The 1,144,661-nt window shown below is 48.5% G+C and overlaps 21 protein-coding genes, 3 long non-coding RNA genes and 1 other non-coding gene across 63 annotated transcripts; 11 read left to right on the forward strand and 14 right to left on the reverse strand.

Moving 5' to 3' along the window:
- Nucleotides 1-317,154: 317,154 nt before the first annotated feature.
- On the reverse strand, nucleotides 317,155-424,367 carry NPHP4 (nephrocystin 4). Of its 9 annotated transcripts, none has more exons than XM_090024398.1 (31): nucleotides 424,226-424,367; nucleotides 422,272-422,351; nucleotides 419,643-419,816; nucleotides 410,255-410,407; nucleotides 402,928-403,100; nucleotides 402,250-402,314; nucleotides 398,955-399,110; nucleotides 388,501-388,637; nucleotides 384,262-384,395; nucleotides 383,379-383,505; nucleotides 372,391-372,573; nucleotides 367,014-367,152; nucleotides 354,653-354,711; nucleotides 352,919-353,032; nucleotides 352,358-352,515; nucleotides 351,925-352,116; nucleotides 349,550-349,737; nucleotides 346,160-346,320; nucleotides 342,726-342,906; nucleotides 337,724-337,852; nucleotides 333,750-333,958; nucleotides 333,338-333,564; nucleotides 332,461-332,647; nucleotides 330,894-330,977; nucleotides 329,681-329,837; nucleotides 327,854-327,939; nucleotides 326,496-326,581; nucleotides 325,495-325,666; nucleotides 322,549-322,728; nucleotides 319,707-319,850; nucleotides 317,155-319,152 (listed from the first exon to the last, which is right to left on the reverse strand). In XM_090024398.1, exons 3-31 carry the CDS (start codon nucleotides 419,775-419,777, stop codon nucleotides 319,012-319,014), a joined length of 4,257 nt encoding a protein of 1,418 aa, XP_089880524.1. In that variant the 5' UTR covers nucleotides 419,778-419,816; nucleotides 422,272-422,351; nucleotides 424,226-424,367; the 3' UTR covers nucleotides 317,155-319,011. The 9 variants fall into 9 exon arrangements, 8 of the variants coding, with proteins under 8 accessions (XP_089880524.1, XP_089880523.1, XP_089880522.1 ...); XM_090024397.1 differs by having other exon boundaries at nucleotides 317,156-319,152; nucleotides 352,358-352,512; nucleotides 384,262-384,434; XM_090024396.1 differs by having other exon boundaries at nucleotides 317,157-319,152; nucleotides 384,262-384,434; nucleotides 419,643-419,813.
- Nucleotides 424,356-525,836, forward strand: KCNAB2 (potassium voltage-gated channel subfamily A regulatory beta subunit 2). Of its 6 annotated transcripts, none has more exons than XM_090024404.1 (16): nucleotides 424,356-424,471; nucleotides 468,053-468,172; nucleotides 468,855-468,896; nucleotides 496,074-496,117; nucleotides 499,472-499,509; nucleotides 501,037-501,116; nucleotides 506,888-506,932; nucleotides 508,126-508,170; nucleotides 508,253-508,296; nucleotides 509,616-509,702; nucleotides 516,559-516,644; nucleotides 517,881-518,001; nucleotides 519,861-519,955; nucleotides 520,608-520,728; nucleotides 521,117-521,205; nucleotides 524,673-525,836. In XM_090024404.1, the coding sequence occupies exons 2-16, from the start codon at nucleotides 468,096-468,098 to the stop codon at nucleotides 524,760-524,762; spliced, it is 1,104 nt and encodes a 367-aa protein (XP_089880530.1). In that variant the 5' UTR covers nucleotides 424,356-424,471; nucleotides 468,053-468,095; the 3' UTR covers nucleotides 524,763-525,836. The 6 variants fall into 6 exon arrangements, with proteins under 6 accessions (XP_089880530.1, XP_089880533.1, XP_089880531.1 ...); XM_090024405.1 differs by lacking the exon at nucleotides 424,356-424,471 and adding an exon at nucleotides 424,494-424,835; XM_090024402.1 differs by lacking the exon at nucleotides 424,356-424,471 and adding an exon at nucleotides 424,868-424,956.
- LOC149854701 (uncharacterized) lies at nucleotides 454,462-456,091 on the forward strand. Its single transcript, XR_016438703.1, has 2 exons — nucleotides 454,462-454,574; nucleotides 456,052-456,091. It is a non-coding gene; the product is annotated as an uncharacterized LOC149854701 (long non-coding RNA).
- Nucleotides 525,837-536,612: 10,776 nt separating the features above from the next.
- Nucleotides 536,613-599,218, reverse strand: CHD5 (chromodomain helicase DNA binding protein 5). Of its 4 annotated transcripts, XM_090024020.1 has the most exons (42): nucleotides 595,698-596,055; nucleotides 588,707-588,837; nucleotides 578,083-578,262; nucleotides 577,524-577,642; nucleotides 575,722-575,960; nucleotides 575,060-575,184; nucleotides 572,743-572,866; nucleotides 570,508-570,674; nucleotides 569,713-569,931; nucleotides 568,851-569,057; nucleotides 568,546-568,757; nucleotides 566,991-567,122; nucleotides 566,236-566,344; nucleotides 565,221-565,412; nucleotides 564,932-565,132; nucleotides 563,837-563,974; nucleotides 563,138-563,259; nucleotides 562,460-562,633; nucleotides 561,330-561,471; nucleotides 560,763-560,894; nucleotides 559,846-559,963; nucleotides 559,026-559,150; nucleotides 557,867-558,098; nucleotides 557,623-557,748; nucleotides 557,268-557,440; nucleotides 556,284-556,458; nucleotides 555,833-555,919; nucleotides 554,961-555,049; nucleotides 554,603-554,736; nucleotides 553,934-554,078; nucleotides 553,559-553,718; nucleotides 552,653-552,732; nucleotides 551,840-551,969; nucleotides 550,469-550,558; nucleotides 547,654-547,791; nucleotides 547,235-547,343; nucleotides 546,569-546,701; nucleotides 545,527-545,722; nucleotides 545,032-545,195; nucleotides 544,404-544,518; nucleotides 544,230-544,280; nucleotides 540,502-540,639 (listed from the first exon to the last, which is right to left on the reverse strand). In XM_090024020.1, the coding sequence occupies exons 1-41, from the start codon at nucleotides 596,038-596,040 to the stop codon at nucleotides 544,273-544,275; spliced, it is 6,135 nt and encodes a 2,044-aa protein (XP_089880146.1). In that variant the 5' UTR covers nucleotides 596,041-596,055; the 3' UTR covers nucleotides 540,502-540,639; nucleotides 544,230-544,272. The 4 variants fall into 4 exon arrangements, with proteins under 4 accessions (XP_089880147.1, XP_089880145.1, XP_089880144.1 ...); XM_090024021.1 differs by lacking the exons at nucleotides 544,230-544,280; nucleotides 595,698-596,055 and adding an exon at nucleotides 597,146-599,218 and having other exon boundaries at nucleotides 536,613-540,639; XM_090024019.1 differs by lacking the exon at nucleotides 544,230-544,280 and having other exon boundaries at nucleotides 536,613-540,639; nucleotides 588,707-588,834; nucleotides 595,698-596,056.
- Nucleotides 596,138-599,402, forward strand: LOC149854703 (uncharacterized). Its single transcript, XR_016438706.1, has 2 exons — nucleotides 596,138-596,571; nucleotides 596,737-599,402. It is a non-coding gene; the product is annotated as an uncharacterized LOC149854703 (long non-coding RNA).
- On the reverse strand, nucleotides 599,365-619,297 carry RPL22 (ribosomal protein L22). 2 transcript variants are annotated; one of them, XM_090024028.1, is made up of 4 exons: nucleotides 619,208-619,297; nucleotides 604,375-604,479; nucleotides 602,249-602,373; nucleotides 599,365-599,577 (listed from the first exon to the last, which is right to left on the reverse strand). In XM_090024028.1, the coding sequence occupies exons 1-4, from the start codon at nucleotides 619,280-619,282 to the stop codon at nucleotides 599,433-599,435; spliced, it is 450 nt and encodes a 149-aa protein (XP_089880154.1). In that variant the 5' UTR covers nucleotides 619,283-619,297; the 3' UTR covers nucleotides 599,365-599,432. The 2 variants fall into 2 exon arrangements, with proteins under 2 accessions (XP_089880154.1, XP_089880152.1); XM_090024026.1 differs by lacking the exon at nucleotides 619,208-619,297 and adding an exon at nucleotides 604,953-605,005.
- RNF207 (ring finger protein 207) lies at nucleotides 615,151-651,576 on the forward strand. Of its 3 annotated transcripts, XM_090024022.1 has the most exons (18): nucleotides 615,151-615,616; nucleotides 619,365-619,555; nucleotides 632,789-632,921; nucleotides 633,469-633,613; nucleotides 633,781-633,862; nucleotides 634,923-634,998; nucleotides 635,205-635,330; nucleotides 635,749-635,795; nucleotides 636,881-636,953; nucleotides 637,673-637,741; nucleotides 638,301-638,369; nucleotides 638,945-639,066; nucleotides 645,149-645,338; nucleotides 646,083-646,268; nucleotides 647,328-647,379; nucleotides 648,554-648,671; nucleotides 649,001-649,093; nucleotides 650,462-651,576. In XM_090024022.1, exons 2-18 carry the CDS (start codon nucleotides 619,365-619,367, stop codon nucleotides 650,631-650,633), a joined length of 1,944 nt encoding a protein of 647 aa, XP_089880148.1. In that variant the 5' UTR covers nucleotides 615,151-615,616; the 3' UTR covers nucleotides 650,634-651,576. The 3 variants fall into 3 exon arrangements, with proteins under 3 accessions (XP_089880148.1, XP_089880149.1, XP_089880150.1); XM_090024024.1 differs by lacking the exons at nucleotides 615,151-615,616; nucleotides 619,365-619,555 and adding an exon at nucleotides 630,925-631,047; XM_090024023.1 differs by lacking the exons at nucleotides 615,151-615,616; nucleotides 647,328-647,379 and having other exon boundaries at nucleotides 648,559-648,671.
- Nucleotides 651,577-651,755: 179 nt separating this feature from the next.
- On the reverse strand, nucleotides 651,756-660,956 carry ICMT (isoprenylcysteine carboxyl methyltransferase). Its single transcript, XM_090024025.1, has 5 exons — nucleotides 660,714-660,956; nucleotides 660,542-660,630; nucleotides 659,889-660,058; nucleotides 658,534-658,751; nucleotides 651,756-657,598 (listed from the first exon to the last, which is right to left on the reverse strand). Exons 1-5 carry the CDS (start codon nucleotides 660,912-660,914, stop codon nucleotides 657,416-657,418), a joined length of 861 nt encoding a protein of 286 aa, XP_089880151.1. The 5' UTR covers nucleotides 660,915-660,956; the 3' UTR covers nucleotides 651,756-657,415.
- Nucleotides 660,957-669,935: 8,979 nt separating this feature from the next.
- Nucleotides 669,936-671,067, forward strand: HES3 (hes family bHLH transcription factor 3). The gene is made up of 4 exons (XM_090023730.1): nucleotides 669,936-670,045; nucleotides 670,136-670,231; nucleotides 670,319-670,400; nucleotides 670,494-671,067. Exons 1-4 carry the CDS (start codon nucleotides 669,992-669,994, stop codon nucleotides 670,856-670,858), a joined length of 597 nt encoding a protein of 198 aa, XP_089879856.1. The 5' UTR covers nucleotides 669,936-669,991; the 3' UTR covers nucleotides 670,859-671,067.
- Nucleotides 671,068-673,236: 2,169 nt separating this feature from the next.
- On the reverse strand, nucleotides 673,237-714,828 carry GPR153 (G protein-coupled receptor 153). 3 transcript variants are annotated; one of them, XM_090023728.1, is made up of 6 exons: nucleotides 714,733-714,828; nucleotides 695,161-695,696; nucleotides 692,697-693,126; nucleotides 683,768-683,957; nucleotides 682,787-682,971; nucleotides 673,237-680,010 (listed from the first exon to the last, which is right to left on the reverse strand). In XM_090023728.1, the coding sequence occupies exons 2-6, from the start codon at nucleotides 695,535-695,537 to the stop codon at nucleotides 679,231-679,233; spliced, it is 1,962 nt and encodes a 653-aa protein (XP_089879854.1). In that variant the 5' UTR covers nucleotides 695,538-695,696; nucleotides 714,733-714,828; the 3' UTR covers nucleotides 673,237-679,230. The 3 variants fall into 3 exon arrangements, with proteins under 3 accessions (XP_089879854.1, XP_089879852.1, XP_089879853.1); XM_090023726.1 differs by lacking the exon at nucleotides 714,733-714,828 and adding an exon at nucleotides 714,256-714,679; XM_090023727.1 differs by lacking the exon at nucleotides 714,733-714,828 and adding an exon at nucleotides 713,664-713,851.
- Nucleotides 700,664-700,847, forward strand: LOC149854709 (U2 spliceosomal RNA). The gene has a single exon (XR_016438817.1). It is a non-coding gene; the product is annotated as a U2 spliceosomal RNA (small nuclear RNA).
- Nucleotides 714,829-727,349: 12,521 nt separating the features above from the next.
- Nucleotides 727,350-801,837, reverse strand: ACOT7 (acyl-CoA thioesterase 7). Of its 2 annotated transcripts, none has more exons than XM_090024265.1 (9): nucleotides 801,699-801,837; nucleotides 789,250-789,367; nucleotides 783,511-783,667; nucleotides 773,186-773,277; nucleotides 770,393-770,507; nucleotides 765,330-765,416; nucleotides 747,489-747,605; nucleotides 739,742-739,926; nucleotides 727,350-728,303 (listed from the first exon to the last, which is right to left on the reverse strand). In XM_090024265.1, exons 1-9 carry the CDS (start codon nucleotides 801,749-801,751, stop codon nucleotides 728,199-728,201), a joined length of 1,029 nt encoding a protein of 342 aa, XP_089880391.1. In that variant the 5' UTR covers nucleotides 801,752-801,837; the 3' UTR covers nucleotides 727,350-728,198. The 2 variants fall into 2 exon arrangements, with proteins under 2 accessions (XP_089880391.1, XP_089880390.1); XM_090024264.1 differs by lacking the exon at nucleotides 801,699-801,837 and adding an exon at nucleotides 791,496-791,649.
- A 13,380-nt stretch (nucleotides 801,838-815,217) lies between these two features.
- On the reverse strand, nucleotides 815,218-817,054 carry LOC149854711 (uncharacterized). Its single transcript, XM_090023975.1, has 4 exons — nucleotides 816,042-817,054; nucleotides 815,857-815,952; nucleotides 815,683-815,767; nucleotides 815,218-815,607 (listed from the first exon to the last, which is right to left on the reverse strand). The coding sequence occupies exons 1-4, from the start codon at nucleotides 817,035-817,037 to the stop codon at nucleotides 815,354-815,356; spliced, it is 1,431 nt and encodes a 476-aa protein (XP_089880101.1). The 5' UTR covers nucleotides 817,038-817,054; the 3' UTR covers nucleotides 815,218-815,353.
- Nucleotides 817,055-817,070: 16 nt separating this feature from the next.
- On the reverse strand, nucleotides 817,071-837,215 carry LOC149854712 (uncharacterized). Its single transcript, XM_090024683.1, has 4 exons — nucleotides 837,103-837,215; nucleotides 835,397-835,480; nucleotides 821,449-823,627; nucleotides 817,071-817,149 (listed from the first exon to the last, which is right to left on the reverse strand). The coding sequence occupies exons 1-3, from the start codon at nucleotides 837,213-837,215 to the stop codon at nucleotides 821,518-821,520; spliced, it is 2,307 nt and encodes a 768-aa protein (XP_089880809.1). The 3' UTR covers nucleotides 817,071-817,149; nucleotides 821,449-821,517.
- On the forward strand, nucleotides 822,950-867,061 carry ESPN (espin). 2 transcript variants are annotated; one of them, XM_090023972.1, is made up of 13 exons: nucleotides 822,972-823,512; nucleotides 826,034-826,227; nucleotides 836,618-836,804; nucleotides 837,105-837,287; nucleotides 837,626-837,757; nucleotides 839,005-839,224; nucleotides 841,632-841,921; nucleotides 849,094-849,255; nucleotides 849,784-849,976; nucleotides 857,581-857,726; nucleotides 858,411-858,686; nucleotides 865,830-865,909; nucleotides 866,194-867,061. In XM_090023972.1, the coding sequence occupies exons 1-13, from the start codon at nucleotides 823,216-823,218 to the stop codon at nucleotides 866,339-866,341; spliced, it is 2,508 nt and encodes an 835-aa protein (XP_089880098.1). In that variant the 5' UTR covers nucleotides 822,972-823,215; the 3' UTR covers nucleotides 866,342-867,061. The 2 variants fall into 2 exon arrangements, with proteins under 2 accessions (XP_089880097.1, XP_089880098.1); XM_090023971.1 differs by lacking the exons at nucleotides 865,830-865,909; nucleotides 866,194-867,061 and adding an exon at nucleotides 860,920-864,427 and having other exon boundaries at nucleotides 822,950-823,512.
- A 1,457-nt stretch (nucleotides 867,062-868,518) lies between these two features.
- TNFRSF25 (TNF receptor superfamily member 25) lies at nucleotides 868,519-878,828 on the reverse strand. Its single transcript, XM_090023693.1, has 10 exons — nucleotides 876,623-878,828; nucleotides 872,505-872,700; nucleotides 871,930-872,061; nucleotides 871,592-871,744; nucleotides 871,257-871,338; nucleotides 870,832-870,896; nucleotides 870,470-870,577; nucleotides 870,311-870,345; nucleotides 869,834-869,993; nucleotides 868,519-869,740 (listed from the first exon to the last, which is right to left on the reverse strand). The coding sequence occupies exons 1-10, from the start codon at nucleotides 876,650-876,652 to the stop codon at nucleotides 869,451-869,453; spliced, it is 1,251 nt and encodes a 416-aa protein (XP_089879819.1). The 5' UTR covers nucleotides 876,653-878,828; the 3' UTR covers nucleotides 868,519-869,450.
- PLEKHG5 (pleckstrin homology and RhoGEF domain containing G5) lies at nucleotides 878,825-957,778 on the reverse strand. 9 transcript variants are annotated; one of them, XM_090023683.1, is made up of 23 exons: nucleotides 957,763-957,778; nucleotides 956,979-957,102; nucleotides 920,880-920,956; nucleotides 898,029-898,158; nucleotides 897,515-897,617; nucleotides 897,097-897,157; nucleotides 896,633-896,724; nucleotides 895,815-895,951; nucleotides 894,939-895,102; nucleotides 887,461-887,646; nucleotides 886,852-887,022; nucleotides 886,209-886,304; nucleotides 885,696-885,746; nucleotides 885,001-885,150; nucleotides 884,814-884,924; nucleotides 884,580-884,729; nucleotides 884,158-884,295; nucleotides 883,958-884,077; nucleotides 883,549-883,681; nucleotides 882,838-882,953; nucleotides 882,325-882,482; nucleotides 881,018-881,974; nucleotides 878,825-880,689 (listed from the first exon to the last, which is right to left on the reverse strand). In XM_090023683.1, the coding sequence occupies exons 2-23, from the start codon at nucleotides 957,043-957,045 to the stop codon at nucleotides 880,680-880,682; spliced, it is 3,378 nt and encodes a 1,125-aa protein (XP_089879809.1). In that variant the 5' UTR covers nucleotides 957,046-957,102; nucleotides 957,763-957,778; the 3' UTR covers nucleotides 878,825-880,679. The 9 variants fall into 9 exon arrangements, with proteins under 9 accessions (XP_089879809.1, XP_089879808.1, XP_089879810.1 ...); XM_090023682.1 differs by lacking the exon at nucleotides 957,763-957,778 and adding an exon at nucleotides 957,194-957,495; XM_090023684.1 differs by lacking the exons at nucleotides 956,979-957,102; nucleotides 957,763-957,778 and adding an exon at nucleotides 923,957-924,025.
- A 3,059-nt stretch (nucleotides 957,779-960,837) lies between these two features.
- On the reverse strand, nucleotides 960,838-970,420 carry NOL9 (nucleolar protein 9). 2 transcript variants are annotated; one of them, XM_090024233.1, is made up of 12 exons: nucleotides 970,042-970,420; nucleotides 969,746-969,962; nucleotides 969,461-969,588; nucleotides 968,726-968,864; nucleotides 967,591-967,687; nucleotides 966,934-967,031; nucleotides 965,487-965,648; nucleotides 964,955-965,249; nucleotides 964,204-964,315; nucleotides 963,699-963,876; nucleotides 962,268-962,401; nucleotides 960,838-961,180 (listed from the first exon to the last, which is right to left on the reverse strand). In XM_090024233.1, the coding sequence occupies exons 1-12, from the start codon at nucleotides 970,366-970,368 to the stop codon at nucleotides 961,067-961,069; spliced, it is 2,001 nt and encodes a 666-aa protein (XP_089880359.1). In that variant the 5' UTR covers nucleotides 970,369-970,420; the 3' UTR covers nucleotides 960,838-961,066. The 2 variants fall into 2 exon arrangements, with proteins under 2 accessions (XP_089880359.1, XP_089880358.1); XM_090024232.1 differs by having other exon boundaries at nucleotides 960,838-961,183.
- On the forward strand, nucleotides 970,397-978,918 carry TAS1R1 (taste 1 receptor member 1). Its single transcript, XM_090024227.1, has 6 exons — nucleotides 970,397-970,752; nucleotides 971,624-971,930; nucleotides 972,415-973,197; nucleotides 973,686-973,898; nucleotides 974,197-974,317; nucleotides 975,752-978,918. The coding sequence occupies exons 1-6, from the start codon at nucleotides 970,523-970,525 to the stop codon at nucleotides 976,681-976,683; spliced, it is 2,586 nt and encodes an 861-aa protein (XP_089880353.1). The 5' UTR covers nucleotides 970,397-970,522; the 3' UTR covers nucleotides 976,684-978,918.
- Nucleotides 973,204-979,051, reverse strand: LOC149854718 (uncharacterized). The gene is made up of 3 exons (XR_016438725.1): nucleotides 978,913-979,051; nucleotides 974,072-974,221; nucleotides 973,204-973,688 (listed from the first exon to the last, which is right to left on the reverse strand). It is a non-coding gene; the product is annotated as an uncharacterized LOC149854718 (long non-coding RNA).
- A 3,515-nt stretch (nucleotides 979,052-982,566) lies between these two features.
- On the forward strand, nucleotides 982,567-994,701 carry ZBTB48 (zinc finger and BTB domain containing 48). 3 transcript variants are annotated; one of them, XM_090024228.1, is made up of 11 exons: nucleotides 982,567-982,675; nucleotides 982,815-983,501; nucleotides 984,709-984,989; nucleotides 986,341-986,452; nucleotides 987,393-987,485; nucleotides 988,093-988,179; nucleotides 988,715-988,869; nucleotides 989,526-989,662; nucleotides 990,177-990,341; nucleotides 990,685-990,773; nucleotides 992,531-992,872. In XM_090024228.1, exons 2-11 carry the CDS (start codon nucleotides 982,818-982,820, stop codon nucleotides 992,819-992,821), a joined length of 2,094 nt encoding a protein of 697 aa, XP_089880354.1. In that variant the 5' UTR covers nucleotides 982,567-982,675; nucleotides 982,815-982,817; the 3' UTR covers nucleotides 992,822-992,872. The 3 variants fall into 3 exon arrangements, with proteins under 3 accessions (XP_089880354.1, XP_089880355.1, XP_089880356.1); XM_090024230.1 differs by lacking the exon at nucleotides 992,531-992,872 and adding an exon at nucleotides 994,459-994,701 and having other exon boundaries at nucleotides 982,643-983,501; XM_090024229.1 differs by lacking the exon at nucleotides 990,177-990,341 and having other exon boundaries at nucleotides 982,640-983,501.
- A 153-nt stretch (nucleotides 994,702-994,854) lies between these two features.
- Nucleotides 994,855-1,014,006, reverse strand: KLHL21 (kelch like family member 21). 4 transcript variants are annotated; one of them, XM_090024235.1, is made up of 5 exons: nucleotides 1,013,884-1,014,006; nucleotides 1,007,430-1,008,444; nucleotides 1,004,917-1,005,322; nucleotides 998,782-998,854; nucleotides 994,855-998,076 (listed from the first exon to the last, which is right to left on the reverse strand). In XM_090024235.1, exons 2-5 carry the CDS (start codon nucleotides 1,008,436-1,008,438, stop codon nucleotides 997,783-997,785), a joined length of 1,782 nt encoding a protein of 593 aa, XP_089880361.1. In that variant the 5' UTR covers nucleotides 1,008,439-1,008,444; nucleotides 1,013,884-1,014,006; the 3' UTR covers nucleotides 994,855-997,782. The 4 variants fall into 4 exon arrangements, with proteins under 4 accessions (XP_089880361.1, XP_089880360.1, XP_089880363.1 ...); XM_090024234.1 differs by lacking the exon at nucleotides 1,013,884-1,014,006 and adding an exon at nucleotides 1,013,638-1,013,837; XM_090024237.1 differs by lacking the exon at nucleotides 1,013,884-1,014,006 and adding an exon at nucleotides 1,013,638-1,013,835 and having other exon boundaries at nucleotides 1,007,442-1,008,444.
- On the forward strand, nucleotides 1,013,924-1,018,157 carry PHF13 (PHD finger protein 13). The gene is made up of 4 exons (XM_090024238.1): nucleotides 1,013,924-1,014,060; nucleotides 1,015,329-1,015,430; nucleotides 1,016,179-1,016,731; nucleotides 1,017,269-1,018,157. The coding sequence occupies exons 1-4, from the start codon at nucleotides 1,014,022-1,014,024 to the stop codon at nucleotides 1,017,493-1,017,495; spliced, it is 921 nt and encodes a 306-aa protein (XP_089880364.1). The 5' UTR covers nucleotides 1,013,924-1,014,021; the 3' UTR covers nucleotides 1,017,496-1,018,157.
- Nucleotides 1,018,158-1,019,736: 1,579 nt separating this feature from the next.
- On the forward strand, nucleotides 1,019,737-1,023,776 carry THAP3 (THAP domain containing 3). 2 transcript variants are annotated; one of them, XM_090024003.1, is made up of 5 exons: nucleotides 1,019,739-1,019,911; nucleotides 1,019,982-1,020,174; nucleotides 1,020,482-1,020,538; nucleotides 1,020,926-1,021,018; nucleotides 1,022,599-1,023,776. In XM_090024003.1, the coding sequence occupies exons 1-5, from the start codon at nucleotides 1,019,754-1,019,756 to the stop codon at nucleotides 1,022,836-1,022,838; spliced, it is 741 nt and encodes a 246-aa protein (XP_089880129.1). In that variant the 5' UTR covers nucleotides 1,019,739-1,019,753; the 3' UTR covers nucleotides 1,022,839-1,023,776. The 2 variants fall into 2 exon arrangements, with proteins under 2 accessions (XP_089880130.1, XP_089880129.1); XM_090024004.1 differs by lacking the exon at nucleotides 1,020,926-1,021,018 and having other exon boundaries at nucleotides 1,019,737-1,019,911.
- Nucleotides 1,023,777-1,023,917: 141 nt separating this feature from the next.
- Nucleotides 1,023,918-1,093,028, reverse strand: DNAJC11 (DnaJ heat shock protein family (Hsp40) member C11). Its single transcript, XM_090024002.1, has 16 exons — nucleotides 1,092,936-1,093,028; nucleotides 1,078,695-1,078,824; nucleotides 1,072,788-1,072,861; nucleotides 1,065,115-1,065,216; nucleotides 1,043,553-1,043,681; nucleotides 1,042,411-1,042,533; nucleotides 1,036,539-1,036,612; nucleotides 1,034,308-1,034,497; nucleotides 1,032,660-1,032,745; nucleotides 1,032,098-1,032,214; nucleotides 1,030,863-1,031,018; nucleotides 1,030,502-1,030,571; nucleotides 1,029,242-1,029,299; nucleotides 1,027,719-1,027,861; nucleotides 1,026,289-1,026,418; nucleotides 1,023,918-1,025,657 (listed from the first exon to the last, which is right to left on the reverse strand). The coding sequence occupies exons 1-16, from the start codon at nucleotides 1,093,005-1,093,007 to the stop codon at nucleotides 1,025,632-1,025,634; spliced, it is 1,680 nt and encodes a 559-aa protein (XP_089880128.1). The 5' UTR covers nucleotides 1,093,008-1,093,028; the 3' UTR covers nucleotides 1,023,918-1,025,631.
- Nucleotides 1,093,029-1,144,661: the final 51,633 nt, after the last annotated feature.

The following is a 1,144,661-nucleotide window of genomic DNA, read 5'->3' on the forward strand; positions in this document are numbered from 1 at the left end:
CACTTTTAGGACATTTGGCTGGTGTCCAGGCTCCTATCACACTCCTGCAGAAACAGCTTTGCGAGCAGGGGAACTCACCCATCTGGATCCAGATGAGTGGAGTAGCAGAGACAGCCAGGGAAGCAGAGCTGCCAGCAACCCTGGGAGTGCAAGAACCTGTGCTCTGAGGAGCTAGCCCTGATTGGCCCACGGCAGACAGTGGGCAGTTTAAAGGGAGGATGCTGAGGGAAATTCAGCATTCAGTGTCCCCAAGAAGAAACAAGACTGGAGGAAGCAGGAAGGGGAAGGAACCCAGAGGAGCAGCCCAGCACACTAGACCTCAGAAGCTATGGAGAATGAGACAAGCCCTAAAGACAGAGATCAATCTCTTTGCACAAAAGAGATAAGTAACTGGGGAAAGGGGGAAGGATGGAGGCCCTGTCTTCACAGAAGACCAGGCTGGTCCTCCAGGGGAAGAATCCCCATGGGGAGTGGTTGGGCCAGCCCACCAAGAAAGGAGGAAAAGGGAGTGAATTAAAGTGGACTGGTTTGCTATGGCAAGTAAGGACAGCGGCAACCTTGAGGCTGCCAGCATAAGAAATAGAGTATAGGCGTCTTGCTGGTGTGCGAAGAACCGAGCAGAGACACACTGTCAATGGCAGAATAGACACAAAAGAAGGGGAGAAGAGACCTGAAGGAGGTACTAGGTAATTTTGAGATGGAAAAGAATAGAGTGAGAAAAGGACCCAGCCAGGGGCCCTACCTTTGATTTAAAACCCTCTGCACTAAGGAGGATTAATAGCAATAAAAAGGGAGGTGAAGAACCCTTCACCTGTTGATTTGATTTGATTTAAAGAAAAAGGGGGAAGCAACCTACAAGCCCCAAAGAGGATAATTGAAGAGGGCTGAGGTGGCAGCCTCTGGACCTACAAAGGAAGAACTCCAAGGGATCTCTGAGAGACAATGCTTCTTTGATGTGAGGAAAATATTCACAGAGCAATGGAGCTGAGGAGGAAATAGGATAACCTACTGTGAGCTGAAGGTCTAGGAGAGAGACCCAGACAGTCTCCGCTCAACATCCACGGAGAACAGTGAACATCCACCTGAGAGGAAAGGGGCAGAGTATAGGGAAGGTTGGAGCTCTGCAGAAAATCCATGATGAGATCAGATGGATGTGCAAGCAAGAACATCCACCCTCCCAGACATAAATTCCATCAAGGTGTGGCAGGAACGTGTAGGGGGATACCTAGCAGTCCGAATAATTCAGTCAGTTCCAAGGTGAGAGAATACTACTCAGTCACAGGCAGCCTCCTTTTTCATAATCAAATTATTTCAACAAAATTGTGGCAGGTGAGGGGAAAGGAACTAGGAGCAGAGAAGGAGCCATGAGGCCACCAGGGGGCATCACAATCTTCCTGGGGCCCAGTCCCATTTCACTGAGACACAAACCTAGAACACCAATGTACTGGTTTTACAGCACGTCTTTGAGCTACACCACACCTTAATCTTAGGAACTCAGTATGGAGTTAGGCTAATACATACAGGGTGCATCTACATGTGAAATTAACACTACTCAGTAAGCTCCAGAGCAGTTTGAACTGGAGTCAGCTACACCCAGGCACAGTATCTACACATGCACTCAGGACAGCAGCAGGTTGAGCCAGGGCTGAGCAGCCCTGAACTGGCAACAGGCTTGGAGAGTTAGTCCTGGGCTCTGGGTGGCAGGGTTGGGTGGCAGAGTGGGGTATAAGAGTGTTAAAGTGCAGAGTGATGCAGCAGGCATCCCCTGCACTTTAGCACCCTCATACCCCAGCCAGCCCCTGTCATCACCTACACATGCATTTCATTACATTTAATTATTCTGCTGTAAGACAGTACTGTCCCTGAAAGTACTATCTTATGGTGAGGTTAATTAATTTACTGCATCCTAATACCAATGCACTTGTACAGACAGTGACACTTTACTGCAGAGCAAATTAACCAGCTTTACAGTAAAGCACTCATGTAGATGCACCCCCTGTAAATAACATTACTCATCTTCCTTGAATGGTCATACCTGAATCATTAATTGCCAGATGTATCTTATTAAGTCTCAGCTTAACACACACTCTTTCTATGTATGGCTATACAGCCCTTGGAATTCTCATCTGATGAATTTTCATAGGGACCAATGCTCAGAGCATTAGGTAGCCTGAAAGAAACAACAACAGAATGTCAGGTGTAGGAGGCCTCAATATGACAAAGAAGGAGAGGATGTGATTCTAAGAAGAGGCAGATGGATAACTGACTGATACACTTTGAATCTGTGAAAGACTGAAAAGGTCACCAGGAATTTGAAATGAGATCATGAGGCATGCAAAGGAGACATGACAGATGCAAATTCAGAAAGTTATATTGTATCCAAACAACACCAACATTTGTGAAGTTTTAGAGTCCATAGTTTTAGATGTTGCTTCCAGCCTCAGCAAGATGATTAACCTAGTCCCCAGTTTATAAAACTTGCCTAATAGCAATTACTTGATGCCAATGCAATTAATATATTAATAGTGCAATGCTAACTTTATATGAAACCTATTTTTTTTCTGCCCAGCTCATCTTACATATGGGTCTCACTAAGCATATGCGGTTGGGACAGCCAGTCAGGCTCTTCTCCCGAAGAATGAAGATGAAAAGAAGAGAGGAGAAGGTGGCCAACAAGAAGGCTAGCTGAAAAGACCCATCCAGAGCTACCTGGAAGATGGTCATCTCAGGCTCCAGGACATGCAGGGCTAGGCCTGCCCTTTCCCTGGAACTGCACCACAGGTATGCTCCCCTCACCCTGCATGAGAAGGCTCCAATGGAGACACCAGAGTAGGAGGTGGGTAGTCAGCAAACTGCTACCCTCAAGCAGGGTGGTGGTGGTGGGAGACTTTATCCTGCAGGGCTTCAAGGGACCCATCTGCACTCTGGACCCCCTAGCTCATGAGGTCTGCTGCCTCCCTGGGGCCCACATCTGGGATGTTGCAGAGAGGATTCCTAGGCTCGTCCTGCCCTCCAGCCACTACCCCATGCTTCTCGTCCATGTGGGCACGAATGACACAGCCAGAAGTAATCCAAACCAGGTCATGATTGACTACAGGGCTCTGGGAGCTGGGCTCAAGGGGCTGAGGGCATGTGTAGTCTTCTCCTCTATGCTCCCAATTGCAGGCCGTGGATCTAGGAAGGAAGGATGCATCAAAGAAGTGAACGGACGACTCTGGCAGTGGTGCTACTGGGAGGGCTTTGGTTTCTTCAGCCACAGCACACACTTCAGGGAGAGAGGACTCTTGGGAAGGGATGGCATCCACCTCATGCCAAGAGGTAAGTCCCTGTGCCAGGATAGCTGATTTTGTAGATAGGGCTTTAAACTAGGATGGGGAAACACTGACTGGAGCATGCCTGGGGCCTGGCACACAAGAAAGCTTCAAAGTTGGAGACAATAGGAGACAACATGACAGGAAACTGAAGATCTCAACTGGAGGACTCAAGTCTTTACACTAATGCCAGGAGCATGGGGAACAAGCAGAAGGAACTAGCCCTCCTATTCTTTAGTGGGCATTATGATCTAGTAGGGATTACAGAGACCTGGTGGGACTCCTCACATGATTAGAACATAGCCATAGAGAGCTACACCCTGCACAGAAGGGACCGAGTACGAAAGAAAGGTGGAGATGTAGCTGTCTATGTGAGGCAGCAGTACACCTCCTTGGAGGCCAACATTGGCTCCAAAGAAGAGTGGCTCAAAACTCTCTGGGTCAAACCACAGGAGTGAGGGGGAGGCACGGTGAGAGAGATTTAACTGTAGGTGTATACTATAGAGCACCAAACCAGGGTGAGGAGCTTGATCTGGGGTTCTCTCGAGAACTGGCAGAGGCCAAACACGCAGAACATGGTCACCAAGGATGACTTCAATTACCCAGACATCTCTTTGGAAGAACACTCAGCTAAGTCAGATCGGTTGTGCTGTTTCCTGACCTGTTTTGAAGAGCTCTACCTGACTCAAGAAGTGCATGGGCCAGCCAGAGGTAATGCTCTCCTAGACTTGGTCTTGGCCAAAAGAGATGATCTGGCAAGTGACTTGAATACAGAGGCAACAGCAATCATGAAACTATCACGTTCACTGTTCATTGCAAGGCAGGCAAATCAGCTAGCAGGGTTGAAGTTCTGGACTTCAAAAAAAGTGAATTTCAACAGGCTCAGAGCAATAGTAGGGATAGTGCTGCAGGACCGGGGACTGGAGGTGAAAGGAGCACATGAAGAGCGGTCATTCCTCAAGGACACATTCCTCAAAGCACAAAAGAAGTCCATTCCCATGTCAAGGAAAGATAGCAGAAGGGCTGGTAGCACTCTTGGCTTAATAGGGATACCATGGTCCTCTTGAAAAAGGAGAAAGAGGCATATAAACAATGGAAGCTTGAGACAGTCCCCAAGGAGGACTATACAACAATGCCCCACACTTGTAGGGAGCAGATTAGAAACGCTAAGGCAGAGACTGAATTTAAACTAGAAACAGAAATCAAGGACAATAAGAAGTCCTTCTTTAAGGATGTAGGGAACAGGAGGAAAAAGAAATGGAAGCATGAGGCCATTGCTTAACAACTCCGGACAGCTGGTTACTGACACTCAGGAGAAAACTGAACTCCTGAATGACTGCTTTGCTTTTGTATTTCACTGGACTAAGAGGAAAATCATACTAGATAAGAATCAGAATGGGCATGGTGTGAATGACCATCTTCCTGCTGTTGATGTTGAGCTGGTGCATGATGAACAGTTAGAAAAGTTAGACATTTATAGGTCAGCAGGACTGGATTAACTTCATCTGAGAGTGCTGAAGGAGCTGGCCAAAGTCATCGTGGGGCCTCTAGTGAAACTCTTCCAAAACTTGTGGTGCTCGGGGGAGGTCCCTGAAGTCTGGAAGAGGCCCAATGTTGTGCCCATATTCAAGAAGGGAAGGAGAAAGGACCCAGGCAACTATAGGCCAATTAACCTAACTTCTATCCCAGGGAAAATCCTGGAAAAATTCATCAAGGAGTCTATGTGCATTATGCTTGCAGAAGGTAGGATACTGAATGACAGCCAGCATAGCTTCATCATGGGCAGGCCTTGTCTTACCAGTCTCATCTCCTTCTATGACCAGGTAACTCGCCACCTGGATGAGAGAGAGAAGGTCAACATTGTATACCTAGACTTCCAAAAGACTTTTGATCTGGTATCCTATGATATTCTCATAGGAAAACTGGAGAATTGTGGGGTTAACTGCTCAACAGTTAGGTGGGTAGGAAGCTGGCTGCAGGGTAGGACCCAGAGAGTTCTAATGAACAGATCTGTGTTATCCTGGTGAGAACTGGCCAGTGGTGTCCCTCAGGGGTCCAGGCTTGCTCTAGTGCTTTTCAACATCATTATCAATGATTTGGATGTGAGGGTGAAAAGCTCACTGGCCAAGTTCACAGATGACACCAAGTTATGGGGGAGCGTGGTCATGCTAGAAAATAGGCTGCAGATACAGGCAGACCTAGACAGGGTGGCAAGTTGGGCAGATCAGAACCAGGTGAACTTCAACATTGAGAGCTCCACCTGGAGACAAACAATCCCCAACATACTTACAGGCTTGGTAGAAGATACATCCAGTTTTGCAACCTCATCCTTATTTGAAATCAAATCTAGTTGCAAGAAGTACTAGCCCACTGCTTCTTTGACTGACTTAACAAAGCCCCCCTTTTGGCTGGTGAGGTGCAGTTTTGAAAGATAAAAGGGACATTGTGATGTCTGTTGCAACAGCTCTTGTAATTACCTAGTGGTTGGCTTTATATGGGTGCAGTATAATGGTACCTCTAGGGTAGGTGACCAGGCAACTGCCCTAGGTGCTAACTTGGGATGGGGAAAAAAAATGGCTGCCAACTGCAGCTCCCACAGTCATTCTGTAGGAGCGGCAGTACCTGGAATTTGCTGCTGCCCTTGTGCCCTGGGTACCTGGCCACATTGCTATGCTTCTGGTGTGGTGACAAACTGGTGAAGACATCTCATGTTATTCTCCAGAGGTAGCAGTCAAACAATGCTCTAGAGTTGTGCTAAGGACTCTCCTGGTCATTTAGGTTGGGGAGTTAAAGCAATTGAATCTGCTGCCAGCTACAGTTCTCCCTGTAGCCTATGGCTACAGAAACTGTCATCTGTTAAACATGCTAGCCCTATGGACTGTTATGCTCAGAAGTACATTTGGAAGTACAAATTTGTGCCATAACTCAGGCCCCTGCACATGTGTTTTGTTACAGGACACATTGTCCTGCTGTGGGCAAAGTGTGCATACCCAGCTCCTCCCAACTCCCAGTTTGCTCCTCTAACAGGGCTCCATGTGCTGTGGGGGGGCTGGCTAGGGCACAGCATACCTCAGCACAGGCCTAGTTGGCAGGGTGCCACAGTCCCCATGCTGAGGCACCCTGCACCCTACCCAGATGGGGAGTGGCATGTGAAGACAGAGGAGCCCCTAAGCTGAGACACGCTGTGCCCCAGCCAGCCCCACTGGCTGGGATGCAGCGTGCCTCAGTGTGGAGCCTCTGCAGTGTGCAGAGATGGCAGAGCCCATCACTATGTGCCTCAGCCTGGGAGCTACCTGCTCCCAGGGCTGTGTGGTCCCCCATCTCAAGGCTGCCCGCTCTCCCATCTCTGCATTTGTCTGGGCACACACTATTTTGGTGTGCTTTTCTCCACTTCTTTCCCAGGGGTTGGGTTTTTTTGCTACTGGGAAATCCTGGCAGCAAATTTTGCCTCCATGCTGCAAATTAGCATCACTGTGCATGGTTTAACATGCAACATGTTCAGTTTGTGGCACCACAAGGAGACTTGTGATGCCACAAACGGCACAGGCCTGCATGTATAGACATGGTCATTGATAACACCCCAAACACAAGTAAAAATTCACTGATCCCAGTAGGCTCAACAAGATGCCTTGATGCAATGGAGGCCAAGCAGACAGTATTGTCTTTTCAGATATTCTCTGCTGTGAGATCTTAGAATTCCCCTGTCATGTCAAAACCTCTCCAGATCCTTCTTGGCTCCCTTCCATCTCTAAAAAAATTCAGACAGGTCTGGCCCTCATTTGTGTCTTTTTAGCCTGGAGAATTATGTTGTCCTTTTTCTCACCTACTTCTTCAGCTACCACTAAAACTAGAACTGCCTCCTTTTTTTATATAACAAATAAACAACAACAACTCCCCCCGCCCCCCCAAAAACCCATTGTTTTCATTTCTGTTTGGCTCAGCAGTCTGAGCATTGCAGAAAGCAACTTGTCCTTCCTAATTAAGGACAATATAAGGTAATGATAAACTCTAGGCCCTTGCGAGTAGGCAGGTATTCGATCTGGCTTTGGATCCGGCTGCTTCAGATGCCAGGGATCCAATCCCGAGCTCTGGACCAGGTTCCCGCTTTGATCTGGCCTAAGCATCTCCGAAGATTCAGAGCTGCCTAGGAGATCCGGCCATAGGATATAATGGGGAATCAATGACACATCTATAACTTTGGTTTTTTTGTCTGATTTGGATGAAACTTCCAGGGGTTGTAGCCTCTGTGGAGAGCACAAAGCCTGAGAAGTTTCAAGAAGAACAGTGCTGGGGTTTGGGGGAAACTGTACCCCAAATTCTTGAAAGCAAAATTCATGTCACATCTATGTGTTACAACACAGTGGGGTGAAAACTGCAGGGTGATAGCCCCTGGTGAGGCCACAAAGCCTGCCAAGTTTCAAGAAGATCAGTGCAAGAGATTGGGAGGAACTGCACCTCAAGCTGCGGACAAGCAAAATTTGTGACACAGATGACCCTGTGTGCGTTAAGGCACAGCGAGCTGAAAACTGCATGGGGTAGTGGCCCCTGCTGAGGCCACGAAGCCTGCCAAGTTTCAAGGAGGTAAGTGCAGAAGTTTGGGGGAAATCTCACCTCAAGCTGTGGACAAGCAAAACTCCTGACATGGGTGACACTGTATGTGTTAAGGCACAGCAGGATGAAAGCTGCAGGGATGGTAGCCCCTGCTGTGCCCACAACACCTGCCAGCTGTCAAGGAGCTATTGGCAGGGGAAGTCTGGGTTCTGGAGCCCTGCACCTCTAGCTGCTGACAGGCAAAACTCGTGACATGGGTGCTTGTGCAACTGACTGTCTCTGTCTTGGGGCAGTTGATTGTCTGTCTTGATTCTTTCCTCTCCTTAGTCTGTGGTTTTGTAGGTGTTAATTGTTGCTAATTAACTGGTTACCTTAGCTAACAACTTTGTATTGAGCTGGTCCCTGAGATAATCATGATTGATTGTTAACTGGTAACACAGTAGCTTAGCAGCCAGGCCTGCAGTAGTCCCCCCACCCCACCCCACCGTGTCCCAAGACACACCTTTGCACAAGCAACCATGTCATGAGTTTTGCCTGTCAGCAGCTACAGGTGCAGGGCCCCAGAATACCCCTGCACCTATCTCCTTGACAGCTGGCAGGCTTCATGGCCACAGTACGGGCTACAATCCCTGCAGCTTTCATCCTGCTCTGTCTTAACACATACAGTGCCACCCATGTCACGAGGTTTGCTTGTCCACAGCTTGAGATGCAGTTTCCCCCAAACCCCTGCATTTATCTCCTTGAAACTTGGCAGGCTTCATGGACTCAGCAGGTACAACCTCCACTGAAGTTTTGACCCCCCTGTGTTGTAACACATAGAAGTGACACAAGTTTTCTTTCAAGAATCTGGGGTGCAGTCCCCCCGAACCCATGCACCAATCTTCTTGAAACTTGGCAAGCTTCATGCCCTGCAAATTTCATCAAATCAGACAAGAAACATCAAAGTTTTAGATATTTCATTGATTTCCCATCATACCCTATGGCCCGATGTCCAAAGTGGCTCCGAAGCTTTTCTGAAGCACTTTGGAAGCTCCAAACTGCTTCAGAAAGCTTAACAAATCCAGTGCTTCGATCTGGACATGCTGCTTCGGACACCGAAGCGTCTGAAGCTTTTCCTGATCTGAAGCATGGTCTAAAGTTTCACACAGCCCTAATAAACACCTGTCAAATAAGAGACTTTTTGTGATAACAAGGCCTGATTGTCCATTATATTCATGGGCCATATCCACACGTGCAGGCATGTGCAGTTTGTGGCACTGCAAACCACACTCCCAGAAAGGTAAAATTTACCCTACGCTGTAAATTTGCAGTGTGAGGGCAAATTTTGCTACCAGGAAATCCCAGTGACAAAAAAAAAAGGCAAGAATAAAAGCAGTGCAGTACACGTGACAGGAGTGTGGACTGGGAGACACAGAAACTAGGTCCTTCAGGGAGATGCTCTGGTTTCCAGGAGCCGGGAGGAGCAGGGAAAGGGCAGTTTGCCCAAAGTGGGGCAATTTGCCCCACACCAAAGCACACATGCAGGCATATGAGCTGCAGCAAAAAGTAGCAGCACAAATTTGCATATGCAGATGCAGCCACGGAGTCTAAGACCTCTTGTATAACAGAGGCCTGACAAAGGTCATCCAGTAATTCCAGGTTCAAATTGATATCTCCTGGATGAGCTACTGTATCTCTTTTAGAAAACTGCCTAATGTCCCTCCATTTAAATGCATCATAGATTGCAATTGTTGGGGCAAGTTGTTCCAAAGGGTAATGGGTATAGATTCATGCAGTGTAACTGGAACTGTGCCTACTTTCACCAAGATAAATTTACCTCTCATTGGTGAGAGCAGCTACTCAAATGGCTAAGATTTCATCAGCTGCCACACCCCACTTAATGCTGTCACTTCATTAATAAAATACTCCAGCTAGCAAAACTGTGTATACGGTTGGAGTTGTTCCTTTATAAAATGAAGTTCCCTCGGTCAGATTACCCTCGTTATAGTGAGGCTGAATGTAGGAGAGCAGAAAAAGAAGCTATGGGAGATGCACAAACTTCAAAAAGTTCAGAGCTAAATTTTAGTTCAGATGATACCTGAAAAGCTACACAAAATAAGTGAACCTCTGAAACCTACAAAATGGGGTTGACAGTTGCTCAAGAAAGAGAAATATTTCCAAGACTTCAGTTTCACATGTCCCTAGCGATATTTTGACATGTATTTCTCATTAAGTAAAAAAAAAAAGTATATATTAATAATCCAAATATTTGTTATATTGCTAATGGTAAACTGTAATATCTTGTATCATTGCCTTAGAATATCATAGTATCATAGTATTTTGTACACACACACACACACAAACATACAAATAATCTATCCAAATGCACAGAGGTAGCTAATTCCCATCTCAGCTGTAGCCTAGAAATGAAACAAATTATAGAACATTTCAGAACCTTAAAAGGGTTGGTTGGTTTGAGTGTATAAATGGGTTAAGGTTCTGGGGATTTTGATTGTTTTCTAACTTGATGCAGCGCATTTCTAGGAAAAAAAAAAAATATATATATATATATATATATAAATAATTTGTCCTTAGGTTCCCCCAGTATCTGATTGGCAAATACGAATAATTGTGTTTTGTTTTATTTGTTGAAGTACTCTGAATGGCCAAATTCAATTACATTTTGAAATCCTGCTGCTATGCAGAGACCAGAGTAAGCCCCAAATCATTTTTTTCAAAGTATGGGCAGCCTTGCATAGAATCCCAATGGAACTTCTATTGAATTCAGCCCTAGCTCTAAAGAGAATACTAAACAGACATGGAAAGTTTCTGATGAAGTTCGGTGTATCACAAATGGGATTTTGGAAGGGGAAATGTAATTGCCTCAGCTGCTAAGGCAGCCTTCTCCATTGCTGCCTCTTCTTCCATTGCTTGCCCTGTTTTTCCATGCAATGCTAAGAGCCCAAATGTACACTCGCCGAGAACCTGGCTGGAAAGTGAGAACCAGGTCAAAAGCGCAGCCCAGGTGTTAGCATCATTCTGGAAAGTCTTCACATGGGCATGATTTCCAGGTTTGACAGCATTGTAGTGACAGCAGTTTTTGCCCTGGATCAAAGTTTTCCTCCAGGATAAGTGGGCAACCATGGACAGTGATTCAGTTTTTTTCAGGTGCTTCTGATGCAAGTGGTAGTTATCCTTATGCTAAACAAAATGATCTGTCTTTACATTAATCAGTGATCTATTTTAAAGGTTAATAGTCACACCAGGATTTAAGACCTTTTGTACTGTTGAGCTAAGCCATACCTGCAACGTATTTTACATAGACCAAAATTTAAACTCAAACAGGCATTCCCTACAAGAAAGTATAGGTAGTAGAGTGGACTATATGTTTAGCCAAGTTTGTGAAGTGGTGGCGAAGCACAGCTAAGAGGTTGGCCAATCCCCATTTAAGCAAGGCATGAAACTTCCAGCAGTCTAGGTAGAACCAGGCAGGCTATAAATTCATATGCCTTTGAGCAGTGGCTTCAGAACAGAGTTCTGATGAAAGCTGGGTGCTATAACTCTGTTTACCAGTGAGGTAATATGCTTTATTTGTCTAAGTGCTAATACAGTTTACTAATAAACGGACTGACCTTGGGATCTGGAGTTCTGAGCATTTTCAGTATTGAATTCCAACATCTCTTCATACAGATTGGCTGTGGGTCGGTATGGAACTCCACGTGTGGCTAAAAACATAGATGATTATTCTGAGGAAAATATAATGGAGACCGTGCTTCCATTCATTATCATATACCTTTAAGCTTCCCTGAAAAATGATAGTGGTCATTTGAAATGGAGCCCATAAGGCATGCAGGCAAAATCAGCATGGAGGGTCCTACACAAATGCCTTAAGTTATGGGTTCCTACTGCTGAACCTTACAATTAAGGCAAGAGAACTTCTCAGCTGGGGTGAGCGTCAAATGTTTCAGAAGAGAGTTACTATAGAAACCATCTCAACTGTTCTTTCTCTGCAGCCTTGTTGGTGCTAATAAACGGCCTCATTATTTTGCAGAAAGTACTTTGGAAACCAGCAGCACCACAGTTTGGGCCAATACAAAATTAACGAGTGAAAATAGTGGGGATATTTTTTTTATTGACCATGAAAAGGAGGAAGGCAGCATTTTCCATTAGGAAGAGATATGGCTCATTTGTTCAGTTTTGCTGTATTTATGTTTTATGTATTAGAAAAATGATTCTTGCCATCATTACACATTACTAATTCCCTTGTTATATTAAATGTATGGAAGAGGAATGTCTCCTGCCTATCAAACAGAGTTAATAAGTTATGGGAAAACTCATTAGAAAAAGATGGAAGGAAAGGGGGCATAAATGTTGGATTAAATGTTTGAGTCTCACAGTCATTTCTGGTATGGGTTTCCTGATGATTTGTGGTAATGCGCATGCAATGCCCACGTGGAAATATGAGCTAGAGGCCTGCAGGGATACTAGATCTGCCCTGCTCTGACTGACTCTTCACGTGTCCATTCCTGAGCTATACCAGTACCCCAATCTCAGGGCAGTCAGCTCACATGTCCCTGGTGATGCTAACTACCAGGTTATATCAGGAGCTAAGGTTGATATACACAGGTGCTTAAGGCTAAGGAGTGGCAATGACAGATCAGAAATCCTATCATCCTCTTCTGGCTGACACAAATGCACAGCTTGGAGCAGGCAGAGGGGAACCTGAAACTCTGGCACAGGCTCATCTGTGGACATAGGACCTGAATGAGAGTCAGGTTCCTCTAAAGAATAGTACCATATAATCTGAAGCCCCAAATGTCACTAATGAGCATTGCACATATATTATTGAGAGGCTGCTAGGGCAAGATTAACCAGATTCTGTTTTCAACACATGTGCAAAGCTCATTAGTGACTATAAGAGAGTTTCACAGGCATAACCAAAGGCAGAATTATCCCCTAGAATTAACTTTTCTCCTTAGCTACCAGCACATTGGCTGCTACATGTCTTTTACCTATTTGCTATTCCCACCAGCCATTTCATCAAACAGTTTGCCTACAAGGAATGGAAAAGGCAAGAGGGCAGTGGTGATCAAGAGGTTTGAGGCTTGTCAACTGTAGTGTCCAGAGTTGATGAAGTCCCAAGTGGGCATATAACCATCAGAAATCCCATCTAAGAGCATGAGAAATAGCAAAACTTCCATTATCCTTCAGTACATTGTTTCCTTTTGAGGAAGCCAAGAAACATAGCAGCTATTTCAAGCTATGGTGGCCAGAAGGAGGGGTCAGGGTGATGCATCCATTTCTCAGTTTCATAGTTTGCTCCAGGCAGGCGGTAGACCTCGCGTGTCGAGGAGTCCTGGTGACAGAAGGGGCCCTCTGTACCTCTCAGGATGGAGTCGCCTATGACGATCACTCGACACTTCCTCCTCCGGGACTGCTTGGCTCCTTTGGCCTGTTTGGAGCATGGAGAGTGTGGAGTTGCCTCCTCTCCTTCCTTCTCCTCCAGTGCTGCCAGGGCCTTGTACCTGTTCTCCAGCTGGCCTGGAGGAACTGGTACTCTTATGTTGTGAGCAGCCCTGGGTTCTGGAGGTGACCATCGGCCACTCTGCAGTGGAGGGCACCTCCTGGGGTGCCTTTTCCTTGGGTGCACGGCCCTGCAGGGAAAGGAAATAACCATCAATTTCATCCTCTGCCTCCTTTATTCCCCTCAGCCTGATAACCTCCTCCTGAAGCCCCCTCACCTGCGCCTCCAGGGTCCTAAGATGGGCGCCTGCAGTACAGGCGTGGGGGCCCCCCATCCCTGCCCCCACCCTGGCCTTCCTGGGCATCCACCGCAGGCCGAGCTCTGTCTGGGTGGAGGCCTCAGACAAGCCCCATGGTGGGCTGTGCCCTCCGGGCAGGGGCCCTAGCAGCACTCCATGTCAACACCATCGTATGGGTTGCTGTTTATTTATAGCTTAGTGCGGTGCCTTTGCCCTACCCTAGCAGGAGTCTCCCTCCTGGCCCTTTCTGCCCACCCACCAGTGCGAACACTGGCGCAAATGCCAGTGCGGCTCAGGAGGCTCTCTACTGGCTCAGCTAAGAGGGATCCGGGGGGCTTCCCCTCTGGATCTGGCTCAGCTGTGTCCAGTCCCTCTGCCCCACTTACCTTAGGGGAGATCAGCTGATGCTGTCCCCACTGCTCGTTCTGCTGCTGCTGTGTCTGCCTCTGCCTCGGGTCAGGTAAGGGGGCACACGTGTGTGCAGTATACACATGTGCCTAATCCCTCCTCTCCTCCCTGCTCCTGGCTCCTGAAGTTAAGGAACCTTCATTCCACTTCAAGCTGGCAAGGGTGGTAACAACTTTTGGTCGTGTTTTCCAGGCTGGGACAATGAATCGTATTTAAAGGTTAATAAAAGGATGGTCATAAATTTTTAATTGTAAATTCTAATGGCAGGGATTGTATCTTATTAAATGATAATTTAGAAACATTTAATTTCAAGTATACTCATTCTGTCTCTACAGAGTGGCAAAGGATAAGACAGTTTAAAATAATAACAGGACTAATATAACTCGCTGGAGAGAGAATAAGACATATTGTTTTTTACAAATAAATGGGTTCTGTTGTTAATCACTTTTATGGCCAGTACCTCCTTCAAAGCTGGCAAGATATCTTATTCATACAGTGTAGCAGAAGCAAACAAACAGAACCTCTCTGGCATATCATCTGATTTCAGCACACCAGCGTTTTGCCAGTAACCTGCAGTGTGGGCCAGATCCTGTCCCTGCTGAAGTCAAGTGGTAATACTCCCATTTACCTGAGCATGGAGCAGGCTAATGAACCGTGTGAAATATAGTGTTTGGGAACACACATTTTGAGCCTCAGGGTTAAAAGCTGAAAGAAAAGACAGAATATTCAAGCTAGAAATTATGGACATTTATATGATTTTGTATTCTGTATCTGTTACCAGAAAGTAATTGTGAAGAACTAATTATTAAATACTGTAAAGGGTAAGATGCACATTCCTAATGGAAATGGCAACAATTTCTTAATTCCTGAAGTGTTCACGGCCAGGAAATTTAACTTCCATACAGTTTAAAAATGGGGATATTGACATCATATATATTAATATTTTACTGTTAATTTTACTGTTACCCTTCCAAAGCCACAATTGCTCAAATATGGGTCTAATTTGCCAAAAATCCTACTCCTCTAGTTTCATAAAAAGTTGCATTCACAGTTTGAAAGTAAGCTGGTTTTGACTGAAAATAATGCATGGGCAGAGGGATAGAATGATTCTCCCTAAAAGCAGTATGTCCTTATCCTGTCATAGAATATAAAACTACCTAAATTGGAAGTGTTCTTGAGTTTTGAACATTTTGCAAAGCCCTGTTTGCAGCTACTAGACAGAAACTTACTTCTGCTCAATTGAATACCATGATTCATGGATCTGAGAGGCATATATTGCCCAAGAGAAGATAAGTTAAATATTCACCTTAAGGAAGGTTACATCTTGATATACAATGACTATTTATTTTGGTGAATGTATTGTACTTCTCTGTTTGTTTCATCTGAACTATCTGTAGATGTCTCCCTTATTGCCCTGAATTCAAAAAGTAACCATTTTCTATTTGCAACTAACTTTTTAAAAGGTAGATACACTTAAAATCCAGAGAAGGACATAATTCAACATCACGGGTGGAAATAACACCTGGCGGCTGCTGTTCATGCTGCTTTTACATGAATCTCTATTCCAACAATCACATGACAAAAGTAAGCTGCACGGCAGCTCCTTTAATCTTGCAGGTTCCCCCGCGCACATCCCCACCGATTGGGGCCCCACTGCTCAGTCCTGATTGTCAGGAAAGAACAAACCACAGTTTTAAATATGGTGCCGTTTTTGTCTCCTGGCCAGTCGGCAGTAAGCAACAGGGCCCCTGGGGCTCCTCAGCCAATCAGCAATGGGAGAGGGGGCACAGGATAATGTTCAAGATTAAAGAAGCTGCTACACAGCCCACTTCTGTCGTGAGTTCAGTAGGTCCTTAATCAAAGAACAACAAGGCTAGAACAAACATCTAGAGATTATCCATCTCCTTGAACCCCCTTGGCCCCATGGGGTTGTGGCCAGGCCCAACAGGGGGAAGTGGCTGGCCAGGGAACAGTGAGCGGGGCTGCCTTTTGAAGAGGGCTGCTGGTTCCAGTAGGGGGAAAGAGGGCATGGCTTGTAGGGGAAAGGGGTGTGGCCTGGCCCCAATCCAGATGTGGAGGAGGGGATATGGCCTGGCTGTGATCAGCCGCAAAGGGATTAGGGTTTGAGAATTTAAGAGTGAGGAGGGTGGCTGTATTAATGGCCATGCCTTTCCAGCTGCCAAATTTCCCGCTTCACGGGGAGGCCTGAGGGCCAGATCCAATGACTCTGTGGGTTGCATACAACACGTACCTAGCACGCTCATCTGCCTCAAGTGAAGCAGAGGAACCATGACAGCCAACATCCTGCCTCTACGAAACATGTCAGTATATGCTTAAGTGATACCATGAAGAGATCCACGGTCTCTGTGGAAGAAAGCAAACATCCTCATAGTCTGTACCAATCTGACCATGGGGTAAAATTTCTTCCTGACCCCAAATACGGTGATCAGTTTGACCTTGACTGGAGGGGTAAGACCTTCTTGCCAGGAACCTCCAGCTTTGCTCCAGCAGGAGCATTAGCACAACCCAGTCAAAACCCCCAGCCTTGGCTGTAGTCAACACCCAATGCCTCTTGGGGGAAGCTTAAAAACACCCTGACACATGTAGTAGAAAGGAGGGTGGGGAAAACATGTGGGCTACCATCAAAGCCCAGAAGCATGGGAAATGCCCACAGTAGAACATAGGCATATCTGCACCTAGATCATCCCCAACCAGTGGCTGTCCAAGCCCTTCTTTGAACAACTCCAGTGAAGGAGAATCCACAACTTCTCCAGGCATCTATTTGACTTCCTCACTATTCTAACAATGAAGACGTGTTTTTTTGGATAGCCAATATCAACTTACTTTGCTGCAACTTCAAGCCTTTGGTCCACATCCTCCTCCCTGCAGCAAGAGAGAAAAGGTGCTTTTCCTCTTCTTTATGGCAGCCTTCAAGTATTTGGAAACTTGTATCATGCCCCCTTTCAAGTGCCTTTTCTCAAGCTGAACAAGACTACCTCCCTGAGCCTGTCTTCATATGCTTTGAAGCCCTTTATTATCGTTGTTGCCCACTTCTGCATCCTCTCTAACTTCTCCATGTCCTTTTTAAAATGTGGAGCCCAGAACTGTACACAATACTCTACATGTGGCCTAATTAGTACTGAGTAGATAGGCACTATCACCTCCCATGTCTTCTATCTAATGCTTCTATTAATGAATCCCTAAGCCTCACTCCCTGTTTGTGCAACTGCATCACACTGCAGATTCATGTTGAGTCTGTGATCTACGAAGACTCTCAAACCCTTTTCCAGAGTACTGCCATCCAGCCATACTCATGTCTCACTCATTTTAGCATTTTTAATTATTCCGCCCTGAGCATACCACCTTGCATTAAACTTAAATTACATTAAACTTTGTCCTGTCAGCCCTAGCCCAACTTTCCTAACTGTCGATATCCTTCTGAATTGTGCTCACATCCTTCACCGTGTTCTCAATCCTTCCCAGTTTCATGTCATCTGCAAACTTCCTCAGGAAGCTTTCTAAGCCAGCATCCAAATCACTATTAAACACATTGAACAGCACACAGCCCAGTCCCTGTGGGACTGCACTCCTCCTGCCATTCTGACATGGACCAGTTAATAATTACTCTCTGCTTGCAGCTATTAAACCAGTTATCTATCTACCTTCTAGTACTTTTATCTAACCCACATTTCTCTAATTTGTTCGTGAGACAGTCATGAGGGACCTTGTTAAAGATGCCTTGCTAAAGTCCAGTATCCAGGTTGTAGCCATGTTGCTCTCGAGCCAAAAGGTATGATTAACTCATGGTAGAAGTGATATCTTTTATTAAACCAACTAGATTTTTAGTTTAAAATAGATTTTATTAGACCATCTAGATTGCAATTAAAGACTTTTTTTTTGCAAAAATCTAGTTGGTCTAATAAAAGATAGTACCTCTATCGTGAGTTCTGGTTCCTTTCAATGAAGTTCAAATACTCTATATCTACAGCATTCCCTTCTTCCACCCAAGTAGTTACTTTGTCCAAAGAAGGAAATCAAATTTGCTTGACATGATTAGTTTTTCATAAATCCATGCTGTCTGCTTGTGATTAGCCTTTCCTCAGCCCGATGCTTGTAAATGGCCTTCCTTGGGATATGCTTATCTCAGAGCAACTACTCTCTGCTGACTGCTCAGTTTATTGTGGCTGGTCTGCCAGACATCATGAACAGTAACTTAGCAAGAACAAATCACATGGAGTTATTTGCATGTACAATCATATTGCTTGATATTCCTCCAGACTTGTAAGAATGCAAACTACAGAATCTCTCAATATCCTTGTAACCCATGAATAATTCCACTGGATTCACTGACTTAACTAGGGGTGTGTATATCCATTTGCTGCACCTAGTCTACATTTAGGTGGCTTGCTTTAGGCTGTATGAACGTAGACTGGGAATGCCATGTACAGTTGTTCGCTGGTGCTGGAGGCTGCACAGGAAACCTAATGTAAATAACTTGGGATGGGGAAAGGGGTGGGTTGGTGCAGGGTCTAGCTAACAGGTCCATGGGGGTGGGTCTGGAAGGAGTTTGGAGGAATCTCAGACGGTGGGAGAGGTCTGGCAGGTCTGTGGGGAGGTTGGTGGGTCCGACAAGAGTTGTTGTGCATCCAGGAATAGGAGGTTGGGAGGCTAAAAACAGCTCAGTCAGGGTCAGGGCGGGGGAAACAGCACAGCTCTGGGGTTGGCATAAGCAGTTGAGCTTTCCCAGCCCTGGGACTGTGCTCTGAATGTGTACAGGCATTCAAAAGATTGGGTTAATTCATTGCTAATCTAAGTTAGTTCACCTCCGCAAGTGAACTAGTAAATTCATCCCCTCCAAAATTATTGGAGGTTTCATCTTAAGTTCATCCCCCACTGCTGCAGCAGGGCAAGTGGCATTGAGCGGGAGGGAGGCAAGCAGTGAGATGCAAGTGGCAGGGATGGCAGGCATCCTGATAGTTTCATAGTTGGTCGGGTCAGAAGGGACCTGAGCAGATCATCAAGTCTGACCCTCTGCCATGGCAGGAAAGAGTACTGGGGTCAAACAAGCCAGCACCACTTCGCTTGGAATTTGGTTCCAGACCTAGCCGCCCTGACAGTGAAGTAGCGCCTCCTGATGTCTAGGCTGAATCTACCCTCTGCCAGCTTGTGACCGTTATTTCTAGTTATTCCTGGTAGTGCTCGGGGGAACAGGGACTCCCCCAGTGCCTGCTGGTCCCCTCTGACCCAGAGCACTTCAGTGTGCCCCTCCTCTGACCCTGTGCTACTTGATGAGGATGTGTATTGGTGGGGGAGATCCGCCAACCTAGAAGAGAACACACGCTTATCTTTAGGGGAAAGGTGGAGCCCATCCCACCCGAGCATGTCTTTCGTCGTGATGTGCGGGTCATTGTCAAGGAAGCCAAAGCCCGCCTCAAGACACCATTCCTGAAGCCACCAGTTAGTCTCTGCGATGCACGTCTCATGCCGTCTTCCACGTCCGCTCACTGGTAGGACAGAAGAGAATACCACCTGCGCACCTATCTCCTTCAGCACGCCCCCCAGAGTGTGGTAGTCCACCATCAAGTGGTCAGGGCTTCTCCTGGCCACATCATTAGTACCCACATGGATTAGGACCATGGGGTAGTAATCGGTGGGCTGGATCACGGCCTGGATCATCCCTGTCACATCCTGAATCTTTGCTCCAGGCAGGCGGTAGACCTCGTGTGTCAAGGGGTCCTAGCGACAGATGGGGCCCTCTGTACCTCTCAGGATGGAGTCGCCTATAACGATCACTCGACGCTTTCTCCTCCGGGACTGCTTAGCTCCTTTGGCCTGTTCAGAGAGTGGAGAGTGTGGAATTGCCTCCTCTCTGGTTGCCTCCTCTCCCTCCTTCTCCTCCAGAGTTGCCAGGGCCTCGTACCTGTTCTCCAGCCGAACTGAAGGAACTGGTACTGCCATGTTATGAGCAGCCCTGGTTCTGGAGGTGACCGTCGGCCACTCTGCAGTGGAGGGCACTTCCTGAGGTGCTTCTTCCTTGGGTGCATGGCCCTGCAGGGAAAGGAAATAGCTATCAATTTCTTCCTCCACCTTCCTAATTCCCCTCAGCCTGCTAACCTCCTCCTGGAGCTCCCTCACCTGCGCCTCCAGGGCCGTGATCTTGGACCCTTGCCTCCATGCCAGTCGCGTCCCCCTCTGAGAGCAGAAAGGGAATCAGCCCAGAGTCACAGAGGAGCACAGGACCCAGTGCTGCCTACAGGTACTTGATTCTGAGAGAAGGTTTCATTTTCCTAATGATGAATAGAGGAAAAAACCTCATCCTCAAAATGAGTAAATATGATACTCAATACCATATGAGTATGGTATCATACAAAATACAGCCATTTTTTGCCTAAAACCCTTCTAAACACCTACAGAGATGGACATTTAGATCATAAACTTATAGAAAATCACAAAAAATTAGGGTTGGAAGGGACCTCAGGAGGTCATCTAATCCAACCCCCTGCTCAAAACAGGACCATCCCCTGATTATTCCAACTGGGGATTTGTCAAGCTGAGCCTCAAAAACCTACTTAGGTGATCTAAATGTAATGGCTGTACATACCCTGAGAGACTACTGGAAGCAGATTTTGGCCCATATCATCATATCACACAACAGTGCTCAGTCACAGTTTTCCTTACTTTACAGTTAAAACTGATATGTGGTGGTTATTTCTTGCATCTTTGCTTACACTCCAAATAAAATAGTTTTAACAGAATTGACCTTAGAACTTGTACCCTGGCAGGAGCCTTCCTCCCATGCAAAAGGGAATTAGAGTTGTCTAGCTCTATTCTCAAGATCATATTAATAGCACAAACCCTGCATCCCTGTAGGAGGCAGTCAGACAGCAGAGAAAGAAATGGGAAATGTAATGAATTATTTCTCTTCCCTGTAAGAGAAAGAGCAGAAGTGTAAAAGTAGGGCAGCTAGCTCCTCAGCAGCTGACTGCTGCTGTGCCCAACATCTGGTGTGACTGCCTTGTATAACATAAGGAAACTCAAAAAGGAGAAGGCTGCATAGGGAATGAATGGATGTGGCTGAAACATTAAGTTATGACAGCAGTATCTTTTCAAAAGTATTAAAATGAAAGCAGGCCCGCTGTGCAGAAAAGCCAACCCAGCATGGGCTGCTTATTCTGTTGTTAACAGTACAAGACCAAGCATTAAAAAGGGTTTTGTTTTCTGGGTAAATGTAATATAAAGTACTTGCTTTTCTACAGTAGCGCTTCTCTGAGGAGCTCAAAACTCTTTGAGAACCTTGCAGAATTAAGGCTTCCTGTAATGGAGGTAGCTGTAAGCGTGACTCTGCTATTGTATAGATTACTTAGCCAGAACAAGGAGAGAATTTATTTTCCCAAGGTGATTCAAGACAGACTTCCCCTTTTCCTTCAAGCCAATCCATCTTTCTAAGGTGTGGCCACAGGTGCCTTGAGAGCCACATTTGTCAAAACAAACCTATTGGTGTCTCAGGGGCAGAGTACAAAACCCTAAATTAGTTCCAGGAGGCTTGCAAGGTTTGAGAGTCAGAACAAATGCTGTAATCATTCTGCTATACTGCTATTTGAGGTTGCATGAACAATTGATTTTCAGTAGAGAAAAACAAATAAATAACTGATTTTCTGACCCCTATTCCTTATTATTCTTTTTGCCACCTATGGCAGTGAATGACAGACAATGAATGACTGATATTTTTGACTGTTTGTTTTTGGGAGTGGGTGAAATTGCTATATTACTTTCTACTTTTTTTTCCTTTTCTACTATGCGACATTTCAAAAAATGAAGAAAGTTGCAGAATGTCAAAAAGAAAAACTGAAAACTGAGAAAATCTTGGGACTATTTGTTCTGTTGGGTTCAGTGCCCAAATCTGAGGGAATAGGAAGAGCAAAACAAAAGGCAACCCAAAAATTCTTATATCAAAACACCAGATGTCAAAATGGTTCACATGGCACTACAGAGTTTTGGGCTTCAAGCTGTAGGGTCTAGACTTTAGCAGCATTTGTATGTTGACTATAAAAGCCTTCAATAACCTTGGTCTTTGTGACTGGAGCAAAGCATCCCTCTTCTGACCTGGTCATGACAGCGTACCATGCTGGGCTAGTACAGGGTTAACATATTTCCAAGTCCATAAAAGAGAACACCTATTATGGGGATGGGAGAAATAAGATGGGGGGCCACTGGTGTCCTACCCTGCCCATTTTGTTGCCACTCACTGACAAGTCACATGCCCACCCCAGCCCTGCTGCTGCCTGTCACTCTGGACACTGACCCCAGACCTGCCTGTGCCTCTCACTCCCAAACAGCAGTACCCTGCCTCCTACCCCTTGCTGGTTCCCCTCAGTCCTGACCCACAGCCCTCTGGCACTGCCAGTGCCCTGCACACCCAACCCACAGTCACCCATCCTGTCCTGCATGCCCCTCACTCATAATCCACAGCCTCTTGCCCCCTGCCTGTGCCCCTCACTTCTGACTCACAGCCTCTGCTCCCCCAGCCCTGCCAGTGTCCCACACTCTGGATCCGCAGCCTCTGCCCCCCAGCATTGCTGGCAGAGGCAGATTAAGGTATACTGGGGCCCTGGGAAAGCACAAAATTGCCATGGGAGCTGGGCTGGAGGGGGAATGGGGGAGAGGGGCCTCTTCCCCTTCTAGTGCTGGTGGGAGAGACTGGGTGGACCCCATTGGGCTGGGGGGTACATGCCCACCTCTTCTCCCTGCTCCCCACCCCCACTACAGCCGAATGTACACACACACACACACACACACACACACACAGAGTCACGTGCACTCTACTCTCAGTCTCTGCACATGGACACAGGCACACACACAGACCCACACAGACACCCCCACACACAGACTCAGACAGACACACAGACCCAGACAAAGACAGACGCACACAGACACACCCACTCCCACAGACCCCCCCACACACACACTTTCCCTTCAGAAGACCTCCCCCTCCTCCACTCTTGATCACACAGAGGCAGCCTCCTCTCCTCCCCCCCTACCCACCCATGAGTCACCTATGGCTTGGACCCCGTTACACTAACCTGCAGGGAGCTGCTGTGGGCTATGGCAGCATGGGGAGGGGTGGCTGCTAAGATGAATTTTGGAAAGCTATAGCCCCCAAGGTCAACAAAGTGCCACTACCCACAAAGGCCCAATACCCTCCCCCTCAACCCCCACCGGGTGGGACATGGTTCTATCAGCTTCACTCGGCCCCCTCCCCTCCAGATGTGGTGCCACCCAGCCCACCCCAAGTATACCATGACTCTCCTGGCCCACCCCCAGCCCCGCCCCCCTCCCCCATCTCCATTGGTGGAGGAGGGGCCCCACTTCCAGCTCCCAGGAAAGCAAATGTGAAAGCCATAGTTTTAAACTTAGCACCAAAGATGGTTCTGAGTTTAAAACTGCAGCTTTCACCCTTGCTGATAAGGACCCCGGGGCCAGAGCCCCAAATTGGTAGGGGCCCCTAGGCTTGTGCCCAGCTGGCCCATGTATTATTTGATCTGCCTATGCCTGCTGCTGCCCCACACTCCCGACGTGCTGGCTTGTCTGAGTCCGTCCAGGAAGCATGTGACACCCAGCAACCAATCACTTTGCCCACTGCTCCAAGCCCAAAGCAGCCAGTCTGGGACAGCAGAAAACATGGATATTTGCTCTTTTTTTAAAAAAAGCCACCCGTACACAGCACAGGGGTCTTTACAGGAAAACCTGGACATATGGTAACCCTAAACTAGTATAGAGATGCCCCCTGAAAAAAATCCATCCCATTTGCCTGCACTGTTTACTGGAAAAAAGGATCTCCTAGCATCTGATGAAGTTTTTGCCTACAAAAGCTCATGCCTTTCTGAAGCTGTGGCCATGTCTACATGAAATGCTTACCTGAGCAGCACCATAGTTTACTGTGCAGTAATTGTGTGCATCTACATGTATGCATGCTTACTACACAGTAAAAATGGCTAACTGTGAGTAAATGTGATACCTTCAAATGCATGTATCAAATTTACTTGCAGTTAGTTACTGTGCAGTAACACAAGTGTAGAGGCAACCCAGGAGCAAATTTCCTCCCACTGCTACTAGGGGGTTGGCTTGAGGCTAGCCAGCCTATCCCACCAAACTCCCTGGCTGCACCCTCCACCAGCAGCTTGAGAAGCCCAGGTCAGTGCCTGCTGCACCAGCTTCTACAGCCCCAGCCCCTGCTACAAGGCATGGTCTGCCACCTACCGGACTCACCACAGTGTGCACACCTGTAAAGGAAATGTCCAGAGGCCAGGGTGCTAGCCCAGGCTCTGCACTCTAGGCACCTCCACCCCACAACCCTTCCAGCCTGGGATGGCACACAAAGGGCATTGTACATAGTTTTCATGGGGAAAAAGGTGTTTTATTGTTGGTGGATGGAGTGGGTGGTGGAAGGGCTCTGTTGGGAATGCAGATGGGAAGGGGGTCTATTTGTTAGGGAGGGAGAGGGGAGGAGGGCTCTGTTTCATGTCAGGGGAATAAAAACTTGTTCTTTTCAGTTGTGTCTGCAGTGAGCATGCTACTGGGGGTGGTCTTGGGAGTGTGGGGTCCCTGGGTGGTGATGCAGGCAAGCTAGAGCAGGAAATGCTGAAGGAGGTGGTCAGCCAGTGCCTCCCACACCTGGTGCCCTACTGGCAGGTGCACAGCTCTTCTGGGGCCTTGGTTGAAGATGTTTGCAGCTTTCACTGCTGCCACAGGTGGTACTCCTGATACCAGGTGTTCTCTGCTCACCATGCCTCCTCCACCCAGGCCTCATGGAAGAGCTCCCCCCATGCCTCACAGATGTTATGCAACATATAGACTGCAACAATGACCCAGAGGAGGTTGTTCTCAGCAAACTTGAGGCTGGCAGTGAGGGTATGCCAGCAGCCCTTGAAGCGGCTGAAGGCACACTCCACCAGTGCACAGGTCCGGCCCAGGCATTGGTTAAAGTGTTCCTGGCAGGAGTCCAACTAGCACATCAACCAGGATAGGACTGGGTAGGTATAGTCCATGATGAGGAGGGGTGAGAACACCATGGTACCCATCTGCAGGTCCAGCACCCTTGGCACCCATCTTCACCAGGCCCAGCAGGGCAGAGTTCATGAAGACACAGGTGTCATAGGCATTGCCCACCTAGCCAGCACTCACATGCATAAAAGCCCGGTGGTGGCTACAATGGCCTGGAGCACCATGGAGTGAAAGCCTCCAGCTGTAACAAGTGCAGTCCTGTGGGGAAGACATGACAGGGATATGGGTCCCATCCAGGGCCCCAGTGCACTGGGTGAATCCTAGGGCATAGAACCCTGCCACCACTGCTAGGGCATCATGCACACAGATGCTGTTCAAGGGGGAAACAGGAGGGGTGAGATGGCCATGAGCCAGCTGGCAGTCAGTGTGGGAGGCCAGCAGGAGCACAAGGCGCTGGTTGTCACTGCCAGGGACTGGAGCAGTCATCGTGTGGGGAGGCACAGGCAGCAAGAAGAGTGCTGCTGCACGTTGATCCCATGCTGCACATACTGCTCCTGGCCAGGGAAGTGGTTGGCCAGGGAACACCAAGCGGGGCTGGTTTTTGAAGAGGGCTGTGGGTTCCTGGCAGCTTCAGCTAGAGCAAGGAGCTCCCCCTGGTGGTGGCAGAGGCCCACTGAAAGGCCCCAGGAAGTGGGAGCATATTGGCAGCAAATCTGCTGCTGTTTTCCTGCATGTGTAGACATGTGCCCAGGACTGTTTTACTCACAAGTAAATGGGTGCCACATCAAATGCACATGTAGACATGCCCAGTTAGTCAGTAAGATGCCATTCTGCCTTGCCTTCTGCCTGACTTCAGACCAACACTTCTAATGACCTCTGTGCACAAAAGGTTATTCTGTTGCTATGGAACACACCAGCAACATGGCATATCCTCTCCTGATTCTTCTGCAACCACCCTAAAAGTGAGGAAGCTAAATCCCCAACCTGTGGCACTCCTGGGGCAGAAGAGGTGTCAGCTGAAGCCAAAGATTCCTGGCTCTGGGACGCCATCACCAAAAAGTAGTAACAGCGCTAGGGTTGGCAAGGGCTATATTTCTGATTACTCCTACACTGACTCCTAGCTTTGTCCACATCAGAACGGAAGTTAATACTGAGCTTAACATTGTCTGGAACCTGGGGCTAAGACTGCAAAGCATTATACACAGTGGAGGGAGGGAGGGAGTTAATATTCAGATAATTCCATAGTTTCTGGAGCCCCTGCAAGATGTCAGTGCAGCAGGGTGTCCCTTGCATGACAGGGTTAATCTGCACCATGGGTGGCAGGTCACCTTCCTACTTTTCAGGACTCACCACTGTAAATAGATTGCAAGAAACTGAAGTACTAATAAATCTAGAGTTGCCTCTCAATTTCCCCAATAATAATTAGCAAATTAAAATGGAAATGTCACCACAAACCCATAAAAATTCTTAAGTGCAGGATGGAAAGCCCTCTCAGGAGCAGAAATTTCTTTTGTCTGGATAACACCCAGTGCATATTTGCTGTCAAATGTTACTCATGACAGCCACTGAATTCAAAGAGTCTAACTCTGTGGCTGATTAAGCCTGGTGTTGCCTGCCTTTATGTGTCAGTAAACTTAACAATGCTAGTGTAATCGAGCCTGCTTTATGGCCCTGGTAATGTACAAACTGGGGTTGGAGCAAGCAAAATGACTAATGAGAAGATGAGAGATGGGAGTCCAGATAGAAATCTTCAGACCACTACAGCCAATAAGTGGGCCCCAGTGATGCTCTGAGGTATACTAGCTAGCCACCTCCTGATGCCAGTGAACCCAAGGGACAGGAGGAAGGGAAGGTGACCTAAGGCATAAAGTGAGGCAATGGACTCCATACACAATGGTTTAACTTGTCCTTGAATTTACTGCCAGTAAGCAAGTCTCCCATTTTCCTTCCTTCTATCTCAGTACCCTGTAGAGGAGCAGAGCTTTCTCATCCACTAGTACAAGGGAAACATGGGGAAAAGACCAAACCAGCAAAATGTAACAGTCCTCCTTAGTCACACAGAGCTTCTTACATCAGAGACATGCTGTTTTCTACAAAGCTGCACGCTATATTGCCAGCTAGATATAAAACCCAACAAACAGCCAAGTGTGCAGTCTATATTAAGCTATATATCCTACTGTAATGTGGGTGGCATGGCAGGTATACTGCTAATGTGTCAAAGGTTATTCTTATGATAGGTCAGGTAGAAATTCAGGCATTTACACACACACACGATGCGTGTATAAAGAGGAGATCCCTAGAACCAAACAGCCAGAGACAGGAAGGTCAGCTCATAGGCTTGAGTATCTTTCTGAACCAGAAGCAGAGCTGACAAAATGAAGAGGAAATAGTCTCTGCATAGGAAATGTTGATAAAGAATCATACAAAATTAGGGTTAGAACAGACTTCAGGAGGACCATCCCCAACTAAATCATCCTACCCAAGGCTTTGTCTAGCCAGGCCTTGAAAGTCTCCAAGGATAGAGATTCCACCACCTTGCTGAATAGCCTGTTCCAGTGCTTTAATACCCTCCTCATGAAAAAGCTTTTCCTAATATCTAACTTAAGCCCTAAAAGGTTATTTCTCCTCCCTCCCCTGTGTGGACGAAGTTCTGGAGAAACTACAACTTCATGTTTCCCAGCACAACCCTTTTGAATTCTGAAATAAAATTATTCTCAGCTGAATGGGATTTTCCCCTGATGGCTGTTGATGAGGCTGCCTGGTTTTTAATTGGGAGTGAGGTAGAGAAGCACTGTTTAAGCAGAAGGGATGATGGGGAAACAGGTAAAGTGCATAAAAACAATTGTAGAGGGAGCATACAGTATCTGCTGGATTGGGGGGGGAGGGGAGATGTTGTACTCTCCTTTTTAATGTAGATTCTTTTCCAGATAAGATTTTTTTCTTGTACTTACCACATTTGTCTCCTCTATCAGTAGATAGTTGTTGTAGTTGTGATTTTTGATGCTCTTTGGCATATATTTTATCTCCCCAATGAACTTTCTCCAAAATGGATGTTAGCTACATTGTAGCCAGAAGCCCAGTGAGGATAGTAAAACTGGAGGTCAATTAATTATGAATTATGCTTTGAGTCAGGCTCAAACTCTTCTTGGCCACTTTTATTTATTTATTTATTTATTTATTTATTTATTTATTTATTTGATTAAAGAAAAAGGAAGATTTACTCTTTGAGTTTAGAGAGGGTGTGGAACTAACTAGCTGCTTTAGCTGAAACAGTTTCACCTTGAGTTAGTGGAGTTTGCTTGTGGGAGCAAGGTGGGTTACTTTGGGAAAATTGATTATTGTGCTTTACCAGCCAATTAAATGTGTGGCCTGGAGCATAAATGGTGGTAGTGCTCATGGATTATATTGGAGGTCTCATTTAAAATAAACAGTATATAATACCAGTGTGGATAAGCCCACTTAATGCTAAAATACTCCTCTAAAACCATGAATAAAATCGGACCATGTGAAATGCTTTAGAAAGACCCATGTAAGACAGTGGGAGAGGGAGAAAGCAACAGCTATGCTGTGCTTGGCAGCAGCTTTTATTTGTTCAGTAGCTGCACTTGCATAGATAGCCTTGTGGTTCCAGTCTGACTAACAGCCAGGTATATTAAGCAATCATACTTGTTTAATTAGTCTTGAACTCTCAGATTCAGCCTGCTTATGTATGCTGATGTCCTCTGCATTAATGGAAAGCAATGGTTTTGGAGAAATATTAAATGCTAGTGGATTAGGTTCTCGCTTAAATAACACCTGAACCACAGCCCAAATGTTATACATGACACCAATTATTCTCCTGCTAGAGTGGGATTCTGTACAGAGAGCCATTTAAAACCATGCAGCCCACTAGTAGGATAATGAAGGTATTTTCTCTGACTGCCTGGGTAGATTCTTTTTACTCTCTTGAACTCTGATCTCCATTCATGCAGCTTAATTTTGGGTTTTGTTGCAAAATAAATCTCAGCTATCTATACAGCCTTCTTTTGGATAATGCTGTTTCAGTTAGCTGGCTAAACCAAAATATTTGGATCAAACCAAAGCGGAGCTCTTTCAGAGAAAAGAAGAAAGCAAAAATTTAATTTTGATGCAGCCCAATGTGTTTCACTTAATCCGGAACCAAATTTGTTTGGTTGTGGGGTTATTTGACCCTTTTTAAACTTATTTTCTTTTTGGTTTCCAAGGGAAACTTTCACTTTCACTTTCAATTGAGTTAAATTAAATCCAGGAAACTTTATTTTGAAAATATCAAAATAAAATATTTTAAGAGCTTCAGAATTTTTCCCTGATACCATTCATCAGATATCAATGAATTTAATCCACATTCAGAAGTGGCTTTGGCTTTCCTGAAACTTCTTTTTACAGCTAATTTAATATGCACCCCAAAAAAGTTCATATAGTTCTTTAAGCTCCAAAAAACAAAAAATGGTCATATACATGGGGCATGTCTAAACCTTCATTAATACGCCATACTTATGGTGTTGGCGCTACTGCACTTTAGTGCAAATGAACGTTTTTCAAGTGATGTTAATGCGCCTTAAAAATAATTCTGCTGAGCACTACTACATTAGCACTGTTTTTGCCAGCTGTGCTAATGCTCAGTAGACTTAGTCTTCTGCACATTAACTGTCTCACGGAGATGTGCTCATAGAGACATGTCTTCCTTTTTGTATTTCTATGCCTATACCAGCCTCCTAGGGAGCTTGCTAATAAAGGTGATGTCTGGTCTTGAAATCGAGGTTCAAAATCTGCATGTAATATCATGTCTGAAGTAGATCTGCATTCGACAAGGTTCCTAATATTTGTTCGCAGCCGAAGTTCCCTTATTCTTTTACCATTCTAAAAATAGAAAATCTTAACACATTTGAGTTAAAATGACTGTTATTTATTAAACCCATGTGAAAGCTCCTAACGTGCATATATTAAATTGTCTGTTATCTTTAAGGCATAGGTTAGGCTGGAAAAGGTTTGCTCCCTTTAAAATTTCTTTACCTGCATATTATTTTATTTTTAGGTGTAGGTCATTAAAGCATTTATTTCTTGTTGGGGCAGGGCCCTTAGTTATTGGTGGTGAAGGAGTGATTTTATCAGTGGCAACATGTAGGGGGTGCAAGGGGTTGTATGTGCACCCCCTGAGAGCACTGGTGCCCCCCCCAAGAGTGCCAGCTGGGGAGTGCATCAGGACAAGCAGTCCCCCCATGGCTAATCCTGCTGACCCAGAAGTGCCAGTAAATCAGCCAGAGGGCCCCTCCGCCCCTGTGTGCAGGATTGGCCGGGTCCCCCCCCTCCCCCAGTTGCAGACTATCTGCTGAAGGGACAAGTGACCCCCCTGACTCAGAAGGCACCGGTAGCCAAAGGATTTTATACAATAATCCTGGAAGCCTTATGATTTATTGTCCAATAAAGGAAAGGTCAAAAAGCAAAGTGAATGTGCAGATGAAAGAAGATTGTTTGGGGAGTATAAATATAATGCATTTGACCAACACATGTGAATTTTAACACATGATAAAGAGACTGTAAGAGCAGTACTGAGTAAATAATAAAATATTTTGCAATAATATTAATAAAGCTCCTGAAATATCTCCTGTTTAATTAATATACTTGCAGATTATTTGAGTAGCACTCTCACAGAATAACAGGTTCTACTGGAAAATCTAGCATGAAGAAAGGTAATGCATTATGCATGAGCCTAAAAGATAATTTGACATGAGATGGCCTAAGCGACTGAGGTACCTTTTTGAGAAAGAGGGCTACAACCTTGGCTTATCTTCATACACAGCAAGTAACAAGCTTCCTTGGCATCTTAACCCTGTGCAGTTGCAGAGCTGAGTTCATCAGCACTAGAAGCCATATAGCACCTGCATGTCCTACACCTGCAGTAGATTTACATCACATACATAGCCAGCCCTGCTAACTCGGGTGAAACATAGCTGTCACAGTCAGAAGAAAGGTCATTTTCACTGTGAAAGCAGTTACTTCTGAAAATGACTGTGCCACAGAAAAAGCATCCCCTGGGTGATGTTCTGGTGCCATAACCTCTGAAAACACGTGGTTGGCAAATTGCTAGTTCTTATTTAAAAATATAGCAAGGGTGGAAAGAAAGGTCTTGACGAGACCAGCCTACTCCAAGGACAGCTCTTTTTGTGGGTCTTGTGCTTGAAAGGCTCTGTGTGTGCTGGAAGCGTTTGTCACAGAGAAGCCAACGTGGCATCTTTAACTTAAAAAATCCTATTAGAAGCATAGCAAGTTACCACAACAACTAGCTTTTTGTGATGGGCACCTAATGCATGCCAGGTAATCTGAGGTCTTCTCATTAAAGGGTTGCCTCTTTCCCATACATATGCCTGATGTTTCGTAGCAACTGCTACTTACGGAATCATCTAATCATGAAGATTCGCATTTATAGAACAGCAAGCACATTCAGGGGCTGAGCTTCACAGTGGCCTGTTGTTTACTGCTCAACCTATTTTACTGTGAATGAAGGTTCACTGCAAGTGGGAGGCGACCATAGCATTTGCGCACACACAGCTTTGTGTATCCAAACAAATGTGTACACCAGGGCAGCCGAGGGCTTGTCCTAGCACGCTCCCCAGGGGAAGAATTCCACCTCTGTCTTGGAGTGAGTGGCCGTGTCTACATGAGACACTGATTGCACAGTAGCTCGTTACTACTGCGCAGTAGCATCATGTGGCACAAAGCATGATGTGACACTGCTGCGCAGTAGGAACAAGCTACTGCAGTCAGTGTCACCTAAAAGCCTTTCAATGACACGACGGTGCAGTAACTCCAGTACTTGTTTATACAAGTACTAAATGACTGCACGGTAATGACTGCGCAATCAGCGTCTCATGTAGATGCAGCCAGTAAGGCATAGGAACAGAACAAATTAACAGACCAGAAATGCAAGTGCCTCCATGTATTCTGGGAAGGACAGACAACTAAGACAACTTGGGGAGGAGGGTTATTATGGAATAAAACCTTCATTCATTAAGATTTTATGTATCCAGCTAAATTAGTTGCATGCATTTCTCATTTAGCAATGAAGGATATGCACGGCAGACTTCTGTTTGTCTGAATAGGCTTTCAATGTAGCTGTTGTAAAAAGATTAATGAAGCAAATAGCTCAAAGGTTTCCAATATGTAATACATTTTCTCCAGCATAATTTAAATATTTCAAATCCAAATACTGGAATTGACTATTATAGCTATCCTTCTAGACTGGCTTTTTCAAATTATGTATGTGAAAGCATGTGTATGTGTAAAAGTATGTGTATGGCTTTTCATTGGACTATTAGTTTGTCCTAGGTACTAGTCATAGGTCATGTTGATTGGCTTTATTAAGATAATTTGTTAGAGATGCAGGAGCCTGGCTCCTGCACTTGGGAAATGCAAGGCTTGGACAGGTCCCACCATGGTAGTACACACTGCACTTACACTTTTTCCAGGAAGAAGGTCACTAAGAATCTTTCACTTTCAGTCTCCTCTTTATCTTGCTAAGGGATATCAGAGATAATGAAGCCAATATCCCCCTTTCTCTTTGAAGACCAAGGGAAGGGGCATGTGGTGAGGCTAAAAGGTATTAGTGCTAAATAGAGGCGTTCAGGGGTATATTTAGTAGCCGTGTTGGTCTGAGACAAAAAGAAATGCAGAACTCTAGAACTCTTGGTTCAGAGATGATACCTTTTATTAGACCAACTAAGAAATTGCAAAAAAAATAATCTTTTTCTGCAAGCTTTCGGTCTTACCATGTGTTCAGCATCACCTTTGCTTTGACATAGCCTTTTAACCCAAACTTACTGGGATAGAAGCTGCAGAAGGTGATTTTTTTTCTCTCTCTCTACAAGAACTCTCCCTGCCTTGAGGTAAGCAATTTAGACCTATCTTCAAATACACCAGCTCTCTGCTAGCTTTAAGGTGTTGTGTTTTGACATGCATGACTAGCACGGATTACAAATACATGCATCCTGAACTGACAATAAATTTATTTTATTTGGCTACTTGGAACTGAGCCAGGGGGCACCTGACAAAGGTGCTCCTCGATGCTGTGACCAGAATGGGCTATAATGGTGATCTAGTCTAACTTTCTGCATTGCACAGGTCAGATGCTTTACCCCCATTGTTCATGCAGCCAGTCCCATTGATGAGCACATCTATTTGAAAGGCCTTCAATTTTTCTGCAAAGATTTTAAGTGACAGTGAAGCTGGCACAACCCAGGTAACTCTCCCAGGCCACAAGTACACGAGATGCTGACTGTGTAGTCCTTACTGTGCAGTCATTTAGTACTTGCATACACAAGTACTAAATGACTGTGCAGTAACTAGAGTTACTGTAAAGTAGCATCACTGAACAGCTTTTAGGTGATACTGACTGCACGGTAGCTCATTACTATTGCACAGTAGCATCACATCACGCTTTGTGCTGTGCAATGCTACTGCGCAGTAGGGCTGTGCAAAGCTTCAGTCCCTGATTCGATTCAGCGGAGATGTGGCTGGATTCAGTGGCCAAATCTCCGAATCTGAATCAAATCAAAGGACCCTTTAATCTCTCTGAATCAAATCAGAACTCTCCAAATCAATTTGGAAAGATTTGGAAAGATTTGGACATTCAGACAGAGAGGCAGCTTTAAATGTTTTTTCTACACCTCTAGGTAGCAGGAGCTCTTAAATGCTGCAATGCTGGGGTGCATGGAGCATCCCACAAAAGTGTGGAGGGCTCCCCAGTGCACTCCGCAATTGACCCAAAAGTGGACCAGAAGCACTTCCAGTCCAGGTTTGCTGGGGAGCATGCTGGGGGGGCCCCTGCACACCCCCCTGGCTCAGCAACTGGTGCCCTACTGGCTCAGCAACTGGGTCTGGGTGGGTTACCTGGGGTCCCCCTGCAGCTGATCACCAAGCTGGGGGTGTGTGGGGGATGCCCCTGGCGCACTCCCTAGCAGACCCAGAAGTGGACCAGACGTACTTCCAGTCCACTTCCAAGTTTGCTGCTGAGCATGTAGGAGGGCCCCCCACACACCTGTGGGATGCTCCTTTTGCCCCAGCATTCACAAGTCGCACCGGTACCTCAAGGTATGTAGAAAAAACTTTTAAAGCTGTGTCTATGTCCAAATCATTATTTCTCTGAATCAGCAACAAATCTTCAGATTCGCCTGAGTCGAATCAGGAACAATGATCCGAATCAACAAATCGAATCGCTGTCCCAGATTTGGGCCGAATTTGAATCCAAACAGGGCCCACTTCACACACCACTACTACGAAGTAGTAACGAGCTATTGCACAGTCAGCGTCTCGTGTAGATGCAGCTCCAATGGCTAACTGACCCTGAATGAGCTCTCTTCTCTGAACTTGTCTTGCTTCAGGCCCCAGACTTTGGGCTTTCTTACACTTGTATCTGTTAGGTTCCACAGCCCTCTGGTTTTAGAAATGTTCCCTCCAAATTTCCCTTCGAACAGACAGGAGAGTCCTGAGTTATGCAACTCGGCAAGACTCCTGTCAGGAACTGAACAGACCTTGATTAAAATGAGAGTAAAATTGCCACATAAGAAAGCACAAGGAAGCAGTACCATAGCAAGGGGACAGGGGAGTGAGTAGGGTAACCCGTCCCAGGAGCCAAAGCAAAGGGGTGCCGACAGGCACTGCCCAGCTGGGGTGGGGTGCAGGATGGAGCTGCAAGCCACTCGTTTGGGTGGGCAGGTACCGGGATGCGGGAGGGCAGCTTTGGCCACTGCATGCACTCCCGGGCAAGCATCAGGGGCTGCCCCCTGGATCTGTGTGTGGGGCAAGGGCAGGCTGCTGCTGTAGGCTTGCCTCAGGCACCAAACTTTCTTGCTACAGCACTTCAAGGAAGGGTTAATCTTAAGTCCTGGGGAGCTGGCATCTACAACCAGCTCTTAGCAGCTTTGAAATGTTTTGAAAGTCTGATTTTTCCTTTGGATTGCCCTTTGCTCCCTGCCTAACTGTCTACCCAGCAGAAAGGGAAATTCCCTGGCCCCGCTGAAGACCTTTTTCTCACCTTCCTCACCCACTACAACTGGACAGAAGCAGCAGCTACCCCTTCTGGCCTGCTTTTGAACTGTATCTCCTATATTCACTTTTTTTGAGAAGCATTTCATAAAGCACTATTTTTAAAGCTATTTTGAAGGCAGGTATCACCTTACATAAACAAAAACTAATCCCAAACAGCCTGCTTCATTTTTTTTTTGTGGCCCCACAGTTGCAAACTTTGTTAAACTTTGAAATGCTGACACTTGTGAATAAATTAGAGCACAAATTTAATCAACTGAGCTCATTGTTTCCTGTTGAGTGAATTAAAAAGCTTTTGCCTGCATGTATAAATTGCAGTCTGAACCTGAGACTGATAAATGTTACTTTTGAACTTTAACGCAATGGGGAAGCTGATTAAACTTTCAACATTTTTTAATCACATAATGTATTTAAAATGTATTAGCTGAAAGAAACAAGAAAAAGGTTAGAAGAAACTGTTGATACCGGGATAAATGTATTTGCTCCAGGTGGCTTAAAATGGAGACGCTTACTCAAACCTATCCCTGACGCTTCCACTCAATCTGCAAGCCTTTGCTAAAGGTCAGAAGAGATGTGTTTGATACTTCTCTGTGTCAAATTCTTTTCCTGTTGTTCCATGCCTCTGAAGTCCCAGTTTCAGCCAGGATTTATAACAAAGACATTTTCCTGGGAAGTCTATTTCTCAAAGCATTTTAGTAATACCAACAGAACTGAGCCACAGAGATACCTTTTGTCTTGTAGCACTGCATTTTTAGTGTCTGGCTACTACCTCAAGCTTACTTTAGTGTTCTAGAAGCTGCCTTGTATGTAGCTTAGATGAAGAGTTAGGTTCCTAAGACTTGATCGCCCCTGCTTTTTCCACTGCTTTTCCAGTTCATTTTAAGGGTCCTATTTTCAAGCTCCCATCCAAAATTACCTTCCCAAGCAGGGCATATATCTTTGTACCGGGAAAGTTGCATGCACATTCATGCAACCATCTAAAGCAACTCAGTATTAGTGTTCATGCAGCAACTTCTATATTAAAGGACCACGCATGAGAACATGGCCCTAAACATCTCAAGCTGGGGAAGGTACCAAGCTGTGGCATGATGACATATCTGGTATATAAAAGGCAGCACCAGGTTGGTATGATACTTTCAGATTTTTACCTTTCCAAATAAAGAATCAGTTAAAAAGACAAAATAATGTTTGCGTTTTGCTCCCTGAGACCTCAACCATAATAATTAGATTATTTATCTGGCATTCTTGCCTAGAAGGTGCAACAGAAACTGGAGTCCTATCGTGCTGGGACATGATTACACATCTGGCAAAGAAAGTCCTGGTCCTGATTCACTCTGTTCAAAGGTAGATGCTTTACTTGAGATTCATGAAAATTAGTGTGCAGCAAGCATCACCATCTACACGTGCAGACACTTACTGCTCAGTAATTTGCTCTAATTCTGAGTAAATTTGCTACCTGTAAATACAAGTAGCAAATTTACTCACAGTTAGTTACTGTGTAGTACAGCATGCATAGATGGTCAACTAGGCAGCATGGGGTGGGAGACTGATCCCTGCCCCCAGAAGCTGCTGCTGCCAGAGTGGGCTTTTGGCAATGTGGAACTGGGAGGGAGCTGGGAGACAGGGCCAGGGGAGAAAGCTGGGAGACAGCTGGGGCCGAGGGAGACAGAAGAGTGGCAGAGCAAAAGCTAGGGGAAGCCAGGAGGTAGCAGGCAAAAGATGGGGCCAGGGGAGACAAAAGCTTGGAGACAGCAGGCGAAAGACAGGGCTGGGGGCAGCAGAAAAGTGGCAGGGTGGCAGAACAGACAAGCTGGGGGAATAAAGCCAGGAGGTAGCAGGGAGAAGCCGGGACTGTCTCTAAATAGCCATGCACTAGCACTACTGCACAGTAGCACCAGTTACTGAGCATTGATTTAGTACTTGGTTATACCAGCACTAAACTTAATGTGGAGTAACTATGGCACATTAATGAACATGTAGATCAGGGGCAGGCAATTATTTTGGGCAGAGGGCTGCTTACTGAGTTTTGGCAAGCTATTGAGGGCCACATGACAGGCAGCCCAGGGAAGATTAATATTAATTTTCTAAATTTTTTTTAGGGGCCCCGCAGGCCAGATAGAATGGCCTGGCAGGCCGCATCCAGCCCCCGGGCTGCATTTTGCCCATCCCTGATGTAGGTGCACCCACTGAGAGGGAGAGGTGACTAACTGACTCTGTAATCTGGGCAACCCAAGAGCCAGGAAAAGTGTCTGGGTTTCCAAGTCGCTCCAGCCAGTCTATTAGCAACACTGCTTCTCATTTCATAACCTTAATTCAGGTTGAATATATTTTCCCCTGGCTCTCAGGGAATTGATGCTAAGAAGCCTGCAGTGTCCTACACACATACACACACACACACACACACACACACACACACACACGTGTGTGTGTGCGCGTGCGTATATATACAGGGCTGGGATTCTCCCCTATTTGACAACCTGGCATTTGCCAGTGGCAGTATGTAATGGGACTCTCTTATTCTGTGAGCAGAGGGCACTTCTAACTGTGACTTAGAAATGCCCCTTATCCTTTCAGGAAAATCTTCCTTCAAAATCCTTGGTGCTAAGGGGCACACAGGTTCTCTTGGACAGGACATTCTTCTGGGCCTTAACTAGTACTTGCCCATGTCTGTTTTTGCCAGGGCTCCAGTAAGACCAATTATGCAGAAAGGTCCAACCTTTAATGGGTGACATGCATGAATGATAGTCAGAAGTAGGTTTCCCTTTCTGAGTACCTAGTACTGAGAGTTAATAGAAAGCAAAAACAAGTTTCTAATTGCTTCTATGTCCTTTTGCATAACTGCATGGCTGTCACAGGTGAACACAGATGTTTTCAATCACACCTATGGGATGAAAGAATAAAGTAAGGAAATGTGAACAGGTAGATGAAAAAGGAAAGGAAAAAGTTTGGTGTTCCAGACCCCAGCGGAAGAAAAGTGTCATCTGTTTAAGGGCTCCTTTTTAGTTTTACTTCCCCCACCTCCCTAATGCAGTGTAGTGGAAAAAGAAAGTGGTGCTAGAACTCTTGCGCAGTTTGCAAAGTTTCTCTGGGGCTTCTGATAGGGGAATCCAAGCTAAAAACACCTTCTCTAATGTACAGAATTGGTAGATTTCTCTCCGGTGTGCTGAGTTCTCTAGAAAGAGATGGACACAAACAGCTATTTCTGCATTTTCCTACCTTGGACATTGCTTAGACTCTTTTCTTCAGTGGAGCTAATATGTCAGTGGGACATTCATTTTAACCACCTTTTTTTTTTTTAAGAAGGAGGTCTGTTTGAACTACAGACCAATAAGCCTCATTTCAGTCCCTGGAAAAATCATGAAGCAGGTCCTCAACGAATCCATTTCTAAGCACGTGGAGAAGAAGAAAGTGGTCAGGAACAGTCAGCATAGATTCACCAAGGGCAAGCCATGTCGGATCAACCTGACTGCCTTCTGTGATGAGATGTCTGGATTTGTGGATGCAGGGAAAGCAGTGGACATGATATACCTTGACTTTAGCAAGACTTTTAATATGGTCTCCCACAGCACTCAAGCTAAGGAAAGTACAATCAAGCTAAGGAAGTATGGGTTGAATGAATGGACTGTAAAGTGGATAGAAAGCTGGCTGGATCATCAGGCTCAAAGGAAGTGATCAATGGCTCAATGTCTAGTTGGCAGCTGGTATCAAATGGAGTGCCCATGGGATTGGTCCTGGGGCTGGTTTTCTTCATCCTCTTCATTCCCAATCTGGAAGATGGGATGGACTACACCCTCAGCAAGTTTTCAGATGATACCAAACTGGGGGGAGTAGTAGATACACTGGAGGGTAGGGCTAAGATTCAGAGTGACTTAGACAAGTTGGAGGATTGGACCAAAAGAAATCTCATGAGGTTCAATAAGGACAAGTACAAAGTCCTCCACTTAAGACAGCAGAATCCCATGCACTGGTACGGGCTTGGGACCAACTGACTAAGCAGCAGCTCTGTTTTCTTGAACAGGGACCGAGACATCCCACTACCAGAGGTAGGGACAATCTCGGGGATAGCTCCATCAGGCCTTTAGTCAGCGCAGATGTTGTTAGGGATCTTCTGGAAGGGCTAGACATTTTTAAATCTGCAGGTCCAGATGTCCTCCACCCAATGGTGTTGTGGGGTTATCGCAGAGCCCTTGGCCTGACTATATGAGCAGTCTGATCATCTGGCCAGGTGCCAGGGATTGGAAATTGGCTAATGTGGTCCCAATTTTTAAGAAAAGGAGGAAGGAGGACCTAAGTGACTATAGGCCTGTAAGCCTCACCTCGGTGTTCGGGAAGATCTTGGAGAGAATCATCAAGGAGCACATCTGTGGGGGCCAGCAGGGGAGATCATGCTCAGAGGCAATCAGCAGGGGTTCATCAAAGGCAGGTCCTGCCTGACCAACCTGATTGCCTTTTATGACCAAGTAACTAAATCCTTGGATGATGGTGTTACCAGGAACGTAGTCTTTCTAGACTTTAAGAAGGCCTTTGACACTGTCTCTCACCCTATCCTCATTAATAAATTAAGCGACTGTGGCTCTGATGCCTACACAGTTGGATAGGTAAAAAATTGGCTGATGGGGCACACCCAGAGAGTAGTGGTGGACAGGTTGTACTCAACCTGGCAAGATGTGAGCAGTGGGATACCCCAGGGCTCGGTCCTCAGGCCTGCACCGTTTAACATCTTCATCAGCGACTTGGACAAGGGGGTGGAAAGCACGCTGTCCAAGTTTGCTGATGACACTAAGATGTGAGGCGAGGTGGACACACTTGAAGGGAGAGAGAGGCTGCAAATAGATTTAGACAGACTACAAGAGTGAGCAGATGAGAATAGGATGGAGTTCAATGTAGATAAATGCAGGGTGCTGCACCTGGGGAGAAGGAATCCACAGCACACATACAGGCTGGGGAGCTCCCCTCTTGAAAGCACAGAGGCAGGATGGGATCTTGGAGTCATTATTGACTCCAAGATAAACATGAGCCACCAGTGCCAGACCACAGCCAGCAAGGCCAGCCATACCTTGTCATGCATCCAAAGGTGCATCTCAAGCCGGTCCAGAGAGGTGATTCTCCCCCTCTATGTGACTTTGGTCAGGCCGCAATTGGAGTACTGCATCCAGTACTGGGCGCCTCACTTTAGAAAGGATGTGGCCAGCCTGGAGAGGGTTCAGAGGACGGCCACCCGCTTGGTGAGAGGGCAGCAGGACAGGCCTATGAGGAGAGACTGAGGGACCTGAACCTGTTCAGCCTCAGCAAGAGGAGGCTGAGGGGGGACCTGGTGGCTGCCTACAAACTCATCAGGGGAGATCAACAGCAAATAGGTAGAGCCCTTTTCTCCCCAGAACCACCTGGGGTGACGAGGAACAATGGTAATAAGCTGATGGAGAATAGTTTTAGGTTAGAGATCAGAAGGCAATATTTTACAGCTAGGGTGGCCAAAATCTGGAACCAACTTCTCAGGGAAGTGGTCCTCACCCCTACCTTGGGCAAATTCAAGAGGAGGTTGGACTATCATCTGTCTGGGGTCTTGTGAACCCAGCATTCATTCCTGCCTGTGGCAGGGGTCAGGCTAGATGATCTGTTCAGATCCCTCCTGACCCTAGCTACTATGAAAGAGGACCTGAGGGTTACAGTGAACAATAAGATGGATATGAGCCAAAAGTATTCCCTTGTTGCCAAGAAGGCTCACATCATTCTGGGCTGCATTAGTAGAAACGTTGCCACCAGATCAAGGAGAGTAATTATTATTCCCCTCTATTCTGCACTGGTGAGGCCATATCTGGTGTACTGTGTCCAGTTTTGGGCCCCCCACTACAGAAAGGATGTAGACAAGTTGGAGAGAATCTAGCAGGAGGTCACAAAATGGCTCAGGGGCTGGGGCTCATGACTTCTGAGGAGAGGCTGAGGGGACTGGGCTTATTTAGTCTACAGAAGAGAAGACTGAGGGGAGATTTCATAGCAGCCTTCAACTACCTGATGGTTGGTTCCAAATAAGATAGAACTAGCTTCTTGGTGGGGGCAGATGACAGAACAAGAAGCAATGGTCTCAATTTCATCAAGGGAAGTTTAGGTTGGATATTAGGAAAAACGTTATCACTAGGAGGGTGGTGAAGGACTGGAACAGGTTACCTAAAGAGGTGGTGGAATCTGCATCCTTAGAGGTTTTTAAAGGCCTGACTCAAAGCCCTAGCTGAAAAGATCTAGTTGGGCTTGGGCCTACTCTGAGCAGGGGGTTGGACTAGGTGACCTCCTGAGGTCTCTTCCAACTGTAATTTTCTATGATTCTATAATGGCAAAAGAGTAGAATTGCTCATGAAAATTGTGATCTTCACCCACTGTCCTCCTAATAGTAATCTCTGCAAACTCTGTGCAGCATGACAGGAATGATACCCCTTCCTCCGCCCCTCCCCCTGCCCACCCACACCTACACAAACCCACCCACACCTGAAATTACCCTGTATTTGAATATGACAGGCATCCAGATCCCATGAGGGATCATTTGGCATTTCCCTGATACAGATGCTTCCCCTGGAAATGACACCATCCTTAACAGGGCACCACAGTGCCCTCACAAGAGCAAATGAATTTTGGCATGACAGTGTAAGATGCAGGTGCATGAAAAACCCATGCATGCTGTCATGTGAATTAAATGGAAAAACTCCTAAATCCAGTGCCTGCATGGCCCTTTGTGTCACCAGATGCAGTTGGATTTCCGTGAAAAATCTGTCTCCATGGCGGTAATTACATGGTAGTGATAACATTGATTAACACATTAATAAATAACTTGGCAATTAACATTTAATCAGCACTGCTGGGAAGACTAATTACCCTGAGAGTTTGGTGGCGGCCTTTCCACAGGTAAGACTGCAACAGGTTTTCCATTACCCCTGGTCTGAAGTGTGAGCATGCACACATTCCTCAAAAAAGTATCATATCTGCTTTGGGTTGTGAAGATCATGGTCCAAAATATGGAGCAACTGGAAAATGGGCATTTAATGTTCTTGTGAGAACTCTTCTAATACCTATAAGTAATTTCTGCAGAAACTTCAGGTTAGACATCCTGGGGAGATTGAATCTGGTGAAAACCCTTCCCTGGAACAAATTTTCAGACTTGGGTCCCCTCCTGAATACTATATTTAGCCTCCTGCTTAAGGCATGAAGGAGTCTTTGCCAGAAGCACCTCTCCCTGCATAGCAGGGGCTAATAGATGCACTGTCTTCACAGCTTGCCAAGACTGGTGTAACCAGCAGAACACACAACTGTCTCTGTATGCACATACTTGCCCACATAGAGCAATCCTGGCACCACCCCAGACAGTGAGAGAGGCAGTTCTGAGAGTAGATCTAGTTTAAATTTTGCTACCAGAGTGGTACCATTGGACTACTCTCCATCTTGCCCCAGTTTGTGATGACTGGTGTTCTCTCTCCCTGTCACACAAGAATCTGCATATACAAGGTCTCCTAATAGACCCTTCATCAACAATGCACTTTTCCCTTTCCTTTGCAAAGCAAAGCGTTAATAGACCCTCCCAGGGGCAGATCCAGGATTGGCAAGGTGGGGGGAGGGGGGCAGGAGTAGCAACCCATTCTATCGGGGTGGCTGCATCTTTACTCCTAGCCTTCTTCTCCCCACTCCCCCTGCCCCCCCACCACCACATGGGCAGACCATACCTATGAGCTGCCAAGGACATTTTAAAATCCCCAGAGCATCTAAAAATCCCCACACTTCCCCTTCTGTACACAGAGAGTTGTCACCTTCCTTCCTCTTCCCCCACCTGCCCTGCCACTTTTCCTCCTGTCCAGGGGTGGGGGAGCTAGAGAGCCACTTCATCCCACTCCAGCCAGGCTGCACAGGGGCTGGACTCAGCAAGGACAGCAACAGTGATTGGCAGGTTCCCCTCTGCTGCCCAGTCCCTCTAGGAGCAGGCTCAGGGAGGCGGGGGGATCCCCCCGCCTATTGCTGCTGCAGCTGGCTCTGTCCCAGGTGAGCCCAGCTGCTGTGGACAACAGGAACAGCTCTAGAGATTCCCTGCCCCAGGGACAGCAAGAAAAGCAGCAGTGGGGAAGGAGACTCTGAGCATAACAGGGAAGGGACAGGTAATTCTTATCTACTCTGGGGACTTTTTCTAAAGTCTCAGGAGCAGGGGTCAGCAACATTTTTGGGTGGAGTGCCAAAAATACCCTCAACCTTGACTTGTAAGATGTTGGCATGCCAGGGCAGGTGGTGGGGGAGCTTCAAGGGGCCCAATCCTTTTTATGGCAGCGCAGCCCCATCCATTTCCCCACCATCTGTCCCAAGCTACACGTGCCAAGCAAAATGTTTTTGTGTGCCACTCTGGTGTGCATGCCGGGAGTTGCTTATTCCTGCCCTAGAGGCTCCCATGGCATGGTCCAATCCAAAAAGGAGTGCAGCCCCAACACTGCACCCCTTCTGGATCTGTCCCTGGACCCTCCCCTCTTCCTGTCTACTAAGGAATTAGATTTGTTTCCATAATAAAACACTCAACATAAAAAACAGTCAATCTAGAGCAATTATATGAACGCGCCATGTCATTTTCTATTTTTTTAAATAAGATGCAACTTGACTGCTTGAAATCCAGTTATGCATTTTAACTCAAATCATGCTGGGATAAGTAAGTCATATTTCCCCTTGAAGTCTGACAGCATTACTAATATTTGCTGCCTTAAATATAACAACTGCTTGTAAAGCATGAAATAAATATTACTCAGCTAAACAGAATCCCAGCTTTGAGGTTCCCTGCTTTCCTGACTCAGTTGTTTAAAAAAAAAGTAATTCTCTAACAAAGCACTTAGGGAAGTTGTAAAGGCAGTTGTACATGACACATGCTGAGAAGAAAAAGCCATCTGTGATAAAGCAATAAGGAAGTTAGGCTACAATGGCACTTACCTACCGTAGCCTGGTTTATGCTAGAGGAAAGCTAGTATATAAATATACATTCATATAGGGTTCTGTTACAGGGCACCTCCCAGTGATCTTCTACTAGCATGCTGGTAGCCATCTTCCTTCTTGGACTTTCCTGCCATGCCTTGATGGGAGAAAATAATTAATTTTAGCATAAAAAGGGAAACTGCTGACTTAACATACAATAATAGGTGTCCAATATATTGGCCTCTATTGCAGGGCTCCACCACCTCTCATGCCCTGTCCATGCCCAACCAGCAAAAGTCTCAGAGTTCTTGACCTTCTGGCAACACTGAACTTTTCATCCAGCTTGTAACTCCGGTGAGTTTGTTCTATCTCCAGCTCACTTTGTTAACTCTATCCAATAAACAGTACTGTCCAGTATCAAGTTGCCTGTAGTGGGGTTCGGTAGGCCTCTTACAAAAAAGGTCTCACTGACCTCTTGCATCTCCCCCTGGTAACAGAACTCATAAGGGCTTCTTTACTCTCTACCCCTTGCCATCATGCATTTGGCTCTCAATGCCTCATCATTGGTCACTCGGCTGTCTTATGGTCATAGGACGCATGGGAATCGCTCCTGTCAGTAAGGCTCTACACCGCCACACGGACTGTCGCAACTTCTTGGAGTTGCCCAGCTGTCCCCTCGCTGGGGCATTAACCTTCACCAGCGTTGCTTCCTTTCTAGTCTTTTCATGCAAACCAACCACTCAAGAACATCCCTGGCTCCACTGGTTCTGGATGGTCTTCAAGCAACCCTCCTTACAATGACGTCATCAAGCCACACCACGTGCCATGCATCCACCTCAGGTAAGTACCTTTCCATATTCTTCTCTCGAACAGGGGCCGGTATTGTTCCCCCTGTTACAATCCCATCAAGCAAGACATGACCACAACACACCATGGAACACTAGAGGAAAGCTAGTATTTAAATGCTAGCTTGGATGCTCTTGGGTAGCTTGAAGTCTTGGGCAGTCCACCCATGAACTGGATATATTTTTTCCCTCGTTCGCCTTCTGTTTTTTTCCATAGGTTTTCCTTTTGCCCTCTTCCCCTGTTCTGGAGGATTTGGCTGCCTGGGTCTCAGGGATCTGTGACTTAGAGTTGCTTGTTGCATAATTCTGGCATGCATCTTTTCTTGACATCCCAGAATCAGAACTTAATTGGGGTCTCTATAAACACCAGGATTGGAAGTATATGAGAAGGGGAACTTTACTGATCCAACTGACAAGTGTGTGTGTAGATGGATAGATACAAAAAACCCTAGCAGCGCCTAATGTGGGCCACCTGGCAAGTTTTCTTCACTGAATAAAAATAAACAAAAAGAAACGTCTGAATGTATATTTTTATTATAAAAGCAAACACAATTGCAAATGAACAACAAACAACAAATATAATCTGCACAAAGAAGAACGTTAAAAATTACAATATCTACATATATATATTACATCATTCCTTGGTAGTGAATAAGCTGTCAGCCAGCTTCACCATCATTGATGCTCCCTGTAGTCTGAGTCTGATGAGAAGCAGGTCTAATCCACCTTCCCTGGAGGCTCTGAATGGATCCAACACTCCTTCGTCTCAGCCAGCTCAGATCTGGACACACACATCTCTTTAGCAACAGAAGCCAGCGCTCACATAACCCTGATCAGTCAGTAGGCCTGTGCAAGTCGGTAGCAATCCAATCCAGCTTTGGATCTGGCCGCTTCAGATGGCCACAATCGAATCCCGAGCTCCAGACCGGGTTTCCGCCTTGATCCGGCCAAAGCGGGTCCAAAGCTTTGGAGCCACCTCAGAGATCCTGCCATAGGGTATAATGGAGAATCAATGAAATAGCTATAACTTTGTTGAGTTTTGTCCAATTTGGATGAAACATGCAGGGATGGTAGCCTCTGCTGAGGGCATGAAATCTGCCAAGTTCCAAGAAGATCAGTGCAGAGGTTTGGGGGGCACAGAACCCCAAATTCTTGAAAACAAAACTCATGTCATGTCTAGGAGTTACAACATAGCGGGGTGAAAGCTGCAGGGCTGGTAGCTCTTACTGAGGTCACAAAGCCTGCCAAGTTTCAAGAAGATCGGTGCAGGAGTTTGGGGGGAACTGCACCTCAAGCTGCGGACAAGCAAAACTCATGCCATGAGTGACACTGTGTGTGTTAAAGCACAGCGGGGTGACAGCTGCAGGGATGGTGGCCCCTGCTACGGCCACAATGCCTGACAACTGGAGATCGGTGCAGGGGAGTTCTGGGGCCCTACACCCCTAGCTGCTGACAGACAAAACTGTGCCAAGACTGTCTCAGTCTTGGGACAGTTGATTTCTTGTATTGATTCTTTCCTCTCCTTAGCCTGGTTTTGTAGGTGCTAATAGGTGCTCGTTAAGTCCTTATGTAGTAACTAGGTCCTGTGTATTGAGCTGGTCCCTGCGTCCCTGTGTTGAATTAAAAAAAGATCGTGGTTCGTTTCTCGGGAGGTGGAAAAAAACTTTCAGTTTCAGACACACTTTATTAGTAATACAAAAGGTATATATTTGCAAATAGGGTCAGAGGGAGAAGACAAAAGATCAAGTCCCTCTGCCCCCGAGCATAATCATTAGCAGGCTTTTATCCCCTCTCTCCTGACCACGTGTGCAGAAGAAGGAATTTTTACAACTCATTTCCGGTTCATACAAACATATATGTAAACATGTCGCTTCATACGTCCCATGTGCATTATAATTAACTACTTAAGTATGCGGGGCGGGTAGGCTTAATATGCATTAGGCTATCACGCGTGCGTGGATGGGATTCAGGATTACTCAAAGTTCAACCTGAAGGCAAAAAATGGCATTTGCTCTTATCTTAGCCTTAGGAATTTGGGGCCATAAAAGAAAGTGTGATTTAGTGTGACAAAGAGATAGTAAATTTGCAGGACAGAGAGGGGGTGATGCCTTAGTACAAAGGGCCTTTTGGTGGCTTTTCCCTTCAATTTCCACCCCCCCCCTTCCCTCTCCCATTAAGGAGACAAGGATGGGTAGCAGCTGTGTTTTTCTTTTTTTTTCTAAATCTGCTATTGATAATGCATTTTTAATAATATTTCTAACACCTGGTCCCTGAGTGAATCATGATTGATGGACTGGTAACTGGGAACACAGCAGCTCAGCAGCCAGGCCTGCAGCAGTGTCTCCCCTCCCTGCCCCAAGACAGAGACAGTCAGTCCCACAAGCACCCATGGCACGAGTTTTGCTTGTCCGCAGCTTGGGGGGCAGTTCCCCCTAAACCCCTGCACTGATCTTCTTGAAACTTGGCAGGCTGTGTGGCCTCAGTAAGAGCTGCTAGTCCTGTAGTTTTCACCCCCCTGTATTGTAATGCCTAGATATGACATGAGTTTTGCTTTCAAGAATTTGGGGTGCTGTGCCCCCCCAAACCCTTGCACCAATCTTCTTGAAGCTTGGCAGGCTTCATGCTCTCTTCAGAGTCTATCATTCCTGAAGATTTTATCCAAATTGGACAAAAAACAACAAAGTTATAGCTATTTTATTGTTTCCTCATTATACCCTATGGCCGGATCTCCAAGGTGGCTCCAAACCGCAGCGCTTCGACCTGGATGTGCTGCTTTGGACCCTGAAGCGTCCGAAGCTTCTCCAGATTCAAAGCTCTGTCTGAAGCCTTGCGCAGCCCTATCAGTCAGTATTCACAATAGGCCTCTCCCATGGCCCTCACCCAAACAGGACTGAGCAATTGCTCAACTATGGGCCTACTTGGCCCCTGGCCCCTCACCAGACCACTACACCCCTCTCTCAGGCCCCAACTCCATCCCTTCCACTGGGCCCTGGGGTCTTCCACCCCTCAGGCACAGGTGCTTCTCTTTGAGCGTGCCTGGCCTACCTCCAGTGTCCAACACCCCATGGGACTCAGGCTCTTCTCCTAAGCTTACCTGCCCCCCACCCCCTCTGTAACCCACTCGAAGGTGGGGGCAGGAGTTTAGGTGCCCCAGCCCGCTTATACCAGATAGGTTCTCAGTCCTGGCATTTGAGTGGTCCTGCCCCACCACAGGCAGGCCCACCAGGCCTCCCTATCCAAGCAGGGTACAGTTTTAGCCTCACTATTACCTCCAAGTTGTTCCTGGAGCTGGAGTTCAGCAGCAAGATGTTTCTTCCTTGCTTGGCTGGTCTCAAACTGCTCTCCACTCTCTCAGAGCTGGGCCGTAAATGGCTGCCCTCATCAGTCACCTGGCAGCTCCCTGCTCTAGCCCTTAAATTGACAGACACCCAAAAGGGTGTTCTGACACACGGAGCCACACAACTGCTTTATCACTGATGCTTGCCAGGTCCTCATCCTGAGTGCACAGGTGTGCTGCACACATGAGGATGTGATCAATAGTCCGTCTTGCATCACCACACTCACATACTGGACTGTCCTTTAAGCCAATCTTATAGAGTGTGGCACTTAAAGGGAATGAGCTGACATGCAGCATAAATGTATATGCCTATACTTCTGCCATTAAAACCTGTAATACAACTGTCTTTAGGAAGAAAAAAGTACTTACTGTCTCTTTCAGTAGAGATGAATGAGACACCTGCAAACCCTGAAAAGCAAGACAGCTTTATGCACAAAAATCAGCCCTTTGTTTGCAATGTAAATCCATTTTAAAATGTTGCCCATTATTGTAGGCAATAATCCATTATTAAAATGTTGTCCATTATTGTAGGCAATAGAAGCCCCACCAGGCTGGGCACTGTGTAAGCATGTACTGAGATATGCCTTGCCCCAAAGTGCTATGATGGACAAGCAGACCAAAGCTGGGAGGAGGAGTAGAAGCACAAAGATAAAAATGTATTGGACCAAGGGCAGTACCAGGCCATGAAGCCCAGCACCCAGACATTCTGCTCCCTTCTCAGGATTCTAGTCACCAGACCACTACGCCTCTTGGGTTTGAGTCATCTTTTCATCATTTCATAACATTTCTAAGCTTTCTCCTCCTCTTTCTGTCAGCCGCACAGGGCAATGGATGCTGTTGGAAAAGAAAGACAAGCTTCTCTTTCTTTCTGCCTTTGAAAGTCACTGCCTATGCTGAAAACACCTGTCCCCAGTCCTAAGTGCTTCCAAGTCATTATGGTAGTGTTTTATTAATTGCTACTCAACCCAAGTGGAATTTATATGGAATGGCATATTATATACACACATTACAGCCAAATGAGCTTTTCATGATTATTGTTATTACCATAATTACCAAAGGAATTAGTAATGATATATTGCCTCGTGTTAAAGCACTGGAGACTAAAGTACCATCCAGCACATTTCAGCGTGAGATAACATTTACTTATTTAAAGGCAATATAATATTTATCAAGCATATGGAGCTTGATGCACTTTGATAAAGGAAGCTGCATTCGTTTTCAATGGAAACATTTACAGTCACTGTGATGGATTCTCTCCTTTTCTGAACCCTGCACAGCTGTTGGGTGACTGCCTCTTTCTCACACTCTGAGACCACTGTGACATAATTCCTGGAGGAATCCCAAGAAGGGTTTGTGGTTGTGCCATGAATTTGTAGATTATATTTTGTAAATGTCATTCATGTTCCTCTTCGCTCAGTGCCTCAGCTCTTTTGAGATGACAAGCAGGATTTGGCCTTGCAGGAAGCAAATGTGAGATAAATGTTGCATTTGCACCAACTGGCAGATCTCCATCAATTTAAAAGTGCTCCTCTTGGCTTGTACTTGTGCAGGTGAGGACAGAATCCAAATCACGAGAGTACATAGAAGAACCCCTCAGAGTTTGGGCAAGGCTCTATCATCAATGGGACCCACAAAAGAGAAGAAATCCAGCTGAAAAACACAGGCCATAAAAGTGTATTTCTGACAGTTTTTACTCAGCACATTCCTCAATAGCTGATATTTACTCCTAATGACCACATTTTATATTTAAGGGGTAATATTGTTCAAACACACAGGACCTATCTATTGAATTGAATGGAGGAGCCAATATAAAGCACTCCACTGATAACAAGGAATTTTTTTGCTATTCTGCACAGTCTGTTTCATCCTGTGCTTGGCCTCTCTAGGCCTGAGCAATAGTTGTGGTCCCTGGGGTAAGGCACCTGAGGTTTAAAAGGAAGGAACTCAGCACGTTCAGCCAGCACGTTGCACTTTGTGTTCCCTTTCCTGCTGGCCAATACTTTCCCAAGACTTTCACTAATTCAATTACAAGTACCTCCTGGAACCTTATCATCCTGCATGGTGAGAGAACCTCGAGGGGACTTCTCAGTTCCTTTTCAATCGCCTTTTGACTGGGAACAATTGTTACAACCAAATTGTTCTCTGCAGATTTGAGCGAAACTGTTTCAAGCTCATAGGAAAGCTCTAGGTGCAGAATTTTAATCGCTCGCTTGCCATTTTGCATTCTTTAAAAGAAGAGCAGCTTAATGTCAGTTAAATATTAATGAAGACATAACTCAACATTCTCCTGCTCCTTTAAGAACCCGCATTTTTTTGCTTCAGCGTCTGAGATCCTGACCTCACCCACGGTTCAGGCTCAACATACCCTTTGACTTTTACTCAGAGGAGAATACACTTTCCCTCCCAGTTCTATGAATCATATCTTGCCTAAATGATTAAATGTGAATAAAGACCCTGAAAATCCAAATTGGAGTGCAAGGTAGCCGTGGGTGTGAACTTGCTGGTTGTAACCTCAGAAATCTGTTTTGCTGGTAGAGTCCCTGAAGGTGCAGACATAAAAATGTGCCAGAAAAGTAATGGTCCTGATTCTCAGAGGCTCTGAGAAAGAGATTTGCTTTCTCTCTGTGGGTTAAATATATGTTTTGTGCATTGTGGCAGACCAAAATTTCAGCAACCAATTTGAAGACTTGATTTAAAAGAAGTCTCTGTTTTTTTGCTGTGTCTCAGGGAGAAAACCTGAGACCACTCCCCAACCCAGGAAGCATTTCTATCAACTGGGGGCTGATCAGTCTCTGGTAAGTGTCTTTGATTCTGGAGCTTGATGATCGCCTGTGTATTATTATTTTATTGCTGTGTATTAACTGTAATGCAGACAGTCATACCCAGAAGCAGCAACTGAGGTCAGTACCCATTCATGGTGCTATACCTAAAAATGCTAACAGACATTGTAGGAGAAAGTGGATTTTTAATGCCATTTTATGCCTCATGGTATACCGGGACACTAATTAATTCAGAAACTGAACACTTCTCCTATGTCCCCATTCCGGTTTCTTAACCTTGAGACAATCCACTCATAAAAAAAGCCAAGCTGCTTGAATTCAAGTAACTTATACACAGACGTTCATCCAGACTTTAAGTTACAGTGTTGGGGAGAATTTGGAGGATCAGGGGTTCTTATTTCTGAGGTGCTGGGTTCATCATCTTTACACATGTTCTGGGGGTGACAAGCTTTAAGTAAAATGCCCCCACCACAATTTTGAAGTGCAGGGACGCTGAATACAGGACATGCGGAAGCTGCTGGAGCGCTCTAATTAGCATGTTCCAGCAGACTCAATTAATAGAGTCTGCTCAAATGAGCTGTAATTACAGCACATGCTTAGCAGCATCCCTGCACATCTATAGGCACCAGTGAATTTCTTCTGAATCTTGTCACAGATGCGCTTTGATTTAAAAAGAAACTACAAAAAACTCAGTGGTAAATAATATTTTATCTTGTTTTGCTAAATCTTGTTGGAGCTCTTCTCTTCTCCAAAGATTCCCAGAGGATGGATGATACGTGTACTACTAGTTTTAAAAATCACAGTGTGGACTGAAGTAAGTGTGTGCTTAACTTTAAGCATGAGTATAACCCCATTGACCTGAAATCAGTTATTTCATGTTCTTACTATTTTGCTGAGTAGTAGTGTATACAGAATACTACATTCAACATCTCTGTGCTCAAAAGTCCTCATGCCACATTCACTTGCAACTGTTGCAAAGCACTGGAATGTAGTGACCTATTAAAGTTAGTACACATTAGGAGATAAACTCCCCTGAAAGGGAACAACTTTCCCTTTTTGTGGGTGAGAGGCTGGACACCCACAAATCAGCTGGTCCAGACAGGTTGCAACCAAGAGTGCTTAAGGAACTGGCAGGCATCATAGTGCAGCCACTGGCAAGGATATTCGAGAACTCATGGCGCTCTGGTGAAGTACCTGAAGATTGGAAGAGGGCCAATGGGGTGCCTATCTTTGAGAAAGGGAGGAAGAAATGCCCAGGGAACTACAGACCAATCAGTTTGACCTGAATCCCTGGGAAGATCTTGGAAAAAATTATCAAAGAAACCATTCTCAATAGGCTAGCTGAAGGCAACGTCCCAAGTAACAGCCAGCACAGGTTTGTTGCAGGTAGATCATGCCTGACCAATCTCATTTCTTTCTATGACCAGGTGACCTATCACCTGGACAAAGGGGAAGAGGTTGATATCATATATCTGGACTTTAAAAAAGCCTTTGATCCGGTGTCCCACATTGTCCTCCTGGAAAAATTGGCCAACTGCAGTCTTGGCTACACTACAGTCTGCTGGCTGGGGAACTGGCTCTGAGGTCAAACCCAGAGAGTAACCCAGAACCCAGTAACTGGCTCTGAGGTCAAACCCAGAACTGAATCAACTTGGCAGTCAGTAACCAGTGGTGTCCCCCATGGTCTATTCTAGGACCTGTACTCTTTAACATCTTTATAAATTATCTGGATTGAGGTGTTAGCAGTGGGCAGGCTAAGCTTGACAATGACACCGAACTTTGGGAACAGCAACCATACTTGATGACATTCAATAGAGATAAATGCAAGGTTCTCCACTTCACATCACACTTATAGGCTTAGCAGTGCTACACTCACTAGCACCATGGCCAAAAGAGACTTGGGGGGGTCATGGCTGACTACATGATGAATATGAGCCTCCAATGTGATACCACAGCCAGTAAAGTGAACAAAACTCTGGCTTGCATCCATTGATGCTCCTGAAGCAATTCCCAAGATGTCATCCTCCCATTGTACTCAGCCTTGGTGAGGCTGCAGCTGGAGTACTGCATCCAATTCTGGGCTCCACAATTCAAAAAGGACATGGAGAAGTTTGAGAGAGTCCAGAAGAGAGCTACGTGCATGATTAGAGGGCAAGAAAACAGGCCCTATGGGGAGAGGCTGAGAGACAAGGGACTCTTCAGCCTGGAGAAATGCAGGCTCAGGGATGACTTTGTGGCAGCCTATAAGTACTTAAGGGGTGTGCATCAGGACCTGGGGAAACACCTGTTCACCAGAGCACCCCAAGGGATGACAAATTCCAACAGTCACAAACTTCTCCAAGACCGTTTTAGGCTGAACATAAGGAAAAACTTCTTTACTGTCTGAGCGCCCCCAAGGCCTGGAATAGACTCCCCCCAGATCTGGTGCAAGCACCTACTCTGGACTCTTTTAAGAAATATTTGGATGCTTATCTTGCTGGGGCACTGACTTCCTTTCCCTTGGGCAGGGAACTGGACCCGATGACCTTGCAAGGCTCCTTCCAGCCCTAATGTCTATGAAATCTATGAAATCTATGAAACTTTGCAATGCCACTACAGCACAAGTGCTTAACTATTTGAACATGCATCTGCTTGCCTTTTAACTGCACTTAGACGGTGTTGAGTTGAATGTGTGACACCACTCAAAATATCTAGTGCCCTCTTGATAAAAAAACATTTTTATGAAACCAGGCAGTTGTAAGATGTCTCAAGTCCATACTTACAGGCAACAGCACTAAAGAGAGATTGAAATATTTAGAAGTTATATGTGTTGCTTTGGCTGAATTATCTGTTCATGCTAAATTCTGGCCGAAACCCCACTGTATCTGTACTCAAGTAATCAACTATTTATCTACTGTGGTCTTGTGTTTTTGTTAGAACATCAGTGTTCAGTGTTTAAACTCTCAGTGCCATAAGAAATTGCTTCCTAAACATTTCTGTAATTGAAATGAGGGCAATTAATAATGGATACAGCCATATTTGCTCTCTTATTACCCAATTCCCAGACTGAAGCATAAGACACAATACAGCACTTACAAGTCAGTATTGGTATATCAGTTGTTTGTGTCCTTCTCCCTTATTGGGACAATAAAAAGCTCCTAATGATTGATACAAACCATCCCATCAAGAACCGGTGGCAAGCTTTTGCCAAAGCCCAGGAGCAAAAGGTGTCCAAATATAGGCCACTGGTTGATACCCTGAGAGAGAAGGGTTATGATGTTATCATACAGATACTGATTGTTGGGGCACCTAGAGAATGAATCCTGAGCAATAAGAGTGTCCTGCAAGCCTGCAGAGTACCCTGCTGCATGATGAGGTGCCTCATGGTGTCCAATACCATCTAATGGTGAGAAGACATCTACACAGAACACATCATGCCATCACTTGGCCACAGCTGGCCAAGAACACTCACCAGCAGCAAGATTTCATAGTTTTCATAGATTTCATAGACATTAGGGCTGGAAGGGACCTCAGAAGATCATTGAGTCCAGCCGCCCACCCAAAGGGCAGGAAGTCAGCTGGGGTCATAGGATCCCAGCAAGATAAGCATCCAGTTTGCTCTTGAAGGTGTTCAGTGTAGGTGCTTGAACCACCTCCGCTGGCAGACTGTTCCAGACCTTGGGGGCTCGGACAGTAAAGAAATTCTTCCTTATGTCCAGCCTGAAACAGTCTCACAGTAGTTTATGACCGTTCAACCTCATCATCCCTTGGGGCGCTCTGGTGAACAAACGTTCCCCCAGATCCTGGTGGTCACCCCTGATAAACTTACAGGTGGCCACCAGATCACCCCTGAGTCTGTGCTTTTCCAGGCTAAAGAGTCGCATAGCTCTCAGCCTGTCGTCATAAGGTCTGTTTTCCTGACCTCTGATCATGCGTGTGGCTCTTCTCTGGACTCTCTCAAGCTTCTCCACATCCTTTTTGAATTGTGGAGCCCAAAACTGGATGCAGTACTCCAGTTGCGGCCTCACCAAGGCCGAGTACAAGGGGAGAATGACGTCCTGGGATTTGCTTGAGAAGCATCTGTGGATGCAAGCCAGCATTTTGGCTGCTTTAGTAGCCACAGCATCGCATTGAAGGCTCATGTTCATCTTGTGATCAATGATTGCCCCCAAGTCTCTTTCTTTCATAGTGCTAGCCAGCGTAGCAGTGCTGAGCCTATAAGTATGCTGCAGGTTTTTCTTCCCAAGGTGGGAAAGAGCAAAGGGATGGTGTGAACCCCTTCACACACACCAAACTCAGAAAGGCTGTTAATGCCTTTGAAGACCCCACCTTCGCAGTTGTACCCTCCATGCTAAAAGCATTCTTTTTATTGCACAATTAACCAGTTGACTGCACAATAGAAGTAACGTGCCTGAGAATGTCTTAAAGCCTGACAACTCTGTATCGGTGCAAATACCACACACACGGTCTCATTTCTTTTCTTTCTATGGCATTGTGATGAAACTTCCTATCCACTTTACCCCAGGCTAGTGTGGGCTACATGCTCAACTGCATGCCCTACTTTACACCACCATACACCAACTATGCACAAGGTCCTATTGTCTTCCAACTCTACAAAGCCATGCAACAACTATCATTTTTAACACTTTTGAATAAGGCTTTTTTTTTTCCTTTCTGAGATGGGACTAGACACTAAAAGTAAATACTAATATGTCTGTGGTGATGTCTCTGCAATACCCAGGGCCAAGTCATCAGCTCAGCTCACCGAAACACCAGCTGAGTTGCATGCTTATTTGCCCCAACTGAGAATTCTGGCTTCATGTCTATAGTTATTATTTTCCCTAGATATTTATTTTGAATTCAAAGCCATTTCATTGTTGTACCATGGAAGTACTGCTGGAATAAATAAGTATGCAACCATCATGAGACTTTAGAAAATAACATCAGCCCTAAGACAAATGGTGCAACCATAGGTGAAAGAACAAGAAGGATGTGGACCTGTTAGCATTCAGAGAATAGTGGTGTTGACATCTAATAGATATGCATGATAACAGCCAACCATCCAAGCAGGACTTCAGCTAAAGCTATTATGTTTCTCAAATGGTTTTAAATCCAAAAGTGTATTGTGCAAGCTGATTTTCCTTTCATTAGACTTGGCTCTGTAAATGCACATGGATGTTTTTTATAATGCTTTATCATTATTTGAACCACACTTGTAATTTCTATCTGCATCTGGCTTGTACAGGTGCAAGCCGAAGACGTAAAGAACTTGGGATCTGCTATTAGGGCTGAGTGTACATGTGCCACGTGAACCATTTTTTCAGCTCATACAATACGTTCTTCATAATAGACTAGGGTAAATGGTTCCTGTCTCTTTCTCTCCTCCGTTCTACTTGTTTGCATTGGCTGGCCTATCTTTACTCCACCTGAGGATTTAGAAACCTGCCCCATAGACCATGCATCTCTTTGTGTCAGGGACTTTCATACTGGCTCAAGAGAAACAGCCATTGCATAGAAATGCACTGATTTTCCAGGATGATTGCTGTCCCTGCAGCCAAGCAGGCATTAAAAGCCTCTTTTCACATCCAGCTGATTTGTTTTAAGGAAATCCAAACTCACCCTGGAGGAGAAGACTCCTGCCAAATGCCTCTTAGGCAATTCTGTCTGGTCCCATACCACTCAGCCAGCCTGACCAAGGGGATGCCAAGGGCAGAGGTCATCATTCTTTCCTGCAATCAGCAGAGATGGTTTTCATGTAATGTGCTTTGCATGCCTAGTGCTATTTTCTTAGGGGCAGGGGAGAGGAATTTGAGTAGAAGCAAGATGTTGGTATTTCCCAAGAAGGAAGCCTCCACCCTTTCTAGTAATGTTGCTGGGATTAGCATGCAGAGCAGCATGAACGAAACAGTTTTAAGTCTCAAAATGCAGAAGCACTTGTGAAGTCTTTGTTATGTTCTCCAAGGGCTTGAACTGAGCTTCTTTTACAGTCAGCTCAGCTCTCTATCTTGAAGTTTTCAGATCTAGGCTTCCTCTCAATTGATCTCGTGCAGACTCACCTAGCGTTTACTTAGAAATAAACTCCATTGTCCTAAGAGCTTTCATAATTAATAAGCTAGATGAGACATGAGGAGCAGTCCAGAATCCATCCAGCCACTTTCCATCTTCTAATCAAGGATTAATTTAGACACTAAAGAGAAAAATGTTTTTGGGAAAGGCAAATTCTTTTTCTCTCAATCCTAATAAAAATCAGAGTGAGAGTGAGTTTAACTCAATGGGGAAATGGTGACCTAAAACTGTCGACAGATATTCAGTGGAGGTTTCAGAGTTTACTGCAGTTATTTTCAAAATTAATTCCAAGAGCTGGCAGTATCTGTGGTTCAGAAATGATGTCTTGCATGTGATGAGTCCTGTCTGAGCCTCAACCAACAAGAGACATGCATGCTAACAAAAATGAATGCTGCTGAGCTGAACTTATGCTGTAATCAAACATGTGGTTTGCAAACTCCAACTTAAGGGGGGGAAATCCCCAAAACCCTGACTTCATTTGCAATGAATACTATTACTAGAACCATGTACCATAAATGCAGCAATGAAATACTTTATGAAGTCTGTTTAGATATCCCTCTGGTCTTTTCAGTTTCATTATGACTGGAGATGCAGCTTCAAGGCTATCAAGAAAACAAATCCAGACATCCAGAATATATTTAATATAGTGAATCTCCAAGCCATGCGCACCCCAATTCATTGCCCCTGGACTCAGTTAGTTATGCATGCTATTTAGCGTACCTACACTGGTGCCATTTCTGACAGGGAATATAGCACCTGCCCTGTTTCTACTTGCCCTATATATCCAAATGCCTTTACTGGATCCTAGAAATAAACAGATGCATTTAACTACTGGTGCTTCTTAATTGCCCAATGGGTACACTGAGTTTTGTGCATCTCACGTAAACCTTTTTGGATAAGTGTAGTAAAACTATCAGTCCCAGAATACACAGTCCCTGCTCTATGCTGATTTCAGTTCTGAAGCTGATTAACATTTGTCCAAACTAAGCTAAAGTAAAACAAACACCAGCATATAAACAGGGACTAAATGTTCACTGGAGCATTAAATAAACTGACCGCACAAGTTTTGTGGCACAACTTGGAACTATTAATATGAAACATAATGGACAATAAAACCCTCTCAAAAAGGAGGTCTCTCCATTTAGCACTGACAAAGACATACACATGTCTGACCATGCAGATAGCACTAGTGTAGGAAGCAAGTGTCTTTGAGGTTTAATAATTCTGCAGAATCCCCATAACACGCCGACACTTGTGTCAAATGAAAGGAGAGGAAGATCCCAGATGGAGCCAGAAATGCTCATAGTGATGAGCTCAGTGAAACTTGGGCTGCATGGGAATCTAAGCGAAGGGGTAATTTTTCTATAATCTGGAAGTTTTAAACCTCATTTATGTATTTTAATTATGGGCTCTAAGCTGAAGTCCCTCAAATGGATATTTAGCATAATATTGACAACTGGTTGTGACTGTAAACCTATCAGAGCAGTGAAAAAAACGTTGCAAACATTCAACACTGCAAACATTCATCACAGCAACCACTCTACAAACTAGTCTTTTTGACGGTCAGGAGTGTCTGAAGTGTGTGTATTATGTACCTTCTCAGTTATAAAGTCTCAAGGCCAGATCCTCAGCTGCTATGACTTGGTGCAGCTCTTGAGAAGTCACTGAACTGTGCCTGTATTTCCTCCAAGGGTCCCACAAGGGAGAGATGGCACCAGCAGGTGAATGGATAGTGTGGGATTTCAGCCCTGAGCCTACTTCAGCAGATGCTAAGGGTTTAATACACTACAACAGACCCCAGCCTCTATGTTAGCAAGTAGTTCACATAAACTGACAACAAAAGGAAAAGACCTGCAACATATGACTTGGAGCAGATACTGTGCCCCACAGTACATCTCTTAGGCACCATTTTCCCCTTGGATCATGGAGCACAAATCTTCATTAAGAGGGCTGGTGAGTTGGTTGTTCCTTTGACAGAGGGCAAGAGTAGGATTAGAGAACCAATTCCCATCAGCTCTGACCCTATATGTGACTTTCCAGTGCATTTCCAGGAGGGAACTGCCCAGGTGACAGGGATCTTTGCTGTCATTGGGCTTGCAAGCTCCCAGCTTTGGTTCTGAGTTTGATCTGCTGTCCAGAAGCAGCAGATGAGGCTGATGCTCCTGATGCTCTGAGGAAGTCCCTCCAGGGGACTGGAGTCACTGGCTTATCTAATTTCATAAACTGAGGCTGATTACATTAAATTAGACTCCAAAATAAAATAAACATCAGCTTTAAATAAGGATTAGGATTCTCAGCAGGGTGTTTAATTGAACAAACTGCCTTTACTAATTTTATGATATGGCTGATCACTATTAAGAGGGAGGCAGAATGGGCTGGAGAAGAAAAATACACATGGCTACTGTTTTAGGCAGGTACAGCACTGCACCTGAAAGCAGAAGTGGGGCTTCTCTGCTTGGCTCGATGGGAAAAGTGGCCTCAAAGGTGTCATGTTTAGGTGAGCAGGGTAGTGGGTACGTACAGTGCCACTAGTTATGGACCATTTTTGTGAATAGCATCACTGGCAAGATTAGTCAGACATCTAAGCATAGCTACACTTTACATATTTTACAATGCAACAGTCTAAAGTGCCTGGCAGATTGTACATAATAAGAACGATATAGGCATATGCATGTGTGTTTAAAGGTGTGAATTTCACATGGGGAGCAGCTGCAACTAAATAGACTCATGCATTATGTTCATCTAGTTTCTTATCAAAATAGTCTGCGTGACAAGCCAACTGCTTCTCAAGGTGGTATCAAGGCGGCATCACCATGAATACTCCCCGCGGAACATTCTTCTTTGAAAGAGCTGTCTCCATGGTTTTGGGTGCTAAAAAACAAGAGTCAGTTCAGAACACATTGCAAGGACAATCCCTTATCATAGACACATTGTGTGTGTTCACCAAAGTAAGTGCATTGAGAAGCCAAACTGTTTGATGTAAGGGAAAGACACAGGTCTCCTGCTGACCTCCAATCCTTTGCAAGCACCTCTTTTCTGGTTTCCTTGGTATATTAGGAAGGCCCTTCTCACCTGCAAAGCTTTGCATCAGTGAAGAGCTCTGCAATGGAAAATGGCTTTTCAGCATCAGTGTGACTCAGAGTTGTTAGGTCCCCACAGCTGGCTGGAGGTCACAAGGCTCTTTGCAATATTCTTCCAGGGGTACAGCTTGAACCCTGTGTATGTGGCAGTGCAATGTCAATGTATCAGTATGTGAGACATAGATCTGGCCCTGGCAGTCTGCATGGATGCATATATTAGCCAGGCAGCTCAGAACAGTACAGCCCTGAGTAGCCTTGTGCAGTGCAAGTGCATGCCCTGGCCATGCAGGCTGGAGCTGGGTGCTCATTGAGTTTTACACCAGTGTGAATTCATTTGCCATTTACTCTTAATACACTGTCTTCCCAAAGTATAGATAATTCCAGCATTTACAAATCTAATTAGGCAGGCTTTCAGACTCCAAACATAGAGGGTCCACCTGAGCCTAGTACAGTCATTCTCAACCAAGATGCCCTGGCACCCTAGGGTAGCTTTCAAGGGTGCCATGGGGTGCCACACAATGTTAACATTGTTAGGTGTACAAACATGATTCACAAAATAAACCCAGAGATTTCAAATAGGAATCCATAGTATTAAAATCATTCTGACCTGTTGAGATCTTTCTGAGTTCTTCTCAGTCAAAAAATTGCTTTATTACTTTTCTACCCCCAAAATGAGTGAAAACAAAGTGTTTTCTGGCATTTTCTGAGGGGTGCCTTGAGTCTAAAAAGGTTGAGAACTAGTGATATAGTAAGTTACTGAGCTAGCATGGTTCAGGCCTGCCAGTTTCTACAGCCAACAGCATACAAGGGAGCAGAGTGCTCACCATTGCATCCAGTGGCCTTTGATTCCCCAGCATGAATGACATGGTTCCTGCTTTCAGCTGCACACAACATTTTGCAGAGTCTTGAGCCAGACTTGACCTCACTTCTTTAGGGCCATCACAAGATTCAGTCACCACTCAGCCCCCCATGCCTGCCTTTTCCGTGTGTTCGCATCAATCCCTCACCCACAGACACCAGACTTTGAGCTCCTCTGATGTGCGAGCCCCATGTAGACATGTGTGCCTGAGCATTAGAATTGTGTATAATTTGCTTTGCCAGCACTACAATTAGTTTGAGAAGCAGAATCTTTTATTGCAGTGCTTATGGCTTTGTTTTTCCGTTTGTCTAGCTGATTTCTCTAATGCTTTTCATAAGCAGCAAACTTGCTCATTATCCTCCTTCCCTCCCCCTTTGCACTCTCCTCATAGACTGCATATTTTAACATTTCATTTTGCAGCGCTGGTGAAAGCACTGCCTACTGTGTGCTGTTTTCTCATTTAAAGGAACTGCAAGATTACATGGTTGATTTGTATGTTTAAAAAAAACATGTTTAATGTCTGAGCCTTGATGAGCAACCCTGAGACATCTGCATGTTCTGTAATGCACGCTCAGCAATTTAGAGACAGCAGCCACCCCACTGCCCACATCAGTCAGGATCCTCCTGCTTGGAGCACATAAGCAGTTGAGCCTCATGGCACGGGGCATATTGGTTGTAGAGATTCTGTGAGCAGTCTTTTTGTACGGAAGATGGGCAGCTTGCACTGACACTAATGGTGCTCTGTTAGAGCAGTGGAAGTTCAGGGTCCATTATATTATAATGGGCATAAAAACATCTTGTTGTAAGACTAGAAAGTGATGCAACGGGCAAAGAATGCACTGTCTAGGTTTGCTCAGCTGGAAGAGTACAGTATCTGAATCCCAACCTGCAACTGGCTAGGTATTAGATAGGGAAATCCCAGTTAACCAGCTCAGAACTTGGCTGATCAGGGTTAGGCTGAAGTGATAACATTTGAGGAGGACATGTCTGCATCCCAGCCCCATTCTCTGGAATCATCCAGTCCCTGAAGGCTCTGTCCTCTTGACAGTGTCTGTTTTATATGACCTCTGCCTACCATAAGAGTTCTTACACCTGCTGCTAAGGCCTCTGAGAGACAGGAGATGAACTACAGTGTGTGGAGCTCATGTCTGATCTACTCTGGCCTCATTACTGTGTCAGGAGGCCAACATCACTGCAAAGAGCTGCAGATGACGCATGAACTCTTTTAAAGCACCTGTTAACAATGGCACATTTAGTACCCTGCTCCCAAGGATAAAGGAAAGCCAGCACAATGCATCACATCCCTACAATAAATCATTACAGCATTTTGATCTGAAACTAACTACTGCAGTATGACACACACACACACACATACAGGCTTTACAGAAGTATCCCTAATGAGAGTATTCAGCTGTGATTTCGAGGCTACTGAAGCACTGCCATGTAGCCACATTTCTGTAGTCTTAATGGTTTTTATACAAGCATCCATTATTGAAATCAATCATAAAGTTTTAAAGGTATCACATCCTTGATCACTTAATTTTACCGCTCATTTTTCAATCTTTGTAGGAAAGCAGTCCTGTTCTCCTGGTGCTCACACTGTTATCTATCACAGCCAATGCCAATCCCTCTAATTTACCCACTTAAAAAAATCCATCTCATTCCATCACTGCAAACAAGTCAGAAGTCATAAACATTAAGCTGAGGTGTCATTTGAAGGATAATGCTTTGGCTTTGTGTGGCTTCTTTCAAAAGGGCCTAATAAACCTGCTGCATAAAGTGTTGCATGGATGAATGACTTCACAGCAAGATTTTCAAGACACTTAAGTGACTTATGAGCCTTCTGCCACTGGGTTTCAATGACCCCTGAACTCCAGGATGCTGAAGTACAAGGTGTCAAAGGTGTGTAGGAGTTTGAGCCCTCTAATGAGTTCAAAAATAGGCCTTTGTCTCCTAAAACTCTAAGATAGTTCTGCAAATATGTTTGTATGGCTGTGACATGCAGTGCATGCTGGGTATTAATATGGTCTTTTGGTTAAACATGTCACAAGAGACCTGAGCTCACCCCTTCCGCTGCCCCAGCTCTGCTCCAGACTCCGTGTGTAAGCTCAACCCCCACCCTTTCCCCACACTGGGCCCCCACACTGGGCCTTAACCATGTACATTATGCTCCTCCCTGGGAAGAGTTGTACATATGCTCTGTGCCATGCACACCGTGACCCTACATTCACTGGGGGTCTCTCTAAGCATCAGCCTCTCATCCCCATGGATTGTGTCAAGCTCACAGCAATGTCACGATATGGGAAGATGTTCTCTCTCCTGTATAGAGATAGTAATGGTGACAGAGGGGTGAGATAATTTGACCAAAATCACAGACCACATCGGTGGCAGAAACAGAAGTTCACTGTACACTGCTCCTTCAAGACCCACTTTTTGTTCCCTCTAGTTACTAGACCCGCTGTATATTGGCCGGAGAATGCAGGAGCTGGCAAATAGCAGGGGGATTAGGCTTGCACGTAGATATTCAATAAATTAACCAAGGGAAAATACAGAAAGTTGTGGAGATTACCTAATTTATGTTTTGTCAGCCCTAGGCTCTGTTCATTTAACCATGTAATGGGCTAGATTAAGGATGGCATTTCCCCTCCAAAACTACCCGTGGTCCATCTGTTAGTTTCAAGGTAACATCCTAATAGAAGCAGTTATAAACATCTCATAACATGTCCTGAGATCTTGGGCAATCCTCCCCCTACCCACCTTCCTATCCACTCAGAATTAGGTTTCTTCCAGATCCATAAAATAAAGGACTGATGAGGGGGGATACTAGACAAAGGCCTACTTCTCCAAAGCAGGTGAGGGGTGCTGGAGTTAAGGATGTTCTGCATTAGGGCTGTGTGAAATTTTGCCGGCTGTTTTGTTTCAATGCTGTATCAACTCATTTCAAGCTCAAAACAGCGAAATCAAAACAAAACAAAGGGCTTCGAAACAGCCTTGAAATGAAACAAGGGCAGTTGAAATATATCAAATGTTTTGAAACATTTCAAGTTTCAAAGCTGAAGCTGGGCTTGCCTGCAGGGAAACAGAAAGTAAGGAGAGGGAATGGGAAGAGGGGGAAGGATTGCTCTGATACTGACTATGTAGCTGGCCAGTGACTGTGATCCTTCCCTGAGGTCCCTTCCAATCCCAGTGCTCTGGGAGAGGGAAGGGAAAACAGCATAAAAGCAGCACTGTTTGAACTGGGCTGCTTTCTGCCTTGCGGTCAGTTACTGAGCTGTCTTCCAGCAGCTCAGCAGCATCAGACAACAAAGGCAACCATTCATTTTCTACTTGTTAGCCTAGTAAGTGGGATTCATCAATACCTTTTGCTTTTTATACCCTTTTATTTTATTATTATATTCATTGATTCCTTTCAATTTATTCCTCCCCCAAAATACTCTTTTTGTTTTTGTGAGTCTATTTTGATTCTTTTCAAATCTGTGCTTGCTCTCACAGTGTGCATTCCATTCACTGTGCAGGGAAGCTCAGCATAATTATATTGCATATTATAATACAGAATTTATATAGGAACACATGCATACATTTATATATTTTATATATTACATAAATACATGTATACATTACATAAATACACATACATACAATTATCTTATCTACATATATTACATAAATCAGAAAACATTACAGAAGAAGACACAGATTTTCCAGCACACCAAGGCAAAGACAAGACACTATGAAACACACCATGAAGCATGCTGGAAAAGCAGCTGGCAAATCTTCAGGGAGGGGTGGAAGAAGGGACAGAGGGAGAGCTGTAATTTCCCATCCCCCACCAACTGAGACACAGCCTCTTTGCTACAGCAAGCAGGCATGAGGCTTCCACTAGTTCTACACGCAGCAAGGAGAGGGGAGCAGTGCCAGTGAGCACCACGGGGATGCTGATGCATCTCCAAAAGCACCACCCCCTTGCCTTTGCTCGTCCTCAGCCTGGCACCAGTGGGAGTGTGCCCAAAGGGAAGTCCCCCTCTTTCTCCAAAGCCCCCATCCGCACAAAGCAGAGGCAGGCCACCCTGGAACAGTGAGGGAAAGGCGGACAGACAGAAAGTGGGGCCCATTGCAAAGGCAAGTGAGATCACCCAGAGCACTGGGGAGATGCTTGCTGTGGATGGCCAGCCCTTCTCCTCAGTTGAGTGGCCAGGGTTCAAGTGGCTCATGGCACTCATGGCCCCATCATACCAATTGCCTGCACACACCACCTTCATCAGGACAGTGGTGCCCTCCCTGTATGAGGCATGCAGGGAGTATTTGAGGGAGGAGCTGTGCAAGGCAGGTCCACAGGTGGCCTTATACTTTACCTGGGATATCTGGAGCAGCCAGGGTGAAGATCATGCATACCTCTCCATCACAGGGCACTGATGTGACCAGTCAGGCTGACAGTGGGCTCTACTTCAAGCCAAGGTGATGGATGAGTCCCAAACAGCAACAGAGATCATGGGCGCCATGAACCGCTTGGTGCAGGGGCGGCTTATTGACCAGGGCAAGCTCACACATGGGTTCATGGTCACCAACAAAGGGACCAATATAGTCAAGTTGGTCTGTGATGCCAGCTTTGTTGGCACACAAGTTCCACCTCATTGTCAGGGATGCCTTGGAAAGGGACAGGGATGCCGGTGATGGTGCCAGCACCATCAGCAAGCTCATTTCAAAATAAAGGCACGTGGCAGGCTACTTCCACCAAAGGATCAAGGTAGGCAACATGCTTCAGGACAAACAGACAGAGCTGAACATCCTGCAGCACAAAATCATGCAGGATGTGGAGACTCAGTAAAACTCCACATACCTGATGCTCAAGAGGCTGGTGGAGCAACAAAAGGCCATCCATGAGATGGCCTTGCTTGGGGAGATTGGAATCAATGGCCCCCTTAACAGAGCTGAGTGGGATACCATGTCCCAGATCTTAGTAGTCCTCAAGCCCTTCCTTAGGGCCACCAAGACCCTCGGTGCTGGTGATGCCCTCCTTTGCCAGGTAATGCCTGTAGTGAGGGAACTTCAGAGCCAAATGGAGAAGCTCCAGGGGATCAATTCCTGGCTGGGGCAAGCCACTGTCACCAGACATGCAGGCACTGGTGAGGCAGCTGAAGGAGGGCATCAGGAAACAGCTTGATGCCTTATGATCTAGTACAGTCCATGTGCTGGCAGCCATGTGTGACCCAAGGGTGAAGGGGAGTGTATGCAGCAGCCAAAGCCTGAATCAGTGGACAGAGGTGCTGATGAAGAGGGTCAGGAAGGCAGAATGGCAGAGGTGGGAGGGACGTGGAAGAGGGGGATCCACTGTCCCACGCCAGCCACCAGCCAGTCTCCTCCTCCACCACAGGTACTGCCAAGGCATGGCTTCACTAGTGGGGTCCAGGGGCATCAGACCCCACCATCAAGCAGGTAATGCTCAGGCCTTGGTGGCTGCCTATCTTACTGAGGACTTGGAGCCATGGCTGTGTGACCCCTTGGCCTACTGGGCAAGCCGCAGCCACATGAGGCCAGATCTGGTCATGGTTGCCTGGGATCCCTGTCCTGCCCACTGACCAGTGTTCCAAGCGCAAAAGAGTTCAGCATTGCTGGGGATGTAGTGACACCCCACTGCACTTGCTTGGATCCTGGTTTGGTAGAGCAGCTGGTATTCCTCAAGGTGAACCACCCACTGCTGGGGTTCCCCAATCTCCAGGTGCAGACGGAGTGAATGCCACTCTTCTCACTCCATCCACACCTACTTCCTTTTTTAAAAACCATTTAATGCCCCACTCTCAGAGCTGGCTGTGGCAGGACAAACTTGGAGGTATGGGCTGGGGCTATGGGGAAGGAGGAGGCCCCAGGTCCTGGGCATGACCACTAAAACTGCAATCTGCCAGGGTCAGAAGGCCTGGCAGGACTGTCAGTGGTGTGGCAGCCCCAGGAAATGCCAGGACCAAGGGTGAAAGGTCTGTGGGAGGTGTCATAACCTCCAGCCACCACACACATGTACACAGTCCTGGCTGAGGAAAGCCCAGACCCGTCACATCTTTGACAGGCCTGAGGCTTGCTGGTTGCAGTGGAGTTGTGAGGCTTCAAGTGAGCTTAGCTTAGCTGCATGGGATGCCAGCTATGGGGTTGAAAAACACTTTCTCAGGCTGAGGAAGCACCTGCAGTTGGTGTGTATGCTGTTTCTGTATGGAAGAAATAGAAAAGAAGCCAGAGGCAAGAAAGCCAGCCAGTGAAAACGGAAATGGAGGAGTCAGGGAGTGAGGGACAGGCTGGGGGGCTGGGGTGGGGAAGGGGGATGTAGCAGCACAGATAAAAGTGGAGAGGTACCTAGAGAGTCAGATGTCTGGCAGGTTGCAATGGGTCAGAATTCCAATGTCTATATTGAGTCCATGAGTTTCTTTACTTAGCACCTATCCCCTTGAAACTTGACTGACTTTGTGGCCTCAGCAGGGGTGACCTTCCCTGCTCTTTCCATTCAAATCAGGCAAGAAATGACAAAGTCATAGGCAGTTTTGCGATTCCCCATTTTAGCCTATGGGTGAAATATCAAAACAGCATCAAAACAGCAAAACAGTTTCAATGAAACAAAATGGAACAATGCTTCAAAATAAAATGAAACTCAAAATGAAACACTGTCCTGTTGAAACAGCAAAACGGAAGTCGAAATGAAATGTTATTGTTTCGCACAGACCTATTCTGTATCATCCCTAGATATTTTCAAAGTGTGTCATTTATTACTTTTTCAGACAGGCACCTCCCTCTTGCCCTTCCTGTGGTTTTTGTACATTCACACACACACTTACTCCCTAATACCTTCCCTCACTGCTAGGGTGACCACCCATCCATAACTGGGTGGGACAGTCCTGGAATGGGATCATTAAGTCTTGGTCCCAGCCTGCACAACTCCAAGACAGTGTTTGTCCCCAGTTCACAGCATCCTGCAGGGATCCAGGTTTCCTCTTGCAAGCCAGCAGCATTCCAGCCTGAAAGGGGCTGCTGGGAGTAGGACGCAGGCAGCACCATGTGCACGTGTGTGCCTGTATACATGCATGTGGCCAGGAAAAAGCCCGGCAGCCTGGAGAGCAGCTTTCTACAGGTAAGTCTATGGGGGCAGAGGAGGTGTGAAGGAGGCAGATCAAGGACCCCACAGTGAGGGCAGGAGTGGGGCAGGGGCTGCAGCTCAGGGTGCTGCCCAGCTGGGGTGGTGCAGGGGGCTGTGGCAGGGAGCAGGAGAGAGCCACAGGTGACTCATCCAAGGGGTGTGGGAGAGGATGGCTCCCCAACACTGAATGCATCCCACCAGGGAGGGGGTCATGGGAGACCTGTGCCCCCCATATTTGTGTGTGGGATAGGGGTTGAGGGTGGGAACAGATGGGGGCTGTCCACTGTGGGCTCAGGGCTCCCTGCCCTGAGACCCTTCCCCCAGGATGTGCCCTCCCCCCAGGATGACATGCCCTTTGCCTGCCTGGCAGCAGCCAGAATGGCAGTAGCATGGAGTTGTAGCCCCTGCTGCTGCCAACAGGCAGGGGGCATGCAGCCAGCACAGGGCTCCTGGGGAAAGGCAGCAGGGCGGGGAGCCCTCATCCATCCCTGCCCCACTCAGCTCTGCTCCAGCCATGCCCCAGTAGTGCGTAAAGGGGAGTAAGCATGTGTCCCCCCTTTACATTTTAAATAGGTAATCACCCTACTCACAACACAAGTTAAACTGAAGTTGATAAGGGCATCTCTTAGGCTACCATGTAGGTAAGAGCAGTGTATTGGTCACATTCTAGGTTTAAGCAATACAGCTTGAACTCAATGACACCTAAAGGGAAACCAGTGAAGCATTCCCTCATTCTTCCTGGTCCTTCCCAGAGCTGTATCAAATAAGTGACTACCTGAGGCTGTGGGTGCTTCAGCAATGTAGGATCTATTTGTTTCATGTCTGGAATCCTTAGGTAGCAGGTGAAAGGTAGGAGTGCAAAGCATTATCGTTTGGAGATCCAGTACAACCTCTTTATTTACCCACTGTAGGATAGAGAAGAAAGAGAGTTTTGCTGTTATTTCAAAGCAGACCACAACCACAGCCGTGGTGGAAATTCATATTATGAGCAGTCTGTAGAGATGAGACTATTGTCCTACCTGCACTGCCCTTGTGGAGAGCAACAGTCAAGTATTTCCATGTACTAGAGATGGGGGAAGGGACAGTGTCTTCATACACATCCTGTTACCATGGCCACATTTTCCTGCTCATCTTTGGCTGTCACCTACCTGCACATGAAGGGCTGGTCTCTCCTTTCTTGTCTCTCTGCGTTCCTACACCTTGATCTACTCACATTGACTCTAAGGTAATTCAAGGTTGGATCATCAAGAATCAAGTCAGCATTTCCAGTGGGTGAAGAGGGTTGTGAAGGGTCAGGGTAGGCAGCAGAATATTTTAGAAGAACTAACGAAAGATTCTACAAGTAATAAGATTTTAAGATTTCTGCTGATATAAATAACAGCCATAAGTCCCTTTTGCTTTCACACAGGGGTAATGCTGGCTCACTATTACAACTCAGGGGGAGGGTTTTCATTATGAGATGACTTTTTACCTTCAGGCAGCAGTCTTAAACCAGGACTCTTTATCTTTCTGACAACTTAATCTTTATTTGCTACAGACAACAATATACATAATTACAGCTCTTGACATATCAGACAGAAGGAACACTCCAGCCTTTCAGAAGAAAAATGGAAGCAAAGTTTTAAAGTCAAACACACTTTCAGCAGTACTTAAAATAGCTGCAAACTTGCTTGAAGTTTCTGGACAACATTTTGCAACTTTGATGCTTCATGTTAATTGCATGCTATAAAATCCATGTTTCAGCGCTGAATAAATGTCCTGATATTCAGAAATGCTGAGTTCTCATTATATCCATTGGCTTTAACAGCAGCTTCCATCATGAAACATTTTCACTAGGTCAGAGAAAGTGGGTGGGGAAAAGGTTTAGTGACAGTCTGGATACTGGATTATAACTCCCATGGAATTACTTCTGCTCTGTTCCTGCCATCATATTCACTCCTGGCATGTTTAAATATCACAGATGTTTATGATTAAAAGTAAGACCTTCACTCCTACTGGCACTTTGTCAAGACTGGTTAGCATTTGTGATAAAACTGTTCTATTGCTATTTTTTCCCACTACTTTCATAGTTATGTTAATGCCAACTTGAGACAAAAACAAAACACAGTAAGCATCAAAGATGAGTGTATCCCAGGTGAAGAATGTGGATCCTCAGCAGACAAGCCTTTCACTCCCTTCCTTCTTGTACAGTAGTCAATTTTGCAGCAAGGTCCTTCAGAGTGCATTGTCCGGCAAGTCAGCTGTCAACTGCAGTCAGTTGTCCCAGATGATGGCTAGAAAATGATATTTAGAGGTTCATTTTTGGGAACTGGCTTGTAGGTAAGGTACATATACATTAGAATAATGGTCTAGGGAAATGGTAAGGGTGAACTGTTTTTTTAAAGCCTGTTTGTGACAAAGTTTCCTTCAAGGTTCACTGTGTCTGAAGCCAACAGACACACAGGCTGGGAAACTGAAGACATGTACCACACTGTTCCATAACATGAGATAAGATAGCATTAGGTCACACTGCCCAACTGCAGAGCCTTTGGGATTTCTGGTTTTGATGGACAGACCAAATTAAGACACTGGTAAATAACTAAAGTAAGATGTGTGTATAACTCAGGTGGTACTCAATTTATATACCCCTTCGCCAAATGAAGAGAATGTTAGTGGCCAGGAGCACTGGGGAGGTATGGCTGCTCAGCTGGGTGCAGCTTTCCTCCTCCTCTATAGAGCAGAACCAGGACATGTATTGGGACTTAACTAGATACAATTTAATAAGAGATAAGACAATTAAAATAGGACATATATACAGAGGATATAGGAACTATAGGCAGTATATTTATAAATCAATGCAAATACTCCATATACAGGTGAGGGAAGAGGTCATCAGAAAAGGGAGTCTTAGCAAACATTAGGCATTCTTATACTCTAATAGGGTGCAAGATTTACAAAGCATGAGATGCAAGTTTACAAAGCGTGAGGCACAAGGTTTACAAACTTGAGGTGCGAGGTTTACAAAGCATAAGGCACTGAGCCCAAAGGAAGAGAAAAGGGCAGCAAGCTGTACTAGGGTAACATAGGTGACCTGGGGCAGAGGGCCCCCCAGAAAGGGAAATGGGAGCACCCTGATATACCTGCAGTACCCTGCTTAAATAACCCAGTGGGTGGGGCCTTAATCCCTAACCTCTCTTCCTTGCCCCTTTCAGGGGTTTCCTGGCAGCTTGCCCCAATGAGAGGGCCCGTCTCCCCTATGGCAATTCCCTTCTTGGACAACTCTCACTCCCGGGGCCTGCGGAGGTTCATCTCATCACTCTGGTGGAGCGTTTCCTCCCACTTCAGGGCCTCAGCTGCTTCGTGGGGCTTTCCCAGCTAGCCTGGTCATGGGCTTGTGCACTGTTGTGTGCACTGATGGCCATCCCTCATGCAAGGTGTGGGGGACCCAAACTTTATGCAGTGCTGGGGCCTTGGTCTGCTCCCAGACCTTCTGTGCACCGATCTGTGCGCCGCTTGCCCAGCCCCATGCTGGGGTTGGGGACGCAAGCCAGCATGTTCAGCTCCTGGGTTTTGGTCCACTCCCGGACCTCCGTGCACCAATCTGGGCACCATATGCCCAACCTTGTGCCAGGGGTTGGAGACCCGAGCCACCACATGCAGCTCCAGGTCTCAGTCCACTCCCAGACCCTCCGTGCACTGGCTGTGCGCTGACACCACGCTACCTCACAGTGGGGCTGGAGGACGCAGCTGCTTGCTGCTCCTCATCCAGCGAGTCTCTTCAAGCTCTTCTGGGGCAACCAGAAGAGTGCCCCACCAATCACTTTAAACCTCTCCAAAGCCGGTGCACTGGGCTGCCACCAGCAAGCCTGCCGCATGTGCATGTGACGCATTTGGGAAATGAAGGAATATGCTGACAGGACAGAATGTGGGCAGTATGACAACCATAGGAAAACCAATCAACAATGTCCAGGAAATAAGAGTCATCAAAGGGGAGAAAGAGTACAAAAGCAGAGATTTCAGAGCAGCAAAGGTTCCCCAAGGAGGGAACCCGAGGCCACCATAGACAGAGGGCGCACCGCCTGCCTATCTCACTGATCCCACTGTGGAGGGGTGGACCTTGGCCCTCAACCTTCAGGATGCTGACATCTGACATTCAAGAAAGAACTACAGGGTAAAATTTATATACTGGCTAGATGTGACAGCTCTAGGACTCAAAGATACAGAATTGGGGAGGTTATTTTGTTTGCCTTGCCTACATTATTTTTATCTACTATCACTGTGTATCAATAAAATTTGCCTATTATCGAATGGACAAGTCACAGTCAGTTTGAGTTTTTGGGTCCACCCAGAACTAGGTATCTGGGTCATAAATCCAGTGCCAATGCCGGACAGTCTGCTGAATCCAGGACTGGGATCTCCACCCTCTTATGAGAGCAGCACAAAATGAAACATTGTCCAAAATATCCTCTCAGCAAATCCAGGATTTCTCAGAGCCATGTTCCATCCTCAACCCTTTAAGACTATATCTAGTCCAATGTTAACTCTTTCTATCAGCCATCACAACCTTTTCCACAGGGACATTCCCATTTGCTTCCAATTCAAATTTACCCATGGAAACAGGAATGACAAGATACTTTAGATGGTTGTCTAGGTTACAGGTGATTTTTGTGCACAGCCATCATAAAGACTGTGCACACCGAAACCCATACAAGTGTCTCACTGACATATGATCCAATTTCTGAAGTCAGCAATATTTGGTCTCTTGTGCTCTCATTCTTTTATTTATATGCAAATGAAAGGAAATAACTGTCAGCTTTCTAAGAAGCATTCTCTGACTGTGGCTGTAGGAGTGTCACTTACATGTCTGCCTGGGTTAAATACTTCTAGCACCAGCTATCTTGCCTGCTACCCCCTGAGTCATTTGCTACCTACACAGACGGCATTGCATAATGAGCTTCATCAAGCACTACAGCCGGGGAAGCTGCTATTTGATTCCCTTTAAGCTGTAGAAAGCAGTCAAATTGATATAACAGTCACAAATTAGTGAGGATAACTTGGCGGCCTTCCAGCATAAGTCAGTTTCCCAGGATATAATCTTACTTGAAGTAATGCTCTGAAGCCAGGCCAGAAGTTAGAATCATAGGACTGGGAGGGACCTCAAAGGATCATTGGGTCCAGCCCCCTGCTTGATCAGGAAAGACATCTGGGTCAGATGACCCCAGCCGGGTGACCATCCAGTCTTCTCTTGAAGACCTCTAGGGTAGATGATTGCACCCTTCTGTTTTCTACAAGTGTGGGTCAAGTAACCTTCCTTAGAGGCTGCCCCAAGCTTCCATTGTTTGTACGCCTCTTTCTTGCTCTGTAGGAGGGTTGAGACTTCTCTGCTTAGCCAAAAGGGGTTTTTGATCCTTCTACTACTTTTTCTCCAAAAGGGAGTGGATTTTTTCTGAGCCTTAAGGATTGTATCCTTAAGGAATAACCATTCTTCTCGTGCTCCCTTTACCTGTGGTCCTTGGTCTCTCAGGGCATTCTCTACTAGTGACCTGAGCTTATTAAAATTTGTGTTTTTGAAGTCTAAGACTTCAAGCTTGGTATCTGTTTTGTCAATCTTGTGACGGACTGTGAATGTAACGATTTTATGGTCACTATCACCTAGGCTGCGCTCTTTGGCCAGGACCAGGTCAAGAACTGCATTGTCCGTAGTTGGCCTGTGCACCTGCCGAGTCAAAAAAAGCTCTTCAGTGCTGGTCAGGAAGTATCATGATTAGTCTGAGCTGGCCGAGTACTCCTCCCAGATGTCTGGGTAGTTCATGTCACCCATGACAACCATGTCCCATGCATGCACAGCCTCCGTTAGTTTACGGGTGAACGCAGATCAAGTTCCTTCCCTTGGTTAGGTGGCCTGTAGTATACACCTACAGTCAGGTCTCTCTCACCGCCCCTCTCGCAAAGCTTGACCTAGAGGGTTTCAAGCTGTTCTTTGGGGCCAACATCAGCCTGTAGGGAGGTATACTGCTCCTTCACATAGAAGGTAACACCCCCTACCTCTCTTCCCTACCCAGTCCCTTCTGTGAAGCATGTAGAGGGCTACATTGGCTATGTATGGCTATGTTCCAGTCATGAGAGGAGTCCCACCAGGTCTCCATGATCCCTACTAGATCACAGTGCCCAGCGGAAAGCAGGAGGACTAGTTCCTCCTGCTTCTTCCCATGCTTCTGGCATTGGTGTACAGGCACTTAAGTCCTTCTACTGAGGTCACTGGCCACCTGTTGCATTGAAAGGGAGCTGTTTTCTCAGCTCCTGTAAGAGTGGCTTGCTTGGTTTCATTGTCAATGGAGCTTTCCTGTATATTGGTCCCCAGGTAGGCTCCAGTTAGCATTTCTCCATCCCCCTGCAATCTTAGTTTAAAGCTCTATCTACAAGATCAGCCACCCTGACCAAGAAAAGGGATTTACCTTTCCATGTGAGGTAGATGCTGTCTCTCCCCAGGAGTCCTCTGTCCTTGAAGTGGGTGCTGTGGTCACAGAAGCCAAAGCCTTCTTGGTGGCACCACCATCGAAGACACCGGTTCACCTCATCGATGCATTCTTGCTTCCTTGGACCATGGCCTGCAACAGGGAACACAGAGGAAAAAACTACCTGAGCCCCTGATCCTTTAAGCCCAGTTTTCAGAGCCTTGCAGTCACTCATGATACGGTCTGGATTGCTCCTAGCCATGTCATTTGTTCCCACATGGATAAGGAGCATGGGGTAGTAATCTGTGGGCTGGACAAGCCTGGGGATTCTCTCTACGACATCATGAATCCATGTACCAGGGAGACAGCAGACGTCCCAGGCTGTGGGATCTGGGCGGCAGATGTCTCCCTCCATTCCTCTCAGCAGGAGAGTCGCCTACTATGATTACCCACCGTCTTCTCCTCCGGTTGCTCTGTTGCCTCACAGCCTGCCTGGTAGTAGTTGTGGGTGCAGCCTCCATTGCTGCACTCTCTGTTGCTGCACTCACTCCCAGCGATGCCAGCGCCCCAAATCAGTTCCCCAGCAGCACTGGAGGAGTTATTCCAGCAATGGAGGGTCTAATTCTGCATTGTCTAGAACTAGAGGTGACTATCTTCCATCTGTCTGTGTCAGGTCTCTCTTGTGTTGCCATCCCACCATTTGAGCGATCCTGCAAAGAGTGGAAGTACCTGTCAATCTCATCCTCAATGGCTCTGATCTCACACAGTATGCTAACCTCTTCCTGGAGTTCCCTCACCTGCCCCTCCAGAGCCTCAATCCAGGCACATGTGGGACAGTTGAGGGGACTCCCAGCCATCCCACTGCCTCTGGGCCCCTGGGGACCAGGCAACCCCTGCAGGCAGGGGGCACGGGTGCTGCTGACCCACCCAAAGGCTCCATCTGGGTGGAGGCCTCAGAGGAGCCCTGGTCTGGAGGCAGCATCAGGACAGGGTCCCTGGCTGCACACCGAGTCACCACCCCCATTAACACTCCTTCACATGCACTCACCTAAAGACTCCGGAGACTCTGTCCGAAGCCACCGACTCCAACACGTGGAGTCTCAGGCCTCTCCTGCTCTCCCCTCTGCACAAACTCCTGAGCAAACTCCAGCATGCCCCTAAAGAGCGCGCCTGCCTGCAAGGCCTGTTCATGCAGCTTGGGAGCGCGGCTCTCACCCAGTGTGGCTAAATAGGGGTGGGAGGGGAGGAGAACCCTTTCCTGATTCCCTACAGCTGGCCCAACTGGCCCGGCTCCTCCGCCCTCTTCCCCCCTGCCCTGCCCGGCTTACCTTGACTCAGCTGTCGGCTCCTTGTTCACTGCTCTGCTCAGTGTGGTCGGGGGAGCCAAGGACTCACATGTGCTGACACACACATGTGCCTTCTTTGACGTCCAAGCCCGACTGGCAGGGATTTAGGCTGTAGTCATTGCTGTCACTGGATCTATGCTGGTGCAACCTCTATGCCTTCAGCACAGTTTCTGTAGATTTACACTGAGGTACCTGGGGGGGGGAGAACTGAGCCCAGCATTTTTAACTCCCTGTGTATTTTAAATTGTAGGGCAGAAGCTAGGGTCCATCTGCCCTGTACCCAGTACAAGTCAGGAACAGACACGGGTACTGGGACTTGTGTGCCTGTGTGTGTACCCACAGAAGCCAGTCCATTCCCTACGGTTAACTCGTGTGGCACAAAGCCACCTTGGTTTCTCCCCTAAATCTCTGCCCTGTGACAATGTGATTAGATGGGCCAGCACAGAGGATTCACACCTCAGCCTCTTTAGGTAACCTGAGCTGGCTGCAGTCCTGAGGGAGGGGGAACCTGCTCCCTCTGCCCACGGGACTGGCACCAGCCACCTGGGTGAGGGGCATCTACCTGGGGAGCTGGAATCTGTCCGGTCACAGGTGATGTATTACAAATTGGTGGGCTGACAGCCAGCTGGGGCTGACTTCCACTGGACCAGGTGAATGAGGTCACAGGAGGTATATAAGTCGGGGGGGAAGGAGGGGCTCTCTTTCTTCAGCCATGAGGTGAAGCAGCAGCCATGCGGGGGACACAGAGGAGCTTTACCATCTAAGGTTGCCTCTCTCACCCCAAACTCACGAGCTAGAAACTGTCTGCTTACAGAGGGGAATTTCACCAGCCTCTGGAAGATGCTTGTGAGTAAGCTACTTGAGATCTGATTAGATATCTAGCTGGCAGTAACACAGATGCGTAATCAAAAGGCTACCTCAGCCAGACTGTTTGCTCTTTAGGATTTCTAAGATTTTGCTCAACCCTGTACCCTAGTTTACCCTGCCCCTTGTAATCAATAAAGTTCTCCTTTGTGACTGGTGTGGGAGACTTACTGAGGGGTGGGTCTAAATTATGCCTAAGAGACCCCTTAGGTCTGCGGACCAAGGGAGACTTTACTTTTTGCCCCCCCAGACTTGGGGAAGTGCCCCAAGTGCCTGTACTGGGTCGAGTACCCGTAGGACATTAGGCCTGTGTTTCCCCAAGGACACAGGGCCGGGAGTGAGTCCATTCTTGGGGTGGTGGTGGCGACGTTACCCCAGACTAGCGAGTGTGCTCCGGGAGAGGGGTCTGCCGAGCATCAGGCGCCCCTAGGGAGGCATTCGGAGTCTGGAAGGGGGTCGGGCGCAGGGAGGTGGGCGGCTCAATGCAGGAGCGCCCCCTACTGGCCTGCCACAACTTGCATCCATGCAAGACCACCCAGCACAACCTAGAGATCAGACATCTAAGTCAGCCTTTTAATAAGAGACACCCCAAACAAAACACAATTTGGATCCTAAACAGACAAAGGGTGTAGGAGTGGATACACATAGGAAAATGACTCTCATGAAGTCACAGGGCAGGTAAGTAACCAAGGAGGGAGTAGAGCCAAGTCCCTTCTGCAGCTCAACTCACCATGCTGCACTCCTCACTAACTCCTGCTCTCTACTATGTGACATACATTCAGTTGCAGCCCAGCTAGCACTCAGGAAGGAGGAAGTTAATACTGCTGCTTCAATGAAAAATAGGGTGTTTGGATTCCTGGCCTTAGGAACTTCAACAGTTAACTTCTCTTAAAAGTAAACACCCAGAGCAAATAGGACTTTAAAACCCAAAACTGTCCAGCAATTAAGGGGTTAGCAGAGAGACTGCAATAACATAAGGTGGTAAAGTCATTGATAGCATAAAATAAAAATCTTACAAGTTGTTTTAGAAAAGACAAATCAAAGATGGTAAAGAGAGTGTCTGAGAGGGAGTATGTGTTGTGCAGGCTGAGTATTGAATAGCTGCACCAGTCACCCCATACAATAGCTGCAACAAGAGCCTGAATATTACCTCCTAATCAATAAAACTGCCAACAACAATGCCAATAACTTTGATTGTTAATAAATGACAGACATAAAAGTGACCTATCGTGGCTCTAAAAGAAATTTAATTAAGGAGGAACATAAGGGATTTATCACTTGACAACTTTGCTGCTAAAATGGCTAAACTTGTATAACAAGTCATTGCTAGGACATATTCCCTGCAGATCTGGATATTAAAGCTGGGTTCCTGTTGTATTCACATGTTTGGCTCAGTCTTGGGCACTGCCACATTTCAAGTGGAGTTAGATAGTGTTTCTAAATTTTTCTACCAAGTTTCCATCAAAAGAGTCTCAGTGCAATGCCACCCTCAGCTGATTACAGCCTGTCTCCAAAACACGCTCGTCCCTCACCAAATTCAACAGAGGACTCTCTAGAGTCAAGGTAAGAAGATGCTTTCTTGCATAGCTTTAATTCTGGTTTATAAGAACCAGGGGAGATGCTTGCCCATGTTGTAGCCATCTAGTGCCACTGAGGAGCTACACTGACTGTTGCGGAAATTCCTCCAGGTCCAGTTTACCCTTACTAACTATGGAGGGTAACTAGCTAAAGCACTGGCAGAGTAGCAAAGCACTGGAACAGGTTACTCAAAAATGTGGTGGAATCTCCATCTTTGGAGGTTTTTAAGACCTGGCTAGGCAAAGCCTCGGGTGGGATGATATAGTAGGGGATATTCCTGCTTTGAGCAGGGGGCTGAACTGGATGGCCTCCTGAGGTCCCTTTCAACCCTGATTGTCTATGATTCTATATTGTTTCCTCCTGCATTTTATGTGTAGTGACAGGAGGAAAGGAGATAAATTGAGATAACACCCAGGAGCACTGGAGTACACAGGCCTGCACTTGCTGGAGGATAATCCTGTGGAGGCAAGGAGATAAATTTGGATTTGGGACACCCTGTGCTTTGGCTATCCTGGGCTGAGGAACAGCCTGTTTAAGGATGCTGTAAATTAGAAACAGCCTACAGGGCTGTTCTAGCTGATGCTGGAGGCTGTTTTGTTCTCTGGAATAGCCTGAAATGCAGGAGCTACAGAAGTGGCACAAAGGAGGCCGATGCCTCCTGAAAGATGCAGCAGGAATTATGGCACAGGATTATCATCCAGCAAGTGCAGGCCTGCATACTCCAATGCTCCTGGGTGTTCATGGAGCACAATCCCCATGGGAGCTATTCCAGATTTGTACTGTTTTGTGGAAGGGAAGATCTGGGCCCAAATTCTGTACATTTCTGACAGGAACATGATCCAGATGTTAAACATTTACTAGCACGTGGGAATGTTACATGCCACAGCATGGGCTCCACTGGCCCAGGAAAAGTACCCCAGGGCAAAGCCTAGGTCATGCCAGACCAGCATAATCCTCAGCAGTGCCTTCATCTGACTGTGCTATCTTGCAAGGTGCCCATGAACTGGCTATCCATTTCTCTCCCCCACACTATCCGTGGCAGTGACATGAGAGCATGACGAGAGTGGAGTTACTTGTAATCAGTGCAGACAGCTCCAAAAGTGAAGGCAAACAGCATTTGGCAGCAAGGACTTTTAATGAGACTGTCATTAAGCAATTTAGTCTGCAAACCATAATCTGCTTCAGCGGTCACCGGACTGAAGATGCCACAAGGTAATACAGGGCTAGAGGGAACCTCCAGGATTGTTTGAGTCCAGTCCAGAGGCAGCCATGTCATATAGTCCTGTGTAATTGTTTTATCAAGCTCCATCTTAAAACTAGTTACTCTGCTTGCCCTAAGCACTCCTGCAAAATCCTCCAGAACCGTTTTCCTCTGATAGTGAGAACTGTTCTTATTTTCATGGCCAGTTTCTCCCCATTTATGCTTTAGCCTACATAGCTCCTCACCTTACTTCCTACATTTATCTCAGCCCTTGTTCTACTAGCCCAGGCTGCAGTTTCCTGTGTAGATGGAAAGTGTTAATGCCCTAGTAAAGCCTTAACTGACTTTGCAGTGAGGACTTTGCCCTTTGCTGGTATGTTAAACCAATGAGATTGCAATGGTACCACAGACTAAAACCTCTCTTAGGATTTTGATCCTCAGCCAGTAGTACTCAGCACAGCCAAGGAACTTTACCAGCAGAGTGTAGCATAAACCAAATAACATCACAAGTTAATTATGATGCACCAATTTTGTGGGCCATACAGATGGGCCATGTCATCTTGTCCTACATCTAGCTGCTTAACAGCTTGGCAGACCTTGATGTTCGTCATCTGCCTGAATTTAATTTTTTGTGTAGAGATGTTCTAGGAGACCTGGTCCCAGTTAGGGCAAAAGCTTTACATCAGAGCCCCATGACATCAGATTACCAGCAGCACAAGATTCACCACTCCCTCTAGGAAGAGATGTTACTCAATTGCACATGAATTATTTGACTGGCAAAAAGGCTATTTTTGACAAGCCCTTTTTCTCTGAGCTCTAACAGGTCCAGCAGGCCTCTCCACTGCCCCTCGTTAGCAGGACTTGCCTCATTTTGATTTAAAGGATGTTTCTTCCCCCACAGAGATCCACTGTGACAACATCCTTCATTACTCGTGTAAATCATGGCATTGGGAACACTGAATGTTGCATATTAAATGCAAGCCATCATTACTTCAGACCATCGCAAACCAGCCCCGCATTATCCATCAAGCCATAGATATTTGACTTCAGCAATTCAGTCCCTCCACTGCTTTTTTAGAAAGCTATTTTGCTTTCCTCCATTTCACCTCCCTTTGCACCTATGTTAAGTAACAAATTATTTATGCAGATTTGGCATGTGCTATGTGTTGTGCTATATTGTTCTGGATGAAATACTGGGAAATTTACTGTCTGAGGAAAATTCTGCATCACTCCTTTCTTCTCTCTCTATTATCTTCTACAGTGTTGGTTGCAGTGGCATTTTTGCTAGATTGTCTGCATGCACATACCCTTTTCTTCTCGGTGAAATATTTTTATATCTTTAATTAGTTGCTTAGTCTTAACATTTCTATTACTCAGAAAAGGGATTCTACACAATGCACAGGGTGGTATTGTTCATTAATTACTACCTTTTTAGCTGCCAAAGAGGAAATTAGCTGACATGAATATGCAAATCTAGTGCTTCTTAACTGATAGAATGAGAACTTCATCATATTGGGATCAGACTTGCAGTGACATTTTGCTTCCTGCTTTCTTGGTTTATCTTAGTTTTCTTTGGTGTTGTGCATTTGTTTTGTTTTTCCTTTGCAACAGAAATAGCTGAAAAACTCAGAAACCCTGGTAAAAATTCTTAACTGAATTCGGATACATGAATATATCCACAAAAATAAGAAATAATTTGAATTAGAAAAACACTGCATTAACTAATCTGTAGGAGTGCCTGAAAGTTTGTCCTTTTGGATACATCCTTCTGTTGCTATGGTAACTGGTAAGAATGTGTGTGTGGTGGGGGGGGTTAAAGATTTCCAACTTTTTTCCTTGGAGCCTGGCAGAAAACAACTGCTTCATTTTTTCTCTCTCTCTCACACTCTCGCCATGATGAGTAAAGCACATCCTGAACTGCAAAGGTATAAATTTCAGCAAAAGACACAATTCATATGGCTTCTTTGCATTGTTGTAGGCATTCTGTCCCCATTACAATCACATCATTTCAGAGACTCGAGCATTAACAGTGTCCTACAGAGACGTGCTGTTATTATAAGGCTGAGCATAGGCTAAACAGGATTTTGGAAGTTTGCACTAAACACACCTCTAACCAAGACAGAGAAAGTACTAAAGTGGTCTGAAGCGGGCTAACTTATTTCATTAGTTAAGGCAAAATACGTGCTGTTGTGTAGGAAACAAAGCAGCTAAAGGTTTGTGAAAAGGCAAAATTCCTGCTCTGTTTTTTTTTCCTCCCCCTCCCGCTCATATATTCACACAGTACCTTACAGACCTTTGCCTCCTTTCTAGCTTTGCCTTTAGTTCGAAGTGACACAGCCCTCAAACAATATTTTCCTTGCCAAAAAAAAATCTTCATCTCAGCCAGGTTTCCTGTCCCTCCTTCTAACTGACTCCCTTTGGTAGCCTTGATTTGCAGCTACAGAGAGGACCTGGTCTGACTTCCAAGGTGGGTCCCTGGGACAGCGCTGGTTCTCGCCACAATTTTGAATTCTGACATCCACTCACAAGCTTGCCATAGAAATGAAGCTGGCTCTGGACTCCTATTAACAGGAGAGGGCTGAGAGGTAGTTAGCCATATTGGTCTAATGTCAGGGGGGAAAAACTGGTTCAGTGAGGCAAAAGCTTCATAGGCAACAGATAGCTATTTAAGTGCTGTGGTAGCCATGTGCCACCTACAGCTTCCCTCAGCCTTTGGTAGATAGCACAAAATACTCTACGTTGGCCCCAAAACACACATCGCTTCCCACATTGTTCCCACTCCCCATTTCTCTTGCAAGTGTCACCATGGAGGTAAAGAATCAGGGTACCCAGGGGGTAGCTGAGAGAGAACCCCTCTCGTGATGTTACAGAGTTTGGCTAAGACATAGAATTGGGCATTTGCAATCCTGGCATCTCTTCTGAGCTCTAAAAAAGGCATCCTGCATAACCCAGGGCAAGGCATTGCACTTCTCTGTGCCCTTGGGGAATGTACCCATGTGTGTCAGGATCAGGGATGGCAGGAGCCCCAGAAAAGGCTACGAATGAAGCAGAATATTCCTTTCCCCTCCTACCTGAGCCATCCCATTCAGCCCCGCAGGCCAGTCCTGAGACCTGGATTTGCAAACTTTGAAGAGCAATCCCCCTTCTATTCCCATCCCCGCTTTTCAGCAGGAGAAGACCAGGAAGAAATCCTGCTGCCAATGTTTCCAGGAACCTGCTTTTACCATCTGGGTTGGGAGGGACCTCACCCCTTTATCAAAAGGAGTTCCAACAACCAGGAGAGCTACAATAAGAAGACTGCCAGGTCATGGCTTAAAGAAGGCTGAAGCAGCAACCAAGTTTTCACTGTAAAAGGCATAGAGCAGGAAGATGTGTTAGGGCAATGGGGTGGTGCTGCCTGTAGAGATTAACATTCTCAGAGAAAAGGAGAGAGAGGGAACACTTCCCTTCAGTGTTTAGCAGTTGAGGGGGAACAGTCCTCCTCATCCTTGAACGCTGTGACCTTTTCCTATTTGAATGGACTCTGTGGAACAACCCTGTGCATCTAGAAATGTGTACATCATGTCCACACCAGCATTTTTGACAGGGCTTTATGTTGGATGGGATGTATTTATAGAGATTTTACTGCACTACAGCACCCTCCTCCAATGTCAGGTATTGGCATCTTTGTGATGAATTGTGATTTTATATAATTTATGCCATCTGTCAAGGCACAAGCCAACAAAATAAACCATCTAGAGAATATCCTACCTACCAAGCCAGCAGGAGCAAATGTGCTGACACTCTGATGAGTGCATTTAGCGTAGCCCCGAATGTTTAGGACCAAGAAGGTTCTTGCTTTGCAGGAAAGCAACAGTTGTGCCTTGCATGTATTTCTAACACACTAGAGAATTAGCTAAGTTATGTGCTGTTCTGCCAACACATTAATATTTCCTATCATCTGTCCACAGCCAGGGCAGGCAGAGAACTATTAACGAGGCAGCCTTTACTGTGGTACCAAACCAGGTAAATTACCTTTTTCAGTAGCATGCTGCTCTGGGCTTTGGCTGACTATAATGATAGCTCAATAGACGTTCACCTGAACTGCACTCCTGAGCAGAGTGGGTGAAGGCACTTTGGTTGCTGTGACTTGGAAGTTACAAGAAGACTAATTGTCAGGTTCTTTGTGGTCTCGGATAATGCAATGTAGAAAATTCTTTGAGCTTTGGGCAAAAGTCACAGCATCAGCACCGGTTTTTTGTTTCATTGTGAGCAGATGTGCTGATTCCTCCGTCTGACATAAGGAAGGATTTATTCTCCTTGTCAGGCTCTGCTTTCTCAAGGGCCACATCTGTTAGCTACATTGTCATGAGCCGTTGAAATAATTTACTATTTTTGTGCTCTTTATCTTCAGAAATCCAAACTGTTCCCTTTTAAAAGCTGAACTAGACATTTCTAGTTGGGCCTGAGTTCTCTTTGTAACCTAGTAATGATCAGGGATCCAGGTTTTCCGTTTACCACTGAAAAGATGCAGAAAACAATGGATTTTCCCCTTCAAAGACAAACGTGGGAAAGGGTGGGTTTCCCCTTGCAGGCTGGCGGACTTCCAGCCTGCAAGGTGCTGCTTGGACCAATGGGGAACCAGAGAGGAGCAGTCAGGCAGAGGGTGCCGTGTGCATGGGTGCACACGTACACATGCACCTGGCAGGCAGATATTCTGGAAAGCAGCTCCCGCAGCACCCCTCAGGTAAGTATAGGGGGGTCAGCTTGAAGTCCCCACAGTGAGGGAGCAAGTGGTGCTGGGGCTGGAGCTGGGGCTTGGGGCACTGCCCAGCCAGGGCAGTGCATGGGACCTGGGGGTGGGGCAGGAATTCGCAGCTGTGGGAGTGGGAGGAAGCTATGAACACTTTGTTCATGGCATGAGGCTGGCTCCTTGCTGCTGCGTGCGCTTCCAGGGAAGAGGTCGTGGGGCAGCACATGCCCCCCCCCCAGATTTGTGCACAGGGTGGGGGTGGATGCAGGCTGCCTGCTGTCGGCTCAGGGTTCCCTGGCCTGCAGCCCTCCCCCCAGGGGCCTCCACAGCCCAGCAGGCAGGACCCAGTGCAGGAGGGCACAGCAGGGTGGAGAGCTTTGGTGGAGAGCTGCTGCCAGGAGCCGTGTACCGGCAAGCTGCCATGGCAATGCACCCCATGTTGGTTGGGAGTGAGAGGCATGGGGCACCTCACCACAGCAGCATGACTGGTGCAAGGCTTCCAGCGGCGGTGGCAGCGCCAGTACCGTGCCTCTTCACCCTCCTGCACCAGATCCCATCTGCTGGGCCACAAGGCCCCTGGGGGAAAGGCAGGAAGCCTCAAGCTTGCAGTGTGCAGCCCGCATCCTTCCCCATCTCCCATGGGCTCCACTGGGATCCACACCAGCTGTGCCACCTGCAGGGGAAGGGGGAGCAGCCTCCGCGCTGTCCTTTGGCCACAACAGCTGCAAACACATCTGCTGTGTGTGGCCAGGCACTGCTGGGGTAGGTGGAGGGGTGTAGGCTCTGGCCCTGGTCCTATAGCCCTGGCAGTGGAGGCCCCCTCTAGCCCTGCCAGGGGGACTGTGCATCAGAAGTAAGGGTCAGTGGCAGGGACGGGCTGTGGGTCAAAAGTGAGGGCACCAATAGGGCTGGGGGTTAGGAGTGAGGGGCACTGGCAGGATTAGGAGGCTGCAGGTTGGGAGTGAGGGGATCCAACAGGGCTGGGGGCACTGTGGCTTGGGAGTGAGGGGCAATGGCAGGTCCCTGGAATTTCAGGGCTGCTCAGCGCCATAAAGCAGCCGAGGAGGGGGGAACAGCCACAGCTGGGCCTGTGTCCTGGTGAACACGGGGGGCAGGGGGATTTTCCATGACTGAAAAAACAAAATCAAATGCTAAAATGTATAGATATTTAGAATTTATTGTATTATTACAGTTGAGACACTGGTAGGCTTCCAAATTGCTTAAAACTGAATATATTGAAAAAACATGGTATTCAACTGATACCTATATGTATAGTCGCATTTCATTTTAATCATCCAAACACATGGATTTTGGTTTTTTTAGTCAGATAATGTTTTCATTTTTATCAGAGAATTTGTGGGTTTTAAGCAGAAAAAAATAGGATCCCTGAACAGAAGAAATGCTTCATTTGATGGCCCAGGATTGCAAATCAGTCACTTCTATCATTTTTAGAAGGTTCAAAGCTCTGGTCTGACATGTGAACTACAAATCCTTTCCTAATTATATATGCAAAACAATGCTGTTTACCTTTGTAGTATTTTCCATGAAATTAGAGTGACCTGACCCTCATCTCACACCCGTTTAGAACAGCAGCACTGTTCTTACTTCAAAGGGGCTACCCCGGAAACAGCCTGGTATAAGATAGATCAGAATCTCCCACCTGCAATGTCTTTTGAATTTGTTTCATTGTAATTACCCAACCTGATCTGAGATAACTGCATCAGTCCTGGGCTCCAGTTAATCTAAAATCTTAAAATACAATGTTGCCCTCTCTTTAAATCAAGGATATTTGAATGATATTTTGAATAAATATTAAAAGTGGTGGTCTGATCTTGGTTGCCACTAGCTACTACATTTCCTCTTTGTGAACATGTAAAAGTTAAAAAGATGAGCTCATGTGAGTAGAAATACCAAAGTCATTCCTAAAGATCCTTTTTGATGTCAGAGAGTTCTCTGAGCACATTAATATACAATTTCAGTATAAAAGGCTTTACCGAGTAAGCAAGAAAAATGGATTTTGTAAAAATTGACCCACAGAGCTATAAACAGAAGGGCTCTGATCCTGTAAAAGTTTCATATCCACGAATACCCATGAGAGAGAACATGACCGTAAAATCATAGGAAGAGTAGTCCTGCTGAAAAAACCTCAATCAGTCCTTTAGCCCTTTGCTCTGCCTAAGGCAGGATCAGCTGTACTTGAACTATTCCTGGTGTGTAATTGTCCAAACTGTTCATACACCCACCCAGTGACAATGATTCCACAGCCTGTTGAGGTAGTCTGCTTGAGTGTTAAGTTAGCCTTACAATTGGGGGGTTCCCATTATGATAAGCGAAATGTAAGGGTATTTACAGAAGTTACATTTTTTGTGCAATGAGGCCCCCAAAAGTGCTTTAAAACCATAACTTAACAAACATTTATGGCTCCCCTCTTGTTTTTTCACCCCCATGACTGTCTTGACAGTGGGAGTCTCAAGGCTGCCATTCCTGGAGCTGGGATGGGGGGAAAAAGAGCCCCACTCCACCTCATGGACCTGACCCGTCTGGGCCCATATGGCAGGGGGTGTTCTGTTCCTTCCCTACTCTCCCCCCAGCTGCTGCTAACAGTTGCAAACTGGTGGGGAGGTGGGCAGGGCTGGAAAGAGAGGCTCTATAAGTGCCCCCACCTGCTGGTCTGAGTCAGTGCAAGCAGGCTCCGAGACCTCCCTGCCCTACAACAGGTGAGTGCCTGTTAGGTTATGGTGCTCTTACTCTTGGCACTTCATGTAAAGCACTATGAGTATGAGCCTCCCCAGCAGGATGCCTGTACTTGTGTATATGTCACAACTCTCCAGAGCCCTAAACTTTGGGAAGGTCATCTGTGGCTCCCAGCTTTGCTACTTGACCCCTAAAAGCCATTTTGAAGATGGTGTGGGAAGGAGCTGATCACTGTCTCCTACATGCATGTCTTAGTAGTCCCCATGGTACCAAAAGCAACTCAATGCTGCTCTGAATTCTGATCTAGAAAAGACTGGTGCTGCACATTTTATGTGATCAAGGAAACCACCTCTGTAGGGAATGTTAGTCATCACCATTTTCTGCAAATGCATTCTGAATTAGTTGAAGAGCATCTGATTTACTCCATAGAGAAATATCTTCATTCCTTTGGCTGAAGTGTTATTGCAAAATTCAGTAATTGCTTCATAAGCAATAAATTACCCATTGATTAATCTACTTTAAAGTTTTCCCAGAAGGTTTTTTCAGAGGGAAGGTTGTATATGTGCTAAACATGAGGTTTCTGAACTGGAGCAATATGTGGGTTATAAATAAACTTGCAAATTCCCCTGCATGTTCAATAGTTTGTAATCTACAACCAGCCCTCCCAGTGTCCATCATCTTATTGTTCAGATATCTTTCAGGAGCACAATATATCCTTGCCACTTCTTTTGGGTGAGCATGGTTCTCTCTGTTCATAAGACCAGAGATAGCAGTAAGCAATTCCATGCATCTTCTGAGCTCTTAGGATTAGAAGTCCATCAGCTTGGTTCCACTGATGTCCATGGAGCAAACTTCTTTTGAGATAACAGAGCAAGGCTCTGTTCTGGCACTTAAAGCCATTTTGTATTGGAAGGGGTGTAGGTGGTCTTGTACCTAGAATAGTTCTTAGGGGACCTCACACAGGAGTGGCACTGCTAAACCATTCAAAATGGAGTAGCGTAGACTTGCCCTCTTCCAATACATAAGGGGACTTAAATCCTCTCAGCCCTGTCATGCTTAAGGTACAATCTGTCATTTCTGCAGTGTTGTCACCCTCCTATCCCACTCCCAATGGAGAAAACAAACTTCTGTCTGTTTACCGGACTAGCAGCAGGATAATGGACTTCCCAAACCCTTAAAAAAATAAGAAAAAGAAGAAGACGTGGGCAATATGGTGTATGTCCTGGCTCTGGCTCATTTCCTTCCACATTTGCAGAACCCTTTGCTTTTGTCTCAGACTTCTAGTGGGGATTCTTCACTCATCATAAAACAGCTATTCAACTGCATCTCCTTTCTGAGGAAGGAACATCCAGTTAGATGGCATGATGAACTGATGCAGTCCCATAGGGACCTCAGAGAAACACAGTGGTATGTTCAGTAAGACTGCCTTGACTGGCTGACGGCATCCATCAGCTGTGTGTTGGCCTGTGCAAAGAGAAGAACCCCTACTCACAAAGGTAAAACAGGAGTTCCTAGGGATCTGTCTGGTAGGATATGCAAGCCAGATATCCCTCACCCTGGAGATGGCTACAGTGTCTGTGTATAATTGTGGACCCAGGTTCATCTTGCAGATATGAAAGAGTGAGATAAAAATGTAATGACCATTTCATTAAGAGAGCAGGTTGTCTGGAAAAATATTTATGCCAAGTGATAAGTCTCCTACATACAGACAGGAATGTTATGAAGGCCTGTTCAGATTGGGGATGTCACAAAGAAGATCACTGACCTCATCCAGCCTTCCAACTACTATCCTATGGTCCTCATCCATGTGAGAACCAATGATGCAGCCCAGAGTAGTCCAGACCAGATCATGGATAACTACGTGGTTCTGGGGGCCAAGCTTAGAGAGCTGGGGGCCCAGGTGGTCTTTTCGTCCCTCCTCCCGGTTAGTGGAGGCCATCAGTGGCAGAGCGCCTGCATCCATGAGGTGAACTGGTACCTCCAGAGTTGGTGTCGTTAAGCTGGATTTGGCTTCCTGGACCACAACCCGCACTTCAGAGCAGAGGGTGTCCTGGGGCGTGATGATCTCCATCTCTCCCCCAAAGGTAAGAGTTTGTTTTCTTACAGGCTAGTTGACCTCCTCAGGTGGGTTTTAAACTAAGTTCGTCGGGGGATGGGGATCCACAGAAGCAAGAGATAACCCAACCAGGTGTAGGACCTACCCAGGTAAGAGCTCAGGTATATACCAAGGGACCAGTTGTCTCTCAGGAAGCAGGGGTTCCCAGGGCTCCCACAGGGGGATTAAGGTGTCTCTTCACTAATGCAAGAAGCATGAGGAACAAGCAGGAGGAGCTTGCTCTCCTGCTTGCAAGTAGTAAAATCGACCTGGTTGGCCCAGTGGAGACATGGTGGGATGAAACTTTTGACTGGGCAGTAGACATAGAGGGTTATAGGTTGTTTAGAAGAGATAGGAAGGGAAAAAAAAGGTGGGGGGGTTGCGCTTTATGTTAGGGAACAGTATACTAGTTCTACCTTCCAAATGGGACCAGAGGAAGGCTTAACTGAGACCCTGTGGGTCAAACTTCAAGGAGGGTGAGGGGAGAGGGATCTGGTGGTAGGGGTTTACTACAGGCCACCACATCAGGAGGAAGAGCTGGCTCTGGACTTCTCCAGGCAGCTGGGGGAGGCCGTGCATGCAAAGGATGTTGTGTTCATGGGGGATATGAATTACCCTGACATCAACTGGGAGGAGCAGTTGGCCAGGTCTAGGCCCTCACAAGGGTTCCTAACGTGCATGTAGGACCTACACCTCATGCAGGAGGTACTTGTGCCCGCTAGGGGAGAACCCATACTGGATCTGATGTTAGCCTCTGGGGATGACCTGGTGGAGGAGGTTCTAGTACAAGGGAGGTTAGGGAACAGTGATCATGTAATGATCCAGTTTGCCATTCAGAGAAAGGTGGGGAGGGTAACTACCACAGTGCAAATGCTTGACTTTAGGAAAGCCAACTTCGATGTGCTCAGGGCAGTAGTCAGGGAGGCACTCGGAGCCCAGGGTGTAGCTAGTACGGGGGTCCAGGAAAGGTAGTCCTTCCTCAAGGAGGCTATCCTTGGGGCGCAGCAGGATGCAGGATATCCAGGCTGGCCTGAGGACAAAGAAAAAAGCGTACTGGCAGTGGAAGCAGGGGGCAGGGACCAAGGAGGAGTACACCTCCCTGACCCAAGCTTGTAAGGATTTGGTAAGGAAGGCTAAAGCAGCACTGGAGCTTAGATTAGCTTCTGGGATTAAGGATAACAAAAAGTCCTTTTTTTAAGTATATAGGTAGCAAGAAGAAGTCTCAGGGTAACATTGCACCCCTACGAGACAGGGCAGGGCAGCTGGTGACAGACGTGCGAGAGAAGGCAGAACTCTTCAACAAGTTCTTTCCCTCCGTGTTCCTGTCCGCTGACAATGGGGTGCTCTCAGGTGACAGCTTAGAGAGGCCTGGGAAGGATGCAAGTCCCCCGACAGTTAGTTCAGATCTAGTTAAGGACTACCTGGAGGGCTTAGATGTGTCCAAGTCAGCGGGCCTGGATGACCTTCATCCGTGGGTGCTGAGGGAACTGGCTGGTGTCATTGCAGAGCCTTTGGCACAGCTGTTCAAGGACTCCTGGTGCTCGGGCCAAGTCCCTGAGGACTGGAAAAGGGCCAATGTGGTCCCTATTTTCAAGAAGGGGAGGAAGGAAGAACCTGGCAACTACAGGCCAGTCAGCCTCACTTCTATCCTGGGGAAGGTCTTTGAAAAAATTATCAAGGGCCACATTTGTGAGAGCCCTGCAGGGGAAGTGAGGTTGAGGGGTAACCAGCATGGGTTCATGCAAGGCTGATCCTGCCTGACTAACCTGGTCTCTTTCTATGACCAGGTAACAAAGAGCTTAGATGGGAAGAAGGAAGTCGATGTCACCTTCTTGGACTTCCAAAAGGCCTTCGACACAGTGTCCCACCCAATTCTGGTGGGCAAGCTGAGGGACTGCGGCATTGACGAATGCACAGTCACATGGGTGGCAAACTGGCTCCAGGGGTGAACCCAGAGGGTGGTGGTGGACGGGTCGAAGTCGAACTGGGACGGTGTGGACAGCGGAGTCCCTCACGGCTCAGTCCTTGGGCTGGTGCTGTTCAACATCTTCATTAGTGACATGGACAAGGGTGTGGAGAGCACCCTGTTCAAGTTCGCTGATGACATCAAGCTGTGGGGTAAACTGAATACACTGGCAGGCAGGGACCGTATCCAGGCAGACCTGGGTAGGTTGGAGAAGTGGGCGGATCTGAACAGGATGCGGTTCAACAAAGACAACTGCAGGGTGCTGCACCTGGGGAGAGGGAACCAGCATTATGGTTATAGGCTGACCCTCTCGGCAGCACAGAGGCAGAGAGGGATCTTGGAGTCATGATTGACTCCAGGATGAATATGAGTCGCCAATGCGACAAAGCAATAGGCAGAGCCAACTGTACCTTGTCATACATCAACAGGGGCATCACTAACAGATCCAGAGAGGTCTTGCTCCCCCTCTGTGCAGTGCTGGTCAGGCCTCAGCTGGAGTCCTGTGTCCAGTTCTGGGCGCCGCACTTCAAGAGGGACGTGGAGAACCTGGAGAGGGTCCAGAGGAGGGCCACTCGTACGCTTGAAGGCCTCTTTGGCCAGCCCTATGAGGAGAGGCTGAAGGACCTGAATCTCTTCAGTCTCCGCAAGAGGAGACTGAGGGGGGATCTTGTGGCTGCCTACAACTTTCTCAGGGGCCACCAGCAGGGACTCGGGGAAAGTCTGTTCACCAGGGCCTCCCTTGGAGTCACCAGGAACAATGGCTACAAGCTGAGGGAGGATAGGTTTAGGTTAGATATTAGGAAGAGCTACTTCACGGTAAGGGTGGCCAGAGCCTGGAATAGGCTCCCCAGAGAGGTGGTGCTCTCACCTTCCCTGGAGATCTTCAAGAGGAGACTGGATAGGCACCTGGCTGGGGTCTTATGACCCCTCCCACCCCCAGTGCTCCTTCCTGCCCGTGGCAGGGGGTCGGACTAGATGATCTGTGTAGGTCCCTTCCCACTCATTGATTCTGTGATTCTATGATTCTGTTACAGGCTGTCAGGTAGCACATCACAAGTCCTTGTTTTCCATGGCAAACCCACCCCACAGACCTAACATAACCACCAAACATCAAGCATAAACAGTAAAGAGTTAAACCAAAACCTGTGGTCTTTTTTCACAGCCTAAGAGCTTACCGTAGCTTAGTGCTGCACAGTGGCAGATTTACTGTGAAACAAACTGTGTGGTGGCACAGGGACTCCAATGAAGCGGACCCCAAAATGGAGGACAAACCTGACAAATGACTGAACTTAATAAGCGTTCCAAGTTGGAAATCATCATTTTCCAATCAAAGCCTGTCTGCTCGACCAATTATCCAGTTGAACAAAAGCACCCTCCCCCACACTTTGCAACAATGCCCATGGTTTGTCACTAGTATGCTATGGTTCAAAATCCTGTTTTTACAAAGCCTGATAAAAATGTGGGATTAACTGTGTTAAACATAATTGGGTGGTCCACAGCCCTCTCAGGCCCGCCTGTGGCTACAGGTGATCTGCTGTTTCAGACATATTTAATCTGCCTAAAATCAAGGTCAGTTTTTTTGCAATAATGAAGCAACACTATGAGTCTGGCAGTCAAAAACAAAAAATGAAGGCAAGGCAAGAAGATGAACTTAAGGAAAAAGACAGTTTGTCATCTTATTTTAAAAAGCTTGAAATATTGAATAGTGGACACTCATCAAAAAGTTTGGGCAAGGAAACATCTGAATTATCTGATCGCTTCCCAAGTTGTGGGGTTACCACAATGACTGCAAAAGTTGAACAAGTGAACTCTGAAGTGACAATGGAACTACAAAATATTGGTCATTTTGTCAAAGTAAGGGAAGAAGCCTACCTTGAAGACACTGCATTATGGCCAAAATCTGTTTCATTGAATATGATAGAATACTTCTTAGTAAATAAACTGGAAAATGTAGTTGTGGAAGGGCACTGTTGGTGCCTGCCACTTTAAGGGCTGGGTCAGGCATCCAGCAGGTGCCTGATGGTGGCAGCCATTTTCAGAACCTAGTATATAAGGGCTGCAGTCTGTTCCTGCCACTTACTGGCTGGCCACATGTTTCAGCACCAGGGCAAGGGGCCAACCATAGAGACGCTCTGGCTGCCAGACCATCTCTGTGAAGGACCCAGCCCCCGGTTGCCTCAGGGCATGGTCCAGGACCGTGCCCTGCCCCACTTTTTTAAACTTCAATTTTTTTTTTAGACCCCTGGATATCCAGAGGCCTAATTTTCTCCCCACGCTGCAACTTTGCAGTGCGGGGTACATTTTTTCGTTCCCGCACCTGCCTGTTGCCCGCCTCAAAGGGGTCTGAGACCCGGCAAGATGCACATGCACATTCATCTGGTTGTGCCCTAAGAGGACATGATGAGTCATCATTGTCAAGTTGAAAATGTAATTTTTTAACCTACCTTGAATATCTTGTGAATTTCATGATTTCCTCAAAGAACACTTGAAAAATTATCAGTATTGTGGCTCAAGGAAGACCAACTTTTTAACACACCAAACCTATGATTAATTCATCACTATAATGGCAGAGCAGATCAGAAACCAATTCACTGATGAAGTAAAGGATGCCAAGTACTATTCCATAATGGTCAATTCAACACCGGATGTGAGTCATGTAGACCAATTAACACTAATTTTAAGATATGTGACTGGCAATGGTGAACTTGTAGAGCGATTTCTTTGTTGTGTCCCACTAAAATCCCACACTTCTGAATGTCTAGAGACAGCTGTTTTGGAAATCATTGCAAATTTAATTTTGGAAATCAAAAATTGTCATGAGCTAAGCATTGCTGTGATAATGCCACAAATATGGCAGGAAAATATTCAGGTCTACAGGCAAAAATGAACAATGCAAGCCCCTCTGCTTTATTCATACCATGTTGCAGCCATTCCTTAAATTTAATGTGCATTACTGCAGCCGAATCTTGTGAGGGAGCTACACATTTTTTTTACTTCATTCAAAATGTATATACCTTTTCTTTGGTTTCCACACATCAGTGGAGTATGCTACAATCACACTTGGAGCAGGCAAATGAAAAACAGTTGATAGTCAAAAGACTTTGTGACACCAAGTGGTCTGCTCGTGCAGATGCTGTTTTGGCTTTGAAAATGAGCTACGATGATATAAAAAAAACCTTATTAGACAGCCACATCTAATCCTGAAAAACCACATGGAAAAAAAATGAAGCAAAATCCTTAGCAGAAAAGTTTGAAAAGTACAACATTACTGTTTATACTCTTTTGTGGAACCATTTACTTCAAAGAATTAATGCCGTCAGAAAATCGCTGGCCCAATTCGGTGGCCGAATCTCTGAATCTGAATCAAATCAGAGGACCCTTCAATCTCTCCGAATCGAATTGAAACCTTCTGAATCAATTCGGAGAGATACGAAAAGATTCAGACATAGAGACAGCTTTAAATGTTTTTTCTACATACCCCTAGGTAGCAGGTGGCTTGTGAATGCTGCAGTTCTGGGGCGCATGAAGCATCCCACAGAAGCACAGGGGGCTCCCCAGCGCGCTCAGCTACAGTCCCAAAAGTGGACCAGAAACACTTCCAGTCCACTTCTGGGTCTGCCAGGGAGGGCACAGGGGGTCCCCCCCAAATCTCCTCCCCAGCACGGCAACTGGTACCTCCTGGGTCTGGTGAGGGCACCCAGGATCCCCCTGTGACCAAGCACTGAGCTGGGGGGGAAGGTGGGGGGGGGCTCCCGGTGCACTCTGCGGCAGACCTAGAAGTGGACCGGAAGTATTTCCAGATTCACCACCAAACACATGCCCACCCATCCCCCCATGCTCCTGTGGGACGCTCCATCTGCCCTACAATTGCAGCAAACACAAGCCGCGCCTGCTACCTCACGGTATGTAGAAAAAATGTTTAAAGCTGTGTCTATGTCTGAATCACTGATTCTCCAAATCAGCATCGAATCTTCAGATTCAGATTTGGTCAAATCAAATCAGGGACAGCGATCCAAATCAATGAATTGAATCACTGTCCCTGATTCTGGCCAAATCCAAATTGAATAGGGCCCGTTTCATACATCTCTACCAATTATTCTCACCAGCCGGTCTTGTCCTCCTAGGCAGGCGTGCAATCGCTTGCCTGCCACCTGCAACTGAGCTGCAACCCCTGAAACATGTAGCCTGCTACAAGACCAGTACTAAAGACAATGGAATTTACCTTAGCCCTGAATTTCCTATGTTGCCGAAGACATTGCACACACCTGCTTGTTATTCTGCTTCTGCTTCCAGAGGTCAGTGTTGTGTCAGTCCAGCTGGCCAGCAGTCAAGAGAGAGGCTTGACTTTCTCAAACTGCCTTGTATGTCGCCCTAGCTGATATGCTACTCCGTCTCCGTTTAACACCAGAAATAGACCAGGATGAGAAGAAATAAGAGCTGGTCTGCAATGGGAAATGATATATCACAGTGGACAGCTTGGGAATATAGTGCATGGCAGAAAGCGTGCTGCATCACAGATGGCCCCCACTTAGAGCTGTAACTTCACCAAACAAGCCATTTCCACCATTTACGTCTTTCAAATTTTACTCTTGGGAATCCAGAGGAGCAGCAAGAATAGTAAATCAGAAGGCCTGCCTGCTTGGCTTCCAGACTGCTAACGGGCTTAGCAAATAAATGCTTAGCTGCACGCTGAGGGTCAAAAATTCAGAGAAACGTGGGCTCATAGCACAGGGATTTGGGGTTCGGGTTTTTTTGTTTGCTTTGTTTTTCTGTTTTCATTGAATCTAAAGAAAGTAACTGGAAAGATCTGATCCCATACAGGCCAGGGAAGGAGCCTCCACTTTTCAAACTCATGTCTTTGAGTACGTAGGCCAGATATGGTTTCTTATTGTGTACTAATTCTTAACAGAACTCCTGCTTTCTAGGAGATGGTTCCAGGGGGAATGATTTCGGGCAGCCCCACTGCCTTGAACTATGATAGCACTAAGTCTCAGAGGCAGCTTTCACAACTGAGCACAATTTGGGATTGACCCAAGTGAGAGTGGGGAGCCTACAAGCCAGAGAAGGGTGTATATTAAGAGGCTCAGGAGACAATGGTCTCCTGATCCAGAGCCTCAGTACAGTGGTAAGGAAGGTGAATGTCGCTAGAAGCACTATTTGGGGCAAAGAAGGTCAAATCTAAAGTCTTGGTCACCTGCAGCATTGCCAACCCTGTATTTTCAAAAATCATGAGCTAGGTCACTAAGAAAATCACAAGATTGGCTTAAAACTAGTGATTTGTATAAAAACATACATGCTGGGGTCTTTTATTTGTTTTCTTGTGTGAGAGCCTCTACAGTTTGTGGCTTCCTGTGAAACAATGAGAGTTAGGACAGTTTTAATTTTAAAATTCAAGCTGAACTAGTCATAGTAATCTCTTGAATCCTGGAGGCAAGGCTTTAAGAACAGCACCAAATATCATGAGACTTGCAATAAAACCACAACACGTGGCAGCACAGCATGGGAGGCCATTAGAAATCTGGTGAGCTTTCTTAATAGCCAAGGCAATGAGTGACATTCCTACCAGTTCCAGTTTAGGTAAATAAACTCTGCTTTATTTTCCACACCCCTCCCCCAATCTCTCCAGCCCAAAACTGGTACAGAAAGACTATTTCTAACACTGAACCTTTTGCACGATGTCAGTGCGCACTGGTTAAAGACGTGTTCAATGATAAACAACTTGGGGGTACACTCTGTTTTGTGAATGACCAACACGATTCTTTTGGAGTAAAACCCATCAGGTTAGAGATGCAATAGAAAGCAAAGATTTGCAAAGTGTATGTTAGGTGTATAGTTTATGTGACATTTTGAGTCAGTGGGCTTGTGCAGGTGTGAGTGAACAGAAAACATGTCTTATGAAAAGGGCTTTTGTGGCTCTCAAAACATTTGTGACATGCATTTAGTTCTCAGGAAAGGTGTCAAGCTGATAGCACTGAAGAATAGCACCTTTGATTTATGCACATATCAGGGATGGAGAAGCATTTGCAGTACAAACTTCTCTCCATATAAGGGAGTTGTTGCCTGCTTAATGAGACTCCCAAAAAGAGCTATTTTGTGGCAATTAGGATGATAGACAGAGTGAATGCTGACATGTATAGGAGGAAGACTGTGTAGCCCACTGGCAATCTTCTGCACCATCCAGCCCCCGAAAGGCTTTTTAATTACGGTGTTGTTAAGATATTAGTGAGACTTACAATAACATATTTCCCGTGTTCCCAAGGAGAAACAAAAAGGAATTCAATTATGGAGGTAAGGACAGCAGCGGGCTTGCTAGCAGGACCACTAAATGTAGATGAGCCCCTGCTGAGTGTATACCCTAAGCTGAGCTACCTTTACAGAGATGTATCCAGAAGTGCATTTCCTCTTTATGAGAAGGGAATAAAGGGTGCTGTTCTGCTGCTACTATACAGATAATACATGACAGATTCAATCACAACAATTAAAAAACAGGGACCTCCAGACAGTAAGAAAATGAGAGAACGTTGTAAGGGAGGGGGGGCGGGGAAAGAAAAAAAAAAGGAGGGAAGGCAAGAAGATTAAATTCCACACATCAGGAAAGTGGAGCATTTTTTCAACAAATATTCGATTAGCTGCCAGCAAGATTTTTTTTTAATATGCAAAATGCTCACTGAGCTTCAAATGAAGTTTCATGGCAGCTTGATTCTTCTGCTCCCATCTGTGCAATGCTACATTCAAATCAACTGCAAAGCATAACCAGCCCCCACCCCAATTAAGTCTCTTAACACTTTTCCAAAACCTTTTCTTTCCATTTTTTATTTTTCATATGCCAGACTGAGAGAATAATAACCCCTTGTTGCTGCCTCATTATGGGGTGTGCAAGCAGAGGGAAGGAAATTGTTCTCAAGGTGATGTTATTTTGGAGTAGTTTTCTTATATATTTATTTTAAATGAAAAAAACACATTTTTGCAACCTGGCTTTAAAAATGGGTCAGTGAAACTGGGGAAGTAATCACTGCTATCAGCAATAAGAATTCATGGTTTTTTTCCCCAACAAGATAATTCAGAAATGATCATAAGAGGTAAAATGACCCTTCCCACAGTTGGTAACTACCCCATCCAAGCAAAGATGAAGTTAATTGATCCTTGGAGTTAGGGGATACATATCTGGTGCTCCAACTCTTGCAACAGAAAACAGAGTAAGAAAGACTGGGCAGAATCTGAATGGAGGGGAATTTTGCTGTACAGTACACAATACTTTGGGTGAACAGCAGATACAAAAGCTTGGTGAAAATTCAGCAGTAGCCATGACATCTGCCTGGCGGCACAGCTATCAGAGCGGGTTTTACATGTGCAGCTTTTTTTTCTCAGAGGTCCTGCTGGTTTTATATGTTGCACAAGTCTCAGGTGGAAGCAGCTTTGGAAAGGCTCAATCCAGCATACAGCAGAGCTTTCTCTACAATTCGGAGTAGGGAAGATCAGTTGCTGTTTCTCATAAGTGATGTACATGGACAGAGCATTGCTTGGCCCAGGCCTGAAGAAAAAGGAGGGCCCTAAGGTCAAGTAAATTACCAGAGCTAGATGAAGTGTTTGGGTCAGGACTGAGGTGAGGGAGGAAAGATGTGAGAAAAATACCTTGGAAATCTTGACTTTGGAACAAAGCCTCAATTTGTGTTGCCTAAACTCAACCCCACACAATAAAATAATTTGGCACAAAACTGAAAGGCAGAAACAAGAAGACTATGAGATGAAGATATAATATTCTTCATTTGAGTAGCCTGGGTCTCCAAACCTTTTTATGTATTTTTCACTGACATCTCCTAATACTGCAGAACTTTCCAAATGTCATAAATGATTCAATAGAGGTTTGAGTGAAGCCAAGACTTAAAAGTATTTTTAAGTAGAAATTTACAAAACCTCTTCTTATCTAAATTATGTAGCACTTTGGAAAATTAAGGAGACTACAAAAGACTGAAACTGCAGTCATCAGAGCTAGAAGAAAAAATAAGCACGCAGAAGCTATGCTATAAACATTTTACAGTGTCTAATATAATGGATTTGAGCATTATTCCTCCTTTAGATTAAGAGAAAACAGCCTTTTCTTAACAGAGAGAACTAATATTTCAAGGAAAACAGTTTTTATAAAATTATCATGCAACCTAGTAAAAAAGACCTGTCTACAACATGAGCATGAGTGTAAGTATGGTTTTGTTTTGTTTTTTGCAAATGCTTGTTTCATGACTAAACGTAGCTGTTCAGATCAGGGCCTATCAAATGAGCATTAGTGCTTTCTGCACTCTGTCACATTAGCACTCCTTTTCAAGAAGGTGGGAAAAATAAGGATTGGTTTTGATTTGCAAGACTGCAGTGAGGCAGAGTTCGGCATCCAAGCCCCTATGTACTTAGAGGGCATTCAGAAACTTGGATATGGCTTTGACCTTTCTCTGCAATGAACTGATTTAATACTCATATACACATACCACCACTGAAGCAGTCAGGTCATATTTTATTCTCTTACTCATTACATCAATTAGTAGCTTGCAACCTGCATGCTAGTAAGCTTGTGTGAAGCGGCTACTATTTGCTTCAGATTCGGCCAATTCAGGGGACAGTGATTCGATTTAGTGATTCGAATCACTGTTCCGAATCAATCTGGCCAAATCTGATTCAGAGATTCAGCTGCTGCCAGATCTCCGAATCTCTGAATCAGCCAGGTCCATCCCCCACAGACCAGCAATGGCTGCCCTGGCTACTCCAGCTTCAGGCACTTTTTTAAATAAAAGCCCCTACTCAGTGGGTGCTGCTGGGTGGGGGGCGATCCCTGCTGCCCCCCACTGTCCCTCGCCTGCTGTATGGGGGGCTCTGCACAAGCTCCCTGACCCCCCCTCGCTCCCCCAGCCACCCCCACAGGTGCCCCGCCCTGGCCAGCTCCAGCCCTTTAAGAGAAAAACCCCAAGAAAACCCCTGGACTCACCGTTCCTGCCAGGCAAGAAGCGATCCCCACTGCCCCGCACTACATGGAGGGCTCTGAATGAGCCCCCCAAAGCCCCAAGGCTGCAGCAGGAGCAGTAAGTCCTGGGGCTTTTCTCCATTTTGTTTCTTAAAGGGCCCAAGCTGGCCTGGGCGAAGCATCCGTGGAGGGACTGGGGGAACGGGGGGGGGCAGTGTGGATCACCCCCCAACCTGGCAGCACCCAGTGAGCACCAGGGCTTTTTTTTTTAAAAGTGCCGGGAGCTGGGGCGGGCAAGGCAGCCATTGCAACTATCTGAAGTGAATACTAGCTGCTTCACACAGGCCTACTAGTATGCAGGTTGCATGCTACTAATTGATGTAATGAGTAAGAGAATAAAATATGACCTGACTGCTTCAGTGGTGGTGTGTGTATATGAGTATTAAATCAGTTCATTGCAGAGAAAGGTCAAAGCCATAACCAAGTTTCTGAATGCCCTCCAAGGACATAGGGGCTTGGATTCCAACCTCTGCCTCACTGCAGTCTTGCAAAATCAAAACCAATCCTTACTTTTCCCAAGGGTTCTTCAGTGGGCACTGTTACCTGGCGCCAATGCTGCAGAGTCCCTTATCTCTGGTTGGGTACACTATGGTACATGTCTTCAATTTCCCAGCCTGTGTGTATGCTTGCCTGTGTCAGACATAGTGAGAGCCTTGAAGGAAACTGTGTCACAAGCAGGCTTTTAGAAATCGGTTAATTCTTGCCATTGCCCTGGACCATTATTCTAATGCATATCTACTTTATCTACAAGCCAATTCCCAAAAGCAAACCTTTAGATACCATTTTCTAGCCATCAAACCCCTGCTTGATGGTCTTACACCTTCATATCATACATGGAGCATAATCAAGGGAATTACCTGGAATTCTCAATGGGTTGTAGGGAGGACCTCCACCAGTCATCCCAGGAAAAGTATGATGACATTTGTGATTAGGGGTTCCAATGAACCAAACATTGTGATGAACCCTTAACCATTGTTCAAATGTCACCCATACCCCCTCTGACTCAGTCTTTTGCATCAGCATTCTCTAACCCAGCGACCGAGTCTTAGCCAATCAGGTTTCAACAGGCTTCCCATACTGGGACAGGGAAATATACGGCCCAAGATGTCTATTAAACCTTTTACCCAGCATTCCAGGTACCATGCCACTCAGCAATCAGCACATTATCTGATTGTCATGATGGCTGATTAGATCCAAGAAACATTCCATGGTCAGTATCTTTGGGGACCCAACATGTTCCCAGCAAACATGTTCCCTCCTGTACAATGGGCAATGCTTTCCTTGTCATCCCAAGTGGACCGCTTGGTGCCATCGTAGCACTACAAGTGCCCATCCTTCCTTCAAGAGCTTGTAGAAATGCTAAGGGTCAGGCCCTTGCTGTACAAACAGCATGCCTGGTTTCCATCAGCATCCCACCATTCTACTCCTTGTTTCAGATCTCAGCACAAATTCTGGGAATTAATAAAGCTATATTGCATTACTATTTCTACTATAAAAAGCTTAAAATACATATCTAGAACAAGCAAAGCAAAACAAGCAAAAAAACCAAACAAAAGGATGACAATAAAAAAAAAGCCAATGTGGCCTTTTTGATCTTTGGCATGGCTGAACTCTTTCAGGCCTTGGAGGCCATGCAGCACGTGATGCATCATCTCCTGTAGCCATTCCATAGCCTATCAAGAAGTTCTGCTTTACATTTCATTGTCTAGCATAGTTAATATCACAACTACTTACAGCAATAGTATTGCACAAACACAGCAAAACACAATTACTATGTATGCTTTTCTTTGTACCAAGCAAACTTCTTGATGCTTCAGTGGCAGTCCACATCCTGCAAAACAAAAACAAAACAAAAAAAAAAAGGAGGGGCTCAACCCTCTTTAAGTTAGTTCACATCATGGAATCACTTTTGACGCTGTGGCCAGCTTTGCCCTGACCCTTACCATGCTGGAACTCATCCAGAGATTCTCCTCCTTGCTCCTTGCAGAAGCTGCTTTTTCCACAGTCATTTCTTCTCAAAGTGACAGGTGCTCCAAGGTGCACCCAGCCACACATCTTCCCTCCATAAAGGGTGGCAAGGGGGCCAGGAAACCCTCTTGGCTGGACAGGGAAATCCAGGAAGGCCTAGGGATGAAAAAAGAGGCATACAGACTGTGGAAGCAGAGGGTAGCCACCAGGGAGGAATATACCCATCTAGCTCGCACTTGCAGGGAGCTAGTAGAAAGGCCAAAGCAACAATGGAACTCAGGGTAACAACAAAAAGTCCTTTTTCAGGTATATAGGGAGCTAAAATCAGGTGCAGGGTAACATAAGACCCCTAAAGGACAGGCTGGGACAATTAGCAATAGATAGGCAGGACAAAGCTGAGCTCTTTTTTACATCAGTATTCCTGAACACAGACAAAGACGTATCACCAAACTGGACTATAGACAGGCACGGGGAGACACCAGCCCATCAACAGTTAGTGTCGACCTAGTGAAGGGGCACTTGGAAGGGCTTGATGTGTTCACGTCAGCAGGGCCAGATGATCTTCATCCAAGGGTGCTGAAGGAATTGGCCGGTGTCATAGCAGAACCACTGACAAAACTGCTTGAGCACTTATGGCACTCACAGCACGTCTCAGGGGACTGGAAAAGGGCCAGTATGGTCCCTATTTTAAAAAAGGGGAAGAAGGAGGATCTGGGTAACAATACACCAGTTAGTCTCACCTCTATCTTTGGGAAAACTTTTGAAAAAAATTATTTAGGATACATTTCTGTGAGTCTAGCAGGAAAAGTAATGCTGAAGGGCAACCAGCATGGATTCATAGCAGGTAGATCCTGCCTGACTAACCTTGTTTCTTTTCACGACCAGGTCACAAACTGCTTAGGTGCAGGAGTCGAGGTGGATGTCATATACTTGGATTTAAAAAAAGCTTTTGAAACAGTGTCACATCCCATTCTCATAAAAAAATTAAGCACTTGTAACTTAGATGATTACACAGTCAGGTGGGTGGCAAATTGGCTAATGGGATGTATCCAGAGAGTGGTGGCAGACAGGTCGGTATTGGCCTGGAAGGATGTGAGCAGTGGTGTCCCCCAGGGCTTGGCCCTTGGACCAGTGCTGTTCAACATCTTCATAAGTGATTTGGGCAAGAGTGCAGTGAGCACACTGTCCAAATTTGCAGATGGCACCAATTTATAGGGCAAAACAGACACACACTGGAGGACAGGGAGCAAATTCAGGCAGATTTGGACAAGCTGGAAAAGTGGGCAGAACAAAATAGGATGCAGTTTAACAAGGATAAGTGCAGAGTACTGCAGCTGGGGAGCAGGAATCACCAACATACATATGGATTGGGAGATGACTTTCTAAGCAGCACAGCAGCAGAAAGGGATCTGAGTGTCATACTTGACTAAAAGATGAACATGAGTCAACAATGTGACAAAATGGTCAACAGAGCTAACCGCACTCTGTCATGCATTAATTAATAGGTGCATCACAGACAGGTCCAGGGAGGTGATCATTCCCCTCTATGCAGCACTGGTCAGGCCACAGCTGGAGTACTGTGTTCAGTTTTGGGGGCCGCACTTCAAGAGACATGGATAATCTTGAGAGGGTCCAGAGGAGGGTCACTCACATGCTTAGGGGCCTGCAGGACAGGTTCTATAAGGAGAAGCTGGGGGACCTGGATCTCTTCAGCCTCTGTAAGAGAAGGCGGAGAGGGGATTTGGTGGCCGTCTACAAATTTGTCTGGGGCAGGGCAGCAAGGAATAGGATACTCTGTTTACCAGGGTGCCCCTTGGAGTAACTAGAAACAATGGCCACAAACTGGCAGAGATCAGAGTTAGACTACACATAAGGAAGAACTTCTTTAGAGTAAGGGTTACCAGAATTTGGAACAAGCTTCCAAGGGAGGTGGTGCTCTCCCCTACTTTGGAAATCTTTAAGAAGAAACTAGAAAAACACCTAGCACTCTTTCCTACCCAGGACAGGGGGTTGGACTTGATGATCTGCTGAGGTCTCTTCCTACTCTGAAAATCTATGAAATCTATGAAATCCTAGGCCTCCACCAAGGGTCTTTCTGTCAGGGTATGCCAGCCATCTCCCATCACAGGGTGACCCACAAGGCAGTGGAAGCTAGGGTTTTCAGATGCCCTATACTCACCTTTCCCTGGGGTGGCAATATGTGGCATTCTTTAGAAACTACCCCACCACAAGTAGCTGCACCACATTAACCAGTCCCAGGAGGATGTAGTTTCCCGGTCCTACCCAGGGCCAATCTCTAGGCTCTCCTGCCCTGGTGATCTTCACCCGTTATGGGCAGTCTCTCTCTCTTCTGGGCTTCCTGACCCCTCTTCAGGCTCTCAGCTCTGGCTGTCTTAGCAATGGTCTCCTTCAACCTTTTGACCTCTCTAGGGCCCCGCATTTGGACTGCCAGACCCCTTTGGTCTTTCAGAGCTCCTCCAGATCCCTTTGGGCCACAGGCTCCTAGACCCCTCTGGTCTCCAGCTGCATCCCCCAGACTTTGACCCCTCTCTGGGTCCTGGACCTACTCCTGAGCCAGTGATACCTTGACACCTGACCCAGCTAACACTTGCCTCTCCTGAGCTGCAGACCTCTGACTCTCTAGCCATACTGATACTCAGCCCCTCTCGGACTGTCAGGTCTCTCTCTCGGCTCCACTCTGAGCCTCTGAACCCATCTGGTCCCAATCTCTTCTGGCCCCTCCTGGGCTACACATCACTGTCTCTGCTTCACACACCTTCCAGACTATGCGTCCATAGCTTTTCATGCTGTCATGACCTTTGGCTGGGCCCTGCTCTTCAGTCCCCACCCTGAGTCCTTGTCTTGGACTCTGTGGGTCTGTTTTCTCAGGCTCTTCCATAGATCTCTCACTCTCAACCTCTTTCTCCAGCAGCTCTCTGAAGTCCCCATACTCTCCTCTGGGTCTTAACAATCACTCTATGGGTCTCCTTTAATTTCCAGCCTTTCTTTCCCTTGACAGACCTTTGTAAGTCTGATGGTACTACTTTAACCATATGCTTCCTGGGCTGCATGTCCCCTCCTAGCTCCTAGGCTGATAAGCCATTACAGTTCAGTAATTTTCTCTTGAAGAGAAAAATAGAGGACATATAGGCATCGGGTTTCATATCAATAGAGGACAGAGAACAGAGTAGCAAAAAACCAGAATGTCCTCTATGATGGCCACGCTATGGCAAACATGAGCTTCCCCACCTCTGCCACCACCTGGAGGGAGGGCTACCTGTGGCTGTGCTACACATCCCTGCCTCCTCCAGCTAAGGAGGACATAGCCACTGGCATCAGTGCCCTCCTCGGCATGTGAGAGGCCCATGTCTGCCTAGCTGCAGGGGCATGGGCCGCTCAGTAAAGTTCTGCACTGTCTTCTGCCTCCCTGTGTGCTGTGGTGGGGGATCCCAGGGCCAGGGGACTGTGAGTGGGCCACATGAGGAGAGGGGACAGGGGCAGGGACAGAGGCAGAGACAGAGGCAAGAGCCTGTGTGGGGAGGGCCCTTCCCCCAGTGTAGGCCGTATCACATAGCTGGGACTGACATGGCCGGCAGCTCTGCTGAGATCTGGCTGGCAGCAACAGCATCCAGCTCTGGGTGGTGTCCTCTGAGAGGTGCGATGTGCAGGCACCGGCCAGGGTCCCCATCTGGGGTGGAGCTGGCACTGCTGGCCGCCAATGGTACCATGGTCAACCACACTTGGTAGCTAGGCCTGGGGTTGTGAAACTGGTGAGGCAGGCATTGGCCAGGGCTCCCCAAGCTGCTGGAGGGAACTGTAGCCAGGGAGCTTAGGATGGGATGCTAGCCACCCAAGGGGCCCTCTTCCAGTGACGTGTCATCAGAGGTGCCAAGCCAGGGTGGGGGCTCAGGCAGGCCATCCATAATACTAAAAATAATACTACTGAGGCCTGGGTCCTGGGACACAAGAATAGTGTACAGTTGTCACATAAAAAGCATGGACTTGCTGGTATGGCCGGACCAATGATTGTGGTCGGTCATTGTGTGTCTGCAAGGCCTTGACCTTTATGCGCACTTTTGCACCAACCAGTTGTGCCCATGCTCCCACATCTGGCTTGACTGCACCCGTCCCTCTCAAACCGGTGCTGCACCTCTGCCTCACCCCACAGCAGCATGAGGTCACCAATCTCCTCCTTGGTCCAGTTGCAGCTCTGGGTAGAGGGCATGGAGGTGGGCATGGATGTGTGCACAGGCCTGGGCAACAAGGATGAAGCCATGGTGGGCCCTGTGCCAGCTTGCTGGGCCCCTGCATGGCTATCCCAGTGCTGCTGGGCCTTGGCAGCTGCCTACAGTGCCCAAAGCAGAGCTGTGCCATGGGACTGGCAGCTGCATGGCAGAGGCAATGCCCTACAGCACCTGCAGGTGCAAGGTTGGCTGCTGGGGGTGTGCTGAAGGCGGTGCTGGCCCTGCTGGCCAGAAGCTGCCTGCATGTGGCCCTGGGGGCTGACAGGCCTGGCCAGAGGCTGAAGCAATCTGCAGCACCTTGCAACACCCTGCTGGCCTGATTAGTGCTGTCCTGGTAGCCGCAGGGCAGTATGGTGCCAGGCAGCAGTGCTGGGGTGCTAGCAGGCAGGCACAGCTAGGCTGTGGCTTACCCAGGGAGACACAGGGGCCTAGAGTGCCCTCAGGCTCCCTGTCTGCGCGCCCCAGGGCTCAAAATGCCTGCAGGCTTCTAAAGCCTGTAGACAGGGACTGCCATAGGAACAACCCAGCCCTAGGGCAGAGAAGGCCTGAAGCCTGCCCCCTAGTGACTGGGCAGACCCAGGAGCAAACTTGCTCCTGGGTCATATCTGTATGTGTGTTACTGGGCAGTAACTACTCCCTCTTAAATTTGCTACTTGCAAATTTGCAAGTAGCAAATTTAAGCGGAATTAAGAGTTTTACTGTACAGTAAGCTTGTGCACGTGTAGACATGGGCGTTTACTGGAGCAGTAAATTATGTTAATGCACAGTATTGTGTCTCATGTAGACACACCCAGTAAAAGGCAAGTTCCCTGTCCTGGGGGGACTTAGGAGTTTAAATCAGGTGGAATATACAGCAGAAATAAGGAGCCCCAAGTCCGACCCAATTGGCCAGAAGGAAGTGTAAGAAACAACTGGTAGGATACAGCTACTAAGTATGCATAAGCTGAAGGCTTATCATGTATGTTGAGTCAATGACTTCCACATAGAATATTTACAGGAGCCTACCTGAGGAAGGAGTTAATCACAGTAATGGATCAGAGTTAATAGCTCAATCCATGTTCCAAAAGCATAATGGAGTAGGGGAGGATGATTATATTACTGCAAATTGTAAAGGTCAGTGCTATAAAGGAAGAGACTCACTGAGGTGTTAGTTCATCGGATTAAAGATTTCAGACAGTTTGGGATGGTAATCTGTTGTGGCCATAATGTGACTAAATTGTGCACATACACAAAAACAAAAATTCATTGTTACCAGCTGTTGAAGCAGTTATGAGAAATACAACATAAAGGCCGTCTCCTGTTTTTCATTACCAGAACCTCATACATTTTAAAAGAAAATGCAGGGAACATCTTATTTGCACAAAAAATTATTTTCGGAGCTTCATGCTAGAGATGCTGCCCTCTGGATTGGCAGCCCCTTCATTTAGATTGTCAGAGGCAGTGGAGTTTTTCAAACAAGACAAAATTTGAAAGCAGGGGAGGCTGGAATTTATACAGCCAGGTTCTAAGTGCTTTGATTTTCATGATGAAGCAGGATGCTTGGAATCCACAGGTATCCATCTGAACTGAAGCCTTGGCTCTGCCCTTTCACTTCCAGGGGGCAGAATTCCTCCACCTCGTGGCACATTTATTGAGTATGTGTCATACACTTTGCCAGGGCTAGCATCTGCCCTGAAAGCTGGATTCATTTGTAAAATTCTCTGAGCATTGTTCGCATACACTCTGTATTCTGTATTGGTGACTGCCCTGGTACCTTTAAACTATAGCCTGTTTGGGGCTGAGGCTTGCTTAGCCATGCTCACATGCTGTGGGGAGTTATGTACTCTATTCCTTTTCTATCAGCTCCTCTCATACTTTGTGTGGACTGTGTTGTAGACAGCTTGGCCCTGTAGCCCTATCTCTCTTGACATGGACTCTCATTAATAATGTAGTACAAATGAGAGCTAGCATGCCTTTCTTTTTTTCTATCTAATCACAGCAGGGGATATCATAGCAGTGCTGAAACAAATATTTATATTTTCCCTACATAGCTTTCGGGGGGCCCTTGTGCTGAGCGTCTGTTATTTGACACCAGGAACCATAAGTGAATGCTTAAGCAAGGCAGTGGCGCAGACTGAGGCTTATTTAGGTAAAAACACAATGTATCACTCGCCTAAAGGTGACCATGTGACAATCCATCTTCTTCACTTCGTAGAATTAAATGCACAAAGCCCTGTGTATTACATGGAAATCAATAGAACTGCAGCACCAGGAAGAAATATGTTACCATTTGCCACACAGAGACTGGGCTCCATCCGATTAAACTCTAAGCCCCTTAGTTTTTAATAACATTTTGAGGTTGTCAGTTTTTTTAATCTTTGCAAATAATGATGAATCCCCTAAAGTATCTATCAGTCACAACAAGCAGCCAAACCATGTCAGCCTTATGAAAGCATCAATACAAAAGACAAGACAGGTCTCCCTTCTCAAGAGAGCTACTCACTCTCCATTACATCACGAGTCTACAAGGCTGCCTTCCTTTTTTAAGGCCTCATAAACAAGCATCTGCTGTGACTTGCAAACTGATCATAAATAAAGTGAATTCAACCAGTTAGCAGTTCTGACTGGATGTGCCAAGCATGCACCCAGCACAAGATAGAAGCCAAGTGCTGGACAAGAATGCTCTTGTCTTGATGTGCAAGTGCTAAGGTGCTAACATAACCCAGTCTTAACACTGCATTCTTGTTAATCCTAATTGTCACAGTCCATGTGGGCATCAGGCCAAATGGATAGAGCTGGTGATGGGAACTCAAGAAGTTGCAGGGGTGAACCATGGTTTAGGAGTAACCAAGGGTGGGCCGGAGTTCCAAGTGGGGCATGAGATCCAAAGCCAAGGGTCTGAACCCAAACATCAAGTCAAAGGACTAGCCAGAATTAGTGGAGGTCTGGAGAGTCTGAAACCAAACACCAACCCAGAGAGTTAACCAGCATCAGAGGTCCAAGGAGCAAGCTGAGGTCAAACCGAAGTTTGAAATCCAAGGGCTGGGTGCAAAACAGGAATACTAGGGCAGAAGCCAGAGAAGCCACCAGGACAGGAGCTGCTCAAGGACTGGGGGCCAAAAAGATGTGCATGCAAGGTGCAGGTGCAGGTGCTGAAGGAGTTCTTCAAAAGCAGCCCCAAAACTAATCAGAGGGACTGGACTGGGAATCAGCTGGCCTTCATTAGTTTATGTGCAGTTGACGCAGTTACAATGGCTGCAGGGCAGGTGTCCTACAATACTTCTAGAAGGAAAAGTGTCTTAAAAAGGTGTATTTTTTCCGTGCCATCAAGACAAAGGACTACTGCACCCCCACTCATGTTCCAGACCCCAGCCTTGCCTGCAGTCCCATCAAGTGCCTGGTATATCACAGCATCTGATGAAGTGAGCTCAAGCTCACAAAAGCTTAAGCATATCTGATTTAGTTAGTCTGTACTGTGCATCTATAGTTTATAGTCTATACCCTTCATTCTCATTGACTTCTGACTAACATGGCCTATTACTTCTGTCTGGTATTTCCTTTACGAGTGTCAGCCTGACAGTGGAGGCTGACTACAATAAGAGCAGTATCTTCCCTTGACTTGGCTGCTGGAGTGAGAAACATGAAACCATTTGTGAAAGGAAGAAAGGCATATACTAGCAAAAGGCACTATACCACCAGAAAATACTTCAATATTATCAATCAAAATCAGGAGTGCTTCAAATGATTGACTCCTTTTTGAGTGTGCTCCTTTGCAAATGCTGACTAGATCTATATATGCTAGAGATGTATTTACAATAACCGTTCTTAAAAAATAACCTATAACCAGAATTGGCTGACTTCACTTTGGAAAATATCATTGTGAAAATTACATTGAGCCGCATTCAAAGCCCACTGAAAGGCTCCTACTGACTTCAAAGGGCTTTAAATGAGATCAGCTGTCAGGAGCTGCTCATTTTTCAATGACCCCACAGAAAACTGGATGATTTGGAAGTCACTAGACAGGGATTCTTCAGTCCCATTGCTGGGAGCCATGGCTGAGATCTGAAATTCCATCCAGGCTTTTTTATTTCAGCTCCAATACCAATACCAGGAACAAAGTTTCTGCAAATGGCACTTTGTGTATTATATTGTGGATGAGACACAGGGCTCTGTACCCCAGGGAGAACCATGTGTTTGCTGTAATTAGGATAAGAGGGTATTGTATGGCACGGAGCAAAACAGAGAAGATACAACATGAGATGATGCCATTAAGCCATCCCTTTTCTCCAGTGCCTGAACTTTAATTATAAAATATCTCCTTGCTCATCACCCTGCAGCTACCATGTGCCAGTCCTCTGCCTGGTGTACAAGGTTATATTAATGAAATAAAGCCATTAGTCACTGGTCATGCTCTGAGAGGAGACAATGCATTACTTATGGTTGCTGCAATAATCAAGGTTTTTTATACCATGTATAATTCTTGGGTAAATATTTGTACTCAGGGAGGAATAATAAGAATTCTAATAAACTTGCTGCCAGAAGAAGCTGTTAGTTAATGTACTGCCATCTAAGGCTCTAAACATACTTGGCTGGGTTTCAGCCATGATCTGTGCCAGCCCAGCCTCCACTAATAAGTAATTAGAAGATAATTAACATTTGCAACATACAATGGGAAACATCTGGGCCCAATAGTTTATCAGAAACCTTAAAATCTGATTAATAGAGTCCAGTGTGAAGAAGTGTTGCAGTGCCTGTGTCATAATACCCAGACAGACAGAATAAGCTGGGCCAAGCTGTGCTCACATTGTGCCCAAGCAGAGGCTGGGGCTCACACCCAGCAACTGAGACTCCTCTAATAGAAGAGATTAAAACACAAATTGCTGCCCAGGATTCTTCCTCTACCAGGGCCCCAAGGACTGTCATGCTGCCTGATGCTACCTCAGCAGGTTGGGACAGAGGCTTTATTTAGTCTGTAACCCAGGATGCATTTACAAAGAGGGAGGCTATAGAGGGCTGGTTGGTAGTGGAGATTGCGGTCCTCATCTTGAAACCCTCAACTAACTTAAGTCAAAATCCAGGGTTTGTTGTTGTTGTTCAAAGATATTATCTTCAAACCTTCACCATTTGGTTGGTGGTTGTCGTGAAACTATCATCCAACTGCTAAATTCAGAACTTGGTCCGGTTTCCTGGATTTTTTTTTTTAATTCAAAGGATTGAAAAAGCAAAGGAATTGTTTTTAGGTATTTGGGTTGTGACTTCTTTGGCTCATTCCAGGTGGATCCAGCTGCAAAATTCACATGCAGATTCTGAGGGTCTGGACTGCCCTAATTGCTTCACTTATTGTATATGCTTTTTCCTTAGAGCAAGTTCCCAGTTTAAAGTAGACCGGTGTCACTGAAATAATCATCAGAGTATTTGGCCCCTAGTCATGAAGGTTCAAATTCCTCAATATTTGCTTTTCTCTGCATCATCTTGGGAACATTCCTTTATTTATCTGTGTATTATTTTCATTTCTTTCCATTTATTTTTATTGACTGCTCTGAGGTTGGGATGGCCTAGGGAGCTTTCTTCCCTCACTATATGTCTGCTGGTTATATAATGCTTTGTCTGTGATATTCATCTGCAATAAAAAATAATCACCTGCAGTAAATATAGTTTTAATAACAAGATATAGGCATTCACCTCCAAGTATCCAAATACACTTCTCATTTGAAAGACTCTGGGTATGGTGGCCATTTTACCTAACACAGAAGTTCACACTGGGAATTCCCAGAGCTGCATTCACCTTCACCTGGTGCTACTCCCCAAATCAATACAATTCATGTTATGCTTCTCTATGAAATATAACACTCCTTCAGAGTTGTGTCTGATAGGAGGCCAATGAAAACTAGCATTACAATAATGCTGCAAAGGTCGAGTACAGTTAAGTTTTGTATAGTGAATGAGAGTTATGGGTTCTCTCCTCTCACTTTAAATTTATGCTAGTGGAAATCTATCAACTTCAGTAGAGTTATTCTGAATTACCCTGGTGTATGTGAAAGGAGAATTGAGTCTTTTAACTTGAAGATATGTGGACTGTCATCATAACCTCATGAGTCAGGCAAAATTCAAATATTGGTCAGGGGAAAGATCTGAGTTTAAATCTTCCCTTTCCAGGTTAGGTGAATTCATAGCCTACATCCTGGTCTCACTCATCTGGGAAATAAAGACAGACCTGGATTTGAATGGAATTTATACAGATAAATTAATGATTTTCTGGAAAGAAATTAACATCTATGTAACAGCTGAAAGCCAGGTTTAAATTACAGGAATGAGACTTTTTTAAAACTTAGCAATTAAGGTGTGCCTTATAGAAAAAGACAAAATGGGCTCGTAAGTGAACCATTCTAGCCCTCGAGAAAAGCCAGTTGCCACATTAACAGAAAGTGGGAAATGACAAAATGTGAATGAGGGGAAAGCTGGTAGAACACATCCCAAGGTGGCTTCAGTTCGGTGAAGCACGAAACACATAAAAAGGAAGGAACATTATAAGAAGCAATGCAGTAGCACCTGCACCTACAGCGGGCTCCCCAAAGGGTCCCACTCAAACACAATTTCCTCCTGGCAGCGAGAATTTAATTGATCGTTAGAATTGGATCATTTCATGTGATGTATTCAAATAGATAATCACAGAGCCAGTTCTGCTGGAAATAAACAAGTACCAACAAACACCTTGATTCCAGCTGGCCCTGAACCCCAGCATCTCCAGCAATTAATTGGTGCAGGCACACTATGAATTTGGGGAGCAGGAGAGTTGCGCCTTCCCATCTGAATCCATGTAGTGCCAAGATCAAAGGGTAGGACAGATGTCCCTGTCCCTTGAGAAACCCTTTATGAGTCTGAGCGCATGCTCCTGTCCTGCAGAGATGATCAGTACTCTTGCAGCAGAGTTGTCCAAACAGCTGCTCCACAAGACTGGGACCCAGACTCCTGGGTTCATTTCCTGGCTCTGTCACAGAATCCAGTTTTCCTTCATGATCTTGAACAAATCTTTTTGCCAGCCTCAATTCCACATCTGAAAATGAGACTGATTGCTCTTCCTTTCCTCCTGCCCTGTGTCTGTGCTGTCCCTGTCGACTGTAAACTCTGAGGCAGGAATTCTGGCATCATAAATTGGGACTGAGTATGATACAATGGGATCTATTCCTGAGGTTTTCATTTACTGCCAGAATTGCCAGCATGCCTTGTGGGGATGTTTAGACATATGCTCTCATACATGTATGCATACACGTTCCATGTCCATGGAAAGGGACTACTTACATGGACAAATTCTACTTCAGAGGAATATGGTAGCTCATAGCCGCCAACATACTTGCTCCTTTTTGCTGCGGAGGAGGCTGTGGCAAGATGTTGTACTATCTTTGCCCTGGGTCAAAAACAATGGAACTGCACAATGAATTGAGTCTCATTGGACTTGCATGAACAGAACAAAATCGATTACTCCTAATGGCCTGAGAATGCATTGTAGAGCAACCGGGGCTGTGTAGGAGCATTAGCTGTGGTGAATGGCAGGCCTCACCTTTTTCTTTTGTATTTTACCCAAAACATTACCAAAACACCACCTGCAATTTAAGGAGAAGATGAGATCTAATAAAGCAAAAAGAACAGCCCAGTTGTTTCTTGATGTCGCTGTTCAGGAGCTGCCGCTGGGCCTAGGCAACCTTTGGGAGTGGAAAGACACATTGGTGAATCCAAGTGCCTAGCTGCTTGCACTGCTGCATGTGAGACAGAAAGGTCAGCTGGTGAACATTTCTATACCTGACCACATATAGCATCTCTAATGACTGAGGTGGCTGAGGGGCGATTCCAGATGCATATGTAGAATCCAACAAACTGAAAAATACTATCTTGAAGGCTTCTGCTCCAAATGGATAATCATCACAATTAACATATTTGGATCTAACTAAGCTGGATTTAAAGCTGCACAACATGCACACCATTAAGTTCAGCATTGTACTTTGGAGCTTTTTGTAGGAATCTTTTTAGGTTTCCGAACAAGTGACATCATTAACACACACACACACATGCATACACAAACACACACACACACACACACACACACACACACACACACATCCCTACAAAGCTGCATTTTGAATTTTGTCTTCAAAACAACCTTCTTAAGCAAATCCCAAATCTCAAAAGATCTGAGTTTATCTACACCAAAACTGGAACCAAAGTAAGCTGCTTTTTTTTGTTCATAGAATTAGTCATTTCAGGGCACATCTGTATCCAGACACTTTTCATTTGGAACTCTAACTTTTTTGTTTCACATAACTTTTAGCTAGTAACCAACTGAATTACAGCTTTATTATTTATTTTGGTCCTGATTTTCATGCTGCTAAGCCTTTGATCATTATTATTTTGTATTTCATGTTGAAACCAGGTCAACTGGAGATTCTAGTACAGAGATAAGCCGTTGGTACAAGGAGTATGATTAAGTTTTTATGCAACAAGCAATATTGTCCTGTCAAGTCACCAAACTGCTGCTGCTTCGACATCATTATTTTTTCTTTTCAAATCAGCAAAGGTCCTTCCAGTTATTTTATATAAGAAATAAGACAAATGAAAAACTTCACTATTAAACCTTTCAAAGGCAAATTACCCTTTTCTCATATTTTACCCTGTTACTGTGTGAATAAAGCATTGGGAGACAAGAGATCTCATTTTTCTACATGCAGCTCTGTCATAGTTTTTTTTGCCTTTGCAACGGCTTCCCAATTCATAATGTAAGAATGGGTTTACCTACTGCACCTAAAGAGAATTACAAGAAAAAATTAATTCATGTCGGCAAAATGATTTATGATCCTCAGATACTTGACACAATGTAAATGCAATGTGTCATTGTTTTATGAGGTGTATCAGCATCCTGTGTGAACTAGGAGGTTGGCTGCAGTGTTGTGCTTCAAGTATAGCGAACTTCTTGCCAGCCCAAGATGTAGGTGTCAGAACTGGGGAACTTGCATGGTGCAAAGGTAATTTCATCCAGGTGGAATGTCTGTGGCCATGGACCCACAGTGATTGCTTTGCTAATGTTCTTATATTGTGCTAACAGATATTTCTTAGGGAATGTGCCAAGCCAGTCAATGGGATGTGCACAGATACCCACAACAGAAGATAAATTCTACTGATCACAAAACAGAGGTGATGCTGGCAGCCTGAGATGCTCACACTGCATCCTACCAATGCTATCAGTGCCCATTTCATATAATCAAAAAAGTCGTAGAAGTAGGGCTAGAAGGGATCTCCAGAGGTCATCTGTCCAATCCCCATGCCTGAGGCAAGATTATCCCTATCCAAACTATCCTATATAATCCATAATCTGCATGCTTCATAAGATTACCATCAACCCTAATGCAACATATTCCTAGCACCCTAACCTGCTACAGGTAAAGCAGAGGAACTACTGCAGTCAATATCCTGCTTCTAGGAAATATTATCTCTATATGCTCAAGAGATCCCAGGTAGACAGCCATGTCCCCACTACAGAAGAAGGCAAAGACCCCCCCAGTCTGTACCAATCTGACCATGAGATAAAATTCCTTCCTGATACCAAATATGGTTATCACTCAGTCTGACCCTGAGTGGATGGCCAAGACCCTATAGCTAGGAACCTCCAGCCTTGCTCCCAGCGGAGACATTGGCACACCTCAGTCAAAGTCCCTAGCCCTGGCTGTTGCCAACACCCAATGCCTCTGAGGGAGGCTTAAACCCCCCTGACACATATAGATGAAGCAGGAGGAGGGCAGGTGCAACCAGCAAAGCCCAGACACATTGGAAATACCCACAGTAGAACATAGGCATAACGACTCCTAAATCATCCCCAACCAGTGGCTGTCCAACTTCTTGAACACCTCCAGTGATAGACAGTCCAAACTTCCCTAGGTGGTCTACTCCACTACCTCAGTGCTCTAAAAGTGAAGAAATTTTTCCAGATATCCAATCTAAAAACTTACTTGGTTGCAACTTCAAGCCACTGGTTTGCATCCTCCTCTCTGCAGCAAGAGGGAAAAGGTACTTTCCCTCTTCCTTATGGCAGCCCTTCAAGTATTTGAAAACTGTTATCAGGTCCCCTCTTTTTAAGTGCTTTTTCCACAAGCTGAACATGTCTAGCTCCTTCAGGCTCTCCATATATAACTTGCTCTCCAAGCTCTTTATCATCTTTGTTCTCCACCTCTGGAATCTCTCTAACTTCTTTGTGTCCTTTTTAAAACATGGAGGACTTCAGATGAGGCCTAACCAGTGCCAAGAAGAGAGGCCAAGTACCTAATGCTTCTATTATCATAGAAAATTAGAGTTTGAAGGGACATCAGGAGGCCATCTCATCCAACCCCCTGCTCAAAGCAGGACCATCCCCAACTATAGAATCCCATCCAAGGCTTTGTCTATTCAGATCCAAGGATGGAGATTCCACAACCTCTCTGAATAACCTGTTCCAGTGTTTTACTACCCTCATGAGAGTTTTCCTAATATCTAACCTAAATTCCCTTGCCGCAACTTGAGACCATTGCTCCTTGTGTTCTGTCATCTGCCACCACTGAGAACAGTCTAGCCCCATTCTCTTTGGAAAAACCCTTCAGGTAGCTGAAGGCTACTATTAATGCATCCCAAAGCTGCACTCACTGTTTGCGTGGCTGCATCACTGCAGACTTGTACTGAGTCTGTGATCTATGAAAACTCCCAAATCCTTACCGTAGTGTTGCCATCCATTCAGGTGCCACCTGTTTTAGGGATTTTTGATTATTGCACCCAAAGCATTTGTCTGAACTGAACTTAATCCTGTCAGCTCCAGCCCAACCTTCCAAACTGTCGAAAGCCTCCTGAATTGCACTTGCATCCTCCAACATGGTTTCAATCCTTCCTAGTTTCATGTTGTCTGCAGACTTTCTCAAGAAGCTTTCTATGCCAGCACCCAAATCTTTAATAAACATGTTGAACAGTGCTGGGCCCAGGACAGACTCCTATGGGACCTCCTTCCATTATGACATGGACAAGTTAATAATTACCCTTTGCTTGCAGCTATTGAACTAGTCATCTATCAGCCTTACAGTAGTTTTATGTACCCACATTTATCCAATTTGCTCATGAGAAGGTTGTGCAGGACCCTATCAAAAGTCTTGCTGAAGTCCAGATACACTATATCAACAGCATTCCCTTTATCTCCCCAATTAGTTACTTTCTCAAAGAAGATCACATTTGTTTGACATGATTGATTTTTTACATACCCATGTTGGCTGCTTGTGAACAGCCCTTCCTCCTCCAGATGATTGCAAATGACCTTCCCTATGATATGCTCCAGTAACTTTTCAGGTATTGAGGTGGGGCTAACCAGTCTGTAGTTCCCCCACTCCTCCTTGTTGCCTTTTTTAAAGAGGAACACTACGTTGCCCCTTTTCTAGTCCTCTCATACCTGGCCCATCCCACATGACTTCATGAAGATTACTGCCAAAGGCTCCAAAATCTCTTCTGCCAGTTCCTTCAGTACCCTAGGTTGAAGTTCATTTAGCCTTGAATTCATTCAGACCCAACAAAGGCCATCCAACTGTCTCTTTTGTTACATCCTCCTTGAGTTTTCCCCCTTTCTTATGCCGATAATCCATATTAGATGTCTGGTTGCAGCTTAATTCTTTAGTGAAGACTGAGGCAAAGTAACTGTTGAGTAGATCCACCTTATTTGCATCTCCAGTTAGAAGTTCCCCCTGGCTTGTTAACAGAGGACCCACAGCTTCCTTGGTCCTTCTTTTCTGGCCAACATACCTATAAAAAAACCCTCTTCTTGTTGTCCTTAACCTCCTTTGCCAGGTACAGCTCATTCTTTATCTTTGCCTTTCTGATTTGGTCTCTGCAGGCTGTTGCTCTTTCCTGGTATGCTTCCTTGGTCACCTGCCCATTCTTCCATTGCCTGTATGCTTTCCTTTTGTATTTCAGGCATTTAAGAAGCTCCTTGTGCAGCCAAATTGGTTTCTTGCCATTTTTCTTGTGCTTCTATCATAGTGGAACAGTTTCTTGTTGGGCTTTCAATACCGTGCCCTTTAAAAGCTCCCAGACCTCCTCAGTGCCTTTATCCTTCAGTCCATCCTCCCATGACACCCTGCCTAATAACTGCTTAATGAAATCCACCCTTCTGAAATTCAACATCCTAATTTTGCTGACTTCATGCTTTTCCTGTCTCAGGATCTAGAATTCTATTGTACCATAATCACTTCCTCCCAAGTTATCCATCATCTTCACATCCCCCACCAGTCCTGACCAACAGGGAAGAACAAGACCCAAGATAGATAATCCCCTAGCTGTATCCTGCACTTTCTGAAAGAGAAAGGTATCCTCCACACAAGTTAGGAACTGGCTTGACATTTTATGTTTGGCTGCATTCTTCCAGCATCTGTGAGGATAACTGAAGTCTCCCATCAGTACCATCCCATAGTTTTGGATGGATTGAAGAGTGCCTCATCCACTACCTCGTCTTCCTGATTTGGTGATCCATCATTATATTGGTGCTGTATCTTTCACCTTTCATCTTCACCCAAATGCATTCTGCTCTGCTGTTTTCTTCTTCCTGAACCAGGGAACAAGTGTACGATAGTCTCTGCCTGGACCCCTGCCTTCCACGGGAAAAATTGATGAGAACACCACTTGTGCTCCAAGCTCCCAAATCCTCCTGCCAAGAGTTTCATAGTCACCTCTGATCTTTCCAGTATCATTCCTCCAGGCAGGCAGCACACCTCCTGGGCCCCCAAATCTGGATCCCACAGAAGGGAGTCACCAACCACCACCACTCTTCTCTTCCTTCTTAGCGCAGTGGCCCTGGAGCCCCTGTCCTTAGAGCCTTGCATCTCCTGCTTTCTAGACTGCTGCTTCCTCTGACTCATGCCTACAGATGTCCTCTCCTCTGCCTTTTCCTCAGCAGTTCCACCAGAGTGCTTGAAAATGGTTGATGACTTCAATCCATTGCTTTTCAATTCTAGGTACCCTCCTTCTACAAGTAGTCACTTGCTGCCAATTTTCCTCTTGCCATTAGGCCTCTCCAGTACCATGTGTGGCATGCATAGTACACAGAGCCACCCGCCTCACTGTGCTACGCCCAAAAGCCTCATTCTGGGAGTCTTCCTCGGGGAATCTACAGCCAGCTGTCCCACTTCCTGGAGAACACCCACAAGCCTGGGGTAATGCTGCCATCACCAGGGCACTGGTCTCTGGCAGGGCTCTGTGCAGCCAGGACACACAGCCTCTATAAACCTCAGGGGTGTTTTGCCCACAGTAATATTTCTGGGTGCTTCTTTCAGCCCAAAGCATCCCAAGATTGCATCAGGTAGAACTGAAGGAAAATAAAAAGACAAACTCCACTGGCCAAGATGGAAGTGGAAAGCCTCTCTCCTCCCTCCTCAGTAACACAGAAAAGCAAGCTGTAACCCGACACATTTACTGATCAGAAAGCAGGGGTGGTAGAATGAGGAAGTCAGAATACACTCTGAGCAAGCATAAGCACTTAAGTCTTCACAGAGACTGAACACAGTGATCCTTTTAAGACACGACTGGCTTAAACAGAATTCCGAACTCCCAGCATGTTTCCAGGTTTTTTTACTTACAGTATATCTCCAGGCAACAGCCTGGGGCATTTGCTTGCAGCTTTCAAAATGCCTGCTGGAAGGAAGAGAGCAGTCTCCCCCCTGGAATTTTATCTGGCCAGGTCACCTGATTGACAAGCCTGAACCAAGAAGAAAGCAAGGAGAGAGGGAGGGGTCATCTGGGCTGACCCAAGTAAGGGGCAGAGAGAGGTGGAGGGGATTTCTTCACACCAGTTTCTAGAAACTCTTGTCCAAGTAATCTTCCTAATGCAATGCAGCATGGATACCCAAGCTTCCAGTCTTTGAATCTTCTCCTCCCGGACAGACACCAGGTTACACTGGTGCAGATGAAGTGCTCTTGTCCCTCTGGCAGAAACAGGAACATAGCACATCCCATGGAGGTCACAACTGACCCAGACTCCATTTGTGCCTCCTTTGCTCCTTGGAGAACTCCTGAGCTGTAAGGAAAAAAAGAAAGAAAGAAAAAGGAGCAGGGGTTGGGGGGCATGGAATGGAAAAGACGCACTACAAGAACCTGTATGCCAAACACCTGTACCAGGGCCCTTATACGTGTTCACATGCATATGCACAGTCTCTTGCTCCCTCCTACAGCAAGGTCCCTAAGCAAACTGTTTGCTGCCCTCTGTTCACTGCTCCCACGGTTGGCTGGGGGCTGCCTTTGTATAAGGCTGCCTAGCATAACTCCACCCCTCAACTAACAGCCCTACCCAATGCAACCCTTGTCATTCAGTCACTCCAGAAGGGGCAAGAAAAGAAAATAGAAAAAAGAGAGAGAGAAAGAAAGGGAAAACACACACACACATACCAAAGGGGGAAAGGGAAAAAAAACAAAACATAACACACACCGGGCACTAAGCAAACACTCTAGCACCAATCAGCCACCCTAAGTTACTAGCACAGGGAAAAGCATCTTCAAGGCAGTCCCACAACTGAGCTGTTTATCACAGAACAATTGCTCTCTGCTTAGTGCTCAGCATCTCAAGTGGGGATTAGTTTTTGTTTGCATAGCCAAACCTTTCTTAACTAGTCTGTATATTAATTATACAAAGCTACACAGTAGATTATATCTAAATTACAATCTAGTATAATGAACTATCACTGACCTTCCTAAAAACAAAAAACTGTTCAAGTCTTCAGGAAGTAAACACATCCCCATGGAGGTAGCATGTGCCTTCTTTTATCCCCTCAGGGGGCCATGTCCCTGATAGCTCATCCAATCAGGAGTTCAGAATGAATTCTCCAATCACCTTGAGCCACATCCATGGGTCATGGCTAGTCCAATCAGAAGTTTGGGTTGAATGGTCCAGTCACACCAAACTTTTCTTGCTGCAACAGGTCAAAGCATAAGCCAAACCATACAGAGACCAAGCTGTAAGAGAGCCGTATCTAATTCTGTTACAAAACAAAACACTTAAAATCACTTTAAAAATCATTCTGTGTCAGCCTGAAATACATTTTTTTCAGTTTTTGGTTTAGCCACTAAACCAAAGAAATAACTTCCTGTGTATAGTTTGAAAAGTGTTTGGGCTAACTTCCAAGATGGAAGGGCTTGGAGAAATGCAGTGTTGATTCTTTCTCAGCAATTCTGCCCATGTGCACTGTACCAGCCATTTGCCTGGTAGGAATCATGAGGAAGTGTGACATATAAGCCTTGCTATGCTAAAGCCAAGTCTTCTGCCTTTTGATCTACAGGAGTTAGTGATAGCGGTTGTAAGTTTCTGCCATTTATGTGGGTCCAGCTACTAGTGTGTGGGACTGGGGAGACAACATGGCAACCTTAATTCAAAGACTAAGTGTGTGTGTGTACAATATAACAAAACATGAAGTTTAAATAGACAAGACTGAGAGGGAAACAAAGGGAAGTGCCTTGTCCAAGGTCACACAGCAGCTGTGGACACAAAATGCTGGAATCCTGGGCTTCAGTCTTGTAGCTGCCTCCCTGACCAATGTTGCAAGTGAATTATCTAGGCTGTATGAAAACACAAGCAAAACTAGACTTGCAAGATGATGCTTGCATTAAGCTGGGCCTGGCTGGAGTCAGTGCTAAGCTAGCAGTCTCTCAGTCTGAGAGCAACAAACTCCACACACAAAACTAGATGAGAAAATAATTGTCACCGAAAGTTAGGAACTCTCTGCCCATGACAGAATAGAAAATAAGCTACATGTTCAGGAAATTGTCTACATCATGAGTTTGTTTTTATTTTTAATCTATAAAAGAGGCAAGTACAGTGGAAAAGTAGCAAACACATGACTGCATTCAGGCACAATCAGCCTCAACTCAGGACTACAGCAACATATTCTAAAGTTACAGGCGACATCGGTCTCAGATGGTTCAATTTATGTTGTGTCACAACCTTAGCAGCATTGAGACAGCAATTTATTTTCCTGTGGATTTCCTCAGTTTTCATGTTGAGATGACTCTGAAGAAGAAACACAATAATGTATAGAGGCTTATAAATATGAATCCTCAACCAGTAACCTGTAGGGGTATGGAAGAAAGATCAAATTGAAGTGAGATAATGAGGGCAGGAACTTATCGAAGAACAGCTGATACAGGGAAACTTTGTGCACCTGCTATTATGCTGCAGTGGGAACATCTACACGTGCCTGGGACTGTGCAGTACCCGCCAGTACTGCGAAATCCTGATGGTGCACAGTTATCTATAGATGCTATGTCACCATAGTGATGAGCTACATTGCCGTAGGTCATCACTGTCGTGACATAGCATGTCATGTAGACATGCCTACTAGTAAGGAAAGAATAAACCAGGAAAGCTATGTTACCACAGTTTAGGTTAGACTTACTGCAGTGTAATTGTGGTACACATTTGCAGTTCCACATTAAATCTTTCCCATACCCTAGAAGGCCAATTCATAGTCTCATCATTGGTAGGGTCAGAGGGGACCTGAGCAGATCAAGTCGGACCCCCTGCCATGGGCAGGAAAGAGTACTGGGGTCAAATGACCCTGACTAGGTGATTATTTAGTCTCCTTTTGAAGACCCCCCAGGGTAGGAGCGAGCACCACTTCCCTTGGAAGTTGGTTCCAGATCCTAGCTGCCCTGACTGTGAAGCAGTGCCTCCTGATGTCTAGCCTGAACCTACTCTCAATCAACTTGTGGCCATTATTCCTGGCTACTCCTGGTAGTGCTCAGGGGAACAGGGACTCTCCCATTCCCTGCAGGTCCCCCCTGGTGAGTTTATAGACAGCCACCAGATCCCCTCTCAGCCTTCTCTTGTGGAGGCTGAATAGATTCAAGTCCCATAGCCTATCCTCATAGGGGCTGCCCTGCTGCCCCCTGATCATCTGAGTGGCCCTCCTCTGGACAGTCTCAATGCTGTCCACATCTCTCCTGAAGTGCGGCACCCAGAACTGGATGCAGTACTCAAACTGCAGCCTGACCAGTGTTGCATAGAGGGGGAGGATCACCTCCATGGACCTGCTCATGATGCACCTGTGGATGCATGACAAGGTGCGGTTGGCCTTCCTGACCACGTCCCCACATTGGTGCCCATGTTCATCTTGGAATCAGTAGTGACTCCAAGATCCTTTTCTGCCTCTGTGCTGACGAGAAGGGAGTTCCCCAGCCTGTAGGTATGGTGCTGGCTCTTTCTCCCTAGGTGCAGCACCTTGCACTTGTCAGTATTGATTCCCATCCTATTCTCATCCACCCACCCCTGTAATCTGTCCAGATCTAGTTGTAGCCTGTCCCTCCCTTCTAGCATGCCCACATCCCCCCACATCTGCAAATTTGAACAAGGTGCTTTTCACGCCCTCGTCCAAGGCACCGATGAAGATGTTGAACAGTGTGGGCCCAAGGACCGAGCCCTGGGGGACCCCACTTGCCCACATCCCTCCAGGTCAAAAATGACCCGTCCACCACCACTCTCTGCGTGCGGCCCTCTAGCCAATTTGTGACCCATTTGACTGTGTGGGTATCAACGCCACAGTTGCCTAATTTTTAATGAGAATGGGGTGAGAGACAGTGTCGAAGGCCTTCCTAAAGTCCAGAAAGACTACGTCCACAGCGACACCTGCATCTAAGGATTTTGTGACCTGGTCGTAAAAGGCAACCAGGATGGTGTGACAGGACCTGCCTCTAATGAACCCACGTTGGTTGCCCCTAAGCATAATCTCCCCTCCTGGTCCCTCGCAGATGTGCTCCTGGATAATTTTCTCAAAGAGCTTCCCCAGGACCAAGGTAAGACTAATGGGTCCTCATGTCCCCTTGTGGCCCCATCCCCTGGCAAAGCTAGTTTAAAGCACGCCGTACAAGATCAACCAACCTGGAAGAGAAGACCCGCTTGCCTTTAGGGGAGAGATGAAGCTCATCCCACCCGAGCATGCCCCGTGCTTGAAAATGCAGGTTGTTGTCAAGGAACTATGGCCTGCCTTGTAGCACCAACTCTGAAGCCGCCAGTTGACCACTCTAATGCAGGCCTCATCAGCAATTCCAGTCTTGCTGAGAGAAAGTGAAACTTGGGCTTACATGAATGTGGGGATAAAGCTCAGTAAAGTACCTGGACATGCATGCTACTTGGAGTCCATCTGACTTCATCGGAATTAGTCTGAACTTACATGGAAGAAACCCAAGTGTACACACTGTCCCACTGTTTTTATTTAAATTTTTATTCACTGCATTGGGAGAAATGTATTATACATGTGCTGGTTCTTGGAGTGAGTCATTATGGATCATTGGATAAATAGCACTGCAAAATATTTATTATTTATATCATTCTGTGGCCCTGCTGCCTATTGTAGAAACCGTATCATTCTTTTCAAACAATGACCAGTATAGTTATACAGCTCAAACTACACTGTGGTCTGAACTAAGGACTGGAAAGATATCACAGATGGACAGACAAAGGGAGATTCTGCTAGGAAAAGGGGCCACCCTTTTACACCCTTGATTAAGGGTAAGATAAAGAGAATTTATGAACAGCAGAAATTCACTCTCCTTCTGATGCAGTGGCAATGCCTAGTGGGTGCATGGGGGTTCAAGTGCACCCCATGAAAGTACCAGTGCACCCTCCTGTCTGCGCTCACCACTTAGGCAACAGGCAGGGGGGCAGGCAGAAGCACTGGTAGGCCAGCAAGATTGGCCATAGGGGACCCCCCCACACATACACACAGAGTCAGCGAGATCAGCCGCAGGGGGATCGGTCGCTGACAGGTCACTGGGGAGACACATGCCCCCTCGACTAAGGTGGCACCAGTCACCCATGTCCTAATGAAATACATGACCACAATTTTGAAGTGAGTGACAAAGAGAGGAAAGACATGCTTTCAGATATGGTTACTGGAGGAGCTTTTATATAAGTGGAGGTTATCCTTCACTGGCATTCACACAGCTTTTCATATCATGCTGAGCTGGAAGAACAGTGCAACATTTGTGTGTCACGTACTGCAAGCCACACTGAATGCCTGGTTCTACCTTAGGCAGCAGCCTGATAGAGTTCCATGCCGGTCTCTCCCATGGTTCTGTTTCCAGCTCACTCAGTTTGAGTAAAAGACATTCCTGTGCAAGGGGCTTGTGAGCTCTGTTTTGAAGCCAAACCATACAAATTTCACCCATAAAGAGTAAAAATGTTCATTTTTGTAGCTGCCAGCGCTGCAAGTTCCATCTGGGATCCAGCATCCCTACTCACACCTTCCTGATGAGAAGCACACATTCTCCAAGACCAGATTCTTCAAAGGCAAGCAAATAGCATTGAGCTCTGCCATTGGGGTTACTTAGCAGCATGGCTGAGGATTTTTGAGCCACTATCAGCTCAAGCTTATTTGGCCATAGCTATGCTGGCTCAGCTAATGGAGTTATTTTTCTGCTAATGTAGGTGACTTCTGAGGACAAAAGGAATGATCTGTTGAACAGGAAGGTGTCAGTTTTTGCACTATCACTTTTCAGGGTAAAATTTCCCTTTAGAAAAAACTGAGGTGCTGCTCAGGATTTTGTCTCTGAGTATGGGTGAGTTCTTTACTTAGCAGAAAGTCATTTCCTAGTCAATAAAATAATTAAGTCTCTTTGTACATCTAAGCAGTAAAGCAATGACCACTGCCAGTGCCAGGTGTGAGGTACAAGTGGCAAGGTAGAGATTTAATTTATGAAATGTTGTGTAACAGATGCTAGGGTTAAGATGTGTTTCTGAGGGCCTCAGTGGATCCCAGGTATGCTTTAGCTTAACACCTGCCTGTACACAAGCAACCCCATGCCTTTCCTCAGTCCCCTGAAGCAGCATTATTCCTTCATCACATTTGGTATGTCCAACAAGTCTATGGGAGAATGTAGACCGGCAGACACTGGGATCACTATTAATGCCACATTCTGTAGTCAAGGCAATGTAACCGGGAATGTTTTGCAGGCATAGTGTAATTACAAAAGCAAAGGAGCTTTCGCCATGTTGGTGAAGTAGAATTGATTCTGTGGGATCAGTCTGTATAGTTCTCTGACAGCAATATAAAGCTGCTTAATTGTCCAAAAGGTTCTCGTTACTCCCCAAGGATTTTCCCTAACACACCGTTTGCTTTGCAAAGGAGGCAGCATCAAGGAAGGATTCTTTACCATTAATCAAAAGTAGAAGTCAAGCTAAGTAGCTCAATGAACAATTTAGGCATGGAGCAAAGGGTGTGGGAGTTTAAGTTAAAGAAAACAAGAAGAGATTTTTTTTTTTTTTCATTTTAACTGTGCTTCTCCCCTGGTTGTTTCGAATGCAGCTCAGAAATGCAATTTTTCAGTCAGAAAGAGTGTTCTTGTTATAAATGGAATAAAAATAACACTTGTCATTTACACACTGTGGCAAAGGTTGGATGCAAGTTTTCTGTCAGAACCTTTTCTTTTACAGTAAGTCGGATATTGTCTAAGTGCATGTTTTTGCAGATGGGGTCTGCTTTCCTCAAAGGGGTGATTTACTGTTAGTGAAAACAGCTTCTCCTGGGGTACATATTGTACGTCCAGGATAGCCTAGATCAGGGGTCGGTAATCCCCGGCACATGTGCCACTAGTGGCACGCAGAGACATTTTTCCCGGCACGCCGGGAGCATGCAAAGAAATTCAGGGGGTTTGTTTTTTTTTAAAGTTGCTGCTTCCGGCTCTCCTGTGCAGCCACAAGTCTGGGCACTGTGGGAGGCACCGGGGCAGAGCCAGAGGAAGGCAGGCAGGGACGCTGTCTGTGCTCTACAGCCCCCACCCCTTACTCCCAGGCTGCGCTCTCCAGCCCGGCTGGCCCCTGGAGGCGGACGCCCTGTCCCACCTGGGGCAGCACTGAGATGCCGAGTGCTGGGCCAGCCAGCACGGTCGGGCCCTTAGGAAGGCAGGGGCTGGACGGGAAATGGGAGTTGCCCTGGGGATCAGCTTGAGCTGTGGTGGGCGAGCAGGCAGGGGTGTCCAGCGGCACCTGTGGTGGGGTCTGGGCAGCCCACACAGCTCCTCAGGGATGGGCTGCAGCCACCTGGCACATGTGGGGATGCTGCCTGACTGGGGTAGGACGCCGGGCTCAGGTGGCTTCCCTCTCCGGGATCAGCCTCCCTGCACACTGGGCACAGTGCAAGCAGGGCAGAGCCATCCCCGGTGCAGGGGCCTGGCCGGGGGAGCCCCCTGGAGCCCGGGAACAGCCACCACGGCTGCCTCAGCCTGCCCAGGTCCCTGCCTTGCCCACCTGCAGCTCCCCTCAAGGGGCCAGGGCTGGGGCAGGCACTGTACAGCGCCACTGTGCTGCAGGCTCCCAGCTGGCTTGGCCTGAGCACCGGCTGCACTGGCTGTTCCCAGAGCTCGGGGAACAGCCTGTGGGTGCAGCTCTCACTCCCACTGTACCTGGCACACACAGAGATGAAGCAGGAGCCCCCTGAGCCTGGCGTCCTGCCCCAGCCAGACAACGTCCCTTTGTGGGCAGGGTGACCGCGCCCCAGGCGGCTTGGCCCCACCTCCAGTGCTGCTGGGTGCCCTGCTGTGGCCTAAGTAGCACAGCCCTGGGGCGGCCCCCGCTCCTCTCCTGATGCCAGCTCTCTATTTGCTGTAAAAAAAAAATCAAACTAAAAAGCAACATTAATGATTATTAATAGTATTAAATATGCAGTGCATCCTGCCATGTACCCCCTCCGCCCCAGTCTTGTTTTTGTGGCGTGTCAGCACTCTGGCACCTTACAAGGTAGACATTGTGGTTTTTTCAGCACTCTGGCCAAAAAACGTTGCCTACCCCTGGCCTAGATAAACAAATCTGGCCAGATCCCATATCAGTCAATAAAACCGGTCCCTTCTTAGTCCCTGAACTCATCAATCTATCCTTTCTCATAAGTGCACATCTGTTACAGGCACTGGGGCCCATAGGGTCTAAGGACACTGCAATCCAGGGTTTTTTTGCTTTTGGTTCCTACCTCCCACAAAGTTATTCAGAGGCCTTAGCTACAAGGAGGAACCTTTTGCATTTACAGATGATAATGTGGTTCTAGTGAAAGTTCTTGTCACAAAGATGCCTTTTCACCAGGTATTTTAATCTCACTCTCTGTCTTTTCCCTGTCGCACCATTGACAGGAGGATGGGGGCATGGGAGGGAGGGTGGGTTGGGGGGAGAAATGGAAGGGAAGCAAAGGGAAAGAGAGTTGTGTACTGCAGGGTAAACTACCTGACTCCGGATAATAACTTACAAAGCTATTTCAATATAAATTATTCAAAGGCCAAGCTAACATCCTGTTGAGGTGTCCTCAAGGCCTGATGTAACCTTATTAAACATTGCTGTTGATATTAAAGGTTACCTGTTATTCAATCTCTGCACTCTCAGCCTTTTCACACAGTGCTTTGTGTGTGCTGAATAATTAAGTGAAGCACCAAAAATGTTTTTTTTCCTATTGTGACCTTCCCTAGTTTCCCACCTTCCTTCTTTTAACACTGCAAAAACAACCCTTGTTGAACTCTTCAGAGCCTGCTAAGTGGCCTACAAACAAATAATATTTTTGTCATTTTGAATATGCAGTAAAAGAATTTACTACAGGAGGTAGGTTAACAAAAGATGGCTGATATTTTTCACCCTGACACTAATACAGCCAACTATGAGCGAGTGACACCTTTGCTGTGCGACTAGGGATAAAGGGACCTTTAAAAGTTTCCGAAAGGGAAATGTTTTAAGACCCCCTTCTCTCTCATTGACATGCATATGGATGGACACACAAGCGCACATATGCGTATGCACACACACAGAGACACACACCACAAAATCATGATGTTTCTGACATCATTTTAAAAGGATTATAAAACTAAGAAACAAGCCACTAGTGACTTCATGGAGTGCTGAAGCCATGCTCAGTGGCCTCTGACCTTGCCTTTACCTTTGGCTCATCTGTCTGACTTTCTCTAGTAACTTACACTGACCGCTAAGCTACCATTCATGCAGGCTGTGTATACTCATAAGATAGCATTTCTAGGGCATTCATTTCCAGGGGAGCATGAACAGAGACTTCCAAAGGATCCTGCACTGTGCAGTAGGGCTGTGCGAAATACCATCGTTTGGTTTTGACATCCATTTAGCTGTTTTGAAAGGACAGTGTTTTGTTTCATCATTTCATTTAATTTCGTTTCAAAGCACTGTCCTGTTTCATTTTGTCAATACTGACCGTTTCATTGTTTTGACTCATTTTGATGTTTTGCCCATAGGTTATAATGGGGAATCATGAAAATGCCTAAAATGTTGTCATTTGTTGCCTGATTCAGATGCAAACAGCAGGGATGGTAGCCCCTTCTGAGGGCATGAAGCCTGCCAAGTTTAAAGGAGACAGGTGCAGAGGAGAACTGCACCTCAAAGTCTTGAAAGCAAAATTCATGACACTTGCAGGCAGCGGCAGCAAGCTGTCATCCAGCACACAGATCCGAGGACCCGCACCCCCAGGAGGGCTGCGGGGCTGTGCTGGGGCTGCAGGCCCCCGGATCTGCACTGGATTATAGGAGGCTGCTGCTGTTGCTGCTGCCACCTGGGACCAGCACTGGGCACAGCCTGCACCCAGCGCTGGGGAAGACTGATGCTGCACTGGCCCCATGCAGCAGTGGCACCCTCCTGTCATCCAGGTTCAGATCCTGGGGCCTGGACACCTGGGAGGCTATGCTGTGGGGCTATGCTGGACTCCTCCTGGGGCTGCGGGCCCCCAGATCTGCACCAGATGACAGGAGGCTGCCACTGCTGATTCCGCCTGGGACCAGGCTAAGCTCCATGGGGCTAGCAGAGCCGACTGGAGCACAGCCCAGCACCAGGAGGCAGGCAGAGCTGGGGCTGTGCTCTGATCAGCTCCACCAGCCCCACGGAGCTCAGCCCAGCAGTGGGAGGTCAGGAGAGCCAGGGCTGTGCTCCACCTCCTGCCGCTGGGCTGAGGTCCATGGGGCTGCGGAGTTGCTCAGAGCACAGCCCGGCAGCAGGAGGTAGGCAGAGCCAGGGCTACATTCTGATTGGCTCTGCCAGCCCCACATAGCGCAGCCCGGCAGTGGGAGGTGGGGAGAGCCAAGGCTGCACTCTCCGCTGGGCTGAGCTACATGGGACTGTGAAGCCACTCAGAACGCAGCCCTGGCTCTCCCTTGCCTCCTACCTGCTTCAAACTTCAAAATGTTTCAAAACTTTCAAAACATTTCAAGTGTCCTCATTACATTTCAAAGCTGATTCAATGGTTTTTGTTTCATTTCAATTTTGCTGTTTCGAGCTTGAAACGCATCAAAACAGCTTCAAAATGAAACACTTGGCGAAATTTTGCACAGCCCTACTGTGCAGGCCCGTCCTGTTGTCATAGGGAGATAAATGTTACAGTTACTTTCTTACTGGATAGAACTACACCCCTGCAGAGATAGGGAAATGCTGTGGGAAGCAGTTGCTAACCTAGCAGAACAGTGACTGGACCATGTAAATACATAATTTATCCAGATTATTAATGGTTAAATTCTCCTCACATAGGCTTCCCCTTAGGCACAGTACTGGAAAGCACAGGATTATCAAGGAAGTATGGACAAACATAAGACTGGGGAGAGGAAAAACAGATCTTAAGGAAAAATGTCTTCATTTCACTATAAACAAAGTTTTTTTGTGATTATGTTACTTAGTTCACTGAAGGAAAATAATTGTGCAAAGATTTGCATAGATGCAGAGGTTATGTGCCTGTAAAAACAGTAGCTCAGACAGTTAAAATGTATGTGCCTGAGTTGTAACAAAACCAAAAATTATGGCACGCCATGATAAATGAAGAAGGAAAGTGGCCATTCCTAGTACCTAAAGAAATCTGGCTGTCTTTTTTGTTTGATGGTATATTTGAGCTTTCATTTACCTTGGGACTTCTTTCTTATTGTACCTTTTCCAATGTACAGCTGCCTTCCAACATGAAATACACTCTCCTGCCCATTCTGCCTGGCTCAGAGGGAAATTGATCAATACCAAAACAACCAAAATTAAAGTGCAACACTATTTGCCGTAGGGAAAACTAAAACCCCAGGACTCAATTTTCTTCCCATCTTGACTCCGACAGTAAGAAGCATAAAATTTCATGCCTAACAGGACTGTGCTCCAGTGAATATAAAACAAAATTTAAAAAAAAATCAATTCTCATCAAGCAAGTATTTTCTGTAATATAGTAGGATTCCTTTTGATGCATGATTGTCCTCTTAACAGTTTTGTCTGAGTATACTTTTTGTTCTTATAATTTTAAACATGGTAATCCATTATCTGTCATTGCACACAATGGAAAAAATATAGGGAGTTGCCAAACCATAATGACTACAGATAGTTGAGACTTTTTGTCAGAATATTTTTTTGCCAGAAAATGCTGATTCATCTACCTTTTCAGAGTTGGTTTCAACAAATTTCTCTTTTCAAAAATATTTTGAGAAAAAGTTTCCAGCATTTTAGACTGTTGAAATATCTTATTTTGACATTTTCCAAGTGAAAAAATATACTTTCTCTATTCAGATGTCTCTATTCTATTAAAATTATTTACATGCATTTAGGACTTCACTTATAGTTTAAAAGAAGGAAAAAAGTAAAATACTAAAAGGTCAAAATCAAAAGAAAATACTCTGATCTACCTGATCTGTTTTCCCCTAGATTTGCACAAACATACAAATACACACACGCATATACACTAGGTCTGTGAAAAGTGGCTGGTATTTCCTTCAGATCTGGATTTGGCCGATACAGGGGACAGTGCTTCGATTTGGTGATTTGAATCACAGTCCTGAATCAATTAGGCTGAATCTGATTTAGAGATTTGGCCATGATCAAATTGGCCGAATCTCAGAATCAAACAGGCCCCATCCCCTGCCCGCTCTTCCAGCCCCGTCAATGGCTGCCCCGCCCAGCCCCAGCACCCTGGCTCTAAAAGAAAAAGAAGCCCCACACTCACCCGGCACGAGCCCCACTGCCCTCCACTGCCCCACACTGTGTGAGGGGCTTTGCCATAAGTCCCCATCCCTCACCCACTCTCCCACCCCAGTCAATGGTTACCCCACCTGGCCACAGTGTCCTGGCACCTTTTTCTTTTTATTTTAAGCCCCACGCTCACTGGCTACTGCCAGGCAGGGGGGCAATCCCTGCTACTCCCCACTACCCCACGCTGCATGGGGGGGGCTCTGCCATGAGCCCCTAGAAGCCCCGATGGCCACTGCAGCAGCCAGTGAGTACAGAGCTTTTTTTCTTCTAGAGAGCCATGACACTGGGGCCAGGTGAGGCAGCAATTGATGGGGCTGGGAGAGTGGGTAGGGGGTGGGGCTCATGGAAGATCCCCCCCATGCAGTGCAGGGCAGTGGGGGGGCAGCAGGGATCACCCCCTGCCTCTCCCCCCAATCTGGTAGGAGTCAGTGAGTGCAGAGCTTTTTTTTTTGGCTTTTTTTTAAAAAAAGAGCTAGGATGCTGGGGCCAGGTGGGGCAGCCATTGACGGGGCTGGGAGAGCAAGCAGGAGTCAGGGGCCTGGTGAGGGATGGTCCCCTCCCTGCTCCTCCAGACCCCGACCTCCTAGTTACCAGCACAGAGTCCAGGTCCAGCTCCCTGCAGCAGCAAGTGGAGACTGCCCGAATCTCTGAAGCGCTCTGAATCCTTTCCGAATTGATTTGGAGAGCTTCAAATCAGTTCAGACCTTTTTACCGGTCTCCCAATTTGATTTTAATTTGGAGATTCGGCTGCCAAATTGGGCCGAATCTCCATCACATTGAATCAGCACCAGAAGCTTCATACAGCTATAATATACACCTTTAGCATTATGAAAAACCCTCCAGTAGATTATCAGCAATTTTAAGGTATTGCACCTTAAACCCAGATGTAAATCCACCTCCCTTGGCCTGTTGTCTCTTCAGATTGACTATTTAACAGTCCTTAGATGCTACTCAAATTTCTATTTTTTGTTTAAGCTACTCACCATCCAGTATGTACTGTGATCAGAGGCTCCATAGAAGCCAGTGATGACCTGGCCTTATATTTTACGCTGTATTCTTCACGCAAATTAAAAGCACTTGTCCCAGTCTGCTTAGCAGCCATGATCTTCTTTCTGAATTCTGTGAAACAGAGCGATTCTTGCACAATGAATCAGATTTCTAGCCATAAGGAAAAGTTGATGCCCTCAGGCTAGTGGATTAGAATCATATAATCATAGAAAAATAGAGTTGGAAAGATACCAGGAGGTCATCTTGTCCAACCCCCTCCTCAAAGCAGGACCATCACCAACTATAGCATCCCAGCTTTGTACACCCAGGTCTTAAAAGCCTCTAAGGATGGATAGTCCACAATCTCTCTGGGCAACCTGTTCCAATACTTTACTGTCCTCCTTGTGAGAGAGTTTTTCCAAATATCCAACCTAAACTTCTCTTGCTACAACTTGAGATTATTGATTCTTGTTCTGTTCCTACCACCACTGCGAACAGTCTAGCTCCACCCTCTTTGGAAACACCTTTCAGATAGTTAAAGGCTGTTATTAAATCCCATCTCAGTCTTCTTCTCCAGACAATATAAGCCTAGTTCCCTCAGCCTCGCCTCAGAAGTCATGTGCCCAAGCACCCTAACCCTGTTCATTGTCCTATACTGGACTCTTCAATTTGTCCACATCCTTTATGTAATTTGGAGGGGAGAGGTGCAACCAGACACAGTATTCCAGATGTCTTATACTCCACCCTAGTAACTTGTCCATGTTTCCACTTCTTGTAAGCTCTGTTATTGTGTTTTAGTTCATTAAAAGAGTTCCCTGCCAAACCAAACTGGTCTTCTGTCATACTTGCTAGTCTTCCTGTGCTTCAGGATGGTTCATTCCTGAGCCTTCAGTAAGGTTTCTTTATAGTACAACTAGATCTCCTTGACTCCTTGCCCACAGAGACTGACCTCCCAGGAGATCCTGCCCAGCAGTTCCATAAGTTAGTCCAAGTCTACTTTTCTGAAGACTGGGGTCCTTATTCTGCTGCTCTCCCTCCCACCTTTCCTCAAGATCCTGATCTCAGTCATCTCATGGTCACTGCTGCCCAAATTGTCATCCACTTCTACATTCCCTGCCAATTTTTCCCTGTTTGCAGATCAAGAAGAGCACATCCCCTTGTTGGTTACTCCAGCACGTGCACCAAAAAGTTGCCCCCAACACTCTCCAAAAACTTCCTAGATTGCTAACGCATTGCTCTGTGGCCCTCCCAGCAGATGTCAGAGTGATTGAAGTCCCACATGAGAACCAAGGCCTGCGATCAGGAAGCTTCCACTAACTGTTTGAAGAAAGTCTCATCTACCTGCTCTGGTGGTCTCCCACCATGACATTACCCTTGCTGCTTTCCCCTCTGACCCTAACCCAGAGACTTTCAACAGGCCTAACTCCAGTTTCATACTGGAGCTCTAAGCAATCATACAGCTCTTTTCTATAAAGAGCAACTCCTCCTCCTCTTCTCCCCTGCCTGTCCTTCCTAAACAGTTTATATTCATCCATGACAGCATAGATGATGTATAGAGGAGACATGGATGCAGGTGCTAGTGGCATCAGCAGGTGCTCGGTGTGCCCCTCCGCAGTAGCATACTGATGGGGGGGTGGGCAGAGGGTCAGTCCCCCAGTGGCACTTCTGGTTTCCAGACGTGCCGCCGGTGTTACCAAGCTCAGCCATCAGCCACCAGGGCCCCCTCCCTTCCCACCTGCCCCCACTCAGCAATTGGGTGCCCCACCAGATTCAGGAGGCACCAGTTGCCCATGCATGACAGCACTCCAGTCATGCAAGCTATCTTACCAGGCCTGTTGTTCCAATCACATCATAGTCCCATGACTATGTGAAAACTTCCAGTTCTTCCTGCTTGCTTCCCAGGCTCTGTGCATTCATGTACAGACACCTGAGATAACTAGTCAATTGCCCTACTTTCTCAGGAAGAATAAGAAGGCCTCCCTGGCTGTCCTCTCTTGCTTGTGGCTCCTCCGAGCCAACCATTTCCTCACTTACCTCAGGGTCTTGATCTCCACCCCCTGATGAACATAGTTTAAAGCCGCCCCCCCCCCCCCCATTAAGTTAAAGAGCCTGTCTACAAGGATGCTTTTTCCTCTATTTGTCAGGTGCATCCCATCTCTTCCTAGCAGTCCTTCTTAGAACAGCATCCAATGGTCAAAGCAGCCAAAGCCCTGCAGGCAACACTATCTGTGCAGGCATGCATTGATCTGCAGGATGCATCTGCTCCTGCCCAGGCCCTTCCCCTTGACTGGAAAGATCAAGAACACCACCTGAGTCACTGTCCCCTTCAGCTTTTCACCCAGCGCACTGTAGTCACTTTTAATCTGCTCAGAGTTGCCCCTGACAGTGTCATTGGTGCCCACATGGATGAACAGCATGGGATAGTACTCAGAGAGCTGGATGAGTTTTGGCCATCTTTCTGTGACAGCTCAGTTCCAGGCTCTGGGCAAGCAACAGGCCTCCCAAGACAACAAGTCAGGCCATTAGATGGATGCTTCCATCCTGTGCAGAACGTTGTCTCCAACCACCACTACTCGTCACTTCCTTTTAGCGGCAGTGGTCTTGGTCCTCCCAACCTTAAGGATGCCTGACCTGACCTCATCCACCAACAAAACATGCTCCTCTTCCTTAGAGCTCCAAATCTGTTCACCAGGCAAACCACTGGACGTGAGGATGAAGACTTCTGCTTGCTGCCAAAAGTCACAAGCTTCCACCTTCCTGGGAGTCCATGTCCTCTTCCATCTCTAGTGCTGCCTCTGGAGAAGAATGTTTGATTCCAGATATTCAGAGAGTTAGCACCATCACCCTGTTCCAGTCAGTAAATACGGTGTTATCCAGATAGACAGGGAAGATATCATACACCTGAGCCATGCCATGTTCATTCCCAGAGTTAGATATCATTAGTTGGGAATTTAACTGGATGCTCTGAGTCTGACTGATGTCTCTACAAAAATGCAGACTCCAAACACCAGTACTTCTCATCAAATGGTCTCTGGAGTGATCATCCCCACTCCTCATTCTTGTTTTTATAAAGTGTGGAGCTAAATACTGCCCGTTCCTCCTCAGCCCCTACCACAACTTCCATGCTCACCCTGACTAGATTTGAATTACTGATAGGTACAAAGCCCTCCTTAAGCCAATTCTAGTTCAAGGTGTGACTGTATCTGCAGCAAATTTGACCCAAAAATTGAATATCGGGCCTCCAAAAGCACAAACTGAGAGGAGGGTCAGAGCTGACTTTGACACTGGGCCCCAGCTTTGGCATTTCTCCTTAATTGGGAGCTTAGTCCAAGACCACAGTGGCTTCATATAGGCCTTTTAACTTGAGTTCTGAAATATCCATGCTCTAAGTCACAGCTTCCACTGCTCAGAGTCACTGTGGCTTTAATAATTTACTGATGCATAACACTGAAAGAATAGTCAAGGGAGGAATAAAGTCCATTCCTTAGGCTGCCTTTTGAACTCAGCCCCAGAGAATTAAAAGCACTTTGCTGCTCTCTCTGGCTCACTAATCTCTCCCCAGGGGTGATTATTCCAAGAGTGCCAAACATTCACCCATCTCTTGCTCCTCTGGAGACTTGTTTTTAAAATGTATTTAATATTGAAAATTAATTTAAATGTGTTTTGAAATACTCATGCAAGCAACATGCTTTTAAAGACTTGAGCAAGAAAGGGGCCTTTTGCAAAACACATCTGCACTAAGGAAACAAGCTAGTGTACTGGACCAGCTCTGTGCTTAGCATCTTACGGGAGAAGTTGCTACTGAGAAGACAGAGCTTTTTGACACACCTCATAGGACTTCTGAAAAGTGCCAGTGGACAAAACAGTAAGGCCACATCCACATGAGCATGGACATTTGGTTCCCAGGGGGCAATTAGCAGGAGGATACCTTGTGTCACTGCTAGTTGTCCCTGGGGAACGCCTGTGCACCATGCCCTCTGGCACACAGCCAGTTACCCTGAGTGGGGTAGGGGAAGTTAGGGCCAGAACTTGGCTGTCCCCAGCAGCCTTACCTGGGGATCCTCTGAGGCTGCAGCCGTGGTGATAATGCCACCTGGAGTATGGCTCTGGCCAGCCAGGCTTTGGCTTTGAGTGACACACGTTGTCCCCACATGCGCTGCTCTGTTTTATTTTTTTGGGGGGGGAGGGAGGGTTTGACCCCTGGATATCCAGGAATCAAACCTTCCCCACCCCCACACTGCTCCCTTGCAGCATGAAGAACAGCAGTGCAGTACGTGGTGCCGCAGATGTGTCTGCAGTGCCACATACCGCACTCATCTGGATATGGCCTTGGAGGTATTGTGAGAGCCAAAACAGTGGTTTCCTGAGATGTGTGGAGTGGATGGGAACACAGCATCCAGACACCAAACCCCATTTATCCATTGCCTGACCCTCCTTTAATTTGCTTTGTAAATAGATCCTGTGCGAGCTGCAGATTTTTGACAGTGTGTCAGGCACTGGCTACTCAGATCAAAAACTCTTCTCTTTGACTGGCAAGCTGTCAGCTCTCTGCTACTCCCTCATGCTCATTTGACAATCCTGGTTTTTCATACTGGGAGTCACTTAGCTCCCAGCAGCAGCATGCTTGCATCCAAAAATGTTTGCAAAATTCCATCCACCCTTGCAATGCTGTGGACCCCTTAAAGTGCTGGCAAATAAAACAACACTTCCTTGTGCTTGGCAAGGATTTGCTATCCATTCTGCTAATTATTAGCAGAGACATATTCTGATATAACCATAGATAACTGTGCCACACCACTGCATCACATAACATTCTTACCAATAATATTTTTGCAAAGACTTTTGGACCCACATTATACAAGAAGTGATTGAACTAGAGAAATGTTTTTTCCTTTTTAGCTCTCCCTCCTGCATGCATGGAACTACCTCAGAGATAATGGCCAAGCACTACAAACAACAGAAAATGTCTGTTATGGCATTAGGATGCAGTGAAGGTAGTGATTAAGCATGGGATCAAACTATTTTGACTAAAACCCATACTATAATTTACTCAAATATGAGATGACCATTATTAGAAGATGGCCCTCAAAAACAGATTCCATATATCAAAAATGTATAAATTTGATACAGTTTTCCAGGTATAGAATCTAATTATTGGAAATTTGCTTTGAATTTGTCAACTTTCCACTGATACAGAAGGAAAAATAAATCTGGGAGTTCAGATAGCCCCTTTCCTCCTCCCACCCCCCAACTTATTCCCTTGCAGCCCCTTCCACCCTCCTATCAGACCCTGCTCTCCCTGAGCACATAGAAGTGAGGAACAATTGTGAAAAAGCTGACCTAAAATAAACATAGCTACACAAATTTGCATATAGCACCCATAGACTTAGTTCACCCAGAAATGATGCATTTTACCTGTTTTGAAACTGCTGCAAGTTTTAGCACAGGTTCTCCATAAACACTTTTAAGTAGCACTTCAGTATCTACTGAGAGAAAGTAAAACTATTTTTTTACACATATATTGTGTGTCTCCCTATACCTTCACAGTTCTGTCTTGTAACCAATCCAGTTCACCTGACAGTTCATGACACACATCTACAATTAAACTATCATCATCCCCTTTACAACAGCCGCAACTGCGCAACTGCACACCCGTGTACCCATCATCACCTCCTTTACCTGCCACAAAAGACTGCTTCAGTCCCAGTCTCTGCTTCATTTTGGCCTCGGTCTCTTCCTGCGCCTTCTGTCCATTCAACTCCAGGTCAAACTCCACCCTGAGGATCTTCACCCCCTCACAGGGGATGGAGACCCCCAGGACCAACAGGTTCCTGAGTTTTCCCAGTACCAGGCAGGTACTTTTGCTCACACTCAGCTCCGCCCCATCACCACTCTGTATTAGGGCTGTGAGAAACAGCATTGTTTCACTCTGACTTATGTTTCGACAGAACAATGTTTCATTTCAAGTTTTATTTCATTTCAAAAGCACCGTTCCATTTCCTTTCATCAAAACTGTTTTGCTGTTTTGGTGCTGGTTTCAACGTTTTGCCCACCCAGTGCTGGGAAGATCAGTGCTGCCAGTGGCCCCAGCCGGCAGCACCAGCCTCCTGTCATCCAGCAGGCTGATCAGGGGCCCGCACTCTTGGAGTAGTTTGGCACAGCTCTGAAGCCCTCCTGGGGTATGGGCAGCCCCGATCTGCCTGCCAGATGACAGGAGGCTGGTGCTGCTGGCTGGGGTCTCCACTTATTCTGTCTCCCTCTTTAACGATGCAGTTGAAATCTCCTATGATCACCACTAGCCAGGTACTGGGCACTGCTCCAGCCATGTTCCCTAGGAAGGCACACCTGGCTTTTTCTTTGTTGGCTAGGGCATAAGCATTTAGGAAGTCAAATTTCCCTCCCCTTGTTTCAAAAGTGTCTTGTAACAGCCTGCCTGCAATAATCGCTCTGTACCAGAGGCCTGACTTTTTCTCCTTTCAGGAGGATAGCTATAGGCTGCCTACTAGTGCCACTACAGGGTACCCACCTCTAGAGGCCTACTAGTACCTACACCCTTTGGTCTTTCCTCTGTTCAGTAGTCTGTCCTGCCACATCTTAATATTAAAGACAGTGGGGGAGGCTGTACAGAGGGCAAGGCACATTTTTGAAGAGGTGGGCCCTGTCTGGCCCAAGGCTTCTCCCCCCACCACCCTCCCCAGCTTCATCCCAATATTTTACTCTCGCCGAGATCCTAATTCAGAGCCCACTGTTCAGGGCCGCAAGCTCCTGACTCAGCTTCAGTCATGCCCAATCACCAAAATACATAGACAGCTAGGGGCCTTGACTCCTGTTTTTCCCCTGCCACCTTCTGCCTTACAGTCCAGGCAAGCTTAGCCTTACTTGGCCATATAACACACTCCAGTCCTTGTCTTCTATCCACTCAGCACAATTTCAAGTCTGTGGTGTTCCCAAACACCCCCCTTAGTAGCCTCTGCCTCCCCTACCATCATAATCTGGCCCCCAGAGGAAAATGAAAGCCACAACATATTAACACCAGTCCCAGTTCAAAGGAATGTCCGTCATGGGGTTCACCACACCCCTTGGTGTCAGGCTCCAAGTAGAAAGGAAAACAAAACAGGAAGTACCTGGGGTAATTAGCTTGCTTCCTATGTAGGTCCCCAGCTTCTCTTCACTCGGGGCTATCTCCTGAGTCCTCTCACTGCAGTCCGGGCTCCAATTCTCATACCGCTCAGAGAGGATTCTGTCCCCAAGAGCTTCCACAGCCAGACAGCCTCCCATGGCCTGACTCTTGGGCTTATACAGGGCTCCTTGGGTTACTTGACCCCTCTACTTCCTCTCCCTGGGTCATCAGGCTCTGCCTGCACCTCGACCCAGTGGCCGTGTTGCTTCAGTCTCCCATGCCTGTGAGTTTGCCTCTGGCATCACTAGCAGAGCACAGGTAGAAGAGACACAGAGCTGAAGTGGAACAAAGCAAGAGGAAAGGGGAGAATCATACCCATGTAACGATGAAACCAGGGGGCAGGGCCTTCTGCCAGGGAAAGGATGTACTAGCAAATACACCAAAGATAAGAGAGGAAAATGTGAAGGGAGGGGGTGAAGGAAGCAAAGAGGGCCAGGTGCCCCTGGATCCCCTTCCCATTCTAGTCCTGGGGTAGAGGCCCTGTTACAATAGCCACCCCTGCTGGTCTATTGTCACTCATTCCTCATCTCATGGAGAAGTGTCCATTGTTTTGCAAACAAAGCATAATTTTTAGAGCTGGACAGGCCACATTCCTGGAGCCAGAGGATATCTGATTATACTGCCATGTGGTGTCCCATTTTTCTTTAGTGGGTTCCTTACATTTACTGATGCTATTAGGATCCCCATGATAAAAGCTGTGGATGGTGCCAAGTGGGTGGGTGGGACAGTTGCAGCCTTCCCTTTCTCATGTGCTTATGTTTTTTGGGTCTTTGTTCTGGCTCAAGTTTTTCATCAGCCTGCAGAAGGCCTTCAGGGAGACTGGCTCTCTTAGCCAAATGGTGTCAATGTGGGAAGAACTCATGTTTCTCCTGAACTTTAAGGTTTCCCAGATACCTTCATCTGTCTCTGAGATCCATGGGGGCTCCTCCTGCCCCCCCCACCCCCACACCATCCCCAGGGCTCTTTGGTCTCCATGTCTAAACTGGAATTTTCTCTAGCTTCTGGGGTTCTCTCTGGGTCCCCTTTCTGGGGATCCAGCTTCTCCCTTTCCCTCTTATCTTCCCAGTTCCTTAAGTTTCTCAACCTTAGGGCTTGTATACTGTCCTGGGAGGAGGTTGGGTTTTCCTTTCCAGGGGGTGCCTTCCTTTTTTCTCCCCTTTCTTCTCTGACCATTTTTCCTTTGGTACTGCTGGGGGAAGAGGGTGGCAGAGCTGGGACTGGGGCCAGGGGGAGGAGGGGTTTGAGGCCTTGAGATTTCTAGTCACCTCTTGTCTTGTTTTTGGCCTTGCTCATGAATGAGCAACCTTTAAAGCAACCTTTAAAGCAGTGGCAGGCAAAATATAGCCTGAGGACTAGATTCTTCCTGCCAGGCCCTTCTATCTGGTCTGTGGGGCCTCTAAAGAAATTTAGAAAATTAATATTTATCTTCTCCTGGCTGCCTGTAAAAGATGGCAGGAGACAGGGGCAGTAGGACCCAGGGGAAGCTGGCAGGACCCAGCTGGCTAGCCCAGCCCTGCCCCCCCCCCAACTGGAAGCCTTTTCATGCAGCTGCTTTCAGTGCTTCCCTGCATGCCCAGTGGCTGCTTCAGCACCACATGGGCCAGCTACATCACCAGAATGAAGGAGCATGAGGCCTACAACGGTACCCCAGGGCCAGAGAGAGAAAGAGGGAGTGTCTGTCCATCCGTCCATACAACGAGGGAGGGAGAGTGTGTCTGTGCAATAAGGGAGGGGGAGAGAGAGACGGAGAGAGCAAGGAGGGAGGGACAGTGTGTATGTGTGTAATGAGGGAGGCACAGAGTGTGTGGGTCTGTGCGTGTGCAGTGAAGGAGGCACAGACTATGTGTGTATGCAATGAAGGAGAGAGGGAGAGAGTGTGTGTGCATGTATGTATGTGTTCCCAGGGTGAGTCCCACACGCACACCCCACCATACACATGCACCCACACCCCGCTTGCACTGCCATACATGCAGACCCCACACCCACACCCCCTCACACACCCCAGCCATCCTCCCCCCAAACACAGCCCTCACAAACCCCATACCCATCCACACCCCTAAATATCCACACACACACACCCACATGCTCCCTCACCCCACACCCACATGCCCAACCCTATCCACCCCCCACAGACACACCCACACCCTCCCCACACCCCACATACCCACATCCCCCTACAAACCTATACCCACCCCCCAAAATATACAAGAGGAAGATTTCATTTTAAGCTATTGCAAATTCACCTCTACGTACACTATACAAACACATCTAAATCAGGAAAACATTTTTTTAATTAAATGAATGAATGTTATAGATGTTCACTTTTTAGAATATAATTTGGTATTTTTCTGGTTCTGAGATGGCAAAACCCCTTGCTGAAAGGAGTATTTCCAGGAGCAAGAGGAGGGACTTCCAGTGGCAAAGCTTGGGCATTAGGGGGGGCAGGACTTCCGGTCCCAAGATGGCAACCAGGGTGTGAGGCACCTGTCAAGGGATGGAGCTACCCACGCAGTGCACAACAGCTTGCCAAAACTCAGTAAGTGGCCCTCCACCCAAAATAATTGCCCACCCCTGCTTTAAAGACACACCCCTCTTCCCCACACAGATTGCAGTGCCAGTCCTTGGCTTCATAACTTTTTTCTTTGCACATGACACACATTTTATTTGGGCATTGTGACACCAAATGCCCCTGTTCCCAGCATTTGTGACAGAGCTTAGGTTGCCCTAGGTAGAAGACAAAGCCTATGTGGGGACCCAGGAGATCACTGGGGCGGAGGTGCTGCACCTCACCTCGATTCCCAGGCTCACTTTTCGGCATTGATCTGGCCCTCCAAGATCCAGTCCACACCCCATCCTTATCCTGGACCCCTGCCACTTTTCCTACTTTCTCATAGTGTCTTTTAAGCCAAAAGCATATGTCCTCATCTGTTATTTGACTGGAATACATCTGGATTGTAATCAGTTTCTGTCTCTTTGTGTCTCCCCCAACAAATTAAAAACCTCCAGCTTGGGCTTTCCCTCAGCCACCTGAAGCTGTTGCCAGAAGTCCGATCTGTTCTTTGCAGTCCAGAAGCCAAGTTCCCACTCTGCCCCACCCAGCATGCAAACTAGCTAATACAAATCTATAAGATCTGCCTTTAGCAGGTCCTGCATTATATCTGGACTAGGAAATCTTCCCTTTCCATCAGTAACTTTCCTGGGTACAAATGTCCTGTCTTTACCCAGAAGCCTCTTTTCCTCATGTCTGTGTTGATTTATGGGCTCCCAACCTGGGTTCTAATGACTCCTGGTTTCAGCATCCCCACTCCCTCCCACTCCCACTCTGATCACGTATAGGGGTAGCTCAAATGTTCTGTATCCAAACAGATAAGAATAGATACTACACTTGGACTACTTGTATATAGTACAAAGTTTAAAAAACATTTTCAGGTCACAGGGCAAATCAGCTAAATCAGTTCTGAATTCTATTGACTGGGCAGAGTTAAATTATTCACATCTGTGTGGAACTACCACCGGGAAGTATACCTCCAAGACTCTTCAGTCTGGAGATTCAGATACTTATAAATCCACAGCCAGCATCCTACATGCAAGCCCCAAGCCTAGAAACCTTGGAGTTCAGATGCTCCCTAGTTTCACTTGCCCCTAGGCAAAAGATCAAAGAAGCAAGCTAGAGGGAAAGCTCAAGAGCAATCCCCCATCACCATAAATTGTGCATCCACAATCCTCACATTTCAAGACATTTGTAGACTCTCACAGAGGTCAGCCTGCCCACAGCACAAAAGATAGGCCTTTACCCTCTAACTATACCAAGTAACTAAAAACCAAGAAGAGTATTTCCCCTACCAGATAAATAATACTAACTGGGCCAAACACTGTTATATTAGTCCAAAGCCAAAAGTTTGGGATTTCCTATATACTTCATAGAGTTGGGTCCCACCAGAGTCAACAGCATTTCAAGCCATGGTGACCCCACAGCTCAGCACTGCTCAATATGTGTATGTACTCCAGATATCTCCACACACACACACACACACACACACACACACACACAGGATCCATGTCCTAATTACCCCCCTGCTCATTACTGGAGGGTTCATGTCATGAGTCCTGGGATCCTCCAAAGAATCTATATTCAGATGAGACATAAGGCAACCTTGCCTTGGTGCATCTCATGGAGGGCAGGGCCACACCAATCACATGTAACAGGCTAAGAGAGGAGTCAACAAAAAGATTCTGGATAAATTGTTTGGGGCCCCATTTGATGATGTTTGTCAGACATTAAAGGCTGGTGAAGAAACAGGAATCATTGGAAATGGGAAAGAAAGGTACAGCTCAGCTATGGGAGTGAAGAGAATGTCAAAATGTATGCAACGGAGTAGATCACCATGACTTTAAAAAGAGCCTGCGTTGTAGGGGACTACATGATAAGGACATTACCATATACCTTAATCAGATGGGTTGTACTAGTTTCTCATCAATGGTATAGCTTTGTGGCTGCTTTTGGCTAAGATCAAACACAATGGTCAGGAAAAGGCCTAGTATGCTGCTTGGATTAATGCCAGAAGTACTGTGGGGGTAATGATGGAGCACTGGGATGCAGGAGAAAGAGGAGGAGTTCTCAGAACCTGGAACAGCATTGGTAGTGGTCTTGGGGGGAAAAGTGATAGTTATGGAAGGGAAAGTGGAGCAAAGGATAAGAAGTGAATCAAAGAGCAGAAGCAAAGATCCAGAGTCTTGTGGAAGACAGACAAAGGTGGGGAAGAAGGAAGAAAAGAAGGTAGGAAAGAAAGGTGTGGTGGGATCAGCTGTGTTGGAGGAGGCTTTATTAAAGAAAGCAATGAGGGAAGAATCCAGTTGGCAGGAAAAAGAGGAGAAGTCAGGAGGGAGAAATGAGGAATGAAACAGTGATTGAAGAGAAGAGGAAGATTAGTGGAAGGAATAAACCAAATCTGCAAAGAAAAAGAAGATGGAAGGAAGTGAGAGACAGAGCAGCAGGTAATCTATGCCTGAGAATAAGAGTAGTAGTAAGGAAGGAGACCAGAGAAGTCAGACACTAAATATATATGAACTTATAGAAAAAAAATTGTTTGAAATATTGGATGTTAAAGCAGCACATTTGAATAAGATGGTTTTCTTTCCTAACCAGAAGTCTTGGGGAATTTCATTTTGGAACTAAGAAGGTTATGAGGATTTTTGGAAGATGCATGCAGTAGTAGATGAGAGAGAAGAATGTAAGGGGATAAGTTTTATTGCAGGAGAAAAGACAAGAGAAAGGACAACAGTTATTCGAATGTATACAGTCATGCTTGAGATGGGGAGACAGAGAAATTGTTCGAGAATTATTTACAAAAAGTTATGTATGTTAAGAAGATGCATGATAAATATGGTTGGGATCACGGAGAACTTGAGTGGTAATGAGGGCAGAATAGAGGAGTCCTGGTGGGATAATGCACTTACCACCAGTAATCCAATTAGGGCCACACTAAGAGTTTACAATGTATTTTGGACAGCCTAAACTCTGTATTCAGTGTGGGCAGGAAGGACACCTGGCCACATACAATATGTTACAGATGTGAAGGGAAATGGCACGGGAAGGCAGTGCCAAGAAATACTGAAACGTGTTATTTGCAGGAAAGAGGAACACTTACAGCACTGGTGCCTATAGTCCTTCTCAAATAAAAATAGATCTACAGAGAAGCAGCAGAGACAGGACAGGGAAAGTGGGGAAAAAGAAGATTTGAGTCAGAATACATAACAGTGAAGGAGAAACCAGAAGAAGGAAGAGCCAGGGAGGAAGAGAGTGAAATTTTAGTATGCCAGGTGATGCAGTTGGCAACAGAGGAGGGAAGAGAAGGAAAAATAAGTGGAACAAATGACTTTGAGACAGAGGAGAGAGAAAGGAAAGAGGAGAGAATGCTACAGGAAGAAGAAAGAAGATTGAGGATAGAGCAGGAGAAAGAAGAAGAGAGCTAAACTGGAAAAAGAAAAAAACCCACATGCTATGAACCTTAGAAAAAGAAGGTGGACAAAGAGAAAGAGGGGGAAGGAGACAGGCTGATGAAAAGCTCATTGGAGCCAATGTGGTCTGGGTCTAATGGAGAGGAGAAAGAGGGGAGAGGTGGGAGGAAGGGTGTGGGAGAAGGGAAAGGGAAAATTGTTCTTAAATGTTAAAGCAATAAAACAACTGGCAAAGTCTACAGGGATATAAAGGGAAGGATTAGAGCCGGCTGCATCAAGCATCAGTATAGCAGACTTGTAAAGTGGCAGAAATGTGTAATTTAAATGGACAAGCATGACTGTGTATTGCATCTATAAATGTTAGTAGTGTGTTATCGAGGAAGAGATGAGATACGATTATACCAATACTGGGCATGTCTACACATGCACTTACTGCACAGTAATTGGTTTTTAGGCCAGCATCTACATGTGCAGCCTTAGGACTAGAGGGGGTTAGGACACGGCTTGCTGGGCAAACAGGTCAGCCTGCCCTGGTCAGCCCCAGCCAGCCCTGGCCCCAAATCTAACCTCCTCCCTGTGTTCTGAAAAGAGTGGAAGGTACCCAGCTTCTCTCATAGGCAGTGTACTGGTGGCAGGGAAACCCCGCATGTGCCTAGGACCACTATAGGTATTGCAGGGAAACTGGCTGGGTGCTGGGAGCAGATACAGCACCAACCCTGACCAGGCTGAGCTGACAAGACCAGGCTGAGCTGACAAAACAACTCACTCCTTGCAGCAGGGAAAGCAGCACAGGGCACTGCAGACAGGCAATGCAGCCCCAGCCATGCCCATGCTGCATTGCCCCCTTCCCCTGCAGGGGGCCTTTCCCTGCTGCTGGAACCATGGCTCCAGCATCTGCACCAGAACGTGCTGTGGCACCGGGTGACAGCACCACCCTGTGAGCTCAGTTGCAGCCCATTCAGACTATGTAGTGTTAAGGCAACTACTGTGGTGTTAACATTAATTATCTTATATCACCTTACACACCCATTGTTACTGCACAGTAAGGCATCTACACGTGCCTTACTGTGCAGTAACTAATTGGGAGTAAATTTACTCTCAGGTCGGTATAAATTGCCATAGTTACTGCACAGTACAGGTGTGCACGTCTAGATGTGTGCCCATACTGCACAATAATTTTTTATTACTGAGTAGTAACCTAAGTTACTGTGCAGTAACAGTGAATTTGTAGACGCGCCTGCTGAGTGGGGTAAAAGCAGACATAATATGTTTGCAGGAGTGTAGAATCCCATAAGAGAGGGTTTTCAAGTGTTTTGCAAAGAGATGGGGATAGGAACCATCATGGTAGGTGGGGTCACATGCAAAAAAAGCATCTGAAGTCATGATTTTACTCAAGAGTGAGGAAGCTGAAGTGCAGCAAGTAGAAGTGATTGTGGAAGGGAGACTGCAATGGTTGATGGTAGGGTTTAAAAAGAAAGCATTAGAGATTTTTAATATATGCACGCTGGCTGAAAAAGAAGGAAGGATTGCCCTGTTTAAGAAATTAGACATGTATGTAGGTGGAGGTAGGCAGCAAATTCTGGTGGGGTATTTCACTTACATTATCAAGGAGGGGGTTAGGAGAGGGGATGGAAGGGAGAGACAGCTAGACAGCTCATCAAAAGTACTGATTAATACAATAAAAGAAGGAGGTTTAAAAGATGTTTGGGCTGGTGAAAAGGTGATTACAAGGATGGAACTGAGTGGGAGATGGGTGTCAAGGCTTGATTCTGTATTAATCTCAAGTGGGCTAAGAATTGGGAAGAAAAAGATTTTAGATGTGACCTTCACTGATCACAAGATGCTGAGAATGGAAGTGAGTTTAGAAAAAAAAGTGAAGGTAGGGAAAAAGGGTTGTGGAAGAACTGTATAAAGGATGGAAGACTCTTGTATCAGGGCACTGGGATGCGCCTGCTCCTTTCATGGGGGGATAATGAGACACTTACCTGACTGGAAGAGGGTTCAGGCTGGAGCTATATAAGCCCAGAGCCTGAGCCAATCAGGCAGTCTCTCCCTGGCAGCCACAAAGTGAGGAGCTTCTGGCAGCAAGGCTCCTTAAGGGACTGGAAATTATAACAAACTATATAAACAACCCTGCAGGCCTGGAAACAGAGGAAGGTTACCTGAGCAGGGGAAGATAGGGGCATGTGGCCTTTGTTTTATTTTGAATCCACAGGGAGTCTGAGGGGTCTGCCAGAGGATGGAGAGGCTTTCTTTTTATTCAAGTGGTGCCATTGGTGTAGTCTTGAGCCCTGAAGCAGCTGGCTCAAGGTCTGCTTAGAGAACTGGTAACCCAGAAGTACACAGACTGAGTGTGGGGCCCATTAGGTGTCAAGGAGCCTAGGGAAGGTCTGAGACCCAGATCAGAGGGTCCATGTGTCCAAGGGAGGACTGTCCCAGGCACCCCCTGTGACCTGTGGCGTGTTACAACTCTGAAGAGATATTACAAAAACATCTCGGGGTGCTGAACTATGATAAAATGCAGAACAAGAGAATTTTTCGGAAATATTGGTTGAAGAGAAGTGAGGAAGAGGGTGGAAGAGTTAGAAGAAATGCAGGCAAGGAAGCAGGAATTATTAAAGGAGGTGGTAAGAGGAGTACAAGTGAAAGAAGAACTGGAAGACATAAAGTAAAAGACTGAAGAATGGTTCAAAAGGAAAATGGATAAGAAAATATTTCTGGCCAGAGCACCTTGGGTGGACAAGGCGGAAGGATGGTGTAAGTATTTTTCAGAGAAATTGAGGAAAAGCGGGAAGGAACTGAAAGCTGTGAGAACTGAAGAAGGAATCTGAATAGAAGAGAATATGAAGGTGTTAGACACAGAAAAGGAGTTTCATTAAGAGTTATACAAAAGAAGAGGCATGGATGGAGGAAAAATAAAGGTGTTCCCTGAGTGGATAAAGAAAGGAATAGAAGATGGAAAGACACAAAAAATTGTAGGGGAAGTTAAGTATGAGAGAGGTGGAGGACTTTTTAAAAGCTTTCAAGAGAGGGAAGGCTGCAGGAAGAGATGGGTATCGGTTGAATTCTATGGAAAATTTTGGCAATGGCCAGGGACAGATATAATAAAGACATACCAGAAAATATTGGAGGGTAGAGAGATAGGATAAAAAATTTCAGAAGGGAAAGGAAGATATGTTAGGCAACTGGTGGCCAGTAACTTTTAAATTTAGACTACAATTTGATGGCAACAGTATTGGCCAAAAGAACGCTTGACTTCAGCAGATGTGATACAAGAAGAACAAATGTGTGCCATTCCTGAGAGGGGGATATCCCAAATCCTATGGTTATAAGAGATGTCATATTGCATGTGCAAGAGAGAAAAGAAATACAGTAATGTCATATCTAGATCTGGAAAAGGCTTATGATAGGGTTGAACATGATTTCATATTAAAGTAGTGCAGAGGATGGGGTTTCCAGCAAAGCTGATCAAATGGGTCAAAGTGCTATAAACAGCAAAGCAGGAAGTCAGTTACTGGTAAATGGTTACCTGAGCAAAGCATTCCCCATCTAAACAGGGGCAAGTATATTGAAAGTATATTGATAGGTATGGGGAGAATTTACAGAAGTTTGGGCTATTGGTTTTAGAGAGTGTAATCAAGATCTTGGGATTCCCAATGGACACCAAATGGAAAGGAAGAAGGTGTGGGAGAAGTTAAAGGTAAGAGTGAGACAGATCTTGGGATCATGGAGTGGAGTAATAGAACATTATCTTTCAGGGGCAAGGTAACTGGCATGAAAACACTACTCTTGCCAGTAATCTTTACATGGAAGTGGTATATCCACTGTCATGGCAACAGATAAGGAGGATACAGAGGCATATATGCATTTTTGCGGGGTGGAAGTAAAAGAGAAAGGGTAGCCAGAATAGAGCTATACAAAGCCAGGAAACTAGGAAGTTGGGGGATGCCAGATTTGGAACGCTTTGTGTATACTTACTTTATAAGTATGTTCTGTAAAGAGATAATGGAGGGGGTGTGGAAGGCTGCATGCTTCTGCCATTACCTGGCAGGAAGAACATTAAGAAGATGAGGCATGTGTGGGGCAGATTGGAAAAAGCCCTGGGCATGGCAGCCACCAGCCCACTATGCAAACACGGAGAGCTTTGTAAGGGTAAAAAACTTGAGGGAGTAGAATTAGCATGCTTGAAAGACTGTAAGAAGGTGAGTCAAAAAATAAGGAAGAAAGATAAGATAACAATAGTTGGGGATCTGATGGAAAGACAGATGGAAAATATGTGAAAAGAAGTGACAGCTAATAGATTGAAAGGAGAACATACATATCTGCAAGCAACCAAGTTTGTAGGTGCCCCCGGCAGCTGCAGAAAGCTGAGAAGCTCAGATGTGGAGCCAAACACTGGCTGGTTTTGCCTGGCAAGGGCAGGAATGGGTCAGTACTTACTCACAAGTGCAGAACCAAAGAAAACAGAGTGGTGCAATGGTGCTGACTCCATGGTTTGTTAGTACATGCCCACTGAGGCTTAAGAGCAGGGCATGCAGTGACATTAAAAAATGGTGCACACTGCTTGAGTTAAAAGGACCCGGGAAACTGGTCAGCAGGGAGGAAGGAAGCAGCACGCCTGCATCGATCACTACCGGCAGCATCGGGGTGAGCGGCTGGATTGATTTCTCCGACTGCAGACCTGGAAGGGTCTCCAGCATTCAGTTGGTGTAGGGCCATGGAACTACAAGATCTGCACAGAAGCCCACTCCCTGGTACTCGAAGGCAAAATCCAGGGATAAGTTACTACAGGGGGCCTTGGACCACAGCTTGGTAACTGAAGGCTCTACAAGTGGACACAGTAAGTCATAAAGTACAAAAAGGGGCCCTGACTCTGGGGGGTGAGTGGGCCCCTCTATAGCAAAATATAAAGTGATAGAATTGATAGAGGTATCGGAAGGTGTCATAACCCCAAACAGTGTGCACATTTGATGTGGTTACCTTCTTGCTGAACGAACACTGAAAACTGATTTGAGAGAAAATTAATATGATTAAATAATCATTATTTAATTTTTGGGATCATCCTATTTATGGTTTTCTCATTATTATGAATTAAATGTCCATATCTTGGGCCCATGAATGAATTAAGGGAATTGGGTGATACTCAGGTCATGATATGGCCATACTGGACTAAATAGTAAAGGTATAAGGATACCAAAATAAATTACAGTTACATCCACAATCTTAATCAAAGAGTATAAAACAAATACAGAGAGACTAAGAAAGTCCCTGACTGCATCTTGCTGAGGCCTGTAACACCTGGGTGGAGCCATCAAGACTTGGCTGGCAAGTGGATGGGGTGTAGGGAAGGCAGAGCCCCAGAAAGCATCATTGATTGGGAACTGCTCAAGGTAGCCTGTACCATCACAGGAACCTCCCTTTTCTTTATTCCTTTTTTTGAGATCAAGATGTGACAGGTGAGTTAAGGGAGACATCTCATAAGTGTGTAGTCCAGAGTACCTGTGTGCCAGCACCGGATACTGACATGAAACAACTACTCAATCTAAGGGTGCCAGGCACTAACTGTTTTGGTTCAAGCAAGTACAATACAGTTATCATATAGATGATGATATGGAATATGCTTCCTGTAAAGGGCATTCAATATAAATGTGGTTTAGTAAGATTTGCAGCTTGCCCGAGAGAGGGATGTGGGACTGAAGAATCAGTAGTGCATGTATTTTTGGACTGTCCTTTCATGCACAGGGTATAGGAGGGGGCGTGTCATTTTTTGAGGTGATCAAGATGAGCTGTGACTTAACATATGAAATGATATTGTATGGGTTAATGCCCAAGGGATTGAAGAGACAGAGACTGAGAACCATACTACTTTGTGTGATAGTAGCATTATGGAAGGTACTAAACCTACTGTTGCTCAAGGGACTGACTTTCAGCACAAGAGATTGTTTGGAGCTGCCAATATATGAATTGAAATACTGTGGAGATCAAGATGAAGATGAAATGGAAAAGAAGACAGAGAAGAAATCAAGGAAAAAAGAATGGTAGTGTTTCCTAAAAAAGGACAAAGGGATGAAGTGAAAATTGTTGTTTCCTCCTTGTTTGGGCATGGCTCATGAGAGCCTAGTATGTTAATGGTAAAAGGGGGAGTAAGAAGAACAAGGTATTGTTGTAGGGGAGGTTGTCAAGTTTTTCTGCTAATGTAGTTTATTTTCATTGTTTTGTAATTAAGGAAGGAAAAAAACTTCCCATCAGCATTGAAAGCCTGATCAACAGCTTGAAGGTGGAGAAAGGGATCAACAGAGCACTAGAGTGTAAGGAGTAGAGGAGGGAGACTGTAGCAGGGCACTAAGGTGCCTGCTACTGACAAACAGTAGGATGGGCTCAGCTGCCGGTCACCAGGGCAGCACAGGTGTGGGTTACCGAGACGACCAGTTTGGTCAGCTGACCGGAAGGGGGCAGGGCCTGGCCTATATAAACAGCCAGGCTGAGGCCAGAGATCAGTTCCGCTCTGGCAGTTGAGGAAGGTGGAGCTCTGCTGGAGCAAGCAGGGCAAGCAGAGCAGAGAAGCCTGATGGTCTGAGCGGTTTCTGCATGAGGATACTGGGTGGAGGAAACCCTAGTAGGGATATGTATGAAGGTTAGCCAGTCGGCTTAGAATTTGTGTTGGAACACAGGAGTGTGAGTTTTCTGTTTTGTAGTTGTGTTACACCGGAGGACCAGGTGAGGCTGTAGGGGTTGGAGTAGGCCTCATAGGGTCTCCATGGTAGCATGGAGGCCCAGCGCCAGAGAGGGCGCCACGTTTTGGGGTGTTTCGACCCCGGCCTCAGTGTGGGCAGTATCGCAGGGAAAGTCCCAGTGCGGGCGCAGGCGAGAAGCCCCAGTGGGGCGCAAGGCCCAGAAAGGGGTCTGGAGGCCAGGCACCGCTACAGCCACCTGAGCCTTGATTGTGGAATCGCGAGGCAAGGCCCCAGTGTGGGCGGGGATCGCGAGGCAAGGCCCCAGTGCAGGCAAGAGCATGGGAGACAGGCCCCAGTGCAGGCGAGAGCACAGGAGACAGGCCCCAGTGCGGGCGAGAGCACAGGAGACTGTAGAGCCCATGTGTAGCCCCAGAGGTTAGTGTGTACCGTGTCACTGAAGGCAGGGCATGGCCTGGGACATCTCAAGGCCCCATGCCAAAGAGAGTAGAAAGGCAGCCTCCCTTTAACAATATTACCATCAAAGACGTGGCGGGCGAGATAGTGAGGGTGCATTTGAACCCAATTTGGCCCGGTAGGTAGGGGGCACTAGGGGAGTTCACCCCTAGGTCGCGTCCTGCCACAGAGACCCAAAGCTCAAAACAATGGTAGTGATGGAAAGTAAGCATGAGGTGAAAAAAGAGTTGAAGAGCAGAAATGAAGATCTGGAGACAGCTGGAGAACAGATAATTATGGTGGAGAAGAAAGGAAGAAAGAAGGTGACAGCAGGAGCAATGACACAAGCAGCAACAATGAGAGTGACAATGCCAAAAGGAAGACAGGAGCAGAGGAAAGCAGGAGACAGAGCAAGAGCAGTAGGAGAAGGTATTTCGGGTGAGAAGCAGATGACGGTGGGAGCATGATGACAGGCCAGACCACCAGGAGTGGCATAGCAGGAAAACATGAAAAAGACACCAAGAGACACTAGAGAGGAACGGCAGCTGTGGATAAAGGCAACTTTAACTGGCAATAGGAGGCAAACAGGATCAATGATGAACAGATATGATTCCCTGAAAAAGGTAGGGTCTGAGATTTTAAACCGCTTGATTGGGCCTGCTCCCATCTGCAGGCTGCTTACTGCCTACTCAGACCCCTTAAAGTGGGAGACACAACCTGTGCTCTGCCACATACTCCTTAATATAGACTATAAGTTAATGGCCCTGATGCTGGCTTTGAGGATGAGGAAAAACCTCCAGAAGATAATACATGAAGACCAAGTATGCGCAGTACAAGGTAGAAGGATCTCCAAAGTGATCAGAGGAACCAAAGATGCACTGTCCCACATTCAAGAGAGGAAAACAAACACAGTTATAGCAAGCCTAGATTTAGAAAAAGAATATGGCAGAGTAAATCATGATTACATATTTGAAGTGCTAGGAAAAATGGGGTTCCCAGAAAAATGTATATGTTTGATAAAATTATTGTACAGAGAAGAAGAGAGCCAAGTCCAAATTAATGGGCACCTAAGCAGGGCCTTTAAAATCCATACAGGGGTGAGACAAGGGTGCCCCCATCACCACAACTATTTGTGTGCAGCACGGAGTCTTTGCTTAAGAATAAGCAAAGAAAAATCATAAGCAGAGTAAATATATTAGGAAGGGAAAAGGTAAAATGTGTACTACACATTAGACCTGTGCAAAGCGGAAAGTATTTGCTTCAGATGTGGATTTGGTGATTCAGAGAGACAGAGGGACAGTGATTCAAATCACTGCACCGATTCAATTTGGCCAAATCCTAATCCGAAGATATTCGGTGCTGAATCTTATTCAGCCATAGGCTATACAGACAAGCAGCACAAAATTTTGTGGTAATGGAGGACCACATTCTCAGTTTCCCTGTGACTTGCTCCGTTGTCTTTTGTCTAGAGGCAAGCAAGTTTACAGGGCATCTGATCCCCAAAGCCCCCAGACTTGGGGCTTGCATGTAGGATGCATGCCATAGATCTGAGGATTATTTGAAGCCCCAGAACAATGGGTCTGGGAAGGAGAGGATACTTGCCTGGCGGTAGAACCATGCAGACTCGAACAATTGAGCTCTGCTCAGTTGAAATTTGGAACTTGACTACTGGGCTCTGCCCATTAGAGTTCAAAATGGATTTGGCCCTTGAAATGAAATTTCAAAACATAAAAATCAGCACAGTTGCCCCACATGTGCCACGTACTTTATAGTTTTGCTCAGTGTTGGCTGCATTTAATCAACTTTCTACTTGGTTTCCATTACTGAGCACATGCTGCTTTTAGCAGCAGTTAAAAATAGGCAATGTGTTTAATGAGATTTTCTTGTGTGTGAATTTAAGACGAGGTTTTTCCCCCCCATTCTGCTGGGAGGGTGGGGGGCTCACCTTCTTTATGAGTAAATGCAGTATTTCCTTTATCTCCTTCCCCCTTCATTATTATAGAATAAATTATTTTGATTTCTGGGGTGTACTTGAGTAGTTTTGTTCAGATCAGTAGGGATTCTGGGTACCCCTAAAGCCATCTCCTACATCCACCAAAGTCAACGGCAAAATATCTATTGATTTCCATGGCACAAGCTCAGGCACTAATGGCTAGCTCCTGTGATGATGGTAGTGGTAATTGACTGCAGGATGAAGCGTGGGATTGTAAATTGCTCAGCAAAAGGCTGTTTCTGTGAAGCCTTTTGTTATCGGTGGTAACAAACTCTAATCATTCCTTCCAAACACATTCAGTAAGACTATATCAGCAGATTGTATATAAAGTGCAGCCCCACTGTGGTATCACCAAGGAGCACACACAATTATTTCTTGGGATTTGAGGGAAAATAATTTAAAATGTCTATAAATATCCAGGAAGGCAAATGCGTTAACCTTATCTTGATCCTGAACTGTAATTACATAAAGCCTGGCTCCCAAGTAAATTAGTATATTAATAACAATTTTGTTCCTATCATTACTATTATTTCTCAGATCTTTAAGCTATTTGATAATGTAGCCACACATACTCATGGAGTTTGACTGTTGCAATCTGACAATGCATGAGACACTCCAGAGACAGTACTGACCACACCACTTTATTCATTGCAAAGTCATTCCAAAAAATCTATTTTCAAAAAAACAACTATTAGTCATAGTTTGAAAAAAATATGATGTATGAATATGCCTCATTGATGTTAAATGAAAGACTCAAGACAATGGCAGTCTCAGGGAAAAATACTTATTGAAAGGTGTCCTTGGAACAGTCAATAGAGACTAGTTCTTTTGAACTATTATAAATAACTAAGTAGATCATGAAAGCCTCTTCTCTTTCCTCTCTCACACACACATGCAGACAGGTGCATGCTGGCAAACATGCAAATACTTGTGTAAAAACCACAATAACAATAGGGGTTATTTATCAGGTATATTGCAAAAAGGAAGTGTACATCACCAAACACAAAGATAGCAAGGAGGAAGAGTGCACCCATCAGTTACCTGGAGAGTTCCCAGGGAGATCTCCAAACCTTACCACAGCAAAAGCTGCATTAATCAAGATACTTAGGATTCCTTCCTTTTTTTCTTCTTTTTTTAACCTTCTATAACAGTCCAGCCTCAAACCTATTAAAAAGAGAGCAGTCGCATGCAAAGGCTAGAACTTGGCCATATAACAAAAATTTAGATTATGACTACACTGTGACAAGGGTAAATATTTGCCTACTTTTCAGTCTCTTCACTGTTGTGGGAAACATAGCCCCAGCCATTTCTAGTAATACTTCTGGAAGGTCACCAAAATCAGACTACTTCAAACCAGCCAAGAAGCGCTCTCCAATGGTCTGGAGTCTTGTACCTCTCTTTTGCAGTAAGAAATTCCAGCTTCAGTGTCATTCATGACTAATGCTATGACAGTGTAACTTGGGCGGAAAGATGTGAACCCTTACTTTTCAACATCCCATGAGTGATAGAGTCACTTGACCCAATAAAGTCATATCAGTGTTCATCTTCTGGAGACTTGCTAAACTGGTGTTACCTCAGGGTTCCCAGCCATTCAGAGAACTCTTTCCAGATGGTATGATGGTGATATCTTAACATCTGCTCAAGTGCTTCCAGTTTGATGTAGTAAGCAAATGGCCCCAGACCTTTTTCTTCTTATTAGTGAAACATGTTGTGAACAGATGCTATCACTCGTAGGAGAAAGATGCTGGCTATAAATGTTTCAATCTTTCTTCATGTAAAGTGACTTTCGTGCTGACGAGAGGTACCAGACTGACAGCTTGGCTTGTGATGGTGCTTGTGTCATCAATTGACACAGCATCTTCTATCAGGAAGTAAATGACACACAGAGACCTTGGAAAATAAAAAAGAAAAGTGTTCACAAGGTGTGACAATTTGGGGAGCATATGCCTGAGTCATAAATTCTGATGGAAGAGTTTTCTAGTTTACTGTGAAATTACTATATCATAAATGTCTCTGGCAGTACACATTCACCCTGCAGACAATGCCTCTGTCATGCCCAGGCTGAGGGCAATGGAGAGAGTTTATCTTTAGTGATGGTGCTTTGGCCAGCAATGTATGTGCTAAAAGCCAGTTTTCCTCTTCTGTAGAGGTTTAGAGTAATGGAAAAAGAAGCCAGATGTTGGAGGTGAGCCATATAATGGCAGGAGACCTCACAGAAACATAGCAAGTATTAACAGAAAAGAGGTGATGAGTAGATTTTCACAACTGGGGTAAGGCAGGTAAGCTGCCAGACAAGCGAAGGTCATAGAATTGTAAAGAAGTAGGGCTGGAAGGGACTTGAGAGGTCGTCTGGTAGTCCAATCCCCTGCCAAAGGCAGAATCATCCGTATCCAAACCATCTTATACAAATCCAGGCTGGAAAAGCGCAGGCTCAGGGATGATCTGGTGGCCACCTACAAGTTTATCAGGGGTGTTCACCAGGATCTGGGGGAAGTCTGTTCACCAGAGCACCCCAAGGGATGACAAGATGGAATGGTCACAGACTCCACTGCGACCGATTCAGGCTGGACATAAGGAAGAACTTCTTCACTGTCCAAGCCTCCAAGGTTTGGAATAGACTGCCACCGGAGGTGGTTCAAGCACCCACTTTGAACGTCTTCAAGACACATTTGGATGTTTATCTTGCTGGGATCCTGTGATCCCTGCTGACTTCCTGCCCCTGGGGTAGGGGGCTGGACTCAATGATCCTTTGGGGTCCCTTCCAGCCAGAATGTCTATGAAATCTATAAACTTCTTAGCAAAACTACACAGTCAATCCTGACAGAAAACCAAGATATAACACCCTAACCTTCCACACATAAAGCAAGGGGACCACAGTGCCAAATGTCCTGCTGCTGTAAATGTTGTTAATACACACTTGATGGATTTCAGGAAGAGGGCCACCACTACAGATGAAGGCAAAAACCCCAGTCTGTGCCAATCTGACCATGAGTAAAATTCCTTTCTACAGGTAGTCCTTGCACTTATGACACAATTAGTTCCTGAAAACTGTGTCTTAAGTCGAAACGCCTAACTCGGAACCAATTTTTCCATAGGAACAATGTTATAAATGGAGGATTGGTTCCTGAACCAAGGGCCAATACCCTATTTTCACCAAAAATACCCCATAATTTTGTACTCAATCAACTATACATGAGTACTATAGCTACATCAATGTATTTATATTGTAAATAGCAATCATATTGATTTGGAAGGACTTCTTTGAGGTGACTTTGCTGGACTTTTTGAAGGGCCCTTAGTTGGACTTTTTGAAGGGTTCTTGGCTGGAGGTTTTTCTGGAGTCTTGTCTGTTTTCTTAAAGAAAGTGTCCTAGAAAGTTTGGAGAGATGTTCTCCAGGGAGAAGAGCGACACAGCGAACATGTTCGCTGGTATGGCATGGCGCCAGATCAGGCATTGTAAAGTCAAAACTGGCATCAAGAAGTCAAAACAGGGTGTCAATTTATAAACTTTTAAGTGCCATTCATTGTAACTTGAAATGTCTTAAGTCGAGGACTGCCTGTATCCCTAAATATGGTGATTGGGGTGTGTCAATGCTCCTAGTGGGACTTAAACCCAGAGTTTGCTGGCTGGAGGGTCTTGCCTCTTTGCTCAGGGTCAGACCAAAGTCCCCAGCCATGACTGCAGCCAACATCCAATGCAACTGAGGAAAGTTTTAAAAAAAGGAAGAAAAAAAACTGATGTGTCACCCTTCTTCTAGGCACCAGTCAGCAGCAACAAGGGCCAGGTTCAAATTTTGGGGTACCCAATAAGTTTTCACTGTGGCTCAAGCCCCCACCCAGGAACCTGGGATCACTGCAGTGGACAGGGATGTCCCTAATAAACAAACCCCCTCATCACAGGCAGTGTTAACACAAAAGGTCAGATTTATTACAGCAGACAAAGAAAACACCAAATGCAATTTGAAACACTATCAACTACAAGGTACAGTCTATAGCTTGCACCCCTTTGGGGAAACTCCACCCATGCCCAGGCAATCTGGGACTTGGGGGATCACCCAAAGGGTTAGTTTTGGGGGCCTGCATCCCTATACCTGCCACAGAGCAACAGGCTGGAAGGGGGTGCACACTGGAGCCTATCAACTGCTCCTTAGGGTCGCTGCACCTCAGGGAGCTGCTAGTGAGCATTAGTTCTTCTGCAATGCAAGGAGCTCTTTGTGGCTCCCTGGGAGGCTGTATGGCATCAATCTCCACTTCCACATGATGGCTGTGAAGAGGTGATTGTGGCTCCAGTTATCATATCGCACCCTCAGAATTCCTCGTCCCGAGCACATGGCTCTGCAGGGGCAGGGAAGATCTGCAAAAAAATCTCAGGACCCAGGCCTACCTGCAGCGATGCCTGGCTGAGTTTCCCCTTCTGTGTTGGCTCCTCTGGCTGGAGCACCTCTCTGGGGTCCTTTCTCCCAGCCCTAGCTCCAGCCCCACTTGTAGCCAGCTGCTGCTTCCTATATACTCTTGAGTGACATCACCTAGCTTTCCCAATCAGGGATTGCCATACTTCCATGCCTCTCTCTCAATCAGTTTAAAAAAAAAACACTGCTGACCCTGGCCAACCAGGCTAGGGCTTCAGGTATCCCCTGAATTGCATGCTGTATGAGGGAGATCAGGTTTTCTGGCCTCAAAACACAGCAGAGTGGTGTCCTAATACAAAAGGTCCCACAGCAGAGGGTTTTACTGTCTAGTGTCCAGACAGCAGATGTTCCCCCAGATCAACAATCAGGAGAGGAAAAAAGATGCACTATTACAGCAAAATAGACACTGGTGGCAAACATGATCACAGTCAACTAAAGGACACTCTGCAGTACAGAACGGCATACATAGCAAATATGAAACCAAAACACACTTTGCATTACAAACAAGATACTTAGCAACATGAAACCAGAGCACATGTTGCAGTACAAAATGACTTGTACATTTTATGTGTTACATTCTCCCTACATTTTATGTGTGTTATACATGTAGCACCAGGGGAGAGGAGGGATGCCAAGGAGGGTAATTCCTACCTGGTCCCATGCATCAACTAGCAAGGTTCGAGAAGACAAGCCATTAGCTGCCTGACTGACTATAGATGGACACTTACACACTCTCAAACAAACACTGAGCTACAGTGAGAGGTACTGGATTCAGGCATTGTTTATTGGTCAGTAATCTCTTGTGCTTCTTGTGCTTTGTGCACATCAAAAGCAAGGCCTTCTGCGCTCAGAAACTCTGTGCCAATTCTGCATGTGTATGTGTCTATTTGCTCACACAAGTCACGTAACTCTTAAAGTGGTAAGCAGTGACCTAGAAGGCTCACATCTTCAATAATTCGTCCTATTGAAGATGTGCAGGGATCTGTTGGTCCTATTAAAGCTACAGGGAAATCTAAGGAGTCAGTACTGGACCCAAAGGTGGGTAGGCAGGGTGTGAGGTTTTATACCTCAAAAAGAAATGCTAAATATGGTGCCCACTCCCCAAAAATGTGCCAACAGGCTTAAGACAAGGACTGCACATGGAGTCTGCATGCTAAAATCATTTAAATGTCACTTTAAGTTGTGCCATTCTCTGCACTGAAAAGACTGTTACCCCGTGTGATGGATTGGCTCCCTGGCAGCTCTAAGGGCCAGCCTCACTCTCCGTACCTCATCTGTGTTGTATTCCTTCCCTCTGCCCCAATCCCTTGCTCTCACTTCAAGCAAGGGCTGCCTTTTTTTAGTCATAAATGACTAATGCCACCTTTGGTATATTGTGCATCTCAGAATTACCATCAGGATTAATCTGCTTGAATAACACTCTTCACAAGAACAGATATTGCTAAAGTTAATGAGCTAATGATCAAACAATTTGCATTCAAATGGCCTGTACTGTTCGTTTCCAGTGGCTGCTTCTCATTCCATAGCTAATATTGAGTGAGCAAGGGTCACTAGCATGCCAGGCTAGGATATTCAAAGGAGCCTATGACTGATAAGCACCTAACTGAGATGGAAAAACAATATAAGTTGGGCACCTATTAGATTAAAGTTCACTTGTATGTCCCATCCCTAAAAAGAGATGTGCCATCTTGAGTCACATGGCTTAGCTCAGTAAACTTGGTTTCCCTCCTGAGATAGTTTCTTTCCCCTTATTTCATAGATTTCATAGACATTTGGGCTGGAAGGGACCCCAGAGGATCAAGTCCAGCCCCCTGCCCCAGGGCCAGGAAGTCATCAGGGATCACAGGATTCCAGCAAGATAAGCATCCAAAGGTGTCTTGAAGACGTTCACTGTAGTTGCTTGAACCACCTCCTGCAGCAGTCTATTCCAAACCTCGGGGGCTCGGACAGTAAAGAAGTTCTTCCTTATGTCCAGCCTGAATCGGTCGCGATGGAGTTTGTGACCGTTCAACCTTGTCATCCCTTGCAGTGCTCTGGTGAACAGACGTTCCCCCAGATCCTGGTGAGCACCCCGATAAACTTATAGGTGGCCACCAGATCATCCCCAAGCCTGCGCTTTTCCAGGCTGAAGAGTCCCATGGCGCTCAGCCTCTCATCATAAGGTCTGTTTTCCTGACCTCTGATCATGCACATGGCTCTCCTCTGCACCCTCTCAAGCTTCTCCACATCCTTTTTGAATTGTGGAGCCCAAAACTGGACGTAGTACTCCAGCTGCAGCCTCACCAAGGCCAAGTACAATGGGAGAATGACATCCCAGGATTTGCTTGAGAAGCATCTATGGATGCAAGCCAGCATTTTGGTCGCTTTACTAGCCACAGCATCACATTGTACGTTCACATTCATCTTGTGGTCAACCATGACCCCCAAGTCCCTTTCATCTGTAGAGCTAACCAGCGTAGCACTGCCGAGCCTATGAGCATGCTGCAGGTTTTTCCTCCCAAGGTGGAGAACCTTGCATTTTTCGGTGTTGAACACCATCAGGTTCTCATCCGCCCATTTCATGAACCTGTCAAGATCTGCCTGAATCACCTTCCTGTCCTCAGGTGTGGATGCTTTACCCCAGAGTTCAGTGTCATTGGCAAACTTGGCCAGTCCGCTTCTGACACCAATGTCCACATCACTGATGTAGATGTTAAACAGTATAGGCCCTAGGACAGAGCCTTGAGGGACCCCACTGGTGACCGCGCACCAAGACGATTGACTCCCATCGATCACTACCATCTGGGTCCTACCGCAGAGCCAATTTCCCAGCCAGCGGATTGTGGTGAGGTTGAGGCGGCAGTTAGCCAGTTTAGACAAGAGGTGATTGTGGGATACCAGATCGAAGGCTTTTTCAAAGTCAAGATATACAACATCGATCTCTTCCCCCTTGTCCAGGTGATAAGTTACCTGCTCATAAAAGGAAATGAGATTGGTCAAGCAAGACCTACCCGCAACAAACCCATGCTGGGTATCCCTCAGGATATTGCCTTCAGCTAGTCTGTTAAGGATGGCTTCTTTGATAATCTTTTCCAAGACCTTCCCCAGGATAGAGGTCAGGCTGATGGGCCTGTGGTTTGCTGGATCTACTTTCCTCCCATTCTTGAAGATAGGCACCACATTGGCCCTTTTCCAATCATCGGGCACTTCACCAGAGTGCCAAGGGCTCTCAAAGATCTGTGCCAGAGGCTGAGCTATGATGTTAGCCAGCTCCCTCAGTATTCTTGGTTGTAACCCATCAGGGCCAGCTGACTTAAATATATCCAGCCTGTAAAGGTGTTCCTTCATGGAGTCAGCTTCAGCGGAGGGTAAGGAATCTCCCTCACCTGGGCGTCCCTGACCCATAGTGTACAGGGCCATCCCATGGGACTGGTGAAAAACTGATGCAAAGTACTCATTTAGCAAGTTCATTTTTTCCTAGGCATCAGTTGTCAGTTACCCCATCTAGTTGAGCAGGGGTCCAACGTTGCCCTTGATTTTCCTCCGGCTCCCCACATATCTAAAAAAGGACTTTTTATTGTCCTTGATATTTGTAGCTAGCTGGAGTTCCATTGCAGCCTTGGCTTTCCTGGTTTGCTCTCTGCAGGTCCGGACCAGAGCAGAGTATTCTTCCTTGGTGGTGGTTCCATTCCTCCATCCTTTGTAGGTCTTCCTTTTAAGACGCAAACGATGAGCTTATCATACTGTATGGAGATTCCCAAATGTGCGTGAAAATGCTCTACTTTCATTGCAGATGGAAAGATGACCTAATCTGTTGAAAGCCTTTTTGTAAGATTCCATGCCAATGATTCAATAGTTTTATGGGATTTCCAGACATGCCACCACTGAAATACTTAAAGTTTAGCCACCTGGGAGTGGGGAAAGGATAAGGAAATGTGAATCTTCACTTAGTTCCCGCCCTGATGGTTTCATTCCAAGGCAATTTGCTCACTTCAGTGGAATTTTAATTAGTGTTTTATTTCCTTAGCACTACATTGGATATTATACCTGTAATCCAAGTACTTGTGATTAGCAATAAGGGTTTTCTCAAGAGAATGAAGAAAGGAGTTTTTTGGACAATAAAGTTTTTTGCTGGGCTAAGTAAAACTAGTTGGTAGAACTTAGCACTGTGGAAGCCCCCAGCAATACAAGTTATTGTGTATCCAGCCTATCTGAGCTTCAGCCACAGATTTTTCAGGTTCATATTCAGACAATGGTTTCCAGATTCCTTGAAGTACAGAGGCAGCCAAGGTTCTTTGGGTAGATGTGATATCTTTTATTAGACGGACTGAGTAGCTGGGACAACGTTCTTTGCAGGGGTTCGGGCACAAGCACCCTTCTTCAGGCATAGGGGGTCTAATAAGAAATATCACATCTACCCAAAGAACCTTGCCTGCCTATGTCCTTAGACCAAGATGGCTACAACCAAAACCCTTCAAGTGCAGACACTCCCATCTGCAGTCCCCACCATGGGTCCTGCAGTTCCATCTGCTCTCCTACCTGACATGTTTGACCCACCTACTTGAGGAGGAAGAGCCAGTGGAAAAGGTCCCACAGGGCAATCAGCAGTGAATCTGAAAACTCCTCCAATGAACTAGAATAGAGGCATGCGCTTTAACAAGTGGGGAATATCAGGATCTGTTCCCAAAAGGGAACCTTTTGAGAGGCTTCTATAAAAGAGGCACTTGTGGAGCCCCGAGATCCCCTAGTATTGCACCTGCAGACATAGTGCCTTCACATTAACGCACATACTTAACTAGCTTAGAAAGAGTTGCACACAGGAAAAAAGAAATGCTACTATGATCTCCATGGTAACCCAACTTTGAGCTTCTGTGAAAGCTTTAATATGAAGTACTTATTTGGCTGAAACCCCAGGAATAATCAACAGGAGATTAGATACATTAAGAACCAGCAGGGGTGGTATGTTTCTCAGAAAATGGGTGCCAGAAGAGTATCTGATACGATTAGGCTTAAAAATCTGCTACCAGAAGGCAGTAAGTGGTGCTGTGTGAGCTAGACACAGCAAACAGTTAGTTTAATTAATTTTAACCCCTTTTTCTGCACCCAAATTATCCATGAAGAGACTGATTTTTCTGAATTTGTTCGTTAACGTGGAATGAACAGATGGTTAGTGCAGACGTATCTTGGTGCAGGGTGGCTGGTCCCATGCAGGGGCCAGCATCCCAAAGCTTCGGCATCACTTGAGTCCCACCTGCACCTTAAGCACCATCCATCTACACATCCACCAAATTGCTGGCTGTCAAGGAAAAATCTTAAGTTTGGTGCTGCCATCACAGGGAGCTGAAACTACAGACAGGCCCCCAGAACATGCCCTCTGGGTGACCTGGAGGCTTGTCAATCACAGAGCATGAGGTAATCTGATCTAGCGCACATGCTCAGTTCACTGACTGCATGATGTAATTTGACTAGAAATTTCTCTGTGAAGAGCGTTCTGATTGGCCACTAAATTCTTATAAAAGGTTTGTGAGCCGCAACCTGGGTGTGGTGAGGTAGTGCGTGTGTGTTTTGGAGGAGAGGCTGCGCTCGATCCTGTCAGCAGAGGCCGCCTTTGCAGGGATTGTCTCACAGGGAGAGAACGATCCAGGCCGCGGACGGCAGGGACTGCGAGGCTGCGGACGGCGGGTGGAGCGACTCGTCTTTTCAACCTCGGTTACGGGACTGTTTGGCTTCGATTTTGACTTCGGCTTACTTTGTTCTGGCTTCTCATCTCCGACCTCGGTTTACGGACTGTCTTTTGGACTGGCGTCACGACCCCGTTCCTCGATTCCCTACGTTACAGTTTTTGTTGTTTGTTATCCCATTCATGAGCTGTTGACCAGCCCTGGGACTAGCTAGTGGGCAGCCGCACCTATCCCTCAGGGGGTAGAAAGCAAGGGCTCACTAGTGAACCCCGTGGGCCAACAGACCCCTTTGTTGTTCGCTATACTGTAACTGAAGAAATATCTGAGCCTCCGCTTTCCAAGCGTGAGTAAATAAACCATCTTTGTTTAAACTTCCCGTACAGCTCACACTCCACCGCCGCTAATCCCACCTGTTTGTATTCCAGTTGCCACCCCGGCCCACCGTGACCTTGGGGCCCGATTCACTCGGTGTTCGGTTACCCCGACACTGGCCACTACTCCACTGAATATAATGTATCTGTAACTCATCATTCAGGCCCCATGGCTGATGGTCTAAATTAAAGGGCACACTCTTGCTTCCAACCCCCATAAAGTTTCCATGACATTCACAGGAGCAATGCACAACTTGACCTAAGAATCCTTGAACAAAAGCAGAACCAGGGGGTCTGCACACCTGCTGATGTATCAGAGGATCCACTTAGGTCACCACAAATAATAAGCTGTGTATTGTGCTGAATGAGTGCATGCATGTGCATTCTAGTCACAAGAAAGAAGACACCTGTAGAATTTCTGGTTTATTTCCAAAGGAAAGCTTTCTGCTGCCTTCTTCGTGTCAGTCAGGTACTCAAATGGAAAGCAAGAATAACAAGTGCTAATTACATGAATAAAAATATGCATATGGCCAAATGTGGTAAAGCGAGGCACTTTTAATCCACAATGAGCAGCAGAGATCTACACTGAGCAGCAGAGATCATACTTTCATTGAGAAAGGCTTTATAGAGCAGGCATTTCATTGCCTTTCCTACCTCAGGCAGGCTCTTCAAGGCACTTGCTGCACAGACAAAGAGCCCGGCAAAAGAAAGAAATGTGAAAGTCGCCTGATATGAAACTGCTGACCAGGAATGCAAAATAAGCAGAAAGGCAGCACAGTCACAGACGGAGAATATGTACAGGCATGTAGATCTACTCAACTACACTGGCTTAGCCAAAGGCATTCCCTCGGGACCCCAAAACTTGCTAGTGGTTCATTCTCTGGTGCATCAAGTTCACAGACTGCAGAGCAAATGATGGGTCCTCCAGGAGCTGCGGCTTCTCTGCACTGCACAGATGGAAAACAGACTCCCTGGAGTGCTCATCACAATGTGCAGACAGCGCAGTACCTGGCATCTTTGCACAGATAACGCATAAGTGTGGACAGTGGGGGGAAGGGAGGACGCACAACTCCATGCCTCTGCCCTCACTGGCGTTGAGTGCTGGCTCCAGTTCCGTGCCATGCCATAGGCACAGAAATCTGGGGGGTACATGCCCCTCAGCACCCCTCCCAGGCATCATCTATGTATGCTTTGCTCCCCTGACCCACTTCCGTGATAGCATGCCAAAGCCTGATGCTGTTTGGGACTGAATACTCAGTAGCCACAATGCTGTTGACTACCAGTTAATTTATGAGCACTAGCTCAGAGAGCCCATCCAGTACAGCTCAGTTAGCTTATTGATCATAACCAATGAAGGAGATAAAGCAAACAATACTAGTCTCCTGTGCTAGTGAGGCATTGTCACATGCTCTTATGGAGCAAGCCCAGCATGCAACTTCCTACAACCCTTTTTGCAGAGGAGAGCAAGACACTGAGTGACTTCCCTCCCCTGTAGATTCCTGATCATTGGAAAGGGAGTTCAAAGGAAAGTCCAGTGAGGCCTTCCAAAAGTACAGGCTTTACAGATTAGCAGCACCTGGGAGAGTCATGATGCTTCTACACAACTCATGGGACATGGGAGATGTTTTTCAGATAGGCTGCAAGCAGTTTACAATTGGTAAAACAAACACGTGTCTAAAAGGCAGCTAAGCTTGTGATTCCCTGAGAGACTGTGGGTCAGGAGTACTTGAGCTGCCTGAGGTGCATCAAACAGGCTTACTTTCTAAAAGAAGTTTAAAGAGGGAAAAGTCCTCAGGGACAAACGCAGTAAATCTGGTAAAGAAAACTCTTAGCCAGTACTCCTAAGACACTAAGAACAGCACAGAATGAAAGGCTTCTGGTGTTTATGCCTGTGCTTTCAAACAGAGAAGCAGAGCCTAAGGTAGGGGATTCAATATAATGATGGGGAGATGAAACACAGACCAGCCTAAGCCAAGCAAAATACTCCAAGGAGCTGGAAAAAAGAATTAAATATATCATGTGCTGATGGTCTGGAAAGCAGAGCAGAGACACAAGCACATTTATAGTGCCAGAAGCTAGAGGCGGTGAGTGACTTGTGATGGAAAAGGAGATGGCATCTCTCCATAAATACGTAGTCCTGTACTGCCTCAGAGAAAAGCCAGAGAGAAGTTACAAAACCCACACAACGCATTTCCCACCTGTACTGGCATGAATCAGCTGGAACCAGTGGCTGTGGTATGCAGTGGCTCATGTCACACAGTGCTGAGCAGGTAGAATTCAGACTAACTCTTTGTCAGACTCTTTGGCCCTGAGTGATTGCTGAACAATATACCCTCCAAAATTCACCTTTGAGCCTCCTGTCATTTTTGTTTCATTTGTTGCCATTTCTATGCCTGCTACTGCACCTCCTATACAACCACAACTTGGAATCACCAGTCTAAAAAAATGCATGAGAAAATCTCCTGCCATGGGCCATCCATCCAGGCAAAACCAGGAAATGCTGAAATCTGGGAAGCTAGAACCTGTTCTCAAGAATCCTCATATCTTTGGAAATGTTCAGATAAACTTCAGATTAGAGCCAGTAGCCTGCAATACAAATCAGGTGGTATCATCTGCATGGATGCTCTGAAACTGAACAAATGAATAAGAGACTCCCTGGCCTGATACGATAAGGCCTGTTTGATATTTGAAATGGGTACGACCTGTGTCACCCCTTAAGCAGGTGTAGGAAAAGCCCTGGAGAGTATCCATAGTGAGCATCAGTCCTGCGAAAGCAGGGAAGTGGAAGGGATTGAGTTTACTATTCTGTCATTTTCTTTCCTTAGTTTCTACATTTGCATCTGTAGCTGCTTGTTTGGCATTAACAGTACCTGTGTCTGTAAGGACAGGCATTGAGGATGTCATGGCTGTGCTGCGCCTGGGTCATGGAATCCCCAAGGAAGAGTTGTAAGGCAACACTAGACCGAAATGCTAGCTGGCTGTCCTGATTTTAGCTCTGAATGCTCCCTTACCCATTCTAATGAAATTATCACTCCTACTCCACCATTTAACAGCTCACAAGGTTCCATTAAAAAGAGATGAGGTTTCTAATTAATTGTTTCCAGTTTGTCAATATTCTTCTTCACCTGACTTAGCTATGCAGACCTGAAGCAGCACTCCAGCAGGAAAGCAGCTCAGGAGTGATGCCAATTAAGTTCCCATGCTACAGCATTGTAGAAAGCAAAGCTGGACAAGGTCTGATTCTTCAGGTAGTGTAGACTGTCACACTGGGACAGCCTTAGGAGAGCTTCACCAGCAGGAAATCTGGCCAAAAAAAATTCCTCTGAAGTTAAACCATTCCTAGTGCCTTCTGAGGCAAGATTGTCCCTTTACATCAGCTAGTACTCAATACATATGCTGTTTAAACCACCTTAGCAATGTGGCTCCCATCGCTGCTCAAGACAACTATGAAACTATGACACTTCCCTTCAGAGTCTTGCCAGCCAGGAGGCATGGGTCTGCCACTTGAATGCAGCACAGTATGTCCCCAAACAGAACAGCTGTAATACTGTGACACTAGTATTACAGCTGTTCCTGTTGTTCATTTCCATGTTCAGCTGTACTCAACAAAGCATCCCCTTATCATTGGTCCTTGGCGTTAATGAAGATACATTTGTAACTACAGGATTATGAATTCAGCTCTATTAAAGACATAATTAATTAATGTCCATTAAGTGGTTCCTACAGGTTAGAAAATTTTGTTCTAGGAAGACATCTTACAATCCAAAGAACTTGCAAACCCCATCACTGAGATTGCAAGAAAATTAGCAGACTTGTTTCAGATATGTGTAGTCCTCTGTTGAGCAGTTGCTTTCATATCATTCAGATGCAGCATACTTTATGTCAGGGATGAAAGCAGTTTAACATACTGAATTCACATTGCTCCCTTCTGCAAGCCTTGAGGAAACACGTTTTTGTGAAATATGACAAAAATAACCAATACTTCACATGAAGTGTCCAATGTAATCATAATTACTGAGAAAGGCTTCTCTTGAGAAGCCTGTGGTCTCCCACCTTTTAACAAGTATCAGCGCCAGGTGAACAGTTAACGTATGGAACAACCATGACATCTTTCCTGGAATTGAACTGAGAAACACACTTATTAAGATCGAGGTTAACTAATCATGGATGTTCTGTCCAATTTTGGAAAAATAGGAGCATGTGCAATGCAGTCAAAAACATTAAACCCAGGTATGAGTTTGGCAAGAGAACTTTAAAACAGACAGTAAGAACTGAGGGAGCCCCAGTCAAGAAGTTTCACAGCAATCCAGGTCTTAACTAGTGTGTGCCAGAAGCACATGGGAAACAAACACAGGGAATGAGTGGAAAGCAGCCCTTTGTATTGTAAAGAATCAGTAGAGGAAAAGAAAAGAGCCAGCTCTAAAGCTCATGGACGTTAATGGAAGTCCTTTAATAGACTTGACTAAGCTTTGGATCTGTCGTAAACTGTATATGTGAAAATCCTTGATAACAAAAATCTGTGGGGAATCCTGTTTTGTGCAGATATCTTAAGACCAGAGTTGGTCCCCTAGCAAATAATTTTAGAAACTGTTTATCCCACATCAGCAGGTGTAAAAGTTAGCCTCTGTCTCAAGGGGAAGCTAACACAGCAATAAAGACAGACGACTGTTTTTATGGTCAATTTTATTTCACAGCCTTTCTTCAACAAAAAATATTTAACCATAGGGCAGGATTGTTACGGAAACCCTATGATGACATTGTTCTAAATGTGGGAATTGTGATTCACCAGAAATTTTAAGACATTTCAAACCATAAAAGAAAAGTCTGTGAAACTCAGATGCAACCGCCTGTCACTGAGTGTGTCTGTATAAGACCCTACTGCTTAGTCGTTACAGCCATTTATTTAGTACTTGTATTAGCAAGTACTAAATAAATGCATAGTAACCAAAGTTACTGCACAGTAGCATTGGCGAACGTCTTTTAGGTGACACTACTGCTCAGTAGTGCAGTAGCATATTAGCACTGTCTGTGCTGTGATGTGCTACTGCGCAGTATTATTCGGCTACTGCTCAGTCAGCGTCTCGTGTAGACATGCCCACAGTGGTATAGTGATGATATAAAAGTGTTTATCTGCAATTACTGAAATAAGCATTTTGCATGAGATACTCTTACAGTGACGTACATACAGTAATCGAACACTTGTGCAAACAACTGAAATGAGTATCAATTACTGACAGTAGGGCTTTGGAACTGAAGGAATGTAACTTAATGTTAAATGTAGTTAGAGTTTGGTGACACATTTGAGGCTTGCGGGCAGGCCTTCAGCTGGTGGGACAGTGGTGAAATTGCATTTCATGATCTTGAATGTATTTCTGATGTTCAGAACTAGCCTTCATGAACACAGAAAAAAGGAGATGAGCAAGTAGTAGATTAAGAGGGAAATGAACGGATGGTGCCCCACACAAAAGCAAAGCAACCCAGAGCGTCTTGCCCTGTATCACACCCCATGTGTTATATTTGTTCACTGACACCTGCACAAACTAAGAGCATAGCAGATCTTGAACAGTGTTGTTCTGATTTAATTGTGTTTCACTCTGCATCAGCATGTAACAGCTGCAAAGCTTGCCTGGCTGCAAGCTGAGTGGGTGAACTGTGCTTACGAGCTCTTCAAGAAAGGGAGGCAACTTTGCAAAGGGTGCATAAACTTTACGAGACAGGAGAGCATGCAGTAGGCCTGTGCGAGTAGGCAGCTATTTGATCCGGCTTTGGATCCGGCCACTTCAGATGCCAGGGATCCGATCCAGAGCTCAGGACCAGGTTCCTGCTTTGATCCAACCCAAGTGGCCCTGCTGTCTTGGAGCAGGGTGGGTGGGGGGAAACTACTGCAGGCCTGGCAGTCAATCATGATTCACTCAGCTCAATACATGGTTGCTAGCTAATGTAAACAGTTAATTAGCAACAATTAACACCTCCAAAACCACAAACTAAGGAGAGGAAAGAATCAATACAGACAATCAACTGCCCCAAGACAGACTCAGCTGTACAAGCACCCATGTCATGAGTGTTGCCTGTCAGCAGCCAGGGTGCAGGAACCCAGAACCCCTGCACCTATCTCCTCAACAGCTGGCAGGCTTCATGTCCGCTGCAGTTTTCACCCTGCTGCGCCTTAACACACAGTGTCACCCATGTCGCGAGTTCTGCTTGTCCACAGCTTGAGGTGCAGTTTCCCACAAACCCCTGCACTTACCTCCTTGAAACTTGGCAGGCTTCATGGCTTCATCAGGGGCCACCAGCCCTGCAGTTTTCAGCCTGCTGCACCTTAACACACACAGGGTCACCATGTCACAAGTTTTGCCTGTCAGCAGCTTGAGGTGCAGTTCCCCCCAAACCCCTGCATCGACCTTCTTGAAACTCAGCATGCTTCATGGTCTCAGCAGAGGCCACCAGCCCTGCAAGTTTCTACTGGAGAGCTGTCAGGCACATACAAGAAACAGTTGCAGCAAGGGAACAGAAAAATGTTCATCTGTCCTTCATCTCCTTGAACCAGAGGACTCTGAAGTTTGATGCATCACAGCTATGAGAATAGTGCTGGCAAGCCATAGGGGGATCCCTTGGCAGTGCTGTTCCTTCAGGAACATGGGCAGTGGAGCAGTGAGGTTTTACATGCTCACAGCTGAGATAAAGGAAAGTATGTGCTATGGTTGAGCCAAGGCAGGGGCGAGCAATTCTATGATGCTCGGGACTATTTGACACTCAAAAATAGATGGCTAACATTGTATGTAGCTGATCTGAGTGTTTAATACACAGAACTCACTATTAAAAGACCATTCATGAAGTAGCTTTTGCTCCATTATGTGAGGTATCTTACCACAAAGATATTGGCTCTGGTTTAAGATGAATCTTCTCCATTTTCTCCCAGTTCAGGGGCTATTCCAATCTGAGGCTGCAGTTTGGATCCATCTTGGTGAAAAAAACAAATGTTCCTCTGAAAGGCAGATAAACACCAGGCAAGAAGTGTACCCTCGTACTCTCCCTATGCCTGAGGAAAGGCACCTGTGCCCGCAAGCTTGCAAAGAACAGTTTTTCCAGCTACACTAAAAGCTGCATTAACCGGCATTTTACTAACCTGAATAATCAATTAACCAGAATTTCCAGCACACACATCAAGTATTTCTTGAGCAGGCACGGGGGCAATAGCACCACCTGGCCAGCCAGACGCAGAGGAGGGGAGGAGTTTGCATATGGTGGCAGGAGCCACCGCCACCATGCACCACCACACATCGCCACCATGTGCAAGCCCAGATAACCAGAATTTTTAGGTAACTGGCACCCCTTACTCCATTCACACCAGAGAACAAAGCTTTTACTGGATTAATTTGGTCCAATAAAAGATACTGCATTTACTCAAATAATCTTGTCTGCCTATGTTCTTAGACCAACACAGCTATAGCAAACACCCCCTAGCACAACAAATTGATTCTTTACAACATCTTTCAGGGGAAAATGCAAATTCATTGTCACTCAGCCCATTCCAGGGAAATAGTGTGTCTAAAGCAACAGTTTTCAAACTATGGGGTATGCCCCCGTGGGGGGGCATGAAGGAACACTGAGGGGGACACAGTGCAGGGCGGCCTGGGGAAGAAGTTTGCAAGGAGTCAGCACTGTTGCAGCCTTGCAAGGGGATGTGGGGGTGGAGAGCCCCAGGCAGACTCCACCAGCTCACTGCTGCACCTCTAGGAGCCCAGCACGGCAGGTGAGCGGCCTAGATCCACAGCCTAGGACCAAGGCAGGAGGCACTGGAGTCATGGCAGGTAAAGCCCACCCCACCAAGCCAAGCGCAACTGAACCGTGGCAGCTGCTAGGATGAGGGGTGTCCTGTGCCTGGCTGTGCTGCTCCTCTGGGCTCCCCGGGGCGGGGGAGTGTGGACAAACATGAACAAAATTGTAACTCAAAGTGGGGGTCTTAGCTCAAACAGTTTGAAAATCACTGGTCTAAAGGAATCTCTTTCTTCCAAAAGATTCTGGGGAGATGGTCTAATACAGAATTCTGCTTTCATTTATGCTAGAAATTGCCTTTCGGAAATTTAGGAGAGCTGTGGTTAAAAAAAAGTAAAAATTTAAATTTAAATCAAACATTTCATTAGAACCAAACTGAGGGTTTTAGTTTCTTTCTTCTATTTTCTTTTATTTTTGACACCCCCCTGCTTCCCCCCCCCTCCCCCCGTTGTTGTTTTGCAAATACTTTCCCAACTTCAACTTTTTATCCCAATTCAGGACAGGAAATTCTTTTTAACACTCACAAATTTTTTCAATGCTGGAAAATTATTTTCAATCCAGCTCTAATAAGCACAGCTCAGAGGCAGTGGCAGCAATGTCAACCTGATTGCTAGCATCTGGGATTGGTCTTTTCTACTGCACTCAATGTGAGACTAAAGCTTCAAATAAAACTTTCAATGTCCATTGGCTCAGTCATTTTCAGGGGTGGCAATCCTCCAGAACGGGAGTTACAGACAGTGCTCCCAGTGACTAAGCATACTCACTCTGGGTGCATCTACACAAGACACTTTACTGCAAAATGCACTAATTAGCTCTGCAATAAAGCATCACTGTCTATACATGTTACCCTATTAGGCCAAAGTAAACTAATTAACTCTGCCATAGTATAGTACTGCCCGACACAAGTACTATCCTACAGCGGAGTTACTTACTTTGCCACAACGCACATGTAGGCACTGACTGGGGCTGGCTGGGGCACAAGGGTGCTACAGTGCAGGGGCTACCTGCTGACTATCCCCCATGCTTTAGCACCTCCATGCCCCAGCCAGCCCCCTTCGCAGCATGTTGAGCCAGTGGGGAACAGCTGCAGGTTGGCAGGTTGATCCCCTGGGCTCCTTGCCAGCTGGAGCTGCGATGCCCTGACTCAACAGGCTTTGGTCCCAGGCACACATGTAAATGCTGCACCTGGGAGCAAAAAACCTGCAGCATGAACTGTGCCAGAGTTTATTGCATTGCATTAATACCACATGTAGACATTCCCACTGTGAGCAATTCTGTTCCTCTACCGAACAGCCAGGTATATGCCAGCAGAGTGGTCTTGTCACTGAGTTCTTAACTGCAAGTAATGAAGAAGTTTTTTAGGTTTTGAATAGAAACTCACTGCCGCAGGAAGATAACTGAGGGAGAAAAAATACATTGTGGAGAAAAGTAAATGAACTATTATGTAGAAATTCTGTATTTCTTCCTCGTGACTCAGCAGCAATGGTGTGAAGTAACCAACAATGACAGCAAAGATTAATTTTCACAATTTTAGAACAGAGGGATAATGTACAACACAATACTATCTCTGACTAGAGAGAGAGCAAGAGGATATTTTATTGTCTTGATAGAGATTTGTGTGTGATGCTATTGTAATGTGAATCTAATGTGTGTAACAGCAGGATGAACTGGGGGATAGTCTGCAGAGCTGTCCTGACTGTTAATTTCATAGATTTCATAGACATTAGGGCTGGAAGGGACCTTGGAAGATCATCGAGTCCAGCCCCCTGCCCGAGGGGTAGGAAGTCAGCTGGGGTCATAGGATCCCAGCAAGATAAACATTGAAATTCCTCTTGAATTTGGACTGCAACTTCAGAAACCCGCAGGGAAAAAGGAAGAGGAAGCTTGAGGCTGGACTAAATGGACTAAAGGATTGTTTGGGGACACCTCCAGAGGTGTGAGCGTGGAATTTGCCCTTTAGCCTGTGACCCTACCCCCTATGCTTCTAATATTATAAAACCCTTTGTCTGTCTGTCTGTCTGTCTGTCCGTAACGTTTTCTTTGCACTCTGACTGGCTGACTGAAACAGCGGATCAGAGTGCTCCACAAGCATTAGACAGAAAATGGTGCAGGGGAGTGCTGCCCTCGCCTCCCCTGCCCCGCTCCCTTCAAGGTTTGCTGAGGCTGAGAAGCAGGGGTGGCCCGGACATGGGAGGATGCGGAGCCACTGGGCCCCGATAAAAGCCAGCAGGGAGGAGGAGGGGAGGGGGAAGGGGGGAGCACATTGGCAGCAACCTGACAATGGCTCCAAAGGAGAGGAGGGATCAGGCCCAACCCCAAAGCGGCAGGGGTGAGGGTGGGGGGAGTGGGCCCATTTGCCCCCTCTCCCAACCGGCTGAGAAGCAGGGGCCTCCATCCCCACCCACCATGACAGCAGGGAGCACGCCACCACCACTGAGCCCCAACAAAAGCAGGCAGGGGAGGGCACAGTGACAGCTCCCCATCACCAGCACTGGGCCCTGCCAACAGCTGGGAGGCAGGGAGGGCAGCGGGGAGGGGAGGTAACTGTATGTGGGCCAGGTGGACCTGGAGCACAGGAGTAGGAGCAACGGGCCCAGACTGGAAGGGGAGGTAGGGTGGGAATAGGCCCGGACTTGGTTGGGGATGGGGAGCAGGGCCAGAGCCGAAACATGGGGTTGGGGGGGTGGCAGGGGCTGTATATGTTCCCCGCCCCCTCCCTCCCTACCGTCCCCCCATCATTCTTGACTAGCAATTGGCTAGTTCTGTATAAAAGTGGGAGCTCCCCCTTGCTTCTTGTGCCAATTTCTGAGGCTATAGGGTCAGCACACTATGATTTTTACTCTGTTTCCTCTCACTCTGTGCCTATCTTCCCTATTTATTTTGTAAACCTTTGGGGGCAGGAACTGTTCTTTATTTTGTGCATGTATAAGGCACATGACAATGGGGCCCTGATCTCACAAAGGTTCTATATATACTACAATAGTGTAATGAGAAACAGCAATGAAAGAGCTACCATTTGTTCCCCAGCAGGAAAGGACCAATACATTTTGGTAGTGTGCCATTTCTACCGTTTCTCCCATTCAGTATTTATTTTAGAGGTAACTGGTGTGTGTCAATCAAGGCCCTTTAACTTCACTGACTTATGGGGGTGGGAAATTACACTGTATGTGTGACACTGAAATATACCATGCCTCCAGGCATCCTCCAGCCAAATTAATTCTCTGAAAGGAAGTAGATTATATTACAAAAAGGGTGGTGGGGGTGCATCTTCAGAATAAATCTTAAAATATAAATAAACAGCTTATATTAAACATTTAAGGAATGACTGGAAAAGACCAGAAACAGAAGGAAAAGAGAGTATAAATATAATACTAATCTTCAAAGCTCTGATCAAGTAATCATTCATCAGTAGTCTGCCAGAAATCTGAAATTCAGACATTGTTCTTTTTGAATGTGCAGGGTGAGCGTTTGGTAGAAGACTGTTTGTTTAAGAGGACTGGAGGAGGAGGAAGAGGAAAAGAAGAAAAAGTAATCAGTCCATAAAAAGAAAAAGGCATCCTGGAGGGAAAATAACTAAGTTCCTACAGACAATATCTCACATGCAAACATTGGATTTGATTTTCTGTTACTGATTTCAATAACATTTGAGGATTGTCATCATCCCCCAAGACAGTCTAAGAAGATTCTGCCTTTCTCTTAAATGAATTTACATCTACAAGTAAGACTCCCGCTGCTGAAACTTCATTTCCCCTTGGGGTTTTTAGGATCTTCCCTTTTTCGTTTACTAGTTTCTTTTCAGGTGCACATCAATATTATCATCCTTCTTATTATCTTTCCTTTTGATTTATCCACCTTTCACCATGAATCTGTTAAAGAAACTGCAGAGGGTGATCTAATAAGTTACAAGAGCTCTTTGTAAATAGAGGAAGTTGTGGCCTGACACAGGGCAGGATTCTGATGAGTGTAAAGTCCTCATAGCTCCATAGAGGACTATTTTGCACCAGCTGAGGATGTGAGCCATAGTGTTTAACTGGTGCCAGCTGGAGTCTGCATGAAATTGTCAAGGGAAAATTTGCCTAAAGAGATTGAAAACTGCTTTATATTATGTCCCTTTCATGGATTCATTCTTCATTTCCTACATTGTCTGCAGTAGGAACTATCTGTGCTTTACGTTTCAATAGTGCCTGGACCTATGGGGTCTGGTCCATGATCAGGTTCCTAGGCTTTCCACAGTGCAAAAGATCATAAATCGTTTGATAAGTCCCTGAAGATGAATAACTCACACTGAATGAGGCAGGTTTTATTCCATCAAGGATGTACCTAATGTTGCTGCTTCCTAGCATGCCTTCATCTTAGCTCAAAACTACGAATCAGATTCCCACCCATTAGATACTAAAGTGGACTTAGGTGCTTCCAGGGCAACCCTATAACATCCTGCTCAAGTCCCTGGAAAATTGTTAATACAAAAGGCAAGCACGTCTTCAGTCTTCTTGGTGCTCTTTTCTAAGTGGGGACATCTACACAAAATGCTTACTGTAGAGTTGCCTAATTAGCTCCTCAGTAAAGCATCACCATCTACACATGTGCCACTATTTGTCCAGAGTAAAATAGTTAACTCCACCATAGGTTAGTACTGCCTGACACAAGTACTATACTATGCAGAGTTATTGCTCTGCCACAATGCATGTGTAGACGGTGAACAGGGCTGGCTGGGGTATGAGGGTGCTCCAGCACAAGGGCTGCCTGCTGGCTAGTCTTACTGTGTAGCACCCACATGTCCCAGCCAGCCCCTCAGGGTGGGGAGCAGCTCCAGGCTGGCAGGCTAAACCCCCAGGCTTCCTGCCAGCTGGGGTTGCGCTGCCCCTGTACAACATGCTGTGGCCCCAAGTGCATGTGGAAACCCTGAGCCCAAAGCATGCCGGAGTTTATTGCATTGCACTAATTTCACATGTAGCCTCACCCACTGAGTCTTAAGGGCCAGATGACAGTGTGTTATGAAGGTAGATGCATTCACAGATTTTCAGGGACTAGAACAGGGTGGCAAGGAATCGCACTTAGATGCCTAAGGCCATTTAGATGCCCAATAGAGTCTGGCCCTATGTCATGAACGGCAGAAAAGAGGAGAAGGTCCTGCCCACGTGGGCATTAGTAGTTCTCCAGAGACTAGAGCAAAGTAGAATAGGTTTGCACTTAGAAAAGTGGATCTCTAACAGAAGGCAAGGGCTCTGGCCCAATATGGTCATACCTAGTTTAATGTAGCCCTTTTCTCTCAATAGGCAATTGGCTGTCTTGTAATTTAACTCCAGGTGTCTTGGTGAAGCTAGATGAGAGAGACAAACACTTGGGTTTTGTTCTGAGAATTCAGAACTGAATCAAAGCACTAACCTCAGTTACTGCAGTACCTTTACTGATACCAGTTTTTGTAGAAAGAACCAGCTGGGAATATCAGCAGACTCCAGTTCAAATTGTATGGTGGTAGCAATGGAAGCATTGGAATGCCTCATTCCACACGTTCGCTCCTAAATGTCAGCTGCAGGCAGCCAGGTTTTGGCTGAGTGAAGACGTAGCCCCTGGAATACTTGCAAAGATACTAGTATAAGCATTCCACAGAAAAGTCAAGTACTTGTGTTGTTTGATTTCTTTGCTTCTTTTAAGTATAAATACACTGGTGAGTGTCTTCTCTGCCTCCTGAAGGCACATGAACTGTATCTGTGACTCAGCTCTCACAGAAAGCACTGGAGAAGCAAGTCTGACAGGCAGTCAAAGTGAGCAGCCAACTTTCTCTCCATGTGGGTGCAGAGATTTACAACATGTCCATTAGATGAATTACTCTCCTCATGCACATTGGCCAGCAACCAGGTACCCAGATAAAAATAGAAGAAGAAAATATAGTGAAGAGAGTGCACGAGACACCAAAAATCAAAGATGCCAACTGCATCTTGTAGACCTGCCCTGTTATCCAGTTCTTAAAGAGAAACCCAACACTTTCCTAATATTCCTGTTAACCCTTAGGGGCATGTTGAATTCTTTAAAGGCTGTGTGGCTTGGAGAACTCTTGCTATCATTATGAATTTATCATTAATTAATTTATCATGATCGTCCAGAAATATTTACTGGCTCAAACTGAGACATGGCTCCTTACTTCCCTTTTATGCCCCTGCACCAAAGTCCTCAGCCCTGTGTACATAAGACAAACAAGGGAAGTAGCTTATTCCTATTTTAAAAGCACAGAAAGTGAATTAGTCAAATTTCCCAGGGTCATTTATGGAGCCTGTAGTATAGTTGGGAAAGACTGCATTAAGCACAAAACCAGCATGCCTCTTTGAAACTGGTCCCTCACATGTAAAGACAGGGGCAGAAGTGGTAAGTACTCTTCATGCAGAAGGTTTTCCATTGTAGTTTTCTGAAAAGAACCCATGCAGCACGAGAGCTCTGCGATTTCTGGAATCAATGCCACATCTCTCTTAATTTTCATCCATCTGGCCTCACTGTGCATGAGACAGGCCAACCTCCCTCCCAGGGAAAAGCTTTGAGAACCCACAATGGCTGTGACTTTCAGGAATCAGCCAAAGTCTGGACTCTGCAGCTGGTGTAGCTACTCAGAAGTCAATGGAGTTTAGCGAGTTTGTGCCAGCACAGCATCTGGACCACAGCCTTCATTAGTGTCTACACAAATTCAGATATCACAAGGTCTGAAAAGAGTCTTCATTGCTTTAAGAGAAGACCAGGATGCTTCTTCGAGAGTGGACAGCTCTAAGATTTGTGTTTGCTGCCCATGCTAGCAATACCCTGCCAAGCAGTCTGATCCGTCGGACAGCAGCATGTCTGCTTCCTCTCTTTAGCCCATTCACTGCCAATGTCTTCTGAAAGGATCTTATGAACAGGAGTCACTGCTATGTAGCCTTTCCATGCTGTATGACATGTATATGTTTCCACATATGAATATGAATTTTCTCAGATCATTTTCAATTATCTCATGATAAAGACAAATTAACGAGAAAAGAATCTTGGGGAAGTTTGCAAATATCCCCAAGGTACAGCTTAAAGCATAAAACTATTGCTTCCTGTTTTAAACTGTTTAACGTCCTAATATGTGTTGTGGTGCTGGGTAGCTGCACTTCATAGTCACATGGTGGTCTATGTCAAAGGGCTTGTTGAAAAATCTAACCAGTTTCCCAGGTGTATTGTCCTCTTCTCCTTGAAATCCATGTTGGAAAGTTACCAGATTTGTGATTAGTGCAGCCAAATTAAGATTAATCATGTTTTTTAAAGTGACAAATAATGCTAATGCTTTGCTCATACACAGTGTCTTTCATCCAGCCTTATTAAATGCTTTGCAAGCAGTAATTAATTAAACTGTTTTGTTTATACCTATTTCAGAGGTCCACACAAGTCAGAAGCAGAATCAGGAAGAGTCAGGAAGAATCCTGACAAAAAATGAGATGAACTGCAACTAAATTCTGATTGGAAATAAAATTAGCATCTTTGGACTTGGATAAATATTCATACACTGAAGTAGAACAAAAGCAACTGGCATGTTGTTTCAGTACAGGGTTTCAGATTCAAGCAGCTATTCAGAATACATAGGGAAGAAAAACTACAGGCAACAGGAAAGGGTTTGTGAAGTTTTAACCTCCCTGAAATTGAGTCTCTCTATCCCTAATCCCAGTTCAAAGAAAGAGAGGAGATGCTTCTTCTGCAGGAGTTACACTGAGATGGCCCTCAGGGAAAGGTGATCTAGTAAAATGCAAATTAGACAGTCTGGGTATTGACTCCCTACCTGCTCTTTCAACAGCAGCTTCCACAGGAAAAACAACCAAGTGGCCTTTTCTGAGGGGGCCAGTCCTGCTGAAGTGTTAGGAGCATGTACTGCCTGCCTAATGGACTAGGAATTAGGGGTGCCTATACACTAGGGTTACCATATTTCCAGTTTCAAAAAAGAGGACACCTGTTGGGAAGTGGGGAGAGGAGGTATGATGGGGGGGGGGCAGTGATATGCCATGCCCTAGTCCTGTTGCTGCCCCTCACTCCCAACCCACAGTACCCTGTCTCCCAGACCATGCTGGTGCTCCTCACTCCCAACCCACAGCCCCTTGGCCCTGCCTATGCCCCATGCTCCCAACCCACAATCTCCCACCAGCCTGGTGTCCCTCACTCCCGAGCCACAGCCCCCCAGCCCTGCCAGTGTCCCTCACTCCCAACCCACAGCCCCTGCCCACTCCCATGCCCGCCAGTGCTCCTCACTCCCAACCCGAAGCCCCCTGCCCCCTCCCGCCCTGCTGCCCACACAGCTCCCTGTTGCCCCTGAAGAATCCCCCCACCCCTTCCCCTGCTGGAGGGGCAGGCACCTTCCCCACCTCCCCATCCTGCTGCAGCCCCAGCGCCAACAGGTACACACACACGTGCATACACATGCCCCATTTCCTGACAGCCTCTAAGCCCTGGCCTGCCAACCCCCGCCACCCACAGACTTACCTGCCTACAACTGCTGGGGCCACATGCAGAGCACGTGATGCCCCTGCCTACAGTTGCCCTGCCCCCACTCCCCCAGCCCAAGCACCTCTTTGCTGGGGCAAGTCAGGAAGTGCTGGAAAAAACATCAAAGCTGAGTGGAGGGGAGAGCAAAATCCTGAACACTTGCTGATATTTTAAAAAACTGCCCAGACAGATGAGAGGACCCAAAAAGAGGGCATGTCCAGGAAAACCCGGACATATGGTAACCCTACTATACGTGAGCAGTGAGGCTGCTCTAATGTACTGGAATTCCAGTGTAACAGAGCAGACTCGATTAACTGAGTCTGCCGGAGCATGGTAATTTCTGCACTCCAGCAGCCTCCTGCATCTCATGTATCAGCATCCTGGTGCTTGAAAATGGTGGTGGAGGTCAAATGAGCTTTAGTTCAAACACCCCCACCACCATTTTTAAACACAGGGATGCTGATACATAAGACATGGCAGTGTTTTCATTAGAGCAGCTCTCAGAGCCTCTCTAATTAAAGTGTCACCCCCCACCACTAATCCCTAAAGCACGTGTAAAAGTGCCTTAAGGTACTACTCTGCCCAATTTGTGGCTCTTCATGAAGTTAGGGTAGGAGCTAGGATCCCAGATACTCAGACTCCTGCAGTTCTTGGCCTGCACTGGAACAGAGCATCAGACACCCCCAGAGCTTCCAGGCCAGACAGAGGGAGTTTCTTCAGGCTTAGGTGACCATTGTGCAAGGTGTTTTAAATCTTAATTTTGGATGGAGATGCCAATGTCCTTATTTTTTGTATCTGGCCCCTGGATTGAGCTCTTGCACAACCCAGCCCATAGAGGTGTACCAAGAGGCTTTGAGTTACCAGACTCAAGCATAGCTTTTAGCATACCAGCTTCCTTCCCCTGAGGTCTGGATGTGTGTGTGTGTGTGTAATTCCCACCAACTATTTAGTTTTCCTTAGGGCCACTGGTCCTTTCCTCCTCCTCTCAGCAGGCATATTGGTGCTGAATGGAAGCAAGAGAGCAAGAGAGGAAGTAAGATCAAAAAAGGCTTATCACATGCTCCCTTGTGACCACTCATGCTTGCTGGCTGCCTTTCTGAGATCTCTCTCTGCTGGGCTCCAGCTACTCCAGGGCAATGCCAGGGAACATTTAACAGGAGCTGTAGTGCGCACCAACATAGTGTAGTCATTTTAAAGCAATTTACCTATTAAATTTCTTGAATTCAGCAATGTAATACAGTACCAGGCTCTGAAAATTTGGATCCAAAATTCTACTTATTTTACAACTAAATTAGAAAGCTAGTAACTAAAGGAACTCACCACTTTCAGGTCAGCCACTAACTCCAACTTTCTTATGATTTCATGATTTAGTATAACAATTACTATGCCATAATAATTAAAGTAGCTCTCTAGTAGGGCTGTGCAAAGCTTTGGTCCCTGATTCGATTCAGCGGAGATTCGGCCTGATTCAGTGGCCAAATCTCCAAATCGAAATCAAATCAGAGGACCCTTTAACCTCTCCAGATTGAATTGGAACCCTCTGCATTGGTTTGGAGAGATGCAGAAAGATTTGGACGTAGAGACAGCTTTAAATGTTTTTTCTACATACCTCTAGGTAGCAGGGGCTCATGAATGCTGTGATGCTGGGGCACATGGAGTGTCCCACAGAAGCGCAGGGGCTCCCCATCACATTTGGCAGCAGACCTGGAAGTGGACCAGTAGCACTTCGGTTCACTTCTGGGTCCACCAGGGATCACACTGGGAGGCCCCTCCACACACCTCCCAGCTCAGTAACTGGTGCCTCCTGGGTCTGGGGGGGCACTCAGGGTGCCCCTGCGGCCAATCGCCAAGCCAGAGGGTACGAGGGGGCCCCCTGGCATGCTCCCCGGCAGACCCAGAAGGGCACCAGAAGTACTTCTGGACCACTTCGGAGTTCACTGCCGAGCACGTGGAGGGGCCCCCTGCACTCCTGTGGGACGCTGTATGTGCCCCAGCATCGCAGCAATCATGAGCCACACCTGCTACCTCAAGGTATGTAGAAAAAACGTTTAAAGCTGCGTCTATGTCCGAATCGCTGATTCTCTGAATCAGCATTGAACCTTCAGATTTGGCCGAATCAAACTGGGGACAGGGACCCAAATCAACTAATCAAATCACTGTCCCTGATTTGGGCCAAATCTGAATCGAATAGGGCCCACTTCACACACCCCTATTTTCTAGGGTAGACTCACCACAATATGAACCAATTCTATATGAGTTTGTCTACTACACTCATTGCTATGGTATCTGAATGCCTTCCAGTGAAATATTAAACAACTAACAGCTATCATATGCTTGTTTTTCCATCATCTCTCCACAGGGAGAAGTGTGCGCAGAGGAGTATTTTCTTTTGGATTTTTGGGGGGTGTGTGTGTGTGTGTGTGTGTGTGTGTGTGTATACTAGACATATAAAAATCACATAGTAACATATATATAGATGTATAAATATATCCCTTTTACTGGGGCAAAGACATATGCAGTAGTTTCTGCATCCCACTAAGGTATTTATTGAAAGAAAGTGTAAACTATTTGTTTAGTAAAAAAACCCAAAAAAGCTGTTCTCTAATTTCCTTTCTACAACAAGGCTTGAAACAAACAAGTGAAAGTCTAACTGATGCCTCTCATCAGACCCAACCCACCTGAAAAATGGACTGTATACTATTCCTTTGTATTGTCTGTGAGTCATTTTAGCTGGCAACTTTCAACTGGAAGCCATCTATTTCACACTGGATTTGCTATCTTTTCTCACAGTTTTTGAAAGAGTGTGTTTGGCATCAGATCTAGAAAGTGTTTAACAGAATATCTAGCTTGTGGGAGCTGCTCTCTCTCTATTCCTTGCTAAGGAAAATCAGACAGGAAAGTTGAAGATTCAGCCTACCAGTATTCCTGGTAAAAGCCCCCAGTGACAAGCAAAATTACCTGCTCTTGTTATTTATTGAATGTTTTGTCACCATGCAAGGAAGAGCTCCTCCAAGAATGTATGCAAATTGCCAAAGATGGATTTAATTGAACATGATACTGAGGTTCATTTCATTTAAAAAACTGTAATGGTATTATGAAATAACATGTAAACACTTCACATGGCCAGCCTTCAGTAGCACACATTCTGCTTCCCACTTCTATATGATTAATTAATTGGTAAGTGAACACAAAGCATCTATTATGCATAAAGATCAAGTCTTGGGTAGATGTGGGAAGAGGAATTTAAATCATTTAGAAGTACATTAAATGTTAGTGACTTCTCATTGTTTAGCTATAAATAACTATTAAAAATGAATCTGTGTTTATGTGTTGTTCTACCTCAAAAAAAATGCCTTATGTAATGAGAATTAAAAGAATTTTAAATACCTAATGATTAAATAGTATAAGCTGACACAGAAACAAAACCAAGACTGTTTCTATGTCTCCATTAGGGCTGTGCAAAATTTCACTGGGTGTTTCATTTCGATGCTGTTTTGACTCATTTCGAGCTGAAAACAGCAAAATCAAAACAAAACTAACGGCTTCAAAACAGCCTTGAAACGAAATGAAGGCACTCAAAATGTTTCAAAAGTTGCAAAATGTTTTGAGTTTCAAAGCTGGGCTTCCTTGCAGGGAAACAGAAAGTGAGGAGAGGGAAGGGGAAGAGGGGGAAGGATTGTTCTCATATTGACTGTGTAGCTGGCCAGTGACTGTGATACTTCCCTGAGGTCCCTTCCAATCCCAGTGCTCTGGGGGAGGGATGGAAAAACAGCTGCGCCTTAACACACATGCACAGTCACATGTCACAAGTTGTACTTGTCAGCAGCTTGAGGTGAAGTTCCCCTGAAACCCCTGCACCTATCTCCTTGAAACTTGGCAGACTTTGTGGCCTCAGCAGGGGCTACCATCCCAGCAAGTTTCATCCAAATCAGGCAAGAAATAACAAAGTTATAGGCAGTTTTTTGTGCTTCCCCATTATAGCCTATGGACGACATGTCGAAACAGCGAAACAGTTTCAATGAAACAAAACAAAACAGTGCTTTCAAAATGAAAAGAAACCCAAAACACTGTCCTGTCAAAATGATGAACTGGAAGTCGAAACGAAATGGTGCTGTTTTGCACAGCCCTAGTCTCCATACATTTACAAAATAAATAATTACAGCCCCTTCCACTCACACCCATAGGCAAGCTTCAAACTCAGTTCAGTGCCATTCAGTGCCAAGCTTCAAACAAATCGAAGCAAACCTACTTTACTAAGCTAAATCTAAAAATTAAACAAAACAATATTGAGCCTCTGCTCTGGACACACTCCACAAAAAGACCCTTGAGTGGTCGGAACTGAAAGAGTGCAACAATAAATGGTCCGTTCAGTACTGAATGACTGAGGATTCCTCTTCCCCAAATAAACGCTTTCCCAGGAAAGGAGCATATGTGTTAGCATCAGCCATTGAGGATTGTGACCATGTTCATGTTGAGCAAGTAATAGGAAAAAGAGCGAGCCAGTAGATAATGTGTGCCAGTTTTCACAGGCTCACTAATGTCTTTAGACTTCTATCAGGGTGTCTATGAAACTGCAAGGGATATTTTTCATTCTAATCTACAAGCGTGACTCCAAGTCCCATCATCTCATTTCTAAAAAGTGGGCTTCCAGAAACAAACTTGAGTCTGTAGGGGAGGCTGGAGGCTTCTGTTATTTTACAAAGAAAAACTGCAGCTAGGCAAAGCCCTGCTGCCCAGACAGGGAAGAGGCCCATCCAGGTAAAGGGTTGCTCCCACTGTTTGTCAGGAGATCTCTGCCTAGGGCAAGCTGGCTGCAGGGGAATAGGCAGTGGGAGACCAGTGGCTACTACTGCTTACCATAGGCCTGGCAGCCCACAATAAGCCTAACTGGAGCAGCAGGAGACTGCTAGGGCTGCAGTTCTAAGTCGGCATTGCAAGCAGTCAATAGGTCCTGAGGAGGAACCCCTGAGGGTGGTTAGGGAGCCACTTGACCCGAAGAGAGCTGGGCTTGAATCATATGAGCCCAGGGCCTGAGCTGGCCGGGCAGTCTAGGCCTGCAAGCCACTGGATGAAGAGCTCTATGCCAGGAAGACTGCAGAGGGATGCCAGACTGATGTAAGAGCAGCTCTAAGGACCGCCACCCAAGTACTGGTGTCTTGCAGAAGAGCACAGTAAGGGGAAGCCTTGCTGCAGGCAGTGAGCTGGAACTCTAGTGAGACAGGTATCATTTGCTCCACCTAGAGCAGGTTAATTTTATATTACAGACAGTGCTCATTCCCTTTGTTACAGTTTATAATGAGTGGTTCGGGTTTGGGACTTTCAGGGGATGGAGGAAGTCCCAATAGGTACTTAGGACACACGGGTGTCCTGAGCCCACTGTGGGTCCAAGACAGAGCGAGCTTTGGCCTGAAAGCAGGCAGCAGTCAAGAGAGACCCAATGGAGGCTCAGTGCCCAGAGCAAGGCAGAAGCAGGGCCAGGGGCCCATGCAGAGAGAGCCAAAGGAGGCTCAGTGCTTAGAGCAGGACGGAGAATGCCCAGAGCAGGGCAGACACAGAGATGAAACCCAGAAGCTTGGTCTGGCACAGTGGAATAAAGCTAGAGGGTCCAGGAAAAGTAAAGAGGCAAAGGCCAAGAAGGCTGAGGCCCCGACAAGTAAACAATTGCACAGTAATATCTGCAAGGCATAGGCATAGCATAATGGGTGGTTGGAGCCATGTAATTAGCCCTTCAGGCTGAGCTCAGGAGCCTGAGATCAGGCTTGGGAAGCCCTGGGACAGCCTTCCTCTTTCTAAAAGATAACAACATCAAGGTGTAACAGGCAAGTAAGGGAGAGATTTGCCAACCTAGCTTTCTTTGGGCAGAGCTGAGGGGATTCCAGGGGCATCATGGCTACCCCTGGAGCAGAACCGCCTACAGGGGATGAACAGGTTCCTAGCAGTAAGGCATCGGAATTAATTTGGACTTAACCGCATGATTAATATTTTGAATATTATGACCAGTAACATGGCACCTTCCCTTCCGCCCTACCCCTCCATCCCCCAGAAAGAATAGGGTCCTTGTATCTCTATTGCTGAAAGGCTATTTCAGTCCACAGCACTGTCTTATCTGAGAACCAAAACATTTTGGACCAGTTCTTATTCAAGAGGCCCTCGATATTTTCCTCTTTCAGTTTATTAAGAGCTATGATAAGAGGTTATTCTTTGTATGAGTTGGAAACTCTCAGTCTCAACTAGACTTGGTAGTATCTGCAAGTATATGATGCGTCATAACTCATTTTTCATTTCTGATGAGTAAAAATAATCTTGTCAATCACCTCTGTTCAGCAAACGCATGGCCCTCTCTGTGAGGGCACGCTTTCACTGATGCACAGCTATTTCTTTCTGCTCTCTTCTCTGAACACACACTTCATTAATATGCAGCAGGCCATGCTGCCAAGAAAAAAAACACCATCTTTCTCAAAGGATGTGCATTAGTGCAATATTTTCTATCCACAGTCTTTTAGACTGATGAATTTTGTTACGCAGCTGGGCATTATTATTAAGCTAGCACCTATGGTCCTGTAGCAGTGAATATTTTATAAGAAACATGGCAAGAGTCGAGTCTCCACAGACTTTTACTATCACAAGGAAATGTCTAGTACATGCAAACAAGGATAGCAGGATAGCAGCTGCTGTGCCCTACATGCTGATTTCAAGTTGGGGGAATCAATCTAATAGACCACATGCTTTAAAATTACACCATCCAGCACATGTGGCTTGGACACCTGAAAGTATGTTTTCCAGAAAGCCTGTGCACTCTATGGCTAGGGACAGAAGATACACATAAACCAGTTTAAGTGATCAGAAACTGGTTTAAACTTGTAACAGAACAGAAGCTTAGTGCACATAAACCAGTTTCAAAATGGCTGAACCTGGCTTAAGATAAACATGGTTGAATGTAGCATCAGACTTAAATGATTTGGGTTAAACCAGCTTATGAAAATTCTGTCCCAGACCCCATCCTGGTTCAAGTTAAATCACAGCCCTCCAGCATCCCAGCATGCTTTGCAGCCCTGGGCAGCCCTGGCCTGTGCTGTGTTGTCTGCTCCAGACAGCAGGGCTAGCCCCACCCTCTGCTCCCTAGTTGGAGCAGCGAGGGCTGGCTGGCTGACAAGGCGGGGAGGGAGGGAGGGGAGGAGCAAGCCTGGCTGGAGATGCAGCCCAGTCTGCGGGAGGGGGCGGGGGAACTGTCTCCTCTGACAAACCTGAGTCTGAGGCTAAGGAGGGGGGTTAAACACCCCTTCCCCCACTCAAACTTACCACTGGCTGCAACTGTGGACTACAAATCCCAGAGGCACCTGGAAGCAAGAAGAGGAAGTGAGGAGGAACCCTGCAGATTCTTGCTGCTGTAATTCTGGACTGCAAATCCCAGGGACCTTGGGGGCAGCAGAAATAGGAAGTGAACACACGGACAGAGCCATGCTCTAGTGCCTCCCCCCCACCCCCAGCTTCTCACCTGAGTCTCTGCAGGCATGTGGCTGAATTTTCTGAATCAAAGGTGAAAGTCTGTTCACTTCCTTTTCAATTTAATCTGTGCAGTTTAAACTAACCTGCAAAGACTGAATCGATTCAGCCTCAGGCTTTTTGACTGTCTGTACTTAGCCTAGAGGCCAACCACTGCTCTTTGTGGTCTCCTTTCTCTATTAATTTCTGTGGAATTGTAGATTAACTCCTGTAGACACCAATGACATTTTGATCAGTCCCTGCTATTGCTATCCCCGTTCTCTTCTAGAAAAGTGTTGTGTGAAGGCAAAAGGCAGGTTTGGACAATACTCAGTATAGGAGCCCTTATTCCAAACTCTCCCTTTTCAGGACTCTGTGCCCACCTGGGAGTTCTGTCTCCCAGATTTTAACCTGGCAAAAAGATGAAATCCTCTCTTTGCCTGGTGGATGTGTCTGAGGCTTTGACTGCAATAGAAAGGCAGCATGGAAGGGAAAACATTAGGGCTGTGTGAAGCTTCAGGTGCTGATTCGATTCGGAGATTTGACCCAATTCGGTGGCTGAATCTCCAAATCTGAATTGAATCAGGAGACCAATTAAAAGGTGCAAATTGATTCAGAGAGCTTCGGCAATTCAGGCAGTCCCTGCTCGCTGCAGCAGGGAGCTGGACCTGGACTCCATGCTTGTAAATAGACTGGAGGGGGGGACCATGCCTGCTCCCCCGGCCCCCCTGAGTGCCCCCAACCCTGCCCACTGTCCCTGCCCCCCACCCCCCATGACTGCCCTGCCTAGCCCCAGCTCCTGGCTCTTTAAAAGAAAGCCCGATTCACCAGCTGATGCCAGCTGGGGGCAATCCCTGCTGCCCCCCACTGCCCCAGTGCCATATGGTGGGGCTCTGCCATGAGCCTCCCAACCTCCACCCACTCTCCCAGCCCCACCCCCATAGCTGCCCTGCCCACCCCAGGTCCTGGCCCTTTAAAAAAATAAAAGCCCCAACTCACTGACTGCTAAAGTGGCCTTGGGGCTTCTGGAGGCTCGTGACAGAGCCCTCCATGCAGGGCAGTGGGGGATAGCAGGGACCACCCCCACAACCTGACAGTAGCCAGTGTGTGTGGGCTTTTTTTTTTTTTTAAAGGGCCAGGACCTGGGGTGGGTGGCGCAGGAATGGGGGGCAGCTGGGAGAGCAGTCAGGGGGCTCATGGCAGAGCCCACCACATGGCTTGAAGCAGCAGGGGGCAACAGGGATCACACCCTCCCCCCACTTAACAGCAGCCGGTGAGTGCAGGGCTTTTTTTTAAAGAGGCGGGAGTTGGGAGAGTGGACAGGGCAGCCATTGAGAGCGCGCAGGGGATGGGGCCGATTCAGAGATTTGGCCAATTTGACTGCAGCCGAATCTCCAAATCAGATTCAACTGAATAGATTCGGGACAGTGATTCAAATCACTGACTCAAATCACTGACCCTCAAATCAGCCGAATCTAAATCTGAAGCAAATACTAGCCACTTAGCACAGGCCTAGAAAACACCCATCACTCCTGGTGAAGGCAGAAAAAGGAACACCTTTGTGGGAAATGAGCTAGATTACTAGTAGGCTGGAGAGTCTTTCTCCTCCCCCTGCCCCATGCTGTAAGTGTCTCCACGGGAATGTATGAGGGGAAGCGGAATGGAAGTTTTCTCCAACTTCCACTGCTCCAAGGGGAGAGGAGGGAAAGGGTGGTCCACCAGCCAGCTCTCCAGTGCTGAAAACAAAGGCAAACTGGAAGCCTTTTGAAGTGTACTGCATGGGTCCTGGTGTTCAGAGGTGTGATTTTTAAAATGCCATTTTTGTGCAAAGCCAGCACAAAAAGTGTGGAAAAGCTGTGGTATGCTGGACACTATTTGCATGCAAACCGTTTTTTGTGTGACAAAGGCCACATTCCTTTAATCTGATGGTTGCATAAAGTCCTGTCAAAGGCCACGAAAATGCTTTGAACATTTTCTACTTTGAAGCTCTTTTTGAGTTTAAATCCAGGACAAGAGAATCTCTTTTCAGGGAAATAACCTAGATTTGTCATGGCACATTTTGACATATATTTATGGTCTCTTGATCTATTTCTGTGCTAAAAATAGCTCTTCCGTTTCTCATTAAATACGAATTCACAACATAGACAAAAAGAAGAAAGAAATGCAGAGGAAATGAGCAATTATTGTTCATACGTATGTTGAGGACAAACCATCTGGGTGAGAATTTCCAGATATTTAGGAGAATGTGGTGGTAGCTGTATAATTGCTTCAACATCAACAAATAACATTGGTACAGTCCTAAAGGATGGCTCCAAAGGCCAGTGATGGAAAATATGGATTCAGTCTGGCTTAAATAAGAAGAAACTGAAAAGAGGTCTCCCCCACCCCCCGGAGGCTGTGTTGTGGCCTCGGTCATGTTTTTCTTATTTAATGGTCTATGCCCCATCATGGTAAATGCTGTAGGGAGGTGGTCACATGAGAAGAAGAGCTGGCACTCATGGGCCATACTGTTGGCTAACTGAGCCCAGGGGCAATGAACCAATGGAAAATAAGCTCCTGCTTAACCCACAGACAAAGCCCCTCCAGGTGAGGTTTTTGGTGCAGTGAGAGGGGACAGGCAGCGGGGCTTTGAATGCAGATTTGCAAACCCAGAGCTGTGACCAGCACTAAGGCAGATACAAAAGTACAAAAAACACAAAGCTGTAAAACAGAGCTGTTTTGGGTATTATCTTGCAACAGGTAAGTGCATAACAGTAGTCACTGGGGTATGTTTTCATAAGCAAAGAAACCACCTCCTATCACAGGCAAAATCCTTTCCAGAGCACTGAACTGGAATGACAGATTAATTGCACGTATCATATTTATAATATTGCCGCTGCAATCTTCTGTGGGATTCTGTCACAGGCACGGAAGGGGTGGATTAGTTCAGCTGTGTGTCAGATCAGGATATAAACAGTAATCAGCCAGAGAGAGTTAAGGGGCAAAACGGAGAGTATGAACCTAAATCACCAACTATAAATGAAACAGGGCCGGGGTTAACCCTTTCAAGATATAGTACATCATATCCAGCAGCTGCTGGACCAAGGGCCCATAGGCATTTTGCCTTTTACCATCTCCAAAGCACTCCATCCCAAAGGAGGCAGGTACTTAAAACCTCCACTAACACGTCCTGCTGTAGCCTCTAAGTAGCTCGCCCCACATCGGATGTCCCCAGTTTCATACATGCAGGCAGGCACATGGCTGTTACCTCACTTACGGTTCTGAAAGAGACACTCGGGTCCTGAACAAACCCTAAATGCTGCAAGTTCAGCTCAGGGATATCTTCTCACAGCAGCTCCCAAACTGTGGGTCGTAACCCCAAATGGGGTCACAACATCAGTGAATGGGGTTGGGGGATGGGGGCGGCTGTGGTTGCAAGTGAGGGGCCATGCTGAGGGAATGGGGCCATAAATGGAGGTCATGCTGAGGAAAAGTTTGGGAAGCACTGCCTTATCACATGTTGAGCTGCATGAGACTCCAGCAACTACCACCAGGCAGAGGGTAAGCCCTGCAAGAGGCTGCTCTGCTTAAACCAGCCTGCAACAGCAGCCTTAACCCTCCTGACAGACTGAGGAGGGAAATAATAAGAAATAAGAGTAAAGACATGAGATAAGAACTGGGAAGCAGAGATGCTGCTTCTTTAAGAGAGCGCTGGGTCTGCCTTAGTGAGGAGGTGTTAACTGAGAAAGGAGTTGTCCCTGGCATGCAAATGGTTAGGGAATAGAGGAGGCTGCAGACACTGAGAAAGGGGCAGGAAGCTGCTCAGTAGAGGGAGGCACCGCGTGCTCCAGGCCCAGGCAGCATGGAGGGTGTGGCAAGTGCAGCCCGACGGCGACAATAGCACCCAAGGGAAGAGAGCTGTGAATAGTCAGCGGCCAAGACAGCTGCAGGAAAGACAAGCCTAGAAGCGGCAAGCTGGCGAGAGGGTTGCAAGCAGCAGGGAGGCTGCGCTTCCAGAGAGGCACTGAAGGCAGCAGGGAGAGCAGCTGTTAAAGGGTCTGGCTGAATGCATTACTGGGCACCCTGGAAAGGATTAAGACAGGCAGAAAAGGCAGCAGCCTTTGTTACAGAAATAAAACACAGTAGTGCTGGAGCTAGGCCCCAGAGGGTCTCAAGAAAGGCCATCTTCAATGTAAAGACTATGACTGTATGTTGGGATTGAGCCCTAGAAATATACAAAGTAGTAATGTGGTACTTGCTTATCTCTCTAAACTAGAATACTGAAGTACTATCAAGTCGTGGCAGATGTAGTACAAAGGGAGTCCAGGAACAGGTCATCAGGACTGTGCCTCCCCATGCCTGCCAGGGCCCAAAGTCCAGCTGCAGGAGTAGGGGAGTTTTACGCAGCCCTGAAGGGCTGAACACTCAGATTTTCCTATGCTAACTGTGCCGCATTTGACCACCCTATAAGTCTCATTACTGAACTGGGGGACCAAGATGGTCTGGCAGCTTTCCATCCCATGAGGTGCAAAAGAAGTAACCAAGCCCACTGGCGCAAATGGTAACAACAGGATTTCATTCTAGTTTGACCTAATTTTGAGCTACCCCCACATAAATCTTGCATAATGGGGTTCATGTCTACCGTAGTTCAGCCATGGATTATTTTTCTATCTCCCTCTAATTCTGAGCACTTTCCAGCAGTAGCAGTGCTGAGGCCCCAGTTACAATTTTTTTATATCTTAAAGGAAATGTAGAATAAATTATTGGAACCCATCACCTTTTTGTGTGCAGGCTCTGATTAGGCAGTGGTGCCATGTTTCAAAGCTAACTCTTGTACATCATCCCTCTTGGATTTATTGGAACACAATGTCTGGTTTTGTGGCTTTATCATTCTTTGTACCAATCCTCTTTTTCCCTTTCGGTAACTAATAGAATGCATTTCCCAGCAGCCATTGTTTCATTTATAGAACCTTCAGTCTGGTTTTGATTGAGTGCACTTAATATAGTTGTTCATGTTGTATAAAGGTTTTTGAATCTCATATTTGACAGCCTTGATCTTCAAGGAATCCATTAAGTTAGGGCAGTTATATTTCCAGGTATTGTTCCCATTAAAACAGCTTTTTATCAAGTCAGTCACACATTTTCAGAATGATATGCAGGAAGAGTTGGAAGTAATAAAGACTTCCAAATTTGGAAGAACTTTGGAAGAACTTTGCTATATTTTATGTAAATGTCAATAGCTAGAAAGGGACAGGAAGGAATAGGTTATACTTTCCTAAAGAGAGAGAAAAGACGGTGTATGGAAACTATTTCCAGCAGTGACCCAATATGTTCATTCAGTTTGTTCTATCAGGAAGACAGATCTTTCAGCCCCCTTCCTCAGACTTAAATGAACTTGTGTAGCAGCTGGTTTAGTAATGCATGGCCCTTGGGCCACAGGTTCACCTCTGGATGGAATGAGTTCAGGTGGAAAGCCTTTCAAACTAGATAATTCGGTATTTATAAACATCATAGGAGAGCGTGATGGATGAGCTCTCCTTAAAATGATGTCCCCTCCGATCTAATAGATCTGTGTAATTTATTTTTTAAAGGAGTTGTCCCAGCATCCTCTGACAAGCACTGGGGCCCTCGAGCAGGGCTATTTGCACTTGATGGGATAGAAGTTGATCCTAGCCCAATGAAAAAAATCATGCCCAAGGTTTAGTGCAGGTGTGTGTACCAATGTAACACTTCTGAACATCCCCCAAGTGTTCAGCAAGGCCTCTGAGAGAACAATCCTATTATTACTTGTATACAATTATTTCTCCTTCTCGCTTTCCTCAGGGCACTTTCCTCCTGGTCTGCTAAGCCAGCCTTTCTCTGCCTTGCCCATGCAAGTGGAGTTTTGATGCTTGCATTCAGCCTGTGTGTCCTAGAAGGGTTGGCTTTACATTATTTCCCATATTGGTGATCTTGTTAGGAAAATGGACATATTTACCTTCCAGCCAGAGCAGGTTGATGAGGCTGCAGAAGCTGGCATCCAGAGTCATCAGCCAGTTCCAATGCAGAAATCTAAAAGGCCAGAAGAAGCCTGTCTATATCTGGTTCACAGAGATTGTATAAGTGGCACACTGCCATGCCTGTGGCATAATGAGGAGAAAGAAGGGCAGCGTAATGACTCAGATGCCGCATGGCACCTCTGCAATGAACCTGCTTGAGATACCATAAAACTCCTTGCAAAGTCTGAATACCAAAGTAGTCACAACTCTAAGAAACAAACTGCCTCTTTGGGGGAGAGCGGGGGCGGGTGAGGGAGCTGTTTTTCTTCCCCTGCATAAAAAAAATCCCTCTTGCCCCAACCCAAGGTGCCTGTCTTTGCTGCTGCTGCTTATTCTGCTGAAGTCTTGTTTTTAGTTATTATGTAAAAATCTCACAATCAGTGAAAGTTCCTAAAAATAGTTAGAAGCAAAATGGAAAGTCAAAGCAGCTTCTTCCTCAAACTCATCATCATCATTACCGTAATGCATCATGGACCCCACTGCAACTGATAATCCACTGTTCCAGACCAGGCCATGTGTGATGTAAAGCCTTTACAATATAAATAAGCAGGCAGGGGTGGATCTGGCAGGAGGGGGGGAGAGGGAAGTGATGCAGTTACACCCTCCTTTGATTCCTGATCCACCTAAAGTTTAAAACCAACTGCCTGGCAATGGCATCAGCATTTCTATTCAGGAAGCAGTGGGAGAGTCAAATGACTTCATGGGTCATTGTAATCTGTCTTATTTCTTCTAAACTCTTAATTCCACAGAAGTTAATGACCCTTTGTCCTTTTTAATGGTTTTGATGTTCCACTAATCAAGCTATCCTTTCTTATGCAATTCTGATGTCTGTTAGCTGCTCTTGGTAATTTAGGCTGCTTGCAGTTGTTTAAAAAAACCTGTGCTTTTCTGGAAGAAGTAGCTCCTTACTTTGACCCAGCTCTGTAGCATCTGTATAGATCACGTGCTTCAGTGGGGCTTTTTTGGCAGTTTTAGTTAAAGCTGATTCAATCAACTGTGATGGGCTAGCTGGTAGTGATTTAGCCCGGGGGTTTTGAAAGGGTAAAAGATGACTGGAGGGCCTGGAATTCCCTTTCCGCACCAATCAGGCCCCAGAGACTCACCCTCCATGTCCCCTAATTGGCCCCTTGGGTCACCTGGAGGGGGATAAAAGGGGCAGCGCAGCTGACTCAAGAGAGACCAGCAAGGGACAGCAAGGAAGGAGTTTCAAAAAGCTGAGCCACCAGGGCGGGAGCAGTTGCCCCAGAAGCACCTGAAAGAGCAGGACCTGCAGGCAGCAACTGGACCCTCAGTAGCGCAGCATGCGGCCAGCAGGAGAGGCTCCTTGCTGGGCTCCAGGATCCCCTGGGAGAGGCTGCAGCCAGCAGGAGAGGCTCCCCCGCTCCGGCAAGGATCCGAGCAGCGGCCTGAGGGGTTCCCAGCTCTGCTTCCAGCTCCTCCAGTCGGAGGCCAGGCAGCTCGACGTGAGGCCAGGCTCTGGGGAGGTCAAGAGCCCTAGCAGGCTGGAGCAGTGCCACCAGTGGTGGCTGTGTGGTAGCATTTCTGCCTCCCAGGAGGGAGACTGAGTTCAAGTCCTAGCTGGGCTGAATTGGGGTGAGTGAAGTGACAGGGGAAGCTCTTGTTGAAAGTAGTCATTGTGTTTTCCCTCGCCACCCCCACTTCCAGGTACCCAGGCCCTATATTTCTTGTTATTTGACGTTTTGTATTTTGTGCCTTTTATATTTCGCCAACCAGTACTGTTTGGTCTGCTGTTTGTGTTTTATATTTTGTTAACCGTCTTTTGTCAACTGGATGAATATATCTGTGACTGTAAGTGTCTAACCTTTACTGAATCCTGCCCCCTCAGGGCGTTGTAGGGTTCCCTATACCCCCTGGTTTATACTGGTTATGTTCCCAGTACTGTTCTCTCATTAAAAGGTTTATGGTTAAGTCCCCATTGGGGATCTGGCTCTGCTCCATAGGGGGAGGAGGGTCTCTGCACCTCCCATAGTGCTTGTGCACTTGCCCTGATCCCTTCAGTTGGAGAGGGGGTACATCTTGGAGTACCGCCTGGGTTACACAACTATTCGATAAAAGCCGCACTAAAGTGCCCGATCTGTACAGACATTGAGCAAGCCAGGTCCAATTAATGCATTGCCTCTTCTGAGCATGTGCTGGCCTCTCAAGTGGGCTTTTTTTTGTTATGTTTTTGTGCTTTTTTGTTTTTGATGTCTGCAAACAGCTTTAGTTCCCAGTTCACAGCTCTGCAAACTGTTTTTAACTCTAGCTAAAATCATTAACTTAGATGCGGAAGTAATGTTTAGTGAAGCATTGGATGCACTGCCAAGATGCCCAAGAAAGCTAGATTTTTGTTTTATGAATCTAAAAAAGAGAGGGTTTTTTTTACATGGTTTCATTAGTCCTGTAGTCATTATCTTTTGATAATTTTACCTCATTTGTATATTTGTATGCACAATGAATGGTATAGCAAATTCATGCACATTCCGATAAAATTGTATTGTGTTGTGCCATCTGCCCCCTCTTTTCAAAATCCTGGATCTGCCCATGTAAGCAGAGCACAGAGGGAAGAGCATTTTGCTGGTGGAGACCTCAGCCAGAGAAGCACACACAGCTTTATTGCGCCTGTGCTGAAAAACTTTTTCCAACAGGAGCTCCAAAAATGAACTAAACTTCAAGTGTGGAAAATCTGGGTTGCCTGCACAGTTCACTGTATAGATTCCAGCAGCCTTCCCCTTCGAAAGGGGCACTACAAATATGCGGCATATGTTTTGCTGCTGTCCCTCCTGCAGTAATTATCATGGCAGTGCTCTGATGGTTAAATCTCCCTGTATCAATAGGAATCTTTATCCCCCTTTGGCCAGCTAGTTCGAACACAGATGGTGTATACAAACCGGAGCTGGGGAGGTTCAGACTTTTTGTGCTGACACAGGTATCTCTGCAGTCCTTTCATGCCTCTTCCCCAGGAAGCAGGATGGCTTAGTTGTTACGAGCATGATGCCAACTTTCTGAACTTAAATAAGGCAGCCTGGGCAGCAGTAGGTTTATGTATGCGAGGGCAGTTTCAACACTGAATTTTCTACTTCCACTTGCTTAACTGATAGCAGTGCAATGTGCGTGGGCTTGGATGTGACACCTCCCAGCCCAGAGATTTGTGTACCAGGCCTCCTGATGCACTCAGAAGTTTCTATTGCCAGTCAGACCCCACTCTGAGGCCAAGAGCCCAGGTATGTGGGACTCCTGTATTAAAGGGAAAGAAAGAGAATTATCTCTGTATTCAAATAATTGCTGGGAACATGAGAGTGGACCTATCACCTGCACAAGGGAGAAGAGATTGATGTCATATATCTTGACTTCAAAAAAGCTTTTGATCTGGTATCCCATGATCACCTCTTGGCCAAACTGGCCGGTTGTGGCCTTGGCTCCACCACGATCCGCTGGCTGGGAAATTGGCTTCGTGGTCGGACCCAGAGGGTTGTGATTGATGGCAGTCACTCATCGTGGTGCCCTGTGACCAGTGGGGTCCCTCAAGGCTCTGTCCTTGGACCCATACTGTTCAACATCTTCATTAACGATGTGGACATTGGAGTCAGGAGTGGACTGGCCAAGTTCGCCGATGACACCAAACTTTGGGGCAAAGCATCCACGCCAGAAGATAGGCGGGTGATCCAGGCTGACCTGGACAAGCTCAGCAAATGGGCAGACGAGAACCTCATGGTGTTTAACACTGAAAAATGCAAGGGTCTCCACCTTGGGAGGAAAAACCTGCAGCACCCTTATAGGCTCGGCAGTGCTACGTTGGTTAGCACTACAGAAGAAAAAGACTTGGGGGTCATCATTGACCACAAGATGAACATGAGCCTCCAATACGATGCTGCGGCTAGTAAAGCGACCAAAATGCTGGCGTGCATCCATAGATGCTTCTCGAGCAAATCCCGGGACATCATTCTCCCCTTGTACTCGGCCTTAGTGAGGCCACAGCTGGAGTACTGCGTCCAGTTTTGGGCTCCACAATTCAAAAAGGATGTGGAGAAGCTTGGGAGAGTCCAGAGGAGAGCCACGCGCATGATCAGAGGTCAGGAAAACAGATCTTACGATGACAGGCTGAGAGCCATGGGACTCTTTAGCCTGGAAAACCGCAGGCTCAGGGGTGATCTGATGGCCACCTACAAGTTTATCAGGGGTGACCACCAGGATCTGGGGGAACATCTGTTCACCAGAGCGCCCCATGGGATGACGAGGTCGAACGGTCACAAACTCCTGCAAGACCATTTCAGGCTGGACATAAGGAAGAATTTCTTTACTGTCCGAGCCCCCAAGGTCTGGAACAGTCTGCCAGCGGAGGTGGTTCAAGCGCCTACATTGAACACCTTCAAGAGTAAATTGGATGCTTATCTTGCTGGGATCCTATGACCCCAGCTGACTTCCTGCCCTTTGGGCGGGGGGCTGGACTCGATGATCTCCCGAGGTCCCTTCTAGCCCTAATGTCTATGAAATCTATGAAATCTATGAAAGGCAGTGAGAACATGTGCTTTCCAGTCTCACATGAGGTTAGAGCTTGTGCACAGCTTCTATGGAGTTGCCAAACTTTCCTTTCTTAATTTGTTTGGTTTTTTTTAAGTTGCAAGAACTGCTGAATTCCAGAATTCAGCTGGGACTAGAACCAGGTGTATTAAAATGCCATCAAGGGTGAGAAAGAGAACTTGGCTGCAAGGGCTCAGAAAAATCATTAGCTTGGAAGAAGGTTCCCATCTTCTAGCAAACCCCCACCCCATCCTTGGGCTCCCTTTGCTTTGGGTCCACAAATCAAACCTTCTCAGATTAAACTGTTTCTCCTTTCAGGTGATTAGCTGCCATTTTCTGTATAAGGAAAATAATTAGTGTCATTTCCCCATTCATCTGCTTCATTCCCAAATGCTGTGAATTAGAACTTAACATAATGCTGATCATGTCTATAATGGTCTGTCACTTAAAGAATAATTTGGTTGTCTTAAAGCTAATATATAATTATTACCAGCAAATATTTCTTTAGTAGGAAGCCAAATGTCTCTCCAGGGGAAACGTCTAGTGTTTTTAAGATGCAGTTCCTCTAATAAGGAAAGATGTATTTCAAACACCACTAAATGGAATGCTGCAAATGCCCCTGGCTTGGGACTTTCCTATGTGTGCCGTATAACTTCAAGTGACACTTCTGGGGGGCAACGAGAATCCGCAGGAAATTGAAAGGTCAGTAGTCCACAACCTGCAAGTAAATGTGGAGATAATCTGTCGTGAACTGCGACCAAAGGCTTTTCAGCCCTTTTTGCTGTTTCTAACTCTACCTGGGCACTAGGGGTTATGAGGGCTGAGGGGTCCTCTCTGGGGAATGGTTTAGGGAGAGTACTGTAAATCAGAAGAAATTCTGCCTTAATTCATCTCCCAGAGCAGAGGATGTTTTACTCTGAACGCTTTTGCTAAACTAAGGGGTTCTGTCTTGCCAGATCCTTTCTGTTGTCCACATGCAGGCCTTGTCACAAAGCATTCTTGCTACAAAATGCAGACATTAGCAGGGCTGTCTCTTTCACTCACACGGGTGTAAAGTAGGGTTGTGCGAAGCTTCGGGTGGTGATGCAATTCGGAGGAGATTCGGTCCAATTCAGTGGCTGAATCTCCGAATCCAAATCGAATCAGGGGACCAATTAAAAGGTCTGAATCAACTCAAATCTCTCTGAATCTTTTCCAAGAAATGGACTGGCTAAGCAGCAGCTCTGCAAATGGGACCTGGGGGTTACAGTGGACAATGAGGAAATCTTTTCCAAAGATTCGGAGAGCTTTGATGATTTGGGCAGTCCCCAGTGGCTGCAGCAGGGAGCTGCAGCCAGCTCAGAGCTGGTAAGTACTAGGGGCAGGGGAGGGGGGGCTGGGAGAGGAGGGAGAGACCATGGGGGGACCCCTGCCAGCCCCCTGACCCCTGGCCGCTCCCCCAGCCTCTCCATGGGTGCCCCCCCCAGCTCCCAGCCCTTCAAAGAAAAACCCCGGTGCTCACCAGGTGCTGTTGGGTGTGGGGGGGACAATTCCTGCTGCTCCCCACTGTCCCGTGCTGTATAGGGGCTCTGCAGAAGCCCCCCACCCCCTCCACCAGCCCCCCACTATGGCTGCCCTGCCCAATTCAACTCCACCCCTTTAAGAGAAAAAAAATGAGAAAAGCCCTGGGATCCACCACTCCTGCAGTGGCCTTAGGCCTTCGGGGGGCTCCTGCAGATCCCCCAACATGGTGTGGGGCAGCAGGGATCACCCCCCACTGGCAGTAATGTTTGGTCTGCGGGGCGGGTTTTCGGGGGGGGTTCTTAAAGGGCAGGAGTCAGAGTGGGTGGGGCAGTCATGGGGGTGGGGACTGAGGCATCATGGGGAGTAGCCCGCCATGCAGTAGGGGACAGTGGAGATCACCCCCCACCCGGCAGCACCTGCTGATTTGGGGCTTTTTTTTTAACAAGTGCCGGGAGCTGGGGCGGGTGAGGAAGCTATTGCTGGGCTGCGGGGGATGGGCCTGGCTGATTCAGCCTAATCAATTCGGGACAGTGATTTTAATCACCAAATCAAATCACTGCCCCCCGACCCAGCCGAATCCAAAGCGAATACTACCCGCTTCACACAGGCCTAGCATAAAGCAGGAGGAGCTGCATGGAAGTCAGTTAAGTTACACTGCTTTATAGCCACAGGGAGAGCAGTGGACTTGCTATGCCTTGACTTTATCAAAGCTTTGGATATGGTCTCCCACAACAATCTTGCAAGCAAGCTAAGAAAATATGGGTTGGATGAATGAACTTTAAGATAGATAGAAAATTGACTGGATTGTTGGTCTCAGAAGGTGGGCATCAATGGCTCAATGTCTGCTTGGCAGCCGATATCAAGTGAAGTGCCCCAGGGGTCAGTCCTGGGGCCAGTTGTGTTCAGTATCTTCATCAACGATCTGGAAGATGGCATAGAGTGCATCCTCAGCAAATTTGCAGATGACACCAAGCCGTGGGGAATAGTAGATATACTGGCGGGTAGGGCTGGGATTCTGAGAGACCTAGACAAATTGGAGGACTGGCCCAAAAGAAATCTCATGAGGTTCAATAAAGACAAGTACAAAGTCCTCCATTTAGGACGGTACAATCCCATGCACCGGTACAGGCTGGCGATGGACTGGCTAAGCAGCAGCTCTGCAAACAGGAGCTGGGGGTTACAGTGGACAATAGGCTGAATATGAGCAAACAGTGTATTTTTGTTGCCAAGGAGGCTAGTAGCCTACTGGGCTCCATTAGCAGGAATGTTGTCAGCAATTTGAGGGAAGTGATTCTTCCCCTCTATTCAGCACTAATGAAGCCACATATGGAGTACTATGTCCAGTTTTGGACCCCCCACTACAGAAAGGGTGTAGACAAATTGGTGAGTCCATCAGAGGGTGATGAAAATGGTTAGGTGCTGGAGCACATGACTTTTGAGGAGAGGCTGAGGGAACTGGGCTTAGTTAGTCTGGAAAAGACAGGACTGAGATGGGATTTAATAGCAGCCTTCAACTACCTGAAGGGTGGGTCCGAAGAGGATGGAGCTGGACTGTTCTCAGTGGTGGCAGATGACAGAACAAGGAGCAATGGTCTCACTTTGCAGCAAGGGAGGTTTACACTGTATATTAGGAAAAACTCTCTCACAAGGAGGGTAGTAAAACGCTGGAACAGGCTACCCAGAGAGGTGGTGAAATCTCCATCCTTGGAGGTTTCTAAGTCTTGGCTCAACAAAGCCTTGGCTGGGATGCTAGAGTTGGGCATAGACACAGGCAAATGGTAGAGGGGGCATGGGGTGGGCATGTCCCCACCTTGAGATTGGCCTCCGACTTGGCAAAACTCAGGGCGGGACAGTTTTTTAGCTGCACAGGCCAGTGGCATGTTCAGTGGGGAGAAGGGCACTAAGCCACGGCACAGAAGTATAGGAGCGGATATGGGGCTTTTGGCCTGCCCCTGGGCCCATCCACAAATTGTGCTCCCCCAGACTCAGAAGGCACCAGTCACCCCTGGGTTTGGTCCTGCTTTGAGCAGGGAGTTGGATTCGCTGACTTCCCAAGGTCCCTTCCAACCCTGTTTTTTTTATGACTCTATGAAAGCTGGTGCAAGTCTGGTAACCCCAGCTGGGTGTGGAAAGCCCACATGCCTTTAAGCTAGCAGGTTAGATTTTTCACAGTGAGACAGCTGTTTGCCTCTGGACAAAAGAGTCAACACCCAGTAGAACAGAATGGGAGCAGTTTATACCCACTTCTGCAGCGGCATAACTGACTACGCCAAATTGCAGGCAGAAGAATGCAACCCCCGCTGGCTCTTCTTCTAGAGCCTCAGGAAATCCTCTGGCCTCTCACTGGGAGAAGAGAGTGCAGAGAGAAAAGAAGTGTTCTTGCAGAGCCTACAAAGAGAGCCATCTCCTGAAGCAACCAGCCTGATCACAAAATACTGCAGAGATTTTACTCAGGGCTCTGCAGAAAGAATATGTTTTGCATTCCCTGTTGATTGAATGAAAAAAAAAATTGTTCATTTATTTGTTTTAATTTGAGTGAAACATAAGCACCAGGCCATGCTGCCAGTTTCCTAAGACATGATTGATTACTGTTTGTGTTTCTCTCAATATATTATAATACATTTAGGAGATTATGAGTAAAAAAACTCTGAAAGCTAGGAGGGCAAAATTGATCTCCAGATTAGATATCCTACCCTATGCGCATAGAAATGACTTCGTTACCTCTTTTTGGCTGGAGTGGTTAGTCAAAATCCAGGGTCCCAGGACCTATTTCCACTAGTCAGCAAAGAAATTGGGCATCTTTGGCACAGTTCTGTTTATTTGCCCTCATTTAGGACTTCTCAAGGGGCCAGTATAGCTCTCCAGGGCTGCTTTCCTTTCCCATTCTGGCCACAAAGCCAGAAAATGGAGTGGGAGCTGGAGCCCCACACACTGGGGCAGGAGCTGCCCAGCTGCAACTTCCCCCACCCCGTCTGGCTGGGCGTGTGGTGCCTGGCACACATCCCCATGGCCACTACCTTTTCCTGAACTATCTGCTATTCAGATGAGTGCAGCAGGGGCAGGAGCAGCCACTGGAGGCCAGAGGAAGCCGAGTAGTACCCGGGTGACTGGAGCTGCACCAGGAATAGCCCCACCTGGAAGCTGTACACACTGCCCGGGGCATGTCAGTGGGCATGGGTAGGAGTGCAGCACAGACTGCCCCAGTTGGGGGCGGGCAGGTCTCTGCCCTATGCAGAGCACCATAGGGACAGCAGTGAGCCAGATAAGAGTGGTTGGGGGCAGACTGCACCTGCAACATGCTGCCCAGGCAAGCTCTGCTACATGCACCCTCTGCTGTATGATGCCCATGCACCCTCTCCCTCCACCCCTAGCCAACTCCCAGGACCTAGTGCGCCAGCAGCCCCCCACCCCCCACCCAATATACAAAAGTAAGACTTTAGTTTGCGCTATTATGCAATCACCTCTATATACACTACTCAAAAACACAGAAATCAGGACAAAAATAGCTTGTGACATAAAATTAAAATATGTTATAATATATGTTTGATTTTTAGTATATGATTTGCTTTTTCTCTATAATGTATGTAAATGATTTCTTCTGAAAGATTTTACGTGTGCAGCCCTCTACAGCTCACCAAAACTCATCAAGTGGCCTAATAGCCAAAATAAGTACATGCCCCTAGTCTAGAGCATTAGCCCCTTCCCATCCCCATGAAGAAGGAATTCCCCAGGGAGACATTTTGGCTCTTTTGCACTGTCAGAATGGCCTCAAGGATCAGGACAGCACTGTTGGTACAAGGCCTGAGAGTGAATGAACTTCACAGTTTGGCAGTAACAGCCCATCACTTGCATGTATGTTTTCCATTTGAAATACACATGGTACTCCAAGCTGTCTGCTTTAATAAAGCATTGGATTCTTCTGGTACATAACCAGTGCAAGATTTCAAATGTTGCCAGTGCCAAAGGCAGCCACATGTCACAAACAGCTACTCTTTGTAAAGAGCATCAAAATCTGTAGGAGAAAGACCAAGCAGAGGAGTCCTTTGTCAGGGTTAGTGTTATTTCGTGCCAAGACTCAGGCATTCCTTCATTTCCGGGGACAAATTTTCTTTTGCTATCTTTGGGCAAAACCCATTTGCACCAACAGGGAGCTTGGCCTCTCTTGTCCTGCAAGCTGAGAACTGAAATAATCTCCTGTGCAAGTTGCTGGGATTGATATCAGCATAGAAAAAGTGCCTGTGAAATACATTCAGACATGCAGCAAAATGAGCCTGTGGGAGTTTTGCAAAGCAGCACATTAGTTCAGCCCTAGTGACTGAACCAAATCTGGAGCAGATCAATGTGGGGTTCAAAAGCCTGTTTCAGATGGGCTCAAAGATCGTCTCCAGGAGGGCAATTAGTAAGCACCAAACCATGTTATCCAGTTCACTGAAGATAACGTTCTCCCATTTTGCTGTATGGATTGCAAAGTGTTCTGTCACACTCTATTTCCTCCCAAGGCAACTCTGCAGGGAGCTGGCTGCAAACATCTCAGATCATCTGCTCACTGACCAAAAGGGGTTTTCCCTGGTGATGGCATCCCATGGTGCTGCTGCAAAGGCAGCATCCTCAATGCTTCTGGTCATCTGTATCCTCACAGTAAGCATGCTCTTCATCCCCAACAGGCATCAGATGACCTCTGTTGATCACAAAGGACCATGGGGGCTGAATCCCCATCTGAATTCAATCCCCTACGTCTTCAAGTAGGCCTCTCCAGCTCAGAAGTAAAGTACAATGGGAGAGTACAGAAGAAAATTTTGCCCTGCTATCCCTGCTGCATCGTGTCAAGCTGCTGGTCTGTCATGCGATAACACCCACTATTGTTTGAGGGACATGAATGAAAATTTACAAAGGAAAAAAAGAAAGCATGAGAGAGAGGAATGCACCTACCCAGGACCTGGCCACTGATCAATCAATCAGTTATCTGCAAAGAGAATTTTCCCCTATCTAATGATTGCATTGGGAGATCAGCAAGCATTTGCCACATGGCTGTCTTGATTAATTTTGTAGCCCATGCTTTTTCCTCCCTGATTATAATAGATCAAGAAGCAAGGCTTTTCTCAGGGAAAACTCATTTAAAGGTGAACTTTAATTGTTGCTGGGTTTGATCGTCAATGGCAACTGCCACATTTGTTAGCAGCCACGGCTACAGTGAGGTCCCAGCAAGCGTCTTGGCAAGCATGAACAGCTGCCTAATTGCTCCTAAAGCATGGCCTCGGGTCAGCAGCCATACGTTAGAAAAAGTGACAAGCCCTGAAATTGATAGTATGCACCTCCTCCCAATATCCTCCAAGAGCAAGCTTCAGATCCCATTTTCTCTTCCAGTCACTTCCATGTGGATGGATGTCATTGTCTTAAAGAAATCAATATGCAGTAGGGACATAGGCTGAACCTCGCTCAGTGTATCTGAGGAAAACACTGACTGGGAACAAGGACCATAGAACTGGTATGAAAGGAAATTTTTCACATCAGTATTAAGCAAGAAAAGGACAGCCCCATGTAGGAAAAAAGAACCAGATGACTTCGCTCCTTGTGGCCTCTTTTTTGTGGCTTCAGACTCTTCTTGATTTTGGAGAGTTTAGAACCATCATTATTCTTTACTGGGGGTTTCTGGATAAATTTAAGCCAGGGTTTTAAAATAATTATTTCATACTCATTAAATTATGTGTGCAAATTTTTGCTCTTATAAAGTTGTGTATGTTCCAGTTTTTGCATATGCCCTAACCAACCAATTTCACAAACCAAAGAAGCTTTGCACAGGCCCAAAGAGCAAGTAATTCTCTAGATTTGTTGCCTTTTGATATTCAAAAATGGGAAGCCGCAGTTGCAAATGTGATTCTACAGCTAAGCAGCAGGATCAAATATAAAATGACATGGTCCTTGATTGGACAACATTTTGATGCACTTGAAATAAGGACAAGCTATGAGCCTCTTTCTAAAACACACATAGCTCTGGGCTGTGAGCAAGTATGATATTGGAATGATGGGAAAACATGCCAGATTCCCATTTAAATCCAGGAGCTCTATTAAGCGTTCTCTGTAAAAAAAAGATCCTCCCTGAAGGGATTTAAAGCAGAAGGGAAGAGGAAAGCTGCTCAGGAACAATACGGGAGCACAAAACATTTTTTCATGCATTGGTGAGTTGGGGAGACTGCAGGCAAGGGCTGTGGGAACTTCCTATTTGAAGCTTTCAAGTGATTGACTTGGGAACAAAATGCCTGGATGTCCCATCACTTGATTCAACAGCTCAAACACGGCACTGGGGATAATTCTGCCTGTTAGCTGAATTTACATTGAAGAGATAAAAGGAAAGGGCTGCTTGTGTTAATAGTAAAAACAATACCTCTTACCGCTATGTTAGAAAGGATTGGGAAATCTGGAGGGCATTTAGCCCTTCTAGTGTGAAATGTACTGTTAAATTACAAAGAGGAGAGATGCAGGTTTCTTTGAACCTGAAAGATATAGTAATTACTGAACCATAACTCGCAGCTGGAAATGTTTTATGCAACCTAATTAAAGCTAAGCTTGATAAAAAAAAAGTCATTGGAACTCAGTATAATATATATAATGGTATGTATCAAAGTGAGTAGAACAAAATTATGGAAGACAGAAAAGTTAAACAGAGTTCATAATCTAGTAACTGTAGTAACTCTTCCATTTCCAGAAAGCAACCAGTTAGTTATAAGTAGTCTTATGATGGATGCAAAAGGACCAATCTCTCTATGTCTCACTCATGTGCTGCTGAAAAACGCACAGTCTGGCTATCTACAAACTTCCCACTCCAGTCAATTCTCGGCTGAGACCACTTTGTTCATTCTCCATGTCTATTCATTATGCCATAGTTTCATAGTTTCCTAGCTGGTAGGGACCTGAGCAGATCATCAAGTTCGCACCCTGCCATGGCAGGAAAGAGTACTGGGGTCAAATGATCCCAGCTAGGTGATTATCTAGCCTCCTTTGGAAGACCCCCAGGGTAGGAGCGAGCACCACTTCCCTTGGAAGTTGGTTCCAGGTCCTAGCTGCCCTGATGTGAAGTAGCGCCTCCTGATATCTAGCCTGAACCTACTCTCAATCAACCTGTGGCCGTTATTCCTAGTTACTCCTGGTAGTGCTCAGGGGAACAGGGATTCTCCTGTTCCCCGCAGGTCCCCCCGGTGAGTTTATAGATGGCCACCAGATCCCCTCTCAGCCTTCTCTTCTCCCATAGCCTCTCCTCATAGGGCCGGCCCTGCTGCCCCCTCACCATATGAGTGGACCTCCTCTGGACCCTCTCAATGCTGTCCAAATCCTTCCTGAAGTGCGGCACCCAGAACTGGTCACAGTACTCGAATTGCGGCCTGACCAATGTCACATAGAGGGGGAGGATCATCTCCTTGCACCTGGTCATGATGCCTCTGTGGATGCATGACAAGGTGCAGTTAGCCTTCCTGACCACGTCCCCACATTAGCGCCCATGTTCATCTTGGAATCAATAGTGACTCCAAGATCCTTTTCTGCCTCTGTGCTGGTGAGAGGGGAGTTCCCCAGCCTATAGGTATGCTGCTGGTTTTTCCTCCCCAGATGCAGTACCTTGCACTGGTCAGTGCTGAAACCCATCCTGTTCTCATCCACCCACCCCTGTAACCTGTCCAGATCTAGTTGTAGCCTGTCCCTCCCTTCTAGCGTGCCCACTTCTCCCCACATCTCAGTGTCATCCACGAATTTGAACAGGGTGCTTTTCACCCCCTCGTCCAAGTCACTGATGAAGATGTTGAACAGTGCGGGGTCAAAGACCAAGCCTGGGGGGACCCCACTTCCCACATTCCTCTAGGTTGAAAATGACCCGTCCACCACCACTGTCTGGGTGTGGCCCTCCAGCCAATTTGCAACCCATCTGACTGTGTAGGCATCAGTGCCACAGTTGCCTAATTTTTTAATGAGAATGGGGTAAGAGACAGTATTGAAGACCTTCCTAAAGTCCAGAAAGACTACGTCCACTGTGACACCTGCGTCTAAGAATTTTGTGACCTGGTCGTAGAAGGCAACCAGGTTGGTCTGACAGGATCTGCCTCTAATGAACCCATGTTGGTTGCCCCTAAGCATAATCTCCCCTGCTAGTCCCTCACAGATGTGCTCCTGGATAATGTTTTCAAAGAGCTTCCCTAGGACCAAGGCAAGACAAACAGGCCTCCATCCTCCCTTTTTTAAAAATGGGGACCATGTATATTAATTTCTCACCATCATCTTATATATCTTTAAATATGTTTAAAAGAACATTGAGGTTGCAAAATCAAGTGTTCAGAGGGGGAAAAAAGCAAATTCCAGATTAAGGTTGCCAGAACTACCTTATTTGGTGCACAGGGTATAAACAGGTAACTTCAATATTTCTTTTTATTTCCCTTATTCAATATGTGTTATTAACTGCATGCAGTGCCCAAACCATGCAATGAGTTTGGAAGTTCTCCCAAAAACTCTTGTGATGGTGTCCATCATCATGGTAACTGACTGTTTCAAAATACATTCATGAATTTATCCTCACAGCAGCACTTATGAGAGCATTATTAGTCCCACATTACACCTGGGGTACAGAGGTGCAGACATCAAGGCCAACATTGTCACACTGATTTTAGAGGATCAGTTTGAGTTGCTATAGCATGATTTTTTTGGCCTTTTATAGAATTCCATATGTCCTATGCAGAACTCCCACTAGCTTCCAATGCAGTTGTCATCATAGCCCATGAGCTTGTGATTCAATTCATATTTTAGCCCAAAGAGGAGCAAGAAGTAAGTGAGGATATTACCCCTTTGCCTCCATAAACATGCAGGATATGGTATGGTATGGGCATATGAGATGATTCAGCTGGACCAGTGAAGGTAACTGAACATGTCCAGTAGCTGTTTTCGAAACTTTTGTTGTAAGCAAGTGGCTGGACATTGCACCATAATTCACTATTTGAGAGCAAAGTTGCTCAGAGCTCCAAACAAAAAATGTTATTCAACACAGGAGACAGCCCTGTTAAGTCAGCTGTTGGCCCATGTAGAGCCAAGGGCAGTGTCTGCTGGAGAGTTGGGTCTCAAAGCCATGCTACTTTGGATACTGGAGCTGAGGCCAGGAAGCTATTAACCAAAAGCATGTGCAACAGTCCCCCACCTGGCTTACCTACCAGCAATGTGGACTCAGGGAACTCACATGGCCATGTCCGCACCACATTGGCCAGAAGCACACTCCCAACTGGCCTGGACCCCCTGAGCAATGGGCCAAAAGCATGCAGCAGATGGGAGCAAGGGGGAAAGGCAGCAGAGGGACTGGGGATGTCCCCAGCTGTTCTCACCCCCGGCTGAGCCCAGAACACTCTCTCTGCTGCAGGAGAACCAGAGGGGGCACAGACTGGGCATCCAGCAGGCAGTAGCCAGCCAGATGCATCCCAAACAGCAACTATGGAGCCAGCTGCTCCATGCTTGGGGCAGACGAGGGGACACTGGGATCCCAGGCCCACAGGACAAAACAGGGAGATGCTGAGGACAAGCCTTGCAGCAGGAAGCACCAAGCCAGGTCCAAGCAGTAACACAATAAGGACGGAGCCCTTGTAGGAGATCACCCATGGGAGGACAGTAACTCAGTTATTCTGACTACAGGTACCCAAGGACCACCCATACAGGACTCCTCAAAGCTATGCCCACACAGCACAGACCCACCAGAGAAACCTATGGAGGGACTGGGAGGGAACACAGGCCTCGCGGAGGCACTAAATAGCCACCCCAAGGGAAAGCCATACCTGGCTGAGCACCTATACCAAGAAGGTCTGCCTGAAGAAGGCACCTTCCTAGAGGCTGAATAAGCTGGATAAGGAGAGTGAGAGGGCGCAGAGTCCAAAGTAACTCACAACCCCAAGAAAGGAGGAGAGGCTTGGTGCAGTGAGGCATCAGTGCCCTGCCTGGCTGCCAGTCTGAGCCATTTTGAGTTCATTTTATCAGTTTTGGTTAACATTGTTTCTGAGCCTTACATTAGCCAGGGCAAGAGGACCCAGAAGGATACCAGCCTCAGCCTAAGAACATGGGACACGTCACATAACAAACACCTCCAATGTCCCAAAAACAGCAACATCACCCAAACAGAAAAAGGTGAGATGTAGGGGAGGAAGAGCCCCACAGAAGATGCTCCACTGCAGCCACATCCAGGCCACAAGAAACCACTGGAGCATCTCCAGGTGAGTACAGGATCATCATCTGAACATCAATTCATGGTGGACAAGTGAGTAAGGTGTGACATAGCTAGATGCAGGGTATGCCGTGACACTGTGGCAGTAGCACCAGGTGAAGCCTGTCGCAGTGTGACATACGGCTAGTTGTAAAGACCATCTGACTGCCCACTGACTGGGTTCTGAGATGTTTGGAAAGGACTGAAATATGTTGTCTTTATGCTCATGCTCGCCTGAGCCCAAATGACACACGTGGCACATAATGATCTAATTTTAAAGACTGAGGAAGCCTCTGCTGCTGTTGATGGCTTTGTGCCTCCCTCTGGCCCATCCTGACACATCATGTTTTCAGTTCATGAACAGAAATATAAATCAAAGAGAAGGGGCAGCAGGGAGGAGGGACTGGAGATGCATTTCTGAATCTGCACCTCTGCTTATTCAGCTTGTATAATCAGCTTTGCAAAGTTGGAGATGAGCCTGGGGGTTCAGGAGAACAGAGGATGCAGCAGCCTGTGCTGCCTTTAATCAGAAGCTCCCACTGGTATCTTTCCATTTGTGCATGAATTGTTTTGGTTGCCTCCTAGTGTGTGGTATAATCTCACTCGATGGAGTCAAGCAGGAGAGGAAAGGCCACTCTGCTGCTATTGCTTAAGCACATTAAGGCACTTGGCTTCACTCACCAAGAAAACATTTTGCCAGTTTGCAGTTGTTCACCATCCAGAACCAGAACAGCTCCTGTGCTGGATTAGCTTAAATTGAGAGTTAACTAGGACTGACTTCTTGTACTAAATTTAGTTAAGGGGTGGGGTGAATGGAAATGAAATGATTGGTCAGACTATTCTGGTTTGAAATCCTAATGTGTTGAACACCTAAGCAATACCAATATTTAAGCAAGGCTTTAAATGCAACATTTAACCTTTAAGCAAACCTTAACTGGCCGTACAGATATTCTTACCCAAGCTTTCCAATGGATACAGTGAGTTCAGCTGCCCAGGAGTCCATCACTATACCAGGATTTGAAAAGTTGTTGTTTCTTTTCCTGTGTTTTGTTCTCCCCTCCCCCTGCACCGACTTTAAGTTTTTCCTTAGGTTTTTATGTACTTTTTTTTTTTTTGGAGTTCTCTTCTGCGTGTTCCATATATCATAAATATTTGCCAGTCATCTTGCATAGTTGTCGTTCCTGTCAGACTTAGACTGTCATCTGTACCCTGCTGTCTTGGACTGGTACCACATCCTCTTTTAACTTCTTCATTCGTGCTATACAGGAGTCACTGTAAACTGTGACCTGCTTGCTCTGCTTTTTCTTTTTCAGTAAGTCATGTAAAAGCACAAAATGCCATTGGCTATGCTAAGCACTCCATTAAGGTGGCTTTTAGACCTACCGGCTGACTTCTCTGAGATAAAGAAACCACCAAAAACTGAACCTAGGGTTTGAAGATATCCCTCAGACTTCCTATTTGTGCTAAATCTTAAATTCCATGTGCCTCGGCAGCTCCCCACTTTAGGAAACATTGTAATACCACAGCAGGAGCCTATGAGCACAGAGTTTCCAACCCTGACCCAGAGACAGCCCCAGAGACACAGGGGAAACAGCCTGTGGGGTTCCCAGAACTAAGGCCCAGTTTACGACAGAAATGAAATCCCTGACAGCCCATGGCACCTCTGTACAATATGAAAGGGCCCAAACTGTCAATTAAGTGATTGGAACAGGCAGTGTTTTAGGAGGATTAGTCATTGTTAAAATATAGCTGTTCAACTCAGCACTAGCACAGATGGAGATGAGAAGGAAAGTTTGCCTATCCTCTTGTGACTACCCTCAGATCACTGCTGGACATGAGAAATCTGCAGCACACGCTGCGTCTCACAGCTCCACCAGGGACAGAGGATGCACACATCGTGGCTGCAGGAGCAAATTGGGCCATTGGTGCCAGTGCGGAATGAAACTTAAGCTGATTCCACAGAAGATGGATTCTAAGGGTGCAGACAGACATCACTCTTGAGTGGTTTTAAGAATGTCACTGATTGGGAAGTGGTTCACAAATGTCCCTGAATAGAAGTGTTCACATGTCCTTAATTGAATCCTCCCCTTTTAGGGACTGCATTGCTGCCAAAATGCCACCGTGGAGTGGTAGAGTACATAGACCACCACGTCTTCCAAGGAGCAGTACCCAGAGTTTTTCCCAGCATTCCTCTCGAGGGGGAGGAAGACCTGAATTGGGGCAGGGGGTTGGAGTGAAGAAGGCTGCTATGTGTTGGGAGACTCTGTGGCCCCCTGCTTGTTGTTTCAAGGGGCGGGGTGTTCTGTGGCCTCCTGAAGATCTCTCTGGCTTTTCTAGCTCCTTCGTATAGGAGAAAACCTTCAGGGCAGGGCTGGGTACAGGAGTGCAGCACAGAGGGCAAGGAAAAATTAATAGTTAATGAGCTAATTCACTTCACATTGGGCATAGAACTGACAGCCTTTCTGTTCTATTAAGTGCCTATTGTGTATAGTTCGGGTTCCCCAACACAACCACCCAGCAAGTGATAAGTGTGTACTGTGAATAGGAACAACTACTTACTCACCACAATGGGGGGTCACAAAGCTGCCCCCACCCCCAACACACCTTAAATAATCTGAGAGTCCCTTCCCAGAGTCCCTGGCAGGGAAGTGAAGCTAACATAGGCTTTCTGCTTCCCCAGCCCTGCAGACTGTGCTCTCTATAGGTGATAGGTCTTTGGGCAGTAGAGTCCCAGTTGCATCCCAGAGCAGCCCAAGTGCCCCGCTTAGTAGGACTGTGCAAAACAGCACCGTTCCGTTTCAACTTGCATTTCAACATTTCGATGGAACAGCATTTCGTTTTGAATTTCGTTTCAATTTGAAACAGCTGTTCTGTTTCGTTTCATCAAAACAGTTTTGCTGTTTCAACACTGTTTCAATGTTTCACCCATAGGTTATAATGGGGAAGCTTTAAACAGCCTATACCTTTGTCATTTCTGGCCTGATTTGGATGAAACATGCAGGAGTGGTAGCCCCTTCTGAGGGTATGAAGCCTGTCAAGTTTCAAGGAGATACGTTCAGGGGTTACAGGGAAACTGCACCTCAAAGTCTTGAAAGCAAAAAAACTCATGTCACGTGTATGTGTTAAGCCACAGCAGGGTTAAAACTGCAGAGATGGTAGCCCCTGCTGAAGCGATGAAGCCTGCCAAGTTTCAAGGAGATAGGTGCAGGGGCTTGGGGGAAACTGCACCTCAAGCTGTGGACAAGCAAAACTCGTGACATGGGTGACACTGTGTTAAGGTGCAGCAGGGTGAAAACTGCAGGCCCCTAATGAGGCCACAAAGCCTGCCAGCTTTCAAGGAGATAGGTGCAGGGGAAGTCTGGGTTCTGGGGCCCTGCACCTCTGGCTGCTGACAAGCACAACTTGTGACATGGGTGCTTGTGGGACTGTGTCTGTCTTGGGGCACAGCAGGGTGAAAGCCACAGGCCTACTAGGCCCTGCTGCAGCCACAAAGCCTGCCAGCTTTCAAGGAGATAGTTGCAGGGGGAGTTTGGGTTCTGGGGCCCTGCACCCCTAGCTGCTGACAGGCAAAACTCGTGACACGGGAGGGTGAAAGTGTGTGTTAGGGTGCGCCCTCACTCAACTGACACCCAGGCAGAAAGGAGGGCAGTTCAAACAATGCTGCTTTTTATGCAGTTTTTTCATCCCTCCCCCAGAGCACTGGGATTGGAAGGGACCTCAGAAAAGGATGAGAGTCACTGGCCAGCTACACAGTCAATAATGACAGCACTCCTTCCCCTGAACTTCCCCCTCCCTCTCCTTACTTTAGTTTCTGTTTCTCTGCAGGCAAGCCCAGCTTGAGCTTCGAAAGTCAAAATGTTTCGAAAATTTTGAACATTTCAACTTGCCTCGTTTCGTTTTGAGACTGTTTCAAAGCTCTGTTTCATTTCAATTTTGCTGTTTCGAGCTCAAAATGAATTGAAACAGCATGGAAACAAAACTGCTGGCGAAATTTTGCACAGCCCTACCGCTTAGGTTCAAGGAGAACTGGTTGACAATAGTGCACTTTTAAAACGTTCCAGAAAGTTTAAACTGGTCTAAAGTGGCCTGCACATCTAGACTCCTGGGTACTTAAAAAATTCTAAGTGTTATGTCTGTTCATACCCCAAGTAATTTCCTTGAGCTTTGGCTCATTTAAATCACCATAAATACCACTTTTTTTTTTAATGTGAATAACTGCAGTAATTCATAGGTTACCTATTGAAGTTTCTTGTTCCATTTGCAAACTAGAGCTACCCTTTGTTTCATTTTCATGATGTTTCCCTCTCATACACAATAACAAAGCACATCAGAAGCCTGCAACACAATTTCCTGCCACCTCTGTTTTACTGTGTTCACAAAGGGATCCTTGGGAGCCACTGAAGGCAGAGATGAGTGATATATGGATAGAACAGGAAAGCATATAACCTTTAATGAGTAACCTATTTAGTGTATCATTTTGCTCTCAGAATATCCCTGGGCAGACCACATCAACCACAAACTTATTTAATATTCAAATTAAATGAAAAAAACTTTTTAGATTAATTACTCTGTAGGTTCATTGTGAATGTTCAGTCAGAGCACCAAGTGCACTTAAGGCTATCAGGGACAGTATAGAAAAAATGTAACCCTAAGCCAGATCTCATTTTCTAGAATAATAAATGATGATAATGGTGGTGGAGGGAGACTTGTTATACTATTTTAATTGATTCCCCCACCAGCTGAAGCCAAAGGATGCAAAGAACATCCAGCGTGACATGGAAGCAAATTTCCCAGCACATGAGAAGCTTTGAGATTCTGCAAATTCTTCCTGTTACAAAACAAAGGGCAAACCCTTAAAGGGTTTTGCACCCTAAAAAATTTTTTAAATCCTTTTGAGTGAAATGACATGTTTCATGTAGAGTTTTGAACTTTATTTTTAATCTTTTTAAATGCCAGGTTCTTGAAAAAGAAATGGAAAAGGCATTTTGAGACGAAAAAACAGTTGCGTTTTGCAAGTGTCAGAATGGGGTACTTGGACATTTTAAAATATTTTTTTCATTTTCTTTTCAAAGTAAAAATTTGCAACGCTGACTCATTTCAATGGCAAGATTCGGTTTTAAAAAAATCAGCATTTTCTGATGAGTAACAGTTTGTCAAAATATTCTTGACTGGTTCTGTTCAGAACTGATGTTACTTGAGACAATTTGGTTCGAATTCTCGGCTTCGCGTAGAAAGAGATTCTAGATATGCTATAGGGAAGGCCTGCTTCGGAAGAGGGGGCAGACGGGACCTCTGGAGTATTCATATTCCTCAAGAGAAGAAACAAGAGTTGGGATTAAATTAGCAAAATTCATCCCTGGACTGAAAAGGGGAGAGACTGGAATGAATTGCTGGTAGACGCTAGCGTTCAACTGCTTCTCGGCGGAATCCACACACACAGGCAGACTCACAGCTCTGCCCTGTTCCCAGCTCATGCCAGCAGTTCCCTGGGGAGCAGCTGTCTGATCTATGCAGAACCTGTGATGACAATATTGTGTGCTGCCAGTATTATAGGTTCTCAGGTTTCAAGGTGTTACTGTGATGCTGAGCAAACAATAAGCTGCAGAAGTCTTGCCAAGCCAGCTTTACTCCCACTGAAATCATGGGCTGGGTCAGTGAAATGAGAAAATGACCTCCTCCTGACTTCATTGTGGGTGCAGACAGAAGTAACAAATTTCACCTGATCCAGCTAAAAGAAAGCAGTTTATAGCCATGGCAAGGCCGCAGACAGCTTCAAAAATAGCCAATCAGGTGAAAATCTGACCCCTCATTGCATGGGTGCCATGGGTCCCACTATGTCATTGAGTGCAATATTTACTTTCTTTTGCCTCTCTGCTCCCCATCGGTAAATGAGGGTAACATTTATTTGATCTCTTGTGAGTGGTGACTTTTTATCCTTCCTGCTGCAAAAACAAATGAAGAAGATTGAGTTTGGATCCCAAACATGCAGAGTTTATTCTGGAACTCTACATCCAAGATAAAGTAAATCAACCCACTTATAAAGGAGGTGCCTGCAGAGCTGGCCTTAAGGGTGGTGAGTGTGGGCAACTGCCAAGAGCGCTGTGGTCAGGGGGCATCCCCCCCCCCATACACACACTGCTCTGCCCTACCACTTCTGCAGGGCAGGAGTCATTACAGCACTTCAGTGGCAACTAATGCCAGGATCTGGGAAGGGGGCCCATTCCCCCTGGCCATGCCAGAGCTTCTTGGAAGCAGCCAGCCAGAGCATCAAGATAAAAAGCACCCTGGTAGTGGCAACAAAGAGGGACTGCTTCTGGCATTCATCTTGCTCAGCCTGCTGGGACCCCTACCTCCTGCCACTGCCAACCCAGTTGCATGTGGGGCAGCTCCCACCAGGCTCTGCCGAGCCCCAGCTGCCTGGCACCACTGCCATGGGACCTGCCCCCGGTCCATCTACCCCCTACATCCGAGTGCACTCCTGGCTGCTGCACGCTCTGGCTGGGCAGGTGGTAAGGGCACCATGTAGCCTGCTGCCCTCCTCCCCCACCAGCAGGGACAGTGAGGTCAGCGGTGACAGCAGCAGCAGCCATAAAGCAACTGGCCACCCTCACCCACAGCAGAAGCCCAAAACCAGTGAAGCTTCACCAGCAGCTTGGGCTGGGCTTCCTGTGCTGGTAGCACCTCCTGCTCCCTGCCCAGCTACCCTTCCTGCCACCCCACACCAAGCTCCCCGCCACCCCCAGCCCCGCTGCTCAGCAGAAGGCCAGTATCTCGAGTGAGCAGACATGAGCCCACGGGGTTCCCTGTCACCTGCAGCCATGGAGGCATGTGTGCCCCTCATGTATGCACACCTACCCCCACACTCACACAGCGCATGCACACATACCCCACACACAGGGCGGGTGACTTGGAGGGCTGCTGGAGGGAAAGGGCAAGAGGAGCACCAAAATACAAGTTTGCCCAGGGCACCATTTTTCTGAAGGCCAGCTCTGGGTACCTGTACATGCGAGAGCATGAGAGCAGTATACTGGGATACACACCCAGGACCCCCCAGACCATGTCCTCTGCCAAACTGCCAGGCTGAGGTACAAGCAAGTGAGATAGGCCTTGTTTCTCATGGGAGATCTTGGGCTTGGCAGGGAAGTGGAACAGACAGACATGAAGGGCACTGACTGATGTGCAGCTCCCCACTGTAACTCATGGCACTTCACAGAGTGGACCCCCACCCAGCAGATGTTTGCCCAGAGCTCCCTCCCCCTTCTCCCACCTCCCATCCTGCAAACAGCACCATGGGTGAGGCTGGGCTGCTGCAGGATTAATTTGTTACACTAACAGTCACTTTTAAAGTGCTTTGTAGCCATGCACTTCTATCAGGATACAGCTGTAGAGCATTTTCAAGGAGTTGATCATGTGACAAATGTCCCTTTTGTCAATGCCCCTGGTTCCTGAGACTTTGTAGGTCCAGTAAAATGTCCTCTTGCTGGGCACTGGCAATGGTTTTTGTATGAAGCTCTTGATGGGCCAAACACAAACCTCACAGGGCCAAACTCAAACCTCACTGTCACCACCTGCAGTCAGTCGACTGAAAGTTTCTCAACTTCAGGGTTGTTGTGGCAGCTTATCTTTAGCCTGATTTTTGTTTTATCTATATCTCCATCTTCTGAGGACAGCATCAGAATCAACAGAAAAGCCAACTGATTCCTCAAAGCCTAGAACAATTCAGGAAGCAGGATGCAGCCACTCAGGACCCATGAGAAGACCCTACACATTCTTGAATCCCAAACCTCAACTCAACCCCTGTCCTCTCCCTAGTTCTGGGCTTAAAACATCCTTACCTGTCTTCCAACAGCACCCCCAGCTCTGTCCTGGTCTTTACCTGGCCTGGTCCCAGCCAGCAGTAGACATTTCAGACTGGTCAGACATGAAGTGTTTCCCCTCCCCATCACTTTGTGGTTTGGGTTGTTGCTGTTTAAAAACCTCTTGAAATTCCCAGCTGTGAAGAAAGCCTCTGATTAGCTGGAGGCTGAGACCAAGATTTGCCCTGCACTTTGTGTGCAAGAATGGGGAGAGTTCCTCAGGGCACTCCACCTACTGCAAAAACCTTCTCCACTGTAAAACTGCTTTGTAACTACAATCAAATTAAATAAATTGAACTATGCCTTTAACAGGTACTGCCCTGCTGCTAGCTTCTAATCCAAATCATTCAGCATCTCCTATCCCCTTCAGAACTGACTGTTCCTCCTTCGCCATCTCAGATCAGACTTTCAGCATTAAATTTGTGTATAAAACATGTCAAGGAACAGGGTGGTAGATATAGTAGAAGCTGTCATCTTTATTCTGATGTTCCTATTCTAGCCAAACAGCGAGGACGAGGTACAGTTCAGAACTGGTGAAGAGTATAGAACATGCTCTGTGACTGGGCAATAACAATCTCAGAGAGAAGTTTAAAGCATTTCTAATATTTCTGCTTAGCAAAACACCTGAGCCACAACATGCGGGAAGGAGAGAGGGAAAGAGAGATTCTGCTCATGAACTGGATATCAGCCTATTCCACATACACATGCCTTTGTCCTCATCACAGACCCTGGGAGGGCACAAATCTGGACCCAACTACTTGATGTCAGTAAGCTAGGAGCAAGGACAGACTGTTCATTGTCTCTCACGGGGCCTCTAAAGCAGGTTTCCTTTGGAGCTGTTTGGATACTGCAAGCCCTTATGCGTGTGGTCATGCAAATTTAGGGAAAAGCAATCAAATTCTCCTCTGAGCAATCCGCAAGTGTTGGTGAGAGAAATCTTCTGTTTGAGAGGGTCTTATTCAACCTTTTCTGAGAGACAGCTCCAAATCCAAGCACTGCCTACTCTGAAAGCTTAGGTGGGACCTGAATGGTCTATGGGCTGTTTGCTGCAAACTTTCTCCCAGATTTATTGCATGTATTTATTTCTGTAAGTGCCAGAAATGGAGAGACAAGGTTCTTTGGGTAAATGTGGTATTAAACCAACTAAATAGTTGGAAAACATGTTCTTTGCAGGCTTTCAGGTACAAACACCTTTCATCAGGCATAGGGAGAAGGGTGTTTGTGCCCAAAAGCTTGCAAAGAACTTTTTTCCAACTATCTACTCCAATAAAAGATACCACATCTACCCAAAGAACCTTGTCTGCCTATGTCCATAGACCAACACAGCTACAACCAACAACCCTAAAAATGGGGAGACACACAGAAGACAGCTTGGATCTGCCAAACCCACCAAATTCAGCCTCCTTTGTCCCACAGTTACTCCAGTTTCAGCTGACAGTGTTTTGCAAGGTTTCTTGACCTGCTAAAGCAAAAGAACAGCACAGACAGAAAAGCAGCTCCCTGTTGCAACCCGTAGCATTTTGCAGGAAGTGCTATGAGCTGCGACGATCCCCGCACCCAACAGAAGTGCGGTGTTCAGTCTGGGAGTTGGGGATCCCAGCTGCTTACTGGCAGCAACACCACTCCCTCCTCCCAGTCCCCAGGCTGTTTTCAGAATGGGAGGGGGAAAAGGGAGCTGAGGGAGCCCATTCTTGGGGTTCCCCAGCTAGCATGGGAGGGTGGGATGGGTGGATTGGATCCCGCACCTCAGGAGGGCTCCAATCCACCTGCCCCACCCTCCAGTGCCAGCTCAAAAATCCCCAGAACAAACTCCCTTCACTTGATATTCTGAAAACAGCAGCAGGCTGGGAGCTCTGCAGACACAAGTTACAGAACGCACTCCATTTTACAGTATGTTCATCAGACCCTTTTAAAGGGATTTGCAGTCATGCACTTGTTTGGTCACAGCTTTAGACCACTTTCTGGGGCCAGATAAGGTGAAAAGTGTCACTTCTGTCTGCATCCAAAATGACCGACCAAACACTGTTCCCAGCATTCTTTTCCTGCATCTGCTGTCGATACACAACATTAGGGAAGAGTCACATTATTCTAGGAATCCAGCAAGGGTGAGAAAAGTTGCCCAATGGGACAAGAAATAGTTGTTGCTTCCCAGCTTCTTCGTGGAGTTCTGCAGGCTGAAATCAAGAGACAAGACTAATAATCTCCTTGGGAAGGTCCCTTTAAAAGTGGCCTAATTGTTGTTGAATGGTTCTGGCCTGGCAATCACAGCAGCACACTAGCTTACCAAAGCCTTGCATAATAGCTGTGACATTAAAAATAGATTAGTGGGTGTCCAGGGAATGTGTGGCCACTCCAGTAACTGAGCCAAAGCCAAAGCTCAAAAAATAATACAGCACATAAGGTGAGACACTCTGCAAGCACATTAACAAAAGCCAGAGGATTCAACTCATTGGAAGTCTGCTTATTACATGCTTGAGCGATTCCTGGATCAGCAGGAAGTTTCCAAGGAGTGGGCTGGCAGCCTGACACACAACTATAAACACAGCAGATGTTTCACTTATCTTTGCTCATCGGACTCTAATAGCTACTGGAGGTACCCATCTTTGCCCATTGAAGATAATCTTTTAGGAAGCCTTTGCCAAAGCAGTCCCCTGTGGGAAGCCCAACTGAACATCAGCTGCAGAGCACAGAGTTAGGGGAGACAGGCAGGAAATCATTTCTAGGAATATTCATTTAAAATTTATAGGTAGAATTTAGGTGCCTAGGTCCCACTGTCTTTTGAAAGAGGCATAAATGCTGAAGCCACTTCTGAGCACTTTGTCCTCTGTGAAACCATTCTCCACTTCTGTGAGATCCAAGTTAAAACAAGTTAAAATATTCCCAGAGCATGAATGTCAATTTTGCATGCACAAGTGTTTGCACAAACCAGATCTTAAATTTGCTCAAGTAAGTATTAGTACAAGAAGCAACTGGATACTTACAAACAGAAAAAGGAAACCATGCCATGTGATTGATTCCACTGTCACAAATATGCAACACAACTTGAATTTTAAACAGTTGTGATCAGTCCATAAAGAAAAACATTAAGACACAAGTCAAATGAATGTCCTTAATATATGTTTGAGGAACTGAATCTGTTCACAGATCATCTGCAAGTGGAAAAAGTGGTTAAATTCATTAAATAACTTATTTTTTAAGAATCATTCTCTCAACCCTATTACAGCATTAAAATTCATGTGCTGTTCTGTTAATAGTGGCTTCAAATAGCATCCACATTTCAGAGCTGATCAGTCTGAATTTATGTCCTGGTGCATATCTCCTTCTAACACAATGGGGAAAGTGTATTGATTTCATGACATTCTTCAGGAAAGAAGCTTTGAAATATATGAGTGCATGTGCCAGGCGGTCTAACGGTGCTGGCATGTAAATCTCCCTTAAGGAACAGTCCTACACAATATAACTGGGTTAAACCCAAAAAAGTTCTATAAAAATTGTCCTAAACAATCCTGGAGAGTTTCACATTCTGTACTGATTTGTGTATATTTTTAAATTAACTAGTAGCATGTTCTGTTCAAGTGTACAGGGCTTTCCCATAACAGCATCTTGGAACTTCATGCTAAGAACTAGACTCTCCGTTAACTGAACACCAGGAGCATAACGATTAAGCCTGTGCAAATAGGGAATGATTTAACAGATTCAGATTTGTATTTAGCTGATTGAGAAGACAGTGATTTGATTTGGAGATTCAGATCACTGTCCTGAATCGATTCGGCCGAATCGGCTTTTGAAGATTTGGCACTGATTCAGGCAGATTTGGTGATTCAGACATAGACCATAATGGGGAATGACTGAAATACCTATAACTTTGTCATTTGTCAGCAGGTTTGGATGGAAACAGCAGCCTGCCGAATTTCAAGAAGATAGGTGCGGGGTTTCTAGAAAACTGCACCTCAAACTGCTGAAAGCAAAACTCTTGTCACTTGTGTGTGTTAAGGCAGATTTGGATGAAAACAATAGGGACAGTAGCCTGTAATAGGGGACCTTCCCAGTGCTGGTTAGATATCTACCCACTCAGATGTTTCTGGACCAGTTACCCGCCCATCTTTTTCTCAGGCAGAAACAGCTCGCAAAAGGAACAGAAAGGCTGCACACAGAGGCTTATGCTGTTTCCATGTCCCTCCTCCAGAGCACTGTGATTGGAAGGGGACTCAGGGAAAGATCACAGTCACTGGCCAGCTACAGATGTCAGTCTTTACCCCCCTGCTCCCCCTCCCTCTTCTCAGTTTCTGTTCTCCTGAAAGACCGCCTTCCGAATCTCTGAATCTTTTTCCAAATCTTTTCTGAATTGATTTGGGGCGGGGAGGGGGGCTGGTCTCCCAATTCAATTCGAATTCAGTGATTTGACCTCCGAATCGGGCCGAATCTTCCCTGAATTGAAATTGGCAACCAAAGCTTGGCACACCCCTAATAACTATAAAAAGGAGCTCCTTCCACAGTACTGAGTAGAGGACATGGTTAGCATCCTCCAGAAGACATCCTCACTGCTACACTCTATCACTGAAATGACTCAGAAATGAAATGTGCAAAGCGTGCATAAGTCCTCCAAAACCAAGAAAAGCATAGGGAATCTGACATCAGACACCAGTACATCAAGAGTGAAGGAGAGGACTAAATGGCACCTTTTAAAAGGCAAAGCAGATAGAGGACTGGGAAGGAAGTCATTCCCCTGGTGAGACTGCCTGAGCCTAAGGGTTGAGACATAATGCCTGAAAAGATAATACACTGTGGACAGCTGCCCAGAATGGTGGCTACTCTTCACTGCATCCATTTCTGTGCAACAGGACTCTCTGGCAGACTCTCAAAACCCTGCGAATACCACAGACTCTCTTTGCTGCAGACATGCCCTTGGAGAGACCAGTGTGCCTCCTCTTGTGTATATGTGTTTGTTTGCTCTTCTTGAAAAGATCTGGATCTTGACTCTGGAGAATCAACCTTCTCCGTAACCTGACAAAATCAGTGCTGGTTTCAATTGACCCCAAACTTCTTTGAAGTTCTTAGGAAACCCTCAGTCACTCCAGTCCTCTATCCCTAACCCCTCAGCTAGTTGCTCTGGATGTTAGTAGGATCTTTTATTGATTATTTATCAAGCCTTTTTTCAATGTTTATTTTTCTGATACACAGTATCAAATGCCCAATCATGTTAGGGCTGGTGCTGTTCAGCATCTAAAGCACAGACTAGATCCTGATAAATCCATGGTGTCATTGTCTCAGCACGTATTCTGGGTGTGTGTTGATTAATTGATAATGAAATCATGTTTCAAGAAATAATTGCATTAGAGTGCTCTCAGAGATGCAAGTTGAGTCATACAGCAGGTTTAACAAGATAGCAGAGGATTGTTTTAATACCAAACACATAGTGAATTACAAGCCAGTTAAGTCCTAGTAACCAGAGAATTCAGAAGTGAAGTAATTATTCAACCAGCTTCTACACTTAGAGCATGTTGAGACTCTCAGTGCACTAGACAGCAGATTCTCATCTGCATTAAGGCCCTTTATCATGCAGTCATGTCACTGAGAGGTCAGAAGTTCCCTATTCACTGCCACAGCACTACAAAGGGGCTCTCACGCCAGTCACAGGTTCTGAAGTGATGGGTCGAGAGGCAGGCATTGTGTAGCATGCAAGACAAGTAGGACTAGCTGTCCCAATTAAAACCTAGAGAACAGACAAAATGTTCAAATGCTGATGCCTCCCTTTGCTGACCTAACCTAGCCAAAGACCTGATTAAAAGACCCTTCAAGGCCAAAAGGAACCTCCCCATGAACTTCAACTGGTTTTGGATCTGGCCTCTAGAGAAGGCTGCATCATGAATCTGCCCTCCTAGCAAAGAGCACAGTAGGAATGAGGATGGTGCACATTTTTGCTTTCCCCATTAGCATCTTGCTGCCATGGCCTCATTCAGTGGCTACAAAGGGTGCAGGCCTTTATGACTCTATATGCCACAAGTCCCTGGCTGCTAGTCCTCAGTTCCTGCTGTGGGAAAGTAGCAGGATCTTTGCTTCCTCACATCTTTTTTCCTACCCTTGGTCTCTCTACTCTGCAAATAGCCTACAGCACAGGGAGAGGGGGAGAATGAAACTTATTTGGGCTAGTGTGGGCAGGGACAAGGATGACCATTCAGACACCACTATGATGCAGGAGAAAAGATCAGAACTCTGGCGGGGGGATCATTGCAACATCTCAGGGGAAAACTAAATCCAGCAGAAAGAGTTTACCCAGCAGGGATAATCTCTAGTCATTCTTATCTCTTGCTCCCTATTTCTTCTGCCTGTCAGATTGCCCTTGCAGCTCACCTTGGGAGTGAGCTGCCCATTACTGCTGTCATTCTGATCCTTATCAGCTCTGAGAGATGGTTTGTCTTACCTATATGACACTGTGGCTTCTGAGGAGCCGCTGATCCCCAGCTCTCTGTGAGCAATGGAATATGTGAATGGAGATGTGTGCAAACTAGCAAACTGCAGCTGCTCCTACCCATTCTGACTGCATCAGTTCATCTTTTCTCTGGAATAATGGAGCAAGCACTATGATGTTCAGCTCTGCAAAGGCTTTCAGACCTTCCAAGAGTTCCTGCAGTTATCCAGGATTTCCACCATGTCCAAGCTCAGTGGCCCTTTCCCCACTTACAGCAAATTGCTTCTCTGCCCGTCTATCTCAGGACTTTCTGTAGCACCCATCATCTTAGTAACTGAGGGTGAAACAGATGTCACCTGATGTCTCATTTGTGCTGCCGTAAAAATTTTTATGGTGACACAAATGGTGAGCTTATAGATGTCACTACCCTTTGTTGCACCACAGCAAAAGAAAATGAATGGTGCGACAAAAGGAAACAAGTTTATTGCAGCAGACATCTATTAGCTCTGTGGCAGGAGAGTACAGCAGCCTAAGCTGCTCCTATTCTCCAGCCACCCTGGGGAAGTGCTCCAGGGGCTTGATGGCCCTTGGGGCACCTGCCTGCTTTCATGCTTACAGAGAGGCACTGCAGGGAATCCACGGTATCTCTCCATAAGCAGGGATAGGTGAAATTCCCAGCCATCAACCATAAGTCGTGTCCCGTTCCCCACCCCCCCCCCCAAGTTGCAGGGGCTGGTTCTGACTAAGCAGGGAAAAAGGGGAGATCACATTGCCCTTGGGCCAACACAATCAAGGGCAGGACAAGAGGTGATGTGTGTTTTACCCAGTGCAGCAGATCAGCTGTGCTGTGACATATCATGGCACAGCTTGATCCACTTCATTTGGCAATGCCTATTTCTAGCCTGAACCTATCTCTACACTACAGGCACAGCAGGTACAGCAGAGCAGCCCTTACCAATATAGCCTTAAACTTGTACTGGGTACTGGTGGCTATCCAGCCGTTGCTGCACAGATCTCACTATAGGCCGACATACCCAAATGCTTGGACAGACTGTGCAGACTTATCCTAAATGCTTGTCCCTCCTTCAGCTCACGAGCTTTGAAGCTGGGTACTGCAGAGACATATGTTCTAGTTAAACTGGTACTGTACAATGCACTAGATCAGCAGTGCTTAACCCTTTTTGCTCAGTGGGCCAGATGGGCAGTGCCTGGTTCATCCAAGGGCTTTATTCGGCCACTGGACCCAATCTGGTATCTGTGGTGGGCGTGATGGGCCCATCCAGCTGTGCAAAAGGGGGCAGGAGACAGCCCAGCCACAGTCCAGCCCTGCAGGGGGAAAGGGGTTTGGCCAGGCCACACGGGGAGAATGGTTCAGCCCCACAGAGAGAAGGGGCCATGGCCCAGCTCCAACCCAGGCATGCAGAGGGAAGAGGGCACAGCCCTGTCCTGATCTGGCTGTGCGGGGAGAGGGGCATGGCCTAGCTCCAACCAGCTGTGCAGGGCTTGAGGAATTTACCGGTGGAGGGGTGGGATTGGCAGTATTAATTGTTACTGCTCCCCTGCCACCAAATTCCCTGACCCATGGGGACTCCCACAAGCTCTGTGGGCCAGATGTTGACCACCTCTGTTCTAGATGCAGCCTGAAACTGAAAATCCCTCCTCACAAAAATAAGTAAGTAAAATGAAAGGAAATATATTCTGAAAAAAGAAATTCTTTCTAAATCAAGACAAAGTATCAGAACTACTTGGTGGTTTTTCTGTGGGCAGAGGTTTGTAGAAGAATTCTGTCTCAGGCAACACCTGCCTCTTGTTCCTGGGCCCAGTCTGCAGCAGCAGGGGACTGAGACAGCTCCCTCACATTCTTCTGGATGAAATTCCCAGCCATCAACCTCCATGTACAAATGGTGTTGAGACGAAGCCCATGGTAACTGCAGCAGTTTGTTTAGGTATTCCCGAACAGAAATGTCAGCTCCGCTGCCAGAGTGAGTTGTCTCAAATATCTTTTCCGGGAAAGAGAGAGATCCTCTGAGTTTTCCCAAAGCTTCTAGCTGAAGACTGAAGTCAAACAAAGGACCCTTTAAATATCTCTTTCCGGGCTTGCCAATGTCATTCTGGTTTTGATTTTCAGCAAGAAAAAAATAAAGGACTATAAAATAGGTAAGAAATTGGAATTTATCCAGGTAGTTCTTCGAATCCACAGATAGATTTCAATGTTTATAATACTCCAAGAGGCTACACATGTTTATCACAAGTAGTAGAATAGTGATGGATGTCTAATTAAAAACTATATTAATACTTCATGGGCACAACAGGACACAGTTAAAGGAGTGTTAAATTTTGTTAAGACAGTTTTAAGGCAGAGGGTATCACTGATAAAAGACTGTGTCTATCAGTTAAACAAAACAGTCTGTGCACACATTTGGTGCCTCTGAGTTTCATAGCCAGAGCTCCCCGTGCATACCATATTCAGATAGCGAAGATGGGCACTGGTATCCAGCCACACAGATTTCCAGCTCCCCTGTAAGCAAACTGCAGGCACAGGAAGCATACAAGACAGTACATGCACACTTTATAAGGTGGGCATAATGAGTCATAGATCCTTCAGATTCAATTGCTGCAGCATCATTTTCCAAAAATCACTCTTTGGCAGAATCAGGTTTTTTGCTTCATTCAGTTTATATAGATTGAGAAAAGAGTGAGCAGCAGTTTTAAATCAGAACAACTTATGGAAGAACAGTATCACACACAGTAAATCATTAAGGAACTAGAGCAAAACCATGTTCACTGCCAATTCACCTACATTATTCATTCAGCTCTCTTCTGGTGACTTTGACAATTTTCAAGCTGTCATACTGGAAGCATAAAAGTTGGGTGGAGATCAGAGTGTGCGGATTCACTGCATATTCACAAACATTCATTCACATAAAAATGTTGACTCACACGCATGGTGTTTGAACCCCTCTTTTTTCTATTTCTGTAAACATCCTTGTGACTGTGAGCTGTAATTCTGTCTGAGAGGATTTCCAGTGAAGGGGAAATTCAGTGTATGGAACCAGAATAAAAGCCCATGCCCTAGGTCACATTACATCCTTGAAGTTCAGTGCATAAATACTTTCCCAGAATATAGCCATGCGTTCTTTCCTACCGTGTTGATAAAGGCACATCACAGTTTGTAACAGGAAAATTGACTATTTAGCTTTCCTGCAGGCTGCCTATTTACACTCCCTATTTACACTCTCTGGGCGCATCCACACATGCAAGCACGTGAGCTCACAGCAGCTCAAATAGAAGTGGTGCAAATTTGAGCTGGGGCTTTTTGCCTCAGCACATGTGCTCAGACATGCACTTTGTTGTGGAGCAAATTCTGCCACTAGGGGCAAAATAACCCTGCCTGGCTCCTCCCGGATCTTCAGCCAGGGGGAGCTAGGGCCTGCGGCCAGCATCTGTGCTGTCCCCAGCAGTATAAAAAGCCACCCTGGCAGGTAACTCAGGGCTACTAGCTCTCAGGGGCTTCTGGGGCCCAGTCAGTTGGTACCTGGGGACACTACCCTTTGTGCCAGCTGGACTGCTGAAGCAGCTCTGAAAGTTCCCTGCACCCTCTACCCACTGCAGCAGTCTGGCAGTGGGGGCTGCCTGGCTGTGACCTGCCGTGCACCTGCCAGACCCGGATGGGGACTGCACAGCCAGTAGAGGCATATGCCCCTTTGGGCCAGCTGCCAGTGGACCGCGGTTGCAGGGTTGACCTTTGTGCAGCACTACTGCCATTTGTGCCTCCTGCCTGGCCATCTGGGCAGCTATAACCCAGAAGATGTTCCAGGTGTGGTGGCCTGCTTTCAACTGTCAAGGCATGTCCTCCTGGCCCCATTTGGCCAGGAGGTCAGCCACAGTCAGATGGGTCCAAGGTGCCAGCTCTGAGCAGGCAGGGTCCTGCCACCGGCTTCCCTAGCAGGAATTCTGGTGTTCCCTATTGAAAAAATGAAAAATACCTGATTAAAAAAAAGCCCAAAATCACTCTCTAAAATACCCCCAAACCCATGTTCCTCCACAAGTAAAACAAAAGACCACTATAAAGAGAGACAGTGAGAAAGAGACAGCAATCAGTTGGACAATGTTTTATTGTTATATCTAAAGTGGTAAAGCAAATCTCTTATCATAATAATAAAGTGAACTCTAAGTACAGGTTTCATGAATTCATGAATACATATTTTGTTGCTGTTGCCGGCACAAGGTGCCCGAGGGAGGCAACAATTGGGTTCGTTGCCCGGTGTGCGTCGCGCCAAATAAACACACTGGGGGGAGAAGCAGACAGAGTTTATTTGAGCTCAAGTAAAAGGCACAGGGAGACTGTATTGTCTCAAATCCTGCACACCTAACCCTGCAACAGCGAGATCTTTATACCCCGGTCAGTTTCACTGTCAGTGATTTTCCACCCTCTAGCCCCCCTTTCCCTCCTACCTCCTCCTCTCTCTCACCGAGCAGTGCCCTTGCATTCCACAGATAACAGTTTTAGCTCGCCTGCTTTCCAGAAGGACAGGAGATTTGCAGGCGCCAGAGAGAAAGGGTTGCAAAGGTTGGGCAAGGGGGGGGTTTGGCTCTTCTGAGCCTGGAGCAGAAGGACTTCCTCGACACTCGTGGTCTTCCATCCCTCTGAGTTACCCAGGGTTATGCCCAGTGTCACCAACATTGCCCTCCCACAGGGTGATGGCCCCCACACAAGGGGTTGGTCCCCCACACAAGGACTACACCCCCGCAACAGGGGATTCAGCCCCCCCAACAGGGGGTTCATCCCCCACACAAAGGGTTTGTTCCTCCAAAAGGGGGTTCAGCCCCCCCAAAAGGGGTTCAGAACCCCAACAGGGGGATTGGCACTCTCACAAGGGGTACAGCCCCCCAACAGGAAGTTCATCCCCCAAACAAGGGGTACGGCCCCCCAACAGGGGCCAAGTGGCCCCCGCAAGGGCTACCACCCCTCCTGCAAAGCCCACATGCCCCACCCCAGGCCCCTGATTGCTGCCCCACCTAGCTCTATCCCCACCAGCTCCTGCACCCCCTAATGGCTGCCCCACCCAGCTCCACCCCCCCACTCCCCCAGAACCCCCCAAACGGTGCCCCACTCCCAACTTGCATCCCCAGGCCCCCAAGGTTACCCCCACAACCCCAGGCACCACCACTAAAAAAAACCTAGAAAAAGAACAGAAAAAAAAGAGGGAAAAAAAGCTTACCTTAGAAGCAGGGGTGGGGGGGTTCCAGGGCCTCCTGGCAGAGCCCCCCGGGCAGCACAGGACAGCGGAGAGGTGGGAGGGCTCAGGCTGGGGCCCCTGGGGCTGTCACCCTGCCCCAAGCTGTGCAGGCAGGGCCCCAGGCAGCTGGATGGCAGCTCCAACTGCCAGTAAGTGCCAGGGGGTGTTTTGGGTTTTTTTAAACTCTGGGGTGGGGCGGGCAGGGTGGGGAGGCTTGGGGGCATGGTGCCTGACTGGGCAGGGGTCGAGGGGCTCGCAGGGGCTGGCAGGGGGAAGGGCCGGCCGCAGCTGGGGTCCGGGGCTTCGGGGGGACTGGTAGGGGGAGGGGCAAGCTGTGGCAGGGCTCGGGGGGGCTCGCGGGGGCTGGTGGGGGGAGGGGCCATCCCCGGCAGGGGGAGGGAGGCTTTGGGGCGCTGGCAGGGGGAGGGGCCAGTCCTGGCAGGGTTTGGGCACCTCGTGGGGGCTGGCAGGGAGGGGTGGGGGCTGGGGGAGTGGGCAGGGCCATTGGAGGTGCCCCCCACAGTCCCTTCCCCACTCTTCCAGCCCCCCCGACCCCTTACTCACCAGCAATGGAGCCCTGGTGCTGAAACACACGGCCTGGCCGACCGCGTGTTTCAGCACTAGAGTGAGGGGCAACCATAGAGACGCTCTGGCAGCCAGAGCATCTCTGTGGAGGACCCAGTCTCTAGTCTCTGCCCTGCTTTTTTATACTTCACTTTTTTTAGACCCCTGGATATCCAGGGGTCTAATTTTCTCCCCGCACTGCAAGTTTGCAGCACAGGGAACATTTTTTTGTTGTCGCATGTGCCTGTGGTCCCGCCTCAAAGGGTTTTGAGGCAGAGCAAGAGGCACCTGCACGGTCATGTGGACAAGCACTCTGGGTGCCTCTACATGTGCATTTAACTGTGCAGTAGACTAATTTGCTGCAATGTGAAGCATCATAGTCTACGCATACAACGTTATTAGACCACAGCAAGCTGTTGCCGCTGTAAGATACTATTGTCCCTGACAGTAACTTTTAGGACAGTACTATCTTACAGCACTTAAAATAATTGCACCTAAACACACATGTAAATTCTCACCTGTGTAAATTGCACTCAGTCAGCCCAGGAAGCAGAAGGTCAGACCCCTGCCTGCCACTTAGCCGGACAGCTCCACTCTTTGGGCCCTCTTGTGCCCCAGCCAGCCCCTCTACCACCCATTGCTGTGACCTTGAGCCTGGGGCTGACCCCCCAAGCCTGCTGCCAGTCCGGGGCTGCTCTGCTCCAGCTCAAACTTCTGTGGTCCCAGGTGCACATGTAGACACTGCGCCTAGCAGTTAACTCTGACACAAACTGTGCTGGAGTTTATAGTGCTGCACTGATTGAATGTGTAGATTCACCCTCTTTGACATATTCAAAGTCTATTGTGTATACAAGGTTAACATCAAGGCATTACTTCCCAAGAGATGCTTTGAAAGCACCTTGAAATCAAACTCCATGATTCCCATCACATGTGCTAATGGAGGGCAGATACACAAAATCCAGTCTCAGCCTGGAAATCCCCAGTGAAGCTCTACATCAGTTGTTAAATGAATATACTTACTGTCAGCATTGTTACTTCACTGGGTGTTACTTTACTCTCAAAATCTATGGGCCATGCTGAATTGCATGCATATTTTTTCTGCTACAGCAGTACTAGGGAATCCCAGCACTGGATCAGGGTATACTCTTCGGAGAAGAGAGTCCCTGTAAGCGAGATGCAATGGTTGGGCAAAACAGATAGGGCTGTGCGAAACAGCATCATTTTGTTTCAACTTCTGTTTTCCCGTTTCAGTGGAACAGTGTTTCATTCTGAGTTTCACTTAATTTTGAAGCACTGTTCTGTTTTGTTTAATTGAAACTGTTTCACTGTTTCCACACTGTTTTGATGTTTCACTCATAGGCTATAATGAGGAATCACAAAACTGCCTATAATTTTGTCATTTCTTTCCTGATTCAAATGAAAACAGAAGGGAGGGTAGCTGCTGCTGAGGCCACGAATTCTGTCAAGTTTGAAGGAGATAGGTGCAGAGTTTTCTGGGAAATTGCACCTCAAAGTCATGAAAGCAAAACTCATGTCACTTGTAAGTGTCAAGGCACAGGAGGCTGAAATCAACAGTCATGGTAGCCCCTGCTGAGGCCACAAATACTGCCAAGTTTCAAGGAGATAGGTGCAGGGGTTTCTGGGAAACTGTACCTCAAGTTTCTTACAATCAAAACTCATGACACGTGACTGTGTGTACGTGTTAAGGCGCACCCTCACTGGCAGTGGGGTCTTTACGAGACACCGTAGCATGCTCCAATGAGGTCTCCTCCTCCCCTACAGCCTCATCCTGGTCCACCACTTTAAATAACAACAGGTAAATATTGTAAGCAGCACAGTAGCACCAGCAGCATCTCAGGCAGCCAAACTGTCACTGATCCTTTCTTTCCTTTCCTGCAGGAGCTTTTTCTCCAGCCGCTGCCAGAGAAATCTCCCTGCCAGCCCCAGCCCTGGGTCTTAGATGTGCCCAGGGCCTTACGTCCTTCCAGTCAGCTGACTGGGGACAGGTGCTAGGGATGTAGGTTGTAGCCGTGCTGGTCTAAGGACATGGCACTGGCAGACAAGGTTCTTTGGGTCAATCTGGTATCTTTTAGTAGACCAACATCTAGTTAGAGAATATATCTTAGCAAGGTGTTGGGTTGAAAACCCCTTTTTCAGGCTGAGGAAGCACCTGCAATTGGTGTGTGTGCTGTTCCTGGATGGAAGGAATAGTAAAGAATCCAGAAGCTGGCATGCAATGCAGGCAAGAAAGCCAGTCAATGGAAATGGAAATGGAGGCATCGGGGGGTGAGGGACAGGTTGGGGTGAGGGGGAAGGGGGAAGTAGCAGCACAAGTAAAAGGATACCTGGGGAGTCAGATGTCCAGCAGGTTGAAGAGTGTCAGAATTCCATCTATATTGAATCCATGAGTTTCTGTACCTAGGAGGTTGATGAAGTGCAGTTTGATGAAAGATACCAGACTGACCCAAAGAACTTTGCCCGCCAGTGCCATGTCCTTAGACCAACACAACTTTGATTCAGGCTTTGGTTGATGCATATGCTTCCCTTCACCCTCAGGTCACACATGGCAACCAGCACGTGGACCATACTGGACCACAAGGAATCAAACCATTTCCTGATGCCCTGCTTCAGCCGCCTCACCAGTGCCTGTATGTCTGGTGAGAGCAGCTTGCCCCAGCCAGAAACATTGATCCCCTGGAACTTCTTCATTTGACTCTGAAGTTCCCTCACTATGGGGATCACCTGGCTAATGAGGGCATCACTAGTGCTGAGGGTCTCAGTCACCTCAAGGAAGGGCTTGAGGACCACCAAGATCTGGGAGATGGTATCCTACTCTGCCCTGTTATGGGGGCCACTCATCCCAATCTCCCTAAGCAAGGCCATCTCATGGAAGGCCTTATGTTGCTCCACCAGCCTCTCTAGGATGAATTATGTGGAGTTCCACCAAGTCTCCACATCCTGCATCATTTTGTGCTGCGGGATGTTCAGCTCTGCCTGTTTGTCCCACAGCATCTTGCTCACCTTGATGCTCTGGTGGAAGTAGCTTGCCACCTTCTTGTATTTGGAAATGAGTTTGCTGGTGGTGCTGGCACCATCACCGGCAGCCCTGTCCCCCTCCAAGGCATCCCCGACAATGAGGTGGAACTTGTGTGCCACACAGTGGGTGCCAACAAAGTTTTCACCACAGACCGCCTTGACCATATTGGCCCCATTGTCAGTGACCATGAACCTGCAGGTAAGCTTGCCCTGCCCAACAAGCCACCCCTTCACCAAGCGGTTTATGGACCCCATGATCTTGGTTGCCATGTGGGACTTATCCATCACCTTGGCTTGAAGAAGAGCCCACCAACAGCATGACTGGTTGCACCAGTGTCCTGTGAGGGAGAAATAGGTGTCCACCCCAGCTTCTCCAGCTGTCCAAGGTGAAGTGTAAGGCCACTTGAGGACCTGCCTTGCACAGCTCCTCCCTCAAGTGCTGTTTGCATGCCTCATACAGGGAAGGCATCACCATTCTGCTGAAGGTGGTGCATGTGGGGACTTGGTATGATGGGGCCACGAGTGCCATGAGCTGCCTGAACCCTGGCCACTGAACTAAGGAGAAGGGCTGCCCATTGACAGCAACCATCTCCCCAATGCTCTGGGTGATTTTGCTTGCCCTTGCAACACGCCCCATTTTCTGTCTGCCTGTCCCCCCACTGTTCCTGGGTGGCCTGCCTCTGCTTTGTGGGGATGAGGGCTTTGCAGCAAGAGGGGAATTTCTTTTTTGGGCATGCTCCCACTGGTGCCAGGCTGAGGAGGAACAAGGGCAAAGGGGTGATGCCTGTGGAGATGCATCAGCATCCCTGTGGTGCTCATGTGTTTTGTTCCCTTGCCCAAGCTGGTTTTGGCTTAGCAGTGCAGGCAGATAACATACATGAGATCATCTGCCAGTTCAAAATGGTTGCAGACCACACTACCTCCTTGCTCCTGGGGTGCGGGTGCAAGTGTGGATGTTGCCTTTTCCCCCTTCTCAGCAGGCAGAGGTACAGCAACAGAAGGAGCAGACTCAGCTGAAGCACTTGCCTCCACAACCTCTACCTCGGCCTCCTCTGAAGTGCCTTCTGGGGAAGAAGACCTGGCTCTAGGGGAAACTTGAGGGGTGTGGAGCAGAAACTCAGATGATTCGCCCTCCTTCCCCAGAATTTCCCTTGCCATGGCACTCAGATCCAGATCCAGTTCCAGCTCTTCCTCTGGCACTGGAAGGCTCAGCATGGGAAATGAAATGGGGGTGGAGGAGACTGTCATGCTGGTGCTGGTGCTGCTGCTTGTTGTCATGGTGGAGGAAGATTATGGCTGGTGCTCTTGGAAGGGATGCAGTCTCAGGCACAGGCAGTGGCACTGGCACTACTCCCCTCTCCTTGCTGCTTGTAGAACCAGTGGAAGCCTCATGCCTGCTTGTTGTAGCAAAGAGGCTGCATCTCACTTTGGGGGGGGGGGGACTTACAGCTCTCCTTCTACCCCTCTTCTGCCCCTCCCTGAAGGCTTGCCAGCTGCCTTTCCAGTACGCTTTATGGTGTGTTTCATAGCGTCTTTGCCTTGGTGTGCTGGCAAATCTGTGTGTTCTTCTGTATTATAATCTGATTTATGCATTATATGTAGATAATTGTATGTGTATGTGTATTAATGTAATGTATTTATTTATGTAATAAATCAAATAAAAATATATGAATGTATGTATGTGTTCCTGTATAAATTCTGTATTATAATGTGAAATATATGCTGTGCTTCCCTGCACAGTGAATGGAATGCATGCTGTGAGAGAAAACACAGATTTCTTTTCTGGGGGAAAAGAATCAAGATAGAATAACAAAAACAAAAAGAGGATTTTGTGGGAGGAATAAATTGAAAAGAATCAATGAATATAATAATAAAATAAAAGGGTATAGAACACAAAAGGTATTGATGAATCCCACTTACTAGGATAGTCTTTGTTGTCTGATGCTGCTAAACTCCTGGAAGACAAAGCTCCGTAACTAACCCCAAGGCAGAAAGCAGTTCAGTTCAAACAATGCTGCTTTTTATGCTTCCCCAGAGCACTGGGATTGGAAGGGACCTCAGGGAAGGATCACAGTCACTGACCAGCTACACAGTCAATATCAGAGCAGTCCTTCCCCCTTGTCCCCCTTCCTCTCCTAAATTTCTGTTTCCCTGCAAGCAAGCCCAGCTTTGACCTTGAAACTAGAAATGTTTCAAAACTTTTGAAACATTTTAACTGCCCTCATTTCATTTTGAGGCTGTTTCAAAGCCCTTTGTTTCATTTTGATTTCACTGTTTTGAGCTCGAAACGAGTCGAAATAGCCTCAAAATGAAACAGACAGCTAAATTTCACATAGCCCTAATAATTATTGCTAGGCTGTGTATTTAAGCAATTGCTTCTCCCTTCCAGTGCATGTCCATGTGCATATGGATATGTTTGTGTGATTTTTATGATGGGATGTACCTCACAACCTGTCTATTCATCATCTTGCCTTCATCCAAACACAAGTGAGGTTCTAAGTAGACCTCAAGTGAACTACCTGCCCTTCAATTTTTTTTCATGGTAGTCTAACCCTGATGCCCTGCTTTGAGGCCTGGTTTTGTTGATCTTTTCAGTATACCTGGAAACAATGCTAACTGGGCAAATAAGAGTTAATGTGATTTTGACAGAGGATGACACTAAAATAACTCAGCTTAGATATTGATTCCTGCAAAGTTTCTCTTGCTTTCCCACATGGTATGCCTTTTGCAAATTTTATAATGGCAATCACAGTGATTAGACACTCTCAGAGCTTACATATTGACAAACAATACTTCCTACTTGAATATAATATCCCATTTAGAAAGAAACCCTACTGGTGGCATCATTGCTACTGGCAACATTTGTGTCACTTGTTTATGGTTGTGTAAATTTCAGCCTCATAAAAATCGCTAGATACATGGCCATGTCCTCAGCTGCCATAACTCAGCGTAGCACCAGCAAAGTCAATAAAGATGTGCTAGTTTGCATCAGCTGGGCTTTGGGTCCTGCATGAGGTGTACTTAATAAAACCAGAAGCAAGTGAATCACAGCTGAATGGCTCCCTGCTGATCCTGGTACAACCTGGAAGAGGATTCTGAGCCTGTGGAGAGGGATGATTAGCCTCAGGGCTAACACTCACCAGACTGAGTCTCATGCATGTATAGAGACTGGAACAAAGTAAGACTCCGAGTTCATAGGAAGCAGTCCAGTTTCAAGCCAGTTGAGTATAGACAAACATTTACGATGTCTGACTCACAAGACTCATGGCCTGATTCTCACACATGCTGATCATCCATGGCTTCTTGTGACAGGATCCTGAGCCAAGACCATGAGGTTACAAACTCCTTGCAGGGTAAGACACTCAATTCCAGGATGGCTAAATTTAGGGATTAAAACCCAACTTTAATAATTAAGTAAAATACTACAGTGGACCTGGGGAAGACAGAATTCTTATATCAGTGTGTCCCAACCAGTGCGCCGCAGCACAAAAGCGAGCCATCAGAAATGAACAGGTGTGCTGTGGAATTTTGCCATGGCAATGAGCTGCAATAGGTATGAGGATGGGGAATGCCTTAACAGGTGTGCCATGGAAAATTTTTATCAACGTAAGTGTGCCTTGGGCTGCAAAAGGTTGGGAAACACTGTCACATAATAAACGGCTTAGTCCATCTGTCTGTCTGTCCATAATGCTCTTGGAGCTCTTGGAGCACTCTGTCCCCACCATCATGGTGGCACTCCACTATCTCCGAGGAACAGGGCTGGGCGGGAGCCAGGCCAGCGGCACTGGAGGCGGTGATGGCACAGAGTGCTGACAGAGGGGGACGGAGGGGATGGCGGGACAAGTTTCCCCCGTGTTCCCCAGGGAGGCAGCGGTGGCACAGGGTGGTGGGTGGCAGCCCTCCATCTCCACTCCTCCCCCCCCGCCTTCATTCTTGATGGGCAATTGGCTAGTACAATATAAAGGTTTAAAACATACTATCTTCTAACATATTTTCCTCTCACTTCTGGCTAGGGCTTACTTCACAGTCTATAGCTGGTTCCAGTAGCAGGCAGGTATCATCAGAGCCACTGCAGCAAACTCCTCTTTGTCCCCAGGGGTCTTGGCTTTTTTGCTTCTCTCGGCAGGTTGCCCCACTGCTGCAGGCTTCTCTCCCTCTGTCTCCGCTCTCTGGGGCTTCCACTTCACCCCTGTAGGCTACATGGACTCCAGCAGGCTGCGGGCTGGTAGGCACTCACAGGCACGTGCACTCCAGTTCCCCAGCTTATATCTCCTTCCCCCCACTCCAGCTTCTAGAAAGAGCCACAGTTTTCAAGAAAGGGATCCTTCCAGCACTGTCCAGAAGGCAATGTGCAAAGCCAAGCCATACCCAGCCCCTCTGCAATCAAATCTTTAACCTTCCCCTGCCAGAACAAAACCCATCCAAAGAAACCTTTTCAACATATAACATCCAAATAAACAATACAACCACATTATCATCACACCCCTAACACAGGCAAAGAGAAGTATGATAGCTCAGGAAATCATGGCACTGGAGACATACTGTACTGCCAAATGGAAGCAGTGCCTTGACATCAAGCTCAAGTAATGATAAAAATTTGGGTTTGTGGGGAAACAGTTTCATCCTTCCTCTCTCTCCAAAGATGCACTTTCCAGGCTTGGGTCATCCTGGAAATGTGTCACAAAGTGATGATAAAAGCAAACTATAAAGAAAAACAAACATCAGCCAGACAAAATGGCTTTAACATTGCTCCTGGAGACAAAATCAGAGCTTGGACCCTTGTAAATTTGCCAAATCTTAAACAAGATCTGAAAGTCAGGAAAAATCACACCAGTGGTCTTTTCTGCCACATAAACTATCATGGAGGGTGCACCAAAGGATATCAGTTTCTGGAGATCAGATTGACATAATGACATAATACTCCACTATTTTTCATGAATAGTTTGGGGTTTTTTGCTGAGAAACAAGGAATTTATATCTGCATTTATTATGTAAATGTCACAAGGAGGGCTCGATTCGATTTCACTTGGCGATCTGGAGCATTTCCACTGAACTCAGAATGCAAACCCAGCAGTGTTTGAGTTGGAGCTGGTTTTCCAAAGCTGGATACACAAGTTGGCAGAAATTCTGTTCAGCAAACTCACGGTTTTCTCCCTCAAGGCTGTGGCTGCACTGGGAATGGGATTGCATCCTTGATGTTGTGGAACAAAACATCCATTCCCATTTCAAGAACAGGGAGGAGACCCACCATCAGTTTAAGCATGGGTAGATGTAGGACCAAGAACCATACTCTGAATCTGAAGCTTACCAAACACAAGACCAGCACAACATATCTGAAGCCAGCCAAACAAGACATGAGGCTGTTGAGATGCCCTACTGTTCAGTGTATGCTACGTACGCTCCCCCTCAGCAAATGGCCTGCTGAGGCCTCAGCTGCTTCCAACTGCAGGGGCTTGTCCTTTAATGGTCACATGGTCCCTTATGTGACACCATCTGTCCTCGCATTGACTCTTGAGCAACATCTGTGTTCATGTCAAAGGGAACAGTGTGTTGGATGAAGGGCAGGATGTGAAGTAGCAACCAGAGTAGGTGAGATTGGACTGGCCTGGGTCTCTGCTGTGCTGTGGCAAAATTTCAGATTCAGACATACTGGAGTTTGGCAGACAGCCTGGCTTACAGGGAAATGATATTTAGGAAAAAAAGGAGTCACAGCAAAGTTTTAAATGCTCTGCTAAAAGACTCTTTCAGGATTTACTTGATTATTCTGAGTGCAGACACTTCAGCCTGTAATTAGACACTGTAAAAGTTAATTGGCTTCAATAATAGTTTGAGAGCCAGATTCGATTTCTTCTTCTTCAAACTGCAATCTATTTACAAGTTATAAAGAGAAATAAATGCCCTCTGAAGATGAAGCTTCTCTCTCTTTTGTTTCCTCTTGCCTATAACCCTTTTTTGAAGCAACCAGAAAGGTATAACACATATAAATCAAATGAGCTATCATGCCTTACATAAAAGCATTCTGTGTCATTAATTTCTTTCATCCACTATTTATGAATTTTTAAAAAGTGCTCTGGATGTTTTTTATTTAGAAATAATAAATATATTTATAGATCATTTAAAAGCAATTATCACTGAATGGAAAGATTCATTCCTGGAAGAAGGCCTTCTACTCTTCTCTCTGCCAGTGCCACTTAGCCAAAACAAAATGCCCCCGTGATTGGCTTGAGCTGTGCAGACCGCATTAAGGATGTTTCGATATATAAACCACATTGGGCTGAAATAGTGTGGAACATCCTGCCAAAGCAACAAGATGAAAAGAAGGCTGCCATGGGTGGGGGGACAAGGAGGTGTTCTGAAGTCCTGAATTGTGTATACCCTGAAGGCCAGACACAAAGTTCGTCAGAGTCCAATTACTTCAGCAGCCCTTAGATTTGTCTTTAGGCCACCAAATTCCAGCAGAGATTTGGGGTATCCAGAAGCATTTAATGAACTGACTTTCCCATGAAAAACTCAAATTTTCATTTTTTTTTTTTCATGGCTGCTTCTAAAATGTCATGACACCCAATAATTTTCTCCAGTTGCTTGTCATCAGCAAAGAAGCCCTTCCTTCCAGCAAAGGTGAAAACAATGTATGGACACTTAACCTGAGGAATGACACAATGCTGTGAAAGGGAAAGTGAGAAAGGAGAGAGAGAGTATGCTGTACTTCACTTGAGTGAAGGACAAGCATAGTTCCTATGAGGCATGAGAGAGGATTGGAAAATTGCCACTTCTTACCGTTCTACCTTGGCTGCCTTCAAAGTTATATGGAGCAAACGTGTGGTGGGACTTAGCCTGGCCTGGAATTCTGCACCATTGGAAAAGAGGTATTCTGTTTAATATTTCCATGTGTATATCTTTATATAGCACAGGCCACAGAGCCTGTAACCTATTCTGCCTTTGTTCCCCTGTTGTAAAGCCAAAGCAACTTCAATGAACCCTCAGATTTTCACCTCTAAAGCATCTGCGGGTGTCTGTTTTTCTACATAGTTGCCTGAATAGTCAAGTGAATGCCCTTGGTCTCCTTTTCAGTTGTAGTTTATTTGAAAAAAGTTTGGCCTTCCTGCTGCATGCTCAAATGGTATGATCTAGCATTTATCTCTCCGTAATCTTATAGTATAATCCAGAGCTGTTTTACAGCTCCTGTTGATGCACATTTGGCCCTTAAGATTTAATATGGCATTTTTGCTGAAGCAGAGGTGCTATGACTTTAAGTATAATGACTATTACTCCAGTTTGCTAAAGGTGCACTTAAGAAGCCATTCGAAGTTACAAAACCTCATTAACAGATTGGAAAACATTTGCTTAATGTTACACTGCCATTTCTAAATAAGTCTATCATCTTTTAATTTGGCGCAGTGTCTAAATATTCATTTTAACTAATAAAGATCCTCAGTAATGTCTTATTAGATTCCTGGCAAACTCCCAGCAAATATTATGATGATCTTTTGTTTAATTAGGGGTTTCTCAAGCAGCCTCGGTTTCATTCTGGTAATAGGGAAGATAACACATTTTCAAAAGTTTGAGCTTGATGAATGTTTTCTAAAAGTCAGGGGATGCAACAGTTCTCACCCATCCAAGTGCTGGCAAAACCTGGAGAATTTTAATGACACAGCCCTTCCTGGACTGACTTCTCCTGACTATATAAGCCTGAAAATGCTCTTCTATAGGATCTCTCCCATCTATTTGTCATTGCGGGTTTTCACTGAAGAAGCAGATCTTCCTGACTAGCACTGATAGGACATTTTCCATCTAAACACTTTTTTTTCCAGTGGAAATGAGGGTGATGAGGAGGTTGGTACAATGCATTTTGGCAGAAAGCTTTCATTTTCATCTAAACTATGGAGGTTTTCATCATTTTTTCAGGTTTAACCTTTTTTGTTTATTGCTTAGCAAAATCTGTTTTTGTTTATTTTCAAATCAGGAAACATTTTTCAATTAAAATATTGAAAATTGCTGGCAAGAAGAATAAACTAGCAAAGAGTTTTATGTGTCACAACACGGAGAGGAATAAGGCAGTTTTCTGCTCAGGTCTCCACTTTTTCACACTTAAGAATAGCTACTATTCATTATTATTAATGGCCTTTTGCCCACAGTGTGTGAACTGTTCCTTTAATGGGATGAGGCTCCATTGTATTTGTGCCAGGTGTAGCTTACCTCCCCAGGTGAAAGGAATGAATTGCAGAGTTATGTAACTAGAAACCAGGTCTGCTAGGGGTTATAACAGCAGCCTTCAGCAAGAGGAGTTTGCTGTGCAGAGTGTGGGGGTTATTTGTCAATGTTTCTATATAGAAAGCCTGGAAAAGAGATTTGGCAGGGGCAAGAGTGTGTAAAAGAATAAGACCTGGCCATCAAGGGCCATTAGCTGGAGAAAGGCAAGCCTGGAAAGATATTTGAGTTTAGAAGAAAAGTGAGACAGCAGCAGAGCCTAACGCCAAACCTAATGACTCTGTTACTTCGGTTGCCTCATTCAGCAAACAGTGGGTCCAATACTTATCCTTAGGGCTTATGCGCTAGGATTCAGGCATGAAGTAGCAAAGTAAACAAGCAAGAAGACAGGAAAAGCTTGGATGGAAATACCCAAGGAATTGCCACAGCAGTAGATTAGGATCTGATGGAGTACCTCTACTAAGCTTACATTGATAAACTTGTAGATCATGCAGCAGATGTGAGTCATTAAGAGAATTTCAAAAGGACGGAGGCTGGTGGTTTGATAAATAGGATCTTGGAGAGCATGCCAGAATATAGATAAAGATATATCATTGCTGGTCTGGGGTGCTCTGTGGGACTCTTCAGTTATTAGAGTGGCATATTTTCCTCTCTCTTCTGTGATTTCAAAGGAATAATGACAAGCCAGGTCCCCATTCCATATGAGCCATTATCCTATTAGTAGGCTAGCACTAAAGGGCTTGGTTTCTAAAAAATATACAATTCTTTGAGCAGTTTATTAGGGTGGTCTGGGTGGATCAGAGCAGCTGTGTAAATAAACTGAAGCAGTTGCCTAATTGTACCTATTTGTCAGAGCATCTGCCCTGGGAAAATCAGTCAGTGAAAATGTACATTGGTGAGTCAATGAGTGAGAGAGAAGTTGGTGGGGGGAGGGGAATGAATATAGTTGGTAAATAGTGGAGAGGTACTTGGGGAGTTGCATGTTAGGCAGGTTATAATGTGTCATAAATCCAATGTTTATATTTAATCCACAATATTTTGTATTCAGTCGGTTGATCAAGTGACATTCGTAGGCTAGTCTATGAAAGGCGTTTTGTAAATTCCCTTTGAGGACTAGAACTGAGCAACTGGAGAATGAGTGGTTTTATTGTGAGAAATGTGCCCCCCACAGGTAATTGGGTATTCTTGTCTTTGCTAGATTTCTGGTGTGCATTTGTTCTGGTACCCAGTTATTGTTTGGTCTCTCCTACATATTTTCTACCAAGGCATTTGGTGATATTTGGTAATATATGATGAGATATATTACATTTCTGGCTGTGCAGCTATAAGATCCAGGAATGATGATGGTTCTGTTGTGGTGTGTAGTAATTGGGGGGCTGGTATAGATATGTTGACAGGTTTTACATTTCTTGTCCTGGCACGATTTGTATCCATTCGGTGTGTTTTTTGGGCTATAGGAAGTTTTGCTTCTGGTGGTGAGGTTAGTGAGGTTTGGTGCTTGTTGAAGGCTAGGATGGGTGGTTCTGAGAAGAACTCTTTAAGAATTGGGTCTCCTTCTAGCATGGGTTGCAATTGTTTGAGGGTTTTCTGTATAGGTTCCAGGGAGGGGTGTGATACCATAATCAGTGGTGTGCAATTCACAGGGGTTTTCCTTACATACTGCAGCCATTCTGCATCAGTCTCCTTCAAATCAATCTACTTCAAATCTTCAAAGGGAATTTACAAAACACTTTTCACAGACAAGCCTATGAACTTCACTTTGTCAACCTACTGGATACAAAAAATCATGGACTAAATATAGACATTGGATTTATGATACAGACATTGGATTAAAACCTGCCTGACATCTGACTCCCTAGATACCTCTTCACTATTTACTAGCTACATTCGTTCCCCTTTCCCCCCAGTCTGTCTCTCACCCATTGATTCCCCAGTTTACATCTTCATTGACCAACTTTCTTGCATGCATACCAGCCTCTGGATTCTTTATTATTCAGTTCATCCAGGAAGAGCACACACCAACCTCAGAGGTGTAGGTTGTAGCTATGTTGGTCTAAGGACATGGGTAGACAAGGTTCTTTGGGTGAATCTAATACTTTTATTAGACCAACTTAAATAGTTGGAAAAAAACTTCTTAGCAAGCTTTTGGGTTTAAAAACCCTTCGCCAGGCTGAGGAAGTATCTGTCTTACAGCCTCAACTTTCTCAGGACCCAAACACTGCACAGCTTGAGATGCAGCACGAGACTACTGTGTATAGACTACACTGAACCTTGCCCTGCTGCAGACCTCACCTGGAAAAATCCTTGAAAAACACACTATACAAAAATGCTTCCGTATCTGCAGCAGACATTGTCTTATTTTTCTTTCCTGTTCCTCATTGTTGAAAACATTTGCATGAAAACAGAATCTTCATTTCCTGAAAGGCTTTTTAATGCAAATTTCCCCAGTAATATGAATTGGGGAATGAGAAATGAAATGGAAGCAAATTTGTCCCCTGATAGAAAGTTTTACTAAGTTTTCTACTAAGCATTCACCGGCTTTTCTATGTCTACTACAGCATACGTCCAGATCTGGATAATTTAAACATAAAAATAAATTATTTAATCCTCTTGCCACGATGTACAAAGCATTTAAAACATATTTGTGAGCCTCCAGTGCGAACAATCAAAGGAGCAGTGAGTTGGAACATGAAAGAGGATGATTAGATGTCTGAATAACTGAAGGTTCTCCCTTTAAAATTAAAGCTATTCACAAGGCAAAGCCAAACGAGTTTATATGCTGGGATATGAAAACAGAGAGATTGGATGTGAGTGGGCTAAATGCTGCAGCAATGTCTACCAGTTGTACAGTCCCACCCCTGCAACCATGGGCAAAATCCTGCAACAGAAGAAAAAGCTCCAATTCTCTAAGACTGCGTCTGGCGACTCAGGCATTTTGGAAAACAGTTCCACCAAGTGAGGGTACTGTACAGTGCATATGTGCAAAGCTGCACCTAAGCACAGTTCTCCAAATCTACTTCCAGTACTGGTAGCAGCCTAACCATAAGAATACTTAGTTTCTCAGGAAGGTTTTTGCAACCTGTAATGCGAACAGTTGTACCTAATGTAAAGGCAGCTTGGCTGTATCTACACCATCAAAACAGTGCCTGCAGGGTAGATGTAACCTCAGCCTAATTTAGCAGAATGTATCTCACGATGCTTCTGAGCTGTATAGAGTCCTAGAGCATGGTAGCTAGTTTGGTGGCTGCTCTCCAGAAGAGGGTTCAGAGATACAGTGAGGCCAGTCTAGCTGAGAATTGCAAAAGAAGGCTTCGTTGTGCCTCAAAAAAAAATCTACTTTTTAGGCCCTAAGGCAGATTTTCAAAAACATGTAAGTGCCTAGGGGCCAAAATGCTGTGGAAACGTCAATGAGATTCTGGCTCTGCTGTCCCATAGGCCTTTTGAAAATGATACACTGAGTCTCAGTGACAGGCTTTAGGACTCAGGAGTTCTTGAAAAATTTAATTCTCTTCCATTTTTCCATCTGTAATTTCAAGTTAACTGTAGCCTTTTGGGAAACATATGAAATGTCCTGAAGACACAAGGGCAGTGAACCTGATATCAAAGTGAACATCCACTTCAGTTCATTTCCCAGGTCAAGCAGGAAGCACTGAACCCATGAGTTGCAGATACTCTGGGGCCTGAGAAACAGGGAGTGTGCAATGCAAACACCAATAATTTTCTCTTCCCGCTTCTCTGGATCTCTGCAGTGATATAAGCAAATGGCCATGAAATCCCCCAAGTAAAGGCGATTTGATTCAGTAGACCAGTCTAAGTCACTCCCATACTGAGAAGGGTAAGTTTGCATTTGTGAGTTCAACCATGGTGACTGGAAATTTGTGTAAATGCAGGTGGGCTCATGCATTGCATGAAGGGAAGCAGATCTTGCTGTCTGATTTACACAGGCAGTCCTCTTCCCCTCCCAGACCTGTTTAGACTCCAAGAGGACTCTTGGGCCCCTGCTACACATAACATGTATTACAAAATTAACTGGTTAATCACACAAGAAATTTAGACCAGCCATACATGCAACAAAAGTAGTACACCTTAAAAATGCCTATCCCGCTATAAAAAGAGCCAGTCAGCTACAAAGTTAGTGTTTGAAAATGTGTAACCACGCTATGGCTGGTTTCTATCCAGTTTAATTTGTTGAACATATAGCAGGGTCCCTTGTGGGCATAAAAGGTCCATCTGCACGGATCAAATAGCAGGGTCTAAACCAGAGGCAGTGTTTTCCTGACAAGTCAACTGAATGGCACCAAAAACTGATGTAACTGAGAGGAGAATCTGAGCCTGAGATTCAAAAATAGATTTCAAAAGGGCCTTGATTGAACCGGGCAAGAAGCTGATCGGGAATTTCACACATACAGCTGTCTAGGTCTAACACAAAACCATTGTCTCAAGGACAATATCCTCAAAGACCTTATCTACACTGGGACTGAAGCTCTTAACCACTAGGAGATTCCCATTAACTGCCAGTCTGATTGAAAAGAACAGATTCCTTGCCCTTTCTTACCAGGGGAGCTGTTGCCTCCATTTCCTCCCCACCGCCCCCACTCCCCTTTAGGGAGCTCATGACACCCCTCTCAATCCTTGAATCTAAAAGCAAACCTCTTAGGTGCTGTAATGATAATAACTGGCATTTGTTTTGCATTGCCCAGATCTCGCCCCACGGTAAATACCAGAGTGCAGGAAGAGCTACTGATGGTCATCCCAGCCTCCAAACAGAGGAAGTGAGGGGTGAAACATTAGTGCTGTACAGTAATCTCAGATCCATGCATGGTTCCCTCTGGCAGCCACAGGCAGTCACACTGCACACATCAAGGAAAGGAGCATTTAAGGACCCATTCACTTTGTCAATGGATGGATTATTTGCCTGTTAGTTCTAATCTGCTGCTCACAGAAAGTTTTCAGTTTCACAAAGAAGAGAAGGATATTATTTTAGAAACAAAGATAACAATCATTTTTTTTCTTTTTTTCTTGTGTACAAGACCTGAAATTAGAATTTAGTTTTTGTTGTGAGCTATTTAAATACCATACAATGAACAACAGCCACAGACCTTGCATCAGCCTCCCTCTTTTGGATAGGGGTATTTAAAGAGTGTTCAGGTTGAAATGATGCAAAGGCTGAGGGAGCATGGGGGCACGTCAACACCATTACTCTGACCTACCTTCAAATGCACTTTAAGTGTATGTAATGCAATGGAATAGATGCCCCAAAATCTGGTGTTTTCTAGATGAAGCAATAGTAACAGCAATGCCAGCAGCCCACATGCCAGTGTGATCAATGTGACTCAACACGGGCGTGCAGGGAATTTATTAATATTGCTACAATATGCCCCCATCTTCCAAGTATGCAGAAATCGGGAAGAAAATGCATCACCAGTAAATGGCAATGCCTATTCCAAAGTTCCTTTTCTTCTTTCCTTTGTCTCCACATATTTATACACAGATTCCTGCATTAGTAAGAGTCATTTTTCAACATTTATGCAAGATGATCACACATGTGGCATCTTAAACTAAGTGGTGGGATTGCAAGGCCATATTTAGAAAACAGGAAAAATGCTTCCACTAAACTTGAGCAGAACAGTTTCAAAGTTACTCCACCATTGCTTGTCAGAAATAATCTTATGAATCAATTACAGTTCTAGTAAGCAGGGAGTCGGACCTTATGATCTGTTTAGGTCCCTTCCAACCCTAAGCACTATGAAACTATGAAGCTATAGTGTTAGTCACAACAGAGGGATTTTTATTCTTAATACTGTGTGGGCAGCATGTTCACACAGTGCAAAAAACAAAACTGAAAAACACACATACATCATTTCTCACAATAGAGTGCACCAAAGAATGACTCGATGAGTCACTGCATAGCTCAATGAAGAGTAAGAGGATGCTTCAGGAATGTAGAATGACAAGAAGGAGAGACAAAAGTGTTGGAGAACAGTTTGTCCTTGCTCACATAGCAAAGCAGTTTCCACCTGTCCCAAAATGTTTAGATTTCAGCACAGTCCCTTTACGAGTCATTTGTAGTAATGATAAGTAAAGAGAAAATTATTCAGAATTTCGCTCTTATTGGATTCTGTCTAGGTACATGCATAAAATTTAATTGGACTTCCACCTGGTTCACTCATGATTGAAGAACTGCCCTGGAAATCACAGGAGAAAGGATTTGTGTTTTCCTCTACCTTGCTGCTTTCAGGGAGGACAAAATTATTCAAGAAATAGCCTGCCTCATGGCATTTCTAGTTTCTGAGGAACTAAAGAAAGCCGTGATTGTGGGGAAATAAAATCAGGGAGGTGTAACTATTATTTTTTCCCTCAAGATGCTAAAATTGTTTTGGTGGAGCACTCCGAGTTTGGAATTAAATGTCACCTGAATCAGCCTTTAACACAGTCTTTTACATCGGGCATGGGTTGGAAAATGAAGCAAATCAATGCTACTGAAATGAGAAGCTCAGTGACAAGGTGGAATAAAGCTCCAATTTAAATGGGAACTTCCTCTTGTAAAAGGAGCATCTTCAAAAATCTAGCATAGGCATGTGATAGAGTTGTCCTCTATCATGTATTTCCTTGTTACTTATTTACAATCCCACCCCATGTGAAATAACATATATCATTTGCATGGGAATGTCATTGCTGGTTTCCAAAAGATCATGAATAGAAGCCAATAAAGCATGTAGGAAAGGATAAAAGCAAATAAAATGCACCATATGGCACCAGTGCCAGCCTTGCTGTTTGGAGCTCAGCTCTCCCGCACAGAAAGAGCTAGCATGCTGTATTCATTGCATTAGAGCAGGGGAAAGGAGTCCATGCTGTCGCCATTCCCAATCCAGCACAAATCCTGTCTTTTCAAAAGTCATTGGGTTCTTTGAAGCTTGTATGTGTTTCTACCTAAGGTGCCTACCTGGTTGGTGTCTCCACAGAGCACTACCTTTGCCTCTCCCGTCAAAGGAACTTTTCGAACCAGCAGGTGGGCACTGGTTTCAGAAATCTATAAATCCTATAAAGCCCAAAACATCACAAGAATCAAGTGTCCTTTTGTAGTTGCATATCAATTATAAAAATGCTTTACGCTATTAAAACGTCTAAAGCAGGCTATGATAGAAATTAAAGGGGACAAGCTGTGAAAAGCTGTATAACGGAAAAACAGGGCTTTCACTTGCAAGCTGAGTAACTGCTCCATGCCCTGAGGTGGGGAAAAAGATGGTTAAGAAGATGTCCATTTGCCATATCCTGTTCTATGGTAGGTACTCTCTGTTTGCCATAGCATTTGAATGCCTTCCAGAAGCACCTGAACAGATGTGACTAGCATTTGAAACACATGAGCCTCCGTTCGCCTTCTTTCTCCCTGAATTCTGAAAGGAAAAGTTGTGAGGTTATTTAATGTCTGCCATGCTGCATGCATTTGCTGAAGGCAAGTCAAAGAAGGGCACTTTGCACTTCTTGCACTTCAAAAGCAGAACGAAGGGAGCTGTACTTCTTAGATCACAAGGAAGTTATTTCCACAACCTTGGGACAAGCCCCAGAGAGAGGAATTTGAGTAGCTCCTGTTGCAGTAATCTTGAGCCCTCTAGTGATGCTTCTCAGGCCCTTCACACAGCTGGCAGTGCTGGGAAGCTCGGAGCCGAACTGAATGTAGTGAGAACTGCAGGCTGAGCAAGCTAAAGAAACATCACAGAATTTGGGGCACTACCCGACATGTACCACTGCTGCTTGTGAGTTTTGCTCATTAGAGCAGTGGGGGCATTTAGGAGCATTTTCCAAAGGGCACTGAATTTCCCAGCATGTGCAGCCCCCCTGCTGTTATGATTACACCCAGTACAACTATTGAGGAGGATTGCTCAGAACAAACAACCCCAGGCAAATCTCTGCTGTGGTTCAGACAAGTCTGAAGAACACTTTTCTATGATTTTACATTTCTGTGCCTCTCTGCCACAGCCAGATGCAGAACAGCCCAAACATTGCTAGTAAAAATTCTCAAAATTTCTGTTTAAATGATAGAGGCTGGAAAAAGCATCCAAACACTGAGCTGTCTACCCCAACCCTTTTGGAAGGGAGCACCTATTGCTCATATATGTCCTCCAGGACAAGGAGGGGGATGCGTTCATTCTCTCTGAGAAATCTTATTGATGCGTTTCAGCTCAGATAGCTGCAATATGGTCAGCAAGCCATGCTCCTTGCAGATGTTCCTGTTCTTTCTGGGCACTGTGCCAGTTGTCACTGAGAAGGTCTGCACATCTGTAAGCCAGCAGCAAGGGCTGAGGCTTTAATATCTCAGGTCAGACAGGTATTAAGTGAGATGAAATTCTCCTCTCATCAGAGAGAAATGCCTGGTATGCTGCTCTCCCTGCTCCTCTCTATTGGGAGTAATCACATTTTGTTGTGATTTAATGGCATAATCCAACAGCACCACCATCAGATACCAGGGTGGAAATTATTTTCCTTGTTTCACCATGCATGACACATGTAGTGAGATTTAAATCTAGATCCCTAGATTTATATTTAAATCTCTAGAGCCAGCCAATTTTTTCTCAGAAGGGAGACCATGCTGAAAGGGGCTCCGGTAGTGATTCCCATGTTTTCTAGTTCTTGACTGTAGCCAGCTGTCTTGGACTGCTTGACACCTGTGTTTAGCACATGTAGGGTTTGTGCTAATGCTGAATACCCCATGTGGTGTCTCAGCTGTGGCTGTGAGCTCCTGACACAGCAGAGGTAGAATCACAGCAGTGCACCCTGCCATGCTCCTCCAGCATGCCCTGCTTAGAGAAATACTGCTGTGAGAACCACAAAACACACTGTTGGTGGAGGGGTGGGGGGTGTACATGCGTGCATGTTGCCCAGAACACAGTTCAGGCTATGAAGGATATAGTTTACTACCCGTGAAGAATGACAGCTGTCACATGCCTGGGCTTTTAGCAAAATGATCCCTCACTCAAGTGCTGCCTGGTAACCTTTGTGGGCTGGACATGGGGGGGTGTGCAACCTTTCAGCAATTAGGCTGATGGCTGGAACTGCTCATGGGTCTGACATCCCTCGCTAATTGCTGAACTGTAAGCCATGTGCTACATGCTTCATCAGGGCCTTCACACCCCCAGCAACAAAAGCCTTGGGTGCCAAATTCAGACACCTTCTACTGGCAGCCACTAGAGCAGGGGTGGGCAAAATATCACGTGGGCCAGATTTGGGTGGCCAAAGGATTTTGTCCAGCCTGCAGTGGGTCCCTTGGTCCCACCCAGCCCAAGGCGCAGAGGGGCCACTTGAGTCACGGCACATGCAGCGGGGCTGGGGTGGCATGGTGGTCTGGACTCACTTCCTGGCAGCCCCAGTAACAGCAATTCCTTCCAGCTGCTGCCGCTACTAGACCTGGCACTGCTGCCCCATATCTACCACTGGGGGAAGCACCCATGTGGGCAAGGCGTGTGGACGGCTGGATGGGATGGGGCTGTGGGCAGGCAGGAAATGGTGTTCGGGAGTGGGACAGGCAGACGAGGCTGGGATCATGGGCTGGTGATGGCGTGGGGCTGGGGCACAGCCCTGATCCACTCCCCACATGGCCCTGCAATGGGCATGGCTTCTGCGGGCAGGGGCATGCGCAGAGTGGATCACAGCTCTGCCCAGGCTCTGGCTCCATGCCGTCATCGCCCAAAGGTCCCAGACGCAGCTCCTTACCCACAAGCCCTGCCCACGTGGGTCCCAGCTGGTCTCCATGGAGACTCCAGGATCACTGGGCAGTGACAGCACAGGGCTGGAGCCCAAGGCAGAGGCACAATCTGCTCCTGACACACCCCTGCCCACCACACTGGTGCCCATCGCACAAGCGTGCAGGCAACGAATCACAGCTCTGCCCTGGGCCCACACTGTTACCACCCTGTGAACCCAGCTCCACCTACCCATCCTGCTCTCTAATGCCACTCCCAGCCCACCTGTGGCCCCAGCCCAGCCGAGCACAAAGCAGAGCCAGTTAGGGAGTTTTTGGTGAGCTGATGCATGTGAGGGGTGCTGACCCAGGCCCAAATAATTGCCCACCCCGCATTAGAGAGTCTGATGACAAGCAAGGACCCACAGCTGGGGCTGGCTAATCCAGTAGCCAGTGCAGTTCCCCGGCATACCTTGTTTTTACACCTGGGAAGCAGTGATGCAGGTCACATAAGCTACAGGTTGGTTTGCCTATATCAGAACATCAGCCTGAATGAGCACCCCTGGGAGGCTGCTCCACACTGCATGTCGGCCCTCAGTTAAGATTTGTGCTGCTGTGGCCCAGTTCTCTAGGAGTCCAGCTCGCTTCCACCCAGACGATCAGCCCAGAGGAGACTCAGTCTGGAGAACACCAGTGACTTGCCTTTTAAAACAAAGAGATGCAGTACAACTAACCTGACTATTGCAGTTACAGCATGGATTTCAGCAGCCCCAAAGTCAGTACCCGCTTTCCCACCACTTGTGTCAGGGATACATTCACATTAATCTTTTCCTCTCCCCTTCTGCATAAAGCTATTTACTTGCCTGGACAATGCTCCATGTAATACACAGTAGAGATTTCAGGAGAAACTTGCCACTGTTCTTTACCTTGTGCTAAAATTATAAACGAAGCATGATGTCACTCTGCCTGTTCTAACTAGAGATACAGGTTTATAGTCCTGTTTATAGATGCCTGTCAGCTTGCTATCTGTCTATCTTCAGGTTTAGTACAGTACTGATTGTTTTATACCACTGTTCAATGCAGATGGTAAAATTATAAACAGTAATGCAGAAAAGGTAAAAATGTTTGATACAGATTTCTCTCCTTCGTTTGGAACAAAGCAGCAGCATGTACGAGGCCTGTGCCAAGCGGGTGGTATTCGCTTCGGATTCAGCCGATTCAGGGGACAGTGATTCAATTTGGTGATTTGAATCACTGTCCTGATTCGATTCAGGACAGCCAGGCCCAGCCCAGCTTCTGGCACTTGGGGGGAAAAAAAGCCCCAACTCAGCAGGTGCTGCCAGGCAGGGGGCGATCCCCACTGTCCCCCATTGCCCTGCACCATGTGGGGGGCTCTTCATGAGCCCCTGAAGCCCCAAGGCTCCTGCAGGAGCAGAGTCCCAGGGCTTTTCTTGTTTGTTTTCTTAAAGGGCCATAGCTGGCCTGAGCGGGGCACCCGTGGGGGGGCTGGAGGAGTGGGGGGGGAGTCGTGGAAAAGCCCCCCATGCAGCATGGGGCGGGGGGGCAACAGGGATCACCCCCCACCCAGCAGCACCCAGTGAGCACCGGGGCTTTTTTTAAAGTACGGAGCTGGGGCAGGCGGGGCAGTCATGGGGGGAACGGGGGGACTGGCAGGGGTCCCCCCCATGGTTCCCTCCCCGCTTCCTCAGCCCCCTCTCCCCCCACCCAGTACTAACCAGCTCAGAGCTGGCTACAGCTCCGTGCTGCAGCCACTGGGGACTGCTCGAATCAGCAAAGCTCTCCGAATCTTTTCCGAAGATTCGTTGAGCTTCTAATTGATTTGGACCTTTAACCTGGTCCCCTGATTCAGTTTGGATGTTCAACCACCAAATTGGACCGAATCCCCTTGAAATCGAATCGCCATGCAAAGCTTCGTACAGCCCTAGCATGTACTCGCCTCACACAGCCCTGTGGATTAAATAGAAAGTGTAATAGACATCATGTGTCAGTCCCGCGACATCTACGTGGAGCACATCACGGGCCACCGCCAGTACACCGACCCCACCAGACGAGCCACTGCCGGACCGGACCCGGACCTGGACCCGGACCCGGAGGGCACCGCCTGAACCACCCCCCACTTCGCTTCACTTCAAGAGGATCCTTCCACCACGGATGACCCCACTCCACCTGAAGAGGACCCCCATGATTGGACTTTATGGACTGAGATGCTACCTCCAAGCCACTTCCTCCACCATTGCAGACCATCTTAACGGGTTTGTGTGTATCTATCTCCTTTCTCTCTCAGCATCGTGAACCCCCTCCCTCCCCTTCCCCCTTCGCACATCCCCCAATCCCCGGGCTTAGTTGGCTAACATTGTATCGCCTGTAACCTAGTCGGGTTCCCCTCCTCACCCCCATCCCTCTATTGTTAGTCCCCTGCTCGGGCGCTTTGTATTTCCATATCAGCTTTGTCATCTTTTTTTTTCTGGATTCCCCATCCAAAACATCGACTAATAAAAGTCAATCTGTTGCGAAGAAAGTTATGAGACAGCATCTGTTATCATGAAACATGTCTCAATCAATCAGCAAAGCCAGAAACCTTACACCCAAGAGTCTTAAAGGAATCAGCTGAGGCATACTCTGAATCATGAGCAGTAATAGCAACAGGCACTAGAAATCTGAAGCCACTCCAAAGGATAGGAATTTTGCCAGTAAAATCCTATGTATTCAAAAACATGAGACCGAGGAGGAGAAGCAAATGAGACAGGTGCTGATCTGTTAATTTAGGACTCCAATAACCAAGAATTCAAAAGTAAAAATGCCATGATCCTAGCCAGCAGTTCCACCGTCTTATCAAACAGGCCTGTTGTCCTTTTCTTTTTTCTTTGCATGCCCAGATTTCTCACAGGCATTTCACTATAGACCATATGACATGTAGTTTGAAAAGCATGACGTGTATAAAATTAACGGGAGACACCTTAGATGGATTCAAAATTAGTTTGGTAACATCTCAAAATTCAGCTAATGGAGAACTATCCATGAGCAGAGGTATTTCTAATAGTCCCTCAGGGATCACTTCGTGGTCTAATCCCATTGATATTTATATTGGCTATCAAGGCAGATGGCAGGAAATCGCTGCTGATAGTCTATGCATGACACACGATGGTTGGTTGGGTAGTAAACAGTGAGGAGGTTGGGTTACAGCTGCAGAGTGACCTGAATCACCTGGTTAAATAGTCACAGTCAGAAAAGCTTTATTTTAATACAGCTGTGTGCCAATACTGTACTGGGGCAATGAAAATGCCGGTGTGACTGCAGGAGGGAAGACTTGGAAAGCAACGCCTCAAAGCCAGGCTTATCCTAGGTGACTACAGACTCTGCATGCACGCCAGTTTGCTGCTGTGACCAGAAAAGCTACTGTGATCCTTGGATGCAGAAAAAGGAGAATATCAACTGTTCTGCTCATGAGTTTTGGGACAGAAAGGAGCCAGTGGCCTTTCCCCAGCACCACACTCAAGTCAGGAGTAGTGTAACAGGGTAACTTGCTCATTAAGGACCAGAGCTAGCTAGTCCTGTTTCATTACTGGATGCAGCTGGGAAAGTGTGGGGTGTTTGTTGCCTGTGATTCTGTGGGGAGATGGGTCAGCAGGTAATGGGTCTGGGGTTCACTGTAGCTCTTCAGTCCTCACATCACTGCAGATTTGTACCCTTGACACGGTGCAATACTGAATCTCAGTCAGTAAAGAGGAGTTCATCCGTAACAGGTAGCTTGGGATGTATGTACTAAGAGGGAATTTAATGAGGAGTAAATTAGCCCTGATTGTCTTTTATTTGACTTGATAATTGACAGACATTTTTCCCAAATCTGGTTTTTCCCAATACTGCCCTTGTACTGCCGCCTCTGAGTTGTGTGAAGATGAAGACAGTTTAGATTCACACGGAGAATGCACTTCTGCCTCAGATTTCTGTTACGAGCACAAAACTGGTATTGATTCAACATAGCAGCAGTGGTGAGGCAGCCCAGCTGTTTCGTCAATAGGGCAATTCAGGACTGGCCTTCCTGCTCTCCTCCTCTGCCTAGGAGATATGTGAAACAAGCGTGTGGCTTTGTGGCTTTTTTAAGCATGCCCATCTGAAATCCCCTGTAGTACAGTGATTTCAGTGCAGCTACCTGAGGGATGCCTCTGGTGCAATGTAGCAGAAATCAATGACCTACATCAGGACAGAAACCTCTTTATCATAAGGGGCAAATAAATAAATCAATATGCTTCAGATCTTCCTGCCAGTAAATTCAATGAAAATACCAAGGCATTTTTTCCCTGTAATTTTGATCCCAGACTCTCTTGGCAATGCTCAGACTCCAGAGACTATTGTCTTACACAGAAAGCATATTTGAACTGCACAAGCAAAACCCAGAAATGCAAAGATGTGCAAAGTGCGAACCTGAAATGATGATGAACTTCAAACAAAAGGATGGATCAAGTAATTGGCAAAAATGAAAAGGAACTCAGTCAACTTGCTATGGCCCTTTAAAATGAGCCAAATTAGAGCCATCTTTGGTGTGTGCAAGTCACATTCCTCAAGGAATGTCAAGGCCAAAAGACTGCAGGAACCTTGTGAAGTAAGGATAAGTAGTCCTGAAATATCCAAATGCAGCAGGGGAGGAAAAAAAGTCCTTTGCAAGGTTTTTTGAGCATATGTTCCTTATATACTATATGGAGAGGTCTCAAAAAATTTCAGCCCATTAGCATTTTGATTCACTGGCATAATCACTCATCATCTGTCATACCATCCATTACATACTTTCCTGCATCTGCTGAGCTCAGTGTGCAGATTGTGGAAAGGGGAAAAAGATGCTTGGCTCAGAGTGACTAGGAGGTAGCATGCAAGTCAACAAGCAGCTTTGTGCATACTGTCCCTTTAGGAAGGCCTCCACTGAAGGGAAGAAGGCATTTACCTGGTGCTCCCATGAGGCACTGAATCAGCCTCACTGAAAATCAAGCGGTATTTAGTTCTCACTGCTCCAATGTAATTCCAGCAGACGTTTTCAGACAGATCTAACTATTCAAGGACAAGCAGCCAATTTTGCTTGTAACACAGTATTGGAACTGGGGTTAGCAGCGAAGAATGGCAGCCAATTTTTGAGCAATTATAAACTAGATCAAACGTAGTCCTCTATCCCTACAAAAAATAAGACCTTAATTATTGGCATTGGGTAAGGGCTATGTGAATTTACCAGCTTGTTGATGTCTGACTGAGCCTGTCATGATAGTCAGAGGATTATGATGAAAAGGAGAACTTTTGGACACCACTGCTCTGCCTCCATATCCTTTTACCTTGTTTCTTTTAATGAGATAAATTCTCACTTCACATACACCCTGAGCCAACATTCCCAAGTCAGGCTTACTTGGTGAATGGTGCCCTGATTTGAAACCTATCTCAGTGATGCTCTGTTAAAACGCAATGTATTCATGGATGCTGGCCAAGAAGTTTGATCATTTTGTTAGAAGAGGAGCTATGTTCATTGCTTCCCTGGTGGCACGAAAAGTCTTTCTGCATAGAATATGCATTCCTAAATAATGGATCAAAACTTAGAGGAGTTACCAATAAACTATAAGTGTCTGGCATACAGTAAAGTCTGTTCACTCAGCATCAGACCTGTCTGACAGCTGTTGAAAGGCCCTGGTCATAGTTAAGACTCAATGAATTGAATTGCCCTGGTCATTGTTAAGACTCAATGTATGGAAAAATTAGGAACTTTCCAAATCCCACCAATTTTTGCTTATCTTAAGGTCAGAATGTGAGCCCCTGACCAACCTTAAAGGTCTGGGGGGAGGGAGTGGGAGTAACAAATTTCTGCTGCTTTTTTTGGCTTCTGAACATTTCCAATCTAAAATCACATAAGTAGGATGGATGTAAAGACCCAAGGGAGACCTCTTTACCCCAAGACCTGCCCTTCAATACTTGCAGGCTCCAGAGAACTGGAGAATGGAAATTAAGTGTCCACATTTTTGGCTAGTGATCCAAGCTCAACAGGATCCCTGAACCCTTGGAAGATCATTTTTATTAGTCTCAGCCCACATCAGGAACATCCAAAGAGGGTTCTGACCCTCTTGCGAAGTAGGCTTCCCTCAGAGCCAGGAGTTGAATGCTCTTAGAAGTTGTCCTTCCATGTTGGCACTGATGTGGGGAGGACACTGAGCAGGAACTTAAGAGATCTGGACTGGATTACTTGGCTCCACAACAGACTCCTTATACGATTTTGGGAAAGTCACCTAATCTCTCAGGGCTAATCATGAAATAAGGATGTTGCCACTTTGTTTGGGAAGTTCTCTGGGGAGCAAACTGTCTGTGTGTAGGCATAATATCTAACCCAGCTGAGTCACTCTCTTGATTAAGTCCTTTGATTGCTAATGTAGTGAAACTAGATTGTGTTCCCCTTTTGGGCCTGCCTTGTTTAATTAATACTGGGGGCCTCCTGGGTTGTTTCTATTAGGAGCAGAAATTAGTGCTGGTGTCTGCCGTTTCTTTGAGGCAGCGCTCTTACAAGCAGCAGGCAGTACCCTGACTCAGGGTCCCAAGCCTGCCTTTCTACAAGTCCTTTACTGCAAAGAGCTCCTTTCATGTGCTCCATCTCAGGGCCATGCTCACAAGTGCTGCTCTTGCACTCAGTCACACAGAACTGCAGCTAATCAATCTCTATTTTCACACAGTCCTTGGGAAAATCCTCCAGCTCACATCATTTGCCTTCAGATTGGCCCTGCCATGTGGCCTATTGCCTTGGGCACTGGCTACCACTTGTTTCTAGCTGTCCCTATACAAAGGAATATTTAATTGCTTCTTCCATTTAGCCCATCAGCTTTAACAAGGACTGTGGTTTTTCCACAGATCAAAATATGCTTCATGGAGCCTTCCAGCATGACAATAAAATGGGTCACACTAGGATACACTTGCACAGCTGCTGTCCATCTGCTTTGAGGATAAATTAAAAACTTCAGTATTTTTTTAATCCAACACACCTTGCTAGCTGATCAGGGACCACTTATTGGTGCAGTGCCTATATTTGATGTTATACATGCAGAACACCAGGTCACTGCTTCCAAAAAGAGCATCTGATAACAGTGTCTGGGCCATAATATCTACCAAAGAGCAAGTAAAATTAGACATGAATTGGACATCAGTCATGGAGACTCCACTCCCTACAGCATCAGTGAACATGGGCTGAGTGTGAAAGCTCCTCAGGACTATGCCACCATCCCTTCAACTTACTGCCAAGAATCAGTTAAGAGAGAATTTTTAAGCATCTTTTTTCGATGACTGTCACAGTGTTATATGCTGCCCAGGAGTAAGTAGGAGTTCATGAGCCAATACAATATTGATAAAACAACAACGCATTGTTGTTCCGTTTGAGACCAGGTGAAAACAGGACCAGAGTGATATTTTTCTGAAAAGGAAGGGGGATGGTTTTAAACGGAAATCCTCAAATTTTGCATAGATACAGTTTCAACACTTCATCTGATGAAAAGCCAAATGACGTACAAAGCCCTTTTAATTCTCATTAAAGGGAAACGCATTTCCCACCTAGACTTCATCTGCTTTATACTTGCTGAGGCATTTGCAATAGCAGACACTGCACAGTCACTGGGGTCAGATGGTAAAGAGGATATGGCAGAGTCTGTAATTTTCAATCCCTTCAAACTGGCAGCAAAAACATTATTTTAAATGATTTTTTCTTCTCCAAAAATTCACACTGCAGCTCCAAGACCTAGATTTCAGCTAACACATCTTTCCTCAGAGCTGATACTTGCACCAAAGACTTTCTGGATGCAGTTTGAAAAGCAGACACTCCTCTGCAGACATCTTCCCCTGGGGAGAGAATGAGAGAACAAACAAGACATGACAGATGTTAGTCATATCACTTAATGCACTCTTGAAAGATGCTCAGATGCTACTGGGCTGAACACAATACAAGAACTTCTGGAGAGAATAGGAGAGAGGAGAGTGCCGAGTGCTCTACTCAGCGCTGGTGAGACCACAGCTGGAGTACTGCGTCCAGTTCTGGGCACCGCACTTCAGCAAGGATGTGGACAAACTTGAGAGAGTCCAAAGAAGAGCCACCATATGATCGGAGTCTTAAAAGGCAAGCTGTTCAAGGAGAGGCTGAAGGATCTGGGACTCCTCAGCATGAAGAAAAGGCTGAGAGGGGACCTGGTAGCAGCTTACCGCTACACTAGGGGAGTACATCAAGGGCTCAGTGAGCAACTGTTTACCAGGGCACCCAAGGGGAAAACCAGGAGTAATGGCCACAAACTCCTGGAAGATCAGTTCAGGCTCAACATCAGGAAAAACTTCAGTCAGACTGTGGAACAAGCTCCCTCCAGCGGTGGTGCAATCACCTACCCTGGAAATCTTCAAGGGGAGACAAGACAGTCACCTTGCTGGGGTCGCCTGACCCCAGTTATCTTTCCGGCTGGGTGCAGGGGGCTGGACCCGATGATCTTCCAGAGTCCCTTCAGGCCTTACAATCTATGAGAGGAGCTTTCAGCAGTCAAGAAAAACTTTGGATTCAAACCCACTTGTTAATGATAAGGAGACATTATGGGCCAGATGCTTAACTGCTGCAAATTTGCCTGGCTTCTTTGATTTATGCCAGCTTGTCTCAGTTCTGATGAGTGTTTGGTGCTCTGTTTGACTTTCTGATCTGCTGGATGGAGGGAAAAATTCTCCCTGGCCTGAGGGCCAGGACCAGGCTGCACTTGACTCCGGGTCTTCAGAATTAGCATCCTCCATGGGTCAGTAAAAGCCAGTGCCCCACAAAGCCATGGCCTGTTCTGCAGTACTCTGCCATGACGTTCTCTTCTAGTTCTTGTGGTGTTTCGATTGCTAGGACTGGGTAAGAGTGGAAGGGATAGCATGGGGAAGCTAATTAATTGTTGGTCTGTCTCTGTTGCCAGTGCACTTTTTGATTTTGATCTGGTATAACTGACAGACCTATTTATTTGTCAGGGTATTTTTAGAACTTTGTCACAGGCATTAGATGAGCTGCTCTGTCATTGTAGTTCAGTAAAAAATGAAATACATAAATATCTCTCCCAGAAAAAGTCATTCTTCCAAAATTGACTTTATTTTTTGGCCCTCTACTCTCTGATTAAGACCAGATCTGTTTTAGGCCCCAGTAACAAGCCAGCCATTTTTTTCATATTTGCAGATTATTTGAATGTGAAATAAGCCTGAATGACATACGGATGATTAAGAGCATAAATGCAATGGTCAGCAAAATAATCGTCACTGATGGAATACAATTGATTGTGAATAGGATGCACCGTTCTCCTCCAGCCAAGGTCAGCTGAAGTAAAAAAAACAGTGTGTGGGGGGGAAGGGGTGCAGTTTTTAATTTCTATTAGTAAAACTTGTTTTGGAGCAATAAAAGTGAAATTACATGAATCATCTTCAGAGGCTTGAGCCAAGCACACCATTATATTTTATTAAGTCTGAACCACTGATGTGCCAGGATACACGGTCCATGCATGAGCTGAGATTGGGGAAGGCAGGCTCCAGCATGTGCCAGTGGGATGTTTATTAGGTAAGTAGAAGGAAATTTAACATACTGCCAAGCTGCATTAAGCTTGACCCAGTGAGAGCTTCTTAATAGCAAAAGACCCAATTCTCAGCTTCCCAGTGGTGTCTCCTTGCATGTGTTGATGAGGGTTAAAAATAAAAGGCTCAGTGGTCAGCAGAATTATTTCAAGTCCTGGAAAGAATTTCCAACCGCTTCTTTCCTCTGCACATTTCATGATGTGATGTGAGTTGAGATTGGAAGGAGAATTAATTCTTTCATTGCTTGAATCCAATTTTCCTCCTGACGTGAATGAAATGGAAAGAGAATAATAAGCTGCACATTAAGCACACAGTGATATGAGTTTAGTGTCATTAACAGGGACAACTTCATTAACAAGCATGAACAAAATAAAAAGTACAATTGTTCCTTCCAAACCATTACCTCAAACTACATGGAAGCTAATAGCAGCTACTGCTCATTCTTTTTTCATATCTAGTACTGCAGGAATCTGTACATGTGAATAGAGGAGGCATTTTTTAGGGCTGGGATCATGCCACCGGTTAGACTCCAAAGATTTTTGAAAGGCAAAAGAGTGATTACTTAGCTTGTGAATGAAAGGCTCAGAAATAGCATGTCAGCTTATGGAAAGCATTTGAAAACAATCTGATAATCTAATATTTGTTAATGTGGGTGTTCAGGCAGCATGGCAAAACCATGATATAAATGACAGATTTCTCTGCATGAATTCCAGAGCGCCTTACAAAAAGGTTATTAAGTGATTGTACCAACCATATAGGGCCAACCACTCAGGGAGCAGACACTTCAAAGCACAATGTGGAGTTGAGGCCTTAACTAAAGATTGGAAACACCTTGTCTTGAAAACCACTGAAGCCAAGGCTTACAAAAGGCAAAACAATTTATCAGAGCATATGGACTTGGTACTGGGTGCTCATCAGGTCCTACCATGCTCTAACACACCCTGGTATGTGCTCAGGTGTTTTTCTGGCTGAAGTCTGCAATTTCCCAAGCAGGCCTGTGTCCCTGTGATTGTGATCTCTAATAAGAGCTTGGTGGCCATAAATAGTGCCTTGCAGGTTTTAAGTACCTTCCACCCAGGGCTTGGAAAGTACTTAATTCTGCTTGAGCAACTAATGCCATGCTTTCCAGCAGTATTACTTAATACTCACAGTGCTGCCCATTTGCCTAGCGCTGTTGAGCAGCAAGCCCTCCATTGCTTGCCTTTCACTTCTGGAGTAACTTGCCCTTTCCAAAACACCACTGTTTGGTGATGGTGAAATGCTGCTTTTAACCTGATTCTAACTGAACTGCAGTTTTGTTTAAGTTCAAATTAAATTAATTGTTTAATTAAAGTCAATGTAGTGAAAACAAGCTAATAGGTACCAACAGGGTACAAAGAGGCTCCAGGACTGGTTAACTGCACTCAGCCTTCCATAGGAAGTGCAACTCTTACTGTTCTCAGCTGGAAAAAAATGATATGGTTTCTGCATGTGTTTGTTCAGCACTTTTGAAAATAAGAAATGAAAAGTGCCCAAAGTCTATAGGAAGCCTTGGGCAAAGAGCTTGAACTTAACCATACAGATAAATAAAGCTGACCCGGGGGGTGGGTGTTGTCTGGCAATTTATTTACCAAGTTATTGCTGCTGAACTTGCAATATATGTCCAAAAACAATGAACCATCTTGGCTGCTGACTGTTCTAAGAACATGGGGAAAATACGGTTGTAATAGGGATGGTCCCTGTCTTGAGAAAAGAAGCAAGAACATCTATCCACTTTCTTATGACCAGATCCTTGTCTGGCTCTGTAGCTTCTACCCAGCTTTCTGACTCATCTCTGTTCTCCAAGGAAAAAGCAGTTACTCAGTATTAACTAGCATCACAGTAGTGAATTGGGCCCCACTGTGCTGTACAACCCAGAACAGAAAGAGGATCCCCTCCCAGCTCCTAAACCTTCCAGGCTGAGGCATGATCTTAAAACGTCCAGAGCCAGATCCCCAGCTGAAACAAGTCCACATGCTAGTGTCCTGTGAAAGGTGCTCCTCAATCCTATAGGAATATCATTCCAGTAGTACAGACAGTGAGTTGCCCTGAGTTTTTCCTTGTAACACATAACATTAACTTAACAAGCAAACCAACTGTTCCAGGAACTAAAAAACATTTCAGAAACATGACCTGTGATCACTTCACACATTTGACATGTTCTGCACCATGAATAGGGTTGCCAACTTTTCAGGATTGCCCTGGAGACTCCAGAAATTAGATGTAAATCTCCAGGAGACTGCTGAGAGTCACTCAGGAGATAAATGATGAGGCATTCATTAAAATAAATATTAAATGTTGAATCTGATTTACACAGTAGTGGGTTTTTTAAATGTAATAGCAATGTGCATTTGCCTTTCTGATGTGAAGTGTACACACTGTAATCTGTAACTGAAGTATGCAAGCATGCTGGCACACTTGTGTTGTGTGCTGTGGGCGTGCTGGCATTCTGGAAACCACCTGGAATAGATTCAGAGTTGGCAACCCTAACCATGAACCTGGGAGTGTAACTCCCAGGCTTGATCATGTGGACATAAAAGCAGTGCAGAGATGAGTGCAAACCAGCAAAGAATCCAAGTGAAAGATGGAAGAGCTGGTGGCAGTCCCACTTCATAGAAATCAGTTATCTGCTTAGCAGTGGTTATCATTTGCATTGGCAGGCAGCAAATTCCAACTGGCCAGACCCAATATGTGGGGCTCACACAGGAAATCGGTCTTGTACTGGGCCTTTTCCACCTTGAGAGAGAGATGCTCCAGAACCTCACCGGGTAAAGTCCTGCTCCATTTTGTCCCATTCTTCTTGGAGAAGCTCAGACCAACTACTTCTTTCAGTCCCTTTTGTGGTCACTAAGACATGTCACTTTAAAGATGAAGTTACTTTATTTTGTCATCATAATGCGTGCTTAAAACCTTGTATATATGCCATGCCAACGTGGCTGGTGGTGAAGCTGCGTCCATCAAATCTTCTATGCTTGTTTTGAAGCAGACATGAACCCCAAGCCGTGTTCTTTCACTTCCTCCTTTCATGCATACCACAGGCACACAATCGATCCCTTTTCCTGCTGCTCTTGCACACACCTGTGGAACTGTAGAGCTGCAAGCTCCTTATCCAAGTACAGCTGAGAGCGCTTCCTTGTAATGCAAAATCGCTGGGAACAGCTGGTGCTATTGTCACCAGAGACAGACATTGCTCTTCTTCCTTTACCTTCTACACATGCTAACAATACAGTATTTCATGCTGGAAGGAAGCTCCCAAGTGGGCTTTGCTTTGTGAAGGGCTTCTACAGCTAGGGTGACACCAAAGAGACTCTGCCTTTGCTTGTCCAACACTAGTTTCCATCCTTGAGCAGCTGGTGCAGAAGTTCCTACAATAATTAAATTAAAGAATGTGTGGGATGCTCTTCTCACTTCCTTGTCTGCTTAATTATGTGCTAGAGGGCAGGAAGGCATGTCTTGGATAATGAAGGGTCCGGACGAGAATGGCTGAATGATAGAATCATGACATGAAAACCAGGAACCCTTAGGCAGTCCTCCTCAAAGTGTGTCACTGGTCACTGTCAAATGCAAAGCAATAGAAAGAGTAAAGTGTATTGGAATCCGTTCCTGCCTCTTTGAGGAGATTTGACTCAGGGGACTTAAGAACACAGTAATCTTTTCACAATAATCTTTTTAATGACGGACTTTTTCCAGCAGCCAGAAGCATGAAAATGAACTGGCACAGGTGGGATCCCTACGTCTTTCTTTCTAGAAGCATGAAGGTTGAGACATCTCATCTGCCTCCCCGTTCCTCAGTACTACTTTTAGGCCATGGAACCCACTGGCTTTTCAGTATAATTTGGATGCATCCATGGGGATTCCTGCATCATTTGTTTTGTGTTTCCCATTCCACTTACTTAAGCAAAAATTTTAAAAAATATATCAACTAGAATTGGGCCTCATTAGTATCAACATACCTCAGGATTAATTAGTAAAAGGCTTCCAGCCACTTCTAACTAGCAGCCAAAGGAATGCACTGACAAACACATTGATTTGGCAAAAATAATTGCTGTCATTAATAAATATAGTGAACCACCTGTTTTGGCCCTACTTCCCCAATACACACAGGTTAGATGAGAAATGGGAGGCCAGAAATGTTGCGTTCATGTTTAAAAGACTGGCCATTTCCCTGAGGTTAGTGGTCTTTATTATTAGCTAGGAGACCCTACTCATTTTCCACAGAGGCAGCAGAATTAAGCTCTGCCCAGAAACACTGAACAGGTACTGAGGACAATCCTATCAGTACTTCTTGCTTCCCAAGAAGTCTCTGCAATGACTGAAGAGAAGCTGAGGGAAGAGTATATATGAGGGGATAATGCCCTCCAGAAAAAATTGTGACACTGTGCTGCAGCAATCTTGCACGTTTCCGTGGCCCAGAATGGGACCAGGGATCTATTACAAACCCTCTGAGTCGAAACAAATATTACCTGCCCGTGTGTTTTTTGTCAAGAATTTTCCCTGTTCTCAGGCTCATGAAACTGCTGTTGGATCTCTTAATGCAGCCACACGTGCACAAGAGAGCAAGCCTTGACACTTAGAGAGTGCTTTGATGACGTACTCGGACTAATGACCTGCCGGCTATTAGAAACAAGGGGAAAACGAAGGAAGCGGGCTGGGCTGAACTGCACATGCACGCGTGTTGGTATGCAGATCACCATGTTCAGTGGGGAGTTGTTTAGCACAGGGCTGTACAGCACATCCTGAATTCTCTCCATCTCTGCTACAGGATAGCAAGCAGCTCACATTCATTGAAGGCATATAATGTTTGCCCAAAAATACACCTAAGTGAATCCCTTACTGAAAAAGTAAAAGGGAAAGATGCCTGGGAACTTCATGGAACTCTGTGCCCTTGCCGGTGCTGGTGACTTTGAAGGCAGAGCTGCAGCTAACTTCTAGCTTGATGGAAGTGGGATCAAAATTTAAAACTTTTAGAAAGGGAATGAGAGTGGAGGGGTTAAAGCCAGACCTGTGGCTTCCCACTGGGTTGTGTCTAAGCTTCACCTCCTGTCAGGCTAAAGAAAGAACAACTGCATGGGGACAGGGCACCCATCCCAGGGTCCAACTCAGTGTCAAGGAGGAGAATCCCAGATTGCCGTTAGTGGTACCAAATGGGAGCTGCTGATCCCGAAAATGCTGTGGGGTAAAACCAGTAATCTCTGAGGTGGCAGGCAGGCAGGTACAAGGGTGAAAACAGGACCGCTGTGAGATACCAATTATCTCCCCACAGGATATGCTTTTTCTTGCTGATCATCAGATCTCCCACCATGGCTGGGTAAAATCACCCAGGACACATTTTAATTTGCCACAGGGAAGGCATGTTGAAGAGGGCTGTTCAAAGCACGTCTGCATCTACATGTAAACATCCCTGCTCTCTTGTTTCCCAAATGGGATCTTTTTCTCAGATACTTCTCTACTTTCCAGATCCTCCTTGTTTAATATGGATGTGACAAGCACACTCAAGGGCCCTGCAGCAGGAGGCAGTATATAAGGACGCAGCCACAGCCCTTGAAGGGCTTTTAGCATGAGAAAAATAAAAATAAGACTTTTTACAAGCTGAAAAGTCTCTGCCAAGTCCACAAAATCATTTAGCGATTCCTGTCACAGACACCAGGCCATTGTACAGAAAGTTTTATAAGAAGCAGACTAGAGCCACAAGGCAAATGCAAATACAGCCAGTATACTTACAGAAGCATAAAGGCCCCCTTTCTACCTATTTCAGCCAAAGATCCAAGAGAATCAGTATTTCAACAATAGCAGGTTTTTGTGATGTGGTCGCTAAATAGCATTGCTGCCCCAGAAATGATTCAGCCCTGCTTAGGTTTAATAAGAACTTAAGTATTCCCTGTGATTTCTTTAACCAAAGGTGCTTTTCCCCCTTACAAAATATTTATGCATAGAAGGATTAAATATTTTAAAGCATTTTCCCTCCAGAATAGCTGTTTAGAGAACCATGACATCAATATTAAAAAGAATCTGCCCTGTTAACTTCTTACAGGACAAAGCCACACAAATCTTCAATGCAGCAGAAAGGTGGTATTGCAGCACGAGCCAGGAGCACTATCCTGCAGTATTCCAGATTTTCCTGATGTGTGGAGCGTTAGTGGGAAGCTATGCGCACTCTTGGGAATTTGGCAAAAACTTCCTGCCCTCATTAACCATTGCATCTGCTCCACTGACACCCGCACAGAGCAAGAAGATGCGTTTCCAGCAACGGTTGCCATTTTTTAAAACACTCTGGTTTTATGATCATTACAATTTGTGTTACAGGGAGACCTAGCAGCACTATGTGGGGATTTTGTTCTAGGGCCTCATAGGCGGATTAACCAGTTCAGGGCCCCTGGGAGCTTTATCAGCAGGGAACCGAAAGCTGCAGTTTTAAACTTGGCACCGTTGTTGTTTCACAGCAGGGAGACAAAAATGCCACCAAGTTTAAAACCACGGCTTTTGCATTTGCTTCCCTGCAGCCAGGAGCGGGATCCCTCCACTAATGGGGTTGAGGGAGCAGTGCAGGGCCAGGCCCACGCAGCCCCATGCCAGAGAGGGGGGTGGGCCAGCAGCGCCATGCCACACCTCTGAAGGCGGTACTGGGGAGCCTGGGGGGGGCTATAGCCCCACAAATTCACATTAGCCTCCTGTAGCCACCCCTCCCAGCACCTCCGCCCCTCTGCAGATGTGCAGTGTGGTGCAGCACTCCCAGCCTGGCCCAATGCACGTGTGTCACTGCATGGACACAGCCGAGCAGCTATACCTGCCTGTCAATGTAACAGGCTGGGCAGGAGCGAGATGGAGCCATGGGCAGCTTGTGGGGGTGAGGAGAGGCTGCCTCAGAGTGATTGAGAGTAGGTAGGGGGGATGGTCCTTCGAGGGGAAAATGTGTGGCTGGGGGGGTGTGTGTATCTATGTGCATTGGTGTGTGTGTCTGTGTGCATCTGTGTGTGTGTGTGTGTGCACATGCGTCTGTGCATATATGTGCACCTGTGCATGTGTATCTGTGTGTGTGTCTCTATGTGTGCATGTCTTTGTGTGTCTGTGTGCGCGTTTGTGTGCATCTATTTTTGTGTGTACACATCTGCGTGCGTGTCTGTGTGTGTGCGTGCGTGTCTGTGTTCATGGCAGGAAGAGTGTGTTTGTGTCTGTATGTCCATGTGCAGAGAATGTATGAGAGTAGAATGTGTGCCCATCTGTGTGCACACCTGTGTGTGTATGTTTGGCCGTAGTGGGGAAGAAGGGAGGCAGGGAGCAAGGAGAAGAGGTGAGCATGTGCCCCCTGCCACCCCCAGCCTGACAGCGTCCACCCAGGCTCCCCTACCAGCACCAGGAGAGGAAGGGGTCCCTCCCCCTACACCCTAGCTCCAGGTGGGGGGGGGGGGGGGCTCCAATTTTGTGCTTGCCCAGGACCCCTGTACATTTTAATCTGCCTCTGTAGGGCCTAGACAAACAGTGAAGAGAGAAGTCCCTGCTCTGAAGTGCTTCCACTCCAGAGGTTACCTTCCTGCTAGCTTATTAGTCTCCTTCCCACCAAGGGAAGAAAAAGAGATTTATAAATCCACGGAGCTATAGAACCCAGTATCATTTCCTTTAGATGTCAGCTCTAGATCCCATATCTTGTATTCCTGGAACCAGCACCAGGGATGCATTTCCCAAAAAGGCAGATGATTCCCCAGCTCCAGGAATGAGCATTCCCTGGGACAGAGGATTGCATTACTAAATGAAATCAATGCAGTAAAATTCAGGCTGCAGTTATGTGCCTTTTCAGACGGCAAGATTCATGGCTAACAGCCAGCTATAAATCCAGCTGCTGGACTTTGTTGCCCATTAATTGGCATATGTATTTATAAAAAATCTAATTAAATCTGTCACATTATCACTGTATGTATCTCACATTCCACACCAGTAATGTGCACCACGCATAATAAAGCACAAGGCTGTTGTCTGATCGTTAAGGCTTTGATTGTGGAAAGGAAATGTAAAAAGGCTTTGTAGATGTGTTAACATGTTCCCTTCTGGCAGGCTGCTCAGCTGAGTCCCAGCATGGCTGGCAAGTCAGCCTGTGCCACAAAAGAACGTAACCATAAAGCAAAAGTGCGCAGAGGAGAGTGTAGCTCCACATTGAGCATATTTCCCAGTAATGACATTGCAAAGGGCTTTACAAGGCAAAGCAGTTGGGGACTGCAGCAAGGTAGCCAGGCCCAGGGTGGAAACCCTACACGTACATGCTCAGCGACACCTCCAAAGCTTAAAAGAATGACGAAAGTCTGTGATGTCCTAGTCAGGACTTTGGGTCTCTTTGAAAATGCCCCTGGATCTTACAGCTTCTTTTTGGATAGCCAGGGGAGAAATACACACATGCACACTCAAATTAACATGTCACCTGCAGAAAGGACCGCCTGTCAATATGGCACTCCACCCCCTTCCAGTGTACTGCAGCATCAGCACTGGGCCCAGGGCCTAGCTCACAGCTGGAGGTCACTGTCTCATGGCCTGGAGATGTCTGTTTGAGCACTGCCCACTGATACAATGCATCACCGACCAGTCACAGCCTGCATATCCACAAACACAACAAGAGATGGTGGCTAGAAAGTCAGACTGAATGAGACAGATGAGAGCTGAGAGGAATATTTCAGCTGTCTGCAGTGGCACCAACTTTGTCCAATTATCTGCTGTTCTCATAACTTCACCTTCCGAGGTCCTGAGCTCAGCTGAATTCATTCACACAAGACAATTGTCACTGATGCCCAGCATCTCCACAGGAGAAATGAGGGCAGCAGCCATGGCCCTCCTCGAGAGGGGAGGTCCAACACAAGTGGCACGTTAATGCTTGCTTAATGGATGGGGTGGCGAAGGTCTGTTCAGAAACCAGCTCAGGCAGGAAACTGAATTGAGAACAGTTCCTACCCCCAACGCAAGGAAGGGAGCAATACAGGTTGCAAGCACACAGCGTCACAGCCGGTAACCACAGCAGACAACTCTGCCCCTGGCTCCCTGCGGTCCATGGCTGGACTTAGTCTCTCTAATGAGCATGCTCTGAGCATCCATGTCTGCACTCAGAGACTGGGTACTATCCTCCACAGAAAGTGCCTCCGGCAATCAACAAGTGCTCGGCATGATGCAAGCAGCAAACTCCTTAATGCCAGCCTCTAAATAGCATCTATCTATACAGCTCATTTACTGCCTGCTAACTCTCCAGTTTACTGGACTATAGCTCACAGAGGAAGCAGCCCAGAAAGATGCACAAATTTAAAAGTAAGGTAGGAGCTCACACAAATGTCCCCTGCCCTTCCCCGATGTACAATCTGTTGGATCAAAGCAGAGGGAGCAGGAAGACCTGTTGTACCAACATCTGACCGCTACAATCCATCTTCCCTTTGTGACGTTCCAATTCAGTGATCATTTGTAACTGTGAGAGAAAGACCATTCTTCTTAAGTTACAGAAAAGCATCAGTAAGGCACAAGAAAACACTTAACAGCCCATTCCTCCATGAAGGAATGGAGACCTGTGAATGGGTTGGGCTGGTGGATGTCATGTAACCGGTTACACAAACACCATTGCCATCATAGCAACACTGCTACTCACCAGGCCATATATTTGAAGTACTTAAACTGCATACGCTCAGGGCCTGCTGCAAAAAATGAAGTCACTGGCAAGACTCCCTTTGCGTTCAGTGTGTTTGGGTTTTGGCTTGGGCAAAATGAGCTGACAGTCACTGTGGAATAACGCCCTAGCAAGGTGCTGCTGCTGGGGCCTTTTCCCCTTTGTGCTTGGTCAACAGGCACCAGGGTGTGTAACACTTTCTTAACGACTATGTGTCAGATATCTTAATTATGTCTCCAAGTAAGAGCTTGCAAATTACAGCTACTGATCACATTTAATCACAGTGTGACTGCTGAGCTGTCAGTTTAACTCAAATCCCTACGTTAGCATTTATATTCCTACCAGCAAATAATTTACTTGAAGCCATAAATGTGTGGTACTTAATATACCTATGAAGATTCCTGGCCTGTAGTGACCATGAACAAGGCTCTGGCTCATTCATAATCTTTAAGAAATATTATTATATGAAAATTTAATGAAAATTATTCAGCTAATCTACTTTAATAACCCAACTTAGGGGCCTCTGTGCTGTAGACAGTATAATAAATTTAAAAATATTAGCTGTCATTTTCAATCAGTCCAAAGGAGCAAGAGTAACTCGGCACATGACTTAATGAAGGCGTCTCTTTCATCAAGCTAATATGCTGTAAAGAGCACTGACACTGCTTTGATTTGAGCATAAAACTTTTAAGGTCAATAGCTGCATTTGGGCCATGTCTGGGGAATTCCACCCTTCAGCAGGGATGGAAAACTTGAGGTTTTCCTCTCCTTTGTTGCCTAACTCCAAATAGCATTCTAAAATTTACTCTCCTCTTTTCTGTCTTGGGGCACCATTTTTAGCTACAGAAGTCCTACAGCTTCCAGTACTACCACTGCTCCATCAACTATGAGGGCAGCTGCCTGCAAAATGAATGGGTACAAACCTCTTGCACTAGGTAACCAGCATTTGTCTGTGTGTTTTCACCATCGCCTCGTGTGGAGCATGAGCAAGGCCTGTCCATTTCCTTCAGCAAAGTTCACTTAAAGCCCATTCCAAGACCACTGTTGAAGCTGGGCATCTCAATGGCATGATGGGGTTTGGGCAGTGTTCAGCGTAAGGTGCCAAACTGTGAATTCTCCAGGCACATCAAAGCCAATGACGTTTTCAGAGCAATGTGATGGAGGCTTTGATTTCTGCCTTGCCACAACCTCCTTTGGAGTGTCATAAGGCAGGCTGATTGCTGTAGGAAACTCCAAGGGGCTCTGCTGCTACTAAGGCATCATTCAAAGCATTTTGTCAGACATTTTCCATCACAACTATGGAAAAGAGACAGGCCTCTTTCTAAAGATCACAGGAATAAAATCCTAGCGAGAAGTCTGGCATGCCACTGTGGACTCTGTTCCATTCATCTCACTTTAAAGGGACTGTGAAGACATACTATAACATACTGGGACCCTTTCACCAGGAACAATATGCTTTCAGTGTTGTAGAGTTTTCATTTCCCCAGTGCATCTGTCCCTAAGCAGCCTCCCTGTGCGGGGTTTGTAGCCATTCACTCAGAGACATTTTGTTAGAGATAAGGAAGGGTAGAGCACTCCCCAACATCTGCATAATGTTCACGGGAATGATCTGAGATATTGCAAACAGCAGGCAACAACAGTCCCATCAGATATACCGAAACCATGACAGTATGCACATTGGCACTCAGCATTCCTGCCAGACTGACGTGAAAAGAATGTCAAATCAGCTTTCTGCCCATAATCTCCTTGGAAGGAAAGCTTCCAGCCTTGAGAACCAGGCTTTTTTGTGTTTGAATCCACAGAGAGTCCTTAATATGAAAATAAGGCCATTACATTGAGGGAATATAGGATGAAAAATAAAATCTCTTCGTGACTCACAAAGTTGCCAGTGTCATTTGGGCTCCTCTATCCATTCAGTTCCAAATAATTAGCCATTTTTCTTGCCAGAAGTGAAATTGTAGCCAGTTCCTCACACTGATTTTGGTATTACTGGGGAGAATGTCTTCCTTTCCCCGGTACAATAATTACTTTGTGCCCAGAAATATGACCATTGTGCACCCGTGAATGCATTGACTGAGAGAACCTATTCAATATTAACAAAAGGTAACTGTATGTGAAAGTATGCAGAGACACCATAGCCTGTGTGACAGGTTTGGGTCCCAGAGGTGGCTGTGATGCCCCCTGGTGGCCATGTCATTCCTGCCCCAGCTCTAACTTTAGGGTCCTTCACCTCCTTTACTCACCTGCCATGCCTTTGATGTTAAGATTTATTAAGAGGAAGGCTGCCTGAGGGACTTAGAGTGAGTCTGACCTTGGTCAGGTGTCAGGCTTCAGCCTTCCCAGCCTCTACTCTTTTTGCTCTAGCTAAACCATCTAGCTCCAAGGCCCAGACCAGAATGAGCTTCATGATTCTCAGTTTCTTGGTTTGCCCTCTCGGACTCTATCAGGTCTCCCCTTTCGGGCTGTTAAGCCTCCCTAGGGTCCCCATTTGGACTCCATGCCCTGTCTCTGAGCTGCCCAGGCACTGGGTCCCAAAATCTCAGTCCTGCCACTCTTGAGCTCTCTGTGGCTGCCCCTCTTGGATGCTATCTGCAACTGCTGTGCTCCCTCTGCTGTGCAGGACCTGTTCTGTTGTTCCCTCTCTGCAGGTGCTATGGGAACCCCTAAACCACCCCTATAGTCCCCACAAACCTCTGGGTAAAACTGGACTCAAAACACAAATAAAAGCCCTTCTGGCTCTAACAAAACTGCTACCCCAAATCCTAGGTCCGTTGCTAACCCTCAGCTCTTTAGCTGACTCAGGGCCTAGCACACTCAGTCTGCTTCTAATTCATAGGTATCTGGATACCTTTAAGAGTTTTATGTATAAGTTATTACATTTGTCCAGGGATTACAGGGGAGAACAGCAGAACTGTAGGTGAAGTACTGCTCTCTGAATAAACAAACTTTATCATTTTATAAGGTTAACTCAATGGTCTTTTGAGAACAACACATGGTACCAGGAGTAGAGTGCAAAGAAAGAAAAAAATGTAATATCTCAGAATTCCAGAGGAGTTAAAGCTGCCCAGCAATGCAGCAGAAAACTGAAAGAAATTTAAGCAGAGTTTCACCATATATACAATGGCCAGTGGAGCTACAGAGAAGGAATATTCACTCAAGGTAGCTATTTTTTTTTTAAATATAGCAAGCCCAGAAGCTTTGTCTCTTTATAATAGCATACAATTGTCAGAAGCAGAACAGAAAAGCTATGGCACAATAATAAAAAGTTTGAGAAATATTGTATACCCAAACAAAATGAAACCTTTGAATGGTATAATTTCCACATGATACAGCAGAAAGAATGTGAGACAACAGAGGAGTTTGTCAAAGACCTCAGACTGCTGAGCCAGACATGCAACTTTGGAGACCTAAAACAGTCCATGCTCAGAGACCAAATAATATTGGGTATAATGGATACAAGCTTCAGGAAAAGATTACTAGAGGATCCTGAGCTTAATTTGAAGTTAGAGTGTTGCCAGCAGCTGAGATAACAAATGCCAGGCTGAAGAAGCTTCAGGAAAAAACAGAACAAGCTGAACTAGACAGGATTACAAGACTGCAAAAAGCTAAGGCAACACAAAAACAATACAGAACAGAGGACCTCACTATGAAGCAGACAAGCAGAGGCCAAAGAGAATTGCTTGAAGAAACAATGGTCAGCTGCAGATGCTGTGATGGTTATGACAAACCCATGTGATGCCCTGCATTTGGTAAGCACTGCAAGAAATGCAAAAGATTCCATCACTTTGCAAGAGTTTGCAGAAAGGAGAAGGATGCATCACACAAGAAGCAGCAGGTGCATGCGCTATGCAACAAGGAAAAGGAAAAACTCCTCATTGGCATAATGCAAGAAGTTCATACTTCTGAGGATTGGACAATCACCCTGGACACCAGTGAACTAATGGTAACTTTTGTATTAGATACAAAGTCACAGGTCAATGTAATACCAGAACATATTATTCAAAAATGAAAACTAAACCTCTGTACTATGAAAATAAGGAAGTGACTTAGAGCATATAATGAGAACATGATTGCAACCAAGGGTGTATATGCACTACATTTTAGACACAAGGGTAATATAGTAAAAACTCAGTTTGTAACAGTCCCAGGAAAGCTAGTGCCAATTATTGGCTTGTGAACATGTAAAACTCTAGATTTGATAAAGAGAATGGATGCCATTGAGGTACTATAAAGCAAGAATATAGAAGAAGAATTTTATGATGAGTTTCAAGACATAGAAAAGCTGTCTGCTGAGTACAAGGTAGAATAAAGAAAACCAAATGCTCCCACCATACATGGTCCAAGAAATGTTCCCCTTGTACTAAAGGACAAACTGAAAATGGAATTATATAGATTAGTTAGTATGGACATAAAAGAAAAAGTAGAGCAACCAACTGCCTGGGTTCATTCACTGGTGATAATAATAGGGAAAAAAAAGATGGATCCTTAAAATTGTGTCTGGATCCTAAGCACATGAACAGGTACATCAAAAGGGACCTGAGGCTAAGAAAGGCACTAGAAAGAGATCACAGAGCAGGTTTGAAACTGAAGAAACAAAAATGCAAAGTCAAGTCAAAGAAATAACATATCTGGGAGAAATGATCTCTGGGAAAGGGATGCAAATCGATCCTGCAAGGGTTAAAGCCATTACAAACATGCCACCCCCTATAAATAAGGAAGGAGTGCAAAGATTACCGGGAATGATCAATTTTGTAGGGAGATATCTATCTAACTTAGCAGAGCCAACCAAATACCTTAGATCACTCCTACCAAAGAATACTCAGTGGACATGGGAACTGAACATGACACAGAATTTAAAAACTTTAAGGAAAAAAATAATGAAAACTCCAGTACTAAAATACTATGACCCTACAAGACCCAATAAATTGTCAACAGATGCTTCTAAAGAAGGCATTAGAGCAGCTCTGCACCTGCCCCAGCTGTGCTTCTCAGCCATGGCTGCTCCAGCCCCTGCCCCTGGCACCCCAGATTCTCCTTGCCACTTCAGTCATCCTGCTGGCCCACCACTGTCACTGGTATGTGGCTTACAGCCATCTCACTGTGCCAGGCTCCCCCATATGCAGCAACCACCTGAACAACCACCTCATGCCCTCCCAGGGCCACTTGCTGCCACGCAGATGCTGCCATGAGTCACAATGACAAGGGACTCCAGGATGCCGTCACTGGGACTGCCATTGCCCTCCTGTCCCTCCAGCCCTGCCACACCTGAGCCTACCACAGCAGATGGGACTGGTGGCAGTGTGTGGTACAACACAATTAGAATGATGAGCAGTGGGTTGCCAGCTTCAGGATGACCCAGCGCACTTTTTCTGACCTACTTCATCAGATCTGGCCCCACCTGGAGCACCAGGACACTGGTTCGTGCCTGGCCCTCCCTGCCAACACCTGCCTGGCCCTGACATTGATCCAGTTGGCCAGTCCCACCAGCCTGCAGTATGTGAGGTACCTGTTTGGGGCAAGCAAGGCCACGGCTGGGGAGGCACCATCCAGGGCATTCTGGTGGACATAATCCTCCACGTCCGCAATCCCCAGGCAGTGGTTGCAGGATTCTGTGCACTAGGGTTCCCCCAGTGTATTGGGGCCCTGGACAGGACATACCTGCCCACCCCACTCAAGCCAGCCCTACTCTAGTTGCAGGAGGTTCCACTCAGTGGTCCTCCAGGCAGTCGTGGAGCACCAGGGCACTTTCACCCATGTCAGCACTGGTTCAGTGGGCAGCACACATGATGCATGGATATTCTGCAACTTGGGACTGGGTTCACTTATGGAGAGTGGGTGCTTTGCACCAGGAATGCAGCTGGGCACCATCATCATCCCACCCCTCCTCATCAGGGACCCAGTCTACCTGCTACTCCTGTGGCTGATGAGGCCCTATACTGGGCACCTAGATACCCACCAGGCCCATTTTTACTAGTGCCTCCAGCAAAACCATGCCATCATCAACTGCATCTTCAGCTACCTCAAAGACCACTAGTGTTTCCTCACAGCCCGCTTTGAGGCAACTGAGAGAAATCTCCCCCAGCTCATCATAGCATCATGCTGCATACTATTTGTGAGGCCCAGGGAGAGGCATTCAGGGAGGCATGGGCAAAGGAGGTGAACTGAGCAGAGGAAGCCTGGCAGCAGAGACATAAGCACCAGCAGCCGGTCCCGTCCAGCGAGGTCCCAGGCAAGATGCGCACCCGCCAGCAGGAGCCAGGATACACAAGCTGTGGGAGGCTCTGGCGGGCCACCTGTTACAGCACTCCCCACTCTAACCCACCTACCACACTGCCCACACAACCCCTACTCTCCTTCCATCCCCAGCACCACTCTCAGGACACACACGTGGTTGAAAAAAAAGCTTTATTCCTCTCACAAACCTCACCCCTATTCCTTCCCCCTCATCACATACAGCCCTCTTGCTTCTCCCTCCCCCAACAAATAGATCTCCCTCCCCCTTCAACCAACAGAGCCTCCTTCCCCCTCTGTCCCCAACAAACAGAGCCCCTCCACCACCCTCCCCACCCACCAATAAAAAACTCTCTTCCCAATGTGCAAACTACATACAAGAGTTTCCATCTTTTATTGCCCCAGATGGGAGGTTGTGGGGTGGGGCACCTAAGGGGCAAAGCCCAGGAGCAAGCAGCCAGCACCTTGGCCTTGGGCCATTCCCCTGTGGGTCCGCAGGCCATCGTGATCATGGTAGATGGCAAGCTCATCCTGCAGCAATGCTGGACAGCCTTCCTTGAGGGTGGGTGACTCTCCCTCTGGTTGCCTAAGTCCAAGGCCAGCATCCCCTTGTGGGGCTGCAGCTGGGCAGGGAGTGGGGGGCAGGGGTCAAGGCCAGGGGTGGGGGCTGGGAGGGCTCTCTCCCAGTGCAGGGCTTACCACATAGCCAGGGCTGGTAAGGCTGGTGGTTTGGAGTGGGCCTTCCCCTCAGCAGTGACATCTAGCTATGCCCGGTGTCCTCATCCCACCCAGCACCTGGCCAGGTAACCCCCAAGGAGGAGCTGGCATTGCCGGTGGCCGGCAATGTCATGGCCAGCCACTTCTTGTGGCAGGGTCTGGAGCTATGGAGCTATCAAGGCAGTCACTGGCCAGAGCTCTCCAAGCTGCTAGTAGATGCAGTAGCCGGGTGGACCAGGACTCTGAACACCCAAGGGTCTCTCCTCTGGTGACATGTCAGGGTGGGGCAGGGGCTCAAGCAGGCTGCCCCTACTTCTGAACAGTGCAGGATTGTGGCCTGGGTCCCAGGGCACCAAAACCCTGGTCAACTGCAAGCAAGACCAGACTGTGCCTGCAAGGCCTTGATCTTTATGCAGTACTGCCACACTGACTGGAAGTGCCCTCGCTTCTGCATGCTGCCTGACAGCCTCTTAAATGTGGGTGTTTGAGCACCAGTCCCTCTCAAACTGCCTCTGTACATCAGCCCAGAGCACCACAAGTTCTCCAATCTCCTACTGGCTCCAGCTGGGACCCCAGATGGGAGGCTCAGGCATGTGCATGCAGGTGTGGCTGTGCCTCGATGGGGAGGACATGCTAGTGGTGTGTCCCACGCCAGCTTTCTGGGCGCCGCGTGGCCTTCCCCCTATGGCCAGCCTTGAACAGCAGCCAGCAGCACGCAGCACAGGGGTACAGTCATGGACTGGGAGCCACACAGCAAAGGCAGTGGACCACAGGACCTGGAAGCACAGGAGAGACTGCTGGGGATGAGCAGCAGCAGGGAGCAGGTGCTGGCCCTGCTGCCAGAGACAGCCAGACAACAGACCTGGAGAGAGCTCAGGGCTGGGTAGGGTGTGCACAAGGCTGCAGCCCTTTGCAACACTCACCCGTGGACAAGAAGGAGCTACAGCTAGGAGACAAGATAGGCAGAGGCTGCCTGGCTTGTGTGGCACACAGGGCCACTGTGCACAGAGCAGGCTCATCCAGGCTTCCATGCAGTGTGCCCCAGGGCACAAAGTAGCTGCAGGCTATAAAAGCCTGCAGCTAAGGGCTGCTACAGAGGCAGAGGCAGCCCAGGCCCAGGGCAGGAGAAGCTCCTGGCCAAGAGCCCTGGGACTGGCCTCAGGATGGCCCCTTAGTGGAAGGGCAGACCCAGCACTAAAGTTAGTGCCAGGTTGCGTCTACATATGTGTTACTGTGCTTTAACTATCAGGTTATCAAATTTAGTCACAATTTGCCTAATTTACTGTGCAGTAAGGACACACGTGTGTAGATGCACGTTGGTACTGTGCAGTAAACTAAGCTAAAGCACAGTAAGCTGTCTCATGTAGATGCTCTCTTAAAGTCCTAAATACTCACAATCCAATGCTCTGGTGGAAAATGGAATACAAATAATGAAGAAATTGTTGAAAAAAGCTACAGATTTACATACCAATGTTTACCTGTCACTGTTAAATTACAGAGCAACACCCATGAAACATACATTGTCCCCAGCAGAAATGTTGTTTAACAGGAAACTAAAAATCAGGGTGCCACAACTGGTGGATGATGCTCATCAGAATGAAAATCATGACCTGAAAACATTTAAAAAGAAATCAACAAACCAAACAAAAATGGTACTGTGACAAGTGTTCTAGGGAGTTACCGCAACTGCACAACAAAGATATGGGGCTTATTGTAGATAGATGAACATGAAAACAAAAAGCACTAGTTTCCTATCAAGTAGCTCCCAGATCTAATAAAGGAGTCACACCGGAAGGACAGGTGTTAAGAATGAACAGGCAACACTTGCAGCTCATAAAGGGGGAAAAAAGCAGCATCACAAGATTCACCAAAGAAAATAGAGCTAACATCAAAGTAACAAGAAATAACAGAGGAGATTGAAAATGACACAGAAGCAGAGACACCTGAACAAGACTGCCAATAAGGATTGAGAATGCAGAGAAACTGAGAAAATCACTTAGAGCTAAAAAAACCAACACAAAGACTAATAAAGCACATTTTAAGAGGTCTCTGACTATAGGTTGAACTAAACTAAGTAGGGACCAGAACAGCCACCTCCCTGCTGGGCCCCCCTCAGGCCCCAGGGGAGGCACAGCTGGGCCACGGGTTAGCGAGGATTTAGTTAGGGAGCTTCTGGAGGGGTTGGACATATTCAAGTCAGCCGGCCCGGATGATCTCCACCCTAGAGTTCTAAAGGAACTGGACGAGGTCATTGCAAATCCCCTGGCACGGCTTTATGAGCACTCGTGGTGCTCTGGTGAGGTGCCGGAGGACTGGAAGAGGGCCAACGTGGTCTTCACAAAAGGCAGGAAGGAGGACCTGGGAAACTATAGGCCGGTTAGTCTTACCTCGATCCTAGGCAAGCTGTTCAAGAAAATTATCTGGCACACATTCAGGAGGGGCCAGCAGAGGACTGCATGCTTAGGGGCAACCAACATGGGTTCATCAGTGGCAGGTCCTGTCAGACCAACCTGGTGGCCTTTTACGATCAGCTCACCAGATCGTTAGATGCAGGGGTAGCAGTGGATATAGTCTTCCTGGACTTCCAGAAGGCTTTTGACACTGTCTCTCACCCCGTTCTCATTAAGAAACTGGGGGGCTGTGGTGTAGACACCCACACAGTCAAATGGGTCGCCAACTGGCTGGAGGGCCGCACCCAGAGGGTGGTAGTGGATGAGTCCTTCTCAACCTGGAAGGACATGGGCAGTGGGGTCCCCAGACTCAGTCCTCGGGCCCGCACTGTTCAACATCTTCATCAGTGACTTGGACGAGGGGGTAAAAAGCACCCTGTTCAAATGTGCTGATGACACTAAGATGTGGGGGGACGTGGGCACACTGGAAGGATGCAACAGGCTACAATCAGACCTAGACAGGTCACAAGGGTGGGCAGACGAGAATAGGATGGGTTTCAACACAGACAAGTGCAAGGTGATGCACCTCGGGAGGAACAACCGGCACCATACCTACAGGTTAGGGAACTCCCCTCTTGTCAGCACGGAGGCAGAAAAGGATCTTGGGGTCATCACTGACTCCAAGATGAACATGGGCCGGCAGTGTGGAGAGGCAGTCAGGAAGGCCAACCGCACCTTGTCATGCATCCACAGATGCATCTCGAGCAGGTCCAGGAGGGTGATCCTCCCCCTCTATGCGGCACTGGTCAGGCCGCAGCTGGAGTATTGCATCCAGTTCTGGGCGCCACACTTCAAGAGGGATGTCGACAGCATGGAGAGGGTCCAGAGGAGGCCACTCGTAAGATCAGGGGACAACAGGGCAGCCTATGAGGAGAGGCTACGGGACCTGAACCTGTTCAGCCTGCACAAGAGAAGGCTGAGGGGGGATCTTGTGGCCTGTTACAAACTAGTCAGGGGGGACCAGCAGGCATTGGGGGAGTCCCTGTTCCCCCGAGCACTGCCAGGAGTGACCAGGAATAACAGTCACAAGCTGGCAGAGGGTAGGTTTAGGTTAGATATCAGGAGGCGCTACTTCATGGTCAGGGCGGCTAGGATCTGGAACCAGCTTCCAAGAGAAGTGGTGCAGGCTCCTACCCTGGGGGTGTTTAAGAGGAGGTTAGATGCACATCTTGCTGGGATCGTTTGACCCCAGTATTCTTTCCTGCCATGGCAGGGGGTCGGACTAGATGATCTGCTCAGGTCCCTTCCGACCCTACAAACTATGAAACTATGAAACTGCCGATGTTAATATTATATAGGGATATGTTACGTGTAAAGGGGGAAGATGTGTGGATACCTTTAAGAGTGTTATGTATAAGTTGTAGCCATGTTGGTCTAAGGACATAGACAGACAAGGTTCTTGGAGTAAATGCAATATTTTTTATTAGACCAACTTAAATAGATGGAAAAATTCTTCTTAGCAAGCTTTGGGGCTTCATTGACAAAGGCCTGAAGCCCAAAAGCTTGCTTAGAAGAATTTTTCAAATTATTTAAGTTGGTTTAATAAAAGATATCAGATTTAGCCAGAGAACTGTGTCTGCCTATGTAAAAGCTGTTACATTTCCCCAGGGAATGCAGACAGGAACAGCAGAACTGTAGGCAGTACTGCTCTCTGAATAAACAAGCTTTATCATTCTATAAACTTAACTCGCTGGTCTTTTGAGAACAACACAAAAGGCACATATGCAGACCTCTTTCTTACTCTTTTCCCATGGCCAGACTACCTGGCCAGCCTCTGGGGCTGCCTTATATTCCTCCCAGGGCCCTGTCCCCTTCCTGTCAGGTGACTTCCCTGGGCTTCCTGCAGGTGCCTGCTAATTGATTTAATCAGTCAATCTCCATTTTAGCCCAGCTCCAGCTGTGCTCTGCTTCCCCTGTGGGGCTGTGCCTGGGCTCTTGCTCTTAATGTGACAGAGCCCAGAGGCTCTGTCACACTGTGACATGAAGTATTCAGCCAAGAATGCAGTTGTTGGGAATGAAAGTAAGAAAAGGTTAATCTGGTGTTAGAAAGGTTGGTCATTGTTGATACTAATTACAAGGCCTTTTGAAATAATATTTAGCTGGGAAACTCCAGAGGCATAGGAGACATATAAGTAGGGCACAGGGGGGCACATGCCCCACCTACAGGGACACTGCTGATGCCTATGGCAGTGCCTGCGGGAGCTCACCAACTCCAGTCCCCACCAGCTGTAAGGGGTAGCTAGAGGCTGCATAGCAGGGTGACCTGCACATTGAAATCTTTAACCCTGTAAGAGCTGGGAGCCTGAAGAGACCAGGGCTGAAGCCACCAACCTAAGGCCAGGCAAGAAAGGCTGAGGATAGGAGGGTCAGGAGACCCAGTGAACATATATTAAGACTTGTGAAGTATGGGCATGGCTGTGGGAGAGGCTAGAGGCCATGATTAGAGCTAGATAGAGCAAGAAAGATACTGGTTTGGGGATAGTACCACCAGACTCCCTTTTAAGACCCTAGACAACCTCCCCAGGTACTTTGTTACATCAAGGTGTGGCAGGAGAGTGTAGATGGGGAGGAGATCATGAGGAACCAGACAGTGCAGGATTTTACCACAAGTAAGACACCTGAGGCCACCCTCCAATGTGGGCCCTGTCACACTTGGATAACAAAATCAGGAGGTAAACAGTACATACAAACTTGAGCTCCTCTGGTCGTGTCTATATGAGACAGTACATTGCCGTAATGATGTGCTACAGCAACATAGCTAATCACTACAGCAATGTAACATTGGCAGGCACAAACCTAGCTAATGTTATGTCACCATACTACTCCCCCCAGCTTGGTGTCATCCGCTAAGTTGATGAGTGTGCACTCTATGCCATCTTCCAGGTCATTGATGAAGACATTGAACAAACCTGGCCCCAGGACCAATCCCTGGGGCACTGCACTTGATACTGGATGCCAACTAGACATTGAGCCATCGGTTACCACTCCCTGAGCCCAATGCTCCCAGTCAGTTTTCTATCCACCTTACAGTTCGTTCATCCAGCCCATACTTCCTTAGCTTGCTTGTGAGAATGCTGAGGGAGACCATATCAAAAACCTTGCTAAAAATCAAGGTACATGACATCCACCAGTCTCCCCACATACATAGAACCAATCATCTCATTGTAGAAGGAAATCAGGTTGGTCAGATATGACTTGTCCCTGGTGAACCCATACTGACTGTTTCTAATCACAACTTTCTCCTCCAAGTGCTTAGAAATGGACTTCTTGAGAATCTGCTCCATGATTTTTCCAGGGACTGAGGTGAGGCTGACTGGTCTCACCTGGATCACCTAGTTCCCTGGATCCTCCTTCCCTTTCTTAAATATGGACATTATGTTTGCCCTTTTCCAATCAACTGGGCTGCTAAAAATAACCATGCACCACCAAGACAGCACAGTACTGACTGGTACTATGCCATCACTCAGTACTTTCTAAAGCAAGTACTAAATGACAGCACAGTAACAACCATACCAAGGGGGGGCACATGTAGATGTGCCCTCTGTATGAGAATAAAGGCAGTTGCATTTAGTAACCAGCATAAGTTTGTGCTTAATGCACATGCATGTGTATGCATCTTTGGATGACCCACTGTAAGCTTCCGTGTCTAATTCCCAGGCACTGCACATCTAAGCTCTTCTTGAACTTTGCCATGGCTTGTTGAGCTGCATGGCCAGGCTACCCAGAGTGTAACCTTGGGTCAGTTCCATCAGGGGTCTTTCCTGCCATGTCTTTGATGGTAAATAGGTTTTGATCAGGAGGACGATGTCTGGTCCTGCCTCCCAAGGTACCTCCCCTCGGTCCCTCTCATGATATGTCTTCTCGGGGCTCCGCCTCCCCTCTACCCTGCTTAACACCAACCACACTATTGTCCATCAGTGTTCTGACCCTCCCTGGCACTCGGTTCCTTAGGGGCTGCGGTAGTTGATCACTGGTGATATTTATTCCGAGCATCTCCCGCAGCCCCCTTTTCCTTCTTGCCTACGCAGCATCTGATTCTGCCCAGGCTTTGGCCCCCCCTTGCTGCTCCATTTCTTCCCTGGGTCCAGTACCTGTTGTCTGCCATTCCCATCAGAGTGCCGTCCCTGTTGCTTCTGCTGTCCTCCATCCATACCAGTCCTGCCAGCAACCCCTTGGATACTTGTCGGCCTGACGTCTCCGTCATGCTCCCTTCCACGGGAGCTACCACATTCTTGCGTTTGGAACCTCTAAGTATCCAGGATCCTCTGATCCAGCTGAGGACACTGCTGCTGCTGCTGTTGCTGCCACTGCCTCCACTTCTGCTTTCACTTTCACTTTCACTTCTGACCCTGCTCCTCCTGGCTTATTTCCCACCAGGTCTTTTATCTTGGTGCCGGGTGTCCACATGACCAATCGTCCCTGGTATGCTTTTATAAAGTGCACCCACGCAGATGCAGGAGCCAGTTCTGGCTCCTCTCAGCTCCACTGCAGGTTTTTACTTTGATCTTTATCTGCAATGGCTCCAGCTGCTGCAGTTTTGCTCCTCCTGTGCTCTGCTGCTGGCGCGGTGTCCCACCACTTCTCTGTCAACTCAGGTAAGTTTTCTCCACATGCACACATGGCAATATTTATGATCCCCTCCACTTTTTCCAGTGTTTACAGTTTGCCCAAGATAGGAGAGCTAGGTAAGTTCCTGTCACTTAGTCCCTTGTAAAGGGAACTCTTCCATTCTCAAGCTAAGGGCTCTTGCCTTGTTACTTTAGCAGCTGAAGTGGCAGCTGCCAAGTCACATGAGCATGCAGGGCTGGCCTTGACTCTGCATGGCCCACAGACCTCAGGATGTGTCTAGCTTCTGACACACTTTCATCCTTCAATAACTCCACTACCCCTGAGGAAGTGGTGTCTGTCTCCCAGTCCAGGGGGCGAGTGTGTTGTGATCATCCCTGCTTCATATGACACCCAGAATTCAGCTCTCTGGGGCAGTTTTTCAAAGGCCCACATGGCAGTTTGTCACCTGGTTCTAGTTGTATCTTTAAAAAATCCCCACATAATTCCCCCAAATGCTGAAATAGTGAAGGTGATTCAAACTGCAGTGCATTGTTGGGGAAAGGGAACAAAGAATATCTCCCCCATATAGTTTCATAGTTTCTAGGGTCGGAAGGGACCTGAGCAGATCATCAAGTCTGCCCCCCTGCCATGGCAGGAATGAGTACGGGGGTCAAACAACCACAGCAAGGTGTTCATCTAGCTTCCTCTTAAAGACGCCCAGGGTAAGAGCCAGCACACTTTCTCCTGGAAGTTGGTTCCAGATCCTAGCCGCCCTGACAGTGAAGTAGCACCTCCTTATGTCTAGTCTAAATCTACCCTCTGCCAGCTTGTGACCGTTATTTCTTGTCACTCCTGGGAGCACTCAGGGAAACAGGGACTCCCCCCAATGCCTGCTGGTCCCCTCTGACTAGTTTGTAACAGGCCACTAGATCCCCCCTCAGCCTTCTCTTGTGCAGGCTGAACAGGTTCAGGTCCCTTAGCCTCTCCTCGTAGGGCCTGCCCTGCTGCCCCCTGACCATGTGAGTGGCCCTCCTCTGGACCCTCTCCATGTTGTCCGCCTCCCTCTTGAAGTGCAGCGCCCAGAACTGGATGCAGTACTCCAGCTGCGGACTGATCAGTGTCGCATAGAGGGGGAGGATCACCTCCCTGGACCTGTTTGAGATGCATCTGTGGATGCATGACAAGGTGTGGTTGGCCTATCTGACCATGTCCCCACACTGCCAGCCTATGTTCATTTTGCCATCAATAATGACACCAAGATCCTTTTCTGCCTCTGCACTGACAAGCAGGGAGTTCCCCAGCCTGTAGGTATGGTGCTGGTTCTTCCTCCCCAGGTGCATCACCTTGCACTTGTCAGTGTTGAAACCCATCCTGATCTCATCCTCCCACCCCTGTAACCTGTCTAGATCCGATTGCAGCCTATTCCTCCCTTCTAGCGTGCCCACATCCTCCCACATCTTAGTGTCATCAGCAAACTTGAACAGGGTGCTTTTTACCCCCTCGTCCAAGTCACTGATGAAGATGCTGAACAGTGCGGGCCCAAGGACCGGGCCCTGGGGGACCCCACTGCCCACATCCCTCCAGGTCAAAAATGACCCATCCACCACCACTCTCTGGGTGTGGCCCTCCAGCCAGTTAGTGACCCATTTGACTGTGTAGGTGTCAACGCCACAGTCCCCTAGTTTTTTAATGAGAATGGGGTGAGAGACAGTGTTGAAGGCCTTCCTAAAGTCCAGAAAGACTATGTCCACTGCTACACCTGTGTCTAAGGATTTTGTGACCTGGTCATAGAAGACCACCAGGTTGGTCTGACAGGACCTGCCTCTAATGAACCTGTGTTGGTTGCCCCTAAGCATAATCTCCCCTGCTGGCCCCTCATGGACATGTGCCAGGATAATTCTCTCAAAAAGCTTCCCCAGGATCGAGGTAAGACTAATTGGCCTATAGTTTCCTGGGTCCTCCTTCTTCCCTTTTTTGAAAATGGGAACCGCATTGGCCCTTTTCCAGTCCTCTGGCACTACACCAGAGCCATGAGTGCTCATAAAGTCATGCCAAGGGTCCTGCAATGACCTCTGCTAATTCCTCTGCTAGCTTTGTTGCTTGGTGTGATGACCAGATTTCCTAGCGTGTCTTTCAGAAGCCCCACGTTACCCGGTACCTTCTTTTTACCCCCCATCTATTTAAAAAGGACTTCTTGTTGTCCTTGATCTGGGTAGCTAGTCCCAGTTCCATCTCCACCTTGGCCTTCCTGACTGCCCCCCTGCAGCCCCGAGCAACCAAGATATAGTCCTCCCTGGTGATGACCCCACCCTTCCATTGGGTATACGCCACCCTTTTAGCCAGGAGACATTCCTGGATGCTTTTGGTGAGCCATGGGGGCTTTTGCACCCTCTTGCCCCCTTTGATCCATGTTGGGATTACTTCCCTTTGGGTTTGGAGGATTGTCTCCTTAAGGAACAACCCCTCTTCTTGGACACCTGGCTCCCCTCCCCTCCAGGACCTCAGTGCCTCCCCGACTATTCTCCTTACCTCACTGAAGTCCACCCTCCTGAAGTCCAGGGCTGCTGCCTTGCTGCAGGCCTTTGCCACCTTGCGCTGGATGGTGAATTCCAGCAGGCAATGATTGCTGTTTCCCAGGTGGTCGACCACCCACAGACCCTTCACCAGGTCCTCGCCCATGGCCAGGACCAGATCCAACAAGGCATTTCCCCTGGTGGGGCTGTGCACCTCCTGGGTTAGATGGAGGTCCTGTATCTCAGCTAGGAACCTACATGAGCGGTCAGACCTGGCTGACTGCTCCTCCCAGCAGATGTCTGGAAAGTTCAGGTCACCCATGAAGACCACGTCCTTTGACCTAACTACCCCCATGAGCTGACTTAAGAATTCCCAATCTAGCTCTTCCCCTTCGTTGGGTGGTCTGTAGTAGTCCCCCACCATTAAGTCCCTTTCCCCTCGACTTCCTTGTATTCTAACCCAGAACACTTCAGTGTGCCCCTCCTCTGATCTTGTGCTACTTGATTTCATAGATTTCATAGATATTAGGGCTGGAAGGGACCTCAGGAGATCATCGAGGCCAGCCCCCTGCCCAAAGGGCAGGAAGTCAGCTGGGGTCATAGGATCCCAGCAAGATAAGCATCCAATTTACTCTTGAAGGTGTTCAATGTAGGTGCTTGAACCACCTCCGCTGGCAGACTGTTCCAGACCTTGGGGGCTCGGACAGTAAAGAAATTCTTCCTTATGTCCAGCCTGAAATGGTCTTGCAGGAGTTTGTGACCATTCGACCTCGTCATCCCTTGGGGCGCTCTGGTGAACAGACGTTCCCCCAGATCCTGGTGGTCACCCCTGATAAACTTATAGGTGGCCATCAGATCACCCCTGAGCCTGCGCTTTTCCAGGCTAAAGAGTCCCATGGCTCTCAGCCTGTCATCGTAAGATCTGTTTTCCTGACCTCTGATCATGCGCGTGGCTCTCCTCTGGACTCTCCCAAGCTTCTCCACATCCTTTTTGAATTGTGGAGCCCAAAACTGGACGCAGTACTCCAGCTGCGGCCTCACCAAGGCCAAGTACAAGGGGAGAATGACGTCCTGGGATTTGCTCGAGAAGCATCTATGGATGCACGCCAGCATTTTGGTCACTTTACTAGCCGCAGCATCGCATTGCAGGCTCATGTTCATCTTGTGGTCAATGATGACCCCCAAGTCCCTTTCTTCTGTAGTGCTAACCAACGTAGCACTGCCGAGCCTATAAGGGTGCTGCAGGTTTTTCCTCCCAAGGTGGAGAACCTTGCATTTATCGGTGTTAAACACCATCAGGTTCCCGTCTGCCCATTTGCTGAGCTTGTCCAGGTCAGCCTGGATCACCCGCCTATCTTCTGGCGTGGATGCTTTGCCCCAGAGTTTGGTGTCATCAGCAAACTTGGCCAGTCCACTCCTGACTCCAGTGTCCACATCATTAATGAAGATGTTGAACAGTATGGCTCCAAGGACAGAGCCTTGAGGGACTCCACTGGTTACAGGGCACCATGATGAGTGACTGCCATCAATCACAACCCTCTGAGTCCGACCATGAAGCCAATTTCCCAGCCAGCGGATCGTGGTGGAGCCAAGGCCACAACTGGGCAGTTTGGCCAAGAGGTGATCATGGGATACCAGATCAAAAGCTTTTTTGAAGTCAAGATACATGACATCAATCTCTTCTCCCTTGTCCAGGTGATAAGTCACCTGGTCATAGAAGGAAATGAGATTGGTCAAACAAGACCTACCCACAACAAACCCATGCTGGCTATCCCTTAGGATGTTAGCCTGGGCCAGTCCCTCAAGGATGGCCTCCTTAATAAACTTTTCCAAGATCTTCCCCAGGATAGAAGCCAGGCTAATGGGCCTGTAGTTAGCCAGATCCACTTTTCTCCCTTTCTTGAAGATCGGCACCACATTGGCCTTCCAGTCTTCGGGCACTACACCAGAGCGCCAGGAGTTTTCAAAGATCTCTGCCAGGGGCTGGGCTATGATGCTCGCCAGCTCCTTGAGTACCCTGGGGTGCAGATTGTCAGGGCCAGCTGACTTGAAGGTATCCAGCTTCTCAAGGTGTTCCTTCACGAGGTCAGCATTGATGGAGGGTAGGGGATCCCCCTCACCCAGATTTCCCTGTCCCATAGCAGGCATGGGCATCCCGTGTGACTGATGAAAGACTGACGCAAAGTACCTATTTAATAGGCTGGCTTTTTCCTGGGCGTCAGTTGTCAGTTGCCCCATCTGGTTTAGCAGGGGTCCAACATTGCCCTTGCTTTTCCTCCGGCTCCCCACATACCTGAAAAAGGACTTTTTGTTGTCCTTGATGCCTGAAGCTAGTTGGAGTTCAGTTGCAGCCTTGGCTTTCCTGGTTTGGTCCCTGCAGGACCGGACCAGCGCGGAGTAATCCTCTTTGGAGGTGAATCCCGTCCTCCATCCTTTGTAGGCTTTCCCTTTTAGCCGCAGGAGGTCCGCTAGGTCCCTGGAGAGCCAGGAGGGCTGCTGTGCCTTCTTGCCGCCTTTCCTTCGTGTTGGAATAGATTTAGCTTGTGCACTGAGGATCGCTTCCTTGAGAAGCAACCACTCTTCTTGAACTCCCATCTCCCTGGGGTCATGGTCCCTGAGGGCCTGACCGACTAGCCTCTTGAGCTTATCAAAGTCGGCTTTTCTGAAGTCAAGGACTTCTGTGTTGCTGACTGACTTGCCAGCTTTACGGCGGATGGTGAAGGTGATCAGCTCGTGGTCGCTGTCACCCAACTTCCCACCAATCACTAGGTCGCCGATTAGGTCGTCCCCCGTAGCCAGTACCAGGTCAAACAGCACTTGATGAGGATATGTATTCCTCCTTGACATAGAGCACTACACCCCCACCTTTCCTCCCTGTCCTATCCCTCCTGTGTAGCCTATAGCCCTTGATATTCACTGCCCAGTCATGCGTTGGGTCCCACCATGTTTCTGTGAGCCCCACTATGTCTGGGTTGTTGTCAGCTAGCAGGAGGGTAAGTTCCTCCTGCTTGTTTCCCATACTATGAGTGTTTGTGTAGAGGCATTTGAGGCCTCCTGAAGATGTGTGCACTGGCCCCCTACTCTCAGTACTGCCCTGGCCCCAGTTGCTTACCTGGGTATTTGTTCTGCTCGTCGTCAGTCTAGGCTGAGCTGTTCTTGTGGGTGACGCTTGGTTTAGTGGTCCAAGGCTTCCTCCACCCTCGTCTACCCCTTCCCCCAGTGAGCCAAATTTAAAGCCCAGGAGATCCACCAACCTAGAAGAGAACACACACTTACCTTTGGGGGAAAGATGAAGCCCATCCCATCCGAGCATGTCTCTTGTCCCGATGTGTGGGTCGTTGTGTAGGAAGCCGAAGCCCGCCTCAAGATACCATTCCCAAAGCTGCCAGTTGGTCTCTCTGATGCAGGTCTTGTGTTGTCTTCCACATCCGCTCACTGGTAGGACAGAAAAGAATACCATCTGTGCCCCTATCTTCCTCAGCACACCCCACAGAGCATGGTAGTCCATCATCAGGTGATCAGGGCTTCTCCTGGCCGCATTATTGGTACCCACATGGATTAGGACCATAGGGTAGTAATCAGTGGGCTGGATCATGGCCTGGGTCATCCCCATCGTGTCCTGAATCTTTGCTCCAGGCAGGCAGTAGACCTCACGTGTCGAGGGGTCCTGGCAACAGATGGGGCCCTCTGTACCTCAGGATGGAGTCACCTATGATGATCACTCAGTGTTTCCTCCTCCGGGTCTGCTTAGCTCCTTTGGCCTGTTGAGAGTCTGGAGCTGCCTTCTCTCTGGAGGTTTCCTCCTCTCCTTCCTTCTCCTGCAGTGTCGCCAGGGCCTCATACCTGTTCTCCAGTTGGACTGGAGGAACTAGTACTGTTTTGCTGCAAGCAGCCCTGGTTCTGGAGGTGATTGTCTACCACTCTGCAGTGGAGGGCACCTCCCGGGGTGCTTCTTCCTTGGGTGCATGGCCCTGCAGGGAAAGGAAATAAACATCAATTTCATCCTCTGCCTCCCTGATTCCCCTCAGCCTGCTATATGGCAAAAGCTGGAGTGTTTTTGTGGTAGCTTCAATTCTGTACAGATTCACTAGCAGCTAATCCCAGTTGATTAGAACATGGTATTCCATCCCAATCCAGGATTCTTTGAAGGCAGGCAAACACCAAACCAACCATGAGGCTTTAAATGCCACAGGATTCTAAGAAACTCTATCTCCCAGCTATGCCAGGGGCAAACTGAGTGAGGCACACTTCCAATCAAACATTTTGGTGTAGAACATTTTATTGCTGCAGCTCCTTCAGTGAAAAGACTTCCTCTTCTCCAGATATTTAATAAATTATATTATCTGGAGACTAGAGAGGGGCAAGCCGCAATGTGTGACAGTGATTCATGAGGTGCCATTTGCTGGAATTGACATTATCACCATTCCCCAGTCTCACAGAAAGAAAAATAATGAGAGGCTATTTATAACGTTGAAAAGACTTCTACCCTGTGGGGCAAATTAGCTGGTGCACTTGCTGGCGCACTCCCTCTTCCCCTTAGAACCAAAGCATTTCTGGGGAGAGGCTGTCCATTCTGTGCAGCTGAGCAAACAAGAAAAAGGTGCTGCCTCAACCAGCTCAAAATTATGCCCCAACTTGGGCACTGGGATTGTTAGTGAAATTGCAAAAGAGCACATTGCTTGGATGAACTAATCCTCTATGCAGGAAGAAGGACAGGAATTTCAAATGCACTGTGGTGCTGGAGAGGGCTGTTTCCCCAAATTAATTTGGTATAATGTCAGACTGTAACTTTAAAATGTAAAACAATCAAGCCCAGGAAAGGAAATGCATCCAGCTGTAAGTCCTCAGCAGCCGAGGTCCAGCCGCTGCTTGTTACAGCCACCCCAGAATGAGCTCCCATGCACAGGGATTGCTATAACACAGGCAACCTTCTCCCTCCCTTGCTATCTCCCCATGACCAGCAGGGGCTGGGCTCTGGCATGGGAATGGCTGCATAGTCTTTTATTCAAAAGATTCATCATGCTGAGCAGGCTTTTGCAGAGGATCATGTTACACCAAACAATGGCAAAAATCTCCAATATTCCCATCTGTATTCCTGGCAAGGTCCTGCTTTTCTGGAGGGGGAGGGGGCAGGACAGGTAAGGAGTTCAACTGCAGGTGGGGCTTGGGGCACTGAGCCACTCAGATAAAACCCAAGTGATGCTACTTGGCCAATGCTAGTGTTCAGGTTGTGGCGGGCCAGCAGGGGTCGCTCCTGCATTGAGCCACCCACCTCCCTGTGCCCAACCACCTTCCAGGCTCCGAGTGCCTCCCTAGGGGCGCCTCGCGTCTGGCTGGCCCCCTTCCTGGAACACACTCGCTAGCCTGGGTGTAACGTAAGCTGCCACCACCCTGAGAAGGGACTCCCTCGGCCCTGTGTCCTCAGGGAAACAGACCTAAGAGTCCTATGGGTACTTGACCCAGTACAGGCACTTGGAGCACTACCCCATATTGGGAGCCAAAAAGGAAAGTCTCCCTTAGTCCGCGGACCTACGGGGCCTCTTAGGCATAATTTAGACCCACCCCTCAATAAGTCTCCTACACTGGTCACAAAGGAGGACTTTATTGATTACAGGGGGTAGGGTGAAAATAGGGCACAAGATAGAGCAATATCATAGAAATCCTATCGAGCAAAACAGTCTGGCTGAGGTAGCCTTTGATCACGCATCTGAGTTACTGCCAGCTAGATATCTAACCAGATCTCGAGGAGCTTACTCACAAGCATCATCCAGAGGCTGTTGGAGATTCCCTCTGGAGGCAGGCCGTTCCTAGCTCATGGGTTAGGGGGAGAGAGCCAGTTTCTGATAGTAAAGCTCCTCTCTAAGTCCGAGTCCCCCGCATGGCTGCTGCCCCTCCTCCTGGGCAGTCCTAACTTATGTAGCCCCTGTGACCTCGTTCACCCGGTCCAGTGGAGGTCAGCTCCAGTTGGCTGTCGGCCAACCAATTTGAAATACCTCACTAGTTGCCGGGCAGACTCTAGCCCACCAGGTAGATGCCCCTCACCCAGGTAGCTGACACCAGTCACGTAGGCAGAGGGAGCAGGTTTCCCCCCTCCCTCAGGATTGTAGCCAGCTCAGGTTACCTAAAGAGATAGGGTAAGTTGTGTATCCTCTGCTGGGCCCATCCTAATCAAATTGTCACAGGGCAGAGATTTTGGGGAGAAACAAAGGTGGCTTCTTGCCACACAGGTTGCCCCAGGTACTCCAGACCTGGTCAGAGGAGAGACTCTGAGACCCTGTTCAGCTTCCACAAAGAATCCTACAGGCCACCAAACTGCTTTCCCACTTGTGTGTCCGAGCAGTGAATGCTTCTCCCTCCTGCCTTCATCACTCAACTCAGGGCCTAGGGAGCTTTCCACAGCCGCCACAGAGAAGTGAAGCATGTATCTGAGAAAATGTCCCTGCTTGGGTGTATACCCCACCTCCTCCATGAAAGGCAGCCCAGACTCCCTGAGCAATTTCCAATTCTCCCCGCTGAAAGAGGAGTGTTATACATCCCCATCTCCAGGGATTCACCCCTGAGATGAAAGCATGTTCCTTTCATTCCGGAGAAGCTGAATGCACCCGCCATTGCTCACAGTGGTCCCTTACGTTGGTGGGTTGGAGGGAGAAGTCCACCTCATTAGCAGTTCTGTTGCCTCTGGTTCTTCCTCAGCATCTGGGATGCTTTGACAGTCCCATTTTGAAGGGGTTCTCCAAAAAGGTTCCCGGCTCCCGAGGAGCTCTTTCTTTACGTGGGGTCTTGTCAAATGCATATAAAATGCTGCTCTTTTTGGAGAGTTGATATCCTAAGCAGTGAAAATGAACTTAAATGTACAGTGAGAACAGTGGCCTGTCTTCCTTAGACATCACAGCCCCAATAGCAACTACCTTCCCAACTCTTGCCCCGCAGTGCTGCCTGACCACCTACATTTTTCCTGGCCTTGTTTTCCCTGTTAACTGCACAGGGAGACAGTTTTCTAAGAAGCAAAGTTCTCTGTGACTCTCCACTAATCCCAAGTATGAAAAGCAGAAAGGAACATACAATGGCAGGTGGCAGGAGCCTGCATTATGCCTCGACTTAAAGGCACTGTCAGCTTTCAAAGTCAACTGACTTAATCAGAAAGTCAAATCTCAAAGTCCCGCTGAGGAGCAGACTGAAAAATGCTCTTGAAGGACACAACTTGATTACGTCTGTGCTGGCTGTCCAGCACAACATATTACTTTATGTTGCTAAGCAGATGTGCAGGTGGGACAGATAAGGGCCTTGAGGTCTGATGTGGGCTCAAGGGGGTTGGGGTTTGAGTGTCAGTATGAGTACAAAATGCTGATGAGGACTATTAATCTTATCAGTTCCCCTGCAGCCAGATTGCACTGAGACAAAGGAACCCGTGAGAAGGAAGGCACCGTGGAGAGCGGCAAAGCAGCCATCACTCTTGTTTATGACTATGCACTTGGAAACCAGGCCTTGAAGAGTATTGTTTGCTCCGTGTGCGTATGGGGGCGTGTGGCATTCCAAATGTGCTTGGCTTCCCTTCTACCCTGGTATCTAAGAAATGTGAAAAATTGATTAAATTAAAATCTGGAGCACTCTGGCAATCAGTAAAGGTTACATTCCACTGTGTAGAAAAACCTTGTTCATGTTGCTTCTATAAGGTGCATCCCTTCTCAGCTCCTGTGATGTTACAGCGGCCTTGTTCATTGTACTGTGGTATTAAATTGAAAGAGGGAATAAGGGCACATTGCTGCAAGGGTTTCTTTTAGGAAATGAGTTTGTAACAGTCATAGTTTTCCTCAGCTTTGCCCCAGATAGCAGTTCTGCTCTCTGATGATAGCAGTGGTATTGACAAAATGCACTGATGCTCTAATTAAGATATAAGTCGGCTGTGTTGCAATGATAAGGGTCAAAACCGATAACGCCACTTTGTTCACCTTCAAAGAATGTTGCTTATTGAGCCTGGTGCTTTAGACATCGAATGGCATCATTGGGAGGGGAAAAATACATTAAGGCAATTAAAATACCTTACCCACCCTAGAGATTCTCTTTCATAGTCATAATTCTGTTTAATAGCCCAAGTCACTCTGGATTTAGTTGAAGTAACTTGTAAACCACTATGCGAGACGATGAGGAAGAATGGTGTTTAATTGACCCACCAGCCTGACTTCTCACTGCTTATTAAATTGACCAACACATGCAGTTAGTAAGGGCAGGGAATAAACTTAGAGATTTTTTTTTTATGGGTGTTGTTACTTGTGTCTATATTTTTATAGTCTTATACAGTGAGAGCTATTTGTCATTGTACCTCAGGTTGCAGGAAGTGGGTGCTGGACTCTTTACTTTTAGCAGCAAACATTTGGGATGGGGTATGACCTCTTCACTGTAACATGGACGCTAACACAATGTGCTCTCCTCACTAAAAGTCCAAATAAAAAGTATTTTTAAAAACGCTCTGGGACCTGTATTGTTCAGAGCTCATTCAGGTTTTGTGTCAACAGGAGGGGATGAAACTGAGAAAAAAATATACGTGTTGATCACTCAGAAATATATCAAAGTGGTGTAACGAAGTACCTTGGTGAAAGTGTTAGAAATGGAGTATTGTTAGAAATGCACAGCTTGCATCTTGCACCCGATAAGAAAGAAACACTGCCAAGGACTTTTTTCCTTGCCCAGCCTTGCCACAGCTTTTCTTATACTAAATCGCAGATTCTCCCCCAGCTTCTTCCTAGCCTTTCTCATACAGATTACAGAAGCTGGAATTCAACTGACTGTGTCCTTGAAAGGGGGGGGGTTTAAACTCTTGGTGACCTATAGTACTTTCTGAGCATGCTTAATTAGCTGATGCATATTTACCTCTCCGCCCTTCATACTTAAGTAGTTAATTATAATACACATGCGATGTATGTAGTGATGTAACCACATGTATGCTTGTATGAAACGGAAGTGAGCTGTAAGAGTTCCTGTTTCTGCACACGTGCCCAGGAGGAAAAAGATAAATACAGCCTGCAAAATTCCTTGGTGGGTTCAGAGTAATCTGAGTTTTTGACTCTGCTCTGACCCTGTTTGCAAATACACCTTTTGTGCCATCTAATGAGTGTGTGTCTGTGATTTTGGTGGCCTCCAGAGAAACGAACCGCTTTAAGCATCAAAAGCTCATATGCTTGAGCTCTGTAGCACTGGCCAGCTCTAAACTCTGGGGAAAATAAGTTAGCCCTATAGAGTAAACTGGTTTCTCTAACAATCCTCTGCTGGCTTCTCTGAGAACAAATAAGGCACTACATGCCAGATCATTTTTCTTCCCTTTCTTTTCACTCCATAGCTCAGTTAAGAATCCCACTGGTACTAAATGTGTCAGCTGTACTGCACAGAAGGCACTCTACCACTGCTTTGTGAACCAGGCACATGGTCATGTCTATGAGACATCAGCAGGATGTGGCATCTGATGCAGGGAAGAGGAGCAGGCCACCACTGATGTAGTTAGTATACCACCTTTCTGATCTCCACTAGCTTTAAAGGGTTGGATCATAATAAAATACCTTATTTGGTCCTATAGGGGAAAGTTGGCCCAGATAACCAGGCACTTCTTCCAATATCAGAAAGCTTTCAGGTTTCTCTAGAAGACCACTGTTGATCATACGCATTATTTGGATGTGGGAATCGCCCCTCTGTGAGTGGGAGAAGTGGGTTTGTCAACAATGCCAGAACACAACGAAATAGATAAAATTTTCCAGATTCCCACTGTGTATCCAAAGTTGTGATATCTGGAACTCAGATAAAGGTAAAACTTGATGTTGGATAGGGAAGCCTGAGAACCTGTGCAGATGCCTAGCACCTAGAATAGCTCGAGTTCCTGGAATCTAAATCCCGTATCTTTCACACAGGCCTTTCTCTGTGCCGTCCTTTGCTGGGTGATCAGCAACCCACTTGCAGTTCTCAATGTACCCAATGAGTTACACACCTTAAACACCCACACAGCATCTTGGCCAGTGCCCATGACGGCTGCATTAGCTCAGATCCACCTGGCCCACTAAGTTGTAATTAATGGAAACCAGGCTTTTAAGGTTTGGGAGCTTGGACAAAAGAAAAATTGAGAATTGCTGAGCAGGCAGCCTCCCAGCATTGTTTAACTACATGCTGTTTATGAATTGTATAACTGCTTGCTGCTCTGACTAGATAAAGCAAAGGCCCTGTTTGAAATAAAAGACTGAGATCAATAACTCAGCTGTTAAAGTTGTAATCCTACCCATCCATCTTCAATGACTTCCTCTGCCCTCCAGGACACAAGGCGGCTCCCAAGCAGTTATTTCCCTGTGTGTACTTACGGGTCGCCTTTCTGCATAAAGGTAAAGACAATTTTTCAAGTATGACCAAGAACTGTTCATGAAAAGTAGGTTAAAAAAAGGCAACAGGCAACCTGTGACAGGTTGGGTCCCAGGGACAGCTATGACACCCCAGCCATGCAGTTCCTGCCCTGGCTCCAACTCTGGGGACCCTCACCGCCTTTACTTTCCTGCCATGCCTTTGATGTTGTCATTTGGGAAGGAGGGGGGCTGCCTGAGGGACCTAGCATGAACATGCCATTGTTCCAGCGTTGAGCTTTAACCTTCTCAGCTTCCGCCTGTTTACTCTTGCTGGGTCCTCTAGCTCTAGTCCACTGAGCTGACCAAGCTTTGGGGTTCCCAGCTTCTGATCTGGCCCTTAAAGGCCTTTATCTCTGTCCCCTCTCAGGCTGCTGAGCCTCCCTGGGCTTTCTGCCTGGGCTGCCAGCCCTATCTCCACCCTACTCTGGGCACTGGGCCCTGTTGCCCAAAGTCCTAATCCTGCCCTTCTTGCGCTGTGGGCCCACTGGCCCTCAGCCCATGCTTTTTCTTCACTAATGGAACTTGCTCCTCACAGGCTCTACAAGATTGCCCCTCTGGACATGCTCAGTGCACCTGGCAGGTGTTATGGGACCTCCAAAACCACCCATACAGTCCCACCCAATCCACTGGAAGTGGGGGAATGAAACCCCCAAAAGGAAGCACAGGTTCCAGTTCAAGAGAATGGGGCTCAGCACACTCCCTGGTGGTGGACTTCACTTGTTTCCTATACAGGCTCCCAGTTTCCCTTGACTTGAGGCCACCTTCTGAGTTGTCTCTGTAGTCTGGGCTCTGGTCCCCACGTCTGTCACAGAGTGCTCCATCCCCAACAGCTCCCATGGCCTGACTGTTCTTCTGGCCCAAGGCATGGGCTTATACAGGGCTCTCTGGGTCACACTTCTCTTCTGGCTCTCTACTTCCCTTCTCTGGGTCATCAGGCTCTGCCTACATGTGGATCCAGTGGCCGTTTTGTTGCTAGTTCCCCAGCCTGGGTCCTCCAGCTGTGTCTGCACCTGGTCCTGGTGGCTATTTGTTGCAGGTCTCCCCCTGCCGGTGGGTTGAGTCCTGTGTTCACAACCAGGGCAGTCAGAGAGGGAGAAAGGTGGAGGGCTGAGGCACAGTGGAAGAAGGTGAGGGCAAAAGCGGGGTTCCAAAGAGGATGGAGCTGGACTGTTCTCAGTGGTGGCAGACGACAGAGCAAGGAACAAAGGTCTCAAGTTGCAGCAAGAAAAATTTAGGTTAGATATTAGAAAGAATTTTCTCACTAGGAGGGAAGTAAAACACTGGAACAGGCTCCCCAGAGAGGTGGTGGAATCTCCATCCCTGGAGGTTTTAAGACCTGGGTAGACAAGGCCTTGGCTGGGATGATCTAGCCAAGGGGCTGGTCCTGCTTTGAGCAGGGGGTTGAACTAGATGACCTCCTGAGGTCCCTTCCAACCCTAACTTCCTATGATTCTATAAAAAAGGTACCTCCAGAAACACCAGTAAGCACATAGCAAGAAAGAGGAGGAAAACGTTCCAGAAGTGAAAGGGATTGAAGTGGGGAGAGAGGGGGAAATGATCCAGGGGTGCCTGGCCCTCTTCCCCTTCTAGTAATGGGGTGGGAGCACTGTTACACAACCTCCTAAATCCAAAGGGAATTTATGCTAAAACTGCATTCTGTATATGAGGCAAGTACGTATTGATCCTAAAGTTACAAGTTGCCATGGTACTGAGGTATTAAAGCTTCACAATTATGGTCAGCAAAGGCAATGGCAAGATATTACTCCATTGATCCATCACAATAACCACCTAAAAACTAAACCGTAAATTTTATCAATAATGTGATTTAAATATTTATTTCAGGTCAAAGGATAAGGCATAGCTTCTGCCAACATATATGGTGTTCTGAGTGTTTCCAACCCACTTTCAAAGAAAGCATTGTGGAGTGCAGGTTCCAAATGGACAGCAGTGTTATCTGCTGACTCTGATTAAACAATGGCCCAGTGTAATAAAGTGACAGTATGGCTCATAAAATAATATATAATCTGCACTTAAATATAATAATTAATTTCAGCATTTATTAATGTATTTCCTAGGCAATTCACTCGAAGCAAATCTGGAAGAACCTTCCAAAAGGATTGGTTCCTTGTACATATATACAGGGGCACTGTCAGGTTAAATGTTTGCCCACAACCTTTTTTGCATAAGTCAGTGATTTACGGTCCTTCCTTATAAGCAGGTGCTTCTGTCTGAAACAAACCTAGAATCAATTACATGCAGGTTCCATTAATAATGAAACAGCTTCCTGTGAAGCAGAGCAAGCCTCATTTCTGTGCATCTGCTTTGCATGTGCTCAGATTTCTCCAGTTCAATTTTGGCAACAATTAAAATTTTCAGGAAGCCTTCAGCTCCTGCCCTATCATCAGTGCCACTCTGCCAGTGCCCAGTAGAATGGATTGCTCATGTGGGCAATTTCTCATGTGCTGCTCATGTGCTCATGTGTGCCATCTAACCCTGATCAGGGCAGCTTACTTCTCCCAAATTTACCACTGAAGTAGCTAGTGTCCAATTTCACACTTGTAATTAAAGTCTGCTAAGTTGAATGGAAGGGCCCTCCTTTAGAAAGGTCCCAGTGCATAAAGCATTTGAAAGCTTGTCCAAGTTTATTCCAGCCATGCAGTGGGTCCAATAAAAATAGTAAAACGTCCTTGCCTCTGACATAATTCCTTGGCCGTCATGGCTACAACATCACTCCAGCAATACCAGTCCATTAAGGCATTTAAGCACATACCTAATTCTAATGCACAAGTAACCTACATAATTCAGTTTTTCTTGTTAAGGCTGAAAGATGAACAAACTGTTTAACTCAGCTTTCTCCCAGTCATTTTTTCACATACAAGCAGGCTCATCTGACCTGGCTGAGAACAAGCCTGTTCTTCATAGTGCTGTGGGACCTGGCAGCGGACAGTCACCCGCTTCCTCTGCTCTAGCACCAGCCCAACTTAACTGGTTCTCACAGCAGTGGGAATTCTTTTTGTACACTGACTGGAAGCAAAATGCCCACAGCCCGAGAGAAGAGCTTTCCTTGACCTGAAGCGAGCAAAGCTCTCTCTTGCTTATTGCAAAGGTCAAAGGATAAGACAGCCTCTGCCAACATATATGGTTTTCTGAGTGTTTCCAACCCACTTTCAAAGAAAGCGTTGTGGAGTGCAGGTTTCAAATGGGCGACAATGCTATCTGCTGACTCTGATTAAACAATGGCCCAGTGTAATAAAGTGACAGTATGGATCATAAAATAATATACAATCTGCACTTAAATATAATCATTAATCTACATGTAATCTAATGCAAAGTATACTATGCATCAAATAATTGTGCAAGCTCAGACTTGAGGCCATTTCTCATCACTCATACAGATATAATTATCAGTGGGAATATATGAGCACCCAGTCTACTTAGACTTCTAAGGAGCCTTTAAAACAAAACAGCTGGCATTCATGGTAATTTTATGAGGAAAATCAAAAGTCCCCAAGTCCATTAAAGCTATTGATTTAGACAAGAATTTTTGGTTTAACCAATAGTTTAAAAGAGGTGATTCACTTGTGTTAAAGAAAAAGGAACCCTTTAACAGGTCCATGAGCTCAGCAAAGGGTTTTATTATGACATTGTCATGTTCATGTCGCTTCTTTGTGTTTACACGGAGCCCCACGTTCCATAAGACAGGAGGGAGAACTCGTGAGCTGCAGCTAGCAAGGGAGGTGAAAGGTAAAAAGGAGGGTTTCGACAAGTACATCAGTAACAAGAGGAAGATCAGAGAAAGTGTGGGTCCCTTACTACCTAGTGACAGAGGATGCAGAAAAGGCTGAAGTGCTCATTGCCTTTTTCACCTCAGTCTTCACAGGCAAGGTCAGCGCCCAGACTACTGTGCCAGGCAGCACAGTTTGGGAAAGAGGTGAGCAGCCCTCAGTGGAGAAAGAACAAGTTAGGGACTATTTAGTAAAGCTGGACATTTACCAGTCCATGGAGCCAGGTAGGACACACCCAAGGGTGCTGAGGGGGTTGGCTGATGTGATTGCAGAGCCACTGGCCATCATCTTTGAAAAATCATGGTGATTGGGAGAGGTGCTGGATGGTTGGAAAAGGGCAAACATGATGCCCATATTTAAGAAAGAGAAAAAGGAGGATCCTTGGAAGTACAGGCTGGTCAGCCTTACCTCAGGCCCTGGAAAAATCATGGAGCAGATCCTCAAGGAATCCATTTCTAAGCAGTTGGAGGAGAAAAAAGTGATTAGGAACAGTCGGCATGGATTCACCAAGGGCAAGTTATGCCTGACCAACCTGATTGCCTTCTATGAAGAGGTGACTGGCTCTGTGGATGTGAGGAGACTACTGGATGTGGTGTACCTTGACTTTAGCAAGGCTTTTGTTACAGTCTCCCATAGCATTCTCACAGGCAAGCTAAGGAAGTATTGGCAGGATGAATGGACTGTACGGTGGATAGAAAACTGGCTGGAGCATAAGTATCAGAGGGCAGTAATCAATGGCATGATGTCTAGTTGGCAGCCAATATCAAGTGCAGTGACCCAAGGGTTGGTCCTGGGGCCAGTTTTCTTCAATGTCTTCATCAATGACTTAGAAGATGGCACAGAGTGCACCCTCAGCAAGTTTGCAGATGACACCAAGCTGGGGGATGTAGTAGATACACTGGAGGGTAGGGCTGGGATTCGGAATAACCTGGACAAATTGGAGAATTGGGCCAAAAGAAATCTCATGAGTTTCAACAAGGACAAATGTAAAGTCCTGCACTTAGGACACAACAATCCCATGCACCAGGACAAGCTGGGGGGGCTGACTGGTTAAGCAGCAGCTCTGCAGAAAAGGACCTGGGGGTTACAGTGGACAGTCAGCTGAATATGAGCCAGCAGTGTGCCCTTGTTGCATAGAAGGCTAGCGGCATACTGGGCTGCATTAGTATGAGTGTTGCCAGCAGATTAAGGGAAGTGATTTTTCCCCTCTATTCAGTAATGTTGAGACCACATCTGAAGCACTGTGTTCAGTTTTGGGCTCCCCATTATAGAAAGGATGTGGACAAATTGGAGAGAGCCCAGAGGAAGAGGACAAAAATGGTGAGTGGGCTGGGGTACTTGACTTATGAGGAAAGGCTGAGGGAACTGGGCTTCTTTAGTCTAGAAAAGAGAAGACTGAGGGGATTTAATAGTAGCCTTCAACTACCTGAAGGGTGGGTCCAAAGAGGATGGTGCTGGACTGTTCTCAGTGGTGGCAGGTGACAGAACAAGGAGCAATGGTCTCAAATTGCAGCAAGGGAAGTTTAGGTTAGATATGAGGAGGAACTTTTTTACTAGGAGGGTAGTAAAACACTGGGACAGGTTATACAGAGAGGTTGTGGACTCTCCATCCTTGGAGGTTTTTAAGACCTGGCTAGACAAAGCCTTGGCTGGGATATTTGGGGATGGTCCTGTTTTGAGCAGGGGGTTAGACTAGATGACTTGCTGAGGTCCCTCCACACCATGCTTGAGCTGCTGCAGTTGTGTCTTCTTTTATAGACCTTTATCCTGAATGCCTGAGCATCTTCCAGGGGTTCTGCGTTATTACGTGTGATTTGACCTCTTGGCCTCTCCCCAAGGAAACGGTCCTGTACATCAGAGTGCTTTCTGTCTTGGTGGGGTTTTTACCAGTACTAGCAGCAATGTAGGCTGCTGTCCTATCAGAGAAAGCACTGGAAAAGAAATGTCCCTTGCTCTGGAACAGAAGATGGACAGTATTGTTGTGACCCCAATTCACAGTTCAGGACCAGATCTGAGACAGCCATTTCTCTTATACAGGCAAGGCCCTTCCTGAGAAGAACTCCATTGCCGCAGGAAAAAAGTTCTTCCTGCATCTTTGGCTTCCTGTTGAATGTCCTGGGCTCAACCATGGCGGACTTTAGGAAAAAGACGGATGCCTTGAACTTGACTTAAGGGCTGATGACTGTCTCTGAGGACACAATGATATCAGATTACTATAGTCTAGATGGAAAATGATGAAGAAGTGTGTAACTGAGGTCAGGTTATCATCTGGCAGAATGGGTCAGTTTCCTGTCTAGAGATGGTAGAAACCATTCCTTACAACACAATATCAGATCTCAATCTTTGACTGCTTCTGATAGACTGAATAAAATGTTCATAATCCTTTAATTTTTTAGATCTGATCGTAAGTCTGGCTTGCTGACATCACCTCCTACTATGTCCAGCGTTACAAGATGTCCCGCTTGGCTGCTCCAGAGATCCAGAAGCATGTAACCAGAATCTAAAAAATGCTTTTATTTTCATGTGTTAAACATTGATGTCATTTTATTTTTTAAAAATCAATTAAAAATACTGGCACTATGTTTGATTGAAATAGGCTTCTGGTAAATGGAAACATTTTAGTTGCTGAAATTCCTGATTTTTCATTTTTTTAAAAGTTCTACAAACTTTCTGGTGTGGGTTCAATGAATGTTTTCACATGACATGTGAAGTGCATATGGAAGAAAGTGCAACATTTTTTGTGAAAGAAATACAATTTGTATTCATTTTTAGTGAATAAATGTTTTGTTTTGAAACTATTATTATTATTATTATTATTATTATTATTATTATTATTATTAGGCATCCCTTGGCCTGTTCTGATGTCCAGTTTCTTAGTTAGTCATTACAATTCCCAGGCATTCGCGGGGAAGCACAGCTGGAGAAAACTGTGGCATCAAGCCAAACAGAACATCATGACAAGGACAGTTGCAATCAAAATGAGAGAGCAAGAGAGAAACAGAGAGCATCCCCACACAGAGCATGTCTCAGAGAAGAGCAGTTCAAACATGCACAGCCATTCTGTGGCTTCCAGCTTTGACCAAAACTTTAGTGTTTGACAATGATACATTAAATGAAGCTGACAGGGGGGCTTCAGACCATCCCTCATCTCCCCGCCATGTCAGCCTCCATTAGAGGGAATCTAATAGCCCTGTCATTAGGGAAATGCAGGGTTTTGCTGTTATCTGGATAGAGAGGAAAATATTTTAACCCTTTAGAAAATATGAATGGTAACTCTCCTCACACCACGGGTAAACTATGGGAGGGATAAGCAAAAATGCCAGAAAAAAACAGCTCCAATGTCTAACATTGTTATGGTGGTTGTCTTTGGGTTCATTCCCCACATGCATGCCTTGGTTTTACAGCAAGCTACTTTCAACATAAAAAGAACAAAAATTTCTCCTGGGAATCTCTCCTGCTGCAAATTGTGGGTTCCTAGTTTTTTTGGGTGCCTGACTTGACGCCCTGTGGCAGAGGCACAATGACACCGCCAAGCACCCAGGGCAGATCTCACACACAGAGGCAGGTATGGAAACACTCAGGATAGTGATAAACCCTGCAGAGGAGCCCAAAGCAGGCTTTGAGTAGTGTACAGTAAGATAGGAGGCACCCCCGAACAATGAGAAAGAAACAAAAATATTTTGTTCAGCATCCTCTGTCCTACTTGTGTGGGAAAAAAAACAATATGTGATCATGTTGTTAAAGATGGAATAGTGGGAGGCACAAGGAGACAAATTAAGGCTGGGCAGGCAACTTAAATCTGGCATTATCTAACCTTTCTTCACTGGGCCCCACCATACCAATAATGTCCTTTTAATTTAGTTCTGTACGTGGGTGTAAATGAAAATGCATATATGTGTATTCCTAATGCCTGCAACCAGCATGGGCAAAGGAAATGGTAACATCAGAGACGTTCACTAGTAAATCAACACTATCTGAATGGAGGAGCATATGGAGCTTTCCCAATATAAAGTCAGTTTGGAATCATCACCCACCTGAGCATATTTAACACTGTACCACCACCTATTTAACAATGCATTGCCCCCTGGGGCATGAAGCTGAGAAGCTGTAACAGCCTTCTCAGCTTCTTGTCTCTGCTTGGTGTATTTACAGATGACCCTAAATGTTACTTCTGCACAGCTTCTTTGCATCTAATTGTGCTAATGCTGGCCTCATGTTAATTGGTATTCCAAAGGGACTCCATAAAGTGATTATAGTTGTACCTCCATAAAAATCAGATTACCTCCAAAGAAAAACATTCTAATTACGAAAAACATTTCATAATCCTGTGTCTAATTGGGGAGGCATCTGCTGAAAAGGTCTAGTAATTACTTAGGAGGTTTTGCAAGTGTGTGTGTGTGTATAAGTGGGTGTGGGTGGGTGTAAGCACATGCCTGAGCATTTTGGCTGGGGAAGTAAACTCTGGAAATCATTCAAGAAGGGCTACTAGGATATGTAATGATGGCAGTTCCCCAGTATATTCTGAAAGGGCTTCTGAACCAAAAGAACATTAGACTAGTCCTAGTAAAACAATGGTTATAAAAATTTCCCTTTACAAACCAGACACCAGACTAATGCTTTTTAGAATGCTATTGGAATTACTTCAAACATTAGCTAATTGAAACTTCTTAACTACCATAACAAATTTTGCTGAGAGAGTAAGTTCTGTGAAAAGGATCAAAGTAACTGTAAATCTGCTTCAGGCCTGTACTGGAGCACTGCTTGCCTGGAGTGTTGTCACCAAGACTTTTCTACGTTTAATTTTTAAAATTTGTTACGTCACTTTGGCTGCTACCAGGGGGACACAGCATTATGAATCCAAATTGCTGTGAGATCCTAGGATGGGAGATGCTGTAGGAGTGGGATTACTAATAAAGTTTAATAGCATATGAGCCCAAACAGACTAGCCCGAACTGAAATCTGCTTGATGAAGAAAAATCAGTAGCATGCTGAGTAATGAATGATCACTGCCAAGATATGAAGCAAGAAAGAAAGCTAAGGAACTTGGAGCACACAGAAGGGTTAACCAAGGCGATTCTCCATTGCCTTGTACCCCTAGCAATCTGTGCAAAGAAAGCGAAAGATGCCACCAAATCAAAGCAGTACCTTTTTGCATCCACTTTTCACTCACAATGTCTTCATGAGAAAATTGGAGGACTGTGGGCTTAACTCCAAGACAGTCTGGTGGGTGAGAAACTGGCTGCAGGATAGGACCCAGAGAGTCGTACTGAACAGATCTGTGTTGTCCTGGCAAGAAGTTGGCAGCGGTGTCACACAAGGGTCAGTGCTCAGTCCAGTACTTTTTATCATCTTTATTAACTATTTGGATGTGGGGGTGAAGAGCTCACTGGCCAAGTTCACGGATGACACCAAGTTATGGGGAAGCGTAGTCACACTTGATGGTAGGCTAGTTACAGGCAGACCTAGACAGGCTGGCAGGTTGGGCGGATCAGAACCTGATGAAGTTCAACGTTGAGAAATGCCAATTGCTCCACCTCAGAGTGAGCAACCCCCTACACACTTACAGGCTTGGTGGCACCAAACTGACTGGCACCACGAATGATAGCGACCTGGGGGTAATAATAGACCACAGTATGAATATGAGCCAGCAGTGCAATGCTGTAGCCAGTAGGGCAAATAATACTCTGGCATTCATCAATCGATGCATCTCCAGCAAAGCCAAGGAGGTAATTCTTCTGCTTTACTCAGCACTGGTAAGACTGCAGCTGGAGTACTGCATCTGTAGCCCTGTGGGGTCAGGCCAACTCTCAGGATATCAATATTGTGCTGTTAGACAGGAGGTGTAACACAATTGCACATATACAAACACACAGATCAATTGGATGCATACACACACACACACACACACTACCAGCTCAGGCACATACACATCCAAACTAGCCTAGGCATATCATCAATTCAAGCACATATACTATATACCCAAAATTTAGACAAAAATCAATTGTCCATACCCGCACACTCAGTACACATATCACTAATTCATATATCATACACACAATGACATACACACACACACTCACCAGTTCACACACATACAACCCACCTACACATAGGTAAATTCCTAACTTGGATGGCACGGTATGTATGTGTGTGCTTGGGGTACCTGGGATACTTGGGGGAAGGTTAAGGTGAGAGAGAGAGAGTTAAAGTGTAGAGAGTGAAAGTTGCCAGAACTGAAATTAGAACTGGTGGACTAGAGAGAAGCTGGCTGAGGAACTGAGGCTTGGGGTTATTTAAGATAAATTAAGTTGGGGCTGGAAACAGGCAGACAGCTGAGATTTTTGGGGGGGAGGGGAGACAGATAAGTGATGGCAAGGAGAAGACAGCCAGGAAAGACAGAGACAGGCAGAAACCTGGGAGGTTGGGGCTGGAAACAGGCTGACAGCTTAAAGACTAGGGGGCAGATAAGTGGTGGCAAGGAGGAAACAGTCAGGAAAGAGACAAAAGCCCAACTCAAGGTTTCAAAATAATAGGTTTATTAAACAGATAACACATTACACAGACCCATGAAGTTATTGGTTCACACACGCACACACAAGCACTCACAATGGGAGCAGAAGAAAGAGACTCAGTGGAAGGGTTGGAGTCCAGGTAGGGAAGAGAAGCAGAGGCCAAGTCATTGGTTGAAGAAGGGGTGGGGGTGATAGCTACCTATCCAGGCTGGAAAGGGGTCTTTGTCCAGTAAATGTTGTACAGAGAGGGGTTGCCAGCAGGGCCTCTGGGTGGATAGGTGGTGTGGCACGGTGCTGATCCAGATGGAGAGGGCATCCCAAGGAGTCAGTCTTTACTACCCCTTCTATGGGGCAGACTACCTCTGATATCCTATGGGAAGGGCCTGTCCAGGCAAGGTCAGTCCTGTCTTAGAGGGCTCCAGGCGTTCTTACTGAGCGTGTGCAGCCTTGGTACAATGGTGAGTTGCCTCATCTTTTGTTTCTTGAATGCCGAGGGTCGTTCCAATGGCTGGGCCCTTGGTCCATGTATTGGTGTTGATGGTTCAGTCATTCAGAGGGAGATATTTTTAGACCTACTACCATTGTCTCTCAAGCATCCTTGTTCATCCCCACTCATTCAGGAACCAACTTACATAGGAGGTGTGAGTCATGGGTTACACAATCAGGCCTGGGGACAAGACGGAGACTTGACAAACAAAATGGAAACTTGACATGACTTATGCTAACTTACATATGTAGGCCTAAATCATATAGTACCAGTAAAACAGTAATATAGAACAGTAAAAATCAGTATAAGCATAATAATTATACAATATAAAGGAGAAAAAACAAAACAAATACAACTTGCTACTGAAATAAAATGCTGAAGCTTATCCTATGTCTTAACTCACTTATACTTATCTATAGGGAATAGAGAGGGAAAGAAAAAGTCAGAAATGGTTATGGAAGGGTGGGGAATGCATTTTAAAAGAAAAAAAAAACTGGGGGTTTTGCTACACATCCAGTTCTGGGCACCACACTTCAACAAGTATGTGGACAAGCTTGAGAGAGAGCCACCTATATGATGAGAGTCTTAAAAGGCAAGCCATACGAGGAAAGACTGAAGGATCTGGGACTCCTCAGCATGAAGAAAAGGTTGAGAGGGGACCTGCTAGCAGCTTACCGCTACACTAGGGGAGTACATCAAGGGCTTGGTGAACAACTGTTCACCAGGGCACCTGAGGGGAAAACCAAGAGTAATGGTCACAAACTCCTGGAAGATCAATTCAGGCTCAACATTAGGAAAAACTTCTTCACAGTCAGGGTGCCCAAACTGTGGAATAAGCTCCCTCCAGAAGTGGTGCAATCACCTACCCTGGAAATCTTTAAGAAGAGACTGGACAGTCACCTTGCTGGGGTCACCTGGCCCCCAGTTATCTTTCCCTGCTTGGTGCAGGGGGGCAGACCCGATGATCTTCTGGGGTCCCTCCAGGCCTTACAATTTATGAATCACTGTGCCCAGGGGTAAGTAACAGCAGCAGCTGTGAAGAGCAGACTAGCACAGACAGCCTTTTACAGCAGCAACTAGACAAATGGATTGCAATATACCCCCCAAAAAGTCCACGCACAATGTAAGATTTAGTTCATCTGTGTTTGTTACAGCTCTTGGTCTGTTCCTGCCGGCAATGTCATCACAATGGAAATGGAGCAAATCCAGAGAGAAGACAGGTCTAATAATGCCAGGGGGAATCAGTACCGTGGAACAAGAGGACACTGAATCTCTCATTTCTAGGGCAGGTTGCACTTAGGACTCAGTGACCCTGACAGGGACCTTCCAATGACTGCATTCCAGCTCCCCTGAAATGATATAGCTTGGGTCTGTGTGCTTCGATTTAGAACTGAAAACCTTTTAAGCAGCTACATTCCTGCCTGCTTAATCTAAGCTCCAAATGACACAGTTAAGCTTTTTCCCTTTTCTAATGGAATGAGAGGGTATTAATGAACGAAGCCTTCTTCATTTTCCAGATTGTTGGCTTTGTTGCTACCTGTGCTGGCAGCCCATTGAGATGGAAATTCCATCTCCCTGACGTTCCAGTGGAATAACAGACACCCTTTCAAACGCTGCTTTCCCTCATGGTTTTTGTTCAGTCTTGCAATTACATTTTAGTTCTCAGCATTTTCATTAGCTCAGCGAAGTGCTGCTGCGTCTGCTCAGGAAGGATGGTGATGCTAATAGAATACCCCCACCCGGGGAGGGCAGCCTTCAACAGCTGAATGCTAAGCAGTTAACATAATTTCCAAATTGAGCACTGTGACATGTTTTGTCCATGCCCCCAGCTCTGGCCATTACCATCCTGCACAGAAGAAATGGGGGCATCATTATCTGAATGAACAGTATTTCTGTTCCAAGAGGTGGACTGTGAAATTGTTAATCTGGAGACCAGTGTTTTCTCCAAAATGGTCTTTTCCCTTGACTGCAAACCCCTTTATCTTTGCAGGATGCTTCTCTTTCACCCTTATTAATCTGACCAAGGACCGCTACCAAGTAACTTAGCAGAATGAATGGAAGTGCTGTGAAATGTCATCCCAGAGGCTCAGCTTGGAGCAGCAGCAGCTTCTGCCCTTCATTCTGGCTTGCTGATCCCTCCTCCTCCTCCTTCCCCTTTCCAACTGGGTGCGTCTTCTTTAATGTGCAGTAGACTATTTTACTGAACACTAAAGCATCACATAAAAAAATGCTAAGGCACCCTCACATTGGTACTAAATTTAATGTGCATTAGAAAAGGCATATTAATGCACATGTAGACACTCCCATTGGCTACTAAAATTGTAGGTCTCCTAGATGACACTTTTCTCCAGGAAGATCTATGTGTGTTCTGTGCAGGAACAAGCTTACTCTAAGACATAGAGAAGAAGGATCCATCGGTGACTGTGACACGTATTCATGAGTTTCAAGAGCCCAATCCTGCTGACTTCCATAAATGAGTTTTCCTACTGACTTCAATAATACTCACTAACTCCATAGAGGAGCACAAGTACTAAATCATTCCCAGACTATGGTGTCCTCTTTAAAGACCTTGCTCTCTCCATTGTTTTAGCAGCAAAATGCAAGGGCATAGATACACAGGAACATTGTTAAATGACTGCACCCTGTTTCTTGCTCCTGATGAGCACTGTGACACTGAATGGCACTTGTAAGAAGCATATCATTCCCAAGAAATAACTTGTGTATAATACAGAGCCACTGACGTTCTGCCCCTAGTCCACAGTGATTCAAGCACACCAGCTGAAGTGTCTGCTGCCATGGTCCAGCTTCCAATGAGGAGTTCCTTAAGAATTTGGAAGTCACCACTGAGCTCTGCAGGGTTTTCTTCCACGAATAGAAAGTGGCCACTGAACAAGCGGCTCCAGGACCTAACACAACTCTGCAGGAAGAGGTTTTTACCCCTCTATGAGCAGTCCAGGTCTGGCTTGCAGGTTGTCTGTATTGGAAGATGCAAAGTTATGGATCGGCTTCTTTGCTGCATGCTGGCTTCCCAGAAGTATTTGCAAGTTTCCAGGCACCCCAGGGTGGGATTAATAAAACTGAAAAAAAAATTTTTTTTGAGATTCTGCAGTGGGAAGTGTTTGCAGAGCTGCAGGTTTCATTCCGTGTGTGAATTACTGAAACTTCACTGCACCTTTTGTGATAGGTAAGCTTCATGATGCTTGTTTTACAGCGAGAGGAACTGAGGCAGAGATGGCTGGTTTGCCAGGATGGCAGAGCCCGGCATAGAGCTCGAAGTCCTGACCACCGCCCGCTTACTCTGGATACCGCAGCCAGGCTCTCCCTGTTTGCTGTGAAAGGGTTCTTTTTTCTTTCTGCCAATGAATCTTCCTCCCTAGTAAATCTTGCCTGTGAATTCCCAATATTTATGCATGAAGCCAAATGCAAGTTGGTGCTGTAATAAGGGAACAATAAATTAAAATCTTGCTAGACTCTCACAATCAACAGAATGGGTTTTCAGCTATTTCCTTCTAATCCATTAGAGAAAATGGAGTGATCAGAAAATTAGGTAGTGCTTGATGTTTTCTGAGTCCTAATGACTGGGAATTAACAGAAGTAACCATAGTACAAACTGGTAAATAATGTTTTCCTTATTACCCTGCAAACAAGATGAAAACATAGTGGGAAAAGATCATAATTTCTCAGCCCCAAATGTGACACTCTGAGCAGCATTATAATGTTACTCTAATTACAGAGGACTCATCCAGTCTGACTATCTTGGTAGGAAACCTCAGAAATAGCATATCAGCAACTGGAAAAGAGTGGGGTGGTCTGACAAATAATGAAATCAAAGATGAATTTGAGGGAATATGTTATTATATAAAAAGAAGAGCTGCTATCTCAGGAAAGGCTGGTTCAGTCATAGATTTGCATACACTGCTTTGAAAAATCTTTAGTAAAAGCCTGGTATGACTCTGCCATACAATCATTACTGTGATTATTTCTGCTCGTATTGTACCTAGATGACCCTGTCATGACCAGGGCCCGTTGTGTAGGGAAAGATGGTAAGATTTCAGAGCAGGACCATCTTCAGTCTCAAGTTAAAGGACTGTTTAGCAAGAACTTGGAAATCAACATTCGTTCCTCACCCCTGCAGGCAATGAACAACTATCCTGAGGACTTGCCCCAGGCTGGAGCCACAAATGCTAATGGCTCTGCAGTAACGGTTACACTGATGATTTTCAGCATGTCTGTGGGGGCCAGGACACAGAACTTGAGCATAAGGAATGCAAACACTGGAAGTGCTATTGTGAAGGAGCAAGGGAAAGGGAAATTTGTAGTACATAGTTGCTCTCATTGCATTAGCTTTGGGGTTGTTGCCAGAATTCAAAATGGCGCATGATCAAGGAAAGGTTCTCAGGACATCTTGTGCTGCGTTTATGCTCATTCAAACACATTGTTCCTATGCACATTGCTAGGTCTGAGGTGTGCATAATCTGAGGACTGGGAGCCAGAAATGAACTTGCTGTATTTAGCTGAGATTCCCAAGGTTCAGGTGAGGCAAACCGCAAATGTCTGAGTGAGCTTATTTTGTCCAGGCTGCTCCCCCCACCCAGCCTTCCTCAGGATCTGCATTGACTTCCCCGCTGGCATCTGCATAGCACAAACTCTTCTGTACAGACAGGGTACTGAAGACTGTTGCACATTCCCCCTTCCCACCCTGAGCTAAAGGAGCTACTGGGACCATGCAGAAAAATGCTCATTTCTTCTTTAAAGCCTCTCTCTGCCTTCTCTAGGTGGGTGACTTGTCCCCTGCCAAGAGACCTATTCCTCCAGAAACAGTGTTGTATCAGGGTTGATTACTCCCAATGAAACATGCTTTTTAAACCTCAAACCACACACTGGTTACAGAATGAGTGACAGTAAGAGGTTTGCCTTTTTTCCTGTCCAGCTTCTGCTCAATAATGACCTTCATATTCATCAAGTCCAACAGCTATCTGCCCCCTGACATGCTCCTACACAGCAGCCACCAGGACAGTTCTGAGGGCTGCAAAGTAACAAGACTGCTTTCACCCCAGGGGGTGGGAAGAAAGCAGGACTGTCAAAGGTCCCTGCCACTCCTTACATGTGCCTGGCATCACTGGGAGTTTAAAGCCAGGCACTGCTACCCTAAGATGCCCTGCAGAGGTATGAATGTCCCATTAGGTCATCACTGTGGAAGGAAATGCATCCTGCCCACCCCCAACCCACCCCCTGCCTTCCCCCCTTCCCCTGCACCTGTACCTCACTTACTGCGTAGCTCAACCTGTTAGTCCCACAGATGCTATAAAGCTGGCTTTTCTTACATTTCCACAGACACCACAGCCGCTTCCCCAATGAGCTACTGCATGAAATGCACCAAGCCTGCACATGCTGCTGAGTCGAGCCAGAATTGCTGAGGCCGTGAGTACAGCCAGAGTGCAGAAGTCTATTGGGGGACCCAGCCCTTTGGATTTTATTCCAAGCAAAGTCATTGCATTGATGGCCAGGGTTACCGCTGTCCCCCAGTGTACCTCTCCCATTTCAAAGGGTTGTAGGATGCCCACGATCGCATTGCTATGTTTTAACCAAGCAGAACTTTCCTCCTTTACCCTCCCAAAAGCTCAGCACATTGTCAGATTTCCATTTCGCTTGCAGAAATGCATGCAGTGCTGGGGGGATGCTGAGGTGGTGGTAGGAGGTAGCAAGTCTCTGTTAGGTGGGAACTGAACCTAAATGTCTTAATCTCGTGCCTTGCCTAACTCCGAAAAGAGCTTTGAGAGGAAAAGTGCTAAGGAAATTCTGGGTGCAGGGAAGGAAGTTTGGTGGTGAAGTAGCATTTTCCACATTGAAGAGTGAGGGAGGCAAAACAACCTGCTCAGGTTTTACATAATATCCAGAGGTAGAAAGTGAGATCAAAACTCTTGCCCTGAGGTCCTCCTGCCTCATTCTTCAGCCTGTCCTCCATCAGGAACTGCTGCAGCTGCAGAGTCCCAACAAAGGGGTTATTGCAGCTGGGAGAGGAAAACACCCTTAAAAACTATCTATTTTTAAAATACCTTGACAATGTTTTTCTCAGCTGGGGAAAAACACAGGATTAAATCCTTATCACTGAGACATCAAAGTCAGATCTGCTACATCCCAGCTTTCACTTGGTTCCATTTAGTTAAAAATGGCATTTTATAAAAGGGTGGTGGGGAGAGGCTGATGAAAATGATAACGTTAACTTTGAAAGATAGGCTGCCTTTGTCTGCGGTAAGAATGCCACAGTTTAAAGTATCTTATCTGGGGAGAAATTCAAGTGTTGTATTTGCATTCAGTCTGACGTGAATGTAGCGGGAGCTTTCAAATGCAAATTGCATGCTCACTTTAGAGATGTACAGTATGAAATTAGTCTCCTCCAGAAAGGAGGGAGAAACACTAAAACGTAAAAAAGCAACAATAAATCAGCATGTGCTTTGCACCTCTATCCCTTCCTCACGATCTCAACAGAGAGGGACATAGACCTATCCTGCCAATGCTATCCCCTACAGTGGAACCATCTATAGCCTTGGTTACCCCAATAAAACACACAGCTCTGCTGAGGCATCGGAAGACTTTTAACTGCCATTTCAGTCCTAGCAGTACAAAGTAATATGCTCAAGGCTGATGAAAAGTTCTGGGAGGCTTCTTCTATGATAAGGAGACACCTTCCCTCAATTGCTTTCCAGAGCCATGTAAACTATTTTCTAGTCCCTTACTGAGCAAGTGCAAGACCACGCTCCATGACAGTCACATCCAGATAAGACCGCTGTGCAAAAACTACATATCCATGGTTGGGATCACTGGGACTCTTCATGCCACATACACTTCATAGATGAGGAAAAACATGGTTGGCAAATAACCTGCTGCTCCATGGCTGCATTTCTTCTGAGTGTACAGGCTGGGTGCTACCAAGTGTCTGGTGTGCTTCTAAGCCTGGGGGAGTTTCAAATCAGTGCTTGATTTAAAACATGTGTGTCTAATTCTGTCCTCATTCACACCAGTTTGAATCCGGGGTCTGCCAGTGTGAATCTGGGATCACCAAGCCATGACCATGGCACTCACTTGCTGTATTGTAGCTTGTCAGGCTTGGCATGAAGTTCTGTTTTGTTGTCTCATGTAAGAGACAGTTTGCCTTTCTGGGCTGATGGGACAGACCTAGGTAGTTTTGAAATTCCAGCTTTTGTAGGTCCAAAATGAAAACTGAAATCCCTTCTGAAACTATCCCCTCTGAAGACAAAGCTGTAATGAGGAATCATCTATATCAGAAAGTTGCCAAACAACCAAATATATAAATGCTTCAGATCTCAGGAGGACAATCTAGACAGCCAGGAGCACAGTGCAAAGCAGCAGTGAGCAGGCTGAGCCCTTCCTTACATAGAAAGCACTGCACCAGAACAATGGGCTAATAGCCACAAGTTAAAACATTTCCCCACGTGGTGTAACACTGAACCATGAATATGGTGAGAGAACTCTTACAAGCTTTACAGCCCAATTTCTCAAAAAGCTTTAGATAATCTTCTAACTCTTCCAGAAGAAAAGGTGTTTTGACATCCACTCTGTCTGACCCAGTACCAGATGGTAACTTGCATCTAAAGCTGACTGAAAAATGAATGGGCACGCTGCATTTTTTGAAAAAAATTTAATGCTTTCATTTAAAATTCTCATTGAAACATAAAAAAGTTTATTGTTCTATAAACTGCTTGAACAACAGCAAAAAATTGAAAATCTAAAAATTATGTTTGTCAAAAAGTTAAAAATATATAACCTGAGTTCTGCACATATCATCTTGTTTCACTATTTGGTATACTGTTTTTATGCCAAAAACAGAAACTAAGCCTGCAGTTATCAGTTTTATCCCAATCAGAGGTGATTTATTAAACACAGCAATTAAATGCTGATATACTTGATTAGTTAACATGCCAAAGTGCTCCTCAAATGGAAGTCACAAGCAGTGGGGGATGTAAGCATTTTCTCTTAAATTTGGTCAAAAAGAGCTTGTAGTCTCTTTAGCAGACCCAGCCAAACTGGCACTTCTAGAGTCCTCTGGCATGAATTAGGGATAATACAAAGTGAATTCAGATCTTCTAGTCACAAGGAGCTGTTTGAAAGCCTCTGTGCATGATTTTCCAGGGAAGAAGATGGCTCTTACTTAGGGAGGGCATTAAGCAGGGAGATGTGTCTTGTTAAGCAAGAAGCTGGTGTGGGAGCACCATTCAGTCGCCCAGAAGCTAAAGCACCAGGTGATAAAATACAGAATAGCAACCTGTGACAAACAGAATGGACATAGTCTTAATCACCAATAGCTCTGTGGTCTCTGCAGGCAACTATGCACTGTGTAGACATACTCTAAGAGTCCTGGTTGTTAATAGTACACCTCACATTCTGCTCCTTGCCTGCAAGTAAAATTGCCTGACGTATGCTTGCTTTCCAGCTCAGTAACTTCTGCCTGAGACATAAAAGGTTCTTCTGCCCTAAAACCAATACCAGATCTCAATGCTGTTTGTTCAGGAGGAAAAGAAATTCCTGCTTCCAATGGCTGGGGCTATACTAGCTCTCATTTTTGGAAGAGATTATCTTCTCTCCAGTCAAACTATGCAGGAGCTCTTTATATCAGACTAAACTCGAGCCTCTCCAGCCTCCATAGAAAGGACAAGAACAAAACTAATTACAGAACAAAAAGGAGTAAAAAGCATCTAATCTCCTGTAAAAGTGATTTATCTTTCTGTACAAAACTGAGTAGAGAAAAAATACTCTTACAAAAATATTCAGGAAATTCAGTTTTTCAAAATCTGGGATTTGGGGGAGGGGGTTTAAAAAAATTTAAGTAAGCCAAAAATACAGTAAAGCATAATATAAATAGTGTGTCACTCTTCTGAACTATGACATATGTTATAAATACACACATACATACTTATAGTCTTAAGTAGGAGGAAAACAAATATAGCAATTTTACATCATTGGAGGTCATGCTATGTGCAAGGAATTCAGTGAGACAATAAATCATAGTGACTTGGCAATGACGTGATTAGATAGAGGCAAATTGCAAACAGCAAAGGAACATATCCTTTGAGTCTCTGGGTTAGGTGTGCAGAGGTGCTCAGCTGGCTATTCATCTGCAAATAACATGGTCAAGGAGAAAGCAGAAACATAAAATTTATAGTGAGGAAAAACATCTAAAGCCAGCATTGAAAACAGGATTGTGTTTCTTGGTAGGTGGTGCTGTTAAGGTAGAAGTTTTGATTGATGCTGTAGGAGCATGTTCTGTTGACCCTCAGGCAAGGACCCCTCTTTATTGGTAGACAACCTTCACACAAAAGGTTTCCTCATTCTTATCTTCATGGTCATTGATATAAATCAGAATCTCCTCTTCACCAGTGTTCTGAGTTGGTGCAAACCGCAAGCCGATGGTGTATACCTCCCCACCTCTGAGCTGCGAGAAGAGTGACATGACAGTGTTAATCATCAATATTTCCATTCTTTCCACACTGGTTTGGCTCCCATTAATATGAGAGCTAAGCCTGGGAACTGTGCTAATAGCAGGCATGGATGGGTGTCTATTAGGCCTTGGTCTCAGAGATCCCAACCCTCTGAACCGACAGAGAACAAGAGAGGTATCAGGTTTTCAAACTCCAGTGGGTGTGTATTTGCTCACAGCAAATTAGTCCTGCTACTTTTGCTAATATATTTTCAATCTCAATTAGCAAACACAGGAGATTTGTAAGGAAAAGAACATACAGTGTAGTTTTCCAAGTCAAACTTACTGACAATAGCAGACTGTGACACAGGGAATGGCATTTAGGAAGTGATTTTTCCAAAGGGCTCACCTCCCACCACACTTGCTGAACTCCATGTGAGTGGCATTTCGGAATATCTGGCCCATAAAGTTTGGAAAAACTCACTGACTATAGAATATGAGATTTAAAAGTTGGGGAGAACCTGACTGGACTAACACAAGCTTTTCAGCCATGCTGTAGGGCTCACTACCTCAAAGGAATCCTCCTTGAATTGCAGCAGGTCGGGCCGGTTGGTATGCAGGAAATACATCCTCCGGGAGGGGTAGGGGTTTGTGTAGGTGATCCGCTTGTTCGAGCCTTTCCCTCCGCTGGCAGGGAGTGTTATTTCAAAGGCCTGTGGTTGCACATAAGAAATCACAGAGTTATCACTGCAGCAATGACACAGTGTAGATCTGTAGTAAGACTCAAAGCTTTGCCATATGGCAATAAACAGCATAGGAAGAATTCTGAAAGTTCTATCTAGTTCACAGAGAGTGGTAACTACTTTGTAAGGACCCCCAAGGGTGAATTCCACTAAGAACATGAAAACGAGGTGATTATGACCCAATTGCCAGTGCTGCTCAAATCCAAGTAGACATGTTTATGGGAGCAATCTGTTCTTACTGCCCAGCATGTGAACCAGAAGACCTGAAAGCCTGCCCCACTGTCTATGTATCCATTTTCAGCTTCACTGTGCATTCACAGCTTCTGTGACTGTGCACGGAAATGGACAGTGGGGTTTTCAAAAGCAATTGGTGTTGGATTAAATCTGGCCCCAGAGAAGTTGGGGCAAAATTCCCACTCAACAAACACTGATTTGTTTTATTTTGAAAATGCTACTCAAACGAGGTGTCTACACGCCGCCCTACAGCGATATAGCAATGCACTACATTGCTGTGTGGCATGCTATGGCGATGTAGTGATCATGTGTGTACACATGACCACTAACTACATTGCCATAGCAGCACATTTCCCGGGCATAGCACGCTACTAAATCTACCCAAGCACCACACTCGTGGCACAGTAACCACCTGTACTGTGCCATGCTTTAGTACTTCCAAAAGTACTAAAGCACAGCCCCATAGCAACGTCGCCCTGTTCAAACCCCATACGGTGACATGCAGACACACCCAAAATGTGTTGACTAGAAACATTATACCATGGATTTAGGCCCTTGGTATCTACCACTCCTATGAAGAATCTGTTAATTCTTTTCCACAGGCCCCTTGTTGTAGCAGTCATAGGAGAAATTCACCTCTGTTTGAAGAGTTAGCACTAACCCTATGCACTTCTCAACTCCCACCTGCAGCCCTTTATGGGAACCTGAAGTGGAACCCTGACCTTGCGGAAGGGAAAATATCACCCACCACTAACACATCAGTCTTCTGTTCTTATCCTTTCTTCTGGGCTCCCAGGCAGTATGGATCATGCTCTAATTTCTGCCTTTGGGACAAAGGGATAGAGGCCTTTGAATGAAGGTCAAGTTGAAGCCTAGACCAAGGAACATTCATATATATGTAATAATTAACCTAAAAGACAAAGGAACCTGACTGCAGCTGGGCTCATTCTTCTAGCAGTTAATTCACTTCCATTAGGGCAGCCCTCGTGCTAATTCAGATGGCACAGCACAGTGCAGAGAAGTGTTTTGATATTTATTAAGAGCAGGGCTGCATTATTAAAATGTTGCATTTAACTTCTCTCAATATTCAGTGGTTCAGGACCATACTTTTTTTTTTTAAATGAGCACTCATTAATTGGAACATCCAATTTATTATCCTGGAACAAGGTCCTGAACTGGATCAGATTTAGAGCGGATAGGAAATCCACTTTCTGTAGCTTAAATTTCACAACTCATGTTTCCCAGGAGCCCCTAAAGACGGAGCTATCATCAAATCAAGGGCTGAATGAAATGTTATAGTACTTTCTAACAAGATTCTTCACAGGCAGAAAGATAGGGCTTTACAGAAATAATATGGAGTATACATTCAAAAAGGGGGAAAAAGCCTACTTCTACCAGAGTGCTCCTTCTGCTCATACCAGGGGACATTTAAAGCAACTGGCCAGATATAGTAATATAATTACTTTTGCAGTTCATGGTATATAGCATATGAAGTCAATTACTTTTGAAGTTAGTTGCTGTATTACTACTTTAAGGGGATTAACTCAAAAATGGGATGAAAGGCATGTTAGTTTTATCACTAATCTCTCAGAAATTTTTAGAAATTAGTTTTATGATCCTATAATGGGATAGTTCTGACTAACAGAAAAGTCTTTCAGGTTCTACGAGTCTGCAAAGAAAGCGAACTATCTTCCAAAGAAGAATTATCAAAATGTGCTCCATGATTCCTAGAGTCCTTACAACATGCAATTGTAGTCATGCCCTTTTCTGTATAATGGATGAGCTGCAAGTTTCCCATCCTCGCTTAGTTCAAAGGGGTGATTTCTGATAAGGAGTGATGCCTAAATTTGAGGTGCTGGGTGACAAATAAGTAGATAGGTGGATGGTGAAGAAAATAGATAGATGTGGTCTACAGATGGCAGTGACAGCTTCAGTAAACCTAATCTGCTCACAGTGGACACTTATACGCATACCTTTGTCTGCTCCGACATGCTGGAAATCCAGCACATCAGAGCAGACTCGATTAATTGAGTCCACAGAGCATGTGAGCTGATGCGCCCAGCACCATGTTGCGTGCATTTATATAAATGGTGAAATGCACATTAGTGCTGAGAAAATGGCAGTGGTGCACTTTTGAACTAAAACACCTTTGATGCGTTTTAGTTCAAAAGCATGCCACTGCCATTTTCTCAGTGATGACATGCATTTCACCATTTATACAAATGTACGCGCCACAGCACCGGGCGCTTTTAAAAGGTCGCTTCTAAGACTGGGGAAGGGTTTCTAACCAGTGCTTGATTTAAAACGTATGTGCCCAATTCTGTTCTCAGGCACACCAGTGTGCCTTTTAAAAGTGCCTGGCACTGTGGCACATGTACAAATGCCTATCATGTCCAGGGCAAGTTACGTCTCTAAACAATAAGATCCAACGCACCTTGGAAATGAGAGGCTGTCGGCAAGATACACAGACCAGCCAGGAAGACACAAGCTGATGGTACTCCACATCCACGAGGTTGAGGTAGATAAATTTGCTGCCAGCTTTCTGAGGTCTCACACCAATGTGCAGATCTTGCACTCCATGTGGAGGGAGAATAAATATGCCTTCCGGGTCCACCTACAGGAAACAAGCAAAATGCTCACGAGCAAATCTGCCCACAGCTCAGCACAATGACCAAGTCACAGGGCCCCAATACCAAAGGGGTAGACAGTGCCTCCCTGCCACTCTGGAGAGGAACCATTGAAAGACTTGATCAGAATCCTCTAAATTATATTCCATCTTTCTGCTCCTGGAAATTAGTTCTCAACATAAAGCATTCTAGCTCTAGTGTTTTATATTACAAATGCATGAAGGGACCATTCAGATGAAAAGGAGAGATGGGCATCAGTGGTGTTTTGGTCAGAGTTATCTTCACCATGTGTATAATACACAATTAAGTAGTAACAGCATGACAGATGATGGAATGAGATATTCACCTGAACATATATATGCTCCATGAGAGAACTTTTTCAAGGCACTAAACTGGTGTCCTTTGATCAAGTCAGAAAGAAAGTTAATCTCCTGCACCCCCACAGACTCGTTTGGAATGTAAATTAGAAGCTGATAAAACAGAGAGCATGTGTATTTCTGGCATGGAAATGAAAGCTAACTGCATTAATGAATTAGAGGCAAACTTTATTTTAAAGCTGTGCTGCTTTGGCTAACAGAATGAGTTCCAGTAACAAATGCTGTAATCAACATCTGAACTGCATGTCTGAGGTAAAAAAGTTCACCCTTGTTATTGCCCTATGGCTACTTGATTATAGAATCAAAAAAGGATCTATTCAGAGACTGCTGTCAGCTTAAATTTGTTTGGTGCATTCAATGCTATGAGACTAGCAGATGGTCCCTGAATATACTGTGGTTTCAGTAAGATATATTTTACTGCCACAGCCACCCTTTTTACTTTATAAATTATACAAGTGCATGCACACAACTATTAAGCAAGAAGAGCTGTGCTGTTTTGTGGATTTTTAACTAGCATTTGTAAGGAGGCACCAGGTGCTAAAAAAATAAAAACTCTTCTCTATGAGTGCCATCGATACTATATCTATTAGCAGAGAAGAGACTGATTATCTGGAAGGAAAGGGCAAGTTATTTGTGTAGCTGAAGCTTCCTACTTAAGGTGGAAAGGATACTGTCAAAGTAATAGACACTTTCATTTTAGATGCCAAACAGATTTCTTATCCTGATAAGAAACCCATGCAGCGCTATGGAACAAGCAATACGGGATGGGGGGGGTGGTTATTCTACTGGGAAAGTTGTGTGTGAGCCTTATCTGGCAGGGTCTAAAGCTTTCGTCAGCTGCCAACAAGCATTTCCTCACATTAGCATGGTATTCGCATTCAGAAATGAAGATGCTTATCAGCCTGCTCCTTGGGCTTATCTGTACATCTTTAATGAACAGCATTCACCAAGGCAATATAACACATCAAAAAGAAACCCTGCATTAACACAGGCACTGGAAGCAAGTGCAAGGCCTGCACTTCCAAAGGTGTTCTCTAATTCTGAGGGACTCTATTGTTTGTTGGCCAATTTTAGGATCTCAGGTCTGGATTTCTGGAGCTACCGAGTACCCACAATCCAGCTGGCTGCAGTAAGAGCTAAGGATATACCTCACTTCTGAAAATTCAGCTACATGTCTCCAGACAACCAGCTAAAAATGGAGGTAAATTTAGTAGCCACTCTTTCAACATTTGGGCTGGAACTAATTCAGGCTAGTGGAGCAAACTGCTAGGAGTGTAAAGGCCACTTAAAAGAGGCCAGTTCTACATGGCAGGATGATGTACAGTGTAAACTCTAAGTAAAGCTTAGAACTCACTGTCTAATTATGAGCACCAGCTCACCCAACTGCCTGCCAGACCCAGTGAAACAAGAACTCAAAGGGCATGTCTCCCCATGCAGGGACTTGAGCTTGAACAGACACAAATTCATGCCACTGCTTTGTGCTCCATCGCACACCTCTGCACATGTACTTCGGCATGCAGCAAATTGTCCTGGGTAGGGGTAGGGGAGGCTGAGGTCAGCACCTATGGTGACCCCAGTGGTATTAGCTGGTGTTCTGATGCAGCAGGGGCACAGAACCTGGCCAGCAGCCAAAGCATTAGTCTGAACAACCAGCCCTCCGCATATTCTGGCACATGCTATGGACATGTGCACTGTGCCACTTTTTTGCAGTGGTGCTTTTTGTTACCAGGATATCCTGCTTCAATGTTCCGGACGTGCAGTTTGTGGCACCGCAAAGAGGCTTGCGGCCCCACAAACTGTACATGCCTGCACGTCTGGATGCATCCAAGGTGTTCTGCTCCTTGATCCATAAATCAGTTCTGGGAAGGACATTAGCTCTGGGCTCAGCCAATGGGATTTCTCTCCCAGTTTGTAGCCAGCAGGACAGAATTTAAACATTGATTTTTTTTTATTTTTAATTGACGGGCTAGTAATGGAGCTTGTGTTTCTTTTATTATTCACATTTATAATTATGACTAAATGAATTCTAAAGAAATTATTAGTTGTAAGATAGTCTCATTAATTCAGATAATTTGCCCTCTGGGGTTTTGTACCAATGATCCTACACATGACGGCTTTAATCAAAAGATAATTATAATGAAGACTTTATGGTAGTAAATTGTTCATAATTCCTAATGGGATTTGCTTCATACTGGATGGGTTATTTTCATTGGTGTTGTCAATGAAAATCTCTTAGTTATTCTAACTAGAGAAAAGTCCACATATTTTCAGTTTTCCATTCCCTGTAGTTTCCTCCGAATCACTGGTTTCTCTTTGCAGTTGGGAAGGTAAAGAGGCAGTAATATAAAAGGTTGCTCCAAGCATAGTGGCTTTTACCTTCAGCTCCTGCATGTGAGAGGTGTAAGCTTTCACTTTCCTGATCGTCTGTGTGCCCCTGAGTACCAAAGACAGGCGAGTCAACTGTCCAGTCACACAGCTGACATCCACCCGCTGTAGTGAGTGGAGGTAAAACTGCCAGATCTGGAGGGGAGTAGCCAGCCACGCGTCCCTGAAGCAGAGAAAAGAGATGCCTGTGATGATCTGTCTGAAAGGTGTGGGGGGGGGGGGCGGTGTTACAGGGATGACCATTCCAAAATGCATGAATGACACAAAAAAGTGCACACATAGAGTGGGAGGTTGTCCTTTTGGCATCCTCTACACACAGCACACATGCATGCAGGCCTGTGCAGAAACTGTGTGATGGCAAATAAACGTATCTTAAGAGACATGAGAATTGGCTAGGTTCTAGGTAAACTTTCAAAAATCCCCCAAGTTCCAGGATGAATCAAGCTGACAAGTTGCCCAGTGGCTAAAAGGGATGCACACACATCAAAACACTCACCCGTTTTCAGAGCAGGACAGAGTGAGTTAGGGAAATTATTTTAATGAGAGAAAACCTTCTTCTTCCTACCTGAAGGCTCCTCACTAGTACACAGGGCAACAAAACTGGGCTATGAGCCCTGCTATGGGGAAACAAGCACACACAACTGCTATTGAGGTAAGCAAGATTTCTTCAGCTTACCCTTCTATTTCTGTCCATCAAGGAAACATCTCCTACAGTAACATATGGTTTCTCAGAGAACATGTGCGAGATTTAGATTTGGCTGTTGTAGGCACAGGGGCTCTACTGGCTCCTGCCTAAGAAGGCTTTCGAGTCTTCTTGAAGTCTCCCATCCCAATCCCAGACCTCTACCAAGTGAATTCAAAAGCCTTCTCCTAGAGAACTCTCAAGAATGGGAACTGGGGCACTAAGAATGATCTGTGTGTGTTCCCTTCTTTGCTCTCACATCATCACTAGATAATTATTTTCCTTTTGCTTTTTGGATTCTCCTACTTACGTGTAAATAGCAACAAAGAATTTTTTGATCTGTGGACTTGGTCCTCCAGCTACTTTTAAAAATACATCCTGTGGCTCCCCAGGACCCTGTATGCAGAAATCAGAGTGCATCATTTGAATAGTTAACCTAAAGATCAAACCAGCTAATGAGGACTCCAGGGGTTCCTTTTCTCTCTTCACACCCCCACCCCATTTCCACAAACAAGAGCTTCAGAACCCAGCAAAACTGTTTTATTAAGTATTATACAGCTTGGGTGAGCTCTTCCAGTATTTTTAATTACAAAAGATGACACAAATGGCTCTTGCATTCCGGGTCTGTTTCAGTAATTAAATTTTGGAGAGTTTTCCCCAAGTTTTCTAACAAGCCATAATCCAATTACTATGCTAACACATTTCTGCAACAGCAATTAACAAGAACCTTCATTACCATTCACATTTATATGCGTGAGTTTATTTTTCATTTAAATCCCAACCAGCTGAAAAGAAGCCCAGGGAACTTGAAAATCAAAGGCGAGGAACTATGGAGAGGGACCCATCATGCACTGCGCATCAGGGAAAAATACTAAGGGGTTTATAAATAAACAGCTTTTCAGGCCTGATCCAAAGTCCATTGAAGTTAATGAAAATAATCCAACTGACTTTTGAGGTGCTTCAGATCAGACTGGTACAGATACAAAGAAGGCCTGGGAGAGATCAGGCACCACTTCAGTGGTAGAGTATTAGCATCACCTGAAAGCAAATGGGTCCAAGGCCAAGTGCTCTATTTATCTACTTCTCTTTCTAGGTATTGCTTGACCTTCATGTTTGTAGCACTGGAGCTCTTGGGCACTTGGATGCTGGCTTAAAATCTAGTGGAGACAGCAGCAAAGTAGCCTAGCTTTGGGCACTAGTTTGGTAGTCCACTGACTAGGGATAACTTTGTATTTCTGTACGTTCCCTGTTGGTTCTACAGCCTCTGAGTTAGAAAAAAGGATGTACCTGCAGCACTTAAATAGAGATTGGGCATTTTCTTAACAATGGTGGTTTCCACCAGTGTTATAAACTAACTGCCATTTCTTCCGATCAACAATGCAATGCAGCATGGTGTACAAGGCTGTAAGATGCAACATTAAGCCTGCGTTGCTAAAATGAGAAAGGCAGACTAGAGTAAGGCTTCCCCCTGCACAATTATAAGGGATTACAGCAGTTGTAACCTAATACCACTATGCTGTAACATTAAAGATCAATAAATCCCAGGCAGTGTTAGTGGTACATGGTGTTTCCGCCTCAGACAAAACAACACTCAATCAGTAGAAGGAGCTAGGGAAAGGTGGAGGCTGCATGTTCATAGATTTCAGTTTGCCATATCGTGGACAGTACCATTTTTTTTGTCTCACAAATGATGTTGGGGTCACTGCAGCGGACGTACATCTCAGGTTCCCCTCCTGGCACTCCAGCCGGGGCACCTAGAGGGGAAGAAAGGCACAAAAGGAAACACTGCTATCACTGTAGAGTCGTAGTGCACGGAATCACCACAACCCCAACACACTAGGGCCTGTACAAACACAGAACAAAAAGACAGCCCCTGCAGAACCAAGAGTTTATAATCAAGTATACTGCCATCAGATGGATCACAACAGACAGCAGAGCACCAGTGACACAATACCAGTCAACATGATGCAGAGTGGTCACCAGCTTCACATTGCCCAGTTTTCTGAAGGCTCCAAGACAAGAAAGAGCACCACTGAGAAAGCTGTAGGAAGATACTGCAGTGGCTTTGCAGTATGGCAGAGCACCTCCTAAGCATGAGAGGCAGTAGGGGAGACACTACAATAGTGCTTATTAAGGTGTGCATCTGAAAGTGGGCAATGGGGATGGGACTCAACCTCTTGGCAGATGAATGACGATCATGGTGGGGAGAGGCTGTGAGGGGATCGGGAATGAAGACAAGCCATTGGGTAGAATGGAAGGGGGACAATTAAAGGTGATGCAGTTAAAGCAGTGGACTTACAGCAGCCTGCCAGAGGCATATCAGCAAGGCAAGGCTGCATTTGTTAAGGCCAAAGAAGAGGATGTTGCGGTAGTCAGGATATATAAGGGACAAAGTCTGGACAGGACTTCTGGTTAGAAGCATGGATGGGAAAGGCTGGGTTTTAGATAAATTAGAATGAAATAATCTGTAAGGCTGGGTTTTAGATAAATTAGAATGAAATAATCTGTAAGGTTTAGACACTGTCCAGAAATGGAGCCCACATGAAGAGACTGAATCAAAGACAGGTCATAGCTGGTATGACTGAGTAAACGTGCCATCCACAGGGCTCCAGGTAGGAGGCAACAGAGAGGGATCATAGGGAAGCAGGGCTGGAAGGGACCTCACAAGGTAATCTAGTCCAACCCCTCACTCAAGGCAGAATCATCCTGACTAAGCCATCCCAGCCAAGCTTCTGTCCAATAAGTTCTTGTAAATTTTATGGCAGGAAGATTAAAAACACCCTTGCTACTATGAGATATAGGCCCCCACACTGTTCTCATCAGCAGGAAGCTTTCAGGGAAGCATGAACCCAGCATAAGGAGAGTTGGCGTAATCATACAGGCAGGGCAGGTGGCTGCCTAGTGCACTAAATTGTAGCGGACAGCAAAAATAGCATCATGAGTTGGGTAGGCAGTGTGTGCATACCCCTTGTATTCAGGCTTTGCATGGTATTGCTGCTGCAGCAGATCAGGTTGTAGCACAGAAAGGTGCCAAACAAGGGCAGCATGAAGAGGGACAGGAAACTCCACATCAACCTGGGAAATGCCATGGCCCATCCATTCAGTGCCCTATATGCCATGGCTTCACAGTGTCAGAGCAGGGGGCACGTTTGTGTGCTGCCACCAACACATGGAGGACTCTGGGTGGGTTCCCAGGGGGCACTACTGCCACCGCTGGGGCTAAGGCAGTGACACAAGGGCCATGCCCAGCTCCTGAGGCTCCAGGGATGCAGCAGCTGCGCCCACATGTCCCACAGAGCTGGCTGTGCTGCTGTTTAAGGAGATGCCTGATCTCAGCTCCTCCTGGAATGAAAAGAGAGGGAGGCAAAATTTTGTTTGCCAAGGGCAGCAAAAATCCTTGCACCAGCCCTGAGCATGAGTGGTAACTAAAGCTTGTGGTCTTGAAAAGGAAGGCAAGCAGAAGAGCACTTTCAGCCCAATGCATGTATTCATTACCTGGAATTGTGTGCCAAGGTGGGAGTCGGAGGGACTTCTTCAAGAATGTCATCTCTGGATGATAGAAGCGGAAGGTATGATCCACCACATGGGGCTGTGGCTCCACTGTTACACTGAGAATTGTGAGGGGCTTTCCACCACTCACCGTGAAAGAGACCTGTCCAAAATATTGAATATTGCCAGAGCAAAGGAAATTAGCTTAGGAGGAAACAAAAGTGACCAGGAGGGGGAGGGGGAAGCATTTCATTGACAACTGATAGAAAAGAACAACCTCTTGTTCTGAACAGTAATAAGTAAAAAAAATCCAATCCCAATCTGTTTGCATCTTTACAATAGTGGCTCCTTAATACCACAGGGGCTATTAAGAGACTTCCATTTAGCAAAGTATGTGATCTAAACCTCCTAAAAGAATTATCGGCATGGGAAAGCAGGGAATGTCAGAGGAGAGGTTTTAACTCAGCAGTTGGTAGAGGGGTTGAAAGCAATTAAATAGAGACAAGAACAAGATGATAATCTGAATGTCAACTTATGTTTGCAAACAAAATCCTTTTGTATAACTGAGCTGGCTACAGCTATATAGATCTTCTCTTTTCCCCTTTTATGTAATAAAAAATAGCTTAAGAAACCACATGAGTACACTTGGGTCCCTAATAGCTGTATTTATAAAATGGATGCATATGTACAAAGCGTAGTTAAACACACACACATACGACTACTTTCACTGGCTTCTGGTGGATTCTACAACACAGAACACAGGAAGCACAAGCAGAAAACTTGCAAAGTACTTAAAGAGTGAAGTTACGCATTATACTTAGTCCATACTAAATCTAATGGAATGTTAAATGGCATTAAAAGTTACAATGTGCTGTGAGCAGTTGCACATTAAAAGTTAATACCATTTTTTGCCTACACCGCTCTGATTTATCACTAGAGGCCTGGTGAGAAGGGATATAAACTAGGAGCCAGGACACTTGGGCTCTATCCCTGCTCTAGATTTGTGGGAGAGGAGGATGACAGCAGAGCATCCTGGGATGCTAGAGGACTACAAAGTGCTCATTTTATCTCCATGAAGTAGAATGAAGTTACCCTAACATTAGCTAGGTAGGACTGCCCAACTTAAATATATGTAGGTTCAGTTCTTGACCCAGTTTTATTGCAAGTCTAACAAGCTCTAAACTTCAAGTGCAAGCTTCTCTTTTGACCTCTCACTGACCTTGATGTGTTTTGTCAGCATAGCATTGGATGTCCAGGGTGTTGTAGCATCTGTGTCTTTACTGAATTTCACCTCAGCAGGACCCTGTTAATAAATAGAGACAGCTATCATGGAAAGAAGCAGTGCATCATGTTACGAATGCTTTCTCTGGAATCTTCATCGCTGTATTGAACTAAGCCTACAGTGTCCAAGAAAATATCTCAGGGAGCTGTTAGAGGGAGCACTCTCCCCTTGGTTTCTCTCTCTGCCTGTGATACAACATTGTGTATATACATGGATCTGAGAAAGTTCTGTGCGAGTGGGAAATGCAGAATTTTGGAATGCAGCCCTCTACCAGCCTGACCCAAAAGCACAGCTTTTGCCTTGTAAAACACCACATTTTGTTTTAGAGAGCCTCTCCATGTACATGTTAATTTTAAAACACTGCACAGTACAAAGCTGTTGCCATTGTCAAGACACTTTTCACGGCCACTAAGATTGTGAGAGTTGTTTTAATACTTCATTTTTTCCATCATTGTTGGTTTTGCTAAAATCTTAGTAAAATTTGTGATTTAAAAAAAAAAACAACCCTGTGCAGTATGTTGCAGATGGCATCAAGAGACTGGGAGGCAGATCATTAGCAACAGCAGCCCACGGGAGGAGAACTGATGGAGCAATTCAGAATTACAAAGCTGGCTTGTATCTCCAGCCCACCACTCTCAAATTCTACAAGCTCCCAGCAGCTTTGCTTCACCCACTCATTTATTCTATGGTAGTGAAGTAAAGGAGTATGAAAAAGAGAACAATTTGATGAAATCTTCTTTTCAAAAGCCAGTTTTATGCGTCTCAGAGAACAGGCTAAGGCAGTCAAACATCATGGAAGTGTATCAGGGATAAGTTTGGCCCTAAATCTTAACATGCCAAGAACTGAGGGGCACAGATGGAAGGAAGCAAGCCAGTTGCAAAGGTAGAAGGGTTAATTCTAGGAGGAAATTGACATTAAAATTCAAGCCCTCTCTTTCTTGGTAGGCTAGGAAGAAAATTAAATTTTTCATTATGGCCTTCACAAATACCAAATTCATTTGCTATCATATACCCACAACAGATGGACCACTGGTTTGGAAAAAGTAAGAATTGACTCAACCTTTCTATTCCTCCATTTTATTTTCTTTGTTTCCTAGCTTTGGCTGGGGCCAGAAGAGGACATATCATAGGACAGCATGTTGCTGTGATTATTTCTGACTTCTCCCAAAGATATACCAATAATGCTGCTCCGAAATTGAGACCTGATATTTTTAGGGCCTGCCTGACATCACTCACTCATAAGCAAAGTCAACTTTCTGTTAAATTACGTGGTGTAATATCAGGCAGGACTGGAAAAATGGAAATAGCTTAGAAAGCAGCGTAATGAGCAGCTGATGTGAAGCTCTGTGACATGCCACCCACTACGTACTAGAAATAGCCTCAGTTATAAAACCAGCAGTGAAGTTTATACAGCTGGCATGAGGTTTAACTCTGCATAAAGGCTCAGCAAAACATCCTCTTTCTTCATTATTTTAACTCTGGGATAATACAGCAGATGATGTACCTGCATCATGACAATAGGATCTATCGAGAAGGTCTGGTATTTAAACGGAATGTGAACAGTCTCCTTGGGGCGCAGGTAGACCTGAGGCCTGACGTTATCGCCAAGATGGAACATGTCTTCTTCTATTGGTGTGACAGTTTTGGTCAGCTCTTTGAAGTGTCTCCATTCCCTCGTGTCCACAATAACGCTGGAAGACAATTACAGGAAGAGCTGCTTTGAGGACACAGCTGTTCAGGAGCTAGTGTCCCTCTGCTCCATCCAACAGGAGCCTAAAAGCCATGCCTGGACTGTGATATATAGTGAGGCAAAGGAGGAGAGACTGCAACCAAAAGGCCTGAGAAGATACAGAAGCAAGGGACTGAAGCAGAACTTCATCAGACAGGCAAATCTTTGGGCTTGGGAAATGCAGAACTCCTTGCTACTCCAACACATATGCACTGCTACCCCAAAGCACACAAACACACACTACACAATGGGAGAAATGAGTTTCAGGGTGGTCTCTACTTCTCTAAGTCAGTGGATCCTGGCCACTGCTATAGGCAGAACAGTCAGAATAAGGAAGTGTGAAAATCCCTTGGTTCTTTGCTTTCCCAGCTAATAGCTTGGAAGTTCTTTTCCAGTTGGATAGTTGTAAGACTAATAGGGGCAGGTCGGGGGGGGGGGGGAACAAAGGTGAGTGGGTCTCTGGAGAGAGAAACGGGTTATTGATGTATCATGGAACATTCATTAAAGACAGACCTCCCTGTGCTGAGAGAGCCTGAGCTCCCTTGCAGACTCCTCCCATCTTCAAAATCCTAGTGCTAGCACAAAGCTAAGAGGTACTTATGTAAAGGTCAGGCAAGCTACCCTGAAGAGGAAGCAGGCCTCTGGTCCCTACCTGAGCTCTGGGTGGTCAATCTCAATTGTCACTGTATGTTGGACACCGTATGGGTTTTTCAGTGCAAACTCAAAGAACTCTGCTGTCCCCAGGGTAGCATAGAGTATGTATTTGGTGGTGATGGCCTGATTCAGCATGTTGGAGATGCTCTCAGCCTTGATGCGCTCCCGGTAGGCATCAATAATTTGCAGGTCCCTGGAGTGCTGAATGCGCTGTTCATGCTGACCCTTTTAAGAGAGAAGCCTGTGAGCAGTGCACTTGGCAGAGTTCCTGTCTTTCGTTTTTCCACCAGCATTCCCTCCCTCCCTCCAACCCAGACATGGGAAAGCACCAAGGTGTTTTGCAAAGCCCAGCTGTGACTTTCCCTCTGGCCACAAAGGTATTATGACAGTGCACCTTGCTCCTTCCTCACCATGAGGGCTGCTTGTCTCCTGCTGAGGTCCTCCTGGGATTCGAGCTGTCTCACCAGCACCATCCTCTCCAACTTCCGCCTGCGTATGGCACTGGCCTCACGGGTGGTATGCTGGAAGGCAATGCTCACCTCACGCAGGCGACTGAATAGCATGGCAGCCAGCTCACTGTCCACATCTGCCAGCTTCTGTGCCTGGGAGACATTCTTAGCTAAGTGAAAAGGTAAGGAGGACTTTGGTCAGAGAGATTGAGTGACTCATTGACCTGGAGGCAGAAGACAGAATGAGGGGAAGCACTGAGGGGAATACATTGAGGCAAGAAAGGGTTCTATACCAGCAAGCTGAGTGAAGGCATTCCCATGGAAGAGGGATGCTGAAGGACAGCTGACTAAGTCTGGTTAATGGTGATGGCTAAAACAAAGCTAAATCCTTGGCCAAATGGGAAGCATTGAGAGAAGAATCACCCAAATGATTAGAGAACTGGAATACAGGCCTGATAGCAAGAGACCCCAGGAGCTCAGTCTGTTCAGCATTTCACAGAGGAGGTTAAGGGCTGGCTTGGGCACAAGCTGTAAGCGTCCACATCAAAAATAGAAATTGGATAAAAGGGATCTTCAGCCTGGGAAGCGAGGCTCTTCAGCCTTTGAATGAAAAGCAGCAAGCTTCAAAGACCTGAAGTTGAAGCCAAACAAGTTCAGACAAGAAATAAGGTACAAACTTGTAACAGTGGAATCGTTTACAACAGGGATTCACCATCACTGGCAATTTTATAATCACAATTTGGGTGTTTTTCTTCTAACAGGCAACCTCTTGTTCAACTCAGGGTTAACCTGGAGAAGTCTTAGGGCCTGTGCTATGCAGGTCAGAGTGGATAGTCATAATGATCCACCTTGCCTTGCAATATGTGAGCTGTATTTTGTTCCAGTAAGAGCCTTCAGAGTCATTGGAACTGACACTAAAAGTCCCTCTTCGAGTAATCAGGACTGAAATCTGTAGGGGAAGCCAAAAGTCCCAAGCTGGCTCTGTATATTACAGTTTCTAAAGCTTTTCACAGAGAGCAGGCAAATCACATTTCACCCGATTCCTTGCCATCAGGCCACATGTAAACAAAAAAGAAAACCAAGTGGGGCATCACAGTACATTAATTCTCCCTCGCCTATTGCTGGATACCATCAATGAGCAAAGTTCTGGTAAAGTTCCTCTGAGTTATGGTAACATAAATACGAGGCCTAAATTAAACATGGAATAAATAATAGGGATCTGAATATTATGGGATTATAAGTACATCCTAACATCCTACTAATTGCACAGATAAACGCAAACCTCCAAGTGGAAATTAATGATATGCCCCTCTTCTTAAGCAAAACCTTCCATTTCCAGCAACACACAAAACACACCTATGTTTTCATTAGAATGAAAACTCCTCTTTTCTAGTCCTTTCTCCTTGTTTTTTCCTCAACAAAACTGCCACTGGAATTGCTCCCGATTGAAATGCCAGCCCCATATTTAATATATGAAATTCACTCCACTACTAAGCATCTGATGCATGGGATTAAACTCTCTACATGACGTGCAAGCCTGCACGACGGTTGTTTGCGTCTCACTGCATTACATTTTCTTTAAAAATTGGTAAACAAGTTCTATTTGCAGGTTACCCAGGCCCAATTTAATTTTAAATCCATCTAACTGCTTCCCAGACATAGGAAATTGGCTCACACAGCTTAAGCCCAAACACTCATATTTTAGCAATAGGTTAAGTGTCTAGAATGTTTAACTACATGGGTCATGTTTAAAATATAATGGGAGAGTGCCTGGCAAGAAAGCTCCCTCTTAGACTGCAAGCTATGGATAGTTGATAGTTGTTATCAACACAGGTGCCTTCTTCCAAGCCTTGCCGGCATGTGAGGCCAGCATACACAGCACAATATTTGGCATTTCAGTACACCTGGGCCAGAGGCATCCAACTAATTGCCCAGGCTCTGTGCTTTCCAACTCCTGCTGAACTCAAAGACAATATACTGTTGGGGAGACTATTCACCAGGATTCCTGACCTCCCACAGATAGGAAGTGGAAGCCTCATGAGCACATACTTGGGGAATTACCAGGTCAGGGAAGTTAACTGATTCCAAAACTTGGCTTTTTCTCCAACCTGAGCCTTCCAGGGTTGGATTTACACATTACAGGTAAGCAGTCACAGGTGCTCATGTAAACACCAACATGTCTCTACTCTGACATGCCATGGCCTCATGTTGTAGCATTGAGATATGCTCTTATTCAAATATCAGGGGCAAGAAAAGCCAATCTCGGGCAAGAATTCCCAAGAAGATCTCTGCAGAAGATCTCTTCTGGCCTGAAATCCAATTATTTTTATTCTCCCCACATCATGGGCTTCTTTTTTAACACTTTGTGAAAACCAGTATCAAATGATTTCACTAACTTGCTGGCTATTCTCAGCCTGTCCACAACTTCCTTTTCCTCCCAGAATACAGCCATTGGCTGAATAACTTGTATTAGGTTAGACATGGGGCACTGCAGGTCAACCTTCCTCATCACTGCTCATAAAAGAGTCCATTTAAGACATGCACGGATGCCTAATTGTACTTCCCACAGCTTTGGGAATTTTGTATTTCATCTCACATGCACACAAGGCCGTCCTTTAGGAACTGGCACTTTAGTTGATTAAATATTTCAACTCCTCTTCTTGCAAATATACACCTACTGTCAACTGTATAACTGCAGTGCAGAACTCTAGGGGACTAAAAATGCGATTCAGGATGTGTGTGCATGCACACACTTGTGTATATAAACAGAGAAATAGGTTTGTGGCAGAGCATGCTATGAAGTGAACAGCAGAATAATAAGAGGTTACTTTATCTCCTTTAGCCTGATTTTCATTTACATTAGATGCTGACCTCTTGACATTGCCAAACCAATGCATGTAAATGAGATGCAGGCTCTAACTATTTAAAAGACCTTAACTGGCACCCTCCTAAGCACTGAGCATTCCTCAAGTCAGGGCTGGAAGGAAGGTAGAATGCACTCATCTTGATCCTAGCAGGAGGAAAGGATGTCCACTCTACACAGGTAGTGATTGCATCTGCTCATCATACTCTTTCCCCAGACCTACGTTTGAGCGGGTCATGAGACTTCAACAAGCAGTTAAAATTATGAAGGACTGTAATTTACAAGTTGAGCCTTCCAATCCATAAATAGCTGGGCTGTTGCTGTTACCTATATGGAGGACTGTAAACCACTGTTAGTGGAAAATCATCTGCCATCTCTCCACTCTTGTCATCATTCTCAGCAACTATGGATTAAGAGGAAAGCAGATTCTACTCACTTCATGCCTGGAGAATAACGCTTGATTTCCACAAAGCCAAGTGCAGTACTGTGATGAGTGAGGTGAGAGAGCATGGCCTGTGAATCACCAACCCAGCTGACAGAAGCTCATGCAAGCGCACTCCTGCCAACAGCTAGCATGAAGGTAATGGCAGAGGGTCCTCTTATTTTGTCCAAGTTGGACATGATGTGTCAGTATCTTTGTGGTTAAAGCTTTCCTGATACAGACCCCATGGCACACAGTACACAAAAGGCTGGTGCAAATGCCATTTAGTAGCAACTGATGAGACAAAGGTGTGGAATCTGATCACAGTTCAGCCTCTGTATACTTTTTGCAGCCTTGCTTCAAAATACATCAGTCTCTAAGAATTTGCAACCCATGAATTTAAACAGGTTGCAGCCTCAGGATTAAAATAGTTTGGAGGCATAATGTAGTAATTCAGTAGAAGACAGAGCACTTCATGCTGCTGTGAAGTATGTCTGTAGCATGATATTCTGGGGGACAGCCAAAACTTGTGTTCACGGAGCAAGCACATACTACTGTGTATCAGTCAGCCACTTCCTTCTACATCTCTTTCAGCACATGGGACAGAAAGTAGTGAAGAGATAAAGAAAGCAAGGAGCCATAAGGACTTACCCCCACAAGCGCTGAAGGAGAACAAGCTGCCTCCGTGGAAGCCACTGGTCCCATCATGTGAGGAGACGATGCGAGAACGGGGTGGTGGCAAAGAGTTCGGTTGCTTCAGCCTCTGCTCACACAGGTGACCTGCAGCACAAGCAGAGCTTGTGAAAGAGGGGCCTGCTAAGTGCTGCTGCCGCCAGTGGACACAACTCCACTGAACTCAAGAATTTGGCCCCCAGTCTGTGCCTGTAGAATAAGAACAGTCATTCTATCTAGAGCTGTTGTGTTGCAGCTGGAACAAACAAGCATACAGACCAAATCTACGAGTCTCCAAGCAATGCTGATAAAGAATGCAGCTGTACTCACCCACGTGACTGAACCCAAGTGGGGCTCTTCCCGGCCTGGTGCAAGGCAATTTGTGTGACAGGAAAGTTGCACATATTGATCTAGCATCCCCACCTGAGTCATGAAGCTTGGATATTTAAATATGTACACATGTATTAGTGCTTCTCCATCTCAGCAGAAAGCACCATGGCATCCTATGTAATCCATTTGTGCCCTCTTTTCTTTGACAATGGACTAGAACGTAGCATGCACTTTGTGACTATGAAATAAAAACACCTTGAAGGGTCAGGGTGGGCTTCTGTCTTCATGTTTAAGGATTCCCATTCCTTTATCATTAGCAGTTTTTACTGTGGCACACCCCAGGGACCAACCAAGCACAGCTGCTCAACAACTAGCAACGATAATCACACAGCAACATGAAGTCACATTTGGGAGACCCAGAATATGGCCTTGCTTTCTTTAGGTCAGGTTGGGCAGATGTCACTGTAGAAAATGCACAACATGGAAACCAGAGCAAGTCACACATGTTTGAAAAGAAAATGATGATTGTTCTACAGAACTTTTTGGATGTTGCTATAGAAGATTATATCCTTGCTATCGAACTGAGAGTGTAACCAAAAAAATCAGCAACAACAACAAGATCTCATTCTCAACTACATTTAATAGGCTTCGGGATGACTTCTGCCTAGAGCCCTAGTATTTGAAAACTACTACATTTTTTAGGGCTTTTCCACAAGTGTCAGACCATTTCTCATTATCAAATCAGTGTAGATACCATGAGGATTTTACCATAGGTCTTTGCAATATGGAAGTGATACATTTTCTTTTCTAATATGTATTCTCAGTGGTTCCAGTAAAGGACCAAGGACTGCCAAGAGTCCTGGGAGGTGAAGTGTATCAGTAAGAGGCACAGATTCTTCATGGCATTAGCCTGTAACACAAGGAAAGTTTGTTGTTTTACTGCCTCTTTCTTCCACCTCCATATACATATATAAAGGGAACAAAAGTAGTCTGAACACTGATCTATTTACTGTGTTGGCACCTCTTTGGGCTCTGGGGATTTATGCTCATCTATAAGCGATCCCTAACTGTACAGGGTGTAGCTGTAAAGTTGTCTGTGTATTTACCTAACCTATAAATCTCTTCTCTGTCCTTCAGACAGGCACTCCATAAATGCAGAGTGTATGGGAAATGCTTGACTATACATCTACATGGCATTTAAACACTCAGAGCTGGATGCTGTGGGTCAGTAGGAGTGTCCTACATGCATTCTCCTCCACTTGCCCCATTTACATCACAACTGGGGATGCTGGCAGCCTCCACAGATGTGAGTTGGGGTCAAAGCCATGCCATTCCTACCATACAGAGGAGAACATATGCTTCATGCTTTTGTAAGAACAGCTTCCTCGGAGTGCCCAGGGAATCATTCTGGCACATCCCAGACTGCAGCCAGGTACTAAAACTGCACAGCCCTTAGGATCTGGGTTGTGATGTCACCCATGAGCAAACTGCCTGCCACTACAGTCTGTAGGGCCACCTCCCTGGATCACAGACCATGCCACACTGTCAGCTTGGGGTGAACTACAAGAAAGTGGTTCCAGGGCTACTAGCACTATGCAGATATCCTTGAGAGATCCCTTGCATTCAAGGACACTGTCGCAGTCCTGCACACATCTTCTTTCATGCATGCTCCTGGAAGCAGAACTTTAGCAGAAATACTTCAAGCTGTTTAATCCCCTGGCACATGTGAAGTGAAAAGGTTCATACTCTCCACCACAGTTTGTGCCCTGCAGCTCTGGCAGTGTTACAGTCAAGGAAAGTGTAGTTCTTTCCTGGTCTCTTTCTATGCTAAGAACACCACTCCATCTGTAGTGGTTCCTACCCTTGTTTCATGGCCCTGTTAGGAGTTGTTAAGCAGATGCATTTTGCTGCAGCCTGCGTGCCCACGGGAGAAGTCTACTTGATGAGTCCCAACCTGACAACAACCTTTGGTATTTAAAACAGCCTGCAGACCATTTCTATAAGAACAGCGTTGTGGTCTAGAGACGCAGTTAAAAATGAATCCCTCCTCACGCTCCTATGTGAACAACAGTCAGCAACTCAGTTACTGAGAGCTGCTGATTCTTCACCCAGCATAGCTCCAGTCAAAGAAACACAGGCACGTTAAACAAAAGCCCCACACCTGTGAAGGAAAAGATTAAGAGTAACAGCTGCTATTACTGCAGCTAAAGGAGATTGAAGGCATCTTTCCCTGTTTATTTTACTGTGCACTCGATGGCAGCTGGCATTCAGTCACTGTGGCAGCTTCTTCTACATAACCCGTTCCCCCTTATTGTTCATGTGCGTCTTTCACAACCACAAGGGACAGAAAAGTATTTGAAAACCCTTGGAAAATGTCATTGCACACTGGCAACCAGCTCAGGAACAGGGGCCATACCTGAAATTGCTTTGAACTCACTTTCCAAAACAGATGCAATTACTGATGCTGATGCCCCTTTAAATATCTGCAAAATAGGGGCAAAATGGACACAACTGATAAAGGCTGAGACTAACAATGCCTTTATTTTACTCTGTTTGGTCCCAATTCTGTTTCTCTACACAAATGCCATACAGTTTATAGAAAAGGTGCTGCTGCTCAGTACGGGTTTAGAAAGGACTTTAAAAAAATTAATGTTATTGTGAAATCCAAAAAAATTCTCCCGAAAAATCAACGAGCAGCTGTATTATTGATGTGGGATTTCTTTCCTTTTTTTTTTTTGATTTGTCCTTTGTTAATCAGTTTCCCTTGCTGGGTTTGAGTTAAACTCCTCTCTGGTTTTGTGAATCTCAGGCTCTCCTCCTGAGCAGCTTATCACCCTCTTGCAGGCAAAGTATGAAAATGACGATTTAAGATATCTTATAATGGAGTTAATCTTTCTTCTGAAGATAAGGGTCTAAAACCTGGAGTCATTGCACATTTAGAGGCTGGTGAATTAAATACAAAAAAGTACCCAATCCATTCTAGGAAGCATAATATTCTTACAAGTTTGGTTGTCTTATAGGTACAGCTTTGTGCTTCTTGTCTGTTTCTCCCATGTCTCCAGGTTATTCGACTAGCACCTAATTGAGTGTCACTGTTTCCATATTGTCTGCTTCAAAGCAGCCTTAGATTGTACATTTGTAAACAAGTAGGCAGAAAGAATTCAAAACAGAATTAATGAGCTGTGTTTCCTCCTCTTTCTGCAGCCTGGTGTTATTACTGGCTATAGGCAGAGAGTGTGCATTGGATACTATGAGCACTAGGATTTACAACCATGTTGATTCTTTTTCAAGCAACTGCAAATTCTCTCAGCAGCTCCAGTCCAGACAGCTGGGTCACAAAAGGGATTTTCCTTCCCCAGCTGCACAAGAACCTTTTGGCCCAAACACACTGCTCCTTTGGCAATGTATTTTGGACTTTGCCAGTATAAAAGCATTCTGCAAGTATAGGAAAAAGTTACGGCAGATTTACACTTGCATTTTAAGTATAGGACTCACACTACCATTGTACTAGGAATTCCTTGGTACTCACAGCATTTGTCCCAAGAAAGGAGCAGAAAACAATTTGTTCTTACTCTGAGACAACTGCTTTGGGGAATTAAAAATATTTAACAAAGCCCAGGGGCCTTTACAGAAGCTGAAATTAGGCAAACTATTTATGCCACTGCTGAGCTGTTCACAAGCTGGGACACAGGAGCTGTGAATAAACAAAATGTAATCCAGAATGCTTGGTTGAATGGACATCTGGTTACCAATGCATCCCCAGTAGCTCTGCAGAGTATGTACTTATGAGCTCCTCAGGAGTTCAGGCTCAGGCCTGGAAGCCTGGGCACAAAATTTCTTTCAGCCACTAGCATCCAGTTTCAACTTTCAGCAGTGTTTGTATTAACATATTTTCATGTGGGTCACAGTGTCCAGCAACTGGAGCACTGGGAAACTTGCTGCATTCTAAGCTCTGCTACTGACCTATCAGCACTTGGGCCACATCCAGAATATCTCCCAGCTGAGCCTAGGACCAGCACTGAGAAACAGACCCACCCACTTGCTCTTACTGTGTGGTTTCCAAGTCCTGCAAAGAGGCAGCGTAGATGGCCCTCACTGCTCTGAGCCTCTCCTGAGTCAAAACAGGCAGGGCTTGTTTCCTGGTGGCAGTACAGGCTCAGCCGGGAATCAATACAGATTCAGCCATGGTAGCCAATTCCTCAGAGGTGCTGGAGACTTGCAAGTACTGACTGGTAAGGCCCTCTCTGCACCTCTGCATGTTCAGCTCCCCAGCAGCCCAATCTGTACAATGGGAATAAGGTAGCTTCCTGCCACGTACACAGTGATTTAAGGTCTGTAGGTGGGAAGTGCTGTGCAAGCACTAGGTGTTGCTGCATTCCACTGAGGGTAAAAATACCTCTGTTTTGGGAGATGATAATTACACTGAAGAGAGGTAGGGACATGATGCATCAAGCTCCTGAGGTACAACATAGAGGATAGGACAGATTGATGATAGGACTGAAATACAGCAAGGGAGGTTACCACAAGAGTTGTGTGCAGCAAGAATTCGGAAGAACAGAGGAGAAATCTTAAGTCATGTTCTTTCTCTAAGGACAACCGTGTCACCTGTAAAGGCCATTAATCAGCCAGAATACCTGAAGTTCATTCTTACCAACATTAGCCAAGCACAGATGAAGTCGACCTTTCACCACAGCATGGACTCCTACGGGCTTCACTGAGCCATGACGGAGAACGTCCCCACTCATCACTGTGGTGTCCTGCTCATATTCAGTCGAAATGACCTCCAGCTCATGATGCACTTGAACTGCTGTCCGACCCTGGCGGAGCAGGTGCTGTGAGATGAAAGAAACCCACCCTGAAGCCAAAAAAGTATACACTCTGTGGGTCCTGCCCATGATAGACCATTGGTAAATGATTTTCTCTGTCTGTGCAATTCTTTGACAGGTTTTCTTCAAATAAATGCTGTATCCAAAGTTTACTGTTAGTTTTCTTTTTCAGCATACCTGAGGCTTTTTTTAGCTCTTATGTCTCAAACGTTAATCGCAGTTCATAGCTCATAGCTTTTATCCCTGGGGTAATGGTGTGCTGGTTGCAATAGACAAATTAAAACACCCTGTTTAGGGCAGGCTGAGCCTTCTCTGAGGTTCTGTGAGATTCAGAAGGTGGTGGTTTTGCAGGTGTTTCTTTCTCTTTAATTCTTCTGCAATGACCCAAATCAGTTGGGAGACGACAGAAACGAAACAAAATTGTGAATAATAAATAGTAGTTTCTTTAACTGCATTTTACTAGATATCCAAAAAGACACAACTGAGAAGAAAGGTCTAGACTGGCTGAAAAAAGCAATCTGGCTAGACGTAGAAGTGGGAATGGAAAATGGAAGCTAATAACAATTAACATAATTTAGAAGCATGGATATGTAGAAAATTGATAAGGAAACCAAAAGGGAACTAGGAGAAATAAATGGTCAGCACAGTTAAAGGAAGCAAAGAGGGAGACACTTTTTTAATGTATTAGGGACAAAAGCAATCCTCCCATGGTAGTTATCCATGACAAGATGAAATGGTAGCCTTTTCAGTAAAAATTCAGAATGTTCCATAAAAGTTTCTGTTCTATATTTGGGGAAAACACAGAGAATATTACACATTACAGGAGGAGAAGGATGAAATACCATCTTTTCCAACAGTAACTCAGGAGAATGTTAAAGGGCAGTTATTAAAGCAAGATTATTTCTTTAAATCAACAGATCCAGAAAACTTGCATTTAAGAAGCTTAAACAGCTGCCTGAGAAGCTCTCTGGACTTTTAATGTTGATTTTTCAATAAATCTTGGAACACACTGTAAGTTCCAGAGGATTAGAATGCAGTTAATGATATACCAATGCTTAAATGGGGTAATGAGGATGACGCATATAATTTTAGGCCTGTCAGGTTAGTTCAGTACCAGGATGATACAGGATTTGATGGATAAACAATTAAGAATATCATTAATCCCAACAAACATGGATTTATAGAAAATAAATCTCATGAAACTATTGTTTAATAAAGATAAAAGTGTTGAAGTAACACACTTAGATATCTGTAAGGTGTAAGGAAAGTATAAGACCTTGGTGCTGCATGGCATCTTGACTATGGAACCAGAATGATACAAAATCAATGTTGTGTATCATAAATAGATTAAAAACCAGCTAGCTATGAGAGGTCTCAGAATACAGTGGTACAATGGGGACACATCATCAGGTGAAAATGTTTCCAGGGATATTTTATAGGGATTTGTTCTTCACCCTGCGTGTTTTACAAGTTTTATCAATTACCTTCAAGAGAACATACTATATTGCTGATTAAAGTTTGCATGTGATACATGGGTGAGGGAAGAGAAATACAGGAGAAGACAGGGGAGAAGATAGAGCCATGGTGAGTGTAAAGAAGGCATTTCAATATAGCTAAATGTAGAGTTGCTAGTCTAAGTACAAAGTGTGCAGGCTGTGCTTACAGCATGGGGAACTCTAACCTTGGCAGTAGCAACTCTGAGAAAGGCTTGGGGGCTGTAAGGGATGATGATCATGGACTTTGAGGATACAGCTGAAAGGACCAATGTGATCTTGGAATAGATAAATGGGGGAACAGGCAGGAGGAGTGGGGAGGCTGTATCACCTCTCTATTTGGTATACTGTCCACTCAAAACTTGGAGGGGCTTCAGGGAAGAACCATGAAAATGATTAAAGAAACTAAGTGAAACTCTATAAGAGCTCTAAGTAAGTAGTTTATCAGGGAGGAGAAGCATGACTAGATTGATCACAGTCTTTAAGTACCTTCATGGTACTTATATGGTCCTGACATAGAAAACAGAAATTTGAGAACACTCAGCTGAGTGGACAAAGTTCTACTAGGTCCAGGAGCTAGAAGTTGAAGTCAGACAAATTCAGACCTGAAGAAAGACTTAAATCTGTAACAGAGAGGTGAGGTAGCCATTGGAACAAATTAAAAAGGGTTGCAGGGAATTCTCCAGGACCAGAAAGTCATAAGTCAGATAAGGTGTGTTTTGTTTCTGGGGAAGTCCTGTGCTAAAGTGAGATGCCAGGCTAGACCATCAGAATGGTCATTTTTGGCTTCAGAGTCCAGGATAAAAAAATCAGTCCTTGATGGACACAATGGCAGAGAGGGCAGGGAGCAGAAAACAGAGCAGCAAATCAGGCAGGCAGTACAGGACAGGGAGTAGAAAGTAAAGCAGTAGATTGGGGAAGGGTACAAAACAGAGAATAGAAATCAGAGCAGTCGATCAGGCAAGGGAAGAGGATGGGAATAATACTTGGGGAGGTGTGTGGCTAATTTGTAGCCACAACAGATCCCCACCCGCACTGCCTCAGGGGACCCAGCAGGATATGGAGCTTTTACCTCTCAGCTACTGATATGAATCCAGACAGCTTAACAGTGAGCAAAAATTCTAACTCCCTCTGGCCTGTAAATAGTGGTGCTCAGACCATTTTCCCAGTGAAACATGTTTGAACAAACCATCTCCTAGCACTTGGCTCTGTTTGCTCCTCTTTCCTGGCAGCCCCAGTGGGGATGTATGGGAGTCAGCGGATCCAGAGCATGGACTGGGCCTTCCCTGCAGCACAGGCAGTGTTGCAACCCATACACAAATGAAGCCTGCTGGCAAGGCAAGAGTAACATATACTGCTGCTGCCTCTTATGACTGTGTCCTGTGAAGCAGTGAAGACCACTTACTCTCCAGTTTTGTCACTGCAACATCTTTCTGGAGCACAAGGAAGGAACCTCCCAGCACCACCCCTTTTTTAAAAATGTTGCCAACTTTGAAAAATCATTAGATCAGATCTGAGTGCCACAGAAACTAATGCTTATTCCCAAAACCCTCACGGAGTCATCTTCTTTACCACATAACTCAGGGCTGATATTTGCAATATTTAGTTGCAAAGCTCAGAAACTCCAGCACCACTGTCCTCTGCACAAACATACAACAAAAATCCATTTAAAATTCTTAACACTCTAGGCAGAGGTTGTTTTATATTCTTTGAGAGTTTTTGCTATTATTAGTAAACATGGGCTTGTTATGGGAAAAGTTTCCTACCTTCAACCTAACTGCCGCAGATCCAATGAGCAGCAAAGAATCTCCATCCCAGATGTCAATCTGTAGGGTATGGTTAGCTAGGTAACGCAGAAACCAACGTTGTTCTCCAGCCTTTAGGAAAGCAGGATCTACCAGATAATTTAGCTGCAGCCCTGAAGTGCCTGCAAGACAAGGAGTATTTTCCTGACCAAGCAAATTTAAGTTACTTCTTAGCAGATTCATTTCTGAATTGGGTTCTATCAATGTGTCTACCTGCAGTCCTCCAATAATGTTCTCCCTTGGTAATGCCTCATAGGGTGCTTGTAGACATGCTGGGATGCTGCTCTGACACTGTAATTATAGTGCATCGAAGCAGGCTCAATGATTCATAGTTTCATAGTTAGTAGGGTTGAAAGGGACCTGAGCAGATCATCGAGTCCGACCCACTGCCACGGCAGGAAAGAGTACTGGAGTCAAAAGACTCCAGCAAGGTGTTCATCCAGCCTCCTCTTAAAGACCCCAAAGGTAGGAGCCAGCACCACTTCTCTTGGAAGTTGGTTCCAGACCTTAGCCACCCTGACCGTGAAGTAGCACCTCCTGATATCTAGTCTAAATCTACCCTCTGCCAGCTCGTGACCATTATTTCTAGTCACTCCTGGTAGTGCTCGGCGAACAGGGACTCCCCCAATGCCTGCTGGTCCCCTCTGACTAGTTTGTACCAGGCCACTAGATCCCCCCTCAGCCTTCTCTTGTGCAGGCTGAACAGGTTCAGGTCCCGTAGCCTCTCCTTGTAGGGCCTGCCCTGTTGCCCCCTGATCATGCGAGTGGCCTCCTCTGGACCCTCTCCATGTTGTCCACATCCCTCTTGAAGTGCGGCACCCAGAATTGGATGCAGTACTCCAGCTGCGGCCTGACCAGTGCCACATAGAGGGGGAGGATCACCTCCCTGGACCTGCTCGAGATGTATCTGTGGATGCATGACAAGGTGTGGCTGGCCTTCCTGACTGCATCCCCACACTGCCAGCCCATGTTCATCTTGGCATCAGTGATGACTCCGAGATCCTTTTCTGCCTCTGTACTGACGAGAAGGGAGTTCCCCAGCCTGTAGGTATGTATGGTGCTGGTTCTTCCTCCCCAGGTACAGCACCCTGCACTTGTCGGTTTTGAATCCCATCCTATTCTCATCCACCCACCCCTGTAACCTGTCCAGGTCCGATTGCAGCCTATTCCTCCCTTCTAGCATCCCCACATCCCCCCACATCTTAGTGTCATCAGCAAATTTGAACAGGGTGCTTTTTACCCCCTCGTCCAAGTCACTGATGAAGATGTTGAACAGTGCAGGCCCAAGGACTGAGCCCTGTGGAACCCCACTGCCCACATTCCTCCAGGTAAAATGACCTGTCCACAACCACTCTCTGGGTGCGGCCCTCCAGCCAGTTGGTGACCCATTTGACTGTGTGGGTGTTGACACCACAGTCCCCCAGTTTCTTAATAAGAACAGGGTGAGAAACAGTGTTGGAGGCCTTCCGAAAGTCCAGGAAGACTATTTCAACTGCTACCCCTGCATCTAAGGATTTGGTGACCTGGTCATAGAAGGGCACCAGGTTGGTCTGACAGGACCTGCCTCTAATGAACCCGTGTTGGTTGCCCCTAAGCATACTCTCCCCCGGTGGCCCCTCGTGGACATGTGCTGGACTAATTCTCTCAAAAAGCTTGCCCAGGATTGAGGCAAGACTAACTGGCCTATCGTTTCCTGGGTCCTCCTTCCTCTCCTTTATGGAGATGGGAACCACATTGGCCCTCAATTAATTGAGTCTGCTGGAGCGTGCTAATTAGTGCACTCCAGCCATCCTCCATGTCTTGTGTATCAGCATCCCCATGCCTCAAAATGGCAGCTGGGGCACCTTAACTAAAGCCTGTTCGACAAGCTTTACATAAGGTGCTCCCACCACCATTTTGAAGTGTAGGTATGCTGATACATGAGGCACCATGAGTGCTTTAATTAGCGTGGCTCTTGGAGCCACTGTAATTAAAGCACCCCCCCCCACCCCCCACCCCCACACACACACACACTCTCTCTCCCCTGGAGAATGTGTCTATCATCTATCAATGAAATATTATCTATATGTATGCATCTATCAACAAAATATTAAGCTTTCAGTTCTTTCTGGGAGTGACATTCATCCACAAAAATATCAAGTTAATGTGGACTTCCCATTCTAATGTTTATTAAGTATGCTACAGGGCAGGGAAGAACTTTACCAGCTAAATATGCTGCGTCAGAGATAGGATACTGGCTTTGTCTCTAGGGACAGAAATTTAATAAGATGGTAAAAAAAACAACAACAAAAAATAAAAAAACTTTGTTAAGAGAATCAGATTGGATTGCTACAGACTGGCTGCTTCGATATGCTGTGCGTCTTTGTAAAATACAGTTAGCTACTGCTGGAGTCAGCATTCTAGATTTCTGAATCGTGTCAATGACACTTATTGATGTTTTTGTTATGGCTTAACATTTTGAACACTTTAATTGTATGCTGAATAAACTAATGGAAACCTGATATCATAACAGATGCTAGTCCATTACCTTGGCTTGGAGCTCAGCCTAAATTCAATTGACAAAAATGCTATTTGAACAATTAAAAAAAAAGTAGTTTAAGCTTCCCAGGTGCATTTTCCTCACACAACAACATATTAATGCAGCATGTAAGAAACAATTTTACTGATAACTATAGGAAAGGCTTAAAATATTGATACAGTTTTAGTCTTAATTCATTCTGAAACCCCAGAGCAAGGTTCAGTTGATGGCAAGTCTTTAGTCTCTCAAGCATGTGGGCAGAATGCCTCTGATCCAAGCAGTCCAGTATCCTGCCCCCAACAACTGGCAACAGTAGATGCTTCAAAGGAAGGACAAAAAAACACCCAAGAACAAAGACAGAATGACCAGACCACAGGGGGAGATTTCTTCTAGGCTCCAAGCAATTGGTTTTGCCCTGAAGCACAAAAGTTAATGCCCTCATTAAACCATATCCTCCTCTCCACTGCAGGTATGATGTATACAAACACACATTTGCACCAGGTTGAGTTCTGAATCTTACTAAGCAAGTTCTTGGGATGAATGATTTCTTGTGGCAATGTGTCCTGCTGGCTAGGTGCGAGCTTGGTAACAAAATATGGCTTTAAATTTGCCGCCCATTAATTTTACTAAGTGTCCTCTTGTTTAGCGCAAAGAATAGATTTAAATGCCCGGGTGCTTGCTCAACCCTACCCATTATTTCATCATGTCAAACCCCCTAAGAGTGTTCTTACACCTTTTCCAATTTCCAAACTGCTGGCTACAGTCTGCAGGGTTTCCTCAGGGGACACGCTATCTGGTGACAGCTATAACACTCTCAGATTGCTAGTGCTTACCACTGTCAAGCATTCCCTCCTTGTTAATCGGAACTAAGATGTAGGAAGATGGGGCTGAAGAGGTGGAGTCAGCAAGGTCCATTTTGACCAGCTGTAGCCGTGGTGTGGTGACCTGTGAGAAGCGGTAGAACTGGAAGGTGAAATACACAGTCTTCGGCCATGTCACCTCTGTGCCAGCCTGGGGAGTCCTTAACCAAAAAAAGAAAAGAAACCCACATCTGTGTTAATCCTCCCCCTATTACAGATTCCTCATTGGTAGTGTTCTGCGCTTTCAGTTTTTACTGGTTTTCACCAATAAATTCCCTGAGTTTTTAATTGAAGTTATTTAGTTTTTACTGATTTATACCTGATTTTTCTGATTTACATCTGTTTTTCAGTTCACTCAATTTTACCAGGTACAGTAAAATCCCTGTTAACTGGTACAAGTGGGGAATGGCTGGGGAGTGCCAGTAAGCTAAAAGTGCTGGTTACTCAAGGCACAGGTTTCTGGCTGTATGTAGGAGGGGGTGGCAGTGGCCACATGCGCAGAGGGGGGGGGTGGCTGCGCGGGGGCTGGGGAAGGGTGGCTGGAGCCGCTGCCTGGCAGCGTGGGGCTCTGACCCCAGGCAGGGCAGAAGGGGCCACGGCAATCACTCCTGGGGCAGGCAGGTCCCAGCTGCACCCCAGCGGCTCCGGCTGTGGCCCTGCCCTGGGCGCTGCAAGCCCCACTAGGGGAGCAGGTGGGAGAACCCAGCCCTGCTCCCTGTGGTGGGCACTTCACCTGGCCACTCCACACAGGCCCACAGGGCTGAAGCCACTGCCTGGGGGCACGGGGCTCCTAGCTCTGACCCCAGGCAGGGCAGAAGGTGCTGGTGCTGGGGTCAGGGTGGTTCGGGGTGCAGTGGTGCCAGTGCTGGGGTCCCAGGGGGTTCAGGGTGCAGCACTGCCCAGCAACTGCAGGCAGCTGGCACCAGCCACTCCCAGGTCCGCTGCAGCAGGGGCTGGGGTGAGCAGGGACAAGCTGCGCCACACCCCCTGCCCCCTGGGGCTCTGCTTGTTCCCACTCACCCCAGTCCCTGCTGCAACGGCCCCACGAATGGCTGATACCAGCTGTGGAGGGAACCGTAAGTCAGTGAGTGCAGTCATGGCTCTTGCTGCTACATGCACCTCAGGAGGGCTGTAGGCTGGAGGGCTGTGCCGGGCTCTTCCAGGGGGCACATGCTGCCAGATCTGTGCGCCAGACAAGAACAAGCTGCTACCCACCCTGAGCACCAGGAAGAGCCCAGAGCCACCACTGGCTCCAGCCTGCAGCAGCAGCCTTCTCTTGTTCTGTGCAGATCGGGGGGCACGTGCCCCTCTTGGAAATAGCCAGGCACAGCCCTCCAGCCCATGGCCTTCCCAGGGTGCATGTAGCAGCAACAGCCCTGCCCCCCCAACCATGCACCCACTGACAGTTCCCTCTGCTTTGCTCCCTGCTGCAGCCCCGGGAGTGGCCAAAAGGCTGTGCTGCACTGCATCCTTCCCCCCACCCCTTCCCTAGTCCTAGCCTTACTCCCTCCTTCCCTGCCATGGGAACATATTATTATTTTCCCTGATTTAAACTGATTTCTTTTCTTCCTTTTATCTTGATTTCAACCTGGTTTTTAAGTTTGGAAAATAAACCCTGAAAAATTCCTGGATTTTTTTTTTTAAATAAAAACCAAAAATGTGGAACATTACTCATTGTGCATTTATTTGGAAACCACTAAGAGGCAGAGGAACCAGAGAAGATTCATGACAGTAAGTATAGTCAAAAGACTTTGGGAGGTTTTCTATGAAGCAGTATTCTTGAGAGGAAAGCAGCTTGCATTTACTTCCACTTTCAATCAGTTGATACCACTGTGACCCCCTGCTCTCTTGTACTGAGTGCCCTAGTCCAAAACCAGCTGAAAAGGGCATTTTAGCTTCAGACTTACACTGCACTGTCAATCACAGTAAAGACTGGAGCAATATATTGTCAAGATAAAGCCACCATTGCAGGAAAGCCTTTCCAAATGAAGCTCCTTGTCTATAAATAAGCAGTTACTCAGGAAAAACCCAGAGTAATTAGTTTTTACATTACAATCTGGCTAATGTGAATAAAAAATTAATTTGGAACTGGCTCAATACATAAAGCAATATCTAAAATGAAATGTTTACTATTCCGAGAACTACTGCTGGCAGTTTCGTTACCATGGCAGTGGCTAATCCATGCCTCAGGGAAGCAAGGAGAAAATCCTTATGAAGGGACATTGGGGCACAGAAAGAAGGACATGTCAGAATTGCACCAGAGAGAACCATGAAGATCAAGACAGAAACCAATGATCCTGCAACAGGGGACATAAACCCAACCCTAAACCATGGCACCTGGGCCTTACCTGCTAAAGGCAAGGAACTGTAGAACTATTTCATTGCTTTGCAAGAAGTCAGCTTCTTCCCTCTGGGGGTCAAAGTTCACAGGGGCTGCAGGGTCCAAAACTTCTACTGGTTCCTTGTTGCAATCCAGGATTTCTGGAAAGCCAGCAGCATGTAGGCGGGCTAGAGAGGCCCGAGTGAGCGCTGTGCTAGAGCTGAAAGAGAAATGCCTTTGAGTTTTCCAGGCAGTGGGAAACATCAAAATGCCAAACTTTTCTATCTTAGCATCTCTGGTACCTCTTTATGAGCATTTTAAGTTGGTTCCAAGTTACTTAGAGAGATGGTGTCAGCAAGGAATGGGCTGGTGACACAGACCTGGAGCTCCATCCCACTAGCTAAGTAGTGAGTTCACCTGCTCATGCTCCACTCACTGGCACCTCTGTCAAAGGGCCTCACCTGCTTGCCTGTGCTCCCATAGCAACGATTGGCACATGCACTGGCATGAAGGGCAACTCCTGCAGCTGGTCACTCGCCAGGGACTCTTGGGCCAGCAAGCCACAGCTGAGATCAGCCTCCAGATGAGTTATGCTGCCACTGCCATGCACCGGCTCCTGCTGACAAACAAGGGGCTCAGATGAAATGAGCAGTCTCCTAGATGGATAGGTAACACCACAGCAAGGGGGCAGGCTCTGGAGCTCCTTGGGCTGCAGAGCCAGTGGCCTTACTCCCAGGCAATGGGCGGAACACAGAACTACTACTGCCTCCCAGCCAACTGGCTTATGCACTGAGCTCTGCTGCCTCTCCTGCACGAAAGTGCAGCTGTGAAGGAGGAGCTGGAGCATTCTCAGACACCCAGGTTCTATGTATGCTGAGCTGTGGAACATGCCGTGACCGCAGGCCTCAGTGTTCACTTTGTAGCTCTGTGAGAACGCATACCCAAGTAAGAACACTTCTTTCTGCAAAGGCTGGACAAGGGAAAAGATAGGCCAGTACTTAAACAGAAATTGAAACCCTTACTGTGCGTCTACGTTGGCCTCTCCCTGGAGATGGAGGAAGTAGAGAGCCACTGGGCTGCTGCAACGGGGGTTTTGTTACATGGTGTGGTGACATGGACAACTGAGAGATCGACAACTGGAAAGGAAATAACTGATTATCATTAAGATGATGAGGCTGCTGAAGGAAGAAATGCCACGATGTATGAACTTCCTGTGGGAACCTGGTTAGGTCAGGAGTGCCAGAAACTCATGCAAGGCACGGCTGTGGCTTGCTTTTGAAATGATCTGTGCAGGTCAGGAATGATAAATGCTTAGACCTCACTGAGGCACAGTTCTCCTTCTTAGATAAGCTGCACAGCTCAGATGCTTCTGGGTTCTAATGATGCCTAAACCATATTCCCTAATTTAGCTGCTGATGCTGCAGTATACTGTGCAGTTTCAGAATGGATTACCTACAGGGGTTGTGGAATCTTTATTCCTGGAACTTTTTAAAAACAGGTTAGAGGAGGATGATCCTACCTGGTACAAGGGTTTAGACTGGAAAACCTCCTGAAGTCCCTTCAAGGTCTATTTTCCTATAATTCTGTGATTATTATGCATTAAAAATAACTGTAGAAAGATAAAGATCAAAACAGTCCAGTAATGACTGTAAAATCCATTTTTTCTTCACAAATATCATTGTGTACTGTTCTCCGTATCAAAAATAAAAAAACACTCTGAACTTGTATTTGGGGGCTTGCACCTGATTCTTTAAACCTTGACAAACTGTCCATGCAGAAATTACATACTGTTGTCAATATACTTCTGCTGGACAGGAGAACCCTGCAGATCTGCTCTGCTAAAATGATGTTGCCTTAAAAAATAAAAATAAAAAAAATCCATGTTATGAGAACAGCTTCAAAGGTTTGTGTCCAGTAAATAATAGGTAGAGTATGTTTTTGCTGCTGTTTGGGATATGGATTCTAGCAGGAAATTGTTGTTTAGCCACGAAGGCCTTGGAAACTAATACACAGTGGAATACTGGAATAACTTTCAGAGCTAGACTACACTGCGTGAACAGAGCTGTTTTCAAGGAAATACTATTGCCTGTGAAGCTTATACAAGTAGTTTATACCCTGGAGTAATGTGTGTGTGTAGACATTACATTACTTCACTAGTAAGTTAAGCAGTTTCTCCACATCGCTATTTTTCAGGAATTTTGTGCGGAAAAAAATCAACATGAAGCAAACCAGTCTGCAAGAGAATTGATGTTTTTAGCCTCCTTCTCTGTTATCAGTGAATCATGATGTAATTATATGATCAAAAAGAAGAGGGTGGAAGAACCAGCTATTCAAAGCTTGCCTTGTTATGCTTAACTCTAATTATATGAAATACTGGCTTCTCATGCAGTGACCTGCAAGGGCCTTCACAGCAGCTGCAACCCTGGCCAGCTCTCACTAGCTACCTCTTTATCCAGTCTGGTCACTCGAGTCACCATTAACATGCTCATCTCCTGACTCCTTTACTTGCTTTCTACCTCTTCTCCATCAGACCCAACCAAGTTCCATCATTTATCAGGTGCAAGTGGGCTGGGCATTTCTGTGGATTCACTCTGCTGACCTACAACGTTGACCTTAAAGTTTAACCCGCTTCTTACTTGAAATCCTAAACTTTTAAAAAAAAATATTACCAGCAACACTGCCCTAGTGGATCCCTGAATACTCTAACTGACAATCTAATTTCCCAATGCAGTAACACATCACAATCAAGCACTTACCCCAGGTCCCTGAGTGGAAGCTTGAGTGGAAGCCATTATTTGGGGTGAAGGCGTAGAACCTATAAAGGAGCAGACAAGAGAAAATGCAGGAAGAAAATGCAGGGATTCTATACCATTTGGTGGACTCACCATGTCCCATATCTCAGCCCCATTAAAGTCAATGAAAGTTGCTGCTGACCAGAGCCGTGACTAAATTTTGGTGTCCTGGGTAAAACTTCAGGCAGCAGTGGCAGTGAAAACACCTTTGTTACATCTGGAGGATGCCTGTGCCCCCCGGTTTGTAGAAGCCCAGCTGGATAAGCCCCAAACCACCTGGCTGCACGCTGGGACACAGAAACTGGGTGCTGGGAAACAGAAGGAGCAGCCCTGGACTGCTTGGCCCTAGAAGCTGAGCCCCACACAGATCCTACAGCAAGGCAGCATAGGGCTTCTCCAGCTCAGCTCATATACCCGGGGGGGGGGCAGGGCTGCTCCAGCTGCAGCAAAGACTGTAGTGGAGAAAGACATCATTTCTGCACCCCTTCTATGTTAGTGCCTTTCTCACTCCCTACTGCTACTAGTTTTAATAACTCTGGTTCATCCCCTCCCGTCACCTAGTATTTGTTTCCTATATCTGGTGGAGGTATGTAAATTTGGGGAGGTGAGATACCGCTTTTTAGCCACCTCTCACTGATCTGTATACTATAACTGTCATCTGAAATAAAAAAATATATAGTTATTCTCCAGACCGCATTGTTTTTCAAAGAGAATTAGGCTAAATCTGCCAGGGAATGCTTCCCTGTTGTAAAACATAGATCCTCTATCACAAGACAGTGCTGTATTTTCCTTAAAGCCATGTGGCACTGGCTAAGTGGATTGTTTAATGAGACGTGGAAGTTTTGGGATACTTACAGTTTTGATAGCTCTTCTATTATGTCTTGTCACTATTTTCATCTGTTTGTACATTCATGCCCTGAAACTGCATGGGTTTTGTTTTATCTTTGGTGGTCTACTTGTTCCTTGGCACAAGACGAACTTGCTATCCTGATAAGCAGGAAACCTTTTAGTTCAGAATTGGAGCACAGATGTTTTTTAGCTATTAATAAGCCTTCATTTTGCTTTCTCTGTCTCATTCATTTCAGCTGTTATTGTGAAAGTTTTCCAAGGAAATTACTGAGTTTCCCTTAAACTTACATTACTGTTTTCTTTCTACTTTGATGGATTTGGCCATTATTAAGATGGTCATGGTTAGAAATGCACAAGGCCCAATATTTATCAGCACCAGAAATGTATAGAAAAGATTCTTTGCTAGCCGCTTGCTCAGTGACTCACATCTTTCTCCAACGCTTAGCTTTTGCAGTGTGACAGCAGATACTGATGCAATATAGCTCTTAAACATGGGCAGGGACAAGTATGAGTGTAAATAAAAAAGACCACATTATCTTAATAAACCTGTGATCATTAGTATTCGATCACAGAAATTTGGGACCCTGTTAAACTGCTTGGCAAACTTCACAAGAACAATCCTTGTGGAAGTTCTAGTTTTGTCCTTCTGCTACCAAATGGGCTGGATATGCCTGAGGATTTTGCAAGTTCCACCAAAGCTAACTGGGAAGAGCAGGAGCAAAAGTTTGCAGACAGAATGTCTTCTAGACTTTGCTGAGCATCAGAAACCACTGCATGAAAGACAGATGACTTCTCAAGCAAGTTCTTAGCTCATCCAAATCTACCTGCCTGTCTACAGCAATGGCAAAGGTGACATTCCAGTTCGATTTCAGAGTTCAGACTGCTGCTCCCCAAAATACAGTGTATATGTAGTCTCTGGCAGGGTTTATGGAGTCTGGGTAGCCTCCTTTTAAATAGTCTGTGAACTCTCTAGAGGGGCTCGCTGTGTTCTGCACTTTAAAAATCCCAAGGATCCAACCAAAGCAGCAGCTCATATACAGTGCTGCCTAGCAATACTACGTCTATATTCCATAAGCACTTTTATGTGAATTCTAACATGTCCATCTGGCTTCTTCATAGTTATGTTTTATGCATAAAGATCAAACTATCAATTTTCAGAACAACCAGTAATTAGAACAATTACATTACCGAGCCTTCCTTGTCCATGAAGTCACAGAGGGACAAAAGTTCCCCAAAGAGTTAAAAGAGAAAAGGAATAAAAATGGTCTGTTCACCATTCAGTTTGGGATTCTGAATTCTCTTTTGCATACAGCCTCTTCTGGAAGCTGTGATTCATGAAAGGTCACTGTATTTTCTGAACGCTTCAAAGCTTGTGTGCAGTATCTGCTCATTGCTCCTCCACAAGCTGCTTGAAAGAAGTGATTTGTACTGTCAGAGAAGTGCCCATTGCATTCATGGCTATCATTAACACAGATCTGACCTAACATATTGTACTAAGTGCAGCTGTGAACTTATAATTGCTATGAACTTTCTAAATAGGGCAAAAACAAGCATTGGTCCTGATTGCAATGAACAAGTCAGGTTTGGAGCCACGAGCCACCTAGACAGAATTGCTGAAAAATTAATCCATTGGATGTCTGCCAGCAAAGAATTAACCCTTATGTCCCAATTAGCAAATATGATCAAACAGCAGTGATCCTACTTGTTAGAACAGTGTGACAGCCTCAAAGCAAACCCAAGTAAGCTGTTTCAGATAAAGGCTCCCCAGAATGCATTAAAAAATGAAATACAGGGGCAGGGATCATCTTCCAAGTGCACTTTCATCAGAAATGTTTGAATGATTGGCTAGCCCTTTATGAAGCAAACCATATATCACACCATGTCTCTTCTATTTAAGTAACAGTCCCTATTGCTAGTTCAGGTACAAGATGTCCAATCACAAAAGGAGTTGAGCCTTTTAAACTAAAGGCAATGAGGCTGTGTTGAGGTTGAATGACTGGCCCAAGGCTACACTGGGAGTCAGTGGCAGACCTGGGATAAGAGTTCTCACCTGTTTTCCAGTCCTACCCACTGTAAAATGTCACTTCCTTCAACATAAGAAATGTAACTCCCAACATAGATTTATCTGCTAGTAGCATTTTTTTGCCTTCCCGCTGCTGTCCTCACATCCCACATACCCCATTAAATCCTTTAATGTGTTGATCTGCACCCCAGCAGAGAAGAGGCTGGCTCAGCTTCCTCTGCACTCTAGCTCAACAAATAATATTGATGTAAAACTGCCTGATGAAGTGAACTCTGCTCTTGGCAATGACAGAGCTATGTCCATTCAGCCAGGGCCATATTAAAATACTGCTAGAGTCTGCATTAGTTTAGTTACAGCTGTTATGGACTCTAAGAATTTTTCTATCTGAAGTTAAGAGTTTTCAATCCTGCTGCTGCCTAAAAAAACTCTGAAAAACTTTCCATGAAAGAAATTCACAAAATACACCATTTAGATTCCTTTTGCCCCATTTTCTTTTCATTGTTCAAGGTATTTACATGGGAACTGCTCCCCTGTCCTGGCTGGTTATTCTCCAGGTGAGGCCAAAATTCTGTCCCAGCTAGGTTATAACTGGCTGCTGTGGAAAGCGTTGCTGTGTCTTATACAACATATTATATCCTGGGGAAACAAGGTTTGTTTGGTGATATCTTTTCTTGGACCAGCTATACAGTAGGGAAAGATGTTAGATGAGCTTGCTTTCTGCATATTCCCTTGACTATGAGGGCAAGAATAACACTGTGGCCCTACTATACCCTGGAGTGCAGAATAAACAGTCAAAGCAGATAAACTGAGAAGCATCTAAACTCTTGTTCCAAGGCAAATCTGCTTTGCCATAAAACAAGAAAAGGAGTTTAGAAAAAAAGAACTAAAGGCTAGAAGCAGATTTGTTTTCATGTTTTAAAACAGGCTGTTTTTCAGAGTTGTCCAGAAGGCTCCAGTGGCTCTTCAGGAAATGCATACCCAGAAAAAATTATCACATTGCACTGCAAGAGAGAGTTTCCAGCTGTCTATCATGTATACCAGAATAACAGGGAACTAACGGAAGCTACTGCCTTACAAGTGGTACTAAAAGCTAACTTTATTCTGCAAAAAATCTTCTGATATTACTTGAGACAAAGAAAAAATTAGATTGCCAACTGCAGCAAATTCCCTGACCCGTCTGGAGATTAATTTTTCCTGACACACTATTACTCCACAGACAGCTTCAGCTTACCAAGTGTGGCTGTCAGCAAAACCATTAGGATTTTTTATTCAACTTTTCTCTCACTTGCATGCAGAGCAAATCTTTGATACCCCCTTTGAACTTGGCTAAGAAATCAGAATCAAAAGACATTAATCCTCAAGATATAAATGGACTTAGAGCCCTTTTGGTTCCTTGTTTGTGTGCATGCAACCTTGCCTGCAGGGCTCTGCAAATATATGAATGAGATCTGTAGTTTTCCAGTGGCCCTCACTTGATGGGATGGCATTTTACTCCCAAAGTGCCCCCTGTGCTGAGAAGCATGGTGTCCCTTTTTATTGCTGGAAATTAATGACATCAGCAGTAAAAATGCCTACGGCTGAGGTTGAGGTTGCATACATGATAGACAGGAATCAGTGAGCTGTGCTTCAGGACCAGTGCCTCCAGGATGCAAGCCTGGGCCCCAAGATCAAGAGTACACAGCTACTTTTGGACAAATTGCCTTAAGAAAAGACAGCTAAGATCAATTCTATTTTTAGAACAAAGCTTTTTACCAGGCTGGGCACATGATATGAGGTTGCTATAGAAAACAGCACAAACTGCTCCAGAGAGAAAAGCAGTAAGGCCCTGCAGGGTGAGCCCCGCACTCCCTCAGAGGACAAAGAGTCCCACTGGAATGGTAGTTCCAGGGAAGGGATTGTGCAGCCACCCCTCAATGCATGCCACATTCTGGATGAAAGTACACAAGGGGCATTGAACAGGGAGGATATGCTCTCCTGTTATGGGAAGCAAGAAAGAGGTGACTTGCAGTATGTAACGTTCTGCACAAACAAGAGAGCAGAAAAGAGGTGTCTTATAACATTTACAAAAAAAGTGAAATTGGGATCTAACTGACAGCCCTTAGAATCAGAGTCAGTAATCCCCAGGGCAGGCAGAGCATGAACAAGAGCAGTGTAAACTTCCCTCTAACTTGCGTGCTCTGCCCCTGTCCTGCAGACACCAGGCCTCAAGGCTATGAGGAACAATAACCTCTTTGCTCAGGGGCCAACCAATATGGCAGGTGGCTCTAGTCTGGAGACAGCTTTTTGCTTTCTGGCCTTGGTCTGGGTGAGACCAGGGTTCGAATTATGGGGGAGCTCAGGGGTGGGGGGAAGGGGGGCCTGAGCCCCCCCATAAGAGACACAAGCTCCCTCATAAGAGATGGGCCAATCAGCACCTCCCCCTTGCAACAGCCCGGAGCCCGTGTGCCACCGTGCATAGTCCCTGGCCCACCCTGCGCCTTTGTGAACAGCCCAGGCAGTGGCAGCTCCTTCTGGCTGCCACCGCCACTGGCTCCAGCCCTGTGGTACTGGCAGAGACCCGTGCATACAGCCCCAACCCCAGCCAACATTTTTTGCAGACCTCCCCCCCACCTCCAGTCAAAGTGTAATTCAAATCCAGGGTGAGACCGGAAGGAAGAGGACAGAAATTGGCTCACTCCAGAAAGGCCCACTCAACAGCCTTCACACAGCAATGATTATGGCCTGGCAGATGTCACATACAAAATCCTGATCTCTGTTACCCCCATCAGGGTGAGAGCAGAGTAACAGGGAACGGACAAAAAAAAAGATAGGGAAACCTGGATGCAAACACAGTGAGAGTGGTCCCAGGAGAGCATCAGCTGGCCTGAGCAGCATGCCACAGAATAAGAGGGTCCACTTAGTATAGCTGGCATGGGAAGCTTGTTAGCACAGACATCCCAGTGTGGCAGGCAGGATTCGAACCTTGCAGGTCCTCCAAGTGTGGGCATGCACTAGGCAGTTGCCACTGTGTCAGCAACATAAGGCAGCACAGCTCTAAGGCATTCCAAAAGTCTCTTGCACCTTCCAGTGATCTGCCTTGCTTTTTCCTCCCAGCAGAACTGCTTACACAGAGAACTCATTGGCCAAGCCAAGAGCAGGAAAGAAGAGCTTGCAGAACTGCACAGGCCCTGCAATGGGAACATGAAGTTGGCACATTCAGTGGTCTTGATCCTTCTACACCCTCTTTGCCTGGAAGGGAGAGCAGCTGTAAGCTTGGCAAGGTCACCTGGGTATCCTCCTCCAGTCTGATAAACGCTGATGGTGGTCTAATGGTAACTGGGGTAGCTGGAGGAGTTCGCTAAGGACGGGAGAAGCTGTGTGCGCACAATGGATTTAATGAGCACTATGCAATGGGAAAATGCATGACAAGTTTGCTGATCTTACTGGATGCATAAACAAGCCTACCTATATTTAACTAAAAGAACTGTTAACCTGAAAAGCAGTGACTGAAGGAGGATGAAGGGCCAACAGGATGAGACTGTTGCTTAGCAACCTGCTGCAATTCAGGCAGATGGAAATATATATTGTTTTTTGGATTGCAAAATGAGGGTGGAGCACAGGGCTATAGAAACAGGACCAAGCAGTTGGTACTACCAGGTGCAGTCAGGCCAGAGGAAGAAGGTACATAGGGTGGAAGAAACAGTGGAGGGAAAACTAGTTTCTCCTGATGAAAGAGGTTGTCTGTTTTGTGCCTCTTAGGATGGAATGTGCCCTGTGGCATGTGACATTTGGGAAAGCTGTTTCAGCCCTGTCACTGCCTGGACTGAAAAGATGATGGGCTCCAGGCTTCCATGTGACCTGGCATGACAGCCTCCTCATGCCTCCAAGGCCTGAGGGGGCAGATCCTTTACTTTAAGTCAAGGGATTTGGTGCCATAATGACTTTTTTGCAAGCTGGCATAAAGCCATCCCCATTGTATTACAGGTGGGTTGACTCTTTTGTTTCCTAGGCCAGCCTATCACACCAGGATGCAAAGTATTATTAGATTTCATGTTCTACTCCAAAAGTGGCTGCATTGTACTAATGTAAGATTTATTCCAGAAATCTTAATTTTGTAAATTGTTTTCTCAGTGCTTGGAAGTGAAAAGAAGAGTGTGAGGGCCTGACCTGGTGGTCCACAGTCAAGCAGAACTCCCTGTGGAAGTTTAAGGACTGCAGCAACTAACTATGATGATGCTTTGTTACTGCTATCCTTAGCTGTAGCTTTTGCTGAGCATGCCTCAACTGGCTTTTAAAAATAGCTGTGAAAAATACAAGCCAATAACTATGCTGTGGTTTTGTTTTGTTTGTTTGTTTTTACAGGAAAATGTCATTGCCACTGCTTTCCAAAAGTCTGCACCAGCCTCCTTTAAAAGCCAAGCCATTTCTCCAGGTGAAAAAATGTTGGGGAGAAGGAATGGGGGTATATTCTGGAGGAATAACTGAAACCAGAAGGCTGACAAGCACCATAAAGAGAGGCTCTGGGTAAATGCACATTGAGCTAACTAGTTTTTACAAAATTGACTTACATTCTATCAGTGCAGTTTCCACCACTGAGCTTTCCCAAGGAAGTAACTTGCATCTGTTTAGACACTAGGTTTTGATGTACTTGGAGTTAGCTTCCCAGGCACCAGCTGTTCAGAGCTGAGATGGCTGGCAAAGCAATCTTGAGAAGCAGGAAGAGTGGACAGATGCATTTTAAGGACTTTGGAACTCTAAACTAAATGCTAAATGTCAATAGCTCTTGCATTTTGGTAATTTGAAGGTAACAAGCAGGAGGATTCATGTTCTTCTTGAGATACCAGTTAAAATTGTTTCTATTTGAAGTCTCTTGGCAAATCTTCAAACCTGAGATCATTTGCCAAGCATTGCATCTCCTGGCTCTTCATAGTCATGCTAAGTGTTCACGACAGATGCATACCCACACCACACTCGGATAAATCCATTCTTGCCTTTCCTAGTTTCAAAAGGACGTTTCTTCCTAGCACACATGGTTGAGTCCCTGCTGCCTTCATGCCAGATTTATCTGCTTAAATAGCAAGCTCTTTGGGGCAGGGGCCATATTTGTGTTCTGTATTTGTGTAGCATCTTGCACAATGAGGTCCTAGTCCACAACTGTGATCTCCAGGCACTAAAGCAATACAAGGAAATGACAATAATAATGTCAACTAGCTGGGATGTGATTCACTGCCAGTCACCATCACTTCTTACCTAACAGGCAGTCTGGCCTATGCCAGCCCTGCTCAGGTATCACCCACAGCAACAAGCCAGGTATTACCCACAGCAGCACCTACTAAAACTCTCCCTATATGCTCAGCATGCCCCTTCTGCTCTCAGATGCAGTGGCTCCAGAAAGAGGGAATCAGGTGTTCCAGAATATGCACCTTGGCTTCTCACTGGTTTCATGCTGTGCTATTTTTGTGGCACTTAGCTAATCCAATTTTTTTTTTTTACAAAACAGACTATTAGTTCCAGCAAGTTCCTCCTTTTAAATGAAGCAAAATGCTGTTTCACATTCCACATGTTAGCTCAGTGTCCTTGCTCCCTATAGATATGGCATAGGATGCTGACATGTTCAGCTAAATTTACCTCTTTTAACCACACTGTAACTCACTGAATTATATTGATTCACATGAACTGAACTGCCTTCATGAAAACATGTTTCAAGTAGCATAATAGTAGCACAATTATATGAAGGAGAGTCTAACCCAACATAGGCAAGGAAACACCACTATTAAATAGTGTCAATTGACCCTTTAAGATTCTGCTTTTAAAAACCTTTTAAACCAACAAACCCACGCACAGGCGAGTCAGAAAGTTCTAAGGCTGAATATGGGTCAGTGAATTTTTGCAAAACAAAAATCAAAACATCACCGCCCCCCAGTGGCTCAACATAGCATTTCACAATGCAGAAAGTAGGTCTGCTCTCATGCCACTGCAAAAACTGGAGCATTATTCATACCTATAAATTGAAGTGCTTCACTTAAGCTGACAGCTACAATGTCATTAGGCTTATCAAAAGAACCATATATGTTTGTAAAATATTCAGAGTGAAAAGGCTTCAGTCACAGCTTAAAAGCAGCTGCGTATTTAGAATCTCAAAAAAGTGCAAGCAGAAAGATATATTCATTCAGAAAGGTGGGAACTGGGAGTTTCAGAGGGAATAGGCCACAATACAGCTTTGTACAGTGCATACAGCAGCAGGGCTATAGGGACACACTGTACACTGCATAAAGTAAGCAATCAACATAGGAGTCTGCTGCGTTGTAGCCTTCATTTCAAGCAGCAAAACCCCTGGAATCCAACATACCAAATAAAAATGACCATCAAGCACACACACCACCCTCCAGCAAAGATGCCAGGGGCAGCGCTATTCTAAGAGAGAACATTTGATCAGTAGGAGGCAACCTGTCAAACAACACAGGCTGTAGGTTTAGTGCAATGGGTGTCCAGCCAGGGAAATGCATGTCCTACACCCAACTCAGAGCTGCTGGTCCTGAAGCCTTCAAAAATTAGAGAATTGGAACCACTCCCCACTGGAGGTTCTTGTTCTTGCCCACTGGGCTATGAAAAGGATTCTTGGGGCAATCATGGTCTTAACCGATTAAAATCAGCTGTGGCAAAAGCTGCAGAGTCTGTTCTTTGCATGCCAACAGGTGCTTATAGTGGATTCCCTGATGCCATACATATATTTGCTTCCACTGGTGAGCAAGGGGTTGACCCCTGACAGACCACCCCAAAACACCACTACATCACTGACAAGAATCAGCACCCCCATAGGCACTAAATGGTCACAACTGGCATTCATCTATGCAACAAAACATTTACCACAGATGACTTGTTCTGGCATGTCTTCAAGTACAAATGGTCCTATAAACTTCTGGAACACCACCACATTAATAAGGTAATAAACTCACATATTGATGTTTAAAATAGGCAGGTAAATTGAGAGCAATCTGGTTTGCACATCTATAGATAAATTCAAAACTATTAAAAACAGCAGAAAATACTGACTCCTAATAAAAAAGGAAAATTGTTCTCAGTAGCTTCCTCAGTGAAATTACCAAATTATTCCCAATTAAGAGATACTGTATAAATGGACATTTACCCTAATTTTTAGCCCAGTCTCATCTTGTGGGTTTGAAGTTTAGCTCACTTTTTAGTATTCTGTGTTTGCTTTCTGCTGAGGGGAAAAGCCAGCAGTGGGGGAAGGGGATAAAGAGAGAATTACCTGGAGGGGATATTCAAAAGCACACAATTTACCCTCACTCTACTCCCAATGAAGCCAGTGAAATGTTACCATTATCTTCAAAAGGAACAAACAGGCTAGTGCTGAAAATATGCCCATGCAGTATATTGTGTGCTGCATGCATTGACCCAAACACAGTAACATATATAAGACTGCTGTCAAGTTAACTTCTGTTCCCCATGCACACACTGCAGACTTCCCTTTATTTAGGAAAATGTTCGATTTCTTTCCTTGCATCTTTTACTGAATCCTACTTGAGGAAAAAACACCAAACTTGCATAACAGGATAAACGGGTTTGCAGACCTCACCTGGTTTTACAAACACAACAAAACTCAGCCCTGTAGTTGGTGAAGGTTTGCAAAGGCCTGAATCCCACAAGTATCCTTCTGCCCTGTTAAAATGCATGTTTGTTCTCAAACAGACCCTGGAAGAGAATACACTTGCATCATAGGTATGTGCTGATTAAATAAGTGTTGCTGTCACATTTTATAAAGTGCAATGGAATGAGGTTATTTATTCAGACTATTTTAACAATTCTTACTTTGTCAAACTATCTGGAGGGTTTTGAGTGTAAAAATATAAATAACACTACCATTAGGGAATGATACATTTCAGGAGGAGGTTTGAAGGGTATGCCACAAGCACTTACATGTCCTAAACCCAAGCAAGTAGAAAGCTACTAGGGGTTGAAATATCCTGCCTTTCCAATCACATCACCAGAGCTCAGCAACATACATATTCACACTACATGCATGCAATTAACAGTTGACTATTTGCCCATGACAGACTGTGAACTTGTGCAGAGGTGCCTGGCAAGATATTGTAGGTTGTCCCTTTCATTTTAAGATTTATGAACGTTAGATAACTGCCTTCTTCCTAATGCCTCAGGAGGAAGGCTACAATCCTTGATTTACCCTGGAGGAGCTGAAGGAGGGAGGGAAAGTGACTCGCTCAGGTCCTGTGCACTACACAGCAGTGGGCCTGCCACCTTCTGCTTGCTGCCTTGAGACATGTACTAACTTGTACATGTCTGAAGGCTTGTACTAACTGCTCCCTCACCATGGCGGACCCAAGAGTGAAGGATTAGGAGGATTCCCAAAGCCCTCCTTTTTTCTGTTCAGTCAACAGACTCCCCAAGGGTAATACAACACTGGAATAAGTCATGCTGCACAACACCAATGGGCTATCTGGTCCAGCAGGCACTCCTAGACACTGCAAGGGTACATGCAAGAAACACCTTCAGGGAATAACTTAGAACAGCTTCAGACCCAGGGGTATTTGCTGTTCCAGTCCCATCAGTGTCTGATTTGTGCCCTAAAGAAGGCAAGGTTTTGGCCTGTCTAAATATTCTTCTTGTTAAGTAGATGTTCTTATTGTCCATTTAACTGTCTAGTCCTGTTTTGAATCCTCCTCAGCTCCTGATTACCTTTTTATACCAACAACTCAATCGTATTTTTTTTTATTAAACTTTTAAGCTTTTTTTTTGCTCAGAAAATGTCAGGTCATCAAAACTGAAATGCACTGCAGGAAGGGCATAGTTTTAATTTAATTATTTTTAACTTAAAAATCCTGAAGGGAAGTTTTGAAATTGTCCAAAAGTTTAATTTTGATCTTTTCTGAATGACAAACATTGGCTTCACTTCTCCTTCAGAAACATTTTGTTTCAAAATTCAAGCTAACAATGGTAAAAAAAAAGTAGAAAATTAAAAATATTCAAAACTGAAATGAAACATTTTGAAATTTTGATTTTCAGTTTGTGAATATTTCAACTTCCCATCCTAATGAAGGATGTGAGAAATTTTTGCATGGAAAAACTGTTTTCTGCCCAGCTCCATTCCAGAAGCCAGCTACACACAAACTAAAAAGTATTTCTTTTTATCTCATATACCTCAAGCAAGAGCTGAGCAAGAGCCTCAAGCAGTCCCCTAATGCATACACTGTACTGAGAGACCTCAGGAAAAATACTACTGTGTTTATACTATCATGGCTGGACTTTGCAAGTCAAAAAGCAGAATATGCAGTGACAATCCCATGAACCATTGCAAATTAACATAAGCATCAAGCCAGTACTTAGCTTATAAACTCAGTGAGTACTGTACTATGTGAGATGTACTTTTCTCTCTCTAGTACAGAGCCAGAAGTTCTGCTGCATGTTTTGGAAGTTACCAATCTTGAAAACACTTACGGAGAGATGGTGTGGATGGCTTCTTGGAGCAGAAAAGCTCTTCTCTGACATGACTTAAAGTATTTGGGGAAGCACCGAGATGTTCCTCTGAGTTAGTGGAAACACGGAACTGGATGGTACCAGACTCAACCTGCTTCACCTGAAACAAACACATTTTGAAAATGAATTGTATATAATAGTATAATGCCTTAGTACCTCCTCCCTGAAAAGAGAGTCAGTCAGTTCTTGTCACACATCCAACAAAGTTAGAATACCAAATGTGTAGCTCAAGGCACATGTATGTAAAACTATCAATAGAAGGTTCTTTAAAGTATAGAAACTATAGTTTTCTATTAAAGAAATTTCCTTAACCCAAGAGAGTGAAGGAATGATACTAACGCTCCCAAAAATCACAGTAATATTTGCCTCAGTGTAACATAGGATGGATTAATGACCATAACTGGGAATCTGAAAGTCTGCAATTGGGAGTTACCAGAAGAAAAACAATGCATATATATAATCCATATAAAAACAATGCATGATATATCTTTGCCATATAATTATTACACATCCTAGTACATACATTTCATAGATTTCATAGACATTAGGGCTGGAAGGGACCTCGGGAGATCATCGAGTCCAGCCCCCTGCCCCAAGGGCAGGAAGTCAGCTGGGGTCATAGGATCCCAGCAAGATAAGCATCCAATTTACTCTTGAAGGTGTTCAATGTAGGTGCTTGAACCACCTCCGATGGCAGGCTGTTCCAGACCTTGGGGGCTCGGACAGTAAAGAAATTCTTCCTTATGTCCAGCCCGAAACGGTCTTGCAGGAGTTTGTGACCGTTCGACCTCATCATCCCTTGGGGCGCTCTGGTGAACAGACGTTCCCCCAGATCCTGGTGGTCACCCCTGATAAACTTATAGGTGGCCATCAGATCACCCCTGAGCCTGCGCTTTTCCAGGCTAAAGAGTCCCATGGCTCTCAGCCTGTCATCGTAAGATCTGTTTTCCTGACCTCTCATCATGCCCGTGGCTCTCCTCTGGACTCTCTCAAGCTTCTCCACATCCTTTTTGAATTGTGGAGCCCAAAACTGGACGCAGTACTCCAGCTGCGGCCTCACCAAGGCCGAGTACAAGGGGAGAATGACGTCCTGGGATTTGCTCGAGAAGCATCTATGGATGCACGCCAGCATTTTGGTCGCTTTACTAGCCGCAGCATCGCATTGGAGGCTCATGTTCATCTTGTGGTCAATGATGACCCCCAAGTCTTTTTCTTCTGTAGTGCTAACCAACGTAGCACTGCCGAGCCTATACGGGTGCTGCAGGTTTTTCCTCCCAAGGTGGAGAACCTTGCATTTATCGGTGTTAAACACCATGAGGTTCTCGTCTGCCCATTTGCTGAGCTTGTCCAGGTCAGCCTGGATCACCCGCCTATCTTCTGGCGTGGATGCTTTGCCCCAAAGTTTGGTGTCATCGGCGAACCTGGCCAGTCCACTCCTAACTCCAATGTCCACATCATTAATGAAGATGTTGAACAGTATGGGTCCCAGGACAGAGCCTTGAGGGACCCCACTGGTTACAGGGCACCATGATGAGTGACTGCCATCAATCACAACCCTCTGGGTCCGACCACGAAGCCAATTTCCCAGCCAGCGGATCGTGGTGGAGCCAAGGCCACAACTGGGCAGTTTGGCCAAGAGGTGATCATGGGATACCAGATCAAAAGCTTTTTTGAAGTCAAGATATATGACATCAATCTCTTCTCCCTTGTCCAGGTGATAGGTCACCTGGTCATAGAAGGAAATGAGATTGGTCAAACAAGACCTACCCGCAACAAACCCGTGCTGGCTATCCCTTACAATGTTAGCCTGGGCCAGTCCCTCAAGGATGGCCTCCTTAATAAACTTTTCTAAGATCTTCCCCAGGATAGAAGTCCTAATGGGCCTGTAGTTAGCCAGATCCACTCTCCTCCCTTTCTTGAAGATCGGCACCACATTGGCCTTCTTCCAGTCTTCGGGCACTACACCAGAGCGCCAGGAGTTTTCAAAGATCCCTGCCAGGGGCTGGGCTATGACGCTCGCCAGCTCCTTGAGTACCCTGGGGTGCAGGTTGTCAGGGCTGGCTGACTTGAAGGTATCCAGCTTCTCAAGGTGTTCCTTCACGAGGTCAGCATTGATGGAGGGTAGGGGATTCCCCTCACCCAGATTTCCCTGTCCCATAGCAGGCATGGGCATCCCGTGTGACTGATGAAAGACTGACGCAAAGTACCTATTTAATAGGTTGGCTTTTTCCTGGGCGTCAGTTGTCAGTTGCCCCATCTGGTTTAGCAGGGGTCCAACATTGCCCTTGCTTTTCCTCTGGCTCCCCACATACCTGAAAAATAACTTTTTGTTGTCCTTGATGCCTGAAGCTAGTTGGAGTTCAGTTGCAGCCTTGGCTTTCCTGGTTTGGTCCCTGCAGGACCGGACCAGCGCGGAGTAATCCTCCTTGGAGGTGAATCCCGTCCTCCATCCTTTGTAGGCTTTCCTTTTTAGCCACAGTAGGTCCACTAGGTCTCTGGAGAGCCAGGGGGGCTGCTGTGCCTTCTTGCTGCCTTTCCTCCGTGTTGGAATAGATTTAGCTTGTGCACTGAGGATCGCTTCCTTGAGAAGCAACCACTCTTCTTGAACTCCCATCTCCCTGGGGTCATGGTCCCTGAGGGCCTGACCGACTAGCCTCTTGAGCTTGTCAAAGTCGGCTTTTCTGAAGTCAAGGACTTCTGTGTTGCTGACTGACTTGCCAGCTTTACGGTGGATGGTGAAGGTGATCAGCTCGTGGTCGCTGTCACCCAGCTTCCCATCAATCACTAGGTCGCCGATTAGGTCATCCCCCGTAGGGCAAGCAGCGCTTTGCCTCTCGTTGGCCCATAGACTTCTTGGGTCAGGTAGAGGTCATCCACGCACGAGAGAAAGCTTTGCACCCGCTCAGATTTAGCTGAGTGATCTTCCCACGAGATGTCCGGGTAATTGAAGTCACCCATGACAACCAAGGTCCTGGAGCAAGCGGCCTCAGTCAGTTCCCGGGCGAACTCCTGGTCAAGCTCGGGACTTTGAGTGGGAGGTCTGTAGTAGACTCCCACCGTTGTGTCCCCTGTGCCGAATTCCCCACGAATTTTTACCCAGAGGGTCTCTAGCTGTCCATGCCGGTCGCCAACATCAGCTTGCAGGGACATGTAGCTTTCACATAGAGAGCTACACCCCCACCCCTTTTGTCAACACGATCCCTCCTGTATAGGGTATAGCCCTCTATACCCGTGGTCCAGTCATGGGTGGAGTCCCACCAGGTCTCCGTTATCCCAATGACATCATATTTCTTTGCACTGAGCAGGAGGACGAGCTCGTCCTGCTTGTTGCCCAGGCTCCTGGCATTAGTGTACAGGCAGGCAAGTGTGCCCTTGGGGGCTCTTGCCTTGCCCACAGATTGTGCCAGGGCTGGGGCAGGGGTGAGCTCCCTTAAGTGCCCCCTTAAGTGCCTTGGTCCGCTGGCTTTGCAAGGGCCATTCAGCGGGCCAGCAGGGGCAGTAGTCCCCCCATTGTTATCCAACAGAACCTCCTCACCAGGTCAGGAGGGATATCACACAAAATGGACTAGCAGCAAACTTCAGCACACCACCTCACCCAGAACAGCTTCAGTGCCCTCTATGCATGGGGGCGAGGGTGGCTGGGTTTCCCACCCTCCCAAACAGCATTAGCAAGAGACCTAGAAAATGCATTTGAATAAATGCAGAAAGAAGGAAGGATATGGCAGGTCTTTCTGTGGATCCAAGTAATAAATCTGTAGCACAATCTTCATCATGCTTCCTTGAGTGGTGGTCATCAAAAAAGTATAGAAGCCTCCTCTTTGTTGAATGGATAGGAAACCCTTGGGATCCCAGCTAAAAATGCTCCCGGTGCATGCCCAATGTGAACCCACTAACTAGGCTGTGCTGCTGCTGCGTTCTTGGCTTCAAAGAAGATAAAAAAACATCCCTCATCTAAAAACTTCCTTTTCAAAGATACCCCTTCTGAATGCAACAGACATCAAGCATCCTTCTTAGGAACCATCCAAGCCTCTTCTAAGTTCAAGAGACAAGAGGAAAGGAGGTTTTCGTTACTTTGTTTTCTTTTACTGATCCTTCCATTTTGCTTCCAAAGACAGAATGTCACAGTGAATAATGAAATATGCAAACACATGGGTCTAATCATTCTAACAACAGACACCTCATTCCTGCTGTTCCCAATTATACACCAGGCCTTCCCACCCAAGGTCCTCATGGTGTTGGCTGGTTTTATTTTGTTTTTGTCACTTCTCCATTTATATTTCACCTACACACTTCCGATCATTTAGCATAGCATACAGCATTCATGTTATAACTAAGATCAGACTCTGGTCCCTAATCTCTGAACATACCAAGTTTCATGTGCAAGATAATAACCAAAAATTAAAAGGCATAAGGACATAAAAGATGGCATTTACTGGGTCAGACTATAGATCCATCTTACCCAGTATTCTGTGTCACGCAGTGACAGAAGTGGATGCTGAAAAGGGAGAGTGAAGAGGGTATGAGCAAGGGGTTTTTTTTTTTACTGTTCCTCAACCACTTGCAGTCTCTAACATTTAAGACATGGGGCATTTGTGCTAAAAAAGTTTAGGACATGGACTCACACTCTCCTTCCTGCTTACTTACTGTTAAAACAGAGTATAGATTCTGATGAACATTTTTACTCCAAGCAGCACATATTAATGTGAATGACCCAATTTGTATTAGAGCACATTATAAAGTGATAGTCAGTTCTGTCTATTGTAGTGTGTAATCAATGTAGCTTAGCATTATAATGGAATTTTGCACATAATTCTGTGAACCTCGTTCTTTGAGATGGAAGGTTGTTATGCATCACTGAGCACCAAAACCTGCTAATTCATTCAAAAACTGGTGGTTCCTTGTTACCTCTCTAAAGATCAATTACTATTGAAGTGAGAGCTTACAGCTATTTGCAAAAAGAACAGCCATCTGATATTTGTGTGGATATTGCCTCTCACAAAAACCAGGGGCCTCCAGGCACCAATGCAATAAATAATGCAATAAATAATCATCATATTTCCAAATTATATGACAATATGCATTCCAATGATAAAATACTGAAAGCTAAGCAACAGCTGACCAAATAAATGCACAATTTATATTTTATGCTACATTCTCCTTGCTTTTGCTCCATGTCTGTTTACTCACTAACTGGTTCACATCAAAATTTTGCCATTAGGTTGGCTTACAAAATTTGACTCCAAATCCTTTAAATGAGAAAAAACTACCTGGTCAAGGCCTGTGGTATGGTTTTTATGCCCCTTTGCTCAAAGTAAGTTTAAGGAAGTTCTCTCTTTACCTCTTCTGAGCTCATGCTGGTTGGAGGGGTCTTGTAAACCAACACGTGAGCAGGGTTGTGCAGGGTGCTTCCATGCAGTGGTAAGATCACTTCTGAGGAATCCGAGTCCAGCAAAGGGTTCCAAACAGCCCATCGAATTGAATGCATGTAGGCTGCTTTATTCAAAGAGGTAGTGGATAGTGCCTGGGATTAAAAATATAGATGTGTAAACAACCAGAGACAGAGGATATCTGGGTCCCCTCACATGAATCCATCTGTATAATTGTACAATGCATACGACTTTCATCCAAAAAGGTCAAATCTTTGAACCAAAAAGGAATTTATCATCAAACATTCTCTGCTCACTGAGCATTAACAATTTTCTTGGCTCCTGCAATTTTCGCTGAAATCTTTTTATACCGAGGGAGTGTGACAGGCAAGTTTTCCTAAGTATTTTTTTCTTGTTACAAAGTAATATCAGGTTTTGCTTGTTAGAATTTCAACAGTATGAAACACCAAGAAAACTCTCTGTCGTGTCACAAAAGTTAAGAGTGAAGAGTGGGTCTGATCACAAGATCTGATCTGAGGTTAACAATTCATAAATTCTGTGCAGACCAGGCACAGTAGGAATTAAATTACCACCTCAGTTCATTGCAGGTGCAAATAGTCTACCTGTGATTAATTTCCATGCACACATGTGATTATTATTGAAAAGATGGCTTCCGCAAACCTGGAAGCTCCTAAATATGTACTTCTTGAGTATGTATGAAAGCTATATTCACTGAAAGACAAGAAAACAGTTTACAATCTAACAGCAGAGAAGGGTATTTATTCCAGCTGAAAGACAATAACTAATTGAGAAACAATGGCCTGCATACCACAGTGCTCCAATTAGTTCACTATGAAACCAATTAATGCCACCAAATAAACTACGATTCGTATCTTCAGTTATACATGTTCTCTTGTGACTTCAATGGTATTTTGGTTTCAACATATTTTGGTTTCAACCATGGTTTCATGGTTGAATGGTTTCAACGTATTTGCATGGTTTCAACATATTTTGAGATCTGACACTTTGAAGCATATTACTCATCTTTCTAGACCCTTTTTTTTTCATCAAGCACAGAATGCTCTTCAGATCCCTGAATCTACTGGCTTTGCAGAAAGCACCAATAGTATCTTTCTGTCTGAAAAGCAGCAGTTAATCCCGCACAGAAAATCTGGAATAATTTATCTACTAGTTAGAGATAACTGTGCTTAGATGTAACACAGGTTTTTTTTGTTTGTCTCTTCTTCATTCTTTGTTGCTAGAAATTGGTCTATAAGACTCCTGGGAGAGAGCTCACTCCCTGACTCAGTGCTGCAGCTGCATATAACACCCAGGACTTTTGACTAATAATTGCTCCCTTTAACCACTGAAGCATGCTTCTTGCTAGAACATTTGGGGGTTTTCTTACACATATCCAGTTTACCCAAAGTATCATGGTAACAATTCCCTGACATATAATACAGTCTATGGAATAACTGCACTTCACACTTTTATGAAATATATCCAAAGAGCTATCTTTCTCTAGCTCTGGCTTAACAGTTTGCAACATAATATTTTCCAAGAATTACCAACATTTTTAACGTTCTTTCACATACACGTGATTAAAATGGAGAAAATCTCCTTTCCTCTGAACTGAGAATTTGCCCAGCTAAATTTCAACCCAGAGTGAATTCTTCCAGCCCAGACATAATTTGAAAACCAGGTTTGCAATGTAAATGTTACCAGATTCCACAAGTAACTATGCAGCAGCATTACTGTCATTGCCATGAAAATGGTGACTACGTTCCAGAAGATGACCAATTTTCCTGCATGGAGAAGAAAAGCCATCACTTTCTATAAGGACCAGTGAGCCCCTCAAGAACTGTAATGACAGTTTTAAATAACATAGCCACTGAGGTTGGAAATGTACTCTAAAAAGAGGCTAAAAGGTTCAATTTACTCAGTCACTTAAACACCTTCCCTTAAAATTAAATGTTATGGAAGAGTAGGTATAAAAATAAACTTACAGGTCAGTATCAGTGTTTGCAATTACTCTCGCAGCTCTCTGCAAAGCATGGATTACAGCATACAGGATGCTGCGATTACTGTGGCAATCAGCTTTGGGATTAGCTGTTCTACATAAAGGTAGTGCAGAGGTTAATTGGGTTCATGCTGAAGCCACTGACAATCTGGTGTGAAGGTGCCTATCAATACAGTTTATGGTGCATCGGTGCCTCAGAGGGAAACTAAGCCTCTATCTCAGACCCAGTAGTCCTTTAACAGTGTGAAAGTCACAGATAGGCAACCTGACAAGAGGGGCCTGCAGGCAGTAGAAGGCACAGTGTTGTCCAAGTAGCATAGGTTCCTTTCCTTTTTTGTGTTCATGTGACAAGGTACTTAGCAGAATTCAAAAATTCACTGGCATCTAACAGGCTGCACCATGAGTGTTTCTGCTATGGTCTCAAACTTGCAACCTCTGGGCTATCAATCATGTGCCTTAGCACCCACACCACCATTCTTGCTTGCTTGAAGGATAAGGGCAGTGATGACCAATAGCATAGGTGCACCCAGGAAGCTGACAGGCTGCATTATGTGTCTGGCTTCTTCCCCTAGTCATGTAAACACCCTCCCAGTATGAAGTCTGTGGCACAGTTGAAGGAAGACATTTTGCCTCCCTAAAGGGGCTAAGGCAAGTTAAGGCTTGTGTTTCCAGAAACATCCACTTTCCCATGGAGGCCAACAGGAATTGTCAGTGCTGTGTCCTTATGAAAACCCCGTCCTGATCATTTGTCTTTGTGATCTGAAACATGGTACTGTCCACTCCCTTCAGCCCGTTTCCAAATTTAATCTATCAGTTTAAGTATCTCTAGTTCTCCTCCCCAATGCTTCAAGATAACTAATTCTGTGCCCCGAGTATTGCCCAGGACAATATCTGCACTTGCATAATGACAATAAGGACTGGAGACACCTTGGGAAAGTTTGGAGAGTTTAGCTTTAATTGGGCTTATTCTGTCAGCGACAAAACATATGCACAGGGCAGGAACCTACAGAGTGAGTTGCATCCTTGAACGGTCACAAGGAAAGCAACTCCTCTGGCTGGAAAGCTGCTATTTACCAAAACTGAAGAGCAGTCCACAGGTGGTGCTGGTAGATCTCTTCTGGCTGGCTAAGGGAACAGGAAGCAAATCATCCTCTAATTTGCTCCAAGTCAGCACATACTAGGTGCATGCGGGTGACAAAGCTTTCTTAGTAGCCAGAAGATACCATGATTACTGTAACTTGAGACCTTCAGGACTAGATCTAAGACCCACTGGAACGGGAAAGTAGAAGAGGGTATACAAAGGCTGAATATAAAGTATGAGCACAGTGAAAAGTATCTGGATGGCTGAACTGATTTGACTGTGGCCCCAGTCCCACTCTACAAGCACTGCTGTAACTATGAACCATCCCAGCTGAGATGCTGTGGATGGGGTGGGCTCCCAAGATTACCCTCCTTCCCTGGAGGGGTTCCTTCTGGGGCATAATTGGTTGGTAAGGGGACAATGTGGGAGAAGTGTACAACTGAAGCTGCTTGTGCTGCACCAGTTCCGTAGCTAAGCAGGTGGCTTCACCCTACAAACCCCTTAGCTTGGTAACTTTTGCCTGACTTAAATACACTTTTGGGTTTTTTTAAATTAAATTGAGGAATTGGACTTCAAGCTAACCTAAAATTAAGTTTGTTATCACCATACCAAAAATCTGCATTCAAAGATTCAAGCCTCTGCAGGTCCTTAGGTTTTAACTTTTTAAATTAGTTAAATCCAATATCTAATTTTCCAATTGTATGGTTCTTTTCAGCTTTTCCTTTCCCAATCAATACAAATCGCTTCTGTCTGGAGCATGTGTGTCACTTGTATAAATATCCATTTTTCCCCAGTTTTGCTTTGGACAGCTCTAATGAGAGAAGACATTTACTGCATTATCAATGACCCTCTCACAGCCATTTTTGTGGGACAATTAGGGACCCTAACAAATCAATGGCTATTGATCAAGCTTGCACATTCTTACTATAGAGTAATGCCCAGAATTGTAAAGAATCCCTGTAGGTGACAGCCTGGACAAAATGCAAAAGCACAGAAATAACCCCAGCCCTTGAGGGAGAGGCAGCCAGCCACATGTGTGGAAAGGGGCAAGAGTACCTATTTAACAGTACACCATGATAAAAATTCCCCCGCTGTCTGCCTGAGGCAGTCCATGCAAAATAGACCTAGTTTAAAACTCCTTGTCTGCCTGAATTAAATCAGCTCTACCCAAGTCATTTGGATCTCAATTTCCTACAATAAGGCAGAAACCACTCAGCACAAGAGTGCTGAGTAATATGACCTAATCGTTTTAATGTGAATCTATGCATCCTCCATTCAACAATGAGCTAGAAATACAGAGCAGAGTTTCTGGCCATGTTATCAACATATGCTATGCTGCTGACTCCTTAGAAATATCTTTAACTAGAAAATTAGACACACACAGAGCAGGAACAGGAGCATAAGCCCACTTGGGGCTGTAGCATGCCCTGATCCACCCCACACCATGCCAAGAACCGGCACCTGCCAGCCTCTTCGACAGCTTGGGGGCAGGGGATGAAGCCTAGCCATGGGTCTCCATGATGTCCCACCCCACTGTCTGAGCTTCTGATGCGTATGCATGACTCCCCCCCCAGTACACACACACTGCCTGCAGTTCTTCCCTGGAGCAGTAATGGCATGGTAGGACAAGACAAGACAGTGTGGAGGCCCGCAACCAAGCTCCATCCCCCACAGATACAGGCTGGCCTCTCCTGGTGCCACAGGGGATACTGGGTGGAAGCAGCCCCATGTGGTGCTTGGTGGGTGAGACTGCTTCTGTCCAATGTGCCCCACGATATATGGGAGATAGAGTCTGGCCATGCAGGCCCTGGATGCCTCCCACCAACGAGGGCCAAGGCCAGGACCCAAGAGTGGCTTGTCCAGGGCCTGCAGGGCCAGACTAAATCCCCCCAAGCACTGTGGGGGACTCTGGGCAGAAGCAGCCCTGCCTGCCTACCCACCCAGCACACCCTGGATGAGCTGTGCTCAGGCTCTGGCCTGTGTTGGTGCTGTGCAGTGCTGCATGGGTGGGCAGAGCTGATTCCACCCAGCATCCCCCGCAGCACCTGGGAGATGAAATCCAGCCCCATAAGCCCTGGGTGGGCTGGACTCCATCTTCCAGGCCACCACCTGGTGCCAGGCAGACTCTCTCCAACTTGTCCACATCCTTTCTGTAGTGGGAACTCCAACATTGGAAGCAGTACTCCAGACGTGGCCTCATAGGTGCCGAATGGAGGGAAAGAATCACTGTCCTTGATCTGGTGGCAATATACCTATTAATGCAGCTAAGTATGCTGTTAGCCTTCTTAGCAACAAGGGCACACTACTGGCTCTTATTCAGCTTATTGTCCACTGTAACCCCTAGTCCTTTTCTACTGACTGGCTACACAGTAGCTCTGTCCCCAGCATTTACTGGTGCATGGGATTTTTCCATCCCAAGTGCAGGACTTTGCACTTGTCCTTACTGAATTTCATGAGATTTATTTTTGGACCAATCCCCCCATATGCCTAAGTCTCTCTGAATCCTAGTCCTACCCTCCAGCACATCTACTACTTCCTCCAGCTTGGTGTCATCTGCAAACCTGCTGAGGGTGCACTCCATCCCATCTTCCAAATCATTGATGAAAACATTGAACAAAACCAGCCCCAAGACCAACCTCTGGGGCACTCCACTTGATATCAGCTACCAACTAGACATCAAGCCATTACCCTTTGAGCCCAATGATCTTGATATAACCAACTGTATAACCTTTGGTGATAAATGTATCAATCATGTCTGATTTAATCCCAAGCTTTGACTCTGGTTACTTTCCACATTTAGAAGTATTTAACACAAATCCAACATGGGTCCTACATGCACTCCCCTGATATTTTTAGCATTCACCCATGTTGCATCAATGCATGAAAGCTCAAGCCCTCTTCCACTTTCCTTGTAGCTCAAGTTGCTCTGCTCGGGGAGAACTCACTGCTCTAACTCTTTGGAGCCCAGATAACCCCTCAGGGAGACCATGTAATATTGATGGGGGATACAAGTGCATTGACCAAAGTGCATGTTTCATCAGCATTAACAGCCTGTTAGTTATTCTGAGGATCAACAACTTACATCTAAGGGAAAACCATGGGAATACTGAATCATATCACTGCCCAGTAAAAGGCATCTTAAAGTGGAATGTAGCCAATATCTCAGGGGAAGATGAGGGTCACCCCATCTTCACCAAAGCATAATACATAGTCCTAGCCCACCCAAATAAACTCAGTGCACCTCTTCAAAGTCATACCTCGGGACCAGGTCACTGCATCTCAATACCTGACGTATGAGATGGGCATGTGTGGTGAAGGAAGAAATGTACTGCATGATCTGTAAGATTTCCTATACAACATGGATTTCATTTACCAATGAACTGGGAAAAAATATAAAGGGAAAGAATAACTCTTATTTTCTTACTCACAATTTTGAATTGTCTAATAACCCACCTCCTCCCTCCCCAGATTGAAAAATGGGTTGAAATAATTTTAAAGTGTGCTATTGACCAATAAATGTATGCCAGTATGCATGATACTGATACACAGGGGTCATCCAATGTAGTACAGTTCTCATGTTTTTGAGATCCTTACTATACTGGGTTTAAACTCACCATTAGATCTTTTGTTTTATGAAAGAGCCAAGAAGAGTTAATTTTTTTTCAGTGTGGAGCTCAATATGTTGTGCTAAAACTAAAATAAAAATTCCTTTTTTACGAGTTGAAATTCTCCAAATTAGTTTGCCAGAACTCTTTGGGACTGCTGCAAGCTAAATATCTTCATATACATATGCAGTAGAAAAATGTAACAACATATAATTAAAATGACTTAATAAACCCACACAAGTAGTGCCACTGAAAAGCACTTTGACATTTTGATGGGAGATATTTGCCTTTTACCCTACAAAGCAAAGTAGCTCTTTAGAAACTATATATGTGACCAACAAAAGGAGCTATTATTTGAATCTGGAAGACACCTTGTAGTCAAATGTAATTTTTTTCCTTTTGGTTCAAGGTTTTATAATGTTAAAATGTTGAATCAAATATTTAGATCAATTCAAGGTAAGAAGCAGTATCTCAAGCTTGTTAAGGTTGAACACAAAAGGGATCCACAGTAAGAGCCTGATCCAAATCCCATCCACTTCTCCAGGTGGTTGGACCAGACCCAAAATTAAAACAACTACTTTGTAGCAGAATAGAATGAATCCTGAAAAATTATATTCCAGCATGTTAGGGCTCTTCAGTCCAGCCATATGCCTGCCAATGGCAGGTTTGCTCCTTGCATGCATTCATGTAAATGTGTCTTGCTTATACGCCTGTTTGGGAAATAACCCACATCCGTGTACATGCAAGATATTTGCTATAACTTATTCATAGATTCTAGGGTCGGAAAGGACCTCAGTGGGCCATCTAGTCTGACCCCCTGCCATTGGCAGGCAAGAAAAGGGTCACCAAACCTGGTGTTGTCATGTGAACCCAGCCAGGTGCCTGTCCAGTCTCCTCCTGAAGACCCTCAAGGATGGGGCAAGCATCACCTCCTTTGGAAGTCCATTCCAGATCCTGGCAACCCTGAACATGAAGAACTTTTTTCTAATGTCCAGTCTAAACCTTCTCTCCAGTAGCTTATGGCCATTGTTCCTTGTTTGCTTATCCTCCTGTTAAGGAAGGTTCAGTGGTCTAAGATTGGAAAAGGAATAACAAACCAATAAACTGAACCAGTAGTGATGGAAAAATGTTTGTCCCTGCTGCCCAGCAAAAAAGGGAAAGATGCCTTTCCTGCTGATGCTGACATTATCTGCAACTAGTAATAAGAACTGTTCTGCTTTCTGGTTGGCAAAACAGCGCACAGACCTGCACAGAGCAACTATACAAGGGAATATGAATGGCTAAACCACAAATTCAAAAGTACCTTCCCATTTAGCCTCACCCACAAATCCCTTCAGCAATGATAAAAAATGATCAATTTGATCTGAAAGATTATGTTAGGTTCAGAGACTCCTGGTGTTAAGAAAGGAATTGTCATGTGTATGTATGTAGCTCCTCTGTATGGGTAGAACATGTTAGAAATATGCCTAGGAAGCTCATGAGTACCTAAGCTAACAGACCTGCTCTATTGTTCACTGTCTGTCTGTCCATCTGTCTGGATTCTTTCCTAGTGTCCTGCACCATAAAACTGGAGTGCTCCAAAACTGAGCAACAGTGAAATTTGTCTTCCTCTTCTGTACAGTAATATTGTTTTCTCCACCCCGTAAGGAACAGATTGTACTTTATGTTCCTGATGCCTCATGCATACTGATTAGCAGACAAAAATGAAAGAGAGGGTCCCACAGCCATCTACAACTCCTCTGAAAAATTAAGTTTCTGTATGGTGCATCACCTGCCAATTTTCACTAACAGATAAGGGGCAATTACACATGTGTTTGAAACGGTAAAGTCATGTGAGGGAGGCAAAGGCAGGTGAGAAAGGTAAAGGAAAAGCAGAGTGAAAGGTACTGTGCTGTGTGGTCTCCTCCTAACTGGACAAGTGTATTTAAGCAATTAGTGAAACACACTGCAAGGCCAGAGGTTCCTGAGGCTTACACTCAAACCACTGCCTCAGATCACAGTAGGACAATGAGTAATCAGGCAAGTGATCTCTGCAAGGTGACTAAAATGACATTCTTTGCAACAGTCCATTCTTCAGTTGTTCTTGTTCCTGAAAGGACCTAAATAAAAACAGAATGGAAAGCCACTTCCACAGGGAGCTGTAAGCTTGTAAAGTTAAGGGAACTGGGGACTAGAAATCCAAAGATCATAGTTTCTGGGACTCTAGTTTGCAAATGGTCTGAAAGGGAAATTCAAGGCATTTCAGAGGCTGAAAGAGAAGGAAGTTTTATGATAAGAAGGAACAGAATTAGTTAATAAAGACATTTCAGTACCTTCAACATAAGCCAGTCTGTGCTGCTGTCCAAGTTAGAACAGCTAAGAGCAGAGCACTGTAGACCAGCGAGCCAAATATAATCAACATTTCCAATTAGTAAGACTAGGGATGCAGAGGGACTGAGGTGGTAATTAAATTAATAAAAACAGAGGAGTGTCTAATTTGTACTCTCAATTTTGGAAGAACTTTTTACAGAGATAAATATGTCTGTTGTGTGCTGTTTGGTGCATCACTTTATTTTAGGTGCCTTCTGTTCTGTGTTCCACTGTGTTATGTTGCACATTTGAGATTTTAGTTAACAGTCAGTTTTCAAGAACAAACGGCTGCTTTTCTTTCATCACTGCACTTAATGAGTTAGCCAATCTGTGCTAGAGAGTGAGGGATTGTGGGGAAAAGCAACAAGAAGGAGAATTCTTTCTATTCTGCAGATAAACCAGGTGATGCAGAAACACTGCACCACTGCAGGAACTGGACTGTGAGAGGACACATGCTCTTGAGGCTATGCCATAGTTGTCAGGTACAGGAGACATCTGAAGAAACAACTAATTTTTTGAGAAGAGAGAGCCTGTTTTACTGAAGTCCCAAGGGCATAACACAGAATCCTAGAGTAAGAAGACTGAGAGGGACTGAGACCAACCCTCTGCAAAAGGGCAGTCCCATCTGCGTGATCAACTTTGTCAGCCAAATCCTGTGGAGAACATTGTTTCAGTACATTTAACTTCCACCCTACCCTAAAGAGAGAATCCTGAATGACAGCTCACCAGACTTGGATCCTTTAATATGAAACAGATGTTATTGGAGATAGCACAAAGTGTTGCCTAGCCAGGCTAAGCAGGCCAGGAGCAGTTTACCATGGCCTAAATATTTCAGAGCCCTTACAAGCAGCCAACTTTAACATATCCCTCTGCAGGGAAACCTCCTACTCAGTTGTAAACTACTACCAACATTCTCAAAAAAGCCATACTCTCTCTGAGTGCCATTGCCCCAGAGGATTGGAAACTTGAAACTAGTGATATAACTGCCAAACATAAGCCCCCCCAAACTTTCTCTTAAGTTGCTTGGTATAAATTATCATTCTACCTCCTGTCTAGGAAAGTGTGTATTTTTTCATTTATTATTAAAACTGCCCTTATTTTTTTTATCTCTTATATTACATATTATTGATCTGAAGTATTTTATTCATTCTACCTGTAGGTCAAGTGTTCAACAAACTAACGTTTCCATGTTTTCCTTTTCTTGCTTTGAAAAAGCTTTTCACTAACTTTTTTCTTAGCTTCATTTTAAATTGCTCTGATTAAAAAAAATCAATCCAGTTCTGAGAGGACTAGCTTCATTAAAATAAATGTAATCTATAATTTGAATTGCAAAGACAGTACCTGTCTTTTCAATTTTCTCTCATCTAATCACAGAATACTAACTTAGTGGGCTGAAGGAGCTGAAATGATCGTTTCCCTAGACCAGAAGCAATACAATCCAGCATTTCAAAAATTAGAAAGCTACACATTAGCAAGAATTAGTCTTTCTTTATAGGCTCAGCACCTTAACCTTTTAAGAAAGAGATTTTCAGTAGATGGCATGTGTCTTAAATACCTGCACTAATTATATGGCAGGCAAGAATAGCTCTGAAGGTGTCATTTGTCTATTGTCTTGGAAATAGAGGAGTGTAAAAATTGGGCAGAATACCTAGTTATTCAGTAGCTTTCTAGTCTATCAGGCACAGATTTATGTACTTTAATAATTACTCACAGAAACTTTGCAAATGTCATTGAGTAACTAGAGCAGCTGCCAAGAAGTTGTAATACTCTCTTGGGGAAATAACCATGCACAGCTACTTAAGGCTTGTCAGTGACAATGCACATAGAAGGAACTTTGGGTCCTTCAGTCTGAAAGTGGTAATAGGAACAGAAATTGTTATATGCTCATGCTGCATTCATTCCTACCTTGCTGTCTGCTCCACCTGGCACGCAGAACACATACTCGAGCTGGAAGAAGATTCCAAAAGCTGGGTGACGAACCATCTCAGTCAAATGAATGCGGCTTCTCAAAACCAGAGCCTGGCCCATGGCACTATATTGGGAATACAGCACAACTGCCAATTAGATGGGGTCTGGCTTGTACATCTAGCAGAAAGCAGCTCCTGCTTATCCCAGATGCACTGACTGCCTGCTGACACTTTCTGCAATGTATAGCAATGGGGGAAGAGGCAGGGGTGCATTTTAGAAACTATCATTATGTATTCCTTGAAGAAGCCTTCTGGATCCCCAGCCATGGACTAGGACTCCCTATTGCAGTGTTGTGCAGATACAGAACAAAAATATGCCCCAAAGCACTTACAGTCTAGCTATGACCCTAACAGAGACCTTGGGAAAGCACTTCTTACATTACCCTCCACAAGTGCAATCAATTTACTAGTGCACTGATGCCAGAATATCTTGAGGACATCACTGGCCTTTCCTAAGGAAGGCTCAAGTTGTTCAGAGCCCCAGGGCTGTTGACCAATAGTGGCAGTGGCTCAAAAGGGCCAGATACTGCGAAGCCCTGGGAATCTCCTCAGAGATGTTCTGTTCCCTCCAAGCTGTCTGGATACAATAAGGAGCAGAGCACCAGGGAGGATGGAGCTCAGAGTTGCTTTTTCAGTCTTATCCATTTTCCCCTTGTTTTTTGGCCCTGAAGCCCAGAAGGAAGGAAAGAAGGATCTCTGCAGATCTAGCCCTCTGGACTGCGGCTTGTTCACTGGTCAAAGAAATCAAATGCAGTGCCTTTGTATAGCCAATGGCAGGAGCCAGGCATTCATCAACAGCTAAGGGTCCTTCAGCCTTATACCTGAATTTAGCACTGGAGCCTTGTTTCTTGTTGGAGCGCCCCCGAATCACCTCAGCCTCTGGCACCAGCACTGCTACCTGAGGTGTCTGAACGAAGCAGAGGCCATTGTGGACCCCGACGTGCAGCCGGCGCTCCTGAATGGCAACCACATTCCCAATGAGCATGGAGTTATCCTGGAGAACACACAAACATTTCAACAAGGCTCACCCACAGGCTGGTACCCTACTAAACACAGCATGGGACTGAAGGCTGGTGCTCCCTTTGGTTGAAAAGGGAGGAAGGAAAAGAGAAATACCTCCTCCTAACACGAAAATGGCAATGAAACAGCACTGCAAGAGCTGTCCTTTCACCACAGGTGGAACAGCTGTCAGCCTCCAGGCCCTAAATCCCTCTTCACCAGGACCACTGCACTGGCATAGTGGCCATGCATAAGGGTAGTCTGTATGCTGCAGGTAAGCCACGTTTGCTCCCTGCCTGTTTTCATGCCAACAAAGTGGCACTGGAAGGATTGTGAAGAGAAATTGAACATTCAGGCCATAAGTCATAAACTCATAAAAATGGAACTGGCCCCAGAGTGACTGCTGGATATTGAAGCATTTCATCTTTAATAGAGATTTGCTGCAAATCTGACAAATAAACAAGGCTTTCCCCATGGGTCATTACTGCTTACAAAATTATACACTATATTTGTGGTTTAATGCTCATTTTTAGAGTTCCTTTATCGTCCCATTTATCAAGGCAAGCTGACCAAATGCAGCTGTTTTTGGACATTCAAAACAAAAAACTATTTAAAAAAATCTACTGATAAAAAAGAAGGCTAAGACTTAAAGTGAAATGCTAAAACATAATCAAATGATTTTCATAGCAGAAAACAAACATGCTGTCCCTACAGCAATCTGATGCTACTGCAGTTCATATAAATGTATCTACTCAATGCAAAAACAAAGGAACCACCTTCTTGCTAAGTTAATATGCTATCTTCTTCTTGACTTCTCTTTAAAATACAATGATTGGCTGCTTTGTTGTGCTTCTCCTTTTATCTCATGTTAGAGACTAGAAGAAAGTTTCCACGATTGTTTTTGGGGGGTGCAAAGGTACTGCAGCTGTTGCAAATTACCCATCCAACAATGGAAATACAAATGAATCCAACCTTTTATATCCCTACTACATGAGGGTGGAATGAGTGAAAAGACATGTTCATCTAACATGCAAGCATATAAATCTTCTGTTCGCTTGGATCAGGAGAATTTTGTTTTGTTCTTTTTCAGTCTTGGAGGGGGCTGGGATATTTTTGAAAAAGCTGGCTTTTGTGCGTCTGTTTGAAGAGAAAGTCAAGGTTCCGGGTTCTCAGGGGTGGGCTGGAGTTGGACCTCACTCACTAATAATGGTGAGGATTTGGAAGTCAGCAAGAGCATTGTATTAACTGCACCCTGGGAAGTATAAGGTATCCTCAACTCTGGCTGACCCAAGTGGGAGCTGGAGCCACTTACAGAACCAGCCCTCTAAGGAACAGCACATATTCTTTTAAAGGGTTCTCAAAAGGGCCAGATACTGCGATTAATGAACAGAGTGGGTCTGGCAGTGCATAACCCTGTTTGACACCAGGCCACAGCTCCTAAAAGGAGCTGTTGGGTCAAAGTGTCCAAATGACTCCTCAATGTGCAACCAGAAGAGTTTTTGGAAAAGCCTTCTGTTTTAGAGACAACTTTGAGAATTCATCCCCTCTCCCCTGAACTGGAGGCAGAATTAAAAAAAAAGAGCTTTGGATTTGATAAAGCAATAAAGAGCAAGCCATGTGACAGTATTAGCTGCAGAGAAAGGTGGATACCAATGTGGGAGGGTCTCTTCATAAATGTTTAGACTTGTGCAGTGTCTCAGTATGCAGGCTGGCAGAGCTTAGACACTGCTGCAATCTGCTCCAGGATCAGAGACTCACTCAGAAGACCACTTATACTGACACTGGACTGTGCATGATCAACATGTGGCTGTGCCATGTGGAGAAAGGGTGTTCCAAGCCTTCCCTCCCTAAAAATCTGCAGTTCTTATTAGGAGCAAGCCTGGCCCTGGGCTCCCTTCCCAGTTCCCTGGGTTTGTGAGGAGAGGAGGAAAGGCTTGGTAAGGTTTCATGATAGAAGGAGTGTTGTTCACTGCTCTGCAAAAAACCAGAGCAAAGAGGGAACCAGGTTAAATGAACTGCAGGTCACAGCGAGTGGTTTTTGTGGCTGCCTTCTAACTCCCATTGATTCACACATTACACTGGAAATGGCTTTCAGTAATTTTGCTCAGAAAAATGCCCTGCAGGGCTGTGTTTAAACAAGGCAGGAAAAGCTTACAGAAGCAGTAAAAGGCCGCCCTTTGGAGAGAGAATGAGCCTGTGAGAAGGAAACAAGGTTTCTGCCTGCAAGAAGGAACCAGGTTTCCATCTGATCCCCTTGACACCAGCCAAATACACTCTGCAAGGTCCTTGCAAATTCTATTTTAAGGCTTCTCATTTTGCAATTTAATATCCTTCTGAATGGAGACCAGGTTTTATGATGTATTAGAATTAATGTTACAATTCGGAGGCTGCACAGGCAGGAACAGAGGGCTGGGACTCAAGGTGACCATTCTCACATTTACCTTCATAAACCAGGGCTGGATGTGCTGTGGATACAGCTTCAGTCAAACACTAATACCAGGCTCTGTGGGCTGCTGGCTTAGACAGAAAGATGTCATTCCAAAAGCAGGAATGACATGGGTACGTTACCAGTGCTACTTCCATCAAGTATTCCACCACTCAGGCATTTGACTCAAGCCTGTGAAAGTGTGTAAATCACCTCTATCGGGCAAAGGCATCTTCCACTCAAGACCTAGCTGTCATCCAGGTACACGGTTTGAGACCTTCTATATCAAGAATGGTCACTGAGAGATGTACATTTGCATCCAGCTTGCCTTACCACAGGGAAGGAATGTTCCAGGATGCACCAGCTACCATCACTGCTGGTACTTCTGAAGATTTCTGGGCCAAGTGCCATAAACCAAGCAAAGGCAGACCATTACCAGGACAGGTCTAACAGAAGGCCCTGCTGATTTAGGAAAAGGGTAGCACTTCTTGCCCTGGATCAGTTCTGTGCTAGTGTTTCACCATGGTGCTAGGAGGCTTCTGCTGCAGTCTTTTGACAATATTGCAATTCTCAGGTTTTGATAACTTGTTGACATCACATCTCCTACCTCAATTTTCACAGGAATAGGGTCTAACTTGGCCAGAAATGTTCCACCTCCCTAAATGGGCCCTTACTTCCATAAGGTAATTCATCTCCTGCTCTGAAACGTTGTGTTAGTGTTGTGCTTACTCAACTCCTACCATGTTTCACCCTAGAGGTAGCTGCACTTGAGTGGTGGTCATCATGATTCATACATACACATGTAGCTATATGTATATTTTAATATAATAAAAGGCTTAGTCTGTCTGTCTGTCTGTAACACTCCAGGCCAACTGCACATGCACTGCCAAGAAGGCAGGTGCCAAATGGCTGGGCGGACCAGGTTACATGAACAAACACACCCTGGCCACCCAAGCAGAGGGGCTCCCCCACCCCCCAAGGGCAAAGGTGGAGACCACGGTGGCAGCATGTCTGTCCATCCATCCCTGCCCCGCCGCCACCCGGCCCTACCACACCCCAGAACAGCCAGCAGGAAGAGGAAGGTGGCAGGCAGGGAAGGAGGGAGGGGTTGGGGCTGGGGGGCGCAGCCTGGGACCAGGCCGGGCATACCGCGCAGCACTGCGCTTTGGGGGAGGCAGCACACAGGTAGGGAGGGGAGCAGGGAGGGGAGGCAGGCAGACGCAAGCCGGGTGGACCCGGAGTAGGGTGGGGTGCGGGGCAGCAGCACTGGACCTGAAGCAGCGGGTAAGGAGGGAAGCTGGACCCAGAGCAGCAGGTGGGGGGGGACTCAAAGCAGGGGTGGGGGGGGATGCAGCAGACCTGAAGCAGCAGGGGGTAGGGGGGAACAGGCCCAGACCCGAAATGCCAGGGGTGGGAATGTGGGGAGCAGACCCAAAGCTCCAGGGTAGGTGGGGGCAGACGCGATGATTCTTGACTGGCAATTTGCTAGTATGTTATATAACACCCATATAACTTTACTTGCTAACTAAACCTTTATTATTCGTCTAAATTAATCCCTTCTAATAGATAAAACTATCAGAATAAACTACTTGGACACAAAAGGTGTTAGAAATATTACCAATGATATTGACAGTACCTTAAGTAAGTGATTGTTGTTGAGTGAATCCAGTAGCTCTTCCTCAAACTTTTCTAATGAAGGGTAGAGATGGATGCACAGTTTATCCAAGTACCACGTGACTGATTTCATGAGCTGGGGTTTCCAAAAAAGATCATCTGGAAAAACAGCCAACCATATATTACATTGCAGTCACCTGGCCCTACAGTCACCAGACACAAAAATAACCAGAAGTACCAACCAGACAGCCAGTGGTACTCTGGCCACATTCCCTGCTTTGGTCAATAGACATGGCATTTGCAGTGATTTATAATAACAAGCTCTCATATCTCCACAACTAAAATGAATACTCAATGCATGTACTGGGGCAAGCTGTGCTCTCCTTCACAAGCGCTGACAATAACTAACTGTACTATTCAGCTGTGCAGAGCAAGCACATTATAGAGGCAAAGTAACATCTGCTTCCCCTTTCAGCTGTGTTCTTCTTCACCACCTATATTCTCCAGCCAGAAGGAGCCAGCTGCCTTCTTCCTCCTCTTGTTAAATGGACTGTGATCCACCTTCAGCCTAATATGCTAAGACAGCCAACAAGTCATCCCAACAGTTTAGCTGGTCCTACAGTATGGGACCAAGTAGAAGAGATCTAAGTTAATGGCAGATTTGATGATCTCTGTGCCCCCGGCTGAAAGAGAGCCTGCATTACATAGGAGAACTTGAGGGGAGGAGACCACTTCACTCCATAACCACTGCAGATGCTACTGCTAAGATTACCCAGACTTGGCTATTTTATACCCCGAATGGTCCTGGACTTACCATGTTTGGACCAGACTCTGGTAATAAGCAGAGTATGGAGTTAAGGGCAGGGATCACAGACACCAAAGAAAGCGGATAAATTATGAGAATTTCTAGAAACAATCACAAAGGAAATGGCTAGTTTCTAGCATTGGCTGTTGCTACCAGGGTCTTTTCAAGTGTATGAACAAACCCAGTAAGATTTTGCCATTCCTATACTATGGGACTTGAAGTGAAAAACTGATGAATAATGAACTGTTCAGTTACTTATGGGCACTCTCAGAGGTTTCAGCACTGCTGAATAAGGCAACCATAAGCCCATCATTATTCCTATCTTTTTGTACTATATAAGAACATCTCCACCATTACCCCAGAAGGGTTGGATTGTACAAACCTTGCTCTTGTTAGTAAGCATTCACTGGAATGAAGAGCTTTTTTTAACTTGCCAGTGCACATAATTTAAGAGTTGGAGTGGAACAACCTAGTTTACGGTGCATATCACCAACGTACTCCCCATCAAACCAGGTTAAGGCAAGCAAGCAAACTCCCCGCCACCCCTCGCTCCCAGTTGTATCATAATTGGATATAGGTTATGTTTCCTTGTACTAACAATACAAGAATTTCCCAGTTCAGGTTATCAACCATTACACAGCACTGGAGTTGGGGTGGGCAGCTAGCTTGGGAAAGCCTTAGAAAACATAACAAGGTATGAACACTTTCCTGAGAAGCCTTTCCCATAGAAGCACCTGAATAAGATTTCATCCTCTTCCACCAGCCTCACAAATGAGCATTCATAAACCTACACTCCGTTGTTAAAAGAAAAGCCTGGAATCTATAAAGTGCCTGACAATAGAATTAAATAACAACATCTCAGGCAAGCGTAACAGTTTTACAGTGCTGCAAGGAATGAAGAAGTTCATAACAAATTAGTGCTAGGAAAGCCTGTAACTGCCTTAATTCAATTTTGGAAACCAAATATACCTTACTGGTTTCATATACTCTGTTATCTGAAGTTTCAGTCTATCAAATTACAGGGTACATTCTGTTTAAACTACCCATTTTAAGCCAATTTCAAGCATTCTGTTCCTTTATGTCCAGTTTCCAACTGGTATTTATTGCTTAGTTCTTTTGCTTAAGGGGGGAAAAGCAGAAGTGGATGAGTTTACTAACTTTTCAGGACAAAGCTTTTCTTTTAAAGCAAATGAAATAATCCAGTAGCATTTTAGTAGAGTAATGCTGTTAGACTTTTTTAAATGAATTAATTAACTAAAAGCAAAGAAAAGGGAGCAGAAATGATGAACTGTTCTATGAACACCCATTTGTAAACTATTTGGGAATGATACTGTTAAATTTATATTGAAGTCAGATGTCTGTAAATACATTCCTCACTTAACTTCCCTAATTCAACAAGATACTTAAGAACATGCCTAATTTTAAGGCTGTGAATAATCCCATTGAAGCCCTTCCTATTACCTTTAACATCTTTGTTAGCAATTAATTTAATTCATTTTATAAAAAGCCTCTTTCCTCACTGGGGCTTAAAGTTAGCTATGTGCTTAATTACTTAGCTGAATCAAGGCCAGTGTCATAGCTGTGCTGGCTGCTAAGAAGGCAAGAGTATGAGAGGGCACCAGCACCCACAACAGCCCCAGGGCATACAAGGTCCTGGAACTGGCTGTATCATGACCTTTTTGCTTCTGTCTTGCAAAGCCCACTGAACATTGGACTGTGGGACTCTTCCTATTGTCCTTCATCAGCAAACCATTCCGTTTTCTATTGGCCAGTAAAATCCAAGGGCTTTTCTGGGCAGGCTGCATCCAGACACTGGTATAGGCAGAGTGAAAAGTGCATGCACCAGCGTATTCTTAACTGTGAGAGCGAGATAGCAAGGATGCAGTCCCTTCCAACAGAAACGTGATGCTCAGGAGATGTGGATGGGTTTGGTGGTTTGGCAAGAGACATGCACAAAAACATGCATAATCTGAGGAGATCTGTGGGGAATGGGAGCAATGCGCTGTTAGAACTTCCATGGAAATTTCCCTGAGCCTTCATGGCTACAACAGTACCTTGCCCCTACCAAAACTAGCACATTCAATCAGGTTACCAATCTTCCCTTTGTGAGCATGTCTGCTGAAGGCACCCACTGGTGCAGCTATGCTGTGCCCAGGTGATAGGAAATTCACTCCCCCATGTGACCAATGGAAGACTACAAGAAGGATGTTGAATGCACTTCCTTTTCACTGAGGAAGGAACACCACCTCTTCTATTTGATGGTCAGCATGGATTTCCCCTAAAAACCAGGCCCTCACCTATGCCAGTTGAGCACGAAGAAGAGCAGGAAGCAGTGAGCTGAATTTTTGTCTGCAAGGTACCTCTTGGGCTCCAGATTTCCTCATACTGTGGCTTGATCTGCAGGTCCTTTGACAGGTATTTGAATTTGCAAGTAAAAAATCCACCAAACATATTTGTGAGGCTTTGTGTCTTACCTGCTAATGCTTGAAATATAATTTCCTGTGTCAGCCACAAGATGGGACTAATGCTCTATGTTAGCTGGAGATGGAGGATGGGAAATATATTAGGATACTGGGATTTTTAGAAAAAGTCCTTGGAGTGTGCAGAAAAGCGCCATCCCTTCTTCCTAACAGGGGCAAAGAGCTCCAAAGTCTAGAGGAGAGTGGGCAGAAAAGGCTAAGACGATCCCTTGGAAAGGTGCCCTGCAAAAAACAACTGATGCTCCAGTGCTTCAAATTTGTAGCTATTTCCCACCCTTAACATGCTCCCAAGAGTACATGGTGTCTCCAAATGTGTATTATTGGAACTGTCTGTCAAGCTCTTAGGGGCAGATGTAGTTTGGACAATAGAGGGGACTGGCTGGCTCTGGAGACCTTGCTGTATTTCACACAGCAAAGCAATGCCCTCATGGAGGCAGCTATGAGAATGACAGAGGGAAAGAATTTTGAAGGGCATTAAATTGGAGAAGTAATTATCTTGCCCCTGTATCCCATAACTTTTCAGTCACATAGGTTTACCCACTCAGTCCCCAGTGACTTGTGCTGTAGAGTTATGAAAACTTGGTGGCAAAGATTTATGAGGCTTCAGCATATCAGATTCTCATAGCTCTACACTTGTCAGCTCTCTAGCTATCCAGAACAGCACCATGTGCAGGAACAATTTTGAAGCAAGCTGTAAAGGCTTCTCAGGCTCCACTGAATGACTGTAATTAAAGCAGCTATCATTCATCCATAGCAGTTTCCAGGGAGAGAAGCAATTAGCAAAAACGAGGAATAGAGCAAAATGATTTTGTGACACCTTCCAGGTTTAAGGATGCAAACTGTTGTGATTATAGCTTGTATAAAAGACAAATTCCAGAGCCTGGACAAAACATTTCCAAGATATCTAACTTTTAGGTAACCTAGAGAGGGAGCTGGAGTCTGAATCTAGAGAGGAACAGTATAGGAGCAACCTTAGGAAACAATGTATTTTTTAACCAGTGGCCAGTACTGTAGATTCTCCCTCCTTCCCAGGACAATTCAGAGATGTTTAAAGCCCAAACAAACCATTATGATCATCCATTCTGACCTCCCACAGAGCACAGGCTAAAGCACTTCATCTAATAAATCTGAATTAAGCCCACACCTTCTGCATGAGCTAGAGCATAACTCTTAGAAGGGCATCTGGTCTTAAAGATAGGGACTGAACACTCTAAAATAGTGATTCTCAACCAGGGTGCCATGGCACCCTGGGGTGCCTTGAGATCCTTTCAGAGGTGCCATTGGATGCTATGTAATATTAGCATTGTTAGGTGTGCAAACATGATTCATAAGATAAATCCAATGATTTGAAATAAGAATCCATAGTGCCAACAAAATTCTAGTCTGTTGTGGTCTTTCTGAGTTCTTGGCAACAAAAAAATTGCTGTGTTACTTTTCCCTGGTCAAAATATGAGTGAAAACTAAGAGCTGGCATTTTGTGAAGAGTGTGTTGAGACTAATAAGGGGTTCTTTGAGTCTAAAAAGGTTGAGAGCTACTGCTCCATGTTGTCCCTAAGTGAGATGTCCCACTGATTAATGACAATCACTAGTGTTGTATAACCTGAATCAATCAGCTATTTGGAGTGAACTGTCCTTTGAAATTCCAGGATGACCTATGTCCTATTATTTCCCTTCTGGCTCTTTTAGTCAGGCATTGCTATAAAACTGAAACTCAGCATGCTGCTTAAAACTTACTTAAAAAGCCTTTATCAAAGGCAAAGTCGTCTCTTCCATTGACGTCATCCTACCAGATAGCTGGACCTTCCCTTGGGGTTTTAGATTAACATGTGTGAGCTTTTGGGAGGTCAGTGGGAACACTGCACTAACAGATAGGGCTGCATTTTCCATTCCTTTCCCTGCCACCAAGTATGATTCATTCCCATCAAAGTTTCATTAAAGGGGCTTCTGTTAAACTGTATGTGGTTTTAAGCTACATATTTTATTGCCATTGTAAATATTTATGAATTCCATAGTCTCTGCTGCAAGGGGTGGAGGGAAGGGGAGGGGGGCTGGGCTGGGCTGGGCTCATTGTCAAAATGGTCAAGATTATTCACATCCCTTTGGATATTTAAAAGCTTGAAGAAATCACATAATGTCAGGGGGGCTGGATGAAAGTCTAGCTACGCTTACTAGCCCTTCTATATTATTTCAAGTTAATCCTCTTTTGCACATTTTTTCACAGGCCATGTCACTCCCTACCCTTAAGAACCAATCTAAACATTACCCCAATGATTCTTGACATTGTATGCATTGTATCCTTTGCAAGAGCAAGTCCTCACTTACTTTGCATGCCTTCTCTTTATTATTACTTTATTTGCACTGTAGTAGCAGCCAGGGCCTCAGTCCTGAACCAGGGTCCCACAGGGCCAAGTCTGGCAGTATGAAAGGCATCTTTTGATCAAAAAACTCCAGATTTGTTAAGAGAGAACAATTTGTCTACAAATTTGCACAGACTCAACGGACACATCCACACATGCAGGCATGTGTGCTTTCAGCAGCTCAAATAGAAGCAGCACAAATTTGAGCCAGGGCTTTTTGCCTCAGCGTGTGTGCCGAGACATGCATTTTGTTGTGGGACAAATTGTGCCACTTGGGGCAAAATAGCCCTGCCTGGCTCCTCCCGGATCTGCAGCCAGGGGGAGCTAGAGACTGGGGCCAGCACCTGTGCTGGCCCCAGCAGTATAAAAAGCTGCCCTGGCAAGTAGTTTAGGGCTACTTGCTCTCTGGAGCTTCTGGGGCCCAACCAATTGGTACCTGGGGAGACTACCACTTGTGCCAGCTGGACTGCTGAAGCAGCCCTGAGAGTTCCAGGCACCCTCTACCCACTGCAGCAATCTGGCAGTGGGGGCTGCTGCCTAGCTATGACCTGCTGCCACTTGCAACAGCATGTGGCCCCAAGACTCCACGCCTGCCAGACCCAGACGGGGACTGCACAGCCATTAGAGGCATCTGCGCCTCTGGGCCAGCTGCCAGTGGGCTGTGGCTGCAGTTGGCCTTTGTGTGGCACTACTGCCATGTGTGCCAAGGCCTGGCCATCTGGGCAGCTATGGCCCAGAAGATGTTCCCAGCATGGTGGCCTGCTTTGAAATGTCAAAGCATGTCCTTCTGGCCCCAAGTGGCCAGGAGGTCAGCCACCTCCAGCTGGGTCCCAGATGCCAGCTCTGAGTAGGTTCCTCTGCCTGGGTCCTGCCACTTGCCTCACTAGCAAGAATTCTGGTGTTCCCTATTTAAAAACTGCAAAATCCCTGATAAAAAATCCCAAAGTCACTCTTTAAAATACCCCAAAATTCATGTTCTTCCACAAGTTAAACAAAAGACCCCTACAGAGAGAGAGAGAGAGATATCAAATCAGTTGGACAATGTTTTATTGATATATTTACAATTTTAAAGCAAGTTGGAAGCCCACCAGTGCCTCTAACATCATAATAAAATTAATTCTAAATATCTATACAGTTTGGCATTTACTTTTGGCTTTTTAGTACTAGAAAAATCAAAGCTACCCCTATCCTCTTCGCTCACCAGGATGAGTAGTGCTGAGCAGCACTGATGTGCCAGTGCCCTTCACCTGCCCTTGCCCCTCACTCTCAACCCACAGCCTGCTCCCTGCCCCAGTCTCCTCACTCCTGACCCACAGGACCAGGTATGTAGCTGAGGGGTTTGTGGGGGTAGCTTGGGGGTGTGGGGTTTGTAGGTGGATTGTAGGTGGGGGGGACTGTCGGTATGATTGGGAACGTATGGGGGAACTGCTCAGGAGGGGTGGGCCCCTTACCCCCCATAGGGTGCAACCCCCTGCACAGGTCATGGACTGCCCCCACACAGGGGCCACAGCTCCCCCCCACAGGGGACCACAGTCCTCGCACAGAGGCCACATGCCCCCAGCAGGGGTTACAGCCCCCCCACCCACTCCCAACTCCCCCACTCACTCCCCTGCCCAGTCCCAGCTCCCTGCTCACTCCCCCAGACCTCCCGCTTGCTCCCCAGCCTGGTCCCACCACCCACCCCACCCCACTGGGCCCCAGCATCCCCGCACTCACCAGCTGCAGCAGTGGCCATCAGGGGTGCTTGGGGCCTCATCAGTATGGGGCAGTGGGGAGCAGTGGGAATTGGCCCCACCCACCTGGCACCTGCACTGCCACTGCTCCATCGCAGGGGTGCAACCCAGCTCAGCATGGCATTGCACAGTGCTGCACACTGTCAGGCAGCTCAGGGTCACTGCAACTGTCATCCAACCCATTCACAACCCAATCCAGGCGTCACTCAACCCAAGTAGCCCAGAGCTGCCTGACAGTGTGCAGTGCCACATGGTGCCCTGCCAAGCTGGGCTGCTGCACCCCTGCAATGTGGCAGTGGCAGCACAGGTGCCAGGCAGTCAGGGCTGATCCCCGCTGTACTCCGCGCCATATCTTGAGCAATGCTCTGAAAAACCCAGTACCTCCAGTCACCCGTCTGACAGTGACAGTGATATTGCAGGGCCCAGATGTGAAGGCGGCAGCAGTGTTGGCAAAGGGGGTGGGGCCTGGATGTGAAGGCGGCAGCACCACAGTTTAAGAGGGCCCACAGCTGCTCCGCCCAGCTCCGCGGGGCTTCCCAAAATGTGGGCCTAGAGCAGTCACCCCAGTTCGTCCACAGAGACAGCCCTGTCTTCAGGTAGCAAATTTTGCCCCTGAGCTGCAAATATGCAGCATGGGGAACTTTATTTGTTCCCAGCATGAGTCTTGCAGCATCTCAAAGGGGTTTGATATGCTGCAAGGGGCACAGGTGGGCTCATGTGGATGTGCTCAAGGTGTCTGTGGGTTAAATCACAGGATGGGGAATGGGGAGTACTGGATTCCAATTTCTACTGACTGGCTGCAATATCTTGAGCAATGCTCTGAAAAACCCAGTACCTCCAGTCACCCGTCTGACAGTGACAGTGATATTTGCCTGTTTCCTGGTGGGTTTGCAAACAGTGTTTGTAAAGTGATTTAAGGTCTTCTGATGAAAAGTGAGACCTAGTTGAGCATGCAATATCTGGTAGACTCCTACGACATCGATGACTAGTCCTGCTGTCCTTTATGGCAGTGTTTCCCAACTTTTTCCAGCCCAAGGCACACTGACATTAATAAAAATTTTCTGCAGCATACCTGTTAAGGCATTCCCCATCCTCATACCTACTGTAGCTCATTGCCATAGCAAAATTCTGCGGCACACCTGTTGATCTCTAATGGCACACTTCTGTGCTGTGGCACACTGTTGGGAAACACTGCCTTATGGCAGAGGCTCATTTTAGAGGGCCTGTGCTTAACTTCTACAACCCATCTCTGGGGTAGTCCCATGATCTCAGAGCAATCACCAAGGAGGAGATGAGCCCAACATCCGAGCTCTTTATCCAGCCTGCTCCCACACTTGAACTCTCTCTGCAGATGAGACAACTGCCAGCAAATGCATACACAGAAGTGGCACCTGATGACTTGGCACACTACAGCCAAGTGGGGCGGCTTAATATTTAGGTGGTTGATGGGATTGTTTCTGATTCTGAATAGCACATTCTGGTAAATATGTTCATGCCTCCTTGACTTTGCTGCATTAATGGTTACTAATCAGAAAAGCCGCATGGTTGTATCAATCCATGGGATTGCTGAGCTTTTACTTTTCCCATTTCAACAGAGGATGGAAGAGTGGGCAAACCAGTTCAGGGCTGCACACTGTCTTTTCCTCTGGCCTCAGGGAAGCAGGTTAAAGGCCAGGCCTGAATTACCTTCACTACACATCTCCCAGGGGTCTTACATTTGGGGTCTCAGTGGAGTTTTTGCAGCCGATGGGCATTGGGATCAGAGGCAAGGGATTCCAAGCCAGGCTCAGCACAGGCACAAAGCTCCTGCAGGAAGCCCTCACCTCGCAATGTGCCTGGGGGATCCATTAGCTTAGGGTGGCACCATACTCCTATGGCCCCCAAAGATGAAAGCAGCTCCTACCATTTCCTCAGTTGAACAAGGGGACTCCCAGGGGTACAGGCATGTGTGGGGGAGGGAGGAGGAAATCCTCACAGCAACTGACCCAAGACAAGGGACAGTGGAAAACAAAAACCAAACCATAGCTCTTGACATTTAGCCAGGCCAGCTCTTCCTGATCAGCTCTAACTGAAAAGTCAAGGGAGACTGTGAAATACAGACATTACAGCTTTGCAGCATGTCAGAGCTCTCTGCGGTTTTGCAGGATCTCATGTTTGCTCTGCGAGCTCAGAGCTATGTCCTCCATTGCCAGGATTCTTGACAAGGGCTTTGTGGGACACAGCTCTACCCTCACCTTTGGCTGTCAGAACAGCAGAACCAAGCCCTCTAACTGTGCATTGGCACTGTGTGATAAGACACTCATAAAGAAGCTCCATCCCCGACCCAAGCCAAGACCTGAATTCAGGGTCCTTTCTTGTTCTCTGCATCACACCCCTCTCTTCCTCCCTACATCCTTACTCTCACTCCATAGCCAGGAGACTGTCAGACAACTCTTCTCTTCCCATTATAGTCACCACTGGTGGGGGTATAATTCAGACTTTTGCATCTGTTCCTAATGACTGGTGGACTGAGAAGGCCAAAAGGCCAGGTCCCTTCCTGGGGAGCCTGCAGACTTAGGCTCTACAAGCTTGAGTAGGTGCAAGTGGCAATGCCAATCCAGACAAGTAGATAGCACCGAAGTTCCCATTTCTATTGCACTAGGGACAGCCCAGCAGGTTGGCTTCCTCCTCAGGTACAGGCTTGGTAGGTCACTAAGCCAGCTCTGCATTTTGCACGTGTTTCACCACTGACCAAGTCTACAAAGCCAGCCTAGGCTGGACTCCATTCCTTTGGAGAACTGGCCACAGGCAGCACTAACTTCCCTAGGGAGAGTTCATCCCTAGATGAGATTTTCTTTTGACATTTGGGAAAATCCAGTCTAGGGGGGCACTGAGCACAGCCAGCTGGGGGCACTGAGCATAATCACTACTAGAGGAACTGTCTTCTGGCAAGGTCTCTTCCAAAACTCAGAAGCTGGCAGGTATTATGTAAAAGCCCACGCATATAGGAGCGGGCAGACTGGAGGGTAAATCATGACTAGAGCTTGGCATGTGCTAAGCTGATCTCACAACCCTGTGACTTGATTTACACAAGCAGGAAGCAGAACAAATGGATCCCTTACTTGTGTCTCCTTGTGCTGGCAGCAGCCCAGGAATTCTCTGCAGTCCGGACATCAGCAGGTTCTCAGGGAAAAGGTGATATGCAGCTTCCAGGGGTGGGTGTAACTTTAGGGTACACTGAAGGTGACTGTTCTCCATCACAGTCATGTATTTGTTCTCTAAACAGGAGAAAAAACTATGCAGTATCTGAAACCAGAGAGACAGACTGTAAACTCCAGCTGCTGGGTGGAGAAGCAGATGCCCTAAAGGTATCGATGAATGGTAGTTTATGAACAATGCAAAAGCTGCTTTTAAAAGCCATTTTCCTACAAACAGGCATTATTAATTAAGAGCTCTTTCATGCCAAGCTGCAGTGAGAAGCTCTCAGGTCTCAGATCTCCATACCCTGCAATGTTAGGGGACATGAAAACTATGCACAAACTGTGGAAGCTTGTGACTAAGCAACCTTGGATCACCTGGAGTTACATGCTCGCTCCTGACTGCAAGGAACTCAGAAGAAAATCCCTTCCCTAGGAGTTCTGCAACTAAGTGATTCTTGCTGAGGTTGTGCCTCAATTCTGTGAATTTCTAGCAGCTAAGGCCTACTCACCACAGATCAGGATTTGGACTGTCAGATTTCTGTGCCATCTGCTTACAGTAGCAGGAAAATTCTTAATCCCAATAGCTGGCTTCCATAGATCTACAGGGTCATTTATTTTTAATTTACCTTCCCTAATTTTCCTCTGCCACCTTTCCTTGATCCCAAGTGGAAAAGTCAGGAGGTGGGGAAAATCAATAGCATATCATTGCAGTTAAGTGGCATGCTCCCAGGAAGGCAGCCTGCTGCAACTCTCTCTCACAGGAATGACTTGTTCTGAGGGGAAGGGTTGGGATGGAAGGGCATTTTCTCACCAAAGCCAAAATGCGGGAGTCACTGTTTTGTGCCCTGATGCCCAGCGAGTCTCATGGGTTTTCAAAAGCTAACAGCAATGAGACTCCACTCTCAAGCTGCTAAGCAGCATTTGATATTCACAGAAAGCCTTTATGGAAAGTTAACAGCAGCACCTACACAAACTGGGACAACAAGGCTGCTTTCTTTTAGAGCAACAATCAACTCCTGGCTACTTCGTGCTCTGACTGCTTCACATAGTTCCATGGGGCCCCTCAGCACCTGGACAGGGACATTACTCACCTACAGTTTATTTCTCTTAAACTGCAATAAACACAAACAGCCATTCTCTGCAGGGAGTGATATACTGACCACAGACAGCTTCCTAACAGGCTGTCATGGCTGGCCTGGCAGCTTTAGCTTCTCAAACATCTTTATTGACCAAGACCATCAAGCAGTCACAAAACCCATTCCTGTCACTTAGCATGAAGGATCAGGATTTGCAGTAAAAAATTGGTGCTTGGGCTGCCAGGCTTATTTTCTTAGTCTAGAAAGCAAACACCTTTCTACAGGTGACCTATGCAGAAATCTAGCTGGAGCAAAGGTAGACCAGGCTGTCCTGCCAGTGGCCAGGAGAGGAGCCTCTTTTCCCTCCCTGGCCCATCATTCTGCTCTCCCTGCCTTCAGCTTGGGCCTGACTCAGCTGTGCCCTGGGCTCTGTTAGGGTCACCTAGCAGAACACCCATCAGAAGTGGGAATTAGCTACATCTCCATGGTGCATCAAATTGCTGGGATGATTATAGTTCTGGAAGGATATTTAATGTGACATGGCTCATTATTCAGGGGAAGGAAGAAGAATTCTTCCGTTTTCCTGCCACATGGCTTTGTGTTTCTCCTTGACTATTCGTGCTTTCCACTGGGTTCTTTCCAGCTAAAATATTGGTGCTGGCTAGCACCAGTTCCTCTCGAGATACGGCTGTCCAATGTTGGAAGCACAGACCTGCACTGCAGATCTGTATTGCCATTCCCTTGGCAGTGCTGCAGATACAGCATGCAAGGAGACCTGCAGCTGATCCCTATGGGTGATCAAGGAGTTGTCTAGGTGAGCTCCAAAGGGAGACCTGCTACTTTGGGGCTACTGTGGTGTGGAGCCAATGCGACAGGATGTTTGGGGCTCCTGTCACTTCAAGAGAGGGGGCTGCTTGCAAAGCAGCCTGCAGGTATGGCAGAGGCAGGTGTAGCAGAGGGCCAGGCTTGACCCATAAGCCCAGGGCCTGAGCTGAGTCAGGAAATCTAGCCCTGAGTGCCACTGAGAAAGGAGCTCCTGACACAATCGCTGAGCTGGGATAAGCAGCACTGAGTCCAGAAACAAGCCAGGCCTTGAAACAGATAGGACTGAGAACAGGAGTGGGTGAGCCCATAGCCTGGACAGGAGCAGCAGAGGGCCAGGGGCCCAGTGCCTGAGAGAGGCACTGCAGGCCTTGGAACAAATAGGCCTGGGAATAGGGGGCTAGGAGCCCAGTGCCCAAGAGGGGCTAGGCAGGTCTTGAAACAGATGGGGGCCAGGGGCCCAGCACCCAAGAGGGGTGATGCAGGCCTTGGAACAGACAGGGACAGAGGCAATGGCACAAGAGGGCTGCTGGTAAATAACACCTGGTGTTTGTGGAAGGGACTGAAGTGGAGATTAGGAAGTCCCAACTGGCCCAGCAAGAGAGAGGGACCAGAGCTCATTGAGGGGCAGAATGCAGGGCCAGAGTAGGTCTCAGAAGAGATAGCCTCAGGCCCATAGAAAGAGAAAGAGCTTGAGCCCAGGAAGGAGTAAGTACTTAGGAGAGGGTCTGGTGCCTGGGAGAGATCAAGAGGGTCCAATGCCCAGAAGGCACTGGGGAATATTGAGAGAGGCTCTACTCTAGTGCATGGGGGGGACCAGGAGACTCTGGTGCCCAGGGGGCACTAGGGTGCACCGAGGGAAGCTCCATTGCCTGGGGCCTGCCAGAGGGCAGAGAGGTGTGTTGGCAGATCATCAGTGAGGCATGGGAGTGGGTATTGGGAAGGATGGAGACCAAGAAGTTGTCCCTTCAGGCAATAACCACAAGCACCTGTGGTCCAAAAGTAAAACCAGGCTTGGGAAGCCCTGGGGCAGCCTCCCTTTTATCAGCCATCAAGGCGTGACGGTCAAGTAAAGGAAAGAGGGCCCTAAGGGGAGCCAGGTTGGCATGGGCCAAGCAGCCACCCCTGGAACAAGCACTTGCTACAGTCAAGCATGGGAGAGAGATGAGGAATCTCCCACTGCTCAGGAAAATTTTCCCCTGAGCAGCCCAGAAGCTTTAGCAGCTAGTACAGCATCTAGCACAGGCTCCACATCATGAGCAAATAACCTAACAACAGTGCATACAGGAAGAAAACAGTGGTAGATATTAGCTGCTTACTTTCTATAGGGTCCTGAAGGAGTGGATGTAGCAATGCTCGTGGTGTCCCATGGTACAGCTTGAGCCTGTAATTAAAGAGCAGAGCAAGACAAATGGGGAGTTTCAAATTACTGCAACCTACAGTGAGAATTTCCCAGGATGCATCTGTTCAACAGCATTCACTAACCCCTTTTGCGTTACTAACCCCTCTAATAGCAGATAGGTCCCTTGGAGCCCTTAGCAGGCTGCTGAGATGTCAGGTCCCTTGTTCGAGCTGACTTTTCTGGGGGGTGGATCTTGATGTTTGAATCTAGGGTTAAGAGTTCCCTGCCTATCATGTAACTGGGAATGGGTTAAAATGCATGTATATGAAGCCAAAGGGTCTCTTGCATAGCAGCCTGTGCTGGGAATCTACATGGGGGCCATTCTCCTTAGCTCCCCATGTCCCATGGTGCACAACAGTTCTAGTATTCCCACTGCCTAGGTGGAAGTGGAGGTGCAAAGAGACTAATTTGCCCAGGGTCACACAGAAAGCTTGTGCTAAAGCTGAAGGTCCAATCTGCTGAAGTTGTAAGCTAATGCCCACAGTCGTCCTCCCTCACTGCAGAGCAATGACTGTGTGACGACCCAGAACCTTATCCCACCCCACCCCTATGCAGATACTACAGCACACATCCTCTCAGAGCAGGAGGTACTCACCCTTTGCCCTTCACAGCCACATCTGTTGGCTCAGACTTGGCGTTGAACAGATGCATGATTCCAAACCCACAGGAGAGATCCTGATAGGTCCCATCTTGCTTTCTAGCTGTGGCCACCACTTCCACAACGATGATGATGCCGGGGTGGTTTAAGGATGTGTGAAAATACACTGTCTGGAGGCAGGAAGGAATATGTCCAGTCTCAGACCCCAGTGGAACAGTAACTAGATAACACCTATGTCACAGCTGGAATGTAAGATCCAGCACAGCCACATTAACTCCACACTTCCAGAATAAAGAAGTCTGTGGTTGGAATTAGACCAAGTGCCCTTTAAACACAGAAGTGAGAGTGGCAAACAAGGCCTGATGCCTGTCTGGGAGGTTGTCTAACTGTAGTTTCCCTGCCTCTCGCTTACATCTCTAGGCTGTATTGTTTAAAGGAGAGGACTTGGTACTTCTACTGAGCAATGTGATTGCTACACCTTGCATAGCAGTGAAAAGTTTTCCATATTTTCATGCTACAGCAAGATGTCCAAAGCAGTCCTTACTCAGAGAAATTATTACTACTGCCAAAGTGTGCATAGTGTCACTCAAGAATGGCACCAAGAACCAATCCTATCTCTGACCCTGCTGGCTCAGCTTAGCCCTGTATGTCTGTTTAAAGCTAGTAAATGTCAGAAACCTAGGGAGTGAAAAGCATTGTTAAAGTGGCCTGGGTTCCCTAGCCAATAAGGTTTGGTTACTCTCAGGCAGCAGACTCCATAAAAGCAGGGTTCAAACGCTTCATTTGACCCTATGTTACCACAACATGCTCTAGGCTGGGAAAAGCAAAGCGACTGGCAAGCAGGAAGGTCTCTTATGACCTCCATCTGCACTGAAGCAGAAGGGAGTAATCCACAAAGATTGAGAGTATGATATGAAGCAAGAGGTCCAGGGAAGCAAGGAGGGGGCAAGGAGTGACATTATTTAAGCCAGGTTAATCTTTCTATTAAGGAGTCATTATCATGGTGTCACAGAGACAACATTTACTGTAATCATAGACTGTCAGGAAGGGATAACAGAGAGAGACATTAAAACATCATCCTGGGGAAATAAATCGTTATTCTATTATCTTTTATTGCAAAATGATGAAATAATGCCTGCTAACTGCTGACAGGTGGCTGGACTGAGAGAGAATAATGCTTTGGTTTGCAAAGGATCAGGAAGCTGTTAAAGTAGACCAGTTGTAAAACTAAGTTTACCACCATCTCCTTAAATGCTAATAACAGCTTTAATAACACAGTCCCCTCCTTTCATTTCTGCTATAAAGCAGCAATAATCTTCCCAATTAAAGGTCACCTTGAGATTGTCATACTTCAACTGCCTGGAACACTGGATAAAAATGCCAGGGAAAACAGTAAGGAGCAATTACCTCATGGGGCCAAGAGCTCAGAAGTTACCCCACAGAAGTGTAAACTGATTCTCATCTACTTCATCCCCATGTAAATTGGGAGTTGCTCCTTGTTTGGCAACCATTGAATCTTCTGGATCATGGTGTATCCATGAGACGTCACCCAGACCTTCAATGCCTATGCCTAGGCAGGAGTTGGGTTTTTTTGGAGAAGTGGAGGCTGCCTAGACCTTCCATCCCTACATTTAGGCCACTCAGACAGAATCCAAAGGCCAGACTGAGTCCAGATATTTGGTACCTCCATGGCTGTAGCTGTATAAGCATCCAGGAATTGAACCCAGGACTCCTGTGCAGTATACAAGGGTTCTGCCACTAAACCATGGGGGATTCCTTTGCTCCTTGTAAGCAACAGTAAAACCTGTGCCATGGGAAAGCCAAGACCCAAATCTCTAAAGGGCAGGGGGAAAGACATGCAGTCCAAGTGCATGCACACCAGGGGGCTAACCCACAACTCAATAAAATCAGTGGAAAGATATCTACTTGCACCACTAGGCCCATGGATCAGGCTTCCTTTGCTAATTAGCACTACTGCTTTTCTGGTCATAGCTTGGACTCTACCTCATTTGAAAAGCTGATGTGGAACTGCCTGGCTTCCATGAAGGATCCAAAACCAGTAGCCAGCAAACTGGCATCCACTAACATTCTGGCTGGTACTGGCACGTTTATTGTTTCTGAGCGAAAATACTGTCATTCACCTTCTAAAAGTATCTAATGGTTTCCTGAGACAGTTCAGCAGTGGCTATGAATAAGGGTTTGCAAGTGTTCCTTGGGGAAAATATACTATGATACAAAAAAACTGTATTTGCCAATTAGAATTTCATGATTAGAAGTTTCAGATCAGACTCAGCAAATTTCTTCTAAAGGATTCTTGCATGCAACAGAATGGGGGAGTATTTCACTCGCCCAACATTACTATCTCTATTTAACAGTTGTGCACCATGACAGGACAATCAAATTTGTCAATCATTTAAATAACTCCATTCCAGAGCCTGTGTCTTACGCACACATGCGTACACACAGAGAAAGATACAAAGAGCACTTTTACACATGCTCTTAAACACATACAGTGCTTTAATTAGAGAGGCTCCAAGAGCCACTCTAATTAAGGCACTGCCATGTCTTGTGTATCAGCATCCCAATGCTTGAAAATGGCAATATGGGCACTTGAACTAAAGCTTGCCCAATGAGCTTTAGTTCAAGCACCCCAACCACAATTTTTAAGCACAGGAACACTGATAGACGAGATGCAGAAGGCTGCTGGAGCACAGCAACTGCTCGTGCTCCAGCAGACTCAATTAATCAAGTCTGCTGCAACGTCCTGTAATTCCAGCATGTCGAAGCAGCCTTGGCACTCATGTATAGGTGCCCAGGATGTTTAGCCCATGTGCTATACTTCCATTTTTCAACAGGACTAGCATAATCAACCATAAGCACTCAATGACATGTTTTGACTGAGAAGCTCATTTAAGCTCTGTGCAGACTTATGGCCTGCTATGAATTAGCTCACATCCCCTTCTAGAAATCTTTATTCTGCTCCAATTTGTTATTAGAGGTATTAAGAAGCAACCTAACCTCCCTAAATGGCAAACTTTATCAATATTAATTAGTGACCTGTCAAACCAGCAGTTTCTCCTTTCACACTGTTTGTCCTGCAATGCTACTTACCTTCTGCATCTCATCATACATGTCTATATAGCTTTTAATTTAAGAAAAGAAACAAAGATGAACACTAAGCCTGTTACTAATCACACAAAAAAATGAGACTGCTCTTCCAGAGGACACCACGTGGACAATCAATAACTAGACTGCTACAAAAGAACAAAACCCCACAGCTGCCGCCTCTGGTCACCCAGGCTGCTCAAGACAATGGGCAATTTGTTCAGCTTCCCAGACAGCTTCCATTTTCTTCCCTTCATTTATAATGCATGAGACCCATTTGTCAGAGGTGATGAGCAGGCACTGAACCTGGCCCTTTTGGTTTATGGAGTCACTGATGGACACTACAGAATGCTGAAATGTTGAAGCGGAGGAGGGGCAAAGCTACAGAAGGACTTCCAGTAAGATTGACAAGTACAAGAGCAGTAGCATTTGTCTCCTCCTTTTTCTCTTGCAACACAAGCGCCCTGGGTGACCTTAGTAGCTACTATGGTTTCAGCTATTTCCTTTATGCTGATCACAAAGAGATGTACTAATATGCTCCCGGCTTCTTCCATGTCTAGGATCTCTAGTCTAGATGCTTCCATAGTGTCTCTGGGTGACACTGTATTGCTATGCCCACAACTTTCTTTTGTGTGTCTTCATTACACACAGAAAAACACAATAACCGCTTGGGGAAGGCCACTGGAGAGAGCTCTGCAGTTAATAAATTAACCCCTTTGGACTGGTCCTCAGATGGTGGAGCACTAACAACTCACACCAGCAGAGAGCTCACCCCATCTTTCTACTACAGCTTGCTTCACTCTCTTCCAAGTCCTCAATTCCAGGCCTCTGAAGACTTCCTGTCCTTCTGGATTTGGGAAACATGCTCACCAAATGATGTAAAAACATGCGAGGGTGCATAGCCCTTCTACCTGCCCCCCACTCCTAAAAACTTGAAAAACTGAATCCAAAAAGTGAGGCAAATCTGGGTCCATTTGAGAGGTGACAAAATTAAACAATTAAGATGTTGGCCACAATGTTAACAAGATTTTAGTGCAGCTATAGTCTTCCTGCTCAGAGTTAGTGTGGAGTATACCTAGAACCATAAGATTCTGCGTTATGCATGCATTGCTATTCCAAACTAGAAAGTACCTAGAATATGTGATAACACTTGCTTTACTCTGGGGAAAACTTTACAGCTGTGAAATCAATTGCTTGAATATTACAGCTTGCAAAATTAAGTCTGGGTTAATACTAGTTATTTTGCACATAACTTACATGTACGCATAATTTGTTATTTGATATATGCTTAGTTCGTAAATGCTACTTATTTTACGGTTATCTTGACAAAAAGCATTTGCAGCATATAACAGTGTTCATGTAGCTTTCAGTTCTGTATGATGTTGGCTTCTGTTACACTTTTTAGTTAAAAAAAAATCTCCAGTAGTTGATTAATTATTAAAAGACCCAGGGAAGGAATGCATATGCCAATAACATAACTTGTCTAATGCTGCTGATATACTCATAAATAAATGCATTTGGCTTTGAATCTATGCTGAATTGTACCCTTGATACTGTTTATTTATCATTAAATTGAACAAAAGTTAAAATTAGAAGCTTTAGGAACACAGAGGCTAAATCTTAGTTCAGCTCAGTGTCCAAAATGCAGGGATCTGTTTTCTCCTTCCCTTTTATCTTAGCACAAATGCAACAATTATTCAGAGTAGGACAATCAGATTGCTACTCCATACACACCTGTAAAAATGTGCCACAAATCCCAAGCTTTTGTCTCATATATAAGATGGAGAAGAGGATTTCTTTAGTTGATTAAAACTGTACAAAATCCTGTTTTTTAAATCAATTATGAATGTTAAGGTAATAAGAAAAAGGTGCAATGCCTGAGATGTCAGCAAGACCCCTCTTCATTCCTAGAGTAACACTGCCCTCTGCTGTCACATCTCAAGCACTACACGTAACACAAAAAAATTTCCAGTCATTAGTTATATCCGTTACCCAGATTTGGGATTAACAAAAGACCTATCTTCTGAATTTGAATTCAAACTAATTCAACACAACTGAGATGTAACTGCATCCTAATGGACCACATCTAAGGCAAATTATGGTCATATCCAATTCGTCATCATTCTATAAAAATTGCTATTGTTCTAAATGTATAAAAATAAATGAATGAAAGCATAGTTAGCAGAAGGATGAAAGCATCCGAATGCTGATAAATGAACTGCCCATAGAAGTCTTAATAGAAAAAATATGCAAGACAGGAGAAAGAGTATCACTAGACTAGACCCTGGAAACACTTAGGGCTTGATAATCAGAAGCACCAAGTTTTCAGAGCTCTCATGGAGTGCAACCAAAGCTCTGGATTCCCAGTGCCTCTGGAAAGAAGATGACTAGCAAGCATAATGCTTGATGCTATGGGATAGTGGCCATACTACATTTTAAGCACTAGACCATAAAAAACAGCATCAGAGATGGCTTGATTTTTAGACAAACTAAACAAGTGAAGGAGTCCTCTGTGTTTCCTAATGTTTCACCCAATGTTGTTTAAAATAGCCCGACCTACCATATAGCACATACGTGTGTCCTACCCCGTGTCATTTTGCTACTTTTAGGATTTATCCTCAAAATAATTCCATTTCATAGTAACTGCATTCTCTAATTAATCATCTGCATTATGTGCTTTTAGCTCATTAAATGCCTCCATAATAACTGAGTTACTCTGAATTGCTGTATTCCAGGAAAGCATTAATTTGTGCAGTAATCTCAGGTCATCCTGTATGATGAAAGTGCTTTTGTATTGCCTGGGACCAGGTGTAATTTCTCTTGCTCAGCAAGGCTTCTATGTGTTAAAAAGGAGGACTTACTCATTTGAAGTGAGATTTTGATACAGAATCTTGCAACAAACTACAGATTCCCAGCTTCTGCCATCAGTAGCCCAGGCAGCTCCTTGTATTAATTATGGAAGCTGATAGAACTGAACCCCATCATCTCATCTCAAAAGAAATGATACTGAGAATGGAAACCTCTATGATTCACAGCAGGTGAGACTAGGGAAGCAGACCCATAACCAGAAATGAGCCATGATGAATTTTGCAAAGTCCTCCTCTGCCTTAGACCGCTCCCCTTTGCCTCATATACAAAGGAGGGCAGAGAGTGTTCAGCAACTCCCCTTTCAGTCCAACCTACCTGTCCTTTGTTTACTGAATCCTAGGGAAGCAGTGCAGGGAGAGACCAGCAGAAGCTCCTGTGTGCACTGAGGAAGCAAAGGCTGGTCTAAAATGAAGCTGATGCTTAACCGTTTATTGTGATATCAATAAAAGTGCATGGGATTTATGTTGTGAAGGGAAGAAGAGCTCTCCCATTAGCGTTTCAATGACACCTGGCAGATTAATGTTACACTCCAAAGGAGCCCTTTCAAATTCCTGTGTGATTTATGAGAAAAGCAACCCCTTTTATACTCTAACATTTAGAGACACGAGCCTTCTGATACAGTACTATTATTATTATTCATAGTTTATACAATGCCATTGGCATGCACAGGGTGTTATTTACAATAGGTTATTCAGTAGCCTGATCTCTGGATGCCCGTGCTTCATGTCATGCTTAGAACACTTCATGTCAGATATTCATCTCCAGGTCTTCCTAAATCTAGAGGGATGTATATGTTCAAGTGACTTTTCTTATTACTAAATAGAACTCTGCTGTTACAATACTAGATATCTGGCATATGCTGAATTCACACCGATGCAGATACCCAGCAACGAGGCAAGCTTGCCATTCCCTTCATCGACATTAACGTACACAAACAAGCCATCTCAGGACACCAAAGGCCTGCTTATGCTCTGAAACACATGATTTACTTGCTCTGATATCTGCCCAACATAACCAGTACAGCTTCAGAGTTCATGGAAGGCCTGCTCTGAGCCCATGCCACTACCTGATATATAAGCAGGGAGCAGGTTCTACCAGCTTAGTCAAGAGTATCCTTCTCTGCCATGTTGGAGATTCCCCTGCTGTGTTGGTTTCACCTGGGAGTTATAATGCATGTAGCACAACTGCAGTAGCAGTGAGTGAGCTGCAGCATGGGCTGTCTCTTTGACATAACCTATGGCTTAAATCCAGCTCATGTCCCAAGCCTTTTAGGTATCTACATTCATTCATATTGCTCTGTGCTACTGAGAGAGTATATTGAGTTCATCTGTGATTTCTGGTTGAGTCCTACCTCATTGAAACTGGCTCTGGGTGGCTGTCCTGGGAAATCCTTCAGGGGCCTGCTGCTGCTTTTCCAAGTTCTCCCAAAGAAATGGCGATATGTGATGTCAAAGAGGGTCATGCGGAGCTGGTATTCAACTCCAGCTAAACCTTCCAGTGCTCTCTGGAATACAAGAACACACACACCAAATGGGAGATTTAGCAGTTTCCAATCCCAAACATACCCAGAAATGAAGCTGCATCCATAAGAAAATCAAGAATGAAGAAACATTGATATTAACATGGTAAGGACTGTAATGAACAATAGCAAAAAACCAAGTGTGTTCTCAAAAAGAAGAGAAGGGCATTTTCTTTTGACTATTTCTCTTCAGTAGCCAGACAAGGTTCTTTGGATAAATGTGATATATTTTATTAGACCAACTAAATAGTTAGAAAAAGTGTTCACTGCAAACTTTCAGGCAAAAACACCCTTCTTCGGGCATAGGAAGAGTTTGCTGTTGTTGTGTGTTCTTTTGGTTGGAATAGAAACCAATATGCAAAATGCAGGGCTGTGAAAATGTAAATGCGTGGCAGTGAAGATCAGAGGCAAGGGGAAACAATATGTGTGAGACAGGTAGCTGCGGGGGAAGGGAGGAATGTTGACTTGGTGACAGAATGTAGCTGGTAAAATGCACACAGGTTACCTGCAATCATCAGATGGCAGGCAAGTTATAATGTGCTATAAATACAATACCTATATTTAGCCCATGATTTTTTGTATCCAGTAGATTTATCAAGTGAAGTTCATAGGCTCATCTACAAAAGGTGTCTTGTAAATTCCCTTTAAGGATTAGAACTGAGAGACTGGAGAGAGAGTGGTTGTCTTCTGAGAAGTGTGCACCTACAGGTAATTGGGTATTTTTGTCTTTGATGGATGTTCAGTGTTCATTTATTCTGGTACACAGTTGTTGTTTGGTTTCTCCCACATATTTTCCATCAGGGCATATAGTGCACTGGAAGAGATATATTTCATTTCTGTAGGTGCAGGTGTAATATCCAGGAATGGCAATGGTTCTGTTATAGGATGTAGCTATTGTGGGAGTGGTGGAGATGTGTTGTCAGGTTTTATATTTCTTGTCCCAGTATGGTCTGGATCCATTTGTGTGTTTGGGCCCATAGAAAGTTTGCTACTGGTGATGAGATTAGTGAGGTTCAGTGCTTGTTTAAAGGCTAGGATGGCTGGGTTTGGGAAGACCTCTTTTATTGTTGATCATTTCATTGTTCATTCTTTCCCTGAAGCAGTCAATATAGCAGTCAAGGTCTGCATTTCATCCACTGTGATGTGTCCAATCTGATTTTTGGGGGTTTTGGGGGTTAAATTTTTCATTAAATAATCAACAACAAATAGACAATATTTGAGATATAGACATTGGATTTATGGTACATTATAACTTTCTTGCCATCCGATAACCCCACATAACCTCTCTACGTTTTACCAGCTACATTCTATTCTATTACCAGGTCAACATTCCCCCAATATTCCAGAGAGCACTGGAAACAACCATAACTACCTCTCCCTCTCAGACAGCAGGGCCATAGAATCTCTAAGTTCCAGCAACCAAATAGTAATAAAACCAGCAGATAAAGAAGGAGCTACAGCTTTCCGTAACTGTGAAGACTACATAAAAGAAGCCAATAGACAATTCTCTGACATCATCTACTGTGAAAAATTAGAGGAAGATCCAACCTTAAAACTCAAAACCACCATTAAATCATTTCCATCTGAACTACAAGAAAAACTACAGAACTTGATCCCTACCCATACCCAACTCAGGAACTTTTTAGATGCTCCCTAAAATCTACAAACAAGGGAACCCAAGCAGACCTATAATATCCAACCATGGAACCCTGAGGAAATATCAGGTTTCATCAACTCCATCCTAAAACCTCTTGTCACCCAAAAAGCGAGTTTTGTCCAAGACACAAAAGACTTTCTACAAAAACTTAAAAATACAGACCGCCTTCCCAGCAATACCCTCCTAGCCACCATGAATGTTACCAGCTTATATACCAACATCCCACACCAGGATAGCATCCAAATCTGCTTTACATATCTACAAGAACAAGATTACAACTCAGAGTACAGACCTAAAGATATTACTAAACTTATGCACTTCATCTTCACACACAACAACTTCACTTTCAATAACCAACACTTCCTCCAGACCACAGGCACAGCTATGGGCATCAAAATGGCCCCACAATATGCCAGCCTTTTTATGGACCACCTGGAAGAAAAATGCCATAAGAACTGCACCATCAAAGCCATGCTATACTTAAGATATATAGATGCCCTCTTCATCATTTGGACCAAAAACCTGCAATCTCTGATTGATTTCCAACACAAAATCAATCAGCATCACCCCTCCATCAGACTATCTCTTGAATACTCCAGCACCAACATTTCCTTTTAGACACTAGGATCAGTATCCAGAATGGTAAAATACAAACCACCATATACAAGAAACCCATGGACCAACATACATATCGGCACAGAACCAGCAATCACCCTAAACACACTGAAAAAACTAATTTACAGACAGCCCCTCCAATATCACCAAATTTGCACTGAGAAGAACACCCACAATCATCACCTCACAAATTTCAAAAGGGCTTTCACTCAACAAGGACACTCCTCCAGAGAGATAGACTGCACTTCCAAAAGAACCACCTGGATATCACATGAGGAATTGCTGCAGTACAAAAAGAAAATCCTCACAAATTGCACACTGTTAGTTATGACATACCATCTTTCCCTGGAACCTATACGGAAAATCCTCAACCAGTTGCAAGGCATACTGGAAGAAGACCCAAACCTTAAAGAGATCTTCCCAGAACCACCCATCCTAGCCATTAAATAAGTAGCAAACCTTGCCAATCTCATCACCAGAAGCAAACTTCCTACAGCCCAAAACACATATATGAATCGAGACTATGCCGGGACAAAAAATGTAAAACCTGCCAACACATCTCCACTAATCCCACAACAACTACACTCCACAACAGAGCCATTACCATTCCTGGATCTTACACCTGCACCTCCAGAAATGTAATACATCTCATCCAGTGCACTAAATACCTGATGGAAAATATGTAGTACCATCATTCTGGTACGCAGCAAACACCTGCGTACCAGAATGAACGCACATAAAAAATCTATCAAAGACAAGAATACCCAATTACCTGTGGGTGTACACTTCTCACAAGACAACCGCTCTCTCTCCAATCTCTCAGTTCTAATCCTCAAAGGGAATTTACAAAACATCTTTTGTAGATAAGCCTATAAACTTCACTTCATAAATCTACTGGATACAAAAAACCATAGACTAAATATAGACATTGGATTTATGGCACATTAAAACTTCCCTCCGATAACCTCACATAACCTCTCTACGTTTTACCAGCTACATTCTATTCTATTACCAGGTCAACATTCCCCACTTTCCCTCCTACCCTCCCACCTACCTGTCTCTCATGGCCTCTAATCCTCACCGCCACGCATATGCATTTGCACAGAGCAGCATTCTGCGTATTAGCTTTTATTCCATCCAGGAGAACTCAAAACAACAGCAGAATCTCCCTACTCTTGAAGAAGGGTGTTTGTGCCCAAAAGTTTGCAAAGAACAATTTTTCCAACTATTTAGTTTTTCTAATAAAATATATCACACTTATTGAAAGAATCTTATCTGGCTATGTCCTTAGATCAACACAGCTACAACCAACACCACTGAAACATGGAAGATATTGAATTCTTCAGTAGCAATAAACTTAAGCCATTAACTGGGTGGTCACTCAATATCTCCAGCCACATTCATGTCTCTCCTGCTGCTTTTGCTTTTCACAAATATTCAAGTGATGGTATATTAAAAACTTATATTACAAAGACAGTCACAGAGGGTTAAGGCTCTGTTGTGCTGGGCACTGTCCAGACATGTAATTAAGATGACAGTCCCAACCCTCGAATTAGTTACAGTCTACATGATGCACACATATGGCAGGGGAAGTTGGGAAGAAAAGGTCATAAAATTAACAAAGCTGAATAGAAAAGCACAATCACATTCCTCATCTGCCTGACCAGTACCAAATGGGAGTGATTTTTAGGCATCACAGCAGAGGCAGGCCTTGTGGAGAAGTTTAAAAGAAGGAAAGAAGCAATCTGGTTTCTACAAAGCTAGACCTAGATGCTGCTATGTTTTCTATTGTCAAGTAATATAGAAACATTATCTCTTCTATTAAGCTCCTGGCAATGAATTGGTTCCTCAATATTACTCTTGCAAAGGGTAATTAACCTGGACCTCTTAGCACCTAACTCTTCAGGTTGGATAAGAGGGAGAGTAACTAGCTCTTCAGGTTGGATAAGATTGTACCACACAGTGATCTGTTTTTTTCCCCTCGCCTCCTTCCTATCTTGTAAATGTTGATTCATTTTACTGGTCTGAAAGTCATTCTGTCCTTCCTGATTTATTTTAATTAAGTCCTCCTGAAGGACTCTCAAGCGAGCCAAGATGTTCTTTTTTTCTTCAGGTGGCAAGCTTTCAAAGGAAGCCAGGAGATTTACTTCCTCATCTAAGTAAGAGTATTAACATCTCTCCCTTTCCTCCTTTGGGTCAACCGCCAATCCACCAGTTGAATCTAATTTGATCAGATTTCTGGATTCTTGTCTAATAGACCTGGATGCTAAAACTGCACATGGGAGCCCATGCTGCTAGAACGCAATGGACATACTCAAATGCAATGGAAAAAAACTCCATCTGACTGTGGGCTCTGGTCTGTACTCTAAGTGAAGATAATATTCAATGTGTTGCAAAGAATCCAAATCAGATAACTTGTCAACAATTGGTGTAAGTCAATGGTGTGATGTACTGTGGACAGTGCAATTTAACTTATGCGTACCTATAACTGACTTACGATTTAAATATATTAGAGGTGTACTGATACATCAGTCCTATATCGGATCGGCACCGATATAAGGAAAATTGACAGTATTAGCAATCGGCTTTTTTTGGCTGATGTGGTCTATAAAGTTGCCGATAAATGACCCGTGCATGCATGCAGTCACAGCTCAGCACGCAGGCGGCCAGGAGTGCACCTGGCAGCACTGAGATCAGCCAGGTCTGGCTGGTAAGTCCATTGTGAGGGCATGGGGATTGGGGGTAGATTGAGGCCCCAGCAGCGAGGGAGGGAGTGGGGTTGGAGCAGGGGCAGGTGCTGCACAGCCAGGGTGCGGTGCAGGACGGAGCCATAAGAGGCTTGTCCACGTGGGGAGGGGCAGCACTCCCACCGCTGTGTGCACCCTGGGTGGGCATGGGGAGGCATATGTCCCTGGATCTGCGTGCAGGGCGACAGTGAGCTGCTGCTGCAAGCTGGGGCTGGGGCAACACCAGGCTCTGTCTGGTGGAGGGGTTGAGCCAGGACTGAACTTGGGGCAGGCAGCAGCAGTAGGAGGGAGCTACAGCGAATTATGGGGTGGCTGCAACCTGCCCGTCCCCCACCCCCCCAGTGCTGCCACCGCCTGCCCTGAGCGCAGCCCAGCCCCCTGCCAGGAAGAGCTCAGCACCACCCTGGCAGCTCACCCTTGCCCTGTGCGCAGATCTGAGGGCATATACTCCCCATGCCCTCCCGGGGTGTGTGCAGTGGCCTCACCGCTGGGGCCTCAATCTGCCCCCACCTCCACACCTCTTCCCTTGTCCCTTCCCCTACAACAGACTTACCAGCCAGATGCTGGTCTCCAAGATGCCTGGCTGCATATCAGCAATCGGATCAGTATCGGCCAATATAGATTGTTAAAAATTGGCCATCGGTATCAGCCCAAAAAATCTCAACTGGTGCACCCCTAAAATACATGCTTAAGAGCTTTCTAAATAGGGGCCTCATAAATTACAATCACTCTTATTAAATTTGTCTTTTCTTTCCCCCTCTCCAACACACCCACTCTTTGTAACCTATTTCTATTGCACTGAGCCTGTTACCTTTTCATTTGGGATAGCTTTTTTGGCTCTACTTATATTTTGCTAATTCTCCAAATTTCTGCTCCTTTAATATTCCTGGAGTACAGCAGAAACCTCAGGTGACATTTTTGGGGAACAGAGGAAACATCTGCTTTTAGAAATTGTGCCTTCCAGGAGCTGTTCAGTGAATGGAAGCCGCTTTCACACTTGAATTTCAAGAACAAATTTTCCTTGTAACTTTGCTTGGAAACCCTGAGGTTTTGCTTGGATTACAGCACTGCCACTGAGCGTGGAAATATCAGTGTAGCATCCCCCTCCACCTAAGAGAGAAGTAAGTCCTTTCCTTTGACAGACACACAGGGCACATCTACACGACATGTTTAGTAGCCTAATAACACTGTGCAGTAGTGTGCTGGGCAAATAGCGTGCTAATACACTACTGTGCAGTAGCATTAGGCTACTGCATAGTAAGTATCATTAAAAAACCATGTGCCAGTGCTACTGTGCAGTAACTGTAGTTACTGCACATTTAGTTAGTACTTCATTAAGCAAGTACTAAACTCAATGCACAGTAACTACTGAGCATTAATGAATGTTTAGACGTGCCCACAGTGATTTTCGTCCTGAAGGTGCCTGGATCTTTTTCAAACAGGACACAAAATGTAAATCAGAAATCTGGAAACAGGTAAATGTGTACATACATAACAACTTACTTAAAAATAAGGATTGATTTACGCAAATGTCAAAACACTTCATGCTTAAGGACATGTGTACTCCAGATACTTGTCGGTATTAAAAATTAGCATTTGACTGTAGCTGAATTTCTGAACTCTCTATTTAAGGGATTTAGACACAACTCCTATTCATGCTGCTAGGAGATACCGTATGGCTAACTACCTCAGTTTGTTTTGGAAATCTCAGCCTTCTGTGTCCTTTGGCCCGAAACCAGAACAGCTGTAGTTCAGGTCCAAAGCCAAAAATGTGTAAAAAAATAAAAGCAAGTCAGTTTTTTAGCATAGCCAAAATTAAGCTCTTTTTTTTTAAACTACCAGCCCCCCTTCATATTTCCGATATTGTCATCATCTCTGGAAGAGTAGAGAAACACTCTCAAATGGAATATTAATGATCTAGTAATTCTACATTATTTAGTAGCACAATGCCTTAACCCACTGAACTGTATGGTACATCATGTTATGTTTTTACCAGAGCCCAAGCATAATATATCCAACTCTTTTTTTCTCTTTTGGAAACACTCCTGAAAGCAGAACACTGCTATATCTGATGAAAACCTTCACTATCGCTACAGATCTACTACACCCAATTTTCCAGTTAGGAAATGCAGTGACAAAAGTTCTCTCCAAATTAGAGTAACCAACCTATTGAAGAGTTTTTCTGCCAGAGTTATGCCTCAGAAACCAATCTTCACCTGTTTCCTTTTGCCTCAAAAAAGCTGAGTCTTAACCAAATGAGAAAGGTATATAAACACAAGTGAGAGCATGGCTTGTACAGGCTTTTAGTAATGGACAGCTACACAGTAAATGGTAACTTGAATAAGTTAGCAGCTTGACTCTCCAAAATACAATCTATTAACCAAATGTTGACTGAGCATTATTGTAGCAGTGCATCTTTGGGTGCCTGCCACTTTATGGGCGGAGGCAGGCAGCTACCAGGTGCCTGATGAGGGCAGCCATTTTGGGAACACTAGGTATGTAAAGTGTGCAGTTTGCTGCTGCCAGCCCAGGCAAAAACACTGCCTAGCTGAGGTGTGGCATGGAACATCTAGAAGTAAGAGCAGGAGGCATGGGCATGACCTAAAACTACACCCTGCCAGGGAAGGGGGGGCCTGGTGGCATGGGAGCCCCCAGGAAGTGCCAGGCCAGTTACCTCCCCGATGAAAGGTTGGTAGGAGTGCCTTAACCCTAGCCCCTGCTGTCTGGTGGGTAATTCTGAGAGCTGGGGGTATAGCGGGGGCCAGGTATGCCTACGTGTAGGTGCCTGAGCCCAGCAGGGATGCAGGTCCCAGAGACCTCAGAGGGGGCAGTGTGTAGAGCATTGGGAGGCCCCACACAGGGTAGGGCTGAAGTAGGAGTAGGCTTGAAGGACAGTCCCAGGGGAGTGCTGAGTAAGGCCAAAAGGGAGTAAGCCTGAAGGCCAGTGCAAGGGCCAGCCCTGTGAGAAGTTGGCTGCAAGCATGAGACAGAGACCCCAGGGTGGGGCATAGTATAGAGTTGCCCAGTAAGGGGTTTGGGACAGAATTAGCCCAGGGTTTGGCACAAGGCTGGACCACGTAGAGTAGGGGAACTCCCGGGAAACAAAGGACTGCATAGCCAGGCCAGTATGTGAGTAGCAAAGCCTGATGGCCCAAGAGGGGCCACTCAAGAAGCAAGCACAGTGGAGTGTGGTCCAGTAATGGGCGGTATGCCAGAGACCCCTGTGAGAGAGGAGGTAGTATGAATGTATGGGTGAGTGGAGCCCAACATTGGACTGGGTTTGTTCCTGTCTCCAACCAGGGAGCAATACTAATCTGGATGCTATTTGCGAAGCATGGGCTGCGGTGTAGGGGAAGCTCAGAGCTGTCGATAGCGCCCCCTGGCATCGGGGCTATAATAGGCAGTCCCCCGCATTATAACAACAGTTTATAGAACAGCAAATCTTGGCAGGAAAGACTAAGTAGACTGCCCCATAGAAACAGGTGGGCAGGCCAGCGGGAGATCCAGCCCCAAGAGCTGCCCCCTGTCACAATTATGCAGACAAGGCAAATCTTTCCCAAGAGCAGGGAACTGTAATGTATGGATATGTTTACAAGGGTGCATGGATATTTACAAGTGCCTACCTTACTTGTGAGTTTGACTGACTCCAGCAGAATACTCACCTCCATAATCACTGCATGTGAGAATTAAGGGAGACAGGTGTATGCCCTCTCCTGTTTTAAAAGTCAGTTTCTCCCAAAGTTGTGTTCTTCAGCTGAGGACACTAATTTGATTCTGCATTAAGGGCTACAGATCTAACCTCAATGGCTGCCTTCATATGGTGCGAATACAGGTGTTTGCAATTAATGGCACTGAACCAAAATGCTGAACTGCTAGCCAGAGACAAACTGTTTTGCCGCATTGAAAATCTCTTAATAAAAACCACATTTATTTTCAAATGACTTTTCTTTGGTGACAAGGGTGAGACAGATCTTTCAAGCCTGCCTCCAAGGCTGGCCAAAACCCTTTGGCCCTGGGGAGGTGAAGTGGGCAACTGTGGCAGTCCCCACTGGATAGGGTTAAAGGACCTCCTACGTGCCTATCACACTCAGCCTAAAACTCGGCTATTTCTGTGAAAAATTTGAGTATTAAAATGCTTGAATCAGAAAGAGACAGGTATGAGGACTGTGCAGCCAGAAGGGAGACAGAATAGTCCTTTTACCTGCTTAATCAAAGTCCCCTCGATGTACTTCAGGACACACTGAAATGCTGTTGATTCCCTCCGGACCTGCCGTCTCCTCTGCGAGTGCGGAGGGACAGTCAGATTCTGCACAAAAACCCTTTCCCATTCACTCATCTTGCTGCTTAAAAGGTCACGTCTTCCTCCAGGCACCTGCTACGGAGAACATTCATCTACAAATAAAACTCATCATGGGAAATGCATGCTCAGAACCTGCCAACTTCAAACCGGGATGAGAACAACAGAACACAATGGAGAATTTATATATATGTTACCTAACATTTAATTTTTAAATCAATAAAGCTTTCTTGAGCTCTTCCCCCAGGCAATGTGGTGCCTGTGCTCCCCTTTTTCCTTCCAGCAAGGAGCTAGACGTGACTCCCTGGGGAGTCAGTGCATGCAGCTGTGAGCATCTGCCAGAGGTCATTCAGGAGCACTGAGTCCTTATGGCACTGCTTGCCCATGATGGCTGAGAGCCTGAGGCATGAGCTGAGCTCATTGTGGGAGAACACAGAATACTGCCTCATAGGAAAGGTTACCCACCAACCAAGCATCATAGCTGGTGCCTGCAAGTTTCTGCTATTTCTCACAGAACACACAGCCCAGTATGAAATTATGTGATAGAGCCCCTTGGCCACTGGAACTCTGGATTACAGGGGCTAAAACAGTAGGTGGAGTAAACCCTGCTCTACAAGCTGCGGCAGGACAGAATTTCTGTTATAGCATGTCTGACAGAAACTGCCTGGCACACACTGCGATGGAAGCAAAAATGGGGCTATGGAGGTTGTCCTACAACAAGCAATGCTGAGGAAAGACTGATGTCTTCCAGTATTTTAGGACAGAGGCCTTGTTTCTTCCTGTGTCTGTGTACTCCTCAGCCCCCTTGTGATGGGAAATGTGGCCATGTGGGGTAGGCATTGCTACAATGGAAGTAAAAAAGTTCTATGACAGACCAGGATAACAGACCCATGATGTCCAAAGCTAAGCTGCCTTTTTTTCATCCTGTACAGCATTCCTACTGTTCCGAGAGCTAAAAGCACCCTCAGTTCTTAATACATGATTCTTAACCAGGGATGAAGTCTGAGCAAAAAACTGAACTTTGTACAGTGGGGCTCAAGTTTAGTTCTACCACAAACTCCTGGAGTGACTAGGAAAGTCAGTTGCTTTCCCTGAACTACTACAGTAATGGAGCAGTGTAATTAGACAGATAAGAGATTGCTCAGTGAAACTGTCTTGCTTGCGTTCCACTTGTGGCCCCATTAGTAACAGAGCACTAAAGTTGAGTTTTGATTTGGTATCAGGAGACAATATGTGCTTATTTCTAAATAGTACCTTTGTCTGTTACTAGAAATTGGGGACAAATTTCCCTTTTGTTCTTTTGGCAGGCACCTTTGGTAACTGCCACTTTAAGAGGCTTAAGCAGGCTGTGGAGCAGCCACGGGGTGCAGTGTGGCCTAATGAAACAGTCACATGACTGCAAGAAGGCTCCTGGATTGGAGGATGGGGCTGAGTAGCCTCACTATAAACACAGGCCCTCAGAACTAAGCAGGCAGTTGCTGCTGGAGTAACATTGCCCAGCTGGAGCTGCTGCTCCCAGAACACCTGGAGGTTAAGGGTAGGAACTATGGGGCTGGAGCAGGTCTCTGGTCCTGGGGAATGACCTAAAACAACACCCTGCTAGAGTTGGATGGTGTGGTGGTGCCCAGGAAATGTCACACCAGTGCCTCCCTAGTAAGAAGGCTGTATAAAGTAGGGTCTGCATAGGTAGGCCTGAAGGACTGTGCATAGGCGAGCCTTAGTGATTAAGTAAGCTGTGTTTAGAGGGGCCCAAGAAAGTGGATCTGTAGGGGAGGGTAAGGGCAAGTGGCTCAATAACTTAACCAGCGTAACCTTGACTGGTCACAGCTGAGGCCAGGACCAGAATGCTCATAGGCCCTGAGCATTCACCATGAGGGATGGCCAGAGCCAGAGGTCTGGACTCCCAACTGCCCTAGAACCAAGGCCAGGGCCTGTGTGGCCAAAGGTCCCAGAGGGGGGCCACTGCTGAGAGGGAAAAGGGTTTGGGGAGCTTTTACAGCCCAGAATGAGGTTGGGGAGCCTGAGAAGCAGGGATACAGGTGAGATCTGAATGTTGGGTAAGTGTAGTGAGGTCCATAGTGGGGCCTGAGCCACAGAGTGATTCCAACTGAGAGGCATGGGACACAGTGTAGGGACGGTATGGAACTGTGTATTACATCCTTGGCATCAGGGCATTAAATGGGCAGCCTCCCACCTAGGAACATCTGTTTTTATTACAGCAAAGGTGAGGCGGGTGGGCAGGCCAATGATTAAACCAGACTCATGACAACCACGTCACAGTTCTCCATACTCTTCCTTGACTAGGTATAGGAAGGTTTGTGGGTCATGTCCATCGCCTGAAATTGCTACCTGTTACATGGACCCAATGGAAGAATTGTCCCCTCTTTGGGAGGGGAAATCCCACAATTCCAAACTTCCCAGCTTCTCTCCTGGAAATTCATTTATGGAGACCAGACAACTGGGGCCTCTTTGAGGTAATTTAAGAATAATTACCATGAAGACATACAGCAGTAAAGATATGAAAAGCATTTACCTGCCAGAACTTTTTTGAAATTCACTTTTGCTCACGTTGCCAGGTGAGAGCTGTATTGCTTGTACCTTAGTCTATAGGATCTGATCATGGGAGGGAAAAAAAAATACTTGTTCTTGAAGTGTCCAGAAACAAAGGGCCTACTACAACATAGAATAATATATCCAAGGTAGCAACCTCCTGTAAGATCATGAAACACAATTTTATAAAAGAAGCAAGCAACATCCTGAAGCTTGAGCCTTCTGAAGCCTATAATAAGGATGGTCATTGTAGGAAAATGGTCTTTTTCCCTATCAGATATTGACAGCAAATGCATCCCCTGTTCATAGACATCAGAGTGCTTAGGTTTTTGGCTGCTGTCCCAGATGGGACCAAGCCATAACTAACTCCTGGGGCAAAAGGTGGTTTCTTTGACCCACATGGACCATGCTGTCATGAGCAGTTTTACTCAAAATTCCCATCACTGCTACAAGAATGCAACTATACTATGATAGCAATGGGAACAGAGTTAGGGCTACCTGTGATCCAGGACTCTTTAATGACCCAGTAGCAGTCTCATGCATCTGCTGCAATTCTTAAGGTTGCTAAGGTTGACTTAAAATGCATGAGGTTTTATAAATAATCAATATTGGGAAGGGAACTTTTTTCACAGAAATAAAAGATTCTGATGCAATCATATGACTCCAGTTGCTGGGTCTTTAAGGGAAATGATAAGACTGGGAATTGACAGTGTCAGAGTTGCTTTCTGCTCCCTGGAACATGGCTTGATGACATTCTGGTTGCCACACCAGTGTCTGCTCTGTGCTAATGCTGCTCTGCTGTCACCATCACTGGTGCTGAACCAGTTGGAAAACCTCAGTGTACAGTATCTTCTCTAAGGAACAATGAAAACACTTTGACACATGGCCCCCCCTTCCACCCCATAGCAGCTTTCACTGGCAGATCTAGGATTTTCAAGAGGGGGCACAGATGGTGTGGTGCACCTTCACATATAACATAATACATATTTTTCTCCAGGAAAAAAAACTAGAACCTTTACTAATATGCTAAAGGCCTAAGGCTATATCACTCAGTTTAAGATCAAGGAACAATAAATTTAACTTTATTGGACTGTGCATTAATCTGCTATATCATATACTGTGTATTAAAACATAACAAACTAAGCAAAAACATAAGCAAAGGATATAGCTGCATTAGTCCTGTAGCCATTAGGATTGAATGTACATCTCTCTTTCAGATTCATTAAACAAAATCTAGCTTTCTTGGGCATCTTGACAGTGCATCCAATGATTCACTGAAAGTAATTTCCACACCTGAGTTAATGTTTTTAGCCAGGACTTTGAAATAGGAGCTATATTACCAGGGACAGCAAAATTGCCAAAGAAAGGAGAGCTTGATTACTGGGACATGGAGACTATAAAAAAGGAGAGAAGAGTGTTAATGGCCTGGAATTAGGAGTTTAGAAGGAATCAGGTAGATTATAATGAACAATAAAATCAAGCGACTTTCTGGCTGTTGCCTAAATAGGAAATGTTGCTGCTGCCGCCAGGCAGTCGATTGTAAATTTTGACTGGACCAAGAATGAAGGGGAGGGGGAACGACGGCCCCGCGGCATCCCCCCGCACCCGGCCGCTCCCCCGCGGGCCCTTTACTGACAGCCCGTGGCAAAGACGAGGCTACGTGGACTGGTTTAAGCAAGCGCGGCTCCCCTGCCCCAGGGACCGCTCAACGCAGACTGCCCCCCCCCCCCAACGGCCCGGGGGCTCCTGCCAGCGCCGCAGCGAGGGGCGGGCCCCGGGGCCGCTTCCCCTCCTCGCCTGCCCGGAGGCCCGGGCCAGACCCCCCGACACCTGTCGCGACACCCAGCTCCGCCGTGGGCCTCCCCGTGTGGACGCCCCCATCCCCTGCCCACCGCGGCTCAGCAGGACACGGGCCGGGCTGACAAACTGCCAGTTACCTGCAGCGCGCGGGGCCGCGGCCATCTTTGCGGGCTGAACCAAGCGCCCGGCCGGGGGCAGCCCCTGACCGCCGCCTTCGCCCGCTCCCATTCCCGCCGCGCCCGGCCGCTCTGGCTCCCCCGCCGGAATAGTCTAGTCCGGAGCTTGGCATCCGGTTACCAGGGCGATGGGATTCCGCAGCGGGGGGGGGGGGGAGCGCCTCCATCGCGGAGCTGCAGCAGGCGGGAGAAGGCGGCGGCGCTGCGGTGAGCGGGGCGTGGGGCAAGGCTAGCAGAGGAGCCCGGGCGCGTGTGGCGCCGGCTCCAGAGCACTCAGTGGCCGGGGCAGTTCCCGGCACTCGCGGCCTGGGAAGGCCCCGGGAGCGGGCACGAGGCCAGGCGCGGGCGCCCCGGGGCACTGGCCGTAGCTCGCGGGCGGGCGGCATGGGGGAAGGGAGAGGAGCGACTCGACTCGACTCTAGCGTGGCGGCAGAGGAAGGGCGGGGTGGGCTGGGCTCGGCTCGGCTCGGCTGAGGGGGCGCCCCGAGCCGCTCCTGCTCCCGCGCCGGCCGTCTCGTCATGAGAGGAAGACTCCGGCCTCGGCCAATCCGCGCCGGGAGTTTGCGTAGCGGTGAGTGGCGGCGCCGAGCGGCCTATGGGCGGCTGCGGGGCGGGGCTTCTCCCCCACGAGGGCGAGGATGCTCGGGGCAGCGCGGGACGGCGCGGAGAGGAGCGGCGGCGGTTGCTGCCAGGTGCGGGGGCTCCGCGACGGGGGGTGCGGGGTCCTTGCCCGGAGCGCTTTGCAGCGTGGGCTGCAGCCGCTCTGCCGGCCTGGGGGCGCCCGCGCACGGCTGCGCTCTGCGGGGCCGGCGCCGCGCAAGCAGACAGCCCGGCCGGCCGGGCGCAGCGCCTGCCCCGCACGCAGGCCTGGGGCCGCTGGAGCTTCCTCTGCTGCTTCTCCCCAGGCCTTGCGCATTGCCGCTGCGCGCGTCGGGCAGGGCTTGCAGCCTGGCGCCTTCATCGTCTTTCCCGGGGACCGTAACCCGGCCCCCCTCGGGCCAGCTCCGCGCCTCGGCAGGAAATACCTGCCTTTACAGCTCTTAGTTGGGGCCCCGGCCTCGGCTGGCGGAGCTCGTCAGTCTCCGTTGGTGGCTCCTCGCGTGCGGGCACAGCAGTGTTGCCACAAACCCTGGTGACAGCCACCGTCGGGGTCAGGTTTTTTGGGGGGAGAGGGGGTTTGCTGGGTCCTTGGTGGGATTTTGAGCCCGAGCAGGCAAGATTCGGCTCACCTCAGACCTTTCTGACTTTGCATGGAATTAATCGTCTATTCTTGATATTGCATTAATTTAGCGCTCTGATTTCAAATAGGAAGACATGAACTCTGTGTGTTCTCCCAAGACTTCAAGTCTGCTGCACTGGGAGAGTAAAGTGTAAATGCATTGAAACTCTCCTTCATGGCTGTGTGGTGTGTTGGTGCTATTGTTGCCCTTAGGTGACTTGGGCATTCTGTCTGCATAGCAAATGTTAGGGGACAGGAGGTTACTGTAGTGGGGACCTGCATCTCCTAGCTCAGGGGACTTGCTGTGTAGTGCTCACACCTTGGCAAGGCTGTGTTTCTGCAGGTAGCATTCTGTATGACTGTAGATAAGGGTAGGGTGCCTGTTCCAAAGAGCCTGCAATAGTAATTTTTGAGCAAAGGAGAATTACCAGGTGAAATTTAGCACAGTAGGCTTAAACAAGTGTCTTGTCTGGGATTGACCTAAGGATAGTCCAGTGGATCAGACTGAGTGGATAGATGGAAATAAACAAATAAAGGGTGTGAGAGAAGAAATGCAATCGGCTATACATGACAACTCTGTTATACATTTTCTTATAGGCTGTTGCTTCTGCTCTTTAAAAGTGGCACATTTTGCCCCTTCTCTGCCTCCTGTAGATCAAGCTGAACTATAAAGACTTTCCTGTTCAGGCCTGGCTATTAGGATTTGTTCAGCTGACTCTGGTCTAGTAGCCAGACTTCCTTAACACAAGCACTGAGAAGTGAGGGTAAACAAGGCAGATGCTCAGTATTTAACAGGTTGGCTGAGTAAAGTCAGCATGAAAGCATTGTGTTGTCTTACCCCCAAGCTCCTCTCTTCTCCAAAGAACTTCTCGTCAGTGTTTTGATGAGTGAGGCTGTCTCTGTTTTGGCTTTTAGCTGAGTGCTAAGCTGCAAGATTTTATTCCTTCAGGGGAAACTTTAACTTTTATTAACAGGATACATTTATTTTCCTCCTGTGAACTGGTTAGCAAGATCTTACTGTGATCACAACCACTGTAAGGATGTTTAATTTAATTAAAATAAAGCTGCTGCTCTCTGGTCCTGCTGCTGCTTTTGCAAGGCATTTCCATAATTTTTGACCTTCAGAAAATACCTACTTTATCTCCAGACCATGCTAAGGAGCACCACAGTGAAGCATGACATCTACTCGACATACCCTAAAGCTAGGAAAGGATTCAGTGAAGCTGCCTGGGTCCACACTAGTAAACTCTCTGTCTTGGGCATGTCCAGTGCAGCTCTGTAGCAGCCCTGTGCTTGTTCCACAGTGGCACCCATCAGTACCCTCCAGAAGCAATTAAGACATGCTTTCCATGATGCTTTGCAGCTTTCCCATTGAAATTGATAACTGCTTTGTGTAGCTGGCAGGTGCAACACAAGCCATGATAGCATTGTGTTTTGATTGTCTGTCTGCACTGGCTATTAAGGTCACCTATTGTTGGAGTGGGGGCACAAAGAACTTCCTTTGCCACGTCTAGGAGCAGACTTTCTGTTGGTGTTGTTGTTGTTGTAGCTAAAGAATCAGGGTTTAGTTAAAACTAAAGAGAACAAGGATTTTTTTTTCCCCTGCAATGTGCAAGGTTGCTGTGATGGGTGCACTTTCCAAAAAAAGAAGGCATTCCTTCCAGAGCTGTAGCACTGTTACAAGGACCTGGTCTGGAATGAACCCTCCTTGTTTCACAGAGGGTACGTGAGATTTGTTGATATCCATGTGTACAGAAGACGCAACTCTCTTCTGCCAATTTTGATTTTGTGTAGCTGTTAAATGGTTGTCATCACACGTACAAAAGCTAGCCCTATGCAAAGGAGGTTAGATATGATGCTGCATAAAGAGTGTGGAACTTTGAACTAAAATCTGTCTTGTTTAGTGTGGTTTGGGTTTTTTTATGATAGTCTCTAGCCAGGGCTAAATCCAAACCAAGTAGCTATCAGTGAAAGCCACTTTCATTCAGCCACCCTGAACTGGGCTGAATGGTTACAGGGCAAAACACGATTGAAGCCTAGTAATGACAGCATAGGTGAAGTGTAAGTGAGTGAAGTATAGTAGCTAAATTAGCATCCTCAATACATTTTCAGTACATATCTAGAAAGTATTAAACAAATGGCATCCTTTTCTCATTGAAATTGCAAGAAAGACTGATTCCATCTAGCTAATGTTGATGTAGAGAGACAGTTTGACCTGTCATTCTAACCTTTATGTAGCTGAATCTTGTTCTACACCAGTAATCATTGCTTGAACTGCCATCCTTAGTAATTTATAGATGTAGAATATATTGGCATTAGGCAAATGATGAATAAATACACCATTTTGGAGAATTCTCCATGGCAATTGAGAGAATTTCTCTATTACTAAATGCATTTGTACTTCTATTTTGCAGTTGTTATTGATACTTTGTTCCATGCCATGTGCGATTAGGGTATAGTGAGACTATTCCCAGGCTAAATTAGTAAAATTAATAGGAATTGACAAACTTTGTAGCCTACATGGTAATAAGGGTTCAGCTATTAAGGAATACATGGTACCTTGAACTTCTGTCCCTAAAATCCCTAGGCTCACCTCTTGGCCCTAAACCCACTTGACAGACCATGACAAAATTGGCTGGTAGCTGAGAATCTGGTCCTCTGTTAAAGACCGAGCTAGTTATAATCTGTGTTTCCCTTCCTCATCTGTGATTCAGTCTTTTCTTACAGCTGAACATGCTATAAGCATTAATCACTCAGTCTGTGACAGAGGCACAACCCCAAGACCATGCATTAAGGAGGCAGAGAAAAGCTCTCAGAGGTCCTTGTTTCAAGGATTACTTCTTTTCTGTATATTTGGTAAAAGTGTAAGTAGATTAAAAAACAATTTATAGTATTTTTCAAAAAGCCTGATGTCATGTCTTGGCTGCTTGCATCAAAGATAAATATTGGATTTTCTAATCCTAAAACCTACCTGCATGTAAGTAATGAGCAACAGGGTTTAAAGAGATATCATCAATTTGAAATGTAGACAGTTAAAAATAGGAGGAATTCATAATTTGCAAAAGAATGTCACCTGTGCAAAGGCTCACACGTTCTCAGGATACACCTGTGCAGGTGGATTTAAAGGACTTTGCCACTGCATTGTGGCATTAAATAAAAGGAATAATGCTTGCTTCATTTTGTCGGCCTCATTGATACAGTTTTGTATCATACATGTCTGTACACACACACACACACACACACCCTTCTTTAAAGAGAAGATATGTCATGAACCATGGTTTTGTTACTTTTTGGGTTATCTTATTTTAAGTATTTTCCTTTCCTTGCTACAGTATCAAGGGGCTGTGTAAACAAATAGGAAATTGACCTGAGTCGCACTGGAACAAACTACAAACAGTACTATCAAATGCATGAAGCAAAGATTGAAAAATAGAGAAAATATAAATACGTTTTGCAGTATGTTTCACACAGCATAATAACACGTCAGTTGTAGTAATAGGCAAGAAACATTTTCACATGCAAGTAAATTCCTGAGGAGATGGTATCCCCTTAAATTAGCTTGTCTGATGTAAAGGATTGATTCTCCATTATGGAACACCTTGAACATGATCTCATGTTCCTCCCCTCCTGAATTTGTACAGAATAGAGCTGGCTGGAGCAGTTTGGCAGCTAGAATGAGGATTCAGATGAGGTAGGCTTATGAAAGCTTGTCATGTATGTTTCATGGCTCACTTAGCTTTATGGTAGGATTGCTCTGCTCTGTTGTTTATGTCCATCATTATTAACCAGTAAGTTGCCTTCCAATAAATACATCAAAAATCTGTGGAAAGATGTATTAAGGAAGCAGTTAGCTTTGTAACCCAAACTCTGTGAGCATGTGTGAGTGGTCCCTCTTAGAGAGACTTGACAGGGTAACAAGTTTCCTCCCTTTGTAATAGAAGTACATTTATCCATCAGTGCTTCTCATTTAATAAGTCAGGGTGGCAAGAGTTTCTTGGGGAGCATTTTGTTTGATGGTTTGGGACGAGCTCTGCCAGCAGTCCCTTTCCTTCCTCCTCCTCCTCCTCCTCCCGCCCCCCCCCCCTTTGCTTCCATGTATAGAAGACCTCATTGTGATTCTTTGTTCTAATTTCCTTATATGCTTTAGTGGTATTATGTATTCTTGTTATGGCAGCATCTAGGAACCCCAGCCCAGGGGTTAGGGTGTCCTTATGCTGTTCACTGTATGGACATTTGACAAAGGCAGCTCTTTTTCCAAAATACTCCCTGCCTCTGTAGTTCTGTATAAACCTGGGTGACTGTTAATTTGCACTTTTAAGAGCTCCAGTCAAATATTCCACGTGATTCTTTTCCTTGATAATTTGAGTCATTTTAGCTGTAGAGTTCAGCCATGGCTATTAATCAGCAATTTGAGCATTCCAAAATTCTAACCGTAACAGGAGCATGGATTATTGCAACCCACGTCACTAGTTGATTTACTGACTTTTTTCATAAGTTCATGTACATGAGCAAAGAAACACCTAGACCTCATTCTTTGGTTTGAAGATCTCTGACATTGCTGCATAAGATTTAGCTATCGGTTGTATTTGTATATATGTATAGGGACAGGATATGCCAACTTTCTTGGAGTATAGACAGTAATTACTCTGTCAGCAGCCTGGAATGGGCACTGGATTCATGAATGACGCGTGCCTCTGGAGGCTGGGGGGGCATGGTGACCACCCGCAGGTGGCAGGGGTGTGGCGGCAGCCGGCAGGGAGCTCCCGCTTGCAGCCACAGCAGTGTTGGCAATTGGGGGGAGGGGTGGCGAGTGCTGACCAGTGGTTGGTGACCACCCACAAATGCTGCTGGCAGTGTCAGCGGCAAGGGGGGGCTAGGCAAGCAGCGACCACCCACAGGGGTGCACTGCCAATCTCAAGGGGTGCATGTGCACCCCCTACATATTGCCAATGACTGGGTTATTGAAAATTCTAAGTTTTCTAATTCCAGCAAATATATTTCTGTTTTCATTGCATTCTTTCTCCTAACCTTGCTTCTTAAAGGATGCTAATAACATTTTCAAAAATGCCAAAGTCATTCTTATTCAGTGGGACTTAAGCGGAGCTCACAGCAGTTTTCTTATACCATGCCTTTCCCATGCTTGCCCATACTTTATTTTGCATCCAAGTGAGAAGGGAACTGAATTTAAACTCATTCAATTTGATCAGAGGGAAGACTTTTTAAAAAAGTGTAATATCTCATCAGTGCCTCAAGGCATTGTCCATTCTTTATGTAATCTGTGTGGCTGCATGCTATAGCTGCTCTTTCCACACTGTCATTTTTTGCATTGCCCTGGAGTATAGATACTTAACTAGTTGATGTACAGGCTGTCTGCAAATCCAGATCAGAGCGTCTCATGCTCTGCTCCCAAAATTGTTGTTTTACTTTTAAAGATGCTGTTGTAACTGACTTCCCAGGTTACTCACCATGTCAATAGCAGAGCCATCTGTAGAATCCTTGAGTTCCACATATGTGCGCAGCACTTTAGGTTGTGCTGCCCCTGTACAGTTTCAAGATTGAAATAGTTTGTGCTTTGTAAGCTTCATTATTACTAGATAATTACTGCTGCCCCCAAATTAGAGCTGTTTTGAAAAGTGGAGGTACAGGAGCCTCTTCTGTTCATCACAGCTTTTCCCAACGTTTCAAAGACATCAAAAGCAGGGTCAACGGATAAGCTTAGCCAAGCCTATGAAATTCTGAGTCTCTTTCAAGGCAATGTACTTCCAGTGAGGAGCTGGGGCTTAAATTAGCAAATTCTACCCACTAGTGAAAGGGGGGAATATTACAGAGACAAGACAACCTGAATGATGTGAAAGAGCCTGGTGTCTGAGGATGTAAGCATTTTCGAAGGACGCTGTCCACAGACAACTGTGGCCTGGTGCCTGAATAAAGAATCACTTGAGTCACTGTGAGCCAAGTGAGAGATTTGTCCCCAGGGAAGGACGCTGCCTTCAATAGAGCGAATTAAAGAAGCACAATAATGCTAATTTTAAGTATATTCAAAGAAATGAATATCTTAAAAGTCTGGTGTCTTGCTGCAAGGCAACAGAAGGCAGATGACGTATTAGACATTTAAACAGCACTGCATGTGTGCACAGCACTTCGCTGAGCATTATGATAGGACAGTGACTGTTTGTTTAAGTCACCAGGCTGAAATATTGGGAAGGAAGATGCAGCATGGAATAGACAGGGCTAGGTGAGAGTAAGCAATCTCGACTTGAGGAAAAATGCAGAGAGTCCTTTCTGCTTCTTGCTGCATCCTTGCAGAATCCCAGTGTTACCCTTCTTGGATTTCTTACCTTGTACAAACCTTTGCCGTGAACCCTAATGTGTAAACTAAACATAGGGATCATTGTGGAGACATTTGCAATGTCAGAGGGCAGGTGTGGGGCTGATGTAATGCTTCTTTGTGCTTTGGACAATGGCCCAGTGAAAAGATAGCTTTCATCTGGCTGACTGGGGTGCTGTAACAAGGTACCAAGAATAGCCCTGCACTGTTTTTCTGCCATCAGGAGTTCTACCTTGCACAGAGTTGGAGCAATATTTTTGTTGGAGTCATGCTACTAGGTGGCTCTTAATAGGAGTTGGATTGTCTGGGAACTGTTGGCTTAAACACCAAAGATTCCTCAGAAACTGTTTTGAGTAGCCGTACTGGGAAGAAAGCTGGGACTGATGGTGGGTTTTGTGTTTAACTTAAGAGGCAAACCATGGGGTGAGGGGTAAGTTGGGGCTACTGGCAGCACATACATCCATTCCATGGGCAAGAGTGGCAGGGCGTAAACTCTTCCAGGCTCTGAACTGTGGCTAGGTTAGGTGGTAGGGTTGGCCACAGAGCTGAAGATACAGCAAGAATGTAAGTAGAATCTGTGGCCTGCTTCTTTCAACTGAGACTTCTTTCAGCCTGCTACCCGTACTCTTCGTGTCCAGAATTGTTTGCAGTTGCCAGACAGCAGAGTGAGGGTGGAGCCTGTGGATGCAGGTTATTCCTAGACGTGTTTGGATGATATTTCAAAAAGCGCTGGTCTAAAAAGGACATTGACCTCCTCTGCTGCATCTTCCATTAAGGCTGCTTCTCTTGAGACTACTTTTTAAAAGCATGTTGAATGTTGTCTTGCCCTAGATGCTGAGTGAGCTGGCATCCTCAGGCTTAGACATTGGAGGGATTGGGTGTTAAGAAGTTCAAGATTGGTTTTGAGTATGTGCTTCCAAAGAGGTTTTAACTTCTTGGCAAACCATAACTTCTCCTTCCTGGTTAACAAGAAATGCCTCTTCTGTTCAGCCCCTAATGGAAGGGATGATCAGAATTCCTAGGTAGGCTGAAGAAGTGGGTGCTGTGATCAGTGTCAAGGGGCACAATGATCAGAGGAAGCACCAGTGCACAAAAGTTTGGGACAGGAAGCAAAGAAAGATACTGCCCAAAAGAAAATGAGCGGAACTCTGAGGTCAGCAGAACAGAATTCACTTGCATTGGAATTTGTCCCGGACAGTGCAGTGAACTCCTCGTTTCTTTTTAGAACTGCTGTCTTAAAGGCACAAGAGGAAAGAATTTTTTTACTACTACAAAAGTTAAGTTTGTTCTGGTCTCTGCTGCCCTTCCCTTCCTCAGTTATTAAATACACTTTTAGGAGGAGACAAAATTTAGCATTAGCATCCATTGACCTAAGAATGTTTTTATTCTGCCTCATTTGGGGCTGCTATGGAACACTTTGGAGCTAACTGTCCAGGATACCAGTGCTGAAATATGATTGGCATCACCTTTTATATATAGTTCTTTGTTTAAAGGTTTGTGGTCAGGAAGATTGGCAGAACCATACTGAAATACATCAGATCTGATGACTCAATATGCTGTTTGTGAAAGTTTACTGAAGAAACAAAGCCGCAGTGCTGGTGCTAGCAAAACATTTCTCAAAATTATTGATCTCCTTACCCCTCCTGCCTTCTGTTCTCTGTAATCTACAATTTCTGCTGTTTGGGCAAAGGGGAGCTTGCAAAACACTCAGCAGTTTTGTCCTCCCTCTTGGTTTTTATATTTTCCTAGATTAAAATAATTATAACAAACGTTGCAAGTGGTTGTTTCCAAGTAAGGATGTATGTCCAAAACTGGAGGTCTGTTATGAACCAGGAAATTGGGGAGCTTCACAGTGAAACATGAAACTCCAAAGGGGCCTGGGATGAAGGCAGAGTCCTCATCTCTTGGCATTCTGCTGGTCATTAGCTCACCCTCTTCTCTAATCACTCATGCGCTCAAAATCAGCAGATGCTGGGTAAGAGTCTCTGTTGCAGAATTTGAACTTGTCCTAACCTCCACTTCCTTTCTCTTTCTGCCATTCTTTCCCTTCTCCCAGCTATGCTCTGTAAGCAATAAACCTGAGCAAAGCAATGCAACTCTTGGAGTGTGCAGAAGGCTAAAGAGGATCGCTCTCAGAGGCTTTTGTTTCAAGGACTGTTGTTTATTGGAGCCCAAAGGTTATCTTGATTCTGTGCACTTGTATTCATTGCTGTTGAGATTTTTTTTAATTCAGAAATCAAGGATATTGAGGGGGAATTTGCAGGTGGCTGCTTCTCCAAAAGGGATGACTTGCATGGCACATTAAGTGTCCTTTGCATCCCTCAGTTGGCTCTACCACACACTGCAGCCTGCATTTGGCCCTTGCCAAGCTGAGGAGTGAGCTGAGCATTGATCACTGAGTCATCCCAAAGTCAGGTGCTTGAACCCTGCAAGGGAGTTGTTTCTGTATCCTAGTGCCCAATGCCCTGGTGTAGGACAGGTGACATGCCAAGCATTACTGACAAACCTGGACCCAAAAGGGAACAACATGTGAAGTTTGCAGTGTGTGTTTGCCAGGTTCAGGGCAGGAGGCGCGAACTATTATATTGAACCCTGCCGTGTAGGTGCTCAGGTATGTCTTCCCTCCCTCCTTTGAGCGCACATAAGATATGCACAGGATCTGGATTAGCAAAATGAACTGGGGAGCAAACCTGAGTGGACTCTATCTTGAATATCTTCTATCTGGTAGAGGCTCAGCTGCATGGATTTGCATTGCCAAGCATATTGGCAGGAACAGAAATGCAGCCATAAATTGCCCTGAAGGTATGTCCCTGAGCAGCTTTACCGACAAAAGGGGACTAGTGCCAAATGGTTCCAAAGTGGGATGCTGGCCGGGGAAACAGATTGCCATGACAAGGGAATGAGACCACTCCAGTATGCAGCTCCCTACTTCAGTGTCTAATATATCCTCTGCCTTGCAGCAGGACACCAGGCTCTTAAATGTATTTAAACAAATGAGCATCTTAACGTTAAGGTCATTGTGTTCTTTTAAGTTGCTCCATTGAAGACAGTGTCCTTCCCTGAGGACAAAGTTCTTTTCTCTCCAAGGGATTTGCTAGGTGAACACAGCAGAGTGGAGATCTGCATGCCCAGCTGCACTTAGGACAAGGCAGGGGTTGTGGTGCTGTGCTAGGAGTTGTCTTCTCATCTCTCTATGGCACATTTGACCTTTTCATTACATATGCTTGTGGTCATTTATTGTCCTTTGCGAGATCTTTTGTTGTACAGTGTGCCTTCAAGCAGCAGGCATTGCAGTGGGTGTTTGAACCAATGAATCATAGAAAGTAAGAGTTGGTAGGGACCTTGGGAGGTCATTTAGCCCAGGGGTGGGCAAAATGCGGCCCACGAGCCAAATGTGGCCCACTAAGCCATTCTATCTGGTCTCACAGGGCCCCTAAGAATTTTAGAAAATTAATATTTATCTCCCCTGGGCTTCCTATCATGCAGCCCTTGATGGCTTGCCAAAACTCAGTAAGCGGCCTGCCACCCAAAATAATTGCCTGCCCCTGACTTAGTCTAACCCCCCTGCTCAAAGCAGGACCATCCCCAACTGTAGTGTCCCAGCTAAGGCTTTGTCTAGCCAGGTCTTAACATCCAAGGATGGAGATTCCACAACCTCTCTGGTTAACCTGTTCCAGTGTTTTATTATGGTATAGCAATGGTATAGCCCCACTTCTCCATTAGTTCCTTGAAGCATCCAACTTCCGGTATGTAGGTGGATGAGACACTGCCACCTTTGCCGTGGTTTGTCAGCCCCTGGTGGTAAGGACTGAGCCACTGGAATACCTACTTTTTTTTTTTTTTTTTTTTTTTTGCTGTCAGATGTCTTCTTCAGGCGCTCATTCCACATCTGTAGTTGTGTCTCTTTGGGTGTGGCATTGAAAGGTTGGGGGCTGGTGAAAAAGTTCCTGCGTGACTTCAGACATTTGTGTGCTATGGGATAGTCATAGGCAGGTCTTCAGTTTGTCTCAACTGTTCTGTCCTACTGCTAGGAGTTACACCTGGGAATATGCTGGGCCCTGAATTGCCATTATCAGGCTAAAATTAACAGAGCCTCCTTCCATTGTAGGGAAGGTTTTGCTGGGTCAAAGCTGATAAGAGCATGGCCTGAGAGGGTCCCTTGTGCAGCCTGCAGCTGCCCTCATATCTGGCGCAGAGGTGGGGGCAGGTTGCAGAGTTTGAACTGCCCTGTATTGCCTCAACTGTGAGAAGGCTGCTTAGATTGGAGTCTGTCTTTTGCACCAGGACTTGTTGCCTTGATAGTCAAGCTCGCTGTCCCACTTCACGCAAAGCAGTCATGGCTTGTGATTCCTGGTGGTTGGCCAAGACAGGCCTCAACTGGGTTGCCTGTGAGTGTCCCTGCCCTAGACAAGCGCATGCAAAAAGAATCCACATTGAAGGGTTATGCTAGCTTGGATACAGCAGGTCTCACTGGGCAAACATTAATGTGCTGCTCATTTGCCCCAGTAAGGAGAAGCTTAGTCTTTAGCTGACTTCCAGCCCTTGTCATGAATATGCAGAACTGTCTCAGATCAGCTCGCTGCCCCAGGCACTCCCATGGCAAGCTCTGCTGCTGTCAGGGCTGAGCAGCCCTCAATTAGAAAAGTTAGTAGTCCACTCAGAGCTACTTTGCCCCATCCCCCTTCCTCCCTCCTTTGTGGAACCAGCAGCGACTTGGAGAAAACCTCTAGTGCTGGATGCATGACAGGAGGGCACTTTGCCATCTTGTTTAAGCTACTCAAGTTCTCCTCTGGGGTAACTGACCTTCAGGGTCAGATTGTTGAAACCTAACTACCATCTGTGCACTTGGCCCTTATGCCAGGTATTAAAACTTGGCCCTCAGCTTAATGGTCCAAAGGCTTCTTCTAATTCAACCCCCAGGGAGCTACCTTGTAGAAAAGAATCTGCTTGTAAATGACAATAGCATTGTGAGGAGTGAAAGCATCAAACCAATCTACAGCAGTGGCTAAAAAACAGGGTGATAGGTTGCATTAAAAAATGTGCAAGATGCTGAAAATGTTCTAGTGCAGTAGGTCTCAGGCTTTTTTCCCCCCACAGACCACTTGAAAATTTCTGAGGGTCTTGGCAGACCACTTAAACATTTTTTTGTTCTACAAATCTAAGCACACAACTCATTTTAATAGTCACAGTCTAATTCAATGGATGTACCTGTTTTTTTGAGCAAAGTTTTGGGAAGTCAGGTGTAATGTTTGTTTGTCAGCTTTAGGTCACTTTTCTGTGGGCCACCTGAATGCAGTGTCTCTCCGAATTGATGATATACTTTCACTATGAATACATACTGTCCTGTTCTCTCCCCAGTCAGGTGGAAACATGAAAGTGATTAGGGACCTGGAAAGACTTCCAAACAAGGAAAGCTTTTAAGAAGTTATGCTCTCTAAGCATGGAGAAAGCACAATAAAGTGTGCCAGTATATTTAAAAATTAAAATGAATGGAGATGGAGAATTCTTATCTACCCATTTTTATAATGTTAGAACAAGGAGAGATCTCATTAAAAGGATCAGTTTTAAAAGAATGTCCTTAGGTTGTAGCTGTGTTGGTCTAAGGACATAGGCAGACAAGGTTCTTTGGGTAAATCCAGTATCTTTTATAAGACCAACTCAAATAGCTGGAAAAATTCTTCTTAACAAGCTTTCAGGCGCAAACATCCTTTGTCAGGGTGAGGAAACATCTGCAGATGGTCTGTGCTCTTCCAGGATGTAGTGGTCAGGCAGCCAAAGGCCAGTATGTATGCACACCAGTCAGTTCAAATGTAGATTGAGGTGGTCAGTAGGTGAGAGACAGGTGGGAGGGGAGGGGGAATAAAATGTAGCTCTAGTCAAAGGACAAAAAAAACCAGAAGGGTGGGGGGGGGGGGGAAGGGAATGAGAATAGCTAGTAAAAAAAGTGAAGGGTTTACCAAGGGACTCCAATATTAGGCAGGTTATATAATGGTGTCAAAAAATCCAATGTCTATATTTAGTCCATGATTTTTTTTGTATCCAGTAGATTGAAGTAAAGTTCATAGGCTCATCTGTGAAAGGTATTTTGTAAATTTCCTTTGAGGATTAGAACTGAGAGAGTGGTTTTCTTGTGAGAAGTATGCCCCCACCAGTAATTAGGTATGCTTGTCTTCAGTAGATTTCTGGTGTGTTCATTCTGGTGCGCAGTTGTTGTTTAATCTCTCCTGTGTATTCTCCAATCAGGGCATTTGGTACATTGAATGAGATGTGACATGTCTGGCAAGATCCAGGAATGCTGAAGATTCTGTTCTAGGGTGCAGTAATTGTGGGGGTGGTGGAGATATGTTGGCAGGTTTTACATTTCCTATCATGGTGTGGTCTGGATCCATTTGGTGCGTTTTGGGCCATAGGAAGTTTGCTTCTGAGGATGGAGTTTAGCAAGGTTCAGTACCTGTTTGAAGGCTAGGGTGGGTGGTTTTGGGAAGACCTTTGAGAATTAGGTCTCCTTCTAGCATGGGTTGCAGTTGTTTGAGGATTTTCAGCGGTGTGCAATTCATGGGGGGTTTCCTTCTGTACTGCAAAAAAAGTCTTCACATGGTATCTGGATGGCTCTTTCAGAAGTGCAGTCTGTCTCTCTGAAGGAGTGCCCATGTTGAGTGAAAGCATTTCTGAGACTGGGGAAGTGATGATCACAGGTGTTCTTGGTGCAGATTCAGTGGCTGTTACTGTTTTCTGTAAGGACCCGGCTTTTAAAAGATGTCTAGGTACTCAATGATGACAAGAAAAGCTTGTGGAAGAGACATCACATGAACACCTGCCTGGATCTGTGTAATTGCCCAATTTCAGTAACCTGGCCCCCCCCATGCCAAACACCACAGCTATGTTTCAGGTGCTGGAAAAAAAGCTCTTCTCCTTCCAGCAAAAGCAGCTAGAAATGCTGTACAGTAAGACTTGGGGAACCTGTGCTTTCCCTTTGCCCCGAGCTTCTGAAATACAGTTTTGCCAATCCCTCCTGTGGCATCCTTTTAGCTGAGCAGGGCAGCTATCTGGCTTTATTTAACAGGCAGAGGAGTGCCCATGCCAACCTCCTGCAGGGAGAGCAAGGCAGAGACATCCCCCCACACAACTGTTTCAGTGAACAAAGCATGTTTCCAGCTAGAAGTGCAAATGGGCATGGCAAGTCCTTTGAAAAGTGCTTCTGGGTTGAGGAGGATTGTTCCCAAAGCCAGAAAGATGGGCTTGTGGGAGAGACGCTGACCTCTGGCTTGGGACTCCTGAGCTTGATTCCTGACTTGGCTGTAGATGCTAGAGCTGTGTGAAGCTTCAGTGGCAGATTCGATTCAGGAGATTCAGCGGCCAAATCTGCATCGAATCGGAAGACCTGTTAAAAAGGTCCAAATCAAATCCAAAGCCTCTGAATCAATTCAGAGAACAGCAATTCAAATCCCTGTCCCCATTCAATTTGACCAAATCAGAATCAGAGATTCGGATCGGCTGGGGGGAGGCAGGTACAGCTAGGTGGCTGCAGGTTCTCCTGCAGCTCCTCTGGCTGTGCTTGCCTTTCCCTGGGCAGAGGGAGCTGCAAGAGAAGCACCAGTGGCTGCCCTGCCTGACCCCAGCCACCCAGCACTTAAAAAAAAAAGGAGAAGAAAGCCCCGCACTCACTGGCTGCAGCAGCGGGGAATTGGGGGGTGGGGGGGGGGAACACTAGTAGCAAGGCCTCCCTGTGGGGCAGCAGGAACTGCCCCCTCCCACCCCCTGCTTGGCACCTGCATTGCAGCTGTCACATTGCATGGGTGCAGCATGGCTCAGCAGGCTGCTGCATGCTGCCTGAGAGCTAGCATGCCCCCCCCAGTGCCAGGAGGCTGGGGTTGGAGCTGGAAGAAGCCCCTGTGGCTGCCCTGCCCATGGCTCCCCCTGCCCGGGGAAAGGCAGGCACAGCAAGAGGAGCCACAATACAGCCTGCAGCTGCCTGGCTGTGCCTTCCTCCCCCCATCAATCCAAATCTGCACCAACTCTCTGATTTGGCAGAATCAAATGGGCACAGTGATTAGAATCACCGAATCAAATGACTTGCCTCCAAATTGGCCTAATCCAAATCAAATACTTCCCTGTTTGCACAGGCTTAGTAGATTCCTCATGTTGGCTTGAGCAAGTTCTGCAACTTGTGCCTCAGTTCTCCACATGTAAAATGGGTGCAGGGCTGCTCCTTTCCCACTCATCCCATGCCTTGTCTATTTGGGCTGTAGAGTCTTCATGGTATGATTAATCTCTTAGTGTTTTTGTACAGCACCTGATACAATGGAGCCCCAATCTTGCTTGGGACCTTGAGACTATGGATTGCAAATAAATGAGTTAATGCCTCAGTTTGGTCAAGATCAAATTGTGGGTTGCACTGAGGTACTGTAGGTAGTAAATCCCCACTGTGTTATTCACCTGTCAGGAATGAGACAAGGTTTCCTTATACACACTTCCCTTAAGTGGGAGACATTTAATATAGATTCTGGCTCACTGTGAAGGCTACCTGTTAATTGGCTTTTGCCTTCTTGGAATGTTCTTCCCTGAAGCATGTGGTTTGGGGAGTGCAGAAAAACATCCCTCTAATTAAACCACATTTGTCCTCAGACAGGCAGTTCTGTTCTATTACTCTAATGGTGTAGTTATAATAAAATAGAGACTGCTAGAAATTTGATTGAATGCTACCGCTGGTGGCCAGCACAAACCCAGAAAGCCAGGATTACAGGAGCCTCAGCTGAGAAAGCTCCAGGCTGCTCTGGTTGGGCCCCGAGCGGGCAACACCACTCCTGCCAGAGGCAGTCAACACGATCGGTGCTAGAACAGCCACGGGAATGAGCAGAAAGGGCTGTTAGGAGGCTGGGATCTGTTCACCCTGGACAAGTCCCTTCCCCTCTCTAAACATCCAGGTCTTCTCTCACCTGTTGCCACATTCTCCACTTATTGGCAGAGGGGCCACGTCCAACTGCAGGTATACACTTTACCTCACAATGGTTGGGTTTTTGGGCCCTCCAATCACACAAGCAATTTCTTGGCAAATTGCCGTTAGCTGCTGTAAAGCAGAAGGGGCAAGCTGCTGCTGCTGGGGGGTACATCAGCAGTAACCTGGAGGTGGTTACATCTACATGCGCCTGCAGTCATACTAGGAAAGAAATGTAGACATGGGTTACATGGCATCAGCCATTGCAGCCCCCCAGCAGATTATACCAGTAGTATTCAAATTCAGAGTTTAGACAAATGTAACCATTGCTCTGAACTGCAGCTCTTTCCTCGCAGTTTTCACTACCGTTGCTAAAGCACAGTCTACATGAGAACTTCAAGGAGATTGTGTTCTCCTTTCCTTTTTCAAAGCATTTCCTCAAGGCACTTGACAACCCTGCTCAGGATGCAGTTTCACTGCAACTTCCCCTATTGGGACTGGCATTTCACAGGGCCACAGCAGAGAAGCACACTTGAAGGAAGTGAGGAAGAGAGACAGAGAAAGAAGCAGCCAGATCAGACAGCAAGAGACTGACCCCAGGTCTTGCTGGGCTCAGTGGTCATACACAGCTTCCCTCCCCCCACCTCCATGTAGCTCTCAGTGCACTCCTGGAACCTGCCAGCTGAACCACGCTGTGAAACTCCCTGCCACTCCCTGTGGGTGCCTGGTGCCCAGCGACCTGGTACGAATACATGCTGGAGAATCTGTCATGGAACCAATGCATTTATCACAGCTGAGCCCTGCCACTCAGTGCTAGCTTAGCAGCTGCCAGATTTTCCTCCCCTCACCCTTCCCCCCAGTTCCCACTGGGCAGGACACCCATATTAAAAAGGGGGTTGGTTGTTTCCAGTTTGCAAAGGCCAATCCTTTTCTCTGCTCCGGCCTTCAAAGACAGCTGCTTTCCAGTTATTTTAGTGCATCAGCTACCGAAAAGCAGACTGTCAGCCATGGGTCCGACTGCCAGTCTGTCCACTCTGGAAACAACTGACGCGCCAAAGATTAGGTCAGTCATAGGGCCAGTTTTGTTTAATATCTTAATCGGTGACCTGGGAGATGGGATGAAGAGAACCCTCAGCAACTCTGCAGATAACACCAAGCAGGGGGGAAATACTAGATATTTTGGAGGGTAGGGCTAGGATTCAGCAACCTCAACAAATTGGAGGATTGGGCCAAAAGAAATCTCAGGAGGTTCAGTAAGGACAAGTGCAAAGTCCTGCACTTAGAATCGAACAGTCCCCAGCACACAGGCTGGGGACCAACTGGCTAAGTAACAGTGTGACAGGGTTATGTCATGGCCAGCCCATATGTTGGCCTGCCCACCTGTCTAGATCAGTCCACCTAGCTGCCTTGCCTTTGATGAAACTTTGGGAATAGTTGTTTAAGGTGGGAGATTGCCCAGTGCCAGGGGCATAATACACAGCTTTGTACCATCCCTACACCATGTCCCATGCCTCACAAATGGCATAATTATGTGGTTCTAGTCCCACAATGGACCTCATTCTATGCCCGCCTGGAGTTTGGACCCTGCCTGGATCCCTCCTCCTCAGGCAGTCTACTCAGCCCTCATTCTGGGCAACAAAACTCCCCAAGTCTTTTTTCCCCTTGTGGCTGTGGCCCCCTCTGGGACCTTTGGCCTCACTAGCCCTGGCCTCTTCTCTAGGCCAGCTGGGACTCCTGGCTTCTAGCCTCTAGTTATCCCTCACAGTGGGTACTCTAACCCTTCGACCAGTCTGGTGCTGACCCCAGCAGGGGCCAGCGAGGTTATTTCATGCAGGTCACTGAGCCACTTAATATCACACTCCCATATGGGTCTGCCTTCTCAGACCCCTCCAAAACACAGCTCCCTTTCCACTTAAGCTGGCCTATGCATAGTTCTTCAGGCTCCCTGTACAGACCCTATTCTATGCTGCTTGCTCATGTCCCCTTACTGGGGACACTACACCAGCCCCTCACCAGAACTATTAGGGTTTATATCTCATAGGCCTTGGATGACAAGGCCTGGACCCCTCCATGGGGTAACCCACCATGTCAAGGGGGCTAAGGCTGTACAGCACCCCATACTCACCTTTCACTCAGGAGGCACTGGTATGGAATTTCCTGGGGCCCACCCCACCACAGCATCCAAACCCCAGCAGGGTGGCCTTTTAAGCCATTCCCCAGGACCAGGAACCTCCTCCATCCCCATAGTTCCTACCATTAACCTCCAGGTATTCTGGCAGCAGCAACTCCATCTGGGTAGTGTTACTCCAGCAGCATCCCTACAGCAACTGCCCATTAAACTTCAAGGGCCTGTGTTTATATTGAGGCTGCCCAGCCCCATCCTCCAATCCAGGAGCCCTCCTGTAGTCATTTGACTGTCTTGTTAGGCTTCATTGTGCCTGCTGGCTCCAATCTCTTAAAGTGGCAGGCACCAAGAGTGCTCTGCCAGAAGCAGCTGTGCAGATAAGGACCTGTGGGTTACAGTGAACAATAAGCTGAATATGAGTCAACAGTGTGCTCTTGTTGTCAAGAAGGCTAATGGCATACTGGGCTGTATTAATAGGAGCAGTCCCAACGGATCAAGGGAAGTGATTCTTCCCCTCTGTTCAGCACTGGTGAGGCCACATCTGGAGTTCTGTGTTCAGTTTTGGGGCCACCACTACAGAAAGGATGTTGACAAATTGGAGAGTAGTGGAGGGCAACAGAAATGGTTGGGGGCTGGGGCACATGGCTTCTGAGGAGAGACTGAGGGAACTGGGCTTATTTAGTCTGCAGAAGAAAAGACTGGGGGGCGGTTTAATAGCAACCTTCAGCTACCTGAAGGTGGTTCCAAAGAGGATGGAGGTAGACTGTTTTCAGTGGTAACAGATAACAGAACAAGGAGCAATGGTCTCAAGCTGCAAGGGAAGTTTAGGTCAGATATTGGGAAGAACTTTCTCACTAGGTGGGTAGTGAAGCACTGAAACAGGTTGCTCAGAGAGGTGGTAGAATCTCCATCCTTGGAGGTTTTTAAGATCTACCTGAACAGAGCTTTGGGTGGGATGATCCACTTGGGGACAGTCCTGCTTTGAGCACAGGGTTGGACTCTTAGACCTCCTGAGGGTCTCTTCTAACCCTCATTTTCTATGATTCAGTGTGTCTTCCTAACCTGAGTTGGGAACAGCTATTTTGTGCCCCTTTTTGTCCAATCTAATGCTAGTCTAGATATTGTCCAAGTAACTCTCAAAGGTTCTGTCTACACCAGGAGAGATTCCTTGGTATTCCAGGAATACCAACTTCAGCTCCCTCTTATAGTTTCATAGTAGCTAGGGTCAGGAGGGACCTGAACAGATCATCTAGCCTGACCCCTGCCACAGACAGGAATGAATGCTGGGTTCACAAGACCCCAGACAGGTGATCATCCAACCTCCTCTTGAATTTGCCCAAGGTAAGGGCAAGGACCACTTCCCTGGGAAGTTGGTTCCAGATTTTGGCCACCCTAGCTGTAAAATACTGCCTTCTGATCTCTAACCTAAACCTATTCTCCATCAGCTTATTACCATTGTTCCTCGTCACCCCAGGTGGTTCTGGGGAGAAAAGGGCTCTACCTATTTGCTGTTGATCTCCCCTGATGAGTTTGTAGGCAGCCACCAGGTCCCCCCTCAGCCTCCTCTTGCTGAGGCTGAACAGGTCCAGGTCCCCTCAGTCTCTCCTCAAAGGGCCTCTCACCTGCTGCCCTCTCACCAAAATCTGAACCCTCTCCAGGCTGGCCACATCCTTTCTAAAGTGCAGCGCCCAGTACTGGACTCAATACTCCAATTGTGGCCTGACCAAAGTCACACAGAAGGGGAGTATCACCTCTCTGGACCAGCTTGAGATGCACCTTTTGATGCATGACAAGGTATGGCTGGCCTTGCTGGCTGCACTCTGGCATTAGCGGCTCATGTTCATCTTGGAGTCAATAATGACTCCGAGATCCCATCCTGCCTCTGTGCTTTCAAGAGGGGAGCTCCCCAGCCTGTATGTGTGCCGTGGATTCCTTCTCCCCAGGTGCAGCACCCTGCATTTATCTATGTTGAACTCCATCCTCTGTGCAAAAATGAAGTGTATTTCCTACCTCTGAGGACTTTTTACCATCTTGTACCATCTATACATTTCCCAAAGCCTGATGAAGGGACTGATCCCGAAACCTTACAGAAAAGGACAGTTTTCTTGTGATTTCCCAGTTGGTCTGATAAAAGGTATCATTTTGGAACCAAGAGTTCTAGTTTTTTTGTATGTTGTTATTCCAGGAAACTTGGAGCAGCAGCTTACATGAGCAAAAGAGTGAGAATCATAGCATCCCAGAAAAATAGGGCTGGAAGAAACCTTTAAGAGGTCATCTAGTCCAACCCCACACGAGAGGTAGGGGCCACCTGATACTGGCTCCCCAAATGACATAAACTAAACCAGCAAAAGGATTTCTTTGCTCTTGTAACTGTGCCCAGATCAGAACTTTCTCCCACATATCTAGGGCAGACAAAAATTTTAAGCACAGAGCAGGCCTTGTCCTTTTTGAATCCTGCTAAACTTTTGGCTACATTGATGTGTTGTGGCATGAAGTGCTGCAGGTTAATGATGCATTGGCTAAAAAACACACTTTAAACCAGGGGCGGTCAATTATTTCGGGTGGAGGGCCACTTACTGAGTTTTGGCAAGCCATTGGGGGCTGCATGACAGGCAGCCAGGGACAGATAACTATTAATTTTCTAAATTATTTTAGAGACCCTGCAAGCCAAATAGAATGGTCTTGCAGGCCCCGTCTGGCCCACAGGCCGCATTTTGCCCACCCGTGCTTTAAACCATAAGGGGTATAGGTTGTAGTCATGTTGGCCTAAGGACAACAGGCAGACCAAGTTCTTTGGGTAAATCTGATATCTTTTATTAGACCAATTCAAATAGTTGAAAAACATTCTTCTTTGCAAGCTTTCGGGCACACTTGTGGAGTACTCAACTCCCAAACACACACACACTCTTCTGGAGCATTCAACTCCTGAACACACACATGCATGCACACTTGTGGAGCCCTTAACCTCCGAACACTTGCACCCATGTGTGCACGCACGTGCGCGCGCACACACACACACACACTATCTCTCTCTCTCTCTCTCTCTCTCTCTCTCTCTCTTCTGGAGCACTCAAATGCCATGCTAGAAGTCTGAGCTTGTTATGCATGGCTGTGCTTTAATTGACAAGCATTTAGATGCATCCTGCTGTTCTGTGTCTTTCCTTTACAGCAAGCCCCTAGGGTTAGTCCAGAGTAATTCCACTACATGGAACTTTCTTGGAATGGGGTAGTCCTAGGCGAAGGGTTTTCTGAAAGCCTGTAGACTGTAGCTCAGAAACTGCTATAGAACAGCAGTGGAGAGTGACCAGCATCTTGGCCACTGTCCATTCTCTGTGGGCAGCCAGACCCTGCAACCTGGAATGCAGGCCCACCATCCATGTGAACTTGAGTCCCCATTTCTACACGATAGAAAGCTACGGCGTGGTTCAGAGGGGCATCCTGGGCGTGCTGTATTTCGCTGGATACACTAACGGCTGCACCCTAATGTACCATCTGTTTTGGATAGATCCAGGACCGTCAAGGGTAGGCAACCCTCAGCACGGGTGCCAGAGTGTGGTGCACATAATCGTTTTGCTTAGCACGCACACCTCAGGATGGACAGCAGGGAAGAGGCTGGGAATGCACTGCCACAACAAGGCTTGGGCCCCTTGCGGCTCCCCTGCCATTTGTCCCTGGCTTGCCAGCATCTTACAAATCAAGGTTGTGGGTGTTCTTTGCACAGTACCCAAAAACATTGTCAACCCCTGCTTCAAATCACGCAAATGTGGGTAAAGCAAGGGGCAAGCAAGCAGGACTCCTGCGTTTCTTTCTTGGCCTTAACAGGTTTCTCCAGCAGGTCTGTCTCCTGAAAATCAGGGCTAGTACCTCCCAAAGGGGATGTGGGGCTTATTAAATGGTTTTGAAGGACTTTGAGATCCTAGGGGGTGGGGAAGGGGTGGACTTTGAGAAGGAGTGTGGAGTCTGGAATCAGTCTGTCTGTTCTGAACCTTGCTTCTCAAAGAAATGTTCTCTCGCCCCCAGCCTTTGACACTAAAATTCAGAAATTATTGATGAATTGGGGGTTCACTTAGAAGTCAGCTAATTGTTTTCCTCTTTCTCCCAGTCTCCTGGTGCTCTGCATTTGTCAATGAATTGTTTGCTGGGGAAACTCTTTCAGAATGCTATCCTGAGGTAGCAGGGTTTGTGTTATTGGGCAGTTGATTAATTCAACATAAATTTGCTCTGCTAGTATCTATGCCTGTGCAGAGCCAAGTCCTAGAAGTGCTGCACCCTGTGGGTGACAGTGCAACGGAAAGGCGGTTATGAAATCAGTCTGTGTGACACCTAGGGAGGAAACTGCATTTTCCTGCATCTGTGGTATTGCTGTGTTTCAGCACTTACACAGTTAAAAATAGTCTCTTCCCATGCCAACACCCCAGCACTGGTGCATTAACAGCAGACTAATGAAGCAGGTTCATGTTATGATCCGAAGTCTGCAGCACTTGTCAGTACGGTTACTGTATATTGGCTGGTGGAGCAAAATGTGCAGAGTCAGGATCTGAGACTAGCACAAGAGGTTTTTACTGCAGTAGTAGCAAAGAGCTTTTATTTCCTCCTGCCTACGCTTTGTTGAGGGGATTTCAGCCTGGCCTGAGACTAGACTAATCGGCTTGCTTTTTTTATGGAGTGAAAGGGAATGGGGTGAAAACAAAATACCTGCTGTCTCTACACCTAGCCTTCTGGGCTGCTCATCATCACAGTGCACCAGCACTTTGCACTGTCCATCTCTTGCATTCTGTACAGCCTCCATTGTTGCCACTTAGGTTGGGGGGTTTCTTTCAGCTGACTCCCTCCCATCCCCATAATTGCATATCTTCATTCCCAGACAAATCACTCCGAGCATCCGAGTGAATAGGACTTGTATGCCTTCAGATCACAAAAGCCAGGTAGGTGCACTGCTGGGAGGCAGTTTGTCCCCCTTGGAAGGTTTTAACGAGTGAGTGAGTGAGTGAGTGTGTGTGTGTGTGTGTGTGTGAGAGAGAGAGAGAGAAAGTGTGTGTGCATTCGGATTTGTTCCTTTAAAGCAGATGCAGTGCAGCAGGGAGCTTGGCTCACGGAGTTTAAAGAAAAGAAAAAGAGAAGTAACATGCATTTCCAAAGCTGCATATCAAGAAACTGAGTGTGCTCTGCATCAGAGTGGGCAGCGCTGCTTCTGTGCTCAGATATTTGTCACTTTGAAATGTTACTGTGGGGGTGGGAAAGGAAAGGACACTTTACATCTTAGTTAAACTATCACATTGGGCTTTAGAACTTGGTAATGGTTTCTGGAGCGTCTTACTGGTGAGTGCCTGTACTTTAACATGCACAATAAAATACCAAGCCATATATGCTGTCTTATAAGTAAAACACCTACATTTGGGATGTGCAGTTCTGCAGTAGTGTTTTTGGACTATTTGGATGGTGAACATACACAGCTCCTCAGAAGCTTAGAAAAACAAGATCCCAGTGTAAGAGAGGATTGTTAAGGTGACTAGCAATTGGCAAGAAAGGTATCTGGTTCTGCAGCAAATAACTACTTATGCAGTGAGATGGAAACAGGGAGACCCCTCTTTGGATCTGAGGGTTTTCCTACAAGGTGACAGAATTTGGAGTGGTTAAATAGAGTTGGTGATTGCATGGCAGTGGGCACATGGCATGAACAGTACCTGAGGAGAAAAGTAGTTGCAGTGGGGGTTATGCCCAGCCTCACAAACTTGCATGCAGGCTGCAGTAGGACAGTGTTTGTGATTGTCATACCTGTGAGTACGTGCATGTTTTCCTTCCTTTATCCTGTGAGTTAAGGTGTTTGCTGTCTGTCAAACCCCATATTGGAAAATGGATACAGAAAATACAGGATGTGGGAGATATGTTGTGTAATGCTGAGGAAACCTCCTTTACAGGAACCAGTGTGATGCTTTGCATTACAGGGCCTGGACTGTACTGGCACATGGCAAGTTTCAGAGAAAAAAGGGAGTGTTGCCAAGTCAGGGTTCCCAGGACTCCTGCTTGGTAGTTAGCTCCGCCAGGCAAGACAACTGTTCTGCACAGGCTGCATACTCTCTTGACATGCTTAGTTTTTGGCCCAGGTCTTTACAGAGCTTCCTTGTACTAGAACCTCCATTCCATGCTGTCATGGGGAAGGAGGAAGCATCATGCTCCATGCAGATGAGGAAGGAAATAGAACAGGGCTCCCCAGTAGGCAGAAGCCCAAGCAGTTGATTGGTGGTAACAGTTGGAAAGGGGCTTCCTTTATCCTCTCATCCCTCACTACCGGCTGTTCATCAGTTTCTGCCCATTGTGTTTTGCATGTGACTGTTTCCTCATTTTTTTCATGGCTATTTACAGGCTTCTGTCAAGGCTACGATGTGCATTAAGGTGCTTTTTCTAATGCACGTTAAATTTAGTACCTCCAATGTGATTGACTAAAGAAATGCACATTAAGCTGCCTTAATGCGCAGTAATGAATGTGCACAGTTTTTAAGTGACAATTAATGCACACTAGCCTATTTACTACTGTGCATTAGCGTAATTGCACTTTTTTTACATGATGCTTTAATGCGCAGTAAAATAAGCTACTGTGCATTAAAGCACATGTGTAGACATACCCAATGAAATCTGTAAGCTTTACTTGTACTGTTTCTTCCTAACCCCTTCTTCTCCAGCCCTCACTAATGCAGCATCAGAGGCATCCAACTGGGAGGGAGAGCATCCTGTCCTCCTGGGACAAGAGTGCCCACTGTGGGTTGAGGGTGGTAAGATAACAATGCTATGATCTTGAGCACCTGCTGCAGGATTTGTGCACAATGCTGAACTTGTTGGGTAGTGGCTATCTGATCTGCCTTCACCCCATTTGTGCCCTGGGGGTTGAAACTCGGTTGTAGTAGACAAACAGCAATGGTAGTGTGCATTGAAGCATTAGCTGGTGCACTCCTCCCTCTGTGGTGACAGCCTGGAAGGGGTTGTGGAGGGGCTTGGCAGGGTGTTGTGCTGCTTTCTGTTTCCTATCACCCTCTTCCCCCATGTCTCAAGTCTTTGGGTTCTGGGAGACCCCCACAGATGGAGCACTGCCCATCGCTATCTGCAGCCTGGTGCTCACTCTCTATCTGTATTTAGCCATGGGTAAGGGGTATAATAAGAGTGACTTGCATGTCATGGGATTTGGTACTCTGAAAGTTAAACTCTGGTGAGTGGATCATGTGGAGTGGCACAAATGAGTGTACATTTGTGGCCTTTTCTGAGGCCCAAGACCTTGCACACAGGCACATACATATCACAGTGCCTTTTCCCTGCCTCCCCCCAGAGGCATGATGCCTTGGTTTCCATCCAAATAGAAGCATCCATTAGCTAACTACTCCAGGAGAATCACAGAGCAAAGGTCAGATGGATCCAACAGGAGAGCATCTGTAAAGATGTTCACCCTGTTGCTGTTGTGGCTCCAGCTGTTGAGTCTGGTAGGTAACTCTTACAGAGAATGCAAGATTCACCTGCAGCTGTAGGCATGGGCTGGGGGGAGTTCAATAGAGACATGTTGGCCACTTCCTGCAAAGTGTGGTAGGGTCTCCAACTCCATTCAAATGGGGCAGGCCCCCAACATGGCACTTCTGAGTGAAGCAGCTTCCAATGCTGCACTGCAGCATTCACTCCTGGAGCATGCCCAAGCCTCTGAGTCCACTCCAAAGCTATTCTCCTGGTGGCAGACACCCTGTAGGCAGAATCCCTCTGGGGTGGATCATGGAGGCAGGGCATCCTTCAGCAGGCAGCTGCCAAGCCAGGTGAGAGGCAAACCCTCTAAACTCCTCTCTCAGCATCCGCTCACCTTGGAACAGCAGAATTGCCTGTCAGCTCAGGAGACCCATGCTAATAAGCAGGCCACCATGTTCTGCACAAGCTTTTGTTGCCAAATAGGCTGTGTGTAGAGCGCATTGCAGAAGGAGACGCAACCAACCCGCTGACCACTGCAGCCAGTAATACACATGACTAAGCGCTCCAAAATTCTACCCCAGGCTTGGCTCCAGGTCCAAGGTGGACAGGGAGGCTCAGTCATTCAGAGCAGCTGCTGGTGCCCCAAGACACTGCACCAGCTGATGTCCCCCAGAGGATCCAGTGAAACTTGGAAGAACCTTCAGGTGTGGAGCCCTGTGCCAGAAGGTCTGATGCATGGTGCGTGCTTGCACTTGTTTGGGATGTGGCAGGATCTGCCCATTTACCAGGGCCAGTGTCCTTTTGGATCGGTCAATACCAATTGCAAGCTTCTGCAGATATGCCTCGCTGACTCCCAAGATTATCTGGGAGCAAAACCATGGTAAAGCTGTGCTTCCCCTAGAGAAATCCTAGCTGTGAGCAAGAAGGTTTTAGTGCAGGGGTTTCCCACCCTGCTGAGGTTTGGGGCTTTCACTGAAAATAACTTCCAAAGCTATTCTCCTAACCCCTTCTTCTCCAGCCCTCACTAATGCAGCATCAGAGTGACCATTTATATGAAGGCCACTTAGGGATTTTTTAATCAATGCATCCTTGCAATCAGTGTTGCTAACGCCTATAGAATGGTGGCAATTGCACTGTTTTTTCTGTGCAAAACCTTTTAAACACTGAAAATGCTCCAGCATGATTAATGTAATCTCTGGGAAGCAGCAAGGAAGAGAGATGATTTACAGAACAACAACAACAAAAAGGTACAGATACACCGCCCTCAATCATGTCTGCATGTTAACCCATATGGGAGCTATGTGTGTTGTCAGGGGAGATTTCACAGTATCTGAGGCATAGCATTAGCCTGTTCAAAATCTTTCCCTGGTCTTTCCCTGGCAGGGCTTGGTTGAATTTCAGGAGAAAGTATCTACCTTACTCTGTTGCCTCAGTATCCCTGTCTATAAAACAGCTGTTAGCAGTGATACTGCAGTGAAGCACTTGGGGACTCTAGGGCTTGAGGAGTGGAGTGTTCCTGTATTATTTCCTATTATTCTTTTTTGCTGAAGCACCATTAAAGGTGAAGAACTGAACTTCCTCTTAGCGTCAGCCTCGGTTGTCTTTAGATTAACATCCCCAAGGCACAGGCTCCATGTCCTGAGACTCTCCCTTTGTCCTGGCTCCGGGAAGCAAAGAGAACACCCCAGGACACAGACAGCAGCAGCCAGACTCCCAGATGTTCCCAGCCCTCCAACTTCCCACTGTGCAGATGTTCAGTTTCAGCAAAGCTTCCCAAGAAGAGTGTAACTATCAACTTGCTCAATTTCTACCCTGGGGAAAAGCATTTTGAAATAAATTGGCAAATCCAGGAGGAGTAAGAGTGCTGGAAACGTAAGTCCCACATAAGGTTTTATTTTCCTGCCAGAAGCAGCTCAAAGATTTCCCTTTAACTCCCCAAAGATGATTGTCTGAGTCCTTTGATGTCATTTGGGAATTGCGGGTACACCCAGGAGCATCCAGGACTGCTCATGTAATTGAAGAGTGCATTTGGGCTCATTCCTCCTTGTTCCTGGGAAGATAGGTCAGTGGTGCCATCCCAGGGAATCCTTCCCATCCCCAGGGGTTGTGAGTGTCACAAGCAGCACGTGGGTTAAGGCTCTGCATGCAGGATGAAGTAGATTCCCACAAGAGAATCAAGTGGGACTTTCCTCTTTCCAGCGTAGCACAAGCTTTACAGAGACTTGTCTGCAGCAGCCTTTGAGGAACAGGAGGGTGGATGAGATAGATGCAACACTTCCATGTAAAGTTAGTTTTGCATGCAGTCGCACCGTCTCTTGTTTGCAGGCATGTTTAAGACCCTGTGGTACCACGTTGTTGACCATGAGAGATTTAGAATGCATCTGAAACTGATTTTCAAAAAGTGCAGTGAGCTGTCCCTGGCTCCCTCTGCCTCAGCTCTTCTCACGGCTCCTGAGCTGTAGTGCTATGTTCAAAAGACACTTCTGTTCTGAGCAGAGCTGTGGAGTTAGTGAAACCAGTGCAGTCTCCTGACTGCTGTTAGCCACCCGTACTTCTCCGTTTGGAACTAGGGTTTGCCTGTTACAGAGGTTTAAATATACATTTATGCTTTTTGCTTCCTAATATTCTTTCTGCCTTCTTGTGGGGCTGTGCTACAAAATGTAGGAGCTGGGTGAGCAGAACAGGCTCCCTGGAGAAACTCCCTACCTAATTCTGCTGTCCTGGGATACTTCTCTCAGCTAGTCGATTTGCTCAGGTTGCTACAAGGAGTTCCATCCTTGGGGTACTAAATGTATATTTCTTCTCCTGGTCTGTGGAGTCTAACACATGTGCATGGCTTTTGTTTCCCCTCAGTTACAGGTGTGAAGGGGCAGTGTCTTTGTCATGCTGCACTTTGAAACCAGCCAGCAGGCATCATCTCACTTTTTAATTATCACAAAAACTTCCCTGCTGGGAGTGCATCAGCCTACTAGGACTGCTCTGCTTGATAAGAGATGCAGGTATCTTGCCACATACCAGAATTCATGCCCATTTCAACCCCAACCATATTCTGCAAACTATTTTTGTGATTTTTTGACATTGTCTCTCCCCCGATTTGTCAGCCAAATTTACAGGGAGTATACTATGTAGCAGCAAAGATCTGTGCAGGTAAGAAATAATTCTGGCTAGTGATATTTAGGTCATGCGGTTAGCCCAGCATATAGAAAAATATTTCCCTTAGTTTTTAATATGGTCAGAAATAATATAAAAGTACAACATTGGGAAAAGCCTGGGGATTTACTTCTAAGAGCCATGTTTCTGGTGCCAGGTTTACAGTGAGGCATAGCTCTAAATCTCTGAGTTAGCAAGGAGTTACCATAATGCTTTGCAGCATCTGTTTGTTTATGAGGGAAGGCGACGTGAAGGGATTACCATATTTCACAGTGTATAGGTTGACACAGTGTAAAGTCAACCCCCAACTTTCTGCTTTGAAAGGTAAGGATTTTCATAGGAACAGTATATAAGTCATAGCCAAGCTCAGTGGTCAGCTGGCGCGGCCCCATCCCTTATGAGCAGCGCTGCGAGCAGGGGATGGGACTGTGCCAGCCAAGCACCGAGCCTGTCCCTGTCTGCTGCAAGTGGCACTGCCAAGTGCCAAGCCTGGTGCTGCTTGTAGGGGACAGGGATGGGCTCAGCACCCAGCTGGCCTGGCCTCATCATCTGCAAGCAGCACCGGGCTCAGGGCTCAGCTGGTGTGGCCTCATCCCCTACAAGTGGCATTGGTGCAGCTCAGGCAGTGCCACTTGCAGGGGATGGAGCCGCGCCAGCCAAACACTGAGTCCGGTGCCACTCGCAGGGGACGGTGATACAGTGTATAAGTCGAGGTCAAATTTTAAGAGTTAAAAATTGGACCATGAAATACGGTATATGCAAAAGCACCACATACATAGAATGCATGCACTGCTGCAGATGTTTCCTGTGTCTCTCCTCTAAATCTCTCCCATTCTGTTTCTGTTTGCGCTAATTGAAATAAACTGTTGCTAATATGGTGTCTCTAGCTAACAAAGGTTACTTTATGAAGCATCTTTTGAAGAAAGATGAGTTTCAGGGTTTTTTGTTCAGCATCCTGGCCTGCAGGGGGGCTGAGTGCTATCATTTTTGCTTGTTTTTTAGGTTTCCAGTGACACTTATTGCTGCCATGTCTGTGAGCCTCACAAGTCTGAATGAATTCACTCTCACCACTGCCAGCCCCACAGCAAGTATTTCACAGATAGAGGAACTGAGGTATAGCAGCCAGCTTTTCAGGAGGGCTTAGCCCAGAGGTGGGCAAAATGCAGCCCATGGGCTGGATGCGGCCCACCTGGCCATTCTATCCGACCCGCAGGGCCCCTAAAAAATTTAGAAAATTAATATGTATCTGCCCCTGACTGCCTGTCATGCAGCCCTCAATGGCTTGCCAAAACTCAGTAAGCGGCCCTTTGGCCAAAGTAATTACCCACCCCCGGCTTAGCCCCAGTTGCTCCCATTCATGCCTTGTTCAAGCTAGGATGAAAAACACAGTGTTTGAAGGGGAGAGCTCACATTCTCCAAGGCATGCTTTCGAAAAGCCTGACCTGGACAAGGCAGTGTCGTCTTTACCACCCACTGTCCTGGTCCAGTTGGACCTTTGGTTCCTCAGGGCTTCCAGAAAGACTCTTCAAGCACCGTGGCTCTCATGTTTGCTCACACTCTTGGCCCTGAACTAGGTAAGGCTGGGATGAAAACAGGTTCGCAAGAAGCCTGTTCAGGATCACAAGGAAAGTTTCAGGGTCCTTTGAGAATCTGTCCAGGACTTTCCTGGAATTCCAGCATGTCTTTTCAGACTGAGGATTCCAATGTACTTTGTCTCCGAAAGGGAAACTCCCCATCTATCCACAGACTTTTGTCTCCAGAAAAGTGTGACTAATCCTTGTGGGGCTTTCTGAGCGATCCAGTTGGGTTGAAGCTTGTCTCACTTCTCCTCCTGCAGGCCATTCAGATCCCTCGTCCCACACACAAGTCTTGTTCCCTGCAGCTCCATGCATTAGCACAGAAAAGTTTATCCAGTAACTCTAGCCCTAATGGATTTTCAGCAAAGCCTTTTAGTGCAATGAAATTGAAACTGGCCATAGTGGTTTTAAGCATGCTGGCAGTGAAATATAGAATTACTGGGTCAGAAGGGACGTGCTTTATTTGGCAGCCCTTTTGATCCAGAGAGAACCTTGAGCCATGCAGCAAAATAAAAGGGGAGGCTAATAAATCTTTAAGAGAGCAGAGAAGCCCTATATGCTATCCTGCGGAGAGCAGTTGGAGGCATTATCCACAGAGAATGCCTGCAAGAGTGGAATCTGTGAACCAAAAGAGACAGGTGTTGAAGAACCATGCAACTCAGGAACACTCCCACACCTGTGCAGCAACACCCACCCATTTGAAACGGTAGCTCCAATCCCTGTAAGGTCAGTCTCTCCTCAAGCCGCAGAAGGTTCCAAGTTTGTGTTTGCTGACAGAAGCCCGGGAAGCAAAACAGAGTCTTTTTGCTGACTCCAGTGGGCTTTGGACTGGATGGTCAGCTAAAGGGTGACTGCTGTAGCACAGTATTGGTAATTGATGGCCTCAGTACACTCCTGCAATATTGAGTTTTGCAGCTGAGTTGTGTTGTATGAAAAAAGTGTTTTCTTTTACCTGCTTAGGCTTCTCCACCTGTTCATTTCACTGACTGACTCCTTTCTGTATTGTGAAACAGAGGAAACAGAAGCTCCCTCACTGCCTGCAGTGAAAGCGAAGTAAGTTGCCTCTCCCAAAGCAAAGTCATCTGCCTTGCACTCAGGGCCTAGTAATGGAAAATTATCACTGTGCGGTAAAGGGGGCAGGGTGTTACTGTGCATCACCTGCTCCACATCAACATACCTCTGTCCAGTGATATATGCAAGTTCAGCCAGGTAGCTTAAGCCTTTTCATCAAGGACCATAGCTCTGTAGGCAATAACTTCCCCTTGTGGACCACCTTTGCAGGGTGCCAGCCACTCTGCCATCTCTGCTTCCTTAGTGTACACATAAAATCTGTCTTGTATCAGAGCATCTACCATGTAAGGGTCTCACTCAACACACCAGGGGACAATAAAGTATTTTAAATACAGTAAAATTCTGCAGAACGACAAAATTTGATGTGGCACCAAGGTGTACGAGCAGGATCTGAAGCCAATTAGAAGTCCTTTTTTAACAGACTGTGTCACAGCAACAGTCCCCCCTTTTTAAAGTGCATTTCTGAGATCACATTGATAAATAGAAGACACATTTCTTCACACTGCACTGGCTAGAAAAGTAATGAGGAAGTTGATCATTTATGTAGCTACTGAGAGCTGGTGAGAACCGAAACTGCCGGAAGCAGGGTGTGTCAGATGCTTTCAGAGCAGCATCACACTGAAGCATTGTGTAGTTTTTGCACCAGGCGTTTTCCCCAGGCTTAATTTCTAGCGCACATTTGATCCCAGCCTTTGGCGACATTGCATTCCCTACTTTGTTCCTGACATGGTAGCCAGCATTCCAGCTTAGTCCTACAAGGGAACACGTTTAGAGGGAATGGGAACTGGAGGAACCACGTTAATTTGAATCTGTCATAAAGAAGCAAAGGGAAGTAGCAAAAAATGAGTGATAATCAGGTTTGTACTTTAGCCTAGAGATTGGAGGCTTCCCACTTCCCCAGCGTGAGTCTTTTACTAAGTGACACTGAGAATGTGTTACCTTTTTTGTGCTAAAAATGGAACAGGAAGTATGCCAGCCACCTCCCTCACCTTTCCACTGCATGTGCAGCCTAGTGGAAAGGCACTACCAGTGGTTTTACTTTGGGTTTTTTTATCCCTCAGACTCTCCCAAAATATCTCCTAGAATATGCATCTGATCTGAGACTTTTATCAATCTTCTTGCACAAAAAGTAACTTTTTTTTTAATCTGGAGGGGAATCTAAACTGCTTGCACTGGCTTATGTAACTTCAAGCAGGCATTTTAAAGTAAAGGGTTTCTGTGAAATGCAGAGAGCAAAGTCCTTCCTCCTATCTAAATCAACCACCAGCATAGCAACAAAATACATGCTGGTTAGCTTCTTCTGAAGAGACAGTTCAACCTAGTATGACTGTGCCGTAAGTTGGTTAAGTAACATGGTATGTAGGACAGTGCTTTTCCAGACTGACACTGGTGATACTGCAAACCAGAGAAATGTTTCAGTGATGGTCTAGTTTCTCTTTCTTGTTTTCAGGCCACTGTGTCTAGCGAGCTCTAGATCTCAGCTTATCCTGTTTTTCCTAGGATTTGGTCCTGGTTACTGCATAAATGGCAGTTGGAGACTTCAGCTGGACTCTCAAATAGGGTCAGGGAGCTGTAATATAATGCTGCTTTGGTCCCATGGCATGCCAGGCCCACAGAAGATCAGCAAGGGAAGTAAAATTCTATTGGGCACCAAAGACAACATGGCCTGTTCACTTAGACTCAGTAGCTGGTGCCTATGCAAGGACTCACCCCAGGTTGTATAATGAATTGTAAACTACTTGTTAGCTGACCCCTAAGTACCGAAAGCAAAAGAGTGAGAATGGCAGAGCTGTGGCAGACCATGTAGGGTGCCTCAGGGCACTCCCCACAGTTCATTTCAGCTTCCCAAACCCTCACCTGCTGCTGATCAGCTCATATGTAGGTGGTGTGCCCTGCCCACCTACCCAGCTAGCAGATTGACCCTCTGTTGCTGAAGGCTTTTATCCACACTTTAGTCAGAGAAAGGTAGCTGATGGTTTGCATGTCAGTGGAATATAATTGTTCTCTGGAAGGGAAAAGACATAGTGGCCTTGACCCAGGTGCCCAGCGGACTTGGCCAGAAGAGTGCAGCCCTCCCTGCTTCCTGCCCATCTCTTAGTTTTCCCCTGGCTGCCCCCTTGGTATGTGCTAGTCCAGCTCTGCCTTTCTGTGGGGGATCAGGACAAAGTGGGGAATGGTTGAAATTCTCACTTGTGGTCTGGGATACATGAGCAGCATCTGTGAGGGATAATTCTGTTGCTGCATCAGTCCCCTGCGGTTGCCCCATGGCTCATTGGCACCTGGCACTGTCCAGCAGCTGAAGAGGGAGGTCCATTGCTGTCCTTGCCCTACAGCAGTGCTGCCTGCCACACCCCTTCTGGTCCCAGTCTGAGCACTCTCAGCTGTGCCTGTCCCTAAGATGCTATGAGGACTGCAGCCTGGCTACAGACCTGATTCCTGGCACCTTCAAAACTCATGGGGGTGGTCACTTTACAACAGGAGGCTGTCTAAAAGGCATTCCCTCACTCCGGTAGGCAGAACCGCTTTAGCTACGTCCTTTGGGGAAAGTCTGGGAATGTCTGTCAGTAATGATCAGGGATCCGAGTTTTCCATTTCCCACGGAAAAATGGAGAAAACCACAGATTTTCCCCTTTACTGGAGGAAAACATGGATTTCTCATTTTACCAGGGAAACCCAAGGATTTTGCAGTTTTGCAGAGAGCTCTCTGCAGGCTGACAGAGTTCCAGTCTGCAAGGAGATGAGGGGAGCGGGAGGAGGGCAGGTCAGGCAGGGGCATCATGTGCATGTACCGTGTAACCTCATCTATCCAGCATGCTCAGGACCAAGCACTTGCTGGAAATTTGAAAATGCGCGGTGGCCAGTAGCAGAGTGGGGGGAAGACGGGGAGTAGTGGCGGCCAGTCCCGGAGCAGTGGCTGCACACGGATTGACAGCACGGGGTGGTGACTGGCAGTGGCAGCCGCCGCGTGCAAGCTTCCCGCTCTGTGTCCAGGAGGGTGGCGGGGAGTGGCGGCCAGTCCTGGAGCAGTGGGAGGGAAGTGCTGGATTTTTGGTATGCGTACAGCCGCCAGGTAGCCTGGAGAGCAGCTGGGGTGGGGGGAGATTGAGGCCCCCATAGGGAGGGAGGGAGTTGGGCTGGGGCTGCTGCACAGCCAGGCAGTGCGTGCGGCTTGGGGCTGCAGTGTGTGTTTGCAGGGCCCCAGCAGGGAGTGGGATGGGGCCGTGCATGGGTCATCTGGCAGGCAGGGGGGTGGGGCCAGCTCCCTGCCACTCTGCACTCCCAGGGGGCAGGGGAGACCCATGAGGGACACGAGCAGGGCCCAGGAGGTTGTGGGAGGGAATGAGGGGCACGAGCAGGGCCAGGGACCTGTGGTGGGGAGTGAGAGGCCTTTCATTTTGTTCATGGATTTGGGGGGTTTTATCAGAGAATTTGCAATTTTTCTTATAAGGGAAAACCAGGATCCCTGGTAATGATCAGCCGTGTCCCCTTGTTTGCTTCTTTCTCAGCAAGAAGCATGTTAGGAGGGCAGCAGTGTGTGCAATGCTATATCAGTTACCCTATGGCTTGGCTCCTCCAGAACCATGCTGGGTCCCCTGGGAGGGCTTGGGCATGCAGCTGGAGGACCTGTCTTTACGTATCCTTTGCAGTCACTGACTCTCTGCATTGTCTCTTCCCTCCAGCTGCACTTCGGGAAGTCTAGTGCACTCCTCCCTTACATGGCCCTGTTCCCATCATAACTGAGCACCCAGGTTCTACTGATGTTCCCAGCATCCCCTCAGGAGGAAAGGAAGCACCCTGGATGAGAGAGGTGCTGTGAGGGACTGAATCATGCAGGGGCCTTGTGGTTGAGCAGGGACTGGGACAAAGGCTGGTGCACCACCCAGTGGGCCAAGCTTCCTCTCTGCTGCTCCAGAAACAAAGTGCATGTGAAGCTTTACTTCTGGGTATTTATTATTCCAAGTTCCTGGCACATCCTGCCCTTGCACAGGCACTAGGCTTGTGTCAGTTACTAGATTTGTGGATGCAGTTGTCAGGGTAGAAAGCTGAAGCGCCTAATGACTTCATCTTCCCGAGCTGGCAGAAGCATGCAGTGAGAGACACAAGTCACTCACCGTGGGTGTCACCTTGATGGGGTCAATCTCCTTTGGCAACCTTCTCCAGCCAGGGAGTGTCTCAGGTTGCCCTTGGTACACTCCTTCCGTTCTGTCCTGTTCTCTCCCCCCAGCTGTGAGTATCTTGTTTCCGGAGGCTCTGGCTCCTCCAGGTCTTGCTGAGAAGCAGCGGTTTTGGAATGGTCCCAGCCCCGCAGGATGCCTGGCGCCTCTAGCATCAGGGACTGAGCAGAGCACTGGTTCAAAGAGCTTGAAAGGCATTTTGTGGTGTGATGGCTCTGAGAGGATGGGCCCGGTGGCAATGAAAGGCAGGGGAAGCAGGGACTGCACACCGTGAGCACTGCGTGTCTGTGGGGCAGGCTCAGAGATGCAAGGAAAGATGGGGTTGTGGTTAAGAGACTGAACGGGAACACAAGTCTTGATTCACTTCACAGCTCTGCCCCAGGTGCCTTGTTTGGCTGCTGTGATTGCACCTTTTTCCCTTTTGCAATCTAAGCACACTCAGCTCAAGTTGTGGGGGCTCTGGTCTGTCTGTCTGAGAACAGTTCTTTTGCTCACAGAACTGGCTGCCATAACCTGTTAATAGTAACCATATACCACCCTGCAGGTGCACCTGGGTTTGGGACACTTGAGTCCTTCCCTGGAGGAACCTGTCGCCAGTGGTATTGTGTCCAGCAGACTTCTCAGGGCAAGTATGTGGATGGCAATTGGAACAAAGGGTTTTTATCAGTGAACCTTCTCTCTGCATGGCCAAGTTTGGAAGACATCCTGTAGGATAAGATCCAGGCTATCCAGATAATGCTTTAAAATGATGTTTGAGTGACCCTATGCATCAGGTTCCCAGGAAGGGATAATTGCAGCCCTGATGCAGGCTGTTTGAGGCTCTAGTCCAGCTGGAAGGCTGCCCGAGAGGTGATGCATGTGTTCCCTTGTTCAGTGCTGCTGGTGTCAGAGGCGGTTTGAGGTTGCAGTTGTGAAATTGTGTGCTTTGGAACGGAAGAGAGATGTGGCTGCTGCCCTGTGCAGGCTGCAGGCGGCTTTGTCTAATGGCCTTCTCTTCCTCAAGCAGCCAGTGAGAAGGAAGCTGGCCCAGCTGTGGGAGGGGCTCTTGGCTTTGGAGCCTACAGAGGTTGTGCCCCAGCACAGCCTGAGTACCAGAACACAGGATAGATCATTCACAGGTGGCCTCTATGTTTCTGCTTCTCTGATGATGGTGCAGACAGAGCTCACGCTGGCAGCATGTTGATAGCAAAGATGCTGCTTTGAGGCTTCTATGCCAACCTTTGTCGGAAGCTGACTCAGCCCCTGGAGACAGCCTCTCGATCACTTGATCACTTGTGTATGCTGCCGTCACTTTACTTCTAAGCTTATGTACTGGCTTGTGCATCTGCTCGCTCCTAAATGAGGTTAGGAGTTTTCTCTTCCTCTGTGCTGTAGCACAGCTTTAGAATTGAACACACTTTTTTTGTCTTGGACTTTTGAAATGGCCTAAGAGAGCTAGGCACCCCTGTCCCATAGACATTTCAGAGAAGTGAGTGTCTTATTCCTTTTGGGGCTTATTCTAAGCCTTCCCAGACTAGAGCCTTCACCGGTAGAGTGCCTGGCGTGCTCTGGAATCCAAAGAATTAATTGGAATCCTGTTGCGGTTAGCAGAGAGAGAAAGGGAATAGAGCAGGGACTCTGAGCATGGTAGAGTGCTCAGAGTGAGAAAGAGACCCCTGCTGTGCCGAGTCTCACCCACTGAGCTGTGGAGGCCCCAGGAGCAGGGTAGGGAGCCTGAGCCTGCAGCAGGCTGCCCACAACTGCCCCATGCACAAATATGGGGGGGTATATGCCCCCATAGGCTCCCAGGAATGCATTCAGCAATGGGGAGCCAGCCCCTTGCCCCGCCACCTTCCAAATGAGCTGCCCATGGGGCCAGTCCCATTCCCTGACTGGAGCACGTGGCCACGCATTCTGGCCCGAGGCTCCAAACCCCACACACCACCCCAACTGGGAACCAGTCCCAGCCCCAGCCCTGCTTATTTCCTCCTTCACTGTGGGGTCCTCAGTCTCTCCCTCCATCAGCTGCTCTCTAGGCTGCCTGGCTGCTGTGTGTATGTGCATGCACACATGCCCATGAGAGCCGCTGCCTGACTGCTTCCCCCTGCAGACTGCAACTCTTGGTGCTCACCTGCAAGGGGAAACCCACTGTTTCCTTAAAATGAGAAAATCCAGGTTTTTCTCCTTAAAATGAGAACATCGGGGTTTTACCACATTTTTCTGTTGTAGACTGAAAACCTTTACCCCTGTTAATGAGTATATTTGGTATTAAGAATGCAGCTGCTCACATGCTTGAGGCACATGTATGCAATAAATCACATGCACAAGACAGCTTGCAATATGGATTGTGACTGGTTTGACCAGCTAATGGACCAGAAGCCTTGCTCCCTGAGTTGTGTAATGCCAGCCCCTTGGGATGCCATTTCTCTTCATGCCTTTGTCTGATCCCTCCTCCCCACCTGCCACATTTCTTTCAGCATACGCTTTGTACCTTTCTCTCCCCAACAGCACTGTTTGCAGCCCTTCTTCTGTCACTTCACATGCTGTATGCAAGTACTGTGGCAGGCAGTGACAGGGCAGGAAATGACCTGGGTTCCCACCCTTCTGCATCTCCTGTCTCTGTGTCCCAAGTGTTTGGGCATGCCACAAAGTCTCTGATCTGGAGCCATCATTAAGAAATGGGAGTTCCCTCAATACTAGAGGAGGTACAGGCCCCCACCCCCTTCTCCTCTGAAGGGGAGAGTTTGTGCTCTGAGTCCTGGAATAAATAAATAGCCACTTCTTAGGAGGCATGACTGCTTTATTCCTGTACCAGCTCTAGCAGCAATGGTGCCGTTTCCAGAGAGAATATCCATTCACATGTTGCTCGGTAAGAAGAATTCTTGCTGAGACCCCTTGGCCCCGGGGCACAGCTCTCTCTCTGGGTCGTCCCGTAGCAGCTGAGTTTTGGGGTGAGCTCTCCAGTGCTGCAGGTCGCTTCCTTGCCTTGCTCATGTTCTGAGCCCTGCAGTTTTGGTGCAGGGGCTGTAACTTGTGCTACGTTATTTTCAGCATCGCGTTTTAAGAAGCTGGGTCCCTGGAGGGATTGGTTACTTAACTGATGCAGTTGATTTCTATTGGGTAGCCCCAGCTGCAGAGCAGCTGGGAGTCTGCTCTGCATTCTGGTCAGGTCGGAGCGCTGTGTGCCTGTGTCTGGAATTCAGAGTTCCTGAAGGATGCTGGAGAAGGTTTAGGGAAATGTTTCATTTTCTCTGTGGGATAAAAGCACAGGGGTGATTTTCACCTGAAAGCACTTCTCATTGGGAAGGAAACCCCTTTTAAAAATGAAATAAAAGCTAATGTGTATAAAAGGGCACTAAGTGTTTCTGCAGTAATGGGCCAAACTAGGAGAAGGAACCTGACAGCAGACAGCACCGCATGGATGTAGAATTAAAAGGGGACATGCAGTTCTTAGAGAATAAATGTTACATGCCGCCAAACCATGCTTCCCTCCAGAGCGCCTAGGGAGAGATCTGAAGCATGTGAGCAAATGCAGGATAAACATCTTAGCCCACTTGCTTTCCTGAGCGTGCTCTGTTATGTTCCCTTTCTGGGGGTGGGAGGGCATGCAGGGTGGGAAGGCTCCACGCTGGCTGTGCAGGAGCCCATGGCTGTCTGAGACCATTTCTTGTCTGCAGCCCTGCAGTCTGTGAAAAGGGGGCATTTCCTGGCCATACACTAGGCTTCTTTCCTCACCTGCTGTTGTGAGGCATCCTCTGTCTTGCTTGCCCAGCCTCTGCAGTTTCTCATGAGAACAAGTGGCTATTGCAGGTGGGGAGTGGGGAAATGCAGCTGATTTCCTTGCTTTGAGCCTTTTGTTTTGGCTGGCAAGGAATGGGAAGGAGGCAGAACTACTTGAATTGTCTGCAGACTAGCTGATGTCTCCATCTCAACTTTACTCCCTGCTTTTGTTTCTAATACTCTTTTTCACTCTGCCCTGACTCTCCTATCAGAAGCTTTCCCTCAGTCTGTTGTGATGCGTAGCACTCTGTTGTTTGCATTCCCCCGTTCTCCTCAGCCAGGCACAGATTAGTGGCAGGCTGTACAGGGTGCTCTTTGGGATGGGAGTTCTGTGCAGTTGCTTTCCGCATGGTGCTTTGGGTGGGATCTTCTGCATGATTCCCCTTTGCTAACTTCCAAAGGCTGGAGGGCTGGGGTGGCACTTGGTTGACAGCCCAGGGGTTACAAGTCCAAGATCATAACAGAAGCACTTGCGAATTCTGCTAAATACCTTGTCACACAAAAAAGAAAGGAAAAGAGGGAGCCAAAAAGGGGTAGAAGCTTCATTAAAGCAGCACCTGGCTGGAGCTGAGCCTGCACTTTGTCACCTGGGCAATTGCAGCTAGTCGTCTGATGCTGCTGAACCCATAACCGGAGGAACAAGTCATTTGAGAAGGCACAGGTGCAAGAAACCACATGTTCAGGTTTCTCTACCCCACAGATGTGTTTGTGAAAGAGAAACCCCTGGCAGACAAGTGTACATGTGCAGCAGTGTGCCTGATGCCCAGACCACAAAGGCTTTGAATTATGTGTGCTGAAGGCCTGGCTTGCACAGAAACTTGAACCAATGTCAGTACTTTGGTGTATTTCAGCTGGTGCAGAGCTCTGTGCAGATCCTATGATTTCAGTCTAGGAGCAGCTTATTTTGAGATAGAGGAGGCCTCCACCTGCTTGACTTAGGGTAGAACAAAATAAGTCTGGGTTAAATTGGAAGAAATGTTCACACGGTCTTTGGCATGGGCTTGTTCAAACCACGCTGTAAATGGAGTGGGGCAGATCTGGCAGAGGAGTTCCTCATGCCAGTAAGTCTTCACAGAGTCCATGTCCAGGCTGAAAGATGGTTTTTCTTTTAAAAAATAATAATCTTGGATTTCCCTTCTGACCATTAACAGGAATGCAAATCATGCAATTTTATGGAAATAGCTACCTTCCCCTCTGTGAGCCCACTTTATTGTAGGGCTTGTCTTCTGCTGCGGTGGCTGATGTTGTAATCCCATTTCTCTGATCACGTGCAAGTCCAGGAAGGAAACCCATATGGCAGAAAAGCATTGCACACACATTCACCCCCCACACTCCCTGGCAAAACAGTTGTTATTCCAAGAATCTGTCGTCTTCATAGTTTCCTTCTGTGGTCTTAAAGCATCTCCCATCCAGGTCAGCATCTCAGTAGCACAGCTCCATGCTTTGCAGTTATCTATTCTGTGTGACAGGTCTGTTCTCTCTTGTTCTGCCTTCCTTGTGGTGAAGGGTTGGCAAATAAGGGGGGTAACTCCCCATCTGAAATTGGATGGTCTGAGCTGCGCAAACTGTGGCTGTTTCAAGGTGGGCCTCCAGCACCCAGGAACAGCTGTATTTCCATTCATACCCAGGCTTCCCTCCTCCAGGCACGCCTGGCTACCTTCCCCTCTGTGAGCCCTACAGACCTGTTCCTTTACATCATTTGTCTTGTAATTCTCAACTTCGGAGTATCACAGGTTCCACAAGGCTTGGAAACCACAGCAGTACAGAGCATATGGCCTATGTCAGACTTCACCACTTGCTCTGGAGCCTGGGTTTTTTTCCAGGCTTACTGAGGGAGAAAGCTGCTAAGAGTCAGTGTGATGTTCACAGCGAAATCTGCTGATGTTTTAAATAGAAATTCAAGGACTTGAAAGGGGCATGGGAGCGGAGCAGTGCGTTGCTTCGCTCACTTAATTTTAAGCAGAGAGCACATGAGGTCACAGCACACAATGCACTTAATGGAATATGATGGTCTGTCCCTGGCTGTAACTCCCATGAGTACTAGTCCCCAATAACATTGCTCCCCCTCATCTCCACCACACAAATGGTGAAGTAAATTTACTAGCCAGACTCTGGGATAATCCTGCACTGCCAGTGCACTGGGACATTTCTACCCAACAATACCTCGGCTCCCCTCAAAACACCCCGTATGGTCCACCCTTTCAAAGCCCTTTGACTTGTTCTTACTTAATAGCGTGAAGAATGGTGAGCACAAGCACCAGTCAATCACCACAATCATCTCTGATCCTACAGTCAGTCAACCAGGATTTAACTGGCCACACCATTATTGGGCCCTTCTCAACTGTTTTCAAACTGGACAGGATCACTGTGCCTCAATGCCCCACATTGTTGACTTATGTCCATTTACTGTGCTACCTGGTGGCCTTCAAGCTCTTCGCACTGGTGATGACATCGCCTTAAGATGGCTGAAATAATATGCCAAAACCGCATACGCTAAATAAGTACCATCTGTAAGAGGCAATAAGCTACCTAGGAAACAGAGCTTTGCCTTGGAGTGGTATTGTTCTGCGGTTGGCTTTTGGGGTTTATTTTAGCGTGGGGAAGGAAATAGGATTAACTGTTCAGGCCAGTTAACTAGTTAAAAATAGAAAGTCAAGTACCAGAGGGGCGGGCGTCCCATAGAGTGACAGCTCCACACAGAGTCCCTCCCAGCACAGCAGCCCCGGCTGTCATTTGTAGGTGGCTGTTGTTTTTCATCCTGCATCATACTCCCCTTTGCTTTCTCCTCTGCAGGCAATGGTAATGTGAAGTGCATCCTCTTTCTGGAGTTGCAAGTCACAACTGATGAGTAACCACTTCACCATGATCCCTGAGCTACAGAGTAACTCAGGGAAGTGTGAGTGACTATTTTAGAGACGAATGCCCTGACCCTGCCAAGGTTTACAGAGGTGCTCTAGTTTTAGGCATGGAATTGGTTCTGTTTGAATTCATTGGGATTCCACATGTGTTTAAGATGACCATGTGCTTATTGCCCTGGTGTTTCTGCACAGAGGTAGCAACAATTTAGGCATTATGTCACCCAGCGATGCTCATCTGCTTTGGTACTTAAAGTACATTCAGTTCTGGTCACTATGAGCACTGGCAGATGTGGAAAAAAACAAGGTTTACTGGAAGCAGCAGTACCTTAGTTTGACCTAGCTCTGCAGCTGCTGTATATATTGGGCCCTTCAGCAGGGCTTTTTGGCACTTTTATCTAATAGCTGATTGAATCAGCTGTTAGATAAAAGTGCCAAAAAACTCCACTAAAGCACCCAATCTATACAGACAGTGGGAAAGCCAGGTGTAACTAAGGCACTGCCTCTTGGCATGACCCAGGCTTGCCATAAGAGCGTGCCAAGTTTAATGTAAAGCATCTTTTTTTCCCCCACATCTGCAAGCAGCCTGCCTCAAAAAGACTATAGCTGAAGTCAAAAGGCTTGATGGGGAAGTTTTGATATGAAGAGAGAGAGACTGTGAGTAAAGAAGAGTAAAGGGGGCAAGACAAAGCCATAGTTGTGGGAAGCTCATCAGCCTGTTGCATAAGAGAAGAGCAATGGGGAGTTCAAGAAAATCAAAAGGCAGAAAGGGAAACAGCATAAACAAAGACAGCCACAGCTAGCTTAAGCAGAGTTGAACTGTACAGCTGGTCCTGCTGTGAGGCCTAAACCAGCCACAGACAAACTAAGGCCAGGCTGAGATTTCTTCTGCTGATTATGATGCTCCAGGAGGATCCTTGCAACCCCTGGGAATGGCAGCAGACTAGTGGTCTCAGTACCATTTGTGATTCCCAGGGGCAGTGACCTGCCCAGTGTCTCATGGGGACTTAGCAGTAGAGTTAGAAATAGATCCCAATTCCCGTGTCTGCTGTACAAGAGAAATATTCCCTGTTCATCAAGAAGATTAATGTGCTTTCTTGTGCTTGGAGAAGTTCAATACATTCTAATTTGCAACTTTTCCCCCTATTATTTAGAGAATAAAAAAGGAGACTGAGTTTGAAAACTGAGGCTGGCTCCATGTATCCAGAATCCACCACTGACTCCCCCGCCAGACTCTCGCTAAGACAGACGGGCTCTCCCGGGATGATTTACAGGTGAGCCAGTCAGCAGCTTCTGCACCTTCCTCCACTAGCCTGTGCATGGGGCAGAGATATATTTTTCGTGGGAGTCAAGGGGTAACATTTTTAGCGGTTTTCAGAGAACTGGTTATTGTGATTGGTGCAGTGGCTTGAGGCAGACACAACAATGACATAAAATCCTTCGTGTGCTTTTTGAATGTGTTGGTGAAAAATAATTGTCCAGAGCTGCACAAACCCTTGGTAGAGCAAGCAACATTGGAGTACCTCTCAGGGCTCTGCTGTGGGCTACCTCAAGTCAGTTGCTCTTCAGTATTTCTTTCTAAGTGCTCTGCTTCACTAAAGGGCTTACCTGTACGTTACCTATATCCACCTTTTGTACATGTTTGCAGGATGTTCTGTTATATTATGTGAGCCAGAAGCCATTTGCAGGTAGCCTGACCAGATAATGTGCTGATAACTGCTTCCTAACACTTGGTGGAGCTGTTGTCCTTCTTTCGCAGAACCTTTCGCTCCGAAGTGAAGGGAAACTCTGAAGTCATTAAAAATATTATAGAGATGGGGGGTGAGCCCTAGAGGCTCACTAGCACACACAAACCACTGTACGATGAGTTGACTGGTTTGTCCATGTCTGACACTTCACTTGTCTTTTAATGTGATGTGTGGAATGTTTCTTCTTTCTTTCCCTTGCTGTCGGAAGTGCTCGGTACGGGAGTCCCAAACGACAGCTGCAGTTCTACAGGTAACCAAGTATTTTACTTCTCATAAAAAAAAAATGCAGCTGGAAAGTAGTTACAGGCTTAACTGTAGAAAGCCTGATTTCAGAAGGAGCCTCAGCCCATGGACTGTATTCCCATGGTTATCATCGAACTCAGTAGGTGCCGTCTCTGGCAGCCTCTGGGAATTCTACAGTGGAACTGCTCGACATGTCAAACTCAACCAGCACCCTATGTTGATGCAGTCAGATTGTCATTATGGTGCTGGGCTCAGTGTGTTCTTGTTGTGGATATTCAATTGTGCCAGTTGAGGATTAGCTGAATGATTGTTTGCATTATTGTGGTGGCTGCATTCAGTTTAAGTGTAGGTATAATAAATGCATGTGTATGCACTCCTCCCACAATCATTAAGCAAAGTAGAACGTGCTTTCAAATGAAAGTCTGTGTGCCTGCAAGATCAGGAGTGAAGTTGTGGAAATAATTCCAGGCTAGCCTGCCCCTTCCTTACTTCTTATCTCTGTGGTATGGGCTGATTTGACCTTTTCCAGATGCATTACGTGAGCCAAAAAGGGCAGTAGAATCTTATCCTTTGTTGTGAGTGTCTCCATTTGTGGATGCCTGGCCTGAGACACCTTAAAAAGGCCTGATTCTCCTGGTGAAAAACAGGTTCTGCAGAATAGTGGTAAAACAGGCAAAAGAGAAGACTGCAAGCCTGCGGCATTGTAGGTGCAGACAGAAATGCAGTTTCCCGACCTAACTCACGGTGCTTTGCAGAAAACACCATGAGTTAGACCAGGGGTCAGCAACCCCTGGCACATGGGCTGAGCATGGCATGAAGGCCATTTTGCTCGGCACACCACCTCCAACCCGGGCTCTAAGCAGCTGCTGCTAGCCACGAAGCCCAGGCTGCTCCCAGCAGGGAGCTGGGAGGCTGCAAGCCCTGCTGCAAACAGATCAGGCTCCGTGGGCCAGCTGCAGCTGGGAGGCTGCAAACAGCTGCTCCAGGCTCCAGCACGTCGGCACTCCGGCACCTTCCAAGGTAGACACTGTGAGTTTTTTGGCACACTGGCCAAAAAACGTTGCCTACCCCTGAGTTATACCGATCCACCCAAGGCAACAGACATTAGCTGTTGGGTCAGGAGGGTGGAGGATTGGCTCCAATTTGGGGCCCATCCAGGGAGACAAGCCGTATCTCTGCAGTCTTTCTCCCCTAGCTCTGCCCCCCACCCCCACCCCCACACACACACAGCTTGAGTGCTGTTTGTGGATGGGAGAGGGGAGAAAGCAGGGAAGGGAGCTCGTTCTGGGGCTTCCCCAGTCAAGCTGGAGTAGGGGGACAGGTTGATTGGAGCTCCCCAAGGTGGGGAGCTCCAATACACCCACCCTACCCCACCTTCCAGTGCCAGCTAGGCAACCCCCAAAATGAACTCCCTCTACTCCCCTCCTCCTCCCACCCCAGCCCCCATTCTGAAAATAGCATGGGGACTAGAGCTGGGCTGCATCAGCCAAGACCTGCTCCCAGTGTGCACAGACAGAAATTAATGAAGGTGCTCCACTTTGGAGCACCTTCATCTGAATCCTCATGCAACGAGGGTTCAGATTGTCATGGGATCGAGCTCTTTTAAAGTGGTCTGCAGCTGTGCACTTATGTTTGGTCATGGCTGTACACCACATTCTGGACCAGATTGGGCAAAAATTGTCACATCTGTGTGCACCCTCTGTCTTCATTTTACAGAGGTTTCAGGTCAGGGCTAGCCAGGGAAAAGTCCCTTTGGCCCAAACGGCTTCATTCCTATCTTCTCCTCTAGTCTCCTGGAAATGTAGGTTTGCATTGAATCAGCAGTTCAGGAAAGCCTGGGATCCACCTCCCAATGTTTCTTTCAGGTTTGCTACAGCATGGCTTTCTGCTGTTCTGTGAGCCTGCTGCATGTGGACCAAGATGAAAGCAACATTCTTTGTCATGGCGTCCAGATATACAAAATACAAAACATGTTGGTGTCACTTCTGCCAGCTTATGACTGCATAGCACCTCATCTGTATTTGTCAGAGTGGGAACTGCTGTACATGAGCAGTAATGTGTAGGCTCAGACCAGACCTATTAGTTTTTCCCTAGAGTCCCTCTGGGATCCTGGCCAGCCCCCATTCATCTAGTGTGTGCTTTAAGAGAAATGTCATCAGGTTGCATCAAAAAAATGGTAGCATTTTTTCCCAGCCTTTTAATGTCTAAAATTAAGAAACCACTTCCCCTTGCCCCAGTCTGTGCTGAGGGCATGCAAGAAAAAGTTGCTAATGCTGCCAGTGGCTGGTACTAGCGACAAACTGGAATCCAGGGCTTTTCCAAACAGAGCTTCTGGTGATCAGAGTCCCAGACTGCTTTCAGTACATGTTCAGGAATGGAGCCCTTCCTTTTATTTTTCAATGGGTAAAAATTTTGTTTCCAGTTCATTGTACTTATGTCTTGCTGTGTGAATGGAACAGAATGAAAGTGTGGTAGGGTGCGAGAGAAAGAGATGAGATGAAAACCTGAGAGAGACATGGTGTGCACATTTGTGAACAGTTTTTTGCACCGCTTCTTTTTTTGAACTGCTAACAGATGAAGTTTTTCTCTGCATGTATTTATAAATAAGACGTGGTGATCAATCAGGGCTATAGGCACTATGCAGTAACATGCACAGAAACAACTGTCTAATTAAAGTGAAAGCATTACTCATCAGTGCTGCGCAATTAATGCATATAGTTTTTTGTAAATACATCTTTATTACCTTGAGCTGTCAGCACCTGGTTTATGGTAATCTGGAAAGTTCTCGGTGTGGAAGAAGTCCTAATGAATCATTCAGATGATTTGTTTGGGCCCACACCTATGCGTTGTTAACGCGTGAAGGAGAGAAACTTTCTAGTCTTTCTAGTCTAGTCCCTTCCAGTCTTCCATTTGTTGCACATGATATATGCTCTCTTGGGGCCTGACCCTGCCTCAACACACATCACAAGATCATGCTAACACACCCCAATCGGCAAACACAGCCATGCTCCAGGGCTGAAGGGCCAGGGACCTTGGTCCACAGCCCTCCGCCCCAGCAAGAGGTACCAGCTGCTGCAACAGAGCGGAGGCTGGCTCTCCTCCATGCTGCCTGCCTGCTGTGAGCTCAGGCTGGGGGGCCAGCTCCCTGCCACTGCACACACTCCTGAAGGAGCAGGGAGGACCCGTGCCCCCCAGATCTGTGCATGGGGCAGGGGCAGGCATGGGCTGCCTGCTACAGGCTTGGGCTCCCAGTCCTACTGCCCTCCCCTGGCGCCTCCACAGCCCAGCGAGTACAACCTGGCTGGAGGGAACAGGGGGGCCACACAGAAATCTCCTTGCCTCTGCAAGCTCCACGCTGCCCTGGTGACACGTCCCATGCCCACACAGCAGCAGAGGGGTGCAACCCCACACCACTGCCCCTGCTGCTACCACCAGGGCAGGGGACATGTCCAGGGCAGTGCAAGGAGATCCCTGTGCTGCCCTGCTGTTCCCTGTAGCACCGACTGGAACTCTGCTAGCCTGCAGAGAGCTCTTTGTAAAACTGCAAAATCCACGGGCTTCTCTGTTAAAATGAGAAATCTGCATTTTCCTCTAGTAAAGGGGGAAATCTGTGTTTTTCTCCATTTTTTCTTAGGAAGTGGAAAACCCAGATCCCTGCTGATCAGCATTGGATAGAATTGGGCCCAATGTTTTAAGGTTATTTTGACAGCATGGTGAGGCCTCCACAGAGATTGACAGGCCAGTTCCTGACCACACTCTGGCCCTACTGTCCTGTGCCAGGAGGCTAACAAGTTGGAAAGGATAGCTGACCATGGTTCCCCTTGTGTGGAAGACTTCCTGGGGGCATAGGCTCAACATGGATGGGTCGACACAGCCCCATTCCCAGCTAGGGTAAGAAGTATATTCTCGCAGAAGAAGGTGGCCTATCTCTGGTAGTCCTTAGTCGCCTGCACATCATGGTGTTACTTAAATTGCCAATTGCTCAAATCAGGAGCAAGACTATATAAAGGGGGATAAGGCAAGGTGCTGTGTTTATTGATTACCTGAGTTGGACTTAAAGGTTCAGACACACTATTCATACAAACACACACATCATACACATCATTACACATAGGCATACACATATACAAAACAACCATTTTATTTACACATACACCAGATATAGTTACCAGCAATAGTTGCTCAATATCAACCCAGGATGGCCAATCCGGGCATACTGAGTAGATGATGATTTAAAGATAGTAGATTTGAAGATAACAGCTGGACTGGGGTGAACAGATGCATCTGTGCTCTGATGAAACAGCAGTAGAGAAAGAGACTTACCCAACTAGGCATTTTCAAAGTGTTCTTTTATAGGATTGGCATCCTCTGTTTCAGGTCTTTGGGGGTTTTCCATACCCAGCTTCTGTTTTTGTGGTTGTTCTTCTTTTGTCTTCAGCTTATTTCAGCCTTGGAGTGTTTTTGCTGCCCATCTGGCATGATGGGTGCATTCTTTCTTCCATCATAGTTGCATGTAGACTGGAGCAGAACCGAGGCTGCCACAACTTCCACTAGGGGCCAGAGGCAGGGTTGTCGGAGTACCATCAGAACCTGTAGCTAATTCCATATTATTGAGCACAACTTAGACCAGAGAGCTTAGCCCCCAACTCGAGCTTTTCCTCCTCCTGATTTTGAAGCATTTAGAATGTAGCAGCTGTCTTGAGCTTTTTGTGTTCATTTTCCCCCTGCTCCAATCCTTCCCCTTCTACCGTAGCTTGGGGCAGAAAAGAATTCAGCTCCACAGTGGAAAGAACAGAGCAGACACCACACCAACATCCCTGTATGTTGCTCTTCTATAGCTCTTCTATAGATTCTCTGCCATCCTGTTACAAAGTGTTGGAGTTCTTGCCTAGTGGGGACTCCATGCCACCCAGGGCCAGCTGAATCCTGGTGCTCTGCTCTTTCACTGAGTGGCTGGGAGGCTGGTTACCTATGAGGCTAATCACTGAGCAAGTCTCAACGTACAGATGTTATTTGTTTGTTGGTTCCATCCAAAGAGCCTTAATGGTTCTACTGTATGATGAGAGATTTGGGTTGGTTTCTGTTCTCACGTGGGCACAACTGAACCAGAATGCATGTTTTTGGCTCCAGATTTCCAAACCAAGTCAACTCTGGGCTGAGACTCAGCTTGGAACATTTCCCCATGAAGCAGACCTTTTCAGGATGTCAAATTGGATTCATTAGAGGTTTGCAATGAGTGTCTCAGCAGAACTGTAGCTCTCACTAACAATAGGAGATTTTATGTCTCCCTGTGTATAACAGAATTGCTTTTAGCTTTGTTTTCGAACACCACCATGGAGGAGAGTTTTTGCTTCTGATTTTTCACCTTGTCAAGGCTTATGTTATCATTGGCAGTGCTTTTGCACCAGCGTATCTGTTAAATCCAAAGGAGTCCAAGCACAGTTCCCTGGGTTCACTTCCTGGTGCATTATCACAGTGTACCTTTGTTACAGCCCCAGCTTGTTAGAAATGGAACCTGTTACTGGGCCTTCCATAGGTTCTGGCAAAAATCTGCTTTACAAAAAGTAATGTTGCCAGTATTCATAAAGCCAGCTGCACATCCACAGGCTTTTAGAGGAGGAGGAGGTCATTAATAATTTAGCTTCTGTTTGCTAAGAGGAAAATACCCTAATAGAACTAATGGAGTGCTGCTAAAAAACTTGACTCTGGAGAGACTTGCCTTATTCACCAATTGTGTTGGACGCTTAGTGCCGACACTCCCATAATAAAAAAAAAAAACCCAGCTGTGCTGTCTTTATAACTATCTCACAAAGCCCTGATAAGCTATAAGTTTCTTTTTTAATGAGCAGGATTCCAAGAAAGCGGGTGAGTTTATGTTCGTCTTGAAGCTGTAGGATCAGGAGCTGCAGAGTCCCTTTGGTCTCTTTGAAGTATATACATACATCTGAGCCTTCCTAAAGCAGCAAGTAATCTTCAGCCTCTTGTATTTATTTCAAAGTAAGATGCCTGCTTCTTTGGTAGAAGAAAGAACTTAAGTTCATCTGTTTTTCAACTATAGGTAAATGAGAAACAAATCTGTTACAAAAGCAACCAGTACAGAGCTTGGTACGTGTCAGGATTAAGCTTGTTCTGTTTGTAAATTGACTGAGTATATTAAAATCAGTGCTGCTGGCTCATAAGTATTATGCATTTTTTTTAGTTTTAAACCTGGTGTTATGATAGATTTGAGTGAATCCTGGGAAACTGGTATCTTGAAAGAGGTAACTGAGCTATACAGTTGCATTCAGGGTTTGTAAAGTGTGTTTGTGTCTTGGAGAAGTCAGTCCTAGAAAAATTTGAACTGTTGGACTAAAGCAAGCTCTATGCTTACTCTTTAGAGGATCAAGTGGCTATAATTCACTTAAATAGTCCACTGCTAACCTGCTTACGTTAGGTGGCTGCTTTGTTGAGAGAGATTATTTAAACATTATCATCCACTTGTTACATCTTCCAAATATGAGAAGCATTTTAGGATTTTAGTGTGTTTGTTTGCTGCTTGTGGTCTGGAAGAGACAGTTCTTTGTGCATCGGTGTGTATCTGAACTTTCTGAGTCTGATACTCTTATTTTTTGATGGATTATCTCTGATTAGCAGTGATTTTGATGAAACAGTAACTCCTACTTTATTACATTTTTTGTTCAGACCTCTGCAGATCTTATAAACCCAGAGTGAGATCTCACTTTTTCATCCCATATTCACTATTAAAGTAGTTTTGTTTTCGCTGCACTTTTTTGTTCATCCTGCTTTCATTGAAGCCACAAGAACATGACATGTCATAACCAGGCTTTGCCATCCATTCAGCTTCCCCTTGGCTCCCTCAGGACAGTCCTATCTGACTCCCACTGATTTCGTTCTCTTCATTGACAGCAGCTGGATATTGGATATGGCCAAAAAAATAATGTGCAGAATTGCCCATTTGCAAGTCATTATCAGTTTACAGATCCTATAGAAAGTGCTGCCGAGAACAATGCTGGCATCTGGGGTGCAGAGCACACCAAACTTCTTGCCTCCCTTCTGAACTGCAGTGCTAGTTCCTGGCAAGACTCCCCATTGTTTGATTTGTATTAAAAGCATTTAGGGACTTTAGGGCACTGCAAGGGAGAGAATGCATGGGTGACTGAAGATGTGCTTACGCCCTGTTGGAGCTGCTGGCCTTGGTCAAGAGAAAAATGATTCGCCTTGAAAACCAAGGGTGTCCTTTATCCTTCATTGCTATTTGTTTGCCCGTCCTCAGCACTGCTGCTCCTTCATTCCTCATACCTGGAGCTGCCAGAAAAAACCTCATAGAACAACATGTTAGTCTTGGGTGTAGCAGAAAATCAATTAGTTGAGAGTCCAGAAGTGCTGTCCTCTTCTGCTTTCACTGTTAGCACATCAGGCAGCATGCATCAATGTGAGCGCCAGTTATGTTCTTGTCCCTTCTTTTTCCTCACTACATACATTTCTTCACACTCCAGAAGACCTGGCCCTAAACTCTGGACTCAGATTTAACATAGGTAGACCCCCCCCCCCCCCACCACGCACAAGTGCTGGTAGGAGAGCTGGAATGTTGTAGTGAAGGAAGGAATGCTCCAATCCTGGGCTTTGATATGGAAGATGATGGGAAAATTGAGCTGCTATATGCGGAAGATAAAAATCAGCTGCAGGACAAATGCAAGTGTTGTAAGCACCTAACGCCCTGGGAAGTCCGTCAAAATGAGTGAACCTGTGCGGGCAGGAGGATGCAGTATATATTTTTTTTAATTCTAATTTCAATTATTTTATGAATCTATTAAAAAAATGTGTCCGGCTCTTTAAAAGCCCCCAAATTGTTGTGTGGTCATATGGATTTTGCTTGCCTCATTTTTTTCCTAAATAGGAAAACTTTTTAAAAGATTTCATAAATTGACATTTATTCCAAGGCTTATTTGTTGCTTTTTACAGTAGCTTCTTGCAAGCTAATGGCTATTGATTCCTCTGAGGTTACGTTTTGATGGGAGAATGGTGCATCTTCTGTGCACTTTGCTTTTTAGATGAAATACCGCAAAATCTAACATGCCACTGATGCTTGGGGTTTTATACCAGACACAGTAAATGTAAAACCTTTGTAGTGATTGCGATAATATTTTGTTGAGAAAGGAGAGCTCAACTACATTACTGTGCAGAACATACAAACAAGGTGTCAACATACAGATGCTGCCTCAAGGTAACCAGGCAGGCAAGAGGAAGTGCAAGCTGATTGTTTCCTGTGAGAAGTGGTGAGACTTCATCATAAGGCTGCTGTTCATCCTACCCACCTCACGTCTCTCTTGAGACTAATGCAACCAGATGAACATTGTACTTTCAAGTCCAAATCACAGACTCTGTTTGCATAGCAAGAGCACAAAGTCTCAGTGGTCCTGAATCCTATAACAAAAGGCTGGATTTTTCCCCAGTACTGTCACTGCAAAGTGGTGGACTTGTTTCATAGATTTCATAGACATTGGGGCTGGAGGGGACCTTGGAAGATCGAGTCCAGCTGCCCGCCCAAGGGGCAGGAAGTCAGCTGGGGTCATAGGATCCCAGCAAAATAAGCATCCAAATTTCTCTTGAAGGCGTTCAGTGTGGGTGTTTGAACCACCTCTGATGGCAGGCTATTCCAGATCTTGGGGGCTCAGACAGTAAAGAAATTCTTCCTTATGTCCAGCCTGAAACGGTCTCGTTTCTGGGGGCCTCTGACCAGACAGCCTTGTTTTTTACTGTTTAAAGTTATTTGTAGTTTGTTATGCCTCTTGCAGGGCCCTAAAATCCATTTTGTCCCAGCCCACAAGTGCCCAGTAATGCAAATGTAGTTACAGGATTCAGCGTGTGTCAAAAATTACAAATTCCATATTGCAGAGAGCAGGGGCAGTGCTATAGGTTGGTCCAATGTCCATATCAGGAGCTGAGAAAATACTAGAATTGGCATTTTCAAATGCTTATGCCTGCCCACATTTTTGGAGGTGCTGAGAATTGTCTTCTGTGGGAGCTGTATGTTCCTGGCTGCTTTGAAGACTAAGGCGCTTACTGAATTACTTCATCTTGGCCTCAGGTGCTCAGCCATGGGCATCAAACATGACATCTTTGTCCTAGTTCTCTTCACTTCGTGAAACACTAAATATAATGGATGGTTCAAAAAGCCAGAGAAAAAATAACCATCTCAATTCCAGTCAACTGTCTGCCTAAGCAATCTCAGCACCTCCTTCCAGTGGAGGTGTTTGCATCCTATCACTTACTGAAACATGCTCTGCAGCACAGTCAGCAGGTTATTTTCAGCAGCCTGTATCGAATGGGAACTCAATGAGATGGATCTGTGCCCTGTTTACCACTGCAGATAAAAGTATTGGCTTGATGCATAGAGTGCAGCAGCCTGCTCTATAAACAGCACACTTTCCTCTGAAAAGCACAGCCCATGTGTGACAGGATCCTGGGGCAGGGCATGGAAGCCATTGTCACTCTGTTCCTTTCTCATGGTAGATGTTTACCTGCCAGGGGGCTGAAGCATCAGTGTGGAGAGTGAAATGTGTGCTAACAAGACAATCAACTTCTTCTGCCTTCCAGGGGGCCCACATGCATATTTTGACTGAGATTCTCCTCTGGTATCAAACACTACAGTTCTGCACTGCTGATTGACACCAAAAGGAAGATGTGGCCTGAAGTGTCTTGCTGTAACATGGAAATGCCCGAACAAACCTGTAAACTTCCCAAATGAGCAATTTTTGTCCCCTTTGATTAGAGTATGCATTTAATTAAATACTGTTGGCAACCCACGTGTGGGTGAACAGTTGCAAACCAGCAAGTCACTAAAAGCCCTGGGATCAATGATATGCTCAGAGCAGCCATTAAAAATCCAAACATCACAACTTGCCAGATTCTGAGGTGCAGAGTGGCCCAAACCTGTGATGCCGAGAGGGCTTTGCTCTCTAATACATTTCCACTTGCCCTACCAGCATGCATTAAAATGATCTTGTACACTGCCCACGTAATTGTCTTGCTACCAGAAAAGAAGCTTTGAGCAGGTAAACATGTGCAGCATTAATATGACAAGCTGGTGGTAGAAGATGTTCACATCACTGACACAGGAGTATATGCTGAAGTTTCAGTGGCTTACAGGAGCAGCATTTTTCTGCTGAGGAAAAATAAACGTCATAATGAAAGTGATAAAATGGAATGTGATGAACATGCCAGCATGCAGTCGTGGTAGTGACTCCAGCATGGAGTAGATGCTTCCAAGCTGAATTTAAAAACAGCTAGCTAAGGTGCAGGATCCACTGTGGCAGCCCATGCTGAACTCCACTGTTCCAGGACCAGACCCAAAACCAGCTGAACCAACCAACCCCCACAAAAAACCTCAGACCTCTGGCAAAGACTTCTTGGCTCTCCGAGCTTCTTGGGCTCTACAGATAAATCCCTACTGTTTCTTTGAATGCAGAGATTATTCTGGGACATCCATTAATTACACCATCTTCAGTGTATCAGCATACAGTGTAAGACCATGGTTTGTAAAATACTTCTTTTTTTTTTGCCAAGCAGTACTCAGAAGAGAACTTGGGGATACCGGGAGTTCTTTGAGCAGTCTCCTCCCGGAAGAAGAGGAAAACCCCCTTGACTTATCTTCATTTAAGCTACATGGAGGAGAATAACAACTCTCAGAGCACAAAAGATCTTCCCGATTTCTGACCTAAGGAAATCCTTTCTCCTTAGTTGCCATTTAAGCCTTCTTGTACTGTTTCCTAGGGACACAGAGTATCTGATCTCCATCCTCTTTGTAACAACCCCCCAGCCATCTTCTCTCTCTATTCCTTCCAGTTCTCTTTGACAGATCCCAGCTGTTCAGATAAAACCCACTTGCAGGTAAACGTCCCCCTTATAATCATTCAGAAGTCGGTGCAGTAAGGGTTTCTTAAAAAGGCAGAGCTCTAACAGACAGCAGCATGAGCTCCCATCCCATGTGAATGCTTAGTGTGATTTCAGCAGTTCATCATCCTGTGACCCAAGAGTGGTTTGCGGCTGTATGTTTTCCCCGCTTGTTTTAGTTCGTGCTGCACTCTCTCTGTGGCTTGGTTCTCACATAGAAGCCTTTTTCTCTGCTTCACTGAATTGTTTGGCCACTTAAAAATAGCTCAGAGTTCTTTTTGTCTTGTAAGTGACTGTGGTTTGCTCAAGTGTGAGTTAGCCTCAAGAGCTGGATTTCCCCAAAAACCAGGTTCCAGTTGCTGGAGCACACTCAAGCATAGCACCTGTTCAGTGTTAAAGGCTGGTGGTACAAACATATAGGTGCTGTTTGACCAGTGCCACAAGCTTGTTTTATTGTTGGCTGAATGAGCTGGGAAGGAGAAGTCCTTTTTTTTTTTTCCTTAGTTTCGGCCGAAGCAGGTTAGTCAGAATCTCAGAGAACAGCAGCCACCTGCCTGAGCCTCTGGGATTGCACAGATCTTTCAGGTAGATTCAGTCAAAATGTAACCTCTGGAAAACTCTGCAGATTCCCAAGTCAGGTAGCAGAATGTTGTCCATGACATACAGCGAGAGCCTGAAGAGTGTGGTTAGCCGATACCACTCAGATTGGGGCCTGCATCAGGTTCGCCAGACAGATGTGGTGGAGCTGCAGCGCCTACGCGAGGTCCGAGTGGCAGCCCAGGCCAAGACCAGGGAGGAGTTCCTTAGGATGCATGGGCTGTCTCTGGAGGACTGCACAGCTCACACAACCGGCATGAAATATAGGTAAGAAAGGATGCTTTGTATCTTCTGGGTGAATATGGATGGGCATGAAAGACATGAGAGAAGCAACAGCTTTTGTGCACATTTCACTATGCCCAGAGTTTGTGCAGGGCAGAAATCTGCGTTCAGGCTTTGCAAATGGTTTCCAGGATATCACATAGTGTGGATGTATTTTCTTTGCCGCCTTCCCCACCACCTTCCCCCCATGACACAGATCATATTGAAATATTTACTGGAATGGCTTCTTTGGTTTTAACTAGATATAGCTATAAGCATCAGGGCTGTGCTTTAGAAGGGTTTGGAACACCTGTTTGGACCAGCCCAGGGGAGCTTAAAATGCAAAAGGATGAAGCACTTCCCAGGTGATGTGGCAGGGTAACTTTTCTTTCAGTCCAGTTTAAAGTATCTAGAGATCAGGTTGGGGGCATTTAATAAACTTGTATGTCTGGTCTCTGCCCCAGCAGGGGCTAAGTGTGGTGTAGATATGAACAGTCAGTGCTTTACCTGTATACACCAGTGGGAAATTGGACTCAGATTGTCACTTCAGCTTCCTCAAAAGCAGACTTCGCTGTTGGGGACCAGGGTGTGTGCATAACTCCACTCCTAACCATTCCACTCGTCGGAACAGGAATGATTCCTACTTGCCTCTTGGTCCATTTCTGCCCCTGGGCTTTGGTTTTACAGAGATCAGTAGTCAGTGTCCAAACCCAGTGCAGTTTTCTCCCATCTCTCTCCGTTTCCTGGTCATGGGGTTGGCAGTCTGCGAGTTTGCCCACCTCTGGACTCTGAGCAGGGCACATGTCTTCATGCTGTTGCTCCATGCTCATCGCATCCATGGCAGCCGCTTCACCCAGCACCTTCCCATTTATGCAGAGTACTGAATCCTCCCTCTTTTGGTCAGAGTGGGTTACTTCCTTCATCTTTCTCTTCCTTGTCAGAGGCCTGACAGCCACAGTAAGCTTGCCTCCTTGTCTGTAGCATTCTGTACACTGACCCTACCACATATTCATTTCCTGTAGTTTTAGTGAATCCACTTCCTTTAATGTGTGGCAGTGCTGTTGCTACAGTTTACTGGTAGTGGAATTTCTCCTGAGGTCCCAGCAGATGGCAGACTCCTACCAGTGAAAGTCCTACAGTAGTCCAGGGAGAAGTGTCTTGCTCTTTGGAAGGATCAAAACTAAGAGCAAAGGGTCACATGCATACAGTTTAGTCACTGCTACGTAGTTCTGGCTCATGCTTTTCAGCTTGCAAGCAGCAATCCCCTCATGGCCCTGTAATCCCAACCTACTCTAGAGGCATATCGGGAGCATCCTTTATGTTGTTCTGATAAATCTTCATCGCTGCTCATCTGTGCAGTGATCTTGGCAGAGTTTGTTTCACGAGTTCATGGTCAGAACCGTCACGCTTTTTTCCCTCAGCAGGCAGGTGTACAGATCTGTTCCACCCTCAGCCCAGTGCTCACAGTTTGGGACAGAACATGCCAGCCCCTAGGGAGAAGAGAGCAATGGCCTCTGCAGCAAGTTATTTCTGTAGCTGCTGCGGTGGAATCTCTTGGACTATCAGGCTCTGCATAAACTGAATTATTGACACTCAGCCACTGTTTGACAGACCTGGCTCTGCCCCCTTCCTCCACAGCAGCAGGCTGGACTCGCATCCCCTTGCCATGGGCATGAGGACATTCCTTCCTTAGGAACCCTGGACACCTGTTCCTGCCCTGCCAGGGGAGGGTGATTGTGAGGGAGTGAGCTGTTTTCATTAATTCAGTTTAACTGGTTCATCTCGGTTCACTGAATTCTCCAGCAGGATGAAGTAATGTAATCACGACTTATTTAGCTTGATCCAGGGCTACTTTGGGGACAGTTATATATATATGCACAAAGGTGTCCTTCTGAGAGCAGTAGCATTTTGTTTACTAGGACATGATAGGGTGTAATGAGGCTGTAACGTGTGGTACAGCCATCTGATACCCTTGTACCCATCTATCATTCATGCCATCAGCCCGCTTGTGGCCAGACTCTTCCTCCTGCCTAGAAACGAAGCAAAATCCTTTGCAGTGCTGAGATCCAAGCTTCAGAAACTTTACTCTGCTCTTTCTACAGTAGCAAAGCCTTTCAGGCATCCTTCAGAGCTCTCTGAGATCAGTAACAGGTTTTCTAGAGCTCTTGGTGCAGTTAGGACCCACAAAAGGCCAGAATGAGATTCTGGAGCTGGAGTAACCCAGGCAACTGTTAATAGGGTTTTCAGTCCAGTTTCTCTATGGCATTCAGTGAGTGGCACACAGCAGCTTCTGGCTGGGGGATTTGGGGAATGGAATGAACTCTTTGGGTGCATTGACTTATCTCCTCAGTGCCCCATCCAGATTCCATACAAATACTTAGTGTATAGCCACGCTCCTGTATAGAAGCTGTTCCTCAAATGCCCTGCCACTGGCAGTGCAATCCTTCACTTTCCACCAGCTGCACCTGGCACCTGGGTCTAATTAAAGTGGTTGCCCATTCCTACTAAAACCAGGTGAGAAGTGGAGCTTTTATTTAGTAGCAGCTCCCTGGAAGATTCCATTAGGCCTTTATTTGCCATGAAGCGTGTTCTTTTTGCATACTTGCTGATTATGCCCTGGGCCTTCCCCCCACTTCAGGAAACCCTTCTCTTCAGCTGCAGGCCTCCACACATCCCACTTCCCTACCACCATCCTGCTCTCTCTATTGTCTTCCCTCACCCTGATAGCAAATCTCCAGGAGGCTTTGGGAATCTCAGCTCCACTGCTGTCTGTCTTTGGCAGACCCCATGCCTACCTCTATCTCATCCTAACAAGCCTGTGAAAGGAGGTGCTCTGAGTGCCTGATTTGCCTTCTCTGGTTTGCTTTTGGCATGGAGAAATAAGTACCAGTATGGCCCAGAAACCTGAACCTGAGAGAGGATTGCACAGAGCTGGGAAGCCATCCCTGCACTCAGAGACAGCTGGTGCGCCATTAATTTTGCATGTTGTTCCAGAGCCTGGTGTAGCAAGAGCATAAATATTGCAAAGGGGTTTTGTTTGTTAATTACTGTATCTTTGATAGGCTGACAGATCACTGGCTTGAGTGCAGCAGAGGGGCGACTTGCCCAGAGGGGACGTTTTTAAAACTTCTGGCGCTGAATGATCAGTAGTATCCGTCAAAGGGTCTCATATTGTCCCAGCATTGGAAGTAAAACCCGGGCACAACTTAGACCTGTGCCAGCAACTAGATCAGTCCTCTCCAAGCTCTGGCTTCAAAGGTGGAAGTCTTCAAGCACTCAGTTGAAGTAGATTAGATTCCTCTCTTACTCCTGCCCTCCCTTTAGGCTGCTTCTGTTGTGAAACTCACTGACCTCATCCTTAGCCTGGACCAGACTGTGGCTACACAGGGATTTTAACCCCCTTGAACCTGTCACAGAGACTCCTGTTCTCTTTCTAGATAGTTTCCTGGACCCAGTCTACTGTCAAGTCCAGAGGCTGTGTATTTGTTAAAATATCCTTTTCATGGTCCACAATGTAGCAAGCTGCTCTGCATGGGCCAGCTGTTGTGTCCATCTCTGTGGGTTCTGCCTGCAAAGATCAGCCTGCAGGTTTTTGTATTTTCATTGAATCTGAAGCTTTGCAGATAAGGTTTCCTTGCATTTTCTTGTATGACAATAAACAAAGGTAACATTTACACAGTAACAGTAACCTATTTAATATTTATGTGAGAGTTATTTATTGATGAAGTGATGACTGTGTGTGCACTGTCAAAGATATTAAGAAGGATCAGGCTACAGTATTTACTGACAGAAAATACTTTCGTAGTTAAGTTGCAGGGGCTTTGAGGAGTAGAGGGGCCAAGGGGACTGACTGACTTTGAGAGTGATCTCTTTTGGTAATGGACAGTGCTGGATGCCAGCCAACAGAAATTTCAGGAATTCAGCCCCCAAATAAAGTTTGCCATAAGCATAAAGGTCAGAGCTTTGCACAGAGCATTCTTTAGACTAGAGTAGTGCCAAATACTTCTGATGCTGAAGGTTTGTCATGAATAACAAAGATCTGCCTGTTGTCACAAGGTAACTCAGCCTACTTTGGAACAAGTTCCTTTCACAAGGCAACAAAGAGAAGATAAGCAGAAATCTGCAATTCGGATTGAAAAGTTCAACAGCCCCAAAAGCAGGGAGATGGCTCGAGCAGCACTGCCATGGTGCAGCTAATTTTTTTATAGCCAGCAGGGATGAAGTTTTAGAGCTGAATGCACAGATTCTGTCTGCATCCCGTACATCCAGCAGAACTTTGCTCAGGGTTCTGGGGATTTGCAGCAGCATCACTGTTCACCACATCAGTGACACTGTTCCAGATTTATGCTGCTGGAACCCAGAGAAGAGTTTGGTCCCCTGAATCCATCAGTAAAAACCTGCATTTGTTCTGCAATTTCTTTACTTGGTGGTTTTAGCCAAGGCCTCCTTGTAAGGAGCTTTAATCTGGACTCAGGGATGTTTTTTCAAAGTATAGGAAGACTGCACACAGATTAGTACCAAATCACTGTGCCTCCCAGGGATTCAGAATTTTTTGCTTGTCAAATAGCTGCTCGTACGAATCCGCCAGAACGTTGGGGCTAATCAGCAGGGATACTCTACTCCTTCACATCACTCCTTTCTGCCATGACAATGGCCAGACGCAGACAGATGGGCTGGAGGCAGAAAGGACAGAGGTACACTTTATTTTTTATGAGAACCAGTTTTTTGATGTGCAAATACGTGTTTTTGGTATGCAAATTGGCACCTGTAGTGTTTACAGGTGCTTTGTGTGCATTGGGTGAAAACCCTTGAATTCAAGGCAAAACTGCCATTTGCTCCAGCAGGAGCAGGATTTCCCACTCTGCCTTCAGGCGCATCCTAATCTGTGGCAGTAGAATTGGAAACTGCAATTAGTGTTTGTGGGGCACTAAGCAGGATTACTTTGGCTCTGGTGGCCAGTATAAGGAGCTTGGCAGCAGCAGAAAACACCAGTGGATTACACTTTTTTTTTACTTTAATCTGAATTCAGATTTATATAACTTTCATTCTTGAAGGGCACCTAAACACCAACAGTTGTGTGTGTGTATTAGAAACTCTGCATCGGAAGGTATAATATTGAATGTGGGATTCCGGGGGGAGGCCTCAACTTTATACTTTAGATCACAAAAATATGACTTAAGAACTGGCACTGGATTTTTTTAAAGCTCTGAGAGATTGGAACTGGTGTGACAGTCCATTTTTCTCAGCATTTTAGGGCAGGGATCAGCAAGGAATTAAAATGGAGTGGTGCCAGTTAACATGAAAAAGAAAGAGTAATTTACAGTGAAAGAAAGAAATTGCCACAAACTGAAGTGTTCTTTTTGCTTCCCTGGGAGTTTATTCTGCTCCAGAAGTGCTCAGAAAGGGTAAGCAATGTATCATTCTGGCCAAGAGATGGTATATGCAAGTTCAGTCTGATTTGGAAATGTTCTGCAAATGCTGTGTAGCTCTTAGCACATGGGTGCAAAAGGGGAAAAATTAATTGAGTCCCATTTTTTTGGATCCTTCCTGGGTCTCCTGAGTACCTAAACCCAAGCTGGCCACTCACAGTCATCCTCCCTGGAATCCAAAGATAGTCAGTTTGTCATTTCTAGCAGGTTCATGGTGATAAATCAGATGGATGCAGATGCTCTGGGTAGGTGTAACGTTTTGTCATGAAGAGTGAAGAAGGTGCTAGGATGTCATCATGCCATCGGTGGCCAGGTCGGCTAGCCCAGCCCTCTGCCAGGGTCCTGCAGAGGATCAGCCTCTTTCCTGGGCTCTGCAAGCAGGACAATGCCTAGGGCCATGGGAGCAGCAGCTCATTTACCCTCTGCAGGCAGAGAGCACTGTGCCTTGCTTTCACCATACCTGAGGCAGGGAGAGCACCTGCACGAGCATGGCAATTGGGAGGAGGGAGTGCATTCGCATTCCACACCGCCTTAGAGCCAAGGTAGAGAAATACCTGGTGGTGTTAAAACATGAACTCTGAGGATCTTAATTTGAGCAATTCAAGAAAGAAGTGATCCTGGCACCCTGGCTCCATAGGCATTCCTCCCACCCCTTTTCAGGGCAGAGATAACGATTTACAGAAGCACTTCGGAGTCAGCTGTGAGTTACCAAAAGAGATATAAAAGATAGGGTATGTGCTGGGACATTTACCAAGGAGTTTGCTGTATAAGCATGGTGTATGATAACTGGTGTATCCTGGTGACTGGTATAGTGTTATGTCTTCCTGGACCACTGCATAGGTTGTAATGCATGCACGAGAATGTGGCAAACAGAGCAGATTAACTCTTCCCTTACTGCTGCCTTGCTCTTTCCCCTTAAATATACACAAGGTGGAGGAGTCCCTTGTGGTTCAGTGGTAGAATCCTTGTCTACCTCCCAGGAGACCTGGGTTTGATTCCCAGACACTTATACAACTACAGCCATGGAGGCACCAAACATCTGGACTCAGTCTGGTCTTTGGATTCTGTCTCAGTGGCCTAAAGGGAGGATGGAAGGTTTGTGCAGCCTCCCCTTCTCCAAAAATGCCTGCCCAGGCATATGTGTTGAAGGTCTAGTGGCCGTCATGCATACACCATGATCCAGGAGGATCAACAGTTGCCACATATAGGAGGTGAATGAATCCTTGGGAACTGGCACCATTTGTAATGAAGATAGAAATGTGAGAGCTCCCTACAGCCTTGTCTCCCAAACTGGCACTTCTGTTTCCTGCTCTGTTCTGCTGTGGGAAGAGGGTTTGTGTACTGCAACCCCCACCTCTGGCAGCACCTTCCTCCATAAAGGCAAATTAAAAGCAAATATTGGGAATGAATTTTAAAATGACAGCCACTCAAAAAAGCATGTTATTTGAAAACAAAATATGCAGATTGCAAGTTATGAAATGGCTTACTCCCTTGTTTGAAATAGTTACATTGATGCTTCTCAACCTCATGTGGCAGTTTGTTTACTTCCCCAAATTCATAAAATATTGAAAGTGTGAGCAAAAATAAGCCAGCTCCTTTTTTTACAGCATTATTGGAGCGTTATTTAAACGATGCTCTGCAGACATGCGGGAAGGAGGTCCATGCTTCCCAGTTTACAGTCTAAATATAGACTGTTGTCCTTCTTCATTGGAATATCTTAACATGTGGAGGCAGGGGGGAGGGGGTAGAGTAAAAGAGAGCAGAAAATGAGAGGAAAAGGAAATCCGCTCTGGTAGGACCCTCGCATTAGGACCCGCTGCATGTGCTGTGGACAGGCAGCGTACTCAAGCCAACAGCTGCCTCTGTAGTTATTCTTCAGTGAATGAAGCAGCAGTGTATCCTCCTGTGTTATTAATGGATTGCTGAGTGTTTCCTGCTCAGCTCACTGGTCACCTAATCGACTTAGTCAAGCCCAGGCACTGAGCAGGATCAGTGGTGCCATGGTCACGCTGCCCTCTCTACTTCCGAACTCCTGGCTCTCTCTGGAAGGACGGCAGCTGTAGCAGGGGTCAGAGAGCTGGTCAGAGAAGCTTGCTGCTGCATCTCTTCGGTTGGAGGTCTCCTCCATCCTTTCATCTCCAATGCTGGAGCAATGGCAATTCGCTTCTCCTGTCCCCCACTGGATCTGAATACTGTAGCTCTGTGCCTCAGGAAACGAGCGCAGTGTTTTTTTGGCTTACAGGAGGATAAAATTTGAAATTCAGCAGGAAGATAAAATTTGAAATTCAGCACAAAAATGAGATGTGGCAGTCCTAATTATTAATGTGCGACTGTTGGGTACAGGGCTCACCCTCACCCGGAAACTTGGTAAACCTGCTTCAGAAACAAGCTAAGCAATGCTGCCAAGAATGGGAGAAGGGGAAGCAGTGGACAGTGTCAGGACACACGCTGGGAAATAAATAGTTCGGAGCCCTCCAACTCACACTCCTTTTTAACTCTCATACTTGCAAATAGTGGCTTGGTGTCGTGTATTCTTGCTGGCTTTCTCCTAGAAGAGCAGGTGGCAGTTGCAAAGGCTGTACCTTCTGCTTGGCTTTGGGCATTGATTTCTTTGCAAACTCCAAGTTCCTGGGGAAAACCTTTCTAGTTTATTTTCTCCTTGGACATCCTGCAATACTTCTGAGGAGAGTTGGCAGCATATTCTGAAGCAAAACACTTCTGAGAAACAAAGTGGGAGGGAAATTTCTGCAACCAGCACAAAGCCAGAGCACGATGCAGGTCTCTTTTGTGTGCTCTGAACACAGTATCAAGAGCCGGAGTGCAGAAGATCGGCTAAACAGACAAAATGCCAGCAGCCCCAGCCTCGGCACACGCAGCAAATTCCGGGCAGTGGCCATGGTGGCCCGGAGCTTGGGGCAGCTGTCTGTGCAAAACGCCCCATCTTCTAGTGAATCCAGCATGAAACAGCCAGGAATGAAATATAGGTATGGAGAACAATGCGCTCCCGGTGCCCAAATAGTTACTCTGCCTCCTGATTAGATGCGTTTCAGGTTTCTCTATGTGATGTACAAGCTGTAAGGGAAAGAGTGCATGTGTGTGTTGCTGTTTCTAGCTTGTTGTTGCCTGACTCTTCCATATATACTTTTTCAGTGGTACAAATGCTGGCATCTGTATGCTGTGGGTGGGATCCTGGTTTACCTCAGTTTTCTTGGTCTTACAGTTTGCAGGTGTAACTTTCTATGGCTTATCTTCTGCTCTCATTTACACTTATGTGCAACCTCAGCACCTTCCTGGATGCAAGGGGTTTAGTCCCAGTTTACACGTAGAACTGAATGTGATCCTACTTACCTGCATCTATAACCCTGAAATTTGAGTTAGAGTTAAGCAAAATTCCTGGTAGCTTAGGTATAAACTGCCGACTGCTGAGGATGCCTGAGAATTAGTGACAACAGACGTCTGCTTGTGTTCTGGAATGGCCTTTTGCATTTCGTGACTCTGTCTCTTTAGAAGCCCCTGTGAGAATGCAGTAAGAGAGGAGAAAAACTCTGTGGAGATGAGAAATCTGAAAAATAAGCAAAACACAAATGCGAGCTCCAGGTTCTTGCCCACTGGTGGAATATTGTGCCAAACTTTCCAGATGTTTTAGCAAAACGATTCTGAGCAGGTGTGTGGCTAGGTGTGTGCCTGGTGTGGAATTTAACTTTGCCTAATGTTGGGGGCACTAGCACTGGAGACAAAACAGGACTAAGAATGCAAAACAAGTCAGAGTGGCATGCTGGTAGATGGGTCCAGAAGTTGTCCAGGTATTAGATAAGCCCCTTTTTGCCTACAGTCCTCTCTTATCTTTCAAGCAACTTCAGTTTACTGTATTTCCTGAGACCATGAAGGTTTGTGCTAGTTCTTCATAGTGCAGTAAAGCACTATTTGGAGAACATGCAGGTTCAAAGCCAGAAAGAACAAGTCCTGGCTAAAAACTTGTGAAAGCAGGATAGCACCTTGTCCTCTAACTTTCCAGAGAGGTGGGGGTCTGGTTCAGTGGCTCTGAGACTGCCTCTGAGGCGACTTCCAGTTGTTGAGCAGAGTGAATCAGAAACAAGCAGTGCAGGGCTGGCCTGTAGGGGTGGGGGGGCACTGTGCCTGTCCGTGTCTGTCTCATAGTAGTGAACCTGTTGGGTGGAAGCTCTCACTCCAAGTGTGCTTCCCCTGCAATGGAGACCCAGCAGTAATTGTTACAGAGTTGCATTAAGTAAACAGCTGTATGGAGGATTTTTTTAACCATTCAGTATATGCTTAGGGAATCCAGCCACAAGTTTCAGGAAATGACTGATAGTTTGCTCTGTTGGATGGAAAGGTTGTACATGCCATAGAGCAGAGGCTTACAAGCATCTTCAACGGCTAGGTATGTCATAAAGTCTTAAGTCATTCAAGTGCCAGGAACATACAAAACTAAATTTCCCTTAATGCAGAAGATTAGGTCAAGCATTGCTAGGCGTGTTTGTGAACATATTTGCTAGCACATATGTATAATGGATACACATTAGGTGTGCACTGTGCAGGCAAGCAGAGGTGGCACATTTTCTCTTCCACCCATCCCCAAAGAGAGTGCCACTTCTGATTAGCAAATGTGTCAAAATGCTGAGAAAGAAACAAACTGCCCAGCAGTACTTTAGCCAGGCTTTCTAGCAGCAACGTGATTTTTTGGGTGCCCAAATTGAACCATCTCAGGGGTCCAGTAGTTCAGAGAACAGGTGCTTAGCACCCTCTGCAAATCAGTGCCCCTTCCAATTCATCCCTAAAACAAAAGACATTTTTTTCAAGTACTGCTTGTAGTGCTTTAACACTTTTTGTGCAGCTTTCATCCCCTTTCCCCTGTGCCCAAAGTGAGCACCCTGCCCCCAAGAGCACTTTTGTTCTGGGAATCAAAAGGCATAGATGGTGCTATATTGAGCCACATTTCCCCCTACGTTGCAGTTTGCATGGCTGTTTATTTAGGAGAGAAGTCTCATGAGGTGAATGTACAACAGCAGTAATGTTGGATGACACCCAGAGCAGACTTGTCTGTATGTCAAAAAAATTCCCCTATCCTGCAGACATTTCCTCATCAACCCTGTGCAGCAGAAGCAGTGATGCATATTCTACTTCTAAATGGCAAACAAGGCTTTAAAAATACAGCAAAATATTAAAGGCTTCAGTTTGGCCATCTACAGTATAGTCTTAATATTTTAAAGCAACATAAGCAGATATCTGCTTCCTTCTGTTCCCATTTCTGAGGAAGTAAAAATGGCCTGTCAGCTTCCTGAGAGAAGTGCTCATAAAATGTTATCCATTCCCTTGCAGTATAGTGGATGAATCCCAGGAGCCTTGATCTCATTGTTGACTGTGTCATGACTCTCATGGTGCCAGGACTATCATAAGCCACTTTGTGACACAGTGCAGAAATGGGGGGTACTGGGACTGAGCCTGCTTCAAAAAAACAGAAAAGAGAAAGAAAAAATGTTGTTTTCAAATTGGTTGAACGTACAGATAAGTGTACTGTAATGTAATTTCTAACTTCTAAAAGTTGAATAAGAGCAATATAGCAGCCCAGGAGGAATAGTAATCTAAATCCAAAATAATTAAGTGTCATTACTGTGTTGTAGCTTTGCTTTGTTCCTGAGCCCTAAACATGCTTTCTTTTCCACCTCTGAGAGACCAGCCTTCGCTGTGGGCTAGTTCCTCAGATAAAGGAAATTCCAGCATGGGCAGCTCCCTGAGAAAAGCCGGCATGCTGTGAACTGCAGATCCCTGGGTGGCACCAGTGATCCAGAAAGGTGCCTTGTTACTGACCTAGGGAACACGTTCTCCAGTCAGACTCTTGTGTTCCCTCCCTGGTGCTTCCTGTATTATCTAGACATCCTTGTTGTCCCTTGGGTCCTGCAGATCAGTCCCACTTGTTGGGTCGTGGCTGTGACTGCTGCCCATGTGTTGACTATATAGGCTGTCCTTTTCCTGGGCCCCTTCATTTAGAGGGTTTATTAACCATTTCAGGTGTGAAGGCCTCCATCTTTCTACTGTGGACCAGCCTTCCTAGATGTGCTTGTTTCACACTTGTGGACATGCCGGGAAGAGAGTGTGAGCTAAGAAAGAGCAAGAATCCAGGCAGCTTGTGTGTCAGTCACTATTCAAACCTCTGTCATCTGAATCAATTGGATATGTTTTAAGACAGAAAAGGAATATAAGTTCCTCTGGTCAGCTGTGCTCTGTCCAGTCTCTCAGCTGAGTGCTTCCTGTTCTGTAACAAGCTGTCCCACGCTTTCATTAAATGCTCCATTATGAGGTTCTCCTAGATACAAATTCAAGAGCAGCAGATGCATGAGGAAAGCCTGTTCTTTGGATTCCCCATCTCTTTCTTAGCTTGGGAGAACCAGCTACAGCTATATCTTGGGCACACAGACCATATTTTTACCTAGGAAAAAGAGTACACCTTGGAGCTAAGGCAGTTTGAACCTTTAGGAAAGCCAAAGCGCCCATCAAAGCACAAAGATTGTGGGTTAAATTCTGTTCATCCTCAGATTTCTTCTGGGAGATGCAAGTGCATGGGGAGCAGCACTGGGCCACTGTCCCGCTTTATCAGCTCAGCTGCATTGCTGCTGGCTTGAAATGAAAAGAGAGAAGAGTGGCACCTCCGTATCTGGAGCTCTGTCGATCCCCACAAGCTCAGACTCAGCTGTGCTCTGGAAGAGTAGGGATGAAGGACCATTTGACAACAGACAAGTCCTCTCGTACCCATGGGCTGCACTGAGTATATTTTCTTGCAGCTAAAGCAGAATTAACTTTTTGTTCCTTTAACCCAGGCTGCTATACCATCACAGGACCTGGAATGCTACATGGATGCAACAGCAGTAAAATATTTAGGGACTGTGTGACATGCACAAGAGCCTTCTAACAGTTCACATGAATAGGTCTTGAAACAGACTTTTAGACTATTAGTGCTGTCCACACATATGAGCAGCCATGAGACTGAGCTGATGTTTGTACTGTGTTTCTAGGCAAAAACTTATAAACAATTAATGTTTTGCATCACTAGAAAACGCCTTTGCCAATCTTTCTCTTTCCCTTCGAAAGTTGTAACCACCTAAGTTGAAAAAGGATGTTGAGAGAAGCTGGTATGTGGTCTGAGCACACAGCCAACTGCTAGGCAGCCCTGCGTCCTAAATCCCAACAGTGGTAGGATTGGTTTCCTCTGTTGCCTCTGGCAAGCCACTTACACTCTCATTAGTTTTCCATCTTCAAACTGGCGCTGTGAGGTTCAATTAATGTTTTAAAACCTTCTGAAAACTGAAGGAGTCCAATGTCTGATAATAGTTTGGAGCCCTAATTTATATTGCAAATTCTGTACTTGTCATAAGGTTATAGGTTGCAGCCGTGTTAGTCTAGAGGCAAAGGCATCCAAAACTCTTGAGGAGGAAACGATATCTTTTATTAGACCAACTAGATAGTTGCAAAACATGTTTTTATTTGCAAGCTTTCAGGCTCAAATGCCCTTCTTCAGGCAAAGGAGAAGTCAAAGACTGGTAAAAATGAAATTTCATATTGCACAGGAGAGCAGAAGGATGTTATGGGTCTCCTGGTTGGAAATCTAACATCCTTCTGGTCTTCTGTGTGATTTGAAGCTTCATTTCTACGCTGCAGAAATTTTACGATCTTTGACTTCTCCTGTGCCTGAAGAAGGGCATCTGAATTTGTTGTTGTTTTAAAAAAAATTATTTTTGAAACTATCTAGCTGCTCTAATAAAAGATATCAACTCTTTCTCAAGAGTACAGACAATTTCCGTTTCCAGTTACTAATTTTTTACTTTTGAGTGTTCCTATTTCATCTGAATTTTCTGTGTGCATGGTCCCCGAATAAAAAATGTAGCTGTTGTAAAACTGTTTTCAGAAAATAACCAGTTACCATAATATTTGTAACCTAATAACATAAAGCAGATTTAATGAAATCACTGGCTACTGTTGCTTTAAATTATCATGCAAATACAGTGCACCGTTTCAATAAATCCCTGTTTTTCATTAGTAAATTATGCATCTGAAAATATGGTACCTACTGCTTTATTTACTGCTAAAAATTCCATTCTCCTGCCCCCTCTTCTCCCCCAAAACTTTTTAACTGCCATTAAAGAATCTCACATTTTATACTTTTTCTTTTTGAACTGTAATTAAATCTCTCTGGAGTGTTTTATGATAGACAGATTTCCTAAACTACCCTTTTCCCCATTTTTATTTTGTGTTGTATATAATTAATTCAGAAGCTGAAAAAGTTGGTCATCTGTTAGGTGATTTCTCATTTTCTTTTACTGTCTCTTGGTGGATGTACCATAAGCAAAATTACACTCTTAATCTTTACTCTCTAACTGAAAAGTAGATTTTGTTCTTAAATTATCAAAACATGAATGTCTAAAAGCCACCATCTGCTCTCCTTTTTTTCCTTTCTGTTTGTCACTGTTGTAGCTTTAGGTATTTCTCTCCTGCTTTGTTTATAAAAATAAGGAAATAACATATTTTGTTTGACATTGTTGGTTGCTTTCCTATCTCACCTTAGGCAGGAAAGACTCACTCTCTGTTGTGTTGTCCACCTTTCACCTAAATTGATTCTCAGACTCCTCCCATATATTTGTTGCCACAAATATAGATTTAAAGGGATAACACCATCTCCCTTTTGCCTTTCCTTTAGACACTTTGTGGTTTGGCTTTCATTTCTGCCATAGTTTTCTTCAAGTCTGTCTTATTTCCATTTTTACTTTGTTTTTATATCCTTCTGTCTGTTTTTTATATCCTTCCTTCTTTGTTTTTACACCTTCTGAAAGAGCACTGCTCTTTCATCTTCTGTCATGTTTTCATGTTTGCCTTCCTCTAGGTTTTGCTTTGGTTTCATTGGCCTTTTGCTAGGCTTGGGTATAACCACCTTAGCTCCTTATAGGACTGTGATCCAGGTTTACAGGTGAATAGGGTTCTTCCTCCTTCACAATGTCCTTTCCAAACAGTTATACCATCTGTTTGTTTTGGCAGTTTTGGGACATGCATATCATGTTCTCATTTGTACCCCCACCCCCTCAACCCACAGTATGTGTGCTTGTATCTTTCCCTGCTCACAGTGTCTTCCTTCCTGGCCAGCGCTGCCTTTGCAACTCACAGATGTCCCACGGGTTCTTGACTCTGTATTATTTTTTGGTTTACATGTGCTATCCTATAAGAGGGATTAGTGTAATCATACCAGAATGCTATGTTGTACCTGTTCTCTGGCCAGCAGAAGGGATTATTTTAAGTGTCATATCAATTAAGTGCTGGTGCAATGGGACATGTCCTTAATGTGCTTAAATCAAAATGCCCAAAAAACCCAAGTACACTAAAGCAGCAATATGTCTTGAGTAGGTGTTTTAGTTACAAAAGTGGTTACTGCTGGGTCACCCAGATAGAGATCCAAAATCCAGAGCAGCACCACAAAAACTAGTGAAGGATTGTGAGGGTGGGTGAGTAAATTGAAAGAAGAGGATTCAGAAGTCATCGTGAATATTATCCCCCAAGAACAGTGAGTGCCCAGGTTAGGTAATTTGTCAATGCCTTCTCGTCTCTCTTCAAACAATGTAGAGGTCTCTCCTACTGTCTGTTTATGCCTATCTACTTACCCGCATGCATAACATCCCTGTAACAATAGCACCATGGCATGAACCAAAGGTAAATATATTCCCCATGTGTTGGCATGGAGAATGCTTCTTCTGAAGGGCTAATAAAATGCAGGCAGGAGCTTTTCCTCCTACTTCTCAAATGAGGTGACTGGGGCACAGGCATGTGGCACCATCACCCCTGGTCTCTCTGTGTATAATGGTGGTAGATCACACTCCTACATCAAGAACTGTAGAAGGGACAGGGTTGGATGACAACAAACTGTGGCTACAGACACTAACAGACCACCACCCCAGCCCCACTGCTGACATCTCTGGCTGCTACTGAAAGGTGTTTCTCTTTTTCAGAAACCTTGGCAAGTCGGGGTTGCGAGTGTCATGCCTGGGCTTAGGTAAGTGGTTTGGTACTTAAACACATCTTCCACATTATAATGCTATACCCTGGATACTGTGCTGAGTACCTACTTATTTCCTTTACAGTGATGCCTTTCCCTCAGTTACTCCAGGTGCGTGCAGCCCTTTTGGGTGGAGTGGGGCAGGGGCTGCATCTTACATAAATAAGAGTTGTACCTCTAAACAGGGCAATGTCCTACTGACTCTGTTGAGTTGAGAAGTCAGTGAGGCTCTGTCCTCCAGCTGGTGGTTATGGAATAACTGCGTCTAACTGTTCATTTCTAAATGGGGACCGCTCCCCAATGAGTTGACCTGGATAACAGTCTCAAAGACCGTCACGGTTAGCGGACTAAAATCCACCAAGGCGCATGTTATGTGCTGTATCCTTTGTTGCATGGAAGTACCTGGTGGTCACAGGTGTGCACTGGCTACTGGCTTGGATGGGTCTGTAAACTTGTAGCTTTTTCAGTGTTTACTGCTTAAGAGGCCTCTATGTCCAGGCTGTTTAAAAGTGGAAAGGTAGACATGTTCCCTGTGTGCCTCCATTACTGAGAATTTGCTGTGCAGAGGCACTGGTGCCATAGAGGCCAAGACACACAGGTTAATGCCCAACAGAAAACTTCTTTTTAGAATTATACTGGAGCCCTCTTATGCTGCTTTGTGACTCATTAAACATGTCTGAAAGATCAGGGGATGGATTTCTATCCAGCTTGGACATTTTACAGGAATATCAGAAAAGACAAGTGTAGGTTTCCTTGGCTTTGCTGCCTGTCTCCCTCATCATAGGGCAAGCAGTTCCGTCCTTCACATGGCTCCCTGAATCCAGGATGTTACTATATTTACTCAAATTTAAGATGACCCCCCCACAATAATCAGGTTCTATATGTGAAAAATAGATGCATCCAATATACATTTCCAAGTATAGAATCTAATTATTGGAGGGATGTCTTACATTTGTGTGTTCCCCCCCACACTACTACAGCATGGAAAGTAGTGGTTCTACCCTCTGCCACCTGCACCTGTTCAGCTCCCCACAGCCTTTGCCCCCTGTGCCCCATAGTTTCTGTCCTTTCCTCCCCACTCCCCACAGTCTCTGCCTCTTTCCCCCTTGCCCCTTTACTGTTAGATGCTGCTCAGGCTCTGGTCCCTGCTGGGTCCTGGTCACAGAGCACAGCATGTGGAAGCGCAGCCCTTGCCGGCCCATGCCGCAACACTGTACTTCCCTGTACTTCATGTCCAGGAGGGAATCCAGCCAGAGCCAGAGCCAAGCTGTGCCTGACAGCAAAGGAAAGGGGCAGAGTCTGTAGAGGGCAGGTGGAGAAAAGGCCAGGAGGCTGCTGCGCATCTGACTTTGGCCCTGACTCAAGATCAGGGCCAGAGTCAGAGCCACAGCTGCTGCCTACCGCCCACCTTCCACTTTTTATATGAATCTAGCACAGGGACCTTTTCCCCCCATGCTGACTGGGGCGGGAAAAAACTCTTCCTAGATTCAAGTAAATATGATAAGTAGTAAGATATAAATTAGTAAAAGGTAAATCTGTGGTAACAAAAACAAACCAGACGATTAAACCATTTGAACTACAAATCTTCTGGGCTGATTTACTTCACTGTCACTACTTCTACAGACCCCAGAGGCTCAAAATTTTGAAATGTTAATGTAAAAGACAAACAAAAATATAAAGGCAAAGAATGTAACTGGGGAGAAAGTCTCTTTCTCCTGTGTAAATGAAATGTCATCAGGCTTTGTGGAAAAGGAAAGGAGCTTTTTCCTCAGAAATAACAGACATGAAAATTCTCAGTCTGAAAGATGGTTTTTTACAAGCTTCCCTGCTCCTGGAAACAAGGGCATATAAATAGAAGTGTTTTCTCACCTTAGCCCTAGCGTTGGCAGCACAGCACCAGATCTGTTATAGGAAACCTGCAAAGATGCTGCCCCATCTAAGCTTAGTGACTGCAAAAGCAAGTGTCTGGCTCTTCAGTGGCTCACAGTCAGGTTAACTGAAATGAACTTTTTTTTTCATGTGACACAACCTCCAGGACATTATTCCTCTCCCTCGTGAGTGAACCTGGTTCAGAGCTTCCAAGGTAGTGCTGACCGCATTAAAAAAAAATCAGTGCCTGAACTGGAGCTGGAAGAGTTCAGTCTGTGGCAGTTGTTTGTCCGGACAAGCTGTGATTTACCAAGGTTTGAACAAGTCAGAAATATCCTTAGGAAACGGCCTTTACCTCTTTAGAAACTTGGCTTGTGCTTTAAACCCAGATTAAGTGTGTGGATTTTGGCTGCACTGATATTGTTCTAGATGTAGACACAGTGCAGCCAGCAGAGCCTGCTCTCCCTAGAAGCTAGTCTGCACCAAAAAGCTAAGTGGGTTAAAGAAAAGTGTAAATGTAAGACACTATTACTGCCCATGCAAACGTTCTTATGACAGTCCAAGAGCATCTTTTTTCAGATTACATTACATTGTTTGAAAGTGATTTAATGTGAATCAAAAATGCTGCTTCTGTTGCACGATATGCATGTCCATGCTTGGGAGTCAGACCTTGCAACTGCAGCAGCTTTACTTGTCTGGCTTAACTGGAACAATTGCCTGTGTGGTTAGCTCCTATGCCTGTGACAGGCAACCCACAGTACCTCTGCTGCTGTTCCTGCCTTTTGCTGGGTTGATCAACAAAATACCTAATGAAAAGCTGAGTGGCTTGTCCAAAATCCTCAGACAGGTCTGAAAGAAACTGGCTCCATGTCATTTTCCCTGCGTTGCTGCTTCAGGTGTTTGGTATCCAGGAAGGAAGAGTGAAAAGGGCATAGGGCAGTCATCTGAACTGTTTCAGAGTTGTGGTCTGTTTGTTTAAGCTTACAACTGGAAACAAGATTACTGTGGGCCCAATGGCCTCCATTCAGCAGATGGGAAGGGTTAGTCAGCTGCCCCCAGCAGGTGGCTGACTGGAAGGATAAACAGGTGTTTCAGAGGTCTGGTGAGACCAGCAGTACAGTGATCTGTCACAACACGGTGAGAAGACTTGACCTTGCAATCAGACACTAAAGAGCCTAAGCAGGACATATGGTGGGTATCCCTGAGCACTCATACAGATGACAAGTCTTAAGCCTGAGTCAAGCAAATACATATCAAGAAACTCTGCAAGGGAGGGGGAGGTGTTTGAACAGGACTTGCTCCCCCAGCAAAGGCTCTTCTGGTAGATGTTTGCCATCTGAGAAGGGATGCAGTGAGGTCCCTTTGCTGCATTCTCCTTGCTGTAGCCTCCCTCCAGTCAGTCTAGAATTGCCTTCTGGGGCAGGGTGATTCTCCTGTGCTTGTGTTCTTATGTTTCGAAAATGTGTCATCTTTTCCCTGCAGGAACATGGGTAACGTTTGGAGGACAGATTACAGATGAGGTAAGGATCACTCCCTTTTTCTGCAGCTTGCAACATAGTTTGAAGTCTCCTCTGGGTTCTGGACACAATTGCATTGCAAATCAGTTTCAAGAGATGCTTATCTATTTTTTATTATTTTTATCATTATTTTTGTTTTAAATGCCTGGACCTCGATGTGGAAAGTCAATTTCCCATAGGAAATTATCCTAATGCATACATTTGATTAACATTTACTAATTTAAAAGATTCATAAATATTCGTATTAGTTCAAATCCGGCTGAATGAAATATTTGACAAGCTTATTTTTTCTTATTTTGGCCAAAAAGAAAAAAGTATTGTTTACCTGGTTAATTATTATCTAGTGCTTCCTGTTGAGCAGCTTTTTTGTAGCAAATAATTTATTTGAGTTTAGTCTGTTTGAAAATTTTCAGAAAACATTTTTCAGAATTATTTGAGGAGAAGGCTGTTCTCAAGCTGTTTGCTCCAAATGTCCATTACTGAATGGCACTGATTAATTTGACTGGATATACATGTAACATGGCAGTCTTTCTAAATCCTGGCTTGATGAACACAGCTCTTAGAATCAGGTTTCCATTTGTAATATTGTTTGAAGAGTTCAGAGTTCTGCATATATTTTCAAACCTTGATTTGCCTGTAAAATGATCTTCTGTAATAGTCCTGAAAATTGAAGAGCTGAAATTAGCTGTAATGTTTATTCAAGCACATGCTCTCAGAAGACTTGTATAGCTCTTTGGCCTCAAACATGGCTGTAAAAACATGCATCTTCTGAAGACAGTGAAGTTTGGAAGCTAGCATTTTTTCTGTGAAGGCAAAGACTTTTTCAGATATTGTCATCAGCTACCAGAAACATTTCTGAAGCACTGAATGCAGTTCTGTTTTTCATTCTGAAATTTGACCAAGAGAACCTGGCAGAGGGGTCATTCCACGAGATGGTCTGCATTCTTTATTGCTTTCATTCAACAGACGTGTTTAACAAGATCTCTTACAACCTGTTTCTCTAGAGCCAACAGACACAGGCTTCAGTGTGAGCTAGTGCCATATAAGTTACTTCTCTGAAACCTAATTAATGAAGTGGGAAGAATAGAACTCCCACTGTGTAGAGTGTTTGGGATTCGTCTCTGTTGTAGCTACTATCTGCTGTATCTCATCCAAACGTGGCCTGATAGAGGCAGACAATATACAGTATTTAAATTCCATGGTGGGCAGAGTATTGCTGTGGATGAAGGGTAATAGTTTCAAAATTGTTGCTTAAAGTTAGTAGGTCAGAAAATCAGACCACTCTGTTTTGGCTTCTGAGCACCTTCAGCTTTTGGTGACATCACTGGAAATTTCAGGTGTCCAGCACCTCTGGAAATCAGCCTGCTTGTTTAGGGACCAGCCAAACTTTCAGCAACCCAATCAGTAGTGTTTGGCCTAAGCTTGCTAGCAAATATATTTGTTATTAATGTAGCGCTCACACCTAAAGGGTTCTGGGCCCCTGTTTGCTATTACATCTTCCTTCTAAATGTTGTAAATATTTCTTTGCAGATGGCAGAACAGCTGATGACCTTAGCCTATGACAACGGCATTAACCTGTTTGATACAGCAGAAGTCTATGCTGCTGGGAAGTAAGTACCTTTTATATTTAGAAACAGGAGGTGCATGTAGATGCGTGGTTAATAAACAGTTTCTGGTTGTAAAAGTATATCCCTGATTGAGGTTCCCTTGTTACATTATTTTTGTCCCAGTGCTTCTTACTTGGTGGCAGTTCATTAGTACAGTAGGCATAGTCACTGATTTAAGACCCACACCTGTCTATAGACCTGTGTAGGGTGTTGAAGAATAATACTTAGAAAGTTAGTTTGCTCCAGAGTTGCTTTCACTCTATGACTGATGCATACAGGGGTGGTGGTGCTATGCTTTGCTGTGAGCTGTCCCCAGAACACAGCCAGAGGTGGCCTTCATGATAATTGGACAGGAACCCAACAAAACAGGCACCATTGGAAAGGCATATCCAGCTCATGTTGTTCTTCAGTGAGCTGGCCAAACCCCAGACATGTGAGACTGACTGAGTGCAAGAGGGAAGTGCTCAGGTGGAATAGCACCCTGCAGTCCTGGACAGCCTCACGTATGGCAGAAAGGTTGAGGCCACCTTGGCATGGTGCCTTTTCATCCTGAATGTCTCGGAGTGGCTCACAGACCCTATAGAGGTGTCCTTTTGCACATCTCCTCCCTCTGGCTGGAATGTGCCAACTAGTCAGGAGTACCTACCTGTGCTTTGCAGCATTTCAGGGCAAGAATGGCTGGAGCATTCTGTATCCAACTGCAGCTGTCAGATGATTTGTTTCACTTGAAAACCATTCCCATAAATACCAACAGAATGACAAGCCCTTTATTCCTTTAAGCCCACTTCTTCTGAAAGATCAAGAAACCTTTTCAGGTAGAGAGAGGTCAGCTATGTGAAGAAAACAATGCATTCAGTTAATTTAGTTCCTTCTTGAGTTGGCTAATTACCCTCCAGCAGGCCTCAGTTCTTACAGATCTGTTAATCACTCAGTGAATGTTCAACACACGTGTTTCAGCCTACAAATTGTTCACAAATTATTCATCACAGCTGTTAGACCAATGAGTCACCATTTCTTCTCTGCAGTTTGCACGGGGTTGGATTCCAGAGACCTGGTGGTGTGGAAGGTCTCTTATCCTTACCAGGCATTTCCAAGACAGTTTTGTGACAACTTGTGGCAAGGACGTTTGTGTGACTGCCTACTTGCAATAGACTCTACAATATTGTCCCTCAAACAGAACTTTGCATGACGTGAATAAAAGAATGCGGAAGTCATCAAAGCAAACTTGATCTCTCTCTGGCTGCTCTTGTATGCAGACTGCCTGTGGAAGCAGCCCCCCAGCTCTCTGTTTGACTGCATTACAGCTTGAATCCTTCCTGCTGAGGCTGTTCCAACATTTACTTTCCAAGAGCCCAGTTTATTGACAGTACAGCTTAATCAATATTTAAAGATCTTCTATACGAAAGAACTGCAATGCAAGCTTCCCTGGACTCCTGAGGCTCTAAATATTTGAAAGAGGGCCTTAAAGGACAGTCATTTCCCTTAAAAATTTGGAGGAGTCTCCCCATCAGGCAGAAATAAGTGCCTACTCGCCATCTTATGCCATGATCCCCTCCTTTCAATTATTTAAGAGCGAGGCCAGTTATCTTTATGCAGGCTGGTTTAAAACATAGAGAGTAGAAGTAATGAAATCATTCTGCTCCTCTGCCCTCATTTGCTGAAGTCATTTCACATTTGCTAAGATGATGCTTTCCTCTCTGTCTTTTTCCCATGAAGGTGAGATCCCCTTAACCCCTATCATCATGCTCCCCCTGGGACAGGGCAGCCAGCTCCTAGCAGGGGGGAGCATTTTTCATCTGACTTGCAGCATGCAGAGGGCACTCACCTGCACTGTAGTGTCCTCCCTACACTGTAAGTGTAACAGCTGAGCAACCTGAGAAGGACTCCTGTAAAAGAAGAGTCCTGCCATGAATATCACATCCTCTTTCTGATCCATGTTAGACCAGGGTGAAGTGGGCAATAGTAAGGTGTGGGGGGGACATGCAAAGGGGTTGAAACCACACCAGCTAAAGCCCTGGCCATTAGAAATGGAAAAGCAAAGCGTGTTCCACCTCCTCTGATACAGTACGTTCCCTAGACTTGACAGATACTTCAGGCCTCTCGGAAAAGCAAGCAACAAGACAACCACATAGGAGACTCTAAGTCTAAAGGGAGTCGAAAAGAGTTGTCTGATGGTTAGTGCACTGGCCTGGGACTCCAGAAGTTCCTTGTCCCACCAGAGACTTCCTAGGCAGGTCAGTAAGCTGCTGCTTAGTGGCTACCCTACATGGAGGCTGCAGATGCTCAGAAGCTGCAGTGCTGGAGCTCTATGCTTACCTCAAAAAGGCAATCTCTCTATTTTCCATTCCCCACTGGCTTAGCTTATCATCTGTGAGTGAATCTGTCTTGCACCAGGGGCTTTGTAGCACTCATCCCTGACTCCATGCCCTTTCACACAACTAAAACAGACATAGAGCATCTCCAAAAAGTAAGTGTACCCCTACGGCTTCAGGAGAGTTGTTAGCGCTCCCACCCCCATCCCCCATGCCTAAAGGAAACAAACTGTTAAATGAATGAGACAGTCTGACACGCCAGCAAGGCTGTATACCCAAGAGAGGTCGTGTGAGCAAGAGAATAATAGATGAGAGGTAATCAAGAGATCATGAGTAGAACAGCCAGGCTCAGCTGTGAGAAAAATGCCACAGCTTGAGCTGATCAAAAAAGAGTCAGGCAAAGAGGTGCTGTGAGGAGTACAGAGGCTTGCTTTTCCTCCTCCTCCTTTTTCATGACATTTCTTTGCGCATCCATTGCAGGGGGCCAGGAGCCCTCTGAAGAGCTGCAGCCTGTTTTTAGGCAAGTGAATAATTCTTGTGCCTGTCTTCCTGATACCCTGGGGAAGCAGTGCAGCCTGCCAGTGGCAGGAGGGCAGGGACTAGGCTGCCGATCCCCTCATGTAGAACATGGTTCTCTTCAAAAATACCTTTTAATGAAAAAAATTAATGAATATGGAAAGGAGGGAAGGTTTGGTGTTTAACACCCCACCACCATCCCCAGCGGAGTATGCCCAGGGATCTGTTGGAGAAGGACGGTGACAGCTCTCCAGGATATCTGCTGCAACAGATTTGGTCTTGAAGCAAAACTCTACTGTTCAGATGGGGAAAAAACCCTTGGATTCCTAGCTCTGTCGTGATTCAAGTCAAACTTGCTTGGCTATTACTGCAGTGCTGCCTTCCTGAGGGCTTGGGCATCTCAGTTCCAGCATGGTCATTGCACCCATGCAGCTATGTTACTGAACTAAATTTGCTCAAAGAGTAAAACTCCCTATGCCCAGAAAGCCCTGGCAGAAGTACTGTGAACCGTGTAACCCCCATATCCACCCTAGGCCTCCCTGCAAACAAAGCCTTCAGCAGTATGTCCACTTCGAATTTCCTCGCTGCTGGAGGCCAGATTTTCACAGACAGCCCTGTTCAGATTCCCAGAGACTTGCATGTCTCAAACTCCAGCCCTCTGTGTTCTCACGGAGGAGTCTCTCTGCCTCTCATAGGCAATACATGTTCCTCTTGGTCTCCTCCAAGGGGAAATAAATGCTCTTCCAGTGGCTGCAAGGTTTGGAAACTAGTGAACTCCATGGTGGGACTGATCAGCTGTCTCTTTGGTATTGTATTGACCTGGTTTATCACTATGCCACCAGGAGCAGGGCAGGATGGCAGTTCTGCTGTTTGAATTTGTTGCCATAATTTGTTTCCTGGCAGCTTTAACATCTCAGTTCAAATGTGTTACAGAGCATGCAGAGACTTCTCTGCCTTTCTTTGCCCTTTAACTGTAGGCAACTGCTGGGTTCTTTGGGTTTTTTTTGAGGGGTGGGAATGGTGTGGGAGAGGGGGAGGTGTGGCTAGGCCAGAAGTACAGGTTTAAGTCTCCTTTTTAAAAAAGCCTTTTGCAGCGCTGACTGCACATGCACAGTGTTTCTTCTAAGGCAGCGTGTTCTAAAGAAACCTGGCCTGCTGAGAACTCTTGTGTGCATGTACTACATCAGGAAAGGACTTTCAGTTGCTCACAAGGCAGGGAAAACTGGTCTTAGGTACTCATTTGAATGATAGAAGATAATCTCTTCCAGCTGCTAGGACCCGTGACACTGCGCTGCAGTTACCCTTGCATCAGCACAAAGAGTTCTTCCCTCTTGCCTTCCCGCTCTGCCCATTCAGTGACTCATGCCGTGGCTCCAATGAAGTCTCTTCAGCTCTTCATTTTCCTGGGTATCATTGGCGACGCGTAGACACTGAGATCGGCCGTGCACCCCCTGAAAGCGCCAGCCGTAAAACCGGAAGCGCATTTCCGGTTCCTCCGCTGGCTCGGCGATCGGCTGCTGGGGGACCTCCCCCAGCTCCGCCTGGTTGGCTGTCAGCTGCTGGGGACCACCCCCCGCCATCAGCAATCTGGTGCCCTCCCAAACTTGGGAGGCACCAGTAGCCCATGCTGAGTATCTATTTGCTGCCTGGCCCAAGAGGCCTGATCCTAGTTAAAACTCAGGCCTCAGGTCACAGCCTTCAAGGGGCTTCAGGGCTAACGTTGATTTAAAAACTAAACTGTAGAGGAAGAAAGTTACTGATGTGGCCAGGATTGGTCCCAGCGGTCTGATTAGTTTCTACTAGTGCCTTCCCCTGCAGATAGTAGCATGGCTCAGTTGGCTGTGTCCTCACCTCGGCTGCGCCACAACATGAGCTCCTGCCTGGGGCTGACACCACAGTGCCAAGCCAGAAATGCAGCACAAATTAGTCTCAACAAGATGAGCAAGATCACGCATTCCCCTTAAAATAGAAACATCTGTGGAGCCAGTCCTAAGGTATCTGCCAGGGCCCAGCACCCTGCCAGGGCCCAAGGGAGAGCAGGGAGGAGCCAGGAGGACACACTGGCTCTATGCATAAGTAAAGAGGTGCTGCCTCCAGGCTATGGGCTAGGAGTAGGAAAACAGTCCTCCCAAAGGAACAAAGATTCCTCTGTGCTCCCTCATACCTCCTGCATGTCAGTGAAGAGCCTGGAGATTTGATCCCAGCCATGTTCTAGCCAGTGGCCAGTCACAAGTAGCAAAGGTCTGTCTCTTGAGCATCTAAACAGCAGCTTTGTAGCTGTGTAAATGCCACGCAGTGTTGGTGACAATTCTGCTTCCCCTGAAACATGGATGCATGCCTGCATCTAAGTCACAAGAATGTAGGCAGGCAGAAACCCATGACTAGCAGGAGTTGGATAAAGAATGGGCAGGGATTCTATGTTTTATCCCCACTAGCTTAGTAGTTTGGACAAAGCTGGGTTTTAGGCCCTTCTTACCTACAGAGGGTTTGAGTTTGCACTCTGTTTTCTCAGCACAGTATTCTAACCACCACACTCCAGGTCAGGCATTATCCATCACTTCTTTTGAAGCTGGCCCCTTGTACAGCTGAGAGAGGGGGATATGTGGGGCTAAGAAAAAGCAAACAAACCAAGGAGACTCAAGGAGATCACTGCTGCCTTAGGAGGAAGTCCTGTGTTTTAGCCTGGTGCTGTGTTTTTGATAAGGTAAAACTTTCCTCCTCCTATTTTATCCAGTGCCTGTTAAATGCAGGGCAGTGGCTCAGCCTCAGAAGTCTTGAGCATTCCTGCTCTTAGCACTCTAACAACATTTTAACGTCAGGAGTAGAATTTCACTTCTTTGCTCGAAAGGCAGCTGATTTTCATTGCTGAAGTGGTTCTGACCTAATTTCTATCACAGTCTTATGAAAACATTGTCTATGTGTGTGTGTCTTTCTCTCTCATTACAGGGCTGAAGTTGTGCTAGGAAATATAATTAAGAAGAAAGGATGGAGGTAATTCTTTTTTAGTCAAGTGTCTCATTTTTTTGCACTGGGAAATGTCTTTGCTTACCAAACAGGCTGGATATGCAAACAGTCGTCAGAGGTGTGCAGCAAGGTGAAGAGGGAAGCCTTGTTCTGGGAATTGCAGGAATGGATGCATTGGTGCACGTCATGTGGGCCTTGGAGACAGAGGTTCCCTCCCTAGTCCTTAGCAGTGATCCCTGTGGGGCACCACCACATATTCCTGCAGTGCTGGTATCTGCACTGGCCAATGACTCAGGACAATGTCATAAAATAAAAACCCTGCTTCTTGCTGCTGAGGTGGGGAGGTAGCTCTGATGTCCCAGATCTATGCAAATTCAAGCAAGACATTGGTCTCATGGCTTTTCCAAGGAAGGGGCTCTTCCTTTTTCTTATGGAGACAGGCAGAACTCACGGTGCAGAATGTTCAATCCATCCCAGCCTGGCATCTCCCAATACTCCTGGCTGGGATGAGGTGGAGCAGAGCCTCTTCAGGGAGGCGCTGGAAATCACAGCAAGTTGTCAGCCACAGGGAAGCACGATATCAAACAGGCAAACCACTGTGGTGATGCACAAACCGCTGTCTGTAGTTAGATCAGCAGACATTAAATGTTCTTACCCCTCCAGATTGCAATGGTTCAAAACCCCACCAGGGTTCAGTACATATATATTTCCCATTGAATTATTTATGCTTATCATCTTGTTCCACCAAGATGGTTCTTCTGCATTTATTAAAGGTTCATCTAAAATCAACTACAGCTGTCAGCAATGAAAAGCAACTGACTTATTAGGAAACACTACCATGTCTCCTGTGACCTCTCAGAGACAAGCTCTGTCACCCCATATGTCTTTCCACTTTCCATTAAACAGCCCTTTTAGGTGAGGTAGTCATTGGGACTTTGGGGATTGTCTCCGGGCCTTGGCAGTGGATGTCCTTAGTGCTCTAGTACTCACCTGAGTGGTTGAGACAAGCCGTAGCTTGGAGAGAGTCAGTCTGGGGCTGCTGCAGGCTTCTGGTCTGCCAGCCTGGCATTTGCTAAATGTCTGACCCTGGTCTTGCTTGTTCTGGGTTGATTTAGGAGTAACTCAGTAGTGAAATCAAGAGGGATGTCCTGGCTGTGCTCTTTTTGTGCAAGTGGGGAATTGGAAATGCTTGCCTGACAGCTCCCTGTTTCTCTTTGCAGGCGGTCCAGCCTGGTCATAACCACCAAGATCTTCTGGGGAGGAAAGTATGTAAGGTTGGCTATTACTAGTAGCAGTGTGTGTTCTGGTAGTGTTCTGTGTTCTAAATATGGCTCTCCTGTGTTTCAGAGCAGAGACAGAGAGGGGGCTGTCCCGAAAACACATCATAGAAGGTAAGAGAGAGAGTGCAGCTGCTTGCATCCTGTAGATGGCCCTGAGCCAGGAAGGCACTTGATTGAGCTCATGGGCTTCCCCGCATTGGGGTCGTAGCTACTCATTCATACTAAGATCAGAATGTCAGTGATGGGGCAGCTTGTAGTGCAAGACTGAAAATGGCCAGTTTAGGTAAAGGAGTGCAGGGCAGAGCAGGAAGATACCCAGAGGCCCCCATGCAGCCACAGGAGAGGGGGCTCTAGGGACATTCCTGCTGGGTGAGTCAGGAGCAGATACAGAGACATTGCTTAGCAAACACAACGTTCACTTGCGCTGTAGTTGAGCCTGTCCCTGTGGATAATTCCCTGACTGCTTTTGCTGTGTCCTGCCATTCCCTGGCCTTAGCTGCTACTATGTCAGAGGCAGGCAAACTCCTGCCTGGGGGCCAGATTGGCCCACAGCAGACTCCATTTCCCAGCAGCCCCTGCTCACGTTGCTCTGGCCAGTTTCCAAGGAGACCCCAGGAGGGCGGGGCCGCTACAGTGCAGAGCCATGATGGCCCTACCACCCAGGGTCTCCATGGAGACCAACCTGAACCCAGCTGGTTGGGGAAACCCCATGCTGTCATGGCCCTGCTGCTTCTGGCCTGAGCAACACAGACAGCCTGAGCAACAGAGGCAGAGGCTGCTGGGAAATGGAGCCTGACACCCCTGTGCTATGTGCTTTCCCTCTCCTGGGAAGGGGCCCAGTGCACTCCCACTCAGGTGCCACTGAAGAGAGACTGTAGGGGTTATCCTGGCTGACCTGAGTCATGTTCTCTTTCAGATACCAACCACAAAATGAAATGGCCTGGGCAGGGAAGGGAAGGGCACTGTCTGGGTGTGTTCATAATCTTGTGTAGTACAAACAGGCTGGGCCTGGTGCTGGCAGCTGCTTGCATTGCTCATGATGCAGGGTCTGTAACTCCCTCCTCTCCGCCTTCTGACTCTGTTTCCTCTTTCCTTTCCTCTTAGTTCTCAGCCAAGAGCATGAGTGTAGGGCTGCTCTTTCTGCAAGAGGAGCAGGGGCTGAAGGCTAGCCACAGCCAAAAGCACATCACAGTCCCCTGGCCTAAAGTGCTCTTATACCTGTGGGATCGTCTCAGAATGAAGTGCCAGCCCCGTACCCAAGGGCCGTGTCCTTGGAATATCACTTCCCTTCCAACCCCAGGGGATGGCTGAATGAACCTCTGATTGCGCCTTCCAATTGCTTTGCGATCCTGGATGGGGGCACGGGAAAGGTCGGGTACCCAGCAGGGCAATATGCCTGACATGTCTTGTGTCCGTGTCTTCCTTCCCAGGTCTGAAGGCTTCTTTAGAGCGGCTGCAGCTGGAGTATGTGGATGTGGTGTTTGCAAACAGACCAGATCCCAACACCCCAATGGAAGGTAGGTCCTGACACCAGCTCTTACTGGTGGTCTTGAAAGCTGAGTCCTGGGCAGCAAACAGCAGAGAGCCTGCTGTGCTAGCCACAGCATCCACCCCGGTGCTCAGGTGGCCTGTGCTGTTTTGGGTGCCAGCGAGTGGGAGCAGACAGGTCTGGGGGTCCAAAATTGGGCCTAGCTTTATTTTTCAGAATTGTCCTCCCCTTTCCTCCCTCCCTCCTTTATGTAATAGAGCATTGCCTGCCAGCAGGATCCTTGGAGTATTTTCCCCTTTCTCTGTGCCATGGGGAAACACTCCTGCTTAGACTTCCCAGGCCTGACTGTGATGCTATCCTGGACCTCTTGGGGCCTGTCCCCTGATGCTGGGGCTCTGGACAAGGTGTACATCTCTCCTCTGTCTGAGAACCTTTTCTCAAGCTGCTGTGCCAGCACCTCCTGCCTCCTGGATGTAAGCTGGTCTTTTGCATCCAGGATTTTTTTTTCCTGTTTTATGAAAAGATTTTGACTGGCTCATTGTGTGCAGGGAGAGTCCATGCCTTGTTTGTTAGCATCTTAATCATAAAACCAGTGAAGAACCTTATTTTTTTGCATTTTACCTTTTGTCATTTGTGTTCTTTCATCCTATGGGTTTCACATATGCTGTGTTTTTCCTTTTCACGCAGCAATTGTTTCATATGTTGATATGTTCAGTGTCAGTCAAATGTTTTTTTTAAAAAGCTCTTGCCATGTAACTCCCCTCCATCACCCAGCCTGAGGAGCCTTCTCAGGATGTGCTCCACTCCAGGAACAGATTTGTATGGGTGGTTTATTCCTCCTCCAGCCCCGTGCCCTTTTGTCATGCCTTCATTGTAATGTGCCAGCAGCTGTAAACTCTGGTCTCTTTAAATCTTTCTTTTATCACCAGGGGACCCATTTAGTTCTTCCAAGTCAAGAACATTCATCATAGAAGGTACATCGTACCCGCAGTCCGAATATTGACTTCTGTGTCCAAGAAGCATTTTATGGGATGGCCTCTGTATTTTTATTTAAACTATCTCCTTTCCCCTGATGACAAACTTCACCATAAAATGCACAAAGGGAAAAAAATAATAACCACTGCCCTTGGGAACATCTTGCAAGTAAAAAGAAAAAAGAAAAATAGTTGTTAGCTCTTCCCCTCCCCCTCCCTCCAGCCATTGTCATCCCATTCTTTGGTTCCTTTCCTCAGTCAATGCATGACACACCATTTTCAAATATGCCTGCCTGTATCACAGGAGATCAAGCCTGTTTGAAACTCTGCCTTAAACCTGGCATATTGGTTCGTGCAGTAACGTGGTACTGATCCCTGACACCCTCGTGATGCTGGAGGAGAACAGTTGGGGGATAAGGGTGAACAAATCAGCCAGACAAGGGAAGAAGAGCAGTGGTGGTGTTGGCACTGGAAGTGCTCAGGTCTATGTGCCTATCTAGCCTGAAATCCAGGGGGCAGGATCAGTGCTGTTCATTTGGCCCGTGCACTTGGCTTAGAAGCAAATTGGCTCCCCAAGCTGTCATTTTATTGGCTCCCTGGACTCTGATTTCTTCTCCCCTCGTCATGCTGCCTGGCCTTGCACAAAAAACATGTACTAGGGTTGGGCAAAATTCTGTGTGTCGATACTCCACGCAGTGGCAAATTTTGAGTGACCAAATCTAAATGAAGAGCAACAGCATCGGGGTCCATTACAAGTCAGCTTCCCCATAATGAAGTTGAGGCAGCTGCTATTCCTGGGTGCGCCCTTTCCTGAGCTGCAGAAACAGGCGCAGCTGGCTCAGAGCTGACTGGTTTGCATGCATGTGTGAAATGAACTTTTTTGCAGTCCCAGCTTTGAAAAGGTACAGGAGTGGGTCAGGCACCGCCAGAATGCTGACTCCTCTTAATGACTGAGCCAGATGCCTGCTTGCAGTTGACTTGCAGCACATTCCAATGTGGTTATTCAGGCATTATTTTGCCAGGGTCCAGATGCTGTAAGTCTCCTGTCTCCATGCAGATGGAATCCTTCCTTAAATTAAAGTGGCAAGTGGAGTGCAGCTAATGAATATGACGTGGGCAGTCTGCTACAGAGTGGAGTAGAGTTCTTTTTCCCAATGGACTGAACATTTTGCCCAGCTCTGGCAGCTGCTCCTTTCTCCGCTCATGATGGATTATTCCTTTCCTGTGTAATGTTTGGTGACCTTGTGCAAGAGCTGCTACCTACCTGCCCAATTTTATTTTCATAGGAGCCTTTTGTTCACACAAGTCCCATGCTCGGCTTAACTGTCGCACTATGTCAGTGCATGCAATGGACACGTTAAGCCTGGTATGACTTGTTTCCTTTCTGCTTCTCTTTGGCATGAGTTGATGCCTTGGCTTGTGTCTCAGCCTGCATGGTTCAGACTTGGCTGAAGGTCTTGATCAATAGTCCCCAACAGTGTTTCTAAAAATTAAAATGAACGACAAACAGAGGTACATACTAGCAGTTGGTTTCACATCCCGAAGTCACATGGGGCATTTGTATGTTAGCTAGGCAGTTGTTGCATGTACTTTATCAAAGGGTAATATGACTAGTGCAGTTACTCTAAAAGTGGCACCATAGACGTGCATTACAAATGAAAGATGAAGGCTCTGCCCCTGAAGAGCTCATAGCCTAAGTTCAGACAGTACCAGACAAGAGCCAGAGAGGAGGGCTATGGAGAAGGGAGGGCAGCAGAAAAAGGCCCACAAGTGGCCTGCTCCATGTGATCCTCTGAAGCCTCCTGGCTTAGTATGTGCACGTCGATCACATTTTTCTTCTTCCAGCTGTGGCAGAAAGAATACTGTGGCTAGGAACTGCACAAGCAGCTGTAGAGACAGGGTGAACTCTGTGGCCCCCTCAGAATGGATGATGCACTTTCCATTGACTTTTGTGAGGTCAGGATTTCATCCCCAGTGCCCTGGGCTGGGAGGATCCTCTTGCCGTGCCCCAAATGGGTTTTCCTTGAAAAGAGACTAGGAGTGCCTCGCCTCTGACCTGACTTCTTGGCACACCACACTATACATCAGTTGAAACTTCATTTGTTCTCTCCTGCTGCCCTGTGCTCACTTTCCTAAAATACTCTAGCTGGGAGCATTTCAGCTCCCAGCATGGTCTGAACCTTAGAGATTTCCAGAGAAGTTCTTCCAGTTCTTAGAGAGGGGGACCTGTATTTCCTCAGTTCTCAACATCTAAGGCTGCAGGCCCAGGTGCAGCTCTGCAAGTTGCTACATGGAGCAGAGTGTCACAGAGCTGGCTCTGGGGTGGGACTTCTTTCTGCACGTACTAGACTGACAGATGTTACCCATGATTAACTGGTCCTTTAAGTAATGACCTGGCCAAACATTCATTCAGTGTGAAAAACAGGAAATAAGCCACAAAGTTATTGCACAAAATACGTGTAATAGCCAGGGATCTGGGTTTTCCGTTCACTGCAGATGCCACACTCCAGTCCAGGCAGGACAGAGACTGCCAGGACCCCCTTGTCTTCCTCCTGCTGCCTGCAGCATGGCCCAGGCCAGAGCCACGTTCAGCTTGGCGCTGCTTCTGTGGAACAAAGCACTGGTTCTCCTTGCTGCACCACAACCCTAGCCCCAGCCAGCAGCGCAGGGCAGTGTGTGGTGCCCCACCCACTCCCTGTGCTTCCACATTGAGGCACACTGCATGCACCTCATTCTTGAGGCCATCTCTGCTGTGTCCCCACAGACCACCATCCTATAGTCCTCGGGGGCAGCTAGGGACCTTCCACCAGCAGGGCTTGGCGGGGCAGGGAACTATGGGTCGGGAATGAGGGGCACCAGCAGGGCCAGGGGCCTGTGAGTTGGTAGTGAGGGGCACCAGCAAGGATGAGGTGGTGGGGGACTGTAGGTCAGGAGTGAGGGGCAAGGGCAGGTCACTGGCATTTCAGGGCAGCTCAGCACCACAAAGCAGCAAGGGAGGGCAACCACAGCTGGACCTGCATCCTGGTGAGTGAAGGGGGCATAGGGGACTTTGATTTTCCATGATAAGAAAAACAAAATAAAATGCCAAAATATATAGGTATTTAGAATTTATTTTATTATAATGCTTGAGACACTGGTAAGCTTCCAAATTGCTTTAAAATTGTAAATATAGCAATAAAAGAATGTTTTCAACTGATACCTCTATATATAGTGGCATTTCATTTTAATTGTAGAAAAACGCAGATTTGGGGGCTTTTAATCAGCGAATTTAGGATTTTTTTTAAATCAGAGAATTTGGATTTTTTAAATGGAGAAAATCAGAATCCCTATTAATAACATTGTGGCTGGTTCCCAGTGTGCCTTAAATTTAATGTATGGCCGGCAGCCTCAGCCTTGGGAGCACATCAGAGCCATTCAGGACTCCTGTGCACTCCCAATTCTGCGAGTGCCAGTTAGCTGATCGGCGCTCCAAGCCAGGGAGCCAGCACTCAAATACTTGGCTCCCAGATGCTCCTGCAGCTAGGAGCCCCAGTCAGCTGATTGGCTCCCACCTGTGGGAGTGTAGGGGAGCCTTGGGATCATGAACCTGGGCTCCCCCTACACCGGCAATGTCATGATTGATCCCCAGTCCCACAGCTGTGCTTCCTGCCATGCACATGTAGCATGAGAGGAGGCGCCATTGTTGGGATTGTGCATCAAATTCCATCGCGCCTTTAACCAAACATCTGTCAGTGGCCCTAGAGTAGCTGCTGCAGAGCACTCCTGTGAGGCAGTTTCAAGAACTGCTGGTATAAGTTAGCAGAGCACTGCTGAACAACCACCACTCTTGTGATAACATCACAAGAGCGGTGCCCTGAGATTGCAGGGTGCCTCCTGCACTCCAGGAGGAAGAAGTTGGGCTGGGCAGAGCCTTTTCTGCTCTAGGAAAGTCCTCTCAGCATTAGCTATGGGAACACCTGCACAAGTGCTGCACACTGCATGGGGTCAGGGGTACTCAAGGGCTAAGCATATTAACACAGCTTGGAAGGGTGACTCTTGAGCCCCTGATGTCCAGCTGGATGCCTGAGCTCTCCTGTTCCTGTAAGCTGAATATTCCCCAGGATGTGCAGTTGCAGGCACTCCCCTCCACTGCAGAGCAAGCTATGACTATCTCAACTTCTGCCCCCAAATTTGTAGCCATTTGTAAGATTTGAGCTAATGCTAATTGGGGAGCCCTCAAGCTTTGCATTCCCATTCTTCAGCACGTACCTGGGGTGTTGTGTTCACACAGGTATCCATTCACAAAGTAGCATTTTTTTTTTCTTGCTTTGAGGGAGGCAAGAGGTGAGGATGGTCTGCCTGCACACTTGGCTGTGGTCAGATGCATTTTATGCATGCACACATCCCACTTAGTTATATTAGATTTGTTTTCCAGGCAGTCGTTGATGGATTGCTTTTTTAGAAACACTTGTTCACAAGCTTTTGTTTCTATTACACTTTGCAATCAACCTTGCAAGCAATGTATTATTATAGCTGCCTTTCCTTGATATCCCTGCTGGATCCACTACAAACCATCAGCACCTTCAGGAAGTGCTGTGTGAAAATCCCTATCTAGTAGTCACAAGTGAAAACCCAAGTGTTCAGTTGCTTTAAGTTGCAACATGAACTCTGGGACCAAACTAACGTGCTGGGTTCCTACAATCTGTATTTGTTTTGTTCAAGGCTTTTGTAAGAAAATTTGTTCCTTAGTTTTGTTTTGTTTTTATAGGCAATGTTTTTTTTTAATTACTTTCCTAATTAGTATTAATCTTTGAAATCTCCAGGAGGTATGAGTCGCAGGCAGAGCTGGAGAGGAGGTTGATTTTAACCACTGTAATTTCCTCCAGTGCCAGCTCTCCTGTGACTTCTGTTCCTGGCTCTCTGAGTTCTGCTTCCAGCTGCCCCAGGGAAGAGTTTGAGCTCTCCTCTTCCTACCCAGGCAGTTCTGATCAGCTTTTCCACCAGTGTATTTCTGAGCTGGGTTAATAAATCTCCGCAACAGAGCAATGCTGAAGGTTCTGCCTTGAAGCATAACTGGGAAGTATCAACAGTGATCCCAATACTCTGCTGTTTACAGACCCCTCTTCCACTCATGGACACACTCACAAGCCAGGAGCCTCACCCTGGTCCCCAAAGAACTTGGTTTCCTGGAAACATCCCCCTTGTTTTGTTGAGCCTCCCCTGCTGTTAGTATTCCATCACCAAGATGCAGCTGCCCTGGTTTTCCATTGAGAAGAAGTGGAAAATCTGGCTGTAGCTCTGCTTTTTGTGGGATCTGGAGGGAAACGTTTTTCACTCTGCACATGGGTGCTGTAAATCAGGTGGCCCTTCTCCATCCTCACAGGAGATCGTAAATGTCTGTGAATGTGGGTGGTGTCTGATGTGCTGCATTTCATTGTTTGAGTGTGACCTCCCTACATTTCTCTGGTCCATTGCAAATGGTTATTCTTTTCTATGCCATTCCTATTCTTTCTCAAAAAAAAAAAGGCCTAACAAAGTACAGCCCAATACTCTTGTCCTCATAACTTACATGACTTCAGTTTTCCCTTCCCCCTCATTTCAGCTCCAACACACCACCTTCCACCTTAACTCCTGGGTTTTCTTTTCCTTTTTTTTTTCTTTTCTTTTCTTTTGGAGCCTATGAGAAATAGTCATCAATCTGGGGGAGTCATTCTGAGAGCAGTCTCTCTGGTGGGTTGTTTTACTTTCAATTCCCTTGTAAACGGCCTGCCACCGTGTTTGCAGTCTGGAAGTACACTGCTTGCAAGATGTCTGTGCAGTACCAACCCCCTTCCCTCTTGGTGTCATAGCCTTTATTGACTGCAGCACTCCCCACTTTGCTTGCTTCTCTCACATTTCTGCCTCTGGACCTCCCCCCTTGCTTTTTAACAGAGACGGTGAGAGCCATGACCCACGTTATCAACCAGGGGATGGCCATGTACTGGGGAACATCGCGCTGGAGCTCTATGGAAATCATGGTACTGTGTCTGTGTCTGTGTGCTGGCAGAGAAGCTCTGGAGAAAGCAGCATAGACCAGTTCTCTGTGTGTAGCTGCAGCTTGTTGCTGGCGCTGAGTGGAGACCACGCAGGCTGCAGCTGCTAGCACAGGCTGCCTCTATTGCGTTATGTTCCGAGTGAAGCGCTAAGCTGACAGTGATTTGGTCCGACAGGAGCTGTTGGAAGCCAAATGCTTGCAGATGTGTTCTAGCCTTAATTATGTTTAGATGGGATAGGAGGGCTCATTGGTGCATGCCACGTTTGTGCTGCAGGAGGAAAGGGTTCCCTAACTGGTCAAGGAAGTAAATTCACAGGCAGGGCATGGGGCCAGCACAGCAGTGGCCTTTCTAGTGCAGCTGTCAGGGTGAGTGACAGGCAGCATCCTGTAGTCACTGCATGTGGCACAAGGCCCTTGACAGTTGCCCAGGGCTACCCTCTAACTCCCTGCTCCCTCTGTCCAGAGCCCTCCCCTCTCCACACTGGCAGGAGCTGCATCAGTAAGACGCTTCTCCCTTAAGCACTTCCGTGCTCCTGTGCTGTCTGCTGGCTCCATCTGCTCAGCCACTCGGGTGAATGAACAGGGTTTCCAGCTAGATTTGTGCATTGGAGATTCAACACTTTCCAAGGCACTCATCTTCAGTCATTACTGTCCCCTTCCAACTGGTATCTGCAAACACACTCAGCTTAGCACAGGGTCAGTATGTTGCCTCAGCGTCTCAGGAGGCATTGGGCAAGTCTGGACATCTGCTAGCCCAAACTAACAATCATGAGTCCAGTAGATTTGGTGCTGTCAAAACCAGCCTGGGTATATGTCAGCAGAACCCCAGCAGAGCTCTGCAGGCTGGGCCTAGGTGCCCCCACTGAAAAATGCTGAGCCTTATCTTGCACCCTGGGAAGTACATGGCCATCTTCCCAGTGGGGTCAGCCAGTGGGAAACCTTCCCATGAGACTGAGCCATATGGTTCAACCTTGCACGCTGCATTGCTGTAGCAATGGTTAGTGGTTGTTTCTGCTGTGAAGGGTGGGCTCTTCCTCTGCTGAGCTTGAACTCTGCCCCTAGAGAGATGGGTCATAGAGGGCCCGAGCCAAAGGCAGGGCAACCGTGGGGGCTTCTATTCTGATGAAAGAAAGGAGTGTGGGACAGAGGTGCCTGGGGAACAGCCCCATCCAGGGGGAGTGGGGATGAAGCTGACACTATCTGGCCTTTGTGTCTACAGGAAGCCTACTCAGTGGCACGGCAATTCAACCTCATCCCACCAATCTGTGAGCAGGCTGAGTACCACATGTTCCAGCGAGAGAAGGTGGAGGTGCAGCTGCCTGAGCTCTTTCACAAGATAGGTGTGTTCTCTTGAGCCTGGCTCTGATGCAGTGGCTGACAGTGGGCAGCCAGGTGCTTCCCTGAACCAAAGGGGATCAGAGTGTTCCCGGTCTGGCTGGGGCTGGGGCTGGGCAGTCTTTCAGTCGTTTGCTCAGTTCCACTCTCTGGGATGTCCAGGCCCTGGCACTGGTCCCTAGGCTTGCACTTGGGCTTCAGATGTCCTGGCAGTTGGCTTGGGAGGAGACTGCTCCCCTGTTGAACCAGAGCCAGCCAGTACCCTTGTGCCCTGTTGGCAGAAGGCTTGGGGATAAGGTCTGCAAAACTGTTGTCAGAATTCCTGGTACATCTCAGACTCTTCCCATTGGAGCTCAGTCCTAACCTTGTACACTTCTAACGTCTTTTAATATATTGCTCAGATTTGGGGAATGCCAATTGCTATGTCTGCAGGGTGTTTTCTTCCCAGTTTCTGTTGCAAAAAACAATGCTCATCCTCGTTTCTGCGACAGCAAGCACCCACCCGCAACGCTCATGGTGTGGGAGTTGGTGTCTCTGGCCAATCACAAAGCTGGCCTTACCGAATTCCTGCTCAGCTGAGTCAGCCCGCCCTCCTGCTGGGGTCTCCAAGCTGCAGACCTGGGGCTTAGTCAGGGTGGAGCATTTCCTGGACATGAAGAAGCCATGGTCCTTTTAAACTGGTTTATCCTCAGAGTGCCACTGTAACCCCATGCTTCTAGTGCCAGAGCAGGTGCCTAGTGCTGCTGCCCTTCTGAAAGTCTCTTATGCATCTGGATTCATGTCCTAATTAGCATTTTTTTGGATGATGGCACACTGCTGATGTACCCATGCAAGCCAGAGTGTCTGGTACATGCACACCTCTGCAAGCACCAAACCAGCTGGAGTGTGCAGGAAGCAGAACCAGATGAAGGTGGGCCAGTCATAGACTTTGTGGCTTATATTTAGAGTCCCCCTGTTTGCTTCCCTTGGAGGCTTTTGCTCTGTTTCTGTGTGTGGCCTGGGCCAGGCTGCACATTACTTGCAAATAGCACATCTGCACTGCAGGGGGAAGTTTGGTCTGCCCAGCCCTTTGTGTGGACAATGGGCTCCCTGTTGTCAGATGACCATCTGTGCACCCTCAAACTGCCCTGCTAAACAAACCCATCTGTAGAGAACTTTGCTCCTGTTCTCCCCAAAACACATGGTGCAGGGCACCAGCAGTACCATCTGTACTGTGGTACTGCACAAGGGGCCACGTGGCAGTAAAGGAGCTAGTACAGTCAAATGCCATTTCCAAAAACAGTGATTCTCCTCAGCTGTACTTGATTATCACTGCTCATGTGCCACTGCTTGGAAACAGGGCCAGCCTACCTGGCATCATAGGAGACTGAGCCCAGCCATGGAATGCTGTCAAGGCTGGTTCTTTTTTTATTCTGTGCATATGAAGTAATGCTCTGGTGTCTCTAGTTCTGTTGTTCCCGTAACTAATCTCCTGTTGTCATTAGGCCTGGAGTCCTGCAAAGACTAGAGGGCTTCCGAAGTGGGTTTCTTTTGAGGAGGTTAGGGAAGTACCCCATTTTGTCAGGCAGGTGTTCTTTTGTCACCTACACTCTGTCCCACTCCAACCTTCCGCGCAGCACCCATGTTCTGTCCTCATTGCCCCAAAGAGCAGGTAGCTGCTGTAGGGCTGGTCCATTTGGGATCTGACCCATTTGCCTCCAAGGGAAACATCTGGTTCTCTAGCAATGATTAGCAAGGAGTGCTAAGACCAGGCAGGGAAGCTGATATGTAAGAGCCAGGGGTGTGACCAGTGGCATTCCCTGCATCTGCACTGATAGTGGGAGCTGGACATGCTATCAAGAAACGTTTTCCCCTCTCCTCCCAGGAGTCGGTGCCATGACTTGGTCCCCACTGGCCTGTGGAATCGTGTCTGGGAAATATGATGGTGGCATCCCCCCCTACTCCAGGGCTTCCCTGAAGGTGAGGAAGGGGCTGTATCTGACTTGCCTGGGCTCCCTGAGGTAGAGGGAGGCTGGCAGGGAGCACTGTCCCCTTACTAACACATACATTTAATTTTGGCCATGGGGCCAGCGTGTTTCCTGCTTGAGGCTGGTTTTGCAACAGAATCCTACAAAGAAGTGGTTGAATGGTGCCCACATATGCCATTAGCACTACCTATGTATGCCACTAGGGTAATGCTCCATGCTCCTCTGTGCAGGCTGCCCCACTTGTGGACCTCAGTGCTGGAATTTGACCTTGCTTCATGTTGGTTGAGCTTGGATCATTTCTTCCTTGGAGGAAGCTTTATGTGCCTAGTTTCTAGTGCTAGTGTTTTGGGGTGTCTCCCAGCCCAAGGGCCATGAAGAGTAGAATGCAAACCCCCTCCCATTCAGACCATTGTGCTTGAGCAGTTCTGGTCTGCAGTGCCCAGCATGCACAGCTCCAATACACCACCTGGTCAGTCCATTTTCATCTTCAGAGGGGGCTGAATTTGGCCCACAAGGAACTGGGTCATGCCGACTGTCCCTTCCTGCCTCAAACCAACTGCTCACACTGTTTACAAGCCCCCTGTATTGCTGCCATTCCTTATAAAAGACCATCCCCCTTTTTCTCTGTGTGCCTCCTTGGACAGGGGTATCAGTGGCTGAAAGACAAGATCCTGAGTGAAGAGGGCAGGAGGCAGCAAGCCAAGCTGAAGGAGCTGCAGGCCATTGCAGAACGGCTGGGCTGCACCCTGCCCCAGCTCGCCATCGGTAAGCTAACTGCAGGGTGCAGGGAGTGAGCATAGCCAGGGGTTTCTTTGGGCACTTCCTTTTCCTCAGATTCCACTGGGGCAGGCAAACTTCAGAGCAAGGAAATGCCAGTGCCCAAAGCTGCAGCAGCCCATCCACCGTGCCCTCCCTGCTAAGGCACTTCTCCCTTCTCTCCCTGCTGCCCCTGCATGTCCCCTGGTCACACCAGCCCACTGGTGATTGCTACTGCACAGAGCACCTGGCAATGTGGTGCTGGAGCTGCAGGACTTAGCCTTATGAACAGAAAACAAAGGGCTGTTTCTGCCTCCCTTGCTTGAGTTCAGAAACTGCACTGTGTTTTTTAGTGAATATTCCCGGCTTATTCTCATCCCCTTTCTTGTCACTCCAGCCTGGTGTCTGAGAAATGAAGGAGTCAGCTCAGTGTTGCTAGGTGCTTCCAATGCAGACCAGTTAATGGAGAATATTGGAGCAATACAGGTCAGTCCCAATATACAGTACAACTTTTCTGAGGCAACTTTTCCTTGCCAACCAGTTAAGGAAGGATCTTTTGCTTGCTTGGAGTATTAGGGAAACTAACTCTATACACAGCTCTGGAGTTACATTACATGAATCTGTTAAAGCAGTTGCAGTATACTGTTTGGCCAGAAGCATTTTGCAACTGCCACTGGTGCTGCAGGTGATCATGTTGACCATTACAAGGGATGAATCAGAAAAGAGAAGGTTTACAAACCGTGACGCCAAACAGAAATCTTCATGCTTTTGACAGTAAGCTTCTGTTTGTGTCCTTAGTCTGCTATGGAAAATGTTATTTCTGCTTTAACTGATTCAAAATAATGAGAAACCAGCTGTTTGACCCATTCACCCTTCTAGCAGATTAATAGTATGTGATAAGAGAATGAGAATTCCAGGGTTTACTTGTCCTTTGGTGTTTTGCTGGTTTTCATGGAGTTTCTGCTATTTTTTTTCTGTCTGCCTTTGGTTTCCAGGTGAAGCCTGTGTTTTCCAAGGCACAACACCAGTTTTGTAGAATCCAAACATCAGAAGGGCCATACTAAGTCAGACCAATGATCTAGGCTGCATCCTGTTCCAGCAGTGATAGAAGTGGATGCTAAAGGGAAAGCATTGAACTGGATAGGTCTAGAGTAGGGATGGGCAATTATTTGGCTGCAGGACCACTTAGGGAGTTTTGGTGAGCTGTGTCAGGCTGGGTCAGCACCCCTCCTACTCCCCCCTGTACCCAGTCACCAAAGTTCATCAAAATTCCCTAACTGGCTCTGTCCTGGGGTCCAGCCCCACACTGTGACCGCTCGGCAATCCCAGCCCGGGGTCTCCATGAAGACTGGTCTGGGACTCCTGTGGGCAGGGCATGCTCAGCTGGGTGATGGGATGGAGTCATGAAGGGGTAGGGAGCAGGATGGTCTGGGTGCAGGGCCAGGGCACAGGAGAGAGCTACAATCTGCTCTTCACATGCCTCTGCTCGTGGAACTGGTGCTCGTTGCAGGGACACGTGGGCAGCAGATCATTGTTCTCCCCCAGGCTCTGCATGTCTCCCCCAGGCCCTGGCCCTGCATTGCCACCACCCTGCGATCCCAGCCCTGGCACCACCTGCCCACCCATCCTACTCCCAGATGCTGTTCCCTGCCAACCTGTAACCCCATCCCATCTGCCCAGCCAAGCACATCCTGCCCACAGGGGGGTCCCAGGCCAGTCTCCATGGAAACCCTACCCACCCACTGCATCTGGTGCCTGCAGCAGTGAGTGTGGGTTGCCCAAGCCAGGATTTCTGGGCAACAGGGCCAGGTCCATTGGTGGCAGTGACATTAGTGGCGGCAGCTGGAAGGAACCACTGCTGCAGGGGCTACCACGAAGCTGAGTGCAGCTACCACACTGCCCCAGCCCAGTGGTTCCTGGTCCTGCCTGGTGGTGGCAGGACCAGCCATACATGCCATGGTCGAGGCTGCTCCCCTTGGCAGGTCAGATCTGCCCCATGGGCCATATTTTGCCCACGCCTGGTTTAAAGTGATCTGTCCCCTGTTCATTACCCTGCCTGGCGTCCACCGTTTTTGGTTTAGAGATGCCGAAGAAACATCTTCAACTGTTCCATTCAACACATATTAATAGATCTATCATAGTTAATTTGTCTAGTCCGTTTTTGAACCTGGCTATGCTATCTGCCTCTACTACCTCCTGTGGCAGTGAATTCCACAAGTTAACTACACACTGCATAAAAAGTACTCTCTCTTGTTACTTTTAAATCTGTCTTCTTCTAATTTAAGTGGGTGTCTCTTAGGTCTAGTATTCTGGGACTCAGAGAACAATAGTTCCCTGTTCACTTGGTCCATACCCTTTGTGATTATAGACTTCTATCATATCCTTCCCCTCAGCCTTTTCCTTTCCAAACTGAAGAACTCTGTGCTTTGCTTTGTGGTCCTGAGGTGCTGCATCCTACAAACTGTGACATGTCAGTCTAGTGATCCTGAGCCTCCCTGCAGTTGGCTGTCTTGCTGCCCTCCCTCCCCCCACCTCTCTCCATCCCTATACTATATAGGAGATCTTTTCAAAATGCCCCTGTGGCGGAGCACCTTTGGGGGTGCTCACCACTCAAGGACTTTCACAGGCTTTGAGAGGAGCCTGTTTTGGCAGAGCAGCAGGGGAACCTCCCCCCAGGAACTATTCAAAGGGAGGAAGGTGTGTGGCAGAGCACTTCTGGTGTCTGCCACTTTAAGAGCCTTAAGAGCAACAGGCAGGTGCGGTCCAGCTCTGATGAGTGGCCATTTTAAGATTCAGGCCAGCAGAGCTGAAGTCAGCACTCTGCTGCCTGGCACCAAGGAAGCAGTATAGGGGTGGTTGGAGCTGCATACATAGGCCCAGGAGACCAGGGCACTCAAAGGGCATTCTTCCACCTAATTAACATCTTAATTATGTGTCATCAAGGCATGGCAGGAGAGAAGGGCAGGCGGCGTGCTCAGAAACAGGTGAGGAGACTAGCACTGTGGCTAGTCAGGGAGTTCCCACTTTGCCACAGCCTCCATCTTGGTAAGATCAACCAGACCATCTTGAGAATGCTCCATAGAGAGATGGTGGCTGCTGGCAGTCAAGGAGAGACCACTGAGGTTAAGGGGAGGGGAAAAAAATGGGATCCTAGCAAGCAGGCTGGAGGGTGTATGGAGTTGGACCCTGAGGGTGTGGTCTGAGGCAACACTCAGTTAACAGAAGCAGAATCTGGGGTACTGCAACAGACCATCTGATTGAAAATACTGACTGACCAGGCCTGGGTGAGCTCTGTCTCCTGCTGGTAGAGAGCCATAGAGGCGTGCATCCTGCTCTGAGCACTGGCTGGGAGGAAGAAGTGATACAAGCACACCGGATCCATCCAGAGGCTCCAGAGAAGGTGGAGTCAATCTGCTGCTCACCAGACTTAGGATACAAGGAGTATCAGGAATGGTAAAGCTGGTTATCAGTTTATGGTCTACCAAGGAGAAATATAATGTGTATATATATAGATGCTGCAACTTTTAACATCTTTCTTTTCTGTCAGGCTTTCATTTGTCAGTTGTTCAATTGTTATTATGTTTGTTACAGTAAAAGGATAAATTTGGATTTAAGGAACGTTTGGTGCCAGGTATCCCACAGTAGGTGCTGCTGGTTTTTATATGCATTTGTAGTGAACTCAGAAGGGTTTTGCATTTGGCACTGCATAGCTCTTACAAACACTACGTGCAGCTGGGTGTATTTTGCTATGACTCTCTTGCACTTTTCCCAAGTTCATGCTCTCCTTACTCTCTCCCTACTCCTCTCAAGACCACAAAGCAAAGCTCAGAGTTCATACGCCAAACTTGGGGATTTTCTTAGGGCACTCTCACTTCAAATCGTGCAGGTTGTCAGGTACAGTTAAAGAGCAAGGTCACCTTCGCTTTTAACTTTGTTTGTTTGTTTATGTCCAGGTTCTTCCAAAATTGTCCTCTTCCATTATACACGAGATTGATAGTATTTTGGGCAATAAACCATACAGCAAAAAGGACTACCGATCCTAATTGTTCGTACTGTCTGCCTGGACTCACTGTTAACTTCGAGTCTCCTGTTCGCTTGCTTAAGCTTTATTGAAGCAAAGTGAAGAGTGTGGTTTGCATCAAAGAGTCCATCATGTCAAGATGTTCTAGAGAAATTGTTTAAAATATCGCTGCAAGACAACATATGCTTCTTACATAACATTTATTTTAATGCAAGAAAAGTCACAGATTGGGAAGAGCGTGAAAGCCATCATTCCCCACCCCCCCAAATGATTAGCCTCTGCGCTTCCTTTTTCAAAGAAGAAACCATCTCAAACATGCGCAGCACCACTGTCCTCCATGAATTCAGGCTCCCATGCAGTTTGCTTGAATATTCCAACTTAGCCTATGTACTGCTTAACTGGAAGAATTATTATGAAAAGAAAAAGGTGATGCTGGCTTCACAGGGATCTGGCTAATATGAGCTTGGAGGACTGGTCTGTGATAACACCTAGGCAGGTTAGAAACAGTTGTTTTGGACTAGTGCATGCATCTCCTGACTGTTCCTGTTCTTTCATGTGCTTTGTTTTGTTTTTTATTTTCTCTTATTCAACGTGAACCATCCAGACCGCTGACAGCAGCTGTGAATGCCTTTGATCTGCAAGCCAGTCGCTCCCTCGCCCCTCTGGGTCGCGCAGTTTGGCAGGGTACATTGTATTTATTTCCAGTGCCTAATGTTGCCCTCTTGCAATGCTGTTGATGTTCACAGTGGATCTGGCACAAGCCTGGAGCCCACTCAGTTCCATTCAGTGGGCTTTTTTGCTTTGCCATGTCCTGTAGTCTCTATTCAGCCCAAGCTTCTGTTGGTCTCAGTTGGCTTCACTGGGAGCATCCCTGAGGATGGACTGGATGATGTGGCTGTTCTGAAATGGCAGTGGTGCACTGACTCCAAAGGCACTGACTGACCTGAGAATCGCTCTGACTGGCAGAAAAAAGCACAAAATGGGAGTTGGTAACATAACATGGATCTCTTTCATGCTTCATTATGCTATGTATTTCATGCATTTTTATGTTTTTTTACATTCCAGATTAGTTCTTAGTGCTTGCTGTAATTCAGAATCCAGTCCTTTTGGTAATCTTTGTCCAAGATGCATTCAGCTCTAGTTTTAGCTGCCTGATTTTCATAGCTGCCTTGAATTTATTATGATAAAGTTGAAAGAGCTTGTCTTGCCTCAGTCAAGCATTGGAGCAGACAGGAGTTTAGCTTGTGTGTGTTTAGAGGACAATTGTCAAGCATCATTGCCAAGTGTACACAAAAAGTGGAAATGAGCGATTGAAATCCAGCAGCAAGAGGTGTATTGCTGAGAATCATCTGTCTTTGTACGCACACGTTCTTGTTCCGAATACCCAACATGTTGGCAGCCACAGCACGAGACCAACGTCCCCTAGCATTCAGCCTGAGTCTGTGTGTACATCCTTCACTCAGCCCCTCCCTGCACCGGTAACAATGAGGGAAGTGTTGATTTTAGCAACACTGTGAACAGCTTATTCCTTCTTCCCAGACAGCTGATTTCCCCATTCTCTTCTAAAGATTAGCCTCATCACAGAAAGAGCATGAGCACAGCAAGAAATTGGGCAAGTCATTAGAATGCTCTGATCACTGGTAACTACTGATGGATTTTGGGATGATGATAGTCAACAAGCACGTGGCATGTTTATTCACTTCCTGTCCCGCACTCTTGTGTTGTGCCGCTGGGACTGCTGCCACATACCGTTCCAGAGGGGACTGCATTTCATTGCTGTTTCAAGCAATCCCTTTGGGATGCTTCTGCTCCTTAGGTGCTGTCAAATAAAGTGGTTCACAGCAGGGGACTTGATGTCACAGCCACAGATGTTTACAGTACACTGCACAAAGCTGTGGATTAGTGGTTTCTGCTGCAAGATTTCATTTCCTTGTAACCTCTGTACCCTAGGAAAAAAGTGAATGCTTGGGAGCATAGAAATGTATCTGAGATTCAGCCTGCCCTCTATCCAAGGGCACAAAATTATTCAAGCACTTAAGGCTAAGAGAAGCATATCTAATGTGAATCTTTCATAAAAACGGAGATCAATACCAATGAATAAGGATATAGCAGCTGTGCTGGGAAATGCATTTTTTCCTGGCAGCAGTCACTTTTTGCACTGTTCTGAACCTGATCTTCTGTGTTTTTACAAATGCTCGTGGCCCCAGCTTCACAGGCATTGGGGTCCCTTCTGGTGCTCCAGGTACAGCTCAATCCTTAGTACACCCCACAACCCTAGACAGCTTCCCTGCAGTGACTGCAGTGTTTGTCTTCATCTGCTGCCCTCCAGCTCCATTCACTCAACTTCAATCACTGATACGTCCGCTCAGGTTAGGAGCCAGGGGGCTGATCCATGCTGAGTAGCACTGAGGGTGGATAAGCATCTTCCAGACCAGCTACAGCTAGCTGTTCCTTACGTTATACAATGAAAATTCAGTCTACAATGAAAATGAAAAATAGATTGTTCTCTTTTGGGAACAACAAGCTACTCCTGGCATGGGGAATGTGGGTATCTCCTCATGCATGGCAGTGGCTTTGGGCTTGTCCCAGGAGCTGTCAGAGAAAGCTAGGACCTTCCATGCCCCTGTGAGTTTGGGTTTTGAGTTATGTCCAAGAAGTAAATCCTGGCCTCTTCCATGAACATGAGGCCCAGTTGCTTTTCTTTGCTGCTTCACTGGAGTGGCCGCACATCAGTTTTCAGACCAGCAGAGTAGGTAACAAGAAAAGGCAGATGGTTTCCATGAGAGTAAGTATTGTTATTTGCCATCTTCTTTTCCAGTCTGCTCACCCTTTCAGAGCAGACTAGCCCTGTGCCTTGGGTGACCATCTCACAAACCCATAAAGGAGAATATCCATAGCTAATGTCATGGTCCCAGAGGAGCTGTGCTGAATCAGTGGGTGAAAATGTGCCTAGGTGCAGACTTGTTGGGCCAGAGCAACCCCTTAGGGACCTGCATTGCCTCTGCCTTGTGTGTCACAGGCATTTTTCTGTCTCTGTGCCCATCAGCCATCCGTAGGCTAAACCCGTCTGTGCACTGTGCTCTTGTCAGACCTTTGACAGTGCTGGTTTTCAGTCTCTGAGAATAAGCTCTGCCATCTCCTGCCCAAAAGTGATGGTGTCCCAGGGGCTGTTTTAGCAGTGCTGCACCCATCCATTTAACAGGTTGGAGAATGACATAGGTGGGGAACCAGCACCAGGATCCAGCATGTTCTGTAGCTAGCCCTTGGCCCTTCACAAAGCTCACTTCAGCATTGAGTGACGTTTCCCATCCAAACCCCTGTGCCCTGCACTGGGGCATCTACTTTTTGCTTCCTTGTGTTTGCTGTCGGACAAGTTCCGCTTCCCCCAGGAAGAAAGAGCCATGGGGGGATAGCGTCCCCGAGCGCTCCTTGCACTGGAGGTTGTGCTTTCATCTCCATACTGGGGGCCCTGCTGCCTGCCCTGACAATGTCACTGCCTCCGGCCTCTGAAGAACAGGGGTGGTTATTCCCCTGTCTTACATTAAATCCATGTATGTAAATAAAATGCTTACTTTTTTATCTGTATCTGTAGAGATTGAGAGAGAGACTGTGATTATCAAGCTAACTGCAAAACCTATAGACCAAGATTGCTGAATGCATTGTACTTCTTTCTGAATGAAGATTCAGATGTTCCCCAGCTCCTGTATTTAAGGAATGACAATTAAATTACAAGCCTTATTTGTCTGGATGGGCATTTTCTTGCCTGCTTTGCCTCTGAACATTTTGCTCCCAGAAGCCAGCAACCCACCAAGGGAGGGTGATACCTTAGCGTCACAATAGTGGGGACTTCCTGCAGGAGCATCTGTGTACGTGAACCCTCCCTGTCCACAACTCACTGTACCCTATTTGCCAGCATGTAAGTGCTTCCTCAAGCTGTTCAGGCACAAGGAAATAAACACAGCTGGGGTCCTCTCCTTGCTATGGCACAAGCAAGCCTCCCCATCCCTGACCGCTCCCACCTTGCCCTCTGGAGGGGCTGTCTGCCCACCATGGGCTAAGGCGTGGGGTGATTCCACCTTCCCTCTTTTCCTCCAGCTATCCCGTATTCAGCCTCCTACAATTGATATGGGGAATGGGAATTGGCTGAGACCCAGTGCCACAGGCTGCAGAATCCCTCTGGGTCTCAGGGACTTGCAAAAAGAGTGGTTCTCCAGCTGAGCTGTGCAGCAGCCACAGCTCCCTTTCCAGCTGCGTTGCAAAGGGTAGAGCAATTTCCTAAAAGGGGCCTCCCCAGTCCTGGGCCGGGCAGTACTGTGGTATTGACAGAGGTGCAGCCAGGAGATTCCAACACCTTAAAGAAGACCACAAGCTCAGTTCGGTGGCAAAGATTTGGCCTGGTCAATTGTCTACAAGCACAGCCCTAAAACGTTTTGCCCTAATAAGTGCATCTGACAAGGAGTTAAGGCTTTTCTACCTGTGGCAAGGTTGTTGGCACAACACCATGCAGGCCCCTCCAGGCCACTACAAAGTTCCTGATTTACAATTCTCCTTTTATACAATGGTCAAGACCAATTACAACCGGTTTGCATCTGTATCTTGAATATCTCAAGCCATCCTGTACCATGGGCTTTTTTCACACTCTGCTCAACCACCTAGCACCCTGCCAGGAACTGAGGGACCACACACATCAATACAGCTCCCTCCACCAGCACAGACTCCTGTGCATCTTTCAGGAGAGTCTCTAAGATGGGGTAGAAGCAAAGACGTTCCGGTTGGAAGGGACCTCAGGAGGTCATCTAGTGCAGCGGTCACTAACCTGTCAATCCTGATCAGGTAGATTCCAGAGCCTCATTTGGTCAACCGTGGGCTGGGGGAGAGCTTGGCATGTGTGCATGTGCACACTTGCCCCCAGCCCCAGCAGGTCAATCTGTGCGGGAGGGAAGGGGCAGGGGCCAGATCAAGGCCCCCACAAGCGACTGACCATGCAGCCCAGTCAGGAGCAGGGAAAGGTAAGTAGGGACCCAGCCCAGCCGGGTAGTGGGAGCATTGGAGCCCAGGGGACTCCTTCAGGGTTGCAGGGAGGAGGAGAGGGCTTTCACCATTGCTGTGAGGGCAGAGGCAGCAGAGGCTACTGCCACTGCACCTTGAGCTCCGCTGCAAGCTGGCTATGTGCGGGTGCAGCTCAGCACAGCAGCGAGGACTCGTGGAGGTGGGCCCAGCCCAGCTGGGTTTAGAAAGATCTGGTCGTCCAGAGGCATGCGGGGCTCCCACCGCTGGATGCAGCCTGGCAGAGGCACCAGGGGCCTGTGCCCCCACCCCACCCTCCACATGCTCGGGACACAGCAGGCAGCCCACAGCAGCAGCCACCTCATCCCGAGCACAGGTAGGGGAGGCACAGGCCCCCGAGGCCTCTGCTGGGCTGCATCCAGCGGCAGGAGCCCCCCTCCCCTGTATGCCCCATAATGACCAAATCTTCCCAGACCCAGCCAAGCTGGGGCTAATCCCACTTCTGTACCATGGCTGCCCTGAGCTGCACCCACCCAGCGGTGAGACAAACATGGTGTCAGGCCCCGGCCCAGTTGGGTCTGGAAGTCTCCGTGATCTAGGGATGCATGGAGGGGGATGCACCCCACCTGTTCTCCAGGGGGAGGTGGCTGCCACTGTATGCTGCCCACTATGCCCAGAGCACAAGGTGAGGGAGGCATGGGCCCCCCTGGACTGCAGAGACTTCCAGACTTGGCCAGGCCACGGGGCCTGATGCCACATTTGTCTGGCTGCTGGGGGGACGCAGCTCAGCACGGCCACAGCACAAGTGGGACCAGGCCCCAGCCCGGCTGGATCTGGGACTCTCCATGGTCTAGGGGCACACGGGGGGGGGGGCGGTGGCTCTTGCCACTGGATGGAGCATGGCGAAGGCCCCAGCAACCTATGCCCCAGACGAGGCAGTTGCTGCTGCAGGCTGCCTGCTGCACCTGGAGCACAGGTCGGGGAGGGGAATGGCTCCCCGGGGCCTATTCGGCTGCACCCAATAGCGAGAGCCCCTCCCCACGCACCCCTGGACCTTGGAGTTTCCCAGACCTGGCCGTGCCAGGACCTGATCCCATTTCTGTGCTGCAGCTGCACTGAGCCATGCCTGCCTGGCAGCCAGACAAATGTGACATTGGGCCCTGCGGCCTGGCTGAGTCTGGAAGTCTCTGAAGTCCAGAGGTGTGTTGGGGGGGGGTTCCCACTGCTGGGAGCAGCCCGGCAGAGGCTATGTTCGTCTGCCCGCCAGACGGGCATGGCTCAGCATAGCCACGGCACAGAAATGGAATCGTGCCCTGGCCTGGCCAGGTCTGGGACACTCCATGGTCCAGGGTTTCCTGGAGCAGGGGGCGGGGGGGGCAGTAGATCCTGGGGAGCCCTTTACTTGCAAAAAGTGATCTTCACCATAAAAGGGTTGGAGACCACTAATCTATTCTGAACCCCTGCTCAAAGCAGGATTATCCAGCCTCAACCAGATCATCCCAGCCAAAGCTTTGTCTGGCCAGGTTTTGAAAACCTCCAAGGATGGAGCTTCTACCACCTCTCTGGGTAAACTGGTCCAGAGTTTCACTACCTTCCTAGTGAGAAAATTCTTCCTAATATTGAGCCTCAATTTCCCTTGCTGCAATTTGAGACCATTGCTCCTTGTTCTGTCATCTGTAACCATTGAGAACAACCTATCTCCATTCTCTTTCAAATCCCACGTCAGATACTTGAAGACTGCTATTAAATCCACCCTCAGTCTTCTCCTCTCTAGACTAAAGTAAGCCCAGTTTCCTTAGTCCTTCCTCATAAATCAGCCCCCTTACCATTTTTCCTGACCTCTGCTGGACTCTCCCCAATTTGTCCACATCCTTTCTCTGGGGGGCCCAAAAGCGGACACAGCACTCCAGATGTGGCCTCACCAAGTGCTGAATAAAGGGGAATAATCACTTTTCTTGACCTACTGGCAACACTCCTACCAGTGCAGGCCGGTATGCTATTAGCCTTCTTTGCAACAAGGGCACACTGCTGGCTCATATTCAGCTGATCATCCACTGTAACCCCCAGGACCTTTTCTGCAGAGCTGCTGCCCAGCCAGTCAGCCCCCAGCCTGTACTGGTGCATGGGATTCTTCCATCCTAAGTGCAGGACTTTGTACTTATCCTTGTTGAACTTCATGAGATTCCTTTTGACCCAATCCTCCAATTTGTTTAGGTCACTCTGAATCCCAGCCCTACCCTCCATTGTATCTACTACTCCCCCCATCTGCAAACTTACGGAGGGTGCACTCTATACCATCTTCCAAGTCGTCAGTGAAGACATTGCACAAAACCGGACCCAGGACCGACCCCTGGGGCACTTCACTTGATACCAGCTGCCATTTAGACATCGAGTCATTGATTACTACTCTCTGAGCCCAATGAGCCAACCAATTTCCTATTCATCTTACAGTCCATTCATCCAGCCCATACTTCCTTAGCTTAACTGCAAGAATGCTATGGGAGACCATATCAAAAGCCTTGCTAAAATCAAGATCCACCACATCCACCAGTCTCCCCACATCCACAGAGCCAGTCACCTCATCATAGAAGGCAATCAGGTTGGTCAGGCATGACCTGCCCTTGGTGAATCCGTGCTGACTGTTCCCAAACACCTTTTTCTCCTCCAAGTGCTTAGAAATGGATTCCTTGAGGATCTGCTCCATGATTTTTCCTGGGTCTGAAGTGAGGCTGACCAGCCTGTAGTTCTCTGGATCCTCCTCCTTCCCTTTCTTAAATATGGGCACTATGTTTCCCCTTTTCCAATCATCCGGGACCTCTCCTGATTGGCATGAGTTTTCAAAGATGACAGTCAATGGCTCCGCAGAGGGCTGTCCCAAGAGGGGTGTGAATTGGGGTGACTGCCCTGGGCCCCATGTTTTGGGGGGCCCCGCAGACCCTGGCAGAGTGGCCGCAGCCCCTCCTGTAGGGCCCACCTAGTGTTGGTGACTCCGCGCCCCATGGCCAGCTTTGCGTTCAGCCTCTTGCCACCCTCCCACCACCACCATCGCCCCAGGCTTCTTCACATCCAGGCCTTGCACCCTGCTGGGATCGTCTCTGGCTCCGCAGTCATCTCATCCAACTCCCTCGGCACCCTTGGATGTATCCCATACAGTCCCATGGACTTGTAAGCGTCCAGCTTTTCTAAGTAGTCCCTAATCTGTTCTTTCACCACTGAACTGTGCTGTCCGGTGCAGTAGTCTGGGAGTTGCCCTTGCCTGTGAAGACTGAGGCAAACAAGGCATTGCATGCTTCAGCCTTTTTTGCATTCTGCGTCACTAGGTTGCCTCTCCCACTCGTTAAAGGACCCACACATTCCCTGATGCTCCACTTGCTACCAACCTACTTGTTGACACCCTTCCTGGTCCCCTTCACATGCTTTCCTAGCTGCAACTCCAATTACACTTTGGCCTTCCTGATTTCATCCCTCCATGCCCAAGCAATGTTCTTATAGTCTTCCTGAGTTATTTGTCCAAGTTTCCACTTCTTATAAGCCTCCTTTTTGTGATTTAACATACTGAAGAGTTCTCTGCTAAGCCAAGCTGGTCTTCTGCCATACTTGCTAGTCTTCCTGTGCATTGGGATGGTTTGTTCCTGCACTCTCAGTAAGACTTCTTTCAAGTATAGCCAGGTCTCCTGCACTCCTCTCCTGCTCAGACTGGCCTCCCAGGGGATCCTGCCCATGAGTTCCCTGGGTGAGTCCAAGTCTGCTTTTCTGAAGTCCAGGGTCCTTACTCTGCTGCTCTTCATCCTTCCTTTCCTTGCCTGCTCCTGCTGGTCAGCTGCTAGTGAGGAGGGTTCACACTGCTGCCCAAGACAGGGGCTCTCAGTAACCGTAAGACATCGTGACCAGTACCACTCCAGTATTAGCCTGCATCAACTAGGCTAAAACTCACACGGTTCTGCTGGGCACATGGGGCTGATGTTCAGCTCCCTCCCCACTTCCCAGGCTTTTTTTGAAGGCCTGTCCTGGTGCCATGATAGCTTCAAAACCCAGAGTATTTTCCTAGGCCTGCCATCCGATCTAGCCAAGAACTGGTAAGGCCACAGTGAGGAGACAGAGGCACAATGAGATGGGTGGAACTAGCACCTGCGCAACCTCTACTACCGCAGCTGGGTCCTGGCCATCAACAACCTGGCAACTGCTTCTCTGTGATACAGATGTGCGCACCAGCCTGGACCCTGCAGTGGCCTAGTATGGGAAACGAGGCCCTCCTCACGCAAATGCCACTGTCACAACAGTGGCACAGAACCCACACAGGCTGCCGCTCTCCTCCCGGGGCAATCAGCTCAGCTCCAGCAGCATTTCATCTGCACATTGCTCAATGGACTGATGATAGGACTCATCTGCTGGCAGGCACAGGACCCCACTGCCAAGGGCTGTTGCTCCACTCCACTTCCTTGCTGACTCCTTTTTCCAAGCTCCCTGCCCTCCCCTTGCTGCTGTGCCAACCCTGCAGCCCCAGAAACTGGCACAAGAAGCAAGGGAGATTTCCCACTTTTATATAGAAAATGATAGTGGTTAGGGTCACAAGCCAGGGGGCCAGAGGGAGGGAACAGGTAAAAGGTAAAGAAACATCAATCCTGTGGTAACATACACTCATCACCTTAATTCTCCCCGCACACCTCCAAAGTTGTCACCAAACCAGCCCTCAGTCCCTAGAGCCTCGAACAGCAGCGTGCAGCTGCCCCCAAGTCCGAGTCCAGCTCCTTCAGCCCACAGTCCGGCTGAGCGAGCCAGGGAGATCTCCAGCTCCGCTGCGCGCTCCTCTGTGCGGGGTGACCAGGCTGCATGTGCACGCTGCTCTCTCTTGCCCTTACTCCAGCTTCCTTTTCCTCTTGCCCACCCCCCACCTAATCCCTGGGGGTTTCTGGGATTGCAGTCCAAATAGCTCTGCAGCCTGTCCCCTGGTTCCTCCTGCTGTTACATGCATTACATTTACACTACACTGAATCCCAGGGCAGGAAGGTGACGGGGTGCCTTGCCTAGAAGCTTTTCCCAGCCCTACAATGCAGTCACTCAGCCTTGGTCCACGCTGAAGGGCATTTCTGGACACAGAGCCACCCCCGCTGAAGGGAAGGTAAGCCTACTTATAGTAACTTAAACCCTGGTGCAAGGTTTGGCCATGTGCTGCACACAGGCTGCAGAAACTCGGGCTTGGGCCTAGGGAAGAGGCTCTGGCTGAGTCACAGCCATGGTTTGACTTACCCCTTCCCTGGGAACTGTGTTTAACCCTTGCACACTTGAGCACGATCTGGCTGGGTCCCCAGCGGCAAGCAGCTCTGTCACACCCGTCCTGGAGAAGGGCTCTCGAGAGCTTAGGAGAGCCTTCCTCTTCCAGGGGCTGACTATAAACTGGGGAGCAGTGGGGGGGGGGTCTCATTCCCTCCATGGGCCCAGCTCACATCACAGCTGGCACCACTCAGCCGATTTGTTACTTTCCACCCCCCAAAAAGCTGTCCCCTCTTCCCCTACATGCCTGTCCCACCTCACACCCTACATGTGAAGCTGACAGGCAGCCACTGCCCTCCCTACACCTCCTCTTGCCCACCTAAGCACAGGCTTTTGTGGGGACAGTGCACTCAGAAGAAAAGGCACAAAGCTTCCTGTACCAAGCAGGACGTAGGGGTGCAAACAGCAATGACAATTTTTGCCTGATGTGGCCACAAAAAGTTTATAGCCACAACCAAACACAAGTGCACAGCTGCAGAAAGCTTAAAAATGGCTGATTGGGTGAAGATTTGACTCCTCATTGCATGAGGGGTCAGATGAAGAAGTTTCAAAACACAGTGTCTTCAGTAACTTCTGTCTGTGCTACCTGCCAGCTGCTAGCTGTCTTCAGGATTGGTGGGGTGGGGGGGGTTCAGTCTGGGGGTTTTTCACACACCCCCAGTTGGAGGGTGGAACAGGTGTATTGATGCCCCCCCCCAAAGGTGCGGGGCTCCAGTTCACCCACCCTCCCATGGGGTCCTTTCTCCGCTCCCATGCTGGAAACTTAGCAACAGCCCCTCCTCCCTGCCTGGCTGCAAGGGGAAACCAGCTGCAGGCTTAGCACCAGCAGCTAGATTCCCCTCCCCCCTGAGACCAGCAGTGCACTTCTGTTAGGTCGGGAACTGTTGCAACTCGGGACACTTCCTGCAAAGCCTCCTCAGTACCAGGAGGGAGCTGCACTTCTGTCTGCGCCCTTAGGAGAGGTGCTCGCTGCAGCTGGGAACATGGCACTGACCCACAGCATAAGAAGTCTTTTGGGATAAGACACTTGGCTCTCATCCAACATCTTCAGAGACAAAAAGGTGACCTGCAGGCCTTGATCTGTACACCCGCTACAGCCTGCATGAAATAGGGTAGTGGTCTTTGCCCTTAGCTGCTGGCTCTCTCACCAGGTAAAATACAGAAGTAGCTGGAGAGGTCAGCACCATATACAGCTACACAGAGAGCTGTCTGTCAGTGTCAGACAGCTTTCCCCCCTTTAAATGCTCACGAAATTCACCTCTTTTAACCCAAAAGGAATCAGATCATCAGTGGAGTTCACAGCCAACTGCAAATCAGGTGCCTGATCCAATTAGCAACCCCTAAAGCGCTTACAGACAGCAGATGGATAGAGCCAGCAGTGCAAAAAAAGTAATGTGAGAGTGTCAAGCTGTAAGACAGGCCTTGATCTGAGTAGAAGGGAACTGAAGGCAGCACTGGGGCTGTTTGGCAGAGTTTTGGAAAGGACAAAGGTTCGTGCCTGCCTCCCACCCCCAGCATGCTCCAGTGGGGGTGGGGACCAGTGAGAAGCTGCTGCTGCTTCAGTCCCAATAACAGGGAAGTATCACATGCCAGGCCCTTTTTTAAAGGATTTATTAAAACACAGAAAACAAAAACAAATACACACAGAGTACAAAGGAAATGTGGTCATGTTGAATACAGTCGCCATCAGCCTTCCTACAAAAGGTCATCACTGTGCAATCAGTATCACAAAAATAACAAACCAAGAGTTGTGAAGGCAAAGTAGCGTTAAATGCTTCCATATCCCCCTCTCCCAGCCCCGGGCTGCTAACTTCAATTTGCTGAAGCATTTCATCTTACTCAAAACCTTGCACACTCATTGTGGAGGAGAAAAGTCCGGTCAGGATGAGATCCTCCTGGTCCCAGCATTGGCAGGAACCTCCTCTTTCAGCTTTATATGGGTGCAGTCACAGCCAGGAGTCAAGGTTGCAGGAGCAGGCTCGAAGGGGGTTTCTAACCTAACATGGAGATTGTAGCCGCTTGGAGAGACCAGCGGCAAGATGTTTTCTGTGCATTGAAATCCCTCGTAATCTCATTGGGGCTGGGGAAGGGGTCAGTGGCTTGAGGAGAGGGGCTTGGGGTTGCGGGGGGGAAGAGTCCAACACCATCCACTTGCAAGCCATCTTATCTAACACAACACTATGTTGCAGGGAGTCTCCCTGCTTTGGGCAGAACCCAGGCTGCTGGGGCAGCCAAGAGTGAGCTGCCTGCTTCCTCTTCACAAGGAGACCGCAGGCAGAAGCTTTGAGCAGGCCTATAAAGCAGAAGACAGCATCCAGCAGCAGCACGCAGTGCCTGCCCTGTGGCCACCGGCATGAGTGTGAAAGCCACTGGGTCATCTTGTGGCAGGAGGGTTGTTCATGAGGCATCTAGGCTCTCTGCGGCCAGAAACTGGACCCTGGGTGCTGGCTAGAAGCACAGTCCTCCCTGTCTGCCCCCTTAGGTCTGCTTGCTGCCACCCAAGGTCAGCCCTGCAGTTTGCCAACGGGAGAGTGCCAGCTTGACAGCTCCTCCATCCATGGAGCCAAGTATGCCCTCATCTCTGTGGAGTCCACGTGGTCACCATGCAGCCTCTGGGCAATACTGAAGAAGCCCTGACCCATACAGCCAAGGCAGCCTAGCAAAGACTTCCTTGTAGGGACACGAGCAGCATCCTCTTCTTTACCAGAGTAAGCAGCACAAGCAGGGATTAGCAAACCCAGGCCACAGGATACAGAGCCCCTTCACCAGCCGGTGGCTTCAGCAGCCCAGATGAGCAGATGCAGGGTTGTTACCGTCTGATGATTGCTCAGCAGCCAGGGAGAGGAGCGGGGGTGCAATCTATAGGAAGGCACACACCCCTGTCCCCCTTTGGCACCAAATCACAGCCTGGCTGGCCCTCTCAGCAGAAGCTCAGAGGTGGAGGGGGTCCTACGTCCCTGTCTCCATCCAGGGATGCAGCTGAGCCATGCTCTGGCAGCAGACTGCCCTCCATCAGTACCGGTTCTTAGGAGCACTGTGCCTGGCTGTCCCATTCACTCTGGTGCCCAGCGCAGACCCAGCTGTACAACAAGTGACTTGATTCACAGCACAGGGTCTTTGCACTTAGCCCTGGAGCAGTCACTGCACAAAAGACATGAGCCAGTAGGCTGGCACAGACATCCTCTGCTGTGGGGCAATTCAAAAGAGGCCAAAGGCAGGTAGAGCTTCTCCCTTGCTCTTCAGCCTTGCCTGGCCCCAGTGTGAGTCAGCTGCTACCTCTGGTTAAATACTGAGGGGCTGGGAGCAGGGGCTGTCTGCACTGCTACAGAGAGGTAGGGGACTACAGCTGTCAGAAACAAACCATGCTCCCGTTAGACCATGCTGCTCCAGCAAAAGCCAGTCAACCCTGTCTGCACGCCCCCACCCATAACAGGAGAACAGGGAGTAGCTATAAAGTAGCAAAACTAGGCAGCATTTAGGGGCAGGGACAAACTGAGAAGCCCTTTTTTCCATTTGCCTGGACTGGGAGAGTGAGTCTGAGGTTTTGTCCTCTTCTCTCTGCGGCCCAGGCTTCCTCAGCTGCTAGCATCAGTACTCTTCACTCAAGCACCCTTCTGCCCTGCCTCCCTAACCTGTGCCATCTGGGGCCAGCTGAGTGAGCCCAGCTGTGAGCCACCCCACTGCCAGGCCTGTCTGCCCAGGGAAGAGGATTCTGGCACGGTTTGGCTGCTGCTGCACTATGCACTCTTGCCCACTCTGCCTTCCCATCCAGGCACTGACTGGCAGCTGCCAGCTTTGACACAGCACCCAGCACTATCTCCTGCCAACTCTGAGCTAGGACTCAGGCCGTGGGCCCTCTTTCCATTCTTGAGCGGCATTTGCTATGAAGAGGGCTCACAGAATGGCAGGGATGGCATCTGGGGGCAGAGCAGGGCTTGCAAGGCAAGGAAGGAGGAGAATCATGGCACAGCTCACGCTCTGAGCTGCAATAGCGAACAAGCCTCAAGAGCAGAGGGGCAGGCAGTCTTACTGCATGGAATTCACCTACTGCCTACGCCAACAGGCTTTGCATGGAAAAATGGCATAGTCCTGGGGGATTCAGTTGCACACTGGGGCCTTGACCACTCTACCCGTGGGGCTCCTGCCCTACTCCCTGTGCACCTAGGTGCACCTAACAGCGGCCAGAGCCTTGCCCAGCCCCTACTGCCAATGCACAACTGGTATGCCGGCAGTGGAAATGTCCTGTGCCCTGAGGCTCACTCAGCAGCAGCCCCTAGCACACAGTGGCTTTGTTCCCCCACTTCCACCAAGGACCTGAGCCAGTGGCTACAAGCACACTGTGGAGAAGGTGGCCTGGGGGCAGGCTTGCCCTCTCTGGGCACAAGAAATGCCCCCCTTTCATCTAGCTCAGGAAGCAGATGCCTTGCAACTCAGCTAGACCCTTGCTGGAGCACGGATGGATCCCTGCGGTTCTGCAGGGCAGGGGTACTTGGTCACACAGCCCAGAATTAAAACCCACCAGCATCCCAGAATCCCAGGTCTTTGCATGTAAATCACCTATGAAGTGCAGAACAGCAGGGCACGCCCAAGGACTACCCAGCAAGTTGGCCTTGAGGGGAAGGCAGGGGAGACTGCTCACCTAGCACATCTGTGTGTCTGATCTAGGGCATCTTTGGACAGGGAATTACAAGAAACCACGTGGTAACTGGATCCTCACACTGCCCCCAAGGCTCCAGCCACTGGGGCCTACATTGTCTGCTAAACCAAAATTGTGTACTAGCTCTGAAAAATGCACCCAAAACAGGCCAGAGTGAGGGGACTTGTGTGGTCCCTGGCTTTGAAAGAGGCCAAAAATTATTACGCAGTCAGGAGCTGTGAGGCTGGGACCCTAGTAACTTGTCCCTGGTTGGCCACCAGGCTGTCATGCTCAGCAGTGAGAGCAGTGGAACATGAGGTCAGGCCAGACCCATTTGGCAACACCACTGCTGCACTCTTCCCCTGTGCATTGGGCGGGGGGGTGGAAAAGAGAGGGAAAGAGGGCAGCAGCCAGGTACACTCTCCCTGAATGCACCCAGGGGCTCAGCAGCAAGGTGGTAGGGCAGGGCTGAGAGTGCATGCATTGGCTTAAATACAGAAGGGGCACAGAAAGAGAACCAACGTAGGAGGCAGCTGCAGAAAAGGACAAAGCTGGGCTCCGGACTGATACATGAGGGCACTGGGACTAGGAACAGAACTTCTGGGAAGGTCTCCCTCCACATCGGATAAGTGTCGGTAAAAACGGGAACATAAATGCCCTGACTCCAGAATCCCTTTGCAATTCAGCCAGCGTTCTTGAGACAAGCTCTTCAAGTCTTCAATAAGAAAGTGCAAAAAAAGTACAAGGAAATGAAATCCCCTTCAAAGAAGTTTTTGAAATGGGCAGGGGTCGCTGTGTTTTGTAGTGAGGACCACTTTAAAGATGAGCAGGGCAGGCCTGGGTGCCAACGCCCACTAGGCGGGGTGTTAGTCTTCAATGCAGATGACATCACCATGCTTCCCCTTGTGCTCCAAGGAGGTGCCATCCTTCAGTGACTCTGCTACTTTTTTATCAGGGTGGCTGGAGGGTGGCCCACTGGCGGTTGCTGAAAGAACAGAAACAAAGGTATTACAGGTGATCAGCTTCTATTTCCCTTGCTGTTACATGACCTTAAAGGAGCAGAGAAAGCAGAGCCACTGTCCAACCTAAAGGGAATATTCTTTGAAGCAAGCAACCCTTTCCATGCTGCACTCCCACCCCATTGGCAATTTGCATGTGCCCTCCATTTCAGCCCACAAATGAGCCCAGCCTAGCACCTAGGCTAGTATGATACACACACAGCAAGGTGTTCATAGGCCTGTGGCTGCTACTTGCTACCTCTCCCTGCTAGGGAGGTGCAGCCAGAGGGTGCATTTGCTTTTTTTTTTTCTTTGAAATGCTTTTCTGTATGGAAAGATGTGGATGGGCATATGGTGAGGATGGAGGGACAGAAGCATGTAGCCGCCTCGCCTTTTCAAGCAGCAGCAGCTCAACATTGTAAGGTGACATGAAAGGCACAAAAGGACAACAGCAGACAATGGTGAGCATGTGAGTAAATGACAGGGGTCAGAGAGGAAGGAGTCTGCAGGATGGGAACGGAGCAGTGAGAACAACCCAATCTCTCCCAGCCTTGGAGACCACTAAGGCAGCTGCAACTAGCAGTCCCTGGCATCCCTTCCTCCAAACCAGGGTCCCTGAGTTTAAAACACAGTGACTAGTGGGGTAGAAATCCATTCTGTGCCAAAACTGGACAGGACTCTGGCTACCCACTCATCAGAAACACAACCTCCAGGAGCCTACCGCTACACAGGGTAATTCTTGCTGCATGACTCCCACCAGCAGGAAAGTGCAACCACTAGGTTTTGGCAGCCCTTGGCTACGTGGGCATTTTTGAACCTCACTATCCTGGATAATAATACAAAGCCAGCCTTCCTGTGTAGTTATACTGGCTGATGAGGCCTGGTGATATGACCAGGAAGATCATTTCCTGGGTCTGGGAGGAACCTGTAGGACAAAGACCTTGAAAACAGCATCAGCCACCTGTGAGGCTTGTTCTGTTGTGCAAGGGGCAGGATTCTAACAGAGAGAAAAGGGAGTTGTGCAAGCAGGTAACTAACTAACATGTGGATGACTATCAGGCCTGCAGTCAGCAATCTGGCTGCCTGACTGGCCTGGACAGCTCAAGAAAGACCCTGGGGCCTCTAAGGCTGTTAGAGCCACACCATAGATGAGACTCACCAGTGCTCTAAGAGGGAGTGAGGCATTGTGGAGCTCCCCAGTCTAATTCATGGCACTTTTCAGAAAGTACCATGAGTTAGACCGATCCCTCCTGACCCAACATGTTTTCTGTTGGGTCGGGGAGGTGGGGGATCAAGCTCCACTTCAGAGCCAGTACAGCCAAGGACATGTGCATCTACAGCTTCTCTCCCCCAGACCACCCCCACACCGACCCAGCTCCTGTGCTGTCTAAGGGTGGGGCTGAGCTGCATCAGCCCAGCCACCCAAGCACACAGAAGTTAATGAAGGCGCTCTGCTTTGGAGTGCCTTCATCTGAACCCTCATTTAATGAGGGTTAATTTGTCACACAATCAAGGACTTTTAAAGCACTCTGCAGCCATGCACTTCTGTACGGGCATGGCTGTACAGCATTTTCAAGGGGCCAATCACAGAATAAATGTAACTTCTGTCTTGTGCTTTAATGAGTGTCCCAACCTGCAAGCATGCAGTATCAGCAAAACTATAGCCTCAGGCAGCTCCTCCCAGGGAGCTACCAGGCAGGAGAAGTGAGAAAGGAGCAAAGGAACAGAGAGAGATTCCATACATCTGATGCATGCAAAGCAGTGGGGGGAGAAGGGGTAATGAGACCATGAGGATAGTTTTCCTAGCACCTCCAAAGTCAGACTAAAGGGAAAACCTCATGGAAGCCCCACCACTTTTACAGTGACTGGTGTGTTCATGAGTGCTTGGATGAAAGACCAGGGAAGGAAGGAAGAACGAATCTGCTGCAAAATTATGAAAAGGACAGAAAATTCTGACCACACTTAATGCCTAATTGACAAATCCCCTACACTGATAGCTTGGTAGAGTCAGAGGCAGGCGAGGTTCTTTTGGTAAATCTGATATTTTATTAGACCAACTCAAATAATTGGAAACATTCTTTCAACTCAAATGGTTGGAAAAATAGCTTGCTAAGAAGAAATTTTGAGTGGGTCTAATAAAAGAACCTTGTCTGCCTATGTCCTTAGACCAACATGGCTACAACCTACACCCTTGATGTAGTCAGAGGGGTTTTCTCTCCATATATACAATGCAGATCTGAAGCTGAGCTCCCCAAGCCTGCACAGAGATCCTTGCAAAACCTGGGATGGATCCTCCAGGAGCTGCCTCCTTTATGGATTCCTCCTAACTCCTGGCCTGGCACTGGGAGGGGAAGACCAAGGACAAGATGCATGAAATGCTGACAACGTTGCTGCCCTCGTGCTTTCAAAGCAATGTGGTGCATCAGCCTAGGAACCAGCAAACAGGTGAGTGAGATATAGGGGCATGAGATGCACAGACTCCAAAATTGAAAGGCTCCAAGAAACCAGCCAGATCCACATCACACACTTAATGAATAATCCCTGTGGGGGGGACAGGACACTGTCCCAGATGTGGCATGAAACTAGAACAGAGTAACCAAAATGGTGGGGGTGAAATTCGTCTCCTCTTCCCTCTAAAGTTTCAGCATGTTGGAGTGCTGTGCACACTCCTCCAGCACTCTGCAACACACCTGGCATTGGCCTGTGGTACATCACATGGAATGCAATGAGTGAGAGTGCCTGACCAATGCCACAAGGGGACTGCAGACTCCCAGGTCCAAAGGACCTCTTACTTTGTGAATGGTGCTGATGGAAAGGCTGTTCCCCTGCCTGACACCATTAAACCACAGTGTGCCCTTCAATTCCTGGCACCAGAGTGGCCACAATTTCCTGAGGACTATCTCCAGGAGATGGCCCCTCCTGGAGGAACTGCCTGCTCACTGACACAGCCCCCTTTGTAAGCACTGTTGGCTGCACTCCAAACAACTGAACCCCACCACATATCAGACTGGCAGCTGTAGACACCAGGTCTGGGAGAGCCACGTGGGGGTCTGCAGGAGGCAGTGAGATCTAGCACCATTCAGAAAAGCAGCATGGACCACACACTTCTCCATGGGTAGGGTTAATTAACTCATTCCACCTTGTTACTCACTGATGCTGAGGCTAGGAACAGATGTTGCATTTGTCCCTGGACCAATTGTGCCTGGATTTGTCTAGGAACAGAAACGTCCCAGGATTGACATGTGTACACATCACAATCAGGGTTCAACAAATGGTTAAATGCACTGCTGCTTTTCTGCCATCAATTCAATGATGCAATCCTAGGATAACTGTTCAGACATACATTGCAGTGTCCTGAGATAAACTGTTAGTACTTCTTATCTCATTAACCATTTTAGGATTTATCCCAGGACAATGGACATGGATGCCTCAATCACTGCACTTTATCCCAGGATAAAATGGTTGATCTTGAGACAAATGTGACATCTGTTTGTAGCCTTCAATCATGTCACTACATATCCCCTAAGAGATGGAGCAATGCAACACGTTTAGCAGAGAGTAATAAGCATGGCCTTACCTCAGGTGGAAATGAGAACTGCAGAGGAAAATCTTGGAAACGGCTAAATATCTATTGATAAGAGAGAAAACAGCTGGCTTGCCCAGTGTCCTTTGGCTTTGTGTGTGGCCCACTGAAATTTGCCACTTAAAATTCCCCAGTTAGAAAAAGTATCTGCTAGAAATCCCAACCTACCAGTCACATACGGTCCCAGAGGCATCTGACTGTAGTTGACAATTCCACCTGGTCCAGGACCTCGGAAATTAGGCCCAAAGTTGTTGTTGTAGATCTGGGAGGACCCAAAGGAGCCCTGAGGAAATGGGAGAAAATAACTGCTATTCTGATCCCCAAGCAAAAAGCCCTGCTCTAGCTGCCTGCTGGGCCCTGCACCATCACCAGGATGGACCCCAAGCTCCCTGCTTACTCTGAACTCACTGTTATGCAGGCACTCAGGCTGGTCCTGGCATGCCTGCTTATGTTCAGCAGCAGTGCCCTGGGGTACATGGCACTGTTCTGTACAGGCTGCCTCCTAAAGCAAATGTAGCCACATTCACATGGTGCTGTGGGCAGGCACAGGAGCAGGCTTGCAGCCTCACTCACTCAGCAGGACTCATTAGCCTGCCCACAGCACTATACAGGTGCAGGTTCAGGAGACAGCCTGTGGAGCTGCCAGACAGCAAATCTGGTGCATAGATGTGGCCTTGCTGTGGCATCCTGAAACATCTACAAGGTATTCTCCAGGCAGATCCAGACTGTCCAACCTGCAGGAAGCCACCATTAGTCTGCTGCCCAGACCCCGTCAATACTCCAGTGTCTTTCTGACCTGCTGGACGGTGGGGTCACCTCCCCGGGTTGTCAGGCGGCTCAGGATGCTCCGTTCGGACATCTGCAGGCGGGCAGCCACAGGTGGTATCCGGGACAGCATGGAGGGCAGGCGGGTCACATCTGCCTTCATGTCACTCAGCAGCTCCTCCAGCTGGTTCAGAACTGCAACACAGACACAGCAATGACGCCCTGTTTAGCTGGGAAATGGTCTGGACTGGGGGCAAGTCAGCTGGGGCAGAAACAGAGGAGACAGGAAAGGAGTAAACAGAATCCAGCAGGGCTGTCCCTCAGAAATTAAAACATTTTCAAGCCAACCAGACCTAGAGGGAAATGCAGTCCTTGCACAGCCCTGATCACAGGAAAAGCTGGCAGAGTTTGGGGAATATGCCCCTGTCATGGGAGCCCTCACAAGTGGCCAAGAAAGGTGGCTAGCTCCAGGCCAAGGGAAGGTTGAGTCTGAAGCAGGGAGAAGGGGCAGAGCCAGTGCGCACACCTTTGTGCAGAACAGCATTGGCAGGCTTGTTCCCGGCAAGGGATTCTTTGGAGAGATGCTGGTGACTTTCAGCAAGGCACTCCACTTCAGCCAGACGGGCGTTCAGTGCCATGGCCGGGTGACTGGGGTCTTGGGTCATGTTGAGGTATGCGGCCCTTCGCAGCTGCTCCTCGATCACCAGTGCCTGCTCCAGCAACTGCAGTGCAACAGGAGAGTGGGAAGAATTCAGGGCTGGAGCCTCAGCAGCAGGACCATCCCTGGAGGGGGTGCAAATCGGGGTGACTGCCCCGGGTCCTGCAGACAGTGCTGTACAGGCCCCACTGCAGCTGCCACATGCCACTGCTGTCAGCTCCGGCTGCTCGCCATGCCCCACCCCTGCAGGCAGCCACCACGCCCACCCCCTGGCCTTGCACAGGCTGATATGCCCCAGGCCCCGCACACCCCTAGGGACGGCTCTGCTCAGCAGGCAGCACCGAGGCACCGTTTATACTAGGACACTTGCCGGCAGGCACCAGCCACCACAGGGAAGCTGTCAGGATGCATGCCCATCCAGGAGGCCAAGCACACCCTGGCAGAGCATCCACTATGGAAAGGGCTGTGGCTAACCCCCTGAGAATGGTTGGGCTCCACCTCTGGAAGCTGAGAAAAAGTAGTTCATACTGCTCAGGGCCTGCACAGCTTCCTAGGGGTGAATGGGGATAGCATCCAGCAAACCCAGGACTCTGCTCCCAAAATCCTTACCGAGTGACACAGGGCCTGGAGAAGGCACCTGGGAGTAATTTCATTGCAACACATCAGTAACACTTCCTCCCAGAGGAGCAGCACATGGCTCAGTGCTGCCTGCAGCCTACTCCCACCTGGAGCACCCACCCTTTGGGATGGTCCATTTCTATCCAGGCTACTCCCTGTACCCTACCCGCCCTACAAGCCCACATCACTTTGCTCCTGCTGAAGCCAGTGAGACCAGAAGCCTCCCACCTTTGAGACAGCCCCTCACACTTGCCCTGCTCCACCTGAGAGCCCCTTCCCATCTGGCACTCACTTTGAACCGGCGTGCGAGGAACTTGTTCTTCATCTCAAGGTAGTTCCCCTTGTGGATCTCTGACTTGAAGGGCTCATTCAGAATCACATAGCGTGGGTCATTTTGGATGTCTTGCCAGCGGGCATAGCCATGGCTGGGTGTGGCAAGGGGTGTTAAGGGATATGCCCAGGCATGTGTGGCCTCTCCAAATGGAAGCCTACCAGGTTAATCCAATAATGTTCTGTGAGCAAAACCTGAATATTTAAACAGAATACCCAACTGACCCTGACCACATATTGTGCTGGCCTCCTTGTACAGGTAGAGCCACAGACACAAAGGGGTTAAGCAACTTGGCCAGGCCATGAAGAGAACAAGCGAGCAAATGTCGAGCCAGAATATGCACTCAGGTGGAGCAATGCAATGACACAGATCTGCAGCATTCAGTCACCTCTCTGCGGCCCTGCAGTGGTACAGCCTCTTTGGTCTCCTCTCAGTGATGCAGCGTTTGTGGTCCCCTCCCCATCAACCTTGTGCACCCAGGCTCTCCAGCCCCCTCCCCGCTGTAACAGTCTGATACCCCCATCCCCTCCCAGTGGCCTAGCTTTTTGGCCACTTCTCCATAGTGACACAGCCTCTCCGGTGCCTCCCTACTGCCTGGGAGTAGTGAAGGCCCTCAGGAAAAGATACGTGACAATTCCTGCCAGAAGCCAGTAGTCATGTCTCCGGTGCCAGATGTCATAGATCTTGCCAGAGGAGACTGCGGCTCTCTCCTCATTCTGCCACAATGTGTGCAACTCTGCAAGAGCAAAACACAGGCAGCACCATTTGACCAAGACTGCCTGGACACAACAACAGGGTGGGACAAGCTGAAGTGCAAACAGCAGCGTGCACTGGATGCAAACTCCAGGGCACAGACACATTTCAGCCAGTGACTGCTGGCAGAGGGCATAGGTTAGACATGTTGCTCCAAGACTGCAGATTCCACATTTGAAGTGCCAGGCTCAAACCCTTTTTAGTGGAGGTGCAGTTTCTTGCAGGACTGTGCAGAAGTGGTGACTTTCACCCATAGATCCTGAAGGAAGAACCACGCTTCAGTAAAGCATTACCTGTAAAGCCACCATCAGCGATGTTAAACATGAATCTGAAGTTTGCATTTTTGTCCTCCTTCTTCCCATCTTCTTCCTCTTCCTTTTCACCATTTTGTTGAGTCTCATTTTGCTCCTTCTCCTCAACCTTGGCCTCCTCTGCTTAGCAAAGACAACAAAGTCATATTAGCAAAGTTTCCTTTGTCAGGGCAAATTGAACAGATTAAAATCTTACCCTTGCCCTTATCCAGGAGCTGCTGTGCTGAAACATCTCTCAGAAACAACAGAAATAATAACTGTCCCAGCCCGTGCATGTTAACCAGCTGACTCTCCATCAAACATGAGCTGCACCTATCAGCTGAGGTGCTCCAGTAGTTGGCACCAGGAGTAAGAATGCATGTGTCTGGTGACAGGCAGAGCTATGTCCTGCTAGCTCCATGTACTAGAACCAGAGGCCACACAGCTTCACCAGTGCATTTCTACACATGGGCTGATCAGCAATGCTGAGAAGACTTGCACTGTGCAAACATGTCTGTGGACAGCTCTTTGGGTGGAGCGCTATTGCCTCACCACAGAAAGGCAGAATCGAAATCACAACAAGCCCTCACTCTCGCTTCTGGCAAGCTGCATCTCCTATGAATGAGTTGCAGCTGGAGACAATAAGCCAGCTGCAACTTCCCTTATGCCTCTGATGCTGGGGTGCCACTTTCTCCTTCTACACCTCCACTTCTCCCCTTGTCTACTGGGGCAAGAAATACAAGTCACATGGCAGAATGCAACCAGAATCTGCAGGACTCACAGCTAATGGGTCCCTTGGTGTTTTTCAAAGACAGCAGTTTTGAGCAGCAAAGCAGCATAGAAGTACACTCTCACATCCGGACTATAAGAGCCTAATACAACAGGACTGTAGTCCCCAGTCATAGCTTCTAGATGACACAACATGGCCTCTACCACAACTCAAACATCAATACATAAGAAGAGCTGGTCTTGTATTCCTTTTTGTCCTGGTGAATTTACCATATAGATTTCATAGACATTAGGCCTGGAAGGGACCTCGGAAGATCATCGGGTCCAGCCCCCCCGCCCAAAGGGCAGGAAGTCAGCTGGGGTCATAGGATCCCAGCAAGATAAGCATCCAATTTGTTCTTAAAGGTGTTCAGTGTAGGTGCTTGAACCACCTGCGATGGCAGGCTGTTCCAGACCTTGGGGGCTCGGACAGTAAAGAAATTCTTCCTTATGTCCCGCCTGAAACGGTCTCGCAGTAGTTTATGACCATTTGACTTCGTCATCCCTTGGGGCGCTCTGGTGAACAAATGTTCCCCCAGATACTGGTGAACACCCCTGATAAACTTATAGGTGGCCATCAAATCACCCCTGAGCCTGTGCTTTTCCAGGCTAAAGAGCCCCATGGGTCTCAGCCTGTCGTCGTAAGGCCTGTTTTCCTGATCTCTGATCATGCACGCGGCTCTTCTCTGGACTCTCTCAAGCTTCTTCACATCCTTTTTGAATTGTGGAGCCCAAAACTGGACACAGTACTCCAGTTGCGGCCTCACCGAGGCCGAGTACAAAGGGAGAATGACATCCTGGGATTTGCTCGAGAAGCATCTATGGATGCAAGCCAGCGTTTTGGTCACTTTACTAGCTGCAGCATCGCATTGCAGGCTCTTGTTCATCTTGTGGTCAATGATGACCCCCAAGTCTCTTTCTTCCATAGTGCTAGCCATCGCAGCACTGCCGAGCCTATAAAGATGCTGCAGGTTTTTCCTCCCAAGGTGGAGACCCTTGCATTTTTTGGTGTTAAACACCATCAGGTTCTCATCCGCCCATTTGCTGAGTCTGCCCAGGTCAGCCTGGATCACCCGCCTGTCTTCTGGCGTGGATGCTTTGCCCCAAAGTTTGGTGTCATTGGCGAACTTGGCCAGTCCACTCCTGACTCCAATGTCCACATCATTAATGAAGATGTTGAACAATATGGGTCCAAGGACAGAGCCTTGGGGGACCCCACTGGTCACAGGACACCATGATGAGTGACTTTCATCAATTACAACCCTCTGGGTCTGACCACAGAGCCAATTTCCCAGCCGGTGGATCATGGTGGACCCAAAGCCACAATTGGCCAGTTTTGCCAAGAGGTGGATATGATACCAGATCGAAGGCTTTTTTGAAGTCAAGATATATGACATCAATCTCTTCTCCCTTGTCCAGGTGATAGGTCACCTGGTCGTAGAAGGAAATGAGATTGGTCAAGCAAGACCTACCCACAACAAACCCGTGCTGGCTATCCCTCAGGATATTGGCATTGGCCAGTCCATTAAGGATGGCCTCTTTAATAAACTTTTCTAAGATCTTCCCCGGGATAGAAGTCAGGCTGACGGGCCTATAGTTAGCCGGATCCACTTTCCTTCCTTTCTTGAAGATAGGCACCACGTTGGCCTTCTTCCAGTCTTCGGGCACTACACCAGAGCACCAGGAGTTCTCAAAGATCTGTGCCAGGGGCTGGGCTATGACGCTCGCCAGCTCCTTGAGTACCCTGGGGTGCAGACTGTCAGGGCCGGCTGACTTGAAGGTATCCAGCTTCTCAAGGTGTTCCTTCACGAGGTCAGCATTAAGGAAGGGCAGGGGATCTCCCTCACCCAGACCTCCCTGTCCTGTAGTGGGCATGGGCATCCCATGGGACTGATGCAAGACTGACGCAAAGTACCCGCTAATAAGTTGACTTTTTCCTGAGCGTCAGTTGTCAGTTGCCCCATCTGGTTCAGATACACAGGGGCTGACCCATTAAACACTGAGCAGCAGCACTAGTTCTTAGTTGTCTCTGACATTAAATGCTTCTTACCTGACTTGAAATCTGTCTCCTCCCCTTTCCCTTGATTGGCATTTAACTCAGACTTCTCCAGTGGCTTTTCTTTTTCTTGAATTGTCTTGTCTGTAGGAATGGAACAGGCTCATGAGAAGACTGGCAGGTCAGATGCTGCTCAGGAATGACAATTAGTCATTGTTGGATTGCTTTGCCTTTCTCTCTTTTAAGGTGTAAACGATTTGCTTGCCTGTGAATTGGTGCTTTCTTAAAACAAATTCTAACAAAGCAGTTTTCCAAATGAAAAAGCATTTTCATTGAAACTGAAACATGTTAATTTCAGTAGGAAAAAAATTCTACTGAACCGCTTCAGCTTTCTCACTTCAGTTCATCTCATTTTTTACTTCTATATCCCATCAAAGTATCAGTGCTAATGTTATATCTTATTCATATCACATTTATCATAATGTTTTGACATTATCAAAATGAAACCATTCACAAGCCCTGAATCAAAATTCTTCAGCATGTTCGGCCCACAGGAGAGTTTGGAATTACAGCTTTTCATGCTGATTTTGAGCAAAAAAATCTCTTTTTCTACCAAGTCTATTGTGCCTCCTAGGCACACACTGGAACAGCTCCCCTCAGCTTCATTTGGGCCCCCCTAGCACTGTTTGCTCCCAAGAATTAAGCTTCTAATAGGATGTGAACACACCTCTCAACCAGCCCTGACTGAACTGCCTGGGAAAGAGACAAGGCCCCTTTCTGGCACTAGGGTACATCTTATAGGCCAGCTGCAGAAAGCTGAGTTACTTAAGAAAAGACCAGGTTTCTGAAGGGAAGCATTGGGCAGCCTAAATGCAGAGTTAGCAACCAGCTCTCCTGCAAATGACACTCTGGAAAGGAGCAATGGCTAAAGCAGGTGTTTGGCTCTGAAGTTCCCCAACTCTTTCAGGTTGGAATCAGACCTGTGTCTATTCAGTCTAAAAACCCAGTGTTCACTGCAGAGAAGCTATACCAGGTCACTGAAAACCAGGCCAGTACCAAGCAGGGAGGTACTGGGGAACTGGATACATTCAGACACTAAAAACAAAAAGCAAGAAAAAGACATGGCAACTTCTAGGCAGAGAGGACCAAGGTCTGGCCTGGACAGCAGCTTCTGGGAAACAGAGCAGATTTTCTCCAGCCTTGCTGCTGGGCAAGTTTTATCATGTGCAAATGAGGAGTATGCCATGTAAGCAAGGAAGGGCAATGCTGCAAACCACACCAGTGCACAGAGGGGAGTCAGAACACATGAGGAAGAGGAGTCCTGAGCCAGACTTTGTGGCTGCAGTGTCTGAGCCCAGACCATGACAATGCTAGGCAGGTGCGCTAGGTGCACAGTGCTTGTTCTGGCAACACAAACAGTCTCACCTTTCATGGGCAACTCAGGCAAAGACTCAGCCTTTTCACTCTCTCCTGCTTTCTCTTCTCGTGTCTTCTCTTTGTGCTCAGTGCTCTCATGGGTCTCCTCGCTCTCGACATTCTCCGCCCCTGCTGGCACCTGTGTGTCACATGGCCATGCCAGGGTGGCTGCTCTAGGTCAAACAGGTCCCCAAGCCCCAGACAGCACTACTCCTAGCCTCATGGCTGAGTGGTGCTGCAGGATTGCAGGGAAACACTATTCACAGTCAGCAATTGAAGGCAGCACACTTCGGAAGCCTGTCAATGATGCTTCCACAGGACCAGGATGGGGTGGCCTATATGTTATAGGGCTGGGCACTGACAGGAGAGTCGGTGCGGTGAAAGGTGCAGCCAAAGTTCCAGAGCTGAAAACCAGGAGTCCCTGCCAGCTCGACTGACGTACATTGCAGTGCACCCAGGCCTGGTACAAAAGGGTCTGGGCACAGATGTGAGGGATAGAAGTTACAGTGGAAAGGCCTCAGTGGGACAGGGCAGAACAGACAGCTCTCCAGGGCACTCAGGGCGATGGCAGATCAGCTCTTGTGGAATCAAGGGAGTTTCAGCCACTGCATGGGCTTGGTGCAAGTGTGGAAGATGCCTTCAGGGTACCTAGGCCTCTGAGCCAGCAGCATGCTCCTGAGCTGGCATGGGCCAGGGCTGGAAAGGCAGCAGAGTTGATAAACCCTTCCTGTCCCAGCTGTGCTGTTCCTGGAGAGTGCTGCCATGTGCTCCTAACAGAGCTGTGGGACTCTGAAAAGGGGAGGCTGATGGGAACCCCCTTACCTGGCTCTCAGTCAGCTTCCCAGGCTTCTGTTCCCCCTGCTCCTTCTCCTCCAGGAACCCCAGCTGCATTTCTATCTTGTCTGAAACAACCATGGAAAAGAAAAGTGTGTGAACCATGCTCAGCTCTGCCATTACACACGGCTCACCTGGGACGAGCGACCCTCCTGCTCCTGAGCCAGGGTCTCACTGGAAAGCTTTCTTGTGCTAATGGTGAAGAGGAAAACTTGATTTTAAGTTAAACCTTACTAGTGAAAGATAGTTCCTCCCCAGGCTTCAGGAAAGATATGGATGCTATAGAACTGGTAATGGGAAGAGCAAAGAACAGTGCTGGAACTCCACCCAGTGTCCCAGCACATCTGTAAAGATGCAACAAGGCCTGGACTCTCATTGATCCTTAGATGCCAGCCCCACACCAGTGCCCTTATCAGGCTTATCTTGTGTGCTGTGGCACTTTTACCTCCAGTTGTCTGCACCCACAGAGAGTCCAGGCTCTGGCTTGGGCTAATACAAGTCACCAGGGGCTCTCATGAGACTGCCATGCAGCCAAGGGAAACATGAATCATTTTCCAGGAGGCAGATATCACTTGAGTGGGGCTAACATACAACAAAGTGACTTAGGCACAGAGAATGAGAACAGCTCTGCAGCAAAGACCCAACCAGTCTGGGGGCTAGGAGGTGGTCAGAAAAGCCAGAGGGAGCTATCACAGAGCCACAGCCACAGTTCTGGGAACTGACTCAAGATTCTGGCTGCCCAGTTTTAAAAATACCTTCCAGCACTTTGATTTTAGAGGCACCCAGCAGCCCCCCAAACACGGGTGGAACATTCAGCTGGCCTGCTTCCCACATCATAGCTTGGCTCTGGACTCAGGACTCTTCTCTAGCCTGGGCAGCCCACATCACACTTACCAGGCAGGGCCACAGACCCCATCTGCAGTGGTGCTGGACTGGCAGGAACAGGAGTGTTGGGATCAGAAGAAACCACCTCGGTGGGTTTTTTGATTTCTGGGCCCTCCAAGATCAAGTCTGGAGTGCTGTATTTCCCATTCACATGCTCAAACTCCTGGACCTGGGGCAGACATCAAAACACACAGCTTGCTTGCAGAATGCACCAAGAGAACAGAGCTGCCAACAAGGGAGGCTCCCCCACGCTTCATAGCCTCACCATCCATAATAGCCCCAGCCTCTCTCAGCCTAAGAAGCCAGAGGCATTGAGCAGAGCTGGTGACATCTTCAGAACGCCACACCACCCAAAGCACCATGCTAGGAACAGGAACTACCCACCTTCTTCCTCACAAGTGACATCACTCCAATCCTTGTCAGCACATGTTGACGTGACAGCCCCTCCCGGGGAACACCGTCTGCAAAGGTCTCAGCCCCATCTGCTCCTGGCTCACACAAGTGCCTCATGAATAATGAAACGTATGCCCTGGGAAATGAGGGGGGGGCTTAGCATTGGGACCCCCATCAGCAGAGGGCCTGTAGCTCCAGACCCTCACATTGACCAGCCTGGGGCTTTCTTGTCCTTCTGAGGGGAATGAAAGCAGCAGCACTGGGGATGGGATTACACACTAATCAAGATAGGGGGTTTCTACTTCTGCAGAACCAGGGGGACCAGTAAGGGAGCTCTTTGCAGGTGTATGAAGGACAGGTCCTGTCCTTCACTTCTACAGAGCCTATGCCTGCAGTTTAGCTAACTCCCTCGCAAAACCTTCTGCCTCTTTCAGTGCAGGTGCAGCCTGCGGAGACTACAGCTCCAGGCAAGCCTGTCAGGGATACAGGCGCAAAGCACTGAGGGCACCCACCCTGATGCATGCTTCAGACAAGGCAAGTGCCTGCACACAATATGTCTCAGTGCAGTCTCCTGACTGCTTCCCTGCACAGTCACATGGGAACAGCAGCCAGCACCCAGGCCAGGGCAAGCCCTGCCCTGTCTGTGATGGATCCCAGTACCTGAACTCCTTCTCACTTTTCCCACGCAGGTCCCGAACCAGCCAGTGCGAATTGAAGGCATCCTGAGGTGGCATTCCCCACCGCATTATGGCATTCAGGAAGGCCTTGCGCTGCCGGGCATTGAAGCCTAGGACCTGTGGAGAGCATACAGTGCTATCACGACAGTGCATGGACCCCTTTGGGCCCCATGGCATGGCTGCAATTAGCCAGAGGTGCTCTGCTCAAGGGCAATCAGCTGACAAAGAGCAAGGGTCAGTCCCACACTAGGGCTAAGCGCAGCCCTGAGGCAGCCCACTGACAACACTCTGACTGAGCACTTCCCTGTCCCTCTCTCCCCGTCATGCCAGCCAATGCTCACCTCAATATTCCCTCCGACTCTTGCCAGCAGAGGTGGCAAAGGCTTGTCTCGGTCACTCTTCAGCTGTCTCCGTGACTGTCGTCTGCCACCTAGAGGCAAGCAATGTATCGTGAATAGCCTACCTTTGCTGACAGAGAAACCCAGAGAGCCAGGGCCAGTTTGCAGCCACCACAGGACATAGCCAGGGTTACATGACTTTCTGCCCCTGGCACACAGAAGACCCCACTGAGATCCCTGATGTCCCCACCAGGGGCAGGGGCAGGTTCTGGAGGGAGGCTTACCACAGCCCCTCAGGCTCCTCGTCTGCAGAGATGAGGGGTGTGAATGCCAACTGCATCCTAGCTGGAGCAAGGGCACCTGGAGTGGCACCAGGCAAGCAGAGACCAACCCAGGGTCTGCACCTCCTACTACATATGCTAAGGGCAGGAAAAGGAGGCCTTGGCTGAGTGCCTGGCAGCCTGCCCCATCTAGCTAGGCTGCTGTTTCCAGGGAAGCTCTTGGAGCCAAACCTGATTCATCTACCCTGCGTGCCAAGGACCCTGTTCCCCCAAGACTGCAGTTAGGAGAATAATCAGTGTCAGAAGCCCCATGATCCAGACCCTTTTCTACTAAACAGCCTGAATGAGCTTCACAGTGGCCAAAATGCCTCTGCACTGAGTACACCTGCAGCCATCCCAGGCCAGGGCCAAAGGGAGTTGAGGAATGAGGATGGAAACCCTGGCCTCCCAACCACCTCCCATCAACATGCTCTTGCATATCTGAGGGTCAGTCAGCCCATGGGGCCTGAGGCTGTGAGTGCAAGGCCCCACTGCTTATGGGGCTGTCATAAGGGGGGTCCTGAGGAAGCAGGCCCTGCCATCATGCATTCTGACCTTCAGGTCTTTCCTCAAAGTCTTCATCTTCATCCTCAGAGCCAATGGAGTACTCAGATTGGTTATCAGAGAGCTCGTCCTGCCACTCTGTCAGCAAGGGGGGAGGAAGATGGTCAAGGGAGCACTCCATGCCAGCGACTACCCCACAGAACAGGGCAGAGCCACCTGGAGGATGTGGAAATCCAGGAACTGAGTCCTGCCCAGCATCCCGCCAATCCTGCGGTCTATGCCTCCCCATCTGCCCAGCTCCCTGGCAATGATGGAATAGGAAAGTCACAAGAAGGACATCCCCCACCAGGGAAAAAGCATTCTCACCCCAAGAACCACACATAGCCTTGAGGCACGCAGCGCTCATCTTCCTAATGAACCCCAGCTCAGGTAGGAATGAGCAGCCCCCACCAATCCCATCAGGTACCCTGGCTTTTGGGAAGTCCCCAGGCAGGAGCCATACCTTGGTCCTCCTGTGAGGTGTCATTGTAGTTGACCTGCTTGCGGATCCGCTTCCCCTTCCCAAGGTTCCTGGCCAGATCCTCCTGCTGCTGCTCATAGTGGTGCCGCAGCAGCTTCTCCCAGTAATCAGGGTCCACATTCTCCTCCTGCTTGATGATCTCTCGTTCAACCTCCTCCTGAAAGCAGAGTTGCCAGCAGGTTACCAGCCCAGCCAGCCTCAGCACCATCCCAGATATGCCCTGACCAGCCACTCCAGCACTACCCCCAAAATTACTTCTCACAGAGAGGACTGAACACAGACCACCATACTAGAGGTGCAGAGCTCCCAGCACCATGCTTGGGCCTGTTGTCTATGCAGGTGCCTAGGCAGTCCAGCCCCTGCAAAGCATGAGTGCCTCACGGACCTTCACGAAGCTATCTTGTGAAGCAGGGCAGCACCACTGCACGGGATTCAGGGATTAGCCTTTGGCTACACAGGGAGTTGAAGACCCAACAGAGGATGGAACCTGGAGGTCCTGGTGCCTCAGTGACAGAACTGTCCTTCCTCTTCCATCTGGGACTCCAGAGCCGAGGGTGCAGAGGCAGATGCGACTCCAAGGCACCTATCTGAATGGAGCCCTCCTTACCTGACCCAACCAAGATCCTGAGGTGTCTCAACTGGTTGAGTGCAAGGAAGTAAGAGGCCAGTACCTCTTCCTCTGATAGCCAAATGCATGACCGCAAGGCAGCCAGGCCAGACCAGAGCTTTCCAAGGAACTCAAACTAGCTGACAGTAGGCTGCAGGTCTGCAAGACAGCTCTGCTGGCTGCACTCTACCATCCTCCATGAACAAACACCATCACACACACTGGGTAGGTGGGAGCCCTCCCACTTCCAGAAATAGTGGCAAAACAAGAAGAAAAAGAAACAAAGGAGGAGGAGGAAACACCAACAGAGGAATGCACAGGAGGGGTTAAAAGAAAAGACATGATACTGGTCACATTACCACACCGTCCTCTTCTCTCACAACATACTGGGCCACTTTAAAGGAGCTGAGATACTCGTTCATGTTCTGCAACTCAGTGTCATCAGTTGCATCCTGGTTCCGGTCCAGCAGCTTGGAGATGGCAGCATCGTCGTAGTGGATCACGCTGCTGTCCTCCACGTCCTTGTTGTCCCCTTGAAGACAAAGCACAGGAGAGGTCACCACAAAAGCCTGGGATGCAGGGAGCTGAAGGCTCCCCGCAGCGTCCCCTCTTCCAGAACCAGGACCATTGGCCTGGTCATAGCAAAAGAAGGGACTCCTGACTGGGAAGCAGTCAAATGGGCAGCTGGTGCCCACACTCTCCTGCCTTACCCACCTGGTGGGGTGCCGCCATGTTTTTTTTTCATGTTTTGAGCCACAGCACCCCCTTTAGAGGCCGGGGCTTCTGGGAAGGGAGAGATAGCATCTGGCATGGTGATCCGCTGGCCCTGAGACATCACGCCTGAAAGCAGAATGGGCAGAGGCTGGGCAGGTGATGACACAGCCCAGCATAGTACAGTAGGACTATACTGCATCTCTGCCTTGGACATCTCGCTCCAGACATCCCTGTCCATGCTCACCTTCCACATCATCTTTGAAGAGCTCTTCAGTCCCAAACTTCAGGATGTCATCTAGCTCCTGCTTGGTCATGGAGCCAGACTTGGAGCCAAGGCCTGGACGGACCACCAAGTGGGTGAGCATCATTTTTCTCTTGGCTACCTGGGTGATGCGCTCCTCCACAGAGGCTCTTGTCACAAAGCGGTAGATCATCACCTTCTTATTCTGCCCGATACGATGGGCTCGGCTGAACGCCTGCAGGGACAGCCCTTGTTGGAGCAACCGGTAGGGTCAGCTTACCGCAGTGACCAACTTTGACCAGGTCTTGATCTCAACAGCTGCAGGAGCCCATCTCTCCCCATGAAAGATGTCGCCAGCTTGCAGCACTTGGAGACCCAGCCTGGGAACACCTCACCAAGTTCCCATCCTGGCAATGGAAACCTGGCAAGCCTGGCCTCTCTTTTTGCTGACTTTGCAAGTGGAATGAGGACAGGCTGACAGAGGACAAGCCATGCAAGTCCAAGTCAAGGATCTTCTGGGTGCAGACTCATGGGCACACATCCTCCACCCCTCCCCCAGCATATATCTCTGCCTAAACAGAAGTGAGAAGAAATGCCACTAGGAGGAGTTAACCTCCTGCATGTAACCACCAGCAAATAATCCCTCCTTGGTCTTTTTCCTTCTCTCTTCCTTAGCACCATTTCCCTGGCCCTGGGGAAGAGCAATGGAGCAACTGTCTATATTCCTCTTCACATTGCTGTGTACCTAAGGGGGCAATTTGAGTTGTTCCTTAAGAGACTCCCACTCTGGCTGCTTTTTGCCCACTGGTGGCTGGAATTTTCAGTTGGGAAATAACCACCATGTCCCAAAGGAGGTAACTCATGGTGAAGAAAGAGCAGCCAGATGCAGCGAGAATCCCATAGAACAAAGACATTCTTCTCATGCTGAATGTCCTTCAGAGAGCAGAAAGAGGCCAGTGCAATGCCAGAGGACATGGAAAGCAGAGGGGCTTCTACACAGGATCATGCTTTTCAAGGTTTTCCGGGAAGCATCAGCGGGTCTTTAGAGGAAAAATGATTTTGAGATGCATTCAGTGTCAGCAAGCATATAGGAACCATGAGCAGAGAGGACACCACTGGAACATACTTACTATAGTGTAAGGAAAAGGAAAAAGCAATAAACCTGGATGTCATTGTGGGGATTCCAATCAGAATCATAAATAATGACTGTGTCGGCTGTAGCAAGGTTTATGCCCAAACCACCAGCTCGGGTAGAGAGGAGAAAGCAGAACTGCTGAGCACCAGGAGCTGAGGAATACAAACCCACAAGGGGGCAAAAGGTGAGACTGGAAGGAGCTTGGTTCAGTAGGAAATGTGTGACCCTGTGTAGAGGGGAGTGAACAAAGGTTGTGTCCAACATACACATACCCAGCACATGGCCGTGAGATAGGGGAGGGAAGGAGCAAGAGCGCCACATGCACGAGGAAACTGTCACAGAGGTGGTGAACTCCACTCCCAACCTCCTGAGGAAGCCTGGCATCTCACCAAGCCACTTAAAAGAAATGCATAAGACTTCCAGCACCTGTCATTTGCGCCCTGGGATTCACTCACACAACATAATTAAAAACCCTCTTAATTACCATGCTGACAACACTGCCAGCTTGCACTGCACAGCAACAGATTTGCAAAGGGCTGTGCGACAGGTGTGTCTGCAAAAAACCTGCTTCTGTAGGGCATGTGTGCCCTTCTGTGCCTGCATGTACCTGTGGGCTAAGTAAGGACAGGAGTTGGATTATTCTCCTGGTATAAAACCAACGGAGGATGCTAAGGCATTCTGGCTGCCTTGCCAATGGCATCCTGTTCAGAAAGCCTGGCTCAGAGTGATAGGCACAGGAACTGCTGAACTGTTGCCTATTGTGCCCAGCTGTGTGCTGCCTGCCCTCATGCACAACAAAGAAAGGGAGCCTCCAAGGGATGTTTCCCTTTATTAGAAAGATAAGTACCATTAAATCTGTCAATAGCTTCCTGGCGCAGGCCCCCCGTGATGCCTCCATCGATTCTCTCATACTTGTAGCCCTCATACTCCAAGAAATCCTCCAGCAGATCCAGCATCTTTGTCATCTGCAGAGAGAGTCCAGCAGTGAGGCTCTCCCCGGTGAAGGGGAGGCTTGCACCAGCACAGGACCATGGGGAGGGAGCAAGAATTTCCCCAGGAACAGAACGTGTCTCTGGCTGGAGAAACTTCTGCCCGGGAAGTTTTGTTGCTATCAGGAGCCAAAACAGGAGCTCTGATATGTCTTGGCTCTGCTCTCTGCCTGCTGCTATGGGCCATACAGATGGACAGCAAAGGGGCTGCATGCCTTGCCCAGAGGTCTTTCTTCCACCCATGCCCTCAATGCTAGGAACTTTTCCATCACCCCACACACCAGGCTGTAGCCCCCAGATGACTAAATGTAAGCAGAAGCAAGCCATCAGGATATACACCATGCTTATCTGGCACCTTTTATATGTGGAACACTGTTTGCAAGGTGAGTTAGCATTATCCTTTCATGTTATATATTGGAAAAATGAGAGTAAGGAATAATAAGTGACTTGCCAGTGTGACACACCAAGTCAGTGGCAAAGCTGGGAATACCTTTCCTGTGTCCCTACTCTATGTGCTGTACCATCCCAGACATAAAATTCCCTTCTGAAGAAAAAAAGAGAAAAAGATTCTAAAAGAAAATAAATTCTGGTTCTTTACTTTTACCCTGAGCAACAGAATCAGTCATCCAAATGACACAGCATGGCAGTGCATATAAAAATTTACCTTTAAGCTTAACATAACAATATATCAAAGGTTAATTCTTTCCATCTGCCACCCCCAATGCCCTGGACTCCAAGTCCTCAAGGCCAGAGACTACCACCTCTCTTCACCCACCTGGGAGAAGATCAAGACTCTGTGCCCCCCATCTCGCAGCTTCTTCAACATCTTCTGCAGCAACATCAGCTTTCCAGAAGATTTAACCAATGAATTGCCATCATAGGACCCATTTGGCAAGACTGGAGCTTCCTGAGAAAAAGATGAAAGGATCCCCATTATTGGAGGGGTTCTGTGGCTGTAGGCAAACTCTGCAGCCACTAAATTCAATGGGGGTGCTGCTCTCAGCTGCATAAGTCAAACCAGTGTAGGGCTGCACATCATGTGTCCCCTCCTTTCTGACACTGGTGCACAGGCTGATTACACCAGTGGCAGCCCACCCTCAGAAAGTTGCCATCATGGACATCCACAATGCACATCCAGGAAAAGTTGCTTCACTTCACGGAGGAATTCATATGGGTTACAGGAAGAAGGTGCTCACATTGAATAGGCCAGGCCAAACAAATCACCCTCCCTTCTGATGGGTGCAAGGGGATGCCTCAACTACATGCATTTAAAGAACAGAAAGGAAGCACTGGCCCTCAGCACAGCAAACACACCACAAGCTTTCACAGAGAGGTGACCTACCACAGCAGCAACAGGGAAGAGGTATGGATGATTACAGCATTTCTTCAGATCCATCATGATATTGAGCAGCGACACTTGGTTCCCACCACCTTTGGAATTCAGGGCTTCAAAATTCCTCGTCAATATGAATTTGTAGTACTTCCTGAATTGACAACGATGGGACAGATTCCATCAGGAACATGGGCAGACAGACGCATGGCTGACATAAGAGTGAGGGCACTGAACTCATTCTATGGGTGACATTAGCCAAGGCACTTCAAGAAACAAATGAACAACAATCACAACAGTCCTCTTGGATTAAGCCTTTGCAGACCTGGGTCAGTTATGTGGCTGGATAATATAGTCACTCCGCTAGCAGAGAGGGGCTGGGTCCTGTTGCTGTGAGCTCTGTAAAGTGAGTTTCTTCGCCAGAGCAAGCATCTCCTAGAGGATGAAGCTAGCTTCCCTTGTTGCTTCTCTTGAGTCTCAGAGGCCCGCTGGGATATGGACAATGCAGCCCACATAACAGAGATGTGCCCTGCCCTGGCATGCAGGGTCAGATTTCCACCCTGCAAGAGTCTGTCTTGATCCACTGAAATTCCATGGGACTCAGAGCAGCTACCTTAGATCTACTCTGGCTGAGCTGAAAGCCAAGTCCATCCCTCAGCCCTGAGAACCCAACCATTGACAGTGAGCATGTTTTGTCAGCAAGCACCTTTTACCTGCATCCATCCTGCTCAGGAGCACAGCAAGTGCTCTACATGTGGTCAGAGCTGGAGGCCTCTGTGTATCAGCAGCTACAGCTGTCAAGACTCCCAGGGCCACTAGAATCTGAAACTTTCTCAGCCTCATTGCTCTGCCCAGGTGCCAGGGCACCCTGCCAGGCTGGCACTGCCCAAAACTTCTGGCAGGTTCCTAGAGCAGCACTAACTCTGTAAGGAACCCACCACTCATAGGTTGGGCTGGATGCTCCAGTGTGGGTCTCCCCTAACAGGACAGACACAAACATCCCCCATTTGTTTGCTTCCAAATCATCAGATACAGCTGCTATCTTACTGCCCCCAGCACAAATGAGCAGTGTGAAAGCAGCCAGCAGCCCTGCATTCTTAGGCTCTGCAGGGACTCCCCCTCCCTAGTGACAACCGCCTTACTTTTGCATCTGGCTGAGCTCCACCCTCACAATCAGCTCAGTCTTGGCAGGCATGTTCTTGAACACATCTGCCTTCAGTCTCCGGAGCATGTGGGGACCCAGGAGGTCATGCAGCTTCTTGATCTGGTCCTCCTTCGAGATGTCAGCAAATTCCTCCAGGAACCCCTCTAGGTTGCTGCAAAAAAATCACTTTGTGTGAGGGGCACAAGGCAGGAGATGGAGGGCATGGGGCAGACATGTGGGCCAAGAGAATCGTACCCCCATGCCTTTCCATGAGCACAGAACTCTCCTACAAAACAGGGGAATATGGTTAAGGCCGCACAGAACGGGGTAGGCATCTCCTGATAAGCCATTAGAACTTAACTGAGGTGCCAAAACTCCAGTGGAGGGGGGGACAAAGTGCTGGGGCTGTAGCTTTACCATGTACTTCATCATCCACCTGTTTGATGGGCCCACCTGTGCCTGCGATGTTTTCTACTGCAATCATCACTACAATGTCCAGGCATTACACTTGACTGACACGTGGGGTTTTTGGTCATGCTGGGAGATGCCACTGCCTATCCTTGTGAGCCAAACAGAGTGCCCAGACAGGCTGCTGGCTAGTTAGGTTTGGCATGGACCAAAGGGAAATGACCCTGGGTGGGCCAGACTTTCCAAGGAGGGAACAGGAACAACTCACTTGAACCTCTCCGGGGTAAGAAAGTTGAGAAGGTGGAAGAGCTCCTCTAAGTTGTTCTGGAGTGGTGTGCCTGTGAGCAGTAGCTTGTAGTCGATCTTGTAGCTATTCAGCACTCTGAAGAACTAGGACAAGGAACCCAGTCAGAGGACATAGCTCAGGACACCAGCACAGTAAGTTCCTCTAGACCAGCCAACACCCTGAAGGGCCTGCAGTGACTTTCACATCCTGTCCAGTGCCCTGTTCATGAACCCAGGGAGGCACACCCAGTCAGGAGGGGCTGACAGCCAAGCAGCACTGGCTGCAATGTCAAAGTGACTCTCCAGGCAACAGTGCCTGAGGAAATCCCTGACTTGGCCCCCAGCACGCAAGTCGCACATGCTGACTGTAACAAGCTTTGCTTCTGTCCACTCTACAGAGCCAGCCCTACTGCTGGGGAGCAAACTGCTCGCCCTTCTGTCCTGCACACTGCTAACCCATGTGCCCAGCTGTATTCCAGAGGCAGGAACTGCAGTACCAAAAGAGGCTATGAAATTGCCTAAGTACAGGCCCCCAGGGGCGTTTGCAAGTGTGGAAGATAAGTTGCAGGGCAGGAGCATCTTCTTATTTGCAGACAGGACGAAGGTGGGAGAACAGAGGAGGAATTTGATGGTGCTACTGCCACAGCTCCCACCCCTGGGATTCTACCTACAAAATACCTACTTTGGACTGGTTGTTCTTCAGTCTGTGTGCTTCATCCACCACCAAGCAGGCCCACTCAATAGACCCCAGGATAGCCTGATCAATCGTGATCAGCTCATAGGAGGTAAGCAGGACATGGAATTTAATCTGGGCTTCTTTCTAGATGAGAGAGAGAGAGCCCAGGAGGTTAAAGAGACTGTGAGGACCAGGCACCCCTAGCCTTCTCTGCTTCTTCATGTCACACATCACAGTGCTGGAAGAAAGATGCAGAACGGTTTGCACTACACTGCAAAATACCAGCGCGCAGTGCCTGGGAATGAATCAAGCCAGCAGAAAATCTATATCCATCTGAGCATTAAAATGAATTAGAGATCTCTATAAACCCCACAGAAAAGGGCCCATCAGAAAGCCCTCCATAAACCAGTTGCATTTACAAACAGTGTCAGACCTCGTCTCTGGAGAACAGCATTTTTCAGGTGCCCACTTCCCTTCTTCCAGGTCAAATTCTGCTCCCATTTCCACTGTTGTAAATCTGGAGTAGATCGGCTAGCCTCAAGGAAGGAGTTGTTCTGGATTTAAACCAGCCTAAGCAGCTGCAAAAATATCTCCTTCTCCCTCTGCATACTGGAGTCCTGCTCTTTGATCTCCAAGTCTTACATAGCCCAGCCAGTACTGAACAGTAAACTATAAGGGTTTATCTTCCAGAGGGCACTAAACTAAGGAAATCTTATGAGGGAGGAGCTTCAGGCCTGCATGGAAAACACAGCTCACATCAGAGTTCAGAAAGATCTCTCAGGACAGCAAATCCCCCCACTGGTATTGGTGGGGGTGGGAATAGTAAGATCAGTGGTTGGGACTTTGTAGTAGGCACTAGTGAAATCTGGGAGAATGGAAGCCCCGGTGAACACGGAAGAGTAAAGATGCTTTCTAGCTTGCACTTGACAGGCCTGCAGAGGCAGACAAACACCTGGAGAGGTTTCTTGTCCCATACGTTGGCAGGTGAATTTCTTTCCCCCATCAAATAGATCAAGCAATCCCTTTTCTACAGCATTTTGCACCAATTCCTTGGCCAGGAGCAAGCTCAGCCCTGTTCCCAGTTGGATGTGGGGCACTTACCTTCATTCGGAAAACCTTCTTCCCACTCCGGATGGCATTGTCCTCGAAGGAGAACTCATTCTCCCGGATCACCGCCCGGCTTTCCTTGTCCCCCGTGTATGTCACAACATAGAAGTCAGGGGCCCACATCTCAAACTCTCTCTCCCAGTTGATGATGGTGGAGAGAGGAGCACTGACCAGGTATGGTCCTTTGGAGTGTCCCTGTCAGGAAGATATGTTCCCAATAAGCAGGCTGCACTCCCAGCTCACCCAGGGTGCCAAGCTACCTCCAGGTGCATTGGATACTCACCTCCTTGTAGAGGGAGTACAGGAACACAATGGTCTGCACGGTCTTCCCCAGCCCCATCTCATCGGCAAGGATTGTGTCAGTGCCCTGGGCCCAGGAGAACCTCAGCCAGTTCAGCCCTTCCAGCTGGTAGGGATGTAGGGTACCTCCAGTTGCATCAATGTACCAGGGTTGCTTGTCAAATTTAACTGTGGGCTATGGAAAAAAATGCACCATGCACAGCACTCAGTGCCAGCCCACTCACTGGCATCCTTCTTCTCCACTGCCCACAGGGTCCCTCTTCACAGCTTTACCATGGAGAGGCCCGAAACAAGGAGCAAATACCACCCAGGAAGTTCCAAAATCAGCTTTTGCCTCCCCAACATGGAGGTGCTGCCTGCAGGGATGGTGGGGTCCAGCAGAACTGGCGGGGCATGGCTGTATGGACTGAGGCGCAGCTTAGCTGGCTGGGGCCTGCAGCTCCTCCACACCGAAGGAGAGGCCATGAACGGCCTGTTAAGCACAGGCAATGCAGCCTTTGGAAGCCTGGGAAATCACCACCAATGCCCAGGCTGGGAAAAGTTGGCTTTTTCCCCACAAAGAAACCCTCAGATAAATGACTCTCCTGAGAGCTCCCACACCAGTCACTGAAGGGCTCAGGCCATCTTTATGGTCTGAGGAGCCCTCGAGGAGCCCAGCCAATCGGCAAAGAGGTCTTGTGACCTGGTCCCTCTGGTACATGCTGAAGGCGATGAAGAAGCCCTCAAAGTGGGAAGGGGACATCTGCACCTGCCTCAACATGCCTGAGAAACCCTTTCCCTCTCCACAAATGGGTAGTGAAGATGATCCACAAGCCAAGAGTGCCCTCCCCAAGAGCTGCCACCTTAGACTTTACCTCACTCTGCCTGAACTGGCCTGGAGAATTGCTTGGCCTCATAAGCAGCAAGATTTTTATGGAGTTCAGACATAATGCAGGACCCTCCCATTCTAGTGCGACTCTCTCCCCTCCATCCTTCCCCTCCCCAACCCTCTCACTTACATCAACAATAGGTGTTTCTGGTGGTTTCTCCAGTTTTTCATCTTTCAGTTTTTTTCCTTTCTTGTTTAGCTTCTTTGGAGGTCGGGTTTCGTCCCCCAACATCAGCTCCCTGGAAGAGAACATTTTAAAGCAGAGGTTCTTGGTAAGAACTTGGCAGCAGGCAAAACACAGGTCTTTCTGTGGTCTCCAAGCACTGTGGGAGAAGGCCCAGTACACCACCTTTTGTTCTGCCCCAACCAAAGCTTTTCTGATCCAGGTACATCTGAAACTCATGGCTCATTAGGGATCATTAACCATGTAGCTGGGCAGCATCACACTGACACAGGGTTACCCCTCAGCTCAATGTGAAAATACATCTAGGTTTTTTCCTGAAACCTAGACACAGCCCAGCACAATGGGACCTCTTGTAAATGCAGTAAGACAACCAGATGCTATTGTTAATACAAATGAATGGATATTACTGACATAGGGACGGATAACCTAGATTTCCAGATAATACACAGTGGGTAGACGGAGCTCCAATTTATTTTGGGCACCCACTTCAGGATACTGTGACAGAGCCATTTTCCAGAAGTACTAAGCACTGAAAATCAGATCCTCTCCAGGCAATTTTATTTCTGTGCCTACAATGTGAGACACCTAAAATTATCATTCACTTTGGAGAAGCTAGGCCAGATGCTGCAGATCCACATGGCTCTTAAGCTTGCTGCATTTTGCAGATCAGCTACAAATTCCACAGCATCTCTGACTCTTACCTGTGATTCCAGTATATCTGCTTCAGGTTTTCATAGTATGGAATGTCTATATCATCGATCTCCCAGGTACACTGGTCATATGGCAAATCTTTCCACTTGATCAGGTAATGGATGTCTCCCTTTTTATCAAAGCTAGAACAAGAAGTATTTAAAAGCATGTCACTGAAATGGCCCAGAGTAACAGGCATGACCCAAGCTTATATTTCACTTGTATTGACAGGCTGTTCAGTGATGTAAACACCTCCCTGGTAAGCCAGCCTCTTTTCAAACGCACGCTCCCAAGCGTTCAAGCTTGCAAGTCCCTAATTGAAGCCTCTTGAAGCAGGGAACCCCGCACACAACAGAGCCTGAAATACTAATGCTCTGGTTTCTCCTCAGCTAATATGCATGAGATCCACTTGTGAGCTGGTGACAGAAGGAAGCTCCCAGACAGGCTCTCGGGATGACAGGCAGCATTCACGTATACAGAACCACATCACTGTGGTGGTACTGTGGGTGGGCAGGCTGGGGAAGGGGGCTGCATTTCAAAACTTTCAGAATTTAGAATGTCCCGTGACGAGACCACCAAGGCTCAGTTACTCAGTCTCTCCATTCCTGGCAGACAGCGAGCTATGACACTTTTTCTGAAACTGCATACTTCATCCTTTGTTTTTACCTGTGTATTATGAAGTCCAGGCAGAGCTAAAACAACACCTAGAAGGAATCAATAGTTTCAGCTGGAATGGTCTATCCATCTCCTGAGTGTGTTTAATCAATCATAGAAGCTAAAAGCCATACAATTTCATTGCATCTGTACTGCCTGTAATTTAGTGCCCTGGCTAGCACTGATGTAACTCATGGCATGACGGGTTGGGGAGTCAGCACTCACACATTGTGCAGCATATATGGAGAGCTGCTTGGTGGTCATTTAACAGAGGGCGGTTCATGAAAGAAACAGAGAATTGATTAAATGTTTCTAAATGTAAAATTATGATGCAGCTCATAGCTCTATAAAAGAATGCCATAACCAAGCTGCTGCTCCAGCAGCCAGGTATCCTGCCTCTGCTAGGGACAGATAGTTTCAAACAAAGTGCATGCAGTCTTATGGAGCCAGTTGTCCCCAGGACAGTCTTGGCCTAACCCCAGTTAACTCAATGTTGGTGCATGTCCTGTCTGAGAGTTCATATCCCTTCCAAAACTTGGTGAGGGAGGTGGGGCTAGTTATTTTTGCTGTGCTGCTCTTGTACAGGACAGTCCCTACTACCTGTGAAATGTGTTCTCTGAATCTTGCTAATTTCTAGTTTTCCAAAAAACTGAGCTAATCACCACCACAACTCCTCAGCCTGAAAGCTCCTCAGGACTGAGGGAACTGCAGAGCAGATGCCCATAACAGGAGGGAAATCACTTCCTACAACATCACATACAGGCAGAAAGCAAAGGGGTTCCACCCCGAGGAACTGGTCTTTCTGGATCTATGCCAAACCTAACAGGCAGTGCTGGCTCCTAATACTGCCAGCAGGATATGTACCTCCCATCTTCATTTACACACATGATCATAGCTATCCCCCTTGCCCACCTGTGGTTCAGGATGCGGTGAATCATCATCCATTCAGGCTTGATGCCATAGCGGTAGTACTTCTCCTCCATTTGGGCATACTGTGGGTCTTTGTTCTTCCGCTTCTCACTCTTACTATCCTCATCCCCAGAGCCATAGTCAAAGGCAGGTGGCTCATCCATGTCATTCTTCCTTTGGTAGTTGCGGTACATTACGGTGTGGTAGAGCTCCAGCTGCCAGGACAGAGTGACAGACCAGGATTGTGAGGCCTGCAGGAATAAGAAGTCCAGCCCCATCTAAGCCCTGCTGGTCATGCCCTGCCTCACCTGTAGCTCCTTGACCCAGGAACAGTGCCAGTAGGAAAGCCCTGCCCATTTCACAAAGAACTCCCTTTCTGGGATCCCTTCCAGAGATTTTGATGGAGGGATGGCCATCTCTGAGTCGGGTGGGGACAGCAAAGATGCTGGGGGCACAGGGGGCTCCTTCCAAGTCCAGTGTAGGATGCGCTGAACCTTGCCTTTTAAGGGAGGGCACTGAGGAAAACAGAGGGAAAGCATGGACACACACACAAACGGGTTAAACAGGCCACACCTGGCACTTCCCCCCTCCTCCCTCTCAGCCTCATAGCCCTCATGTTCCTGTGAGGCTCTGCACAACCAACAACCAACCCATCACTAACAAGCCTTTAGTGTCTTAATGACTCAGACATAGGCCTGGGCCTACTCTGTGAGAATGGAAAGCCTGCTGTGGAGCAGGAGCAGAGGTGAAGCACAAACAAGTCCAGCCCAGAGCTAGCATGGCTTGTAGCTGTCCAGAGGAAGAGAGCATGACAGCCAAAGAGGGGAATGGAGATCCAGGACATGGACACAGCTGCAGCCTGACCCCCAGATGCAACTTGCTCCCCCATGCAAAAACCCGAGCACCTGCAAGGAAGGCATCAGTTGCTTGCACAAAGCAGACTAGGGGGGAACTGAGCTCTCCAGAAACACAGCAGGGCATGGGATAATGATCCCTTCATGGCATGAAGGACAGGAGCAAGGGCCTTATTGGCAGGGAGCACTGCATGGTAGGGTAGTAGGTATAGCAGTGTGTGTGGGGGGAAGGGCAACAGGACATCTGGGGGCCACAACCCCACGCCTGGCCAGGCAGGGGCAGGGGTTGGGCAGGACAAACACTGGTAACACTCACTGTACAGCGCGGGCAGAGCCATTCACCATTTGGGATCTCTGGCAGTGGTGGGTTCAGGCAGTGCAGGTGGTACGAGGAAGGGCAGGTGTCACAGCACAACAGCTCTCCACCATCCTTACACACGCGGCAGAACTCCATGTGGTCATCTTCCTCCTCCTCACCCCCCTCCTCCTCCTCATCATCATCATCCTTGGGCTCCCACTGGATCCCTTCCTTCTCCTGGAGAAGCAGATGCAGCACATCACTGAGACATTTCCTAACAGGTCCCTTCCATTCCTCAGAGATGTTGGACACATGTCCCAGTAGCCCTGGCACCCTACCTTCTTGGCCAACACTCTAATGCTCCACAGGTAAGCACCCCATGGCATGAAGCCACCTCCTGTGGCACACTGCACACAGGAGCTTAGGTGCAGACACAATTCTGCTAGCATAACCTGGGACACAGGTTCAGAGGTGGTACGCACAGTGCAGTGGATAAAACACCTGAGGCTCCTTTTGAGCAGGGCGCCACAGAGATTTCAGTGCCAAAGAGAGAATTCCTCAGGCCATGAGGAACTGGAAGTTTAGAAGCCCAGAGCACCTGGTTCTGAAGGATGGATGAGGGGCAAAGGAACTCCTCAAGCCATTGGCAAGTCCCTTGGAGCCGAGAGCTCTGTGTAGCCTCCTCTGTTCTACCATCCAAGACTTCTGTGCATTAAAAGTTGCCATTTCTGATAACTAAGCATACACATGAACATGCTTAAAATCAACTCCTACAAAGTGACCCCATCTTAAGCTGAGCCTGGGGCTACTCACACAGTGTGGACAGCTCCACTTGCCCTCTGGGGCTTTCTCCAATTCAGGATCCAGGCAGACAAGGTGGTAGGCCCGGGGGCATGTGTCACATAGAATGATCTCTCCTCCTTGCTGGCAGACCTCGCAGTAGTCCTGGTGGTCAGTCTCATACCCATCCCCTTCTTCGGCTATGAGAAGAGACACAAAAGAAGTCAGCAGAGCACTGTCATCACCTGCCATCCCCGGGGCATCTGAGAGGATCACACAGGGTGAAGGCAACTCCAAGAACATCTGCCTTCATCCCCCTCTCTCACGTCCCCCTGCCTCTCTGTTCCTCAGCATCAGAGTTTATCTGGTTCTTTGCACACAGCATCATCTCACCTCTGTCTCTCTTTCTCTCTCCACACTGTATCATCCTTTGGTTCTTCAGGCTCTCAATGGAGAATGCCAGAACCTGGAGAGGTGGCAAGGGAGGCCAGTCAGAGAAACCTCCACAGAGACCATCACCACCAACCGTACGTGTACCATGCACCAATCATGCCACCCAGGAGAGCTCTCCTCCTCCAGGATGCTGGTTTCCCTTCATGCTCACTAAAACTGGTGGCAGGTGCTTGTTCAGCCCACCACATGAGGGAGAAGGACAGGAAGGCTTATTCTGTGGCCAAACATCAGGGACGTGGGAAACTGCAGTTCGGGTTCCAGCTCTCAGTCTGTTCTTGGGCAAGTCACTGAGCCTCTCTGTGCACCAAGGTCACAATCTTCTATTTTCTACCCTATGCACGGCTTGTCTGTTTAAACAGCTGGCTCTGTGGGGCAGGTACTGCTTGCACAGAACGTAGCCCTTTCACTTCAAACCTCTACAACATGGATGACAGCTGACAAGGCTTCGCAGTTCTCCTCTCCATGTGCCCCACCAGACAGACAGCCCTATCACTGTGGGCTTAGCTGTTACAAGTTTAAGAGGAAAACCCCAGAGAATTGGGATTGGGCACTGTGGGGCAGAGGCATGAGGCAACCCCACACAGGCCCCCAGGTCCAGAGCTACCCTTGAAGTTCTCAGAAGCAAACCTGTGAGTAAGGACAATAAGCTAGAGGACGTTTCTGAGTCTGAGACCTCTCATGCTGAGCAGGACAGAGGAGGAACAGAAAAAAAACTTTTCTTTGCTGCTCCTGGAGCCCACAAGCTCACAAGCTGCAAACACAGCTTACCTGGAAGGAGCAAGGGACCATCAGTTCAAAGAACTTCAAGAGCAATAAAGCAGAGAAAGTGCCATAATGTGTACAATCCTACACAAAATACACACACACAATCCAACAAAGTAACTCAGATCCACCTGCATGTCTCTCCACACAACAGAGTTAATCACCTGCCTGGCACAGCACCCCAGCAAACTGTATTCATGAGCAGAGCTGGGGATGTGGAGAGGTTCGGAGGCAGTTCAGTGCAAAGTGGATTTTTCAGTAGCCAACAGAGCAGTGTGTGCCATGAAAACCATCAGCCACAAAGTCCTACACACCACACACACACTCCGATGCAAACACTCAAACGCCATCTGCAAAGCCATCACCATGTCCGTGCTTCTTGGCAGCAAGAACATCAAACAGACACTTCAGCCCATGCCACTGGCCAGGCAGGAAGACTACATGCATCAGTGGCTCCTGTACACACTATTGGTCACAGAAAGCACCTGCTTCACTCCCAGGGCCTCACTGCTACAGAACCAGTTCCAGTGCAAATGCGCTGGGAGGCCTTGGTCAATTAGTGGTGAGAGAGACAAGCCGGGTGTGCCCTTGCACTGCACGGCAAGAGGCCCTCAGGCTGTGGCGTCGTTGCGGGGAGAGGTAGAGAAGGCAGTTTCCACACCACAATAATGCAGAGGAGCAGTTCTCTGCCAAAGCCTCTTTCCTAGAACCACAGCAAGGGGCAGCTGAAATATCAGAACACAGGCTGCCTGCTGGGAAAGGGGCTGGAGAGCAGAGGAGCATGGACAATGCAACAAGGGGCTGAACAGGACTGCTGCCTGTAGAGCCAGCTGTGCTCCTCAAATGGGAGTTGCTCACATCCCCCATCAGACACAATGCACCAGGGCACTGAGCTTGGCTTGGAAGTAGGCATTCACCAGGTCTGTGCATGAGCACACAGGCAGGCATGCCCTTTGCAATGAAGGCTGCAATGGAATCCCCCCAGCAGGTCTTTGGGGTGGCGAGAAGCAGAACACCCTGTGAGCAGGAGCAGAGTACAAAGGAATGGCCTACTCCTCTTTTTCTTTCTCCTCCTCTTCCCTCTCTTGCCCAAGCCTGCAGAGCATTCGGAGCGCACCGAGGAGCTGTTGATGCTGGCACTGTCCAAGTCGGATTCCTCTCGTTCTTCCTCTTCACTCTGCAAAGGAATTGCAGCACAAGCAGGTGAAAATCTGGCTCTGGACAACTCACTTCCAGCCACTGCTAGAGTCAAGCACTGAAGCTCAGGCTGTCTGCAGAGGAAATGAACCCTCAGGAGCCTGGTTGTTACAGTCATTGATTAGCCACTGTGTCTAGGCCATAGGGAGGGTTAACAAACTCCTTGCGTCAACAGATAGAAGTTATTCATCCTCATCACAAAGGGTTAGGAGGAAGTAAAACTCATGTGCTAGACTGATCTCTCAGACTGGCCATTAATCCAGGAAGGCTGGGACAGACCTGGAGTCCAAGAGACAATCTTCTGATACAATCAACTATGCAGAGGGGATGCCATGCTAGTCCCAGCAGAAGTGAGAGTTTGCTTAAGGGTAACCCCAGAGCCCTGGTTTAACAAGCTAACTTGTGTCAAGCAGAGGACACTAAGAGTCCTTCTGTGTTTACCTGCCCACAGCTGGGCTCTGGGTTTTCCTCCTGAGTGCAGAGACTGAACTGCACTGCTGGCCAGGTACTTTCTAGGAAGGTTCAGCTTCCCCTGAATGCTCAGGTATGGGCCAGAGGCAAGATGCTGGAGGGCATCCATTTATGGTCTGGTAACACACCAGCTGGTAGGGATGCTTCTCACAGCCATCCTCCATGCAAAGAGTCTCACTGAGTCCAAGGGTGTTTCTTGTATGATCAGGGTTACAGAATCAGGCCCTTACAGGGGAGTAGGATCACTTTACATGTGAAACACAATACTTTGGACCTACTGGTAATTCTGGGAAAGTAAAGAGTTTTTTGCTCCTGCACTCTAAAAGCAGCTGCATGAGCTATTCCATTTTAGCCAGTTGAGATTAACTGGATTATAAAACTGAGCTGAGCCACTCAAAAGCTGCTCTGTGTCTCAGACAGAATCAGATCTCCAAATTCCAGGCTCCACCCAGGTGAGCCTCTGCCAGTGAAAGTCTGCATGGTATCCTGTATCTACAGAGAGTCTGTAGATCTCCAGGTACAAAGAAGACATGACAACTTGTGATGTAAGGGCATGAGCAAACCCAAGCTTTTAGCAACTCTTGAAAATGCAACTGCAAATGTTTAGTGACTGTTTAGGAACAGGTGGCAAATTTTCAAATGTTTATGATTGAAAACCTATTGCAGCAAAGGCCTGGCTCTAACTGCTCCTTCTGCTTCAACCTCCAATGCACAAAAGTAATTTACAAACTGGCGACATTATGCGCAATGGATCGAGATGGCTGGCGAACTCCAGTGAGGCTGAATTAATGGGATTTTGATCAATATTCTCAAGACCTACAGGAGTTCTGTCCCTATTCAACGGTTATTTACAAGATTTATTCTCTCTTGTAAGACTCTGCACACATTTGATATTCCTAAGCTGCCAAGTGCATGTTATGCAAATAGCACTACTGTTCATTTTTTTGCCATGCATTTATTCCTATGGTTTTTTAGTCTGGGAACAGGCTGGAGAAGTAAGTCAGCAAGATGTGGCAATATAATTAGAAAGCCTCTGATAATTCCCTTGGACACAGAGCACAGCTAAAGTGCAGGCCCCAAAGAGCCACTCTGCCAAAGAGACCTACGAGTATGGTGCTGCTGAATTCACCCCCGAGAGGGAAAACTGATGCTTTAATTTTGGTTGTAGAAACACTCAAGCCTGCTGCCTCCAGGCATGTGAGCTGGGAGACGAGGCACGGGTCTTCCAACGGAAAACACCTGGCTAAGCATGCCTTTGCTAAAAACAAAGAGGATAAAAGGTGATTTGCAAAAGTCCATGATGAACAGCAGCTCCCCTATTGCAGCACTCCCTGGTGCAGGGACCCACACAGGATGTGTGCACCATGGCAGTCTGACACCTGCAGGGACACAGGTAGCGTGCACAGCTCTAGAATGCTCTGCACCTCAGCATTTTACCTGGAATGAAGAGAGGGGAGGGTGACTGCCCAGCTCTGTTGGAGCAACACCTGCATCCAGTACCCACCAGTGCAATTGATACTGATCATCTCCCATCCTGGCAGCATCAGCAGAGGCCGAACCAGAACCGGCCCTGGAAAGGAAGTCTCTCCTGTTCCTTCCCAGTTGCAGGTCTCTCTGCATGATGCAATACCCAAGGAGGCAGCCATCCCAGCCCTTCTTGCCCACACCCTGTTGGTCATCTGGAATGAGGTAGTGCACTTACTGAGGAGCCCTTTTTCCTTTTGTTGGCAATTCCTCCAAACCGAAATTTCAGGCCTGCTACCTTTTTGCCTTTCCCCTTTTTCTTCCCATCTTTGGATCCTTTGATTTTCTTCCGCACTCCTGGACCTGAACAAAGAAGAAGATTCCTTTGGCGTTCTCAGAGGGACCTCCCTTTTAATGCCTTTATGTGAGAACCCCCATCCTGCCCAGCCATTTGAGTGCCACCCAAGGGCTGCGGTTTGCCCATGTCACGGAGAAGGCATCACAATACTGCCTTCTGCTCTGTGGTAGATGTCTAGCTTGAAAACCAGGTTCCCATGGGAGCTGTATGGGCTCACTAGTGATTGCCACTGGAGCACACTGGGATCCTGATTGGCACAAACATCGGAAGGATTACATTTTAAATACATCAGTCATCAGGATAATGAAATAACATCACAAGTGGGAGGACACCCTGCATCTCCCAAGGGGCTGCTGTCATGACACAAGGAACTGTAGTCCATCAGAGATACCAACAAATGGCACCTGATCAAGCCTGAAGGCATGGCTTAGGTTTCTCACTTACTTACCAGGCAGAATCCCCACTCTTGAGCTAGCCAAGCAAGGCCTAGATATCTCATGGTAACATCCACCCAAGCTGTCCATACTCGCCTGGCCCCTTACCTTTGCCTTCCTTGGTCTTGGCCTTCCTGATAGCTGGGGGTGGGGGAGCCTGGGGAGGGCTGACAGAGAGGGGAGGGGCAATGGCAACTGTCTCCACTGCTGCAGCCACTGCTGCTGCTGCTGCCGCCGCTGAACTGCCCTTGAACGGGTTGTTGGCACTGAACTCCCGCCATTTGGCACCAAGAACTGTCATCATCTTGGACATAGGAATCTTGGGGTTCTTCTTGGCAATTAAGGGCCTAGAGAAGCAAGGAGGGATACAACCCGGGGTTAGCAGAGCCTCCCTGGCATATGATTGTTTTAACCTATCACATGCTCAGGGCTGTCCCAAGTCTCTACCAAAACTACAGCTGGTTCATGAAATGAGTTGAGATGTTAGAACCAGCTGCACTGAGAGCAGCTAGAACCACAGCTGTCCTCAGGAGGCAGGTGTGCAGCCTGGAAACCCACACTGCTGATGCTGGGGGGGGAGGCGGGGGTCAGAAGAATGTTTGCTGGTTTTCAAATGGTCTGTGGAGCGCCCAATGCATGTTTAAAACTCCAACTTGTCATAATTAAAAAAATAACCAGTCAAACCTTCTTTGTAAAAATCATTCTAACCCATCTCTGCCTTGAAACCTCTTAGGAAAACCCCACCCTGCAGAACACCGGCATTCCTAGACATGGATGGTGAAGCAGGAAGGGGTTTTCCTAACAGCATGATGTACTAGGGCATCTGATTTAAACTCACATGGAGATCACTCTGGAGCTGGGGATGGTTTATTACTATTTTTATAACACCATCATGGATGAAGCTAGAATTTTGAAAAAGGGGGTGCAGATGGTGTGGTACACCATCACATATAAAACAACACATTTTTCTCTAGTTAAAGAAACTAGAGCTCTACTAATATGCACTACAGAATTTAGTTTAAGATCAAAGCAAAAACAAATATAACTTTATAGGACTATGTACTCATTTCTAGAGTATATATAAAGTTCAAAGAACACAACAAACTAAGCAAAACAGTCAAAAGAAGCTATTATAGTATCCCTATTGTCATTATAGTTAAATGTGCATCCCCCCTTATTTAGTCTTCTTAAGCATCCTGACACTGGATCTAACACCTCACCACCAGTCATTTTCACATCAGAGTTAACGTTCACCTGAGTTAATATTACTACATCTGAGTTAAGGTTTTTAGCTAGAGCTGGAAACAGTCTGCAGGGCTATAAAATAGCCATTCCTGGTAATATTGGTTTTCTAACAGATAGCAAAACTACAGAAGAAAGGATAAGTTAATTAAGGAACATCAAAACTGTTTAAAAGGCGACTAAGTCATTAACACCTGTAAAATGAAGAGAGATTAGCAGGGATCAGGTAGATTATAATGAGCCATGAAGTCAACTGACTTCCTCAACACTGTCTTACTAGAAATGTTGCTTCCTCTCCTGGGCAGTTGGTTTTAAAGTTTGGGTGGAGCAAAAACCACAGGACTACACCACTGCACCCCGCACCCCCTAGATCCACCTAAGCACTGTGGTAATATCACTTCATTTCTGTAAAACAAGAGGCTTCTGGGAATCACTCCTGCACTAGAGCCTCATTTTAGGTCTATAGTAGAAAGTATCCCCACAGAATAGGCATGGGCTCATGGTTCCTGCGGAGGTTCAGGCCCTGCCCTCATGCCAAGTGGCTGGCTTTGTGCTCCAGCAGGGCTCCAACATGCTGCTCCGCCTTACCCCATGTGGCAGTTCCGAAACCCCAGGGCCCACACTGATCCCCATTCATACACACAGTGCTCCACCCCTTCCTCCCCTACCTGAGAAACTGACTGAACGCCTTGTAATTAGTCAGCGTGTGGTAGTCCTCTTCTGAGAAAACATAATCAACATCATCCAGGCCCCATTCGTCCATGAGCTGGGCTGAGCTCTTGGGCTCCTGCAGATTAAGAACCATGTTGAATGTCAATTCAAACTGCTGTAATTCAGAATTAACTCAAATTCTAGCATCTCAAATCTCTTTGCCAAAGAGAATGTCTGCCTTCCAAAAAGTCCTACCAGGGACCAATCTTACAAGATGCAAAGTCCCCCAAGCTCTTCTCCAAGAGAGGACCCTCACCACCTTAAAGGATTAGGCCCTTAGGCCAGAAACAGGAGTCAAGGCTGGCAAGCTAAACTCCCCCTAGCAAGTGCAGAATAAAGCACCAGGTAAAAAAAACAACCCAGTTTGGTTTTCCTTACCATAAGGGACCTGAAATGAGGCTACTTTGGCCCCAGCCTGCACCTGTGGTCAGAGAGATGGTGACTTGCACAAAAGTTCCTGTTCTCAGAAACAATACGACACAGGCGCTCCAGACCCTGGCACCTAATCTCAGGTACCTTTAGTCCTCCGTCCTCGTTATCTTCCTCCTCCTCATCTTTCTTTTTCCGTTTGGCTTTTTTCTCTTTCTTTTCCTTGAGCTTTTTCTTCTTCTTTTTGTTGGGGGAGTAATCGCTGCCTTCACTCTCTGACTTATCTTCCATGTCTTCTTCATTTTCAGACATTTCATCATTGCTGCCCTAAAACAGAAAGCACCAATGAAGGAAGATGCAGGATCTCCCAGCCTGAGCTCCCTCCCACAAATCCCTCCTGCAAAGAGATGGCCAAACTTAGGTTTTGCCAGATTCACTTATTCCTGCAACATCAAAATCAGCTAATCCATGAAGACAGCAACAACTAAAGAAATAGCAACAGCCATGCAACTTAACATAGAAGGTTCTGGTAGAAGGATACACAAACAATATGACCCTTGCTTTTTCCTGTTTTGGTTGCAAATGAAGCATGGTCGTAGGGTGAAGGCACTGGGCAAGGACTCCGCACATCCCTTGTCCTGCTTCTGCCACAAAGGACCTGTGTAGCCTCAGGCCTCAATTCCTCAATAGTTCTTACACTGGCGGGATGATGCATGTATAAACATATCAGAACACGCCAGGTGCTCAGTACTACAGACATGATCCCCACACACTGTCTCTAAGTAAATACAATAGGAGACAATACAGTCTAGATTAAATGCTTTTTCAACAAGTTGTCCGATCCACTGCATATTATAAAGTGGCACCTCATGGTTTTATCGCACACATGTTGTGGAGGATAAGGTGAGAAATGTTTTGCTAAAGTTTTGTACAGTGATGTTTATTCAGCCATTCTCTTGTGATGAATATATATGCATTTTCTGTAGAGAATCCCACCACTACAGCAAGGCAGAAAACAGATATTACTAAGACAAGCGGTTGCATAAAGAGATCGAGATTGGCAGCAAGCAATGGGCTTGAAAAGCATATATATAGATCAAAAGTTAATTATACATTAAACAGAACACACATCTAACCAAAGACAGCTAATTGCTTTTCTAAAGAGATCCTAAAATTTCGAGTTAGGCAACATTTCTGACTGACATCACACAAGGTACTTCATGAAGTTCTGCCTTGTGTTTGTATTAGTTTGTGCCTTCTTGTGAATAAAATGGCATTCTTTTATAGCAATAAGAATATATAAGCAACTGTGGGAACTGAGAAAGACAGGATTTCTTTAGTCATGTGTCCATCTGTTAGATTATCAGACACAGATTCTGTTCGTCTGTTTCTTCTCTCCAGCTGTATATGACTTGCAGTAATAGAATCAAGTGATAAAGCAAATTATAGATTCTGCATGTATTCAAAAGTAACTAGCCCCCATGATTATAGGGAAAAGCTTGGAAATGTGACTTGCATGCAAACTAAAGGCTTAAAAGCCAGCATCTAGACACCATCCTTAATTCAAAAAAGTAAAAAATACCCCTCATGATATTATCGCATGCCCATGATTGTAGGGGCATGACTCATAATCCTCAGTTGCTTCAGGTTGGGAATACTGAGGCAAGCCTGATGCCTGACACAGTTGTGATTGTCATTGCCCAACATTTTTGGATAGTCAGTCTTAGCCAAGTATGGCCCTACTTCCCACACCTGGGATAGATTCACCCAACCTTCGCCAAGCGATTAAGCCAGGAGCATGCACTGCCCATATAAGCCACAAGGAGTTCCCCTGAGCAGAGAACTGGGAAGCTGCTGTGAGCTACAGGAACCCCAAAAGTAATGGAGGAGACAGCAGATGTCAACAAGGGCTGAGAGTACAGGGTGATTCTGAGTGAGGCTATGATTTGTCTGCACTTCAGTGCCCGGGTGGGGAGGACTTTTCCATGACTCAGCCACAGAACTGGGTCACCTCAGCTAGGTCTGTACAAGCTGCTCAAGGCCAAAGTGCACCAAGGCAGAAATGCCCCTGGCAGAGGGACTTCTCACTTAGCTCTCCAAGGAGCCTCACACTGAGGGATCTGAAGAGCAGACTCTTTGCCAGCGTGTGGATCACAGTCCTACTGCGCTGAGCATGAGGCCCACCAGACAGGTGCAGCCCTGGGGCACTGGACTAGGTCTGCAGTCACTTGCAATCCTGGGAGAACTAGGTCCAGTCACATGAAAGGTAAGCCTTGTCCCAACGCATTAGCCACACAGGCCGGTGCATGCTGGACAGCCGCAAAGCACCAAGCCTTTCAGCACCAAGGCCAGCACAAAGGGCAGGCGCGCACAGCAGGAACCCCAGGGAGCCAGCCTGCCCTGCCCAAGGTCCTGGCACCTGGCTGTAAACCCAGGCAAAGCAGCAGTCAGTGCAGCAAAACAGATTCAGTGAACCAGCCTTTTCAACAATGAGACATTTCCAACCAGCCCCATAAAAGCCAGTCCCTATAGCTGCTGGCAGCCCACTGGCCCAGGCTCTCCACTCTGGAGAGAAGCAGGCAGCCTGCATGGGCTGTGCTAGGCTGGGACACTTACCCTTTACAGATTTAACTTCTGAGAAAGTCTAGAATTAAGCAAAACTCATGGCTGTGCAGACTGGTCCTGGCAGGCCACACATGGAAACTTGGAGATTACTCTCTGCACTGGCAATGCAGTCTCATATTTCTTCCTTTCCTATATTTTACTTCTCTGTCTCTTTTCTATCACTGTCATTGATATTAAAGAATGGAGGTGAGCCCCTTGGTTTACAGCTGGGTCAGAAGAAATGATTAAGCTGAAGAAGCAGGCTAGGCTAATATTTCCTTGGAGGTTTGCTGGGAAAAAGATTGTTCAAAATGGTGAGAGACTCACAGAAAACTGTGAATAAAATATTTGGTGTATAGGAAACATTATCCAGAGACAGCAAGTTCTGACATGAACATGGCAGGCTGGCCATAGAGTTTCCTTGGTCTGCCCCCTTGTTCTGACAAGGGAGTCTTTGGCCATTACATTTAGTGAAGCAGCTTCTTCCTACAAAACGTGAACCTGCATCCGGTGCAATGGTAACACCCCACCTCTTCTAAACCCCTCAGGCATAAGCCATGCACATACATCCCTGATTTTGCCCACAGGCCCTAACCCATGCAGGGGGAACCCTACTGCCACAGGAAAAATGTCATTACATCCTCCATACTCATCCACCAATCCCTGGTCTCTCAGCTGACATGAGTAATGATTTTCCATGAACACCTCCTTGCCAAAACCAGTCTACAACTACCAGCTAGATGGCAGAGGAAAACATACCTAGCTCTGTGGGTTCCAAGCCACACTTCTGAGCAGGAAGCTAACAGGTTATCAGCCACCCACGCATCCACATGGTGTTTCCTTATATCAGATCTCTGACCGTAATACCACTCCCACCACGGCCAGGGAAGACCTCACTCAGCAACATTCTCATTCAGGAACTGGCCTTTCCCAGATGTTGGAGGAAGTGTGGGAAACAACTTATTTCTCTCTTTAGCCAGACAGCTATTTTGTTACAAAGTCATAGGACGGTTTGCATTGCCTTGCAGCCCATCAGCAGACTGCATCTTGGAAAGGGCCTCACACTGGAACAGCAAGAGGAGCACTGCAGTGCCATGGACATCTAGGTGAAGGGTGCAAATCAGCCCCAAAAGTGGCAGACAGCTGTGATTTCACATACACCAGTGCACAGCAAATGAGGCCTCACAAATAAATGGAGGAGAGAGAGGAAAGACAGCACAATGAGTCAATCTGAGCCTCGGGTGAGCTGGGCTCAGCTCCCTGTTCTGCCACAGGCTTCCCAGGTGACGTTGTCAAGAGCCCTGCAGGCACATTGTTGGAAAGGAATTGAGGCACGCTATTCCCACCACAATTGTGCAGGTCATTTCCATGTCTGTGATCACCACCTGATCACCAGGATTCTCCCCCAAGGGCAGTGCTAGGATGACCCAATTAAAGCCAAGAGGAGCCTGGATACTGCAGAGAAGGGACCCAATGCACACGGTACATTGTTGGAAGTTAGCACACACCGCTGCCAGGCTTGAGACATTGCACTGGATGCCAGATGCAATGTACTCAGCCACATTCCTGACCCTTCACTCCTAGGGCTTTGCATCTTAATGGACAGGAGGTAGTTGTGATCTAAGTGTCCAGCACAGCCTTAGACCAAGACCATTTCAGGCTGGCATACTGGCCCCCGTCACTTTCCTATTTCCTGACTGCCTAGCCAGGCAGAGCACAGCCCCCAGCTGCCTGAATGCAAGCACCAGCCAGCCAGCTGGAAGCATGTGCTGCCCCCACTTCATTCTGTCCCAGCTCATCCATCTTGGGGCATTCACAACCTGTCTTGCATTACCAGCAGATGGATCATCATAGTGGATAAAGCACACAAAAAATCAAGCTTTCTACACCTCTAGGAACACAGCTGTGTCCAGGAGCCAGGGCTGGGGATTTTTTATTTTTAAAAATCTCCAGCCTTCCCTTTTGCCAGGGTTATAAACAGTTATAATTTAGCACCGAATAATTGGTTGCCATGGTAACTGCTGCAGTACAGGTTGAAATCCCCTCTCTCTGCCTCGGTGTCTGACAAGGACCTTCATCTGCATACGCTCAGGTTCAAACTGCAGGCTGGTTATTTTATGTAAATAGATTTCTCGGAACTCAGTGCATCAATTCCACTAGTGGGTCTTCAGCGAGTATCGCTGGCACAGCTTTGCAATGCAGCAGATGCCAATTAATTCCTGGAGTACTAAAATCTAACAATGTTCCTTGGAAAATGCTTGGGTCAAAGAGAAAAAGTTGCTCAAAAAACCCACAAAAACAACCTCCCCCCACCAAGTTTTCAGGGGAAATTAATGTAAAAAGCATCCATTAGAGCACATAAGGGCACATCCCATGCTGCAAAGATCCTGGCATACCTACAGCCAAGTCCCTCTAACACCTTTATTCAGAAAGGAAAGGTCCCATCACCAAGCAGCAATCAGTAATTGAACATAAAGGAAGATATCCCAGTTCAGGGTTCTCTGAGCATTCATGTTGCTGCCCCACAGTGCCTCTCCAAAGCCCACGAGAAGCCTGACTCATTGCTATTTCAGTCAAGGGCAGCCTTCCCAGAGGCTTTCAAGGGATGTTGGTCAAGTTCTAAGTGAGCCAAAAAATCAGACTGTATTAATAACACCCACACAAGGAGTTAAAAAAATGCAGCAAGGAGTCACCAGTTTTTTTTTATTTCCCTTCTTTCCACAAAGCAGTCAGACAATGCACATGCTGCACTTTGCAGATTGCTCCTTGTGCCCCTTCTGCTTAGTAGCATCAGGCAGCAGCTATTAAAACAATCAGACTGGATGGAAAATGCTGTAGGTGATTTGTTAAAGAGAAACAACAGAAATATTATAAAAATCAGGTTGACTTAAGCAACAGCAACAAAACATTTTGGTCAGCTGATAACATGAGCCTGGCTTTGTGCTATCTCTGTAGCAAGCAAAGAATGCATATTACCCTGACTGAAAAAGAAACGGTGTGTTCCCTGAACTGCAGCTCTTTCCCAAAGGCTTCTGGGCCATAAAAGCCAGGATTGAATCCATGCTCTTTAAATAAACAGCTTGTTAGGCTCCAGCCAGTTGCAAAAGCAATTTAATGTGCTACCTTGTCTAGACAATCACCTCTTATGCACCCCAGAGGGAATGGTGTGGATGACTGGAAGAGAACAGCATCATTTACAGTAAGTTTGGCAATAAAAGGGATGTGGAAATTGCCAGCTGTTCTGGATTCACATGTGTGACACCCCTCCCCCTCTTCAGAAAAGAAACCTGTAGTTTCTGACCTGCCAGGACCTACGAATGCTTGATAGCATTCCATTTCATCTGCTTCATCTTCAAGGGTTTCTTGAAACTCATCATCTGCATTTCAGATGAGCAAAGGCCAAGCCACGCAGCACCAGACAACAAGGATTACCTTGCAAAGGCAACAGACACCCATTTCCATGCATTCAGTGGAATATCCTCAGACTAGGGGTGGTAATACTGAAAGTTCCCTGCATTTAAAATGCCTTGGACTCATTGGCTTCCAACTACTGGACCAGCCCCTCCAGCGAGTTCTGAAGAGTGAAACACACCCCGAATTGTGCTGCTCACCGTTGGGTCACTGGCTTCAACTCAGCCCAAGTCAGCAGCAGGCCAGAATCATCTCTGTCAAATGCAGCCTTTGGGTAACAAGCTGCAGAACACTGCCAAGTCTTCTGTTGAATGGGTGAACCACTCATGAGAGGCACCATGGCAATGAGTAGCTGACTGCTTCTCCCATGTCCACACCCACCCCCAAACCCTGACATGGGCAGACTTAGCAGGCAGGCCAGGAGCAGAGAAGGCCACAACCTCTCTGAATGTAGTGGCTCCAGCCCAGAGTGACAGCACACGCTCGAGAGAGTGAGGATGCACAGGAATGAACCCAAGGGCTAATTCCCTCAGTACACGGCTTTCATAAGCACAAAAGTGGAGAAGTTTCCTAAGCAAACAAAAAACCGCTGAAAACTTCCTCACTCTAGCCCAACCCTGCTATAGAGTCTGCCCAAGCACTGGACCTTACCAAAGTCCAACACAATCTGGACTGCCCATCCCACTCAGACTGGGCCCAGATTTGGACCCTGTCCCAGAGTCCCCACAGCAGCTTTGCAATGCACTAGACATCCTGCTTCTGGTGAGCCATGGTAGAACAATGCAGTCCTGGGTGCTCTGTTACCCATGTGGTCCAGCACTGTGCAACAGAAGGGTAGGAACAAACATGCTAATTACTAAGGACTGATATGAAGGAAAGACTGCGCACCAGAATGATGGTTCTGACTATGCCTGGCCCAGACCTGTGGGCAGAGAATCTCCCATCACTCACTCCAGCAGCATGTTTCTCACTCCTGATGGCAATGGAAGCCTCTTGACTGGAAAGATCCTGGATCCATCCGAGCCCCATGCCTCTTACATCATAGACAGAACCATGCCCACACAGACACTGGTGTTTCTCAGAGCCATGAGCTGGGCTGCTGCAGAGAGCTAGCATGGTGATTTTTTGGGTCATTGTCTTGACATTTTGCTGCCTGATCTGCAAGCTGTTCTTCACAGGACCTGGGGAGAGCATCACCCACCCATTTATACCTGATGGGGAAGAAACCCATGAACTGCACAGACCAGGAGGGAAGCAGCAAACAGGGAAGAACCAAATAATCCATGTGGGCAAAGGGAAAGCACTGAAGTGCAAGAGAGATGCCTGGCCTCATGTGCATGCCACCAGCTGGGGCCTTAACCAGCAGTAGCTGGATATGCAGTTGCCTCCATTGCCAGCCCAGCGGGAGTGAGTACTTGAGTGCTCTTTGTAGTAAAAGACATAGGGCTGCACATACCCATCCTCCTCAGGGCTGTGCCATCCTCTCTCCCTTGCCTGCCTTTCTCTGTGCCTCCCTGCAGCCCCCCATCCTCTCCATCATGGACCGACTCCCTCTAGGAGGATAGCAGTTGTGCATCATGAAACTGTAGCACAGTGGCCTCCTCTAAGATAGGGTGAGGTGACACTATTTCCATCCTCATGGCCTGGGTGTAGTGTAGCCACTGTGACTCAAGGAGAGGGTGTCCATTACTCTGGGCCCTAGCACCAGCCTAGCCAGGTTACAGTGAAGAGCCTTGCACTCTCTGAGGCACAGCCAACCACTGACCCCAAACAACACAGAGCTGCCTGCAGTTACCCTTTTTCTTTTCTCCCTATCTAATATGTTCTGGCCTTCCTAATTCCTCTCCTTTGGGCTCCCAGGTGACAATTCAGAGCATAGCCCAGTCACCTCATACTGCCTGCATCCTTCTCATCCACCACCCTGACTGAAGCAGCAACCCCTCTTCCCCTGGAAGGCTAAGCAAAGACCCTTCTCACTTCCCTGCACGCCTCCCCAAATCCCTGTGCCACCACCTCTGAATGATCCAAGGCAACGGGGGTGTTTGGCAGCACAGCACAGATGAACTTGGCACAAGGCCGTGTGTACTTAGCAGTTCCATTCTCCAACACCCATAGTAGAAAGGGGCCCTCACCTCCCTGCACTGGAGTCTGGAGAGAGCACAGGCCCTCTACAGGGTCTAGTGGCAATGCTACAGGGGCAGCACCTTCAGCTCAGGAAGCACAGACTGAGAGCCCTGCATGGCTTGTTAGCCAGATGGCCTCCAAGCACTGGGTGCAATGATGGGAGGAGTCCCTGTAGCTGAAGGCAGGCAGCTGCAATGCAAGGCTTTGAGGAGCAGGTGCACCTCAAGGCTTCACAGAGATGCTTCACACAAACTTTGACTTGCTAGCAAACTTGGACAGAGCCCTGCCAAGTGCCCCACCCTGAAAACAATGCACACCCCTCACTCAGCTGCCTTGCTTCTCCTCCTCCCTGCACACTGCCCTGGAAAGGCACAGCATACCTTTCTAACCACCCAGAGCACACTGCTTCCTCTCAGACCACCCAGGTCACATTCCCAACACACTGCTTTGCATTTCCTCCTCCAAAGATACAACCTATAGCTAACATGCTCAGTACAGTGTGTGCTAGGAAGATTTACTGTCTCCCACCGGGGACGAACTGTAAATGAGGTGCTGCATTGCAGTGTGTGCATCCCTGGCAGGAGGGCTCTTACAAACAGATAAGGACATTACCATAATATTCCTTGCTATATCTACCAGGAGCTATGCTCACAAACCAGATCCTGGCCACCATGTTGTGGGGGTCACTTAGGAAATGGCTCTTATAAGCATCATTAAGAAGGATCATTGCACAACCTCTCTTTAAATGGGATTCTATAAATCCCCAAATCATGAATACAGAAGCCTGTTTGCAAAGCCTCCTCTCCCCATTAGTTCTGCTCACCAGTAACATCTAGGCACGGCAGATACCAGGAACCATTCCCCTCATGCTCACAATTCACTTCACTTGCAAGGCCTAATTGCCAGCCAAGTATCTGTTACAGACTGTGTGAAATGAGGGGGACGGTCCCTCACTTTGCCAGCTGTCCAAGATAACGTGCACACAGCTGGCAAAGTGAGGGACAGGCAATACCATTTATTGTACACATGATCCAACATGAGAAGGGAACCTAGAAGAATGAACAGGTCTCCAAAATCTCAGGGAAGAGAAGCTGCACAGCCTACAAGCAGCCATCCACACCCTTTCCTTGTCTGTCATTATACCACAGTCACACAAAGTACCTCACGCGGTGGCAGGGCTTGTAATTGCACAATAACAAAGGGAACATCCACACGCATGCAAACTCATTAGGTGCGTTTGAAAACATGACTGATCCTTACAATGGTTAATTGTACAACCCTAGTCCAGCCACTGTGCCTGCTCACCATATGGCAGGTGCACCAGCCTCACTTTACATTATATACCCACAGGCCTCGAGGAAGAATGAACAAAGTGGCAAACCTCTGCCAGTTCTTCACCCACATCAGGACCTGTCTCCAGCTGTGCTGGCTGGTGCAGAGATGCAGCTCCCCAATGGGAAGTTAAGCAACTGCACCAGATGGAGCTAATAGATTGCAACAGACCAACCTGCTGTCCCTTGAAACTGCAGTGCAGGGCTTGGAACACGCTCCGCAGGTCCTTGGGATGTGGTGAGGCAAAGCACCCTTCCCAGTAGCCTTACAACAAAGCCCGCTGAGCAGCTGGCAGTGGGGAAGTAGCTTAGGAGAGGCTGGCAGGGCAGTGAGCTGATAGATATGCACTACTGGGTAGAGGATAGGAGCCAGCCATGGGACCAGGGTCAGCAGCAGGTCCTGGCTCTGTGCTGGCAGCATTGAGCAATCAAATTCCCAACAAAAGAAGCCTGCTAGCCCTGTCTACAGTTGTTGGACATCACCCAGTAAGGCCAAGTAGCTAGAGTGCAGTGGGGGTCAAAAACTGCAGCCACTGCTAGCCAGGTACTTTAAGTGACTCTGTCTCATAAGTGATTTCCTTGAAAAGACACAAATTTGTGATGCTGGTCCCTCCCTGCCTGCAGAGCACTTCACACCAGACACTCTTAGCACAGTTCTGCTCCAGCCAGGCTATTCATCCCTCCAGCACCTGAAGTGAACACATGCAGCACGTGAGGAGTGTGCCAACACAGCTCTGGACAGCTACAGCAACAGCTCCTCCTGCCTTTGCCGCTGCTGCCTGCTTCCTGAGAAGGCCCTGGGACTGGGGTCCAGAGGCAGCCCTAGCCAAATGCTGGCCCCCTAGGAACCATTGCAGAGGAATGCCTCATGTGGAAAACCATGTTGCCTGGTCCTATCCCAAAGGCAACTTCTTTTTCCTCAGCTGAACTTGCTGGGAAGAAAGGTTCAACACAAAATAGCTCAAACTCAATCTACTAATGGAAAGTTTTCTAGGCAAAGCCCTCAGTGAATCTTCCCCTTTTTTCTGTCTTTGGCCGCCAGGTTTGGCATGTACACAGTTCCAGCCTCTTAGACTAAGCCCAGCCACATTTCAGTTCCAGCCTCTTAGACTAAGCCCAGCCACATTTCAATGCCTGTGCAGATATGAGCCAACATCTGCTACTCAGGTGCCCAGATCTTACCCATCCCTGGACTCCAAAGTCCTGCATGCAGGAGGCTAGAATCACCCTCCCAAGGTGGCCACCTCTCGGCAAAACCCAGCCACAGTGAGTTAGCCTCTTTCCAGAGCACAAGGCCGTACCTCTTTCTTCCTCCGCTTCACTTTGGAAGTCTTGCTTTCCTTAAGCTTCTTGGATTTCTTTTTCTTTTGTGCAATCACTGGCTCCTCTGGATAAAACTCCTCCAGGCCCTCCAAGACCCCATCCTCTTCTTCTGGGGACAAAATAGAGAGGTTACCAGCTTTCTTTCACACATGCGCAATACATAGGATTCGCCTTCACTCCCCAGAATGCTGGGTGAACATCTCTGTCAGGACATGATATAGTTTCACCTGAGCATGAGTGACATAAGAGAGAGGCCCAAATGCACAAACAGCCTTTCTGAGCTCCAGCAGTATTGGGCGCCTCACAGGCAATTCCCATGAAGCTGCTAGATGCTCAGGGAATACTTAGAAATGCAATTTTCCATGGTCAAGACAGTTTTTACCCCTTGATTCCTGCACTCCATGCTCAGTATTACACTTGTTACTGCTTAATGTACATATACAAATGACTGGCTATGCTCATCTAGATGGTGAACAGCCAAAAACAGCAAACTGCACACACCAACGGCACCTGAAGCGCTGCATTCACTTTTGGGCTTCACACTTCAGGAAAGATGTGGACAGTTTGGAAAAATTTCAGCACAGGGCAACAAAAAAAAAAGTTAAGGGCTCAGAGGCAAGACTTATGAGGAAAAGCTGAAAGAACTAGGGTGATTTAGCCCGGAGAAGAGAAGACTGAGAGGGGATTTGATAAGTCTTCAAATACTTAAAAGGTGATTATAAAGAGGATGGAGATGGGCTTTTTTCTGTGGTCATAGGAGACAGGACTAGGAACAATGGCCTCAAGCTTCAGCAGGGGAATTTAGGAGGAACTTTCTGACTGTGAGAGAGGTCAGGCATTGGAACAGGCTAGCTAGAGAAACTGGAGAATCTCCATCCTTGGAAACTTTTAAAAGCAGGTTAGACAGACACTTGGCTGTGATAACTTAGTCAGAGATGATCCTGTGTTGAGCAGGGAGCTGGACTAGATCAGCATTTCTCAACCTGTGGGTCATGACCCAGAAGTGGGTCACAAGAATATATGAAAGGGTCGCAAACAAACTTTAAAAATGGATTCTCTTTTAAAAGAGAAAAATGTAGGAAACGATGGCTGTTTCCTTGTAGGCTGTAAAGAATTCCAGCCTGCAAGGGGCTGCTTGGGGCCCCCGTGCCCCACACAAACCCCACCTTGCCTCACACACCCACCCCCTGCCCCACACACTATGGGGCTGGAGCATGGGGATGGAGGAAAGCAGGTTGAGAGTGAGGGGCACAGGGTTGAGACTGGCCATTGGTGTTTACAAATGGGTCTTCGTACAAAAAAGGTTGAGAGCCACTGGATTAGATGACCTCGTGAGGTCCCTTTCAGTCCTACTTTCCTATGATCCTATATAACAAAGGTTGGAGTTACAAACAAGTTAGTCAAGGGATTAGTGACCATTGTGGCCATTATCCTGAGTGCTCCAGTTTCCATTTATATAAAGGCAGACATTTGTCCATACCCTGGCTGGAGAGGGGAAGGTCCAACAGGATTTGCCAATGTGGTCTAACAAGCAGCCAGACTAAAACCACTGGGTGATATGGGCCAGGCAGCTTGCAGCATCCCAGTAGAAGAAGACTCCAATAGCAGGAGCTGAGAGGGAAGCAGGCATGGTTTGTAAAGTTCTTGTATTTCAGTCACCTCAGGTGTTCAGGGCAAAAGAGCAAAGCAGCAGGGAGGGATGCTGCACACACAGGCTCGGGGCTATCACATCACCTGCAGTCTTCCAGAACAAGGCCTTGGCAAATAGATTGCACCAGGTCTGGAAGCTAAGAACCTGAGGGCTCTAACCCCCGTGCAGACATGGGTTTCCTCTGAGGCTCTGGGTACCTCACTTGACTTCCCATGTGCAGCAAGAGGCGAAGCTCCTGCTTTCTCTCTCTGAAAGGAGGACACGAAGGGTGGCACTGAGAACACTCTTTGAGGATGAAGGGGGATGAGTATGGAGGTTACGGTAATGTCAAACAGGGGGGCCTGGCTCCACCATGCAATAATGTGACAGTAGCAAAATCACCTGTTCTTGAACGAGAGCCCTGCCAGTTGGTCTGCTTACCAGTGACAGTCCTGCTTGGGTCTTCACTGGAGGGGAGAGCTATCTACTGAGACAGGAGCATCTGGAAGCCCCTAATGTGCTGCCTGCTAGTATTGATTTTGGTTCGTAGGTAATTAGGAAGCATTAGGCTTTTTATCTCTCGCCATTTAGATTTCCAAATAGAGCCTATTAAAATTGATTCAATTAAAAGAAGAGTGAGAGAGAGGTAGTGAGCTGCTTCCTCCTCTCCACTCTGGCCCTCCCCGCAAAGCAGCAGCTACATGTCCCCTCCAAGGAGCACTGGCAGAAGCAAGGGGATATCTTGCCAGAGATTTGTTGCTCTTCTCCACGTGCTGGAGTGACCCCGTGTACAGACTGACCACACAGATGATGCAGGTCAGCGACAGAACTGCCGGCACGAAGAACCCAAAGTTTACTTCAAACCCCCAGCTTGGCTCCTTCCATGCCTCTCCTGAATACCCCTCACCTCGATGCTAATTGCAACATGTTTTTATTTTTCTATTGCCATTGTCTTCCCAAACTTTACATCCTCACTAATGAGCCCTCATGCTTTGTCAAGTCACTGCATTTTCTTGAGCTCTGGCTCAGTGATTTACCCCTGTGTTTTCTTTCTGAACTTCTAAACCAATATGGTAATAATGCCCCAGCCTCATTAGGTTGGACAGATTTCTTGTTCACCCTCAAAACGCTGCCACTGAGACCCTGCCAAAACAAGGAGCTTAGCACCATCTCAGTGACATTTATTAGACAACCAACAGAACTATGCAGTACCAGTAGCCCACCAAGGGGCCCAGAACCAGAGCCATTGACCAGCACCAGGTTCTGGCCTGGCATAAGTACCCTCTCCTCACTCTGTACAAATGCTCTGTGGTGCACTTGCTTCTTCTACATACTAGGGTCACCAGAACACACATGCTTCACCCCAAGGTGCATTTCATCCACAGCCAGAATCTGCTGGGTCTGAAAGAAACAAAATGTGAGTCTTAAGCTTAAATGCAAGACTAGGACCAAAAGACTAAACTGGAGTAAAACTGCCAGGAACTGCCACATGAGTTCAGAGGATGAATACTGTGCATGCTCTGCCCGTAGACTTTCAGCAATGCTAACACTGGTAACTCTAGGGCAATGTTTCTCAACCCGTGGGTCACGACCCAAAAAGTGGGTTGCAGGAATATATGAAAGGGTTGCAAACACTTTAAAAATGGATCAACAAACTTTAAAAATGGATTCTCCTTTAAAGGAGAAAAAAATGTGGGAAACTGTAGGTTCTCTCTTGCAGGCCCCCATGCCCCACACACTGCGGGGGCTGAGACCTGGGGGCAGTGGGTTGGGTATGAGGGGTGCAGGCAGGGCTTAGGGGTGGTTTTCTACTTAAAATATTTACTGGGTCAGGACTGGCTTGATGTTTACAAATGGGTCCTGGTACAAAAAAAGGTTGAGAACCACTGCTCTAGAGTACGTACTTTTCAATGTCAGGTATTCTCTCCCACCAGTACTTCTTTCCCTCCAAACAAGCTAACAATAATCAAAGGTCTCGTGCTGCAATGCCAGTCCCAAAAAGAGACCTGGCCCCTGACAATGCCACTGGTTTAAATACATGGACAATGTTTCCAATTAAACAGTGACCCCTCTCCATAAGCAGATCTCCCTAAGAAGCCTCCTCACTACTCAGGGTCCTGGCTCCAGTACAGTTTGTCAGACTTCCAGTTTTCTGGACTTCAGTTTTGGTGAGTTTTCTTTTAATAAAAACAAAAAGAAAACAAACAAAACATTGACCAAATCACACTCATAAGCCTGAAGGAAATGGAGGTATCTGCTACAGTTGTACTCACGTGCTGGCAGTGGCAACCTGGAAGGCTGCAGCCAGCAGTGAAGGCTCTCTCAGAATAGGATAGCTTCAGTCTGAGCAGAGCCTAAGTGAGGCATCTGCAGAGGCAGGCTCCAAACATGAGGAGGGAATGGAATCAGAAGTCAGCTGGGAAGTCCCCCAAGAACCCAGTTGAATCATGTTGATAAACTGAAGGCACCTGAGATTCAAAAGCTGCTGGAAAAGATGACAGCAACCAAAAATATTGATCATTTATCAGTTAGCACTGAGCTGGCCTGATCAACACTATATGCCTCTCTTCGACCTCTGACTCTGCTGCTAAAGAAAGCAAGTTCCAGGATAGAGAACAATACAGCCCTCCTCTAGAGGGGCAGAGAGAGGACAAGCTCCTCTCACCCCACTCCTGTGGGTCTCTGCAAGATGGAAGCGCTGTACTAGCACTGGCTTGAGTGTGATTGCTACTGCCTCCAACACGAACATCTGGGACAGGAAACACTAACAGTGAGAAGGAACTCTGCACCCTCTCTGCTGCACACTTGTATTTCTTCTTTCTGTTTTTCTCAGCTGAAAAAAAGAAGTACCGCCATCAATGGAGGAAACTCCTCTGGGATGTTTTCTTATGCATGTATAGGAAAAGTGTCAATCTGCAAAATTCTAAGCACCTTTCCAGGAAGAACAATTACAATGGGTTCAGACCCTAATCACCATCATTCTGCACACTGAGCCTGTGGGTAACTGGACTGAAAAACTGGGAGGAGAAAAGCAGCAATGGCAAGAGATTTAGCAGGTGAATTACTGATTCCTTAATCCCCATAACAGGAAACACTGGACACAAATTGATGGATTTTTTAATTTAGATTACACTAATCTGCTCCACTTCCATCTCTCTCCAACACATGCAAAGTCACACTCATTTCCATGGCACGATTGTGGCCACTGATTATCTGTCTGATTAGACCTCAGTCAGGTGTATTAAGAGTGAAAACCAAAGGATCTTAATAATCTCCAGAGTCATTTTTGCAAAGGAAGTACAGACCCTTTTTGACACTGATGGGGTGGCATTTAACTGCCAGATGTTCAAAATTCCTCCTGCCTTGGAAAACAAAGCATAGGATAGAGCTAAATAGCTTCACAGCTTGCAAAGATGAGCATCCTGTACCTGAGTTCTGAATGATACATGTTTAATGGGATTTTGGAATCACAGTCCCTCACTCACTGCCGTCCTCGTGGCTTTGACACTAGGCACCAATATCACTTCTCCACTGGAGAGACTGAAGGTTAGAGCCTGACAGAATTAGCAACCCAGCTCTTAATTATCCAGAAATTCTATTATGGGCTTATATCCTTGTTCCTAAGTTGCATTCAACACAGAAATGCATTTATTTTGGAAATTTAAGAAGAGATAACCACTGGAAGTTTCTAACAGGCATCTCATGCAGAAGGTTGACATGGCATGCTACAGCACTGCACAGGCCTCAGGCTGGCTCCCTGTGTCAGGGGAACTTGCTTACTCTCACCAGAAGCAATTGCAATTTAATTGGCTTCTATGGACTTGTAGCTGCTAATGCTAGCAGTGAGTTTGGCCCAAGTGCCTGCTTTATTAGATACAAGAGAAGTTCAGGTGGGAGACATGAACAAGGCTGACTTAAAAACAAAAAACTGTGCAGGCAGAAGCTTCTCTCTACTTTTCAGTTTTTACTTCTTTGTCATTAAGATTGAAAACACAGAAGAATGCCACTCCTGGGAGCAGCTGCTGGAGACCCTGCCCACGGTTATCTGGGAGAGCACCAGGCTGTTTCACTGCAGGCTTTTACGCATGAGAAACATCCCCTGAAAACCACACCACCTTCCTCTCAAGCACTTTGGTCCCCATTAACACCAGGTTAAGCCGAACACCCTGGCACCATTAGCACCACTGGTCATTTTAGTGTCACTCGCTTAGATTGACACTTCCTACTTGGGTCACACCTGGAGAAATGGCACAGCCATCAGGCCTGCTGACCAGTACCAAACCTCACAGTACAAGTTATCCCTTCACCCAGTTATGCCCTGTGTCCATGAACGATGCATGTCCCCAGCAACAGCAGTGGCAGGAGCATGACAGCGGTGGCAGAAGCGGGAGAGCTCTCGCAGACGCCGCTGACACCGCTGGTGGGTGGGGGAGGAGGTTGGCAAGCACTGACCAAGGGTTGGCAACCACCTGCAGCCACCGCCAGGATCGTCAGTGGTGGCCAGCAGGGATCGTGGACCGCCCACAGACACCGCCAACAGTGTCTTTTGTAGGGGATGCACCACCACGCTCAGGGGGTGCACGTGCACCTATGTGCACCCCCTACGCGTCACCCTTGGCCATGTGGCCGGATCCCCGTTCCGCTGCGGTTACTGAATTCTAACCTGGACACAGCTGATGCACTCACCAGCCTAACTGGGCAGTCTGACTTGGACTTAACTCGGGAGCTGGAGCACACTCCAGGGTGCTGCCAGCCTGGCAGGTGGGTGTCACCTGTATCAGCCACAGACAGGTAAAGCAGTCTGCTGAGTAAGAAAACCAAGGAAAATCCAAGTCCTCCAACTGAGACTTGGCTGCCCTGGCCAGTTAGGTGGCCTTAATACCACACCCCAGTGCAGGGGGTTACAGCCCCCAGGCCATGGAAGGATTTCCAGAGCGCCGGGAAGGGCAGCACGAGCGAAGCAAGGGCACGGGATACAACCTGGGCAGGGAGCCGGTGGGGACAGCAAGGGAAAGGCAAGGGAGGGAGGCGCTGAGGGGTCTACATCGGGGTGCCCTAGGAGGGGAAAGGGTGACAGCACAGACCGAAGGCAACCTGCGAGGAACCAGCAGCCTGGCGCCAAGGTAGGGAAAGTTTATGGCAGCCACGGGGGGCCAAGAGGGCAGTGCTGGGAAACGTCTGCGCTGGGGCTGGCGGGGCCGGGGGCGCACCTGCAGCCGCGGCCGGAGCGCGGGCCGGGCCGGGCCGGGGGCGGGCGAGGCGCGGGGCCAGGCCCGGCTCGAGGGGCCGCGGGCAGAGCCCGGGTGCCGCCCGCGCGAGGGCCCGGCCGCGGCCCCTACCTGACACGTCCTCCTCGTGCTCCATGTCGTCCGGCTCCTCCTCGGGGCCCCGCATGCTCCGCGCCCCGGCGGCGGCCGGCGCCTGCCCAGCCCCGGCCCGGGGCGCCAGCCTCCACCCGCGGGCGCTGCACGGGGCGCGGCCGCGGCGCGAAGATGGCTGCGGCTGCAGCTGCCCTGGCTCCCGCTGCCGCTCCCCCGCCTGTGGAGGCGAAGCCGCCCGCGCTCCGCGCCGCCCCCCGCGCCCGCGCCCGCCAGCCGGGGAGGGGGAGCAGCGGCACCAGCCGGGACTACACATGCCCAGTGTGTGACGTCCAGTCTGGTTGCCCAGGCAACCGCATCCCATCGCCTCCGCACCTCTTGCTCAGCCGCCGGGGCTGCGCCAGGCGCGGGGCCGGGGCCGGGGCCGGAGCCGGAGCCGGAGCCGCTGCCGGGTGGGGGGGGTGGGGAGGGAGGGGCGCCCGCGCCCCCACGGCGGCCCGGCGACGGAGAAGCCAAGGACGCTGCCGCCTGCGCCCAGCTCGGCCCGGCGGCGCGGGTGAACGGCCGGCCTTCCCCCGGCGGCCGCCCGCTCAGCGCCGCGGCCCGGGGCGGCAAGAGGCAGCGCCTGCCAGGGCCGCCCCCGAGGCGAGGTCACCGCACTGCGCTCCTGAGGAAGTGACTTCCGACCTGAAGAGCCGCTAGACGAGCCGGCAGAGCAGGGCGCGGCGCCTGCAGCACCTACCTGGCCTCTGCCCCGGGGAAGCGCTGCCGGCCGGCGCCCCGGCTCACCGCCTGCGCGCTTACAGCACAGGAGTGAAGCACAGCAGCCACCGGGCTCTGAGCAGCCCACAACAGGTCCTGGGTTAAAAGGAACTGGACAGACACGGTTCTTCGGGTAAATGCGATGTCTTTTATCAAGGGTGTAGGGTGGAGCTGTGTTGGTCTAAGGGCATAGGCAGACAAGGTTCTTTGGGTGAAGCTCATATCTTTTATTAGACCAACTTAAATAGTTGGTGGAAATTGTTTTTAAGCAAGCTTCTTTACTTTTCATTCCATCCAGGAAGAGCAGCCACCAACTACAGAAGTTTCCTCAGCCTGACAAAGGGCATTTGTACCCAAAAGCTTGCAAAGAACATTTTTTTCCCCCAACTATTTAGTTGGTCTAATAAAAGATATCGCATTTGCCCAAAGAGCTTTGTCTGCCTATGTCCTTAGACCAATACCCAGGAAAAAGAACTGGAAGCACTTTACCCACAGCCCTTCAGCTTGTGCTGCAAACAGCTGTTTCAAGGAAGGGAAGCCAAGGCACACAATGAACAACCCTCTTTCACACACCAGGAGCACCAGTTCACACTCATTAAAACCTGTGACTAGATGATATGCATGTCACTCAGCTCAGTACATTATTTACTGGTTCTTTTTGCACCTGTCCAAAAAAGATGACTCCCAAGTCTGGCTCCAGTGCCTACCGTATAGCTTAGTCCATCAGAAGTGCCAGAGCCTGACATCAATAAGTTGTCCCATTTTAGTAGTGGAAATACAGGTGTTTCACAGGTAAGAACTCAGCAATGCCCAACGTAAGAGAGCATTTCTCCATCTGGAATTCCAGAAAGGAAAAGCCTGTCACAAACACCTACGTACGTCACACCTTAGGTTACAGCAACAAATGCTGCTGCAACACTTTGATTAAAAAGGGTCTTCTATAGAAGGTTAGCATCATTTAAATTAACACTTCAGTGTATGCCTACTTCTCACACCACTAAGAAAACAATTTTTAACTAAAAGAAAGAAGCACTAATAAATGCTTTCATGTTCAAGAAATGTTTTAGTGACGCAGTGCACAAACAGGTTGGCAGTTTGGGGAGGGGGGAGAGACCTGAGGAACTAAAACCAAGATACAAAGATGAGTTAACATACTCAGACTTCCAAGCACAGATCCAATCAGGCTTCAGTGCGACTGATTTAGCTTTTAGAAATTCAAGTGCACTTGATTCCTTGATTTTACTGCAAGTGCAGTGCAGACAGGCCTGAAGCCCAGCAGCCTATCCCAGCATGTATGATAATGTGAAGCCAAGTTACTATGACTTTTCCCAGCCAAAGTTCAATAGCCTTGATTTTTACACTGTTCACTGTGCCATTGTTGCAAACTGCTTCTGACTGTAATTCTGCTGTATAAACTAGTTAGAAGGAAAGATTGACCGAATCCATTCTGCCATAAGTCTAGTCTTTTAAAGCTGGGACGTTTGGGCCCTTTGTATTACAGAAGCAAAGAATGTTATACAAGAATTTCAGGCTTTACTCCCCAAGGGTTTGTTTCGGACAGCTCTGACCTCAGAATGCAGTAGGGGGATAGCCTGCTACTATGCAAACTGCTAGATGAGGGAGCCAGCCTGAGCCTTTGGTCAGCAGGGCTCATGTTGATAAGCATTTCCATTCCGAAATATCACAACAATCTCCAAAGACACATCCATCTAACCTTCTGTCACCATAAAAAAGCAATGGCAAATTACTAGGGAGAGGGAAGAGAACAAGAAATAATATTACCTACAAGTTTAATAAAAGTTTCTAAAGCACATTGAAAAATAACTCCATCAGCCCTACAAAATAAACACCTTGCTTAATTACTTCTAAAATGATAAAGGTATGGTATGCAACTAAGAACAGACTGTCATGCTACAGGACTGTCTTCATCTGTTATAAGTAATCCAAAATATAACCCTATAGAGGGCAAATACTCAAACACTGTAGCAGAGCTGAGAACTTCTCAGGGATGTGAAGGAAACTGACCCCAGCGCACACATTCATACTAATACTTCTACACCTTTAAGTTTTGAGTGCACAATACTTTGACAAGCTGTGAATTCAAATTTTACATTGCAGTTTCAAAAGCACTATTGCAAAAAGTTCTTGGAAGACAACATTACCCAAATAAAAAAAGTCTCATGCGACTGATCTTTTCTATCAACCAGACTCTGCTGCCAACCCTTGTGGTACTTTAGCCAAGGAAGCAGAAACCTTGAAAAACAAACACAAAAAACCCCTGTTCTATTCAGACTAGACCTCTGGTTGGAGATAACTTTGAAGCCACATACAGTGATTCTTAATGAGAAATTAAACCAGATAGGTCTGACAGCAAAAAAAAAAAATGTTGGCAAATTAACTGGCTAAACTTCTCATCTGTAGTTGAGACACTGAGATGAGGTGGTGTTCTGACTACATCCCCTCAGCTTCCAAAATCTCAATTTTTTCATAACATACGACGCCACAGGACTCCATAAAACAAAGCAAAGCCAGCAAAGTTTTAGGGCTAAGTTTGACTTAAAGTCAAAGCATGACAAACCTCTTTTCCAGACACTTACTAATTTTCAGCACAGAATATTTCAGGTGAAATAAAAATCTGCTACAAAGAGACCATTAAGTAATATTGTACTTGAGGTATTACAAAAATGAACAGGCAATCTCAGTTCTCCAAAACAAGACTATTTTATGAGGGACCCCAGATTCTGCAAAAGAAATTCTCTTATGAATCAAGATCAAGGAAAAAATAATGTCTACATTACTGTAGTCTGGTTAGATAAAGTTTATCTGTACAACAAAAGCTGTTAGCCTTTACTAATTAAGTACTTACTGTGGCATTAAAATGACCACCATATCAATCAGGACTAGAGTTCTGAAAACACAGAAAATGTTAACATTTTTTTTTTCATTTTATTCAAGGAAATTTAATATACAAAATATTTCCAGATTCACATGCATTTAATCCTCCTCTTCTTCCTCCTCTTCATCCTGGTTGATCTGGAAGTATCGCAATTCATAACTTTCCTTGCTATTGGCAACTACACGCAGCCAGTCACGCAAGTTGTTTTTCTTCAGATATTTCTTAGTCAGATACTTCAGGTATCTGTGGAAAGAAGGGAACCAGTAATCCAACTGAAAGCAGTACAAATACCTCTTATTCTGCATTACATGCTGTAGAAGAAATTCAAGTAAATAGTTTACGAGATTCCCATCATGCTTTACTCTATACTGTTTCAATTTTGCATTATATAACAAGAGGAGTTTGTCTTAATGTCTTCCACACTTGATAAGACATTCTGGACAAAACCCACTGTCATGACAGATTGTAACATGCTATTTTACTTTTTCAGAAGCAAAGAGGTAGTGTAAAGGCTCAAAACACTTCCAGGTCTGCCTAACAGTGCCATTCATTACATCTTTTTTCCTGAAGATCCTCCCCTGTGGGGCTTTACCACTAACTCAATTCAGAAGAGCAAATTACATTTTTATATTAGTGTTTTAACAAGCAGATTTAAAAATCTTCTCAACCAAGAAAAAAAAAAAGTGCTCTCACCTTACTAGAAGTGACTTACTCTCTGCAAGGCAAGCCAGAAGACTATTACTGCAGAAGTAACTACAAAAGACATGATACTCAGAACATAGGAGGAAAAAGCTAAGGCACTTTTTGGGAGAGAAGTGCCAAATCATGCCCTGCCTTTGCACAAACTTAATTAAGAAAATAAAATTAAAAAGAACACCTTGGGTGCATGGGAATACACTAAGGAAAGCTCTCTAATGCAAAAAAAAAAAAAAAAAAAGCACACATGACTACCCACATCAAGTGAAGATACTGGAAGCTTAAATTCTAAACAAACTTTATTTTAGAAAAACTTTCAATGGAATCAGTGAATTAAGACCTGCAGAATAACATGCATCAAAACCAAATAATTACGAGCTGGGAAGGGAAGGATGTTATCAATCACAGCATGAGTCCCCATGTAAAGGTACATGTTAGGCAATGCAGCAATTTCTTTATAACAGAAAGGCCAAGCAGCTTTTTTCCCCCTCCACCCCCAAAGCCAAGAAAATTGATACAGTCAACAACAGCATGGCAGCAAGGCAGGGTTATTTTTGTCTGGTGCCAAATAAAGGTACATTGCTTCATCACACATTATACAACTCAGTCACTAAACAACTGACATTTTTTCCAATTCCTTAGTAAGTGAATGCAATAATGATCAGAATACATGAGGTGCTGTGCTGAGAAATAAATGATCTCTGTCTTGAGGGGTTTATAGCTTTCAAGTCAAAGGGATAGGGACATGCAAGAAATGCACATGAAAACTCATCAGCTTGCTTAAAAAAAAACAAACACACAAAAAACCACCATTGCCACAACCATACACACACTTAGAGCTTGACTTCCACAGTAACATATAAATATAAATGCTCCAGTGCCTTACAAATGGTTTTAGAGAAACAAATCTTGAACACACCAGATGAGAGGGGATTCCAAAAATAAGGAAGCAACACAGTAAAAAGCAAATAGCCAGCATTGTTAGCAAGAGAGTCAAAGGGAATGTGAAGAGAGAGCGAGATCAATGATATAGGAAGGAACGACATTGTCTTTTCAATGCCTCAGACTAATGTATAAAAAATGCATTGGAGAAAGTCTGTTCCTACAAAGTATAAACTATAACCTATTGTTAAATTGTATATTTACATACACCATGTCCGTTCCCCCCACATAAAAAGTGCTTCCTTAAGCCTCTTAAATATTGTTTTACCATATTTATTAAGAATAATTATTGCTGGTGTACTTGATATTCATTCTGATCTACAAAATTCTCTTAAGAGCTTAATCTTGCTATTGAGAACTCCTCCCTGCCCACCCAACCAGGATGCCCTTTACATTTCAGCATACCTACATTGTCTCTTAGTAATAATACTACTACAAATCACACTGAGTGTAAACTGGTCATCTGAATACTTAATCATGCAGTTCCGAAGACACAGTTTTATATGCTATTAGTATCTATGCTAGTACTGGTTACATGAAAAACGTTTAGGACAAAATTAACATTTACACATGGAGGTAAACTGACTGAAGCTTTTCAGATTTGAGTCCTTTAAAAAACAAAAACACAACTTGCCAATTATGTGTGTCCGATTACAGACTACTAACCCATGGAAGAACCAACATAAAAATTCAATACCAAAGGACAAGGATGTTTTAAAATATGCACAGAGCAGTGAGATGGTATAAAGTGACCAATATGAAAACTGTGTAAAATCCGCCAAATCCAGCTTCCCAACAACTGGTAACTTAGAGAGGATGCCACTGATACACAGAAAGAGGTCACTAAGTGACCTGTTTCCAAGAAATTATTACAAACTAGATACAAGCCTTCATCTTCAATTCCCATCTTCCTTGGGCATTTTGGAAAGCCTGTCAAATAACTGCCTCAATGCAGGAAGCATCCACTGACCAAAAGGTGGATCATATGTTGAGCCCTGAACAATATCTTCCTTTCACCAAAAGGTTATTCACTTTTCCCCCTTCAACTGTTTAAGTTTCTGTCTGGATTTGTACAATAAACATTTCAAATGCTCCAGTTTACAGTCACCTTCCACAGAAGATCAGACCAGAATTTCAGAAGTAAAAAGCAAGCAGAAGCGACCACTCACACCTTTCAGAACCTCTCCATGCATCATTTAGAGCCCAAGGTATATGAACCCTGTTCTTTTTAATTTTTTTGCAGATCATTAAGTTCCCACATGCCTTTTCCCCTTACCTCTTTGAAAATGGAACCTCTGAAGTTACAGTGATTTTACTCTTACTTCTCTCAATGGTCACTGCACCTCCACCAAGATTCCCAGCTTTCCCATTCACTTTGATTCGTTCCTGCAAGAACTGTTCCTGCAAAAAGTCGAGCAGATGGGTTAGAGCTTTGACAGGTGAAATATGTCCACTGACTTCTCAGCAGTCAGAGACTGAGGAAGGTCCACTACACCACTGAATTTATTTTAACCAAATAAAGCACATAAGTTTTAAAGCATCGTAGCCAGAAAACTTGAAAAGCAAATAAATGCTTTACTCATCCTAAAGACCAAGGCATGGATCCTGCAAAGATTTACACTATTTAGTTCCATTTCAGCCACTCAGACTACTCAGGTGAAGGAAGATAAGCAGAAGAACAAATCGCTACAGAATTAAAGTGATCATAAACTATATCCACCTGGCCCTCAGATGCATATACATATGTACCAGCAGTTGCAGGCATTCATGCTTCCATCTGGAGGAAAAAAACTCTAGAGAGAAAAAGAATGGGGGAGGGAGCCGAGTTCCTACACAGGCAATAATCTTCATCTTTTCACAAACCTGTATGAAACCAGCACAAAAGTGCTAAATACTTGGAAAAATACTCTCTGGGAGACTATAGTAGGATTGGAGTGTTATGATCACACCTGAAGCACACTTTGTGCCCAGAAGTTTGTTTAACATCTCTGCCAACTATAGTTAGTTCAGTAAAAATATAACAAAAACTTATTACTAGGAGCCTGTAATCCTAACACTGTCCTGGATGTTAAGTTTTGGATTTATAATCCTAAATGCTACTGTTTAGGCATCACAAAGTTTTTGCATGACTTATTCTATAGTAAGCCCTGCAAAATATCACAAACTGATGGTTTCACAGACAGTAGTAAAACAGCAAGAAATCAAGTCAGCATACTGATTTATGAACCAAGAAATATTTCACCATCATTTCAAAGTTTGAAAAAATGACTGATTCTATCTGTTATTGTCGTCATAATATGATCAGATCACCTAACTGAACGTTCAAACCACAGACTGAATAACAAGTTTATAGACAGTAGGTATACTCTGGGTATTATCCAACAAAAGGTCTTATTTCTCCCTCACTGCCTCCATCATCTCATAGCCAAGTTATAAATTAAATCCAAAACAAATCTGAAAAAGTTTTTATTTAAAGTTTTAAATTAGATTACTAAAACAATGTGAAGTTTGCTGTTAATTAAAAAAATACCTACACACTCAACAGCTGCTTTAAAATTTTTTTTTTTTTTTGATTTCTAAAGATTAAGGATTACCTTAAAAAAAAAATCTGGTAAAACAAAGACCAGTCAGTTCAGCAGCAGCCTTACAACGTTGGAAGCTACCCCCCCGCTTCAATAAAAAAAAATGCAAAAAAGGAAAGTACAGCTTTCAACATTTTTCACGAAGAAAAAAAGACAAGAAGTCATAAACAAAACTAAGTAAGAAATACAGCATTCAATATTTTCCAATAAAAATCATAAACAACAGTATAAGACATATTGTGTTCAAAGTTACAGTGAAAAGGAAAAATTATGCACAATTCTAGAAGAAATACATCACTGTTTCCCCACGGTGGTGGGGCAGAAACAACCTCTTCAGTGTAGCAAGTACAAACAGAATGTATGACGAAAACCAGTGCTTTAAATCAATGTTTCCTACTTGCCAATCTCAATCCAGCCCAGCAGAGATACCTTAACTTCCCACATGACTCAGTTAAAAAGTCAAATTTAAGTGAGGGTTTAGCCTGCACATTCTAGGAAAGCTTGACCTAAACTAGATTTTCTAGTGCAGATGCTAGATTACTCAATCGGGTGGAAAACTTGCACTGAGAACAGCAGACAATAGCTGGAAATAGCTAAAGCCAAGCAGGCCAGCAAGGCGTATGCATACCTTTGGGGGACAGAGAGCATTCTGGTAAGCAGTACATGGGAAAGAAGAGACTAACTCATTTTTTCTACTACAGATAAGTTTTCATGAATGTTTTGAAGAGCTGCCCGAGGACTCCTGGGCAGTAACTGCCACTAGCAGATGCATGTAGCGCCCAGAAGCAGAGAGCGGTGGCCCAGAACGTTTACAACTCACAAAGTTAGCAGCATCCATGATTCCATCTTCAACAGGATGGGTGCAGTCCAGAGTAAACTTCAGGACTTGCTTCTTTTTTTTGCCACCTTTCGTCACTGGTTTCTTCTGCAGAGTGAAAAAGAAAGGAGATTATTGCAGGCGCCCACCAAGCTCTGCTGAAAGCAAGTGCTCGGGCCAGGGAGTAAGCACCAAGGTTACCAAGCAAGTAAAAGATGAAAACGTTTCTTTATGAAAACAAAAAAGCAAAACGCCTAACAAGCCAGGTCGGGGCCTCCTGCAGCTGCGGCCAAGCCGGGCCGCAGGACGTAAGAGGGGACGTGCAGGGGCCCCACCCGACAGCTCGCCCTCGCCTGCCCGGCGCACGGAGGCGGCCGCCACAGGCCTCCTGCACCCCCGCGGGCCTGGCTGGGCCAGCCAGGAAGTGCAGCCGGGGCCCGGGCGGAAAGCGGGGCCTGCTGCGCCGTCTGCCTGTACTGCTCGCGGCCCGCGCCCCCGGCCGCACCGACCCGCCGCGCCGCTCGCCCCGCCCGGAGCAGCCCGCACGGGTGCAGGCCAGACCCGCGCGGCCAGACACTCACCACGGGTGCCATGGCGGCAGAGAGAGGGGCGAAAGGAAGCTCAGAGCTCCGCGCATGCGCGAAACCACCCCAAGCGCATGCGCCGACCACACGGCCGTGAGCACGCCGGGCGCTCCGGCCGAGGCACGCTGAACGCAGGATACCCCAGCTAAGTGCCGAGTGCATGGATTTCTCCTCCTTCCCTCTCCCCAACTCTAGGGTCGATTAGAACTTCCTATGCAGACTGCTGGGCTCTGCTGGGGGGGGATGCGGAGGCATTGCTGGGGCGGGGGGTGGAGCTGGGTGGGATGCAAAGGCACCGCTGGGAGGCGGGGGGTGGCTGAGATCTGGGAGTGGTCTGCTGGGGGAAGGAATAGCAATGGCTAGTAGCAGGCTTTAGCTGGGGATCTCTGCTCCTGTGACTGTCCTAGGGAAGTGCGGGGGGAGTCATTGGCAGCTCTCTCAAGGAACAGGCAGTAAGGCACACAATAGGGAAACGAGTCTGACTACCCCTGGGAAAATTATCTATCCATCTCACATGGGGTTGCTTAACAGCATCTATTGATGATGATACTATAGGCATCACGTTTCAGGGGCCCCTTTCCTCGCCAGTGGTCTTAAGCCTCTCTGCTGCATTCACCAGAAGTCAGTTCTTCACACACTAAAATGCAGTGATTTGAGGGTGTAAAATGACAACCATTTAACAGCTCATGGCAGTTCTGCACAGTGGCATGGAAGAGGAGTTGACTGAGATTTCAGGAACCATAACTACAAGTTGGAATGTAACCAAGATGCTCAAGCAAACACCCCTTCCGCCTGCTCCTTGGACATGTGTGGAGCATAAGACGCAGTAAGGCTGGGCCTGTCAGCACTACAGCCACACAGAACAAAGAATCCCAGTAATATGCTTAGGAAAAGCTCTGGACCAGCAGGGGTCCCCATCTTATTTCTTCATCAGCCCCCAGAAACTCCATCACTTTGACTTTGCCAAATACAAAATTCTCCTTGGGCTTTGAAAAGAAAGAGAGGTTATGAATAGCCTGGAAAAAGGGCTTCTTGCATGGCAAAAGTAAAGTTTTAAGCAAGTACACAGGCAGCCAGAGCCTGTGAACCATTTGAAGTCACTAGGTGGTGCTGTTCAGACAGGAACCTGTTAAGGGGAAGAGCTGCTACAAGGAGTGACACATGACATCTAGGAAAGGTAATAAGTAGAGAGCAGCCCCCTTTAACACATGGGTCAGGTGGAGTGAGGTATATGAATCATCTTCACATTGCCCTTTTCTAAACAAAAACCTCAGGGCAATGAGAAGCCCTGGCAGGTCTGATAGCTGGCAAAGTAAAAAAAACACTGACAAGAAGAACAAGCAGATGTCATGCTGGGCCGAACATTACTTAGCACTTTACTCTCATGAAACAGACATTTCAGAAGAGGCACTGGATCAACTTCCAACTCTAAGTGTACTGGCACAGTTGGACAAAAAACCTGCAGCCAAAGAATTTAGGAAGGTCAGAGACTCTAGCAAGCAGAAAAGCACCAGAGGAGGATGGCATCCCAGCTGAGGCTCTCAAGTCCAGGAAGGCTAGCCTGCTGCCTCATCTCCATCAACTCCTATTGTGCTGCTGGAGAAAGGTCAAGTAACCCAGGACATGCGAGAGGCTAACATCATCACTCTCTACAAAAACAAGAGAGACAAGGGTGGCTGCAACAACCATAGGGGCATCTCTTTCATCAGCACAGGCAAGGCTTTTGCCAGAGTCATCTTGAAATGCTTGCAACAACTTGCTGACAGCATCTCTACCCAAAATCAGTGTGGATTCAGAGCAGGGAGATCAATAGTGGACAGGATATTTTCTTTATGCTAACTGCAAGAAAAATGCAGAAAATAAAATAAGCCACTGTACGCAGCATTTATTGACCTGACAAAACCCTTTGACAATGTCAGCAGAGCAGGTTTGTTTAAGGTCCTGGTAAAGACTGGATGCCCCCCAACATTCTCAGTATGATATGCTCCTTCCGCATGCTGTAGTTCAGTTTGATGAATCACTATCTATCAGCCTTGAAAACACATCTCTCGGAGCAGTGAACAAATTCTGCTACCTTAGAACCCCAGTGAGTGACAGCATATCACTGGATGAAGAGCTAAATGTGCACACTACAAAAACAGCTACCACTTTCAGTAAGCTCTGCAAACAACTCTGGAAACACCACAAAACTCACAATCGAAATTAAAATGCTTGTGTACAACATCTGCATCCTCAGTGTCCCCATGTATAGCAGTGAAACATGGTCAACATATGCATATCAATAGAAGAAGCAGGATATAAAGGGTTTTGGAATCAACCCAAACCTTTGGGAGGCCTTAGCAGAAGACAGGAAAAAGTGGCACTCCCTTCTCAATTCATAGATTTCATAGACATTAGGGCTGGAAGGGACCTAAGCAGATCGAGTCCAGCCCCCTGCTCCAGGGGCAAGAAGTCAGCTGGGGTCAAAGGATCCCAGCAAGATAAACATCCAAGCATCTCTTAATGGAGTCCAGAGTAGGTGCTTGCACCACCTCTGGCAGCAGTCTGTTCCAGGCCTTGGGGGCTCGGACAGTAAAGAAGTTCTTCCTTATGTCCAGCCTGAAAGATTCTTGAAGGAGTGTTTGACCTTGTCATCTCTTGGGGCACTCTGGTGAACAGGTATTCCCACAGATCCTGATGTACACCCCTTATATACTTACAGGCAGCCACCAGGTCCCCCCTGAGCCTGCACTTTTCCAGGCTGAAGAGTCCCATAGTTCTCAGCCTCTCATCATAAGGCCTCTGATCATGCACATGGCTCTCCTCTGCACTCTCTCAAGCTTCTCCACATCATTTTTAAATTATGGAGCCCAGAATTGGATGCAGTACTCCAGCTGTGGCCTCACCAAAGCCAAGTACAGTGGGAGGATGACATTCTGGCATTTGCTTGAGAAGTATCTATGGATGCAAGCCAAGGGTTTGCTTGCTTTACTAGCCGCAACATCATATTGGTGTCTCATATTCATCTTGTGGTCAATTATGACCCAAGTCCCTTTCGGCTCTGGTGCTAGCAAGTGTAGCACTGCTGAGCCTATAAGCATGCTGCAGGTTTTTCTTCCCAAGGTGAAGAACCTTGCATTTTTCAGTGTTGAACACCATCAGGTTTTCGTCCACCCATTTTCTGAGCCTGTCACGGTCAGCCTGGATCAGCATCCTGTCCTCAGGTGTGGACACTTTACCCCAAAGTTTGGTGTCATCGACAAACTTGGCTAGTCTGCTTCTGATACCAATGTCCACATCACTAATGAAGATGTTAGAGAGCATAGGCCCAAGAACCTTGGGGAACCCCACTGGTCATGGCACACCACAAAGGCCAACTTCTGTCAACTACCACTCTTTGGGCCCAACCTCGGACCCAGTTCCCCAGCCATCGGACTGTGATGTAGCCAGGGCTGTAGTTGGCTAGGTTTTCTATGAGATGATCATGGGATACCAGATCAAAGCCTTTTTTAAAATCAAGGTATATGACATCAATCTCTTCTCTGGGGCTGGTGAAAAACCAATGCAAAATAGCAGGTTGGCTTTTTCCTGGGCATCAGTTGGCCCATATGGTTTAGCAAGGGTCCAATGTTACCTTGCTTTTCCTCCTGCTCCCCACATATCTAAAAAATAACATTTTATTGTCCTTGATACATAGCCAGTTGGAGTTCAGTCACAGCCTTGGCTTTCCTGGTTCACTCCCTACAGGTCTGGACCAATGCAGAATTAACTCATCAATGTAGAACATGTTAACCCCTTTGAGGTGGATCCAGTCTTCCATCCTTTATAGGTCTTTCTTTTTAGATGCAGGATGTCCACCAGTTCCCTGCAAAGCCAAGGGGGCTGCTGTGCCCTTTTTCTGCCTTTCCTCCAAGACAGGATAGACATTGCTTGTGCTTCCAGCAATCAGAGTCCAACATCATGATGAGAAATGGTCACTCAAATTACAAGAGAAACATGACCAAAGGAAATATTCTGTCAGTACAGTAGCCCCTAATGCTATATACACCTGTGACCGCTGGTAGGACCTGCAAGTCTAATGTCGATCTTTACAGTCACAAGAGAAAATGCACCACCAGTTAGTAGAATAGCTGCAATATCCACAATCACTTGCTGATGAATGGATGCCATGTATCTATCTGATAGCCTGAAGAAGCTGAGTTGTGGGAGTAACTTCTGGCCTATATAAATTTTGAACACTGGGTAGATATGCACATTTATAGACTAATTAAGATATATACACAGAGAGAGAGAGAGAGAGAGAGAGACCGAGAACACGTTTTTTTGAACCCAAGTTAATTTAATCGTACTAACAGATTAGCTACCTCTCAATATCATTTTGACCAGGATTGAAACTGGTCACACCAGTGACCTCCATTCTATTCCTAATGGTCTACACAGCTTTTTTTCCAGCTGCTAATTTAGACATTAAAGAGTTTTTAATTTGTGGGATTGTCCCAATTTCCAAATGAGTGTTGCACAATTGTTAACACTGATGAGAATGGTAACAATGACCCCTTGTCTCTCTGGGACCAGAGCAGAACATCATCTCTCAGCACTTGCATACTGTACATTCACACAGCGATATCCAGTCCAAACTAGCTCAAGAGCCATGAAACACACATGTGTACCTCAGGGTACTGTGACAGGCATACTCCAGTTCCAAAGCACTATCTACAGTGTGTAGTTACACATGTTGCATTGCTTATGACTGTATGAAAGAAAATGACCACTGCAAACACTATATCCCCCCTCCAAACACACACACCTAACACTTTCTACAAAGAGTTCCAAGTGCCAAGCTGAAGGGTCAGGAGCTGAGGTCTGAGTATCCCTGCACAGCTGTATAAAGACTACTTCATTCACTGAGGAATACAGTTGTCTTGGGGGTGGAATTGCAACAGCTCTTGTGCACCAGTGATCAGATGAGGAAGCAAGCTGTTAACTCAATCAGATTTATGGTTTGGCATTTTACCAGCTACATTCTATCACCAGGTCAACATTCCCCAGTTTCCCCCTCCCCACATACCTGTTTCTCACTTACAGTCTCCCATTTTCACAGACCTGCACTTTGCATACTGGCTTCTATTCAATCCAAGAGAACACAGAACAACAGCAGACTCTCCCTGTGCCTGAGGAAGCATGCTTGTGCCTGAAAGCTTCCAACGAACAATTTTTCTAACTATTTCGTTCGGGGCAGGCAAAATACGTCCTGCCAAGCCATTCTATCTGGGCTGTAGGGCCCCCAAAAAATTTAGTAAATTAATATTTATTTGCTCCTGGCTGCCTGTCAAAGATGACAAGAGCCAGGGGCAGTAGGACCCATGGGGAGCTGGCAGCAGGTATGCCCAGCTGTTTCCCTGCTTCCCTGCCCTGCTCCAGCACCACATGGCAGCTACATCACCAGACCCAGAGCACGGGCTAAGCCGGTATGGGGAGAGGCAGGGAGGGTGAGTGTGGACAGAGACAGAGAGAGAATGCAAATACAGGCAGGAGGAGAGAGAGAGTGAGTGTGTGAGTGTGTGCGTGTGCGTGTGTGTGTGTGCGCGTGCACGCGCATAGGGCGAGTCCTGCATGCACACCTCACCATACACATGCACTCACACCCCCCTTGCACTGCCATACACACAGACCCCCACACCCCCTCTCAAACCCCAGCCACCCTCCCCCCACACCCCACATATCCATACCCACCACACCCCACATATCCATACCCCCTCCCACATGCTCCCTCACTCCACCCCCCACCGACACACCTACACCCCATATACCCATACACCCATGGCCCCCACAAACCTATACCAACCCCTTCACAATATATAAAAGTAAGACTTCATTATAAGCTATTATGCAATCACCTCTATGTGCACTGCACAAATGCATGTAAATCAGGACAACGATATTTTGTTTAATCAAATTAATTCATTTCATAGATTTCATAGACATTAGGACTGGAAGGGACCTCGGGAGATCATCGAGTCCAGCCCCCTGCCCAAAGGGCAGGAAGTCAGCTGGGGTCATAGGATCCCAGCAAGATAAGCATCCAATTTGCTCTTGAAGGTGTTCAACGTAGGCGCTTGAACCACCTCCGCTGGCAGAGACTGTTCCAGACCTTGGGGGCTCGGACAGTAAAGAAATTCTTCCTTATGTCCAGCCTGAAACGGTCTTGCAGGAGTTTGTGACCGTTCAACCTCGTCATCCCTTGGGGCGCTCTGGTGAACAGATGTTCCCCCAGATCCTGGTGGTCACCCCTGATAAACTTGTAGGTGGCCATCAGATCACCCCTGAGCCTGCACTTTTCCAGGCTAAAGAGTCCCATGGGTCTCAGCCTGTCATAGTAAGATCTGTTTTCCTGACCTCTGATCATGCGCGTGGCTCTCCTCTGGACTCTCTCAAGTTTCTCCACATCCTTTTTGAATTGTGGAGCCCAAAACTGGACGCAGTACTCCAGCTGCGGCCTCACTAAGGCCGAGTACAAGGGGAGAATGACGTCCCGGGATTTGCTCGAGAAGCATCTATGGATGCACGCCAGCATTTTGGTCGCTTTACTAGCCGCAGCATCGCATTGGAGGCTCATGTTCATCTTGTGGTCAATGATGACCCCCAAGTCTTTTTCTTCTGTAGTGCTAACCAACATAGCACTGCAGAGCCTATAAGGGCGCTGCAGGTTTTTCCTCCCAAGGTGGAGAACCTTGCATTTTTCGGTGTTAAACACCATGAGGTTCTCGTCTGCCCATTTGCTGAGCTTGTCCAGGTCAGCCTGGATCACCCGCCTATCTTCTGGTGTGGATGCTTTGCCCCAAAGTTTGGTGTCATCGGCGAACTTCGCCAGTCCACTCCTGACTCCAATGTCCACATCGTTAATGAAGATGTTGAACAGTATGGGTCCCAGGACAGAGCCTTGAGGGACCCCACTGGTCACAGGGCACCACAATGAGTGACTGCCATCAATCACAACCCTCTGGGTCCGACCACGAAGCCAATTTCCCGGCCAGCGGATCGTGGTGGAGCCAAAGCCACAACCGGACAGTTTGGCCAAGAGGTGATCGTGGGATACCAGATCAAAAGCTTTTTTGAAGTCAAGATATATGACATCAATCTCTTCTCCCTTGTCCAGGTGATAGGTCACCTGGTCATAGAAGGAAATGAGATTGGTCAAACAAGACCTACCCACAACAAACCCGTGCTGGCTATCCCTTAGGATGTTAGCCTGGGCCAGTCCCTCAAGGATGGCCTCCTTAATAAACTTTTCTAAGATCTTCCCCAGGATAGAAGTCAGGCTAATGGGCCTGTAGTTAGCCGGATCCACTCTCCTCCCTTTCTTGAAGATCGGCACCACATTGGCCTTCTTCCAGTCTTCGGGCACTACACCAGAGTGCCAGGAGTTTTCAAAGATCCCTGCCAGGGGCTGGGCTATGACGCTCGCCAGCTCCTTGAGTACCCTGGGGTGCAGGTTGTCAGGGCCAGCTGACTTGAAGGTATCCAGCTTCTCAAGGTGTTCCTTCACGAGGTCAGCATTGATGGAGGGTAGGGGATCCCCCTCACCCAGATTTCCCTGTCCCATAGCAGGCATGGGCATCCCGTGTGACTGATGAAAGACTGACGCAAAGTACCTATTTAATAGGTTGGCTTTTTCCTGGGCGTCAGTTGTCAGTTGCCCCATCCGGTTTAGCAGGGGTCCAACATTGCCCTTGCTTTTCCTCCGGCTCCCCACATATCTGAAAAAGGACTTTTTGTTGTCCTTGATGCCTGAAGCTAGTTGGAGTTCAGTTGCAGCCTTGGCTTTCCCGGTTTGCTCCCTGCAGGACCGGACCAGCGTGGAGTAATCCTCCTTGGAGGTGAATCCCATCCTCCATCCTTTGTAGGCTTTCCTTTTTAGCCACAGTAGGTCCGCTAGGTCCCTGGAGAGCCAGGGGGGCTGCTGTGCCTTCTTGCTGCCTTTCCTCCGTGTTGGAACAGATTTAGCTTGTGCACTGAGGATCGCTTCCTTGAGAAGCAACCACTCTTCTTGAACTCCCAACTCCCTGGGGTCATGGTCCCTGAGGGCCTGACTGACTAGCCTCTTGAGCTTGTCAAAGTCGGCTTTTCTGAAGTCAAGGACTTCTGTGTTGCTGACTGACTTGCCAGCTTTACGGCGGATGGTGAAGGTGATCAGCTCATGGTCGCTGTCACCCAACTTCCCATCAATCACTAGGTCGCCGATTAGGTCGTCCCCCGTAGCCAGTACCAGGTCAAGCAGCGCTTTGCCTCTCGTTGGCCCATAGACTTGTTGAGTCAGGTAGAGGTCATCCACGCACAAGAGAAAGCTTTGCGCCCGCTCAGATTTAGCTGAGTGATCTTCCCACGAGATGTCCGGGTAATTGAAGTCACCCATGACAACCAAGGTCCTGGAGCAAGCGGCCTCAGTCAGTTCCTGGGTGAACTCCTGGTCAAGCTCGGGACTTTGAGTGGGAGGTCTGTAGTAGACTCCCACCGTTGTGTCCCCTGTGCCGAATTCCCCACGAATTTTTACCCAGAGGGTCTCTAGCTGTCCATGCCGGTCGCCAACATCAGCTTGCAGGGACATGTAGCTTTCCTTCACATAGAGAGCTACACCCCCGCCCCTTTTTTCAACACGATCCCTCCTGTACAGGGTATAGCCCTCTATCCCCGTGGTCCAGTCATGGGTGGAGTCCCACCAGGTCTCCGTTATCCCAATGACATCATATTTCTTTGCACTGAGCAGGAGGACGAGTTCGTCCTGCTTGTTGCCCAGGCTCCTGGCATTAGTGTACAGGCAGGCAAGTGTGCCCTTGGGGGCTCTTGCCTTGCCCACAGATTGTACCAGGGCTGGGGCAGGGGTGGGCTCCCTTAAGTGCCCCTTTAAGTGCCTTGGTCCGCTGGCTTTGCAAGGGCTGTTCAGCGCGCCAGCAGGGGCAGTAGTCCCCCCATCCCCCAGCGGGCTTAGTTTAAAGCCCGGTGGAGCAGGTCAGCCAGCCTGGCTGAGAAGAGCCTCCTCCCCAGGGGAGAGAGGTGGAGGCCATCTCTTCCCAGCAGCTCGCTGCCTCTCTCTCCAAAGAGCGGGCTGTGGTCATGGAAGCCAAAGCCTTCCCGATAACACCAGCGCCGCAGTCTTTGGTTCACCGCATGGATCCTCCTCTCCCTCCTCAGCCCATAGCCCGAGACTGTTGTAGATGTTCACTTTTTAAAATATAATTTGGTATTTTTCTGGTTCTGAGATGGCAAAACACCTTGCTGAAAAAAGTACTTTTGGGGGCAAGCGGAGGGACTTCTGGGTCATAAGACATGGGATGGGGCACCTGTCAAGGGGCAGGGCTACCCATGCAGCCCTTGACAGCTTGCCAGAACTCAGTAAGCAGCCCTCTGCCTGCAATAATTGCCTGCCCCTGATTTAGTTGGTCTAAAGAAGATACCACATTTACCCAAAGAACCTTGTCTGCCTATGTCCTTAGATCAACATGGCTACAACCGATGCCCTTAAATTAATGGTGGAATTTAGGCTCCACCGTGTAAATACAGGGGATGCATTCATGCGACCAGCTGCTCCACGATGCTAGTTGGTCATTGGCTTAGGGAATACAGCTGTTGGAGGAGTTCTGCTGGAATTCACTATATCAGGGAAGAGGTCCGTTACCCATGATTTACTCTTTCTCCAGATGCCTGTGAAGCAATCATACTCATCCTGGAGCCTGCAAGAAGATCTTTGACTGGTTAACTGCAAAGCTTTCAGTCTGCATATTAACCTGAGCTGGTCCAGATTAGCACTGAACCAGTCTGCTCCAGTACAAAGTATTCCTATGCTTGCCCATATAGCATGACCTACTGCATGCTCCTACCCTGTTATTGTAATGTGCCACTGGGCTTCATAATCCCAAAGACTGAAAGAAATGGGGAGAGCTGATCTCAAGCAAAACCTGATATTTTTCCATAGCGTGGACTGTCCACTTGAGCTAACTGAAGATAAAACAGGAAGCTGGTTGATAAAATGAAACAGGCCTTTGAGACACAGCAGCACAACAGATAGGGTCAGGGAGCAGACAAAACATGAATCAGGCATTCACATGGCTGTGTGTTATGCTAGGTTTAAATTTACACCATAAGCTACTTTTAGAGATGCCTTAGCTCTGGTAAGGAGACACAGCAGCTAGGGACAACTCTAGCTAAAGGAAGCCTCATGCTAAGGGGGAGATTCCTCTTTCTCACTTGGGAAAAGTCAAGGGAGAATTTAGCGCATTTGATTGCTCCTGTTTGAGTTGAGCTCAGCAAATGTGAGCAATCTCCCTCCTGCTGTACTTCTCTTAGGGAACAAAGGAACATCAGACGCTCCCTTCCTGCAAAGGCTGGGTCCTGCATGTTAGCAAACAATCTGCTGCTGGGTTTTTTTTTAAATGTTCTGCTGTTCTCTCAGTTGTGCCTGTAGAAAGTGCACCTTCTGAGCCCAGCAGCTCAGCTCTTTTGGCAGTGTTGCCCTGGATACTGTGTTCACATCATCCATAATATTCTGGCTCTGCTGAAAGCTTTAGCATTTTTATCATTCCAGCCTGAAACACATGAAAAGCAGGAGACAGGCAGAGCAAAGGGACTGACATTTTATCTGCTAACAGGACAAAGTGGATACGATACTGTTAACTTCAGAAGAAAAGGTAGGAGACTGACGCTACTGCCGTGTCTAACTGTAACAAAGGAATTGTAACCAAAGGGAATATTGGGAGCATTTTGCTAAACTGAAAAGGCAGCACTTGCTTGCAAAGTGACTTTTCTGTTTGGAAATCAAGAGCTGGCACAGACTTGGACCCCTTTTTAACACCCCCCCACCTCAATATAACTGCTTTGAATTTGCTAACAGCTTTCAAAATGAGTAGCTCTGCTTGCTGTGGCTTGCTTGCTTGGGGACCTATTAGATGATGCTACGCTATTCCAAATAAATTATTTGAATGGCATTGCCCTTATGTTGACACCCAAAAGGTAATGGGCTCAGTCAGAACATTAAAAAAATCCCTGGAATTCCTTGCACTTTCACTGCTACGCTTAGAGTGGAATGCAATGGGAAGAACCACATGCAGTCCTCCTCTCTGTGAGGTTGTGTGTTGTAAGATGTGATTTAAATACTTTTCCTCTTCTTGAAAAGGCAACTCTTTCCCCCTATCCACATACCACATGCACTGCTGGAGACAGCACAGTGGTTCTTGAACCAATTCTTATTGAAAGGAGTTTGATAGAAGAAAGCCTTCATGGTCAAGAACTGTCCACATTCCCCACGATGCACAGTTTGCTTTTTTACCACCAAATAATTTGTCATTTTTATCCTCTGGGAGTTTACAAGACTTGGTGAGTCACACCTACAGAATGGGTTACTTTATTGCCCCAGGCTGGAGCTGGTAGCTGCACAGTTTTCTCTTCTTTAATACAATTCTTACTTTGAAAACAACAGTAAGTGTCTGCTCCTGCTGTTTATTTGGGAAGGTCTTGAAATATGATACGGGCAACTCAGAAGAGTTTTTCATGCTATTTAGTGTCATTCCCCCTGAATCTTCATATTACTATTACTGAAGCACAAATTAACTTCCATACGATTTTATGAAAACCTGCTGACTGGTCAGCAGGCAGCACGTGGCCAGTCACTAAAGCAGCTCCATGCTTCAGAATTGCAGCTTTTATAAAACTTTGCTGTTTCTGCTCCCAGCACTGTTTAATGCTGCAAGGGGGGAGAGGGGAAGAGGGTTTTTACAAGTTGCTTTCTGCTGTCATAGAATGATAGAAAGTTAGGGTTGGAAGGGACCTCAGGAGGTCTAGTCCAACCCCCTGCTCAAAGCAGGACCAGCTCCAGCCAAGATCATCCCAGCCAAGGCCTTGTCTAGCCAGATCTTAAAAACCTCCAAAGATGGAGATTCCACCACCTCTCTAGGTAACCTGTCCCAGTGTTTTACTACCCTCCCATTGAGAAAGTTGTTTCTAATATCTAACCTAAACTTCCCTTGCTGAAACTTGAGACCATTGCTCCTTGTTCTGTCATCTGCCGTCACTGAGAACAGTAGACTCCAGCTCCATCCTCTTTGAAACCACCCTTCAGGTACATGAAGACTGCTAATAAAATCACCGCTCAGTCTTCTCTTCTCCAGACTAAAGGCAGTCTCCAGTTCCCTCAGCCTCTCCTCATAAGTCATCCGCCCCAGCCCCCTAACCATTTTTGTTGTCCTCCGCCGGACTCTCTCCAACTTGTCCATATCCTTTCTGTAGTGGGGAACCTAAAACTGGACACAGTACTCCAGGTGTGGCCTCATTAGCGCCAAGTAGAAGGGAAGAATCATTTCCCTGGATTTGCTGACAGCACTCCTACTAGTGCAGCCCAATATCCAATTAGTCTTCTTTGCAATAAGGGTACACTGTTAATTCATATTCAGCTTATTGTCCACTGTAACCTCAAGGTCCTTTTCTGCAGAGCTGCTGCTTAACCAGTCAGTCTCCAGCCTGTACCGGTGCATAGGATTGTTCTGTCCTAAGTGCAGGACTTTGCACTTGTCCTTATTAAACCTCATGAGATTCCTTTTGGTTCAGTCCTCCAATTGTCTAGGTCTCTCTGAATCCTAGCCCTACCTTCCAGCATATTTACTACTCCCCCAAGCTTGGTGTTATCTGCAAATTCGTTGAGGGTGCACTCCATCCCATCTTCCAGGTTGTTGATGAAAATATTTAACAAAACCAGACCCAAGACCAACCCCTGGGGTTACTTGATACTGGCTGCCATCTAGACATCGAGCCATTGACTACTATCCTCTGAGCCTAATGACCCAGCCAATTTTCTAACCACCTTACAGACCATTCATCCCATGCATACTTCCTCAGCTTGCTCGGGAGAATGTTGTGGGAAATCTTGCTAAAATCAAGGTATATCAAATCCACTGGTCTCCCCACATCCACAGAGCCAATTATCTTGTCATAGAAGGCAGTCAGGTTGGTCAGGCATGACTTGCCCTTTGCAAATCCATGCCGACTATTCCTAAACACTTTCTTCACCTCCAAGGGCTTAGAAATGGATTCCTTGAAGACCTGCTCCATGATTTTTCCAGGGACTGAGGTGAGGCTGATCAGTCTACAGTTCTCTGGATCCTCCTTCTTCCCTTTTTTAAAAGATGGGTACCAGTGTTCCCTCTAAATTGTGTGCCATGCACTGCCACGCAGGCACACTTGGCAGTGTGGCACAAGTGTGCCTGCACACAAAACGCAGCTTAGAGGGAACGCTGATGGGCACTATATTTGCCCTTTTCCAATCATCTGGGACCTCTTCCAATTGCCATGAGTTGTCAAAGATGATGGCCAGCACCTCTGCAATCACATTGGACAACTTCCTCAGCATTCTTGGGTGCATCCTATCCAGCCCCATGGACTTGTGCACATCCAGTTTTTCTAAATAGTCCCTAACCTATCAGGGCAGTGCTCTGGAATACCAGTGCAGGGCCTGGCCAGTCTCTGCTGCAGACCTCTTCTTCCACGCTCCTTAAATGAGACAAACAAACCCAAAGCACTGTATGACACCAACATATTCTATAAAACCTCAAGGTCTTGTCCAGAAGAGCTTACAGATGAAATGATTCACAGCTGCCCAGACACAAGCAGGGCACAGGGCACCCTTGGGGTCTGGAGGATGGAACTGGGGACAAAAAGGAAGATGGTGGGGCTTGCCCCAGGAACAGGGCCATATGAGAGATGTAATGTGATGATATATAGGAGGAAGAAGAGATAAGTTTGAGCTGACAATAGGGAAAAGAAGAGGTTTTGCTCAGAGTAGAGTTATTTTCCTGGGACAAGCCATTCTCCCTTTTTCTCTCCCAGCTGGGCCAATATGCCCTTCTACCTGTGGAAGGCTGGACACAGCCCCCTCTAGAATGCCTGCTGAACGGTTTGCACCAGAGAGACTCCTTAGAACTTGGGGGAGCCCAAGCCACGGTGTCATGAGTGTTAATTTCACCGCAAATTCATCAGCCCTTTGCAATCATGATGCATGTCCTGCTTGCCCCAATGCATGTGAATAGATCCCTCCAGTTCTGCACTTAATGAGATCAGCAAGTCAAGCTTGGCAACTCAGTCTCCCTTGGAAATAACATTTCCTCACTAGATCAGGATCAGAATTGCAACTATGAATATTGCAGCCTGGCTGGCCCTTCCCAAAGCCATCCCATTCCCCACATGTGGCTAGTCTATCCCTTGCATGCAGTTGGTGGCCCCTGGACTCTTACCCATTTAGGACTGAAGTCTCCTGCATTATGATTCACAAGGGTGGCTTTTCTTCTTAACTGTGCTGCACACACCATCTCCAGACTGCAAGTGCTTTCCAATCATGCTTCTTGTCCCAAATCAACGTGCCATAGTCCCTGCTGTTCTGTCTTCTTCTAGATGTCCGGTGGGATCTTCTCTCCACTAGAAAACTTCTATGACCTGGACAATGCCAACTGCCACCCACTGGTTTGCTTCTTATGCCATGAGCAGTACGAGCACCCCTGCCTCCTTGATTGCTACCATAACTTCTGTGCCAGCTGTCTGCGAGGCAGGGCAATCGACAGTCGCCTCACCTGCCCTCTCTGTGGGTAAGAGATGCAAAGGAGTGATTAGCACTAACATGGAAACATGCTGATTTACTAGCTGAGCTTTCCCCTTCCTGGGGTAATGCGGGGCAATGTGCTCTGCAGCAGTGCTGCATAGAAATATTACATGTGGAGCATGCTAGCAAAAACACAGAGACTGTTTTATACATGGATGTCTAAGTTAGATCAGCCAGCAAACACTCAACACAACTGTTGAAGGGTAGGCTTATGCATTTGCTACCCAAGACATCCTGATGTGAAAGTTAAGCGCAATTAGAAACAGCTGCAGGTCTTTCCTTGTGCTTTGAGGGTTGCACGCCTGGGGATGAAAGGGTTCCAAGATGGGGAGCATTTGTGACATTGTTGAATTTGTTTTATGCCTATCTGCCACATGCCCAGTCTAGGATGGGAGCTGGGAGCAAACTTGAAAGCAGACTCTGACACCAGATATTTCTGGGCTGCAGTTTTTTTTACAGTCTGGAAGTCTCTCTCTACTTTGACTCCTGAAGGGTTAATAAGAATCATTCAACTGATGTTACTGAGAACCACTTCAGTGGCCAGGGAATCAAATGCCTGTTAGAGTAGCAGGTCTAAGGACAGGACTGGGCTCCACCTAAACCACCAATATGATTTCATTCCTTCTTGGTGTTATGTTAGTGCAAGTCTTTGTGTAGACACATTTTGGCATGAAGGTGCCCTGTTCCAATTGAGCCCAAGTTGATTCCTTTGGAACTTAAAAAAATACAAGCATCCACATACCATCTTACGTTTGAAAACCCAAGAACTAAGTGCCTTTTTCCAACTAGGTTTAGGGGGGCTTCCTGCATGAGCCTGGAGTGGAGCAGACTCGTGTCTCAAGGGCCACTGTACGACACCTTTGCTGCCTTGCCACCACTTCAACACTAATACATGTGGAAACAAGAAAGTATTGGGGTTCTTATACACAGCCTTAGTGTGTGCCACAGCCACCTTCATCAGCTTCTAGCTGTGAATTCCTCAGTTCTCTCCTTGTGGTTAAGCTCTTTGGTAAAACTGGGTGACTGTTTTGTGGTGCGATGTGGCCAGCTCTGTCTAGCGAAGGGGGTCATTTCTATCACTGCATCACTACCAATAACTTGCACCAGGAATTCAGCTACCATTCCATCCCATACAAATTAAATATCAAAAACCTCAGGTACTCAGAAACATATTAGAGGAAGACGACAGGGATGGAAGATTGAGCACGGGCCCTGGAACAGCGCAGTACGCTGGCACTCTCCTGTTTCACTGTGACCAGGCAACCACTGTCACCTCACAGGCATGTAGTGACAACAGCACAGTGCTGTGTTCTCCAAAAAAGGAGAGAGAATAGGAGGGCAGCTCACTGTCACTTGTTGTAGTAAAAAGGACAACCTGAATTGAGTCAGTAGGAGTTGCCAATGATATTTGAGTCTTTGTGAGGCCAGAGGAGGCAGCTCAGATCCTCCACGCTGGAATGTTTGCTTAAAACTATCCCGAGAGCCGCGGAGGGAGGAGGGAGCCGGGCCGCTAGAACTGGAACCGCCTGGCTGTGCCCGCGTCCCTACGAGCAGTGCTGGAGGAAGGGAGGCTGTTGTCAGCATCAGGTGGGCACCTTCAGCGCAGTCCTCTTAAAGGAACAGGCCTGCTGCCAGTTGAGGTGAACCTGGCATTTCTTAGAAAAATCAGAAAAGAGAAAAAGCTCTGTGTGCAGCCCCTCGTCTGAGGAGTGCTTCATTTCTGGTCTAGTTTTAATTATAAGCTGTTAAAAACAATCCCATTCACCTGAACTTCAGCCAAACAATCAGAGATTAGCTTGCGTACCCTCACAGTGGGGTAGGGAAATGCTGTTATTCCTTTTTCACAGATGGGGAAACTGAGGCACAGACACACCAAGGGCCTCACTTAGGGTCGCCCAGGGAAGTCTGTGGCAGAGGAGGGAAATGAACTGGGTCTCCCGAGTTCAGATTTATGCCCAAATCACTGAGCCATCCTTCCTCCACCAACCTCCATGTGACATTTTCAAAGTGCCTGGGATTTAGTGTCAATTTTCACACGATTTAGGTTCCTAAGTCACTTGTGAAGCTTTCACCCTGACCGTCAGATCTTAGCCAGCATCCTCTGGATTCCTGCACAGAACACCCTTGCCCAGTGGGCGCCTGTCTGCCCTGTGATGGGGCCAGGGAAAGATCTCACCCCGTACCTACCCGCAAAGCATGCAGGCACCTGATTGGGGTTCCCTGGTCACTGCCCCAGCCTATAAGTTATAAGGTTGTCCTCACCCTGACTTTCAGATGAGAATGGCTGCCAAGCCATTATAGCCCCACCAGAATTCAGGAAAGCTTATTGGGCTGCCAGGGATGGGGGAGGCAGTGTCCTCTGCAAACTCCAGAGAGAAGTCTCGGTGCTAGATACAGAGCCACCCTGCTCAGTCAGACTCAGGCCAGATGCTGCAAGGCCCCAAGCGTTCATCTCCCATCCTGCACCCAATTAACTCTGAGCATGTCAGCGCTCAGCTCCCAGCAGGACTGAGCCCCAATGAAAGGGTGTGTAGACACCTCAGCTGCTTTTTCCTTAGCATCATAAAAAAAAGTCCTGGCACACAAGGCTGAGCTGCAGTCCAGCTCACCTCCCTGACACCTGCTGTGCTTATTTCATTCTCAGGTGTTTTTAAAAAAAAAATAGTGAAAAATAGAAAATCCTGCACAATAAACTCTTATGAGATTTTTTAATTATTATGAAACATTTTGAATCTTGAAAAAGCTGCTAGTCCTGCCTGTGAACATTTGGCTGTATTCAGGGACTGATCCATTGACAAGTTTCACTCTCTTCTCCCAGCTCTTAACTACCAAGGTCATCTGCATGTCAGGAGTTTCCAGGTGCTATTAAAAGCTGATTATCCTTTGTCTGTGATGGCATAGTTACCCTGCGCAGTCTGCCTGAGATGACTGTACAATTTGAAACCATTGGGGCTTATTTTTAAATGGCAAATAATCCATGATTCTCAATCAGAAGCCCAAGGTCTCCCAAACCTGCCAAAAATCCTCAACAAAACCTTAAAATCCAAAGAAGTCCAAAGTCACAGCAATGGAGTGGTTATATTTTTGGCATAAATCATGCGTATGATGCTGCTTAACACAATTCAAGGTGACAGCTGCTCAGTGCTAAGAGAGACCAAGCATGTGTTATTTTTAGGTCTTAATTTCTGGCTATTGTTGGTCACGTGCACCTGAGAGGCTCTGAAGAGGCTGTCCAGATATGAATGAGAAGCCTTAGGTTAGATACAAAATGAAAGGAGTTTAAAGGTTTTTAAATTTTTTAATAAAAACTGATCTTCAGCAGCTGGAGCCAACTTTCATTGTCACCACCCAACTCCCTCCCCACTCCTCCCTCTGCCCCAGCCATAATAAAAGACTAACGCTTCTGGACTAGGGAAAGTATTAGTTTTAAGCTCAACAGCCAAGTAGTCAAATATAAGAAACTGCAGGCCCTCTGTACATGTGCAGGAAGGAAACACGGGGATCAAGCTCAGCCAGACTCCTCATGGGCCACAGCAGAAAGCTGAAGTCACAAACAGCCACTGATCTAGGGTCCAATGATGAAACCCCAACAGCCCTTCACCCCAGCCTTGGTCCTAGCTAGTGGGGGAAGCACTCTGGGGAAGAAGCATATCCTTGTTCACTCTGCCCGTTGCCTGGGGTGTAAGCAGGGGCCTACTTAATTTTGCAGAATTTTTGCAGAAACTGTGAAAAAACAGTGTAGTCTGTGATCACCAGGAAATATTGCACTGGCTATGGTTTCCCACAAAATCAAGCTAAAAACTCCCAGTGTAATACACTGTTTTAAAATGTCCCAACGTTTACTGCAATACAAAGACAATTCGACGTCACTGCAGCCACACATCACAGGACTGAGAGTTACTATCTGCTAGTGACAGCCTAAAGTGCTTACAAGGTGGACTTTGTGGTTTAACATAATCCATTACCATGCAAAGAATATCAGGTACTACCAGCAATTTGTGTGTGATGAGCTTGAAATCACACCAGGCACACTTAAATTACGAGTTCTCGTAAAACAGGGTGACATTGACTATCGAATTGAAAATCAGGCCAGACAAGAACTAGTCCAGGCAATAGCTGCAAAGTTAACTCAGTACTACAAGTATGATCAGTCACTACCACCTCAAGTTAGACAACTGGCTGCTACTTTTTTAGTGCTGTTCACATTTTTTTACCCAAATCAGGAGCCTCTTTTGAGTTTTGACCCTCAGCTAATTAAATCAATCCCTAGATGACAGAAAGAACATGACAACAAACGTGCTGCTAACATGAACTTTGTCAAAGAGTGCCAGGTGCTTTAAATGTAACTGAGTTTTGAGATTTTATTTCCGATTGGTTTCCACATCTCTACAACTTGGCCAAACACTGTCTTACAATTCCACCCAATGCAGTGTGCACAATGTGCAATCTCAGTGCATAGGCAAGTCTTCACATTTCAGAGACAGAGGATGTCAGCTGCAACTGCTGATGGATGCTGCATGATAACATTTAGCAACTAAATGAATTGTTTCTATTAAGGTTAGCATTTCTAAACTTTCTGTGGAATACTACATATAATAATAACTTATGATTATATAAAGTTACAGTTCATGCTGAATGTAAATTTATATGTAGAATGTATTTTAATTTAGATTTAAATTTAATGTTTAGATTTATATGATAAATTATATAAAATTTACTTTCTACAGAATTTGCTATTAACTTATACAGTACATGCCTCCATTTTCTGAGTGGTGATATTTCTCTTGCTAGGAAGCTGTGGCTGTTCTGCTTGGTCTCATTTTTAAATAGTCCTTTCCCTCAGCCCTCTGCTCTAACCCAGTATGCTCTCACAGACCATGGGCAGTACATATACTGCTTGCTGAAGGGGGAGGGGAGGTAATCAACTTCTGCATAGTCAATACTAAGCCACAGGACTGGGCTAACCTCTTTATTAAGCAGATTCCCTGGGAACTGATTTGGTCTACGACAGTGAAGGCAATGACTGCTATTTAATCAGAAGGCTGGGTTTGGGTTGTAGCCATGTTGTTTCTAAGGACATAGGCAGGCAAGGTTCTTTGAGTAGATGTGATATCTTTTCTGAGTAGTTGGAAACAAGTTCTTAGCAAGCTTTTGGGCACAATCACCCTTCTTTGGGCATAGGGAGTCTTTGCTGCCCAGACTCCAAGGAATGAGAGAAGCTAAAAGTGTGATAGGATGTCAGTGAGGATATAAATAGGTGGAAATTAGGAAACAAAAGATAAAGCAGAGAAGGAGGGAGGGAGGAGGGAGGGAAAGCACAGGCAAAAAAGCTAATGGTGAGTAAGGGAGACTGCAGTGGTGGTAATTCAAGGTAGGAAAGAGACTCTATGAAAAAGGAAATGGCTGTAGATTTGGAAGACAAAGGACAGAAAAGGTGGTGGGGGGAGAAAAGTGTAAAAGGTCTGGTCTTGTAGGTACCTAGTGAATCAGATGTTTAATCGGATGGGCATTGGGCATGAGTGGGTATGGTGTACTTGCTGCTTTGCTGCCAAGGATTAAAGTAGTGGCTCATTAGGGATAGAGCGCGGAGGTCCAGTCATAATGCAGGTGTTGTCAAATTAAGATGACAAGGAAGGGAACAGCAGAATGCAACAAGAAGAACGGGTCTAGGACAGTGACCAGGGCTCTCTGGACTGTTTCTAATGGCATCCTTGTGCCTCAGATGTCTGCAAAGCCCAACAGATCCCCAAAACTACAGAGTCTGGCTGCCTTGCTGGGCAGGGAGTCTGTAAAACCTCAGTTGGCGTGTGTCCCTCTCATCACATACCACACCCGAGCCAGTGTCTACACACAGCCCCCGACCTCCGGAGAGAATCTTGGAACGTGGCCACTCCTACAAGGTGCCAGCCAAGCCCGAGGGAGCGCTGGCTTACAGCTTAGCATAGACTCATGAAACAGTAGGGCTGGAAGGAACCTCCACAGGTCACCTAGTCCAGTGGTTCTCAACCTTTGGTACCCTTACGTACCTCCTGCCGATCGACACAGAAAAAGTGAAACCAGAATTCCCATCGTGGCACTTCTGGTTTCACCACCACGAGCCGAGTCCCACTTTTTCCTCTCGGACCATGGCCCAGGGCAAAGCAGCCCGTGTGGAGCCTCCCTCCCTGTCCCCAAGCACACTGACAGTGGGGAGTGAAAGCCCCAGCGCACCGGACACTGGTAGGAAGGGTCACAGCTGGAACGGCAAAGATGCCTCCAATCTGCCAGGCAGGGGACAGGCGAAACTCAAAATGCAGCACCTGTGTACCCCCCGCCCATGTCTCACATACCCCCAGGGGCACACGTACACTGACATAGTCCAACCTCCTGCCTGAGGCAAGATCATCCCTATCCAAACCATCCTATAGACATCTATGGTTTAACCTCTGAACAAAACTAGTCAACCCAGACACAAAACCCAAGACATAACACCCTAACCTGACACAAGTAAAGCAGAAGGATCATGGCAAACAGCGTCCTGCAACTGCAAAAGTTGTTAACACATGCTTCAGACACCCCAGGAAGGAGGGCCATGCCCTCACTACAGATGAAGGCAAAAACTCCCAAAGTTCATACCAATCTGACCATAGGGTAAGATTCCTTCTTGACCCCAAATATTATGATCAGTCTGAATCTGAACAGAGGGGCAATCCCTTCTAGCTAAGAACCTCCAGATTTAAGTCCCAGAAGGAGCACTGGCAGACCCGTCAAAATCCTGAGCTTTGGCAGGCAACATCCAGTGTCTCCCAGCTCCATGCGGCAACCAGCAAAGCCCAGAAGCATGGGAAATACCCATAGAAGAACACAGACATAGCTACACCTAGATCATGCCTGACCAGTGGCTGTCCAAACCCTTCCTGAACACCTCCAGTGACAGAGAGTCCACAGCTTCCCCAGGCATCTATTCCGCTGCCTCACTGTTCTAACAGTACAGAAGTTTTTTCCTGATATCCAATCTAATCTTACTTTGCTGAACTTCAAGTCATTGTTCCATGTCTTACTCTGCAGCAAGAGAGAAAAGGTGTTTTCCCTCTTCTTTATGGTAATCTTTCATGTATTTGAAGAATGCTATCACATCCCCTCTTAAGCAACTTTTCACAAACTGCAAGTGCTTAGCTTCTTCAACTTCTCATAGGACTTGCCTTCCAAGCCTTTTATTATTCTTACTGTCCACCTCTCTCCACACCTTTTTTAAAATGTGGAGCCCAAAATTATACACAGTACTCTAGATGAGGCCCATCTAGTGCCAACGCACCATCATCTACTGTGTCTTGCACCCAATTCTTCTGTTGATGCATCCCAAACCACATGCACCTATTGGTCAGCTCTCACACTGCAAGCTCATGTTAAGTCTGTGATCTGTCAAGTTTCCCATATCCTTCTTCATAATGTTGCCATCCATCCAGGGATCACCCAGTTTGCATTTGTGTTTATGATTCTTCTTCTCAAGGTGTAACAGCTTGCATTTGTCAGTACTGAACTTCATCCTGTTAGCTTCAGCCAAACTTTCCAATCTGTCAAGATCCTTTCCAAATGCACTCTTGTCTTCTAATGCGTTTGCAGTCCTTCCCAGTTTCATGTTATCTAAAAACACACTCAAACTCTCATGTCTGGATTCCAAATCATTAATAAACATGTTGAACAGCAGTGGTCCCAGAAGTGATCCCTGTGGGACTCCACTTGAAACCTATGCCACCCTGACATGAACCCATTTATAATTACCTTTTGCTTATGGCTATTGAGCCAACTGTCTATCTACTTTATAGTGGTTTTGTCTAGGCTACGTTTCTCCAATTTGTTTATGAGAAGGTCATGTGGACTTTGGCAAAAGCCTTAGAAGCCCAGATACACTATCTCCACAGCAATCCCTTCATCAACCCAAGCAGTTGCTTTGTCAAAGAAGGGGATCAAGTTCCTTTGGCACAATTCATTCTTAGTAAATGCATGCCAGGAACTTGTGATCAGCCTTTCCTCCTGCAAATTCTTGCCAACAGACTTCCTGAAGAGATACTCTGGTAACTTCCCATGTATTGATGTAAGACTAACTGGTCTATAGATCCCTGGGTCCTCCTTCTGTGCCTTTTTAAAGGACACTACAGTTAGCCCTTTCCAGTCTTCTGATACCTTGTCTGTCTTCCACAGTTTCAGGTATATTATTGTTGAGGGCTCCCAGATCATAGAGTCATAGAAAGTTAGGGTTGGAAGGTACCTCAGGAGGTCATCTAGTCCAAACCCCTGCTCAAAGCAGGACCATCCCCGACTAGATCATCCCAGCTAACTCTTTATCTAATCAGGCTTTAAAAGCCCCTAAAGATGGAGATACCACCACCTCTCTGGGTAGGCTATTCCAGGGCTTTACTACCCCTCCCAGTGAGAATTTTTTTTTCCTAATATCCAGCGTAAACTTCCCTTGCTACAACTTGAGACCATTGCTCCTTGTTCTGTCATCTGCCACCACTGAGAACAGTCCAGCTCCATCCTCTTTGGATCCACCCTTCAGGTGGTTGAAGGCTACTATTAAATCCCCTGAGTCTTCTCTTCTCCAAACTAAATAAGCCCAGTTCCCTCAGTCTCTCCTCATAAGTCCCCTCAGCCCCCTAACCATTTTCATTGCCCTCTGCTGGATTCTCCAATTTGTCCACATCCTTTCTGTATTGGGGAATCCAAAACCTGGACACAGTACTCCACATGCGGCCTCACCAGTGCTGAATAGAAGGGAAGAATCACTTCCCTCTATCCGCTGGCAATGCTCCTACCCATCTGTACTGGTGCATGGGACTGTTCCATCCTACATGCAGGACTTCGTACTTGTCTACTGAACCTCAAGAGATTTCTTTTGATCCAGTCCTTCAATTTGTCTAGATCTCTCTGAATCCTAGTCCTACCATCCAGCATATCTACAATTCCACTAAGCTTGGTATCATCTGAAAACTTGCTTAGGGTGCACTCCATCGCATTGTCCAGGTCATTGATGAAGATATTAACCAAGTCATGTCCCCTGGGGCACTCAACCTGACACTAGCTGCCAACTAGACATTGAGGCCTTAATTACTACCCTTTGAGCCCAACAAGCCAGCCATTTTTCTATCCACCTTACAGTCCATTCATCCAACTTGTACTTACTTAGCTTGCTTGAAAGAATGTTGTGGAAGACCATATCAAAAGCCTTGCTTTTGACCCATACTTTCCATGATCTTCTTGTTGGTGACATACTTGTAGAAACTCTTCTTCTTACCCCTCATATCACTTGCCAGCTGCAACTCCAAGATCTCCTGTGACAGTTTCTTTAGTACCACAGGATGAAGTTTATCAGGCCCTCCCTATTGATTTGAATTCATTCAGACCCATCAAAAATTCTGTCTCTTGTATTTTATCCCACAGCTCATCCCCTTTCTTATCCAAATAATCTGCATTAGGTTTCTGGTTGTCGATTTTTTTTTTTTTGTACATGAAGACTGAGGCAAAGTAGTTGTCGAGTAGCTCCCCCTTGTTTGCATCTTCTGTTAAGAGTTTCCCCTGGCTAGTTAACTGTGGACCCACAGCTTCCTTGATCTTTCTTTTCTGGCCAACAGAGTTATAAAACCTCTCCTTGACTTTAGCCTCCCTGACTAGGTGCACTCATTCTTTGCCTTTCTGATTTTTCCCTGCAGGTTCTTGCTATTTTCTGGTATACTTCCTTGCTGACCTGCCCATTTTTTCATTTCCTGTATTCTTTCCTTTTGCATTTGAGGCATCCTAGAAGACATCCTTGTGCAACCACATTAGTCTCTTGCCAATCTGTGTGTGTCAGAACAAGTTCTTGCGGGGCTTTCAATATCATGCTTTTTAGAAGCTCCCAGGCCTCCTGGGTACTTCTATCCTTTAATCCGTCTTCCCATGGCACCATACCTATTAACTCCTTGAGCTGGTTGAAATATACTTTTTTGAAATCTAGCATTCTAGCTTTGTTGACCTCATGCTTTCCCCATTTCAGGACCTGGCTTTCTGGTCACTTCTTCCCAAGTTGCCCATCACTCTCATACCCTCTGCCAATTCTGCATCCCTGCTGGTCAGTACAAGATAGATGAAGTCTGGTACTACATCCACCCAGGCTCATCTTAAACCAGTTTTGGACATTTTCAAAGTGGTTCATATGCATTGAACTTCTGTTGTGTTACAGATTTGAGCCGGTTTCCAATCACTTCCACTGGTTTGCGTGTAATTTCTGTCCCTAGCCCTTCTCTTCCTTCCACTCTCTGCCTTACTCGTAAATCTAGATGCTGGACCCAGCAGGGTCGTGATCCCAGCTACAGTCATTGCACTCACAAACAGCTAGCCTCTGCTAGATCAGTTCCCAAGCCTTGCAGAGATGGAGATTTTCAGCCTTCCATAAGCCCCGCTGCCCAGACTAGTACCCCCATCTGTCCCACTAGAAAGCATTACCACACGCATGCATACACAGGTTCCAACCCACGCTGTGCACTTTCACTCACTCTGGAGTACATCAGCAAGAAGCAGGTAGAGGCATTCAGCCACATGAGTTCCTGCTTCAGCTTTCCTGGGCTTCCCTCACTCCCTGTACAGCCAGCATTTCTCCCCCAGCAGGTTCTGCACTGCAACCTGCATCCAATACAGACCTGCAGCAGGGAGTCATACTAGCTGTATGGGGCGAGAAGGAAGTGGGGTGGGTGAAGAATGAACTGGATTAAGCTCCACACACCTCTCCCCACACCACCAGCACTCCTTATACTGTACTTCCCACCAGTCCCCCTTGAAAGAGGCCAGTACCCTTATTTCCAAACAAGGGAACAAAGGAGGAGCAAAATGGCTCAACCAATGTCACCCAGCAGGCTGGTAGCAGAGCCAGGTCTCCTGAATCCATCCTACCCACTGAATCCCCTGCCTCCCCCATGAAGCAGCCTTGCTGTGCAGGAGTGTCAGCAAACAAATCTAAGGGGCTCTGCAAGGGGAGGCCAGGCTAGCTACTCTAACTGGCCTTCTATCCTGAGGGCTCTGACTGACTACATGGTAAGCCCCCCAGTTGTAGCATGGCCTAACTCGTGAGACCAAGCAGTGACAGAGCTCTGCCAGCTGCAACAAGAAAAGCCAGGCAGTGATGAAGTCCTGCCAGCTGCAGCAACTTTTAGCTCTCAGCTTGCTGGCAAAGCTGCAGCAGAGCAGGATGTAGCCCTGAGCTGTGAAACCCAATCCCTCACCGGTGACTTGCAGGCAAATCACCATGCGAGTCTGACTTGCCAGTCTCGTTGCGCAGGGAACGCTTCAGAGTTCCTGTTGCCTCTGAGAACCTGCCTTTCAAGAGAGACTCTCAAGAAGGGGCTGGCGTGGCCGGGGTCTGGTGTCTGATTGTCACACTGTTGGGGTCCTGGGTTTTCCTGGAAGCGTCAAAGTGGCGACAGTACAGATATCCAGGATGTTCTTAAAGGAAGTGGCTGACTCTGTGTAAGGGCGATTCCTTTCTAGCTGCTGTTTGCCAGGAATTGTGCACAGTCCAAGCTTCACTGTGAGTGACATGTTTCAGGTCAGAATCTCTAGTCTCTAAACCGAGGAGCCCTCCTACTTGTTCGTCTGGGCGTGTTCTGCTACAGCAGAGCACCGTTGGTAGTGCCAGATGAGCTTAGACCTGGCCCATGAAGGAAGCACTTGAACTGAGCAGGTTTTCTGACTCAGACTAACCATGCCTTTCACCAAGCTTGGAGGTATTGCAGTAATGCTACTGTATTGCTTTGAGCACTGTTCTCCTTGCTTTTTTAGTTTCAACAACGACTGTGAGTTGGGGAAGGGGACGGGTGATGGGGCAAAGGGATACTCAGGAACTGTTTGACATGATTACAGGACTGGCATTTTGTCTTGGGGCAATTTCTGTCTTCTAGGAATTCTGTTTGCTGTTATTTTGGGACAGCTGTTTGGAGGGTTGTTAGGGGAGGGACTACCATCTCAGCCACTCCTATTGGTTAAGGCACCCTTCTCCACAAGTTATCTCATGGTTTATTTTTATGTTAATATTATTTGCACTCTAGATAATTATGCTATGAGAGAATTTTCATACTTAGCATTTTAAGCAAAAGGATTGCTTATTTCACTCTATGGTTAGGAAGCAACAGTTGAAGGAATCTATGCAGCTGAGTCCAAAGCAAAGCATATACAAAAATTATGAAAAGTGCAGGTATAACCATTTAGGAAGTGAGCAATGGCATGCTAGGTTTCAGTATTCCCAATAATGGATAGAGCCAAGTACCAATGATGAAGTATCAACCAAACTGAACTTTAAAACCAGCACTTCCCTGTAGCTGAGCAAAGTAGAAACCTGCAAGCTTGGACTGTTCATTTGCAAAAGCTACCATTAGATCTCTGTTCCTAGGGAGTTGGACCTCTGAGGAGAAGAAATCTATGAAACAGCCCAATGCGCTGTGTAGAGGGTTTAAACAAACTCAGGAATGCTCAGCGCGGTGGGAATGGCCAGGGCTGAGAACAAAGCACAGGATCAAGATGATGCTCAGGATTGCAGCTTAAATGGAAACACTCACAGCAAACAGGAAATGCTCTTTAAGCCTACGGTAAAATGGGCATCCAGCTCTGATGAAAGTGTACCAGTGCAAACAGAGGCACAGAAATTCCAGGTGTAGAGGGCAAAATACACATGGCCACGTTCTGGTTTGCCTTACAATCACGGTCACTAAGGACCCAGGGGCATCTCTGCCCAAGCGCACAGATGCCGGCCTGGCATTTCAACCACATTTCCACTTAACTAAGAAATTATTCTCTACTGACCTCAATTTCCCCCTCTAGGTGTAGAAACATACAGAATCTTTCCACTCTTACTCCAGCTGCTGTGGTAGCACTACAACACACTGTTAGCCAGGCATCACTGCATTGCTCAGAAGTGATTGCAGTGCATGTCCTGCATTCATGCTTTGGAAAGGACTCGGGGATTGCTGGAGCTGAAAGGGGCTCTAGAAAGGCCAGATGCCAACAATGTTAAACCTTATCACTTCACCCTCAGCAGGAGAGTCCTTTGTTTTTACCACCTTTCCTTGAGCAAAAGAGCCATCTCTGTACCCCTGTCCCCAGGTTGTCAGCCCCAGGATTATTTCCTTGAACCTTAGGTTCTGTTTGCATCTGGAAGAGTATTTGTTGGCCAGTGTCAGAACTCAGGGGAACCCTCTGTACTTTTCCTCCTTAGACACCAGTCCATCGTGAAAGGGAACAATGGGCTGCCTCCAGTAGACCGGCTCCTCAAGTTCTTGGTGGACAGCTCTGCAGACTGTGAAGAGGAAGTCCAATGTGCAAACTGTGATATGGAGTGTAAGAAACAGGTAAGGCAGGACTCACCATGCCACCTGCCACAAGGCTCTGCACACCACTTTGCAGAAGAAAACAAAGACAGTCCCTGACTGAAGGCCAGCATTTTCAAAGCCAGGACCCCAGATGTCTAGTCAGGCCCCTGAACAAGTGGCCTAATTTTACCAACTGAAGATCCTCCAAGTCCAAGAAAGGCTAAGTCATAAGAATACTGGTATGAGATCTCATCCTTGGCAATACCAGGGAGGTGGTCATTCTGGCACAAATAGACATGCTTGCATTCCCCACTTCCCACAGCTTGGCCTCCTTCCCTTCAAGACCACAGGAAGGGAGAGTCCCTGGACGATTCAGGAACCCACTTGCTGTGCAAGATGTGAACATCTCTGTACCCCTGTCCCCAGGTTGTCATTCATCCCAGAGCTGACCTCATTCTTAGCCATCTGCACATTCTAGATCTACACTCTTCAATGCAGCAACAAGAACCAGGCCCCATGTCTGCTGAACATGGTGCCAAGGAGACCATGGCCTTTACTCACATGTGTGCACTCCATTTGCCCTCAGGAAATGGACTCCATGTACTTCTGCAACACCTGCAACCAGCCCCTCTGTAACAAGTGCCGTGAGGAGACCCACAAGGCCAAGATGTTCTCTCGCCATGAGATTGTCTCCTTGACCAAGCGCACTAAGGACATCCACAAGAAATGCTGTGAGTACAGCTCCTCTGTCTGCATCCAGAGCAGTCAGCACATGAACAAGCACCATCCCAGGGAGCATAGTTGCAGAGACAGGAATGGGCACAAGCACGTGGGTGTGGCATGAGCAGCCTCTATTCTAGGGTCTTGTTTAACCCCAGGATGAATTTGTCTCTTGCAGCTCTCCATGAGGAGCCTTACATCATGTTTTCCACAGAGAAAAAATCCATGCTCTGCATTAACTGCTTCCGGGATATGCAGGTGTAAGTAGCAGGGAGATTGGCCCCTCTCCTTCCTCTGAGCCTGAACTTTGGGGTGTTACCGCTCTGCAATCTCTCCTCCTTGGCCCAAGACTGCGATATGCCCTTTCACAGGAGCTGGATGTGTGAAAAGTCTCATGGGAGAGTAATGGTACTTTAGCCCCTCTACTCCACAGTTCCAGAAGTTATTGCTAACTAAGAGAGAGAAGGAACATGGTACACTTTGCAGATATGAACATTAAGCCATGGTTCCTACCACAGTGGAGGGCCTTTGAGCAGGGGCATGGGATGCTTAGGAACAGGATCACATGAGCACAAAGCTCCCTCAGCATTGTCTGGAGATAGTACGTTTTCCAGCTTGCCTGCCTGTGTGAGCAGTAAGCCCCAGTAACCAGGGTTGGAAGACCCAAGTCAGGACTGCGTTGGCTACTGGGACTAGGGGTAGTTGTGCTAGAGGAGGGAAGAGGGTCCAGGCAACAGCAACAATATGTAAAGCAGCTAAAACCAACACCCCAAACCAGTCTGACAGCCTGGGGGGGTCATGCCACAGGCCAACACTTGTATCCAGCAGGGAGACAAGAATGCCCAAGGAGAAAGTTGTTCTGCTTTGAAGTGACAGACAGCCCTCATCATTTCCACCTGCAAGGTCTGGGCTAAGGGGTCACTTCCTAAAAGTCAACCAGATGGCAGAGAAGTGCAGGGCTCCAGAGAACTGGGATATAGTGGTATTGTCTCCCCATGGCTGCAAAGGGGAGCCCTGCCCCCCGGAAGCGCCCCACTTGGGGAAGAAGCGTGCCACCCTGCCTTCCAGCAAGCTGGTGTAGGAGCATTCAGCAGGTCTGCATTAGACCTTGCAGAGCCAGCAGTAATGAGCAGTGCCACCCCTAGGGGGACTGGGGGGGGCAGGTAAGAAGGTGGCAGAGAAATGCATGTGAAACAGGGTGGGTCCAACAAACTAACCTGGAGCCAAGTCTGTTAGGTCAGGCTGAGGTGGGTGAGGAAGGTCAGGCAGCATTGCTGCCCACAAGCCTGATTTCCAGGTCTCTGCACTTGTGTATTTCAGAGAGAGCCGAGCCCACTGCATTGACATTGAGACTGCATACATGCAAGGCTGCGAGAAGCTGGACCAAGCAGTGATGGTGGGTCGGGGCTGTGGGACGTACCTGGGATCTGGGGCTGCTCTGTCCAGGGGAGGCTGCTACTGTCAGCACCAGTACTGCATCAATACCGCTGGTTTAAATAACAGTCATTGGAATGGCAAGCAGACTGTGCTGGGCGCTGGCCCTGTCCATGGCCCAGCCTCTAACTATATCACCACAGTGTCTGTACCATACTTCCTTCCTAGGCTGTGAAAGAGCTCCAGACATCTACACGAGAGGCCATCGTTCTCCTCAAAGCCATGATCGAGGAAGTCCGCAACAGTGCCAATGAGGAGGAGACTTCCATCAATTCACTCTTCAGCAACATGCAGGTATTGAGGGGTTGGGAGTGGCTCCTGGTTGAACCTCTACTGCTCAGCTGCCCCAGCAGGCGGAGGGTGATGTGCAGCTATACAGCCTCACAGGGCATGAGCAGCAATGCCACCTCCCAACCCTATCCCCAACAAATCATGCTAAAAGGATCCTCACCAAATCAGTGGACACATGGAGCAGATTACTGATTTAGCCCTGGAGCAGAACTGGCTTTTCCTCCCACAAGGCAGCTGTGACATTAGTGGGGTTACTGACTGGCAGCAGCCTCCTTCCCTGGCAGGTGGTCGTTTCACAGGGAAGAGTACGCGGGGGGAAAGCCCCACCCACTCTGGACCTAGGGGGACTTTGCCGTTAGCAGGGGACTGTAACCTGGAGCCTCAAGTGAAGGAACTGTTTGGCCATCTTTCCTTTTTGCAGGAAAAACTAGCTGAAAGAAGAAAGATGCTTCTGAAAGTTGCTCAGAGGTAAGGCCAGGCTGGACAACTACAGCCTGTTGCACCGGTGTTTGGTTGCTGTCAGCGTAGAACATGGAAAGGGGTGGGGGCAGCCAGCTGTTAGTGCCTGCTGCCATGTTCCTGACTGCAAACCCAGGATTTTATGGGCAGCTGGAAGCTGGACTGGATGGGTTTTAGCATCCTGCTCAGAGGACAAGGTGCCCTCTAGTGTCAGCATTTAGATCACCTGCTCAACTCAACTTGATCAATGAGTACAGTGGAGTCGCATCAAACACGCATTTAACTTACGTGAATTCAACTATACGTGCTCGGCAAAAAAACCCTAGAAAAATAACAATTTACTGTAAATAGTGCAGGCGATTCCTCCCGCCATTCCACTCAACGAACGTATGCCCTGGAGCGAGTGAGAGATGGGAGATGTGAATCTGCTGTTCCCTCAGGTGGTCTCAGTTCCCGCATGCCTCTCAGTGTGAGCATCTCACCGTGCTGAGTGCAATTCTAGTATTTAAAGAGATGTATTTTTTGTACAACATGGCCCCTAAACACAAGCTAACTACTTCATCTGGTGCTCAACCAAAGAAACAGCAATCTGTTCCAATGCTGGAGGAAAAACTGGCTGTGTTGGACTTACTGAGAGATGGTATTTTCAAAAGTAATTCTGACTATACGCGATTTTCGCCTTACGCGTCGATTTTAGAACCTAACCCCTGCGTAAGATGCAAGTCCACTGTACCTCTCCTCCTTCACCACAGTGCTGGCCACTGTCCTGAAGCCTGACTCCCAGCAGATGTGTTCCTTTGTTCCCCTTCAAAGAGAGGCCCTGGGGTCACACTGGAAGCTCCTGCAGGGACTTCCTTTGCGTGCCTGATAATGCAGGCAAGAGTCATAGTCCCGCTTTTTGGTGAATATTTTTTACCACCACCCTTTAAGCATTCTGGAGGCCAGAGATCTGCAGGGAGAGTGCTTGGAGTACAGCAAGATGCCCACCTGCCCCTTTCTGCAAAGCCAAGCTCCAGGCTGGGCTCTGGGCTGGCACTTTCTTTAAGCAGCCCAAGCCCAGGGCTAAGGTTAAATTAATTTTGTCTCACTTGCAGTCAACATGAAGAAAAGGAAAAGGCATTCAAGGAGCAGCTCTCCCATCTGGCCTCCTTGCTCCCTACCCTGCAGGTAAGAGTTGGCATGTGCCCAGGAAACCTTCCTGAGAAGCCTTGATGCACCATGCCACTAACCAGCCCTCTGACAGGAGAGCTGGCTGCCTGGTCTTGGAGCCACAGCAGCCTTTGCCTACTCCTTTGTGATATGCCTCTGGGAGTGCTAGATCAGCATGGCTATGAGCCCTTCCCTGGCCCCATACTGGGAGCCTGGGGAACAAGGGTGCTTGCCAGCAGTTGGCAAGGCCATGTCTTCACAGATCTCTCCGCTCCCAGAAACATTTTCTCAGCAAACAAGCAGTGACACTACTACAAGGGAAACCAAGCCAAAACCCGAGGGGTGCTGAGCGACTGCAACTCCTGTTGAGCTGCACTGTACTCCTGACGACTCCAGCAATGCAGAACTGTACCTATGGGTATCAGTGAAAGCAACAGATAGTCAGTACCTCCCTGGATTTGTCCAGGCCTATGGCTGAAACTGTGCAATCCCATTCCCAGAAGGGTAGCTCTGTTGCCTACACAGCTTGGTTTTGTTCCCACAGGTGGTAGGGATTTTCTACCTGGTCTTTTTGGGCCATATTACCACCCTTGCTGCTGTGACCTCTGCTGGTCCAGCACTGATTGTTTTCACCTGCAATAAGGTGCCCCATGAATGAGAGAAACCTCTTTCCAGGTCTGGAGGCTGGGCATGTCACAGATGACTAAAGTAATACTGCTACCTCTCATCATGCCCAGGTCCACCTGGTCACCTGCTCTGCTTTTCTGAGCTCTGCAAACAAAGCTGAATTCCTGGATTTGGGATACGTAAGTACATTTGGAGAACAGCCTGCTTGCTTGTGCCAGAACAGGCCCAGAGCCAGACATCCCGCCAGGGAACGAGGGCTGGGCAAGCTGCTCTGAGGAAAGAGCAACCAGTACTCTTCACAAATGGCAGCTGAGCACTTTCCCTGAAGTGAGAAAGCTCCTGGCTCAGCCTGGCATGCTCTAGGGGTTTTTGGTCTCCTCTGCACCTTGGTGTCTGCTGAGATGGGGAGGAGAAATGCTGGGATGGGGTGACCTCACCTGAGTAAGAAGCCAGCATTTTTTCCCTGCCGGGCTTCCAGGCAGGAAGACAGCCACACAGATGCGTGCAGGCAACCCTGCACCAAGGCCCCAGGACCCTCACTGCCCCCTGAAGTCCTGAAAATTGGATCAAAAAGTCATTCCCTGTTGACCATGTAAAGATGCAAGTGCTCAAAGATGCACACAGGAAGGTGCCTGCTCCCAGGATTGTGGAGTGCATCTGGCTTTGGCCAACAGGCCGAGCTAAGCCAAGCCATCAACGGTAACGCAAGATCCCCTGTGTTTTACTGGCTCATTTCAGCAACTGATGGAGAGGCTGCAGAAAATAGTGAAGCTTCCACACCGCCTGAGACCCACCCAGACGAGCAAGGTCAGTCCTTTCCTTAGCCCACAGTGCACAGCTGCAGAAATTTCCAGGGCTTTGGTCCTGGATACAGCCTTTGCCTAGTCGTACTGGCACCCGTTCCTGGCCTGCCCTGTACCTGTCTTCACCTTAACTGCAGACCTCCAAGACAGCAGTGTCACACTCTCTGCTCTTACTTCCTCACCTCCCCAGCTCCATGCTGCCACCTACTCACTAATCTTGCACAAAACACCTAGCATCCAAAGAGCTGTCTTCGTCTATAAAACTAAAAGCCCTCCACTGGGCTAGTTCCATCCGGTTCTAATGGACATTTCATCCTTGCCTGCATGAAGAGTATTTTACCTCCCCACCAAATGAAGAGAAAAGAAGGACTTCCCTCATAACTTTGCCTTGCAGTCAGCTGTAGCTGATGCTGTGAATCCTGTCAGCTAGTTCTCAAAGCACAGACTCCTGCACTGCCTATGTTGGTGTCTTTGCCCCAGGGGTGACTGCACTGCCTGGCAGCTGAGCAGCAGAATATTCACCGAGGGGAAAGCCCGGCCACCAGACATGCTAATCTATTCCCTTTTTGCCCTGTTCAGATAAATACCGAATACCGGGCAGAGTTTGCCCACTGCTTGGAACCGCTGCTGATGTTGAATCCACGCCGCTCAGTGGTGGGAAGTGGAGGTGGCATTGGACCTGGCATTAGCAATGGAAACATGTGAGATGCTGCTTCTCAGCTGTATTTGGGGAAGGAAATGACAGACTGCTGGTGCCTCCAATATCAAGCATAACATTTGGAGGAGAAGTATTGAAGTGAAGTTGTAGCCCTGATGGTCTGGGAGTTATGCGAGAGGCAAAGATTTTTTATGGGCGATATCTTTTAATGAACAAACTTACAGAACTTAGACAAGCTTTTGAATGCAAATGTGAAGAATGCTTTCACATTCAAAAGCCTATGTCTTTCCCAATCATTCAGCTGTCCAAGAAAAGATATCACCCACAGAAATACCTGCCTCTTGAAGAAGTCCTAACTTAGTACAGTGTAGGCCAAAAAAGACAGTTTTTGTAAGTGAAAACTCGAAAAAACACACCTTATAAGAATGGTCTTAGAAAGAGGCTGTGACAGGTAGTTGTGCATTGGATTAAATCTCTCACTCTTTAAACCACCAGCCCAGGCACATTCAGAGCAAAGTCACTGCTAGACTCAGAGAGAGCAGCATCCCTCATTACCATGGTCTTTGTGGGCTGGTTTTGAATGGTTTAAATTTGGTAAAGTAACCTAACTTGATACAGGCACAAAGATAACACACAGAGAAGCTTTAGAAAAACTAGCATGGCCCTGACAGACCCATTCAAAGTGGCTTCAACCAAAAGAGCCACCACTGTACATCAAATGCAGAGCCAAAAGAGGTTACAACAGCCACATTAGCCACTGTCCTGAGCAATCTCCAAGAGGCCCACTGCTACAACTTGGAGTGCCAGTTTTACGCATGTGCTAGCATTAAGTAGACCAGCAGGTCTAAGCAGTTAGTGTTCCCAAAAGGAATGGCCCAGTAGCAACAGCTTGAAGCAGGTATCTTGTGGGTCACCCTCTGGAAACTGCCTGCATGCCAGTGTGCTTGGGGGGACCACCTAAGACCTGCAACAGCATACTATTCTAACACAGCCCTGTTTCCTGTAGACGCCAACCCAGAGCACTTCATCCAAATATCCTGCCACTTGAACACAGAGCTCCATCTTTCCAGTTAACTGCCCTTGAGCCTGTCATGGGAAGAGGTGTCCTAGGGACAGAGCCTGCAAACAGCTGTGCTGATTAATGACAGGAATAAGTATAGAGGCTTAAACTGACAATTCCTGGAAACCAGGGTTTGGAGCACAAGGGCAAGCTGAGTGTCTACAGGGGAAATAGCAGGGGACCCAGGAAAGCAGGTCGTCCTTGCTGCAGAGTTGTGAGCACAAGCTGGGGCAGCTCCAGGGAGCTCTGCTTTAGTTTTGCAACAGCTTCAAGCTGTAGCTAGACCCTCACAGAAATTCCCCAGCGTACAGATCGACTCTTCCCAGTAAATATTAGCCAGTTATTTTTACATGACCAAAGACAGATAACATTTGTTCATCAGTGCCTGGCACCTTCCCTAATTCTGCTCAATGTGTAAATCCCACTGCAGGAGAATTGCCAAGATCTAGCAGGAAAACAGCATGCATTACCAAGAAACACCTCCATTACAATAATCATTTACAAGGCTGCAGCCCTCTCTCCTGATCCACAGGAAATGCAGCAAAAGGATATGGATTACATACTAGATCTCATACAACAACTACTGCTAAATTCCCAGCGAACTTGTCACTCACAGCTAGGGGAACTTCCAAAGTAACTGAGGGATGCTGGAGGAAAAACCCTCCTCCCCAGCAGAGATTTAATTGGGAGAAGTCCAAATGCCCACTTAACCCTAGGATACGTTTTACCAAGCTCCCCTAAACACAGGCTCTCAGAACCCAGGTGTGGGCATCTCAGAGCTGGACAGCAAAGGCAGGCTGAGCACCTTGTCTGCCCAACTCTGCTGCTGTGCTCTGTCTTGCAAAGCACACTGCCTCCCAGACACAGATGGGGTGGAAAAGCCGAGCAATGCTAAATTATTGTGACGGGAACTCACTTGCCATCCCAACTAATTAACTGCTCCTGACTGCTGTCCTGGGGCAGAGCTAACACCACTGCAAGTTACATGCTGCAGAAACCGCCTGCCTCACCTGCATGCTGGGTCTCAGCTGAGGCCTTGCACAGCCTATTCATCTGCCACTATTTTTATCAGAATTTCAAAGAACTCTCCAGGGCACAGTTCCCTTGCACTGGATATATTTAGGCCTATTGATGTCATGGGCAGGCTAGGCCCCTCCAGTATGCTCCAGCTGCTCTCTGCACAAACAGAGCAAATAGTTTCTCATTGTGACGCAAGGACAGCTCCTCGTTTCCAGCCAGGCTTTGCAGTGTAAGGAAACTAATGGTTTTGCCGGGAGCTCAGAGAGTCTTTCCTTAGCCCAAGGCACACTTCAGCTACATTTAATGAGCTGCTGCCTTCCACCAGAAGTGGATTCTGACGAGAAACAGGGAGCTGCACCTCAAGAATCCAGCAGAAGCTGCTGAGGGGGTGCCTGGCCACGTCCGCTGATCAGTGAGCATGGATTCGCTGGGTAACGCATAGCAGGTACTGGACATAGGACCACAGGAAGGGGCATTTGAGCACAACAGGTAGTACTGCCTTGCTTTAAGTTTAACGCTTCCTACAGAAGGGTTTGGTGATTGTTAGGCAGGAGACAGAAGCTAAATCATGCTGCAAGTAGATTTTTTGTTTGCTTGTCCAGTTGTTGCTCCTTTACTGTAATGGGTAGCAATTTTCGGATTCAAATCATTTTATACATCTTAATGCATCTTCCTCTCTCCTGAGGCTATTATACAGAAACCAGTATCTCCACTCCAAGGTATTACTGCTGGAACTTACTGATCTCTAGAAGGATTTTCTACCTTGAGCAGCAAGAGAGCAATGTATATGCCTTGTGCACAAAGTAAGACATCTTAAATGTCATTAGTCCAGGGATCATGTACCAAACTGTCAGATGTATAGCACTCTAATTCCTGAACCATGGCAACCTTCTCATCAGTAGTACAAGGAGACTCAAACTTAGTCATAGGTGACAGTAACGTGCAACCCAGCACACTCAGGACCCATTGAAGGGTTTCCAAATGCTGTTCCAAGTGGACACTGGTTCTCCCACCTCAGTGTCATTTTCCACAGCATCATAAACTTTCTGGCTCTGGGACTAGTCTCAGGTTGCAGGCTTTACATACAAAGACATGTTCAAAAGGTACAGTCTACAGGAACAAACCATGCCAATGTGCAGGAAGACTAGCAAATATGGTAAAGACCAGATTGGCTTGGCAGGGTACTCTTCAATGAGCTAACATACAAGAAGGAAGCTTACAAGAAGTGGAAACTTGGACAAATGACGAGGGAACAGTACAAGACTATTAGTTATGGATGCAGGAATGAAATCAGGAAGGCCAATGCACAACTGGAGTTGCAGCTAGCAAAAAACATGAGGGATAACAAGAAGGATTTTTGTAAGTATGTCAGCAACCAAAGGAAGATCAGGGAAGTGTGGGTCCCTTACTATATAGGGGAGACAACCTAGTGATAGATGATGCAGAAAAGGCTGAAGTATGCAATGCCTTTTTTACCTCAGTCTTCCCAGCACAGTTTGGCAAGAAGGTGAGCAGCCAACAGTGGTGAAAGAATAAGTTAGGGACTATTTAGAGAAGCTGGACACATACAAGTCTACGGGGCAGGATGCAATGCACCCGAAGGTGCTGAAAAAGCTGGCTAATGTGATTGCAGAGCTGTTGGCCATTATCTTTGAAAACTTGTGGCTATCCAGAGAGGTCCTAGATGATGGGAACAAAGCAAACATAGTGCCCATATTTAAGAAAGGAAAGAAGGAAGATCTGGGGAACGACAGACCAGTCAGCCTCACCTCAGTCCTTAGAAGACATCATAGAGCAGATCCTCAAAAAATCCATTTCTAAAGCACCTGGAGTAGAAGTTGGTGATTAGGAACAGTCAGCATGAACTCATCAGTGGCAAGTGATGCCTGACTAACCCGATTGCCTTCTATGAGATGACTGGCTCTGTGGATGCAGGGAGACCAGTGGACATGACACACCTTGACTTTAGCAAGGCCTTTGATATGGTTTCCCACAACATTCTTGCAAGCAAGCTAAGGAAGTACATGTTGAATGAATGGACTGTGAGATGGATAGAAAACTAGCTGGATTGTTGGGCTCAAAGGGTAATAATCAATGGCTTGATGTCTAGCTGGCAGCCAGTATCAAGTGGAGCACCCCATGGGTCAGTCCTGGGGGCCAATTGTGCTTAATATCTTCATTAACGATCTGGAAGATGCATAGAGTGCTCCCTCAGCAAGTTTGTAGATGACACCAAGCTGCAGGGAGCAATCGATATGCTGGATTGTAGAGCTAGGATTCAGAGAAACCTAGTCAAATTGGAGGACTTGACCAAAAGAAATTCATGAGGGTCAATAAGGACAAGTACAAAGTCCTGCATTTAAGACAAAACAATCCTACAAACCAGCACAGGCTGAGAACTGACTGGCTAAGCTGCAGCTCTGCAGAAAAGAACCTGAGAGTAGAAGTGGAAAATAAGCTGAATATGAACTAGTGTGCCCCTGCTGCAAAGAAAGCTAATGACATACTGGGCTGCATTAGTCAGAGTATTATTGGAAGATCAAGGGAAGTGATTCTTCGCCTCTATGTGAGGCCACATCTGGAGTACTGCATCCAGTTTTGGGCTCCCCACTACAGAAAGAATGTGAACAAATTGGAGAGTCCAGCAAAGGGCAATGGAAAAGTTTAGGGGGTTGGGGCATGTGACTTCTAAGGAAAGACTGGGGGAACTGGGTTTATGGAGTCTGGAAAAGAGAAGACAGTGAGAATTTAATAGCGGCCTTCAATTCCCTGAAGGGTGGTTCCAAAGAGGATGGATCTAGATTGTTCTCTGGTGGCAGATGACAGAACAAGGAGCAATGGTCAAGTTGCAACAAAGGACGTTTAGATATTAGGAATAAACAGTCTCGCTAGGAGGGTAGTAAAGCACTGGAAGAGGCTGCCCAGAGAGGTTATAGAATCTCCGCTTTTTAAGATGCGGATGGACAAAACCTTGGCTGGGATGGTCTAGTTAGGGCTGGTCCTGAGGTCCCTTCCAACCCTCATTTTCCATGATGTAGGAAAGAAAGACAGAGATGCACTAACTGCAGCACTGAAACAGGAACTCCAATCACATCCTTCCCACTCAATACTGCTGCTGTAATGCAGGGAGCTTTTCCTGCAAGAAGCATCTCTATGCATCAGTAAATCACTGACCACAAATTTCTCTTCGAGCGCGGGAAACAGGAGTGCAGTGCAGGAATGGTCAGCTCAGCTGGGTGTAACAGCCACTCCATTCCACACTGCATCTGCTGAAGGCAAAAGCCTCAGTCTTTTAAGCAATACATACACCTCATTTACATAAATGAAAGGAAAATCAGCCCCATTGACTTCAGTATAGTTACTCAATTTATACTGGGATAAGTGAGAATCAGAACTGCTGATATGACCCCAGAAGAGCTGGCAATTTTGCTGCTCTTCTGTCATTATGGCCACAGATGTTTCACCTTCACCCAAAGGAACAGGTGGTTCCAGCAGCAGCAAGCACACAACCAATCAAGTTAATGAGCTTCCTAAGAACATATCAGAAATTAAAACTGAAATCTGATGTTTGGGGTAGTAAGATCTGCTTCTTACAAATACAGATAGCAGTGGAGTGGCACTGCCTTGACTTAGCAGGACAAGTCATTCTTCTAGCTTAGGCCTTCTCATTATTAACTGCTAATAATGTAATGTTCTTGGTGTAATGCTCCCAGCTAACAGCAGCTGTGAGGTTAACCTCTTCTGTATTTGGTGTAAGGAAGGAACCCGTCACATAGAATGAGGAAATCCCAGCTTTGTCCTGCCCTGTAAGAAGCTCTGTTCAGGGAGGAAGCAGCCTCTCTTTAATAGTGACCAAATGCAGTTGGGAGAGGTTGTTGCCTTGTTCCATAGAAAGGACAAAGGCTGCCAATGTTGTCCCAATAAGCCCATTTCACAGCAGGTACAACTGAGGCAGAGGGAGGCACTTAATGGTTTGGTTTTAATAAAGGGCAGTTTTAGGTACAGTTTCTGACTTGAATTTCTGCCTCCTCTGTTGCTGTTGAAGGATCGCAGGCGGCCAATGCTCCAAGACACTGATTGTACCAGGCTGCCCCCCTTCTTATGATAAAATGTCCATGAGTTCCATTGTCCGAAAGCCAACCATGCATCGGTACATCAGCACCAAGGTCCTGCTGGCTGAGGGTGGAGAGACACCCTTTACCGAGCACTGCCGCAACTACGAGAACATGTACCGGGTAAGAAGGGGGTAGGTGGAGGATGATTTGCCACTGCCCATGATGCATCAGCCCGGGAAGTGTCCTTCTGGGAAGAGGTTCTCTTCACAAAACAGACTCAGTGCCCAAATGGGAAGAAAAATGCAACACAACTCCTGTGACAGTACAGGGCAACCCACACTGAGGAGCAGGGGTGAGAAAGATGGTGAAGGAGCCTAGTTCTCCAGTTAAAGGCTCTCCACTGCTACCAATTCATTAGCACTGCATCTATTCATTTCATCTTCATCGCTTGCTGTTTGGTCATGTAAAAACAAAAAATTAGAAACTTTAGGCCCAATCACAGTGGAGCTACTAAGTGGCCTTGACTAAGCACACTGTCTGCAAGTATGTCCCAGGTGTGTAAATGTTAGGGGCTTAACAAGCTTGATGGCTTTTAGCTAGAACCCAGGTAACGAGGGAGGTGCAAAGTCCAGGCAGACATACAGATTGAAATCCCCAAAGTCTCCTTTGGGACTTGAGAGAGGGAACCTGTCCCATATGCAGTGATCAGGCCTTCTATCCTTCTAGCAGTGACCTGGGTCTCCTGTTAGATGCCTGGGATAAATAGAGATTCCCAGGGAGAATACAGCAGTGGCAAGAAAATCACAGGTATGAGATATTGAAAAACCAACCTTGCCTGAAAAACCTCCCCTTCTCTAGCCAACCCTCCATCTCCTCAGGAGAGAATGGCCCAATCATTCCCCTCCTTTCATGTTTCCAATTCAGACCCTACAGACAGAGATTCAGAACCTGAAAGACCAAGTGCAGGAGCTGCACCGTGACCTCACAAAACACCACTCCCTCATCAAGACGGAGATCATGAACGAGATCCTGCAGAAGTCCCTCCAGGTGGATGTGCAGATCGCCTCGCAGTACTCATCTGTGGAAATGATGCGGAGCATGTTTGAAGAGGTATGCGTCCTATAGCCAGAGGTGCAGCCCATCCACCACCACAGCTGCCAGAGAATGGGGAAGAGGAGTGCTTAGGGACACGTTCTGGAATTCTGCCAGTCCTGAAGCCCAAGTCATCCAGAACCGAAAACCAGTGCCTCTCAGAGTGGGAAGGACAGGTAGCACAGTACTTTCCTAGCACAGCTGGCTTCTTGCCCCACATTTGCATACTTCAAAGTTCCCTTAAATGAATAAAGCATAGGAATGAGCGAGACCAGCGCTGCAGATTCACTTTTCAGGTAGGAAGAGGCGGGCAGAAACATGGTGGACCAGAACAATATTATAATGGAAACATTAGTTTAGATTTAGGTGGAGAGGTCAACATTATCTGCCAAGACTTCTCCTGTTCTGCCAGACCAGAAGTGCCTCCACATCACATTCTCTACAATGGCCACGGCACAGCCCAGAGACTGGCACCAGGTTCCAGTTAGCTAGCATGGATGGTGCGAGCAGTCAAGCCTAGCACCACAGATATCAGAGCAGGCTAATTTACACTGCTAAAGAAGATAAATTAGCCTGCACCAAGCTTCATTCTCCCACAGATAGGCTGCTACTAGCTTGGGTATTTCTATGCTACACTGGGGCAACTGCCCCACAGACATACCCAAGGATTGTTCTCAGCAAACTGTACTGTGTTGGGAGGTGGGTGAAGTGGCTCCACATAGGGTCTGAGCCCAATCACTATGCACCCAGGCAGACCGACTCAGATCCTAAACAGAGATAGGAACTTTGGGAAATAGCAGTCCCAAGTCCTGGATACTGCATTATCAGACTTGCCTGTAGAAAGGATTTAATGCCAAGTCACAAGCTTCCTTCTTGCTTTCCACAAGCAGGTCACAAGAAATACTCTTGGTGGGCACTGAAGGCTTCTGATGCTCTTGTGTTTGCAGCCTTCACTTAGATGCTGAGGAACAGGCTCTCCCAGACTGAAACAAGGACCAATAAATAGCAACATCCAGGGGAGAGTACATCTCAGTCCTCCATTGCAATGCACTGTCCAGCTCACTGTTTTTGTTTCAGATTTGGGAGGAAACATATCAGAGGGTGGCAAATGAGCAGGAAATTTATGAAGGTATCTGTGACTGCCCATCCACTAACCCACTGAACCTTCAGGACATTGTGCCTCCACCAACTGTTATTCTATAACATGCATTTGCTATGCTAAATGGTATTGACACTTTGCAGCCTGTGCATGGCCATAGCATATCCACCTTAAAGGGGACATTTCATACCTGAGAGCTGCTAAATTGCTCCTTTGCACACTGTGCTAAGGCTGTCCTGTGTGGGAACCCACATAGAGTAAAAGACCTTTCCCAGCTGGCACAATCCTACACACAGATATACCGTGACCTCTCCCCCCTAGCCCTGCTGTTCCCCCTCCAACCTACCATTACTCTCCCTTGTTCCATGCTAAATGGCTAGACAAGGATACGTCAGCAACACCCCCCCCTCCACCTACCCAGATTCAATTCCATGAAGGGACGATGAGAGTGAGGAAATTACAGTAACTGTCCAGCCACTTCCCACCACAGACAGGAGCTGACAGTGTCAAGCCTCACTGCAGACAGAGCCTAGAGCAGGGGTCAGCAACATTTTTGGGCAGACTGACAAAAACACTTGCAACCTCAACTTATAAGATGTTGGTGTGCCAGGGGTAGATAGCAGTGGAGCTGCAAAGGGCCCAATCCTTGTTGTAGCAGAACAACCCTGGCCCCTTTCCCAAGGTGTGAGTGCCAAACAAAATGCTTTCACATGCCACATTCTGGCATGTGCCAGGGGTTGCCTACCCTGGCCTAGAAAATAAAGGGCAAGAAAAAAAACAACAGCCCAGAATTTAAAAAAATGAAAACAGCAGCCTAAAGAAGGTCTAAAGCAACACAGCTGAGTACAGAGCAGAGACTGAAGCATCTGCTGAGCAAACTGGCTTTGCAGGCCCTTTGTGAGCTGCTGGCTGACTGCAGCACAAGATACCAGCATGAGATGCTTCAGGGTTTTTTTGACTACTAACATTTGCCCAGTAGCCTAGAATACAGCCTGAAACTGAAAGCATCAATATATAACAAGGTTCCTGATGGACAAAGAAATGCAGGCTATCATATTGGGTGACTCAATAAAAGCATGTCAATGGCAGTCGGAGGGCCAGGAGTCAAATGGCCCTTGAGGCAAACCGGCTTGCAGATCAGAAGCTTTACTTTGACCAACAGCACATCACCAGATGCTATGACAATGTGCTCTTTTCCACGCAGCACAGTTGCATGATCTGCTGCAGCTGAAGCAGGAGAACAGCTACCTGACAACCATCACCAAACAGATTGCCCCTTATGTCCGCTCCATCGCCAAGGTGAAAGAACGGCTGGAGCCTAGGTAAGGAAGCAGGCACATTTCCCCATGTGGAGGGCTTGACTTACTTTGAACTGTGTACATGGGCCTCACTGTATAGGCCCTCAAATGGACACTGTTCCTGCTAGGTTGCCAGTTACCCTCTCTCATTTTAGGAGAGGTAAGGCATCCTGGAGTGGGGAAGGGGGAACAGAGGTTAGGGTGAAGAGAGGAGACAAGAAAATTTGCAGTGGCCAAGCCATACTTTGGATGTTCAGTAGACATAAAACGTTGGTCTTTATTGCTACTTGTGGCTGAAAAAAATGTGAGCAGTGATACAACTACTGCAGCTGACTTCTGTCTTCCCCTTTCAGATTACAAGAGCCCAAGGAATTGAAGGATGACCCATCAGAAACTTTGCTCAAAATTTATGACGACAGCACAACAACTACTGACATGCAGCACAGGTAGAGGATGGAAGTAAATGGCTTAGGAGGCAGAAAGCCTGTCAGAATATGACACTAAAATAAGTCAAGGCAGTGATTATCCCTCTTCTTGATATAATTTTAATTGAAAACGTTAAGGAAATGCAGGTAGGCAGCTTCCAGGCAACACAGGCGTTGCAACCTAAGAACATAAGGCTCTAGCCACAGGTCCATCTAGCTCAGTATCCTGTATTGTACAGTGGCAGGGAATGGCAGGGAGGTTGTGGTGTCACATGCACTTGAGAGTTAGGAGTTGGGGTTTTTGAACACTACGTGTCCTCACCAAGTTGCAGCTCACCATTCAGCTTCTGCATACATTCTCTCCCCCACCCCCAAATGCATTTTAGAGTTATAGATACTGAATAAAACTCCCTTGGTATTCAACAAGAGGCAAATGGGAAGAAAAAATGGTTTAGGAGTACTTAAACTGAGAGTTTGTTTCTAGACATGTAGTCTGAAAGGGTTCAGAAGCTAGGATTTTCAGTGGCACCTGGAGAAGCTACCTTGCAACCAGCATGCAAATACAAAAAGTACATTTTACCCATTTGTTAAAAAAAAATGGAATTTGGTGGCAAAGATGTGGATGAGGAAAAAGGACAAAAAGAGAATATCTTTAACAGGCAAGGCGGACAAGGTTCCAAAGAACCTTGTCAGCCTATGTCCTTAGGCCAACACAGCTACAACCTACACCCCTTTAATAGACAAGGGAAGTACAGCCAGGAATGCTCTCACCTATCACTGCAAGGCAGCAGCTGAGGGAAAGCATGGGAGGAAATAGAATACAGCAGCCAAAGCTTTTCAGTGCTGCTCTATACACCTGCCTGTTATTTGACAACTGGTGCACTCCACCTGGGAACTGAATGCAGAAGGGAACAGGGGAGGGAAGAAGCACAGCCTTGTCAGTTGTCCATCTGTCAGCCCTGTCAAGTAGTCTCATTGCCACTGCAAATGCATTTAGTGGTGGTGTGAAGCTCCCTGCTATCCATGGCTGGAAGGCTGCAGACACTCACCCAGTGTCAAGGGCAGGGGGTAGACATCAGAGTTTTTACTTCTAAACTGCTTTAAACTGATAGTGACCCAACTAAAGCCCATAAAGAATATGAATATTCATAAAGGGTAGGAAAGACTTAATAAGATGACTCATTTTAATAATCTCTACCAGAAATACTACAAACTCAATACAGAAACTATGGGAGAACTGAGAATAAAACCACTGCATGGCAGCTACTGGTCATAACAACAGTGGAGTGATCATCTAGCAGCCTTCTTCTATATAAGAGCTCATAAATAAAATGAGCAAGCCACAGGGCAATTAGTCTCTGATTTGTCAAGGTGCCTTCTCTACTCTAGGAATGACTTGACAAGCAGCAGTGAAGACAGTAAGGAGACTACTCTGGAGCCTAAAGTGGACAATAGAACCCTGAAAATTCTCACTGGTGATCCTCTGCTGAAAACCAAAGACTGTTACAGAGCCAAACAGAAAAGTGGGACAGACAGCCCCAACCAGGAGTCTGCAACTTAGTAATGGAGAGCGTCACGAAAGCTGTATTGCTTTTCATTTAATACAGGGAAAAAATAGCAACAGCTGTTTAATTATTAGTTTCTCAAGTGCATGGTTAAGTCAGGGCTGTGTGTTACAGAGAATCTATTCACTGACAGACTTGACATGAGGGAGGACCAGCATTTCCAAGTTTAGCATGACAAAAACAAAGTCTAGAATTGTAGGATAAAGCTTCAACAATTCAGCAGGCCCCAGTATGGTTTTCATTACACCACCTGGGTTAAATTTGTTTTCTTTGGTACCCCTACATCAGTCATTTTGGCAGTTATTGCATCTTCCCCAATGAAATCTGCATTCAGCAGATAAATCCGTACCTAAGCCACAACGCTTCTGAGTACCTAGACAGCTTCAAGCAGCAAAATCTGCTAAGCTTCTGGAAGTTTGCATAACAACGCAGTAGCATTAAGCATGATTTTGACATTGTGCCTATTTATCTTTTGTGTATTGATTTGTTTCAGATGCATAAAAGCAGCCAGATCTATATAGGGCATCTTCACTGTTTTCCTCCCTCAGCTTATAGATTTTTTAAAAGTTTAATCAGCAAAAGTATTCTTCTATCAGTCTCCTTACATGACCTCAAATCTGTCTCCCTTCTCCCCTTGCTTGTAAGATGGGTTTTTTTGCTTGTTGGTTTTTTGTTTCGGGTTTTTTGTTGTTGTTGGGGGTTTTGTTTTTGTTTTTTTTTGAGGGGGGTTACACATTCATAAAAGAAAAAAAAAAAAAGAAAAAACTTGAACTCATCTCATTACACTGAAGTAATGGCAACCACGCTCAAAAATGTTCCTCTGTTTATGCTGCAGAGTCCTCAAGTTTTGTTTTCCATACAACATGAACTTTTTACGCTGGAAGTCTGAAAAAAAATAAAATGTCAAACTGAATGCTTAGTCCAGTAGGGTTGTTATTGCATGGTGCACTGAACTGGGAAGTAGAGACTACCAGAGTCCGCTAACCATAAGTAGGACCAAAACATGCCCTCCAGCAGGCATGTTACAGAATCACCACAACTGTTCAGATTACTTTGATCAAGTGCAGATTTATTTAAGAAATGTAAAGTAAATATCAACATCTGCAAAAGAGAAAAACCCTCTTAAATAAGTATTTCTTACGGTAAAAAGAATAGAACCACTCTTAGTTTAATACATACTTAGTCTCAGCAGGCTGTTCTGAGAGCTTGCTCTAAATGGATTGCGGAGTGATTCTAGCAACTATACATCTTTTTTTTTCCCCCAGCATAAAACAAACTTCAGATAACTGGCAACATAACAAGTTAATGGTCTCCTACTGCAATAGGAATGCTGAGGTGTTTGTTTGCAAAGCAGGAGCCCACTTCCTCATTATATTCCAAGCCAACAGTTAGAGGTGCACCAATACATCAGTCCCATATCGGATCAGCACCAACATAAAGGAAAATTCACCATACTGGCAATCAGGTTTTTTTGGCTGATGTGGCCAATAAATGACCCGTGCATGTGCGCATCCGCAGCACAGCACACAGGTGGTCAAGAGCGCAGCCTGGCAGCATGGACAGCAGGCAGGTCCAGCTGGTAAGTCTGTTGTGGGGGAAGGAGGGCAGATCGAAGCCCCTGCAGCGAGGGAGGGAGCGAAGCTGGGGCTGGGGTAGGGGCACGCACTGCACAGCCAGGGCAGGGCAGGGTGTGGGACAGAACCACAAGCAGCTAGCTCGTTGGGGTCGGATCGTCACTCCTGCTGCTATATGCAACCCAGGAGGGCGTGGGGGGCACGACCCTCCGGATCTGTGCAGCAAGAAGGTGGGCTGCCGCTGTGGGCTGGGGTCGGAGCTGTGCCGGGCTCTTCCCAGAAGGGGGCTGGGCTGGGCTGGGCTGGGGCTGCACTCAGGGCAGGTGGTGGTGGTGCTACAGCAAATTTTGGGGGTAGCTGTAGACCCCGCATAGTCCTCTCCCAGCACCACCACCCCCCGCGCTGAGTGCAGCCTGGCCCACCACCCCCGCTGGGAAGAGCCTGGCCCCAGCCCCAGTCTGCAGCGGCAGCCTGCCCTCACCCCACCTGCAGATCTGGGGGCACAAGCTGCCTCCATGCCCTCCCAGAGTGTGTACGATACTGAGAGCCCCCCTCCCCTCATACCTCCCAGACAAGCCACTCGCAGCTCCATCCTGCCCGGACTGTGCAGTGCCTGCCCCAGCCACACTCCCTCCCTCACCATGGGGGCCTTGATCTGGCCTCCCTCACACGCCTTCCCCCACAACAGACTTATCAGCTGGACACTGCTCTCCATGCTGCCCAGCTGCATATTGGAATAGAAACAGTATCGGCCAATATGGCTTGTTAAAAATCAGTCACCGGTATTGGCCCCAAAATTCTCTATTGGTGCACCCCTACCAACAGCAATAAGCACATAAAACAAGCTACTCCAGATAGTAAGAAAGTATAATAGCTAGACAATTACTCTGCCATTTAAATTTTGTGTCCCAACTGTCACAAAACACTTTCTCTGTGCCACAGGCAGAAAACAAAAGCACGGGACTCAGAATACAGTTAATTCCTTACATTGTAAGTGTTCACAGAAAGCTAGGTTTGGCAAGTTAGGTGCTTAAAAAGCAACTAAATTATTTTTTAGATGATGTTAAGGTGAGTAAGTTTCTCTTTTTTGTTTTTTTCCACTAAGCCATATTTCAGTTACCAAGAAGTAAATTAGGCTATCATTTCTGTTATTCATTTATGCTTTCACAGAACTTTGGACAGTGAAAAATGACTAGTCAATTTTCCTCTCCAGTGCTCCTGCATTAGCTTGTGTTTAAGTTGCCAATGTTGCAGGAGATAGTGGGATAAAAGCCAAACATTGCAAAATTAAAAACTATTTTTAAAAATATATTATGCTTTACAAACTGTTAAACACGGGCAAATCTGAAACTTATCCTAAACATGACAATGCCTTTTAAATGCAAATTAAGAGTCAGCCAGCCACCAAGCTGATTGTCTGACAAACTGAATTCGGTAGGGTGATTTAAAATACAAGTCTCTTGCTTCGTGGGATTCTTTTTTTTAATATTATATACAGGATAAGAAGCTCTCATGCTGTATACATACAGTTTGCAGTAACAAACTGAAGTCCTTTCTCACAGATCTTCACAAAAGCAAGTTAGAGGCACACGAAATTATGTGAACTTTAAGAAGAGGGTAGAAATCTAACATTTACTCATTGGTACCAAAGTAGAAAATTGTTGTTTATGTTTCCATTTGTTTTGGACTCCAAATGCAGCATACAGAACAGCATCAGTTTTCTTAGTTTAAAAAAAAAAAAGAGTTTCTTTTTAAAGGTATGCTGTATTTCCTGGGGAATTCCAATTTACTTTTTCACTAGCAATTTGAAATTTTCACAATGCAACATGCAGAAAAGCAAGAAAGATCTGAGACTACTCCATAAACATGGACCATTTGTACTCCCTGGGCTGAGTGGGAAGCAAACTTTTCAAAGCAACCTAGAATAATTCATGTATTGCTGGAAGTGATGGGAGAGTGAGCTATAAATATTTAGACATTTGTCTGTGAACACCTTGATGAGCTGATATGCCCTGCACAAACTTAATTGTATGCAAGTTAGTCAGGGTAAAATATTTACTATTAATATCACCACTGTATTCAAATACAATTTCAGCAGGGTTACCGGAGGCTGAAAAGGTGCTTTTGGTAACTGCTGCTCTTCTGTTCAGAGTACAGCATTTGCTATGACCATTCCTACTTTTGTAGGATTTGCACATACCATGCAAAGTTTTATTGCATCACCACAACTTAAAGTATATGGATTCCCACTGTTTCAATGAGGCTTATTCAGCAAAACCAGCATGGGTGCTACTGGCCAGCCACTTACACCTATGGCAGAAGAATTTTTTTTCTGAATAATGGAAGTGTGTCATTTGCATGTTGATTCAAAACTTGCAGATTTCTTTCAAACCCAATGTGTAACTCACTGCATTAGACTTTAAGCTCAGGAAACACAGCAAATGAATACAGTAGAAACACCCATAAAATATAAGCAGGCTGCTGTTTTCTCTAAAAGACACCACATTCAGAGATTCATAAAGGACTGTCACCTTACCAGACTCTAAAATAACTGCCAAGAAAAGATACATTTCTTATACACCCCAAAATGACTTTTTTAAATATATCAATGTGAACCAACTATTAAACAGCCAGGTTCCTCCTATCACCAATCCACAAGCTAGTCATTCAGCTTTATGCTGAAGTAGTTACTGAGCTGGAAATCAAGTAGAAGAATGCAAAAACCCTACTGTAAACACTTTTGAATCAAGAAAGGAACCTGGGAAATCTCATCAACTTTCCTTCTCACACAGTTATTAACAGGTTTTGGCCATATAGAGATTTGTGATGGAGAGAAAGATGATTCTTTCCAAATAGAAACATTCATCACCAGTGTGAAAAAGATGGCATTAGCTAAACTCTTCAAAAATAAAAAAATTGAGAATAAATGCACATTCAAGTTCTTTTTAGGTTTACAAATATTTGACCCACACAGTAATCCCCACAGCACCTAATCATAATACTGAGAAGGTTCTTGCTTAAACAGTTTCTGACCCAATAAGTTATTTTTTGTATAAAAAGCACCAAGTCCTGAGTCCTTTTTTTGCAATCTGGAAAGCAACCACACAATTTGCAACACATTTAAATTTATTCTTTAAAACTGTGTTGGGATTGGCATCTAATTCAGTGAATTTTAAGTGGCTGTAGTGGTTTGGGTTGTCCCCACTTCCTTTTTTACTGCATTTACAGAAGAGACAATTAAAAGTTTTTTCTTCCAGAAACAAAAAAATTGCAGACAAGATTTACCATGTATAGATTTTAACATGTCAAATATTTTTGAGGTATGTTGCTTGAGGGCTGCAAAAATTACAATTCCCTTTTGGAAGTACACTGGAGGTACCGCTATTGCTGAGGAACAAAGTGAACATGAACAAACAAAAATTAAATAAATATGCAGAGAAGACACAACACTAGCCTTACCTAGCTTTTTACTCCTCTCTCTCAGCCAAAGAGAATATTCAGTAGAAAACTCTAAACAATGAGCATTTTAACTAGGAAAAAAAAAGTCAAGACAGAAGAGGCCTTGCATTTCAACACTATGAACTGAACAGAGAAGGAATTTCACAATGTAAAAAAGAGACTGAAAACTAGTCTCTATATCCCTGACTGCAATTCTACAGGTACCAATTAGACTGAAAACTGAATTTCCAGCCTCATTTTAACACCAAGAAGGATTGAGTTTGCAAGTGGAATCTTACAATTCAACATTGCCGATATCACCAAAGAATCTCTCCTGAACTGCAACCAGATAAAAGTTAGCAACATTTTTAGAAAAACATTTTAACCTCATCAATATCTGATTTTCCAAATCGGTACAATACCTTAATTAAAAGAATACTGCAAGCCAAGCAGTTACTTATCAATACGCCATTCTTATTTCCGCCAGACTATGCAGAAATCAGGGAAAAGTGAACCTCTTTGGTACGTAACAGAATAAATTATACCACCAAATCTGAATGTAAACTATTTATCAATGATGATATTATAAATATCAACCCAGTTAATCAGCCAAATATTTTCCTACATCAGAATATTTACTTGGAAATACCCACCACTCCAAATAATATCCAAAGTATATTCCACAACCAGGCAGAAATCTCCCTTAGCATATCTATCTTAGCACCTAGAACTTTTCGTTCCTCTGACAGTTACAGTTCTTTCCCTGTGCTTTACAAGAACTGAAACAAACTTAGGATTTCTCTAAATTGAAGTTTATTTTCTTTGAGCTAAGAAAGACCTAACTATTAAACGCATCTGAATGGTAGGAGGCAGCATGATTTTGATGACTTGTACAGGAACAGTTTCTGTACTGACAGAACAGGCTCTTGAGGACAAAATTATATGTAGAGTGGCTAACTGTCAATGACACCCAAATCCATGGCATAAAGTAACTGAGGGACACGACTTAATATTTAGATGTGAGCTTAAACTTTTGTGAGGCATATCAGAAGCTTTGGTTTCCAATTTAAGACAATTATCAGTGTTGACAAAAGCTCCCTATTAACATTTACAGCTAGGGAAAAACTGTTTTTGCTGCACTGCCAGTTTTTCTGGCGAGCACATACCTGAAGTGGTATGTAAGTTCATGCATTTAATAGACAGAAATGAAGGGCCTGATCCTGCAAGACTCTCAAGCATGAAGTTATATCATACTGTGGGCTTGCTAAGCTTTAACCTCCAAAGAAGTTAAAGCTGTGCTCTCTAGCTTTTAAAGTCAAAATGCTCCAAAATTAACATTCCACCACACAAAGGAGCTTCCAACCAGCACCCATCATCTAGTGCAGGGGTAAACAGAAAGAAATGTAAAGCTCGTTCTCCAGCAGGGCCGGTCCCAATGCATTTTAGATGTTGTAGTGAAGTGCTTAAAAGTAATTCATCTTTTTACCAACATTTTGCTTTGTTTTAGGACCATGGCAGGTTAAATAATCCAGAAAATCCCTTAAGCATCAAAGAAGGTCTCATCTCAACTAGGATGAATAAGCTTCTGATATTTTAATTTACTCAGCAGGATTTCCAGTTGTTTAGCCCCTAACGGACTTCCGGTTAGTTACCAGCAAATACAGATTGGCTACTCCTGGAGATTGTTGTGATACAGCATTATGCATAGTTCCTTTCCTTACAATGCCCGGAGCTGGAAGTTTACTCGTTCAGCTTTTTTTCATGTGTTACAGTTCCACTTTAACTCCTTTGATAAAAGGTAGACCTGATGGCACCTTCTTTTTATACTCCAGGTATTCCTCGCCAAAAAAGTGAATTAACGTGATCTCCTCCTCTTCTATTCGCTCTCTAAAGAAACGCCAAGATGCTAAAGTGTAGCCAATCGCACAGATGGGATTACAGAGTAATACCTGTAAGAGAACACAAGTGGTTATACTCCAATTCAGTTGGCAGATCTCTGTCCATCCTGGGAGAACGATATTCCCCTCCTCCCTCCAGCGTTAAGTGAAGATTCATTAGTTGTCCAAAATGCGTATGCTGCAGTAAGACAGAATCTGCAGACTTTTATATTGTGCAATATTAGTACTGATGGAGAAAGTCCCTAGCAAGTTTATTTCTATTGTTTCAAAAGCCAGTAAGATATGTATGCTTGATATAAAAGGAAAGTCCAGGCCTGCACAGCTTTACACAATGGTGATCTTTGCAGCATTGCATGCAATACTTCTATTTTCTCTTCAACAGCTACAGTCTTACCCCTACACCTACAGAGTTCTAAAACAAAAAGAGAATAACCACAACATCTAATGTACTGGCTTTGTAAGTTACAAGTTGCCTGCAACTGACTTCAAGTTCACTTTTTTGTTATTTGATCTGGATTTTCTGTACTTATAGGTTAGTTTTCATTGCCGGTCCCAGACAGTACTAACAGATGATAAGAATAAGGCGAGTCTGATGGCTTACTGAAAGACATTTTGGAAGTAAAGATGAAAGGAAAGTCTGGACACGCCCTGGAAGCTTTAAGGTTGCATGGCTAGCAGCAGATCACAGCTTGAACCTCTGAATGTGTTCCAGCTCAAACCCAAGCTCCACTGCCTTGGCTTATTTCATATAGAAAATTAAGGTGATACGGTCTTCCCAAATATCACACCGGATGAAGAGTTCAGAGGCCAGCAGTTTCATAACTCCCAGCTAAAAGTATGCTGGTAGAAGACAGAATGTGTCAAAATCCATACCAGGGACTCCTGTAGTTGATAATTTGCTATTTAAATTATATGCAAGTTTTGGGCAACATTAAGAAATAACTAGATGAGAAGATCAAAATAGCTAAGTGTATTTTATACGATACCTGTGTTCCAATACTCCAGTAAAACCATCCCACGTAAGACGGGTGCCGGAACCACCCATATACCCCACTTGTCACCAAAGTATGAGTATCCGATTTCTCATTCTGAACAATATGGTTGAAGTTGGAGCCAGCTGTGAGCATGGCAGCTTTCCTCAGACACTCCCCAAAGATCACCATCAATAACCCTACAGTACTGAGCCAGGTGATCTGCTTCATTTCTGCAAGTGAATAAGTACTGGTCACAACATGTTTTTATAGTTTGCGTTTTTATTGCAGGTAAAAAGAAGCTTAAGAATAGAAGCTGGGTGAAAGGGAAAGGGGGAAGAAGAAAAAAAGCAGTACATCTTCCGAAGTCTTTAACCCAGGTCAATTCACCCACAGAAAAGCCCAAAATTCTCAGATAACCCTAAGCCTAACAGATGGATAACATGATCTTGTTGTTTAAAGACAACATATAGGATAAAACAGATTGTGTATTTGTATACAGCAGAGAACAACATGGGGCGGGGGGGGGGAGAATAAGAAGGATAGACGATTTACTCTTCACCTCCTATAGTGACAAAAATATCATCTCTCAACTTTTCCCAGTAAATCTAAATGCAAAGAGAGACTGGTCAAAAAAATGCACAGCTATGCTGAATCTGATTCTGGAACAGAAAATTGATTCTGGTGGCTTTAGAAGGCAATAATTAGTATGCTCAGCCCAATGAGGGCACAGAAAATACTCTAGTGAGCTTTCCTCATCAATTAGAGAGCAGCACTAAGCAAAGTGCTGCTTTGCCCCTCTTCAGTTGGGTATAAAATGATATGAGCAGAAAAGTACTTTTAGTTTAAAAAGAGTTCCTAAATACTTAGTTTAGTTTCTAGCATCAATCTTGTTAGAACATTTTTTTAATCCAGTGATTAACACTTAATGTTCTATTTTAGTGTCAAATCTTCACTGATGCATCAAAATGACTAAAAAACCATCCTCAGTCTCAAGAGTTACTAAAGTATGAGGAAGGTTTGGAAATAAGGAAAAGGTTTGATTAGACAAACTCTGGGGGTTTTTTGCATCAAGGAGAAGAGTTTACTAGCAATACAAGTGCCATGTTTCAATTTTGACATGCTTTATCAGCATCCCATGCAAAACATATTTCCTCCCATGCTATACATAAGGCATGAAATCCTGGCCCTACAATGTTAGAGGGCAGCTTCCTTCAACATTAGTCAAGCTAGATTTTGACTCATGTAAATAAGGTTATTGTAATCTTATAAACTGCTATGAATGCAACCCTTGTGATACACAGCCTATATTCGCCCACAAACAGATGCTGTTAAAAACACATCCAGAAACCTCAAATGAAGTTACTAACCTGGATAAATTATTTTTTCAACTGTGAACTCTATCCAAGAAGAGACAGCAGCTAGGTTGTATTCAAAACTGTGGTTTATAAGGAAAGAGTCCAAAGAAAGGCTCCTAGGATTATTGATGGCAGTCACCAAATACTCAGAATAATGAAAAAGTGACAGGGAACACATATACCTACAAGAGAACAGACACCAGATTCAAGCCAAAGTTGAGATAGTGACATCCTGCTGCTCCTGTCTGTTCAACAGAACTAGTACTGCATAGCTTGAGATTTCCGCGCTCACGCCCCAGCAACAGAAACTGATGCAGTACGCAGCTCTTCACCCACGGCATCGTGTTTAAGAGAGGCCGAAACCTCCCAACTCTTCTTCAAGGAGAAAACAATCAAAGCATGAAGTAAGGGCGCTCTCGGCAAGCAAGGACTGCTCTACCTGGGAGACACCGCCACGCTCACAAAGCAACCCGGCCGCAAGTCAAGCGCCGCAGCACCGAGCAGAGCGCTTGGCGCCTGTTCCGAGTGCGTCGAGTCCGCGGGCACTGACGGCGGCTCGACCGGGGCGGGCGCGGCGGGGCCGGCGCAGAACCGGCTCCGGGAGCAGAGCGCGCCCGGGCGGGGCGGGGCGGGGGCACGAGGCCGGGGGCGAGCAGGCTCCTTACCAGCCGAAGTGGCGCCAGGCGGACTGGCCGGCGCCGAGCAGCAGCCCGCAGCCGAAGGCGAAGCCCAGGAAGCCGGCCCGGACGGCGATCTGCAGCACAACACAAGCAGGCGGTCAGGCAGGCGCCGGCCCGGCCCCCGCGCCCCCGGCCCGGCCCGGCCCGCCCCCCGCACCTGGTAGAGCGGCGGCCGGTAGAGCAGCCGCAGCAGCGCGCCGACGCCCGCCACGTGCAGGGCCAGCACCACGCGGCCCTGCAGGCCGAGGCCGTGCCCGGGCAGTAGCGCGGGGGGCAACGCCGCCACCGAGGCGCCCAACACGAAGGCGGCCAGGCTGGCGCGACCCTCGCGGCCCAGCTGCCTTCCCGCGGCGGCCATGACGGCGCCGCGCGAGAGCCGCCGCCAAACACCGCGAGACTTCACGCCGCGCGCTCGGTCTCGCGATAGTCCCGGCACTGCGCCGGCCTCGCGGAGCCGGCTGGGGGTGGGAGCCCTGCTTAGCGTTGTGCACGCCCAGATCTGCTCGCCCGCCCGCCCGCTGCCATGGGGAGGGAGAGCCCTTGTCCCGGACCTCGGTGTCTCTGTGGAGAAGAGGGTGAAGGCCTGCGGCCCCCAGGAGCGACCTGGGCTACACGCCTGGTTTGTGGTGAGGGAGGATTTCCCCCTAAGCTTGCTCCTGTGGCCCGTTGGTTAAGGGCAAGCAACACCTGGGGGCATCTGAACTGAACCCCAGCCCCCCCGGGCTTGGCCTGCGCGAGGATACCTGCCATGGAGGGAGGAGACTTGCTGGTGTAGTGCGGCAAGGATTGAATGATTGAGGTCTGCTCAGTCGGTAGGTTTCAGAACGGATTTGGCTGATTTGAGCTGGAACACAAAATAACAATAAAAAAAGTTAGCTCTGTTCAGTCTTAACCCCTGGGCCGTGCATCAGGCGGTACTTGGGATGTCTGTGCATTAGCACAGGGGGAGCTGTCACCAAAATGGTCTTTGCCTATAAAATTTAGCCCCCCTGGTGGGGAATGTGGTGGATTTTAACGCTAATGGCATGTGGCCAAAATGTAAGCAGTGTCCTGAGCTCCGGTGATTTCAGAGACGTCTTGGACTTTAAAACATGAACCTGAACCTGGACTTTAAAGTGTGAACCTGAGGGCCAAAATAAAACAAATGGCTAAGGAAAAAAAACCAAATTATTTTCTTTTAAATCTTATTCTGTTTAAACCATTTTTTAATCTTGGCATGCTTGGGTCTGGGTAATAATACATACATGTCCCGGAAAATAAGAGTCCCCAGGGTGATAGAAAAGGAAAGGGGTATTTATCTCTTAGTCAGTAGACCATATCAGAATGAGTAGTAAAGCAACTGACTCTTGACGAACTGTTGGTTGAGAAAAAAAAGATGTACACCTGTGAACAGTATCCCAGTGAAAAAGGCTTGATTATTCTCTCATCAATTGATTTCAGTGACATCATTTCAGATTTACTTCAAGAAATTAGTCAAAATTTACAAGTGAAATAAAAAATAATAACCCAAATCTTTTCTACCTAGGCATCATGACATAAGAGACATAGTTAGCTGTGTTAGTCCGAGGTCAAGTATAAGGCAATGTAGATTCGCAACTTATAGAGTAACCAAAGTGTGTGCGTGTGTAGATACAGCACAAGTTTTCATAAGCTGAAGCTCAATCAGATGCTGTGAAAGGAAATATTGTAAGAGTGTTCTTCTGAATATTGGTGCTCCTGGGAAAGGCAGTGCACTCTACTGCTGAAAAAGAGAGACTGAAATAATGTCCAGTTATATCCAGTTATAGAAGCAGACCTCAGCCAAACTACTTCCCTTGAACAGCCCATGGCAACAGAGTCTTTTGGCCCAGACAACAGTTTATAAAAGCCTTGTGTGTCACTTGCAATTGCCTGCACAGCTTGTAACCCAGTTCACAATTCTGTATCTTTATGTCTTAAACACTAGAGGGGGCATGTGAATTAGTCAAAAGAAGCACGCAAACTTCAGGGGCAAGTTAGAGAATGTATGTTTATAGTTGTGAGTTGTGTATGTATCCCACTATATCCCTGTGGAAGGCATCAATTTCATTATCTGCCTCAATATTTTTAGTGGTCTGAGATCCTAGCAGGTCCTTTTTCAAACCATTCTTGGGAATTTAACTAATTCTGGCCATGTTTTCACAAGCAGGGGTGTGCGGTTGCTGCAGGGAAAAAAGCAGCAGCACAAATTCAAGACCCTGCTTTTTGCCCTAGCACATGTCCCTGTACGTGGGGTTAGCACGGCGGAAAAATGCTCTGGGTGGGGTAGGGAGGCTTGAACTGGCCCTGGTCTGGCTCCAGCAGCCTTATCTGGGCTCCTGGGAGTCTCACAGGGCTTCAACAACAGCAATCTGGGTATGTGGAGCCTGGCCAGCAGCTGGAGCATGGCTCTGACCAGCCTTTCCTGTTTTGGGCAGTGCATACTGTGGCCACTTGCACCACCTCACTTTTTTCTGGCACAGGGTTTTTTTGATAACAGGATCTCCTGGTGTTAAAAAAAAACCCTGCTACACTGCAGATTAGCAGTGCGGTGAACACCTGCATGTGTGGCACATGCAGTTCGTGGCACCACAGACGGGTCTGTGAGTGTGCATTCATCCAGACTCGCCCTAGATGATTAAGCTTTTCTTGATACATAAAGCAACATCCTTCTGTACTAAATCTCTCCTCAGCAACAAGAACTGTAACTGAAATAAAGGAGTCCTGCTGCTACTCAGTTCTTCTGAAAATCAGGTTCAAAATGTTTGAAGCTGGAACCTGAAGATGAGGCACTCAAACTTGTATCCACTTTTGCCACTATTAGCCTTCCAACTCACTCCAGCACCAACAGTTTCTTCATTCAAGCCTGATTATTAACCATGTAGCTGTGATTTTTCCTTTGTAAATTGTAAATTCCTCTGGGCAAAGATCCTGTCTTCCTAAAAAGAACTGTCCACATTTAGTCTATGACAAAATAATCCTACATTTTGAACCAGAAATTCTTCTTTGTGACCTAACCCCTTGGAGTTCTGTGGAACTTGCTATAAAGACCTTTTAAAGGGTTTTAGTGCAGACAATAACTCAGAAACATACTGTTTTGCTTGCATTCCAGATTTTGCAGATTAAAATCTCTAAAATTTGTATAAGTGCTGCACAGTTTATCAGTGACCTGGCCCAAAGTGTGTAAATTTTATCTGAACAATAGAACAGGGTAAATATTTAAAGATTAGAGCCAGCTGGAGTCAAACACAAAAGGCACAGACAAAGGGGTCTTTCTGAATTCACTCTTCCCAACTCTTGCAAACTCCAGTTCAGTGTTGATTCACTCCCTAGAGTTCCTTGAGTTCACTCTCTCATTGTGTACATCGAATGGGCTTTTGCTGTCAGACTGCTTATAATCCGAACCTAACTAAAGAACTTTTAAAGCATCATTCCCTGCAAACCTTTCACACGGTAATGTCAGTGTGTTTAGCATTTGTTAAAGTCAATCATAATTGATAGTCACTAATTGACTGATTAAAATATATGTCTTGATGACCTTATTACAGTATCTTTTGATTTAAAATAGCCATGCTAATTTTGGTCACCTGTCAGGTCCTCACAGTTACAAGTGCTCATAGTTTTAATTGAAAAGCAAGGCCAAAATTTTACAAAAAAGTCCAACTTGTCATTCCCACCCTGAGAACAGTGATGATTATCCTAATGCACAAAAAATAGGGCATTTTATAACCTTAATAACTTTCTCCAAATATGTCTCATTTTGATCTAAGGAACAAAGGAGAGAACATAAATCTCTTAGTTCCCTCAACTATGAAATCAAAGTCTTCTTGAAGCTGGGAAAGGTCTAGCCCAAGTCTGCTCCCAGAACAAGTAGCATTGGGTTATCATGGGGGAGGGGCTGCTTTTTGCCTGCCTTTCTTTCTGAATAAAAATAACTTTCTGTAGGTAGTGATGCTGAATCCCCAGCTAAAACAATTACTCCAAAAAAGATCCTGTCATAAACCTGTGCATGATTTTCAAGAAATTATTTTAGTCACAAACACTAATGTTATTAATAAAGATCAAAGTACACCTCAGCATTTTAATGCTGTAGTGGAAGATCCAAGGTTTCAGTAAGTATTTAAATATAGATATAATGTTAACTGAAAAAGAAAATAGCTTGCAGAATATAGCCATGTAGCTAAAATATAGTCATCTAAAATTCAGAGCTCAGAAATAATTTCTTGTGCGGTACTAAGGAGAAGAAAAACTAAGAGTGTGTCTATATAAGAAACTAGGGGACTGTTTTTGGTTTCACACTGCTGTTATTTCATTGTTTTTAGGAAATTACTTTTGCTTTATACTGGTGTCAGCAAGAGGCGAATCGAGCCCAACATTTCCAAGTATCTTTCACAGGGCAACAGGTTGCTGGAACATCCTTGATATTTGCATATTCATTTTCTAACTGCTTGCTTCAGAGCCTTTCCTAGCCAAATCCCAGGATGGGTGGGAGAGGCTTGGGATTTGGCATGTTCCCTGGCTCTGTGTGAGGTAACGGTTTGGGGGGGGGTGAGAGACCAGAGCCCATTAATACGGTGCTGCCTCCAAGGCTGGAGCGTGACCAGGAGTGAATAGGAGCTCTCAGCCTGACTCTGGGGATCATCTTCTCACAGTCAGAGCAGAACATTACACATTAGCAACATTTTTTCGGTCAATTTTCCACTGTTTAATACTCCTCACCACACAAGTTGTTCAAAACCAGCCAGATGTAGCGTATAGAATAGGCAAATCCAGAGAGCAGTTTGGGATATGTCGAACCATCAAGAGCCTTTTCATCTAGTCTTTCATTAAAAACAGCCTGCTGTGCAAGAAATAGCCATGTAATTAAAATAATAGGTGGGAAAAACGGGCACACGATTAATGGTTTGGGCTAGAAGGGAGAATAAGACTGATAAGAAACCATTAGAGCAGAAGAAAGTTTTCCTAGCCTATCCTTTCCTAACCCAGTCTGAGTCTGGATCACTTTCTTTTCTCCTTTTCAGCACTTAACCAAAGTATCTCCAAACAGAAGATGGCATTTTCTCTCTGCTCTGGTCTGCAAACTACTTGTTCCCACCCATAGGCATTTGTACAAAGAAACAACACTGAGAGCAGGCCATGTGGCCAGCTGGAATACCAGCGGAGTCTGACTTCCATGCAGCAGGTTGGAGACTTCATTAGCGTATCTCAGTGAGTCAGAGGAGCACGTTGTGGCTGCCCCTTCTGTGAGCAGGCTCTTTTCTGTCTCCTTAGCAGAGCCAGCACTGGGACTGTTGCCCCCTAAACAAGTGGGATGGGTGGAAAGTTATGACCCTGCTGTAGTGGGACTAGCTAGTCTAGCAGGGATAGGTAGCATTTTTGGGCAGAGTGCCAAAAACTCCCACAGCTTCAACTTATAAGATGCTGGCATGCCAGGGCAGATAGCAGGGAAGCTGTGAGGGGCCCAATCCTTGTTGTGGCAATGCAGCCCCAGACCCTTCCCCATTGTCTGCCCTGAGCCATGTGTGCCAAGCAAACTGCCTTTACATGCTACACTCTGGCACGCACCCTGGGATTGCCTTCCCCTGTGTATAGCATAATATGCTGTCATGTGCCCAGCACGTTATTCATACAATTTCCGGGAAGCTTAAGGGGCAGGGCATTGGCAGGGCCCTTGTCTCCCTTTACGTATGTTTTCACCTATGGCATGTAGTAGGGTGTTCTGGGTGTTTTGGGTATCTTCTTTTGTGGCTAGGTTTTGAAGCGGCAATTCTGGAGGTTCCTTTGGTAAATGGCTGCCTGTAAATGTGGGGGATTGGACCTGGTGGCCCTCAAGGGCCTTTCCAGTCCTGTTTTCCTAAGAAATGGAGCAACAGCCATGCCCTTCTTACTTGCTGGGAAGCTCTGAGGCAGGTTACCCCGGGTGAGGTAGGGGAGGCTGGGGCCAGCAATGGTGCTGGCCCCAGCAGCCTTACTTGGGGTCCTGGGGGCCTTTGGGGAGCTCCAGCTGGGACCCTGGTAAGCAGTTGGAGTGTGGTTCCAGCCAGCCAGGCTCTGGTTTTGGGCAGCATGTGCTGCTGCCATGTGTGCCACCCTGCTTTTTTGGCATGTGTTTTTTAACCTTGGGATCCCCTGGGGTAAAACAACAAACAAACCCTGTGCTACAAGGTAGTGGCTGGGGAAGCCTGCATGTGCAGTGTGTGGTGCCACAGACAGGTCCACAATGCCACATGCCACACACCCATGCCCACCTAGACATGGCCTTGGAGTGCACTACAATATGTCTCCATTTTGAGGTCACATACAGCTTCTCACATCAAACTGAAAAACACCAAATGCAAACCAGTTCATGTAGTGTTCAGGTTGGGGGAGGTGGAGGAAGGCAAAGTGAATGGTCCAGGTTCATGCAGTTTGTGCAGCAACTGGGGTCCTGATCCAAACTAGGACTTCCAGCCCCTATAGTAACACAAGTGGGACATAATGACACGTGATGCACCCGCAGAACCTGCTTTCTCCCTAAGACTCCCATGAACCTTGCTTTGGAGTCAGTGTCTGATTTGCCCGCACATCTCACAGAGCTGGGTGGCCCCTATCCACACATCAGCCCATGGCAATACTCCCATTGACCTCAGGGGTGTTGGGGTCCTGCAAGCTGCAGAGTGAGTCAGTTACTATGACATCCTGCCCTGTTTGCTACAGGCACTAAGGTCCCGAGTAGTCTCCAGCTTTCCTTGGTCAGTTCTAGGCATTTCATCCTAGTGAGGGAAGTATGAGGCCTGTTCAAACTTCATTTTATTATTAGCTCTGCTTCCCCAATTCACAGACCCATCTCCTCTCTGGGCACCCTAAGCCACCGGGTGCCCAGTGGACCGTTGAGAGTCAGAGGCGATTATCAACTGGCCTGAAAGAAGCTCAGCTTTGCAGTGTCTTGTTTAATTACCCTTAGTACTTCACCAAGTGCCCTTTGCTTCCTCGGCTGCTTTTGTTCTCCTGAGATCAGCATAACAAGGATCATTTGGTTGCTAATAGAACCCGTTTGAAAGACTTACAGAAGCCATCAGGGATTTATGACAAGGAAGCATATCATTAGGTGACAAATTACTCCAAGCAAGAATGGGGATTCCCCTAACAATGCAGACTGCCGCATTATTCTCGGTGCACTTTCCCTTTGAGCTCCTACCAGCAGCAGTTCCTTTTCTAGGAATTTTAAATCAGCATGGGGTTTAACAAAGTCCTCGGCTCTTCCAGACGGAGATGTGTGAATCGGCAGGGCGAGGGCAAGCAGTGACCGCAGGCTTTGTATATTAAAGTCCTTTACTATAGCTATTAAGGGCACAAAATTGATTCTTCATTTTGTAGATGACTAGGGACATGTTTCCAGCCATCCCGCGGCTGTGTGCGGGTGCGCGTGTGTGCACAAGAAAGGGGAAGTAAATCCCTTTATTGGGAGGCTGGTGAGAAGACTCTAACAGCGCTGTTGCTTTTGCTATAAACGACGAGCCGGCTAGGGGATCCCCCGAGGTCCCCTTAGACGTGCGCCCTGGGAGACAAGGCGGGTCCACGCCTCGCGGCCACGCGGCATCCCTCCGTGTTATTTGTGCCCCAGCGGACTGGGACTCCCGGGCGCGGGCCCAGGGGCGAGGGGGCCTGGGAAGCGCAGCGCCGGCCTCGGAAGGGGAACGCTGCCTCCTCCTCTGCTGGGTGGCAGCCGGGCCGGGCCGGGCCCTCCTTGCTTCCCCCCTCCCCCCAAACCCCGACCTAAGCGCGGCTGGCCAGATGTTTAGCAATTCAAGCCGGAGCGGTGTCAAATGTCCCGTGTCGGGGCACAATGGCCCCCCGGCGCGGGCTGGGCCGGGCCCTTTCGCGGGTCAGAGCGCCAGGAAGGGGCTTTGCACGGTAATCCCCGCAGCCTTTTCAGCGGCCCCTCTGCGGCGCTCCGCGAGACACAATGGGCCGGGAGCCGCGCGGGGCAGCGAGGCGCGGGCGGGGCGGCTTCTTGCTGCAAAGCCTTAAACAACTTGGCGCAGAGTCCATAGCCATCCTGGCGGGGCCCTGCCCGGGGAGCGGCCGCTCAAAGGGCGGGCGCGTGCCGCGCACCCCGGCCGGCCGGACGCGGGCCCTGGCCCGGGCACGGCCCGGCTCTGCCAGCGGCGAGGCCCGCCCGGCCCCGGCGCACCCCGCCGCCGCCGCCCCGGCCTGCAGGAGCTGAAAGGCGGGAGACGGGCCCGCGATTCTCCACGCTCCGAGGTGCCAGCCCCCGGGGCAGCGCGGCAGCCAGACGAGGCCGTGAAAAGGAGGGAGAGGGGCCCCGGGGGCGGGGGCCGGCCGCGGAGCTCCGCGCCGCTCCCTGCGCGACGGGGGAGCGGCCCCCGGGGGAGCACGGGGCAGGGCCGCAGCCCGGGGATCTCCCCTCGGGGCTGATAAAGCTGTCGGGGCAGCGCTCGCAGCGCAGCCAGCATGGAGAACAAACTACCCGAGGGGCTCTCAGAGGAAGCCGGGCGGCCTGGCCCAGGGCCCGCGGCGGGGTTGGCTCCCGGCGGGCCGGGCCGGCTCACAGCTGGGCGCTGCGGCGGGGCCGGCCCGAGGGTGGGGTCACAGAAGCCCTTCGCGGCGGGTGCGGGGCAGGAAGTCGCAGCGCAAAGCCCTTTGCAAGCGAGGAGAAGCCGGGGAGCCTCGCTCGGGCCGGGCCCCACGTGCAGCCCCGCAGGGCAGGGCAGCGCAGCCCCCCGCCCCGGCGGGGGCCCGCGGCGCTGCGCGGCCGGCGCTGTGATGGGACACGTGCCCTTGCGCGCCTCGGCTCCGCGCCCTTTGACTCGCAGCAAGCAGAAAACCGCTGCATGGCGCGGACTTGACGGCTGCTAATCGGGCCCGCAAGCGCCGCTGCGCTCCGTGGGCCTCCAGGGAGACCTTCGCCTCCTCGCAGCTGCCGCCCAAGCTCTCCCCGACGGCGGCGCACGCTGGCCCAAGCTGGGCACTTGGGGCCCGGGCGCAGAGGCGGGGGACAGCCAGGGGCCGAGGGGCGGCGGGGAGAGCCCAGGCCAGACCGGGCCGCCTGAGCCCTGCGGCCCGAGGGCGCTCGGCGCTGCACAGCGGCCCAGGCTGGGGCTGGGGCTGGGGCCGGGGCCGGGGCCGGGGCGAGGCCTGTTTGGTGTCGCGACTCGGCGCAGCGGCCCCGGCGGCTCCCTCCGAGGGTGCCCCGCGCTCACCGTGGCCGGGCCGGGCGGTGCGGGGAGGGGGAGAGGGACGTGGGCCCCTCGCTCTGCTCCAATCAGAGCGGCGCCGGCGAGGCCCCTTCCCCGCGCTGCCCGCCCCCGGGGCATCGCCCCGCCGGGGAGGTGCCAGCGCCTGAATGCGGCATTGACATGTAAAGCAGCGCCCCTATAAATCCCGCGGTCCCGCGCGGGCTGCCGCCTCCCAGCGGCGCGCTGCACCGGCGGGGACATGGGCACCCAGGCCGCGGCGCAGGGCAAGGCGCCGCTTTGCAGCTTCCGGAAGGTCGGCCCGGAGCGCGGGTGGGGGCGCCGGGCCGGGGCGGCCAGGGCCGAGGCGGAGGCGCTGGAGCCCCCCTATCCTCCCTCCCCGCAGATTTCCAAGCCTCTGATGGAGAAGAAGCGCCGAGCCCGCATCAACGTCTCGCTGGAGCAGCTGAAGGCTTTGCTGGAAAAGCACTACTCGCAGCACGTGAGTGCCCGCCGCGCCCCGCGCCGCCCGGCGCTGTCTGGCGCGGGGCGCACGGGGAGTCACGGCCGCCTTCCTCCTCGCCTGCAGATCAGGAAGCGCAAGCTGGAGAAGGCGGACATCCTGGAGCTGAGCGTCAAGTACATGCGGAGCCTCCAGAGCTCCCTGCAAGGTGAGGCGGGCCGGGACCCCGGCGGGCGCGGGCGGGACGGGGCCGCCCGGGCGAGGCCGGCGGGGCGGCTCTGCTCACGGCTCCCCCCCGCAGGCGCCCCGCTGCTCAGGAGCGCCGACTCCCGGGCCGCCTTCCGCGGCGGCCTGCACCACGTCGTGCTGCGCGCCGAGCCGGGCCGCGCCGCCTGCTGCCACCTGCTGCAGGAGCTGGGCCGCGCCCTGCCCGCGCCGCCGGGGCCCAGCACCACGGACAGCGGCGGCGGGGCCGGGCCGGGGGCGGGGCCGCGCGCCTCCCCGCCCCGCGCCCGCGCGGCCCAGCCCGCGCCCGCGCCCGCAGCCGGCGCTGCCAGGCCCCGCGGCGCCTCCGCCCGCCGGCCCCAGAGCCGAGCCCCGGCGGCCGGGCCAGAGCCCGGGCCCGCAGCGCCCGCCGGGGCCCGCGCGCTCTGGCGGCCCTGGTAGCGGGGCGGGCTGGGCGGGGGCCGGGCGCAGCCCCAGCCCCGCAGCCGGCTTCCACCGCGCTGGACGAGGCACCTCGGGTCGATCCGGCCCCGCGCCGTGCCGCGCCTCCGGCCTGCTGCCCCGCTCCCGTCCCGGCGCCGCGCGGCTCACGCAGGCCGCCCCAGCTCGGGACCGGCAGCTCAGAGCAATAAAGCAGCGGTGGGACAGCGGCGGTGCCCGGCAGTGGTGTCTTTTGTCCGGCGCGCAGCGCAGCCGGGCCCGCGGCACAAACCGGCCCCGGCCTGCGGCGCAGCTCGGGCGGGCCCCGGGCGGGGAGGGGGCGCGGAGCCGAGCCACCAGGCCCGCAGCCCGAGCCGGCAGCGAGGCCCGCGGCCGCCAGGTGGCGGCGTCACTGCGCCTTGCACCGGCGCTCCGGCAGGGCCCAGCCGCGGCGGCCTCGTCCCCGTGGCCGGCCCGGCCCGGCCCGGCCCGGCCCGCCTCACTCCGAGCTCGCCGCACCCTGTAGCCCTGCCCGGGGCACTCCTCGCTCCTGGAGGCCGAAAACCGACGCCGGCCGTGGCTGTGGGAGACCCTACCTCGGTGGACTCGCAGCAGCCCGGCGCGCCCAGCCGGCCGCTCCCGGGCGTCGGTAGCCACTAGGCGCAATCAGCCGCGGGGGCAAAGTGTTGGTTGCAACGATTCCCAGGTACTTAATGCGGGGCTTGATGGAGCCTGGGGCGGGATCCAGACTTGCAGGCACGTGTGGTTTGTGGCTGCAAACCTCTTTGTAGCACCACAAACGGCACAAGTTGCAGGCTAATGAGTGCGCCGCGCTGCTAACTTGCAACACAGGGCAAAAACTGCTACTGGGATTTCCCAGCAGCAAAAAAGAAAAAGAAAAAAAACTTTGAAAAAAAGTAGCACAACCCACACCTAAGTGTGGGGCACCAGGACAAAGGCAGAGACAGGGTGGCCTGCTCTCCTGTCTCCCGCGGTGGAGTCCCCAGGCTGAGGCAGCCTGCGTTCCCTGGCTGGCTAGGGCACGGTGCGCCTCACTGTCGATGGTGGGGCAGGTAGCCTCAGCGTGAGGGCTTCACTGCAGCCAGCTAGGTGCAGTGTGCCTTGAGCCAGGGGAGAGCCAGCCCAGGGCTGCCTACTCCCCTGTCTCGAGGCACCCCAGCCAGCTGGGAGTAGCTGGCTGTGGGGCAGGGTGTCTCAGTGTGAGGGCTCTGCAATGGGGCCTCCATGCCGAGGCTTGTGGAGACGGGAGCAGCCAGCCCAAGGCTGCCTGCTCCCCCATCTCAAGGCACACTGTGCCTCAGCTAGCCAGGGAGCTGCTGGCTGGGGCACAAGGTGCCTAGGCGCAGGTGCTCCGCGGCCTGCTGAGATAGGGGAGCAAGCAGCACTGGCCTGCCTGCTCCCCCATCTCCATGTGCCACTACCTGGCTGGCCGTGGTATAGGGTTCTTCAGCGCAGGGGATGGCTAGCCCCCTCCCTGCGGAGGCAACCTGTGCCCCAGCTCCCTCTCCCCTCTCCCCCTTGCAGCACATGGAGCAGCAGGACGGTGTGTCCCACTGCAAAGCACATGGGCAGGGGTGTGTATTGTGGCACAAAGTAGCAGCACAAATTTGTGTAACTATTTGTACTGCTGCAAAGGCACAGCCCTGCTTGTGTGGACCTGGCCTGGTTGTCTCTAAAGCCTGGAGTTGGTGCAGCCCAACCCACTGTGGTGCCAGTCACCCTGGTTGTCTGATTTTAGCTGTTCCCATGGGTGCTCACCAGGTGATAGACTCTATAGGCCCTGCCATCCCCTGAACCGTGCCTGGCACTGGGTGTCATCCTTCCAGTGTTTCGGTGGCAGACACGTGCTGGGCGCAGGGTGAAGTTTGCAGGCTTGGCACCCTGATGACACCAGTGTCAGAGGCTTCCCCCCAACACCCTGCACTGGTACAGAACATGTCCAGGGGGCACAGACGAGCATTTTGAACAGCTCACCCTGTACTTACTGACACCGGGAGGGCAGTTTGCCAAGCAAGTACTCTATAGCTATTGACTGTGGAAGGAAGAGGGGGAAAGGGCAGGGGCCCATGAGGACCCTAGGGCATGGAATCTGGTTTTGCTTGGAGAAGTGCACACAAGTCCACCAAGAGCCACCCAGCACACAGAGTCTCGGGATGTTCCAGGAGGAGCATCAGAAGTGCTCCATGGCTTTGGAGCAGGACTGCATCTAACAAGAAATAGCTCATCCTACTGGCAAACATGATTTCTCCCAGACATGCCCCACTGACTTGTGAGCAGGAGTTGCAGAACTGGGGCAGGAATGCTGTTGGCTTGCACTGGGAGAAATGGAGAGGAAGGGACAGGCCAAGGTCTGGGAATGCAAAAAGGAGCAAGGCCAGTTAAGTGTAAACAATACTGAAAGAACTTTTATTCAGTCCTTTACAGAGAAACCCTTGAGTTGTCAAAAAAGAGCAACCTACAAATGAATCAGAAATATTGTGAATAAAATGTTTTAAATTGTATACTTAAGACAAATCCACTTGGACCAATATAAAGATTTGTTGCAAAGCATCAACATCACTGAGAGAACAAGGATCTTACAAATGCAAAGTACGCACAGAACAGTTCAAAGTAGTGGTTTGAGTTCCAACAAAAGTACCTTACTGGAATTAACAAAACAGCAATCAGAGTGCAATAAAAAGACATTGTCTAGTTATCCCAAAGAATGTAACAGCCTTTGTGTTCCTTTTTTTTCTTCAAAATTCAGTAAAAATCGGGATTGGATCTCTGTGATGTGGTGACACGAAACATTCTTCTCAAAGTATTGCCTTTTGACATTATAAAGAGTTAAAAAGATACAGTACTACAAATTGTTAACAATTGCTTAAAGCCTGATCCTCTCTTGTTTTGAGGTGAAACACCAGGAGGTCACCTACAGCATCATTAATAAATGACCAGCATGAATATTTTTGATCCTTAAAGGCACAACATCCCTTTTCAGAGGTGGAATTTTAGTGACAGAAATACAACGTTGATTCAGATGGTCTGTTTATTGTTTCTAGGTTTGTGGTTCTTTTCTCTTATTGCAATTGAAAGATGAATTGGCTAGAATGGTTCATACAAATATTGTGCATTTCAAACAGGAAACCTGCCCCTTGCGCTCCCTCTGACCCACAGAGCCTCCTTTACTCACCTGCTGGAAGGATGATCATTCCCCAGTATCCCTGCTTTGTAAGATTTCATGACTGAAAATTTTTTGCTTAGGTCTGGCAAGAGAACTATGGATTTAAATGTAACACTGGGACCAGGGGTCTGTCTATAATGCTTCATTCATGCTTTTGCAGTTATCTGCTGGCAGGGGCTGTATTGTTCTTTTACAGCAAGGATTAGATTTGCCAAGAACAAAAACCTCAAAGCAAAACAGAATTCAAGTGATGACTCCATTTGCAGGCAAACTGAATTTTGGCTTCCAAACGCATCTTATTTTCAGTCTAGTGCAGTCAATGGAGCTGTTATCAGCATCACTGAAATCAATTTATTTGAGAAAAATGGTCTGCTGCTTTGAATTAAGCTTGCATCTGTAGGGTTCAGACCAGTTTTCTGTGCCGCTTTGCTTGCAATTTCTCTCAATGGAGAAGTCTCTGACCCTGTCTTCCCAACGCAACAGAGATCATATATTGCCCTCATGCTTTTCCTGGATCTCCTTTCCCCACCATTGCTTACTGACAAGGTGTCAGTGTGCTTCTTCCTCACATAATCCAGTGCAGTTCTGCTACCAGTGCCATGAAACCAACAGAAGCAAGTGGTTTGGTCAAACACTGGGATGGCTGATGGCATCATTTAAAGACCAAGTAACAATGATACTTTGCACATGCACTTTTCACCCAGGGATGTCAGAACCCTTACAAACATCCTGGGAGCAAGGCAAATAATACAATCCTAGTACCACTGGGGAGGCAAAGAGTGGAGAGACCTGCCTATGGTCATACATCGAATCCAAGGCAGAGCAAGTAACAGGATCTTCTAGGCCAGTGCCCTCTCCACGTGGAAAAGGCTGGTTCCGGAGAAGAGGGTTTCTGCTTACACCCATGCCAGGGCAAGCAGAGATAATGGGAAAGAAATATCAGAGAACCAGAGGGCTGTGCACAGGCTCCAATCACAGTTCCATTGCTCCTGAGCCTGGTGCAGAGGTGCCTTAGCTTTGCTGCAGCTGGTTCTCAGATGGTCCCTGCTAGTGCTGCAGATCTCACCCAGGGCCATGCTTTGCCTAACTCAAAGATATGCAAGACTACATGGAACCAATGCATGCATGTTACTCTATTTTACAGTATATATCAGGCTGTACACACAAAAACAGCATTGCAAGCCCCAGAGGGGGTATCCCTCCTTATACCATGGCCACAGGAACTCGCTGCAGAGCCCTGCACAAAGTCCAGAGTATGCCTAGGTCCCTGTATACATATTAGTCATGACAGAGGTGACAGGGGGTGATGAGTCCCCCAGGGGTACTCTGGAAGAAGAAAAGGCCTGTGGATATCTTGTATTTAAAAGCTTGTCTAACTCTATGCCAACTATGTAGTTGGTTCAGTAAAAGATACCACCCTCAGAAATCCTTGCCTCCTGCCTCATTGGGAGCAACTCAGCTGAGGGGCCACAAGGGGGAGCAGGAGGGACACAGCAGTGGTGTCCCTGTCAAGACTGCAGAAGAGCCAGCCTTGGAGGAGGAGAAAAATTAATGAGGTAGGAGTTGGTGGTAGAGTTTATCAGAAAGGAGAAATGTGGCGTGAGGCGGGGAAGGGTCCCAAGGGTGTTAGCTGGGCACCAGGATGCCTCTCCAAAGGAGGAGCAGCCTCAGAACTAGATGCTGACAGAGGCATGGACCACTGGGGTCAGATCTGCGTAGCAGAAGCTGCAACATCCTTTTTCCTATCTGTCCCACTTCTCTGACAGGGTATCACAAGTGGGATCCCTTCTGACTTCAGAACTGTGAGCAATTTGGGGCAGCACCTGGCTTATTTGGGAGTAGTGTACACATGGGCACAGTGCCCGGTGGGATGGTACACTCACCTTCACCAGGCCAGCAGGTCTCCCTTCCCCACCTGGTGCTGTTCCCAGTGCGAAGACAAAGCACAGTACTTTGAGTCTGGAAACAGGAGCATCACCAGACAGGTGTTGTCATCACTCAAGCCTGTGACCCTGCATTTCTTGCTCTGGAGCCCTCCTAGCATCACTGCCATTACAGTATTGCCCGCAAGCATGCCAGGCTTTTTGCACATGCAAATATGTAAGGAACTCCTAGGTCCCTGCCTCAGAGTGCTCACAGTCTCGCTGAGATGGGATGTGTCAGGAAAACCACACAAGGAAGAGCAATGAGACAATGCTGGGACCCAGCAGGGCTGAGACAAAGAGGAGTGTCAGAGAACACTCTCTTCATTTTCTGCTTTTCAAAACACATTTGGTAGCAGTCGACTTGGGCTTGTCCTGCTTTGCTCTTCTGTGTATCGCATGTACTGCTGTTATCTTAATACACTTGGGCTTTGCATTTGCAAACACCAAAACTGAATATATTTTCATCCTAAATTTACTGACATCCAGCCCATGACACTCAGACCTGGGGCCAGGGCTTGCTCTATGGAAATCAGTGGCTCAGCTCCCATTCCAGTAGCTGGAAGCATGACTGCTCTGCTAGGACCCATGCCAATAGAGTCAACAGTGAAATATGAACTTCGGCAACAAAGATTCTTCCTCTGTTTTAACAGGCTGATACTAAAACAAAACAAAAAAAAAATGGTCCTGTGTTCTTTTCTTTTAATCCCTCTGGTAGCTGCAAGTATCAGAAGTGACTCCTTGCAGTCTCATGCCTTCTGCCCTATACACAAGTCCTGGGGTAAGAATCAGTGCCCTAATGACTTCTGGGAGACAAAGAGCACCCTAAACGTCCTGGAAGCTGAGTGAGCACAACAGCAAATGCTATGGTGTTGATGGGTAGAAAACCTCAACCCTTTCCTATGGGCACTCCAAGTAGTTTCCTGTGCACAACTGGGAGACCTCAGAGAATGTAGCAGCAAGAAGGATTTGGGTTTCCTATCAGCCTGTGATGAGATCCCTTCCCCCTCCCCACCCAATTGGTCAGAGCTGAACCCAGGTTGTAAATACAGAAGGGAACAGAAGGGACTGTAAATACAGAAAGGAAGGAAGCAGTTTGTAAAGACAGAAGGGAAGGAAGGGGATAACAGAGTGGGCTATGCTGGACCCACCCTCTTCTTGCTTCCTGAAGTAGGCCTGGCGGAAGTGGTGATCATTGCTTTTTCCCATATTAAGCATATTTCCTTATGGTTTTAACAACCTGGAAATCAGCTCCATTTTACCTTTAGCTTGTACTTGCATTTGTGACAAAACTAAAGAAAACAAATTAATTGTTTTGGGCAGGATGTCAGCCTAAAGAATCAGGAGGCACTGGCTCCCTATTCTCACACTGTCCCAAAGCAAAGAGATGGAGATCTGTATTGAACATGGTATAAGACCATTGCATTCTTGTGCGTCCCGCCCATGCAGCAGATCAGCAGGCAGTGGCAGACCAGCACACTCTCACCACAGGAATGAAAGTACATAGCCTCAGTAACGAGCAATGAAGATGCTGTCAGCAAACCATATATTCTTTTGTGATAATCTGCTGTTACAGCATCTCAAAAAATGGCCCTCATTTGTTTGGCTTGGCTAAGAGCTGGAACCTGTTCTCCATATACTAGAGCTCCAGCCACTTATTTGTCAGGTACCAGTTGTCATTAAAGTATATACAGGAAGTAGTCAGTAAACTTAATTCCCTGTGCTGCAAAATACTGAGCCCATGTTCTTGAGCTAAGTATACTTCTTAACCACCCTAACAGTCCCTTTCTATGATGCAGAACACTGTACACACATGCATCCTGTACATAGTCAAAAAGTAGCTCTTGGACATTCCTAAAAAGTCACTAATGGAATTTAACTCCCTCCCCCCCGCACTGTCCCTCCCCAAACAGCCTTCTGGTAAAACAAAGACACACACAAAGTCTTCCCCACCCCCAATTTCTCTTTCTAATATTTCTCCAGCCAGAACAGAGCTATCCTGGCTCTTTAGAGGTAGCTGCATTGTGACAGAACAGCGGGTTACAGAGCTGCTGGGACACAGCCATTGAAATGGAAATGGCACTTCTTCCCTCCTGACCCACCTCTCTTTGTGACAGGCAGACAAGAAAAGTTCAGTGTCTCCTCTAGTTCTGCTGGAGATTAACTCAGCCTTTGGCTTGTGACAAAAGCCTTTCAGTGCCTGTATTCTGCCCAGCATATCAACATTCCTTACAAAACAGCCCCCATTTTTCCAGCATTGTAAAGGCTTTGTCCTCAAGGGGCCCACTAGATTTGCACCCCCCACCCAACTCCCCCAGCAGTCCCTGGCTGGTTCTTGTTTCTAATCAGGTCAGTAGAGGAAGAAAAACAAAGGCCCTTAATGATTTGTAAATGTCAAAGTTGGACTTGGTGGCTACAGCTGTTCCCCTCTGCATGAATGACTACTGTCAGCAGCACCCTGTGCAGGTTGCCATCACGTTGTCCTACATGCCATATGCTGAAGCCTGTCTCCATCTGACATCGTGACTCACTGCACACATGACTGGCCCAGGCTGGCAGGTTCCCCCAAGCACAGACACCTGGTGGTTGTTGCTTTACACATCTTTATCCAGAAAGAGATCAAGATCTTGGATAACCAATACCTGTATGCACCCAGGTATGCACAGACCCCTCACTATAAGGTGCCCCATTGTAAGTCTACAGTACTCGGGGAATAAGGCTGCTTCCTTTAGCTGTCCACTCGCTCAGGGGGCATTGAACAATGCCCTTATTTATTTCTGAAGCAAACTGAGTGTGGCTTTCTACAACAGCCTTATAAGGAGAAAACTGTGTAGTACTGACTGCTAGAAATATACATGCACAACCATTACTACTGGTAAGTAGGGGGTGAGAACATGGTATTAGATTGAGCTCCCACCAGGCAGGTATGGACAGCAGCCCCATGCTGCCCCTCATCCTCCCACTCCCACCTGAGGTTGCCTATCCACACACAGAAAGCTTCCTGGAGGAGCGGGCCATTCTCTGCCTGTTGCATGCAGGTCTCAGCATCCTGACAGCATGCTCCGAGCAGATCCATGTTTGACGAGTCTCTCCCCCACCCACTCCCAACCCCTCCCCATCCCTTTATTTTTGTGTGTGAGAACTATATAGGATTTCTTTGGTGCTTTGCCCACCTCCAGGTTCCAAACCAAGACTACATTTTGTAAAGACAAAAGAAAAGCCATAGAAAACTGGCGTGCCAAGGAAACGGCAGGGATATGCACATCACAGGCCCCGCACTGCTGGACCTATGAAGCTGAGCCAATGGAGTCTGAGTGAAATGTGATGTACCCAGAGGAAGCAGAAGGGGAGCTCAAAAAGCTCGTGGTGCTCCCTTTGTTCCCACCTCTCCCCAGGTTTTCCTGGTCACCCCAGGAGGTGCTCAGAGCCGTCCGAAACCCCCCTGATTCAGAGCAGCTGATGATGGCCGGGCAGTTGTCCAGGGCCTGGGCCTCGCAGAGTTCAATTTGGATTTGCCCTATGCAAGGGCCTCGGTTCCCCTCAGGAAAGAGGCACACAGGGTCCTCCTGGGCACGCAGGGCCCCAGGTACAACCAGGCTGCATCCCTGGCTTTGTGCTGAGAACCTGCGCAGCCCCTGGGGCTCCCGCTCAAAGTGGGTGAGGGGGAAGCCGGCCAGCCTGGTGGGTGGGTGCAGGAAGGTGTCAGGGAACAAGGACACGGAGGATGAACGCCCAGGGCTCTTCCTGGGGCTGGGTAGCGGGGTCTCGTCAATGAAGTTCACCACCTCCTCCCGGCTGAAGCACTTGTAGTCTCCCTTGTAGAGGTCCTCGCGGGACAGCTGCTTGAGGGAGAGGAGGCTTTCAGCTGACCTCCTGCGCTTGCGGTGAGGCAGCCGCTCCTCAGGGCAGGAGATGAGGCTGCCGCGTCGCCGGTCTCGTCGGGGCGTAAGGAAATGGGCCAGACCTGCCACATCATCTCCTGCCCCCCAGCGCTGCAGGTAGGCTGAGATTTGGCTTGTTGTCCAGATGTCTGTCTCATCATGAGAGTAACGCCGCATGGGGGGCACCTGGAGGAGAGGGGAGAAAACATCTGCAGGAGGCAGTCTGCCCTGCCCTGCCCAGGGCGATGGATTCATGCCAGGACCACAAGGGACGGGTACCTAGTGGCACAGCCCTGTGCACACCCATATGGCAGGGTGCCCGTGCTACCCCCTGAGCCAGCTGCAGCATGGCCCAGTGCCCATCACCTCCCTCCCAGATGCACAAGGCATTCTTGGGGCTCCCTGAAGAATCCCCTGTGGCAGTGGTACCAGCACCAAGGTGCCATTGGAGTATGACGCCTGCTGCCATTGTTGCACCAGCGGCAGCAATACTGTTGCTGAGGTTGTTAAGATCTTCCCCTTCCTCCAGCTCTCTGTTCAGTGGGGATGTGGAACTGACCGCTGCCAAGTCACCACATCATGTTCAAGCGCTCCTGGAATTCTTTGCCCTGCCACGTGGGGTGTAGCTGGTAAGGCCTGGGCCCAGGATGCCACACACTTGCAGCCTTGCCCACTGCACCACTGATATGCTGCCCAACCCTCTCTCTGCACCCCTCCCTATCCCCTTTGCCCTCTGTTGGTTTAGCTACATGCTTCTGGGGCAGAAGCTGTTTGGAGAGTGTCCACCTTAGTCTCACTGCTCAGTATGTGATGGCAATGCAAAGTAAAGCTAATGGCTGAAGGTTTATCAGTGGGTTCTGTCCACCCTCAAGTGATCACCCCCAGGCATCACCCAATGGGTCAACTTAGTAATCAGGACCAATTACTGATTATGTCCATGGGCTGTGTTCTGCCAGATGCTTGGACGTTTTGCCCAACCACCATGCGGAAGCATAACAGAGGCATGTTATTTTATTGACCTGCCTGCAGAGTTAAAGGAGGGAGGGGGTGGGGAGGGATCATATGGTAAAGGCAGCTTGGAAAATGTGTTATGTTTCAGCAAAGAAGAATTTTCCCAACTATTTTAGCTGGTCTAATAAAAGATATTGGATTTACCCAAAGAACTTTGTCTCCCTATGTTTCAGCAGAAATCCTCGGAATAGAGTTTTGCAATATCAGCCACAGCAGTTTTTCTTCCTCAGCCTGTTTGGTTTGAGACTCAGGACTCACATGGAGCTCTCTGCAACACCACCAGCAACCACCCATGGGAACATGCAGATTTGAACAGCAAGGGGACTGGAAAGAGGCTGAGAGTAATGCCTGTCCTCAGAGGAGTGGGGCTTGTCCCTGGCAGGATCCTGATGTTACAGGAGCAGAAGCTTAGGGGCTGCCACCATCAGAGAGAGACAGACTTAGGATTCCCACAGAGGGACCATGGGAGACAGGGAAATGCAAATGTAATAGATGCCTACAAGAGTGATAGATGCATGTGGTAGGACAACATGGAGGTGTCCAGTGCACCATCCTCCTGTCAAGGAATCCTCTTGTGTACAGATGAAAGCAAATGCAAGAAGTTCATTTGGTATTTACAAGGTAACAGTGTAGGGTGGGCCTGGCATAGCACCCTGCATGAGCATTTGTGTAAAGCAACCAGAGTGCAGTGGGGCAGCTGTGAAAATCAGCTGTGTCCCTGTAAATTATGACTGATTTTTCTGCCCATTAGAATGCCAGAGTCATCCTGGCAGGCTGTTAATTCACATGGAGGACTCCCAGGAAATGAGTTATTGTATTGTGTGTTGCACTTCAGTTCCTCGGGGTTGCCATCCTCAGCATGCTTAGTGCTATAATCAAGTATACTAAAGAAATGCAGACAGAGGCGGGGGAGGGGAGCTTTGCATCTTATGGCCAGGCAAAGAGCACAGCACAATAAGTCAACAGCAGCGAAGGTTACGGTAAGCCTTGCTCAGGTGCTGAGTGACGCAGCTGCTCTACCCAGGGCTTTAAATAGACCCAGATAGGAATTCATTTTTTACAGAACAGTTTTGTTCCCATCCCCTGCTTTCTTTGCACAATCTCCCAGCAACCCAGTCTGCTGCCATCTTTCCCCCACAATCTTGGGCATAGCAGGATGTGCAACAACTAGATTATTCCCAGCTGCCCTAGGACTCTGGCCATTGAAGCCAGCAGGTTCTCACTCCGATCCTTGTCTTCCTGGACCTGGATTGCCCTGCTGTGCAGCAGAAGGGAGCTGCTAGTGTGTTTTGCAGCACAACAGGTGGTAGGCACTGACTCCACGGGTACTCTGGAGCTCAACCACCCACAAAAAAAATTAGCGGGTGCTCAGGACTCATAAGCCACAGCCGTTTTGGTTTTACATGTTAAATCTCTGTGGCTGCTCACAGAAGTTAAAAAAAAAAATAAAAAAAAAATCAAAAAATGTTCTTTACCAGAAGAAGCAGTGTGTTACTTCAACCTGGCTCCCCAGCGTCTGTAAAGATGAGGCGCTTCAATGGGGCTTTTTGGCTCATTTAGCTAAAGCTGATTAAATCAGCTATTAGATAAAAAAAGCCAAGGAAGTCCCACTAAAACACCCAATCTTTACAAACATTTGGCGAGTCAGGTTAAAGTAATGTGCTGCCTCTACTGGGCACATGCAGGGCTCAGTCCCTCCCTCCCCCAAAATAGCACCCATCGGCAAAAACCAAAGTTGGCACCTGCCTATGCTGCAAGTGTCTACTCCCTGTCTGTACATGCTGGGACAGCAGTCTCACTGCACCAGAACTGCTGAGCTGTGGTCCTGCCTGTAGAAGAGCCTTCTCGCTAGGTGAGATACAAAGCTAATAAACAAATTCCCCTAGTGCTCTGACTTTAAGAAGCTCTGATGCATGCTGCTTGCTGGCCCCTATTGAGCCCTGTGCCATACCTGGAGATACTGCATTTTGTCTTCTTGCACTGACCGGGGAGGATAGACCTGGGGGATCCCCCGCTCCAGGGCCGAAAAGTCATACTTCACAATGTGGTCCAATGTCATGACATCCCCCCCGTAGCTGTAGTCGTAGGGCCTCTCGTACATCAGGTCTGCATGAATGGCACCATCCAGGCTGTTGTCTGGAGGGCATCAAAGTCCCAGTTAGTTTGTGGAAGAGGAGGGCATTGTGATGCCAAGGTGGGCAGAGGCCTGCCCACAAGTGTACTAAGGGTGCTGCTCCACATAGGCTTTTTCCCTGAGGATCCAGTGCTGCCGCTATAATCAAGCAACAGGGTAAAAATACACCCAGGGTAAAATTAGGAGCAATCTCCATCCCTGCTCTACATGCCATTCCTGGCAGTCAACATCCTAGTTCTTCCCCATTCCCTGGGAGCAGCCTGGGGTACAGGTTCCAGGGAATGAGCCCCAGGACTTCAGGGATGTGCTCACACTTCACAGCCGCCATGAAGGGAAGGGCATTTCAGAACATGTCTCCCCAGGCAGTAGGGCCAGAAATTCAGTTAGAGGCGCCCCCAGCACCCTGCCCCACCCCCAAGTTTCTGCCTTCACTTGCACTCCAGCCTGTTGCAGAAGGTAGGAGAATGCAATGTAGCCACGATCCACAGCAGGACAATGCCTGGAAAGGCTATTTGGGGGGAAACTGCTGGCATGCAACCCACCTGACCAGGTTTCCCTGTGGCTCCTGTTGCGCACAAAGACAGACTATGGAGCTCTTCCCCCCACCCCTGTCCCCCGCCCCCCCAACTGCATTTCCAAAAAGGTTTGTGAAATACTACACAGTGAGCCCTCAGTGCTCGGTTCCAGGGCACCAGCAACCCTGGCATGCTCTCACTGGTGGCAGGTGCAAGCACACTGCCCATGGGGCACCTGTGGCTTGCTGCCATATGACAGCACTGGAGAGCGGCTCAGCCTTACCTTCATCAACGTCGTCATTGGACATGATGGCTATGCACTTCTCCCAGACGGACTTGACATCTGCTCGGTAGCGGTCACAGGCCCAGAGGAAGAGGGGGAGGAGGATGGCCTGGACGATGGAGCACCAGATGACACACAGCACCATCCAGGCATACGCCATGTCGGACTTGAGGCTGGCGAAGCTCACCACCTGGGCACCAAATCCCAGTGCGTCAGGGCCTTGGAGCCAGGAGCAGCCCCACCCAGCAGGCCTGCTGCTTGCCTCAGGGGCTCTGCAGCACACCAAGCCCATGGTCAGGGTCCAGCCTGGTGCCCAATGGTTAGTGATGTGTTTGGCTCAGCTCTTTTCAAAGAGAGATCCTGTGTGGCTACAGGTCCCCCAAGCTGGTGGTGCACTGGAGAGGCTGGGGCAGGAGCCCCAAGTTTAGGGATCCCCACTGCCACGCAAGAGACTAGGTCACCTGCTCCTGGGCTTGCAGTGCTCTGAACATGACCCAAACAGTGTGCACTTGGGGGCATGGAGCCCCAGCACTATAGCTGGCCAGCCCTTCCCCTATATCCTTACTCTTCAGTGAGCAAGGATGGGCTGGGAACACTCAGGTTCCAGATGCATGTAAGCTGCTCTGAAGGCACTGCTGTGGGCTTGGGGGGGAAGCGGGGAGTAAGAAGGAGCAAGGGGTGTATTTAGAGCATCCAACTGCTGGACTGGAGAGGAGTCAGCCTTGGAGGAGGAGATAAATTAATGATGGAACAGTTTATCAGAAAGGAGAAGTGTGGGGTGAGTCAGGAAGGGTCCCAAGGGTGGCAGCTGGGCACCAGGATGCCTCTCCAAAGGAGGAGCAGCCTCAGAACTAGATGCTGACAGAGGCATGGATCATCGAGTTTGGATCTGTGTAGCAGGATCTGCAAGACCCTTCTCCCTGTCTGCCCAGGTGCTGGTTTCCCCACTTCTCCGACAGGGCATCACAAGTGGGATCCCGTCAGAAAACAATTTCTGATTTCAGGACTGTGAGCAATTTGGGGCAGGACCTGGCTTAGTAGTATATGTGCATAGTGCCTGGTGTGATGGTACACTGATCCTCACCAGGACAGCAGGTGTCCCTTCCCCACCTGGTGCAAAGGGGGAAGGAGCATCACCCTAGCACCTCTACCTCCTCCTTATAAAACTCACTCAGGACCATGTGGCCCAGCCTTGCTATCTGAAGCTGTATAACTCTTCCCCAGAGCAGCTGTGACACAGGGCTGCATCCCGCAGATGGTTGGAGGACAGTAATCTTGCTTCCATCAGCTGCAACCCTTGCAAACAAGCAATCACTACTTTTTCCTCTGTCCTGTCCTGTGGCCTTTAAAGTTCAGCTGTTTTCAGTTGCTCATTATTTAGGAGAGGTCCCTTCCCCTGCTTTCTCCAGAACTCCCCAATCCCTCTCAAGCTCCCTGACCTTCCCCCAGTTCTCCTGGCACAAGCCACAGCGCTATCCTTTAGCCTAGCTGGAAAAAGCAGGTTCAATGATGACTGGACTAAGCCTGTGCATCCAGGTGCCCAGAATCCACTGTGTAAAATAAGAATCCAAAGGATGGATTCTACAAGCCCATTTTTATTGGTGCTCACTACAACAGCTCAAGGGGGAATCAATGAAACCTATAGACATGCAACATCACTGCAATGGTGAACCCTAGTTCCTCAGGGAAGGCAAGGCCCAGCTGGGTTTGCAGAACCCTGTGCTGCTTGCTGCACTTGTGCAGAAGACCTTCTGAAAAGCACATAGAGCACCAAAGTGCTGGGATCAAGCACTGTCCCCTTCCCTAAAATAAGCATCCATACTTGCCCACCCATGTTTAGGTCCAGGACAGTCACTGCTGGGACAGGCAGTAGGTGCTCCCAATGAGAATAAGTGCTGCGTAGGCCTCCCTGAGGTCAAGCCCCAAACAAAGATTAGACAGCTCCCATGTCTTCCTCTGAACATCTCAAAGCACTTCTCCTCCCTGGGCCCCTCCACCTACTCCACATGCAGCTGGAGGCTGCACAACCACCTGACATTTGTGCCAGCTACCACCTCTGCCTCTTTCCTCTGAAACTAAACTAGCAGCCACCCCTAAGTGTTATCCCCACCACATGCACAGAAAAGCAAGTAAATGCATAGTTCCCCTCGGGACCATGGCAGGGGCCCAGTTTAATTATTTAAGACTCTGCAAGCCCAGAATCCCCAGAACAACCCCAAGAACTGTTCAGATTCTGGCTCCTGCTTCCATTTCCCCCTAAGAAACACTGGGAAGTTCCACTGGGGAAAGAAAAGGATATTCTCCAAGACACTAACAATTCCCTAAGACAGTGATAACACTGAAAACTGGGAAGAATGAAGGCAGGCAACCCCACGCTCCCCTGTCTAATAATGGGGGAGCTGTGCCACTATGCCCTGAGCTGGGAAAAAGCTGGAGGCCTGTGGTCAGAGAGGGGTGTACTCTCTAGGGCCAGGAGAAGAGGAATCCCACTTCTGCATCAGTCCCCCAGGCTGGTGAGTTGAAGCTTCTGCCTGTCCCTTTACAGGACCTCCTTCAGCATCCTTGGAGACTACTGGCTGTGGAGAGACTGGACTAGCATGCCTCTGTTGTAGGTCTCGGCACACCACAACTTGGGTCTTCATCCCGCAGGTCACTGGGTGCTTTACTTAGGGAAGGGCATCTCTACTCAGAAAGATGCTTGGGCACATGGTCAGGTCAAGCACATATTAAACACATTAAACACACGCTTCCCTGATTCAGGGCCTGGCAGAAACAGCTCCTCCAGACTCTACTCCCAGGGGTTTCTCTCACCTTTGATCCCAGGCTGTGGGTAGCAATGTCTGCTGCCAGGGTTAATTCAGTCCTAACACGTTAAAGAGAAGGGCCTGGTTCATTAAACAGAAACAATGCCCCCACAGGGGAGCTTTGCCCAGGGGGCTGGCCTGTTAGGTTGCCAGTCCCAGACAAGGGAAGCACAAACCACTCCATTATTAGTGTTTCTGAATCTGGGAAAGAAACACACACTTGAAATATGCAAACTGATTCCTATTAATCAAGCCCAACTGCAGTGCTTCCCTGCTTAATCAATGTTTCATTAACATAATGGTGTAAGTCAAATTCAAATTAACTTAATTTGATCTTTATAAATTGACTGCTTAATGTTGCTTGGCATGGAGCATCAGCATCACCACTGCTTGCAGACTGCTACTTCCAGTAATATGCTGAGTAAGAAGAGGCCAGAAATCAGTTTACACTGGGGAGAGGAGGTGTGGGTCACTTGCCAGAGGCAGCATTTGAATTTTCATGCTCTTTAAAATAAAAGAAAATAATTTAGTGTTTGTGAAAGGCACCGACTCAGCTGTGTCAGGTGCTGCCATCTACTTATACCGGGTATGTTTATACATGGGGCAGGCATGGTGCAGGAAACAGGCATGCAAACCACACACAAGTCGCTGACAAACCTCTGCCAGGGTCTGGGGGGGAAAGCCTGTGAGACACAGCTCTTTGTACAGCACTTGATGCCATGGGGCCCCAGCCTCGTAGACCACCAAGTGCCCCCCCATCATACATAATAATTGTGGCAAGAGCCACTGCTACCTGGGCAGCAACCTGCAACCACAAGCAGTCCAGGCAGCCTGAGCTGGTGCCTTGGAGAGAAAGGTTTGTTGCCCTCAAGTGGACCTGCTTCATTCTGCTGCTTGTCCTGCTTGCTGACAGTTTAGCTCCTCCTCACCCACTGGCTAGGCCCTGGGGTCTTGGAAGAGAACTCAGGCCCTTGTGTGGGATTAGGACACCCAATCTCATCAGTGGCACTTCAGTGCTGTCCCCATTTGTACACACTCACCAGACCTTGTCCCTGCACAGCAGAAGCACCTCACAACCAAGCAACTGATTGAACTCACAGCTTTCAGCATGCCAAAGGCCCTCAGTGCTAGAGACGTACTTTGCCTTTGAATCAGGGCTCATACAGCAAGTAGCAGCTGTGAGAGCTGCCTGTACACTGATCCATCCCATGAGTTTATCTTCCATGGATGTTGCACTTTGGCTATGGAAGATGTTCCTTAATGCTTTAAATTGATCATTCAGGCCTCCTTCCCTCAAAACTCCTGCCACCAGTATTCAGTGCAAGTTCCTTAACAAACTCATCTCTGACAGTGCTAACTCCTGAAAGGAAAACTTGAACCAAAGGGAGAAGCCCAAGGATGAGGAGTTGCATTTACAGCAGCCAGTCACCTGGGTATCACTCCCCTTGGCTGGCATGGGTAACTGGCCAAAATGAGCCCAATGCACCCACAGACAGAGACGACAGATGCCCTGCAGATGCCAGGGAAGCCTCCTGTCCTGAACCCCATACTGTAACACAGGCCAGACACATCTCTGGTAACCAGGCTGGCCTAAAGTAACCCAGGCTGGCCACACCCAGGCTCAGAACAGGATCGACACTAAACAGACTATCACACTAGGGGCCCAACATAACCATGAAAGAAGGGACCAGTCACCTGCCTGCAGGTAAGAGCTCCTGACAGCGGATGTCAGGAGAGAAGATGCTGCTAGGCCAGGGTCAGGGAGGCCCGAAGATCAACCTGAGGAGGGCAGGGCCAGCTGCCAGCAAGCTTTTAGTAGGCACCAAGGCTCTGGACCTCAACTTTTCCTGGGATTCTTTGTAGCCAGAAACAGTGTTAATGCACCCAATTCCCCATGACTTCCAGCACGCACTGCCAGTAGCTCCCCACCCTCCTCTCAACCAACACTGGACACATTGGCACTGTGCATCTTGGATGCCCCAATCACCTTCCTATGGTGGGACAGAGACAGCTCAGGAGCAGGGAGAGAAGTAGGACCTCAGCCCTTCCCCAATGGGGTCCCAGGTGGCCTCCACAAGCACCAGCCATGGAGGTGAAGCACAACAGCCAAGCGTGGCAAGGCCCCAGATGGGGTAACAGAACCCAGAGCAGCCTCACTTCTATGGGGCACAGAGCCACCTCCCTGCCCTCTCCAGGCGGCAACATTTCTAGGTAAGAGAACGGCAGAGGGAATTGGGCTGGCCCCCTCTGCCTGAGCTCAGGGGAGACTTTGGGAAAGCTGGGGGTGTCATGATGCAGCAGAAGGGCCAGCTGGGAGCAGATAACTGCATTTAGAATTAAGCAGTTCACTTTGCTGCAGAAAAAACAATCTGCCATGGGGTGGGGGGAACTGAATCCCAGGCCATGAGAAGCAACTCCCACCTGGCAGAAGGAACACGTGGTGCTGCCTCAGCAGGGCCATGGCATAGCAGGTCCTAGGCCAAGGACATGCACGTGCAGAGCCAGCCTCCACTTCCAGCAGACTCAGGTTCTCGGGGGCAAATGCAGTTGCAGCACCACCAGGCACTCTGACACCAGAGCGAGAGCTCTGGCAATCCTTCCCCATGGTCTGTCCCAAGGCACAGGGAGCTAAACCCAGGAGTCCTGTGTGGGATGCATCTCCATGAGGCTTGGGACCACAAATGAGGGAGACCAGCTCCAGTCAGCTGTGCAACTGCCAGTGCAAAACATCGCCTCGGCCACATACTTCTGCAATCCTCTTTTAATGAGCATAGAACATGGGTTAGTGGCAAGGCCCCCTGGTACAGAGCATGGCAAGCCATGCTCCCCAGGTACCGACAGCCCCTGGCCAATCCACTCCAGGCAGCGTTAGGCCCTATCCCTTCCCGTGGGGTTACATTATTTGCTATCCCCCTGCACCCCTGCCTCCCCCCACACTCCTGCAATATCCATCTCTGCTTGCCTTCCACTTGCTCCCTGCCTCCCTGGACCCACAGCCTACCCAGCACCAGTTCCTGGCCTGTCCCTGGCCAGCTGCAGCTTCTGCCTGGGGCCTGGTCAATAGGGTGCCTCCTCTGGAACGAGGATCCTGCCAGCAAGGAGCCCTGGATGTTGCTGACCCTCAGGCTCCTCCTGTTCCTGGCACTATATTTAGATGGTGCCACTGTGCAAGGGCATGGGAATGGGACCCGTAGAGCCCTGGGACTCTGAGCTGGGCAGACAGTGGGCAGCTCTGGCAGAAAGTGCATGTTCTTGGGCCACCACCCACTCCAGAGTGCAGAGCAGGCTGCCTGAGACACTTGGAAGCCCGCAGGCAGTTGCAGCCCCAGGGCTGGGTGTGCAAAGTGGGGACACCAGGCCACAAGCAGCTGGGGAGGAGGGAGGAAAGGGAAAGGACAGGTTAAGTAAAGTGACTAAGAGCACAATGTCAGGCAGTGGCAGAGGTAGGAGGAGCAGTTGGAGGAAAATGGAGCTTAGGTGCCCTTGGCATGGAGGCCACTTCTCAGCTTGCTTCCTCGGACACAAAAATGCAGGGATTTCCAGCATGGAAGGCTGAGAGCACATGGCAGAACAAGCCAGTCGCCCTCCACCAGGCCTTGCCTGCTCCTGCTGCCTATGGTTGTTTACAGTGTGATGAGAGCTTTGCAACAGAAACAGAGATGTCACATCCCACACACACACTCCTCTCCACGGCTATATTTAGCCCCCCCCAATTTATTTATTTATTAACGCTTAAGGCCAGCCATCCAGGCAGGAAGTCAGAATTCTTAGGAGCACAGGGGGATTTCACACGCACACAAACACGCCAGCTTTCTGAGCTGCGCTGCTCTGCACTCGCCAAGGGAACACTGTTGTCTGGGAGCCTTCCCAGTGCTAGTGCTGGGAGGTGTTGTTAGCAGGCTGCCTCTAGGCACAAACTGCTCCCTCCCAGCCCATAAAGGGCCACATCCCCAGGAGAAATGCAGTCATCCTACCCCACAGAGGCTGTTAGTTACTAAACTGCAACACTCAACAGCAGAAATTACCTGCTGGCAACATGCACAGGAATCAGGTATTCTGGGAAGGAAACATTATCCAGGCATCCTGCACCTTAGCCATGTTCCCTCTGCAGTTAACTACATGACTCGCCTCCTCTTCTGGCTTGGTCAGTGTCAGAGCCCCACCTCACCCCTGCCATCTGTTCTTTGCAAGGGTCCTGCCCGCACCATAGCCCCGACCCCTGCAGGAAGAGGCATCGGAGGTACAGAGACCCCCTCCATTACCACTCCTTTCTCTCTTCTGGGCTCCTCAGCAGTCATTCACAACATGCCCAGACTTCTCTTTATCCCTCAGTTTTCATTAGGAATGCAGGCTTATGTGATAAGGACACTTCAAAGGCATAATTATTTAGCAGTTAATCAGCATTAAACTATCTCTGCCACCATGTATTAGCCTTTAAATTAGAGAAATACTTTGAACCTGGGTTTGGGGGGGGAGGGGCAGAGCAGGGGTATTGCATGAAGAGTCATGCAACACCCCCGTCCCCCACACAAGGTCCCACCCACCCCTCTGGATTGCCACTGATCACAGCAGACTATGCTTGATGCTTGCTGCTGACTTCTATCCTATGCAGCCCAGCTGAGCCTCCCTGTAATGTATCCCTGGAAATTCTGAATCACAGAACGCAGGGAAAGTGCCTGAGTTCAAGGCTCCCATCTCACAGCCTCCCCCGCCCCCTCCACTGCTGTGCTCAGCTGTTCCCTTCATTTCACTTCCCTCTCCCACACATTTCCGAGACCTACTTGGCACAGCTGGGTTGAAGCAGGCGGAGGGAGAGAGCTGGGGTGGTAATGCAGTGCCTGCATCCCTTCATGGGACCCAAGCATGAAAGCGAAGGTCAGGAGCCAGGTGCAGGCCCCAGCCTAGGGGTCATGGACAAAGCTGAGGGTGGCACAGGAAGCCCAGCTGTCTGCCCTGTGCCATTGCCCAAGATTTTCAGCCTAATCTCTGAATTCCCACATGTGGAAGAAGAACCCAAGCAGGAACCAGGAAATTTAGTGAGGCCCTCCCCTCAAACACAGTCTTCTCCAAATTCCTATGTTTTGGACATGAAGTTGTCCCTCTTCACTATGCAAAGCAGGTAGGGGTCAGGTCTCACAAGCTGCAGATCACACGGGATTGACTAGACACCAGGACCAAGGCCCTAGCTGTGCCTCTGTCAGTGCCTAGCACAGGGGTGGGGTTCCCATAGCTTGGGGGAGCTCACAGCAAGCACCAATGTAGCTCAATGAAGCACAATCCCAGAGAGGCCATTAATAGCCACCTGCACACAGGTGGGATGAGAACACCTTCCTGGGCTTGTATGCTTTGCCCTGGCTCCAGCCCTTCCCAGAACAGCTAGGGGATGCTCGTGCAGTCTCCACTGTTTAGGAGGAGGCAGGAGGGGCTTCTCATCATTTAGCTCCTGTCCTACGTGATTCTCTTTAGAGACACTGGAAGAAAACCCCAGTTGGCTCAATTACATTCTATCTTGCAAGATGCCTGTAGCCCTTGGGACCCAAGGCCTACTTCCCCCAGCAGGGCAGCAGCCCAGCCCAGCAAGGAGGAGAAGCCCTGATGACAGGTGTAGACAGACAAGTCACGGCCAGCCCAGAAACACCCCTCTTCAGAACCTTAACGGCGCTGCCCCAGACCACTAGGAGCCGGAGTGGTGTTTTGTCCTCAGATGCAATGGGAAGAACTCAGCACAAACTATCAGGGAGAGTAAGAGTGCCACCCTGCTGGAAAGTGTGGATCGCATCATGGACCTAAACCAAAACTACAAATCAGTTGCCAACAGCAGATTTAACAACCAGAAGTTTCACCTTAGATTCTCATAAGCGCATTCAAATCTCTCATGGTCACAGCCAGCTAAAGAGCTTTAGAGACAGGCTCTGAACCCCAGTGACACCAGCAGGACATAGCCACCTGTACGCTCGACAATCTGTCCCCATGTGCCCAAGCACCAAGTCCACCTGGCCGCTGCTGCTGGTCCTTGGGATCAATCCCGCTAGAAATGATGTTCTTGGACTGCATAAACCATAGCACCCACCCCACACTCCTGTAGGTGACCCAGAACTACCCCCTACCCCTCCATAGGCACTCACCAGGATGGGGAAGCCCATCAGGAAGTCATACATGAACACAATCCCTGTGATAAGGTAGGTGATCTGCAGAGAAGTCTTGAGGGGCTCAGAGCCATCGATGGATGAGCGTCGCTTGCCCTGTGCATCTTCCACCACGATGGTGGGTACGTTGAACTTGTTCTTGTCCACATTATGCCCCATCTGGATGGAGAAGGTCTGGAAGAGGGTGATGCCCATGCAGACAACACCCATCACCATGCTGCCACTGATGAGGAGGAGGAAGCACACGCCAAAGCCTAGACCAATCTCTGTGACGATGAACCGGCAGTCCCTGGCGTAGAAGCGCTCGGTGGTGTCGTGCCATCCCACAGCCGGCAGTGTGGAGAGGATGAAGGATACCATCCAGATCCCCATCACAGTGTGAACGGCTTGTTTCTTGGTATTGCTTAACCTGCAAGGGAGGGGGGAAAGGAGGACAGACTCCCCTTGACACATGCAAGCTGCAAGGCATAGCCCAAGGGCATGGTGTCACAGGCACTGTCAGCCACGTTGCAGAGCCATGTCCCAGCCAGACCAAAGCATCTGCAGATATGGCGTGAAGACAGCAAGCAGCTACTCCACTGAGAGCAGCATTCAGGGGGCAGAGAAATGGCCAGACAAAGACTGGCTCCTGGAGACCTGCAAAAAGGACGGGGAGATGGGGATCGAGATGTACATTGCGGGGACACGTGGGCTGTCTGCCTTCCCTAGCCCTCTCTAAGTACATGCCCCACACAGTCAAGCTGTGCTACCCTCCAGTTCCTAACTGGTACAAGCCTGCATGCCACCCACCCCCACTTCCTGGGCTAGGATCTCAGCACTGACAACCAGGTCCTTGGCAGTTCCCAGCTTGTCTGTGCGACTCCCACATCCCCAGATGCCAGTAAAGCAACACTTCCGTCTGCAGCTAATAAAGTACGTGGCACCACACAAAGGGCCTGTACCCTTTCTGCTGGTTTCCAGGGCCTAGTGGTTTGAAAGAAGACTGAACCTTGCCATCTAGGTGGTTGGAGCAATCGGCAAAGCCTGGCGTTAAGCTAGGAAGGTTTTGTGAGGTCCTTGTAGATTTGGAAATTCTGTCCTATCTTAAAACATAACACTTTGTTTCCTATTTTACAAAGATCAGTAGGAGCAGCATATCAGCCATCTGCCCATTACAGGAAGCTTCACGTGAATGTACAAACAACATCCGTCTCAGCACAGAACCACTAACCCAATGTCATGCAGGTCACCTGAAAGGCAAAGGATAGTGCTGACTGGCCTATTCAATGCAATGAACTGGAGGGCGACACAGCCAGCATCTCACCAAGCTGAGTATGGCAAGGAGTTTCAAGCAGGCCAAGGCTTGGGCTGGTGTGATTGATGGGTTTCCAAATTTGGGAGCTTTCTAAAGAGTTTCTCCAGGGCGGAAGCTCTGCATACAAACCCAGGCAAAAGTGTCTCTTTTTCTCCTGTTTGCCTGTCAGCTATTTCTCAGTCTATTTATAAAGAATTGATCCTGCAGCATCTGAATCCATATAAATGGTTAAGGAGAGAAAAACTAATGAAAGGCATTTGGTTAAAAGGAGATAAAAAAAAGAATTCCAAGAACAGCTCCAGGTGTGTGTGTGCGCAGGCAGAGAGCACAAGACAGGAAGTGTACGTCCTTTTTATGTAAACCCCTCCCCATTTAGGAGATGTTTTTGGAAGGCAAACGTGCCAAAGACTGATGCAACAGTTTGTATGTTTTGTGACCGGCACCACACTCTTTTTGGAGATGGGGTTTTCTTCTTACCCCTGGAAAGCAAGCATGGCAGGTGCTTCCTGATGGACTGGCTGGCAACAACCCTCGCAGGAAAAAAATTCTGCAATACAGATCACTTTGAAAGGGAATATATTTAAATGATAGATAACGTGATAAAAGGGAATTAGATCCACAAACATCAGCGAAGGCAGGAGCTTGTACTGAGTGTTTGTGTTTCTGCAGTATTTCAGATGCTCAAAGAATAAAGTTGTAAGGCTAATTCATTGATCAAATGGATTTAATAGTCTTCCATCAAAAGCAGGTCTGAAAGTGTGCTGTATGTGGCATTATGATGGGATGTTTGTCAACTTAAAGGGGAGCTGTAAAGATTTTTCTGTTCTTGTTCATCTTCCAAAACCCCCAAAATCAGGGTTCTGGAGCTACAGAACTCTGGACCCCACATCATGGCATCTAAGCGTCAAATATGTCTCCTTCCTGGGAAGTAGCACTGGGGTTTCTCAGTGTAAGTCAGAATCATAACTACATTGATGCTGCATGCCCTGCTCCATGCTAGAGCGAGATTCTGTCAGAGTTTCATGCAGGAGTTGTTCCCAAGTCTCCAGACATGCCTCAGGCCAATATTGGAATACCAGGAATTGCACTTAAGAATGTGACAGAAAAAGAAACCAAATACATTCTTGGGTGAAAGAGAGGGGGGGTTACCTGTAGTTGACTGGCCAGCGGACCATCCACATGCGGTGGTAGGACAGTGAGGTAACCGAGAAGCAGGTGACCAGGGTCAAGGTGTAGAAGGTGGAGACAAAGACCTTGCAGAGGCCCTCGTTCCACTCGTAGTCTGAGTGATGCTTCCGGAGCTGGATCACAGAATACATGGTGACAGGGATGGCAATATTAAGGATGTGCGTCCCGGCCAGGGTGCAGATCAAGAACTCCAGTGGCTTCCATTTCTTCTGCTTGGCACTCACACTCAGGATCCCCCAGGTGTTAGTGAGAATTGAGACCCCCGAGCAGACCAGCCAGGCTACTGCGTTGCTGTGCAGTCTCTGCTCATCATTCATGGTGGAGGATGGAGGCACCATCAGATGAGATGAGTTGTGGGTGGCATGCGAGGATGGAGGAGGGAAGCAAATACATCCTACAGAAGAGCATGAACCATACAGGGGAGCTCGGGCAAGGAGCCACTTCCTCTCACTGCTCAGTGCTGCCAGGCTGCCCAGAGCTCCATGCAATGCCAAGACCTGCAAGGAAATAAATGGAAAATTTGGCAGGTTCAGGGCCTGGCTGAGGTTTCCCCCCTTTGTTTCTAGACCTGTGTGTGTAAGTGTGCATGTGTATGTGTGTGTGCATAAGTGTGTGAATACTGGACTGATCCTACAGGGGAGCCATCCTGGGCAGAGCAGAGGCATACTGGAGGGCAGCACTGAGACAGTCTCTGTTAAGGTAGAAACTGGCAGGTGGGCAAGGCTGAGTGCTGTGACAGCAGGTGAAGGATAAAATGCCAGAGCAGCAAGGCAATTTGGGGAGATCTGCATGGGAGAAGCTAGTGCTGGCGTGTGGGTCTGGCTCTGCACATGGGTGGGGAGAATGAGCACTCAAACTCCATCCCATTGGGCTGCATAGCTGGAGTACAGCCAGCAGCAGCAGGAAATCATTACGAGTCCTTCATCCCAGGAAGCTTCTCTATCTTAAACATATCTTTTCCAAAGCAAGCAGCTACAGTCACAGCCACAAAGCAAGCAGCCCAGCAGGAATGGGGACAGTACTTAGCATCTGCAGTGTGTTTCTGAGCTGAGCTGCTTGGCATTTGATTAATTAAAACAAAAAAACAGCCCCCAAGCCCTTTGCTGTAGCCTCAGAGGCAGCTTGCCTAGCATCCCCTTCATCCCCCTGCCAGGCTGCCACGCAAACCTTACTCGACCTTCAGGATGTGACATTATCTGTCAAAGTATGATTTACTATTTAATCTAAAAGAGCTTTTTGCTGCAGTTACAGGAGCTTGAAAAGAGCAAATGCATTTTTCATTAAACCCTAAGCACCTCTAAGATGCTGGATCCTGAGAGCCATACACTGCTCCCTCCTTGCTTAGACGAAAGCCAGCAGCAGCACTCCCAGGACCCATGAGCAAGTGGAAGAGACCATCCCCAGATCCTGCCTAGTCAGGTTGCGCTCCAGAAGCCTAGCATCTCCCCAAGGAGCTCTAGTTCTGCCAGACACTCCTCAGATGCTACGGAAGCCCAACACTCCCCACCACGCTGCGTGTGGAGCACATGGCCAACCAAGGAGCAGCTGGGGAGGACTTTTCCCCAAACCACATGGCCAAGACCTGCTTTTCTAGGAGAAGACTGAAGAGTCTGCAAAAAAGGAGATGTTCAGGCAGCTATCTCCCCTGCATGGGGCAGCCCCCAGACCTCTGAGCTGATGAAGCTGTGCAGTCCCAGAGGCTTGCTGCAGCAACTGTTGGAGGTCTGCCACCATTTACCAAGGGAGAGGATAGAGCAAGAGAAGCCTGATGCTGAGGCAGAGAACACGAGAGAGATGGTGAAGAAAACAAGGGGCTGGTACAAGCAGAGGGCCCCAGCCTAACAAGGAAGTGGGAGAACATAGAAAAGGGATTGACAGGCCTAGGACGCCTGTTTTATAGGCTGCATCATCAGCTTTGCCCTCACCTCTACCTGCTCACCCTGGCAGAACAGCAGAACGGGAGGTGGGGTGGATTTGACAGCCCCACATGGAGATGTGGCATGGCACAGCCTGCTTCTTTCCAACTGCTGTAAGCTGTCCACAGACTCAGGCCCACGCTGCTGCACCTGCCCTGGTGTGTACTCAGTACAACTGAGCCCTAGCCCCTGAATTAAATGAGCAGTAGCTCTGACTACGGAGCTTGCCCCCATCTGTTTGCCACTTGCCTTTGGGATGATACTCATCAGCCTTTCTAGGCTCCCCCAGTGGGACAGGATGAGTTAGGACTTGGAAGGGGCTTCAGCTGGGGCCTGACCATCTCACAGAGCATCTGTATCTCATATGAAGCTCCTAGTTTAAATGGCAGTAATGTGTACAGTGTGTGATGGGTGCCTCGGGAAATCCAAATACAGAAATATGTACTAAAAATAGAAATCCCAGCCAGAGCTGCTCTGAGGCTCTGCAGTTCGGCACCATCCCCAAAGGCAGGGGAGAAGTCGGGGGCCATGCAGGAGCAATTTTAAAAGGCTCTTGCTAAAATCCAGCAGCACTGGTTAAAAATAAATGCCACCTACAGCAAACATGTGGCTATTCCTGCTGGGGATACAGCATCCCCCTTCCCACCTCTCATTCTCCTTTTTCTATTGGACTGCTGTGGCAACCCAAATCATCATCAAGGGGATAAAGTACAATCACCTTAATGCCTTTCCAGTGCCGCCACCACCAGTCCGAGACTGAACCCTCCAGCTCAGTGTCAGGCTGGTAGTTGAAGGGACTTGCACTCTTTTGCACAAGGGCAATGCCAGGGTAGGTCCACCCTGCTAGAGCTGCTAAGAGGGATGTGCAGGACTAGGAGCTGTTGCTAGACCCCTGGCAAATGAGCGCATGCCAGGACATGGGCCACAGGCAGAACATGAACCCTCCCAGTTCTGCCTCTACCTTCTTGCTGTCCCAGCTGCCTTGTCCCAGGCCACTTGCAGCCTGCTGGCACACTGCACCTACTCCCCTCAACACCTGGTGCCTGCATCCCCAGCACAAGTGGGACAGGCATATGTCAGCAGTGGGTGGGACCTAGGGCCCACAATGAGATATCATGGGAAGGGAGGGAATCAGCATGGACACAGCTCCCTTTCACAAGGGGAAGATGTGGAAAGAGCTCTTGATTTGCCTGCCCAGAGGGCTTCAAGCCTAGGTGCAGAAAATGGCCCTGGGCAACAACGGCAGGCTGTGCCCAGTGCAGTAGCCCACAAGGGAGGGTTGAAGCTCTGCTATCCCCCCACAGAGAATGAACCTGGCAAGAAGCCTGCAGCAGAGGCCAGTACAGGAAAGACTTGGGCTCAGCTTGGATGCTCAAAGGAGGAAGCACGCTGCCAGCATCTGTCACCGCAAGTTTTCTCTTGTGGCTGTAGGGCTCTGTCTAGGATGCAACAGTGGCTGCAGATAACTTCAGGCCTGAACCAGAGGTCTTTACAACTCCATGACAAGAGAACAGCATGGCTGCTCCCATTCCCTGATCCTAGTAGCTCAGTGTTTTTCCCCATATAGAGGCAGGGACAGCCGCAACTTGAATAGCCAGACAAGAGTTGTATACCAGGTCCCCAATCTGTTCCCCTCCCTTTCCCTCCCCCACCTCCATGCCATAGAGCCCCCTTTTCTGGCTCGTGTCTGTTCCCCAAACAAGAGACAGCTTTGCCTCCAACTGCAAAATCCTACTCCCACTACGAAGGCTCCCTCCTGCCTCCCTCAGGGACGCTCTGGTGAGGGCACCCTTCGCCTAGATGGTGAAGAGCCTGCCCCTGCCCCAGCCCGGACTCCTCACATCATGAACATCAATGGGGCTGAGAGTCAGGGTGAAGCCACCCCATTTCCAGGGGAGGCCTACGTAATTTCCCAGCTTCTTGCTGATGCCGGGTGCTTAGCTGTGATGTTCAGCAGGCCTTGCCTAGGGCTACGTACACAGTGGAAGGCTGAGGCTAATGGGGCTTAGCTCCCCAACCTGGGCCAGCAAAAGTGGGTCCGGTACCACTGCTGCTGCAGCACCGCACCCAGCACCCTGCCACACGCTCCTCCACCACCACGGGCACAACACCAGCACATGCTAGCCCTGGAACGGCCCTGCAGGAGGGAAGGGAGGGGTCAGGCAGGCGTACTTCACACTGCCCAGCCCCCAACAAATAACATTTTTTAGTGCCGCTTCTGGGCTGCACCCTCACTATCCCCCTGAGAAATGGGCTCATCTCATGGCCCTCCAACCAGCTCCACACAACACTCCTTGTGCCCCCTTCACACCTTTCCTTCACAGAAGCCAGAGTTGCACCAGACCTTGAGAGGAATCGGGTGGTTGCATCCACTATCCACGCACAACTGGCCTGGGAGAGCTTGTCCAAAGTGCTGACTGAACACTCCACCGGTATCAGGGAGGCATTTTCTGCCTCCAGAATAAATGCTGCACATTACCAAATGCAAACATTTGTTTTAATTTCTCCATTGCATCCAAGAGTAGCAGACTGGCAGTGATCTGAACGGCAGGTCAGACCCAGAAAATCCATGCAAATGTGTATGTTACTAACACAAGGCCAACTATATTTCTTTGATTGCCACAGAATGTCTGCAATTGTGAGTCAGACAGATCTCAGCCAAGCCACTGGGAGCCATTGTGGGTTTTCCATCAAGAGAATAAAGGCACTTTATTTTCTCTCTCATAAAATAATTATGGAAAAATATAAACTGTACAGACTGCTGTGCTGTTTGCAGTACACCACCAAAGCCGACACCCTGGCAATTGTGTGACATTCAGGGGCAAATTACACCTTGCATTAAACTGCACAAAAGTAAACAGAGAACGTAAGTCAGAACTGCAGAGCCCCAGACATTCAGAGGTTAGCATTACACCAAATGTTTAATCTACCCTATCATGCTTGAGTGCTATGACACATAACAGCACTCCGTGGAGAAAACTTCCTTTAGCACAATGAGCAAGACAGAGTCTCAAGCCATGAGCCCAAAGCTCCCTGATTTTGCAGCCCTGTACACCATTTGATGGCTTAAGGTGTTGTTACATGTTACCCTCAGGCCATACTAAAGGCACTTAAAACATGAGGGTCGCACATTAAAGTGGATTCCCACTCATGCTAAGTGCTCTCCAAGCATCTCAAAAGTTATGCCACTTGAGGCAAGGAGTATCTTCAGGTTGTGGCACCTAGCTTGTGTTACAGTAATGTCAGTCCACTCCACAGAGCTAAAACAAGCAATTTGCAATCCTCCAGCATCCCAGGATGCACCATTCCCAGCCTGCACCATTCCCATCCCTCCTACTCCTGCTTCACGGATGAACTTTCTGCACTCCCAAACTCAGGGAGTGGTACTGGCCACAATCTAACACCCCCACCCACATCCAGGAGGTGCCACCCTGGCCCATATAGCACCATGTGGGCACCCACTGGCATCCTTATGGTTTGCCACTGTTGCTCAAGTGCCCCTGTGCCAAGAGCCCTAACTACCTTTGTTAACTGAATCCAACCAAAGAATGTCCCCCTTGGATCCTATCAGGCAGGCCTCAAACTGGAATAATTGTCTCTGATATGGCCTTCATAGGAGGTCTATATTGAGCAGATTCTTTTTTCGGTATTGGGTGGTGGAACCGGAGTGTGCTCCATCCACTCCATGCATTGACCTGGTATTGCAGTGCTTCCAGGACCAGTGCAAAAAAAAAAAAGAAAAAAAAAAAAGCCTCAAACTGGACTTGTGGTAAGGTGCTGGATCTCACTGTGATCTGGGGAAAGGAAAGAACCATTGCCACCACTGCCAGGGACACAAAGGGCAACCTGACAGAACCAGGTGGTCTGTGAATGTATTGCAGCTCAGATGGTGGCTCAGGGGCACCTATGAGACTGAATGCAGATTCATATTAAAATCAAGTGCCTGAAATCCCAGTACATTCAGGGCAGGGATGCCAACAAGCTCTCAGGCACAGCAAGGACAGTGAAGAGCTACCCCAGACCCTTGAGGAAGACACCATCAGTCCCCACCACTCCATGCACTGCACACCTGTGGGTCTGGTATGGCACAATAACAACAAAGACAACAACGAAGCAGGCTCCCTGCCACCCTGATACCCAAATGGCCACAGAGGAGCATGAGGATGGCTGCTTCGTGGACTTTTTTCCAGACAGACTCCAACCTTATCCCCTACAAACTCAAACCCAGGATGACAGAGAAAATGGGAGTTGCTTGTATAACACCCTCATCTCACAGACATGGACAATTCAGCATCAGCCTCTGGTAAATCTCAGTGGCTGGGGGTGGGAAGGATGACTGGTAGTGTGCTTGGAGGATCAAGGGATATGGGAGCATCTCAGGGCTTGAACAGAGTTTGAGGCTCTGAGTTTCTCATGGCCTGAGGGTGTTTCTGGGCTCTAGGTGTGATCACTGATGAGGTGGCTAGTCACAGGGGTTGCAATTAGCAATCACCCCAGGTACACGCAGCCCAAACCTGCCCCAGCCAGATGGCCCTGCACCTGACCCTGAGCCAAACCCATTCTCCTCCACTTGACCCCAGACCCCCAGCCTTCCCTGGGGTGTGCTGTGCTTTTCACCCAGAGCCAGGCAAAACCCAGGGACAAGCAGATTTCCCCTTTTCCTAAAAGCACCACCAGCTCCTCCCTTGGCCAGGCAGCTTCATGGAGCCCATAGCTTTACCTTGAAACCCCCATGTTCCTGACCCGGGCTTGGGGCAGCCCCAGAGGTAGCTGGCCCCATCCCCCGTGGTTCCACCAATTTCTCCCAACCCGATCCCAGGCCCCGACTTTTCCCCAAGGTATGCAGCACCTTTTACGGGGCATCAGGTGAAAGCCATAGGAAAGTTCAATTAAGCATGGTTACCAGCAGCTATCTGAAAATTTCCCATGCTGCCTGGGCCCATTGTCCAAAAGCGCTGCTGGCTCTCCCCTGGCCAGGTGGTTTCATGGGAGCCCTACTTTTCCCACAGAGCCTCCTGTGTGGGTGTGGTGGGGAGATGGGCATAAACATACAGAAATGCACATTCAAAGCGTTTTATTTACAGGCACGAGGCCCTGCATTTCCACCCCTGAAAGGTACTCTGCATGTTCTGCAGCAGTCCGAGGAAGGGTCTGGAAGTAGGGAATGCTGTCATCTTTCAGGGCAATAGCCACCTCCCTCACCACAGGGATGCAAAGAGAAACCAGTTTGGGTGGCAGTGAAAAGTGTTGTTCTTCAGTGTCCCTTGGGACAGAGCTTCATTACAGCGAGGAGAGCTTGCAAGCCCACAGAGGAGGGCAGAATACTTGCTCTGTTGGGGAGGGGAACAAGCTCCTACTACTGCAGGACATTATCTATTGCTGATTACATTGACAGAGAGTTTGCCAGAGGTAGGAAGCTGTAACACATGTGCAGGAAGTTTTCCATGGCATTACACATGTTAGATGGAATTACCAGCCAGAGAGCTGTCGTAACAGCCAGCAACCTGCCATCCTTCCAGGACGTGCATTAGCACAATAGCTCATAGAAGCAGCAGAGCATATTTTGTGGGGTCACCACTTGCAAGTTCAAAGTGCACTCTGCACTGGAAGGACACTCTTGTCAGGGAGATATTGGGCGGAGAAGCAGTATCCTGAGACAGGGACAAGACAGAGAAGTTACTGGGTTGGGGGGCTTCTACTGGTGAGGGAAGTGGTTGGCAGTGGGTAGCTGAGAGGGTACTTACTATGATGATGATGTTCTATACCAGTCCTGCTATTCCATGAAAATGCCTGGGAAAAACAAGGCAAGCTGTGTTTCCCCTCATACTATCTTAAATGTTTGCTACAATTTCAAGGTCTGCCATCAGTACGCTACTGTCTGTATATCTATCAGTGTTTGTGTGGGAATTAATTCAGAATCCACACACATTTTATTGTTTGGAAACAACCTTAAAGACTTTTCTGCTTGTTTCACGCTCTAGAAATTGCCCTTGTTCAAGAGAGCTTAGGAGGCTCCAGGACAGATGCCACTCCAAGACCATGAAGGGACGCTCCTGCTCAGAAGATGGCCCATAGCCAAAAATGCTGTCAGGACCACTGCGATCAACTCCTGGAGGACACTGCAGTCATCTGCATGCCAAGCTGACTCCACCAAGTACTGGCTTTCTGTCTGTGGGCATAGGCAGGACTGGTCAGAGGAGCTGCTGAAAACTCAGCTAAATTCTGTGGCTCAGGACCACAAGTTGACATCCTTGTTGGCTACTGCTGTGGACTCCTGGAAGTCCTTCCTGACCATAGATTTCATAGGGCTGGAAGGGACCTTGGGAGATCATCGAGTCCAGCCCCCTGCCCCAAGGGCAGGAAGTCAGCTGGGGTCATAGGATCCCAGCAAGATAAGCATCCAATTTACTCTTGAAGGTGTTCAATGTAGGTGCTTGAACCACCTGTGATGGCAGGCTGTTACAGACCTTGGGGGCTCGGACAGTAAAGAAATTCTTCCTTATGTCCAGCCTGAAACGGTCTTGCAGGAGTTTGTGACCGTTCGACCTCGTCATCCCTTGGGGCGCTCTGGTGAACAGACGTTCCCCCAGATCCTGGTGGTCACCCCTGATAAACTTATAGGTGGCCATCAGATCACCCCTGAGCCTGCGGTTTTCCAGGCTAAAGAGTCCCATGGCTCTCAGCCTGTCATTGTAAGATCTGTTTTCCTGACCTCTGATCATGCGCGTGGCTCTCCTCTGGACTCTCTCAAGCTTCTCCACATCCTTTTTGAATTGTGGAGCCCAAAACTGGACGCAGTACTCCAGCTGCGGCCTCACCAAGGCCGAGTACAAGGGGAGAATGACGTCCCGGGATTTGCTCGAGAAGCATCTATGGATGCACGCCAGCATTTTGGTCGCTTTACTAGCCGCAGCATTGCATTGCAGGCTCGTGTTCATCTTGTGGTCAATGATGACCCCCAAGTCTTTTTCTTCTGTAGTGCTAACCAACGTAGCACTGCCGAGCCTATAAGGGTGCTGCAGGTTTTTCCTCCCAAGGTGGAGAACCTTGCATTTTTCGGTGTTAAACACCATGAGGTTCTCGTCTGCCCATTTGCTGAGCTTGTCCAGGTCAGCCTGGATCACCCGCCTATCTTCTGGCGTGGATGCTTTGCCCCAAAGTTTGGTGTCAGGGTGGGGATCACTGCAGAAAGGGTGGCTACTGCTATGGAAAAGGTGGCTAGTGCTGCAGAGGGGTATGTTCGTATACCTGTAGTGAGCAGTAGGCACCTCCAGCTACCTACCCTCCCCTACCTGACCACAGACAATGGCCCCAGCCTCAAGCCAGCACAGGTTACCATACAGACTGGCCACCCAGTCTTTCTTGTCTACATCCCTCCCTGTCTGGCAACCGCTACCATATGGCCAGTGGGAATACAGGGATACTGCCCAGGAATGTGAACACCTCACCTTACCCCAGGTGCCCCAGGCAGTGGCCTGAAGCCTGGCATGCCCCAGCATGGCTGGATACTAAGCAGGTAACAGAGGTCTGAGCAGCACTTCCACAGATCAAGCATAGTCCTATGCTTGCCTGACAAGGGAAACACTGTGACCACTGAGGCAGTCTTCCTAGTTGCACCCAGGGAAGACTGCTCTCCTGGCACAGGGATAGTACCTGCCATGGTAATGTATAGTAAACCTCCCACTTAGCTGCTGGAGTGGTAAAGTCTTGGCTTTATGAAAAGGGGAGACTCCTCTCTAGCTTGCTCCGGGGCCTTATGGCTGAGGGCAAGCAAAACTCATGGACATCCGAACCCCAAGCCTCTGGACTTGGGCCTGCAAATAGGATACCTGCCAAAGGTTTTGGAAACATCTGAAGTCCCAGACAGGGGTGGAGGATGTTTGCTGGTACTAGGGCCACTTATGGTTTTGGACTGACTCTCAGATTTGGAGTTTGTTTTGGCTACTTTGGCTTGGAATACAGAAAATTAAAAAAACCCAAACCTTCCACTGAATACCCTGACAAGGCAGCACTTCCTTTCCTTGGGGAGACTGGAAATGCCACCAGCCTCCCAGGTGCTTGCACCCCCAGCAGCAAGGGACAGTGTCACCAAAAGGCACCTGGCCTTTGATGACAAAGCAGGGGAGTTGACAACAAGGCAGGGGGGTTGACCATGGCACTATTTTTCCCCAGCCAGCTCCTCAGCAGTGCAGTCAGCTATTAAACTCCTTGGAACCACCCACCTCAGAGTGAAGGGGCATACCCCCATGTCTTCTTGTCCACTCTCCTGTACCTCAGTTTCCCCATGCTGGACAGCCCAATCAGTCTGTGCCTTTCCCCATCATGGCCCTCTGTACCTCATTTTCACCATCCCTGCCAGAATGATCCTTACCAACCCAAACCCAACCCCTCTGATCTGATCTTAACTTTCCCTGGAGAGGACTGTTCCTTTCACTCAGAGCTTGGCAAAAGCCGTGGGAAAGTTCACCTAAGCACAATTACTTCTGATTAATTGAATTCTTCCCTACACTGCCTTGCCTCATTTCCCCAAGCACCATCAGCTCTGCCCTGGCCAGGTGACTTGAAGGCAGCAGTAGCCTGGGGGCACTGGGAGGTGGGGGAGAGGGCTAGGGTGCCAGGGATCCTTGAGCCAGGGGAGAGCTGGTGATGCTTTGGGGAAACACCCGGACAGCCTAGGAAAATTTCAGTTAGCCACTGGTAACTGTGCTTACCTGAAGTCTCCTGTGGTTTTCACTCAGCTCCAGGCAAAAGGCAAGGAACAACTTAGGGAAAACCGGAAAGGTAGGATCGGGTCAGGGAACATTAGTGGATCTGCCTGCTGTGCAGCCAGCTGGCTGGGCTCAGCTCAGGGAAATGCATGGTCCCCTGTGCCCCAGTTTCCCCATCCCAGTCAGCTTTCAACTTCCCCCATCATAAAACTCCATGCCTAGGTTTCCCCATGCCAGCCACCCCTTGCCTTCCCCCATCATAAAGGCCCCAAATCCCCAGGTCCTCCAAAGCTCCCAGATCAGGAGGCATCAAGCCCAACTGGTTCCATAAAAGATGCTTACTGAGAATGAAGCATTCACAACTGCACACAGCTCCCCTCCCAGCAGGAAGTTCTCACAAGAAGTGGTCAGCCAAGGCGGACTTTGTGCACCTCCCCTGACCACTCAACTTTGATGGTGGTGATGCACCCTTGGTGGTCCATGACTGCCTGAAGTACAATAAAAAAGAACCCCTTACAGATGATATAATCTGAGGCACAGTGCTAGGGGTTTGCTAACTTCCAGATCATCAATGGACAAGGGACACTGAAGCCCAAGAACCTGGCACTGAAGCAGAAGGGCCACCTTGGAGCAAAGGTCCATGAACGTGTCACGGGACATCCTAAAGTTCTGCTGCCATCGCACATCATCCCAGGTTCCAAGATGAGCTGCTCCCAACAGTTCAAGCTCACCAATAGCACCCAGCACTGAGATAGTATCCAATACTAGGCACACAGTGCCAGCTTCCGTTGTGTTGTCTTGTGCCCAGCTCCAGGTCTTGTAGATGCAGCACACCCTGGGGAAGTCTGAGGGGCTAGGATCAAATCAAGAGCACTGGGATTGAGTGAGAAGGGGGTTGGTGGAGCTGCCTGGGCTCAGCTTGGGGGCTTCACATAGCCCAGCCCTCTTCCACTCCTCCACTCTCACCCAGGCTGGGAATGGAGGAGGCTCCAGGGGAAAGCTATGGCCCCCATAAAGTTGCCTGACCAGGAGAAGCTGGCAATGTCTTGGGGAAACAGGGCCAGGCAGTGTGGAAAAAATTTTCAATTAATTGTTGGTTACTCTGCTTAACTGAATAAGCCCATAGCTTTCACCAGGCCGGGGGAGGGGAGCGGAGTGCAACACACACCTGGAAAGGCTGGAGAGTTGCCAGGGGAGTAACTAGGGGGCAGGAGGGTAGGATGGATGGATCAGCTTTCACCTGCCTCAGCCAGAACCAGTTTTCACGTGAACCAATTAACCTTTGAATAAGCCACTGAGTACCCCGACTCCCATCAAGCCATACATAATTCCAGCCTTCTCCCACCCCAGGCATCCTGACTCCTAGCCATGCCCCTGCTCACCAGCCCTCTAGTACCAAGTCAGACTTGTGCAAGGTTCTATTTTAAATACCACGTAACACTCTACAGGTTTAGTACAGCCTGAGTGTAATGTGTAACAACACCCTTTTCTTTTAGGGCTGCTTTAATACTTGAGGGATGGAAGCAGAAAGATGACAGAACAAGGGAAAAGGATTAAAGGCTTCCACACACATCTCCCAACAGCAAACCTTACTGCCAAACTAGATAGCCTGTGATGATGGGCTTGGATAGGAAGCTTGGACAGCACCTTTATTGTTTCAAGATTCAGGGGCTGGTAAGAATTAATACTGCTCCCCACCCCCCAACCCCCTTTCCATTGGAAGAACACCACTGAGATCTAGGGAACTGGAGGTCCAGTCTCTGGGGCCTAATGGACTGGTTCTGGAGCTGGGGATTGTCAGTTCCAGTTCCACCTGGGATGAAACCCTGAACTATTTCAACCTGCTATACAATAACAGCAGCAGGGGCCAGTTCTCTCTGTAGTGGACACAGCTGTGCCATTGACATGAATGAGAAAACCACAATTGATTCCTCAAACAGTGCTGAAGAATAACTCTGTTCCTCCACTGATCTCATGACAACGCTGTGTGGCTAATGCTCATCCAGCACTTCTCACCTTCTTTATAACTGCCGCTTGGCTGTAACAGAAAACTAGAGCTGAGGAGTGCATTGCTGGTTAGGAATGTCCCATGAGTGGACAGAAGTGTAATGATCCCCCGGATATTAGCTAATTGCCTTGCCCTTAACCACACACACAAGTCATTTGGGTTCCAAAGTAACTGATCCCCACATGCTGGGGAAGGGTAGAGGAAAGTGTCACTTTGCTTGGCTCAGTTTAGCTCTATAAAAGTATTTTAAATGCGCTCAGACCAACGTCCCAACTGCATATCCCTCCTGCCTGCTGCTACATTCCTTGTCTTTCAGGCAGTCTCTGTTTCCTCCCATGAAAAATGTCAAGAATCCTGTACAAGCAACCACTCTGCTTACCAAACCTCACCTATGCAGGCTGTCCCCCAGAACAGGGCATTGTCCCTTTTGCTTGCTCTTACTGCCAGCTGCTTCTACCACTGACCCCATGCCCTGGTGTACAGAAAACCAAGTCCCCCCTCCTGGCTTCCCTCAGCAAATGTCCTGCAACAACCTCTCTGACTCCTTCCTTACCTCCCCTTCCAAAACATATGTGTGGAGGACAACAAAGTACAGATTAATATTCAAGAAGCACAGATCAATAGGGTTTTGAGTTCTCCATGTCATTTTCAGAGAAAAAAAGCTTTGGCTGCATAATCCTGTAATGCGCAGGAATTTCCCCGCCTCCGGAGATTCTGGTACTTTTGCTGACTAGTGACAAGTAGGATCCAAATGACAGCCAGCCAGACCACTCAGAAAGTTGGGGATGGTGCTAGGTTACAGGCCCTATGGCCACTGGTTGATCTAAAAATTATAATCACGCACTATTGAGGGAGATGCCCAGGTAGTGATTTCATAAGGCTGGGGGGAGACCAAAGAGTAAGGGGACAGTTGCACATACACATGTTGGAAAGGTTTGCTCTGGGGAGCCTTTGCTTGCTGGGGCATGGTTCCATCTCCAAATCTGGGGCTGTGGGAGGGTAAAAGCACCCCTTGATGCCCAGGGGAAAAGTACTAGTATAGCCCCATGGGTACTGAATTAACCCCATGGTCCCACCAATAGCATAGTTCAGCACCAGCTTTATTCTCCACCCTCTCTATGTAGCCCCTACAGTCTAGAGACTGCTTATCATGCATGTTCATAGCATTCGCTGTCCAATAAGGAGAGTGCTACAGCAGGGCTAATTGTGCTGTACAGATGTTTCTATTTAAATGGAAGCCTTGCAGCCCTCAGCTGGTTCCTATCAGGTTTTAACCCCTTCCCAGAGCTCAGGGCGCTTCCCCTTCCTGCACAGCACTGACTAAGGTGTTCAGGACCACAAAGATCAGGGAGCTCCCAGATGCTGGGTCCTCCAGAGCAGCCTTATTCTGGGAAGGATGTGGGCCCTCCTGAGCTGCTAGCAAGCTACGTGGCCACAGCAAGAGGCCTGGATGGTGACAAACTGACCTGCTAAGTGCCAGTTTCCAGAAAGGAACAGCTCAGAAATTCAACAGTAGCTTCTCCTCTCCTAGCAGGAGCCAAGCAAAAGGCAAGAGACCCATTGCTGTCTCCCAATGCCGTCACAGGCTTCCACATAGAGCAGCTTTCCCTGGTTGCCTGAGGGGCAATGCAAGAGGGGGTCTCAGGGCACATGCCTGCTCCCTGGGATCTGTAGCAAGGCCTCTGGTCTTAGCATTCATATCCATTTTCAGTAGCTCCTAAAGGCGCCAGCCAAAGTTGCTTTCTAAGCCAACACAGGAGAGTCAGCACCTGCTGCCCAACAGCAACACCAGCACCTGGGACAGACAGACAAAGCAGGGCAGGGCAGGGAGCTTCCTAGAGGCTGCCCTGGCCTGAGCCCAGCAGCACAGCCATGATTCTGTGCCAACATATTGATGGGAGACTGACTAGTCTATGGCTGCCAAACCTGCATCGCAGCCATTGCAGCCCATGCCTTCTTGGCTGGCAGTACGGGTGAGCAGCTGTGTTCAGGCCTGCTGGGTAGGCAAAATAGCAGGAAGCATGAGAAAGCCCAGCAGCCATTGCCTTCCCCGAGAAACAGGCGTGAAACAGCCGTGATAAGTTTACTTCTTTAGCTGCATCAAGTGAGAGTCCCAGCAACACATCATGCACTTCCCTTTGCCCACTGGTGGAACAGCAAGCAGCTGCACGGTGCCAGGGCAGTACCATAGAACCACATGTTGAAAGGGATGGCAGGAGATAAACCCAGAGCAGGAGCCTCACACTGACTTTTACGTGGGTAGCAAACAGAACCATCAATATGGACCAGAGGAGGAAGACAAGAAAAAAAACACCACTTTCCTTTAAGCACTACCCATGTTTCCAGGCTGCTTAGTCAGAAAGCCATCAAGGCTGATACATGACTTATGAAAAGGATCCCTTTGCTTTTTTGCTGCAATAGTTACCAGCAGACCTGCAGTTACTCCATTGCGGCACAGGCCTGCCACCAGCCATATTGCATTAGCTGTGCTACTACATAGTATTGATTGGACATATTTGCTGTTTTTACTGATCTCATTAAATATTTAACTTAAATGATGCCAATATTATCTTTCCCAAAATACATCCTAAAGAGGCAAACAAAACAAAGCTGCCACAGTCAATTATTCAGGCAGTGTTGTAACGGTGGCCATCAAGAGAAACAACAGGGCCAAGAAGCAGTTTGCCAAACACCTGGAAGCACTTTGCAACAGTTCAATGTTACTGAAGACCAGAGTCCAGGACCCAGCTCAGACCCTGCACCCATATGCCAGCAGGGGCAACAAATTGAGTTCTGGGGGAGGGCAAGGACATGTGCATGCTAGACCAGACTGGACTCTTGGGGTGGATGTCAACTGAAGCTTCCCTCAGTAATAGCCCTGACCACAAAGTGCCTTTAATGAAGTGAGTTGGTAGGGCAGGATCCCAGAGGTGCCCAGTGAATGCAGAGAAATCCTTTACTGTTGCTCAAGGTTACTATCCTAGATCCAGGGCTAGCCTGCTGCCAGGCACCACCTGCATCTGCATTAGAAGCTGGGAATTGTTTCTGCGGGTGTCTAGGGTACTTTACTTCTGCAGCCTGGGCCAGTGAACATATAGCCAATGTCAAAGGGGCTCTCCCCTCCTCAGAGCATGTTCCTAACTGCCATCAACATAAACTTGTGCAACATGAATGCCAGAGAACAAAGCAACCCCTGAAGGTTGCAACAGACTCCTCCTGGCTATTTACTTTAAACTACTTCCAGTCCAGCCAAAATTGCAGCTAAGCAGCACTGGCATTGACAGATATTAAGTTTGATCTGACTAAATTGACTAGACACAGCCTCTCTTTCCCTTGGTTCACAGGGATATAACTTGAGCTAGCGAGTGTGTGGAGATGCCAAAAATACAAGCTCTTTTGGGTAGAGTTGGGGGAAGGGAAAAGCCAGAAAGGAACAAGGAAGAAGTCGTGTGAGAAACCACAGGCTTCTAGGAAACAGTGTTGACTCTCAAATGCATGAGGAAAGGCTGTGGCCTATTTTATTGTATGAAAGTTTGACACTCAAAACAGTACACAAGTATTTGTGCATTTTAATGCAGAGTCCATCGCAGCAGCCTCAAAGCATGGAAACACCTCCAGCACCATCCCCTACAGGCAGCCAGCACTCAAGCATAGGGCCAAATGTAGATTTATGACGCATTATAACCTGCCTGACATCTGACTCCCCAGGTACCTCTCCACTATTTAACCACTATGTTCGTCACCCCACCCCCAGCCTGTCTCTCATCCACTGACTCCTCAATTTACATCTTCACTGACTGCCTGTCTTGCATGCACACCCGCCTCTGGCTTCTTTACTATTGATTCTATCCAGGAAGAGCACACACCAACTGCTAAGACATCCTCAGCCCGATGAAGGAGTTTTAAACCCAAAATCTTGCTAAAAAAATGTTTTTCCAACTATTTAAGTTGGTTTAATAAAAGATATCAGATTCACCCAAAGAACCTTGTCTGCCTATGTCCTTAGACCAACACAGCTACAACCTCCCCCCTGTAGCAGTATGTTCATTCCTTCGCTGAGGGACCAGCAGCACTCAGGGGAGGAACTGCTGGGTTTGATCCACAAGTCTCCCCCAGAACATAGCTAAAGGATGGAGTATACAAACACAGCAAGTAACACAAGTGGATCTAGAGCAGAGGCCACATGAAAAAAAACATTTTCACTTGAGACAGATTTCATTTCATAAGCGTCCAGATTTCCAACCCCAGCCGGGGTAGAGAAACACCATTCCTAACAGCACAACCATACCCATCAGCTAAAGGCAGCCCTCACCCGTCAAGGTGTGCGAGGACCTCAATTTGCACACTGAGATGTGTGGAAAGCCCTCTCACATTATGGGCATGCTAGCAACAGGGAAGATGTGTCAGAAACAAGGATCCAACCAACCTATTCGTTCTTTAAAAGGGTGGGAGGAGTGGGAAGGGAGGAGAAGCTCTGCTCTAACCTGCCCTTTAGGCCTCTGGCAGAAAAGGTGCGAATTCATGTCTGATTACTGGTGACACTTATGCATACGTGGCAGAGTGCCCCAATTGTGCACAAGTCACAGCACAGAAAAGATCTTCAGGACTATGGTATCTATGCCCCTGCAGCTCATAACCCTGCTCTCTAGGAAAGGCGCTACATTTGCTATGGCAGCCTTCCTTCCTCTCTGTGTCAGCAGAGCCTTGCTGGCTCTTGCTTCCATCCTGGAGCCCTTGCCTGGACCCAGCAGAAGGCACCACTCCACTGCCTTTTCAGACTCAGTCACTGCCTAACTCATGCCAGCCATTGCAGGCATCTTCATTGTTCCAAGGGAACAATCCCAGGATGAATCACAGGCACAGGGGATGAAGTGACCTATTAGATCATCCAGCCCATCTCTGCAGATACAGGATTCTTCCTACTTCTTCCTGTCATCAGGTTTCCTTCTGGTTTAAAGACTCCTCAAGTGGTAGGTAGTGTTCTCACACTGCCCGCATCTGAGTGCTGGTCCACCTGTGCACCACGGTGCAAGAGGTACTGGCAACGTCAGAAGCAACGTTAGACACGGTGCTAAGCAATCTTCTACTAGCATAGGCCTAGAGCTTCTCACCAGTATGCCTTTGCCAAGTCCAGTACCTATACAAGCAATAACAGTATTAATCATACTAGACACATCCTGAGAAGGAGCTCGGGTTCGCTGGCCTCCTGAGGTCCCTGCCAGCCCTGCTCTTCCATGATTCCATCAGTCCATGGGCTCATGTATCTTGCCCTCAGGAAGTCTTACCTGATCTTCAAGCTAACCTTCCCTTTCCTGGAAATCCTGCCCTCAATCTATGCAGACATGATATTGCAAGATAATTCATGAGCAGGCTTCCAGGTGCCTGCCTAGGGAATACTAGCCAACTGTGCACACCTTGCTGTATTCAACTTCTCCTCTCCCTGGATCGCACCAGCCCCTAGAGGATCTCTCTGAACTCCGGTCTGACACCTCATATTTCCTCAGTAGCAGGATATCCAGAGCCAAGTGCTCCATTCCTAATGTGATTACACCAGGTTACACCACTTCTTTCTCCCTGGCATGATGCTTCCACCTGCTTTCCAAGTTTCTTCCTCCCATTCAACAGAGATCACCCACATCATTCCCCCCGCTTCATTTTCCATCTTTCCATACCCCATCCTCCCATCTCTTTCTCCTCACTGGTGCTCTCAGAGGCTCCCAGTTTGCTGCCTGCAATCTCCTGCAGGCTTGTGCCTTTCTCCCAGCTCAGGCTTGGCAGGCCGGACACACCCACAGCTACTGCCAGCGGGGCCAGGACCATTCATCCACGCACCCCGGCTACGGCCTTATTGCCAGTCTCCTTGTCGAGCCTACTTGGGCCTAAGCCGTGACTAGAGCAAAAGCCAGGCGTCGGGGCAGGCAGGACCCAGCGAAGAGGAGCAGGAAGGCAGAGGGAAGGGTGTCCAGGCTCCGTGCGCGGCGCTGTCTCGCAGCCTCCAGCGAAAGCCGGCGGACGTGTGCACGGAGGGGCTCGAGGGGCCGGAGCGGGAAGGCTCTGCCCGAGCCCCAGGCCGGCCCCGCCCCGCCCCGCCCCGCCCCGCCGCCTCTGACAGGTGCCGGTGGCGGGCGGCTCCGCGCCTGGGGCGCTGCCTCCCCCGGCAAGGGGGTCGCCCCAGGCGCGGCTCAGCGCCCTCTGGAGGGGAGGAAGCCAGAAGCGCCGGGCGGAGGGGCTCCGCTCCGCTCCGCTCCGCTCCCCTCGCCAGGCGGCGGCGGCGGCCCCCGCGAAGTCCCCGAGCCCTGGGCGGAGCGGGCGGCAGCTCCCCGGAGCAGGGCGTGCAGCGGCGGGGGAAGGCGCCCGGCTGGAAGCAGATGCCTCCCCGCCCCCCCGCGCGCTGGAGGGCGCCCGCCGCTCCGCGGGGTCCTACCTGGCCCGGGCGCGGCGCTGCTCGGCGCCGGCGGAGCCCTCGCGCCCCGGCGCGGCCCGGGGACGCATGCCGGGGCCGGGGCCGGGGGAGCGCCGGGGCCGCGGCTCCCGGCTGCGCTGGCTCCGTGCGCCGGCTCGCCCGCTGCTCGGCGGCTGGGCAGGGAGGCGGGCAGAGCGCATGCTTCCGGCGCAGCCCCCCGCTCCGGCCGCCCCTCCCCCCGCCCGGCCGCGGCGGGGGCGGCGCGCGGGGATTCCCCGGGCCCCGCGCGGCGCGGAGGGCGAGTCCCCGCGGCGGGGGCACCCTCTCGCCCCGAGGGGCCGCGGCCCAGGCGCGACGGGCGGTCACGGGGCAGCTCCGTCTCGACCCTGCGCCCACGGCGTCGGGGGCCGGGCGGGGGGCACAGCGGCGCTACACGCGCGTCCCGTCCCGCCCCGCCCACGAGCAGGGCAGCCCGCCCACCCCCAGCTCCCCGGGCACCTCCGGACCGCCGAGGCCGGACGAAGCCCCGGGCCGGTTGTCCCGCACCGCTCCCCAGCGCCCTTCCCTGCCGCGGTGCCGGAGGACGAGGCTAGGTCGGCGGGGAGGGCAGCGCTCTCAGCAGCCGGAGGCGGAGGCTGACCCGCCCTCCGCTGGGCTCCGTCCCCCGCGCCCTGCTCCTTGCCGCCTCCGGAGCTAGCTGTCTGCTGCTTGGCCGCTTCGTGCAGCGACGTGTCACGGCTGCCGCCCCGGCCCCGGCCCCGGCCCCGGCCCCGGCGAGCCGCCCGCGGGACTGCTCGGGCGGGCTCACGGCTCAGCCCCCGCGCGGGGGAGGGGGACAGTCCGCGCTGGGGCACAGGGGCCCTCTAGCTTGGGTCTGGCCAGGAGCCCTCTGCAAGGGCTATTTTTGGACCCGGTCAGAAGAGACCAGATCATAGTTTCTAGGGTCGGAAGGGACCTGAGCAGATCATCGAGTCCGACCCCCTGCCATGGCAGGAAAGAGTACTGGGGTCAAACCACTGCAGCAAGGTGTTCATCTAACCTCTTAAAGACCCCCAGGGTAGGAGCCTGCACCACTTCTCTGGGAAGTTGGTTCCAGATCCTAGCCGCCCTGACCGTGAAGTAGCGCCTCCTGATATCTAACCTAAACCTACCCTCTGCCAGCTTGTGACTGTTATTCCTGGTCACTCCTGGTGGTGCTCAGGGGAACAGGGACTCCCCCAATGCCTGCTGATGCCCTCTGACTAGTTTATAACAGGCCACGAGATCCCCCCTCAGCCTTCTCTTGTGGAGGCTGAACAGGTTCAGGTCCCGTAGCCTGTCCTCATAGGCTGCCCTGCTGCCCCCTGATCATGCCAGTGGCCTCCTCTGGACCCTCTCCATGCTGTCGACATCCCTCTTGAGTGCGGTGCCCAGACCTGGACGCAGTACTCCAACTACGGCCTGACCAGTGCCGCACAGAGGGGGAGGATCACCTCTTTGGACCTGCTTGAGATGCATCTGTGGATGCGTGACAAGGTGCAGTTGGCCTTCCTGACTGCCTCCCCACGCTGCCAGCCCACATTCATCTTGGAGTCAATTATGACTCCAAGGTCCATGCACCAAGGTGGAGGGCTCTAGGATTTTGAAAGGGGGAACAAATGCTAGCTTGGTGCATCATCATAGATAAACACAATACCATTTTTCACCAGGTAGAAAGAAACTCATAACTTTACCAAGGCACTACGGCTGCATTACTCAATTCAAGAGCTGCAGAAGCAAATATCACTTTATTGGAATGTGCATTCATTTGCTATGTTACATAATGTGTAAAATCCCACAACCAACTAGGCAAGAAAGAATCAAAATGTTTCTTTTGTCCTGTTGTAATTCGAATTAAGTGTACAGCTCTTTCTGATTCATAAAACAAAACCCAGCCCCAAGCATCCTGACAAGGTATCAAGTGTTTCATTGAAAGTTATTTCCACACTTGTGTTGATGTTCACCTGAATTAATGTTGTTAGCTGGAGTTAACAATCTGCAGTGTTGTGAAATAGGACCTATATTGCCAGGAGCAGCTAACAGACAGCAGAACTGCAGAAGGACATCTTGGTTAGTGCAACAGCAAGGCCATTAAAAAAGGAGATGGTCATTAACATCTGTGGAATGAAGAGTTTTTAGAGGGAAACAAGTGAATCATAATGAGTCATGAAGTCAAGTAGTAACCTCTTCCATGTTAGATGGGCTACCTGGCCACTGAGCTGAGGCTGCCTGCTGGACCGCTTATCCTCAACAAATGCTTCCAGGAGCATAGCCAACACCAGTGAATTTGGGCCAATGCAAAATTTACCATTCATTTCTCCTTCAAGTGACAGCTGAGGAGCAGGACGGTACCCGTTGGGGCTGGGGTCCCAGCACTTTACACACCTATGTCTAACTATAAGGACCATGTGCAGCATTTGTTGCAGGAAAAGGGACGGAGGGAAAGGCTGAAATGCTTTGCTGGCTCTGGTCCAGGAGGTTCTGTGCTATGAGCTGGTGGTTTTGCCAGCCAGCAAAGAAGATAGCCTCAAGCCCCAGTCCTTTTAAGGTCCTTTGCTTTATTGTCCACAAAATCATTGCTAAACAAGAGCAAATGGACTGAGAAACACCAGCCCGTCGCTCCCAGGGGCTGGCTTCCCTGCGTGCCACAGCCAGGCAGGAAGGAAGAGAAGTAGCCTTCTGCCCTAGCCCCTTCATGCCCGGCTTCCCCACTAACCCCATACGGACAGCAGTTGGCGGAGGGCACTTAACTATTTTGCTGGTGGAGAGAGACCAAGCCGCAGAGTTTCCTTCTGGCTTCTCGACTTGTGCAACCCCAGTGTGTCTCACTGTCTATGTACTCTGCGCCAAGAAGGGAGGGAGCCCTGATCATCCAGGAGGAGTTAGCTCTGCTGCAGGTTGTCTTCTCCCAGCTGCTGGCAGAAGCTGTGGTTGCAGGGAGGTGACAGGAGGAGCGTTGCTGGCAGCCATGAGCACATAGGTCTTGGCCAAAGGCACACAGATAGTGAGGTTTCCTTCCCCAGAGACCTGCTGAGATCTCTCCACTTTCTACTCTTCTCCCATTGGGCCCAGTGGAGCCCTGCCACAGCTCAGTGGAGGATGCTGTAGAGTGAGCAGGGGTGCTCTGCTGCCCCCAGGTTAGGGCACAGTTTGGCCTCCTGTCTTAAACTGCCCTGTTGGCTAGGTTACCCCAGGGACCAGGCAGGGCCAAAAATAAACTCCGTAGTTCCACTCTGCATTCTCCCTGAGCTGAGCAAGGGTGAACTGGACCCAGGCAGGAGAGCCCCACTCCCGATGGCTTTCAACAGAGCCACATGTGAGATGATTTTATCTTCCTTGTGCCCCCCCCTCCACTGCCCCATCTGTCTGCCTCATCTGTGTGCTTAGTTATGCTCTGCATTGTGCATATTCACTTTCCACTCTCCTCCCCTAATTAGGTAATTTAAGCCATGACCTTTTCTCTCTCTGGTTGTCAAGGCATCACCCTTTGTCTCTGCTGGCAATCACTGTGTTCCAGGCCCTCCAAGTGGTGTCAGTCTGTTGCAAGGAATGGATTCCAAGCAAGTAATGATCCAAATGCCGCTCCATGGTGGATGTGGACAGATCAGTCTTTGTGCACCACCTCAGTCTGCTACAAGAAGCAAACCTCCCCATTTGGCCATCTTCGAGCAAGGCAGAGCAGTTACCCAGCTGGAGATGGCTTGAATATTTTAGTGCATGGCAATTAAGCCCCTCTGTGCTGGGGGTTGCTGGCCTGCATTATCCATGACTGCCCTGGGGAGGGGGGACTCCTACTGCCCCGACAGTGAGGCAAGTAGCACATGCAGTCTTAGTCTCAGCGAGGAGGAGGGCGCAGCTTCAGAGCTGGCAAACCAATAGAGCCAGCTGGAGGAGAGCAGTACTTGCAGGCTGGAACGGAAAGCAACTGGCAGACACCATATGCTGAGAAAACCACTCCTCTGCAGACAGCAGTACTCTGCAGTCAGACGCACACCAGAATCAAGCACAGTTTAGGAAAAATACATACTGGAGCTTTAAGGTCTTTGCCTATGGAAGGGCTGAGAGCTGCCTCGCTGCTGCTCCAGCAGCTTGGGCTGGAGGTGGCAAGGAAACCAGCCCAGACACTGTGTCACAGCCTTTTTTGCCAGAGCATCTCTCTCTTTGTGATGCTATTAGGGCAAGTCTACCCTGGACTGGGGAGCATGGGCTTGGTGCTTAACCTGGACCTAGGCACAAGCCAGAATAGTTATTGTTCAGGCCCAAAGGAAGCAGGCCTGAAAACCGATGTGCCAATGAACCCCTGTGTTGAGTCTCACCAGTTAACCTCAATGCTAACCCTGACACATTGCCCCATGCTGCAGCTCTGGGAGAGACAACAGGTGCTGTGCTGGTCACCTGTGTGCCAGCTGCCTGGTGCATGAAGGTACTACTGTCCTTGGGACACTGGAGGCTGCCAGTTCCCTAAGCTCACTTCCAAGGACAGGCAGGGTTTGAGCTCTCCCCAGAGCTGGCAGGCTGTGGGCTGCTGCATGTCATTTCCTGTCGCTCCCCTGGCAGTCCTGCAAGTAGGGTGAGGATTGCTTTCAAATAAAGAATCCTTCTGGCAGAGGCTTCCCAGTCCTGGGCAGCTCAGTGCTTTCTCATTGTGCTGCCCTTGAAAGACTGGTGCACAGCAAGGAAACATGCATGCAGCCAAACCCACAAGTTTCCATGTCCCAGATGCCTGCAGGCTCCCTGGACTCTACCATGCTGCTAGGAAGAAGCTCAGGGAACACTGCAGATGCCAAACACACTGTAGAAATGAGGGCCCGGTTGTCACATCCACAGAAGAGGAGCCCCTCAGTTCTGGCAGGATCACTCCCCAGAAGATCTGCCTGCTACTGGACCAGGGTGAGGAATGGCCGGTGACCTCCCAGTTCTGGTTTGTGCAGGAGGTCAGGAAGGAGATCATGGTAGACTCTTCTGGCTTGGTCACATATCAAAGAGGAAGGGTCAGCATGCTTCAATCACTACATCCACTCTACAGCCCCCAGCCCAGGTTCCTTAGAGTGAGGAGGGGGATGGACATTGCCCTCTCCCAACTGGCTGTTGTTTAACCAGAAGAGATCACATGGCCAAGAGTCCTGGAGATAGCCATGACCCCCTATGACAGCTCCCTGCCAACAGGAAGCTGTGCTGGGGAGGCTGGACTGATGGGGAAGTCTCCCGGGGGCTCAGCTGGGCTGGGGTGGGGGAGGGAAAGGGGGTATGGCCTGTGACACAGGGCTGAGCCTTACCCAGGTGGTGGGGCCATGCAAAAGTATCTTCAGAGAGATGCTGTCCTCCTCCCTGATCTGTTAGATGGAGCAGGTAAGGAAGTTCTGGACATGCACCTGAGGAGTCCTACCTGTGAATCCTTTCCCCTCAGACTGCTTGGGCCAGGGACATCATCCGCAGCTGGAAACAAGCCTCTCCCCCTTCAGTCTGTGTGGAGTTAGCTCCTTGACTCCCTTGTGCCTGGCCAGGTCTCATCACTGCACAGTGTCAAACTTAGGCAACTTGGGGCACAGCTGAATTACCTCTGTACAGGCAGAGGCCTGCCCTGATTTTGTATCTGCTTTTTAGGGCACTCCCAATCATGGTGCTGGGTTTAACTGTGGAGCTGGGCTAGTGCTGGAGCTTCAGTAATTTATAAGTCAGGCACTGCTTCTGCTTTCCCCTGAATCCTCCTTCCCAAACTGCTCTGAGCACCTCAGGTGCTTACAGCTGGAAGAGATGGCAAATTGAACCGTTCAAATAATGAACAGCCTGTGCCAGTGACAACAGCACCTGGGACAGGAGGGACTGCCTGGGATGGCACAAATGGAATCGCAGCCTCCTGCTCTGCTCTTTCCCAGGGCAGGAAAAACGTGTGCTTAATGGAGGAGTCAGCTTGGTCTCATTCAGTTTAGGTCAAGTGATTTTTTTTCAACAGGAGCACACAGATCACACTAGCTTCAGAGAGAGAGGCAACATTGCCGGATAACCCTAAACTGAGGCCCACATCCAGGCAGCCCAGGGCCTATGGCTTGGAGCAGATCCCACAGTGGGGAGTACACAGAAAGTCCTGCCTATGGCCCTCTTAGTCAGGGTCCACACATACAGCCCAGGGCCAAAATTGTCTCTAACCCCCATTCATAGCTTTGACTCCATCAACAACCCAACAGCAAGCCAAAGCCAGACTAAGCAGCCATCTCCACCAGTCTACCTGGTTATACTTGGCACCCACTCTGCTTCCCCCTGGTAGGGCCAAGCCTGTTCTCTCTCTTTCTCTGTATCTGCAGGGCACTAGCTTGACCTCCTGTCTCTAGCACAGGCCATTAACCACCTCTTACAGTGCAATTTTGTCTGTGTCATCCCTTGGCTATGTCTTCATCTGACCAGTGCTGTCTCTCTGCACATTTATCTGCCTCTGTCGCTCACCAGACTGCCATCAGAAAGGCTGAGGAACCAGGTAGATTATAAGGGCACCAAGAGCATATATTTCCACCAGGCTCCCCACTCCTAGGTCAGGCTCCACAAGCCCCAGGACCCCAAATCTCCTGTGTGTAACCCACCATGGGGAACGGCTTTCCTATCCTTCCAGGATTTGGGGATTGATTTTTTCTTACCATCTCAGATTGTCCCAAGCCCTTCTTCAAATGGGACTTACCCAAGAGGAATGAAGCAGCCTAAATCACAAACTACAAACTTGCTGCTAGGACAGAATCCATCTCCCTGGGTTTGGGGGTGGCATGTAGTCTCATAAAAGCAAATAAAACAGTCCAAATCAAGAGGCAAGCAGTGCATGTCCTGGAGAAAGCCCCCATCACCATCAGGCTTATGTATGAGTCAGGTTTGTCAGAGCACCAGGTTAGCAATGAGCAAATGATCTGCTTCCTAGGTCCCTTGTCCATCAATGTTTTTTGGGTTAATGGATCTCTGCTCCAGGTGAAAACTCAGGGGTTGAATACTGTGTTCAGGTTAATGAGACAAGAGCAATGCAGGAAGATGAAGAGGTATTCAGGAACATATGAGTGGCAGCAAGTTGAAAAGACATGCAGTGGCTTCTCCAAAGGGTGCAGAAACCTCCCTAAAAGGTTGTTTACACAGTATTGTAATGGCAGGCAGATATACAAGGGAGGGCAGGGAACTGCTGAGTGCATAACAGCTGTCAGTCCATATACAGTCCAAAGAAACATAATTAGACTATCTGTCCCAGAGCCTGTCTCCATGTTAAGCCAGCACAACCACTCAGGAAGGCAGACCTCATTTGACTGGTACACCTTGAACATCTGTTACAGAAGGACTCACTCTGCTGGTTGGGCAGCCAGAGGCACCCTTTCTTTCCTGCCTGCATTGCCCAACCTCCAACAACACATGCCTGGGATCTGCAGCCTTTGTGCAAGACACTCCCCAGTCTACTGCAGAGTACCAGGTCATATTTTGCCTCTGGCAGCCCAAAGCACACGGCATAAATGTGCTGGAGAAGGCGCACACCATACTACTCCAGCCTGCTTGATGCTGGGGGCAGAGGGTGATGCTGTCTTCAAAGTAACTGCACAGCACAGCTCCCAGGCATGATGCACGTCTGTGGCACACCTTTTGACTAGGGGAAAAGCTGATTCCATTTCTGCAGGGGCTCAAGTATGCAAGAAAGAGCGTGGGGCTGTGCTGGCTGTTCTGCACATCCCTGTTGCCTGGGCATATGCCAGAGGGGGGGCTGTTTTCAGGGTGGCAGATTTCCAGTTCCAAGTTCTGGGACCAGACCTTGAACCAGATCTCATGGTCCTGTGTGAAGGGTCAAATTCATGGTGCCTGTCCCCACTGTCCAATCAGCCCTACAGCGCTGGCAATTGGCAGGACTTGGTGTCCAGTTGCACACAGCTTTCTCACATGACTTATCAGGCATGAGGCAGCCTGTCAGCTTTTGAATGACTCAGCATCAGACTATCAGCAGCATTGACAGTGGTTGGAGAAAGTGCTGGCTGGGCACTTTCTACTGTTGAGGTAGAGGCATTCACTGCATCCTTGCCATCTGGGAGGAGCTTGCAGAGCGCTGTGTAACCAGATGATGGTGCCTCTGGGGGATGCAGGCAGCTTCAATGCCCAAAGAGAGTCTCATTTTTATTCCAGTTATTTATCCAGGATTTGGAAAAAAGATGTCTTTCCCAGCCTGGGCTGTATTTTTCCCTACCACAAGTGCTGTTCCCTTCCCTGAGTGGCTGCTTATGGACAAACTGGAGTGCATCTGTCTGGTAGCAAATCTTTAGGTTTACCTCTAGTGAGACTCCCTGCTGGGCCAAGTCTGCACATATGTACTCAGAGCAAATGATCCCAGCAGAGCCCATAAGGCCCCAATAAGAACTTCAACAGCCTGTCCCAGTTTCAGGTGGTGACAAGTTGGTGGGTAGAGTGCAAGACAGCCTAGCAAATCAAAAGGCTGCTTTAAAGGGCCTCGGGTGGGTTTTGCCTGAGTAAGAGCTGCAAAAGTGAAATGAGGTCTGGGCCCTGAGATGCTGTGTTCTAGGAACAGCCTCTGGACCAGCCAAGTGACAGGTGCTTGGTATGCTTTTAAAGGGGACCTAGATACCAGGGCTATGGCTACAGAATGAGAACCCACCAAGAGCAGAACAAGAGGGGCAAGATACTTCAACAGGTGAGAGATGGTCAGGGGGATGACAGCCAGGTAAGCTCTTGCACAGATGAAAGGGTTTCATTTGGTTACTTTAAACCACAAGGAGTATTTTAAGGGTGGGGTGGGGGTAAAAACTACATGAAAGAGGAAGTTTGGTCTACTATGCAGGTGTCCTGACCCACCCGGCTTGGACATTGGTGCAGCAGACATGCCATTAGAAGGATGCAAATTAGCCCAGAAATAAATAGTACAGGGAGCACTGGACAGCTGCATGGGACTATTTCTGCACAGCATGGTGACAGTCTAAAGTCAGCAGATCTCCTCTCCTAGTCACAGGAGGTGTCGTTGAAAGGTGATCATGCATTAGGCCACACTGGCGTAGCAGTTGCTTTCAGGATTACAGGGAGTGGGAATGCATCTAAAACTCCTCCTAGTGCTAGACCTCATGCCCTGCAGCTCTGCTCCCACATGCCCTTCCTTGGGGGAAACACAAAGTTCCTGCTTCCATGAGACCCTGGGGCGCATTTGCTTCCCCAGATACGTGCAAAACATATAGGGCGAGATCTTGGCCCCACCAAAGTCAGTGACAAAACCCCACTGCAGTTAAGAGGGCCAGGGCTCCCTGCTCATGCTATGAACTCATGTGTGTCTTGGCAAAGCTGTCAGCAGCTTGGAAGTACAAGTGCATGTGGCAGTAGGGGGAGTGCAGAGTGGCTGGCCCTGGGATCACCCAGTGCTATGAGTCCCTCTCTGCAGCAGTGCAGCTGTTCCCCCTTCTCCCACAGCTGGAAACCTTTACAAGGCACATGTTTCTTCCCCTGACTTCCGTGAGTTGGCTAAGTCTGTTGCTGCCCTATCCATTGCTGAGACCTCAGATTGCCATTTCCTCTTCATTTTTCTGAGCTACCAAAGCACAAATCACCACTGTGCACACTCTCTGCTTTGCACTGGATCTTGGTTGCAGCTCACTCAGCGCTGGCATGCCAAGCCTGCTGGGCCCTGCCCTGTAGGCACAGAATGCTGGGCTTGGAACGTGGGTACCTTTGGGTTTTAGTTTTAATGGTATGACCTGTATTTTTCTGTGGCTTGTGTTACACTATTTTTGTGCTTTGAAACACAGGAGACTGGCTGTGGAACACGTGCAGGGGGCGGTATTTACCCTTTATGAAGCTTCACTGACTTCAGGGGACATAGAAAGCCAAGTAGTGGATTTGTCCCTTTACAGATTTACTGCTACCAACAGCTGACCCTACTTGACCCATGGTTTGCATATGGAACTGGGTGGGATTCCAGCACCCCCTTCCCACATTTTCACTCACATTTATGGACTTAGAGCCTGTCAGGGCCTTTCCCAGAGTTGGGTCACCTTAAATTAGCAGCATATATACTAAAACTGTCAATACAGTAGCACAACCCTGTCTAGGAACCCCACTCACCTGCTCACTAGGCCCACCTGAATCCCAGGGAGAAGGACACCACCTGGTAGCCCATTCTGTCATGCTGCTTCCTCCAGCCACTTCCTCCCTGTTGTTTGTATCAGACCCTGCCTTTGTCCATGAAAGCCCTCATTCCTGATGGGATGAGTGACATTGGCACTTTGCTGCCATCCCAGATCTGGTCTTTCCCACACGCCGCTGCCACTGCTTTAGGGAGTCAAGAATTTTGGCCCTTTGGAGAAATCTGGATGGTAGGGACCCATCCTGCGCTGCTCACTTCCCTGCAAAGCTATGCATATAACCCATAATCAAACACCGTGGAGGAGGTTAAGCTGGCTGTCAAGAGGTAAGAGACCCCACAGGCCCAATGCCCATCACCATCTGGCTTCTTACTTCCTTGTGACACTACTCCAGCACAATGAGACAGCTCCCTCCTTCCACTGGATCCCAGGAGCTCTTCAGGGTCAGCATTGCTTGTGTCCTTTGGCTTTACCCAAGTCTCATTACACCAAACGGGCTCCCATCATACTGGATGCAGCAGTCCTGGGTGCTCAATTGGAGCATCTTCTGGACACAGGTTGGACCAGGACTTCTGCACCCTGTTCTGGGAACCCTGGGTGAAGACTCACGGCTGTCTGGAGCACGCTGTAGAGCTTGAGATACAAGTGATTAAATCAGCCAAGCTGTTGCTGCCAGTCCCAAGAACTGCAGGCAATGGTTCTCCCAGGGACATTCTTTGGTTAAATGAAAGAGGTAGCCCCAGGAATTAGCATAATATGGGCAAGTCTGGGACACTTACTGAAGACACCAGTGCAGGTGGCAGCTCCAAGACTGCTGTCATTTTCAAGAAAGCTGTCTAGCTGAAGAAGCAGGAAGTGTTAACTGCTGAAATCACATGAAAGCTAATGCTTATGCTTTGTAGCCCATGTTTGCTTTGGGTATTAATGACTCAGATATGTGATTCATTCATCAGACCAGCATGCAGTGGTACATTAGTAAGTACCACTCAGTTAAACAATTTGTGAGAGAGGAGTTGATTCCACTGCTCTGGGTAATGCATTAACATCCCAGAGGCTTCTGCCAAGGTTGGAGACTTTGTGCCCTGATCTTGCTAATCCTTGTATAAAGGTGACAAACTGTTGTTTACACAGGAGCTCAGCTTCTGCTAGAGATTTGCCAACTAAGAAGCTCATGAATAAATCCTGGATTAATAAGGAGACTGCTGTGTTTATCTGAAGGATATCTTTGGTATCCGGGGTATAGGTTGTAGCCGTGTTGGTCTAAGGATATATTCATTCCATCCAGGAAGAGCACAGACGAACTGCAGATGCTTCCTCAGCCTGACAAAGGGGATTTGTACCCAAAAGCTTACAAAGAGGAATTTTCCCAACTATCTGAGTTGGTCTAATAAAAAGGTATCAGAACCTTGCCTGTCTTTGGTATCCTGCACTCATCTGGTTACCTTCCTTGAACAAAGCCTCTGCCCCCTGTTGCTGCTGCATGTGAGATGTCGTGACTGACTGCTTTACCATTTGAGAAACACTGCAGGACCTGCCTGATTTTTACTGGGAGAATTAATTAGGAGTGAGACACTCATAAGCTAGTGGTTGCCCCTCAGATACTTACTGAGCCTGTTTTAGATAGTTCAGTGATCACCAGAGAACAGGAAACCCTCCAGTCAGGTTCAGCTAAAGGCCAAACACATTTAAACAGATATTGAAACAGGCCAAGGCAAGACTATACCACAAGTGTGTCCAATGACTTTATTCTTGATGCTAAGGAAGGTTAGGGAAGATCTCTCCCCGTTTGTCAGCTTATTGGTGCTCCTCACTTCCATAAGGGCTACAAGCCTTCAAAGCAGTAGAAAATTCTGAGCCGATGCCCATTCCCTACCCAGATTTAAGCCTGAATTCCTTTGGACACATCATAAAAGTAAGCCTCCTCCCCACTTATTAGTGGTCAAGATGGCCACTCTTAAATGGCTAAGGAAAAATTTGGCAGTTGGAAACTTGAGGTGATATCTCCAAAGGGAATCAAAATGCTCGATGGAAAACTCCAACCAGAATAGGAGCTGGACCACTGAAGATGATATGTACTGTACCCTGGATATATCAAAGCCTTATTGTACATGCCCAACAAGTAATGCGACTACCCTCCAATCAATCGGGTCTTATCTTCTGCTTCATGAGCTTTACCTGGGCTACAAATTTACACTGAGCAGCAAAAGCAGGACCTCCACATGACAGGACAAATTGCACGCTCTGGACTGGAGATTAGGAAGTGCCAGGCTTTCCCTTGCCACCTCCTGCCACACAATCATTCCCATGTGTTTGTTAGTACCTGCACTGGCTTTAGACTGCTCACGGGCCCCACACACATGGGGTGGGCTGAGCCTTGCTGGGCAATGGATCTGCCAGACAGTCTGCCCTGAACTCTGCTCCTGTGCATCCCTGACAGGACCTGGAGGCATCCACATCAAGACCACAGGGATAGCTTGCCATATTGAGCTAGCCTGGGTATCCAGAGCAGCATGGCCAGTGGCAGCATGGCCAGTCTGGGATGAACCACCCCACAGCACCAAGGATCCCTAGCAAGTACTTAGGCAGCTATAGTTCATGCTGAACTCCAGCTTGCTGCATATGCTGCTCTCCTGCCTGACTGTGCAACAAGCAGGCTTCACATTTCATAGTTTCATAGTTGTTAGAGGCTGGAAGAGACCTTACAGATTATTGGGTCCAGACCCCCTGCACTTGGGCATTTCCCCCTTGTCACTCTACATTTAGATGCAATTTGGGCACCACTTCCAACCGGAGGTGCCTGGCCATTTGTAGGCCAGATGACCCCTGGAGCTAAACAGCACAAACAAACATATCAGGGTGCAGCACTAATTAAAAGGACACTCTCTGTCCAGCCCAAGGAAAAAACTTGCCCCACATCTGTTCTGATGTGGAATCACTTATACCACACTTTTTTGTTGGCCTTTTTCAACCACACAAACCTTCTGTAAAGAAAAAAGACTCTGGCTCTATTATTCACCTCAGTCCAGACTGAGGGACTTTATTCATGTCACAAGTATTCTTTAAATTACTTGGATGTGCACAGGAATTTTTGTATATAGGTTGAAATGGAATGGATAGAAACAGTCCAATACAATACTGAGTAGCATTTACACTGGAGAATATTATAAATAAGCTTTGGTGTACATTTTTAGGACATACTATAAATTAACACAACGTTACAAAGACTCAAAGCCCCGTGTATTCTGCACAATGCCCCCTGCTTCTGTAGCACTTCATGATGAGATGGGAGTGATTTTTACTGAATTAAATGTCATAATGAGTAACAGCAGTAGTCTTGTGTTATCTACCCTGATACTCAATGCAATGTTATGCCGCTCCTGCATTTTCAGTGTGCCCTTTTCAACTGATAATTAAACAAATATATTTGTGGCAATCACCAAGACTTTGTGGTAGCTCAGCATGGGGCTTCCAGTGAGGTGTACTCAGCAGTGAAATAATTCAACAGCTGATTCAAATTGGCAACAGCAGATTTCAGAACCCACTGTGGTGAGGGGCGATTCTCAACTCTCTCCGTGGTTCAAGTGATATGTGAGCCCCCAAACAAGCAGGACATCTGCTGACATTAGACTTGGGTGTGAAAGGATGATGCTTTTTAAATGAAGCTGGGGGTTTCCAGAGCCAGATTCTGCAGGATGGTGTCCCTCCAGCCACAGGGATGATGAATACAGCAGGGCCCTGTGCACACGTCACACAACATTAATGACAACTCAGTTGTATTTGGCCAAGTGAGATCTAAGTGGATATGTTTCCCCCCAGGGCAGTTCTCCTGTGAGCATGTGAGGCCAGGAGGTAACGTCACTGCTGAGCCAGTGGCTGCAGATGCACCTGTCTTTTGGCTTTCGTCTGGAGGTATCGCCCTTTGCCCTCCTCAAAACGCTTCTTCTCATCTTCAGTTTCTGTCTGTTGGTCAGAAAAAACAAGAACCATGAGCATCACCTCTTCTGCATCTGGGGTGAACTAGTCTTACCGTGTCAGACAAGGTCTAATAACCCACTTGGCCCCTCCTAGCCCCCTTCCATTCTTGAAAATCCCAAAGGAGTCTACATTGCTGGGAAGGTTTTGATCTCAGCAGTAGCAGTGCTAGTCTGGAGTAACTGCAATCTGCAACAGCAGAACTGAGCAAAGAACAGCTTTGCAGGAATCCCAACACCCTGACAGAAAGGCAGCCATCTCTAGTAGGGGATGGGCAAGGACTCTGCAACACTGCGCCACAGGCATGGACAAGTGGCGAAACTCTTCTTAGGAAGGGAAAGGATCACCCAGCGCCACCTTCTCAGCAACAAGTGAATCTTCAGTGACTGTAAATACCAGGACTGTGGTTCTGGGGTTCTAGGGAGCACCTGCCACTGACTCTCCAGTGCCAACTTCTGAGCATCTCTGCCAACTCCACCCTCCACCCCACCCCACCGCAGCTCTGAGAATGCATGCAGCGGTCCAGTACAATAAGGTCCATGCACTTGAGGTATGGGGGGGGAGCAGTGCATGGCAAGCCCATATCGTCATCGGCAGCAACAGGCAGACCACCTCCATCCAGCAGGTGTCTTCTAGTTCTCCAAGAATGGGTCCAGCTCATTTTTCAGAGCTACTGCTAAAGAGGGAGGAGGAGAATGAACTGACTGTCCCAAAGCCACATGAGATGTGCAATCTGGTGTGTCAGCTCAGAAGAGGCAGGGCTGGCCTCGTGCACGCAGCAAAGACCACGCAGAGGGAATGTTTGGACTGGAATGCAGATCCATCACCGGAAAACTATTCACAAACCATCCCAACGAACACACCGTTAGCACTGCCCCTCTGAAGAGGCCAGAAGCCTGGGTGGCAGCCCAAAGCAAGCAGCAGAGGCAGTATAAGCTTCTGCAGCTCTCTGGTGTTGCCACTTACTGAGGTGGGTGTAACTTTAAGAGATGCTTGTTGAACAGGCTAGCCTGGGAGGAAAATCTACTTCTTCAACACCTGGCAGCTGTTAATTTTTTAGCCAGGCGCATACCACCAAGCCCCACTGGCATAACATCTCCATGGCCATTCGTTCTGCAGATTATCATATTGGTTCCACTGTGTGTACAATTTTACATCATTTGTGTCCCCCCGTGCAAAATACTTGGCTGGAGGTAACTCCATTAATAGGACTAGGATGAGCATGTTCACCTCCTAATGAAGGAACGTATCAGCAAAGTGCTACATGAGATCAGGCTCACAGCAGGGGAACGCCAGAAGTGAAGGTGGCCCTTTACAAAGACAGGCAACCTCAGCCGTACCCTCAAGGAGCTTCCAAGCCAAAGGCTCGGCTCTGCAAAGACACACGCAGAATCTCTGACTACCTGCAGCACTGCCCCAAAAGCAGCAGTCTTAGCTTTCATGCACCAACAAACCTGTTGGGAACTTACAGGGAAACCAAACATGTTAATATTGTGCTACTGGTTTCAACTGGAACGGGCATAAAACCTCTCAACAACTAGCAGAACTGTTTGTTCTTTGGTGAAGATGTTGGGCGTTAGGCAGGCAACTAAACCTGCACATAGTTATTCTTTATCCCAAATGCCTTCCAATCTGCAAAGCTTTGGACAAAGATGTCTAGAATAAGCTTTGGAGCATAACAACAGTGCGGGGGAAAGGTTAGTTGCAGCCAACCTCTCCTTGACCGTTCTCCAAATGCTACCTGGAACAAGCTGGTAGCAGCTGACACTCACAGCCAGCAAAAGGCAGGGCTCTTCCAGCTGTGGATGTTGCCTCGCTCTTCTGAAAGGAACCTTCATCCACACATCCGTAGATGGGTTTTCTGCCTCCTTTCCTTGTTTCATCACAGGGCTGGGTATTTTCTTCACGCTGCTCTGGTCAGGTCTGGTCCAGAGAGCAGGAGATGGCCACAGATCTGTGACAGTGGGGTGTTTTTTTGTTTTTTGGGGATGGGGGAGAGTTGTTTTTGTAGAGGGGAGGGGTTGTTCTGTTACTTGTTTAAACTGATAACCTCCTTTGTGCGAAAGTAAACCAGAATTGCTGCTGTTGGAAGACTTGGCAGGAAAGTGATCTACAGCACATCCTCAGATGGCTTTGTCCTTTGGATTAAACCAGTTAGTATTCCCTCCAAAAATCTGTGCAACCCCAGTGTGGCTCTTCGTGCACCTTCCTACTTAGCCAGTACCCCATACCCATGGTTCTGCAGACAAGTTGAACAGCCTGCTATTCACAGATGACAAGATAATCCTAATGCCAAGTACAGAGGCAGATCTTGCAAGCCAAGCATACTGTGGTGGAGAATCATTTGTCAGAGCCAGGGAGAAGCAGGCCGACCCTTCATGGCTTAATTGGAAGCAGCAAGAGGATGTTCGCAGATCACAACATTTATTATGAATCAGCATGCTGCCATCATTCAGCCTAGAGAGCAGCAGTGTGCGTGGATTGTTATTTCATAGATTTCATAGACATTAGGGCTGGAAGGGACCTCAGAAAATCATTGGATCCAGACCCCTGCCCCAAGGGCAGGAAGTCAGCTAGGGTAAAAGGATCCCAGCAAGGTAAGCATCCAAACACTACTTAAAGGAGTACAGAGTAGGTGCTTACACCATTTCTAGAGAGAGTCTATTCCAGGCCTTGGGGACTTGGACAGTAAAGAAGTTTTTCCTTATGTCCAGCCTAAAATGGTCTTGGAGGATTTTGTGACCATTGGACCATGTCATCCCTTGGGTTGCTCTGGTGACCAGGTGTTCCCCCAGATCCTGATGCACACCCCTTACATACTTATAGGCTGCCTGCCACCAGGTCACACCTGAGTCTGTGCTTTTCCAGGCTGAAGAGTCCCATGGCTCTCAGCCTCTCTTCACAAGGCCTATTCTCTTGTCCTCTGATCATGTACATGGCTCTCCTCTGGACTCTCTCAAGCTTCTCCATATCCTTCTTGAATTCAGGAGCCCAAAACTGGATCCAGTACTCCAGCTGCAGCCTCACCAAGGCCGAGTACAGTGGGAGGATGACATCCTGAGATTTACTTGAGAAGTATCTATGGATGCAAGCTAGAGTTTGGTTTGCTTTACCAGCTGCAACATCACATTGGTGGCTCATGTTCATTTTGTGGTCAATCATGACCCCCAAGTCTCTTTTGGCCATGGTGCCAGTGAGCATAGATAGCACTGCCAAGCCTATAAGTGTGCTGCGGGTTTCTTTTCCCCAAGGTGGAGTACCTTACATTTGTCAGTATTGAAAGTCATCAGGTTTGTATCTGCCCACTTTTTGAGCCTATCAAGTCATCCTGGATCACCAGCCTATCCCCAGGTGTGGACAGTTTACCTCGAAGTTTAGTGTCATCGGTAAATTTGGCCAGTCCACTTCTGACACCAGTATCCGCATTGCTGATAAAGACTTTAAGGAGAACAGGTCCAAGGATGAGCCTTGGGGGACCCCACTGGTCACAGAGCACCACGATGATTCACTTCTGCTGACCACCACCCTCTGGGTCCAGCCTCAGAGCCTATTCCCCAGCCATTGGACTGTGATGTAGCTGAGGCACACAGCTGGTTATGCTCAAGGATGCTTTCAGGCATTGCCTCCATTTACTGTAAATACTGGAAAGCTTTCTTGGACAATGCAGGTATTAAAATCTCACCCCTGCCACACACTAACAGATGAGATGGGGCCCTGAACAAGAGGAGCAAAGACAGGCCAACTTCCTGCAGGAGCTCTACTCCTTCTCACTGGCTTGCCTGGATGTGAATTGCCCTGACTCATACCACCTGTTGGGCAGCGGCCTCTTAAAGTGGCAGGATGGGACAAAATTGCTGGAACCTGTTGGCCAGGCCCCACACGCTCTAGGCACAGGGGGTTTCGTTCTTCCGGATTGCCAGGCCAGCACCTTTCATGGGAGCTGACTATACTTAACAGCTTTCAGCCAACATGCCGCATACATGAAAGGCAACATGGCACGTGACAACTCATTCAGAAAGCTGATTAAAAATGCATAACCTGAACTAGGTGGAACAATACAAACTAATGATTAAATTATCACCAGCAAAAACTCCTGCGTCTCTTATTCCACTCAAGAAGTGCACATCTGGCGTGCCTTTTCTACCTGTCCAGAGCAGCAATCCATTGAGCAGATGAAGACTCAAGGCCAAGATGAATGCAGTACACAGCACCTTGGAGCAGATGACCAGTGCTGCTGCCTACCCTAAAACCAGCTGATGTGGCACAGTCTTGCCATTAAAACATCCTCACCCACATTTGTTGAATGTTATGCCACCTGCCCACACAGCCCCTAACGACCTGCTATTGCAGCTACCTTGGCTCTGATGGACATGCTTACTTTGTGTCTCATTTCCTGCATAATTTGTCTGAGCCCTAATCACCAGCATAGTTTTTTCTGACAGCTCCTGGTAGCTCTCATATCAGAGCTAAAGTATAGTTCAGGGGTTCACCAGAATTGGTGACATGAAACAAGCCAGCACAGCCTCTCACTAGGCAGTCAGAGCAAGGGCAGAGAGAACTGCTAGGTGGTAGGATGAGATACTCCCATCACTGACGGGTGCAGACAGCTGTGTCCTGACCCCCTTGCAGTACAAGAGACCACACATCCTGTGCACCACACCTAGCCATACCAAGGCCTGTGTTAAGAAGACTATGCTCACATCCACCAAAATACACAGGGTGTTCACCATCCCAGGCAGAAGCACGAGGATCTTAAAACAGCTGCTCTTGTGCAAGCCAGTTGCCAGGTGCGAACACTCATTTCCAGATGCTCACACCCCAGGAGCCAGGAACCCTAGCCCCCTCTGGGCTCAGAGTTGCAGAAAATTGCTGCAGTTCCCCCAATTCTGGTGATGTGTGCAGTGGTTTGGGCTGGCTCTGTCAGTGCGCCAGAAGCCTGCTGCTCTGAGAGCATCAACATGTACAGACAGGGCTGCATCAGGCCCAAAATCAGGGTGGGCTCTCCATTTGCAACAAGCTACTGAAACAGGAAGGGAAAGTCCTGGTGGGAAGCTCTGGGCTGCTGCTGTAAGTATGTCCATGCCTCTGTTACCAGAGGACAGGCACCAGTAGTCAAGAGCTCACAGGGGCTTTTCAAACACAAGCGTGTCTCAGCCTCGCCCATGTTACAGCTTGCAGACACCTGCATGAGCCAGGCCAAGGAGACGAGTGGCAGCAGGCCTCTCAGTGACTGCAACCCACACAGGCAGTGATAGCGTGTCCCCAGTCTACATTATCCAAGTGACTCACAGGCATAGCCATTTTGCTGTTTTTCCCCTGCTCCTCTGACAAAATCACGAGAGATGAAGTGTCACCACACAGCCACCCACCACCCACACTCCAGCTGGCTCTGGCAGGCCGCTCCCCTCCTCCCTACACGCGGCACCTTTACTGTGAGAAACAGGCTATAACTCCTGGATGCCAAGCCATGGCTGTGGAGTGAGACAAAGACTGGGGCACAGGTGCACCTCGCTACCACTGCCATGCTGCAGTGAGGAAGCTGCTCACCGCACTCCTGCTACACATAGTGAGCCCTCCAACCAGGCAGCTGCATGGTATGGCGATGGGGAAGCCAATTCACTAGAGAACAGGGGTGGGATGCAGCCAGTCACACAAAAACCTGCAGGGACAGGACTGAAAACCAGCCCAGCATCACCTGCATTCTCATGGCACAGCTGTTCCTTGTTGGGCTGTACCCTGCCCTAACCAGCATCTTGTTTTTGGCTGGTCCACATTACAGAAGAGTGAAGGAAGGACATACAGAGAACAAGGTAGAGCTAGCATAGGGCTAGAGTGGGGGCCCAAACAAGGGTCCAGATTTGGACCTAATCCCAGGCTGCCAGGTGATGGTAATGGGGTCATGAGAGGGTGGCAAAGTACTCATTGCGTCTAAAAACTCAGCATCTCTCATGCAGGCTCTGGCCCCATCCCACTGCTGCTCATCAGGGTAAAACTAATCTTTAGTGGAAAACACTGTTTGCTTCCAGAAGAAAGGCTGCAAATGAAGGAGCTCAGCATCTCTGCCTGTTCAGCCCATGACTGGAGGAGGCACCCTGACAGCTTGGTACAGGAAATAAGTGAGGAAGCTTGCCGCTAGCAGAGTCAATAGTGTGTCAGCTCTAGAATTAATGACTGTCAAGTCTGATGAAAGCTTCCAGGAGTGGGAAGAATAATCATCTGTCAGCTGAAGGGTTACAGACCTCCTTAATTAGCGAAGTCTTGCAGAGCACTTGAGTTTATAATGGGAAACACAAAGAGTCCCTGGATAAGGATAAATGCAATTTAAACTGGTGTCCAGATTCTTTCACCTCCAACTGAGCAGGGCACATGAGGCAGGGGCCATGCTCTGCCATGAAGGATGCCCAGTGCAAGCCTAGCGCTTCAACATGGCTGTGAAGGACCAAAGGTAGGGCAGGACCTAACTTCTGGCTGTTAATGCCTATTTGTTACCTGAAGCACAGCAACTATGTTAATGAAGACACACTTGCCTGGTGCAGCAGCCCATTGGTGCTGGCTACCTGTTGCAAGCTGTCATCTCCTAAGGCCAGCTCTTCATGCAGCACTCAAGGCAGGGTGTGGACAAGGCCAGCCACACAGACACATCTCCAAGAAGAACATGCAGCAGAGCCTGGCATGTGATGCCATAGCAATGCTGTTGGCTGCAGCAGCATATTGGGTATGGCACTGCAAGAGTTAATATGGCCACAATCCTTACAGGAGCAAGGCCTAGGCAGGCAGCATGGCATGGAAAGTGCTGGAACTTGAAGCACAGCAACCTCCCCACCATCACTAAGCAAAGGGGCCAACTTGCTTGTCCCCAACCCAAGTCTCTCATTTTCCTAATGGTCTAATTAAACTGCTGGCATGGGAAATTTTGGAGCATAGGGAGAAGGAAAGGCCAATCACACCACTCAGTCAGTTCTTACAACAAAGCTGCTCTGATGGTGCAAGGAGCAGTCATTTGCTTCATCAGCAGCTCTTTAAATAAACAGAGCAGCTCCAAGCTCCTATTTATGTTTAATAAAACATGTTGGTCCACTGAGCATTCATGCATAGACCTCCTGCTCTTCCTCTCCACACTGATGAAGAGGCTCTGCTCTGACCAAGTGGCTTACTGCAGGATTAATGTGCTGATGCCTAGATTTACTGCTTATTTACAGCATGCATTTCTCTTCACTGCCTCCAAAACAGCCTGCAGAAGAGCCAGCTAGCTCCCATTTCCTCTGTGCTGCCTGTTTCCCCACATCACAGGTCTGTGCTCAAAGGTGGATCTGCTGTAAGCTGCACTGGCCACCCTCAGGGCTGAGCACTGTATGGCTCACAAGCACTTCTGGGATTGCCAAGCAGGCCAGGCACTCCCTGGATGTTCCAAGCAGCTGGACGGGCCCAGGGCCAAGCTGCCCCTAAGAGCTGCTGAGCTGCGCTTATGCCCTAAGACAGGGACAAAGGGGGATGCAGGCTTGCACAGACAGCTCTACAGCCTCTGCCTGTGCTCAGGGGTCTGCCTGCTTAGCACAGCCCCAACTGCTGTCTCCCTCTGCCTGGGACATGGAAGCTTTGTGCCTCAGTTGTGCCCTCCCAGAAGCAGGAAGCATGTGCATGTCATGGGAGCAGTCACGCTCAACCCTGCAGCGACAGACATAGGGCACTCAAGTGGATGGGACCCCCCTTCGCAGTATTGTGGGAGCTGTCTGCACCTCAGTGCTGCCGACCAGCAGATACTCCTGGGTGGGACTGTGAATGTAGACTCCCAAGGCCAGAAGCAGCTAGCAACTCAACCCAGGAGAGGGTACCACTGCCAGCCACAGAAGAGCCATGGGCCCTGCCTGGCAGATACCTCCTGATGTGGACAGTCCACAGGGTAACAGCTGTAACTCTGTGGGGCAGCAATGACACTTGCCTGGCAAGGATGACACCAGGGAAATGTGCTACCTGGTGCCTTGCCCAAGATGGCCCAATGCTGCAGCCTCCTTCCCTACCCACTGTGTGGGAGACACACAGCAGGAAAAGGCCACCTATTCCCACAGAAAGAGCTACATGGATTTCCCTTCAATGCCAAAAAAGGATTTATTTGAATCCCCATAGGATCCACCTGTCCTCATGCAGGAAACTAGTGTTCCTGCCATTAGAGTTGAGCAGCAGAGCAAGGGGCTGCCTTAGAAAGTGTTAGATGAGCTGTGGGGAGATTAACAAGAGGGTTCCTTCCTCCCTGCCCCAGGTGCTGTAGCTGCCTCCCCATGCCCAGCACAGTGGAGTTATCAGGACATTGATATGAGGTTTTCAGGCTCCCTACGTGTAGAGGATGCTCTGCAAACTTCCAGCAAGGGGCAGACTCTTGGTCTGAGGCTCTGTCCCCTAATCACAGATCTCAGCTGGAAAAAAATCCATCTGGGATTCATTCAGATTGAATTCCACAGAATGCTATAAAGCTCCATGTGCCCTCAGGCGGGAACCTTTGCTGTTCCCACACTACGCCTGGCTGGGAGGTGGTCCTGGCAAATGCACTGCTTCTGCCCTGTGAAGAATTTCCATTCTCCTGACTCTCCAGAAGGGCTCAGAAATGGGACAGCACATGGTAGGCAGGTGTTGCTGGTGCACACAGCAACCCTGAGGATAGGGGACTAACATCTCCTGCCCCTGGGCTCCTGAAGGGGGGAAGCACAGCATTGAGGGCAATGGGAGTCAGTGAGGGCTTTGCTGTCCCAGCATGTGGCTGACAGACAGTACTCCATGTTGCAGTTGCTAAGGGATGGTTGCCTGCGTGCAGCAGGGAGATTGTGACAGTCCTTGGACAGATTTAGGGTTGGGGGTAGATCAAGGGACTTCTTCCCCAGGGCAGATTTTTAACACGCTCTGCCAGCCAGTGCTGCTGACGTGTGACAAATGCAAAGACATTTTTTTTATTGTTGTCTTCAAGCTGGGGAAGCACCAGAAGCCAGGCCCTAACAGAGCTAAACATACTCCAAAATTGTTCTAAGCCCTGGCCAGTCACACATACAAGGCCAAAATCAGCAGTATAGTTGTCTATCACCCACTGGTTAAAATACACATGTTCGTTATTCCCTCTCCTTCCCATGAGGCTATTGTCTCTGTTACTGCTGCCATTCACTGACATATGATTCATTTACAACCTGTCCTGAATGATCAGCCTGCAGATATGCCAGTGAATACGTAACAGTTATGTGTCCCTGTTCATGGCATTTCTCCCAAGAGCCTGAATCCTAAGTCCTTTGGAGAAGAGAGCACCCTACCCCATCCCGTGGGCTCATGCAGCAAGGGAGGTACAGCGTGAAACTGGAGTTACTCCTGTGTCCTCCACAGGCAACTTCTGAGAGACAGCATGGTGCACAGTGGGCAGCCCTGCCACCACTGAGGCTGACAGCCCTTTCTCTGTGTCCCCTCCCATCCAAGTTGGACTTTACCCACCTCTGGCTCTGAGGTGACTTCCTAAGTTTAGCCTGGATGTGAACAATGCACTCCGAATGAACCCATGCAAGGTGCAAGTGATGCTGGTGTCCTAAGGGACCAGCAAATGAGACTATTCAGGATATGAGCACAGCATCTCACTCCATAATGCTCCCCACAGGTCCCCAGCTAAAAGCTACCATGTCTAAGACAAACAACAACTCAGCAAAGCAGAAACAGGCACCTAGGAAAAAAAACAAACACAAAGGCCGCAACATGCATTTATAATTGACCGGTGATATATAGGGAGACATCCCTGTCAAGAATCTGCTGCTCATAGAAAGCATTGGGCAGTAAGAGCAATTAGGAAGCCATACTCCTTCCAAGCAGTGCACTCAACAAGGAGATGCAGCTCATCTTCCAGGAAATCAAAGCCAAAAGTCTGGATCTAGAACATACAGGAATGCCGCCCCAATGGCTAATTCATAATGAGTTGATACAATGCTTCAAAAGACTGATAAGCACTGCGTGAAGGGGATTTGCATGGAGTCAGATACTCTATAGAAACAAAGCCAAGTCATCAGTGCTGAATCTGGAGTCAGCAAAGTGCTGGGTAAAACAGACAGGAGGCCTGGGATAGAATCAGCAGGGAACTGGCTCCGACTCTGAGGGCTCTGGCTTCCTTCTTTGTTAGTTACAACTCCCAACTTAAGCTCTTTTTAATTAAAAATAAAGGAGGCAGACCAAACACCAGCTCTCATCAATGGTGAACAGGGAAGAGTGCACACCTCCCCAGCTCCATGTTGACACAAGAACTTGGCTGGCTTTGGAAATACTTATGCTAATATTTTTTCTGCTGAATAATTTCAGGGGAGAGGTTCTGTTGGACAGCCAAGCCCAAAGAACGTGGCACAAAGTTAAAGTGCACAAAATATTCAGGCTTCAACAAACACGGCACAAGGGGCCTATCATCCCCTCGCCCTTGCAGCACGGAGTTGACATGTGCAGTGTTTAGAGGAATACATTCAAGAGCAGTAAAAGTCTGCAACATGCAAAGATATCCCATAGCATCCCCAGGAAAAAAACAGCAGCAACAGGCACTGCAAAAACATTTAGCCTACGAGGCCGTGGTCCCTAGCAACCAGGCTCCCAAGAATGTCTGCAGTTCTGCTGTCACCAGTTTGCATGGGGCAGGGAAGTCAAACCTTTGCAAAACACCTGGAAGGCTGCTCAGCTGAGTGGCAATGGTAAGCAGGAGAACCCCACATCACAGTACATGGTCGCAGGTGAGACAGAGGTTAATGAGGCTAAATGGCACTGTCACAGTGAGGCATAAAAGGCCAAAAAGCAACAGCACACAGCCAATGCATGGCCATGCTGGCAGGACTCTGACAAGCAGGCACAGAGGGTGACATGTGAGGGGTGGGGGAGATCATGTGGATTTGGATCCTTTCAAAGTGTCCCCTGGTGAGCCACTGAGGACATCCTTCATGAGGGAGCAGTCAGTTGCCCTGTGGATGGGCCTAGGGTCTCCTGCCCTCTCAGCAGAAATAGCAAAGGACCAAAGATGCGCCTGTCCCCCTAGTAGCAGGACCCTTGCCTTTTGCACCACTTAAGTGGCTAATGCCAGCTAGTAGCCTGCATGGGCCCCAATCTAGTGCATACAGTCAGGTACCTGGCACCAACCCCCAGCCAAGAAGGCCATTTGGCAGTCTGTGCCCATCACAGGTGTTCAAAGCCGCAGGCTCCTGATGCTGAGAGCCCCAGAGAGGCTGGTGAGGTTTTGTCTCAACATGCTTTGCCTCATGTTAACCATGAAACCCTCTGGCCCAAACCCCCTTGCAAAAGGCCTAATCCTGCACTGCTCTTCCCCAGGCCCTGCAAGAGCACTCAAAGGAACACCTGGGACCTGCACCACAGGTGATCCTCTGCACTGCTCGGCACTCTGCAGCACCAAAGCAAGTGCATTCAACAGTTCTTACCACCAGCTGCGGGACAGGAAGAGGCTTTCCCTCCTTGCTCAGGGACACGTAGGTGAAGAAGGCGCTAACAGCTCGGTATCGTTCTTGAGGCTCATCCACAAAAGGGTCTGCATCCACAAAGACCTCGATCTCCATGGATTTGTTGCTGGTGAAGGTCATGCGTCCAGAAATGGTAATGACACAACCTGAGGCAGGCAGAGAGGCAGGTTAGCTAGTAGCTCCAGCAGGAAACAATAGTCATCCATTATTTAGACTGCTAGAGCAGCGCGTTGCTAACAGGCTGACAGGCTGGCTTAACAGCCGCTTAAAAGAAGACATTGATTTCTGTTAGTAACACAAAAAGACTGACAAATCCAGGGAAGTTTCTTGCCTCTTGTGGGTGTTATATTTGTCCTGCTCCCCCCGCATGACTTATTTCCATACTTCTCCATGGCAGTAGCCAACAAGAGGGGGTCATGGATGCAGCCTCCAAGGCAAATGTCCCCCTGGTCTGGAATGCCTCTAGCTAAACATCAGTCCTTCAGCCTGCTCATCAGGAGGCAGCAGCAGCAGCAGCAGCCCTTGTCCATAGGGATTCCTGTTCACCACAGGTCCCCAAGTTCCCTGCATGTTAGCACTGACTGGCACTCCGTGAGGTCAGAGGGACACAGAAGGATTTCCACCCCCCAGCCCCCAGGGTGGAATGCAGCTGCTATCTAACCATGCAAAAGCAATACAGACCCATTCAGCAGAGAAGCATGACTCACAAGAGAAGCTTCATGGGACCCTCTTGGAATCTGGCCCTAGTCCCGGTTCCTCTGAGACGTGCTACTGAAGCCCCACAGGAGATGGGTACTCCTGCCAGTTATAAGCTCGTACAGCACTGCTAGGATCAGTGCCACAGAGGGGAAAGTGGCATGTGCTGAAATCGACAGTCCTTCCTGCTCCATTTGGCTGGGTGCCCTCCTTTGCTAATGTACTGACCCCACCAGACCCAACTCAGCTGCAGCATCTACCTAGCTCAAAACCTCAGAGCTGCAGCTTGAGGTGTTCAGACACACACCACAGAACCAGAGAAGGAACAAATCACTGGCCACATGATGACATTTGCTGAAGTCAGTCCCAAAGCATACTAACCTGACAGGCGAATATTAGTGCCAAGGCACTTAATCTCCATGTTGGCCAAAGGCACAGCAGACAAACAATATGTTCCCTCATACATGCTGTGACCAGGGTGAACAGACTAGGACATGGAGCGGAGCCCTCCCAGCATCCAGAGCTGACACAAAGCAAGAACCCACTGGGGTGGGAAATGGGCCCCATGATGGACTCTGCTCTAGTACACCTGCATGCCAGTCCTGGACTTTACAGGCAGGAAAAGGAATGCATGCTTGGTATATGAGGGCAACAGGCCAGTGTACCAGCCCCCTTCAGGTCACAAGCACCACTCCAAAATGGACTATGAAGCTTCTATAAGCCCTGTTCCAGCCTAGCATGCACAGTCTCCTGCAGCTGGGCAGAGAAGCCCAGGAAAGCCAGGAGCAGGAAGGCAGCCCATGGCAAGGGCACAACAGCAAATCCTCAGCACCTTGCTGAGGCAGACAAGCAGTACCTGCCTCATTCTGGGGGTGGGAAGTGAGACTGACACTCAGAGGCATCCAAAGGCCCCAACGTGCAACTCTCAGACCTCAGGCTTAGAATGGAGGCATTTGTCTTTCCCAGGGCCATCCTTCTACAAGGGACCCTGCGAGAGGGGAAAACAGGTGCGTTTGGATACAAGACTAGCATGGTCTGCAAGGGCAGCAGGCCATAAGCATGTGCAGTATAAAGTACCCTCCCCTGCACGAGACACCGTCCCCCCAGCCCCAGGAATGCACATATTTCTCCAGTAAGGCGACATTCCCCTGAGAATACATTTCGACTGAACGTACAACATGACTTCAAGCCAAAGCAACCAAGCTTGGGGCAAAGCTTGACACATAGGAGACAGCCTCACACATAATGCGTAAGCCACAATCATTAAAGCTTTCCAGCAGACGTCTTCTGGAGAAGTTCTGATTCACCCCAGAGCCCAAATCCCTTAAGAGCTATAGCTAGGAACCTCTGGGGTCAATTGCTTCTGAGGTGACCACCTGCTTATGTTGACCTGAGTGATTTCAGAAACATTATGCATCCTTGCTAATTAAACTTGCTGTTTTTATCTAGACCAATTTTGCTCATTTCACTACAAAGCTACTTGCTCTTGTCCTGCAACATAAGAACCAGTGCAAAGAAGCAATTTAGGAGAAAAATAGTAAAGGGAGATGATTTTTCTACAAGGCTGAAATGAAAAAGGAGCATCTAATCAACTTTGACATTTAAAAGAAAAGCACCAGGCTTCTCATGCTACCCGTTACCGGTATCTGTAATTTTAAATTTCCTTCATGAGATGAAAAACTGGGAACAGAATCCAGTACATTTCACTCATAATGCAAAGCAAATAAGGTCAACTTGCACAATGAGGAGAGTCACATTCTCTAAGAGATGTTACTGAGCTTTAAGAAGACAACACACACATCCTAGACTACTGTAATGTAATTTAAACAGTCCCAAGTGCTAATTTGGCTGCATAATGAGCGTACAAGAAAGAGGTCAGGTGAGTTAGAATTGCTTTCTGGACAATGAAGCTCCTGTCTTAGCTTCCCTGACTTGACTTTCTTGCATCCCATCACTGTGATATTTCTGTGCCTACCCTGAAGTGACACAAAGGGAGGATCTGCCATCCTGGGTTGAGTCCATGAAGCCTGCTGCAGTACTTGGCTTCTCCAAGGAAGATACAAGTTATGGGGCACCGTGGCATGCCTTGGAGGGAAAGTGGGGTTGTACTGCAGGGTTTCACTTTGTTCCCTTTCCGAGGGCTCCAGGGGCTGGGACTGGACCAAAAGGGCTGTCAGTCCCAGACCCAGATGTCATGTCAGGGTGCCTTCCAGCCTAAAAATAGAAGTGAAATCATGACACTTTGCACTCAAAGTACATGACACCACAGGCATACAGATGTACAGAACAGAGGGAGCATGCAGGCTACTTTGATGGAGGTTCACGGTGCTATCTCATAGCTCAGAAAAAGGCAGGGAAACGTCTTGCTTTCAAAAGGGCTTTACTGCAACTGCTAACACACACACACAGATGACTGACAGCTTCCTGTTGATGTAGTCATGGCAGCCCATAGGAAGGGAGTTAACCCTTAGTGCTGCACACAGGACTGATCCAAATGAAAGCTCCTGTAAAAAGCTGTGCAAACATACACATGTGGTCTCACTTCACTGTGCCAGTCCAGAGGGAACCGAGGCAACTGCAGTGCTTCCAAAGACTCTCCAACCTTGCCTCCTCCCATTCAGAGGACGTAGCGCACTTCCTCCACCTGAGCTCCCTGCTCAGAGCACGAGGCAATGTGAACAAGAACAAAGGCAACCAGGAGAAACATCTGCATTGTGTACAGAACTCCCCCTGGAGAGATGGAGAGCAAGTCCCATGTGACACGCCTGTCAGGGTGCTGGATGCACAGCTAGGAGATGTTGGGATGCTGTGGCCTGCAGGGCAGGGCAGCATCAGTGCCCATACAGAATACAACAGAACAGAATTGTACTAGCAGCAGCAGCTGCACTAACACCCACCTGGGAAAGAAGCAGCAGCTGATGCCATGAAGTCTGTTCCCAGCCTCTCCACAGCCCTGCTGCAGCAGAGAGGAGACTTGAGGCAAGAGGAGACAGGTCACTGTGGCTGAAGGGGCCTGCTGTGTCAGACAGTACAAGACTCCCCAGACACAAAATTCAAGTGGTTCATTCATAGCAAGAACCCAAACCCAGCAGTTTCCTGATTCCAGTTCCCACAATGAACTCCAAGAGGCCAGAATGCTTTTAGTGCCTGCAGCTAGGTTCAGGGAGCCGCTGCTGGAAATCAAGTGCCTTTTCCCAAGATTTAAGTGGTCAGTTTCCAGGGTATTTCCCATCTTAGCCCTGCTGCCTACATGCACTCTCAACACACATTGCCTGGATTTCTAAAAGCCTTCTCTCTGCTGCTGGTACATGAAAGGCTCTCACCAAAAAAAGGGAAACTGAGCAGCTCTCTAGGGAAAAACAGTGAAACTCACTTCAGACAAGGACTGTCAAAGGGCTCCAGGAAATGGAGAGAATCATTTCCACAGGAACCCTCCATGCTAAGTGCAGCATTGTTGGTCGGGGATTCTGTTGCAAGGAGGGTGATGGGAACCAAGGCCATTATTTTAGCCTGCGTATAGATGCTGGAATCTCCAGTAGTGCCTCTGCCAAATCCTCTCGAGGTTCTCCATGTTCTGAATACAAACCTCTCCTGGAGCACCCAACAAACACATAGCACATTCAATGGGGAGCCAAGGGAGATGCAGCCCCTTATCCGCTGCAGGCAGTCAGTCACTCATACTGACCTGGGCATGGCCTCGCTGCTGTTATTGTGGCAGCGTGGCAGTGTGGGAGGGAGGTGGCTGCCACAGTTTAGAACGTCTTTCTAGTATAGAGCACAAGGCATGTCTTCCCCCGGCGCTCCGAAAGGAATGACCTTTTTTGGTCACCAAAAGCACTAATGTCAGATGAGCCTCTTATGCAAACTCGAAGCATATGCTGATCGACTGTCACACCCCCTGAGCCAAATCCCCAGCTCTTTGTTCAAATGGGAGAGAGATGCCTCAGGAAGAAGTGAATGAGGACTTGGCCAGTTAGCCAGTGGTAGCTTTAATTCTAACCTATCTCCAAAACTAGTACTCCATGCTGTGAACAGTCTTGTTGTCTAAAGCAGTTCTGACTGAACAAAGAATTAGGGTTACCATACATCCAGGTTTTCCCAGGCATGTGCTCTATTTGGATCCTCCAGTCTTTGTCTGGGTGGTTTTGGTTTTTTTTGTTTTTTTTTTTAAATATGATCAAATGTCTGGAGTTTTGGTCAGCTCAGCTTCAAAGTTTTTCCTGGCACTTCCTGGCTTGCCCTAGCAAGGAGCTGCTAGTGCTTGCGGCTGTGGAGGGGCAGCAGGGCAGGGAGGAGGGAAAGGTGACACAGCCAGGCAGGGTAGCAGAAGCAGCTCTGGCAGCTGGATGCAGGTAAGTCTGTGGGGCGTGACGGTTGGAGGGCCAGGGCTTGGGGACCGTCTTGGGGGCTGTGGAGGGGGGCACTGGCGTGCGTGTGGTAGGGGGCAGGGGTGTGTGGAGGCAATGGGTGTGCGTTGGGGGGGGGGGGGGGGGGGGGGTGGGGGGGGGGAAGAGGTGCCTGCTGGACTGGGGGAAGGTGTTTAGGTACCAGGGCTGCAGCAGGGCAGAGGAGGTGGGGGGAGGGAGAAGATGTGCCTGCCCCACCATTGGGGAAGGGGACGGGGGGCCCTTCAGGGGCAGCAGGGAGCTGCGTGGTCCAGCCAGTGGCACCAGGGCCAGTGCCGTAGCTCGCAGGGGCAGGGGGGAGATGCTGCAGGACTGGAGGGAGCAGGGAGCTGTAGGTCAGCAGTGAGGGGAACCAACAGGGGTGGGGGGGCTGTGGCTTGCGAGTGGGGGGCACCAGGGGACCAGGGGACTGTGGGTCAGGAGTGTGGGGTACTAGCAGCGCCGGAGAGCTGTGGGTTGGCATTGAGGGCACCAGCATACCACTGCCCCCCACAATTATATACTCCCCTCACCTGCGCAACAGGTGTCTTTTTTGGAACTGGAAATATAATAACCCTACAAAGAATCCTATGATAATCTTGTTTGTTAAACCTTATCTCTGGAGAAAGCTCCTTACTCTATTGGACTTCAGGTCACGAAGGCTTCTTTTCAAACCCTTGCACTTTAACCATTCATCATTAACTCTGTAAAATTCAGCCAGTCTGACAACAATTCAAACGCTTTCCTTGGGATTTAAAGTCAGCCAAATTATTCACTAAAAACCTGACCCCAACAAAGTGCTAGAATGCTCCTTTCTATTCTTATTTTAAGAAAATGCAGAGGAAAGAGTGGGTTTTTCTTCACTGCAGGATATGTGAAAATAATTTCAGCTCACGCTCAAGAAGTCACATCCTAGACAGAAAACTGAAACTGGTAACGAATGGACCCTCACCTAACAAAACCACACGTGTGCATTATGAACATTAAGGAGCAAGTTTAAGAGAACCAGAGCCACAAGGAAAGGTTAACGAGGAGAAATCTGCTGCCCAAGGGGGCTAGGTAACTGCAGCCTAACAGCAACCTTACCACCCGTTAACTCCAAACTTGGATAACTGTGGCATTTCCTCAAATACCTCCTCAGCTCAGAGTAACACACGGGAGTGCAGGACTGTCACTGGCAAACACAACAGAGAAACCAGGTCTCCCCAGCTGTGGGATTCCATTCAGTTTCCCTGCCAAGAATGATGTAGGCCAACCAGCCTATAAGTGTCCTATGAGAAAAGTATCTTCTGATGGCCACTGATACCCATTTACAGTCCGGATTGCATGGAGAGATGTACAACTACCCCGTTTAAGGGCATATATCAGCTGATGTCATGTAACTGTTTTATTCATTTGATTCTAATCCACAGTAAGAGAAGCTAAACTGCAATAATTTACCCCAAATGAGACAGAGGGAATGTGTGCAGTTTAGCTCCACTCGCTACAGGATGAAACAGTTACAATGGATAGCTGCACTAGTGGTAAAACATCCCCCAACTTTTTAAAGCATATAACTGTTTTGCCTGCCCGCACCCACACACACTATACTTCTTTACTGTGCCACTAGGGGAACAATCTGACCCTGCTTATTGGTACCGTTTGAGCCAGTGGCCTTTTAATCAGCAAATCAGATTTGGGAGAAAACATGCATCCCACGGCAGCAGCTTAGACTGCTTCAGATAGTACAGAAATCTTCAGACCTGGGGGTTTCCTGGCACTGCCCACACCAAGGCCTGAGGGGCCCAGGGAATTTTCAGGTCTGTCAGCTCTAGATAAGGGCTAAGCAGGGCACAGATGTCCATGGATCCTGGCTACACCTACATTTTCCTCTGCACCGACTGGATTCACATGTTCAGATAACCTGTAACCAAGCTGCAGTGTGTCAGGTTCTCATCTATTTTCAATTAGTGCAGGAAGTAAGTATCCAAGGTGTGAAATGGGGGGAACAATAGGCAGGAGTGAGATGTAAAGTGATCTCAGGGGGCTGACACCATGTTCAGCACTCACGGCCAGCCTCCCATATGCTCTGCTCCATCACATACCTGCACATGTAGCCCTTCAAACAGGCTGGGTGGCCTGAACGTAGTGGGATGAAAGCCAACCTGCACAGTACTTCTCAGGTTCATGCTTTCACCTTGGAATGAGCAACACCTCTGGGATAACTCCCCACACGGCAAGATGGAAACCTGTACGTGCACACCTGGGTAAGTGTGGCCCAAGGACGGGTGTTCTGCATCGCAAAGCTGCCACAGAGCTCTGACTCCAGCCTTCTGGACCACTACTGTTCTCTGGCACAGAAATGCTGTTTCTATGGGAACATGGCCCAGAACGCAGCAATGACTATCTCAGGGTACAGATTTTGGGATCAACTTAGTAACTGGGCTTTCACCAGAGCCTGGCCCCAATAAAACATTTACATCTCACATCTCAGCCTTGTGCTCTGGCCAGAGGGGGCTCCCTGTTCCCCTCCCTTTGGGGCTTGGTACAGAGCACAGGAGCAAGGACATGGCTTTTGTGAAACACTGATCAAACCCCAGGCCCCCAACAAGATGCTGATTCCCCCACATTCCACACCAGCCTTTTACCTTTCTTGATCTTCTCATGGAAGTTGATGGCATCCACTGAAGCTGTGACGATGTTCGTCTTGCAGTGGCGTGCTGCTACGATTCCAGCCACCTCATCCATTAGCTTCATAGTGACACCTGCAAAGTGGGGAATCGCAGACTAGAATCAGAGCAGCGAGGAAACCACAAGAAGCACAATTCCAACAGGACAGAAGGCAAGTAGAGACCAGCTGCTGCCATGCTCTCCTGTGCCCTCAGCAACCAGAGTGTTCCCTCTCACCCCGGGCTTCCCAGACTGGAACTGAAAGTGGAGAGAATCTGTTTGGGAGCCACGGAAGGACAGAGACTCCTGCCACCTCCACCAGAATGGAAGAAAGCACCGAGCAGGGGGTTTGCTGGTTTAACTCTGGAGAAGGAATGGCCCAGGAGACATTTCACCCATGGACCTTGTACTCCCTCCATCCCCTTCTCAGGTTATTAAGGCCTTATTGTACCTCTATTTTAAACAGCCCGCCACGCATTTAGACACTTTGCAGAAGTAGCTGAAGGGTGCTGCCTCCCCTGAGAGTTATGTACAATTTAAGTACAGATGTGGGGCAACACTGATGATGGACAACCCACAGAGAGGAGATGGACTGATGCGGGAGGAGGCTGACTGAAATAACCTCACACAGCTGACACCTGAAGGCCCAGGCATACTGCAACATGTCAATGCACTAAGGGCAGTTCCAGCTTACTCGTTGTAGGGTCTCTTCTGTCAAGAGACTCGGAGGCAGATGGCTGGGGCTAGCACAGGAAGGACACTCTGCACCTCATCGCTCTCCCACAGACCAGCATGACTTGGCTGTTAAGCAGCTTAGGCCTCAAGTGGCCCCACCTGTACATTGCTCCCTAGTTCTCAGAAATGCTGTACTGAGTAAGGAACATGCTTCTTGCTGCCAAGCATTGAGCAGGCAGAAGAAAACTATCCCAGACACTTTATTACATATCTCATTAGCTTGACAACAAGGCTCATTGCAGCAATGTGGCATGCCCGAGGAGAGCAGGGAGGCAAAAGAGGCCCTGCCTCACCAGCAGATTACTGTTCCTTTATGGACTGAACTCATGAGACGTGTCTAAAGGAGCTGTCTGACTAGATTCTGTGGCAATAATAAAGTCATGACACCATTCAGCCTCCCTGAGGAATGTAGCTACACACACCAGCTGCAACCTAGGTCTGAGCCAGAATATGCTATAGGCAATCTTTAAGTTTTGAATGACAGATTTTGGAGCTGTCCCTGCTAAAATGACTCTCGTGGTTTTGTTGTAAGAGAAGCACAGTGGCAGGGCCTCCTGACACGCAGTCAGTGTCCGGTCAGCTCTAGGACACCCAGCATTCCTCCTCGCAGGACCTGGGAGTGACAGACACTTGAAGGCTGTGACTGGGTGTTTTTTTAACTCTTTGAAAAGACTCAAATGAAGCAGATCCCAAAGTGATATGACATTCAATCTAGGTGCTGAAGCAGGGTCAACAAAAGGAAAGCAGCACTCCTCTGTGTTCACCCTGCCTCACAGGGCATGGTCTGCCCAGCAGCCCCAGGTACCTCTTGTCCCTGTTCTGCATTTATACCTATGGTACAAATCCTGAGGACAAGATATGCTCTGTTGAACCTGTGGATGAAAGGGGTTGCACCTCCTGTGATCAAAGGCAAAGCGCGCAGGGGCAGGGCTGAACAAGGAAGCTCAAGTCCGCAACGCAAGTCATGCATAAAGGGTCTCTACTATGAGTCCTGATTGCCTTAGTCATGCATAAAAGCACTTTCATTTTATGCTGAGACCTTGGCTAGGCATTTGCACAACAAAAGGGGACACTGAGGAGGAGCATGTGGTTTGCAAGAATGGATCCAAGAAGTAGAGACACTGGGATGAAACCCTTGCTGCTTCAGCACAAAGGGGCTAAGTGGGTCGATGCTAGGACAGCACCCTCAGGGGCTCAAGAACCATCACCTTGGCTCTGACTTTCTGGCCTCAGAGGGTTTCCCTGATGCCTTGCTCTGATGAGGTAACATTTGTTGTGCAACTTTCATGGTTTTAATAATTGATCTTCATTTGAAGTGGGATTAGATATAAATATTTAAGTCAAGCTGGTGTTAGCAATCACAGAGCTAGAGGGGGTAATTACAATATGCAGCAACAGCACGGACACTTCAAGAGGCTTCGCCAGAACACAAAGGCTGCCATTCACAAAGAAAGCAGAGATGCCTCTTGGCTGTGTCAAGCCCCACCAGCCACCGTGGCCTAATCAAGGCCATGTGCAAAGTCTGAAAGGAGAAGGGACAAGCTTAGGCTAAAAGAACATGGTGGTAGCAGAGTCGAGCTCTCAGAAGTCAGGAAGGGCCAGAATGAGGCTGGTCAGAGACTGCCTAGCTCACTCCGACGTCTCTGCATATGCTTTCTGATACAGATCAGAATTACAGGATCGCATGCTATGGCTCCCACAGGACCCTGCCTCAGTTAATATGTGGAACAGACAGCATCCATTTAATGAGCAGTGATTCAGGAATTCATTTTATCCTCATTAATCAGTGCACGGCCCCTGCCTTTTGTTTACCACACGCTAATCAAGCCCTGCTGTGACAAACAAATGATCAGTCTCCTAGCCATCGGCTTAACAGTGCCCATTGTTACTGTAGCCAAGTGCTTCACAAGCATTAGCGGCTCCTTCATCACAGCACAGAGGGGGCAGAGGCTGGATTTTACCCACAGAGAGCAAAGGGTCAAAAGGACTCAATGGTTTTGGGTGCCCATTTGGGACACCTGGATTACCAGGCTTCCCATCGTTCCTCATATGTTCGCTGTAAAGCTCTGTAGACCCTCAGTACTAGGCTGGGCACAAACAGTGATGTTCTGGTGCCATGCCTTGCTCAACATCACGTCCCATATGAACACATTGACTGTGAACCTGTCCTCGCTCCTTCTGCACGTCTCCTTCCCTCCCACCCACCAGTTTCTTCAGCAAAGCAAGCAGGTATCATACAGACTAGCATACAGCCCGCACACAACTAGGTCCAGCCCCAGGCCAGTCCCAGCCTGTGCACTGCATGAGGTAGGGGGATCCCATATGACCACGTAACTGAAACCCCCATGTGCATGCGACTGAGGGCTGAATTCCCCCTCCCCTCCAGCCCCCTTGTCCAAGCAGCTGTAGTCTCCTCTCCTCCTCATCGTCTGACCTCCCGGCCCTCCCTGCCATCAATGGATCCCAGCTCACCAGTTCAACAACAGGTCTTCAGCTAGGAAGTGCTGGGCAGCCTTAGCAAGTTGCATGGCAGCCCCAGCATGGTTAGAGTAGAGTTGGTCCCCCACAAAGGATACCCACTCTCCTCTGGATTCCTGCTTTCTAAGCAAATGCTCCCCTGTGAAGAAAGCTGGTGATGGCAACATCCCCAGGAGTCAGGCAATGTATGCTACCCAGCAGCCAGACCAAGGGGATTAAACCTCTCATGTACAAGGAGGCCGGTGTTTCTCACACCCACGTGTTGGAAATGGCCTCCAGGCTCAGTAACAGTAACAGGGAAGAGTCTGCTGAGTGCTGTTATTAAATATATCATCTTATCCCTCTGAGACCTCACCCTGGCTGGCCCACAGCGGAGCTTGCTGCGTGCTTCCACTGACAGAATAGCTAACTGTTGCTAAAAATAGCACAGCAGAGTGAGCATGCTAAAAAATACTGACATCCTTCCCAGCTCCTTTTCCTGCTTGAAAGAACAGGATGTTAGCTATAAAGGAGGAAAACTACATTCTTCTTTCTTGATATAAGTGATTTCCTACCAAATATGGACAGGGCAGGCAATAGCCCAGATATTTATTTAATACTGCCTCCTGGCCCCCCACTCCAGTATCTGCATGATTCTCAGGCTGATAAATTATACCAATGCCTGCTCTATCCAGGTGGACTGAAGGGGCTTACTTGTGCTGTTCCTGGTAAAAATCAATGGGAAATTCAATGGAACCTCTGCATGCTGGTTTGTAACTGGAAGTGCACCGCATTTGTTTAATTCTGCCATGACAACTCATACTATGTGCACTGCTGGGCGAGCGCTGCAGCATGCAGTCTGGGCGCGCGCACGGAGTGGTGTCAAGCGTCCGATCTATTTTCCTGTTGGATTCTGCGTGCTTGTTGAGCCCTTCAGGATCCAGCAGGACAAAAATGTGTTATTTCTTCACAACTGTCATCTGATGGAAAACCCATGTGAATGCCACCTCACTCTAGCAGACAGAACTAGAACAGGCTTCAGGGGCAGTACTCCGAGCCCATGCCTTTCACCACGCTCTGGCTTGCGGAAACAGAAACCCAGCATTGTGCCCACTTTCCAGGTAAGACAAAACCAAGTCCTGCAGACTGTGGTCTTCCCTAATATAAGCACCTGGGGAAGGCTGTTCGAGAGAAGCTATTTTAACAACACATTCTGGGAGAGATTTTCAAAAGCACTGATGGCAGTTTAGTGTTTGGCTGTCTTGCATATCTATAATGAATGTGAGAGGCCAAGGGCAGATCCAAAGTAAACAGAGAAAGATGAATTCAATTCTTGATCTTACAACACACTGCACATGACCTGATTGGGGAATTTGGTTTCCCTGCCTCAGGACTCAACTATAAAACGAGGACAAAGCATCCTTCAGTCCCATGCCAGGTCTCATGCATGCAAACTGCAAGCTGCCCAGGGCAGGGCCTTACATGCATCGCAATGTGGCCCTAACCTGGGTCAAGGCTCACAGGGGTAATGGCAAGGCAGGCACCATTTCCCTGATGTCAGAGAGAACCACAGGATCAGAGCTTCTCTGAATACAAAATCACTTAATGAGGTGGTCAGGGACAGGCCTAGACAATATAGACCCCACGTTCAACAGCTTCAGCCCAAGCATTTTCAAAATGTGTTCTCCAAAGCCTGACACTGCACACAGGAGAGAGGGGCACTAGGGATTCGGTGCAAGGCATTCCAAACATCTTGGACACAAGGGGAACATCTACGCCATGGCAGCAAAATGCTCTCACACCACCAAGAAATTATGCCTCTCCCCCCTCAGTTCTGCATCCCACCCAGCAACCTCAGCCAGGCAGCACGGAGGACATTGGGGTGCCCCAGACTGTTGCTCTTGTGCATGTCGCAGGGGTGCCTCTTTGTGCCCTCTCCTTTCCAGGATGCATGCCTGTAGAGCAGGAGGAGGTGGGCAGGGCATGTCTCCATGGCAGCGTGACTGAGATAGGGATGTCCCCGAGTGTTTGATTCTGTAAAACACGGCCATCATGCTTTGTGCTGTGCCAGTACTAGGACAGATGTAAAGCACAGCAACAGGGACAAACATCCTACCTGGCTAATCCAAAGAGGCATCTAACTGCATCTCAAACCCCAGATTTACTTATATTCCATAGCCCAACTGTTACCTTGTCACAGTGAAATTTATGAACAGAAAATGCCAAATCATGACACAGAAGCTTACAGAAAGTAAAATTTATGCTAATAAAAACATTCTCTGCTTTGCACACATCCTCATTCTGGGTCTTTGTTGTGTGCCACATTGCCTCTGCAAGGGCTGTTCTGTTCATGCTGGATGGGAGTAACTACACTTTTATTCACTGTTTTATAGGCACAGGTACCCCTTTTTACATTTAATTATGAGCACCAACATCTACTTTCCTTTCCTTACACACTTCTTCTCAGGTTCACTCTAAATCCTTATAATTTCATTTTGTTTGGCACGCAACTGATGCAGCCAGAAAAGGGAAAATCATTTCACCATATTACAGTCATTTCATGTCCTGTATTTATAATCTGAGATTTGCAATTTAATAGATGACAACAAAATTGTAGGAGTTACAGTCCTCATGTGTCAGTGCAAAAACAGCCATGCTTGTCCTTAAACATTAATCTAAACATCTGGTACTACAGATATTTTTTTAATGTAACATTTAACTGACTGTGGCTCTTAGAAAGAATTGACAGCATATTGACAATCTTTAAGAACCACTGTGAAATATAGATCCTTATTTAAAAAATAAAGACAAAAAAACCCTTCTCAAAGGCATCTGATGCATGACGAGGTCATGTCTTCCTACAACAGGACCTAACTGAATTGAGTTTATGATGAACACCTTTATTTAGAACAGAGCAAAGAGAATTCCCCCATTTTCCTTATCAGCTATTAGTGGGGTAATGCACTGCTGTAATGTAATGCATTGCACTTCTATGATGATCTGTGATGCAGCAGGGCCTGGGAACCCTTATGAGTTGCAGGCTCAGCTCCACACTGCTCCCTGTGGAAGAGGCACCAAGTGAAAATGCTTGCCCCAGACAGCTTACAGATGAAGATGTCCAACAGGTGACACCACTGACACATGGGATAGGTGGGAGTGAGAAGGGTATCTGAAAGAAAAATGAAGTTTATACCGGGAAAAAAACAGAAGTCTCTACTCAGCACTTCCTAAGCTAATGTCAGATGGGTACAATTTGTAAGCCTTGTGACGGACAGGTAGACACTGAAGCCTCTTCCAGCAATATACGCTCTAAACCTGGACAGTGCAATTGATGCCATCATCTAACCACTTGTTTCTTTTTGGGGTAAAGGCTTGTCTCAATTTTTTTAAATGCTGACCTGTTTGGAGGCAAGCTGTAGTTCACAGAAATTCCCTAGTCTGCTTTAGTTAGTCCTAGACTAGAAGAAAAAGCACCTGGTTCTAACACAACATGACAAAATTATTTCAGATGAACCTGAGGCAGCGCATCTCCTCAGAGGCCAAGGAAATCCTAGAGAACCCTCATGAAAAGTACACTTTTAATGGGCAAGCTAATAAACACTTGGAAACTGCACGTAAATAAATGTTCAAACATTTTTCATTTAAAATTAAAGTCTATGCAGTCTGTAATTTAGGAGTAGCTTTTTTCCCTAGCATATTCCATCTGCTTGCAGCCTACCACATACATGCTGCATCATCAAGAGGCTCCCAGCGGACTTCTGCGAAGGGCTAGGTGGTACCCACTGCCAGAGAGCAAGCTGAGGGTTCTGACTGCTGCAGCAAGAAGCCCCTTCATCAAGCCAACCAGGGCAGAGGGGGAACATAGGGCTAGGATCTGGGATTTTACATCCCACTACTTCAGATGCTGTGAAGATATTTTCCTCTGCAGACACACCAAAAAGTAGGAACCGGAATCCTGGGATAAAAGGATTTCAACACGGGCTGTCTGAATGAAACACCACTTAGTACCCACTTTATATCTAGCTAGATAGTAACTCTTCTGTCAATGAGCACTTGTTCCAGAAACTGGGCCTGTAGGTTACTCTTTACCTTTATGAATGCATGAAGGCCAGCCAGAACCACAGTAAACTTAACCTCCAGTCTACGCTACAGACATCACGTGATTCTGAATTAGGTGCTATACACTGCGTTACAGATCTCTACAGGAAATTCACAATGCATCCTTAGGGAAACAAAAGGAGTAAACAAAAAACCCCCAGTGTTGTATCATCCTTCAGTCCAAAAGGGAAACAGAGCAAAGGGATGGGATGCATCAACAATGCATGGTGAAGATTTCAGTAAGGAAGTTTATGCTGGGGACTGAAGAAGCCACGGCACATTTTATTCCTGCAGTCATTTTCAGGAGCGTTTCCCACTTGTCTGTAAGACACACTCTAGAACTTGGTGCACCTAGAATAAGACAAAGCCAAGGGGAGCAAGGGCTTACTGGACACTTGCAAGGACACTCTCAAGCAGGAGCCTGTAATCAACATGGCTAACAAGGAATCAAAGCCCAATGACTACTCCCACATGAAAAGCGTTCTGGTTGCTACTGGCTCACATGGAATCCATAAACTGCAAGTGCTGGCGGATTGTACAGAGGACTTGTCTCAAGACATGACTAAAGTTCACAGCCTCAAAGAGATGGTGTGATGCCCCAGGTCAGACTGGACCGCCACCACTGGCAGGCAGGAAAATGTAAGCGAAACTCGCCACCACCTGGCAGCTTTAAAGCAGACCATGGCAAGTCTGCTGGCCATCTCAGTTTGCTCTGCTAGACAAACGTCCATGTCAGTCAGAGGCCTCATCACAGCAGTCAGAGAACCCTCTGAAATGTACTGGTACTACAGGAAGGCAGAAGAGGACAATGGAAAAGAAATGGCAGACCTCATCTGGTGGAGAGGGCTCTGGCATAGACTTTTTCAGGAGCAGACCCTCTGAGGAGGGCAGTGGGTGAGGGCACGCATATAGAGATAACAGCGTGGGCACGTGGTTCATAGAAACATAGAAGTAGGGTCAGAAGGGACCTTGTAGATCTTCAAGTCCGACCCCCCGTCTGGGCGGGAGAAAAAAACCCAAAAAAAACTGAAAACTGGCCTCAAATGAGTCCAGCCAGGTAGGCATCAAGCCTCTTCTTAAAGACCCCCAGGGTAGGAGCCAGCACCACTTCCCTTGGAAGTTGGTTCCAGCTCCTAGCTGCCCTAACTGTGAAGTAGTTCTTGCGGATGTCTAATTTAAACCTACTCTCCAATAATTTGTGTCCATTGTTCCTTGTCATGCCAGGGGGCACTAGGGGAAACAGCGTTCCCCCAAACTGTTCTGGTCCCCCCAATGAGTTTATAGACAGTCACCAGGTCCCTGATGTGAACTGTGTAATGGGTTCTTGTTCTTAGTGTGATTTGAGCTGTCAAGTGAACCACAAGGGCCACGTGGCAGAGTGCTAGAGGGTGAATTATATGCATTTTTGCAGGAAAGAAAAAGCAGTCCAAGCACCCAGCTCCTCAACCCACTCAAGGGTAGCCTGCAAGACCAAGGAGAGGGGAGAAGGAGATGATGCTTTGCCCAGCAGCTGGCTCCCATCGCATCTAGATCTAAAGGTCTGGATTTGTTCCACTTCTCATGCAAAGTGATTCCAGCTCTCTCCCTGAAACTTCCAGGCTTCACTTCCAGGCTTGGCAATGCTTCACTCGCTAGCACCATGACCGAAAGAGATTTGGGAGTCATGACTGACCATAGGATAAACATGAGCCACCAATGCGATACCGCAGCTAGCAAAGTGAACAAAACTCTGGCTTGCATCTACCAATGCATCTCAAGCAAGACCTAGGATGTCATCCTCCTGCTGTACTTGGCCTTGGTGAGGCCACAGCTGGAGTACTGCATCCAGTTCTGGGCTCCACAATTCAAGAAGGATATGGAGAAGCTTGAGAGAGTCCAGAGAAGAGCCACGCGCATGATTAGAGGGCAAAAGAACAGGCCTTATGAAGAGAGGCTGCAAGCTATAGGACTCTTCAGCCTGGAGAAGCGCAGGCTCAGGGGTGACTTGGTGGCAGCCTATAAGTACATAAGAGGTGTGCATCAGGATCTGGGGGAATGCCTGGTCACCAGAGCACCCCAAGGGATGACAAGATCTAACGGTCACAAACTCCTCCAAGACTGTTTTAGGCTGGACATAAGGAAAAACTTCTTTACTGTCCAAGCCCCCAAGGCCTGGAAGAGACCTTCCAGGTCTGCAAGCACCTACTCTGGACTCATTTAAGCAGCGTTCGGACACTTATCTTGCTGGGATCCTTTGACCCTAACTGACTTCCTGCCCCTTGGGCAGGGGGCTGGACACGATGATCTTATGAGGTCCCTTCCAGCCCTAACGTCTATGAAATCTATGAAGTGCCAGAAGTGCTGGTGCAGTGACAGAGGCCCCTAGCACCTTCTGTGCCAGAGCACCCACCCCGTCTTCCCCTCCTCCTCCCACTAATTTCCTAGATCAGTCAGAGCAGACTGCGTTTTCCTTGACTACGCTGGCTCAGGCACTGGGGGTAACAGTCTAGCACTGAGCTACTGGCAGAGACATGTGCATGTCCCTACACTCATTCCTGTTGGCTGTTATTGCCAGTCTGTCAGAGACAAATGAAATCACGTTAACCTTGATTTATAAACAGGCCTTTATGTGCAGTATCCCATTGCTCTGTGTCTGAGGCCAATTAATTATGCCACGTAAGGGATTCAAGGGCCCCTTCTTACCACAACAGCGTGGAACCAGCAATGAAATACAAAAAGCCCAGCCTGAGACAGGGCTCATATGTGTGTGTGTGTGTATGTACACTGGCTAAGAGTAATTACTCTTAATAACAAGGAGATGGGAGTTCCTGGGTATCTGCCTTCTCAGTTTAATAGAAGGCATTCAATGCACACATGAAGAACCAACACTAGTTACCATAAGAAGGAACCAGTGAGGACACCATCTGGTCTTCTCCAGAGCCCCCCTATATGAAGCGTCTGCATGGTTTACAGGATATAACACTCGCACAAAATACTCAACCCCAGTGGCTGGGAGAACGGACCCCTAAATCCTGCCTGTTTAATGCATCACATTTCCATTACTCTGAACCCATGAGGCAGTGACCCACTTCCCCTGAGCAACGTGCAGTATCCAGCACACTACCAAACAAGGCAAGGGCCTGCAGATGCAGCTGTTTCTCTGCCCTACAGGCTTCATTCTTCCCCTGGTGTGGGCAAGCAGGTTTGGTCCGGGCCACATCCCACCTGCAGCAAGTAGCCGCATGACAGATGAGGCTTCACCAAGAACCCTGACTCAGCCATCGCCTGCACCACAACACTGCTTTCAAATTAATGTTAATATAGTCATTCTAAAAAGTTCCCCTTTTTCCACAGTCTGTTTTAATTGCACCCTCCTAGGTGGCAGAAGAACTGATTGGTAATGAAAAATTGCCATGGAAACCACACACTTTATCAGCACCACAAAGAACTGTGACTCTCCTGCTGGAAGACACAATATTTTCTTTGTCTGATTAAGGACATCTCCATAGGGGTAGCACTGCTATTGCTGAACCCCCAGAACCTGCCATTCTAACTGTCTCTCCTTTTACACGTGCGCTTATAGCAGCATTTAGGAAATCAAAGTCTGAGGCTGGTGACTCTGAAGCATGCAGTCACTGCAGTGACCAGTGGCAACTGTGAGACTAGCAGCCCAGCTCTGCACCAGCTGTATGGCAGCAGAATGGACACCTCCAGCTCTCAGGCAGCCCCAGCCTGGCCTCCCTTCGAGGCAAAAGTAGCTCACATTCTTTTGAACCATATTCTTTCTATTTGCCTTCTGCTGACTGACCCAAAAGGACTCATGCCAGCCACAGAGTCAGGTTCTTCTCTGCAGTGAGGAAAGCCAGACACTTTACATGTCTGAAATGAAAGCACCGGTCATCCCGCAATCTGGACTGCACAGGCTAGGGCTGGGGCTTCAAGAAAAGAGCCAACCTGGTACTGAAGCTGCCTGGGGCTCTAGCAGTCTGCAGAGCAGAGGTCCTTACAGTCATGACTAATCACACAGTTCCTACTCACAAAGCAATTCAGTGGAGTGCTTTGTTACAAGCTCCTGGCTGCTCCATGGCAATGCAGCTTTCTACATATTCTCAGAAATAGAGCTTCCTTTGCTCTCCCTGACGGCAAGATCAAGGATCCTCCCTCCATTCCCTACACTGCTTGCTGCCATATATTGTAAAAGCAGGAGGTACAGAAAAGGCTGCCTGCTCCCTGCTTTGGATGGCTTATACTAGCTTTTCCAAGGATACCCATTATCCAATCAAGAAACTTCTTGGCCACGATGTACATGACGTGGGGACCTGGCAAAAGGCGGAGACTGTGATAGTGAACAGCATGATACAAGCAGGCAGCTAAAGAGATCGTTCTGCTGAAGCAACCAGCAGCCGAGGAAAGAAAGAGTACTGCTTGCTTTGAGCTAGCCAAGGACAAGGAGCTCTAACTCACCTTGTTCTCTCCAGTTTTGCTTGCTCGCACTGCCAGAATGGCTCAGGACTTCAGAAAAACAGAGGGATGTCAGGACAAACCAGACTGAGCACAGGGCAGGCAAATCCTCCATTTTACTACCTCCACATTCATCAAGGCAGAGAATCAAAGCAGAAACTCAGCAGATGGAAGAATCCTATTGCCACTTCCTGGGCCGTGAAATCTGGTTAGCCCCTGTGCTTGGGTCAGCACTTAACAGGTCGGCCTTTCTGCTTGGCCAACCAGAGCTTTTGAAGATTGCATCCCACTAATTCCAGACTCTCAAGGGATGTTTTAGGCACCATGGAGAAAACTCCACTGATCTGAAACCATTGGAAAATTGCTTTCCTTGCCCTGCCCTGTGATATCCAAGGTAACTTGGCCAGTTGTCACTCAGCCCAGCATATTTGGATACTTCAGTGGCTGAAGGGAGTCAGTAAATGAACGTGCAGGTGAGGACTGAGGTGCCATGATAGAGCAGGGTGAGGTGGGGGAGGCAGGGACACCTCAGGGTAGGAATAGCAGGGGCAGCTGCAAATCAGCAGCTATGCTGCCTGAGGTTGGAGAGCTGCACTGTGGTTCTCTCCACACTGTGCCTGGCTCAAGCAAGGTCATTTAGCTGGGTCAAGGGCTGACATTAAACATCTATGCATTTCTAAAAAAGAGAAAAAGTCCATTCCGGCAGCCTCCATTCCGCCAGGGAGGCATGAAACCATTGGCCACGCAAGCAGCATCAGGAGGGGAATGCACTTATCCAACAGCTTCTCACACACAAGGAAAGGTGAGGGGAGATGAAAAACCTCTGAGCAGCTATTTTAAACCAAAAGTGCCAACTTCCACTGTATTTATTAAATAAGATGAGCAACTGAAAAAAATCTCAGAAAATGCAAATTAGAACAAAGTCAGCAAAGTTTCAAAGAAAAAAAAAAAACAAATAAAAAACCAGCACACAGTTATAGGTCCAGGTCGAGGCCTGGCAAGGAGTGGAACAAGGTCCCAGCACTATGATGCCTTTTCACAGCACTACTCCACAGCTTTGATGGGATTTTTTTCCAGGACCCTGTGACTTGCACTGGGTTTTAAATAGCCAGCATTGCATTGCTGCAGCATCTGTTGCTTTATGCCAATTCATCCTCACAGCTGCTAATTATACCTTGATTTTTGTTGCTATCCCAGCTATATTTGTTTGGAAGAGGAGCAGAAAACCAAATGCATCCCTTTGCTACCCTATTGAAGCCGCAGGTGCTGGAAACGGGAGGCTTTCATTCCACATGCTTTGGAATTAGACAGTGCATCTTCACAATGCTCCATCAGCAACATCATTCTGCACAGAAGGATTATGTATGCTCATAACACACTTCCCTGCTCTGATTGCTCATTCTGGGTCTCCACATGAAAGCAGTGAATTGGGCATGATTATGTCTGCAGATTGAAGAAATCAGTGCCATGAAGTTTGGTTTTGCTTATCAGCAGGTTGGACTTTAATCTGCGCACTCAAAAGTAAGGATGTTGCTCTCTCTAATTCATCCAGTCAGGGCTTTCTTCTCTTTTTTCTTTTTAACCAAATCAATGTTAAGCCAGATTTGATTTGCGTTAATGGGATCAGTACTTGAAGACACCCTTCTCAGTCTTAAAATGAAACGCAGCTCTAATTTGTTTCCCTGTCAGTTGTCAAATTTTCTTCTATGAGAGGCACAAAGTCTTGCTATTAACTCCCCATATCCAGCTAGCTCTGGATACTATTTACATCTTGGCTCCACAGTGTTGGCAGAGCTCAGCTTTCTATAAAAAAAAAAAATACAACTCTGCGGAGCTTTTGTTAGAAAGGAACACCAGCCCATTCCCCCCACCCTCCTTTGGTATAGAGACTTCCAGAGTGCCAAGTGACTACAAACTCTTCAGTGAGGCTGTAGTTCATACTGATTGCAGTGCAGAGAGTCAATCTTACAGAGAAATTAAATGTTTAAACCTTTGCTTTCCAGGCCCCACAGGCCTAATGAAAGAAGAGAAAAGAAAAGATAGGAGAGAAGGGAATAATTAAGTCAGAAGCCCAGCATCCTGCATCTTGCAGTGAGGTATGTTGCAACAGACAGGCAAACCCTGGCTGAAATGACCATAAGATTCCCAGCTAGGCAACCATGGTAAATGTTCAGTGCAGCCAAATTATTTGACACCTAGTAGAAATTAAAGGTAATTGTCTTCCCTCTGAAAAGTGGCTTGACATTAATGCAGGGTGAATCAAAAGCAGCTAGCTATTCTGTTGCTAAGGCCGTGTGCTTGTGTTCTGAATTAATTTCCAGTCATCTGACCATCACCTTTCAGGCCTAAACTCAACCTGCAAGAGATGTGGAGACCTTTACAAAAGTCTTTACTAGCTGTCTGAAAGACTTCCCCTTCTACATGAAACTCTCTTAGGCAAGGAGCTGGGGAGCAGATGCAACCAGGAATGTCACAGGCAGATCAGAGAAGGAGGAGAGCCCTCCAACAAGCCCAGGCTCCCAGCATTTTGTTATGGCACGTCAAGTGGTCTAGGGGGTGGGGAGAGAAAGGGGGGTTCTGTAATGATCACCTGGCCCATGCTCCATAGCCCTACATACACCTCTGGCACCACCCTCTGCATGCCCAACTAATTGAAAAGCAGACTGAAAACATATACTGGGAAGAAGAACAATAAATAAAGCAAGGGCTTCCCTCCCGCATGCCTACAGAGCACCTGGTTATGCCCAGGTCTCTAGGGCTGGTTCCAGTGAAGACATGTCAGCAGCTGAAAAAGGATGAAGCCATCTCCTGGCTCCCTAACTGGGGTGAAATGTGGACATGCTACTTTCCTAACAGGACCTCTTTGCAAAGGCAGGTTGACTTTAACAACACACTGCAAGCAACAGTTCTGGGGTATTTACATGCAGACATGCTCAAAAGGAGCCCAGGCATTTAAAGTGACTCTGCAAATATATTAATGCATGATGATGCCATTGAGCACTTGGGTCATTTCATTTTGGATACAGGGAGATGCAGCTATATGCAAATGAGAAAACCAGACCACTCCATTGTCCTCAGATAGCTTCTCTGTTTATCCATTCTCAGCACTACCTAGAGGAGCACTCTGTCTGTTTTGCTTTGCCTGAAAGGAAAGCTGCCTCCCCTCCACAGATGTGCTTGCTGGCCTAGAAGACCATCTCTGTACATGACAAGCCCTCCCCGATGGCAGCTCACTAGATAGACCCCTTCTATCATTGCCAACAATCAGAGTGGCCAACAAGAACAGTAACAGGATCTGCCTTGAGTTCCTATCTGGGAAGGCATTTTACACATGGACAGCCAAAGTGCATCATGCCCATGTCCTTGCCACCTGCCCTAACACAGCTGGGAAGTGGCACCAAGTGGCAACAACACCATAGCAAGGCTGCCTGACTTGGCACATCCAGTACAAGCTATCCATTGCCAAGAGACCTGGTGACTTCCAGTGATGGCTGCTGCTGCATGGTGCCCTGGCTACAGGCACCTTTGCCCATAACTTAGACTCAGTTGTGTGAGCAGCCTGTCCTTTCTGCAAGAAGGTGGTGGAGGAGACCCTTCCACACCTTTCTGGACTGCTGCTATCTACAGCCACTCTTTGCTGCCCTCAGCAGCCTCTTTGGTATGCTGTACTTGGACTTCTCCAAGACTGTATACATCTCTATCCCTACTGACCGGCCAAGGAGGGCATAATCTGCATGGCCTATTTCCTGCTGGGTTAGGCCAAGATGGTGGCTGAAGAGCCACAGTATCAAGGCCCTCCACCTCTTCTGCTTCTTGGCCCAGGCATGTGTCATATTTGAATTTGGACATTTCATCTTGCAACAAAGTATGGAACAGTTTGTGTCATGCTAGGCCACTGAGAGGGCATTCTGCAAAGTGGAAGACAAACAGCTGATCCTACATATGTAACCCCATGAGGGGCATAACCTGATCAACAATTGCTGGGAGGCACCAGCTTCCTTGGCCAGTGGAGGTGTCACAGGGTACCATGTGTGTTATACCCCTCTGAAAGTGCTCTGCACTAGGGATTTATATCCTACTCTTGCTGGGGTCCTCCACCCTGGCTTTTCCTCTCCCAAGGAAATCAATTATTCTAGGGAGAGTAACCAGCTAACTCCTACTCCCTACATGCTGCTAGAGGCTTCAGCACACCTAGTCCCCATGCTAATAGTGTCTTAGGCTACAAACAGACATCACCTTTTTCCCAGGATGAACCATTTTATCCTAGGACAAAGTGTGATCTTCCATGTCTATTGTTCCAAGATAAATCCTAAAAAAGTTTATCCTAGATCTGAACAGCTATCCTGGGACTGAATCACTGATTCAACAGAAGAAAGCAGCAGTGAATTCAGCTGCTCACTAAACCCCGATTAGAAAGGCAATGTGTGCTGCTAATCCCAGGATATTTCTGTTCCAAGACAAGCACAGGCACACCTTGTCCAGGGACAAAAGCAATGTCTGTTCGTTGCTTTACTCTTAAACACAATTGGCTTGTAGCTCCCAAACAAGACACAAACCTCAGAAGGGGCCTTTGGGGGACCAGGATTTGCTACAGCAGCTCCTCAGCTGGTGGCTTTAGTTGTTTGTGTACCCAAACACGGATACATCAAGCATTTCCTGCTCACCAGGTGGTAAGGCCAATGGGTCACAGAGTAATTGTCCCACCCCATGGGGCAGAGAATCAACCTCACAAGGGTAAGAAATCCATCCCTAACCTATGCATTGGTTGAAACATGGCCTGGAGTTTCCTGCTGAACCAGTAAGGCCTCAACAAACATATCCCCACAGTACTCCCGACAAAGTTTGGCCCAGACCCTCCACACCAGGCAGCAGTGAGGTGAGCAGGAACCAGCATCAGCATTTCATATAAGTCTCCAACCGGACAGGGCTCCGGACAGCCAGGCGATTCCTGCAGCAGGACTGCTGGGCAGGTAAATTGAACAGCCAAGGAAGAGAAGGCTCATCTGGAGTGTTCTGCTGTCCTAGGACATCCTGGGGTCACCACCCCTGCTAGGCAGCTAACACAGCTTTCTAAGATGGAGACAGAGGTGCAGTCCACTGGTTCAGGGAAGTTCAAGCAAGTAAAGAGAGAGTTCAGTCCTGCAACTGCTCCAGGCATGCATTACACATTGCAACTCATGAGAGAAGCACTTCACCCCATCACTATGCATGCACAACACTGCTTTCTGTGGGCAAGGTCTAGCAAACGTGGGAACTCACTGATGTCCAAACAGTCCCTAAAGGTTCAAGAGCTCCAAGCAGTTCTGCGTATGGCAAGCTGAAACCTAGAAATGGGATAACTCCTAGAAATCCAAGGGGCCTGGACAACACCACATACTAGCTTTGCCAGGAAACGTCTTTATTAACATGTCCACACAGAGTTTAGTAGTGAAGAGAGTGTCATTTTCCTACTGTCACTCTTCCCCACTGGATAATTCCACTTGGTAAGCTGCTACCCTTTAAATTGGGCTATAAAGCACTTAGCACATATTCATTTCAGGCAAAAGATTGGATTGTCTAAAATAAGTGAATCAGCACTTGCTCACTAGCTGTTCAAAGCAGAGCAGAACTTAACATTGTCACTCACAAAACCCAAGAAAATTCAGCTACTTTAAAAAGCTAGATGTCAGATTAGCAGCTCCTTGTATCTATGCATTGTATAAACACAGATTGAAGCCATTCGGTACTCTCCCTGGAGATCTAGGGAAGATTGAGCCAATGACATACCATGAGCATCATGTCAGTCCAAATTACAGGCTTGTCAACTGCTCCATAAGTGGAGATGCTACGGGAGCTACTGCAATGGTGGAGATGCTACGGGAGCTACTGCAATGGTATCAGAGCCCTGAATATCAGTGTTTAATGCCTCCTCTCTCACCAGCAGCAACAAGGAATACATTTCTTGGAACTGGCACATTTCAGTAGCTGCTATGCCATCTCCTGAGCTGACAAATACTAATGGGGGGTGCCTTTGTTACTCTAACCCAGTAACACCTCAGAACCCTTCTCAGTCTGATACAACACTGCAGTGAGGCCAGTGAATTACTCACCTCCATGCACGAACCCAAGGAGAGTGCAGTCTGATGGCCCCACAAGATGGATCAGGCTGGACTGGCTGTAGCCAACAGTGTATGGCTCTAGGAGGAAAAAACGAGAGATCAGAGCGGCTCTGCATACACCTCTGCTCACTCCCAATGACACACTGAAGGGTGCCAGGCAGAGCCAGGAGCTGGGAAGCCTGTTTTCTCACTAGGTATGGATGCTATCAAAGTGTTTGTGTCATGCCATCAAAGACTGATGTGCATTCAAACTCAGCAGGCGCATCTACACATTCATTAACACGTCTTAATTCTTGTGCATTTAGTTTAGTACTTGTTTAATGAAGTACTAAATGTAGTAGCACCAGCATACTTTTGTTTGTGACAGGCATTGTGCATTAGCCTAATAACACTATTAGCATGGTTTGTAACCACCACACTACTGTGCAGTGTTAGTAGGCTAATGTGCAGTAAACATCTTGTGTAGATGCACCCAGCAACTCTAAATGGTTTCAAACAAAGAAAAGCAGGCCACTGAACACATCACAGGTCACTGCAATCCCCATTCCAGGTCTTTGCAAAGGACTGACTGTAAAGTAATTCCCATTTCAATTGGGTTGCTGCATCCTGGATTGCCTGCCTTTACTCCAGCTGTCCTACATGCAGTCCATTCCTGCTGCTTTGCCCTGTGCTTCTGCTCCAGCCAGCCCTCTCTTTCCCTCACTGGAGGCCTTCTTTGGAACAGGCCTTCTTTGGAAACTTCCATCTGAACTAGCCAAAAGCCTAAAAGTGGTTCCAAACCCAGTCTAAAACTTACTCTGCTCATCACCTGTTTATACAGTTCCAAAATGACAGGAGAGAGCAAATGTGGGAGGTGCTCATGCAAACTGGAGAAGCTTTTTTCATCTGCATTCAAAGATAAATCAGCACACAGGTACAGATGTGCCACCCAACACACAACAGCAGACTAAACTGCTCTTTGGCTAATCGGTCCTTTGAGACTAGATTAAAAAACTAGAAAACTATGTGTAGGAACTGTCAACACAATGTTAATGCTTTAAGTGCTTTTCCTCACTTGCATGTTTAACCTTCTTTCATTGGCAGTTCATTAATACTCTGAATTTATATACAACAGTACAAAAGTTTATGCCAAGCCCTAAAGTGAAGCTCGCCGAGATCACAAGGTAATGTAACACGCTATTTTTATTTGCTGATAAGTGTTAGACTCAGAGTATGAAAAACCTGCACTAAGTCATTAATTCCAAGAACTGTTCAGAGACAGACCACACTCAGAGCATGTGGGATCCTATGACCCCAGCAGCCCTTGGGCGGGGGGGGCTGGACTCGATGATCTTCTGAGGTCCCTTTTCAGCCCTAATGTCTATGAAATCTATGACCCTCCATTCCATACCCATCCACACATATGAATAAAGAAGGCATTAAGTAGAAAAGACAACCTATCCTGGAACACCCAGTGACACTGGGAGGCAATCAGAACAGACGCAGAATGAAATGCTTTCACTTCACATTAAATGGGAAAAATCCCACCTGTTTAAAGGACTAGTTTCTATTAGAAAAGAAATCTGAGGCCAGAGTTGCACTGAAGAGGAGTGAGCAAACCAGCCTGCGTCAGACCCCGAGAGGTTGAAGTCCTACATCAGGTTCATCTCCTATACATTTTCCCTCCCTCTCCTCCCAAGAAAACCTTTTTTTTTTTTTGAGAAAGTCTGGAAATAAGTTGCTGTGAAATGCAGTCCTTACAGGACCCAGTTTTCAGCCCATCTTTGACACTACCTCCCTTTTTACAACCACAAGCAACTTCAGGCAGGACTGTTATCCTAGATGCAACTGCACTGGTATGTAGAATAGCTTGCCCAATGAGCTTCAACCAGAGCAGGTACAAAGGGCCACTTGGGTAGTTAAGGGAATGGAGACCTTGTCTGATGAGAAAAAAATAAAGGTTTTTGGCTTGTTCATCTTAGCAGAATAGAGATGGAGCGGGCATCTGGTTGCTTCTTATTAATACCTCCATGCGGTGGATGCGAGTGAGAAACGAGCACTATTTAGAATGAAAATAGCACTAGCACAGAACAAAGTGGCTACAAGCTGGTTGTATATTTAGACTAGGAGTGAGAAGGCACCCAATTCTTGCTTTTGTCCCTGACCTCTAGGGATGGAAGGTCTTCTGGCAGGGCACAGACATTGCCCTCATCCCCCCCATGCTGTTTGGTGACCCTGGTGTTTTAGACTTTGAGGTCTGCAGTTGTGTGCAGGGTCTGAAGTGGTGATTATGGGAAACCCCTGGATAAGTGGTGTCTTGGACTGGATGCTGCAGGAGGCCCCTTCCAGTCTTGAGTCTCAGGGTCATAATTTGGGTCCCTAAACAACTGGCAGAGGGAAGAAGCTTATGAATGCCTGCTCCCAATCTCCGAACCTTATGTTTAATTAGATGCATTTGCATTGCATTGCCACTGACTGGTCTTAGGGCAAACTACAATTGGTAGACATTCACTTTGTTTCCAAGTGAGAGCAATGGGACTATCTGCGTAGCAGCAGAATACAGAGCACAGGAAAACCTTCCTCCGATTTGCTTTTGCCACAAACAACCACATAACATGGCACCCATACAACACAGCATCCGTTACCGGAGAGCAGCCTTACCTTTAGTCTGTCTATCTGTGAGGCAAGGAGAGCAAAGAAAAGAAGGGAGGTAAGCAGCTTTCATGACATTACTCACTGTAACCCCCCTGTATGCTGGAACCGGGTAGCTGTACAGCCTGAGAGAGTCTGCACTGCAAAGTTAACGAGCTGCCTCCTGGGCTCCCATGAGAAAGGCACTCAGCATTTGTGACAGGCACTGAGAACTCCAAGAGCCGATGTGAGTCCATACAGTGCTTATAGGTCAGCAGTCCGATAGGCTTCCCCACGCCCCTGGGCTGGAGAAACAGCTCTGAGCATGAAGGCAAACCAGCTTCCAGATCCTTGTCTGAGTTCAAGGCCTTCAGAGCCAAGTACGATAATGGTATCTAACACAGACACAGGCCCTTTGCCCTCCAGACCAAGGCGCCAAGACATTTTGCTTTGGTCAGCAAAGGTACTACTTCATTTTGCTTGCTGCTGGCCAGGGCCTGACTTGAACTGGCAGCTTACAAAACCAAAGAAATGCTTTCAGAAGGAATGCCTGTTCCACCAAGCTGCCCATCTCACTGCTTTGAATCAAGATAGATGCTAGCGTCCAAGTGGGTGAAGCTACTGACTTCACTTTCCCCGGCACTGCCAACAAGGGGTAAAACATGGGCATACCCATGTTTTGAGGGGAGGGGCATCCCACCCCTCAAACCCTGGCTGACGCAATGTTTAAATGCTCCTTCTCAGAAGGTGAAGGGTGCCTGTAGCTGAAAGCTTACAAATAAAGAATTTTTTTTTTGGAAATACATCTAGTTTGTCTAATAAAAAATATCACCTCTGCCATGAGTTTTGATTCCTTCTCTCTGAGAGCAGCTGTGCATGCAGACAGCTGTGCACCAATGTTCAAGCTTGCAGCAGATGTACACTCCCCTGATCTCTACCGATTGCTCATCCCTGGAGCGAAAATTAAACAAGTCATTTGGCCTCCACCTTGGAGCCAATATGAGGGGTGGCAAAAGGAGCCATGTTGTTGCTGTTGGTTTGGGGGTGGGGGGGAGGGGGTTAAGCCTAGTAAGTAATCACAGACTCTAAAACAAAAAGATCAAGGGAGCTGGTTTGCCCCTTGCAATTAGTTGCTAGGCAACTGTGGTGCAAATGCCTAAAACCCTGCAGGGCACTGGCATGTTAAAGGCAGTTAAAATTAACAAGCTGCAGAGGCAAAAAGCCCCTCCAGTCAAGCTGACAAAGAGTGGCCAGGTGACCTCTCCACCCCCTCAAAGTGAGGAACAAGTTGAATGTTTGGGCCACCTAGCATAAAGGATATTTCAAATTCTGCAGTTTTATTTTAGAGCACGGCCTCAGCTGGAGAAACCAGAGAAGAGCCAGGACTGTCGCTTCCAGTGCAGTGATGCTCAACCTTGGACTGCACATGCCCTGCCACATGAGCGCTATAAATACCAGAGCACAGCCACTCAGCAGGCAGTGTTTGAGCTGCCTGCTTCAGCCCCAAATGCTCTCTGAGAACAGAAGAGGAGGAGGGAGGGGCCAGCTCCAGAGGACTGGCCACAGGTAAGTAACCTAGATTGTCTGCAATTAGGGCTCCCACCTGAGATTGCTCAGCTCCTGAGACTAGAAGCCACAGCCTCTCCAGCAGAGCAGGAGATGTGAGGCTTCCGATTACAGAGGGGAAGAGGCTCATTATGGCTCCCCTGGGGCAATACAAATGCCAAGAACTCCAGGGTGGAACTAAATTGCTCAGCTTTGTCAAAAACAGGGCCAATCCCCCAGCTGGCCAGCAGCAACAAGGAGGAAGATACAGCACCAAGTACGGGTGCAGCCTTCCCAAAGCATACAAGGAAGCACCTTGGCTGGAGGAATCTCAGGCCTAAAACCCAAGGCTAGTTAGTGAACAAGTACTCCCAAACACAGTACCAAGGACAAGCCAGTGTAACAATATTCCTGTAGCTTGCTAGAAAGATCTCCTATTTTCTAAGCACATTTCTCACCCAAGAGCTTCCAGAGTTCCCCACCTCCCACACAGGCTGCTTCAACCTCAACTGAGTGCCAGAGCTCAGCCTCATCTGGCATTGTGCAGGAGAAAAGGGACAGGCTTCGAAAGGCTCTTGGGGATGCAATACAGGGTTTCACCACAGAAGAAACCAAGAATGCATCATGTTTTGGGTCAGCAAATGCTCATGAGCCAGGAGGTGACCAAGTTACTCATTACTCCTTAGAAACTAGCATTAGCCTGTTATCTGAAAGCTAGGGTGGCATGGGTGCTAAGGTACATGGGCTAACAGCCCAAAGGTTGCAAGTTTGAGGCCACAGTAGAATCAACATGCACATCTCAAACTCCAACAAATCTGCAAATACTGCTAATAAAGCTCTCCAACAGCCTTTCACAAACTCAACACAGATTCCCTCAAGTGCTTGGCAGACAGCATTACCTGGGTTGATAACAGGAAAGATCATGTCCCCGTTTCTCTGCTTAGTTTCCAACCGCTCCAGTTTTTGCTGCTCGTACCGTTTCTTTCCTTCCTCCTCCTGCTCCTTCCGCATGTACTGAAAAAGAGAAGAACACACAGGTCAGGCTCAGTGCCCTACGCAGCTAATAACAAACCCTGCCCAGCACTGTGACCAGAGCTCAGTGCTCGGGGCTGTCCTGCTGGCAGAACAGTGGCTGCCCAGATGACTTGGACCCAAGGTGTCTACGGCATCTGCAAGCACTACATAAAACCAAACTCAGCCCTACAACCAAGCTCAATGCAGGAGGGAGCCCAACAGCACCAGGTGCTGATGGGTAAGGTGGGTTGCAGGCACAGCCATTCCCTTCCCCTCCTATGCCAGTTTTGAATGTTCAGCTAGTCCTATTGGTCACCTTGCCTACAGTGGAGAGAACAACTGGCAGCAGCCACCAGTGTAAATTCAACCCCTTAGCTCCCACTACAGCACATGCACCTCTATATAGTCATTCACTCCCAGACACACACATATCCTGCTCACTTGCAGGCTGATGACTCCCTGGCTTCCCACAGCAGGGAACTGAAGGCTCTTTCTAGAGACCAAGGCAAGGAGAAAGCAAGCCCTAGGGACAGCAGCTGGGGCTGGATCCCAACAGCTGGTTTCCATACAGTCTGTAACTTTATTGTAACTACTGCACTGCAGTCACTTCATTACGGTAACAACATACCCTCCGACTGAGGTGCTGACTGTTATGCAGCTCTGGTGTCATCCAAGCAGATGAACCCCTGATGAGTGACTTCAGGGCGTGTTAGCAAATCATGTGAAACTTCTCAGCAGTGCACAAATACCCAGACACTCCCCTGCCCCACTTCCTCCCCCCAGCAAGATATACGTATCTTCCAGAAATCAGTTAAGGTTACACCAGAGAAACACAAAACATTGTGCTGGCTGCTATCCAGTTTGTCCATGTAATTTTGGGTAGGCTAAAGTCTGGAGCAACTTTGATGAAGGAATTCCTGCCTTGGTCCAGAGGATGAGGCTAGCTGCACTGTGTGACCCACTTTCCTTTACCTCACTTCCAGGAAACAGGACCATAGATGCCCAACTCTGGTCTAATGCAAACATGACCCTAGGGTCCTCTCAGAGGAGAGGGGTCCCTCTCCTCTGAAGAAGGCGACTTGCTGCTCAGGAGGTGCCCATGAAATCGTGATAAATGTAGTGGGTTTACTATTCAGGTGAACTGATGAGGTGTCCCAGATGATAGTAGCTATAAGAAAGCTACTTAGGAAGGGGAGAAGAAGCTGCCCTACAGCCAGCTACTACAGTATGGCATTGTAGAAGCCAGCTTTCAGCAGTTGAGGACTGATAGGAATCCTGAAGCTGCCAAGGAGGACTTTGGCTCCAGGTGTTCATCATGGCTGCAGAGAAGCCACACTGACAACATGGAGTCAATGCTCATCACAATGCAGGACCACAGCTCAGAGCAGAATGGCAGGTGCAAGCAATGCTGACCAGCTTTGAGGGAAGCCAGGCACCATCCCTAGTCCCAGCCACGTGGGAGCAGGTGTCTGAGAGCTCCTGCTGCTCCTAAAGCATTCATCCTCCATGTGTTACCCACTGCCTGCAGACCCAGCTCCCTTTGAGTCAGAAGTTCTCAACTTTTCATCTCTATTGACCCAGAAAAAAGAAAAGAAAGACATGTGACATCAGTGCCAGTCCTGGGGAGGATATTGCGAGGACAACAACCATATCTCTGCATGAGGAGCTACCTGCTACGGAGACAGATTGCCTCCAGCCATTTTAAGTTAGAAAACATACTTTCCCACACGCAAGACCCACAAGGGAAAGGGAACCTCATGCTCCAGGTGGTGTTTTGCCAGGTGCACATCAGACACCCCCCCAGCTCCAACTGGAGGAAGTTAGCACAAGACATGAACTCAGTTAAGAAAACAAAACCAAGTTGCCAGCTCATTCAGGCCACAGGTAGATCTGTGGAGAGCTCTGTTAGGAGTGGGTGGTCTGTCTATCATCTCAGAAAAACGTCATCGTCTTGATCAATTGAGTTCCCAGTTCTGTTTGGGTTCTCACCGCCTTTCTACTCATAGATGACAGTCTCAGACTCCAACCAGGATGGATTCTCTGGTATATATAAGGCTCTGCATGAATGCACACTTTACAAGAAACAAGACTGGCTAACTAAGAAAATTAAAACCCCAAGAGCAAGCCCACTTCTATCACGGGGAAACAAGGACAGCTGGGATTGACACATTAGCATATAGAACACTGAAAGATGATAAAAATAGCAAGTGAGCTTGTCCCAATTTGGAGGCCAAAAGGAGGAAATGTAATGAGTGCGAGAGACAGAGTAACCAGAGAAGTGCTGGGATCAAAGCTCAACTCCGTCCATCTGCTCCGAGTCAGCAAGTCTGAATCCCCTCCCTTGGCAGTTCGAATCTATTCTCACCCACCTGATGGCAGGCTTGGCCTCCTCAGGGAACAGCACAGAATTGATTGCATTCATCAAAAGATATCGTCTTTCAGGGTGGGGTAGGGGGGAGATGGGGCAGGGGCAGAAAGGAGATAAAACACAAGCCCCTGAACTGGAACACATTAACAACCAAGACAGCATGATTCACGTGTGGCCACAAGCCCCAGGGGCATGAAGGGCAAGAGTTAAAACTGGTTAGACACTCGGACTGAATACACCTCACAGTCCTGCCAGATGCCCAATGTAAAGTCTCCCTTATGAGCATGTGGACTGAGACAATGGGCAATACCTGGACAGGAGGAACTTCAAGCACTTTGTCCACATTCTTCAGTGAGAGGGGCACATACCACAGTGTCGCCCTATTGGTCACCTTCTTGGCACCTGAAAAATAACAAAAAGGGTATTAACAGAATACAAAGGTGATGAAAGCCAGACAGCCTTGGTGGAAATTTTGCACAGGGACAGGGCAGACTTGGTACGGGCCGCTGGGACCGGACCCAACAGCTCTGCTGTTCTGCACTCCAACACACATACAGTCTTTTCACCAGTCATTAGTGCTGCGCCCCTTCAACACAGAGAGCAGCTGCTTGAGTGATGTGGGTGCCCTGACTCCAATGCTACTGCTACCGGACTATGACAGGACCAGCCCCGGAGGGAGGCCATGGCATGCGCCCATCACCCTCCCCAGGCCTGGAGTGATTCTGTTGGTGCTGGTCTTAGCTGGATCAGTCCCATGTGTCCTTCTGTGGGGCTTCAACCCCTCCAGACATCAGTTCTCTGGCCCTGGGCCCTAATCACAACACTACAGTTCTAATTGCCTTAAGGACTGTAATCATGGCCTCCAGCTGTCCCCCTAGTCATGCCTATGCCTTGCTGATTTCACTCAAGTCTTCCACTGGGCCCTCCAGCCATACACTGGTTTCAGCCCCTTGGGTCCCTGATCTGTGCTAGGTTGTTGCCTTCAGCCTACAACTACTCAGTTTGGGCCCATGCGGCCCACTGGCTAGACCCATGTAAGGTTCCATCTTGGCCTCAGCCCCTCTCTAAACTTTTGGCAACTTGGGCCTCAGGCTTCATCCCACCTTAAATTCTCCTGTTGGTTTCCAAAACCCAGAGTGCCCCTCAGGCATGCCCCATGGCCTCCCTCCGGGGGCCCCTTCCCCATAGCCACAACCCAAGCCTCTCTCCTCTCACTCCAGCTGAAGCCTGGGGTTTTGTCCTCCCCTAGGCTCTCCTCACTGCTGGTTACAGCTCAGGGTTGCCCTTCCCAGAGCCCTGGTCTACTTTTTCCTATGGGAGGCAAAAGGTTGGAGGGTTCATGGACCCTGCTGAATAACTCCGCTGCTTAGAGCAGTGGTTCTCAACCTTTTTGTACCAGGACCCATTTATAAGTATCAATGGCCAGTTCTGACCCAGTAAATAAATAGTTTAAGTAGAAAACAACCTCGTGGCCTGCCAGAGGCCTTCGCTCCCAACCCTGAAAGTGGGGAGTGAAATTGGGGGGGGGGGGGCATGAGGGACCCCAAGCAGCCCCTTGCAGGCTGGAATTCTGCCAGCTTGCAAGGGAAAACCCCTGGTCTCACGACCCTCAGGTTGAGAAGTGCACACTCCACACACACAGCCAGCCACTTCAGGGACGATTATGGCTCACGTTCAGAGATGGCCTGGGGGGTGCGGGTCCCGTGCTCGCTACAACAGATTCTGAGCAAGTCCTGCCTTTCACATGTCACTTCTTCCCATGAGCACAGGGACAAGTGGGGCTTGGGGAAGACGACACACAGAGCAGGTCCCGCACAGCTCTGCCAAGCTCAGCCAAAGTCATGCTGCTTGTCAGCCCCAAATGAGAGCTGACACCTGATTTACGATGCAATACAGCTTGCTAAAAATCCTCCCACAACCACCAAGCACGGGATTCCTTCTGACAGGACCGTTCTACATACACATTCCTGAAAATGGAACCGTCAGTCACTCTGATGACGGCCGGCTTAGAGTGGCGGCAACAAGCACGTAGCGGAGATGGAGCTGCTGGATAAATGGGAGATGGGGCAGTAATTTATCTCCCCTCTGCATGTGCAGTCATGTCCAGGGTCTGGCTGTCAGCACAGCTGTTAACAAGCAAGCCCCAGATGGTGACTGATAGCTGGCTGGCAGTTTTTTAAGTCAGACAGGCCAGGTTCCTCTGCTTTAGCCCTGTCAAGGCTGGCTGTTCCAGGGCTGCTTCCAGAAGCCATTCCCTATCTTGCATGCCAGGGATGTTTCCGTGGAACGCTTAGTGACCAGCAGGGCAACACGGAAGTGTAGGGCCCTCAGCACTGGGAACTCCTACCTGCAGCATGACACCTTGCACCACGTTCTCCTCCAGACTGGACAAGAGCTGTATGGTAACTATGAACTCCCAGACAGCACCTGATGGAGGCCATATGTCAGTCATTCCTACCCCAAAGAGTGGCACTCTTCTCTGTTTGAGTTTTGCATCTTGGATATACTATTCAACCACATACTTCTTCCCCAACACCATTATATAGATGGGCTTCCCACAGCTCCCAGGCTGTGGGAAGCCCATCCATATCACTGGAACAGGTTACCCAGAGACGCTGTGGAATCTCCATCCTTAGAGGTTTTTAAGACCTGGGTAGGCAAAGCCTTAGCTGGGATGATATAGTAGCGGATGACCCTGCTTTGAGCAGGGGGTTGGACTAGATGACCTCCTGAAGTCCCTTCCAACCCTAATTTTCTATAATTCTATGATGTAGTTGTGGCAGAAAGCCACCTTGGTTTCTCCCCAAAATCTCTGCCCTGTGACTATCTGATTAGATGGGCCAGCACAGAGGATTCACACCTCAGCCTCTTTAGGTAACCTGAGCTGGCTGCATTCCTGAGGGGGGGGGGGAACCTGCTCCCTCTGCCTACGTGACTGGCATCAGCCACCTGGGTGAGGGGTTTCTACCTGGGGAGCTGGAATCTGCCCGGTAACAGGTGATGTATTTCAAATTGGTTGGCTGACAGCCAACTGGGGCTGACTTCCACTGGACCAGGTGAATGAGGTCACGGGGGCTATATAGGTTGGGGGGGGGGGGGGAAGGAGGCTCTCTCTCTTCGGCCATGAGGTGCCGGCCTCACGCCGGGCAGGCCCTGCAGCCTCTCCCCGCATTCCGCTCATGTTGAGCAGATTCTTTTTGGTATTGGTTGGTGGAACCGGAGCGTGCTCCGTCCACTCCATGCATTGACCTGGTATTGCGGTGCTTCCAGGACCGGTGCAAAAAAAAAAAAAAAGGAGACAGAGAAGCCTTACCATCTGGACCTAGCTCTCTCTCTCATCCCAAGACTCCAGAGGGGAAACTGGAGAACTCTGGAAGATGCTTGTGAGTAAGCTACTCAATCGGATTAGATATCTAGCTGGCAGTAACACAGATGCGTGATCAAAAGGCTACCTCAGCCACACTGTTTGCTCTTTAGGATTTCTAAGATATTGCTCAGTCCTGTACCCCAGTTTCTCCTACCCCTCGTAATCAATAAAGTTCTCCTTTTTGACTGGTGTGGGAGACTTATTGAGGGGTGGGTCTAAATTATGCCTAAGAGACCCCTTAGGTCTGCGGACTAAGGGAGACTTTACTTTTTGCCCCTTGACTTGGGGAAGTGCCCCAAGTGCCTGTACTGGGTCGAGTACCCGTCGGACTATTAGGCCTGTGTTTCCCCGAGGACACAGGGCCGAGACAGTCCCTTCTCGGGGTGGTGGCGGCGACATTACCCCCCGACTAGCGAGTGTGCTCCGGGAGAGGGGTCGGCCAAACATAAGGTGCCCCTAGGGAGGCATTCGGAGTCTGGAAGGTGGTCGGGCGCAGGGAGGTGGGCAGCTCAACGCAGGAGCGACCCCTACTGGCCCGCCACAGTAGTAAGCACAGCCAACTCCGATTCCATACCAGGAAGCAGTGGTAGGGTACAAGCATCTGGAGAGCTGCAAACCAATGTCCCCATGAACCTAGCTGGCTCCCAGAGGTGTTAAGAGTCCATGGGCAACATGAAGAATTTGAGGAATTCCTGGTAGAATCTGGACACCAGTGGGAAACTTTCATGTATGCCTTGCTCTCATCCTTGCACAGATGTTCTGATTTACACCAGACAGAAATGACCTGGCAACAACTTTTTAAGGCCCACAACAAATGGCCCCACACATCATTTGGAGCTGACCTTGAAATGGAGTCATCAGGGCACTTCCAACAGCTCATAAGTAACTATTTCCATGATTTCACATCCGTTTTAGACAGGGAACTTCAGCCAGGACTCCCAGCAAAAGAAAGGGACCATGGTGGATTTGATTCAAATGAAATCAATTAAAATTATGATTTAAAGCACTGCTCAAGAAGCCTCAATTTAATCATTGTTTTTTACAAGAAGTGCATTCTTGTTGTTTGCTATCCTCTATTCACTTAACTTCTTGAAACTTCACACTTTTAGAGAAAGGTAAGGGCTTGACTGTGTTCACAAACTTGCAGAGAGACAAGAGGGCTGATGGGTAGGTAATCAGATCTGTTATCTCTCATCTCCGTATACTGCTCTTAACAAGGATGTTATCTCTGAAGACAAATCCAGTTTGAGAACTGAAACTAAGCATCACAGAGATGCTTAATGGGATTTTCTAGACTGAAGACTGAGTCCCATTGGGTAGAGTGGTTTTCTTTGAGCTTTACTAATCTATAGAGGAGCCTCTGGGAACCTCATAAGACTGGGTCCTTAATATAATCCACGGCCTGTTGTGACCTATTTTATAAAACTTTTCTAAAAAGGTTACATGAATATATCATCTCAAATAGTATATCATTAGAAGTTATAATCCCTATTCCATGATGATATCTCTGAGCTTTAGCATATCTTAAATTATATAAGTTTATTTTTTAAAGCATCTTAACAAAAAAAAAATTAAAAACCCAATTAAATAAAAATCTGATTTAAATAAAAAATCCAATTCTTTAAATCAGGAAAGCAGCCACCTCCTAAAGACCAAATTGTGGGAGCCAGAACCCAGAGTGCTTGAGCAACTGCTACCAAACTGTACTCATTAAGCCAGATTTCACCAGGCTCCCTAAAACCACCCTCACACTAAAAGGGAAGTCACAGTGAAATGCAAATCTGCACCCTTTCAACTATGGGCAAATATGGAAAATGTTTCCACTGTGCCACTGCTCCGACTCCGAGTAGATCTGACAACATGCTTTTGGGAATAAGACTTGCTGTTGCACTCGTCTAAAAGTATCCTGACAAGCTGGTTACCACAGCAACCACATGAACAAACTCTGTATAGGCCTAAGCAAGTAATGTGCACTAAATTATGCAGAACAAGTTAATTGCAAATTTTTCCATTCTATAATATAAATTATCAGAAGAAACGCAATTTCCAAGGAGTCTATTTTAAGTCTTAAGAGCTGCACTTCTTTTTCCAGTGCTATTCTCTCCTAATCACATTCAAATACATTTAATATTTTGACATTTGATATTAGTCGAATGAGCAGCCTCGTTTGCAAAGCAAGTGTATTAGTTTGGGTGTCTGCACTTCTATTTGACAAGCACAATGGAAAATCCTGGCACTGTTAGTGCTGCAGGTTGGAGGGCAGGGGAGGGGCTTCCAAACCCTGCACTGCCTGTGTGAGAAGAGCTGGACGAATAGGGCCCTTCAACCAGTCTTCCACGACGGAACATGCGTCACCTGGAAGCAAGTGGAGCAGTCCCAGAGCCCAACATGAATTAAATACTTCCGAGAGCACTTCAGAGGTTGCACCAGTGTTTCTCAAGCTGACCACTGGTATGACTACACCTCAGCCATCCCTACACCCCAGCTGCAATACTTATAGTACTAAATCTAGACCAACACCGCACTAGCCATTGCCCAGTTCCCTATGCATGCCGCCATTATAACAGCTGCATAGATCATGGGGCTGTGGGTTTAGTCCAGCAGGTAACAGCAGCTCTCCTGATAAGCCAGGCTTTCCTTTGTGCCCCCTGCCAGCATTCAGACCTCCGCTGTCCACCCTGTGCTCCACCAAGCCTGCCCTTCTACCTCCTGACATTTAAACAGCTCCACGCTGCTGCTAACAAACCAGGGTCCCAATCCCAGCAGTGGGTGTTCATCCCTGGGACCCTGTGCAGCAAGAGCCCTTTCCTCAGTTACAAGGAAGTCTCAGTGCTTGAGTAGCTCTCATTGCCATAATCCTCAAGCATCTCATCTCTCCTGGCACCTCTGAGGAGAGTCCCCCCCATCACTTTATAGAGGGAACCAACTTCCCCAAGGTCACACTAGACATCTCCAGATGAGGAAGAGACCTTGGTGTCCTGAGCTCCAGCCCCCCGCCCCCGCCCCTCCCCCTCCCCATGCCCAGCCAGGCCACTTTTCTACTTCTGTACCTATGATGCAAGGATACCACTCACCTGTGCCAGGGATGCCACCAGCAAGCACTCTGATCATCAGAAAAAACAGGCTTGCTTACTGGTGCTAGCTTCAGAGCCTTGCATGAAACAGCTAAGGCAGAGAAGGATACGGAAGAGTTACACCACAACCTTAGCTTGAAGCTACATGCTACACTCCCAGCAGAGCAGCACCACTAAACCTGAACTCAGACCAAGCCACAGTGCAAGACAGTGACACACCCTGCACTTCACCAGGCAGCCAGCCCAGCCAGCTAGCTGCACTGTGGACTCCCAGCACCACACAAACATGAAGGCAGCTAGATTAGTAGCAGCAGAAGAACGCAGGAAGTGCCATACTCAGTCAGGCCACTGGTCCAGCTAGTCTAGTAGTCCATCTCCAGCAGCAGCAAAAAAGGGTGCTATAGAGGGAGAGTATTGAACCTGATCTCTCTCAAATGGCATATCCTTTATTCAGTACTCAGCCTGGCATATGCCAATATGGCTTAGAGATATGTCAGAGGGAACATCTCCAACCATTCTGTTCAATAGTCATTAATAGATCTATCATCATCAATTTAGTCCAATCCCTTCCTGAATCTAGCTATGCTACCTGCCTCCACCACCTCTGGCAATGAATTCCACAAGTTAACTATGTATTCATTCAAAAAGTACTTCCTCTTGTTAGTTTTAAACCTATCATCTACTAACTTCAGTGGGTACCCCTAGTCCTAGTGTTCTGGGATGTGGTAAACAACAGTTCTCTGTTCATGGGGTCCACACTCTTCATGATTTTAGACCTCTATTCATTTTAGACTCTCCTAGTATGGCAACCTAGCATGGCCCCAGCATACCTCTGATCATTTTGGTTGTCCTTCTCTGTACCTTTTCTAAGTCTACTACATCCTTTTGGAGATGTGGGGACCAGAATCACACATAGCATTCAAGATGTAGGAGCACTATGGACTTGTACAATGGTATAATGGCATTCTGCATTTTGTTTTTAATTCCCTTCTTAATGATACCCAACATTTTAGAAGCTCTCTTGGTCACTGCTGCACGTTGAACTGATGTTTTTAAAGAACTATCTACAATGACTCCAAGGTCACTTTCCTGAGTTAAAACAGTTAATTCAGAAGTCAGCACTGTGTACCTATAGTTGAGGTTACTTTTTCCCAGATTGCATTACTTTGCACTGGACAGCACTGAAGTTCATCTGCCATTTTTTTGCCAACTCACTTAGCTTGGTGAGATATTTCTGCAGCTCCTCTTCATCAGCTTGGGACTTGACTACCCTGAATAATTTGGTATTGTCTGCAAATTTGGAGATTTCACCATGCACCTTCATTTGCAAGTCACAGACAAGCCACTGGTGGCTTCTTGCTTCCTTCTCTGTGCTGTGTCCCCTACCCAACCTCACTGTGACCAAGTTAGAGGGGAGTGCCAGCAGTTTGCCTGGCTGAAACTTGCACAGGAAGGCTGAAGACTACAGGCCTAGCAGGAAAGGTGCTGAGAACTCAGGGCAGACTCTGCCTTGTGCACCCCAGGGAAAGGAGGAGACCATGCATAGACCAGCAGGAGCCAACTGCTGCTCACTAGAGGCCTGATCTCAAGCTATTTCAGGAGGGTGCTGAACACAGAATCAGGTGGGCAACCTGGTGACTTAGGCCCCAAATGCAGGTATTAACAAACTTTCCTGGGAGCTGGTGCTCATCAAGGCACAATGATTCTCCTTCAGCACTTGCACCTTAGGAGCTGTAGCATGCAATTAAGCAGGGAAACAAGAGCAAACAGAGCCTGGTCTGCTAATCCTCACTTCTTGGTACGGGTTCTCTCACCTTGAACAGCACAGACAGCAAGTTGACTTTCACTTGCCTGGCCAGTATGTGTGAGGGCTACCCCGCTGGGTTCTGAGGAGTAAGAGGGGGAGAGACTCCTTGTCACAGCAAGGATGTTGGAAGAAGGGCTCTGGACAGTCCTGCCCTATACAGGCAGCGCAAGGATGCCATGGCCAGCAAGAGGGCATGAGCCAGATGCTGACAAGATGCAAGCAGCCCCCTCAGGCTTGATCTCGTCATAGAACCATAGAAAGTTATGGTGGGAAGGGACCTCAGGAGGTCATCTAGTCCAGCCCGCTGCTCAAAGCAGGACTGTCCCCAACTAGATCATCCCAGCCAAAGCTTTGTTAAAGCCAGGCCTTAAAAGCCTCCAAGGATAGAGATTCCATCACCTCTCTAGGTAGCCCGTTCCAGTGCTTCACCACCCTGCTAGGTAGAACTGTTTTCCTCATATCTAACCTAAACTTCCCATGCTGCAACTCGAGACCATTGCTCCTTATTTTGTCATCTGTCACCAGTCTAGCTCCGTCCTCTTTGGACCCACCCTTCAGGTAGTTAAAGGCTGCTATGAAATCCCCCTTCAGTCTCCTTTTCTCCAGACTGAATAAGCCCAGCTCCCTCAGCCTCTCCTCAGAAGTCATGTGCCCCAGCCCCTTAACTATTTTTGGTGCCCTCCACTGGACTCTCTCTAACTTGTCCACATCCTTTTTGTGTGTGGGGGGGTGGGGGGCAAAACTGGACACAGTTCTTCAGATGTGCCCACATCAGTGCAGAATAGAGGGGAATACTTACTTCCCTTGACCTGCTGACAACGTTTCTACTAATGCATCTCGGTACGGTGTTGGCCCTCTTGGCAACAAGGGCACACTGCTGGCTTGTATCCAGCATATTGTCCACTGTAACCCTCAGGTCCTGTCCCTCAGTTTGCCCCAATTTCAGACAATCTGACATGATTCAAAGGTATCAGCTGGCAATGTCTGCCAAGATGAGCCTCCCCTGACCCCTGGTCCCCCACTGTAAGTAAGCATTGCTGCTCCCAGAGATAGCAGAGTGCGCAGAAGAGTCCTAACCCAGCAGCATGCACCCTTAGGCAGCTACAGCCGCCACACGCTGCAGTCAGAATAAAGAAAATGGCAGCTCTGCTCAGTAATTAGACAGGGTCCCCAAGACAGAGCATCACATCAGATCCAAGGTGCCTGAACCCCATGCTAATGTTTCTTTGACACAGCAGCTGCTCAGGCTAATGGTGCAAATACCTTGTTTGCAAAAATCATCATGTGCTTCCACATCCAATATCCAACGCAACTTCAGCTTTGGCTCTTTTGTTTCTCTTCTCACTTCTTTTGAACTCACACAACATCCAATGCCATCCATTCATATACTGGGAATGGCTGATGCTGAGCCAATGTTTGTGACCCTGCCCCGGGAGTCTGGACAAGGGTACTTGGCCCCAGTGTCGGTGCAACCCCCAGCATAGCTAGAATAAAGCCCCTTGGGCTTCTTGGCACAGCCATCACAGCCGTGTGCAGCCACCATGTGGAAAAATGAAAAGGGGTTGCTATAGTAACAACTGCCTTGGAAGAGTATATTCAGATCAAAACAGAGACCCAAGGTTCATCCCACTGAGGTGTGGACAGCAGCCTGGTGCAGCAGCTGCAGAGCTACCACTCCCCTGCCCAGCCCAACCCGCCAGACCAGGAGCCAAACACTGCTGGCAAGATAGGACGGTGCCAGCTCCAAAACAGTAGCGTACACCCGAGCCCCAGAGTCAGGGTGAAGCAGGCAGTACACAGAGGGCACACAGCCGCTCCTCCAGACAGTGAATCACTAGGGCAACCACACGTGGGAGGGACTGCCTATGCAAGCCTAGCAGAGATCACAAGCATTCAGCTCCGTGCTGTCCAGGAGCCACAGGATGCTCAAGACACAGGCAACTGACTGCTGAAAGCCTCTGCCCCCTCCCCCCCAGCATACAGCTCCCCCTGGGAGAAAGGAGAGGTACAATACAGAAAGCTACACTGCATGGCCATTCAGTCCCCGCTTGTGGTTGTGTACATAAACCCTATGCTGCACTTGGGAGAGGCTTTAACACTTCTGCCTGCCCAAGACCTGTGAATGATGCTCCCATGCTCAGCTAAGCCGCAGCACATCCCTCCTAATGGTGCCATAACCACCAGTGCTTCACAGGGAGCACCCTACTGTGTGGGTCCTCCCAGGAATCTCATCCAAACTAGAGGCAGGTCAAAGAACGAGGATGGCACTGATCAGCTCCCCAAAAAAAAGGTTCCTGACACCCTGTGCAAACAGGCGCCCCAAGTCCTGACACACCTGCCCATCAAGAGCTTGGGTTTGAAGCATCTGCGGCACACATGAGCATTACCTGTAAGGATATTCTCAGACAGCACGTTGACCTGGACTTCTACGGAGCGCTTGGAGGTGTAGGTGATCTCTGCGCTGACAGTGGCCACCTCCCCAATGCACATAGGTGAGAGGAAGTCTGTGCGCTCCACGCGGGCCAGGGCAGCCACGCAGGGCTCCTAGGGAGGACAGGAGAGGAGGGTTAGTGTAGGGGCAGCTAAGCGGGGTAGCCTCAGGGGATGAGAACAAGCCCACAAGGTCTCTGAGCCTCAACAACATACGGAGGGTGTCAAAAACCCTGGAGAATGCACCACCCTGCCCTGTACAGGCAGCAGCATCACAGGATGTCCCCAAAGCACTGCAGGGGGCTGGCAGACAGCAGGGGCTCCCACGGTATGGGTGGCATCATGCCTGAGCCCTGGCCTTGCTGAGGGGAACACGGAGCCAGGCCCTGGACTGGCAGACACTGTGTTTGAGGGGTGGCTGGGGCAAACGTGCTGCCATGTGGGCACAGTATAGATACAGCATGGCAGCTGGCCAAGCCATGGAATAATCAGGAGGCTATCAGGGAAACCCCCAAGCCCTGTCACAGTGCAACCCAGGCAGGGGAGGGCAGAGCTGCTCATGGCTCTACTCCTCAGGGGTTTTACGTGACCAGTTTCCACAAGGAGCAGAGCAGCGGGCCCTTCCCCCAGAGGAGGGGCAAGGAATTCAGGTCACAGGCTTCCTTCCCTGGGCAAAGCAGAGGCAGCAGCGCCACCTGCTGGCTACCACCCTGCTCAGGAAGGGATCCAGCCAACAGCTGGCAAGTGATGTAGTGGAGACACTTGGGAGCCAAGTTTTTGGCATTGTCAGAGCCAGAGTTGCAGGCACAGCCTCCCACAGGCGCGCCAAAAGCAATGCCCTGTAAGATCTTCTTGCCATGTCCTCACCTCTAGCAGAAGCAGCTCAGTCCACTCCAGAGCCCCTGGTCCAGCCTGGTATCTGCCACCCAAACACTATGCCTGCCCTCCCCTCCTCCTCTCACGCTGCGGCTCAGCTAGCACTTGTTCCCAGCAGCTTGTGCACACTGCCTATGCTGCAGCATAGCATTTGCTAGACCAGGAGCGCAGCCAGTCCCAAGCCTGCTGGAAGCTGATCCCCGGCCTGCTGTGTGGAAGAAACATGCCCCTCTTGCTTCCTCCAGTATCAGTACTGAACAGATTACATTACAGTCAAGGAGCTCACTCACATTTATGCCATGTCATCACTTTCAACCTAACCCCATGTTCACCACCACTTGTAGCTTGCTTAAGCTCTCTCCAGTCAAGTGGGAGGGGAGGAGGCCTAGCAGGTTAACACGCAACATCTTGTTCTGCAAACTCTTGGCATAATTCTACTAACACAAAGCCCAGGGCACTTTGTTGTCAGTCCAAGCAAGACAGATTGTCCCAATGTCTTCAGTTCTTTGCTAGTAAGAATGGGCAAAGAATAAGAAATGCTGAAAAAAGGACCACAAGGAAGCACATGATTGCAGGTGAAGAAACAAGGCAAAGTTCACTGTTTTTTCTGTGTGTGTTTAGTATGGCAAAGGGAAGGAGCTGTCTGCTCCAAAACTGCTGTCCCAAAGAGAAGGCAGGTACACAGCTTTGCCTGTGAAGCCACCCCTTGGCTTCAGGTTTCTGCAGGACAGCCATTTCTCATCTCAGAGAGGGAGAGCTCAGGACTGCCGGAAAAGGCAGGACATCCTTGACAATGTCAAAACATTCCTAACTGGCTGGTGATTCAGGAAGCACCTTCAACATGAAGTGGATCCCAGTATTGCCATGCAGGATTTGCATCATCCTCATCTGCTCAGGGGATCCCCAGTGACAGAGCTGGAACTACACCAGTCAAAGCACAGACAGACACCAAATGTGTGCTCTCCTAAGGCCGCTGCTGTTTGCCAAGAGGCTGATGCTCCTACTGCCCAGATACTAGCTCAGAAACTGAGACAGCCACAAATCCAGTCAAAGCTATGCCCAGAAGATACCCACTGGGATAAGGTAAGGTACCAGTGATCGTGTGTAGACATAACAAGAGGCGTGTGTGCATGACACTTCAAAGCAAGTTAAATGCGTTTGCACCGCTTTAATGGTGTTGATGTTTGCACGCATTGGCGGCGTATTGTGTATGAATTCCAACCGCTGTAGGAAATTTGGCAGTGTAATGTGCCTTAAATGAGTTGGGGCACAGCCGCAGAGTGAAGCACCGGGCTCCGTGCAGCTCTGCAGGAAACCCTGCAGGCAGCCTGGCAGCAGCCCAGGAAAGCAACTCCGCCCAAGAAAAGCAGTGAACCTAATTTCTTCCCCCCCACCCCCAACCTGCCTGCCTGCGCTGCACAGGGGCCTGGAGCTTCCCTCCCCGGCTGTGGTGCCCCCTGGGACCACCCGAGCCGGGTGCCTGCGGGTATGTGCTGCCTGGGGGGGCCACCACTACGGCGGAGGGAAGCACCAACCCTTTGCCCCCCAAAGCCCAAGGACCGCTCTGCCTGCTGGCAGCTCGCCCTCCCCTACCTGCCTCTCTGGCAGGGCAGGTAGGTCAGCAGGGTGTGTGCATGACACAGGGGTTTAAAATCAGCCCTAAATTGAAGTGGTGTTTTTTTCATCTACACACGGCCATGACCAGTGACACCAACACCCTCTCAGCCCCCAATATGCCATCCTGACCTATTCAGCATGCATCATGGCAGCTGGCCAGGAGCTCAGAGCAACTGCTGGTCACCACCCAGGCCCTTAAAAGTTTCTGTATGCACATTGCTCAAACAAGTGTGATTCATTATCAGTTTCATTCAGATGAAGTCAAGACAGCAAACCTAAGCCACTACCTGAGAGTAAACTGAATATTGTATCAAAATAATACAAGTTATAGACATTATTGACTGGGATCAAACCAACATTTACAACAAGACTAATCAACTCTTTCACATACACTAAAACGCAAGCGAAGGTGGTGGAGCCCTACCAAAGCACTGCCCCCAGGGCCCACGCAATTAGAACTGTAACAAGAACCCAAGCTACCCGTGTCCAAACCAGGACTTCAGACACTACCTCAGACTGAAGTGCTGGTGCACACAGACCCCTCCTTCTGTGCCTGCCAACAGAAACAGACCAAGCCAGGGCACCCCGATAAGCAAGTTTAGCCACTCTGGTCTAGCCCCTCCCAGTCCTTGAGACTGCAAAGGCACAATCTGAGTGTGTGTCTAAGGCCAGTCTGAGATCTAAAACTTCAAAACCGTTTCCTCAGGTGTTTGCACTGTGTGGCTTCCCAGATGCATGCAACTAAGCTTCCTCACACCTTCCAAGTAAAAGGCAGAGATGCTTCCCAATTTACCAAAGGGAAAAACAGAAGGAACTGCAGGTAACAGAAGGCTGCTGGCTCTCCAGCTCTCAACCTCACATGAAGCAAGAGCTGGAACTACAGTATAAAGCCAGGTGGCCAGGGGCTGCTAGCACTACACTTTGCAGGTGTGACTTCTCTGAGCAAGAGGCTGGTGTGGGAGCATGTCACCAGGGTGCAGAACAACCGACATTAAAAAACCCTATAAATAAACCCAGCATATTGGGAAAAATCTCCCAACAAAGCTTCCCACCCAAAAGCTTCTCCTGTGCAGGGGGCAATGACTTTGATGTAAACACATGACAGAGGACCCCACTAAAAATATGATCAAGATTTCCCAGTGGGGTCTGTGCACTCATGTGGCCTCACCTGTCCACAGACATGAGGTCCACTGCAGGCAAGGAAGGATGGACAAGGCACAGGCCCCACTCCACTGGAGAAAACGCATAACTTCCATAGCTTTTAGGAGAGAGATGGGCGGCACAAAACCTGCTTGTATGAATTAGATGCCAGGACAGATCACTGGGAGAGGGGACCAAGCCAGGCTGTCCCACCAGCATCTAGCCCAACAGCATCAGGCCAGGAGGGGATGTCACAGATCCACAGGCAGAAACTCGAGAAAACTGTTTGGCTTCCTTGAAGGTAGGCTTGGGGGGAGGCAGGGTACAGTGAGTGACCATTGAAGGGTGGGGAGAGAAGGGGGCTGCCAGTGGACTGAGGAGGAATGGAGGTCCTGGTTGAGCTAGCTGCAACTGAGGAGAGGTGGTCCCAGGAAAAATGTGACAGGAATCTGTAAGGGGGCTCAGCAGTAGTCTGAACATGGGGCAAGGATTTTGTCAGTTCTGTTTGACCGTACTCCGCTGTCAAAGTATTTGATCACTTTCTTTTTTATACCGTTTGTTTTTCTTTGTAATAAATCCTTTTGTTTTTCTGTTATTTTTTACCAAAGTGCCTTGTGGTAAATGATATCCAGGCTGCAGTTGTATTCGTCTAGGCTGAAAGGAATCAGGACTTGTGGCAGAGGTGCTATCTTTTAATAGACCAACTAGATTTTTTCAAAAAAAAAAAAAAAGTCTTTAATTGCAAGCTTTCAGGCACAAGTACCCTTCTTCAGGCATAGGAGAAAAGATTGTAAAAGTTCTCCTGAGCAGAAATGAAAGTTCGCATTTCATAGGAGAGCTGAAGGTGTGGTAAAATCCCCTTTGGATATCACCTCTTCCACGAGTCCCGATTCCTTGTGGTAAATGACGATTTCTGGGCAAATTAATAACATGGGTATTTCAAATCAGCAGAGTGGGGGACCAGTAAGTTCACACAAACCCAGGGTGCATCTCTGGGAGCACCCCAACACCCTAGGTTTTTGTCACAGATGTAACGTCCTTCAAGTTCTAGGGCAGAGCCTGAGTGCCCAGGACGCACTGCAATGTGTGCCTTCTTCCTTTGCCCCAGTGCTGCCTGGGAAAAAACGGTGCCTAAAGGCTAGACAGCAGCTGTAGAGAAGCCTCCCAAAGCAGCTATACTGGGCCAGAGGGGGGATACTGAAGCACTGCATGTACGCTGGGGCAGGCATTGGCAGTAGGGCATTGCCAGCAAGCGCCAGCCAGCCAGAGCCTGCACGCGCACAGGCGGGCACAGCCTGAGCCTGACATGGAAATGGCCAGACACTAGATGGGAAACAACAAGAGAGAGGGACAAAACGTGTGCAATCACTCACTGTGACAGGAAGGGTTTCTCCAGGGGAGAAAAGGCTAAGCCACACCCCAGGGGCCTGAGGACACTATCCCTTCACCAAAGTTAGGCAGCTCAAGCTGAAAGTTCCCAGCCAGCAACTGCCTCCCCCCTCCCAAGCCAGCATACACATGAAGCATCAGGAACTCCGTAAAACCTAGCCCATCCACAACACAATAAAGCAGGAGAAAGGAGAAGGAACCTGTCCTCCACCCCTTGGCATGCCCCAGCAGGGCAGGGAACTCCATGCCCCGCAGAGAGCAGAGCCAAAATAAGCCTTGCAGACAGAACCTCCACGAGCTCAGGGTGGAGGTCAGATTTCCTCCTGGACCGAGGGAGGGAAGGGGCCACTACTCCCTGGAAAAGGAGCAGACAAAGGCTACAGGTGCACAATGAAAAGAGTCCAGCAGCAGAAAGGTGGTGGTATTCAGAGTAACGCAACCTTGGACTTAGCCCAGCCAGCCCAGGGACTTGCCTAATGCACAAGCATGAAAACAAGCTCAGCGCCCCACCTGATGCATGGCTACTGACTGCTCCCTTCCATCCGCAATTCTGGAAAGGAACATATAAATTCAAGCCCCCGCCAGCCCATGTGCAGCCTGGGTGGCAGGCTGATGCTCCCCCTCTGACATCAGCTGAGCGAGAGCAGGCTTGTGCAGACCACAACAGCACGTACCCCAGGCTGGGAGTTGCAGTGCCGGGTGCTGATGATGGCTCCCGCCTCTTCAATCATTTTCAGGATGGTGCCCCCATGCACATTCCCTGCGATGTTTGCATCATCTGGACTCATGAACCTGCAGAGGGAAAAAAGATGCATCACTGTTCAGACCACTCGACACCACTCCCACCACCCGGGTGGCCACTGTAAGCAGAGCACATGGCACTGCCACCCCCTTTGTCACAGTTCAGCTGCAGCCACCATGCTCCAGGCCCCATGTTTGCAGTTTAACCCTGAAGCGCAGCCACAAAGGCAGTTCTGAATGACAGGCACAGGATGTGGTTTCCCATGGACTCCGCCTCGGTTCCACCCCAGTGACGTCAGTACAGGTGGAAGCAGCCGAGTCACAACCCTAAGCAGTGTCTCTGCCCTCTGGAAACCAGACCAAAGAGACAGGCCAAGGCCAGTCCCCTATCAGACCCACAGGTCCCTCACAAACAACAACTAGCCCCTTATGTGCAGACCTATTCAGCATCATCCCACTGTAGAAAAGGGGAGCCCAAGACATTGAGAAGCCTATGGCTGTAGAGCCAACTGAGGGGAGAGCAAGGGCTTGTTGAGAATCCCAGTGACTCCCACTTTGTGATACTAAGGCCCTTTGAAGCACACATGCAAAGTCAGTAACCGACTCTTTGCTGGGCACTTTCCCCTGAATGGCACGACAGGCCGGGGTAGGTCACTGGCTCTGTAACAACCTGACATACTCAAGTGCCAGGGCTGGCAGCCTCTGCTGCCCCCCCAAGTGGGGATTTCAAAGTGACAGCATGCTGGCAGTGCCCACTTGCATCCTAGGAGCCTGGACTCTTGGGTCCCACCTTCTATTTCCTTCCCTCTGCTAACAAGTCAAGGCTAAAATTAAAACCTTGCACAGTAAAATCCATGGCAACTATCGCACCCCTTTCCTCAGAGCAACTGTGGGTTCCAGCCACAAAACCACATTACAGTAGCATATTAAACACTGGCATTTAGCAAGCTAGGCGACCAGCACAGCCTCACTAAAGGGGCAGTAGCTCAATGAGACACAGCCCAGCAGATGCAGACAGGACTCAAGCTACAGGAAACTGGTCATATGCACCATCACCTGCCACGTTCTAGGCAGCCGAGCAGCCTCTCCTGCTTACTCCATGTGCCTGCCCTCTCATCTTCCACGCACCCTCTGCACAGCCATGGTAGGGCACAGCTACCCTGTCCCTCCCCAGTGAGGTCTGCACCATCTCACATTGGATATGCAGCCTCTCGCACAAGTCTCCATTCCTACACTCTGCAGGAGCAGGCACCTTCAGGGTCTGTCCTGCATCTTTTACTGTTTGCAACACTCTCCCTGGCCCCAAGAACACAATGCAACAGCTTGGCACAGCTCTACTTCTTGAGCACTTGTGCAAGTGTAACCATCACCCCATCCATCTCCTCTGCCAGGCATCCAGGTGGCAGAGCAGGCCACAGCTACAGTGGGAAGTTCCTGGCAGCGGTGCCAGTCCGCGGCTGACACTAACAGCTGCACTGACTTTCTTAACAGCACAGTTACACAAAAGAGTTTCTAAAAGAAGTTAAATTAAGGGGAAGCTAATCCTCTAATTGGGGATTACAGGGTTGATCGGTTTAGGAGCTAGTAGATTAGGCCAAGGCCTGGCTAAGCCAGATCTTAGCTGCAGAAGTTGTGCAGCCACTGCTCCTCAATCACAGTACACGGGAAGCACAGACCCTGAGACGGTCCCTAATCAGGCCAGTGGTTAAACACAACTCTGGTCACCACTAGTCCCATCTGCTCTGGCCCTTTCCCAGACTCTTAATGACTACAACACAGCACCAGCAAATCCCAACAGCAGGAGGGCCTTTCAGTAACAAGCCAGCTAGCGCAGGGCATCCCTGCAACCCTGCCTGTTCAACTGCAGCCCAAGCAACTTCACTCCCTCCAAACGCCAGGGAAAGGGGGCATCACAGCCCATGCAGAGGCTCACACACCATGCAGCCATCTCTTCTGCTCAAGTCCTGGCCAGAACAAGAATTAGACCACGGCTGGCAGGGTCCCCCTCCAGCAGGCATCCGTTCCAGGCAGACTCCTCGCCGGCTTGAGCTCCGTCCCATTGTCCCCGGCAAGGCAGCGAGCACATGCACGCTTCGTACAGCCTCCCCCTCCAGCACAGCCGCTGGCGCTGAGCCACCTCCCCTCCCAGCCAGTACACAAAGCTCCACGGCCAGCCTACCGGATCAGCTCGCAGGCCATCCTGGCGGGAGCGAAGCGGAGCGTCTCCGAGCCCTCGCAACTTCCAAGCCGGTTCCGGGACCAGGCGGGGTCAGGCTCCCTCATCACCTGCATTTCCCAGGGATGGCAGCGATGTCGCTGCTGAGGCCTCATGCACACACACCACATGCAAGAAACTTCTCTTCTGCCCAATCATACTTGGGAAGTATGCTGCCAGCCAATCAAAATTGCTTGCTGAAAACCCGTTGTCATAGAAACCCTTCCTATATAATTACCACAGGAAGAAGCTGACACCCCTCCCAGTGGCTGCACACCCTGCGAGACCTTCCTTGCCCTTGCTCCCAGCCAGGCAGCCCAGCACAAGGCTGTGCTCCTCGTGTCCCACACTAGCTGGGCAGCACCCCGAAGCCCTCCCCCACACATGAAATACACTCAAAAACAAAGTCCTGCTGGGAGAGGCTGAGCCCAGCGTGCCTTCACCAGCATGCCAGCTATTGCCCCTTCCCAGAAAGCACCAGATGCCTCACTACCTCTTGGCCTGCTTGATTTTGCTCTGGCACTAGATGCTGCACCTACACAGCTCTTAGCTCCCTGCATCCCTGAAGTGTAAGATGAAGGCTGCCTCTTGCTGCCCCACAAAAGGTATGCAATACCTGTAGCCAGGGATCAGGAAAAGGAGCCTCCCAGTCTTGTATCCCCTGCTGGATAAGGTCCAAGCAGCGCTATGCCAGCTCATAACAATAACCCCTCTCACCCAGTGCCCTGTGCCCAGAGGGACTGTTGCATACAGAGATAGGCAAGGCATCAAGCTGGTTTTACCTGTCTGGCAAGCCCTGCCCTGTCCCACCCCTGTGGCAAGGCGCTTCCACAGACTGCAAGTATCTTAAGACATCCCAATCCCCATGCCCTGGGCATGCTGCTGAGCAGGCAGAGTGCCTTCCACTACCCCAGGTGGCACAGATGCCCAGCACTTGCAGGATAGGCCCTTGGGAGATGGGGAACAATGGAAAAAAAATCAACTTTCTTGCTAAGTGGTAGACACCAAACCAATATATTGTTGGGCTCTTGAGGCTCATGAACTGCCCGAGCCTCATCCATGAATTCCAAGGAACAGGAGGCCATGTCTGGAAATCAAACACATATGTGGGTGCAGAAGCAAAAGGCCCCCATGGCTTTCCACAGGGGCTACAGTGAGGGACTTGCTCCCCATCAGCTCAGACTAGCTAATCAAGAAAGCACATTTACTATAGAGAAGAGCCTGACCCAGGCAAACAAGGAACAGGCCATGGTAAAGTTCTGCAGATTGGCTGCCCAAACACTTGGCATCAAGTGTTTGGTCGTCAGCAGGGTGCAACACAGCAAGCCTGCCCGCAAACCATTAGGAAACTCCACTCTATCTGCCTCCAGAACGAGCCCAGTACTCACCAGTCCCATTTGCACTGTCCCCACAGGCAGGGCACCCACAAGAGGCAGCAACCTCTCCCAGACACACAATGGGCAAAGCTGAAGACTCCACTACATGGTCCCATGGGCCTCACCTGCGTTTGCAGAGGCTAGCTGATGTGAGCTACAGCATCTGAATAAGCTACCTGATGCCCAAGCAGCTGTATAGGGTTCCCTACCTCCAGTGCACCCCCCTGCTCCCTCCCCCCCCCCCAATCTGTTCTGCATTCACAAATAAAGCTGTGTAGAAAGATTAAAGCCTGGCATAGCCCCCCCTCACATCACCACTGGAAAAGAATTTGAATGGCCTTGTGAGCAGACAGCTCAGCAAAACAGTGGAGAAAGGCAGAAGTCCTGGACTGCAGGATCAAACTAACCACGGCTTAATTTCCTTACTATAGTACAGCAGCCTGGGCAGCTCCAAAATGCAGCACACTTATGAACCTGGCTCTACAGCAAAGGAGCCCCCACCTCTGTCCAAGCCAGCAGGACTAACAGGAGGCTGCTGATGACACTGCACACACAGCCTCCAGTGCTTGGCTTTCATGATGCCAAGACAGTGCCACCACCTCCCAAGCACCCCATGTTGCACCCTCACTCACCCCTTGGACTTCAGGAGAACATGCCAAAGTCTCCTTTTCCAAATGGACTTTGCAGCTGGCTGCACACACAGCATTTTAGCACTCAGCCTGGAGCTGCTCCTCTCTGGGACACGCACACTACTGGGGTCCGACAGGCTCTGTTCAGCCACACAACCCCTCACCCTCTGTTGTGCTCACATCAGCTGCAAGCATGCCATGTTCTCCAAGCCAGCTCTGCCTCACAGCCAACATGCATGGGCTTTGTCAATGTTTGCCTTAGCATTTGGGTAAGATGGATGCCTTTGATGCTAGACAGGCTACAGCCTCTGTGGCTGTGGAGTGCCCCTCCTCCTGCCTGAACCATGCAAAGACCATGGTCTGGTATCATGAATTTCATGATGCTGGGCATGATAGCTTTAGGGGTCCCTCATTTTAAGCAGCAACTACTGCTATGTTGTGTCAAGCAGGGAGGCTGCTTCTGCTTTGGGGACAACTCACTGATTTAAGTATCTGAAACCAACATTTCTAAGTTGGAGAGAAAAATGTCCCCAGTACCTCCAAGCATGAAATGTCATCCTCTCAGGGTCTGCTTTATGCAGTACCATGGGATACTATTTACAACCCAATGAGGCAGGTGTATGGTGCTCACAGCCATCAAATTAAAACACTGTTCAAAGATCCAGCTTCTAAATATCTGTCCATGAAACCCAAGTCTCCCCGACACCGATAAGCTGATAAAGCCTGCTGCCTAACACCACCTGCATCTTAACTCCCACTGCGCTGCACTCGGACTGATGGAAGAGAACTCAGACACTGCAAACCCTGAGAGCAGCAGGGAATGTGCCGTCCTGTCCTAAACTTACCAAACTAGTACCCGATTATCAGCTCAAAGCCATAAGCACAGAGAAGTATAGCTCCCTCCTCCACCAACTACTGCCTTTGGCCAGAGCTCCTCTGAGGCAGGTAGCACAGGTCCAGTGCTCACTGCAGTACCAGGCCTCAGTGCAAAGGCTACTCAGATGTAGTTGAGGGCCCTGCATGTATGCACAGAGGGGCCAGAACTATGGACACAGGGACACTACAACTGTGACAAAGGCAAATAGCCCCTATTAATTAGAAAAAGGACAGAGCTAGGAGCTGGGTATGGGCACTATCAGGCCTGGTAGCCAAGGGTACCCAGGAGCAAAGCCAGGGCCCCTCATCTCCAGGGTAATGGACAAGAAGCCCAGGGTTCACAAAAGCAGCAGGCCAGTTCTTCGTCTGCTGCACCATGTAAGAGCTGTGCAATGGCAGCTTCCTTCAAACAGATCTTCTCTGCCCTCATCCTGGGTCATTTGGCTTTAATGATTTGCAAACTGAGTGCACCAGAGAATGACACATGATGCAGCCAGGCTAAGGGCACCAGCGGGAGCTATCAGAGCATCTCAGGCCAACAGGGCACTGGTGTCAGATACCGTTGTTGGCTCAACCAGGCCTGTTTCCACTGTGATGCCTGGGCAGAGTAACCTTCCTCCACAGGCCAGGTGTGCCTGGCATCAGATTCTCCATTGGGAACCCAATCCTACTGGCTCAGTCTGTGGTCTCCTGGTGCAGGTGTTGCTAAGTCACCAGAGTGGAGTCCTTGCTTTCCCCTTCAGGTCTCAGGGCACATGTCCCATTTCCCCTACCTCTTCCCACTAGCACCACATGCCTGGCCACCCTGGGATAAACGCACTTGGTCACTTCACATCACACCCCCCCAGCAGCCCAGTCATTTCTCCATCTGCACTGCTGCAGGGCATCCTCTACATGCAGCAAGCATGTGGCTCCACTGCAAGACAATCACACCTTCAGGCTGCCTATGGGGCTGCAGAGCCCAACCATCATGAGGACACCATCATGAACAGGATCACACCTGGTGTTACCAAGGGGCCCTGCCAGGTTAAAGAAGCAAGCCCCCCTGGAAGGAAAGAGCTACAGCATCTGCTGTATCTGCTAGGTGTGAGGACCTAGCAGCCCCCACTGTTCAAGTTTCTCCTTACCAATCAGATTTGCCAGGGAACAAGGACTGGGTGGTTCCCTTCCACACTAGCATGATGCTGGTGTTGCCAGTGGCACAAGGCAGTGCTCATCAGTAAGCCATTTAATTGCAACCGATTTCCCCAATCCTGTTCTCCAACACCCCTGAGCTTCTGAGTACCCACAAGGGCTGGTCATTTAGCTGTAAAATCCCTTCTGCCAAAGCTTGCAATAGACTACAAGGCTTCAAGAGTGGGACAAGTTACTCCACTGCCCTGCTGGCACCGTCACCAGCAGCGTCCTCTGTACAGACAGGGATCAGCCCAAACTGAAGACAGGCCAGCAGCTTCCGGAGTGATGACCAGACTTATACCAGAGGCCCACAAAGGGAGCACTACCATGAGCACCCCACTTGCTCATGGGGAAACCCAGAAAGGAGAGGAGAGGGCAGCCGATCTCCTGCCTCTGGCCTACTGGCTTGTGTCACCTGCCTGGGCAGGTGCCCCCTCCCATTCCCTTCTTACTTTCACATAAAACAACCTGGGAAGACTGGCAACCTTTAAGCCAGAAAGTGTAAACGTCTTGGCCAACTTCACTAGCAACAGCCAAGCTGCTCTTCATTGCACAAGTGATGTCAGGTCCCCAGCAGTCCCCTATCACCCAGATGACAAACCTGACCGCCACTAACAGCAACTGACACCAGAAAGTTAGTGGCATGCTAGGAAGCTCATCTGAACCAGCACTGCTCTGCTGCTCACGAGTCCACCCACCGCTGACCAGCAATTACTGCACCATCAGATATGGCAGCTAGATTCCAGGTAGGGAGCTTCAGACATTCTCCCAGCTCAGGGAGTAGATTCCAAGTCCAAACCAACTCTCACCACTTTGTTTTGCTTAGGGATAACTAGGAACTCTTGGCAAGATGCAAGGACAGACTAGGTTGTCTGCAACAGGGACATCTGCCTCTAAAGAGATTGTCTCCCTCCTGACAAACACGCAGGATTTGGGCTATTCTAGCATGGCCATGAAAGGACTCCAGTTTCAGATTAGGTGATGAGAACAACGCTCCAGAGCTCCCTTCACTCCTGCTGCAGATGAAGCAGAGGGGCAACAGTGGAGCATCCAGGAATTACTGAGACAGGCTGCCTCAAGCCAGGGTCCTCCCTAATCCCCATGGCATTCTCCTCACCCGGTGCCTGGGCCTCCAGGGAGTACCTAAGAAAGTGACTTTCAGAAAGAGGATTCAGGACCCTTACCTATGGAATGGAGACAAGGCATTTGTACAAGTCTGATTGTTCTCTGTTGCCAGTGCTTTGACAAGAGGCATTTGAACCCAAGTTCATTAATGTGCAGCCCGCAGTCCCAGAAAGCAAGGATGCATCGAGGAAGCGAACTGGCAACTCTAACACTGGTGCCACCAAGAAGGCTTCCGATTCCTTGACCACAGCCTGCACTTCAGAGAGGACTCCTAGGAAGGACAGCATCCACCTCATGAGGAAAGGCAAGCCCCTGTTTGTGGGCCAATCTTTTGGACAGGCATGAACGCCGCATGCCCCCAGAGGCTGGGTGGGCATGTGAGCTCCTGCAGGCTTCAGCGGGGGCATGGCGGTGGTGAGCGGTAAGCTCCTGCAGGTGACCATGGTAGTGTCAGTGGCGGGGGGAGTGGTGAGCACCAGCCAGTGGCCAGTGACCACCTGCAGACACTGCCAGCAATGGCAATCAGGGACCAGCCACAGATGCCGCCAGCAGTAAGAGGGGGAAGGGGGGGGTGAGCGGTGACCACCTGCAGGCACTGCCAGCAGTGTCAGCGGCACTTTTTGTAGGGGGTGCACCGCCAAGCTCAGGGGGTGCAACGTGCACCCCCTATGTGTTGCCAATGTGGACAGGGCTTTAAACTAAGATTGCTGGGGGACAGGGATACACAAATTCAAACATGTCCAGGGACCAACACACAAGTAAGCCCAGTAGACAGGGATGCTGGGAGAGCCAATCTTGCTGGATCTGAGGGAACAGTTCTCCATCAGCAAGACAGGAAGAGGAGGCCCTCAGTAAGAGGACTCAGGTGCCTATATACTAACGCCAAGAGCATGGGGAACAAACAGAAAGAGCTAGCCTTCCTACTCTCCAATGTGCATTATGATCTAGTAGAGATTACAGAGACCTCACACAACTGGGGTATAGCTAAAGAGGGCTACACCCTGCACCGAAGGGACCAGGTGGGAAAGAAAGGTAGAGGCGTTGCTCTCTACATGAAAGAGCAGTACACCTCCTTGGAGGAGACATCTGCTCCAAAAATGGACAGCTGGAAACCTGCCGAGTCAAGTTGCAGGGGGGGGCGGGGCACAGGGTGCGTGTGGGAGAGAGACCTAACTATAGGTGTATACTACAGACCACCAGACCGGGGGAGGAACTTAATCTGGAGTTCACCCAAGAATTACCTGAGGCTATATGTGCACGTGACACGGTCCTCATGGGCGACTTTAATTATCCAGACATTTCCTGGGAGGAACACTCACCAAGCTGGAACAGTCACGATCCTTCCTGACCCATGCTGAGGAGCTATTCCTGACTTGGGAGGTGCATGGGCCAAGTAGAGGTGATGCTCTGCTAGACTTGGCCCTGGCCAAAGGATACGACCTGGTGACCAATTTAAAGAGCCAGGGAAGTCTGGGCAACAGCAACCACGAAACCATCATGTTCACTGTCCGATGCAAGGCAGACAAATCGGATAGCAGAACTGAAGTCTTGGACTTAAAAAATGCAAATTTTGACAAGCTTAGGTCACTAGTAGGACAAGTCTTGCAGGACCAGGGACTGAAGGCAAAGTGAGTGCATGAAGAGTGGCTGTTCCTTAAGGACACGATCCTTGAAGCACAAAGGAAGTCCATGCCCATGCAGAGAAAAGGTAACCGAAGGGTTGGGGAGCCCTCTTAGCTAAACAGAGAAATCACGGTCTTCTTAAGAAAGAAGAAAGAGGCTTATACACAATGGAAGCTAGGGGCAGGCCCCAAGGAGGACTATTCCAGGACGGCCTGCACTTGCAGGGAACAGATAAGACAAGCTAAAGCAGCGACTGAACTTAGATTAGCATGGGAATCAAGGACAACAATCCTTTTTAGGTACATAGGGAACAGAAGGAAAACAAATGGGAGTGTCAGGCCATTGCTCAGCAACTCAGGAGAGCTGGTTACCAGCAGCCAGGAGAAAGGTGAATTCCCCAATGACTACTTCACCTTGGTCTTTCACCGAACCAAGCGGAAAACCATGCCAGGTAGAGAAGAGGATGACCACAGTAGGAATAATCACCTTCCTACTATTGCTGTAGAATTGGTGTATGACCAAGTAATAAAATTAGACATATACAAGTCAGCGGGACCAGATGATCTTCATCTGAGAGTGCTGAAGGAGCTGGCTGAAGTCATTATGGAACCCTGGCAAAACTATTCCTTAACTTGTGGCGCTCTACAGAAGTTTCTGAGGACTGGAAGAGGGCCAGTGTTGTAACCATCCACAAGAAGGGCAGGAGGGAGGACCCGGGTAACTATAAGCCAATCATTCTAACTTCCATCCTGGGGAAAATCCTAGAAAAGTTCATCAAGGAGTCTATCTGCGATAAGCTTGCAGAAGGTAAGATTCTGAATGATAGCCAGCATGGCTTCACTGCAGGCCTTACCAACCTCATCTCCTTCTATGGCCAGGTAACTCACCACCTGGACATGAGAGAGCAGGTTGACATTGTATACCTAGACTTCCAGAAGGCCTTTGAACTAGTATCCCATAATGTCCTTGCAAGGAAATTGAAGGATCGTGGGCTTAACTCCAAAATAGTCTGACGGGTGAGAAACTGGCTGCAGGATAGGACACAGAGAGTCGTAATGAACAGATAGGTGTCATCCTGGTGGGAAGTGGGCAGCAGTGTCGCGGTGCTTGGCCCAGTACTTTTCATCACCTTTATTAACTATTTGGATGGGGGAGTAAAGAGCTCACTGGCCAAGTTCGCGGATGACACCAAGTTATGGGGAAGCGTGGTCACACTTGATAGGCTAGTTACAGGCAGACCTAGACAGGCTGGCAGGTTGGGCAGATCAGAACCTGATGAAGTTCAACACTGAGAAATGTAAAGTGCTCCACCTCAGGGCAAGCAACTCCCTACACACCTATAGGCTTGGCAGCACCAAACTGACTAGAACCACGAATGAAAGGGACCTGGGGGCAGTAATAGACCACAGTGAATATGAGCCAGCAGTGTGATGCAAGAATATTATTTGCCCTTCTGGCTACAGCATGCGTCAATCTATGCATCTCCAGCTAAGCCAAGAAAGTTATTCTTTCGTTTTACTCAGCGCTGGTGAGACCACAGCTGGAGTACTGCGTCCAGTTCTGGGCACCTCAGTTCAGCAAGGACGTGGACAAGCTTGAGAAAGTCCAAAGAAGAGCCACCATATGATCGGAGTCTTAAAAGGCAAGCTGTCCAAGGAGAGGCTGAAGGATCTGGGACTCTTCAGCATGAAGAAAAGGCTGAGAGGGGACCTGGTAGCAGCTTACCACTACACTAGGGGAGTACATCAAGGGCTCAGTGAGCAACTGTTCACCAGGGCACCCAAGGGGAAAACCAAGAGTAATGGCCTGGAAGATCGATTCAGGCTCAACATTTAGAAAAACTTCCGCCAGGCTGTCCAGACTGTGGAATAAGCTCCTTCCAGCGGTGGTGCAATCACCTACCCTGGAAATCTTCAAGGGGAGAGGAGACAAGACAGTCACCTCGCTGGGGTCACCTGACCCCAGTTATCTTTCCGGCTGGGTGCAGGGGGCTGGACCCGATGATCTTTCAGGGTCCCTTCAGCCTTACTATCTATGAACGCCCTGCCCCAACACTCCTGCACAGACTATTTCAGAAACACAGCCCAGAACTTACTACAGCCAGGCTCAGACAAAAGAAACATGCACTGCTTTGGGAGCTGCAAGCCAGACCAAAGCTTATATCATGGCTGACAGCACTACAGTTATTTGTACAGAAGTTACACCATGTCCCTGCGCCAGGTCAGCATCACGTTCCAAGGGATGCACCCAGCAAAGCCCCCGGTTACATTACTGTCACCACAGCCCATTGGGTTAGCTCAGCAAGGGCTCTGCTGCTCTCAGAAAGGCCCATTCTCCTCACGTCCCAGCTGTAAGGAAGAGAAGTTAAAATCACTCACTTCCTCTTAATACGTCACATGGCCCAGCTTCTACACAGCCCTCCATGGAGAGGTGAGGGCCCTAGGACAACAGACACCTAGTGAGAGGCAGGAATACGGTAGTAGTAGACACCTGGCAACTCAGAGCACGTTACCTTCACAGACAACTTATACCAGCACAGACAGATGAAAACCGAAAGATGAAATGAGACAGCAGCGCTCGGAAGAGAAGATGCAGGCAGCCGATCCCCTGGTGCGTGAAAGGGAGCCCTGGCTGCAAGTGCTGCCACACAAGGGCCCCTGGGAAACGGCACATTACTCTGGACCCAAAGGAGCCAAAACGTCTCACAGCCTGTTTTCACAGCCTAATTACTCCCGTGAGGACAGCACTTGCAATCCTCCCCGGAAGACAGAGCTCAGAGCAACTGGGGCTGGCAAATGCCAGCGCTGTTTATCAGAGCACGTACTGATCCGGGGACCAGGAACAGCTTTTGCAGGCATCGCTCCGGGAGAATGCATTACAGCCCGTGACCTCGCGCTCTCTGCGCCCAGGCAAGGGCAGCACCGCAGACTACGGCACAGCTGGCAGCTCGGCTCCCTGCTCAATGCAGTCTGAGCCCGACCCGCTCCCCGCCGCCGCCCGGCCCAGCGGTGCGGGCCAAGGGCACCGCCTGTGCGGGGCCCGCACACTCCAGCCCCGCCCCGCCGGCGCGCCAGGGGGAGCGGCAGCCGAGCCGGGCGGCGCGCGCACACGCGGGCCCTCGCGAGACGGATGCGGCGGTGACAGCGCAGGTCGGGGCGCCGCCGGCCACGGCTGCTCGGCTCCCGCAGGCCGGTCGGGTGGCGGCTGCCCCCGCGGGACACGACACGACACGACACGACACGGGGGCCGTCGGGACGCGGGCGGCGGTGGGCGGATCCGTCCGAGCGCGACGCACCTGCAGCGCCCGCGCTCCGCTCCCGCCGGCCCGGCTGCTGCAGCGCGGGCGCGGCCCCGGCCGTTACCTGCTGATCTGGATGCCGGCCGGCCCGGGCCTGTCAGCGCCCCGCTCGGACATGTCGACGGCGGCGGCGTCGGCAGCGGCAGCGGCAGCGGCAGCACGGGCTTGCGGGGCGGGGCGGCCACGCCCCCAGGAAGTCCCGCCCCCCGCGGGTGCCGTTGGCTCCTGCCGCGCCCGCTCGCAGCATTGCGGGCCGCGTGTCGTCACCACCCCTGTAGGGCCCCGGCTCGGCGGCAGGACTGAGGAGGACGGGGCGGCAGGTCGCTGGAGCCGCCGGGCGCCCGGGAGCTGGGCTGGGCCCTGCCTGGAGCAGCGACCTGCCCGCAGCCGCGCCTGCCGCCCGCTCGTGTCCTGACAGCGGGGCCCGGGCATGGCTCGGGGGCGGCGATGGTGCTGCCCGGTCCGCGCCGGCTTGGCCCGTCGGGGCAGGGGGCGCAGCGGAGCGGCTTTGCCGCGCTCCAGGGCGGGCCGTGCCGCCTGCCGGGAGCAAGGCCTCGGCGCCACCCCGTGTCTGCATCGCCACAGGGGAGGCACTGACCCGGGGGCCGCCGCGCCTCTGCCCCTGCCCGGCTGAGCCCTCGTGACATTGCCCGGGACCTGCTCCGCTTCCCTCTGCCCCGCTTTGGACCCCAGTGGCCACGTCCAGACAGCGCGGGCATCGGTACCTGGCACTGCCGACCCGTCCACAACGCCACATGCGGGGCACAGGCCTTCCTGGCACTGCTGCCTTGCAGCGTGGGGGTTTGACCTTGGGGGATCCCGGGGTCAAAACCCCACACCAAAAAGAAGCAGGGTGGCACACATGGAGGCAGCGCACAGCCCAAAACCAGAGCCTGGCCAGGCTTCCTGCTGTGGCTGCAGCCCCAAGGCCCTCCCCCCAGACCATAGATAAGAGGCCAGTACAGTTGCACCCCCTACCGCCTCTGGCGTAACCTGCCATGTGCCAAAGCGTGTGTGGCACACATATCCCAGGGTCAGGTGGCAGTGGTACAAAGTATGCTAGGTTTCAACAGCCAGCAGAATTAGGTCAGAAGTTGCCCATAAACACTTGCATTACTCTGAAGGTGCTTCCTGGTCCAGCTCCATTTCCAGCCTGCACCTTTCTGGCCTGTTTCCGAGACTCGGCCAGCACAAGAGACGAGAGTGCTCACAGTGTTTTTCTAGATGTGTAGTTTCCATGACAAATCCAGTAGCGTCTGCATTAGCTGTGGCCCCAGCCCTGCAGCCACTACTGACATTCAATAATGCTCTCTCATAGGAAGTGTCATTGGCTTCCAGGGAAGAGCCTGTGTGAGTTTTAAGGCCTCAGGGTGAACAACAGTTGCAGAAGAGCACCCATCTAACTGAGGTGTTTTTTAGACAACACATGAAGTGGATATTTGCAGCAGTGAAGCCTTAACCAGGGCTCTGTGCTGGAAAACCTTTTCTGCTCATTGCACATATCAGGCCTTCCTACTAGTCAAGGGACCGCAATCACCATGACCTTATTCTGGTTTCACACCAGCAAGTATTTAGTGGGGAGACTGCAGCAGCCCATTTCATCTCTGGCTGTCTGGTACCTAGGAAACCAGGCTTTCTGACTGCCATGATCCAGTCATCAAACTGCTATACCAGAATGGGAGCAGGTGTACTATCCCTACTGCGTGCCAAAGCTGCTCTATTTCTCCACGCCCACTGATGGCTTTTGCTGCCTGATACATTACTGAAACTTGGAGCAGGTGCTTCCAGTTTCTCACATAGACTCATACAAAGGGTTGGAAGGGACCTCAGGAAGTCATTTAGTCCAACCCCCTGCTCAAAGCAGGATCATCCCCTCCCCATATCATTCCACCCAAGGCTTTGTCTAGCTGGATTTTAAAAACTTCTAAGGGTGGAGATTCTGCCACCTCTCTGGGTAGCCTATTCCAGTGCTTCACTTGTACATGTTCATAGACTTGTACATGTCCAGCTTTTCTAAATAGTCCCTAACTTTTTTTTTTGCCACTGTTGTCTGGTCACCTCCGCCTCAGACTGTTGCCAGGTGCAGTAGTCTGGGTGCTGACCTTGCTTGCAAAGACTGAAGCAAAAAAGGCATTGAGAACTTCAGCCTTTTCTACCTCAGGTTACTAGGTAGCCTTCCCCATTTAGTAAGGGACCTATACTTTCCCTGAACTTCTTCTTGTTGCTGACATACTTGTAGAAGCCCTTCTTATTAGCCTTCACATCCCTTACTAGCTGCAACTCCAGTTGCATTTCGGCCTTCCTGATTTCATGCCTCCATGCCCAAGCAATGCTTTTATACTCCTCCCTAGTCATTTGTCCAATGCTTGTAAGCTTCCTTTTTGTGTTTTAGCTCACTGAAGAGTTCCCTACTAACCCAAGCTGGCTTGCTATACTTGCACAGTCTTCCTGTGCATTGGGATGGTTCCCTCCTGTGCCCTCAATAAGATTTCTTTTAAGTACAGCCAGTGCTCCTGGACCCTTTTCCCCCTCAGACTGGCCTCCCAGGGGATCCTGTCCAACAGTTTGCTGAGTGAGCCAAAATCTGCTTTTCTGAAGTACAGGGTGTGTACTCTGCTGCTCTCCGTCCTTCCTTTCCCTAGGATCCAGAACTTAAATCATTTTACAGTCCCTGCTACCCAAACTGCCATCCACTACTATATTCCCCTCCAATTCTTCCCTGTTTGTGAGCAGCAGGTCAAGAAGAGCATGGCCCCTAGTTTGCCTCTCCAACACTTGCACCAGGAAGTTGTCTCTAATGCTTTCCAAAAACTTCCTGGATTGTGTGTGTACTGATCTTTTGCCCTCCCAGCAGATGTCAGGGTGACTGACTTCCTCCATGAGAACTATGGCCTGTGATCACTTCGGGAAACTTGTGCTAGCTGTTTCAAGAAAGCCTCATCCACGATTTCGTTCCGTTCTGGTGGTGTATAGCAGATATGAATCACTATGTCACCCTTGTTGCTCTCCCCTGTGACCCTAACTTAGAAACTTTTGACAGGTCTGTCTCCAGTTTCATAGTGGAGCTCTGAGCAGTCATACAGTTCTTTTACATAAAGAGCAACTCCTCCTCTTCTCCCCTGCCTGTCCTTCCTGAACAGTTTGCACCCATCCAGAACAGTGCTCCAGTCCTGCAAGCTGTCCCACCAAGTCTCTGTTATTCCAGTCACATCATAATTCCATGCCTGCATGAAGACTTCCAAATCTTCCTGCTTGTTTCCCAGGCTTTGTGTATTCAAAGCTGGGGTCATTCTCACTGGGGTCACCTGACCCCGGTTGTCTTTCTTGCCTAATGCAGGGGGGCTGGACCTGATGATCTTGTGAGGTGCCTTCCAGCCTCTTACTATCTATGAATCTATGTACAGGCACCTGAGGTAACTAGCCGATTGCCCTACTTTCTCAGGAAGAATGAGAAGGCTTCCCCTGTTACCTCTTTCTGCTTGCTTTTCCTCTGGGTCATTCACTTCCCAACTTACCCCAGGGCTTTGGTCTCCATCTCCCAGCAAACCTAGTTTAAAGCCCTCCTTACTAGGATAGTGAGCCTGTCTGCAAAAATGCTCTTCCCTCTCCATCAGGTGGATCCCATCTCTTCCTAGCAATCCTTCTTGGAACAACATCCCATGGTCAAAGCCCAAAACCCTGCTGGGAGCACCTCCTGCGCAGCTATACATTGATCTGCGGGATACATCTGCTCCTGCCTGGGCCCTTCCCCTTGACCAGAAGGATTGAGGAGAACACAACCTGAACCCCCCTCCTCTTCATCCTTGCATCCACAGCCCTGTAGTCACTTTTTTGATCTGCTCAGAGTCTCCCCTGGAAGTATCATTGGTGCCCACATGAATGAGCAGCATGGGGTAGTAGTCAGAGGGCTGAATGAGTTGCAGTAATCCTTCCATGATGTCTTGCATTTGGGCTCCGGGCAAGCAGCAGACCTCCCAAGACAGTAGGTCAGGCTGGGAGACGGATGCCTCCATTTCCTACAGAAGAGAGTCTTCATCCACCACCACCCATTACTACTTCTTGCTGGCAAGGAGGTGACATGGTCATTATTTTTATTGACTCACAGTGTGTCCTTTTTGCATTTGATTTATGACCGATAGGATCAGTGAAAAGACCTGTATGAAAGCTGCAGAACCTGTTCCAGTCACTCTGTCAAGCCCTCTCACAGTCTTGTCAGGGGCTATATATTGCTTCCCATCCCCACAACAAAGTCCCCCACCATGAAATCAGCAGGAATGCCTAGAGCCATTTCTCCCCTTGAGGAGGGCTCGGCCCCTGGAGCACTGAGAAGCCAGTGGAGGTTTGGAAGATGGAAGGGGACTGAAGAGCTCAGCTGAGAGTGATGTTGGGGGGGGCTTGACCACTCCTATGCCCAGGAGAGGGGCATTTGTAGCAACCCCTTCTCAAGGACCCAGGTCAGCAATCAGGCTGGCAAGCTGCTGTTGTTCCTTTACTAGTCAGGACATGTAACATCTTCCTAATCCCTCCCACCTGCCTTTTAAGCACTCTTAAGACCAGTGTACTCAGCATCCTGAGTCATTTTGCAGTTGGATAAAAGATACCTGTGTCTGCTCCAAGCATCTGGAGGAAGTTGTGGCATTTCTGTGTTGAGGCCAAGGAATTAGTGTACATGGGCACCATACAGAGGGATAAGTTTGTCCCCAGTGTGTGCACCACAGCTGGGGAGACATGAAATATAGTAGCCTCTGTGGTCACTTAATTTAAGAAGTCAAAAGCCCTGAATCAGCCTAAATCATTAAATGGCAGGGACTGGGAAAGCAAGGATCCTGACAGCAATGCTACGTTAGATACATCCCCTATGGTATGGGCTCTGTCAAGCACTGTGTACTCTGAAGGACAGACAGTACCACCTTAGAGCACAATATTAACTTTAAAAAAGGAGGGAGGTGTTACCATCTGGGTGAGCTGGCAAAGCTTTCCTCTGGGCTTCCCAGTGTAAATTTAGGTAAGCAGGGGGGTTCAGTGCAATAAAGACACATCTCGGTTCATAAGACAGAAGTGAATCTCATTTCTGTCTGCAAAGTTACCAATTGCCTGTCACCCCATCACACCAATTGTTCACACCTGTCAGAGCTCCCGGGCAAGATTAATGTGCTATAAAACACTCAACGTGGGACAGCACAGTGACGTCCATCTGCACTCCTGTTGCTGTCCCGAGGGTCCTTGACATATTATTGGAAATACAGCTTCTCCTAGTTTTCAGGCAGAGGCTGAGTACTCCCTCCGCCCCCAAGTGCAGAGACAACACACTGAACACCACTGCCTGCTGAGCCTTGGCCCTCAACCAGCCCCATGCACCATGAGTCACAGTCTCCATCAGATCCCTGGTAACTGGTGGCTAATTCTCTACAAATTGCCCTGCATCTCCTCTGGCTGCCTCTCATGAAGGAGCCTGCTTACAGGTTCCACCCATCTTATCAGCCTTACCAGACATGTCGCCAACTCCTGTCTTGGCCACTATCCCCATGAGGCTGACAGCTGAGCACACCTCCCTGCCCTGGGACTGCCCAGGCTTGCAGGCCTGCTCTTGAGCAAAGCCTTCCCTTAGCAGCCAGGGGCAGCACACCAAACAGTCTGCTTAAGCAGCTCTCAGTCTTACCACATCTCCTCAGGCATCCACAGGCAGTTATTGGAAGGGAACGTGCTCACAATCACACCCAAGCTTTCCAGCACTAGCTGTGTCAGCCAGAGGCAAATGGCAGAGCCCAGAATAATCTCCAGAAGCACCTGCTCCACCAGCCCTACTCCCAGTTATTAGCATTAGTATCTTGTGTCAGGGTTAATGGTAGTGTATTTATAAAGAGCTTGGATTATGGATTTGTATGGGATGGTTTGGATAGGGATGATTCTGCCTCAGAGAGGGGGTTGGACTACATGACCTCTGGAGTCCCTTCCAGCCCTACTGCTCTATGATTCAATGATTAGCATTGAGCAGGAGCAAGACTCCAGGGCCACAGCAGCTCAAGAGCTTGAGGTGAACTTGCTCTGACTCATGCTGCAGGCTAACCCAGTCAAGCCAGCTGTAGTAGATACCTGATTGATACAGTTGGGAAGGCCAAGGCAGGTGGCAGCCAGCCCCTCCTGTCCCAGTGTGCCTAGCATGCCTTGGCCATGGTGTCTGGATGGGCTGCCCAGCTTGGGGGAACCTTTGACCTTTTCTGACTTAACAGAAAGGCCCATTTTAGAGAGCTTTCCCCCATGGCACAACATCCCATAGTTGCTCACACTGTTTCAGTTCTAGTGGAGGTCTGGCTGGTGGGAGCTCTAATGTAGATATGGTTCCTGCAGCCATTTGTGATCATGATGTTCAGGGCCCTTGGTAACACATAGGGGATACACACAGGTGCATATGCCCCCTGAGCTTGGTGATGCACCTCCTGCAAAAAGGTGCTGCTAACACTGCTGGCGGCGTCTGTAGGCAGTCGCTGCTCGCCACACTCCACTCCCCTCACTGCTGACACTGCTGGTGGCGTCTGTGGGCAGTCTGCGATTGCTGCTGGCTGCCACTGATGCTGCCAGCAGCATCTGTGGGTGATTGCCGACCACAAGTCAGCGCTTGCCATGCCTCCTGCACCAGCACCGCAGCTGCCTGCAGGAACTCCCCACCTGCCACTGACAGTGCTGTTGCCACCTGCAGGAACTTGCTGTGCCTCCCAGCCTCTGGGGGCAGACAGCACTCATGCTTAGGGCAGACCTGAGCAGTATGGAGGTAACAATGTCAATGTTCAATCCATGCCAGAGCAGCAGGGTAGTTGAATAAGCATCAGGAAAAGTGATGAATTCAGGGCAAGTTAGGAAGGCAGGACCCTAGGAAGGGCTGAAGAATTGCTGACCTTGTATTTACCAGCAGGCTGACAAGGAGGAAGCATGTGCGCACACACACACATGCATGCACACATGTACATGCAGAGAAGGCAGTTCCCATGCCCAAGTTGTGGAGGAAGCTATACCTAGCAGAGAGCTGCATAGTCTTTGTGGGCAGCACACAGATATATGCTATGGGCCCTGACCTTCCCCAACCTGGAGCCTGAGACTTGGAGGCTTCTGTATAGCACTCAGAGGAGAGCATTCCTAGGCTTTCATGGGCTGGTCAGGCTCCTGGCCCTGAAAGTATTTGACACTAGGTCACGCCTAGACACACCTGCTAGCAGCAGTCTGAGGCCAGCTCCCTGTTCATTACCATGTCTCACCTGGCTCTGGGGAAGCTGAGGCAAGGGGTAATTACAGAGCTCAGTCTGCCCTAGAGGTACCTGGAGTCAGTGCCAGGCACCATCTCACTGTGCTGTGAAGCACTGTGGGGAGCTCCCTGGGGTAGGCTGCATTGCAGCACTCATGCGTGCACAGGCTTGGGAGAGACACCAGACCGAAACTGAGTGCAGCTCCACCCGCAGGCTCAGGAAGATACATTCAGGTCCTGGGGTCATGCTTCCACCTCCTCCAGCTGAAAACACTTCCAAGAGACGCTCATTAGTGCAGATTTCCTGGCAGGAGCTTTCCCAGGCAGCCTCTCAGCTGCTTCCTGTCAGCTTGCCCAGCAGCAGGAGCTGGGAACTCAGAGATGGGGACACAGTATGACAGAGGGTCTGGCTGCACAATGGGCTCCCCTGGATTGGCACCAACCATCCTACTGCCTGTCTGTGCCCTGACAGCTTATCTCCACCAGAGAAGCCTCACTGAGCCTCAGACCAGACAGAGGCTGTGCTATGCCAGTGTCTGGCTCTCCCCTGCACCAGGGACAATGATATCTTTGTAAGTCCGCATGCAGCAGCCCCGAGAGCAGCATCCCTGAGGTGTGGAGCTGCTCCCCTCCAGCAGCCTTTCCTGCAGCATGCAGAACCCACCCCTGTAGGCCTGTGAGCTAGGCAGAGATGCTGGTGCTTGCAGTGCAGGGAAGCCTAGCAGGGAGAAGTGTCAGCCACAGCTACTATTTGTTGCACTCTTACAGTGGCTCCCAGAGGCCCCAGTGTATCCCATGGAGTACTGCTCAGGGGAGCCTGCAGTAGGACCTGCATGGGGGTAGCCTCTGTCAGATCAGATGGCAGCCATGGGGAGGGAGGTGGCACTGGTGCACGGCATCTGTGCCTTGCGGAGGTCAGGCCATGGTAGAGGCACAGCCCAAATTAGAAAGGTGCAAACTTTCTGTGCAAATGTAGCTCCTGCCTGCTATATTTCAGAGCAGGAGCCAAGCTGGCATGAGGCAGAAATGCACATCCAGACACTTGTGTGGATCTAGGCAAGTCATTGTGCTGGTTTCCCACGCTCCTGCAGCCTCTGTTGAAGTGCAGTTACCAATCCCTCCACTGCCTGGGGCCTCGCCCCAGACCCTGGAAAGGTAGAGTGAAACTGTTTAATCACCCCCACCCCGTGGGTGGCTGAGTTACTGTTCTCTGTGCTGCATGCCCGGGCAGCTCTCTGCAGGCCTGCAGCAGTGAGCAGCACCCAGGAGGAGCCCAGGCAGAAGACAGAGCCACACCGCAGTGGGGAGACCTGTGCAGCAAGCAACCCACAGTGAGAAGGCAGGAAGGACACCAGGGCCAGGGGGTCCCCCCCATATACACTCACATGACTTGTAGTGTATGTCAGGAACACTGTCTATCACAGGGTCAGGAAGAGTGGCCCTGCAGACAGGAAGGTCCTGCTTTGTCTGCCCTTTGTCCAGGCTGGCTGAAGTGGCTGCACGTGGGACACCTTAAATTCCTACCAATGCTTGGCTCTGGCTGAGGACCCCAAGTTCAAGGCACTCAGATACACACTTGAACAACTATCTCACCCGACATGCATGCAGCCTGCCCTGCTCCCTGCCAGCAAAGTCCTGCCCATGTCTGGGGAACCCCAGCTTTGCAGAAGGCAGGCAAGCCAGGTGAGGGAGTGTGAAGCCTGTTGCAGGAACATGGGGTCCAGTCCTGGTCCTGGTTACAAGATAAATACCAGGCTAAAAGAGGTAAGTGCAACCCCAGTGAAGTCAGGATTGAGAGAAGCAGGGCAGGATTTGCCCTTCTCAGCTCACTCCCTCCCCACCCCCAAGGAACACCAGACTTGACCCGGCAGCTTGGCAGAGTCAGGGGCAGGTGAAGGCATGCAGCAAGTCTTGAGTCAGCTCAGCAGCCAGCCTCCCAGGAGCAGCTTCACTGGTGAATGCCTGTACCACTGCACAGCCAGGGCAACCTTCAGGGGCCTTTGGGCAGCCCAGGAGTCTGCTGATGCTCAGCAGGAGGCCACTGGGTACAGAGGAGATGTACAGCCTCCACTGGTTTCTTTTCTATAATTATAGACCCCAGGTGTGCTGTTCAGGCCCCAGGCTGGCAGTGCTTGGCTGTTCTGTGGCAGCAGCATGCTCAAAGTATTGCGGACAAGTATAGTATCGCTGTGCACAGCCCTCCACCCACCCCCCTGCTTCCCATCTGGCCTCGTGTACCCAACCAGCCCTCCCTTATGGGTACAAGGTCTGGACTTGGAAGCAGGCAGATGTGAACTGGGGAAGAGGGAGAGAGAAAACAGAAACCAACACCAGGCCCAGAACCACTACCAATGTTGCAGATGGGGAAACCCTCCAACCCAGCTCTGCTTGGAGTCACCATCACCCTTTCAGGCAAGCTTTAGCCTTCAGCTGAGGTCCTGCCCTTTGCCAGCTCTGCAATACCCCCAGCCTTCTACTGATGAGAGGCAATGATCTGTGATAAGAGCACAAGAACCAGCCCAGCCTGTTGGCCCCTCTAGCCCAGCGTCTGGCCTCATACAGCAGCAGAGAGCAGGAACAATGCACATCTAGACCCTTCTACCCTTTGCTCCTCTCCTGCCACAGCCCCTGGACTGAGTCACAGGGTGTCCCCTTGTCTGCCATGTTCAGTGCCCCCTGGACCTTTCCTCCTGGAATTCACCCAACCCCGCTCTGAGCTGGGTTAAGCTCCCAGCCTGCTCAGCACCCCATGGCAATGAGGCCTACAAGTTGATTAGACACTGTGTAAAGAAACAAAACTTCTTGTTTACAGAGAAAGGGCATGAGACAAAACAGGCATGTCTTCTTGGGAGCAAATGCATGATAAAACTGTGAGCCTCAGCCAGGCACACTAATGCCACATGAGACCTCACGTCTCCAGCTTCAAAGCACCTCACCGATATTAATGAACTGATTATTTTTCACAACACGCCTGTTGTGAGGGAGGGCAGCCACTCCTTCCCCACTCAGTGTTGGAGAAACTCAGAAAGAGACATGAAGTAGCCTGAAGCAAGAAGGGATCCCACATAGGAGTTGGGAGCAAGGGAGGATTCCCCAGGAGAAGGGCACAAGCAGCTCAGCAGCAATCTATCATGTGGTCTGTGCCTTCCTCCCCAGGATGCATCAATGCTTGTGTTCCTGACTGAACCAGAGCAAGTCAGCCTGGAAGCACTCTGCCTGCTGCTTGTGCCCCCAGAGAGGTAGGTCCTCTCAGACAGGCTAGGTGCTTGAAGCAATTGTACAACAATTACTGCCTGGGAGGAGCTGGTAGGCACATCCAAGAGCTCAGGGGTAGTGGCTGGGAACTCCACTCTCCTGTAGTTTTCCCAAGGTGCCATGTCTGGGAGTTACACCCTGCAGAGGTATGGTGCCACCCCTGAGGACATGGGGCCTGCCTACCTGCAACTGCTGTCCTGGGCCCTCAGCACCCTGCGCAGTTAGCTGGGCATCCACCAACCTGTGCAACAACAGCATTCCCCTTAAAACAGCAGCTCCATCTCATACCAGAGCTGGTCCTCAATGCATATGCCCTCATTCCCTCACAGCCCCTGCATGGTATCCAGCCCACACAGTCCCCCAGAGGCCCACTTTATAGCACAATCATAGATGACTCCCCTAGGCAGAAGGGAGTAAGTACAAGCTGCTGTTCAGAAGCCCAAAGCATCCCCTACTCCACTCAGCACCTTCAAGGGGGGGTGGCTATGCAAAGGCTGGGTGGAAAGGAGTTGATTCAGAGCCCACAAGTGCTTAGAGGGAGGGACTCCATTCACTTTACTCAGCTCCTGTTTCATGTAAAGTGCATAAATGTTCTCCCTGATCAGACCCTTCCAAGCAAGGTACCTTCCAGAGGGTGCTCAGGGCAACAGCTGCTCCCTGCAGCTCTGGGAGAGAAACAGCAGCATCTGTGGAGCTGGATTTAAAGCCCACATCTGGGATCCAGAGCCCATGTCAGAGGCCAGACCCCTGGGCATTAGAGGCTGAGGAGTCAGGCCCTGCAAGCTCTCAGTCCTTGGCTAAGACTTGGCTATGGTTGCAGAGGGAGGCAGGAGCAGAGTGGAGTTTCTGTTCTCTCAAGGACCAGCTTGGTGAGTGTCTGAACCACAAAGCCATCCTACTGCCCAAAGTGCCACCAGGCTGCCCTGAGGCCTAGTGCTGAGAGCCCTCACATCACAGTCTCTGCTCCCTGGGGCTGAGCTGCTTTGTCGACAAGCCCTGTTCAGACCTGCTACATGGAGATGGTAGTTGAGCTAGGTCTGAGCTACTGCCCAGATCTGCCCTAAGAACCACTGAGGATGCTAAATCAGAGGCTGCTTTTGATTCCAGCAGAGCACATGGGGACAGAGAGGTGCAGACTGAAGTGGGGAGAATGAGAGTTCAGAGTGGGGGAACATCAGTTTCCTATCCCAGGAGGCAGCTGCCACAGATACCCCACCCCACACCGCTGCTACCTACATAAGTAGAAGGGGTGTGATAGAGAATTGCTGTCAAAGAACTGTGGCTGGTGGGAGCATGCAAGTGCTGCTTCTGCTGGAGGACTGATGAGAGGTAACTGCAGGTCAGCCAGGCTGCCTTTTGGCAGAGCAGGGTCCAGTGAAGCCAGCCCCGAGCTGGGGAGTCCTGAGGTCCCCCCTTCCCCCGCCAAAACTTTCGTGCAGCGCATGAATTCCAGGCACAGTGCACACCCACTTTGCTTCTCCTCTCCAGGGCTGAGGAGGAGAACATTGCAGCTCCTTGCTGCACTCAGCTCACTTCTACCCCCTGGGAAGAAGCAGAAGATATGGGATTACCATTAGCTATAGGAGGAAGCACATAACAGGCAACAGAGGTTAGCAACATGGGTTCCCTTAATCACATGCAGCCCCAGATGTAAGGGCCATGTACTGTTTGTGATGCTGTGGTCTCTCCAAAGCCCCCCCACCCACCCACACGCAGGGGTCCCAGTCCCCAGCTTAGGCAGCTTCCCACCAACTGGAAAACATCTGAGCCCTGAATAGAACTTGGCTCTCCCTCCCCGGGAACGCTTGGACTGGATGGAGTATCCACATCCTTTGCCCCTCCTTGGATCCTGGCCTTCAAGGCCAGAGGGTGCATCCAGTTTGTCCCAATCCACCCCCTCACTCCCAAGATCTGCAGGCCTATCTTCCCTGCACCCGTGCATGTGGGGGGCCACTCCCCATCAGAAGGGTACCCCAATGTCCCCATCATGACAGTAGTGGGCTCATGTAGCCTGGGCCTCTGGGAGGCTGTGTGGGCTGGATACCACCCCCACAGGAACCTCAGGAGCAGAGGTAGCTCCAAGCCCACAGCAGGCTCCAGTTTGCCAGCCTGAATGGCCAGTGACAAGACAAGACATGATCTCAGGAGTGCAACATTACGTGTGATGGCAGAGCATTGCATAAGGGCAGAGCTTGTGCCACAGCATGTCAGGGCTGAGCCCAGGCTGAAAGAGAACTGCCAAGCACTGAAACAAATGATATAGGTGCCATTGCCCCTAAGCATCTCCTTCTAGATCCCCCCCAGGGCATTGCAGGGGAGCCTTGTGACCAGTGCCTGTCACATCTGGACCAGGGCAGGCCCATAGGTGCCAACTTTTATTTTTGCTGGGAGCAGGGGGGAAGGCCTAAGTTGATGGATATGTGGAAAGCTTAATGCACTTCAGGTGAAAGGCCTCTTCCCAGGGAGGCCAAGGCCCTTGGGTCCCCACGTACTTGGCAGATGCCTTCACCTGGGCCAGTGCTGCCAGCAACTCCCTGTGTTCCCACCCCAGCCCTGACTGGAGAAGCACAGGCTGGCATTGGCAGCCCAGCAGGGCTAAGAGACAGAGCCACTAGAGGCCCTGCTAGTGAGGCCTGTGGCAGGACAGCCCAGTCGGGAGGCCAGGAGCAGGGACTCCTGAACCACAAGAAATCTGCAGAAGCGTTACAGCAAAAAACCTGGACTTTAATAATACCATGGACAGAGCACCCCGGCGGTAAGGGGCATTCTCCAGCCCTTCCAGCGAGAAGCGCCTGAGCCAGCGGGGGGCTTGCGGAAGGGATGAGCCCCCGTGGTTCCCCCGGAGCCTCCCAGGCCTCGTGCTCGCTGCCCGCGGCGCTCAGCTCAGCTCCGCCTTCGCAGGCTCGTTCCCAGTCCCGGCCGCGGTGGGCAGCTGCACTTGCCGGGGCTCCAGCCTGTCTCCTCGGGCGACCACAGCGCGCAGAGGGGGGCCCCTCGGCCACCCCCGCGGCTCTGCAGCGCGGCCTCCTGCTGCTCCCGGCCCCGCCTCCGCCGGCTCGGGGCAGGAGCGAGCGGAAAGCGTCGCCCCCGCGCCGAGTCAAGAGAGCGGCCCTCGGCCCGGCCCGGCCTGGCCCGGCCTCCGCCGGCGCGCTCGCGGCCCGGCTCGGCTCGGCTCGGCTCGGCTCCCACGCGGCCCGGCCCGGGAGCACTGGACGGCGCGCGCGGCGCTACCACGGCCGCCAGAGCCCCGCGGCCGCCGCCTGCGAGCAGGGCCTCGCCCGCCCCGCGCCGCCCCCGGCCGCGCCCAGCGGCACGGCGCGCGGGGGGCCCGGCTGGCCGCCCGCGGGCTCGGCGCCGGCTCGCTGCAGGTGCTCGAGCAGGCGGCGCCCGGCGTCCCGGTCCAGGAGGCGGCCCTTGGCCAGCAGGCCGGCGAGGCGCGCCAGGCAGGCGCGGTAGCCCTCCCGGTAGCCCTCGGCGGGGTCTGCGGAGAGACAGGCGGGTGGGCGCGGGCCGGGACAGACGCCCGTCGGCGGCCGGGGCGGGCCGGGGCACTCACCGGGTCCGGGCGCGGGGAGCTCCTGGAGGAACCGCACGGTCATCTCCAGGATGTCCGCCTTCTCCAGCTTGGAGTAGCGCGAGCTCTGCGAGAAGCAGGCGGTCAGGGCGGTCGCGCCGGCGCCGGCGCCGGGCACCGGGCAGAGCGGGGCGGGGCGGGGCGGGGCGCACTCACGTCCTTGCCGACGAGCGGCAGGATGAGGGTCTTCAGCTGGTTGAGGCTCTCGTTGATGCGGGCTCTTCTGCGCTTCTCCATCAGCGGCTTCAGGGTCTGCGGGCACAAGGGCGCGGGTCAGGCGGGGGCAGGCAGGTGCCCGGGGGCCGCTGGCGGGCCGGGCCGGGCCGGGGGTCCCCGCTCACCTTGCGCTGCTCGACGGCGTCCCCGGCTCTGCAGTGCGCGCCGGGCTGGGGGCGGCAGGGCGCGGCGCTGTGCGGGGACATGGTGCCGCGGCCCCGCCGCTCCCGCTCCCCACGACCGGTGCCGCTGGAGGCGGAATCGCGGCCCCGATGCAGCTCCCGCCTCTTAAGTAGCTGCCTCTGAGGGCGCCGCCCCGCGGCTTGGCTGCACCGGCTGCGGAGTGGAGCGGGCGCCCGGGGCAGGGCCGGGCCGGGCCGGGCCCGCCAGGCGCAGCCCCGTCTGCCCCGTCTTGGCCCGGGGCAGGGCCGCGATGCTGCGGGGCGGGGCGGGGCAGCGACCCGGGGCCTTCTTGCCCCGCGCAGAGGGCCGGTGCGGGGCGGAAGTGTGGAAGGGCCTCGCGGCCCGTCAGGACGTGCGGGAGTCAGGCCGCAGGGTGCTGCCCGGCGGGCCCTGCCCTCCCCTCCCGCCGCGCTACCGCTTGGGGCAGCGCCCGGGAGCCTCCTGCGGGGGCCGGGGCCTGGATTAGCCCGCCAGGCCCTCCCCGCCGCGCTGTCCCGGGCTTGCCGGCGCGCGCCGGGGCTCCGCCTCCTCCCGGTCGGACGATCCGGATCCGCCGCGCCGGGGAGCCGGTGCCCCGGGGCAGCGCCGCGGGTTCCGCGCCGTGGGGACGCGGGAGCGGCGCCGGGCCGCAGGGCATGCGGGGGGGCGCTGTCCAGGTCGGCCGCCCGCGGTAGCCTGCCGCGTCTGGCCGCGCCGCCGCTGTCCCGCCGGGATGGAGACTGCAGCTCAGGCCCGGCGCAGGCCCCGCTGCTCCGGCGCCGCCCGGGCCAGGGCTGTGGCCGCGGCGGGGCGCACGGGCCCGGCCCCCAGCGCCCGGGCCGGAGACGCGGGCGCGCCAGGGAGAGGGGAGGGCTCGGGCCGCCGCGGGGAGCCGGGCTGGGCTCTCGCAGTGGCCAGCGGGACCGCCGGGCACTGAGCTGCCCCCGTCTGCAGGGCATGCAGCCCCACGCCGGGATCTAGATATACCTTCGCTTGCTGCTCTGGCCTTCTGCGCCGCGGTGCTACTCAGCTGTCAAGCAGCTGCAGGGCTCGCCACAGAGGTGTCTGCACCTGGACACAGATCCATGGGATGCTCACGTGTAGGGATGAGGCAGAAGAGCCTCAGCGGCCACCTGAACCCACCCGCCCGGGGAGGCAGTTCCAGGCCCTGCCTCCGTGCAGAAACGGCTTCCTAGTAGCAGGGGGGGGAGGTTTGCCCTGAGCGATGTTGTGATAGCAGCAGCACCAGGCCAATCCCTGGATGCTTGTGTGAAGGAGCCGCTACAGACGTCCTGGCTTAACGTGTTGCCTGGAGGAGGGGTTGCACCCTGCATTGGTCCCAAGAGCTCTGGAGCCAGGACTGCCAACGAGGTGAATCTCACCTAAGTGAGCACGCCCCCATCTCCTGCCCTGTTTGCTCCAGGACTCAGCAAGCCCTGAGGAGCCCACCCCATATGTATTCATTACTGCAGCCTCGCTTAGACTATTTTTGGGAGGAGGAAGCTGTACCATTGGAGCATGAGGCACTGATGGGCACCTCGCACTGGTCACAGAAGCCCCACTGACTCCTGAGCCGATGGCTGCAAGGCTCTCTCACCTTTGGGGCTGTCCTGTCCCTGTCTGCAAGGCCCATCCCCCTGGCTCACCAGCCTTGCTCAGGTGAAGGGCTTGCAAGAGGCAGGGCCAGGGCAGGAGTGAAGGGCCTTGTGTTCATCTCCCCCTATTTTGGCTCTCAGTAGGAGGTCTCCCCTGCAGTCCTCTGCTCTGGTCTGTCATCTTTCCAGCAGCCAGAACCTCCCCTGATCACTCATGTACAACTTCCATGATGGGAGCACTCAGAGCTCCAGGCAGAGCTCAGTATCCCATGCTCCAGCCACTGCACAGCCAGGAGCCTGCCCTGAGGACCATGCAGTCCGAGGAGATGTCAAGAGCTGTTTGTGAGTGCAGCAAAGAGGGTGAGTGCTGGTTAGGTGAACCAAGCCTGCAAAGGACTGCAGCATGCTGGCTGCCCGCTCTCTGTCAGAATGGTCTCCCTGGCACCTGACCGGCCACCTGCATAATCAGCTACCTCTACACAGGTGCATTTTCATATGAATTCCCCAGAAGTCACTCCCTTGCTCTCTGCCTGCACCCACGAAGCCTTTGTGCACTCAGATGAAGCCCACTGCCTCTGGTTCAGGGGTGGCAAGCTACCAGTCCAGTTTTGCCTGGGCATGGCCCGGGTGCTCCAGCTGCATCCCAGGCAGCAGATTAGAGCATGGCTTTCAAGGCCCAGACTCAAGACTCTGGAGTCAGGTGATTGTCTTGCACCCTCCAACTTACCTAGAAAGGTACTAACTTACTGTTGGTAGCTTTCTAGCTCTAGCAGCTTGAAAATGCAGTCCCAGTAAAAAATGCAGTAAATACAGCAACATCTGCCTGAGTCTGCAAGGAGCCAGAGTCAACAGTTCCAGGGGGGGCAAACATGGGCCCAGCCCTGGATAACTGACAGCAGTGGCTGCAGGCAGCCTAACCAGAGTCCAGCAGAGGGGAAGGCTCTCCTGTGTCACCAGAACAGAGACATCTGCCTGAGCCTGCACACAGCAGGGAACTGCTCCAGAGTGACTAGAAAAAGCAACTTCTACCTGACTGCACAGTGAGCTGGGGCAGGGGCCTCCGAGAAGGGAATCAGTTGCAGGGAACTGCATATAGGCTCTGACTGCAGCCTCAACGCACCTCCCTGCCCAAGAATTGCCTCTCCCTCCCTCTCTGGCTTGCTGACAGGAATGGGCTGCTGCAGCCTGAACTCCAACCCGGACTGGAGTTCCGACTGCAGCTGGCGTTCAGCAGGGCACCTAGGAGGAGGAGGCGGCAACATTAAAGGGGTTTACCCAAGCTGCTTCCCTGAAGAGTGTTCGTCAGGTAAAGCCAGCAGCAGAAGCTGTCCAGGATTGATCTTTACCTCCATGGCTCAGACTGTCTTGCTGACTCTCCTTCGTGACAGCGATAGGCTCTGAGAACAATCAGGCCTCAAAGACCAACACGAGGTAAAGCTCTGAGCCAGTGACTTGCCAAAGCCAAGTGCTGGTTAGTGCTACAGGTTGCAGGTGTTTGTGCAGTTGTGGAGGACTGTTAGCAGCGCAGTCTCTGGGCTGCTGTAATAGATACCATACTTCTCTGCCAAAGTGCAGCCTGGTGGATGTAGCAGTGGGATACTCTGAGACACCAGAAAGGCACATGCCACTGAGTGCCCATCTGCTCCCACAGCTACCTCACCAAGAGACAGACATGCCAGTCTCCTGGAGACAGCCCAGGCAGGGGCTTCAGGGAGGAGAGAGCCAGCTTGCCTGAGAACACAGGCTCTTCCCCTGGAGCGGGGTGCTTGCTGACTGGGTGGTGCTGGAAGGGCACCAGTCCAGGTACAGACTAGAGGATGATACGGTGGGGACTGAGAAGATATCTCTCTGCACTTGGTGTGGCCAAAGTGCTGCTCCCCAGTATCAAGGGGCAGGGACCTCAACTGGACAGATGGATGGGCAGGTACAGCCTGTGCCCTGAAGGGAAGACATGCCAGGAACTCCACAGAGCCCTCTAAGGACTCACCCACCACTAATGGTGGCTGGAAACAGCCACAGGAACCTGATTCCTCTCAGGGCAGGGCAGGGCAGGCCTGATTTGCTGCAAATGGCTGCGTTCACTCTGAGGTCACAAAGGTTGGAGTAAAGACGGGCAGCAAGACAGCCCTGTGTCCCCATCCCCGCCTGGCTGTCGCAGGCCCTGCTCCTGCAGCTGGCAGGCGTTCAGTGCCGCCTGGTGGCTAAAATGTGGAAAGGTCTCTGCCCCACAGCGGCTTGGCCTGGGCGGCAGGGCTGCAGCCCTGCGCCTGTGCGGCGGTGACAGGCGTGAGTTGCCATCACAAGCAAGGGGGGCAGGCACATGCTGGAGCCAGGACTCAGGGCCTCTGCAGAGACAAGCCTCGGGAAGGACTGCAGGTAGGCAAGGCAAGAAGGCCAGGCAGTGGAAAGATCTGGCTGGGAATTCAGTCTTCCCTGCTGCTCTGCAACACAGCTTTAATGTCAGGCCTCCTGGAAGACAGCGTGATCAGAGGGGCCTGGCCTGCCGCGTTTGTTCCGCGTGACATTCAGGCTGGGCACAGACTCTCAGGAGCCAGCCTCCTGACGGTGCAGCACACCCTGGGCTGGACCTGGTAAATGCTTGGGAAGAACCCCTGCTTCAGTGCACCTGGACATGGGCTCTGTGTTGCCAGCTCAGCAAAGAGGCACTCAGAAAAGGCTGCATGGAGGAGCCCTTAAGTCAGGCATAGCCCAGGACTCTGCTCTCTACCAGTCCCAGCCAAATGCTGCCTGTCCCGGGCAGGTGCTGATCATCACCTTTGTGCAGCTTCCAGCCAAGCTGCTGCTGCTCTCCCTCCCTGGTGCCCATGGGCAGTGCCACCAGTGTCCTCTCCCTCCTGTGTGGGGCCTTGGCCATGGCCTGCACCCTAGCATCACTCTGTGTGGACTGCTGGCAGGTAACGTGCTCTTCATTGCCCTTAATGCTGCTTTTGGGAGGGAAGGTTCACAGGGCTACTGAGAGTTGCATACTGAAGGGCAGCATGGGCCAAGGATTCAGACAGGCAGTGTCCTGATATGAAACCCTGCACCTGGGGGCCCAGCTTCAGGTTCTCAGCCCCAAAAGGGTTGCCCACCCGAAGGTCTCTAGTGCCCATGTGGCCATCACCATGACTCCCAGCACCTCTCATTCCCTAGAGAGGCTGAGGGCGAGGCTTGTCAGGCCTGTCTGTGGGAGCATTGACCCTGTCCAGCAGTGCCCAGGCCCAGGGGGAGGCAGGACCTCAGCAGAGCCCAGGGCAGGCAAAGTGCTCAGAGCGGCTGCCCAAGCCGGACTGCGGGCGCGGGGCTGCAGAGGAGAGGCCGCGCGGGGAACCAGCCAGCTCTCACCACTGCCTCTCCCAGATCAACAGTAAAGGCTCGGTGGTGCTGAGCGTGCGGTGCCGGGGCCTCTGGGGAGAGTGCATCTGGGACAAGCTTGTAAGGATCTGGACCTGCGACGTATTCGGCTCCTACCTGAACCCCTACCGAGGTACGGCAGAGAGGGGGCAGGCCGCCTGGGAGCTGGTGCGGGTCTGGCGGGCGGCAGCCGGAGATGCGCCGACCCGCGAGCAGCGCCCCGACCCCGGCCCCCGCTCCAGCGCAGGCGCACGCGGCGGCGACCTCCAGCCGGCCTGTCCCCGCGGGCGGCCCCGCACGCCGCCCGCTCCCGCCAGTCCCAGGCCCGCGCGTGGGCCGGCCGCAGCCTCGCGCGGGGACACGCGGGGCCCGGGGCGCTCACGGCTCGTCGCTCCCCAGGCGCAGCTGCCGTGGTCCTCACCAGGGCGCTGCTGATCGCGTCCGGCCTCGCCAGCGCCGCCGCCTTCCCCTGCCTGCTCCTGGGCTCCGACTACTTCGGCTGCTGCCCGAGCCCCGGCGCCAAGCGCCTCTGCCTCCGCCTGGCCACGGGGCTCGGCTTCCTCGCGGGTACGCGCGGCGGCGCGGGGAGGAGCCCGGGCACATCCCGCCCGCGGGGGGGGATGCAGGGCGGACACGCGTGATAGCACCCCCTGCCCACTGCAAACGCCCGCGCCCGCGAGAACAGCCCCCCGCCCCCGTGGTAACACCACCCGAGCCGGGCTGAGGCGCCTCGCGGGCCTGCGGCGCAGCTGTGGCCGGAGCGGGCAGGACACTGCTCGGTTTGTCGCGGGATGGCAGCGGAGAAGGAAGATAGATGCTCGCCTGGGCAAAGAGCCGGTCCCTCTCCCGCTTGCTCCCCGCCGCCTGTGCAGGGGGCAGCGGGGTCTGCTCCTCGCCTTCCGAGGGGCGGCCGGGCCGGGCGCTCACGCAGCGCTGCTTGCTTGCAGGCCTGCCGTCCTCGGCGGGCTCGGCGCGGTGCTGCGCGTAGTGTACTCCCGGCACCAGCACGAGGTAGGGCGCGTGGCCATGGGTGCAGGCCAGCTGGCCGGGGCCGCCGGGGGGGCGCGGGCCCACCCGCCAGCTCACGCGCGGGATCCCCGCCGGGCGCCCGGACAAACCGCCAGGACCGTGGCCGTGCTCTGCGTCCCCGCAGGTGTCTCCCCGGATCCCCGGCCTCGAGCTCGGCTCCTCGCTGTGGCTGGCGGCGGGCGCGGGCGCGCTGTCCTGCCGCCGGGCCCGGCGCGGGAGGGAGCCCCGCGCGGCCGCCGCAGGGGAGGGGGCCGACGCCGGGCGCCCCTCTGCCGGCGGCGCCTACGTGTGACCGGCCCGGCCCGGCCCGAGGGCGCCGGCCCCTTGCCCGGGCTCTTGAGCCCGCCGGCTGCTGCCGCCTTTCCCCGGGCGTCCGGCTCCCCCGGCGCGGGACGCGGAGCCCCGGCCCCGCAGCGGCGGGCGGGGGGCGAGCAGGACAGCGGCGGTCGCCGCAGCGGAGCGCTCCTCGGGGCAGGGGCAGCGCCCGAGACAGGTCCCGGGCCGGGGCCAGGCCCATTCCCGAGTTGAGCTGCCCCGGCCGCGGGGAGTTGAGCTCGCCGCCGCCTCCTGGCTCGGGGCCTCGCCGCGCGCTGTGCTGCTGCCGGCTCCGCACGCCGGGCTCCGGGGGCGCGGAGGCCGCCTGTCTCGGGGGCCGGAGCTTGCCCGGCCGCGGGACACGGCCAGCTCGCCCCGGCCGGCTCGGGGGTGCCGGCCCGGCCCCGGCGGCTGTGCGGAGCCGCGAGCACCGCGCTGCCCCGCCCGGCGCGCTTAACCCCTTCCTGCCCGGGGCGGCGGGGCGGGGCGGGGCGGACGCGGCGGGCGGCTCCTGCCCCTGCCCGGGGGCACACGAGGGGAAGGAGGAGCTGGCGGGGGCGGGCCGAGCCGACCTGCAGCCGCCTCCTGGCTGCTCCGGCCCAGACCGGGGGCGCTGCGGGCGCCGACGGGACTTCGCCCGGGGCCGCCAGCGCCGAGGCCGGGCTATGCCGCGCCGCGCGCCGCTCGGGGCCGCGCAGCCGCAGCCCGCCTGACCGCGGAGCGAGGGCAGCGGCCGCCGGGGGCGCCGGTCCCGCTCCAGGTGCCCGGGCGGCAGCGCTCCCCGGGGCGGGCGCGGCCCATGGCGCCCCGCGGCCGCTGAGCGGCGGCCCCCGCCGGCGGCGGGATGGCGGCGCTGGAGCGCGCGCTGCTCGCGGCCCGCCAGGGCGACGTGGACGCGCTGCGGGCGCTGCGGGCCGAGGGGCTGCTGCGGCCCGGGCTCCGGGACCCGCTCGGCGCCTCGCCCGCGCACCACGCCGCCCGCGCCGGCAAGCTCAACTGCCTGCGCTACCTGGTGGAGGAGGCGGCGCTGCGCGGCGACGCCCGCGCCCGCAACGGGGCCACGGCGGCGCACGACGCGGCCGCCACCGGCAACCTGGCCTGTCTGCAGTGGCTGCTCGCCCAGGGAGGCTGCGGAGTTCAGGTGGGCGGCGCGTGGGCCCCGCGTGACGGCCCCACGGCGTGGTCGGGGTGGCCGCTCCGCGCGGGCGCCCCGGGGGAGGCGGGTCCTGGGCCTCGGCGGCCCCCGCCGGTCTCTTCTGCCTAACGCGGGGGTGGCTCAACGGGCGCTGTCTGTGGTCCTGGCCCCCTACCCGAGTCCGGGACCACTGGGCCCGCTCCGCATCCTGCTCCGGGCAAGCCCCGGGTTTAGGCCCCCCGGGGTGTTGTTCTGTTTCTGCGGCCCGAGGACAGTGGGTCCCTGCCCATCCTGCCCTGCCCAGCCCAGGGTCCCAACTGAGAGGGAGCTGGAGCCCTTTGCTCCCAGGGTGCTGGCCCAGGGAGAGGGGGCTAGCGCAGGCCTGGACTTTCTGCAGCCCAGGGGGCTGTAAATGCAAAGCTTTGGTTCACACGGGGCTCAGGGGCAGTCAGGAGAGAGGAAAGGGCTGGAGCCTGCTGTGGGGGGGGGAAGCTTTTGCAGGCAGGTAACAGTTGCCCCTGCAGAGCGGTCACTGAGGCAGAAATCCCTCAAGCCCCGGGGCTTCCTCCTGTCCCCAGGGGATTGGCAGTGCAGCTGGAGACCCCTGTTCTCTGCCTCTCTGTTACCCCAGGTCAGCAATGTGTGAACATGCAGCCAAGGACTGGGTGGGTCGGTGGGTGGGTTGGGTAGGTGGGTGTGAGTGAGTGAGGGAGGTGGCATCAGAGCAGGGACTCCAGCCAGCACCTGAAACAGTGTCCCGGGGGCAGGGGAAGGAGCACAAGGGGCTGCAGCAGTGTTTACAAGGGGTGTCTTGGCCCCAGCCTTGGTTCAGGTGGCACGTGCAATAGGCTGGGTCCTAAGACACTACCCAGCTTGCCCCAAGATGCTATCCAGCCTGGCCGGGCCCCTGTGCAGCTTGCAATACCAGGCAGCGTAGATCTGACTGGCTCCAGTTCAGCTTTCATTCCATATCTTGTGCATGTACATGCTACTGGCTTCAGTGGATGTTTGCCTGAGTCAGGACCTTGGGTTTGGCCCGAGTGTACGCAAAAATAAAATACATGAAGGTAGGGTCCCCTCTGGAGCGCTGTCCTAACAGTACCAGATGCGTGGTTGCTAAGGCTGGGGGTTTGGCAAAGGTCTGTTGCAGCTCTGCTTGGTCACGAGGTCCAAGTTCAGTGGTCAAATTAAATGCTTGCCTCTGGGCTGTGGAAGATGGCTGGACAAGTTATTTTTGCATGGCCCAGACATCACTCAGCTTTGCTGAAGGCAAAGCCAGCCAGACAAGATTACGCTTGCACTTCTTAACACACTTCTGGAGATGCCAGGCGACAGCGTAACTGGTGTCCAGCCTCCATGCCCCTGCTTTGGGAGTGGGAATGGGACTGTTCATAGCTTATGCAACCAACACCGGTGGGTTAGGGTTAAGCAGCCTCCAGGTGTAACTGAGAGGTGGAACCACGTGATGTTCTTGTGACTTGCAAAGAGGGAGGAAGGGGAGATGTTGGAGCAGAGAAGGCAGGCCCAGAACTGCGAGGAGCCACCTTGGGTAAGCTCCACTAGCTTGTTCATTTTGCCTTGAGCACAGCTGAATAAGATGAGTGTGTGGGATCCATGTGGCTCAGGGCTGAAGGCCTGGCCTCATGTGCTCCCACCATTCTGGCCACGCAGTGAAAAGCCAGCTTCCTCTGTGCATGAGCAACGGGGCAGTGGGATCCCATACCCGCTAATCGGCCTGTCTGAGCCTGGGAAGAACAAGTCATTGCCCAGCCGTGATGCAGGAAGTATGTTACAGAGAGGACTGGCCCAGTCCCCAGCCAGCTCATCTTAGATGGCATAGGTTCCTGGGATAGGCAGCAAGTGTCAGTGGGGGAACATGTGTTCCCTTACAGTGCAAAAGAGCAAGGCTTTCCACGGGCTTTTGGTTGATGAGTGACTTTCGCTTTCACACGGGCGTGCTTCCACACACACAACAGCTCGGCCCTCCACAGCTAGGTCCTAGTCACACCCTCTGTGCTTGTGGCTGAGGTGGTGGCACAAAGCCACAGGGCAACTTCCCCCTCCAGCACATCCCTGTGCTGGAGGAACTGGCAGGAGCCCCACCCACCCAGCACCGTAGCCATAGTGATGCAGAGGGGCTGAAGCAGGGCTGAGCCTCCAGTCATTACTTCCCATGCAGTGGGTCAGGGCTGTGGGCCCAGACGGCCTCACAACAGTGAGTGGGATCTTTCCCTTTGCTGCCTCTGCACCAGCTGCTGGCTGCTTTGCCCTGTGCTGCTATGGCATCTCTCCATCCTTCCCTTCTCCTATTGAGTATCTCCCCTGAGGCTTCCCTTCCCGCCTGCATGTGGGCTGCTGAGAGCTTTTGTCCATCCACTGTTTATAGGCAGCACCAGCCTAGTCTTACAGCCTCCAGTACCCTGCCCCACACATCCCAAAAGGGTGTGGGCCCAGCTGCATGTGCCCACATGCACTGTGTCCCTTCAGCAGGATGGGGCCCTAACTGCCTCCTGTTCACTACCTGCAGGACACAGACAGTTCTGGTGCCACTGTCCTGCACCTTGCAGCCCGCTTTGGTCACCACGAAGTAATAGACTGGCTGCTGCGCTTTGGAGGCAGCAACACCCTGGCAGCCACAGACACAGGAGCCTTGCCTGTTCACTATGCTGCAGCCAAAGGAGACTTCCCTTCACTGCGACTTCTCCTGGGACACTCTCCAAGGTAAGAGGAATTCCCTTCTTGTGTGTATGTGTGTGTGTGTGTTTCCAGGGGCCGGGAGTGGGGGGAGTACGGTATTCATTCTTTGTTCTTTTGTGTTTGTTGCCTGGGATAGGATAGCTAGGGGGACTTGGTCATTCTGGTCTTCAGTTTATACATAACAGAGGTGGCCCCAGACTACAAGCTGCAGTTTCCACATGGCTAAAAGCCTCTCACAATTTTGTATATTCGCCCTCCAGCCTTGTAGCATTGTTGATTTGCTGAGCAATGGCTGCAGTTTCTTAGAAAGCTCCAAGTGTGCTGAGTAGACTTCCCTTTTTGCACTTTACCTCCTTCCTGCTGCTGTCTGAGTGCAAGGAAAGCATGCCAGGGGCTTTCCCGCATAGTGGTGAGTTCTTAGTATTTGCTTTGAGAATCTCATCTCGCAGGCCTTAGCTGTGGCTTTGTTGAAGCAGGGGCGTTGTTGCTGAAGCAGGTGGGAAACTCGAGCTAACAAAGGAGGGCCACCCGTATGATTAGGGGCCTGGAGGATAGGCGCTATGAGGAGAGACTCCAGGATCCAGGCCTATTCAGTCTGAGTAAGAGAAGACTGAGAGGCGACTTGATAGGCATCTACAAGTACATTAGGGGCAAGCATCAAGATCTAGGGGAGCAATTCTTCAGGAAGGCACCTCAAGGGAGGATGAGGGCCAATGGGCACAAGCTAATTGGAGGAAAATTTAGGCTGAACATAAGAAAAAACTTTTTTCTGTAAGGGTTACCAGAATCTGGAACACACTGCCAGCAGAGGTGGTGCAGTCACCATCCTTGGATCTGTTCAAGATGAGGCTGGATAAGTATCTTGTTGAGCTTGTTTGAGCCCAATAACTTCTTGCCCCTGGCAGGGGACTGGACTTGATCTTGCAGGTTCTTCATTCTACGATTCTGTGACATGGTTGTGAATGGCCAATGGGAAGGCAGAACCAATTTGCACCTGTAAATATTGACTTGAGGTTGTTAGCTATCGTTTGGCCCCTAGAAATTGGTTGTCTGTGCACCATAATGCAGGAGGTTCTAGCTGTAGGAGCTGGTTGTTTGCCTCCTGGCACCTGCCACCAAAGTTGTGCTTGTACAAACTGGGTACAAAACACTTCCAAAGTCGCATCCTCTAGATGGGGGCTTGAGAAAGGAGATAGGCCCAGTGCATGGTTGGCATCAGTTCATTACCATCCTGCCCACTTGGTTTTCCTTGCTGTTTTAATTTTCAAGTGATACGCAGACTCTTCAAATTACTTGCTGAACCAAACCCAATCACTTGCTGGCCCCAGCCCTGGGCCTTGTCAATGAGTAGCTTTATTTAGGGGGTGGGTTTTCTGGGGAGAACAAAGTTGCTTTCCTGCCCATGCCTCTGCAGTGCTAGCAGAGTGGGGCAGCCCATATCACTTCCATAGCACACCTCAGGGATGCAGCCTGCGGAGGCTGCTGTCAACCCGGCTCTCATTTGTAACACCAGCACTTTCTCCTGCTATGACAGCTTTATCACAGCAGGGAAGCAAGTGCCTGCTCTCCATTATCTTGGCAACAAAGGGGGCAAGGCTGCGCATTAACTCCTGATGGAAATATGGCTCCCTGTTGCAGCCAGTGCTGATGAGGGTTTGTTCATGGGGCTCTTGGAGCTGGTGATAACACAGCCACTTTTGTCTGAGCTGTTGTTATGTAAATCACTCAGCCTGCCTACTGGAGAGACAGGGCTGCTCAAACATGCACAGAGATGCCCATGCCCACTTGGTTGCAGCACGGCAGGATCACTGGCTCATAAGGGGGCCATGCACCCCCAGGCCTCCACTTTTGGCCCAGGATGCCAGCCAGAAGCCAGACTACATTCCTTGCTGGCACCAGCCCCCTTAGCTCCATAGAGTCATGCCCACATCTATGGGTGGCATTCCCCTGTGGGCAGACAGCCCAAGGCCCAAAAAGACATGCATTCCCCATGAGCCTCAGGGTTTAATACTCACCTCAGTGATTACAATGCTTAAGACAGCCATCCCGAACGGACAGGGAGAACTGCCCTCTGAGCAGCCTCCAAGTTCAGGGTGGGATGCACTGAGACCCCTGCCTAGCCTACTGGGGAGGTGGGTGCCTAGGCCAGACCTATAGCAAGGAACAGGTATAATGTCATCAGGGGTGAGGGAAGCAGGTCAATTAAACCTGGGGAGCTATACCCAGCAGATTACCAAGCTCTAAGCTGCTTTCCATGATGGGCTGCAGGACAGGGTTATTAATAACCCTCATGGTAATCAGTGTCCCACGTACACATTATATTGTCCTAGGAAGAGCCAGGAAGCCCCCATAATCTGAGCAAATGGACAAGGAAGAGAAGAAGCCAAATGGTTGATAGGAATGGTGTTATGGGCACTCAGCACTGTGTCTGTGGCCACAAGCCTCTCCTTCAGCCACAGCACCTCACATCAGGCAGCCCCCAGGCCACAGGAAGAGCAAAGCCAACTGTGTCCAATTAGCTCTAGCCTGACCTGCAAATACAAACCCTGTTGCTTGCAGTAAGGCACTTACCAAATGTGCTAGAGATGGAGACCACCAGTGGCTAAACTCACCAGTTTTCCCAGGCCTATTTGGGGGTTTTGGCTGGACCTGGCTCAGCCATTTGATGCCCCAGGCTGGCTCCTTGCAGAAAAAGCAGAGCTCACTCAAAGGCTGGCTGGCTGGGAGGCTGAGGTGGCAACCCCCAGCACCAAGTGAGGCTGGAGCATGCACAGACGTCAGGTGCACAGAGCGGCTTCCTGTGTTAATCCAGGGGAGAGGCCAGGCAGTGTGGGCAGGTATAGCATGGAGGCAGTGCTAAGGGTGCTTGGCTGCACAGCACCCAGCCATCACCCAGGCCCAGCACCTGGGTCATTCCCAGCCCAGCTGTTATGATGACAGGTGCTTTGGAAATACAAATAGAGATCAACAGATGTTGAGTTTATTGCTGGGTCATTCTGGTACCATCTTCTCTCTAGTGGTTGAAGTTCGGAGGAGGTGGGGAGGATAGTCTCATCCTGTCCCCCATACTCCTGCTCCCAGGCCACCCCATCCTGCAGCCTCTTTTCTGTGAGTTTTTGTGTCCTGCTTCTCTTAGCATCAGCTGACTGCTGTCAATGGGCTCACGTGTGAGTTTTCAGAGTTCCCTGATTTCTGGAGAGATACTTTTAGGGGGTTACTCTCTCAGGGATTGGGTGTGAAACAGCCCACAGCTACTGGTTAGCTGAGGCCTTGACCAGCAAGAGGTGTTACGCATAGTATAGGGCCTGATCTTTTTTTTTTTCAGTGTGTATGTGTGTGTGTGTGTGTGTGTGTGTGTACACACATATAGTTATATATATACACATCTTCTATCATAAACTTTCCATTGCATCCTTAAACCACATTAAGAAATCCGTATACTTGTTACAATAAACACACCTGCGCCCTAACCCGCTGCCATTCCCTAACCCAATCATAGTTCTTTAGTCCAAGTCTCACATTGGGGTTTATACCCTCAGTTCATTTATAATCCTTGTTGCTGTCACTTCCGCTGCAGCTTATTCTGATGCTGTCTTCCTCGCTATCTCCAGGTCCAGTTGCGTCACTGTTCTCTTCATTCTCCCTGACATTTTTTTTTTTTAAATAATGTATGTGTGTGTGTGTGTGTGTGTGTGTGTAGCTATATCTATCTATATAGATAGACAGACAGATAGATAACTACATATATATAGTTATATATATACATCTTCTATCATAAACTTTCCATCGTGCCCTTAAACCACATCAAGAAACCCATGCAAACACGCACCTGTTACAATAAACACACCTGCTCCCTTGCACCCCCACTTGCTCCCCTTCCCTAACCCAATTGCAGTCCCTTAGTCCAAGCTGTGATTTGGGGTTTATAGTCTCAGTTCATTCCCTTTCCTTGTCACTGTCAATGTTACAGTCACTTCCATTGCTGCCTGATCTGCAGTGCTAGCGACAGAACCTGGCCTGTGACCTGCAGCCTGCTGGCCTCTCAAGGCCCCTCCTGCTCCCTGCCCCCTCCTGCTGCTCTGAGCACCAGGGCTGTGGTGAGGGAGTGGAAAATACATAAAGGGATGCTAGAGAGTATTGGAGTCTAATAATTAGACAAGGCCCAGGCAGGGCTTCTGGCATCAGAGTCCCATGGCTACTTTAGTTCTGCTGGCTGATAGAGAATGCATGATGCTGCTTTGAGGCAAGGGAACATAACCAAAGGTTCCTCTCTTCATCATGAACATGAACATTCCCGTTCCACCTCATGCACTGCAGGTGGGGGCTGAAGGGCAGATGTCATAACACAAGGGTTTTACCTTCGCTGCTCTCACACAAGTACGGTTCTTTATTGTCCAGGCACCTCAGACCCCTGGTTTACAATCCTAACCCATGACTGCAGTTGCCCCAGTGATTCCTGTCCCTGTGCCTCTGCTGTATATTTGCATAACTACAAAACAGCCTCAATGGCATGCAGCCCTTGGAGCAGCCATGGACTGGTCAACTGTGGTCATACACACCTGTTCTTGCTCACACAGAGCAGGCATGCTTGCAAGCCATGGACTGGGGAGAGAAGCTGTTGCTCATGCCTTGAGCTGGCCAGTCCATAGTTTCTGTCATAGTGCTCCAGTCAGTGTCCCCATGGGCTGGAAGTGGCGCTACCAGGGACTCGCCTGCATACTTGGGCTTGCATGAGGATACCACCAAGCAGACTTTGCAGCAGAGCCCTTCTCCACCCCCCACAAAGGATGAAGGGTTAATGCTCAGGCCACAGGGAAGCATGCACAGAGGAAGGGGCAAACTGGAAAAAGAGACAAGCGCTGCAGAGTGACTTCAGTGCAGGGTGGCTGTTGCAAACAAAGCTCACACCTCGCATGCTGGAAGCATGTAACAGCTCAATACTCCTTGCCAGCTGGGGGGTGGGGGGGCAGGGTTAGTTTAGCTGCAGGATACCCAGCAAAGCCTACATGAGTGAGAGGACAGAAACCCTGCTGAGCTCTGGGAAGAGCTCTCCTGGACCCCCAGCCAATGAGCCCAGCAGAGAATGGGACCTGGAATTTTGCTAAGCAGGCTTTTAATTAAACTACATCTGAGTCACAGCCCTGACAGTTTAATTTTATGCGTCTCCTGCAGTTACTTTTGCTGTGCTCACCTACCCTCTTTAGTTAAGAAATCCCATGAATTATTTACTCCTGGGTAAGATCTCTCTGTTCACAGAACCTCCTGCTTGCTGCATGAGGCGGGCTCCATTTCAGCCCTTTGAAATTCTATCTCTGATCCTGCAGGTACCAGCTACCTGGCAGTATATGGCTACTGCAGCATTAGTTCAACTTTGAAGTGCAAGTGAGAGTGTGTGTGTGTGTGTGGGGGCGGGGGGAGAAGGTGGCAAAAATAACTGGGTTAAACTAAAAGATCTGGTTGCAAAGCCTTAAAATGTAGGCAATGCTAGAAAGCAGGCTGCCAGTTTTAGGAGATAGTTATAGGCCCCTCTCATCTGGGGTTCCCCATACATTCTCCTACCCACTTCAGTTTGTTCCTCTGCTTCTCATGCTTTTTGCCTTGTGTTGCATCCCTGTTTCTCACCCCTTGGTGTGCAGGGTGAGCGCTTGCCACTTCTCCTTCAGGCTACATGGGTGCTGGGAGGGAAAGTGCTGGCAGCTCAGGCAAATGAGCTTCCCTACTTCCTGGCTATTGTCCCATGGAAGCTGAGCTGTGCGGGCTTAGGAAAACTGCCTGCACAGGATGCAGCCCCTAACAGTGAGTAAGCCCTGCCCCAGTGCAACACCTTTCCAACTCTCCCATGCTCAAGTGCAGCATTCTTGCCTGCATGTAGCCTCCACAGTGCAACATGTTCCAGGTTTATTCCTTACCTTTGTACAAAAACCATGCACAAAAACCTTGTGAACAGGGCCATAGCAGCTTCTGGCAACCAAGGGGCGCTGCCACAGGAGGAGCCCGGGCCATGGCTTCGTGGGGAACACGCACATGCAATCTGGCTTGCATGGAACAGTGGTGTAAGGATGGAGTACACTCACTGCAGGCCAGGTTGTGGCTGCACTCCCACAGGTCTGAGCCAAGCACGTGCAGATAGGGCTGTCCAGCCTCTGCATTTGGCTGGACTAGGGGTGTTCCCCAGGACAGCGCAAGGTGCCACTCAGACCACAAGGTATTAAATACATAACAGCTTTCTTCTGGTCTCCAGGGCTTGCGCTGAGTGCCTTTGCTAGGGATCCTGGCATCTCCTCCACCTGTCCCATTGCACAGGACGAAGCCTGTGCAACAGGGACCAGGTTACTGGCCACTGTGAGCTCTGGCTGGCTGGCTTCCCTGTGCTTGGTCCAGGTGCCTGTGTGCTGGAGAACCAGGCACTGCAGAATTCTGCAGCCAGCTACTCACATGGCATTGGCCAGTTCCCCATGGTGTTTATGTAGCATCCATCCCTGAGGGTCCTGCCACTGAGCAAACCTCCAGTCCGTTTAGGCCTAGACATGGGCCAAAGGTTCCCCCTGTCTCTACTGGATCCCTTCCCTGTCCCTGGAACCCCCCTGCAAAGCTGGTCCTTGTGCAGATCATGACACATCAAGAGCCACTCACTGCAGCCAACAGGTGGGTACCGGCCAAAGTGGCATGGAAGTAACCTTGCCTATCCAGCCACTAGACCGCATCTCGAACCTCCACAGCCACCTCTTATCCACATGCTGTGGCCAGGCCTGCAGACTGTATTAAACCTTAGTGGCTAAATTAATGTAATTGGCATTATGGACAGCAGTGGCCTAGGGCTGACAGGCTGATGGACGCCAGCCACTGGAGGCTCCATCTGGGCAAGGCTGAGGACATTCTCTGCAGCACTCCTAATACTGCCCCTAATCTGCATCTCTTAAACCCGATCACTGCCACAGGCTTTGCCTTATTAATTCTTAATCAGCTTGGCGAATGGCAATCAATGGTAACCAGTGCCGTTTTCCATCCTGCATTGTTTGTTGGGATTGCTATGGCAACCAGTGGCAGCCAACCTCTAGTCAGCTAGTCTGGGGAAACTAATACAGACACACAGGAGGCAGGGCTCTTGCTCCGCATCCCTGCAGCCAGTTGGTCTGGTGAGGCAGGAGGGTGTAGGGGGACCATTGCAAAGTCTGCTGCCAGGCCAAAGGATAAACAGTGATCCTCTTCAGGAGAACTCAGTGCAAACTCCCTGCCTTCCCTTGCAACTTCCTGTCCGTCTGTCTCGCCAATAGTTTCCTTCTCTTTCTGCAGCTGCCCTTTCCCTAGCTCCATGCAGTTTCCCTGGCACCAAAGCTGAGATTCCAGCTAGCAATAGGCTAGAGGAATGCAGACCCTAGGCTCCAGGGCCAGGGGTGATGGCAGGACAAGGGGCACAGCCTGAGCTGAGAGAAAGTGTGAAGCCAAATCTCAGCAAAGTGCAGGGAGGAAGTTGAGTTCCTGGGGAGCTGTAGGCTGAGCCACAGCGTAAGTCTAGCTCCACAGACCCAGTGTGGGTTGGTCCCTGCCCTGTCTGGGCACTACAGTCTCAGACACTCTCCCCTGGCAGTTACAACCATGTCAGCTCTGGCTGGAGGCAGCACCACCACCCGTGGGCCCTAGGGCTGAGAACATGGTGCATGTCCAAGTTAAGAGAGGCAGATCAGGGCCAGACACTGCATGGCAGCCAGGAGGGCTTCCAGCACTTCTGCCCTTCCCACTTACTGCTGGGGTGAGTGCCTGGGGCAGGCAAGAATCCCCTCAGCTGCAGATGCCCTTAATCCTGGGATGCTCCCTAGCTCTGCACACTTGAGTCTCAAGCTATGGTCCATAGGCAGCAGTAGCCTTCAGTGGGGAGGCCTCAGTTCTTTGACATGCACCTGCCTGTCCCACCATGCTGCAAGCCCCTTTGCTGGTGGGACAGTGCTAACCCCACCACTTGCTTGGGTCTTGGCCCCACCACTGTCACCAACTGCAGTGACAGGCAGCATTGTCCTTGTGCCTTTGGTGCTATCTGAGCCCCAACACAATAGAGCAGATCTGGGGAGTGATGATTTAAGGGGGCCCACTGAGCTTGGGAGAAGGGACAGGCTGTAAATTGTGTAGCAATAGCAAGCTTCAGCTGCTGGCATGTCCCCAACGGGGTGTGGAGATATAGCTTATCAGGATGGCAGCAGGCCCAAGGGCTAGAAGTGAGAGCAGCTTCAACCTGTAAGGGAGCATGCTGATGTGGCAGAAGGAGGGCATCATGGAGGGGTACAGCTGTACAGCCATGTCTCCACCACAGCGCTCAAGCACAGGGGCTGGGTCCAGCAGCCCCTGGACCTGAGCAGTACATTAATTTACATACTTACCCAAAGCTCCTTGCAGAAGTCCCCCTCAGCTCCCTCGGTCACTAGCAGTGCCTGCTCCCAGCCCTCTCCAGCTCGCATGGCTGCATTGCTTGCACTCCAGCCGCAGGAGCACTGTGGAGCTTAGTCCCAGATGGAGCCTGTGGTGCTTGGCAGTGCTCCACAACCTGGCTAGGGTCTGTGGCCTGTTAAGCTGAGGCAGCAGGACTGTTTGATTCCCAGGCCTGGTTCCACTGTCACTGCCACTGTCTACCACAGGCATACCCCCTCCAGATGCCAGCAGTGAGAGGTCTGGGCCCAGGCTTTCCCTGACCAGGGTGAACCCACAATCCAGGGTCCATGGGGTAGCTCTGAAGGGCTTGTACCAGCCAGGTATAACAGACAGCCCAGACCCCTCCAGTTAGCGCCAGCAGCTGGTGCAGAGACCGCTGGGGCCAGTCCTGAGGCCCCACCATCTGGCCCAGCACTTTGCCCACATGGCGGGCGGGGGGGGGGGGAATCCCACATCTCCAAGCTGCCTTACTGAAATTGATTAACAACCCATTGCCTTGTTCTGGAGTTGGAAAACCACTTATTATGAGCTTAAATATACAACCATTCCTGTAATTAGCAGGTAATCAAGTCAAGTGCTATTATCTGTTCTACAATTACCAGGCAGAGGCTGACACATACAAGGCCAGGGGTCCCTCCTTGCCCCGGGCCTCCAGCCCCACTGTTGGGTCTGGGTACTCCCTGCCTCCACTTTCAAGCTGGGCACTGGGGCAGCCCCCAGCTGCAGTGCCCATGGCACAGCTGTTCCAGCACAGTGCTCAGGTCTCACTTACGTGGTCTGGTACCTGATTGCTAAAGCACTAGGCAGAGGCAGCTCTGAGAGCAGGTGAGCAGCAGGCACTGGGGTGTGGGGTGGTCTGCAAGGAGAGAAAGGCTGGGGCTGTCAGCATCTCAGAATTGACAGGATCAATTATTAAGGGACTGGGACATATTTGAGAATGGCCTGGAGTGTTTATTGCTCTTTCAGAATGAAATATTAAACCATCTTATATAGGGTGGGCCCAAAGCAGAAGGAGCAGGAGCTGAGTGCATCTGGCTGTCTGAGAAGCTCAGCCCCAGGGCTGAGTTGTGCTTGGTGGGGCTCAGCTGAGCCCCAGGAATTTCAGCACCAAGGACTTGGCCTTGAGTTCTTTGCTGCTCTGTATTGCATGGCCTCTTTGGTGCTGGAAAACGGGTCTGTCTGCCCTGTGTCCCAGCCAATGAACCCACAGAGCCCAAGGGGGGCTGTGAGGGCAGGCCTGGCTCCTTGTCTGTATTACCTACTTAACTGCCTTCAGTAGGCAGGCCCTGCCTTCATACCTCCAGGCTCAGACCCCTCACCAGGCCCCAGCTGCCCCACTCCTGCTGTACCAGGCAGGCCTCCTGCTTCATGCAAACACCCCTTCCTTTTTATCTCTTCTCTTGTCTCCAGTGAGCAGGGCCTGCTGCCACCTCCCTGTGTTTATTGGTGCCTAAGCTGCTTATTGAACAATGCTGCGAAATGGCAGCGTCCAAAGGCAGCCAGAGGGAGGGAGGAGATTAGCCTAAGTGCCCTGATTAACTGTGACCTGCTGCAGAGTGTGTGACCAAGCAGGGAGTGTGTTGAGTGCTGGGGGAGCAGAGCAGGGTGGAGAGGCACTCCATGAGGTTGTCCCAGTGGTAATTAGCACCCATACCCTGCAGGGCCCAGGGGTGCTCAACAGTGCTGAGCTGATCCCATGCCCCACCCAGCACCATGGCTCTTGTTTAGCTCTGTGATGGGATGGGCAGGAATGTCCCTTATCACCCAAAGCACACTCCACGCTGCCTGAGCTGAAGAGGCCATCCCACAAGCTGGCAGCTGTAGGAGGCTCTTACTCTAGGTAGCTGGTCATGAGGAGGTACCTGGCATGCTGCACTGGTGCACTGTGCACAGGGGCTTGCCAGCATGACTGGTTGAGGTGGACCAGGTAGGGGGGAAGGGCAATGCAGGGTGCCAGACAACCCACTGCCAGCCTGCCCTGCTCTCATTGCAGCACAGTTGGTGCACAGACCAAGAATGGTGCCACACCCCTCTACCTAGCCTGCCAGGAAGGCCACCTGGAGACTGTTCAGTACTTGGTGAAGGACTGCGCGGCTGATCCCCACACACGCGCCAATGATGGGATGACCCCCCTGCATGCCGCCGCCCAGATGGGCCACAACACGGTCATCGTCTGGCTGGTGAGTGCCCACCTAGACAGCACAGGCTGTGGGGCTGGCTGGTGGAAAAGTGCACTGAGGTCTGGACACCAGCCTCCCACTTCTGAGTGTCCCCTGAGGGCTAGGCTTTAGGAGGGATGGGACCTTTGGTCTGACTGTGGGCAGGCTCCTATTCAGGGAGTCTTATGGAGAATGAGGGGAAGCTCCTGGGGCTTGGCTGTCCCTGAGACTAGTGCGTCTGTGGGGGGCTTGCTGTGTTACCCACCCAGACAGTCCCAAGCCACTCACCCTCTCCCCTGCCTGCCCTCTGGCCTTTCACAGATGAGCTTCACGGACATCAGCCTCTCGGAGCAGGATGACGATGGTGCCACTGCCATGCACTTCGCGGCCAGCCGTGGCCATGCCAAAGTGCTGAGCTGGCTCCTGCTGCATGGGGGCGAGATCTGCACCGACGCCTGGGGTGGCACGCCCTTGCATGATGCAGCTGAGAATGGGGAGCTGGAGGTCAGCAGGGCAGGGGTGGGGGCACAGCCATGCTGGGAGATGGGGACAGGCCTGTCCTAACAGCACCTGGGCTCTGGAGGGCACAAGGGCCTGCATCAGGGTTGAAGGTGGGGGGGGGTCTTCAGGGAAAAGCCCGTGGCAGGGCAGGGGTGGGAGGGATGGGGACATCCTGCCTTGAAACAACAGCTCTGCCCTCTGTAGCGCAACGGTGTGGACCTGCCGCATGCAGCATTCTCGCAGCAGGGCCTAGTCCCACACTGCCTTGGGTGACAGCCTGAAGGCAGGTGTCCTGCTGGGCCCTCCCTTATCCAGTTATCCCTCTTGTCATCTCCTTCCAGTGCTGCCAGATCCTCGTTGTGAATGGCGTTAACCTGGGGGTGCGGGACCACGATGGCTATACAGCTGCCGATCTCGCCGACTACAATGGGCACAACCACTGTGCCAAGTACCTCCGCACTGTTGAGAACATGGTAGGGCACCCTGCCAACACCTTCCTAACTCCCACCTGGGCTGGGCATAGGGCAGGTGCTACGCTGGGAATGAGAGGGAAAAGCCAGAGTAGAAAGCAGGTGGGGACAAGCCCACTCAGCATGGTGATCCAGGAGGCAGCAGGCTGCAGGTGCAGTGCACAGCACGGTCCTTCACTGGGTTTCTGCCAGCCCATTGGTTTCCTTGGCTTTCGTGATACCCAGGGCAGCTGGTCTGCTAGTGCCTTGCTGACTGCCTCCAGGTACCATTTTGCTGCATGCTGTTGCTAGAGGTTGGTGCATGCCACTCCCACCCCAGAAGCTGGGCCCTGCTGTGCTGCAAGGGAGGGAATAGGTCATTAGGCTGCAGCTGAGCAGCGCTCGTTCTGCGTTTCCTGCTACCGCTCAACTCTGACAGACTGGGGCTCCAGGGATGCCTTGTCCCAGAATGGTGTTCCCTTGGGCTCCTTCATTATGAGAACTGGTGAACACAAGGCAGCTGGAGCCACCAGGTAATGAATGCAGCTGGGATGCCCTGAATAGCTGGGATGCCTGCAATGGCCCCCAGGGAGAGCAGGGCTGCAGTATGTAATGAGCTCAACAAGTGTTTGTGCCACAGCAGGCCCCTAAGCACAAAACGACCTGGTGAGGCAGGAGCAGGGGCAGCACAAGTCCCATCTCCCAGCTCTGGGGGGGCTTCAGGAATAGGCCAGAGAGCTCCTGCTGTAGGGGCTGCAGCCAGACAGGGGCTGGCAGGTTCATCCTAGGGTCAGCTGCTGAGATGGAAGGGGGCAGCCACAACTGGAAGAGGGCTGGGCAGCTCACAGACATGGAAATTGTTTAGGGAAAGGAAATGCTGGTTTCACTCTTCATTCACCCACTTACAAATGCACATGCATGGCTCCCAGGGCCCAGCATAGTGTGTGTCAGTGTAGCCATCCCCCTGTGACTCCAAACTCCTTTATCCAGACCCTTGCACAACATGCCCTGGCTCAGGTCCTGACTCCCAGACCTGAGTGATAAAGCACTTCCTTGGGGCTTTCAGGTATCTCTGAGCTGGACCCTCCCTGGTCCTGTGCGTGCTCACACTAATGGAGTGCATGGACTCCACGGCTGTTTCACTTGGGGACCAAGTGGAGAGGTGCCCCCAGGTCCTTCTGCTGGCAATAAGACAGTCCAGCCAATTCCAGGTAGAAGAGCCACTGGGCCAAACTTATCAGGATTTAACACGCTGCCTGTTGGACCTGCAGAGCATGGAGCACCGCGTCCTGTCCCGCGACCCCTCCGCTGATCTGGAGCTCAAGCAGCCTGACTCAGGCATGTCATCGCCCAACACCACTATGTCAGCTCAACAGGCTCACTTTGACATCGGGTCACCCACCAGCACCTTGTCCAACTATGACTCCTGCAACTCCAGCCAGTCCAGCACGGGCGAGAAGCGTGGCTGCCAGCATGCCAGCCAAGGCACCAGTAAGTCCCAGGATGCCCGTGCCCTGTGCTTGCAGTGACTGCCTTGGGATATGATGCAGACTTCTTGGGGCTCAGAGGGTGGCATGGGGGCAGGCATGGGCAAAGGGAGCATCCAGGGCCATGCATGCAACATAAAGGGAAAGCCATATGCAAATCACCTTCCTGGCCCTCCCACAGCCATGGTGTGTGGGGGGAGGCAGGGGGTGCAAGGGGCTGGTGCAGTGAAAGGAGCACTGGCTCATCATAGTAAAGCCAGTGGTTGTGCAACCAGATCCTGCCGCTTCCTGAGACCATGCAAAGAAGTCCCTTGAACTGCTGCCCTGCTGGCCAATCTGGTGCCACAGAAGATAGCACCCACTATGGGGATGTGGGGTGGAGGGTGCTGCTGTGGGTGGCAGCCAGTCAGGATGTAGGAATCTGCATATGGCACATCACTTCCGATCTCTCCATGGTCCGATTGGTTGAGCTGGTCTCACTACCCCTGCTCTGGGAATCCTGCAGCACTTTCTTTTCCCCTGCCCTTCTCAATCGCTTCTCAGCCTTTTGGCCCAGATCAAGTGCGGTCCCTGCACAGGGGCTTGAATGTGGGATTTCGGCCTCTTGTCTGCCAAGATCACCTTGAATGTCTTTGTGTAGTTAAGGGTGGAGACTTGTCCAATGCATTGTGGGCAGGCACCCCTATGAGAATCTACTATAGCCTCCCAATGGGAGGATCTTAGTTACATGCTTTATTTTTATGGAGACAGAGGATTTCTCCCAAGCTTGCTTCTTTGGGTTTTTTTGACTAAAGGAAAGTGAGACTTGGGGGCATCTGAAGTCCAAGGCCTCCAAGCTCGTGGCCTGCACACAGGATGTTTGCCATGGATTTAGGAGTATCTGAAGCCCCAGGTGGTAGTGCCGCACAGACTTGAACCACTGAGCTCTGCTCAGTCAGTAGTATTCAGAACTGATTTGGCTAATTTGGCCTGAGGTATGAAATTAAAAAAACCACAATCTTGATGGGAAGGCACTGAGTGCAGGGCTGGGGACTGCCCCAGCACAGCAACAACAGGGGCCAGCAACAAAGCTCTCCTGGCCTGTGGCTGGCAGAGGAAGGGGCATGTCTAGCCAGGTGCAGATTGCGCTGCCAGGCAGGGCGCCTTGCCTGTGGTGCCTGTCCAGCTCCCCCTTTGTCTTAGTCAAGGAGTGCAGAAATGAGTCTTCATTCCTGGGACCTCAGTGCCTGCCGGGGAAATAGAACTGCTCCCAGTGCAGCCTTGCAGGGAAAGACATGCCAGGACCTGCTCTCCTTGCCTGCTAGGGTCTGAGTACCCATTGTAACTGGTAAAGATACCCAGGGAGGCCCTGCTGCCTCAGAGAGAGCGGGGTGCCAAGCAGCAGCAGTCTGGCCCTGCCGCCAGCCACGGCTGTGCCTGTGGGTTTGGCTGGCTGCTGGCTGCAGCCACTGGGGGGCAATGATGGGCCACACCAGTGCCCCCTGGCGGAGAAGCTCTGCCTGCATCACTGCTGGCCTGGCTCCAGCATCGTCTCAGGGCACAGGGGCAAGGGCCAACCCTCTTTTGGGGTGAACTGCCTGGTCCAGATGGCCACAGTGTCCTGCTCAGCGTTCCCAAGTGCTGTTTCTGCAATCAGGCAAGGTTCTTCGAGTAGATGTGGTATCTTTTATTTGATCAACTGAGTAGTTGGGAAAAAGTTCCTAGCAAGCTTTCGGACACAATCACCCGTCTTCAGGCATATGTTCCTGCAGTTAGTTAGCCACGTCCTCACTGAAAGGTGCACTTGCAGACAGAAGGAGGAAGGGGCCCTTGCCCAGAGGAGTTTCTGTAGGTCAGTGATGTGCCCCAGTGACCATCCCCACTCAGCAGGAAGGCTGTGGGGTAACCAGGCCTGCACAGAGCTTGCCAGAGAGAGCCTGGGCCTGCAGCCCCTTGTGCAGAGGCAGACTCCATCCCTGTAGCAGTCAGAGGGCTCCACACATTTCCAGCTGTCCCTGCCGATGCTGCCAGTGGTATTTTGCCCCTGATTCTGCTTGAAGCGTGCACGTGAGCCACTTCCCCCTTCCATTGGTGGAAGGCACATCTCAGCCCAGCCCAAGGGCACCCCTAGCTGTGCTGTGCACAGACCCACACAGATACAAGTTGCCCCGGTGTACCCCACACTCCCTAGCTGGCCAGGCCCTGGGAGGGCACAGGGCTCTGACAGGGTGACCCCGAGGCCCTCCACCCCCTCAAAATCCTGGAGGGTAGCCTGAGGTGGAAACTCTCCTGGGAGTCGGTGAAGGTGGTGGGAGCAGTGGCAGTGCCTGTCCACGCAGCCTTAGCTCTGTGCTGGGAGGGTCTCACTCTGGGGTGGGTGCAGGCACGTGGCTCCCACCGCAGACACCATGACAGGCTGGTCTCCCCCACAGGGATTGCCACGACAACCATCACAGACATGCAGGCATACATGGACATGCTGAACCCTGAGATCCGGCCGGGTGCAGACAAGAAGTTGAGCGAGGCCTCCCCACCCCCTCCCCCTCCCCCACCTCCTCCCCCCAGCTTCCCACCCCCTCCCCCACCCCTGCTTGCCAGGCTGCCCCCCCCACCCCCCAGCTACCCCGCGCCGAGCCCCCCTGAGGCCCAGCACACGGCAGAGATCTACGTGCAGATGAAGAACAACCTGCGCCACGTGGAGAGTGAGGTGCTGAAGAAAGAGGTAACCCCCTGCACTGTGCCGCGCTGCACCCCAAGGTGCCATCCTAGCAAAGCCCCTGGCAGATGGCTTTCACTTCTCACTGTCCCGGCTCAGTGGCTGCACTGCAGTAGGATCCAGGAAGGGTCTGGCCAGGGGCCTGGGGATGGGGGCTCTCCTAGGATGCTCACTGCAATGAGATAAAGTTTGAAGCAGCAGTCATTGCTTCTCTGGGGATCCATCATTAATAGGAGTGGGAGGTGAATCCTGACCTGGGATCCTAACAAGCAGCATGGCCAGGGCCTTCTCAGTGTGCACAGGTGACGTTACACTCTCACTGCACTTCAGGGGTGGGAGAGGTACCCTAGGAAGGCAGCACCCCAGTGAGCATGGGGAGCATGGCTCTGTGGCTGTCATAGCCTGCCAGGGAGCAGCAGAGCCAGAGAGGACAATAGGTGCTCTGTGAAGCTCTTGGGTCTTCGCCACCTCTGGCCAGGGCTGCAGTTTGGAAACTGTGATGGCTGGATTTATAATTTGCTTAATTGGAGGGGGATTGTCAGGTGGGAGGGGCTGGTTTCAGCTCTGAGGGTGGCTAATGCCCTGGCCTACCCTCCTCCTTAGCAAATGCCCCAGCTGTTCCCAACCCCCAGCACAGCACTCCTGGCTGGCTGTAGCAGGGAAATACTTCTGCCTCGGTGCCTTCCTGTGTGGATGGACAGCCCTGCCAGTGCAAGAGGCCCAGGGAAGTGTTGGCACAGCAGGATAAGGGTTCAAACTATGTCTGTGGCTTCTCTCTTCCTCATCTGCTATTGAGATGGAAACACCAGGGGTGAACACTGGTGAGAAGAAGAGGCAGAGGTAGGGCCAAAACTTGCACTTTGCACTGTGTGTATGCCTGTGGGCACAAGAAAGCAGCAAGGCTGGATTCAATCAGGGGCCTTGCTGCATGCCAAGTAGTGCGGGTAGTGCAAGCCTTTGGTTGGGCCTGGATTATGTAGCACAGATAGCATTGCAAGAAAATAAATACACGAGTGTCCCATTTCTCTGCAATGTGACCCCCGGGTGGCGCAGCAGACCTGGAGCCAGTGCAGCACCAGCTAGTACCTTCCCCAATACCTCCAGTGTGGGAAGAGGAGGGAGTTTCCCTCTGAGCAAGACAGACTAGGCAGAGCCAGCCAGAGCTTCCCACCACAGGTCTCATCTCTTGAACGTGGGCAATGGCAGTAATGAGATGCAGGCAGCCCTGAGGGCAGGCTGAGAGCAGTGCAGTGTACCGTGCGGTGCAGTGTAGTGGGCCTGGAGAGCATCCTCCACAGCCAGTGGGTCAAATGGATGTGCCACTCCCAGGGGAAAACTACCTAGCCCATGGAGTGAGCCCTGTGGCCAACAGGCAGGGAAGTATCAGTTGGTTGGAAATGGATCCTCAGGAGGGAGGGTTACTAAAGCCAGGCCCTGCATAATCGCTACCTGCACAATGTCGGCGCTTGCCCAGATAATGATCCTGCCGCGGCAGGGTCATTAACAATTGAACATGCCTGTTTTCAGCACCATGCAGAGGAAAGAGACACCAACAACTGAGCTGCCAACAGGGAGGTGAGAGCCCGCTAGGCCAGGCAGCAAACAAATCCCAAGAATAGGATGGCAGCAGTGGAGGCTGTAATGCAATCTGCCGTGCACTGCCCCCCTTCTCCCTGTAGGCCAGGGGGCACCGCTGCCTGGAGCACATCGCTGGCTAGGCTCTGCCCACTCCACGCCCCCTGCCCGCCCTAGCCCCAGCATTGCTCAGGCAGCATTTTGCCCTCCCTAGATACTGATGGCTGCAGCTCTTGGGCTCTGCTTGGCCCAAATGCCAATATGCAGAACACATTTGCATGTTGGAGCTCTTGACAGAGACAGGGGAGGTACTCACACCTCTGCATCCCATGTTCCCTGAATGAAGTCTTCTCCCTGCAGAGGCCTGGTGGCTACTTCTCCCACATAAAGAAGGGCACTGTTACTATTAGACCTGCCCAAGGTACATACAAAAGGCCTAGAAAGCCTTCCCACGTGCAAACCAAACAAATGGCTGCTGCAGCCCTCGCCTCCCCAGCAGACTTGCTGGGTTTTTGCCCCACAGGCCTGAGGCTGTTACAGCCAGTCCTACTTCTACACGTGCAGGCAAAGAGCATGGGTTGTTCGGGCCTGTGCATGATCCAAGGCCATCCCTAGAGGCCATACCTTCAGGGCTTTGCTCAGCACAGTCTACTCTGGATGCATGTGTCTCTGCCAAGGATCATTCTGGGAATAGTGGTGCTGCTGGCCAGCGGTCCACTCACCCTGGAGGGGGTGGCTGGGGAGCCAGCAGCTCTGTGGCATGTGGGCCATGGAGCCTTACTGGCTCGCCTGGGCAAGAGGCCTGCTCAACTCAGCAGTCCCACATGCTTTATCCATTCTGCCCCATTCTGCTGTGGGTTGGGGTTTGCCTTGGGGGAGGGGTGCTGTGCAGAGAGGTTTGGCCATCATGCATGGAGGAGGCAGAGGGGCTCAGAACTCTGTTTGCATAGGCCAGGCAAGGGGCTGTGGCATGTTACTCTGCTAAGCCCCTTTCTAAGTCCCATTCTCTGATCAGTGGCTGCAGTGCTCCCTGGCACAGTCTCCTGCCCTGCCTGGGCTTAGAAGCTCCATCCCAGCCTGTAGCTCGCATACCAGCAGGTCCCACTGGGCTCAGTGGGGAGATTCTCCTGGTGTCTGGGAGCCTCCAGGGGCTTACACTGCCAGTTCATTTTCATGCAGGTGGTTATGTGGGTAGGGACACTCCCAGCTCTGCACCCACTAATGCCGCAACTATGATCAGTACATGTCCACTAGCCAAGTGCCCTACCACTCCTGCCTTAAGCATCTGGGTGCCAGCTGGCTCTTGCTATCCCCATCAGCTAGTGCAGTCTAGTACTGGGTGTAAATAAGGATGCATGTGTGTTGGGCTCCCGACTTCCGGTCTAGTCTGAGGACACTGTCAGCTAAGGAAGATGAGGTGGGCTTAAGTGTTGGCAGATAGTCTGTAGGACCTGCCATGCAGGGTACCACAGATGTTTGGGCTGTCATCAGCTTGGCACTGCTGTCACCATGCTGCCATCCACTCCCTAACACTGCAGCCATTGCCCCACTGGCAGCCTGAGCCAGGACTGAACCAGACACTCAAGTGGTGTCTAGCCCAGTTCCTTCTCTGGCTTAGCAGGGTCAGTACATGTATTATGTATTGGTCTGACTGACTTGGGGGCTTAGTGTGATGTGAGTCAGTGCACTCAGTCCTCCCCACTGCTGCCATTTGGATCTTCTCCAGGGTCTCTGACTCCCTCTGAAACTGCAGTGCCCAGGACAGTACCCAGCAGCAGCCCAGCCTGCACCAAGTACTACTGCAGTGCTCAAGTCAGTGCAGCTACTAAGTGTGTGCACCCTTTTTGTGCGGTGCATGTCTAGCCTGTCTGTGGCGCCTTGTCCACCAGGACCTCCAGCTTGTTCTAAGCAGTGCTCCTACTCAGGCAGTTCTCCCATCTGCATTTTTGCATTGGGTGTTGCTTCCACAGATGCAGCACTTCGCACTTGTCTTTGCTCCATTCCTATCTTGTGCCCAGTTCTCTGGCTGTGTAAGATCCTTGAGACTTCTGCTCCTGCCCTCCAAAGTGCTTGCAGCTTCTCCCAGGCCTGTTGCCTGCACACTTGCTCCAGGAGCTCTCTGCTTCTGCATCCAGGTCATTAGCAAGCATGTTAAACAGCACTGGGCCCTGCACAGACTGCATGGGACCCTGCTGGAGGCCTCTTGCTATTCCGCCATTGACCCTTTGATAGTTACACTGTGTTTGAAATTGTTCAGCCAGTTCTGTGCTCACCCACCACTAAGAGTGCCTACCCCACATTCCTCTGGTTTGCTTATGGGTTAGTATGTGGGACTGGCTTATAAGCCTTGCTCAAGTCCAGGTATATGATGCATACCATATCTGTGTCCTCCACCAAACTGATACCCACTGCAAAGGGTGATACCTGTGCCCCTTCCCCAGGTGCAGGTGGTGCCACTTTGAGGGCTGGGGCCAGCTCTTGCACTGAGCCGAGCCTCTTGCTGATCAGCAAGTATATATCACAAACAGGGTTGTGGAACTGCCCCAGGGCCTCCCTGCCTTGTCGGCACTCTCCACCCAGCCAGGCCTGAGTCTGGGGCCTGTCCAGGACTCCTAGCCACAGATGGGCAAGAGAAAGGTGGTAGAGCCAGAGATGCTCCTGGCAGGGCTAATGTTTAGTTATGTCTTAGTGAAGAGAAATGGGAGCCTCTGCCCCAGGATTGGCTGGTGCCTCTGGAGTGATGTCATGGCCAGGTGAGCTGATAGGTGTGGGTGCCTCCTTAGCAAGCAGCTGTAACTGGAGAGCCTGGCTCAGGTGTCAGCGCTGTGCTGAGGCCAGGTGTCGGGTGGCGCATCGCTCTCAGGCAGCAGGTGGAGCGGGTCTTAGCCAAGCCAGGCACAGGTAAGAGGGGCTTTTGCTTTGTCCCCCAGCACATCCCCAGCACTTGGCAGAGCATGGCCAGGGGAAGGGTCTGGTGGGTGCCAGGGTTTTGTGAAGTGTGTGCGGGGCACGGCTGGGCTCTGGATCCAGGCTCTGTGCTATGTCACAAAGCCCTTTGCCCCGATATACCCAGCCGTGCCTGCCAGCAAGAGACTGCAGAAGTGGCATAATTGCATACAGGGGGACTGGCAGAACAGTGGGCTGGCATGTCTTGGGAGCAGTGGCCAGGCTAAGGGAAAGGTGTAACTATGTGGGCTGGGAAGCGGGAGATGTAACTGGCTGCAGGGAGCTCCAGTTAAGTGCCAAGCACAGCAGGGTCCGATGGGACTCCCAGGACTTATCCCCTTCTGCAGCCCAGCCCAAGTGCTTCAGTACAGAAGGGGGCGAGGGCAGCAGGGGGTGGTCTGCAGGCACTGGAGACCTGAGGAACCTTCCCTGAAGCCCAGGGGCTGATCCACATGAGGCACAGTTCTGTCCCTCCATGTCTGTGCCCTGAGGTTTCTCCCTGTGCCTTCCTGGCACCTATGTTCCTCTCCTTTGAGTTCCTCCTGCATTTGCAGCCCCCTGTCCTGCAGAGCTGAGGGCTTCTCCATGCTTTCCTCACTCCATCCTCCTTTTCTTCCTGGATCCCAACCCACTGTTGTCCCTGTGGGCACAGAGCCCTGCCTGTGCCTGAGTGCTCCTGCCCCAGGCAGAGGGGAGAAGGGAAGAGTGTGTGGCTGTTTACTAGTGCAGGCTTGTGGTGCCAAGGCTTGCCAGCACCTCGCATCCTCCCCGCATAGGCCCTGGAGCCCTGTTCTGCATTTTTATTGTTTGCAACATGCCCCTGGCCCCCAATGCAGGGTCCTGGCAAGGTAGCTCTGCCACAACTGCATCATGTTATCAGCACCCACTGCTGTCACTGCAGTGTTTTTGTGTCAGTATCTTGACTCCTGCCAGGGCAGGGGCTCTCGGAAATGGAAAGGCCAGTCTCTCTAACCCAGTTGCCTACCTGCCCAGCTCTTGGGACAACAAAGCTGAGGCTCATCTGGCACAGCACCCCCTGCTCCCTACAGCACATCACTGCAGCAGCAGGCAAAGAGGCAGCAGAGATCAGGGTTGGAGAGTGAACTCACTCCCAAGAGCTGTCAGACACTGGGCCCCCTGCCAGTGTGGGATGCTGCTGGGTACCCTGCCCTGCCAAGAAACCAGCCTTGAAGCCAACAGAGTTCTCTGTGTCACTGAAAGTAGAGTTTGACTCTGACTCTCAAGCAAGCTGCATGAGTAAAGGCAGCATGTAGGCAGCTACTGGTGCAAACAGGCCAGTTCCATGTTCCCACTGCCACAGGTGCAGCCATGCAAAGTCACAGCCAATGCGAATGGCCTGGACCCCAGAACGAGGGTACATGTGAGCTGGGGCCAGGTTGTGATGCTGACAGAAAGAACACAGCAGGTCTCTCCAGCCCATCTGTGTGGGGCCTACTGGCCTTGCTGTCAGGGAAGTTCACACAGCAGCAACTAGATATATTGTACCTCTGTCCCATCCTAGGCAGGGGCCTGCAGAGGCAGTTGCCAGCCATGGAATTCCCTCCCTGCACACAGCTTACTGCATGCTTCCCCACAGCGCCCTGGGGCTTGAGGGCAGGGTTCGCTTCCTATGGGCAAGGACTGGGCCACAGAGAGTAGGGCATGACCAGCTCACACAGGAGTCCGTGTAGTGCAAAGCTCGGACCCTGATCACAGGTGGACACTGCACTTTGCAGGTCACATTGGAGTCAGCAGGCCTCCCAGCAATGCAGACTGGACTTCCAGGGCTAGAGACCAGTCCCCAACTGCAGGTGTTTGCTGTACCTCCCACTGCCATGTGAGCAGTGAGCAGGAGCCTGCCCAGGGTGAGGGGAGGGGCAGTCATGCCCTATGGGGCTCCTGAGCCCCTTGCAGCTGTCTTCTTGCTGCAGGCTCAGCAGGGCCTATGTGAGCAGCCCCTCTTCCATGGCCACACATGGAAGGAGGGATGGCGCCTGTCACTCGCTTTCTCACACCTGGCTCAGGACCTCTGAGGACTTCCCTTGCCTGTGACACAGATGAGTGAGGCTCACCAGGGCCCCCGCACCACACCTGCATCCCACTCAGGCTGTTGGCTGTTGGCTGTGCGAAGTGCAAAACCAGTGATGCACACACCCAGTAGCACTGCTACTGCTCCTGCCTGCAGGCTGGGGTGTTTAGCAGCAGGACTGTTTACAGCCATGTTTGTGGGCATGTGAGATCCTTGTCAGGGTGATTCAGGGTGCCATGTAATATTACTACTGTTAAGCATACAAACAGCTACACATGATTCACTAGATAAACCCAGCAGTTTCCAATAGGAATCCATAGTGTCAGAACCTTCCTGCCCTGTTGTGGTCTTTCTGAGCTCTCCAACAGATGACTTGCTCTATTATTTTTCTGTAATCAAGAAATGAATGAAAAGCTGAGAGCTGAGATTTTCTGAGGGGACCCTTGAGACTAATGCAGGAGAGGCCTGATTTTAAAAAAGGTTGGTCTGGGCTGTCTAGTGTGTAGATGGGGCAGGAACCATCTCCCCTGCCCCAGTGCATTTGCAGGGCCTGGCAGCATGGGGCCCTGAGCTCAGCCTGGGCCTATAACACTCTGCCTTAACCAGCCCTGGCTTCTGCTATTCACAGCTGACTTCCCGAGACAACAGCCCCGAAGGCCTGAGGCGGGTCGACTCCAGCAGGAGGTCGAGGAACTTCAGCAAACAGCCCAGCACAGGAGACTACTACAAGCACCTGGGCAGCAGTGCGGGGGAGCCCCCCAGCACCCAGGCCATGGCGCACAGTGAAGAGGTCAGCACCAGCCCCAGCCCCAGCCCCTCAGACATGCAGACGCCAGATGTCCCCAGGCCTGGACAGCGCCTGCTGGGTCTGCAGTGATGAGCGGGGAGCAGAGGGGATGCCAGCCATAGCTCATGGCTTAGCCTGCAAGTGAGCCTGAAGTCCAAGCAAGTCTGGAGAGGGGGCTAGGACGTGGACTCCCACCATGGGGGCCTGTCTAGCCCCAGTCTGGACTAGCAGCAAGTGTCCAGCTGCTTGGGTAAGTGGGTGGGCAGGTCTCAGCCTCATCCCACTTCTCAGCCAAAGTCAGATGCTTGGTGGGGAGTGGGCTGAGCACACCCCGCAGCTCCGTCTCCAGCAGTGCACAGCCCCTTGCGCTGACAGCAAAGCAAAGCCAAGCCACAGGACAGCCTGCCGACACGCTGAGCCCTGGCCATGAGAGGCCTCCCCAGCCACAGGAAGGGGTATCCCCACTAGAGAGCTTTCACGCCTCCCCGGAGTGCTGGCCCTACCTCACTGCCTTATTTTCATCTCTTTAAGGCCTCTCTGCTCTCCAACAACAACATGCACAATGGGAGCTCGGTGGAGAACAAGTCCGTGGGGGAGCTGCCTACCCCACCCCCACCCCCGCCACTCCCCGAGAGCGTCTGCCCCCCGCCCCCACCCCCGCCGCTGCCAACGGAGACTCAGGTGCCTGCTGCCAGCCAGCGCCGTGCGTCCTCCTCCACGGGAAGTAAGTTGTGAGCTCTGGGACTCTGGTACATGCAGGGTGCCCAGGTGAGGGAGCAGGGCATTGCTAAGAGGTCTGGTAGAGCAAGCACCCAGAACACACTCCCCAAGGCCTTGATAAGGGACACAGACCACCTGTGGGGTGGTCAGCTTGTCACAGCCCTGCCCTCAGCCCAAAGCATTGCCAGACTGCAGGGGTGGTTCTTGACCCACAGGATAGTCCCCACTTTGTCCCAAGTGCTGGAGCTGCAGCTGCAGCCCAGAACAGCACTTAGCAGGCAGGAGGGCAGGGAGCCAGGGACACGCAGGGGCTGCCTGCTCTAATGAGATGTTCCCAGGCAGCACCTGCATAGAGATCAAGCAGCTCTCCAAATGGCAGCCAGGAGCTGCCATCTGGGCAGCTCAGTAGTTCTGACCGGCTGAGGAGGAGGAGGAGGAGGAAGGGGAGGGGAGAGGAGAGGAGAGGAGGGGCAGAGACTCTGTGGGTAGAGCCCTGGGCATTTGCCATGTACTCGCACTGTTCCCTGACCTTTGCCTCCCTCGCGTGCAGGCCGGGCCAGGGAGTATGCAGAGCTCAGCAAAGGGGTGTGGGTGGAACCCAAGTCAGCCAACAGGGCCACCCCTCCCCTCCTTAGAGCCAGGTGCGGTTTGCCTGAGCCAAGCTCCCCCAGGCTACCCTTGGCTCCATAGCAGCCCCCTCCATGCTACCAGTGAGGAGCTCCCTCTGCAGCACAACCCAGAGCTTGCCCCCTTCCCCACTCCCCAGAGCATCTGAGGTCTCTGCTCAGTCTCCTTGAGCAGGGCAGGAATGGAGCAGTGCAGTGCAGACAACAACCCTTCTCCCCACCAGACCCCTCTGGGCAGCTCAGTGGTTCTGACATCCTGTGCAACACAGCATGGCGTGTGTGCCCTTCTGGACCACCATTGCCAATGTGTTTGAATTCCATGTGCCCCTGGGCAGGACCATGTGCCACACCGCCACAGCCTGTGAACACACTGACCCCCTACAGCAGTAATCCCGTGGGCCACGTGAGTGCTCACAGGCACCAGAGGAGCCAAAACTGACCTAGTAAGGCTGCAGCAGAAGCTTGGACCTGGTCCCCTGTCCTGTAGAAGGAAGAGTAAATTTGCACCTGACAGACTCACCAAGGTAGATATCTGTCTCCACAATCCCTGTGTGTAGGGCATCGCACGGTGCCCCTGCAGGGATCAGCTCTTCAGGACCACATGGAGGACTGTTCTCACCGCCCAGCAAGACCAGGCAGTCAGAGCCTATGGGGCTGAAGCAGCCCCCAGGAAGGCAGTGCCCCTGTCTAGCCCCTCTCGGGAACCACTGCCCTCCTCGTGCTCTTCACTGCTCACAGCAGCCGCAGGCAAAGTACACCCTCTCTGGCATCTCTGTGAAGCCTGCTTCTTCACTGGCTGGCTGCTGGGCTGCAAAGTCTGGCCCTGTCTCAAGCATTCTTAGGTGGCTGGTCTGGGCTTGGCCTTGGCGGCCTGGACAAGGGCAAAGACCCAGGGAGAAGGGATGGCAGGTCCCCAAGGCTTTCGATGGCATTGTTCTGCTGGGAGCCCTATCCCAACCCAGCCAGTGCCCCTGCTCCTGGGCCTGGCAGGGCAGCGCCCTTCCCCAACCCCTTCCATTAAGAGCACCATAGGAAGTGAGTGCATTGTAGTGCAATGAAGTAGAGCTTCTGCAAGGAGCATTCCCCAAGCTCCCCAGACTCTGCAGAGCTCCACCAGTGCAGGGACAGCCCTGCCACCTTCCCACACCCACCTTACACTGTCAAGCTGTGCCAGCCCCAAGCAGCCCCTTTTTCAAACTGCTGGGGAAAACTGCCCATGGGTCTGCAGCTGGCCCAGCCCTGGCCCTGCACTCAGCACCAGCACCTAGATCCCTTCCTTGGGCTAGAGGAATAGGTTAACTCTTCCCTTGCCAGTGAAGGTAGAAGACACTCCTTTAGAGAGCCCCAGCACATGCCTTTCCCAAAGCCTCAGCTCCCCATATTGCATCTGCCTCAGCCTTTCTACACTATGGGGACAAAGGGTTACAACCCCATGTGTGTGGTGATCTCGTGCAGAAAGCTGTTCTGCCATGTGCCTGAGCTGGTCTGGGCAAACCTAGATCCTCTCTCAGGTTCTTCTCAAGACCACCCCTCACCCAGCCCAGGCAGGGGGTACAGCAGGACTCTCAGAGCCTGGCACCATCCCACACTGGAAAGTCTCCCTCCCTTGGTGCTAAGCTGACTGCCTTGCTCAGAGGGCAGGGCTGGGCCTGAGTTCACCCACCTTGTCCAGGGCCAGGCTTTTGGAAGAGAAGCCACCTGAGGCCCTGCCGTGTGCAGCAGGCCAAGTGTTTCTGCCTGTCATTCACAGATCAGGGCACAAGGCACTCACACCTTGGGCTAGGTTGGGCTGGGCTGGGCAGGGAAAGGCAATTACCATGGAAGCTGCCTCCTGGCCCCCTCCCTCAAGGTTTCAGGCTTGTGGGCCTTGATCACATGTGCTACAGCAGTGCAGACACAGTGTGGGGCTGAGCCCAACCTCCCAGGCCTCTGCTCTCAATGCAACACCGGGGCGGAGGCCAGCAGCCCCTGCTCACCCATGTCTAGGTGAAGGCAGGTTTAGCAGACGCCGTGGCTGGGTGGTGAGCCCTGCCACGCAACGCCGGGTCTAGGGTGCATCTCCCCATAGCTGGTGCCCAGAACAACCTCTCCTCTGCGCTCACTGTCCATTTTGTTTCTCATCTGTTTTCTCACCTTCACTCCATCCCTCCTGGACTTCTCTGTCGTTCTCTTCATGGCCTCGCTCTGCGGGATGTCACTCGTGCCTGCTCATACCCACTTGCTCTCACTGCTGGCTCCATCTCTCCTGTCTTATGTTCTGCTGACTGCATGCCTCTGTGCCTAACCACACTGTGCTGTTTCTCTGCTCTCTCTGCCTCCTAGAAGGAAAATCTCTCAGACAAATGAAGAGTAAGTACTGTGGCTGGCTTGTGGGCAAAGGGGCCATGCCCTGCTTTGCCTTTTCTGCTCTGCATGGTTTAATAGTGCTCAGTCCATTCCCATCTTGCAAACCTCTCCCTGTCTGTCACAGGCACAGTAACTGGGGCAGGAAACACTTTAAGGATGGGGAAACCTGGAGGTGAGTCCCTGGGGCATTTAGGAACTGAAGGTGGTCTTACCAGCTGATGTCAGAAGGGAGGTCCCCAGAGCCCAGCTAACTTTCCCCACACCCAGCAGCTCCCCACAGGGTGATGGCAAGGGCATGAGGCTGCACAGCCTGCAGTTTGCAGCCCCTACCCCAGTGCTCAGAATCCAGTGGTCAGGCCCAGGGCACGGCTCTTTGACTTTGAGTACAGGGCCTAACCTGTACAGGGAGCCCTGGTAGGAGTGTGTCTGGGCTACTTAGTGAGGGGAAGAGTGCCATCCTCCCACTGAACCAAGCAGTTGGCATGCAGCAAGTGTACTGCAAGTGCTTCCTGCTGGCAAGGACCCAGTCCCCTTTCCACAGCTTAACAGCTGGCAGCCACTGAAAGCATGCTGGAGTGGATAATGCAGAGCAGGACAACCTTTCTCTGCCTGCCTGCCGTCCTCTCTTTTGGCTTCCTATTCCAGTGTCCTCTGAATGCAGGGGCAACACAGAGGATGGGGGTCATGCACAGGGACTTGATCCAAAGTGCCCCAGATTCAAGGGTAAGCTAGAGAGGCTTGGAGGCTCCCAGCTGGTAGGGTTTGCTGCCCTACAACCACAGAGACCCCCTCCAAGCACCTGTTGGTGCCAGAGGAACAATAGTACCTCCACCCCTCTGTTCTCTTATCAATTATAGATGACAGCAGTGCACAACCTGCGGTGGTGAGGCCAGCCATTCCTACATATGCATTATTTAGCCTAGTGGGAGGCTTCTCTTGGGGGGGTGGGGCTGGGGAGTTTCTGCTATATGGTGCCAGCTTTAGGCTGGTTTCTGTTGCCAGGAGTGCCAGAGTGGGACTCAGCAGCTGTGTGCACCCTGCATGTGCTGCAGAGTAGTTCTTGGGTGGTGCCATGGGGGTTGAGAAAAATTTTCAGTGAGTGCCTCCATTGCCAGTATGTGGCAGGAGGTGGGCCCTGCTGGTGACTGTGCCCCAGGCTCTTGGGTGGTGAAGCTCATGCCTCCTTTGGTGGGGCAGAATTGGGCCCCTGTGCAGCCTGGTGTTGGGGCAGGGGGCTACTGCAGAGACCTGAGCCAAGTGTCTGGAGACCTGGTCCTTGGGGTGTCTCCCTGCACCTGGTTTGGGGAGAGCAGAGGTGGGAGCCTGAGGAACTCAGTGCCACTTTGGGGGGCCAGCAATGCTAAACTGAACCACAAGAGCCATCTAAAAGTACCAAGGGTTAAAGGAAATAAAAGCCTCCTGAGCAAGAAGGCAAGGAAGCAAGAAACCTCATGAGCCAGCTTGGCAGAGCTCATAAGCAATAGTGCCACATGGCCTGTTTCATCTGCAAGAGTGACACATCAGCAGCAATCTGCTAGCTCTCGTGACAAGCTAACCAGACCCTTGTGGGCAAGCCAAGGAGGCTGTCTCCAAGAGGCCTGCTTGCCAGCTGTGCCTTGCCAGGGTATGATTGAGGTTAGAGTGTTCCTGAGAATGCTCCACACCGTTACCTGCACCCACTGGCCTCCACACCTTGCTCTTACTGCTCAGCAGGAGTATGCCAATGAGCTGCCAAGGCCATGCACATGCAAACTGCATCCCCAGTAATGATAGCTGTGCTCCAGGGAAGCCAGCATAGTCCTGCCCTGGGGTGGACCCCAGCTCAGTGTGACCAGCACAACTGCCAGTCTGGGACCAGATTGGTAGGGCTGGAGTGATCCCCTCTCAGCTCTGGCCCTGGACTGAAAGGCTCAAACATTCAGGAGATTTGGCTTCCAGTGTGAAGGGGCTGAGCTAAGCCCACTAAGCAGGCACCTGGCAGCAGTTACAGCGGCAGGGTTGGGGCAGATTAGAGACAAAGGCCACCATTGTGCTTCTGTCACCCAATAAAGGGTCCATAATGCCCACTGAGCACAGCACCCGCCTGCAGGGAGGGGCTCTCCAGGCACTCCGCTCTCCCCTGAGCCAGCTCACAGGGAGGCAGTGGCCAAGCTCCTACTGACCTCTGGGACAAATGAGGGCAAATGGAGTCCTTGGGAGACCCCCCCTCCACCTCATAGGTCCTGTAGCCTGGCTGGCTGGCTGGCACCATTGGCACCATGGGAGCAGAGTCATGTTCACATCCCTGGAAGTGTGCCCCAGTCCCTTTCTTTGGGATTTGTCAGTGACCCTGGGCCACAGGGCAGTGCACCCTTAATTCCAGAATTGCCGGTGTCATTGCTATGGTGCCTGCAGCTCCTCTTGCCACCTGCTTGCTGGTTTGTATTGATGAGGGTGACTGTGACCACTCTTGTCAAGACACTGCTCCTGCTGCAAACTGCATGGCTCCAGGATGCACTACCCATGGCCTACACAGTAGCTCCTTTGTGTGTGCTCATACATCCGGCATTAGCAAGACATGTGAATCCTGTCAGAGCCTTGGCCACCAAACAGCTCATTACTGCTGGCAGTTTGGCAGCTCTGCCTGGCTGATTAACACCAAGGCCAGGGGGATTTGGGGTCTCAGCTGATGCTTAATGACCTTTCGTTGTCCCAAGTGGGTCATTCGTCCCAACAGCCCTTTGTCCAGCAGCCCAATCCCCAGCAGAAGGGGAGAGCACTTCAAACCAACTTTCTGCACCAGCAGGGAAAGCACTTGGCCTCCCTGCAGTCAAATGGGATGGTAGGACGTCCTGGCCACTCACTCTCATGGCCCAGCCTGTGTGCTGGGTGAAGGAGCTTGCACGCTCGCGTGGGGCTGCAGACAGGCAGAAGGTCTGGGGCTGCACAGCCCCCACCGCAGCAGATGGAGCACAGCAGGGCAAGTATGGGAACCAGGGTGGCAGCAGGTGCACTCAGCTCCTGCTGGGCGGTGGTGCATCCCCGCGTGGTCAAGACCTGCTCTACCCAACCTGTAGGTCCCACTTTATAACAGTGGCTTGTAGCCAAGCTAACTGAAATGCTGGCTGCATTTGGGCATGCTCCCCTCCTGCCCTAACACCCCAGCTCCCATCTGTATTGGGGAGCTGGTGGCATGCAGCATGGGGCTGCCCTCTCTCCAGCACAGGGATCGGTAGGCTAACGGACCAGGAAGGCCAGGGAGTTGGGCTTACCTGGCTGCCCTTGGTCTGACCTCACTGCCTGTCTGCTTATCCCTGCTAAACCTCACAGGTGGCTTCCTCAGACAGAAGTGGTGAATCCCCATGTTGGCAGCAAAGGAGCAGGGCACTGAGCACTGCGGGCAGAGCAGGAGGCGGCAGGCAGCAGGCACAGAGATGTGCTTGCTCTGACCTTGCCAGAAGGCAGCACTCTGAAGCAGGGTCTACACTGGCTGGGCTGGCTTCCCACGTGACTGCGCTCAGCTTTACTCCCAGCCATGGTTGGTTGGGGTTTAATTTGGACTGGGAGTGAACAGGAGGCTTGGCCTCAGCACCGTTGAGTAGAGGACAGGTGCAAAGTGAGCCCATCCTTCAGTGGCCAGGACAGCTGATCTGGGGAGCAGTCTATGTGAGCTGGTGAGATAGACTGGGACTGGGGGCGGTCTCTACAAGCTCTGCAGTGAGCAGTGGCCTACTGGAGTACTGGCACCTTCTTCCTCTCTGCATTTCTATTTCTAGGTATAGGCAAGGCTTGTTGGGACATGAGCAGGGCTTTTGTGATACTGGGTCTGGTATCTGGTAGCTCAGGCCCTTGCAGCAGCTCCAGGCAGCTTGCTTCAGCTGTGAGTGTGGGAAGGTCAGTCTGGGCCTGCTGTGGGGCCCCTACCTGGGCTGCCGCTTACACTGTGTGGGATGGGGGATTGGAAGTTTGCTTCTTGTCTCATGAGGAACATGGCCACATCCCTGGAGGCAGAAGCAGGAGCATTGCAGAGGGGTGGTGACAGGGTGGAAGACCAGCTACTTACATGGGCAAGGTGCCATGAGGGACACTGGGCTGCAGGGGTTTCTGCAGAGCCTGGGCAGCAGATCTCTGGAAAGACCTTGCACAACCCAGGGGCAGGGCAAGGGCCAGAAAAACCTGCCTGGGCTGCTGCAAGTTGGATTGCTGGGGTGGGAGTGTCTCACAAGGCCTGAGACAGCTTAATTCATCCCTCCTGCTGTGCTAGACTCCATGTGGGGCAGTGCTATGGGATTGCACAGCTGGTGTGGAGGATGGCAGCCAGGACTCTGGCCTGCCTGGGCCACCTGCTGCTCTCAAAGGGGGACTTGGGTTTGTTGTGACTAGTAAAGTCCCACATAGTGAGGGCCCCTGCAACCAAAGCACAGCCTCACTCCCTGCCTGTGGCTTCAGGAAATATTGGTAGCATCATGAGGGCCAGGGAGTGGGAGCTGCTGATGGGGCCCTTGCCCAGTATCTGGTCACTGCAGTCCATTTTGCTCCAAGCTGCAGCACCAGGCCCAGCTGTGGGCTGGAGTGGGGGGCCTCGGGTACAGTCCCTCACATGCAGGGGGGTCATTTTCTATGTGTCTCCTTACCTGCAACCGTCTCCCACCTGCAGGTACCAAGTCGTTCAACATGATGTCCCCCACTGGCGACAACTCTGAGCTCCTGGCTGAGATCAAGGCAGGGAAGAGCCTCAAACCAACACCACAGAGCAAAGGCTTTACCACAGTCTTCTCAGGCAGTGGCCAAGTGGGGGCCAATGTATGTCATGCTCACCAGTGTCTTTGTTGCTTTGAGGGGGACAGTTGGGCTTGGGGGGATTAGCTCTTAATTATGGATGGCAAATTGTATTGGCTGGCATTGTCACAGCAAGCTGGATCCATTTTGCACCATAAGCAGTAGCTAGCAGCCAGGGAGGGAGCTGTGAGGCTGGGGATTGGGGAGAGGGGGGCACTTCTCCCCTTAGGCAGACGTAGCTCTCATATGCCCCTGTGGCATTTGCATTTCTAGATCAATGGGGAAAAGCTGCCTCTGCCAGGGTCTTAATGTTCCTGGGGCAAGTGTGGGTACCAGCAGGACTCCTGCTGCTGCCAACACAAGCATGTCAGTGAGGGGAAACAGCCCAACGGAGGCTGCGGGGACCAGCCCACTGTCACCTGACTTCACTATCCTGCCCAGGCTCAGGCACTGCCCTGAGTGGGGAGCGGGGATAGGGATGGTGCCAGGGCAAGCATCTGTGCTCCAGCATCCTCAGAGATAGCCCTGGACACTGCTTCCAAAGCCCCATGGGGCTCCTGAGCCCCGCGTGCCATGCATGGGTTAGAGACCTCAGCCAGAGAGGATGTGTGTCCCCCATGTGGGCTGGCGTGCAGGGTGACCCTGTACTGCCCCCCACATGGAGGCACCTGCCCTTTGTAAAGCTCCCTGTCTTCTGTTCCCTTTCAGATGGAGATGCCAGCCTCCTCCCCATCTCCTGCTCAGACGCCAACCCCGCCAGCCACCCCAGATACCGCTGTCGGCTCCGCAACTACTGGCTCCCCTGAGCCAGTTGTCAATGGCACCATGGCACTCCCTGCCTCAGTTCAGAGCAACCAGGTGGACATAGAGGCCCTGATCCCAACACATGATGAGCAGGGCCGGCCCATCCCCGAGTGGAAGCGGCAGGTGATGGTGCGCAAGCTGCAGATGAAGATTCAGGAGGAGGAGGAGCAGAAGCGGAAGGTATGAGGGTGGGTGCCATGCATGCCTGCCTGTGAGCCCTGCCTGTTCCACGTGGAGTGGTGGGGCTGTGACCGTGTTCCTCCTGTGCATGCAAAACACCCTGGCAGATACTGGAAACACCCTCAGGCTGGATCTGGCAGGTGGGGGCAGCAGAAACCCTTCAGGTAGCCAGCAGGACCCGGTGGGGTCAGGGGCCAGGCCACATCATCCCTCCCTGCTGGGCGAGTGCACTGTGGGAGACTCCATTTTCCTGCACAGCATCTTCAGGCTCCAGGGCTGGGCCACAGTGCCCTGGCTCACAGGCTTGCGCAGGGGTTAGAGCAACACGCAGGAAAAAGGACTGACTCAAATGAAAAGGGAGATTCAGGAGAAAGGTCCCAGCTTCTCCATGGCAGACAGCAACCCTGGCCTGATGCTGAGGGAGAGCAAAGCCCAGGATGACTCACTCAGTCCTGAACACACCCCAGCTTCCCCAGGGCCAGGGCTTAATGCTTCATGCTTTCAGGGACACGTCTGACCTCCTGGCTGTCAGTACTCTGGCTCTGCACTGCCTTCAAGTAAGGCTGGGGGCAGGAGCTGTAATGCTTCTACTTAGGGTTTCTTGGGAGAGGGTCTGAAGGTGTGAATGGATGGACTCCTTGGGACTAGAGCCAGGAAGTGGGGCTTTTTCCAGCCTGGAGCCCCTCCTTGGAGTGCAAGCAAACCATAGACTCTGGGACACTGGCCCTCCCTGCTGAGATCCCAGCACAGCTGCCACTTATGCCCAGGTGGCTCCAGCAGGCACCTGCCCAGCAGAACTGCTGCGTGCCCAGCAGGTGCAGAGCAGCCCTGGCCATACTAATGAGGTCCCTGTCTGGTGCATGGACACCATACTTACAGATTAAACCCGTTTGCAACAAACCCCAGTGCCTTCCTGGCAGAAAGTGTAGCCCCAGTGATGGAGGTATTTGCAGTGAAGCCTGAGCATGCAAACCACCCTACAGAGCCAGAGCCAGAGCCTGGCTGAGCTGCTTGACTGGAGACCATGCCACATGCAGCAGCTGAGGCAGCCCTGGAGCAGGGCATACACTAACGGGTGGGTCCCTCTGGAGCAGCAGGGAAAAGCCTTCTCCAAGCTGCCCACAGACCAGGCCAGGGAAGCATCAAAACCAGACTGAGGGAAAGGGCAGTGCAGGCTAGTGGACTCTCCAGGGCACAGCAGAGGCAGGAAGGCCCTGGCTGCTGGCAGCCCTGTAGAGACATGCTCCTTCTGGCCTCCGCCTGTTGACACAGCTGATTTGCTGGAGCCAGATGCAGAGTATAGTAAATAGTGTTTGTAGAGTACTGGCTTGGGCTGGGCTCCCAGGGTAGTGATAGAAAGGCCAGATAGGGGGAGGCACTGCACACATAGTTTTATTAGAGCCAAGGAAGACACACGGGACGTTTCACAGCATCATCTCCTGTGTCCTCGTTGACCTGAGGGTGCTCATGGACCAGGAAACAAGCACCAGCACAGGCCTGAGACCCAGCTGGGCCCTTAGGCCATGCAGGGGTGCCAGTTCCACCCTGCCATGGGGTTGGTTGGGGTGTTTCATGTGTGCGGTGGAGTTTTGCATGCCCTGCATGGTTCTACTTTCTTTGCATTGCTCTGGTCAGCTGCGAAATGCATTTAAACTGCAGTATTCCAGGCAGGCAGCAGGGAGAGGGGTGGCACTGCACCCAAGGGGACCAGCTCCCCCATGGGCTGCGGGGCAAAGGGGGCTGCAGAGGCAACAGCATGGCCAAGGCTAGGCTTGGGAGCATAGCTGTCAGGATCTACTCCAATATCCCAGCCCAGGGGCAGCTGAGAAACACAAGTCCCAGATTTCATGCCAAGATGATACTGCAGGTTTAAATGCCTTACATGGTCATTCAGTGGTGTAATGAGTGAGCGGTTCCTGGAAATACCCCCGGCCGTCTCCTCCGGGCAGGGACTTGGGACAGCACCTCCTTAACAAAGTTCTCTCTCCTGCCGTGTGCGCGAGATGCAGACAGCGAGGTCTCTCCACCAGCTCCACTGACTCACTCCATTCGCTCTGTGCCAGCCACCTTTGCCTCTGCTCTCCCGCCCTCCTTGCGGTCAGCGTTCCAGCCTGGCCATTGCCATTACACCACTAAGGACATGTAAAGTCGTGCACGTGTGCAGAGACAGGACAATATGGAGCTAGCTCCTGAGGGAGACATTTTTCCCTCTGTTTTTTCCCCCCTGCCTTAGCTGGAGACCGGGAATTACTATCCACAGGAGTGCTGGAGATACTCCCACGCCCACAATGGGATTCTGGGACCCTTTGGGCAGCTCATGACGGAGGAGGACATCCTGCGCATTGAACGGCAGATTGAGAATCTCCAGGTGATGCACAAGGTTCAGAAGGTGGAGAGCGAGCTGGAACAGCTGGAGCACGAGCTGCAGCAGCTGCTGCCTGTCTCAGCTGCCCTGGTGAAGGAGCACTTCACAGTGAACCCCAAACGCATGCAGGGCCGTGCCGATGACCTCCCGGCCTGGTGTAGCAAGATCTCAACCCTGCTGAAGAGCATGGCCATCCTGCTGGCGACGCTGGGGGGCAAGGAGGTCCAGCTGGGTGACCTTTTGGCTCCTGACCGGCCGGAGCCAGCACCCTGTGCTGCCAACATCCCACCCGAGGGGGCACCAACAAACATTGGGCGATCGCAGTCCTTCAGCTCAACCCGGGAGGAGGTGGAGAGGGAGATCCTGCAGTGCGGCGTGTCAGTCAAGAACCTTAAGGCCAACTACGAGCTGTACACACAGTCCCTGGCACCCGACGACATGTGCGGCAGCGGCAGCAGGGTGTACAAAAGAAAACGGTCCCTACCCGTGGGCACTGTGCCTTATGGCTACAACCGCGAACCCATTCTGGAGGAAGACTATGTTACCAGCAGCGACCCCTTTGCCACTGTGAGTGAGGAGGTGGCCACCAATGGCACAGAGCCAGCCCTGGGGCTGGCCTATGCTGAGGCGGAGCCCCCACTTCCCCAAGAGGTGGAGCCACAAAAGGTGGCAACAGATCCCTTTGCAGAGGCCTTGTTTAGTCCTGACCACCTGACGCGGAGCCTGCCAGTGCAGACGGAGCTGAGCTGCGTGCAGGACTACATTGACATGCGCAAGGAGCGTATTGTCTACCTCTTTCTGGAGCACTGGAGGAAGTGGACCTTCACCGAATCAGTACGGCAGGCCCGCCCCATACGGCAGGCAGCGGGGAAGCCACCCAGCGAGGATGACCGGCTCCTGTACTTCATGAAACAGCGACAGGTGGTGGGGAACCTGCTCTCGCAGTGGCGGGACATCATCAGCCAGGTGCCCACCCGGCAGATCCGGCGCCTGAGCCGCACCAACATGCTGTACTGGCCAGAGCACTTCCTGCCGCACGTAGGGGGTGCGCCCGTGCATTACGACAGCCTCTCGCTGGACCTCTTCATGCTGGGCTACTTCCAGCTCCTCGAGATGAACCTGACGCGGGAGGAGCGCAAGTTCCGGCACCTGCTTTGCTACGAGATGTTCGACCGGCTGGGCAGTCACAACTGGGAGCTCATCCGCAGCTTCCACAAAGCTGTGCTCGAGGAGGTAGAGGCTGGCCGGCGTGACTGGCTCGATGGCTTTGAGGACCTCAAACAGGAGTTCTTTGGGGATAGCCTGGGGCTCAGGGGCACAGCTACTGCCCTGTCACAGTCACCAGCTGCAGCTCCGCCGGCCCCGCCAGCCCCACCGCCCCACCAGGACTCTGCCAGGGCCCTGGCCAGTGACACCCCGCAGCCAGCCCCAATCCCTATGGACCCAGGCCGAGCCCCACTACCCCAAACCCGGAAGAACTCCGTCCACCTGGTGTCTGAGCTGGGGGAGTTTAGCAGCGATGACATCTGTCGTTACATAGACCGTAGCTTCTCGTTCTGGAAAGAGAAGGAGGCAGAGATGTTTGACATCTGAGTGTTCTTGCGGGCCCCTGTGCATGCTGCAGGAGGCGCGCTCACCCCCAGCCCCAGCAACTAGTGGGCCCCAGGCACTGGCCATAGCCACTCCTCCACCACAGCCCCTCTGGAAGGGACACGCCGCCCATCAGCATGGAGGGCAGCACTGTTGGAGAAGCAGGGGACAACCCTGTATATAGGCAAGAGGGTCTGGGCTCTGTCAACTCTCTGAGATGACCTCTGCAGGAGGTGCGGAGAAGCCATGACGTGTGGCATGTCTGGGGTAAGAGCTGTAGAACAGAGACCTGCGAGGGCTCCAGTCCCCAGTTGCACCTCACTGGGAAGGTGCTGGCCATGCAGAGAGGGGGCTCTGGGCAGAAGCAAGTCAGCACAGTCCCAGAGGGACTCCTGTCCTCCAGTCTTTGTCGTGCAGGAGCCTCAGACACTCAGCAACTCCACTAAAGGCTGCAGCCATTTTGCCTGGGCGAGAACGGCAGCCACCATCCCAGAGTCCCTTGTGAGGCTGGAATCACACTGTTCCTCTGTCTAGACAACAGCCCCTCAAGGCACGGATGGGCGCTGTCTGAGGGTTGTTGAGCATGCACCAGGCTCCAGGGGCATTCAGACGTGAGCCTGCCTTCTCCTTTCCTGCACAAGCTGCAGCAGGCTGTGATCCCCCATGACCATGGGAACCCCATTGTGTTTCCAGCATGCTCCATCTTGCAGATGCCACTGGCTTCTGTTGCTGGGGAGGAGGTGCTTTGGGACCAGGCAGTGCAGCACACATCTCCCAGCCATCCATAGCCAGTGCAGGAGTACATCAAAACCACGGCCTCATTAACCCAGTTTCCAGACCCAGCACAGGCTTGATTTTACTACTTGGTCTCTGGCACTGGGTTCTGGTTCCAGCTTGCTGCTCCAGACCTTCTTCTCCAGCCCTGTGGAAAATGCCCTTTTGCATTGTATGCTTCCCCACCACAGACCTCCTTGAACCTTTAATGATTGCAAAGTGTGTTGCGTGCTCTACCTGTACCTATAGCAGAGACACATGTCTGGCTCCTTGTACATACGTTTGGGAGTGAGGTGTGCTGCGCAGCAGGCTGTGTGTGCATGTGTCTTGCAGCTTCTGTAAGGATTAGTGCTACTGTTAAATAATAAAGCGCTCTGCTCTGGGAAGGGAGCACAGGTCTTTTGCTTTGGAGGGATGGGTCAGGGGGTTCGGTTTTACAGACACCATGCTGGGGGACACTGGGTGCAGTCACTGGGTTATCTGTGGCTGCTGGGCAGGGGCAGGGGCACTGCATACCCAAGCAAAAGGACAAGTCACTGTGTGATCAGCAGGACCTGATGCTGTAGCTGCAGCAGCAAAGGGAAAACTGGTCAAAACCTGCTGCCAAGCCAGCACTTAGGTGCAGGGTCAGCGTGCTGTCTGCCACAGTGCACAGTCCCAGCCACACAGCCTGGTTACTGCAGCAAGGAAACAGTAATCTAGAGAAGAGAGGGAGGGAGTCACTGCTATATACAGAGTCTCCCTGCAGGCATCTCCCTGCCCTGGCAGTCCTGAGCATTCACAGGGGCATGGGCTCTGTCCTGCAAGAGCCTGACTTGTCCTTGCTAATGGGCAGCTGCACTGGCAGTCCTGAGGACAGTTCCTTCTGCCAGCATGGATCAGTTGGGGCTTCCTTTCCAGCCCAGCAGCCTTGACCATTGAGGGGGGACACATCGTGCAAAGAGCTTGGGAGACAGCAAGGGCAATGCTGTGACAGAGCAAGCCCTGGCAGAAACATGGACCCACTCCTATTCCTTGCTGCCTTTATGGGGCTGTGCTTGGGTCTTGCCCAGCCTAGCAGTTTTTTGAAACCCTGGGAACATGAAGGGGGGAGGGGGGAGGCATTCCCATGACATTTCTCACACCAAAGAGGACACAGGCAAGGTGGTCAGGCCATGATGGGCTGCAGGGGTTGGACAGTCTCTTGGGGGCCATTGCACCCTGTGGGAGCAGCACCCCCCTCAATTAGTAATTCACCAGAGTAGAGGGCAAGATATCAGCAGCTGTGCATGGCCCCAGTCCCTGGTGGGGGACAGAGGACCCTGGCAACAGGTGCTGCTCTAGGCAACCACTCTTCCCCTGGCAGCTGTGCTAGTGGTTACACTCTGTGCAGGATGCAGCTCCCACACAGGACACTGCCCCAGGGCTTGTCCAGCACAGCCCTGAAGGCCAGGATCACTGCTGGTGCCTACCTTGCTGATTTGCTGCCCGAGAGCTGGCACGCAGTGTCAAAGCTCAGCATATCCATGCACTGTGAGTGGCCCCTAGACACAGCCTGAGGAGATCAGATGGGGAGCACTGGCTGTAGCTTGTAGCAGCACAAAAGCTGTCAAGCCCCGTGCCTGGTGCCCCCTCAGTATCTGGTCTAGAGGCTAGCTTGTGGCCTGATGCCCCTGCCAAGGTCAATGGGGTACATGCTGCTGCTGAGCCTGGGATGCCATGGCAGCTGGAGGACCCCATGGCAGTGCCAGTGAGGCAGGCAGTACAGTCCTGCTCCCACGACTGGTGCTGAAACATCACCTGTTGCACTGGCTCCAGCAGGACTTGATTGCCAGCCTGTGGCACGTGTTGCAGGACAGGTGCCTGCCCCTCCATTTTGCATCACCTGCACAAGTAGCTTTCCAGCTCCTGGAGGCAAATTCACTGCCTCTGCTGAGCCCTGCTCCCATTTGCTTGGCCTCCATGTCTCCTGGAATTGCAGCTCTGGCCTCTGGCATCTCTGCTCTGTGCAAGCATTTCCAACCCAGAGAGGCCCTCCTCCAGCCCAGACAAGGCGGTGAGGGTGTTCCCATTGGGTTACTGAGACCTCACTGGCTGGGGCCATCTAGGTACACCCTGAGCCACACACCCTTTGGGCTCGCTGCACCTGGACCATGGCAGCTCTTTCCTCTGTTTCTCTTGTGTGGTTGAAGCTGGACCTTCCTCCTTCCTGGGGAAAACGAACTGTTCTGCATCTCCCAGTGGCTGTCCTCTGCACTTTTCCTTTCCCTGCAGCCTGCACTTCCTGTTCTCCTTCCCAGTGGGCTGTCCAGGGGCCCGTTTCTCTAGGGCTGGGATAGCTCAGAGGAGCTGTGGCATTCTCCCCAGCACAACTTCCCTTTGCTGCCGCAGCCCACTCCCCAGGGTCCTCTTTAATGCTTTGTATTGTGTTGCAGGAGCAGGAGGAGGAAGCACGCTTGGCCATGATGCCAGCCTGGAGGAGAGACATCCTGCGGAAGAAGCTGGAGGAGGAGAGGTGAGCGGTCCCCCTTACCCTCACAGGCTGTATGGGCCTCACCCACTGTCCCATGACTCAGAGCTAATGGTTTTTTTCTCCTTGCTTTCACAGAGAGCAGAAACGGTGAGTGCTTCTTCCCACTCCCTCGCTGCAGATGTGGAGCCGCACCCCTGGCCTATGCTGGTGGCCATGGGAGGCTGGCATCTGAGGCTTTGCAGGCTAAATCCCCTGTCTGTGAAGGGGTTGGTGCAGGTGTCTGGGTACTGTAACCAACACAGCCTCTCTGCTTTGTTCCCAAATAGAAAAGAGCAAGAAAAGCTGAAGCGGGAAGAGGAGGAGAAGGAGAAGGAGCAGTCAGAAAAGCTAAGGACTCTGGGGTACGATGAGACAAAGCTGGCCCCCTGGCAGAGGCAGATTATCCTGAAGAAAGGGGACATAGCAAAGCATTAGTTGCCCCATGTTCCTGCCTCCCTTGCGTGAATGTAAGCCCTTTCTTCCTTTGCTCTCCTGTGGCACGAGCTGTTCAGTAGGAGGGGGAAAGCCACTCGCCATGGCCATCCATGTTTGTGGGCCCTGCTAGCAGGTGGCTCTACCCTCCAAGCTGGCATGGCGCTGTGGGGCCCCACCAGCACGCCGCAGACAGAGGTGCTCGTGGAGGGAGAGGGCCAGGTTCCCTTCATCCCCTCACTGAACAGTCCCCTACCATGCTGCACCACGCTGCTGGCTCCCCTGCCCCGGTCACCTGTTCGCTGTGAGCCCCGACTTCTCCTGTGGTAGGTGGCAACCCTAGCGGTTTCCCCAAGCACACTGCTCGTGGGCTCACGAATGCAGTGCACCCGGGCTCTGCTGCAGCAGCGCCTTTCCCAGTGCTGTCCCATTGCCCTCAGCCTCTGCCCCGCACTTCAGATGTACATTTGTATTTCACAATACAGGGTCTTCTCCAGGGCAGCCTGTGGTGGATGACTTGTCCACGGGCCAGCCAGGGGGTGAGATGTTTCTTCAGCTGCCATATCATGTTGAGCCCTGCTCCCATCCAGGGGGAGGGAAGGGAGGGAAGGTGGGGGGGTCATGTTGTTTTCTATATGTTTTTGTCATGTGTTCGCTCTAGCGAGAGACTCTCCAGCTTGTTTCTGACTTAGCTCTTCTGCAGTTTCGCCGATTAAAATTGTAAAGCCCTGCCTAGTGTCTCCTTCCAGCTTTGCCTTTTCCCGTGACCGGCCTGGGGAGGCCCACCCCACACACCCAGTTACAGCAGCCATAGGCATCCATGATGGCTGTCCCAGCTTTTCCCAAGCAGCCTTCTCATGCAGCAGGGAGCTGCACTCCTTAGCAATACCAGGTGCTGGCTGGCTCTGGCATCCCCACACCATCCACGCTGGCCTGCCCAGCGGTGCCTCCACTCAGTCACACCCCCAGGGCAAAATCCTGGTAAGCCACGGGCAAGAGGAACCTGCATGGCTGGGAATCCCGCCCCCCCGCTGCAGGGTCCCCCGGGGCGGGCCTAGAAGCACTCTGGCTGCAGCCCCTGGGACATCCAGGCTCTGCTGGCTGAGCTTGGCAGGCTAGTGAGGCTGTGCTTGATCCATCCCCATGAGACAGGGGTACTCACTCACCGACCTGAGCCTCAGTACCAGCACTGTACAGCCAGTGGCTGCTCCCAGGCCCCTGCTGCAGGCAGCTGGCACTGTACCAGGACTTCACCCCACTGCACACACCCAGGTGCATGCCCCCTTACCATTCTGCCTTAGTCCAGCAGTGCCTAAGAGCAGTGCCCAGCTGCATGTCTGCTGGCTAGGAGCTGGTCCCCAGGGTGGGCAGCATGGGCTGGGCAGCATCTGCTTGCACAGCAGTGCTTGTCACACAGCAGCACACTTCCCCCACCCCCAGGAAAGAGCTACTCCCAGTAGGCCGGCCAGGGCCTGGGCAACCCCACACAGCACAGGGGGGCTGGGACTGCCCTGCCCAAGCTCACTGAGTGCAGTGCAGGGAGGAGCTGGGTTCAGTGAGGGTCATTACACAGAAAGACCAGGAGTTAACCATTAACAAAATTAGCTGCAGTTGCTCACCTCAGTCCAGACCATTTTATTGCATGTGATCCAATGCTCCAGCATGTTAGAGCAGGGGTTTGGGGAAGTTTGGAGACAGGGGAGGGCAGCAGGGAAGCAGCTAAGGGGGAAGATCCACCTTAGGCTGGGGGTGAGGAATTGTCCGACCCTGAGCCAGGTGCTGGCATGGCCACAGGACCCGTTCCAGGTACCTGCTGCTGGGCCTCACTGGCCCTGTTCCTCTTTCAGCTGCCTCTACCCTCTCTCACTATTTGCCCTTGCACTGCTGTGCCTCCCTCATGCGTGTGGTGTACCCCTCTGCCATAGGCAGCTCCACAGCAAGGCCACCCCCACCAGCCCCGAGTCCCAGGGTGCTGTCATGTGTGCCAGCACTCCCATGTGAGATGCAGCACCCACAAATGGATACCACAGGAGCTGGGCATCCCCTTTTATCTTCCAGACAAGAAATACCCCCTGCCCCACTCATGCTGCATGCTTTCCTTGATCACCCCCCTCCCACCCCTCACAGAGATGCCAGCCCTGGAATTTCCCACCCCCACCCCACCTGCCCTGCAGGGCGAAGCCCCTGGCTTCCACGGAAGTATCCCAGCTCTGATCATTCAGCAACACAAAGCATATAAATAAAGCCAACAGCTGTCCCATCCCCAGGGTGAGGCAGGGAGTCCCCAGCAGAGAACTGCAGTCCAGTCCCATCATACTGATGGCTGAGAACACACCAGCCCTGCCCTGCTACTGCTGGGCAGAGCCAACACAAATAACTGACATAAAATGTCTACAGAGGATAAGTAACAATACTTACTGGTACACAGCACCCACTTGCCCACCCCTCCGCACAGCCTGAGCACCACTTCCAGCAATATGGGAGAGCCATAGGTCTCTCCCACCCTGCAGCAACCTCCTGAGTGGCCTGTGGCAGATGGAGCTCTCATCAAACACCCCCATGACTGGGAAACTCACCCTGCCTGTGCTTCATCGCTAGCAGTGAGGCACATTTGCCTCTGTCGGTGATGGGAGCACCTGGGGCAAAGCCCCCGTGCTGAACCAGGCCCTGTGCAGCTAGCTGAGCATGCCCAAGGGTTCACTGGCATAGCTTAGGCCAAAATGCCAAGGTAGCTAGCACAGGTGTGTGTGAGCCCTGAGGCCCCAGGGAACATTGTGTCCAGGGGGCAAATAAGCAGGGTCTGGGTTCCTGTGGTCCTAGTGTTTATAGAGTTGGAGCTGAAGTCTCTAGGAAGACCAGGGCAGGGAGCAGGCTATGCTGTGCTTCCTTGGATGCCTCTTGCCCTTGCAGTGTTGAGGGGCTGCCACAGGCTTGGCTGTGCCTGAGCCTTTTTCACAACACAGTGCAGAGCACCAACACCTGCTGCGAGGGGAAGCCAGGGCCTCCTGGTCCAGCTAATGCCAGGAAGGCAAGTCCTTTCTATCTATGTGCTCCCCAAGCCCTCACGTCAAGGCTGGCTCTGTCACTTAAGGGTGATGGGCTGGGCACTGGCTCACGAGCAGCACTGAAGCCGATGCCGGAGCTCCTCAGCACAGCCAGACAGCTCCATGCGCTCCAGGGCACGGATGACGGCATTGGGCGTGGCTTGCCGCTGCTGGCACCAGCGCTTCAGCATCTCGTACTGCTGGTCCCGGACATGGGTGAACTCCATCTCCACCACTTCAATCTCAGCATCCCGCAGCTCCAGCACCCGCATGAACTCCTTCCAGCGCCGCACAGGTACCGTATCAATGATCTCATACAGCTGGCTGCCCTGCTGCAGCACATTGGCACGTGGGGGGCCTGAGGGACAGCAGGTGGGGTCAGTGCGCAGACCATCCATCAGGCAGCAGGGAGAGGTGTGGGCCATGCAGGGGATGTGAGGGCACTGCTTACTTGGTGCATCCTGGCGGGGCTCCTTGGAGGACAAGCTGCAGGAGGCGCTAGCGGCCCAGGCAGCACCATTCATCTGCAGTGACTCTGTTAGGTTCGGCTGGAGCAGGTTCTGGGACTCCAGCCTTGGGGCTGTGGCATCAGGCAAACACGGCGGCTCAGCCTGGGGCAGGAGAGAGCAGCCTGTCTGAAGAAAGCCGTGACCACAAAGAGGCCAGTCCTGACACTTAGAAACACCTGGGGTTGAGAGCCACTACTAGCCAGGGGGAGACAGGAGGAACAGCAGAGTTTCCTCACTGGCCGGAAGGGCAGGGGCTGGGAGGCAAGGCTGGAGCCAAGGAGCCCTATGAGACCTATGGGGCAGGGCATGGCAGGGGTGCGCAGCAAGGAACCCGCTGGTTGGCCTTGGGTGGCCACATACCCACACCATGCATGGGCAAGGCAGGAAGGGGCAGGGCCCGGGCTGCCATGGACTCTCACCTTCTGCAGCATCAAGTCTCGAACTGCAGCCTCATCTATTGGGGAAAGAAGCAGAAGTCAGTGGATGAACAACCATGCCCTGCCCTTGGGCATGGTCACCTGGCCAGCTCCAGAGCTCAGTCCCAAAGGGAGGCTGCTGGCTCAGCATGGGAGGGTTACCAGTGCTCGAGGTGTCCTGGCTAAGCTGCCTCCTCTTGTGGTAGGCGACAAGAGCTCCCAGGAGGAGGGGCCCAATGAGGCACAGGAAGAGGTACTCCAAACCGGTTCCTGCAATGAGCCATGGGAAAGGGTGTCCAGAAGGGCCAGCTGCCTGCTTTATGCCCCAGACCATGGGACTGCCCCTGTGCTGGGCCAGTCCTCATGCACCTGGCTGCAGATGGAGGCAGGAGCTGTTCTGCCCAGACTTCCTGCAAGGAGACTGCTGGTCTTATACCCCATGGCACCTTAGGGCATGTTTGGGGCCCGTGAGCTCCAATGAGGCCTAGGCACCTCCCTACCCCTGGTCTCCATACCCCACATACCTGTAGGCATGTTGGGGTTGCCGCATGTCTTCTCACAGCTGTCACCACACCACTCGAGGCCCTTGCTGGAAAAAAAATGGTGAAGGCAAGCATTGTGGGCAGCTCCCCACTTGGCCTGAGGGCATGCCTGCTCCATGGCATGGCCTGGGCAGGGGGAAAGTACACCAGCCCACAGGGACCCTCCCACCAGCATACGCACACACAGATGCACAGGCATGCAAACACCTGCCCCATGCCTGCTCAGACACAGGGGGTCACCAAGGCCAGCCCAGCCCCTGCCTCCATGAAGGGGATGAATGCATCACAGGAGGCTAAAGTACTCTCAGCCCCTGGAACAGTGTCCTGCCAGCTGGTGCATGAGGCGGGGAATGGAGCAAGCTACCTAGGTATTGGAGCAGGAAGCAGGACAAGAGCCTGGGATTTACCTGGCACAGGGCTGGCACTCGCTGCCCTCCAGGAAGAAGCCAGGCTGGCAGTCCCCACACTGTGTGTCCTCCCTGGATGAACCTGAAAGCAACGGCATCTGTTACCACCTGCTAGCTGAGCCAGGCCAGGGCCATGGCAGAAGGAGCGTTTTGTCACACAGCAGGGCTGTGGCAACACACTTGCCGCATGCCAGGAGTGGCTGCTCCTGCTGCTGCTGCTTCTGATGCAGTGCTGCTGGGTTCACTGCCGGCAGTGATACTCCAACAGCACAGCCAGGAGGGCAGCAGGGAAGGCCAGGAGATAGTGTGGGCACTCGGGCAGCTAAGGTACTCACAGTTGCGGCGAGTGGATCTGCCCCGGCACTGGCGACACTGTGTGCAGGTGAAGTCCTCACAGGAAGGCTGGCTGCAACGCTGGAAGTAGCCCGGCCGGCAGCCACACACCACATCACTGGTGGCCGTGCAGTTCTTCAGCACAACCTGGGAAACTGAATGCCAGCAGGCTTAGTGCATAGGGCAGGGGCAGGGGCAGGGGCAGGGCAGGGGCAGGGAGGGGGCCGTGCCCGGCAAGCAGGGTAGCACATGTCCCCACATGCCACCACCCACCAGCACAGGGGCCTGGCCTGGCTGCTCTCCCAGCCTGGCCAGTGCCTTTGCTCAGGCAGCCTCCTACCTTGGGCATCGCACTCGGAGCAGGCGTGGCACTCAAGCATGGTGTTGCAGGCAGAGAGGAAGGTGCCAGTGGGGCAGTGCCTGCAGGTGGGCTTCTCACCGGCGTGGGCACAGGGGGACTCCATGAATGTCCCTATGCAAACAGCAACAGCTGGCAGTGTGCTACTGGACCCCAGCTGGTTTACAGGCAGGGTCCAGCAGGCAAGCCCAGAGCCTGGCCAGGCCTGCTCAGGGAGCAGGGATTCCCCAGCTAAGGATTTCAGAGCCCAGCACTGCTCTGCCTCCACTGGGCTGGATCCAGCCTCTGCTCCCACCTCCACCCCTTTTTATGTTCAGGGGAGGCCACTTGCAGTGGTTAAAGCCCTGGCCTGGGTGTCTGGATGCCTGGGGTCCTTCCCGTGGGATCTTGGGCAAACCCCTTGCGCACTCTCCCTGAGTCCCCTGCTGCCCGACAGGATGATTCTGCAGCCCAGCTCCATCACGGCTGCAGCCCCCATACCCCTCAGGTAGCTGGCACAAAGCAAGGTGCTGCAGCCCTCCCAGACCCCTCAGGTCCCTGTGAGTAGAAAGCCTCACCTGGTGGGCACATCTGGCAGCAGTGCTGGGTGCCTCGAGGCTGCAACTGACCAGCTGGGCAAGAGAGCTTAGAAGCCTGCTCCAGTGGGCTCCTCTCCCTCCTCAACTTGTCACGGTGCTCATAAGCATGAGGCCACCTGTGGCCTGGGGGCTCAGACCTGCTGCCTGTCACCACAAGGAGCGCAGTCAGACAAACCTGGGAGCAGAGAGAAGGGGTCAGGGCAGGAGCAGGGAGGGGCAGTCCCAGCACCAGGGATCCAGCTGCCCACCAGGTGGCACTGCTGCTGTGATGCCGGGAAATGAGGACAGGTACTGGGGGGGAGTAGGGGGGAGGTTCTCTGAAGCCCTAAGGGCAGGTCTGCTTATCAAGTCCCTGGGCACAACACCAGGTTGCCTGGCCCGGGCCTGGCCCACTGCATAGCTGGACCCTGCCTCGCCCTGCCCAGCCTGTGCCTGTCCCCCTGGGCCTGGGGCATCCTTCATAGGCTGGCCTGGGTGCACAGCCCTGCACTGGGAATGCCCCCACAGCATATGTCCTCATGCGTGCCAGCAGTGCTCCTCACCCACCACAGCATGTGAGCAGAGGGCCCCGGCTTGCCTGATGCTGCAGGGAAATGCTGTCGGGGACATGTGACCGCAGTCAGGGACACTCCCCTGCTTGCTGGTAAGGGGCGGCTGGTGGTGTGGGCCAAGGAGCCTGCTGCATGTGCCGAGTCGGCACAGCAGTTCCTGGAAGTGGCACCACTACTCCCCACCTTCCCAAGAACTGCGGGCTGCTCGGAAAAAAGGAAGCCATGATTCTGCCCTGCAGCACGTGGGGCTCGTGCTGTGCTGGGCATGGAGCAGGGCTGGGCACCCTCTCCTGCAGGTGCCCCCAGCCAGCCATGAGGTGCTACCCCACCCTGCCGCTGCCCCAGTGGAGTCACAGCCTGGCTGTACTGCAGGCAGCAGCCATAGCTGGGGCAATGGGGGCAGCCCCAGAACAGCAGGGTGAGACCCCGAGCCTGTCAACACATCCTCATGGCAGTTCCCACCTCACAGCCCTGCTGCCAAGTCAGCCCCAGGCACCTCCAGCCCCAGGGACCTCAGCAGGCAGTCCCCAGCCCCTGGCCCCGCTGTGTATCCTGCCCTGCCCATCTGGGCATTCCCAGACCCTACAGCACCCTGCCCTGATTAGGCAATGAGCAGGGCACCAAACCCAGCAAGCATACTCCCCTTGGGTGGCTAAAGGGGCAACAGCTAAGGGTAGCAGCCAAAAGACCTCAGTGCCCACCAGCCAGCTCAGCTCCAAGCCCCACAGCCAGACCAGGTCGCACTTGGTGTGGAGCGCTCTGGGCTCCTCACTACCAGCTGCACAGGACAAGCCTCAGTGACTGAGACACCCCAACCCTCTGCCAACACCTTCTACCAGCCCTGCTCCTCCACCCCCAGGCTACCCCCATGGCCCCTGCCCCCATATCAGCGTGAGCAGGGGGAGGGCTGGGTGGGGCAACAGGCAGGTGCGTGTGTGTAGCAGGCCAGACCATGGAGAGTTAACACAGCATATACTTATTCCCCGGTCTTTTATCTCTGTGGTTGGTGTCTGGGCTTGGAGGCAGCGATTTCCTCCCAAGGAGGAAGCCGTGCCCAGAACACATGCTGGTTGATGGTATCGCACTGCTGACGCATGCCCCAAGTAGGTCATGGCAGCTCAGCCACTTGCGGGGGCTTCTGGGGCCAACACCCTCGGCTGGGCCATCTGGTAGGAGTGGAGGGGGACAACAGTGGGGTCTCAGACAGTGGGGCTGGTCCCTACTCAACCCCTTGGCCTGAGGCACTGTACATTCCCATCTATGTCACAGCTTCCCCAAGGATGCAACAAAACTGGCCTTTCACGTCTCAGAAGGAGGGAACTGGTCCCACACTTAGCTTGGTGGAGCACAGGGCCTGCCTGGGCAATGCCACCACCCTGTCGTTCCTTCCACCCCCAATCCTGACCTGCACCTCGTGGCAGCGCTGGGGGCCAGGGCCTGGGCCCTGCCAGCATGGCAGCAGGGATGCTGTCTGGCACAGTGGCCCTGGCCTTCCCTGGGGAAGGTGGCTGAGCCTGCAAAGGGGCACTATGCCGGCACTCCAGGGTCCTGGGCTGGTGCTGGGGTGGGGGGGCGGGTCCTGGGGATTCCAGCGCTGTGGGTGGCTTTTCCAGCCAAGATTGCCTGATTAAAGGGCTGCATCATTTTCTATCACACCCTCCATGGCTGAGCTGGAAACCATCCAGGCATTCACCCATTTGCATAGCTCTGTGATCGGATCAGGGCCTTTGTGGGCAGCCCAGACTCCTCCCATCCCTCCGCCTGCTTGTGGCACAGCTGAGTCAGCACCGTCCTCCCACCGCCCAGGCGCTGTAGCATGATGCCAATGGCACCAGCAGAGCTTAATACAGCAAGCCCCCTGGGCCCTGTCTCTGCCATTGGGTGCATGGTGAGTTCCCTGCAAGCCAGGGAGGCCCAACTTCTCCCTTGCCCTGCAGCCTGGCTCCCTGCCCCCATCGCCTCACACCAGTGCTGGCTCCTGCTCTTCCAGCACCCTGCTGCCTCATGCCCTGAGGTGGCAGGTGACCAGCCATGGACGGGGCTGTCTGACCCCCATCCCCATGCAGCCCCCAGCCAAGCCACTTCCTAGCTCTGTCCAGGGCTGTGTGATGGGGGGAGCCTCCAGCCTGCCCCAGTGTTAGGCAGCTGAACCCAGCATTGCTGCTCATAGCCCTGCACCTCTCCCCCCAACCTTGCACACGGAGGGCAAGACCATCCCTGACCAGGTCGTGGAGGCCACTGCCATTGTTGCCAGCCTCATGTCAGGCAGTCCTGCTCCTCCCTGGGGCCCCCACATAAAACAAGGCTCTGAGTGCTGGCAGGGCTGGTGTGTCTCCATCACCCCCCTGCTGCAGGCAGCATGCCTGGCCAGCACTGTCCCCTCAAGTGGTTTCCAAGGCCAGGTACACAGGGGTCAGATCCTCCAGGCATCAAGTGTCCCCCTGAACCACAGGCCAGACAAGCCCCTTGACCTAGCACCACTTCATCCAAAGCAGCCTATGCACCCCTGAATGGGGCCACCTGCAGCTTTCCTCCACCCCTTAGGGGCTGGGGGCCACACACCGCCCACAGCCTGCCCCCAACCAGCTCAGCCAGCCAGTGTTGTCCCCGCAGAGACCTGTGCCAGGAGGTGATGCCAGCCCTGTGAGCAGGAGGTGATGCCAGCCCTGACCCTGTCCCAGCATGGCACAGCCTTACCACTGGAACAGCACTGACACCCTCAGAGGTCTGCTTTATGTAAGGAAGTGAGCCCACTTCCTGCTGCACCTCTGCACAGTGGGAAACCAGCCCGGTCTGCAGCGCACAAGCAGCTCTGTCAGCTGCCTCCTTCTAGCACTGCCTGCCAGCTGGAGGTAGCACAGCCACCCACAGTGATTGTGACCTTGATTCTGCAGTTTCTTGGTACCATAGCCCAAGCCCCAACCCCAGGACGCCGGGAACTGGAAGCTGGGCTTTCCCCTAGCAGCCACAGCGCGTGACCTTGATTCCTCCTGGGGCATAAGTTGTGTTGCTATTCATCTGCACAGGGGCTGGAGCCTGCAGTCTGTAATGTAGCCTCAGACAGCTTTGCTCTGGCTCCTGCACCTTTCACTAGGTCCCTGGATGCAGGACTGCTGTGCTGCTGCACACTGTTAAAAAGCCACCAAGTTCTACCCCAGAGGTAGCTGCATTTGAGCCCAGAGCCAAGGGATCCCGACATATACAAGGTTTGGATGATCAAGATAGGTGGGTGGTTCAAACACCTGCCTACTTGTGCTCACAGCTGTCAGCTCTTTCCTGGAAAGCCTCTGAGTCTGACCTGATGCCTCCACCCACAAGCCCAGCTCCTTTCCCGGCAGCAGCCAGAGAGCTCCAGTTCTCAGGCAGGGACTGAGACATTATTATTGGCTCCCCCATCCCTGAGCCAGTGAGGAGAAGCAGGAGAAATAGAAGTTGGGACTGTAGGAAATAGAAGAGCAGACAGCATAGCAGCCTGCCAGCCCCTCCACCTTCAGGCCCTGGGTCCCTGCCACTTCCAGCTTGACTGCAAGCCCACACAGTACTCACCCAGGCTACCGTCAAGGACCAGCTCTTCATTCTTGAGCCCGATCTGGGCTGGTCATAACAGGGCAACGCAGAGAGAAAGTCTGTTGTGGGGTGGCCAGCAAGCCGAGGGGGTCATGGCCTGGCACCAGAGTGACAGGCAAGCAGGCAGCCCATGTTCTTGCTAGCAGCCTGTGTGCTGTGACAGGAGGTGAGTGAACACGAGCCCTGCCCACAGAGTCTTTTACACACACCACAGCAGAGGAAATACATGTTTGGAAATGAGTCCCAGGGTGTGAAACCCACGACAGCATCCTGGGGCTGCGTGCGCAGGGGAACTGCCTGGCAGGGTGCCCACTGGCACAGGGCAGCACTCAGGGTGCCTGGAATCCCTCTGTGGTTTGGGTACCCCCCCACACCTCCCTTCCTGGGAGCCAGGCCCCTGTGGGCAGCAGTCTGGTCCCCTCTTGGTCCCTTCACAACTCTCCCACCTCAGGCCAGTGACCACAGTTCGTCATCCCTCAGGTCCAGCTCTGGTGGGAGAACGCCTGCACACAGCCCTTGGGGGTGTTCCTGCCTTTGGAACTGGGAGGCACCGAGGGACCAAGGAGGCAATTAGACTCTGCCCGCTTGAAGGCTCCTGACTCCAGGCCAAGCTTGGGACAGGACACCCAGCAGTAATGCCGAGAGCCACAGTGCAGGCACCATGGCCCCTGCCCCCAGGGCTATGGGAAGGGGCTGCTCTGGCACCACTCCCTGTACAGATGTTGTTGCTGATGCTGTCTGTCTCTTTTTAGCAAAGAGCAGCACGTGCACACATCTCCAGCGCTGGCTCCAGGGCAGCCTGAGCAGAGGCCATCTGAACAGCCCCATGGACATGGCATGGCTCACTGCGCTTTTGCACACTGCTCATGTGCTCCACCTCCTGTCCAGGAGTCCAAGCATGTGGCTGGGCCAAGCCTGGGCACCTGCCCTCACCAGGGCCAAGGGAGGGGCTTCAGGCAAGCTGTGTGGCTGAAACTCCTTGCTCCTGCAGGAAGCAGACATGCACCTATATGTAGACACACGGATATTCACACACAGACAGACATGCATGCACAGATGCATGCAGATACGCACATAGACACACGCAGGCAGGCAGGCAGGCATGCACACCTGTGGACACACACACACACACACAGAGAGCACACACCCTGCATGTAGCTGAGCCCCTTTAGGAGCCAGAGCCATTCTTGCTGGCCAGGACTCGTAAAAGAGCATCTGCCGGAGCAGGCCATAGTTGGGCCCCAGCACCATATTCCTGGCTGCAGGGTGAGAGCCTGGGGGTGCCCTGGGCTGGAGGAGGCCTGAGAGGCACTTAACACTCCAGATCAGCTGTTCTGTGGCGGCTTTGTTTCATCAACTGCCCCAAGCCACGTCATGCCCTGTGGGGGAGATACACAGGAGCTTTCTGGCAGAGGGCAGGGCCCTGCTTGCAGGAAGCCCCCAGTCACTGGGTACCACAGCCTCTCCTGCCACAGGAGGCACAGGCTTCCACCGGATGTGATGTGGGGAGAAGCAAGCATCACCCCCCAGACCTTCTTCTTTCTTCCTGGGGAAACCCGCAACTGCTTGCTCACAGCTTCTCCTTCCAGGTAAAACCACCACAGCAAGTGCACTGTGTCAGGGGGTGGCAGCATCCAGGATATGGGGCTGCTTCACACACCAATCTGGGCTGCCCCAAAACAGCAGGCCTGGACTGCAGGGGGGTGGAGGCCCTGTTCTGCACCCCTGGAAGTCCCTGGGGTTCCCCGAGACCCCAGACAGCAAGGACTGGGAGGAAGGCTCTAAACATGCCCCAGGACTTGCCCCTGTCAGGGACTCATCAGGGCATCACAGGGTGGATATTCTTGCCCCCATTGCTGTCCAGGACTATGAGGGGGAGAACAGCATCCAGTGGCTCTCCTTCACCCCTGCCAGCCCCAAAGACCCCGCCCTTGCCTTAGCCTGGCATTAAGTGCGAGATGCCAGAGCAGCTGTGAAGCCAACAAGCCACCCCCAAGTCAGAAGGACAGGCGGACAGTGGAAGTGTGCGCTCAGCTATGTTTAATGCTTCACCTGTTAAATACTGCACAGGTGGGATGTGCAGCAGGGAGTAGGTGCAGTGTAGAGGTTAGTGTTAGAGGACAATACTGGACAGCTCTGAAAACCCAGAGCACCACACTCCCTGTCCCCCCCACCCTCACTCCTCCCTGGCCCCGGCCCAAGAAGCACAGAGGGAGTGGCCAGGCCCCACATCCCCCCCTGCCAGGACACAGCTCTGGAAAACCCACTCCAAGATGAATAAATATGCAGCTCAGGAACATGGCCTAGAGCTTCCTGCCAGGCACACCCTGCTTTCTTCCTCGGCAGCACCCCCACGGGGCCAGACCACAGGGGCCATGCCTGCCAGTCCTGCCCCCATGCTGCTCCATCCAGCCATTCCCCAGGCACCTCTTTTCAGCAGCCTGTCCTGTTGTCAGTGGGATATGCCTGTTAGAAGAGGAGTGGCTGGTCTCCTCCACAGTCACTGGTTCCCTCAAGAGTGCGTGAGCCCCCAGCCTCACCCCAGCAAATGAAGCTGCAGCAGTGAGCAAGGAACATGCCCCACCCCAGCTGAGCCAGGTCTGGGCAAGCAGCAGCCCCCTGCTCCTCAGTCTTCTCTTTTCTCTGGGGCATTCCCAGCCTCACCCTGCTGCCCTCATGGCCCAACACTGCCAGCAGTTAAAGCCTGCCAACTTCCTGCCCACTGTGGCCTTGAGAGGCACCTGGCCATCGTGGGTGCTGTGAATGCAGCACTGTGCTTGCCAGCCCAGGGCCTGCCCACCACAGCCCTCTGCCCTCTGCACCTACTGCCAACATACTGATCCCGTCCCTATATCTCAAGAGTGACTCCACAGAGCTGACGCCCAATAGATCCCGCCCAGTGTCCCAAAAGGGATACAAAGCAGGGCGCCTGGTGCCCACAGGGGTAAAACACTGGGGAGGCTATCCAGGACCAAGCAGACCGGTTAGGGGTCATGGAGCAGCAGCTGCCTGGACTCTGGGGGCTCCTATGGTCACCCTGGCTTTGGCTCTAGACTCCTGCTGGCATGTTAGACACACACCATGCGCTTGCTGCTGAGAGACAGCGACCTGAAGTCAGCCAAACTGACCTTTATGGGGTCAGCCCCTCTGCAGGGAAAGCAGGTAAAGTGCACTGGGCCCAGTGCCCCCAGGTTGACTCTGGAGAGCAAGGGACAAATGATCGGCTGCCCTGGGTCCCAGATGGGCAGGACCGCAGGCTGTGGGGCAGCTGCTGGGCCTGCTGTGTCCTGCCAGGATGATGTGAGGGGTGCCAGGGCAGCCTTGTCCCCAGTGCAGGAAGCTAGCATGTGAATAACCTGCCATCGAGCACCGCAGAGCCCAGGACAAGAGGAGCTGATGGCAAGGGTGTCACTCAGAGTTCAGCAGTGCCCTCCTATCACAGGGTCTGGGCAGGGCTCTGCCCAGCCTTGGTGTGCCTGTTCCGCGCACAATGTTTCACTTGTGTCTCTCCCAGCTACAGCCAGGCAGGTGGCCCAGTGGGCAGGGCTGTCCTATGTCTGGCTGGTAACTGGTCCACGCAAAGCAGTGGGGCAGGTAAGTTACACCCTCTGCCTAATGCCTACCCCACAGTTCAGAAAGGGGCAGGCAACTCTTGAGGATGCCAAGTGCAAGGGACCAGTTTCGTGCTGGCTGGAGTCCTGGGGAGGCCATCTGCCCTGCCCAGGCATCCTCCTTCGAGAGGCACTCAGTCACAGCTCCACTAGCTCACTGTTCCTATGTGTGCATGCTCCCAGTACAAGCCCGCCCTGGGTGTACACACGCACTCATGCCATCCTGGCACACAGACCTGGTGCATGTGCAACCGCATGCATGCACACCCACGCAGCCTAGTCCCTGCTCACCATGTGCAGGCACAGGCATGCACACATGTAGACAGGGCAAAGGCCAGCTAGAGCTCCCGCCACCCTGGGCATGATGCTACATCTTCATGGAGAGGTGGAACAGGTGGTGCTGGCGTCACGCTCCTCCCGTTGGCTCAGACCTCCCTGTAAGACACAGAAAGAGAAGCTCTTAGCAGCCTGTTGGTGGGTGCTCTGCAGGCCCATGGCCAGTTACACATGCTACCCTCACTGTCCCAGAGCCCTCCCCCAACACCATTATCTCCTCTTTACTGCACGGAGATGATCTCCAGACTGCTGAGCTAGGAGGCAAGCTCCAACTGCAAGGAGGCTGTAAGAAGCCTTGGTGCTCCCCTGCCAATGCCCTGCAGGGTGACCTGGGCACCTGTGACAGCCCAGTCCCCCCGGTTCCTGGCATCAGCAGGCTCTACCCAGAGGCAGCTGGGGAGCTGGAAGCTTGGCTTGTAGCACTTACGAGGCAGTCAGCGTGGAGTTCAGAAGCAGTGTGGTCCGGAGCCTGTGGAGTTGCGCCAACGTCAGCTTGCGGTGCTGGGCCGCCTGCGGGTCTGAGAGTGTCCGGCGGGCAGTGGGCAGCTCTTCTGGGCAACACTCTGTCAGGGAGGTGCTGAGTGCCCGGCAGGGGACGTCAGTGGGCAGAGGCTCAGCCGGGGGCGTTGCTGCGGGGCAGGCCCCACCCTGGTGGAACACAGGCTCCTCAGGCTCCGAGAGCTCCGAGGCAGAGCTGCCACCGCTGCTGCTGCTGCAGGCACTCAGGCCACTTGCCCGGCTGCCCTGCAGGCTGCTGCTGTCCAGTGGGGCTCCCATGCATTTGCCATCCAACCCACTAGTCCTCAGGCAGCCGGCTGGGACGCCCACAACCGAGTCAGCCAGGAACACCACTCGCCCTGGAGATGAAGATGGAGCTGCGCACAGGTCGGAGAGGCTCTTGCTCTGGATGAGGGAGGCCTCTGGGCCAAGTGGGGAGGCTGCAAAGAGCTGCAAGAGGCTGGCCTCTGACTTGGATTTGAGCACACGGACACAGCAGGGCAGGAGCTGCACGGGTGTCCGGCGGCGCAGCTTGGGCGAGATGCGCTGTGAGTCTTCCCCTGCTGGCCCCGGTGGCTGCACCTCCCCCAACTCCTGCAGGGAGGCAGGCGACAAGGTGCCATAGGCACTATCCATGGATGCTGACCAGGTGCTGCCAGTCTCCAGTGCCAGGCTGCTGTGGGTGCCAGGGATGGGGAGGGCGTTGGCAGGCTCCTCACTCCCATTGAGGAGTTCCCGGGTGGGTGTGGTAGACGAGGCAGTGGTACTTATGGAGGTCTCGTCTGATGGTGAGCTGAATGGCCCCACCTCGAAGTCTGGGGAGGAGAGCTCCCCGCTGGCATCCACCACCACCACCGAGATGGTCTCTGTGGAGCTATCAGAGGGGCTGAGAGGGAGAGAGGCTGTCAGGAAGGAGCTGAAGGTATGGGAAGCCTGGGCAGGGTATGGGGCTGGCAGTGAGATGCTGCAGACAGCAGGACCAGGTAGGGGCATGAGTGGACAGTGAGGGGAGGCAGCCCGTGGTGGGGAGGATCCCAGTCTGTAAGTATCTGGGGCCATTCCAGCAGCAGGTGGCTCCAGCTCCGGGGGTGTACTACCCACTGGCTGGTCACTGCAGCTACATCACTGGGGTCAAGTTCCCCATCTCTACCCCACCCAAACGGGCCTACGGTCCTGGGGGTGTGTGGGAGCACTGGGCTGTACCATGGGGGCATATGTGGGTGGGCTGGGCCATACCACTGCTGGGAGTCAAGACTGTTGCTGCTCTTGCGCAGGATGGTAGGCGAGCTGGCAGCCGAGGCCCCGCTCTCCCCGTCCTCCTCCTCCTGCAGGCTCTGCAGCTGCTGTTGCTGGCTGCGCTGGTGCTCCTGGACACGCAGCTGCTGCAGCAAGTTCTGCAGGCAGACAGAACAGCCTTTAACATGGACACGCTGCACACTGTGGCATGCCCCCATGACCCACCGTCAGGACCAGCCTGTTTGGCTATAGCCTGCTTGAGTGTCCTGTCCCAAGACAGCAGCTTATCACCCAGAGCTAGCAGAGAGGTTAGTGGCCTTGCCACACCAAGGCACACAGCTCACCCCTACTGCCATGGAGACTCTGCCCCCATGCATGTGCCATGGGCACACACCATGCTGTGCATGTTTCCATGGGTACCCAGCCTATGCATAACTCCACTGTTGTCCCCCTCCACCAGAGCAGGCACCACTGCCTTGAGGCACAGACCTTGCTGGAGGCTCCAGGGATTACCTGGGCATTGTAAAGTGCATCAGTCCATCCACGGCACAGGGACTGCCCGCTGGCCTGGAAGGTGTAGGCACCCACAGCACTCCGAAACTCATTGAGATAGATCAGGAGGAAGGAGCCTGCCAGGGGCACAAGCAGGCAGAAGCCAGGCATTAGCAAGGGGCTCCCCCAGGGACCTGCAGCAGAGGCACTGCCTTACCAGTGCAAGCCAGGCCAGGGATATGCTGCCTGGCCAGGGGGATGCCTGTATCCCCAGGCCAGGCTGGACAGACAGCAGAGCCTGCTGCAGGGTGAACACAGCTCTAGGGCAGGCCTAGGTAGTATGGAGGTAGGTTCAGGCCCCCAAATGCCAAACTCCATTGCACTGGGCCAGAACTGATGGTGAAGGAGAACAGGCCATGCAGCACCCAGAGGGCATGGGCGAGGGTGAGTCCAGCTGGCAACAGCCCACATTGGGCATGGTGGCATGATGGGACTCTTTCCTCTGCCCTTAAAGCTAGCATCATCAAGAGGTCAGGCCTCTGTGCCCAGGATGGCAATGGAAGAGTCCCAGCTGGCAGGGCAGGGGGAAGGAGAGAGGGGAGTCCTCAGGTGGCCTCTCCCAACTAAGGCAAGGCAGGTTGGCTCTGCTGGGCCAGGAGAAAAACCTCAAAGATGAGAGAGCAGTGCAAGACCCCATGCCCACCCCAGCCCTCAGACCCATATGCTCCTCACCAGGGTCCTTGAGCTCCCGGCAGACAATCCTGTCCACCAGCAGGGGCTGCCGGACGACCTTGGTGCGCTCAACCTTCTTCACTGGCTTAGTGATGAGAAAGAGGTCCGTGAAGAGGAAGCAGTACACATCCATCTGGGGGCAAGAGCCATAGGCCATGGGACTGTGTAGCAGTACAACTGGGAGTCAGGGACTCCTCAACCTAGGGGACACCCCTGGGCAGTATCACACCATTGACCTCAGTTGGGCTGCACCTCCCAGGGGCACACTGCCACCCACCCAGAAGCTTCTGTCTCAAGCCCACAGCATCCAAGAGAGAAGCCAGGGAGATAGTGGCTTAACCACAGAGCCAAGATACTGATAAGTCCAAGGCTAGCTACAAGGGGCTCCTGCTCTGGTGGTGTCCCTTACCTTGCTGTCTTTACCTTCCTTCATCTTCAGGCTGCCCTCCAGGAGGAGCTGCCGTGTATCCTCAGGGGAGGCGCCTGGGATGGGAGCTGTCAGATCCAGGCGCAGGAACTCCTTCAGGAGCTGCAGGGCAGAGCAGAGAGGCAGTCAGTGTGTGGTGCGCAGGGCACACCTAGCCCTGGCCAGCTTCAGCCCCAGCCTACCTTGTCCACCTCATCTGTGCTGCTCTCCACCACCTCGTAGGCGTCAATGCGGCTGATGATGGCAGCCAGCCGCTGCTGCTCCTGCCGCTGCCGCATCCGTGAGTTCACATGGTTGATGAACTGCTCCACTGAGGTGATCTGCAATGGGGGGAGCACTCAGAGCAGAGACCAACAGGCTTGACTCACAGCCTCTGCCAGGGTGCCAGTCCCCCTAAGCACAACTGACTCCTGCTGCAGAAGCTGGGGACAATTCCCTGTGCAGCACCTGCCATAAGCAGCTGTGTCCTCAGGCAAGGCACAGGGTGCCCCAGCCTGGCACAGCGGCATGCAGACAGCAATGCCTGGGTACATGCTGTCCAAGCAAAACTGGGGCCATTTTCCTCCCAGCCCCCCTGGTGTCCAGGCATCCCCTGACAGATTACCATAGTGATGATGGCATCCCTGGCGCAGGCATCATCTGTCTTCTTCAGCACTGACTTAAGCAGGAGTGGGTACTTGGTGAGGCGCTGGTGCGGCTTCACCAGCATGTCACTGAGCTTTAGGCGGTTGCACTGCTTGTGCTTCTCTGCCCACTGAAAACACAGGGACAGGGTCAGCAGGGCTAGGCTGTGGGGGGTCCTGGCATCACCCCTGCCCCATCCCATCTCAGGACTTACTGTTACATAGACCCGGAAGAGGTCGCTGTCTCTCAGCAGCATGCGCATGTACTCCAGGCAGCCCTCCTCCTCCATGCAGTATCGGATGTAGGGCTGGAAGAGAGTGCCAAACTGCACGGCAAGACAGACCATTCAGTGGGTGCACAGAACTCCCCACCTGAGCCCCCAGCACAGGCACCCCACCTACCGCTTTGAACCCCTTCAGGAAGTCCACAGGGTCCAGCAGTGCCCTGGTCCTACGGGCCTTCTCCAGCACAGGGAACATCACACTGTCCCACAGCGAACAGTGCAGCTGGATGATCTCCTGGATGTTGCTGAACAGGCGCTCAGCTTCTACCTGCAGGGAAGGCAAGGCATGGCAGCAGGGTCAACCCAGAGTAAGGCCAGGATCAGCCCAAGGGGGCCTGGCAGGGTCATGCACTGCAGCTGGGAACTCCCTGTATGCCGGCCCACAGGGCAGGGGACCATGCTTGCCTCCTTCCCTTAGCTTCTCCGGCAGACCATGAGACATGCTTGGAGTTGGCATAGGCTGTGCTGCCTCAGAATAAGGACATGCCCTGGGGGATGGGGGTCTCACCACATGCTCTGTGGGGCTCTCCATTGGTCCCAGAAGCTGAGCTTCTGGTGTTTATCCCAGGGGTCCAAGCCTAAGTCCTGCCCCTCAGCAGTGGGAGTAGGAGGTGGGAACCCCACTTCTTGTGACACACCTCCCATGTCCCTGTGACACTGCACTGTGTGGATGGAGGGAAGGGCTGGTTAAGGGGCACACATTTTCCTGAAGTGGCCTGTGGTGCAGGCTGTTGAGAGCCCCAGGCTCAGGCCCAAGAAACACTCTGTGGCCAGCAGCCCTTGTCCATTGTCCTGTCTCTGCCAAGCCCTTACCTCACACAGCAGCCCCAAGTCCTGCAGGCTCAGCAGGCAGCAGAGGAAGAGCTGCACAAATAAGCAGAGAGCATAGTTTAGAGCAGATACATCCAGCCCCCCAGGAAACTTCCCTGGCACCTGCCAGGGTCTCCAGCCTGTACAAAAAGTGACAGGGGCCAGCAAAGGCAGAGCCACCCTGCCTGGGCTGCCCTGTGCCCTGGCTTGTCTCTGAGCTTCTCTTGCCCACCGGGGGCTGGAGGCAGGGAAGGGCTGACAGGTGCACCACAGAATCCTGCAGGAGGGACCACGACTGCTCACAGCCACCCACAGAACCTGTCCACCCCTGCTCCTAGCATGGACAGAGCCACATGACAGGCCCATGGCCTGGTCCTCTGCCCCTAGCACAGGCATCACTGCCTCCCAGGACCAGGAGGTCTCTGCGACCACACCCCTCAGGATTGTCCCCTTGGCTGGCCCTCTGGGAGGCTGGCTCTGCCCAAGTGCCTGTGGCAGGGGTGGGATGGGACTCACATCTGTGATCACTTTCAGTTTCCGGATGTAGGTAGCCTCTGTGTGCAGCAGCTCCCAGATCGCCTCCTGCTGGTGGCACTGCCGGCGTGTCAGGGCCTACAGAAGGGCACAGGGAGCTCAGCACCAAGGCTGTGGTGCCAAAACCCAGCAGCGGACAGAGGTAGCAGCAACACCAAGGAAGATAGCATCTCAACACCAAGGAAGATAGCCCAGCCTCCATGGTGACAGCACTCCTACCTGCCACGACTGTCCCTAGGCCCCAAGGCAGCTTAGGCAAGGCTCAGGGCATGCAGGCTTTAGGGAATCAGATACCACCGGATGGTACTCCAGGCAGGAGCAGGGAGGAGCCCAGGAGATAAAGCTTGGCCCACCTACTTGGCCACCTGATAGGACCAGAGGAGGCTCAGGGTGGCTGTATGCTTGCCCAGCTGCACACAGGCACTGGGAGGAGACAAGGCTCCACAGGGACTCAGCAGCAGCTGGAAGCATCTCTGCAGGCTGCTGCTGGTGGCAGGCAGCAGGCCCCAGCGCCTGCCTCAGCCCAATGCACCTGCCCATAGCCTACAAAGGGTGCCAGGGCTATGGCAACCCCCATCACGGCAGGCTGGCTTGAGTCAACATACACAAGTGCACTGTGCCCCACCTCTGTGCCCTCAATGATCTCCTGCCAGCTGTCCTCCAGGCACAGATTGGCATCATCACCCTTCTCCTCCCAGGAGTCCTTGTCAAAGTAGAGCTGCTGTGGGGGCTTAGGGAGACCTAAGATGCTGTAGCTGTGGAGCCTGCTCTCCAGCTGCTCCATCTTGTCGATCTCCTGGAGGGAAGAGCACAGAACCCTGGTCAGGAGCCATGGCCCATGCATAGTCGGACCCCCTTGAGGCAGCTTGCTCCAGGGAGCAAGAGCAGAGCTCCTAGCTTCCCAGCCCCACAGGCAAGGAAGGGATAGGGCATGTAGCTGAGCCCTGGGCAACATGGATGCATGGCCTATTAGGAGATTTGTGCCAGGAGGGGTGCGCGCGCAGAGCCACTGCCCAGGCTGCTGGCAAGCATGGGCAGCGTGGAGATCAGAGGGCACCCAAGGGAGTGGGACCAGACCTCCCCAGATCACACAGTGCCACAGGCAGTGGAAAGGTATGGGGTACAGACTACACTGCCCACCCTCCCTGTCCTTCCCATGCCACTGCAGAAGCCCTGAGCAGTCACTCCCCTCCCAGCCCTAGACACTGTGGCTCAGCTGGCACACAGAACCTACCCGTCCTGATGGGCCAGTGCTGGCACCAGAGCCAAAGAAACCACTGAAGCGGCTGGCAGCACGATTCTTCCAAGTGTCGCTGCCACTGCTAGGCAGGGAGCTGCTGCCATGCAGTGCAGGCTCAGCCCCTGGGATGCTTGTATCCCCCAAGAACTCAGTCATGTTCTTCCTCCGTCGACCCGGTGCCTGGAACCAGGAGAGTAGAACCACAACCTGAGGCAGCAGCAAGGAGTGCACAGCAGACACTCACTCTGTCTCTCCCTGCCCTGGCAGCATCCACAAGAGCCAGAGCCTTGCCTGCACCACCCAGAGGTGCGTGTAGCCCTGCACCCCTGGGAGCTGCTTCTGTCCCATGTACTTGTTCCTCCCTGGGTGCCAGCAGGTGGAGGCTGTGGTCAGAGACACCAAGCATGCTCTAGGCAGCTCACTGGGCACTGGTCTGTTGGGGATGCCCAGCACTAGGCACCTGAACCTTATGGTGCTGATGATCGCTGCTTCCCTACCACCTGTGGGGCTGAGGAAACTCAGGACCAGGGGCCATGTTAGGCCCCAAGCACCACCACTCAATGCAGTGGGCAGTGCTGGCCCCCTGGGCCTCAACTCTCAGGGAAGCAGCCTCTGCAGGTTCCTGCACCACTGGGCCCTGCTCCAGTGCTGCTAGAGCTGGATGGGGATATCTCCATGGGCTCACCCAGGTGGCTACAGCCCACCAGTCCCTGCAGAAGGGACCTGTGCACCTCAGCTCCAGAGCAAAGCTCAGAGCCCTGCCATAGACTTATGTGGGAAAGTGGAAAAGAGCAAATGCCAGGCCCCTTTGTGTCTTCTGTGGTTCCATGAGTGCCATGACCCCAGTTCCCCAGAGGGCTGTGCTCCCTGTGCATGGGGAACTGCGTCTGTGACAGCTCATCTCTGCCCTTCCAAGCAGAGATCAGCAAATGACAGCCAGACAGTGCTGCTTGCTCTGGGCACACAGCTCCCAGCTGCCTCTGCACCCCTTGCCTGTGGGATGGTCGGGTGCATGGAGCTCTACACTGTTCACCCAGACTCTTAAGTCAGGCTGGGCTCAGCTTGGTCTCCACAGCCCATGGGCTCCAGCCATGTTCTCCAACCCCATGGCATACTCCTCAGTTTAACACCTTTGCTCTCTCAGAGCTGGGCCCAGTCCCCGGACCACAGTATTAGCACAGGCAGGCACCAGCAGAGTGGGCCAAACCCCAAGTACTAGCATTGCCAAACGGTGCAGTAAGACCTCTCCACCCCAAGCTGTCAGGGGACAGTTAAGCCTGCAGCCTGCCAAGGGCACACCGGAGCAGCCCAGCCCATGCCCACAACATCAAAAACAGCCCAGACCAAGCTGGAGCCCCCACTGCTTCCCTGATACCGCACTCCTCCCATCTCCTGATGGACTCACTCCAGGTGCTGACCTGCTCAGGCTGCCCCTCGCACTCCAGGAGCTAAAGCCAGCATCTGTCTACCCCCACCCTTACCACTACTGAGACACACAAATGTATCCTGCCCCTTCATGGAGGCAGTGCCTGAGTGCATCACAGCAGCATGTTCACTCAGTCTCACAATGCCTCCCCACCCAGATGCCTGCCCCACTCGTGGGGGCAGGGGGAGCTGAAGGACACAGGGGTTCAGTGCCCAGGGCCATGGAGGGGGAGCAGCAAGGCCATGTAGCATAGCAGCATAGAAGAAGAACCTTGGCCATGGGCCTGGACCTAATGCCAGGCACTGCCCAGAGGGCTCAGACCCTGACCAGCTGAGCCCAGTGCAGCACCTCTCCCATGAACCCCTGGCCCTCCACACACTGCCTGAGGCAGATTTGGGAGGCCTTGGTCCCTCCCTCCCACACTCCCCTTGCTCTCCCCTTGGCAGGATCAAAGCACCCTGCCCAGTTTCCTGAGCTGCAAACCAAGCAGAGCTGCAGGCAGCAGTGCCTTACCCCTCCTGCCTGCCCCCCTGCACACTGACCTGGCTGCCCGAGTCCCTGGAGGGAATCCTTGTGTTGCCCTCACTCATGGAGCATAGGTTGGTCCCAGCTCCTCCAGGCCTTGAGGGGGCCAAACACCACTGTAATGCCTGGCTTCTCCTTCATGCCAAGCCTGAGGCAGCCCAATGTGTGCCAAGGACAAGGCCACAGAGGAAACAATGTCTGCCCCTTGTGTGGGTGCAGGGCACCCACCCAAGCCCCACAGCAGGACAGGCCAAGTCCTGGGGGCCCCACAGCAGAGCAGAGACTCAGAGGGTCTTCCCTCAGCCCCAGTCCCCAGCAGAAAGCACCCAGCCCTGCTCTGGAGGGATTGAGACTCTACTTGACAAAGAGAGGTAGGGCTTGCAGAGAAAACCTAACTACCCTCCTGTCTAGATAAACTAAAAAGATTGGAGCCATTCAGTGGCCAGAATCAAAGCCCCAGGCCTGCTGCAGCCTGGTGTGCTGGCATGTCAGCCTTTCCAAGTCCTGTCCCTGCCCAGGAGTCAGGAGCACAGGCAGCAGGAAGGGTACTAATGAGTCTGAGGGCAGCTGGCTGCAGACAAGAAACCCCTCCTCTAGGCTGCAGACTGCGCTGCAAAGGGCCTCCAGCTGTCAATCACCCATCAGGACCTACAGCTCCTTGGGCCCAGGGGCAAGTGGCCTGGAGGGAGGGGTGGGTTTCTGCCTGGCAGCTCCCCAAAGCAGTACCCTGGTGCTGTGGGGGTAGATGCTGCTGCTGGAGCTACGCCTCTGGAGCTGTTCCTCTCTTGCATTGTGCCCCTGCAGCCAGCTCCCTGTAGGCTCCCAGATGACAAGCCAGCCCTATCCTGCCCGCTTTGCCCAGGGATGGCTACTGCCTGCCAGCATGCCTGGCTGCCACCTGTCACTCCTCACAGACGCAGCCTACCCCCTCCCCCTCCAGCACCCCACTAGCCACACATGTTCCTTGTAGGCTGATGTAGGGCAGAGATGTGTGTGCCTGGCCTTTGGAGATTGAATTCCTGTCTGCTAGGAACATGCCAGGGTGCAGGGCTTCTCCTCCCTCTCTCAGCACAAGGATGCCGGCATTCTCAGCTGCCCACGCCAGGCACACACCCTCTCCTGGCACTGTGCTAATGGTCTGAGAGTATCTTGCAGGCTGGCCCAGCCCTGGCCCAGGCAGGGCAGTCACAGGGCTGGGGCTTGCACTGTCCTTTATAACCAGATGATGGTGAAGGCAAGTGACTGGTGCTACCTGCTGATGCCCCCAGGGCTCACTCCTGGGGACACTCCTGTGAGGAGTTCTCCATGTGCTGTTACACTCATGTGGTCATGACACATGGATGTACTCAGCACAAGTTCTGCCTGCTGGCAGCCCCAAGAACCTTGTGGAGGGAAGCACCTGGACACCCGTCTGACATGTCTGCACAGGGGCTGGAATCAGAGTAGCTGAAGACAAGCCATGATGGGACTAGCTACATCCATAATGATGGGAGCAAGGGATTGTGAAAGTCTGGACAGAGGGGCTGAAAGAGCAGAGGGGCAGAAGGGTTGCTCCCACAGGCAGGCTAGGCATAGGTAGGTAAGGAAGTTCCCCAGGGAAGTGAAACTACTGCCCTGGTTCCCAGAAGCCAGAGTGACCCCTGCTCCTGAGCACTCTCTCATCAAGGGGCAGGAGCCCAGCCTCCATTTCCAGGGGGATCCCACCACGCTGCCCCTGAGGATACTCACTCTGTCTGTGCACCCTGACACCTCCTGTCCCAGGTGGTCTCTGGCTGCCCTGTGGCAGTCCAGCTCCAGAGCTCGCATCTCCCCCCTGAAGCATCGCCTAAATCCTCGGCCACTGGCATTGTTCTGCTGACGCTCCTGGCCTGCTGGCTTCTCTCCTGCTGCAGCCTTCCCCAGCCCAGCCATCCTCGTGGGGGGGCAGGGAGCCCCCAGAAGAGCACTGTAATGTTGGATTCGGTCAGCCACAAACCCAGGGGACACCGCAGGCTTTTCCACCAAGGCAGGTATCCTAACTGGGGCTGGGGGACTTCCAGGGAAGGGGCTGAAGCGCATGAGGCAGGTCTGCTCAGGGACCTGGTAGGTCCTATCATTTTTGAAATACCACGTCTTGGATCGCGGGCTCAGCATCAGGCCAACTATGGTGGAGGCCAAGACTGGAGTGAAGTCTGCTCTTGCAGCAAGGGCTGGGTGAGCCCTCTTATCATCCTTTATCTGAGGCCAGGAGTCCACAGTGCAGCCCTGGGAGCGGGTTCAAGGGAAGCCAGTGGAGCCCTGCTTACACCTGCCTGCCAGGAACCATAGGGCCTTTCGGGGATCAAACTGCAGAGGCACTGCCCAGCCGGGGTGGCACACCCCTGGTGAGGACTCTGAGACAAGCCAATCCTGCGGCAGGTCAAAAAGTTGCCGCCCAAACTAGGACAGGCTCCAATACCAGGCCATCAGAAATGCCGTGCACATTGGAGACTAGTTCCTGTTTGCCTTTGTTGTGGAAACCAGCCCTGAACTTGGTATCAACATCGACCCCACCTACACCAGGCACAAGCAGCCACTGCCAGCTGGCAGGAGCTGGGTGTCTCCTAACACCCCCGCTGCCTGTCTGCATAAAGATTATGGGGCTGCGTGCTGCAAGCTGGGCAGAGAAGCTGCTTCCAGCCCTGGCACCCCTGCACAGGATCTGCTGCAGTGTCAGCTGTGAAGGTGTGGGCAGCCCTGCCAGGCTAAGCACCTGCCTCAACTCAGGCTACCAACAGCTCTGTCCTGGCAGAGCAGGACCTGCCACCTCACAGCTGTGGGGCAATGAAGTGTAAGGAGCTGAGACAGAGGCAGGAGTGGGCCTTCCTGCCTGCAGCAAAAACACCCCTGCCTGGGCTCAGCACAGAGAGGGGCAGGGGTAAGGGTGGAAGCCAGCTACCAGGAGTGGTGTCAGGCTGTCTCTCTCAGGAGACAAGGCCCAGACCTGGACACTGTCAACTGGGGCTACAGGACATGCCAGGATGGGCCACAAGCACTCTGCTTCCTGTGCAACAGCCCCTGAAGCTCTGGCAGAAAAGTGCACCTGCCTGCTTCCAGATGAGGTGGCACTGGCGAAAGGCCTGGGCTTTGCCCCAGACAGGCAGTCAGGCCCAGCAGCCTCGTTCCTACCCTGCCACTGTGTATGCACTCAACAGAGGCAGAGGAAGAGGCAGCAGTAGAGGCAGCAGCAGTGGTGACGGCAGGGTTGCACAGTCCCATCGGTCAAGCTCACATACCAGGCAGGGTCACACACACATATCCTCACAAACCACCCACCCCACACACACCTCAGAGTCCCACCAGACAGGGGCTCTGGCCACTGCCCTGTCTCACTTGTTGCAGATGTCTCCCAGCCCTCTACCTTGAAGACCAGGCAGAAGGGGAGCCCAAACAGCCAATTCAACACTGCCCTCTACCGACGCAGGCCCCAGCTTCACTGCCATGACAACACCGTGTCTCATGGGCCCCTTCCAGCAGCCAGCAGCCAGCAGCCAGCAGCCAGCAGCCAGCCACCTGCTCTTGGCCAGGTGCTTAGGAAGTTCCTGGGGCCAGTGGAGTGAGAGCAGCCAGATCCTGGGACTCCTGGCAGCAGGCTGAGAGTTAATTTCAGGTGCCTCTCTATGGCCTGGGCTCACCCCTGGCTGTGCCATGGCTCCACCCCACCCAGCTGTTTTCACCATGCTCACCCTACCCTCTTCTCCCTGCCCTGGCTATTTGCTCTGTCTCCTAGCAGCTCTTCCGGTTCCCACAGTCAGGACTTGCAAAGCGCAGCTGGTGCTCAGAAGAAGTGACAGGTGTCAGGCTGATGACAAGGGGGGTGGCACTGTATGGACACCTGACTAAACAGCAGGGGTCCCTAACAGCTCTCATTGACCAGTTTGTGTCCTCTGTCAAGAGCACCCTGTGGCAATGCAGGAACCAACTGGTGCAGACACACAGAGGTCGAGGAAACAGACTGTCAAAATGTTTCTAAGTGAACTCCAGTCCTGCTACCAAAAAGCGGTGGGAGAGGACAGAGAAGATGTAGCAAACTCCTCTTGGCAAAGGCTATTCAAAGAACTCTGAGAGGCAGAGTGTTCAGCTATAATGAAGACGACAGTGACACAACCAGACCTCGAAACGGCAACGATGACAACAACAGTGTCAGCAGCAGCGGAAGCAACAGTGAGCGTGACAGTGACAACAAAAAAGACAGGGAATAAACAGACACTGTAAACCCCAACAGCAGGGGGAGAACTAAGAAACTACAATACAGGAAGGACTGTGGACAGGTGTGCGGGAGCACAGGGGTGTGGATGCACAGGTGAGACCATTGTAATGGGTGCGTGGGGTTTAAATACGTTTAAGGTTTGCGTAGAAATGCTTATGAGGAATGCGGTGTGTGTATATGTGTGTGTGTGTATGTGTGTGTGTGTATATATATACATATATATACACACATATGTAACTATATATATATAGAAATATATATTTAAAAAAAACCCCAAATCCTCTGGCATTTGGTCTGTCAAATGAACCACAGGGGCCACTTGGCAGGGTGTTGGAAGTACAACTTTTTATATAGATATATATATATATTTGCCAAAAAAAAACCCCTCCAGACATGCCTCAGCACCTCCTAAGAGAGGGTATGCAGAGTTCACAGCCTCTTCTTGGCACTGTGCCTCCTGAGTCCCTGCCACAGTGGCAGGTGGAGCAATCTTCCTTTACCCCCTCAACCCTGCCGGGACTGCTGCCTGGTGTCTGCTTTAAGCTCAGCCCAGAGGCAGCTGCATTCAGGGAGGGAAGGAAGCCGTTCTAAGGCAATATGTAGGAGGCACTGGCACCCTGCAGATTGGGAGATACAGGAGATGACTGGCAGGGGGAGAGGGGTGGGAGGGACTTTATGTTACAGCTTGTGGGGGGAGGGACTTCCCCACAACATGGCCTTGTCCCTGGTGCGCAAACAATTCACTGGGGCTGATAGACGGGAGATTTGCTTATGGGCCATAACTGCACCTTATCAAGGAGCCAGGGCCTGGTGAGCTGAAGCTATCACTTGACAAATAAACACTTGCCCAGCTATGGCTCCACTTATTGCCCACATCCTGATCCTATCTGCCTGCTGGCTAGTTACAGAAATACAGACATGCAGTGTCAGCCAAGGTTCAGAAGAGAGAAAGAAGAACCCTCTCAGCCCCAGGAGATACCACCCATGCATGGGGCCAGCTGCCTAAGCAGGTCATGCTGCTAATGCAGAACGAGGAACCTCCAACTGCCCCCACAGTCCATCCTGACCTGCAAATCCACTACAGGTGCCATCTCCCCAGAGCCCACCAGCATTGGCTACGAGGACTTAGCTCCCTCTTACACTGAATGACATTTCTTCCAGATAGCCTTTGCCATGGACTCTTCCCCTCAGATGTGGCAACACAGTGGTGCCTACTGAGTCCTGCCATGTGGCTCAGTGACCCCCACTTGTTTCCCATGAGCACAGACCCCACCAGACCATGGCCACACTCACCAGGATGTCCATGCTCTCCCGGTGGAAGGGCGGCTGCTCCAACTGGTTGGGCACAGAAGTGAAGAGGACAGTGGAGCCAGCACCTGAGGACCGCAGGATGGGCAGGCTCAGGGATCTGAAGTCTTTCACAGCCTGCTCCACCTTGAGTTCATCTCCAGGTTTGGCTATGAGGGAAGCACAGGTAGGGCCATCAGTGGCAGGGCACCTGCACAGCACCCACCCACATGCTGGGACTAGCTGGCCATGCCCTCTGAGCACAGGCAGGGTTACCCACACAAGCGTGCTGGACACCCACCAAGGGCACTGCCAGATAGCCTGGGAACAGGAATAGTGCAGGGTCTGGGGAACCCACAGCAACTGCAGCACTACCAGCACAGGGGCAGGGAGAAGTCCAGACCTCCCCCAGCACTGCAAGGCTGATGCTCACCAGTGAGCACCACAGCATGTCCAGCCCAGCCCCTAGGGCAAGGGTGTCAAGCTCAGCTCTGCTGGAACTCATGGCTCCTGTGGCTTGCAGCAGGCGCCTTCTGGCACAGCTCTCTGGCCAGAGGAGAAGGAAGCCCAGCCATGTCCAGGGCTGTGGTAGGTCACAGTGAGGCTGGTTCTGGTAAGGTCATGGGCTATTTCCCAGCACGGTCTGAATTTGCACCAGCTTAGAACAGGGCAGCATCCCCAACCCGGGCTGAGCGGGACCGAGTGCCCTCTCAGGGAGGTTCCTCACTTGCTCCTCGTCCGAGGGATGCAACCAAGCCTATATAACAGAGGGGAGGAGGGACATCCCACTCGTCCACCACCTGCACACTGTCCTCTCTGCAATGCACTGTCAATCCATCAGCTCTGAGGCTATCTTCCAGCCTAGCCTGATGCATGACGCACCTTTCACTCGCAGGTAGTGTCCCCCAAAGCGGTAGGCTTCAAAGTGGAGTGACAGAGGCGTGTTAGACTGGTCCAGATATATGTCCACCTTGCTCTGCTCGATGCCTTTCCTCTCGAACACTGGCAGCAGCACCTCCCTGCACACACGGGAGCAGGCAGTAGCGGGATTTCCCTCCTGCCCCCAGATCCAGGCTCCGAGTGAGAAGGGTCCATCAACAGGCTTTGGGTGGGTGTGCCAGGCTGACTGTACTGAGACAGGCCGCAAGGGGGAGAGGGCCCAGGCACCCAGCCAGAGGGCTCCAGGCCCCAGGGGCAGAGTGAGAGCTCAGAGGGAAGGGGGGGGACCCTATTCTCCCCTTCAACGGCTGCCAAAGCCAAGAGCGGGGTGATTCCTTGCACCAGTACATGGCAGATGCCTATGCAGCAATCTGGTGAGTGTTGCTGACAAGCAAAGGACTCTGGTCAAACTGCAGGACTGAGCCAACCATAGGCCTGTACCCACTGCCTCAGCACAGGGCAGGACTAAAAGCACGACCAGGTCCAGCTGGTGCACCGCTGAGCAGCCCAGCCCAAGCCCAAAGAGGCCAGGGCACGGGGTGCCATTGAGCCAGGAGCTGGGCTGGAGGTAGGGTTTTGAGGTGGCCACACTGGTGTTTCCACAGCCAGGCTCCATGGCCAGGCCCTGTCCAGGATACTCTCTTGATGGCGCCTGCAGCCACAACCCAAACCATGCTCCTCACCCACAGGAATAGTCCCAGGCCAAGACTGTTCAGGGGAAAGGCAGCCCCATGCCCAGCAAGCAGCCTTGGCAGACTCACCCTAAGGATTTCTTCTTCATGGCTGGGACAATCTCTGCCTCAATGTCCACATTCAAGTCGAACTTGACGGTGAAGCACTCTTTGCTGGGGTCCTGAGGCAGGGGCAGGCTGGTCAGCAAGACCCTTTCTCACACCCTGGGGCTCAACATCACCAGCCGTCACCCTTTGCAGAGTCAGTCCTGTGGCTCCCACCCACCTGGCAGTCCCCTGTAGGTACAGCAACCCCTGGCTCCATGGAGCTCCATGACCCATTCTCAGGCATAGGCCTGTCTGTACAGCTGGAGTGCAGCTGGCTCTGAGGCTGTTTCAGCTGCAGCTCATGCTCCCTGCACCCTGCAGACTACCACAGCACACAGGCCAGGGTCACCAGGGTGCTTGCTCCACAGCTGTTCCACCTCTCAGGCCTGGCAGCCCCTGCACCAGCCCAGATCTCCCAGCCCCACACTCCAGGCTGGGCTCCTTACATCTGTGTGTCTCCGCCGGGCTTTCTTCTTGGGGAGCTTCAGTGCTGAGCTCTTCTTGTCTCTGCAGATACAACCAAATGCATGGTTACAGGGAACACCTGTGCTCTGGGGCTCTGATCCCAGACCAGGGGCTTCCCTGGAGACTAGCCCTCACCAGCGTGGCTGAGTCCCTGCCAGGATGGCACTCAGCACACTGCCAGGTCAGGGTCCTCTAGGGTAGCCAGGAACCCTGGGTCCTCATCAAGACTCACTGAGGCACTAGCAGTGGTGCCTCAAGAGTAAGTTGTGCCTTGAGCTGTTCCCCAGGGCTGTGTTCTCTTGTGTTAAATGCCCCAGGCCCAGCCCCCCCACTCACTCCAGGCCCAATCTATCTCAATCCCCAGGGAGCAGCAAGGCCCACCACCAGCTGGGCACTCACCCCTTCCCATCCATCAGCCCCTCATCATCTTCCTCCATGTCAGAGGCAGGGCTGGTGCGTGGAGGACATGAACGCGTGGACACGTTCCGGGCCAGAATGGAACCTGCAACCAGGAGAGACATACATGTCACACCATGGGGTCTGCCCTTCCCCATGTGACAGGGGCTGGCTGGAGGGTGGGGCAGTCTCTGTGCTGACAGGCCCCTCACTGCAACCCCTATGTTGACAAACCTTCCTCTTAAGATATTCCCCTTCCTGTCTGGTGCCTTGCTGGGCAAGACATCTCCCCCTGCATAGCCATGCTCCAACACATGAGGCCTTCAGCCCTGGGAATATTCCCCAGGGGAGGCCAGATGGTTGGATGCAGCTGGGAGCAAACTGCCCTGGCCCTGGTGCTGCTTGCTCCCTGCTCTGTCACAGCTACCAGGTACCCTGCCCTGCCCAAGGAGATGATACATGCATGGGGTGGCTAGGCTATTGTCAGCTGGGCCCCCTCCACCAGTTGCACTCTCACCTTGCGGGGGCAGGTCGAAGCGTATGTGTCCGTCAAAGTGCATGGTGCTGTGGAACCTGCTGTCACAGGCTTTGCACAGGCTCAGGGGACTGTGGTAGTTCAGCTGCTGGCACTCCGCATGATGGCATACCTGTAAGATACAAGGTGCCCTAACATAGAGCCAAGGCTACCCGTGGCAAAGTGCAGGGAGGCAGTCCCCAGGTCCTGACAGCAGGGGTTCTCTGAGCCCATGTGGCTACCATGCAGCTCCCTCTGCCCTGTAGCCTGCCCACCATCCATGTGCATAGACCCTTCTTGCAAGCCAGGTGAGGCCAGGCTGCCATGCAGGACCAGACTGCAGCTCAGCTCATTCATGGCTGGAGTCCCATGCTAAGGGAGGGGTGCTCTCTGGCGCAGCCAGGCCTTGTGAGCAGAGGGTCACTGGCCTTTGCACCCAGCCTATCCACGCACACAGAGTCCAACTCAGCCTGCCCCATGCCCCTTGCCCTGCCCATACTCACTGGCTGGCAAACGTGGCTGGGGCCCCCAGACCCCACAGATGGACAGTACCCTGGTCATGAGCACAGCTTGAGGAGGCACTTTTAGGTTCCCAGGCCAGGGCCTTCCTGGGGCCAAGTGCTATTGTATCGCGAGCCCTGGGCACACAGAAGAGGCTGTGGCTGGTTGCTTTGTGTTTTGAATATCAGTGTCCCCAGTACAGGGCTGAGGAAGCAAGTGTCTGCTGTGAAACAATGCCTGTGAGCCAGGCCGCCTTCCTCCCATTGTGCGGCCTCCCCAGGGCTGCACCTCTCACCAGCCATGGGGGCTATTTTTATACACTTGCTGTGCGGGGCATGACCCCTGGCCAGCATGGCTCACCCAGCCTGCAGCAGCCAGGCTGCCCTGGTGCTTTCCTTCCTGCCTGCCTCCTGGTCTCAGTCCCATGCTCCCCACAGTACTCCATGCCTTCAGCCAGGACCCACAGACCATGTGGCCCTGTTTGGCAGCCTTTGTGCCCTGTACCGCCTGTGCTCAGTGCCTGTGTTTCAGGAGGCAGGATGGCCTCAGGAGGAAATAAACAAAGGGCAGCGCATGCAGGAGGTTGTTTTAAGCAGGGGACAGCACACCATGCCCTGCTGGACTGAGGGCCTTGGAAGCACACTGCTTTGGAAGGCGTGAGGCCACAGGGAATATTCGCAGTACCAGATGGACCCCGTGCAGCCTGAGCTCCATGAAGGGTGGAAGAGGAAGCAGTCCCTCATTTCCAGCCCTTGCCCCCTTTCTGCCCTCCTTCCTTGCCCAGGCCCACTGACATCAGAGCTGAAGCACTCTCCCATGCCAAGCCCCACCAGTATGCCAGCTCTGCCCCGTACGTGGGCACTATTGCACTGGTCTTTCTGGGGTCTCCCAGGTGGTGGCAGAACAACACAGTGCCTGGGCTCTTCCCCTTGGCCATCTGGGCCAGTAGGGTCAAGGGAATATGCCCTGGCAGGAATGGAGTGCAAGGCAAGGCAGGGAGTACTTCCCACCACAAACCTAGGGCAGGGGGCACCGTGATCCCAGCTGGGAGCCCTTTTCCCAGGACTGAACCAACAGGAACCAGGCTGAGCTGGCCCAGAGCTGGGCTGCTGCCAGGGAAAAACTGTGCCAGGCCAGGCCAGAGAAGTTGTGCTGGGCTGGCCCCAGCTGTGAATCACCCAAGGAAGCTCTTCCCCTGGCACAGACTCTACTTCTCAGTCTCCTTCCCTAGTCCCTCCAATGCTTGGGCCCTTCCTGGGGCTCTGAGCAGAGCTGGAGAAGCACCAATCCCCAGCTGCATTCCCTAGGGGATCCTGCCACCAGCCTCCACTGGCCCATTCCCAAGGGCCCTGAAGCTAGTGAAAAGCAGATTCGTGGTACTGTATGCTGAGCCCAAGACTATGAGGGGCACGCAACACTGACCCACCTCCAGCTTAGAAAGCCGGAGTGGCTCTGCAGGGAGTTGGCCTCTCCCAGTCCCCACAGAGCTCCACCTTCCTGCCTCCACTACTGGCTCTGCCTTCTGGAGGGGATCTGAGCTGCCCTACACAGCCCCAGCCAAGCCAGCCTGGCTGCCCTGCACACGTGCAGGCAGCCCACATGTGCAGGTCATGCGTGCAGGCCCTGAGCACGTTGCAAAGGTTTGTGACTCACTCAATAGTGTTGCAGCTGGGAGTATGCAACCAGGGACCAAGTTCCCTGCCCCAGAGCCAGGTGGCCAGCACCACTGGGTACTGGTAATAGCTCTGGTGGCTCAGAGCAAATGAGCAATGCAGCTCCCAAGCTGTGGCTGTGCTCAAAGGTAAAGGCCAGCCCTGAAGGCTGCCAGTGAAAGTACAACACCTCCAGGCCCCCAACCATGCCAGCTCCCTGCCACACTCCCAAAGTCCACCTCAGAGCCCACAGGCAGCAACAGGACAGCCGCTGCAAGCACAGTGCCCTCACCCCAGGGCTGTGAATATCAAAACCAGTGACAGGCAATGCAGTGTGAAAATCAGGCAGAGCTGGGGCAGAGCCCTAGCTTTGCCCTTACACGGAGGCAGGGCTGGGCGTAATGCTAAAAGTGCCACCATGTGTTTACATTCCGTCCCACCCAGCTCCATGTGCCCTAGGATCCCACAAGTGTGTGCTCACACCAGGAGCACCTGCAGGTCCCACACACCTACCCTGCTCTGGGAGCTGTCCCCAGGACCCTGCTCACACACCCCTGGAGCCAGTCCCCTGGACAAGCACTGCTGCCACCCAGGGTTTAACTGGGAAGGGCAGCACCAAGACAAGTGCCAGCTGGTCCTGACTGCAGCCTGGCACAAAGCCAGAGCTCCCAAATGCTATCACAGGCTCTGCTACCAACACCCTGTGGGGCTGGGGCCAGAATGCTCCAGCGGCAAATGCAAGGGGACAGCACCTGTGATGAGATGCAGCATGGCAACAAAAGCAAACACAGGCAGTAACGGAAGTCCTCACCAGACACCACCCCCTCCCCCCCAAGATGAGGCGTAGCCCTCCCACAGCACAGTTACCCAGACCCAGGCACAGCTCTGGGACTCCCTTCCCAGGGAGAAGTTTGCTTGGCCCCACCATGCATCATTCCCCAGATATGCCCAGGCTCCCTGCCACATCACTACCTGGCTCTTATTCCATGGATTAAATATCTGCCTGCCAGATGTGTGACCAGTGCTGTGCCTGCAGCTGCTGCCAGCACATCACTGTCCCTGCTCCCTGGGAAGGACCTTGTGTCCCAATGTGCCCCAGTGTCACCCAGAGCACAGCATGGAGCCTTGGCACTCACCCCCGTAAGCCTGTCTGGCTGGATTCGGTATGAAGGCACAGGCAGCTATTCACAGCCGCTGCAATGCAGCCCTATGAATGGGAAGGAGCTGGGGGAAGGGAAGGCCACTGGGGGGAGGGGAAACCAGGCTGCCTCTGCAGGGAACTAGACAAATACGATAGCACACACAGGCGCATGCACACACAGACACACATGAACATGCACACGCAGGAAAAGTGAGGGGCGTTTACTCCGCCTAGGCCTGCGAGGGGGAACACGCTCCCTGTGCAATCAGTTGGACTCCCCTGGAACAAGGAGGCAAATGTCCAGTCCGCCTGACGCAGGAAACACGGCACAGCAGCTGCAGCTCAGGGGTATATCACTAGCAGCTCGCGGCAACTGTGAAAGCTAATGCCAGCAGCCCATGGCCCAGGCGGCAAGAACAACAAAGAGTCTCCTTTGACAAGGCAGACACAGGCCCTGGGAAACACAAACCACTAATCCCCCGGCTCCAGACTCACCTCTGCCTATAGCAGCCAGCACTGAAAATGAGGACCTCAGCTCAGCCAGCACCCATGGCAAGACAGGGAAGTGCCCTGCTCTGTAGGGCAGCCTGTCCTGTCCAGCAGCCCAGACTCCCCCAAAGCCCCTGAAGCAAGCTGGGCTGCCTGCATCCTCGGCATAAACCTCACTGACTCATCTTCCTGGGAAGGCTTTGGCTTTGGGTGGAATCTCCCCAGTGACAGGCTGTTGACTAAGCAGGTGGGGCATCGCTGGGGTTTGGAGTGAGTAAGAAGTCAGTGTGCCCTGCATCTGCTTTTCCTTGTTTGTGCAGACAGGCAGTAGTGGGGAGGACCCCTCCTGAGCTGGCCTCTGCTCTGGCTCCCTGCCCCCCCAACACAAACACACACACACCTGTCAGCTGGAACTTAAGCCTCCAGGGCTCCTGGAAAGATACATGCCCTCCCAAGTGAGCGGCAGGATCAGTAACCTAACCATGAGCTCAAGTGTCAGGTTTCTGAAGCCCCCGTCTGCATACACCACGCTGGTCGGGCCACAGCAGGTACATGCCCTGCCAGTGGCTCTTGCACTGGCCTGCCCTCCAGATTCCTGCAATCAGCAGAGCAGGAGCCTGACTTGCCAGCCACCAGGTCACAAGTGGACGCCAAGTGTTTATGCTCTGCACTGTGCACAGGCCCAGCTCACTGCTCCTAACACCAGGGCTTTTATGGCAGGAAGACAAGGGAGCCCAGCACCTCGGCTCCTGACCTGGGCATAAAGCAGAGCAGGGACTGTGCACAGTGCTCTCCATGCCACAAAACTGCAGCCAGAGCTGCAGCTGGAGGGACAGGGATCCCGTCACAGCCTGCTGCACATGCACTGCAAAAAGGACCTTTTAGCTGCCCACAATGTGCACCCAGCCTGGCACTCCTGGGCATAGCAGCAGTTGCAGAAGCTCTTGAGGCAGCACCTCCAGTATGAACCATGGGACACTGGGGAAGACAGGAACAAAGCCCATTCCCTCTGCACCCATCACCCAGCTTGCAAAAAGACAATCTGGAGAGCCAGCCTGGACACCATGGTTCCCTTGGCAGAGCTCACGGGGCTGGACAGCAGAGCACAGAAACTAGTGCCACAGGCCCTGGTGTCCAAGGGCCAAGTCCTGCAAGTGAACTGCTGCTGTCCAATAGCCCATGTCACTACAGAGCCAGGACCAATGGTGAAATTTCACTGCTGGTCCTCTGCAGCCATGACAGGGAGAAGAGTTATGGGTTAATGTCACGGCAGGTAGGGCTCAAAGGATGCCGCACTGTCATGGTCAAAGTTTCCACAGCACAGCCAGGGAGAAGCCACGTGCCCATGTGCAGTGTACCAGGACAGCCTTCTTGGCATGCCAGCACAGAGCCTGGCTGGTGGAAGCCACCACCACCTCCATCCAGCACCTGCCTCCAAGCTCGGAGCTAAGCCTCACACTGCCACCACCACCCCCGTCCTGGCCACAGCTGTGGAGCCACAGGCCACAGCCTTCCAACAGAAACAGTATCTCCTCTCTCATCGCCCAGCCCACCCTGCAGGTACCTCTTCCCAGTAGCTGCTGCCCCTATGCCTGCCCCCACAGCCACTCCAGGCTGAAGCCTTGCCTGTGCTCATGTCCTCTCCCTGCAGTTAGTGGTGTCCAAGCTGTGGTGCACAGGTTCAGATGCTGGGGCAACTGCAGGTCTGGACTCCACAAAGGCTGGGATACCGGGGGGGGGGGTGTAGAATAGGCAGGGACCTGCTGGCCCCGAGCCTGATCCCCTGCAGTCACAGCCCCTCGCCATGCAGTCCCACTCACACATTTATCAACCTCCATCTCCAAGCCAGTCTGTCTGTTTGTCCCGGCAGCTCCTATTGTTCCTGGATAAATGTAGCATTGTTCCAGCCAGAGCTCAGCGCTGGCCACTGGGGGCTTGCTGTAGCTGCAGCAAGTTCACACAGTGCTCAGGGTGGGGTCCAACAAAAGGTGCCCAGCACAGCCCTGGCCTGACTTGTGGAATACCTAGGGGCAGTGAGCAGGGGGCCAGGCCTATAGACCAGCCAGTGCAGTCACATGGAGCAGCACCCTGCAGGCACTCTGTACAGCAGTGCCCCTCAGCACAAACCATCTGCAGATTTTGGGACAGTGGTGCCAGCCTTGCAAAACAGCATCTCATGTCATAGCAGCCCCATGACAGAGCTCTTGAGGAACCCCAGTGATCCCCTTGCCCAGCTTTCCCACTTGGAACAACCCCTCTCCCTAGCTACTTCCCTACCTCTGCCCTCTTTCCCTGGGCTCCACCTCTGCCCACACCTGGCACCATGTCAGATACTTGCCAGTCCACCACATTTTGACAGCAATCACCTCACTCTGAAAGTCCCAAGCTGCATCAACCCAACCTCCATGTGCCTCCAAGTCCCTAACTGCCCTTTTCAGCCAAACCTACCCTAAAGCTTCAAGTGCTGGCAAGGCTGAGGGCAGATCACTCCCTTGGGCTCCCTGGTGAGATAGTACTACCCTGCATGCAATACTCATCTCAAGGCCTGGTCCAGCTCTGCTATGTTCTGGGATGGCAGTTTTCACACATACATACCCTACCTCCAGCTGCTCTAAGCTCGTCTTCCTCCTCCCATCCCCTCCCACTCCAGGGGGCTATGCTCACCCCAAATGTCCCTTTGCTGGAGGCCAAATCCCTTCCCTGCAAGTCCCACCACTTTGCTTGGAGGCAGACTCCTCTGATGGGGAAGCATGACCCACGCTAAAGCCTCTGTCCCCCTCACTCACTCCTCAGGATGTGCCCTCATGGCTGGTGCAGGGCCCAGGATGCTTCCACCGGCTCCTTGCTCTGGTGAGGCCTCTTCCAAGCTCTCTGTGCTGTCCGCTGAGCAGCTTGGTAGTGCCTCAGTGCAGCCAAAAAAACAGCCATGCATTACTTCAGAGCAGCCTACCACGCACAATACCATCTCCAGAGATGCCCTGGGAGCAGCCCAGCCCAGCCCAGCCCCTAGCAACACCAGGCCCTGCCCTGCTGGCGACCAAATATCCACTGGAATTCAGCCTTCCATTCCCAAGGGGGCGGCTTATAAATAGCGATTGCTATGGAGACTGCAGAGGCACGGCAGCTGCACAGGCTGCCTGCTCACGGCCGTGAGAGCTGGGCCAGCTCTGCTGGGAAAAGCCAGCTCTGGGGAGCAGCCGTGGGGCTAACACACAGGTCATTGCCTGAGCAGTATAGGCAGGGCCCTGCACGTTGCACAAAGGACTGGGAGCTGGGGCACCTGGGTTCTATTTTAGGACCTGATCAAAAGGGGCTTTGGCGATAACAACATCACCAACCCCTGGCCAGATGTTTCCAAATAGTCAGGCCAGGGTGCAGAGCCCTGAGCAGGAACATCCCAGAGCCTCAACCCCACTGCCCTTTTTTTTTTTTTTTTTTTTTTAAGTAAAAATGTTCATGTTCCAAGCCAAATTCCAAATCCATGAGTCATTCAAGAACCATATGTGGCCCTACAACAGGCAAACATCCTCCACCCCTACCTGGGGCTTCAGATGTTTCCAGATCATTTGGCGGGCATCCTATGTGCAGGCCCAAGCCCGGAGGCTTGGGATTCGGATTCCCCCAAGTTTCACTTGCCCTTGCATATGGCTGCAGGAGCAAGCTAGAGAGAAGTTTCCCATTTCCGTAAAGTGGGCATAAAGCAATGATCACGTTACCTCTGCCAGAAAAGTGGTTATCCCTTGTCCCTAGGAAAACCGCCTTAGCTGATAATGATGTTTCCCCTGCCAGGTCCCCTATTGACACCTCTGGAGGGACAGGGAAGCTGCCTTGTGCTGAAATGAAGCAGCCCAGGACAGCCCAAGGCTGCAGGGACACAGCAGCAAAAACAGGGAGAGGCAGTGTTCTCCCTGCAGCCCTATGCACAGTGTCTGCCCCACCTGGGACCTGCACCACCCTCTTCCTCATCCCCACCTCTCACCCTGGGCCCGCCCCCACTTAGACAGAAGTAGGGCTGTGAAGCTCCCAGGCCCTGCTGCCGGTGTCTGCTGCCGGGAAGCCTCCCTGCCCAGCATGCCAGGACCTGCTTCTAGGGAAGAGTCATCCTGGTTGAACAAGGGGTGGCAGGTTTGGGGAGGAGCAGAGCCCAACCGCGGCTGAAGGAGCTCCTGTTTGCTGAACCAGGGAATAAGCATGCCCCATGCAGGGCAGCAAGGCTCCCGCACAAGGTGCCTGGCCAGGAGGCAGCAGCCCCACTCAGGGGCTGTGAGGAGGGCCTCACACCCGGCCCAGCTGGCCCCCACCAGCGCTAATCTCTTCTGTCCCCACCCCCCACTTTGAGGCAAAGGCTCACACAGCCCATTGGGAGGACATGCCTTCTGGCTTGTTCCACCTTGCTCAGCCCAGCCCCACCTTCACCACTGCCATGGCAAGGCTGTGCTCCAGCAGACTTGGGGACAGCAACAGCAGACAGCAACTGTGACAGTGACAACAACAGTGAATGAGCTGAGAATGTAAACCCCAAAATCAGGGCTAGGACTGAAAGAGTAAGGGAAAGGGCTGCGCGGGAGTGCAGATCCACAGATGCATTTATTGTAACAGATGTGCGGGCTTTAAATGTGAAATAAGGTATGTGAAGAAAAGTTTTTGCTAGATGATGATGATGATGATGATGTCTGTGTGTATTTTTTTAAAAAGGTTTGGAGGCAGTCCCACTCACAGGACAGCCCTTCAGAGCAGAGGTGGCAGCCCTCCATCAAGGCAAGAAGCCAAGATCCTGCTCTGGCCCTCAGCAGAGCCCAGACACATCCATTAGCCTGTTCTCTCCCCTTTCATGACTCAAGGCTGAATTGCTGCAACAGATACTCAAGACCAGTTGGCCCTGAATGAATAACAAATCCTCAGCAGGAAGCACAGGGCTCAGGAACCTCTAACCCCAACAGGGAGCCCAGTTCCTGCCTCATGGGCCCCTGCTGCCAGTGCTCCAGGAGAGCCCAGTCAGGCATATCTCTGGCCCACGAGGGGCCATCACTTGGATACTAGGGCCACAGTCACTGGGCAGCTGGCTCCAACCCACTGCTCCGGGATGCCATGCTGCTGCTCCATGTTTTATAAACAAAGGTTTATAACTCAGCTTGCCGTGACCCCATGCTAGACAGGAAAAGGTGGCCCTACTTCCCCTGCACAGAAAGGCCAAGACTTCACCTGTATGGACAACAAGGATGCCCCACAACAGTACTAGCTACAGCAAACACTGCACAGGTAGGTGAGCAGGCCATGCCACCAGCCCCAGGTGACTGGCTCTGCCCTATGCCCCCTAGTACCAGCCCTGTCCCCACAATGCACCAGTCTGGAAGGTCAGGGAATACACAACCCATCTACCCCCACTTAGGGAAGTGTGCAGCCACTGGCCATTATACTTGAAAACTCATGGCGATCAGGGGAGATCTCGGAAAACTGGAAAACGCCAAATATAGGGCTCATCTTAAGAAAGGGAAGATCCAGAGAACTACAGATTGGTCAGCCTCACCTTAGTCCCTAGAAAAATAATGGAGCAGGTCCTCAAAGAATCCATTTCTAAGCACTTGGAGAAGAAAGTTACTAGGAACAGTCAACATGGATTCACCAAGGGCAACTCATGCCTGACCAACCTGACTGCCTTCTGTGATGAGATAACTGACTTAGTGGATGCTGGGAAAGCAGTGGACACAACATACCTTGACTTTAGCAAGCCTTTTGATACCATCTCCCACAGCATTCTTGCAAGCAAGCTGAGGAAGTATGGGCAGGACATGGCCCCCTACTTTTTTCACTCCATAATTATAATACATAAAATAAGCACAACTGGACTTGTTCTTCACTTAGGGCCCTAGGCATGTGCCTAGTTTGCCTATACATTACTTCAACCCTGAATATGGGTTTTAAAGTGAATTTTAAAGTGGATAGAAAGCTGGCTGGATTGTCAGGCTCAATGGGTAGTAATCAATGGCTCAATGTCTAGTTGGCAGCCGGTATGAAGTGAAGTGCCCCAGGGGTCGATCCTGGGGCCAGTTTTGTTCAACATCTTTCTTAACAACCTAGAAGATGGCATAGCATGCATCCTCAGCAAGTTCGCAGATGACACCGAGCTGCGGGATGTAGTAGATACACTGGAAGGCAGGGCTAGGATTCAGAGTGACCTAGACAAATTGGAAGATTGGGCCAAAAAAAATCTCATGAAGTTCAACAAGGACAAGTACAAAGTCCTGCACTTAGGACAGAAGAATCCCATGCACTGTTACAGCCTAGGGACTGACTGGCTAAGCAGCAGCTCTGCAGAAAAGGACCTGGGGGTTACAGTGGATGGTAAGCTGAAGATAAGCCAACAGTGTGTCCTTGTTACCAAGATGGCTAACAGCATATTGGGCTACATTAGTAGAAGTGCTGCCAGCAGATCAAGGGAAGTAATTATTGTGTTCTATACTGCACTAGTTAGGCCACATCAGGAGTGCTGTGTCCAGTTTTGGGCCCCCACCATAGAAAGAAAGTGGACAAGTTGGACAGGGTCCAACAGAGAGCCACAAAAATGGTTCAGGGGCTGGGGCACATGTCTTATGAAGACAGGCTGAGGGAACTGGGTTCATGTATTCTGCAGACAAGAAGACTGAGAGGGAATTTGATAGCAGCCTTCAACTACCTCTAGTTCTGGGTCCAAAGGGGATGAAGCTAAGCTGTTTTCAGAAGTGGCAGATGACAGATCAAGGAGCAACAGTGTCAAGTTGTAGCAAGGGAAGTTTACATTGGATATTAGGAAAAACTTTCTCACTTGGAGGTGGTGAAACACTGAAATGGGTTACCTACAGAGATGGTAGAATCTCCTTCCTTGGAGATTTTTTAAGGCCCATCTTGACAAAGCCCTAGCTGGAATGATCTAGTTCGAGATGGTCCTGTTTTGAGCAGGGGATTGGACTAGGTCAGTGCTTCTCAAACTACATGAGGTAGTGGACCAGCAATTTTTTTTCCAGTGGACCAGGGATCGGTGGTGGCAGCTGGTGGCAGCAACTGTGTGTAACAGCGCTACACAAATGCGTAACCAGCTGTTTCTTTCTCTTTCCTCACCTCGCACGACGTGACGTCACTGGAGTGTTGGAACGTACGAACTGTGGCGCTATGACAGATCAATGTTATGCTTCTGAAAATATATTTCTTTCTTTCCTGGCAACTTGCTGTGGACCGGGGACCAGTGGCTTGCAGACCAGCACTGGTCCACAAACCACCACTTTGAGAAGCACTGGACTAGATGACTTCCTGAGGTCCGTTCCAACCCTAACTTTCTATGATTATATGACAGCTGGAGCCTGAGGGAAAACACAGTTTCCATTTTCTGCAGCAAGAGCCATGAGAGTCCCCTCACAGCCAGACCCCTCCCAACCCCTCCACGCTGCAGATGCAACTTCCTTCGCCCATGGGCCTGTATGCAGCCCTCGTGTCTGTGTGCAAGGCAGGAGGGAAGCATTTTGAGGCAGCTGCAAGATGTGTGCTGTCCCTTGCAGCACCCGTGATGGGCCCCAAAGCTGGGAACATCCTTGTGCATGGACCTGTGGCTCACTCCTCCCAAGTCTCACATGGGGATAAGACACAACCAGGCTTAGTCTCTGCAGGCAGTTATGCAACTGCAAAGGGAAAGAAGATAGACTGCAACCCAGGGAATGCCTGTGGGTGGGACCAATGCTCTACCCTTATCAGCTGGAGTCCCCTAGCCTTGGTCCCTGGCTGGGAAGGGGGTCCCCTGTCTGGGTGCCAGGCATGTGCAGGGAGGTGGGCAGCAGGCACTCAAGCAGGGACACTGTGCTATGGAAAATCCCCACCACAGGCAGGATCCTCCTGGGAGCTCCAGACAACAGGACTCAGCCTGTCAGGTGGCCTGGCCCTGCGTACAGAGAGTGGCAAAGCAGGCTAGCCGGGCGTGCTGGGACAGTGTTTGCACTTGCCAGGGTACCCAGGCTCTTGCTGGGCTGCTGGAGTGCATAGTGCAGGCAGCACTCCCTGGATGCCCTTTGAGGCTCTGCAGAAGCCTGAAACCCCACCAAGCTCCAGGGCAGACCTCGTTGGCAAGTGCAGCACTTGAGTGAGTGTTGTGCAGAGGTCGGCTCCAAGGAGAGCCCGTGCTCCCTGAGGAGGCAGTGCCACAGATGGGAGCCTGGCCTTGCCTGTGCTGCCCGAGCATGCTGGGAGCAGTCACCTGAGCCACTAGCTGGAAACAAGCCACTCAGGCTCCAGATCTCACCTGCCTCCCACGTGACCTGCTGCTGAGGTGAGGAAGGGCCCTGGGAAAATGGCATATACTTGGTCCCCTCCGCTGGGACCGGAGCGCCCACACAGCTAGGCCCTGCCAGCTGCCATGCAGGGTCCCCAGGCCAGCTGTTCGTCCGAGCCACCTGAGCACTCACCGCCAACAGCACCTGCCTTCGGCTGCTGACAAACAAGCCCAGACCCCTTGCAGTTACAGAGCTTCCCTGGAAACCCCGGACCAGCCATGGCCCGGCAGCAAAGGGGGAAGCTTTGGGCTGGCGCCTTCCAGCAGCAGCTACAGGCCTGGGGCCAGAGCGGGTGCCTCCGGCCGGGCATGTGGCACAGGTGAAGAAATGGCCGGTGGCAGCAAGCTCCCTCCCAGCCAGCGGATCTCCGCCCCAGATTCTCCAGTGATGGAGACACGCAGGAAATATCCGTGGGCACCAAGAGCCCGAGCCCGCGGAGGCCTGAGCTCGTGAGGGGAGCAGCGCGCTCAGCCCAGCCCAGCCCAGCCGCGCGGCCCCGAGCTGCCGGGGTGCCCGGCACGTGGCGGCCGCTGTCCCTGGCCGAGGTCCCCGCCGAGGGGAGCCCGGCCCCGCTCCCCCGACTCACCGGCCCCCGGGCCCCGCGCGGGCGCCTGCCCTCCCCGCCGCCCCGGCCGCGTCCCCGGGCCTGCGTGCGCGGCCTCCTCCGCGCGGCGCCTCCCGGGCCCGGGCCCGCGCCCCGCAGGCCGCGCCGGACCTGGGAGGCAGCCCCGAGGGCCCTGCAGGGTCTCGGCTTCTGGCTGTTCAACAAAACTGGCCCCAGGATCGACCCGCTGACACCGGCTGCCCCAGCGGAAGCCACCCGCGCCAAGCGGATCCCCGCCGGGCCCCAGACCTGCCCTGCCCGGCGGTGCAGGGGCCCGCTGGCCTAAGGAGAGGGGGGCGCTGTCAGCAAGCTGCTCCACACAGCCACATTAACCCCCTGCCGCAGGGCCATCCTCCCCTTGATGAAGCCCTCCTTTCCTGCAACCCACGTCTCCCAGAGATGATGCCCATGGGTTACCAATCAGCTGGAGGGTCCGCAGGGCTGAGCTGTGATTCACGGACAGGAAATCCCACTCACACCATCTCTCCCCCGCTGCCCAGCCTGCTCTCGGTCCTCGTGCCACCAGTGCTGTGGGCAAGAGCTACGTCTTCTGGGCATACGTCCCTTACTCAGCAGGGGCACAGGCTGGCAGAGGCTGCTGCAATGTGCTTCACACCAGGCCCAACCACCGGCAGGAGCAGCACTGCCAGACACCCTGGAGTTGCACACGTTACAGGCAGCCTGGAGCAGCTCAGCCACCATCCAGCCCACCTCCCAGGTGCGCAGCAGGCAGGTCATGGCACCATTGATGCACTGCTGCTGACCACCAGGAGCCAGCCTGCCTGGGAGAGGGATCCAGTGCTCCAGCCACAGGACTGTGCAGTGGCTGCCATGCCGTGCAATGCAAGTTTCTCGTGGGCCTCCCAGGAGCACAAGATGCAGGGAGAGGGCTGCCAGGCCAGAGAACCCCCAGCATCACCCCCTGCCCCTGCCCCTGCCCCTGCCCCTGCCCTGGCTGTACAGGGAAGATGGCCAGCCCGAGGGCGCAGTGCAGGGTGGCAAGGATCTCTGCCATACACAGGTGCCCCTGCTGCCAGTGACTGGCAAATGATGCCATCTGCTGGGGCGCTGCAGAAGTGCCAGACAGACCTGGCCACAAAACAGGAAGAGCTCAACCCACAAGCTCCCAGGATCTGGCTGGTTCCTGGCTGTCGGCAGCCGTACAGCAATGGAGCATCCTGCTGTCAGGGCCTGCCTGCTGCGCACCTGCAGGGAAATGGGCTGCTCCAGGCTGCCTGTAGTCCCTGCAGCCCCAGGAGCATCTGACAGCACTTCTCCTGCCAGTGGTTGGGTTTGGTGTGAGGCACATTGCAGCAGCCTCTACCAGCCTGTGCCCCAGCTGAGCAAGGTATTGGCAATGCCCAGAAGACAGTGCTGGGCTGGGCCGGGAATGTGCCTCCCCTCAACCTCAGTTGGCCACCTGCACTGCCTAGGCAGGAGCAGCTGCCCTCTGCATTGCAGGCAGTTTGTTACCTCAGTAGTGCTCTGATGGACAGAGCCTGCCCTGCTGGGATTAGACTAGCCAAGCAACACCCAGATGGGTAGGGTGGGGATGACAGGAGAGTAGATTGTACAAGGTCTGTGCCAAGATGGCCAAAAGTAGGCAAACTGAGACACAGACTGGCTGCCTGAACTGGCCAGGGATCCCAGCGAGTCAGTGGCAGAGGCTGAACTATAACCCTAGGCTCCAGGTCTGTCCCAATCACTGCTGCTTCCCAGCAGCAGTAGCAGGGTTTATGGGGCAGTCCTAGCTCCCTTTGCTCCCCTTCTGTGGGGCCACGGCATGCCAGGCCAGATGAGATCTCTTCAGAGAGTCCCCAAAGAACCCCCCCAGCCGAGCACCCATGTACACAACAAGCAGCAGCTCCTGGAGCAGGGAGCCCTAGAACAGACCCCTCTGTAATCCAGATCTCGTTTAAGGGCACAGCACAGTGCCTGGTGCCCATCCTGTGCTCCACAACAGAGCTGACAGATGCTGCTATGGCCAGGTAAGCCTCAGCCCCTGCTGTGGAGACCAACCAGCTACAGTTCTGCTGGACCAAGAGTGGCAGTAGGGAGCTCTCAGCGGAGGGGCTGCCAGGCAAATCCCTCTGTATGCAGGGACTCCTCAGGAGAGCATCCTAGCTTATTCTAGTTGCCAGGACAGCCCTTCATGGACCTGAACTCTTAGAGAGCTGGGACCAAGCAACATAGATCCCTCCATAGATCCCTGTGCTGCACCCACATTCACAGGGAGTGCAGCTCCAAGAGGCTGCAGCTTCAAGGACCTAGGCACCTCATTCTGCACCAACTGCAGCTCCCAGAGGATCTTCTGGCCCCTGAGAGGCAGAGTCAAACCTGACAGCAGCCACAAGTAGGATGGCACAGCCTGAGCGTTGGCACAACACCTCCAGCAGACAGGAAAGCCTGCCTCACACATGCCTGCCAGTGCCTGCTCAAGGCACAAGCCTATCTCCGCTAGGTACTGGCATTTGCTGGCTTCACCCCAGCCACCACTGTCACCAGCAGCAAGCTGACCTATCATCAGGCCACCTGAGCAGCAGGGAAGCTGTGTCTATGAGAATACCAACAACCCTCTGGGAGGGCAGGTGGTACTGGATGCAAGCAGGCTGCTATGCCAGCAAACACGCACTACACTTCCAGTGCCATGACACTGATGGATCCTGCCCCAAGCACCCCAAATACATACTGTTCCCACATGCTTACCTGGGATAAAGCAGGACCCGGAAAGGGGCTGTGGCTGACATGGTAGCAGGGAGTGCAGCTTCCTGGAGTGTTGGTGCAAAAGGCGCGAAGAGCATTCCCAGAGCACACTCCCGAACCAACCGAGCTGGTTGAGCAGCACAAGATAAGAGGTCCTAAATCCACTCCAGCTTGACAGCGAGGATCAATTAGATTAGGAGAAGAGGTCCAGCGTGGTGCTATTTCTGGTCACAGGGATGTGCAGAAAGACAGCCAGAGGCTGTCCCCCATCCCCTGAGGGATCTTGCAGGGTCAGTAACTTGCAGACCCTCCACTCTGGGGCAGAACCAAGCTTAGACATGTAAATGTTCAGTGCAGATGCCTCCAAGCAGAATGAACTGACCCTCCATCTGCAGCCAGGCCCCTTATGCGAGTCACGCAGCATGCATGAGCATATGTATTCCCACGAGGCTGTGAATCATGGCCTCCCACAGGCAGCCCCACTCAAAGGAGTCTGAAAATGCTGTAGCAGAGGGGGTGGTTATGGCCATGAGACACTACAGTCACAAAGGCTGCTCCAGCTTCTGCTCTCTGGGGCATGGAGATGCACTGGCTTTTACCAGCAGTTTCCAGGCATCTCCAGTAAGTTATAGCTGTCAGCTTTCAGGAGCAGATGCACAGCTGTGCAACTCACCTGGCTGAGGCCCTTGCTACTTCCAGGGAAGAGCAGGCAGGCAGCGGGGGAAAGCTCTTTTTGGCTTTAAAACTCCCTGGTGCCTCTGTGGGCCCTTAGCAGCAGTGGGGCAGGCCTCTGGACTATGATATTCACAGTGAGTGGGCAACTGAGAGACCAGCAATGGCCAACAGAGCCTTTCACTTACAGATCCCCACCAGTGCCTGAAGATGCTTCTCAGTGGTGGCCCCTAATCTACACACTTTGCTCCTTGGCTCCATCTGACTGCCAGCACCTCTGGCACAGGACGTTGGAGTCAGTAGAAATGCTACGCTGGGCCTGGATAAACCTGAGGGCAGGATGCGACTGTGATAAACGCCTGCTGTTCACATAGATCTTGTGGCCTCAACAGATCTCACTGCCCTGATTCCCAGTGCCTGGGCAATGCCATCATGCTCACAGTGCAGTAGCCTTGCCCCAGGCCATCAGGGAGGCTGCCTCGATGCCTCTAAGTAGGAAGTGTGCAGCAGGACATGGGCACCTTCAGCCCCTGGGCCATGCCACAGGCCCCTGCTCCCATCTGCCTTGCTCCTGGGAGGGAGGGGATGGCACTGGCAGAGAGAGCCCCTGAAAGCAGATGCAGAACCCTGCAGGGACAGACTGCCTGGGGTGCAATCCAAGGTGCTTTCTTCTGCAGCTCGTGTCAACTTGCAAGCTAATTCTTTACATGCAACTAAACAGGATGAGCAGGCTCAATGAGATTAACTGAATTATATCAGATTGGGAAAAATGTGAGCAGCTGTGGCTGGGAAGCTAAAGCCCAGCTAGGCTCCTTGAGGTCTGCTGGCTCCCTCCGGATCCACCTGGGCCACAGAGCAGTGACCACCCAGCACCCGCCTTGGTGTTCCCAGGTTATGAGATGAGTCCAGAGCTGTGGGAGTTCCAAGCCTGCCCTGAAGCTGAGCACTGCTCTCTGCCAAGCCCAGGAAGGGAGGCCCAGGGCAGAGCACAGCCCAGTGTGCTCACTGTGCTCTGCTCTTCCCTGTGCCGCTTGGCTGAAGCTCACAGGCTACACTGTGCACCCAGCCAGGGAGGAATGGAGACTTCCTGGAAGGCCTGGGAGGAGCATGAGCTCATTCTCTGACTCCTCTCTTCATTAGCACTGATGTCAGTGCCAGAGCAGCAGTAGCAGCCTCTTGTGCATGCCCTGCCTCCCGCACTGAAGGGAGGCTGGCTTTCACAATAAGCCCATTGTGCAGCACAGCCTGAAACTCAGAGCTCACTCCTAGGCAGGTACTGGGCCCAGGGCAAGTGCCACTTGGAGGGTTCCTGCACCCCTCCGGTGCTCAGAGGACTTGGGAGTGGCTCTGTTTTCTGCTGATTCCCACACAGGCATGGAGGTTGCCACCTCTGTGCCACACTCACCAGCCCCTGGGTGCCCACGAGCTGATGGAGTGGGAAACAGATGTCTGAGCTGTATAAAGTAGGTTAGAAACACACCTGACTTCCACTTCATCTACTCACCCAGAAATCCAAGAGATAAGAAACTGTACCCTCACTCCAACAGTGAGAAGGACACCTCCCCTTTCCCTGTAAAAGCATGCTCCCTGTGTGCTGGGCCTGAGAGGTATGTGCCATACATAAAGGGACACTCATGCTCCCAGATATACAGGTGCCCTTCTGGGGGATGTTCCTGGCCTGGGTGTGCAAAGCTGGTGGCCCCCATCTGCCAAGGAAGGTGCAGCCCAGCCATTAGCACCAGCTGGTTAACCCAGGCCCTCATCCCACTGCCCTGGAAATTGAACCCAGGCAAGGCCAAGCCTGCCAGAGGCTTTTACCCTCTGCACCCCATATATGGGCATTGGAGAGCCTCAACAGAGCCAGTTCCCCATGTCCCATGCTGGGCATAAGAGCATGCTCACCTGGAAAAGAGTTTGGCAAGGGGTTACCTGGATGCCCCCAACATTGTCCCACATCAAGCCAATGAGCCTGGATCCACTGCAGTTCCAGGGAGCACACACAACTCAAAGCTCACAGAGTTCAGTGCACTGGAGTCCTGCAAGTTGCACCCCTTGAAAACTGGGTAATATTACAGTTTGGATGCTGCTCCTGCTCTGGAAAGTGCTCTGCTTCCAAAATAAGGCATGTGAAGAGTAGCTCTGGCAGCCTGGATTGGCTGGCCAATGGGCCAGATCTGGGTGTTCACCATGAGAGAACTGGCTGCCATCCTCCCAATGGCCCTGGCCCATTGGCTCCACTGTCCTGCTTTATTGGTACTTGAAAATGCAGAGAAGCTGCTATGTGCCCCTCTTGAAAGAGCCTCAGACAGACAGACACATCACACACTTCACTGGAAACAGCTCTGCAGTCTACACAAACCATAAAAGCCCTTCCCCTTCTCATGTCCAAATATAAATCAGTGAGGTGGAAATTTGGTATTTCCTATGTAACAGCTGAATGCATAAGAGATGAGCAGGGATCCGGGTTTTCCATTTGCTGCAGAAAAGCACAAAAATGAGGGCTTTCTTCTTTAATGAAGAAAAACATGAATTTTTTCTTTTAAAGGAGAAAACAACAGATTTTCCCCTTTCAAGGAGAAAAATACAAGAAATGGCAGGTTTCTACTTGCAGGCTGGCAAAGTCCCAGCCTGCAAGGAGGCTGCTTGGGGCTGCTGGGAGCAGGAGAGGGCAATCAGGCAAAGGGCACCATGTGCATGCATGCACACACATGCACATGCCAGCCAAGCAGTGGTGAAGAACAGCTCCCACAGTTTCCTGCAGGTAAGTGTATGTGGGGGGGAAGGGCATAGGCCACATATGGGTCTGGGGGAGAGAGGAGCACACACCATGCAGGAAGAAGGCAAGGGGGCACAGGTCACACGGCAGGAGGGGCCATGTGCTCCCCAAGATTTATGTGCCCACAGAAGGACCAGGGCTGCAGTCAAACCAGATCAGTTCTGAAGGAGCCACCTCCACAGCCCAGTAGGGAGACCTGGCGCTAGAAGCAACACTATGCCACCACAGCTGCCAAGGTAAGGTACCCCCTGCCCACCCAAGGGCACAACTCCACACCACTGCTGCTTCCATGCCTCGCCATAGCAATGCAGCACTCTCTCCAGCACTGGATCCCAGTCGCTGGGCCATGGAGCTGATCCGGCCAGGCTCTAACCCAGCACCCTGCTGTGGGTGCAGAAATCTCGAGGGGTATGTGTCCTGACACCTGTGCCTCCCACCTTCCCCACATATCCACTCCCTTCCTCATACACTGGGGGTTGGGAGTGAGGGGCACCAGTAGGGCTGGGGGACTATGGGCTGTGAATGAGGGGCACTGGCAGGGCCAGGGGGATGTGGGTTTGAATTGAAGGGCACCAACAGGGCTGGGTGGCAGCAGGTCAGGAGTGAGGGACACCAGCAGAGCTGAGGGACTCTGGGTCAGGAGGGAGGGGCTCTAACAAGGCAGGGGGCTGTGGGTTGGGAGGGAGGGGCACCAGCAGGGCAGGGCAGCTATGGGTTGGAAGTGGGGGGGGCACTGGAAAGGCTGGGGGGCTGTGGGTTGGTAGTGAGGGACAATGTCATGGGCAGGGGCAAGGCACCAGCATATCAAGGCTTCTCAGTGCCCCAAAGCAGCAGGGGAACAGCTGCAGCTGGATCCATGGCCTGGTGAGTGAAGAGGGCAGGGGAATCTCTGATTTTCTCCAATACAAACCCCAAAATCAAATGCCAAAATTTATAGGTATTTAGAATTTATTTTATTATAATAATTGAGGCACTGGTAGGCTTCCAAATTGCTTTAAAATTGAAAATATATCAATAAAAGATTGCGTTCAACTAATACCTATATATATAGTAGCATTTCATTTTAATCACAGAAAAATGAAGATTTGGGGGGGTGTTAATCAGAGAACTTGCTATTTTTAAACAGAGAAAACCAGGATCCTTGGAGAGAATCCTGGCACCTCTCGCTGCAGGTACACGGGGTAGCAGAGACTCATATGACATGAGACACAAATGAAGCCTGAGAAATGATTGAAACCATTGTGCAAGCATTACCACTCCTGCATCAGGGGCTGGCTGCAGGAGGAGCGCCCCCAGCTCACAACACAGCACAGAGAGCTAAGACCAGAACACCATGGAGTGGTACACACCACTGAGCTGGCAAACCACAACCCTGAGCCGTAGAACTGCTACCTCGGGGTATCACAACAGACCCTCCCCACCAGCCGTATGTGCTGTGCCTGGAGTCCCCTTGGCTTGGCCTTCCTCTTAAGCATCTCTCCTGATGGCTGATGGCTCATCCCAGCCAGAATTCATTATCAGCATGAAACAGAGCGAGAGTGGCCAAACCTGGGGAAACCACTGCAGGAAATGTCTCCAAGCTCCCCATCTAGCTCTGGGTTTGAAATGGTCCCATTTTCCACTTCTCCAAGTTCGTTCATGATATTGTAGCTGAGATTTTTGGCCAAGTAGTTTCCAAAACAGTTACTGACATTTTCCATTTATCAATAACTATATGGCTTTCAGTAAATGCAGCATTTGAGCTACTGGATAGAACAGGCTGCAGAAAGCGTCACCATCTGCCCTGAAACGGTTTCCCCCATCAACGAGCCTTTCCATAAAAACCATGTAACAGACCAACCAGTTCCCCCATGCCCTTGTCTTCCCTGCATGCATGTTGTACACACATGCATATGCATTCCCACCCAGTTCTCCAGTCTCATACAGTGCCTCTCACCTTGAGGCTTCAGAACAGCTCAGAAAAGTCACAGAGGTGGAAAACATTCAGGCAGGGTCACAGAAATGGCAAAACAGTAGTCTTCATGGCCATCCCTGATTACTAACCCACATCGGGCTTGCAGCTGTAGGCACATCAGACAGCAAATGCAAAAGGTATACTTCCCTTTCCCAACAGTACCAGTGCCCAACACCAGAGTGCTCCTCAAGCCACACAGTTCAGTGCAGTTTGTCTCTCACAGCCCCAGGGACCCATGAGAGGAGACACTGAGTCCAGCTATTGCTCAAGACTCAAACTAGGCCAGACCCACCCCACTGCCATCCACTTTGGATCCAGCCACGTGGTAGGATGACCATCCATCCCTAACTGGGCAGAACAGTCCCAAAATGGGAACATCAAGTCCTGGTCCCAGGCTGCATGATTCTGGGACAGCATTTGTTCCAGATTTGTAGTGTCGTGCGTGGATCCACGTTTTCCATTCACTGCGAAAAAAGCACGGGAAATGGCAGGTTTCCTCTTGCAGGCTGGCAGAGTTCCAGGGAGACCAGGATGCAGGGGGAACCACGTGCATGTGTGCGTGCAAAAATACGCCCCTGTCAGGGGTCAGGAATACACCCCTGGCAGGGGTGGACAGCAGCTCCCCCAGCTGCCTGCAGGTAAGTCTATGAGGGGGACAGCAGATTGAGGCCCTCGCGGTGAGGGAGGGAGGGGGCAGGGTTGGGGGCTGGGGCCGCTGTCCAGCTGAGGCAGTGCATGGGGCCTAGGGCAGGAAAGTGCAGCAGCAGGGCCTGGTCAGGGAGCGGGATGGAGCTATAGGTGGCTTGTCCAGGGGGTGGGGAAGAGTACCTCTGCTGCTGGGCACACTCCCGGGGGGGAGGCATGGGAGGGCACGTGCCCCCCAGATTTGTGCACAGAGCGGGTGAGGATTTGGGCTTGGGGCTCCCTGTCATGCTATCTTGCCCCTGGGGCTGGCCGTGTCACCATGGTGAGGCACTCCCTGCCTGTCCAGCAGCAGCAACACAGAGTTGTGCCCCTCACTGCTTCTGGGTGGGCAGGGGGCACCTCAGCACAACTGTGTGGCCAGTGCAAGGCTCCTGGGGGCAGGACAGCAGGGCAGGGAGCTCCAAGCCTGTAGCAGGCAGCCCACATCCGCTCCTGCCCCCCATGGGCTCTGCTCAGCTCTGCTCTGGCCATGCCGCAGGGGGAGGTGGGGAGTGGAGGCAGGAAGTGGACATGTGTCCCACCTTCCATTTTGTAAAAGGCGGTCACCCTACCATGTGGCCCCCTCCCTCTCCCCTCTCCAGCCCCCATACACTGTTAAGGCCAGTCATGTGTCAGCATCAGGCATTGCTGGGGAACCTGGGTCCCTGTACCCCAGGGGTGGGCAAAATGTGGCCTACGCCCTTTTATCCACCTTATCAGGGGTCTTGGCACTGTGCTTAGCCTGCACTCGCTGGAATCCTGCCACTCCCCTTATTGCTTTAGTAAAGGCAAAAGCAGCAGGAGGCCAGCTGGCCCCAGAATAAAGGCTCACTCCATGCAGAGGAAGAGTCCTTCTTGCAAGGAACATTCGAAGCCCAATGACCCACTTTAAACAACTGGCTCAGTAGCACCCAGCACCTGTGGCAGCCTGGAAATGCGAATCTCACACCAACCAGAAAAAGCTTCTGTGAGACCCACTGCAACAGGGGGAAGGGGAGGGAAAGCCCCCATGCTCCTTTATCTGTCTTGCATCCCAACATCCCTGCGAGGCATGATATCCCACCAGGCTCCCCATCGCACTGGCTGTGTCCATGGACAGCCACTTCCCTCAACACTACCACCAAGAACGCTTGAGCTCAGTTAATTTTCACTGAAAGCTCTGGCAGCCCCAAAGCTCTGTGCAGAAACCTCTGCCCAACAAGATAACCCAGAAGGTTTGGCCTTGCCAACTCCAAGGGTAGGCCAAGTCACAGAAAGTCCTAGAGCTAAGAATATTGTCTCCCTCCTCAATGAAACTCCTTATACCCAGCAAGCACCCCCATACCCCCTCCAAAAATGCCACACCCTGAGCCCTCTCCCACAAGCAAAGAAGCTGCAACCTTACCCTGACTGCTCTCCTCCTGTCAATGCAATCTGGGCTTTGGCAATGCAGAACCTTTTCCTCCGTTGCCGTCCGTTCATCTGGAGAAGGAAGGTGAAGTTAGCCATGCAGAGCTGGGCTGCAGAGGCAATCATCAGGTGACAGTGCTCCCTCCCAGGTCTGCAACTCAGGAGCCAGCCAAGTCCAATACTCACAAGCGCCGTTTGGATAGCATCAGCTTTGGGGCACAACACCATTAAACCAGAGCTGGCGCCCATGCACAGGAAATCTGTACCGCAGACGGAGTATGCCAAAAACCCTGCTCCTGCTGCTCTGCTCCCTGCACCAGCAGTGCTGGCCTACAGGCGTCTTGCCTACACAGGGCAGAGCAGGGCTGGAGCAGCTGGCTGGGGCCTTGTGTTGCACACAGTATGAAAACTGTTTCAGAGTTGGGGCCTGTACGAGACAGCCACGCATGCCTGCCCCGCCTTGCCTGCTTAGCCCCTGGGGCTGGAGTTGTCAGTCATATGCCTGTAGGAACTCAGCAAGGAGCTGCCCAGTCTGACCAGAGCAAGAGCCCCTTCCCACCCCCTGGCCCTGGGGAAGCTGCAAGCAGAGTGGCAGGTCTCTGAGGGCACAGGACTATACCACTCACTCTATTTGGTGTCTTGGCTCCTAAGTCAGTAAAAGCCCTTAGCAAAGAAAGGGGAGCAAGGCTGTCTGGAGAGGGATTTGCCCTCTCCTGCCTAGAGATGGCCACCCCTTTGCCACAGGCATGTGCCCGGGAACCCTCGGTGATGGGGCCAGTCCAGTACAGACCCCATTCCTCAGCACTCATGGGACCCACTAGCAGCAAGCTGATGATTAGCATTACTGCACAGCCATATTACTGCATAACCATGGCATCCTATGGAGACATGGAAGCACCCTCACCTGGCACTGTCATTGCCATGTCAGGGGTCCATGCTGGCCCTGTCCTACAAATGGAAGCAGCCAGGCAAAGGAGGATTTGCCCAGTCCTTTCAGACCCTGCAGTGGTTCCGGCTCAGCTCAGCAATGGGGCAGGGAGATCTCCAAGTGGCTGAGTGCGAGAGTTATTCCCCCTTTGACTGATCTTACTGGATGCAATCCCCCTCTCAAGGTAATGGCAATCTCACGGCAGGCCAGAAAAGTCCTACCCTGCTCTGCAGTCACCCAGCAGGTCTCAGTGAAAGGTTGCCTCTGCATTACACAAAGGTGCACCTGTTTTTGGCACCACTAAGTACCACAAGGGCCAGTCCCAGACCCCAGCACTGTCTGGGACTTATACAAAGGAAGGGCAGCAAGGCACTGGCAAACACTGGAGCCCAGAGCAGGCTTTTAGCAGCTGTGCTGGGAAGTGCTGGAACAAAACTCCTATGGCTCAGTGCTGGAGCACAACCTCATGTAGGAAACCTCTGGCCTCACTGCCAGATGCTCTGGGAGACTACAACTGGCTGAAGTGTTAAGGCTCTGATTATGCAGTGCAGGGATACCATAAATACAATGTTTAAAAGGCCATTACTCTTAGCACTGACAGGTAGCTCAGAGCTATGGTTCCAGTCAACTGCAGCCCCTGCCTTCCTCGGAGAGCCAGCTCACGGCAACTCGTCTTCACCCATCACTCTCAAGGTGACCAACAGGCCTTTTCAGAAGCCCTACAGACAGATCCTCTTCTAGTGAGAACAGAAAGGCCTGATCCAACAGCTATGTCCCAGTGCGGTTCGACACCTACTTGCTACTTTTATCCACCCTCTCTCTTCCCTCATAGCACAGGAGGGGTCCTTGCATGGAAGAATCAGTAGGGTGATAGAAGGCAGCATGGCAACCCTGATAGCAGAGGTTCAGGGTGCCCCAGAACTAAAACAAGTGAAGGCACAGGGGAGGTTTCCAAAGGCCGCTAGTGCCAAGATCAGGCCAGAGCCCTCAGTTCTCAGGGGATCCAGACTGTGGCTTTCACAACCCTCTCCCCCCACCCCAGAACCACCAAACAGGTCAGGAGGCCAATCTGGATCCCCCCTCAGCTGCAGGGTCCACATGGTGCCACCACTCAGTGGCCACATGATGGCTGCTACTAATAGCAGGTCACTACCGACAGATCTGTATCAAAATACAGAGTGCTTCCTTGGGATCAAAGCCCCTAGCAGTGGCCACCTGTGAGAGGTGCTGCTAGCACTGGCTCAGCACTGCTCCCACCATCCTGAGATGCTCTCTCACCTATCCTGACTGTTGTACAGCATCCTGAAAGCAGGGAAAGGAGATGCCCAGAGAGCCAACATCAATGCCATTGTATCCTACCTTACAGCCTCAGCTTCTGTAAGGTGCACAATAGAGCTGTGTCACTTGGATGATGTGTGATCTGTCTCCTGGCTAATAAATACAGACATCCTGGGCAACTGCAGCACTTGGGTGGTTTCAGGCATGGAAGGTTCCTTCTGGATCTGCTGCAGGGATGTGCAGGCACAGGCTCCAGCTCAGGTTACCATCCAGAGGTTGAGCAATGAAGTCAGGCTCAAAGACCATCCCATAAGTACCAAACCCACAGGGTACAGCCCAGCTATTTTAGCATATCCTATCTAGTTTGCTTTTGTGCTAGAAGCAGATACGTATGCCCTGGGAGTCCATTCAGAGAGCATAGCTGGACAATGCACACATCCTGTCATTTCTTGTCATGGTAGGCAGCAGGACATGACAAAATACAGCAGTCTACCTCTCACATGCCCTGCCCCCACAAGTGCTCAAGGCTCTCAGAGGCTGCCCCTCTCAAGAAGCTCCCCAGGTACCCAGGGCTCACTCAGCAGGATGGGGAAGCAGATGCACAGGCTCCTTCTTCTACACCTGCATGGCACTGCACTCCAGACACCACATCTTGTCCCATCCTGCCACTGTGTAGCCTTTCTGTTCAGAGACTTTGCAGGGATTATTTAGCAGTATCTTCTTTCCCTTGTGTGGTTTCTCGATGCTGCATTACTACTAATAAGCCTATTGTGACAAAAAGCCAGCTGGTCCTGCCCCAAGCCCTCTGCAAAAGGGGAGACCTGAGCTGCTCTGCTCCCAGCCCCCATAAAGAGCCCAGCACTCACCCATCAGTGATGGAAGCCAGAGCAGAGGAGCAGCAGGAGTGTTTTCAAGGCGAGCACCCGTCAGGAACAAAAAGCACAGCAGGGAGATACAGACACAACCGCACACTGAAGAAATGTGTGTATCACAGACTGCCTGGGAACGCAATCACGCAGAAGCAAGAGCTGGAGCTCAACCGCAGCTCCCTGCAGGAATACAGGGAGGGGGCAGCAAAAGGAGCTATGATCTCAACAGATGAGCCATGCTGCCGCAACCTCACTAAGCAGCCTCTGCAGCTAGGCATGCCAGATGCACAGTGCCCACCTGGCCAAGGTGGCGGCTTGGCTCTGTGGGTACTGAGGATTTCTGTCTCAGCCAGGTGCCCTGGACTCTGCTCATGGGAGCCATGGCAAGCTGGTGTCTCTGCCCCAGAACTGGTCTGCTCATCCAGGCTATGCATACCTGCCCCGGGGCAAGGAAACGCATGGCTGAGCTGCAGGGTTGCCTGTGTTAGCTGTCAGGACCAACTCCTGGTCCCCACGGCTATTAACACAGAAAAGCCAAGCCCTGTGGCTTGTTGCAGTGACCCTAAGCCCCAGGAATCAGGCTGGAGGGAATTTAAGGAGCCGTCCCTACCCCAGGGGCTGGGCTTAGCAGAGGAAGTCTACGTGAATGTAGCAGGGTCCCTCTGGGTCTGCTGGCAGGCACTGCAGCTGCCCCCACAGCCTCAGCGCTGGTGCAGGCAGAACTACCCCACTCCTCCAGGATCCCACCACCAGTCACACAGCAACTTCCAAGACTGCACAGTGCTTAGCCCCCAGCTCTCACGGCTCCAAGCCCACAAAGAGGTTGCCAAAGCTTGAGAACTGAGTTCTGCTTGGGGGAACACACTGCTCTGACAATACTGAAAGGGTTTGAAATCCGTTTTGGTTTCAGCAAACTGTTTGCACTGAAGAAGAGCAAGGAAATTCCACACCAGTTAAACCAGCTTATTTCCACCCTTTCCAAATCAAATGTAGCCCTTGGAGCCTCATGCTTGCAAATGTCTTCCCATTTTACTAAACATGCTGTGAAATGCTCCAAGCCAGGCAGAGCAGCCCTGCCAGGGCCCACAAAGCCTTCAGGCCAGTCTCAAAGGGACTGGTTTTGGATTGGTCCAGATGACTAATCTGGACCTCTAGCACATGTGTCCTGACTCCCAGGGCCTTTCCCAAGACCACTTTGAGGTAATAATGTGCCTCGCTAGAGCAGAAGCCCTCAGCTCCTCACGGGTTAAGCGCAGCTGTAAGTGGGATGACCCACCTGCAGGCTGAGGCTCAGGCATCAGACTCCACTTTGAAGTGGGCTCATCAGAACAGAGCGGAGGGGGCACATCCCCCACACGTCTCTACATGGACCCAATCCAACTTGCTGAGCTTCTCACGTACATACGAACAAAAGCACTGCCATGAAACATGAACACCCAAATGGGAGCAGCAGGATGCAATGAAAGACATGACAGATGGAAGGGATTGCACCAAGGAGGGTGTTAGAAATGGAGTATTGTTAGAAATGCACAGTTTGCATCTTGCACCTGATAAGAAAGAAACACTGCCAAGGACTTTTTTTCCTTTCCCAGCTTTGCCACAGCTTTTCTTATGCTAAATCGCAGACTCTCCCCCAGCTTCTCCCTAGCCTTTCTCATACAGATTACAGAAGCTGGAATTCAACTGACTGTGTCCTTGAAAGGGGAGGGGTTTGAACTCTTGGTGACCTATTGTAGTTTCTGAGCATGCTTAATTAGCTGATGCATATTTACCTCTCCGCCCTGCATACTTAAGTAGTTAATTATACTATACATGCGATGTATGTAGTGATGTAACCACATGTATGCTTGTATGAAACGGAAGTGAGCTGTAAGAGTTCCTGTTTCTGCACACGTGCCCAGGAGGGAGAAGATAAATATTCCCTGCAAAATTCCTTTGTGGGTTCGGAGTAATCTGAGTTCTTGACTCTGCTCTGACCCTATTTGCAAATACACCTTTTGTGCCATCTAATGAGTGTGTGTCTGTGATTTTTGTGGCCTCCAGAGAAACGAACCGCTTTATGCATCAAGGGGAAGGAAGGGGCTGTCTAGGATCTCTGCACTCTGGATGGTTATGCATGGTCTCAGAGGGCATCTCCTCAGAGCTGCTTTCTCAAGGCTCCTGGGGCTCCTACTTGCCATCTCCATTGTGCCCCTGCACCCAGGTGCCCAGTGTAGGTGAGTGCAGGGTCTGCACCCAGACAGGCTGCTCCCCAGAATGGTTCTGAGTATAATTCCAGCTGTCCTGCTGCTGCCCATCAGCCTGCAGAGGCGACAGCCAGGCAGCTTAGGAATGTGCAGGGTTGGCAGGCTGGGAAGGGCCTGGGCTTCATGGGTTAATGCAATGACTGAAGTCCACAGTTTCCCTCAGAAAGGGCCTGTTCCCATTAGGGCATCCCAGTCAGGGGTGGTTCAATGCCAATATGACTGCCCCATGATGATAACCCTGAGGGCTGAGAAACATGGGGCCCCAGGGAGTCTTCTCATTCCTGTGGCAAGCCCAAGGGGTGCGGAAACACTCCGTGTGTCAGGAAAGAGCATGGAGCAATGGGTAGGACCCTGGGAGAGGTAACTCCAGCATCCAGAGGCAAAACCACCAGCACACAGGCAGCCTTAAGCTGTACATGTACTGGGGCCCAGCCCACAACACCTGGCCACCATCCAACTCTCCTGTCCTGTCCCCAAGACAAACATGGAAGTAACTCAGTATGCAGCTATAGCTCAGCATGCCTGAGACGGAGACAGCTGAGCACTGGCCACAGCTGTTTTCCAGCAAGTTTGCAATGAAAGGCCCAGAGGAGCTGGATGAAGCCATCTCTGACTGGAAGCTCTGGCTGGTGGCTCCATCCCTGCACAGAGTCAGAAGCCCCAGTCTAAAGAGTCTAGGAGGCAGGATACTTGCCCGTGGTAATGCCACACAGACTTGGACAATTAGGCTGTGCTCAGCTGATAGAACTGATTTGACTCAAGACATTAAATTTCAAACAAATGAGTCAGAACAGGCTGCTCTTTGTGCAGGTGGCAGAGTGTGTGGCTGCCATGCTTAGGAAGTGTGGCCTGAGTTTATATGAAACATCTCACTCCCTAGCCTGCAGCCAAGGCCTAGGCTGTTCCTGCCAAGCTGACCACAAGCTTCCATACAACTTGATCATATATCAAAGGATTTACCTTTGATCCTAAGCTCCAACTCACATTTGGAGCACCAGCTTCCACCTCCACCTGCTGGTCTCAAACCCAGAGAGAGGCCCATACACCAGTAGGGAGATGTTATCATTAGGCCATTCCCTCATGGCCTCCTTGTTTACCCAGTAGGAGAAGAACCCAGGAGCAAAGGCAGGAGACAGGCTAAGCAAAGAAGGATGTGGCCAGGCAGACAGCAGAAGGCAAAAGCAGGTGCTGGCAGGACCAAGGAAAAAAATTGCAAGTAGGAGAAGGCCAGGCAAAGCAACACTACAGAGCACACGCAAAGGGAGTAGAGCACAAGAGGATGGGGTGAGGCATGGAGGGCTCTGTCCCTCCCAGAGGATCCCTCTGCATCCCCCAGCATGACTCTGCAGGCTGAGGGTGTCAGCACCTCCTGTCACACACACAGCAGCGTGACGTAGTTGAGGCTGGAGCACTCATTCCCTCATCCCCATGTGTCTTTTGATATGGAGGGGACACCTAGACCCACCCAGCCCCTGCCCCAAAAAGCTGAATCTATACCATGAGCAGGGACAGAGACAGCAACACACGGGGCTCTGCAGGCTATGGTGTGTGGGACACGGGGAATCAGGGCAAGCAGCATGAAGAACAGCCTCAGTGCCAGTGGCAACACACAGGGAACCAAGCCCAACAGCCTGAGTGAGGGAATGCTGTGCTGAGCAGGGACCAGCCTGCTACATGGCCTCTTGCCGCCCTCTCACTGCAGGCAGCCATGCTTGCAGGGTGCTTCACAACCCTTGCAAGGACAGCTGGTTGTGAGGGACAGCACCAGTGTCCAAGTCAGGGGGATCCACAGTGCAGTGACTGGCCCAGGGAGCGAGCGGTGGAGAAGGAGGGAGGTGGACCTAGCTCTCTGGGATCCCAGCCCCCCTCCCAGACAGTGAGGACCTGGGAGCACCGTGTTGGGAAGTGCCCTACAGCCTATGCAGGGCACTAGACTCTTTAGCCTGGGGCTTCTGACTGTGCAGGGATGGAGCCACCAGCCAGAGCTCCCAGTCAGAGCTGGCTTCACCCAGCTCCTCTGGGACTTCGTGCTGTAGAAGAAAGGCGCTGTGTTAACACAAGGCAGGAACATAGGGAACCTCAGTCCTGGGCCTGACCTGAATGCAGCCACTGAAGCGACAGGCACAACAGGCACAGGGAATCTCCCCATGGCAGAGCTGCCTGGGCCAGAACAATGCTTAGGCAAATGATGAATCTAGTTCCTTAAGACACTCAGCTCATGCCCAGGCCACAGCCTCTATCGTTGTCTCTTCTTCCCCAACCCCACTTTCCTCCCAGTCTGGCATCAGGAGCTGTGTATCACTTAGCCAAAGGCAAATGACCAGCACCACGCAGAAACCCAAGAGACAAGTGGGGAGGAAGTCCATGAAGAGGGGCAAATTCTCACCCCCAGCACAGCAGCCCAAGAAAGGGAGCCTCACTGTGCTCCAGTGAGCCAAGGGACCTACCCCCACAAGCTGCCTGCTCCAGCTGCTTTCCGTGGGCACTAGGTTTGGCAACCCTGAACATGACAAGGCAGGGCTGCCTGCTAGCCCCTAGTAAATCAGTCCTGCTCCTCCAAGAGCCAATCCCCCCACTCCCACCCACCACCACAACATACTGACAGGTGCCAGGCAGATTCTCCTTTGCACAGGTAATACCTACAGGACTGCACAGGGCTGGGAGGATCAGAGCCCAGCCAATGTGATCACAACCAACCTTGCAAACCACGAGGGACCTGCAGGAACACCCATACCTGCTCTTCTGCACTCCAGGAGCCCCCAACACCCCACCTCTCGGTAAAACACACTGAAGTCTGTGGCACAAAATCCAGAGGCCTCTAAAACAACAGGGCAGCACTGGGACACAGCAGGGAGACCGTGACTTTCCAAGGTATCAGCAGTGCCCACAAGGTGATCACCCTAGGAAGTGAGCTGTGACCCACGCTACAGAGGAAGAACACCCCCTACCCCCTCACACCCCACCCCCCCAGCAAGACGTGATGAACAGCTAAATCCCATGGACAGTAGCAGGACCCTCAGTAGTGCTGGGACCCGTGGGCTCTGCCCCAGCACTGCTCTCGCCAAGAAGCCATAGCACCCGTACAGACTGTGGGACTTGCTGGTGCCAGGGTAACCACACAGTACCCAGGGATAGTGGCAGTGCTCTGTGGCCTGGAGGAGGCAGGAACTCCAGGAATGACAGGAACTGTCCCCTCTGCTCCCCTGGTTGGGTAGCATGTGCACTGGTCAGCACCACTGGTCAGAATGGCTCTTTGCACTGGCCAGACTGGGAATGCACATCAGCCAGGATGAGGGCAAGACTGCTTGTGGAAAAGCTGCCTTTGTCCTTTCAAAACCGCAAAAAAGACTAGCCAAACACAGCATTTCTGGCACTCTGTGTGAGGCCAAGACAAATATAAGGCTGCAGTTTCCACTCTAAGGCTTCATCCTCCCTGCCCTAGCAGCTCCCAGGCTGAAACAAAATGACTCATCACCACTCACTCCCTGACCCCAGAGTAGCCAGTGCAACATGACAGTTCACTTCAGAACACACCGCCCCAAGAGAATGGGTGCAGAGCGGCAACTCTGCAGCAGAGCATGCCCTTGCTGGCCAAGTTTCATGCCCACACCCTTTAGTGCAGGTCACCCCATTGCTGCGAAGAGAGTAGGCAAGGGTGAGCAGGCAGAGATCACACAGGCCTGGGTCAGGCCATTTCATTCAAGGCATCTCACAGCCAAGGCCAGCTGATCTCCTGGGAAAGGACAGTTTCCCAGCTTGAATATGGTATCTGATGAGGGCTGAGCCATGTCACTGTAAGAAAACATGTACCCCAGCCTCTGCACAGAAATCCTTCCCATCCATCCTCATGGAGTCCTATAGGCAGCCACCTGCCCAGGTTTCCAAGCTTCAGCTGCTGCTCACAGGCTGAATCCTGTGGGAAAGGCAAGGGACAGCCTTGGCTAAGAGCAGGATTCACTGACAAGTACCTCCTTTATTCAGACTGATGAAGACTCTTAGACCATCAACACTTCTTACAGGCTCATGCAGCTCACCAGTGCCTGAGGCCTTGTGGGACTTCTCCCATGAATCAGACAATCCTGGGTACTGTTGTTTATTTGCACCAAATCCTGAACACAGCAAGCAGTCTTCTTGCCCAGACAGCCAAGCCTGCCTTTCCAGCCAGACCTGTGACCACAAGCAGCTCTGAGTCCTGGCTTATTCCTAGAGCCATGCTCACCACTGCTTCTCTGGCTCTCTGCTTGCTCTTGCCACCACCTGTCTCTGGCACAGACAAGGGTACATACATGCAAACCAAATGATGCCCTCGCTCCTGCATCTGCTGACTAGTGCCAGAGAAACACCTCAGCTCACACTGCTTGGCTACTTACTGCTTGGTACTCACCATGCTGACCTGTACCTTGCTTCAGCTCTCACCACAAAAAGGACCTGCCAGCCGCCTTCTGGCAATCAGGCAAGACTTGGCTTCTGGGTGACCCAGGAGTTTCTGCTATGATTTAATTGCTCCTTCATTTAATCTGAATGAAGGGTGCTTATTCCTTCCAGTGACTGGCTGGGTCAGTAACTGGTGGCAGACCCTCCACCTCCCATCACATTAATATGTAGTGTGCCCGAAGACTGGAAGAAGGCCAACGTGGTGCCTATCTTCAAGAAAGGGAGGAAAGTGGATCCGGCTAACTATAGGCCCATCAGCCTGACTTCTATCATGGGGAAGATCTTAGAAAAGTTTATTAAAGAGGCCGTCCTTAATGGACTGGCTGATGCCAATATCCTGAGGGATAGCCAACACGGGTTTGTTGTGGGTAGGTCTTGCTTGACCAATCTCATTTCCTTCTACAACCAGGTGATCTACCACCTGGACAAGGGCGAAGAGATTGATGTCACATATCTTGACTTCAAAAAAACCTTTGATCTGGTATCCCATGATCACCTCTTGGCCAAAGTGGCCAGTTGTGGCCTTGGGTCCACCACGATCCAGTGGCTGGGAAATTGGCTCCGTGGTCAGACCCAGAGGGTAGTAATTGATGGCAGTCACTCATCATGGTGTCCTGTGACCAGTGGGGTTCCCCAAGGCTCTGTCCTTGGACCCATATTGTTCAATGTCTTCATTAATGATGTGGACATTGGAGTCAGAACCGGACTGGCCAAGTTTGCCGATGACACCAAACTTTGGGGCAAAGCATCCACACCAGAAGATAGGCGGGTGATCCAGGCTGACCTGGACAGGCTCAGCAAATGGGCGGATGAGAACCTGATGGTGTTTAACACTGAAAAATGCAAGGGTCTCCACCTTGGGAGGAAAAACCTGCAGCATCCTCATAGGCTCAGCACTGCTATGCTGGCTAGCACTACGAAAGAAAGAGACTTGGGGGTCATCATTGACCACAAGATGAACATGAGCCTGCAGTGCGATGCTGCAGCTAGTAAAGCAACCAAAACGCTGGCTTGCATCCATAGATGCTTCTCAAGCAGATCCCAGGATATCCTTCTCCCCTTGTACTCGGCCTTGGTGAGGCCGCAGCTGGAGTACTGCATCCAGTTTTGGGCTCCACAATTCAAAAAGGATGTGGAGAAGCTTGAGAGAGTCCAGAGAAGAGCCGCATGCATGATCAGAGGTCAGGAAAACAGACCTTACAATGACAGGCTGAGAGCCATGGGGCTCTTTAGCCTGGAAAAGCACAGGCTCGGGGGTGATCTGATGGCCACCTATAAGTTTATCAGGGGTGTTCACCAGGATCTGGGGGAACGTCTGTTCACCAGAGCGCCCCAAGGGATGACAAGGTTGAATGGTTATAAACTCCAGCAAGACTGTTTCAGGCTGGACATAAGGAAGAATTTCTTTACTGTCTGAGCCCCCAAGGTCTGGAACAGCCTGCCATCGGAGGTGGTTCAAGCACCTACATTGAACACCTTCAAGAGCAAATTGGATGCTTATCTTGCTGGGATCCTATGACCCCAGCTGACTTCCTGCCCTTTGGGCAGGGGGCTGGACTCGATGATCTTCCGAGATCCCTTCCAGCCCTAATGTCTATGAATCTATGAAATATTTTGGGGTATTTGTGGTGCTTAGAAGGGACGGACATCCTAGGAATTAGTAACAAAACATATTTAGACACACAATGTTCTCTTGGACTGCCTGAATTCAGTCCCCAAAGCCTCAGGCCTCTCAGCAGAATCAGCGGAGACCACAGTCCAGCTAAGGCAAGGGGGAGGAGTTCCCAGCCCCAGCAATTCAGTGCTCCTTGCCCTTGGCTGAAAAAAATCTTGTATCTCCTCCAGCACGTGAGTGCTGCTCGAGAATCCAAGTAGAACTGTCGCTGGGCTGGTATAGGACTGAGCCACCAAGGGCAGTGAGGAGACAGGAGGATGGATTTCCATCTTCAGGACACTGCGGTACACACTGGAGAGATCTGACTCTTCCCAGGCCACTGGGAGAGCCCGAGACACAGGCCACAGTCCCTGCCAAGTGAGGGAGCAATGCCATGGAAACTAGGAGCTTCTGTCTCAGGAACGAGCACCACATTCTGCAGCAAATGCTCCTTTGTAAGAGGTGGTGTTGTAGGAGTGGGCCAAAATGCCTCACTCGCTGCCTGCAGTCACCTGTCAGGGTTTGCCATGATGGGCCAGAGCCCAGATATCTCCCAGAACTGGGCTGGTTTCTGCCTCCATGCAGCATCCATGAGCCACCACTTCAGCGTTGCCAGAGGTGGCTTCTCATCTTTCTTTTCCTATTTCTAACACCCAATTCAGCAGCTCTGTGTCATCCATCGGGTCAGCTGTCAGCAGGCTGTCTCTGTCCCTGGTTTATCTGTACATCCTACGCCTCTTGGGGCTGGACATGGGTCTGCCTTCACCATATCAAATGCCAAGGGCCTGCAGGATTGTGCATGTGAATTCCTAGTGAATAGGAGAGCAGCTCAGTGGCACAGTTAGCAATACCACTGCTCAGCAGGAAGAGGCCATGGGACACTGAGGGCATTCAAGTGTATGAAGCATATGCTTGGCATGTTTGGGGCCTTAGCTCTTTTTTTTTTTTGCCTCAAAGGCACAAATTTGTCTTTTGCTTTCGAGTCCAGACCAGCAGGCTGCGATCCCAAAGCTGAGGAGCTTCCTTGTATCTACAAACACGTCCATACCATTTGATTTTGAGGGCCAGAGCAGGAACTACTTGAGCTTTGTCTTCTGGAAGGGAACAATCTGACCCCTGGTCCCTTCCCTCAACCTGCACATGCCTTTGCAGAAGCTTCCTCCCACTGGGATCCCCACAGACTGACAGGGAGGAACGCACAAACACAGACAGAGCAGTTAACACCCCTCCCGCTGGGAGAATAAACCCTCCTTCCATAGATGACTGGTAGGGGAGTACAGGGGGCACATGCTCCCCCTTACAGGGCTGCCGCCACTGCCTTCTGCGGGTGCCCCCCCGCCGACTCAGGAGGAACCAGTTGCTCATGCCTCCTTCTGCAGACTCCAGACAGGATGTGCTGGCTCCCAGCAGCAGACAGGCACAGCAATGTGCTGGTCAGGCTAGAGATAATTAGCTTGTTCTCTGGGCCAACAGAAACTGGCAGCATTGAGCCTTGCAGACACCAGAGGAGCATTTCAGCACCTTGCTACAGAGATGTGGCCAACCAGACCCTAGCAGGTACCAGTGTGTGTATGCAGCTGGACAACAGGCCATTTTCTGCCACACATCCTTTGGTAACAGCCAGTTGAGAGTGTGGGCTGAAGGCTCCAGTTTCTCAGTTGCAGCAGCAGAGGGTTTAGAGGAAGGCTGTCCTGGGGAGACCTTGCAGTAGACAGCTGGAGGCCAGTGGACTGTATACTGGTATATGGAGGAGAGGCTGCACCAAGCTGAGCTGAGCACATCTGAGACCAGATTGGAAGGAGCCACCCGAGGCATATTCCCTACTCCTCTGTAGCAACAGCTCACTTAGTGTTTGTGTGAGCTGACCCCAGCCTCTACGTCATGAAAGCTGACCCCAGCAGCCACCACGACCCCCATCAGAACCCCCAGGCCCTCTGCAGCCCCCAAGACTGCACATGCTCAAGCCAGGTTAGTCTCTGCACCATTGCCCCTTGTAGCTCCTCCACATGATGGGCTGCTTCAAAGCTGCCCCTCACCCCCCCCCAGGTCAGATGCCAGGGTGGCTCCATCTGCACTCCCCTGCCACAGTGGAATGCACTGCCATGCAGCCACAGCCCCTGGAAGCAGCCAGGGACATGCAAGGGACAGGATCCCATGGGAAGCACAAGGGCCAGGAGAGGAGAGGCCCACAGCTCTGGGGAACAGGCTCCTGCTGGCAATAAGCTCCAGGGTGAGAGGGGCCAGATTCATGACTTTATCGGATAGGGATGGGAGCAATGTGCCTGCTGTGAAGCTTTGCTGCCCACATGCTGAAACTAGTCCCTGGAGAACACAATAACCGCTCTGTCCGAGGCTGCATCGCCATGGTGTCTGGTGGCTTAGTAACAGCATCCCTATTGGCTGGCCTGCTGGAATTATCATTGCAGTTGACCTATTATGAATAATAATGGGCACAAATCAGAAATTCTTTCATGCAGGCAAGAGAAAGTTTTTTAAACATACTGAAAACTCAGACAGAGAAGGGGCAGGCAGCTCTTGGCCAAACCCGGGATGCCAGGCCTGCATTAGCACAGCTCTGCCCTGCAGGTGGGAGAAGAGGGATGCAGCCCTGCTGGCCTCATCCTGGCGATCAGTTATGGCCTGGCCTTAGGGGGACCCAGGACTTTCTGTTGCAATGGGGATGTGCATTTTCATAAAGCCTAAACCCAAACCCAGTCTGAAGATCAGATGCAGGCTGAGACAGGCGCTCCATCCCAGCCCCCACCCAGAAGCCAGATCTTTCCTTTACTTCCATGCCAAAAGCAAAGACCAAAAGCCCCGAGCGGAAAACCTCTAGACTCCAGAGAAAACATATGCTGCCCTTCTGCTATCATGCCTGGTTGGTTCAGGGCCTACCTGGAAAGCCCCCGATTCCAAACCTGATGGGAGAGTTATCTCAGTCTTTACCCCAGAGCAAGGCAGACCTGCACAGCTCAGACCATGAGCAGCTCATTGCCCACACCCTATGGGCTGAGGTGGATGTCAGGTGCTAAGCCGGGTAGAGAGGCTGCCCTCCCTTAGCATCAGCCCTCTGAACACCCAAGTGCTGCCAGCTAAGTCATGCTCCTACTCTGCAAGTGACATGAGGCAGCAAAATGGTGGCAGGGCACCAAGTCCTGCCCCTCACACTGCCTAGGTAGGAAGGTGCATTCATCATTATGATCTTTACCCATCTCACAAAACACCCCCAGAATTCAGTGCCTATCTGGACTGAAACTATACATTCAGACAGCAGGCAGCAAGCACTATGGGCAAGGCAGGTGCCAACAGCTGGTCTTTGATTAACAGAAACCAGGTGGTGGGAGCTGTCATATATCTGTACCTCCTGGGAAAGCTTTCTCCTAGCACTAGAGGCAAGTGACTCCATGCTCCATCCCAGCACTCATCTGTAACCTGCCCTTACCCTCTCCACATGGGAGCAAGCCTAGAGCTGCAGAGAGCTACTAGCAGGTTGGCAAGCCAGACCTACATTCTCACACCTGCCGAGTGCAATGTAGGTCACCCATCTGGGGCTGGGGCAGACCTCTCACAACATGTCTATGAAGGAAAAGCTGGTTGCTTCTTTGCCAGCTGGCTCTCAGCAGCAGGAACAGCATGTGCATGCTAGTTGGGCAACCTCAGCCATTGCCCACAGAGCAACCTTCCCATCCCCACAGCAAAGCCAACCTACCCCCAAGGTCCTCAATAATATCCAAGGTGGAGCTCCAGGAGAAGCGTTCCACTGCCCCATATTCCAGCTCTGTCAGAGATGTCGGGAGAGCTTCCAGCTCATATGCGCCCCGCTTCTTCCAGTACAGAAACATGCTGAAGAGGCTCGGGTCTCTTCCTTGTTTGCCCAACAACCAGAAGAGGGTTATGGCTCTTTGCTGCTTGAAAGGGTGCCCGCAGCATGTTTCCACAGCAATACCATCTGTGGGACTAGCAGAAGAAGGCTGGAACTCAGCTGCACAGAGCAGGTCCTGGTTTCTGGACAAGCACTGCATTCATCCTGAGGCGCGGGAGTCCTGGAGTGGTGGAGGGTGCTGCTCAAGCCTGGGCGATGCTCAAAGGGGCAGACAAAGGGGCTTTCTTCAGACTCCTACAGACATTGCACACATTTCACTCACCACCATCTCAGACAGAAAATCAGCTGAGGGGACAGGATGCATATGCAATTATTCTGGCCACTGGGAAGAATAGGGCAGTTCAGTGGTTCTCCCCTCACAATAACCTCCCAAAAGAAGAATGTCTCCCCATCCCCTATTCCTGCACCTTTTCCCCAGGAAGGAAGTTCACAGTGCAAACCCAGCGTTAACTGCAACAGCCAGTATGAGGTATGGACTGAATGCTTTGACACCCATTTTGCTACCAGTAAGGAAAGTCACTGACCACTTCCAGCCCTGGAGAAAGAAGGGTCAGTGCCAGTCCAGGTGGGTGGACTGCAGGCTGCAGCTGTGTGAAAGATGGGAGAGACCATGCTGGAGAAGGGAAGAGTCCTAGCCATGCTGTTCTCCAGATGGGACAAGTCAGCTCAGTCCCTGAACAGTGAATAAGGAGCTCCAGCCATCACTCCCCATCTGGCTCATCTAGGAAACACCAACTATCCCCACGCCAGAGACCAGCCCTATCCTGAGCCAAAGATTAGCATTTGGGAATGCTGCAATTAGGGCATCTTGTGCAGAAGTGCCTGGGCTAATCTGGGTGCAACCACAGCAGCATGGGGCTTGATACCAACTCACCCCAGCACTTTCCTAGCTCTCTGAACAGGGGTTAAAGCTGTTGCTAGCAGTACCTGAGCCAATGAGTCTGGGAACATCTATGCTGTGGTGACTGCCACTCATGTGGTCACATCCCATGTGCAGTGTCAGGCAGTGCCTGGGGACAAACCCCAGCAGTTTGGGGCCTAACATCAGTCCTACCACCATGAATCTGCATGATCCTCAGGAAGCTCACAGTACCATGGCAACTCAGGTACCCTTTGCCAAATGGGGCTAACACCCACCTCACAGGAGGGCCCAACGAAGCCAACGGTTACAGAGTGCTAAGAACTAGCTTTTCCCTTGCTATTGGTGCTCAGGATGGCCCATACTTGATTTTTCCTGGCATGGTTCTGTCAGGAGTCACATAGAAATCCCTGACAGATATAATAATGCTGGTAGCAGCCCGTGTGGATGTGGTTATACCAGCAAGAGTTCTTGCCCTGTAACAGTCACCCCACAGCAACTGGGTCATGCACTTCCAGCGAACGAGCTCTTGCTGCTATGAGCTGAGTCTCTGGCAGGAGAATTTTGGGACGGCTCAACCCAAGTGATTCTTAACCAAAGTGATGTGGCACCCTGGGGTGCTGCCAGATCTTTTGAAGGGTGCTATGAGGTATAGGGAGATAAGTAAGATGTTAGGAGGCAAGTAGATAAGCCAGGCAGATAAGTACAGGCTCAGGCTTGTCCCGCCTGAACAACCCCCCATGCTCACTGCCAGGTCCCTCTGCAAGGAAGTAAGCACGGTAATGTTTACATTTGTTCTTGAAATTGGTACCACTCAATTCACAAGAGTTTTGGGGGGTACCTCAAGTCCAGTGAGGGGCACCTTGAGTTCAAAAAGGTTGAGAACCACTGCTCCACCCAGACCTCCCAGCTAAGAGATTAAGGAGTCACATGCAGGACATCAGCACGCATCTAATCCTGGATTAGATCAATGTTTCTGTACTGGAAGAAGCGGGGCGCGTATGAGCTGGAAGCTCTCCCGACATCTCTGACAGCTGGAAGATGGGGCAGTGGAAGGCTTCTCCTGGAGCTCCACCTTGGATATTACTGAGGACCTTGCGGGTAGGTTGACTTTGCTGTGGGGATGGGAAGGTTGCTCTGTGGGCAATGGCTGAGGTTGCCCAACTAGCAAAATAGGAGCAATTTTTATCACAAAAGGAATGAGTCAGTGATGATGAGGCATCTTCAGACAGAACTGATTCCAACATTTGTCCCATTAAATAATGCCTGCTGGGATTTCCCACTCTACACAAGCTAATTCCAACAAAGGGGGCAAGAGAGGGACCTTTCCAGGGAAGACTTGGAACAGGTTGGACAGAGGGCCTGGGGGCTGCCACAGGTGCCAGGCACTGCAGCGGGAAGCCTCTTGCCTCACACAAGATGCTGCAGAGAGATGGAGAGCAGGCACGTGGGAAGATCGGCCGAAGCAAGCATTGGAGAGTGAAGAAGGCCACCTGACTCAAGAGAATAGGAAGGCAGCCAGAACATCTCAGAATAAGTGGCTTGGTCCCCTTTCTCTGAGCATCCAGTAAACAGAGTGAGGCAGCACTGCTGAGCACATCCCAGAGCCAGAGGCAGCTGTGGGAAAGGGAGTGGGAAAAGTAAGAGAGGCAACTAAAATACAGCTCACTAGAACCGAGTGCCTGAAGCAATTGCAAGCAGGTTCCCCTAAATCCTCAATCACAGGGATCACAAATGAAAATCTGACAATGCTGAAGTCACAACCAGCCATGGCACTGGTAGGATTCATGACAGCATGAAGCCGTACCAAGATAAATACCCTGTGGCAGACTTGACAAACCAGGGTGTTTCACCTTGGTGCTCAAGCCACGGTGTCAGGAACGCTGCATTGGTTAGCAAGTATCTGCCAGCATGGAGACCCTGGGAACACAACGGTTAAACTACATGCTCCAGTCACCAGCAAACATCACTAATGCTCCCAATTTCCACTCTCTGTTCAGACACCTGGTTGCGATTCAAGTTTTAAGACTGCGGTACACTTCTGTTCCAGCTCACCCTGGCTCACACAGTGGAATTTCCCCCTTCAGTATGAGCAATTGGGAAAGGTTTGTGCAGGGTCTAAAACCCGGCTAGGTGCATAGCTAGCTCCGTGGGCCAGGCCATCTCCACAGATTTTCCTGACAAGCAATTTAAGAAGCAGTCTGCAGAAAGTTTCTAGGGAGTTCAGTGATGGAACAGGGTTGGGGATGACAGCACAGTTCACAGTCCTCTGCAGCCCCAAGAAACCCCAGCCACCCAGCAGACAGATCCTGCCCATGATGGGGCTAGACTGTTTCATTCTTGCTGTGACTCCACAGGCAAGAGTTCAAGCCCCACTCTGGATTCCTGCCAAAGGCTGACCCAGATGCAAATTGGCACCTGGTTATTCAGTCTACAGGATCAAAGGCAACAGGAGGCAATGCCAGTTACATCTTTCCCTTGCATATAGAAACCGCCTGGTCCCTCCAGGTTACCAGCTTCAGGAGGCCTTTTGGCTTGGCTGAGCACTTAGGCCTGCCCTTTCAGATAAACCATTTGCTGGCCACAGCACCCCAGAGCAATTCAGGATATACCCACAGCAGCTGCACTGCAAACGTGCATCTCTCCCTGGTTATCTGAGATTCACTGACACTTTCTTTTCAATTGTTCAGAATCAGATGATATGGGAAACCGTACTATGGGGAAGTAGTGTTCTGGGGCAGAGGACGCAGATGGAGACAGGTTTGCAGTACTGCATGGAGACAGGTTTGCAGCTTGCTCATTCTGCTGCTTCTCTCTTGCCTGGAGTCAGCCTGTGACCAGGAGGGACAACTGAATGAGGGCAATTCTCACAAGGGTAGGAAAGAGCTAAGGAGACTCAGACCCAGGCCATAAGCAACCACATTTTGGCCATGGGAGGCATTCAGGGTTCCAGTAGCCACCTCCTACTTAACCAGAATTTATACCACCCTATTATATAATAAGGGGTTGTAGTGAGGTCCACCCAATGGCAGCCAAACCTGCCAGGTTTGGAATAGGCACCGGCCGTAGGAAATTCTGAGGGCAACAAGAAGGGACTGACCAAATAAAGTCTGCCTGGGCTTTTGGGGCAAGTGGCTGTCAGGAAAGTGCAAATGGAGTCTGAATGCTCCAGGCACAGAGCTGGGTGCCACTGTGAGAATGTGAGTGCGGAAGAGAACAGTTGGTTATGAACCACAGGTTGCCACACACATCTGGAGTGGGGCTGCATGGCAGCTGCCAGCTTGTCTATGTTCTCCCATCACCAGTCAACTGGAGAACTCAAGAGCTTAGAAGCACAAACTCTTCCCCTCCCCTCCCCTCTCCTCCCACAGGCTGGGGGGCACAGAAGGGAGCTTGCAGGGTGCAAAGGGATGGAAGCCCTTGCTCTCCTTCTCCCATGGCTCCACCCTGCCCTCCTCTTTTCCCCCTTCTCACCAGCTTCTCTGTCCCCTCAACAAGGAAGACCACAGACAGAGGGACTGACTACAGTGAGAACAACTGCGTAGTCAAGAAACTCAGGCCCTCACCACAGAAACCTGCAGTCACCATGGAGCAGCTGCTCACAGTTCTTCCACTAAGTGATCAGATTTGCAGCACAGCCCTTCACAACTTCCTTGGATCCCCCAGAGTCCCAAATATGCTCTTCCCCAGGGAACACAACGCAAGGGCCTGTCAGCCATTCACCACAGTACCCAAGTCCTGCAAGCATGGGCTGGGGCTAAAGAGATGCACCTAACCCAGGACATAAAGAACCCAGCCCCTGGGCCATTCCCTTTGAAGGGCTGCAGGACAAGCACAAAGGCTGATCAGACAAAGGTCTACCCAGCTAACAAGGCAGTTCCACAGCAGCAAATGTGGCTGTGTACACTCAAGACAATTATGCATATATATGTAAATCAGGCACAAGCCTCCAGCTTCTGGCAAGCTACCAGCTTGGCAGACTCCATGCCAGTGTCTGGGTCTTTCCTCTGAGGGTCATCAGCGTGAAAGGCAAGCAAAAGAAAAATGTTTCTGGGAAAAAAGGGAGGCCAACTTTCCCGAGGGCCTTTGAGCTCTAGCTATGTGCTCTCATGACATTGGCACAGAGCCCTGTGCTGCCAGCCCAGCACACAAGGAGCTCAAGTGCTCAGGGCTTCTGCAGCACTTCCTGCCAAGGTGACATCTCGACCCCCTCTGCTTTTCCCATTGGGCAGCCGGCACTGGGACCTGGCCTCTGTGCCAGTGCAAGATGCTCACTTTGCACAATGCACCCAGGGTTGGCATTGAGGACCATAACACTGCTCTGGGCCAAGGGCAGGTTTAATTTACCTCCAGTGGAGGAGGGGGCTCCGACAAAGAAACCAAAAGAGCAGGACAAGGCAGTGGCAGGACCTGCTCACCCCCTTTGACTTCACATCTACACACCATTTCCCTAACATGCAGTGCTTTGCTGTACTAGACTGTGGACCATATGCACTTAGCATCACCAGGCCAGGCCCCAACAGCCTGATCAAAGACTAATAACAGTTTAATGCAAGAACCAACAAGTTGGTGAGGGGAAAGGACACACAGAAAGGTCAGTCTCAGTGGGGAAATCATTTCCTTTCCCAAGTTTCTCAACTCTGCCTGTCAGATCCTTCCAGCCAAGGGCTCCTCCACAATGCTCTGTCACAGATGCAGGCAACCAGTCACTTCCCTGTGAAAAGGTGGCATAGAATACAATACACCCAGTGAGTGCCAGGCACTGTCAGGTAAACTACTCAGACACAGTAGCCCTGTCCCTGCCTGAGGGATTCTCTGTCCCTCTTTGCACTTTTGCCTGTGACCTCTCCCATCTCAGTTGGCTATGACCTTCAGTTCTCATTCCTCAGGGTGCCCCCAGTTCAGAGTACTGCAACCTGCCTGTACTCTGGCAAGCCTGCAAGCTCTGGCGGTTTTAACACAGTGACCCAAGGTCCTGCTGAGATAAAGGCAGAGAGCACGGTGGAGAATGAGTCAGGTTCCAAGGGAGGTGGGCAGAAAGCAGTAGAGGAAGAAGATGCCCCAGACAGGGTAGGCTCTGGGCTTGATGTGGCCAGCATGCTTCCAGGAATGGCTCCTTGGGAAGATACTGTTCCAACCAGCCCTGCAGTTTGCCATTGCTTTTTGTCTGCCTCTTCCTCCCATTTGCAGTCCCTCCCTTACACTTCCCGCAACACATCAGTTGCATTTCCACCATGCTGCAGCCTGGCTGTTTCGGGGCATTCTTCTATAACCACCTTCATATCCCCTCCCTGGGAAGCTATGCTGCTGCACAGCCACTCCATTGAGAGTGCACTTTGTTTCTGGTTTGTTGCCCCAGACTTATTGTGGTAGACTTGTCTACATCAAACCACATTTTCCATACACTGACTCTGCCACGGAGAAGATCCAAAGCCTCTGTGCCTGCATTCTTCTGTGCAGATTACACAAACTTTTCTTTCAGCTTCACATTCTCTGCTCATTGGTTATTCAGGCCAGTCCTTCAGGCTTTGTCTGGAGTTTCTTTGATACAAATACAATCTTGCCTTAGACTGACAGACAACACCAGCACTGAAGGCAAGCCCAGGCCCAGAAGAACAGAACCAAACCTGTACTGATTAGCATAAGACCCTATGCACAGGAAAAATAAACACCCTGCATGATGGTGCCTGTGCATGCATGCATGTGTTGGGGGCCTGGGGCACATCCACTGCAGATTGGTGACCGGCATCCAGCTTTTCTTCTGCCTGGAATGCTGTCCGAGAGACTCAGTCCTCCAGGAGCAGGAGCAGAAGTGAGGTATTCACACCTGGATCTCTATCTTTACAACAGATCTACAACATAAGGTGGCCTGCCTGGACTGTTGTTTGGTACTGGAGCAGGGGCCTCAGCCTGTAAACCAGACCAGCCATGACAGGCAGCCTGCTAGACTCACAGCCAGTAAAACAAGTGATGGGAGAACACTGCTGCATTTCAAGGAGAACCAACCACAATCCAGAGTCTCAGAAGGCTGGAAGTGCCAACTGGGGGTGAGCCATGAAACCACAGATGGAGTGATTTAGTAGAGAAAACATGAAGAGAGAGTGGAGACCCAAAAGGCTGTGCCCCACTGGAAGGTGGGTACAGAACACGTCTGCCTGACCTTATCCTTACTGAGGGATTATCAACAAGAGGGTGAACACTCCTAGTCATGGCCAAGGGTGGAAGAATCCATGTTGTTTAAAGCACCTGTGGTCTTGTCAACCAAGTCAGGCTGCCCCTCTCTAGAAAGAGCTCCCAATGCACAACTCAAACCTTGCTGTGCACAACTCTGCAATGGAGCTGGAAGAAATCTAGCAGCCAGAGCATCCCACTGCACTTGTTCAGCCCAGCTCCATCAGGACCAAAGCTGCAGGGTGCAAGGGGGAGAAAGCAGCATGAGTCACCACATTTTAGCAGGACAAGATAACAGAAAAAATATAAGGTGTGGTTGTGTAACAGCCACAAACAAGGAGTACCTGCTCTGGCCCTGGCCCACTCATCAGCAAGTGAGCTGTCTGCCCTCCCTCATGCTCTGCACATTCACAATGGACTCAGCAAATTAGCTGATGCCAGCTGCACCTAGCAGCCTGTTCCTGCACAATGGAAGGCCTTTCCCAACTGTTCCTCCTCAAAGCAAACAGTATGAGTGAGAAGACACCCGAGAACTTCATCAGCCATCAGGTACCTTCATCAGGTATCAGTGAGAAGAGAATTACTTTGCTTCTGGGCCTGAGTAGGCTCTTGGCTATAACAACAGCAATTCCCTACAGTAGCTCTTTGCTGGGAAAACCTTGCTTCTCAGTCTTAGATTATCCTTAAAAAAAAACCGATCTACTTCTTGCCCAAGGCAACATCTATTCACATATAATGCACTGACCTACTAAGCCCCATGGGACTGCCCAGTGCAGCTCAGCCCCTTTCTGCGCTCTAAAGGTAGCTTCAATCCCTTTTCTATTTAACTTTTGTAGGTCACCAGGCACTAGTCCACATCAGAGACAGCTTCTCTCTGAGCCCACAGAGATGAATGCCTGCCACAAAAGGCTGCTCATCCCCTCAAACACATTTTATCTGCTTCAGAGCAGCCTTGGGCAAAAATCTATTTTTAGTTCAGGATAAAGAAATGGCAGAGAAGGGCACAGGAGCTCCCAGCCATAGCTTGCTCTGTCTCCTGCCTTCTTTCACTACTGCTACACGCCTGTCCCTATCCAAACAGAAGTAACCAGTCTGGTGCTCTGACCAGGGCACTGGGGGATGGGATGCCAGCGTTCTTCTCACTGCAGCCATGGGACCAAAGTCTCCTCTGGGACATACTGAGTAGTGGAGGGGAAACAGAACAAGAGCTTTAAGATCCATGTTTTTACAGGTTTCATAAATTTAATACACATTAGGGCTGGAAGGGACTTTGAAGATCATCAAGTCCAGCCCCCTGCCCCAGGGGCAGGAAGTCAGATAGGGTCAAAGGATCCCATCAAAATAAGCATCCAAACGTTTCTTGAATGAGTCCAGAGTAGGTGCCTGCATCACTTCCAGAAGGAGTCTATTCCAGGCCTTGGGGGCTCGGACAGTAAAGAAATTTTTCCTTATGTCCAGCCTAAAAAGGTCACAGAGAAGTTTATGACCACTAGTCCTTGTTATCCACTGATGTTCCCCCAGATCCTGATGCACACCCCTTATGTACTTATAGGTAGCCACAAGATCACCCCTGAGCCCGCCCTCTTCCAGGCTGAAGAGTCCCATTGCTCTCAGCCTCTCATCATAAAGCCTATTCTCTTGCCCTCTGATCATGCCCGTGGCTCTCCTCTGGACTCTCTGAAGCTTCTCCACATCCTTCTTGAATTGTGGAGCCCAGAATTGGATGCAATACTCCAACTGTGACCTCACCAAGGCCGAGTACAGCAGGAGGATGACATCCTGAGATTTACTTGAGAGGCATTTATGGATGCAAGCCAGAGTTTTGTTTGCTTTACCAGCTACGACATCACATTAGTGGCTCATGTTTATCTTATGGTCAAGTCATGACCCCCAAGTCTCTTTCAGCCATGGTGCTAGCAAGTGTAGCGCTGGCAAGCCTATAAGTGTGCTGCGGGTTCCTTGTGCAGTCAGGATCACTCCCTTGAGCAACCACGCCTCTTGGACTCCTCTTCCTGTTAAGTCATGATCCCTTAGGGCCTTGACAATGAGCCTCCTGAGCTTGTCAAAGTCAGTTTTCCTAAAGTCAAGGACTTCTGCATTGCTGACTGACTTGCCAGCTTTGCGAGGGATAGTAAAGGTGACAGCTCGTGGTCACTGTCACCCAGCTTTCCAACGATTCTTAGGTCACTGACTAGGTCCATCCCCTTTGGCCAGTGCCAGGTCCAGCAATGCTTTACCTCTTGTTGGCCCATAGACTTCTTGAGTCAAGTAGAGCTCGTCCTCACACGTGAGGAAGCTTTGCGCCTGATCGGATTTGGCCAAGTGCTCTTCCCATGAGATGTCCGGGTAGTTAAAGTCTCCCGTGACAACCATGCACTGAGAGTGTGCAGCCTTAGCCAGTTCCCTGGTGAATTCCTGATCTAGCTCTTGTTTCTGGTTAGGTGGTCTGTAGTAGACTCCTGCCACTATGTCCCCTGTGCCACGTTCCCCGTGTATCTTAAGACAGAGGGACTCCAGTCATCCTCCCTGGGTGCCAAAGTCAATTTGCAGGGACATGTACCTTTCCTTGACATGGAGAGCTACACCTTCACCCCTTTTATCTGCACAATCTCTCCTGTACAGGGTATAGTCATCTATACCTGTAGCCCAGTCATAGGTGGAGTCCCACCAGGTCTCCATTATCCCTATGAGATCGTAGTCTTTCTTGCTTAGCAGGAGGACCAGTTCCTCCTGTTTGCTCCCCAAGCTCCTGGCATTGGTGTGCAGACACGTAAGCGTCCCATTGGAAGCCCTAGGCTTTCTTGCACTCCCAGGCAGACACCCTTCCAGGGTTGGGGTAGGTGTGGATTCCCTTGGGTGCCCTAACCTGCTGGTTATGCAGTAGTTGCCTAGTGGGCTTGCACTGGCAGTTATCCACACATCCTCCGGTGGGCTTAGTGCACAGTTGAGCAGGTCAGCCAGTCTGGCTGAGAAGAGCCTCCTCCCCAGCAGAGTGAGGTGGAGGCTGTCTCTTCCCAGCAGACCACTGCCTCTCTCACCAAAGAGCAGACTGTGATCGTGGAAGCTGAAGCCTTCACGATGATGTCAGCACCGCAGTCTCTAGTTGACTACCTCAATCCTCCTCTCCCTCCTCAACCCCTAGCCTGAAACTGGGAGGATCGAGGAAAACTCCATCTGTGCCCCCAACCCCTTAAGGCCGACTCCCAGAGCCCTGGAGCACCTCAGCAATCTGCCCTCCAGCAGCCCAGAGACAGAGAGGAACCAGTAATCAGGACCTACAGGGTCTAGAGTTGCATGAAAACAGAAACAACTGGCATTTTTGCACCAAGATCTGTTCTGGTTCTGAATAAGAACAAAGCCAAAGAGCTTCCCGCTTCCCCCAAAGCAAAATGGCTCAATGGAAATAGCTAATTTTGCTAAGATGGCAACAGCCGTTCCAATTTCAGTAGTATTTGGGAGTCTGCCATGCAGGGCCATGGAAGAGATTGGGCCTTGTCCACACAAGGAAGCAAACCCAGCGTAACTCACAGCAGGTTACATACCAACTTAGCTAAACAGCTGCAACCCCCTGCACAGATACCCTCACATCAACTTGAAAGTGGGTACACTGGGTTAGATTTCTCCTGAAACTCCATGGATACCAGCCCAGCTAATCCCAACTGACAGGTACTGACATAAGGGGCTGCGCCACTAAGCTGAATCCACTGAAAATCCCACCAAGAGCCATGCAGCTACAGCCATGTGCAGGGACCAGGCCTCAAGGCTGATTCCTAAAGGTGGCACAAGCAGCGCCTATGTGCTTCTCTGACAGTCCCAGTCCAGGACATCATTTACTTTGCCAGACATTCACAGGCACTGCCTGAGGCCTGTCCATCTACTCCAGACATTTTACCCTGCAGCCCAGTCCCTGGTACTCTGACACTGGCTGCTCTGACTACCACAATCAAAAGGAAAGGAGGTCCTTTGAGACACTGGGACCCTCTCACACACCCGAGTCCAATGTTTTTCGTGCTGGTTCCCACTTTGGCTTGGGCCTCCACCAACCTGGCTCCCATGAAGCACGTCTGTCTCTGCCTGGTTCCACTGGCAGTTGCCAGGCAATAAGTTCTGCTGGCTCCCACCCCTTCCATGAGGACTTTTTCAAATGCATTTTGTGAAAAACCTTCTGATCACTGCTGTAGAGAAAGTTCCTGCAGCAGCCAAGAGCACCAGACTGCATCCTGAAATCCACTCAAGCAGCCATTTGGCTTTATGACACCCCAGCCTGCAAGAATGGAAACTCTTGACAGAGCCAGCGATTGATATGGAACAACACATAGGATGGCTATTACAAGACATACAAAAAACTAGAACGCTTGGTTCTAAAATGATACCTTTTACTACATACTCTGGATGGCTATTACATACTCTGGGAACCTACCTGTTGTGAAATGCAAAGCAGCTGGGCCCTGGACAGGAACACCACTCTCGGGCTGGACCTCAGCACCTGCACCAGACACTGCTCCTCTAATACTGTCAGCCTTCACTGGGGCCCATTCCCATTTTGCTCTGTTCAGCACTATCAGAGAGACTGTGGCTGGCCATTGAGGTCAGGTAGCACAAAGGAGAGTTACAAGCAAGCCCTGAAAGCCAGTCACAACAAGATGGGTGTCAAGACGCTTTTTGAAGTTCATCAGGGTGGATCACTATACCACCTCTGGGGGAAGCCTATTCTAAACCCTCAGTACTCGACTTGTAAAGAAGTTTTTCCTTATGTCTAGCCTGAAGTGGTGCTCGATCAGCTTGTGCCCATTATTTCTTGTCCTCCCCTGGGGGGCCTTGGTGAACAGATGCTCCCCCAGGCCCTTGAAATACTTGTAGGCTGCCACCAAGTCCCCTCTGAGTCTTCTATTCTCCAGGCTGAACAGTCCCAAATCTTTCAGCTTCTCCTCGTATGACCTGGTCTCTAGGCTTCTAATCATGTGCGTGGTCCTCCTTTGGACTCTCTCAAGCTTCTCAACATCCAGAACCAAATGCAGAACTCCAGCTGCAGTGTCACCAAGGCCGAGTAGAGCAGGAAGATGACATCCTTAGCCTTACTAGAGGTGCCCTGGTAGATGCATGCCACTGTTTGATTAGCTCTGCCAATTACAGCATCGCATCGATGGCTCAAGTTAATTTTGTTATCTATCACGACACCCAGGTCTCATTCAGATGTGGTGCTAGCAAGCATAGCACTACGCAGCCTCTAAGTGTGTTGTGGATTATTTCTCCCCAGATGGAGCACTTTACATTTCTCCATATTAAATGACATCAAGTTGAGGTCCACCCACCTTGTGAGCCTGTCCAGGTTGGCCTGTATTGCCAGCCTGTCTTTGAGCGTGACCACGCTCCCCTGTAGTTAACTTTGCTGGTTCGCTTTTAATACCTGAATCCAAATAGTCAATGTACATGTTGAAAATCACTGGTCTGAGTACTGAACCCTAAGGGCCACTGGTCACCCAGTGCCATGATGACTCAGTTCTGTCTCACCCTTCAAATCCCCCAGCTGTCACAGGCCAGTAAAAGCTCTGGCTGTGGGTTTGGTCTCTGCCTCCACTGAAATCTAAGCTGGTTCCAACAACCCAACAGAGACTCAGCACTTGCTAAGATCTGGCCTAGGTAGCCCCTTCCCTGCTGTAATTCTCAAGGACTTGATTACTGAGTTTTTAGCATTGCCCGGCAAATGTAACCCTTCTCCCACTCCCGGATCCTCCCAGCACTTTCCCTGCTGCAACAGGCATACCTGGTAACAGAAGGCCAAGATGTCTCTTCAAATGGAAACCATCTGATATGAATTAACCACCTTGCAAGGGAGCAGTGTTTGCACTGAGGTTCCTTTGGCTGTGGCCACTGCGCACACTGCAGCAGTGCAGAGCTCCACAAAAGCATTCTCAAGGTCTGAAAACCTGCTGTGCTGCTCTACATGTCCCACACCTCTCACACAGCACTGTCTCACTCAGCAGCTGTGTCCTGTGTGCTGACTCCATTGGCGGAAGTAAATTTCTGCTGCTTTCTATCCTACCCAGAAACCTGGGTTCTGCTCTTTCCTGGGCATCAGCAGCAATGCTTGGGACAACCTAGCAAAGGCTGCAGCATTGTGCTGATCACATCAAGAGCAGGGTTTGGCCTGCAGAGCCAGCACGATAGACAACACTCACTTCCCCCCACCTTGTCCGTTCGGCCCCAGCTGAGATTGCCGCAGCAATGCCAGATGTGCTGGAGTGAAACACAGCATTAGCACTGGCCAATGACAGAGAGAAAAGTGCAAACCTTTAGCAGACAAGTTCTATGTGGCTCCAATAGGTTAGAGCAAGCGTTTGCTAGAAGGTTGGGAGAGCAAGACAGAGGGCTCTGCCTACAGGCCAGGCTGCAGGCAAAGGTGTCTGCCTCCAAGTCTGGGTTGTCAGAAAAGTTCCTTCCGTTAGTAGCAAAAAAAGCTGAACTTGCTCTCTTTGTGATGCCAGGAGGTGCAGAAAGCAGTTGAGAATGGCTCCCTTGTGGAAGCTCCAGCTCCAGGGGATGTTTTGAAGCCTGACACAGGAGGATGCGGGTGACCTGACTCACTCACCCAGATTCAGCCTCTGGGAGTGTTTAGGAGAAAGCAGAGGCTCCCAGATGGCTGGTCTTTGCAATTTCTCTCCTCACTGACAAGCTGAAGAAGAAAGTGCCGGCAGACAGCCTCAGCTCTAGGCCTGGTTCACTAAGGAGAATGAAGAATGGACCAGACGGAGGCAAGTGCACCATGCAAGAGCAAAAGGTGTGTGGAAGTGCTCACACCTACCATGCCATGCCATGGCCACTGGCAGCCCTGGGGCTGGAAAAGTTTCCAGAAAGCCTCTCAGCAGGCAGAAACTAATACTTCTGCACTGAAGTCACTTGGGATTTAGCTTGTCAGTTGCCTACCAGAGACTGTATGGGGGCTACAGAGCAGCCCTCACTGAATAGGAAGACAAGAAAGATTCTGCATCAGCATGCAAGCAAACAGGGTGGAGGTCCTTCCTAATCCCTGCCCTCCTGGGGCAGAACTGCCAGTTTCATTCTACCGTATCACCAGCAGCAGAGAGCAGCTTTGCTTTGCTTGATGCTGCCTTGGAAGAAAGAGAGATAAGCCTGGGCATAGGCAGATCTAGGATTTTGAAAAGGGGGGTGCAGATGACAAGATGCATCATCATATATAAAACAACACATATTTTTCTCTAGTTAAAAATAAACTAGAAGCTTTATCAACATGCTAGGGGGTCCAGGGCTGTATTATTCTGTTTAAGGTTGAAGCAAATAAAAAATAACTTCATTGGAATGAGTTAAAAAACAATCTGCAGGGCTGTGAAATAGGAGCTTCATTACCAGGAGCAACCAGCAGACAGGAGAATTGTGGAATTAAGGACTGCTAGATTGGTGGAACATCAAGACCATTACAAAGAAGAGAGGGTCATTAACACTTGTGGAATAAAGAATTTAAAAGGGATCAGGTAGATTATGAGCCATGAAATCAATTGACTCCTTCAGCACTGCCTTACTAGAAATGCTGCTGCTGCTGCCAGGCAGTTGGTTTTAAACTCTGGGTGGACTAGGATTTAACAAGGGGGTGCAAGTGCACCAATGTACTTGTCCCTGGATCCACCCCTGTGCTGGGGCCAAGTGCAGCAAGCACACCTGTTTAGGCTCTCCCTGTCAGCATCTCAGCCCAATGGCTATAATTTTGTGATGCTAATTTAAGACCCCACTTTCCACACCTCAAAGGCAAGAGAAGAAAGCTAATAACATGAGGAGACGGGGATCCTGGGGAGAAAGGAGTTGTGGTTGACTGGAGGGGTCAAGTTTGACTGTGTCCATGACCAAACAGGACAGTTCTGCTTGGCTTCATCAACAACAATGGCCAGGAATCTTCCCGTGCAGAGGTGAACAAACCATCTCTTTTTGACTTATTAAAGAAGAAAGTGAAGGCTGCCGAATCATTTCACAGAAGGACCAAGAGTCCTATTGCCTCTGCACAGCTCAACTCCTGAATCGAAACGAAACTGCAGAATGAGGCGTGATGATTATTCTACTCATCCATGAATGTGCCTCCATCTGCTGCTTGGAAAAAACCTGCCCTGACGTTTACTCTTCTGTTGGCACCAAGGGAAATACATTTGAAACATGGACAATCTGAAACCAAATAGAGTCCCTGGAGCAGAGCACGAAGTACACAGAAATTATTATACCCACAAACACTCCAGAAACAAGCCCAGACAACATTGTTTTTTCTTTGGCTCTCAGCATTAGCACTGCTGGGTGTTTTCAGATTGTGTTAAAAAGAGAGCAGGGTGGGGGTAAGAAGGAAGGAGATTCAGACATATAAACTAAGGGAAAGTTGCATTTTTTCCACTTTTAAGTGTAGCAGCATTAAAAATGGACCCACCTGAAGGAATAGGAAGGGCTGCCCTGCACAGGAACAGAGTGCGAAGACACAGAGTTTGTCCCAGTAGGGCCACTGTTTGCCCTGAGGAGATGTGAAGCTGTTTTGGAGGTAGCCCTCTTGGAAGTGGGAAGGGTGATGTAATCCCAGCAGAGTTTGAATGAGAGAGTTAGCAAAAGCCCGGGAAGAGCCCTGGCCTGAAATTGGCTGAGAGGCTTGGTTAAAAGAGGGGAGAACAGAGGAGGTGAGAGACAGGCTGGAGACCAGGGAAGGGATCTCCCCATGGCTGCCCTCCGCGGGCCCCTGGCAGAGCCCTGCAGTAGTAGCAGCAGAGGCTGCACTGAGAGTGCTGCACTGTATCCCTTGTCCCGCCCTTGCCAGGGCAGGACAAGAGAGGAACTGCCTGCGAGGAGACTCCAAGCCTGGGAAGACCCTCCTGCAAGCCCCTGTGGGTGGGTGAGCACAGCAGGGGAGGAGGATGCAGGGCCAAGGGGAGAGGCTGGAGACTGCCCTCCTTGTTCCCCTGTGAGTGAGAAGGCCCTGGGCAGGGGCAGGCTCAAGTGCTGGACAGAGCCCTGGGCTAGGGCAGACAAGGTCTGGGGAGGGGCTGCCAGGCTGTGTTGGGCAGGGGAAAATGTTACAACCTGCAGCCCAGACACTGCTCCCTGCTGAGCCAGGGAAGGGTGCCAGCACCAGGCATGGACCACAGATCCTGTGCAGGGGCACAGACACAGCCCTGTTCCCCGAGACACCCCACCAGGGGCCGTGCACACAGGGTCCTCAGTACACACTGTACAAGTTATAGACTATAAGTTCTTGATGGTTTATTAGTTGGAGTATCAGTGTATTTATTTATTGGTTCCTTACTTATTGTGGGTAATTTGTATACCTTCCACTAGTGTAATGTATAGCCAGGAAGCATTAACCCTTAAGCCACCATCACCAGGTCATGCAGCATAACATTTGTTCTGTTGCCTTGGTGATATGTTACCTTGTAAATAATTAAATCCTGTACATGGTTTTGTAACAGTCTGCAAGTCTGTTTGATTGCAAGGGGAGGCTCTCTGCTCGGGGACCCTGCAGCAGCTCCCCAGGGAGCTACCCCAGGGTTCCCCTATTCAGGTGAGGGCACGGGTAGTGTCACACCCATGGTTATATAAGGAACTAAAATAAAGATATTTAAGGCAGCTGGATTCCTGAATGACAAAAACTCTAACTCCCTAAAATACGAGAAAGGCTTGGGAGGAAAAATGGGACAAGCTATTAATACTCCAGCCCAATATTTTTTTTCTGTATCTCTGTTATTTCCTTTTTAAAACAAACGTGCTCAGAATAGCTTTATTGTCTGTACCATTTGCCAGAAAGGTAACCAGAGCTTCACTGTTTGCTTCTGTTTCCCCACCTAAGCTGAAAAGATGCTAAAATAGTTCAAACGCACATACTGCTTAGTTTAATACACCTCCAAAATATTTTAAATTGAAAATGATCAATTCCCATTTTATAGTCAATTCTTCACCAAACTACCCAGAAGCCAGACTGAAGTGTTGAAGCCCTACATTTTCATTTTGCTTTCTTTGCCACCATTAAAGTTCTACTGTGCAAAACTAACATAAAAATTATTACATGATGAAAGTTATATATTATTGTAGGCTTTCTTCTCTTCCCCTAACTACAATATGTGCATCTCCTGCTTTGTCAGCAGCAGAATGATGTTTAGGGAAAAGATACACCTGGGTGCTGCCCTTAACTTCTAAGGAGGCTTTTTCAACTTGGGTTTTTACAAATGCAGACACACACCCTGGAGAGACTCTATTCAGATAACAAAGAAGTGCTTAGTGAAGCAATGTCAGATTATGGATAAAACCATGTAAATTTATATAATTAGAATGTGTGCGCAGATTACTAACTTCAGCCACTACCTTCTAATCAACTGCTGCACTGGTAATGCTATCTAGAGGGTATATCTGCACAGCAATCTAGCAACACTTTATTCATCCCTTGTGTATGTGTGCGAGAGTCTGCATATACTCACCACAGCATCCGGTGGAGAAAATGAGTAATTCTGCAGCATTCATTCTGATACTTCAGCATTTTTAAAGGTGGAGATTAGAAGGCATTATGTTCCACAGGTTGAAGTGCAGAACACCTTCAGATTTCAGAGCCAGGGATGCCAAAGGTACCAGGAAAGCATGCCTTTGCATTTTTATTTAAAGGTCAGCTGGCTCACAATTTAGGAGTGATACAGAGAAATAAATGCACATTTTTTCCAACCTACACAGAGAGAGAGTTACAGCTTCCAAGAGTTTAGAGAGGATAAACCCCAAGGACAAAAGAAAAAGGAACTAGCACACGCACATCCCCAGCCCTTAGAGTGTGCAAGTAAGAAGAAAGAGCCAGAGCGAGCAATAGAAAACCAAGGCTCAGGATCAAACAGCCTCCTCACTGCAAGAGCTGTTCAATTTCAGGACAGTCCCCTGAGGGAAATGGTGGAAGCTGTGCTCAGCGCATTGGAAAACAAGAGTGGAAAAATCATTCAGGACTTTCCTTGCCTGTCTCCCCACCCCACCCCACCCCCTGACCTTACCCCACAGTGCCCTCCCCTCTCTCCTTCGGGGACTTGCAGAGCTGCAGCAGGCGGCACAACCCAAATGACAGGTGAGAGAGTTCCAGACTGGCAAAATCCAAAGTGTACAAGGAAAGAAAAGGAGCATGTGATGGGAGGGATGGAAGTCAATGTGGAAACACTGCTTTATGGCATCAGCTCTGACAGTTACACACCCATTCTTAATACATGTCAGATACTGTCTCACCTCAACACACACAGTCTCTGCTTTCATTGTGAATGCTCTGCTCCTCCAAATATTAGAGAACCCCTTATCCAGATGATGAAACTGGCGAGTGGATACACAAAGCTCTGGTATTTACTAGTCCAGATTAAACTGCTGCCAGTAAAGCGAACTGAAAAAATGACAGGACAGAACTTCCACCACAGAGAAAAACCCAAAAATGCTATTCTATCCTCTTGCACCTTGAATGCTTCCTACATCTTCTGCTGTACAACTAAACTATTGACTATCATTATTTCCCTGCCAATGCACACTTCTCCTCCAAGCAAATTTCAGCAACAGACCTGTGATATTTAACACTGAAGAAAGAACAAGGAGGTTTTTCAAAGTCAGCACTGAGGGGAGAAAAAACCAAATGTGCAAACTCCTTGAGTAGCCACTCTGGGGGACAAACTGAGACTAGGAAAAATATAGCAATAGAGAGTGACTAAATTCAAAGGGAAGCATCTCGACTTCATCAAGAAGCATCCCTGATACACAACAATCTCTAAGGTGCAAGCATGGCAAGTCATTAAAGTGGGCCCCAATTTTCACTAGCAGTGATCCTTCTACTCAGGAACTCTTGAGCATATAGACAACATTTTATAGAAGCAGGGCATTGACTGCAGTGGTTCCTCTGCTTTACCTATGAGGTTAGGGTGTTAGGTCTGTGGTGCATCAGGGCTGATGGTACTCTTATGTAGAGTTTAGATTATCGATAGTCTCCAAACCATAGTATCCACAATTTGCATCGGGACAGTCCTGACTCAGGCAGGGGGTTAGACTAAAAGACCTCTGGAGGTTCCTTCCAAACCTATTTCTCTATGATTCTAACTGCACACAGCAGGTGAGACCCTTGCCCTTGCTCACCTATCTTGGAACAGCTGCACTGGTACCAAAAATGAGCTGGCCACAGAAGCAGGGAACAGGGTTAAGCTCAGGATGACATTTCACATGCATCATTAGATCCTCCACAATGAAATTCAGCTTCTTGCCCCAGGAAAAGTTATCCCTCGTTAGGTCTGTGAGAATGCTCTTACTCTACACCAGGTGCCCTTCTTGGTTCATTTTGAAAGGAATTAAGCTGCATTGCTTAATTGAGGAATAACGGTGTCCTCACAAGGAACTTTACTACACTTGAAATCTATTAGGAAGTGAATTCCAGTCACTTTCTTTAGCCAGAAGTGTATCCATCTAAATCCCATGGCCCAGTCTGGATGAAAGGGGAAGCCCCACTGAAATCTGAAGTGCTGATTCAAAAGCCTGTGTTAAGGAGAGGGCAGAAGGAAGAGTGCTGTGAACACAGCTCTCCAGACTGTGCAGAAGGAACCCCTCAGGTGATACCCTCACAAGTCAACCTGCTAGCCCTCGTCCTTTCCCTTATCTATGTACAAGCTCTTTATGCGTGTAGGGGACCATGGACAACAGACATGAGCTCTACTGTGGCTCTTGTACCAGCAAGAAGCTGAAGCAGACTATGATTCAAGCAGTCAGAACTGAGTAAATGTTGTGAAGCTCTGGGTTTCACCAAGTCCAGTTGCTTGTTAGATGCTGGCCTTCAGGTGGATGCCACAACCCAGGGGATCCATGGGTCTGCCATGCAGGTCCATCGTGGGAGCCTCCACAGAAGGAGGTGTCAATTGCCAGGAGGTCTGTGGAAGTCTCAGCACTCTGAAGCCAACTTTGTCAACCATCAGTTCAATGAGCTGTGCCAGTATTGAGAGCCATTGTCGGAGATCCCAATCTGAAAACATGACTTGTGCATACCATGCAGTCCAAATTACTGCTACTTTCCCAGTGGAAGAGACTGATAAAGTCCAAGTGAGGACATACCTAACTAGGCTACTCAAACTGCAGACAAACTTTACCCTGCCTAATAGCTAGCTTCTAGTTACTGGTATTTTAGGGCTCAAACAACTGTCACCCATGCTAAAGATGAGACACATCATCAAGAGGCAGCTTCTGTTACAGTGATGTACCAACAAAGCGGAGTCTTGAGCCCTATTTTCCAAACACATTAATTATCACAAATTGTCCTTTTCCTCTTGAAGGGGGCTGATAGGGGCTCAGGTACTGCAGAGGCTAAGAGTCCGGTCCACCAGGACAGCACGGTTTCACTAATCGTGTGAAGAGGCTGCATCTGTCTCTAACCTTCCACAATTAAGGTGTGCTTTTTTATCCATAGAAGGGCATGAAACTACCTAGGAGTCTTTAGCCCCTTCCAACCCATTGAACAAAGATCCCCAGAATTTAGAGCCAGCCCTTATCTCATCAGTAGATAACCGCTAGTTTCCCAAACTGCCCTCTGCAGCCTTGCAATGGTCTTAGCACTCACACCATTAGCTTATTACCCTGCTGATTAATGACAGCACCGTGGTGCACACAACATGGGAGATGCCAGCAGTCATTAGCTGCTGATAGCAAGCAGAGCAGGTCACTCATTAGTTAATGTCTATCAAGTGCTAAGTACTATGGAGGATGGCAGCTCCCCTCCCCCCCCCCAGCAGGCACCAAGATGATTTACTTACTCATCCCCAGGCGCAAGTTGAGCCAGCTCCGAGGGGGGGAACCATACTTGGTCAAGACTGAGTTCATAGTGTTCTCGCAGCGGAGGAAAGATGCAGGTCCTTTGTCTGCACACTCCTGCTGTCCCTGGAAGCAAAAGGAGCCCAGTTAATACAGCAAAGGGGGCCACACAGAATGGAGTCCTTGGAGTTGGTTGGATGCCCAGGAAGCTACTTACTTGGGGCTCTGCCTTGCTCTGCTTCCCTCCACCGATTCAAGCGCGAGTTTGCTTCTGTGGGCTACTCTACTTGCTTATGATAAACAGCATGCATCTGGCCTCTGCCAGTTTGTTTCTTGAGACCCAAAGCCCTCTGGGTGCTGTATATTTTAGCACCGGATTCTCCAAGACACTGCATTCAGTTTCCTTTTATCCTTCTCTGCTGTCTCTAGCACCCCTCCTCTACCCTCCACCTTCCCCAGACAAACTATAGTTCAGGCACCGCCAGCCTCCATCCCATAGTTTCTTGTCACTCGCAAGGTAGGAAGGATTTGAAGTTTTACAGCTGAGTGCAGCCAGACAGTCCCCTCCCAGCCAGATATTTTCATCATCCAGCTGAAGCTGAGCCCCAATCCCTTAGAAAAGCTCCAACCACAGGCCATTGAGCATCACAACAGCAGCAGGATGGGTTACCACAGCAACCAGCTGCTCCAGGGCAGAGAAGCACCATTGTGCCCCTTGCTCCTCCCTCCCTCCCCCTTTCCGATAGGAGGCTTATTCAGCACTGACATTTCACAGAGCAGACTTACCTTTCACAACTGAAAGTTTGTTTCCTCTGAGCTCTCCCCACCTCCCCCACTGGCCCTTGTTTTGCAAGAAAGCCCGGGGTATGCATTTAACTTAGCAGGGTCTGTCTGAGGAGGCCCTGGCTTTCACATGCAATTTTTTCCTTTGCTGCACAGATGGCCTCTATATTTATTTTAGCCACTGTTCAGACTAGATTGCCAGCCAAGTCTTTCCTGTGCTGCCAGATCCAGCCAGATGGGGAGAATTAAGACTGGATTAAGTTAAAGCTTTAACTCTTTAAAAGGCAGCAATGCTGTAGATAGACTGTCCAGGGCCTTTCCAGTGAAGTTGGCCCCATTACTGAATTTTCCTTATTCACACGCATTTGTTTCTGGGTCATTAGTGGTGTCAGCACCTTTCCCTGACAGACTAGGCAGAAATCATCCTTTAGTGTGCTGCTGGGTTATGCAGAGCTGGTTTGACAGGCCAGTTTAAGAATCTGACATTCAGCAGAAGACCACACGCTTCCTCCTTTCAAAGCTTGGGTTTCTGTGGAGTTGACACCCTTCCCACAGTATAAAAGTCCCACAGATTGCAGAAAGGAACAATTTTTTGTCTTTGAGCTACGCCGATCCCAACTGAAGTTTGGTGGTGACACACAGGCCTTGCCTGCCTGGGAGATGGCATGTTAACTCTCTTAGCAGAACCCATGCTGTGTGAAAGTAGCCTGTGTGAAATTACAGCTGCATTAATGTATTTATACTGTAAGTAGCAATCATATTGATTTGGAAGGACTTCTTTCAGGTGACTTTGCTGGACTTTTTGAAAGGTTCTTGGTTGGACTTTTTAAAGCAGGCTTGTCCAACATGCGGCCTGCCAAGCCATTTTCTCTGGCCCGAGGCCCCTCACTCGGGACAGGCGAGGAGTCCTGGCGCCTGCTCCGTGCTTCACAGCGGCAGCAGCAGCAAGGCAAGGCAAGCAAGGCCAGCCCGTGGGCCCCAGCTGGCAGGGAAGGGAGGGGAGCTATTTACCCCCGCGGGGCCAGGCTCATCACGTGAGCCGGGTGCCGCCACTGCTGCCCCCCGCACCACACAGCCCTCGGCTGCCCCAGCTGCACCTGACTGGATGAGCTGGCGACAGCGCCTGCAATTTCTCCTCGGGCTCTGCCCCTTGCCCCCCGCACCCGGGCGGGGGAACTGCAGCATGGCCCATGCCCTGCCCACGTGGGTGGTGGATTGAGGCACCAGGTCAGTTCCTGTGCGGAGCTGGAGGAGCCCGGCTCAGAAGCACTCTACGTCCAGCTGCCTCCTCACTGCAAGGCAGCGCCAGCTCCCCCGGCCAGTCTCACCCCCGGGCACTGCGGATCTCCGGGCCCGGCCGCCCACGCGCGAGGCCCCAAGGGGGCCACTTCTCACGTGCTGCTGGGGACGGGTAGAGCCACTTGGGATGGGACGAGCCTGCACTGGTTAGTCCCGAGCAGTACATGGCTCCACCGCTGCTTCTGCTGGCTGGTGCAGACCCAGCCGGCCTCCACCCATCCCCAGCAGCACACGGGGACCCGGTTCTGCCCAGGTGGGTCCTGCAGCACCATGTCAATCCGGGCATGGTACCGGCAGGCCCCAGGTCAGCCCCGGCCTAGCCCCTTGCCACCAAGGGTCAACCTGGTTGTAGCCAAGCGGCTCCTGCAGCACCAGGTCAACCGGGGCACGCATGCCATGTCAACCAGCACCATGTCAACCCCTGCAACTTCATTTGTGTCAAAGGTCACGTGACATCCCTTCCTGATATGATACCACTTCCTGTGAGGTCTCTGAATATGGCTCGCTGGCCCACTGGGTGATAAAAAGTTCGTGATCTGGCCCCACATTCAAAAAGGTTGGACACCACTTTTTTAAAGGGTTCTTGGCTGGAGTCTTCTCTGGAGTTTTGGCTGCAGGTCTTTCTGGAGCCTTGTCTGCTTTTTTAAAGCAAGTGTCCAAGGAAATTTGGACAGATGTTCTCCAGGGAGATGGGTGATGCAGAGAACTTGTTCACTGGCATGATGTTGCATCAGATCAAGCATTGTAAGTCAAAATTGATGTCATAAAGCTGAAACAGGGTGTCAATTTATAAACGTTGCAAGTGCAAAACGTTGTAACTCAAAACTTTGCAAGTTGAAGACTGCCTGTATTGCCATTCACCTTTCCAAGCACGACTGATTCAGAGAAAGCTTGGTGGCACATAAGCTAGATGGAGCAAGAGTAAAATGGACAAATGCTTTCAGGGTTTAACAATAAAAACATGCTCCAAACAAACCTGATAGCCAAAACAAGCGAGGATAAAAAAGTTTCCAAAATAACAACAGGGAGAAAGTGCTGCGCCTAAAAGCTGTTGTGTGTTGCAATGCATTTAGTGAAGACTTGAGGACAACCTATTCACTGCAAGCTAACAGTTAGAACTACATTGTATTTCGTGTTTCAGCCCTGATATTAAGAGCACTTTCTCAGTATTATTTTTCAGGAGCAAGTATTTTTGGAGTAAATCTCTCCAGCTAACGTATCTGCTACTAATAGAACAATTTCATCTTTATGCTGGCTTGAACAAAAGATGCCATACAAGCTGATTAAGCTCATGGCAGACATTGCCGAAGTTGGTTAATAATTTCTTTCTAGATTTTCCTTTTTAATAGCAAACATCATTGAATGATATAAGCACTGTTTTCAACCCACTGTACATTCAAGGCCACAGCATTTGACATGACTCAACCCCCTCTAGTGGCCATATGTAGCAAGTTATTACCTTTGACAAAGTTACAAAACATTTTTTTTTGTAGATGATCCAGAGATATGAACTGGATATAAATTCAGAAACAGTTCATCACTGTAAACACCAACAGCAAGGAAGAAATTTGGAGTGCCACAAGATTATGAGCATTTCAGCAGAGAGAACTGTAGTTGGCCAGAGAGCTTAAAAAGCCAAACAGAGGAAAGACTCCTTCCACGACTCCCTTTCCCTACAACGCACAGAACACTGGAGAATTTCCCCTAAAATATACCCTACTTGGATAGTGGAGCGAGCTGCTCTCTGTATGTGGGGATCAGTGAAGAGTTTGAAACAGATAACTCAAAACTGATGTTTTTAATAGACGTTTACTATAAAACACAGAAGTACATAACAAAAATATAAAATAACAACACTGGAAGGAGAACGTGACAACATCCCAACTGGACACTCCATCTTCTTCATACAGTCTGTGCTGCAGCGTCTTCCAGGAATAGGCCAAGTTCCTGGGCATGTGACTTGCCTCTTAGTGAAAGAAGTCCTGCAATGGAAGGCTTCGAGTAGGGACTATGGCCTGCTATATTCTCTTCTCTGGAGGTGCTTCTTCATTTTCAGCTTCCCCGCTCCTGAAATTTGGTAATTATACTCAGAAGTAACATATGGGATCTCCCCTTCGATGCCCTGCTGAAACACACAAACAGGAACACAATGAAGACACCATGGTGTCTGAGCATTATTTCATTTGCACAGACTGACTGTATCAATTTCCCCACTCAATAATCTCTGAATACAGCATTTCTGAACACAGCTCACTTTGCAAAGTCTTACGCACTTCCACTTGTCAGTTTAAATATTTTAACACCGCCATGCAGCACCCTTATAGGCTCGGCAGTGCTACGTTGGTTAGCACTACAGAAGAAAAAGACTTGGGGGTCATCATTGACCACAAGATGAACATGAGCCTCCAATGCGATGCTGCGGCTAGTAAAGCGACCAAAATCCTGGCGTGCATCCATAGATGCTTCTTGAGCAAATCCTGGGACGTCACTCTCCCCTTGTACTCGGCCTTGGTGAGGCCGCAACTGGAGTACTGCATCCAGTTTTGGACTCCACAATTCAAAAAGGATGTGGAGAAGCTTGCAAGAGTCCAGAGGAGAGCCACGCGCATGATCAGAGGTCAGGAAAACAGATCTTACGATGACAGGCTGAGAGCCATGGGACTCTTTAGCCTGGAAAAGCGCAGGCTCAGGGGTGATCTGATGGCCACCAATAAGTTTATCAGGGGTGACCACCAGGATCTGGGGGAACGTCTGTTCACCAGAGCGCCCCAAGGGATGACAAGGTCGAACAGTCACAAACTCCTGCAAGACCGTTTCAGGCTGGACATAAGGAAGAATTTCTTTACTGTCCGAGCCCCCAAGGTCTGGAACAGCCTGCCATCGGAGGTGGTTCAAGCACCTACATTGAACACCTTCAAGAGCAAATTGGATGCTTATCTTGCTGGGATCCTATGACCCCAGCTGACTTCCTGCCCTTTGGGCAGGGGGCTGGACTCGATGATCTCCCAAGGTCCCTTCCAGCCCTAATGTCTATGAAATCTATGAAATGATTTCATACAAGACCTCAGGGCTCTAACCAGCTAAGAGCTGTAAGAGTGCTGATGCATACAGGCTTCAAAATATGGTACATGTAATGCAAGGAAAAGCAAAAGCTATATCACATTTATGAAGATCTTTGCAGGGAATCTACCCATGCAAATGCCTCTTACCTGGTTCAGGAGGACACAGCTGGGAATGGCAATATTCCCAAGCAACAGGCAGTTCACTACTCTCAGGTTTTCAGGAGGCACTGGGGTCAGAATATGGTAAAGCTTCTTCTCCATCTCAACTCCTCGAACAATTCCTTTAAAACACATTAAAAATTCAGTCAGAAACCTTCTGCAGGCTGTAGTCATTGAACAACTGAAACTCTCTCAATGGAATGATACTTTCCTAGTGCAGTAGCTCTCATTTAAACAAGAATCAGGCTCCTGATAAGACTGGTAACAGAATTTTTGTGCAATTTTTATTTGTAAGCTCTCTCATCTGTTCTGATCATGATCAAACTCCAAAACCCTAGATACTGACTCCAGGCTGATGCTTTCTATGGACAGTAACAGAATCTTTAGACTTGTAAACAACACAGCTGGTTACTTTTGAACAAAAATGAACATACTGTAATACAGCAATCAGGTGAAACAGCCAGAAGTCGTATAACACAAGACAAAGATGTAGATTCCAGTAGCAGCTTCTTTTGCTGTGAGTGATAACCAGGAATCCATGGAAAAAACACAGATTTTCTCTTTTTAAGGATTAAAATGTGGGAAACTGCGAGTTTCCCCTTGCAGGCTGGCAGGGGCTGGGGGGAAGGGGAGGAGGGCGATCAGGTAGGGGCCACCACATCTATGTGTGCACACATATGCACAGGGCAGCCAGGCAGCATGGAGGGCAGCTCCTACAACTCGGTCCAGGTAAGTCGGGGGTGGGGGGTGATTGAGGTCCCCATACTGAGGGAGGGTGTTGTGCTGGGGCTGGGGGCACTACCTAGCTGCAGTGGTGTGTGGGGCCAGGGGTTTAGGATCTGGGGCTCGAATGTGTGGCCACAGGGCTTGGCTGGGGAACAAGACAGAGCCAGAAGTGGCCTGTCTGGGGGGGATGGCTGCCTGCCACTGTGTGCAGTCTGGGGGGGCATGAGGAACATGTGCCCCCCAGACTTGGGGGTGGGGGGACTCCCAGCTCTGCTGCCCGCCCCGGGGGCCTCAATGGCTCAGCAGGCAGGACCCAGCACAACAGGGCAGAGCAGGGCAGGGTGGGGAGGCTCAGCTTGGTGCTGCTGATGGGAGCCCTGCACTGCCATGGTGAGGCGTTCCCTGTAAGTGAGAATAGGCAGCTAGGTTACAAAGTGGTTTTCTTTAACTGTAACCATTGCTACTGATTAAAATAAGACAGAGGTCTCTCAGCTCCCCTTGTAGTGGAAATAAAAAGTAGCAAATGTTTATTTTTACCTATGCCTTTTTCAAATTAATTTTGAAAGAGCAAATAAAGCCATTACTTAAAAATTAAAAGACTTATTTAGCCTGCAGTGCCAATATACAAACAGAAATGGGAATTTTGCATTAGCAGAAATGGGAATTTTACTTTAATTAAACACAGGGACTCACCAAAGCCCAAACAATCACAGACGGGTGTCTGTGTCAGCAAGACTGGCCCACCAGTTTGGCATCTGACCTCATCGGGTATCCTGCAGAGACCGACCCAGCTAGCATTCACTGAATATATGATGTGTTTAGGAGCCACATCTGTATGAATAACCCTGAGTGCAACAGCACTAAATGGTACCTAGAAAATAAACCCTTGGATTAGCTCAGCTCAAACATAGCTTGATTTTCAGACAATGCTAGTTTAATTGTTTGAAACACTGTCACAGCACACAATCTGAATGTGACACCCTGTGAACCCTGCGTTTCTGGCACACAACACAGAATGGCTGAGGATACAAGTTTTCTAGCACTTATTCTGAGATGCATAATATTTTACAATTGGATGATTGAGGTTTTACACACTACAAATGTTCTTTCCCACCACGAAACATTACAATGGGGGTCTTGCTTACTGTAAGCCAACATTATGAATGTATTCACCAAAACAGGTGTACGTTTCAATTACCTGATAGGGGACCAGACTGTGTAAAGGAAGCACTGATTTTGTTTCCAGAGGCTGCAGCTGACCAAGGTAACCCAACATTGCCATATCCCGTAGGATACTGCTATGGACCCGTCTAGAAGAACAAGTGCACACACATATACAAAAAAAAAATATATCAAGCAGAGATTAAAATCTGTTCTCTGGCAACTCAAAACACAAATACACTGAAGTGCACATTTCAGAACATGCCATGCAATGTTTATTACATCTAGTATTTTAGAGAGATTCAAACTTTAGTGTCTGTTCTTGCGACCAACTTACAGCTATGCTTTACTACCCAACAGTTCCCAGAATTCAAGTGAATTTCTTTTACTGTAAAAGAAATGCAGCACTTTTTAGATTTTAACTCTTCTCCAAGCCTGATGTACAGTGGCATTTTTTATTAGTTAGTTTTAAGAAAATGGAAGAAAATTGTTGGGCAAATTAGTTATCCCAGTTAAGTTTTATTAATCTATTTTCTATTGGAGGCTTTGACTATCCACCTGATATTACAAAAATAGGAGTCAGGTGATGAGATAAGAGACAAGGAACACAGTTTTCTGTTGCAATTGTTCTTTGAAAGCAAGTTCCCTCAAAGAACAGAGTGAAAGGATCAGGTGAGATGCTGGAGAAGCATCATTCTGTAACAACTATTCTTAACAAAAGGCTATGTTTATGAAACTCAATGACTCAAGCTGCTGGAAATACTCCATGGCAGTAGCTGTGTACTTACGCTTTGGCAGCATTGCCTGCTCCAGGGAACTTTGGTTTAATACACAATAATTTATGCCCTGGAGTCGATGCCTGAAAGTCTCTCTCTCCTTCACAGGACTGCCAATTCTCTGTTCCACCCATATCCATGCTCTTGCATGTGGCCTGCAGTTTGCCTTTAGTGTGCAAGCCAGCAGTGAGATGAATATACTCTGGGGTAAACTGAGGCATATCTTTAAAATCTTCTGCTGAAATCTGAACAATGTGACTTGGTGACAGCAGTCGAATGATATCAATCAGCAGAAGCAATCCAACACCTTTGGGAAAGGGGAAATAAACACTGTTTTCATATGGGTAATACAGTGACACCAGGGAAAAAGCTTGAGAGTCTGAATCTTAGTTACTGAAGACCTAAGACCAATTTTCACAGCATTAGTCACACCTCGTAGTCTCAATCAATATTAAAAAAATAAAAGAGCATTGCAGCAGGCATACTTTAGAGTTATACTGGAAGATTAATTCTGTAACTCAAGGCTAAACCTCTGCTGGCTCACCTTTCACCCAGCCCATGGTATTGATGACTAAAGGCACTTCCTTCTTGTAGGAATTAAACACATACTTCACTGTATCAATGTATCGTTCAGTATCCTGATCACAACTAACATCTCCATAATAGACCATTTTACGTGGTGTTCGCTGATGAGTGAATGGAGGACCTGAGAAAAAAAGTACCAGAAGATGAACAGCAAATGCAAAGAGGCATGTCAGTAACTTCAAAGAGCTGCCATGAAAAGTCAGCAAAAAACCTCATCTCCTGAAGCACATAATGGGTCCCTACTTCTATACTGAGCTCTCTTATATCTCATGGGAATTACTCCCCAACATCCTGCATCAAAATGTGCACACTGTTTTGGAATATGACACTTTTTATTTAAAAATAAAGTTCTCTAGCTATTCCAATGCACTTGTCTCAGAAAATATTAGAGAGTATCAGAGTTTGCATGTCTGGGTGTCAAAAGATATAAATCCACTATCATGTTTTTAAACAGTAGAGTTTTCAGAACCTACGGTTTATAAATAATTTACTATTCTAGAAGGCAACTTGAACGGCATTTAGTTTAGGGGAAAAAAAGTAAAGAAGAAACATGCTATATTGTAACAACAGAAGAATGGTGCAAGTTAAAATGCCATTGTGTGAACATGATAATTTCTTCCCTCCTTTATGAGAGAACAGCCGAAGTCAAATACCCATTCAAAAAATAGACCAATCTTACATTTTGATGGCTGGGTACCAATGAGCTCTGAAGACATGAAAGGTCACACCTGCTGGCTGACATTGCTTGCGATTTTTTAAACAATATTTTTCCGCCTATTTACCCTCCAAAATTATCAAGTTCTCATTATTAAACCAAGTTGAGAAATGGAAACAAAAACCCCACAACACTGCGCACACAGATTTCTTTAAAGCACAAAGCCTGAAAGAAATTGTGTGCTCTTTTCACTTCCAATAGATGACATCTAGGACTTGTATCACTGTATCTGCCCATCCTGCAAACACTATTACTTCAGTGAAGTGTAGAAACACTAAGTCTTACAGATGGGAAAATCAGGCAGAGCAACACAGAGATTTAAGAGCCACAAGAAATCTATGCCACAACTCATTTCTGTAATGTCACAGTTCAGCACCTTCTACATAAGAGATCCTCCTTCCCTCTTTCTCTCAAATATACGAAGGAAGCTAGGAGGATAACATGCTTTGTACTTCTGTTTTTGGGTTTTTTCTTTGTTTGTTTTTTTAAGAGCTATCACCTTGCTGGACTTCAGTCCCCTGCTGCATGAAAACAATTGTTTTTCTTCCTTTTAACCTTTGGTAGAGGGACTATGTCTTTTAAGACATAGAAATAAAAAAAAAATAATGCATAGGTTAGGTTAAGAAAGCAAAATAGACTTCTGATGATATTAAAAACAAAGCAAGTTACATACCCAGAAAAAATTACATACCCAGAAAAGGATCTGATATGTTCATTAAGGACACGCAGCCAGGTGGTGTAAACTCTGTCTGTCCCAGATCACACTCCAAATACTCAACGCAGGGGAGGCTACAACAGAAGCCCAAGCATCAGTGCCTTTTTAAAAAAAAGAATATGTGGGGGAGAATCTAATGTCGATGGCACGAGGCACCATTAGCGGGACTTATATGCACTAGACCTGTACCAATCCAGTCTGGAGAAGTGACTGCTAAATTGGTTCTAATCAGAGGGGAGATCAACAGAGACCTCAAAACAAAAACCAGTTTTATTTTACACACACTATAAAAAGGCAAAAGACTAGTTTCATCAAGAAGCATGGAACACTGGGTAAGTTAAAACCTTCAGCTTCAAAATATTCCACCTGTAAAACAGATTCTCATTCAGCCTTGAAGGCTGGTGGCTGAAAAGGTTTTGAATACTCTAGGGAACATTCAAACTAGTCAGGCACCAGGAAGAGATTAAGTAAATATGTTTCAAATAAGTAAGGTGAGGCTAAAAATTTTAAAATCCCAAACCTCATTATTTACAAATAATCATGACAGGCATTTTTCTTTTGTCAAAACCATAGTATGATGATTAATTTAAAATCTTACGTTAAAAAACAAACAAACAAAAAGACCTTACTCACTGATTCAGCAACAGGTTAATAAGGTATCTGTTAAATGTTGACTTTCCAACACATTTTGGACCACACACCAGAATGACAGGGACACCATCATTTTCCTCTGGAAAAACAAACATATCATGGACAATGACTACGAATTAATCTGATGTGTCCTGTTAGAAAATTAACTGTATTTTAATTTTTTTTCACTTGGATACTGCAATCAAATATTTTCATGAATAGCAGTTTTGTGAAGTGGAAATGTCTTGCTTCTGTTCTTCAGGATAAATAAATTCAAACATACGTATACGTATATATAGATACACACCGTATCTGTCTATAAAGCAACAGATTTGCACTAAGTGAGGCATCAACTTAATGAATATCTGTGTGTGTGGCTACAGAGCCCTATTTTTTAATCACTGTCCCTTCAGCACTTTCACTTGATACATTCATATCTAACAGTCCTGAATGCTGACTGAGAAGAGAACGGATGCTTAGAAGGTTGCCATGTTCCAAGACCTCAGGACCTCAGTGTAAGTAACTTAGTCCCACCAGGAAATTCCTAGAATGCAGCAAAGGCAACACAAGTGAAAGCTACTGAGGCCCTTTTCTTGAGTAGAGAATGTAGTCCAGGGTTCACTGCCCTGCAAATGGGTGCTGATGATGGAAGCATAATATATTCTCACCTTGCTCCTCACAGTCAGTTTGTTGTTGTTCCACACTCGTTTGCTCAGCATTCTCATGATACCTGACGCTTTGCCAATACAGGTATTCAGTTCAGCCTCCAGAGACAGGCTGTTGGTACGTACATTGATTTACACTTACAAAGAGAACTACAGTTCTTAGATTAATAAACACTAGGTATCAAGTCTAACAAAGGGATAAAACCAACATAAAATCAACCCTTTTAAATTTTGCCTCAGTTCTGGTAGCAAATCAGCAGGACACTTTAGAAGACAATATTTTGATTACATCAAAATGAGACAACTGACACTCAATTCAGCTAATGCAAGATAAAAAACGCTTTAAAGGAACAGGACTTAAGTTCTACCGTTTCCAGGCCCGATTTTCACTGGCTTCAACTTATGAAACAGTCAAGGTTTTGCTTTCTTTGAACAACTGAAAAACTGAACATCTGTCAATTTAATGTACTCACCACGACATGCTTGGACTAACTCTTCAATCGCCAGGACAGTACTCTCTGACACAAGCAGGCCACTCTCAGGATCACATTTTAAAATGCCAACAGAAGCTAGAGCTGCATCCTCTGGTATGAAGCAGGGCACTTTTTGTTTCTGGAAGTCAACAAGTACATCTGTAAACAATGTTTTAAGCAGCAGCTTATGTAATAGAACATGCAAAATAATTAATCTACTGCTGTATTTGCCCAGATTGTGGCATCATGCTGTCACATTACTGACCATAAATCAGTGGGAAATCTCAGCCCCACAATCCACACTTCCCTGAAAGTTAATCTAAGATTCATTTCTAACATACACTTTTACAGTTATAAAATTTTTACAGTTCTATTAAATGCTCTTCTTTTCAGAGCTGTGACAAATATATATCCTCTTAAAACAATTATCCTGGGTAAGTTTCATCAGATAATCAGAGACTACAACCAGACTACCATAAGATCACACCAGAGAGTGTTAGTCAGTATTTACACTGTTAGGTGTGCAAGCACTTGCATGTGATTTGCAAGATGTACCCAAAGATTTCAAATAGGAATCCATAGTGTCAAAAACATTCTGACCGGTCACCAAAAGAACTGCTCTCTTATTTTTTTGGTAATCAAAGAATGAGTTGAAAGCCACAAGCAGACATTTCCCAAGAGGTGCCCAGAAGCTAAGGAGACTGAACCCTGCCAAGACAGCAGATATGCACATACCTTTGATCTGAAGAGGTGGGCGAAATCTGGGTGGCTAAGGATGAATCTTGTCACTGGGGTGTCCAGACGCTCCAACAGCACCACCGAACACGCTGGGGCAAATCGCCCCATGAGCTTACGCCTTGCATCTGCAAAGGGACGAGGTCTCTCAGACCCTGCCCTGTGTCGCCCCCGTGGGAGCTGAACACCAAAGCAGAGGCCTTGGGCCCCGTGCGGCCATGAGCAGCCGAGGATGGTGGCAGAGACGAGACCCCCGCAGAGGGCCCAGCAAGGCGCAGAGCTCACCGCGGGGCACGCCGTGGTCCCGCAGCGTGGCACGCGCCTCCTTGCGGGCCCGGGGCCGAGCGGGCCCGGTGCGGCGCGACGCCTCCACACTGAGCGCGCAGTGGGTGAGTGGCGAGAAGAGGTCGTAGGCCGGCTGCTCCGGCGTCACGGCGAAGCCCAGCACGCGGGCCGAGCCGTACAGGCAGCGCAGGCGACACCTCCCGGTGAACGTCAGCCGCTGCAGGGAGAGAGCGAACAGGGCGCTGAGCGCGGGGCGGCGGCACCACCTCCGCCCCGGGCCCGCGGCTCGCACGCACCTGCTCCGGCAGCAGCAGCACCGCCGCGGAGCTCTCCGTGACCTGCACCGCGGCCGAGGGCTCCGGCTCCGGGGACTGGGCCGCCGCCGCCGCCGCCGCCGCCCGCCCTCGGCCCCGCCCGCCCGGCGCCGGCGCCAGCCCCGCGGCCGCGAAAGAAGCGACGTAGTCGCGCCAGACGTCGCGGCCAGGCCCCGTCCGCCATTTCCGCAGCGCGACGCCCGTGGCCCCCTGGCGGCGCGCGCGGCCCAGGCGTTTCCGCGCGAGCGGCAGGCGGCGGACCAGGGGCGGGATTGAGGGCGCGCGGCGGGCGGGCAGCGGCGCCGGCATGGCAGCCTCAGCGCCTCCTCCCGTTGGGCTTCCCCCAAACCTCGCGACAGCGGGGCGGGACCCACCGCGCCGTCCCAGCAACGCCGGCTCGCGAGCTCTCGCGAGATTTCCATGAGCCCGAGGGGCGTGGTGCTGGCTCCGCCCTGCTGTGGAAATGCCGCGGCAAAAGCGGCTCTGTGGGGGACTTCGAGCTCAGCCCGCCCTCTCTCTCGCTGCCATGCGCGCCGTGCTGCCGCTCCTGCTGCTGCTCGTGGCGTCGCGCTGTCGGGCGCCGCATTGCCCCGCCCGGTTCACGCGCCGCGGCCACTACACCGTGGCGGGGCTGTTCCAGATCCACGTTGCGCCCGCCGCCGCGGCCCGGCCCGAGGTGCAGCAGTGCGACAGGTGCGTGGCGGCGGGGCCGGCCCCGTGCTCGCGGGCGGGAGGCGGAGCACGGCTCGCCGAGCCCGAGGGGCTGCGGTGGGGCCGCGGGGCTCAGGGAAGCCGCCAGCAGTGCGGAGCCGGCGTCTCTAGCTGCGCGGCTCGCCGCCGCCTTTCAGCCGTGACACGGCTCGCTAAGGTCCCGCCACAGACTTGCGCCTTGGTTTTCCCTTTGCCCTGTTCATCCCGCCCCTTCCCATGTGCTCGCTGCCCCGCAGTCCTGCTGCCCGCCTCTGTCCCTCGGTGAGAGCGGCCGTCCCAGACTCGTGCTGTGGTACGTGGGGGCCGTGTTGGGAAGCCCCACAAGTGACAGCTCCCTGATGCTGTGCTGAGGGACTCCCATGGATATGGTGTTTGCTGTGCAGTCAGAGCAGGGTAGCAAATGTGCTCCATGGGAAATTGTCCACCGGATGATGCCAAGGGTGATAGTGAGGATCTGATTAACAGGCAAGAGCTGACTTTTGCACTGTGGAGCAGTGTACAAAAGGAGCCTATGTTGTTTGTGCTGCTAGTCCAGCTTTCTTCCCTTGTAGTAAAAGTTAGGAGTCATTATAAACACATCACGTTGTCAGTGCACTTTACAAACAAGGAACCAAGCAGCCAGCATACAGATGTGTAGAAACAGAGAGATGTTCTGCCTATGGCAGTCAGAGTGCCTGCACTGAAGCCTGTTCAGACTCCAGTCTCCCTGCCTCCCAGGACTCAGTGTGTCAGTTTGACCACAGTAGTGTGCAAGGCACTGCCCAAGCACTCTAGTGATTTGACTCCCACCAAGCTGATCCATGAAGTAATCCCCTCTCAGATGCCCCCTTCAGTGCTGTCTGTGTTTCTGCAGAGTTGACACTTTGAGCAGCCATGACTACCAACTTTTCCGAACCATGCGATTTACCATTGAAGAGATAAACAATTCCAGCAGCCTCCTCCCCAACATCACTTTGGGCTACGAGATCTATGATGCATGCTCAGAGTCTGCCAACATGTATGCAACACTGGGTGTCCTCGCCCAGAGCATGCGGCGCCGTGTGGAGATGATCAGCAACTTTTCACACTACCAGCCCAGGGCTCTGGCTGTGATTGGGCCACACAGCAGCGGTTTTGCCCTCACATCTGCAGCTATACTGAGCATTTTCCTCATGCCAGAGGTAACTACAGCTCCTCTGGAGTAGTGCCAGATGTATTGTAAAGAGGGACAGTAGCCCTGGGGTGATTATTTGGTTAATAATGATGACTGCAGGGAGTAGCTGTAGTTGAGAGGAAGCAGTTGGACAATAAGAGCTCTGTGCAGACAAGGCAAACCCTACATTCTTTTGCAACAGCTGGGACTAAAGCTCAGTTGCACTCCCAGCCCTAGCACTACAGGCTTGTGCAAATCCTGCAGACAGGGATGCTTTCTGAAAGTATCTGTGGTGACAGTGCTGAGTGGCACAGCCAGCCCTTCCACGGCCCAAATACCTGTTCTTACCCCACCAGGGCTAACGCTGCTCAAGTGAGTTCCTCCTCAAGACACTGCTGAGTAGCAACCTGCTTTGCCCTGCTTGGTACCACCACTAGGTGCCATTCCCTTTTATCGCCCTGACTGTTGCAGCTCAGTGAAAGCAATAACTCTTTCCTGTTTCCCTTCAACAGATTAGTTACGAAGCCTCCACAGAGATACTGAGCTTGAAGCATACCTACCCCTCATTTCTACGTACCATCCCCAGCGACAGTGTCCAGGTGGAAGCCATGGTGTTTTTAATGGAGGATTTCAGGTGGAACTGGGTTGCCATGGTTGGCAGTGATACTGACTATGGTAGGAAGGGGATACAGACCTTGTACAAGGCAATGACTAAGCGTGACATCTGTGTTGCCTACCGAGGACTCATCCCTGCAAACAAGAATGCCAGCAGCCTAGAACTGAAGAAGATGGTTAGAGATATTGTAGGCACCAAAGTCAACGTCACAATCATCTTCTCTGACAGACGCAGTGCCAGGGTCTTCTTTGAAGTAGTAGTTCAGGAGAATGTGACAGGAAAAGTCTGGGTGGGTACGGAGAACTGGTTGCTAGCCCCACTGGTCTCAGATGTCCCTGGCATCTACCAGGTTGGTACAGTGATTGGAATGTCAGTCAAGGATGGCCAGTTTGCAGGAATGCAGGCCAGTGAAAATACCCAGCCAGCTGCATGTGCCTCTGATCTGGGGGCTAAGTGGTGGGATACTGGGAGCAATAATCACCTTAACATCAGTGATACTGGCCCAAGCTGCAATCAGCTATGCACACAGTGCCACTTGCTCCCTCCTACGTCTGACCCTCGGGCTATGAAGTCCTCCTACAATGTGTACTCAGCAGTGTATGCTGTGGCTCATGGCCTGCACAGCCTACTGGGCTGCAACTCGGGAGCATGCCGCAAGGACGAAGTCTACCCTTGGCAGGTGAGTGCAAAACTAAACTTGCCCTCTTCCCCCTGTCCACACTGGGGTGTGAAGCTTCACTCTGGCAAGCCTCTGTAAAGCCTAGCTCACAACAGGCACGACTGCTATGCAGACAGACAAGGGGCTGGAAAAAAGAGGGAACACAGGGCTGTGGATGCATCAGAGGAGAGAAGATGAACTCATGTGGTTCTCAGATCTGCAAGCCAGGCAGTTGACAATAAGATTTGTGTGCAGATCAAGTTTTAGCCACAAAACAATTCCAGCAGTACTTGCTAAAGGGTCCTACTCTTCCCTGGAAAGATGCAAAAGAGATGAAGGGGGCTCCAGTGACCAGGGTACTAATGTGGGAGACATTAGCCAAATCCTTAACCATCAACACTACCTAAAGCTCATTCAAAATCAGTGGTGCTTAGCTGCCAGATTTGCCCTGACCTGAAGGCATCTTGTGCCATAACAAGGGACTCTTCTTTCTGCTTCTTTGTATACAGCTCCTGCAAAAAATCAAGCAAGTGAATTTCAGCCTGCACAAGAACTGGGTATACTTTGATGACAACGGGGATCCCATAACTGGCTATGACCTTATCATGTGGAAGTGGACTGGCTCAGCCTGGTCTTTTGATACCATTGGATCTTTCAGTCGCAACCCCAACAGGCTGAGCATTGATTGGGACAGAATTGTATGGCACACTGAGGACAATCAGGTGCCCAGAGCATGTAGAGGGGGGCAGGGTACTGGTACTGAAGAGTATTTCTTGTCATTCGGAATTAGTTCTTGGAAGATGGCTTTGGAGAATAGGTCCCTGGGAGGTTGGGGGTGGGTGGCAAAAGAGAGGCTTGGCCTCACTTCTGCTATTATGGTTCACTAGTTTCACACCTTCCAGTCACAGCTGTATTCCCCAGGCTGGCAACTGGTTCCTGCCCACAGTAGGTGGGGCTGTTCAGGCTGCTGGCAGGCATTCAGTTCCTTGTAGGTCTGACATTTGCTGGGCTCCCACCTAGGTTCCTGCCTCCATATGTTCCAAGCCTTGTGAAAGAGGAGAGAAGAGGACACAAGTGGGGATTCACCGCTGCTGCTTCGACTGTGAGGCCTGCCCAGCAGGAACTTTCCTCAACAGGAGTGGTCAGTACAGCCCCAAGCAGCTTGTCCTACTCTGCCCCAACTACCCCCACCCCTCCAATCTAGCATGGTGTGTGCCTGGCTTCCTACTCATCTGCTCCTCTTCCATGCCTACTCTAGCTCCTGTGTTCTTCAAAGTCCTTAAGTTTGCTTTTGCTCTTCTCTGTCCAGAATCCTCTTCCTCCTCCTCATTCCCTCTTTCTCCTCTTGCTGTCCCAGTAACCAGGCTTTAAGATGCAAATATGCCAAGTACAGGTTGTTCTCTGGCTTCCCCACTTGCATAGTCCTTCCGAAGGGCTGCTGTGGTATGCAAAACCCAGCTTTGCTCCAGCACATTCTTGGGGGGCTATAAATCTTGTGGTTTGATGCAGCCAAATGAACAGGTGAGATTAAGCCTATGAGATGCTCTTCTCCTTCCTGCTCATGGTGAGGTTGGGGAAGGGAAGGCTTATTCAGCAGCTGCTGCCTGCTCCACATCCTATGGGAGGAAGAACCTGCCCAGAGTTGTCTTTGTCTCCAGGGAGAATGGAGCAGCCCCAGATGGCAGCAAAGTGCTGATGCAGAGTTCAGTTGGTGGTTGCTCTGGGACAGCAGGAGTGGTATGGAAATACTTCTGTCCCGGGGGGCCTTATGCTGGCTGCAGGACAGTCTGCCTAGTGAGCCAGCTGCACAAACAAGCCCAAAGCAAGAAACATCTTTGGCCCCTTTGTTCTGCACTCAGAAAAAGCAAGCAGGCGTGCTCTTTCCCCAAGGGCTCAAGGCCCAGGCAATGGGGAGGCAGCAGTGAAAATTATCTAGTGCCTGCCCAGATAATTGCCCTGCACCTAGAGAGCAGCTGCTACAGATGTATTCCAGGCTCTGGGGCTCTTGCACTGCTGAAACCTTGAAGTGCCTTCCCTATCCCAGGAAAGAATCACTGCAGTGCTCAGTGCAGTGCCAGAGCCAGGACACTAGCTGGAAGCCACAGGGCCTATAAGCCCCATTTCCCAAGTAGGTCCCCAGGAGCTGTGCCTGGCTGAGGTGGGCTCTTGCAGAGAGAGCTGCAAAGACCAGAGGATTTCCTTTCACTTGCCTCAGCTGTCTTTGCACAGGACTAGCCAGGTCACTTGAGTTGCCGCTACTGTCCCAAGGCTTTAGGGTCTGTTACCTTTCTGACTGGTTCCCTGAACTGTCTCCTGGAGGCTGTGCACACAGAACCCATGGCACTGAGGACCCCAAGGCATTCTCATGTCACCCAAGGACCCCAAGCACCTTCTCTGTGCTGCAGGACAGCTGCTGCATTACTCCCCAGAAGCAGCTGCATCTCACTGATGGGTGGTACACTGTTCACTAAGCACCAGATCCTTTTATGTGAGGTGTTCTAGTAAGGTAGGGTGTAACTGGCTTACTGGGTTTCTGAAATTCATCAGTTCTTCTGTGGATTTCCTTTCTCTACAGACCTCTACACATGCCAGTCCTGTAAGAAAAGTCAGTGGGCCCCAGTGCATAGTGAAACCTGCTTTGAGCGGCATATTGAGTTCCTGTCCTGGGCTGAGCCTGTTTCCTGGGCACTGCTGACTGCCATCACCCTCTTGATGCTGCTCCTGATGAGCACAGCCATCATCTTTGCACTGAACACCACCACACCTGTGGTCAAATCTGCTGGTGGCAAGATGTGCTTCCTCATGCTTGGTGCTCTGGCCTGTGCCAGCAGCAGCCTCTACTGCCACTTTGGCAAACCCAGCTGGCTAACATGCCAGCTGCGCCTGCCAGTATTCTCCATCAGCTTCTCCATCTGCCTTTCTTGCATGGCTGTCCGTTCTTTCCAGATAGTCTGCATCTTCAAGCTGGCTGCCAAGTGGCCTGCCCTCTATGAGACTTGGATGAGACACAATGGGCCCAACCTGTTCATTGGAGCTAGCACAGCTGTCCAAGTGATGTTGAGCCTGGCTTTGCTTGTGACCAACCCCTCAGTACCTCACAAGGACTATGAGAGGGTTGCAGAAGTCATCCTTTTTGAATGCTCCCAGGAGAACTCTGTGCTTGTCATGTTCGCAGTGTTCTACAATGTGCTGCTCAGTGTCTGTTGCTTTGTCTTCAGCTACATGGGGACAGACCTGCCTAAGAACTATAGCGAAGCCAAATGCATCACCTTCAGCCTGCTCATCTATTTCACCTGCTCCATTTCCTACTTCACCACCTACAGCATCTACCAGGGCAAGTACCTGGTGGCCATGAATATGCTCTCCCTGTTATGCACCCTTGCTGGGGTCTTTGGAGGCTACTTCCTCCCCAAAGGCTACATCATCCTCTTCCGAGCTGATCTCAACACCACTGAGTACTTCCAGATGGCTATCCAGAGCTACACCACCAGGAGGAGCTCAGCCTGAGCTGAAGAGGGGATGGAAACCCTAGGGTTGTACCTCCCACAGCAGCCCTGCTTTTGGCCTCTGAGGCCTCCAGACCTCTCACTTCCTTGGCATGATGGGGAGGGCATGACTCAGAAGCTAGTACAGCAAGCTGAACTCAGCTCTGCAGCTTCTTTCTACCCTGACCACAACAACTGACCTGCCAGCCTGGGAGGTGAGAGGGGCTGGAAGAAGGCAGGGGATGGTTACTGCAGGGAATGCTCTGTGTTGCAAGAAGTAGCTACTCTGAGAACAGCAAGACCAGGGCTGATCAATGTACTCCCAGCTTTGTTATTCATGCTGTCAAAGCCCCATGGCACCTTCTTGGATAGAGCACATGTTGCCCATCATGGTCCTTCACCTGCCCATTAGGCTTAGTTCCTGCAAATCAGAAGCTTGGCCCCTTCCTGAAGCCATGTACAGGAACTTGGCAAGGCTCCAAGGTACAAGTTTCTGCAGTTTGGTGGGAAGAATGTGGGAAGGAGTATGGGTGCAGAGCACCTGGGCTAGCCCAGCCAGGGGAAAAAAATGTTCTTCCCCACATTGGTCTTTGCTTCTCCCCAACATACAAGATGCTCCCAAGCCTACCCTGAAATTACTGTACCAGCTTCATGACTGCATCATCTCTCACCCTGTGCTTGCTGAGCCACAAGGTCACATGTCAACCAATGCTGTTTGCAGCTTAGCTCTCATCAGGCTTGTCCTTTCCAGCATTTCATGGAGTACCCTTCTCCTTTGCATAGGTTTCTTATGGCCACAGGGTGGCAGCACTGCCCACAAGTTGCCTGGCTTTGGTCTTGCAGGCCACAAGCTGTGGAGACAACAGCAGGCATAGTCTTTCTGTGTAGGAGAACAGGAGTGACAGGGTAATGCTCCACTGCAAATAGGGCAATGGAGAAGCATAGCTGGAGGGTACTGATACTGTGACCTGGCTATTAAATACTCATGCCCAGGAGACAGAGCTTCTCTTCCTTTTTGTCTCTACTTAGTGGAAGGAATGACTGGAGCGGGAGGTCCCTTCAGGCTGGAACAGGAGGCCAGTGTCCTGTGGAAGTGAGCAGGGTGAGGTTTGGAAAGCAGATAGACTTTTTTAGGTCAGCAGGAGCTCTAAACCCAGAGCAGCTGAGAGGCTCTTTAGGAGGTTGGCTGGTTGGTCCAGCTTGCCAGGATGCTGTGACCATGGGCCTTGTCAGTTCCAGGTGGGCAGAGAAAGGGTGCAGTGATGGGCTAACCTAGGATAAGTCCCTAAGGCCCCACAACAGTGACAGGAGTTCAGGGATACTGTTGCTCAGCATCAGGCCCAGAGGCATACCGCAGCCCATTTATTCCTGCAGGACACTGAGCAAGTAAAGCTGTTTCACTCCTACTCCCTGACAAACCAGTCAGTCCTCTGTTACACATCCAGAAATTAAACTTTTATTTTTAAGCTGCAGGTACACAGTGGAAGACAACACCCAAGTGTCTCCCCCCAACACCTACACACAGCACCTAAAGAGCCAACCCCAGTCACTCAAGTTCCCCTAACCTCACCCAACACTTTATGTCTAGGGAGGTAGAAGAGTCTTTCCCAGGCTCCAAGCTAAGGTTCTCAAGGCTTGTTTGATTTGTATGGGAGGCTAAGAAGAACTAGGTTTCTCTCTCTCAGGGGTCCTCCAAGGATAGTCAGAGACAAAGTGCTGGCTGCCACGTATACAGGAGTCTCTTTCCAGGCCAGAACTCCAGTGATAGTCACTGGGGATGGAACTTTCATGTGCAGAGGTGCAAGGAGCTTGGCCCCAGGTGAAGAGGGGCAGAGCCTCTTTCTTGTCCTGTGGCACAGGTCTAGGCAGCACCATCTTAACTGGAAGTCTGTGTTCTCAGCAGTTTGTTTGCTGCACAGTATTCAGGAACACTTAAGCAGCAGTGTCAAACACAGCCACTCCCGGGGGAAGGACTCTCTGAACAGGTCAGAGATCTCCAACCTTTCCCCTGCCTCAGTGACATGACCTCCTTGCATTGCTGGGGCATGGACATTATGCTGCTGGAGAATCTGACGGGGAACTGAGCACCATGAGACCTATTGTTCTGGGATGCAGAGGCATGCACCTGGCTTAAGCCCCGCCCCAGTGCTGCACACCTCCCTGCTGCCTGTTCTGGGGATGGACAATGGGCAACTGATACTGGATTTCCCCATTGGAAGAGCTAGACATGTGACCACCAATGGACACTCACCCAGCCCATGGGGGCATGGTGTCAGGATCCTGCCGATGCACCCAGAAGGCCTTTCTTCTCTAGTCTGAGAGGAGGCTGCTGTCCCAGAGGTCTTTGTGCAGCAGTCTCTGGAGCTCTTGCTGATCCATCCCCAGCTCAGTTTCTCCCTATTGGAATTCTTCACCTCCTATGGCAACAGAAACTCCAGTCAGGAACTGCATCAGTACCTTGGGTCATCAGCCTACTTGCTGTATTCCCCAAGATAGCATGCCTCTTCTGTCACCAATCTCTCCCACATGCTGCTGACTGGTGCTTCTCCTAGGACTTCCCTGCTTAAGAGACCATGCTCATGTGTAGCAGGCTCCTTTCCCTGCATAAGTTCTGCAGGGCCAGCTCCAGCTGTTCTTGGGATTCTCTCTCCCCTCAATTCTGGTTTTGGCAACTGTGGAGCAGATGTGAGCACAAGTGCCACACCAGAACTAGCTGCATTTCTATGTCACAGAAATGATCCCTGAAGTTTCCTGGCCAGGGGATATCAAGCTCCTGATGTACATGTGTAAGTATTAGGCAGTGTGCTACCTTGACACCTGACAGCTTCATTACATCTAGACCAGCAGTGCTTGGCAGCCACAGCCAAGAGCAGAGCCCTGTCAGTTGCTGGCTGCACAGCCACTTAGCAGAGGGCAGTCCCTACACCAGCACATTTGCAGTCTAGCCAGACAAGGCAGAGGAACACTGGGAGAGGAAGTTCTTAGTCATCAGCTCTGCATGGTCTCCCTCTCCTTGCAGGAGCTTTTCCACTGCCTGTTTTGTGGCAGGTCCCAGGCTCAAGCTGGTGCCTCTGCTCAAGTGCAGTGAGCAGGCTCCACAGGGGTGCCAGGCAGATCTATCTTCCAGCCAGGCCCAGCTCTTCATCTGCCACCCAAATGCACAAAATGGGTTGATGGCATGGGAAACAGAGCAACTGCTGCTGTAAGCCAGCTGCCCTTCCCCACTGGCACCTGCTGCTGGATGCTTGATCCTGCCAAGGGCTTTGGAGTTCTAGAAGGGAAGAGAGTTGGATTCATTAGAGAGATTTTCCTGCTGTCACTTGGGACAAAAGCAAAAAGAGCAGGAAAAAGCCAAAGGTCTCCTTTGCCTGCCAAGTCCCTGGCTAGGTTCTATAGTCCTCATGCAGCTCAGTGAGGGAAGCCTGGCTTGCTGTGCTACCAGGAGTCACGCACATCACCTACATGGCCTCGGAGCACATCCCTGGGCAAGCACAACACAGTCCTCATTTTCAAGTCAAGAAAATGGAGGAGATGCAGGGGCCCAAGGCCAAAGTCAGTAGCTGGTGCCTCATTTTCCTAGACCAAAGTAAGTGCTCTCTCTACTCAACAACATTACCAGGAACACTTAGGGCAGGGCAGCACCTGTCATGTACACCTCTGTATTCATCCATCCCAGCAAGGCAGCTTTTCTAGAGTCCACCTAGGTTAAGTGTCTGGTTCTGCTAAATCATGCCCCTGACAGTGTTCTGCAAGAGAAGAAACAACTACACTCATTAGCTGATCTTAGATCGAGATTGCCTTTTTATATTTAATCAGATCCTAATTATCCAAATGCTATTTCCTTGGAAGCATTCATGATTACAATTCTTCTGGGATTAGCCAGAACCTGTTTACTAACAGGCAACAAAGACCCCTTTACTGAACCCTACTCACTGGAGTACCTGCCTGCTCTTAGACTCTTGGAACTGCAGGGTCTGTATGCCTGACGATGGGTGACTGCGCTCAAAAGCTTGCTAAGAACTTTTTTCCAACTACTCAGTTGTTCTAGTAAAAGATATCGCATCTACTCAAAGAAACTTGCCTGCCTTGGCTCCACATATGCAGCAAGCTAGGCTAGGCACAACAGGTGCCCACAGAACTTGTTTCCCCAGCAATAAGCATACAATCTGTCTCTGCTCACCCTCAGAACAGGAGAGAATCTGGGCACCTGCAACTAGGAAACGAACTTCTTTGCCCAAGCCAAATTGTTAATCTGTCATGCAGGAGCTTCTCTGTGGCACGATTTTTAGTCAATCTGCAGCCCTCCTGTTGTGGAGCCTACTCAGATGGAAACAAAAAGAGGGCCAGAGGAGTGAACTGGTAACCCCACCTTTTACATTATGCATCCCTTAGCTGGAAGGGATAGCTATTAGGCACTTCCCAGTACCAGGAAAGTAAACTGGTTTCTTGCCCCTCAGAAGAGCCAGGTAAACCCAGCTGGCTGACACATGCAGGCAAGTTCCAAAAGGACCTAAGAAACCATGGCCCCCCTGGAGGCATGTCAGGGTCCAAAATTCACCTTTCATATTTTTCTAAGCACCATTTCCTCTCCTAAACCCAAGGATCTGTATCCCAAGGGTTCAGCCTCTGGTAAGTCCCAGTCCCAGCTCAGTGATTCTGACCCAGTGCACTGGAGCAGCACAGCACTTGGGGAGATAGCATATTCCAAGTAAAAACCTGGGACACAGCACACAACTCCTACTCCTGCATTACACTAGCAGTGGTTGAATCGTGAGCATGGCCCTCCAACATAATCCAGGTGCACAGGCACATGTGGGGCACAAAATGGAAGCCAGGCAGGGAAGGGAAGGCAGCAGCAACCTTGCTTTGGATCATGAACTATGTGGAGATACCAGCACTCACAGACCAAAGAGGCAGTGCACTACTAGGTAACCCTTTCCACCAAGGATCCCCAAGTGCCTTACAAATAGTAATTTGCCAAGTCACCCACCCCCTGGCAGGCCTTACCCACACGGGACATGATAAAGAGCTTGTCCCAACATCATGGGCAGTGATTCTCCCAGTACATGCTAGTTTGTAGCTGCTCTCAGTTGGCCTTTCCAAATGACACTTGCTGCTGGCTGGGACAAATCAGTGTCCTCAGCAGAGGGCAAAGGAAAGAAAGAGATTTTCCTTTGCCAGGCCAGGCACCTTGCAGAGCCATCTGCTTCTGTAGTCACAGGCAGGTCAGAAGCACCTTCCCTCAGGGAGCCCTTGCCACAGCAGTCTCTGGACCCAGCCGGACCTCTGCTCCACAGCAAGGACGCAAGCAAACTCTTTCCAGCCAGTTCCCACCCCGAGCTACACTTCCCCCTTGCCAGGCTACGCTTTCTTCCTTCCTAGCTGGTGTCCGTTACAAGGGCAGATGGTGGAGCTCACCGCAGCTCCTCAACTCCTTCCTGCCCAGCGCCCCGGGGACCTGCCCGAGGCGCTGCCGGCTGGCTCCGCACGTAGATCCGCCAGCAGAGGAGCGGGGGCCAGGCTCGCGTGTACACGGACAGGCGCGTTTCAAAGGAGCCGCGCGCGGGCCACAGGGCGCTGGGTGCCCGCGAGCGCCGACTCCCCGCCGAAGGGGCGCGGGCGTCTCCCAGGGGAGGGACCCTCCGGCCGCTCGCCCCACGCGCTCGCGGACGTAGGCACCTCCTTGCAGCTGGGCAACGCGACACCTGGGCGCCCCAGTGGTTTCAGCAGAGCTCGGCGGCACCTCCCCGAGCGGGCACGAGGCCGCCACGGCCCGGCACAGAGCACTGGAGCCGCCCGCCAAGTCTCCCGCTTCAGGCCAGCCTACCCCCAGCATACACTGCGGGGCGCGCCCTAGCCCTTTGAGAAGGAAGCCCCGCCTCCCCGCGCACCGTCACATCCGGCGCGGCCCAAAGATGGCGGCGGCCGGGCGCCTGGGGCGGGCTTGGTAGTTGCGCTCGGCTCCGTCGCGGGGCCTCTCTGGCGCCCCCTGCCGGTGGCCGGGCCTGGCGAAGGTGAGGCGGGGCGCGCCGGGCAGGGCCAGGCCCCGGGCAGCCCAGCAGCGGGGGTGCCCTGGGCGGGGGGCGATCGGCCCGGAGATGGGGCAGGCCCCGGCCCACTGCCCTCGGTGACTGGTGCTCGGTCCCCCCGCAGGTCATGGACGGCTCTTTCGTGCAGCACAGCGTCCGCGTCCTGCAGGAGCTGAACAAGCAACGCGCCACAGGCCAGTACTGTGACGCCACCCTGGACGTGGGCGGCCTGGTGTTCAAGGCACATTGGAGTGTCCTGGCCTGCTGCAGCTGCTTCTTTGAGAGCCTCTACGGCTTCGGCCCCTCCAGCAGCATCATCCTTCCAGAGAGCTTCGCTGAGATCTTTGCCCTGCTGATGGACTTCTTCTACACCGGGCATCTGGCGCTGACGGCTGAGAACCGGGAGAAGGTGTTGGCGGCTGCCAAGGAGCTCTGCGTCCCTGAGGCCGTGGCGCTGTGCCAGAGCTTCAGGCCAAAACGCAGCGAGGGCAGTGCCCAGGTCTGCCAGCTTCCACAGGAGCCGGCTCCCGAGGAAGATCTCAATGGCCCCTCAAAGGCCGCAGACTCGGATGCAGAAGAAGCTGCCAAAGCAGCGGCTAAAACCCCTACTGCTGGTGAAGCCAGCCCTAGCCATTGCATGCGGAGAGCCAAACTAACACAGGGACCAAGTGAGAGCCCTTCTCTTCTTAAGGGAAGGCTTAAAAGGGCTGTTAAAACAAATTCAGGGGAAATAAAGAGCTCCCAAGAATGTAAAGAACTAAAAAGGCTGCCTAAAAGAGGAGGCACCGAGGACAGAGACATCAGTAACAAGGTGGCGTGTGGAGCATGTCCTACTGGGATTTCCTTATGATCAGCAAAGATAACGCCTTCAAGTTGAAGTGGGGAGGGAGTGGATCCTGAGAGCTAAGCATGACCCTAGTGCTTGCTAATCCTGTAGATGCAGCAGGTGTCGAGACAGGAGGGGGACTGGCCAAAGCACAGGGCTTGTGCTCAGGTCAGAGTTCTGTTTCTGGCTCTGCTGCGGCATTGTAGCAAGACCCCTGGGGAGGTCTTTTAATCTGTCGGTCCCGGTCATGGTCTCATAGGGTTCAAGGACAGAAGAGACCATTCAGTCTGACTTCTTGTCTGTCGCAGGCTGCTAAATTTTATCCAGATTCATATATGGGCCTAATGATCTTACTTGGACTAATTGTTTTCAGTCTTTGGGAAACTAAACTGTCGTGTGCCATTGGCAATGAGGCAGTACTTTTTCCTCTTCTGTAAAGTGGGTATTATGCTAGCCCATGCCCCAGGGGCGTGGAGGTGTTAGTAATTACATTTGTAAACCACTTAGTGTCCTACACATGAACATTCTGCAGACACACAAAGTATTCTTTGTATTGGTATTCTTTTTTAATTTCCAGGAATAAAACCTCAGTGCCTGTAATTCTCAGGTTTTATATCCACAAAAGAAGAGATGGGACACCTCTAAAAATAATAAAATATCATTAAATAATTTTCAAGTTGGGAACTTTGAAGAAATATCTCCTTGTGAAGCTTACATTGGCACTTTGAGAATCCCTGCTGCAGGAGGCCAACAAAAAAAATGGGGTGGGTCAGGCTATAACAGTTTGTATCTGGTGCAAACTTAGATAAGGATAGCTTCCAGGAACTGGCAAAATTAGAATTATTTCAGTCTGTGGGAACAGTGAAGGCAGGTTGAGTTTTTAAATCAAACTACTCGGCAAATTGCTAACTACAGGTGCAGCGAAAGTGGTGCTTTTTAGCTGGGATGGGTATCTACTGTAAAACATCAGAACGAGCGAAATACCTCTATACAGACAGGCTTTGTTTCTTGGGAAGTATCAGATGTTCAGTTGAGCCCATTGATTATAATATTTAAGTTTCTTGATGTCAGATATTTGCACTTCCCATAAGCTCCAGCTTTTATAGTATATTGCTGTACCACTGTAGACATTGTTTCAGTTCTCTATCAGGTGTCAGTGAGTTAAGGTAATGGCCTCCCTGTTCTGTCACAGTGGGAAATACAAGTTGTTCAAGAACCTGATGATGTAACGGCAGAAGATTATGGAGTAGTTCATAAGGAAACGGATGAAGATTACATTCCCAAGAAGAAGAACTTGAGGACCAAAAAGAAATCAAATTTGGCAAAAAAGCCAAGCAGTTCTGAGACTGCAGGGAACACTGAACAGTCAGAGGCTGGGACTCCTGGGAACAGAAAAGGTACATCTGTGCCAGTTGAATGCCCCACATGTCATAAAACGTTCCTCAGCAAATATTATCTAAAAGTGCACAACAGGTAAACATTCTGACTTTTATTCCTGTACCTTTAACCCAGTCAGGGACCTATATTCCAGCAGGTTTCTGGCATGGCTGTGCTGTGCAGAGTGTTCGTGCTGTGGAACTGGATGCCTTGAGTCCATTACAGAACTTGCTTCATAACTTAAGTTTGTCACTATAAGCATGTCTGAAGCAATTGAGCCTCAAGAGCACTCACTACAGGCTAGAGTCTTCCTATGCTATGGGAAGCAGTTCCAGAGTGAAAACCTCAACATGCTGGTGCTGGGGCTCCAGAAGGGCGGAGGCAGTGGGCTTGGGCCTTTCCCTCTGGTTATAGTGTTGGTTTTAGTTACATTTTTGTGTCTTTAGGCAGCCTAGAGGGGAGGTCAGTTCCTCCATACAGAGCCATGCACTCACCTATGACCTTATATGCGCTTGCTGAAGCACTGCACCCCACTTTTGGCTTTGTGGAGAATGTGGATTGGAGGAACAGCTTCCTGAAAGGAGCTAATTTTTACTTAATTCTGGAATGTTTCTAAGTGTTTGAATAAATAACATGTCTCAGACTTGTCCTGCTCTCACAGGTTTTAGATCTATGATCCCAAAGTCATGGTTTGTGAGCATGTGGGCTGCAGATACAGGCAAGAGCTGTTAAGGTATTGGGCAAACTCGTGCGTAGAGCCTTCTGAACTCTAGTTATCACAACCAGGTAAAAGAAAAAGTACTTGTAGTAGCTGACTGGAGGCCTTAGCTCTGAGTGGCAAGTGAGACATGGATTTTACAGCTGACAACTAACGCCAAAATACAATGTAGTGCCCTCTAGCAGCAGAGATGGGGCATCTATTCTTTGAAATGCAAACACAGTTCAGTGCCATGGCCTTGGTTAAACAGTTCAGCATATGTGAGGGAGCAGAAGATGGCTGTATTCTGGAGGAGTCAGGGTAAAGCATTCTGAAACAAAGGAGTCTCTCAAACACCATAGGATCAGCAAAACAGCTAGCTGCCTGTGAGGGCAGCTTTCATATCCTAGCTGATGTGTTTGGGGGAAATATTTGATGCATGAATTCAAAACGCATTTCATGCTCTGGTCTCCATCCCCAGCTTGAGATAAGCAGTAATTCACAATCCACTTTTTAAAGCATATTGCAATGATTGCCCAGAGGTGACGGTCCCCCTCTAGCCTCCAGGCATGTTCAGTTATCTTTAAAAAATAACAAGCCTTTTCATAACCAAGAGCCATTGAATGTGGATTGGGCAGACTTTCTCAGTATAACTTAAGATTGCTCTGGGAGTGGCTTCCAAGCCTATCATGGGTAATACCCCCCTGCTGTCAGATGGGGCCTAACAGCTGCTCTTTGTATTCCTTTTAGGAAGCACACTGGAGAAAAGCCATTTGAATGTGCCAAATGTGGGAAATGCTATTTTAGGAAGGAGAATCTGCTGGAGCATGAAGCGAGAAACTGTATGAATCGCTCAGAGCAGGTACCTATAGGATCCAGCAGCCCACCGTCTGTAGGGGAGGTGCAGGAGGCTGCCATAATGGCATTGTTAAAGTAGTAACTCACATTTATCATGCTTCCAGCCACCTGCTTTGTTCATATCCTGCCTGGAGTTATAACCTGAGCTGCCTGCCCAGAGCAAGTCTTATCCTGACTGCTAAGAATGTGTCTTAGTCAGATGGTAAGAGGCTAAAGACAAGAGAGGGTAAAAAAGACCCTGTTCAGATTACAGAGGCTTTTCATAAAAAGGGGATGTTACATGAATTTGCCTAATGTGCTGACAGGTGTAATAAATGCCCTGTTCCTCTGTATAGGTTCCTGTTGTGGAACAAAAGAGGGAGAAAAGAATCCCTCTGATAAGCCAACGTCCCCTCACTAGGAAACCAATCATAGGCCTGACTTATGTTCCTTATGTGATGGTCTGTTAGTTCTGCCATTTTGGTAGATACTTAACTTGACTGAGGGCCACCATCACTATTTCCTTCAGCTAAAAGCAGGGACAATCACCACTATTGAAACAGAAATGCAATTTTCGCCCCTCCTGCATCGTGTGCTGCAGCTCAGATCTGTGTTGAAAGGTGTATTAGGCAGGCCTGGGCCTAATACTCATTTTGCGTTGTGTGATGTGCATAGTCACTACGTAATCTTGTGCTGAGCTTGGAGTTTTCAGATTAGCTCTTAGAATTCGGTGCCAGGATGTCCTGTGCACTGTGAAGAAGCCTAATGTTTATATGTCACATGCTAATCAATGTAATCACCAGGCACCCAAACAGTCAGGTCAGCTTTTGGATGTGCATTCAGTTCCTTTACCAGGGCTTTATGGTCTGCCCTTGAGCTTGATCTGTGTCCTTCCTTTCCTGCTTCTCCATAGTCGGAACTGCCCTAACCTCAGTTTCGTTTACTTACCCTCTTATCTCTTTCAGGTTTTCACTTGCTCGGTCTGCCAAGAGATATTTAAGAGGCGAATGGAATTACGGCTACATATGGTGTCACACACCGGGGAAATGCCATATAAGGTCAGCACAGTGTGCCCTTGAGCATTCCTGGGAGTTGCTGATAGATGCTGTTGCTGAAAGGAAGGGAGACATGCTGTGCAGATGTGCCTTTCTATTCTGGGGTGGAGGAACTGCCCCCACGCAGCCCATCATGACACTTAACTCCTGGTATCCAGACTGGCTCCAAGAGTTGAGAGCAGGGCAGTACAGTGCATCACACACCTTTATTCTGGGGTGGTTTGCTTTCATTGGGTGCATGTCCCAGTATAGCAGCCACCTTTTATTCTGGGCCTTTGTCCTGATACCCTAATCTCTGTATATCACAAATCCATTGACTCTATACCTCACTGCTCTCCTCTCCCTGCAAGGGAGATGGTCCCTCTGGGAGGGCATGCAGCACTGTGCAGAAAGGCTGCGGGGTGGACACAAGTGTCTAGGGCATGCCTGGGGCTGGGAGTCTAGTATGTTATGGTATCGGAGGCTTCTGGAGGAGAGTTGTCTTCTATCTTCTTCCTGTTTGGCTAATTCCCTGTGGCTGCTCTGCATTACTGAGGCCAGAAACTCCTTTAATTACTGTAATAGCAGCTCTGGAAATGGCCAAAAGCTGACTTTTCCTCCTGTGTTTCAGTGTTCCTCCTGTGTCCAGCAATTCATGCAGAAAAAGGATCTGCAGAGTCATATGATCAAGTTACATGGTGCTCCAAAACCACATGCGGTAAGGGGGAGAGCAGGGTGGACCTTGAGAGAGAACCTGGCATGGGGCCATGTCAGTGCTAGACTGCATAACAGGAGTGACAAATATTCTGGGAGTGACAGGAAAATAAGGCTCTGTACAGCAGAGAGAAGGGTGCCATAAGTTCTGAGGACTTGCTGGGAATAAACCCCTGGGAATAACATACACTAAAGTGACACCTTTATCTTGACAAACAGGCCACAGAGCAGAGGCTCTGAAAATGGGATTTCTGTGTTGGATGGCTGCATCTTAGCAGGCACATCACCAAGGGTGGGTTCAGGCTGTGCCACAGCCCCTCCCTTGTTGCTCAAGGAGGGCTCCCTTTCCTGGCACGCTTTGCATTGGCACCAAGTGTGGTTCTGTATAAGACCACACTCAGAGCTGTCAGTGATTTGGCTGACTGCTTCTGCTCCATGCTAAAGGACTCTTCCTACCAGCGGATGCCTTGGGACTGGCTCCTGGTTTGAGGAGTTTGTGGCAGGGCTAACTAAGGCCAGCTTCTGCCCTGGCCTTGCAGTGCTCCACCTGCTCCAAGTGCTTCCTGTCACGGACAGAGCTGCGCTTGCATGAGGCATTCAAGCACCGTGGGGAGAAGCTGTTTGTCTGTGAAGAGTGTGGGCACAGGGCCTCGAGTCGCAATGGCCTGCAGATGCACATCAAGGCAAAGCACAGGTAAGGAGAGTGGCCCAGCAGTCCTGTACATAGTTACTCCTTTCACCTGGGGCTGCGTCAGATTTTCCTTCCCTGCAGGGCTTGGAGCTTCCCAAAGGAAGGTCCTGGATGTGGTCATTTTGAAGCATCCAGGAGATAGACTAGGTGGGGCTGATGTGAGTGTCAGCTTCCTCTAACTTGAGTGCTTTGACATGTAGAGTAGTACCGAGAATGGCCAACAGCCATCTCTGCAAAACTTAACCAACGCTGCCCCTCCCCTGAAAGCTAAAGCTTGTTTGGACCTCACTGCCTTAATGGCCTTGGCTATTATGGAAGCCACTTAGCTGTGACTTGTTGCTCACCAGCAGGTCTCCTCATCTCCAGTCCCATATTTGGGGTCCCACAACTAGCTGCAACATGGGTGGGTGAAGAAGCTGTGGTCACTTCCTTGTGCCTAGAGGAGATTGTGTGAGGATGTTAGTAGCCATTCCTGGACCTCCACCAGTGCCTCTGGTTGGCATAGGTTTGAAATAAGGTTCCAGTGAGGAGCTTTGGAACTGCTGTGGAAGCTGACCACTCACCAAGGCCCTGCCCCATCTGGTAGAGAATGGGGGAGGGACATTCCCTGAGCAGGGAGCTCTGCAGGCAGGACCCTACCGCGTTCTTGCTGCTTCCAGGAATGAGCGCCCTTACATCTGTGAATTCTGCCATCATGCCTTCACCCAGAAGGCCAACCTCAACATGCACCTGCGCACACACACAGGGGAGAAACCCTTCCAGTGCCACCTCTGTGGGAAGACCTTCCGCACGCAAGGTACGCAGAGGGGCCCAGCCATGCTGCTTTTCAGTCTGCTCTCAGGAGCAGAGCCATGTGATGCCTGTCCTGCTACTGCTTGGACCCTGCCCCTAGCACTTTCATAACCTGAGACCTTCAGAGGAGGGTACTTGATTCAGTCCCTGCTGAGTTTCTTCCTGGCTCTAGCACTTCCCAGTTTGGGCTGTGCTGAGACTGTGATGCTGCCTCAGCAGTAGAATCTGAAAAGTCTAACAGGAGCTAAGCACTGTGAGTGAGAGCAGGAAGAAGTGGTTTGCAATAGCGAGGGTGGGTGGTAGCTGCTTGTGAAGGACCAGCTCTCCAAAGAGCATGCTGGGAATGCTGCTTATAAAAGCAAGATCTCACAATACAAAATTTGCTTGTAACCAATCTAAGGAAGAAGCAGGTACCTAAGGGAGAACCTGGTAGCCAACCTGTGAGAGATGGGGACTGGTGTGGTAGTTTGTCAGCCCAGAGCTGAGCCATCCCCATCTTTCTCTGTCCTTCTTGTTAGCGAGCCTGGATAAGCACAACCGCACACACACAGGTGAGCGCCCATTCAGCTGTGAGTTCTGTGACCAGAGGTTCACGGAGAAGGGGCCCTTGCTGAGGCACGTCGCCAGCAGGCACCAGGAGGGGAGACCCCACTTCTGCCAGATCTGTGGAAAAACCTTCAAAGGTAATCGTGTGCCAGCAGGACTGAGGGCCATGTAAGAGTCTGGAGGCCCCACTTGCCCTGAGGCTTTTTGTATTAACTTGGGGCACATGTGCAGCTGCCTGGTGGGGAAGTAGGGCAGCCGGATAGTGATAAACTAGGATGGACTGGCACAGCAAACAGAGGCTTCAGCATAGCTCTTTGCTAGAAATCTCTTCCTGACATCATGGGAGAGCAGTGTTAGCAGGCTGTTCCCTGCCAGGGTAATGCTTACAGCATGGTTTGGGTCCATGGCTCATGACTATGCAATGCTCAGACCAGCCCGCCCTTCGCTGTATATTACATCTGGCTTCTGACTTTTTCTCAGCTGTTGAACAGTTGCGTGTCCACGTTCGCAGACACAAAGGAGTGAGGAAATTTGAATGCACTGAATGTGGCTACAAGTTCACACGACAGGTATGGGGGATTTTCTGATTCCATTAGTAGGTATGCCCTGAGGCAGCCCAGGCCTTGACCCCATCAACAAAGCCCTTCTCTGGAGCTAGCCAGAATCTGAACATTCAAAAAACCAGTCTTGACAGACCATAGGGGAGCAGGAGGAGTGGCCTGGTCAGAGGACAAACACCTCAAAAGGACCCAAATGTAATCAAACAACTGCACAGATAAGCTAAGTGAGAGCAGTAACGGGGCAGGTTTCTGAAGTTAAAGCTAATCTAAAAAGCAGTCTTCTGCCCTTGTCCTTTAGCTGTGCAGGATAAGAAATCAGGGATCCTGGTTTCTCTGCTAAAAAAATTTTCAGATATATATAATGGCATTAGATTTCAATTGTAGAAAAGCAGATTTTGGAATTTGTGTGTGTGTGTCTCTCTCTCTCTCTCTCTCTCTATATATATATAAAATCACTTGAACACAGTGTTTTATTGATATATCTTCAATTTTAAAGCAATTTGGAAGCCTTCCAGTGCCTCAATCATTATGAAATAAAAAAACAAAATTAAATGCCAAAATATATAAATATTTACAATTTTATCATAGAAAATCAGCTCCCCCCTGCCCCTTTTGCTCACCAGGATGCTGGTCTAGCTGTGGCTGTTGCTTCCGCTGCTTTGTGGTGCTGAGCAGCCCCTGATATGCTGGTGCCCTGCCCCTGCCGTTGCTGCTCACTCCTGGCCCAATCTTGCTACCACCCCCACTCCCAGCCTTACTGGTGCCTCTCACTCCTGACCCAGTACCCCCAGGCCCCAGCCCCCCTAGCATGTAGGGAATGGAGTGGGTGTGTGGGGAAGGGAAAGTGTGGGCACAGGTGACACTTGGAGGGTGCGGGGCAGTGGGGGACACAAACAACCGTTGGGGCAGCCAGGAGGGGGCTGACAAGGCTGCAGCCCAGCCAGACCAACTCCAGGCAGGAGCTGCCTCCATGGCTCAGCAGGTGGAACCTGGCCCAGGAGTGCGGTCAGGGCTGTATGGTGATGGTGGCAGTGTGGAGTTGTACCGCTTGCTGGGTGGGTTTGTACAGAGCACCTCATCTTGATTGCCATGGTGGCACGGCGCTCCCTTTTATGCTGGATTCCACCTGCTGGGCTGCAGAGGCAGCTCCTGCCTGGAGCTGGTCTGGCCAAAGTGCAGAAATCCGTGGGGGCACATGTCCCCCCCCAACCTGGGTCTTCCTCTCCTTCCAGCCCCCATAGAATCACTTGGAGGGAGCTGCAGGAGCTGGTCTCCACCATGCTGCCTGGCTGCCATGTGCTTGTGTGTACACTCACATCCATGTGGTGTCCCCTGCTCCCCACAGTCCCAAGCAGACCCTTGCCTACCAGAATTCTGCCAGCCTGCAAGGGGAAACTTGTGGCTTTTCTCCTTTAAGGAGAAAATCTGTGTTTTTCCATGGCAAACAGAAAACCTGGATCCCTGCAAATCACCTGACAGGCTGCCCCTCATAAAGTAGTGACGTAAAGATACTCAAGTTAGCTCAGCTACACGTAGCATTGTAATCGCATGAATGTGCTGGCTGCTTGTACTCTGCCGAGAAGCAGCTCCACTGTTTTTAACACTTGTACTTGCTTGCGTGCCTCATAATGGCACTGCAGCAGGTTGTCTTGGCTTACTGCCAGATCTAGTAGGAAATCTTCAAGCAACTAGAGGTTTTCTTTTCCTAGCTCAAACTGCAAGGAGAAGGTGGCTAATGCCAGACTCTCACTGCTTTTCTTACAAAGGCCCATTTGAGGCGCCATATGGAGATTCATGACCGGGTAGAAAACTACAATCCGCGCCAGAGAAAGCTGAGGAACCTGATCATAGAGGATGAGAGAGCTGTTGTGGTAGCAATGCAAGCACCCCAAGAACTGGAGGTGGGATCTGCAGAAGTCATTGTGGAATCACTTTCACACAGCTCCCTGGCTGAAGAGATTCCTGTACAGAGACTGTGCTCAAATGAGGACTTCTCTACCACGGATGTTATTGAACAATCTCTTATAATTACAATCCCTGAAGACTGTGAAACATAACACTTGTATCCCCATGCCAACCAGAAAAAATAAAGCATTAGGTTGGACTGACTGCTTGCTAAGTGTATCGTAGAGTCTGGGCTCTCAGAACCTCAATATCACACTTAAAAACACCAACTACCTAGAGCAGGGGTTGTCAACTGGGGGTACCTGAAAAGGTCCCAGGGGGCACGCGGGTGGGGATGGAGCACCACCAACCTGCACTGCTGCCTCATAGGAACAGGGCCAGGGAGAGAGTAGGGTCTCACAGACACTGCGCTGCCACCACTCGCCATCCCATGTATGGCCACTTGCCACCAACCCCCCGGGTACATATTAAAAATGGGGCTGCCAGGGGTACACTTATTAAAATAGGCACGGGGGATAGGCAGCAACTATGACCATGTCCAAAGCACAGGTTGGGGAGCGCACGGGCGGCCAGGCTGGGGCCCCACTTACCTTCCCCTGCTCCTGGCTGGGCCACATGGTCAGTTGCTCACCACACAGGGGGCCTCAATCTGGCCCCCGCCTCTTCCCTCCCCCACAAATTGAACTGCTGGGGCTGGGGGTGATGGGTATGTGCATGCACACATGCCCAGCTGTCCCCCTAACCAAGGATCAACCCAAAGAGGCTCTGGGATCTGTCTGTCTATCGGGATCCCTGGGTTGGTGACCACTGCCATAGCTCCTCACTCTGGCAGTCCCTTTTAATTTATTTATCACCTACCTGTGCTGTCTTAAAAATCTTTTCCTGCAGACCTTGTCATTGTTAGCTCTTCTGTCCTCAACTCTTCCATAGCCTCTTGAAAATGTGTATAGTAGAGTAGGATGCAGTGTTTGAATAGCTGTACCAAAAAATAAAATCTTCCTATCTGCTCATATATCCAAGAATCTTACCATACTGCATGAGTTCATGTTGAGTTGCTTGTCTACTAGGACTTCCTAGGTCCTTTTCAGAGTTATTGCTTTTCACAGCACATCTCATTACGAGAGCACGATCAACTTTCCATGCTACAAAATGTGTAAGATGGCATTTCGTCCTATTGAAAGGAACTGAGCGTTCCCCAACTATCTGCCTCCCCACCTTCTTTACCAGTCTACCAATCTTTGTCCTCTGCAGTATGTTAGTGGTAATACAAAGTGATGGGACATCCTGCTCCTTGTAGAATCCACTGGAAGGAAACACCCATGCTCAGTGGGGAAAGGAAAGGTTTCCACTTGCTCAACACTGCAAGCTACAGTGCCTATGAACACATGGCTGGAGTGATATCGGTGCTGAATGGGTCACGTGCTGTTAAAGTATTCACATGTAAAATAATAGAAAATTCACCTAAGAGCTAGATGTGCATCAACCATAAAACACTTTAAAGGGGAATTCAGAATGGCTACAACTAAAGTAATTTTTTTTCTGTAAGTAACAAGAATAATAATAATGAGCTGGTGATATAAGAGGCAAGTGTACTGTGACCACCTGTTACCCTTCTCTTATCAGGACTGCTTGAAGTTTTGCTACAGCTGTTTAGAAGTAGCTGATTAGATTCCAGAATGGGGGAGAGGTACAGGACCTATGCTAAGAAATTGTGGGATGGATTTGTTTAAGCAATAACTTGGCAGCATCTTGGGCATACCAATCCTCACAAACTTTCCTCTCTTTTTAGAAAATATAAGCAAGATACTCGACTGACTTGAAGTAGGACTGCAATACTATCAATATCTGCAGTGCTACTAGTTCTCAGCCTGTTACCCGAGCCATGGAAAAGCAGTTTGGTATGAAGAGGTCATCAGTGATAAGACAGGAAAGGTTCTGCCTAAGCAAAGCAAAGAGGATTTGTAATAATAATAATACTTTTGTATTCTTATAAGCAATAAATGGACACCAGCAACAGAACATTTGGCTGTTGGTTCCCATACTGGTGCAGTAGGACAACTCTTTACTGTCTGCCCTTTATTAGCTGCCTTGAAAGTGACCATTTAGTCAGAAAGTATGCCTCTGACCAGCTGTGGGTCATGTAGCAGAGGCAAGCTAAACAGGTTCATAGTCAGTGAAAACTGAAAAAAATACTGAACTGCTTTATTTAGCTTGATTGTTTCAAGTTGAAAAAAACTACGAGGATAAAAATACAAAATCTGTCAATGTAAAATGCCTTTGCTTCAAAGGATGGCATTTAAATTGTACTTATTTTGGACACAATGCATTTACAAAAAATAAATACAAATCCATATAGTTATTTAGCTGGTTCTGAGCTTCAAGACAAAGTCCAGCAGTAAGCACTACAGTATGACATACTATACATATTAAGAATTTGGCATAAATACCTGACCATTGTACTATGCAAGTCAAGTTATAGGCAGCAATAGTTCCACACTTAGATGGACTTTAATAGAGGTTTTTAACTGTCACTAGATTAGCCACCAAGTTACTATTTCTTTCCCTACCACTCCACCTGCATGTGCTCTGTAGAAGAGGACCTGTCTTGAGGCTTGTTTAACTTGGCTCTTGCCCACCCCTGTGGTGCAGAATAACAGTGTGCACATCCATCTCTCCCCAAACTTCATAGCAGTTACCAGAAAAAGTGACATACTGAAATCCTGGTTATGGTACCAAAATGCTCCAGTGACTGGCATTCTCTCACTTGTCGGGCAGGACACCTAGTTCACTTTTCCTCAGCTGGGGCATTGGCAAGAGTTACTACTGTTACCCTGTACAGCTTCTTTACTACAGGTAGAAGTGCCCACCTGACAATCTCACTCTCAGCCCTCAGGGCACAAAGCCCAATGCAGATACAGAAACTGAAATGTGAAACAAAAGTTAATGCCTAATGCATTTATCAAATGCTTTTTAGTATCTGTGCTCCATGCTGAGGGTGAGCCAGATTAAACTCTGCCGTCATGTAACTACTCTATTACCCTGTCTCAAACTTTAAGGCACTGGCAAGAACACATCAGAATTTAAGAAAAGCCCAACCTGTGTATCATGAACATGTGGAACACTCTAAGTACATAACGAAGTCATTGTTGCATACTAACATATTTGAAAAAAAAAACCACTGTGTTTTTTGTGAACCTGCATCTTCCAAATAAAGAAGCCAAAAGCTTTGTGACTGAACATCTGGGTTCATGGCCTGTTGTTAAAATTTCAGTTCATAAAGTCTTTAGTGATGAAATCCATAGCTACAATCTCACCTACTGCTCCACTTCTTCATTCCTGCTGATGCTCGACTGGGCCACATTGACTTTTGAACTGAAAGTTGTTTTAGAGGAGCACTATCTGAGATGTTCCACCAGGTATGAAGCAAGGAGTTTCTCTTCTAATGAAACTTGCTTGTTTGGGTCAAATATAGGAAATAAAATGAAGCTCATTATATTACATACTTAGGTTGAAAAGCAGAACTTGCAAAGGCAACACTGCACCCTACACAGAATTAATTTTGATGGTGGATACACTTACAAGGCCCCCAGCTAGCATTTATCAACTGCTCAAATGCCAGCAACTATGGCACTGATGAAACTGCAAAAAAATCTCCCAGGCTTTTTAACACAGAGAATCCATTTTTTAAATCATCATTTACCTCAGCAGTTCTTTATTATATTGTTTATCTACATATCCAATTCTGTGCAATACACTGCCAAATGCTCAGAAGTATGGTAGGGTCCCCAGGAAGCTCTTCTATATTTTCTACCTATCATCTTTTAAGTCCTCCTCTCCAAGAATAAAAGTCTGATCCATCTCCTTAAAGTGGCTAAGTCATGAGAACATGTCCTTTGCCTCTAACAGCATTCATGGCCCAGGGCCCAAGTGTTCAGTCCAGCACAAGTGCTTAGGGCTTGATAAGAAAGAGTCAAGTTAGTCTTTAGAGCTCACTTAGCATTAAGAACAAATAGCAAATAACCCCACTTTGACACAAGAACATGCTGCAGAAACTTCTCTGCATAGCTCAGCTGCTAGCTAAACAGTTTGATACAAACAGCAGCTTTATCGCAGTGTGGATGCAAAGAAAGAGGTTCTTTGCTAAAGGACTGAAATGTACTACCAGTCCCAAAGTGACCTGCCAGCCTGCCTCAGAGGGGAAAATGTGAAACTTTTCTAAAGAAACAGAGCTGTCCTCCAAGGAAGGGGCAGGAAACATGCAAGCATTTTAAAGCAACAAACATATCTGAAGGACCGAAACGTGGGTTTTTTAAAGTCAATTACACATACACTGAAGGCTGTGGGGGGGAATGTGACATCCCACCAATTCAACCCTGCATGAGCTTTTCACACCACTGCCACATGGTATATGTTCTGAGTGAAAGCCTGAACAGTGATGAAAGGCTATGGTGGTGCAGTATATTTAGGGCTAGATAGTTAATCCTCGTGTTTTCTTGTATGTGGAAAGGAACTTCTCTTGCCAATGTGGTTTGAGAGGGTCCATCCTCTTCCAGAACATTGTGCAGAGACAGGCCCAGGGCAGACCATGCTAGACCCATCCTTCCAACAGGAGGGGCCTGGGGCATTAAGAGACTTTGGTCCTGTCTGTCTTCTGTGTCTACTTCCAGAGAACAAACTAAGAAGAAAGGAATCTGGTGGCAAATGTGAAGTGTGAAATGGAAAGATGCTGACTGCAGGATCCTTGTGAAAGGTGTCTAATCACAAACTGTTATGCAACCCTGAAAGAGTGACTATGGTGCTTAAATTACAAGTGATATTTAAAATGCCTGTTTTCTTCAGAGCTTGCCTCAGAGCTGGTTCATGGGTTACACTGAACCTTCTCACTTTGCAGGAAAGGGCTGAGGGACACTGCACCCAAAGAGGCTTCTAACTTTCTACCATCTATGTTTCTACAGCAACATTTTAATCTCTGAGGATTTTCACTCCTCTACTTGCAATTACGAATCGGTATGTTTCAGTCTCCAAGCACCAGCTGGCTTCTGCCCCATCTCATAATGACACTGGTTATCTGTAACGAATGCACTTTAAGCCACAGGAACGAGAGGTTTTACAGCTAACGTAATTCATTCAGATTCTGATTCTGAAGATGCTGGTGCTGCCTGTTCAGGTTAATGGTATTATCCAGAGTGATGCCATCATCCTCCTGGGTAGTTTCTGGCATGAACTGTCGGAATATACTGACGCTGCCGTGCCAGAAGGTGGGTTCAGGAAGCCGGCCCACTATACTCCATGTTCGAATTTCTGGATCATAAGCTTCCAACACATATGAAAGTTCAAATGTGTTATCGTAGCCACCAGAGACGTAGAGCTTTCCACCAAGCACGGCCACACTACCCCCAACATGAACCTAGAATTAGAAAGAAAAGAGTTTTGCCCATTTTGATAGACAGCCCAGGATCAAATCTGGCCAGCAGTCTTAATTTGAATTCTCTGTTGGCCTGATAACTGCTGAAATCACAATGGTAATAGACACCAGTAGGTGATTTAGACCTACCAAACTCTGACCTTGGAGAGTCTGACCCACAGGTTTCTAAGCCTCACTTATAATCAGGGAACCTGGTTTTCTCTGATAAAAAAAAAAATCCCCTGTTTTTGGATTATGTATATTTAATCCAAAAACAGGGTTTTTGGTTTTGTTTTTTTAAATCAGAGAAAACCAGGATCTCTGCTTATAATTGTGCTGGCAGCATATCACAGCAAAACTGACCAGGGTCAAGCTTCGCTGAAAGCCAAACAGCATTAACTTCCACTAGGGAAACTATGGTTCAAGAATCATGAGACAAAGCAAAAAAACTGTGTCACCACTCTGCAGCACTATCCTGGGTTGGCTAAGTAGTTCCATTTGCTATCTGAATGGCAAATGCTTTGAAGCAGACTTTTTCTAGCTTTGGTATAGAATGGAATATATCATTACCATTCACTGAATTTCCTTTGTGCCTTGTGGAATATACATGGTCATTCCTTGCCTTGAGAAGGTCATAATCCAAATCAAGGACATTATTTTCAACCATTACCAATAGTTTTTATAATGAACTCCCTGTTAGTGTACTACCTGAAGCATGGGAGGTATTTTGTCCCATTCATTCTTCACTGGATTATAAACATCCACTTCAGCAGAATCATCTCTGTGGAAGTAAAAAAGGAAACTAGTAGTCAGATCTAAAACCTTCTCCACCTCATCAAGCACCTGATAAAACAGGGGTAGGCAATTAGTTGGGCTCAAGGGCCACATGAGGAGCTTTGATGTGCTGTTGCAAGCTGGGTCAACACCCCTCCCCCAGCAACTCACCAAAACTCCCTATGGGGCTGTGGGCAGGTGGGGAGCAGTGTTCAGGAGCAGGAGGGGTGGGCAAGACTGACATCATGGGGCCAAGTCACAGGATGGTGACAGCTCTGGGGGGGTGTAGGAAGGGCATCTGTGCGGGAAGGGGGCTGCCCAGATGCTAGGTCCCAGGGGCCTGCCATGGGTGAGGGGAGGGAGCTTCCTTTTACATAAGGCGGGGCAAGATCAGGTGCAGAAGCTGCCACTGGATAAGTGTTGAGCAGAGCAGCACCTGGCCACAGTCACACCCGAAACAGCCCTACCAAAAGCTATGTGCTGGCCAGGACCAGGCTACGGGTGCCAGCAGGAGCCCGGCACAGGCTACCCCAGCATAAGCGGGTGGGGCACTGCCTCGTGTAATGCTGCCATGGGCCATATCCAGTCTGCTAGTGGGCTGGATCCAGCCATAGGCCATATGTTGCCAACCCCTGTGATAAATCCATCTCAGCTAGTCTGAAATGTTACATTTACTTTTTTGCTTCCAGAGTTGCATTCCCAAATCCACATGCAAGTTGAGCAAATGCCACCTGCAAGGGGATGTGGGGCTTGATGCACACCTTAGCTCCAAGCATCTGTTTTTTGTATGGCAGCATCATGGCCAGCCCAGGAAAATAAATAGGCAGAGACCAGGAACAAGTGAAAAAGGGCTAGCAATGACTTCTAGACTACATTATTATACTAAGTCTCCTCCAGATTCGGTACTAATGAAGTGGTACAAAGAGCCTGGAGACCATTTTCCTGCTTCTCCCAAGTCAAAGCTGCATGCTCTTTAATAAGTATTTTGTCATTTGATGTTTAAAAGGTTACCCACCCATCTAAACCAGCCAGTTGCATGTTGAGAGCAGTAATCAAGAGACAAACAGAATGAACACAGATCATCCATGCCATGTTGCAGCATCCCTGTTTGTATGACTGCCCGACTGCTACTCAGTCTTGGTGCATGCACAATTCATATACCGGTTCCCTTGATTTATGCAATACACGCATTCCCAGAGAACAGCACATAAATTGAATTTGGATAAAGAGAACCCACTTTATAATGTAACAAATAGGGATACATTTCCATGGCAGTGAGGGAGGGAGGGAGCAAGACAAGGGAAGGGGCAGGGGGAGGGGTACAGCACAGCTTGTTGGCAGCCCCTGGGGCTGCAGCAGGCAGCAAAACAGCAGGAACTGAGAGTGGGTGCAGGGGGGCATGGCTCTTGCTGCTACGTGTCCCCTGGGAGGGCTGTGGGCTGGGGAGCTGCACTGAGTACTTCGGGGGGGGGGGAGGAGGAGGAGGAGCCCCTGGATCTGAGTGTAGGACTACAGCAGGATGCTGCTGCAGGCTGGGGCCGGGGGCATCACTAGGCTCTCCCCAGAGCTCGGCAGGCAGGTTGCGAGGACTAGGGCAAATTTTGGAGTGGCAGCAGCCTCCACCTGCATGGAGCACCAGGAAGAGCCCAGTGGTGCAACCAGCCCCAGCCTGTCACGGCAGCCTGCTGTTGTTCCATGCACAGATTTGGGAGCCTTCTCCTGCGCCCCACCCCCAGGAAGAGCCTGGCACAGCCCACCCCCCCCAGCCTGCAGCCCTCCTGGGGGATGCGTAGCAGCAACAGCTGCACCCTCCCATCCCACAGCCCTGCCCCCCCCACCCACTCACAGTTCCTGCCACTTTGCTGCCTGCTGCAGCCCAGGGCCTCCACTTCTTCCCACTCACCCCAGTCCCTGCAGGAGCAGCTGATGCTAACTGCCTGCAGCCGCTGGACTGCACTGTGCCCTGAACCTATGCAGAAACCTTCCTTTCCTGCCCTAATCTGACAGCAAAGGCACGTATGGAGGAAGGAAGATGCTCACAAAAATTGAATGATTACACATCACCTTGTTTAGCTCTCAGTTCTCGAGTCCCCAAGATTCGAAACTAAGGGGCTCTGCTAGGGGTTCTCTGCTACTCCCCACCTACCCCAGCTGCTGCACCAGACCCTGTGAGCAGCCAACACCACCTGCCTGCACCATGGCATGGTGCAGCCCAGGGGCTGGGGTGAGTGAGGAGAAACAGAGCCCTAATCGCATAAGAGTGAATTTACTATACATATAAGGAATTTTGGGTAGAAAAAAGGTGACAGCATAAGAGCAAATTTGCATATATGGAATCTGCAGAAATTGAGGGAAACCTGTAAGAGTAGCCCTGAGAAGTTTCGGCATGCTTGGTTTTTCACAATCCAATCTGAAAACATGTTTGTAAACAACTATTCATGTTCATAATCTGTACTTGCTTCCTGAAGATCTTCATTTTGCAAAATAACAAGTGCCTAAGAATCTTGCAGGAATCCAACTGTGTCCTGGGGTGATTCAAACTCTCTTCACCGTAAGTTACCACTAGAAGTATCCCTGCTGGGTTGGAACTTCAACCAGTACCAAGTTTAGATGGAGTGAGGGAAATAAAGGAAGGACAAGAGACCTGTAATAGAAGAACTAGCAGCAGCAGTATAATCCCACAAGGCTTGACTCATTCCAGGCATGAGGCAGACTTGTGACAGCAACAGGTGAGGGGTGTTTGTGACACAAATGTGCTTTGCTGACACAAGAATATGCAAAGAACAAGGTCAGGGCAAAAATCTAAACCCAAGAAAGTCGTAATAAGAATAAAAGCTGACAGACAAAAAGATCCATAAGCTTTTGCTTAATTATATGTTTTTAACCCACTGATTAGTTTCAGTTTCCATTTTTAAATGGCTCATTTTCAAGATCTAAATTATCCTGCATTTGATGAAAAACTGTTAACAGAATTCCATTTAAATGGTGTAGCCATCTCTGATGGCATAATTCTACTTTTGGCTATAAAATCCTTAAATAAGGGTTAACATAACGAATGACAGCAGAAAAAAAGAGTTTAAGATGAGCATTACTAAGGTGTCATCCCCTCCCCCCCTTCAAGTATTAAGTCTTTCTGAGCAGTCATATGCTCTGGTGGTGACAGAGATGACGACTGGTTGCTTAGCCAATCCAAGTGATAGGAACAAATGTGAATGCAATAAGATGAAATAAACAAGACAACCCTGCAAGAATCCCATAGCAACACCATCCCTGATGGACATTTGTTCAACTACCATCATGTCTGTGAACAGTCTGCAGATCATACAACAAAACTCACATTTATGCCCTGCAGTTATTTTTGGACAACACTGATTAAGATTTGTCATTGGCATATAAGATACATATACAGAAACCTTCCCTTCCTGCCCTAATGTTCCCCTGATCTGACAGCAAAGGCATGTATGAAGGAAGGAAGATGCTCACAAAAAGTCAAATGATTACACATCACCCTATTTAGCTCGCACTTCTGGAGTCCCCAAGATTCTCAACTAAGCATACTGGACCTCAGCTCTTCTTTTAAATAGATGAAATTGTGAGAGAAGAAAAGACACACATTGCAATATAGCTTTTCAAAAGAGGGACACTGCTGTCAAGCCATATCTACCAAGAAGCACTTTTGCTGCCTCTAAGATTCAGTATATTAAAAAGCAGTTTGGGAGACAAATACTTCCAAGAATGAAAGAGAAAACAGACATGGCTGGAAGAGAGACCAGGAACAAGACTCTAACGTGATTCCAGATACTATTTTGAGTAAGGACAGGACATTCTTTCCCATCTCAAGACAGTTTCTAATAAGGAAGTAACTGAAGCCCCCCTGCTTTGCCATGAAGCTATTTATAGCTGTGACCAGCGTCGCTAATGCTGGTCATAAATCAGTCACTTAAAAATAACTAGAATAGAACTTAGCATCTTGAATAACTGTGTCCTCCTTTATCCTGTGAATACAAACCTAATGTTTTGTGACTGCCCATGTAAATACATGCGGTAAACAAACTATCTACAGCACAAGGAAACCAGGTGGTTTGGGGGAGCAGGGGCAATTCTGTCCTTTGCTGGATCAGGTAATCCAGATACACCCAGGGACAGTCAACCACTCTCTCTTCAAAATTCTGACCCTTGAGCTAACAGCCTGTTGAAAACAACAAGTCCAATTGGCTCAGCAAGCATAACAGTGGAGTAATCTGATGATGAAAGCCTTTACAGTATTAGCTAAAAGCTAAAAACATTAAAGCAATAACTGTGAACAGGTGCTTGGAGCAAAGATGTTAGGATGATCAAGAACAAACTCCAACACAGCACATAAATGCTATGGATACAACTTGCTGCTATAAGCAAGCCCCAGAGGCAATAGGAACAACTTCTAGAGGCTATTTCTAAGATATGTTTGCTCATATCATCTAACATCCTGCCTTCGCATATGCTTCAGAGATTGCAAGCCTTTCAGTTATTTTTAATTATGGAATAACTTAAGTATTTTAACTATTAGGGCAACTCCAGACAATAAGTAAATGCTGGTTTTAATGGATGCTTAAGAATAGTAAGCAAGTCATTTTATTTCATGTTCTCTTATTTCCGCTCACATAGACTACCCAGCTGTCCCACCTACTATTTTCCTGGGCTTACTTCTGAAAGTGCGTGTGAGGTGCATGAACATGCATCATAATGACAAACACTAAACAAAAACAAAACTGAAGAATCCATTAAAAAAAAAGTGTAATTGATTTCAACCAGATCTGTAGCCTGGACCCCATTTTCCAACTGGTGGATTAATTTTAGACCATTGTACACTACATTAATGTCTGTCTTTGAGGTTAAATTGCGAGAGCTATGAGTTATGCAGTAACTTTGTTAGGACACAGAAGAGTTACCAGAAGAAAAGTCAAGTCAGTAGTCTTTATTAGAAGCACACCGATACATTGGTCCCATATTGTATTGGCACTGACATAAGGAAAATTGATGTTATCGGCAATTGGCTTTTTTTGGCTGATGTGGCCAATAATGTCACTGATAAATGCCCCGTGCATGCACACAGTGCAGCACGCAGGCAGCCAGGAGCAGCCCCGCAGCTTGGAGAGTAGCATCCAACTGATAAGTCTGTTGTGGGAGAAGGGGCAGATCAGATCGAGGCCCTGCGGTGAGGAAGGGAGTGGGGATGAGGAAGGGGTAGGCGCTGCACAGCCAGGGCAGGGCATGGGACAAAGCTGTGAGCAGCACGTTTGTGATGTGCACGGCAGTGGGTTGGCTTTCTCTGCTACGTACACCCCAGCAGGGCATGGGGGTATGTGCCCCCGGATCTGTGTGTGGCGCAAGGGCGAGTTGCCACTGGGGGTTGGGGCAGCACCAGGTTCTTCTCAGCATGGGAGCTGGGCTGGGGCTGTGCTCAGGGCGGGCAGCGTTGGTGCTGGAAAGGAGGTAACAGGGGATGCTACAGCCACCCCAAAATTCACTGTAGCCCCATGTATTTCCCCTCCCAGTGGCACCACCAGTCACTCCAAGCGCAGCCCAGCCCTGCCCCCAGCCAGGAAGAACCTGGCATTGGCCCCAGCACACAGCAGCAGCCCACATTCACCCTGCACACAGATCCGGGGGCACCCCTCCCCCCATTTCCTCCCAGTGTGTGTAGCAGTGGAAGCCGCTCCTCTCCCTCCCTGCGCCCCCCTCTGCCCCCAGAGAAACCACTGCTCCATTCTGTACCCTGCCCTAGCTGGGCAACACCCAGCCCCATTCCCTCCCTCACTATGGGGGCCTCGATTTGCCCCCCTCCCCTTCCATCCCCCTTTGCCTCACAACAGACTTACCAGCTGAACGCTGGTCTCCAAGCTGCTGGGCCACATACTGGCAACCGGATCAGGATTGGACGATATGGCTCATTAAAGATCGGCTATTGGTATCAGTGCAAAAATCTTTATCGGTGCACCCCATGTCTTTATTTCTAAATACAGCTAGGCACGGCAATGACATTTTCTCCAACAAAGCAGTTTATCTCAAGGGGAAAAAGTCATCACTTACCTTATAAAATACATGAGCCCATTAAGAGTTACAGTTTTTGGTGCAAATGACCATGGAGGCAGTTGTCCACAATTCACTAGAGACCAAAGGTCAGTTTCGGGGTCATAGCATTGCATAATCATTGATTCTTTGCCTGCTAGAGAGCCGATGGCAAAGAGCTTGCCGCGACAAGAAGTGGTGGAGCAGTTGTCCATTGGGTACATCATGGGCTGCAAAGCCTCCCAGGCATCTATGGAGTGGTCATAACGTTCTGTGCTGTCTGAGGCTATCACATACAACAGTCCATCCAGGACTGTTGAGCTGTGGTATTCTCTTGCTTTCAACATTGGAGAAACTTCTGTCCACTCATTCACACTGGAGTTGTATCTCCAGACACAGTCATAAAGTCTTGACCCATCTGATCCTCCTACAGAAGAAAACACATTTCAGGATAAATATTTCACAAGGCATTAACTGTCTGGGAAGGAAACAGAGAAGAGGGGTTCTTCCAAAACAGATCTATTTATGTAGTTAAACAAATTACTATTTTGAAGAGTGTAACTAGGTTGGAGGCTTTCCCCCCCAGTCTGCCTTATTACTTAAATTTTTGGCACAGTAGGGGAAGAGGGGGAAAAACATGATCATGACAGTTTTAAAGCTAACCATGCCACCTAATCTTAAATTTGCTTGAAAATTTCCAAGGAGCAAAATTTGGTATCCAACCTCCAATAACCAAAGAACAATCCAAGACACATGACTTCACTTAAATACTGCTTCTAATATAACCGTTATCTTTAAGCTTTCTTTTAGCATCCCCTGTTCTCTGAGCAATGGAAAATTGAAATTAACACACAATCTGAGCATCTTCAATGACAAGAGACCCTGCCTGCAAGTACAGGAGTCTTGATATAAGTTGGCAGTCTCAGGAGTGGATTGGTGGCAGAAGGGCTGAGTATCACGAATTCCAGGCCAATCCATCTTAAGCTGCTCTTTTAAAACTGTGAGCAGAGATTTAACAGTTGCATCAGAAAAAATACAGGCACTTCAGTTCAACATTGCACTCATGCCATCATCATTAAATCATAGCCAGGCTTTTTGTTAGCCATTTATATATATCAGACTAAAGACCTGTTTGTTCGCTTAAAACCTCTAATGGTATAAGTTTATTAAAAAAGGCACCCCAACATATAATTATACTGATAAATGTTTTCAATGTAGATGCAGTTATACCAGTAAAAAGTACTTTATATTAGTATAAGTTATTCTGGTTCAGGAACTGAAATAGGATATAACAATATATGGGTGGATATATCCACTGCATCCACCCTAGGTAGTGGTAGGTGTTGCCATTTTCATTAAATTGGTATCATTCAAGCATAATTTGTTAGCACAAACCGCTTTTACTTGAGACCAAATTTTAGGTTGTTTAATGTATGTTAAATAAAAGAATATTGTCCCCCTGACAAATCAGGAAACTAAAAATAGCACTTTGGCTCTTGTTCTTCAGCACCCTGACACACAGCTGTGCCCAGCTCAATGGCTCTCAATGCTACTGAGGGCTCAGCATGGGAAGACTGCCTGGTAAGCTGCTGGCCCAAGTGTGCAGGGTTTTCATGCTGTACAGCTTGTGCTGTAGGCCCAGCTATTTACATGTCTCTAGGTTCAGCCTCAGCCTCCTCACAGCAGGAATTTTACAACCTTCTGAAAGTGAACTCTGCCCTGCAGTCTTAAGCCAGGAGTCGGAAAAGTTACCCCAGTGCAGAGCCTGTGACAACCAACTACATACTCAGCAGTATTAGTCATTACAAATTAGTTTCCAGTCTGAGATCAGCTACTAAATCCATCTCTAAACAAGCATAACTGCAGGAGGGGAAGTCCTCATTTCAAAACAGAGACTCACAGTCTGGCCATGATACATTTACAAAGAATGAGATACGTCCTGCTGCCAAATGTCATGGCTGCAGGAAGGTCCCAAATTATTTCCATGACAATTTCAAACCTTTTCTGCTTCTGTCAATGTAGAGCTCTTACTAACAGGGCAAACTATGCCCTGGGCAAACTGCCTCTCTACTGCTGTCCTTGTTTAAGTCTTCCAAAATGCAAGCCCAAATCCCACAGGCACTATGTTCAGAAGCTCTAATTCTTCACCCTGCTCAGCCAAGCTGCACAGCGGCAGGCCCTGCCTACTTGCCTCCCTGCCCAGCTGCAGCCTTCAGGTCCATCCCTAATCCTGAACAATCAGTCCACAGGGGTGGCAGCAACCAAGGGTGAGCAGAGAAACCCCATTCAGCATTGCCCCCTCCCTGCCGTGCTGCAGAGCAGCCGCATGCAGAGCCCTTTCGCCCTGCCTGGAGACCAGAGCTGGGATGCATCTTCATTGTGAAAGATGCTCTGCTGCCTGCCCAGGGGCCAAGGAGTCACTCCTCCCCCCACCCCTCCCGAGGTGGCAGCAGGAGCTCAGGCTTCCCTGCCGAGGCCACCAGCATCGCCAGGGCCAAAGCACGCGGGGCTCCGCATGTCTCCAGGTGCCCTACCTGTGCCCTTACCGGTCACGTAGATGTCATTGCCCAGCGCTGCGATACTGTAACCGCCGCCCAGGTGCTCGGGGAAATCGGCCAGGTAGCGCCAGTGCCCCGTACGTGGGTTGTAGCAGTCCACCGTGACCAGCTCGTCGCAGTCGCGGTCGCAGCCGCCGATGACCACGAGGATCTCCGCCAGGCCGGTGGAGGGGCGCGGCCGCATGCGGGCGCAGGGCCCGCGGTCGTGCCGGTCGTAGCGGGCGGCCTGGAAGTCGCGGGCCTCGCGCAGCAGGCGCAGGCAGGGCGGGCAGCGCGCCACCAGCGGCTCGCCCTCCACGTGGGCCAGCAGGTAGAAGCGGCGCACGAAGGGCAGGCGCACGTGGGCCAGCAGCTGCGGCAGCAGAGGCGCGCGGGCGGCCGGGTCGGCGCGCACCCAGCGCAGCGCCAGCTGGAAGGCGGCCTCCTCCTTGGGCACGCACAGCTCGTCGTCCCGCAGGTAGGACACGAACCGCGCCAGCGGCAGCCGCTCCAGCTGCGCGCTCAGCTCGCCCACGTGGCGCAGCACGAAGCGGTGCGCGGCGGCCGCCAGCGCGGGGCAGGCGAAGGCCTCGGCGAAGTCCTGCATGTCCAGCGCGTTGGCCGGCTCCAGCTGCCGCGCCAGCCAGGCGCCGCACGCCTCCTTCACGGCCGGGAACTGCAGCAGGTCGGCGGCGCGCAGCAGGCGCTCCGCGATGTCGGGGCCCAGGCGGCCCACGCGGCCCGTGTAGGCGAAGTCGAGCAGCAGCGCCAGGCACTCGGGCTCCACGCCGTGCAGCAGCACGCGCTCGGCCCGCGCCTCGCGCAGCGCCCCGCCGAACATGGCGCGGAAGTAGCCCGAGGCGGCGGCCAGCACGGCCCGGTGCGCGCCGAACTCCTGCCCGCCCGCCACCACCGTCACGTCCAGCAGGCTCCGCTCCGCGCGCAGCGCGCTCAGCCCCCGCAGCAGCGCCACGGCGTGCGCCGGCTCCGCGCCGCTCGCCTCCATCGCGCCCTGCGGGGACACAAGGCACCGGCGTTAGAGGCGCGCCGCACCCGCGCCTCCGCTCCAGCCTGGCCGGGAGCGCTCGCCCGGAGCCCGCCCCGGGGCTGGGCGCTGGGGGCGGGGGCCGCGCCAGCGCCTCCTGCTCGCAGCCGCACTCCCGCACCTTGGCTCCGACCGCGCCCCTTCCCCGAGCTAGTCACCGCCTTACGGTCATCTCTCCCTCCGCTAGCGGCGGGAGACACGGAGTACCAGCGCGAGGGGTGGAGAAAGAGAGAGAGAGAGACCCTTGGGAACTCCCAAAAGAGTTTTTGACAAACCAAGCATTTTACTTGACAAAACGGTCAAGCCGCAAAACAAAGCTCTGTTACAAAACAGTTCTTCTCACTGAAGCATTAGAGCACCTTTCTCAAAATCACTACAGACTAAACACAGCAGCAGTCTGTTGAAATCCTTCGACTCTGGGGCTTTTGAACAAACTAAGTAAGAGCTCTGGGTTTTCTTGCTCCAGTAACAGGAAGCCCACCATTATTCAGCAAATTCTGATGGAACCTGCACATGCCAGAAGTCAGTTCAATTCAGGCAGAAATCCTCACAAACTAAGTTAATCTTATTTCATCCCTTTTGGACTGTGCCTTCAAGATCTCTGGTGGTTCAGCCTAGAGCAGGGATTTTTGCCTGCATAGCTGTAAATTTACACAGGAAATCATTAGTTTAGGAAATACTGTGAAAAAAATAAGCAGTGGTGTACCTGTCACACTATTCATACTGCTAATGGCAGCCACCTAAATTCTCCACCATATTCAATCTGCCAGACAGGTGTTTTCAGAGAACTAATGTACACAATTAAACCTGTACAACCCGGATGGTGATGCCTTTGTTCCTCCAAACACCTGCTGCAGTAAGTGTAGCCAGCAGCTGACTCATACCAGACTCCTCCAGAAAGACTGACTGTATATAAGACACACCCTACAAACATTTTTTATTCACCATGTGCAATGTCTGTTTAAAGTAGCAAAAAAATCCAGCCTAAAAACCATGAACACAGACACAGAATCAGCTTCTTGCTCCCTAATGGAAATCTACATTAAGACACTGCCAATACCTTAATATGTAGTGAAATGAAGTACCTTATTGCTGAATGTTATGTAATAATGAATCAAACAGCTGGAAGTTTGTGCAAGCACATTAATACAGGATAAATAAAATATCAAACAACAAATGTAATATCAGAATATAATATCAAAATGTGTTTAGTTTATTCTCTTCTAGATCTAAGTTGGTACATAGTAATTGTATGTGCTACCCCCACTAGCATACTATGCTATGGTCCCATAGGAAGAATCAAGTTATGGGATAATGAGATGGCTCAGTTGTCCTGTAACTTGATTTCTGCTGTGGGTCCCTCCTGTGGGAATTCTGAGCTAAGAGACCCCCTGTGGGACCCCATAACTTGAGTTATGGGATAATGAGATGGCTCAATTGTCTTTTCAGATCATTGCTGCTGAATTTGGAGATGGCAACTGAAGAAAAATGAATAAGCTAAAAAGTCTTTAAAACACTCTTACCTACATTCCTGTACTGTAGACTTAACACGTGGAACTTCATAATGTGTTAGCCTTCTCCTTCCAGGGCTTTTCTAAACTTATGCAGTGCAATAAATATTTCTGGATAAAGCTTCCCATATGATTCTCCAGTTTTAAATATATTATTTAAAGAGTACAAAAAAGTATGATTCTTTTGAACCAGAAGTATGTTAAATTCAGTTTGTTGTTGAAGAATTGAAATACAACAAAGGCATACCAGATAATGTAAACAGGCAGGAAAGCAAAGCATGTTTCTACAAATATTAAACCATGAATTTTTGTAAGTCTTGTATCATGCTTCATTATGAACAATATAGTAGGATTGAGATCTTGTCCCCCTTCATTAAGAATTCATGATCTACACAGAAAAGATGGAACAGAAGGATAACACAAGCATAAGAACATGCTACTTCGTTCCCAAGTGTCATGCTGGTTCCACAGTACTTTGGGGGAGAAAAGGGGAAGTTACTGGAAGGGAATACATCAGAGAAATGGAGGGGGAGACTCTAAAGAAAAAGTGGAGGTAACTGACAGGAGAAAAGGACTGCAGAAAGGAGGGGGACTCAATGGGAAGATGAAGTGAGCCTCAAGTGAAGAGGCACTGAGGTACAGGGAGCTGTACAGCTAATTAGCCATGGGGAAACATTTTCTGAACAAGCTGGGACTCAGGTATTTGAGGCTCTTGAAACCAGGGTCTCTGCCATGTCCACACTGTCAAGTGGCTAAAGCCTCATGGGTATTTCTTGGCTGTGTTTAATATTTTTTAATATAATGAGTAGACAATTAAAGAAAAAGAAAGCCACCTTGCTTTTAGGCAGGAGTTGTCAAGCACTCAGAAAGAGTTCATAGCTGTAGAGTGTGAAGAGATGGCAGCTGACAGTGATAGAGTCTGTCATGAAAACAGCTCCTATTTGAAACAGACTTGGTCTCAAATTAGAAACAGATTACACCTATTCTGGAAAAGTCTAACAACAGAATTGAAAATACGACTGTGTAGAGCTGACAAACTAGAACAAGGAAAGTGCATAACACTTGCTAATGATTAAATGGGAAGAAGAATGTTCTGAAAAGGCCCAAAGTACTTAAAAACACACCCATGAGTGCAAGCTTCTCACAACATTACCCGAAACAGATATACTATTAATTATTCTCAAAGAACCTGCACTCTTCAAAAATAAGAGCAGCAACATAGCTGAACAACCTTATTTGGAAAAAGAGCAATGTCAAAGAGGAAAGGCTATTTATTGTTTAATAGCGTTCTTGTAACCATATAACACCCAGCATTGAGTAACTTCATTTTCCCATGAATGTGGAACTGATTTATGCCTTCCTTTGCTCATTCTTATTTCACTTTATCACCTTAAGAAAATACACAGATCAAAGAAAGATACCATCTGAACCACCATAATCTAGCAACAAGTAGATCCTAGTTCCAGAGCTGTCTATAACTGCACACACATGATCACTAAATGATGCAGACACACAGAGACATATGTATATGCTATAGTAGTTCTGGGATCTGCTGGAACACAAGAGTCTTGCTTTGTCTGCACTTTGCCCAAATCCTGTTCCACAAGAACTGCTGCCTTACTCCCATCCCCTAATGGGCAGAGGGAAATTCAGTATCCACAGCTGAAATGATCATTCACCTTTCTGCAGACAATGCCAACATAGGAACAAAGAAGTGATGCTTAGTTTTCATCCTGTCATCATTGGACACAATTACTGAAAATTAGCTCCTTTTTTGCCAGCCAGCATGGAGATACTAAATATGAACTGCTCAATTAAGTTTTTTTCAACAAAGAGTACATATGGGGTTTCTATTTAGAAGTCTGTCTCCTCTAAATCCAGCTCCAGATACAACTGGAAGAAAAGCTGTCAGCAACAATGAATCTGAGCTCAGGGGTTGGCAATCCTTGTCATGCATGCCAGAATGTGGCATGTGAAGGCATTATGTTTAGCATGCGTGCCTCCAGGTCTATGGAGCCCCGGCCTAGCTCACTGCAAGCAGTGAGTGTATGCATGCCTTTGGGGGATGGGGATGGGGATGGGGAAGGGGCCAGGGCTGCATTGCCACAATAAGGATCCAATACCTTGCAACTCCTCCCTTCCCCCAGTCTCCCCCCCAGGTGTGCATAAACCTGGTGCTGGCAACAAGCTGGGTTGGGGATACAGTTGCTTGCCACCTCCTGCTATGGAACCCGAGACTGCTCACACCAGGCGGCAGGGGGCTGCACGGGGGTGCACAGAGCCTCAGCCCGGCTCATTGCCCATGGCAGGTGCACATGCATCTGGGGAGGAAGTGGCAGGGAAGGGACCGAGACTGCACTGCCACAACAAGAATCAGGCCTCTCACAGCTCCCCCACTGTCCACCCCTGGCACGCCAACATCTTACAAGTCAAGGTTGCGGGTGTTTTTGGCAAAACAAGGAGAAGCAAAATCCTGGATTTCTTTAAAAGGAAGGAATAAGCTTCCTTTTACATAAATACTTCCATATTTTACTTCCAAATTAAGATGTTCTTCAAAAGTACCCTGATACAGTAGTGCATTCTTTACTGATGTCTATACACTGATTATTGTTCAAGACTCAGGATGCACACACTGCCTCAGTTTTTTCTTTGATAAATTCAAATGTTACTTACTAGAGTCTTGGCACACAATACCCGCATATCAGGTAAGGCAAATAAATACACAAATATACTGAAAACACAGTTACAAAGCAATACCATTCTTTGCCAGTGCTAACATATCTATTAACCACAGCACTCCCAGCTTTAAATGAATGATGACCTATTACTTCCATAACGTGGCAAGAAAGCTACACTGGCCCAGAAATGCAAGCTACAATCATGTAAGGTTAGAGCTCAGAATTCATGTAATGTGAATGATGCATGCCATGTAATTCAGTCAGTACCTTCCCATCAAACATAACTTCAGCACTACACCAATGTGACTTATCTCCTATGCAAAATAAAACTGCATGTAAATGTTTTGAGGGATGCTGCCAAAGCTGCAGAAACTAAAATTAGATTTATTGACTGTGCGCTCAAATCAATGCATATCATAATACACATGCTTCTGACACATGCCTCTTCTCTACCCTCTCCTTTTTCTGAATAGACAATGGCTTCAGGTACATCTTCCTCTGTACATGGAGCAGCTCTGCCACTTCAAGGCACAGAGGATATGACTACCGAGAAAGGGCAAAGAAGATGAAGCCAGACCGTTTGGAAAACAGCTTCCCAATCCGCAGGTTGCTCGTCAGCCCCCCTGGCCCCATCTTACACCACTTCCTTCTTTATTAGGTCAAGCATCCCGGGCGGGGGTGGCAGGCGCGATGCTCGCGGTGCCACGGACCCGCCCGTGCACGGCTCAGGGCTGTGCCGTGCGCCAGGCCCAGCTCGGCTCTTTGGCCAGCGGCGCGCGGCCGGGCTCGCTGCCGGGGCGCAGCCGCGTGACGCGCCGGACAAGGGCCACGGGCCTGGGCGCACTGAGGAGCCTGCGTGAGGGTGGGGGTGGCCCCGGCCTCCCCATGAGAGCCGCAGAGCAGCCCACGGCTCCGGCCCCTCAGCAGAGAGCGCGAGCCGCGCCCAGAAGGCCGCTCTGAGCCCAGCTCACCGCTCGCCGCCGCCTCACACCCCTCGGCCGGCCGCTCTATGGCGCGCGGGCCCCGCCGGGAGCCGTCGTTCTCCGCGGACTGCGCCTCCCGGCAGACCTCGCGCGCCCGGACCACAGTTCCCAGCAGCCCCGAGGGCCCGCCGAGCTCCGCGGGGCCGCTCGCGGCTGGACTACAACTCCCGGCAGCCCCCGCGCGCCCGCACGGCACCGCCCCGCCCCTCTGCTCGCCGCTCCTCCCGCCGGTACCGTGCGGTTCCAGGGTGGCGGCTCTGCCGGGCGGCGCTGGACCCGGCTCGTCGGCGGCGCCCCGCGCCAGGCCCCGGACCCGGACCCGGACCCGCCCTGCCTTGCCCCTGCCCCGCTGGCGGGCAGCTGCGCCGGGACATGGACTCCGACTCCTGCGCCTCCCCCTTCGCCCCCGAGGTGAGCCGGGCCCCGCTCTCCGCGCTGCCCCGCCCCGCCCCGCCGGGCCAGGGCCGGGGCCGGGAACCCGCTCCACACCCCGGCCCGTGGCCCCGCCGCCGCCCCGCCTGGCGGAGCGGGCCACGCCGCCGCCCCGCGGAGACGCGGGCGCCGAGAGCCCGAGCCCGAGCCCTTCCCCGGCCGCCGCCCTTCCGCGAGCCCCGGCCCGGTCGCGGCCCCCGGAGAGTCCCGCCCCCCGGATCCGGACCCGGACCCGCACACGGCTCCACCCCCGCGCGGGTCCCCCGGGGGCTCCGCGCCCCGCACGGCCCTGGCTCTGATGCGGGCTGCAGCGCCCGGCTCCGGCCTCCCCTCGCCCCCGCACCCCGGCGCGCCCCCGTCCCGGGGCGCCCCGCAGCCAGCCGGCCCCCGCCCCGCCCCGCCCCGCCCCGGATCGGGCCCTCCTCCATCACGGACCGGCGGGGCGGAGCCTATGGCCGCCTCCGGCGCCGCTCGCGGCACGGGCATGGCTTCCCCGGGCTCCGTGCGCAGGGCGGGGGCAGCGGCGGGTGGTGCCCGGAGCCTGCCTTGGCTCTTGGCAGTTCAGTTTTGAACGTGAATGGTGATCGGGTGTACCCACATCCCCTGCTCCGCTGCACGTTGCGGCGCAGGGGCAGGCATTGTACCGACTGGGTGCTAGATGGTGCGCTGGGGTCTCGCGACCGAGTTCTCGGTGCAAGCCCCGAAGAAGCTTCTTGTGTCCTAGCAGAGGCTGCATGTGCAGTTATGGTGCTGTTTCCAGCAGCTTTGAGGTCTGGGTAGAAGACATGATGGAGACTTTGCACTAGGAAGAGAACAGCAATCCCTGAGTTGAACTCCTTGGTTGCCTTAGGGGAGAGGGGCTCCACACTAGCTGACCAGCTAAGTTTTGCTAACTGTTTAGCTTCTTCACTGTCTTCAGTACCAGTTTTTAGGAATGTGATGCCATACAGTACTAGACCCTGAAGGTGTTAGAAGCCACCCTGGGGACAGATGTGGAAACAGCTGGAAGAAGAACTAGAAACACCCAAAAATTTGATAGTGGCCGAGGGACCTGATAAATGTGCTAAATTACAGGATGGCTTCATAGTGCCTAGCATTTTGGCTCATGAAATATACACTTACACAAGAGCAATGATAGAATAAGAGCTATTACTTTCTCAGAGATAGACAATTAGTTGCACAAAGTTGTTCCCACTGCCCTTCTTCAAAATCCCAAGTTAATGTCCTGGTCACTATTTTTTTAACAGGATTTTTCCCCAGGCTCCAAGAGACACAGAACCGTGGAAGATTTTAACAAGTTTTGCACCTTTGTCTTGGCGTATGCTGGTTACATCCCCTACCCCCAAGAGGTAATGTGTAGCCCCTTATTTTATCACAGACACATGCCAGTGTATTACTGGTGGGAGGCTAAAGGTTTTCCTGCATGTGTTGGAAAAGGTCTTCCTGGCAGCAGCTTACAAAACTATGATGATGTGATGATCTATGCAACATAAATACCTAAATGCTAGTTTTTGTGTTTAAAGGGGTTGGGTTCTGTGAAAGCTCTTACTGGGTCAAAAGTAACACACTGAAATGTGATAGTCCAGAAGAAACTGCCAGCAAATAGCCTTACATTTAGGAAGTTTTAAAGGTAACAATTGGTCTCTTATGATATGCATGTGTTTCTCTTTAATCAAAAATGAAATGTCTGAAACCTTGTTTGGCTTGAAGAGGCTGAACAAAGTGTAAAAATCCAGTCTTTAATTATTTGGGTGGCGGGCACTCTTTGTACAATGCCACAAGGTTACATTTAAGGTATTTGAAATATGTCGTGTCTCTGCCCCTTTCCAGACCTCTGGGGCTACAGAGTTCAGCTTACTCATTTTGGGGTTGTTTGGTTTCTCCTGGGCTGGAGTTCCTGGCAGAGGCCTAGGTTTCAAAGCATATGGAAGGGAGTGAAAATTTTAACTCTTTGAACTTGCCACACAGCACTTGACTGCAAATGCTGAAGTACCATAAACACTAGGCTGTATTAGAATAAAAAATGGTAAACACTATAGGGTGGATAGCTATCAGCTTTAAAACAATGCTTACTTTTGCTCTCTTAACATTTTGTAGGAGACACCTTTGAGGAGCAGCCCCAGTCCTCCTAATAGCACTGGTGGGACCATTGACAGTGATAGCTGGGATGCCCGATTCAGTGACCTCCCTTCTGCTGTCTCCCTGCCAGTCAAGAATAGAAAAAACTTTAGTCAGCTCAAGCGAACAAAACCATATGCTTCCCTGTTCCAGCGAGCAAAGCCTAGCAGCTTCCTGCCAGAACGAAAGCAAATTGATAAAATCAGGAAGAAGAAAAAACTGAAGAGAAGGGAAACAGAAGTGCCTGTGGAGAAAGAATATGAGGAGAAGCTCCTGGACCTCGAGGTGGAGGACTCTTATGTAGAAACCCCCATGAGCCCTTCATCTGAGGGTGACCCTCAGTCCGTGACCGACCACTGTTCGGTGTGGGACTCTGATAGTCCTTCGAATGTCTCTTACGCTGCTGCTAACTCTGAGCAGGCTGTGGAGATACACAGCGTGGGCAAGCGAACAGTCATCCGGCAGGGCAAGCAGGTTGTGTTCCGGGATGAAGATGGCACTGGGGACGATGAGGACATCATGGTGGATTCAGGTATGTGGTGGTGGCGGGGGTGGGATAGTGGGAGATGTTCTGAGAGACAGTGGGTCAGACTGTTAGTGATCCCATACACAGCCTTTTTGTATAATCCAGTATAATGCAGACCTATCTTTTGGGAGAGGGGGTTGAGAGCTAAATTCATTAGCATTTGCACAAGCCTCTTAGCTCTTTCAAAAGGTGGGCAGAGAAGAGTTTCACTGCTCAGTGACCAATGGCCTGAATTACAGTGTCCAGGCTCAGGCTAGAGCCCTTTCCATGGGATGAGTTTTTATGTAAAGCTGGAAACGAGTCAGAAGCTGGTTTTGGAGCTGAGCACTTCTCCTGGGGCAGCTGCTGAGATTCTGTACAAGAGCAAAGTGCAGGTGGCAAGGCAGACTGCAGCTTCCAGCATGCCCTGGAGAGGCCTGCATACAAAATCGGCCTTCAAAACCTCCAGATCAAGTTAGGTCCAAGAGGGAAGAGTTGAGGTACAGGTAAGATGCAGTAGGGACATGGAGGGAGGTCGTTTTACCTTGCTCTTTCTCTTTCCAGATGACGATTCCTGGGACCTAGTCACCTGCTTCTGCATGAAGCCTTTTGCTGGTCGGCCAATGATTGAGTGCAATGAGTGTCACACCTGGATCCACCTCTCCTGTGCCAAGATCCGCAAATCAAATGTCCCGGAGGTCTATGTTTGCCAGAAGTGTCGGGACTCCAAGTTTGATATTCGCCGTTCAAACCGCTCCCGGATGGGCTCACGCCGGCGCTTTCTGGACTAGCCAAGGGCGCTGCCTGACCAGCATGCCACTTGAGCAGATTAACCATGCAAAGCACAGAACTCCAGCCAACTAGGTCTAGGAGAGCTCCTTTGAACTGCATTTGCTCAGGCAAAAGGGGGCTGCCTGCCTGTCCATGTTAACAGGCACAAGGTGTCAGAAAGTCTGACAGCCAAGGCTGGAAGAGGCCTGCTGGTCAAAACTGCTGCTAGACACTGACTAGCTGTAGCAGACAGATGAAGCACCCCAGGTACAGAGGGGGTTTTGAACAGTTAAGACTACAAAGGGGATGATGTCTGGGAATGTGTAATACTTTTGCCACATGTTAATTCTCATCCCACTGGGAAAGTGCTAAGAATCTGCAAGACTTCTATATGTTAAGTCAATCACCTCCCAAGAGAGAGGAGGAAGAAAAGCTCTGTATGACAAGTCTGAAAAGCTATTGGCCGTATGTTTTAATTTTAATGTAATACTAGACCCCCCACCCATTTGTCCACATATAACAATCTTAGGTGTTCCTAAAACCCACGACAGTGAGTGTGAATGCTCACTGAACTCGCGTGTGATCTGCCTCTGCTTTGACAGGGCTGAGCAGCAGGCGCAGCATTCGTTGAGTTCTGTGGTTTTTAGCATTTGCTTCCAGTAAAAAAGAATGATTTGCTGTTGCTCCATGTATTGATACATCTGAGGGGAGAATAAAGCCTCTCCTCTCTTCAGGTAGGCAGTGGTGGGTTGGGGTTGGCTATGACAATTCTCTTCCTTTGTCAGGAAGTCTCATCAGATTATTTTTCTGACTTTGTTTTGAATGTGTGGATGTGAGGTATCCATCCACTGTATTCCCAAGTGGAGTCCTACGTTGTGTTTGTTTCTCATACACTTTCAATGCTCCAAGCCCATTTTTCGGAGACATTGACTACTCCTCCATTTCTCAGCTCTAAAGTAAAGCATTGATACCAGAAGGGGCCTTGCAAACTGAAACTGAGGAATGCAGACAGGCCCCATTTGGGATGGTGCTGTCCCCATCAGAGTTCTGAGGCTGGGTTTACCTGTGTTTTCATTACTGGCTTCCTAAAGTGGATCTGTTATGGGAAGATATTCTTTGATCTGATGCGTACTAATGTAATCACTTGGCATTGGTACAGTCGGGGCAGGGGACTTTGCAAGTGGTAAGGTGAACTGCATCTGACAACCATTCAGCACTGTGGAGGATTTAGGGGTGCACTAGCACCAGAAAGTGTTTTTATAATGTAACCATCCTGGATGGGGGTGAGCTCAGCAGAGCTGGAGACTGCTTCAAGAAAACAAGATGGCTTGTGATGCTGTTCAGATGTAGGTGCTGTCCTTGTAATGACCAAACCGAGGCTGTTGCATTGATTGCACAAATTAGGTCTTTGTTCTTGAGGAAGCTCTCCAAGTTCTGGTTACTGAGCAGCACAGGTTGTCCTGGCAGACAACAAGGCCAAGGGAAGTTGCTAGCTGAGCTGGACCAAATGGCCAGGGACACATCAACACTAGTGCAGCAGGCACCCTGGCAGCATGTGGCCTTCCTGCACGCTGGCTGCCGGGCACTGCATCCTAATAGTGGCCAAGGCAGTCAAGTGCCCCCTTTGGCCACACAGTGCTACCCTGAGGAAACTACCAGTCAGAGGTAGAGCACCCTGCAGCTCTCCTACACAGGAGGCAAGACCAGAAAGGCCTGTTGGCATTTCCCACCGTGAAATGGTGCCGTTCTCCAACCAGTCCCTGCTGAAGTAGTAAGGACTGGAGTTGTTGCTGCAGCAGCTGACCGCCCCGGCTCTAGCTCCCCGAAGACCGGGACTAAGCACGGCGGAGCCTGCCCAGGGTTTGCCCTGAAGCCTGGGGCGGCCTGCCAGCCTCCCACAGGCAGCAAACAGCCAGGCTCTGCCACTTGGATGGTACAGAGAAAAGGGCCGGAGGCCCCACGCGCCTGATCGCAGCGAGTAGCCGGCCCCAGGGGCTCCTGTGCCGCCGCGACAGGGCGAGAGCGGCCCCGCCTGCGCCGTTCACACCGTTCCGCCGAGCGGCGCCGCGCCCCGCCCCGAGCCGCGCTCCCTCCCTGGGCGCGGGCACGCACAGGGGCCGCGCCAGACCCCAGCTCCCGGCGTGCTCCGCGGCCGCCGCCGGGGCGAGGCGGGGCAGGAGCTGCAGCCGCTGCGGGGGCCGGGCTGCTCGGCTGGACACCACCTGTGGTACGCTACCCCGCCCCTCCGCCCTCGCGCGGGAAATCCGTGGCGGAAGTCATGTGCCATAAGTGCAGGCGGTTCCGGGTCAGCGCTCGGCTCAAGTCTGCGGGGCGCCGCCATCTTTGTGCGGGGCGGACGGCGATGCCCAAGTCCTGCGCGGCGCCGCGGTGCAGCAATCGCTACAGCAGCCGCTGCCGGCATCTCACCTTCCACAGGTGCGGGGGCGCACAGGGGGAGGGCTGCAGGGCCCGGCCTGGTATGCACTGACTGGCGCTACCCCCGCAGGTTCCCCCGGAGCCGGCCGGAGCTGCTGGCCCGCTGGGTGGGCAACCTGGGCCGCACGAACTTCCAGCCCAGCTGCCACGCAGTGCTCTGCTCGCAGCACTTCCAGCCCGACTGCTTCAGCCCTTGCGGCAACCGTGCCAACCTCCGGCCCGACGCCGTGCCCACGCTCTTCACCGCCCCGCCCGCCGCCGCCGTGAGCCTGCCTCCCTTGCCGGGCGGGTCTGGCCGGACACCGCAGTTCCGTGCCTGGGGACGGGGAGAGGGGCCCGGGGAGCCCTCATGGTACTAGGCGAGGGCCCCAGGTCTGCACCTTGCCCTGTCCCAGGGTCCTTCGCCAGACATCCAGGCCCAGTGCTCCGCTGGAGGCGGGTGGCTTGCTGGGCAGAGGCTGCATCTCAGACTCCTCCGTCCTCAGAAAGCCACGTGCAGACCTGAAAATTCAGGCCCGAGTTCCGTAACCGGTGTCTGGGGGACTAATAAGGGCTTTGTCTTTGTCACAGCAAATCAGGAAGGGGAAGAGTTCTCTGAAAGATGCTGAGGATCCCCCATTGCCAAAAGTACGTCTATGCCTTACAGTTGTGTGCTCTCTACCTGCCTTTCAGCAGGAGGCAGTGCTCTCTAGCCCCGTGTGATCTTGCCAGTGAAGTGTCCTGTTTTCAGACTTGTTTAAATGCACTGAACCACCTGACTGTAGAAATCCTGTCTGACACTGAAAAAGTTTAAAGCAGTCTTGCCTCAGTCACTTCTACCTTCTACTTTAATTTGGATTAGTAATTATGTATTTCATGCAGTGATTAGGGAAGACAGAGAACCTGAAGGGAGAGCATCAGTCTTCTAAAATGAATCTCTGAGAACATGCATAGCTGAAGTTGATAGAGGTGGTTTTGGGGGAGTGAGGGCCAGTAAGCTGTGCAGGTCTGAGCTACATCCATGGTTTCTAACAGGACTGTACAGAGAGTTGGGAGGACAGGAGACTGGAAGTAGAAGCTGTTCTTCAGGAGCCTGGGTCTACTACAGCAGAGCAGCCAGTGAAGGAGGTAAAACAGTCTCTTTGCTCCATCTTGTGGGCAAAGCCAAGCATTGCTCTTGATGGTTACACACAACAAAGGACTAGACCAGGGTTGGGCAATTTTGGCTGGGAAGCCACTTAACCAAGTTTTGGCAATGCTTCTATAATGTAATCATCCTGGATGGGGGTGAGCTCAGCAGAGCTGGAGACTGCTTCAAGAAAACAAGATGGCTTGTGATGCCGCTCAGATGTAGGAGCTGGCCTTATAATGACCAAACCAAGTCTGTTGCACTGAATGCACAAATTAGATCTTTGTTCTTGAGAGAGCTCTCCAAGTTCTGGTTACTGAGCAGCACAGGCTGTCCTGGCAGACAGCAAGGCCAGGGGAAGTTGCTAGCTGATCTGAACCAAATGGCCAGGGACACATCAACACTAGTGCAGCAGGCACCCTGGCAGACTGTGGCCTCCCTGCAGAAGATATAACTTTAACACATTTTATAAAAAAAACAAATGCCTACTATAACACTTTAATTTTATTCCAAAAAATATTTTTGTCCTGATGCACAGCAGCTCAAAATAAAGTTACTGTTCTATATAGTTTGGTGGGGGGGAGGGCTGGGCTGGGTGTGTTGTTAGGAGGATACTGCCTGCATGCTAGGTCCCAGGGGCTGACTGGGGGAGAGGGACTCTCCCTCTGCCTCTTTCTCCCCTCCCAGTCTGGTCTGTGGCACTATGTGGGGCTGAGCTGTGCCTGTTCTTCACCCAACAGCACTGCCCTGGTCCCAGTCCACCAGCACAGCTTCCTGCTGGGGCTGTTTTTCACTCACTTGGCTGTCTACAGCTTGCTGCTCATCACACTGGGTGTACAGAGTGGGTGCTGGTGGCCAGGAGCTGGAGTGGGACCTCCCTGGCTGCAGCTGCCTGGAGCAGCTCAGGAGGGGCAGGAGCTGCACAGAAGCTGTGCATGGTGGCAGGGGCTGGAGTGGGTGCACAGTGTGGGCTGCCCCTGTGCAGAACTCAGCACCACAGGGGCAGCCCTGGGCCAGATATAATCTATTAGTGGGTTGGATCACTATAGTGGCCATATCTTGCCCACTCCAGGACTCAACGCCCAAGAGAGGGAAGCAAAATTAACTACGTTACTGCAAGCAAAGTACGTTCTTCTGCAGGGGCCTTATGCATCATAGACATGAAGACGCTTAACAAGAATTGCAGAGAAGGAGTCTGATGTCTGGTTTAATGTTGCTTGGAAAATTTAAACTATTCTATTTTGATGAGGTATACAAAGTATTGGCAGTGCTAGGCTTGTACCTTGGCTTTAAGCACTGAAGGTTACACATGAAATATGCTCAGTGCCAAGTTCAGGGGACACTTATTCCTTGCAAAGTGGTTGTAATAGGAACTAGGGATTCAGAACTGGATTCACCTCTACTGAGCTTGAACAAATTACTTCACATCTGTGGCATCACCTCTACTGTAAAATAGGGAGATGACTAACCTGCCACATGGAGAATAGCTGCTCTTTACTCTTATTGGGTTGTATTGTATAACTGCTAGCAGGCCTCAGCCTTGCCCTCTCACTTGCCATTCCCTGTGTTCTTTTATCAGGTTACTACAACAGAGGCAGCAGAAACAGAGGACAGGCAGCTGAAATCCAGGCCCTTGGTGCAGAGGCACCACCCTCAGAGCTCAGATCACAGCTATGCCATTGCTGACTGCACTTCCTTGAAAAAAAAGCTCTTTCAAGCCCTGGAAGAAAATGAAAAACTCCGAAAATGCCTGAAAGTTAAAAGTGTAGAACTAAAAAGGATACTTGTGCGGCTCCAAACTTGTAAAAAGGAGCACTGAGAACTCCAAGCTAACCAAGCTCCCGGAAGGGTGCTCGACCGGACTTTCTAAACACTCTTCTACCTCCAAGATCAGCTCAAGAGGCTGCTGCCTAGTGTGACTTTCCCATGGGCTAGGGAAACCTCATTGCTGTGGTTTCTCCTGGGCATAACTTTACATTCACACAAATCATAACTGCGTGGTAGACAAGAGCTGAGAACTAGTGCCCACAGTCTGAGACAGAAAAATATGAACGTATGAAAACCCAAACTTTTACATCATGCTTGAGTACTTGTAATGTTAGTATGGTTGTTAAAGGGGAAAGGAGAAAATTGACAGGGTAACTAGGAGATGCTACAGAAGTTTTCTTGGATGCCGTTGCATCTAGTATGCCATTTAATTGAGGGTGAGAAGTGGGTAATTTTAATGCTTCCTTAAGGCATTTTTGCCTGTTTATTTTGATAAGAGTTAACAGTATTTATTTTTCTCTCCTGTGTAACATATAGGTTGTCAGAAGCATCTCACCTGTAATCTTCCTGTAAATGTAAAACAAAAAACAGTTGTGAACTGATTCTAAAGCTACAAAGCAGCTGAAGGGGTCAAAAAGCCAGTTTGTAAGTGGTATTAGGGTTGTTCTAGTTCCCTTTTATTCTGTAGGCTGTAAGAAAAGGGATTTACTTTGACAGTAAAAATTATTTAAGCACAGTAAAACATAAGAGTCAGTGTTGACCGTTTATTACTTACAAACTTTATGACTTTTTATGTCTCCTTCTTAGTTCAAGTATTGAAATTTATCTACGTAGTGGTGGCATTTTTCCTGTAATTAACAATAAATGTGTTTAATAATTTTTGTACTTCTGAGCATTTCATTTCCAGACAATCCTTCTATTATGACTAATAACTTTCAGTAGCAGAGCCTGGCTCCAATCAGATGTGGGTGATGGTAAAAACAGTGAAAGATGGCAATTTTTGAGAGCTTATGAGACATAAATGTTCAAACCTGCCCCCCTTACTTCTTCTTAGAGACACAGGCCTTCTCCCTTGTTACTTAATAACTTGCTGTAGACAGGCCAGACTTATATTTATAAAACAGAACTTGAAAGAGTCAAATCAGGAAAAGGTTTATTTGGACAATCCAGCATTTTCCGCTTCACCAGCTGACAAGGTAAATGAAGTATTTGGTGCCTAGAAAATTAAGTCTGCATCAAAAGGTACCTGGGGTAGTTTTTAACTAAGATTCATTCAAAACACAAAGTTTATTGCAAAATTAACATGTAAATAAAATCCGTGGTGATAAGTAATGAGCGCTCCTACAGCAGGAGTCATTCACAAATAACAAGGAGATTTGGTTTTTTTTAAACCTGGTGACCATCATTGGATTGTAAGACTAGACAGGGGAGAGACTTCCCAGCTTTTCTGGAACAGCTATAATGAACTGACTTTTGAACAAGGACTGTTGTCGATGAGATTATTCTAATGTGGCTTTCTGTTTTTAAGTGGGAGACAAAGACAGTCACAGGAATGAGCAGAATGGCAATCAGACAGAAACAAGGGGCAAAGACGCATGTCAGCAACATGTTTACTGCTATGTCAATATACACTTGTTTCTGTGAGGGCCCTCCCAGGACTGACCAGGAGCAGAACTGTTCCCTCATGACCCATTAAAAGCCACTGACTGTTCCTTTCATATATGAAAGTCTTAACTTACTGCTGTGCCAGCTAGGAAACACTATCATCTCCATCGTTCTGTTGTTGGTGGAGCAGTAGTGCCTCTTCTGGGGGTAAGTCCCAAGCACCTGCTGTGGATATTCTAGGGAATCTATTCCACAGGTGCCTCTGCTATTGAAGGCAGCCAGCAAAATTCTCATGTTCTCACCTTCTTACCCCATTTGGCACATTTCTACTTTTTGGTCTGGTTTACCTGCATCAACTGCGTCTTCCTCTGGCTAGAATGAAATCTATTGGAAAGCAACAACTGCAACAGTAAATTCAGCTGAACCGAACAATTCAGATTCTAGCTAATTCAGTTTCTCCCCTACCAAAAAAGACTTAAAATACTATGGAGTTCTTGGCTTAGCAGAAGCAGAATGTGTATGACAAGGACTGTGGTTGTAATCCTGATAATTAGTTTAGTGTCATAATGGTGCTCAGAATCAGTGTCACTAACTGGATGGATTCATGCTGAAAAGTGTCCATGCAATTAGGTAAAGCAGAAGACTTAGTTTCCAACATACTCACTGTTCTCAAACAATGAGCATGTTTTTCATTCAGATCTGGGACGAGCACCACAATCTTTATATATTTTTTTCCAGTAACAGACTCTATATCAAGAAGATTCCTAGGAGGAGGTCACAAATTTCACTTCCTCTTACAGAATATTATATTAGCTATTGTTTTTAGTTAAGGACAGTGTAACCCAACCCTGTCAGAAGGAAAAGAAGGAAGAGTGGAGGGTCCTCTTCCCTGCTCACAGCGTGAAAGGAAACACTGAGTGTGAACAAATGAGCTGCAGTCACCTTGCAGCAGGAAAGACTGGATCAAAAGATAGCTGCAGCCCAAGCCCCATGCTGCTCCTCCCAGGCAGAGTATACCACATTGTCTCAGTCAGGTCACCTTGCTAATTACGCCATAGTCCTGGGTAGTACTGCTTCGGAGCAGGTCCTCTCCTGTTGTTCCTTAACATAATTGGTATGACACCACCCTCTACATGAACCATAAAAATAAAAACGTCTCTTTAAATTCATCAGATCCAGGGAGAAGGTTTTGCAGCTTCTGTTGACATGGGTACAGTAGATGATGCCCCTTTTCACTAGATTAGCTGTCTGCATCAATTCTGTGAGCTGTTAAGGAAAAACACATGAATAGAGTATGTTCATTAGAAAAGATTCACCTTAATTCAGGATATTTACCATAAAACTAATTACAGACAGAAATGTCACTACTAGCAAATAAACATAAGCAAGACCCTTATCCACTTATGAAAACTTCATAAGAGATTGACCACTCACTCAGTGCGTGCATACATCCCTGTTAGCAAGGAAATCCTGGATTTATTTAGGAGAGACTTGTATTCTTCAGTCAATTCACAATGCACTTATTCTGAAGTACAGTGAAAACTGTCACTATATTACCTACCTTGAAAAATGATTCTGGGGATGGTTGCAAAGTCAAATCAAACAATAATATCAAATCTCCCAGCTCTTCATATCACCCCATATCTTGAACAGTCCATATGAACTGTTCTTCTTTCCACCATGAGAAAGAATCAATAGAGATCACCCAGACCATGCTAACTCCTCAGAACTAATGAAACCAATGTCTCTGCAACTGAGACATCCGAACTGGCAGCTCCATAGTAATACTGGCCCCCAGTGTTAAGAGCTGACTGCATGGGTGGGTAGTTCCTTTCCTGGCTGCTGGGATTGCGGCCCAGTGACTGAAGGAAAGAAGACTGGAGTCCCGGCTACTTACATTGCTTTGGTATCCTAAGGGCCTCATTGTCAGCAGACATCACTTGGTGCAGAACTCCTCGGAACTGATACAGCACTTTCAAACTCTTGTCTTCACCCACACAAGGGTCGTAGAACCCAGGCAGTCCAGCCTTAAGCAAGAAAACCAATATATTAAGCACAAGAGAATGACACTTTCACAGCTCTTCCACTGGAGCTTTTGGGGTACAACAGAGAAAGGTTGGGAATTATAAGTGGTTATCTACTCTTTAGAAGTGGGCACAGCCAATATCCAATCTAATCACTGTACAAGACTAATTAAAAGTTATTTCCACATACATACCAACATGTTGCTTCTAACATGACATCTGCTTTTTTTTTTTTTTTTTTTTTAATATTTCTCTCTCCCTTGCTGCTGTTTGAAAGACTTGCACAAACAGGGGAAATTGACTCTCTAGGGAAATAAGCTCAAGCAGCCACCCTACCCAGTGCTCTGAGTCAGCTGGAAACAATAGAAAAGAATCATTTTCCCTTCCCACATTTCTTGCAGTGATTTTATCCTTTACAACTGCAGATAAGCCAGTTTCAGCTCCCTGTCACTTTCAAGCTGATTCTCCCACAACAGCATTTATTATACAGCTCATAATAGGCTGATACTGGGCTAAGGCATTCCCCTCCCTCAAGCTACGGCCATGCAGAAGAAGGAAGTGAGCGTCAAAAACTGCCTAGATGCACTTATACTAGAGTGGGCTGTACTCCTGGACAGTGTAGCTGCACTCTGCCTGGTGAGTAAGCTGTACAACAGGAGTGGAAAGAAAGGGGCCTGCAGTAGAAGTGAACACCAAGAACACAGGGCATGGATGCCAGTTTCCACAGACCTAGAGCCTGTAGAATTGGAAATTGAGCCTCAACTGACAAACATCATCCGTGTGCTAGATCCTATAACAAATATTTAACAAGGTAATTACTGTGTCTTGGATTAGAACAGCTCAAGGCTGGAGGTAATTTGCTATTGCCAGATGCAGTTTTCCCAGTTTAACATGAAGCAGCAGTCAGAATCAGCTGTCTCTTTAGAAACAAAGGCTTTGTTGCTAGGGGATGAAAGGAGAGGCTGAGAACCATGCCTCTTGTAGCCCATCTCAAAGCAACTCAGACTATTCCTGCTGCATTGTTCCAAAGTCAGTAACAGACTTCCTGCCCCACATTCATGTGATACAAGATACACATTGTGTTGATACAAGAACTGGGAAAACTATCACAAAGATAGGGACAGCAGGACTCACAGCACTTGGTACAAACATTGGTTCTCCACATCTAGATTGACTAGCTCCAACTATATTACTAAGTTCCCCAATAGAGCAGAATATATGGTAATTTACACAGATACTTAAGAGCTCTGCTGCCTGGTCAGGCCCTGTGATTTTCTTGAGGACTGGCACAGTCAGCACGTACCTTGGATGCCTCTGTTAGGATGAGCTTGGAGTCCTTCACCATGCATTGCAGAGGCACGGTCACATCAATCACTTTCACCTTCTCATTCTTCCGGCTGTTATCGTTGACAAACTTCCCATACCAGGCATTCACCACAATCAGACCTGCATTTTACACAGGGACACCTCCATGGGCAAAGGCTGCCTTGAGCACCTGCACAGCAACTAAAGAACCCAGCTCATGCCCTCACCTAACACCTTCCTGGAAAGACTCCCATATCCTTCAGCACACCACAAAAAGCCCAGCCAGAATGAAAGGAGAATTTCTATACTGACCCGTGACCCTCTGAAACCTAACCAAGTGGGAACTAGGGCACAGGCAGATACCTCCCACCTCCTACCACCACCTTTGGTCCAGACCAATCCCTTCCTAGAAAAGCATTTCCACTTCTAAGTTCAGGATTAACGGAAGATGACTGAGGCAGTTCACATTTCTCAGAACAATGATTTTAGGTTGTCCTAAATTCAGGCAGCTGTCACCACAGCAGTTACACTCAATTCACCCTTTGAATGTTATCTTTGAAAGCATAAAGCCCAAGAAGTTATACACCATTTAGAATTCAAAGTTGAGGTCTACTGGCAAATTACATTGCTCTGGAATGACAGAATCCTAGGGTGGCTATACACATGCAGTGAGGCTGCTCCGGCACGCTGTAATTACAGCATGTTGGAACAGCCTCACTTGTGTAATCAAGTCTGCTGGACCATGGTAATTACCATGCTCCAGAAGACTCCCATGTGTCATGTATTAGCGTCCCCACACTGAAAAATGGTTTGGCGAGCTTTAGTTAAAGCGCTCCTGCTGTTATTTTTCAGCACGAGGATGCTGATACATGAGACACTCCAGGCGCTTTAAATAAGGAGCTCTTGGGGCTGCTTTAATTAAAGCTTCTGTGTCACCCCCACCCCACAACCCAGAGCATGTGTACAAACACCCCGCGACTCGAGATAGCTGGTATATACACAGACATTTATGGATTTTTACAGTGGTCTCCCAGCTTTTAGGGTAGAAGTCAATGGAGAAAGCTGCTGGTGCCTATCCAGTATTGCCTGAATTCTCCTGGCTCTAAGTTCAAAACCAGGCCACATCCCCCAGCAATGTGTTAGAACACTACTGGGTGTCCCCCGCTCCCTTGTGCTGCATTCTGTGTAGACACCCAAGATAAGTTTGTACTGGGGCCTTCCCCTCTCTCATTCTGGCATGGGGGGCACCAGCGGGGCAAGACTAGGGGGTGAGGCAACTACCACTCTGTGCTCCCCTACCAGCCAGGGCACCAGTGCTCTCAGGAGGGCATAAGCCCCCCCAACCCCCCCCATATGCATCACCTATGCATTCTGGATTTGTATTAAGCATGAAAACTGAAAATCCACAGACATCTCTCATGCCTACCTCCCACTTGTCTCTCCCCAGCCCCCCAACCTCTGCAGAGGTGTCCTTCCTCTCCCCAAACCTGCAGAACAAACAATCTGTGCTGTACTCTTTACCCATCCTGGCTTCCTCTGCCTCAATTATCCTCCGGACAGACTCCTGCATTAACCGAACCTGCCACGACAAAGAACAGAATAAAATCCAGCAGCAAAAGAGACTGTTTGAGAGATGCAAAGAAGTCCCCTGTAGAAGCAGCTTCCTTTAGCCAAAGAGTGCCTGAGACAGGTGAAAGAATTAGGACACATCTTCAGGCCAGGGCCTAAATATCATCTTGAGAGCCCAGCTAAGCAGCATATGAAATCGAGGTTAAGAATAAAGAGTAAAATGGGAAATGCAGTGCCATAACACAGAGCACTAGGCTAGTCCTGCCTGGAAAATCAGCCAAGCCCAAAAGCAATTTCTCAAACAAATAAAGGAGAGAGTATGCAGGAGGCCCTGTGTTCCACTTTCCATGCAGAGAGCATGCTGTCATGGGGCTATGAATAGGGACCTACCAAAATTATGGCAGAAGTGGGCTGTGTGGCAGCTCCTTTAATCTTGCAGGTTCCCCCGCACACCCCCCCCCACCAATTGGGGTTTTAAATATGGTGCCATTTTTGCCTCTGGGCCAGTCAGAAACAAGCAGCAGGGTCACTGGGGCCCTTCAGCCACTCAGCAATGGGGCAGGGCACACAGAGGAACCTGCAAGATTAAAGAAGCTGCCATACAACTCACTTCCACTGTCATTTTGGTAGGTCCCTATCAAAGGTCCCAGAGTGCACAGGCCTGCCAGTCCCCCAGGCTTCCCAAATTAGGTGGTTGTAGCTACATACTATAGCAGCTCCAGTTGACAGCCTACTGTGCAGAGCTTCCAGCTTCCCCCATACCCCTGAATTTTAATTATGTGTCCCCTCAGTTTTACTTTTACACATCCCCTGCCCAGAAATTAATTCTGTCCCTTCACCTAGCCCCATATCCAATCATCCTCAGCTCCCCACACCAGTGCTGTCCATTTTATCAGAGAAAAAAAGGAGTCAGCAGCTAAGCTGCCCTGGGCTACAGGGGTTTTTGTTCCTGTCAGCAGCAAAATCAAGGGGGGGTCCCCCAAAACAAGGCTGATATCCATAAAAGGGCTGGAGTGTCTTTCAGCACTACCAGTCCAGTTCCAGTCCTGGCCAGAATCAGGTGACTGTTGGCAGCTGGCAGTACAGTGCAAGCTCTATATGCTCACCTGGGCGCACAGCTAGAGAATACAGCAAGTGACCTGCATGCAACAAAACCATCAACCCAAGGACGATGCCACCCAGCAAGGGTGCAGGGAAGGAGAGAGCACTTACTGCAGCTTCTGCCTCCTGTTTCTTGTGTAGGATGTCACTGGCTGTGCTTTCCCTTTGCTTCTCCAACTCTCTGATAAAAAGGAAGTTAAACATAATTTTAAATGTGATACAGCCACAAGAAGGCACTTCCAATACTACCCATCTCAACAGACACAGCACCCCGATGAGTGAGGGCCACCACCTACCCAAGCTGCCATGAAGCTGTGCTGTAGGTCTGTGTACAGCCCTAATCCTTCAGCGCTCCATTTTTCCTCAGGCTTCCAGAATGCTACATAGTGACTGTACCTCAGATACCCCAGCACGTGACCCACCACCCAAAGGCAACTGGGCAGGAGTGCCCAACTCCATACTCAGAACTCACTTCTCCTTTTGTGCTTGGAGGTAGGGTTTGATGATTAGCCTATGCATGGCAAAGTAGATAACTAGGGGTCCCACGGTGGCATAGAATACAGCACTGGGAAGCAGCTGATCTGTCAGATGGATAGGGAAAAAGTAGGTCTGGCTAGCCCTGTTCAACCTAGAACAAAGAAGAACAAAGTGGCTGGTCACAGCAAGCCTGGAATTCTAAAGGGCCCAGCAGAATACGTCCAACAACAGCCAGTGGCAGGGGATCCAATTCAGTGACAGCAGCCAGCAAAGGGCATGAGATGTTCTGAACTCTGAATTTTCAAAAGGCAAACAGCACCTAGATCAAATCAGAGCAATCGCAAGGCATACTGCAGAAGCCTGCCAGACCCTTACGTGGAAGGGATGGATGCTTCTTCTGAAAAAATCCACTGCTGCACTGTTCTCATTCACTGAACGACCTACTCACTGGATTTTAACCAGCAAGACTAGATCAGTTACCTGTCCCTGTGCACAGCATGGAACACAATGTTCCCAGCTGCACAGCAACAGTGGATACTCTCAACAGAAGGAGGTCACACACATGCATGCGTCTTGTAGGAAGAATATGAAAGATTTTACTATAAGCAGGTGGCAAACAATTTCAGTAAAGTTCAGCTTTTCATTAGGACTGGAATCCAGAGCCGGGCTAATTACAGCAGTGTTTGCATGCCCTCTGCTGGCAAAGTCAAAGTATGCACTATAATATAGCAACACATTAGGGGCTCAGTGTCTTTTTCTAATGCATGGTATTAGAAACATGTCAGTTTTCATTAGTTAACTGTAACAATATAGATGGGTCTAAATATTTGCCAGGGTATACAGATAGTAGTGCTGGAATACAATTCAAGATATTCTTGAACCAGGAAAAAAAAATCCCCAGCCAGTTTTGTACCAGTTTCTTACAGTGATGGTCAGAACTTGTCTTTAAAAAGCACCCTCAGATTACTTTTATTTTCTTACAAACTGGGTATGAATGAGATCTCAGCACCATACAGAGGAATGCTGGCAATATGTACTTGGCTTCAGAGGGCCACATGTCTATCTCAAAAGCAAGGGCAGCTGCAATCTGGTCCTTTTTATTGCATGCATGTGCATCACTGCCTTTGGGCTCTATTTGCCAATATGCCTGGAGCACCTACATCAGGGAGGCCCTGATGTAATGTGGAGCAGAGATGCAGGAGATACATTACAGTTATTAACTTAACTGACTTGATTTTCAGGGACACGCCTTGTGGAACACCAACACTGACAGTAGCTCCTAAAATACTGTGCCTGGAAATCTTCCTCTCCGCTCCATATTCCACCATGGTCCCAAAAAAACCAGCCCTGGAACAAGAGAACCAGAAAAGAGTCAAGCAAGGGCAAGCTCTCTGATCTCTCTCATAGCTAAATTTTATTTATTGTAGTTTCACAAAGTCTCAAGCAAAATAAAACAAGAGGAAACTACATAACAAGGAACATGCTGTGCACAGAAAAGGTAGTTCGTGAGAATGATTCACCCTGAAAATATAAGACAAGACCAAGAAGACAGGAGTCTTCTGCAGCGATCAAGACTTACAGGACAAAGGTTCAGCTAAGCCAATAAGACTGGCCATTCAATTTACCTGATTAACAGGGAGAATTAGAATTCAAGGGAAGCAAACGTTCAAACAGGACAGTACAAGCACAGATGTAGTGCGCAGGTTGTGCAGGCCTGCAGCAGTGGTGATGAGATTTTCCTGCAGGACTCTCTGACGCATGCCTGGCATGAACATCCCACAGCCACACTTACTTGAGAGAGCCTTTGACTCGTGTCTGATCCTCATCCTGAAACTTATGCTGGTAACTGATCATCATGAAGGAGTGGGGGATTCCCAGCTGAAACACCAGAGAAGCATGAGTGCGGGGAAAAGCATCACTAGTCACCACTGTGCATCCCCAGCCACTGCTATACATCTCCACAGAATCCCCTTTCTACTCAGTCCCTTATGCAAAGTATAAGCATGCCAGGAGCCATCCCCTGCACGCCACTACTCATGTCTGGAGCTGTTCTACACTCACAGTGACTGGCCCCATAAAGCACTGGAGCCCTTATAAGGGAGAGGACTAAGATTTCAGGCTACAAGGGAGGTCCCCTTTTACAAAATAATCTGCAAAGCAACAACCAGAGGAGAACTGACTTAAAAGGGCAGTGTCAGTTGATTTAATGCCAAGGTTTCTATTACTATATCTGGTGAAAAACACTACATTTACTCAAATCTAAGACAACCCTAAATTTAAGACACCCCCCCAATAATTAGATTCTATACATGGAAAATTTATACATTTGTTATATATTTTCCATATATAGAATCTAATTATGGAAGGTGATCTTTAATTCATGCTCCCCACCACTGCAGGGGGCCAGGTGGGGAAGCAGGTGGTGTGGGGAGATCAAGCAACTTTCCCCTGCTTGTGCCTGCCCTCACTAGGCTCTGGTCCCCCTTTTCCCTCCCCAGCCTCTGCTTCACCCATCCCCAACTTTAACTTTGCTCGATGCTGGTAGACTCCACCCCTGTTTTAGCCTGAGGCATTGAGCATGGCCTCAGCCTGGCCCCCATAGCAGCTCTGTGGACTGTGCATCACCGTTATGGGGTCAAGCTGGGGGCATGCTCAGTGCCCAAGGCTGCAGTGTTCACAGAGCCCTGCTGGTGCACAGCAAGGGTTGAGGGAAGGGAGGAAGGGAAGAGGGCAGGCAGAAGAGCAGAGGCTGCATGGGGAACAGAAATGGCAGGAAGAGGCTGTAGGAAGGAAACAGTGGAGTGCAAAGGTGGGGGGGGATGGCAGGGAAGAGCCCACAGGTAACAGCTACAACTATGACCAAATCCCAAATAGGAGTCAGAGCCTGAGCCACAGCAGCCGCCTACCCACCCACCCTCCATGGCCCTTGTTCGTGATTCTAAGATGAGGAGCTCCCCTTTCCATGTTAAATAGGGAAAAAAACCCATCTTAGAATGAAGAAAATATGGTAAGCTTCCAGGCACCCTTAAAAAGAGCAACTGGCAGCTGCCTGCTTTATCCCAGACTAATGGGATCCTTCTGAAGTCCCCCACTCCATTCCCACCTAGCCCCACATTTCGTATTAGAAAGTCACTGCTGCAATCTACAGGCAAAATGGGTGGGCACACACACTGAACTGCACTGGTGCATCCAGGACTGCCAGGTGTCTCCATGCAGCAGGAAGATTAGTGTTTCTTCCCAGACGAAGGGGAAAATTAAGGCTGTTCTCAAACACTTCCCTGAAGCACTGTGTCTTAAGCTGGATAGTAAACATATCTAATGACCCAAAGACACCGCCAAAGGGCTAGGCCGTTTCTGTGCCAAACATGCTACAAGCTCCCCCAGTGAATAAGGGACAGTCAGGCAGCATTCTCCACTGCACACAGCAGTTAAGGACTTACTTGCATTGCCACTGTGAAATGGCTGCTTTTGGTATCCCGGACAATACTTGTGTTCATGGCTGACTGGATACCCCATCGCCACTGTAAATAGCCCACGGTGTTCTTATCTAGGTTTCGTGCCAAGACAGTCGTGAGGCCTGGTCGGATCCCACGGGATGAAAACTGCAGAGCACAGTGCGTAGTGATAAAGCTAAAAGAAACAAGGAGAGTCATGGCAGTGACAGTAAGTACAGAGACTTCCTTCACACTGCCTCAAACTCAGAAGCATCAGTAGGCAGGGCACCTCAAGAAGCATTTGCTGCAAGCTGCAGGCACAGCCCTCCAGGTCCAACAGAACCATCAATCAGTTTGGACAGTGTGGAGTAATGGTAACTGATAAGAAACTACCACAAAAGTACACCCCAGTCCAGCCACAGGGACCAGCCCAATGGGAGCCTTTGAAATGCAAAGCTTTGCTGTCCAATAGATATGACCTGGGAATTCATGGAATTGGCATCCTCAGCTGCTAGACAGGCTTCCAATTGCTGTTCAGCAGTTCCCTGGTATTAGCACGAGAAATGGCATCAGTCAGCTACATACAGGGGAGTGCTATGATGCACTCAAGGGACTACAATGTTTGCAAATCAGGAGATCTCTGAAGGCAGGAGACTGCATTGCAACCAATGATCCAGAAGGCTCCAATACACAGGAGCAACCACCACCACCACCTCATATGGTACTGCAAAGAACGACGACTCAGTCCTGTGCCAGCCTGCATCAGCCTAAGGATAAACCCTGCACTACTTCTCTGTCCTATGAAATGTCATTTATTTTCTGAGTGTCACCACTGCTGTCTCGCACAAGTCCCATAAGAGCCCTAGAGGAGTGGCCAGGATTCTGAAGAATACTATTGAGCATTACTGCTGCACAACATCCTGAGGCTTGTGATAAAGATCACTTGAGCTTTGGTCCCCTTCCCTCATCAATTTGTGGAAAGACATTCACATAATTCAGAGCCACAAAACAACATGTTTTTTGCAACACACCTGACATTCAGAATCAACCTCTGAAAAAAATCCAAGACATCTATTTGTCTTACCTTCCCCTTCAGATTATGAATACATGGTTTAATTATACTCACGCTATTGCCATTGTGGGACACTATGTCACTTCAATGGCCCCTTGTCCTATATGGCAACGTCAACCTGCTTATTTGCCTTCCAAATGCAGGCACCGCCCCCCCGCCCCCCCAATTCTCTCTCACATCCCAAGCAGAGCCAGCACCCTTGTCACAACAGCAAAAGGACAACCAAATTACAGTCTGTGGGTTCACTTTGAAAATAAGCAAACTGCCATTCCTGCTGTCTTGTGGCCAATGCTACAGTGAACTGGGTCAGAATCCTTCTCATTTTAGGCACAGACATTCATTTCATTTCTTCATTTTTCTTTTTAAACATAAACGTGGCAAGGAGTTTAACACAGGCTTTCTACACTCGACTCTCAAAGCTGGCATGTTTGCCTGCAACTCCAGCCCGCTCTGTTGACCTCCACATTCTTGTTGATAGTTTGCAAAAAGTAGTTTTCTCTAAGAACCTTTCTGAAAGGTTGTAAGGGTGCCATCTGCTGGTTACAGCATGATATGCCACCCCAAAGAAGCTGGAGCTGTGTACATAAAGCTCAAAGCAACATAAAATAGGAAAATAAGATAGCATTAATTTCCGAAATGATCAACCCATAAAGGGATAACCACTTTCAGATGAGACTAAAAAAAAGTTGTGAAGCATCATTTTTATTTCCTTCATGGTAACCTGGATCACATGCCATGACACTATTTATAGTAGCAATATTGTAAACGGCAGCAAAGTTTTGTACACATACAAGCTTAACTGTATGTGCCTGTGCATTTCTGCATTCTTTCTCTGCTAAGTCTTTAGAGACTATTGTTTAACAATTCCCTCCCAGCCTGACCTGACAGCAGTCAGACTCCTGTTTTTAAGGACACCATGGCAGGGCACACTGATTATGAGATCAAAAATCCAGGATTATGACTTCACAACCAAAGCAAATACATATCCAAGGGTGAGAGAGAACAGCATGTTGAAGCCCAGAGCATAATTAAAAGTATGAGGCATAATAAAAAAGAACCAACAAAAACATGAATACATATGCAACCTAAATATACAAAAATACACAACAGCATCAGTATAAATATTAAAACAAAAAGGGTGCACAGTAGCTTTTCATATATTTACCATCTTGGTGTAAGGTTACGAAATATCTTCAAACCAAAGAGGGGTCCCTGAAGGTCTCCAGCTCCAAACTCTAGCTGTTTAAACATAAGAGGCAAATCATTTTAGGAGGAAATTACTGACAACAACTATACAGCACTTCCTCACATTTCTACCCTGGTGATTTTGCACCATGGACATGCATCAGTGTAGCATACACCATTCATGACTGTCCACTTTAGCCACCAGCCTTTTCTACTAGTGTTAGATTCAGGATGAGTAGTTTCAATGATACTAGTAAAACATCTGCTAACTAATGCTGCTAACATCTGCTAACTAATGATCTTACATCAGCTCATCTGAATAGGAGCAGTGCCTGACCTAGTCCCTGAAGTGAAAGGCATGACATTTCCACCAAAGTTCCAAGGTAGCAACTGCTTGGTTAGTTCACAGATGATTCCTCTTAACAGACACATCCACCCAGGATGGAGGGAGGTATGCAAAAGCAGCCCCCTATGATGCAGGGGTAGCTACAACCCAGCTCCCAGCACCCTTCTCCACTCACCAGTACAGGCAGACCATGCTACAGGAACCTCTGGGGACTTCTTTTATAAGTCCCCAAAGCACGTAAGAACCCCATCCACTTCCCCTCCATGCTCAAAAGTATGTCCCCTCCCTGCCCCTTTCCCACCTACTTCTGCTGCTTTCTCTGCTGTAGAGGGGAAGGTTCAAAGCTGCTCCTACCTGATCCAGCCAAGCTCTGTGGTGGCTGGGTTCAGCTAGGAACAGTGAGAGTAGCAGCAGCAGCAGCAGCGATGGGTGGACTCCTCTACCCTGCCCAGTTCCTGGGAGCTGGCACAGGGAGGGGAAACCCCCCATCTGTTACAACTGCCCTGTAACAGTCCCAGTTGAGCCCAGCCTCCAAGCAGCCTGGCTGGAGTGGGCAAGAGTGCCCCCATGACAGTGGGGAAAGTATAGCAGCAGTGGGTAGGGAAGGGAATGTGCCCTTTTGGCATGGAGGGAAGGGGAGGGGAGAATTGTTGCATTCTTCGGGGACTTAAAAAAAAGCCACCAGAAGCTCCCATGCTACAGTCCAGTCCAGTGGAGGGGAGGGAGAGGTGCAGCCATGCCACTGCATCTCCTTTGGATCTGTCCCTGCACATGCGCATGCACACACACACAAAATCACAATGTTTAGAGAGGCAAAGCTGCAGATTTTTTATTATTATTATTCCTGTAACACAGACCTCCATCTCTTCTTACACAGTCCATTAGACAATAATTACTGCATGCCAGACCAATTCATAACTGGTACCCTAAACAGAGTCCCATTCCTAATTTCCTGCTTTGTCTCGTCTGAAGATTCAGTGTGGCACCTAACTTCTAACAGTTCTTAACATCACTGTCTATGATGCTGTATTGCAGGGTTACTGTATGATGGGGTGGGCAAAATACAGCCTGTGGGCCAGATCCAGCCCACCAACTGATTTGTCTGGCTTGCAGGCAGGCGGCGGCAGCAACACACAACAGGCCCTGGGCAAGCTGCACTCAGGCCCCAGACTCTGCTGGCAGGCAGTGAGACTCCAGCTCTGGCTCTAGGCGGAAGCAGCCCAGCCTGCCTGGCACAGTGCAGCACCAGCAGAAGCCAGGACCTAAGCACAGCTCATCAAAGGACTGCCATGTGAGGGCAGGCAGGTGGGGCTGTTGCTGCCCAGCATCCCCTATAGTGCCTGGAAGATGCAGTCTAGCCCTGTAGGCCCTGGGCAAACTACACTCGGGTCCCGGCCTCAGCTAACAGGCAGTATCCAGGGCCTGCTGAGCCAGACTGCATCTCTTAGGTGCTGCAGGGGACGCTGCGGGGAAACAGCCCTGCCTGTCCATGTGGCACTGTGTGGCAGGCCCTAGGCAAGCTGTACTTAGGCCCCAGTGGCTCTGGCCACTGTGTCGTGCCAGACAGGTAGGCAGGGCTGCTTCCACCCAGCATCCCCTGCAGTGCCACCAGAGGCCAGCCTCTGTCTGTGGGGGATAGAGCCTGGAGTCAGGGGTGGGGGGGAAGAGTGAGGGAGAGGGGGGGTGTGCACATGCACCAGGAGCCCTCAACATGGAGGCCTGCAGCCAGGCTGTAACCCTGCCCCCTTCAGTTGTGGACATGACCAGCAGGTACCAGCTCCAGGCAGGCTGGGAGGGGCAGTCCATGGCATGCCATAGTCCTTATGCTCCCACTTCTGCTCTGGCACCAGCCCCAGCCTAGCTGCAGGGAGCATGCATGTGCATGGCCTTCAACGGCTCACTAAGACTCACTAAGTGGCCTTCCACCCCAAGTAACAGCCCACCTCTGGGATATGATCCTGGGTCCCACAGGCAGCTGATATTTTAGAAACAAGTCAGTGATCTTGCAGTCTGGATGAAACACCATTTCCTTCTGAGCTACCTTGGATCATTAAATGCTACTGATGCTGGTTACCCATGTGAAACGAACTGCATTCAAATGTATGCAGGAAAATGTGATCTTCTAGCTACATTTTAGATGACAGCCCTGTCTCTGGTACACGCCACCTTCAAGAGACGATGAAAAAAGCTGGACTTTACACCATATGGCGCCTGTCAACCCAATGCCATCATTATGAATTCACAAATTCCAATATACTCTACACATCTTCCAGAGATCCTGAGGTAGTGTTAGAGTGATGTTGTAGTTACTGGTCCAGGAGTTATGCAAGAGGCAACGATTTCTTAGGCTGATAGCTTTTATTGGACCAACTGCATTCAATGACCTGATGAAAAGTATCCTGCATTTGAAAGCTTGTCTAACTATCCCAACTCTGTAATTGGTCCAATAAAAGATAACGCCCTAAGAAATCTTTGCCTCCGTCTCAGAGATCCTGAGGGTCATTCCACGTTAAGAGCCATTGAAATCCACAGCCGTTGCATCACTCAAACTGGCCAAGCCAGAGTTTTAACAGGCTCCTCCTGTTACTGAACAGAAGTGAGCTAAGGGTACTTTATTATTAACAGTCAGCACTTTTTTTTAATCCAAGCTGTTCACATTAGATTACACCTCCATGAGGCAGGCAGACATTATCCTGACAGCTCAGAGAAACATACAGTAAGGAGATAAGCAATTTCTCCGCAGCCACAACACATATCAGTCCAAGAGTTTGAGGAACAGCTCACATGCCCTGCCTCCTAGCTTCATGCTTACTGTATTACTTCATACTGTGAATTCAGTGGGTCCTATTTTATGCGCACACATGAAGTACCTGGTGTAACACTAACAGTTCATCACACAAATATGCACTTGACAGTCACACATTTGTTTAGTGAAACTCCAGCATGCTTTTGTTCCTAAAAGAATCTCATGCCAGTTCAGTGATACCACTAATGAATCTAGTATAATTTGTAGACCAACAGCCTGAAGATTTAGTGTTTCCTGCAGCGACTGTGAAAGGCTGGGCACTTGAGGAAAAGCTGGCTGCCTCTTTGAACTAAAGGAATTCTGCTGGAGAGTTTGGAAACACGGTCCTTGGCATCCCCTGTACTTTACTATAGGTGCTTTGGCAGGTGGTGTTCCCTGTGTACAGCTGAGAGCTGGACACTAGTATTAGCATATGAGGTAAGGGTGCAGAAAGCAAGCACTGAATTGCACTAAGAATCAAGCTGATGTAAACACTGCCAGCTCAAAAGGTGAGCTGCAAGGACAAGAAAACAAACATAGTACTCAAGGGCTGGGGGAGGAAAGGGGGGAGGCATTCAGTCACTGTTTTAAACTGGATTTTAAAAAAGCAATGCAACCTCTGTGCAGAGAAGCTGCTCAAGACCCTCTCTGAAAGAGATGATGGTTTGGAAGCAGCTGAATGGACATGCCATATCCAAGGAGGGAGAGCAAAGCTGAGCTCCATCTGGTTTTCACATGCCAAAGGTAGAGGGAATCTCAGAGCTGAAATGGGAGTGAGTTCACTGAAAATGTGACTTCCCATTGTAGAACCAACATCTGTTAGCCCTGCCTCAAAGGAACTGTTTTGTTGTCAGCTCCTGTTTCAGGCTCTGGTTTCAATTCTGGGTTCAGTCAAAAGGCATAATTTCCATACAGGCATCAGAGGCCTAGTTGCTACTCTCTTAAGATACAGGTCCTTGGCTTCAATGCCTAATTGCAGGTATTTGCATTTGGCTCTGGTGCATAGTTTCTAGGTCTCCCAGGTGACCGGAAGAGTTTTCATGACAGTTTCATGTTAAACCCTATCAGCAGTTCTGTTGCTGCATAGTCTTGGCATCTGTAGAAAATTCTTGCTGTTTCATTTATTAGTCTGGGTGACTTTCAAGGCTACTATTCAATGTTAATTTGGCACTGTGCAGTCTCATTGGCAGCAGTTGTTCAACTGGTTACCTTTCAATAGGAAGAGTTTCCAGAAACAATCCTTGTTCGTTCCTTACATATCTCCTTAATAGATTTACTATACATTTATTTAGTCATTTGTTAAAAAAAGAAAAAAATACCCAAACCATTAGCTCCTATTTTATCATGTCCATCAAGAAACCTGGTCTCCATCACTTCTAAATACCCCTTGCCCACAGCACTAGGTAACACTAGGTAGTCTTCAAAGACTATGGATTACCTCAAACTAGAGATTCTGACCCTAAATGAAGCACGTTTCAGATTCAGGATTTCCCTTTCTCCCTTTCTGAAAAGGAGAGGGGGGTAATGTCATAAGGCATCATATCTTGATACTTCGTGAGTCTTGAAGAATGCAACAGGAAAGAGTGTTGGATTTTACACAGATAGGCTATACAAAGAAACTGGAAGACCGAACAAACAAAAAAAAACTCCTCAAATGCCTCTTTTTCCAAAAGAGCCAGCACCTTTTCTGGGAATATTTTTAAAAAGTTATTGAACTTAAAGAATTGAACCCTGATAAAGAAGATGATTTAGTGGCTACATCTAAGACATACCAGCAAGAATGCAGCCATCTTAATATGTAATTTGTATTCTTACAGATTGACACATTGTAACCAACACCTTGGGGCCCTGCAGCTGTTTATACTGCATTTGACTACGAGTCAAATTGGTTTTCCCCACTACTACATTTGCGAGCAAGAAAGCTGAATCCTGAAAAAAAAATCCTGGGTCAATGTCCCAAGATGCAGATCACAAACCTCAGCAGAGACTGCAGGAGGGCTCAGAGAAGCTCATACAGTGCATTTATTTTAATCTTTGAGAGGCTGATCTGCCAACAAGGCACCTGAGAAAAATTAAGTTAGAAAGGCTTCAGGCACAATGGGTGATCATCTAATGTGGTTGTATTAGTCCACAAAAAAAACCTCTCTCAAACAGCAAAAACATGATAGCCAAAGAAAAAAAAAAAAAAAAGAGAAGGCATTAAACAAAAGGAGCAAAGGGCTCCTATACATGTGCATGGTGCTTGCTTCAATATGCTGGAAATCCCAGCAAGTTGGAGCAGATTCAATTAATCAAGTCTGCTGGAGCACAGAAATTGACACACTCTGGGAGCCTTCCACATAATGTGTATCAGAGTCCCAGTGCGTCTCCGCACTGAAAAAATGGTGGTGGGGAGCTTTGAACTAAAGCTCATCAGACGTGCTTTATTTCATATGCCCCACTGCCATTTTTTCAGTGTAGGGATGTGTGGGGAGACTGATACATGTGACGCATGGGCACTTTTAATTAGCACAGCTTATTAAAGTACCTGGCACTTTGTCCCACAGCACGTGTAAAAATGCACAAGGAGTCACTCCTTTAGCTCTTGTTTAAAGCATTTTACCACAAGAAAACAGAATAGAGGAGCCCGCTTACTTAAGCTAGGTTTGTCATCCAGACCTGCAGCCCTTCGGTTACTTTGCCTCAGGCCCTGCACCCTGCTCAGGTCGTCTCTGCTCTTACCTCTCCCCATCCCTTGGCTGAAGTCACCCGTCTAAGAGCAAAATTAATTGATCCACCTCCATTCCCATTCTGTGTAGAGAGGTTACCAGAGAGTATTGCAGTATCAGTGGCGGTCAATGGTGCCTGAAAAAGGAAAAAAAACACTTATTAATATGATATAAGCCACCTGATTTACAGAAACCTAATGAACACATTGCAAGGACATAATCAAAACTACAGATAGTAGCTGGATTTGTAAGCAAGCAAACATAGGCATGCTCATTATATCTACCTTTCTCACTTCCTGGGCCTAGGGGTTTGGACCATATATGCCTGCACATTATCAAAATTTCTATAATCAAGCATCACAAAGCTGGAGTGTTACATATATGCAAGTGACATGCTCTTATGGCACAGAACAATACACTTACAACCCTACCTTGTGGTCTTTAATTTTGTCAGATCTCACAAATTAAGTAGTATCATGTGCATTAATATTTCACTGGGAGACCTTCAGGGAGTACCCATCTGTAGTACAATAACTCAGTATGGGAAAGACATCCCTATGGACAGTACTAAGACAGGGTCCTGCAATACGTGTACTTTTCCAGATCAGAAGGAAAAGAGGTCACAACCTCTCAGGCCATTAAAGTTCAACCTGCTGGTAGGTGTTCCTAGGTCTTCACGGACCACCTATGTCATTTCAGATAAGGCAGTAAAAGCAGTCAAACTACCAGATATTTGGAAAAAAATATCCCTCTCCAAACCTTCATTCTTGGAAACTAAGTCAAAAGTTCCCACTAGAATACACTGTCAAATATGAAGTCTTGTGTTTGTTCCTGGAATTTGTGCTTAAATCCTAAATACTGCTCTTAAATGTATTCAGTCTATCCTGGCTGGGGATATCAGCTGGTAATGGTAGCAGATTTCATAGTAACAAACCAAAGCCAAAACTCTTGGCATTTTTTCTCTCAAAAATCTATGAGTATCAACACACAGCCCAGCTATGAGCAAATCTCTACCCTTCCTAACATTAGTAGTTACATCTTTTCATAAATAAAGATGAGAAACCCCTTGAGCAGTGCTTCATCTTCTGTTCCTCTGTGCTGTTGTGCCTCATTAACTCAGATCCCTCTTTATTCTCGGAGTGGTATTCACTTTACCTCAATGGACTGGGATATGTGCATTTTGTTAATTTCAATCTGGGGAAAGCTGCTCCCTGGCACATCTTCATATTCTTCATCATAACGATCAAACAGGTCAGTGGCATCTATTCCAACACTAATTGTTCCCTGGGGAAAAGACAAGTGAAACAAGTACCCAGCATTAACAAGTGTCAAATATATCAAGGCCAAGAGGATACAGAACCTCCATGTACATTCTACAGTTTAAAACAAAATGTTTTTATTGCTTTATGATGACACTTTCATTTTTAGTTTTGCTTTTCTTCTTTTGTTACAGAAAAGATCCTCACAAATAAAACAGGAAACTGAATGATTATATAAGGAAACGGAAGGGAAAAAGTATCTGTAAAAAGTACTGTGAAATTCACAAAGCAAATGAGACAAAGGAGAAACCTTTTCAATTCTGTAAATCATTTGTAAGAGCCGAGATAAAACATTTATGCAACCCTTAACTGTAACAGAAGGCAATAGAATATTTCAGACAAAAGAGATTTTATTTCCCTGGCAAGGCTGACCATTGTCCTGTCAGTTTTTTAAAACCAAACCAATTTATCACAGCGATTAATCTTTTCCAACAAAGCCAAGTCAGAAATCCTCTAATCATCCTCCTCCACTGAAATGGTCTCATTTTAAGTTGTATTAACTCCTTGAGATGCATCAAATAGGTTATATGTTACTTCTGTGTCTTGATTTCATTAACCTCCTCTTGTAATCAGTAAAAGGGTTTGAGGAATACACCACTTAGGAAGCATTAACCATTTGACTCTATGGTCTTGCCTGAGGCACTATTCCAAGAAATATTAGCAGCTACAGTTAAGTCTTCTGGCTAGCTGCTGTCACGTTCATTCAAAGTAATTGTGAGAATGGCCCCAGGTATGAAAGGGGTAAAATCAGATCCTTGTCTGGCTCTTATAATTACAGGCAACACCCGCTTAGCACTCTTAATTGGTTCCAGAAAAACCAAGCGCTAAGCGAAATAACATTAAGTGAAACCAATTTTCCCATAGGAACAAATGTAAGTAGAGATAATTCATTCCCAAAACTCCCTGCTCATACTATAAAATAGCTGAAATCCCCCACTAGTACTATAAAACCAATGAATTCAAACATCTAAATGTATGTAAATACTTCAACACTTTGAATTAATGTATAAAATTACAAAATAAAGTTCTGAACTGTATGCACAGATGCACTTTCACTTTCTGCTCTTTCGGCTTCCTTCAGCACTCGGAATCAGAGCCGTCAGGGTTAGCGTCAGCATCAGGGGATTTTGAAATGCTTAGCTGAGGACTTTTTTTGAGGGCTGGCTGCAGGGGTTGAAGCCGGAGTTGTGCACTTCCAGAAGAAGAAATCCACTGATAGCTGCACTTAGGTCGTCTTCTTTTCATCATAAAGCAGCTTGTAACAATTGACTTAATTGTTAACTCCTCTTGCAACTGCAAAATGGGCGCTGCATGTCAGGGTCATTCTCAAAGTAAGAAAAAAAGGCCTCATGGTGTTTGACAGCTTCAGCCATGACTTTGCTGGTTAAACATCTTCCTTAGCATCTTCCTCTTCTTCATGGCTTCTCTGCTGCTCTATTTGAATGAGGTCCTCACTGCTCAATTCCTCCCTGCTGGAATCAATCAACTCATGAATGTCCTCAAGTTCAAGTTCATCAAATCCAATTTTCCTTCCAAGCTCAACGATATTGTCCTGAATTATCACCACTGGTTCCTCAACCTCTTGGGAAACCTGGACACAGTCTGCCCAAAGCTTTCGCCAGACACCATTCATTGTTTTGGAGGCAACTTCATCCCAGGCACTTGAAATGTTATGTATTGCCTTGCGGATATTCTAGCCCTTCCAAAATTCTTTTATGGTCGGAGCACCCTTTCCTTCTGTAGTCCTGACTGCTTGGGCAAATGTTTTCCTTATGTAATAAGCCTTAAAGGCAGCAATGACACTCCAGTCCATTGCAGGTGGTATTTGGGGGCAGAAAAACAACTTCTGCATTATTACTGAGGTCATCAAGTATGGTAGGAAGCCCTGGTGCACTGTCTAAAATGAGAAGTGCCTTGTGGGACAGATTGTTCTCAGCACAATATTTCTCAACTGGAAGACAAAAAATAATCCCTGAACCAACTCTGAAAGACTGATGTTGTCACACAGGCCTTCTTATTAGACTTCCAAATGCCTGGCAGACTGCTTTTAAGACACCCCTTGAGGGCCCTTGGGTTTTCTGAGTGGTATACAAGCAATGGTTTCAATTTAAAACCCTCTGCAGCATTAACACCAAGCAATACAGTAACTCAGTCCTGGGACACCTTGAAACCTGGCATCGATTTCTCTGTGGAAACGCAGGTCCTAGAAGACATCCTCTTGCAGAAGAGGCCAGTCTCATCAGCACTGAAGACTTGTTGAGGCATATAACCCCTTCCTCAATCATTTCCACAAACTTATTTTTATAGCTGGAAGCTGCCTGGGTGTCAACACTAGCAGCCTCCCCCTGAATAGAAATATTATGCAAGTTGCTGCACCTCTTAAATCTTTCAAACCACCCCTTACTTGTATAAAATGGCTCAGAAGCAGACCCCTCAGGCAAATTTTTCTGTAAATCATCATACAGACTCTTAGACTTTTTCTGAATAAGCTTTTTTTCAGCACTTGCAGACTAAGAATCAGCTAGACGTTTCTGACTCATGGTGCAACGCAAAAAACGAAGCAAGACAGTGGCACAAGCACAGAGCGTGAAAGTTTTTAACGAGTCAAGATAGCGACGAGGCTGCACACCGCTGATGCTTCCTGCTTGATACCCATGAGCATTACAGCAAAACCCACGAGCACCAAGTGAAACCGGGTATCAAAGTGAAATGAGCGCTATAGAGAAACAGTGCTAAGCGAAACAGCATTGAGTGGGGGTTGCCTGTACCTCTTTGGAAAAGGGTTTGGGGAGCTTTCTCTTGCTGCTGAGTCAACAACGTTCTCCCATGTGGCAAGTGTTCTAGCAGAACAGCTGGATGCATAAAAGTAAAATCATCTTTCACAGATCAGTTTTGCATGAACCAAATTCAAGAGCTGGTTCTTTGCAAAAAACACTCAAAGGGGGTGTAAACACGGAGGAAATAAATTCATCTTTAAACTGAAGTGAACACTCGTGGAACTTTTTCCTGTGTTCACCTTGTTTTAGTAAATGCTCCCTACTTGAAATGTTCAAACAACTGTAGGGTACATATTAAGGTTCTCAGAGTAGCATGCTTCATTCCTCATCTAAAACAAGTTTGTATTTCAAGATTCAGCAAGCTTGCTTCTAAACATTCCCCCCATCCCAAGAGTATAGTATTAAAACAAACCCAAAACATCATGCAAACTAATTTAAAAAAAAAAATCAAACATTTCTAGAGAAACGAGGGGAAAAAGTCTGATTACTGGGATAACATATTCCAATCTGTCTAGTTCAGACGTGAAAATACAAATTTATTAAGAAATTTCTTTTCTGTAGCTGCACCTTTTATTTGCTGACAACGAAATCTTCATTAGAACTGATAAACAGAAAAAACTGCTAATATTAACCCTGAGCAAAATGAAGTATTTAGGCAAATTTGAAATTAGCCTAGTTCTAAGCAGATTCTTCATCACTTTCTATTGTTTACACAGACTTTCCAAGCAGGAAAAATGGAAATAAATATTTTAAAAGATAAAAATGTAACTTAAAAAAAGTTAGGGTTCCCTAGAGCTGATGTAGTATCCAAACTAAATCACTTTTTGCAGCTGACTAGATTTCAAGCTGATGATATCATATTGAGGATATTAAACCAGCAACATTAAAACTAGCTTGATTTTCTGCTCAAGGAAGCAAAACTGTTTGTTCCCAACATTTATTTGGGACAAGAATGCACTGTTTAGGAACACACCACTGAGCATATCAGCTTTCCAAAGTCTACAACTGTTTCTCAAGTTTCAGTCATCCCTTGTGCTCTTTCTTGAAATAATGCCAAACTGTGAAACAATGCCAAAAAGCCAGTGACTTGGGAAGCACTGCAGCACTCTGCTGTTGCTCCAAGACTTTGAAAAGTGATTGAACAGAAAAGCCAAAAGGAAGACAAGCAGAGATTTTGGTCCTGACTGCCAATCACGCTTGATGAAATTAAAATAAACACACTCCACAGCATGACTGATTAAGCTATTTTGAATGTACAAGAGCATTCATTTTAACAATCGAGAGAACTGCTTTGATGCTTTTCTGCTGCTCTTCATCTGTTTCAAGGAAATAAATGACGCATGGTTTTTTCAAGTGTACTGGTCATAGCCCAAAAAAAGGGAAGATTTGCCACTCAGTTTCCAAACTCAAAAGAGTGCTTTGATAGCACTAGTAACCTGCGTTCACCTTCTACTAAATACACTTAAAAAGAGGAAGTTACCAAACTGAAGTAATGAGTGGGGATCCTGGTTTTCTGTTTAAAAATCACAAATTCTCTTTTAAAAAAAGGGAAAAAATGCCCAGCAAAATTCTCTCATTTAAAAAACCCAAAATCCGTGTTATTCTGTGATTAAAATGAAATGGTGCTATATACATACATACACACACGTACATATGTATTATACATACACACTCACAACCCACAGGCCCCCAGCCCTGCCAGTGCGCCTCACTCTGGACTCACAGCCTTCTAGCTCTGCCAGTGCCCCTTACTCCCCATCCACAACCCCCAAGCCCTACTGATGCCCCTCACTCCAGATGCACAGCCCCCCACACCCCTGCTGGTGCCCTTCACTCCCCCCCACCCCCCCACAGCCAGGGACCTGGGTCTGCAGCCCCCTGCCCCTCCCCCACCAGCAGCACCCAAGCCCTGGCTGTGGCAGTGGCTGCTGTGACCCAAGCGGAGTGCAGAGCCCAGCTCCCCCACCCCCACTGGCTCCGCTGCAGCCATGCCCCGGGGGGGCAGAGGGGGAGGAGGTGTGTGCATGGATGCATGCTGGCAACTGCAGGCTCAGGGCTCCCGACCCTGCTGCCTTCCCACCTGGGGCCTTCACAGACCAGTAGACAGAACCTGGCGTGGAAGGGCAGAGTGGGGTGGGGAGGCTTGGTACCACCGCCAGGAGTATAGTGCTGCCATAGCCCTGCTTGCCCAGCAGCAGCGAGGGACAACTCCGCATTGCCACCCAACCTGCTGCTGGTGAGTAAGGGGCATCTTGCCATGGCGACGTGGGCCTCTCACGGGCTGCACCAAGTCTCCCTGCCCCACTCTGTCCTGCTGTGCCGGGTCCCACCTGCTGTGGGCAGCCCACATGCCCCCATCCTGTTCACAAATCTGGGGGGCGCATACCCCCCCATACACCCCTCTAGGGAGTGCTCTCCCCGCCCCCTCCCCCAAGCCACTTGCAACTCTGTGTCACTCCCCACCCAGTCCCTGCATTCCCACCCCAGCCCTGGCCTCAGACTCCAATTCCCAGGCCCCATGCACTGCCTTGGCTGGGCAGCACCCCAGCCTCAGCCCTGTCCAACTTCCTCCCTCACTGTGATGGCCTCAATTCTGTCCCCACCAGACTTACCTGTGGAAAGCTGCAGGGAACTCCTCTCCATGCCGCCTGGCTGTCACATGCATGTGTGCACACACATATGCACGTGGCGCGCCCTGCCTTTATCATCCTCCTTCTGTTCCCCCCAGCCCTTTGCAGGCTGGAACTCTGTCAGCCTGCAAGGGGAAACCCGTCATTTCCCCCTGAGAAAATCTGTGTTTTACTGCATTTTTTCATGGTGAATGGAAACCCCAGATCCCTGGTAATGAGGTAGTGATAGTGCTGGATTTAGATTGCAAATAGGAACAGAACACACCACTATCAACAGAAAAAACATAAATAAAAAACCTTAAATTGGACAGCAACACTGAACACAGGAGGCTAATTCAGCTTCTTCAGCCATCTACTATCCAGGCTATTATATATTCAGACTCCTGGCGAGTTTAAAATCCTATTTTACACTGCTTGTTTCTTCAGGATGCTTATTTTTCAAGATCCAGTGAGTTTACACTATAAATAAGCCCTGAAAAATGTGTGTTTATGTTCTGCCACTAGGTAGCAGTTTCTATTTGCTACTACACTCCCACATATGCTAATCCTCCCCAGCATATACCCTATAGCCTTGTTATTTCCTCTATATTGGTGAGAGCTCCAAATTATTCCATGCAAGGAAAGTGGGAAATTTCTTAATTGCTTTTATCAGTTGTGATGTGGAATTCAGCTTATTATCTGGTGTTGCTTCTTACTTGGCTTTAAGGGGTTAATGTCTTTCTGGAAGCACTTGCAGGGAATGGGGAGCAGGTGATGGACTAGCACATGCTACATAGCTAGCTACTCTTGGGCTGCCTGAGCTCACTACTGGGAATTGCTGAAATTTGGGTAGGTCAGCCTAGGCAATAAAATGGCCATGTTACACAAGGCAGCCAAAGAAACCTGATTCTGCTCATTAGGCTGGTACCCAGGCACCTGAGGATGGGCTGAAGAACTTTCATAACCTAATGACACTGCTGTGGGATTTACCTTGACAAAGAGGCCAGGTAGTTATAAAAAACAGGGTCTCAACAGTCATATTCTAAAGGGACTGAGTGGTGGAGAGGAGTATAATTTCAGAGCACAGAGCCTATTTAACTGCAGGAATAACCAAGGAAGAAGGGCATTGGTCTACAGGTCAGAGAGACTCTTAAATTTGGAAAAGAAACCACGTGCAGGAGACGACATCCTAGAATCCGTACGGGACTCTGACCAAAGCCTCAAGAACACTCAAGAGTGATGACACTGGGGCAGGGTCACGTTTAGATGCGTGTGCAAAATTCTGTCGATATCTGTGTATTTCTTCTGTTAGAGTAACTATGTTGAGGAAGCTTTACAAAGCCTGTATCAGCTTCAAAACCACAGAATACTAGGGGTGCACAAAGCGGGTCCTATTCAATTAGGATTTGGATTCAGCCTGAATTGGGGACAGTGATTTGATTTGTTGATTTGGATCACTGTCCAAATCAATTCAATTCAATTCAGTCGAATCCAAAGATTTGATGCTGATTTGGAGAATCTACAATTCAGGCATAGACACAGTTTGAAATGTTTTTTCTACATACCTCAAGGTACCAGTGAAGCTCAAGAACGCTGTGATGCTGTGGCAGATGGAATGTCCCACGGGAGTGCAGGAGGGGGGGCCATGCCCTTGGCAGTGAACCCGGAAGAGACTGGAAGTGCTACCGGTCTACTTCTGGGTCCACCGAGGAGTGCGCTGCCCCCCACCTCCTCCCTCTACCCCCCACTTGGCGATTGGCTGCAGGGGGACTCCAGGTGCCCCCCCAGACCCAGGAGGCACGTGTCACCGAGCCAAGGGGGTGTGGTATACTGGAACTACAGGGGAGGCCATGGTGTCAGCACAGGTGTCAGCTTAGGGCAGCTGTACTACTGGTTTCATCTGTGTGAAGAAGTAACAGGCAGGGCATGGCTGCTCTGGTAGTTTGCCAGAAAGGTCAAAGGCAGAGACACTGCTGTAGTCTGCTTAGACCAAGGGACACTAAAGGCACTGCCTTCTAATGTGACCTAAACCCAGGAGCATACCGAAGGTCCTGTCAGAGAAAGCTGTCAGAACACTGATACTTGCTCTTACCTTTTTCCTCCAAATTTAAGATACACCTGGAAAATACAGTTGTTTCTAAACTTTAAAGTGTAACATTCTCTAAAACAGGATCATCTGCTTGACCTTTCTGAAGAAACCATCAAAATCCACACATCTCCATGAGTCATCCGATTGATATTTAGGACTTTACCGATTTTACTTCATTTCCTGCCTCCTCCCCCTTCTCTTCTACTACATAAATGTCATTTAACTCTGAGTATCCTAGCGGTCTACGACTCCCACAACACAGCAATAACTGTTTATGGAAGGTAACAGAAAAAAAGCTGAACTGCAGCACTTGGACTTTTTTGTAAAGATGTATTTTTATTTGGGATTTCCTTTTCTCAACCTACCGGAGCATTTAAAAACCTACCTTAATCAAAGAGTTGTATTTACAGTTTAAAACCACACTCAGTTGCATGCATTATAATAGTTGGAAGATTAGATGAACAAAGAAGCCCTCCAGACAAATTTTTTTACTGGATCTTCTGAACCAGGGAGGTGCCCATCAATTCCCCCTCATCCCCTCCCCGCAATTTCTCTGCCTTCCACAAAGATGTATTTCACTGAATGATGACCCAGCATAGTGGGTTCTATGAAGAAATCTTCCCTGCTGTCAAACAGGTAAAGTCACCCAAGCAGTCAATAGATCCTGGCAAGGAAACTGGCTCCAATACAGGCACAGGAAAAGCAGCAGATGGTGCTGTTAAAAGTATTCCCACAGAACAGTACCCCCATGCCACTGGATAGTAGGGAAGGAGGTTGCTACTGCCATAAATTTCCCATCAGCCAATTGCTCAGAGACTAGAGGAGAGGAGAAAGCAAATCCCCAAAATGTGGGAGCTGTGCATGAACAACAAGGATGACCTATGCAAATGCTCCTGAAGCGTCAACTGCACCTCCAGCAATATGATGTAAAGTGCAACAGCACAGCAGGAAGAAAAGAGGTTCATGCTACTTCACAACAGAACAAACTACACCATTTCCCCATCACCTGAAATTCTTCTTAATAAATGAAGGTGCTTTTGAATCTTAGGAACACCAGAAACTGCTTGGTTATTAAAGCTTTCCTTCTAAGTCAGTTATAAAGCACCCTGAAATCTTTCCTTACCCCCAAAAGACAGATCTCACATGATGGAGCATCTCATAGCTCCCTCAAATATAGCAGGCTGACCGGTTGGGGGTAAAACCAAATATTATACGTCTTTCTGTTGGTGCCAACACACAGTTCTTCACCACACCTGACAACTCAGGACTGAGAGCTTTTGAGAAACTGGCTGTCAGTTTAGCACAAATAGCTTTAGTGAAAGTCACCAGTATTTTATAACTATCCCCTGACCTGCCCTTTTCTTGGTATCACAGTGTTTGAGCAACTAAAGGACCTCTCTTCAGCAGTCAGGATGTAATCAATTATCCCAACGAGCGTCTGCAAGCATTACAAGAAAACCCTATGAAACAAATTAAAGACACAAAATGTCTTCTAACCTCACACGGTGCAATTCTAACCATAATCAATGGTTATAGAAAAATTATAACCACAAACAACGGGATTTGTAATGGGACATCCCAGTGTGATGTACAAAACATTAATACACTGAAAAGTCCCATCCTACTTCTGACACCTTCAACAGGTCCCCAGATTTAAGAAAATACATGTCTAAAAATTAAACCTTTGTCGCTGCTTAGCAAGACATACAGCTTCTCCTCCAGACAGTTCAGGCAGGGGGCCTTGCACCTCAGAACTCTCATTTTGGCAAAGCTGCAGGACCAGCTTTAATTATATTCAACCCTGTGCGAAAAGAAATCCAGAGAACTGCCTCAACTGCCACTGCCTGCCTTGTTCACAAAGAAAGCCTGTGTGGTGCAGCTAAACATCCCCAAAGTCACACCACCAGATGGAGGTTTTACCTCTTCCTCCCAGTGAGGGCATAATTTATTTAAATATACTGATTTCCAAGTTTATATAGCAGAACAAAAACAGCAGGTTTAATTTAAATTACTGGGCTCTTCCGAATCAGCTGAATGGGTTTTTGATGCCTGGTGCTGGAATGTTTACTCTTACATGCAGGGTAAAAGGAGCATGCAGCTCTAGCTTCTAGCTGACAGTGGCCTTGAAGACTGACTGACATCCCCTCTCACCAATCACTGAGGATGAAGTCTCCCACCCACTTAATGCCCTTACAGCACAAAAAAGCAAGGCAGGCATGTAGGAAGGGGATTAAAACACTTATGTTGAAGTCAGTGATCCCTCCCAACCTCAGATCTCACCCAGATTGTACCTGGGACTCCCAGCTATTCTCAGTGCTCTGCCACTAAAGTAAAATTGACCTCCATTTGGTAGCAGTACCTCTACATTCAGTGGTTCTCCAGTACACCTAAAATTTGAAATCTGTAGCAAATTATCTAGGAAAGCAAATAGAAGCACAACTCTATCCCACATTATTTAATTTGATATGACACTTAATTCGTTTTAAGGTGCCCCATAATTTCTAAATTTTCAGCATGCTGCAACATTTTGCATTAAAAGCAAACGCCTATGTTAAAAAAAGTTGTTGTGAGAAGCAGAGAATTTTAACATCTAATGAGAGAGCAACTGGCATTCATCTACATCTGCAGACAGGCAGCAGGGCAGGGGTGGGCAAAAAAAACAGCCTGCGGACCAAACCCGACTCATCAAGCACTTTCACCCGGCCCACAGCACCCACCAACAATTGTGCCCTGTCCAACCCTTCTGCCCATGAGGGTGGATTGAGGCGCCCATGTGTACACATGCCCCCAACATACCTTATTGAGCCTCCCACCCTCGTAGGCAGACGGACCCAGACAGCACGCAGCTTCTAGGCTGCTGCTGCCGCTGGGGAACCCGCTTAGCTTCCCCTGCCTCCAGGTCACTCCAGGCAGCAGGTAGGGAAGCAGCAGGGGCTGGGACTGGTGGCAGAGTTAGTGGCCAGGGGGGCGGTGGCAGCATGGATGAGGTGGGCAGCATGTGGGTGTGGGGGCATGGGGAACCCCCACACTGTCCCCATGGTATGCAGCCCCAGTAGGCAGTGGTAGTAGCAGCAGCAGGTGGGGGTGCTCAGGGCACTTGTGCCCGATGCAGCTCCAGCCAGTGCTACCCATCCTGGTTATGGGTGCAGCCTCCACTGGGCTGTCTCTATCACCAGTGCTCCCTGCCATGCCTCTGCACCTGCATGGCACGGGAGGAAAGCCCCATGCATTGAAGCTAGCTTGCCTTACCTGCCGGGGCTGCGCAGCACAGTAGGGAAGCCCCAGGAACCTTCCCCTGCGATAGAGGGAAAGCAGCCAGTTCCAGCATGCAGAGCCTCCCTCCCGTGCCATGCAAGTGCAGGGTGTGCAGCAATAGCGACTGTCCTGTGGAGAATGCACCCCTCACCTTGATGTGCAGCACTGGCCGGAGCTGTACCAGGCACAAGCACCCCTACCTGCTCCTGCTGCTGAGCCAAGGGGGAAGTGCTGGGGGGGGGGGGTCTTCACAACCCTCCACCCTCCTTACCTCATCCCACAAACGCCATATACCCACCCCACCCCCATACAACCCCCCAACATATATACAACCCCCCCCACATATGTCTGTTTGTTTTTGGAAATGAAGGACAGAATTAGGGGGCACATGCCCTGCAACCAGGAATGGAATCTTTTGTAAAAGTCATAGCCACTGGACATACAAGGGGCTGATGCTGTATCTGTTCATACACGAAAAAAGGGAAGGATGGTAATACATGTCTTTGTATTAAAGTTACTGGTCTCTAATATGCAAGGGCAGTAGCTCAAAGTCTTCCTCTGGAGTTCATCTACAAAAATCTTTTATTATTTTCTCTCCCCTAAGATTTTTCCAACTACTAATTTTTGCTGGGACCTGCAACATGCTAGGCCAGTGCTTTCCTGAACAGAAGAGATGCGATGAACTCTGTCCTAAGAAGCTCATCATATGAAGAGATTTAGTCACTTTTGCATTGGAGTCATTGTAGCATTTTAGTGACCAAACTTTATAGTACCTTAAACTTCAAAACAGCTCATTTATAACATCACAGTCTTCCTTGTGGTAATAGATGGCTAATACACAAAAAAGAGTGGCTGCACATCATAGTTACACAAAAGGAAAGAATTCAGTTTAGGAGAATTCCTGCACAAATATCTACCTATAATTTTCTCCATTTCTTTTGTTGGCATTGCTAATTATTGCAAAGAAAATTGCTTTTTGTGTAAATGCTATGTGCCTATTTTTCAAGTTTTGCTGCACTATGAAATACACTTTTTATAATCTCCGCTTTTTAAAAAACATGTGGTGCCCTTTTAATTAATTTTGCATAGAACATGCCTCACAACAGTAAAGAAATGATTGCTTTTGACATGATGAATTTTCCTGTAAAATATAATCTGTTCGTGGGAATCACAAAGACTGAATTGGGAAGGCAGCCAGTACTACTATGAATACAGTGAGCAGGAGAGAAAGTTTGTGCATCAGCTAGTAGTAAAAGCAAGGGTGGGGTAGAAATCAAGAAACAATCAAATAGTGAGGATAGCAGGCATTGTGAGATAAGGTCAAGGAGACAAAACTGAAGACAGCCCTTAGAGGAAAAAAATCAAGCATGAAGCAACAACCATAAACTTAATACTACAAGGAACAAATGGAGTAATAAGAATCAGAGGGTTTGGCTTGAACCAGGGCTTGCTCGGTAATATTTTGAAGGCTACAGATTACAGCTACCAAAACTTAAGGATACTAATTGAAAAAGGGAATTAAAATAATCAATACATGAAATGACAATGGAACAAATCAATCCAGTTGTCTAACAGTGATAGGAAATGTAGATTAATTATTGAAACAAAAACAAACAAAAGAGGAATCTCATAAGCTGCCTTGAACTTATTATGGGAAGTGTCAGGGTATGGTAGCCATGTTGGTCTGAGAAAAAGAAATGCAATATCTAGAACTCTTGGTTCCAAAAAGATACCTTGTTTTTATCAGACCAACTGAGAAATTGCAAAAAAGTGTGGCATATAAATCTAATAAATGGACATAATTTTTCACCATACAGCTCAAGCAATCAAGTGGGGGCAAAATTCCTTTGCCATTTGTATCCAACCAATTTGAATCTCATAATTTGATATATCCTGGTTATAAATCCCCTCCCCTCCTCTTTTTTCATTACTTGTTCGTAGTGTCCCTACACTGGTAGGGAGGTAGCATTACTGGAAATACTACTGCAGATTAGCCTTGAAGCAGAGTAGGCAAGCCTATTGCTGCAATGCCAGCAATCGTGCCACTGCCAACTAGGGATGCACCGATAGAGATTTTTGGGGCCAACAGTGATTGCCGATTTTTAAAGAGGCATATTGGTCAATACGAAGCTGATTTCCAATACAGTGTGGACAGCTGGTGCAGCTGGTAAGTCTGTTGTGATGGAAGAGGAGTGGCGAGGGAAGGGCTGTGTGCAGAGGGCAGATCAAGGCCCCAGCAGTGAGGGAGGCAGTGGGGCTGGGACCAGGGTTGGGGCAGGCGCTGCCCAGCCAGGGCAGGATAGGTCGCGGGACAAAGATGCAACTCACCCAGGGGGTGTTGGAAGGAGGCGGCTCCTGCTGCTGCATGCACCCCAGCAGGGCACGGGGGGGGGGTTTGTGCCCCCTGGATCTGCAAGGGGAGGATACCACTGTGGGCTGGGGCAGTGCCAGGCTCTTCCTGGTAGGGATTGGGTTGGGCTGGATTCAGGGCAGTCAGTAGCAATGCTGGGAACAAGCTATAGGGGAGGGGTTTGCAACTACCCCAAAATTCACTGTAGCATCCCAACCTCCTCCCAGCACTGCTGCCGCCCACCCCAAGCACAACCTGGCCCAGCCCCAGCCTGCAGCTGCAGCCCACCCCACCCCACCCAGTGCAGATCTAGGGGTGCATGCCCTTCCTCTCCCTGTGCCCTTCCAGGGTGCACACAGGGGCAGGAGCCGCCCTGGCTAGGCAGTGCCTGCCCCAGCCAACTCCCTCCCTTACTGCCTGGGCCTTGAAGCCCCCCACCCACTTCCCTCCCCACTCTCCTTCCACCACAACAGACTTACCAGCTGGACACGACTCTTCAGGCTGCTGGGCTGCGCTTCTCACCACCTACATGCTGCACTGTGGCTACACACTTGCACGGGCCATTTATTGACTACATTATCAGCCACATCAGGCCTATTTCTGATGCAGCCAATTTTCTTTATATCGGTGTCAATCTGATATTGGACCAATGTATTGTTGTACCTCTACTGGCAACATCAGTGGAAGTATCCCTGAGGAACAACATATTAAAAAAAATCTAGAGAGATACAACCTCTTGGAAGGACCTTTTTTCAGGAGCATCTCTTTTCTGCTCTACCTGTCCTGAGTTAGTAGTGTGAAATTTCAGAAATATTTTCCTACATTGGTATTTTCAACATATACATGCAGTATTCTGTTATTTTCTTATGACTGGCAGCCTGATAACATTTCTCATTGTTCTAAGAGCCATTACAGATGTTCTACTTAAGACATAATGGTGTGATAAAACAGGGAACAAGCAACAAAGTTATTACACAAAATATGCATAAAAACTGTGATGGGAATGAGCCACACCTTAAACTGAATGTATGCCCACTTCCAGCCTCAGCAGTGTACCAACAATCCTTCAAAGCTCTAATGAGCTCTCAAATCTGGGAGCATCAATCTGCTGACTGCTGCTCCCAGCCACAGGAGACAGCACAGCAAAGAGCTTAAATGTGTTTCTACGCTGGGAGCACCAATTACTTGGCTGATGCTTCTAGCCATGGAAGCACCAAGCACCAAGCCCCCAGCTCGCTATTTGCCAGTGCAGGTGGGAGCCAAGTTCATGATTCATAATTCCACAAAAACACCTTTTGTCATGGACATGTTCAGTTAAAGGCTGCCACATCTGTAAGGGGCTTTAATCTGGATCTCATAAGTATTTAAGCTATGTTATGATTTTCTTGTAAAACTTACACCAACACTTTCTTTGTCTAAGCCAGTGCCGTCCAGCTTCCAAGTGGACAGGGGCCAAACACCCCATCGGCTGCACACCCTGTGCACTGTACAAGGGTGAGCTACAGCCCCCTTGGGCCATACACCCCATGGACGCTGCTCCCAACCCCCAACTTGCAATTTCCACTGCTGCACATGTGCTCACAAATGCCCTGATGCAGTGACCCCCTTGACCCTCCCTCTCTCCCCAGTGCACAGCATGGCCCAGACTGACCCTCAGCTCCTCACACTGACATACTGCCCCCACCTTTGGGATAGGGGCAGGAAGCATTAGCAGCAGGGGGAGGATCCCAGAGTGATGTTGCAGCCAGAGTGATGGTGGGGGTAGAGGGGGAAGCAGCAGCGGGGGTGCTACAGTGTAACCTTCCCAAGGCACATATGGCCCATGGGCTTCTAGCTGGATAGCTCTAGCCTAAGATTAATTAAAGTGGGAAAAAATGCCATAATAATCAGCCAATGTCTATCTAAAGAACTCAGGAAAAACTATACCTGATCCCAGAGGCAGCAAAGAAGAGGGAAGACACTCCACACAGGAAACTAGTGCTGTGCACAAGAAGACTACAGGCCTAATCAGAAGCAGTGCCAGAGAAGAGCAAGTGAGGGAAACAAAAGAATCTGACTGGGCTTACTTTTTACTGCTTCAACATGTAAATTGGATCCATCTTAACAAAGAATCTGCACAGAGCAGTCTCCCAGAACATCCTCAGGACATGAGAAGAATGTAGTGAGAGCTGCAAGTAAGAGGTTAGAGTACGCTAAGAGATGGATCAGAAAAGATTCCCCCTCTCTCCTTGCTGCTTTTCCTAGGGAGCTACTTCCCTAGGAGGTGACATACATATGTTGGGGGGAGGGAAGGGGGGCAGGGGTGCGTTCAGAGCACATGCCAGGTGGCCTAAAAAGTATCTACACTCTCAAACACTGGTCTCCCCACAGCAAATAATGGGGTTTTATTTCTCCAAATGGGAAGCAGTTCTCAGATCAGACAAATGACTTTCCAAACCCAGCACATCTTAAAAAAAACACAAACAAACCCCTAAAAAGCAAAGACCCCATTCAAACTCCGCCAAACTGCCTACATCTGGTTATCATTCAACATTTCTGGTTAGAAATGCTTTATTTAGCTGGAACCATTTTGCAGAACTAATAAAATGTTGGAAATTTTAAAATAACTTGCGTTCTTGTATGAAATGATCACAGCTGTGCTATCCAATTCTATAGGAACACTGCCTGGAGAGACATTTCCATAGAATGCCAATAAGCAATCGCTGTAAACACCCAGATGGCTAATTTTATTGGAGGACATAGAGACTCAAGCTTACAATGCAGCTCTATTTTTTACTGCTCACTACCACAGTCAAACACCCAGATAAAATGTCAAATTCCTAAAGTCACAGAGATACATTATATAGTGATAACCACAGATGCCTGTCTGTTCCACACACCCCCACAGAATTTCTATCTGCACTAAACCACCCTCATTTACAACAGTGATATGTTCAGTTCCCCCAGTTTTATGTAGTTGCTGGTATCAAGAATTGGTTTGATCCCCTTCCTGGTTGGCATGCTGCTAAAAGCAGTTCAGAAAGGTTCTCAAAAAGGCAGAATGGACTAATTTAAACCACCAGGTGATGGTAATTCCTTTGCACAGTCTGTTTCGACTCCTTTGCTCCCTTTATCTCAGCTCCCATTTAGAGAAAATCTTTGTTCACCACATCCTTGCTAGTGTAAACCTAAATGATGCCAGGCATACTCATCGGAGTATCATAAATCCACCTTCCCCATGTTACTTCCTTAAAGGTGATGCCAGATAACAGGCATTTTAGTAACTGAGCTCCCTGGTCCAGAAGATGTGGTTCCTCCTGAGAGACTTGAAAAATAAAAAAAAGCCATCGGTGCTATATTAAATATTTGTTTTAAACTATTTTAGCTTTGAAAGAGATTTTTCCAGTGTTTTTTTTTTTTAAACAGCAGCTTACATTTTATTAGGACTATGGTGGGAAGGGTCCTTCCAGTTACACATTTGATCGTCACTAGAAAAGCTCTGGGAAAGACCAATAACTGTTAAAGGAAGCAAAAAGGTTTCTTCTGAAGGAGGGGAGAGAAGAAAAAGAAAAAGAAAACAAGCCTGGGGGACCAAGTGTCACAGAAATACACTGCTGCATAGACAGAAAGTAATTTGTAGGCTCCTGTATACTAGATACAATTTTTAACGCTTATTTTTATTCAATTTTCTAGTGATAATATAGTTGATGCAGAGAAAAACTGCCATAAAAGAAAAATTAAATTATATATTGTAAAACTGTTTTAGTCCCATGGGATAAGTAAAGCATAAACTGTTATTCAACTGTATGAGATATGCTGACAGATCAAGCTTAATATTCATAGAGCAGCTTGTGTTTAGTTACTGTTACTATACTGCAGAGGCAAAAGGAAAGAAAGAGAGGTAGCATCCAGGAGCTGAGGAAGGGATGGAAACTTCAACATAATTTCAACTGAAGCCTTAAATATGAAGATTAGCTCTACCATGCCCTGCTTGAAAGACAGGAAGGAGATGCCCAGAGACATTTATCATTAGAACAGTATCAAATTAAGCCAGTGGTCTGCAGCCAGATTCAGCTGGTGGTCCCGATCTAGTGCCTGGGATGGACAAGGTAGGGCCCCATCCAGTCACGTGGTGGGAAGTTGGGGGAACCAGCCCAGCCCTGAGCAGGAAGGGGGCATGGCCTGGATCTGCAGGCTGGGAGGAAGGGGGCATGACCTGGCCCGAGCCCAGGGGTCGGAAGGGTCAGGTTGGGTCATGGTGCAGCCCCAACCCGATCCCAAAGGGCTTGGGAATTTGGCAGCATAGGAGGCGGACCATATTAATTGCCGCCACTCCTCCACCACTAAATTTCCCGACCTGCAGAGAGCCACATGGGCCAGATGCCATGGGTCCACAGGCCACATTTAGCCCATGGGATAGAGGCTAAGCATCCCTGAGTTAAGCTATGGCAAGTAGGAGGCTTCATTATCTGTTAAATTACATAAAACCAGTCAGTCCTTTTTAACTCATGGATTACAGAAACAGAAACGAAAGGAAGTTTTCCCAACTAAACCTATATTCAAAGAGAAAAAACAAGAACTCAAACACTAAAACTGACAGCCCCCTACTTTCATTTCTCACTCCCCCTCCTTTGTACCAGGTTATCCATTAGAGCAGGGGTGGGCAAAATACAGAAGAAGTGCTCCACATGGGGCTGAGCCCTGCCCACTCCTGCCAGCCCAGGCCCTGGCCAGCACACACAGGTTTCCTGCAGAGCTGCTCCCAGAGCAGTTGCAGCTGCCCAAGTACTTCTCAGCTCCCCCTGCTTCCAGTGGTTGCTCCTCCTCTTGCCCTTGCTGCACCTCTCCAGGTATGGGGGAAAGCTGCAGCTGGGTGGAGCTCCAGCTCCTGGCCACCTTCTACCACAGTGCGATGAGCAGCCACCTGCAGGTAGTAATGGCAAGTGCCAAGTATCCAGCTACTGGACCCAAAATTAGGTCAGTTAGCTATTGCTTGGAGAGTCAAAAGCCAAAAACCATACTGTGCACCCACAGAATGAGGTGGCAGAGCTAGAACTGTGGAGAAGGAGCTCTGGATACATTTGTATTGTGGTGGCAATGAATTTTTTTAAATCGTTTTTGTTTTAGCACAGAAAAAGAGTTCTGTGCATTGGCACAATTAGTTCCAATAACACGAAATGAGTCATAAATAATGCAAAAACATAAAATGTAGCAAATGTAAAATAATACAGAAAAACAAACAAATGATTGTGTGGAAAATACAGCAAGACAAGAAATGCAACACTGCTGCAGGACAACTCCTTAGTTAAACAGTATCTTCATATAAATTTGTTCTTTATGAAAGCCATGCAGGGACAAACCTATTCCATAAGAAGATTTTTTTTCCCACATTCTTTAACTTGCCTTCACACAGAATACATTTCAAAAACAACTACTCACCTTTAAATTGACACTTTTACTTAATCCATTTACTTACCTTTGAAAAGTAAACAAGCTCTTAATATCTGGGTGTTATTTCCAAAAACCTGTAGACTCTGTTGGGTAGTAATGCTTTGCTAAGACCAGCAAAAGTCTAAGAGACAGTGACAAGGTGAATAATCCAAATGTGGCATTTCTTTTGAGGGGGACCAAAAGATTACTGCTATCCATCTCTTCACAAAAATCAGAATGTCATAATTCTGGTAATACAAACACTACCTAAAGTAAAAATCTCAGATGGTAAATTGGATAAGCCAAGAAACAAATGACACCACACTATTTTGGGACTAAAGGCACTGCACTAATCATTTTAGCGACAGTCCCCAAGAACACAAAGCCTACAGAATGCTTGAAAATGCAAAGTATGTCATTTGTGGCCCTCATTTAGCCTGTACTATATTGCAGCTCTGAAAACAGCTATGCTTTTCCTGATCAAAGGGGGTATTCAGAAATAATTCAGAAGTTATTTTCTCATAAAGGGAATTCCATTAAGCTAGACATGTTCTTTGCTTTAATAAAAATAACATATGTATGTGGGGCAGAATGACAGAAGTAGTGATATTTAAGGTTTGTCATTAAGGAACATCCCAATGACACAAAGAACATGTATATTTCCTCCCGGGTTTCAAACACAGTCACAAAGACATTTTTGATGTTTTATGTGAAATAGCTTAAAAGCCAAAAACTAGAAGTTCAGGAAAACTAGAGCATGCAGTGAAATTATACAGTACCAAAGACGGAATCTCTTGGAATTGCATTCACCTAATTTATGCAAGAGCCACCCGGTTCCAGAATCTTTTAAAATCACAATAGCTAGTCAACTCAGCTATCCTCTTCAGCCCTGGCTTGCTAAGTGTGGCAGGAATCAAGGAAATAGCCCATGAGGGTCATTAACATTTTGAACTACTGGCATGTCATAACTCTGAAGGGAGAGGAGAGAAAGTAGTGAGGGTCATATCACTCCTGACTTCATCCCTTCCCACCCACACCATACTATATTGCCATGAAAATATTGTTGTCAGTGCTGGAATCTCGATGCTACTTAAATAACATCAAGATTCCAGCACTGACAACAATATTTTCATGGCAATATAGTATGGTGTGGGTAACTAAACTTAAATGGTGAGATGAGTCGCTTAGGTTCTAGTTTATTGTTGCTCAAGCAGACCTAAACTTGGGAATGAGGCACTCAATAGCAACTGCTGTAGTAAGAGTATCATAAAGTTCTCTCAAAATAGACACTAGGTGTGCTGCTGGCAAGATCCCAATACTGTTCAGGTTTATTTTGCTCTGTAAAGTCCAATGGGAATATTTCTACTGTCCAACTAGTTTGTTAGCCATCTTTTCCTCCCAGTCGATTTCAAAGGCAAGCCTGAATTTCTCTCAGCAGGCTTCTACAGCCGAGAGTGGGGATATTGTTAGAGAACTGCAGGACGGTTCACCTTCGAATACTTGCATGAGACTCAGTGACATCTCCATATTTGGAAGGTTTTTCAACGTTTCTAAGAAAGTCATTTACCGCCACATGTGCCACTGCAATAGCACAATGAATTCTTCATGGGGGACAAAATGTCACAAGAAATACCTATACTTTAAGCCACACGCTAAATGCTTTTTTCCCCCTGCTTTTTTGATATTCTATAGCACTGAAAGAGGGGAGAGGAACCCTATAAATGTGAGTGCCCAAGACTCAATCAGTTTCAGTTCTCTCCTCTACATAGGACACTTTGTTTAGGATTTCATCACAGAATCACTGAAAATTAGGGTTGGAAAGGACCTTTTGAGGTTATTCAGTCCAATCCCCTACTCAAAGCAGGAACAGCCACAACTAGATCATCCCAGCCAAGGCTTTGTCTAGCTGGGTCCTAAAAACCTCTAAGGATGGAGACTCTACAATATCTTTGGGTAACCTGTTTCACTATTTTGCTACCCTCCTAGAAGGAAAGCTTTCCCTAATATCCAACCTAAACTTACATTGCTGCAACTTGAGACCATTGCATCTTGTACTGTCATCTGCCACCACTGAGAACAACCTAGTTCCATCCTCTTTAGAACCTCCCTTCAGGTAGTTGAAGACTGCTAATTAAACCCTCCCTCAGTTTTCTCTTCTCCAGACTAAATAAGCCTAGTTCCCTCTTCTCATAAATCCCCATAAGTTCCTCTCCTCAGCTTCTCCTCATAAGTCATAATCCCCAGCTCCCTCGCCATTTTCACAGCCCTCTGCTGGACTCCCTCCAATTTGTCCACATCCTTTCTGTAGTGGGGGCCCAAAAGTGGACACATTACTCCAGATGTGGCCTCATTAGTGCTGAATAGAGGGGAATAATCACGTCCCTCAATCTGCTGGCAACACTTCTAACAATGCAGCCTAGTATGTCATTTGCTTCCTTGGCAACAAGGGCACACTAGTAGATCATATTCATCTTATTGTCCACTGTAACCCACAGGTCCTTTTCCGCAGAGCTGCTGCTTAACCAGATAGTCCCCAGCATGTCAGTGCACGGGACTCTTCCATCCTTAAGTGCAGGACTTAGCATCTGCTCCTATTGAAGCTCCTATGATTTCTTTTGGTTCAATCCTCCAATTTGTCTAGGTCTCTCTGAATCCTAGCCCTACCATCCAGTGCATCTACTACTCCCCCCCGCCATCTTGGTATTATCTGCAAACTTGCTAAGGGTGCACTCCATGGCATCTTCCAAGTCACTGATGAAGATATTGAACAAAACGCCCCAGGACCAACTCCTGGGGCACTCCAGTTGATACTGGCTACCAACTAAACAGCAAGCCCTTGACTACTACTCTCCGAGCCAGACGATCCAGCAAATTTTCATTACTGAGATTAAGAATATTCTGTACTGTACCTTGGGATTAGTTCGCTGCTGAAGTCTTCTTTCTTCCCTCTCTCTTTGCAAACGTTCAAATTCTTCTCTGATTTCAGCTGGGGTTCTCTTCCTTTCCACAACCTGTGCAGAAAGGGGTTGAGATGCAAAGGATTATTGGGCAAGAGAATGCACAGCAAACAATTACAAGGGATTTAATCATTGAAGGAATTTGAAACATTCTTAAGTCTCTTAAATTATTTCTCTGGATAGCCTCCCTTTCTTTGTAACATCACCTTTTCTGCTGTAAGTGTTCCATGCCATAGAGTTTTTATTACTTTATTTATATTTGTAATGAAATTACCATTTCTTGGTCACAAGCTTTTTATCCCATTTAAAAAAAAACATTACAAATAATAAAAACCACTGTCTCTCCAGTAGGTCATGCTGAATATTTTTACTTATACATTTATAACTGCCATCTATGCATCCACAAACAATTCTTAAATGCCTCAGAGAAGTCAGGCAATGCTTTGTTCCCTCAAAGTTAACAAATCTGGCAAAGTGGCTGTGAGAGGGTGAAGAGTTTCAAACTCAAAGACTACCATGGAAGTGCCCTGTCCACAGCCTCTCTTGGTACAGCCAGATATACATGTAGCTTGAGCAGCACTGTTAATGACAGACATAGTGAAAGAGGTTCTCTCTAGTGAAGCCCCATAGCACTTGAAACTCATCATTGCTAAAGTTAACACCTTAAACACCACCTGGAAACTAAGAAAGAAGCGTTACTTAGAGGCCTAGCACCACATTTTACCACATTTACTCAAATACAAGACAAGGTTTCCCTCCCCCTGCAATCAGCATAGGGAAAAAAGGCTCCTTGTGTTACATTCACATACTAGAAAACCTTGTCATATACACTGTCTATCATTAAACAGAGGCCAAAAGCAGCATGTGCTCAGCAATGGAAACTAACTATAAGCTACATTAAATGCAGTTAACACCAAGCATGACTATAAAACACACGGCTCATACTTTTTGTCCTGGGGTTTCAAATACTCCTAAATCTATGGCAGGCACCCTATATGCAAGACCCAAGCCTGGGTTTTGAGATTCAAATGCCCCCAAGACTTGCTCGCCTTTATTTTATGGAGATGGGGGATTTCTCCCTAGTTTGCTACTTTGGCCTTTTGGTTAAAGTGTGTAGCCAAGATTCTCCCATTGGGAGGCTATAGGGCTATGGGTGCCTGCCCACAGCAGAATGGACAAGTCTCCACCCTCAACTACACACAGCCATTCAAGGTCAGGGAGAAGGGGATCTCCCTTGCCAGGTACAGCAAACCACCAATACTACCTCCATCATAGTGGCAATCGTGGCATCTCCCCTGCCAGGGCAACCATACTAATGTTAACCTACAAGGCTAGGTTAGTGCAGCCCACCTGAATGGGTAGTCCCAATGAGCACAGTTCCCCGCAGTGCCAGCAATTTTTCCAGTCATGGCAAACTACTATGCTACATACATTTTAGCTTCCTCTCCATTCTCACAACTAAGGTGTACTTTTCTTTATTTCTGTTTCTTCACCAGCCTTAAATGTCTGGCAAACATCAACAAACACAGCTCTAAATAGCTCACCCAAAATCTCTCTGTTGCCCCCTCTCTCTCAGTCTGTTTCATGCGTTTAGTGTGGCCCAATCCTCCATGAGGCGAACTGGAACCAGGATGCCCCGTGCCTCATCTGCATATAAATTGTTGGGGGATTCCCAAGACTCATGACAAGAATACATGCTTCCAGTCAAGAGTATGAGTTAATTAGCACTTTAATCCTTTGTGGGGGTATCTGGAATACACACACAGATAGAACAATGCTGATCTGTGAAGTCACCATGGCCTGAAATGTTGTCAACTGCTGGGGTCCAGCCCAATGAACTAAATGGTAATTCATGAGCACAAGGTATGCAGATGCCCAATTCTCAACTCCCAAAACAAGAGCTCTACTCTCAGCTTAGTAATGGCTTGAGAATTTACAGTAGCCAGAGATAACACTACAAGGACACACTGAAGGCATGCCTCAAGCAAATGGATGCTAACATCAAGAGCTGGGAGGAGCTGGCAGCTGACCAACACCAATGTCACCACAACCTCAACCAAGCAGCAGCCTGTTTTAAGGTAAAGCGTCTTGCTCTCAAATAAGAGGAGAGAGGAAAGAGAAAAGAAAATGATACAAATCCCAGCTTGAAATCTACTCTCTCCTGTGCAAAGACCTGAACCTTCTGTGGATGAATATGTGGCTCAAGGATTGGACTCTTAAGTCATCATAAGACCCATCAATGAGCCATAGTAGAGATCTTCCTCAAATCAAGGGATTGACAATGACAGCAATGTTGGGCTCTTCTTTCCTCAAGCTTTCATTCCACACTTAAGCTGTTTCCCAGCACTTCAAGCCTCATCAATCTTCTCCCAATCATTTGGCTTGATGTTCATTGCCTTCATCTCTCTTGCAAACATCTTTGAACTAGAGATAAGGACACCTGTATGGTCTTTTTCCTGTAAAGGGTTTTTCATACAAGAGATCTTTGGATATACTGCCAGTCTCAGCTTGTGACCATGCGATAGTAGATGCTGACTGAGAAGAGAATGGATGCTTCCAAGGAACGTTGACAGGGCCACTGCAGGTGTCTGGCTGCCTTTCCTGTTTCAAAAGCGAACATCATTTCACTTTATTATTGGTTCAATCTATGCAGTTCAGAGAAACTTACAAAGATTGAACTGATTCAGCATGGGGCTTCTTGACTGTCTGTATTTAGCCCTTGAGATTTGTTGGACAACACTCCTTGCTTCCCTCAGTTCCTTCAAAATTCCAAAGAATTTCTCTTGCGATTGAATGTACCAGTTCGTTTGGCCTAGATAAATGGAATAAATTCATGGGGGTGCACTTTGAACCAATCTCAGTTTCTTCTGATCTGTTCACTGAATACAGTCAACAGTGACACAGATCTTTTTTTTTAGGCTTCCCCCACTTCTGTTCTGCAGTCTCACAAAAGACAGCTCTGAAGCAGGCTTCAAGTTATGTTTCTGCTAAAAGAACACTTGCTCATAATAAAGAGAAGGCAGTGCTACAATGACATTTCAAAACAGACTTGACATCACTAACTAGAATCTGCATAATACCCAGTTTTATATAGCACTTTAGCTGACACTAAAATTGAGTCTTTATGGTATGGAAGTTTATGGCTTCAAATGACAGATTTATAACCGTTTCCAGAATTTTAATATGTGCAAGGTGGCTTAGGAACAAAATAAGACAGAATCAAATGGTACAAGCAGAAAGCAACTTTGTCTGAAGTTTGGATTCTTGTGTCTCAGTTTTCAGATCCATCCAGCCTCAAACTACCTGGGTTCACTGGGCTGTGGAATATCTGGAGGAAAATCCATCGTGTGATGATCAGGTATTTCCAGCCTGTATAGTTTTTATGGGCAAGTTTTCTACAGCATCTTGCCTAGAAATCTAAGGTGCTAGATGTTATATATCAAATTAAAAAACCATTGAAGAAGGCAAAACTTAATTAAACATGAGGTACAGGAAATCACAAACATGACCTAAGAATACTTCTGAGAAAGCTGAGTATTTGATCTGCCTTTCCAATCTGGGCTGAAAAAACTGGTGGCTGGGATGAGGTAAATACTAGTAAGACCAAAAAAGGGGCAAGATTTGTTGTTGTTGTGGAGAAGTCCTATCACATTACTTTTGCAAGCCTGAATTAGGAATTTTAAACTACTTTCTCCTTCTCTCAGTTTTGTGACATGGGGAAGAGAACAGTTCTATGCGTATGTGTTCAGTCTAAGTATGGTTTGGGGGTTTTTTTTGATGGACCATTAGATACAGCTATTGAGAATAAAATGAAACCATACTATCTATCTGCAATTGGGAATCTGTAAATTAACAGTAATAATCTCCATTCATCTACACTCTAAACACATGTACGCAGGAAGCTTCCATATAATCAATACAGCACAAAAGGTGCAATTAAATAACATGTCACACAAACAAATAAAAACCAAAAAGGCTAAGATTCTAATACTAATGTATTAGTACATTAATACACTGATACACCAAAAGTTACTATTAGTTATATGAAATATTTAATTTTTGCAATGCAGGTGAACTACCTAGATATTTATAATGCAGCCACTTCAATAGTTCTAAGCATGCTATGCAAATTGACAAAAGGTTTACTTGTGTTCACTGAAGGGCTAGAACCTCATATCTTCCCCAGTACCCTCCCAGCTTTCTCTCATTCCTTTTGCATCTCGCATGTGTTTGGAGACCCCAGACTCTCTCCAGAAACACACACATGCAAACACTGATCTATGAAAAAGGTGACTGCATCAAATGCACAAGAAACAGCACATAACACTTAAGCAATGGGCTTGCATTTTATTTATTTATATAAAACAGCAGTATAGATCTGAACCGTGTTGAGTAGGCTTGGCAGAATTTGATTTTTATATATATATTTTTTATTTCAACAGCAAAAAAAATCAATGTTTATTTTTAAGCATTTTTTCAATTTTTATTGACTAAAATTCAGGATTGCATGAAATTAGGGGTGTTTCTTGATTGTTATCAATTTAGAACACAGAGTGGCCACTGAAGGAGCTGGGAGTGGTGCCAGTAAGGCTGTGCCAGGACGTGGGGTTGGAGGGGCAGGAGCCCAGTGCTGCTAACTGCTTGCTCTGCCTAAGTCCCAGCAAGAGCAGGGGCCCAACTCACACGGAGTCTGACTTGGCCTGGTTCCTATGTGATTGTGGCAGAAGTCAAACTCCCATGGATGCTGGGACAGGTTCTGCAGGAAACTGGCCCCTGCCCCAGCTAGAACCTGGGCAGAGTGAGCAGCCAGCAGCACTACACTCTCCACTGCTACCAACCCTGCCTTTTCAACTCCTACTCCTAGCACAGCCTTACTGGCAAGTCCACAGCTCCTGCAGTGCCACTGCGTGCGTGTGCATGCATGTTTACACACGCATCTATGCACACGCACACAGAAACATCTGCCCTGGATTTCCTTACCTCTGTCCCAGCTTTTTTTTTTTTAAACATCTCTTTTATGTAAATTTTGATGATTACTGACAAATAGTTTTTCATTGGTCTGTGAGCATCAGGTGAAATTGATGTATATCGATACAAATTGAATTCTGCCAAGCCTGGTTATGAGGCATCAAGTGAAATGCAGAATGTCTTCATCACATGAAACGTGTTCACAGTAATGTGCACTTGTACACCCTGCTTGAGGGTCTATTAAGCCTATTGTATTTTTAGGCTATTTAGTACAACTCAAAAGCTTAAAGTAAGGAGAAGACTCCTCAAAAGCAAAATGTACTTGATCAACTCGTTCCCCAAGTCACAGGAGCACATAGTATCCACACACACCTCTCCTCAGACTCTACATAAAGAAAAAAGTCTTTTACAGTAAATGAACAGAATAGACAAACTTCTTGTACAGAAAGAAAAAAAAAAAAAAAAAAAGGACAGAAAAATTTAATAGCACTTAAATACTGGCAGCTATTTAAAGGTAATGCTGCTGCCTCCCGGGAGTGAAAGCTATTACTGATGCAGGACATGACTTATATTAAACAATTCATCCACCTGCAGGAATTCCTTGAAGGCTGCTGCTGTCTGCTACATAAAACGAGCTTGGTTTCAGTTAAATTGTTTTAACATATAAGTAATGTATTCATTTTATCTGTAGTATATTAGCCCTGATATATCTCAGGAGTTGATACCTAGGGAGGCACTTTGGATATTGTGCAAAGGCATTTTTATTTTTCAGTGTACACCTTGTCTCACAGTGTGCTATTAAATGCTAGAATGTGATTCTGGTATACAAGAATCTGACTGGTCCGCTCAGTTTTACACCACAAATTTGGTGTAAAAAATATGTATTAATTATCTTTATTACAGAACTTTTTCCTTGCTGTGCTCTGTATTTTTCTTGATTTTAGGTTTGGTTTTTTTTTTGGTGACGGTATCACATCAATAGGCTGCAAATTAAATCATCATGGTTTGTTACCACAAAAATATACAAAATCTGCAACAGAAATGTGTAATAAAAATCTGGAAATGAAGCCAAGTTAATTAATTTCTCAGGTAGGGCTTACACATTGCAGAAGGAGATCTGGTCTGAGGTGAACCAACTGACCTAAGTTTTTGCAACATTGCACGTGGATCCCCTATGCTAATTTAAACCCAACATTTACTAGTTTAACCTCCATGTCATAAATTATTAGTACACCAAACAGATTTGTACCAGTCATGCAAAGGATAAGATTTGGCTCCTATCACTGAAATTGGATATACAATACTAAGGCCAAAACTTGTGGGATGCCACACTTGGTTGCTCCTTTAACTTTCCATCCACTAACACCAGTCTTGATCTAGGCATGCAACTGAACCCATACCACAAGTTTTTAAGCAACTAGCACAAAGTTATCAGCCAAGCAAGGCAGAAACCAGCAAAGGAGACCTTGCAACAAGCAGCAAGGAGTGGATACATCCTCTTTCATGGCACTTCAAAGGTTTATTTTTTTTCCACATAGGCACCTATAATCTCACAGGCTAGTTGATATGGAGAGAGTTTTGGATAAAAGATGCTTGCATAAGACTAGAAGGACACTGATGACATAATTGTCTCTCAAATACATTGCTTTTCATGGTAGTATCTTATTAGGGAACTCTGAATCTCAGATTTATTGTACTCTTGTCAAAAAAGGAAGAAACACCCATTACTTGAAAAATATACAATGACATTCTAAAAAGAGAGAGAGAAAAAATGACTAGAGTGCCTTCAAACAGATATACTTCTACCATCAAGCTGTCATTACATTCTGATACAAAGGCAAGTATTTCTGATAAGCAGGGATCCTGGTTTTCCCTGATAAAAAAAAATACAAATTCTCTGATAAACCCCACAAAATTCATGATTAAAATGAACGGCCACAATTTTATATCAGCTGAACACAATGTTTTCTTGACATATTTACAATTCTAAAAGTAATTTGGAAGCCTACCAGTGCCTCAATCACTAAAATAAAATACAATAAAATAAAATAAATTCTAAATACCTATAAAGTTTGATATTTGATTTTGGGGTTTTTATCATGGAAAATCAGTGCTTTCCCTGCCCCCTTAGCTTACAGAATGCAGGTCCAGGCCCCTCACTCCTCACCCACAGCCCCCTGGCCCTGCTGGTGCCCCTCAATCCCCCCCTCCTCACAGCTCCCCCAGCCTAGCTCCATGCCAGGGCCTTGAAGCCATACATTCCAGCACCAGGCACCATGCACTGCCTGGCTGGGCAACGGCCCCAGCCCCAGACCAACTCCCTCCTTATGGGGGTCTTAATTTTCCTCCCACTTCCCCCAATCTTACCTGTGGGAGCTGCTCTCCAGGTTGCCTGGCGGCCATGTGCGTATACGTGCACATGGCGCTCCTTACCTGACCACCCTCCTCCTGCTCCCCCCAGCCCCTTGCAGGCTAGAACTCTGCCAGCCTGCAGAGACCTCTTTGCAGAACGGCAAAATCCGTGGGTTTCTCCATTAAAATAAGGAATCCGTGTTTTCCTCGAGTAAAAGGGGAAATCTGTGTTTTTCTCTGGATCCCTGCTGATGAGGCCAGAATTAGTTCCCTTCGTGGGATTTCTGGTGTTGAATTTGTCTTACCTCCCATCCTTCCATTTCCAGTCCTCTCCTTCCATAGATGTCATAGATTGCTCTCGTCTGTGGATCGCTAAGCACTGCAAATTAAAATCAAACCAGCTTAGAGCACAGAAGTATTCATCTTTAATTATGATCTATTTATTGGTAATTATTTGAAATACAGCAGGTACTGGACAGCAGCTGTAAACAGATAGGTTTCTTTCCCCAATGCAGAAATGCTTTCCTAGATCTACACCTAGTCACATTTACAGTTGTTATAGAACATAACAGTCAACAACAACTCCTACTAGATTTCATCTTATCTGCCTTTACATAAAATATAAAAAGAAGAGACATGTAACTATTTGAATCTTCAATACATTTTTTTCCAACATTCCTCCGTGAATGCAGAAGTCTGCTGTGCTCTGGTCAGGTGAGCACAGCAGACTAGTGTATAGTCAGGTACTGGATCCAATGCCAAGAGTCCTATAATTTTCTCTGGTTTTTTTTTCTAACAGCATGCTATAATCTACTTTGGTGAGTCTGTAAGGTGCAAACCTACCTTGCTTTTTACTTTTCCAAAAGGCTCAAAGTACTTTCAAGAACATTTAAAAAATACTCAAACCCCAAAGGGGGATAAATGGATGAGATTACAGCAACAATTCTGGCAGAGCACAAATCCCTTCAGAAAAGAAACCTGTGAGTACGTGAACTGTGCTTCTCAGATGAAGCAGCAGCAAGAGAAATTAACAGCTAACAAGAAAGCACAATTCTGACCTCAGGTATGTGGATGAAGTAGAACTATGAGCAGATTCTAGAACAGTGTACTCCATTGACATATTTACTTGGAAAGTGCAGAATTTACTTAAATGCATCACACAGAGCCTGTGCCTATTGCTTACATGGTAACCACAAGCTTCAGTTATCTACATATCCACTAAATGTACAAACTACTTATATTCAAATCATCTTTCAGCCTCTCTGTCCACTAGGTAACTTAACTGTACTTTAGCTAACTGCACAATAACTCAGTTGGTCTACTTGAAACTAACTGCTTGATTTACAGCATGGGTGACTGGTGCCTCCTGAGTGTGGGTGGGTGGGGGCAGCACCAGATCACCGATGGCGGGGCGGGGGCAGCAGCAGCTCATCACCAACTGGGGGAAAGGGGTCCTCCAGCGGCCCATCACCAAACCTGTGACAAAACCAGGAGTGCACTTCCCGTGGCACTTCCAGTTTCATGCCTTCCAGGGGGTGCATGGCCAATCTCAGGAGGTGCACATGCACCTCCTACACATCACCAATAATTTAGAATAAATGAGCAGCAGCTATGGAAGGGCTGATTCAAGCAGCCTTAAAAGCCATGGGAGCTAGTGAGTTTCATAGCTACCATCTCCCCGCATTTTCAAATGCTAATAGCAGATCCAAAAAATAATTATTAGCAGCCTTCAGAATGAATGGAGTTAGTTTTGGGCTGCTAATACCACAGCATTGATAATGCTGCTTACAAGACTCCTTAAGTAGCAGGACTGTCAGTGCTGACTAGCTGTCTAGCAGCAGAGTCCAAACTATTAGAAGTATGGAAAACAAGGAGAAGCTTGGGGGTTGCTAGTACCTCATCACAAAAATAAGTATTGTTAATGAGCACTGCTGACATTATGTTTGATAAGTACACAGCTTTTATCAAGTCCTGAGAGTAGGCATTCAAAATGGAATGCACCGTACAGGGTGCACACACAAGCTGCAGGGTGATAGAATTACAGGTTTCCCTTGATTTATGCAGGTTCTTTATATGCAAATTTGCTCTTATGCAATGAGTATATTTAGACCCATAATTCATTATATGCAAGGTCAATTCACTGTTATATGATCAGCATAGATACCCCTCCCTCCTCCGCCCAAGCAGGTAAGTCTGTGGGGGGGAGGGGAAAGGGCCATGGCCCCACTCACCCCAGCCCTAGCTGCAGCAGCCCCATGAGTGGCTGTTGTCAGCTGCCTGCAGCCGCTGGGCTGCACTGACTGCTCCGCCTGTCCCGTCACCTCTGCTCCTGGGCTACACCATGCCCTGGTGCAGGCAGCTGGTGTTAGCTGCTCCCGGAGCTGATCCAGCATTGGCTGGGGTGAGTAAGGACAACCGGAGCCCCAGGCAGCGTGGGGTGCAGCACTCACACCAGCCCTGGCTGCAGCGACCCCAGGAGCAGCCAACACCAGGGCACGGCGCAGCCCAGGAGCAGAGGAGAGTGGGGACAGGCAGAGCATGGTGCAGCTCCTTCCTTCACCACCATGGGAACCTATCCCTAATTGTTACATTGTAAGGTGGGTTGGCTTTATGCGAATTCGAAAACTTGGAATGGGCTTCCAAGGGAGGTGGTGCTCTCCCCTACCTTTGGGGTCTTTAAGAGAAGGCTGAATAGGCATCTGGCTGGGGTCATCTGACCCCAGCACTCTTTCCTGCCTAGGCAGGGGGTCAGACTTGATGATCTGTTGAGGTCCCTTCCGACCCTAACATCTACGAATCTGGATGGTCCTGCTTTGAGCTGGGAGCTGGACTAGATTTGACCTCCTTATATGCAAATTTGCATATAAAGAACCTGCATGTTCTCTATGCCTGCATGAACCTGTATAGAAAGGCCATAAACCACCCCCTTCCTACTCCCCTCCCTCCCCTGTTTTCCGTCACCTCCCCTCCCTGCCGGCTGTTGTTAGGGGGCACTAGCCCCTGGCTCCAAGGAGCAGACCCAGGGGGGCAAAGCCAGCACTGCCGGCCTCACCCCCCACTCCATCACCTCCATTATGGCACCACTCCAGTCTTCATTGTCCCCCTCTGCCTCCCCTTTGGCCCAGTCCCCACTGTCATGGCGGTACTCCACTGTCTGTCCATGTGAGTAGGGCACTCTGATTGGCTGCCAAGACAGCCAATTAGAGTGTAAGTAAAGCGTGACAACAGACAGCCAGACTTAGGCTTTTATAATATAAGAACTCCAAACTCCTAGAAAAATTCCCCCCACAAAAGATAAAAGAAAACACAGCTGGAAATTACAGGTCAACCCATTTTGGCACTATAAACTAATAAAGTTTGTAAAATCTTCAGGTAAAATAATTCAATGTGCTTGCCATAAAGTAACCCTTCCTTCAGGCTCCTGTACTTTTCTCCAAACTTTCCTGAGTCTTATCTTTTCCTAATACTTTAGGTTTGACTGCTACAGATGTGCTACAGAGAGGGGTGGAAGTAGGGCTAAGTTAAAAAAAATGCAACTTTTAAAGAAGAATTAGCTTCAAATCTTAACTACGGAGAAATCAGTGAACCCTCTTAAGTAGTATTTTTCATAATTGCCTTCAAAAGACTAATTTACTTGCCTGGTCACAGGGTATTGGTTTGTTTATCTTTCATAAATGTTCATATGTAAAGCACCATGCACACATTTGGTGCTGAACAAGCAAACATAACCAAAAACCCCCTGGAAATTCAAAGAGAAAGCCGACCCTGCCATTAGACCTGTTTACTACAGAATGTCAACTCACTCTCTGAATTTCCAAAATAAGCCTTAAAACATAACTCTTTTTGAAGGCATCTGAGTTTCCACTCTCTATCATCATCAGACATGGCCTTCAGTGCTTCTTTTTTTTTAGTGAAAATCTCCATACGCTGTACCATACATTGTAAGGCCTAATTAAGAACAACATAAATGATTCTACCCACGTTCAAGCCTAATGGTGGAAAGAAATGCTGACCATTCAGAAAACAGAGGAGCCAAATTTCTTCAGCTAATCTCTGGGATTTAACAAGGAATCATTTATTCACCACTTTGCTTTTGCTTCCCTTTAGGCTAAGCCACCAGGCATCAAGTTTGCTGCTGCAGCAGTTTTACTAGAAAACATTCCTATTGGCTTCTAATTCTCTTCCATTTCAGTTATTCCCCGCAAATCTCCAAAAACACTGCAGGCAAACTCTATCAATAAAACAGGCAACTACAAAACTAATTCAGTCAAACCTAGATAATAAAATATAATTAGAAAGGAACAGTTTCAATCAAATCCTTTGTAGAAATGGTTCAGTCCATCTGCCTCTGACTGTAGAATTACATTTTAAAGAATATATTGTTTCACCTATGCAAATATATCATCCACTACATTGTGGCTGTACCACTGGCCATTAAAATTATTTTTTTGGCAAAACTGTACAGTGAGATACAAGATAAGCTTTCTTTGTTTTGTAAATTTTTTTTTCAAGTGAACAACTTCTTTACCCATACTCACCTGACTAATTATACAACTATTTTCATGACTCACTAAATAACATCTACAAAAATTATAGTGAGTTCTCTAACTGCTAGTTAAACCCTGCAACCTAATTCTAAACATAATCTACATAGAAAGCAAAGCCAGGTCTATAATGGTCATAGCTACTTTCGGCAGAAACTTCCATGCTGACAGAGTTGGATTTTATATCATTGACTACTCATCAACATCAGACTTTAGAGAAGGAAGGAAATAAAAGTTATGTTGAAAGCGCAGACCAATGGAAAAAACCCTACTCGTAACCCTGGTCACTCTCCCTTTCAGCATCCACTCTCTGCCATTAAGAAACACAAGATACTGGGCAAGATGGACCTATAGTCTGACTCAGTAAATGGCAGTTCTTATGTTCGTAGCTGAATGACGTGATTTGGTTCTGTTGCCAAGTCTGCTACTATTTCTGTGAAAATGAACAAAACACCAAATGCACTTTTATGCCTCAGTTATAACACCTGTAACAAGCCAACCATTTTTACTTAGTTGGGCGCTAAATTCATAAATGATTTTAATATGCTTTGAGATCCTTGGGTGGAAGAGGTTGAAGTCACTAGTGCCTTCTACAATCTGGCCTTAGAAAGTATGGGAATTCTTGCTTAAAAGCAAGGAGCACTGAAAACCCTGAGTGGATGATGACAAATGGACACTCAGGACCCTGCTGCAGAAAGAAAAAAATTAATATGGCTTTTTAAAACTTTCCATTGGTCTTTGCTCAGGGTTGAGCTCTTTGAAGAGTCTAAACAAAACCAGACACTGAAAAATTTACTGAATGCATTATTAAAAACCATAAAAGATCTTGTGAGTTTCAACAGCTCTCTTACTAACAAAATGGCTTGGCACTGAAAGAGGAAAACTGTCCTGGGAACAACACTGTTCTGATAAAAAGTGATTTTGTTGGAGATAAAACTGGTTTTGTTTATCCAAGCTAGGATCTGATGAAAGTTACAGATGTACACACTGAGTTTTCTGGATGCTCAGTGAAAAATTCAGTGAGGGTGCACAGAGAATAAGGGAAAGATTCTTTATTGTGGTCACTGATCATACTGCAAATTTAAACCTATACAAGGTCTTCTGCTTCACAGAATAGAGCTTATGCATCTTATATATGCCTACATATTGCTGTTCTTATTATTATGTGATACTTAATTCTTTTAGTGCAATGTACTAAAGCCACTAAATGCATACTTTCCATACAAGTAACTTTCACTGATTGCCTGGTCTACAAAGAGTAGCGCATAAAAACACAAGGTGGTAAAAGCATTCATTACATTGTGTGAATGAAACAGATCCAGTTTAGCCATGCTCTGTAACCTACACAATTTATTTTCAAAAAGATGTTTTTACTTGTAAGAGATTAAAAAACATAAATACTTAGCCACATCCCACTCTGGTTCAGAATAGAACTTTCGCTCTCCAAAGCCATCTTTCACTTATTCACAGGGCATTTTTAGATTTTTTAAAAAAGGAAAGATTTTGCATAGCATCACCAAGTGAAAAGTACAGAATTAACCATGATACTTAAAAATACCGAGGAATCTTGCTCTCTCTCTCTACGCTCCTCCACTCGAAAATTCAAGAGTCAAACAATCCAATATCTGCTCTGAAAATGTTTTTTGCAAACCTAAGACTTTCACTGACCTTCATAAGCCTGGTGAACAAGGTTAAACAGTTGCTCAGCTTGTGTTTTAAGCTCTGGGTCTCTGTGTTTGTCTGGATGATACAACATACACAGCCGTCGGTAAGCAGCTTTCAGTTCTTCCTGAGAGGCCTGTGAAAAGAAACAAGATTCAATTAAAGCACAATCCATACCAGTAAAGCATCATCTTCAAAATCAGCCCTGAAAGAACATATCAGATATACTCCAGAACATTTACTTACATTAGCTACAGAGTATAATGAAATTATACTTTATTTCAGATTTCTATATAGGTTAATCAAATAATTGGTTAGATGAATCAGCATTAGCAGCATTTTTGAGAGGTATTCTTTTCCCAACTACCTACTGAGCACTTAAATGATAATTGCAGCTCAACTGTGCGCACCTGGATGGAAAGCAGAACTCAGATTACAAAACACCTTGACTTTGCTTGCATAAGTTATTTTTTAAGACTAAACCAGTGGGTCACACTTGAGCACTGTGACATGAGGGAAAACCTAAATCAACTACAAAAACAGTCTACTTAATTCCAGGAATTCACCCCAGAACCCTCCCGGGGCTGAATCCCAAACCATGAAACAGACTTCAACCATGTCAAAAAGCATTCCATAACAAAGGCTGGAGACTTAAGCACACAATTACACAAACACAAGTCCCTCTACTGCTATACACTGTGGCAACAGCTTTCCAACAAAACAAAGACATTATACTCTACTGCAAAGAAGGCAGGCACGCAGTCTCTTCTAACAGACACATTCATACTCATCAGTAGGGAGTGATCTGACAGACAAATAAAGGAAGCCTACTTCACTAAATCCATTAAGAAAAATTGCTCCTTCACCATATCCACACTGGACTGTTTAGATATGGCTTGGCTCCTTCTCAGGGACATTTTGCGAGGACAGATTTTGGATGGTTCTTTAGGAATCAATGAAGTAACAAAACAGTCTTTTGTTCCCCATCCCCCAAAACACCTCCTCACAGCCATCTTACCTCAGTGAACCCTTCCCAGTCTCTGTAGCTATCCAATTTCTCCTTTCCCACAATCATCCCTACACTTCAACATCCTGGACCTTGAAAGTCAGGCATCTTTGACATTCACTTGTGTGCACTGTCAGTAAATTAACAAGCAGCTCTATACAAAACTGAACTAGCATACAAAACCCATGAAATCTCAGACAGTTATACACTGGCCAGTTCCAAAATCATGAATGTAACAGTGAATACCTGGATGCCAGGAAGGAATCATAGTGAAATGACTGACTGCAATAGCATCAAGGGCATTGCCTGCACTCCCTTCTGACTCTCTCTATTTCTGCTATAACACGGGATTGAAGTGGACAGACACTGAAGGGGCACTAAGATTAACTAGTGAATAAGGAATCACAGAGAAACAATGTTGGTAACAGACTTGAAAGGCATTTGAACATCAATTCCATTTACTCTCAATACCTCACAGTAACTGAGGTTTTCACACTATTTACCTCAAAAACAAAAGTCACAGCCTTTTCTGTCTCAAACAAATCAATTTCTGACTGCAGAAAAGGGATCAGGATAAAATGAAAAGTTAAGCTCTGTTTGACAAGTGTATTTATTTTAATACAGACATTGAGACTCAATTGATTTTTGAGGCCAGTTTAGCACTACTGATTTATTTTGCAGGTTTTTCTATTTCATATTAATGATTCCAAGTCATACAGCAGAAGGACTTGATGGGCTCAAGAAAGCAAATGTAGCAACAATGCAGTCATTTTTCCTTCTGTTATCTCCCTGTGCACTCTTGGTTATTAAAATTAAACTAGATGAGAAGGGAGTGGAATATCCAGCTCTACAATAACCTTCTTTAATCATATTAATGATAAATGGTTAAATGTGTTATCAAGTAGTAGAAATGAGCCGTTTCATTTTTCATAAATATCATGTTCAATAAAATGTTAGATTGGGCTTTTCATCACACACGAATAGCTTAGGTCATTGGTTCAATATTTCATGAATGATAACCACTCTCAGTCCACTACAGAAATACTGACAACATTTCAAATTGTAATGAGACACATAAGTCACTAATAATGATATTTTAAAGTTATATTCTTATAACTAAAATTCTAGGCAAAATTAAAAGGTGCATCATTCCCCTTGGAGATTGAATAGCTTCATTTAATGTCTCAATGATCAAGTTACATTTTCATGGGATCTAAATCTATAATAGATTAAACGTTTATATATAGAAAATTGCTGCTGAATGGGTTTAGTCTCTTTATCAGGGCTGTGAAGTTTAGTGGCTATCTATTATTTTCAGATTAGCTGCCTCACCCTGCTCAACCCTGTTCTATTGACAGAACTGCGAGCTTGTACCACATCAGCAAGATATGTGCGCTAACATTTTCCAAGAGGGTTCATTTAAATATACATTCTCTCTTTCAGTAGCCATTCCCCTGGCTATGACGCAGATGCCTTCTCATCCACCTGCTGCAGCTTGGCCCACGTTTTGTTAAATTATCACATGAACTGAGAAGCTCTTGACATAGCTAAATCAACCATTAAGTCCTCAGTGGCTTCAATCACAATTTGGCTTCAAGATCCACACCAAGAACTAGTCAGAAACCTAACATCCTGTTTATTTATACCAGGCAAAAAAGCACTGCTAATAAAAAACTAACAGTGAGGTATGCTGCACCATGGCAAAGATAAGCCAGACACCCTGTTTTACACAATTCTCATTTATGTAACTGTTTCATCAGCAGACTTATACAAAGTAGCTGGTCCTGCAGAGTGACAGCTTCACTGCTTTTTCCCCTGGCTTCCCCTCACCTCTTCATGCCCAGCACATTGCTGCTCTACACACAGTCACCAAACAGCTCCAACTCAACAGACAGAGATGCACTTCCCGAAGACACTGGGGCTAGTGTATTTACATACCAAGCTCACCTCACTGTTGCTATCCATAACGCAACAAAAAAGGGATATATTTAACACAATTAAAAGGCAGGGCATTAAAAACCAATAAAAGAACATACTGTACTAAATTTGTGTTGTGTGAAAAAGTCTGTGGAACAGACAGGGAGTAATTGAGGACTAGAATTTAGAATGGCTCACGAAAGAAATATTGGCTATTTACTTGGTCATCAAGACCACTTAGAGCATTGGTGGGCAATTATTTGGGCCTGCAGGCCACACAGGCAATTCTGGGAAGCTGCTGTGGGTCAGTCAGCACCTCCTGCTCCTAAACAGCCTGGAGCCCACCACTGCCAAGAGCGCACAGCCCCACCCCTGATCCTGGCCTGCCCTGTGCCCACTCCAGGCTTGCCTCAGCCAGAAGCCACACACACAGACCTGAACTCGACCTGCCCCATGCCTGCTCCAAACCGCCCACCCATGCTAAGCAATGGCAGCAGCTGAACAGAAGCGGCTGCTCCATGTGGGGGAAAAGCAACCCTCCCTCTCACCACTGCTGGGCCCCCCTTGCTGCAGCCACCTGGAGCCCGTGCCTGTGAAGGGTCAAGTTCAGCACTATCACTAATTCGGTTCTCTGCTGCACACCAGCAGAATTATGGCTACAGAGCCAGTCATGCGGCCTGTAGGATTTCCTCCAGAAGTTCCTAAGACTTACATCAGTGAGGTAAATTGAGAACATTGCGACTACCAAGACCACACACACTGACATCACCTGCAAGGATAATTTGCTCAGAGCTCTTAAGACAAAATTTTATCTGCTGAATTCTTTTCAAATTTAGTAGTAACAGTTCAATATCAACCACAACTCAAAAGTACTAATCTTTATGTTGACATGCTTAAATAGTGCAATCTTGCTCTTTAAATAATTATTGTATTTGACCTGCCAAACTACAACACAGTACATTCTTCTGAATCTTATCTACTGGATACAAAAAAAAATCTACTAGATACAAAACATCATGAACTATAGACTTTGGTTTTATGGCACATTATAACCTCCCTGCCATCTGACAACCCCAGACAACCTCGCTACATTTTATCATCTACATCGGGGTGGACAAAATCTGGCCTGCCAGGCCATTTTATCCAGACGATAATTCCTGAAAAATTTGGAAAATTAATATTTATCTGCCCCGGCTGCCTCTAAAGATGACAGGAGCCAGAGACAGCAGGATCCAAGGGAACCCGCTAGTAAAAACCAAGCAGCTGCAGAAGCAAGGCCACCTGGCCCCACCCTCCCACCCCCAGCCAGAAGCCCCATGCAGAGCAGAGCATCTGGCTTGGGACCCTGGGGCTGTTTCTGTCTCCCTGCACTGGAGGGAAATACAGATAAGGAGCAGGGAGGCAGGGGAGGACAGCAGGTGATTGCCCCAGTCCTCAGGGTCAGGCTGAGCTGGCTGCTGCAGTCCCAGCCTGCAGCCAGGAACCACGTGGTACTAGAGTGGCCAGCATGAGGTGGAGAGGAGTGACAACAGCTGCAGGCAGAGAAGCACTTAAAGTGGCAGCAGGGCAGTGGCAGCAAGCAGGCATGCAGAACGCAGCAACAGCTGGGTGGGAGCACAGGGAACAGACCAGCAGGTGCTCTAGAGCCAGGCCAGCTCCTCCCCCCCCCTAATGCAGGGAGAGGGCTTGCTCCATAGAGCCCCTGCTGGTCCCCACCCTGCACCAGCTGGCCCTGCACTCTGCACTCCCGCCCAGCTATCACTGCACTCTGCACACCTGCTCACTCCCACCCCCCTGCCTGCTGCAACCATTTGTCTGCTGCTTCTGCCACCACTCCCCTCCACACGGTTCCCAGCTCCATGCAGTGCCAGCTGGACCGGTACAATTCCTGCTGCATCCTGCAGTCTCTGCTGTGCATCTGGGACATAGTGCTGGAGCAGCAAGCTGGGGGGGAGGACGGGAAAGTGGCAAAAAGGCAGTGATGGCTGACAGGGGTGTGGGGGGAGTGGGTGTGAGTGGCAGCATGGGTACATGCCAATGCCCCAGAGGCAGGAGCAGCAGGAATGCAGAACCCAGACTAGGAGGAGCACTGGTGGGGGTTCTGCCAGCCATGGCACAGCTGTGGGAAAATCCTCCCCCTCCACACATCACAACCTTCCCCAGACACCCTCCCCCAACACAATCCCCCACAAACCCCATATCCACCCACACCCCCACATACACCCTCCCCCACACTCTATATATCCACCCCCCACAATATACAGAAGTAAGACTTCATTTTAAACTATTATACAATCACCTCTATGTGCACTACACAAACACATGTAAACCAGGAAAAAAAAATCAAATTAATGAATGTTGTAGCAGATGTCTGTTTCAAAGTAAACTAATTTAACATAACTGCCTCAACTAATACAAGCTTATATTCAGAAATAAAACTGATGCCTGTGCATCCTCTTTCTCTGAGAGAAAAAGTGATTTTGGATGGATTAAGTATGCTACATACCCATTTAACATTTGCATAGTATGGCTGATATTTGTACTGATTAAAATAAGATTAAATCAATAAACCAATAGATAAGAGGTCTGTAAGATCAAGCTTTATTTATTTGGAAAATAATTGGGGGGGGAGGGGAAATAATCAGAGGTGGGAGGGGGAAGAGTATTTCAGCTGGAAGCAATAAATGTCTGAACCTCCCACCTCACAGACAGCATTGTGAACCAGAATCCCAATAAGGTTGTGCTTTGGTTCAGCCTTCATTTACAAATTACCAATTAAATAATCTTCCATAACAGCCTTACATTTTGAAAGCCCTTTTCCCCATTGGAAACATTTCATGTTTTCATAGCTATTTGGAATACCTTCTGGAAATCATAGAAGGTAGAATGCCCACTTTCAATCCCTAAGTATTGGCCACCCCCCTTTTAACAAATACCATTTTTTATTTTGTACTCTGAATGGATCTGAAATTAATAACTTCTGGTATAGAGTACAAAATGCATCTTTGTGCGTATATCCCCAAAGATATCTGTTTAGCTCTGGGAATAATATTGCCTTGTTAACAGCTGTAGTAGAATACGTTGACTTTCACAAAGCTTGATCCTGAAGTATCTACACAACAAGTATTAATGGTTTCTCCTCTTTCAGGGACTTCTCTATCAGACTCAATTCAAACGAACATGAGACAAAAGTTTGGCAGCATTTATGACCACTAATAATTAATAATAATTAAGATTTCATCTGCTATACCAAGAAAATGACGGCTCTAAAAACGTATTCTGGAATAGCTTGCCTTCTATGAATTAAATTTTTTTCTCTCATAAAATTAGAATACTAAAATAGTCAAACAAAAGACAAATTCCTTCTTTCTACAACCCCACTAACACTTTTACACAGACCTGGAAGCTGCTGCCAAATATATAAAATAAATTATGTGCAATTTCATTTTTTCTGCATACCAGAATTGAGAAATTGCTCTCAATATTGATAAATGCCCATTTCCCACTAACTTTATTTTCACAACATCCTTCTTTGCAGCATCCCTCCAAAGGAAAATCAACAGTAAGATTTAAGAGGCTTGTGACAATGATTTTGTTTTCTTTTTAAATGTAATTTTGCAGCTTTTTCCCTCAAGTACACTGAACATACATGATTCTACATCAAGAGAGCTCTAACAACATAGATTTGTATTTACAGTATTTGCTACAACACCAAAACAAAGTGGGATGAGCTGTGGATATTATGGCACCCTTACATTAAAACACTGGCTAAACAAAATTTAGCAATGTTACAGAGAAACTTTCAAGTCATTTAACATTCCAAAAATTTAAAAGTCTGGCCAAGGAAAGCATACCTATTAAGTAAATCAGGTGTGCAAAAAGACAAGTCAGTAAAATAAGGGCTATGAAAAATATAAAGAAATAAAAAAGTAACTACTTGGACAATTCAGATGAGGCATGGAAGAGAAAAATATTTTAAACATTTTCAAACAGAGTGAAAAAATAACATTATTCTGCATCCCACCTACCCTTTCTACCAAACAGAAAGAAAAGAAAGTTAATAAGGAATGAATCATTATATTCATCATCTAGCATGGGGGTGACTAAGATATGGCCTGTAGAGCTCCCCATGCATCTGGAAATTTGGCAGCACAGTGAGCAATGGGAGCATTAATTGCCACAAAACTCCAGTCCCTGTAGGCCAGATGACATGGCCAGGCCAGTCTGTGGGCCAGGTCCAGAGCACAGAGCCATGTGCTGCCAGAGGCGCTGGGCACCACTGATACAGGAAGGTAATCAAGCAATGGAAGGCTACACCTGGAGTACAGAGACAGCAATGTCCTACAGAAAGAAGTCCGGGCTCACGTTCTGACGGCCAAAGGGAGCAGCAGCAGGGAATGCTGTGCATGATTATAAAACTTGCCAATAACTGCAGTTAGAAGATTCTTTTTCAAGTCACATTACCACAATGGCCTTCACCTCCCATCAACTCATTTTTTAAAGACAGGTTTAGCAAAAACTTCAATTCCTACCCAGCAGGAGGTTTCTAGGAGCCTTCCACAGTGCTAATGAAGTGTCAGTTAGGAGGCACTTCCACTTATTTTTAAATGCTTTAACAGGGTGTGCTCCAGTTTCACTGACAGAACACGATACATATTTAGGAGCAAATATTCAAACAATCTTACAACATAAAAGGTGGTAATTGGATAAAATTGTATCATTAAACACAAGTTTGCTGCCTCTTCTTATTTATTGACAATCTTGTAGTAAAATTACACTGCAGATATAACACTCTGAGGTTTCAATACTATTTTATAGAGCTGTGCTGATCCGCCTTTTGGCCCCACAAGCCAAATGAGTGGTCTGGGATCAGTCTGCAGGCCGGATCAGTCACTACGCACCAGGATCAGGCCCCTGGGGCCCCACACTACCTCGATCCAGCTGGGTGTGCTGGGATAAAAGGCTACAGGGACCCATGCTGCCTCCACTTATTCTGTGGCTAGCTACCAGGCTCCAGGGCCCCACACTGCCTCCAGTCAGACCCACATGCCAGGATGGGGACCCAGAGGGTCTATGCTGCCCTTGCCCACTCCACTGGCAATGTTCAGACCTCTTCCCAGCCCTGCACACCAAGACTGGGGCCCTGGGACCCTGTCTCACCCCCATCCAGCCCTAAGTGCTGGGCTGTGCTGCCTCTACCCACTCTGTGGTCAGCCATCAGGTTCCAGAGCCCCAGACTCCAGGGCTTCCACTTGGCCTCACATGCCAGGATCAGGAGCCAGGGGACCCATGCTGCCCTTGCCCACTCCATGAGCAGTGTATGTCGATGGAGTGCCCAGGACTGCACATTGGGATTGGGGCTCTGGGACTCCATGCCACCCCTGCTCAGCCCTGTGTGCTCAGATCAGGGTCCCAGGGGTCAATGCTGCTTTTGCCCACTCTGTGGACAGCCATTAGGCTCCAGAGCCCTGCACTGCCTCCACCCAGCCCCACATGCCTGGATCAGGGCCCAGGGGACCCACGCTGCCTCTGCCCACTCCACAGGCAGTGTTTGGGCCTCTGACCAGCCCTGTGTACTAGGCTCCAGGGTCCCGTGCCACCTCCATCTGGCCTCACATGCTAGGATTGGTCCTCATGCTACCCTGACTGCCTAGCTGTGCATGCTGAGATCAGTCCTCATGCCATCCTGCATGCCCTGTGGGCTGGATGACAAGGCACAGGGTGCCAGATCTGACATGCAGGCTAGGGGTTAAGCACCCCGTTTTAGAAAATCAAAAAAAACATCAGTGGTTTCAAAAGCTAAATAACTATTTCTATTATTTAAACTGACCTATTTAAAATCAATTTGAAGCAGTTCTTCTTTTTTAACCAGTGGAGATGGTTAACAAACTCCAGGCAAGGTAGACATGTTTCATTACCTATGCCTCTGAAGAGAGTGACTATTAAAAGAACTGAAACTGAATTAAGAAAATTTCACCAGGCAATATTTAGAATTTAAATTAATTACTATATACATTTATTTTTTCAGAAAAAATGTTTTCAAGCTATTGTAGAATTTGTAGTAAGTAATGCAATTTCAGACCTCACAGCAGGGCAGTTGCTCTCAACAAGGGTACTGCGACGTTAGCCCGGTTAGGTGTGTAAACATGATTCACAAGATAAACCCAGATATTTCAAATAGGAACCTATAGTGTTAAAAACATTCTGAGTTGCTGTGATTATTCTGAGTCCCCTGCAACATTAAACTTACTCTATTATTTTTCATAGTCAAAAAAATGAGTGAAAAACAGCAACTTACATGCCATCAGACACCTGAGGTAATAAACAAACTGCTACAGCCTCTGTTTGAGCCTAATATGCATTACTCATAGATCAGCCTCTTTACAAATGAACTTTCCTACCCAGGAGAACCTTATCAGCTTTTAGTTCTCCTGTGCAATACCAAGTTTCCTTCCTACCTAGGAGAAATTTTACAATCCTCGAATTCTCCTTTGCTTGACAAAGGGTGTTTGGGCCTGAAAGCTTGCAAATAAAAAGAATTTTTTTTGGCAACCCTTGGGATAGAGGTGATATCTTTTATTAGCCCAACTAGATACACACATCACCTATGTCCCACCCCCCCCCAGACTTACCTGCAGGCTGGGGGAGCTGCCCTCCACCGCTGCCTGGCTGTATTACTGGCCATGTGCCTGCATGCACAAGGGTACATTCACATAAGAGTCCCCAGTGTCCTCCTCCACTGAGCCCCAAGCGGTCCCTTGCAGGCTGAAGCTCTACCAGCCTGCAATGGGAAATCAGCAGTTTCCCACGTTCCCTCCCATTTGAAAGAGAAAAACCATGCTTCCCCACCTCCCCGAAGAAGAAAAGTCGCAGTTCCCCCTCCCTGAAGGAAAAAAGCCACAGTTACTCTCCCTGCCAAAGGAGAAAAAACATGGTTCCCCCCCTTGAAAGAGAAAAGCCACAGTTCCTCCCCCACCACCTAGAAGGAGAAAAGCCACAGTTCCCCCTTTCCAAAGGAGAAAAGCCACACTCCCTGCCCCCTGAATGAGAAAAGCCACAGTCCCCTCCACCCCACTTGGAAGGAGAAAAGCTATACTTCCCCTCCCCTTGAAGGAGAAAAGCTGCATTCCCCGCCCCCAGGAGAAAAGCCAGTGCCCACCCACCCCTTGAAGGAGAAAAGCCACAGGGCCCCCACCCCTTCAAGGAGGAAAGCTGCGGTCCCCCCACCTTGAACAAGGAAAGTTGTGGTTCTCCCCCCTCCCACCCCGAAGGGGAAAAAAGCCATGGGTTTCCCCCACCTGGACAAAGAAAAAACACATTTTTCCACAGCAAACGTAAAACCCGATTCCCTAGTGATAATAGGGAACCAATGAGATGCTGCAACTGGCAAAGCAATAAAACTCTGGCTTGCATCTACTGATGCATCTCAAACAAGACCCAAGTAGACATCCTTCTCCTTTACTTGGCCTTGGTGAGACTGCAGCTGGAGTACTGCATCCAATTCTGGGCTCTACACTTCAGAAAGGATGTGGAGAAGCTAAGTATATAAGGGGTGTGGACCAGGAACTGGAAGACCAGCTGTTCACCAGGACACCCACAAACTGCTGGAAGACCATTTTAGACTGGACATAAGAAAAAACTTCTTTATCGTCCGAGTCTCCAGAGTCTGGAATAGACTCCCTCCAGAGGTGGTGCCAGCACCTACTCAGGATACCTTCAAGAAACACCTGGATGCTTATCTTGCTGGCGTGATCTGACCCCAGCTGACTACCTGCCCCTTGGCCAGAAGGCTGGACCTGATGATCTCACAAGGTCCCTTCCAGGCCTAATGTCTATGAAATCTATGAAACAGACTTGCTGGGAAGCCGTGCACCCCTCCTCTCTCATATATACAGTAAGATTCGGTGTCTAAAATTAAGATCCCCTGTTGAAAGTTTCAATAGAAATATCATCATTAGGACTTCTGGGGTCCTGTAAGATTCTGATAGATCAGAAATTAAATTTGAGTATGACTGAGACTAAGTTTTCTGTAAAAATCAAAAACAAATCAGCATACATAGAATATAAAACAGCCTCAATGCCACTTTTTCTGCTTCTTACTGATCCATTACTTATTAAGGGGTTTGTACATATGGCCTAGGAATACAATGACACGCTGACAGTGTGTATGAATGTGTATACGCTAGCCTATAAGTTTGGAGTTTTTGCATTGTGTCTCAGACCAACATGGCTATTAAATACATCCCTGAAACATGGATGAGGCTGAATTTTCACTTCACTGCTCAACAACAAGAAATATTTCTGCACCTCCTTGCCTTTCTGCCATCTGACACCACCAGGGAAAGAATACTGCCTTATCTGCACATCAAAGAGCAACTCACAAAGACACTCTCATGGACCCAGAGGAACAGATTTCCATCTTCAACTTCCTCTGTGCAAAAGTGAAGTTTATTATTTTCTACCTATGGGGTCTTTTTACCATCTTTAATTCTCCATGAGCCTGAGGAAATGCACGTGCACCTGAAAGCTTGCAGACAAAAATATTTTTTTTGCGATTTCTTAGTTGGTCTAATAAAAGGTATCATCTCTGAACCAAGAGTTCTAGAGTTTTGCATTTCTTTTTTGCATTAAAAACAGCACTCAACAGAGAATGCTACTGTAACAAGACTGAGGGGCACGGGTGATGGTCCCTGGTGGCCGTACAGCTCCTGCCTGGCTCTGGCTCCTTGGGTACCCTGCTTCTCCTTATTCCTGCCACGCATTTGATGTAATAGTTAGGTTACAGAAAGGAGGCTGCCCCTAGGTCCCAGGGTGAGCACTATTCTATTCTTGGTCCAGCAGGTCCCTCACAGACCCAGCTGAGCCCTACATCTGCACCCCCTGGGCTCCAGTGGTCTTAAGGATTATGTGTGACCTGCTTCACCCCTAGTCACACCCATGCCTCACAGGTCTCATTTTAAATAGTCCACTGGGCCTGATGACCCTGACTGTTGACTAATTCACTTGACCTGCTGGGCTCCTGGCCCTGGCTAGGCTCTTTTCTCCCTGGGCCCACTGGCTTGGGTCCATCTTCCACTAGTACTGGACATTGGGTGTTAACCCCCCAGTTCAAACCTTCATGGCTTTGGCCTCCCTACTGTGGCCTCAGCCTTCTTCTCTGAGCCCCTGGACCTCACCTGGCTGCTATAGCCCTATCCTAACTCTGTCTCATAGGCCTCTAACCCTAAGCCAGGCCACTTCTTTTCAGACTCTAGTTAGCCTGCTAAGCCCTTGGCCCTGGCAGTGCTCTCTCTCTTCTCTGGGCCCCTAGCCCTAATCCCTCTCCAGGCTTTGGCCCTCTCAACTTAAACCTGCTCTGTCCTCAGCCCTCCATTCTCTGGGTCCCTGGCTGTTGTACGGCAGCTATGACCCTCTCTCAGCCATTTGGACCCCTACCCCCCAGCTGGGCTACTTCTGCTACCCCAGACTTCTACCCTCAGGATCCAGGATCCCAAGCCAGACTGCTTCCACTAGCCTTGGCCCTCAGAATCAGCCTGCTCCAGCCCACAGCCCTCTAGGTCCTTGACCACTAGTACCTGTCAGGCACTCCTCCATGGCCTCCAGACCTCCCTCAATAGCCACAACCCAGTCTCTGGTCTAAACTAGAAAATAAAGATAAACACACTGACTGTAGAACAAAACTCTCACCACCCAGGGTCAATAATTCCTATCTGCAGGCTGTAAGTCCCTTTTAACCTTCTACTTGCGCCTTACGGCAGTCTGGGTGCTGATCAGTTCCTCTCTCAGCCGTCCTGCTGTGGAACTCCTCGCCCCGCTGTCTGCAGAGCCAGACTGAATCCCCTGACTACCAGTGCTGAGCTTATGTGCCCAGGAGAACTGCCCCTTCCAGGCAGGTGACCCTAATTAAGAACAAGGGTTTCCCTTGGGTTTAAGGATTAGCCTGCTTGTCATAGCACAGCTAGCTCCTACTTGGCTGCCTTCTGTAAATTTCCCATAACGTAACAGAAGCTCCTGGCTCCCTGTTATAGTTATACTTTAGTTTACATATACAACAGCATGGTCCACCTTTTCAAGACCTTGAACATCATCCTTTCACAGCATCTAATGAAGTGAGCTTCAGCTCATGAAAGCTTGTTACATAGATGTATGTATTTATGTACATGCACCTCAGTTAGTTTATAAAGGTGCAAATCTACCCTGCTTTCTGCTGCATAATTTAGGTTCAGCCCCTATGCTTTACTATTCGTTACTGTGTAAAGGACCTTAAAGCATGACGACCGAAAAGCAACAGGTTTTTAAACATGTCAGCGGGAAACTGATCCAAGCTCACCAAGGAAACTGGAAGCCCCCTTTAGGAATGGGGACCACTAATGATGTCACACTGATTCCTTGGGACAACTAATGAAGAAAACGGGGTCAGGAGTAGAGGTCAGAGGGGGGAAGGGGGGAGCCAGGAAGCAACAGGAGCAGTTGACTATGTCAGAGCCCTGTGAAATGCCATGACTAGCGATGCTCTTATGCCATCTCTACATTTCACCAAGGAGAATAGTTACCAAACTGCACTTCCAAAATGCAAATCCTCTTTCTCCCTTTCTCCTTCAATTTCAAGATGACCTTGTCCCCATCAAATTACCTCCCTTTGGACTTGAAAAGGAAATAAATGCTAATGCTCACTGACAGTTGGCCATTGTGCAGGGAATTTCTACAAACAAAAGAAAGGCCTCAGTAAGTTTACCATCTAAAATAAATAGAAAACAACACACATTCCATTAAATGAGGTATCCAGGCTACTCCCATAGGAAAGGGCATTTTGGAAAAGAGGCTTTGATGTGTAAGTGAGAACCCCGCAGGCGCTGCACTTTCAGGCAAGCCAGGGAACGTGTGTTCCCGTCTTGGTTCTGTGCTAACCAAGACCTGCCTGCGCACAGCGTTGCCCTGGAGTGCAGCAGGCACTTTCTGCTTGGGCTCATTCCCGATGCCCCCATGTCATTGTACTTGGCCATGAGAGGCCTGGCATCCGCGGCATCGCACGGCCGCGCCCAAACCCAGCCCCTGGCTTCCCCTCCCGAGAGGGCAGCGGCGAAGTCTCCGTGCGGGGGCCGAGGAGAGCCGACCCGGGCTGGCCGGGCCCCCGCTCCGCCCGCTCCTTCCCGAGCCGGGCCCGCTGCCGGGGGTGGCCATGGCCCCGCAGGGGCACCTCCCGGGCCCTCCGCCTGCCCCCGCACGGGTCCCACGTGTCGGGGGCGGCAAGGCGCAGCCGCCCCCCGGAGGAGCGCGGAGGCGAGAGCAGACGGGACAAGCCGTGGCCGCCCCCAGCGCCTCACCTCCCGCCGCACGTTCAGCAGCGAGTAGTAGTCCTCGTTGTCGGGCGCCTCCTCGCCCAAGGCCGCCGCCATCTTCCCGACCTCTCACCCCGGGCCGAGCAGTAGCGACGCGGGGCTGAGCCGGCCACGGCCGAGCCGTCGCCACAGCGCCCCCGGCGGCTCGGGGGAGGCGAGGCGAGCAGGGCGCAGGCGCGCCTGGAGGCGGGTGAGAGCGGCGGTCACGCCGCGAGGTGCCTGTGGGCCGGGCCCTCGGGGGTGCCGCCGCCGCCGCCGCCGCAGACAGCGCTTGTCACGGCCGCTTCTGCCTTGCTGCGAGTGGGCGCCGCGTCTCCGGCTCCGGCCGCTGCAGGCCTCGCCCGGGGCTGCCTCCCGCCCTGCGCAGCCGGGTCCTCCACCGCCGACCCCGCTCCGCGCCCCGGCGCGCGGATGCGGAGTCCCTTGCTTTCTGCAGCGTCCGGGGCAGATCCTTCCTGGGCTGGTTTGCAGGGCTTCGGCACAAGTAGTGGCCCCGAGATAAGACCCGTGGCCACATGTCAGGGTGTGGTGTGATGATGACTGCCACTCGCATTGGGTCTGACTGCTCCTGCTACTGCAAATCAGTTTCCACAGAAGGGGTTTAGGAAACGTGCCAGGGCAGGCTGGTGTCCACGTTCCCCCCTCCTGTCGGCCAAGGAAGCGCGATGATGGTCTGTTGCTCATTCTGCTTCCTGCACAGCAGAGTCCCAAGCTTGCCTGTCATGGGCCATATCCTCCCAGGACATGAATTCCAGCCTGACAGACTGTATATGCCACTTAATGCGGTCCATGTAGCGGAGCTTGGGATGGCCAACCTTGCTAACTGCCTTTTTCAGATTCACCGTACAGAACTCTCTTAGGCAGTCGATTGTTGTCCATGTGTATGATGTGGCCGACCCAGGTGATTTGCCTCTGCGCTAGCGTGGCTTCCACACTTGGCATGGCTGCCAGTCATAGTACTTCGTTGTTGGTGATTTTGTCAGACCATTTCATTCCTATTATGCTGCATAGGTGGCACTGTTGCAAGCAGTTAAGTTTTTCCATTCAGTCACAATAAAAGGGACAGTTCTCTAACAAGTATAGGAGACAAGGGAGCAAAACAGTACTGTAAACTTGGCATTTTGTAGACACTTTGACCCCCCATCTCGTCCATTGTCTTTTTTGTCAGCAACTGAAAGCTGAGGCAGCTGACTTTAAGCATGCTGAAAGTTTCTTGTCAATACTGGTATCATCAGTAACTGTGCTACCTAGGAAGCAAAAGGACTTGATGTTGTTTAATTGGCTGCTGTTCAGTTTTATTTTTGGTGGTGATGCAGGTGATAAGTCTACACCAGGAGGTGGTTGGTACAGGACTCTGGTTTTCTTTACATCAATGGAGGCCAAAAATGGGTAGAGGAATTCAGTAAAAGTTACAGGTCATTCTCAGAAAGGGTGGCAAATGCTGAGTCATCGGCATGCGGTATATCTTTCTTTACTTTGTTGGGATTTGCATTTAACCTTGAATTGGCAGAGGTTTAGAAGTCTGCCATCAAATTGTGTTGTTAGGGTGACACCAGTAGTGGTAGTATGTGCAGCAACTTCTAGTGCTCCAGCCAAGAACAGAGTAAATAATGCAGGGACAAGCACGCAGCCCTGTTTGACCCTACTACAGGGCTACAGGAAAGGCAGCAGATGAATCAGCACCCACCAATGCATGGGCCTGCACGTTGTCATGGAAGTAGCATATGAGGTTTATTCGTTTGTCTGGGCAGCCGAACTTTGCAAGAAGGCACCAGAGAGCAGAGCGTTCAACAGAGTCAAAGGCCATACTAAAGTTGACAAATGCAATGTACAGGGGTATTTGTTGTTTGGCAACTTTCTACTGTAACTGGCATAGAGTAACTATGTTGGCAGTGCTGCATGATGAATGAAAACCACATGGATTCAGGGAGTACATCAGCGATGGAGAGGAGCAAAATGCCATGATAATTGCCACATTCACGTTTGTCTCCTTTGCACTTTCTTGTTGATTGTTACAATTTTGGCATCTCTGAAATCCTGGGATAAAGCCTCATTTTCCCAGTAGAAAGTAAATAGGTCTAGCAAAGCTTTGTGGGGTGTAGGACCACCGTATTTAAGCACTTCACCTGGGATTTCATCAGCTCCAGCTGTCTTTCCATTTGCCACTTCCATAAGTGCATTCTTAATCTCCTCCAGAGTTGGTGGATCTTCAAGTTCATATTGAACTGGTCTTTGCTTAGTTGAGTCTGTTTGATCATTTGCACTTGACTCATGATGATTGAAGAGGATTGCAAAATGTTCTTTCCATCTTTCTAATATTCTGTGCTCAGTCAGCAGGGTGGTGCCGTGAGGGCCAGGATTGGACAGGTATTGTCTCTTCCCGGTCCATAAATGCACTTTAACTCCTGAAAAAAACTGCAGGTTTTATTAGTATCAGCAGGAGCTTGTAGTTCTGTTGCTTTGTTTATTCACCAAGTGTCCTCCATCTCCCACACCTCTTTTTGCACTTCAGATTTTGATTTCTTGAAGGCTGCTATAGCCACAAAAGAGATAGGGGGGCTGTTCTGTTTAATTCGGTTCATGGCTTGATGGGCCACAGTGTTTGAATATTGTTGCATCAAAACAGTCCACATCTTGTCAAGTTGGGACACCAAAGACTTTCTTAGCTGCTGATTGCACTGCAGTTCAAAAGGCACCCCACCTTTCATCAACAGTTCTGCTTGCTCTTGCATTGGCACAGTTTGATAGTGTGGCATGAGTGGAAGTTGTTAAATGAGTTCTCCCCTCTTCCATGGAAAGTTTTGAAACAAAATATTGGTTTGGGTTTGGAGTAACCTTTCACCTAGGAGTGTGAATCCTGATGTTCAACTGAGTATGAATAAGCTGGTGATCCCTAAAGCATTCTGCACCTTGTATAGCCCTAGTACTATAATCATCCCTCAAGTCATTGCAATAAATGATGACATAGTCTAGATGGTGCCATCATTTTGACAGAGGGTGCTGCAAAGAGTAGAACCACTTTTCTGCCATATTGAAAAAGGTATTTGTAACAGCAAGGTCAAACTCTGTGCAAGGTGTTAGGTGTAATTCTCTGTTTGTGTTCAAAGACCCACATCCAAATTTCCCCATGACTCTGTTCCAGGTGGTGTTGTCATTTCCAATGTGTGCACTGAAATCACTGAGTAGTAGGATTTTATCATTGCTGGGTTTGTTTCTTAGGGTGTCCCTCAGCTGGTTGTAGAACTAAGTCTTCATTTCTTTGGCATCAAGTAGTGGTAGGGGGTAGGCACTTATTATTGCCAGAAAGTTATTGTGGGACAGTAGTATCTGCAGTGTCATTAAGCACTCAGATATGGACACAGGCTGCTGTGGTAGTTTATTAGCAATGGAGTTTGCTATTGCAAGTCCTACCCCATGTAGGTTGGTGGTTTGGTCTGCCTTGTAACCTGACCAGTAAAAAGTGTATTCTTTTTCTCTAAGCACGCTTCTGTCAGGTAGTCTAGTTTCGGATGAGGCAGCGGTATCTCTTTGATACCTGTGTAGCTCTTTTGCTACTAATGCAGTTCTTCTGCAAACTAAATTTTCCTTTGAGTCAAGTAGTGTACATACATTCCAGCATCCAACTGTCAGTTTCTGTCCATTTCTGTTATTGTTTCTACCACTTAAAAAGAAGATCCTGCTAATCCTGGGAAACTAGCCAGGAGTTGGTGGGAGGCGAACCTTTTTTATCTCAACTTTTATAGGGGCCTCCATAAATAGCACTACCTGGTGGCTTGAGTAAGACCTCATGTTCCCATCAGCAAGCAAGAGTCATGCAACCATCACACCTAGGCTGCTCATGTGGAAATTGCTACCAGCTTCCAGCTTCTCAGGCCTGTCAGCCCAATCTAGAAAACTCTTGCCATGAGTCTTTTGGTGAAAAGTTAGTGGATAATGAAGGTGAAGTACTGGGAGGAAGAAAACTTAGTACTAGTAAATTATCCATGCAAAATAGTTTAACGTGCAACCTCTGGTGTGGAATGCACACCAGGATGTAGCAGGATGCACACTGTGAGGTGCTGCAACCGTTACCCAGCAGAGACGAGGTTCGGCAGCTGGAGGGTGCTGCATCTGCCCTGTTGTGCCTGCTAACTTAGCTCTGTGGCTCCTGTCATTGTCCAAAGAGGATGCTCTGTCAGACACCTGCAGTTTAGTGCCTGTTGATCCATATTAAGATTCTTCTGCTCATTTGAGCCCTTACCATTCACTTTGCAGCCGATGAAAGGTGTGCACTTAGATTCACCATCCCAGAACCAGATACTGGATGTTTAGCCCAGATGAAGACCTATAGAAAAGGCAGGTGAGTCCAGGATGAGGCTCTAGGCAGGGTCCTCACTATTGCAGTAGTGTGAGGGTACATTTAGCTGATTACACACAGGCTGTGCCCAGGGAGGTGTCTTCAATACAGACACTACTGCCTTTCACTAGAGGTCTTAGTAGCACTCCCAACAGCAGGGGTGGGCAAAATATTGACCAAGAGCTGGATCCAAGCCATCAAGGGATTTTATCTGGCTTCCAGTGGGTCCCTTGGCCGCACCCAGTCCAGGCATGGTGGGGGTGAGGGCAGCCTGGGCTGTCAGCTATCCAGCTCATCCTTGCACTCAGCAGGGTTGGGACAGCAGAGCAGCCAAACTCCACTTCCCAGCAGCCCAGCGGTAGCAACTCCTTCCAGATGCCACTGCCAGTGTTGCTGCCCAGGCACCCGGGGCCATCTGCCATGCACCCACTATCAGGGTTGCCAGAAGAACCAGTTGGTGGGTGGGATCTCCATGGAGACCAGCCTGGGACCTGTGTAGGCAGGGCTGCTTGGCCTGGTGGATGGGATGGGGCCTCAGGAGGTGAGGGAATGGGATCACTGAGTAGTGATTAGCACAGGGTTGAGGCCCTGAGGCAGAGCTACAATCCATTCCCTGCACATCCCTGCAACGGGCACTAGATCCAGGGGCAGGAGCATGCTGGGAGTGGATTGCAGCTCTGCCCCTGGCCCTGCTCTGTAACCACCCCATGATCCCGGCCCCGCCCACAGTCCCATCCTTTCTGGCCAAGCACACCCTGCCCATGGGGTCCCAGGCCAGTCATTTAGGAAGGGCAAAGTCATTTAGGAAGTTTTGGTGAAATGTTGTGGGCTGGGAGGTGGTGCTGAGTCAGCCCACAACAACTCATCAAAGCTCCCTAAGTGGCACTCCAGCCCCAAATTGCTCACTACTGCCCAAGAGCCTAAATTCTGTTTCCAAAGACTAATGCTACCTTTGGCACTGCCTCCTTTGCTGACCTTCAGGAAATAATATCCTTATATCTCCATGTACAAATGGAGAAAATGATCCTTGCCTATCACAAAGGACTGTCATGTGCTGTCCTTGGTGAATGTCTGTAAAGCATCTGGAAAATTAAAAGTGCCAAGTTGTATACACAAGTTGAGTCTTAGTGTGTTAATTAACTTAAGGCTTCTGCCAGCTGGGAGCACAACAACCTGCAATTGTGTTCTGCTTTTCAGAAATCTAGTTATCTTGACTTAACAGCTCTTTCATTCTCTCTTCCTGGATATAAGTGTAATTAGCCATATTATACCTGCAGCATCCTTTGACCTTTGAAGATTTTTTTATTAGAATGGGTTTTCTTTTTTTCAAATTTAGCACACTTTTCCCACCATTGTGCTGGCTCCAGCTTGGCAGTGCTTGGTGTTCCTCCCTTGTGTCCACACCACCAGTCAAGGAGGATTAGAACTCACAAGAGTTTACTGAGCTTAATGAGAGGATGACAGAGTGTTTTGGTAAGCCCTGACTGTGTTTTGTTGAGGACACCTGTAGCAGGGCTGGGACAAAGCCCCAGCTAGACCCCGGTGGGAGTGGTGGTGCCAGTGGGAAACACCCAGTGGAGTCCAGGCGAGCTGCGCTTCCCTGGCACACTGGAGGAGAGCTCCAGGGGGAAAAAACTCACCTGCTGGTGTCCAGGCAAGCAGTGCTGCCCCGGCATGCTGAAGAAGAGCTCCAGGGAGGGGAAACTCACCCAGCAGGGTCAGAGGCTGTGCTTTCCTGGCGTGCAGGATAGGAGCTCTGGGGGAAAACTGGAGCAGTGTCTCCAGGAGCCAGCACTGATTGGCTCAGAGGAAGGGGGATGCCAAGAGAGCCTCGGTGTTCAGCGGCCCCAGGAACAAAGATGGTGCAGCAGGGCTGGGGGGAAGACCTGCAGCTCTAGAGGTGCAGCCAGTCAAACTCTTATGAGAAACTGGATACAGTGATCATGAACAAATGACCAACCCAACCCACTGAGTGAGATAAGTGATGCTGGACAGCAGGGTTGTAGTGGGTGGCCATCCCCAGAGTCATTCAAGAATGCCTGGAGGCTCCCAAAGTCCCTTTTTATTTGAAGTAGCTTCTGGAAACAGACTCCCCTTTGCTCACCCACCATGTCTTGATGTTTCTTTGGGTTCTCAAAAGGAGGGCTGCCCCAGGGCTTCCCAGATCTGGTCTTTCATAGATTTCATAGACATTAGGGCTGGAAGGGACCTCGGGAGATCATCGAGTCCAGCCCCCTGCCCAAAGGGCAGGAAGTCAGCTGGGGTCATAGGATCCCAGCAAGATAAGCATCCAAATTTACTCTTGAAGGTGTTCAATGTAGGTGCTTGAACCACCTCCGATGGCAGGCTGTTCCAGACCTTGGGGGCTCGGACAGTAAAGAAATTCTTCCTTATGTCCAGCCTGAAACGGTCTTGCAGGAGTTTGTGACCATTTGACCTTGTCATCCCTAGGGGCGCTCTGGTGAACAAACATTCCCCCAGATCCTGGTGGTCACCCCTGATAAACTTATAGGTGGCCATCAGATCACCCCTGAGCCTGCGCTTTTCCAGGCTAAAAAGTCCCATGGCTCTCAGCCTGTCATAGTAAGATCTGTTTTCCTGACCTCTGATCATGCGCATGGCTCTCCTCTGGACTCTCTCAAGCTTCTCCACATCCTTTTTGAATTGTGGAGCCCAAAACTGGACGCAGTACTCCAGCTGCGGCCTCACCAAGGCCGAGTACAAGGGGAGAATGACGTCCCGGGATTTGCTCGAGAAGCATCTATGGATGCACGCCAGCATTTTGGTCGCTTTACTAGCCGCAGCATCGCATTGGAGGCTCATGTTCATCTTGTGGTCAATGATGACCCCCAAGTCTCTTTCTTCTGTAGTGCTATCCAATGTAGCACTGCCGAGCCTATAAGGAAGCTGCAGGTTTTTCCTCCCAAGGTGGAGAACCTTGCATTTTTCGGTGTTAAGCACCATGAGGTTCTCGTCTGCCCATTTGCTGAGCTTGTCCAGGTCAGCCTGGATCACCCGCCTGTCTTCTGGCGTGGATGCTTTGCCCCAAAGTTTGGTGTCATCGGCGAACTTGGCCAGTCCACTCCTGACTCCAATGTCCACATCATTAATGAAGATGTTGAACAGTATGGGTCCCAGGACAGAGCCTTGAGGGACCCCACTGGTCACAGGGCACCACGATGAGTGACTGCCATCGATTACAACCCTCTGGGTCCGACCACGGAGCCAGTTTCCCAGCCAGCGGATCGTGGTGGAACCAAGGCCACAACTGGCCAGTTTGCCCAAGAGGTGATCATGGGATACCAGATCAAAAGCTTTTTTTGAAGTCAAGATATATGACATCAATCTCTTCTCCCTTGTCCAGGTGATAGGTCACCTGGTTGTAGAAGGAAATGAGATTGGTCAAACAAGACCTACCCGCAACAAACCCGTGCTGGCTATCCCTTAGGATGTTAGCCTGGGCCAGTCCCTCAAGGATGGCCTCCTTAATAAACTTTTCTAAGATCTTCCCCAGGATAGAAGTCAGGCTAATGGGCCTGTAGTTAGCCGGATCCACTCTCCTCCCTTTCTTGAAGATCGGCACCACATTGGCCTTCTTCCAGTCTTCAGCCACTACACCAGAGTGCCAGGAGTTTTCAAAGACCCGTGCCAGGGGCTGGGCTATGACGCTCACCAGCTCCTTGAGTACCCTGGGGTGCAGATTGTCAGGGCCAGCTGACTTGAAGGTATCCAGCTTCTCAAGGTGTTCCTTCACGAGGTCAGCATTGATGGAGGGTAGGGGATCCCCATCACCCGGATCTCCCTGTCCCATAGCAGGCATGGGCGTCCCATGGGACTGATGAAAGACTGACGCAAAGTACCTATTTAATAGGTTGGCTTTTTCCTGGGCGTCAGTTGTCAGTTGCCCCATCCGGTTTAGCAGGGGTCCAACATTGCCCTTGCTTTTCCTCCGGCTCCCCACATATCTGAAAAAGGACTTTTTGTTGTCCTTGATGCTTGAAGCTAGTTGGAGTTCAGTTGCAACCTTGGCTTTCCTGGTTTGCTCCCTGCAGGACCGGACCAGCGCAGAATAATCCTCCTTGGAGGTGAATCCCGTCCTCCATCCTTTGTAGGCTTTCCTTTTTAGCCCCAGGAGGTCTGCTAGGTCCCTGGAGAGCCAGGAGGGCTGCTGTGCCTTCTTGCTGCCTTCCTCTGTGTTGGAATAGATTTAGCTTGTGCACTGAGGATCGCTTCCTTGAGACGCAACCACTCTTCTTGAACTCCCATCTCCCTGGGGTCTCAGTCCCTGAGGGCCTGACCGACAAGCCTCTTGAGCTTGTCAAAGTCAGCTTTTCTGAAGTCAAGGACTTCTGTGTTGCTGACTGACTTGCCAGCTTTACGGCGGATGGTGAAGGTGATCAGCTCGTGGTCGCTGTCACCCAGCTTCCCATCGATCACTAGGTCGCCGATTAGGTCGTCCCCCGTAGCCAGTACCAGGTTGAGTAGCGCTTTGCTCTCAAACACCTGGAGGCAAGGAGCTTCTGCCCCTATGGGCTTTTTGCACAGCTCCATACTGCTCCTTTACTGTGCCCCATGCCTCACAGGTGTTATCTCCACCTTTTGCTTGCTTTGCGGAGCACTTCCCCGGAGCCGGCAGAGCCCGTGCCAGGCTCCCGCCCCAGCCTCTCCTGGTGCACAGCCTTGAAAAGGCTGTACATGGCCACACTTTTAGTTGTGCGCGGCCGCACACATGTGCACTGTAGAGGGAACCTTGTTACCCACCCAGGGGCCAGGTACAGAAACCAGCCCTGAGCAAAGACTCAGCTCTCAGGTCTCCCGATTGGTCCCACCAGCCACCTGGGGGGGATAAAAGGGGCAGCGCACCTGGCTCCAGGAGAAGCTGATGCAGGACAAAGCAGAGGAGTCCTGAAGAGCTGGTGAGAGCTGGCCAGCAGGGCAGAGTGGTTGCCCCAGAACAGCCCTGGGAGCCACAGGAGGTGGCTCTGCTTGGTTGCACAGGGCAGTGCATGGCAAGTTTCTGGCAGGGATCCGGAGCCTGGGAGCTGCAGGAGGTGGCTTGGCTCAGCCACTCGGCACATGAGGTGGTGCACAGCAAGCCTCTGGCAGGGGACCTCAAGCCTGGAGCTGCAGAAGGCAGTTCAGCTCAGCTCAGCTGCTCCAGTGCACAGGGCCAAATTTTGTGGGATCTGGGTCTCATTTTTTGGGAAACCTGCTCAATACGGTACAGGATGGCCAGGGTGAGAGAGAATTGTTACCCTTTATCAATATAGACCATGTGAAGGAACACCTTGAGAGGCTGGACACCTTCAGGTCAGCCAGTCCAGACGGTTTACACCCCAGGGTACTTAAGGAGCTGGCAAGCATCATAGCTCAGCCACTGGTACAGATCTTTGAGAACTCATGGCACTCAGGTGAACTGCCCAAAGATCGGAAGAAGGCCAATGTGGTGACTATCTTCAAGAAAGGGAGGAAAGTAGATCCGGGGAACTACAGCCCCATCAGCCTGACTTCTATCCCGGGGAAGATATTGGAAAAAATTATCACAGAGACCATTCTTGACAAACTGGCTCATGGCAACATCCTGAGGGATTGCCAGCATGGGTTTGTCACGGGTAGGTCTTGCCTGACCAATCTCATCTGCTTCTATGACCAGGTGACATATCACCTGAATAAGGGAGAAGAGATTGATGTCATATACCTTGATTTTAAAAAAGCCTTTGATCTGGTATCCTGTGATCATTTCATAGAAAAACTGGCCAACTGCAGCCTCAGCTACTTTACAGGCTGCTGGCTGGGGAATTGGCTTTGAGGTCAGACCCAGAGAGTGGTAGTTGATAGAAGTCAATCATCGAGGTGTGCCATGACCAGTGGGGTCCCCCAAGGTTCTGTCCTTTGGCCTATGTTCTTTAACATCTTCGTTAATGATGTGGACATTGGTGTCAGAAGCGGACTGGCCAAGTTCGTCGATGACACCAAACTTTGGGGTAAAGCGTCCACACCCAAGGACAGGATGGTGATCCAGGCCAACCTTGGCAGGCTCAGAAAATGGGCGGATGAAAACGTGATGGCGTTCAACACCAAAAAATGCAAGGTTCTTCACCTTGGGAAGAAAAACCCGCAGCATGCTCATAGGCTCAGCAGTGCTACGCTTGCTAGCACCACAGCTGAAAGGGACTTGGATCATAATTGACCACAAGATAAATATGAGCTGCAATGTGATGTTGCAGCTGGTAAAGCAAGCAAAACTCTGGCTTGCATCCACAGATGCTTCTCAAGCAAATCCCAGGATGTCATCCTCCCACTGTACTTGGCCTTAGTGAGGCCACAGCTGGAGTACGGCAGAGACTTCCTCAGACTGATGAAGGGTTTTTAAACCCAAAAACTTGCAAAAAAATTTTTCCCAACTATTTAAGTTGGTTTAATAAAAGATACCAGATTCATCCATAGAACCTTGTCTGCCATTGGTGTGCTCTGGCCAGTTTACTCTGCTTGGTCATTCCACTTGGAGCACTCATTATAAACCTATGACTCCCACTCCCATCCCAGTTTTCTCTTTAATTGTCCCCAGTACTCAGTTGTTATACATTCAGTTGGCTTCCTAATTAAGGGAGGTTTATAGTTTCTTTAATGGACTTAGGCCCACTGTCCCCCACTTTCATAACAAATATGCCTCTCTGACAGTGGGAAAAATGGATGCTTGAGTGGAAGAGCATTGAACTGGATACATCTACAGCAGGTGTGCTCTGCCCAGGGACCAGGCTGCATCCTCCCCATCCCCACCCCCTGCATCTGGATCAGGGCTTCTCAACCACCCTGGACGCATCCAGATCAGGGCCTCTCTGCTTTGCCTCCCACCCCTCCAATCCACACTGGGGCCACTTCACCTCACCCTGGCCCCAGGCATACAGATCAGGGTCAGGCTGCACAACCCCTTGCAGCCAGATCAACCCCATCGGCTGGATCCAGCCCATGGAGGGACCTGGCACTGCTCATGTGTCCCACAGGGCAAAAAGGTTGTACACCTGCATCTACAGCAGGGGTGTCCAACCTTTTTGAATGTGGGGCCAGATCACAAACTTTTTATCACCCAGTGGGCCTGCAAGCCATATTCAAAGACCTCACCAGAAGTGGTATCACATCTGGAAGTGATGTCACGTGACCTTTGACACCAATGAAGTTGCAGGAAGTGACAATGAATGAAGAAGAATGAAATAATACCAAACACTTGACTAGAATAAACACTTTTGCTTCTCCTCTCACTTCTCAATGGATGAAAGAAGCATAACACAAGTCGACAGATCAAATGTGGAAAAGATATCAGCCAGAGTGGAAACTAATCAAAGCAACAAAATATGGTCATTTTTGAGAATAATCTTCAAGAAGATTTACTTTTATTGAATTAATAACTTGTTAGCAACACATCTTTAACAAGCAGTAACAAGTTCAACCCCCAGTCCCACACAAAGAGAAACAGAAGCAAGCACAATCCAAACACTGGACAGTATTTTTACAAAGACTTTTACCTGCTCCAAATTTACGTTGGAGCCCACATCATCCATGCTGTATTCGTGAGCATATTGGTCAGGCTCAAAGGAGCACAGCTGCAGGGGGCTCAGCCACAGCTTGCCCTCCCCGATGCAGCCCGGCCAGCCCATCCCGCCCCCTATCAAGCGGTGGCTTCCCCACGTGCTGCTGCATTTACCCCCTACCCGTGCCAGCCAGTCCCAAAAGGCAGGAGGCTTCACCGCCACTTCTGCTGGCCAGTGCCAACCCAGCCAGGCACCCCCGCAGCCGGCTTCAGCCACATGCTGCCCCGCTCAGCCGGGCCGGCACTGGCCGGGAAAAGCAGCATGAAGCCGGCTCCCCACTGCTGCGGGGGACGGAGGAGCCAGCCAGCAGAGGCGAGGAGGAGCTGGGGGCCGCTCGGGACTGACCAGCCGGGCGGGGAAAGTGCAGCAGAGCCCCTGCCGCTCCGGCCGGCTCGTCCTGTCCCGAGTGGCACAGGCTACTGCTCGCCCACGCCCCCGCGTCGGCACGGGCAAGCTGGCGCGGTGCGTGTGGGAGCCTTGTCCCTTCCCCAGCCCTTCAGCGGCCATTAGCAAGGGGCTGGGGGAGGGACAAGGGGCGGGAACGATACTTTCCCTTCCCGTCGCAGCACCGCGGGCCGCAGAAAATGCCTCGGCGGGCTGCATGGAGGCCCGCGGGCCGCATGTTGGACAAGCCTGATCTAGAGTGCTCTATTTCTTCTTCATTACCATCACTAGCATCCACCCTCATCGGTTTACAGATGCCTGAGAACTAGGTGTGCTCTAGCTCCAGTATTCTGAGATTTGGCAAACATCAATTCCCTGTTCACTCAGTCCATGCTCTTCCTGATTGTGTAGGCCTCTAGTCTATCCCCACTCTGCCTTCTCTAGTCCAGCCCTAGTCTTTTTAATCTCCTGGTATGGCTCTGCTTCATATATCTGATCATTTCGGTTGCCCTTCTCTGCACTTCTAGCAGTTGGGAATATGATTGAGATAAATGAAAGGCAAGTAATAAACCCGGTCCTGGGCTGAGATGATGCATTTATTATAGACCTTCATTTTGTGGATATGGACTATTTGTTTCACTCTTCTTAAGACGCTTATTATACAATAGGAGAAATAATAGAAATACACTTTTGTAACCCACAGAGATGAAGCTTCACAGCAGAACCTCTGACAAAGCTTGGCTTCATATTTCAGATCCTCAGCCTATAGCCTATATCTTCCTCAGCCTCAGCCTGCATCTTCTCCCTGTTGAGGTATAGTTGGGAAACAATTTATACCACAGCAGTAAAGCAGAGTCCAAAATCTAGTATCACATTCCCTCATCTTTAAGCAGGGGATACAAGTACATTTATCTTTGCTGTTTACATTCAGAATGACCCAGACCATTTGCTGTTGGAGGAGAGAAGCTATTTGGGCATTTAGGAAACTGCCTGCATTTAACAGTTTCACAGTTCTGCTATGCTATACATAGAGTTTATCCTGGAGGTCACTTGTTTCCCTCTGAGTGATACTGACATTGGTGGGAGAGACAGCTGCGCAATCTGTCCAGGCCTCTCTGCATCACTGCTGAATCTAAGCCCTTCTCTATGATTCATAGAGGGAAATTACCTATAGTCTTTTTATTATTCTCTTGTCATTGAATCAGGAGAGGGATTTAGTGCAATTTTTGTCACTTTCAGACTGCTTTCCCTTCTGCACATTTGGAAAGCAGGCTGACTCAGACAGGGTAGGAAACTTTGCTGAGTATGGTGCTTGTAACATCACCTGCAGGAGGGGGTGTCTAGGCTTCTAGGAAATCTGCTCCATCAGTATCTCGATCTTCACTCCATCTGGCTTCCTGTTGCTTACTGGCACCAGAAAAATTATTACAACACAGCTATGGAAGTGGTTCAAGACTAATTCAAGATTATTAACTTTAAATATAGATGGCGGTCAAAGGGTCCAGTGCCAGTCGGTTACTGTTACATGCATCTCTGACATAAGTGTATCAATGGATTTAAGACGAGCGACAGCCTTTTTGGAGCAGTAAAATGTGTTCTACTATTGCAGCAGGTGCTAAGATGCCCTGATGGTGTGTGCAGTATGAAAACCTAGAGAAAGACAGCTTGTGGCTTAATTTTACTAGTGAAACAAAAAACTCTGTATCCATGGGGAGGACTCCAACTCCCTTTTGGATTGAGGAGTAAGTTCTATTAGTGGTTATACCAATATTCATTTTTTAATTTGTCCCTCTGTAATACATGCAACAAGATAGAGAATAACACTGCTACTTAGGTTGTTTTGAAATAGATTCTTCTGGGGCAATTCCTCTACTCGTTCCTTTTTAGATACTGTGATGCTTTGCTTTTGAAAAGTGTTCACCTCTGTTGGTGATCTTTCCATCCAAAGAACTTTTGTCTACCAGCAAACCAATAAAAAATTCTAGCAGCTGGTAGAAAAATATACCGACAATGGATAGGACATCTGCAGGGTGACATACAGGAAGAGCGAAAACCAAGACAGGACAACTCACCTGGCTTCTCTGTCCATGTCTCTTGGAAATTGTATTTTAAATGGGAAAAGAAAGCACAGTACAGAAATCATGCTTAGCCTGTGCAATGATTTCTCTGTTACAGGAGGACACTTTCTGCCTTTTTTATCTGCAACTCTGTAAACTCCAAACTTTAAAAAACACGAATTTTTAGAGTAGAAAGGAGCAAAACTCCTCAGCCAAATTGTGCTTGGTTACAAAATGTCATGACAGGCAGATTTAATAATCTGTATGTGCTGCTGCTTTGATGACCATGAAGCAAAAAATATAGATTATTTAAGACACTTCATAGTATGCTGATAAAATAATATAATTTGGTTAAGGCTTTTGATCTTTACAAAATACCAACATGAGGAAAAGGTTAGCTCTGCAACATAACGAACAGTGTGAGATCTATTGGAACAGAGAAGTAAGGAAACAGTGAATCACTTACGGACTAAATCTGGCTTTTATTTTCACCGGTGTAAATCCAAAACAATTTCTTGCAGGTGAACAAAGTCTTTCTGAATTTGCATTATGAAGCAGAAAGCAGAATCTGGCCCTAAATGTATATGATACTGGTCTTCAAAAGAAGCAGCTTGACCATTCAGGTGACCAATTAACCACCAGAGGGCAGCCACACAGCCCCATTAAAATGCTGAAAGGGACAGGGGAAAAAATTATCAGAATGTACAGAGAGGTCTGTAGAATTAAACAAGAATGACACTCTAGTCTGGGATCTATAACAAATAGTGCTTGGTTAGAAAATGCCATGACAGGCAGATTTAGCAATGTTTGTGTGCTGTTGCTTTGATGACCATGAAGAAAAAGGCCTTCTCTACCTCCGTATACTATATCTAGTATCTAGATTTGCACATGTGATAATGAAGGGGTGTTTCAGTGTAAGAAAGATAGTTACTAAAAGAGAATTTAATAAAAATATGACTTAATCTGAAGATCAAACCACAATTACTTTCATGAAAGTTCAACTACTTCATTTCAGCCCTTATCTTCCTAAACCTTTGCTTGAAAACATCAAAAAGGAACAACTCTTCTGAGTCTAATGTAGATGACAAAAAATGAAATGTTATAGAAGCTATTCAGAGTTCATATCAAATAAGATGCTATGCTCAGACCATGATTTCCATGAAATCTCATTTTTAGGCAAATAAAGTAAGAATTAGTTCTTTTTTTTTCTTCAGTACAGAGGAGTAGTCATCCAACTGCTTAACAGAACACTTTTCCCTAAGCCAGCCCACCTACTGGACTCATTTTTTCTGTGCTTTTGGGGTGGCTTGGTCTATGCAAAAATGTAAAGAAGACTAAAGTTCTTAGGGTTTGAATTGCTATGGCAACCCTGTATAACCCAGGGAGTTTAGTCCTGTAGTGATAGTAATGGTCATGTTCTTTTTCTAACATTGTTGGGATTCATATGATCCTTAGAGATGTTACTAACAAAAAATTACTGTGAGTTTTCTCTCTCAGATCTTTCCAAAATGGTACTGAAAGACATGGTCACAAAGTACACAGTTGAGCCTTTCCAAAAGAGAAAATTGTTCTATATGCCACAGATTTGATGTATACCTCATGGGAGATTTATCCCATTTAATGTTAGATCTGCTTACATTTCTTCTCATTCTTCATTTTCACAAATGCAGGATCTCTTGGTGGTTTAAAGATGAACTGAGATGGCTTCTAAAATAAAAACAGAAAGCTGGGTAAGATCCTAAGTCGGGGCGGGCAATTATTTTGGGTGGAGAACCGTTTACCAAGTTTTAACAAGCTGTCGAGGGCTGCATGGGTAGCCCCACCCCTTGACAGGTGCCCCATTCCTGGTCACCATCTTCTAACCCTAACCCTAACCCCTGACCTTTGCCACCAGAAGTCCCTCCCCTCGCTCCTGGAAGTACTCCTTTCAGCAAGGATTTTTGCCATCTCAGAACCAGAAAAATACCAAATTATATTCCAAATGACAAACATCTACAACATTCATTAATTTGATTTCAAAAATATTTTTGTCCTGGTTTACATGTGTTTCTGTAGTGTACATAGAGGTGATTGTATATAGTTTAAAATGAATTCTTACTCTTATATATTGTGGGGGGGGGGTCTAGGTTTGTGGGTGTGTGGGTATGTGAGGTGTGGGAGAGGGCATGGGTTTGCCTGTGGGGCATGGATAGGTGTGGGGGGTGTGAATATGTGGGGGGTGGGTAGGTTTGGGGCTTGTGGGGGAAAGGGTGGCTGGGGTCTATGAGGGGGTGTGGGGGTCTACATGTATGGCAGTGCGAGGTGGGATGTGGGTGTATGAGTATGGTGGGGTGTGTGTGTCTGCGACTCACTCTATGAACACCCCCCCAGGGTACTGGTGTGAGCCCATACTCATGTGATCCAGCAAGGCAACCAGGAGGCATGCTGGAGCAGTGCAGGGGGCAGAAAGACAGGGAAATGTTTGAGGGCGTGGTGGGGTGGGGCTGGGCTGGGCTGCTGGATCCTGCTACTGTCTTCCCCTGGGTCTTACTGCCCCTGGCTCCTGCCATTTTTGCCAGGCAGCTGGGAGCAGATAAATATTAATTTTCTAAATTTTTTAGGGGCTTTTGGGCTGGATAAAATGACCTGGTAGGCTGGATCCGGCCTGTGGACCATATTTTGCCCACCCCCGTCCTAAGTTCTTACAGGAAAAACTACTAGACTTGCAGACTCCAAGCTCATGTAATTAAAAAAAACCAACCATGATTGTTTCTTCTTTGCTGAGGTACAAACAAGTCCTTACCTCCGAGTACGTACTGTCTCCTGCCTGGTTTTACTACCTTGAAGATTATGCAAACTGCATACAGAGAACAGCTTCTGCTCTCTTTGGGGTATAATGATACTATAACAACTGGAACAGGTTGTTTTGGGGTCCTGGCTCAGAAGGTCCTAATATTTCAGCTTCTAGGGTTTGGGGAGTTGCTTTTCTATTGCGTATTGTAAACAGCCTTACTAGTTTGGGGGGATTTTTTTTAATGCAGAAATGGTATGGTCCATTAAAAAAAAAGTTATTCCTATGGTACTTTATGTGCATGGAAAGAGACATGTACCTTGCCCTGAAGGGCTTACAGTATAAAGGAAATAAATAGTTATAACACATGACCAAGGACAACAGATACAAGAATGATATTGAGACTATAGGAGGAGAGAAGAGGGATTGCTTGAATTAGTTCATTTTTAAGGAGAGTCTTAAAAGAGATGGAGGCTTTTTGTGGTTTCAGACAGGAAGTTTTTCTTGGTGAAGTGGATAGCATGACAGCACCAGCTTGAAAATGCCTTCCTTGCTGAAAAGATATTGCAAGAAAGAACTTTCTGCAGTCAGCTCATTATCATAGTCCTTGGATTTCATTCTAGGAGCAAGGAATCGACCTGAGAGCTGGCACAATGCCATCTTACTACGTGGTCATGAATACAGTATAGGCTCATTGGAGACTGTGAATCTGCACTGAGTATTTTTATTTTTATTTTTGTTTGCTGAGGACCAGGTTCTCAGCCAGAAATGCTTGTAGAAGACAAGGATGGGGTGTTCTTAGAAACTAGGTTTCTGCAGTCATATTTGGAAAACCTATTTTCTGTCTGGATTCACTTTTATTTTTTAACTGGAAAAATGTCTGTGTGTGTCATTCTGGGACATTTGTGATCTCACTTAGTATGAATAGAATCCTCTCAATTAAGCCCTTCTAGTTCCTGCCTCGTTAGAGGGAACCTCTTTGCCTTTCATAGGTTTCATAGACTTTCAGGCTGGAAGGGACCTCAGAAGATCTTCGAGTCCAGCCCCCTGCCCCAGGGGCGGGAAGTCAGCTGGGGTCATAGGATCCCAGCAAGATAAACATCCAAATGTGTCTCGAAGGCATTCGAAGTAGGTGCTTGAACCACCTCTGGCAGCAGTCTATTCCAAACCTTGGGGGCTCAGACAGTAAAGAAGTTCTTGCTTATGTCCAGCCTGAAACGGTCATGGAGGACTTTGTGACCGTTTGACCTTGTCATTTGCACCTAACTGATTTTTGGTCCATTAAAAAAAAAAAAGATTGTTGTTAATAAGTGGTTTGCTCTCATTTCAGATAAGAGTGTTTAATAGTCATTAAGTATACGTATCTCCCCCGATACTTTGTTGTCAGGACCTATAAATAGATATGCATTTGCAAGGCAAGGTTCTTTGGGTAGGTGTGACATCCCCTAATAGACCAACTAAGTAGCTGGAAAAAAGCTCTTCTCAAGCCCCCTGGGGGAAGGACATCTCTGCTGCCCTGAGACTCCAAGAAACCTCCAAGGAGTCTCGGAACAGCAGAAACCACCCATGCCTGAAGAAGGGCAACCGTGCCCGAAAGCCCACAAAGAACTCCCCTACAACCGCTGAGCCGGTCCAACAAAAGATAGCACATCTACCCAAAGAACATTGCCTGCCTGCGTCCTTAGACCAGCGGTTACCAACCTTGGGTCACGACCCAAATGAGGGTCACAGGGGCAATGCTACCAGTGCTGCACACACAAGACGACCAGTGCCACGTGCTGGGAGCTCCCCTGCCCCCAGACTGCTGCTGCTGCACTCCACGCCCAGCAGTGGATCATGGCAAAAAAAAGGTTGGGAACCACTGCCTTCGCTCCAGACAACTTTCATTTGAGCTAGTGGACAGGCTAAGGAATCATTTCTCCTGGTCTTGTACACATGGTAGGAACATGTGAGCTGGAATCTGAAAAGAGGTCTTGTTTAGCAGGTATCTCCAGTGGTTAAAACCCATTAGTCTTCATTGAAAAATTGCCCCTGCACAAACTATTTTGCGGATACTAACTTCAGTTCCATTTCAGATCAATGGAGGGAAAAACTGTAAGATCCCATAAATCCTGCCAAGCTTGTCAAAGCTGTCAAACTATCACCTGATAAAGCGCCTAGTTCTTAATGATTACAACCATCACCCACAGGGGAAATATATATGGATGGGACTTTCAGGGGAGAGTGCCAGGGTTAAACATTGTTACACTTTTCATGTAGTGTTACCTAGGGACTGGCTTTAATGATGGGTGAAGCTATGATGAGAATTATTTCTTTAAAAAAAGCACCCAAAAATCTAGAGTCATGTGCTAGCCATTGTTCTATCATCAAGATTAATGCTGAAAATTAAATTTTAAAAAAGGTCTTCTTTGGTTCCATTTGCTGCTATTAAGAGTATTATATGGAGGTAATGTCCTTTCCTATATAAAGATGTTATTGATTTCTGGTTACTATTATCCCCAAATCTGCACTGTGTCTATGCACCAGTGACAATCCTCCATCACGAGCTTTATGGGAAAAGATGGTTCTTGATTTTTTTTTCCTATAAAATAGAATGTCTTTTTTTTTCTGCCAAAATTTGCCAGCCCCCCTGGGAATCGCTCGCGTTATCTTTCAGAGAAAATTGTTTTTTCTTTTTGGTCTAGAGGCCTGTGGGATTCTTTGTGTGTTTCAGGGGAGAGGGGGAGAAAGGGGGTTTATTGTTTGTGTGGGTTTTTTTAATTTGGCTCATTTGTGATATGAAATTAAGGTTTTCCTGTTTTCCTGAAGTCTGATTATTGCTTTTGTCCCATAAAGAAATAAAATATGATTTTAAAATTCAGGGCATTTGAGAAAACAAAAACATTTTCCTGGCATCATTTGTCATTTATTTCTGTGAGGAACAGGTCCCAATTGTTCCCTTCTTCCAGGCAGATCTTAGAAGATGTTGACAGCATTTTCAATTGCATGCTGGTAAATGCTGGGCAAGTGCCTGGAATCAACACAGTTGAGGCTGATCAGAGAATTTTAGCTGACTGTCATTGTAGCAGGGAACACAATCTGCAAAAGTAGTTGCTCAAGTCATAATGGTCTTTGGATTTGAAAAGGCAAATATTTAAGTGGAATATTTTTGCCATTGCTTTCATTTCTCTGATGGGTAGGAAGCTAAAGCCAGAAATGACAAGAGTCCCTGAAGGAATGTTGGGCAGACAGAAAAAGTTCAAAGAAGAAATAATTGGGCCTGGGGGATTTCTTCTGTGTGCACAACCCTTGTTGGCTATCACAGTCACCACCTCTCCTCCAGAGGAAAATCAGGTAGCTCAATCCATAGATCCCCTTTAGCCACTTCTTGCATGTTTCCAGGGCTTTTCAGGTGATATGCCACCATTTAAATCACACAGAATGAGTTCAAGATGAGCATTTTTTGTGATATTTTTTGAACCAATTACATAACTGGGAGTTTAATTGTTTCAATAAACAATATCACAAAAAATGTCCTCTCTCAGGGGCTACAACAGCACTCCAACACCACTATGGAATGAGTTCTTCATTTAGAAGAGTGTTTTCTCATTTCCCTGCCAGACTCTATTGGTATCCCTCACCCTTGATCTACAGCCTTCTTTACTATTTCAGTTCTTTACTCCCCCAGACCTCAGCCAAGGCAGCGTAGTTCTGAACCCAGAAAAGCCTATGCTACTCTGATCCTTGCATTCCTATACACCCTGAAGGCTGGCAATGCACCTCCATCCTGACCTGCAGCACTTTGTTACGCAAGTCCTGGTGCTTCTTGGAACAGAAACTGAAAATTATAACTTACTGCCTACTGGTATATTTTATGATGGGAGCAAAAGCAACCAAGAAATGTGACCACTGAAGTTATTTTCACTTGCATCCAGTGGAGGTTTCTGGGAATTAAAGTTTAGTGCACTGCTCCACTGTAGCATCTCCAGACTTGATAATATGCATCTGCATATGGTATATGTTAGAAGTGGCTTGAAAATGACTTCCCTCTAGGAGAACTAAATTACTTTCTATGGCTCTGATATTCCTTTTTAACAAAATTTTGCGTAAACACTTTTGTCATGCCAAAGGGAATAATTTATTGGCTATTTCATTCTGAGAAATTATCTTGTAACTGAGGCATGATAGTTCAGTTGGGGACTTTGGGAAATACAAGACATATTTAATCACACCTGCACATGACCATATGGTAGAAAGGCCCTCATATGATACATCCAGTGGCACCAGAAATATCCGGAAAAAAAACTAACAGGAAGCAAGAAAATGCTCATTAAAAATGCAATCCTTTTGGAAAATTTTTCCTGCTTATTTGTGGAAGAATACCCCCAAAAGTGAAAAATGATTTTTTTCCTTCAAAGTGTTTCCAGTATATAGTGATTATCTGCTTGCTATTATCCTGCATCTCATGTAATCTTGGTAGCCAGTGCTTTGGGACAAAGGGGCATTGTTGTAGCAAGCAAAGTGTGAGCAGCAAAGGAAGCAGAGTAAGGTGTGAAATTTCATGTATTTTATGTATACAGAGGCCTGTTTTAATGGTAGTTTTTTCTGAGCATATAGAACCAATAAGGACTTTACTATAGTTTAGATGATAATCCCAGCTATAACTTTTCTGTCTGTGAAACTCTTTTCAGCTAGTGAATAGTCTGTCACCTAGTGAAATGCATGGAGAGGAACCAGAGGAATCAATAAGCTCTTCAAAGTGCTCCTCTCAATATCATTTCCTAGAAGGAAATCACTAGTGCAGTTTTAACTATGCCAGAAGTAGTTTCTTTAGAGCTATTATTGCCAGCAAATCTGAAAAATCTAATAGCTCAGTAGGCACACAAGTTACTTGGAAAGTGAATCGTTGGACTTTTGTTGACCTTTGGCACCTGAGACTGCTGATCCAGCAGTTTCCTTGTAACATGTAATTTGTGCTGTAGTGTGGTGTATGCTGGTCCCTTAATCAAGTGTCTTTAGATCATTTCAGCTGAGTGGTTTAATAGCTCATCACCAAACTGGGGAAGCACACCAGGGTACTCACTCAGATCTAGCTCTTTGCATTATTGCACTGTGTTCAGCCGAAAGAAGACTTCATGTATCAGATAATTCAGCATAATATTGGCTTCATGTTCTAGTTGGAGGTGAGAAATACACATGCTTGTTAGACAGAGCTCATATTCCACTTATAGCCCATGACATTTTTGGTGGTAATAATGGGTGGAAGCTGGAAGTCTATGCTTTCTACCCACTGCAAACCTATCCAAAGTGACTCACTCATTAATTTCACCAGAGAAAGGTCACCTCTCTGATTATAAAAAAATCTTCTGCCATATATAAAACTGTTTGAGAACAATTTTATACAGATTTTTTTCACATATTTTTGTGAAGAAAAGTAGCAGCTGTGTATAAAGTGTCCTGTCATTCCTATTGTCTTCAAAGCACTTGGTATTACACTTCAGATAATCAACTTATACTGTTTTAGTTAAAAAAATATTCTTTGTCCCAAGCCCCCTGACAAATGTAACAAATCACATTTTTAAATACTATGATATAAACATTTATTTTCTTTTAAAAATTGTTTCTGTGATGTTCATAATTTGAATAATTTATCATATAGTTAGGATGCATTATGAACTGGGCCAGCTCCAAATGTGATAATGGCAGAGCTGAGATTACAACTGTAGTTAAAATAAATATTGAGTGGTAAAAGAGTTTTTATTGTAAATCCTTACTTTGGGAGCTTTCATAGCTTTGCTAGTTCCCATCAGTGTGAAATTCAGAATATAGGCTGGCAACCTTGATGCAGATTTTTCAGTCATTTTATGAAACCCAGTATAAATCCATTAAGTCATCTGTGAGTTTTAGAGCATTTACAAATGAATCCAGAAAATGTTAAATCTAATAAAATCAAGACACTTATAGCAGTAACTGAAGACAGAGAACTATAATTTTCCCACATCATTCTGTCAATGCACCTCAGCCATGACCTCCAGCAGTGCCCCTTTCCCCCTACCCACTATTCCAGGCCAGATAGCTCTGTACAGCTCTTTTAGTGTATCCCAGTTTGGACCCCCAGCACTCTACTGGTTCAGTTCTAGAACAACCTGGGGTGTTTGGGAAAGATAGAAAGGAGCTCGTTTTACAGCATCCAGCACCATATTGTTTCAATATGTTTTACCACTTTTGCTGCTAAAAATAGAGTTTAAGATGCTCAGAGCTACTGCTGTAAATCAGCTTGTGGCCAGTAGCTATGATTAGTACCAGCTCTGCCAGCTTCAGCATCAGGGCATGTGCTGTCAAATCAGCAGTGGCTGGAATACTCAGCTAGGGCCATATCTGGCATATGCACAATCACTTTTTCTGACTTGTTTATCCTTTATTTGTGTTGCCAGTTCCTTACTGTTCCTTCTGTTTTCTAACATATGGTATTATATATGACCTTATCACAGATATTTGCCTTCCAGGCTATCCTCCATTTTCTCCTAAGGTTGTCTATCTTCCATTCTTGCAGTTTCAGAGAGAGCATTAAGGACAGTTGTACAATATTTTTGCTGACTGTCTCATTACCATCTCTGTATTTTTGAGTTGGCAAGGGAACTGGACAGCAGTCTGTTGTTGAGCATTCAGGTGATATGATATTATTGACAGAGCTAAAAATGAGTGTAACCCAGGTGGTACTGCAAGAGGTACCCCCTCTCCAATTGAAGGGATCAAAGCAGGTGCACAAGCGCTGTGGGAGGTGTAGGGACTCTCTTGCCCCTATAGAGCAGAGCCAGATCACCACTGGGGACTTAACCATATCCTTTTAATACTGGGAACATAACAGGCATAAATCAGAGGGTATAGTGGACACTACAATGCCCCAAGGGGGTAGGATTCAACAAAGGTTAGACACTTACAGTCATTGACAGAAAAACAGGGTTAACAAAATATAAAACACCAACAGCAGAACAAACAATACGGGTTGGTGAAATATAAAGAAGGCACAAAATGCAAAATGTCAAATGACAAGGAAATATAGGGCCTTGGTACCTGGAGGAGGAGAAAGGGGGAAAAACATGATGGCCCCTTTCCACTGCAAGAAGATTTGCTTCTTGTTAGCTCACTCACCCTAAGTCACCTCAGCAAGGTAGGAAGGCTACCACACAGCCACCACTGGTGGCACTGCTCCAGCCTGCTAGGGGTCTTGACCTCCCCAGAGCCTGGCCTCATGTCGAGCTGCCTGGCCTCTGACTGGAGGAGCTGGAAGCAGAGCTGGGAACCCCTCAGGCTGCTGCTTAGATCCCTGCTGGAGCGGGGGAGCCTCTCCTGCTGGCTGCAGCCTCTCCCAGGGGATCCTGGAGCCCAGCAAGAAGCCTCTCCTGCTGGCCGCATGCTGCGCTGCTGAGGGTCCATTTGCTGCCTGCAGGTCCTGCTCTTTCAGGCTCTTCTGGGGCAACTGCTCCTGCCCTACTGACTCAGCTCTTGCCAGCTCTATGAAGCTCTTTCCTTGCTGTCCCTTGCTGGTCTTCAGTCAGCTGCGCTGCCCCCTTTATCCCCCTCCAGGTGACCCAAGGGGCCAATCAGGGGACACAGGGGGGGTGTGAGTCTCTGGGGCCTGATTCATGCTGAAAGGAAATCCCAAGTCCTCCAATCATCTTTTGTCCTTTCAAAACCCCTGGGCCAGCACTGCCAGCCAGCCCATCACACTAGAAAAGGAAAACTTTCATGCTTTTTGAATAAATAGTTGCATTTCATTGCTCAGTGTTTTGCAGTTCCATCTTACAATTTTATGGAAGTTATCTTGCTCAGATGCAGGTAGAAATGTTCAAAGAGCTTGAATTAATGCTCATATGTGGCCTGTGTATCTTGCAAGCATACAATAAAGAAATGTAAATGACTCATTTGTAGGGTGCCCAAATATCCCTATCCTGAAAAGGGGTCACCTGGTAAAATTTTACTAGTATGCAGGGGAGTTCACTTATATCTGCAAGAACAGATAAGAAATATGCATATAGTGAAACACGCTTAATATCACTGGAAAGGGATTGAGCAAGTTTGACTTCATAGTTAAACAATGCAGTAGCTACTTCCTGACAAACACCTTAAACAGTCAAAGTATGTATTTACAATACTTACTGATGTTTTTCCTTGTCTTGCTATCCCCTAGGGTGTGAAGCTGCTTGCTGCCAGTTGTATTTTTCTGATGATGCTATTTTTTTGGAGGGCCTGCTTGTCTTTCAGCAGCTTGTCATAGAACGCAGTACAATCCAGGTCAAAATTAACTCATGACAATATAGCCTTTGTAGTGGAGACATTCAGATGTGATTTTTCAGGAGATCACACATTGTTCATTATTGGAATTACATGTTCAACAGGAGCTGTGATGTATGGCACACATAACACAAATTCCACAGCCTTAGCTAAATCTGTGGGTTGTACTGCCTTGTTGTCTATCTCTTGAAAAATATTAAGGTACCTTTCAGCAACAGGTATTCTCTGATGGTTCCAGTCAGAAAGATGATGAGAGATGATTGATCTTGCATTGGCTTGCTCATCAAAAAGACAATTTTCATCCAACAAACTTAAAGTGGGAATTCTAGTGCAGCATGTAGTGAGGCTGTCTTGCATTTCATCCCACACCGGCACATTTCCCAGCAGGAACCACTCAAACTTTTCTATATGTTCAATCAAAAAAATTCTGTACAGCACTGGTTCCTGTGACAGGAATTGTGTACTGCCAGGCTCTAGTAATTTAAAATTCTCAAGATCGACAAATCAGCAGAAGTCTTTGAGCTCTTCAACACATAAAGTGTAAATATAAAAGTATTTATTAACTTTTACAGCAAACCTCTTCAAGTCTGTAGGGACCCAGTTGATTGCAGTTTGGAGGCAGTTATATACAATACTAGCCAATTGCCCCTCAAGAATGATGGGCGGGCGGCTGGGGACAGAGGCCTGCATCTGGCCCTGCCCCCCCTTCAGGGCCAGACCCACTCCCTCTCTCCCCCCCGCACCGCTTTGGGCCCAGGGCTGGGGCCGGGCTGCTCCCCCCCGCCCCATCTGCTGGCCCTGCCCCCGTCTGCTCCATCCCCGTTGTCTGCAGGATCAGGGGGCCAGGGCCAGCACTGCCGGTCTTGCCTCAGGGGGTTGGCAGGGCCAGCACTGTTGGCCTGTTTGCTCTGTCACTGCTGCCTGCCGGGGAGGGGATATGGTTGGGGAGGGAGGCCTGGGGCCAGGCTCACTCCCCTCACCCTTGTCCCTGCTGCTTCAGGGCCAGGGCTGCTCCCTTCCCCCCTACCCAAGGGGCCAGCAGGGACAGAGCCCAGCATCCAGCCCTGTGCCCCCATTCCCCTTGTCTGGCCCTACTCCCCCCATTCAGGCCTGACTCTGTTCCCTCCCCCACTCCCTGTCGCTTCAGGCCCAACCCCGTTCCCCCCTTGCAGTTCGGGTTCAGGGCCACCACCCCTGTCCCATTCTCACCACTGTGGTCCCGACTCCATTCGACTCCCCTCGCGCTACCGCTGCCTCCGCCTCCCCTCTGTCCCCACCATCATGGTGGTGCTCCTGTCAGAAAATCAGACTGCAAATAAAGTGTTACGGACAGACAGACTAAGGCTTTTATATATCTAGAATGAGAACCACAACCAATACCAAAAAAACCCTTTTCCTAATTTCGCTTGGAGTTTTTGCCACTAATTGTTTTTTCCAGCATGTCTGGCACCACCAAAATAAGTGTTGTCTGCACAAATTAGTATTGTCTGCACAAATTCCAACAAGTGCGGCACTAAGAGAATACTTCTTGATCACTTGCTGGAGAAGTGTACACTGCATGTTACATATTTCACCCTGTAGAGAAAAACATTTGTTAATTTTTGTGTTAACTCCCCTAATTGGACGAAGATAGTGTGCAAGAACAGGAAATAGCTTTTGCTCCTGTTTGTTCAATGCATCCACACTAAGTGTAATAAATGAGTACTTCCCCAAATCAATGCACTTTTTCTGTTAATACGTTTCAAATTATTGCCTCGGATTTTGCGTGAAAAGATGAAACCTTATGTTGGTAGAGTTTCTTAATTCATTGTGATGTACAATCACTAAACCTGAAACCGTGCCTATAATGCACAGAATGGTAAGCAAACAGTTCTTCAATAGCAAAAATTTGATCAGCTTCTGTTTTGCTTAACAAAACATTCTGAAAGGCTTGCCGTGCACATTTACTTCTTTTGGCCTTTTTGTGGTTTTTTTGGTCTGAATGTTCTGAATAATGTCACAGCTACCACCGTGTGCAATTGAAAAATGTACTCCACAAGTCTAAGTCTGGCATATAAGTTGTTGTCAGCTGCTGATGTGCCTTTTTTTAAAAACTTACATTGCTGTTGTAGGTCTTCATTAAAGGAACAGGTACATTTCTGTGACATTTTAAAAGCAAACACTACTGAGGACTTCAGTAATCTTATGCATGGGAGCTGACAATGCATCACATGTGTACCTGCTGTGGGTAGGTAGATCCCAAAGCCACCACTGTATGCCATCGCAGCCTATTGTAAGTCAAACCAAATTGTAAAATGTTGGGATGTTATTGTGAAATGGAGAGAATAAAAATGCAATTACATGTATTTTTATGTAATATGATACAATAAAAATTGTATTATGACATCAGCTGGCAAAAGAAAATGGGACAAATAACCAATTTTGCAAAAATGTCAGGACACCTGGGATAGGGCTTATATATGGGACTGTCCCAGCAAAAATGGGACGTATGGTCACCCTACTTGTTTTTATACTTTGATCTTAGTGTTTAGCCTAATTTCTCTCATCTTCCTTAAATGATTTGTCAAGACAATCAAAGTTTCTTAGACACTGTGCCTGGAGATTTCACCTTCTATCACAATACAGGGCAGTTGATTGCTGCCAAGACACTTGAGGAGCAGCTAGTGTCCCTCCACCTTTGAAATATGTGGCTTGATGTAAAATGTTCTAAGGACATAGGGACGCAGGAGTTTTATACAGAAATAAGTGACAGATTTTACCTGATAGATTATCTTTACCAGACTCATTAAGTATTATCAATAACTAGTATTTCTACTAATAAGTCTGTATGTATCTCTTTCAGGAAATTACAGATATTACGTATTAAGTTAGAAGAGTCACTCTGAGCAACCATGGGCTGCCTTTCACTATAATTTTTGGGGTGATGATTCCAAATATCTGCTTTTGATTAATGTGTTATGAACCATTTAAGGAGCTTATACAATGATAGGAAATGTATATTGTTGCTGAGAATGTTCTAATGTGAAAACTTGATTTTGTGGGAATGTCTTCTAGAACAGAGGTTCCCAAACTTTTCCTTATTGCATCCCTCCTTCAAGATTTACCAGCTACTGGCTTACCCCTACCAGCATATGTTTTAACCCCTTAAGTGCTAATTATTACAATGAAAATTAAATCTGTCATTACATAATTTCTTCAGTGTGCACCCCACAGATGCCTTGGATATGCCCAGGGGTACACATACCACTGTTTGGGAACCCCTGTTCTAAAAAATTAATACTTGCATCATAGCCTGCCTGTTAAAGCATATTTTACTTTTTAAACCATACTGTTTTCAAAAGTAAAATAAATTATTTTTCCTTTATAAGTGAGCTGGCAATGGACTGGGTAAAGTGAAGACCAAGTCTGGTAGGCAGAGAACAAACTCTGGCAGGTCAAGTGTAAAAATAAGGCAGGCCAAAAAAAAATAAATAGAGAAGCATGTCATGAAACATGCTAAAGTTAATACTAAAAACTTTTTAAATATATCAGAAGCAGTAAGCAAGCCAAAGAATCACAGGAACTATTAGATGACTAAGTGTAAAAGGTGCACTCAGGGATGATAAAGCAAAGAAGCTAAAAGAATTCTTTGTGTCATTGTTTATGGCAAAAGATACTGGGGAAATTCCCATGCCAGATCAGTCCTTTCTATTACATGCATTTGAAGAGCTGCACCACATTGAAATCACAACAAAGAAAGTTTTTGAACAAATTGATAAACTCAGGCTAGGTACAGATGTTACATTTACTGCATGATAAGTAAGCAGAAAGCGTGTTACCGCTTGTGACCGCCGGGCTTCAATTACCCGCTCTCGGGCAGTTCCGGTCCTGTAGGTAGATGTCACACACCTGTGGGAATCTATTAGGTGTCGGAGCAGTTCTCTTTTCCCTGTGCCCCCGACCTCTTTCTCGCCCGCCACGACTTGGTGTTCCTCAGTGTTAAGTGTCAGCGGTACACTCGTGGCCCAGGATCCCCTGACGGTCACTTCACGGGGCTCCACCACCCCTGCACCCCGGCCTCACGCTACCTTTAGTGCATCCTTCCTCCGTTGGTTCTTGTTTCCCCAGCCATAGAATGATACCCTCTGGTCTGCCCCTAAATGGCCATTACCCCTGCTGTCGTGGTGCTCACCAGCAAGCTCGACCCACGGTCCTCCTAGCCTACTCCCTGTCCTGCTCCGGGCAGGACTCACCGAGACCCCATTAACCTTACTTTATAAGGGCATTGCCCCAGCTCTGCTCCTTCAGCCAGGGTTGCCCAACAACTCAAACTTCAAAAAGAAAAGCTACCTGCTCAGCTACTCCCCTTGCTGAACAGCCTACTCTACACCCTTTACGGTTCCCTCCTGGCTCGTCCTTGGCCCCTTGCTTTACTGGTCCCTACTCTGGCTCACTGCCTCGGAACTTGGCGGTGATGCCCACCCTGGCTGTACCCCTTTAGGGCTCTCCTGGAGTCTCTCCTGCCTAGTGCGGCCGCTTCTGCCTGTCGTAGCCCCAGCACCCCACCTGTGGGTCACGCTGCCCTCCGGGTTTCTGTCCAGCGCGTCCTCTGGAGCCATGCCTTCAATGCCCATGATGCCCGGGGCCATTCCCAGCTGCAGGGTCCGTCCTTGCTCCTTTGGAGCCCCTGACGGCTCTCCTGCCGCTGTGCTAGCAACAGCTGCTTCCCTAGTCAATGGGGCTGGGCGTTGCTCCTCGCTGAAGCAATCCACCCCTTTTCCAGCTGCAGCTGTCGTTTTTAGCCCCGCTGGCCGGCGTTCCTCCATGACGTCACCGGCTGGGTGTAATTTGATAAACGCACGGCTAATGAGCCGTGTGGGCTCCTCCTTCCGTCTCATGTGCCTCTTGTCGGGAGCTGCAGGTGAGTCCCGTTTATTGCTCGGCTCCCCAGGACACTGCTGTAACTGAGCTGACATTTATTGCAGATAGAGTGATTTGAAAATGGCGGATTCCGTTCTAAGTTAACCCTGGATGGTTGTGGTATCAGACTAAAGCATTTTAGGTTAGAGCACTTCATTGAACATCTGTACCACATCTCATCATGAGTCAAGGTAGGTTGCATTCTACTGGCATCCCATGGAGCAGTGCTCTAGCCTCGGCCAGAGTTCATTTGCTTTGCTCAAACACTCGGCAGCCCTACCCCTGCCCCATAGGCTGTCAATGACCCAAATCAGTGACAGCCTCTTGTCCTCAGCCCCACATCCTCCCTCCAGCCAGCTGTAAGCCAGAGCCAGGCTTGCAGGGGGTGGTGCAGAAGGGGTCTGTGTGCCTGCACCAGTCCCAGCACCCACATATCCTCCCTGGTTATTGTCCTTTAGCATTGAGCTAAGTAGTGACCCGGTCTTCTTACTTCACCCCCACCCTCCAGCCCTGGAGCACAGCTGAGGCACCATGTTCCCTTCCACCCTCTGGCCGTTCCATTCAATGGGAACATAAATTAGCTTAATTGACACCTCCCTACCCTATCTCTCAGGGCCATGCTGAGCTCCTGGGAGAAGCAAGCCTAACTGGAGCTGCCCTGAACAGTCATGCAGAACCACCTCCTCCTCCCCCCTAGCAGGTACAGAAAGGTATTAGAAGTGTTTATTGAGCTCTGCAGGCAAAGTGTAAAAAGCTGTTACAACTGCAGGCACATGGTGCCCTGCTCCAGTTGGCATCACCACAGGCCTGGTTGGCAGAGAGTGCCACAATGTCAGGGACAGGAGATGACGTGCAGCTATGTATGAGAACTACAACTGTAGCAGTACAGCAGGAATGAGAAAAAATCCTTTTGAAAAGAACCTCCCCATCCTCCCTCCCTGCTTTTCTCTCAGTCCAAGAAAGGGACAGATGTGACAGCAGGAGTCCTGCATGGTAACCTTTATGTCAGCTGCTCTGCTCTCACTGCCAGGGTGACTCCCACGTTGTGCACCTGGAAAGACTGGTAAGTGGAACAACAGCATTTCCCTCCCTCCCCTCTGATCCAATCCCTGGGGAAAGTCTATAGGTGCCAGGGGACTCTGAGTCTTACAGTGCCGGCAGTTATTGTACCAACTCCTCAGTGCAACCACCAACCCTGCTCCTGCAATCACAGTCCAATCCCAGCCCCAGAGCAGCACCCCCACCCCAATCCCTGAAAGTAAAGCAAACCCTCCTCCCGCCCCACTCCAAGAGTATTATTAATAGAAGAATGGTGCTGGAAAGCCACAGGCAGTACATGGCAGAACCCGTTTAGCCAGCTGTCATCCAGGAAAATTCTTTCTGGGTCAGGTCACACATCAATAGAAGCGGAGATCATAAACTCTTCCTGGGGTCTCAGCTCATCATAGCAGAGGCAACGGAACAACTGGAGGCTGAGTCTCATGTTGAATGGCAACCTGGTGTTCCCCGGTGTGCTGTCAAAGCAGGTGACCTCTCTCCAGCTGTCAAGATGCTCCTGAGGGACCATGTTCAGCATCAGGAGCATGGCATATTGACTGGGGCTCCCCAGGGAGAGCCAGAAAAGCTCATCCCCCCAGGCCCAGCTGACTCTTACCAGGGGAATGTTGGGAGCATAGACCCAGGCCATCAGGGAGACAGGACTGAAATACCTCTCCTGAAAGGGAAGCATGGGAGGAGGAGCGGGGAGGGGGCAGCATAAAAATTTTGCCATCCCAGCTGGGTCTCACTTTGGCAATGTCAAGACCTAGATACCACTCCTGCAGGGACCCAGCACAGAAACATCTCTCCTGTAAGGGAAGGACAGGAGAAGGGATAATTATAAGAGTCCCATTGACATTCCCCAGCAAGGTCAGACCCTGCCAACTCTGGGGATGGTTTAAGACCCTGTGGGAACCAGGGTCCCTGAACCAACTGTAGGAGTCAAGCAAATGCCTACTATAGTGTCTGCAGAGGGACCTAGGCCCTACATCCACAGCAACCCTTCTCTGCCCTGCTGCATCTGCTGCCAACCTGCAGTCCAGCTGGGACCCATGGTCTCTGCTGTGTCAGGTAGAGAGCAGCCACACAGCTCCTGGCCCCATACAGGGGAAGGGTCCAGACAGGGAACTCACCAAAGCTCTCTCAGTGTGCCTGTGTGAGTGCCCAGGTGAATGACGAGGGGGTCTGAACTGCTTCTCTTTATACACCAGTTTTCTCACTAAAAGTTGCAACCTCGTTCAAAGCTTCAGACAAAGATGTGCATGTGATGTCCTGGTGAAGTAAGAAAGAGATGTTACAAATGTGAGGGGCTAACTGGCAGTGACAGGGGGTTTTGAAAGGGCAAAAGATGACTGGAGGACTTGGGATTCCCTTTCCTCACCAATCAGGCCCCAGAGACTCCCCCCTCCCCCGTGTCCCCTGATTGGCCCCTTGGGTCACCTGGAGGGGGATAAAAGGGGCAGCGCAGCTGACTTAAGAGAGACCAGCGAGGGACAGCAAGGAAGGAGCTTTGAAGAGCTGGGCCAGCGGGCAGGAGCAGTTGCCCCAGAAGCACCTGAAAGAGCAGGACCTGCGGGCAGCAGTGGGACCCCCAGCAGTGCAGCGTGTGGCCAGCCTGAGAAGCTCCTCGCTGGGCTCCAGGATCCCCTGAGAGGCTGCGGCCAGCAGGAGAGGCTCCCCCGCTCCGGCAAGGATCTGAGCAGCGGCCTGAGAGGTTCCCAGCTCTGCTTCCAGCTCCTCCAGTTGTAGGTCAGGCAGCTCGAGGTGAGGCTGGGGGAAGGCCAAGACCCCTAGCAGCTTGGCACAGTGCCAGCACTGGTGGTTATGTGGTAGTGTCCCTGCCTCCCAGGAGGGAGACTGGCGTTCAAGTCACACTTGGGGTGAGTGAGGTAACAGAGAGAAATTCTTGCTTCAGTGGAAAGAGGCCATTGTGTTTTTCCCCTTTCTCCCCCTCCAGGTACCTAGGCCCTATATTCCTTGTCATTTGACATTTTGTACTTTGTGCCTTTTATATTTCACCAACCAGTACTGTTTGTTCTGCTGTTTGTGTTTTACATTTTGGTTAACCCTGTCTTTTGTCAACTGGATGAATATCTCTATGATTGTAAGTGTCTAACCTTTATTGAATCCTACCCTCTCAGTTTATACTGATTATGTTCCCAGCACTGTTCCCTCATTAAAAGGCATATGGTTAAGTCCCCGTTGGTGGCCTGGCTCTGCTCTATAGGGGGAAGAGAGTCCCTACACCTCCCACAGCGCTTGTGCACCTACTTTGATCCCTTCAATTGGAGAGGGAGTACCTCTTGGAGTACCGCCCGGGTTACACAAGGTCTGATTGCAGCCTCTGGGCTAAGGACATGCAGTGTGAACTCCTGGCGCCAGGAGCTGTGGGACCAGCATGATGAATGACTTGAGATGTAGAGGGAAGAAATGGACAGGCCAGGGGATGCTTACACCTGGGCTCCCACGGTGCAGGAACAGGCTGACAAGGCATATGAATGGGGTCTGCAGATGGCCACCCATTGTTTGGAAGAGATGATCTGTGCCACTGCAGAGCTGAGATAATCTCAGTGGCAGGATAGGGAGTTCATGTACAGGATCCTGGACTGCTTGGGGTCCACTTGTAACATCCCTGACTCCCACTAACATTGCCTCCTGCAGAGATCCCATAGCCCTCCTGGGCAGGAATGGTGTGACAGGCTGCTACCCAGTTCCCCACAGCATGAAGTTTTCCCTGGGGCAACAGAAATGAAGTCCAATGGGGCAGACCACTGGAGAGTGGCTGAGGGGGAATGCTCCACACTGTGTCCTAACTGGGAGATGCTGAGGGTGAGGACATATGTGACACATGGGAGCTGCTGACCCATGGTTAAAAAGACAGAAAGGCATTCAGTGAGACCTGCTCTGGGGGCAAGGGGAGCAGGACTGGGCTGTCCAAGACCCAATGGCAGGGCTGTCAGGGACACTGCCCCCCTTCTAGGCTCAGGTCACTACCCCTGACCACTGGCAGTCACCCCATATGCATAGGCCCCCAAGCAGTTCCAGACAAGTCCCCAGGGGGTGCAGAAATACTCAGAATTGGGGGAAGAGCACACCCCATCAGTTCCCAGGCCAGGCTGTTGCTGGGACAGTGTCTGGCACCAAAGCCTACCAGGCCCAGCTCTTCCACCCACCAGCTGGTGGGTCTGGGGGTCCTTGTCCTTTGACCATAACTTTGTCACAGTGGAGAGGCTAGTGTATTCCAGTGACCCTCAGAGCTATGTTGTCTGGAGTCCTGGACTCCTGGTAGCGTCTCCCCTGGTGAACAGGTCTGAGGCGATGTCCCAGAATAAGCATAGTCCAAACTCTTGAAGACCCCAGCAGTGAAACAGGCATACTTGAGGATCTGCTGGTTCTCTGCAGCTGTGAAGGTGGATGAGGGCTGCAGTGGGATGGAGGACTTCTGTTGTCTTGGTCATCCTTGCCACTGGGTTCAGAGCTCCTTCCTGTCAAATTCATGTAGCTGTTGCTTACACACCGGCTTCCCCATGTTAAAAGATGTCACACACAGGCCTCTGCCAGGGAAGTTAACATCTCCCACAAACCAAGTTCTGCAACAGTGTATGAGTGGTGGTGGGGACAGGAACAGTGATTTCTGGGAGTCTCTAGTCACAAATCTGCATGTAGGTGGTGGTTATGTAATATCTGTTTTGCACTTACCAGACAGAAGTGTAATTTGGCAGCTGTGGCTGTGACTGAACAGTCCTCTTCAGGATACCCTCTGCTCACCCTGAACAGGAAAGGGGCTAGAAAAGGTACCCTAAACATAGGCTGTCTCAACCCCCCCCAGCTGGATTATCGCATCCAGTGGGATCACCCTACCTGCAGCTGAAACCAACCAAATAAAGTACTGAAATTTGCTACATGGAATGTCCACATTCTCATGGACTCCCCAAACAGTGAGTGTCCTGAAAGAAGAACCACCATTATAGCTAGAGAAATTGCAAGCTATAACATCAATATTGCTTCCCTAAGCAAGTCTAGCTGGGCAGATGAAGGCCATCTAAAAGAAGGAGGAGGCTCACATTTTTTTGAAAAGGAAAGTCACCTGAAGAGAGGCACTTTCATGGGGTTGGCTTTGGTATCAAGAACAAGATTGTCACTCAGCTTTCAGAACTCCCTGTGGGCATTAACAAATGTATTATGACTCTCTGCCTCAAGCTCAGCAACAACAAGTATGCTATGGTCATCTGTGCATACACCCCCACACTTGATGATGAAGTCAACAAGGAACTGCACTCCACTGCAGTCTTGACACTCCTGACTGCCACTGCTCATCCTCATGAGTGACTTCAATGCAAGAGTTAGGTGACACTGAACTCTGGAGTGGCACCATTTGAAAAGAGGGGGGTGGGAAGTCAATTCCAATGGTATCCTCCTCCTCAGCAAATGTGCAGAGCATGACTTGTTCATCATGAATACTATCTTCAGACAGAATGACAAATATAAGACCACTTGGAAACACTCATGCTCCAATTATTGGCACCTTCTTGACTATATTATTGTCAGAACCCATGATTGTACCAACGTCCATATCACCCAAGTTCTGAGCAGTGCAGATGACTGTTGGATGAACCACTGTTTAGTCAGGTCAGTCATGGATATGCAGCTTGCACCACAACACTGTAAAAAACTGAAATGACTGCAGAAGAGATCTAGCATCAAGGCACCCCAAGACTAAGCTAGATACAAGGCTCTTCAGCAATGATTTACTGAGACACTCTCTGATCTACCTGATAACATCAAGGACATTCATGCACATTGGGAGGAACTTAAGAATGTTATCCACAAGACATGCACTGAATCAACTGGATACTCTACTTACTGTCACCAAAGTTGGTTTGACAGAATAATAGGGAAACCCTAATACTTATCCATCAGAAGACAGCTGCATTCTACAGCTGGAAACGTGAACCCTCCAACCAGCCAAAATGAGAGGTGCACCACCGGCTCAAAGCTGTAGTTCAGAGGAGGCTATGGAACATCAAGAACCAGCAGTGGCAAGCAAAGGCCATGGAGATCCACAGTTTCACTGATCAACATGACATGAGAAGCTTCTTTCAATCAATAAAAGCCATCTATGGGCCATGTTCCAATGGCCCAACCCTCTTGCAATCCCAGGATGGCTCCATCCTTTTCACGGATAATGCATCCATCAAACAATGCTGGAAGGAGCACCTCAAGATTCTACTCAAACGTGAATCTGAGGTCTCAGCTGCCACCATAGAGTCCATCCCTCAACACCCAGTAAAAGAACCTCTTGCTGATCCCCCATCTTTCAAGGAAGTCTGGTATGTCATCACTCAGACCAAGAACAATAAGGCACCAGGACCATTCCTGCAGAGGTCTTCAAAACTGGTGGAACAGCACTAGCGCAAAAACTTCACCAACTTTGCATCAAAATATGGGCTAATGAGGAAGCTCCACCTGACTTAAAGAATGCCAATATTATGATGATCTTCAAGAAAGGGGACAAATCAGTGTGTGGGAACTGCTGAGTCATTGCCCTTCTCTCTGTTGCTGGGAAGATTTTTACTTGCATCCTTCTGAATCACCTCCTCCCCCTTGCCAGAATCCCACTGTGGCTTTAGACCATTATGGGGTATCACCCACATGCTTTTTGTTGCACAACAGATCCAGGAGAAGTGTAGAATGCTGTTTATGGCATTCACTGACCTAACCAAGACTTCTGACTCCGTCAGTCATGAAATCTCCATCAATCGGGATGGTACTGGCTAGGTTTGGTTGTCTGCAGAAGTTCATCGGCATCCTTAAGCTACTCCATAATGCAACGACTGCCACAGTCCTTTGTAATGGATCAGAGACAGACCCATTTACCATCCATACTGGTGTCAAGCAGAGCTGTGTCATTGCCTCAACCCTTTTCTCCATCTATCTTCCTGTGATTTTGATTTTAATCCATGACTGCCTTCCTCCCAGAACTGGGGTTGAGTATGAAATGGATGGTCAGCTTTTTAACCGGTGGCACCTTCACAACAAAACAAAAGTTACCAAGACTGGCATCACTGATCTTCAGTATGCTAATGATTTTGTTATCCTTACGCACATTGTGACCAATTTGCAGTTCACCCTTGACCTTTTTTTAGGTGCCTATCATAGCCTGGGACTTCCCTTAATATTGGGAAGACCAAGGTGCTCTATCAGCAGCTAGCCCTCTCCCTCTCATACAGGTCTGCCTTCTTGGGCCCCTCCAAACACAGCTTACCCAAACTCTAAGGCCAGCCTATGCACAGTCCTTCTGGCCCACCCATACAGACCCTGCCCTACACAGCCCACATGCAGTTTTGCTTCCAAAGTTACTTCAAAGACATGGCAGGTGAGGCAGGTGGGTGGACTGCAACATTTTATTAAACCAAGGCACATCTTTTCTTTGTGCTACATTTCTCTGCATCCCAGTATATGCCCCTGGGGGTGGTGGTTGGGGAAGAAGAGGGGAAGGAAAATGGTGTCTAGGCAGGCTGAGTTGTGGGCAGCACTGCCTGAGATGCAGGGCCAGAGGAGCCCAGGGTGCGAGACCCTTGGCATGGGGCCAGGGTGTGGGCAGTTGAAGCCTTCCAGCCTTAATCATCCAGGGAGGGCTCCTGGTTCACAAGAGTGATGAGATAGTCAGCTAGAGCTTCATGGATCTGGACAGCCTACTGCTGTTGCGGGGTGGGGTCCCCAACATAGGTGTGTGTGTGGGGGGGTTCACCCTCTCCCTCAACCCTATGCATCCCTGTGCTGTCACCTTCCTTCACTCTAAGGTTGGTGAGAGGAAGCAGGGAAAAAGGAGTTTACTTTCGGCAGTAAACAGGCCAGTTTACAGGCAATTTTGCTAGGGAAGTTCTGCTTGGAAGAGAGACAGCAAGAGAGAGCCTGCAGTTTGAGAAACCCAGAGAAATGACTGAAGGACATCACAATGCCAGAGCCACTACCACTGCCACTGCCAGCTCTTGCTCAGCTTGCATCTGTGAGGTATCTGTTAGGGCTGCGTGAAATGGCTAGTATTCACTTTGGATTCGGATTTGGCCGAATCTCGGAATCGGCCCCATCCCCCGCCTGCTCACAATGGCTGCCCCGCCCGCTCTCCCAGCTCCCAGTTGCTTAAAAGAAAAAGCCCCTATTCACCAGCTGCTGCCAGGGGGGGCACAATCCCCTCTGCTCCCCACTGCCCCACAACATGTGTGGGGCTCTGCCATGAGCCCCCCAACCCTTGACCATTCTCCCAGCCCCCCAGCCCCATGGCTTCCTTGCCTGTCCCAGCTCCTGGCCCTTAAAAAAAAAAAAAATCCCTGACTCCTGCCAGACAGGGGTGAAATCAGGGAGGCCAAAGCTTAATTGGAATTGCAGCTAGCAAGGATGTGAAGGGTAACAAGAAGGGTTTCTACAAGTATGTCAGCAACAAGAGGAAGAGGAAGGAAAGCGTTAACCCCTTACTGAATGCGGGAGACAACCTAGTGATAGAAGATGCAGAAAAGGCTAATGCCCAATGCCTTTTTCACCTCAGGCTACACACGCAAGGTCAGGTCCCAGACTATTGTACCTGGCAGCACAGTTTGGGGAGGAGATGAGCAGTCAATAGTGGCAAAAGAACAGGTTAGGGACTATTTAGAAAAGCTGGACATGTACAAGTCCATGGGGCAGGCAGGATGCACCTGAGGGTGTTGAGGGAGTATTTAGAATTTATTTTATTATAATGATTGAGGCACTGATAGCCTTTCAAATAGCTTTAAAATTGTAAATATATCAATAAAACATTGTGTTCAACTGATATATATTATATATGTATATATGTATGTGTGTGTATATATATACAGAGAGAGAGTAGTGTTTCATTTTAATCATGCAAAAATGTGGATTTGGGGGGTTTTAATCAGAGAATTTGGAATCTTTTTATCAGAGAATTTAGGATTTTTAAACCGACAAAGCTAGGATCCTTGGATATTAGGAAAAACTTTCTCACTAGGAGGATAGTAAGCACTGGAACAGGTTACCTAGAGGGGTTGTCGAATTTCCATCCTTGGAGGTTTTTAAGACCCAGATAGACAAAGCCTTGCCTGGGGTGATATAGCTGGGGATGGTCCTGCTTTGAGCAGGGAGTTGGATTGAAGCCACTGTTCATCATTCCAGGTGTCTAGGATGGTCCACTCCAACCAGTCAGTGCCAGTGTTGTGGGCCAAGAACCAGCACTTGATGTTCTGGAAGTGGTGCCAGAACACCCTAGTATTCATTGTGTCCAGGATGGCCTTGTTCTCATCAGCCATGTGCAAGTCAGTGGCCCAGTCCAGGACACTTGGCAGGCATGGACTGTGGTGGGTGGGCATGAGTAGGACAGTTGGCTAGTGGCTCAGAGGATTGGTGGGTTGCCAACATAACCCCCACAGTCAAAAAAGGCTCCAAAAGTGATCCTGGGAACTACAGACCAGTTAGTCTCATTTCCGTCCTGGCAAACTGGTAGAATCTATAATAAAGAATAAAATCAGCAGTCACATGGACAAATATGATTTGTTGGGAAAGAGTCAACATGTTTTTTGTAAAGGGAAATCCTGTCTCCCTAATCTGCTGGAATTCTTTAAGGGTGTTAGCAAGCTCATGTAAAAGAGGAATCCAGTTGACGTAATATATTTGGTCTTTCAAAAAACATTCAACAAGGTCCCTCACCAAAGGGTTTTTAAAAAACCTGCATTGCCACAGGATTGGAGGGAAGATTCTTGTGTGGACTGGGAGCTATTTTAAAGACAGGAAGCAAAGGGCAGGGCTAAAATGGTTACTTTTCAGGATGGAGGAAAGCCAGAAGTGAGGTCTTGCAGGTATTTGTGCTGGACCCTATTTTGTTCAGTATTTTCATCAATGACCTGGAAATAGAGATGCATAGTGAAATCGGCAGGTTTGCAGATGACACCAAATTATTCTGGGTAGTCAAGTTCCAAGCTAATTGAGAGGGACTGCACCAAGCTAAGTGAGCAGACAAAAAATGGCAGATGAACTTCTCTGTCAACAACTGCAAGGTAATGCACCTGGGGAAAAATAACCTCAGTTATACATAGGCAATGGGGTCTGAACCAGCTGTTACTCAATTAAAAGACCTTGGAGTCATTGTAGACTGTTATCTAAAAATTAAAGCTCTATGTTCAGCAGTGACCAAAAAAACTAATAAAATGGTAGGCATCATTAAGAAGGGAATTGAAAACAAAATGGAGATCCTAAACGGAGATCATCATCATGCTGCCATACAAATCCATAGGCATTTACATCTTGAATAGCAGTGTGAGCAGTTTTGGTTGCCAAATCTCAAAAGGGATGTAGTAGAATTTGCAAAGGTAAAGAGAAGGGCAACTAAAATGATCAGGGGCATTCAGAAGCTGCCATACCAGAAGAGATTAAAAAGGTTAGGACTCTAGAGTTTGGACAGGAGAAGTCTAAAGGCTATGATAACTGTCTATAAAATCATGAAGGACCAAATGCACAGGGAACTGTTATTCACCAAGTCCCAAAATATTAGAACAAGAGGGGACCCACTGAAATTAGGAGGAGATAGGTTTAAAACCAGCAAGAGGAAGAACTTTTTTACACAGTGCATAGTTAACTTGTGGAATTCACTGCCACAGGAGGCAGCATATCCAGGTTCAAAAATGAACTGGATAAATTAATGGATGACAGATTGATTAATGGCTATTTAACAGAATTGTTGGACATGTTTCCTGTAGCATCACTATACCAAAAATGGTAGATGTTGGTACTGGATTTACAACCCAGTCCTGTTCCCTTGTTCCCTTGTGCCTATACTGGGCACACCCAAATCCTCAGACCAATCAGGACACCTCTGTTTCAATAACAGGCAAATTTCATTGATACACAATGATAGCAGACAAGAGTAACGAAGGCAAGCAAACAAAATAACCCCTCCCTTCCATCCTACTTATCTACCAGTTCCAGGGTTTCACAGAATGATGGTATGCCTGGCCAATAGATGAGCATCACCATGTGGTTCTTTGCTTGAATTATCAGATGTCAACAGTCTTGGAGGTTGAGGGCCAATGCCCATCCCCCCACAATGGGGTGGGTGAGATGGCCAGTGGTGTGCCCTCTGCCCATGGTGGCCTTGGGACCCTCCTCCCCACCCCACTCTGAAAATCCCTCCTTTTGTATTCTTTTCCTCCTGAAGACTCTTCTTTTCTGGATACCATTGATTGGTTTCCCTGTGGTTGTCATACTGTTCACCTTCTGTCCTGTCAGCATAATTCTTTGTTTCTCAAACATATCATATGCATACATCTTAATTTGGTCATTTACCAGGATCTTAATTTGGGCATCCCCAGCCTCCTAATTTGGTCAGTCCACCACAACCGGAAATCCTAGGAGCTTTGCGGCTGGTCACTGCGACCTGGCATGAATACTCCAGGTTCCTTATCTTTTGTTATGAGTTTTCAGGGAACACTATTTTCAATTTCCTAGGATGTATATGCCTGTTTGTCAGTTAGCTTCAGACACAATGTCTGCTAAAAGGCTGACAACATGAAACTGTCACAAACAGAATTTTAGAAACCGATTAACCCTTGCCATTCCCCTGAATCATTGTTATAATGCAATATGTACTTTATCTAGAAGTGAATTACTAAAAGAAAATCTCTAAATATCATATTTTTAGCCATCAGTAGATGCCACAGAGGGTGCTGAACAGGGGATAGATCACTCTAGAATAGGGGTGAGCAATTATTTTGGGTGGAGGGCCACTTACTGAGTTTTAGCAAGCTGTCAAGGGCCATATGGGTAACCCTGTCCCTTGACAGGTGCCCCACCTCCTGGTCACCATCTTGTGACCAGAAGTCCCACCCCCTAACCCCTGACCTTTGCCACCAGAAGTCCCTTCCTTTGCCCCCAGAAGTACTCCTTCCAGCAATGGGTTTTGCCATCTCAGAACCAGAAACATACCAAATTATATTCTAAAAAGTGATCATCTACAACATTCATTAATTTGATTTCAAAAGAGATTTTTGTCCTGATTTACATGTGTTTGTGTAGTGTGCACAGAGATGACTGCACAATAGCTTAAAATTAAGTCTTGTTTTTGTATATTGTGGGGGGTGGGTAAAAGTTTGTGGGGGCTATGGGTGTGTGGGGTGTGGGTGGATATGGAGGGAGGGTGGCTGGTGTTTGTGTATGGCAGCACAAGAGGAGGCTTCGGTGCATGTGTATGGAGGGGTGTGCATGTGGGACTCACCCTATGAACACACACACACACACTCTGCCCCATACCTGCAGACATGCACATACTCTGCCCCTGTGCCTGCCAACATGTGCGCACACACACATACACACCCCTACCAGCATGGTCCGATGCTCTGCAGTCTGGGGATGTAGCCAGGAGCCACAGTCATGTGGTGCTGGAGCGGGGCAGGAAGGCAGGGAACTGGCTGGAGGTGGGTGGGGCTGGGCTGCTCAAGCCTGCAAGCCTGCTGAGGGCTCCCTCTGGGTCCTACTGCCCTGGCTCCATCAAAGCTGGCTGGAAATGAATATAATAATATAATATAAATATAATATAGTTATTTATTAAATATAATTTAATTAATGTATTTATAAATGTATTTATTTATCTATATACTATATTTATATATTAATATTAATTTACTAAATTTTTTAGGGTCTCCATGGGCCGGATGCAGCCCACAGGCTGTATTTTTCCCCTCCCGCTCTAGAAATATCTGGTTCAATGCTTTCCCTTCATAACATCCATTTGTGCCACTGGCCTAGATGGACCATTGGTGTGACCCAGTATGGCATGTCTTATGTTCTTAAGTCCATTTTTAAGGCAACCAATGAAGCTTTTTTCAAACTAGATAGCTAATAACAGTCCCTCCCGCACCAATATCCATTGCACAGAAATAACTGGCCTGATGAGTGCTTTATAATCATTTGGTGAATGTGGAGCATTGCAGAATTAGCGAACAAGCAGAAAAAAGTTAGCAGTCCACAGTATGAAAAGTCGGACATTTTTGTGCAAATGACATTGCACCAATTACTCTTGCCATGGAAACAATGGTGTCTTCAGCATCCTTTAATCACTGTTCCCTGTGCAGAATTTACTTTTAATGGGAGTACTTCCATGACCACTAGGGATGAAACTCCCTCAGAAAAAATCCTGTCATTGGCTGAGGTATAATGGCCCTAAGAATCTAGTTCAGTAAATAATGGGTTCTTGTGTACTGTGTTTTCCCAATGAAGTACACACTTTGGGATTAATTAAACTCTTTTTTGTCTGCCTGCAAGTGTAAACTTTCTTTTATACATTTTAGAGGTTGCATAATGTAAAACAATCAAGCCTATTATCTGCATGACTCCAAGGGAAAGAGTTGGGATAAAATTATGCACATTCTTTAAATTAATGAGACAGAAAACACGTAATGTTGTGTAATCCCTTTGCATGAAATGCAATGACAAAACACAGGTTAAAAAGAAGGAGCTAAGGTGGAGGAGCTGTCCAGAAACATGCCAGGAGAGAGATTCCCATGTAGTTCATGTCTTGTTCCAACCCACTCTGAACCTTGCACTGATTAAACTGTGTAGTGATCACCTGCTACATCTTTCATTACACTGTCAAGTTAATTTATTTTCTGTTGGTTGTTTTAGTAACATTTTAAAAGGTTTTCACTTTATTTCTTTATCAATCACAATTATGTAAATAAGAGACACAGCTTGCTCAGACCTTGGATTTCACACATCTCCAAAGTGCTGTTATGAGCTGGTGGGGAGTGTACTCTAGAGGCTGATTGTTGTAATTATTCCACCACTCTGGGATAAATTGTTTAAAAACAAAATAAAGAAGTGGCCACTGTGTAAGTGGGTTTCATGAAGGACAGCAGTATTGGGGTGGGAATAACTGTACAATGGATGGGAAAAATGTTCAGTTTCTTTTCATGTCTTTGCTGTGGACTCTTAGAGTGAGGGGTTTCCACTAAGCTTGAAATTTATCACCTGTGTCTGGTTCCCCAGTTGGATATAAAAAGCTGGGCCTCTGAAAACAGACTTAAGTAATTTTTATAAAGTACTTGATAAGATGGAAAATTTTGGAGAGGGGCAGCATATCAAGAACATGATATTTGTTCTGTGCTGTTGCAGAGCTAACAGGGATGCACAAGTCAATTGGCAAACCCTTTTCCTCAAGTTTTCCTGGAATCTCTATTGTAACATGCACATCGTCCTAGTCTCTAGGTATTGTACATGTAACTTGAAAAGTGTTTCCTTCCAGTAGGATCACACTGCCCATGGCTTTCTTGCTGTACAGCTTTCTCTATAGGTGGATGTCTTCCATTCTGTCTCTGAGAAGCTTAGTGGGGCTATGCTACCCTAACCATTGTTAGGGGTATAGACTTGGTCACAGAGGTGTGGCTTACATTGTGTTTCAAAAATGACAAGGTTTTGGCACATCACAATTTGGAACAGCTTGGCAGAGTGTCATTCTGGAAACATGTCCAGAGAGCATTGCCCTGAGGTGTCAGTCATGCCATCTCTTGAGAATACTGTTGATTAGTTGCTGGGAGGACAAGTAATCTCTGAAATAAGTGATGGGGGCATAACTGAGGGCTCTGAATAATAGAATCATGACCTTGAAGTTTCTCTGGAGTCTGCTGGGAAAGCCAGCCTGACAGGCAGCACTAGTGTGATGTACACCTATCAGTCCATCTTACCTAGGAGATTGGCTGCCACGTCTTGAGTCCTCTGAAGCTTCTGTGAAGCCTTCATGATCCAGTCCAAGCAGACTGTATTGTAGGATCCAGCCTAGTGGGGATAGAAGAATGGTTTGCTGCTGCCAGGTCTATATCCCAAAGCAACAGGCAGAGTCTCCATGTCAAGTAAAAAAAGGAAAGGGCATTTTGTGGTTACTGCTGATATTCTGGAGTATAGAAGTAATGATGAATCCAGGATAACCTTGAAAAATACACACTACATAGATAATTGGGCAGGGGTTGTTATGATAGGTCCAGCCTATTCTTCAAATAACTATCCTTTTCCCAATCAGAGTAACCTCCATCTGACCTGGTTTGAATATGAGGTGGATACTTTTTGCCATAGTGCTTATTTCTCTCCAGTATGAGGCCGGCTGAGTAATGGCTTTGTGTACATTCTGTTTGTGAGAAAAGGTGTTGAACCACATGTTAGTATATTGCTGGCATCAAACATCATAGTATCTCAACATCTCCTTTAATAGGATAATATATATCTTAAATATGGAAGGGGTCAGAATGTGCCCTGCAGCACTGAACATGTGAGAGCTCTCAGGAAAAGCATGATGATGGTGATACATAAACAAGTCACTCAAAAGCAGAGTCTTTCGATTCAAGGTCCTTTCCTTACACAGCACAGGAACAAAAGCAACATTAGCTGAAACAGAGAAGGCATTTTATTTCCAGATTTTCAGAAGTATTGCAGGTAATAAGAGGCAGTTTGTTAAAAAAAAAAGAATGTCTGCCCTCCCCACCCAACACCTTTTACATTATCACTGTTTGAATCCTTTTTGATTTTGTTCTTTAAATTTATTATGATTAGCATATTTTGTGGTGTGTAAATTCAGTTTTGAACAATTTTTTTTAACTCTTAAAATTCAACCTTGACTTATACACTGTCTCCCACCTTGGTGTGTGAGGTGCTGGAAGCCTGGGCAGGCTCGTGGGAGAGGCAGCATGCTGGTGGGTTCCCAGGAATTTGGACTGGGCTCCTAGAACTCAAGCAGCACACAGCTCACCGGCAACCCAGGGGGTACTGCCACCACAGAGGGAAAGACACCCCGTCCTGCCCCTGGGGGCAAGCCAGCACCTTCCCAGGTGGCACCAAGCATCCCACTGGCAGCAAAAGCCTGCTGAAGACAAAAGTGATGAGGGGCCAGATTCTACTTTTGATGGAGCTGCCTTGCCTGCCCCATGAGCCAGGGAGCAAGCTGCTGCCAGGCTGGGCAGCTGCCGAGCTGTGGGGAGGCCCAGTCCTTTCCTCCATGTGGCAGCACCCCTTGGGACCAGCTGGGCAGGATGCCAGGAATCTGTATGCTGCCCAGGCTCCCAGGGGCCTGATCCAACTTTCTGGGAGCCCACCAGCATGCCACCTCTCCCATGAGGCCGCCCAGGCTTCCAGTGCCTCACACACTGAGCTGGGTTGACTTATACACTGGACATACAAAAATCCTAACTTTTTTTTTTTTTTTTTTTTACAGAAATATGGGGTTTACTTATACATTGTATCAACCTATACACCATAAAATATGGTATCCCAAACAACTGAAAGTCTCCATACTGTCTGTGAGGTAGGCAAAGAAACACCCGGGACAGGGAGAGGAGGATCAAGGTGTAGCGGGTGCTTACCTGCAGCAGCTCCAATCGACGCGGCTGAGTGCCGCTTGAAAAAAAGAGTCTTTTTTTCCTGGTGCTTCTGCCGGGGAGGGGAGAGGAGCCCGAGTACCAGACAAAAGAAGAACCCAGAGCAGACTGGGAAAAAGAAAAGGAATGGGACTCTGGGAGGAAAAACCAGAATTAGAACCATCTGTCCCAGAGCAGAAAGAGGGGAATTCATTGAGCAGGGAAGGGAAAAAGGCAAGCCCCAGTGGTCCTGAGACAGGCTGCAGGCAATGAGGATGCCATTGTGAAGGCTGCAATGCAAGAGCCCTGGTCCTGAGCTTCAGCAGCTCAGCCAGCAGGGAATAGATCGAAGATTGTGGTTGAAGCCTTGATTTTACAACTGTAAACCAAGAATTGTCTCTCTAGTTTTTCTTCTTTTTTTTTTTGTCCAGGCTGTATAGCCCAGAGATGTTAAGTCAAAGGTCAGAATGGAGTTCTTGTGAAGAAGTTAACAAGAACCACACCTGTTTTATTTTATATAGAAAACAAGAATCTATTGGGGCAAAACCCTGTGAACAATCAAATATTCATGTTAACTAAGATTTTCCACCCAGTGGAATGAGACAGGATATAGGGAAACATAGTACAATTTACCATTGTACTAAGGTAAATCCAAGGATCGTCCTCGCAAAAAAACCCTCCCTCCCAGACATCTCTTTTTTTATTAGCAATTCATGGCAGGCGAGATTATGGGTTTGAGGTCCCCTGCGAAGAAGAACATCCCAGGGATCTTCAGCTGAATGGCTGCATAACAGAGACTACCGTAGTACAGAAAACCTATAGAAGACAAATACGAATTATTATGACAGGGTTATAACTCTAATTAATTATCAATGTACTATGACTGCACTATAACCACAATTAATAATTGACACTGTCATCTGACATTGTGTTGCCAAGAGCAGAACCATGCTGTTGAGCATTGTAATGAATAAATTATTTTAACACTTTATCTAGTGGCATGTATTTAACTCATGTTTTCAGGAATGTATCATGGGTACAAAACATAGCAGTTTGGCTTTTGGAGGGTATTAGAACTTTGAATATATGAACCTAATTCTGTCCTGACAATCTTCACCTTAGGGGTAAAGGCCTATGCTCTCTTTATCATGATGACATACAACCAACTGTGACACGTATAGTTATATAAGTGATGATGTGTGAACGCTGAAAAAATGGAAGTGGCATGCTTTTGAACTAAAACACATCAGAGGTGCTTTTGTTCAAAAGCGCCCTGCTGCCATTTTCTGTGTGCTGATGCACATTTTGCCGCTCATACAATGGCATAAGGTGCAGCACACACCAAGATTAATCAAGTCTACTCTGAAGGGGCGAATCTCCGGCATGTCGCAGGACAAAAAAAGTATGCATATAAATGCCCTAAGTGTTATCCCCAAATCACTTTTAGCTACTACCTGAATTAACAGATGGACTTTACAGCTTCAGTCCTGAAGTGAATCCCTTTAGATAGTGACCTGCTTTTTATCTGAATTCCCATTTAAATTAATGTCTTTTTATCAGCTTCAGTGGAAACTGGATAAATTCCTAGGATACCTTTCTTGGCCGTAGGGCATCAGCAGTGCCATCCCATCTTTATTTCTGTGGTTAAGATCAATTTACTTTCTTCTATTTTTAATGGATTCTGATCAATCATTACTTCTACAGGTGGATTAACTTTCAATTTTAATAATATTGTAAAGCTGTCTAAGTGCTTGGGCAGGAAAAGGTCTTATAGGAGTGTAAGTTGTTCAAATAGTAGGTCATAGGTTCCCCCGTTTAATCAGACATAGAACTAGAAAGATGTCATCCCAAATATAAAAGTTAATTCTAAATTAATAATTCAATTACCATTTAAAAGAACTAATTTTGTGCATAATTCATACTTTTAAGAACATGTGGTAAGTACAAGACCCTCAAACCAAGAAGCCAGTGGAAGTTGTTCTAAGCAGCTTTTTGCAGTTATTGGTAGTATGGGACTAAAGCTGAGGTGGCGTTGAAATGTTGCTAAGTTATTGTATAGTATCAGTTTTGTTGTTTTTTTAAACATTGCCCGAAAGACAGTTCTGGTCATTCAGAGGAAATCTTACAAATACATGCAACAACTTTTGCATAGAAGTAAACAAGGATAAAGCAAAGGACATTGGATTTTTGTACATATTAAAATAAGGTTATGCTAAGTTATATTCTTAGAAGATATGGTACATTGTTTCCCTGACAGAAAAAGCCCCTTACATAAATGTTAAATATAGACTGACAGTGTCAAAAAGATAATGCACATCACTTAACCACTGAAAATGACACTTCATAAGATTTTTTTTCTTTCAATTTACACTTCAATAAAAAACGTAATTCATGTAGACGTATTCTGTCCTTGCTCACAAAACTACTTCTATGCTTTTGACAAGTTCACCCTCATTGCTTTACCCTCACATTGTCCCAGGCTGAAATATTTAATATATAACACACTGTATTCCATAAATAATTAATGTGCCTATCTTAGCAACTGATGATCAGCAGCAAATTTTATTGTTGACAAGAGTAATAAGGTCCTCTCACCTTCTTAACTTCTTTAAATGCTAATTTTCACTATGCTACTGAGGGCATGGAAATGGCTTACTCCAATTTGGAAAGAAGAGGCCTACTGTTCCAGTCCTTCTAGGAAAGAATGGTAGAGAAAAACCAAGGTATTGCTGGGATAATTCCAGACATCTTGCTGTACCAGTTCAGTATTTGTGTACAAGCTTCCTTGCTCGAACAACACACGGGAAAGTATAATGATATTGGTTAGTAGGGTTGTGCGAAACAGGCTGCATTTGATTTGGATTCAGCCCGAATTGTGGACAGTGATTTGGTTCGTTGATTCAGATCACTGTCCCCAATTTGATTCAGCCAAACTGGAATCTGAAGATTCAACGCTGATTCAGAGAATCAGCGATTTCGGAGATAGACACAGCTTTAAATGTTTTTTCTACATACCTTGAGGTACCAGGCATGGCTTATGAACACTGTGATGCTGGGGCAGATGGAGCATCCCACAGGAATGCAGGGAGCCCCCCGTGTGCTTGGTGGTGAACCCAGAAGTGAACCAGAAGTAGTTCTGGTCCACTTCCAGGTCCACTGGGGAGCACACTGGGGGGGCCGCCTGCACCCCACTGGCTCAGCAATCAGCCACGAGGGGACCCTGGGTGCCCGCCCAGACCCAGGAGGCACCAGCCAGGGTGTGCACATGGGGGGACCCCCAGTGCACTCCCTGGTGTACCCAGAAGTGGACTGGAAGTGCTTCTGCTCCACTTCCAGGTCTGCTGCTGGGTGTGCTGAGGACCCCTCCCCTGTCCTCCTGTGGGATGCTCCATCTGCCCCACCATCGCACCGTTGACAAACCACCTGGTACCTTCAGGTATGTAGAAAAAACATTCAAAGCTGTGTCTATGTCTGAATCAATTTGGGGGGTTCCGATTCAATTCGGAGAGATTAAAGGGTCTCCTGATTCAATTCAGATTCAGAGATTTTGCCACCAAATTGGGCCGAATCTCTGCCAAATCAAGTCAGGGACTGAAGCTTCACACAGCCCTATTGGTTAGGACAGTTTCAGAAAAATCTAAAAGGAGATCTCTGTTCTCCTTGCTGAAAAAATAATGATTTACAGGAAGCACTGCATATGCCTAATGATAGAGAAAAAGAATGGTCATGGGCCAGACCTATTCCACATTGGCTGCACTAGTGTGAGCCTATTCCACCCTGCTCAGGTCTTTGAAAATATATTAGCACATGTATTTTTGTAATTTGCTGCCATCTCACTTGCCACAGAGCAAGATCCTCTGGGGTGGCTGTGATGCCCCTGGCGGCTCCACAACTATGCAAGCTCTGCCCTCAGGGTGCCCTCTTATTTTGCCTGTCACATCTTTGTTGGAAAAATAACTGCCCTCAGTCCCAGTGTGCTGAACCCTACTCAAGCTCACTGATCTGCGGGCCCTTTGCCGGCCTCTCTTCAATATGGTGATGCACAGGGCACCTCAGACCTTATAGGCCAATTGCATGGCTCCAACCTCCCCTTTACCACACCTTGCAGGTGTTATACTGTTCTTATGTTCTCTTTTGGGGCCTTGGCCCACTTGGCCCCTGCCCCTTTGCTATAGCTGGGCCTTCTAGCCTAAACCTACTGTGTCAGGCCCAGCTTCAAGGCACTAGTCTACAGTCTCCTTTTATCACTAGGCCCTTGACCTTTGTTTGTGTTGCCCCTATGCTGCTGGACTCTCCAGTCCCTTGCAGCTTGTGCCTCTCTGCTGCTGGGCTCTCCAGCCCCTTGCAGCTTGGGCTGGGGTGCTACACGATATTGTGCCCCAATGAGGCCTCCTCTTCCTCCCCTATTAGCCTCATCCCAGTCCACCAGTTTAAACAATAACACAAGCCTAAGGCCCTGGGCTATAACATAACATTAACGGTAAAGGCAGCACTCTACCCGTTTAAGGGGGCAAACTCCCACTGTTAGAATACCAGACCCTCGGCTCTGGGAACCTTGTGAGCCCCTGGAATCTTACTGCATGTGGAGGTATGGAAGCAGGCAGCCGGATGCAGCAGGCAGCTCTCTTGTGCAGGAGCTCCTTCTCCTAGCAGTTGTCAAAGAGAGAGTGAGCCCAACCAGTCCCAGCCCTGAGCTTATATGTTCCCTGGGCTCTGACTCCTTCCTGTCAAATGACTGCCTCCAGGTGTCAGCTAATTACCTAATTAGGTTGTTACTTAGGCAACCTGCAGCTGTGGAGCTGGGAAGCCTGCCAGGCTCCTTTACTAGGCTGCTTCTGCCCTTAAAGGCACAGACACACCTTGGTGCCCTGTGACATCACCCTTAAACCAAAGTGAAAAAAATTTGGGAGCAGAAGGAGGACTCACTTGCCTTTCAAGTTAACAGTCATACTGAGGCACCTCATAGGTATAGTACAGTCTG

Source organism: Crocodylus siamensis, chromosome 12 (genome assembly GCF_052110815.1).
Source record: "Crocodylus siamensis isolate JL-2025a chromosome 12, ASM5211081v1, whole genome shotgun sequence".
NCBI lineage: Eukaryota > Metazoa > Chordata > Crocodylia > Crocodylidae > Crocodylus > Crocodylus siamensis.

What these genes read in the sequence shown, in the direction of transcription:
- ACOT7 (XM_090024264.1), bottom strand. Translation starts at nt 791,647, where the DNA reads ATGAGGCCTCAGCAGCGACATCGCTGCCATCCCTGGGAAATGCAGGTG. An exon ending in ACTGCAACTCCCAGCCTGGG is followed by an intron (nt 783,668 to 789,249) that starts GTACGTGCTGTT and finishes TGTCCTCCCTAG; the next exon opens with GAGCCCTGCGTGGCTGCCCT. An exon ending in TTCCTGTCCCGCAGCTGGTG is followed by an intron (nt 728,304 to 739,741) that starts GTAAGAACTGTT and finishes TCTGACCAACAG; the next exon opens with ACAGAAACTGAAGATGAGAA.
- ESPN (XM_090023971.1), top strand. Translation starts at nt 823,216, where the DNA reads ATGGCGGCGCTGGAGCGCGCGCTGCTCGCGGCCCGCCAGGGCGACGTG. An exon ending in GTGAGGTGCTGAAGAAAGAG is followed by an intron (nt 841,922 to 849,093) that starts GTAACCCCCTGC and finishes TGCTATTCACAG; the next exon opens with CTGACTTCCCGAGACAACAG. An exon ending in AGGAGGAGCAGAAGCGGAAG is followed by an intron (nt 858,687 to 860,919) that starts GTATGAGGGTGG and finishes CCCCTGCCTTAG; the next exon opens with CTGGAGACCGGGAATTACTA.
- ICMT (XM_090024025.1), bottom strand. Translation starts at nt 660,914, where the DNA reads ATGGCCGCCGCGGGAAGGCAGCTGGGCCGCGAGGGTCGCGCCAGCCTG. An exon ending in ACCGGCCGCCGCTCTACCAG is followed by an intron (nt 660,631 to 660,713) that starts GTGCGGGGGGCG and finishes GTTGTGCTGCAG; the next exon opens with ATCGCCGTCCGGGCCGGCTT. An exon ending in ACTGGAGTATTGGAACACAG is followed by an intron (nt 657,599 to 658,533) that starts GTATCGTATAAA and finishes GTTCTCTTACAG; the next exon opens with GTATTACTCTGTAATCCCAT.
- CHD5 (XM_090024018.1), bottom strand. Translation starts at nt 596,040, where the DNA reads ATGGGATGCGGTTGCCTGGGCAACCAGACTGGACGTCACACACTGGGC. An exon ending in AAAGGAAAAAGGGCTCCTCA is followed by an intron (nt 572,867 to 575,059) that starts GTAAGTGCACTA and finishes ATTCCTTTGCAG; the next exon opens with AGTGAAGAGGAAGAACGAGA. An exon ending in ACATGGCGGCACCCCACCAG is followed by an intron (nt 557,441 to 557,622) that starts GTGGGTAAGGCA and finishes TTTGTCTTCAAG; the next exon opens with GGGACAACAAGGACGTGGAG.
- PHF13 (XM_090024238.1), top strand. Translation starts at nt 1,014,022, where the DNA reads ATGGACTCCGACTCCTGCGCCTCCCCCTTCGCCCCCGAG. An exon ending in CCTCCCCCTTCGCCCCCGAG is followed by an intron (nt 1,014,061 to 1,015,328) that starts GTGAGCCGGGCC and finishes TTTTTTTAACAG; the next exon opens with GATTTTTCCCCAGGCTCCAA. An exon ending in GGACATCATGGTGGATTCAG is followed by an intron (nt 1,016,732 to 1,017,268) that starts GTATGTGGTGGT and finishes TTCTCTTTCCAG; the next exon opens with ATGACGATTCCTGGGACCTA.
- GPR153 (XM_090023728.1), bottom strand. Translation starts at nt 695,537, where the DNA reads ATGGTGCCTCCATCCTCCACCATGAATGATGAGCAGAGACTGCACAGC. An exon ending in CGCTGGCCAGTCAACTACAG is followed by an intron (nt 693,127 to 695,160) that starts GTAACCCCCCCT and finishes CCTCCCTTGCAG; the next exon opens with GTTAAGCAATACCAAGAAAC. An exon ending in ACAAAATGCAGTATCTCCAG is followed by an intron (nt 680,011 to 682,786) that starts GTATGGCACAGG and finishes CCTCTCCTCCAG; the next exon opens with GTGCCCCCCATGCGGCGTTA.
- DNAJC11 (XM_090024002.1), bottom strand. Translation starts at nt 1,093,007, where the DNA reads ATGGCGGCGGCCTTGGGCGAGGAGGCGCCCGACAACGAGGACTACTAC. An exon ending in GGCGTGTCCCTGAAAATCAA is followed by an intron (nt 1,031,019 to 1,032,097) that starts GTCAGTTAAGTT and finishes TCTTTGTTCTAG; the next exon opens with GTTGAACAGGGCTAGCCAGA. An exon ending in TCCTAACAGAGGCATCCAAG is followed by an intron (nt 1,026,419 to 1,027,718) that starts GTACGTGCTGAC and finishes TTCTTGCTTAAG; the next exon opens with GCTGGACTGCCTGGGTTCTA.
- KLHL21 (XM_090024235.1), bottom strand. Translation starts at nt 1,008,438, where the DNA reads ATGGAGGCGAGCGGCGCGGAGCCGGCGCACGCCGTGGCGCTGCTGCGG. An exon ending in GGGCTCATGTATTTTATAAG is followed by an intron (nt 998,855 to 1,004,916) that starts GTAAGTGATGAC and finishes TTACTTCCACAG; the next exon opens with AGATGATTCTGCTGAAGTGG. An exon ending in AAATACCTCCCATGCTTCAG is followed by an intron (nt 998,077 to 998,781) that starts GTAGTACACTAA and finishes TTCTAATTCTAG; the next exon opens with GTTCATGTTGGGGGTAGTGT.
- LOC149854711 (XM_090023975.1), bottom strand. Translation starts at nt 817,037, where the DNA reads ATGCCCTGCAGACGGGGGCAGCTCAGTGCCCGGCGGTCCCGCTGGCCA. An exon ending in ACGCCGTCGAGCAGCGCAAG is followed by an intron (nt 815,953 to 816,041) that starts GTGAGCGGGGAC and finishes TTGTGCCCGCAG; the next exon opens with ACCCTGAAGCCGCTGATGGA. An exon ending in TGCCGCTCGTCGGCAAGGAC is followed by an intron (nt 815,768 to 815,856) that starts GTGAGTGCGCCC and finishes TGCTTCTCGCAG; the next exon opens with AGCTCGCGCTACTCCAAGCT.
- ZBTB48 (XM_090024228.1), top strand. Translation starts at nt 982,818, where the DNA reads ATGGACGGCTCTTTCGTGCAGCACAGCGTCCGCGTCCTGCAGGAGCTG. An exon ending in GTATGAATCGCTCAGAGCAG is followed by an intron (nt 986,453 to 987,392) that starts GTACCTATAGGA and finishes TATCTCTTTCAG; the next exon opens with GTTTTCACTTGCTCGGTCTG. An exon ending in CTGTGGAAAAACCTTCAAAG is followed by an intron (nt 990,342 to 990,684) that starts GTAATCGTGTGC and finishes ACTTTTTCTCAG; the next exon opens with CTGTTGAACAGTTGCGTGTC.
- NOL9 (XM_090024232.1), bottom strand. Translation starts at nt 970,368, where the DNA reads ATGCCGGCGCCGCTGCCCGCCCGCCGCGCGCCCTCAATCCCGCCCCTG. An exon ending in TGCTGCTGCTGCCGGAGCAG is followed by an intron (nt 969,963 to 970,041) that starts GTGCGTGCGAGC and finishes CTCTCCCTGCAG; the next exon opens with CGGCTGACGTTCACCGGGAG. An exon ending in GCTGTGTCCTCCTGAACCAG is followed by an intron (nt 961,184 to 962,267) that starts GTAAGAGGCATT and finishes TGTGTGTTTCAG; the next exon opens with CAGGGCATCGAAGGGGAGAT.
- KCNAB2 (XM_090024404.1), top strand. Translation starts at nt 468,096, where the DNA reads ATGTATCCAGAATCCACCACTGACTCCCCCGCCAGACTCTCGCTAAGA. An exon ending in TCCCAACACCCCAATGGAAG is followed by an intron (nt 509,703 to 516,558) that starts GTAGGTCCTGAC and finishes GCTTTTTAACAG; the next exon opens with AGACGGTGAGAGCCATGACC. An exon ending in ACTCCAGGGCTTCCCTGAAG is followed by an intron (nt 519,956 to 520,607) that starts GTGAGGAAGGGG and finishes CTCCTTGGACAG; the next exon opens with GGGTATCAGTGGCTGAAAGA.
- LOC149854712 (XM_090024683.1), bottom strand. Translation starts at nt 837,215, where the DNA reads ATGCAGCAGGAGCCAGCTCAGCACTTTGGCATGGCCACGGCTGGCCGC. An exon ending in GATGTCCGTGAAGCTCATCT is followed by an intron (nt 835,481 to 837,102) that starts GTGAAAGGCCAG and finishes CTCTCCTTGCAG; the next exon opens with ACCACCCCACACCCCAGTGC. An exon ending in GCAATCAGGTACCAGACCAC is followed by an intron (nt 823,628 to 835,396) that starts GTAAGTGAGACC and finishes CGCGTTAGGCAG; the next exon opens with AAGAGACCGGCGGGGGCCGC.
- TNFRSF25 (XM_090023693.1), bottom strand. Translation starts at nt 876,652, where the DNA reads ATGAAGAGCTGGTCCTTGACGGTAGCCTGG. An exon ending in CAGATCCACTCGCCGCAACT is followed by an intron (nt 871,339 to 871,591) that starts GTGAGTACCTTA and finishes CGTTGCTTTCAG; the next exon opens with GTTCATCCAGGGAGGACACA. An exon ending in GAGTGCCAGCCCTGTGCCAG is followed by an intron (nt 870,897 to 871,256) that starts GTAAATCCCAGG and finishes TTTTTTTTCCAG; the next exon opens with CAAGGGCCTCGAGTGGTGTG.
- THAP3 (XM_090024003.1), top strand. Translation starts at nt 1,019,754, where the DNA reads ATGTGCCATAAGTGCAGGCGGTTCCGGGTCAGCGCTCGGCTCAAGTCT. An exon ending in CGGCATCTCACCTTCCACAG is followed by an intron (nt 1,019,912 to 1,019,981) that starts GTGCGGGGGCGC and finishes CTACCCCCGCAG; the next exon opens with GTTCCCCCGGAGCCGGCCGG. An exon ending in AGGATCCCCCATTGCCAAAA is followed by an intron (nt 1,020,539 to 1,020,925) that starts GTACGTCTATGC and finishes GGTTTCTAACAG; the next exon opens with GACTGTACAGAGAGTTGGGA.
- RPL22 (XM_090024028.1), bottom strand. Translation starts at nt 619,282, where the DNA reads ATGGTGTGTGCAGCACAGTTAAGAAGAAAAGCCACCCTTGTGAATCAT. An exon ending in GAGACTTCAGTCCTAAATGG is followed by an intron (nt 604,480 to 619,207) that starts GTAAGAGTCCAG and finishes TTCACTCTGCAG; the next exon opens with AAGAAACCAGTGACGAAAGG. An exon ending in TCATGGATGCTGCTAACTTT is followed by an intron (nt 602,374 to 604,374) that starts GTGAGTTGTAAA and finishes GACTTTTTGCAG; the next exon opens with GAACAGTTCTTGCAGGAACG.
- RNF207 (XM_090024022.1), top strand. Translation starts at nt 619,365, where the DNA reads ATGTCCGGTGGGATCTTCTCTCCACTAGAAAACTTCTATGACCTGGAC. An exon ending in CTTCTGAAAGTTGCTCAGAG is followed by an intron (nt 635,796 to 636,880) that starts GTAAGGCCAGGC and finishes TCTCACTTGCAG; the next exon opens with TCAACATGAAGAAAAGGAAA. An exon ending in ACTACTGACATGCAGCACAG is followed by an intron (nt 649,094 to 650,461) that starts GTAGAGGATGGA and finishes TCTCTACTCTAG; the next exon opens with GAATGACTTGACAAGCAGCA.
- HES3 (XM_090023730.1), top strand. Translation starts at nt 669,992, where the DNA reads ATGGGCACCCAGGCCGCGGCGCAGGGCAAGGCGCCGCTTTGCAGCTTC. An exon ending in CGCTTTGCAGCTTCCGGAAG is followed by an intron (nt 670,046 to 670,135) that starts GTCGGCCCGGAG and finishes CCCTCCCCGCAG; the next exon opens with ATTTCCAAGCCTCTGATGGA. An exon ending in CCTCCAGAGCTCCCTGCAAG is followed by an intron (nt 670,401 to 670,493) that starts GTGAGGCGGGCC and finishes TCCCCCCCGCAG; the next exon opens with GCGCCCCGCTGCTCAGGAGC.
- NPHP4 (XM_090024396.1), bottom strand. Translation starts at nt 419,777, where the DNA reads ATGAGTGAATGGGAAAGGGTTTTTGTGCAGAATCTGACTGTCCCTCCG. An exon ending in GGAGGGAATGCTTGACAGTG is followed by an intron (nt 346,321 to 349,549) that starts GTAAGCACTAGC and finishes CTTGTCTTGCAG; the next exon opens with GCACTTCAGGGCTGCAGCTA. An exon ending in GACAGCCTCTCATTTCCAAG is followed by an intron (nt 319,851 to 322,548) that starts GTGCGTTGGATC and finishes GTGCAACCACAG; the next exon opens with GCCTTTGAAATAACACTCCC.
- PLEKHG5 (XM_090023683.1), bottom strand. Translation starts at nt 957,045, where the DNA reads ATGAACTCAGTCTTGACCAAGTATGGTTCCCCCCCTCGGAGCTGGCTC. An exon ending in GGGAGAGCATGGACATCCTG is followed by an intron (nt 887,647 to 894,938) that starts GTGAGTGTGGCC and finishes TCCTGGTTCCAG; the next exon opens with GCACCGGGTCGACGGAGGAA. An exon ending in TCCTGAAGGGGTTCAAAGCG is followed by an intron (nt 884,925 to 885,000) that starts GTAGGTGGGGTG and finishes CTTGCCGTGCAG; the next exon opens with TTTGGCACTCTCTTCCAGCC.
- TAS1R1 (XM_090024227.1), top strand. Translation starts at nt 970,523, where the DNA reads ATGCCGCGGCAAAAGCGGCTCTGTGGGGGACTTCGAGCTCAGCCCGCC. An exon ending in GCATTTTCCTCATGCCAGAG is followed by an intron (nt 971,931 to 972,414) that starts GTAACTACAGCT and finishes TCCCTTCAACAG; the next exon opens with ATTAGTTACGAAGCCTCCAC. An exon ending in AACTTTCCTCAACAGGAGTG is followed by an intron (nt 974,318 to 975,751) that starts GTCAGTACAGCC and finishes CTTTCTCTACAG; the next exon opens with ACCTCTACACATGCCAGTCC.